This window comes from Sus scrofa, chromosome 15, assembly GCF_000003025.6.
Source record: "Sus scrofa isolate TJ Tabasco breed Duroc chromosome 15, Sscrofa11.1, whole genome shotgun sequence".
NCBI classification, from domain to species: domain Eukaryota; kingdom Metazoa; phylum Chordata; class Mammalia; order Artiodactyla; family Suidae; genus Sus; species Sus scrofa.
The window spans coordinates 78502726-79656158 of record NC_010457.5 but is presented as its reverse complement, the minus strand read 5'-3'; the positions used below and the strand labels follow the sequence as shown (position 1 = coordinate 79656158).

Genomic DNA, 1153433 nt, shown 5'->3' with positions numbered 1-1153433 from the left:
GAGCTGCCTGAATTCAAATCTTGGCTTTGCTGCCAACAAGCTGTGTGTCCTTGGGCAAATCACTCCACCTCTCTGTGCCTCCTTCAGTAAAACTGGTAAAATTCAGAGCCATTCAGCCAATTATAAGATTGAATAAGTTACAAAAAAAAAAAAAAAAAAGAGTTCCCACGTAGCTCAGTGGTTAACGAAACCGACTGGGAACCATGAGTTGCAGGTTCCATCCCTGGTTTTGCTCAGTGGGTTAAGGATCCAGCTGTAGGTTGCAGACATGGCTCGATCCTGTGGTGTAGGCTGGCGGCTACAGTTCCAGTTCGACCCTAGCCTGGGAACCTCCATATGCCATGGGTGCGGCCCTTAAAAAAAAGACAAAAGACAAAAAAAAAGATTGAATGAGTTAATATTTGTAGCACTCTGGGGATAGTCCCTAACACATAGTAAATGATAAGTGCTTTTTAGGTAAAAAATTTTAATTGATTATAAAATGTATACAAGATGTGGGAGTTCCCATCATGGAGCAGCAGAAACGAATCCAACTAGGAACCATGAGGTTGCGGGTTCGGTCCCTGGCCTTGCTCAGTGGGTTAAGACCTGGCGTTGCCGTGAGCTGTGGTATAGGTCACAGACGCAGCTCGGATCTGAGTTGTTGCTGTGGCTGTGGCATAGGCTGGCATCTACAGCTCTGATGGACCCCGAGCCTGGGAACCTCCATATGGCAAAGGTGTGGCCCTAAAATGACGAAAGACAAAAAGAAATGAAATAAAATAAAATGTACACAAAATGTCTTTTCACTGACAGCACAAGCTCTGGAGACTCATCCTCTGAGTATAGAATGAAGGGTGAATCCTCAACCATCCTTAAGTAAAGAATGAGGGGTGAATCCCCTCCAATCACAGTGGCTCTGGGGGAGATGAGAGTGGCTGGCTGACAACACTCTTCACCGCGGCAATTTTCTCTCGCCCATGCCTCTCAGTCCAGGTAGGCCCCAGTGGCAGGTTTACGGCTCTGACCAAGTCTGATTGGATTAGAGACAAAATCCTGACTAAATCTGAACAAGAATTTTCTTCCTCCAGAAATGTGAAAAGGGGGAACGGAAACTGAGCAAGCTAGCTTTGGGAGCTTTAGTGCAAGGTCGTATAGAATCCAGGCAGGAGCGAGCATCATCACAAGACAGCGTCACATGTACCAGCCTGTTATTGGAGGGACAAAATGGGAGTTAAGGATGGGGGTGTTTACATACAGGAACCAGTCCATCGGGCTCTCCCTGGTTCTTGCAATAAACCCCTTTTCACTCAAGCTAGTTGGAATGGATTACGGTGCCCAGCAACCCTGAGACAGGCTAGAACTCATGCTGGGAAGTATTTTATTTTTTTTTATTTTATTTATTTATTTTTTGCTTTTTAGGGCTGCACCCGTGGCATATGGAGGTTCCCAGGCTAGGGGTCAAATTAGAGCTACAGCTGCCGGCCTACACCACAGCCACAGCCACACCAGATCCAAGCCGCATCTGCGACATATACCACAGCTCACGGCAATACTGAATCCTTAACCCACTGAGCAAGGCCAAGGATCGAACCCACGACCTCATGGGCTTGTTAACCACTGAGGCATGAAGAGAATCCTGGGAAGTAATTATTAAGCACCTTCTGTTGTGCCCCCCAGATGCTGAGTGTGCAGAAGGGCTAGAAAGCAGGTGCTTGTCTGAAGGTGCTCAGGGTGGCAGGCAGGGCTAGGCACTGAGGTATATCATCTCACTAAGCTTCCAGTAATTCCACTGCCTCAAAGTCATTATCCCATGTTCATGGGTAAAGCCACCGAGGCTCATAGACATTAACTGGTTTTCCCGGGATTGGCAGAGTTAAGAGTTTTATTTCAAATTTGTCCAACTCTAAGTCCTAAGCTCCTTCCAAAAAAAAAAAAAAAAAAAAAAAAAAAAAAACCCTGAACTTTCTTCAAGGGTACGCATGTAAAAACATATCCCTGTAGCTCTAATTTTTATATTATCCCAAATGCATGCAGAGACGGCCGTGAGCAGCCTTACGGCAACAGAGCCAAAGGGAGCCAGCCCTGCCCTCTTCCATTCTTACCAGCAAACTGAGGCCAATAAATGTCAGCTTTTAGTCTTCAGGGCAGAAGTGCATTGTAGGGGTAGAGGAAAGAGTAAGTACAGAACTGGGTTGAACTTCAGGAAGGAAGCTGAGGAATTTCCTTTCTGTGCTCTCGTCAGAGTGAGTGGACGCTGACAGTGCATCGGAGCTCAGCCCGGCCACTTGCCCACTGTCCGGAGAATGGGGGCGGGGAGGGAGGGTCTCCATGTGGAACTCATGGCTCCCTCCTCTCCAATCTCACCGCAGTGGATGCCTAACATGTTTCTACTAGCAGATACCTGGATTCGATGCATTCTGGAAACCCCTTTCACAAGCCAGAACAGCATTCTGAAATAACATTTTTAGCAGATGTCTGTGTTAACAGTTTATTGAGAAATCTCAACTCTTTGGCTCATGACCACTAAAGAATTTTATTTTATAAGAACAGACACCAACTATACCATCTTCACAGTGCCGCCTCCCTTTTGCTGTTGGGTGATGTTTCCCTTAAGGACTACTGGGCTAGATTGCATATTTCTTAACCATGTTTTGGTTATTAACACAAAAGCAATCTTCTCCCCATCCTGTTCTTAATGAAACTTCAACCTCAAATTTGATTTAGAGTCATCTCCTTCTCTTCCCTAAGCACCCGCAATAAGACTCTTGGGGTGGGGGAGCCGACTCTCAGCCCCCTCTTCCCCTTTCTTTTATTTTTATTTTTGTCTCCAATTTTTTATTTCTTTTTCTTTTTTTTTTTTTATTGTTATTTCCCCAACACAATTTTTTTTTCCACTCTACAGCATGGGGACCCAGTTACCCATTCATGTATACATACTTTTTTCTCACATTATCATGCTCTGTCATAAGTATCTAGACATAGTTCTCAGTGCTACACAGCAGGATCTCATTGTTAATCCATTCCAAAAGCAAAAGTTTGCATCCAGTTCCTCAGCTGTGTTTGTGAGGGGAGGGGAGAGAGGTGTGAAATGCAGCGATGTCTCCTACTGTAACTGGCTGGCCTCCATCCCCTACCTGGTTGGCCACAACTCCTGTTCCAGCCCATTATCTTGGATTTAGGGTGGACAGGTGCTGGCTTGCATGTAGCCCCCAGCAAGGGCTCGTGTGGCTAACTAGCCTGAGTAGCCCCCTTGGCATATTCCGTCATGTTTATCAGCTGACTCGGAGCTGCGAATCTCAAGCGGCATTTCCCTGCTGTGTATATACCTCCTTGCCCTCCATGAAGCAGTGGTCCCGACAACACTGTAGCCCCCAGGAGCATCTGCAATTGATGGTAAACACTCAGGCCCCCAGGCAGATGAGGGACCCATTTTTATATTCACCCAGGAATGTGGCCAACATAAATGAATCCCCTTTTCCTCTCTTGTGCATGACAAGGACCCATCAGTAAATATGCTAGGAAAGAAGTCAGTGAATCAAGGAATGAAATGCCAGTTTTTTAGATAAATCTGATAATTTTTTTTTTCTACACCCATGGCATGCAGAAGTTCCTGGGCCAAGGATTAAACCTGAGCCACAGAAGTGACATTGCCGAGCCCTTAACCACTAGGCCACCAGGGAACTCCAAGATAGCCCTGATCAATATGAGACTTTAGCGAGGCCCATTTTCTTTTGCCCTTGGGTAAGGAAGGAAGTAACCCTTCTTGGACTGTGGCTATACAAAGGCTGAAATCCCCAAACATCTCTCTTATGCATGTGCACACTTCCATTCTGTCTCAGATTCTTTTCCCACATAGATTATCACAAAATATTGGGTGGAGTTCTCTGCTCTACAGCAGGTCCCTGTTGGCCAGTCATTCTGTATACCTCAAACCCCCAGTCCATTCCTTCCTGCCCCTTCTGTCCCCTTTGGTAACTATAAGTTTGTTTCTATTCTACGAATAAGTTCATTAGTATCCTTTTTAAAATTTTTCACATATAAATGATATCCTATGATATTTTGTGTTTCTCTGTCTTTCTTTGTGTGACTGACTTCATTTAAGTGTAATAATCTCTAGGTCCATTCATGTTGCTGCCCAAAGCATTATTTCATTCTTTTTTGTGGCTAACGTTCCACTGTACCACATCTTCTTTATCCATTCCTCTGTCATCATCACTTCTTTTATACAAAACACACAAGATGTGGGTCCTGACACCAATTATTAGGGAAGAACCAGGGAAACAAATCAGGATGAGAAAGAAGGAAAATGTGAATTTCCTATAGGCAATATATTCTATGAGAAAAATGCAGGTGTTATTTTAAGATAATATATACATTGTATGTTTTGAATCTGAATTCAAAAATATTACATAATACTACTAAAATAGTACAATAATCCATTGGGTTTTAAAATAGTAAACATTACAGAGTTCCCCCTGTGGCTCAGTGGAAATGAATCCAACCAGTATCTATGAGGATGTGGTGCAATTCCTGGCCTCGCTCAGTGGATTAAGGATCCCGTGTTGCCATGAGATGTGGTGTAGGTTGCAGACATGGCCTGGATCCCCATATGGCTGTGGCTGTGACTGTGGTGTAAGCCAGCAACTGTAGCTCCGATTTGACCCCTAGCCTGGGAGAATTCTTATGCCATGGGTGAGGCCATAAAAAGCAAAAAAAAAAAAAAAAAAAAAAAGGAAAGAAAGAAAGAAAAGGCACAAATAAATAAAACATACATTAAACATTAAACCTCCAAACAACTAAATCTAATAATTGAGTCTATTGATAAAAGGGAAATTGATGGAGTGTGGAATACATTTTAGACAATTATTTTTCCTTTTATTACTGTTGTCTTAGTCCACTCAGGCAACGTAACTAAATACTGTAGACCCTTTGGCTTATAAATAATGAACACTTGTTTTTCCCAGTTCTGGAGCCTGAAATGCCAAGATCATGGTGCCGGCAGGCTTGATGCTGCAAAGGCCGACTTTCTGGTTCACTGCACCCTCACATGATGGAAGGGGGAGAGGCCCAGGTCTTTTTTATAAGGACACTAATCCCATTCATGAGGCTCTGTCCTCACATGACCTAATCACCTTCCAAAGGCCCCACCTCCTAACACCGCATTGGACATTAGAGTTTCAACATATGAATTTGGGAGGGGGACACAAACATTCAGACCAGAGCAACTGTGAGTCCTCTTTCTCTTCTCTGCCCTTCCTTTTTTTCCCCTTTCTCTTTAAAAATTATTTATTAATTCTTTCCCTTAACTTGCAGTGGCAGGGCCATTGGAGTCAAGGAATCCGTCAGGGCCTAGGAGGCTGGTGAGGTTTGTAGGGTCTGCGAGGCCAGAGCCAGGGTAGATGGGTCAAGAGACTGCTGTCATAAGCAGATGAATATATGAACAGATGATGGGAGCAGCTTTTTCACAGTTGAAGTGAAGTGTTGTAAATATGGAAAGAGTAAAAACTAAAATGGACCAGGGAGTATTGGTTTGGAATCGAAATTATTGGTGCGAATGCATGACTTTTGGTGTATTTATTTAGATAGATACAGACATATATACAGATGTGTGTATACATGTGCCTCAACATACATACATTTCTTAGGTCTGTCCGCTGAGAGGGCTTAGATACAATGAGCATAACTAGTGCCCAAATCTTGGTTTCCAAATACCCTCCTCTACTCAGAGCAGCCAAAGCTCTTTGGAGAAATGACTGAGGCAGCAAAATACAGATGAGTCTCGAACATCTTGTTGATCCAGAAAAGAAGGAAAACTCAAAAAGGTAAGGGGACCTGTCGGAAATCACTCAGGAACCAGCTTGAAGGTGCTCCCAGCAGCCAAATATGGGGCAATTTGAGCAGCAAAATCCATAATGATGTAATGGATTATGATCCATTGAATAAGATGGAAATCCATGGATTTTGCTGATAGGAATAAACAAATGTCTCTCATTTCTCTCTTTCTAAATGAGAGAAAAGGGAAAGCACAGTCATGATGAAATTAGAAAAACCATAATGTGGCAGCTACTGAGTAGTATTTTATTCAGGCAAGAATCATCCAAGGATGATAAAATAAGCCGAGAATTTGTGGAGCAATAGGGTATTAACATGATTTCAAAGTACACCGCATAAGATACTTATTAATTACCAAAAAAAAATAACTTTCCAGTGGAGAAACCTGGAAAACTCCACCTTACCCAAATGATCAGAGTCTATACGACCAGTAATAGGATAGAGTGATATCATATCCTTCTTACCATGATGTAATGAGAAGGACATGCATCACTTTGGTGATATTCCAGCCCAAAATGTGTAACTTGAATCTAATCATGAAGAAGTAACAAACTCAAATTGAGGGACATACTACAAAATAAGTGTAATAGACTTCAAGATATCCAGGTCAGAGTTCCTGTCGTGACTCAGCGAAAACGAATCTGACTCGTATCCATGAGGACGCAGGTTCAATCCCTGGCCTCGCTCAGTGGGTTAAGGATCCAGTGTTGCTGTGAGCTGTGGTGTAGGTCACAGATAGGGCTTGGATCTGGTGTTGCTGTGACTGTGGTATAGGCCAGCAGCTGCAGCTCTGATTCAGTCCCTAGCCTGGGAACCTCTATGTGCCATGGGAGCAGCCCTAAAAATGCAAAAGACAGAAAAAAAAAATCAAGGTCACAAAAAAAAAGAGTGAGGAAGTGTTCCAGAACTAGGAGACTGAATGAGATAAACAAACAAACATGACAGGAGTTCCCCAGTGGCCTAGTGGTTAAGGGTTTGCTATTGTCACTGCTGTGGACAGGATTTGATCCCTGGCCAGAGAACTTCCAAGTGACATGAGCAGGGCTAACACACACACACACACACACACACACACACACAGAAAACAAACAACAAATAAACAAAACTGACAACTAAATGTAACATGCTATCCTGGACTGGATAGTGGACCTGAGAAGGAATTTTTTTTCCTGCTTTAAAGACCATTATTGGGACAATTGGTGAAACTTAAAATGAGGTCCTAGGATTAGATAGTACTATTACTTTAGTATTAATTTCTTGCTTTGGGTGATTGTTCTGTGATTAGATAGGAGCCTATTCTTTTAAGAAATACACAGTTTTCAACTTATCCTCCTTTGACTTGGATGGAAAAGAAGAAACAAACATGTTTTATATATGTATCTATCCCATATAATACAAAATAGTTATATAAATAAAAATTAAATACATGCATATATATGTAAATAACAAGACAAGGATGGTAAAGCAACTGTGGTAATAATCTTAACAACTGGAAATCTGTGTAAAGGGCACACAGATTGTACTTGTCTTCCTTCTTTTCTCTGAGTTCAAAGTTATTTCAAAATCAGGCGTCTAAAAGGATGAAAGGATCCCTGGGGCTCCTATCTTACTTTCCTCCTTTGAGGGCGGAGACTTGGCTTTATGCACCTGCTTTCCCTGGTCTGGCCCATTTCCAGGCACATAAGACAAAAGTAATGACGTTGAATAATTGGCGATTATACTTATCTTGGGTTCTGTACTAAATTGTAAGCTACTAGAGGGCTTGAGCCACGTCTTGTTTCTCTGAATTCCCTCGAGACCCAGCTCCATGTCCTGTGCATCAATGACACCATTGGCTATTTGTGGAACTGAATGAAATGACATGGCCACTCAGATGTTATGATAATGATTAGGCTCTGACAAAGATCCCCTCAATGGGCCTGTGAAAATGACCAGAGTACTTGAAACTCGGCTTCCCCTCCTGGGCCCCTGAAAGCCAGGGTCCAGGTTAAGCAGCCCTTTGTGAGACTGCATTCTCCTGGAGCACCGTCTCACTCTCCACTGAGTCACCTTTGGCAGGCAGCCTTCCTCTTGGTCTGCAGTCATTACTCTAATGAAGTGCAGCTGGGGTGTCGAACAATGAACTTGCACTCAAGTGGCAGCCACCGTTGAAAGCACAGTACCCTCATGCGCTGGAACAGCCCTCCCAGGCCAGAAATTGGCCCAGTGCTTTTACGTCTGGATGAGATGTGGACCCACGGGGAGCCAGAAAATGGCAGCTGCAAAGCATGCTATTGAGAGAGAAAATTTCAGTTTAAAGTTAAGTGGAAACCCTGCCCAGAGCGAGAAGCGAGACGCGCCGTGTATTTCACAAACCACTACTGTATCTTTTGGGAAAAACTGTATCTGCAAAGGAATCTGACACAGATCTCCCCTCTGGACAGCTGTCCTGTTCATTCTGCCCTCCTCAGCTGCGGGGTGAGCCAGAATTCAGTCCTCAGGGCAGTGAGTACAGGGCAGTGCCCAGCAAGCAATAGGAACTCCCCAAGGAAACCTCCAGGAGATGCATATTTTCCAATGCTTTTTTTCCCTGATGGAAAAAAGGGGGGGGGGTTCTATATAAGCCTGCCTAAGTCACTCATCTGATACAGAAATCAGCATTTCCTAAGATGACAGAAGAATCGTAGCTGGTAATAATCACATCACTGAATGTTTCCTCCCTGACAAACGTTACTCTCGAGCATGATGTGATCATGCATGTAATCCTCCCCACTGCCCTGTGGGCTTGGGGTCATCCCCAGTGACCAGAGAAGGCACCTGAGACACTTGACCAAGGCCACAGAGCCAGTAAGTGGTGGAGCCACGATTCAAATCCAGATACTCCGCAAAGTCAATTACTGAAGTCCGAGCTTTCAAAGTTGGGTGCTTTTCCAAAAAAACCCCTGGAATTGGCCCTTGAATACAGAGATGATATCAGGTTACGTGTGTTGAAACTTAGTCACCCTCACACATGCACATCCACAGAGTGCTTTGAACATTGAGCATAACCGAGCAATATTAGTGGTTACACAAAACAGGAGGAGAATAATACAGGAACATCAGAAATGCATGTTTTGGCTTGTTAGGAACAGCGGCAGGAGTCTGAAAGCAGATTCCTGTGCTTTCCTCTCTGATTCTTTGTGTAACTTTAAAAAGTGCAGAATGTGATGAAGCTGAAGTTACACTGGCTTAAAGGGTTAAAAAGTTTCCTAGGGGGAGTTCCTGTCGTGGCGCAGTGGTTAACGAATCCGACTAGGAACCATGAGGTTGCGGGTTCGGTCCCTGCCCTTGCTCAGTGGGTTAACGATCCGGCGTTGCCGTGAGCTGTGGTGTAGGTTGCAGACGTGGCTCGGATCCCGCGTTGCTGTGGCTCTGGCGTAGGCTGGCAGCTACAGCTCCGATTCGACCCCTAGCCTGGGAACCTCCATATGCCGCGGGAGCGGCCCAAGAAATAGCAACAACAACAACAACAACAACAAAGACAAAAGACCAAAAAAAAAAAAGTTTCCTAGGAAGCTCAGCTAGGAACGTGTCCTCTGTCTGGAGCCCTTGTCTCAAAGGCTGCCTCACTGCATGAGGAGCGTAAACCCCAGGGGTTGCTCTGTGGCTGTGTGAACGCACCGCACAGAGGCCAGCAGGGTAGGGACCATGGTCGCCAGCCTCAGGCGCTTAGAAATGCAGACAGGATGCTGGTAAGGATGCGGCCTATGGAACAGAGGCACACGGCCCCATTCCAGATACGGTGAGGACAGGCAGGACCACCAATGTCCAGCTGAAGACAGTGGGTGAACATTTTAGAAATAGAAACAGGAAATGACATTTCCAACCAATGTGAAAAAGTTACGCAAAGAATCAGAGAGGAAAGCAATCCATGTTTCCCAGGCAATAACTCTGCCCCATTATATAAAGTTCACTGCTGTCAGTTATAAAATATGTGAGTAAAGAGGGCAAACATCCATGTTTTTAATGAATCAAGCAATCATTACCTTCTATGAAGCACCCTTCCATAACCAGACTACAGGAGTAAGCTGTTCAAAAAAGGCCAGTTATGCAAATAAAAATGACAGTAGAGGGAGTTCCCATCATGGCTCAGCAGTAAACAGCCCAACTGGTATCCATGAGGACAGGGGTTCGATCCCTGGCCTTGCTCAATGGGTTAAGGATCCGGTGTTGCCTTGAGCTATGGAGTAGGTCACAGATGAGGCTCGGATCCCAAGTTGCTGTGGCTGTGGTATAGGCCAGCAGCTATAGCTCTGATTTGACTCCTATCCTGGGAACCTCCATATGCTGCAGGTGTGGCCCTAAAACGACAAAAAAATAATAATATTAATACAGTAGGATGGCAGAGGATGCATGAAGCAGGATTCTTGGGTGTCTTATCCAACAGCAACCTACTAACCTGCTTTATCCAGGCTCCAAGAAGCAGCCTACAACTATTGAGATCATCTTACAGCCAAGAACAATGGGACTGTTTTGATGTAGCTCTTAAAGATTCTTCACAAAAATGTTTTGTATACTCACTTTACTCCCATTAAAAGAATAAACAGGAGTTCCCGTCGTGGCGCAGTGGTTAACGAATCCGACTAAGAACCATGAGGTTGCAGGTTCGATCCCTGCCCTTGCTCAGTGGGTTAACGATCCGGCATTGCCGTGAGCTGTGGTGTAGGTTGCAGACTCGGCTCGGATCCTGCGTTGCTGTGGCTCTGGTGTAGGCTGGTGGCTGCAGCTCCGATTCGACCCCTAGCATGGGAACGTCCACCTGCCATGGGAGCGGCCCAAAGAAATAGAAAAAAGACAAAAAAAAAAAAGGATAAACAGTAAAGCAACATAAGTGCCCATCAACTGAGGAATGGATAAAGAAGATGTGGTATACATATGCAATGGAATACTACTCAGCCATAAAAAGAATGAAATAATGTCATTTGCAGCAACATGGATGGACCTAGAAATTATCACACTAAGTGAAGTAAGTCAGACACTTAAAGAAAAATACCGTATAATAGCACTTATATGTGGAATCTAAAAAAAAAAAAAAAAAAAAAAAAAAAGATACAAATGAATTTATTTACAAAACAGAGAGAGACCCACAGACATAGAAAACAAACTTAGGGAATTCCCATCATGGCTCAGCAGTTAACAAATCTGACTAGCATCCATGAGGACATAGGTTCGATCCCTGGCCTTGCTCAATAGGTTAAGGATCCAGCGTTGCTGTGAGCTGTAGTGTAGGTTGCAGATGTGGCTCAGATCCCGGATTGCTGTGGCTATGGTGTAGACCAGTGGCTACAGCTCCAATTCAACCCCTAGCCTGGGAACCTCCACATGTCATGGGTGCAGCCGTGAAAAAAAGCAAAAAAATAAACATTACCAAAGTGGAAAGGGGAGGGGTTGGGATTATCATATACACACTACTATGTATAAAATAGATAACCAGCGAGGACCTACTGTATAGCACAAGGATCTCTATTCAATATTCTGTAATAACCTATGTGGGAAAAGAATCTGAAAAAAGAATAGATATATATATATATATGACTGCTGGAGTTCCCATCGTGGCTCAGTGGTTAACAAATCTGACTAGGAACCATGAGGTTTTGGGTTCAATCCCTGGCCTCGCTCAGTGGGTTAAGGACCTAGCGTTGCCATGAACTATGGTGTAGGTTGAAGATGCGGCTCAGATCTGGCGTTGCTGTGGCTGTGGTGTAGGCCGGGAGCTACAGCTCTGATTCGACCCTTAGCCTGGGAACCTCCATATGCCGCAAGTGTGGCCCTAGAAAAGACAAAAAGACAAAAAAAAATATATGTATATGAGACTGAATCACTGTGCTGTACACCTGAAACTAAAAGGACATAGTAAATCAGCTGTATTTCAATATTAATTAATTTTTTTTTAAAAAAAAGAGTATTTTAAGACTTCATGTGGGGAGTTCCCATCATGGCGCATTGGTTAACGAATCCGACTAGGAACCATGCGGTTGCGGATTCAGTCCCTGCCCTTGCTCAGTGGGTTAACAATCCGGCGTTGCCGTGAGTTGTGTTGTAGGTTGCAGATGTGGCTTGGATCCTTCGTTGCTGTGGCTCTGTCATAGGCTGGTGGCTACAGCTCCAATTAGACCCCTAGCTTGGGAACCTCCATATGCTGAGGGAGCGGCCCAAGAAATAGCAAAAAGACAAAAAAATAAAGTAATTAATTAAAAAAAAAAAAAAAGACTTCACGTGGGCCACATCATAGTTACCTGGACCATTGCTGGCTCAGGTCAGACTTGTGTCTAGTTTAGGGGTTTTCAACTTGGAAGGTGGGAAGTGAGAGAATTTCAAAGAAACAGGTAGAGATTTTTTTTTTCCATAAAAAGAATGGAACCCTAAATAAGATTATGGGATATGATACATATAACCTTGCAAACCTGAGGAAACCTAATTATTATCTTAGAATACATGAATAGTTTATGAACGAGAGGGTGAAAACTATACTTATTCAAAGGGAAGATACTGCAATATAAGAATTCAAAAGCCAGCTCCAGACTGTAAGAATACTTTCAGTCTAGAATGGGTTACCTAGACACTCTTGTGATACTTCTGGGGGGAAAATAAGGATAATGTCAGGTCTCAATCTCTCCACCTGGAATAGTTTAAGTCAGTCAAGCTGAAGTCTGTAGGGTCTAGAAATTGTGGAAGAACTTTGAAATTGTATGTTTTCATTCTGATGATCATCTAAAAATTATTTTGTACAGTCTGAACATAACTCAATTTTGGGAAACATAGTTGGAGTTCCTCAATTCTTCCCTCCTGCCCTTGCTTCTATTTTATGTTGTTCTAGTATAAACTTTTCTTAGAATAACCCATCACCACCTAACAGTAATACAATAGGGCACATATTCAGCACTACCTTTTGCTAAAGCTGCAGTCAAATGTTAAAATTGCAGAAGAAAAAGGGAATATATTTATTTACTTTCTATGAATAGGGCCAGATGGTCTTGTCACTGAATATTGAAAATGGTAGGGCACAGGCTCCAATGAAGGAAACACCATGATTCTTCAGAGGGAATATTGCAGCCCCTCAGATACTTTTTTTTTTTCAGATAGCTGAAATGTTATATTTTATTATTTTATTTATTTGGAGATACTTTATTTATGCTCCATATATAACAGTAAAATTTGGTTCAAAAGAAAACATTAACCATGCATGCAAAATCTTAAAGGGTTAAAGAGTTTGATTTACTGTTCATTTGCCTCATATATTATTACTTTCAGGTACTGATGAGCATGTATTTATCTACAAACCACTAATTTGCCACTACTTTGCCCATGATGCCTCATTATCTTTTGGTATCTGACTGGGAATAGCTGACCCGAATTCTAAGAGAGGCCCTAGAACAGTGCAATGCTTTTGATGCTGTGGGAACCTTAGTCTCTCTAAGAATACTATGCACATGTAAATGTCCCATATAGCAAGTGTGTTGTGGACTCCAACAAAGATCATCATTCAAGTACAAGTTCACTTGAAAACCACTGACAAAATAAGCATCTTAAAATCCTTGCCACTTAGATACATAAGTGCCAAGGATATACAGTCTAATTTAAATACCAAGTGAACATATTTTCCTTTGTTTTGGGCCCCCTTAAACCTACATACTTGGGTCCTGCCCAAATATAAAATATAATGACACAACTTACTAATTTAGAGAGTCATATGATATCACTTATGAAAAGCATTTCAAGTCAACAATATTCATCTTTTAAAAAATTAAAAAGAAGTTCTTCACTCATTCTGCACATTCAAAGACTGGTATCTTTTTCTTTTTCTTTTTTTTTTTTTTTGGCTGCTCCTTTGGTATGCAAAACTTCCTGGACCAGGGATTGAACCCATGCCACAGCAGTGACTCAACCCACAGTAGTGATGCAACCCACAGTAGTGACTCAACCCACAGCAGTGACAATGCTGGGTTCTTAACCCACTGAGCCACCAGGGAACTCCCAGGGGTGTTTTGGGTTTTTTTTTTTTTCCTTAAGTAGAGGTTTTAAAACTTTTCCATATCATTTTCCTTATAAATGAGGGAAGAGTGGGTACAAAGTATGCTTCTGAAGTCAGGGATGATTTTAAATGTTGTAGGCATTACTTAATCCCCAAAGGCAAATTCTGATCACAGCAGAATGGGGTGCTTTGGGAGAGAAGCTCCACAAAAGGGATATGTTGTCTCTTTTGTACAAAAATATCTAGAATTATGTGCAGATTTTGAGAACCATAAAAGAGCTACATTCTCCAGTAGCATTCCAAGGAGTCCCAGGGTAAATTTCTGAAGCTGTGTGCGTTTGATTTGATTGATAGTTGATGAAGATGATAACTATAGATAGATGATGATGATAGATAGATAGATAGATAGATAGATAGCATTATTTTGTTCAAAATAGTAATTTAAATAGTTTGTGATTTTAGAAATAATAGAGCCATGCTTTCACCATTAAGCTGAATGATCGTTCAGATACATTTGGCACTGTCTGTAGGTTTATGGCTTCCAACTTGTTTAAGATCATTCCCAGAGTGAGGGCTGATTTGCCACGGTTATGAAGCTTTCAGGATATAAACTATAAGAATGATAAACTACAGCAGTTGAAAATGTGCCTTCAGACACTCACTTGCAACTCCCATTTATGTCTCTAGGAATGGAGAAATGAGAAACTAGGGACCAAATCTGGCCCAGTCAGTAACCATGTGGGTAACACATAAATATTAATGTTCATTGCATTTAGTGTGGTATGTAGAAATATCAGAGTATAATTGTTAATTGCCAGTACATTTGATTCACGTAACAGAGGAATAAGTGAAAACCATTTTACTCTAATTTTTAAATGACTCCATCATAATAATTATGAAATACTCATTCTCTTCCTTAGATTGTTAAAACTGAATTTTCGGCAAATGAATCATCTCTCCTTCACTATTATTGCTTTCTATATAGATGTGTCTATGTATCTGTTATTCAGTTTAGTCAGTGACATAGTCTCTGCTTGTTTGAATGTCCTGGTGCCTCTTGCTTAGCATTCCTTATACAAAATACGATGTTCAAATCATTAAGGGCATTCATTCCAAATTTCATGGTATTTTAGGAATGGTCATGGTATCAAGGGGGGAAGGAGGGCTCTCCTTTGCCCTGCCAAGCCACTTGTTGAATCCTTTTCTCTTTTGATTTATTTTTCTCTTTGGATTATTCATATTCCTTCTCAACTCACTTCTGTTCCATTCTAATGACAACAACTATTCATCAAGAACCTACTGTGTCAGACATCGTGCTAGGCATTTTAAATTTATTATGTCTTTTACTCCTTAAAAAAAAAAACCCTATGAAGTATTATTTTTTATTCCTCTAGTAAATCTTTGGTTCTGCCTCCTTTTTTCCAACAGCACTCCAGTTTTTCTTTGAGTACCTTCCCCCGCTCCATTCCATATGGTTCTGGAGGAACTGTCCATCAAGGTCCCCACCCCTCCTCCCTGCCCAGATGTGGCCACCTGACTTATCCTGCCCTGAGTGACACCAGAATGAAAAACAGTTAGGATGATTCCACATATAAGCAATATTACATGATATTTGTGTAATTTATTTCACTTAGTATGATAACCTCCAGGTCCATCCTTATTGCTGCAAATGGCATTATTTCATTCTTTTTTATGATGGAATAAAATGATACAAATGAACTTATTTACAAAATAGAAATAGACTCACAAACATAGAAATCAAACTTATGGTTACCAAAGGGATAAGGGGGAGAGGGATAAAGTAGGAGTTTGGGACTAACATATACATACTACTATACATAAAATAGACAACTGATAAGAAGGACCTACTGTTTAGAACAGGGACCTAATTCTCAATATCTTGTTATAACCTATAATGGAAAAGAATCTGAAAAATTCATAGTATATGTATATAAATCTGAAAAAAAAATGTGTGTGTGTTATTGAATTGCTTTGCTACACACCTGAACCTAATACAACATTGTAACTCAATTATACTTCAATTTTTTAAAATGGTTAGGGTGGAGACATTCTGCTCTCAGAGTGCTGACAAGAATATATGTTTCTTCCGCCATTCAGAATTTCTATTCTTTGCAAGGCCTGATCCCTGAAGTGGCCCTTTGATTCTGCAAGAGAACTAAGATCATTTAGTAAATTTCCCTTTTGGCATAAATGAATCCGTTTCTGTTGCTTGCAACCAAAGAACCTAACTGATGTGTTCCCATTTTGCAGATGAGAAAAAGGAAACTAAAGCTTAGAGAAGTTAGTAATTGCTCAAAGTTAATGGCAGATCCAGGACACACACACGTGTCAGCCAGACCCCAAAACATAGAACCTGTGCTCGCTTCGGCAGCACCTATACTAAAATTGGAACAATACAGAGAAGATTAGCATGGCCCCTGCACAAGGACGACACGCAAATTCGTGAAGCGTTCCAAAACATGGAACCTTAACCATATGTTCTGCAAGGTGAGCCAGAGAAGAAATTCTCAGGTGGGGAAAAGCCATACATCTACTTTGTTTCCTTGGAGATTTCTGTGTGCTTCTCTTGGATCAGGTACCACATATTCCAAGTTTATTCATTCTAAGTAACAAGTCAAAACTGGGATACAGCATAGCAAAACGATAAAGTGACTTAATTACTCTTAATGAATATAACTTTATTGTTGGTAATTAAGCCCATTGTATTACTCATGAAGCCAATGATTTTTTTTTCTTTTTTTTTTTTTTTTTTTTTTTTTTTTTTTGCTTTTTAGGGCCACACTCTAACCATATGGAAGTTCCTAGGATAGGGGTCGAATCGGAGGTATAGCCGCTGGCCTACACCACAGCCACAGCAATGCAGGATCTGAGCCACGTCTGCAACCTACACCGCAGCTCAGGGCAACACTGGATCCTTAACCCACTGAGCAAGGCCAGGGATCGAACCCACATCCTCATGGCTACTAGCTGGATTTGTTTCCACTGAGCCATGATGGGAACTCTCAAAGCCAATGATTTTATATCTTTTCTTAAGGTAATGTGATCCACCTATTTATTTGTTTGTTTATTGCTATTTTAGGGCTGCACCTGTGGCATATGGAGGTTGCCAGGCTAGGGGTCCAATTGGAGCTACAGCTGCCGGCCTACAACCATAGCCACAGCCATGCAGGATCCAAGCTGCGTCTTCAACCTATACCACGGCTCACGGCCACACCAGATCCTTAACCCACTGAGCAGGGCCAGGGATCAAACCTGCATTCTCACGTATACAAGTCAGGTTTGTAACCCACTGAGGCACAATGGGAACTCCCGATCCTTTTAGGTGTTTTTTATTATTTTTTTTATCTTTTCCATTATAACTGATTTACAGTGTTCTGTCAATTTCTACTGTACAGCAAAGTGACCCAGTCATGCATATATATACATATTCTTTTTCTCACATTATCCTCCATCATATTCCATCACAAGTGAATAGAACTCTGATGTACAGGGTCTGGACAGGCCCGGAAGGTTATCTTGCAGGCAAGGTGGCTTGGTATGATGAAAAGCAACTAATCTGGAGCCTGAAGACAGGCTTCTGGTGGTAGCTCTGCCACCTCCTAGGTATGTGACATTGGGAAAATTGGCTTCTGTGGGCCTCACTTCCCTCCTTGGTAGACTGGGAATAGAGATGACCCTTCCCGTATAGGCTTATGGTGAAGATTTCGGAAGATTGTGCACCCCTTGCATGAGCTCACCTGTGGACTAGACAGCTCTACAAACATTAGTGTTTTTACTTTCAGGATCTAAAGAACAGCAGCATTCAATGACGATTTCAAAAGCACATTCTTTGTTGAACAGTCTCTTTCATTGATGTTCAAGCCATAGTTTCCTTTCTCTTTCTCCATTTTTTATAAGATGAATGGCAGAACATTTTTATAATAAAATACACCTTTCATGCTTGCAATCAGTAGGTATAAGGGTTTTTGTGATTCTGCCCTGAATTTGTACTCCTTGTGACAACTCTGGTTTCAGTGAAGGAAATCTGATCTGAGGGGTTACAGATGGGACGGAGAGGACAAATCCCGTGGGTCACAGGAGCAGTTCTAGTTCTCATTGGTAATGGTCATAAATTGTTACCATTCAACTGGAGGTCAGCAGCCTCTCTGAAAAGAATCAGGGCTGCACACGCATCTCCCAGGGAACAGGGATGGCACAAAGCCTGCGTGGACCCGGCCCAGGGTTCGCCTGCTCCTCACAGTCAGGGTGAGCCCCATCCAGGGGCATTCGCTCTACCCCGTGTTGATCTCTTCTGGTGGTGACTGAAACATATTAATACCCCATCCTGGAAATCTAGTGCTTCGGCAGCTTCCCTCTGCTTTTCCTGGAGAGGGTTGCATAGATAATGGCAGCCTTCATTTATTCACTCAGTCACAGTCGGCCAGTCATTCAACACTGAGGGTCTACTGCATCGGGTTTACACTCTGGGAAATTTTTAAAAATATGGATCAGATCCTGCTGTGTAGTACTGGGAACTATATCTGGTCACTTAAGATGGAGCATGATAATGTGAGAAAAAGAATGTATATATGTGTGTGCGACTGGGTCACCATGCTGTACAGTAGAAAACAGACACACTGTAAACCAGCTATGATGGAAAAAGTAAAAATCATTTAAAACGAATAAATAAATAAAAATATGGATCAGAAATAAACATTGCCATGAAGGAGCATATAACCCAGTAGGAAAGGGCTCTAAGACATCATCATCAATAGCTTTAGTCAGCGTCAAGGGAGGAAAATTATTTTTAAAGGTAGCAAATATATTTAAAGAGGAAATTCTCTTTAGAAAAGAAACATCTGATATTCTATTCTAGGAACTGAAGGTGAGGCCCTAAAACTGAAGTTTAAAAGAAGGCAAAGTACTGGCTAAAGGAATTTGGGGGTGAGAAAAGGAGACTCAAGGAGAGAGGGAATAGGTAAGAAAGAGGGAAGAGGGGGGGCCCAATGGAGAGGCTTTGCCCATGGAGCAAAGTAGCCCACGGGTGTGCTTATAGCAGGGTGACCCAAGAATTTTAAAGAGTAAGCCATAAGGAAGAATGAAATAATGCCATTTGGAGCAATGTAGATGGAGCTAGAGAATATCATACTTAACTAAGTCAGACAAAGAAAAATACCGTATATCACTTATATGTGGAATCTGAGAAAATGATACAAATGAACCTATTTATGAAACAGAAACAGACTCACAGACTTAGAAAACAAACTTATAATTACCAGAGGGGAAAGCCCAGGGGGGAGGGAGAAAATTAGGAAGTTAGGATTAACATATACACACTATTATATATAAAACAGATAATCACAAGGACCTACTGTATAGCATAGGAACTTTACTCAATGTTCTGTAACAACCTAATGGGAAAAGAATCTGGAAAAAAATGAGTATATGCCTGTGTATAACTGAATCGCTTTGCTGCATACCTGAAACTAACACAGCACTGTAAATCAACTATAGTCCGATATAAAATAAAAATTAATAAATAAAAAACAAAACAAAACTTTAAAGGAAGTTCCCTGGTGGCTCGGTGGGTTAAAGGTCCAGCATTGTCCCTACGGTGAGGGTTCAGTCCCAGGTCCAGGAACTTCCACATGCTGCAGGTATGGCCAAAAATAAAACAACAACAACAAAAACCCAAAAACATAAAAAAAAGGGGAAAGCTGCATAAGATTTATACTCTTATGGCATATAGGTTATAGGAATAAGCCTCCCGCCTTTGCCTCAACTCCTAGTAAACTTGACAGCAAATGCCTCCTCCTCTGAGTGCTTTGTGTGTTGGGAGTTATGAAAAAAAGGAGGGTGAGGCATCTGCTCATATCTGCAAAGAGAAAAGGAGCCCCAGAAGCTGAGACCCAGAGAATTTAAAAATTCAGGAAGATCAGGAACTTGAAGCCACACATACCTAAGAGTTTATAATTCCTCAGGAATAAGCAGATGGACAGAGGATGTTGCGCTTTCCACAGGATTGGCTTGAGTCTGTTTTATTGAAATCTCTAGGACAGGTGACCTCTGCTGTAATCTAGGGCCCCCACGCAGTCTAGAAGGGTGTCATAAAGACACTCTGTGAAGCGTAGGACCTGTGCCCGCCACAGCCGGAACAGCAACAGCCGAGTGAGCATCGGGGGAGGGGAGAGAACAGACGAGACGCAGTTTAGACCGCTGGGGCACAAGACAGGAAAGCTTGATGGATGAGCTGAGAACTTTGTAGGTTGTTTGGTTATTTGGTTGGAAATGGGGAGCACATTTTTTTTTCCAAAATATTTTAGCCTTGATAATCTCTTTGATTGTTATCCTCTAAAATAAATCTTAAACATTTATCTTACATTTAAATTTAAACCTAAAAAACCTACAAATCTACAATAAAATAATTTCAAGGGAAATTAAACAGACATTATTATTCCTACTTTACAGATAAGGAAACTAAGAAATAGATGATTAAAGTTTTTCACAATCAGCTTAGTAACCGGAAAAAAAAAAAACAAAAACCAACAACCCACGTTTCCTTAAGTTCTAGTTGAACGGCCTTCTTGTGCCTCCGGTGCCCATAAATATTGCCTTTGAATAAACATGTGTGGGAGTTCCAGGAGATTCCCTGGGGTGGAGGGAGGGGGAGGGGGAGGGACTCACGGGGCATGCGCTGACTGATTTTCTGGGGAGCAATTCTGGAGGAGAATGTCTGATGAATAAAATTCTCCACCTCATTACCCAAGTAACTAATCTAATCAACCAGTCCAGCAAGTGGGCTAATTTCTGGTGTGTGAGCCTCTGCCTCAGCCCACCCACTCTCCCCGATGCCCTTTCCTTCTTCCCAAGTATCAAGTGATGGCTAGCAGTTCATTCATTCAACCGATGCTCTGAGCCGGGCACTCGGATTATCAGGAACAGTGATCTACCTCATAGTCTGAAGCCAAAACCTTTATCGTTCCCACAAACAAGAATAAGTGTCAATCATTCTGCCAGTCAGACTCCCTGAACCCCCAGGATGCCTTGGAGGGTAAACACTGGGTAGACCGTCATCAAAACTTCTTGTTCCATTGTCCACTCACACCCATGCATTTCCTAAGCTCTGTATATTCTGACCCCCAATCATAAAGGAGGTCATCCATTCAGACCTTCCTAACCTCCATACCTAATTCTCCCTGCTGCTGCGGTCATTTCATTCATTTCCTTAAAGTTGGGTTCTGATGGGATCACATTCTTGCTCTGAAAAAAGCATTAGCTCCCTCATCCACAATCCCACCCCTAGATATTTACCCTCCCTGCCAAAAAATGAAAGCAGGTATTACCCCAAAGAGAAACTTTGTTTCTCTTTTTTAATGAACAGTGTGTTCACAATTGTTTATAAACTGGAAACAAGCATGAATAAACAAAAAGGGGGATATTCATATGTTTTAGCAATAAAAAAAAGTGAACTTCTGACATACCAACAACAGGAATGAATTTCAAAATATCGTTTTGAGCAAAAGAAGCCAGACGCAATAGTCTGTACTGTGTGATTCCATTTACATGAAATTTAAGGAAAAGTAAAATTAATATGATGATAGATAGCAGTACAATGGTTGCTTATGAAGTAGAGATTAGCTAGAAGAGGCCACAGAGAACTTTCTAGGGTGACGAAAATGTCTTTATTTGAAGAAATTCATAAGTATGCATATTTGTCAGAATTCATTGAATTGTATACTTAAGATCTGTGCATTTCACTATATGCAAATTTTACTTCAATTAAAATAATTAGTAGCTCCCTACTCCCTGTCTAATTATGTACAAATTCATCTGCCCAATCCATACAGACAAAAAGTAGATTAGTGGTTGCCAGGGACCATTGGAGGGGAGGATGGGGAGTGGCTGCTAAAGGTATAGGATCCCTTTTTGGGGTGATGAAAATGTTCAGGTAATGTTCATGGTTGCACAACTCTGTGAATATACTAAAACCACTGAATTGCACACTTTTTTTTTTTTTTTGGTCTTTTTAGGGCTGCACCTGTGGCATAGGGAGGTTCCCAGGCTAGGGGTTGAACCGGAGCTGCAGCTGCCAGCCCATGCCACAGCCACAGCAACATGGGGCCGAGCTGCAACTGCAACCTACACCACAGCTCACAGCAATGCCGGATCCTTAACCCACTGAGCAAGGCCAGGAATCGAACCCAAAACCTCATGGTTCCTAGTCAGATTTGTTTCTGCTGTGCCACGAGGGGAACTCCTGAATTGCACACTTTAAAAGGATGCATTTCACACTGTGAATTATCTCAATCCAAAAAATTCATCTACGCAGTATTCCAGATGGTCCTGAAATGGTTCTAAAGTAGCTTTTGAGGTCAAACCCACTCCCTGTGGTCCCTGGACATCCCTGCCTCTCCACCTTTCCTCGCATCATTCCTTCTTCCCAGAATCCCAACACACCCAACGTCTCCACTTCTGAAATTCTGCCCACCAGTCAAGGCCTGTGGCGAAACCATGGCTTTCCTAGTCCTCCCTGTAGACCATGGCTGCACTCTACTTTGCACTTCTGGTCCTCAGTGGAGCTCTCTCATGGGAAGACCTCACCGCTCTCTGCCTTGCATTATATGTATTTGTGCATTTGTCTGATCCTTCTGAGTCCATGATAAAATGAGTGAGGACAAGAGCTGGGCTCTGCTCTTCCTTGTATCCAGGACAGCCCAGCAAGGTTGCCCAATAAATGCTTGGTGAATTGAATTAACTGAGATGAGTGACTCTAACTTTATCCCATTTCAAGCCAGGAGGAAAATGGTATCAACTTGGCGGCAGGTTTTGTGAGGGTGTGAGGGGATTACCTGCTCCAGAGGGTTCTCAGCCTTTGCGATGTCCCAGGATCCCCCGAGGGAGCTATTACCCGCCCTTCTCCAGACTCACCGCTAAGGGTTCTGATTTCCAACTGGAGGGAGGCCCAGAGGAATCCCAGGTGATTCTGCTGCAGGTAACCCACAGACCACATTTTGGGAAACCCTGACTGAATTGTGCTTCTACAAATGAATAAAAACAAAAAAGAAACAAACAAACAAAAAAAACACTGATTTTACTTATTTTTTCTACCTGTTTTATCAGGTAATTTTTTTTTTAAAGGACCTCACCCGCACATGGAGGTTCCCAGTTCCCAGGCTAGGGGTTAAGTTGGAGCTTCAGCTGCCGATCTACACCACACCCACAGCAACAGTGGATCTGAGCCATGTCTTTGACCCACACCTCAGCTCACAGCAACACTGGATCCTTAACTCACTGAGTGAGACCAGGGATGGAACCAGAGTCCTCATGGATCCTGGTCAGGATCGTTAACCACTAAGCCATGAAGGGAACTTGATCAGCTAAATTCTTAAGCTTCTTCTAAGAACATCCTCCTACTGGGAATGGAAGGGGCTACACTTTGGGGAAGCCTTCCCAACCACCCTCCCAAAAGGTGGCACTATTCATGACTCGTGTGTTACAATATGCCATGGTGACTTCTTGACCATGCTGGTGCCACCTAGAACCAGGTCACACCAATGCCTCAAACTCTGGCTCAAGGGATGACTTCTGATTCCCCTGGTTTCACAGCCCCACATCACTTCCAACTTGGCTTTGGGCACTTTGTTCTTCCACAGGAAAATGCCCTGGAGGGGGTGTGTGGGTGAGGTGTTGTATGTTGGCTGGTTCTTCACACTGAGCTCTGAATGTGGGCTCTGAAAGTAGGAAGTGTTCCTAGAACATGGGCAAAAAGGGTAATTCCACTCAAATACCCATCTTGAAGTTTTCAAAGGGCCTCTCCCAAAACCAACACAATCTAAGAATCTAGTAAATGTTAAGACTCCCTTGGATTTTAAATCTAACAACCACAGATAGAAAGGTCCCTTCTCACGGTAGTCATGTCTGCAAGAGGAGACGAAATGCGTGATCAGCAACCCTTTGACCTGGATGGGAGGTCTAGCACACCTCCTGCCAGAGTAGAGAGCTCTGAAAGGACGCAGACACTCCACTGAAGCACCAAGAGCTGAAAGAGCAGAGAGCCGTGTTCGGTCCTCCACGCCTTTCCCTTTCATTGTGTCCATCACTTGATCCACAGGCCGAGAAGCTCCACTGGTACCTACAGGACCCTCAGGAGCGGAGCAAAAGCGTGATGTTCCAGCAGTGAATCACATGGTTCCTGAGCCAGCCTCTGGTTTCCTTTGGATCCCCATGGCTGTAGGTCTCCAATCTTCTTGTCCCTTTTTACCAGTACCCCCAGCCAGAGAGCACTTGGAATTGAGTGCTAGATGGGGGCTGAGCCAGGTTCAGGGGCCAACGCTGATTGCTTTGGTTCTGAGATTAGTGTGGCCCCCTTCCCACCTCCCTGACCCAAGAGTCACTGCTACAGCAGCACTGAGGGTGTCAGAACAGACCTCACCTAAGTGTATGTCTTCCCACCTCTGGGCACAGATTGCATCTGATTGTGCCCAGGAAGGTATGCTCAAGTGTCGTGCATTGATGCTTGGGTAGTGTCTATTTGGAATAAATAATCTGGAATGGCTCCTGGGCTAGCCATTCAGAGCAGACCAGTCTCCCCAACAGACCTAGGGTTCTGGGTCCCTGAGATCTTATTACACCAGAGTTAAGAGCAATGAGTGAGGTCAATAGAAAAAAAGGGAAAGACGATTAAGAAGTAATTCCTGGAGTTCCCGTCCTGGCTCAGTGGTTAACGAATCCGACTAGGAAGCATGAGGTTCCTAGTGCGTTAAGGATCTGGCGTTGCCGTGAGCTGTGGTGTAGGTTGCAGACGTGGCTCGGATCCCGCGTTGCTGTGGCTGTGGTGTAGGCCGGCGGCTACAGCTCCGACTTGACCCCTAGCCTGGGAACCTCCATATGCCGCGGGTGCGGCCCTAGAAAAGGCAAAAAGACAAAAAAAAAAAAAAAGAAGAAGAAGAAGAAGAAGCAGCAGCAATTCCTTACCTGGCCTGGCTCTTTCTCCTCCCACCCCTGATTAGCCCTAGATGACCAGGGTTAAGTGGATACGGGGTGGGGGTGCTGTGTCTGGGAGCATTGCTGAGGCAAACTTGGGAGAACTTTGCAGCCATGAGCTTCAGAAACGTTCTCTGGCCTGGGGGGCCCCAAGACCAAGATAAGGAACCTTCAGGGCTCAGGAAGTTTGAGCCCACTCTGGGATGACCCTGGACAGGCTGAGGGTCTAGAACCCCTGACTTAGAGGCACTGCTGTTCTCCAAGAGACCTAACTAGAACCAGCCCATGGGCACAACAGCTTCCTTCTCTGGGTTCACCCTAAGGACGTTCATCCTATGGCAGCAGCAGCTTCTGCTGGAGGTTGGGGGTCTTGAAGCGGGCGGAGAACCATCACTCAACCACAAATGGAGCTGTTGGTCCTTGGGCAGTTACTTAACCTCTCTGTGCTCCATCTGGAAACTGGCATAATATCTCTCTGATGAAATAAAACATGTCAAAGGGTTCAGTACTGTTCCTGGTTCTAAGTAAGCATACAATTAGTGGTTCTTGTTTTGCTTGTTGTTATTCATGATCTTAGTATTATTAAAGCAGCCTGAGGGTCATTTTAGATCCATCTCCATTTGTCCCCATGTCCCTTTGGCACTGATGCCAGGGGTGAATCACCTTATGGAAGGAGCCGGCAACTCAGGAACTTGTGTCCTCTCCCATGGTGTGACATCAGAATCTTCAGTCATGCGAGGAAAGTTTTCCTCTCCAGGCTAACTTTCAGTGGAAAAGCAGAGAGCGATAAAGAACAAAACTGTTTACTTTTTCTTTGCTGTAGAGAAAAATGAGGTTTACTGAGCCAGGACGAGGTTGTTTTCAGAACCTTGGTGGGTTTTCCAAGAATGGAGTGTTATGAGGGAAGGCAGTGACCTGTTGGCACTCTTTCTTCCCACACGCAGCCCTAGACTTCGAAGTCAAGCTTTTCCAAGCCCCCCAGAACAGCACTGGAACGCGTGTCTCCTGTGCATGCTCCACGCCTCTGCTTGGCCCTTGCTGGCAAGCGGTGGACACAGTCACGGGACTCAGCTCCAGGAAATCAGGCAATAACACAAACCAGTCTCTGACCCAGATTTGGCAATTCCAAGTTAAATTTCCCAAACATTTGTAAAGACTTAAGGAAAGCAGCTCACAACCTTATTTTTTCCTGAAATATTGGAATGAAAATTCAAGGACTGCGGGAAACAAAAAACAGCATTTGTAGCTCTGCCCTTGAGATCACAGATGTTACAGAACGGAGAAAGGACAGGCGGATGCAACTGCTCAGTGATACCACGGATCTCCCAAGATGGAGCTCAGGTCCTGAACGAAGGCTCGTCCAGCACAGCCTCCTTCCTCTCCAGCCTTGGAGAAAGACTGGATAGTGAGCTAGGACTGCAGGATCGGAGAGACCTGGCAGGATTAATCAGACTCAAGTTTTCAAGCAAAACTCAGGCCTGGAGAAGCTTTAGTCCAAGCGGGGCTGGGCGCTGATGCAGGATCCTGAGGCTCAGCTTGTAGGCACTGCAGGCAGGTCCACAATGAGCCTGGGGAAGAACGGGCATCTTGGAACTTGAGAATGACTCATTAAGCATCTAAATCTTATTGAAAGAGAGCCAGATCCTGAGTTTCCTATTTAATTCTACCACTTATTATCAGTGTGCACTTGGGTAAGTTACTTACGATGCCCAAAGCCTATTTTCCTCACCTGCAGTTATACCTAACTCATGTTGTTATGAGATCACAAGCCTTTTTAAGTGTAAAGCGCTATACAAATACAGTGATTATTATGATTATCTTCGTAATTCGAGGTCCTTGGAAGAAAAAAATGACAAGGTGATTATTTTTAAGATCCTTAGAAAAAGGAGGAAAAATCCAAAATTGCTTTAAAAAATAGGAGAACCTGATTATATAAAAGAAATAGGAAAAGTTTGTTGAAATGGGTGTTTCAGAAACCACATGTAATTAATCAGGGTTCCCCAGAGAAACAAAACAGAATATATATAACACACACACATATATAATACATTTATAAGACATTACATATATATCTTAGAGAGAGAGTTTAAGACATTGGCCCAAGTCTGAAAGCTTCAGGGCAGGGTGGAGACTGGGCATATTGCTGCTCAAGTTCAAAGGTAATCAGGAAGCAGAATCCACCCCCCCACCGCCCCACTCCTGAGAGACCTTATGCTCTTCCTTGAAGGCCATCAACTGATTAGATGAGACTCACCCACATGCTGAAGTAGATTTAAATCTACTGATTTAAATGCTAATCACAGCTAAAAAAATACCTTCACAAGCAACATCTAGACTGGTGTTTGACAAAATAGCAGTGTACCATGGCCTAGCTAAGTTGACACATATAGTTACTATCATGCCAAGTAATTCAGCACTGCCATTCAGAGAGTAGTTAGGCAGGTTCTAAAAAGACCATAGCAGGGAGTTCCCACTGTGGCACAATGGGGTAAAAGATCCCTCGTTGCTGTATCTGTGGCGTAGGTCATAGCTATAGCTCGGATTCGATTCCCGAGAACTTCCATATGCTGCAGCTGCAGCCGAAAAAACCGTCTTTTTATTAAAAAGTGAAAAACCATAGCAGTTTAGAAACCAGACAAATAACCAGGAAACAAATTGAGTGATCTCAGGACTTATCAAGAGCTGAAGGAAAAGTAGAAGAGCATTAAAAAAATAGAAGAAATTGGGCCAGATTGTTCAAGGTGTTTATAAAGAAATAGCATAGGAAATGAGGACTACTACAGCTTAAAGGAGGATGAAGCCAACGGGGAATGCAGAAAATACCAACAGAAACAGAGACGCCCACCAAACCAGGGACATAACCTTGTGAGCCCAAATCCTTTGCCCAGCTCCCCGATCCTCTTGCTTCCTGGGATCCAGGGATTATAGAAGATGGGTTGGGAATCAGCAGAGGCAGGCCAGGACCAAGCGCTGATGGAGAGGAGGGAGGCCGAAGCCCATGGCCACCCGGGGAAGGAAGGCTGGAAGGAAAGGCAGAGGCAGCCATTAGTCTTGTGGGTCTTTTTAAAAATATCAGAGGTAAATGGTAAACCAGTTAAGACTCAGCTATATTAGATACACTGAACTGGGACGAGACCAGGGACCAACAAAGTCCCTGACAATCTGTGAAGACTGGAGGGATGCCAGTGAGTCAGCGCTAATGACAAGCAGATAGAGTCTTTGAGCTCCTGGATTTTTTTTTTTTTTTTTTTTTTTTCAGACTATGGAGGACGAAAGTTCTTCTGAGTGGAAATGTGAGAAAATGTTGTACTCATCTTTAAAAAGATAGAGGCTGGGAGGTAGAGATGATTTCATGTAGTAATTACAGACCGAATAGCACTGATAACTGGGGAAATTTGATGGAATCATTCATTAATCTCTGCATCAAAGAGCAGAAAACACCAGGAAGCAACCAATGGGGCTTTTGGAAATGCCTACGGAAAAGAAGGTTCAAGTGCAACTTTCTTTGCAAATTTGGCACATTGCCCACCATAGTCACACCATCCCTTAGCCCTGAACTCCTGGATTTGTATCGTCCTCCAGCCTGATCCGGGGGATGGGGGGGAGCTGGGACCACAGATTCTACGAATGTTAATAGGGCATGGTTTCTGCCTTCCAAGAGTGCTAATGAGGGAGACCAGTGTACATATTAATGAAAGAAAAAGTTGATTGTAGTTAAAACCCCAGGGAGAATGCAGACTTAAGCAATAACCCTCACCCATTAGGATGGTAACACTGGAATTTCCTCTGAGGAAGATTTTCTGCCTTTACATGTAAAGATGAGACTAAACAGCCGGCCAGCTTGGGCAGTTAGACCTTTACCTGCCCCAGACTCTGTTCTGGGGCAGGTTATGGCGAGGTCCCTTCCACTGTATAATTCTAAGACATCCTCATTTCAAAGTTGCTAAAAATAGAAGCATGGCGTCTGGTATGTAACAATATACAATATTGCAGCTGTGTCTTTATGATGAATAATAATACTTTGGAGTTATATGATGAGGCAATCACTTTGCAAGCTCAATCTCATTAACCCTCACAATATTCTGATTAGGTAGGCAGGTGGCAAGTGATCTGAACTCTGTTTGCAATTGCAAGAACCAAGACTGGGAGAAGCTCAGAAACTTCCTGGGGAACCCATCATGTCAAAAGTTGGGAACGTCGCCCAGATCTCCTTTCCCAAAATCTGAGGGAGGGGTCCAAAATCTGGAGCAGTGGTCCACAACAGCTTCCAGGTCTCAGGAGCAGAGGAAACACACAATTGGCGCTGTCCTGACTGTACCAGCTCAAAAAACTGCTGATTTCTTTGGAATGAATGCCAGCGCCACTCCAAGAGAAAAAGTTGAGGGTTTCTTTTCTCTCCTTTCTCTCTAGCAATTAATCAACCTCTTCCTCCCTCCAAAATCCAGCCCATCTTGAAAGCAACCAAAGAAATTTTAAAACCACACCAAAACCTCTTTAGCACTTAACACCAGCACTGTTACTGTCTCCTGAGCTTTTGTTTGCATTTTGGGTCCCATGTAATCGAAGGTCGATGGCTTAAGAAAAAGTCACCCTTTCAAAAGTCTTTAAATACTCAGATAGGCACCCCTTCTCAGCAGCTTGCTCCTCTGAGTCCTGATTTTATTCGTCTCTTTGTTAATGGGAAAAAAAACAAAAAGAAGATTCCTTTGCTTTTCTAAACACGCTGAGTGCCTTTCCTCAGACTAGAGGAACAGGTTTGGTGGTGCTGATAGAAAATCACAGGAAAATGACACCATTAGCCAGGAAACGTTTGCCAGCCGAGGGGAAAGGCGCCTTTGCAGCCTCTGGGGAAACACTGACGTTCGTTTATATGGGAATCGTGAGATTAATATGGGAACTCGGGTTTTGTGCTGTGGGGGTAGGTTTCCCCGGCTCCCTCTGAGACATGACACACGGCCACATCTTCAAATTGTTAATTATGTACTGCCCCCTAGGGATTTTTGTTTTGCTGGTGGCAACCTGCTTCAAATCCTGCAGGAAACATTTATCAGCCGGCTTCAGCCAGTATTTGCCGCACAGAAAGCTGTACCTTTTTGTGACCTTGTTGTACGGAGTCCACCCCTTTCCTGAGCAAATTGCATTCAAACACTTTACTTTTCAGATTGTTGATTTTCCCCCTCCCTCTGTTGTCTTATTTTATTTCCCAGGGATGGCTTCCATTTGCATAAGCTGGGGTAGAGCCGTCTCTCTTTCAAAGCTCGGCTTTCCCCACCTCCACCACATTTCCCCTGTGGTTTTGTAAACATCTCTGAATTTGGGGGAAAGAAGAGCAAACTGTGAATTAGAGACACTTGCACACATGCACTTACATATTTATCTGTACTTACTGGTGGAGGAATTCTCCACGCTCTGAAATGTGCTCTATGGAATCCCATTTAAATCAAAAACTTTTATCAGAAAAATGAAATTGCTTTATGATTGAATAGCACTTTGCTTCTAAGTGCCAGTCATTGAGGCTGATGAAATGACCAAGGCGACATTCTTCCCTGGAAAGACATCCTTGGCCTTTATTTTTAAATTGGAGGGAAAGAATTTCAGCACCATATTCCTTCACAGAGGTTCTCGCAGACAGAGGACCCGTCTTTGCCTGTAATTAACCGCATTTCGGTATCTGATAAGAATGTTGCACATATGCGTGTTTTTAGTGCCCATGTAGTTTTGTTTTGTTTTTAATAATGTAGGAGACAGCCCTGGCAAGAATCCTTCTTCCTGCATGATATATTTTTTAAAACACACACACACACACAAATCTTGAACACAACAACTTTAGCAAATATATGCATGATCAAAACAGTTCAGAAATATAAGATCTGAAAATGAGAAAGGGCAGCAGGTTTTTGAATAGGCTTCATCAGCAGAGGGGAGAGGTCAGCCGTGGAGATTAGTTATAGGAGCTATTAAGTCTCCTCTGACACCCACAGTACAAGCTGCTCAACATAATCAGCCGCAATCAGCAAAACTGCTGTTTATTACAAAACGTTTTTCCCTTTTAATATTTCACATTGTTATGTAAAACGGTGCGGTGTAGGGACACACACATTTCACCAGGGACAAATTGTACAAATTGTCAGCAATAATAATTTGTGGCTCTTCTCGTGACATCTTTTGAAGTTAAAAACCGTGGAACGATACCTCTCCAGAGCTATTTTCTCTAATGTGGTTAATGGTTTGCACTGGAGTTGACCAGCCACTCTCTGTACGATGTTGTCACCATTTACCAGTGTGAGAAAATGTTTGTGTGACCGTACATCAATCAGACAAGTCGTGAAGCTTGCTAGGTTCCACTCACCCTTCCCCAACTGGCCAACACCCTCCATGATATGTGTGTCTCCTGTGGATTTCCTGGTCCATCTTAATCACCAAAGTAATTCCCTTTACAAAACATTTTCTTTCTTTTTTTTTTTTTTCTTTTTAGGGCCGCACCCGTGACATGTAGAAGTTCCCGGGGCTAGGGGTCAAATCAGAGCTGTAGCTGCCAGCTTATGCCACAGCCACAGCAACTCGGGATCTGAGCCCCATCTGTGACCTACACCATAGGTCACGGCAATGCTGGATCCTTAACCCACTGAAGGAGGCCAGGGATCAAACCTGTGTCCTCATGGATGCTAGTCGGATTTGTTACCACTGAGCCACGATGGGAACTGCAAAACATTTTCATTTAAATAGAATGGATTAGGAGGCATCCATGTGGAATTCCTTTGCGAAATTCACACACTAGGTGTTAGGGTAAGAGAAATATCTTAACTGTCCAATAGGACAGGTGGCAGTGGCCTAGGTTAGAGGACCCTTAGATGTGATCCCCACACTTCCCTAAGCAGAAAGAGCAGGTACAGAGAAGCCATTGCCAGTCCCCATTCCAGCCCACTAAGGCTCTCATCAAGATGCTCCCCAGCCCCCTGGAAGTTCTGTCTCCTAAAGCTCATCCCGGACCACAGCTCCCACCCACCAGGGACCAGCCTAGCTCTTCACGGAAATGCTGGACTGAGGAAGCCCTGGGAGCCAGACTCAATATAGGACTTAATTTGTGACTAACATGCAATACATGAAAAATAAAATAACCCTTGTCCCTTTCAAAGTGGTCACTTTAGCAGGCTAAATGATGACGCTTACTCAAATGAAAAGTGATGCTGCTAGTTCTCACATTTCTGGTCCATCTAGCTTATTAGCCATGCAGAGCAGTTTCACTACTTTATACTCCTGTCTCCTTTTGAAGCCCAGCCTAATCATCTGTTTTCTTCATCCTGGCTCCAAGTGAATGGACCTTCCTCACACTTTGTACACCCTTCTATTAAAAGCATTTTTTGGATGTTTATTTAAGGATCTGTTTCTCCAATGTAATAAACTCCTCGAAATTGGGAAATTTTCAGGTTCATCTCTACATGCATCCCTGTCTGGCTACATGAGGCACATAGTAAGCACTCTATGGCTGCCTGCTGAATAAACGAGTAAAAGCTTTCTAGAAATAAAATTCATTCTTAAGAGGACAAAGACAGGCCCCCATGAGGGTTCTGGACTCTGAAGACTATTTTAATACAATTCAGTTCCTTGAACATTCCCAGAACAAAGGAAACTTCTCAGGAATTAGTTTTCATGGGGACAGAATGCCATTAAAATGTAAAAACTCTGTTGGATTCTCAAAACCCCAGTCATCAGAATTTCCAGACCACTGCTGTCCAATGGAAATACAAACACACGCCACTTATGTAATTTGCATTTTCTAGCAGCCCAGTTTTTTAAAGATGAAACAGGTGACATTAATTTTGATTGAATAGGGAGTTCCCATTGTGGTTCAGTGGAACCGAAACTGACTAGCATCCATGAGGACGCAGGTTCAATCCCTGGCCTTGCTCAGTGGGTTAAGGATCTGGCATTGGCGTGGGCTGTGGTGTAGGTCGCAGACGTGGCTCAGATCTGGCATTGCTGTGGCTGTGGCATAGGCTGGTGGCTACAGCTCTGATTGGACCCATAGCCTGGGAACCTCCATATGCCAAGGGTTTGGCCCTAAAAAGACAAAAAAAATTTTTTTTGCTTGAATAATAATATTTTATTTAACCTAATAGATCCAAAATGTTTATTTCAACATATAATCAACCTAAAAGCTACTGATGAGATATTTTGCATTCTTTTTTCTTCTTGTCCTAAATCTTTCTAATGTGGTTGTATTTTACACATATAGCACAGCTCCATTGGCAGTAGCCACGTTGCTCATGCTCAGTACCCATGGGTGCTACTATCAACCACATTAGGCAGTGCAGTCCCAGACCTGCTTCGTGGTGCTTTTTTTTTTTTTAAATTATAGTTGATTTACAGCGTTTTTCCCATTTCTCCTGTACAGCAAAGTGATCCAATCATATATATCTACATTCCTTTTCTCATATTATCTTCTGTCATGGTCTATCCCAGGAGGTTGGTTAGAGTTCCCTGTGCTATACAGTAGGACCTCTTTGCTTATCCATTCTAAATGTACTAGTTTGCATCTACAAAACAGAAACGCTGACAGACATAGAGAACACACTCATGGTTGCCAAGGGGGAGGAGGGATGGAGGGGGATGGAGGGGGATGGAGGGGGAGTCTGGGGTTAGTAGATGCCTCATAGTGCTTTTGACTTTTGCCTTCTTGGGAAGGAAGGAGGCAGTAACTGGCGATGACCCTGAGTGGTCCCTTCAACTTACCTTCTCCTCCCCAATCCAAACAAAGGTTAGCAATAGGATTTTGAATTTGAAGCTCAAAAGTTTGTGAAATACATCAGCTTGCATGTCATTCATGCTAATCACATTTTTATTCCTTGGGCCAGCATTCCCTTGCTGCTTTTCCTTATGTTTACCCCAATCCACCTCATGAAGACAAATGTGGTTCCAACTAGAACAGTAGCAGTAGAGTTGCCACTGGAGATAAAGAGAGGCATCAAGGAGTGCTTCCTGGGTGTTTTCCTGGCTCACTCATGTTTTTGATGGTGGGACTGGCACCATCGCCTGGGGAGAGTGTGGGTAGAGAGGAAGGTACTGCTGACTTCAGAGCCAGGGGTATCCCAGCTCTGCAGGCTGGGAGAGTAGGGGGCCCACAAGAGGGGCTGAGAAGGAGCTGCCTGAGAGTCAGAGACCAAGTAGGGTGGGAGGGGAGTGGTCCCAGAAGCCTAGAGTAGACAGGTATGGCTACTCTAGAGGTCAGGTAAGCCTCGTGGATGCAAAAGCAGGGAACACATGAAAGGGATCTCGAAGGGAGGCTTAGGCAGTGAGCTGAGCAGAGTCAGGACAGTCTGAGAACAGAGTGGCAGCTCACACTGAACCAACAGGCCTGGACAAGTGCAAGGGCTCGGTCAGAGGAGAACTGGCCTTAGATCCTGATTCAGCCAGCCCTGGGACAGCTACGTCTCCATATTGACCTTAAGAGCCTCTATGTCCCTCATTAGCTCAGGAAAAGTACCCCTTCACCATGGTTTTTTCTGCACTGAGAAGAGCCAGGGACACCTCCGCTACCAAGGACCTTGCAGAGTTGAAGTGTGTGGAGGACTGAGTCAATAGAAATTTAGCTGAGACCTTGGTTTCTCAGCATTGGTCTTGCCTGGGAAATTTCATAATAGAAATTCTCCTTAATTTCTCAACCTAAATGTTCCTCCATAGAGAATTGGGCAAATAAAGTCTGAAACATTCAAATAATACAATCGTAAATGCCTGTTAAGAAGAATGAGAGCTGTATATGTTGACATAAAAATATATGCAAGATTCATTTTAAGTGGCTACACCAAGTTTCCTAACAGTGTATAAAGTATGCTCGCTTTTGGGGGGGAAGGGGGTTATATACATATGCATATGTACCCACAAAAACACACTTTGTATGTGCACAGGAATTCTCTGGAAGAATTAAAAAGAAGCTGTTAAGAGCAGTTGCCTCTGGAGGAGAAACTAGAAAGGAATTTAGGATGAGATAGACATTCGCCTTTGGCATGTAATATTTAGTGTTGCTCAGTTTCTCTTGACCAGGTAGGTGCAGGCATTATTATCATTTAAAATAATAGTTCAGGAGTTCCTGTCATGGCTTAGTGGTTAATGAACCCAACTAGTATCCATGAGGACGCAAGTTCGATCCCTGCCCTTGCTCAGTGGGTTAAGGATCCGGCGTTGCCGTGAGCTGTGGTGTAGGTTGCAGATGAGGCTCGGATCTGGTGTGGCTGTGGCTGTGGCTGTGGCGTAGGCCAGCAGTTGTAGCTCCAATTAGACCCCTAGCCTGGGAACCTCCATATCCACGTGTGCAGCCCAAAAGAGACAAAAGACAAAAAAAAAAAGTTCAAAGTATTTTAACCAATATTTTCTTATACTAGATATATTAAACACTACCAAATCTTGTGGAGAAAGGACTACATACCTTTGTGACCAGCGTGATGCCTTCATTCATTCATTTCTCCAAATTTCAAATTTGAGGACATTGGAAAACAACATTGATTAGGGATCCGCTCTTCTCAATATTAAATTTTTTTCCTTGTAGTAATTCTACTCAGTGTCTAGAAATCAAGTTCACAGGCTGGCTGACAGTGATGCACTGCTGTGGCTCTGAACTTTAAAACCTCTAAAAGTCAAAAAAATCAGGGCAAGTGTAAAACGCAAGTCACAGACTCACCTCTAAGGGTTTCCAGGTGGCTTTACCGGCATCACCTGCACAGCACCAGGTGACACACAGGATTGCCCACAGGGAGATGCCAGGAGGCTATCAGAAAGGACACAAGGCTTACTGCTCTAAAACTCCTAATTAAGCTACTGTGAGGGAGTTCCCTGGTGGCCTAGCAGGTAAAGATTCACATTGTCACTGCTGTGGCTCAGGTTACTACTGTGGCTTGGATTCAGTCCCCAGCCTAGGAATTTCTGCATGCTGTGGGTGTGACCAAAAAAAAAAAAAAAGAAAAAAGAATAAACTGTTGTGAAGAGGTATTGCATCAGGCTATTTCTTCTTTGGAAGGATAAGAAAGGGCTGCAGGCAAGGCTCTCCAGGCCCGAATGAGGGCTACACACCATGGGTGTTTAGAGGTGGTAGAAATCACTTTTAACCTGTGTGATTAGGGAAGATGGAATTTCAATGGGATCCTAATGCATGTGAAGTGAACGTTTTATTTTAAAGTGTGACCTTTATTCCACCCCCACCCCCAGTTCTTGGGACTTTACCATCCTCCATCCATTGGAGCTGAAGTTAATCTTTCTTTTAGAGAAGGGCAGAAGCCAGCTTTGTAGGAAGGACAGTATTTCTTCCTTCCTGTTTCAGATACAAAAGTTGTGAAAGCCCAGGCTTTTGTTTGTGAGAGCCAACCTTTGTTGAAGGAAGAAAGAGCTGATGGATGTCAAGGACCCAAAGTTAGAGAACCAGAGTTTTTATAATAACCTAATGGGAGGGGGGAAAGTGCCTAAAACCCTGGAAAGAGAAAAGCCCTTTCAAGAAGGATGGGGGTGGGGGAGAAGGGGCTGTGGATAGGAGAAAGACCTTTGGAGGAGACAAGCCTTGAGTTAAAACACTAATTAGGAGTTCCCATCGTAGCTCAGTGGTTAACAAATCCAACTAGGAACCATGAGGTTGCAGGTTCAATCCCTGGCCTTGCTCAGTGGGTTAAGGATCCGGCGTTGCCATGAGCTGTGGTGTAGGTCACAGACACAGCTTGGATCCTGTGTTGCTATGGCTCTGGTCTAGGCCGGTGGCTACAGCTCTGATTAGACCCCTGGCCTGGGAATCTCCATATGCTGCGGGAGTGGCCCTAGAAAAGGCAAAAAGACAAAACAAACAAACAAAAAACAACCCACTAATTAGACTGTGAGGAAGGACCCAGAGTCTTGGCTTGAGAAAGTGTTAATGATAGAAACCCAAGATGCACGACAGGGAGGCATGGGCTTGCTTTCTGTTGAAACCCAGGGAAGAGACCATCTTCCAGGTCCCTAAACCAACAACGATCGTTGCAGGAGAATATGCAGTATGTTATGTTTAGCCAGAGAGGGTCTGAGATGGAGTCCCCTAGGTCCTTACAGGCTGTAGATATGCCAGAGTCTCCTCGTGATCCCATGAAGGGAGTGGGAGGCTTGAGAAGTTGGAGGGACCAGAGAATTCCTGGAGTTGAAATGGAAAAGCTGGTAGATCTTCTCCACAAAGGCTTTGGCAGCAACTTCGAATGTCCTCTGTGGGAGTTCCCTTGTGGCACAGCAGGTTAAGGATCTGGCATTATCCCTGCAGTGGCTCAGGTCACTGCTGTGGCACAGAGTCAGTCCCTGGCTGGGAAACTTCCACATGACGCCTGAAAATTTCTGAGCAGGGAGTAACATGGTAAATGTGGTACTTTAGGGACATTGGTCTTGTAGCTGGGTTGGCTCACTGTACCCACTTTATGAGGCTGGGACCCAAGAAGCTCAGCCCTGATACAAAATGAGAACAGCCACAACCGGGAGGCAGTCTTTCACAGAATTACAAGGTTGGGATGCTCCAAAAGAAGTCAGAAATCTCCTTGTTGGGTACTGTATTTTACGTTTTGTTTGTTTTTTAACCTAGACCTGAGAAGAGAGGCACGCTGACTTTTCCCCTCCAGCAGCTGTTCTGTGATCACTGCAGGTCCTGGTCCTGCCGCTGGGGGGCAATCACCTCTGGGGATGTTTCCCTGGTTCCATAGAGTTCATCAGCGCCTTGAATCACTCCCTACTAATGAGCATGTGCATCCTCATCTTCACTTGGATGTAACATTTCTCGGCCTAAAATACATGACTTTTTCAGTCGGTACCGTCCGATACGACCAGAGTGCCCAACAAGAGGCAGAAACACACGTCATAAGCTCAAGGGAAATGGTTATTGCCCTTTGTTCTTAAATGTGTTGACCTGGAAACGCAGTGTGAATGGAGTTCTTCAAGTACATGATGAATCCAGTTTGCTGCTGAGGGGGGACAAATTACTTCCAGTAGACTCTACTCTTGGACTTGGAAGCGGCCCGTTTCTTGGGCCGCTTCCGCGGCATATGGAGGTTCCCAGGCTAGGGGTCGAGTCAGAGCTGTAGCCACCAGCCTATGCCAGAGCCACAGCAGCACAGGATCCGAGCCACGTCTGCAACCTACACCACAGCTCACGGCAACGCCGGATCGTCAACCCACTGAGCAAGGCCAGGTATCGAACCCGCAACCTCATGGTTCCTAGTCGGATTCGTTAACCACTGCGCCACGATGGGAACTCCTACTCTTGAACTTCTTTTAACTCATCCTGAGTATCCTTCTCTTTGGCCTACATTTTTTTTTTTTTTTTTTTGTCTTTTGTCTCTTTAGGGCCACACCCGGGGCATAGGGAGGTTCCCAGCCTAGGGGTCGGATCGGAGCTACAGCTGCCAACCTGCACCACAGCCACAACAACATGGGATCCGAGTCCCATCTGCAACCCACACCACAGCTCACGGCAATGCCGGATCCTTAACCCACTGAGCAAGGCCAGGGATGGAACCTGTGTCTTCGTGGATACTAGTTGGGTTCGTTAACCACTGAGCCACGTCAGGTACTCCCCTTTGGCCTACATTTCTAAAGGCTAGCTAAAAATCCTTCTTAGTGGAGGGTCTAAGGTACTCAGCTGCACCATTTCTTATGAGATGGTTATGCTGGTATGTGGCCTCGACTAGCCCAGCTGAGAAGATAGGACTGAGTGTTTCATTCCTCCTTCTGCCAACATTATGATGACAGTATTATCCATCTAGAAAGATCGCCCAACCATGAAGATGCAGATGAAAAACACAGCATATGCCTATCCAGATGTTTTTCAACTCGCATTCGCATATAGTGTTCCACCAATACATGTGCCTCCATGCTTCTTTTAAGTTGTATTAATAGAGCAAAAACGCTTCCCCCATCATACATTATGTATCTCCCATGGACATTACAGAAGATACAGTAGATTTACTGCCCTTGGTGTATTGGGTTTTTCCCCCCTTATTGGCTGGGAAATACGATAGCCATATAGGACCAACAGGAGCCAGACGCATCAACTCATGTAGTTTTAAAAGTGTATTTGTCTGCATGGTAAGTCAGAATCCCCTCCTAATGAATCTCTATCCTGAAAATTATCTTCCATGTCAGGAAAGAGACCACAAGGAACAAGCATCTTCTTTCTCTGATTTGCATTATGGAAAGAAAAGGAAAATAGCACAGATGCATTGGGTATTGTACAAAGAGCATATATGGGCATTTCAATCCCTAATATCACACTAGTTTCTGATGCTAATGTAAAATATGTTCTTTTTGCATTTATAATCATGATGAGCAGATGGCGAAGACGGTTTAAAGTAGTACTGTACGTCTATTAAAATAATGTATGCTGTTAGGGAGCCTTCCCTAAAACTGGAGTTTAATTGCTTATAAACACATACATTAGAAAGACTCATGATTCTAAGGGCCATTTGCTTTGCCAGGACAATAGTTAGACAGAGTTCCCTCTAACAGGCTTTGGCTCCAAGACTTCTGGGGGCAGCAGATGCTCCACTCCATTCTCTCTTCAAGAGGCTTCATTGACAAGAACATCGGGCCTGGCACAAAAGCACCCTGGTTTCTTAAAACAAAGGAATCCTGCTTCAAATTAAATTAAAATCAAGAAATTAAGGCAAATGCAGACCGGGGGGAGAACTGATAAGGGAAGAATTGCGTATGTAAGCGGCTCCATTCTCCCTCCCCCTCCTTTTTTTCTCTTTTTTCCTCCCCTGTCTCAAGCAAACCATCGACAAAGGCATTTTGTAATTTTCGGTGATTCATATTGATTGTAAGGTCGCTGGGCTTTCTAAAAGTAAAACCTGCCAGAGTTTCCTTTGCTTAATTCCAAGAGGCTTCGCTGCTCAACCACAGGGGGTGTGTGTGTGTGTGTGTGTGTGTGTGTGTGTGTGTGTGTGTGTGTGTGTAGGCTTCTTCTGCACCACCCGCACAGTCTTCTTGGATAGGGCATGCTCTAGAGGAGGGATGCTTGATCATGGAGAGCAGGCGACAAAGTCGGGACAATCAGGATCCACTGGGAACACCACAAAAGGAACTGGATACTGTTTGCAAACAGGAGGAGGAGAAAGGGAGGAGGCGGCAGTAGAGAAAGGCAGGCTGAGAGCCAAGGGCCCGAAGAAGGCAGCGAATTTTAGAAAACACTCATTTGACTAATTTGCCTAATATAATAAAGAAAGGATGGTTTTATTTTCAAATGCAGAAGTGGTGATTGATTAGGTGGGCATTATATTTGCAGCGTCTGGAATGAATAATGGTTGTGAATGGCTATGGAAAATATCTCACCAAGAAGGGAAAAAAATCCATAAGTCATACAAGGCAGAGCACAAAAATACCAACATACCAACATTCAGAGAGAGTTTAAATAATAACAGGCTGGATCTTGGAAGTGCTCCAAAGAAACAGGGAACAGAAAGAGAGCTACACGCAGCATAATGGTTTCTAGACAATAGGCAATGAGAGAGGGTCTGCACAGGCTTGTGAATGTGGTATTAGCTCTTTAATTATTATAATTACCTAAGTTTAAGGTCAAATCACCTGTGTATTGCTGATAAAATGAATGATTTCTTTTAAAATAGTAGAAGCAGTGCTTAAATTACCAAGGATGTTACAGGAATGGATAATCCACGTGGGTGAGATCTTACAGAATTATCCGCATCTTGTAGAGCAAAAACCCTGACAAAGAATGGCCTGGAGTATCTACCATCGAACCCTGGAAATACCCTCCAGGTCCCCAAGAGGGGTCTCTGTAGTTAAAGGCAGCCTTTCCCACTGCTGAAGACATACACTCTCTGGCAGTTTAAACAGGTTGCTTTGTTGGGAGTTCCCGTTGTGGCTCAGTAGTTAACACACCCAACTAGCATCCATGAGGAAGCAGGTTCGATCCCTGGCCTGGCTCTGTGGGTTAAGGATCCGACATTGCCATGAGCTGTGGTGTAGGTCAAAGATATGGCTTGGATCCCGCGTTGCTGTGGCGTAGGCTGGGGGCTACAGCTCCGATTGGACCCCTAGCCTGGGAACTTTCATATGCGAGGTAAGATTCGGTCAGATTTGGAAACTTGAACTCATGTTTTGCAATCTTTGATCAGTCATCCAACTGCAGCCTGAACCCCGCCCCCCCTCGGGCCCCAAAACCAAAAAGACTGGCTGTGGAGGACTTGCAAAATACCTACACTTTGAACACTTAAGTGTTGAAATTCCATTAAGTGTTAAATAGTGAAATGGAAGGTTTTACTCTGTCTTATTAGAAATAACTGAAAAGTTTCATGATTTGATTTTTCAGCAGCATTGAATTCCAAACACTTGAAAATAAACACTGAAAGTGTCTGATCCCAAACTCCAGAATAAGCTATTCGATTGCCCTTTGGGTAGGAGCTAGGTCTCAGAATCGATAGAGGAGTAGCCCAGATGTCTTCGTTTTTCAAATCCCTCGAAGGTGAGCCACAGGTCCTTCAGGCTTGAGAATCGTTGCTATATGCAGGGGCAGTCTTTATGTGGTTTTAAGACTTGGTCAGTCTGTATTTTTTCAGTAGACCACAGTATTTTTTCAGTTAAAACTGGACATGGAGAACAGACTTGTGCTTGCCAAAGAGGAAGAGGAGAGAGTGGGATGGATTGGGAATTTGGGGTTAATAGATGCAAACTATTGCCTTTGGAAGGGATCAGCAATGAGATCCTGGTGTATAACACTGGGAATTATGTCTAGTCACTTATGATGGAGCATGATAATGTGATAAAAAAGAATGTATACATGTATATGTCACTGGGTCACCTTGCTGCACAGTAGAAAATTGACAGAACACTGTAAACCAGCTATAATGGAAAAAATAAAAATCATTATAAATGGGGAAAAAAAAAACCCCAGTGGGTCATTTGAGAGGGGGCAAGCCTGGTGATAGGGAGGACCACCAAGACGCTCCTGTCATGGTCCTGGTGAGTGCTGGCGAGGGTCTAAAGGAGGGCAGTGGACACTGGAGAGGGAGACAGAGGGAGGCTCAGGGTTAGGGAGGCTGAGTCAGGTGCACATTCAGACGGCAAAATCCACATCACTCAGTGCTTGACTATGGAGTGTGGACTGAAAAATGAGTCTAAAATAACCAGCAGATTTCTCCCTCAGTGACTGGTTGGATGATGACATCTGTGACCAAGCAAGTTCTAACATCAATTCTGGAGGTTCTGCCATTCCATTCTGACACCAGCTCTCCAGAGTTAGAGCAGATCCCGCAAATTAAAGGCTCAGTCCCGGATCCCATTGTGGCTCAGTGGTTAACGAATCTGACTAGGAACCATGAGGTTGTGGGTTCGATCCCTGGCCTTGCTCAGTGGGTTAAGGATCCAGCGTTGCCGTGAGCTGTGGTGTAGGTTGCAGATGCACTTGAATCTGGTGTTGGTGTGGCTGTGGCGTAGGCCAGTGGCTACATCTCTGATTAGACCCCTAGCCTAGGAACCTCCATATGCCACGGGAGCGGCCCAAGAAATGGCAAAAAGATTAAAAAAAAAAAAAAAGGCTCAGTCCCAAGTGATTCTGCCTTTGTGGGTGTATGGTTATAGATGAAAGGGTAAAATATTCTGTGCATATTAGGATTGGGTGTATAAAGCCAGGGATACCTTGCATGGCCTCAAGGTGGAGGAAGACGTTCTGTTTCAAAGAATGAGAGCTTGATCACCAAACATCTCAGGGCATAGGGGGCTAGCTATAGAAGGAAATAATTTAAAGTTGGAGGAGGCTTTAGAGGGCCCTGATTTAGAGAGGCAAGACCTCAGAGAGGTGCAGAGACTTGCTTATGGGCATTAATGTATTACAAGCCACAGCCAGCGTCTGAATTCAAGACCTTAGGCTTCCTGTCCAGTGCTGCACCCAGCTCACTGTCTTTCTGTTGTTATTTTAAGTCACGAATTTTGGGGTGATTTGTTAGTCAGCATTAATAGCTATAACACACTCATTGAGGGCAATTATTAAAAAATAAAGTGAAAGAAAAAAGAGAAAGAGAAGGGGAGGAAGGAAGAAAGGGAGGAGGGGAGAAGGAAATAAAAGATGATAGGGTAACAAACACCTGTACCTGTTTTATAAAAGTTACTCCAAAAGATCCCCTCACCAGCCACAAAAATCTCTTTATTTAAAAAAAAAATTTTTTGCTGTTGGGATGACTGTATTTATTTATTTAATTTCTTTTACTATGTCTAGTCACTTATGATGGAGCATGATAATGGGAGAAAAAAGAATGTACACATGTATATGTAACTGTGTCACCATGCTGTACAGTAGGAAAAAAATGTATTGGGAAATATTTTTAAATTTTTTTAATTTTAAAATATATTATTATAGTTGATTACAATGTTCTGTCCGTTTCTGCTGTATAGCAAAGTGACCCAGTTATACACATATATTTATACATACATTCTTTTTCTCATATTATCTTCTATCATGTTCTATCCCAAGAGACTGGACATAGTTCCCTGTGCTATACAGCAGGATTTCATTGCTTATCCATTCTAAATGTAATAGTTTGCATCTACTAACCCCAAACTCCCAGTCCATCCCACTACCTCCCTTTTGCAACCACAAGTCTGTTTTCTATGTCTGTGATTTCTTTTCTACAGATAGGTTCATTTCTGCCATATTTTAGATTTCACCTATAAGCGACAGCATATGGTATTTGTCTTTCTCTTTCTGACTTACTTCGCTTAGTATGAGACTCTCTGGTTCCATTCATATTGCTGCGAATGGCATTATTTTGTTATTTTTTATGGCTGAGTAGTATTCCATTGTATATATGTACTACATCTTCTTAAATATCTTTAAAGAAAACTGAAAATATCCCCCGTCCACATTAACTGCCCTGAAGGAGCTCTTCTTTCCTTTTCTGCCTTGCTACCAGGAATAAAAATAAGCAGGAATTGTGAAGGTAGAAATTTAGTATCATGTTCTGTAATGTTATCAGGTTACTATGTGATCTTGCTAATCAAGCTGCTGAATGTACTCGGCTTCGTGGTGTCCAGGCATGTCATTTATAGTTCATTAAATATGGCATTTGAGGTATTTCTGGAAAACCTGGGCATAGGCTTTTTGAATGGGAGTGTTATACCACTGCTTCTAAGTCAGACTTGTTTCAACTAACAGCACCATTTTCCAGGAAAAACAAATGCAAGGACTCTCATATTCCTAATTCGTGGACTATACAGAGTCCAAGTTAGTGGTTTGGGAACTCACGGTACCTCAAGGTCTTTCTTACACATCCCAGTGAGCATTGCTCTCCAGATGCAGAGAAGCATCTATCAGTTACTTGAGAGTTTGGGGAGAGGTGTTAGAATAGGGAATAAATGGCTTTTATTGTAGCCCTTAAAACTCATTTTAATAATATTTTAGTTTTTTCTTATGCCAGTCATATAACAAAAACCATTAGAGAGGTTCCCTGGTGGCCTAGCAGTTGTTACTGCTGTGGCTCAGGGTGCTGCTGTGTCACGGGTTCAATCCCTGGCCTGAGAACTTTCCAATGCCATGGATGCATTAAAAAAAAAAAAAAAAAGCATTAAGCCATTCAGTTTTATAGAGTTTCCTCATTCCCTAATTTACTTGTCCTATTCAAGTATCTCTGGATTAAACAGATGAGTTTTTGAGGCCCCTAATAATGAAGTGTTCCCATTTAAAGAATCAATAGATGGATTTTTTCCCCTTTAAAATGAAATTAATTTACCCTGCACCCTTATTATGAGAATTCATCCCTAAAGGATTTGTTTGTTGATTGGAGAAAAAAAATATTTTTATCCCTTTAGGTCTTTCTCTTCATATTTGGCTGGAAAGCTTTTGTCAACAAAAACCTGTCATCAACTCTCTCTGGAATTGACTTGCCCAAGTCCTGTTACACAGAATTACAGAATTAGCTTGTCTACTCATCATCACAATATACCTAGCATTTCTCCCCAAGCTCAGAATATCTTCTTACAAATGTTAGAATGAAATTTCTTTCCTATATTGGCTATATGTTTAAACTGCTGCTTCTTTTTCAAGTGTATTCTATTAAAGTATTGAACACCATGCGTAGCTGTCTATAGAAATTTGCGAATTGTAAGTACTACGTTCTCACCAGTTCTTACCTGTAACTCACATTATTATCTTTCTACAGGAGCATCATTTCTTCACCTTGTGTATAAAGCTCTTTGCTCTTTTCTCTCAATAAAACTTTCAGGCAGTGCCATTTTGCCCACTTCTCCTTCCCTTTCAGGGTCTGTTAACCGCTCTTGAGGCGCTGAAAGCTTTTTCCTTTCTGCTTTACTTCCCGGTACTCAGATGCCAAGGAGAAGCTCTTTCACCTTCTTCTCTTCCACTTCAATCAGAATGATGGGCGTGCTTCCTCAGAGTTGCTCAGCTCCTTTGGCGTGGCTGAGAGCTAATTTCTTGCTTTTATCCAGAACTGCACCATAGGAACCTTGCACTTTTTACTGCAACCCCAGCTCCTTTACCACTTTCAGGGGTCCCCAGACGAGCACCTCCCTTCAAATGCCAACAAAAATGCTGCCCCCCTCCCCCAACTAGATGGAAAGAACACCACCACGTATCAATCAAAGGAAATGTTTATGATTAGGACCCATCACATTGATCGAAATGACCTCTCACTTGTCTCAGATAGACTCACAATAGCCTAAAGTGATCACAGGAGTTTGCCACATCAGATAGTGGAAAACTCATCAGAGGGGAATTTAGAGAAATTTTTGAAGGTGGATTCGTTTCTTAGAAGTCATTCCCTGGTGACAATTTACCTACAAATATGCTGTGGTAACAGTATCTGGTTAATTCATAGGACATGTTTTATTGGGGTATAATTAGAGGATTAGAGGGGAGAAATCCTCAGTTTCTTTCTTTCTTTCTTTTTTTTTTTTTTTTTTGGTTTGTTTTTGGTAACTGATTCATAGGAATGAGAAGCTATCCCATTTTGACAATTAATATACAGGCTGTGATTTTTTTTTTTGGACTTTTATAGATTCCAAACCTTAAAACAGAAAAAAGAAAGAAAAGCTTCCAGTTAAATATGGCAGAATTATAAACATACATTTGTCTCTTCTTCCTTCCCAAACTTTCCTAAAACAATAAAGGTCAAAAAAGTATTAACATGTGAGAACAGAGAGGATGATTTAGGGGATTTCAGCAAGTTTTTGAAGATGACAGTGGGGTTGGAGAGCTGGCAGTCAACTCAGTGGAGCTGAAGGAGTAACAGGTAAGGGTGCTGCAGAGAGATTTCCAGAAGCAGTGACCCAACTACCTTCCCGATCCCCCCACCCCAGCACCACACACCCCCCACCAGCACCACACCCCCAGAAGTACTGCACGCCCCCAGCATTGCACCCCTCCAGCACCATACCCCCTCAGCACTGCACCCCCCCAGCACCATACCCACCATTGCCACACCCCCACCAGCACCACACCCCCTCAGAACCACACCCTCCACCAGTACCACACCGACCTATGGGAGAGTTGTTCACATTGCAGAAATTGAACAAAAGCGGCTTCAGATCCCGTCCCTGGGATCAGAGGCAAACAGGAGTAAGGCCTGAGTTCAAACAGAGGGACAGAGTAAAAATCTATGTACAGAATTGTGGGACCCAACCCCTCCCCTCTCTTGTCCTACTCCCTGAATGGCAGCAGCCAAGTCTCTTAAACAGGAGACTGAAGAACTGACTCTTCTGCTTAAAACAAAACAAAACAAAACAGGGAGTTCCCTTCATGGCTCATCGGTAACAAACCCAACTAGTATCCATGAGGATGCAGGTTCAATCCTGGCCTCTCTCAGTGGGTTGAGTATCTAGTGTTGCTGGTGAGCTGTGGTGTAGGTTGCAGACGGGGTTTGGATCCCACGTTGCTATGGCTGTGGTGTAGGCTGGCAGCTGCACCTTGATTCAGCCTCTTGCCTGGGAACTTCCATATGCTGCAGGTGCAGCCCTAAAAAAAAAAAAGCAAACAAAAAACCAGCCTCTGAGAAAAGACCTCAAAATCTGCTGTTTAGGACTTTCCCAATAGAAGGGCTGGCTTAAGCCCATGGTGATGCCCGCCATGCAGCAAGCCCACCCCCTACACCCCACTCACGCATACACAGATTTTCCAAACTATTGTTCAGTGCTTCCATCTTTAATACGAGTAAAGTATCAGCTGACACTTGAGGACAATCTCCAGCATGCTGGAAAGAAACTGAAAATAAGCAAATGGAAAAAAGAAGCAGAGACAGTACAAAAGCAGAGAAGCAGAAAGAACCTTGATCAAAGAAAAGAAACCTTGGAATTCCCTTGTGGCTTAGGATCTGGCATTGTCACTGCTGTGGCTCTGGTTACAGCTTTGGTGCAGGTTTAATCCCTGTCCCAGGAACTTCCACACACACAAAAAAGAAGAAGAGAAAAGAAAAGAAAAAAACCAAATCTGGTCAAAAATAATATAGTCATAAAAGAAATCCAAGATACCAGTGAAATTTTGGCAATTAAAAATAGAGTACTTGAAATTAAAATATTTAGTAAAAATTTTATTCTATAAACTTATCTTCTAGAATCCTAAATAAAAAATATAGATATGGAGGATGGCAGAGAAATGATTTTTAAAAATAAAATTGAGAAGTTCCCACTGTGGCTCAACAGGATCGGCAGCATCTCTACAGCTCCAGGACACAGGTTCGATCCCCTGCCTAGCACAGTGGGTTAAAAGATCTGGTGTTGCCTCAGGTAACAACCATGGCTCAGATCTGATGTCCTGCCCAGGAACTCCATATGTCATGAGGCAGCCAAAAATGAAAAAAATAAAATAAAAATTAAATTGAGACTCAGTCTCTAAGCTCGTACAATGTGATTAATAAAGTTCCTGGAAACACAGAACAGAGAAAATGGAGACAACAAAACTATCAAAGAAATGATATTTATGATATATATAAAATTAAAATTTCCTGAACTTAAAGGCATGAGTCTCCAGATCAAAAGGAACCTCCCAGTGCTCAGCAGGATGAATGAATGGACACAAGTGCCAAAGCCACATCATTGTAAAATGTCAGAACACCAGGAATTCAACAGTCACAAAGATGATCAAATGCCATCATCTTCTAAATTCTGAAGGACAGTGATCTTCAAACTAGACTCCTGTATTTGTCAAAATACCCATCAAGCAAGAGAGGAAAGTATATTAGCCTGGGTGCTGTAACAAAACACCAACCATGGACTAGGTGGTCTCAACAACAGAAATGTATTTTCTCACAGTCTGAAGGCTGAAAGCCCAAGATCAAGGTGCCAGCAGGATCACTGTCTTGCTCTCCCACTGGGTTATAGGCAGCCACCACCTTGCTGGGTGCTCACATGATCTCTTCTTGGTGAGTGCACGGAGGAAACAGGGCAACTTTCTGGTGTCTGGTGTCTCTTCTTATAAGGCCACTAATCCTGCTGGATCAGGGCCCCACCCTTATGACCTCATTGACCTTAATTACCTCTCTGCCCTAAAGATAGCTACACTGTGCTTTAGTATATGAATTTGGTGGAGAGACACATACATTCAGTCTGTAAAAGGTAGCACAGAGACTATTTTCAAATGTGAAGACTCAAATGATTATTTCTTATCCCATCTTACAAGGCTTCTGAAGGAAAAAAAGGCTGAAGGAAAAAAGTGAGGAAGACCTGGAAAAAAGGCTTAGGATCCAAAAAACAGGACCTGGGACTGGCGATGTCCAAGGACAATCGATGGGCACGGGAACCAAGTTAAAGAACACCAGCCCATCTTGGAGCAGGGAGGATTGTAGGATTAGGGAACAATTAACTCTTTTATAAATAAAAAAGTGAAATGAAAAAGGGAATATAAATGTGGTATCTTGATAGATCATACGGAAGACAATCCATAAGAAAGAGAATCTATACATATTGATAACTGGGTAACTTTGCTGTACAGTAGAAATTGGCACAACATTATAAATCAACTGTGCTTTAATTTTTAAAAATGGGAACAAATGTAGTATGTCCCTTGGCCCAGCAGTGGTAATCTGCATATGGTTATAATAATGGAAATACTGACTCTTGATGTAAACAAAAATTGGGGTACAGCCATATGTTTGCCACAGAGGGTGGGAGGGATGCTGTGTGGATGGCAGCAGTGGTGTAATAGAGCTAGGTCCTCAGTCACCAGCAGAGGAAATCAAAGGATAATGTTTCTTCCATTATTAATTTATTTTACAAATACTTATGTATCAGTGTTAGGAACTTTCCTAAAGATCAAATCATATGAGATTGGGGCTGTTGTTATCCTTATTTTATCAAATGAGAAACTGAGACACAGAGACCTTAAGGACTTTGCCCAAGATCACACAGTTTGTTCAGAATCAGAATTCTAAAACAGTCTGGGAGTTCCCATCATGGCACAGTGGAAACGCATCCGACTAGGAACCATGAGGTTGCGTGTTTGAGCGCTGGCCTCACTCAGTGGGTTAAGGACCTGGCGTGGCGGTGAACTGTGGTGTAGGTCGCAGACAGGGCTTGGATCTGGCGTTGCTATGACTCTGGTGTAGGCCGGCAGCTGTGGCTCCGATTCGACCTCTAGGCTGGGAACCTCCATATGCCGCAGGTGCGGCCCTAGAAAAGACAACAAGACAAAAATAAATAAATAGAACAGACAGTCTGGCTCAAAAGTGCGACACGTCATGAAAACGGATACATGAAGATATAGCAATATAAGCATATTATTGAGAAATATGGAGGTGTATTCCAGAAGAAATAGTGAAAAGAGTTGAAAGTATTAGGCTCTGAGAAATAAGACTGAAGGTAGGGACAGATTGGAAAAGGGTACGTTTTTATTATAAGATTTTTAAAAGCTTTTTGATTTTATTTTTTAAAGAAAAAAGTCAATTTTTTCAAAACGAAAAAGAGAAGCAAAGGAAAAATGGCAGCTTTTTTCACCATCACTTCCTCTTCTCCATCCCTCTCTCTGTGTATTAAGTGGCTTTGGATCCTACTCTATGCTTGGCATTAAGGACTGGTTTACAAAGTCAAGTCTAAGCTCCTTGGCATGGGGTAATTGGCTCTGCAAGAGCTTCCTGCTTCTCTAGCCATATCCTTTTCATGCCCAGTTCCTTGAGAAGCTACATCAGGCTGGTGAGCCAGTGCAGATCTATTTTTGCCAGTTCATCCGAGTTCACGCTGTGATGGTAAGATAAAAGTGAACCACAGGAGTTCCCGTAGTGGCTCAGCAGTTATCGAACCTGACGAGGATCCATGAGGATGCAGGTTCAATCCCTGACCTCGATCAGTGGGTTGAGGATCCGGCGTTGCCGAGAGCTGTGGTGTAGGTCACAGATGCGGCTCCGATCTGGCGTTGCTGTGGCTCTGGCAAAAGCCGGTGGCTACAGTTCCGATTGGACCTCTAGCCTGGGAACCTGCATATGCGTTGGGTGCGGCCCTAAAAAGCAAAAAAGGAGAGGGGCAGGAGGGGGGGGAGCCATAGAAGATAAGTCTCAAAGTCCATCCAAAGAGAGATTCTCTTTCCACTGGTAGAGGACAGGGACACACGTGGCAAGATGTAGCAGCTCTCTTCATGGCTACCTCAGTGTCAGGGAACATGGTGTTATGAAATGCCAAAGTCTCAAAGGATCTCAGGTTTCAACTGGTCCAATTTATGACTTAATTAGTGCAACACAGAGACTAAGCCATGGCCACCAATTGACTCCTGATTTCCCCACTGGGGCGCTTCCCTTGTATTGCTCCCTGACTCCATGAGTGGTACCACTATGCATCTAGCTGCAGAAGCCAGCACCACCCTAGACCAAGCTTTCAGCATCTCTTGCCAGGAGCACTGCAGTGACCTTTTAACCAGTCTGCATGTACACCAAACCCCACTCCACACAGAAAATTCCATCGAAAGGCAGAGTTGAACACATTTTGTGTCCTATAATTAAAATCTTGAGTGGCTTTCAATGGTCCTGGATAAAGACAAAACTCTTTAACGTGGCCTAGATTTTCTACATGGTCTGGCCGCTCAGGTATATCTAGCACCATATATCAGCTATGTCAGGTATATCTTGCACCATGGTCCCCTTCAGTCTCTGTCCATCCACCTGATCCTCCTTTCAGTCCCCCTTACTACTCATCATCTAGTAAACAGTGGGCTTGTAATAAAGAATTCTTGAAGGCATGGTATCACGCAGCTGTAGGTTCAAAACCTAGCATGTCTTTGAACATACGACACTCTCTAAACCCCAGTTTCCTCATCTCTAGACTGCACTTAGTAATAGCACCTACCCCCAGGTTTTTATCAGAATTAAATTAGATAATGACATAAAGATCTTATCATAGTACCTGGCACCAAATAAGAACACAGAACTTTTTAGCTATTGAATATTCTGCAGAATACCATCCAAATATTCCTGTTTCCATTAGTAACTGGTCACGCACGTCATTTATTAATTAATCTGAGCCTTTAAAAGCTCCATTAACATTTTGCGTCTGTGCAAATTCTGGGGATAATAAACTTTATGATTTTATTACCCTCAGTGCAAGGTAGTTGAGTCATGCCAAAGATGTGCTAGAGCTGGTTTGTCCCAGCTTACAAGGCTGATTGTTAAATATTCAGGAAGTTTGTTGTGCCAGTTGTTAAACATGGTTTTTATTAAGAATTCAACTGTATAAACTTATAATGGAAAGAAGTATATTTAAAACAAGGTAATAAGGGCAATAAATACTCAAAATGCATCATTTCTTAATTACTTTGCTACATTTTATCATTAACTTGGCCTTGGAGTTATTTATGACTGTTGCGTCTATACAGTAGAGATGCACGACTGCATATCTCTTCCCAACTCAACATTCAGTTATATCACATTGGTAACTTAAAATCAGCCATACTGGGAGTATTTACACCATGGAAATCGGCAACTACTATAAAAGAAGGCTTCCCTCTCCCCACCTTGAAAGCTAGTTTTTAAACATTTATCAGCATACCAGTGAGTAATGCCTGAATATACAGACATCAGATAAAGATGCAGACCTCAACTGAGAGTGATCTTTTAGAAAAGTCAATAGCTCTCATAAAGGCCTTAAGCTAAAGATCATTTCCTTTATGAATGGATGCATGAGACCCTTCCTCAGAGAATACTGAGTTGAAGTTTATACACAATGCTTAGTACGTTTGGCTATCAGGTTTGTTAGTCTATAGAAACAAACAGACAGCACTCTGTTATAAGGGAGATATGACAGCTAAGACCTTGACAGTAAATAGTTTGATGACAAAGGAGGAGAAATAATTGCAATGAAAACCTAGAGAGGAACAAATGAAGCCCAGGATTATGAGCTCACTAGTATAAGAGAGCCCTGAGATAGTCACTGGAACACAGCATAGAACAAGAGTTAATGATCTTAGGGCGACAAAGAGCCCTCAAGAGCCCTCAAGAAAAAGTCTGCTGTCTTCCATATACTGTTGAAGAAAGAATAGTGTGTAGGATGCATTTTAAATACGTAAAAATGCATTTCAACAAAAGGAGCTGGGGAAACTGGATATCTACATGCAAAAGAATGGATTTGGACACTTACCTATTCATATAGGAAAATTAACTCAAAATGGAGCTAAAGACCTAAATATAAGAGCTAAAACTATAAAACCCTTAGAAGAAAACATAGGGGAAAAGCTTCATGACGTTGGATTTGGCAGTGATTTCTTGGATATGACACCGAAAGCATAGGCAACAACAAGAACAAAAGTAAACTGGATTTTATCAAAATTAAAAACCTTTGTGCATCAAAGGACACTATCAAGAAAGCGAAAAGGCAACCCGTGGAATGGGAGAAAATATTTCCAAACTATTTATTTGATAAGGAATTAATATCCAGAATATGTAATGAACCCCTACAACTTAGCAGGAACAAAAATAAGCAACCTAATTCAAAAATCGGCGGAAGACTTGAGTAGACATTTCTCCAGAGAAGATATACAAATTGCCAATAAGCATATGACAAGATGCTCAAGATCACTAATCAGTAACGAAATACAACTCAAAACCATGAGATACCATTTCACATCCATCAGAATGGCTATTACAAAAAAAAATTACAGAAAATAAGAAGTGTTGGTAAGGATATGGAGACATTGGAACCCTTGTGTAGTGATGAGAATGTAAAATGACACAGCCACAATGGAAAACGGTATGGCAGTTTCTCAAAAAAATTAGACATAGAATTATCATATGAGCCAGCAATTCCATTTCCTAGCATACATCCCAAACAATTGAAAGCCACAGAGTTCCCATTGGTGCGGCAGAAACGAATCCAACCAGGAACCATGTAGTTGTGGGTTCGATCCCTGGCCTCGCTCGGTAGATTAAGGATCTGGCGTTGCCGTGAGCTGTGGTGTTGGTCACAGATGCAGCTCAGATCCCGTGTGGCTGTGGCTGTGGTATAGGCCGGCAGCTGTAGTTCCGATTGGACCCCTAGCCTGGGAACCTCCATATGCCATGAGTGCAGCCCTAAAAAGCCAAAAGACAAAAAAAAAAGAATTGAAAGCAGCAAGTGGAACTAGAGTACAGATATTTGTACATCCATGTTCACAGCAATATTATTCACAATAGCCAAAAGGTGGAAACAACTTAAATGCACAAAGAATGGATAAGCAAAATGTGGTATATCTGAACAGTGGAATATTATTCAGCCTGCTAAACATGGAAAAACCTTAAAAACATGCTTCATAACGTAAGGTAGACACAGAAGGACAAACACTGTACGATTCCACTTAGCTGAAGCATACAGAATAGTCACCTTCATAGAGATGGCAAGTAGAATAGTGGTTACCAGGGGTAACTGGGAGTTATTAAATAATAACTGAGTGCAGGGTTTCAGTTTAGAATGATGAAAAAGTTCTAGGGATGGATGGTGGTAATAGTTGCAAAGCAATGTGAATATCCTTAATGCCACTGAATTGTACACTTAAAAATGGGTAAAGGAGTTCCTGCTGTGGAGCAGTGGGTTAAGTCACTGCAGAAGCACAGGTTCAATCCCCGGCCCAGCGAAGTGAGTTAAAGGATCTAGCGTTGCCACAGCTGTAGCACAGGTCGAAGCTGCAGCTTGGATTCAATCCCAGTCCCGGAAAATTCCATACACTGCTAGCTCGGCCATAAAAAACAAACAAACCAAGAAGGTTAAAATGGTAAACTTTATGGGATGTGTTTTTACCAGAATAAGATGTACTTTATAAGCACACAAAAAAGCTAAATATGGTATTACATGTACTTTATTTAAAACAGTTATTTAGAAGTTCCCGTCATGGCTCAGTGGAAATAAATCTGACTAGTATCCATGAGATCACAGGTTCAAATCCCTGGCCTCACTCAGTGGATTAGGGATCCAGCATTGCCGTGACCTGTGGTGTAGGTCTCATACTCAGCTCCGATCTGGTGTTGCTGTGGCTGTGGTGTACGCCAGCGGCTACAGTTCCAATTTGACCCCTAGCCTGGGAACCTCCATATGCCGTGAGTATGGCCCTAAAAGACAAAAAGACTAAAAAAAAAAAAAAAAAAAAAAAAAAGCACAGCTTAAGTCAAATGTACTTTAACAAAAAAATAAAATAAATAAACAAAGAGAAAAAAAATGCAAGCTCCAGGTTTCCAGAACACCATATCTGGAGCGTCACTGTCTCTGATAGGAATGAGACAGAGATGTGAATTTATGAGTTTTCAATGTATCGCTTGAAATACAACAGTGACATCGTCAATTGCTATAAAGTGCAACCTCTGATCAATAATAAAGATTAATACAGTCATTGTAAGTGTTTGTGGAGGGAGAGAGAGGAAGAGGGGAATTAGACTGGAGGGCTGGACAGTGGGTGGCTTCTCTCAGTGAAGTTAAATAACACCAAGATAAAAGAAGGCAAGGTGTCCTTAATACTAACAAAAGATGTGAACCACAGTGTGGCAGGAGACAAAAAGATCCACAGGGTGGGTTCAAACACTGTTGGCTTTTGCAGGTGTTGCCATAGGATACCACTTTGGAACTCTTAACACGTTCCCCCACACCCAACTCTGCCCCTCCCTGCATCTGAGTCTTGCCCTGGGCGCACTGTCTCGGACCGGGCAGGAAAGGAGATGCTAGGAGATTCTTCTCAGTTTTTGCAGTTCAATAACCTATATACTGAAGGGAACACGAAGAGATCAAGGTTTCAGTCACAGCATTTCAGAATGGAAGGAGAGGTGGTCGCACTCCCCCCCATCTCCTACCCCAACAACATGGAGACCAGAAAAGATTTCCAGGGGCTGCGCTGAAGAAGCAAAGGAGGAGAGAGGAGGGGCAGATGTTGGTTGGCCCCTAGAGAGGGGCGTCCTGCGGCAGGAATGAGGGCTGGGCTGCCCTGGGAGTTTCGGGCAGGGGGGCTCTGCGTTGCGCGGAGATGTTTACCTGTTGTAGGAGAAACCCTAAACTAAGGATAAATGCTTGAGATGACATTTCTGCCACTTCAGTAGAAGAGCGATGCAGAACAGAAATTAAGTTACAGAAAAATCAAGAAAGCTACGTTTTCAGAGGTCCCGTTGTGGCTCAGTAGTAAAGAATCTGACTAGTATCCATGAAGACTCAGGTTCGATCCCTGGCCTCAGTCAGTGGGTTAAGGATCCGGCATTGCCATGAGCTGTGGTGTAGGTTGCAGACACAGCTCAGATCCCCTGTTGCTGCGGCTGTGGTGTAGCAGGAACTCCAGCTTGGGAACTTTCATATGCCACAGATGCAGCCCTAAAAAGCTAAAAAAGAAAGAAAGCCATGGTTTCTCCACACACAAGCTCGTGCACTGAGCTTTGGATTTAGTACACAGTTTGGGGGAGAACCAGGAAACCAGGACAATGGTCCAGGCAAGCGTGTAAAGTGAGGATAGTGGAGCTGGTGGAAATTCCAAAATTTAGCAAGCAAGCAGTAGGACTATTTGAGGAGGTCTAGACCTAAAAATGTAAGGGGAGGAACCCAAAGAGAATAGGGGCCTGGAGCACGAGGACCTGCATGTTGTCAGGTTGTGCCAGAGTCAGGAATGTGCTCTCACTGTGGTGGCCTTAAGAGTGTAATCCTCTTCTCTGTCACCCTGGTTAATGATCAATCCTGTCTCCTCTGCCAAGAAAATCCAAGCCATCGGTTCCCATTTCGAAGACCTCGATTTGGGCGACATAAGGGCATGCACAGGGCTTTTCATGCATCATAAGCACCTTTTCCACCTGGTCTACGAAGCTTCCTGTTGCCCATGCATCTTCATCACACTCTCACCTCTTTCATATTCCCAAGTAGCTATGATGCTGTGACCTTACCTTCTCCTTTCAACCTGTCTTCAGGATTAGGATCAATACCTGCTGCTCGGCTTTTATTCAAGTGATGGATAGCTTCAGAAGCCCTTATCTGGGCTGGTTTGCTGTCTCCATCTGATACTCCAAACTGACCTTCAGCCTAAGCGTCTTCAAACATGTCCATATTTTAAGGTAAGATGGATGATCCTCTCTGTTTCAAATAAGAAGGAAAATCTTTTGGTCAAAATGGGAGCAAAGGGGGAATTTGGTTCCGTGTTGTTTCAAGGAGTCCTTGAAGAGCTGTTAATAGATTGTCTTTCTTTCTTTTAGTTGTGTCGATGCTCCAAAATCAGTAAGGACCTGTGGAAAGGTCATGGGCAGCAGCATCCTGGGGCTTGAACTATAAATAGAACTTCTAAACATCTTAAAAATTTTTCCCTGCCAAATGATTTTCAGCCTTTTCTTCCAGGTTCAAGAAATACTGAAATTGCAATAAATAGCTGAAAGTGCATGCAAACACTCCAATTAGACTCCACACTGAAATTCTAAAACTTCCCTAATGGTTGCACTTTTTTTTTTTTTTTTTTTTTTTTTTTTTGTCTTTTCTAGGGCTGCACCCGAGGCATATGGAGATTCCCAGGCTAGGGGTCCAATTGGAGCTATAGCTGCCGCCCTATGCCAGAGGCACAGCAACAAGGGCTCCAAGCCGCATCTGCGACCTACACCACAGCTCATGGCAACACCAGATCCTTAACCCACTGAGCGAGACCAGGGATCAAACCCATAACCTCATAGTTCCTAGTCAGACTCGTTAACCACTGAGCCACGGTGGGAACTCCATGGTTGCACATTCTGATGGGCTCTCATGAGCTTTGTGCTTGAGCATTAACCCTCAGGGAGCAGAAGAAATACCATAGATTCCACTTAGAAATGGTCTTTCCATTCCATCTTTTGCAGGTAGCTTTGAGTTTGTGTTTGGAGTTAGTTGTCCCCTCACTTCACGTTATGGTTCAATGTCGAACCTGTCTTTCTAAATCTGTCCATTCGATTTAAATTTTCAAACACTTTCAAAGACCTGAGACATGCACTGTATGAGCTAGCAAGAAGAAGCTAGAGAACAGAAAAAGAGGGGGTGGTGGTAAGCTTTTGACTGTGACCCTGACATCAAGGAATGTGCCAAGTATAAGAGAGAAGGCAAATATGAAAACCGTTGTAATGGGAATTTATCATCAGCAAGGAAAAGATGAATAGCTGTATGAATTTTAAGGTGGACAAGAGAGGTTTCAGGCTAAGGGGCCCTTAGAAAAGAATCCATGATTCAGTGGGACTTCATTTGCCCTTAATCTGGAAGGATGGGTAAGATTTCAAGCACTGATAGAGAGTTGACAAGACAGTTTATTGGTTTAGAAAATAAAGAACAGAAGCGGAACTCAGAAGAACTAATTTATACTAAGTTTTCCTTTAGTTCTGCTATAAAAGAATAGATTGTTCCAGGGAGTTCCCGTCATGGCTCAGTGGTTAATGAACCTGACTGGCGTTCATGAGGACGTGGGTTCCATCCCTGGCCTCACTCAGTGAGTTAAGGATCCGGCATTGCCCTGAGCTGTGGTGTAGGTCGAAGATGCAGCTCGGATCCCGTGTTGCTGTGGCTCTGGCGTAGGCCAGAGGCTACAGCTCCAATTAGACCCCTAGCCTGAGAACTTCTATATGCTGTGGGTGTGACCCTAAAAGGACAAAAAAAAAAAAGAAAGAAAGAAAAGAAAAAGAATAGATATGTTCTAGGAGATCCAACTGCAAAGCAAACGTCTGCGCAGTAGTTTGAATGCTATTTTTTCCCAGTGTCTTATGCATTCAAACTAGAAATGCACTTTGCAGGTGAGGAGGGGGGTTAGTTAAATTGAAATATTTTAGGATTTGAAAATTGTAATAGAAATATTATTCAAGAACTGTGAGAGAAGTTCCTGTTGTGGTGCAGTGGGTTAAGAATCTGACTAGTATCCAGGAGAATGCAGGTTCGATCCCTGGTCTTGCTCAGTGAGTTAAGGATCCGCCATTGCCATGAGCTGCAGCACAGGTTGCAGATGTGTCTGTGGCTGTGCTGCAGGCCAGCAGCTGCAGCTCTGATTCGACCCCTAGCCCCAGAACTTCCATAGCTGCAGGTAGAGCCCTTAAAGAAAAAAAAAAAAAAAAAAAAAACTCTCAGAAATTACAAAATAAGTCAGTCTAAATCTCTGTTTTAAGATGTATGCAGACTAGCATGGGAGCCCACAACTAACCATACATCAGGCTTCTTCCCATGGGGGTGGCTGCATTGAAAGCCTGGAGTGACAAGAAAAGCTGGTGAGTGAGTGAGAGCAGAAAAAGTTAGAGACGTGGGGGTTGTAATATAACACCACAAAAGAAGAGGAAAACCAGCTTCTTGGGTGGAGGTGAGGACACCATGGTACATTCTGTGACTAGGTCAGGGAGGATCAGCGCTAAGCAAAGACTTGTTGGGTTTTCGGCTTAGGAGATCTCTGACTTTGCAGGATGCAAGAGAGATGATTATGGGTCAAAAGGATGTCAGAAAGGAATACTGAGAAAGCCAGAGCAAGCTGCCGTGTCAAGAAGCTTGGCAGTGAACAAAGTGGGTTCAAAGGAAGCCAGGGATGCTACGAGCTGGGGACCAACCTGAATGGGAAGGTGAGTGAAGCCAGAAGTGGACACGGAGGGAAAAGGAGTTAAGGGTCTAGAGGGCAGGATGAATCAGAAGAGCCAAAAGCGTCAGAGCCGGAGAGGTCGTGATGACACCAAGGTATGCAGAGTGTATGACAGGCTGTCCTTGCAAGACAAGATAATAATCCCTAATAATACGAATAATCCCTATTATTAAAACAATTAATAGTAATAATCCCTATTATTAATAATTATTCATAATCCTTCATATGCCTCTAGTTCTAGTTGAAAATATAGTAGAGAAATTAAATCCTCAAGCTGCATCTCTTCCAACACAACAAAAACAGAATAATAAAATAACAACCAATTCGGCATGAGAAGTGGAACCACTGGGGGTGATTTAAGGCATTGTTTTAGGGATTAGACCTCGCCTGACCATTGAAGCGAGTTAAGTACTTATGTACGTCTGCTGTCTCTGTGTCTGATGGGGGACTTTAAGGCAGAGATCAGGACGGGGGAAAGGGACGTGAAGTGGGGGAGAGGCAAGGACAGACAGGAGCCTGGGAAGAGGAGTACGAAGCCACATCAGTCTCTCAGGCAATGAGGTGGCCTGTGGGGACCGGCACAGGTCACCAAGGGCTGCCCACACACCTGCCCAGTAGTGAAGGAAGCTGAAGGGGGTGTTTCCACGGCGCTGGAGGAGCTGCTGGAGGTGGCTGCCCCATGCCACAAAGTGAGCCAGCAGATCCACAGCAAAGTCTGTGAACTTCAGCGAGCCTCACTTATTGCACTAGCAAACTTTATGTTGCTCTCACTTTCTGCATCTTTTGTGCATTTAAGAAATTGTTTGTTTGTTTTAATTTTTTAGGGGCTCACCTGCATGCAGCATATGGAGGTTCCCAGGCTAGGGGTCGAATCGGAGCTGTAGCGGCTGGCCTGTGCCACAGCAACGTGAGATCCAAGCCGTGTCTGTGACCTACACCACAGTTCATTAGCCCATTGAGCAAGTCCAGGGATTGAACCTGCGTCCTCATGGTTACTAGTCAGATTTGTTAACCACTGAGCCACAACAGGAACTCCCAAGAAACTTGTTTTTGAAGACAAAGCAATAGTAGAGGTTGAATAAATACACAGAAAAGCACTTTGAGACTGTCCCCCGCACTTCTGGGTAAAGCCATATCTTTATAAACCTGGGGGCTATTAAGACTGGTAGCAGTTTGAAAGATATCTTCTGGAGTTCCCTGGTGGCACAGCGGGTAACGGATGTGGGGTTGCTACTACTATGGCCTGGGTCACTGCTGTGACTCAAGTCTGATCGCTGGCCTGGGAACTTCCTAGTTTCCAGAAAAAAAAAAAAAAAATCTTCCGAAACAGCCTCTTTTGGAAAACTAGAAAAATAAGCCCCTCTAATGGCTGTCATTAATAAGAAGAATTAGGAGTTCCCATCGTGGCTCTGTTGTTAACATATCTGACTAGAAACCATGAGGTTGAGGGTTTGATCCCTGGCCTCACTCAGTGGGTTAAGGATCCGGCATTGCCGTGAACTGTGGTGTAGGTCGGTGGCTACAGCTCTAATTAGACCCCTAGCCTGGGAACCTCCATATGCCACGGGTGCAGCCCTAGAAAAGACAAAAAAAAAAAGAAGAAGAATTAAACAAGCTCAATGGTAAACACACTTTTCAAGACACATTTCCATGTCAGGGCCCTCTCTTGTACACCTTGGCGACTCTGGCCCTTCTTCCCCAGATTTGAGAATCACAGCTCTAAAGTCCGCAAAGCGGTGCTCAGTTGGACAACCTCATCTGAATTGTCTGGTAAGATTTTTAAAATGCAGATGATTCAGTAGATCTGAATGGGTCTGGAAATGGGTCCCAGATCAATAGATACTATTTAAAGTGGATATATCAAGAAATCAAGGCAAGATTTCTACTTAGGTGGTATAGACGAGAATGTCAAAATATTGAAATGTTTCACGGCTAGTTGCTAGAGAGCCACTCTCACAGCCTTCTCAGCCTCCCAAAAGATAAGTCCACAGGCTAACTCCCGGAATCTGTGACCTTATTTGGGAAAGGGATCTTTTGCCGATATAATTAAATGAAGGATCTTCAAGGTGGTATCATCCCTCTTTGGATGGGCAGGTGTAGCCATTTATATACATATGTATATGAATATTGTAGAGGTAAATACCAGAGGAAAAGTAAACAAAAATGGTTAAATAATGATTAGGAGATAAGGCCAAGCAACAAGAAAAACCTATTTTTTCGTTTTGTTCTCTTCTGTACTGTTTGAAATGTTATTTTCTATGTGCATATATTATTTTTTCAATGACTAAGAAAAAGAAAAATATCAGTTAACACTGATATACAGACAATGCAAGAATGTCTGCACTAGAGAGAAGCTAAAAGAGTCACATGAAGTCAGCCCAACACAAAATTGGGAGACAAGAAATGTAATTCTGGGAGTTTTTTCTTTCTTTTATTTTTTTTTTTGCTTTTTAAGCCCTCACCTTAAGCATATGGAGGTTCCCAGGCTAGGGATCGAAACACAACAGCCCCAGCAATGAACGATCAGAGCTGCATCTGCAACCCACACCACAGCTCACGGCAACGCTAGATCCTTAACCCTCTGATCGAGGCCGGGGATCAAACCCACATCCTCATGGATACTAGTCAGATTCATTTCCACTGGGCCACAACAGGAACTCCGGAAGTTTCTAACCTAGACCCTTCTGAGAGCTGAGGAAGAAAAGTCAAGTACCTCAAAAGAGCCTCCACCAGAGGCTATCTGTTTCTAAACTTTATCCCATCCAAAGCCTTTATCACTCCTGAGTTGGCCATATTTCAGCCAGGTCTGTGGTCTGTGGTGGGGAGGCCCATTCATCCATGAGTAGAGACCCTGCTTTGCATATCATTAGTGCACCACTGCCTGCCTAACTCTTGAGATATTTATGATGAGGAGTGATTATTACATATATAAAACCACATTAATGTTTTACATGAAAAGACAGTCCTACTGAAAAAGAGCAGAGTCCACGATGCCTATTGACAGCCCCCACTGCTGTCAGTAAGATCTGCCAAGAGTTCTGGTTGCAAAACATTGATTTTATAATAGCAATAAAGTTTACAAATGGCAAAAATATGAGCTTGTTTACTCCTGGAAGATTTTATTATTCGTGCAAACTATTAGTCAAATAAAGAGGCTGTGATATATATTGCAAAACCATTTATGAGCCTTTCTAGGCCTCAAGGAGAGAGAGATTCAATAGAAATGATTTTGCAAAAATCTAAACATTTCTTAATCCTTAGATTAAAAAGCAAGCTCCATGCCTGGAGCAAAGGTTAAGCCCAGGCAGGATCTTTGTGATCAGGCAGAAAAAGATAGAAGGAGGATTTTTTTAAGGGCTCTCTTATAGTTGGCTGTGTTGTTTGCACCAACAGAAATTTCCAGGCTGTGGGATACCTGCAGCTTAAACCCAGGTCTGATAAGCAGTCCTGAAGCTACTGAACCACACGCCACTGGGGGCTCCTTGAATCCTATTGACTGAACTGAAGTTGTCCAGTAGGTGTTGCCAGGCAGAATGTGCATTGCTTCCCCACCACCTTTTTTTTTTTTTTTTTGCTTTTTAGGGCTGCACCCGCAGCTTGTGGAAGTTCTACACCAACCGCCACGCCAGATCCAAGCTGCGTCTGCGACCTACACCACAGCTCACAGCAACGCCAGATCCTTAACCCACTGAGCCAGGCCAGGGATGGAACCCGAATCCTCATGGATACTAGTTGGGTTCGTTAACCCCTGAGCCACAAAAGGAACTCCCCCCCGCCTTTTTAAGGCATTTTTTTCTGCATCTCCTCCTCTGGTCTGTGCTCAGTACACATGTATATAACAAGTCCCCTCCACTTCTCAGTACTAGCCTGGGTCCCAGTTGGTTCCCAGTCTCTCTAACTGTGGCTGTTCATTGAGGAGCTAAATATACATGGTAGGAATGAGGCAGATCCATTTTCCTTTTCCTTTAACATAATCTGCTTCGATGCACCTTAATTCATTGTCTAGATCTAACTATAGATTCTCTTCCTGCATAATATTGTGCGGGAAGTTCAAAAAATAGCAATGATGCAGCTAATTCTACCTGTCAGAGCCTGTCAGGTAATTCTGGGAGTTTTTTCTTTTTTCTTTTCTTTTTTTTTTTTTTTTTGCTTTTTAGGGCCTTGTTCACAGCATATGCAGTTTCCCAGGCTAGGGGTCCAATTGGAGCTGCATCTGCCCGCCTACGCCACAGCAACACAGGATCCAAGCCGCATCTGCGACCCACACCACAGCTCATGGCAACACTGGATCTTTAACCCATAGGCAGACATTGGAGGGTCTTCACAGATCCGGAAACAAACTAAAGTGTTGCCCTAAGACTCGAGGGATGGTAGTGAGTTTTGACTGCTTTCCCTCACCTCCCCCCTCCCCATATTCGTTTCCTTTTCCCTTTGCCGCTGCTAGGACCCCCACATTTCTAGCTGTGTAATCCAGGTGTCTCTGGCCTGTCCAGGGGCAGGGGGGTGCTAATTGCCCTTAATCACCTGTCTCCTCTGATTGGTTCAGAGGTGAGCATGTGACACAAGTTAGTCTAAGCAGCAGGAAGTTTTGATGGGGAGAAAAGGCTGTTTTCTCCTTGTAGAGGAGAATTAAGATCCATCTAACCCTAGTTGTTGCTGAGAATTAAGATCCCTCTAACCCTAGCTGTTGCTACCACAGTGATGAGGAGAACCAGCCTTAAAAGAAGCTGACACTGAACAAGGCAGAGCAGAGAGAAAAAAACACGAGATGACAGGGGTGACATGGTTCAGCTTCTGGATCAATTCTCACATAAAGTTCTCCCTGCCTCTGGACTTTTCTGCCAATAAATCCCTTTTCATTGTTTAACCCCACTTGAGTTAGGTTTCTCTTACACAGGACTAAAAGCTAATGGATACAGTGACCGAGATAAAAGTGTGTCATCCCGTAGACGCTACTTTCCATGCAAATCCCTAGATTTCATCTCCAACAGTAGGACTGACATGCTGGGGCCGCTCCTAATTTACCCTAATTATTAGGGACCTTAAAACACTTCTAGGAGTTCCCGCCGTGGCTCAGTGGTAATGAACCTGACTAGTATCCATGAGGACTCGATCCCTGGCCTCACTCAGTGGGTTAAGGATCTGGCATTGCTGTGAGCTGAGGTGTAGGTCACAGATGAGGCTCGGATTCTGCATTGCTGTGGTTGTGGCATAGGCCGGCAGCTGTAGCTCCGATTCAGCTCCTAGGAACTTTCATGTGCCTCAGGTGCAGCCCTAAAAAGCAAAATAAAAGAAAAGAAATTGATTTATTTATACCTTACCTCCAAAAATGATTTAAAGTGGGTTTAAAAATGTGTAGGATAAATAAGACTAAGTAAATAGATGAAATCAAACAATATAAAAGTAATGCTAGGAAAATAAAATAGAGTAATATTAGAATATAACGTAGTTTTGTAATATCCTCTGCAGTTGCTATAGGTGGACAGTAAATCTCTCTAAACTCTCAAATGAGCCAAAGCCAAGAGGGAAATGTACCTCTAATAGATTCACAAAGTCCAAAAGATTTTTTAAAAAGAAAGAAAAGAAACAAAAATAATTATCTAGGAAAGAACAGTTTTCCTGAGAAACTTTCTCCAAAGGAACACTGTGCTAACAGAGAGCCGCCAAAAGCACATTTTGGAAAACATGTTAATTACATGTTAATGTAACTGATGATATAACCTCAAAGCCTTGTACAGCAAAAGCAGTTCTAGGGGATGAAACACTCTCTGGTTGGAGTCCGCTGCCCTGGTCCAATCGGGCACATTACAGTGTCTGTTTAAACGTCAGGGCTCCCAGTTGTAAGGATAGGCTTCTTGTATCTATGCAGAGGAACCACCTATGAGAAACGCAGATGGGAGAGATGGAGACCCAGAGAGATTGGGTTGAACACCTGGACCCATCAGTTCTACCGGCCAGTTGTTTCTGCTTTAACAGCTGGAGCTGGGTTCTCTCCACTCTACTGCTCTTGAGGGGTGAGGCACACTCTCATCAAAGTCAAAGGCTAAACCCAGGCTAAACAGGGGATCACATATTCTTCCTATAGGTAAGAGCAGATGGGGGCCATGTTAATTCTAATACCTCCCACTCCCTCCACGCATGATGACCAAGTCGAAAAATAGCAACAAAATTTCTATTGCACACCTTTGCGTTATGACACCGGTTGCTTCTGTTTCTTTATTTAATTTTTTATTAACTTATGAGTCCATGAAATAACCTCCATGAATGGATCCTATATGTGAACTGGATCCATGTCATTTGAGTAACCCACTATTGGAGAACGGATGGTTTGTCTGAGTATGAGATAGTTTCCTTGTCTAAAAGCCCCACTCTTTGCAACTGCTTTGCCCCCTGCAGCAGTTCTGACTTGTTCCAGGTAATCTATATTTATCAATAGAGTACGAACATTGTAAAAATAAGGCAATTATTCCTCAGTGACAGAGCTAAATATTATGTCACTATATGAAGCAAATGGCATTGTTAGTCATTTCTTCAGATATGATTTGCTGTTATAAAAGCTGCATTTCAAGGCATTGGAACTCAGCAGGGATTCTTTGTCAACAATCTGCCATTTCTAGCTAAATTAAGTAATCATCTGGCTACTATATTTAGAAAGCGTGTGCAGGCTACAGAACGTATAGAGAGCTCTAAATGGTGCGTTTATCTTCGGGGGACACCATTACATAGGAGCAGAGGAGCATCTGCTTTTAAGAGAAAATGGGCTTTCTGTTAGAACCACAGAACAAAAAGAACACTATAAAGAAGTTACTTCTCCCAGAGAATCCAGGCGTGATCAGGTTGCCTATGAACACAGCATAGACTATCTTGCAGTTTTTCTTAAAGAGTTTTAAATTATTTCTCCTCCCTATCTCTACCCTAAACAAAAGCTTTAAGAGCCCTCCCACACCCGCCTCCCCCCGGGTTGTTTCAGAATCCCTCCTTCTATAGAGGCACTCTATGCTCTCAGACCAGGATTCATTATCTTAAACCATTACAGTGGTTTCAGAAATGATGATGGCAGCTCCTGTTTATTGTGCACTTACTACATCTTAGGGATAATAGGCATGTGCATTTATGATTTCATTAAGTAAATGACATGAAATTACATAGATAAACATGTGGGGGGGTACCTATTGTGCTTAGGACATATATACAAGGCTTTTTTTTTTTTTTTTTTCATTTCTTTCTACGGCTGCACCTGTGGCATATGGAAGTTCCCAGCTAGGGGTCGAATTGGAGCAGCAGCTGAGGTCTACACCGCAGCCACAGCAACATGGGATGTGAACCGCACCTGCGACCTACACCACAGCTCTCGGCAATGCTAGATCCTTAACCCACTGAGCAAGGCCAAGGATCGAACTTGCATCCTCACAGAGACAATGTCAAGTTCTTAACCTGCTGAGCCACAGTGAGAATGCCAAGGTATATATTTTTATCCCTGGTTTATAAATAAGGAAACCAGTGCTCAGAGGTATAAGTAATTTGCCAAATATCTCATAGAAAGCGAGAGACAGAGATGATTCTGGCTACTTCCGAGTCCACTCTGGCTACCTCCCCATGACTGCCTCCTAAACAATTAAACCTTCTGTTGTATTTGTCCTATGACATTAACCCGTGTCCTTCTCCTGAATGTCCAAACTCCTCTCATCTTCCTTCTATCCTATTCTTGCCCATGGAAATGGGCTAAAATATATTAACTGCTTTCATGAGATGTCCTGTGTCCTCTGAAAACAAAAACAAAAACCAGAATTCCAATGAAAATTAGTGAAGGAGTTCCCACCGTGACTCAGCGGAAACAAATCTGACTAGCATCCATGAGGAAGAAGATTCCATCTCTGGCCCTGCTCAGTGGGTTAAGGATCTGGCGTTGCCATGGGCTGTGGTGTGGGTCGTAGGTGTGGCTCGGATCTGGCGTGGCTGTGGCTGTGGCACAGGCCGGCAGCTGTAGCTCCAATTCAATCCCTAGCCTGGGAACTTCCATATGCCACAGGTGTGGCCCTAAAAAAAAGCAAAAAAAAAAAAAAGAGAAAGAAAGGAAGGAAGAAAAGAAAGAGAAAGAAAGGAAGGAAGGAAAGGAAAGAAGGAAGAAAGGAAGGAAGGAGAGAAGGAAATTAGTGAAAAATGGAGTTCCTGTTGTGGCTCAGTGGTAACGAACCTGGCTAGTATCAGTCCAAAAAAAGACCAAAAAAATTAATGAAACGGACAAGAAGAATGGCAGATGATATGAGACCTCCAGTATGTCTGCTGTCTGACTTCCTGAAGCCCCGTCTTGATGCTCCTGGTCCTGAAGGTGGATGTATTTCATTCCTGCACTCTAGCCCACTGCTGCTGAGAAAAGACCACAGGACCCTGCAATTTATAAGAACTCCTTGCAGGAGGAAGTGAGGAGAGTGTTAGGCAGCCATGGGTGGGCCTGAAGACCACCACACACCACATTTATCCATCAAATGTCCAGGCTTTCTTTTCTACCTGAGATCTGCTCTGTGGTTAGCAAGAATCTGAATATGACATGCTCTGAGGTAAGAAGCAGAGAAAAAGAAAGGGAGCAAGAGAGAAAGAAAGTGGAAGAGAGAAAGAAGGTTCCTCCTGCATGAAGTTCATGGAGTGCCAAGCATTCATAATTTTAATCAAATTCAGAATTTGTTTAGCCATTAATTATTCAAATAAATTATTGTTCACTTCTTTTCTCTCCTCTTCCTCTGAGATTCTAATTATTTGTATGGTAAATTGCTTAATATTATCCCACAATCACTGCTGCTCTGTTATTTGTTGTTGTTTTTTTTCAGTGATTTTTCTCTGTATATTTCAGTTTGTATAGATTCTGTTTCTCTATCTTCAAGTTCAATAATAGTTTCTTCTTCAGTGTCTAGTCATCTGTTATTTCCACAAACTAAATTTTTCTTTCTGGGTATTGTAGCTTTCGTCTCCAAACATTTCCTTTCCTTATCTTCCATTTTTCTTCTCATTATATTCATGTTTTTCTTTAACTATTTAACATGTTTATAATAGCTGTTTTAACATCCTTTTCTGCTGATTCTATCTATAGAACTAATCTGTATCTACTGACTGATTTCATCCTGGTTAGTGGTTATACTTCCCTGCTTTGTGACATATCTGATGACTTTTTTATATAATTTTTTAAATTGGTTTACAGACATTATGAATGTCTGGATTTTGTTTGTTTTCCTTTAAAGAGCATCAGGCTTTGTCTTGGTGAGCAATTACTTGCTCTTCAGCTTGATCCCTTCTAGACCTGTTCCCTTGGCCTTTCTATCACACATCTTGTGTAGTTTTCTTCCAAAAGTTGTTCAGCCTTACGGTTAAGGCGTGGCCCCCTGCGGTCTCCATGGCAAGCTCTGAGTGACCACTAGAGATGCTCTACTCTGACTGGCTGGAGTTTAAACTCCTCCCTGCCCTTGTGAACTTACAAGACCTGCATTGCATTTTCCCTTGCCTCATGGAGTTTCACCCCATGCACATAGAACCCAATAATCAACAAGATTTAAGAGGATCCCAATGATTTATGTAGCTCTATTCCTGCATAGTGCTCTTTTGTTCAGAATTATGACCTGCAATGTCCAAACCCTTTAGCCTCCCCAATCTCTTTTTCTTCAATTCAGCAAGGCTGCAGTGCTCTCCTTGAGATTCCCCTTCCTGCACTGCAGCGTGAAAATCACGGCCAAGTAGAAACCAGATGATACTGGAACTCATTCGATTCCCATCTCTCTGGAATCACAGCCCCATGCTGCCTCTGTGCAAAGTCTGAAAACCATTGTTTCATCAACTGTCCAGTTTTATACTTTTTCTTTTTGGACGCCCCGTGGTATACGGAGCTCTCGGACTAGGGATCAGATCTGAGCTGCAGTTGCGACCTACGCCACAGCTGTGGTAACACCAGATCCTTTAACCCACTGTGCCAGGCCGGGGGTCGAACCTGCGTCTTGGTACTGCAGAGACAAGTCCCATCCTGTTGTGCCACAGCAGAAACACCATCTGTCCAGTTTTCAACCTCTTTATGGTGGAAAGGTAAATCTGGTCCCAGTGCCTCCATCCCAGAATGAAATGGAAGTTCAAGGCATTTCTTAAATTTGGAAGTTATTGTAACGTTTCCCAAATTTCCCAAATTCCCATGTAACACTTCTTACACAATACCTATTAGTGTTTTTAGGTATCAGTCTTCCTTTGGAAAACTTTGCTTTAGAGAACAGGATCCAGGGTTCCCACTGTGACTCTGAAGGCTAAGAACCTGACATAGTGTGGATTTGGGGTCAGTCCATGGCCTCACCCAGTCTAAGTCAAGACCACAGCTCAGATCCCGCATCACTGTGGCTGTGATGCAACCCTCAGCCTGGGAACTTCTATATGCCATAGGTGTGGTCCTAAAAAAGAAAAAAGAAAATAATAAAGAAAGAATAGGAGGCTTGGGGGGTGACTAGGGGTCCATAGCATATCCGAGAGAATGATTATATAAGCTAGGTACATTCCTAATATAATTGTTTTTTTTTTTTCCTCCAAATAGCTCATCTTTCAGTAAGTTTGGTTTCATCTATTCTTTGGTTTATGGTGATTTAATTTTTTCAATTCTGCTTTGTCACTACTTATTGTTAAGTATGCCTATTGATTAGAAAATTTGGTTACCAGAGGAAATAACACGGCAAAGTTCTTCCCAATATTTAAGCCTACACTTAATATAATTAATCTGTTTCTCATTCAATACTCTAAACATCCTGTTACTTGACTAGCAAAAGGTCTATAATTTTTAGGGGTTCTTCTCCACAAGTATGTGAAAGAATCCTCAGGGATACTTGCGTGTGTAACCCAGATGCCCCTGGACTCACCAGTTAGTAGGTCGTATTACTGCCCAGGGGGTAGAGTACCTCCAGCTCCCGGGAACTGCCGTCCCCCTGGCACCCCAGGCTCCTTACCCGGCTGCAAGCTGACTTCCCTTTGAGACCTCAGATCCTGTCCCCCCCCCTTCCTTTGGTCACTATTTTCAACACTGTATTGACAATTTTTAAGCAAGAAAACACAACTCAAAAGCCATTCAAGAGCTCTTTGAAGGTCAGGCAGACTCTCCAGAGATAGACAAGAAGAGGCTGGAATGTGATTTGCTGAAACCATTGGAAACTTTGTTTCAATTTAATAAATATTTATTGAGCATGTTGTATGTGCATGGTAAAATATTTTTTTTTTTTTGTCTTTTTTGTCTTTGTTGTTGTTGTTGTTGTTGCTATTTCTTGGGCCGCTCCCGCGGCATATGGAGGTTCCCAGGCTAGGGGTTGAATCAGAGCTGTAGCCATCGGCCTACGCCAGAGCCACAGCAACGCAGGATCAGAGCCGTGTCTGCAACCTACACCACAGCTCACGGCAACGCCGGATCATTAACCCACTGAGCAAGGGCAGGGACCGAACCCGCAACCTCATGGTTCCTAGTCGGATTCGTTAACCACTGTGCCACGACGGGAACTCCGTAAAATATTTTTAAGAAGGCTTTTCCTTTTTTATCCTGCATTTCATATCATCTTCTTTTAATTTTTTTCATTTTTTAAAGTTTGATTGAAGTATAGTTGATACACACTGTTGTGCTAATTTCTGCTGCACAACAGAGTGATTCAGTTATGCATAAGCACACATCCATTCTTTCTCTGATTCTTTTCCCACAAAGATTATCACGAATATTGGGTAGAGTTCCTTGTGCTATTCAGCAGGTCCCTCTTGGCTAGTCATTCCATATACTTCAGTGTGAATATGCCAATCCCAAACCCCCAGTCCATCCCTCTCCTGCCACCTCCAATTATGTGAGAACCAGTAAAACCCAATCAGGCAAGCTGCTTTGTTACCCCTCATCAGAATTTCTGATGTCATTTTGTTTGTTTTTGTTGTTGTTGTGTTTTGTTTTTTTTTTTTTGTCTTTTGTCCTTTTAAGGGCTGCACCTGCAGCATATGGAGGTTCCCAGGCTAGGGGTCTAATCAGAGCTATAGCCGCCAGCCTACACCACTGCCACAGCAACGCCAGATCCCAGCCAAGTCTGCAACCTACACCACAGCTCATGGCAACGCCAGATCCTTAACCCACTGAGTGAGGCCAAGGATTGAACCCAAAACCTCATGGTTCCTAGTCGGATTCGTTTCTACTGTGCCACAATGGGACCTCCCTTTTTTTTTTTTTTTTTAGAGGAAAAATCTTTGTCTCTGGAATCTATTAAATGATACTATATTTTGTAGAAGGTTTTAGGGTAGGATCCATTCAAATTACCAAATATTAACACGTGATCGAACTTCTCAAGCTTAATCATTGCAGCTGCAATGTGACTTATAAGAGGAGATGAAAAAGGAAGCAGAGGAAAGAGGAAAGAATTTAGTAAGTGATCAAGTGCAGATCAATGAAATGAATGAAAAACCTCAGGGACATAAGGAGAGATGTATGACAGTGAAATAGAATTCAAGGTTCATGTAGATGTGACTGTGTGTGAGAGAGAGAGATGGAGAGAAAGAGGCGGCGGGGGGGGCTTTCTACTGTGGCTGAGCAGGTTGATGGCTCAGCAGGTTAAGGAACCACTGTTGTATCTGCAGCAGCTTGGGTCACTCCTGAGGGTTTGATCCCTGGCCGGAGAACTTCCATATGCTGTGGGTGTGGGGGAAAAAAAAAAAAAAAAGAGGCAGTGGGAGGAAATACAAAGCTAAAGTCCTCTGAGTATTTTCATGAGAAAACAAAACAAAACATATTTCTCCATTTCACTGGTAGCCTTACATTTCCCAATTTTTTTTCTTTAGTAGAAAAATACTACCTGCAAATTCAAGTAGAATAAGCCCCTTGCACACATAAATAAATAGCTCAGAAAACATCTTTAAACTCTTCTGAATCCATGTATATCTCTGCAAGCCTAGTTGTATCAGATATAAGTACCTAGAACCGAGTAAGAACTTAACAAATGTGTTTAATGTATGAATATATATGCCTGACAACAATAATACAGTGTACTGATAGCTAAAAACCAAATCCATATAACCTGGCTTTCTCGGTTACATAGATCTCATGTCTTTGAGGATTAAAATGCGTGTGTTATGCAACAGTACCATTTTCACTAGAAGATCTGAAAGAACAGATTGCTTAAGCTTCGAATTAGAAGGGCAATGGAACTCGGGCTAATCTGCGTGCACAATCTATTGCTCCTTATATTTAGCCCTGACTGTGCTGAAAACTTTGTTTTCTGCCCTCATGGGTCCACATGATTTGAGGCCGCTCCTCTTTGTTACCGTTCCTCAAAAAATGTATATTAAAGTACAGTTGATTTACACTGCTGGGCCAATTTCTGCTGTACAGCAAAGAGGCCACTCATCTTTGACCTGTGGGACTCATATGAAGCCAGCCTTCCGTTTGGAACTGTAGCTGCTCTTAACAGACCCTGTTATTTGAGCTTTGCCTCATTGCATGTAGATTCCATAATACTTTGGTTAGTGTTTGTTCCCTCCTCTCTTGTTCCTATTCACTTGACTGTCTTCTCTTTACTTTTCCTTTTACCACTTTCTTTTTTTTTTTTTTCCCCAGCTATGCCTGCACCTGCAGCATGCAGAGGTTCCCGAGCCAGGAATTGACCCCAGGCCATAGCTGTAACCAGAGCCATAGCAGTGACAATGCCAGATCCTGAACCTGCTAGGCCACCAGGGACCTCCTCACCACTTTGCAAAGTGCACTGTTTACTAGCAAACCACCTAGCACAAATATGTGTGTGCCTACAGCGAGTTTTCCCGCCTATTACCCACTATGGTACCAAATGGTGCCTGCTTCTGCCTCTGCTTTGACACCTGGTTCATGAGTGTCCTCTGAGCAAAGGTGTGATGCCCAAAAATTGCTTCTATCGTTCACAGACCTAACTGACCATCTATCTGCCTTATCAGTCAATAGAACTGACGTACAGTTTATGTGTGTTGATGAAACTGCTGCAGAAGCCAATTCCAGACGCCAATGCTAACATTGTCAGGCAGTGTCCTGTTCCTGTTTGATGAAATGATTCAGAATTTCTAATAAAACATTGATTATTTACAGGGTTTGTCATCATAATTGAGGTCAATGATCTTCATACTGCTTAAGAATCACAATGAGGTGCCTGTGAATAATGCAAATTCCGGCACCCTGTCCTCAGAGATTCTAACTAACAGGCCTTACGTGTGGCCCAGGAACCTGCATTTTCACAACTGCTTCCAGGATACAGGTGGTTTCTGGATTGTGCTTTGAGACACACTGATCCGTACAACCCCAGATGTTAAAAAGTGCACTGCTGGACTTGATCTATAAGCTCTATTTTTTAAAAGCATGTTCTGCATTTTACAAATGGATAAACAAGATATGGCACTAACTGAGTTAAGCATGACTTTAACTTTACTCGTGGACATTCTGTCCAGTTCGGCTTTGAAATACTCTTATCCTGAAATACTGTTATCCTAAAGAGGGTCACCAGCACTTTTACCCGATGGTTTGACCTTGATAAGATACAACACCCTGCAGACAGCATGCGTCAGAATAAGAGGACCTGTCCCAGCTAAGTCAGGAGACACCTGAGCAGAGTAAGAAATGGATTTGTTTTCCTGTCTAAACAAAAGTGAGAACGTTGTCCCACTTTATTGGTAGCTAAAACCTAACCATCGAGGCTTCATCAAATCTGTCAAATATTAGCCAAAGATACACTAGACCTGGAGTGAAGTATCAGGAATTTTGAAACATTTAACTCCTAGTGTGTATTAGTATGAAACCAAGTTGAGCAGAACCCATTAATGTCACAGTGATCGGTTACCAATGGAAATAAATAATTCATGATGAAGGGAATTAGTCTAATTAGCAGGCAGTTTGAGTCCTTTGATAAAACCCAGCTCTAATTCCGTGAAGGGCAGGAAGTGCTGTCATCAGTCAGCCCTGAAAAGATTAGCATCTATTATGAATGAGGTTCGACACCCTAGCGAAGTCATGTGTGTCCTGGAGACAAACTTAATATGTTCCAGAATGGGACACAGTTTGTCTCACCAACACATCACGATTCCTACCAGGCTATTGTATGTAATAACAAGCAAAGATCAGCGCTCCAACCTGTCACTCGCTCCGCTGTCCGTCATTCTGACAACTGTGCAAATACATTCTCCATGCAAAGTAGGGAGTGTGCCCTGCATACTTGTAAAATTGCACAAGATGTCAAAGAAAATATGTGTTACTTTCCCGATCACCAAAACAAACACTCAGAACCAAGTGTCAGCCCTGAAACTGAAGGTTTCAGAGATGGTGGGCAATACAGGATGTCAGGCTTGTGTATACACATTTCATTTTAAAAACTATTGTCAGCCCTTCCGGGAAATTTGCTTCCCTCCTTATCTCTCTCAAGATATTGAAGTTACAAGATCAATCATAGGCTTCCAGCTCCTGCAACTGCAGATAAATGGAGATGGAGAGGAGTCCTCAGCCAAGTAGCTGCTGGAATTCCAAACTAATACATGAGGGAAAACAAGAAAAAAAAAAAAAGTGGGTTTTTTGTTTTGTTTCTTATTACAGTGCATAAATGGCTTGGCTCGTTGGGATGGTTCAGTTCTAGGAAGATTTATGTAGTTTCTGAATCATATGTGGCCTGATGTCTCTAAAAGATGTTGACAGTTCCACACTGTGCAAGCCCCACATTATTTTGCAGCCCACAAGCTGACGCGGCATCAGCTGTGTTTCCATTTTTACTTATGAGCCTTTTGAAATTACATGTTTCCATTTTGCAATTTGATGTAATAATGAAGAAACTCCAAATTTGTAAGTTATTGTATTGCTTGTTTTTATTGTGTAAAATTAATTGCTTCATTTATTTATGTCATTAAGAAAGGGGGGTACCATTTTGCACATTTTATCCTTTGCTGTAATAATTAACATGCCAATAACACCACAGACGCCTTGGAAGTAAGACGGATCAAGCCCGAAAGTCTGAACAGCATGTAACATGGGTAGAGCCTCTAGAAGGGCTCTTCCCAAAGGCCTGATGCGCATTATATCACACGAGTATGGTAATTAATTAATAACACCGAGAAGCATATACCGACTCGTGGAAATGGGTGTGTTCAAGTCAATATAAGAGGTGGGTTTTATAGAATTAAAAGAGTATCTTTCTCAAAAAGTATAATCCAGTTGTCCAAATACAGTTGAAATGAGCATTGATACTGTCAACTTACAAGGGCTGCACAAACTTGGTGCTGACAACTGACTTGGATTTGAAAAGACATCTTGGTAAATATTTGGTATGGATTCTTTAAAACAGCTGTTCTTAATCGGGGTTAATAGGCCATTTCTTTCCAATATATCCATAAATTAGAAAGAAAAAGCAAAATCTCAGAGCTTCGTATTTCACATAGCATCAGAGCAGTTTTGCACAGGAGTGTGGAAAAACTTTAGGCCTACAAAATCTTTAGTGTTTGGGAATCTTTAGTGTAATTGCCCTTCTGTTCTGACCAATTACATATACGTGTATCTCTTGAAAGCAGGAGCCGCTTCTTCCTCCTCTTTGTGTTGTCTCCTGCTACCAGTCTCAAGCAGAGAGAAAATAACATGGTTGGCGTTGGGTTGGCTGAATGAATGGACAGCACCTACTAGCCAAGGTGCAGGCACCCGATCAGGTGTTTCTCCATATTTCTAGTCAGAGAAGATGGCAAAATAAACTGCAGAAAGACAACAATCCAGGGAGTTCCCTGGTGGCAAAAGGGGTTAAGGATTCAGCATTGTCACTGCTGTGGCTTGGGTCGCTGCTGCGGCGTGGGTTCCTTTCCTGGCCCAGGAACTTCCATGTGCTTCAGATGCAGCCACAAAAAAATGTTTTTAATAAAAAAATTAAAATGTAAAAAAAGGAGAGAGAATAGTTAAAAAAAAAAAAAAAAGACAACAATCCACAGACAACAATCCACCCATATCTCTGAACATACCTATTGCCCAAAGTCTCATGAAACTGTAATGGCTGCTCTGTGGAGCTGCAAGACCTGGGGGTCTTCAGCTGGTCCTGGATGCAGAGTGTCATTCTGTCAGTGTCTGTCACCTAAGTGTGAGGTCTCGTGCTCAACATTCCCCTTGTGTTCTGCTGGGACCCCTGACTCCAGGAGAAGAAAAGCCTTCCAACTGAGACCCTAACCACTCTCAAATGTCCCTGATCAGAGACCCATAGGAGACTGCAGGCATTTTGAGGACACAATGGAACACAATTTTTTTTTTAGGATTCAGAACATGAAGCCAAGTCTCAGGTCTCCTTAGAATTCAGTTCTCTGTAGCTGGGTGATATTCAAGGTAATATACACCTCTGTTACCAGACCAGACAGTTCAAAGATCCCTAGGGAAGTTTACTACTTGAATCCAGTAAAAATCACTCATTTAGGTTATTGTAAAAACTCTGTTTGAATTGGTGAAGAATATTAAGCACAGCGTTTTTTAACTCGGAGTTTTCTTACTTTCAGGTAGTATGAATGAGCCTGAGTGGCCAGGAGAACTCCGAGAGTATCCAAGTTAACAACCCGGTTAGACAGACATGCAATTAGTATGTCATCTGCTTGTAAGTAATCATTCTAAATCAGTGTCTTTTAACTGAAAGGAGTACACTGAAAGCTGTAGCCCTTCTTTCCAGAACAACACACCAACATCCACACACACGAAGTTTAGACACAATTTCTTTAAGAAACCTACGGTGATTTTTGGTCTTCGTAGGTATATTTCAGCAATTATCTTTCCTTTTTTTTTTTTTTTTTTTTTTTTTTAGGCCCCGGCTGTGGCATATGGAGGTTCCCAGGCTAGGGCTTGAATCAGAGCTGCAGCTGCCAGCCTACGCCACAGCCACAGCAATGTCAGATCAGAGCGGTGTCTATACCCTACAACCCAGTTCATGGCAACACCAGATCCTTAACCCACTGAGTTAGGCTGGGGATCAAACCCGCATCCTCATGGATTCTAGTTGTGTTCATTACTGCTGAGCCACAATGGGAACCCCTGTTTTGGCAGTTATTTCTTAATGGGTCAAAAGTATATTTCAGGTCTAATGCCTAAAGAAATGACTATCAATTCTGAGTAACTGAAACCCAAACTGATCAGTTTTCAATTTTTTCTCCCACTTCTCTATTTCTGTAATTCTACTTTGCCCTCAAATCACATTATTTTGCAAGAGGAGATTACAATAACCACGACATGGAAGCAACCTAAATGTCCATTGATAGAGGAATGGATGAAGAAGACAGGGTACATAGATACAATGAAATATTATTCAATCATAAAAATAATGAAATAATGCCATTTGCAGAGGCATGGATGGACCTAGAGTTTATCATACTAAGCAAAGTGAGTCAGACAAAGACAAATATCATATGATATCACTTCTAGGTGAGATCTAAAAAAAGACACAGATAAACTTATTTACAAAAGAGAAACACACTCACAGGCTTCAAAACCAAACTTATAGTTACCAAAGGGGAAAGGTGGTGGGTAGGGATGGATTGAGGGTATGGGATTGGCATATGCACACTATTGGATACGGAATGGATGGTCAGAGAGGACCTGCCAAGTAACACAGGGAAATCTCAGTACTCTGTGATAATCTATATGGGAAAAGAATCCGAAAAAGAATGGATATTTGTATATGTATCACTTTACTATATAAAACGCAACACAGTACATCAATGATACTTTAATAAAATTTTAAAAAATAAAAAAAAGGAGATTCCAAAAGACAGAATACGTGGAATGGGTTCTTATCAGTGACAAGGTGGGGTGAGAGAGATTTTCAAAAATAATCATTTTCATTCTTACATCCAATGACAGCTTTGGAGAGTTGCCGGCTCAAATATCAATTTTCTCCATGTTGGCTAACACAGCCCCCATTTTATTTGAGGGTTAAAAACAAACTCATTCTTGGACTTCCCACTGTGGCTCAGCAGAAATGAACCCAACTAATATCCATGAGGATGTGGATTTGATCCCTGGCCTCACTCAGTGGGTTAAGGATCCAGCATTGTGGTGAGCTGTGGCGTAGGTTGCTGATGTGGCTCAGATGCAGTGTTGCTGTGGTGTAGGCCAGCAGCTCCAGCTCTGATTCAACCCCTAGCCTGGGCTTCCGCAGACGTGGCCCTAAATAAACAAACAAACAAACAAAACCCCTCACTCTTGCAGCCTCTTTTGCAACCAGAGTCAGTTATATCAAATCAAGGACGGTGGAAGTTTCTGGGAGAGAGCTCTGGAAGTGATCTCATCAAGGACTCAGGGCTTTGCTTACTTCACCTTTTTGCCCTTGGCCTAGACTGCCAAGGTGATGTCTGGAGTTCTAGGACTCATCTGACAGCCACGAGGACAAAAGCTACACACTAAGGATGGCCAAGCAGAGATACAGGTGGACAGTAAGGCACATTCTTGACACCAGCCCTGCACTGATTTATCTCTAGATTTTATGCTACATGACAAAAAAAAAAAACAAAAAAACAAAAAACAAACAAACAAAAAAAACCCCTCTCTTTTGTTTAGGCTGCTGTTTCATTGAGTTTTCTTTTATTTGCAGCTGAACCAACATCTTAACCAACATGTCCATATCTTCTCAACCAGCCACCATGAAGCTGGTTCCCATGGACTTCCAGACCAAGGCTTTTCACACTGTAATGTGCATATAAATCACCCGGAAATTTTGTTAAAATGCAGATTCTGGGAGTTCCTGTTGTGGCACAGCAGAAACGATTCTGACTAGGAACCATGAGGTTGTGGGTTCGATCCCTGGCCTTGCTCAGTGTGTTAAGGATCCCGTGTTGCCAGGAGCTGTGGTGTAGGTTGCAGACGTGGCTCGGATCTGGCATTGCTATGGCTCTGGCATAGGCAGGTGGCAAAAGCTCTGGTTAGACCCCTAGCCTGGGAACCTCCATATGCCGCGAGTGCGGCCCTAAAAAGACAAAATAAAATAAAATGCAGATTCTGCCCCGGGAGGTTTGGGATGGGGCCCCGAGAGCCTGCATTCTAAGGTCCCAGGTGAGGTTGATTCCACAGGTCTATGGCTCGCCCTTTGAGTAAGAGGGCTCTAGAGATTATATAAATTGAATGCAAATTTCATCCATATGTGATTTTTTTTATGGCCTATTGTTTCATCAGATTCTCAAAGAGGTTAGTCAAACAAAAAGATTTAACACAGATGTTGTATGAGATTAATTGACAAAAAAAGAGAAGGACCACGGTGACTATGGGATTCAGTTTCTCATCCCTGAGGTCTTTGGGGGAAAGAGCAGACATGCAGTAAATAGGTTCCTCTCCATTGGGCCCTCCCCGGCTCCATTCCTCACCCTTCTCTGCCCGTCTCTGGGAGGAGGACTCTATGAACCCTGTCACTTGGACTCCTTGTCAGACAGCTGTGGTCGGGTGACACCAGTGGAGGTAACGGCAGGGGGCCTGGAGGAAAGAGAGGTGGATTTTTCTCTCCCCAGCTCCCATCCTGGGAATCAAATCTCTGGGTGTGCCATGATACAACGACAGCCCCCAGGGCAGCCTCTGCCCTCACTGGGCTCTAGCATTGTGTCCTTCTCTTGCTTTCTTAGCCCAGGAGTGGTCCCCAAGGTGGCTAGTCTCTGCGTGCCTCAAACTCCCTTGTCGGCCCACACCTCAGAGGTAGTCTCTCCAGATAAATCCCTTTACCTGAACCTTCCAGAATGGATTTTGCTTCCTGCTGGGCCCTGAATGATAGACAACAGAACTGTCCTCTGGGTCACCAGGCCAGTGGCCACCTACCAATTGCCAGTTTGGACGTCTCTCTCCAGCACTGCCAGCTGTTGGCCACTGTCACACCTCTCTATCCTCTGCTATGGCTGCTGAGATTCCCCAATGGGAGGAGGTGGAAAGCGAGTGGCAGTCTCCCCCTGCCACTGGCCCCATCAGCCCTACCGTCTCCCTCCACCCAAATCCTATCACCTATAAGATTAAAACCAAAGCCAAAAAATCAGACTCCTTGGCAAAGTACCAAGGTCCCTTTCCAGCCTCATTTTCAACTTGCAGTCACGTCCCACCTGGGTTCACACCAACCCACTTGACACTCCTGAAACACATCTTGCTACGTGAAGTCTCTAACCTTTCCTTTTATTTCATTTCATTTCATGTGTCTTTTTTAGCTCTGTACCTGCGGCATATGGATGTTCCCAGGCTAGAGGTCAAATCGGAGCTGCAGCTGCCGGCCTACACCACAACCACAGCAACACCAGATCCGAGCCACATCTGTGACCTTCACCACAGTTCATGGCAACACCAGATCCTTAACCCACTGAGCAAGGCCAGGGATCAAACCGGCATCCTTATGGATACGAGTCAGGTATCCGCTAAGCCACAAGGGCAACTCCTAACTAAGCCTTCCTTTTACTCTTCTAGCCCAGAAGGGGTCTCTCAGTCCTGAGTTACCCAGAAAATTCCTACTTGGACTTTAAAATGCTGCCAAATGTCACTCCCACAGTCAGTTCAGTCCCTCTGTCCATCCTCTGTGCTTTCAGAACATTCTGCACAGTTTCTTCTGCCCATTGCTCCTATTGTAATTGGTCCATTAATGTCTTCATCTGACCTAGCGCGCTGAGGATGTGAACAGCTTATTCAACTTTATCTCCTGAGTGTCTGACACATGGCAGACACTTTAAAGAAGGACCTCCCAGTGCCCTGGAAGGAGAGAAAGGGGTAAAGAGAGATGGAGAAGCTTTGGGAACATTTACATGATTTTTTTTTTTTTTTTTGGCAACCCCACAGCATACGGAAATTCATGAGCCAGGGACAGAACCTGAGCTGTAGCTGTGACCTACATCACAGCTGCAGCAATGTCAGATCCTTAACCCTTTGTGCCATAGAGGGGGACTCTCACTTACATCAATTTTTTGTTTTGTTTTGTTTTGTTTTGTTTTTGTCTTTGTCTTTTCCAGGGCCGCTCCCACAGCGTATGGAGGTTCCCAAGCTAGGGGTCGAATCGGAGCTATAGCCACTGGCCTACACCAGAGCCACAGCAACTCGGGATCCGAGCCATGTCTGTGACTTACACCACAGTTCATGGCAACACCGGATCATTAACCCACTGAGCAAGGCCAGGGATCGAACCCAAAGCCTCATGGTTCCTAATCAGATTTGTTAACCACTGAGCCACGATGGGAACTCCAACTTACATCAATTTTATCAGCCTCTCTTCTAGGGAAGCAAGAATAGCAGTGCCCCGCCCCCCTCTTCCAAATGTCTTTATGTTTATGGTAACTTGTTTAAGTGCCTTGGACCTTGGAAAGATAGGACAGGCTGAGACTAGATCCCAAAGTAGTCACATGTAGAGGAGTGACTCAGTGAAGAGAAATAAACATGAGATATGATTAAAAGCTCAGGGGTGATCCAGTTATATCATCCTCCTGGAAATTCATCAAATGACCTACAGTTTTTTCTGCTGTTTCCACAATAATAGCTTTTTTTAAAACTTCGTACAATATTTATTCTTCATGAGACCCTTGACTTATAAAATATAAACTGATGAGAAGAGGGGAACATTATGGGTGTCAGATAGAAATTCATTTAGTATTCATAATGATGCCCTAACAGACAGCCAGAGACGATGAAGTGGCTTCAATAATTGCCTTTTTTTCTCCCTCCCTGCCAATAACCCCCGTCTTTATCCTTACTTTGCATACTTCCATGTTTGACCCATATGCGCTGTGTCTTTATGAGCCAAACATAAAAAAAACTCTGATATTCATCTGCCTCATTCTGTATCTCTTTTGTTTCTCCCCCTGTTTCATCTCCCCTGAAAAACCTCCAACAACAATAAAGCAATGTGTTGCCGCAGCTAAGGACACGCGAAGGAACATTCACGGCTAAATCTGCATTACTTCCAGGGAGAGCTTTTGTTCGCCTTTATGAAGTGTGTGTAAGGGCCCCTAGTGATTCAGACCCACTGGTTATTAATCACGTTGTGTTGCATCATCCTTCCCGTTGTGCACGGCTATGCAAGTGACATCTGTCTCAAAGCGAACTGTCACACTCTTCTTTAGAACCTCTGTGTTAATCCTGCCGCCTTCCCTTGCTCGTGGGCAAGTGTCAGATTCCCCACATGGCCACCCCTCGAAAGTCCCTTACCAGGACTGTTGGCTTTTATACGGACCATAAACCGTACTCAAACTTTGGAGTCTTGCAACTCCAGGATGACATCTATTGGTCTTGCAATGTGCTCATTGCTTGTGTGTGATCCTGGAGGAACAGGCATTTCCATTTTTCTCCTCCAGGGAGCAATTAAAAGAGAAAGAGGTGGCCGTTGGCTTTCCAATTCGCAGCCAGCCTCACTGACCAGCAGTTCGGTTTGGAGAGCGTCTTGTCCTGTCCCCTGGGAACTTCTCACTCTTACCCTTTAGAAATTATCTTCCTTTGATGTTAACGTTGTGTTTGAAGGGTAGGGTTTTTCCATCATTCTCAATACAAAAAGGAGTAAATTCTGCCAAGGAATTGACCTGGACTCAGAATGAAGGCGAGCCCTGTCACCCAGACTTGGGTCCTGGTTAGGAGCTGTTGAGAGAGAGAGGGATGCAGGAGAAAGGGCTTTTCTTCCCTCTGTGGTCATTTCTCAAATATGTCTCATTATTGTGAAATGTGGCTGCTGTCTGTCCCCCAGTATCACCCTTCCCTTTCTCTCTCAACAAAATAAAACCTCTCATTTTTGCAGGACTCATGGCCATCTAGAGAAAAAAAGACTATTTCTCATCCTCTCCTGCAGGTAAAGTTGGCCCAGGGAGGAAGTTCTGGCCAGCGAGATGAGAGTGGAATTGCTGAATGCAGTTTACAGACGAAGACCTTACAAAGAAGGGGCACCTCCTTCCGTCTCACTTCCCATTGGCTTGTTGTGGGAGCAGGCCCTCGTGGACATGGTGGTGAAGGCAATACACTATGAAAGGGGGGACAGTAAGTAGGAGGCGCCTGGGTCGCTGACTTATCTCTGATATTCCTCGGATGCCACGATGTTGGGATCCTCTATTAGGGATTGAGATTTTTCCTCCCTAGCTTACCAGCAATATCCCTCTTCTCTGCTGCCCTTCCTATTAGCTTCCTTACTACCAATGGCAAAACAGGACCTTACATCACAATTTTTCAATTTTGTCCTTATATTTTGCCTCTTGAGAACCTTACAACAGGGTGAAATGCATTAGCACCATTTTGCAGATGAGGAAACTATGACAAAGTGACTTCCTCTCAGTGCTGGTAGTACCATTCATTGGAGAGTACGGAAAGGACCCCAAAATCCAGATTGCCAAGATCCAAGGATTTCAAGAAGTGAGGGTTCTCCTCAGAAGTGCTTTGGCTCTTCACGGTGCCATAGGTACTAGTGGGCCCCCAATTGGCGGGAGATTTCTGGGACTTGTGACTGGCCACTTCCTCACTGACTACGGCTAAGCTTCCTAGGGATTGTCCCCGGGCCCCTCCAGCACTTGCCTGGCTCTGCACCTTCTCAGTGAGGCCACCCCGCCTCCCCGCTTTAGCACTCCTCTGTGTCATCTCTGGGGCAGGGTGGTGGCACCACCCCAGTGCCCAAGCACTGTCGTCCTGGTAAGCACCCGGCAGCAACAGGATTGTTCTGCTTCTGTGTTGAAGGTTGAGTATCCCTTGCAGAGCTCGAATCACTGTACCTGCTCCTCATGTCTGATACCCTTGGATGCCTTCCCTGAAACAAGGTGACAGCCAGTACCTGGCCCCAAATCTACTTCCTCCAGTATGTCTTGATGGTCAAACAAGCAGAAAGCTGAATGCCCTCGTGAGCCAAGAGGTGCCTGTGGTTACAAGTTCATGTCTGCAGAGTTAAAACCTTTTCTGTCCTTGAGGGAAATTGGTTTGACTTTGGAAACTCCCATTAACCTTTCTGCCCTCTGGCCTCCTTTTTAGCCCCTTCCTTGTCCATCAGATGGTCAACTGGTTTTTGACACTCCTGAGAGGAAGAAAAACCTGACTTATGATAACATAAATACAATACTTATGAAAAATCTGACTTATGATAATATAAATAATTCCAACAAAAGTGTTAGTACATGTGTATATTGATCCAGGGCAGGGGAGCATTTGTAATATTTTTAAAGTATCCAAACCCAAGGATAATAACCATGCTAATAAAAATGTAGTGATTAAATGGAGAAATATTTTAGCTTAACTGCAGAGGGGGAAGGTAGGAAAGTAGTGCGTGTGACTCACTGTTGAAATGCAGATTCTGATTCAGAGGGTTCAGAGCTATGGCCTGGATTCTGCATTTCTGACAAACTGCCCGTGCATGTCAGTGATATGAATGCTGTAGGTCCATAGACCCTGCTCTGAGCAGCAAGGCCCAGGACACATTCATACCATATCACGTTGGCTGTGTCCTATTTGTGGCTCCACTACTGCGCATGACAACAGCAGAAACACAGCTATAATTCTGACCAATATCTAAGCTCAAATGAGTTCTCACATTTTATATCTCCTCAAGAAGATAAAGTGAATTAGAAATTGTTACTATTGGAGGTGGGAGAGTGTCTTCTCAGCAGATTAGAGTCTTCAGTGGGTCTAGGATTCAGCCACCAATTTTCGATGCTCCAAATTATTGGGTGTCTGGCATGGAAAAACAGCCACTTCTCTGGGTAGTGCCATGTTACAGGGTCTGAAGGGACAGTTAAGGTCTGGAATCGTATGTTGCAGACTTCCCAGAAAGCAGACTTTGACATGGAGATCAACAAGCAGGATGTTCTTGGGATAAACAGGTGTGGGCGGAAGAAGCAGGACTGGGCAGCAGACAGTGAGCTCGGATACAGGCACAAGGAGGTCCTTGTCACCAGGAACCTGAAGCTGGGGGAGCCCTTCAGAGTTGCCCCAAGTGGAAGCAGGGGAGCAGGGCTTATTATCCTTGTGTTGATCGGTCACTAGGGATGTAGGCGACCCCTGGAAAGAGCATGACCTTGAGCAAAACTGTTTTCTCCTGCAACATGATGGTGGCTGGGGCTGTCCAGAAGCTGGAGGAATAAAGTATTTATTTCTGAAGGGGGATCTGGGTGGACTATCACTCTGTCCACCACCACCCGTCCTTTGGAAGCTCCCAAGAATCTTCGTAAAGGCTTCCTCTGGTCTTCAGAGCTAGTTGTCTGTAACTGACACCATAAATTGCCCTCCCTTCTTCTTGCTTGTTTTCAAAGCCACAGTTTTCTTCCCCATCTGCCAAGCATCTACGTCCTTCAGTGAGGACAGACGCTCTCTCACCTGCCATTCATGATAGTCTCCTTCTCCTTATCAGTGATGTTTTAACCTTAGTTAAAGGACATAATTATGGCCAATGAGGCTTGAAGTGAAGTCTGACATGGGTTTCTGAAAAAGCTTTCCTCGCTCTTGTGACAGAATGTCCCTCCTCTCTTCCTTCAATCAACATTATTATGTCCACATGTGATGGCCGGAACTGCAGCAGTCATCTTGTAACCATGAAGGAAAAGGCCTAAAGACCAAGGCCAGATGGCAAAACATAAAGATGGGAAGAACCTGGATCTTTAACGGTGTCACTGAGCCACTGCATTATTGCATTCTGGAACTACCTCTTTTGGACATCTCATTATGTGAGCTAATAAGTGTCCTTACTTTTTAACCACTGCAGGTTTTTTTAATTATATGCAATGGAAATATCTTAACAAGTTCAATGCTCAATCAACACTTATTGAATGAATAATTGAGTGAATGAATGTCAAAGGGATCAGCCAGCTCATGTGAGGCAGAATGGCATGGACTTTTATCATTTTATAGTTTCATTCTGTTCTGTATAGACTCGGAGCAAAGGGGTACAAGGGCAGAGATGGAGATGGAAATTTATGACAGAGGGAGCTGATTGAATTTAGGACAGAAGGAGTCTGATTGTCTCTGGTACAGCTGGATTTAGAAGTCTCTACAAAGGCACATGGAGAAAATATGTCCTAACTGCGGTCCAGCTACTCCGGCGAGGGTGGTGTGCTGATGGAGGATGTGAATTACACCCAGAGAAAGCGGAGCAATGATCAGACCTCATCTGGGAATGCTCCGCACTTCATGTGAATTATGTCTTAGAAATAGCCTTGCATTTGACAGTCGCTAAACCTCATGCCAGCTACTTTGTCTTTCATTCTATAATTAAACAGAATTCCTTTTCTTGGGTTTGGAACTTGCAGGGAACTCCATCTTTTGACTAATTCACCTTCAAATCAGCACTGTGTCTTGATGTATTACAGCGATAGGCTGCACGAGGATGTAATCCATCATGGCAGTCAGCTGTTGCTGTGCACCCAGCACAGAGAGACCCAGCCAGCTGTTGTTCTGACACATTAGAGCAATGCAGCACCCAAACCTAGGACATCAATGATCTCTTTTCCGAGATGGCACTGTCCGGAATAGAGATAGTCCTGGGGCACGTGGAGCATCGTGCAGGCTTGACAGGGACCAGCTCGGGGCTGGGAAAGACTTTTCTAACACTGAGTGGTTTGAGGTAGATTGGTTTTCCAAGGCCCAAATCAGTGGGGGTTTGTTTTGTTTTGTTTTGTTTGTCTTTTTTAGGGCCACACCCACGGTGTATGGAGGTTCCCAGGCTAGGGATCTAATCGGAGCTACAGCTGCCAGCCTACACCAGAGCCACAGCAATGCCAGATCTGAGCCTCATCTGCGACCTACACCATAGCTCAAGGCAATGCTGGATCCTTAACCCACTGAACGAGGCCAGGGATCAAAACTGCAACCTCATGTTTCCTAGTCAGATTCATTTCCACTGCACCACAATGGGAACTCCCAACTCAGTGGTTTTAATAAGGGGGTACAGAAGCATTCACATGTATTGTTAGTGATCAAACTCAGGACACCAATTTCACAGTAATGTATTTCTGAAAAGTCCGAGCCATCCCCGACAGTATTTTATGTGTCTTAATCTTATTGCTGATCATTGGAATTGTCTGTACACAAATCTTACAAGTTGGCAAACAATAGAGGCCGCTGGACCAACATACGGAGCTAGTTGGGGTGGTGGAAAAAGGGACTGTTTAAATATTGACTTCTGAGGACCTGCCGAAATCACCTACTCCCAGTTTGCTTTCTGTTCCTCCGGTGAACATTTACATTAGTATCTGCACTGTCTCGGGGCACAAGAGCACAAATGAAGTTTCCTGCATCACTGACATGAAAGGACAGCTGCCCCTCAGCCATGCTCGCCCATCTATCCAGCCTGACCAGGACTGGCCTCTCTGAAGAGGGAACTGACCCGGAAATGAAAAGATTTGAAAATAAGTTATAAAAACGCCAAACCATTGACTCGCAGATAGTTTTCTTTCTCGTTTACAAAGAGGCCAAGTGTTTAGCAGCAATTCCTCAGTTCTTCCAGCATCTTTAAAAGCCTCTAGTGAAGCTATTTTCCTGCCTGTGACTCCAGCGGCATAAAACGGACCCCTTTGTACCTAAACCTCTCCATGTGCAATATGAAAAATTTATTCACAACTCTAGTGGTCAAAGAGAGGTGACTATTTAGAACTGGAGGTGGCAGCACAGACAACTGAAGCTTTTTGGTAATATAACAATCCCGGTTTTTCTTTTAGTTATTGTGGGGAAATGCACATAAGATAAAGTTGACCAGCTTAACCCTGTTTAAGGGCGCAGTTCCATGTTATTTAAAACATTCGTAATGTTGTACAACCATCACCACCATCCATTTCCAGAGCTGTTTCATCTTCCCCAGCTGGACCTCCACAGCCATTAAACACTAACTCCCTTCCGCCCTCCCACCAGTTCCTGGAAAGCACCATTCCGATGTCCATCTATGGATCGGACTTCTCCAAGCACCTCATATAAGGCCACTCGTATAAGTCCTCATACGAGTCCACCCGTATTTGTCTTTTTTGTGATCAACTTACTGCGCTTAGCGTAATGTCCTCAAGGTTCATCCATGCTGTAGATGTGTCAGGATACCTTCCCTTTCTGAGGCTGACGTTCCATCACATGTTTATAAACCACATTAGCTCATCCATCCAATTGTCAGTGGACACTTTAGTTGCTTCCATGTTTTAGCTAGTGTGAGTAAAGCTGCTCTGGGTAGGTGTACAATATCTCTTCAAGACCTTGCTTTCAGTTCCTCTGGGTATATACTCAGAAGTGGAATTGTGAGATCACGTGGTAATTCCTTTTTTTTTTTTTTTTTTTCTGTCTTTTTGTCTTTTCTAGAGCCAAACCCTCGGCATATGGAGGTTCCCAGGCTAGGGGTCTAATCGGAGCCGTAGCCACCAGCTTACGCCAGAGCCACAGCAACACCAGATCCAAGCCACGTCTGCACCTACACCACAGCTCACGGCAACGCCAGATCCTTAACCCACTGAGCGAGGCCAGGGATCGAACTCACAACCTCATGGATACTAGATGGATTTGTTAACCACTGAGCCACGAAGGGAACTCCTGGTAATTCCATTTTTAATCTTTGGAGGGACGGCCTTTCTGTTTTCCACAGCAGCTGTACCATTTGACATTCCCACCACCAATGCACAGGGTTCCAATTTCTCCGCGTCTTCCCCAACACTTGTGATTTTCAGGTTGTTGTTGTTGTTTTCCTTTTCACAGGAGCCATCCTAATGGGTGTGAGGTGGTATCTCATTGTAGATTTGATTCACCGTGGCTACAGCTCTGATTCGACCCCTAGCCTGGGAACCTCCACATGCCATAAGAAGGGCCCAATAAATAGCAAAAAGACAAAAAAAAAAAAAAATTGGGCACCTCAATGGAATTAAAATGTCCAGTCAGCAATTCTGCTTAAGGTGTGTTCTCCCTGTTCCTGTTGTTGGAGTCCCTCTGGAGTACATGGAATAACCACTGATCTTACCTCCCCACCAAGAAGAGAAGTATGGAGGGCCAGGGTATTTGTCTTGGAAAAGCAGTGAGGGCTGTGTCTTTGGCATAGCTCTACTAGATGGACCAGTCTGTCCCAGTTGGCCTGAGACATTTCCAGGTTTAGCATGGCAGGCTCTCGTCCTGGAAACCCGTCAGGGCTGGGCAAACTAGGCCGGGTGGTCACCCTTGTGGTAGATCCTCAGGTACACACACTTGGGGGGGGTGGTAATTAAGCCATAAATCAGGCCATGACTTCTAGTTCCTCCTGTGTGTATAGGAAATAAAGTGTCATGCAGCAAAAGATACAACGGGAACTAGGTTAAAATATGAGTTTGCAAGAGGCAGGGTTCTTCACAAAGGGCCTTCACAGAGGCTCTGAGAGGGAAGAGAAAGGGATATAACATTTATTGAGCAGCTATTTTAGGCACTTTATCCAACACATTCATCAACTCCTCCCTACCCTGAGGTAAATGTTGGTAATGCTGCTTTTTACCGAGCAGAGCACTGAGACTCAGAGAAGCTGAGGAACCTTCCTAAGGTCATACGTGCAACAAGTAAGTAGCCAATGAGGCATGTGAGCAAAGACCTTGCTGCTTCCTATCACAGCCTTAGAAGGAGATGAGGAATAGTTAGAGGAAGAACCCCGCCCCAAAATGACTGCTCGACCGCTTATAGGTCTCTCATTTTAAAATATTTTTTCTTGGATTCACAAGCTCTTAATAGCCACCATTTAAAAAGCAAAGCTTCCTCAAAAGAGAACTTGAAGGGTTCAAAGTATTATAAGCTACCATTTTTCTTCGTAGCTAATCTCCTTTTAGACATTAAATGACAACCAGCTGAAAGCAGGATGCCCTGTGTGGATGAGGTGTCGGTAACGGAAATGGAAGAGGCCAAAGCTCGACTGGGCTTCTCAAAGACAGAGGAAACCAATCCCGAATGCTCTTCTTTTATGGCACCCAAAAGGTATGGAGTAGCAGAAAAAAATCGAATTCTGGTTCTAGTTCTGTAACCACTCCTGGGTGGTTTTTGGTCCGTCTCTATCCCATTGACATGAAGAGGCTGGGCCAAAGAGTAGCTATAAGCAGCCCTTCCAGGCTAAAGCTGTGTAGTTCTATAGCAATGTGGTAGAACTTGAGATTTCTCAGAGACCAATTTTATAGTTCTCACTGCAACCTTAACCATTAGTAGGATAGAGACGTGATTTATAACTTCGTTCTTAATCCTGGAAGCAATAGTGTGACGGAGTAGAAGGAGCCTGGATTTGGAGTCAGACCTGGGTTAGATCCCTGCTCTGCCATTTGAAGCATTTGGGCAAACGACCTCTTTCAATCATGTTATGCTCACCAGTAAAATAGCAATACATCGATCAACTCATAATTTTGTCGGGAGCATTAAATGAGAATATACATGCATGACCCAAATAATAATAGCACATGGCCTTGGCTGCCATCCAGCTATAAGTTAGCCCCTCAGGAAGTACTTCTCAATCAACGTTACTGGCTATTTTATTATTCCTGGCTGTGCCACTGCACCCTTTCCAAGTGACGATCAAATTCAATTTGAGGTTTAATGTTATAGGTCTGCTTTCTTGGGGCTCCCGTCATGGCGCAGGGGAAACGAATCTGAGTAGGAACCATGAGGTTGCAGGTTTGATCCCTGGCCTCAGTGGGTTAGGATCTGGTGTTGTCATGAGCTGTGGTGTACATCACAGATACGACTCGATCTGGAGTTGCTGTGGCTGTGGTGTAGGCCATCAGCTGTAGCTCTGATTAGACCCTAGCCTAGTGGGTGCGGCCCTAAAAAGCAAAAAATAAAAAAAATTTAAAATACGCTTTCTTAAGTTTCTTGTTTTCCGACACTATCAAACTTTCTCCCTGAGCAGTGGTTTGTCAGACACACAGATCAAAAAACACTACACTCCTCGTGGTTATGCTGAAGATTTCCTGGAAAATCTTTTTTTTTTTTCAGCCAAAGAAATTCTGATATACAAAGAGTAACATTAATATGCAAATCAGCATACTGTAAAATTCATTTTGGTGCCTCAGAGGCAGTATTTTTATAAATACAGAAACATAATTATGCATCCTCTAGAGGACTAAAAATAATTATACAAATTTCCAACAAAGCCCAAGGCTGTGTTTCCTTTTAACTGACTGTTTTTAATATCATTTAAATCTTGTTAGAACTTAATTACCAAATCTCTCTTGTAATAATTCAGGTGGAAGATGTAAAGTCTAAACTTGCCATTCAGAAAACAGAACCTCATCAGAGAAACAAAGACATGGAGGCACTGATTGCCCGAATAGGACAGTGGGAGCTCAGTCAGGACAGAGCCCCAATGCACCCTGAGCTGAGGAGGCCCACTAAGAGAAAACATTTATATTAATAAGAGGCCATGTTAATTTTTTTTTTTTTTTTGTCTTTTTGCCATTTCTTAAGCTGCTCCCGTGGCATATGGAGGTTCCCAGGCTAGGGGTCCAATTGGAGCTGTAGCTGCCAGCCCATGCCAGAGCCACAGCAACGTGGGATCTGAGCTGCGTCTGCGACCTACACCACAGCTCACAGCAACGCCGGATCCCCAACCCACTGAGCAAGGCCAGGGATCAAACCCGCAACCTCATGGTTCCCAGTCGGATTCGTTAACCACTGAGCCAAGACGGGAACTCCCATGTTAATTTTTTTCAACTTGCAATTTCTTGGAAAGACAAGATTCCATATAATAATCACTATGGACTATAAACCCAATTAACCATTTCTACCTCTTCTTTAGTTTTCCTCTATACTATCCTTATCTTTTTCAAATTAAGGTAAATAGAATTTGGGGGCAGCATTTTTTCTTTCTTATAACAATTTAATTATCTTTTGCAAAGTCCATCCAGAATGTGTGTGTGTGTGTGTGTGTGTGTGTTTCATATCTAAAGACTGGCTTATGTTAGTGCAGAAAAGAACAAGCAAAGTTATAAGGAAGGGTCCAATTTAGACCCTGTCTTAAAGGCAATTATTTACTAGCACTTAGAGAAAACGAGTCCCTTCTTATGAAATAAAGGCATAAGAAACTCAAACACTTGAAATTCAAACACATGTTCGTTTACCACTAGTAAATAATAGTTTCTAGGACTTAGAGCTTCCTGGAAAATTAATTAGTCAGCCTATGCTATAAAGGATAATAATTTGTTTATGTGAGATATCTCTAACATAGATTGTTATCCATTGTGGCAGACGCTGACCAATTAATTTTCTAAGGAACCGTGGCAACTCCATATATGAGATGTCTATACAGTGTTGCCGTTCACTCAAGTCACTAAAAAAATCCATCAATTCAGTGAAAAAAATATTAATCAAAATGATTGTTTGACAGCATTTAGACAAATCAGCCAGTTGGTTGAATCTCTCATTTTTCAACCATTTATTTTGGCTTTGTGTAGTTATATAAATATGCATACATGTGTTAGGGTAGATGGATTTTTTTTTTTCTGTTTAAGTGGGTTTAATCCTGTGGGAAGGTATATAACACTATAACTTTTTGTATATGATATACTCGGTGTGGGGGAGGGGTGTAAAAGGCTTTGCTCTTGTTTCTTGGGTTTGTGGACTTTCTACCACCCCCTTTGCATGTGCCCAGGGGAAAGCTAGGCTTCGAGTGATCCTTTAGGGTTATCCCCATTGTTCCATCTCCTCCTCTTCTCATAAAATTATGTCATTACTTGCAATCAAGCAATATTTAAAGCCATTATTTGAGTTCCCTCCGGGGTGCAGAGGAAACGAATCCAACTAGTATCCACGAGGACATAGGTTCAATCCCTGGTCTCAATCAGTGGGTTAAGGATGCGCTGTTGCCATGAGCTGTGGTATAGGTGGCAGACGTGGCTTGGATCCGTGAGGCTGTGGCTGTGGCCTATGTAGGCAGCTGCGGCTCCCATTGGACCCTAGCCTGGGAACCTCCATATGCCACAGGTGTTGCCCTAAAAAAAAGGCAAAAAAAAAAAATTTATGAATTTGGAATATTCCAATCTTGAAATGTATACATTTGCTAGCCATGCCCTTGACTATCATTTGTAACTGTAACTTTTTTGGGATGGAAAATCAATAATCAGACCTGCATATACTGCATGTCTCAAAGAAGACCTGTCCGTAAATAAAGTGAAGCATAAAGATTGAATCAGTCCCTAGAGAGTTCCTGTCGTGGGGCGCAGTGGTTAATGAATCCGACTAGGAACCATGAGGTTGCAGGTTCGATGCTTGGCCTCGCTCAGTGGGTTAAGGATCTGGTGTTGCCGTGAGCTGTGGTGTAGGTCACAGACGCGGCTCGGATCCCACGTTGCTGTGGCGGCTACAGCTCCGATTGGACCCCTGGCCTGGGAACCTCCATATGCCATGGGAGCAGCCCTAGAAAAGGCAAAAAGACAAAAAAAAAAAAGTTGAATTGGTCCCCACAGCATCTCTAAAGTTGCATAGAACAGTTTAGGATGACAACTGAAGAAAGTCAAGCCTATAATTTTCCCCCCATCTCTTTTTATTGGTGATAACAGACTATTTTTCAAAATCTTGAGAGTAGGTATATGGGCTTGGCTGCTGAAAAAGGGATAAACCTAAAATCTCCTTCTAGAGGTATGATACACAGGCCTGGTCTGGGAAATCATCTGTGATTTCTGCCCATTGTACATGTCTATTGCATTTGCCAGCTAATGTTTAGTAACAAGGGCTGTTTGTTCTTCTTAATAATTTGAACTTTCTCCATTTGTATTTACCTTCACATCCAAACTAGAACAACTCTGCTCTGAGTTAATTCCCCAATTTCATTATGGCCACAGTAGGGAAAGGGAAAAGGATCTGCATCCAAACCACCAGACAGAAAACAATGGGAACAGGCAGGAATCCAAGAGCTTTGGCATGGTTTGCGGGAGGAAGCCAGCTCTGATTAATGCTATCAAAATGCTTGTCTTTCCTTTGATTGATATTCCAGGCCCTTGTTACAATTACTGATGCCGGCGACAACTATCATCAGACTCTTTTTATGGTTTGCTGTCAGGGAGGGAGGTGGCACGGACTTCACCAGAACATTTGCACACCTGCCTCAATTTAACCTAAAACCCATTATTTTGCAAACAAAATATATAAGCCCAACATAGCAATCATTGATGCCCATATTCTTCCATCAGAAACTCTTCAGTGCCAGGCAGGGGGTAGGTCTACTTCAGGCCCCCTACAGGGAGAATGCAGAAATGGCAGTGTGGAGGGGAGGAGGCATCTTTAGAAGGTACCTTGGGGAGTTCCCTGGTGGCTCAGCAGGCTAAGGATCCAGCATTGTCTCTGCTGTGGTGTGGGTTCGATTCCTGGTCTGGGAGTTTCTGCATGCTGTGGGTGCATCAAAAAAAAAAAGTGCTTTGGGGATATAAAATCTAGCAAGTTAAAGATTTCATTTGGAATGGCATTGTTTGTCCTTTGATGGGGACATCACAATAGGCTAAAAACAGGCAGGGCTAAAGTTCTCTGACTTGCTGCCCTTCAGGAGTAAGTGATAAAATGGCCACAATAGGGAGTTCTCATCATGGCTCAATGGTTAACGAACCTGACTAGGATCCATGAGGAGGCGGGTTTGATCCCTGGCCTTGCTCGGTGGATTAAGGATCCAGCGTTGCCATGAGCTGTAGTGTAGGTCGAAGATGTGGCTTGGATCCTGCATTGCTATAGTGGTGGTGTAGGCTGGTAGCTATAGCTCTGATTCGACCCCTAGCTTGGGAAACTCTGTATGCCTCAGACACACCCCTGAAAAGACAAAAAAAAAAGCCACAGTAGCTGAAGATCACCTAGCAGGAGAGCCTGCCTAGGATGCCACCAAGGTAGCTATAAACCCTCAGCACAGAGTGCACACAGTTGTTGCTTTTTAAAATAAATGCAACAAGAAGTATGAATAGGGTCTTACCTAATGTCAGGTTAGCCCATTATTCTGCTTAAAATAATTACCACCTAACCCCTGTGAACCATCTCATTTAACTAGACTGAACCGAAGATGTTTCTGATATTCCTACCTCTGATACCTGCAGGGCTGAAAGGTTTGGTTTTTCTATCTCCTTGGGGCAAAATTCTAAACTGAAGGAGTCAGAAAACCATAAAGAGAGAAATGAAGTATTTTTTACAATGCTCAAGTTATTTTTCTTATAACATATAGTTTTAGGAAGGACATTTAATGGAACTTTTTTTCTTTAAGGCAAACATTCTTAAAAATAAACCTCTATATTCCAAAAGATCTGTTTTCTCTAAAAGGTATTTTTATTAAATAATAGTTAACGTACATGCATATGAGAAAGGAACCATCTATTTCCCCTGCTATCTAGCCAGAACCTAGGTGCTTGTGACTCACACATACTAGGTACTCAACAAATCCATGTTGAATGACTGAATGCCAACAGAAATAAACTCTTGTAGGATCACATTCTATAAGAGTTGTTGCCAATCTGACTTGATCACTGCGGGAAGCCAAATCTTGATGAAAATTGACAAGCATATTTAGTCCAGATACCTGTCTGTACCAATATGAAGTAGACCTCTCCTCCCGATTTTTAGTATGGGTTGTTGTTTTTTTTGTTTTTGTTTTTGTTTTTTTTTTGTAGGGCTGCACCCGTGGCATATGGAAGTTCTTAGGCTAAGGGTCAAATCAGAGCTACAGCTGGCAGCCTACACCATAGCCCCACAACACGGGATCCGAACCATGCCTGCAATTTACACCACAGCTCACGGCAAAGCCAGATCCCAGAACCACTGAGAGAAACCAGGGATCAAACCCACATCGTCATGAATAGTAGCTGGATTCATTTCCATTGCGCCACAACGGGAGCTCCTGAGTTGTTTTTTTGTTTTTTTTTTGTTTTTTTTTTTAAGTCTGCACCTGTGGCATAGATGTTCCCATGCTCTGGGTATAATTGGAGCTGCAGCTACAGGCCTATGCCACAGCCACACCAGAACCAGGCTGACTCTTCCATCTATGCTGCTGCGTGCAGCAATGCTGGATCCTTAACCCACCCTCATGGATACTAGTCGGGTTCTTAACCCACTGGACACAGTGAGAACTCCCTTTAGCGTGAGATTTTTAAACCCAGAAAAAACTTTGAAGAGAGTTATAGTTCAAAAGATGGTGATCATACTTGCTTTCTCTATATGTGTGCATGACTTGAAAGTAATCTGCAAAAATCCTGATGTGTCACCTCAAAAGATTTTAGTGTCCATCTCCTAAGCATAAGGACATTCTCCTACATTATCTGATAGAGTTCTTGAACTGAAAATTTTAAGGAAAAAGGAAAAGAATAGGATTGTTGGGAAATGACTGCTACAAGTTTTAAATAAGAACTGTAAATAAGTAACTCTTGTGCCCAAGGGTATTAGCAAGACACAATTGTGGGATTCTAATCATGGTTCCCAGTTCCTCCTCACCAGGGACCAAGGGAAATCCTTAGCATCTGTGAAATACTCTTGTCTGGTCCTGTCCTGAAGCCTCTATTGAATCAGGCTTCCTTAAAGTGCTCTTATGAATCCTGTGCTGCTCTCTACCCTAGGCTTTCCTTACACCACAGCCCTACTAGGATGTGAATGAAATTCTGTTTCTGACTGCAATGGCTTCAAGTCCAAGTAAAGGACATCTAATTTTCAACTAGACTTAAAGCATAAGATTTGCTCGAATGCTCTTAGTCTGTTTGGGCTGCTGTAACAGAATGTCATGGACTGGGTGGCTGAAAAACAATAGGCATTCATTTCTCACAGTTCTGGAGGCTGGTAAGTCCAAGCTCAAGGCACCAGCAGATTTGATGCCTGATGAGAGACCACTTCGTGGTTCTAGTTGGCTGTCTTTTCACCATGGCCTTGGGTGGCAGAAGGGCAAGGGAGCTCCCTGAAGCCTCTTTTATAAAGGCACTAACTCAATTCATGAGGACTCCACCCTCTTGACCTAACCACCTCCCAACTGCCGCACTTCTAAATACCATCACATTGGGGATTAGGTTTCAACATATGCATTTTGGGGAGACAAAACATCAGTCTATGTCATGCTCTTTGTCAGACATTGCTGCCAGTTACAGCACTAGGAAAGATTTATTTTTCTGTAGCTATGGGTTTGATCTCTCTCCTCCCTCTAAGCATTGTCTTTCAATGTGTATGTTGTATATTTTGCCTGGAAGAAGAACCTCCAGTGTGAAATCTTAGCTAAAACGGATGTCCTATGATGCTGAATAGAAGGGTTATCACCTTGCAGGAAATGAGCACCTCCCTCCCCAAACTCCCATCCCCATCTCGTTAGGGCATCCAAGAGCCTTACCATTTAACCATTGCTCTCCCTATATCATATGAGCCACATCATATGGATTTATGTTCCTAACAACACAGATGTAAGCACCACAAATGATTATTTAGCTCAGGTTACTATGTGTAGACTGGAGTTGTTGCTTGCGTTTGGGCTCAGATGTTCAATCATCAAACACTAATTCCTTGAAGACTTATGTCCAAGATTATCTCCTGTCATAAATGGGTTGGTAAAATGTATGTTTCAGTTGCTGTAGGGTTCCTCCCTAACTTGTTTGGGGACTTACTGGAAAGTGATCATGGAAACCAGTGGTAGCAATGCTCAGGGAGCAGGACCCCACTTCATCCCAGGAAACAGTCACTGAATGCCCACTCCATGCCAGGCACTATCCTAGGTGCTAAAGATACAAAGGTGAACACCTGTCCCTGAGAAACACAGAGACCTTAATTTTTTACATCGAATCCCTCCAAATCATTCAGCCATTTCCTCTATTTGAAGATATAAGAAAGTAATATGGAAATGTTCATTACAATCTTACTCAGTGGCAGCCCTTGGGATAATGCATTATCTCATTCCATCCTCAAAACAAAAGCCATTTATGATAAACCCACAGCAAATATAATCCTCAATGGGGAAAAACTGAAAGCCTTCTCACTCAAATCTGGAACAAGACAGGGATGCCCACTCTCACCACTGCTCTTCAACATCGTTTTGGAAGTCTTAGCCACACCAATTAGACAAACAAAAGAAATAAAAGGCATCCATCCTCAAAACAACTCTCTCTTAGGCATCAAATGAGGGTTGTGCCGGTGGCTATTTGGCCAGATTACAGGGTGGGTTTGTATGTGGAGACATGTGTCTGTGTTTCAGTATGAATCACAGTGATTTTCATTCTCATAAAAAATAATAACAGATTAATGGAACAGGAAATTCATTTAGAGCCACACATTCCATTAAAATGGTGAATTTGGGGCAGACAAGGCTTCCCAAACTGGATTTATGGCAACGATTCCCCTTGTGCCCTGAATTTTTACTCCACATTCCTAAGTGTCAGAATGATTTGGCCATTTCCTGGAGTTCACTGAAGGTTCACCTCTTTTTTTCCCAGATTTCCTCAATATCTCTTCATTTTTCCAGTAAAAGTTTGGTATTTGTTTGTCAACACTTATTAGTGTAGTCAGTGGGTTGGGATGAAATGTAATTCATCACTCTTTGGCCCACTTGCAGATAAACTTCCCTGTCTTTGGCCTAGTTGCTGATAAATTTCCCTCCACTGTGATGACTATAGCATTATGATAATTAGCCACCATGGACAGATTTACTCTACTCTCCACCACCCTACCCATCCAGGTGTGACCAGCCTCAGGTTGGTCTTCAATCCTCTTGTTCTCCTGGCTGCCATAACATCGCCAGCCTCAGGCTGGACCTCTTGACCTGGGCTGTTCTGTGCCAACCCCAAACACCTCACCGCCACTCTCCCCCACAGCGTTCACCTTCACCCTGGTCACCAACAGGTCATCAGGTCATCCCTCACCATCCAGGTATTACCCAATCTAACCCCAAACCCCAACTCGCCTCTCCTCCCAAACCCTTCCACTCCACTGTGCTCTTAGGAACTGACTGTCATCAGCAAACCGACCTACCTCTTCGAAGAGTCTTCTTCCTCTTCTAAATGTACCTTCCTGCTAAAGGAAGCGGGATGTCCCCTGAGGATGCTACTGCCAGCCGCCCTCTCAGCAGAAGACTGTGTCTCTCCTATGCCCCCAAGGACTTCAAGGCCAGAAGGAGGACCCAACATTCCTCTGGCACCACTTTGCAACTTCTCAGATGTCTGTCCTTCCTCTTTTGAAAGTCCTAGCTCTTTGAAAGTGAATCATCAGGAGTTCCCATCACGGTGTAGTGGAAACGAATCTGACTAGGAACCATGAGGTTGCAGGTTTGATCCCTGGCCTCGCTCACTGGGTTAAGGAACCAGCATTGCCGTGAGCTGTGGTGTGGGCGGCTCAGATCTGGTGTGGCTGTGGCTGTGGCTGTGGTGTAGGCCGGCAGCTGTGGCTCCAATTGGACCCCTAGCCTAAGAACCTCCATATGCCGAAGGTGCAGCCCGCAAGAGACCAAAAAAAAAAAAAAAAAAAAAAAAAGTGAATCATCAAACTTTACCACTTCTTAGGTCACCTCCCTGCCTCCTGGTCAGTGGACTCAGAGGTGATGTCAACACATGGGTCACTGCCTACCTCTCCACCACAATCCTGTCATCCATCCTGGAGTCATCCGACATCCCGACACTCAGCTCCCCACCCTCCTTGGCTCCAAAGGTCTTTCCCTCCAGCTCACCTCAATCGTCCACTCATATCATCATACACCAGGCCTGGTCATGGCCAATAATTACAACTCTTGTCTCCCAGGTACCACACTCTCCTTATTTTCCTCCTACATTGGTGGGCACATCTTTTCAGTGATCTGTGCTGGCTCTTCCTCATCTCCCTGACCTCTAAACACTGGAACGCCCCTAGGATTATTCAGCCTCTTCTCTTCTCTTTCTAATGCACACTGTCCCGGGATCTCTCACAGTCACATGGCTTGGGATAACTTCCCATTTATTTATTTATTTGTCTTTTTAGGGCTGCACCCTCAGCATATGGAGGTTCCCAGGCTAAGGGTCGAATGGGAGCTGTAGTCGCCAGCCTACACCACAGCCATAGCAAGGCCAGATCCGAGCCACGTCCGTGACCTACACCACAGCTCATAGCAACACTGGATCCTTAACCCACTGAGAGAGGCCAGGGATCGAACCTGCATCCTCATGGACACTAGTCAGATTCGTTCCCACTGAACCATGTCAGGAACTCCCTACTTCCAAGTTTTTATCTCCAGGGTAAAAGAGAACGAATTAGCATTCAGGATTCTGAACTGTAGTCCTATATACCCAGCTGCTTGTTCCACGTCTCTGCTCACAAATCTAAGAGGAATCTCAGCCCTGACATGGCCAAAACCAAAATCTTATCTTTAACCACATTAAATTCTTTCTTGGCTTTCTCTACCTGAGCAAATATCCATTCCAACCCTTCAGTTCACTTAATCGCCTATCCCCAGCAATCTTCAGTTCATCACTAGCATACGAGCCAACAACCGATTAGGCAACCTCACCACTATGACTCCTGCCTCATTTCCTTCGTTCTCCACTCCAGGCCATTCCTACATCCCTCCCCCACATCCCAGTCCATTGGCAAACATCATTTGTTCTCCTTTTGCAGTGTACCAGATTCTGACCACTCTCCATCCTCTCCAGCGCTATGACCCAGATCCAAGCCACTACCATCTTTCACCAAGATTACTGCCATAGCTTCCCAGATGTTTTCCCTCCCTCTGTCCTTGTCCCTCTTCTGTATCCTCTCGATACAGCAGACACAATGACCCTTTTAAGGGTAAGTCTCCTCCTTGTTCCAAACCTTCCAATGGATTACCATCTTAATCAAGACAAAAGCCAAACCTTGCAATAGTCTCTAAAGCCCCATTCCACGAGGCTCCATGAGGTCTCACCCTCACCCCCATCATCATTATTCCTCTGACCTCCTCTCTACTCCTCTCCTCTTGGCAACTTCATCCTAGATGCTGGCCTCCTTGCTACCCCCACCCCCAATCACCAGAGGTGTTCCCACTTCAGAGTCCTTGCATCTGTTGTCACTCTACCTGGACTGCACTTCCCTGAGACATCTTTATGTCAGTTCCTTCCATCCTTTGTTCAAATATGACCTTCACTGCAAAGCCTTCCATAACCATCCCGCTTTACATTGCAATGACCTCCCTCAGTGCTCCCTATTTCCCTTCTCTGCTTTATTTTTGTCCATAGTATTTATCATTGTCTGACACGTTACACAGTGCAGTTTCGTGGTCTACTTGCTTATTGACAGTTTTATGCAATAGATTACAAGTGACATGGACATCCGTTGCATTCATTGTGACATCCCCTGCACCCAGAACAGTACCTGACATAGCAGGACAGAAACACTCTGAAAACTCAATCTCAAACAAAGCACTCCCCAGTCATCATGCCCTGTCCTTCCAGCACACTCCTTTGAGACTGCCAATCCACTTACCCCTTGCCCCCCGCCCGCTAGTTCCTCTAGTTCTTTGAAGCTCTCACAACCCACTCTCACTCCATGTTCCATTTCATTGTCAAACATTCTTAACCACCTCACCTCATTGCTCCTCACTGGACTCTCCCAGTGAAACCCCAAGTCTTCTTAAACTCAGCCAACTTCTTACTATATCCCTGAACCCAAGTGGCTGAATGTTGCTGGAGAAAATTGCATAAGCATGCTATCAGGATCCATTTCAAATTTATGACCAAAAGTCTTCAGTGAGCACTCAATGCTACCTGACAACTAAACTTCCCTAGTAAATTCATTAACCTACTCCCAAGATGACTATTATGCACGTTCTCTTCAATCCTCAAATCTCCAACATCCCCTCCCACCCAACTCTCAGCTGAAGGCCATGTCAGATATTTCATAGAGAAATATAGATGCAATCAGATGAAAATCATTTCAACTCCCCACCTTTCATTCCACACACTTACCTATGACTGTAGTCACATTCCCTGGTAAATATGTTCAAATATGCTCTGGGCCCCATCTTGCTCTCCTTCTCTTGGGCTTGGCTCTTAAAGAATTCCCTTTTTTTCTGTATCATCTTTTCCTACAGAGAGTTCTAAACTAAATCTCCAAGCCCAGTTTGTCCATGAATGATTTGTAAATCTCTTCTCAGGCAACACTTTCTCTCTTAGGGTTTTCAAAAAGGCCCATAGGTCTTCAAACATCATCCATATATTGATGATGCCCAAATGTATTTTCCGGCTCCAGACTTCTTCCTTGAGGTTTAAACTTGGGTACATAAAACTATGTCTCTCTTTGGATACTTAATATGCCTCCTAAACTGAGAGAACTAAAACTCAACTATTGATCTTTTTCTCCCATCCAAAAGATTCATCCCTAACAAATGTTTATATGCCAGAAAATAGCACCACACCCACCCAGTTGCTCAGGTCAAAACAAAGTCATCATCTTGGATTTCTTTCTTTCCCCAATCCCCCTTTCAAGCCCGTAGCAAGCACAATAACTATAACATCCAAATCTGTCTTAAATCCAGTCTCTTCTCACCATCTCCACTGCTCCCACCTTAGCCTAAGCCACATCTTCTGTCCCCTGGACCTCTATAGAGCATCAAATAAGAAAAATAACTTAAACATAAAGCATGCTTAATAAAGATAAAAGCTAAAAGGAGAAAAGGTAAAGCAAGGAAGCAGGATATGAAGTGTTGCATTGAGGAGGGTAAAATTTTAATATGCTAGCTAAGGAAGGTCTTAGGCTTTGAAATGGAGCGTTCCTGGGGAGTCCAAAGAACAAGGGACAAGCAGGGTCTGAGCAAGTTAAAGAGCAAGAGGGGGAGGAGACAGGCAGAGTGGTCTCAAGAGTGGAGCAGGGGGCAGCCCAGTGACCGGATCATGCAGGACCTGTAGGTCATAGTAAGGATGTTGGATTTCACTTTGAATAAGATAGGGAGCAACTGAAGAGTTCTAAACAGAGGAGTGACAGGATCTTACAGTTAGAAGCTCATTCTGCCATGGTGTTGAGACTAGATGACAGACAGCAATGGTACATTCAGGAGACCCATTGGAAATAATCTATTACAGTGAGTAATCTAGTAATTACAGAATCGATTGCACAGTATCCAGGTGAACATCCTGTGGCTTTGGGAGGATGGGGTATAGTGAAAAGTGGCTGAATTTTGAGATCTCATTGTATAGTATCCCAGGCAGAGCCCAGCTGTAGATGCCAGACAGCCCTAGGCTTCAAATCGGGGTTCCCATTACTATCCATGTGAACACAATTTCACTGAGCCTTGGTTTCCTCATCTGTAAAAAATAGGGGAATTAATACTTACTTTATAAAGTGTTATGAAAATTAAATGCCTTTTTTTTTTTTATTTTATGGCCACACCCGTGGCATACGGCAATTCCCAGTCCAGGGATCAAACCCACAACTCCACAGCAACCCAAGCCACTGTGGTCGGATTCTCAACTCACTGCATCACAGCAGAAACTCATAAATGCAATGTTTTATACAAAGCAACTAGTATAGAATCTGCTATATAGTAGATGTTCAACAAAAGTTAGTTTTTTTCCCCGTTTACTTGCTCAGCTCACAGGTGACAGAGCTAGAACCCAGGGGCTGCTATTCAGATCTGTGGCCTTTCCAGTTCACACCCCCTAGTTACTTGTCATTTTCTTATTTGGCTATTTTGGGGCAGATATCTTTCATTGGACCTCTTATTAAAGGACTTGCATTGTTCATTTCATAGATTTTCATTTCTCTGTATGCTTTTACTACGTTCTTTAAAGAAGTATCTGATGATATGATTGATAAATACACACAACAACAACAAAAAATGGTCTCTTGTATTAGGGGAGTGGAGGGTGTTACCATATCAAGCCCATGCCTTGGCTTTGTCCCTTCTCTTCCACATCTAGAAATTCCTCTGCTCCTCCCCTCTACCTGAAAAATGCATAGTCTTTTTTCAAGAGCAGCTCACATTCCCTCTTTTGTGAAAACACAAATGTTAAGGACAGGATCCTTTCCTCTCTCCACAGCATTTCCTATTTACCTCTGTTATTGCAACATAGTCGTTGTATTTATTTGTGGAAACTTGACATCATATTCCGTGTTCCACTCTACCCATCCTAGACCCCAGTGAGCCTGCTGAAGCACTTTGGACCCACTCTGTTTCACCAGATACACTGTGGTGCTTCTCTGGGTCAAGACATCTTACAAAACTACTTTTCATATTGCTCTCTTTTCAGTCCCACTGGCATACGTCCATGGGAGCTGACAAGAAGGGAAAGCTGAGGAGTTCCCGTCGTGGCGCAGTGGTTAACGAATCTGACTAGGAACCATGAGGTTGCAGGTTCGGTCCCTGGCCTTGCTCAGTGGTTAACGATCCGCGTTGCCGTGAGCTGTGGTGTAGGTTGCAGTTGGCTTGATCCTGCGTTGCTGCGGCTCTGGCGTAGGCTGGTGGCTACAGCTCCGATTCGACCCCTAGCCTGTGAACCTCCATATGCTGCGGGAGTGGCCCAAGAAATGGCAAAAAGAAAAAAAAAAAAAGGAAGAAGGGAATGATGAGTGACAGGCTCACATTCTCCCTTTTTCTCTCATGATGTATTTCTTTTTTGCCAGGAGATCCTTCTCTCCCCTTGTAAGTGATTACCTGCCCCCAAGCACTTCCCACCCATGGCCCTGGTTCCTCCATCCAAGGATCTACACAGCTTCCATGGGTTGCTGAGGGGTCTTCAGCTCACTTGCTGGCACTTCTGTCTACCCAGAACTAGTCCCCAAGGGCCACAGTCTTGTCTTTGGTGTCCACAGACCTGTCTGTGCACTGCCATTGCACCTGGCACCTAGGAGCTCAGCGACTGAATGAATGATTGATGGTTTACAGTATCTTTCAAAAGGCTTTGGCTATTATTATTGTAATACAGTCAAATCATTTTTCACTCCCAACTTGTAAGTAAGAACAAAGACCAAAGCAATTTATACATGATCTTGAGATTCTTGAAAATATCATACAGAGTATATATATATTTTTTTCTCTAACCGAAATGGATTTAGATTATAAACATATGCTTGTTATCCCCATTGTTGTGATATATGCATAATTGCTCTCCTCCAAGAATACTTTATCGCAGTGGGTGAGGCTTTAAATAATATTACTTAATATATTAGGAACTTCAACATCCATTAAAATAACAGGGCACTGCCTTATTTATGAGGTCCTATTCACCTGCTATAGAAATGATACCAGGTATCAACAAAAAGGATATACTTGACTTTTCCTAGAACTCTCCCCAATACAGAAGCTTGGTTTCACTCAGAATATATTATGTCTGGTATTAAATCGATACCATTTTATCAGCAGCACATATGCTAGGAATCAAAGTTAAAAGTTTAGACACACACTATGTCTTGAGAAATACATACAGTGTTTGAATTCTCTTTATCACATCACAGTTAGATTGAAGAATCTTTTTATTCACCTTAATGAAGTTCACTGGAATGTAATAAGTCAACCCTTTTTTTTTTCTAGAACATTAGCCAATACGGACAGTATCCTAAGTATATTATTTAAAATAAGACTCTACACGTTTCTACACTCACTTGAATGGGATGTAGGCAATATAGAAAAATTTGCTCTAGGGTGTGGTATGGTTTATATGATTAAATGCTTTATTCATACTCATATGTCAATCTATTAGTGTGCCGTTAATTCAAATGTTACTATGATGTATTTTATCCCCATTAGCACATTCATCACAGGTGGATGTGCGACTTAGACAAAGGTGTATGTTCTCATTAATGATGAGCAGCCTATTCATCTTACTAGAACGTAATTAATGTTAGTTACAATCCTTAATTTTTCACTGTTTGTCAAGACACATATTTAGCATTTCTTCTGTCCTTTATCAACCAGCTCCTCTTATCACACAACCAATTCAAAAAGACGTATATTTAACCAAATCTGGTGCTTCATTTTTCAAGTATTTCATACATACGTGTTTCTTAATGTTGGTGGCAGTTCCCACCCTGGGAGACTTCATGTCGGCTACAGTGACGACACAAACAACATTAGGGGTGGTGTCTGATCCTTCCTATTTTTTAACATAGAAGATGAATGTCATTCACCTGCTGAGTTAAATGTTGAAACGTAAGCAAGAGATTTTCTTATATTCTGCACTATAGCATCAAACGAGTAGAACTGTTTGTTAGGTTTTGGGGGGAGAAAAAAGAGCATGTGTTAAAATACATGCATTATTATGGGTTTTTTTTGTTTTGAGGTTTGCTTGTTTTTTTTGTCTTTTCTAGGGCCACACCTGCAGCATATGGAGGTTCTCAGGCTAGGGGTTGAATCGGAGCTGTAGTCCCCGGCCTACGCCAGAGCCACAGCACGCAGGATCCGAGCCTCGTCTGCGACCTACACCACAGCTCACGGCAACGCCGGATCCTTAACCCACTGAGCAAGGCCAGGGATCGAACCCGCAACCTCATGGTTCCTAGTTGGATTTGTTAACCCCTGAGCCACGATGGGAACTCCCATTATTATGTATTACACAAACACACAAGTACATGTGTATATTACCGTTCTCTCCACCAGACCCTACAAAATGTGCCATGTATATGACAACTGATTTAGTCCTCATAACCATCCCCATGAGGTAGGTACTATTAGTGTTCCTATTTCACCCCTGAGGAAATGGAAAAACAGACAAGTTAAGAAACTCGCCCCAAGTTACACAGCGAGGAGTGACAGCCCAGGGATCCAAGCCCAGGCAGCCTGACTCCAGAGCTTGAGCACTTACGCCTGTGTTGCTTCTCATCTTTAGGATTCCCGACGAACTTTATCTAACGATGGTACATTGAATATGCATGATGTCTAAGCTGAGGTTCCGAATTTTGTTATATTTAAATATCACTTTATTGTTTTGCGTTCATACCACTCTAACACTATAAGATCAGGCCACTCAAGATGACTGTTCTCGCTCTCTGTTTAGCCCCTGTTTGACCAGTGCCTGCTTCAGCTACACACGCACATGGCCCAGGCTAAGCTAGAGATAGGTTATCAAAGGTGCAGTGAGAGGAGTGCCTCTGCTGGTTTCCTTGGTAACTAATGAGCCAACCCGACAGAAGTCCTCCTATAACTGCAATCTCCCCTTCCCTCTGGGAGCAAAGACTGCCACCATGTCCCACCTGCCACTGGCCACACACGGTGGGGTGTCGCTCCAAGACCTTGCTTCAGAGGCATAAGCTCCCCCCATCTGTTAAATCATTCATATCTCTGTTGCGGACTCTGGCTTCTTTCTTCGCTCTTGAAGCCGGGCAAGCACAGGGCCTTGTAGGCCTGCGGGATACAGCCCGACAAGCGACGTAACTATGTTGAGTGAAATATCTATATGCTACTTGTAAAACAATAAACTTTAAGCTCTTGGAGGTCAGCAAAGGCATCTTAAATAACTCCCCATATCTAGACAAATACTTGCACACAGGAAGTGTTTGATAAATATTTTAGTGAATAAATGAATTTTAAATTTAGGGTTCAAAGAACAATGAAAGAGTGTCTTGGGCCTTAGGCAGATTACAGTTCTGAGGCTCTACTCATTGTGTATATCAAAGATTTTCAGAGGAGATTCAAGCATTTAAAATTCACTCAAGCATTTGTCTGTGTCTCAGAATCTAGTTATTTGGTATCGAAATACCCAAATTTCCTTTTTTTTTTGGCTGGGCCTGGCATTGAAACTGAGCCATAGCAGGGGACCCGCGCCATAGCAGTGACAAGGCCAGATCCTTAACTGGCTGAGCTACCAGGGACTCTGAGATAGGTATATTGCTTAATCTATAACTCGGGTTTTCAAAAACTGTAACTCTCTACTTAAACCTCCATTTTGCTTTCTAATGGAAAAAGTTTCCAAATTTGTAATCAAATCATGGTTTACCTAATTGATTCAGGGTAAATATGATCCACTTAGGAGCTCCCTTTCTTCCAGGGGAGGCCTGTCATCTCTGTTCCCAGGAGTGCATAGCATCATGGCATCCAGGGGAGGCCTCTGGTCCTTGGCCTGCATCTGTCCACCTTACCTCTGCATCTTCAGAAATGGATGTACCCTGCCAGCTTCCCAGTTATTCTCATCTCCGTGTGCTGGTACCTCCCAGGTGGCTATACTCCCACTGGGCCTCCAGCCATACGCCCCGTATCTGTGGCTACCTCCCCTGACACCAGCCATAGGGCACCCCCAGGTCAGCCCATTCCTGGCATCATGCCCACACCATCGTGGGCCACCCAGGAAGGCATGTCACTGCCCCTGTGTTCTGTCAGGCCCAGCCACCCACGAGCTCCACAGGAGCCAAAGTGTAAGCATAGTCCGTGCAGCTCCACGGCAGCTGTGTGTTGCCCTCCCCCACCCCCCAACCCATGCCCAGGGGCCCAGAGAGCAGGAAGGGCAGCCTTCCTCTACTCTCAGACCCTTCATCTGTTTGAGGCCCCATCACACGCATGCCCTGCATACACACTCACATCCGTGCACAAACAGTCAGTGGAAGGCGCCCTTCAGAAACTCTCTTTTAGGGAACAGTCACAAACTTCTGATGATGTTGGTCTTCTCTCACACTCTGATTTTCCTCTCATGCCTCAGATTAGGAAATCTTCCTTTTGAAGACACAGAAGAGGTGACAGGCGCTGCTTCCCCAAAGCGTATGTTCTCCCAGATATTTCCTGTTTCATACCCAGACCTTGGCTTAGGTATCATGGCTAACATGTGGAGCCACACCACCCCTCCCCTTGGGTCCCCGAAAGCCTCCTGCGTAATGGCCTAGATGGGTTCGAGGGGACATGCCAGCCCGTTACCCCCATCACGGCACTAAGAGCAAACAAGTGACCTGCATCATTGACTGAATCGGTCATCTCATAGAGGGGCTGAAGTCGACTCTTAGTCTTTGCTGGTGTTTATTAGCAACTGTATTCATATTCATATTCATTCATTCATTCCTTTCAAACCGTTCTCTGTCTTGTCTCTTCTCCATTTATTTTCCAAACCAATTTCCAATGTTGACTTTGTTTGAATCAGAAAACTAGCACAAACTGGATTAAAAGACTGGTTTCCCCTTACCCTGGGTATGCCGGCCCAAACTGGCTGAAAAGCCTTTAAAAATACCTAAGCACTGTTGACAGGAATGTAAATTGGTACGGCACTATGGAAAGCAGTAGAGAGGTCTGTTAAAAACTGAAAATAGAACTGCCGTATGATCCAGCAATCCCACCCCTAGGCATATATCCCCAAAGATGAAAACTTTAATTCAAAAGGATACATGCTCTCCAATGTTCACAGCAGTACTATTCACAGTGACTAAGACGTGGAAACAACCCAGATGCCCACCAACAGATGACTGGTTTAAGAATATGAAATATACATACACACACACACAATGGAATATTAGCCATAAAAATGAATGAATTCATTCTCGTCTTGGCTCAGCAGAAACGAATCTGACTAGTAACCGTAAGGAGGCGGGTTCGATCCCTAGCCTCGCTCAGTGGGTTAAGGATCCAGTGTTGCCATGAGCTGTGATATAGGTCGCAGGTGCGGCTCAGATCTGGTGTTGCTGTGGCTGTGGCGTAGGCCAGCAGCTACAGCTCCCATTCAAACTCCTAGCCTGGGAAACTCCATATGCTGTGGGTGTGGCCCTAAAAAGAAAAAAACAAAAAAACAGAAAAGAATGAAATAATGCCATTTGCAGCAACATGGATGGACCCAGAGCTTATCGTACTAAGTGAAGTCAGACAGCTTTCTCTGTCTGACAACCTGCTGTACAGCACAGAGAACTCTACCCAGTGTTCTGGGATAATCAGTGTGGGAAAAGAATCTGAGAGAGAATGAATACGTATATACATATGACTGGGTCACTTTGTTGTGCAGCAGAAATTATCACACCCTTGTACATTAACTATACTTCAATAAAACTTACAAAAATAAAAAGACATAGAAAGACAGAGATTATATGGTATCACTTCAGGGTGGAATCTAAAAAAAATAATACAAATGAATCTATATCCAAAACAGAAACAGACTCACAGACTTGGAAAACAAACTTATGGTTACCAAGAGGAAAGGAAGGGGCTGGGGGGGATAAATTAGGAATATGGAATACAAACTACTATATATAAAATAGATAAGAAGCAATGATTTACTGTATAGCCCTGAGAACTATATTCAATATCTTGCAATAACCACTAATGGAAAAAAATACGAAAAAATACATATACATGTGTGTATATATATATGTATGTACATATATATGTGTATATTCAGTTTTATATGTGTATATATATATCACTGAATCACCTTGCTGTGCATCTGAAACTAACACAATATTTAAATGAACTAATCTTCAATTTAAAAAAATAATCTAAGGAAACATAAGCAAGCTTCTGTATTTTTCCTTCGCTTTAATGCAGATTTGGATGTAGCCAGTGTCATATGGTCAGCATTTTATTTTTATTTATTTATTTATTTATTTATTTGGTCTTTTTGCTATTTCTTTGGGCTGCTTCTGCGGCATATGGAGGTTCCCAGGCTAGGGGTCGAATCGGAGCTGTAGCCACCAGCCTACGCCAGAGCCACAGCAACGCGTGATCTGAGCCGCGTCTGCAACCTACACCACAGCTCACGGCAACGCCGGATCGTTAACCCACTGAGCAAGGCCAGGGACCAAACCTGCAACCTCATGGTTCCTAGTCAGATTCGTTAACCACTGCGCCACGACGGGAACTCCATGGTCAGCATTTTAAATGAAGAGAGATTTTGGGGAGTTCCCATTGTGGTTCAGTGGGTTACGAACCCAGCTAGTATCCATGAGGACATGGGTTCAATCCCTGGCCTTGCTCAATGGGTTAAGGATCTGGCACTGCCATGAGCTGTAGCATAGGTTACAGACACGGCTCAAAGCTGGTGTGGCTGTGGCTGTGGTGTAGGCCGGTGGCTGCAGCTCCGATTTGACTCCTAGCCTGGGAACCTCCATATGTGCAAAAAAGGCTAAATAAATGGAGATTTTTAGTAAATATCTTTATGGTATAAAATATTTCAAACCAAACTCACATTTAGCTATTCTGTGTCTCCACATATCTAGTACCTGAATACAGAGACCTCAAGAGCACTAAGAATACTCACTTAGAATGAAGATGCCTCATGTCTGGACTCTGCCCGCAAGCCATATAATCCCCCACACCTGTATCATTGCCAGTTCCCAGGAGCTCCTGAGATGAATCAAAAACCACTGATGAAAGTTACAAGCCGTTGTTTTGTTTTCTTTTGTTTGTCTTTTTGTCTTTTAGGGACTCACTGGCAGCATAGGGAGGTTCCCAGGCTAGGGGTCAAATCGAAGCTGTAGCCACTGGCCTACGCCAGAGCCACAGCAACGTGGGATCTGAGCCTCGTCTGCAACCTACAGCATAGCTCATGGCAATGCCAGATCCTTAACCCACTAAGCAAGGCCAGGGATCGAACCCACATCCTCGTGGATACTAGTCAGGTGTGTTAACCACTGAGCCACAACGGGAACTCCACGCTGTCGGTTTTATAACTTTTGCTTTGTTATATGTGGACTTTACCTTTCCTTCTCCAACTGTGTTCAAAGGAAGCCTGCTCCTTGCTGGAAAATTACTGACAGCAAATCAATAAAGGCTGTCTTGGTGTTTTTATCTTACAACCGTCATCCTATTTATACCCCGAGAGACTGGAAAGGAGAACATAATTTCATCTCTGTTCCAAGCAGGGGAGGCACCCACTAGTTGAATCACCTTTCCCACCTCAGGTCAGGAAGGTGACCAGGTGGAAAGATCCATCTCTGGAACACCAGAGCACGCCTTTGAAGTTGTCCCTGTTCTGACACGCAAAGTAAAGGGCTGAGCCAGCCTGTCCCTGCCAACCTGAGAGCCAGCCCAAGGTGTGATGTCGCCTATTCTTGTTTAATCCACCCCCATCTGGAGGTTAACCAGACCGATGGTGGCACCCTGAGACCTTGCGTGCGGCGGACCCCAGCCTCTTGACAGCAGCGCCCTGGGAAGAAGCAGCGGTTCTTCCTCTGCTTTTCCGCCACCCCCAGTGTGAGCATCCGCAGCGGTGGTGGTCCGCCAGGCTGCTGCTGGGCAGATTGAGGGGAATCAATCTCTCTGCATGGAGCTTTAAACCAGTGTGTCTGCTACACACCAAACCCCTTCTTTCCTTGTCCCAGAAGAGGCTTCCCTGTCGGAACAAGGCTCTAAGCTTTGTGCAATCAAAAGCCTTTGATTAAATCGGACCCAGTCCTTCTACTTGCCATGGTATTGTGTGACCTAGGAAAGCAGCAGGGCTACAAAACAGCCCAATCTGTCGCCAGGTGGGCTGACAAAGCAGGGCTAAACACACGGTGGATTTCAAGCTACGTTACATCTCCAAGTTGCAAAGCTAGCGATAAAGCGAGCCAGAAAAGCATGCCCGTAGGTGAATATTTCTCACAGACAGAGGCCACTCTGCCTCTGAGAGGGCTGTTGTCCTTCCCACTGGGAGTTTTTAAGCCACTTAGGGACAGCGACCATTTGAACAGAAAATTGTTCCTGTTTCTAAATTTTTTTTTTTTAAAGAAAGAAAGAAAAGAAAAGAAAAAGGTCCCAGGAAAGGTGCTGCTTTTCTGACATCTACCCCATAAAACCCACGTCTGGTCACACAAAAAGAGACCGGTTTGTAAGGATTAGCTCAAACAGATATTTGCTTACTCTGCTCTTCCTCTGCTGTTTGCTTCCTCCCCAGGCTTTGTTTCTGTCTAACAGTGCTGTGCACCCTCCTCCCGCTTCTCAGTCAAGATGGGACCCAGGAGCGCTCTCACTCTCGCCTTTCTTAACTGGATCCCACATAACAGGCTCCGTGGAGTCAGAATGAGACCTGTGGGGGCCCTAGGTAATCATTTGGGATCACTTTAAATCAGTGTCCTTTAAAGAATCTTCAGCATCCATTGAGTGGGGAAAAAAAAAAAGAAGGTGAGCCCTGAACAGGTGAAGAGCTTAAGAGGACACAAGTGACAGTCCCCCAGGAAAGCCACAGCAGGGAATTTAGCTGGCACTCCTCAGGTGGCACTTGGCTTACCACCTATTGCTATTCAAGCTCACTCCTTCCAGGGGAGATCTTTCCAAAGCTTTCCCCAACCCTAAGGTATAGAACAGCTCAGATTCCTTCCAACTATGTGCACTATTCTCCCAGAAGTGTATCCTAAATGCAGGGCTTCCATCCCCTCACATTTCTATTATGTTTAAAAAGTCCTCATGAGCTGTACCTCCGGCTCCCTCTGCCTGGCTCAAGCCTGTCTCCAGCTCTCACCATCTATCTCCCGGGAGAGTGAGATCTGACCCAAAGATGGATTCAATGGCAAAGAATTGAGGGATCCAAGCAGCAGCTACTGAAGAGCAGGTGAGAGAAGCAAGGGGACGAGCAGGGCGAAAAGCCACCAACCAGGCCAGCCTCTCTCTGCAGGCTGGGATCTCCCTTGCAGTCACTAGAGGGTCCTCAGGTGACCTAGCACACTCAGGCTCTACAATTGCCTCTGCCGCATGGAGGTCCCATGCCCCATCCTCCAAGATCCGAGTCCCTCTACTCATATCACTAGATGAGACTGGTCTTTGCAACAAATGAAGCAGCGACATTTGCTGGAGTTCAAGTTTCATTTCCTCAACCCACTGGTGCTAGAGTTTCATTTTTCAAAAGAAGTCGACATTGAATATTGATATGTGTTATGAAAGCTGTAAAATCAAGGAGGATAACAAGGCGTTGTTATTGACATGGGGTGTGTCTGAGGGCACACTGGCAGTAAAAATGAGTTTCCCACACATTCCCACGTAGGCGGCTGCTCAGCGTCACCAACCACTGGTTAATTCATTAATATTATTCAGTGAAAAACGCTTCTTCCATTCCATTTGTTAATAAATCTATTTTCATTCTTATGGAAATCAGCCCCTTTTCAAGTTCATTTAAGAAGAATATTTCATAACTTTCTAGTATGGGAAGTATTTTTATTTAAATACTTGCAACAACTAAATTGAGAACGTGTACCTTTCATTTTTAAAGATATTTCCTTGTGGTTCTTGAATGCCCTGTGGTTAGAAAAGACTGAGAAGTTATGAAACATGAGAGAGATAATTAAATAAAATGGAAAGTGATTTCAATAACCCTGGCTCCACTAGTATTATTTATTGGGAATCAATTAAATAGTAGCAATTTATTTTTAAGTTTAAAAATGTAAAATGTATACCATCTGCCTCAGGAGAGAAATAAACATCTGAAATAATAACATCAGGAGGAGAAAGTGTGTTGCAAAAATTTTCGTTCTCTGCAACTATGTTGAGTCTTAAAAACGAACAAATAACGCTCCCAAAAGGTAGATTCTATAATGTGAAACGCTTTTAGAAGTATTTGATGGAGCATTCTTGTGGCATCCTACTGCTCCCATAATGCTAAGTTTGGAAACCACAAGTACTGTGGAATTGTGTCATTTCTACCTTGCACTTTGCATACATTTTAAAACCCAACAAAAGAGGCAGCATTTGTGGATGCCTGATACCTGAGGTGGCTAGGTCTCTGTTTTATTTTTTTAGAAAGAATAAGCTGTATTCCCTACCTCATCCTCATCTATTTCTTTTTCTTTTCTTTTCTTTTCTTTTTTTTCTTTTTGTCTTTTTAGGGCTGCACCTGAGGCATATGGAGGTTGCCAGGCTAGGGGTTGAATTGGAGATGTAGCTACCAGCCTACAACACAGCATTGCCAGATCTGAGCCGTGTCTGCAACCTGCTCCACAGCTCACGACAATGCCAGATCCTTAACCCACTGAGGGAGGCCAGAAGGATTGAACCTGTGTCCTCATGGATACTGGTCAGATTCGTTTCTGCTGAGCCACGATGGGAAGTCACCCATCTATTTCTAATGTACTTTTTTTTTTTTTTCCTGGCCGTACCCATGGCATATGGAAGTTCCTGGGCCAGGAATTAAATCCAAGCCACAGCTTCAACCTATGCATTGCGACAACACTGGATCCTTTAACCCATATCACCAGGCTGGGGATCGAACCTGAGCCTCAGCAGCAACCCTAGACACTGCAGAGTCAACTCTGGATCCTTAACCCACTGCTCCACAGTGGGAAATCCTTTTGATGAACAGTAGTAATTCATGTCATTATTACATTTGTGCTTATTTTGTATCAACTCAAAGTGGATCAGAAAGGAAAAGAATCAGGACCCTACATTGAGCAAGAGGCTTTGCACACTGGCAGCCTGCAGTGATTGAGGTAAGGGGGCGTGCAGGAAGCTGAATCCAGGTTAGAACCAAGCTCGGTGGAGTCTGAACACAGTTCACTTCTAGAATGCCTTGACATAAGTCAACCTGGCTTCTAGAAATACTTGTACATAATAATGAGAAAATGTTAATAATGATTATTTTCAGTAACATAGCACAGCCAAGCCCTCAAAAAGAGGAAGTTTTCATTGGTAAGGCATTTCATTTAAACATTGAAATCTGGTGTAATGTGAAGTATGAAATAAGTTTTGAAAGGAAGCTGATGATTAAGAAGAAATGCAGTGGGCATTTAATAAGTGGAGGAACCGCAAGATAATTAACTGGCATGCATAAAGATTCATGCTTTATACCAAAATTTTAATTTTGCACATAAATGTGCCTGATGTAGGCAGCATTTAATCACCTAGCTGACAGGAGTAACTACTTTCATTTAACCTTGACTGAAGATCATGAATTCTAACAGGTTTAATTGGATACATCATTTAACAGAATGAACAGAGCAAATTTTTCTCAATTCATAGGTTCTGATTGACATGCACCAGCAATAAGGCGTTGCACAATTACAGCTGCTCTGCATTCCTGCCCTGGGCAGCAATTGCCATAGTGATGTGACACCATTGGATCACTGGGGCACAGGAACTATGCTGAATCTCCCCTTGTTTTGAAAAGGGCAATGTTTAAAAAAAAAGAAAAGAAAAGAAAGAAGGAAGGAAAAAAAAGAGAGGGAGGCTGGAAAAGAAAGGAGTTTGGACACTCAAAAAAATTTTTTTACATTAATCACATTGATATGCACATCCTGTAAGAGAAAGGGTCTGTCTTGTTATCAGCCATATGGAAAAATGGAGGAATAATGACATTATCATTATCTTTTATCTGTGTAGCACTTTTTTTTTTTTTGGGCTGTGCCTGCGGAATGTGGAAGTTCCTGGGCCAGGGATCAAACTTGCCCCGAAGCAGCAACCTGAGCCATGTCTACCACTTCTTTTTAGAGTGTCAGAAAAGACTATAGTCAAACAAAACAGACTCAGAAAAGAGAACCTAAAAAAAAAAAAAAAAAGAAGAAAAAGAAGAGAGGACCAAAAAGAAAACCATGCCAGTTTGAAGTCTCCCATCCTTCTAAAGGCAGTGCAGTGTGATATGAGCCCTTGGCGCCGCTATCCATATTGAGAGCTTGGTCACCTACCTCCACATCACTGGGCTGACATGCACTGCGGGATACAGACCCTGGGCTGGAGTGAGGGCTTCATTACTTCACTAACAAAAAACCAAATGAATCCAGAAAAAAAAAAATTCCAAAATAAAATTATAAACCTTCACCTCCTAATAAAATGAATATCAAACTTTGAGAAACTGCCCAAATAGCTAATCCTCAAATATCTGCTACCTTTTTAACTTTTTTTTTTTTTTTTTAGGGCCACACCTGTGACATGTGGAGGATCCCAGGCTAGGGGTCAAGTCGGAGCTGTAACTGCCGGCCTACGCCAGAGCCACAGCAATGTGTGTTCCAAGCCGCATCTGCGACCTACACCACAGCTCACGGCAATGCTGGGTCCTTAACCCACTGAGTGAGGCCAGGGATCGAACCCAAACCTCATGGTTCCTAGTGAGTTCTTTAACCACCAAGCCACAAAGGGAATTCCAGTTACCTTTGTAAAATATTCTAGAGAGAACCAGAAGATCTATACCTCAAGAAACACTGCAAAGTCCAACTAGTTTCAGATAGGAAAATAAACATTAAAAGCACTAAAAAGTTTCCTCTACAAATCAAACACAACAGTGTACTTACAAGGAGTTCCCATCGTGGCTCAGTGGAAATGAATCTGACAAGTATCCATGAGGACACAGGTTTGATCCTTGGTCCCACTCTGTGGGTTAAGGATCCGGCGTTGCCATGAACTGTGGTGTAGGTTGCAGATGCAGCTCAGATCGCACGTTGCTGTGGCTGTGGTGGAGGCTGACTGCTACAGCTCTGATTCGACCCCTAGCCTGGGAACCTCCACATGCCACGGGTGCGGCCCTAAAAAGACCAAAAAAAAAAAAAATTGTTTACTTAAGATTGTTTCTTTGCTTTCCACCCTTTACTCTTGTTCAGCAAACTTCTTCATTTGTCAAAACACCTTTGCTCCTGCAGGCCTGGTGCATTGCCTCTGCCCCTCCCCCATGTCGCTATGGGGTAAACTTTGATCTGCTCGTTGGTTGTCCTTTCACCTGTTACCTCCTCCTTGTGCACCTCCCTGCCCCACAACACGACCTAAATTGCGGGCTTCCTCATCTCCACATCCCCAGGTCCTGGCGTAGTGCCTAGTGGCTAACCCTGTAAGGCCATAGTTATCCAATGAGCGAGCAAACTTGGAGTTGTGAAGAATCACAATGCTTCTGCTTTTCCTTTAGTGTCTTTCCCTTCCCCTCATCCAGGCTGCCTTTCTTTCTCACTCATTTCTGTCTTCCCTTCTCTTTCCTAAGGCTTGCAAATAGGTGTTCATTCAGAGGAGGCTGACTATCAGCAACAGGCCTGGCCATGTGTTGGGTGCTGGGGCTTCCCAGGTGAATCAGGCCAAGCGTTTCTCCTGCAAAGTTCAAGGTCTCCTGGGGGAGACAGATGAGAAATACAGGATCATATAATATTATGTGCATTGTACTATTATAAGCAACAAGACTGTGCCAACTAAGAGGAGGGTGGCACTGCTTTTGCCCCCGGTTTAGAGAAAGCCTTTGCAAAAGAGGTGACATATCCGAATGAGGAGCACGTTTGGAAGCCTGAAAGATTCAACAGAAAGAACAGCATGGACCAGACCCAGGGTGTGCCACAGGGATGGGAATTAACTGTGAGGCAGGTAGAGGTGGCGAGAGAGAAGATGGGGGAGCGGTTTGAGAGGCAGGCAGAGCAGCCAGGAGGTTCTGGACTTTGTCCTAGAGATGACAGGGAGGGGACCAGCCTGTGTTTTAGACACGTGACTCTGACCAGTGGTGTGAGGATGGATTTGAGCAAGAAGGGAATAAAAGTCCAGGAGTTCCCATTGTGGTACAGTGGAAACGAATCCGACTAGTATCCATGAGGATGTGGGTTCAATCCCCGGCCTCGCTCAGTGGATGAAGGATCCAGCGTTGCCATGAGCTATGGTATAAGTAGCAGACTTGGCTCAGATCCTGCGTTGTGGCTGTGGTGTAGGCCGGCAGCTGTGGCTCCAATTCGACCTCTAGGCTGGGAACCTCCATATGTCGTGGGTGCGGCCCTTAAAAGCAAATAAAACAAAACAAAATAAAATAAAATAAAATCCCAGAGTCTGGCTGGGTTCCTTGCAGAGACCTCCCCCTCCCCCTCCCCTTTCTTCCGGCATCCCCACCTTCTTTCTCTTCTTTCCTGTCCTTCCAAAATGAATTCAAATGATCTTCCAAAGAACTGTGAACCATAAAACTTTGAGATTTGGTGGTACATTGCATAAAGGGCACGTGTCTCAAGGTGGCGCCGCTGCTTGGATAGGAGGGGTCTCTGCTCTTTGTGTTGACAGAGGAGAGGGTGGCAGGGAAGGGCCCCCAGCAGGAAGAATTTAGGATAGAGCATAGGAAGGCATTTGAAGAGACATCCTGGGCCCACTTTCCCCCAGAGGGTGTGGAGCTGTAGAGGCCTCTGAGGAGACCCCTCTTCCTGCCCCAGCACTGGGTCCGTGAGGCCCCTGCGCTGAAGACACAGTGCCCACCCTGCAGGTGCCTGCCCTCCTCCTGACCCCAAATGTCTGTGCTCTGCTCTCCCACCCACCTTAGTCACAGAAACAAGGGATCTCCCCACCTGACAGTGAGACCGTGAGGACCCGCCCTCCCAGGCCCACCCCAGGTGGGGCACCCACTGCAGCAACTTCCAGGAGGAAGGCGGACTGCACAGCCTACAGGCCCATCCATAAAGGGGGAATTGGAGTAAAAGCCTGGGCCACTACACCCCTCTCCAGAAACCAGTGACCTGGGCCTCCCAGTCCTCTGGCTCAGCGTGGCAGTAGCTGGCTATAAATTCCCCTCTTTTATTTGCCTGCATTTGCATATCAACACGCCTCTCTCACTAAACTGGTGAGCATGAGAGGTCAGGGGCCAGACCTTATTCATCTTTGTACCACCCCTCCCCTTCAGGTCCACAGCACAGTGTCTGGCACTTGGTAGCTGTTCCAAGGTGAATTGTGTACCCACCAAATTCATATGTTGAGGTGCTCACCCCCAACACCCCAGAATGTAACTGAATTTGGAGTTAGGGTCTTTACAGAGTTAATCAATTTAAAATGAGGACACCAAAGATTACCAGGGTTCTTACAAAAATGGGACATGTGGGACATTGTCGCTCAATGGGATTGGCAGTGTCTTGGGAGAGCTGGGACACAGGTTCTATCCCCGGCCTGGCATGGTACTTTAAGGATCTGGTGTTGCCACAGCTATGGTTAGGGTCGCAACTGCAGCTCAGATCTGATCCCTGGCCTGGGAGCTCCATGGGCCACAGAACAGCCAAAAGAAAAAAATAAAATGGGACATATGAAGACATTCACACAAGGATAATGCCATGTGAAAATGAAGGCGAACATCAGAGTGAAGCAGCTACAAGCCAAGGAATGAACACTAAAGACAGCCTAAAAACCCCCGGAAGCTTGGAGAGAGGCAAGGGGCAGATTCCCCCTCGCAACCCTCAGAAGGAACCAATCCTGCCCTCAACTTGACCTTGGATTTCTAGCCTCAGGAACCTCCAGACTCTTAATATCTGCTGTTTAAACTACCTGGTTTGTGGAACTTTGTTACAGCAGCCTTAACAAATTAATACAGTAGCCATTTGTCAATAAATTCTTTTTTGTTTGTTTTTTGCTTTTTTTAGGGCTAAACTTGCAGCATAACGAAGTTCCCAGGCTAGGGGTCGAATCGGAGCTATAGCTGCAAGCCTATGCTACAGCCACAGCAATGTGGAATCCAAGCCATATCTGTGACCTACACCATAGCTCACAGCAACGCCAGATCCTTAACCCAGTGATGGAGGCCAGGGGTCGAACCCAATTGCTCATGGATACTAGTTGGGCTCACCTCTGTGGAGCCACAACAGGAACTCCCATCTAATAAATCCTTAATCAGAGGGTTCTAGAAAGTAAGAGATAAGGTTCTTCTTGATGAAAGAGTGCCCACTTCACCGTCTGTGTTATCATGAAGGCTAACAGACATCATAGGCTATTACATAGACTTTGCAGTATCTAGTCTTTCCTCCTAGTTCAGTTTAATGGCCATTGGTTTTGCAGGTGGACAACTATAAGCCAGCTGTTTGGAAAGAAAGGAGGGAAGAAGAAAACTCAGAAGGTTGAGGGGGTGTTGCTCAACTGGCTTGAGGAATTTTAACTGGTGACTAGATCAGAGCCAGTTAGAAGTAATTCTACAGGCCAAGAAATCCTGACCGAGGTTCCTCCCTCAAGGTTCCATAAATGGTTCTTTCCCATCCCATCAGGCTATTGGCCTCCATTTTCCGGAGTATAAAAAAGTAGTGTAACAGGTAGTCATACCAAAATAACTTTGAGATTCTCATACACTTTACATACCCAAAGAAAGTTTTCATGGTCCTTATTAATTATTTCCGGTATTAATGTTTTCGTAAGACATATCACAGACAAAACTCTACATGATGCTAGCTTTCTCATTCACCACTACAAATGCCTTCCCCATGTACTGTTGAGAGCGTCAACAGTCTCCCTGTCTTCTTTATAAACCTTCTTTATAAACCTTCAATGAGTAGAAGATTCCTTGAAAGAAAACAGCAAAATAAATACACACATACACACGAATGGTTCTTTTGGTACTTGAACGATGATTTTTTTGAACGTGGCCTTTTCCTCCCCAAATCCCCCTCTTCCCACCATCCGCCTCCTGCAAAGAACCAGCCAAGTCTCTTGACACACTGGTACTCACAGCCTTCATTTTCCTTCCTGTTCTTTCCACTTATTCTCGGTGAGCTCCCCCGCCCAGTGCTGCTGGCTCCATGGGACCCCCTATCTCCCCATCTCCCTTCTCCATTACATCCTCAGCTGGAAGTTCTGTTCTTCTGGCGCTGCCCCAGCTCCCCGGCCCTGGCTCCCTCCCCCTGAGCTGTTGATGCCTTGCAGCTCTTCAAATCCCACCTTAAAAGCTCCCCCTGGGTTTTATCGCACCGTCTGATCTCAATGCAAAATGTTTGGGGACACTTTATACTAAGTGTGTTATTGGGACTAATGGTACACGCGAATCAATTGTATTAAATCTTCATGACTTCAGGTAATTTGTCTGGAAAATGGCATTCTCCATTTCCCCCTGGGATTTTGAATTTGTGTGTATGTTTCTTTCTTTCCCCCCTCAGTGCTGTTTTGAACAAACAACAAAAATTACATAAACTGCCGAATATCCTTTGCTGCCATTTTCCCGACTGCACCTTCTCATTGTGTGAATTGGCACAGCCTCCCATCGGCGGTTGTGTTTACTTCTGGGGCACACTGTATAATTTAACTTTCTGCAATATGAAATAAGTCCGTGGCGATCTTTTCCCTTGTTCTGACAATGTCCAAAGTTGTCCCTCACTGTTTTTATTTAAAGGAACCAGACACAAACCTGGCTGCCTTCGCCACGGCCTCGGGGAGGGCTACAGCTGAGCAAATCCGCTGTCAGGAAGAAGTGAATAGAACTAACAAGACTATTGAGCTGGCCAACAGATTAGTGAAAGGTCTGGAGGTGAGGTCCTACAGGGCAGACTAATGAAGCAGGCTACAGAAAGCACTTCTTTGTTATACACGACTGATCTGGCAATAACAGCAGCGCTTAGCAAAGAGCCTGATGAGCTGAAAAAATTATGTCATTATCATTCATTTTTTTCATAATAGAAACATGTTTTTGACCTTTACATTTTCTTACATTTTACCACGCTGCAGCCCGGATTAACTGTAAGGTTACCTAGTGACTAGCGTATCCACGAAGCCCGACCGGAAAGGGAACAGTCGCTCTTGCTTGAGTGTTGACAAATAAAGTTGATGTGGTTTAAAAAAAAAAAAAAAAAAAGGCAAAGATTTTATTTGGAACAATTAGACAAGACTAATGACAGAGCCCTAGGTTGGTTTACCAGGAAGCACCAGGCAATTTGTCCGACTTAGTTAAGAAATATGATAATGCCCTAATTATCTGTCTAAGATGTGCCCTGGATATTACAGAGGAGACAAAGAATAAAAGGTGGCAAACCATGAATTATCTGAAATAATCCATATTGTTAAAGGGTGGCTCCTGAGAAGGTCTGGTCACTGGCAGCTTTCTCATTTGCCATTCATCTATTGTTAATTTAATCTTTTGTATATATTCAAATTTTTTTCCCCGGGTTAACATTTGTTGGGAGGACGTCTCTTCTTGTTCCCTGCCATCATGGGAGGCATGTTTTTCCAACCAGCGGCTTTCCATGCCTTTCTTTTATTCTGGTAACTGGACTTGCACTGGGCCAAGAAAGCATCAACCCACCGCCAATTAAACAGATTTATCCAACTGGATATTGTTAGGAGAATTTAAAATATAAATTAATGAGTGCTTATTTAGTGCCATTTGAAGTAAAAATTGAAAGGATTTATCGGCGGAGAAGAAAAAGTCTCCGTGTCTCAGATGAAAGCCAGGAAATCTAATGAATTTAAATGTATCCCACCAGGGTAGCCATATTTCTTCTCACTGTGAGACACCGATGTCTCTCAAATTAATGGAAGTAAATTACTATCTTAATCTGACAAATCTATCACTGTTTTATCAAATCAATTTGCCAGCTCCCAAATAGATCAGGGAAATAGTAGAGGAGTAGCAATGATTTTTTTTTCCAAAGAGTCATGTGAACCCCATATTCTGAAAGAACATCCATACCTGAACTTGACTTACTTTCACCACATCTGATGGAGTTCCTTGTGCCCCCAAAATATTTGCCAGAACAAGCTCAAAGCAATAACTATATCCTAAGTCCAGAGAGAGATGGACCTCCCAAAGTTGTCCATGTCTTTTGCGCTCTCCCCCTATTTTTTCTTTTTGGCTGCCCCACAGAATTCCCGGGCCAGGGATCAGATCTGAGCCGCAGTTGAGCCACTACAGGATCTTTCACCCACTGAGCTGGGCTGGGGATTGAACCTGTGTCCTAGCTCAGGGGTAATTTATGCCCTATCCTTTTGACGTAATGAGTCTGTGGCCTCCAGAAAACGTTCTCCCAGGTCTGGGATGCAGGACATTTGTGGGAAAACCTGCCTTCTCTCAGCAGCCTTGACGTCATGCTCCTTTGCAAGACAGACCCTCCTTGGACCTGTTGAGAAACCAGGTCGCTGTAATTAACTTCAGGTACATTCTACCGCCCCCTGGTGGAAGTGCTCCCTGTGTGGCGCTTCTTTGTTGCTGAATACCTGTGGCTTGTTTTCATTTGCGTTTAATAGCATATGAAAAAAATGGAGGCAGCTTGGCAAGGCAGAAACGAATGCACTTCTGTGGTGACTTTGATGATGACAGGGCCCAACCACAGAAGTGGCACAGAAACACTGCCATCTCCACTTCTCTGGCATGTTGAGCAATTAAGGCTTGTTTCCTGAAAGCATGTCTTTCTTGTGTATTCCTTGTACTTAAAAATGTTTTGCTATTTAACCAACTCAATATTACCACCCCGGAGATGGAGTTCACTTAGAATTATCTTTTCTGGAGTTCCCGTCGTGGTGCAGTGGTGAACGAATCCGACTAGGAACCATGAGGTTGCGGGTTCGGTCCCTGCCCTTGCTCAGTGGGTTAAGGATCCTGTGTCACCATGAGCTGTGGTGTAGGTTGCAGACGCAGCTTGGATCCCGCGTTGCTGTGGCTCTGGCATAGGCTGGTGGCTACAGCTCCGATTGGACCCCTAGCCTGGGAACCTCCATATGCCGGGAGCGGCCCAAGAAATAGCAAAAAAAAAAAAAAAAAAAGAATTATCTTTTCTCTTTGCAACTGTTCTCTTTTTGTACTCTATATTTTCTTTCCATTGAGTTTTCCTTTTCTTCATTACTCTCTCTTTGCTGGCTTTTTAAATTTGTTTGTTTGTTTTTTTTAGGGCTGCAACCATGGCAGGTGGAGGTTCCCAGGCTAGGGGTCTAATCGGAGCTGTAGCCACTGGCCTACACCACAGCCACAGTAATGTGGGATCCAAGCCTTATCTGCGACCTACACCACCACTCATGGCAACGCCAGATCCTTAACCCACTGAGTGAGGCCAGGGATCAAACCTGCATTCTCATGTTACCAGTCAGGTTCATTTCCGCTGAGTCACAATAGGAACTCCTAGAAATCTTTTTTAATTTCAGCTTTATTGAGGTATAATTGACAAATACAACTGTAAAGATATCATGTCGTGATTTGATATATAATATGCATTGTGAGGGGATTCCCCTGTTAATTAATACATCCATCACTTCAATTATTTATCTTTTTTTTTTTGGAGAACATTTAAGTTCTATTCTCTTAGCAAATTTCAATTATACAATATGCTGTTCTCAACTCTAGTCACCACGTTTTACCTTATACCCTCAGACCTTATTTTTTTATTTTATTTTATTTTTTTTTTGTCTTTTTGCCTTTTCTAGGGCCGCTTCCCGCAGATGTGGAGGTTCCCAAGCTAGGGGTCAAATCGGAGCTGTTGCTGCCTGCCTATGCCAGAGCCACAGCAATGCCAGCAAACTACACTACAGCTCACGGCAATGCCGGATCCTTAACCCACTGAGCAAGGCCAGAGATCGAACCAGAAACCTCATGGTTCCTAGTCGGATTCGTTAACCACTGCACCACGACGGGAACTCCAGACCTTATTTATCTTATAGCTGAAAGTCTGTACCCTTTTACCAACCTCTTCCTGTTCTCCTACCTCTCAGTCCCTGGCAATACTTTCCCACTCTGTTTCAATGAGTTTCACTTTTTTTTTTTTTTTTTTTTTTATTTCACATATAAGTGAGATCATGCAGTATTGTCTTTCTCTGTCTGGCTTATTCCATCCCCTCAAGATCCATCCATGTTGGCGCAAATAGCAGGATTTCTTTCTTGCTTTCTCCTGGCTGAGCAATACCTCACATCTTCTTTATATATTCAACCATTGGTGGACATTGAGGCTGTCCTTATGTCTTGGCTATTGTGAATCATGCAACAGTGAACACTCGAGTACAGATATCGCTTCAATATTCTGTTTTCATTTCCTTCGGATATAAGCCCAGAAGTAGGATTGCTGTGTCATGTGGTCGTTCTATGTTTAATTTTTTGAGGAACTTCCACACTGTTTTCCATAGTGTCTGCACACTGCCTCTTTTTATAATCACCCTGATTTCTTGTCCTCTGTTCCCTCCCTTCCTTCCCTTTTTTTTTTTTTTTTTTTTTTTTTTTTTGGTCTTTTTGCCTTTTCTAGGGCCGCTCCCACGGCATATGGAGGTTCTCAGGCTAAGAGTCGAATCAAAGCTGTAGCCGCTGGCCTACACCACAGCCACAGCAACGCGGGATCCGAGCCGCATCTGCAACCTACACCACAGCTCAAGCAATGCCGGATCCTTAATCCACTGAGCAAGGGCAGGGACCGAACCCACAACCTCATGGTTCCTAGTTGGATTGTTAACCACTGAGCCACGACGGGAACTCCATTCCTCCCTTCCTTCTTTCTTTCCTCCTTCCTTCTTTTTTCCTTCCTTCTTTTCTTCTTCACTTCATATCTTTTTTCTCTCTAGGTATTTTTTTCCATTGTATTTTTCTGGTTAAAGACTAGAAATCTAATTATCACTGATTTTTTTGAAAAGCAATCCTTTTGAAGTAGACTAAAATTTTTGTCTCTTGCTTTGTAAAATACAAAAATGGTTGTTATAATAAGTCCTGTGTTTACAGTTTGAAATTTATGCTTGGAATAATCAGGGTCTTCATTTGTAACTTCTAAGCATTTCTTTCTCTTTGGTACTGTACTAATAGCCACTTCATTATCAGTTTAAATAATTCTTTGGTATCACTCATTATTAAGTGTTGTTATAAAAACTGTTTTATCCAGGACTATTTCATTACTGTCATGAAATTCACTTAATTAGCATGTTTTTACATTAAAACACATTAAAAAGGAAATGCAGAAATGTTACTAATATTTAATGCTTTAAAACATACTGTTATCTTTCTGGAGGGAAATTTCAGAGTGTGCATCAAAAATATGAAGAGTGTATATATATATATATATATATATATTTTTTTTTTTTTTTTTTTTTTTTTTTTTTTGCTTTTTAGGCCATATCCAAGGCATATGGAGGTTCCCAGGCTAGGGGTGCAATCGGAGCTACAGCTGCTGGCCTACACCACAGCCACAGCAACTCGGGGATCCAAGCCACGTCTGCGACCTACAGATCCTTAACCCACTGAGCTAGGCCAGGGACCGAACCCGCAACCTCATGGTTCCTAGTCAGATTTGTTTCTGCTGTGCCACGACAGGAGCTCCTGAAGAGTATATATACTTTTTGATCCAGAAATCCCTTTGCTAGGACTTTATCCAAAGGGATTGACTACTAGAATATGTATTGCAGCACTGTTTACAATCGCCTTAGGTTAGAAATAACTTCGATGTCCCCAAACTGGGTATCGTCTAAATAAGTTATGGGTCACCCATCATATGGACTTAATTAGCATGCCCATTAAAAATTATGTCATAGAAGACTACTTCTGTCATATGGGGAAGTGTTTTTAGAATGCTTTCAAGTAAACAAAGCAAATTACAAAATGAGGTATATGTTGTGATCTCTCAGCTTGGCAATATCGTGCCTCTCAGTCCCAAAGCTCCTTTCATTCACCTCTTCCGCTTTAATGGGCTGGACCCCTGACACATTTTTCCCTTAGAGTGTGCAAGATGTTAGGCTTTTTACTAGAGAGAGTGGGAGAGGCAGTGCAGGAGGAGGAAGCTTCCCCTCCTGGGTCAGGGGCTTCCTTCTCCTTTTTCTTCTTACTCCTCCACCACTCTCAGAGGCCTCCGCCCCAGCCACACTCCCAGATCATGCAGGCCTTCAGCAAGCACTCGCCCCACCCCGGCAGCGACCACTTGCAGCAGCCCCTCCAGTGAGGATACCATCACCCCATCCTGTCAGCAAGCTGACCCTCAGTGCCCCGACTGCCTCTGAGTGCTTGTCCTCCAAAGGTGTGTTTCCTGCTTGCCCAGCAGCTGTGGACCAGTCCTGGCCCAGGCAACCCTGAGAACATCACCAGCCAGTGGGGCTGCAAACACATCCGCCTCCCCCGCCAGGTCTCCATCTGTCTTGAGCAAAGGGCCCCCTTTGAAGCTGTTCTTCCCTTGGATGCTCTTCCTCAGCCCTAGGGTGTTCTTCCCGTGCTTTCTTTTCACCTTCCTAATTATGCCGATGGCAGAGATACTAGTTCTTTATAATAAATTTTCCCTGCTGAAATTACTATGTGGTTTCTGTCTCCTGATTGGATCCTGACGAATACACATGTTTATGTATAGAGGGAGAGAAAAAAGACTGAGACAAAAAAACTGAAAACCTAGCAGTGGTTGAGTCTGAGTGGCATGATTATAGGTCTTTTTATTCTGGTCGTTGTGATTCGCAATATTTTCCAAAATATTTTGTAAGGAGTTTGGTTTTTTTTTTTTGGTTTTTTGGGGTTTTTTGTCTTTTTGCCATTTCTTGGGCCGCTCCCGTGGCATATGGAGGTTCTCAGGCTAGGGGCTGAATCAGAGCTGTAGCCGCCGGCCTACGCCAGAGCCATGTCTGCGACCTACACCACAGCTCATGGCAACGCCGGATCCTTAACCCACTGAGCAAGGCCAGGGATCCAGTGTTGCTGTAGCTGTGCCGCAGACCACCAGCTCTGATTCAACCCCCAGCCTGGGAATTTCCATATGCCACAGGTACAGCCATGAAAAAAGCAAAAAAAAAAAAGTGCTATAGCAATCACCTCACGCCAGTCAGAATGGCCATGATTAGTAAGTCTACAAATAACAAATGCTGGAGAGAGTGTGGAGAATGTAAATTCCCACTGTTGGTGGGAATGTAAAATAGTACAACCACTGTGGAAAACAGTATGGAGGTTCCTAAGAAAACTAAATATACTTCTACTACATGATCCAGCAAGCCCGTTCCTGGGCATCTATCCAGACAAAACTTTCATTGAAAAAGATACAGGAACCCCTATTTTCAATGCAGCACTGTTCACAAGAGCCAAGACATGGAAACAATCTAAATGTCCAAATACAGATGAATAGATTAAGAAGATATGGTATATATACATACTGGAATACTACTCATCCATCAAAAAGAACAAAATAATGCCATTTGCAGCAACGTGGTTGAAACTAGAGACTCTCATACTAAGAGAAGTAAGTCAGACAAAGAAAGACAACTAGCATATGATATCACTTATACCTGGAATCCAATATACGGCACAAATGAACCTACCTAGAGAACAGAAACTCGTGGATGTGGAGAACAGACTTGTGGTTGCCGAGGGGGAGGGGGAGGGGGAGGGAGTGGAGTGGACAGGGAGTTTGGGGTTAGTAGATGCAAACTATTGCATTTGGAGTGGATAAGCAATGAAGTCCTGCTGTATAGCACAGGCAACTATATCCAATCACTTGTGATGGAGCATGATGGAAGATAATGTGAAAAAAAGAATGTATGTAAATGTACAACTGGCCACTCTGCTGTACCGCAGAAACTGACAGAACATTATAAATCAGCTAATAAATTTTTTTTTTTAAATCTTGATGGAGTTCCTGTGGTGGAGCAGTGGAAACAAATCTGACTAGTATCCATGAGAATGCAGGGTCCATCCTTGGCCTCAATAAGCGGATCAGGGATCTGGCATTGCCGTAAGCTGTGGTGTAGGTTGCAGATGTGGCTTGGATCCCACGTTGCTGTGGCTCTGGCGTAGGCAGGAGGCCACAGCTCTGATTCAACCCCTAGCCTGGAAACTTCCATATGCCGCAGGTGTGGCCCTAAAAAGCAAAAAATAAAAAATTTTTAAAAATTAAAAATAAATGAAATAAAAATCTTGAAAAATATATCATGCAATTTCATTGCAGCCTTCTGCTATTTAGAGGGATGTATCTATACATATCACAGATTGGCTTGTTACTGTTTCCGCAGAAGCACCACGATAATTCAGTGCAAGAAGGGTGCTGTGACCAGCAGAATTCAAAGACGGTCTCCCAAGATTCCCAGCCCTTGACATGCACACTCCTTCTCCCAGTTATTAAATCAGACACTGCAGTGAGAGGATTTTACAGGTGTTATCAAGGTCCCAAACCAGTTGACCTTAAAATAGGCCTGATCTAATTATTTGAGCCCTATTTTAAAAAAAGGTTTTCTCTGGCTGGTTGCAAGAAAGCAGAAAGTCAGAGATTGGAAGCACAAGGGGATTCAAAGTGGAAAACTTCTCCACCTCTGACTTTGAAGATGGACAGTCTCCAGGGGCTGAAAGCAGCTCCAGGTTGATGGCCAGGAAGGAAACAAGGACCTTGGTCCTAGAGCCACATGGAACTAGGTTCTGCCAACAACTTGGAAGAGCCTTGGAAGCGTGGTTCTTTCCCAGAGCCTCCCAATGAAAATAAAAGCAAACAGACTGGATCTCACTGGTGACCCCTTATTCTTAGGGCTCCAATGATACAGACAAAAATGTCCCTTGGAGGGACTACAGAATCCTTGGAATTATGAGAGCAACTGATTCCCACACTCCCAACACACATAGAGTCTGGATCCATGTTCTGGACATACAGGGCCTGCCTTTTTTTTTTTTTTTTTTTTTTTTTTTGGTGGTTGCACCTGCTGTGCCAGGCTAAGGATGGAACACATGGCTCAGCAGCAACCCAAGCTGTTGCAAAGACAGGACTGGCTCCTTAACCCACTGCACCACAGTGGGAATCCCTGTCCTTTTGTCATATTAGTTGAGAACTTGATTACAATGAGTGAGTTCATGGAAGGCAAAGACTTGGGAAATGACAGCTACTTTTTGTTTTGGTCACAGGTTTGAAATTGAATAACCTCTTATTTAGAAACAAGTTTCTGTTTTCGAATCCTTTTTTACTCCTGCTATTAACTCCCTCCCTCTTATTCATATTCCTCTTTTGCCCTTATTTTCCTAATGTGATCCCTCTAATTTGATTCCATTTTGGCCACACCCACAGCAGGCAGAAACTACCAGGCCAGGGATCAAACCTGCACCCATGGTGACCCGAGCTACAGCAGTGACAACACTGAATACTACCCTCTGGGCCACCAAAGAACTCCTATAATTTGATTACTTTTGCTTTTATTTTTGGTTTTCTCTGTAGCCATTTTTCTCCACTCTCCTTATTTTTGGCCATGTCCCCAAGAGTAGGAGATAAGATGTACAATTTTACCAGAAGCTTTAAGTGATTTTGCCTATCTGCTTTCAAATCCTCGATGAGAATTCGAAATCTGGTTCCAGATCAATTTCAATGATTTTGCCAGTTATCAGAGAAGAAGGTAAACTCTTAATAGAGGAGAATATTAACTTGGAGAGTCCTGAAGAAAAGAGGTTAACCTGTGTCACTTAGATGATGTCACCAGAATGAAGAAATCACCACCGTGGACAGGGGCTGTCACAGGACCTTCCACCCTACAGCAGGGCTTTCTCCGCCCTCCGCATGAGTCGCTTTAATCTCAGTTTCCCAATAGGCATTAATCCTGGTCCGCTAATTCTGAATGTTCCCTCTACAAATGGTTAGTTCTCGAGTCTCCTAGAGCCACGTCAAGAAAAAGGCAAAAATAACACTTTACTTCCTTTTCGATAGTCGACTGGGAATTGGAAGACGGAAGCCATGAAATCACAGAGAAAGCCCGTGAAACGATCCAGGGGGAAGAGCAGTGATGCAGATTTCTTCTGTTGACCAGATTAACATTATGGATTGGAAAGTCTTCATCGTCGTTTCAGTCTGCACTCACCAAGAAGGAAAATGATTTCAAACTCCAGTTGAAAATTCATGTAGCAGATGAGTTTCTCACCTGCCTTCCCTCTGCACGGGGTCATTCGTTTCCTTGGGACTTTTTTCCCATTGGAAAAGCTAGAAACAATCCCATGCAGCAGCAGAGGTTGGAATGGAGATTGCATTTACAGGAAACCTACCTGATGAGCCTTATGTCCCGAGGCACATGTTGAAGCCCCAAGCGCAAGCACCTTAGAATGTGACCTTATTTGGAAAGTGGGTCATTGCAGATATAATTATACATTAAGATGAGCTCACACAGGAATAGGGTGGACCCCTTATCCAACATGACAAAGTGACACTTAGACCCAATATAAATGTCCTTATGAAAAGAGGATATTTGGACACAGGGACACACACAAAGGCCACGTGAAGATTGAAGTTACAGGGCCACAAGCCAAGGAACTACCAGAAGCTTGGAGAGAGTCCAAGAACAGACCCTTCCCTAGTACCTTCTGAGGGTGCACGGCCCCCCACCACCACCTTGATTTGGGACTTCTGGCCTCCAGAACCGTGAGACAATAAATTCTGTTTATCAAAGCCACCCAATTAGTGGCACTTTGCTATGTTGGTCCTAGAAAATTGATGCAATGAAGAGAACGTTTCTCTCTTCCTCAACTTTCAGTGCCCTTGGCAAAGAGTACAGCATTATTGCCCTTAAAACCACTGTCAAGCTTACACGAGGTTTGAGGCAAGAGGAATGATCAGAGCTGCACAAGGCTTTTGGCCTAGAAGCAAACCCAGAGATCTCTGAGAGCTGCTACCCAAAGTGACCTCTGCAAAGTCCAGAAATGAGTCCCCCGAACATCCTTCACCACCCACGTTTCACCACAGTGACCCAAAGAGCTGCTACCCATGCTTATGATCAAATGTCCTCTCCTGCTGAAAGTGGATGGAAATAGTAATTGCCTAGAGCAGGTGATCAGTGCAGGTGTGTGTGTGTGTGTGTGTGTGTGTGTGTGTGTGTGTGTGTGTGGTCTTTTTCTTCTTTTTTTTTTAGGGCCACTCCCATGGCATATGGAAGTTCCTAGGTTAGGGGTTGAATCAGAGCTGCAGCTGCCAGTCTACACCACAGCCACAGCAACTCGAAATCCAAGCCACGCCTGTGACCTACACCACAGCTCATGGCAACAGTGGACCCTTAATCCACTGGGTGAGGCCTGGGGTTTAATCCACATCCTCCTCATTACCACTAATGCACAATGGGAACTCCTGTGTGGTCTTTTTTTCTTAATGATGAGAATGTTCATAGGAAAGTAAGGATTTCTGATTTTTCAAGTATAAAAGTTTTTTTTCCAGTGTAAAAAAAAAAAATTACCCTAACACTACTTTTCAAATGGTTACCTAAATATAATTTTTGAACACTGTACTTTTCTTCGTCTTTTGGGGAAATCTATATTATTTTTAACAACACGCCTTTTTTTTTTGGTTTGTTTTTGTTTTTTGTCTTTTGCCTTTTCTAGGGCCATTCTCTCTGCATATGGAGGTTCCCAGGCTAGGGGTCGAATCGGAGCTGTAGCCACTGGCCTTCACCAGAGCCACAGCAACGGGGGATCTGAGCAGCGTCTGCGACCTACACCACAGCTCATGGCAATGCCAGATCCTTAACCCACTGAGCAAGGCCAGGGATCGAACCTGCAACCTCATGGTTCCCAGTCAGACTTGTTAACCACTGCGCCATGATGGGAACTCCAAACAACACCATTTTGAATCACTCCTGTCAAATTAGCCAAATTTTGTTTTTCTTTCTGTTTGAAGGTCTTTTGTGGTGATATAATCAAATTAACTCATTTAAAATTTGGTCATATCTGGAGTTCCATCATGGCTCAGCAGAAACAAATCTGACTAGTATCCATGAGGATGCCGGTTTGATCCCTGGCCTTGCTCAGTGTGTTAAGGATCTGGTGTTGACATGAGCTGTGATGTAGATCGCAGATGTGGCTCGGATCTGGCGTTGCTGTGGCTGTGGTGTAGGCTGGTGGCTACAGCTCTGACTCAAGCCCTAGCCTGGGAACCTCCGTCTGCTGCGGGTGTGGACCTAAAAAGACCAAAAAAAAAAAAAATTGGTCATATCTTTTATGAATTTTTCCTGATATTGAAGCTTGCAGTTGGCTGAAGTTTAATGTTTAATTTTATTCTATAAATATGGAGTTATGGAGTTAAACCACTTAATCTTAGCATGCAGTCAAAGCAAATATGTACAACATACATGCACCTTATGTCCCATGTTAACTACAAGGATCCCAGTTTCCTTCCTTTTTTTTTTGGCCTTTTAGGGCTGCCCCTGTGGAATTTCCCAGGCTAGGGGTCAAATTGGAGCTGCCACTGCTGACCTACGCCACAGCCACAGCAACGCGGGATCTGAGCTGCATTTTCGACCTACACTGCAGCTCATGGCAATGCCAGATCCTTAACCCACTGAGCAAGGCTAGGGATCAAACCCACGTCCTCAAGGGTTCTACTCGGGTTCGTTACCTGCTGAGCCATAACAGGAACTCCCTGCCTTCGTGTTTTAAAATGAAATACAGCTTCTGCATTTCAGAAGGAGGCACGTTCTATAGGAGGTGGGAATACGGCTTTCCTCTTCATCCTTAACATCACATTGATGGATGGTTTTAACACCAGATTTAAAGATACAGATCAGCTTGTATTATTATTTTGCCGCTAGGTTTGCACGTTAACATATTCCTAAATGCAGATCCGGTGCTTTTGTGGATGTTTCCCTTTCTCAGATGGCCTGAATGCATTTTGCCTCATGCTCTAGTTTCCAGAATGGAGGAGTAACAAAGTTATGAAGGAAAATAGGGTACCTTTAGCAAAATGCAAAAGGGACTCCCCATAGTGACCAAAGATGAAATTTTTCTTTTTTTTTTTTTTTTTTTTTTGCTTTTTAGGGCCACGCCCGCAGTATATGGAGGTTCCCAGGCTAGGGGTCAAATCGGAGCTGTAGCCACCAGCCTGCGCCAGAGCCACAGCAACGCGGGATCTGAGCCACGTCTGCAACCCACACCACAGCTCACGGCAACGCTGGATCGTTAACCCACTGAGCAAGGGCAGGGACCGAACCCGCAACCTCATGGTTCCTAGTCGGATTCGTTAACCACTGTGCCACGACGGGAACTCCTGAATATTGTTATTTCTCAAGAGCCTCCCCATGCCTCCTCGCCAGGAACCTCTCCTAGGAGTCCCAGTGTCATTTTGTGTCCCCCAGTCTCCATTAGGTCAAGGACAACAGAAAGAGAATATGAGGACCCATCAGAAGAATGCCACTCTTCACCTCAGCAAAAGCAACTCAAAGAGCATCCCCTCCTGGTAAGAGTCACAAACATCATCTCTTTAGATGACAGGCAGTGCACTGTACTTTAGAAACCATCTCTGGCTAGAATATTTGAGTTTATTTAAAAAAAAAAAAAAGATCTGCGAAAAAATGGGAGTCATCTTGGAAAATTCCCCTCTTGACGCAAACCTTGGCTGGATATATTTGATTGGGAAGGAGTTTTGTTTCCAGCTGGATGGGGCTGATGGAAGAATTGTCTCGAACCAAGTGGCCACTCTCACCTAGGCGTGATTTTTACCTTGTCATTTGGGAAATTCTGACTGTTCAAAGGCCCCTCAGAGAGTCAAGCAACAGGTACAAATATGTATGGAAAAATCCAGAAAAATCCAGTGGCATGTATTTCCTTGCTTTATAATTCATTGGGGTGGATTGAAATAGTTAATGTCCCCCCTAAAAGAGAGCAGTTTACGCTGAGCTCACAAGTAGAATCAGCGCCAATAAACTGTAACAAAGCATAATATTTAGGACACACACCTAACTCCACTCAAGAATAATGTTCTGCACATAACTGGTAGAGTTAGTTCCAATCCAGCCTCCTGTGAACACACAGTGCTAATGGGTCTACTATGGCCTTTAAATTTCCACCCACATTCTGATGCATGGGTTCACTGGAAAGCACAAATTATTAATCAGAGTAGCCTCTTTCATGCTTCTTGTATGTGTACCCAGAGCCACCTGGAGTACAAAACAAGAGGAATAAAATTCAGAGGTCAAATCATAAGGTTTGCCATATAAAGTTGAGAGTTAAGATGGAAAGTTTTTTTTAAAAAAGCAACTTTTCTCTGCCTGCTTTCGGACTCTGTTAAGGTTTCAAATCTATGGCTGCCTGTTGCTAGCATACCATGTGAAATTAGCTATCCGGCATTTGAAATTGAAGAGTTGACTTTACAGCTCATTGACGTTCTAAGGATTCATTGCATTTAATTAAGATAGCTCTTTACATAAGGTTTAAAAATATTTATAACACTTCCCTGGCTATCAACAAGTGAAGTTAACCAAATAACTAGAGAAAAAGATTTACCTCTGGATAATAAAGGACCATCAAAAAATTTACGTACTGTTTTCACATGTATAGGCACAAAAATTCTTCCACTTAAAAAAAGTGATAGAATGGAAAGAAAATTACGTAGCTAAGAAAGGGTAGTATTTTTAAAACACAGCAAGCGTTTAATTTAAAATGCACCATCAGGAGTTCGGGTATGTCTTAGCAGGTTAGGAACTCAACATACTGTCTATTAGGGTGCGGGTTCAATCCCTGGCCTCGCTCTGTGGGTTAAGGACCTGGTGTTGCCACAAGCTGCAAAGTAGGTTGTAGATGCGGCTCAGATCCAATGTTGCTGATGAACCATCAAGGAGTTCCTGCCATGGGTTAAGAATCTGACTACAGCAGCTGGGGTCACTGCAGAGGAGCAGGTTTTATCCCCAGCCAAGCATAGTGGGTTAAAGGATCCAGCATTGCCACTGCTGAGGCGTAGGTCACAGCTATAGCTCTGATTCAGTCCCTGGCCCAGGAACTTCCATATGCTGCAGGTGTCACCATAAGATTTTTTTTCAAATGTACCATCCAATGGATTTAATCACAGAGGACAGATTACCAACCAGCATTGGAGGCTATGAGATCTAGGAGGTAGAATGAAAGAGTTGGAGGTACATGGCTTTCTGACCTATCTGGACAGCTCTCTGCAGCTGACTGGCCTTCTCTCTGCAGGCTTTGGTCCCTGGTTCACCCATAGTGGAAAAGTATACATCTGATAGTCTAGAATAACATTTTCCACACACCTCTTAGCTTTGACATCAAAGGATTTTGAGATGATACCATAAGTGAATAAGGGAGTTTGCTGTGACTCCCTCTACAATGTAGGAAAGGAAAGTTTGAGAGAAGTCTTACTTAGTGACAAGGAAATAATAACGATATCGGACTTAGAGATTTGCAGTCTTTTATCTGAGCCCCTTTACACCACAGGTGTTTCAGAATCCAGAAATATTAGGAATTTAAAATTATACAAAAAAAAAAAAAAGTTAGGAGTTCCTGTCATGGCTCAGCAGAAACGAATCTGACTAGGAACCATGAGGATGCAGGTTCCATCCGTGGCCTCCATCAGTGGGTTAAGGATACGGCATTACTGTGAGCTGTGGTGTAGGTCACAGACTCGGCTCAAATCCTGAATTGCTGTGGCTGTGATATAGGCCGGCGGCTGCAGCTCTGATTCGACCCCTAGCCTGGGAACCTCCATATGCCATGGGTGCAGCCCTAATAAAGGCAAAAAAATACATAGAATTATAATTGAGTACATGTGCTATATTATATAATACCACCACTGGAGTCCAGGCAACACTTCATCATCAAATACATTCAATTTCTGCAGCTAAATGTATAAATGTTGGTCTGAGATAAATAAAAATTATCAATAACCCCATATCCAGTCATGCCATATTTTGCTGCCAAGAGATTTATGAAATAACAACCAGATTGGGGAATAGGTTTTTAATTTCAGAATTGTGGTTAAGAGATTGTACCCCTGTATTACCCTTCTTAATGCAGCATTACAAATTTCACAATTACCTGTCAAAGACATACTAAGCTTGGTCAGGTAGTAGCATCCTGGTATGACAGTGTGGAACTGAGAGCTGAAAAAGGTGAAATGATTTGACCTAAGATCTTACAGTTGGTTCTTGGAAAAGTGGGAGGCAAGCAGTGGTTTATAGGGATGCTCATACAGTGATAAAGTACAATAAAATATGTCCCCAGCACATTCCTCAAAGTCCACACTCTTACAGAGAGAGGTAATGACCTCATCCCCTGGTACAATTCCAATTCCATTAATACTTATCTTCATGGTGATCCAATAACCAGCCTTAAAATAAATTCCATGTGTCCTATTACATGTGCAGAGAAATTTTTTAAATACCTGTCTAAAAAGGAACTCTCCAGATAGAATTAATTGTTTCTATTATCTTTTAGCAAGTGACAAAAAGGCTTTCTTTTTTTTATAACTTCTCAGTAGAAAAGCATAGAAGGCAGATATATCTCTTATTTCTGCACTGAATGCCAGCTTCCTACTGAGAGAGAGAGAAAGGAGATACAAAATGACAAGGGTGAGATAAAACCTAAGAGACTAATTATGAAAAAACACTCCTTCCAGAAGAGTACAGCATGCAAGGAAGAGGAAAGAGTAACGGGATTGCAGAGAAACCTGGCAAACACTTCCTCAGCCAGGTGACAAGGTCAAGAGCAACAGTTATAATTCGTGTTGAATTATGCGTCTGTGATACAGTGGGATGAGAATCAACTTTTACTGCTTCTCCCTATCACCTTTGAAAAAGAAATCCATAATCCCAGTCTAATCTTGAGAAAGAAATCAAATAAACCTAAAGTGCAGGGCATTCTACAAAATACTTAACCAGGAGTTCTCCGGTGGGTTAGCAGTTTAAGGATCTGGCATTGTCACTGCTGTGGGGGCTCAGGTCACTGCTCTGGTGCGGGTCAGATCCCTGGTCGGGGCATTTCCACATGCCATGGGTGTGGACAAAAAAAAAATACCTGACCAGTACTCCTTAAAACTGTCAAAGTCATCAAAAACAAGAAAAATGATCTGAAAAACTATCAAAGTATAGAGGAACCTAGGGAGACACGATCACTAAATGTAACAATACCCTGAATGATAGTCCAAAGAGAAAAAAGATGTTCAGTAAAAAGTAAGGAAATCTGAAGAGAGTATGGACTTTAGTTAATAATAATAATACTAATCAGTGGGAGTTCCCTTCGTGGCTCAGGGTTAATGAACCCAACTAGTATCCATGAGGACACGGGTTCAATCCCTGACCTGGCTCAGTGGGTTAAGGATCCAGCATTGCCGTGAGCTGTTGTGTAGGCTGCAGACAGGCTTGGAGCCCACATCGCTATGTCTGTGCCATAGGCTGGCAGCTATAGCTCTATTGCAACACCTAGCCTGGGAACTTCAATATGCTGCTGGTGTGGCCATAAAAAAAGCAAATAATAATAATAACAACAATCAGTATTGGTTCATTACTTATGACAAACTAATATAAAATGTTAATAACAGGGGAAATTAATGAAAAGCATATGAGATCCCTCTGTACTTGATCTGCAATGATTTTGCCAATGTAAAACTATTCAAAAAGTTTTACATTTGCCATATATGTCATATGGCAACATTGCCATATATGACAAACGCAGAGCTAACATCATTCTCAATGGTGAAAAGCTGAAAGAATTCCCACTGAGATCAGGAACAAGACAAGGATGTCTGCTCTCACCATTACTCTTCAACATAGTTTTAGAAGTCCTTGCCACAGCAATCAAAGAAGAAAAAGAAATAAAAGGAATCCAAATTGGAAAGGAAGAAATAAAACTATCACTATTTGCAGATGACATGATGCTATACCTAGAGAATCCTAAAGACTCTGCCAGAAAACTGTTAGAGCTCATCCATGAATTTGGCAAAGTCTCAGGATACAGAATTAATACATGGAAATTGACTGCATTTTATATACTAACAACAAAAGATCAGAAAGAGAAATTAGGGAAGTGATCCCATTCACCATCACATCCAAAAGAATACAATACCTAGGAGTAAACCTATCTAAAGAGACAAGACACCTGTACTCTGAAAACTATAAGTCACTGACGAAAGAAATCAAAGATGACACAAACAGACGGAAAGACATGCCATGCTCTTGGATTCAAGGAGTCAATATTATCAAAATGACTATACTATCCAAGGCAATCTACAGATTCAGTGAAATCCATATCAAATTACCAAGGACATTTTTCACAGAGCTCAAAAAAAAATATTTTAAACTATGTTTGGAAGCACAAAAGACCCAGAATAGCCAAAGACATCCTAAAAAAGAAAAATGGAGCTGGAGGAATCAGGCTCCTGGACTTCAGACTATACTACAAAGCAACAATCATCAAAACCACATGGTACTGGCACAAAGACAGAAATATAGATCAGTGGAACAGGACAAAAAGCCCAGAATTAAACCTATACACCTACAGTCAACTAATCTATGACAAAGGAGGCAAGAATATACAATGGAGAAAAGACAGCCTGATCAATAAGTGGTGCTAGGAAAACTGGATAGCCACATGGAAAAGAATGAAATTAGAACACTCCCTAACACCAGACACAAAAATAAACTCCAAATGGATTAAAGACCTAGATCTAAGACCAGACACAATAAAACTCTTAGAGGAAAACACATGCTGAACACTCTCTGACATAAACGACAGCAACATCTTCTCAGATCTACCTCTTAGAGTCATACGGTAAAAACAAAAATAAACAAATGGGACCTAATCAAACTTAAAAGTTTCTGCACAGCAAAGGAAACCCTAAACAACACAAAAAGACAACCCACAGAATAGGAGAACATATTTGCAAATGAAGAGACTGACAAGGGATTAATCTCCAAAATTTATAAACACCTTCTGCAGCTCCATACCAAAAAAACAAACAACCCCATCAAAAAATGGGCAGAAGATCTAAACAGTTCTCCAAAAAAGACATACAATTGGCTGAGAAATGCATGAAAAGAGGTTCAACATCACTCATTATTAGAGAAATGCAAATCAAAACCACTATGAGGTACCACCTTACACCAGCCAGAATGGCCATCATCCACAAGTCTACAAACAAGAAGTGCTGGAGAGGGTGTGGAGAAAAGGAACCCTAGTACACTGTTGGTGGGATTGTACACTGGTGCAACCACTGTGGAAAGCAGTATGGAGATTCCGCCAGAAAACTAAACATAGAACTACCATTTGACCCAGCAATCCCACTCCTGGGCATCTATCAGAGAAAACCAAGACTCGCAAAGACACATGTACTCCAATGTTCACTGCAGCACTCTTTTCAATAGCCAAGACGTGGAAACAACCTAAATGTCCATCGACAGAGGAGTGGATCAAGAAGATGTGATACATATACACAATGGAACATTACTCAGCCATTAAAAGGAACAAAATACCGGCATTTTTAGCAACATGGATGGACCTAGAAATTATCATGCTAAGTGAAGTCAGCCATACAATGAGACACCACATCAAATGCTTTCACTGACATGTGGAATCTGAAAAAGGACAGATTGGACTTCTTTGCAGAACAGGTGCTAACTCACAGACATTGAAAAACTTATGGTCTCCGGAGGAGACAGTTTGGGGGGTGGGGGGATGTGCTTGGGCTGTGGGATGGAAATCCTGTGAAATCAGATTGTTATGATCATTATACAACTACAGATGTGATAAATTCATTTGAGTAATAAAAAATAGAAATATTAGAAAAGGAATACAGAAATACAACACCCTTTAAAATTGCACCACAAAAAATCAAACACCTGGGAATACACCTGCCCAAGAAGGTAAAGGACCTATATGCCAAGAACTAGAAAACATTCATCAAGGAAATTAAAGAAGATGTAAAGAAATGGAAAGATATTCCATGTTCCTGGGTTGGAAAAATTAATATTGTAAAAATGGCCATACCACCCAAAGCAATCTACAGATTCAATGCAATCCCTATCAAATTACCCATGACATTTTTTCACAGAACTAGAACGAACAATCCAAAAATTTGTATGGAACCACAAAAAACCCAGAATCACCAAAGCAATCCTGAGAAACAAAAATAAGCAGGAGGCATAACTCTTCCAGACTTCTGGAAATATTACAAAGCCATAGTCATCAAGACAGTGTGGTACTGGTACCAAGACAGACCAATGGAACAGAATAGAGAATGCAGAAATAAACCCTGGCACCTATGGTCAATTAATCTTTGACAAAGGAGGCAAGAACATAAAATGGGAAAAAGACAGTTTATTCAGCAAGAACTGCTGGAAAACCTGGACAACTGAATGCAAATCAATGAAACTAGAACACACCCTCACACCATGCACAAAAATAAACTCAAAATGGCTTTAAAAATTAAGCACAAGACAAGATACCATGAAACTCCCGGAAGAGAACATAGGCAAAACATTCTCTGATATCAACCTTATGAATATTTTCTCAGGTCATTCTCCCAAAGCAACAGAAATAAAAGCAAAAATAAACCCAAGGGACCTAATCAAATTGACAAGCTTTTGTACAGCAAAAGAAACCAAAAAGAACACAAAAAGACAACTTATAGAGTGGGAGAAAATAGTTTCAAATGATGCAACTGACAAGGGCTTAATCTCTAGAATATGCAAGCAACTTATACAACTCAACAGCAAAAAAGCCAACAACCCAATGGAAAAAATGAGCAAAGGACCTGAATAGACATTCCTCCAAGGAAGACATACAGATGGCTAGCAAACACATGAAAAAATGTTCAAAATTCCTGATTATTAGAGAAATGCAAATCAAAACTACCATGGCATATCACCTCACACCAGTCAGAATGGCCATCATTAATAAGTCCACAAATAACAAGTGCTGGAGGGGTTGTGGAGAAAAGAGAACCCTCCTGCACTGTTGGTGGGAATGTAAGCTGGTACAGCCACTATAGAGAACCGTATGGAAGTACCTTAGAAATCTATACATAGAACTACCATATGATCCAGCAATCCCACTCTTGGGCATATATCCCGACAAAACTTCCCTTAAAAAAGACACATGAAGCTGCATGTTCATTGCAGCTCTATTCACGATAGCCAAGACATGGAAACAACCCAAAAGTCCATCGACAGACGATTGGATTAGGAAGATGTGGTATATATACACAATGGAATACTACTCAGCCATAAAAAAAGAACGAAATAATGCCATTTGCAGCAACATGGATGGAACTAGAGACTCTCATACTGAGTGAAATAAGTCAGAAAGAGAAAGACAAATACCATATGATATCACTCATATCTGGTATCTAATACACAGCACAAAGGAATCTTTCCACAGTAAAGAAAATCATGGACTTGGAGAATAGACTTGTGATTGCCCAGGGGGAGGAGGAGGTAGTGGGAGGGATTGGGAGCTTGAGGTCAACAGATGCAAACTATTGCTCATGGAATGGATTTACAATGAGATCCTGCTGTGTAGCACTGAGAACTATGTCTAGATACTTACAATGCAGCATGACAATGGGAGAAAAAATTATGTATACATGTATGTGTAACTGGGTCCCCATGCTGTACAGTGGGGAAAAAAAAGTGTGTTTGGGGGAATAACAATAAAAAATAAGTTTAAAAAAATACTGTTAAGCACCATTGTTAGGTCAAAATAAAACTGTCAGAGTTAAACTCTTCCTATGCCCTCAGATACATTCTAAAACTGGAGACCCTTCTTCTTCAGTAAGGGATTTTCATTAGTTGGATCCGAGATAGAGTCAGAGAGTTGGATTATGTCACTTGGTTTCTCTAAGGTCAAATGTCATAACCCCATGATTTCTAAAGGGCTTGCTGTGTGCTTGTTGATCAGCTAATTCAGAAAAGGGTTGGTACAACCCAGTGTTTCTGAAGCTGTGTGTGCTCAGACCCCTAACAGCTATTGACAGAAGGATTAGGCTTATAAAGAGGGCCAACCAAGTCTTTTGTGGATTAACAGTTGGGGGAATTTAGAAGTGTTCCTTGTCTGGCACTATTTGGACTTCCCTAAAATGCAGACTGATGCTGGGCCTCTTCATACTCTGAAGCCCCCTTGTGAATATAATGGGAAACTTCAGGCCTTCCCCTTGCTGGTGAGCAGTGGAGCCTGAAGCTGGAAAGCTCTTTGTATGGACAGACTGAGCTCCTTGTACGCTGTGTCAGGCCAATAAAGTCACTGAAGTAAGAGCTATAGGTTAGAAATGTATCAGGAACAATGAGGGGAATGGTGCTCCTCCTTCTGATTCGGCTGAACGTTTGATCTTTCTGTGCCAAATGGAGAACTTTAACTTTCCTGTCACTCAGTCTGGCAGGACAAGGGAAAGGCTAAAGCGATTACAGCTTTAATAGAAGACTTTTTTGGTTCAGAGAGACGACTCCTAGGTAAAATCAGCCTTCCCCTTCACCCTCTACTCTTTGCTTCACTCTCCTTGAACCAGTGGTATGAGTAATCAACCTATAAACTGGGGCAAAAGCCTGAATTCCACGGAGAAATACAGACTCATAGACTCTGATGATCACCGCAACCAGCTCAGAGCTTCCTGAGGCCCCCAGCACCCCTCTTTCACCTCCAAACTGTCTATGGTCTGTGGAACCTCATATATCTTCAAGGGCCTGCTGTAACAGCCCCTCTTCTAAGAAATCTTCATTTATCTCAATCCATCCCTATATTCTGTGCTTGAAATTTTTTTAAGTCCTTTTGGGCTTTTCTCCACTTCCACCTTAATCCATCTTATCACACTGCATTACAATTATTTGTTTGCACTGCTTTTATTTTATAGACGATCGGGAACCCCTTGTCTTATGCATCTCTCTATGCCCAGTACCTAACTTGAATTTGGTACATAGCAGGTGTTCGGTAAGTATGGGTTGAATGAATGAATGCGTTCTAGGGGCAACCTTTTCGGATAGGATTCAGGAATTCTGATTGTTACAAGTTCTGAAGGAAGAGTAGCCTCTCTCCTAGCCTCAGAAAATGAATTATGACTGGAATAGGGCTGCAATTTTCCAACTACTCTTTACTAGTGATTGAACTAGGAAGAGGCATATATCCACTTTATAGCCATGAAACATAAGGGAAACCTCAGGAAGCCTACTTGAAAGGCATTTGCTGACTTGATCAAATGATGTTCCTCTTTCTACTCCTTGCCTTCGGCATCCTTCTATTCCCCGTGCCTCGTTTAGTATTGGCACAAAGCAGGTGCTCAGTAAGTATCTGTTGAATGAGTGAATGAATGAATACTAGGGGCAAAAATTGCCCTCCCTTGCCCAGGCATCACCTTGAATGTGAACAGATGCTGCAGAAGGCATCTTGCCACAGTGAAGAAAAGGATGAGCATCCTAGACATCTATTGAGCTGCTGTACCAACAGCCAGCATCTGCCCCTGTTGTCATGTGAGAAAAACAAACCCCTACTGATAAGTAACCACTCGTCAGGTTATTTTCTTTTTTTTTTTTTTTTTTTTTTTTTTGGTCTTTTTTTTTTTGCCATTTCTTGGGCCGCTCCTGCGGCATATGGAGGTTCCCAGGCTAGGGGTCGAATCGGAGCTGTAGCTGCTAGCCTACACCAGAGCCACAGCAACGCAAGATCCGAGCCGTATCTGCAACCTACAACACAGCTCACGGCAACGCCGGAACTTTGACCCACTGAGCAAGGGCAGGGACCAAACCCGCAACCTCATGGTTCCTAGTCGGATTCGTTAACCACTGCGCCACGATGGGAACTCCTCGTCAGGTTATTTTCTTACCTGCAGCCAGAAACATCCTAGCCAATACAGGGATCATAATTCTTTTCATCGATGCCTCCTTGTCATCCACTGTGTTCAGCCACACCTCTCCTATGGATGCGTTTCCACAGTATTGAGAGACTTCACTGTCTGTTGGGGAGAAAACTTGAGATTCTTCTAGACCTATAAATTTCTACACTAAGTCTTTTTGTGTTACATGGTTTTTCACAAATCTGAGGAATGCAAATAAAAGATTTTAATGCAATGTTATGTGATATATATGAGGTTTTGATAAAGAATAAAAATTAAAATAAAATAAAAGGACTGCTACTAACACTGAGCAATCTTAAGTGTGTTGCGTTCTTTATTTTCAGCAAGGGGAAGTCCCCACCCCGGGTTCGCCTACCACTTCCTGTTTGCTGCTGAGAGTTGAGGCCGCACTCTCTTGTTCTCACTAGTCTCTGTCTATTTCCTCATGGATGAGCTTTATAAATTCAAGACCAAAAAAAAAATTAGTTCTCATTCAAATTGACTCAGCAAGAGTAGATCAAAGTGTGTGAACAGCTAATTAACTCTAGGGGAAATCTATTGACTAACTTTCCTGCAATTTTTCTCTCTTTCTTCCCTGCAACAGCTCTTCCTCCCTTTTTTTGGGTCTTTTTAGGGCCACCCCTGCGGCATATGGAAGTTCCCAGGCTAGGGGTTAAATCGGAGCTGTAGCTGCCGGCCTATACCACAGCCACAGCAACGTCAGATCTGAGCCACATCTGTGACCTACACCACAACTCACAGCAAATGCCAGATCCCCAACCCACTGAGCAAGGCCAAGGATCAAACCTACGCCCTCATGGATACTAGTTGGGTTCATTAACTGCTGAGCCACAAAGGGAACTCTTCGTCCTTAATCTCACCACAAAACAAGGCCATATTTGGGACTCTGCAACATAGTGACAGAGAAGATCAATGACCTGATGGATGAGTCATCCAGTTGACTTTCATTTTTGTCCCGTGTGGCCTACTGAGACAAATAAGTCCCACTCAGTAGGCATCCTGTTTTTCCACATCTTTAAATAAAATACTTGTGATGAATGTGAGTACAGGTGTGAGTACACATTCATGAGAGTAAACTGGAACACTAGACCCCAATTTTTTATTATTGTAGATTAATTCTCTCACATTATTCCTTCCTTCGCATGTCTTGAGGGTGAGTCATTCTACAGGTCTCCAAGAGGTTACAGTAGCTATGATTAGAAATTGCACTTTGAGTACCATATGCCTTTACTTCTTGTCATTTACTTATTTTTTATTTGTTGGCAACACCTTGGCGTATGGAGTTCCCCAGCCAGCCATCAGATCAGCAACCTATGTCACTGCAGCAATGCCAGAATCTTAACCCACTGTGCCAGTCTGGGGAAGGAACCTGCATCCCAGCCCTGTAGAGATGCCACCGATCCCCTGTTGCTCCACAGCAGGAACTCCCCATATGCCTTCTTGATAAAGAACCAACTTGACCTATAAGATCAAGTGTTCACCTTTCAGCCAGAAAGAAAGAGTTTACAGTCACTACACAAGATTCATCATGTAAAGATGAAGGGTGATTGAGGAAATTCTGAAGCAGGTTATTATATATTAATATTTAGGAGTTTCCATTGTGGCCCAGTAGGTTAAGAATCTGACTAGTATCCACAAGGATGCAGGTTCAATCCCTGGCCTTGCTCAGTGGGTTAAGTATCCAGCACTGCCGTGAGCTGTAGTATAGGTTGGCAGATGTAGCTTGGATCTGGTGTTGCGGTGGCTGTGGCACAGGTCGGCAGCTGCAGTTCCGATTCAACTCCTAGCCTGGGAACCTCCATATGTTGCAGGTGTGGCCCTAAAAAAAAAAGTTTATAGTGTGATAATGTTTATATTCTTATATTTTGCATGAAGGGGTCCTTGACTAATAATAAACTACTGTGTGATTGTCACTAGAACCCAGACATTACACAATCGCTGCCTTACCCCCCAAAATCAAATCTCGAGCAATAAGCAGTGGTAGAGTGGTCCCTCAAAAACCTTCTGGAAAAAAATTTTAATGCAGTAAACCAACAAAAAAGGTACTGAAGTGATAGGTGAGGAGAGGGTGGAAGTCTTAAGTGTATGTGTCTAAACTTTTCAAGATGAGGAAAGAAAGGAGAGAATGAGAGAACAACATAGGAAATGGGAAATCCTGGATGCTTGGGTCTGCTGTGCCACATGGGCTCACTGGACAAAAGTCATCAGGAGTGATACAGATTGTTTCAGGCTGTGAAAGCTGCCAGATCACAGGATTTCCGGGATTTCTCTCTATACCCTGGGGCAGGCTAGAGATTTAATTCTAGGCATATACTACCTTAGATATGTGTGTTCCTAATCAAGGAAGGAAAAGGGTCTCATCCCTTTTTTCTTTTTAGGGCCATACCTGTGACATATGGATATTTCCAGCCTAGCGATCAAATCTGAGCTGTAGCTGCTGGCGGCCTACACCACAGCCCCCAACACTGGATCAGAACTACATCTGTGACCTACTCTGGCAGCTTGCAGCCATGCCAGGTCCTTAACCCACTGAGCGAGGCCAGGGATCGAACCCACATCCTCATGGATATTATGTCAAGTTATTAACCCCCTAAGCCACAACAGGAACTCCAAACTGTCTCATCTTTGTCCATCCAATCTTGACCAGCATTCTAGAAAAGTAACTCTTTGGAAAAAATTAATGGTCAATAAGTTGAGAAACATAGCATACAATCCCTAAAGGATGTGTAATGGCAAAAGCAAGTTAAACATCTTGAAACGAATTTTTTTTTTTTTTTTTTTTTGTCTTTTTGCTATTTCTTTGGGCCACTCCCGCGGCATATGGAGGTTCCCAGGCTAGGGGTCAAATCGGAGCTGTAGCCGCCAGCCTACACCAGAGCCACAGCAACACGGGATCCGAGCCGCGTCTGTGACCTACACCACAGCTCACAGCAATGCCGGATCGTTAACCCACTGAGCAAGGCCAGGGACCGAACCCACAACCTCATGGTTCCTAGTCGCATTCGATAACCACTGCGCCACGAGGGGAATTCCTTGAAACGAATTTGATTTGGAAAAAAAAAAAAATCTTGTTTTACCCATATTTCTCACATCTATTTGATTCACAGAAACTTTTTTGGTTTGCATTTGGGAAATCATGGGTATAGAGTGAAGGGCAATGAGGCCTCTCTTCTAGTATTGCCACCACATCACTCAGAGACATGCAAATGCAAAGCAAGTACTCTAGCTGTTCTTGGGAAAGACCAAAATGTATAAGATTCAGACTGGGAAGTTAAGAGTCTTTTTCAACAATGTCAGTTAAGTATGGCCCTTAATGAGATCTATCCTTCTGCATGTTGTTTCCTTTGGGGAAAATGTTTCCTTCCTAAATACGAATTTAGGCAACCTAGATCCAGGTAGGCTATAGGAAGTGCCCTCATGCTGGAAGACTGGAATTGTTGAGGTCCAACCTTGAGCCCTCTGCAAAAGCCCCAGACCTGAGCCACTCACCCAAACTTGGGGAAATAGATGACATCAGACCATTGAATTCTTAAGTCTTTTATATGTCAATGGTCACAGGGATGAGACTGCCCCTGAAAGAAATAAATGTATTCAAATAACCATAACCTTGGAAAAGAACAAATTTCACGCAAAACAAGAAGGGGTAGAGCTAGTTAAAGGAAGAACCTTTTCCTTTTTCTTGATCTGGAAAAGGGTGAGTCTAGATCTGTAAAGGTCGAGGGAAACATAAACACGCCATGGAGGGGAAGAGTGGCTGCCTGTCATTTACAGAAGATAAGCAGGTCCTGCATGTGGTTGTTAGCCATCTAGGGAAAAAGGGGCCCAGGTGAGTATCCCCTCTTAGGGATGGATTTTGAGAACAATCCTGCCTGCTGTCCTGGCCTCGGGGATTTAACTCACATGGGAAGTGAGTTGAGGCCACTTAGCGCCTTGCCTCAACTTCCACTGAGGGGCTACAGAAAGGGTCTGCAGCCACACTCAGAGTGAAATACAAATCATAGGATCGAGAAAAACAAAAGAGCAGGCAACTGGCCACAAAATGGGGGACGAGCAAAGCAGTGGTCCAGAGCCAGACAACTGCATTTGGCCACAAACAACCAGAAGAGATATGTGGAAATCACGGTTTGTAAATAGAATAAGGCCTTGGATGATTGTGATAGGAACACCACAGGGAAGGCTCTGGAACATTTGGGATACACGTTCAAGACAAGATATTGCTCATATATTTCTCTGACAAATACGGAAACAGCAATGATTCTAATGAAAATAGCATCTTTTTTTTTTTTTTTTTTTTTTTTTTTTGCTTTTTAGGGAAGCACCAGTGGCATATGGAAGTTCCAGGCTAGGGGTCTAATCGGAGCTACAGCTGCCGGCCTACACCACAGCTCAAGGCAACAACCAGATCCTTAACCCACTGATCGAGGCCAGGGATCAAACCTGCAACCTCATGGTTTCTAGTCAGATTCGTTTCTGCTGTGCCACCATGGGAACTCCTGAAAATATCATCTTGATAAAAACGTCTATTATTATTCCTCATGGCCAAGGATGACAATGCGAACAGTGGTGGGTATTTCGGAGTGGGCTGGAAGAATTCCAAAGAAAGCAAGAAAAAATACAATGTGAAAAGGATAGTGTTTTAACCCCACATACACCTGGGGACGACCACCTTTGCTATTCCACTATTGATAAGGTACCATGACTTTGTTTTTCAGAATCACCTGAAAGTAAATAGGATGCTACATACTGTGGTCAGTCTTCACAACTTCGCTTGGCAGACCTCTACACCTTCTCATTCACAGAATATTAAATACAAAAGCATGTTCTAAAATGAAAACAAAGAACAATCTCCAATAGTCCCAGAGATTTGTTTGCTCTTTACAAAAAAAAAAAAAAAGTCATTATTGGAATTCCTGTCATGGCTCAGCGGAAACGAATCCAACTAGGAACCATGAGGTTGCAGGTTCGATCCCTGGCCTTTCTCAGTGAGTTAAGGATCTGGCATTGCTTGAGCTATGGTGTGGGTTGCAGATGCGACTCGGATCCTACGTTGCTGTGGCTCTGGCAGAGGCCAGCGGCTACAGCTCCGATTCAACCCCTACCCTGGGAATCTCCATATGCCATACCCTGGGTGCGGCCCTAAACACACACACACACACACACACAAAGGCATTCTAGAATGTCAGCCTCAGAAGAGCCTCACCTCTGACAGAAAAGTACTCTCTTGTCCAACCACAAATCTACTATAGCTCTCTGCTTTTAAAATTAACATTATAATTTAACTGTCCTCTGTAAAGAACAGCAGAGAAATAGCCGCCCAAATTGAACCGGATATTCTGACTCATTAAAGAAAAAAGGTAAGGAACTCTGTAAATACAATTTAAAATTAGCTGGCGCCAAGGCAAAACCAAGCAGTTTTCATGGCAGTGTTAACATTTAGGACACCGTGAATGTTAACTCAGAATTTGTGCCTCGCTGGGGAGTTCTGTGGACCAATTTGCTTAAATTCAGAGGCTAAAACACCTTTTTAAAATGTCAAATGTGTAGAGGAAAAAAGAGAAAGAGCAAGGTAAAGGTAATTAGCAAAAATAGAAAATTGGGGAAAGTGGAATTTTGGCATTTGTATTTTGACCTCACGTAGAGATAAATAGGGCTGTGAGTCAGTGAGCGGAAGGACTTCAAGTCCAAGCCTTGCCTTCCATGACTGTGCTCTAGAAGCTTCCAAGCGAGGTACGTGCGCCATCAGCTTCCAACTGTATTGGCTGCCTCAGGCGTACCAGCAAGGGACCTATGTGAAAATTGTTGATGTCTCATATTTCAAAAGTGACACACAGGGCATTATGTTTGAAGCCCACTAACCATACAGTTCTTAATCTAGAATGAGTTATTTACACCCTAAGGAGTAATAAGTTAGCATTTCAAAACAGAGTGAGCATATTCACAACAACACTTAAAGAGACAGAGTGAGCATTTTAAAGAGACAGAGTGAGCATATTCACAACAACACTTAAAGAGACACAATGCTACAAACAACAAATGCTGGAGAGGGTATGGAGAAAAGGGAACCCTCCTACACTATTGAAAGGAATGTAAATTGGTGCAGCCACTATGGAAAAACAGTAGAGAGGTTCCTGGAAAAACTAAAAATAGAGTTGCCATATGATCCAGCAATTCCATTCCTGGGCATGTATCCGGACAAAGCCATAATTAAAAAATACATACACCCCAAATTCATAGCAGCACTATTTAAAAAGCCAAGACATGGAAGCACCTAAGTGTCCATCAACAGATGGATGGTGATAAAGATGTGGTGTAGGAGTTCCCGTCGTGGCGCAGCAGAAATGAATCTGACTAGGAACCATGAGGTTGCGGGTTCAATCCTTGGTCTCGCTCAGTGGGTTAATGTTCTGGCATGCCCGTGACCTGTGGTGTAGGTCACAGACTCAGCTCAGATCTGGCACTGCTGTGGCTCTGGCATAGGCCAGCAGCAACAACTCCGACTGGACCCCTAGCCCAGGAACTTCCATATGCCATGGGTGTGAGCCTAAAAAGACAAAAAAGACCAAAAAAAAAAGATGTGGTGTACATATATATACAATGGAATATTACTCAGCCATAAAAAAGAATGAAATAATGCTATTTGCAGCAACATGGATGGATCTAGAGATTATCATCCTAAGTGAAGTTAAATCAGACAGAGAAAGACAAACACCATATGATATCACTTATATATGGAATCTAAAATATGACACAAATGAACTTATCTACAAAACAAAAACAGACTTACAGATATGGCAAATAGACTGTGGTTGCCAAGGGGGGGTAGGGAATGAGGGAGGGATGGATTGGGAGTTTGGGATTAGCAGAAGCAAAAACTATGATACAGAGAATGGATAAATGATAAGGCTCTACTGTATAGCACAGTGAAGTATTTTCAATTCCTATAATAAACTGTAAAGGAAAAGAATATGGAAAAGTGTATATATACATATAATATGTACATATATATGAAGGAAACAGTTTGCAGTATAGCAGAAACTAATAAACATTGTAAATCAACTATACTTCACTAAAAATTAAATTTATATTTTTTTTTTTGTCTTTTTGCTATTTCTTGGGCCGCTCCCGCGGCATATGGAGGTTCCCAGGCTAGGGGTCTAATCAGAGCTGTAGCCGCTGGCCTACACCAGAGCCACAGCAACGCAGGATCCAAGCCGCGTCTGCAACCTACACCACAGCTCAGGGCAACGCCGGATCATTAACCCACTGAGCAAGGGCAGGGACCGAACCCGCAACCTCATGGTTCCTAGTCGGATTCGTTAACCACTGCGCCACGACGGGAACTCCTGAAAAATTAAATTTAAAATAAAGAAACAATGATTCCAGGGCATGCCTATGAGGCTCTCTATGATATTTTTTTTTTTTACTTTTCCTAACTTTTAAATTTTTTCTTGTGTCTTTGCACCTCAATTTTTTCAAGGAAGTCCTTAAAACACAAAACATCATTCTGAAGAAGAATCACGGTAAAGAACTAGGAGATTTCATCCGCTGAAGTCTATCGATGGCATATATTGATTGAATAATGTCCACAAGGAAAGCTATGAAAGTAATCCAGATTGAAGGCTATGGGGCAGGATATTTGTCAGTATGTGTGAGAATAATTACAAAATATCAAGTAGAAGCAAATGCCTCACACACAGCGCACACACACACACACACACACACACACACACACACAGAGACATTGAGATTAAGGAAGCGATTTGGGGAAAACAAACTTATGCCAGTAAGAAAGACTCTGCTGAGAGAAAAAGCTCAAGAAAGGAGTGTGGCTATGAATGCCTGGGGAGCAAATTTGCCCCTTCCAGAAAGTTTGAGGAGATCAGAAAGAGCCAAGTCTCTGCTCTCTCTAACTTGCCACAGCAAGTGCAGGCATCTCTGCGGATTGGAGTGCTTTGCCACCATGCAGTGCGCAGGTGGGAGCTCCCCACACTGGCCCCTGCAACCCCAAAGGATGTGTTGCTCTCTCAGGCCCTAAGAAAACCAAGGAAGCTCAGTCACCATGTGTTCTGAGTGGTGATCCCAAAGTAGTGCTAAGGGAATGTCACCTTCCCCCAACCTTCTCAAAACCCCTCTAAAACCCCAGAATCAACTTGGTTTCTGGAGACTCTCTGGACCCTGAAATCTTGACTAAAGGATTGACATCAGAGGTACCCACTGAAAGGTGGTAGTACTTATCCATCTATCTATCCTTTTATTCATCCAGTCAACATACACTAAGCACATAAAAGAGGAAGACCCGATATCTACCCTCTAGTCGGGGACAAATGGGTAAACCAGTAAGTACACTGGGGATTACCAACACCATGAGAGGAGAAGAGATGAGAATGAAGAAATGGAGAGCCAAAAAAAAAAAAGGAGTTCCCGTGGTGGCGCAGTGGTTAATGAATCCGACTAGGAACCATGAGGTTGCAGGTTCAGTCCCTGCCCTTGCTCAGTGGGTTAACGATCCGGCGTTGCCGTGAGCTGTGGTGTAGGTTGGAGACGTGGCTCAGATCCCTCGTTGCTGTGGCTCTGGCGTAGGCCGGTGGCTACAGCTCCGATTAGACCCCTAGACTGGGAACCTCCATATGCCGTGGGAGCAGCCCAAAGAAATAGCAAAAAGACAAAAAAAAAAAAAAAAAAAAAAAAAGAAAGAAAGAAATGGAGAGCCACCAGATACAAAGAAGGGAGAAGAGTCCAACCTGGGACAGTCAGAAGATGTAGAGAAGGTAACGAGCCTTTTGGGTTTTCCAAGGAAAACAGTCATGCTCCATTGATTCCCAGTGACAGAGACCCAACCCAACCAGCTAAGGAGAAAATGGGAATGTCCTGGCTCGGGTACCTGAAGGACTGGAGATGCCTGGAGCCAAGGACTCAGCCTGGCTGGACTCTCTTCTCTCTGCCTCCCTCTGTAAGTCAGCTTCTTTCTCTGCTCCCACTGCCTGGTTTTCTCCAGAGCCACAGACATGGCCATTGCAGCAAAGGGACTCACATCTCCCAACTTTTTCTCAAAAGAACAAAGTCTTCTGCTCCCAGATTTAGTTACTGAAACCCCAGGAGAGTTTCTGATTGTTTTCTTGAGTCACCCACCGGGGACACATCACTGTGGCTACCACAATTATCCCAGCTTGGCCAGGGGCCTCCTTTTTGATCAATCCACCATATACAGGCAAGAGGGACCATGTAAACATTTGCTTTCCCCATCTGAGTCAGGTGAGGTGGAGAAAACAGCTTCCCCAAAGAATGAGGCTGCTAGTCCCAGAAGGCAGGAGGCGTATTGGGAATATAAAAGAATAACCATCCACTGTGCCAGGACTTCCCCAATCCAGTCCGAGTTTCCTTGTGTGGAGGGACTCTCTTGTTCCGCGGTTCATATGACAGCGGTGAAGCTGGAAATACAAACCACCTGCATGAGCTGGCTTCCAACTAGATTTAGGTGGTGCAAGTCCCCTCTGGCTGGTTGAGTCACAGACAGCTAGCTCAGCACTGGAGCAGGGCAAAGAGGGAAACTGCAAAGAGCAAAGCCACGCTGAGCTTCTGCCAGGGACAAGCACCTTGGAAGTTCATTATCTTTCAGGACATCGGCTGTCCTTGAACCTGAAGCGGATGGGCTACAGGGTTGTAGCAGGTGCTACTGGTCACAGAAGCAATACACAGGGGGCTGGGGATGGAGGCAGGGCTGTGAGAGAGGGGGGAGTGTTGGAGGTGATGGAATTGGAGTGGGCAGCACAGTTCCTGGAGCAAATATTAACTCCCTAGCCCCCTGGTTCCCAAGCCAAAGGGAGGCTTTCTGTGGGTCCCTTTTGGTGCCATTCCTCACACTCCCCCACTTGCCCTTCCCCATTTGATGGCTTCTCTTGATCACTCATAACTGTCCTTCCTACTATATATTGTCCTTATTTCCCTTGCTTACACTGTGTCCCCTACTAGGTTGTAACCTCTACAAGAACAAGGATTTTTGCCTATTTTTTTTTTCACATGTGAATCCCCTAACACAATGTCTGCCATATAATAGGCACTCAATGATATTTGGGAAATTAGCTTTTGAAGGATTGCATTCCCAAGAAAGAGACACCATCCCAAAAGGGAGATTGCCATCTGTTGGGGAGAGAATTTTTTTCCCACTCCGTATGTTTGCTTCCATGTGTAGGAAGCCACCTAACACAGCATCCCTGGGCTCCCCTCTCCAATTCACTCCTCCCCTGGGGGAAGACAGAGTGGTGTGCTCCTTGATGCATTTGGGACAAAGAAGGAGGCCTCCAGTCACCCTCCAGAGCAAGCTGCCCCCAGGAAGCACACTTTCTGTTCTGCTCCTACCTTCCGTGATCTCCATGGGGCAGACCTATGGTCCAGCACTGCCATGGCTGGGAGCTCAAACACTGCCATCTAAATGCTGCAGATACAGGTCCTGTTCCCAATATCAGCTTTCTCAGTAGTAAAGGTGGTATTTTGATCCCACATTTGCCTCCTCTCTTACTTCTTTGTGTATCAGTTCAAAACTATTTATCGGCCCCTGTTGAGTTCAAGCATCACCTAATAATGGCATGATTAGTAAAAAATGACTCATTACAAAGTAGCCTATGGCACCATCCAAATTATGCACTGTTGCAGGTCAGACTCTCTGGGAAACAGACCTTAAGATTCTGAGATTTGCACGCAAGAGGTCCTCCATCCACAGAAGAAACCACCTGTGAGGAAGTGAGGGTGGCAGGATTGGACAGGGAAAGAAATTGAACTGTGAGGTGGTAGCAGCCTCAGCCAATTGCACAGGGAGATCTGGGGCAGGCTTGGGCTGCTGGGCCTATGACCCTCTTCCCCACCTTGACCAGTCATGGGATTGGGGGCAGCCGCCAGGCAGAGGGCATGATTTTGCCCAGGGGCAATTCCCTGGGAAAAACCTCAATGGGGGTTCAGCAGCAGCACATTCTGGGTCCTGCAGGGGCAGGGAGGCGGGGGGAGAGGATCTATGTGAGTAGTACAGAGTCCATCTCCACACCATCCAATTTGTTGCACGATGCTGAGTGTAACAGCAACAGACTAGCTGCAATACAAAGTAGAGAGGGAGATTCCAAAGGGAAAGTTTTGAGGCCAGGCTCGTAAAAGGGAAAGAGAGTGACAGAGGACACCACCCGAGTGACATCACATGTACACAAATCCCAGCATTATTTATAATTGAAAAAAAATTTTTTTGGCTGCAGCTACAGCATATGGAAGTCCCCGGGCCAGAGATCAAATCTAAGCCACAGCTGTGACTTGTGCCACAGCTGCAGCAATGCCAAATCCCTAACCCAGTATGTCAGGCTGGGGATGGAACCTGCGCCTCAGCAGCGACCCAAGCCACCTCAGAGATAACACTGAATCCTCAACCTGCTGCACCGCAGCAAGAACTCCTATAATTGAAAATGTTTAATTGACAGAAATGTCCAATGACATTTGGGGATGTAATCTTGAGTATCTCAGGGCTACGGGATGATATGTGAGGGTATTTTGCAAAACAGAGTCTTATAACCAGGAGGTACCATGGCCCAGAGGGAAGATCATTGGATCTGGGTCATTTCCCCATGGATGCCTAAAAAGTTCAAAGACAGGGTATCTTCCTTTTTTTGAGATTAACGAAAGGTGATACCTTGATGTCTACAGCCCTTCTGTGATTGATTCTTCTTGTTCGTTTTAAAAGTATAATCGAATGAGTCTATATATTTAAAAGAAGCCTGCAAATTTTGCCCAAATGTCAGGGTATTATGGAACTGACTCCGTCGTTAACCAGAGAAAAGGGGTGCAGAGAGAGACAGTACATTTCCTGTTCTCAGTTGGAAAAGAGTGGGAAGAAAATCATGTAAGGGTACTTTACAAGCGTCAACACTGAGAGGTTTTAGCATAAAGGGTTTCATCAAAGTCAAGCAGTGTAGGAGTTCCCCAGTGGCCTCGTGGTTAAGGATCTGACATCACCACTGCTGTGGCTCAGGTCACTGCTGTGCTACAGGTTCAATCCCTAGCCTGGGAACTTCTGCCTTCTGCATACCATGGCCAAAAAAAAAAAAAAAAAAAAAAACTAAACAAATCAAAACAAAGTCAGAGGGTGTAATCGAGGTCAGAGCACCAGGACCAGAACCAGTCAGGACCACGCAGAACCTGCTGCTGCCATGCCTCTGTCAAGTTTTAAGGGGCACGAACAAAGGCCCTGATCCAGCGAGTGGCCTCTTTGCTCACTTCATAATCTGCTTCCTGCATAAGCTGTTACTGAATGGAAAACAAATGGACGTGCAGCAAGTCTGTGAACAGATGGTGCTTCTATGTACTGAAGAAAAACTGAGGGCAGGGGGACCGCGAGCTTAAAAAGATGGCTCTGTCCCCTTCCCCTGCTGTCACTGGCTTCCTCTTCAATCTCCTCAGTAGCCCCGTCCTTCTTGTGGGCTCCTCCCACCTTTGTGAGGATGAAAGACGTTACAGGTTAGAGAGAGAGAAGATGGTGCCTAATCCCAAATCCCCTTTGTGCATTTCAGTTGTGCTCTTGTGTCCAAAGTAAAATAAAGAGGCCAAGGCAGCTGGAAAATGGCAGGGAGGCCGAACACAAAGAGAGGGGGGCACGTGGGGCCCTTCCTTTCTCTGAGACCGGCTGAGCCCTGGTCATGCTGGGGGCTTGTGCTTAAATACCATTTGGATGCTATTGTTTGTCTGAAGCCCAAAAAAATTCGGCCGCCTTGACGAGCTGGAGGCAAGAAGAATCTAAAAAGGATTTATGGAAATGGCCTGGAAATGTTGCCAAAGTGTCAGCATACTAGTCTGTGGAACTGCATCTGAGGCAGCTCCAGCCCTATGGGTCTGAAAGCGGATGAGTACTTTCTTGTTGTCCTCTGGTTCTTCTTGCCTCGTTTTCGATCAGGAGTCTCTAGCATCTCAGTAAAAGTGGTGTGACGTGAGTTATAATGAGAGCATTACGCTGGGGTGACACTGACCACACAAATCACATTTTCCAGGGCAGTTGCTATTTCAGACATTCTGTTTCAGTGTATCAGTTTGGGACTCTCCTACTTGTCAGACCATATGTTGCCTAGGTTTTTGGTTCCAAAAATAGATCACTATTGGTCCTCTGTTTATTATGGAACAAGTACACAGTAGACATGAATAAATGTTGTAGAAAGGAAGGAAGATGTGAATGAATGAATGGTATTAGGAAGCTCAATTAGCAGTGTTAGCACTTGACCAAGAAAAGGAACCCTCTGGGTCTTTGGTTTCTTCTTCTAGAAAATGTCTACGCAAACATAATTGATTTCTGAGATCCATCCAGACCCCCAAATCTATAATAAAAAAGGACCTCATGGAATATTTTAAAGCTCTTTTTCTTGCTTCCTGGTCTGATGACTTAATTGTGACTCATCAGATTTACCAGTCCTCTACTGGAACACAGGCAATGACATTCAGGTTTTCTCTCTTTTTTTGCTTTTTTAAAATTGTTTTCTTTTTACAGCCACCCCTTTGGTATATGGAAGTTCCCAGGCTAAAGGATGAATGGGAGCTGCAGCTGCTGGCCTACGCCACAGCTACAGCAGCATCAGATCTGAGTCACATCTGTGAGCTATGCCACAGCTTGTGGCAACACTGGATCCTTAACCCACTGAGTGAGGCCAGGGATCAAACCCTCTTCCTCACAGAGACAAGGTTCTTAACCTCCTGAGCCACAGTGGGAATTCTGACATTCAGGTTTCTTTATCCTGTGGTAGGCAGCAAGCCCAAGACGGGAAGTCACTAAAAGAACAATCTTAAAAAAAAAAAAAAAAAAAAAAAAAGAACTATCTAGAATGGGGGTGATATACACAGAACACAGAAACAAAGTGACTTGGGCTTATTGTATTTCTTTACAGGTAAAACTATTAGCTTTAGAACAGAGGGGATACCAAGGTGCAGAGACAAAAATTAAAGGAAACTTAGATAAGAATTTAAATAGATGATTTAAGAATAACAGACTAAGTGGATCAAAAGTCATAAAAGTGAAATATGAGCAATTTGGGGTTTGCACAGGACAGTTCTATAATGAAGACAAGACATCTGAACTTATAGCCACAGGATGAACGCCTTGTAGTTAACTGCATGCCCTCAAAATGTGGTCCAAGATATGAGAAGACATGAGGAATATTTTTGAAAATTGTTTTCATTCTAATATTTCATTTGCTGGAAAGTGTTGTAATCATGTGCAGTCGTTAAGTGGAAGCTGGTAGAGATGTAAGACATGCATTCTTTTGAGCCCAGGACCTTTGAGGGGCCCTCCAAGCTGGCGCGGTGTGAGAAACCCCAGGCAAAAGAACCAGTAACTTCTCCCCTCGGCACACACCTGCCCCCAGCGTGGGGAAGGAGAGCTCTCTGAAGACTAGGAGGAGGAGAAGGAAACCAGGCAAATGAACCCTGTGTCTGTGCACGTTTTCGGGGTACATCTCCCAGAAAGGCCCCCACAATACCAGTATATATGCAGTGGAACACCAGTACTGAATAGTGTACGCTCTTTGCTACATGAGCAACATAATGAACCTTTTAGCTACTTCCTAGTTAACTGTTTTTATTTGACACCTTCTATTGACCAGCTGGCAAACAGATATGTTTATACAAGTTTTTTTAAGAATGGATGATTTTTTTTTTTTTTTTTGGTCTTTTTGCTATTTCTTGGGCCACTCCCGCGGCATATGAAGGTTCCCAGGCTAGGAGTCTAATTGGAGCTGTAGCCGCCGACCTTCTCGAGAGCCACAGCAACATGGGATCCGAGCCGCATCTACAACCTACACCACAGCTCATGGCAACACCAGATCCTTAACCCACTGAGCAAGGCCAGGGATCGAACCCACAACCTCATGGTTCCTAGTCGGGTTCGCTAACCACTGAGCCACAATGGGAACTCCAAGAATGGATGATTTTTTTTAAAAGAAAGAGAATGAGAAAGAAAAAGGAAGGAGAAGAGAAGAAAGGAGGGAAGAGAAGCAAACATACTGCAACCCTTCCATCGCCCTGTGGAGAAAGCTTCATGGTTTCTGAACAGTGTGGTTTCTCGTTAAACTCCCAGCCTGTGGCCCTGGCCAGGAGAGGAAACTGCTGGTTGCCAGAACATAATTCTGAACTTGCTCTTTAGTATCTGTAGAAGTTCCCAGGGCAGCATCCAGGGATTAAAACAAAACAACCTTTCTGTATGGCACTAAAGCAAGGCAGGGAAATAGTCCTCCCGGGAGCCATCTCCTTGCTTAGAAAAACTCAACAGAAGGAGAAAATCTCTCTCTCTTTTTTTTTAATCTTTTTAGGGCCGCACCTGCGGCATATGGAGGTTCCCAGGCTAGGGGGCGAATCAGAGCTGTAGCCGCCAGCCTACACCACAGCCACGTAGGATCCAAGCCGCGTCTACGACCCACACCCCAGCTCATGGCAACACTAGATCCTTAACCCACTGAGCAAGGCCAGGATCGAACCTGTGTCCTCATGGATGCTAGTCAGATTCGTTTCTGCTGAGCCACGATGGGAACTCCGAGAAAATCTCTTTTAAAATGTAAGCTATCCGCATTAGACTTGGCACAAATTTACTAGCTCTGCCATTGATCTAAGTATCTATTCCATCTAAAATACTACTACTAATATCTATCACGTATTAAGCACTCGACACATGCCAGATAGCATTCTAAGCACTGTACATATATTAACTTATTCAATCCTCACAGCATCTCCATTGGGAAGTTCCCAAATTTTAATCTCATTTGCAGATGCAGAAACTGAAGAGGTGAAGTGACATGGCCGAGATCAATCATAGGCATTCTGACTGCAGTTCCTGCTTTCTTAAGCCTGATACTGCATGAAGTCGAAAGCTTTTTGCAGTAACTAAGCCTCCTATTTTTGCTTACCTACTCCCTTGTGCTTTGCTTTTATTTCTTCAATGAAATTTGGAATCAGGTGTGTACATATAGGAGTTCCCATCATGGCTCAGTGGAAAAGAATCTGCTTAGTATCCATGAGGATGCAGATTCAATCCCTGGCCTCACTCAGGATCCGCCATTGCCGTGAGCTGTGGTGTAGGTCACAGATTCAGCTTAGATCTGGCACTGCTGTGGCTCTGGCATACACTGGTGGCTACGGCTCTGATTCAACCCTTAGCCTGGGAACCTCCATATGCTGTGGGTACAGCCCTAAAAAGACCAAAAAAAAAAAAAAAAAAAAAAGGTGTGTGTCTACACACACACACACACACACACACACACACACAGGGAGAAGTTCAAAGAAATTCAAGTCCAAGAATGCTCTGGCAGCACATATTTGTTCATTTTAAAGGACTTTTAGCAAAAAAAAAAAAAAATGCTAGTGCTTTCAATCTCTATTCCCATATGTTTAAAATAAAAAGCTTTTTATTAGAGCAAGTCATTCAAGTAAGATGCAAATTTTTTAAAAAGTGGAAAGAATAAGAAAGAAAGAGAGAGCAAAAGGAAGGAAGGAAGGAAGAGAGGGAGGAAGGGAGGAAGGGAGGAAGAAAGAAACTCTCCTGAAATGACCCAGAGCCATTTCCTTGGAAGAAAATGATAAATAGGACCATAGATAACAGTTTGAAAAATCTCAAAAGAGTTTTTGGGTTTAGTTTGGATATTTTTTACATCTACCCTTAATCCACAAGGATGGTTGCTGTTAGTTTTCTGGAGCATTTCCTCCAACAGGCATGAGTATTTCTAATCACAACCATATTGCTTACATAATTTAACTCCTAGATTATGAGTGGGTTGTTTTTGTTTGGGGGGGATTTTAGAGGGTTTTTGGAAGAAATAATAATTTTAACGTGTCAAAAGAAGGTACCTACAACACCAAAAAAAGCAAAAAGTTCCGCCACAAAGTTAGTTCTGATGCAAAAATAAGTCCACATTTAATATGGTTTAGGTTTCACTGTTTCTCATTCACAGAATAGACATCTGTGGCCACCAGAACAACTTGCCAGGCAAATAGCTAGAGTCTAGTTATTCACACAAACAAAAATCCAATCAGGTAAGAGTTTTGGGATCATGAAAATGAAGAAAAAAATTAACCATTGGGAATGTCCACCTTTTAAATTTTAACCCAATTTGTGACCCTGTGGTCAAAGATACAGCTTCATTTGATAATTTCTTGAGTTCCTTGAGTGGGTTTAGTACAACACAACTGCTATCAAAATATAGCTCAATGAATTTATTTAAAACATCTCACTTAATAGATTAAGTGTCTGTGTTTTCATAGCAATCATCATTATGCAAAATTTTTGAATAAAAGTAGCCTTCTAATAAATGCAGTTAAAGAACAACAACAAAAAAAAATCTCAAGATGCTTATTGAATCAGAATGGAAAAAAAAAAAAAAAGGTCAGTATGGTTGAAATCTTGCTTCGGAATAACTAATGCATGCATTCACTGAAAGGGCTGACAATTAAGTATGTTCAAGGGCATCTACTTTTTCTTGTCTGTCCACCAGTATAGATGGAATGATCTCTGTCCCTTGTGACCCATGTGATTCAGGTAAATATATGTGACATAGTGGGGCTGTAACTTTGCAGGTGTTATGCTATACCCCAGTGGTTCCTACCTAACCCTAGCTGCTTGGTGGAATTACTGAGTTTCTTAAAAATACTGATGCCCAGGAGTTCTCTTGGGGTGCAGTAGGTTGAGGATCTGGCTTTGTCACTGCAGCAGCTTGGGTCACTGCTGTGGCATGGGTTTGATCCCTGGCCCGGGAACTCCCACATACCATAGGCCTGGCCAAAAAAATACATTGTTTTGCCTTTTTTTGGGGGGGGCACACCCGAGGCATATGGAAGCTCCCAGGCTAGGGATCAAACCCATGATCCCTAATCAGAGCTACAGCTGCTGACCTACACCAGAGCCACAGCAATGCCAAATCCAAGCCGTGTCTTTGTCCTACCCCACAGCTCATGGCAACGCCCCTTAACCCACTGAGCAAGGCCAGGGATCGAACTCACATCCTCATGGATCCTAGTCGGGTTCATTAACTGCTGAGCCATGAAGGGAACCCCCCCCAATTTTTTAAATACTGATGCCCTGGCCCCAGCCCAGACCAATTTCTGCAGAATCTCTGAGTATAGAACAGGGGTAGTGGTGTATAGGACTGTGGAGCCCAGTTTGAGGTACGTTGGAACAGAGAATACACATGGCTCTGGAGCCAGCTAACACTGGGTGCAGAGACTGGCCCTGTCCCTCATTAACTATGCAAATTAGAATCTTGTTTTCCCTTCTGGAAAGGGGAATGATAAGACCTACTTCATAAAGCTGTTGCTACTATGAGAAACTGCTGTGGGAAATGCTTGGTCAGTAGTAAATACTCATGGATCTCCCGTCATGGCTCAGTGGTTAACGAACCCAACTAGGATCCATGAGGATGCCAGTTCAATCCCTGGCCTCGTTCAGTGGGTTAAGGATCTAGCATTGCCGTGAGCTGTGGTGTAGGTTGCAGATGCAGCTCAGTTCCCGAGTTGCTGTGGCCACGGCGTAGGCCAGCAGTTACAGCTCTGATTTGACCCCTAGCCTGGGAACTTCCATGTGCCTCGAGTGCAGCCCTAAAAAGCAAAAAAAAAAAAAAAAAAAAAAAGTAGATACTCATTAATGCCAGGTTTCTTCCCTATATATCTTCAAATTTTGTTCTCCTCTGAAACAAATCTAATTTTGCTAAATTATATCAAGAAAGTAGCTCAGATAGCCAATGTCTTTTCATTCTGTCTCAAGGAATTGGCTTTTTGAAGCTGTGGAGTCCCTGGCTCGGGAGCTTGTCCAGTGGGATTGCTCAAGAAAGAGTGTGAAGCCAGGTTCTGGCGCCCGAGTGCAGAGCCAGTAACACCGTCCCAGGCCACACTATAGGCAGGAACAGAAAGGTCTCACTGTTGTCGGTATCTGATCAGAGGTAAGTGTAGATTCTTCCCCCTTTAGGAAATGACTCCATGAAGCAGCTGGGAGGCTCCCTGTCAGATGACTTGATACATCATAAGGTTCTGGTATCCATTTCCAGTGATGCCCTGGAGATGCTCCATGCAATGGGAATCGGATCCAGGGCATCTTCTTTTCTGGGCCACACCTGGGGCATGTGGAGGTTCCCCGGTCAGGGATCAAACCCGCACCAGAGCTGCAATCTGCACCACAGCTACAACACCACCAGATCCTTAACCTTCTGCACCACAAGGGAACTTCCCCAAGGCATTTTCTTTAAAATAAGACACATAATGTGGTCTATAAGACCATAACAGGCCTCCTCTTAATAACCTTGCGATGCCCCATGAGCTCTGTAAGGTTGCATTATTTCTATTTTTATTGTCATATTTCATTGACCTAAATTAAATATTCTCCACACTTCCTTAGTGTTCGTTATTTGGCATGAAACGATATAAATGTTTGTGGGTTCAAGTTTGGATGTTCACGAGTTGGAAAAAGCTCAGAACGTAACCTTGGGACAAAGACAGAAAACCACAGCACAAACACTCATGGCCAGTGGATTCTGCTTCAAGTAAGTCCACATTTCTCATTACATCTGTGGTGCCTTGCGGGACTGAAATCTGTAGCTTTTCAACATAATATGTGTCTAGATCAAACAGTATTAAATAATCATTAAAATCTGCTTTGTCCTTCTTGAAGAGCTGCTCGTAGCCTCACATTGTGCTATGGATATTAATGGAACATTGGATATTACATAAAATGTGAATTGCAACTGTCTTGTGTGGTAGACAGTTTACTAAAGTATTATCCAGAACACATGCTATCTGATTTACTAACTTATTATCCATTAAAAAAAATCCCTGGGTAAATAAATGTGTAACTAAAAGAATTGTTACTCTGTATAATCAGATGAATAGATACAAACAGGGAAGATTGCTGTCATTATGTTGTATATTGTGCTAAACAGATGCACATGATTTTTTCAAATAGTGTGCTATATCAACCCGCTTCCTTCCGTCTAGGCTTTGCTTTTATCAATAAGCTGTTTCATATTTCAAATCAATCGTTGCTTTCTGAGCAGGCCATTCCTCCTCCCCTTCTCTAATTTCCCACCTTCCTACCTTTCCACCCTGCCCCAAATCTTTCAGTCAAAGGGCTTGGCACAGGAGGGAAATGACTGGAAACATCGGGTCTATAAGGTAGTGCTGGCACTGGGTCTGCCCTCACCCCAAGGAGCACATCATGCCACAGAGCACGTCAAAAACTCAACACACATCCTGGTGAGTGGAAACCAAGTCCTTGGAAGTTCACCAGTTGCTCCAGATAACTGCTCTGATGGTAATGGGCTACACTGCATCAACATCATGTGTGTTTTGGATTCTTCAGTAGATGACATGGTGGGGTTGCCCTCATTTACCCATCCCGCAGTCATTCTCCCACTGGCACCCATATTTTAGGTAACTGGTAGGATTTCCAAGGCAGTGGTCATGGGCGGAGACGATAACTGGCCCTTCCCCTCATCCCATCCATCCGTCCAGCCCATCCACGCAAGAAACCTTCTTTGGTACCTAGAACAAGAGGCAGCATACAAGGAATGGAGGTGAAATCCCCCGCGACGTGCTTGCACAGCACCAAAGAGAATATGGAAAAATAAATGAGATGCTCATGTATGAGATGATTCTGGAGCACAGAGGAGGAGGAGAACTCAACCCAAACTAGGGAGTTCCCCATCATGGCTCAGAGGTTAACAAAACCGACTAGGAACCATGAGGTTGTGGGTTCGATCCCTGGCCTTGCTCAGTGGGTTAAGGATCCAGCGTTGCCATGAGCTGTGGTGTAGGTCGCAGACATGGCTCGGATCTGGCGTTGCTGTGGCCGTGGTGTAGGCCAGCGGCCATAGCTCCAATTCGACCCCTAACCTGGGAACCTCCATATGCCACAAGTGCGGCCCTAAAAAAAAAAAAAGAAAGAAAGAAAGAAACTGAACCCAAACTAAGGCCCAACTACTGCACTAAGAGAGAGAACCAGAGAAGGAGGGAACCACTGACCTGAAAGAGGTGGGGAAGTCAGGATCGACTCCAGAACTCGGATTTGGCAGAATGGGCAGAGAGTGGTGGCATTTACTAAGATAAACAATTAAGAAGGATGTAGTGTCTGCTATGTCCTCAGCCATTCCTATGGAAAACTGTCCTACCAAATATGCTTTTTTAAAAAGAGCTTTATTCAGATATAATTCACTTACTATACAATTTACTCTTTTTTTTTGGCTGCACCCATGGTGTACAGAAGTTTCCAAGCTAGGGATCAAATCCAAACCACAGCTGCTACCAGAGCCACAGCAGTGGCAACACCAGATCCTTAACCTGCTGAGCCACCAGGGAACTCCACAATTTACCCATTTAAAGTGTCCACTTCAGGAGTTCCCACCATGGCTCAGCAGTAACAAATCTGACTAGTATCCATGAAGATGCAGGTTCGATCCCTGGCCTCACTCAGTGGGTTAAGGATCCAGTGTTGCCGTGAGCTGTGATGTAGGTCGCAGATGCGGCTCGAATCTGGCATTCCTATGGCTGTGGTGTAGGCCGGTGGCTACAGCTCTGACTGGACCCCTAGCCAGGAAACCTCCATATGCCTCAGGTGTGGCCCTAAAAAGAAAAAAAAAGTGTCCACCTCAAATAAACTAGATTTATCACGGTGATCATTTTGAAATTTACAGAAATATCGAATCACTATGTTGTAAACCAGGAACTAACATAGTGTTGTAGGTCAAATATAATTCAAAAACGAACAAACTCAAAGAAAAAGAGACCAGATTTATGGTTACCAGAAGTGGGGGTTGGGGGAGGGGGAGTGGGGAGGTAAATAGGATGAAGGCAGTCAAAAGGTAGGAATTTTCAACCATCAGATAAATAAGTACAGGAGTTCCCGTCATGGCTCAGTGGTTACCGAATCTGACTAGGAATCATGAGGTTTCGGGTTCGATTCCTGGCCTCACTCAGTGGGTTAAGGATCCAGCGTTGCCCTGAGCTGTGGTGTAGGTCGCAGACAGGGCTTGCATCCCTGTTGCTGTGGCTCTGGTGTAGGCCGGTGGCTACAGCTCCGATTGGACCTCTAGCCTGGGAACCTCCATATGCCGCAGGAGCAGCCCAAGAAATGGCAAAAAAGACCCAAATAAAAAAAAAAAAAGATAAATAAGTACAACATAACACTGCTGTATGTTATATATGGAAGTGGTTAAAAGTAAATCCTGAGTTCCTATCACAAGGAAAAATTGTTTTTCTATTTGTATCTGTATGAGATGATGTATATTCACTTTAAAAGAAGACTCATAAGCAACTACCATAAAGATATGAATAAAACCTTTGAGCTAAAAAAAGTAATAAAAATAAATAAAGTGTACAATTCAATAGATTGTAGTCCATTCACAGTATTTTGCCACCATCATCACAATCAACTTTAGAACATCTTAATCACCCAAAAGAAATACCACACCCCTTAGCAGTCAGCCTCCAACTCTCTACCCACCCCAGCCTCAGGCAACCACTAATCTGCTTTCTGTCTCTATAGATTTGTCCATTCTGGACATCTCATATAAGTGGAATCACACAATATGTGATCCTTTAAGACTGGCTTTTCCACTTGGCCTACGACATTTGGGTTATGGGAATTCTCTTGAAGAAAGACAGCCCAGGGGTCCTACCCTTAGCCATAGCTGACTGGATTGGATCTGACCCAAGATTAGCCAATCCATATATGCTGGTCAACAACCAGGAAGGTGGTCAGGCAGGAAGAGATTGCTTGGCAATCAGATTCTCTCAAAAGTGAATGGCAAAAAATATGGGAGAAGGATTCAGTAGGATTCAGTGGCAACAATCAGTGGGAGCTAAAGATGGCAGAATGCACACTGATGCCCAGAGCTAGCCAGCTGTGAGGCCAAAGTCGGGCAGAGGCCATCACTGTGGCCAAAGTGAGGGAGAGGAAAGTTAACAGAAGCTAAGAGGTAATGGAGTTCCCGACGTGGCCCCAGCGGTTAACGAACCTGACTGGTATCCATGTGGACACGGGTTTAATCCCTGGCCTTGTTCAGTGGGTTAAGGATCCGGCATTGCTGTGAGCTGTGGTGTAGATCACAGATGAGGCATAGATCCTGCATTGCTGTGGTGCAGCTCTGATTCGACCCCTAGCCTGGGAACCTCCACATGCTGCAGGTACGGCCCTAAAAAAATGAAAAAAAAAAAAAAAGGCTATGAGGTAAAAAGAAAAAGATGCACAGCCTGTACGGTGGTCCAGCCACTCTGTAAGGAGAGACCACAGAGGAAATCGAGCAAGGGTAGCAATGACAACCAGACTAAAAGCATCCCAGTTCCTGCTGTGTATTCCCAGAGCTGGGATCCTGCTCCTCCTGATCCATGGTGGTTTCTCTTCTCCAAAGCCCGGTTTTGTTTTCTGGGTTTGTTTTTTGTTTGTTTGTTTGTTTCCAGCTTTAACAGGTTCTCTAAGGTATGTATTTACATCATTGCCCAAAATGATACAAGTAAACTTAAAAGGAAAAGCAGCTATGTGGTGTGACAGCATCATGAATTCACTACAAGATGTGTTACATATGAGGTTGGGGCTCCAAGCTGAGCAGGTGTTGGGGATATAAACGTGCAGGAAAGGGAACTGTGAATTAACAATGTAGAAGGAACCCTTAGATATAGTAACGTGAAGGTGAACAGAGAAAGAGAAGCCTAAAAGGAGAATAAGAAGGGGCTGCCAGAGAGATGGGTGAAGAACCAGAGACAGTGTTTGGGAACCAAAGCCACAACCCTGCTGTCATTATGCTCCAACATAGATGCCAGCAACCTTTGCAATATGGTTGCTTGGGTCTTCATTTATTTCCTCCATCCGCTTAGGAAAGCAAAATGATTTCCACATTCTCAGCTTTGATTTCCATTTAACTCAATGAATCTTTACTGAGAATCAACTTACGCATAGGGAATATCTAGGAGTTACCACTGTGGCACAGTGGGTTAAGAATCTGACTGCAGCAGCTACAGCATAGTTTGCAGCTGTGACTTGATTCAATCCCTGGTGTGGGAATTTCCATATGATATAGATGTGGCCATAAAATTAAAATAAGGGGGGGGCATCTAACGGGGTAGATGGGGGAAAGAAATTAGGTCCCTAGACTAAAGGGAAAGGAAAGACCTGGTGTTTCGTGTGAGCTTACCATGGGTCAGGCTGGCACTGTGCTATTTACCTTATTTAAACCTCTCAACAACTAATGCAGAAACTGAATAACCACAGGCTAGAAACAGACAAAGTGTTGGCTTTCAATCCTCGCAGCATCACTTAGTGACTGTGAACCCTTGCTCTAGGCACCATTGTAGAACGGGACAAAAATACATGCCTCTCCAGCTGTTGTGAGTATTAAACAGAGAATAAATGTTTATGTCCCTCCTAAATTCATAGATGAAATCCTAATCCCCAGTATGGTGGTTTCTGGAAGTGGGGCCTTTGGGAGGTGATTAATTTATGAGGGTGGAGCCTCAGAAATAGGGTTAGTGCCCTTTAAAGGAGACCCCAGAGGAGTTCCTGCCGTGGCTCAATGTTAATGAACCCAACTAGTATCCATGAGGATGTGGGTTCAATCCCTGGCCTTGCTCAGTGGGTTAAGGATCCAGAGTTGCCTCTGAGCTGTGGTGTAGGTCGCAGACACATCTTGGACCCTGTGTGGCTGTGGCTGTGGCTGTGGTGTAGACCAGCAGCTATAGCTCCAATTCGACCCCTAGCCTGGGAACTTCCACATACCATGGGTGCGGCCTTACAAAGACAGAAAGACAAAAATAAATAAGTAAGTAAAAGAGACCCCAGAGAGCTCTCTCCCCTCTTCTGACACGTGAGGACACCACGAGAAGACAGAAAACAGTCAGGAAACCGAATCCTCTAGTGCCTTGATCTCTGACTTCCCAGCCTCCAGAACTCACAGGAATAAATAAATGTTTGGTGTTGATAAGCCACCCTGGTTATTAGCAGGGTGTCCACAAGTCTCTGGCATTAGCAGCCCAAGTGGCCTATGAGATGAGGTTAAATGTGTACAATTCCTCCTACACAGTATGAATACGTGGGAGCTGTAATTATCATCATCACTGCTGTCCACTTGCGTGTGAGGGGCAGACTGAATACTTGTCCTCCACATCTTACAACAGGTTCTGAGAATAAAGGGTGTATCAGCCAATAACCACAGGACAAGGCAGACCGTGGTGCTGGAGAGGGGAGAAGGACCCGGTTCTGGCCCCTGCCACCTCTTGCTCACTCTCTGTGCCAGCATTGGCCTCACTTCACCTGGTAGTTTGACAGCTCAACTGACACTGTGCATGGAAGCATTTTGTGGACTCTAAAAATGATATGCAAAGGTTCCAAACTGGGACGATTGAGAAGGACCAGTCAAGTGAGGCTTTGGGATATTCCAGATTGATTTTTCATGCAAGTACACACTTGGAAGGGATCGCACTGTCAACACATATCAGCCCCCACCCGACGTGAGCAATAACCTTGCAGCAGGTTGGGAGTTCCCATTGTGGCTCAGTGGGTTAAGAACCCTACACAGTGTCCATGAAGATGTGGATTGAATCCCTGGCCTCACTTAGTGGATTAAGGATCTGGGGTTGCCACAAGCTGTGGCGCAGGCCTGCAACTGCAGCTCCGATTCAACCCCTATCTGGGAATTTCCATATGCAGCAGGTGCAACTGTAAAAAGAAAAAAAGAACAAAATCTTGCAGCAGGGCACATCTTTTTTTTTTTTTTTTTTTTTGTCTTTTTTTCTTTTCTAGGGCTGCACCCGTGGCACACGGAGATTCCCAGGCTAGGGGTCTAATCGGAGCTGTAGCTGCCAGCCTACACCACGGCCACAGCAACACCAGATCCGAGCCGTGTCTGCGACCTTCACCACAGCTCATGGCAACACCGGATCCTTAACCCGCTGAGTGAGGCCAGGGAGCGAACCTGCAACCTCATGGTTCCTAGTCGGATTCATTTCCGGTGGGCCACGATGGGAACTCCAGGCACACCTAAGTTGGATTCCAGAATAGGTAGACATAGAGGTTCCAGAGGTGGGCGAAGGATGCCAGGAGCAGAGACATGAGAAAGGCAAAGACCAACATCCACAACCCATATCACTCATTTCCCCGGGGTCTCTCTGAAGAAGCCCAGACCCCACAGCCCCACATATCCTCTTCAGGGCCACCTGGAGTGTTGGTGCCATCTGTGGTTACAACAAACTGCCTGAAACACTCATAATTAGCCACCAACTAGTAAAACAGAAAACCAGGGAAAAGACCACATCAGTGGCAGTTGCCTTTGGAGATGAATTCAGACCACCCAGAAAGGCATTTAATTCTGTGGAGTTCAACAAATCTTAGTGCACAACATTATCAACAACAAATAGTGAGAAGTAAACCCCATGTCAGACCCTCTAATTCTGAAACCAACAAGCACCAGCTGGAACAAAGAGAGTAGACATAACAGATAGTTATGAGCACATGACACACACCATACACCATTGGCTCAAAAACACAGTTTAATACTCTGAGTGGCAAAGATCTGTTGTTTGATGGATACCCCAAGTTCTGGTGTGATTTGCTGTGATGTGGTGAGTTGTATTTACAGAGGCACCAGGGACAAGGAAAAGAGTGTTAGGATGAAGCACCTGCTCTCAGGAAGCTTCCACCCTCCTTAGGAGTTCACATAAAACCACAGCAACAAGGCAGGATACAATGAGTGCTAAATTGTGGGAGCCAACTCTAACCCTTAAGCATTGGGCAGCTATCAGTGGGAGGCTGGAAAAATCAGGGAATGTGAGCCAGAGCTTGGAAGAGAAAACTTTCTACTTGGAGAGAGTAAGTGCTGGCACACAGTAGGTTTGCAATCAATATTTGCTGGATTTGTTCAACATTGCCGAACAAGGACTTGCAGACAGGCATGAACAAGATGGATCTCCAGTAATATACCGCTAACAACCATTTCCCTATCCTCCTTCTGATTCACCTCATTGATATTCCCAAGAAAAGGCATTCAAGTAGAAAGGTTCCTACTTCCAAGTAAAGGAGAGGCAGAGATTTGGGGAAAGAGGAGAAAGGACTTTTAGCCCAGGTGACCTGATACTCTAACCACTGTCCCTTATGGCTATTTAGCAATAAATGTTAGCTATATGCTTGCCAACTTGCACCGTTTCATTAATGCCAGTCCCTAAGCACCACTGGCAGGCACTCTGGTTTATGCTGTTGCTCAGAGAAGCCTCTAAATCCTTGCAATCTGTGGAATCTCTGTTAAGATTCCAGATAAATGCCCTCAACAATTAAAATCTAGTCATTACATGAATTAAATCAAAACAAAACCTTGTGGTCTTGCACATGGAAAGCAAAAAAACGAACGATGCATGCAGCTATTTCATAAATTAAGCAGACAGAAGTAGCCACAGGATTAGTGTGGTTTATAAACCAAATACAAAGAGAAAGGAATACTGCCTCCTTCCTCCTGTCAAACGATTTCATCCATCTTATCTGTTCATCGACAATGGTCCACAGCTTACTTTTGACATAAATGTGTGATGGATCAATTTCCTGTGAAATTCTTTTCTTCACAAACCCGGGTTTTACGCGCTCCTAATGCAACTGAACATCTGGGATGCCCATTCCAGCCAGGAGCCCTGCAGATGGGTCCACTGAAGAAATCATCACTTTATAGAAGAGGAAACTGAGGCCAGAGAGGCTAAGTGACTCATCAAAAATCCTAGCAACAGTTAGATTCAGAGCCCATCTGCAGAAACACACAGGTTTCTTCAGCCCTAGAACTTGGGTTTCTTAGCTGCACTCAGCATTTCTCAAAGTGTGCTCACAGAACAAAGTATCTGGGGTATAGGTAACCTCTGGAGAGGGGATGAAGTATTTCATGGCCAGATCAAATACAGAAATGCTAGATTAAAGAAAATTATGTGCTTTTTCACGTCTTCATTTGAATTTTAACATTCTTGCCATGAGAAGTGGAGGAGGGGAATGCACGGGTAGCCTCTCTCAAACTGTGAGGCTGAAGTTTTTTGCTCCTCGAAATACCTGGGAGCTCCCTAGGAAGAGCAAGGGTCCACACTGACACCGCGTGCAAAACGTCTACTGGGAGCCAGGCTGCTTCTCACATAGTTCATGAGCTGGAAGGGTTTTTCTATGACTCCATTGTGTGAGGCTGCCTTCTTTCCCTCCAGGACCTTCTGCACCACGCACGGAAGAGAAGAGAAGCGGAGTCCTTTGGCCCTGATGCAGATACAGACGCAGGGTTTTCTGCGTCTCCTTCTTTAAAAAGAGAGAGCAGCAGGGACCCAGCCCTGACCTAGAGCTGACTGATGGCGCGGAGAAATCCAGTTCATCCCAACCACTGGCAGCTTATACCAACCGGGACGCTCCCCCAGCCAAATGTGTCTTCCGAGTGTCCTATCAGACCGTTGTGCCCAGGGGCGGGAGGAAGGGAAAGAAGGAGGAAGAAAAGGCTTTTTCTCTGCTGCCTGTGGAAGACTTTGGTCACCCACTCCTAAAATGTCTCTTTTATCCTGCCAGGGGATCATCTCTGTTTCTATAAAAGCATTAACTGCTCTCCTCGTCCAGGGACCGTGCTTAGGGAGATCCCTGCTTCTGGCTCAGCGACGTCACCCATGGCTCTTGTTACCGACCTCTGCGACCACACAGGGCTCAACGCCTTGGAAAGCTCTAGACCCGGTAGAGAGCTTTCCGTAACCACCGGCGGGTTTCCAGAGCTAGAGCTCCCCCTGCTGGCAGCCAAGGAGCTTCGTAACCCCGCCCGGAATGATTTCAGTCCGCAATAGTGCTGAAGCCCCAATAGAGTGAGCTTGCGGTCAGCCACTCCACTCTCACGTAGAGGCTTTTCCCGAGGACCCGAGCCGACATCGGTGTCCATCCATTTGTGACTCTGACTTCCCCTTGGCTGTTTCCCTTGTGTTGAAAGACTCTCCAGTTTGCCCAACCCCGATCGAATCGGGCTCCTCTGGGCTGAGAATTTAGGTTTGGGGAATTTCCCAAATAAAACAAGGTTCTTACAGGACAAATCTCTCGCTGATAAAATTACGTTTTCAAATATCAGACCCTTTGCATTGCCCATCTAAATGGAAGAAAGAAAAAGAAGGAAGGAAGGTTGGAGGGAGGGCGGGAGTTAGAGAAAGAGAGAGAGAAAGAAAAAGAAAAAGAAAGAAAGAAAAGAAAAAGAAAGAAAGAAAGAGAAAGAAAGAGAGAGAGAGAGAAAGAAAGAAAGAAAGAAAGAAAGAAAGAAAGAAAGAAAGAAAGAAAGAAAGAAAGAAAGAAAGAAAGAAAGAAAGAAAGAAAGAAAGAAAGAAAGAAAGAAAGAAAGTTCCCGTCGTGGCGCAGTGGTTAACGAATCCGACTAGGAACCATGCGGTTGCGGGTTCGGTCCCTGCCCTTGCTCAGTGGGTTAATGATCCGGTGTTGCCGTGAGCTGTGGTGTAGGTTGCAGACGCGGCTCGGATCCTGCGTTGCTGTGGCTCTGGCATAGGCTACAGCTCCGATTCAACCCCTAGCCTGGGAACCTCCATATGCGGCGGGAGCAGCCCAAAGAAATAGCAAAAAGACCAAAAAAAAAAAAAGAAAGAAAAGAGGAGCCCTGATTTACTATCATAGGAAAATGACATGTCTCTAAAAAAAAAAAAAAAATGTTTCCCTTAATTGGGATCTAGGGGATGAAGGATGGAAAAAATACCTCAAGAAAGCAGCTCTTAGGAGTGAGGTGTACAGCACAGGCTGGGAATCTGGTTTCACTCTGCCCTGATTGCTAAAGCCTTTCCTTGCTAAAGGACCCTGTGGTTTCTTGAGTAGAAGGATGAATAGTAAACCTTTCCTCATTTCTAACTTCATCTTCAGAGACCAGTTTCTCCAGGATCCCTGGTGGCTAAGTAATTTCATGTCCCTCAATTGGGGAATTCCTGCCAGGCAAGGCTTTAATAGATACCATCATATTTTAAATTGAGAACTCTGCATCTTTTTATTTTCCAAATAGAAAGATGAAGGGATGGGATAGAACCGAGGCGGTCTCAAATGGATCTCTGGCTTTATGGTTCGAGATAAGGGCAAGGTTTTCTTTTTTCAATCAGATGATGACTTGTTATGATTCACTGGCACAGAAACTGGAGGCTCTTTACGACCTTAGGACCAGAGAGTGTGCTGGCTGTGTTTCCTTCCTCTAAATATGGAATGTGGAGCCCATTTGCGGGCTCACTGAAAGTAAGAAATGGAAAGACACCAAATGCAAAAACTTAAATAAAGGCATACCTCCTTCAACCCACTGGATAATTATTCAGATTTGCAAAAATGAATAATAAGGGAGCAAATCTTCATTTTACAGAAGGATGCATCATGGGATTCCTTTACATTCCAAGTTCCCCTGATGCATAAAACATATGATTAGATTTACAAAACTTGATTTACACAGTTTTTTAGGAAAACATCTTTGCAGAAAGATTAGGTGTGATTAGATGCAAGAGCTCTTCTCACAGGGGGGAAAACAAATGAGCTGAGCTAACAGGAGATGGTAACGTTAATAACCAAAATTCTTTATGCCATTTGGGAGGGTTGATTTCAATTTTTTGGAGTTCTCAGAGATTTCTCGGGCATCTCCAAATGACTGCTTACAGGGATGAGAATAGAGCGCCTCTCATGGGCTGCCTCGCACACTGGGTGGTGTTCAAACTTTTCTGAAGTCCTGAGTTCTAGAAAAGTCTGGACCTGGCAGCTGGGAAGTGGTGGCGTGGAGCCCCCTGGGAGCCAAAGAGAATCTGCCTATTGTCATTGCTAACTGACCCACTCCCCTCTTCTTCTGAACAGTTGTTCCTCCATTGCTGTAAGGCAAAACACCATCAAGAAAGAGAGAGAGAGACAGAAAAACCTGTGTGGCATTGAGAGCGTTTGGCTGAGGCTAAAAGAAGAAATCTGTTATTCTAAATTAATCACTTTAGGCCAGGGAAGTCCAAGAAGACTCTGAGCCTGCAGAATACAGCTGGCTTTTCCAGTTGCAATTTCCATTATTTCCAAAGACCTGTCTTCCCATGAAGTCCTGCTGTGGACAGGGCAGAGAGTACGGTCAGGTAGACCATGTGCAGGATAAGCCCTCACCTAGCTCCCTGGATGGTCAGAAACCACTTCATTTTAAAATTTAGATTCAGGAGTTCCCAATGTGGCACAGTGGTTAATGAATCCGACTAGGAACCATGAGGTTGCGGGTTCGATCCCTGGTTGCGGGTTAAGGATCCGGCATTGCCGTGAGCTGTGGTGTAGGTCACAGACATGGCTCAGATCCCGCGTTGCTATGGCTCTGGCGTAGGCTAGTGGCTACAGCTCCGATTAGACCCTAGCCTGGGAACCTCCATATGGCACGGGAGCAGCCCTAGAAAAGACAAAAAAAATAAAAAATAAAAATAAATAAAATTTAGATTCAGGGTAATTAGCCATGATAACCTTAAAGGGGAAAAAAAGAAAAAGATTCAACTCATACTCTCTTTTCTATAAATAGTCCTGTGATCCATTCCAAAGTGTGTGGGAATTTCTATCACATTGCATCTAATCCCTGATCTGCCTTGAGCCTTCTGATGGAGAAAGAGCCGTGAGAATGGATATCCAGGTTCCCTTCTCTCCCTTTCATTCTCCCCACAGCCGCACTTTAGGATGGTTGGGGAAAGGGAGCGTTCTCTTTCTCTCTTGTACTCAAAGCCACAATAACATGGAAAGCCAGTGCAGCCGCCCGCTCCGGTTAGCTTCATCTCTGTTCCTGCTACAGTATTTGTTTGATTTTACCCCCGTTCTGGTGATGCAGCACATTTACAGCTCATGAATATTTGATACCGAATTAAACCGTTTGTCAGTCTATTACATAAAGAACACAATTTAGTTCAAAGCAAGCCATTTGAAAGAGAACTCATTATTATGATACCACGATTTGATTTTATTTTATTGGAGTGTTTTGATTGTTAAATAGACAATACATGTCTTTCTTTTAATTTTTTTTTTTTTTGTCTAAAAGATGAACCCCTGCCGTTTACTTTGCAAACTACATTACTTGATTTCATTTAAATAGGGAAAAGTCACTTTCTAAAATATTAAATTGTTTAACTTGGGACACATGGAATAATAATGTTTTGCCATGAGACAGAGCTTCAAAAATTAGAGAGGGAACACATCCCCCTCCTTTAAAAAAAAAAAAAAAAAAAAAGGAGTTCCCATCGTGGCGCAGTGGTTAACCAATCCGACTAGGAACCATGAGGTTGCGGGTTTGATCCCTGCCCTTGCTCAGTGGGTTAACGATCCGGCATTGCCATGAGCTGTGGTGTAGGTTGCAGATGCAGCTCGGATCCCGTGTTGCTGTGGCTCTGGCGTAGGCCAGTGGCTATGGCTCCGATTTGACCCCTAGCTTGGGAATCTCCATGTGCCGCGAAAGCGGCCCAAGAAATAGCAAAAAAAAAAAAAAGGCCATGTCTGTATTTTGTAACAATTCAGCTAAAAGAACAAGCAGCAGCGGGGTTAGAATGTCTGTCAATGAAGAATTCATAATTGCGTTCTGTAGACATTGTTTTAATGGTATAGGTTTGTTCATCTAGGGGTGCACGGACACACTGTACATGTTAAGTCATTATTAACGTCACTGCCACAGTAGAATTGTTGGCTCGTGCATCTGATCAGGGCAGTGATGACAATAACGGGGGTTTTGCTAGGCAAGCTGGACGGGCAACGGGTTCTTGCCTGCCCCACCGTTTTGTGGTGGCTTCTCACCAGATTTTCAGCTGACCTAGGTACACAGATGAATGACTGCCTGCATGGCTTGGCCCTATGTGCCCTGTTCTGTTCCCTCAGGTAGAGGCTGACTTCCCAACAGTGACATTAGGCAACCCGTTCTATAGCCCGGGCACCCATCACTGGTGAAGGGGCACCATCTGCAGTAAATACACAGAAAGATGCTCAGAGGGAGCGGTCCATAAACACGCAGCAATGGGAAATTGTTCATGAAAGTGGCAAAGCGTTTGTGTTCTTCTGTATGGGCATCGATTTCACTTAACATAGCTATTTTCTTGTTTGATTTTTTTCTTTTCCCTTTAATTTGACCAAAGCAAAGCAGGAAATGGCCCTAAAGCTTTAAAAAAAAAAAATAGCCAATAAAATCATACTACATAAACCACTCTTTGAAATCATAAAGATTTTTCCTACATCTTTAATAACAGACAAGACCTAGCCATGTAAGAAATTTTAAGAGTGAGTTCTCAATACCCATATCAACTGTAACTATCCCCAAATATTTTACTTTTTTTCATTTTCCTTCCTATAAGAGTATTTTCCTAATTTTTTTTTTCCAAAGGACCTTTTTAGAGGTCCAGGGAAATATTCTGCCTGCCTAGTATTTGCTGATTCACATCCTAGTATCAAACATTTTTTCTTCATCCAAATGCTTCATTGGGTGTATAATTTAGGCGAAACTATAGTCAGATGTAGATACGTCAAACAGACCCTTGCATCTTAGTTGACTGTCACCAAAAATATTTAGAATTCCTGTTTCTTCTTACATTTGATGAGCCTACTGTTTGATAGTCTTTAAAAACTTACGAAAGCACAGGGGTTACATCTGATATTACTTCTAGAATAGCAAGCGGCTCTCCATAACTTCCTAGTATATGCAGTCAGCTCTCTGTATCCTTGGGTTCCACATCCATGGATTCAACCAACATTGAACTGACAATATTTAGGGGAAAAATTCCAGACAGTTCCAAAAAGAAAAACTTGAATTTGCTGCTCACTAGCAACTATTTACATGGAATTTACATTGTATTAAGAATTATAAATAATCAAAAGATGATTTAAAGTATATGGGAGGATGCTCATGGGTTATATGCAAAGACTACATCATTTTATATAAAGGACTTGAGCATCCAAGGATTTTGGTATCCGTGAGGGCTCTGGAAACAGCCCCCCCGCCCCCGCCCTGCCATGGGTACGGAAGGATAACCATAAAGGAAAGACAATACAGGTCAAATTATGCTCTCTCTTCAGTAATCTCCTTTACATCAAAAGTTATTGTACATGTGATTGTGATTTTTCCTCATGATTAGCTTTCTACAGTAATCTCCTGTGTGCATCTGCATTGATCAAATGTAATGCCCAGATCATCACATATTAGTTCCCCATTGTTGACCAAAAGGCAATAAACTCTAAGGTAGATTTTATTTTTTAAAAGATTAATAACAACAAAAACCCAAAGTCATAGAGCTGGTTAAATGAAGTGCTATGTCTGCGCAATGGCTTGCATTTTGGGTTGGTTTGTTGTTGGTCGTTTTTGATCATTTGAAGACTCAGTGACCTCGGGTGTAAAATGAGGATGTTGGGTTACATGGTATCTAGGTTGCTAACAATCCTGTTTCAGCCCAAGGGTTGGTTTATAAAACAAAATTTGGCTTTCTTTTGGCTGCACTTGCAGCACGTGGACATTTCTGAGACAGGGATTTAACTTAAACCCGAGCCACAGCAGTCACACCAGATCCTTCATCTGCTAGGCCACCAAGGAACGTCAAAGCTTGGCGTTTTAGAGTAAAACTATTTAGGTTAACTCCTATGTGGTCTCATCAGCCACCTGGTGTCACTGTCAGATTACCTGATGGGTTTTGCTGACCTTAGAAAATTGGGGGCAGGACTCCATTCTCTGCATTTTGATGTTGTTATTGTTGCTTGGGTTTGGTTGGGGTTTTGTTTTTGTTTTTGTTTGTTTGTTTTTGCTGTTGTTGTTGGTTTTTGTTTTCACTCAAGTGAAAACCTGGCCTTCTAATGGCTTGTTCTCTCTCTGTTTCTCTAACACACAAACACAACCTCCCTCTCTCTTCCATCCAGGATCCCTGACTCTTTCTAGCTTGTCTGCCCCACTTCTTCTCCCCAGGTCTCACAAGAGTTTCCTTTTCCGACTTTCTGTTTATTTATTATTTCCCTCAACTTCTTGCTTCTGAATCACTTTAGATCCAGGGCCTCCTGAAAATTTCCAGGTTTGCCTCAGGACTCCTAGGAATTAGAGGGTCCCATGGCCTGGAATGGAAACAAGTGGCCACCTAGAGTAGGAAAGGGGAAGTTGGATTTTATTTAAAGAACGTAGTTGTTGATGGTCATGAAAAGGAAGAAGATCAAGAGAAGACAAGGGGACTTCATGGTGATGTGGCTTCTCTAAGGGCTCAGACAGGACAAAGCGACCTTCAGAGACAGAGACCAGCCCAAGGAGAAGGAGTCAGTTTCTCTCCCAGAGGTCTCCTCAATGTGGAAAGACCCAGACCTATATCTGGCCTCCTCTGTGGGCAGGATGATGGCTCCCCAATGCCTTTGAAGTTACCAAATAAGTGACAGGCATAATCAGAGCATGTCTTTCTCAATGACCAACAAGGATACTTCTTATTGTTCACGGCAGCCCTTCCATCACTGTGAGTGGAGGGATCCCCGCAACCTCCCATCCAGGCAACCTTAAAAGAACAGCCTTAAATGAACTGTGACTACAGGTTAATCGCACCAACACTCAAACTGCTTTAGGTCTCAGGAGATTGTATGGCATTTAAAAAATGTAGTGAAGTTGGTCATCAAAGGATGTAATAGTTGAGATCAGCACCCACAGGGCAGGAAGAAATACTTTCTAAAAAAATCAGAAAGCCCCCACCCCCACCGTTATTACTCTTATTTGGTATTGACCATGTTTTCTATCACACCAGTTTGTGGGCAGAAAGCGCTATTTCCCACCCAGGCAGTGCTTCCACGGCTGACAGTGCACGAAGCCCGATAGACTTTCCTCTCTACCCTTGCCAGCACCTGGCCTTTCAGATGCATGTTGAAGAGCCTGTCTTGATTCACCAGGTAGCCCCCATTATGAACTCCAAAAGCCAAGGCTTGTACATGTAGGAAGCTCATGTGGGTAGGAAGCAGTAGCAAAGATCCTTGGACTTGACTTCCCAGGCTTAGTTGGGATCGTCTTCTTGAGATCCATGCTGAGCAAAACTCTCCAGAGCTTGGATCAACCAAGTTCAGCAAGCGTTTGTCATGGGCACACTCCAGGGCCAGACCCTGAGGACACCCAGAGGGGCCAGCCTGGCCCAAGGCTGGGCTCCTACAGCAGGTTCTTGAGATCCAGAACCACTCCTGCTCAGGCCAAAAGGGCCCTACCACCCACTAGACACGGGCAGGAGACCCCCAGGAGCACTTTGGGGGCCTGGGAATATTGTGAGACTGCAAGGTGGGCAAGGAAAAAAGTAACTGCTTCCCATAGGCACTGTGTGGACTTGAGCTGCTGATCAAAGCATTCTCATCTCCAAGGGCAACTCGTTCACCACATATCAATTCTCACATACTAGCTCAGGAAGTCAGCCTGCCAAGATGACCTGAAAACACTTGAAATCAGCACCATCCCTGCAATTCATGAGGGGTGAAGCATCTCCAGGGGACAATTTCCTATTTGGATGCACTCAAGTTCCTCCAGTTTGTTTCAGAATCATAAAAAAATAAAATAAAATAAAATAAAATAAAATTTAAAAAGCCCTCAGGGGATCCGATCTAGAAAGCTGGTCCATTCCTGGGGCTCTGCCAGATGTAGATCCCACTCCAGAATTTGCACAAGGAATAAACCTGCCTACTTCCTTTTGGTTTCACAGCACGCTGCATCTTCTCGTGCAGCTTACGGGTGGTGGTCAGAGCAAAGCAACTAAAGAAAAGGTATGGAAGGGAAGGCGGGGAATATTTAACATTTCTCTTACAGGTTCTCTTAAAGCTGTTGGCAACACTGGTTGGAGGACTTACCCTAAAATATCTGCGGACACTTTTGCGGACCAGCACACCTTCTTAAAACAAACAAGCCTCATCAGTTGTGGAAGCGGAGGTTCTCTCTGCACCACACGATGTAGCCACCCTAGGTGTTTTGATGGCAACCTCCCTCCCGCCCCCACCCCACCATTTATCACGTCATCTTATCACAGACTCTTTCTTGGAGACGCAAATAGCACACTAATGTTTCCTTTTGTTAGGGTGAGTTGTCAATCTCTTCAGAAAGGGAACAACTACAGACAGCTCTTTCTTTTGATAATCTTTCTGACACTCGCCTGAGTCCTGGCTGATCCATCACAGACAGCCTGGCTCAGTGGAGAGGCACATGCCGACAGTCAATCAGCAGTATGGATGTCACTTTGCGTCCATCAAGAAAATAGGTAACGCGAACCACTGTGTATTTTGCGCTTGTAAATAGCCTTTTTTCCTAAATCTTGTCCATTTTTCGTGGGCTGACAGTACAAACACAACACGCAGAACTCTGCCCTTTTAACATGCAAGTCTGAAAGCTGTCCTCTTTGTGCGGATTTCAGCTTATCTGGGTTCTCTGTGATTTTCCATGACGCAGGAGCGGGAGCCCGAACGTGGAGATGCAAAACGCACTACACCTTGTCAGAATCAGGAATGCTGGCCCTGGTGTGAAATTGCTGCTATATTACATCATCATAACCCATCCGGCCACCGGAAAACTTCCCAGCGACCCTAATCGTTACTTCAAATGCAGAACAATCCTGAGAACTGGTAGGAGAAAAGTATGAATATGAATGAGAGAAACAGAGTGCAGTCATCCCTCCAAATGAGTTTCTGTACATCAACCTAGTAGAAGCCCTAAACTTTCTCTTGGAACCTCTTTTTTTTTGTTCCCATCTGATGGGTGGGGGAAAGAGGGAAGGAGTGTGTGGGGGGAAGGAGTCGGGGGACACTGGGGTGGAAAAAGGAAAGAATAGGTTTTATATTTATATTTATGTTCGTGGACTGGATAGGCAGGCCAATCACTGGCTGTGGATTGTCCCATTCCTTCTTCTCTGGAAATAGACGTGGGTAAAAACAACCACCAACCACCAGTTATGACTGGCTAAGGTCTGTGGCTAAAATTAGAGCTGGACCTGTCAGACATTTCCATTCACTATATTGGCTTTTAAATAGAAAAATCTCAGAGTTCCTGTCGTGGCGCAGTGGTTAACGAATCCGACTAGGAACCATGAGGTTGCGGGTTCGGGCCCTGCCCTTGCTTAGTGGGTTAACCATCCGGCATTGCCGTGAGCTGTGGTGTAGGTTGCAGACATGGCTCGGATCCTGCGTTGCTGTGGCTCTGGCGTAGGCCAGTGGCTGCAGCTCTGATTCGACCCCTAGCCTGGGAACCTCCATATGCCGAGGGAGCGGCCCAAGAAATAGCAAAAAAAAGACAAAAAAAAAAAGAAAAATCTCTAGAAAATCTAGATGTCCATTCATAGAAAATGGCTAAGAAATTTTAAGAATTCATACTGTGGAATCTTCTGCATCATTCTAATGGGGTAGATCTTTGTGTTCTGCCGTAGAAATGTGTCCAATACGGGTGGAGTGAAAACAGCTTTTTGCATCCTGACTTGAATGGTGCCATCCCGTATTTTATTTCTAAAGCATGATATAAATGCCAGCTATTAACAGTGATTAATCCCGAGGTAATGGGACCATAAGAGATCACTTTTTTTTTTTTTTTCACATTTCAGATGTTAGTTCAAATTTTTTCAAACAAGTATTTATTTGCTTGGCTCTTTCTTTTAAGCCTGTAAAAAAATTTTACTTTCTTTCACTCACATATAATATCTTGGCTAGAAAGGGTTTTAGGAGAGAAGCTTCATGTCCTTCATTGCTTTGGAGAAAAGGATGTATGTGAGATATATATATAGATATATCTATATACACTATATATGTGTGTGTGTGTGTGTGTATACACACACACACAAAAAAAAAAACCCCACACATACATATATATGTATTTCCTCCCCTGGGCAAAATAAAAAAAAAATGGGATGAAAGAAGAAAGAAAAATCCATGTTTTAAAAACTCCCAGGCAGACTTTCCTCTCCTTGGCTGAGAAAAATAAGATTTTGGTGTGCTCTGCCAACGCAAGTGAATTGAATTGAATTTGTTTAAATGGAAGACAAACTGGTTCTTCTAGGCCTCCCACAAAGATCTAGGGATTCCATGACAAAGAAATAATAATGCCTGTGGCTCCTAGACTAAAAAGAATTCTGTAGAGTCGACATAAACAAACATCCTAATAAAACCGCCTTTTACTTTAAACATGTATCTCTGAGAATTATTTTTACTTGTCTTTTTGACAGAAAATAAAAGACGTCTTTAAAAAATGAGTTAAATAACTGACCAGGAAAATGAACCCCTGATTTGAGAATTCGGCGAGCATGTCAACCCACAGCGCTAGAATTCTATATGAGAGACTCTAACTCCTAATAAAAAGCATGGAGTATTACACAAAAAGCCTGAGGTTGAAGCTAAGAAACCTGAGCAGTAATATTCACAGATTAGAGCAGAAAGCAATGCACTCTATGTATTCACGGAGATGCTTTCTAGTCCAGGGGAAGGGGTAGCATTACAATAACGATGGAATCAGAGGACTTGAGCCAGATACCTTTTTTTCTCCCCTGTAAATAGAAAGATCTGTGAGGAAATGGAATGAAATCTGATGAAGACTTTTAAACGACTTTTTTCTTTCTGGCCAGGCCTGTGGCATGTGGACGTTCCCGGACCAGGGATCAAACCCATGCCACAGCAGCAACCCAAACCACTGCAGTGACAACGCCAGATCCTTAATCTGCTGCATCACAAGGGAACTCCCTTAAATGACTTTTAAAACTTCATGACCTGGTGTGTGGACCTGAACATACTTTGTCTCCTGCTCCAAGACGGGGCTAGACTAGAACTATTAGATTCACGATGACACAGAATAAACCACACACAGTCTTTTAGCGTGTGCTGAAAGAGGAGTACATACTAGAGAGAAACAAATGTGGAACAAAAGAGAGATATATATATAAATGTAGAAGCACTTAAGAAATATTCACACTTAACAGAAAAGTGGGATTACAAAGTCTTTGGAATATGTTTGCTCATAAATGTTACCCTAATGGCAATTTCTAAATCTAATCAAAAAAGAACAGTGTTAAGTGTCCATCAGTAGGACAGTGGTTTACACTACACCTAACATTGGGATGCAGCCGTTACAAGCGATGGTTTTGATGTACTGACATAGAAAGATGTGAAGTGATAATTATGTAACGTGTACATTTGTATATTCTAGGAATGCGAGATTTTATTAGTATTATATAAAGTGATGCTATACAAACATTTTATTATATATATATATATATAAAACGTAAAAATTTTTATTATATAAAGTAAGAAGATCAGGTTGCAAGACCACGTGGAAACCTTGGTCCCTTTTTGTAAAAATCCCTGATATATATAAGCAAAGCACAGAAAGTGTAATAGAGAGAGAACAAAGTATAAAACTGGGACATACATATGTGTTCACAAATGTGCTTTGGAGGGTTACTGACCAGAAGGGAACCCGAGAGTTTGCTACGGTAAGAGGAATGTTTTGATGTACGTGGTAGTAATCTGGACGTATGCTATTTCCTTTAATTTTTTAAATTTGAGATGTGCATTTATGCTTTGTGTCATTTTCTATGTCTATTTCATACCTCACTGTGAAAAAAGAAAGCAAAGCACAGGACGAAGCTATTCAGGACATAATCTTTGGAAAATAGGGTTGATGTTTATGTTGCTGAGTCCATCTTCCTCTATTATTTAAATTTTTTTTACAATAATCACATATTCTTTTATAATCTGGAAGAAAAAAGTTATCTAGAAAACAAACCAAGCCATAAAGACCAGGATCGTCGTGATTTTTCAGAATGAAGACGGAGCCTCTCTCTGTCAGACTCACTTCTTCATGTGTGGGGGGAACCTAGTCTCCGTGTCATGTTTGGTACCCATTTTCCCCATCCCAACTAAATCAACAGTTTTCACTTGGTGGTTAAAAGGTGTGAGTAACATGGAGACCTCATCCTCCTGCCTCATTAGGAAAACATCCAACCCAAAGCGGTCAGAAACCAGAGCAGTGTCCAGCCCGGAGGGAAGTGAATGAGAGAAGAGATGAAGGCAGGACCGTCTCCGATTCCCGCAGCTCCAGCCTACAAGTTGAAGGGCTCCGTTGAGGTGTGTTGCTGTGTACGTGCCAGGCTATGTTTATTTCATGTTCTGAATGATTCCTTTTTAACCTACCAAGTATTTATAGCCCATAGAAACTCGGAGATGAAAGTTTTTCCAATGTGCAAAAGCCACAAATGACAAAATCTTGTTAGAGTGGCCGAAGCCAGGAGGGCTCTCAAGCCCGCGTGTGTGTCTGTCCGTCTGAAGCCCTGTTCATTACGACTGAGCTTTTCTGGGCTGGTCCTGAGTGGAGAATGGGTGACCCTAGGAGACCGTTGCGACCACTGTGTTGTGAGCTGAAGGAGAGCCATTGAACACAACAAAAAGAATGCTTCAAGGACGCACTGCCACACAATCAGAACCATGCCACAGGCTCTGATGGCTAGGAGGTGACAGCAGGAGTGACACAATTAGGGACAGGAGTGGTTCAATTTAGGGGGAAAAAAAGCCCACAGAAGTGTGCTGTTTGCGGGACAAAGAGGCTGAGTTCTAAAGTCCCCCCAATAAGCCGCTTCCACAAAGAGCTGACCATGTGCCTGTAGCAGATGGCCCTTTAAGCCACACTCAGACCTGGCGCTCTAAAAAGAGTTCAGGGGCAGCAGGCTTGCAGGCCAGGGAGAGCAGAGCTGCATGAAGACGTGCAGGGGCCCTGGGTACCAGAGACCGGCCGGGCGGAACAAAGCCACACCTGGCAGGACTGGGGAGTCTCCAGCCCGTGTCTGCTTTCTCCTGCCTCTTCCCCATCCTCCCCTCCCTTCAGTTCCCCGCTTTAGCATTCTGAAGTGACAAGCCAGTTTAGGATGCACACATCTCATTTGTTCAGCCATTTGGGTTACAAAGCTCGGTCAACCCATCGGTGAGCAATTTTCCTCTAGACAAAAATTCTCACCAAATAAGAGCTTTCTACTCTTCTGCATGTCCAGGTTGGAAGCAGCTATGTCTTCCTTTGCAGGACTGCTCATGAGGCATGTGATACCCTCAACGACAATGACTCATATCAAGAACTAGGGGAGTTCCTGGGTGCCTGAGTGGGTTAAGGATCCGGCAGTGTCACTGCTGTGCTGTAGGTTCGATCCCTGGCCAGGGAACTTCCACATGCTGCAGGTGTGGCAAAAAACAGAAGAACTAGGGGAAGATATAAATAAAGACAAGTGGAATAAAATGTATAACCAAATTGTTTTCCTGATGGGCCCAGGTCAACCCTTTATAAATATGTTCACAACCCACTCACACAAAATGAAGTCTCTGCCAGCCTTTGAAGTGCTCTTGAGGTAGGAGCAATGAGGCAGCCCTTCAGCAGGTCATCCTTCCCGTGCTCTTCCTGAGCTTGGGGACATGGGCGTTCAGAGGTGGCCACGATCCAATCAATGTACTCTACATCTTTGATTTCTGGGCGGGCTCGGGTTCACATTTTTAATTTCTCTTGCAGTTCTTCTGGGAAAGTTTCCTTCTTCAAATACGAGTGTTGTGTGCAACATTAGTGAGAGGAATGCATGCACAGCTCTTAGAAAAGATAAACCTTGTGAATCCTATCAGTTTTAGGAAACAGCAGTCTGCCTTGGAAAAAATACAGGCTTCAAACTAACCACTCTAGGCACGCAAAAGCATGGTTGTGTTGGACCCAGGGCCTCTGAGTATGGTTGTGCAGTTTGCGTACTGAACAAATCTCAAACTAAGCTCATCTATGGTATGTGGACCCTATTGATGCTAACAATAGACAAATGTTTACTGTGAGATATTATTGTCCTGAATCAATGTAAGTACTTGCTCTTCTGTTCTCTACGGCCTGACTTGGGTATGAGATGAGGCAATGCGATGCCTTGTCTTTGTCTAATGCCGCCATAGCCCATCTATCATGCAACAAACACTTGGCTGACTGCACACTCACCATATGTGCACACTCACCACATGTGAGCAATAAGCTCACCAGCCTGCCCCTCAGTAACAATAATGGTTATTTCTATGCACTGAGTTTCTACTATGTGCCAGGATCTGTGGGGAAGCTTTATAGTTGAGGTTATTTATAGTCCCTTACAACAAACACAGAGAGGTCGGAACAAATTCAAACGCAGGTATGTCTGACCCCAGAGGTCACCCTGGGGCCACCTCTTCCCTCCATCCCTCTGAACGTCTGTCAGTTCCCACAAGCTCTGCATGCTCTCCCGCACAGGAAACCTGCTTCCTGTGCCTTGAATGCTCCTCGCCTAGCTCCTTACCCTTTGAGTGCTCAGCTCCAATATCACATCCTCTCCATAAATTAGGTCTTTCCCTCGCCAGCACTTGTACCGCACAAACACTGCATGTTAGTTTAAACTTGTACTTGTTCCATGTCTGCACTGCGGCACTGTAGGCCTCACCAGGCAGGCCTGTGCCTGATACCTGCAATGCTGGGTGCCTGGTGCCAGCGTTGGGCACGCAGTATGGCTTATCAACATCTGATGGAGGAATGAGTGGCCAGGAGAGCTTAAGCAAGGCGGATGACACTCTTCTTCAAATTGCTTCTAGTTTAGCCATGTATGAGTCTAATTGCTAAGAAAACTCACAACTGACATTGAGTCTTTCCTTCAAAAATCATTTTCTGAGCACCTAACCAGGGCTTCCATCATCCTCCCTGTGGAGCCCCCCATGCCCTTCTGCTCTGGTCTCCTCAACATGATCCTTATCTTGCCTCCGCTACTCCTCCCACTCCACAGAGGGCTTCTTTTTTAGGGCTGCATCTGTGGCATATGGAAGTTCCCAGGCCATAGGTAGAAACAGAGCTTCCGCTGCCAGCCACAGCCACAGCCACAGCCACAGCCGCAGCCACGCAGATCTGAGCCACGTCTGCAACCTACACAACAGCTCCCAGCAACGCAAGATCCTTAACTCACTGAGCAAGGTCAGAGATCAAACCCGAATCCTCATGGATACTAGTTGGGCTTGTTACCACTGAGCCACGACGAGAACTCCCTAAGAGGGCTTCTTGACCTTCCCCAAGGATGCAATTCCAGCCTCACGTCCCGAAGGGCAGACATCTTTCCTAGGCTCTCTGCTAAGATGCAAGGCTGCTCACAGTTTTTAATGTTAATGTGACTCAGTCCCACCACTAAGTACAATATTACTCGTTAGTTTCGTGTACCATGATCATATTATAGTGATATAATACACTGTGACAATCTTGATACTTTCGTCTGACAAGCCAACAAACCTGACAATCTCATTTTAAGGCATCTGCAATTTAAAGAAAAAAAAAATGTACACTCTAATGTCACTGCACCCTCCCCAGGAGAGGAGGGGCTGGACCCACTTGGAGTACATTCTGAGATGCTGTCAGAATTCTTCACGTTAAACAAAAACCCTCTTGGTGTTACAAGTGAGAAGACAAAAGCAGCCACTACCTGAATAGATAGCTGTCACTCCAGACGACAGCCTGCCTGCTATTGAGAGACATTGCTTTGGTGGGGGACGCTGTGCTGAGGCTTTAGCAGGTCTCTGCTGGGTCCTGGATTTCAGCCGCAGGTGGGTAGGAGGCCCTCACCTGGCATGGCCAGTCCCTCACCGGCAGACAGGTGGTGGTTCTGTGTCTAGGGAACAAAGGCTACCGTTGTGACCTGACACAGTGGCCCTGCAGGACCCATAACAGTAGCGGTAAGGCTAGTATCCACCATTTATATTCATCCAAAAAACTGCAGCACAAAGTTGTGACCAACCACACCTTGTCAAGGTTTAATGTTCCCATTTAACTGTTACTGTATTAAAAAAACAAAAAACAAAAAAAAAACCTCTGCCTCCCCTGAGATCAATACATTTTCTGGCTTTTTCCACATATATGCTTTCAATCAAAATTAATTAGTTGCATCCTTTCAAAAAAAAAAAAATACTTAGCTCCATGCTATAAATAGAAGCGCAAAATTTCTAGCTAGTTCTGAGCCTTTGGAGGAGGAAGGAACCCCCAGGAGCTCGTAAAAACCATCGACTTGTGTTTGCATTAGAGCAGGCGCCTGGCTCCGCGGCTGGATTTGAAAGCGCCGAGCAGAACCTGCACCTCTTCGGTCAGAATCGAGCCCCCGGACTTGAAGGGCCGCGTGTGTCTGGAAGCATTTCTCAGCCTTAATAAGAAGCTCGGTCCTTCCCAGGCGTCAGATTAGTGCTCCTCTGTGACCCCAGCACGCCAGCAACTCCAAGTCGCTGAAATGATGCTCACCTTTGGGAAAAGAATGCTCTAATCTTGATCCCGTTCCGACGGCTGCAAAACCCCCCACCCCCACCTCCCCGGTTGTGTGTCCTTGGTCTTTTTTCTCCTCTGCTTTTGTGGTCTGGGTACGGCTCCTCTCCTGCCTGGGCTGGGTGAGGGAGCAGTGCAGGGCCCGTGGGGCTCCCTCCCTCGCCTCCTCATCTGGGTAGCAGGCTTTTTCAACCCCCAGTCCTTCTTCACAGGTAGGAAGCACATCACAACTCATTAGTAATTTACTGCTACAGTAATTTTTATAATTACTGCCAGGAGGCCTCATTAAATTTGATCTAATGAATAAATATTGTATTTTTCAACGTGATTACCAGAACAGCTTAAGCTGAGTGCCATAAACAATTATTTTCCTCACTACTCAGGATGTCGGTGACTATTGATTTTTATTTCATAAAGAATTTACTGTCGTAATACCAATATAAATGACTTCAGGAATAAGCGACATTCCCCTGGTGTCAATTCACAAGCAACACACAGCCCCAGAAACAGTCAAAGGGGAAGGCTGGGCATCAGAAGGAAAGAAAAACCTGTCGGCAAGAGAGATCTGCGGTCTGCGGCCGGGTGGAGACAAGAGAGCAGGGCATGGGTTGGTGCTGCTCTGATTTCTGACTGTGAACAGAGATCAAGCTTGTGATTCCTGAGATGTGGGTCTGGAGCTCCCGGGCTGAACAATATTGCCAGCAGTTGATTTTTGCATTTTATAAAGCAGTCAGTAAATTCTGCTCAGTTACAAATTTCCAAAGTAAAACGTGAAAACCAGGCTCTAACAGGGGAAGATTCCCACCAAAACCTCAGTTGTTCATTTGTGTTACTTCAAGGCCCCTGAATTCTTGTGCTCTCCTGCCATTTTTTTTTTCTTTCTAATGCCATGTAATGGAATTTCGCAACTTAACTAATAGGATGGATATTTCCCTATATCTTATGCTTTTTTTATCCTGCTTGATACCCCATCCTGTTCATACCCAAGCTATTGTGATTTTGTTGGTTTGTTTTTCTGTCTTTTTAGGACCATATCTGAGGTATATGGAAGTCCACAGGCTAGGGGTTGAATCAGAGCTGCAGGTGCCAGCCTATGCCACAACCATAGCAACAAGGGATCCAAGCCACGTCTGTGACCTACACCACAGCTCACAGCAATGCCAGAGCCTTAACCACTGAGCGAGGCCAGGGATCGATCATGCGTCTTCATGGATACCAGTTGGGTTTTTTACCACTGAGCCACAATGGAACTCCCAAAGCTACTGTGATTTTTATTTCTCTTCCTGCAACCAAAGCAGCTATTTGTTGCCCCAGGTGACCCTCACTTCTCCTGGCTGGCTCACTGCTCCTGCCAGACTTGTGGGAGGATGAGGATGTGGGGGAAAGCCTCTCTTACCCCAGAGAGGTCATCCTCAACCCTGACTGCACATCAGAATCATGGAGGAACTTACTGACATACTGATACCCAGGCCTTGCCCCAGAGGTTCCATTTAATCACTTTGAGTAGGGCATGGCGATAACTCTTCTTTTTTTGAACTTACCAGATGACTGTAATGTGCAGCCAGGGTCTAAAACCGCTGCCCCGGAGTTCCCGTCATGGCTCAGTGGTTAACGAATCCGACTAGGAACCATGAGGTTGCAGGTTCGATCCCTGGCCTTGCTCAGTGGGCTAAGGATCCAGCATTGCCATGAGCTGTGGTGTAGGTCGCAGATGCGGCTCGGATCCTGCGTTGCTGTGGCTCTGGCGTAGGCGGGTAGCTATAGCTCCAATTCGACCCCTAGCCTGGGAACCTCCATATGCTGCAGGAGTGGCCGTAGAAAAGGCAAAAAGACAAAAAATAAATAAATAAATGCTCCTAAAGGTAGTAGATGAAGGCACGAGGTAGAGAGTGAGCTAGACGTCGGAGCTCCATGCCCTGTGGGTGTCATTATACGCTGCACTGCGTCTTCCCCAAATCCATATGTTGACATTCTAACCCCCAGAACCTCAGAACAGGACTGTATTTGAATATAGGGTCTTTCAAGAGCTATTAAGGTAAAATGAGTTCTGTTCTTATAAAAAGAAGTTAGATCCCAGGCGAGCACAAAGGGAAGACCGCGTGAAGACACAGGGGGAAGGTGGCATCTACAAGCCAAGAACAGGGGTTTCAGAATGAACTACCCTGCCAATTCCTGGATCTTGGCCGTCTAGCCTCCCACATTGAGAGAAAGTACATTTCCATTGTTAAACCACCCAGGCTGTGGCACTTTGCTCTGGCAGCCCTCGCAAACTAACATAGTGGTCTTTGCAGGTTGTGGAGCCTACTAACAGCAGGGATTCTGGAGGTGGACAGAGCTAGGCTCAAACCCACAGCAGGAACTCTGCTACTCTGTACATCGGGTACATCACTTACCAGATGTACGGTGCCTCGATGTCCTGGTTATCTACTGATATGTCAGAGAACCTCAAAGCATAAAACAACTCTTGGTCTCATTCACCGCTTCTGTGAGTCAGGAATTTGGACAGGGCATAAAGGGGGCAATTAATCTCTGTTCTACAATGTCTGGGGGCTCAGCTGGGAGACTGGAAGGATGAGAACAACTGATCTGAAGAGTCTAGCCTCATCTGAAGGCTTGTTTTCTCACATGTCTGGTGATGGATGCCAGCTGTTGTGTTGGCTGGGACCCAGGCTGACACTATGAGAAACTAATAGGGTGTCTATGATTTCTTTTTACATGTGGCTTCTTCATGGAGCCTAGGCTTCCTTACAACATGGTGGTTGGGTTCCAAGGGCAAGAATCCACAGGGAGAGAGAAGTAAGAAGCGTTCCATCTTTCAAAACCCAGCCTTGTCAGTCATGAGGAGGCAATATTTCCACGGCATTCTACTCAGAGTCAGCCACAAAGGCTTGCTCAGGTTTAAGGAGTGAGGATAGATTCCAAGGCAATGGGGACATGGCAGTGTGCTGGAAAAGCAGGTAGAACCAGAAATATTGTTGTGGCCACGTTCTGGAAAATGTAGTCTGCCACCCTTGGAACTTGTGTTTCTTTACCTTGAAACTCGAAGGATGTAAACTAACTCATTTGGTTGTTGTGAGGATTAAAATGACAACTTTAGAGACGGGTTCCTGGCATATAAGTGCAGAGGAAATTCTAGCTACTCCAAATACCTGCAGCCAAATACCTGGAGCTTATTCTGGTCAGGGCTTGAGGGAGGATGAGGTGGTGGCGAAAAGAGGTCAGGAAGTCAACAGATAGTGTCTAAAGTCAAAAAATCAAAAAACATCAAGGATATTTGAGATGTGGAGGTTATTCCCTCAAAAGTTACAAAACCTGGGTTAAAACGGGTTGCCCCGGAACAGTAGGGCTGGGGTTCTGGAGAAGTGGGGAATGGCATTGCTGCTTTTCATTATGAATCTTTCAGAACTATTAAACTGTTCTAATCAAGTGCATGTGTTACACTTTAATTAAAAAAAAAAAAAACCTGCTATGTAGCACTGGGAACTATGTCTAGTCACTTATGATGGAGCATGATAACGTGAGAAAAAAGAATGTTTATATGTATGTGTCACTGGGTCACCATGCTGTACAGTAGAAAATGGCACAACACTGTAAACCAGCTATAATGGAAAAAATAAAAATCATTATATAAAAAATAAAATCAAATAACACAAATTTTAAAAATTAATTGAAAAATGGCTTACAAAAAATAAAAAAGGTAAAAGTGGAAAAACCTTTCAATTAAAAAAAAAAAAAAAAAAGGAGTTCCTGTTGGGGCGCAGCAGAAATGAATCTGACTAGGAACCATGAGGTGGCAGGTTCGACCCCTGGCCTCACTCAGTGGGTTAAGGATCCAGCAGTCAGCACTGCCGTGAGCTGTGGTGTAGGTCGCAGATGCAGCTCAGATCTCAAGTTACTGTGGCTGTGGTGTAGGCCAGCAGCTACAGCTCCGATTAGACCCCTAGCCTGGGAGACTCCGTGTGCCGCGGGTGCGGCCCTGAAAAGATAAAGACAAAAAAACAAAAAAAACAAAAAGGCTCATGAAAGACATGCCAAAAGTGGCTGTCCCAAATAAACGTAAAGAAATTACTACTGTTCTTTCCTGGGCCAGGTATTCAATCTGAGCCACAACTGCAACCTATGCCACAACTGTGGCAATGCCAGATCCTTTAATGTACTGCACCAGGCTAGGGATGAAACTCACACCTTCACAGCAATCCCAGCCACTGGATTCTTAATGACTGTGCCACAGCAGGAACTCCACTACCATCTATTTGTATAGTGTACGTATGTATGTATGCATGCATTTTCTTTCTACAGCCACACCTGCAGCATATGGAAGTTCCCAATCCAGGAGTTGACTCAGAGCTGCAGCTGCTGCCTACACCACAGCCATGGCAACACCAGATCCAAGCTGCATCTGCCACATACACAGCAGCTTGCAGCAACCCTGGATCCTTAACCCACTGAGTGAAGCCAGGTATTGAACCTACATCCTCATAGAGAAAACATCGGGTCCTTAACCACTGAGCCACAACAGAAACTCCTATAGTGTATTTAAATTGATGTTTCCTAACAGTGAGTCATTATTACAGAATTTAGACTTCTTCTTTTTTTTTTTTTTTTTTTTTGGTCTTTTCTAGGGCCGCACCCGTGGCACATGGAGGTTCCCAGGCTAGGGGTCTAATCAGAGCTGCAGCCACCGGTCCACGCCAGAGCCACAGCAATGCAGGATCCGAGCCGCGTCTGCAACCTACACCACAGCTCACGGCAACGTCGGATCGTCAACCCACTGAGCAAGGGCAGGGAACGAACACGCAACCTCACGGTTCCTAGTCAAGTAATCCAATTCTTTACTGCTTACCTGTGAGTAGCAGGATTATGGGTGATTTAAATTATGAAATTATAAAATTACATAATAAGAAATAAAAAATATTTTATAACCATTAAAATGTACTGAAAACATAAGAATAAAATTTTTAAATATAGTGCATATAAGCTTATTGCACAAATCTCTTTTTTCTCCTTGTCAATGTATCAGTCAACATTTTAAAATATAATATTATGCATGACTAATTAAAGAGCAGAAACTTCTTACTAACAAGACAGTGTTAAAATCCTTATAACAAAATGAATGAGACTGGAGTTCCCGTCGTGGCGCAGTGGTTAACGAATCCAACTAGGAACCATGAGGTTGCGGGTTCGGTCCCTGCCCTTGCTCAGTGGGTTAACGATCCGGCGTTGCCGTGAGCTGTGGTGTAGGTTGCAGACGCGGCTCGGATCCCGCGTTGCTGTGGCTCTGGCGTAGGCCGGTGGCTACAGCTCTGATTCAACCCCTAGCCTGGGAATCTCCATATGCCGCGGGAGCGGCCCAAGAAATAGCAACAACAACAACAACAAAAAGACAAAAGACAAAAAAACAAACAAACAAACAAACAAAAAAAAAACAAAATGAATGAGACTAAGGCGGGTGTTGATATCCTACAGCATTTAGACAGACAAGGTCAGAGAATGACTTTTAAACCCAAAGAATTAGCAAAAGTTCTCAAGGATGCACTGGTGAGAAAATATTTCCCTTAAAAATAGCAGTAAATTCTGGAGTTACCGTTGTGGTAAGGTGGAAACGAATCCAACTAGTATCCAGGAGAAGGTGGATTAAATCCCTGGCCTCACTTAGTGAGTCAAGGATCTGCATTGCTGTGAGCTGTGGCGTAGGTTGCAGATGAGGTTCAGATCTCAAGTTGCTGTGGCTGTCTCGTAGGCCAGCATTGGTAGCTCCAATTCAACCCTTAGCCTGGGAACTTCCATATGCCAAGGGTGCAGCCAAAAATAAACAAACACAGTCTTGAAAGAGAAGAAAGCTGGAGGGACCATATGCCCCAATTTCACAGCTTACTACAAAACTGCAGTAATCAAAAGAGTGTGGACCTCACATAAGGACAGACAAAGATCAATGGAGTAGAATTGAGAGTCCAGAAAAAAACCAACACATCTCTGGTTAATTGATTTTCAACAGGGGTATGAAGATAATTCAATGGGGAAAAAAGTCTTTTCAGCAAATGACGCTGTGACAACTGACTATCCATATGCAATAGAGTGAAACTGGACCCTTACCTCACGCCATATACAAAAACTGACTCAAAATGGACCAGAGACCTACATGTAAGAGTTAAAAAACATAAGTCTTAGAAGAAAAACATAGGCACAAATCTTCATGACTCTGGCTCTGGCAGTGTGTTCTTGGATATAACATAAAAAGCATAAGCAACAAAAGAAAAGAATCCATAAATTGGACCCTATTAAAATGAAAACTTTTGACTTTTCAGGTAAGTGGCCTGAAGTGACCTCTGAAAATAATTTGGTATTCACTTGGCCCAGAAAACCCCAAAGAATCACAAATCAAGAGGTTCAAATCTTCGTGTCCACTTTAAGAACACTCATGAAACCGCCCAGGCCATTAAGGGTGTGCACATCTGAAAAGCCATCAATCAAGTATCTGAAGGGTGTCACTTTAGAGAAGCAGTGTGTGCCATTCTGTCATTACAATGTAGAGTTGGTAGGGTGCCCAGGCCAAACAGTGGGGCTGGACACAGAGTTGATGGCCCAAAAAGAGTTCTGAATTTTTACTGCACAGGCTCAAAAATACGGAGGGTAATGAGGAACTTATGGGCTTAGATGTAGATTCTCTGATCATTGAGCATATCCAGGTAAACAAAGCCCCCAAGATACAGGGCAGGACTTACACAGCTCATGATCAGATCAATCTGACATGAGCTCTTCCTGCCGTATTGAGATGATCATTACTGAAAAAGAGCAGACTGTTCCTACCCAGAAGAGGAGGTTGCCAGAAGAAAAAGATAACCAGAAGTAACCAAAGAAACAAAAACTTATGGCCTGGGAATAAATTCCACAAAAAAATAAATGCAAATAGAAGTAAAAAAAAATGAAAACTTTTGTGCACCAAAGAGTATAATCAGGCAAGTGAAAAGACAGTCTGGCAGTTACTCAAACAATTAAAAAGAGTTACTGCATGACCTAGCAATTCTTCTCCTAAGTATATACCCAAGAGAATTGAAATGAGATGTTCAAACAAAATCTTGTAAATGAATGTTCACAGCAGCACTCTTCACAATAGCCAAAAGTGAATACAATCAAAATAACCTTCAACTGATGGAGAAACTGTAGTACATCCATAAAATGGAATAGTACTTGTCCATAAAAAGGAATAGTACTAATAACTACTATAAAGGTGAACCTTGAAAACATGCCAAGTGAAAGAAATCAGGCACAAAAAAGCCATGTATTATATGCTCCCAAGTGTCCAAAATAGGCAAATCCATAAGACAGAAAGCAGATGGGTTCCTATGGGCTAAAGAGAAGAGAGAAAAGGGGCAAAATGGTTAGTGACTTGTTTCTTTTAGGGGTGATGAAAATGTCTGGACTTACACAGTGCCAATGGCCACACAACATTGTGAATGTATTAGAAGCCACAGAATTCTACATTTTAAACTAGTTAAAATGATAAATTCTAGGTTATGTGAATTTTACTTAAATCTTTTCTAAAAGTTAAGAAAGGTTCCCATTGTGGCTCAGCGGAAATGTATCTGACTAGCATCCATGAGGACACAGGTTCAATCCTTGGCCTCGCTCAGTGGGTTAAGGATCTGGCGTTGCCATGAGCTGTGGTGTAGGTCACAGACTTGGCTCGGATCTGGCATTGCTGTGGTTGTGGCGTAGGCCGGTGGCTGCAGCTCTGATTTAACCCCTAGCCTGGGAACTTTCATATGCCACAGGTACGGCCCTAAAAAAACACACAAAAAAAGACAAAAAAAAAGAAAAAAAGTAACACAAAGCTAAACACTAGGCAAAGACTCAACAAGCTTGATAATAGATTGTTTCCAAAACCTAGTTTTCTGGTAAAGCCATCTAAGTTGCGACAGAACCTCTCTTTTACCTCGGTAGCTCACTCCAATTCTTAAGAATCCCACATCTCACTTGACTAAAATCAATTAATAGAGTTCTTGATGTCTGCCCTAATCATCCTTTTCTTCTTCCCCAATACTGAAAAATAAGATAAATAAATAGAATCTATCTCCATAATTTTACTTAGTCATTTAGTTCAGTAGCATCTGTTTATCATGATTTATGAAAAATTTTACTGGCAATGAGAGTTGCAGGAAGCATTTGCAGAAAGGAATTTTATTTACATATTTTTCTTCCTTAGGCACTATGATATTCAAAACGGTCTTGGAAATTCAGGCAAGTTCCAATGGGGATTATTACTTTTTTAAAAGCCGTACTGAATGGTCTTCAACAAATGAGAAACATTTATAGCTATTCAATTTTAAGGCAATCTTGAGGCTCAGTCTATTAAAGAATGTGTAATTAAATAAAAATAAGAGTAAACTGAAATACTGGTTCCTGCTGATGTGGCTGCCTACTAAGCCTGTAAGAAAAGAGAATGTGGGAGTTCCCGTTGTGGTGCAGTGGATACGAATTCGACTAGGAACCATGAGGTTGCAGGTTCAATCCCTGGCCTCGCTCAGTGGGTTAAGGATCCAGCGTTGCTGTGAGCTGTGGTGTAGGTCACAGATGTGGCTCAGATCTGGCGTGGCTGTGGCTCTGGTGTAGGCCGGCAGCTGTAGCTCCGATTTGACCCCTAGCCTGGGAATCTCCATATGCCGTGGGTGTGGCACTAAAAAGACAAAAGACAAAAAAAAGAAAAGAGAATGTGACTATCTTAGCATAAGCTCACAGAACAGTCTCTCCTTGGACGTATGAGCAAGAGAGAAAACTACTTTCTATGATATCTTTTTCTCCGAAAGTTTAAGACTTAGTTCCATGTTCATATATGTGAGTATATCCCAGGATTCTTTGTATAATAAAATTACATCCAACACCCTCATATATAAGTCAAAAAGGCAAGATTTTAAAAAGTATGTAATAAGTAGAATACTATCATTTATTTGAGACAGCACAAAGAGGGTACAATCATGTGTATATATATATATATATATATGTATTTGCATATAGTTCTGAAAATCAAAGTATAAGGCATAAAAATTTTTACGATATTTACCTATCAAGGGAGAGAAAGATCAGGATGGAAGGATAGGAATAAAATCTAGACTTCACTAAAAACATCTAATTTTAGAAGCTTGACTTCAGAAATATGTAAGTTTTACATCACTACAAGACAAAATTAAATCCTAATTTTCTTGGCAGCACCCATGGCATGTGGAAGTTCCCAGGCCAGAGATCAAATTTGTGCCACAGCAGCAACCCCAGCCACTGCAATGACAATGCCAGATCCTTAACCTGAATTCTGCATCAAATAGAACTCCTGAATTCTAATTTTTTAAAATGCAATCTTTAAAAACAAAAGCAGGAGTTCTTCATCATGGCTCAGCTGAAAGGAATCTGACTAGCATCCATGAGGATGCAGGTTCGATCCCTAGCCTTGTTCAGTGGGTTAAGGACCCGGCATTGCCAAAAGGTGTAGGTCGCAGACATGGCTCAGATCCCATGTGGCTGTGGCTACGGTGTAGCAGCTACAGCTCCAATTCAACCCCTAGCCTGGAAACCTCCATATGCTGCAAGAGTGGCCCTAAAAAGACAAAAAAAAAATTTTTAATAACATAAAAACAAAAGTAAAATACAAGTAAACCTAACAATGTGTGAAGTTGGTGGCTTAACCACATGGAGTTTAAAATTATGTTAAAAGCAGTAATATGTACCAAAGGACTTATACAAAAAGGACAAACAAGAAATATTCAACTGTTTTCAGTAAATATTTAATATTTACGAAAATATTGGTATTATTATTCTGAAACATATATGATTATATGTAATGATGTTACTAACATATCTATATATAAATGCTGATATATAATTGCTTATGTTTGCTTATATATGTTATATAAATGCTTATATAACAGTCACATAAGTTGTGTGTATATATAACATACAGAAAATACAGAAGAAATGTTTTGAAAACAAAACATTTTGGAGAAGTAGGTGATTTTAGGTTTGGGGCAGAAAATGTAAAAATTGAGTCTTAAACATCTTGTCTTACCAGAAAACAAAGGAAACTATCAGAGACCACCGGGGTCACACCAGAAGGATGCAGGAGCCTACATGATAAATTTCCCAATGGGTCAAAATTGGGCATCAGTAAGAATAACTGCTATGGTTTAAAACACAAATATGTAAAAAATCCAAGCATTCATATGAAACAAATTTTTAAAAATCCCTTGGTAGGTACCATTAGAAGATACTAGAGAACTAACTTTTGACTCTCAAACTGGTCAAAAAAAGTATTTTATCAATTTTTTTTTTTTTTCACAAGCGGCCACACTTGTGGCATATGGAAGTTCCCAAGCTAGGGGTTGAGCCACAGCTACCACAGAAGCAATACCAAGTAGTTATGCTTTGAGCCACATGGGAAGCCCCCCCAAAATTCTTTAATATACCTTTTATGTACAAACTCTACCTAGTGTAATTAAACAGTTGACGAGGGAAAGTTTCCAGTCGATTAATGAAGAAAAGAGAATTTACAGAAAATGTTCATCACAGACCATTAACAGTACAAAAAAGGAGAACAGGATAGTAAGTGCACAATACAGGATTGTCAACATACAAAACAAAGTATTGTTGTTGCATCTGAATCTGATCAAGCTTCTGGATCTAACAGAAAAGACAGAGGAACATGTTAAATGACACCATGGGGTTGCCATTAGTAAAATGTGAGAATCTCTTCAGGAATAATAACTTCCCCCCCGAAAAAAAAAAAAAAAAAAAAAACAAACAGCAAGGGGAATAAAGGGAGCAGAAACCTAATAATTAAAAGAGACTTTAAATGAATATAGCTGAGGCTGCAGAGCTCAGGGTTAGAGCACTGGTCTCATAAATAAATGGATACAAGTTAAGAGTCTTGAACTCAAACCAATTGTATAAATGGACAATGAAGGGTAAGATAGTGAGAATTTGAACACTGGTTATTTGATATTAAAGAACTCTTGTTAATTTTATATAGATGTAATAATATTTTATTATGGTTTTAAAAAGAGTCATTATCTTTTTTTTTTTTTTTGTCTTTTCTAGGGCCGAACCCTATGCATATGGAGGTTTCCAGGCTAGCGGTCTAATGGGAGCTGTTGTTGCCAGCTTATGCCAGAGCCACAGCAATGCCAGATCTGAGCTGTGTCTGCGACTTACACCACAGCTTATGGCAATGCTGGATCCTTAACCCACTGAGCGAGGCCAGGGACAGAACCCGCAACCTCACGGTTCCTAGTCAGATTCATTAACCACTGAGACACGATGGGATTTCCAAGAGTCATTATCTTTTAGAAATACTTAAGTGTGTATGAATGTTACATAATGTCTTGGATTTTCTTCAAAATAATTCAAGGGACTGGGGGGGAGTAAAAGTAGAGATGAAGCAGGATGGACCTGAGTTGATCATTGGTGAAGTTAGCAATGGGCATGCACAGCAGGGGAGGGTCTCTTCTCTCTAAAAAAGTTTTTTTTTTTTTTTGTCTTTTTGCTATTTCTTGGGCCGCTCCCGCGGCATATGGAGGTTCCCAGGCTAGGGGTCGAATCGGAGCTGTAGCCACCGGCCTACGCCAGAGCCACAGCAACTCGGGATCTGAGCCGCGTCTGCAACCTACACCACAGCTCACGGCAACGCCGGATCGTTAACCCACTGAGCAAGGGCAGGGACCGAACCACAACCTCATGGTTCCTAGTCAGATTCGTTAACCACTGCGCCACGACGGGAACTCCTAAAAAAGTTTTTTTTAACTTCTATGCACTCTACTTTTTTTTTTCTTTTCTTTCTTTTTTTTTTCCACCTAGGGCCGAACCCGCAGCATATGGAGGTTCCCAGGCTAGGGGTCTATCCGGAGCTACAGCCACCGGCCTACACCACAGCCACAGCAACATGGGATCCAAGTCGCATGTGCAACCTACACCACAGCTCACAGCAACACCGGATTCTTAACCCACTGAGTGATGCCAGAGACTGAACCTGAAACCTCATGGTTCCTAGTCAGATTCGTTTCCACTGCGCCCCAATGGGAACTCCACATGCACTCAATTTTTGCAACCAAAATTTTCCTCCAACAAATGGATAACACTTAGAGCTAATATATCTAAAATTATCTTTTTGAGCTCATTTGTAGCTCATAATACAAATTCTTTCCTCATTACCTAGTACACAATAAGGGTATTTGATCAAAGATGGTCTTGCTCTCCAGAACTTCAGTCTTATGAAGGAAGAAACAAAAACAAACACATAACTGTGAGTGGCTGGTATTATGTGTTATTATCAAGGTATATGTCCGGGTCTACCAGAGGTATACAGTTTCTAACATCTCTCTTCTCAGGCTGAGAATAGGCATAGGCTCTTGAGTTTTCATCAGTTACTTAACCTCATTTAGTCTCCTCATCTCTAAAACACCTGCTATGAAGAGCTGACATACACACTTGTTCTGAGCACTGTGTCTGATACCTAGGAGATGCTCGACTAACTACAGTTAGCATCCCTCCTTTGACAAATATTTTTTGCTTGTTTAACTTTCAGTGGTTGTACATATTTCATTTTTTTAACTCAATGAATTTTATTACATTTATAGTTTTATAATGATCATCACAACCCAATTTTATAGCATTTCCATCCCAAACCACTACCCCATCCCCCGCCCCACCCTCCAACCTGTCTCCTTTGGAAACTATATGGCAAATATTTATAATGTTGGATTAAACACTGCTGCAATCATGCATTATCAATAGGTACTTTCATCAGACAATCGACCCTTCCAACAAAGTTCCTTAAATTCAAAGCACAGGATTACATAAAACAGTGTCTCCTATATGACTAGCTATGCACATCTGCAGTCCCACAGGTCGGTTTCACCTGCAGTGAGCCATGCCTCCCACTGTGGTGTCTAGTCAAGTCGCTTACCTCTCCTTGCCCCACCCTTGAGCTACATACAGTTCACCTAGAGCTCTGGGAAGTTCAGGTCTATAGACCTGCTCTACACTCTCCAAAATTCTCAATCTCCTACCCTTCTTCACCCTTGTACCTAAGAGTTACCGTATTGCTTAGAAATCTATTTTAACCAAAGATTAAGGCATAACAATATTAACTAATATTAACTAACAATATTAACTAATATTAACTAATTACCCATAAGAGCAAAAGATGATTAACAACCCAGATACCCCAAGAATGGGAATTAAGTAAAGTATGGACCATTCATAGAAATACTCTATAGTGATTTTTTTTTTGGCCTCACCCACAGCATATGGAAGTTCCCAGGCCAGGGATCAAATCCAAGCAACAGATGCGACCTACAGCACAGCTGCAGCAATGACAGATCCGATCCTTAACCCACTGCATCACAGTGGTTAGTCCTATATAGCCATTTTTAATGTTTTGACATTCTTTTTTTTTTTGTCTTTTGTCTTTTGTCATTTTCAGGCCGAACCCACAGCATATGGAGGTTCCCAAGCTAAGGGTCAAATCGGAGCTGTAGCTTCCAGCCTACGGCACAGCCACAGCAACGTGGGATCCGAGCCACGTCTGCAATCTACACCACAGCTCATGGCAATGCCGGATCCCTAACCCACTGTGCAAGGCCAGGGTCAAATCCATGTCCTCATGGATACTAGTTGGGCTCGTTAACCACTGAGCCACAATGGGAACTCCAGTTTTGACATTCTTTTGGGGGGTTAGGGGGAATGCCCGCAGCATGTGGAAATTCCCAGGCCAGGGACTGAATCCACATAATAGAAATCCAAGCCACCACAGTGACACTGCTGGATCCTTAACCCACTATGCCACAGTAGAAGTACTCTTTTGACATTCTTAATACTACAGAAGTTGTACATATAGGATAAATGTTACTATATAAAACAAAACGCAGGGAAGGTTTTAAAAAACCAAGACGTTACTGACTTAAAGCTTTAAGTGGTGTTTCTTGCTCATTGCCACAAACAAGTCTTTCATCAACTGGATATTATCATGAATAAAAGTCTCTACCTGGAGGACACCAATTTCTCTGCAGCCAAGAGTCCATAAAAGTTCTCCTCGCCTCCTCTTTCCTTAGCCTTTTTAACTAACACAGGGATCTTCTACCCACAGGGCTTCAATGCCCCCAGTTAGGAGCCTCAGGGCTTCCTAACATTTATGCTGGATGATCCAATACCTGGGTTTCCTATTACAGTAAATCGTTCCTCTTTCCTCAGATTAAGTTTACTGACGTCAACCTTGGTCTGAAAATAGTGAAGGGAAAATCCCAGAAACAAAGGGGTCACAAATTTTAAACTGTGCACCATTCTGAGTAGTGAGATGACATCTTGTGCTGCCCTGCTCTGTCCTGTTGGGAGATCCGCCAACCAACCACATGGCCGGTTCCTGACATCCAATCATCAACGTCATCTCGGCTTCGTGGTCCAGGATCATTAAAAGCAGATGAACAGCAGCCTAACACGTACAGCAACACAATACCTACGGCATTCCCCTCACGTCATCTCATCAGCAGGCATTTTATCCTCTTCCATCGCGTAAGAGTGCAGTACAGTAAGATGTTTTGAGAGAGCAAGTATGTAGTCACATAACTTTTACTACACTATTATTCTTTTTTTTTTTTTTTTTTTTGTCTTTTTGTCTTTTTTTTGGTTGTTGTTGTTGTTGTTGTTGTTGTTGTTGTTGTTGCTATTTCTTGGGCCGCTCCCGCGGCATATGGAGGTTCCCAGGCTAGGGGTCGAATCGGAGCTGTAGCCACCGGCCTACGCCAGAGCCACAGCAACGCGGGATCCAAGCCGCGTCTGCAACCTACACCACAGCTCACAGCAACGCCGGATCGTTAACCCACTGAGCAAGGGCAGGGACCGAACCCGCAACCTCATGGTTCCTAGTCGGATTCGTTAACCACTGCGCCACGACGGGAACTCCTACACTATTATTCTATTGTGTTATTAGGCACTGTTAATCTCTAACTGTGCCTAGTTTATAAGTTGAACTTTATCCAGTATGAATGTACTAGAAAAAGTACCAGATGTACAGGGATTGGTAATATCTGTGGTTTCAAGCATCCACCGTGGGTCTTGGAACATAACCCCCAAGGATGAGATCTACTGAATCCCACTCCCTACCGCTCCTGACCACAGAAGCCCTCCTGTCTCCCTACTCAGCAGGGTTTCCACAGAAGCCACCCCAGCCAGGCTTGCCCCAGAGCCCAAGATGATCCCTTGTCCTCCCTGACTCAACCTGATCAACTCTTTCCTCTGCTTCTCTGACTCCTAAGGCAGGTTTAAAAAAAAAAAAAAAAAAAAAAAGTCTTGGGAGTTCCCTTCATGGCTCAGCGGTTAACAAACCCAACTAGCATCCATAAGGACATGGGTTCAATCCCTGGCCTCGCTCAGTGGGTTAAGGACCCAGCATTGCCATGAGCTGTGCTGTAGGTTGCAGACTCGACTGGGATCCCACGTTGCTGTGGCTGTGATGTAGTTGGGCAGTTGCAGCTCCAATTCGACCCCTAGCCTTTGAAGCTCCATATGCCTCAGGTACAGCCCTCAAAAGACAAAAAAAAAAGTCTCTCCCTAGAATACTCTAGTCTAGCTTGGCTACTTTAGCTGTGCGGCATTGGGTGCTTTTCTTAACTTCTCTGGATTTAGTTTATCCTTGAGCTACTATGCTATAAATGTGCAGTTAATGTTAACACAGAATCACATTTGCTCCCCTTTTGCTCCCCTCAGGACTTGCAGTCACTTTCCTCTCAGAACGTGATCCTCTCTAGCCATGCTCCAAAGCACTGAACCCTTAGTCCATTCCCTTGATATGCAAATAACTCAATTTTCTACCTGACCCTGAGTGTCAGGAGCGCCCTTATTTTTTTATTTTTAATCTTTCTCTCTTTTTAGGGCCGTACCCAAGGCATATGAAGGTTCCCAGGCTAGGGGTCGAATTGGAGCTGTAGCCACCAGCCTACACCACAGCCACAGCCACGCTGGATCTCAGCTGCGTCTGCAACCTACACCACAGCTCACAGCAATGCCAGCTCTTTAACCCACTGAGCGAGGCCAGGGATTGAACCTGCATCCTCATGGTTCTTAGTTGGATTCGTTTCTGCTGCGCCATGAAGGGAACTCCCTCCCTTATTTTTTTAAAAGCAAAATAAAACACCAATAACCCCCTCCTGCAGCACTTTCCACCTACAACCTTGGCTCCTCCCGGGAAACTACTCAGCTCAATTATAGTCTCTATTTCCTTTCTCAACTTAATAGGTAGAGATAAAAGTGGATACCATCTCTACCTTCAGGACCCAGAGCAGAGACAAATAGAAAGGCAATGGGAGCAAAAATACCCTCACTTTACTGTTCACTTTGGGGGGTAGGATTGCTGCACCCACAGCATCTGGAGGTTCCCAGGCTAGGGGTTGAATCGGAGCTGCAGCTGCCAACCTACACCACAGCCACAGCCATGCCAAATCCAAGCCACATCTGCGACCTACGCCACAGAACATGGCAATGCTGGATCCTTAACCCACTGAGCAAGGTCAGGGATCGAACCTGCATCTTCACAGTTGCTAGTCAGATGCGTTTCCGCTCAGCCATGACAGGAACTCCATGTTACTGTTCATATCTAACTGTCCAAGCTTGAGATCTCTCAATCCTAAGGATGGTGTGTGGAGCTTTGCAGTGGGGTGTGTAGAAGAAAGTTGAGGGTCCCACAGTCAAGGCTAAGACAGAGCAGCAGATCTGCCTATCAATGCTATAAAACTCTTGCTAGGAAGAAAATGCCAACAGTTGCTTTTCCTCTCTCCATTCCTACAGAACATTACTTTTACTTATTTATTTTTTGCCTTTTCTAGGGCTGCACCTGCAGCCTATAGAGGTTCCCAGGCTAGGGGTCTAGTTGGAGCTGTAGCCACCGCCTACACCAGAGCCACAGCAACTCGGGATCAAAGCCGCATCTGTGATCTACACCACAGCTCACGGCAACGCCGGATCCTTAACCCACTGAGCAAGGCCAGGGATCAACCCGCAACCTCATGGTTCCTAGTCGGATTTGTTAACCACTGAGCCACAACGGGAACTCCAAAACATCACTTTTAGACTTACATCTTAGTTCCTCCCCTAGATCGTAAATCCTTTCCAGGTGTAAGGCCTCACATTCAACTGTTGCTAGCCATATTTTTAATGAAAACCACATTAGTTCCACTTCATAATATAAAAACATGCTAACACCAAGAATGTTCCAAATAATGACCAACTTTGATTAACTCCAAAAATGTAAGCCTCCACATTGTCTCCGGAAAGGGTTGGATGACAATTTGGGTTTGTTTGTTTGTCTATTTTTCTTTTTAGGGCCACACCCGTAGCATACAGAAGGGGCTAGGAGTCAAATCGGAGCTGTACCTGCCAGCCCACGCCACAGCCACAGCAACGCCGGGATCGGAGCCACATCTGTGACCTCCACCACAGCTCGCTGGATCCTTAACCCACTAAGCAGGGCCAGAGATCGAACCCACATCCTCATGGATACTAGTGGGGTTCTTAACCCACTGAGTCACAACAGAAACTCTGCCAATTTGGGTTCTTCAGATTCTAAGAGTTTACAAAAAGAAACACCCATTTCTTTTGGACCTATACAGAATACAGTTACAATTATGTAACTTCATTTATCTTTTTTTTCTTTTTGTCATTTCTTGGGCCGCTCCTGCAGTATATGGAGGTTCCCAGGCTAGGGGTCAAATCAGAGCTATAGCCGCATCTGTGGCCTACACCATAGCTCACGGCAACCCCAGATCATTAACCCACTGAGCAAGGCCAGGGACTGAACCCACAACCTCATGGTTCCTAGTCAGATTCTTTAACCACTGCGCCACAACAGGAACTCCAACTTCATTTATCTTGATCTTCTCCCGAAATAAGTATATGGTGTGGGATAAACATGACTTTGAAGAGGAAGTCTTCAGCGGGAATTAGCAAACTTGCTATGAAGTGCCAGCTTGTAAACATTTCAGGCTTTGTTTTTGGTTTTTTTGTCTTTTGTCTTTTTAGGGCCACACCCACAGCATATGGAGGTTCCCAGGCTAGGAGTCTAATCTGAGCTGTTGCTGCCAGCCTACACCACAGCCACGCCAGATCCTTAACCCACCAAGCAAGGCCAGGGATCGATCCCGCAACCACATGGTTCCTAGTTGGATTCGTTTCCCCTGCGCCTTGATGGGAATTCCCATTTCAGGCTTTGTAGTCCCTGTGTCACATGCTTCATCTTTTTAGAAACCCTCTAAAAATGTGAAGTTCATGTGCCATATGAACATAGGCTGCAGCAGCATCTGGCCCCCAGGCTGTAGTCTGGGGACTAAAGAATCAGGTACAAGAACTTTTGAACCATGCTTTTTTTGTCTTTTGATTCTCCCAGTTCTGGAACAGGCCTCAAGGCACAGTAGGCCTATAATAGCTGAACGGTTGATAAAAGCAAGCCAGGTATTGTGAAATCGCTATTGGTTCTTGGGTTGGCAAATGGTCAAGGAAAAGAAAACATCGTAAAACTTCACGGGCCCACATTTACTTCTATCTGGCAACGCAGCTATCTTAGCTGATTCTGATCACAGGTCTTAGTCCTATCACCAAGCCAGGCCCTGCTCAAAAGAGCTGGCCCCTGACAGTCAGAAACTTAAGCCAAAAGGAAGACACTAGAAAAGGCAGACACGATCTTTTTTCAAACAGGGGGGAAAAATTAGGATTCGGTGCAGTAAGATGGAGTGTCAAAGATTAAAAGGAAAAAAAAAAAAAACAGACAAGCTATAACAAAACATTTTATTATTAAAATAAAAAACTTTTGTATAAAAAGCATAACAGATCAAAAGCTCTATTTACATTTATTGATTCAAGGTCCAATTATGCCCCAGACACTAATCAGGCATAGCTACGGGCTGCACATGCAAAGCAACATGAACACACAAACACACTTAAGATTCCACCTCTACCAAACCATTTGATTCATGCCAAAACCGGGGGAGGGAGCGACGACACATGGAATCTGCCCAGAAACTGAACTGGCAGGGTTGTCAAGCTAGCAAACTGTTGAAAGTCACTCTTCTCCAAAAAGGCACTTCTCAGTGTTATAAAAGTGCTTCAAACCTGAACGTGAACCCTGTTCCTGGATTATAATTTCTTCAAGAAAGCAAAAAGCTGCAAAGAATTGTAGCTGAATCCAGGGATTCATTTTCCAGGCAACATAATCGAGAATTTGAGGAGTTCCCATCGTGGCTCAGTGATTAAGGAACCCAACTAGTATCCATGAGGATGTGGGCTCATTCCCTGGCCTTGCTCACTGGGTCGGGAATCCAATGTTGCCGTGAGGTGTGGTGTAGGTCACAGATGTGGCTGAGATCCCGAGTTGCTGTGGCTGTGGTATAGGCTGGTGGCTGCAGCTCCAATTCAACCCCTAGTCTGGGAACCTCCATATGCCTCGGGTGTGACCCTAAAAAGACAGAAGACCAAAAAAAAAAAAAAAATTTATTTGAAATACCTTCTGCTATGAACTGAAAGAAACTTGATTGTCTGAAGTTTTATCCCATGAATTCAAATTGGTCTGGTCCCAAAGCCTCACTGTCCCGCATCCCCAGGATGGCTTTTCCACAATGATTCCAAGCATAGCGCTGCCCAGGAACCTTTGGGTCCTGACCTGTGGGCCAGATGCACATAGTAGGAGAAATCAGCAGCAACTGAGTCTCAACAGGGGGACAACTGGAATGATAACCACACTGTGTGGAATATTCTCATGAGAGGCCTTCAAGTCACGTACACCACTTGCCAACAGCTAACCTAATGCGTGCCTCGATTCTGTAAAAAAAAAAGTCAACTAGTATGAACACTAAATCAGACCCATTGTTTTCATGTAAGAAAGTCAGAGGGCTAGTCTCTGGAATTCAATAGATCCAGCTAGTTAACACTGCTACTGTGCTTCTAAGTGCTTGGTTTTATGGGTGGGGTCCAGGGTTCAACACCAGTCGAATCAGACATGCTTTCATAAAATTGTCATTTCAAAAGAATACGGAAACTAAATGATGGAAGAGAATCAGTGGAAATAAGAGGGGGCTTGGCAGGGAGGGGGGAGGAGGCATGGGGGGAGCAAAGAAGGAGCTGCAGGAGGGTAGAGTACGGCAGGCAGGCGCTATACCTCTGTGTTACCGACATGTGAGCATGTCTAATGAGATTGACTTGATTTGCCTATAAGACAGACTGATCATCCAAATTCTTATCTTGAGTTTCAATCACATGACAAAATTGAACACTTTAACAAAGAAGATTTGCCAAGTGGAAGGCAGGTAGTGGATCTTCCAAATATTATGCTTGCATTTCAAACTCCTGTTTTAGACTGAAAGAGAAAAGGGAACACGTCAGGATACGGTTTTCAGCCTAAGAATTCTCTTCTGAAAACTGGCAAAGATACATGCACTCCAATGTTCACAGTAGCACTATTCACGATAAAAGATACGGAAGCCACCTAAACGTCCATCAACAGAAGAATGGATAAAGAAGATGTGGTATGTACATACAACGGACAACTGCTCAGCCATACAAAAAGAATGAAATGATGCCAGTTACAGTGACATGGATGGACCTAGAGATTATCATACTCAGTGAAGTAAGTCACACAGAGAAAGACCAGTGTCGCAATATCCCTTATATATGGAATCTCAGATATGATACAAATGAACTCATTTACAAACCAGAATCAGACATAGAAAACAAAGTTATGGTTACCAAAGGGGAAGCGGGGAATAAATTACGAGTTTGGAATTAGTCAATAAAAACTACCAATATATTGAGAACTATGTCTAGATACTTATATTGCAACAGAACAAAGGGAGGGAAAAAAATGTATACATGTAAGTATAACTTGGTCTCCACGCTGTACAGTGGAAAAAATAAATAAAATTAAATTTTTTTAAAAACTACCAATATATAAAACAGATGAACAAAGTCTTACTGTATAGTGCCAAGGACTATACTCAGTATTTTGCAATCAACCATAATGGAAAGAATGAAAGAGAATATATATATGAATCAATTGCTATGCACCTGAAACTAACAAAACATCGTAAATCAACTATACTTCAATTAAAAAAAAAGCTTTTTTTTAAAAAGAATTCTGTTCTGAGAGCCTACTTCACTCTTAAAAACCTTTTTTTGAGTGGTAACAATACATGGTTCAAGGCACACATCTTAAGTATACAGCTTGAAGTTTTACACACGGTGCCCATGAGGGTCACCACCAACCAGATGACAATATAAAATGTTCCCAACATTCCCAGGATCCCCGTGTGCCCCTTTCCAGGCAACACCTGTGCTCTCCTGCCCTACCCATGACCACTATCTGACTTCTGCCACCTTTTTATTAAGGTATAGAAACAAATGTAAGATTTGGATGTGGAGGACAGAAAAACCAGCCCTACCTTTTCAAGTAAGCGTGCACATTACCAAAGCCATGGTACTTGGCTAAGTACACGAGTACCCCAGTCGCACACCGCCCGTCTCGCTGCCGACAGAAGCTGCAGTTGCAAATCCTACGACACGGTGGGCAGTGCCAATTCTGCAGGAGAAGCGTGAAAAGGCACCATGAAATCAAACTTCACCCTCGCCCTTAACATCAATTGCATTTAAATCTTTTTTTTTTTTTTTAATTAAAAAAAATCAGGAGTTCCCATCATGGCGTAGTGGTTAACGAATCCGACTAGGAAACATGAGGTTGCGGGTTCAATCCCTGCCCTTGCTCAGTCAGTTAACGATCCGGCATTGCCGTGAGCTGTGATGTAGGTCACAGACACGGCTTGGATCCTGTGTTGCTGTGGCTGTGGTGTAGGCCGGCGACTACAGCTCCAATTCGACCCCTAGCCTGGCAACTTCCATATGCCGTGGGAGCAGCCCAAGAAATAGCAAAAGGCAAAAAATAAAATAAAAAAATAATAAAATTATATATATATATATATAAAAAATCATAACAGGAGCTCCCTGGTGGCCTAGTGGCGAAGGACTCAGCATGGAAACTTTGGCCCAGGAACTTCCGCAAACTGCAAGTGTGGCCAAAAAACAAAAACAAAAAAACCCATAAGATGGTTAACATCCATTAGTATCAGGTATCATGTCCCCTCAGGAAACCCTGAAGAGAAAGTTACACAGTAACTAGCAGGAGTAAATGGAGAACTGACTCCCTCTACATGGCTGGGTCCCAAGGGCTCCAGAAGGGCTCGCATCTAGCCAGCACCAACCCAGAATGCAGCTGTCTTCCCCCAAATGAACGCCCCACAGAACTAAGGTCTCAGTCTCTTTCTGGCCCTATCATCTCACAACTGATGTTCGAACCCCCAGTACCACCCCTTCAAGGCACTTACTGGGTCTAACAGAGCATCCCTGACTTCTTCACCATAACGGTTTCGCAGGCAGGGTCCGCAGAACTGGCCTCGAACCCCCCAGCACTCTGGGTTTCTGCAGTTTGTCTTGGTATCAATAGTTTTCTGGCGGCACTGGTGACAAGTTGATCCCTGCAAACAATGAAAGTAAGTCTGATATTTTCTCTTTGAATCCTATTTCACATCTACATACACATGTATGCGCCAGGGCATGAAAAATATCTCAAGTATGGTGATTTCATTCAATTGGAAGAGGTAGTATCTCATTTTATCCCACAACTACATTAAGTAAAGATCTTATTATGGGAGTTCCTATTGTGGTGCAGCAGAAACGAACCCGACTAGTATCCATGAGGATGGGGGTTCGATCCCTGGCCTTGTTCAGTGGGTCGGGGATCCAGTGTTGCTGTTGCCATGAGCTGTGGTGTTGGTCACAGACATGGCTCGGATCCCACATGGCTACGGCTGTGGTGTAGGCTGGTGGCTACAGCTCCCATCCCATTCAACTCCTAGCCTGGGAACTGCCATATGGGGAGGGTTCTACCCTAAAAATCAAAAAGAAAAAAAAAAAAAATTATCTTGCAAAAGAAACCCTACCCAAATCCTTTTTATCTTTAGTGCACCGCCATATCCCAGCACCTATCTATGTAGGCACACATCAATAGATATGTTGAGTGAATCAATTTCTACATTAGGAGAGAAGATTTAACGCTACTGAAGACTTACTACTGCAAACTTTAGTAAGAAGGCTAAATCCTAAGGATGCTCTTCGAAGCTCTTCTTATCTTACACAAAAAAACCCCCAAACAACACTGGTACACATTCCATACACTAAGAATATCAGGACAATACCAAAATGTCTCTAAGAGATGTGTGACATTTTCAGCCATGATTCAGAGGCTCTTACCAACGAACGGTTGTAGATCTTCTCTCGAGAGTTGCTACAGATGTTCTCCAACTCCTCCTCTGTGATTTCTTCCACCGGGCGGATTATATGGGGGAGGGTCATGGATCCAGGGCGACGACTTCGAGGCATGTCATCTTCCTGCATAACGAGAATCATGGAACAGTGTCCTTCCTGGCTCTCCCCAGCTTGGAGGCTCAGACATTTGCTGTTTTCGCTTCACAGAGAATCCAACCTGGAAGAGGTTCTGAGAGCTTAAAGAGAAGGGGCTAGTCATAATTCTACTAAGGATTACAGGACAGCATCTCAGCAATGACACCTGCATTAAAGAAAAGCCGCAGTTCCCGCCGTGGCTCAGGGGTAATGATCTGGTGTTGCCATGAGCTGCGCTGTAGGTCGCAGACCTGGCTTGGATCTGGTGTTGCTGTGACTGCGGCTGTGGCCGGCAGCTGCAGCTCTGATTCATCCCCTAGCCTGAGAACTTCCATGTGCCATGAGTGCAGCCGTAAAAGACCAAAAAAAAAAAAAAAAAGAAAAAAAGAAAAACAGAAAGAAAAACTAAAGACTGGACATCAATTATACGGTAATTAAAAAATTAAGAAAAAAAAAAAAAAAAGGCTGAAGAAAACTTTGATTCACCTGCTACCAAAAATGATCAAAGTAAGCTGATGACCTTAACAACTCAGAGCAGCGTGAGAAGGATGTTTACTCTGGATCACTGGTGTTGTGCCTGTGATCCTGGGCCCACAAAGGGGACAAATGGAAGAGCCAGCCCAAACGCAGAGAACTCACGTTCAGGTAGCCGTCCGTGGGCTTCCTCTTTCTCACCAACATGTACTTATCCTCCTCCTCCTCTTCTTCCTCCTCCTCAGTGGGCAGGGCGCCAAGCGACCCAAGGACCCGGGACCTTGACCTGGTGAGAGGACGCGCCTTCCGCTCGGGGTTCCTGCGGCAGGCAACACCTGGGAACGTGCGCCTTCGGGGTGTCTTTGGACGCTGAACAAAACACAGAATGAGAATGAGAACTGGCACTCTCTCCCGAAGCAGGTTTTCTTTTAAGGAAAAGGAGCGCTCCGCTTTCTAATGTTCTTCGTCCTTTCTCTACGGCATGGGAAATGAGCCCAGAATTTTAACACCAAGCCCGGTTTCTCTCCAACTGAGGATGATCTATGTATTCTTTTACATAATGAATAAAGATGTAAGAAAGACTCTCATTTTCCAAAACAGCCCTTTCTATGCCACCTCTTGAGCCCTGAGACATAGTGTGGTTTTCCTTGTTGCAGCGCTGCTCAGGGAGGGGTGGGAAAGGAAGGATCTTTTGTAGCACAAAAGACTCACTGCATTCATTCCCCTGAGAGGCACCAGCTTCACTCCTCAGAATATCATCACATGTATTAGGCTGTAACTTGGTTAAAAATTTTTTTCTCTTTTCTCATTCTCAGATTTTAAAAACATCAATTACCCTGTAGAAGGAATGTGCTCATGCTAGGGATACAGGAAAAAAAACCATTTTTGATCTTTATTCCTCCACCCGAGGGGCTCACTTTACTTAGGTGGGAGGGGGAGAAATAGGCAATCAGAAGGGGTTTGAGCCCCACAGGACCTCAGTATGGGACACCGGGGAGGCGAGGCACATCTGGCCTGGGGTGCAAGGAAGAGGCCCCAGAGAGCTGTCCAAAGGTTTCCTCCATCACCTCCACAAAACCACACCAAAGAAACCTGGGCTTTAAAATATCATAACACGTCTACCTCAGACCTGCCCAAAACACTACTATATAAAAAAGAAGGGAGTTCCTGTTATGGCTCAGTGGGTTAAGACCCTGATTAATATCCATGAATGAGGACACAGGTTCAATCCCTGGCCTCGCTCAGTGGGTTAAGGAGCCAGTGCTGCCATGAGCTGTGGTGTAGGTTGCAGATGTGGCTTGGATCTGGCGTTGCTGTGACTGTGGCGTAGGTTGGCATCTGCAGCTCTAATTCAACCTCTGGCCTGGGAACCTCTATATGCTGCAGGTATGGTCATAAAATTTAAAAAAAAACAAATAAACAAATGGACAAAAAAGGATTTGTACTTACTGAACTGGGGCCTGGCAGGGAACGTCTTCCAGGGAAGGAGCCAGGAAAGCTTTCTAATTCTGACATGAGTTTTGCAAGCTAAAAAGAGAGGAAATTAAACACAATTTTATTGGTTTAGAGTAACTACTGAAAACAAGCAAATCCTGGAAATCACAGTAGCATGTCTCGAAGAGCTTCTGATCCTCCCTATACATTTTCCAAGACTTTATAAGTTAAAAAAGAAAATTTAGTTCAGGGAAATAAACACTTTTTTTTTTTAAAGGCCGCACCTGCAGCATATGGAAGGTTCCCAGGCTAGAGGTCAAATTGGAGCTATAGCTGCCAGCCTACACCACAGCCACAGCCGACACCGGATCCTTCACCCACTGAGCGAGGCCAGGGATCGAATCCACGACCTCATGGTTCCTAGTCGGATCTGTTTCTGCTGTGCCACGACAGGAACTCCAGGAACTCATTCTAAAGCATACACTAGGAGTTCCCGTTGTGGCGCAGTGGTTAACGAGTCCGACTAGGAACCATGAGGTCGCGGGTTCGATCCCTGACCTTGCTCAGTGGGTTAAGGATCCGGCGTTGCCGTGAGCTGTGGTGTAGGCCGCAGATGTGGCTCGGATCTGGCGTTGCTGTGGCTGTGGTGTAGGCCAGCAGCACAGCTCCAATTTGACCCCTGGCCTGGGAACCTCCATATGCTGTGGGTGTGGCCCTAAAAAGACAAAAGACAAAAATTAAAATAAAATAAAGCATACATTATAAAAACTCCAGAGCTACATGGAAAATAATTCTTAACACAAACAGAAGAAATAAGTGGCTTAGAGAAAAGGTAGGAAGGGTTACTTTTAACACATGTGTGGTCAGATACGTACCATTGCTTTGTTTTGCTTTATATTTAAAGCCCTTTTCTCCAAGAAATTCATGCCATTTTCATCTTCTGAATCAGTATTGGAATCGGTCACAGAGTTCTCTGAGGGTTCAGGGGGCGCTGCTCTCTTGGGGGCTGCTCGCCTGGAGTTTCGAGTGGGAAACTTCATGGCCACTCGGAGGGGTCCGGAACGTCTGCACTGACTGCGGGTCCGACAGCCGGCACGGTCTGCCTGCAGCCTCTGGTCAATCAGAGCAAGCGAGGCATTAATGACCTGCGGATTGTCACACAGGCTGTACCAGTACAACTACAAAATGCCTTTGGAGCAAAAGACACTTGCAGCAAATACATGTCCACTGAACACTTTAATTGTCAAGTTTACTTGACAGCTCTGGGTCACAAAATCAGGCATTACAAGTAATGACAAGAACCCGGGTGTCGTTTAACTCGGGGAACCTGCCTGGGACACACTGTCATAAGCCACCTTCACAGTCCCTAGGCCAGTGGTTTTGAGCCTTGTTTTTTTTAAATGTGAAAATCCTGGTTCCCTTTTTCATTTCTTTAAAAATAGATCTTTATGTATTTTCAAAGAATTCCCATAGGGTCAAATGTGTGTTTTCTCACAAACATGATTTCAATGCTTACGGCAATATCAGACTGTATTAAAGATGTCTCGATGTGCTCATCTATTTTTTTAATTGTCATAAAATATACCTAACATAAAATTTACCATTTTAACCAGGTTTAAATGACAGTGCAGTGGCATTAAATACATTCACGCTGTTTTGCGACCATCACCACCATCCACCTCCAGAACTTTTTCAGCTTCACAAACTGACACGCCATCCTTGTGAATTCATCAGCTACTCCCCAGTCTACCTCTCCCTCAACCCCTGGCAACCACATTCTACTTCCTGTCTCTATGAATTTGACCACCTCCCTCTCGCATCTACCTTTCATAAAGCTAAAATTTTTTAAATTTCAGAGCAATGAGCCTCTGGGGAAATGCAAAAATCAGAATCACAAGTATCCCTTCACACATGCTGGGAAAGCCAAATCCACAAGGATGGTAACGGTGTGGAGAAGCTGGAACCCACATACACTCAGGTAGGAGTGTAAAATGGTTCAGCCGCTTTGGAAAACAGCCTACCAAGCTGCTCTAAAGGTTAAACATACATACTACCTGACTCAGCAATTCTACTGCTAGTGATATACTCTCCAGCGTATACGGCCACACAGAAGGATATACATGCGTGCTCACAGCTGCATCATCTGCAATCGCCAAAAGGTGCCAACAACCCAAACATCCATCAACTGATGAATGGATAAACATGGTATATTCACATAACGGAATATGATTCAGCAATAAAAGGTATGAAGTACCGGCACATGGAAGAACCTTGAAAATGTGTTAAGTGAAAGAAGTCAGTCAGAAAAGACTGCATATTATATGGTTCTATTTATACGAAATGCCTAGAAGAGGCCAATCTGTGAGAGGAAATAGATTGATTGGCAGTTGCCAGGAACTGAGGGTGTTGAGAAAGGATGCAAAGTGACTGTTGATGGGTACAAGGGTTTCTTTTGGAAGTGATGAAAATATCCTGAAATTGACTTTGGTGATGGTTGAAAACAGAACAAAATAAACGAAGAAAAAATACCACCTATAAAGTCTCAGAAATGGAAGACACCTTTTTCTTTGTTTTAATTAAAGCACAGCTGATTTACAATGTTGTATCAATTTCTGCTGTCCAGCAAAGTGACTCAGTCATACACATATATCATTCTTTTTTTTTTTTCTTCACTGTTTAGGGCCACACCCGCAGCATATGGAGGTTCCCAGGCTAGGGGTCAAATCAGAGCTGTAGCTGCCAGCCTACCCACAGCCACAGCAATGCAGGATTTGAGCCGTGTCTTCGACCTACACCACAGCTCACGGCAATGCCAGATCCTTAACCCACTGAGTGAGGCCAGGGATTGAATCTGAATCCTCATGGATGCTAGTCAGATTTGTTTCCACTGAGCCACAACGGGAACTCCTATATCATTCTTTTTTTAATGTAATTTTCCATCATGGTCTATCCCAGGAGACTGGATATAGTTCCCTGGGGAAGACCCGTTTTTTTTAACATTCCCAAATCCACACTACCTTTAGTATTCTTCACGTACTTTTAGTGTGCATGGATTGAGAGAATATAAAATGACAAAATAACTTTTATGAGTTTTTAGCCTTTTCATCAATTGGCATTTTATCAATTGCAACAAACAATATGTACAAAGAGCTGAAACGCTGCCCAGAAAAGTTTGGGTCACATCCAGGTTTGCAGACCAGCCCCTGCCAATAAGTGCAAAATGCACTGATTTGAGACCAACAATCACCTCTTAGAGGAAATACTACATGACTGTGAAGTTACACAGTGATTAAAGCACCCCCAGGCCAGGCATTTTCACTCTTGTCAGTGCCATTCAAGTGTGGCCCCAGGCAGGGGGCCCCTGTCCAACCACAAGGAGCTCAAGAGCATGCACCTGATGACAAATCAACACGCTTGTTTCCTTTGAGAAAGTCTTGCTAAGAGGAAAACGTGTGCAGAAGGAAACAGCGTGCTCAGGCAGAGTGGGACCCAGGTGCATCAGCCATAGCAGAGGATAAAGGTGAGATAGCAAGCACAGGAAAAGCCAGCCAAGGAGCAAAAGTGGAAGCAGGCAGGGCCCTAACTGTCACTGCCTACACTCAAGCTCCTGCATGCGAATTATCAGACAGGCTTTCCCGATGCAGGCACAGACCCACTATGAGCCCCAACATAGACGCCTACTCTATGTCAGGCCCTGGGCTGGGCACTTAAACTTAAATGTGAATGTGGCTCATCTTGAGGACATATATGCTTCCTCTAACTGGGCTGAATATCTGAGGCAACAGAAATCTGCAGGCTGGCCTTTTTTTTTTTTGTCTTTTTAGGGCCACACCCACAGCATATGGAGGTTCCCAGGCTAGGGGTTGAATCGGAGCTATAGCTGCTGGCATATGCCACAACCACAGCAATGCAGGATCTGAGCCGCATCTGCAAACTACACCACAGCTCATGGCAATACTGGATCCTTAATCCACTGAGGGAGGCCAGGGATCAAACCTTCATCCTCATGGATACTGGTCAGATTCATTACCAATGAGCCACGATGGGAACTCCTGGCCAATTTTACAAAGTTTCCAAGGTTTTCAGAGCCTACAAAAATGGTCCTTTTTTTTTTTTTTTTTTTTTTTTTTGCTGTTATTAGGGCCGCACCCACAGCATATGGAGGTTCCCAGGCTAGGGGTTGAATTAGAGCTACAGCTGCTGGCCTATACCACAGCCTCAGCAATGCCAGATCTGAGCCATGTCTGCGACCTACACCACAGCTTATGGCAATGCTGGATCCTCAACCCACTGAGCGAGGCCAGGGATCAAACCCGCAACCTCACAGTAACTAGTCAGATTTGCTTCTGCTGTGCCACAACAGGAACTCCCCAAAATAGTCAAGCTTTGGAAGTAGACCTAAATGAGTAAAAAACTGCTTTAAGACATGCAGAAAATACTCTTTAAAACTTTTTAAAAGATCAACAAAATCTTCTGGCATGACTGAAAAGAAAATCATAAGGGCAAAAAAAATTTTTTAAGCAACTAGGTCATGCCTCCAAATATACCTTATTTCTTGATATTGGTGAAATTCTCAAACTCACCATTCCATCCTGTATCTCACTCTCTGAGAAACCGCAAAACGATTCATCATCAGAGTCGGCATGAAAAATACTGGCCAGTTCGTTAGTGACATCTGGCCTTGGTTTCTGTAAAAATCCACAATGGTCTAACACATCTTGCACCTCACTTTCTGAAAAGCCGCAGAAAGATTCATTATCAGAGTCCTCATAAAAAACATTTGCCAGTTCTTCACTGATATCTGACCTGAATTTAGGTTTCTGTAAAATAAATAAATAAATGTGGTTGTGCATTTTTTTCCTTTTTCAAGAACCAATTTTCCATAAACCGTGCAGAGAGCAAATCACATTTACAAGTGCACTACAAGAGAATAGCTTTTGTTACAAAGAAAAATGGTTCAGAGGTTTACAAATGATTTCTGAGTTGTTATGGCAAATCATCAGGCATGTTAGGTTAGGCGACATTTCAAAAGGATAGAATAAGTAGCTAATCTACCTCCAACAATTACTACCTAGAACCACAGCAAAAAGTGAAATGAAATTACAGTGCATACTGTATTTTCATAACGGCTGTATAGAAATGTAGGCAAAAAGCAAGCAGTTTTAATCACGCACAAAGCATTTGGGGCATTTTGAGCACTGCAGACTCCATTCTGTTTATTCTCAGGCAGCACTTACTGTGTTTGCAAAATTATCAGAAGCAAAGCTGTCACAACTGTCATCAGAAGATGACGAGGTTTCCATGGAAATCAACTTCACATATCTGAATTTCTTGAAGTTCTTCTTTACTCTGCCATCCTTCTGCTGCAAATGGAAATGGCAATACTATTAAGTGGGATGCTTACTGCAGTATCTAACCAAAGATTCACTCTTGAGTAGGTTCAAATAGCACAGAGGAGACATATCCATTTCTTATACCCTATACAGAAAACAGAGGTTTGCAACTGCTACACACACACACACACACACGTCAAAACTAGGCAAAATGCTAGAGATCCCTTTGAAGGAACATTATAATGACATTGATCAATTTATTCAAATACCTGTAGAGCTACCCTTTTACCCACCTTAAGAGCTCCCAAGCTCTTAGCATTATACTAAGCTCCCAAGGAGTTAAAAGCTAAACTCCTCAAATCTGCCCCTTTTTAAAAAAAAAAATTAGACGGTGCTTCAAAGTACAAAATGGTAGAGTGATTTCTCTCCTTCGGCCAAAATCAAGCTAATGAAGTCTTTCTATGTAAGCTTTGGGCTCTGTACTGTGATGCTAATTTCCCAAACTATAAAAACTGGGCAGCACCTCTACTTCAAGATGGCAGGCTTTCAAACAGGCCTTGTGCCAATCAGGAGGGGTATAGTGATTTCAGCACAGGCCTTACAAATCAAATACATCAATCCAGTGAACAAACGTACAAGGAGCCGAGGGAAAGGTCAAACAACCCTCTAAACCCAGGTAGAATTTCTGATTCCACTTCAGCACTCTATTAGGCTGGTCATACATTCAACTCTCTCTGCAATGCCCTTGCTGCACAAGTCTGAGTTTTCAGAAGACTTTTCATTAAGGCACAAATGGCCTGTAGATGTGAAAAGACTTCATTCATAAACACTGAACAGCCTTGGCACTGCTCATCAGACTATGCACTTGGCATCTACCTCATATAAAAAAAGCTGGCAGTGTCTACCTTTTCTTAATATTTAGATTTTCCCTTTTCCTTTTGAGTCTGCGTTATATGGAAGCTCCCAAGCCAAGAATTGAACCCGAGCCACAGCAGTGACCAAAGATGCTGCAGTGACAACAGCAGACCCCCAACCAGCTGCACCACAAGGGAACTCCAAGACTTCATAAACACTGTATTAGTTTCTATTATTTTTACTTTCTGAAATATGGCCACAGAATAACAGAAGTAATTCCTTACGCTGAAAACTTTGAGAAGGAAAGCTCTGTTATGGGTCCCACAAAATAATGCCAAGGTGTAGGTGTCAGGTAAACAGAACATTCTTGGCCATCCTTCCACACCCCACATATGTATTTTTTAGTCCCTTGCAAAATAAAATTTTCATTTTGATGGTGCCCAACCACCCAGTACTCCTAAATAGACTCCATTTAATCATCTTACAAAGTTTGTCTTTCATCCTTTTAGGAAGGCAGGAAAATGTGCTAACAGGTGATCTTGGAAGCTTCCCCATTTTCCAGACAAGGAAATTAAGTCTCCAGGAAGGTGAACTAGATTGCCCAAGATCACAGGGCTGCAAGGGGTCTGCGACCTCCTAAGACAGCAGAGCTCCATGCACTACTGCAGGAATTATCACCATTTACTCATCAATCTACTTGCCAGCAAGCCAGATGCCCAAGACAGCCTCAAGGGAGGCAATTCTATTGGAAGCGCTCAGAGAAATACTTGGACACTTTAACAAGTCAGCACATGCCAAGAGTTAGTTATCAGGCAAATGTATGTTTGGAGGAAAAGACATAGAAAGAAGCAAGGCAAATGGTCACGGATGAAATGGGCATTTCTGGCAGGTAGTAACTAATACCACTTGGTAGGTGTTTTTTATGCCAGGCACTAAGCATGCTTTCACATTATGTTGAATCCTTGCAGCAAAGGTGTTATCATTATTCCCACGTAACAAATGGGGAAACTGAGACTCCGAGCGGTGAAACAGATTATTTAAGTCCCGCGATGGCCCAAACTTGAACCCAGGCACCTCAGATTCCAAATCCAGCTATACTCTGGCTTTCATCAGCCAGACAAGCCAACGCCCAGGTCCCTCGGGGAGGAACTCTCTGAAACCACGCCCCCAACACGCCCCCTCCTCCCCCTGTGGGTCCCTTACCCCTGATACTTATTTTAAGCTTGTCACTCTCTTCCTTTTCACCCAACCCCCACCCTCTAACCTCTCCAGGGGCTGACCCTCCGTTCCGGTTTCCGTTAGAGCAAAAAGTAACGTCCCATTCAGGGCAACGTCCTGCAGCTGCAACATTGGGGGGTGGGGTGCGGAAGGGAGTGGGAAAAGAGCAAATGGTCAGCCAACTGTATAGACGACCAGGTCCTCTCATTGCACTAAATCACCAACTAGGGCTGGAAATGCCCCTCAAGTGTGCGCAACCCAATCTAAAGAGAGCTGTTTGCATGATCCTTAAACCCCAAACCCAACAACCATCAGCGGTTAGAAGCGCCTGCTGTTGTGACCTGGGCAAAAGCGGTCGGGAAGTGAGCCCAAAGGTCCCCAGTGCATGCAGGTGGGGCCGCGGTGAGAACCCACCCGCCAGGGGGTGGGCGCGGGAAAGGGCCAGGAGGCTGCAGGGTGGCGCTCTCCTCCGTGCCCTGCGGGCAGGGCTCCGGCCACCGGACACAATGGGGGAGCGGCCAGCCCACGTGCACCTCAGGCGCACGTGGCCTTGGGCTCCCCTATCCTGGCAAACATCCCGCAAACCTCTCAAATCTATGGACTGCTAAGTGTACCCGAATTACCTCCCAAGTGCACAAAATCTGGGTGCCTAAGAGGGAGCCACCCAGGACTGTCACCAGTTGATAAGGGTATTCCGCAGGCGAAGTTGGAGGGGGTCTGCCCGCACCCAGCACCCACCGCGCCCCACCCGCGCTTCACTCGCCCAGCCTCACCCGCACGCGGCGAGCATCCATGCTGACGGCCAGCGCTGGGAGCCGGGAAAGCAGAGCAGCCTCGCGCGCGCCGCAGTCCCACAGCGCTGGAGCCAGAGCCCAAGCCGCGCGGGCCGGCAGGCGGGGCGCACAGAGCCCGGGCCGGAGGGGCGGGGCACAGCCCGCTTTCCCGCGTTGGGGCGCAGGTCCTGCCAGCTGTGCTAACTGCCCGCCCGCGTGACAGACCCACCGGGCTCAGGGAAAAAAAAGCCGTCCCCCACATACCCTGAAGTCCGGCGATAGCCTAGCAATTCCTTAAAACCCACCTTAGAAAAGTGGCACTTTGGGAGCTTCAGAACCACACTCTTTACACAGCTGCACAGTCCCGAGCGAATGGCGCGAAAATGGGTCGTATTGCCCCCGGGGGTTAGTGGGCTGATTTGCATGAACTCTGGGGCTGGGAGAGGAAAAGTGGAGATGGGGGTGATGGAGAGCGGCGCCGGCCTCCACACTTTCACTGCAGCGTGCGGTTTCCATTATTAAAAATAAAAATCAAAGAATCATATACGAACTCCACCCTTTATCAGCCCAGGCACTGTCCCTGGTGTAGTATCTCTTATCTGCTAACCACCCAATTATCTGAAGCAGTAAAGTGAGTTAAATCCTGGTTTTTCCGGAAAACCCAGGAAGCGGAGTTGTTTTGCATAAGACTTGTGGTTTTAAATTTTGAAAAAAGGGCTGCAGTTAGTTAAGACTTGGGATAATGGGATAATGAAGTCTAGAGATTATCTGTTCGGGATAAGAAGCTAAAGACCTAAAGACCGTGCTCCTGTGAAGATACTTTCTTAGGTCAAAATTTAGAATTACCTGAATCCCAATGAATCTGAGATTTTCATTGCCCTTTCAAACGAACCTGACATTACAACGAAATAAAGTGCGAAGCTTTTGGAAAAAAAAAATTTTAGAGAGAGCAGGGGAAAACGTTGCTTTTAGAAGAAAATGTAAAATAGATTTGCTTTAAAAGAGCCTAACATCTTATGTTTAAAACAAGTGGTTGAAATGAAAACATTCGCTTTCTCCTTACTTCAAAACTTTCTCTCGGGAATAATTCCTTTGCAGGAAGAGAGCATGCGTGAACATACTGCCTTCCTCTCTGGGTGAGTTGAATACACAAACTTATGAACAAGCAATGCGAGAGAATTGGAATTGGAAGGGACTTGGTCAGAGTCTTGGAGTCTTTCTAAAGGACGCCTGTTGCCTGTTCCATGGTCACTGCCACAGTGCAAGGGACAAAGAACTCACGGTCTGAAAGGTAGGCGCCAGGAGAGGCTGTGGTGTGTCTGGTGAAATTCCCGGCAGTAGCCGGCTCTGGATGAATATTTGTTGAGTAAATAAACGACTGCATGAATGGTGAATGACCTAAAATTATCGTTAGTGCTGTGTCCTTGGAAATACAATCTTGTGCCACTAAAATTAAATAAATGAAAATTTCTTGTAAACCGCATCAAGTAGGCTAAGATTAAGTAAGTCACTTTGCCTATAGGTTCTGATAAAAAAATTCTTAGTTTTCTTGGGGCACCAGAATACAGTTTACATATATTTTAAGGTTAAGATCATTGGTCCATCAGTCTTTTTAGGAACCAAGAAAATGCAAATTAAAGCAGAAATACAGTTTCATTCAAACTGGCAAAAAAATGTAAAGCCTGTTAAGACTATGTGTTGGTAAAGATATGCAGAAATCCCTGCAATGATATTATTACTGTAAATTTTTCACTTTGGAGGGCAATTCAGGAATATATAGTAAAACCCAGCAAAATCACCTCCAGATATATACCCTAAAACAAAGTTTTCCACACAGCAAGTAAGAACCCATTGGTGAATTGTGAAATCAATTTAGTGGGTTACAACTAGCATATTTCCTTCTTTTTGAAATAGAATTACAAATGTAAGAGGGCAAATGTGAGTATTGTTTCCTGAAGCTCTTGTGTCTAGTCTGTGTGTGTGCTGTACAAAACGTGTATTTCTTATTGTGCTTCACCGTCAACAAAGTTTCCAAGATACTGTCCTGGAGAAGATGCATAATGAATCTTGTACTGCTGCCCTCTCATTTATTCGTTCAGGAGAGGATTGCTAAGGCTTATGAGACCAAGCCCTGTTCTGAGAATTGGGACATGAAGGCCCGGGAGTTTACATTCTAGTGGAAGAGTGGAAGTGAACAGATAATTTCAGGTGTGATAACTTCTGAGAAGACAAAAGCGGGGTTAAGGGAATAGGAAACGAAAGAGGTACTAATTCAGATAACAACAGGAAAGGAGGTGTTATCTAATCAGGAACCAGAACAAAAGCTAGGAAGCCATAGGAAGATGAAGAAAGTGCTGGTGTGGAGTTCCCGTCGTGGCGCAGTGGTTAACAAATCCAACTAGGAACCATGAGGTTTCGGGTTTGATCCCTGGCCTTGCTCAGTGGGTTAAGGATCTGGTGTTGCCATGAGCTGTGGTGTAGGTTGCAAACATGGCTCAGATCACGCATTGCTGTGGCTCTGGCGTAGGCCAGTGGCTACTGCTCGGATTGGACCCCTAGACTGGGAACCTCCATATGCTGTGGGTGCGGCCCTAGGAAAGGTAAAAAAAAGACAAAAGAAAGTGCTGGTGTGAGGCAGAGTGAACAACTAGTTCACAGGCTCTAAAGCAGTGAACAGAAGCCCAGGACCGGACTGGGCTGAACTAGAGAGAGTTAGGGAAGGAGAGAGAAGGGGAGACTGATCATGTGGGGTGTCCCTGGCCATGGGATGAGCTGTGGATTTTATACCAGGTATGATGGGAAAGATTTTGATGAAGAAAAGACCCAATCAAATTCCCGGGGCTGGATGAACTATAAACTAAAGGGGAGCCAAAGTGAGACATTTGGGAGCCCCTGGAGGAGAAAATGATGGCTTGGACTAGGGTGACTCTGGGATGGGAAGAAGTCGTCAGATTTTAAGATGTATTATTTTGAAGGTAGAGCTAACCAGACCAGGGGAATGGATGGTTTGTTCATATTAGGTGTTAGGTATCACAGTAAAATCCTGCAAACAACCTAAGTGCCCCTCAGAAGGGGCGTGGAGACACGAATAGTGGTAAATACATACAATGGGATTTTCTTTTCATATAATAGAGTTTGAACAGTAGCTCCAAGGTACAGCACAGCTGACTTGCGCCAATATAAGTGAATCTTAATGTTGAATGAAAAGGCAGATTGCAGACATCTCTGTAAAGTCTGCCTCTTGTGCACATTTGAAAAACACAGAACATAAAGTGTGAAAGTATAAAGACATGGGCAATTAGAGTAGGATGGAGGTTAACTCTGAAGAGGGAAAAATGGAAGAAAGAGGGGAGGGTCACTAATGCTTTCTTTAAAAATAAACAGTATCAGGAGTTCCTGTTGTGGCGCAGTGGTTGACGAATCCGACTAGGAACCATGAGGTTGCAGGTTCGGTCCCTGCCCTTGCTCAGTGGGTTAACGATCCGGCGTTGCCGTGAGCTGTGGTGTAGGTTGCAGACGCGGCTCGGATCCCGCGTTGCTGTGGCTCTGGCGTGGGCCGGTGGCTGCAGCTCCGGTTGGACCCCTAGCCTGGGAAACTCCATATGCCGCAGCAGCGCCCAAGAAATAGCAACAACAACGACAAAAAATAAATAAATAAATAAAATAAAATAAACAGTATCGGAGTTCCCGTCATGGCGCAGTGGAAACGAATCCAACTAGGAACCAAGAGGTTGCGGGTTCCATCCCTAGCCTCCATCAGTGGGTTAAGGATCTGGCATTGACGTGGGCTGTGGTGTACGTCGCAGACATGGCTTGGATCTGGCGTTGCTGTGGCTGTGGCTCAGGCCATCAGCTGCAGCTCTGATTTGACCTCTAGCCTAGAACCTCCCTATGCCACGGGTGCGGCCCTTAAAAAAATTAAAATTAAATAAATAATGTGGGAGTTCCTGCTGTAGCACAGTGGGTTAAGAATCCAACTATAGTGGCTTGGGTCTTTGTGGAGATGTGGGTTTGATCCCCGGCCCAGTGCAGTGGGTTAAGGACCCAGTCTGCCACAGCTCTGGGGTAGGTTGCAGTTGTGGCCCAGATTCAATCCCTGACCAGGGAACTTCCACATACTATCGGTGCAGCCATAAAATAAAATAAAACTTTAAAAAAAAAGGCATGAAACAAAAAGAGCAAAGTGCTAAATGTGAGTGGTAGAAATGTGAGTCCTTTATATTTTCACTTTCTGTGGGGTTTTTTGGTATCTGAAACATTTTATGATTAAAAAAAATTGAGGGGAGTTCCCTGGTGGTCTAGTGGTTAGGACTTGGCACTTTCACCACTGCAGCCAGGGTTCAGTCCCTAGTCTGGCCCACATTAGGCTGCTGCACACCATGGCAAAAAAAAAAAAAGATTTAATTTTGAAACATCTGTTCTGTCAATCAAGACATCTAGGGACTTCCCTGGTAGCTCAGTGGTTAAGGATTCAGCACTGTCACTGCTGTGGCGTGAGTTTAATTCGTTGGCCCGGAACTTCCACATGCCAGGGTTACAGCCAAAAAAGAAAGAAAAGAGAGAGAGACATACATTGTAGTGTTAAATATGCAGTCCCTTTACAGGGTCCTATAAATGGGAATGCCAGCTAATCTTATAATTTTAGCTGCCTCATAAAGGTTTTAAGTTATTATGGTAATCATATACCGGTAAATGTGATCATTTTGAATGAAAGACACAAATGAGTAAGAATGGAAACTAAGTGTGCTAAGAATGAGGGCACAGACCAAACAGGTAATAGGCACATACTTGACATTTCATAAGCACATACCTGACATACACAGACAGTATCGGGTACAAAGGCTGTAAATACAGCAAGGACTCAGTAACTAGAGTCGTCGTAGAAGGAATTTTAAATCTGTAGGACATTCTAAAATACCAGTCTCCTGTTAAATGAGCTTTGAATTCCTTGAGCTACCATGAACTTTCAGGATGGTTGTGCTGTCCCCCTAGCTCTTATTCACTTTGTACAAAGAATCCTATTTTCTACTATTAAGTTTGATAATTGACTCAGGTTCTGAGCACTCAGCTCCTTGTACATCAAGGTGTGCTGAAGTCAACTTTGACTTCAAGATGCTTAGTTTTAGGACAAAGAATGCAACAATTAATAAGAGGTATCATTTTTAGATTTAGATTTCAGAACAAAGCTAATGTCCCAGTAGGTGTGCTGCTCTATGTCTTTCACGCCTTTCCTTCTTTCAGGCAATGTAACTTGAACCCAAGCAGCTCTGTAAACTAGAAGCCTTCAGTAGACGCCATACACCCGGGGACAAAGAGCTGGGGAGAGTTTTCACTGTTTTCAGATACAGACAGGCCGCAGTCGGGTGACAAATCTCTATTTTAGAGAACCCCCTAATTATCAATTTACCTCCCCAGTGCCTGCTTTCAGGATGCACAAAGGCAAGAAACCGGAAGGGTCTAAAGTTACCCTTCTGCTGCCAGAGGCCAGCTCTGCAGGAGGGCCCAGTTAGATCCACAACTGTTCCGAACCATACTGCTATGTTTGCTTGTCATGATATGTCAGCACCATTTTAAGTAGGTCAGTTGGCTGATATCTGATGCCTGATTTGAGAATGGAATATGGAAACATATATGCAAATCTGGCCATTTTTAATAAGAGGAAATATTTGTTTTTTTCAAAGATAAGCATTGCCACTGTGAAATACTTGATTGCTAGTGTTAAAGACCACGAAACACTGGATGATATAAAGTCATTAGTGAATCAGTCAGTTCCAACATTATGGAAGCTGAGTTATAGCCATACCCTAACTCTGCCTCTGTTTTTATGATCCAAACACTCCTCTAACTTGCTCTCCTTCCGTAACTTTTTTAAAAAAATTTGCACTTAGCCAAGTTTTTGTTTGTTTTTACTCAAAGAGGTGTTTCCAGCCACCCCTGGAAACAACTAGGGTGTACCAAAAAAGATGTAAAAAAAAAAAACCTCTATTCTGTGTTCACTGCATAGACAACTTATTTTTTTTTAAGGGCCGCAGGTATGGCATATGGAAGTTCCCAGGCTAGCAGTCAAATCGGAGCTGAAGCTGCTGGCCTACACCACAGCCACAGCAACACAGGATCTGAGCCACACCTGCCAACCTGCACTACAGCTCAGGGCAACGCCAGATCCTTAACCCACTGAGCAGGGCCAGGGATTTAACCCATGTCCTCATGGATACTAGTCTGGTTCTTTTCCACTGAGCTACAATGGGAACTCCAATAGACAACTTATTCTAAACCATCCTAGTTGTGAATTTTCTGGTCATTGATTTCTCCTTCAGATCTGTTTCTTTTAAGCCACTATGTGGAAAGAGAATTGCTATAGGAAGAGGAAGTTCAACTGTTAGCTAAAAGGAGACTTTAGGATTGACTGCAGATTGGTTAAAAATTCAAGATATTGGTCAGAGCCCCAAGGAAGACCTAATCTATACACTGACATATAGAAGTCAAAACCAGTCCTAGAGTTTCCATTGTGGCTCAGCAGTAACACCCAACTAGTATCCATGAGGATGTGGGTTCGATCCATGACTCACTCAGTGGGTTAAGTAAGGATCCCTCGTTGTTATGGCGTAAGCAGACAGCTATAGCTCCAGTTCTACCCCTAGCCTGGGAACTTCCATATGCCATGGGTTCGACCCTAAAAAGACAACAAATACAAAACAAAAAAACTAGTCCATCAGCTATCATCAAAAAGTTAAAACAGAATTACCACGTGATCCATCAATTCCACTCATAAGGTGTACACCCAAAAGAACTGAAGCAGGGACTCAGACAGAAGTTTTGTACACCCATGTTCGTAGCAGTGTTATTAACAATAGCCCAAAGGTTTAAACCAGACAAATATCCATTAGCAGATAGATAGAAAAAAAATGTGGTATATGCATATAATGGAATATTATTCAGCCTTAAAAGGAATGAAATTCTGATACATACTATAATCTAGATGAACATAAAAAGCATTATTGAGATAAGCCAGACATAAAAAAAAAAAAAAAATAGGAGTTCCCGTCGTGGCGCAGTGGTTAACGAATCCGACTAGGAACCATGAGGTTGCGGGTTCGGTCCCTGCCCTTGCTCAGTGGGTTAACGATCCGGCATTGCCGTGAGCTGTGGTGTAGGTTGCAGACGCAACTCGGATCCCGCGTTGCTGTGGCTCTGGCGTAGGCCGGTGGCTACAGCTCCGATTCAACCCCTAGCCTGGGAACCTCCATATGCCGCGGGAGCGGCCCAAGAAATAGCAACAACAACAACAACAACAAAAAAGACAAAAGAAAAAAAAAAAAAATAGTCCATGATTCCACTTATATTAAGTACCTAGAATAGGCAAATTCAGAAACAGAAAGTAGAATAGAGGCTACCAGGGACTGAAAGGAAGGAGAGAATTATTGTTTAACATATGCAGAGTTTCTGCTTGGGAAGATGAAAAAGTTTGGGAAATGGGCAGTGGTGATAGTTGCACAACTTGGTGAATGCACTTAATGCCACTGAGTTGTACACTTTAAAATGGGTGACATGGTCAATTTTATGTACATTTTACCGCAATTAAAAAAAAAAAAAAACCCACCAGCAATAACAAAACCGCTCGCCAAAAATCTGGATTCCGCAAGGATTTGTGGGGTCAGATTAAAGGTGCTGAGAGTGAGAAGGAAACCACATTCCCACCACTCCCTCTTCCAGATTTCTAGAGAGAGGAAGTTACTGTGGAAAAATGTGATAGAATTATTAATAGCCCATAAAGTCATCATAATGCACAGCTCCTTTTTGCTGCAAAAGTGTTTTCAAAAACAAAAATAATTTTCACGGAGTTCCCGTCGTGGCTCAGTGGTTAACGAATCCGACTAGGAACCATGAGGTTGTGGGTTCAATCCCTGGCCTTGCTCAGTGGGTTAACGATCCGGCATTGCCGTGAGCTGTGGGATAGATTGCAGATGTGGCTCGGATCTCACGTTGCTATGGCTGTGGTGTAGGCAGGCAGCTACAGCTCCAATTAGACCCCTAGCCTGGGAACCTTCATATGCTATGGGAGCGGACCTAGAAAAGGCAAAAAGACAAAAATAATAATAATAATAATACTTTTCACAATCATGTCATATGATCTCTGTATTCCCAAATGTGTCCTCACTCCATGGGCCACCAGAAAGAAATGAGAAGAAAACATCTGGCACTGTCACCCTCGCCCAGTGCACAGAGGTCCAGCCTTGGGAGAAGCAGCATCCCTGTACCAAGTATGAGAGGAATGACTCTAGTAGGAGACTCAGGCCAGGCTGGGAGGCTCCTGGACCACTTAGGGATTTTTAAGCCCCAAGAGATGCTTTGGAGTAGGACACAATGATTCCACTGAAATGGTCTACAAACCAGCTGATGTAACTTGTCCCTCCTGGAGCTGTAACTCAGAATGGACACTTAATGAAAGAATTGTAAAAGTTGAGGGGGTGGGAGGAGGTCTCTTCCTGGGTCAGCAAGACCAGCTTCTGCAACTGCAAGTGCCACTAAATATCTGCATTAATGTCAGGGAACAATGGGACAGTGTGAGTAGAACTAGCAAGGAGCTTTGCTGAGTGGGACCTACAGGCAGTGGAGCAGAAGAGAGACACTGACAAGTAAACTACGGACTTTTTAATAGCAACCAAGGGGAGATCACAGGACGCCACTGGGTTAGAATTGGAAAGGCTGAAGGAGTTTGGGCTGCATCCTGAAGGTAATAGGATTTTGAGCAAAGGAACCATATAAAATTTGCATTTTAGAAAAATCACTCTGGGGAGTTCCCGTCGTGGCGCAGTGGTTAACGAATCCGACTAGGAACCATGAGGTTGCGGGTTCGGTCCCTGCCCTTGCTCAATGGGTTAAGGATCTAGGGTTGCCGTGAGCTGTGATGTAAGCTGCAGACGCGGATCGGATCCTGCGTTGCTGTGGCTCTGGCGTAGGCCAGTGGCTACAGCTCCGATTCAACCCCTAGCCTGGGAACCTCCATATGCCGCGGGAGCGGCCCAAAGAAATAGCAAAAAGACAAAAAAAAAGAAAAAAAAGAAAAATCACTCTGTAGGATGAAGAATGTGCAGGAAGAGGGACAAGGAAGCTGGAATGCTGGGGGAAACAGGAAGCTATTCCAGCTATCTAGGATACACAATGAGGAAAGCCTAAATTAATTGTTGTTCTGATGGGATTAGAGGGAGGAGTGAGAATAAAACAGGATGTCAGAGATATTTACCAGGTCAGAGGGCGCAGGAATATAACCAGTGGGAGAGAAGACAAAATGGTAGGATTAAGACATTTATAGTGCTGTCATTAAAAGAAAAAAAATCTCATTGATGTCCTCAAAAAACAAGCCAATGAACTATATTTGTAATGCTCTATAAATTTAGAGATATATTTGGGAATCTATGTGAAACATTAAAAACATGATTATGGAGAGTTCCCTTCGTGCCTCAGCAGTTAACAAACCCGACTAGGATCCATGAGGATGCGGGCTCGATCCCTGGCCTCCCTCAGTGGGTTAAGAATCTGGTGTTGGGAGTTCCTGTCATGGCTCAGTGGTTAAGGAATCTGACTAGGAACCATGAGGTTGTGAGTTCGATCCCCGGCCCCACTCAGTGGGCTAAGGATCTTGTGTTGCCGTGAGCTGTGGTGTAGATCGCAGACACAGCTCAGATCCTGCGTTGCTGTGGCTCTGGCATAGGCTGGCAGCTGTAGCTCCAATTGGACCCCTAGCCTGGGAACCTCCATATGCCACAGGTAGGGCCCTAAAGAGGGGGGGGGGAAAGACCCCTTGTATAAGAAGGACCCCACATTAATGTCCTTGCTCTACCTGTAAACATCCACTATGTGTCCAGGGCTGTACTAACATATATTAATACAAGGCAGGGAAATAGGGGATCTGGTTTTCTTGGGGCAAGGCTCATGGTTAGCTGAGCTCATCCCTACAATTAATTACTTCAATTCTTAGAAAAATTTTAGATTTCGTCATTAATGGATACCTAATATACTTAATATGCTTACATACTTTAATACTTTCATGTACTTTAGTAAGTGGTTAAATAATAAATATCTAAATAATATGTCAGTAGTGTTGATGGTGGTTAAAGTTACCATTTATTTCCAGTTTGTAGACTAGCAAGAAAGGGTTGAAGCAGAACTGTAGGTAAAATGGATAGTGCTAGGAGGTTGTGAACTCTTAGACTCAGAAGCACCTTAATATTGCCCTGTGATATTGTCTCCAGATACAGTAGTTGGTTATGGTTTTAGGAGCTTTTAAAAAAAAAAAAATTAGGAATAGGAATTTATTTTCTTTTTCAGCCACACCCATGACATGTGGAAGTTCCCGGGCCAGGGATCAAATCCAAGCTGCAGCTTCAACCTATGCCATAGCTGCGGCAACACCAGATCCTTATCCTACCACGCTGGGCCAGGGATCAAACCTGTGCCACTGCAGAGACAATGCTGGATTCTTAAACTCCTGCACCACAATGGGAACTCCCAGGAATATGAGTTTCTGATCCAAAAAGTGATATTTGAATCATGTTAGACTGGGACATCTTTGGAACTGCAGATGAGAAAAAGTTATGTGCTTGACAGGCTCAATAATAATAGCTGAGTTCCTGAGTTCCTGCAGTGGCTCAGCAGTTAACGAACCTGACTAGTATCCATGAAGATGAGGGTTTGATCCCTGGCCTCACTCAGTGGTTTAAGGATCTGGTGTTGCCATGAGCTGTGGTGTAGGTCACCATGGCTCGGATCCCATCTTTCTGTGGCCATGGTGTAGGCCAGCAGCGACAGCTCCAATTCAACCCTAGCCTGGGACCCTCCGAATGCTACAGGTGCGGCCCTAAAAAAAGACAAAATAATATCTAAAATGTACTGAGTACTTACTATATGCCAGACAGGTAGTCATTTAATCCTCACACCAACTCTATAAGCAGACCTTTGTTCATTCTACTTTACAGATGATAAACAAAAACAGACATTAACTTAACCAAGGTTATAAAATATATGGTGAGTGGCAGAGCTATTCTACCATTTCGACCCTGGCAGAGCCCACAGTCTTTATACCATTATATTATGCCAGACAGCCTCTGAATACCCAGCCCCACCTGCCTAAGTATCACTTTGATACCAGGTAAAAATGATTCCCTGCTCCCAGCTACCACAGATTAGACGTCTGACATAAGGGCCGCTGGTCCATAATACCTTATTGGTCCCAAATACACATACATATACGTGGGTGAACTTAAGCCAGTGACTTTCTTTCTCTTAGATTTAGGTTTTATTTAAAACATTATAAATAGGGGGAAAAATGTAACTGTAATGTATACATGTAAGGATAACCTGACCCCCTTGCTGTACAGTGGGAAAATAAAAATAAAAAAAAAAAACATTATAAATAATCATTGCAGAGACTCTGGATTCTGTTCGGTTCTTCCAAAGAGTATTATTTATTTTAACAGGAGGTTCACTAATCCTGTTTCAGACTCCACACTCACACTGTTTAGTTTTTTTAGATAGGGATGAACTTCTTGGATCTCTCATGTACATGTATTGTTTAGGAATCAAAGATTTGGGCAGAATTTATTTATTTATTTTATTTTTCTCTTTTTAGGACTGTACCCACAGCATATGGATGTAACCAGGCAGGGGTTGAATTGGAGCTGCAGCTGCCAGCCAACACCACAGCCACAGCAATGCCAGATCAGCAGATCTGAGCTGCATCTGCCACCCTACACCACAGCTCACGACAATGCCAGATCCTTAGCCCACTGAAAGAGGCCCAGAATCGAACCCACACCCTCATGGATTCTAGACTGGTTTGCTGAAAATTGTGAATGAAAATTCACAAGCAGGTTTTTGTGTGGACAAAAGTCTTCATATCTCTGGAATAAATGCCCAGGAGTACAATTGTTGGGCCAGAGGTGGTTGCATATTTCGTTAGTGTCTGTATCATTATACATTCCCACTAGGAATATATCCAGTTTTTCTCCATTCTCACCAGCTTTTGGTGGTATTACTATTTTTAATTTCAACAATTCTGATATGTGTATAGTGCTAATCTCATTCTAGTTTTATTTTGCATTTCCCTAATAGCTAATGATACCAAATTCTTTTCATGTGCTTAATATTTATGTATATATTTTTTCCTTCTTTTCCTATGAAATGTCCTTCATGTGTTTGTACACACTCCAATTAGATTGTTTGCTTTTTTACTGTTGAGTTTTTGAGAGTTGTTTTATACTTTAGATACTAGTCTTCCCACATATGCAGTTTGGAAATATTTTCTCTCAGACTAGCTTGTCTTAATTTTGTAAACATTTGGTAGACTCTCTAGTGAAACCATGTGGGCCTGGATATGTCCTTTGTGGGAGTTTTGAATTTGCACATTTAATTACATTAAGAGTTACAGGGCTCTTCAAATTATCTATTTCATATTGGGTAAGTCATGGTATTTGAGAAATTGGTCCATTTCAATTAGGTTGTATGTGCATAGAGTTGTTGATAGTGTTCCCTTATATCCCTTTGTCTGCAGGATCTGTAGTGATAGCCACTGCCTCATTCCTGACATTGGAAATTGTGTTTAAACCTCTTTTTACGTCTTATTAGAACATATTCAAGTTTATGGGTCTTTTCAAAGAACTATTTGTTTCTATTACTTTTCAATCTTCAGTTTCATAATTTTTGTCCTAATTTTTAAAAACTTATTTCCTTCTGATTGCTTTGAGTTTAATTTGTTCTTCTTGAGGTTCTTAAGGTGGGAGCTTTAGTGATTTGAGATTTTCACTCTTTTCCATCGTATGAATTTAGTGCTATGTATTTCCCTTTCAACACTTCTTTACCTGTGTCCCTCAAAATTTGATATGTTGTATTTACATTTTCATTAAGCTCCTTATATACTAGGGGTCCAGTTGGAGCTGCAGCTGCTACCACAGCCACAGCAATGCAGATCTGAGCCATGTCTGTGACCAACACCACAGCTCAGGGCAACACTGTATACTTAACCCACTGAGTGAGACCACGGGTCAAGCCCGCACCCTCATGGATCCTAGTTGGGTTTGTTATTGCTGAGCCACAATGGGAACTTCCCTGTTATTTATTTCTAGCTTGATTCCATCACAGTTACACTACACACCCTGTATGATTTATGCTCTTTTTAATTTCTTAAGGTTTGTTTTATGACCCAGGATATGGGCTATCTTGGAATATTTTCTCTGGACACTTTCAAAGAATGTGTGTTGGAGTTCCTGTCATGGCTCAGTGGTTAAGAAATCTGACTAGCATCTATCAGGACACAGATTCAATACCTGACCTTGCTCAGTGGGTTAAGGATCCAGCGTTGCCATGAGCTGTGGTGTAGATTGCAGACACGGCTCAGATCCTGCATGGCTGTGGCTGTGGCATAGGCTGGCAGCTACAGCTCTGATTTGACCCCTAGCCTGGGAACCTCCATATGCCTTTGTATGGCCCTAAAAAAAAGCAGAGAAAAGTAAATAAATAAAATAAAAGAATGTGTATTATTAAGCTGTTGTTAGATGGAGTGTAATATGAATGGTGATTAGGTTGGTTGGTCATGTTGAATTCTTCTATATCCTTGCTGATTTTCTGTCTGGTTTTCTTACTTGTTGAGTGAGGAGTGCTACAGTCTCAATTATAATTATGAGTTTATTTCTCTATTCATTTCTTCATTTTTTGCTTCTTAAATTTTGCAGCTCTATTGTTGGATACATCTACATTTAGAATTACTGTTCTTGATGGATTAACCCATTTATCATTATACAATGTCCCTCTCCTCCATCTTTGTTAATTTTATTTACTTTGAAGTCTACTTTACCTTATATGATTATAGCCATTCCTACTTTTACCAATGTTTGCATGAAGTATCTTTTTTCATCTGATAATTTAAGTAAGTTTCTTATAGACAGCATATAGTTGGATTGTTCTTCAAAAATCCACTCTGCCAATCTCTGACTTTTAATTGATATATTTAAGCTATTTACATTTAAGATAATGATACATTCAGGCTTAAATCTGCCATTTGTTTTTTTCTGATTTCTTGTGTTACTTGAACATTTTGAATATTTTAAAAATATTTCCTCTGCTTAAATTTAGACCCACATTAAACATGTTGTACTTTTTCTTCAACCATCAAACACAAATTAGAAAATTCAAAAGGAAAAGAAGTGGTACCTCCTCCCCGTGCTTCCCGACCAATATATGTACTTATCCTAATACTCAAGCCCTATGAGTGTTATCTTATTTAGAAAAAGGATATTGGAGTTCCCTTTTGGTGCAGGAGGCTAAGGATTTGCTCTTGTCACTACGGTGGTTTAGGCTGCTGCTATGGCATGGATTTGATCCCTGGCCCAGGAACTTCCAAATGCTGTGGGCATGGCCAAAAAAAAAAAAGAAAAAAAGAAAAGAAAAGAAAAAGGGGACTTTACAGATGTAATTAAGTTAAGGATCTTGAGATGAGACCATCCTGGATTACCCAGGTAGGCCCTAAACCCAGTGACAAGTATCCTTATAAGAGACGCTAGAGGAGGAGTCACAGACACAGAGGAGAAGGTCATGCAAAGATGGAGGCAGAGATTGGTGTGAGCAACTCTAAGACAAGAAATGAGGACAGCCACCAGAAGCTGCAAGAGGGAAGGACCAGAATCCCTCCTAGAGCTTCTGGAGGGAGCACAGTCCTGTTGATAACTTGATTTCAGACTTCTGGTCTCCAGAACTGTGAAAGAATAAATTTCTAGTGTTTTAAGCCTCAAAGTCTGGGGCAGTTTTTTTATAGCAGACACAGGATACCCCTATAACACCATACTTCCAGTTTCTGACCTGAAAAAGAGGGGTCTAAACAGAGCCAGATCTTATCCTAGCAATGGGATTGCCATCACAACTCTGGTGACAATCTAGATTTTTTTAGACTCATACTCTGTAAGACAGCAACTAGAATAACCTGTCTTTACCAACTTCTAGTTAGTATTCATAATTTATGGAGCCAATGCTATAGATTGAATGTGTCCCCCACTGCAATTCATATGTTGATGTTTAATTCCCAGTGAGATGGTATTTGGAGGTGGGGCCTTCGGGAGGGTATTAGGTCATGGGGGTGGAGCCCTCATGAATGGGATTAGTGCCCTTATAAAAAGAGACGTGAAAGAGCGTGCTTTTCTCTCTGTTCTTCACTATTAGAATACAAGAAGAGGGCCATCTACAAATTGGAAAAGCAGGCTCTCACCAGACACCAGATCTTTTGGCACCTTGATTGTAAACTTCCCAGCTTCCAGAATTTGAGAAATAAATGTTTGTTGTTTAAGCCACCCAGTCTATGATACCTTTGTTATGGCAGACTGAACTAAGCCAGTTTTTACAGTAGAACATTTTCTAAGTTTGGATAGTTCTTCTCATTGCCCTAAGCAACTCTATTTTCTTTTTTTTGGGGGGAGCTGCACCTGCGGCATATGGAAGTTCCTGGGTTAGGGGTCAAATCAGAGCTGCAGGCCTATATCACAGCCACAGCGACACCTGATCCGAGCCACATCTGTGACCTACACTGAAGCTTGTGGCAGCACTGGATCCTTACCCCACTGAGTGTGGCCAGCAATCAAACCTGCATCCTCACAGATACTATGTTGGGTTCTTAACCCATTGAACCACAAGAGGAACTCCAACCTTGTTTTCTTACTGGCCATTTGGTTTCATGATTCCATAGAACATTGGCTCACAGTAATCTTTGGTCTGCCATGGACTCAGAGCTTCATTTAATGGCCTTTATTTTCACCATTGGCCAATGTTATCTCTTGGTATTAACAAGAGATTAACTAAGCTAAGAGAAAGAAAGTGACTGGCTTAGACAAGGGAGGAAAAAACCCATGACTCATAGGCAATCATTGCAGACTGATCTCAAGATTCTCCAAATGTTGAAGTTAGCAAAGAAAGATTATAAAACTTTGTAACTAAGCTCAAAGACATTAAGAAAAACATCTTGTAATAAACAAATAAGATATCAGCAAAGAAATCAAACATATAAAAATAGAACCAAATAGGAGTTCCCCAGTGGCTTAGTGGGTTAAGGATCCTGCGTTGTCAATGCTATGGCTCAGGTTAGTGCTGTGGTGTGGTTCGATCTCTGGCCTGGAAACTTCTGCATGACATTGGTGCAACCAAAAAAAAAAAAAAAGGAACCAAATAGAAATTCTGGAGCTAAGGAGTTCCCGTCGTGGTGCAGTGGTTAACGAATCTAACTAGGAATCATGAGGTTGCGGGTTTGATCCCTGCCCTTCAGGTTCAATCGTTAACCTTGTGGGTTAAGGATCCAGCATTGCTGTGAACTGTGGTGTAGGTCACAGACGCAGCTCGGATCCCGTGTTGCTGTGGCTCTGGCATAGGCTGGCAGCTACAGCTCTGATTGAACCTCTAGCCTGGGAACCTCCATAGGCTGCTGGAGCAGCCCAAGAAAATGGCAAAAAAAAAAAAAAAAAAAAAAGAGAGAGAGAGAGAAGAATTCTGGAGCTAAAAAATAAAATAACCTACTTAAAAATTCTAATGGATGGGCTTATTGGAAATATGTCAGAATAAATGAGCATTAAATATAGATCATTAGAAATTATGATCAGAATAAATGAGCATTAAATATAGATCATTAGAAATTATCCAGTCTAAAGAACAGAGGGAAAAAGATTGGGGAGAAAAAAAGAAAACAATAGAACAGGAACTTAGTGACCTAGAGGAACAATATAAAAAATTCTAGTATATGAGTAAATGAGAGGGAAAGCACAGAGAGAATGAGGCAGAAAAAAATAGTTGAAGGAATAATGGTTGAAAATTTCCCAAGTTTATAGATTCAAGAAGCTCGGCGAACCCCAAGCAGGATAAATACAAAGAAAACCACATCTGTGACATCCTTAGTAAATGTTCTGAAAACCAGAGATGAACAGAAAAAAATCTTAAAAGCAATTTTAAAAATATATATTATAAACAAAAGAACACAAATGTCTACTGACTTCCCATCACAAGTATCTGTTATTTAGCATTCCAAAAATCTGTACTTTAGCTTAATTCAGTTTTAGCACACCACCAGCCAGAAAAGACAGTGTGAGGATCATGTCCATGACATGAGCCCCTTAACAGAATTAGCAGGAATTTTTTTCCTCAATCCATTTCTCAAAATAGATCAAAGAACCAGTTACTCCACAGTGAGCGGACTAAAACCTAGTTACTCAACAAAATGAAATTGTACTTTCATTGTATAAATAAGTATTAGCGCCAGGTAGTCATATCAACCCTTAAAAAGCCATGGTAGAAAGGACTGGTAGCCGGGAGTTTAGAAAAATGATAGCTGATTAAATTGGATTATCATCCTGACAGCCCCTTTTTCTAATCTCCAGTCAATGCTGCCTCCCTGGGGGTTTATTTTCTTTATATTCTTTGGATAACAAAAGTGTTACTTTTCAGGTGATATCGACCTGATCTGGGACTAGAGTCAGATGACTTAAAAGAAAATTTTACAACTCTCCTCAGGATCAAGATCAATGTGGGGGAAAAAAAAGAAAAAGAAAAAGAAAGGTAACAATAGACATTTCTGAAATTGAAGTTTCATCAGAGACATTCAAACAAATGAACTTATAGACGTATTTTAAAGCTACCTTCACAATGGTTGGAAATAGAAAGCAAAAATCAAATAAAAAAACATAAATCAGAAGTGGAATTGAACAGGTTATACTGATTCTTATAAAGTTTAACAGCCTGTAAGGATAAAAACATCTTAGGGAACCAAAGATAGAACCTCTTAGAATGGCTGTCTTCTCAACAACCTTTTACATTGAAGTTAGAAAACCGGATTCTAACAATGGCACTGGACTGAAGGTCGTAAGCCTTTGAATTCTCTAATCTCTATTTCCTGTCCAGACTTCTCTTCCTAACTCTAGACTTCCATTCACTGCTGTCTCTGGGTCAGAGGAAGTGTGTTGCCAAAGGGCATTTTCCTAACTTCAGCATTCCCAGCCCTGTTTTGCATTAATTATATAACCTGTTGTCTCCTGTTTTGCATTAATTATATAACCTCTAAGAACCCTTAGTTCTTACTAGTTTTCTTTACATTGACTCTCACTTGTTTTACGTGTATACAACTTAAAATTATAGCTACAATTAGCAAAGCAGTATAATGGGCCATGGATAAAATATGAAACATGATTGTTTTTTTTTTTTTTTTTTTGCTATTTCTTGGGCCGCTCCCGCGGCATATGGAGGTTCCCAGGCTAGGGGTTGAATCGGAGCTGTAGCCTCCAGCCTATGCCAGAGCCACAGCAACACTGGATCCGAGCCACGTCTGCAACCTACACCACAGCTCACGGCAACGCCGGATTCTTAACCCACTGAGCAAGGTCAGGGACCGAACCCGCAACCTCATGGTTCCTAGTCAGATTCGTTAACCACTGCGCCACAACGGGAAATCCCTAAAATTTTTTATTTAGGCCACACCCATGGCATATGGAAGTTCCTCGGCCAGGGATTGAACCTGTACCATAGCAGACCCAAGCCACTGCAGTGACAGTGCCAGATCCCTAACCCACTGAACCACAAGAGAACTTGTTAAATGCTAATTAGATGTTATTGTCTTCCAAAGTCTGACATGATCTCTGGACCAAACAAAAAGGGTGACGTTAAGTAACGACATCAGATTGAGGCTTTCTCATTGATGTAAGACTTTCAGGAGTTCTTGTTGTGGCACAGCGGAAACGAATCCAACTAGGAAGCATGGGCTTTTGGTTCGATGCCTGGCCTCGCTCAGTAGGTTAAGGATCTGGTGTTGCCTTGAGCTGTGGTGTAGTTTCCAGATGCGGCTCAGATCCTGTGTTGCTGTGGCTATGGTGTAGGCGGCTCAGTTGGGTTAAGACTCTGGTATTGTCACTGCTGTTGTCACTGCTATGGTGCAGGTTCAATCCCTGGCCGGGCAATTTTTTGTGCGGGGAATCTTTATATAACATGAGCACAGCCAAAAATGACAAAAAAAACAAAACAAAAAAAATCTGGAAAAATGTAATCAAACAACTATTTGCAGATGCTGGAGAGGGGCCAAAGCAACAGAAACAGGAGGGGCATCTATGCCTTACAAGGGAACTAGGTTCACCGGATAAGATCCATTCATACAATTGTTCCCATGTCTAGAGCGCATGGAACAGCTAGAACTCAAGCAGATATCTTCAGGAAGATTTCACCAGGAATTTCACCAGGAAGACATATCATTCCTAAATGGTTTAAGATGTCAGGGCTAATAGTAGAGGAACTAAAATTGAATGGTTTAAAAAAAATTAAAATTAAAAAATACATATATATATATTTATATATATATAAAATTTCCCAAACAAAAGGATGGAAAGAAGAAAATAGAACAAAGACAATTGAGATGGATAGAAAACAAATAGCAAAAACAGTAGAGTTGAATTAAACATACCAATAATTACATCAAGTGTAAATGAACCTAACAAACCAATTAAAAGTCTGGAATTTTTTGGCTGAATAAAAAAGAAAGACCTAACTATGTGCTACCAAGAGGAGACCCACTTTGGGAAGAGGTGTGTTAACAGGAGACACATTAGACCTCGAAACAAAATTATTACCAGAGATAAATAGGAATATTTTATAGTGATAAAGGAATTGTTTCACCAGCAAGATGTATCAGTCCTAAATGTACATGAACCTAATAACAGAACTTCAAAACACATTAAGAAAAATCTGACAAAGCTAAAGGGAGAAGTAGAGAAACTCATAATCATAGTTGAAGATTTTAAAAATCCCACCTCAAAATTGATAGAATTAGACCAACACACACACACACACCAAAAAACTAGAATATGAACAATTTGAAAAACTCAATAGAGCAACTCTACCTAATTACATAATTAACATTTATAAAAACCTTTCATCCAGCACCTGTAGAGTAGCAGAATATGTGTTCTTTTCAAGTGCAAATGGAACATTCATGAAGATACACATTATTCTAGGTCATGAGATAAATCTTAATAAACTTCAGAAGAAATAGCAATTGTACCTCGTATGTTCCTTGACCCGACCACTAGATATAATTAACTTAAAAATCATAACATTAAGCTATCTAGAGACAAAAGATCTCAAATATTTGGAAATCAACAATACACATCTAAATAATCCATGCGTCGGAGTTCCCATCATGGCTCAGTGGTTCTATTTCAGGATCCTGTTGTCTTCACGGCCCCTCTTGGAATCTTAAGTTTTCATGGTTATTTGTTTACAACCTGTCTCATCCACTACTCCCAACACACACACACACACACACACACACACACACACACACACAATCATATACACTCTACCTAGAATGTAAACTCTAGGAGAGAGAGCATAGACCTCTTCTGTCTTATTCATGGTCCTGATTTTAGTGCCATAGCTGGCATAGGGGTTCAGAACATGTTCCCCCCAAATATGCCACTTTTCGGCATTTATTTTGAATTAAAGATACCTGAGGAACAGCCGGTACAAGAAGGACACTCTGGACCCTGCCTTGTCCCCCTGAAAGCAGGAGATGAATCTCCTATGGGAAAGGTACCCTTCTTGTACCCGGAGCGTAGAAGGCATCCTCACCACCAGATCCAGGGAACCGAGGGCCAAGAAGCCTGGATAAGCAAACTTTGTGGCTTCCTTACCCATTAACTTCTTCCAGCCCAAACTGAAGTCTTGTCAGTTCTTCACCAATGTATGGTTCCTTTGTCTAAAAGTTATAAAAGCTTCCTGCTCTGGTCACGTCTTTCATTCTCTTTGAGGGGCTTTCGCATATAGGAAGAGAATTAAATTTTTCTCTTGTTAATCTGTCTTTTTTATTACAGGGGAGTCTCATGCAAGAACCTGGAGGGGTGCAGGCAAAATTATCCTCCTCTGCACTGACATGTAGTAAATGTTGAATGAATTAGGCTAATACCCAGGGTGCCAAGACAGCCAACTGAGAGTTTCTTGGTTATAGTACTTGTAACATCCGTGTTCTGACAATAACATCCCTGTTCTGACAATCTCCCTTTTTGTCAAAACCGAGCAAGTCTTCTTTTCTTTCAGGGAGAAAAGAGGCTCCGTTTGTCACTTTCATTTCTGACAGCTGCAGAAAGGAGAACTCACCCCACACAGCCTGGGAGGAAAAATAAGTCTCTGGACTAGGCATTTTTAGACTCTTCCAATAAGGAGAGGAAGAGAAAAAACTAAATGACAGACAAAGAACGAAAGAGCCGTAGGGAGTGGCTGCATCACCTCCCCACCTCCAGCCCCACTGTCACCAGCCCACCCACCCAGCTTCTTCCCAGAACGCAGACAACCACCTCGTTCCCCTACTTGCCATTCCTCAATGGCTCTCCACCTGCTACTGAATAAAAATTCAGTAATTCCAGGAGATCCCGTCGTGGCTCAGTGGTTGGCGAACCCAACGTATCTGTGAGGATGTGCCTCGCTCAGTGGGTTAAGGATCTGGGGTTGCCGGGAGCTGTGGTGTAGGTCGCAGAGCGGGCTTGGATCCAGTGTTTCTGTGGCTGTGGCGTAGGCCGGCAGCTGTAGCTGTGATTCAACCCTAGCCTGGGAACCTACGTAGGTCACAGGTGCAGCCCTAAAAAAAAGACAAAAGCCAAAAAAAAAAAAAAAAAAAAAAAAATCAATAATTTCAGCCCTGCTCAGTTACTCTTTGGTTTTTCTTTCTTTGTCCTTTCCAATGAAGGCCTGTCTTTCATTCCATCTTAACACTCCACCATCCACCATTCTCTCTGTCCCTGGGTGTACTTTTTTCCTTCACCAAGACAGGCTATGGAATGGGTGCCCTTTTCCCAGGAGCCCAGGAGCCAGCTTTCCAAGCCATCTATCTCACTTCCTCTGCCCAGCCCAAAGACCTCGGTGTTCTTGAGGGCTGTTCTAGGTGCCTCTCTATCCACACACTCTCTGCAATCACACCAAGCCTGCCTGCCTCTTTCCTCTGCTTTTCCAGGTCGCCCTCTGCTCACCCATTTAGGGGGCCAAGTCTTTATAGGGTTCGGTTTGTCTTTCTCTTTATTTTTTTAATATTTTTAGGGCTACACCCACAGCATCTGAAGGTTCCCAGGCTAGGGGTTGAATTGGAGCTACAGCTGCCAACCTACACCATAGCCACAGCCATGCCAGATCCAAGCCGGGTCTGCAACCTACACCACAGCTCACGGCAATGCCGGATCCTTAACCCACTGAACGAGGCCAGGGATTGAACCTATGTCCTCATGGATGCTAGTCAGATTTGTTTCTGCTGAGCCATGGTGGGAACTCCAGGTTTGTCTTTCTCTTTAAGAAGAAAGGGAATCATTTCAGGGTCAGAGTGTGAGTAGATGACATCCAAGAGCAGTGTCTTTGTTTATAACCTTTCTCCCTACAAACTAGCAGCTCTAGGACTGGCAAAGGGTTCCTCCCTTTGTGGTACTGCAGAGCCCAGCTACAAATTTCTCCTAAATTTTCTCACTTAACCCTAATCTAAGTCCTTTCTTAGATAGTGGGCCAGAAATAAACAATGAGAAACAATAGGTATTCTTTGGTCTTAAGCGGTTTATTTGCATTTTCAAAAACAAACTTCCTCCCTAAGAAATACCTGTCTCAAAGAGCTTTTGTCTCATAAAATGTTCTCTCAGAGGTCATTTTTTTTTTCCTTGCTTTTTTAGGGCGACAGCGACATGTGGAATTTCCCAGGCTAGAGGTCGACCTGCCAGCCTACGCCACAGCCACAGCAACTTGGGATCCAAGCCACGTCTGTGACCTACATGAGAGGTCATTTCCTAACACACTTTCTAGACTTAGGTGGTCCCTTTCTGAGCCCGCATCGACTTGCTTCACACACACACACACACACCTGTCCTCACCCCCACTCATTACAATTCTTGCGAACAGGGAGGGACATGGCATCCCCAATGCCTAGCACAAGAACAGCAAGGGAGTTTCATTTTTGAGAGCAGACTGACAGATTAGTGGTAGTTTCCTGGAGCACAGAGAATGACCCTGACCCTGGGGAAACAGAAAACAGCAGACACCCAACTCTAGAGCTTAATAGGAATTGTTGGGGCCCAGAGCAGGCTGCCCCAAAATGTACCTCAATGGCATATTAATTATTTTGAATTAAAGTTACTCGAGAAATTGGCAACACAAAAGGACACTCTGACTCTCCTTTCCGTCTCCCTAAAGGCAGGTAATAAATCTCTCCTGTGAAAGGTGTACATCCCTTGTCTGGAAGTAAAGTACCCTTATTGCTAAACAGAGGGAATTTAGGAGAAGTCTATTTTAAAAAACCTAGTTACTACCCCAAGCCCAAATTATTTTGATTCTTTACTAACTGGGCACCTAAATTCCTTTGTCCTCTCAATTCCTCACAAATTTTTTTCTTTCCCTAAAAAGTATAAAAGGTGCCTCCTTTGGCCACTTCTTAGGTCCCATTTCTATGAAAATCGCATGCACCTGAATTAAAATTTACTCCTTTTCCTCCTGTTCGTCTGTCTTATGTCAATTTGATTATTAGTCTAGCTGATAGGGATGGAGTAGGCACAGGTAGTTATAGAAGTCCTGAGAAAGGACCATATTTAAAGAGGGAAACTTAGGGTACATTGGGAGATCACTGTGAGTTAATAAATTGCTCAAGAAAGCCACATGCACAAGGCAGCCTTGCTTCCTTAGTGGAGGCTGGAGAATTGCTTCAGGTCATTGGGTGGGGGGGATGGGATTAAGCCTGCATTCATATTCAGACCAAGGGCAAGAGTTTGAGGACCACCCTTCTGCAGAGATGAATACACACCTTACCTGATACTAAGGAGGAGCTACTACTCCCAGAAAGGAAAAGGGGGCTTTTCCAACCCCCACTCCCCTTGGCTGATAAAAACGGTAGCTAGATCCTGGGGGCAGAGCTTCCTTGCCTGCCGGCTTGCATCTCTCACAAGCATTATATCCTAAAAAATCGGTTTCTTGCCTATCACTTTGTCTCTCGCTGAATTCCTTCTGCGCAGAGGCATAAAGAACCTGAACCTCAGTAAGTCCAGACAACGGGTGAGTGAAAACGTGGGTTCAAGTCCCAATCTGTGTTCTGGCTAGGTTCAGGCCGTTAATACTGTCAGTTTCACAGCCACACGGATTCTAAAGGAGTAAAGGGGTAAATTTCCCTCTCCCCACAGAATGAATGTATTTAGGAATTCCCATCGTGGCGTAGTGGAAACAACCCGATTGGTATCCATGAGGACTCGGGTTTGATCCCTGGCCTTGCTCAGTGGGTTGGGGATCTGGCATTGCCATGTAGGTTGCAGTCTCGGCTCAGATCCCGAGTTGCTGTGGCTTAGGCCAGCAGCCATAGCTCTGATTTGACCCCTAGCCTGGGAACTTCCATATGGCGTGGGTGGGGCCCTAAAAAGACAAGAAAAAAAAAAAAAAAGAATGAGTTCACCGGCACAGTGGGCCATTAACATTATCCTTCATCCTGGAGCGGAGAGGTCTAGGTTTTTAGGGACCAACAACCTTAGGCTTTTCTGTGGGAACCTGCAGCCTCTACAGGAATGACTCTTTAGTAAAGCTCTCAGCACTTGCAACTCTTAGTAGGCTCAGCACCCTCCTCACAACCACCTGGCCAACTCCAGCTGACACCCATCAGCTTCCCACACTTTCCCTACTGCAAATGAGAGGACAGTATATGAATTCTTCTAGCTCTCCATAACTGATTTCTGCTCAGCAGTCTCCAACTTGGATGCAAAAGCCTTTTGAGGCTTCCTCCGCCTCTTCCACTAAGCCCTTGGGTTACCTATTTACCAGCCTCTGGGTGACCAGGGATTTGCCATTATTCTCAGAAATTTTAACCCCCATGCACAAGACCCATCTAACAGTTTACCTTCAGACTTCCTCCAAGGGTTTCACTTGGATCTCTACATTTTTTTTTTTTTTTTTTTTTTGGTCTTTTTGTCTTTTCTAGGGCCCCACCCTCGGCCTATGGAGGTTCCCAGGCTAGGGGTCCAATAGGAGCTGTAGCTGCCGACCTACACCACAGCCACACCAAATCCAAGCCACATCTGCGACCTACACCACAGCTCACAGCAACGCCGGACCCTTAACCCACTGAGCCACGGGAACTCCTCTAAATTCTTCTCACACCACTAAACCACTCCATTTGCAGAAAGGTAAGCTCATCATAGCTTGACTCCAGACCAATCACCTATCCTGTTTCCAGCTTTTTCACTCGCTTAGTTCCACAAGGCCTGCTTTACACTTTATCAAACCTGCTGTCTTTTGACGCTTTCTTGTCTTGCTCTCTGGCAAATTAGTTGGCATAGTTAGAGTTTTCATCTCTAGCCTAGACCCCACAGTCATTACTTCATTCTCTCACCACTAGCCTAGCTCCTCACCCCATTGGGCGGCTGCCCCACACTCTGTAGACCTCCTCTGGCAGCTGAGTACAGTTGTAGAAGATTATAGGATGATGAAAACTAGTCATCATTTTATGTGTGTGATGTTTAACTTCAGATGGGGTTTTGGAGTTCCCTGGTGGTACCGCAAATTAAGGATCTGACATTGTCACTGCTGTGTGGAGGAGGGTCAATCCCTGGCCCCAGAATGTCCATGTGCTTCGAGGGTGCACCCCCCAAAAAAATAGGTTTTCAATGCCCTCCGTTAATGCTTTATAGAGTCTCAAGCAATTTCTTCATTAAATCCCACCGAGGCTTAGCCAAACCTCTCACTCCTTATATCAACCTTTTACTCTGCTCTTACCTTCTTTTTTGGCTGAGGGTTCCACCTCCTATTTCATTCGGAAATAAAGATGCAATCTCGCGCCTCGTTTTCACCAACAAACAGACACCTCTGAAGTTTCACGTATTCTTGATTTACATCCTTCCCTGCTCTTGTTCCAGACTGTTTTTCTCTGTCTGTGGTTTAGACCTGCGTTCTCTCAGTGTCATTCCCAACCGTAGCTTTCACCTAGGCCTAGGAGCTCGTTAAAAATGCAAATTATCATTAGCCCCACCCTAGACGTGCGGATTCATTTCCCTTTAGGGCTAGGCTGAGCAGGCTGTTTTAACCAGCCCTCCAGGCTATTCTGAGGCAACTAAAATCCTATTCTGAGGATTTGCTCTTTGCTAAATTTGCCTTCTCTCTTTTTTGGCACAATATTTCCCCTTCTGGGAATTTACTCTGTTAAAAAGAAACAACAGGCCCCACATGGACTCACCTGAGTTGAGCTTCACATCAGCAAACCAAAATTCAATACCTAACCTAGGCGCAGTTTCAGCCTCTCCCAGGAATGTAAATTTAGTCAGTCTGGAATTACCTTGTCTGCACTAATGAGGTCATCCACTGGCCAGACCCCTTCCTTCCCCAAAGGCCCATGACCTTGCCTGAAACAGCACGCTCTTCCCTTGTTCCTCGCTGCTTTTTACCATTTTGTGTGGCTCCTCTGAGCTCCACTCCACCTGATTCATGCTGCCTGATTGATGAATCCTTGACTTAAACCAATTAGATCTGTAAATTTATTCAGTTCATCTGCTGCAGAGCGCAGGGAACTATATCCAATCACTTGTGATGAAACACAATAGAGGAAAGTGTGAGAAAAAGAATGTACATATATGTATACCTAGTCACTTTGCTGTACAGCAGAAATTGACAGGACATTGTAAATCAACTATAATAAAAAATTTTTGCATCCATTCATGATTAAAAACTCTTACCAAAGTGGGTATAGAGGGAACATACTTTAACATAATAATAACCGTTTACAACAAACCCACAGAAAATATAATACTCAATGGAGACAAGCTGAAAGCCTTCCCACTCAAATCTGGAACAAGACAAGGATGCCCACTCTCACCACTGTTACTCAACATAGTATTGGAAGTCCCAGCCACAGTAATCAGACAAACAAAAGAAATAAAAGGTATCCAAATGGGAAGAAAAGAGGTAAAATTGTCACTCTATGCAGATGACATGATACCATATATAGAAAACCCTAAGGACTCAACCCCAAAACTGCTCAAACTGATCAACAAATTCAGCAAAGTAGCAGGATATAAGATTAACAGTCAGAAATCGGCCGCATTTCTGTACACTAAAAATGAAATATTAGAAAAGGAATTCAAAAATACATACCCCAAAAAATCAAATATCTAGGAATATACCTGACCAAGGAAGTGAAAGACTTATATGCTGAGAACTATAAAACATTAAACAAGGAAATTAAAGAGGATGCAAAGAAATGGAAAGATATTCCATGTTCCTGGGTTGGAAAAATTAATATTGTAAAAATAACAATTCTACCCAAAGCAATCTACAGATTCAATGCAATCCCTATCAAATTACCCATGACATTTTTCACAGAACTAAAACAAACCATCCAAAAATTTATATGAAACCACAAAAGACCCAGCATTGTTAAAGCAATCCTGAGAAACAAAAAGCAAGCAGGAGGCATAACTCTCCCAGACTTAAGGCAATATTACAAAGCCACTGACATCAAGACAGTGTGATACTGATACTAAAACAAACATACAAGCCAATGGAACAGAATAGAGATCCCAGAAATAAACCCAGCCACCTACTGTCAATCTTTGACAAAGGAGGCAAGAATATAAAATGGGGAAAAGACAGTCTTTTCAGCAGTTGTTGCTGGGAAAACTGGACAGCTGCATGTAATGAATGAAACTGGAACACACCCTCACACCATGCACAACAATAAACTCAAAATGACTTTAAAAACTTAAATGTAAGACAAAACACCATAAAACTCCTAGAAGAGCACATAGGCAAAATATTCTCTGATATCAACCTTACAAATATTTTCTCAGGTCAGTCTCCCAAGGCAATAGAAATAAAAGCAAAAATAAACCAAAGGGACCTAATCAAATTGACAAGATTTTGCACAGCAAAGGAAACCATAAAAAGAAAAACAGACAACTTACAGAATGGGAGAAAATACTTTCAAATGATGCAACTGACAAGGGCTTAATCTCTAAAATATACAAACAACTGGACAGCAAAAAAGTCAACAACCCAATGGAAAAATGGGCAAAAGACCTGAATAGACATTTCTCCAAGGAAGATGTATAGATAGTCAACAAGCACATGAAAAAATGCTCAGCATCACTGATTATTTGAGAAATGCAAATCAAAACTACTGTGAGGTACCACCTCACACGAGTCAGAATGGCCATCATAATAAGCCCACAAGTAACAAATGCTGGAGGGGTTGTGGAGAAAAGGGAACTCTCCTGCACTGTTGGTGGGAATGTAAATTGGTACAACCCTATGGAAAACACCGTGGAGGTTCCTTAGAAATCTATACATAGAACTACCATATGACCCAGCAATCCCACTCTTGGGCATATTCCTGACAAAACTTTCCTTGAAAAAGCCATATGCACCTGCATGTTCATTGCAGCACCATTCACAGTAGCCAAGACATGGAAACAACCTAAATGTCCATTGGCAGATGATTGGATTAGGAAGATGTGGTAGATATACACAATGAAATACTACTCAGCCATAAAAAAGAACAACATAATGCCATTTGCAGCAACATGGATGGAACTAGAGACTCTTATACTAAGTGAAGTCAGAAAGAGAAAGACAAATACCATATGATATCACTTATATCTGGAATCTAATATATGGCACAAATGAACCTTTCCACAGGAAAAAAAAAAAATCATGGACCTGAAGGGGGTGTGGAGGGAGTGGGATGGACTGGGAATTTGGGGTTAACAGAGGCAAACTATTGCCTTTGGAATGGATCAGCAATGAGATCCTGCTGTATGGCATTGGGAACTATACCTAGTCATTTATGATGGAGCATAATGTGAAAAAAAAAAATGTATACATGTATGTGTAACTGGGTCACCTTGCTGTACAGTAGAAAATTGACAGAACATTATAAACTAGTTAAAATAAAAAAAATCATTATAAAATTTTTAAAAATTATTTATTTATTTATTTATTTATTTATTTATTTATTTATTGTCTTTTTGCCTTTTCTAGGGCCACTCCCGTGGCATATGGAGGTTCCCAGGCTAGGGGTCTAATCAAAGCTGTAGCCGCCGGCCTACACCACAGCCACAGCAACGCAGGATCCAAGCCGAGTCTATGACCTACACCAGAGCTCACAGCAATGCTGGACAATACTGGATCGTTAACCCCCTGAGCAAGGCCAGGGATTGAACCCGAAACCTCAAGGTTCCTAGTCGGATTAGTTAACCACTGCGCCACGGGAACTCCTTAAGAAATTATTTTAAAGGCAAACAAAAAAATTTATTCAGCTGAATCTTTTTCTTTTTTTTTCTTTTTTCTTTTTTGTTGTCTTTTTGTCTTCTTAGGGCCGCACCTGCTGCAGATGGAGGTTCCCAGGCCAGGGGTCCAATTGGAGCTATAGCTGCCAGCCTACACCACAGCCACAGCAACGCGGGATCCGAACTGTGTCTGCGACCTACCCCACAGCTCATGGCAACACTGGACCTCTAATCCACTGAGCAAGGCCAGGGATTGAACCTGATCCTCATGGATGCTAGTCAGATATTTCCACTGAGCCATGATGGAACTCCTTAAAAAATTATTTTAATTTTTTAAATAATCTTTTTTTTTTAACAAGTCTCAGGAAATAACTAAAATTGGGACATGCTTTTGTACACAAATATGTTCCTTATGGTCTTATTTATAATTGGAAACTAGTCCAGTGTCCATAAGGGGCAAATTATTAAGAAAGAGAGTGGCATATGAACAGAAATTTAATGATGTTCATTACATTTGTAATCACACAGGAGAATGATTATAATGTTAAATTTAAAATTTGTAAAGAGAATATGAAATTGTACATGAGGAGTTCCCATCGTGGCTCAGCGGAAACGAATCTGACTAGCATCCATTAGGATGCAGGTTTGATCCCTGGCCTCACTCAGTGGGTTAAGGATCCGGCATTGCTGTGAGCAGTGGTGGAGGTCGCAAACATGGCTTGGATCCTGTGTTGCTGTATAGGCCGGCAGCTACAGCTCCAATTCGACCCCTTGCCTGGGAACCTCCATATGTCGCAGGTGTGGCCCTAAAAGAACACACACACACACACACACACACACACACACACACACACAAAAGAAATTGCATATGAAGGCTTGTTTATACATCGGCTTTAATACCAGTGATTAGCCACACTCCCTACCCACGCTCCACAAAACCCCCAGTAACAGGAGTTTCCTTTGTTATTTGTTAGTTTATAAAACAGACAACCACAAGATTAAAGTTAAGAGAGGAAACAAAAGCAACAACGTTTTAGAAGTTGGAAAAGAAAGGGTAGAATGGGGACTTCCTGTTGTGGCTCAGCAGGTTAAGAACCTGACATAGTATCCATGAGGATGCAGGTTCCATCCCTGGCCTCACTCAGTGGGTTAAGGCTCTGGTGTTTCTGCGAGCTGAGGCCTAAGTCACAGATGCGGCTCAGATCTGGTGCTGCCGTGGCTATGGTGTAGGCAGGCCACTGCAGCTCTGTTTTGACTCCTAGTCTGGGAACTTCCACATGCCACATGTGTGGCTGTGAAAAAGAAAAAAAAGAAAAAAGAAAGGGTAGAAATGGTAACCATCTTAAGAAAATATATTCCTTAGCCAGCAGTGAGGAATGCCAACAAGCGGGAATGCCAACAAGCAGTGAGGAATGCCTATTTACAGGCCAGAATTCCCCAAATACCCAGAAGCTGGCAACATCATAAACCTCCCTGAAGAGGGATACAAGTAAGCTACAAACAGGATGAAACTCAAGGCTGAAATTCAGTGTCAGGAGCAGTTGGAGCTCCAGGCCCCTCCCCCAGAAGAACCCTTAAGTGGCTTCCTCTCCCTGGAGAAAGCCTAATGTTTATCATCTGCAGATGTTCATATCAAGGCCCTCTGGGAGTTCCCATCGTGGCGCAGCAGAAATGAATCCAATTAGGAACCATGAGGTTGTGGGTTCAATCCCTAGCCTTTCTCAGAGGGTCAAGGATTCCGGAATTGCCATGAGCTGTGGTGTAGGTCACTGATGTGGCTCCGATCTGGCGTGGCTGTGGCTGTGGTGTAGGCCAGTGGCTAAAGCTATGAAAAAAAAAAAAAAAAAAAAAAGGGCTTCTGAAGTGAAGGACCACATCCTGAAAACTGGTGATTAACAACCATTCACATGTTGAAGATCAAGGCCTGCAGCTTCTACCCAATTTGACTCCCAATTTCTGGCCACCAGGCATTAACTCTTGTGAAAAGAACATCAAGATGGAGTTGGTATTGCTATGAGACCCAGGAGGCCACCGAGGACCTGTGACTTATGCATGTCTCACCCTGACTGGAATCTGACCTTTGACATGATGAAGTCATCCAAACACCTGCTAGAAACTCGAAATACTTATCAGACCCTTACCCTAAATTAACACATGACAGTCTACATGCAGATCAGAACCCTACTCAAAAACAACCTGTGATTTTTTTGTTTGCTTGTCTTATCTTTTTTTGAGGGCCGCACCCATGGCAAATGGAGGTTTCCAGGCTAGGGGTCCAACCAGAGCTACAGCTGCCGGTCTACACCACAGCCACAGCAACACCGGATCTTTAACCCACAAGGGATCAAACCCGCAAGCTCATGGTTCCTAGTCGGATTCGTTTCCACTGTGCCATGACGGGAACGCCTGTGATTTCTTTTTCTTTTTTTTTTTTTTTTTTTGTCTTTTGTCTTTTTTTGAGGGCCACACCCGCGGCATATGGAGGTTCCCAGGCTAGGGGTCTAATAGGGGCTGTAGCCACCGGCCTACACCACAGCCACAGCAACGCGGGATCCGAGCTGCATCTGTGACCTACACCACAGCTCACGGCAACGCCAGATCCTTAACCCACTGAGCAAGGCCAGGGATCGAACCCGCACCCTCATGGTTCCTAGTCAAATTCGTTAACCACTGAGCCATGACGGGAACTCCCACCTGTGATTTCTTAAAAACAAATATTTTCAGACTTGAGTTGAAGTCAATTACAAGTCTCAACGGGCAAATTTCAGCAATGTTGTGGCTTTTTGTCTTTTTAAGCCTCTGGCTTTTTCTCTTCCTCAGAACACTCTTTCTGCATTATCCAAATCTGTGTCTCTTGGATTGCGATACTTAGACCCCAAATAAACTATTCTGATTTGCAGATTGCTGTATTATTATTTTTTTCAATTGACACTCCCATGCAGGGAAAAGAAAAAGTATCTTCTGGGTACTTGTCTCAGAAGTCCAAGAGAGCTCTGACCAGGATTCTTCAAGAAAACAGCTCAGCTAGATCACTGATGCTTTTTGACTTATGGTGATAACCATGTGTCATGAAATCAAGGGGGTAGGTTGTGTCCACAAAATGGAAAAGAAACTATGAGAATGTATCACATGTAATAAAGCATAGTCAACATATGCTGAAACTTAAGACACACACATTCACACACACATGGTTATTATGTAAAATGCATTTCTTACTGTTCACTTGTTCAAGACTCATAGAAAGCCCCAGCCCTATGGTGAGATCATAGCTAATAAGAGACAGTGAAAAGTGTTCAGGGCTTCCTATCAGCTTTTCTTCCTCTAAAAGATGATCTTGGAGGAAAGCATGTATTGGGAAAGAGACAGAAAATAAACAAAAATAGAGAAAATCCAACTTGGCAAGAACAAAGACTCTGGAGGGAAAATGAACATTGGAAAAAAAAAGATGGACATTAATATCGGCAGATATGAGAAGATTTTAAACAAGAATATACTGCTCTAAGGAGGGGATGTTCAGAGCACAACAAAAGGAAAGCTTTTCCAACAAACAAAATTCCAGAAATGAAAAACTTGCTTTGTGTGTTGGAAGGTAGATTTGAAGCAACCTTATTCACCTCTGTATCCCTTTCTAGCACCATGTTCTGTACAAATCAAATATCAAGGAAAGATTTGTTAAATGACTGACTCACTGAACTAATGACAATATAGCACAGAGAGATTATAAGATTTGCTCAAGATCACGCAGATAATTTGCAGAGGTGGTATTGCAAACCAGGTCACCTAACTAAAAAAATATATCTTTCTCCCACATCAGAATAATATACTAAATAGCTAAATATTTATGTACATTTTGTTTCACGAAGCACATGTTTTGTTTGCCTTTAGACAAGTGTTTGGAAACAGTAGGCTGATCTGGGGTGACATTTGATATTTTTATCCTGGATCATCATTTCAGGCAAGTTGATAGTTTGTGACGCTCTGTGCCTGTGATTTTCGTGGAGTGATTGGATGGTCAAAGGATATTATCAAGGACCCTGATGAAGAGAGAGATGCTATCTAGTGAGAAAAGACTAATCTACAATATAATGAGATCGTTTGAACACTTTATTACATATTCCATATTAAAATAATCAACCTAGGGAAGAGAGGCAAATGGACAGTGGGGCTGCCCCTGCAGTCTTTAGACAAAGTATTCTGGTACTTTGTAGCTCAGTCTAATGTTGGGGCTATTCTCTTTTTTCTTTTCCTTTATTTTGTTTTATTTTATTAACAAAAAAAATTTTTTTTTGTCTTTTATCTTTTCTGTGGCCGCACCTGCAGCATATGGAGGTTCCCAGGCTAGGGGTCGAATCGGAGCTATAGCCGCCGGCCTACACCTCAGCCATGGCAACTTGGGATCGGAGCCGCATCTGCAACCTACACCACAGCTCACAGCAACTCGGGATCCTTAACCAGCCGAGCGATGCCAGGGATCAAACCTGCAACCTCACCGTTCCTAGTCAGACTTGTTAACCATTGAGCCAAGATGGGAACTCCACCTTTGTTTTATTTTTAAAAAGTTTTTATTCAAATATAGTTCATTTACAATGTTGTATTAGTTTCAAGTGTATAGGAAATTGATTCAGTTGTACATATATACATATATATATTCTTTTTCAGATCCTTTTCCGTTATGTTATTACAAGATACTGAATACAGTTTCTTGTGCTACACAGTTATTTATCTCTTGTTATCTCTTTGATCTCTTTTTTTAATCTCTTTTATATACAGTAGTTTGTATCTGCTTATCCCAAATTCCTAATTTATCCCTCCCCCCTCACCTTTCCCCTTCGGTAACCCTAAGTTTGTTTTCCATGTCTGTTAGTCTATTTCTGTTTTGTTAATAAATTCATTTGTATTATATTTTTAGATTCTGCATATAAGCGATATTATTGTCTTTCTCTGTGTGACTTCCTTCATTCAGTATGATAATCTCTAGGTCCATCCATGTTGCTGCAAATGGCTTCTTTTTTTTTTGCTTTTTTTAGGGCTGCACCCGAAGCATATGAAAGTTCCCCAGCTAGGGTTGAATTGGAGCTACAGCTGCTGACCTACACCATAGCCACAGCAACACAGGATCCGAGCCTCAATGGTGACCTATACCACAGCTCATGGCAACGCAGGATCCTTAACCCACTGAAGGAGGCCAGGGATCAAACCCACATCCTCATGGATGCTAGTTAGGGTTCATTTCTTCTGTGCAATATCAGGATTTCCAATTTCACTCTTTTTTATGGCTGAGTATTCTCTTTTTTCATACCAGATGTTTACACATGGTTAAATATAATCTCCACAGACTTTAGACATGTAAAACTCCTCCTCTATAACCTCCAACTTGTCACAATCAGCAGTGTGATTCTCAGACTTTGGGAAGTTTATTAATATAAAAAAAGAGACAAAAGTATTTTCAGGTGGCATGCAGCCCATCACAAAGTATCTTTGCTAATCTCTCTTTTTTTTTTTTTAATTGATGTGACATATCAGGAGGTCTTTCTGGCTCAGGTTTGTTTTTGTTTTTGTTTTTTGCTTTTTAGGGCCACACTCAAGGCATATGGAGTTTCCCAGGCTGGGGATCTAATCGGAGGTACAGCTGCCAGCCTATACTGCAGCCATAGCAATGACAGATCTGAGGTGTGTCTGCGACCTACACCACCGCTCGTGGCAACACCAGATCCTCAACCCACTGAGCAAGACCAGGGATTGAACCCAAAACCTCATGGTTCCTAGTCGGATTCGTTTCTGCTGCGCCAAGACGGGAACTCTGGGCTCAGGGTTTTTTCTCTCAATTTCCAAAGAAAGCAACTTATCTTTTCTAGCTGGCAGTAATAATAGTAATTAGGTCAGAGGGCATGCCATCAAGGAAGTAAAAATTTAAATGAGTATCTTTGAAGCATATCTTCAGTATCCTTGGGTTTGTGGAAAACACAGGCTTAAAAGGCAAAGGGTTGAAGAGATCCTGGTTTTGAGTGATTGCACATGGGGGAGTGGGGACGAGCGAAGAATATCTGAGAAACTCTGTGCCATTAGCTCAACAAGTTTCTAGACAATGGGCAGGTAAGAGTTTTGATGTGTCCCCTTGTGGGGTATGCTTCTGCCGGCCTTCCTCAAGGACTGCCCCACTCGTGCGGATGTCTCCTGGGGGAGGCTGGAACAAAGGAGAGGAAACGGGGGATTAAGCATTGTTGGAAAACATCTGAGATGACTGAACTGGACTGGTGGCAGAGCCAACTAGTTATTACTGTAGCTTATTGGAAACCCTCAAACCAAGTTTCTCCATACTTGGAGGGAAAGTGTTCTGCCGCTCAACGTCCTGTAACGTGGGCTGTGCGGAAACTACTTTAGAGGCTGTCTATGTGCCCCATATTCTCTTTGCTGACAACTGCATGTACATTTAATGATTTTTCTGACAGTGATCATGACTTAAAAGAGAATCATGGGAGTTCCCGTCGTGGCGCAGTGGTTAACGAATCCGACTAGGAACCATGAGGTTGCAGGTTCGATCCCTGCCCTTGCTCAGTGGGTTAACGATCCAGCATTGCCGTGAGCTGTGGTGTAGGTTGCAGACGCGGTTCGGATCCCGAGTTGCTGTGGCTCTGGCGTAGGCCGGTGGCTACAGCTCTGATTCAACCCCTAGCCTGGGAACTTCCATATGCCGCGGGAGCGGCCCAAGAAATGGCAAAGAGACAAAAAAAAAAAAAAAAAAAAAAAAAAAAAGAGAGAGAGAGAGAATTGTGCACATAGGCAGTTTGCCATTCTCATGGATAGATGGAGTTGCAAACGTTCATGGAGTGTCTTTCACTTCTGTAATATTGATCACATATTAATAGCTACTTGCTATATGCTAAGCTCTCACTATTCTAAACACTTTACCTTATGGGATAGGGTAGGTACTATTATTATCCTATTATACTGTTGAGACTGAAAAACAGTGGGGTTAAACAACTTGTCACAGCTCAAATCGGTGAGTTGGAAATTGAGCTGAGACAGTCGGATTTGAGAGGCCTCTGGCTTCAGCCTTGAGAGTCTTAGAAATACCAACTTAGAAGATAATTGTTAAAAGAAAAAATTCAGGAGTTCCCGTCGTGGCGCAGTGGTTAACGAATCCGACTAGGAACCATGAGGTTGCAGGATCGATCCCTGCCCTTGCTCAGTGGGTTAACGATCCAGCATTGCCGTGAGCTGTGGTGTAGGTTGCAGACGAGGCTCGAATCCTGCGTTGCTGTGGCTCTGGCATAGGCTGATGGCTACAGCTCCTATTGGACCCCTAGCCTGGGAACCTCCATATGGCCAAAATAAAAGACAAAAAAAAAAAAAAAAATTCATAGGTCTTGAGGAATCTGAAAATGAACACTGCCCAAGAAGTGCTTTTATCAACTTTATCAATTTATTTGAAAGGGAGAAGGTTTTTAAGAATACACCTGTATGAGGAGTTCCTGTAGTGGAACAGTGGAAACAATCCGACTAGGAACCATGAGGTTGTACGTTCAATCCCTGGCCCCATTCCCTGGGTTAAGGATCCAGGGTTGCTGAGAGCTGTGGTGTAGGTCACAGACATGGCTCTGATCTGGCGTTGCTGTGGCTCTGGCGTAGGCCAGAGGCTACAGCTCCAATTCGACCCCTAGCCTGGGAACCTCCATACACCACGGCTGTGGCTCTAAAAAGGCCAAAAAAAAAAAACAAAAAAAAACACCTGTATGAGTCATGCTGTGACACAACTGGATTAGCCGAATCTCTGCAGCACTGGGACCCAGGTTCCCCTGGCACAGTGGGTTAAGGAGCCAGCACTGCAGCAACTGCTGCATAGCTCACACCTGTGGCTGGGATCTGATCCCTGGCCTGGGAACTCCATATGCCATTGTGGCCAAAAAAAAAAAAAGAAAAGAAAGAAAAGAATACATCTGTTAATAAATTAGAAGGGTAAGCAGAAGAAAAGCTCAATTATTCAGAGATTAGCAGTAACATTTATAATTTGGTAGTCATTTAATCAGCTGCTCAATCACCATAAGCAGCTAAGCAGAATACAGATTTTAGATAGAATACAGATCTATCTATACATGTGTGTATGTAAAATAAAGATACATGAAATAGTATTGTCTTAAGAGGTACCTGTGTGCATCTTTATCATCTCAATACCAGAGGAGTGCAGGCTGGTTCCCCTTAGCTGGCTCTGTAGGAGGTCTACCTTTCAGAGATGTTTATGTTTAGGAGGTGATAGAAAGAAAGGAAAAGTACCATTTGCTCTTTCGCCTACAGACTCATAAGAATGGCTGCCATGTGTTGAATGCTGGCGCTTGCCAGGCACTCCGTTTGGAGTTTTACACTCATCCCTAATAATCATAACCATCTCGTGAAGTCAGGATTCTTGTCCCCATAGATTATGTAGATTGATAACCTGTGTCCGACATGATTCACCCCCTAAATGATGGATTAAAACTGAAGGCTATCTCAATCCTAAAGAAGAAACTGTCAGCTCACATCTTAGGGAACAAGAGCTCAGAGAGCCTCTTTGGTAGGGTGGAATGGATTTGTAGTAAGAATTGTTGGTTACCCCTTGAAAATCCTGGCTGGAATTAAGGGTGAAAACAGCAACCTGGGCACATCATGGATAACTGATGCGATTCCTTCAGAGTCTAGTGAGATACAGAAAGACCTCACTGTGCTGAGGAGACAGAAAACTCTCTCTGGTTAAGTTTATCTAAAGATATTAAATTATAATATTTACATAAATACCTGTTTAAAAAAAGTGATTCAAGTTATTCACCCTCATTTTTAAGGTATTATACAAATAAGCAAAATAAGGATAAAAGGAAGCATCCACTAGCTAATCACCCAGAGACAAAGTTAATATTTTATGGTATATCCGTCCAGATGTTGTTTTTTCTCATACACACAGGAAAATGTTGAGGTTTTCAAATTTTATTTTTAATTAAAAAAAATATTTTGGAGTTCCCGTCATGACTCAGTGGTTAACAAATCCGACTAGGAACCATGAGGTTTCGGGTTCGATCCCTGGCCTTGCTCAGTGGGTTAAGGATCTAGCGTTGCCAGAGCTGTGGTGTGGGTCACAGACGCGGCTCGGATCCCGCGTTGCTGTGGCTCTTGTGTAGGTCGGCAGCTACAGCTCTGATTAGACGCCTAGCCTGGCAACCCCCATATGCCGCGGGAGCGGCCCAAGAAATGGTGAGCGGCCCAAGAAATGGCAAAAAGACAAAAAAAAAAAAAAAAAAATGCTTTTTAGGGCCACGCCTGTGGCATACGGAGGTTCCCAGGCCAGGGGTCTAATCAGAGCTGTGGCTGCTGGCCTACGCCACCGCCACAGCAATGCCAGCAAACTGAACTACAGCTCATGGCAATGCTGGATTCTTAACCCACTGAGCAAGGCCAGGAATCAAACCCGCAACCTCATGATTCCTAGTCAGATTTATTTCTGCTGTGCCATGATGGGAACTCCTGTTGGGGTTTTTTTTTAAGTCGATTTTTTTGTTTATTTTGTAACTGAACAGAGCCCTATGGGGCTCCTGGGCCCAAAAGCCTTTCTGTGTCCCCCATTTCTTGTTCTTAGGAAACAGGCATCGTTCAGCCTCCATGACCTTCCCTGAGTTCTAAGGGGCAGGTTCAGACAGTTGCTGATCAGGGGAGGAAGGGGATGCAAAGACCAGGGAGGAACAGTCAAGAAAAAATAGTACAGCCTTGGGGCAGGATCCTGGTTTCCTCTCAAGGGATACACATGATGATACAGGCATCTTATACACCTAAGAGAAAAGTTACATTCCTTATGCTTCTTTTAGAAATGAATACTTTAAAACTGAACAGCTGAGAGTCCTTCCTTGTCTGTCTCCCCGGTTTAATTGCACCCGAAACATAATCACCCTTAAGCTAAAGATTAGGCACCCTGAAGCATAATTGCCTGTGAGTTAAAGATGATGAGCATGTGATATTTTTCAAGAAATTTCCTAGTTCTAATCTCTGATCCATATGCCCTTTTCACAAGTACTGTTATTCAAGGCAATAGCCCAGAAAACCACCATCACGATCAGGCCTCCATCTCCTGGCTCCAGCTTTGATGACTAAGATCCCCCCAAAAAAAGAAGAATGCATGTTTGTCCCAATCCTGACTCCTAACTGAAAACCTGTTTTTCTCCTTTTTACTATAAAACGCCTCATAATTCTTTCCGGGGCATGGGCGGTGGCGGGGGGGGGGGGGGGGACCGTCTTTAAGGCATTAGCCTGTTGTGACCCTCCTTTGCCTGGCAAAGCAATCAAGCTATTTTTTTCTCCTTCACCCAAAACTCCGTCTCCAAATTTCTATTCTGTAACGGTGAACAGAAGTAAAGTTTTGGCAACAGTTTTAATTTATTTTATCAAAGTATAGTTGATTTACAATGTTGTGATAATTTCTGCTGTACCGAAAAGTGACTTCGTTTTCATATTTTTTTCTATTATAGTTTATTACAGGATATTGAATATATTACCCTGTGCTGTGGGTACTATAGGACTTTGGTTTTGTTTTGTTTTGTTTTGTTTTGCTATTTCTTTGGGCCGCTCCCACGGCATATGGAGGTTCCCAGGCTAGGGGTCTAATTGGAGGTGTAGCCACCGGCCTACACCAGAGCCACAGCAAGTTGGATCCGAGCCGAGTCTGCAACCTACAGCACAGCTCACGGCAACGCCGGATCGTCAACCCTCTGAGCAAGGGCAGGGACCGAACCCACAACCTCATGGTTCCTAGTCGGATTCGTTAACCACTGCGCCACGACAGGAACTCCCCAGGACTTTGTTTTTTATGCATTCTATATATCATAGTTTGCATCCACTAATCCCAAACTCCCAGTCCATCCCTCCTGGACCCTTAAGTTGATTTTTTTCATGTAATAATATCAGATGGGAATAGTGAGGATCCATCAAAAATTTACAGAATTTTGTTCAATTTACCAAGCCATGATGGCATGTAGTGTCTAGGAAGATACAAACTTATACAACCAAATCCCATCTATATATCCTTTTAAAATAGCCAAGGCCTGGAGTTTCCGTCGTGGCGCAGTGGTTAACGAATCCGACTAGGAACCATGAGGTCGCGGGTTCGGTCCCTGCCCTTGCTCAGAGGGTTAACGATCCGGCGTTGCCGTGAGCTGTGCTGTAGGTTGCAGACGCGGCTCGGATCCTGCGTTGCTGTGCCTCTGGCGTAGGCTGGTGGCTACAGCTCTAATTCAACCCCTAGCCTGGGAACCTCCATATGCCGAGGGAGCGGCCCAAGAAATAGCAACAACAACAACAACAACAACAAAAGACAAAAAGACAAAAGACAAAAAATAAATAAATAAATAAAATAAAATAGCCAAGGCCTGAAGGCATTAAGTATGTTTATCTGGTGGGGGTGGATGTGACTGGATTCTAAAATTTCAAGGAATTTACAAATTGGTACACTACTAACCTGATATCCTTAAGTAATTTGAAAACCGAACAAAACAAAAAGAGGGCTGAGAATGGTTTAAACAAAGGTTAATGAAAAGACTAAAACAGGTAAATAAGCACTAACCTGTGAGGTAGCTGGAGTATAGTTTTATCCCTTCTATCTCAAGCCTGGCCTTTTCTTTCTTTCTTTCTTTCTTTCTTTTTTTTTTTTTTTTTGTCTTCTTAGGGCCACACCCAAGGCATACGGAAGTTCCCAGGCTTGGGGTCGAATTGGAGCTGTAGCCACCAGCCTATGGCACAGCCACAGCAATGCCAGATCTGAGCCATGTCTTCGACCTACACCACAACTCAGGGCAATGCCAGATCCTTAACCCACTGAGCAAGGCCAGGGGTTGAACCCGCAACTTCAAGGTGCCTAGTCGGAATCGTTTCTGCTGTGCCACAATGGGAGCTCCCAGCTCTGGGCCTTTTAATGTGAGTTTTAAAATAGAATAAAATACTGGGAGTTCCCATCATGGCATGGCAGAAACGAATCCGACTAGAAACCAAGAGGTTCCATCTTTTACATATAGGCCCTTTTATCTTTCAAAGATACTTATCTCACCGTTACCATGGAGGAATCCTAGTAAAATAAGCATTAGGGACTCTGCTTCTAAGATGATGTGGGACAAGTAAAATAATTTCCCCTCTGCTCTTCTGAGCTCTTGGCTAAGACCCCTCCTCCTCATAATAAAGGCAGATTAACAGGAGAAAAATAAAAAATTTTCATTACGTGCATTCATATTGAAGGCTAAAATTTGAGACTCAAAAGGCAGCCAGACAATTGAGATTTAAATATCATCCTGAACTAAGGACAGAAATAGGGCCTGGGGCCTCAAAGGGGGAGGGAATTCAGAGGAAGGAGAGAAGAGGGAGGTAAACAAAGGTTGCTACCACTGCTGGTTAATCGCTTGGGTGAAAAAGTTGTCTGGTAATCGCCGTCTTCCTGGTCCACGCCCCCTTTCTAATGTAAATTTCTTTACAAATGTCGATTTCCCTTTACCAAAGGGTAACTGCCACTGTGTTTGGAGTTTCTTTTGCATCTGCAGTTTCTTAAAAATAAACCCTTCAAAATAATTCTTAAACCAAAGAGACATATTTTGGGGTGGTACATTCAGGAAGGGGAAGAAAAAATACTCCCAGAATGACCTCTTGAAAAACAAAAACAGAGATCTTTATGTTGTTGAATTTTAGTCTTTACAGTTCTGTTTACTTTAGTAAATGAACCTACGTCCAGTGGAGCGAAAGTGGGCTTCTCCCCACCCTCAACCCAGCTGGACTTTGGCAAGTTTACCAATTCGCCCAAAGTTACAGGTCAAGTCCCAGAAGTGCAGAAAGCAGTGGAATTTATTTTCCACACCCTAGCATTTTAATGTAAGGTTTTGATTTTCAAATGTTGCGCTCAACAAATTCAGGAATGATGATTTGAAATTGAGAGTATATTCATAATCATTGCTTTATTTTTTATGTTTTTGTGTTCTTAACCATTTGTTTTTAAAATGGAACCATGTAAAGTCACTCTTTTCAATCTTGATATTATAATATCAATGCTCCCTAAAGAACAAATGTATCTTTTAGACATGCCTAAATTTTTTTAGTAAAATAATCTTAATAACAAAATTTGAGATACTCGGAGTTCCTGTCGTGGCTAAGCAGAAAGGAAACTGACTAGCATCCCTGAGGATGCAGGTTCGATCCCTGGTCTCGCTCAGTGGCTTAGGGAGCCAGCGTAGCCATGAGCTGTGGTGGAGGTTGCAGACGCGGCTTGGATCCCGTGTGGATGTGGCTGTCGGCTGCAGCTCCAATTCAACCCCTAGCCTGGAAATTTCCATCTTTTATTGAGAACCAAATCACCGCCATCATATCCCAACCAAAATGAAGGACAACAAAAAGCTCTCAAGATAATGACTGGGCAACTATTAATAATTCATGATTCCCATAGTAGACATAATAGCCTGACTCAGGTTGAAAGCGCCACCCTTCAGGAACACTCAGCAGCCATTCATCTGGAAAAGCTGCCCAGCTATAGAAACTTCTACAAGACAAAGATGTGGGAAAAACAAAATGGTAAACGTGGTAAAACTGAAGACAATTCAAGATCTGAGGAGTCTAATGAAAGCATTGGGCACATAACAAGATATCGTTAAATTGTGGTTTTAATTATTGTTACTGCTGAGAATGGGAGAGAGAGAAAAAAAGACAGGAAAAAGAAGACGGAAAACAATATGGAGTTTCATCAAAAAAATAAATGACAGAGATCTACCGAATAATCCAGCAATTCCGCTTCTGGGGATGTGCCCAAAGGAAATGGAAACAGCTCTTAAAGAGATACAGGCATTCCCGTGTTTATTACAGCTTTATTTCCATAGTAAAGATATGGAAGCATCCTACCATGTCCATCAATAGATGAATGGATAAAGAAGATGTGGTATATATATATATATATATACACACACACACACATGTACACAATGGAATATTATTCAGCTGTGAGGAAGAAGGAAATCCTGCCATTTGCAATAACACGGATGAATCTTGAGGAGGTCATGATCAGTGAGTTAAGTCAGACAGAAAGACAAATGCTGCATGATACCCCTTATATGTGGATTCGAAAAAAGCTAAATTCATAGAAACGGAGAATAAAGGGGGGATTAGCCAGCAGAGGGTGGTGGGATAAAAGAGATATTTGAGTATAAACTTGTAATGCAGTAAATAAGCCCTGCAGATAAAATACACACTGCAGTGAACATAGACAATATTCTATTATAATCATCAAATTTACTATGATACTATGTCTTTTTTTTTGCCTTTTCTAGGGCTGCTCCCATGGCATACGGAGGTTCCCAGGCTAGGGGTCGAATTGGAGCTGTAGCTGCTGGCCTACGCCAGAGCCACAGCAACTCAGGATCCGACCTACACCACAGCTCACAGCAACACCGGATCCTTAACCCACCGAGCAAGGCCAGGGATTGAACCCGCAACCTCATGGTTCCTAGTCAGATTCGTTAACCACTGTGCCAGGACGGGAACTCCTAAGATACTATATCTTAATTATTCCAACTGCTAAAGAGAAATGATAATTGTGTGACATGATAAAGGTGCTAATTATCATTACAGTGGCAATCATATTATAATATATATATGTATCAAAGCAACATGTTGTACACCTTACATTTACAAAGTTATACATCAAATATACTTAAATTAAAAATTTAGGGGGTTCCCGTCGTGGCGCAGTGGTTAACGAATCCGACCAGGAACCATGAGGTTGTGGGTTTGGTCCCTGCCCTTGCTCAGTGGGTTGACGATCCGGCGTTGCCGTGAGCTGTGGTGTAGGTTGCAGACGCGGCTCGGATCCCGCGTTGCTGTGGCTCTGGCATAGGCTGGTGGCTACACCTCCAATTACACCCCTAGCCTGGGAACCTCCATATGCCGAGGGAGCGGCCCAAGAAATAGCAAAAAGACAAAAAAAAAAAAAAAAAAAAAAAAATTTAGTCAGGAGTTCCTGTTGTGGCTCAGTGGTTAATGAACCCAACTAGTGTCCATGGAGACTCGGGTTCGATCCCTGGCCTCGATCAGTGGGTTAAGGATCTGGCATTGCTGTGGCTGTGGTGTAGGCCAGCAGTTGTAGCTCTGATTCAACCCCTAGCCTGGGAACCTCCATGTGCTGTGGGTTCGGCCCTAAAAATGGGAACTCCAAGAATTAAGTTTTTTTGTTTTTTGGGTATTTTTGGTCTTTTGTCTATTTAGGGCCACACCCATGGCATATGGAAGTTCCCAGGCTAGGGGTTGAATCAGAGCTACATCTGCAGCCTTCGCCACAGCCACAGCAACTCGGGGTCTGAGCCACGTCTGCGACCCACACCACCATCACCTCAGTGGATCCTTAACCCACTGAGTGAGGCCAGGGATCAAACCTGTGTCCTCGTGGATACTAGTTGGGTTTGTTAGCCACTGAGCCAGGACAGGAACTCCAAGAGTGATGTGTTTTGAAGTGAAGTTTCTGTTTCTACCACAAGTACAGTGTCCTCACTTATACAAATTTTGTCATCCTCTTCCTCTATTCCAGCCACCGGGAAACCAAACCACTGAATGCAGTGAGTTTTGGCATAAATGCGGTTCATGTGTATTATTAAGTACCAGGCAAGGATGAACTGGACACAGTCAGAGGAACGGGTGATATGCAGTAGGAACAAAAAAACAGGCAAAGGAGGGGGGAAATTTAGTCCTGTCTCATTATTCACGTCTTTCTGCATTTCATGTTTCAGTCTTTTTTTCAAGTTTCTAGTTTAGTCTATAGGGAAATAATTCCCCCTACCTCTGAAACTTGTTTCTGAATTAACACTGGAAATCTGAGAGAATGTAGGGCCAGTGCTTAACACATAAGCAAACATTTCCCTGACTGAATTGAGCATTAAAATGTACTTAGCAGACAATTTTGTTAGACCTACTTGTTCCATAAAACTAGTGCTTTCTCTAAACCACCACGAAATCCAAAGGAGAACAACACAGGCCTGATGAAGGAAGAGGAAATATAATTGCCTGAAGTTTTGTTTTCAGAAGCATTTAGTCACACCTGCTAGTCCACATGACTCTCCCAATCTCTATGGAGACCTAAGAGGTTCAACAATACCAACATGGGAGTTCCCGTGGTAGCTCAGTAGTTAACGAATCTGACTAGGAACCATGAGGTTGTGGGTTGGATCCCTGGCCTTGCTCAGTGGGTCAAGGATCCAGTGTTGCCATGAGCTGTGGTGTAGGTTGCAGATGTGACTCGGATCCTGCGTTGCTGTGGCTCTGGCCTAGGCTGGCGGTAACAGCTCCAATTAGACCCCTAGCCTGGGAACCTCCATATGCCTCGGGAGCGGCCCTAGAAATGGTAAAAAGACCAGAAAAAAACCCCCCAACCTCCCCCCCAACATTAACTGTGTTAATTTAAAACTGCTAGACCTCCCAAATGCCAATTCCACAGATAATTCAACACTTCACAAAGCAGGTTTCCATGAGAACAGGGTAGGGAAGAGCCGAGGCGGGGGCCTTGAGTGCCATGTTGCCTGTAAGAGTGTCTAGGCAGGCACTTCACCTTTACAAGCTGTGGTTTCTTCCTCTGCAGAATGAGGACAGTGAACTTTGGGAGACGGTCTTCAAGATCTTTCCTGTCCTAACACTCAGGTGAAGTATGCTCAGGTTCAAAACTTAGATGGTGGGAGAGTTCCCTGGTGGCCTCAGTGGTTAGGACTCGGTGCTTTCACCATTTCGGCCTGGATTGAATCCGTGGGAACTGAGATTCCACATTAAGGTGCTGTATGCTACAGCCCCCTTAAACAACCAAGCAACCAAAAAACCAATCAGATTGTGGGAAAATATAGTAGTCCCTTTTTTTTTTCCCCTCGGCTGCATCTGCAGCACACAGAAGTTCCCAGGTCAGGGATCAAACCTGTACCACAGCAATGACCCAAGCTGCTGCAGTGACAACCCTGAATCCTTAACTCATTGTGCCACAAGGGAACTCCCCAGATTGTGGGAGAATATAAAACAAGCAGAAAAAGGCAAAGCTCAGGAGAGGGGCTATCAATTTATAATGAGGGAGTACATAGCTTTGAATGGTGTCTGTGGTAGCCGGCCTGCAAGGGGACCTGTGATTGTCACCTCCTGGATTTCTCACCCCTGTGTCATCCCTTGCATATGGAATAGGGCTGACCTGTGTAAACAGTAGGATTTTAAGGGAGACTGGGTGTGACTTCGGAGGTGAGGTCAGAAGAGATACTGTGGCTTTCACCTTATCTCTTGGATCTCTCCCTCTGGAAGAGTCCAGCCACCGTGTCACGATGATACTCAAGCATGTAGAAAGATCCAGAAGAGGAGCAACTGAGGCCTCATGCCAACGACCAGCTCCACGTGATAGAACTGTCTTAGAAGCAGATCCTCCAGCCCCATTCAAGCCTTCACACGAATGCAGCTGGAGTGAACATCTTTTTTTTATTTGTCTTTTTACAGCTGCACCCGAGACATATGGAGGTTCCCAGGCTAGGGGTTGAATTGGAGCTGTAGCTGCGGGCCTACGCCACAGCCACAGCAACTCGGGATCCAAGCCACATCTGCAACCTATCCCACAGCTCACGGCAATGCCAGATCCTTAATCCACTGAGCAAGGCCAGGGATCGAACCTGCATCCTCATGAATGCTAGTCAGATTCATTCACCGGGCTGAGCCATGATGGGAACTCCAACAAATGTTTATTCTTGTTTTAAGCCAGTAAGTTTTGGGCTGGTTTGTTAAATTAGCAGCACATAGCTGTTAGAGCATTTATAAGGAAAGTACAGTTGGAGTTCTCGATGTGGCACAATTAATGATACAGCTTGTCTCTTTGGAGGTGCAGGTTCTATCCCCAGCCCGGTTCAGTGGGTTAAGGATCCCACTTAACACAGTTGCTGCAGCTCTGGATCAGAGCTGATCTTTGGCTGGGGAATATCCATATGCTGTGGGTACGGCCCGCCCCCCAAAATACTGTTGTTCTTGTAGAACACTTTCACTTGTTAATTTATTCATTCATCAGAAAATTTATCGCAAAACTATTCTGTGCCAGGCACTATGCCAGGTGGTAGAAATTCAGGAAAAAAATAAAGTTTCCTATCTTCAAGAAGCTCCTAATCTGGAAAGCTGAGGGTGTGGGGACGGTGGCAAATCATAAATGCTTATAACAGATGGCGCTTTGATATCCCTGCTTTAATGTCACATTTTCTGTTCCTGCCGGTGTTTCGAGTCCATAAACTCTGGCCATGACTTCAGGGGTTGAAGGGAATGCTCATCAGATACTGCTGCCTGATTGTCTTTGGTTTTAATAAGAGTGATCAATACCATCAGCTCCCCCTTTAAATGCTAATGAATGCTTGAACACAGCAGATGCAGACATACAGTACACTGCAGATTAAAATTAGGCACAAAATTAAATTGCTTACACATAGCAAAGGAGCCAGTTTGGACATCTTGATAATCAGCCACAACCAGCTGACAAATCTTGAATTGTCCCTGCACCAAGGCTAAGCCTCCCCCGTCTCAGCCAGAACAGGCATCATCTGGCATCAGCAGAGTGCCTGGTGCCTATGGGCAGGAGAAAGGAAAACTGCCAGGTCAGACTTTTAGTAAAACTTTTTGTGCTTTTAGAAGCAGTCACAGCAGGACTATAGAAAGCAGTAGGATCAGGAATAATTGATATTCATTTAACAAAATTAAAAAGAAAAAGAACTTTGAGTCTGTGGGAAGGAAGGCCATTTGGTGAGATTTGTTTTTTTCTTTTTAGGGCTGCACCTGCGGCATATGGAGTTTCCCAGGTTAGAGGCTGAATGCCAACGACCAGCTGCCAGCCTATGCCACAGCCACAGCAACGCGGGATCCATGCCGCGTCTTCGACCTACACCACAGCTCACAGCAACACCAGATCCTTAATCCATTGATCGAGGCCAGAGATTGAACCTGACACCTCATAGTTCCTAGTTGGATTCATTTCCACTGCGCCACCAAGGGAATCTCCTGGGTGAGATTCTTTAAATGTCCAAAAGGACGATGTCTATGTGTGAATTTCTTGAACATACATAATATTTCTATTCTTTTTTATTCCTGTGACAAGTATTTATTAAGATCTGGTGTTTATTGTGCTCTATTAGGTGTCGAAATTCAAAATGGAAAATGAGCACTGTTTCCTGTGATACAAGGGGCTGCCTTGGGAAAAACAGGCTGGCCTTTCCTTTGGGGGCCTTGCCATACCCAGAATCTTCTCTCAGTGTTACGCCCCCAGATTTAATCACTGTCTCAGAGTTATTCTCAGGGGCCAACTTGCAATGGCAAAGTTCACAAGAGACCAATGTATAAAAAAAGAATGGGAGTTCCCGTCGTGGCGCAGTGGTTAACCAATCCGACTAGGAACCATGAGGTTGCGGGTTCGGGCCCTGCCCTTGCTCAGTGGGTTAAGGATCCTGCGTTGCCATGAGCTGTGGTGTAGGTTGCAGACGCGGCTCGGATCCCAAGTTGCTGTGGCTCTGGTGTAGGCCGGTGACTCTGGTATAGCCGGGTGGCTACAGCTCCGATTTAACCCCTAGCCTGGGAACCTTCATATGCTGTGGCAGCGGCCCAAGAAATAGCAAAAAAAGACAAATAAATAAATAAATAAAATAAAAACAGAATGGCAGTTATTTTAATACTAGAAATATAACTCTAAAATGGATTGGAGTTTCCTGTTCAGGTCCCTTAATGCGCATGAGATTAGAACAAGAATTTAGATGACTTGATGGTTTGTTAGCCTGATTAATCAATTAATGCATTCATTCAACAAACAGACTGAGTACTAGCTCTGTGTTGGAGACACACTGATGATCAAGATAGACACAGTCGCTGCCTTCATAGAGCTGATGGTCTAGTGAGAAACCCCGAGAAGCAAAGTTGGGGACAGTTTAAACAAAGGGAGATACATATGATTAACCAAAAGTCCTCTGTGAAACTTGAGAAAGCGCCTGACCCAGGCCTGGGGATTAGGGAGGGTCTCCTGGAAGTAATGAGGTCTTAGCAGAGAGTTAAATGTTGACTTAGCCAGACAATGCAGGCAAGCTGGATGGAGGGAGTAAAAGGTTTGAAGATAAGAGAGAAGTTGGCAGTGATTCATTTGGATTGCCATGGGGAGAGGCAAACGGTGATATAGAAAAGATAAGCAGCAGGAGTTCCCTGGTGGCTCAGCTGGCTAAGGATCCCACACTGTCACTGCTGTGGCTCATGTCATTGCTGTGGTGAGGGTTTGATTCCTGGATAGGGTACTTCCACATGCCATAGGTGCAGCCCCAACCCCCAAAAAAAGATAAAAGAAAGGGCAAACAGGAGCCAGATCATATGACCATCTCCAGAGCAGGTATATTTGGGCTTCCAAGGCTGACCACCTCTGGCCGTCCCCATGCCAATTTCTTAACACCCCATCCCCCCACCTCTGGAAGACAGCTTCTCTTTGTTTTGTTGTTTTGTCTTCTGTTTTTTTAGGGCCGCACCCACGGCATATGGAGGTTCCCAGGCTAGGGGTCTAATCAGAGCTGTTACCGCCAGCCTACGCCACAGGCACAGCCAGCCAGATCGGAGCCCTGTCTGCCACCTACACCACAGCTCATGGCCACGCCAGATCTTTAACCCGCTGAGCGAGGCTAGGGATCGAACCTGCAACCTGATGCTTCCTAGTCGGATTCATTAACCACTGTGCCACGACGGGAACTCCAGGCAGGCTCTCTTTGGATTGCCTCATGCTTCTATCCTGATTTATAAACATGTGTTTCAGGCCTGGGGAGTATTGCAGTATTTGTGGCCATTCCACTGATGAATTCTTGGAGGTTAGTTTTATTTCTCTGTCATCAAGTTCTTGGGCAGCACTGCCTTATGCTCACAGAGCACCTTCAGGTGTGTGGGAACACAAGGATTAAATATGTGCAAGAGGATGTGATAAAAAGCCCCCAAGAGGAGAACAGAACACAGAAAGTGGCTGGAACTGTGGAGGGAGGCCTTTGAGGAAGCAGGATGTCAGCTGGACCAGGATGTCCGTTGAAACTTGAGAGTGGAGTGAGATTCATTTGAGTGGGAGGGAAGGAATTGCTTTGGGACAGTTGAGTAAATGGAGCATTGGTTATGGAGAGTAAATTTCGATTTAATTTTGCATAAACTATGAGGTCATAAGTCTACTTCATTCTTCACCTCTCTAGATTAGCTCATGCATTATTTGGCCACCCAGAGAGTCAAAGAGAAAGGGCAATTGAGTGGGAAGTCACTGGTGCCTGCTACACGAAAGCCTTGACAATTTTGACCATGGATCTGGCATTCTTTTCTTTTTTTTTACAGTCATAGTGTTTATTATTAGCCTCCTTTCAGGCAGCCTGATAAAGTTCTAGTTGTTCGCTGGTGGGTGTGGAGCTTGTACAATGTTTGCTTTCCAGCTTTTGATTTTGAAACATGAAATCTAAATCTGCAAAGGACATTCTTACTTGATCAAACAAGCAGAAATTCTTTTGTGTTGCTTTGGAAGGGTCTGGCCTTTTTTCCCCTATGCCATCCCATATACCAGTTCCAGGAGTAACAAATAGACACCTGGGTCCAGATCTTATGCTCTAACTTCCCCAGGCCATCCTGGCTTCACTGCAGCTTCTCAAATCCACTGATGGCAGGAGATTTTATAAGCCTCCTCATTGCAGCGTCTGTAATTGAAAATTTCATGAGGTTGCATCCTGAACAAGTTGGCACAACCAAGACATGGCATCTTGTAACTGAGCTGTTCTGAGAGTCAGAGTTTCAGAAGCATGCCATAGTTGTACCAACTTGTTGAGGTGAAAGAATAAATTATAGAGACAATACTTAGAAGGCTTATAAAATCCTTGGTATTTCTGAATTGGAAGATTGTAGTTTAAATCAGAATGCTCTGAGCTGTGTCCAGGATGTTTGGACCCTGCCATTTTGAACTGCTGGACACTCTAATCTCTTTTTTAAGAGGATCAAATGGGCACCACAGCAGTAACCAGAGCCAGAACAGTGAAAATGCTGGATCCTTAACCTGCTGAGCCACCATGGAACTCCATCTAATCTTGATGTTTTGACACTAGGACATTTTGATTCTATATTCATTAATAGAATATTGTGATCAGAACTATATAGCTGCTGAGAAATGTTTGTGTCAAGAAAGAATGTCATGCAGTTCCCACTGTGGCACAATGGCATCGGAGGTGTCCTGCATGCCTGGGCGCAGGTTTGATTCCCAGCTCAGCAGGTTTGATTCCCAGCTCAGCACAGTTTGATTCTTTGTGGGTTAAAGAATCCAGTGTGGCCACAGCTACATGGATAGGTTGCAGCTTTGGCTTGGATCTGATCCCTGGCCTGGGAACTCCATATGCTGCAGGGTGGCCAAAAAAGAAACTAAGAATATCATTATGCCAATTTAATTCCCTAATATTCTATCTAACAGAAAAAATTATTTCCCATTTTTTATCAAAATTTTTTTATTGTACTCATTTTCCCCAACTCCATGGGATCAGTTCAGTTCCTTTTTTTTTTTTTTTCCTGGCCGCACAGTTCCCAGGCCAGGGATCAAATCTGAGCCACAGCTTTGATGAATGCTGCAGCTATGGCAATACTGGATCCTTTACCTGCTCTGCCACAGGGGGAACTCTGGGGTCAGTTCTTTGCAGTGCAAATTTTACAATGACGATTTTATATATCAATTTTCCTGTTGTTCATATCGAATTTTATCAATGATCACTTGTGCCACTCTGACTCTTCCTTTGTGACCATGTTTCTCAATCCAGTTATCCCAGGTCAGATTTTACTGGCCTAAATTTTACTATGAATACTTCTAAACATGACAGTTTAATATTTATTATTTTTATGAACTATATTCATGAATTGATTGAAAATAACTACTAGGTTAGTTATATTTATTACTAAAGTATCCTCAATAAATAATCTCTAGTTCTCCTTTACATATTTAAGGTTATTCAACTATTCAGGTTAATTGCATGGAATTGCTAATCTAGTGACTTTGTGCAAAGAGCAAAACATTCTGCTTTGTCTGGGCTATGCCTGCAGTAACGACTGCCTCTTTGGTAGCAACCAAGATAGATTCAGCTGTTCCAGACTTGGTCAGAAGCCAAGGATTGTCCACAACATCCCTACCCTTAGAAGCGCCCAACCCAAAAGATACTTTCTTAATTAGTTCCTACTATAATTTTTTCCCTTCAAATATCCTTGATGGTTTTGCTGTTGTTTTTTATTTTTGTTATTAACCTCAGCCTCTTGCAACTGATTTCACTTGATGAAAAAAAAAAAATCCTGTTAATCCTTGCTCTGTTCTTGACTTAAATTCATCTTTCAACAGGGCAAGCAATTTTTGGTGAGTAAGCATTATTAGAAAAAAAATAACATTCACTTTTATTATTTTTTTACAACCAAGAAGCAGACTCCAGATATTCTTATTTTGGTTTTGACTGGGATCATTGATGTGATGAGTAGTTTTTCATGAGATCTTATGAAGTGGTCAGTTTTGTGCACTGTTGGAATAAGCTCTGTGTGATCAGTTATTGCACAAACTAGGAATGAGATCATTGAGACATTTTACTACCAGTTTGGATTCTCTACTGATATCCCAAGAAAGAAAGAGGAGAGGAAACAGCAAGAAACAAGCAATCATTGGTATGCCACCTTTTAAACCAAAGTCTTAAATAATTTCCCAGAGTGCACATTTAGTTTAATGATTAAACCCATGCTTTGTGTTCCCATCAGAGTGACCCAGTTAAGACTGCATTCAGCCATTTATCCAAAAACTCTAATCAAAGAAAATATTTTAGGAGTTCTTGTCGTGTTTCAGTGGAAACCAATCCACTTAGTAACCATGAGGACTTGGGTTCTATCCCTGGCCTCAATCAGTGGGTTAAGGACCTGGCATTGCTGTGAACAGTGGTGTAGTTCACAGACAGGGCTCGGATCCCGAGTTGTCGTGGCTGTGGCTGTGACCAGTGGCTACAGCTCCAATGAGACCCCTAGCCTGGGAACCTCCACATGCCGCAGGTGCAGCCCTAAAAAGCCAATATGTATATATATATTATTGCTTATTTGGAAGCAGCATGCTATGAAGATAGCATATTTGTATTAGCTCACTTAAAAATATTAAACATGGGAATTCCCTTCATGGCTCAGTGGTTAACGAATCCGACTAGGAACCATGAGGTTTCAGGTTCGATCCCTGGCCTCTCTCAGTGGGTTAAGGATCTGGCGTTGCCGTGAGCTGTGGTGTAGGTCGAAGACATGGCTTGGATCTGGCGTTGCTGTGGCTGTGGCTGTGGCTGTGACTGGCAGCTACAGCTCCAATGAGACCCCTAGCCTGGGAACCTCCATATGCTGCAGGTGCAGCCCTAGAAAAGACAAAGAAAAAAAAAAGAAAAAAGAAAAAAGGAAAAAAAATTAAGCACGAACAAAGGGAAAAAGATAATTGAAAATAAGCTGTGGTTGCTATAAGTTTCGTGAGAAAGGATCACTGTGGTGCTTATAACCATTGAGAATTTGCAATCATTGGCATCCCACCTTTTAAACCAGAGTCTTAAATAATTTCCACCTGATCCAAGGTGGAAAAGAGGATCTTGCTGTCTGATGTCACCATTTCTCATTGCTTTTGCTTGTAAATGCAGAGGGCAAACAATAAGAGCTATACAAGTAAGTTGGTGGATGGATGTTTACTTCACAGCTTCCCTTCCAAGTAAAGGTCATTTCCTATAAGCTTGACTTTAATGCTGCCCAAATGCAGTTTTTCCCATCAGGCCCCAAGCACCGTATTAGAACAGGGCAGCTACTCTGGGAATATACGCACATACTTGATGACTGGTTTCTATTAAAAGAGGACTCAACCCCATAGAATTGCCAGTGTGTCATGTGGATTTGTACAAAGCGTTGTGAATCCTCTGCAGGGCAAAGGACATTTGATATTCAGAGTTAGTAAATGTTGAACAGAATCTCAGAATGTATTGAAAGCAACATTTATTCATTTGACATATAATAAGTTTGTTACCATCTGACTTTTTGCTTTGTCAATATGAAGAGTCTCCCAAACTGGATCCCACAATTCTTATTCTTAAACTGAAGGCAACTTCCTCCCACCAGCACCATTTACCTCTTCACCCCCAGCTGCTTAGAGCTTTCTTGCTGCAAGGATGGTATTTACTGTCTTATTCTAACAAGGATGTTGGTAGTTTAAAATTTCTCTGGCTTTCAACCTGTGACATTATCATCCTGCTATATGTCTGTTTTCTTCTAGATTTTAAGTACTGACTTCCCAAGAGGATGTTATGGACTGTTGTTTTCTCCTCTTTGTTCCTTCTTTGGTAAAATGCAGAAAAAAAAAATATTCAAGGGCAGTCCCTAGGAGCTTTAGGAAAGAAATAACCACAAATCTCATAGGCAATTTAGATCTTTGGTTTCTGATGAGTCTTTTTTTTTTTTTTTTTTTGGTATTTTTGTCTTTTTTAGGGCCGTACCTGCGGCATATGGAGGTTCCCAGGCTAGGGGTCTAATAGGAGCTGTAGCCACTGGCCTACGCCAGAGCCACAGCAATGCGGGATCCGAGCTGCGTCTGAGTCCTGCACCACAGCTCACAGCAATGCCTGATCCTTAACCTATTGAGTGAGGCCAGGGATCAAACCTGCAACCTCATGGTTCCTAGTTGGATTCATTAACCACTGAGCCATGACAGGAACTCCTCTGATGAGACTTAATAAATGAGATATTTATTATAATCAACATTAGGTTCAATAACCTTTTTTATTTTATGTATTTATTTATTTGGCTACACCTGTTGCATGTGGAAATTCCCAGGCTAGGGACAGAACCCACACCACAGTTGCAACCTGCACCATGGCTGTGGCATAGCCAGATCCTTAACCTGCTGCACCACAAGGGAACTTCCCAATAACTTTTTTTAATGCCTAAAAATGACAAGCCAAATCGGTTCAGCTCTGACCATGAGAAAAACCCAAATATCTTACGAAAATAAATACTAACCAGCAGTGTGAAGATTGGGTAAGACAGTGAGGCACTCACCTTGGGCACAAAATTTAAGAAGGCTTTAAAAAAACAAACAAACCAAAAAAATACTGCCTCGGTCATCAAGATAAATATTTTAATGCAATATTTTTTAAAAAGAAAATTAATGCAAAAATTTCATGATGGAGTTCCCATCGTGGCTCAGTGGAAACGAATCGCACTAGCATCCATGAGGATGCAGATTCTATCCCTGGCCTCTATCAGTGGGTTAAGGATCCGGCGTTGCCGTGAGCTGGGGTATAGGTCACAGATGCAGCTTGGATCCCGAGTTGCTGTGACTGCGGTGTAGACTGGCAGCTACAGCTCCAATTCGACCTCTAGCCTGGGAACCTCCATATGCCATGGGTCCCGCCCTAAAAAGACAAAAAAAATTCATGATGATCAAAATATCAAAAATTTTAAAGACAGGATCAGTAACAGTGCCTTGCTAAGCCCTATTTTTCTAAGAGGAAAAATTAGTAATACTGATTCTGTCTTTCTTTAGAATTTTGATTTTTTATTGCAATGTTTTGTGTTAATTTTCGTTTATTTAAATATTGCACTAGAATATTATTTACCCTGACTACTGAGCATTTGGTTCCCCCTTAAATTTTGCACCCAAGATGAGTGCCCCATTTAAAATAATTCCGTTTAACCTCACCCTAGTCCTGCTTAACCAGAATGGCAGGGGTTAGGGTAATAAAATGGCATATTCCCTCCTCTAAAGATGTGGATTGAGCGGGGGAAATTACATACAATTAGGTCTAGTTATGTACATTGGACAATCGACATCCATAATTTTTGGTCCTGTTTTGGCTACAGTCTCACTTGGAAGGGATTTCGCCAAATCCAAAAAACGGAAACGTTGCCTTTTCTTGTTAATTCTAACAGAAGGCAGTGTGTGTTATCGAAATCCATTACATTAAAACACAAACGAACACCAAAACACCCCCGAAAACCCGGCTAAGAAAAACTCAACGGATTCGATTCATCAAAAGTTTCTCTTCCCACGGTAGGTTCCCCTGGGTCTTTCTCGGTTGGTCTTGGCCGGAGAGGGCCTGTGGGGTTTCTTGCGGTATTCCACCCGCGTCCAGCCCCCTTCGCTGACTTTGCTCTCCTCCTCACTGGCTCTCGACTCGGTGTCGAAGCGCAGGGGCATCCCCGGGATGGTCCTGGGCTGCTGGGAGTCATTGGGGCTCCTCTTGAGGTCGGGCGACGAGTGAGTGTTGAGGGCTGACTGAGACACCCTGTAGAATTTTCCAGAATATCTTTCTCTTGAAGGCGTGGAATGCTGACTTTTCCCCCCGTATCTTCCTCTGGGAGAAGAATTGAGTGATACGCTACCCCGATCATATTTGTTCCTGCTTCTACCTGAATATCGCCCCCTCTCCAAAGAGTTAGAATTCAGACTGGAAAAGCTGCTGTCCTTGGAGTTGAGGTGCAGAGAAGAGAAGTGTTTGGTCAGTGCGTACTGAGTGGGAGAGGAGCTTCTGGACTGGTTTATAGGTGTTATCTGTTGATACTTAATGGGCACCTGAGTCCGCCTCACAGCAGCAGCATAGGAGTCCGGGTCATGGAAGTAGGGAAAGAATTGTGACCCCAGGATGGGATTGCTCTGGGAGCGCTGTAAAGACGTGTTGGACGCAATCTGCCGCATCCTCAGAGTGTCTAACCACTGGCAGTCGGCACCTGCCGGAGAAACGGAAAGAAGCACCTTTCAAGCCATAGTGAAGCTGCATGCCCCATTCATAAGCCTGTCTCAGGATCATTCAAACCTATTTGGGAAGCCCTAAGCGTTACCATTCATTGAAATTCTAAGCTAGGTGTAAGGACATTTCCTTTACTATTATAAACACTTTTTTTTTTTTTTTTGTCTTTTTGCTATTTCTTTGGGCCGCTCCCGCAGCATATGGAGGTTCCCAGGCTAGGGGTCGAATCAGAGCTGTAGCCACTGGCCTACACCAGAGCCATAGTAACACGGGATCCGAGCCGCATCTGCGACCTACACCACAGCTCACAGCGGCAGTGCCAGATCCTTAACCCACTGAGCAAGGGCAGGGACCGAACCCGCAACCTCATGGTTCCTAGTCGGATTCGTTAACCACTGCGCCACGACGGGAACTCCTATAAATACTTTTTTAAAAAAAAATAAGGGCATTTACACATACTGAATTCATGCTATATGCTTGGCACTATTTCAAAGGCGTTTTTACTTACAGTCTCTCATTTAACCCTCCAAAAACCTTCTCAGGTAAATACTGATAATATTCTATAAATGGGGAGCCTGAACCTTGAGCGATCAGGTAACCGGACCCACAGACAGACATTCAGCTAATAATCCCACGTCCTTCAGCAACTAAATCCCATCTTCTTCCCATGTAGCCATGTGGTCACGTCTAGAAATTGCTGTTGAGGTCTCTTTGCATGGCAGGGGCATGTTTAGTAAACAAAAGGCTTTTTGCCAACCAGTACTTTTACATCTTCGAGAACCCTGAATGCAGATAAAAGAAACTGGGTTCTAAAGGTCAAGACAGCTACAGATTGTTTGGAAGAAAGGCGGTTCGTATCTCCAGTAAAGAAAAGCTCCTGAGGTTCAGGAAGGAGAAATGTTTTCTGCATGAAAAAAGAAGCTTCATGGCAAATAGGAAGACGTTATGGTTAAAGAAAATGGTGAAGGAACAAGAGCCATTTGGTAAGCCATTTCAGTGAATAAGCAAGTTCCTTACACCTAGAATCTTCTTTGTTTTTCCCAGGTCCTGAGCTGCCCACATGCTTGAGGCCCCCAGTGTCCTCCCTGAGCTACTGTGGCCCTGCTGGTGCAGATGGAGCTTCTGGAGAGGATCAGAGCACACTCACCTCCCTCTGCCAGCAAGCAGCCTCTCTCCCTGCTCTGCACAGGTGACTCGTGCCTCTCAGGTGAGGGACTCATCCAGATAAGGTGACCTCCTGTGTTCAGACACTCCTCACAGGTTTCATTCAGTCACCACATACCTTCTTTCCTTCACCTTGACCTCTCTGAACTCTCAGCTTCCAACAGAACCCTGATTTTGTTCAGTGTCCAACCCCCTCCACGGAGCTGTGTGCATCAGGGAAGCTGACCACATTCTGGCTCCAGGGCAGACTTTTTTTTTTAATATATGAGTTCACTCTGAGGCTTTGGGCCAAATTCTATTTATTTATTTATTTATTTAAATTACTCAAATGAACTTATCACATCTGTAGTTGTATAATGATCATAATGATCTAATTTCACAGGATTTCCAAGGCAGACTTTGATTAGTTCAAGCCAGACATAGTGATGGACAAGGTGCTCAGCTTTGGCCAAAGCCACCTGAAAGATAGCCTGCAGGGGGGTTCTAAGCAAGTCTTTCTCACTCGGAAACATGAGAACAGGGGAAGGGATTGACCTCTTATTTCCTGTGGGCATTATCGTATCTGTATGTGATGACTATGAACATAAGAGGAGCAAGGTCAAGGGCAAAGGCAACATCTTGAGGATGGCAGAGTGGAAAGAAGGGAAGGTCCATGTCTCCTCCTTAACGTGGTTGAGTAGCTTAACTGCACTTGGAGCCCACCTACCCCTGGACCTCTTGTGACTTCTTGTTATGGAAAACAATAAGTTTTGTGGTTTGTGGTTTAAGAACTTTTTTGTTTGCTTGTTTTCTCAATTTAATTTTTTTTTTTTTTTTTTGTCTGCACCTAATGAATGTGGAAGTTTCCAAGCCAGAGATCAAACCTGCACCACAGTGGTGACCTGTGCCACAGCTGCAGCAACGCTGGATCCTTAACCTGCTGTTCTTGACGGGAACTTCCTCATTTTTATTTTCGATTGCACTATGCTTGATTTACTATGTTGTGTTAGTTTCAGGTGTACAGCAAAGTGATTTAGTTATACCACATCCATTCTTTTTTAGATTCTTTCCCCATATAGGTTATTATAGAATATTGAGTAGAGTTCCCTGTGCTATAGTAGATCCTTGTTGATCATCTATTTTATACATAGTAGTGTGTATATGTTAATCCCAAAACTTTTAATTTATCTCTCCTCCGTAAGGACTTTAGAATGAGAAAGAAAATAACTAAATCAACTGTGTTGACAAAGAAAGGCCGATCCAGCAAGCCGTCAAAGATTCTGTTGGTGAGCTTAGAGTACTACCAGGATCCAGGGCCCCCTGGCTGGTGGGCATTTAAAAATACCTGGTCTGCTTGGCAAGCCAGTCCTTATAGTGAAAGACAGAGGCTAGGCTCTCATAACTCAGTGACACTAGCCTTTAAGGTACTTTGTTTCCATGCCACCAAAGAACCTTCTGATATGGCTTCTCAGGTATATTTTCTTTCTGGGGACAAAGGGCACTGATCAGAAAACACATATTTCTGTGTTTGTTTGGCAGGTATGTTTCTCATGGTGAAAGATGATTTGCATGGGAGTTTATGCATCCGTCGCCCACATGTTTGTTAGCCTGACTCTGGGTTGTATTAAAGTCTCTGAACCTGCAAAGGTATAGGTCAGAACTTCTTTCCTGAAGCCATCAAATAATGACCAGTTCAACAGAAATTTGGCCTGCCTTCCTTTATATTATTTCTAAATGGTTTCTTTGTGGCATCTGCAATTATTATCACCACTATCCAGCAGAGATGCCTTTTACATTCTCTCTTTTTCCATCCTCCCTTCCTTCCTCCCTTACCTTTATCTCCCCCTCCCTCTTTTTCCCTTCATTCTTAGGCTTTTTGGGGGGGCTACACCTATGGTAGGTGGAACTTCCCAGGCCAGGGATCGGACTCATGCCACAGCAGTGACAATGATGGATCCTTAACTGCTAGGCTATCAGGGTTATGCTTTGATGGATGTATGGCATTCAGGACTCAAGAGGTTGCTCCAGAGATAGCGGTGATTTCCAATGTTTGCCGGACATGAAAGATGATTCTTTAGCTACAATTTGGTAATTAAACATATATATGTATAAACATAAATACATATTTTATTTACCAATGGAACATAATTATTAATTTTTCTCTTCTATGATAATTATCCAAATATCAAACTGTATTATAGCATGCTCATATTTTCAAGCTCATAAATACTACTTTCCATGTAATCTGTTTACAAAATCAATATTCTTTTTTTTTTTTTTTTTTTTTTTTTGTCTTTTTGTCTTTTAATGGCCACACCTGAGGCATATGGAAATTCCCAGGCTAGGGGTTGAATCAGAGCTGTAGCTGCTGGCCTATGCCACAGCAACATGGGACCTGAGCCACATCTTCGACCTACACCACAGCTCACGGCAATGCTGGATCCCCAACCCACTGAGCAAGGCCAGGGATCAAACTCACATCCTCATGGATATTAGTTGGGTTCGTTAACCACTGAGCTATGACGGGAACTCCTGAAAATCAATATTCTAAAATCAGGTCACCCTCAGCCAGTGGAAAGAGTCCTTCAGATTGTAACAATGAAATGAAATGCTTATGAGAAATAAAAATATTTTCCATGAGTTCCAAAAATAAATAATTAAAATAAAATAAAATCAGAGGAAAGAGGAGTTCCTGCTGTGGCATAATGGGATCGCTGGTGTCTCTGCAGCACCAGGCCACAGGTTCAATTGCTGGCCCAGCACAATGGGTTAAAGGATCTGGTGTTGCTGCAGCTGTGGCTAGGTTGCACCTGCAGCTAGGATCTGATCCCTGGTCGGGGAACTTCATATGCTGCAGGGCTGGAACAAGACAAGGATGCCCACTCTTACTTCTTTTATTCAACATAGTATTGCAAGTCCTAGCCACAGCAATCAGACAAACAAAAGAAATAAAAGGTATCCAAATTGGAAGAGAAGAGATAAAATTATCACTGTATGCAGATGACATGATACTATATATAGAATACCCTAAGGACTGCACACAAAAAACTACTCAAACTGATCAATGAATTCAGCAAAGTAGCAGGATACAAGATTAACATTCAGAAATCAGCTGTATTTCTGTATACTAACAATGAAATATTAGAAAAAGAATATAAAAATACAATACCTTTTAAAATCACACCCCCCAAAATTAAATACCTAGGAATAAACCTGACCAAGGAGGTGAAAGACTTATATGCTGAGAACTATAAAACATTAATCAAGGAAATTAAAGAGGATGCAAAGAAATGTAAAGATATCCCATGCTCCCAGGCTGGAAGAATTAATATCGTTAAAATGGCCATTCTACCCAAAGCAATCTACAGATCTAATGTGATTCCTATCAAATTACCCTTGACATTTTTCACAGAACTACAACAAAGTATCCAAAAGTTTAGATGGAACCACAAAAGACCCAGAACTGCTAAAGCAATCCTGAGGGGGGGAAAAAAAAAACAAGCAGGAGGCATAACTCTCCCAGATTTCAGACAATACTACAAAGCTACAGTAAATAAGACAGTGTGGTATGGTATTGGTACAAAAACAGACATACAGACCAATGGAACAGAATAGAGCCCAGAAATAAACCCAGACACCTATGGTTAATTAATCTTTGACAAAGGAGGCAAGAACATAAAATGGGAAAAAGGGAGTTCCCCTCGTGGCTCAGTGGTTAGCGAATCCAACTAGGAACCATGAGGTTGCAGTTCAATCCCTGGCCTTGCTCAGTGGGTTAAAGGATCTGGTGTTGCCGTGAGCTGTGGTGTAGGTTGCAGACTCGGCTTGGATCCTGTGTTGCTGTGGCTCTGGCATAGGCCGGCGGCTACGGCTCTGATTCGACCCCTAGCCTGGGAACCTCCATATGCCCACGGGAGCGGCCCAAAAAATGGCAAAAAGACCAAAAAAAAAAAAAAAAAAAAAACTAACAATCTTAAAATGGGAAAAAGTCTCTTCAGCAAGTGGTGCTGGGAAAACTGGACAGCTACATGTAAATCAATGAAACTAGAACACACCCTCACACCATGCACAAAAATAAACTCAATATGGCTTAAAGACTTAAATATAGGAGAAGACACCATCAAACTCCTAGAAGAGAACATAGGCAAAACATTCTCTGACATCAACCATACAAATGTTTTCTTAGTTCAGTCTCCCCAGGCAATAGAAATAAAAACAAAAATAAACCAGTGGGACCTAATCAAACTTACAAGCTTTTGCACAGCAAAGGAAACCATAAAAACAAAACAAACAAACAAAAAGACAGTCTACAGAATGGGAAAAAAACACTTGCAAATGATGCAACTGACAAGGGCTTCATCTCCAAAATATACAAACAACTCATATAACTCAACAGCAAAAAAACGAACAACTCAATTGAAAAATGGGCAGAAGACCTAAATAGACATTCTCCAAAGAAGACATACAGATGGCCAACAGACACATGAAAACATGCTCAACATCACTAATTATTAGAGAAATGCAAATCAAAACTACAGTGAGGTTCCACCTCACACCAGTCAGAATGGCTGTCATTAATAAAACTACAAATAACAAATGCTGGAGAGGGTGTGGAGAAAAGGGAATCCCGCTGCACTGTTGGTGGGAATGTAAATTGGTACAACCACCATAGAAAACAGTATGGAGTTTCCTCAGAAAACTAAATATAGTAACTACCCTATGATGCAGCAATCCTACTTCTGGGCATATATCCAGACAAAACTTTCATTCAAAAATATACTGCATGTTGGAGTTTCCGTCGTGGCTCAGTTGTTAATGAATCCAACTAGGAACCATGAGGTTGTGGGTTCTATCCCTGACCTTGATCAGTGGGTTAAGGATCTGGCATTGCCGTGAGCTGTAGTGTAGGTCACAGACCCAGCTTGGATCCTGAGTTGCTGTGGCTCTGGTGTAGGCTGAAGGCTACAGCTCCGATTAGACTCCTAGCTTGGGAACCTCCATATGCTGCCTCCATATGCTCTGGGATGGACGCAGAGTTTGGGGTTAAAGGATGCAAACTGTTACATTAAAAATGGATAGGCAATGAGGTCCTGCTATACAGCACAGGAAACTATATCCAATCACTTGTGATGGAACACGATGAAAGATAATATGAGAAAGGGTGTGTATAGATGCACGACTGGGTTACTTTACAGCAGAAATTGACAGAACAGTGTAAATCAACTGTAATAAAAAATTTAAAGATAAAAATAAATAAATAAATAAAATCAGAAGGAAGTATTACATTAGAAATCTTGTTCACTTCATGGAGGGGCACTTATCCCTGGTGTGAGTCTGACATTTCCGTTTGGAATCTGTCTCGTGTGCAGCTAACTTACTTGAGTCAGACCTGCTTCTGGGGTTGCCCTCTGAGTTGGAGAATGACGTCTGAATGGCAAGCTGGACGGCTTTCACTTCATCCTGAGGTTTCGTTTTACTCCACTTAATTGAATGGACGTGTTTAGTGCTTTTTGGAGTTCTAACGTCGCTCTGTTAAAAAAGGGAGTAAGACACCCACAATCAAATACTCAGGTTTATAAAATAGAAAGGAATGAAAATCAGGTTATCAGATACCTTTACTGTAACTCCTTAGAACATTAGCATAATGCGGTAGGTAAAATTTTTGCACAGTTTGTCTCAATGTGGTAATTTGATTAAAAGAAAAATTTTGACCACTTTATTCCTTAGTGGACTATGTAGTTAAAAAGGCGGTTGTCTTTCCTAAGAATTTATTTGTTGGCAAATCTCAACTTACCTCTTCATTTAATAAGTAATGAAAAACAAGGTCATTTGCTTATAGTAGTTAAAAAAAAAAAAGATATGTTGTTGAATAAATGATAATGTGAGAAGAAAGAATCTATACATGTCTGTGTCACGGGGTCACCATGCTGTACAGTAGAAAACTGACAGAACACTGTAATCCAGCTATAACGAAAAAAATAAAAATCATTATATTAAAAAAAAAAATCTGACCACATTTTGCCTGTGACCATCCAGGTAACTGGGTGAGTAGGATTAGGCTGGCTACCCTCACCCTTAAACTCTAAGCACCAAGAAAGCAAAGCTCTGTTTTTGGTCATTGTTCTATATACCTGGTACCTCATACGTGCATACGTGGTATGCAGAAGGTGCTCAATCATTAACTGATGAATGCAAGAATGACTTCCTCTATCTCTAAGTAAGTGTATTTTGTTCTCATTCCTTCTCAACACTTTGCTAGAATAATTACATTGATCTTCCCATATTCATGCTGGTTAAATAGTTTCCCTTCCAATACATTTTAAGCACTCTGAGGGAGCAGATAAATCCCTGCTATGAAACTGATAGTGAAACCCATCAACCCTCCACCCTCAAGCTTACCTCGTATGTGACAGTGCATTCTACAGTCTGATTTTCCAGTATTCCTATAATCCACTTCTCCATCACAAACGGGGGCTGAAAAACAAAAGTTAGGTGTAGGTAGTGGCATAATACAGCCTGCTTTGCAAGATCGATGGTTTCGTTGAGGCTGGCTGGGCCACACACAATTGGCAGATAGGGCATGATGTCAGGTTATCATGAAAGCCATGATGTTGGATTGTTAGGAAAGTCATGTTCATTCACACATGTCTTTTGGTTTTCAAAAGACATCCTTTCCTATGTTTGTGAACAGCTAGTCTTGGTGTCCTATGATCTCCTCTTTTCCGATATATCACTCAATCTTATCTTTAGGTCATTCATTCATGCTAATATTTGTTTTTGTTCGTTTGTTTGTTTCTTTTTGCTTTTTAGGGCCGTACCTGCGGCATATGGAAGTTCCCAGGCTAGGGGTCGAATCGGAGCTACAGCTGCCGGCCTATGCCGAAGCCATGGCAATGCCAGATCTGAGCTGCATCTGAGATCTCACCAGAGCTCACGGCTACACCAGATCCCAATGAGCAAGGCCAGGGATTGAACCTGCAACCTCATGGTTCCTAATCAGATTCATTTCCGCTGTGCCAGGACGGGAACTCCCCTTTACGCTAAAATTTGGAAGCCTCAGCAGAGAGTTTACTCACAATTCAGAGAAAGCCTTAACAATATAAGGACCCCAGAGTGCCTGTTTTGAGTGCCAGTTGTGGCTGGTTTAGCAGCTTCATAACCTCTCTGCTTTCTAGCTATATCAGGCTATCTGGCCACACTGTGAGGACAAATAAAACAGGGGAGACATTTCCTCACTGTATTAAAATAAAGAAAAAATGAAGAAGCCTATGCCTTGGACTCTATTTATTTATTTTGGTCTTTTTTTTTTTTAAGGGCTAAACTCCCGGCATATGGAAGTTCCCAGGCTAGGAGTCTATTTGAAGCTGCAGCTGCTGGCCTACACCACAGTTCACGGCAATGCTGGATCCTTAACCCACTGAGTGAGGTCAGGGATTGAACCCACACTCCCATGGATACTATTTGGATTTGTTTCCGCTGTGCCACAACAGGAACTCCAATGGACTCTATTTTAAGTTTGATGAATATGGTCTTTATTAGAAATGAATCTCCAGAGTTCCCTGGTGTTGTTACCGCTGTGGCTTGGGTCACTGCTGTGGTGCAGCCAGAAATTTTGCATGCTGCAGACTCGGCCAAAAAAAAAAAAAAAAAAAAAGGGAATCTCCACTCTCTTCCCACCCTCTTAATCCTTCATTCCGGTTTAAAGGCTGCAAATGACTGATTGACCGTGAGATGAGATAGGTACAAAGTAAACAAAGTAGAGATTTAACTGGGGATTAAAAAAAAACAACAAGAGTAAAACAAGGAGAAGTTTATTAATGTGTATACCTCATGTATACCCTGGAGATACGCAGGGAAAAATGAGTTAATTCAAAGAATTCAGGATTAAATGCCATCTTAATGGACAAAGGGAAAGAGCAGTATATAAGCCTCTGAGGGGAGAGTGAATGATTTTTAGGAAAATGAATGGTCCCTTAGAGGAAAACATGGGAAGCAGGATAGCTTGTGACAAAGTTTGTGACCAAAGTCTGGGTGTGGAGTCAACTGCCAGTCTCTCCTGCAAGAAGAATCAATCTTCCTTGGTGGTGGTTGTTGTTCTCCTTAATTCGAATTTTGTTGTTGTTGTTTCTGTTGATATTAAAAAATTCTACAGATTTTGGAGTTCCCATTGTGGCTCAGTGGTAACAAACCTGAGGACGAGGGTTCGATCCCTGGCCTCGCTCAATAGGTTAAGGATCAGGCATTACTGTGAGCTGTGGTGTAGTACGGTCACAGACATGGCTCAGATCTTGTGTTGCTGTGGCTGTGGCATAGCTGCAATTCCAATTGGACCCCTAGCCTGGGAACTTCCATATGCTGCGGATATGGATCTAGAAAGCAAAATAAATAAATAAATAAATAAAATAAAATAAAATAAAAAGCTCTACAGATTTTGAATGGTCTGCCCCAATCCAATTTTTCCCATAAGTCCTATTAATTTTGGTGCATGGTTTTGCAGATGATATGGTTTCTCTGGAATGCATGTAGGGGCTTAGAGCAGAAACCCCTGCATTCAGATTTATAATTCCACCCTGTTGTTTTCTGCAGTGAGTGACTTCCAATGACTTGGATCTTGCTTCTCAATGACATTGAGGCTACAAACTGTGACAACCAGGGGTAGCACAGGTGGGGAGGAAAGTGAAAGTGTGTGTCTAGTCTCTAAGACCCCCAAACACAGTCTGTCCCAACAGAATAAGGGAAAGGTGAAAGCAGGTCATAACCTTTACAGACAAATAACACCACAGACATAACTTCCAGGTATTCAGGGCAATCCTACAGGGAATATCAAATCGATCTACTTGATGAGTGTTCTTATAAATTCAAAGGACTTGGGTGGTTAGCAATCTTACGCCTGGGAAAGGAACAAATATGCAAGTCCAATGTTGTGGCTTGGAAGACTGTTTTGGTTTTTTTTTTTTTTTAGTCTTTTTAGGGCAGCACCCATGGCATATGAAAGTTCCCAGGCTAGGGGTCGAATTGGAGTTGCAGCTGCCGGCCTACACCAGAGCTCATGGAAACAATTTATCCTTAACCCACAGAGCGAGGCCAGGGATCAAACCCGTGTCCTCCTGGATACTAGTTGGATTCGTTTCCACTGGGCCACAACGGGAACTCCCCGGAAAACTCTTTTCACTTGTGTTTGAACCACATCTCTATTTTGCTGCCAGTCCCATTTTCTTCACTGAAACCAAATACACAGTTAATGGCTACTAGAGTTAGTGGCTTATGTAGGGTGACGGTCCTATTGACATCATGGGTATTTATCTGACTTCTTGATCTTCTACAATTGCCTGTTGAAAGGCACATTTTATCTAGCAGATGGAGATCATAATAGTTTTTTGTTAAAATTCCACTTTTGCTGTGTGAGCCAAAAAGTACTACAAAAAAGTGTCGTTTTATTTTTTTTAACTTTCCTTTACATTTCTGTTTTATATGTATCTTTTCAGTATGATTGGACAGAATTGAATTTTTTTCCATTTTGAAGAGAAGCTAAGCATCTCTCTGTCTGTCTTCCATGTTCTAATAAATGTGCTACTTTTTTTTTTTCTTTTTTCTTTCTTTTTTCCTTTTAGGGCCAAATCCACGGCATATGGAGGTTCCCAGGCTAGGGGTTGAAATCGGAGCTGTAGCCGCTGGTCTACACCACAGCCATGGCAACACCAAATCCAAGCCATGTCTGCACCCTACACCACAGCTCACGGCAACGCCAGATTCTTAACCCACTGAGCAAGGCCAGGGATCGAACCCGAAACCTCCTTGTTCCTAGTTGGATTCGTTGCCGCTGCGCCATGACGGGAACCCCTGAACGTGCTACTTTCATTGACCCCAAAGTAGTAAGATGCTCTCTGGCCACTCTGGGAATTTACAGGTGTGAACTCAAGGAAGCCACAGAGACTTCCACATGTGCCTGCAGGTTAATCTCATCTCGGTCCTTCAAGAAATTGAACACCACCAAGAAAGCTTTTTCCTGGCAAGTTTTAAAAAGTTTAAAATGACCCAAAATTCGAGGTAAATATTTTCATCATTAGCATTTTCTTTCCTTTAATAAGTGACAGAATACGTATAAAGAAATGTAAGAGAAAGTTTAAAAAAATAAAATGACACTTTTTTGTAGCACTTTTTGGCTCACACAGCAAAAGTGGAATTTTAACAAAAAACTATTATGGTCTCAATCTGCTAAATAAAATGTGCCTTTCAACAGGCAGCTAGAGGCTGAGCCGGTATGAGCATCACAAGCACAAAAGCACACTGCTGGGGTATTTTAATGTCTTTGTTTGATATCTGTGAATTCGAAAAAGCCTTTAAGCCGTAAATAGAACCTTACCTTTGTCATCTTTAAAATCTCTGCGTCAGGCAGGTTAGTGTTGAATGTTACATCTTTGATGTACGTTATTGCAATTTCATCCCCATCCATCTCCATATACATTTTCCACTTACAATCCTGGAATTAAAAGCACAATTATAGAAGCTGAGAAAGGAAAACAAATTATTTCAGTCCCAATGTTTTACAACACATGAAGTATTCTAAATGAAGTATTATTGGAGCGCTGGTTTTTTTTCCTTTATCAATAAAAGGACATGAAATTAGATCTCTTTATATATCTAAATAACCCCCAGGTGGGGCAATCTTGAGACACCATTTATCAGTCTAAGTAAGTGTTCTACTCCAGGCGTTGCAAGCTCAACATGCTAAAGGGGCCAGGCAGATAAAAATGAATAAAGTCAGACAGTTTCATTATAGAGCCCTACATTGTAATCTTTCCAAATAGACCCATTTAATTTATATATTAAGCATTGTGGGGACATTTTTCCTTTGACATACAGAAATGTGGTCTTCCCACTTTTTCCCACTTGATCTGCCTTTCACTTTTCCAGTATTGATAATGACATGGGTTCAAGAAATGGCTCCCTTTCTGCTTAACAGGAAATGTGAGGATGAATGGCAATTGGTAATTGGCCCAAGGTCTGGGGGGGGGGGGGTGGTCACGGGAAGCTTCAGGAGTTCTGGGGATGTAAAGGTCAATCCCCTAAAGGGACAGCCACCACTCAGGGTCTGTTGATTGTTCCCATGTGGGAATATAAGCCTAGTCTTGCTAGGTCCTTTTATGTTTCAGGAAAAGTGTCTGATTCTTATTGATTTTTTAAATGATGGTATGTTAATTAAAATCTCAGTGAAGCCACTATGTAATGAAAAAGTGCTCTACACCATTAGTCACCAGGGAAATGTAAATTAAAACCAAAAGGAGGAGTTGTCTTGTGGTGCAGTGGGTTAAGGATCTGGTGTTGTCACTGCAGCAGCTTGAACCATTGCTGTGGTTCAGTTTCTTTCATTTTTTGTTTTTTTTTTTTTTAAAGATTTTTTATTGTAATTGATTTACAGTGTTCTGTCAATTTCTGCTGTGCAGTGAAGTGACCTAGTTATACATGTATATACATTTTTTTTTTTTGCTATTTTAGGGCTGTACCTGTGGCATGTGGAAGTTCCCAGGCTAGGGATCCAGTCGCAGCTGTAGCTGCTGTCCTACACCATAGCCACAGCAATGCAGGATCCGAGCCATATCAATTCGGGATCCGAGCTGCATCTGTGACCAACACCACAGCTCATGGCAACGCTGGATCCTTAACCCACTGAGTGAGGCCAGGGATCGAACTCACATCCTCATGGATCCTAGTCGGGTTCGTTAACCGCTGAGCCACGAAGGGAACTCCGACACATATATACATTCTTTTTCTCACATTATTCTCCATCATGTTCCATCACAAGTGATTAGATTCAGTTCCCTGTGCTACACAGCAGGATGTGGCAGTTTCGATCCCTGGCCCAGGAACTTCCACATGCTGTGGGTTTGGCAAAAAAAAAGGCTGGGGGTGGGGGGAAGAAACCCATGTCTGTGTTTGACCCCTGGATCATAAATTCATCTTCTTTTGAGAGATTAAGGATAATTCACTGAGCACCTTACATGCTGAAACTGGCATATGCTCTCACCTGGAATGTTCCCTGAGCAAGCTCAGACACAATTATTATGGAAGAGCACTGACAAAGAGGCTGGTGAGAACCTGTTGGCTTCAACAGGAAGCCAGGGGAAGCCTTAATGTTTTAGGAAAGTTTCTAGACTGATTGCAGAACCACAAAGGGCACAGGTCTGAAGGGAGGGACCCCTTTTGCCCAGTAACATTCACAAGACGGAGAGCCAATTAGCGAAGGAAAAGGTCTATTCAGTAAGGTGACAACCTAGCTCTTGGCTAACCTAAGTCAAACTAGTCACTGGGAATTGACAAATCTCTCAGTATTTCTTTGTTTTGGCGCCACTGCTACCCTGGCAACGTGAGCCCTGAGATAATTGGGCAGGATAATGACTCTTTGGAGTATGATTGCTCTCCTCTGAAATAACAAGAGCCTCCTCTAGGGAGGGGCTGGAATAAAAAGCCTTCGAAAAGACAAGTTTACTGGAGTTCCCATCCTGGCTCAGTGGTTAACAAATCTGACTAGGAACCATGAGGTTGCGGGTTCGATCCCTGGCCTCGCTCAGCGGGTTAAGGATCCAGTGTTGCTGTTAGCTGTGGTGTAGGTTGCAGACACAGCTTGGATCCAGCATTGCTGTGGCTCTGGTGTAGGCTGGTGGCTACAGCTTTGATTCGACTCCTAGCCTGGGAACCCTCATATGCCGTGGGAACGGCCCAAGAAATGGCAAAAAGACAAAAAAAGAAAAAAAAAAAAAAAAAAAAAAAAGAAGACGGAAAAAAAAAGAAAAGACAAGTTTACATAATTCTGTTTCTTTCGCCTGTCACATTTTGCAATGAAGTTGGTCAAAAGCTAAGTTAAAGACCTTGAATTGTGGTGCAAACGCCCAGTCCTCTCCGTTGAAGGAGATACCAAGGGCCTCACTCAGACCCTGCCGGGCACAGGCTCAAGGGCTCGTGGCTTGGAGAAGGGGCTGGCAGGAGGCAAGGCAAGGTGTTGGAGTGCTCACTAAGCGTGCTGCTGGGTACTTACTGTGCTCTTTTATTTGATATCCCCAATGACCCTACAATTGACCTTTCTTTTCCCAGCAGGTGCGTGAGAAAAATGAGGCTTAGGCAGATTAAGGAGGTTTCTAGGGTTTCCCGGCCAATAAGTGGTGGAGGTAAGGTTAGACCTGCACAAGGCTGCCTGGCTCCGAAGTTGAAGGAGATACCAAGGGTGGCAGGACAGACTCACTGCGTGGTTGTTGGAGCTCCAGGATGGGGCCAGCTATTGACAACAGGCCAGAAGGAGAAGGGCCAGAGAAGACTTGGCTGATAAAATGAAAAGCCAAGCAGCCCCAGGGCTGTCCCTTCAGCCACAGCTTTGTTCCCCAAAGTCCAATGTGGAGAAACAGGATCTACATATACACGCCTTTTATCTTTTCTTCTCTTTTTCTCTTATCTGAAAGATAGCCTTTTCCCCGAATCATAAAAGATGATGGCTACAGTAGCAATAAAACTATAATCAGAGAAGCTACAAGACAAAAAGGGCATTCTCCATTCATTGAAAAGTAGGTGCTGATTGTTGCAAAGCTGGCGAAGAAAGAAAGAAAAATATGCAGCGTTCACCCAAATTATTAACCTTATGTGTCAAGGCCCTGATGGAACTCCTAGGCATTTTTCAGGGCATCTATGATTTTTTTTTATAGAGCCGCACCTGCAGCATATGGAGGTTCCCAGGCTAGGGAGCTAATCAGAGCTACAGCTGCTGGCCTACACCACAGCCATAGCAACTCAGGATCCAAGCCACATCTTCGACCTATACAGCAGCTAACGGCAATGCTGGATCTTTAATTCACTGAGCGAGGCCAGGGATCGAACCCGCAACCTCACAGTTCCTAGTCAGGTTTGTTTCCTTTGTGCCATGATCGGAACTCCAGGGCATCTATGATTTTACTGTTGTCTAGTTAAGAAAAGTAATTTCCAAACAAAGTAATGGAATTCTTTCAATTCTGCTCAATTTCAAATTACTCTAAGGTATTGCTGGCATTTTTGTTACTCAGTAAACCAAAGGCGTCCATGGAACAGTCTTCACAGTTCCCAAGATTTAATTTTTTTTTTTTTTTGGTCTTTTTAGGGCTGAACCCGAGCCATATGGCAGTTCCCATGCTAGGGGTTGAATCAGAGGTGGAACCACTGGCCTACACCACAGCCATAGCAATGCCAGATCCAAGCTGCGCCTGCCATCTACACCACAGCTCACGGCAATGCTGGATCCTTAACCCACTGAGCAAGGCCAGGGATCGAACCTACATCCTCATGGATACTAGTTGGGTTTGTTAACTGCTGAGCACGACAGGAAGTCCTTTTTTTTTTTTTTTTTTTTGTCTTTTTAGGGCCACACCCAGGGTATATGGAAGTTCCTAGGCTAGGGGCCGAATTGGAGCTGCAGCTGCAGGCCTACATCACAGCCACAGCAATGCAGGAGCTGAGCCACCTCTGTGACCTATGCCATAGCTTGCAGCAACACCAAGTCCTTAACCCACTGAGCGAGGCCAAGGATTGAACCTGTATCCTCATGGATACTAGCTGGGTTCTTAACCCACTGAGCCACAATGGGAACTCCCCAAGATTTAAACAAGTTACTGAATTCCATAGGACCCAACTGCGGACAATGCCACATAAGTTCTTAACTAATCAATCACTGGAAAGGTTTTCACATGAATAAGAAGAATTATATCATCAATAATTTCATTAAAATGACAATTCCACATTATTTATGAACCCAATATAGAATTTTACAAGCACAATTGCTAGCTTTTCAGTTTCTTGGTAGTAACAGGGAACAGATAGTGAGAATATGGGCTCTGATTTAAAAACCATTCACTTTCCCCAGAGTAAACTATTGATTTTGGCTTGATGTGAATGACAGAAATGTGGGTATTGATTTTTGAATCGGAAACATTCAAGAGTCACTTTGGATGTCTGTGAACAACGCTCAATCCTGACAGGCAGGAATCAAAGGCAGATAAACTCTGTATTCCAAGATAGCCCTCCCGTGGGCCTTGGAGGGCTCCTTTTCCAAAACCATTTCACCCCTGGCAATATGCAATGGTTCTGTTATTCACTCATTTGGTTTAAGGTGTTGAGGAGTCATAACAAAATGGAAATGATATAGAGAAACATCAGGAGTTCCCATTGTGCCTCAGTGGAAATGAATCTGACTAGCATCCATGAGGACACAGGTTCAATACTCTGGCCTTGCTCAGTGGGCTAAGGATCCAGCATTGCCGTGAGCTGTGGTGTAGGTTGCAGACGCAGCTTGGATCTGGTGTTGCTGTGGCTGTGATGTAGGCCAGTGGCTACAGCTCCGATTGGACCCCTAGCCTGGGAACCTCCATATGCCATGAGGGCAGCCCTCAAAAAAGACAAGAAGCAAAAAAAGGAAGAGAAGAAAAAGATCAGACGTTTAATTATAACTGGGGGAGCAAGAAAGGGGTGAGGCGAAAGATCGCAAGTTTAAATGCCAACCGCCTGAGCTGGAATCCCAGTTTTGCCGCTTTCCCACTCAATCTCAGCCACGTTACATAACCTGCCTGAATCCTAGTGTTCTTTATTTACAAATGGGTTGTTGTATTTGGACTAAATGAGATAACATAAATAAAGTAACCAGCACTGTGCCAAAGCTCAATTAGGAGCGCAAAAATAAGTAATCATTATTGTCACCCATAGCGGTCACCAACAGAGTTCCAATCTGCTCTTAGGTTAGCCTGACCTGTCATCAAGCAGCCATTCAAGGGAATGGGCCAGAAGGTAAGTGAACTCTGACAGGCAGGAAGTTCCAAAGAATGTTTAGAATAGGCACCTGGCCTGAGCAGGCTGGGGCAGAGCATCTTCTTGGGCAGGGGTTTGGGGACCCAGAGGGCACCGAATAACTCTGGTGCCAGGACTGATCAGTGTTGAAAAGAAGAAGGTGCAGCCAAGTGGCAACATACCAAGGATGGCTTCCATGAAATAGCAGAAGGAAGGCACATCTTCATACAGAGATGGGGAGATAGCACCAATTCTGCCCTTTCCTATTTCAGCAGATCCTGCTGCAGCCGTACCAGTGAGAACCATCAGATGTCTGGAGGGACGATGGCTAAGAAATGTGACTGACAGCCAGAGAGCCTTATCATGGATGTTTGAAGTGCAGAGGGCTGAGGTAATTTGACCAAGATCATGCAGAGAGCCATTGGGGGAATTCAGACCTGAACCAAGGGGGCCTACTGTGCCATCAGGAGCGGGTTTCCCCTCAGTCTTTTTGGAACCCTGACCTCTCCTTGTTACGGGTTAACAAAAGTAAGGATTACGGTACAGAGGCGTTCCACCTTCCAAAGTCAACAAGTAGTCCAGATTATCTTGGCGAGAACCTACTGGGATAGCACAGGAAAATCTAGTCAATAGTCTGTAATAACCTAACGGGAAAAAAGAATGGATATATCTATGGGTATCGTTGATTCACTTGCTGTACTCCTGAACTAATACAACATGGTGAGTCAACTATACTCCAATAAAATTAAACAAAAAATTCTCTTGAGAAGGTTCTCCATGGCAGAGACTGAAATACTGAGTCTCTTAAAAGCCCAGCATAACCAGTTTCCCCTCCTGTATTGAAAAAGATGGTTGTCAAAAGTGCATCTGGTGCCATTCTACTGTCTGTACTTTCCTTTTCTTGATCGATTGGGCCAAGAGCTGGAATCACAAACACTTCCCTGCAGCCCTGGCCTAGGCTTGTAGCTAGGCAGGACTGCCACTTTCCAAAGCACAAACAACACTCTCCTGTCTGTTTGCAGAGCAAAACCATGGCGACATGTCCTGACTTCCATGGATTTTTATTTCCTAACTAGATTCCTACCCAAGAGGATATTCCCACTCTTCAAATTTGTACCTTGATGCTCATCTTTGAGGAGTGCTAGTTTGCTTGTTTGTTTCTTTCTGTCTGTCTGCCTTTCTAGGGCCGCACCCTCAGCATATGGAGGCTCCTAGGCTAGGGGTACAATCTGAGCTACAGCTGCTGGCCTAAGCCACAGCCATAGCAATGCGGGATCTGAGCCACGTCTGCGACCTACACCACAGTTCACGGCAACGCCGGATCCTTAACCCACTGAGCAAGGCCAGGGATCGAACCTGCATCCTCATGGATGCTAGTTGGATTCGTTCACCGCTGAGCCAGAGCAGGAACTCCACTAATTTCTAATCAATAGGGAAAAGGCATTGACACAGGTGCAGAGCTGGGTCCTAGGAAGTGCTTCCCTTGGGATGAATAGTGAAAAACAGATAGGTTCTAGCTAGAGAATCTGCTCCTCAATGCAAATCTACAAGAAAGGAGTAGGATTCTGTTGAGGGGAATTTTTGCATTTGAAACTGATGAAAAAAAATGACAATTCTGTTGAGTGCCCAGGATATGTACCATTTATCTGGGCAGCTGCTGAAATACCTGGATAATTTTAGGAGCAAGTGTGTGTAGTTAATGGAGATTGAGAAAGCACTCCGTTTGAACTGCTTCAGCATTGCCAATTATGTGAAAAATTTTTTCTGAATTAAGATAACTGGCCAAGTAAAACAGAAACTCTTATACTGTGAAAATAAAATCCTAAACAACACTCAGTTAATGCTAAATTAAGTATCTCTTTGTGAGAAATCACTATTACATTCTCTGCAAGCTGTTTAAAATTCTTTGGAGTTCCAGGCTAATACATGTGATGCCAAACATAGACATCTTTTCTCCCTCCCACAAAAAGAAAAAGAAAAAAAAAGATGGAAGGAAAGAAATAAAAAGAACTAGTCAAGACAGAGGTAAATTTTCTAAATAGAAAAAGTGATTGCAAGTAGCATAAAGGAGTTCCCACTGTGGTTCAGTGGGTTAAGAATCTGACTAGTATCCATGAGGATGTGAGTTTGATCCCTGGCTTCACCCGATGGGTTAAGGATCTGGTGTTGCCCTGAGCTGTGGTGTAGGTTGTAGGCACGGCTCGGATCCCATGTTGCTGTGGCTGTGGCTGTGGCTGGCAGCTGTAGCTCCAATTCAATGACTAGCCCGGGAACTTCCATATGCAGCAGGAGTGGCCCTAAAAAGCAATTAAAAAAAAAAAAAAAAAGAAAATTTAAAAGAAAGTAGCATAAAAATTCTACTTTATTAAATTCTGGACAATTCAGAAACAATCAACTTTCTATTTTTTTTCTACCAAAATTTTGTTGCAGATATGAACATCAATCTTTAAAAATGTAGGGCCAAGATTATTCAGGATATTTGAGAAGGAAACAGACCCCTCCCACCACCAAACTGGGCTTTCAGGCTCCCACAGGTCAGCATTACCCAAACATTAAAGTCATTAAAACTTTTTAAGTGTATTTTCTATTGAGGTATAATTTGCATGCAATAAAACGTACAGATTTTTAAGTGCACAGTTCAATGAATTTTAACAAGTGTACATCCCAAGGTCATTACCCAAACAGGGAAGAATTCGGCTACCTAGAAAATTCCCTCTTGCCCTTTCCTAGTTGATATCTCCTCGACAACCAAGGCACCATGGTTCCAGTTTCTACCACCATTGATCGATTAATTTTGTCTGCTCTAGAACTTCACAAAATTGGGATTTTCCAGTGTGCACTTGTGTGTGTCTGGATCCTTTCACTAGGCCATAATGCTTTTGAGATTCAGCCCTCACAGCCTTACCCTGTTAGATAGCCCTGCCCCCATGTTACAGAGGAGCAGAAGGAGGCTCAGAAAGTGTTAGAGATTTGCAGCAAGTTCACTTAGCTGCACTGGGCACGCCCAGGCTAATGGAGGAGACACTGGTTTTTATTTTTTTTAAATATATATTGTTTTGCTTTTTAGGGCTGCACCTATGGCATATGAGAGTTCCCAGGCTGGGGGCTGAATAGGAGCTGCCGCTGCCTGCCTACACCACCGCCACAGCAACCCCAGGTCTGAGCCGCATCTGCAAACGACACCATGGCTCACGGCAACACTGGATCCTTAACCAACTGAGTGAGGCCAGGGATCGAACCCGGGTTCTCATGGATACTAGTTGGGTTCATAACCCGCTAAACCACAAGGGGAACTCCCCGACACTGGTTTTTAAACTCCCCATCGCCATCCCACCCCTTCCCCGTGAGCAGAGACAAAGTAAAATCACCGAGAATGCTTAGGGTTCTAGCAAAGAGGCCCTTCCACCTTAAAAAAAAAAAAAAAAAGTCCCGTACAGAGGAAATATTTTAAAATCTAAAATACAGAGGTTGGAATCAACTTTTTAAGATTCAAGAGGGGGGAAAAAGGGAAAGAGTCTCATGGCGGGCGACGGACTATTTTGAAATGTAAGAAGTCATACAAGATGAAATAAAACTACGACAGAAATGTTAGGCATGCTGGTATTAAAAGTAGTAAGATGTTGATGATTTAGGCCTCCGAAGGCTCCTTTGCATGTGTTGCTATTATCTCGCTCAGCTGCGGGAACCCGCTGTTTTAAAGGCAGGAGAGTGGAACATCCCGCCATAGCACCTGGGTTATTTATCATTATGTATAACCCGGCTACACTCTATTTTATTATGCCGCCTTTAAAAGGAAGATAATGCAAGTATGGTTAATTTGCTTCTCTTCTTTATCTATACAGTGTCGTGACCCATCGTGGCTTTGTCCCACGAGATTTGTTTTTCAACCCCAAAGAAATCCACAAGAAACTCTCCCTCAAAATTCCATTAATAACCTCTTTCAGCGCATATAGGTTGCAGGGTCTGGAACTAAGAATGTTTTAATCTCTCCAGCAAAACAATGTCTCATAATGATGTACAGGACTATTGCTGTACTGATGAAGAATCATACATAATTCAGCACCTTTCACTTGGCACCACTGTGATGTCCTCATTAGCCGTGGCTCACAGTGTCTGTCAGATGGTGTCCATGCGAACGCAGGCATTATATTGTCTTTGAGATGTGCAGCTGCTTCCATGACACTGCCAGTATATAAAAACATGACGCCAGTTTGTTTTATTTAGTGCTAAACCTTCCAGTTTGTAAAAACAAGGCTGACACAGAGCCTGACATGAGGCAGTGAAAATAATTAGCTCTCATTTTCTCAGCCTCCTATTTCCTTCTCCCTGCTGTGTTCTCTTTCCACTAAACCACCACATGTCAGTCGAAATGGGAGGCAATTAGTGGGCTCATTTCAGTCCCCACAACTGTGCTGAAAAGAAAGTATTTATGATGGCACAATGAACAGCTGAAAGATTAAATAACATTTGCCTTTTGAAAAGAAAATGACTTCTAGCTAAATGGGCAATTTTTGATTATTCTCAAACAAGCTTAGAGTAGTTGGTTTTTAAAATACAAGAAAGGAAAATGAGTCATTTTTAGGTGAAAGAATCAAATAAAACTTGACACAGTAATGCAAATAACTGATGTTTTATTGCAAAATATGTAAATGCGTTATACCCTTAACAATGGCTTGTGTCTAAGGTCAGGGCAGATTGGTGCCAACTAGACACCAGTGGAGATAAGGTTGCTCTCTTGCCTTTTGGGGGGTTGTTATTTGAGTGATGTATGAAAAAAGGACTTTAGGGATGATGTTACAATAAAGTGAAACAAATCAAGTGAGATGGGCTTTCATACGATGCATTACACACTTGACCACCTGAAATGGTTCATATGTGAGTTGCCATGTTTGGAAAGGGTTTTCTTACTTGCTTATTTTTAAACAATATTTAAAGTGGGAAGCTACTAGGTATTTATCTTGGGAAAAAAAAGAATAGTAAGTCTCGCTACTGATTTTTGAATAATTAAGAGTCTTTTCTCAGTCAGACTGGGTTTCTGAACCAAGAGAAGGTGGTATGGCTTATCTAACTATTGCTTAAAATGTTTTAATACTGGCAAATGGGCTGCAAATAAACTTTTCCCCAGGTCCCTCAAAATACAAAAAGATGTTCTACCTCCTCAGTTCTCCTACCTCTCATGTCTCCAGAAATGACTCCAAGACATACAATTAAAAACAAACAAAAAACCTGTCTGGTTAGTAGGCATTGTTTATTATCAGTCCAAATCCTGATGTGGGTATGGTGGTCATACATCTTTGCTGTTGTAACATAGTGTTTTAATTTCAAGTAATCTGTGCTTATACAGTTGATTATGCTCAAGATCTAATTTTTATTTCTGAAAACACAAGTCACTGGGAGTGATCGAGGTCTTCTCTCTACAGAACTTACAGTGATTCCCAGAGACCTCCAAGCCTGCTTCTAAAAGCAAAGGTCTCTAATATGATCAACGACTCTGCCTGTCATCGTGGAGTCACCAACCATGGCCATAGGCAGTCACAATTTTTTTTGTTTCTCTTACTTTTTACAAACTTACTCTTCTCTCATAGTCTTACTTTATATAAACTCCTAACCTGTGATTCACACACTATGATCAGTGTAGCTGGATGAGACAAGAGCAACCCAAGGACATCTAAGCCAACCATGGGTTCATTGGGAGACAGGAGCTCTCTTTGAGCTAAGGACACATCTTCCTATAGCTGGAAACCAGCAATCATGTGTTTGCCATTTACTTAAACCTATGTTACATCACGTTTACTTCCTTGCTACTCGTGATTTTGAAAGGAATCATAATCTTGGTTAAGAAGACCAAGAGTGGTCCAAGAATGCTAAAGCCGGGCTTCCTGAGCTGATGGCTTTCAATTCTTCCCAACTTCGGTGATGTCACACTGGCAGTTTGAAATTGGCCATGGTGGGAGTATTGACAGCATGGAAAGCTGCAAACACTACAAGTCAGGATTGTTTTCTCCAGTCATTAGACATTTTCTGGCAGGCCATTTCTACACATGACTATCAATCCATCACCAAGGATGTATGGGACACCTCTCCCAGTTTTTAGTTCTCTAGGAAGCTGCCTGACCTGTTTGACAAAATACACTGCCACCTCTAGTTGGAAATCATCAGCAAGTCATGTAGTCAAATTCTCAAGTGCATTTGTTCCTTTGCTGTCAATTAAAACTTGGGTTTCTCACAGACCCCTACCACTGCAAGCTTGTATACTTAGGCACACAAACACATGTGTATGCACATACGTTCTTCCCCAAAATAGCGAGTCATGGGAAATAAACTTCCCTACACTGATTTTTTTTTTTAATTGAAGTATAGTTGATTTACAGTGTTGTGTTAGTTTCAGGTGTACAGGAAAGTGATTCCATTATACATACATATAATATGTATGTATATATTCTTTTTCAGAGTCTTTTCCCTCAATAGGTTATTACAAAATCTTGAGTGTATGTCCTTGTACTATACAGTAGGTCCTTGGTGCTCATCTATTTTCTATATAGCAGCGCCGGCACTGAATTTTTAAGAACCGCAAGACATAGCAAAGTAAAGCAAAGCACTGCCTTTTAGTGCTTCTGAAATTTACAAAAGGTGTTGGCCTTTTACTTCCTTACAAAATCCTTTCCTTTGTGCCCTGTTATTGTATTCATGTTTATCTACCCATTTATAAAAACTACACAATAGGAAAAAAAGCCCTATTTGACAGTTTTTGATATTTATAGTGCTTTGAGAAAGGGCCTGGAGATTCAATTACGTTTACTAAATGCCACATTTTATAAGCAATCTAATAAAGACGTAAAACACACAATCGTAAGTGGGATATTTGTAAAAAGCAGCCGTTTTTAACCTATAGATGAAACAAGCAGAGAAACAGAACTATTCAGTGAATTTCTTCAGGTGGGGAGTGGGAGTGATGGGGCGGAAGGGGGTAGAAGGCGAGGTGGATGGGAAAAGCCTTCCACTCTGATGGGGGTAGTTTGTGCTGCTTCCACCTCTTCCAAATGTTCCTCTTATTTTTCTTGCCCCTTCAAAATACCTCTTGAGGAGTTCCTGCTGTAGTGTAACTCTGAAGCACCAGAATGCAGGTTCGATCCCTGGCCTGGCACAGTGGGTTAAAGGATCTGGTGTTGCTGGAGCTGCGGCACAGATTGCAGCTGTGGCTAGGATCTGATCCCTGGTCCGGGAACTCCATGTACCACGGGGTGGCCAAAAATGAAAAAGACAAAACAAAACCAAAAACTCTCAAAAGGAAATCAGAAATGATGGTCAGCTGGAGGGAGGGGGCTGGAGTCTGGAAGCCTGAGTCTAGTTAAAGGTCCGCTGGAGCCAGGGTGTCAGTTCCCAGGCTTCTCCCCTAAGCCCGGTCTCTCCTCTGTGGCAGGTGATCCACTTAGACCCACAGGAACCCAGCTTCAATCAGGTCTCCTGGCCTCGCTGGGCAGAGGGGGACCGAGGACGCAAGGGACAAAGTCTGTGAGGGTCCAGCACTGAGGAGGAATGGACGGCTCCTCAGAGAGTTCCCTCAAAACTCTGCTTTTGAATTGTTAAGACACCAAGTCTCAAAAGGATCTTGGTGAGAAAACTGCTGGATGATTTGATAGTTTATTCCTTGGCAATTTGAAAATCAAAGTTCTTGACTGGTGAGCCTATAAGAGATATAATAATAAACTCTGTGGAGCTGAACATTTCAATAAAAAAGGGTGGTTGCCATCCTGAGACATGCATGAAGCTGCCTGAGATTCTGGAAGCCAATTTCCTTCTGTACCAAGTAGAGGCCTTAGATGACCAAAAGCAAGGCGCTCTCAATATGAAACAAAAATAGTGACGGTTCAGTATTAACTGACCATTTTTTTTTTTTTTTTGCCTTTTTATTACCAATATACCAATTTTGGGAGACGATGATGCTTTCCAAAAAGAAGCGGTGTGACACCGTGGCTGAGCTCTTGGGAAGGACCTGCTCTAAGCAGTAGGGAGTCTGGGGGAGAAACATTTTCTCTGCTCTGCTCAGTCTCCTCCTGGGCTTGATATAGGCATAATGCTTCCTGTGAGGGTGGGTGGTAACCATATACCAGGAAAATGTCTGCAATGTACTTGCCACAGTGTCTGGCTAAGGTATGATGATAAGAACCATCGGAGTTCCTATCGTGGCGCAGTGGAAACAAATCTGACTAGGAACCATGAGGTTGCAAGTTCGATCCCTGGCCTCACTCAGTGGGTTAGGGATCCGGCAGTTTTGTGAGCTGTGGTGTAGGTCACAGATGCGGCTCGGATTTGGCGTTGCAGTGGTGTAGGCCGGCAGCTGTAGCTCAGATTCAACCCCTAGACTGGGAACTTCCACATGCTTTGAGTGTGGTGCTAAAAAGGCAAAAGACAAAAAAAAAAAAAAAAAAAAAAAAAAAAAAGAAAAGAAAGATTCATCATAAGCTTTCCAGGCCCCTTGCACAGGAAATTTGTGCTGAAAATGATCCAATTTCTGCAAATACCACTTTCAACTTTGAGGATGCCTCAATGTATAATTCATTTATTTTATTTTTTATTAAAGTATAGTTGATTTACAATGTTCTGTCAATTTCTGCTATATAGTGAAGTGACCCAGTTATACACATATATACATTCTTTTTCACATATTATCTTCCATCATGGTCTATCCCAAACGATTGGATATTGTTCCTGTACAGCAGGACCTCATTGCTGAACCATTCTACATGGATTTTTTTTTTTTTTTTCTGTATAGGGCCACATCCATAGTATATGGGTTTCCAGGCTAGGGGTCAAATTGGAGCTTCACAACAGGGAACTCCAGCTAACCCCAAACCTCCAGGCCATCCCATTCTACATTGTTATTTATTTATTTATTTTTTTGTCTTTTTGTCTTTTGCTGTTGCTGTTGTTGCTATTTCTTGGGCCGCTCCTGCGGCATATGGAGGTTCCCAGGCTAGGGGTTGAATCGGAGCTGTAGCCACCGGCCTACGCCAGAGCCACAGCAACGCGGGATCCGAGCCTCGTCTGCAACCTACACCACAGCTCACGGCAACGCCGGATCGTTAACCCACTGAGCAAGGGCAGGGAGCGAACCCGCAACCTCATGGTTCCTGGTCGGATTCGTTAACCACTGCGCCACGACGGGAACTCCTCTACATTGTTATTTAAGTTAATCATTACTTTACTCTTTAGAAATGGGTCAAGTAAACAGGTAAAACTTATTCTCACTTCTCATTAATTAAATTGTCAGGAAGGCCTTGGGTCCAATGATTTTCCCCTGCAAGATTGGCTCAAAAAAGGAAAGGAAAAAGAATGGTTCTTTCTTTCTTTTTTTTTTTTTTTGGTCTTTTTGCCATTTCTTGGGCCGCTCCTGGGGCATATGGAGGTTCCCAGGCTAGGGGTCTAATTGGAGCTGTAGCCACCGGCCTAAGCCAGAGCCATGTCTGCAACCTACACCACAGCTCACGGCAATGCCGGATTGTTAACCCACTGAGCAAGGGCAGGGATCAAACCCGCAACCTCGTGGTTCCTAGTCGGATTCGTTAACCACTGCGCCACGACGGGAACTCCAGAATGGTTCTTTCATTTGTGGATGAAATCTTTTTTTCTTTTTCTTTTGTCTTTTCAGGTCCGAACCTGTGGCATATGGAGGTTCCCAGGCTAGGGGTCAAATCAGAGCTACAGCTGCTGGCCTACGCCACAGCCACAGCCACAGCTACTCGGGATCAGAGCTGTAACTGCAACCTACACCACAGCTCACGGCAATGCCAGGGATTGAACCTGCATAACTCATGGATGCTAGTCAGGTTCATTAACCACTGAGCCACGATGGGAACTCCTGTGGATGAATTCTTGAATCACATGGTACCGAGTCTGGTGAGGGCCTGGTCATCCTGAGAAGGTAGGGGCAGCAAAGACTAAGCTCGTGGGCAGGGGGTCACTCAGGGGCTCTGGACCCCTGGAGCAGGCACAGGCTCTCAGGCGTGCATGGCTTTCCTTGGTATGGTGAATCAACCTCACTTTTGTGCCATAATGCATCTGGTTGTAAAATGAGGCTAAAAAAAAAAAGGATTTCTTTCATTTGAATGCTTTGTTCGTCACGGCTGACAGGTCTTACAAGGAAAGGTGTTGTTTTCTACCTGCATTTGTGTATTTGTGTATAAGGTCATTATTTCCATTGTTTCCTGTTAGTAGGCTAGTTACTGAAGTGACAAACCATTTTTAAGTGGTAGTTAGCTGGTGGTGCTTCTCAGAGGCAATGGGGAAACACAGCTACTGTTTTCATGATACAGTCACTGCCATGCTTTATTCCCCGTGGCTGCCACAAGAACACATCTTTCATTTGAATTGTAAAATCAAAATGGTCAAGCAGATCTTCTTGGTATGCAAACTCAGATTTGGAGAGTTCCAATCCTCCAGTGTTCTCGTATGACTTATTCCAGTCAAGGAGATGAGAAGCAGTCAAGTGAGATGGGAGGAAAGGCACCACATTTTCCATGAAGATAGGTTTATGGGAAGTCAGTTAATTGGGCTTTTGAGGATGTCCTTTTTTCTAGGGTTCTACCTCGAAGGGTCAAGGTAACAGGTCGAAACTACCCAATTATGCCAGACTGTAGCCTAACAGTATGAAATCACTTCTCGCCAATATGGTGTAAATTGAAATCTCAGTCTGGCGTAGTTTCGACCTGGATGATAATTTATTCTAGGATTGTTTTGTGAAAGTTTGCAGATAGCTTAAGTATCTTGGGCCAAGTATGAGAGCTAGCACATGTTTCATATCAAGGTGATGATGAAGATGTAATGTCGGGTCTCAGCTCCATCCCTTCGTCATCCTGGGCTGGTAACACACTTTCTCTAATCAAGGATGACAACGCGGTGTGCCTCATGCAGCTCATAGAAATGTCAAGGGGATAAATGAGAGGACAAGTATGAAATAACTTGAGCTTTTCAGAAAGAGGTACTCTCTAAGCATAAGGTTTTTTTTGTTTTTGTTTTTGTTTTTGTTTTTGTTTTTTGTCTTTTGTTTTTTCACGGCTGCACCCGAGACATATGGAGGTTCCCAGGCTAGGGGTCTAATTGGAGCTGGAGCTGCCAGCCTATGCCACAGCCACAGCAACTCCAGATCCGAGCCGAGTCTGCAACCTACACCACAGCTCACGGCAATGCCGGATCCTTAACCCACTGAGCAAGGCCAGAGATTGAACCCACGTGCTCATGGATACTAGTCAGGTTCATTAACTACCACTGAGCCATGATGGGAACTCCTAAGCATAAGCTTTAAACAGCATATTCAGAAAATTAAAATTATTTGCAAATGACCATGAGTCTCTTTGAGCCCATTTTCTTTCTTTCTTTCTTTTTTCTTTTTTTGTCCTTTAAAGTCCGCACCCACAGCATATGGAAGTTCCCAGGCTAGGGGTCGAATCAGAGCTATAGCCACTGGCCTACACCACAGCCACAGCAATACCAGATCCGAGCTGTGTCTGTGACCTACACCACAGCTCACGGCAATGCCAGACCCGTAACTTACTGAGCAAGGCCAGGGATTGAACCTGTATCCTCATGGATACTGGTCAGATTTGTTTCCGCTGAGCCACGATGGAAACCCAAGCCCATTTTCAAAATTCATCTCTTCCAAAAAAGCTTTTCCTGATTAACCTCACCCATTCGAGTCATTTCTTTACACTTTGAGCACCTTGGTGTTACATCCACATTGTATATTTCACTTTATATCTATTGCATGATAAGGTCATCTATCCAGCCACACTACAAACCCGGGCACAGTCCTGGCCCCTCCCTCTCTCCTCATCTCCAGCTAGTGACACACGCTAATCAGTTCCATCTCGGTATCCTTGGGCGCGTGGCACTTCCCTGGCGCTGTCATAGCCTCAGCTCCTTGTCCCTTTTCACCTGGTTGTTTGTACTGTCTGTTCATAGGCCTTTCTCACTCTATCTCTGCGTCCTTTCCAATTCATCCTTCTCTGTGCTTTTGAGAGTTTTTTTTTTTTTTTTTTTTGTCTCTTTTTTTAGGGCTGCATCCATGGCATATGGATGTTCCCAGGCTAGGGATCCAATTAGAGCTGCAGCTGCCGGCCTACACCACAGCCACAGCAATGCCAGATCTGAGCCGGGTCTGTGACTTAGACCACAGCTCACGGCAACACCGGATCCTTAACTCACTGAGTGAGGCCAGAGATTGAACCTGCATCCTCATGGATCCTAGTCAGATTCGTTTCTGCTGAGTCATGACAGGAACTCCTGAGAGATCTTTAAAAAATATAAGTAGACTTCTAAAAAAAAAAAAAAAGTAGAAGTCTATCTACATCCTGCTTAAAACTCTTCAAACTCCTTAGCTTAGCACATGAGACCTTCTTTTTCTGGCCTTAACTCTCACCACGCTTTTCTACCTGCTTTGTGCTAAGTCTTCCCAGAGGGATGGATGCTTGAGTCGAGTTGTGAGGTCCCATAGAAATCAGCCCAAAGAAGAGCTGCCTGTGTTTTCCTGCCTTCATGCTTCTGAGATTTTGCACATGCTGTTCCTTTTGCCTTCCATGTCTTCTGCCTGCCTAATAATTCCTAACGGTTTTCAAAGTTTAGTTCACACATTACGTCTACCAAGAAGACGTAAAGCTCCTCCTCTGAGCCCTTTCTGCGTCTGTTTCACTGCTCATCCACTGCGCTTCCATTAAATGATGTTCATGATGTTGCATCATTTTCTATTTAAAACCATTAATTGATTTTGTCTATTTTTTTTTTTTTTTTGGCTATTTCTTGGGCCGGCTCCTGCGGCATATGGAGGTTCCCAGGCTAGGGGTTTAATTGGAGCTGGAGCCACCAGCCTACACCAGAGCCACAGCAACGCTGGATCCGAGCCGCGTCTGCAACCTACACCACAGCTCACGGCAACGCTGGATGGTTAACCCACTGAGCAAGGGCAGGGAGCGAACCCGCAACCTCATGGTTCCCAGTCGGATTTGTTAACCACTGCGCCACGATGGGAACTCCTGATTTTGTCTATTTCTTTCTAACTATGGGTTCCTTGCAAGGCATACTATACTTTTTTTTTTGGTCTTCTTAGGGCCACATCCATGGCATATGGAAGTTCCCAGGCTAGGGAGTGAGTCAGAGCTGCACCTGCTGGCCTCCACCACAGCCACAGCAATGCCAGATCTGAGGCACATCTGCAACCTAAGCCACAGCTTGTGGCCACGCTGGATCCTCAATCCACTGAGCGATGCCAGGGATCAAATCCACATCTTCGTGGATACGAGTCAGGTCCTTAACCCGTTGAGGCACAACAGGAATTCCATACTTTCTGAAGTTGCACTCTGAGCATCTACATAGGACCCAGTAGGTCCTCAGTAAATGCGCTGAGTGAATGGATGAACTTATTACTCTGCATGGGTGACCAAGGATGAGCAGATAATCAAAAGCTGCAGAGATTTTAGGCCTTGAGGATAACCAACGACTCAAGAAGTCTCTTCCATCATGGTCAAAAACAGACCACTATCTTTGGTCTCAAATATCTTTTAGAGTCTCCGATTTTTTCTTTTCAGTTTTCCACATTAACAATTCATTTCCCTGTTAAGTGAAAATTATTTTCTTGGTGGAGACTACTCTTTTTTTTAATGCAGAGTTTGATTTATTAGCTTTTAATGTTTTCATGTACATGAAAAGCAACTTTACAGGTTTTCCTCATTATGTACATGCATTCAGTTGTTTAAAATTTTTTATTACTCAATGAATTTTATGACATTTATAGGTGTACAACGATCATCACAACCCAAGGTGGAGACTACTCCTGACAAGTCTCTTTCAAGAAAATTCTTCCCTCTTCTTATACTACCTACCAGCCATAAAAGTGTTTAAACACAGAGTGCTCATAAATTAAGTTCAATGGAACTGAGGATCCTAAAGAAGGCAAATTGAAACATGTTAAGGTGTTTCCTATTAGATAGACCTGGTGAGCCCACAGCTACAGAATCTCAGGACTGGAAGGGCCCTTGGTTGTTGTTGGAGAGGAAATTACTCCCCTGCTCCGCTTTCCATAGCTGCTTCTAACAAGGAGAATGAATAGACAGTGATTTGTTTTCAGAGGGAAAAGAAAAGTGTCCCTATACTAGACACCTGCAGTCAGAGGGGCTTTCACTCAATCAAGTTCTGTGGCCCATACAAGGGAGGTTAAGATTTCCATTCAGCAAGAGCATCAATATACCTGCAGTGGTGCAGGTAAAACACTCTGGCAGGTGTCTAGAGAGAGCATCTTTTGAAGCCCCAGGAGAAACTCAACCCCTTGCAACAACTTCCAATCATTCCCAAACGCTGGTTCCAGGAGTGGCCTGGGGTAAGCGAGGTTTAATTAGCGAGGGCTGCTGGGCCAGCAGAGCCCCACCAGCTCTAGCAGAGCAACGGGCTCAGGTTGTGAGGAGCTGTTTTTCCAAGGTCTCTGGCTGCGTCAAAGGAAAGGCACCCATAGTGCAGTAGTAAAGAGCTTGGTTCTGGGGTCAGAGGGGCCTGCGTTCAGATCCTTCTGCTGCTTGCCAGCCATGCAACCCTTGGGTAAGTTATTTAACCTTTTAGAGCCTTAGTCTCCTTATTTGTAAAATGCGGGGGAAATAGCATCTACACTGGAGTCCTGTGTGCCTGGAGCCCAGTAAGTGTTTAATTAATAGACGTGACCAATATTACTAGCAATTCCTAGTCATCCGAAGTAACACACACCCATTATGATTTCAATTCATATGCCACCAAGCCCACACAATTTGCTCAGACTCTAAAAATAACATAAAGTCACAGCCTGACTCAATGAGAACTTGTCAAATGTCCTGCCACCGTATTTAGAGCTGATAATTTGGGTTTCCATTTTGCCTATAGTTGCATTCTTGGTGTTGTTCTACTCTTGATATTATAAGTGATTCCCCTTTACGGAGTTCCCGTCATGGCTCAGTAGTTAACGAATCCGACTAAGAACCATGAGGTTTCGGGTTTGATCCCTGGCCTCGCTCAGTGGGTTAAGGATCTGGCGTTGCCATGAGCTGTGGTGTAGGTCGAAGATGTGGCTTGGATCCCTCGGCTACAGCTTCCATTAGACCCCTAGCCTGGGAACCTCCATATGCCGTGGGTGCAGCCCTAGAAAAAGACAAAAAGACAAAAAACAAACAAACAAAACACCTGATTCCCCTTTAAAAACAAAGAAACAGGAGTTCCAGCTGTGGTTCAATGGGATCCACAGTGCCTTTGCAGCGCCAGGTTGCAGGTTCGATCCTAAAGGATCCAGTGTTGCTGCAGCATAAGTCACAACTGTGGCTCAGGTCTGATCCCTGGCCCAGCAACTCCATAGGCCTCTGGGCCGCCAAAAAAAGATTAAACAAAGGAGGAATAAAACAATCCAAAGAAACAGGAAAATAGGAAGCTGTGATGCCACGAAGTATAAACAATTACTCTCGAGTCTGTGCCCTCCACCTTAACCAACGCCCCAACACTACCCCTGCCCCCATCGTTTGCAGTGAGCTTCGTTGAAGGTTTGGGTGGCACACAGGGCTCTTTAGCTGAATGAGAAAGCTTCCCAGATTGGCTGACAGAGGCGGCTGGCAGCCTTTCAACTAAATTCTATTTTATAAAGTCTATACATTTACTCAGAATCATGTAACCAGCTGGTAGGGGGCATATAAAACCAGAGAGTTCCAGGAGAGAAAAAGTAAATTAGATTGAAATTTATCCAAAGGATTTAAAACGTGATTTACCTGTGGGCCAGTTCCTGGTTTCAAGTGAAAACCAAAAACAAGTTCAAGGTTCACTATTTTTTCCTCATTTTCTTCAGGTTCTCCTACTGAGTCCTAAAATAGAAAGCCAAGCACCGTTTATTCTATTTTTTAAAAACACATTTAAATAGAATATTTTTTAAATTTTTAAATTGCAGAATGAAATACAGACTTTTCATCACAACCCAATTGCATAGCATTTCCATCCCAAACCCCCAGCCCATCCCTCTACCCCCCAACCTGTCTCCTTTGGAAACTAGAAGTTTTTCAAAATCCGTGAGTCACTATCTGTTCTCCAAAGGCACCATTTATTCTAGATGGTGTTTTGTACTTTTACTTCTCATGTAAAGGAGATGATTTCTTAGCACTAGTTTTTCCATTCTAATCTACTGGTTAGTTTTTGGTTATTTTGGATTACACTAAACCTATAATTGCTTAGAGCAAGAGAAACGACATACGAAGGTTTTGAGAACTTTGCTAAAGGCTCTGTCGCAAGCACTACAAACTGAATGTCACCGTCTCACGTTTCTCACGATGCATCTTACATTGTGCAATTTTCCCCTAGAGATGCACTTAGTCCCTAGAGATGCATGAAGACTCCACCTTGAAGAGTTTTGCAACACTCAAGGTATTTACAAGCTATTTCCAAAGAAGAAACGCAGTTCCTAGAGCATCGTGGATGGAGGGTCAAGCAGAGGAACACAGTGAAAGAGAAGAGTTCTGGGTACTTACTGCAAGTATCCACTAACTTTATTAATTTAATTTAATTTAATTTATTTATTTGCTTTTCAGGGCCACACTCACGGCATATGTAGGTTCCCAGGCTAGGGGCTGAATCGGAGCTGAAGCTGCCGGCCTATGCCACAGCCACAGGATCTTTAACCCACTGAGCGAGGCCAGGGATCGAACCTGCATCCTCCCGGATATTACCACTGAGCTACAATGGGGACTTTTATTAATTTTATAACAGACTATGCCATATACCTTTAGAGTATCTCCAAAATAATATGTTAAATATACTAATACGTTATTCAAACGGTAAAACTCCTACCCCTCAATGCAAATGGTAAATCCAGAGCCTAGCGTGCGAATTCCTTCATCGACTCACATGTTGGACAAAAGTCTCCCGAGCCAGGTGGGAGGCCAGAGGTCCTTGCCTGCAACGTTGGCACTTACATCCCCAAGCCGCTAAGGTGACATGTGTGTTCTTATCATGTCCATATCGTTAATATTTCAACTCGTAAAGAACAAGGGCATTCAATTTCTGCACATCCCAAGCTTCTCTCAAAGGGCCTTTTGTTGGAGACATATGATTAAATTTCACTTCAAACAACAGTTGCCGACATCGGCAAATTCAGGTGTGGATGTGGCAGGTGCATACGTCAATAAAGCAGCATATTCTCAGTAAGAAAAAAAAGCTTGCTTACCTTAATAAGTGGTGGGAAGTGAAACAAGTTTAGGTAATCGTGGGTTAATTTCTCAATGGCTGACTGTAAAAGAAAAAAAAATCACATGATCTTTATTAATGATCCGATAATGCCAAGAAAGGATTAAAATTATTGTGCACATACAAAGGCATTCTTTATTTATATAGTTCATAAAATACCTTGGGGATGTTAATATCCAACATCTATTGAGAATGAACCTGATTGTTCAAAGTACTATGGGTAGTTTATAATTATTTAATGGAACAGGAAGATATTTTCAAGATGTTAAGTCTCAGAGTTTAAAAAATAAATAAAACCATTCTTCAAATAGTGGTGGAGGAGAGCAGTGACAAGTTAATATTCTAGTGTACAGAATGCCGTTGTCACCCTGAGTAACTGTGGGGAAAACAACAAAGAACACGAATATATCACCAGAGGCTTTCATTAGGGCTGAAATCTCACTAAAGGGTTTACTGCATTGTAAGGGCCTTTCTGTGGGTTTATGTCCTAACGCTCCCTCCCCTAAAGGAGCACAAAGAACTCTTAAAGGAAAGGAGGACAATTTAAATTATGATTCTTTTTTATACGCATCAGGTATAATCCAGCTTTTCTGTGAACTGAACATATCACGTAGAGAGTCAAAAAGTGCCAATGTGAGAAAAATTAGATGCATTTTTTTAAAAGTGAAATGCAAGCTGTTGACACTTGACAATGTAATGAGCACCTACCGGATGTTCAGCTCTATTCCTTCCACAGGGTTCCTCCACATGAGGGCTTCCAGGCTGGGGCCAGGAGGGAGCCAGGACAGGCCGAAAGGGACAGCCTCGTAGCAAAAGGCTAGGTGGACCGACTTTCTAGTTTTATGACCCCCCAACCTGTGGGCTGACAGCCTCGTTGGGAAGGTTTGCAACAATGCCCTGCCTTCCTCAGTGAGAGAGCAGAGAACGGAGGCCACCTTCCCCCTCCCCCGGTCTGGAGGTGCCCTTGCGGTGTCCCGTGCCAGATGGCCCAGCCGGACACAGAGCGTAGGCAGGATGCTCCCAGACCTTGTCTGTCAGAGGTACCCAGGACCCAGCTGAGTTTAAGAGAAGGTCACCTTCGGACGGCGCTCCCCACCCCCCACCCCTGTCACAGGGCCCTGGCTTCCGCAGAGGTGGAGGGCCCACAGCCTGACTCTTGAGACTCGCCCTCCGGGAACTGACTTTCTGTGCACATGCAGACTCTTCCAGGAGCCAGAGGAGGGGGTCTCTGGTCCCCACACAGATGCTGGCTATGCCCCTCCTTTGGGGCTCAGGACAGACACTGCTCCAAACTGCCAAGACTCCGAATCAGGAGAAGTTGTATATACATGTTTTATCTCTTTTCTAGGATGTAAATTCCTTAAGGGCAGGATTCTTTGTATCTTCACAGGCCCAGTACTGTGATTAGTATGCATCCACTGAATTTGTTGAATGATAATTGGCAAGTTTGGACACTGCCTGCCTTAATGATACTAACCAGTATGGAGGGGCACTTTCACTGGCCTAAGCCGATTTGGGGAATGTTTATTGATTTCTTTAGTGTTTTGTTTGGGTTTTTTGGCCACACCTGCGGCATATGGAAGTTCCCAGGCTAGAGGTTGAATTGAAGCTGCTGCTGCCAGCCTACACCACAGCTCATGGCAATATGGGATCTGAGCCTAGTCTATGACTTAACACCACAGCTCACAGCAACACCAGATCCCCGACCCCCTGAGCAAGGCCAGGGATCAAATTCACATCCTCATGGATACTAATGGGGTTTGTAACCCAATGAGTCATGATAGGAACTCTGGTCTGGGGATATTTATTTTACTTTTTAATTTTTTCGTCTTTTCCAGGGCCGCACCCATGGCATGTGGAGGTTCCCAGGCTAGGGGTCTAATTGGAGCTGTAGCTGCCAGCCTACGGCCACAGCCATAGCAATGCCAGATCTGAGCCGCATCTGCGACCTACACCACAGTTCACAGCAACGTCAGATCCTTAACCCACTGAGTGAGGCCAGGGATCGAACCTGCAACCTCGTGGTTCCTAGTCAGATTCGTTTCTGCTGCGCCACGAGGGGAACTCCGATTTTACTTTATTATTTTATTTTTGAATGGATTCATCCATATCTTTTATTATTTTATTTTACAATTTTCATTTTTTTCCATTATTGTTGATTTTGGTCTGGGAATCTTTAAATGACTGTGGCTGTCAGGGAGCATCACGGCTTGCCAGCCCTGTCCTCTCGACTGCTCCTTAAGGGATGCTGGTGCTTTTTCAAGGCAGGAGAGGCAAAGGGGAAGTGGGAGCATCTTATTTAGCATCTGCAAGATAGGCCACGATTTATCAAATCTCTCTCTTAGAACCCTGCAACTTCTCCGTACCAGAGAAAAGAATTTTCCCTACTGTGGCCCATCTAAGCCAGCACTGCTTTTCAGGATGGACTTGCCTGCAGCTAGGGGTCGAGATGAAATTATTTACCAGCCTTTGAGGTGTATGTTTATGCATGAGGTTTCCTGCCCATCTCCTGAGAGGGAACAGATGGTGGGTTAAGGCTAAGCCATTGTCCAAAGGATGCTGAGGGCCCATCCGTGTGTTTCTTACATGGATCCAGGGCTCACAGGACAGGAGTGGATGGGAGGATTTCTGTAGAAAGCCTGGTACAGTAGCTCCAACTGAGGCAAAGAGAAAACTGTTGCATGTGGGGTGAGCCTTTGTCAAGATGTGGATCTGAGGAGTTCCTGTCGTGGCTCAGCGGTTAACAAACCTGACTGGCATCCATGAGGACGCCAGTTTGATCCCTGGCCTCGCTTAGTGGGTTAAGGATCCGGCGTTGCCGTGAGCTGTGGTGTAGGTTCGGATCCCAAGTTGCTGTGGCTGTGGCATAGGCTGGCTGCTATAGCTCTGATTGGACCCCTGGCCTGGGAACCTCCATATGCCATGGGTGCAGCCCTAAAAAGAAAGACAAAAAATAGTAATAATAAAAAGATGTGGATCTGAGTAAGAAGGGGCCTTGTCTACATTTCTATCTCTTTTATATTTCTCTTCTTTCTAACCTGTGCCCACCCCTCCGTCTATCCACACTGGGCTTGAGGAGGTTTGGGGAGCAAACCCAATCTTATCATAAGAACTCTCTTGAAACAGGCCTCTGGTTAATAACAAGGTGTCCATAGAGGCCGGCGAGTGTTGTTTCGTTTGTGGAACTAAGAAGCAAACCAAAGCAGAGAAACAAAAAACCAGATCTGGTGTCAAAACTACACACACAAAAAAGCACGACAGCAACAGAAACCGAAGTTTAGCTTTGAAAGCACTCAAAACTGAAGATTTGAGGGGAAATATTAGGAGTTCCTGAGAAAACAAGGGCTGAGAATACACACAGGATGGTATCTAATCCAGGTCAAAGCTTGGAGGCCTGCAGACTGAGCCCACATCCCCATGGCTTTAGGTGCTGTGATGGCCTCACTCAGCCCCTGGACACAGTCTGGCATCTTCAAGGGCTCCTGCTGGATACCCAGCCTCTGGCTTCACAGGAAGGCGCCCCCTGCCATTCTTGGGTGGGATGGTGGCTCTGCAGGCCCACAGAGCTTTAGCTCCACACGATGCTTCCTCCTATAGGCTGTGCCTCCCGCCAGCTTTAGCTCCACACAAGGCCTTTCCACAGGCTGTGCCTCCCGCCAGAAAACCTCCTCCGCATGCCCTTCTATGCCCTTCACACCTCCCGGTCCTGCAGTTCTCCTTCATCCAAGCCTTTCCGCAGCCCCACCTCACTTCTCCTTTGAGGCGGTCTTACACCTGTCATTTTACCGTTATTGCATGAATAACACCTGTCTTCTTCAAAAGGCTAGAGACTTCCTGAGGGCAGGGGTCTGATCGGCAGGTGTATCCAGTGACTTCTGCAGGGCCAGGCATGAACCCTTTGGTTTTGGGATTAGGAGGAGGGAGCAAGGGTCCCTGGGGGCAGCAGGTGGTGATCTGCTGGTAGGAAGTATTTCTGCACAATGCCATCCAGCTCAGCCTCTAACGTGACACAGGATCAACTCCGAGGTGGGTGCTCCATAAAGATTGGCTGATTGAATGAGCCCCTTCCTGAGGTACCTTTATTTATTTATTTATTTATTTTTTATTTTTTTGTCTTTTTTGCCATTTCTTGGGCCGCTCCTGTGGCATATGGAGGTTCCCAGGCTAGGGGTCTAATTGGAGCTGTAGCCACCGGCCTACGCCAGAGCCACAGCAACGTGGGATCTGAGCCACGCCTGCAACCTACACCACAGATCACGGCAACGCCAGATCCTTAACCCACTGAGCAAGGGCAGGGATCAAACCCTCAACCTCATGGTTCCTAGTAGGATTCGTTAACCACTGAGCCATGACGGGAACTCCCTGAGGTACCTTTAAATGGATGATATGCCCCTTGGAGACGATGCCCATGTCTTTCAAGTCTTCTTCCTCGAGAAGCAGCAGTCGCTTTCCCGTTATGTTGTTTTCCTTAAACAAGCTCGCATACACACTCATCTCTGCTGACGAGTCACCTGAAGGGAGTGATTTGAAGGCCGAAAAAAAAAAAAAAATTAGACGCAATTGTATCCCAAGCAAAGTTAACTGCGTGAGTTAAGAAGGTAAGTAATTCCACTTGCCTTTTCTGACGAGTTGCTGAACCCAAAAATACTGCGAAAGAGAGGACACACAGGGTTTTGAAGATTCATTCATAGGCAGTGGTCAGACGTAACAGTGAAACACATAGTTTTCAATGGATTAAAATATCTTTAATTCTCACTCAACCACAAAACAGAGGATTTGCTCTTTTCAGTTTTAAACCTTCCAGCTTTCAAATTTGGAGACATCCATCCCTTTGGGGGTGGTGGGGAGGGGGGAGTCTTGGACACTTAAAGGATCATTAGTTTTCCTCTTTATTTGAAAGATATTAAAAAAACCCTTTCAAGAAGGTTCTTACTCATAAGGACTTTTCCATGTATGTGCCAGGAGTCCCCCGGGTTATTGAGGGGCCCTGGTTTACCCAGTAATTGGGTGAGTAATGAAGACCATACAGCAGTGGATAGAAAAATGGTGGCATGTGTCCTTTGATCGAGGCCTGCTTATGAAGTAGCTTTGTGGCCCAAGACAGGTTTAGCTGTAGGACTTGCTCTACAGAATGAGATTGGACCCGCTGACTTCACTGGAAGTTCGTTAGGCACAGGTTTACCCCAGCTTCTCACATTACCTGAGTGAAGGGAGACAGAATGGGGGGCCAGACCCAGGCCCACCAACTCTCTGGGGAGCCCCTTTGACCCTGGACATTTATTTGTTTGTTCGTTTATTTATTGCTTTTAAGGGCTGCACCCGAGGCGTATGGAGGTTCCCAGGCTAGCAGGCAAACTGGAGCCATAGCTTCTGGCCTACGCCACAGCCACAACAATGCCAGATCCAAGCCGCATCTGCGACCTACACCACAGCTCGTGGCAACGCCAGATCCTTAACCCACTGACCGAGGCCAGGGATCGAACCTGCGTCCTCATGGATATTAGTCAGATTCGTCTCTGCTGGGCCACACCAGGAACTCCTGGAAATTTATTTAAATGGCTTGAAAACTTTCAACCTCAGAGCAAAGTCTAAAAATAGCTGTTAGAGCTCAATGCCTTTTAAAACATTTCTTCTCAAATGAGATGGGACAACTTTGCAGCTTCGGATAAAGGGATTATATCCAGGCCTGTGAAAACAGGAGATCCTAAATTCTCTTTCCTTGTTAAGCAGGGCTGGCTGGAAATTTAGCGTCATCGGGGCACAGGGAATGGAAGAAGCAGAGGCAACCAGAGCCAGCGTCCTTGCCCTGCAGAAGCCACAGAGGTTAGCTCTTGCTGAGAGCAGTATTACTTCACCAGAATACCAAGGGCAGGGAGGGACATGCCACGGCCCGAAACCAGACTGAATTTGGTAAACCTTCCAAAGACCTTCCCAGGAGTTTCTCGTAGTGAGTTTGCACCTTGGGGTTTCCAGGTGTAAGCCTGCTAAGGCTGGCATACAAACTTTTTTTTCCTTTATTTAATGAAACCCAGAACTTACAGGATGGACCTAGATAGGCATACACACCTGAGGTCTCTGATCAAAAATTCTTACATCTTTTTTTTTTTTTTTTTTTCTTCCCATACCTGAGGCATGTAGAAGTTCCCAGGCCAGGGACTGAACCCCTGCTACAGCAGTGACCTGAGCCACAGCACCAACAATGCAGGGTCCTTAACCCACTGAGTCCCAAGGGGCCTATTAGACCTGTTTTCTCCTAAGGAAACAGATACGGAGATGTAACAGGCTAAGTAGGATCATTCCTCATGATTTCTACCCAGAGTGTAGGGTGTAGGACTTCCTTTGGACTTAAATAGTCTGTTACATCCTCCCCCCAGGCATGAAGCCTCTCCAGCTCCAGTTGCAGAGAGTGTCTGGAAGCTCGTGTCCATTTCTTTCCGGGGAAGGTCAGAGGAAAGATGGCAAAATGGACAGGGCTAAGCCACTGCCCTAGCCAGATTTTTCTCCACTCTGGTTCAAGTCCATTCTTGGTCTTTCAGGAAAACTTAAGATAATTTTTTCCAAGTGTGTTCATTTGGTATCCTGGACTCTCCTTTTAACTTGTATTCACTACTGTATTCTGGAAAAGTTTTCAGAGCAAATAGGGAGGAGGAATTCTCTTCCAAGATTGGAAGAGTTACTTGCTTTGCTTATGAGGCCTTATTTTATTTTTTTTCGGCTGCAGTGTGCAGCAGCTTGATGTGCAGGGATTGAACCTGGTCTGGAGCAGTGAAAGCGCCTAATCCTAACCACTAGACCTCCTGGGAACGCCGGAGGCCTTATTTTAAATCATTACTGCATTAAAAATAGAAAAGCTTGGGGAGTTTCTGCTGTGGCCCAATGGGATCAGCAGCATCTTTGCAGCATCAGGACACAGGTTCCATCCCCAGCTGACACCATGGGTTAAAGGATACAGTGTTGCCGTAGCTGCTGCTTAGTTTGCAACTGTGGCTGGGATCTGTTTCCTGGCCCAGAAACCATCCATATGCCTCAGGGTGGCCAGAAGAGAAAAAAAAAAGGAAAGAAAAACATGGAATCTCTTAACCTTTCCTAGCTAGGCTTTCCTAAGGCTCAAACCGTTCTAACCGCATTTTAACTCGTGGACAAATTTATGAACTACCTGCCCAGGTTAAATGAGTCATTAAGAGAAGCAACTTACCACGTCATCTTCCGTCCAAGCACCAATCTCAAAGGAAGGCAGCAGCTGCATGGGAAATATGAATGAAATGGGGGGGAAAAAAGGAATATTATCATTGTCTTTTTTTGTTTATCCTCTCTTTTCAGTATTTTAGCTCGGAGCTGCTGCTCTGCCCTGGCTTGGTTCTTCCTACGGGTTACCTTGAACGGAAACCAATTTTTTCGACCTTAAGAGGAATTTCACAGGGTTCCAAAGATGCTGCCCACAGAAGCCATAGTGTATCAACCGCTCTGTCACAATTCATCGAGCTTGGTGAGGCGTTACAATGGGACTCTGTACATCTGGGGTTTTTTTTTCTCTTGGTACGTGGCAAACCGAGGGTAGTTTTATCTCCCACAACAGGGCCTTGGCAGTCAAGGAATTTCTGACGTTTGTCAGATACCAGCGCCTTCTTTGGAATTCTCAGCCAACTCAAGGACCGTTAAGATTATTAGTGAAAATTCACGAGCAACTACCTGGTAACCAGATGTCTTATATGCATATTCTTACAGGGGGGTTTATGAGAGTTTGACTAAATGTCTCATGTGCACTGTATTTTTAAAACCAAATGCTATCAGGACAAGTGAAATTGCAATTGTCCTAAAGAACCCTGGTTGCAGAGTTGCTCTAACTAAAACTAAACTAACCTCCCTCCCTGGCAGGTACACAAACACAAAAGACAACTTTGCAAGAGGGCTTCCGTCTGCCCATTTTCAGAGCCAAAGGGCTACCCACTTCAATATAGGCTCCATGGCCACAGACTAAACAATAAACCCCTACATCATTGGAAAATAAAACAAAACAAAACAAAACAAAACAAACAACAACTGTGTCTTGTGACTTGAAGTTGTTTGTGATAACCATTAGTTTTAACTAACTTGTCTTGCCAAAACGGTTGGATTGCTCATGAGATAAGAGGGCAAAATGTCCTTCAACATGTTTCAAATAAACATTTAGTGTGTGTGTGTGTAGGTGAGCTGAAAAAAAGAAATTGGATTTGGTTACTTTTACAATTAGTGTAAAAATCAGAGGATGGATGAGTTAATCCTTCTAATCTGCCGGTATTTGAAATTCACATGCTCAAAACCTTGCTAGGAAAGACAAGCCCCTGCCTTTAAAGAGATTTTCATTTAATCAGGAGGGAGGTTGGTATGGATTATACCTTTGGAGGAATTTAAGGCCACCTTCATCTTCACTTTCTCAGTGCCCAGCAGAGTGCCTGGCACACAAATCCTAGCAAAATTTTAATTGAAGGGTGCATTTCCCTCCATGCTAAATTCTCTGGTATAGAATTCAATGGCTATGGCTTTACCACGGAGAAGGGAGGGTTTCAGAGATTCAGATGGGGGATGGAAGACATAGTGGTTTGAGCCAGCACAGCAGGGCAAGGAGGAGAGGTGAGTCCTGGTGAGGAGAGGCAGCAAGGCAAGACCCTGGCAGTGGTGGTGGCGGGGGAGGAAGGAAGGATGGGCTCCATACAGTTGCCTGACCCGAGCTCCAGATGCCTGTGTGCGCAGGTCTGAGGCTAAGGGGAAACAGAGGCCAACTCTAGGGGGCCAGGCAGAAGTATTTAAAAAACCCATTGGTTACAATAAATCTGAAGGCAGAGAGTTTGAGGAGTACAGCTAAGTTCTGAGGGTATAAACTGCTACCACCCTAGACGAACTCTGCTATACCCTCATGTACTCTGATTCCCACAGAACTGCCCCTTCCCGCCTCTGAAATACCTGGTGTCCGCAGTCACAGGCACTCACCTGCTTTAATAATGCAGAAAGGCAAGTGACTTGAGAAATAGACTCTACAACTGAACTCGATCAGAGAAAAGACACGACAAGTTTTATTTCTTCACGGGGCAGCTGGATATAGCTGCAGAAGTATGTCATTCCCTTTGCCCATCACGGAAACAAATATCAAACAAGGAACCTGTCTGATGAGGTCAAGAAACAACAGCCTGCGTTGCAGAGATGTGTCCTGCATCAAGGCTGGCTCTTAGAGGGCGTGGGGGAGAGGGGGTATGTGGAATGTTTTGATTTTCATACAGTTCCCAAATGTTGTGCTGGACGAAATCGAGAACTATTTCTTGGATGGAATAAAGGTGGTAAATGAAACAACTAATCACAACCAACATCTTTGGTTTTCCTGTCAGAAGGAGAGAAGACGAGTCTCTTGCTGTCTGAGGAGGCTCATGGGGATGACGCCAAGGGAAAGGTGCCGGGTTCAGTCTGAGACGCGCTGCGGCAGGATTCTTGCGCGAGGCTTGCAAAGATCAGTGAGCGGAAGGCTGGAGCCAGGCACTGCTTCAACACGGTTTGAATGTGGCAGGACAGGGGAGAAGAGTTAATGATCTCCAGCCACAGAGCGGCTTCCCATATCCTTTATGTTAGCTGTACCTTGTTAACATATCAGTGTATGGGCTGTAGGGTGACTTCTAAGCCTTTCTGTCTCTCTTTGGGGATTAAAAAAAAAAAACACAACAAAAAAACCCACCTTGTGACTGCCCCATCACTTTACAAATTCATTATTTACACTCCAATTGATTTCAGGAGAGAAGCGCCCACACTCATGGGCACGCGTGTGACAACGATTCCTTCAAAGCGTGTTGGGAATCCGATTTAACAAAGCTCTGATGTACACAGCAACACATAACGAAGGGATTTACTGTCAAAACGTTTATTGCAAAATGGAGTCTTAAAACAAAGGAAAGCAAAGAGAAGTTCACATCAAGGTAAAATGTATGACACCAACTTGGATTTCTGGATACATTGTGGACTTTGGGCTGGAATATCAAATTCCAACCATGAAGTCAGTAACTCAGTAGTCTTACCACACATAAGTAAAATTTTAATCTTCCATACAAACACGATACAAGATTTTTGGCATAGGACTTGCTCAGAATAACATTGCTATAGAATAATTGAGAAAACCATTTTTTTTTAAACAATAAAGTGATAACGCCATCTATTCAAAGCTCACACTCAAAGAATATAAATAATTTCTATCATTTAGTACAAAATCTTTAAAACAGTGCAAAAGCAATATGTGCAGTGTATAGAGTATCTGACATTAAAAGATCTGTTATTCTGCACATGATATAAAATAGTTAATGTAGGTGCACGAAACTCTAGGTTTGAAGTAAATAATCCCACACCAGAAAGCTCCTCACAGGCTATGGAGCGCAAACTAAGCTGGAGGCCGAGGAAACGGGGCTAGTCCCCCAGGTGTCCTGGTGGACACTTGTTTCTGATCAGGGAAGCCACATCCAGGGCTAGCAGGCTATGCCACCACTGAAAGAACAGAACCAATGCTTCTCCCTGGCAACGCTTAATATAAACAGGAAAACAGTCTTACCCCAAAGCAGCAAAAGGCACCTGATTATAGAAAAATTATGCTCTATGATGCATGTGGCAGAGTGACACTCTGCTAGTTTCAAAGGCAGCAACAAGTCTAGTGTATCAAAAAAAAAATTAAAAAAGGATCGAGATTTAACTCAGAATGTTTTAAAATTACCTTTCATGAAATTCTGACCACTCCAATGGAGACTCCGAAAAATTCAGTTGTGTACATTGTAGCGCCATGAGACATCATTTCTGATCTCTTCTAAACTGCGCGCCCCACCCCAATTCCTCGGTTTTCCCTGGGATCAAGTTGGAATTCCCCAAGTGGTCGTAAAGGCTAACAGACCCACTGCATATTAGGATCATTGGCTGAAAACATAAATAAATAAAACTACTGGCTGAAAATGGACCCTCAACATCTCCAGAGCATTGAAAACAAGTGTGCTCTGTGCCTCCCACCTCTTCCCATTGCTTATTTATGCAAAATATTAAAATGTGATCTTGCTTACATCAAAAGACTGTTCAGAAACGGGTCCTTTTAAATTATCCTGCCTACTTTGCAGAATTATAGGTACTTCAGTGATATTTTTAAAAATTTATAGTGGAATCAGGGCAAAGAGAGAGTGACATCCTCCCCTCTCCCGCTAAATTGAGCTGTTTGATCAAGTTTCCACCAGTGTGCTTAAGGGGAAAAAAACCATTTCCACAAGAGAGGCCTTAAGATAAGTGGCACAAATCTACCAAATTCAGAATGTGTAAGTGGCTGTAATTCTGCAAATGCATCTTTTGACTTGGGTAAGTTCATGTCGGGGAGAAAAAGTAAGATGTGGAATTCTAAAACTGCCAGGTTTAGCTAAGTTTCTCAGTGGAGGAAGGGACGATCCTATGGGTATTTTGGATGGAATTCTTTATAGGGTGGGACTGTCCCTGGGCCAAGGGATGTTACCACTTTGGACACTGGGCACTAAATGTACCCCCAGTCACGTGACAACCAAAACTATGCCCTAGCATCACCAACCACCATTTGGTGACAGCACTATTGTGGTTGAGAACCACCAAGAGGGTGTCATCAAGTTCTACATGATCAACTTTATGAGTAAAGGAGAAAAGATGGAAGAGTAGTTACAGTTTCAGTTGTATGGCTCCGATAATATTTACCACAATTTAGAGTCTCAATTCTCATTATGAATGTGTTTCTTTAACTCTTCACTTTATAAATGTACATTTTTGTGAGTCAAGTCATTGGAAATACATCCACCACCAATAATCTGCCCTTTCAAAAACTGAGCTGAAAAAATGAATTAAAAGCTGCACAATTAACATGATTAGACATTCTGTACATGGATAATATGTATTTCTTTTTAAAATTAATAAGGCTAATAATATAGTCGGAAGTCTTTTAAATCATCTTCACAGACAGAGTGAGACCGTTTTAAGATTCTGCTCATGACTCAGAATGCAGGAGTGTTCCGAACCCTAGAAAGACATTTTGATTTGGAAGAGAAAGTAAAACAGACCAGGCCATATGGTAATTATCTGGAGCCCAGTTCTAGGCAGAGAACATTTCAAGCTTTTCACTGAGGTTATCAAATCTGCTGTATCTGAAGGCTCTGCAGTTTCCTGATGGTAGGGTATTGAGCTCTGATCATCTCTGGAATATCAGTTAGGAAAATAGCAGCAGTTGAGAGATTAGAGAATTACTACTTGAAATGACAGTAAACCTTGGGCTTGGCTATTACCTTTCTCTTTTGGCCCTCTTTGGCTGCTTTCATGTTTTTAAGGCACCAAAACCTTAGGTATAATCATGGTAGATTTAATTATTATAAATTTTTATTTCATGTACTTTTTAAAAAAAAATCCACCCCATGCATTTCGTATGTTCTAAATTTATTGCTGGTTACTCTCAAATGAGAGCCAGGGCACACATTCTCACACAAGGCACACAGATCCCAAAATTAGCCCATAGAAATTCCATTAGCAGTGAGGCCTTTCCTGACCACACCTTAAAGTTCACAGCACAGCATGGACCTCATCCTCCCTCCCCGCTGGTTTCCCCACGTGCCCTTATCCAGTGTTACTGTATGATGCATTTGGTCTGTTTATTGTCCATCTCCGCTCCCTAGCATGGAAGCTCCATGAGTGTAAAGATTTTCATCTAGCTGCTCCCTAGAATGGTAATGGGGACAGAGGAGGGGCTCAATGAGTACTGGTGGGATGGCTGACTTGACCTTGGCCTGAACAGATGAGATACAAGAGGCTTTGAACCATCTGGTCTTTGGTGCTCTTTCAGGTTGCATGGCTGCAGAGCCCCATGGCATGCTGGGAAGGCAAGAGCCGAAGGCCATCCCTTCTGCTTCACTCCGAGATCTTCTGTTTGAGTGGCTCAGCTTGAATCAGGCCAGACTCCTCTAGGTCTGAGCACCGACAGGATGCCTATTTATGTTTGCACCTGTTTGTCATCAGCACTATATTGTGGTGTGTATGTATCTATGTTTGCATAGACACAAGAAAAATATCCGATTGGGTATGAGAGGAACCCATCTTCTAGGCAGAGTGTTTTTCTGGACCATGGGTGGTGGCAAGGCTGGCAAATACTTCAGACTAAGCAAACCTTGCCACTAGCATGGTCTTCACAGAATGACAGAATAGATCTGCTTATATAGCTTCCATTCTAAAGATGTTCTCTTCATCTTTCCTGAGAGCTATTCACTTTAATTTTCACTCTATCCTACCCAACAAATAGCACTTGAAATTGATAGTTTAGTTTTCCAGGTTATGGAAACCACTTATTTCCCAGTGTATTTTCCCTGGCATAGTTAAGAGTAGCTAACACTAGCTGACCACTTACCATGGGCCTGGTACTGTGTTAAATGCTTAACATGTATCATTTCACTTAATCCTCACAAGAATCCTTTGAAGTAGGTAGTATTATCATTCTCATGTTCAAGATGAGCAAAGGGACACAAAAGTTAAATAACTTGCTCAAGATTGCACGGCAATTGTGAATCATGCTCTGACTTCAGATCCTTCTCTTTATCACTATTCAATATAGACTGGTCTACATTTCACACCCAGAATATTTTATAAGTTATTTTTCTCCAAATAAAGCTGGCACGGTGTAGTGACCATTTTATGGTATTTTTTGCCCTTAACAGGGTTGGAAGCATGTCATGCTTCAAATTCTAAGAAGTTTTTATGATCAAATAAACTTGGAAATAGTATTAGATAATGTCAGTGATGATACTCTTTCTTAAATCTTCTGTAAAAAGAACCACCAAAAGTACTTTGGTTTAACAGTCAAATGAATGGCACTGCTTTCTAATTTAGGGTAGAAAAAAGTCTTTGTTCTTTTGCCTTTCTGTATACATATAACTACAAGTGTTTTATAGTTTAAACAAGCTCTGACAAATCTGTGATAACATTCTGAGGATATCTCTCTGGCTAGCTAGGTTTTCAGAGCAGCACCTACATTCACTTCTCTTTCACACCAGCGTGGCTGAGTCAGGGTTAAAAAAAAAGACACGCCTGGAAGGCCAGATCTAATATAAAAGGGACCCTTCATCCTGTACTTGTGCCTAAGTAAGGATAGCTTATCTAGGTTAGACTCGGCTGTAGCTGCTGGCCTACTCCACAGCCACAACAATGCCAGATCAGAGCTGAGTCTGTGACCTACACCACAGCTCATGGCAATGCCAGATCCTTAACCCACTGGGCGAGGCCAGGGATTGAATCTGCGTCCTCATGGATGCTAGTCAGATTCGTTTCTGCTGAGCCAGGATGGGAACTCCTATCTTTACATGTATTTAGAATCCAGGATTCTCATGCCCCTCTGGACAACAAACACACATACATATACCCTTCCTGCCCTGTATTAACACTCACACTGCCTGGGAGTATACCTTTAAGACCATATATTTCTCTTTGTATAAAGTATAAGCTAAGCCTTAGGTGAAGTTTGTCGTGAAGAAGCTTCTAGGGCGAGCATTGGTATGAAAGCCTTCAACATCTGTTGTTTGTTTCAAATGAGAGTATTTCTCCTGTAAATGCACTTTTTGAGAACAACTCTTGAGTTTTACTTTCAGTAGTTGTGCTATTATGTATTAAAAATACACTTAGCACTTAGGTATTTCTAAAGAAGTTTTGCTATAACCGCCTTTCATTTCAGTATTTTTGTTGGGTTTTGTAGCCACAATCTTCTCTGACAGTGTGGTACATTGCCATTAAAAAAAAAAAAAAAAGTAGTGTCTTACAAGAAAACCCAAAGTCAAAGAAGAATTAGGAGTTGAGTCCTTGTTCAAAATCTACATATTTTTTTAAAGCAACTGAAGATTGCTCAAATGAAATTAAGTCAAATGAAATCAAACACAAACTATATTCATTAAAAAAAAAGCCAGAAATGTCATTAGTTAAAAAACACGATATTGCATATAGAATCACAAATTTCTATAATCAGGCACCACATTTGCTGATTCATGAACTAGACCTTTTGGGTTTACTTCCCTTCCCCCCTTTTACTATAAGCAAAGACAAATCAAAAGTAAAATCGTAAAGAAATGACTGTTGTATAAATGTGATTGGCCTAAAAATGCAGTGCTTGGGTTTCTACCTCCTTACTGGTTTTTGTACAGACTGAGATAACAAGTTCCTTTTGTTTTCCCAAACATTTTCAATTGTATTACTTTGCTTTGTGCTTTCATTCACTATTATTATCCACGTCATTATCCTCATCACCATCCTCATCCTCATCATCGTCATCGTCATCGTCACCTTCTGACAAGTCAAAATCACTGAACCCCAGGGCCATGTTGACCTTCTTCCCCCTTCTCTTAGATGTGGTTTTGGAAGAATTCTGCTTGGCTTGCATGTTTATCTGCATCCCAGAATGCAGCACAGCTCCTGCTTTGTTCATTGAGAAGATATCCCCAAAGCCCATCAGCATCATGGCCTGCAGACTTTGGTTCATGCCATGGCCCTCCCCGTTACTCGTTGCTGTGATCTGACATGACATCTCTGCACTGTTTGACTCCTCTGTCTTAGATTCAAAGTAAGACTCCTCAGACATTCTTGCAGCAAGAGGCAAGAGAAGCTATCACGAGGGAAGAAAGGACAGAAGTAAAAAGAGAAATTAGGACCAATTTAAATCAAGGAAACTAGATACCACAAAATTAGTGGGTGCGGCACAGAAGGTAAGTGATTAGTGAAACAAACGAATGTAGGGAATTATGTGAGAATTTATTTAATGGCGGGTTTTGGCTCCAGCGTGGTTACCATAATTCAAAAATGACAGGGTAAATCACAACCAAAAGTTTGCAAAGCACCACAGCAAGCCGAATTTCAACTAGGAAGGCGGTTGTACGTTTTAAGCCCTCATTTTGCTTAAACAAGGTCATTTTTAGAATTTCTTTTAATTTTTTCAATTACATTTTCATATGAGAATGCTTAGTTAAATTAACTATTACATTGAAAAAGAAAATAATTAAAGATTTAATCTCGCTTAAAAAAAAAAATCAAGAAACCTTGTACCCAAGAAGCAAAGCACAAAACCAATCAGCAGTCATATGGTTCTAGGGAGATTCGGGTCATTAGCTACCTTTTTAGCTAGATTATCTGACTATAAACTAAAAATGAGTGTAGAATTCACTTGCCTCCATTTACTATTTATTAAGCCAAATATGATAGAAGCTAGTTATTCAATTTAGGAAACAATACACTTGTGAACACATTCCAGATCGTCTCTAACATTCAAGTTATAAACAAGTATGTAAATATATGTGAAAATTGAGGGGAAAAGAGACCTGTATTAATTTAGATTGTTACCTCTGTTTCTATTCTCTACACGTTTCCTTCTTTTAACAGTTTTAGTTGTTTTTCTTTTTCTTTTTTTCCTTTCTTTCTGGGAGTCTCCTTCTTATAGTGGATACACTTGTTTTCAATCATACATTATGATTTTAAACAGCCATCCATTGCCATAAATGTTGTTATCATACACGTTTCAGTGGTAAAACTGGCAGGATCTGAAAGTGTTACTGCCTCTTCTTTTGAGAAATAAGCAAATTAAGGTTAACTTTTTTTTTTTTTTGTCTTTTGTCTTTTTGTCTTTTGTTGTTGTTGCTATTTTTTGGGCCGCTCCCGCGGCATATGGAGGTTCCCAGGCTAGGGGTCAAATCGGAGCTGTAGCCACCGGCCTACGCCAGAGGCACAGCAACGCGGGATCCGAGCCGAGTCTGCAACCTACACCACAGCTCACGGCAACGCCGGATCGTTAACCCACTGAGCAAGGGCAGGGACCGAACCCGCAACCTCATGGTTCCTAGTCGGATTCGTTAACCACTGCGCCACGACGGGAACTCCAGGTTAACGTTTTGATGCCATTTAAATAAGGGTAAATTTATGATAAACAGTGTACAAATAGTATGTTATTATATTGTCAGGGATGACCTTTACATTCTGTGTGTAAAAGTACTTTTTAGGGTCAATTTCCTAATTTTTATTTATTTATTTTTTTGGTCTTTTTGTCTTTTTAGGGCCACCTGTGGCATATGGAGATTCCCAGGCTAGAGGTCCAATCAGAGCTGCAGCCACCAGCCTACACCACAGTCACAGCAATAAGGGATCTGAGCCGCATCTGCGACCTGCACCACAGCTCACAGCAACACCCGGATCCTTAACCCACTGAGCAAGGCCAGGGATTGAACCCACATCCTCATGGATCCTAGCTGGGTTCCTTAACCGCTGAGCCACAACGGGAACTCCTCCTAATTAAAGTTGGAATTGAGGTTTTTTTGTTTTTTGTTTTTTGTTTTGTCTTTTTGCTATTTCTTTGGGCCGCTCCCATGGCATATGGAGGTTCCCAGGCTAGGGGTCCAATCGGAGCTGTAGCCCCCGGCCTACGCCGGAGCCACAGCAACGCGGGATCCGAGCCGCATCTGCAACCTACACCACAGCTCACGGCAACGCCGGATGTTAACCCACTGAGCAAGGGCAGGGATCAAACCCGCAACCTCGTGGTTCCTAGTCGGATTCGTTAACTACTGCGCCACGACGGGAACTCCTTTTTTTTTTTTAACTATCTTAACTTTATTAGGAAAAGACCTCTGCAGTTATTAGTTCAATAAGAACCTCATATAAGTCAGCTAAAAAGCACCAGGAACATGGAAGAAAGAAATTGCTTTAGATCCTTTAACACCGGAAACAGGTTATTATTTTCCTTGCAGTCACATTTCCCAACCTCTCAAATTGTTTTCCCTTGTTAGATATTCTCAGGGTCTCTTTGTTGCTTATCTATTTTATTATTTCATGGGTTCTTTTATTATTTCATGGGTTCTCATATTAAGATCTTAACAAATGCCTCTCAAATAAGCTTTTATTTTTTAAAAGAAATAAAATTTTACATCAAGCTATGGGGTTGAGCATTGTTCCTATTTCTGTATGGAGAATTCATCTTCCCAGATATCTTTAACTGCTGTTTTAATTTCAGGAAAGAAAACAGTGTCCTTCCTGGAACTAAATCCAGTAAGATCATTTTTTATGAAGTTACTTAAATGTTAAGCTTTTATAATTAAGAGGAGGCTAAATCGAGAAAACGTCAACCCGGAGCCACTTCCTTTTAAAAAGGTTTATTTTATCCAGCTCTCAGAAACCTCATTTACAGTCAACTAGAAACTGATGTGAGGATAAAAGAAAACACCTACTTATAAAATACCTGAGCACAAAAGTTTTTTCCTTCAGAAATACTGGCTCTAAGCAGAAGAGATGTTAAAAGCAAGTACTGTAAAGAAAGAAAACTTAGCCTTCCTAAGAAAAAAAAAATCTCATTGAGATCGTGCTGCTTGCTGTCCATTGTTAGATGGTAGCCCTCAGAGCAGTTCCTTTACAGAAAGTTTTTTTGCAGTGAAAATGCAAGTATACAGCCTACTGTGCACTGAGTTTTCCATTATTTATTATACAACCGGGTTACTAATAGCAGTAATGTGTGCAAGGCAGCCCATAATTTCTTAGCAAAACTAATGCCGGGAAACCAAAGAAAGGTTCTAAAGCATACTCTAATGGGTACTTTAAGGTGTTTTTCCTCACAATGCTACATTTAGAAAGAGGCAAGCCATGCAGTGCTTTATAGCTTAAGATTTCAGAGTACTTAAAAAACCCCCACAAGTCTCAGACTTCAGAAGATGGCCATATATTTGCTGCTCATCAGCTCTGGGAGAAGCTATGTTCCCTTGCAGATCCTTAGGGTGTGCTTTCTGAGACTGCCTGCTGGTCCCAGCTCAACCAGAACAGGAAACTTTCCTTCATGTCTTTCTTGAGAGTCAAGTTAAATTCACTAAATTGATAAGACGTGGTACCGTCTTAATGTCCCATGACAGTCCTATGCATAGCAATTCTGTTCTTACTTCGGGATTCCCTGGATAATTAAAGTCATTTCTGAAAAAGTTAAATCTGATAACATGATATTTAACCTCACCGTGTTTTCTTTTTTAGGATAAAGGGTTTCTTTTCCATAAAAATTGGAAAAGGAGACAAACTATTTTTATTCTTTAGACACTGGAACACTGGCAAATACTCTGCAATTGGGCACTGGCTAAGATTAAGACTTGTAAAAATAAGAAAGTTTAAAAAAAATTTTTTTTTTTTTTGCTTTTTTTTTTTAGGGCTGCACCTGTGGCATATGTAAGTTCCCAGGCTAGGGGATGAATTGAAGCTGCAGAGACCAGCCACAGACAAAGCAACACGGGATCAGAGCCGCATCTGCGACCTACTCTACAGCTCATGGCAACGCTAGATCCCTGACCCACTGAGTGCGGCCAGGGATGGAACCCACATCCTCATGGATACTAGTTGGATTCGTTTCTGCTGTGCCACAATGGGAACTCTGGAAAGTTTTTTTGAAGATCACAAAGTGAAGGGCCTTTAAGTATTTTTTTTTTTCTTTTTTGGTAAAATCACCATAGCAACTATGAAAGATGAATTTAAACTATATAACAAATTTACTTTTAATTTTATCATTGCTTGTGATCCTTAAGTGCACAAATACTGCCCCTTAAAATCTCTGGGAAAACCAATGACAAATTTATACTTAATTCCTGAAATGATAAATCATTTAAAATAGGGAAGAATGTTGAAATTTGACTAGACTTTAATATATCAGGTCAACATATAAGCTCAAGATAAGTGTACAAATAGCAAAATCCTTAAAAAGAATTTTCATCTTACTCCAAATACAAGGGTTGGAAAAAACTGGAAGTCTGTCCTGAGAGAAGCCTTTTTCTAATCTTTTGTTGCCCATGATCATGACCCTAAATTGAGTACGGAAGACTAATTCTTGTCATTTTTAGGTCATTATGTCAGCTTTCTTTTAGAAGGAAAACTCGGTTAAGTTCTGACACTTCAATGACTTTCTTAGACAGCTAGCTGCCTCAGTGTAACATGTATTAATTTCTGATGCAGTCTGAAGAGTTAATCAGCTTTTAGGCACATGCTCTGGGGATCTAACAGATGGTGTGAAAGTACACTGAATTTTATTTTTGTAATTCTAATATACAAACACACTGAGAGAATAACAGTTCTCAGGGAAAGAGCCAGAAATAGGATAAGCTTTTCTTCTAAATCTCTGGCATTTAGTTAATTGAAAAGAGATCCGAGCGCTACTTGAGTATCAATGCAGGCCCTTTAATGTAAGGGCACAAGGCAGGAAGTGAGGAGGCGGCAGGGGAGGGCGTGCCATGCTGCCATGCTCAGCCAGTCTCCTAAGTGGGGGATCAGTGGGCTCTGCAGGGAACACTCACCGGGGTGTTGGACTGCTCCGTCAGCTTTTGCTCCCACATCTTCAGACGCCTTTCTCGTTCTTTGAGCTCCTGCTCTTTAAAGCTGAGGTCACGTTCTAGTTTCTTCAGCCTCTCAAGAGTTGCTTCGATTTCACACCTGCACAAGGATAACAGGTTTAAGACTCTCAACTTTGCTTAAGAGGTGTTGCATGCTTAGGGGTCCATCAGAATGCTTAACCAAAGGGACAGGCTCAAACCTGTGCTTGGAAACCAAACACTAAACTAGCAGAGAAGAAGAGATCTTTCATATCCTTGAAAATCAACAGATAGTTTCTAGCTCGGAAACATAAGCTGGCGAGACTTTCACAGAGCAGCGAAGAGCCACTGGGTGGAGCCTGAGCCATGGAGTAGGTGTCTTGGTCTAGCCATTGAATAAATGCTTGTGGTCCTCTGACTCTCTTATATTATCTCACCTTATTCTTATTACAGCCCCTAGAAACAGGTACTAATCTCATATAGAGAGATGGGAAAATGACACTCAGGTTAGGTGCTCACTATCACACTTTTAGTAAATTCACACTGGCTTGTTCACTGGCGGAGTAACTCAAGCAATCAACTGACTAAGCTGACCTGGCTTCCTCAGTTGTATGGGGGTAGGGGTTATCTCATGACAGGACTTCACAACTTGCCTGATTCGAATAATCACCTCCACAGCAGTGACCCAAACCACAGTGGTGACAACCTGGGATCCTTAACCCACTGAGCCATCGGGGAACTCCTAAAGTTCTTTTTAACTCTATTTTATTGTATTTATTTATTTTGCTTTTTAGGGCTGCACCTGCCGTATGTGGAGGTTCCCAGGCTAGGGGTCGAGTCGGAGCTACAGCTGCAGGCCTATGCCACAGCCACAGCAATGCTAGGTCTGAGCTGTGTCTGGGACCTACACCACAGCTCACGGCAATGCTGGATCCTCGACTCACTGAGCGAGGCCAGGCATCGAACTCGCAACCTCATGGTTCCTAGTTGGATTCGTTTCCGCTGCGTCACGATGGGAATTCCATCTCTAATAGTTTTAAAAGCAAGTTCGTTCCTTCCTGAATCTCTATGGGCTGACCAACCGCATCACTCGAATGGTTTGTTCAGTTAAAGAAACCTGTCCTTTATAGAGACTGAATGGGTAAGATGGCTCAGAGCAAGTTTTTTTCTTTCAGGGCTGTCATCAGGTTTTAAGTCTAAATTTACGTTCTGAGAGTTGGAGGTTCTTTCCCTCGAGTTTCTGTGAGAAAAGCAACAGTCATGAGAGAAAGAGAGAGAGAGGCGGGGAGAGGAGGGGGAGAGGGAGCAGAGTGAGGGAGGCGGGAGGGCGGAGAAGGCACAGAGGGCTGGTAGATGCAGAAGAAGGCGGGGATGGGAGAGGAGCGGGCTGGAGATTAACTGCTGGGCCAACAGCTGCTTCCGGAGCCTGCAGGTCAGACGGTGCGATTCTGGCTGAGACCTTGACTACAGAAGGCAGCAGCCCCCAGATCTAAGTTAATGAATCTCTGCAGCCAAAGTCTGCCTTTTTATGTCCAGGGAAAAATCCCAATAAGTGGACAGCTTATCCCAATGCCTTTGTGGATGAGAAGTAAATAAATGAAAACCAAAAGGCTCTGGTGTTAATTGGCAAAACCCCACTCAGGGAACAGCTACTGAGGTGGATCTGGAATTAGGCCCCGTGTTTTACTTCCCTGACTGTCTGCAAAGAATCTCAGAGCAACAGAGGCAGGAATGTATGTGCAAAAGCATCTGCTATCAACCCTCTGTCCCTTTGATTGGTGCCATTTGAAAATTATATAGCCATATAAGTCACACTAGAGTCCCTAAAGAAAGGTACTAAGTCAGCAACCTTTCAGAATTATGACTATCATAAAATCCAAACTTGACCCCTGATATTTCTGACAAAAATATTATGCCCACCTGTACACAAGTTTGTTTTTATTTTTCAAATGGCGGATTGAGGGGGAAAGAAAAGCTCAGGGTGAAAAACCCTAAGTTAAACTTTTCTAACAGAAAGGAAAGAAGGAACGAGCCATCTTCAGTAAAGGGGAGGGTGAGAGGATTTTCTGTCATGGCGCAGCGGAAACGAGTCCGACTAGGAACCAAGAGGTTGCGGGTTCGATCCCTGGCCTTGTTCAGTGGGTTAAGGATCCGGTGTTGCCGTGAGCTATGGTGTAGGTGGCAGATGCGGCTTGGATCTGGCGTGGCTGTGGCTGTGGCTATGGTGCAGGCTGGCAGCTGTAGCTCTGATGAGACCACTAGCCTGGGCACCTCCATGTGCCATGGGTGCGGACCTAAAAGGACAAAAAAGACAGAAAAAGGAAGGCGGGGGGGGGTGTGAGAAAAGGAGGCGGCAGAGTCCGCCTGGCTCAGCAGGAGACAGCAGGGGCCTGGGCTGCTGCCTGGGGTGCTTTTGCCAATCCCGGTCCCAACTCTCCTGCCAGGGAGACTGAGCTCACTGATGTTCTTTTTGATCAAAGTAAATGGCCAACACATTCAATTTCATCTGTAACTTAAGCCAAGCACTCGTCTCAAGTTCCAGCTCTGAGAGCCCACTCTGATTTTGAGCCCTTCTGGAAAGGAGATCCACAGTTAAGTAAGCTGAGGGCTGTGATACAGAAAAACAAACACTGAATAAAAACGATTCCCCCCACCCCCCGCCTCGCCCATGCCCAGGGATCTTGACAGCAGAGGTCCAGGTTCTATGCCCCAAACCCGGAGAGCAACACAGAGACAGCTGCTCCCCTGGCTGTTCCTGCTGTTTTTCTTGATGCATTGTTTTGCACCAAATGAACTGGCTGCTGCACTTATATAACGTTCCTGTTCTAAAAATATAGTTTAAGTGTTTTAGCTGATGAAAATTACGGTTTTTCTCTTAAGCCAAATCCAACCAAGGTTGACTTCAACCTGTTTCAATTTTCCATATGTCAAAAACAGGCATGAACTATATTTCTCCTCTTTTATTCGATGGAAACTTACTCTGGAATAAAAGATCAATTCATAAGAACAGCTGTATCACATTCAGTACATGAGAAACAGATCATATGTGTGTCAAATTCAGTGTTACACATTAAATGATCTGTGTTAAAACTCACATTGCAAAGATTAATTTTTAAAAAATTTGTGTTTTGTTTTTAAGGACATATGCCACAGTGAGAGTATTTTGATCACCCAGAAAGAACACAACCAACAGAGAGAGGCCTGGATGCTCTATCAAAGCTCCACAGGGCTTCCTCAGCGCAGGGACCACAGGTCTGCAGACAGTTGCAGGGGGCAATGAGAACTGACAACAGGACCAAGAGGACCACGCATTTTCTATTCGCAACACTCGGGGCCACTATTGCTAGTAAGGCAATAGGAAGAGAAACAAGCTAAAGATGTGATAAGCCAGGAAAGGTCTGACGCTCAGTTTTCCTTCCTATTATTTATTAGGTCAAAGAAAAGGACCAAGTTTATGGGATCTGTAATAACCTAGTTTTAAAAGGGGGTCTCAGAATAATCATGTAATTTTCTAAGACTCGACGTTCCATCTGGTTTATGTGGAGAGGAAACTCCGCCAGCAAACAAGCATCTGCCAGAAATGCCAGAGCAGGACTGGAGGCCGACTTCACTGAGACACCAGCTTCCTACACACACTTTGGACCCTAAACACCCGATTTCAGACACCAGATAAAAGTCGGGGGAAAAGTTGAGGACCGAATGTGTTGTCCTTTGAAATATCCAGATGGCCTGACAAATATTTACTTCTTTCTGGCACATGGCATGTTGAGTGGGATAGCCATACCTAAAACCATCAGGCCTGTAGTACCTCTCTTTGCTAGAAGGGAATCTGGTCACGTGAACGCTGCGTGCTAACGAACAGGCGGCATGACACTGGCCCAAGTCCAGGGACAGCTCCGAACAGCGAGTGTGCCAGCACAGGCCTGAGGGATCAGGCCACCTGGGTTCCAGTCCTGGCTCTATCTTGGGCAGGTGGTCCAACCTGTCCACAGTCTTGGTTTCTGTATCTGAGGTCTAAGTCAGGGATGTGAGGTGGATTAAAAGAGATAATCCAAAGAAAGTACAAGAATCTGGGTAAGAATGTGATAAATGACAGCTGTGTTTGTTATTATTGCTGTCATTGATATCATAATAATTCCCTATGGTGGGTTTTTTGATTTTTTGGTTTTTTTTTTTTTTTGCTTTTTAGGACTGTACCTGGGGCACATGGAGGTTCCCAGGCTAGGGGTCTAATCAGAGCTGTAGCTACCAGCCTACAGCACAGCCACAGCAACGCGGGATCTGAGCTGGGTTTGCGACCTACAGCACAGCTCACAACACCTCAGGATCCTTAACCCACTGAGCGAGGCCAGGGATCAAATCCACATCCTTAGGGATACTAGTCAGGTTCATTAATGCTGTGCCACAAGGGGAACTCCCTATTCTCTATGTTTTTAATCAATTGCCAAGTTTAGTTAAAATAGCTCTGCTCCTTCTCAAACTGTGCTTTAATGGTTCAGATAAAGATATGCATTTTCTCTCCAGTGCTCAGGATTAACTAGTTCCTGAGAGAGAATCAATGAGGAAGCCCCGTAGGCAGTTTTTGCCTTTTACTAAAATACCTTAATGTATGACCAATTTTATTTCCCTCATCTTTTCAGCTTGAAGCATTGAAAAAATTGTTTTGCAACTAATGCAGGTTTACTGTAGAAAATGAAGACGTCCACACAGAAAACACTCTCCTATGATCTCATTACCCAACTGAACACGGACCTGGATACTTTTCTCTAGGTATGCATACATTCACACATAAATAGGTGTTTATTTTATCAAAAAAATGGAATCAATCTAAACATACTGGACTGTAGCCCTCATTTTAAACTCATTTCCAATCTGTATTATCATGACGGGCTCCGTACTTTTCTGTGTTTGGAGGCATCATAATTTTTTTTTAAAACCATAAAAACTACATAAAATGAAAATCTTTTATTTTACTTGTTTTACAAGTCCAATGATGCTGTGATAAACAAATAAATGCCCATATACCCTTGTGCAACCTTCCCATTTATTTTCTTAGAAATAAAACGGTAGTGATAGAGGTCTCTGATCTATACGGCCAAACTGTCCTCCAGAAAGGTAGTATTTTCCCACCAGCAAAGTGTGAGAACACTTATGACACTGAATATTTTCATAATATAAATTTTTGCCAATCTTTTTTTTTTTTTTTTAGGGCCGCACCTGTGGCATGTGAAGGTTCCCAGGCTATGGATTCAATTGGAGCTTTAGCCGCCGGCCTACACCACAGCCACAGCAACGCTGGATCTGAGCTGGTTCTGTGACCTACACCACAGCTCACAGCAATGGCAGATCCTTAACCCACTGATGGAGGCCAGGGATCCAACCCGAGTCCTCATGGATGCTAGTTGGGTTAGCTAACCGCTGAGCCACGGCAGGAACTCCTAAGTTTTTGCCAATCTTGATGATAAATTATGCTCTCTTTTATTTGATTGCTAAATGAGGCTGAATATTTTTCACACGTTTATTGGTCATTCAATTTTTCCTTTTGTAAAATGTCATTTCATGCCCTTTAGTATGATATTTTAGTTACAATGTTTTTCTTTTTTTTAAAGACATAAGCACTATCATGGTGGTTTTTTTTCTTTTTTTTTTTTTTTTCTTTTTTGGTCTTTTTGCTATTTCTTGGGCCGCTCCTGCAGCATATGGAGATTCCCAGGCTAGGGGTCTAATCGGAACTGTAGCCACCAGCCTACACCAGAGCCACAGCAATGCGGGATCCGAGCCGCGTCTGCGACCTGCATCACAGCTCACGGCAACACCCGGATCCTGAACCCACTGAGCAAGGCCAGGGATCGAACCCGCAACCTCATGGTTCCTAGTTGGATTCGTTAACCACTGCGTCACGACGGGAACTCCTATTACGGTGGTTTTCATGGGGACTCACGAGAGCTTTTCAAAGGATTGGAAGGGATAAACCAGTTTTCAGAATGACATTAAGACTTGATTTACCTTTTCCATTCTTTCTCTTACAAGTACACTTGTAAGACTTTCCTCGGGCTCCATGACATGTGACAGCACCATAGGCTGAATGCAGAAGCAGGATTTACTATTGTTTTTAAATGAATCTATAAGTATATATTTAATTTTTTTCCTCAGTTCTAATTATGAATGTGGGAAATACTGACAAACCTAAGTCCTTTAAGCAAAAACCCTCTGGAGTCCTCCATCATTTTTCTGAGCATAATGAAGTCCTGAGACCAAACTCTGAGAACAGCTGATTTATCATCTAGGAGAAAAAGTTATAATAGGACGGCATAGTTTTGGGAATTTACTTATGGTGGGTATGGCTTTTGGCCTTAGGGAGTTTCCACATTTTATGGAGAAAACTTAGCACCTTTCCCCCTATTTTCTGATTTCGTTGACATATTTTAAGACTCCCTATCTCATGAGTATTAACAGTACTATTAAAATCCTCCTAATCCTTTGGCTAACAGATGAAACAGCAGTTCCTCAGGGAAATCCTTTTATTAAATCCTCAGACTAGATTAGATTTCATGGTTATATACTCTCAGACGCCCAGTACTCCTGTCACAATGCTTATCAACACAGTAATGAAAGAGTCACTTGTATACCTGTATTCAGTAATCTAATAGTGGACACTCCACATGCACTGGGACTGTTCTGCTCATCACCACAGCTCAATACCTAAGGGGCATCTTTCCCCAGCAGAGGTGTAATTAATATCTGAATGAATGAATGTAAGAAGCACATTTGTCAAAGCAACAACTCACATATTTATATTCTCCTGTGTAACACGCTGTGATGTCTTTTAATATTCTCACCACCATGGAATTTCCTTCCCCAAATATTTATTGAGCAACTACTCTGTTTAGGACACACTGCAGATGATGAACCAAGGAGATGATGTGACCCTCTTACATTTCAGCCAGTGGGACACAGGTTAAACAACAAACTGAAGAATTACTTATTGATTCTGACTGCGGCAGAAGGAGATGTTCTCAGGGTACACAGAACAGAACCACATCTGGTCTAGGGTCAGAAAGCATCTCCTTGAAGGAGTGCCTTCTTCAGCTGCTATCTGAATGACACGTAGGAGCCAAGTTGGGTGTGGACATCAGGGCTGGTGTGCCGCTGAAAGGGGATGAAATTTAAACAGGAGAAACTGCATTTGCAAGGACTCTGAACGAGGGAGAAATATGCGTCATTTTGACATTGAGGAACCAAAGTCAAAAATGAAGGGGTAGAATGATGCTCTGAAGATAAGGCTGCTGAGGCCAGAGCACAGACGGTGTCATGACTCGCAAGTATTTTGGCATTTGTCCTAGATTACTAGGAGCCCCTTACATGGATTTAAAAGGGGAGCAATCTGATTAGATTTGTGCTGATCTCTTACTGTAGGAAACAAATATTACTTACATGTTTTGTTGGGTTGATTATTCTACCCCAGCACAAATTATTACAGACTTGAACACAGAGTATTACTTTTATGTCACTAAATAAAACTTCTTTTAACTCACTGGTCCTAGATCGAGATTTCCAAAGAATGAAACATAAAGAAGGTTACCGTCAAACATCAATTAAACAGAAAGCCCGAAGAAATGCATAATCGATTCCGTCATTGTAAGTGCCTGCAGTATTCCTTTGGTATCGGCAGGTGGCGTCAGGGGTCACGTTGCTGCCACAGCTCTCAGGAGCAGAGATGGGTTACTTAAATCTCTGCTGAGTCAGGGAGGAATAATGTCAGCTCCCAAACATGCTATTTATATTCGTGCATCATGTGACCTGGCTTGAATGTCTCACCCCGGCCTTACTGCTTCCACTCACACAATACAATTCTCTCATTACCAAGTTTGTTTACATGCAACAAAATTTAATAGGATTGACACCACCGAAAGTTTTCTTTGAAAAGTGTTTTTACAATTTCCCTACCTCTTCTACCAACAGATAGAGTGCTCTGCATGGTTCCAAGCAGACAGTATTTTTATTTCTTACTGGACAGAGGCCAGCGTTTCCTAACACGGAGTATATACAGAGACATGTCTGGTAACTGTCTTTTGTCTCAGAAGATATGGTTTCGCTGTGCTTTCTAAATACTTAGACATATGATGAGGCAACAAGCTCAGAGGAAAATTCTTTGCTTACATATGAGACGGAGGGCTTTTCAGAGCTCCAAAAATAACATAAAACACACACACAAAAAGCCTCAATTTCAAAGGAATTAGGATTGTCATCAAGCTCTCAGGTTCGCTTCCTGGCTGAAGCTAGTCACCATCCCTTAAAGCAAAAAAAATGTGACTCGGGTGTGACGTCGCCTACCTCCACTCTGCCTTGTTGTGCAGGAATGAGTTACACTGGTCAGGAAGGTTCGTGTCATTCGACATGGACTCCAGAATTGAAATGATCTGCTTGAAAGATGGCCGTTTCTAAAGAAGAAAAAAGAATGACTTGTTGAGACTTAAGAAAGTGGTTCTTTAAGAGGAAATTCACAGGCATAGTAATAAACTCAAATCATCATAACAAAATAAAATATAATATAATGTCCTGATTTCATTACTTTACAACAGACAGACTGCTCAGGTCTAGGGAACCATGTTTCTTATTTTCAATCAGTTATTCATAATAGACTCAGATATCATTTTTCTATCTTGTGGCTTAAGGTTGGAATGATTATAGTATTTTTTTTTCAGGTAAGGAAAGTACTAATTAATTCTCTCTTTTGGGTGTGTTTAAGGATTCCTAAAAGGAAAAAGTGAGGTCTTAAAAAAAAAAAAAAAAAAACTATCCATGTGATAAAGCAGGTAGATTAAAAGTTAATGGTAGAGTCTGAGTGACAGGTATACATACCAGTGTTCATGGCAAGTTCTTTCAACTTTTCTGTACGTTTGAAAATTTTTAAAATAAAACGTTGGGGAAGACCTACTTATCAGTCTATTGGAACTAATACAATTTCTTAAACCAGTGGCTCAGAGAAAAATCTCCCAATTTTATTTTTATTTTTGTCTTTTTGCCTTTTCTAGGGCTGCTCCCATGGCATATGGAGGTTCCCAGGCTAGGGGTCTAATCAGAGCCATAGCCGCCAGCCTATGCCACAGCCACAGCCACGCCAGATCTGAGCTGCATCTGCAACCTACACCACAGCTCACAGCAACTGGGATCCTTAACCCACTGAGCAAGGCGAGGGATTGAACCCAAACCTCATGGTTCCTAATCAGAATCGTTAACCACTGAGCCAGGACGGGAACTCCAAAAAAAATCTCCCATTTTAAAGCCATCCTAACATCACTATTTCAACATCTATTTATTCCACATTACAACTAGCTTTGGGAGTTCCCATCGTGGCTCAGTGGTAATGAGCCCGATCAGGATCCACGAGGATGTGTGTAGGATCCCTGGCCTTGCTCAATGGGTTAAGGGATTGGCCTTGCCATGAGCTGTGGTGTAGGTCACAGACATGGCTCAGATCTGGTGTTGCTGTGGCTGCAGCTCCAATTTGACCCCTAGCCTGGGAATTTCCATATGCTGCACATGTAGGCCTAAAAAGACGAACAAACAAAAAAAAGCAAAAAAAAAAAAAAAACAAAAAAAAAAAAACCCAACCAAACAAAAAAACCAACTAGCTTTGGTGCTAGGAAGCTCTCTGGTTCTGTTCACTAGAAACTGAAAAAGCAGTGGTTAGGTGTCATTTCTTTAGCTATCAGAAACTATACTCTTTAGATTCTAGCCAAGGTTGAGACAAAAGGTTAAAACAAAAACCGAGGAAGATAATAAAAGGATGATGCACATTCTCTCTTCATCACGCCTCATAATTATACCATTTCTGAACAAATTAGAGTTGCAGCAATTAAAACATGCATTTTAATTTAGGAGCACAAAAACAAAAAGGAAGAATGTTGAGGTGGCTTGCTCTCAGGACTTGAGAGCTTCCTACATTAAGAAGGGCAATTTTTCTTAGGAATATAATACTGGGATATTTATTCTGAGTTCTGCCATTACTGTAGTCTTTCATGGGCGTGTGTGTACATGCAGGTGGGTGTGTTTTAAAAAGAGGGCAGAAGTAGCTAAATGTCACTGGTGTGCATGAAGCCTTCCAAGAAGCAAAGGGGAAGATGCTTTAAGTAGGAAACCTGAAAAAAATTGTTTGTCTTTTTCTTTTGACTTGTTACCATTTTAAATTTCTCCCACCACGTGTCAGGTTCCAAAAGGAAAAATGTTTTGTGTGCCCAGGGACTGATTATATAATACATATAGGATTTTCATTTTCATGGAAAAGCAGCAGGAGGAGGTAATAAATTTTAAAGAAAAATATTTTTCCCTGCACTTAATCATTCTTGAGATAAGGTGAAACTTTTTTGTAATTGGATGGTAAGTATCCCTGGAACAATCTTATTTTTACAGTTAGATATGCTCCCAGAGGGAAATTATCAATGTGAACATTTAGAAATTAACAACCATGTAGAATTTTGTGTTAATGATATTTTATGAGTATTCCAATTCCAGGACACACACACACACACACACACATTTTTTCTGTCCTTTTAGGGCCGCACCTGTGGTATATGCAAGTTCCCAGCCTAGGGGTGGAATCAGAACTGCAGCTGCTGGCCTATGCCTCAGCCACAGCAAAACCAGATCCAAACCGCCTCTGTGACATGCACCACAGCTCTTGGCAATGCCAGATCCTCAACCCATTGAGCAAGGACAGGGACTGAACCCTTGTCCTCATGGATCCTAAATGGGTTTGTTACCGCTGAGCCACAATGGGAACTCCAGGATATAATATTTCATCTGGAATCTTCTTCTGAAGGGCCTTAAGTTTCTGCTATGTATTACGTAGGCTTTGCTTACTTACAAAGGCAAAACTATGACCATTTATTAAGCGTTTGCATACATTTTGTGTTACCTTTATTTTACAGATAAGGAAAATCAGTCTCAATATTCAGTATATGGCATTGCCCAGTATCACATAGGAAGCAAGTTACAGAACCAGGGGTGATGCTTTTAAACTCTTCAAAATGTTTTACCACATGAGGGTAAGATATTATTATTTCCTATCAAACTCATGCTTTAACTATTATTTTTTTTTCTTCTTTTAAAAATGTCATTTTGGGGAGTTCCTGTTGTGGCTTAGCGGTAATGAACCTGACTAGTATCCATGAAGATGCGGGTTTGATCCTGATCTCACTCAGTGGGTTAAGGATCAGACATTGCCCCGAGCTGTGGTTTAGGTCACAGACTGGCTCAGATCTGGTGTGGCTGTGGCTGTGGTGTAGGTCAGCAGCTGTAGCTCTGATTCAACCCCTAGCTTGGGAACCTCCATATGCCTCGGGAGTGGCCCTAAACAAAACAAAACAAAACAAAACAAAAAAGTCATTTTGGAACTTGAACCAATACCCACCTTTACTTCCCTCTTTTATTCAATAAAACATTTTGAGCACCTGGTGGAGGCCACTAGAATGACCCCCACCCCCACCAAAACTGCTGTTAGCAGCTTTGTCATATACATGTCTCCCTCCTTATTGCAAAAGAGGCTATTTCCATAAGTAAGCCGAACATTTAATCTCTGTGTTAATACTCCAGATATCCAAGGACTGAGAAAAAGAAAGAAAATGTAATTTAACCAATTACTGTTCTATCTGTGGGCACAGGACTGGTGCCAACTGCTGGCTGACCTACAATGTCCTTCTAGCCAGAGAACTACAATGTGCCTCTTAGGAAACAAACCTGGCTACTTTAGTCAACAACAAATTGTGCATCTACTTACTAAATTTATATAAGGTAGTATAAGGAAACAGAAAAATGAGTTCTATTCCCCATGGAGCCTATAACCCACTTAGAGAAAAAAACAGATCCTTAAAAAAAAATGCAACAGCACAAGATGAGGCTGTAGCTCAGACTGTGATTTAGGAAAAGGAATACCTGGTATGGTTGGCAGTAAACAGAACATCCAGGGAAGGCTTGATGATGAAGTAATCAGGGGAGAAAAGAAAAACAGGGCAAAGAATATGTTCAGGGGATAAAGGAGGTGGGGAAAGGTGTGTCTAGAGGAGATAGGAATGAGATTGGAAATCTGAGCTGGATGTACAATCAGATCAACCAGAGAGGGCGTATATTCGAGGTTGCAGCAATAAAATGCCATGAATTTAGGAAATAAAAACCAATCTCAAACTTTCTTCATACTTCACCTGGCTAGAACACAACATTCCTCTGGCCCTAAAGAAGGGCCAGCTTACTACATGTTAAATAAAGACACAGCAACTTTGTGGCATCAATTCTGGACCTAATGTCCTTTTTGTGTAGGTGTTTACACTATCATTTAATTAATATACCATAAAGGCAGATTCTTCAATTTTAGTAATGTCGTACAGACTTTCTGATGAAGAAATTCAAAACTTGCTTGGCATACTGAAATATAATGACAATTACAGAGAGCCAGTTGCATTCTGCAAATTCAGTGTCAATAATTTTGGGTGAAATTTCTATTTAAGTACCAGAGAGAAAAATACTACCAAAATTACAAAATATGCCACAACGGACATGTAACTGGTAGAGAATGAAAAGGTAGTATTTTAACAGTATAAAATAAATGTTCTAGGAGTTCCCGTCATGGCTCAGTGGTTAACGAATCTGACTAGGAACCATGAGGTTGCGGGTTCAATCCCTGGCCTTGCTCAGTGGGTTAAGGATCCGGCGTTGCTGTGGCTGTGGTGTAGGCTGGCGGCAACAGCTCTGATTAGACCCCTAGCCTGGGAACCTCCAGCCCTCAAAAGACAAAAGACAAAAGACAAAAAAAAAAAAAAAAGGAGTTCCCGTCGTGGCGCAGTGGTTAACGAATCCGACCAGGAACCATGAGGTTGCGGGTTCGGTCCCTGCCCTTGCTCAGTGGGTTAATGATCCGGCGTTGCCGTGAGCTGTGGTGTAGGTTGCAGGCGCGGCTCGGATCCTGCGTTGCTGTGGCCCTGGCGTAGGCTGGAAGCTACAGCTCCGATTAGACCCCTAGCCTGGGAACCTCCATATGCCACGGGGGCGGCCCAAGAAATAGCAAAAAAAAAAAAAGACAAAAAAAAAAAAAAAAGTTCTAGAGAAAGCTTGCAAATAGTCACTTACAGTTTCGACTGGATTAGTTTCAAAGTGCATTTTTCTTTCTTTCTTTTTTTTTTTGGTCTTTTTGTCTTTTTGCCTTTTCTAGGGCCGCTCCCACGGCATATGGAGGTTCCGAGGCTAGGGGTCCAATCTGAGCTGTAGCCACCGGCCTACACCAAGACACAGCAACACTGGATCCGAGCCGCGTCTGCAACCTACACCACAGCTCACAGCAACGCCAGATCCTTAACCCACTGAGCAAGGCCAGGGATTGAACCTGCGACCTCATGGTTCCTAGTCAGATTCATTAACCACTGTGTCACAATGGGAACTCTGCATTTTTCTTAATGCTTAAAAATTCCCATATTCTGGGAGTTCCCTCATGGCTCAGCAGGTTAAAGATCTGGTGGTGTCACTGCTGTGGTGCAGGTTTGATCTCTGGCCCAGGAACTCCTGCGTGCTGTGGGCATGGTCACAAAAAATAGTCCCATGTTCTGAAATATCACACACTAAACTACAGCCTAAACAGGGGCAAAGCAGACCATTCAAAACCTATCAACTTTGTCATAAAAAAATTGATAAAAACAATAAAAATCCTAAGTAAAAATACTAACAGTTTAAAAAATGTTAGAATCTTTAATTAAAGAACCATACTAAGTAAATACAGGACTTTTTTTTTTTTTTAAGTGTGAAGGTAGTTTGATGAATAGAAGTGAAAGCACGGATTGAAGCTGCTGGTTCATCAGGGCAAAGGTGAGAGGCACCAGCTGGGAAGAACCAACCACAAAGTCTTCTAAGACAAAGTACCAGCCACCCCAGCCCACAGGAAGCCTGTGGAGTGGAGAAGCCTCACGGATCCGTGTCTCTTGCTGCCTGCTGGCCACACTACTGGGCTTGGGGTCCAGCTGTTCTCACTTGGTGGTGTGGACAATGTGCCAGGGAACACTAGGTACGATTCAGCATGAAGTCTGTGTGACGGCAGCACAATTCCCATACTCACCAATTGTTTATGAGTGCCTCCCACCAGGAAAACCACAGATTCCTGTATCCGTGGATTCAACCAACCGAAGTTCAAGCAGGTTGTAGAATCTGTGAAAGTGGAACCTGCAGCTGGGAGGCATCACATGACTGAACTACGCCTTAGGGGACCTGAGCATCCGTGAATTCTACTGGGATCCTGGAACCAATGCCCTGCAGATTCTGAGGGACAGCTGTATGTCTTCATCATTCATTCTTCTTGGGGTCATAGAGGGTTAAATTAAGGAAGGAATTCCATGCTGAAGTCTTTGTTTTTAGACCCCTATTTAAAAGGTCAGTTTGTAATATACCTATTTCCATGAAAAACCAGGCAAATTTGAACCATAAAATCTTAGTTCCTTTCTTGAGTGTATTTCTCTTATTCTCTTATATTTAATCAATGATGATCTTCATTTTTTACTTTTTATTACCTCAAATTCCAAATACACACAAAAGTAGAGAGAGAACAATATAATGACCCTCCACATACCCGTCATAGCCCATCTTATTTAATCTATACCATCACCCATTTCACTTCATTTTGAAGCAAATCCAACACTTGCCTATCATTTTATCTATAAACATTTTCGTATGTATGTGAGAGTCTTTTAAACTGATCTTTGCAGGGAAAGGAAATGGACCATTCATGCTTGAATGTGATAACCACATGAAAGCCTTAATTTTGGAATTTCTCCAACTCTATTGTGATAGCTTAAAAAACATCCCTGAAACTCCACAGGGAGTGCATATCAAGATTCTCTGTGAGTCCTACTTTTGCCTGGTCTTCGGTTAGAAAGACTGACATGAGGCTGACATGAGGCCTGGGCTTGACCACTACACCATATTGCCTTGTGAACCAAAGACCAGGCAAAAGCATACTTGTAGAGACTCCTGATATGCACTCCCTGTGGAGTTTCAGGGATGTTTTTTAAAGTTCTCATTCAGCTCCACCACCTATGAGCTGTGTGGCTTTGAGCTCACTCCTCAACTTCTGTGTGCCCTGGTTCTTCATGTATAAAATGAGGATGGGTGTTCCCTGGTGGCCTCACAGTTAAGGATTTGGTGGTGTCACTGCCATGGCTCAGGTTTCATTCCTGGCCTGGGAACTTCCACATGCCGTGGATGTGGCCATAAATAAATAAATAAAATGAGGATAATCATAGGTCACAGAGATATCCCAAGGAATAAATGAGTTAACACACATAAAGTTCTTGGAACAGTGCCTGACATTCAATAAGTACTGTATGCTAGCATTTTTATAACATGAAGGTGCAAGAGTTATTACTAAAGATTAAAAAGAAGGGAACACAATTCTTTTTTATTGACTCAAGAATGTCAGAGTGCTGTAAGAAAGAGCCAATGATGAATTCCTAGGGATAAAGGCAAGTACGCGTCAAGAGAAAGTCTTCACAATCAGTCTGGGGCTCAGAGGAGCCGCAGCTGAGCTTTGCTGTGTAATGAATTTGACTACCCTGAGTTTTAAAACTCAAAGCCAATCAAACAAGTGAAATTTCAGGACAACAAAATAGTTATTTACCTTGGGATCAGCTTCCCAACACTGATGTAACAGTTCAGCAAAACTCCTGGGGCAACTGCTTGGAATGGTTAATCTCTAGAAGAGGGAAAGTAAAAAACAAAACAAAACACAAGGGTTGACTCATTAAAGGAAGGGAATACTAATTGAAAGGTATAAAAGAGTTAGTTTGGTAGCATAAACAAGACATTACATTTAAAGCTTCTGCTGGTTAATGTGTGACTGGGGAGAATCCATGTCTAGATTCACAGTATCTCATCTCTAAAGACACTCATTGTTTTCCTCCAAAGAGGAATCACAGTGGATGAAGAAATCACGTTCAGTACAACCAATGCAACGAAATGCAGAATCAAGTCTAAGAGAAACTGCAGTGGGAGAGGGGCACGTTGGAACTTAAACACTAAATCAAAAACCACAGATCTATCACTGTATTTTTATAGGCAACTATGAACTATGCAAACAGGCCAAGTAACTAGGAAATCAGTTCAGCTTTGGCAATAGGTGTACAACTTCTGCAAACATCTTGAGCTCAGATGATCACAGAGATAATTTTCAACAAGTGTGCATTTTGTCATGAGCACACAAGACATTCTGAATGGATGACTCATTATGGCTTCGTTTTGGCCAAACCCATAAACTCCAAGGACTTGATAGAACAAAGATCATCATGTGAGGATCGGTCCTGTTCTAACATTCTGCAGCAGTGCTTCTCAATGAACAGGTAATCTCCCCAGAGGCAGTTTACAAATCTACAGAGGCATTTTTGTCCTAAAGACTGGAGGGCTGCATGTGGAGCAGGTCAAGAACACCGGCCATCTTTCAACATATGGCAAGGTTCTAATTAAGAATCGTCTGCCTTCTACCAAACTTCAAATGCCTCATGTGCATCATGTAAGTAAAAACAAGCAAACAATGAAGTTTATAATTTTCTGAGCCCAGTCTCTGATTTATAGAGTACTTTTCAAATATTTCAAAAGTACACTGAACTTTCAATGGAATACAACTACCAAATAAAAATTGATTTTTGCATTATTCATAACCTTGCCAAAATTTGGACAAATGTCACCTACAGTACATTGTTCATAGTACTGGATCATTAATATAACCCATCTCTGCTCTGCATCTGGAGCTGCTGAATTCTATTTATCCATAGGTACAAGCATCTAAAACTATGTCATTACCACCTCTATTGTTGTCATGCCTAAGCACTTACATATGGCAATGCATATTTATTTCTTCCTGATATTACATTCAGGGCATTATGTTTACTTAAAATTCAATTGTGTAGGTAGGTTGTGCTACCTCTGAGTTTCATTTCAGGGAAGAAGTGGGACCATTAACACAACAGTTATACAGATATCACTGGGTGTTACGGAGCTGAGAACCTCTGTAGTAAGATTTTTTTCTACAGTATTGTCTGCCAAGAAGGTTTGCAAATAAACTTAAAACTGAATTTAGCTGGACTGGGCGGGGGGGGGGGGGGAAGCTACGTGTAAAACTAGAAAAACAGTCGCCTTGGCAAGAAAACAGACAATTTACATTTGGAATTAAAATCAAAATAAACCAAAATTTAAAAAAAAAGTAAAGGGAAAAACAAAAAACTCTCTCCTAGTTAGAGGTTACTACATTCAGCATTTTTAAACTTCTGGTCTTATGGTTTCATAGAATAGAGAAAGATGTAGGAAATAGTACTTATTATTTTATTGTAATGTGAATTGGAAACCTTTAGATGAAGGGTAAAGGAAAATCAGGTGTTTACTTCAAAAAAATAAAAGTAAGGTGGCTAGGAGGGCAACTGATAAAACCATTGTTTGCAGTTATGAGAATGATTGTACTCCATGTGCAATGAAAAAGAAGTTTTCATAAAAGGCAACATTTTCAGTAGAGCTTTAACATGTTTTTCCAAGAACTGAATTGTAAACTGGATGAATATGGATGTTGACTTTTTCTTATTGACAAACGTTTTATTTTTATTTTAAAAAATCTATTTTTTTATTTTTGGCTGCACCTGTGGCAATTCCTGGATCAGGGATTGAACCTGTGCTCAAGCAGCTGCAGTAACAATGCCAGATCCTTAACCTGCTGTACCACAAGAGAACTCCCTGACAAACTTTTTAGATACCAATGTAAGACATTACAAAGGAGACATAATTATTTTAAATTATCCTACATGGTCAAATATCAGTTAAATCTAGACTCAGACACATTATGTAAGGGATTATTTTGGTGCACTAAAAAGTACTTTAAAAGAGAATGCAAAATATTTAAGTCCTGATTACATAACTGTGGGCATTCCTAATGCATTAAAACATTATTCTGAAATAACCAGATATTAGCATCAAGTTTGCCACACTACTTAAAACAAATATTTTAAAATAAAACAATTTCAAACTTAAAATATTTCTCAATCACTAAATAGGCATGATGTTTTTTAAGAGACGATATTTTCTTTTTCTATTTGGCTGCACCTGCGGCATGAGGACATTCCCAGGCCAGGGATCGAACCTGTGCCACAGCAGTAACCAGGCCTTAGCAGTGACAACACCAGATCCTTAACCTGCTGTGCCACAAGATAGCTCATAGAGATCATAATCTTTTATGCACCATATTCTACATAAGATGCAATAATTATTGCTTTAAGTCAAGTTTGTTATCTTTTTCTAAAGTGTAGTCAAGAACAATGGATTAAGTTTTTGAGGATTTCTATGTTAGTAAAGAGTATTAGTTTTTTTCTTTAGAAGAAAACACATTTAAATATTGATAAATATAGAAGTTATACTGCCAGAGCATCCTGAATGACTACTAATTGAGTTTTATGGAAATTATAAAGGCAGATATATATAGGTAAGATTTAAAAAATTTATTAGTAATAACCTCTTAATTTCATGCCCTTTATAAGGGTTCATTGCTTGTTTTGTAAAGTTTAACAGGCCTCTAGAGAGTCTAGTTTTAATAGGGCTTAACAGTAGAAAAAAATTATTGTTTGAAGACCTTATTTCATTACTAAAGGTTTGGCATCAAAGGCCTTCAGATATAATTTTTAGAAAGTATTGATCTTCCTATAGATGCAAAAAGCAGTCTAAATGGTGAAACCAAATGATGTCCAGAATCTAGTTAAGAGTAAGGATTAGTGTCAATTTTCTGGTTTTGATATTATACCATACCTGTATCTCACCCATTATGGTGAAGGGTACACAGAATTCTTTGTAATAGTTTTGCAACTTTCTCTAAGTGTAGGATGACTATCATTCTAGGGGGACTAGCTCACATTAAAATGTCTCCCAGAAAGTCTAAACATGTCATTCTTTAGTGAAATGGGGACTATTTAAAGAAAAAAAATACAGCTTTCTCTTTTCAACTCAATAACCCATGGTATTCCAGGGTAAAAATAAATAAAATAATTAGAAGCTGAAGAGATTTTTATAAATTATATTTAAATCAGAGTCTCAATTCTATTATGAAATGAAATTAATCCTTGGGAATTATTTTAATGCTATCGCAACAGAATTTGTTTTGGTAACAAGCGCCTCCATTTTCGAGGTTAAAATGAAGACATCTTCTTAAATGATGACAATGGAAGCTACATTGGAACTTAATTTCCCTATTTTTGATAAATGAAATAAATGTTGTGCAGAATGAGAATAGAAAGACAAAAAGCCTTGTAACATCCAATTTTCCTTCGGTTCACTGCTAAGTTGAGAAAACTTACTTCACCATTCAGATTCACTTACTGTTATACTAATTTTAATAAACACAGCATGGGAGGCATTTGAATAGTCTCCCTCTGTTATTAGCTGAACATTAGATCACACAATGGAAAAAACAGTACACCTCCTTTAGGGGATCCCTGCGGAGAGGGGGGAGACGGCCTCCTTGTGCACCTGATGAGGAGGATCTGAAGGCTGTTCATGGGTCATTCCCAACCCTCAAGTCAACTACCCAAAGGCACCTTCTAAATTCAGCTTTCAAAATCCTTGCTGGACACTCCAATGTTTTCAGAATGCTTTAAATTCATACCTATTCTGCCATCTTTTAAGTGAAATATTATTTTACAACATTAAGTATTCTGTCTTTACGTATTTGGAAGGGTCCGCTCAGCTTAAAAAAAAAAAAAAAAAACTTTCTTCTAGTTTATCTTGAAATGATATAGAGGGAAAAAAAAAATGACTTTCTTCCAAAGTCAACAGAAGGTCAATAATTTCCTTCACTCTATTTGTAAACCCGGAACCAAATATGTAATCATCTCACTGGCAAAAGAAACAGAACAGAAAGAAGAGGGTTTCCATACCATGAAAAGAGTCAGTTATCCTGTGTGTGAGGTCTGATTTAATAGCACACCAGGAATAACCATCACATTTAATTAAAACAGAACAGCCTCTGGGAAACAATGAGTAAGACACATTCTGGAATATAACACCTTTTCATTTTTCTGAAATTGGCAGCTCTCTCCCATTAAGTTCAGCTATCATGAACATTTCATCCATTCTCAATGGCTCAGGGGGACAAATTAATAAGGAAACCGTGGACTACGTGATCTAATATATGGACACTTGGTTTTCTCAGTCAATAGCAGCTTTTTGATTAATCTAGTTTGTTTCTGTCCCCACGCGGGGAGCGAATCAATCTAGTTCTTTTAAGCATTAAAAAGGGCATATTGCTGCTATATATGCACCTTTTTGCAAATTATTTTATTCTAAGATTGCACCCGTACCTTTTGCGGAGGGCACGGCTAAGATGTGGAAATGAAGATGTTTTGTGAAATCAAGTTGTTTTGCAGCGTCGCAAAGACAATTGCGTGCTTCCATTACTTGATCTAAGTTCTCATAATACCTTGATATTGGATGCTTCATCCTTATGCTGAGAATTTCCATGGCTGTGCGTTTCAGTCACAATTTTAAACCTTTCAAAATGTAGTTGCTCTCTTTGATATGAATGTACCATGTTCTCTGATGTAGGCTCATAGGTCCAACTAACTGAAAGCCTCAATTTGTGGGAAGAAGAAAAGCGAGGCTGGGGACACAGCACAAACGGTGTTTACGCCACTGAAGTTCTTTTGAAATGGAAAGGCTCTGCATGAAGAAGGGAACAGTTATGCCACTGCCTCGCCAATTGCAGTGAGGAGCTCATCTTCAATGTAGTGTTCAACGTAGGTGGCAAAACTGTAATTTTTCCCTTTTTTGAAACTATTTTTTCTTCTTTTATTTTTGAAATTCTCATCTAAGCGACAGTTTCTTGTACTATAGTGACTCCTGCTGGGAGAGGTAAGTTGAAGTAGCTGAAGGTCTCTTACAGATATATCAACTCCCGGACAGTAAAAAAGATGTCCTAAACGCAGGAGATGGAGTTAAACTGTTCCCCTACCTTGGACGCAATGGCTTCTTTCATCACTAAGAACAAACCCCTAGGTTTTACAATTGAGACTGAGAAACTAGTACAGTACTTGTACAATTTTTGATCTACAGCATCACGACGTGAAGCTGCAACAATTAGATGTAAAGGGTCCATTCATGAGGAATAACATCACTTTGACCCTTTGTGTTAGCTCCTACTGCTAATCTTTCCATAAGCGTGAACTTACTTTCAATTTGAAGAAGATGAAAAAGTCTTTTGCAAAACCCCAATACTGTTTTCTGATCTATGTACCTGAATGGAGAATAGTAGTCTTACCTCGTTTTTTTCCACTACAAGCCAAGCTACTTGTAATCCTTCCAAACCTTTAAAGGGGACCTCCCTTGTTAGCATCTCCCAGAGAACCTGGAACAAAAAGGAAATGGAATTTTTATTCTTGTACTTTATATTTTTGGTATTTTATTGAAACTTTATCTAACATTTAACTGTATCCAATTACCAGACACAACCAACTCCATCTGTAGAAACTTGGGCAAAATGTATATATTCAGGCACAGGACTTCTTCCACATATTTTATATACACATTTTTTTTCCATTGTTGTTGCTGTTCTTTTTTATTTAAAAAGATCTGGTTTAGAAATTAGAACATTTAGAGCTAGACTTAAGATTTTATAAAACCGATGGGCCTAAGTGATTTAACTTCATCTCATAAATTAACAGAATTCTCATGTATCACCACAAATTAGATTTTATAATGTGTTAGTCAAAACTTTTTCCACCTTCGATCTCTGATAAATTTCTCTAAGATAATAACTGGGGATTCAACAATATTTTCAAAGGCTCAATCATGTTTTCATAAAAAAGAAAAAAAAAAAAAATCAAGCCCCAAACCCAAAGCACTGGTTAAACTCCACAATGGTAGGTACTTGCAAGACGCTAACATTTAGATTTTGCGTTTTGGAGAAATCTCTCTCAAAATGAGTCAGTTGAAGGAATTCATTTTCATTCATCTACAACAATTTATTGGAGTTCCCATCATGGTGCAGCGGAAACGAATCTGACTAGGAACCATGATGTTGCGGGTTCGATCCCCAGCCTCGCTCAATGGGTTAAGGCTCTGGTGTTGTGTGAGATGTGGTGTAGGTCACAGAAGTGGCTCAGATCCTGTGTTGCTGTGGCTGTAGCATAGGCTGGCAGCTGTGGCTCTGATTCACCCCTAGCCTGGGAACCTCCACATGCTGTGAATGCGGCCCTAAAAAAGCAAAAAAACAAAAACAAAAAACCCCCCAACAATTTATTATGCTATATTCTAAAATGTAATAAACACCTTATGTACATATATAGGCTGTGTGCATACATATGTGCATGTGTGTGCAAATTTATATATGTGTTCATCTTTCTGCAATTCTTGAGATAAGCATGATTAATAAATCTGCACTGGAATGCCCCAACCAAGCAAAATGACGCTTGAAATGCCGAAAACAGCCACTGATTTTATATTCGTTAAATCCTGAGTAATGGAGATTTTTACACCCACTTTCCCTACTGATACAAATGACTATCAAGATTTGAGTCTACCAGTACTTTGTGAAGTGCAAAAACCATTATGATTTTATCAACAATAACCATGATAATAAAAACCACTATCATCTATTGAGAATTATGTTCCAGGCATTCCGTTAAGCCTTTTACTCATATTATCATGATTAATCTCAATCCTATCAGGTAGATAGCATTCTTATTGTATAGATGAGGAAACTAAGGCTTTAGGAATTAAATAAACTTGCCCCAATACACTCAGTTATCAGGTGGCAGAGCTGGCCTATGAACCTGCTGTCTCACCCTGAAGGTCAAGGTCATGACCTCAGGTAACTGTAAAGTGGGAAGAGCTACGGTATGAGAGAGGCTGCAGTGGGCCCTGATTTAGGTACAAAGCCATGGCAGAAGCAAAGGAATTCAGCACCTCTGATTTACATTTCTGTTGTTCTAAAACCAAAAACCCATTTCTAAAAAAGAATGTAGATTTGAGGATATAGATTCTATTCAAGCAACTCCTACATCCACTATTTTCTCAGCCAGTGCTCTGTCTTATTCGAGCCGTAACATGTTAAATGAATTCTGGCTAATACGAATATAATTAGCAGGAAAATCAGGGAAATTGGCAGATGCTGCTCAAGCAGGAGAAAAAAAATTCAATGAAGGCTCTTTGGGCTTTTAATCAAGTGTATAAGGTACTTCTTTAGAAGAGCTGCTGAATAATTCTGAGTCAGTCACAGAAGTGATTGAAGGTAAGGGGCATCTCAGAAGGGGATGACTCTAGTCCACACAAGTACAGGAAGGGTGGGAACCAGAACAGGTATGGGGTCACTCTGACACAGGGTTTGCACAGGGGAGAGGGCTGGGCAGGAAATGAAGGCCCTCAGTTTGCGGCAATCACCACTGTTCTGGTATTGGGATTGGGGAGGGGATGGGGTATGAAGAGCAAGTGCACGAACGATTTGGTATTCCTAAGGAGAATGCCAAGAATGATGCTACCTCAAACAAATCAAACGTTCTGGACCCCAAGATGTTGGGAGGGGCAGCCTCATGCCCCTCCTTTTGGGATTTGTCCTGCCTGCACCATACACCGCTCCCCCCCAACCCCCCCCAACCCCCGCCAAGCGCATGCACAAAGGCTGCCTGGGTTTTGTGACGTGAAGCACAAGACCAAGAGCCTGGGGAATGATGCCGGGAAAAGATTTATGTCACGCTTGTCCCAACATATTCAGGTGGAAAGTGTCCAACATCTACTGAGATCCGAGTTATATTTCTCCAAGGATTCTAACCCTGGGAAAAAAATAAGGTAGTTTCCTTCTCCTCCCTCTCTGTGTCTCTAAAGAGCTATTACAACTGAGGGAGCTGCATGACGGATGTGAAACTGGCGGGGCCGTCGTCCTTAACCGCTGGGTCCCGAAGCCCAAATGAGTCTTTCATCCCAGGATCAGTACGTCTCATGATTTCCTATTAATTATTCGCCAGACTCAAAAATGTATCAAAAAGTAGGTGGTATGAGATAGGAGGACAACAAGTGTTTTCTGCTGAACAAAATGACATTTGGCACAAAACAGTAACTTTGTGGAAGAAGTCACTCAGAGATCTAAAAATATATTGAACTATGCCTGAAAATATCAGTTATGGGGATGCAGGCCAAACGTTATTGCGATCTTTCACCTTAAAAATATTTTCCAACTCATTTTATATTGAGACGTCCCCACGTTTAAACTGCACTTTGCAAGGAAAATTTCTATTTTTGGCTTCCAGAAGAGAAACTTGGACAAAGCTGTGTACTTTTTCCTGCCTTTTCTTTTACAAACAATGGAAAGCCATTACCTGAGCAGGGCTGGTTCTGGAACAGGGCTCACAGACAAGCGAAGCAGTGACACTTGCTCTTAAGCCACTCTATTTTCAAAGCTGGTTTTGGCTAAGAAGCTTCTAAGAAGGTAATACTTTCTGCACTGCCATTAGGAGAGCTTTGTTTTTAAAGAGTGTCTAGGCCTTGGGTTCTCAGAAGGCTTATTCTTCAGTGATTTTGGCTTTCCTGAAGTCTTTTCTTTTTTGTGGATAAAATTCTAAACACTTCTGGTTTGGTCTTTTAAGAAAAGTAATCAGAAGAGGATAGGAAAAATCTCCTTCCTTATAAAATAGAAAGAGAAAAAACTGGCTACCTAGCAAAGTTTACCAATGTAGAGGCAAGGATCACAAGATCCATTTCTGGCAGTTTCCAGCACATTTATTTTAAGGCTGTACAAAGCTGGCCAGTCTCACCATGTGTTAAGAAAAAAAACACAGGTTAATTAAGCTGGGGAGGGCCAGGGACTTTTGAGACTGTTAAGGGCTTTCTCAGCAAGTCTGAGAAAGAAAAATAAAAAGGGAAAATATATTGGGGTTTTTGGGTGGGTTTCAAAAAGGGACAACTTTTTTATGGTCTTATTCATTTGCATGTGACAGCTATGTGTGTGTGTGGCCTCAATTAACAGAATAGACTTTCAAGGAACTATGGGACATTTTAGGCAAATGGATGTACCTACTGACATGGCTCGGGTTACTTGCCTATTTTGAAAGGACATTAAAAATTCTACATAACTGCATTGGTTTCCTGGATAGATATCATTTCCAAAGTTCATGGACCACAAACTTCTTCTTTTTTTTTTTTTTTTTTTTGATTTTTTAGGGCTGCACCTGCAGCATAGAAGTTTCCAGGGTAGGGGTTGAATCAGAGCTACAGCTGCCGGCCTACACCTCAGCCACAGCAACGTGGGATCTGAGCTTTGTCTGGGACCTACACCACCACTCACGGCAATGCCGGATCCTTAATCCACTGAGAGAGGCCAGGGATCGAACCTGTGTCCTCAAGGATATTAGCCATAATGAGAACCGCAATGGGAACTCCCTGGACCACAAACTTCTAAAACTAACATTGCCCCTATCTTAACAACTGTCCTTCCTGCTCTTTTGGGGAATACCTACTTTGGGCATGTAATGCTTTCTTCATTTTAAAAACATTTGTGATTGTTTAAACAAAAAGGCTCAATAAAGCAGGCCTTGTACTTTCTCTTTCACTAATGGAGTTAATTGAGGGTAGAATGGGAAGGGTCAGAATCCAATAAAATCCAGATTTGTCCTTTATAACTCAATTAGCATATGTGCACTTTTCTAAGTGGAATTCTGCTGATGCAGCTATGGGATAAGAATAACCAGCATTTCAAGTCAGCCTCTCTCTTTAATATAGTAAAAGAGCAGATACTGTTTTAAAATGAACAGATTCACTCAACAGGCTTTTTTTTTTCTTCTACCAGTTACAAGAAGACTCTAACAGGAATGTAGAATTGATACCACAGGCATGTGATTGAGGCAAACAGGTTCTGAAGAGCAGTGTCAGGTATGTAAATACAGAGTGACACTGGATATAATCAGTGACTGGCTGTATAGTTTGCTGGAAGTTCATTTACTTGATAGAATGATTTGTAAGCATTTGTTTTTTTTGTTTGTTTGTCTTTTTTGCTATTTCTTTGGGCCACTCCTGCAGCATATGGAGGTTCCCAGGCTAGGGGTTGAATCAGAGCTGTAGCCACTGGCTTACGCCAGAGCCACAGCAACACGGGATCCAAGCCGCGTCTGCAACCTACACCACAGCTCACGGCAACTCGGGATCCTTAACCCACTGAGCAAGGGCAGGGACTGAACCCGCAACCTCATGGTTCCTAGTCGGATTCGTTAACCACTGTGCCACGACGGGAACTCCCTTGTTAAGCATTTGTTAACCTCTCAAAACAAAACAAAAGTAGAGTCAGTAAACAAGGAGACAGTACACCTAATTTGCAAAGAGAAAGGTTCAAGGCCTGTCTACTGAAAAGGAGTGAGCAGTCACTTGAAGAAAAGCTTTTTAATAAAATAAGCAGAACACCTGCAGGTTCGGAAATGTTGATTCAAACTATGTTTAACATTGAGGAGGGTGGAGTAAATCCAGAATGAGTGAAAGGGATGACAAAAAGATATAGAAAGACCCTAACCCCTCAAACAATATCACCTCCTAACCTTTTTTGGGGGAGGGGGCGCATCCGCAGCACATGGAGGTTCCCAGGCTGGGGGTTAAATTGGAGCTGCAGCTGCCGGCCTACACCAGAGCTGCTGCAATGCCAGATCCGAGCTGAGTCTGAGACCTACACCACAGTTCACGGCAACGCCGGTTCCTTAACCCACTGAGCGAGGTCAGGGATCGAACCTGCAACCTCGTGGCTCCTAGTCGGATTTGTTGCTGTTCACAATGGGAACTCCTCCTAACATCTTTTATCGTTTACAGGGGGAAGGAATTTGTTCCAGGTCACTGGGACCAAATTCCATTTCAGCTAAGGAAAAGCAGGTGGGTGCGTGTCAACAAAGTTCTGGCAACTGTTAAGGCTCTGGAAGAAGGCAGCGTGAAGTGCTTTCATAAACGCAAATAATACTGAAACCAGAAGTTCACTCTATATAGAACTCATAGTTGTGTCTTTCTGGTCAAAAAATTTTTAAGATAGGGAAATTCCAAGACTCGGGGAGAATTTTAAAAGTAGAAGCACTGTACAAGAACTTGTAGAGCGCTAAAATGAGCCTCAAAAGTTTTTCATTCACATAAATGTGCAAAATAATTTAAAAACTTGAACCATCTAAGTGTGTTTCTATCCACATGCAAGTGGAAGGAGTGAAACTTGTGGTCTCTTGTCAAAGCACTAGGAACCGTCTTTAGCCGTGCTGCTTGTCTTCCAACCTGGAACAAGAGGGGTCTCATAGAGACCCTGCTACAGCAGAGTGGTTTTAACAGTTTTAAAGGGTTATAAAAAAACAAAAGAATATGCAATAGAAATAGTAAGTGGCCCTCAGAGTCTAAAATATTTACTACTTGGTTCTTTATAGAAAAGGTTTGCTGGGTCCTGATTCCATAGAATAAAATGAGACACTGGTCCCAAGGATCCAGCAAAGTAAAACTTAAATTGCCCTAAGTTGGTCTCCAGCACAGTGTCTGACACAATAAATACATTTTTGCTTAAAAAATGAAGGCATATAATTTTATAAAAGGAAATAATCTGACAAAGAGTCTTATATCGTAACAATATTCCCCATTTTCAGACTTCCCAGAAGATGATTTTCAGGATGGTTAGAAGGTAGTAAGTTTTGACATATGGAATCAGCTTTAGAATATATTTCTTCATATTACATGTAAGATGGATGGGCAATGAGGTCCTACAGTACAACCCAGGGAACTGAGTCCAATCTCTTGGGACAGAACATGATGGGGGATGATATGAAGCAAAGAATGAATATATATGACTGGTCACTTTGCTGTATGGCAGAAATTGGCACAAAATTGTAAATCAACTGTAATTTAAAAAAATAGAAAGAGAAAAGAATATATTTCTTCAGTAGCATGTGGGGTTCTTCCCTTCTTCTGGTAAGAATTATTTGCTAACTGTCTGAAATAGCTTATAGCCTTCATTCCTAGAAACACACAGAATAAGAGTCTGAGGAGCCATTCTGAGAAATGGGCAACAATCACAGACTGTGTGGTAATGAGGGAGGCTCGCCAAGTCCTCCAGAGGCTTCGGGTTTGTTATGAATGCTCCGTGGAGGAGGAGGTGGATGCAGCCATGAATGCGGGGCCACACAAAGTGGATGGAAGAGCTGTGGGATCAAAGAGGCCTGTCTCAAGAGCAGATTCTCAAAGACCTGGTGCTCCCTTAACTGTGAAAAAGATTTTTGTTGGTGGCCTTAAGCGAGACACTGAAGAACATCCCCTGAGGGATTATTTTGAACAGTATGGGAAAATTGAAGTACTGAAATCATGACTGACTGAGGCAGTGGCAAAAAGAGAGGCTTTGCTTTTGTAACCTCTGATGACCATGACTCGGTAGACAAGATTGTCATTCAGAAATACCACACAGTAGGAGTTCCCGTCGTGGCGAGTGGTTAATGAATCCAACTGGGAACCATGAGGTTGTGGGTTCGATCTCTGGCCTTGCTCAGTAGGTTAAGGATCCAGCATTGCTGTGAGCTGTGGTGTAGGTCAAAGACGCAGCTCGGATCCCGCGTTGCTGTGGCTGTGGTGCACGCCAGCAGCTACAGTTCCGATTAGACCCCTAGCCTGGGAACCTCCATATGCCGAGGGAACAGTCCCAGAAAAGGCAAAAAGACAAAAAAAGACAAGGAAAAAAAAAAAAAAAGAAAGAAAGAAAGAAATACCACACAGTGAATGGCCACAGCTGTGAAGTAAGGAAAGCCCAATCCAAGCAAGATGGTTAGTGCTTCATCCAGCCAAAGAGGCTGAAGTGGTTCTGAAAACTTTGGTGGTGGTTATAGAGGTGGTTTTGGCGGAAACAACAACTTAGGCTGTGGGGGAAGCTTCACTGGTCAAGGTGGCTTGGGTGGCAGCTGTGGTGGTGGTGAATGTGGTGGCAGTGGGGATGGCTCTAATGGATTTGGCAATGATGGAAGCAATTTTGGAGGTGATGGAAGCTACAATGGTTTTGGCAATTGCAACAACCAATCTTCAAATTCTGGACCCATGAAAGGAGGAAATTTTGGAGGCAGAAGTTCTGGCCCCTATGATGGTAGAGGCCAATACTTTGCCAAACCACAAAACCAAGGTGGCTATGGTGGTTCCAACAGCAGCAGTAGCTGTGGCAGTGGCAGAAGGTTTTCATTATTACTTCCAGGAAACAAAGCCTAGCAGGAGAGGAGAGCCAGAGAAGTGACAGCAAAGCTACAGGTTACAACAGATTTGTGAACTCAGCCAAGCACAGTTGTGGCAGGGCCTTGCTGCTACAAAGACATGCTTTAGACGATACTCAAGTGTATGGGCAAAAAACCCTCAAGGACTATATTTGTGACTAATTGTATAACAGGTTACTTTAGTTTCTGTTCTGCAACCTACACCACAGCTCACGGCAATGTCGGATCCTTAACCCACTGAGTGAGGCCAGAGATCGAACCCAAGTCCTCACGGATGCTAGTTGGGTTCGTTAACCGCTGAGCCATGACAGGAACGCCAATGTGTCTTTTTTAAAAAAAATTAAAAAATGGGGAGTCCCCATTGTGGTTCAGTGATAAGGAACCTGACTAGCACCCCTTAGGATGTAGGTTCGATCCCTGACCTCGCACAGTGGGTTAAGGATCTGGTGTTGCTGTGAGCTGTGGTGAAGGTCACAGATGTGGTTCAGATCCCATGTTGCCGTGGCTGTGGCGTAGGCTGGCAGCTGTGGCTCTGAATTGACCCCTAGCCTGGGAATTTCCAGATGCCATGAGTATGGGCTTAAAAAGTGAAAAAAAAAAAAAAAAAAAAGAGAGAGAGAGAGAAAAGAGAAAGAAAAAAAAAAATAAATGGAGAGGCAGAATGACTGGGAGATGAGATGTGAAGACAGGGGGTTCCAAACACTCTTTTGGACTTTTGAAAGGATATACAGCATGTTTAGGGATAAAAACTTATCCTCTAAAAAGGGCAACAGATTGCTGCACCTGCAGGTTGGAATTATCCCTGGCCCAGGATCTTCCATATGCCTGTGGGTGCAGCAAACGGAAAAAAAGACAAAAAAAAAAAAGACCAAAAAAAAAAAGGTAACAGATGAATTCCTTCCTCCACCAAAAAACTACCTTGCCCACTTTCCCCTCCCACTCTCTACTCCACACTGCCCCCACTTCCTCCCTCTGCTAATGCAGATACAATTTATTCCTCAAGAACAATCCATCTCAAAACATCTGCAGGAGTTCCCATTGTGCCTCAGTGGTTAACGAATCCAACTAGGAACCATGAGGTTGTGGGTTCGATCCCTGGCCTTGCTCAGTGGGTTAAGGATCTGGCATTACTGTGAGCTGTGGTGTAGGTCGCAGACGTGGCTCGGATCCCACATTGCTATGGCTCTGGTGTAGGAGGGTGGCTACGGCTCCGATTAGACCCCTAGCCTGGGAATCTCCATATGCCGCGGGAAGCAGCCCTAGAAAAAAGGTAAAAAGACAAAAAAAAAAAAAAAAAAAAAAATCTTCTGCAGCAGCTTCTGCTCCTTAACAGCTTCATTCCTTGAGCATCCACCCCCTGCAACCCCCCCATCATTCTATTCTTGTAACTCCGGTGCTCTGCTGTTCTTATCTGAGTCCTCAGAGTCATATTTCAGACAGCCACGGCTTCGTAAGACGTACAGCAGACCTGGGGAAGGCCATGCACATTTTCTTCTGTAGTCTCCAGAAACTCACTCATCTGTTTAATCGCTGACACTCAGTATTGCCTCATTTATTAACTCATTTGGCAGATCTATTGGTAGTGTTTGAGTAACTCCTTACAGTGAAGTCCTGTTCCCAATGATCTGCATTTCCACTGATGTTCAGGTCTCTGTCCAGCCAGGAAGGCACTTTCATAGGGGGGCATCAGGCCCAACGCTATTTTAGGTTCCATCTAATCTGCTTCTTGGAAGTGACATGGGTTTCCTCTCAACACAGAACAAAATAATTCAGATGCATAAACATGATCAAAGTAAACCTTCTAGTAATTAGAAAATATTCTCTCTGTTGCCAGGGCTCTAGGTCTTCCACCAGACACAGCATCAGCATTTCAAAACTGTGTTAAATTGTTATACCCCACTTCTGTAGGTTGTTTGCTTTTTGTATTTCCTTAAGCAAAAAAAAAATGAGAAATGAACTCACCACACCATAGGAATATGTGTCACAAGTTTCAGACACAGGGAGACTTTGGATAACTTCTGGTGCCATCCATGGGAAAGTTCCCACCAAGGACATGTGTGTTGTATGGTTGTGGAACCGAGAGGCGCCAAAGTCGCAGATCTGAGAAAAGAGCAATGAGTATCAACTCTACTTACTAATAAAAGAATCTTCAGTCACAAAACCTACCATCTGCCATTAATACAATTTCTTTTTTCTTTTTTTTAGGGCCGCACCCATGGCATATGGAGGTTCCCAGGCTAGGGGTTGAATTGGAGCTGCAGCTGCTGGCCTACACCACAGCCACAGCAACGCCAGATCTGAGCCACACCACAGCCCATGACAACAGAGGATCCTTAACCTACTGAGCAAGACCAGGGATCAAACCCGCATCCTCATGGATACCAGTCGGGTTCATTAACCTCTGAGCCATGACAGGAACTCCCCAATTAAGATAAGTTTTAAAAATGAAAATAAAGAGTCCTACCTTCAACACCCCATCAGCAGCTATAACAACTAAAAGAAAAGAAAGATAAATTGTGAAAATCATCTAATTGAGTTACACTGAAAAAAAAATCATAAACTTCTATTCCTATCTTCCACATGCATTATGAAAGTTAAAATCAAAGTATTTACTGCATTGAAGATTTTTCAAGACGAAGCTGACATTAAAACAAAAACAAAAAACTAATCCTACAAGGTGCCGATTAAAAAGGCTTCAAGACATTGGTTTAACTGAAATGCAGTACTGTCCGGTAAAAAAGTTATAGATTAGTAGAATTCAAGAGAACCAAATTTCTACTTGGGTTCTGCCACTAGGCTGTCAATATGTAAGTTATTAGCATTATTACTTCTTGGTATATATGGTTTTTCCTTCCGCGGAATAATTTTCTTGAAGGCAGAGATAATATTTATTTATTCATGCATTCATACAACAGATATTTGTTGAGCATATACTATGGGCAAGACAAGCACTAGGTTCTAGCAGGGGAAGGTGAGAGAGCCTGGTATTGTCTCCGCTCTGGCGGAGCTGACAGTCTAATGGTAAAGACAATTAAACAAACATTGATAATAAAGGGACATAAGTTCCATGACAGACATGGAGCTTGCGCTAGAGCCAAGGAGCAGCCTAAGGAGTCTAAGTGTACGGAGGTCAGAGGACGTTTCCTGGAAGAACCAACGCTGTGCTAAGACCTGAAGAACAAATTAGGGTTCCCCAGAAAGAGGAGAGCTGGCGGAAGAAAGCAGTTTTCGAGGTAGAAGAGCGAACTTGTAGAAAAGGTCTGGAGCAGAGGAAAAGGCATGCAATTTTGGAAGGCACGGGCCAGGTCCAGAAGAGTCTTTGTGAGAAGCGAAAAGCCAATGAATGATTTCGAAGAGAGGAATGAAATGGGCAAATATGCAGAGGGGAAGAGAATGCAGGCCAGGAGCTCAATGAGCACGCCGGTGTTGCAGTCCAAGAGCGATGGGGGTGCCTGCACAAAGGCTGTGGCAAATGACAGTGGACCCAGTTAAGAAATGGCTTGGAAGCAGGATCAGCTGGGTTTGGATAACTGGCCATGGGGGGGTGGGAGGGCAGGAGTGGGAGAAGGAGGAGGAGTCACAGAGGAGATAAAATAGAGGCAACACAGATAGTGGTTACAATAGGAGCTCTGCAATCAACCCGTAATCCCTTTTATTTAATTTCTGGCTTAGGCAACTAGTATTGCTGCTCACTGAGAAAGGGAGAGCAGGAATAATCCTTTAGGGGGTAGGAGAAGATGAAAAGATCAATTTGGAGACAGTATATTTTGGGTTATATGAAATACCTATATGAATATGTTCAATAGGCAGATAGATAGTTTTAAAGTTGCGATCTGTGGCTCAGTGGAAACGAATCCATTGACTAGGAATCATGAGGTTGTAGGTTCGATCCCTGGCCTGGCTCAGTGGGTTAAGGATCCAGCGTTGCTGTGAGCTGTGGTGTAGGTCACAGACTCGGCTCGGATCTGATGTTGCTGTGGTTGGGGTGTAGGTCAGCAGCTGTAGCTCCAATTCGATCCTTAGCCCTGGAACTTCCATATGCTGTGGGTACAGCCCTAAAAAGCAAAAAATAAAAAAAATAAAAAAATAAATAAAAGTTGCGATCTGTGATCTATTTGAGGGGGATAAGATGTAGATGGAGCGTTTATGGGAATGAGTAAGAGCAAAAGAAGGTGTGAGGCCAAGAACAGAATCCTGAAGAAATGTTTCTAGCATTTCCTTTGTAAGCCACACAGTGCTTTGAATGAGGTAGATTATCAACATTTGTTAACTCTTACTAAGGACTTCAGTAAGTGGGGAAAATAATTTTTGCATGATCTAATGCACAGAAATAGCCTAAGGGTAAATCTGATACTATGTATAAGAAGCTATACATTTTTCAAATAAAAATATAAATACTGTTAATACTATATTCAATTATTTTAAAAATTACTGTTTTTTATAAGATGATTAAATTCATTTAAAAAATCTAACACTATAAAAATATATAACTTCAAAAATAAAAGTCCTATTATTCCCTCTTCTCCACCCCCCCCAAATTGCTAAAGGTTAGATCTATATTGTTTCAAAGCATATGCATTTTCCCATCAAGTAACTGCATAAATAATAATTTTAAAAAATGGGATCATTCCCTATTGTTAGTTTTCATAATGACAGCAGGGATAATTTTACCGTTCTCTCATGGGATATTGAGGATATACTGATATAAAGCATGCAAAGGAGAGAAGCTAAATGACTTATTTAGATTGAAATTCTGAGCATGAACTGAAAATTTATGAAGTCATAAATCTCTGATACTTCCTATTAGATTCTAGATCATTTCCTAAGGACTTCCTGCTGGCCAATATATATCAAAAGGATTTAGCCCCAGGAAGCTTATGAAGAGCCAAAGAATAAGTGATGACCTAAAAAAGGGCAAGAGCAATCAGCTGGAATTGACTGTCTGGGTCAGGGTGACGGCCCAAACTGAACAGCCAACAGGTCCCCTTTCCCCATCCGGACAAACACCACGGTCCTGGGCCACTGGGCAATTCCCTAGTCCTCTTCCTCCACTGACCACGACTACCTACTTAAGGATCACACTATCAGGACTTAGCCATAACCATAAACTGCAGTGATTTAAAGATTTCCTAAAAAAAAAAAGAGTTCTCCGCCTCTATACTTAGAAGAATCACTTAGAAAGTATATAAATAATAAAAGAATGTAAATGAACTGAGAGTAGGGTTTTTTTTAAGTAGCAAACTCTGAGTGCTGGCTAGCTAAATAATCCCATTGCCTTTCTCTGTTAACTCTCAAGTGATGAAGGGAAGAAGCATTCTGTTGCCACTCCTACTTGAAGGTAACATTTAATCCTTTAAGTCATTTAAAAGTGCTTGCTTCCCTGAATGATGAAATGCAGGATCACAGATAAACTTTAGGAGCTACAGAAGACGAGGAAGAAGAAAAAGAAAGCCTTTATTTTCCAAAAAGCTGATCATTTTGGGGCACTCCTCCAGGTAGTATGAGTGACATAAAAAATTTACACCAAATAATTCAGGAACAGCAAGCACAAAACTCAAAACTACTAGTACAGAGAGCCATCTAAAAATAGAAGACTAGAAAGGCACGACTAAGCACTTTGATCTGGCAATACCTCTTTTAGAAAATGATCCCAGAGAAATAATTAGGGATGTGTTGAAAAGTGTTACTAAAAAGTATTAAGCTCAACATTTTTTATCAGCGAAAAAAAATGTAAACAACCCAAATGTCCACGTTCTGTGCTATTTATACAGTGGAATACTATGCAGCCTCTTGAAATAATGTAGAGGATTTTGACATTTATTAATAGTGGAAAGATCTTCATGATATCAGCAGTGAGTCAAAATAGTTGGCTACAAAAGATAAGGAAAGTATGATGCTTATTTCTATACAGAGGTGCATATATTTTATAATAAAGTGGGTAAAATAAAAAGATATGACTACGTTACCATTTCTTGACTTGAGATCTCTGTGAATCACCTTGACAGGAGCCTCCATGTGTAAATAGTGCATTCCTTTTCATACAAGAAGGAAGAAAGGCCTATTAATATAATTTTTCAACACTGCATCAGCATTACCTTTCTATTTTACCTTTCTATTTTAAACATCATTATTATTTTTCATATTTTTGCAAAGGATTTCATAGCAAAAATTAAATTCATGTGTTCTATTCTTCCGTGATGGATCAGAGACAGGATATGTCTATATCAGGAAAATTTATATGAAAAGGAAACCTTATGTGCTTTAACCTCTCTGAATTTGGAATCTGATTGTGGATAAAGCTAGCTTCTTACAATACCCAATAAGGACACCTTAATTTTCTGGAGTCTGTCCCAAAATAGCACAGATACCATTGGAAGAAATGCTCCAATGACTAAGGTGTTCCACCACCAAATCAGCCAAAGTTCTGACCAAAAATTTCAGTTTTCATTTGCATGTCTGGTTTATCTTCTCAGTCCTCATTCTAATAAGACCCTGGGAGGAGAGGTAGGGTAGGGTGAGGAGAACTGGTTTAATTCAGTAGGTGTGACTGGTGAAGGATTTTGGTGATCCTTAGACAGAAAAATATACAGTAGTTACAAGATATTTTATTCTTCTTACAAGGATAAATCTTTGAGATAATCTACATTTAAATGTACTCTAAAATTCTCTACAACATACTGAGAATGCCAATCAAATTACTTCACTAAATTGGATAGATACATAAATTAAGCAGAGTTTTACTATTTTGAATAAAAAATTATACTGTAAAAGACACCTATTTCACAGTTACCCCTTAGGTAGTGTTTGACTCTTTCTCTGTATTTATGTATTGTCTACCCCCTTAGAATAAAAAAAAAGAACATTTTCTACTGAAATATTTTCTCTTTATTTCTCAAGTTGTGTTTTCTAAACAGCGGAAGAAACATCCCCCCCACGGCAATAAAACAGGTTTCTTTTGTTAATGAACATAATTTAATAACTAGGCTTTGGTTCCTTTTTTAGGTATATAGAAAATTTCAGTTTTACAAAGGCTAATTTAAAAAATAACCTACTCTGGGAACAATGTCTGGTCACTTACGATGGAGCATGATAATGTGTGAAAATAGAATGTGTACATGTATGTGTAACCGGGTCACCATGCTGTACAGTAGAAAAAAAACTGTATTGGGGACATAACTATTAAAAAAATTATAACAAAAAAACAGACCATAATATGAATTCCAAAAAATAATAAAATAATCTATTATTTTTCTACTGTTCTGATGATTATATTTTGAAGAATCATGAAAGAACAAAGAAAATTTTTAAAAAATTTAAACTCTTACCAAATAAGGATATTACTGAAAAGAGTCAACAAAAGTATTAGTAATTCAAATGATCTTAAATAAGATGTAACTGGAACTAAGGAACTTTCTTCTAGTAATAAGTCCTACATAGTCCAAGCTGTGAAAATTCACTAGTTACAACTTGAGTAACTTTTAATAATTTCTGTAACTGAATTTCATAGTTATTTCTCTCTTGCTTTAAGAATCAAATTCTGGAGTTCCCGTTGTGGTGCAGCGGAAACGAATCCGACTAGGAACCATGAGGTTGAGGGTTCGATCCCTGGCCTCGCTCAGTGGGTTAAGGATCTGACGTTGCTGTGAACTGTGGTGTAGGTCGAAGATGTGGCATTGCTGTGGCTGTGGTATAGGCTGGCAGCAACAGCTCTGATTAGACCCCTAGCCTGGGGTGAGATGCTAAAAAAAGACAAAAGACAAAAAAAAAAAAAAAAAAAAAAAAAAAAGAATCAAATTCCTGCAGTTTCCATTGTGGCTCAGTGGCTTATGAACCCGACTAGTATCCATGAGAATGCACGTTCCATCCCTGGCCTCGCTCAGTGGGTTAAGGATCTGGCATTGCTGTGCGCTGCAGTGTAGGTCATAGATAGACGCAGCTCGGATCTGGCATTGCTGTGGCTGTGGTTAGGCCAGCAGCCGCAACTCTGATTTGACCCCTAGCCTGGGAACTTCCATATGCAGCTCGGATCTGGCATTGCTGTGGCTGTGGTGTAGGCCAGCAGCCGCAACTCTGATTTGACCCCTAGCCTGGGAACTTCCATATGCTGCAGGCGCAGCCTTTAAAAAAAAAAAAAAATCAAATTCCTGAATACTTTTTCTGGTAGAAACTGTTTAATTATTATTAGAGGTAGAGCTAGATAGTTTCTATATTTGCTGAAAAAGAATTTCAAAAAACATTCAAGTACAAAAGCTTTAAATATAGACACTTTCTTCCTCATGCAGATGTTATGAGAAAAAGTACTATACATTATTTGTGTAGAACATATAGTATACATTTATAGAATATTTAGTGTACATAAACAGTTGTAATCACAATCATATAAAATTCTATGTAATGGTTTTATAGAGCTTCCTACAACTCCGCCTTATTTTTATTGCAAACAATTAAGAAGGCTGAAAAATACCTCCATCAATTTTAGAACAGAAGGTTTCTTTAAAGAGATTTGACAGGTGTCACTTTGGGGAGATCTGGAATCATTTGGAGACTGGATCCAGGTTTATTTGCTTTCATTGTTCCTTTTACAGGTTGCTGACTGACTTGTAGCAATTTCAGATATACTGGCTGGTCTGCCCTCCATTCTTCTTTCCACTCAGAAAGAAAAGCATCTTTTTCTGCCTTGGAGGAATAATTCTCTCTGCAGTGATGTTAAGCGATGCCTATTTCAAAATGCATGAATCAACTCTTATCTGAAATGAATTATTCATTCTCTGATTTCTCAATATCTTGTTGCTTCAGTGGCTTCAATCACAGTGAAACCAAAGGGCATGGCTGAATTAAAAACAGAATCAACAACGATCAGCCTTCCGATTTCACACGTTCTCTAAGCTCTACACATAGCTTTGTCGGAGAGGCCGAAGTCATTCCGAAAGCACTGATTTCTTCCTCCTTTAGTAGGCTACTTTAAATATTAAGTATTACTTGCGACTATAAATAAACAAGTCTCTTCTCTGCCTCACTCTTTTTACCTGAGGCCAAACTTTCCTTTCAGATTAATTCATTAGCCACCAGACAGTGGTGTATTATTTGATTACTGTGTAGTTCTGGACACTGTCCCATGGTCCACTCCCATTTTCTCCATCCCTGTTTTTTACTTCTAGTTCCAGTTTGCTATTTAGTCCTGTTCCTTCTCGTCCTGTCCTTCCGTGGCAAAGTGCCAGGGCTCTTGAGAAACTCCAGGAATGACCCGGCTGATCTGGAGCCAAAGGACTTGTCCCTTCTGCAGGGACTGCTGCAGGGGAAGGGACCAGGAGGGGTGAGGTTTACAGGTTGGAGGCCAGGAAAGCTTAAGCCGAGTGTGCACAACAGGAAGCCGAGTGACTGGTGTCAGCTGATTTGTTTGCTATCTATCCTTCCTAAGTGCCATTAAGTAATAAGATGGGTGTAATTGGCTGAGCACCCTAAATGCAAATGTCTGTAAGGTGAAGTGTTTTAAGTCAAGGACTGCTTGTGTTATGTGCTTACATTTATGTAAGTGTATTCCTTTTTCCACAATGCTTCAGGCAATTTCCAGTAAGAGCACATTACCCTGCTTACAAACAGGTGGCCCCTGTGTATTCCTGACATGGAGAGAAGTGGCTATGCTGTGACATGAAAATGTCTTGAAGAATGTGAAATTTTAAGGCTGATTTGAGATGTCTGATGCATGAATACACAATTAAGTTAATTAACACAGCTAAAGCCTTAAGTACACCATCCTAAACCTTGCGCTTATTACTCTTATAAGGTAATGAAGTATCACTCAAGCAGCAGCATTTAGCATGAAACTTTTTTTTTTAATTTTCACTTTTTCTGTTTGAAGAATTTGGCAGGTGTTGATAAAACTTTAAACGGACAAGATAATTCCCCAAAGGAAAGACTATTACTTTTTGGAAGTCCCTGTGCGACGTCCCAGTGAAAGCAAAGTATGAGGTGCTTTCCTCATTGACGGCTAAATATCCTTGTATTCGTTTTGTAAAAAAATGTTTGTACAGATTGGAGTAGCAAAATGCAAAGGAGTTAATTGCCCCAGTAAAATTTGGACACACTTGCTTTCTAGGGGTTGCTAGAATACAAATGTAACTATCAGCATTCATTATTTAGATTAATTGGTTTCCAAAACAACTGTGACAGTTATAAATAAAATTTAGAAACATTCAGTTAGGAAAATGGAAAATAAAAAGACAAAAATAAATGGAATTTAAATTGCTTCAGAAAGCATTTGTCTACGCAGGAATTTAAGAGGGAAAAAGAACCAGGCACCTTGTTTAGGGACTTTTGTGTATCAAAAATATTTCAATTCCAAGGATGATTTCCAAACTTACATTAAATCTAAAATAAAATCTGAATTGCTTTCCCATGGCAGGGCAAATAAAAAAGGTTTTTGCAACGGATTACTATTTTTTAAGGTACTATTAAGTATACAAAATGAGTAGAACTAATTCCTACAATAAGTCATGTTTTCTGGATACTGTGTCTAAGTAGAGAACAACACAGAATTATGATCTTTCCATTTCATGTGTCAAACAAGCTGGCCGATTACGTCACAAAATGTGGCAAAAATGGCTTCCCCCCGGTTGCCACTGATACTCTTGGAACTTGGTAAATAAATAAGGGAAAGGAGAGAAAAGGAATGCAGGAGTTAGAAAAGCAATGACCTAAAATACTATGTGCACAGTAAGTTGCAGAATTCTTGGTACTTTTGGTTTGAAAAGAGAAGAACATTACGACACAGAATAAGAAATCTTCCTTCTTAAGTCGCCAGGTCAGGGTGCCCTCCACCAATTCTGTAAGAAAATTCGAAGCATTACCTTTGGCTACATCAGTGGCCCAGGTCATAATGTGATCCATGTCCATCTCTTCACTTCTGTTACTGTTAATGTAATCATAGAGTGATCCCAGAGAAGCATATTCTGTTTGCAAAGGAAAGATAAGCATATCATTAAAACCAAGGCACATTTCGGAAACAAGATTTCATAGTTTCATTGGGAAAACACGTGTGTGTGTGTGTGTGTGTGTGTAATTAAACCATTTTGCTGTACACCTGAAAGTAACACATTGGAAATCAACTATTTTTCAATACTAATTTAAAAAAGCATTTCAATAGAACTGAGAAACACAGAGGTGTTGCAAGAATGTATTTGAAACAAAGGCAGGCATGAATATAGGTATTTCTTTTAAAAACTTTTATCAGATACATAAGGTGAAACATATGAGGCAGAGGGTTTATGTGACAATATAAGCAAATCAATATCTGCTGCCTCAGGATTTGGAAGAGCCCTTTAGTTTTAAGCACAAAAAGCCAAGAAAATAAGAAAATTCCTTAAAAATTGCTTTTAGATATAAATTAGTATCATAAAATTCACCTACTTTAAGTGCACGATTTGATGATTCTTTTTGTAAACTTAGAAAGTTGGGCAACCACCACTACAATCCAATTTTAGAACTCTTCCGTGATCCCAGATAATTCCCTTATGCCCACTCATAGTTAATCACCACTCTCAACCCCAACCCTGTGATCAGTTTTCTCGCTCTACAAAAGGGCCTTTTCCAGACGTTTCACATAAATGGATCTGACTTCTTCTGCTTTGTATGTTTTCAAGACTCACTCATGTCATAACATGTGTCAGTATTTCATTCCTTTCTATTGTCGGATAATATTCCACTGTATGGATTTATTTATTCATTGACTGATAGACATATGGATGGCTCCCAGCTTTTGGCTATTACAAACAATGCTCCCAAGAACATTTGTGTTCACATCTTTGTGTGGAAATCTATTTTCACTTCTCTTGGGTAGATTCCTAGGAGTAGAATTGCTAGATCATATGTTAGGTTTGTCTTTAACTTTTTAAGAAACTCTCAAACTGCTTTCCAAGGAAGTTGTACCTTTTTATTTATTTATTCATTTTTGTCTTTTTTGCCATTTCTTGGGCTGCTCCCTCAGCATATGGAGGTTCCCAGGCTAGGGGTCCAATCGGAGCTGTAGCCGCCGGCCTACACCACAGCCACAGCAATGCAGACTCCTAGCCACGTAATGGGGATGATCTAGTGGTGTCTCATATTTTTAATTTGCATTTTCCTAGTGAATAACAAAGCTGGCATCTGTTCATGTGCCCTTTAGCCTCTTGTATACACTCAGGCAAAATGTCTATTCAAATCACTTGCCCATTCTAAAACTATGCTGTTTTATTAATATTCAGTTCTAGGAGTTCCCCTCATGGCTCAGCGGGTTATGAACCCAACTAGTATTCATGAAGATGCGGGTTTGATCCCTGGACTTGCTCAGTGGGTTCAGGATCGGGCGTTGCCGTGGCTGTGGTATAGGCCAGCAGCTGCAGGTCTGATTCAACCCCTAGTCTGGGAACTTCCATATGCCTCAGATTCGGTCACTTAAAAAAAAAAAATCGAGTTCTCAAATTTCCTTATTTCTTCTGGATGCAAGTCCTTTATCAGATTTATGAAATGTAAATATTTTCTCCCATTTGTAACTTGTCTTTTCATTTTCTTTTTCTTTTTTTGGCCATCCCTGCATCATGAGGAAGTTCCTAGGCCAGGGATCAAACCAGCTTTAGTAGCAACGTCAGAGCCTTATCCCACTGTGCCACAAGAGAACTCCTATCTCTTCATTTTCTTAATTGTACCTTTCAAAGAGTAGAAATTCTTAATTTTGATAAAGTCAAATTTATCAATTTTTCTTTTACAGATTATGCTTTTAATGTCATATCCTGGAACTCCTTGCTTAACCCAAAGGTATGAAGATTTTCTCCTATTCTTTCTTTTGAAGTTTTATAGTTTTAGCTCTTAAACTTAGGTCTATGATCCACTTTGAGTTTATTTTTGCATATGGTTTAAGGTGAGGGTGTAAGATTGTTGTTGTTGTTGTTTTTTTCCTGAATGTGGTTTTCTAATTGTCACAGCACAGTTTGATGAATAGACTATGCTTACCCACTGAATTGTCTTGCACTTTTGTTGAAAATCAATTGATGATCAGTGCTAAGGTTTTTTTCCTCAATTCTTTTTTTTTTTTTTTTTTTTTGGTCTTTTTGTCTTCTAGGGCCGCACCCACAGCATATGGAGGTTCCCAGGCTAAGGATCCAATCTGAGCTGTAGCTGCCAGCCTCCACCACAGCCACAGCAACAAGGGATCAGAGCCTCATCTTCGACTTACACCACAGCTCACGGCAATGCCAGATCCTTAACCCACTGAACGAGGCTAGGGATCGAACCCACATTCTCATGGATGCTAGGTGGGTTCGTTAACTGCTGAGCCACGATGGGAACTCTTTTTCCCTAAATTCTTTTTTTTTTTTTTTTTGTCTTTTTGCTATTTCTTGGGCCGCTCCCGCGGCATATGGAGGTTCCCAGGCTAGGGGTCGAATCGGAGCTGTAGCTGCCAGCCTATGGGATCCGAGCCACGTCTGCAACCTACACCACAGCTCACGGCAATGCCGGATCGTCAACCCACTGAGCAAGGGCAGGGGCCAAACCCACAACCTCATGGTTTCTAGTCGGATTGGTTAACCACTGCGCCACAATGGGAACTCCCCTAAATTCTTAATTTTGTTCCATCAATCTATATGCCTGTCCTGTGCCAATACTGAACTATGCTAATTACTGGAGGTTTATGATAAGTTTTTTTTTTTTTTTTTTTTTTTTTTTTTGTCTTTTTGCTATTTCTTGGGCCGCTCCCGCGGCATATGGAGGTTCCCAGGCTAGGGGTCCAATTGGAGCTGTAGCCACCGGCCTATGCCAGAGCCACAGCAACGCTGGATCCGAGCCGCGTCTGCAACCTACACCACAGCTCACGGCAACGCCGGATCGTTAACCCACTGAGCAAGGGCAGGGACCGAACCCGAAACCCCATGGTTCCTAGTCGGATTCGTTAACCACTGCACCACGACGGGAACTCCCATGATAAGTTTTGAAATGAGGCAAAGTCCTTAAACTTAGACCTTCCTTCCCTCCCTCCCTTTCTCCTTTCTTTCTTTTTTTATTTTTGGCCATACCTGCAGCATGTGGAAGCTCCGAGGGCAGGGAGCAACCTAAGCCACTCGTGACAATGCTGGATTCCTAACCCACTGTGCCACAAGGAAACTCCAGACTTAGATGTTTCTTTTCTCTTTTTTCTGTCTTTTTGGGGCTGTACCCGCAGCATATGTAGGTTCCCAGGCTAGGGGTTGAATCAGAGCTGTAGCTGCCGGCCTACACCACAGCCATAGCAACTCAGGATCTGAGCCACATCTTCAACTTACACCACAGCTCCCGGTAATGCTGGATCATTAAACCACTGAGCAAGGCCTGGGATTGAACCCCCATCCTCATGGATACTAGGCGGGTTTGTTAACTGCTGAGCCACGATGGGAACTCCAGGTGTTTCTTAAAACTGGTTTGGCTATTCTAGGCCTTTTGCATTTTTATGTGAATTTTAGGATCATCTTGTCAATTTCTTACAAAAAAGTCTGCTGAGATTTAGATAGGAATTGTTTTGAATTTGTAAATCAATTTGGGGACAACTGCCATCTTGACAATATTGAGTCTTTCAAACGATGAACATATAATCTCTCCATTTATTCAGATCTTTATTTTCTCTCAGTAGTGTTTTGTGCTTTTATTACACAAGTCTTACTTATGTTAAATTTAATACCCAAATACTTGTTCTTTTTGATAGCAGTGTGAATGGAAATAATTTTAAATTTCATTTTTAGACTCTTCATTCTTAGTACGTAGAGATACAAGTGATTTCTATATATTGATCTTGGATTCTTGTGACCTTGCTTATTAACATGTCTATTAGTTTTGGTATTTTTTGGTGGATTCCTGGGGTTTTCTGATTCTTACAGAATCACATCATATAAGACAGTTTTACTTCTTTCTTTCCAATCTAGATCCCTTTTATTTTCTTTTTCTTGCCTGGTTATATTGGCTAGAACCTCCAGTGCAATACTGAAAAGATGTGGTACAAGCAAACCTCACTCTTGTTCCTAATCTTAGAGGTAAAGCATTCAATTTTTCACCATTAAATATTACATTAGCTGTGGGTTTTAACAGATGCTATTTATCAGGTTGAAAAAAATTCCCTTTTATGTCTAGTCTTTTGAGATTTCTTATTATAAACGAGTGTTGTCTATCCCAAATGGCTTTTTGTCTTTATTCCATTATCCAGTATGGTGTTTGACATTAACTGATTTCAGATAAGTCAACCTTGTATTTCTAGGATAAATTCCATTTGGTTGTGGCATATAATCCTTTTTATTGGTGGCTGCATTCAGTTTGTTAATATGGAGTCAAGGCTTTTTGCATCTGTGCTCAGAGCGGATACTGGTCTGTAGTTTTCTTACGTTTTTGTTTGACTTTGGATAATATTGGCCTTATAGAACGAGTTGGTAAGTGTTCTTTCTTCTATCTTCTGAAAGAGTATGGGATGGACTGGTGTTATTTTTTTCTATAAACATTGGATAGAATTTACCAGTGAAATAATCTGGGTCTGGGCTTTTCATTATGGAAATACTTTAAATTATGAATTCTGATTACTTCACTTTCGATAAGTCTGGTCAGATTTTCTATTTCTTCTTGAGTCAGTTGCGATAATTTGTATCTCTTTAGGGATTTGTTCATTGCTTGTAAATTATCTAATATGTTGGTATAAAATTGGTCATAATATTCCAATATATTCCTTTTAAACTTCTGTAGGGACCACCATGCTATCCTTTCCTTCATTCTTTTATTATTTATACTTGGGGTTTTTTTTGTTTTTGCTTTTTAGGGCTACACCTGCAGCATATGGAGGTTCCCAGGTTAGGGGTCTAATCAGAGATGCAGCTGCTGGCCTACGCCAGAGCCACAGCAACGTGGGATCAGAGCCAAGTCTGCAACCTACACCACAGCTCACGGCAACGCCGGATCCCTTTCCTTCATTCTTGATTTTGCTAATTTTGTATTTTCTTTTTTATTGGTTCAATCCAGTTAAAGTTTCGTCATTTTTAATGATATTTTCAAAGGCCAAATTTTTAGTTTGATTTTCTCTATTATTTTTGTCTTCTATGTTATTACATTCTACTCTAATCTTTATTATTTCCTTTCATTGGCTTGCTTTGGGTTTATTTTTTTCCTTTTATAGTTTGTCAAGGTTCAAACTTAAAGATCAATTCTAGACCTTTTGTTTTGACATAGATATTTAAAGTTAATAAATTTCCCCCTTATAACTTTATCTACCACCTATAATTTTGATATGCAGCATTTTCATTTTCTCTCTGTCCGAAACATTTTTTTTTCATTTTCTTTTTTTTTTTTTTGCTTTTTAGGGCCATACCCACAGCATATGGAAGTTTCCAGGCTAGGGGTCGAATCAGAGCTATAGCTGCTAGCCTACACCATCGCCGCAGCAATGCTGGATCCAAGCCACATCTGCGACCTACACCGAAGTTGACAGCAACGCCAGATCCCCAACTCACCGAGCGAGGCAAGGGATCAAACGTGCATCCTCAAGAATACCACTAGTCAGATTTGCTTCCCCTGTGCCACCTTGGGAACTCCCACCTGTCCAAAACATTTTATTTATTTATTTATTTGGTTGTTTGTTTGTTTTTGCTTTTTAGGGCTGCATTCTTGGCCTTAGGAGGTTCCCAGGCTAGGGGTCCAATTGGAGCTGTAGCCGCCGGCCTACACCACAGCAACGCAGGATCCAAGCTGCTTCTGCAACCTACACCAGAGCTCACCACAACGCCGGCTCCCCAACCCACTGAACAAGGCCAGGGATAGAACCCGCAACCTCATGGTTCCTGGTCAGATTCGTTAACCACTGCGCCATGACGGGAACTCCTGTATTTATATTTTTAAAGTCAGCAAAACACTGTTACGATTGTTGCTTTTCACAATCTTATATTTTTGGAGATGTTAAGAAGAAATGAGAACAAAAATATATATGGACTCTTTTCTGTTAACCCACAAATTTATCGTTTCCAGCACCTTTATTTCTTCCTATGGGTTTGAATTATTATTTCGTATCATTTTCTTTCTGCCTGAAGGGCTTCTTTTACTATTTCTCACAAGGAAGGACTACTAGCAACAAATTCTCTCGTCCTTTATTCAAGAAGGTCTTTGCTTTGCTTTCATTTATAAAGGTAATTGTGCTGGACACGGTTTTTTTCTTTTAGCACTTTAAATGTCTAATGCTGGAGTTCCCATCGTAGTGCAGCGGAAATGAATCCAACTAGGAACCATGAGGTTGTGGGTTTGATCCCTGGTCTTGCTCAGTGGGTTAAGGATTTGGTGTTGCTGTGAGCTTTGGTTAGGTCACAGACTCAGCTTGGGTCCTGTGTTGCTGTGGCTGTGGTGTAGGCTGGCAGCTGTAGCTCTCATTTGACCCCTAGCCTGGGAATCTCCATATGCTGCGGGTGCGGCCCTCAAAAAAGCAAAAAAAAAAAAAAAAAAGTCTATTGCCTTTTAGCCTCTGTTGTTAGCCACTTCCTACATCTTGTTCCCTTGTATCTGAGAAGTTGCTTTTCTCTTACTACTTTCAAGATTTTCACTTTATCTTCATCAACAGTTTGACCATGATGTATCTAGGTGTGGGTTCTTTTGCATTTATCCCACATAGAGTTGGTCAAGTTTCTCAATTATGTAGATGAATGTATTTTTATCATATTCAAGTTGGTTTTTTTGGACATTATTTCTTCAAGTATTTTTCTATTTTCTATTGTTATATTTTTCTACCCTCCTTTTCTCCTTTCTCTGCTGTTAACTGGTATTCTTGATATTAGTACATAGTTTCTGTACATCTCTTAAATTTTTTTTCTTTTGAGATTGAATAGATTCTACTGATACAGTTTTAAGTTCACTGATTTTTTTTCTGCTATTTCAAATCTGATGTTATATTTCTAGAGATTATATCACTTCAATTACTGTCTTTTTCAACTCCAGAATTTCCATGGGATCCTTAAAACCTTTTTTTTTTTCCCACTTACTTGATGAGACTCTCTATTTTTATTCATTGTTTTCATACTTTTCCTTGATTCTTTAGTTCCCTTTACTTCTCTTAACAGATTGATACTTTGAAATCTCTGTATGTTAACTCCAATATCTGGGGACACTTAGAAACGACTTCCACTGATGGCTTTCCTTCCTGAATATAGATCAAATATTTCTGTTTCTTTACATGTCTTGTAATTTTTTTAAAAAATTGAGCAGTTTGGATAATGGATTGTAGCACCTCTAGATTCTGACTCCCCCCACTCCAGAAGTTGTACTTTATATTTTGTTTGTTTAATAATTTGCTTGGGCTAAATTTATGAAATCTATCTACCCTACAGTGTTCCCCTAGTGATGTCCATGCTCAGTTGTTGTTGTTTGTATTTATTTATTTATTTATTTATTTATTGTTGATCATATATTTATTTTTGTTGCTGTTTTTAAATCTTGTTTTTATTTCTAAGCCTGGACTTTTATAGGACCTGTCTTATATCTGTATAAGTAAATGATCAACCAATAATTATACACAAGAAGTGCTTAAATACCCTGGGCTGAAAGATTTGTGTGCTGAGTAGTGACAGCACATTCGAAATTCACCCTAGTCTTTACTTTCCACTAGGCCTTTTTTGCCTCCTTTTCATACAGCCTCAGAGCTAACAGTGAGCATGGAGATGGCTTGGGGCCTCTCCAGTCTGCATATGTGTGCAGCCTCAGCCAGGAATGCATTTGCCCCAGTCACAACCCTTTATTCAGGCTAGTAGAACTGTTGGCTCTCCCTGCTCACCCGCCACCAGGATTATCACTTCCACTGACAAGGCTGCTGGATGCAGGCATTACCCATTGTTCCCAATCTGGTGAGCACCCTTCAGCTATGGCCTGCCTTTGGTTCTGACTGAGCTGGGATGGGGGGCAGGTAAAAAGAATGAGAACAACCCCTGCCAAGAGCACTGCTGACTCCCACTACCATTACCCAAAGTCAGCAGTTTTTCACACACAAACACTTCTCAGATTGTTGTTAGCCTCTGGCCAATTTCCAGAAGGCCAAAAATTTTATCCAGATTTATTGGTGCTTTTGGGGAGAGGATTTGCTGACCTCGTAATTCATCTGTAGCTGGAAGTCCCTCCCAGAAAACTCCCTTTTATATTAAAGGCCAGTTTGGAGAAAGGATGAGCCTCATTTTAGAAGGCTGAGAATTAACCCACTCAAGTTTAATGATTTATAATTTCAACGTCATAATGATAATGTCCACATTTTCAACAAATAGCTTTTAAGAATTTCTCCTCTTTCTGAAAACATAAGGCAGGAATAATATTCTGAAACTAAAGTCAATTCATGCAATTAAATGTATGTTATGAGAATTTATTCCTTGAGAAAAATAGTAGTACTTATAACAAAACATGAATTACCTCAGTGATAAGACTCACATTCCCATTTTTTTGTTCCTATTTAATTTTTATCTTGACATCAAAGTTATGTAAGAAGAATCAGCCAAATAGCATAAAACTACAAAAATAATCTTACGTGAGTAAAGGAATGGCAAGCAAGGGAAGAGTTTGAATTTTACTATAAAATAGGAGTTCCCGTCATGGTGCAGTGGTTAACAAATCCGACTAGGAACTATGAGGTTGCAGGTCCTATCCCTGGCCTCTCTCAGTGGGTTAAAGATCTGGCATTGCCATGAGCTGTGGTGTAGGTCGAAGACTCGGCTCGGATCCCCAGTTGCTGTGGCTCTGGCGTAGGCCGGCAGCAACAACTCTGATTAGACCCCTGGCTTGGGAACCTCCGTATGCCATGGGTGCGGCCCTAAAAAGACAAAAGACATAAATAAATAAATAAAATTTTACTATAAAGTAGTTCGGTCCAATGTAACAATAAATGCATTGGTAGTCTATACTAATAGGTTAATAGGTAGTATACAACCAAATACTCTAGACAATTAAGCTGCTTTCTATAAATAAAAAAAAAAATCTCTGGTGATATACCAAATAGTTCTGCATTACTAAAATAGCACTTGGTAGACGACTGCTTCATATCCTTTAAGAGGTACTGTGGATGCCAAATATAAAGCAAAATTCAACTTCATCACCAAAAAATTATCCCTCAGAAAAAAGTGGGAAACTTCATATTCAGATACTTCTAAAATTTCTCATATTATAGGGTGCCCTCTCAATTACTTTATTTTAGGTCTTTTGGGCTTTGTTTTGTTTTGTTTTTTTGGCCACACTGGCATCATGCGCAAGTTCTAGGGACTGAACTCACCCCACAGCAGTGACCTGAACCACAGCAGTAACAACTGGATCTTTAACCATTAGGCCACCAGGGAACTCCTCAATCACTTTATTTGGAAGAACAAAACATATTTGCAGAAAAAAAATCTCTAAGCCTGAGATTACATCAAAGCTAGTTTTTAAAGGCTTACAGAGGTCACCTGTATGAATAAGAAACTACAACTACAAAAAAGAGACAACCAAATTTAACACAGAGTGATTATTTATGGACCTGTGAGCTCTCAATTGCCAAGTGTGGGATGTCCTTAAAAATAGGTCTTCTAAAGTTCGCTTTAAAAAGTGATAGTTAGGGTTGTAAACATACTTCATGGGACTAAAATAGCCAAAATCCTACTGTTATGCCATTGGGCACTTGTATTGAGATAAATATCCAAAGACAGCATCTTACAGAGCAGCAAAAACTACTATATTTTGAACATCTTAGACTACAGGAAAGATGATTTGTGATACTGTGATATATATATATTTGTTTTTTTCCTGTTTCTGGCATAAGTCTTCTAAAATCCTTGTAATTTACTAATAAGCAAAAAGAGCAATGAGAACATCTTTTGTTATAATATTTGGTCTTTGTTCCTTGGTTCCTGAAATAGCTCCCGAGCCATAAAGGTGAAAGGGGAATCTTTTTACTCATAACAAAACCACATTTGAGTTTGCATTAATGAAGTAACTTTTAGAAAGCCCCTAAGGATGGGGGCTGGTTGCCAGGGGAAGAAAGCAAGCAATCAGAGGGTTGAAACTTTCAGCCTACTCCCCGGGGCCCCCCCGACCTGCCCCTCCGTGCCTCCCCCCAACCAATACACACACCTCTGAGGAGGGAGGAGAGGACAGGAGGCTAAAAATGACCAATGGTCAGTGATTTAATCAATCATGCTTACACAGTGAAATCTCTATAAAAATCCAAAAGGATGGGGTTCAGACAGGTTCTATATTGGTGGGCAAAACACATCCACATGCTAGAGGGGGTGGCTCACTCCAAAGGCAGACATCTCTGTGCTCAGGGCCCTTCTGGACTTCACCTTATGTATCTCTTCAGCTGGCTGCTCACTTTTATCCTTTAATATCCTTTGTAAAACCAGTAATCTAGTAAGCAAACTATTTTCCTGAGTTCTGTGAGCTGCTCCAGCATTTAATCAAATCCAAGGAGGCCATCCTAAGAGTTTCCCATTTATAGCCACCCCCCCCCCTCAGGGGTTATCTTACCATCACATTCCTAGCTCTGAAGTATTTAGTTAGTAAAGAAAAAAAAAAAGTTAAAAGACTGAGAGTAGTACACAATTAAGGTTTCCAAAGATCAAAGAAAAGATAATCCACTCTTACATCTTTTTTTTTTTTTTTTTTGACTTTGGAGTCTGAGAGTCTAGTCACCCCATTTCTTTGTAGACCTGGAGGAAAGAAGTTCACTTCCTTTCAAGGGAAATAAAGTGGCGGCTGCCTCTTGGACTCTGTCCCAGGTCTTCTCATAAGCCGGTTTTATAAAATCTTCTCTGTGATGTGAAGTTTCAGCAAACACACACACACAGGTGCACACATAACACATACATCCTCTCATCCAGAAGTCATCAATTCTACTCCCATCATTCACATATGAGAAAACTGAGCCATAGATCTTCAGTGACCCATATGTGCAGCTTTGGGAGAATCAAGACAAGATCTCACATGTCTCAATTCCTATCCCGGTGTTCATTCCATTCCATCACCCTGATAAATTATTCTTTCAAGTCCTCAGTATGAGTGACAACAGCTGCCTGCCGCAATAACCTTTTCTACTAACAAGTACATTCAAGTTGGAATATATTCAAGCCATTGAAGTCTCCCCCTCTCAGAACCCCAACATCTGAGAAAGACGATGAGGTTCTAAAGAGGGGGAGCTGGCCAGGCTGAGTGATCAAGATCTGTGTGCCTGTCTGTCTCTCTTTCTGTCTTAACCTCCCCATATGAAGACTTCTTTGTGTTCATTTCAAGAAGCAGGGCAAGTGTTATTTATCATCCCTAATCCATCTGATCTTCCGAACTTGACTCAGTTTGCCCATGTTTCCCTCAGTATCTGTGGGGGACTGGCTCCAGGACCGCTTGCAGATACCAAAATCCATGGATGCTCAAGTAACTTATATAAAATGGAGCAGTACAGTCAGCCCCCTCCATATCTGCTGGATCTATGCTCTGCTCAAGTCTTCCAGAACCTAGCTTGTACACACAAAGAGATTCTGCACAAAATCAATCAAGAAATTTATACCACTGTGATTCTACCCCTAGCTGGGTAACCTTGGAAAAATACTTAGTGTTTTTAGGTTCTTTTTAAAAAAATTTTTCTTTTTATTAAAGTATAGGTGATTTACAATGTTGCAGCAATTTCTGCCATACAGCAGAGTGACCCAGTCGAGTTTTAGTTTCTTAAGTGAAATAGAAATTATTTTATCTATCTCATAGGATTATTCTAAATGTTAGATGAGATAATTGTGAGTCCTTTTTTATTAAGGGTGTCTTTGTTATTTTATACAAAGACAATCCAGGTTCTTACTGCTAGAGTAGAAAATAGAGCTCATCTTTCAAGGTTTTCTTGTGTGTTTTGTTTGAATCAAAGAATTGCCACGATAAAGAACTTGATCAAAGTTATTTATGGTAAAACTGAACATTATACTTATCATAGATGTGTGTTCACTGGATTATACAGATGAAGGTATAAAGTACTAAAAATATATGCCTTTCGGTGTATTTTTATATGGCAGAATTTTATGCGTGCCCCTTTTTAGAAAGGGTATTTCCATCAGTTATAAACTGCTGCTCCAAATTGTGTGATAATTTAGATGAAGGTCATTACCAACCCAGATGACCAAACCTGAAAAATATTATTCTCATGTCAGAGACCTTGAAGAAAGAATACTCTAATGGGATTAAAATGTCTTGCAAAGAATTACAACATGAAGAGCTCAAGAAATCTTAATTTGTAAAAGGTCACAGAGTTACAAAAAACATCGCTCATTTCAACTAATTAAATGAAATTTTAGTTAAACGGCACCTTTAAATATTGGTATTGCAGCTGCAAGTGCATTTAAATAGCATTTACGCAGATATAATTACCACAATTAAACATGGGTAGAAGTGGAAACACCATTCTTAATTATATTGATATAATCAGTTTTATTAATGCTTTATAGCAACAAAAGTGACACCTGACAGTAGCACACAATTCATGACTGAACCTAATATTAAGCATTTTAGCATATTAAAGAATCTAAAGCTAGGTAACCGGGGAAAGAAAGAAGTCAAACGAGTTCCTACCTGTGACGATACCATAGTTGGGAGGTTCAAGAATTACTCCATAAAACTGGATGATGTTTCTGTGACTGAGGACACTGAGTATTTCTGCCTGTTCAAAAAAACAAACACAAAATTGCATAAAATTTATAAATGTCTCACAAAATAGGTTTCCTATTCGATTTTCTTTTACGTACATTTATAAAGATGTATATGTGCTCAGCAAGTATGTGATGCTGATAAAACTGTCTTTGGCAGCATTCTTACAAATTAAGCATTTATATGAGGCTTCCTGAAAAACTTAAAAAAGAAGTTGGGGTGAATTGGCAATAGAAGAGGTTACCCATCGGCAAGTTAGCAAGACTGACAGCAGAGGAGGATGACTAAGGGAAGATACCATATTTATTTACAGTCAAAGCCCTCTTCCTAAGAGTTAAGTCCATTTTCTCTGCATAATGTCTCCTCCGGGAGTCTACAACAAGACTGAACTTCTACTGAACAGTCACAAAAAATTGAGGTAGGAGAGTTCCCCTCGTGGTGCAGCAGAAAGGTTGTGCATTTGATCCCTGGCCTCGCTCACTGGGTTAAGGATCCAGCACTGCTGTGTGCTGTGGTGTAGATCACAGATGCGGCAAGGATCCTGCGTTGCTGTGGCTGTGGTATAGGCCAGCAGCTGTAGTTCTGATTGGACCCCTAGTCTGGACACCTCCATATGCCTCGGGTACGGCCCTAAAAAGCAAAAAAAAAAAAAAAAAAAAAAAAAAAACAAACAAAAAAATTGAGGTAGGGCTTCTTAAATATTACTGGAATAGATTCAGGTAATACCCAATTATATTATTTATCTAATCATTCATTTAAAATAGATTATTGCTCTTACACTGTGTGTATGCAAGGTATTGTAAAGGATAGACGGGTAGATTCTTGACCTTTGGTGGTGATTTGATAGAGAAGCTATACTTATACTTTGAAATGGATTATATGTTAGAAAACTGTGCTGCAGAGTGTCATGGTAAAAAATAGTGTTTATTGGAGTTCCCATTGTGGCGCAGAGGAAACAAATCCGACTAGGAACCATGAGGTGGCGGGTTCGATCCCTGGCCTCGCTCAGTGGGTTAAGGATCCAGCACTGCCATAAGAGGTGGGGTAGGTCACAGACGCAGCTCAGATCCCAAGTGGGATAGGCCAGCAGCTACAGCTCCAATTCGACCCCTAGCCTGGGAACCTCCATATGCCAAGGGTGAGGCCCTAAAAAGACACAAACACACACAAAAGTGTTTATTAAACTTATTTTTTAACTTAATTTTTAAATTTTTATTGGAGTATGGTTGACTACAATATTGTGTTAGTTTCAGGCGTACAGCAAGGTAAATCAATTTTATATATATATATATATATATCTGTTCTTTTTCAGATTCTTTTCCCATATAGGTTAGTACAAAATATTGAGTAGATTTCCCTGTGATATACAGTAGGTCCTTGTTACTTATCTATTTTATATATAGCAGTGTGTATATGTTAATTCCAACCTCTTAATCTATCCTCCCAATGTTCCCCTCTGGTAACTGCTAGTTTGGTTTCGATATTAAACTTAATTCTTAAAATGAAAAAAAAAAAGAAAAAAGGAGTTCAGCGGAAACAAATATGACTAGCATCCATGAGGTTGCGGGTTTGATCCCTGGACCTGCTTAGTGGGTTAAGGATCCGGTGTTGCTGTGGCTGTGGTGTAGGCCAGTGGTTACAGCTCTGATTCGACCTCTAGCCTGGGAACCTACATATGCTGTGGGTGTGGCCCTAAAAAGACCAAAAAAAAAAAAAAGAAAATGCAAAAAAATGGAGATATCATTCTCTAGATTAACTAAATCACATGTAGTCATTAAAATTTTATTACTTTTGGGATTCCCATCGTGGCTCAGTGGTTAACGAACCTGACTAGCATCCATGAGCATGTGGATTCGATCCCTGACCTCACTCAGCAGGTTAAGGATCCAGCATTGCTGTGAGATGTAGTGTAGGTCGCAGACTCGGCCCAGATCTGGCATTGCTGTGGCTGTGGCTATAGCTCCGATTCAACCCCTAGCCTGGGAACCTCCATATGCTGCAGGCGTGGCCCTAAAAAGACAAAAAAATTTTTATTACTTTTGTGGAGATAAAATATGGCCAATCAAGAGTTGTAAGTACAATGAAAGAATGTCAGCAATTAATGAAAATGGAGGTGTCTTGGTCAGAAAGGAGACTCCCCTTTGGGACTCTACATACTGAATTAGTGTTATTTATTATACCTTTTTTTTTTTCATTGTAAGAGTTGGGGTTTCTTTAAAAATATTGTGAAATCTGTTTTGAAGGTGGTGTGACTAGATAGAAAACAGAAGTTTGAGGGCTGACATGGGGTCAATACGGGAAAATGAGGACGGAGCATTATCAGTGATTAAATGAGACATTTATCAAGGTGGATTTGATAGTTTTTCTTATAAGGATTGAAGGGGGCTATCAAAATGATTCCTTAAGATTCTCTGAGTGTCCACTGTGTGTAGAGGTTCTGTCTTCATCAAACTTTTCATAGTTTATTTTTCCAAGTAGGGAGAAAATGTATTAGTTGGGCAATAAATACAATTATTCATCCATATGGCAATTTTATTTATTAAATAATCATAAATGAATTTTATTGTAAAAATACGGTTCATGGGAAGTTTGGAAATCACAAGCCCTCTATTTTTTTTATTGGAACATAGTTGATTTATAATGTGTACTAGTTCCTGGTACACAGCAAAGTGATTCATATACACACACACACACACACATCTTTTTTTCAGATTCTTTTCCACTATGACATATTATAAGATATTGAGTATAGCTCTCTGTAGGACCTTGTTATATCTTTTATATATAGTAGTTTGCATCTGCTAATCTCAAACTCCTAATTTAACCCTCTCTCCCATCTTTCCCCTTTGGTAACCAGAAGTTTGCTTTCTATATTTGTGACTCTGTTTCTGTTTTGCAAATAAGTATCAAGTTTCAGATTCCATTTACAAGTGATACATGGTATTTGTCTTCATCTGACTTACTTCACTTAAAATGATAATCTCCAGGTCCATCCATATTGCTGCAAATGGCATCATTTCATTCATTTTTATGGTTGAGTAGTATTCTGGTGTGTGTGTGTGTGTGTGTGTGTGTGTGTGTACACCACATCTTTATCCATTGATCTGTCATTGGACATTTAGGTTGCTTCCATGTCTTGGCTATTATAAATAGTAATAAGTGGCAGATCAAATCTTTGTGAATAAAGCATGAGAGTTCAATGTGAGGAAGCAATAATATTGGGGCTAGTATTGGTCAAAATAGGGGCGTGCTAGCCTTCGGCATATTTTGTATATTCTTTGGGGTATCAAAATCCTGTGACCTTTAAAAGTGTTTGTATCAATAAAAAATAAATTCAAGAATACTCTGGGAGTTCCCACTGTGGCTCAGTGAAAATGAACCCAGCTAGTATCCAGGAGGATGTGGGTTCAATCCCTGGCCTTGCTCAGTGGGTTAAGGACCCGTGTTGCTGTGAACTGTGGTGTTGGTCACAGACGCAGCTTGGGTCCTGCATTGCTGTGGCTGTGGCGTGGGCCAGCAGCTGTAGCTGTGATTCAACCCCTAGCCTGGGAACTTCCTTAGGCTGCAGGTGTGGCCCTAAAAAAAGCAACAACAACAACAACAAAAAGAATATTCTGAATCCTTGGATGACCATTTCATAATTCAGCACATGGGATTTTCAGTGTTCCAGCTAGTTTTTGTGTTTACATTAGAGATACTGCCAAATGATACCCTGGAGAGAGAATTTATCTCTCCAAGTATTGGTAAACATGCTAGCAGCTCTTGAGTAGGCATATACTAATGACAAAATAACAACCATTACCTTGTGTCCTTTTGTTGTGCTCATATTTTAATTTTTTAGTTATGAAAAACTCTTCCAAATAATTTACATGTAAAAGATACTTTATAAGACTTTACGTTCCAATTTTTAATAAACTAAGAATTTGATTTAACATCATGAAAACGACACACTTTAGAGTGCTGTACTTGTTTCATGGAAATGGACTAATAACAAGCAGAGGTAGATTAAATAAGTAAGTGGTATTTGCAATAACTGAAGGTCAAGTGATACCATGTTAGCAATTCAAACACGCTCCAACAGAAATACCTGGGATTAACTGAGATACTAAAACCTGTGCTATAGCAGCCACTATCTGATGGCAAGGCGATGTATTTAGATAGACTTGCCTTTATAATTACCTGCTTGCCAACAATTCATTAATGAAAACTGTTGTAGTAAATATGCACCAAATAATTTTTTCTTTAATTGTTGATTTCCTGATTGACATTCTGGGGTATTCTAGCAAATGGACTGCCTATCAATATAATGGATTAGTGGTTTAAAAAAGTTCGCCATTAACGATGAAGGCTAAAATAATACTCTATTGTGCCAAAAAATGTAAATATACTTTTACACTATTAAAACCAACAAAACATTAATTTTTAGTACATATAATTTGATGAAAATTGTTCATTTCTATTGTACTGATTTTATGGTTGCATTTTTATTTAACTGAAAAATTGATTTTGATTTTATAAGAGCGATACACAATAAAGAGATACTTAGATTTGTATCTATGTATACTTAAATTACACTGAACTAATAATTTTAGTCAACACTGAAATCCAGATGACTTAATTTTTCTGTGTAAAGAATTTACATTTAGGGAATTCCTGTTGTGGTGCAGTGAAAATGAATCTGACTAGTAACTGTGAGGTTGTGGGTTTGATCCCTGGCCTCGCTCAGGAGTTAAGGATCTAGTGTTGCCATGAGCTGTGGTGTAGGTTGCAGATGTGGCTTGGATCCTACATTGCTATGGCTGTGGCGTAGGCTGGCAACGGTAGCTCCGATTAGACCCCTAGCCTGGGAACCTCCATATGCCTTGAATACAGCCCTAAAACGCAAAAAAAAAAAAAAAAAAAGGAAAGAATTTACATTTATTTCTCAATTCCAAAATGCTATTGTAGGGACTCTAACATATACTTGTATGTCAACACTCACAGCTGCATTATTCACAGCAGTCAAAAGGTAGAGACAGCTCAAGTGCTAATCAAGTGTTGAAGAGATAAATAAAATGTAATATATAGATAGAATATTATTCAGCCATAAAAAGTAATTAAGTTCTGATACTTGCTACAACATAGATGAACCCTTGAAAGCATTAGGCTAAGTGGAGTAAGCCAGACACAAAAGGATAAATATTGGATGATTCCACTCATAGGACGTATCTCCAATTGGCAAAATCAGAGATTAGAAAGAATGGAGATTAGAGGTTTCCAGGGCCTGGAAGAGGAAGGAATGGGGAGTTATCTCTTATGTGCAGAGTTTCTGTTTGGACTGATGAACGATGTTGGAAATAGACAGTGGTCATGGCTGGTTACAACACTGTGAATATAATTAATGACGACTGAATTGTACACCTAAATATGCTTAAAATGACAAACATTATGCTATATGTATTTTACCACAACCATCATTAAAAATGTTTTTAAAAAGTTATTCTAGACTTTTGCAGAGATGAATGATCATAGCCTATTTACTAATCATCCCAAAGTTACAGAACCCAAGGTCTAAATATCCTTGGGATACATAAGTAGTTTATTTAGGTAGGACTTGAGGATTTAAAGATAGACTGGGACAGACTATTATAACTATTATAATAGACTATTATAACACACTATTATAACAGCAATTATAACTCAGGCTCAAAGACTCTCCATTAAATAAAGAATCCCAATGTGACAGAAAAGTAGAGTAACCACAGGTCTATTCATAAGGATGTCTAACAGTAATGTCCATATTAGAGCACAAAAATGTCTATACAAAAATGTCTATACAGATGTTGTGTTTGCAGCAAGGTGCTCCCATTGTTTCTAGTCAGGGCCAATCGAGCTGCAGCTGCCAGCCTACACCACAGCCACAGCAATGCCAGATCTGAGCCACGTATGCGACCTACACCACACAGCTCACAGCAACGCTGGATCCTTAATCCACTGAGCGAGGCCAGGGATCAAACCTGCATTCTCATGGATACTAGCCGGGTTCATTACCACTGAGCTATGATGGGAATTCCTGTTAGTTTTATTTTAACTGGCAATTCTATGCATTTATGTGGGGAGATGAGTCATTAGTTCAGTTGGCTATGGTTCCAGAAGCTGACCAGCAGATTGTAAATGGCTAATCCAATCAGAGAGAATAAGAGAAGCTAAATATCATAATTTAACTAAATTTAAGTTCAGGGGAAGTTAAGTTTTAATTCTCTTCCCTTAAACTATTTTCAACAGTTTTATAATAAGATTTAAAATTAATTAGTATCTTCATCTTCCAAACAATCCCTTTCCCTCAATTCAAAACTTTTTTCAACATAATCCCTGATTTTAATTTGTTTCTTTGATTCTAGAGAGCTGCGACAGAATCATTAAAAATCTGTGGCTTTTGTTTATTTTAATTGAAGTAAAAATAAAACAAGTAAAGCTTGCTTTACATTTAAAAATATTCCATTGATTCGGTCTATATGCATTTATGTGATAACATATTTAAAATAAAGTTGAGGTGTTCCCTGGTTCCCTAGCAGGTGAAGGATCTAGTGTTGTCACTGCTGTGGCTTGGGTCACTACTGTGGCTTGGGTTTGATCCCTGGCCTGAGAACTTCCGCATGCTGCAGGTGTGGCTGAAAAAAAAAGGAATAAAAGGAGTTCACTTCTTTTTGTGAAACAAAGCAAAGGTACCTACATCACTCTATTGATTACTGTAAAATGAACCAGTAGGTTATGAAGACTCATATCATGAGGCTAGTAGGTTCCATTTATGTCTTACATTAGGAATAGGCTTTTCTCCCTGGTTGTTAACAGCTTCTACGTAGCCGCAGAACTGTGTCTCCCAGAGTCCGTGACCCCGATCCCCATGGACCCTGATCTCTGAGGTTCTGAGCAATTCCAAGATTCTGATTCCATCAGAGTATGACAGTCAAAGAAAGAAAAGTGGTTCATCCCATCATTCAGAGGAAGTAGTCTCCTTACTACACTGTGCACTCAAGGTCAAAGTCTCTCTCCAAAGACAGCTCTGTCTCCAGAATATCAATCTGATCCAGGGTCAGTACAGTCCCTCAAAGTTCAAGAAGACATGATTAAAAAAAAAAAAAAAGAATTATATGTATAACAAGAGAGATGGGGAAGAAATAAAATGACATATGAATTGTGGTTATCTCTAGGTAGCAAAAAGAATCACAAATGATTTAAAGTTTTTACATATTCCCCAAATTCTTTATAATAACCTATGTAATTTTTTAATCAGAAAAAAGCAAAAACATGGCACAAATGAACCTATCTACAAAAGAGAAACAGAGTCACAGACATAGAGAACAGACTTGTGGTTACCAAAGGGGAGGGAACAGGGAGTGGGATCAGCTGGGAGTCTGGGGTTAGTGGATGACAACTATTCCATTTAGAACGGATAAGCAATGAGGTCCTACTGCACCGCACAGGGAGCTATATCCAATCTCCAGGGATAGAACATGATGGAAGATAACATGAGAAAGAGAATGTACGTATGTGAATGACTGGCTCACTATGCTGTACAGCAGAAACTGGCACAACACTGTAAATCAATACACTTAAAAAAAAAAAAAAGTGGGAGTTCCCATCGTGGCACAGTGGTTAACGAATCCACCAGGAACCATGAGGTTGCGGGTTCGATCCCTGCCCTTGCTCAGTGGGTTAATGATCCGGTGTTGCCGTGAGCTGTGGTGTAGGTTGCAGATGCGGCTCGGATCTAGTGTTGCTGTGGCTCTGGCGTAGGCCGATGGCTGCAGCTCCAATTCGACCCCTAGCCTGGGAACCTCCATATGCCGCAGGAGCGGCCCAAAGAAATAGCAAAATGACAAAAAAAAAAAAAAAAAAAAAAAAAAAAAAAAAAGCAATAAAGCATGTTGTGTAAAGACCAGAGCATATAAATATAACATTTAAAATACTGATTTGCATGGAAATTCTGATTTTTCCCTAGGATTGGATCAGGAACCTTCCCAGAACTACCCTAGGCATATAAAAACTAGTTTAGTTAACCTCTGAGTTATGAGTTTCTCTTGACATGGCTCCAGAACAAACTAGTGTTCACTTGGGTTATTCTTGAATGTGTTCTGAGACCATGAGACAAAGGTGCTGGACACTGAGTACACGGCTTCAGAGTCTGGCTCAGTGTTTTATTAAATGATCTTCCTCTCCTTTCTGCCATTTGCTCCTGTGGCCTGCTGCTCTTGAGAGAAGGCTTTCTTACTGTGCTCATCCTGCAAAATATCTAATACAATATCGCATGAGGGAGGAAGGTCAGATACGTTACGTATGTGGGCAGCATGCAATAATATTCAAAGAGTGGATAAACAAATAGCATTTCACGACAGTAACATTGTGTTTAAATAACTGCCACTGAGAGTTCATGGTAGGTAAATGTTTATTCTGAACAGGACAGTGAGAAGAGTAAAATGCCCATGGGTGTGGATTTGCTCCAATATTCTTTCTGTTCTTTTTACACCCATAAGAGTTAAGGCTACTATTTCATAAGAATGAAAGTCAATACATTATATAACCACAGGAGAAGCCACACCGAAATTATGTTCACCAGCTCATTGTTGATTTAAACTTTCAGAATGATGGCTACAAGTTGCCTCTTGCAGGTTCTACAGCTTGCAACAATCAAATGGGCACAGTTTCTTGAAAGCCCTTCCCTGCTTGGCTACTCTCCAAGCATACCCTCATTGTACTTTTTCGGATTCAGAATGCAGAAGCTTGCTTAGTTTTAAACTTTCCAGTTCCGAAGTTCCAATTTTCTACCCAATGCATTGTACAGTTTCCCTCCTTCTTTCCTTCTTTTTTTTGGTCTTACACCTAAGGCATATGGAAGTTCCCAGGCTAGGGGTCGATTGGAACTGCAGCTATGGGCCACAGCCACAGCCACAGCCACAGCAGATCTGAGCTGGTGACAACACTGGATCCTTCACCCACTGAGTGAGGCCACAGAGACTGTCAGGTTCTTAACCCGCTGAGCCATAATGGCAACTCCTGCATTTTACCATATACATTTCCAAAATCACAGGTACAAGTAAGCCAACCTCTTATCAAGCCCACACTTCCCATACTCACTGTGCAAGATGCTCCACTACCACACCCTGAGAAATGGGAGCCCTGATGCTCAGTCGTGGGGCTACATTTCACACAGGCTCCCTGCTACGGACTGACCACATTCCCCCCAAATTCAGATGTTGAAACTTAACCCTCAATGTGCCGGTATTTGGAGGTGGAGCCTGTAGGAGTTCATCAGGTCAAGAGGGTGGAGCCGTCCTGAATGGGATTAGTTAGTGCCCTTATAAAAGTGACCCCAGAGAGCTCTCTCACCTCCTCCCCCCGCCATGTGCAGATACAGCAAGAACACGGCCATCTGTGAACCAGAAAGCGTGTTCTCACCAGAAACCGAATCTGCTAATGACTTGATCTTCGACTTCCCAGCCTCCAGAACCGTGAGGAATAAATGTTGTTTACAAGCCATTCCATCTTTGGCATTGTTACAGCACCTGAACAGACTAAGACAGCTCTCTTCCTAGGCTTGGGCTGGTATCACAAAAGTGTGCAGCGAATGAACCAGGCCTCTTAGGAACAGGACGGGCTTGAAAAGAAAAGGCACACCAATCTTCCCAGTAGAGCATACCTCTTATTTTTATCCCACAGAGCTCAGGACTACGTATTTAACAGTGGGATATAAGGGACAAGGGGAAATTCTTAGTTTAAAAACTCCTAGGATATAACTACAGATGGGATAAATTAATTTAATTAAAAAAAAAAAAACAAAAAACAACTCCTAGGAGTTCCCGTCGTGGCGCAGTGGTTAACGAATCCGACTAGGAACCATGAGGTTGCGGGTTCGGTCCCTGCCCTTGCTCAGTGGGTTAACGATCCGGTGTTGCCGTGAGCTGTGGTGTAGGTTGCAGACACAGCTTGGATCCAGCATTGCTGTGGCTCTGGTGTAGGCTGGTGGCTACAGCTCTGACTGGACCCCTAGCCTGGGAACCTCCATATGCCATGGGAGCGGCCCTAGAAATATCAAAAAGACAAACAAACAAACAAACCCTCCTAAAACAGTATTTACAAATCTATAAGGTAAAACACCCAGCTCTCTCAGGCAAGAAGTGGGCAGACTGTCCCTCCCCTTCTGACTATTTCAGGCTCTGATTATAAAGATAACTGAGGCAGAATGCTCACCCTCAGTAATCAGATTTATATGTATCACATCACAGGAACCAGGGTCAAAAACAAGAAAATGCTGTTTCATTCCCTGCATTTTTACTCCAAGAATATCATGGCCAGGGGCGTTTTCCTAAAATAAAAATGTGATTCTTACATGTATGGCAAGATGAAAAACCAGCGGCCACTCCTAAAAACTCAGTGCTATAGAACAATTTAAAAAGTAGGCTTAGATGATTTTCAGTCCTGTATTTAATCAAGAGTCATACCCAGGTTGTGCTCTTGGAATCACTTTAGGCTTAATGAGACCCATTCAACCACACAGTCACATGACAAGCAGCAAAGCTCACAGTTCTGTAGGTTAAATGTGGCTTTTTAGGTATTCAGGGAAATAAAGAAGGATAAATGAGAGTTCACACTGTGGCCCAACAGAAATGAAGCTGACTAGCATCCGTGAGGATGCTGGTTCAATCCCTGGCCTTGCTCAGCGGGTGAAGGTTCCAGCATCGCAGATGCGGCTTGGATCTGGGCATTGCTGTGGCTGTGGTGTAGACCAACAGCTATAGCTCTGATTAGACCCCTAGCCTGGGAACCTCCATATGCCATGGGTGTGGCCCTAAAAAGACAAAAAGAAAGGATAAATGAACTGAATTTAGGTTCCATAATTTAATATATCCTACATTCCTCGTGGTGTTTGATATCACGAAGACTTTTCTTTTGGGGGGGGGAAGGCTAGAAATACTAAGAAGGAAAAATGCACCAGTTATACTGCTCACTCTTCATGAAGAGCCAAGAGGGAGTCATACAGATGCATTCCCATGCCACTGGTGCTGGGAAGTCTCTTGCTCAATGGTTTTCCTGGTGGGTTGCAGCAGACTCACCACGTCACCACGTGCAGCTGCTGGGACAGCCAGCAGCTTGGGCTCCCCTCCAGCGATCAGGCTGCTCTCTAGATAAGTACATCCCCAACTAAGGACAGACTAACCCGGCAGGATGGAAGGGTGGCTAAAACTGAATGAAATAAATAGTGAAGATTTATGAACAGGGATTAAGAGCTATCTCCAGGGCATGAAAAGGCTAGGAGATTTTACATTCTCTCTGTTCACAATAGAAGGTCACTGCGATGACATGAAAAAGTCAAATATATTGTAAGCAACCTGTATTCAGTTTGAGTGACAAAAGCACATTCAAACACCCAACTTTCTACTAAACAATTTATGGGAGTTCCCGTCATGGCACAGTGGTTAACGAATCCGACTAGGAACTATGAGGTTGCGGGTTCGATCCCTGCCCTTGCTCAGTGGGTTAAGGATCGGGCATTGCCGTGAGCTGTGGTCTAGGTCGCAGACGCAGCTCGGATCCCGTGTTGCTGTGGCTCTGGTGTAGGCTGGTAGCTACAGCTCTGATTAGAACCCTAGCCTGGGAATCTCCATATGCCGCGGGAGTGGCCCAAGAAATGGCAAAAAGACAAACAAACAAAACAAAACAAAACAAAGTAATTTATGTAACTTGGTCAAAGAGATCACTTGGAACTAAAATTACACAGAAAACCCCTCAGAACTAAGCCCTTGAATAAGACTTGAAGTATGAACCAATGAAGGATTATGCTTTTAAAAAGACAGAGAAAAAGAAAGAAGAAAGAAAGAAAGAAAGAAAGAAAGAAAGAAAGAAAGAAAGAAAGAAAGAAAGAAGTAAAGAAGGAAAGAAAAGCAATATAATTTAATCAAATACTAAGGTGAGTGGAAATTTAAATTCAAATTCAGAAATGGATGGCCCTGGAGCCACCTGGTCACTCTGGACCTTGTTTTTAGTTCCTAGAAAATTACTTGGTTGGACAAAATTCTCTTCCAGATGCCTTCGTTCTCTAAATCTCTATCCATTTCTATGAAAAATAAACCCCCCAAATGTGTGTGTGTGTGTGTGTGTGTGTGTGTGTGTGTGTGTGTGTGTGTGTATTTTTTTTTTTTTAGGGCTGCACCTCCAGCGTAAGGAGGTTCCCAGGCTAGGGGTTGAACTGGAGCTACAGCTGCCAGCCTACGCTGCAGCCACAGTAACACGGGATCCGAGCTGCATCTGTGACCTATACCACAGCTCATGGCAACGCCGGATTCTTAACCCACTGAGCAAGGCCAGGATTGGACTGCGTCCTCATGGATGCTAGTCAGATTCATTTCCGCTGAGCTGAGCCATGATGGGAACTCTACAAACTGATGTTATATTAACAGTGCTTTATGAAGAGTGGGTACTCAACAAATATTTGGTAATGTGAACTGAGGTAATTAACCATGGTGTGCTAGGACATCCTCTGGAGTCAAACAGGCTGGAGCATGAATTGTGGCTCTGCCACCTCTAAGCTGGGTGACTTTGAGCAAGTTATTTAACCTCTCTGGGCCCCAGTCTCCTCATTTGTAAAATGCGAACAGTAACCCTACCCCAGTATCTAGCAAATACCAGGTGCTTAACCAACGCAAATTCTCTTCTCTGACAGCTTTCCCCTTCCTTTATAAAATCAGTTTATCATTCAGAGTCAAGTCAAGCTTATGGACAAAGATTCAAATCTCTTTCAGCAGTGGATGACTCAAAAAATTTTTTTAATAATTCTAACTTCATAATTGGCTTGTTTTAGTTAGCGTCATATATTTATCAAATTCGACTTCTCATGTTTATCTATGTTTTTACCTAAACATAGCACTTTAACATCCCCAAAGCACTTTCTTACATTATTTGATTCTCACAAATTAGGTATTTTATCATATTTAAGAGTTAAGAAAACTGGGTCATTGATTTGATTTGTTCAGGCTCCCATTTCTCCAGAAGTCTAGTAAATGTTGTAATAAAGTTGGAATCTAGGTCTTCTACTTTGCCTCTTTTTATATATTTCCCCCTTTCTGTCTTCAAAAAAAGTCCAATAAAAATATGAGTCCTTTCAGCTAAACATTTTTTTCATTAAAAGCTGCCTCTGCTCAGGAGATTCCAATTTGTAGATTCCTCTATAATAATAGCTAGTATGTACTGAATCCTGCTATGCCAAGCAATTCATGTAGTCTAAATTTTTTTTTTTTTGGTCTTTTTAGGGCCGCACCCTCAGCATATGGAGGTTCCCAAGCTAGGGGTCCAATTAGAGCTGTAGCCATTGGCCTACAACCACAGCCACAGCAACGCTGGATCCTTAACCCACCGAGCAAGGCCAGGGGTCAAACCCATGTCCTCGTGGATACTAGTCAGATTCGTTTCCACCGAGCCATGACGGGAATGCCTGATTTTTTTTTTAAATGTTTCTATTTGTTTTTCAGTTTGTGTTCTTGCTCATTTATTCTGAAATGTTTTATATTTGTTGTGAATACATTTGCTAATGTTATTTAGTGACGGAATCCATCTGGAGAACTAAAGCATAACATAAAATAATTCTAAATCACTTGCATACTTTTTGGAGCACAAGTACTTATTTGTCTTTTTTGTTTGTTTGTTTTGGCCGTGCCTGAGGCATGTGGAAGCTCCTGGGCCAGGAATCGAACCTGTGCCACAGCAGTGACCTAACCTGCTGCAATGACAACACCAGATACTTAACCTGCTACACCACAAAATAACCTTATTTATCTTTATTTCAATACATATAGGATGAAGAAATTAAAGGAAGAAATGGAAGGGGTGGAAGTTGCTGAAAATAATCATATTTTTGAAAGGTGACTGACGTAAAGATCGTTCTGCCCGATGCGTATATATATATATATACACCACTGGTAGACTGAGATTTCTAATCTTCATAGCAGACTATGAGTGAGGGCCTTCTACTCTGCCCTTCACTAGGCTCAGAGAACTTTAAAAACTTGCCCAAGGGCCCAGAAAATGGCAAAGCCGGTAGTTGGGTAGTTTAAACACAGAAAGTCAAAGCCCTGGTTATAATCACCCATTTTACTTTACAAGCCTAATTTGAATATAGAATGAATGTTAATTTATAGAACATCCCAAAATCACAACAGGAAATTCCAACGCTCTCTCTTTGGTTATGATGCAGGTGCCTCATACCCCTGAAAGGAAAGTTATATTCCTTATACATCTTTTTGAAATGAATACTTTGAAATTGAACAGCTGAGAGTCCGTCCTTGTCCTTCTCCTTGACTTAATTGCACCCTGAACACAATTGCCCATTAGCTAAAGATCAGGTACCCTGAGCATAATTGCCTGTGGGTTAAAGATGATTAGCACACGATGTTTTTCAGGAACTTTCCTAGTTTGTTCTAATCTCTGATCAATATGTTTCGCAAGTACTGTTATTCTAGACAATGACCTAGAAGACACCATCATGAACATCTCCTGACCCCAGCTTTGATGACAAAGAAAGAAGAATGCATGTTGTCCCAATCCTGATTCCTATCTGAAAACCTGTTTTTCTCCTTTTTACTATAAACTCCTTGCAATTCTTTCTTTTTCTTTCTTTCTTTTTTTGTCTTTTTGCCATTTCTTGGGCTGATGCCGAGGCACATGGAGGTTCCCAGGCTAGGGGTCTAATTGGAGCTGCAGCCACTGGCCTCCACCAGAGCCACAGCAACGTGGGATCCGAGCCATGTCTGCGACCTATACCACAGCTCACGGCAACACCGGATCCTTAACCCACTGAGCAAGGCCAGGGATCGAACCCGCAACCTATGGTTCCTTGTCGGATTCATTAACCACTGAGCCACAATGGGAACTCCTGCAATTCTTTTTTAGGGAGGACACAGTCTTCAAGGCATTAGCCTGCTGTGACCCTCCTTTGCCTGGCAAAGAAATAAAGCTATTTTTTTTCTCCTTTACCCAAATCTCTGTCTCTGCATTTCAATTCAGCACCAGGAGACAGAGGCTGAATTCCGGCAACAGTTACTTACAGAAGCGTGAGAAACAACTCATCAACTCCCTCTTAGGGCTTCAGCCGCTGCCCCCACTGCCAGATTTCCATGCCTTCCTGACACTCAACTGTGCCAGATCGAGTCAAGAACCAAGATCTAATTCTCCACAGGCACTAGACCATCAGGCCAGCCGGCAACGACCAAATTTATAGCTAATAAAACCAGTTAATTGCACAGCATGAAGCACCCTCTCTCTAGGCAAAAATTACATGGTTAGGAATTTGGAGCGACTCTCACAATCTGATTAGCTAAGTGCTTTATAATATTACTCTACAGTGCAACAGAGTTTGATTATTTACATCCCATAAGAGAAATGTTTGCTACATTTATTATGGAAATCTGCAAAATCATTTAGAGGAACTCAGGCAAATTTAATTTTTAAACAGTCTGAAAAGTCCTTTCATATCTTGTAGACTGTATCTCACATATCTGGATTCTTCAGCTAAATCAATGATTTCACTATTTCTGGATGCTGTCAGCATACGCAAACAATAACTAATGACAAAGGCATATGTGTGATCTCCCAGACTCTGAGTGGGGAAAAAAAGTACCAAACTCCAACAAATACACAGTAAAAATAATATGGATTCATAGATTCTTAAGATCATTTCTCCCCTCAAGGTCTGATGAAAAGAGTAACCTCCACTGAAGCACATCCTCCAATATTACTAACCATCCCCACCAACCAAGATAATCTTTTTTTTTCTACTAACCTTCATGCTGGAATGTAAGCCTTTATTTGGGTTTGGTGGAGATAGTGAAAGGTAACATCTGAAGGTTAAAGTTTACGTTATAGGTTTTCTTAAGCCTAAAAATTCTAATTCCTATCATTTTTTTTTTCTTTTTATAGCCACACCTGTGGCAGAGGGAAGTTCTCAGGCTAGGGGTCAAATCAGAGCTAAGGCTGCCAGCCACAGCCACAGCCACAGCAATACCAGATCCGAGCTGTATCTGTGACCTACACCACCGCTCATGGCAATGCTGGATCCTTAACCCACCAAGTGGGGCAGGGTTTGAACTTGCATCCTCATGGATACTAGTTGTGTTCTTAACCTGAGCCACAAAGAGAACGCCTCAATTTTCTTCATACGTCTTATTTTTCAAGTTTGGGAGTTATTTTACCTAAGTGTATTCAAAGACATCAGTCATTCTGAAAACGCATTTAAGTAATTGCTATTTGGTAAAACCACCTGACTGAATGTATCCACTGTGAGCCTGACACAGGGGTATGGTGTAAGCCTGGTTATTGTGGCTCTCCTCAAAATCATCTTTGTATTCCTTCCACCAAAAAGAAATTGTTTGATGTTCTTTAGTTAATCACATAAGGTTATAATTTAAGTAAAATGGTCTTAGCAAAAGGAATATTTTTCTGAACAACTGGTTTGTTTTTATCCCTTTGCTCAACAATCTACCATGTTACATTTTTCAAATTGACTGCTTAGAACATTGAGACCCAAATTTGCTGCCTACATCTAGAAAGTATAAAGACCCTCATGAGCATGTTTTTATCACCCTTACTTCGTTCCTGCTTCCATTCTGTCTTTCTACCGTATTTCGCTTTTGCCCATTTCCTATTTTAATTTTTAAAGACCTCACAATTATTAGCTGCCTTAAGTCATTTTGACAAGGTCATATAATAAAACAGTCTTCTGTGGTATATCTCAAATTGGAGTCTTCAAGATAAACTTTCAGGGGTCCACAGATAGATCCTTGGTGGTCCATCAAGTGAAAACTCAAACGCTCTAGTCAAAGGGTTACCTGTTGGTTATTTATCTGGGCACACAGATACTATTTCCTTGGCTTTTTCTCCTCCATGACCTTCACCAGCATTCAGCTTTAGCAATTTATGACCCTCCTTTAGGTCATTTCATTATGCATCCATCTCAAACTCAAAAGCCCCTCTTTGACCTCAACCTCTTGGCCTTATTCGTCTTAAACCTGCTTTCAGTTGACCATATTGGGTCTCTGCTCCCTTAATTCCTTTCTAATCAACTAGGTTCCACTGAAAGCAACAGAGATCCAAAATAACAATAGGTTAAATAGTTTATATTGTTTCAAAACATGAAGGCTGCACAAAGCCCAACACAGCAGCTCCACAATTACACTGCGTCCCACCATCCTGAGCACTGGTCTGCAGCCCTGAGGTACCTGATGGTCACAACACAACCACTGCGGTTCCCAGCCATTATATTCAGACTCCAGGAAGCAGGAAGGAGAAAAGTGCCTAAGAGTGTCCTTTCAGGTCAGCAATTTTGTGCAATGACTTCTGTTATATCCTCATTTATTGAAAGCTAAAAGTTGGTAGCAGTAATTTTGAGTATCTCCAGTTACTTCCCTTCTACATCCTCCATTAACCCAACACATATTTACTGAGAGCCTAACTCTGTGCCAGGCATTATTTTTTGTGCTGAGGATAGTGATGAACGAGATAGCAAAACTCTTGCCTTCATGGAGCTTACAATCTAGTAGAGGAAGACAATGATGATTTCACGTAATAAACAAGATCGTTTTTATGAGTTAGCTACCATAAACTCTTCTCATGTGCTTCGGCTCTGGCTCCACTTGCCTTTTCGGGCTCAGGTTACTCTGAATATTCTACACTGGATAAGGAGGCATAACTGCCCTCAGCATTCCTTCCTGGAACGTCTTGCCTTTCTTCCTGCTTCAGAGAGAAAGGTATCCTTCCTCCCCGCAGACCTTACCCTTACACCTGTGCTCCTTATTATCCCTGCTTCGTCCTTCAGGACATTATGATCCATTAATTATAACCTTTCCAGTGTTGTTAAATCTCTTTCTAGTCCTGTCCTCTAGGCCTAAAAAATGCTTGAGTTTCATCTGTCCAAGAGACAAAAAACTTTCCTTGACCCTCACCTCCTTCTCAAACCACTTTCCTGAACATCAAAATAATAATGGAAATAATACTTGACACTAAGTTCTGTTTACTTGCTTTCTAGTCACTTCTTAATCCCATTATATTGGGCTGGATTTTTATTCTATTGTTAAAGTTTCCCTAAGTAACTCTCAATTCTGATCTTTTCTTTTCTTTTTTTTTTTTTTTAGGGCCGCACTCGTGGCATATGGAGGTTCCCAGGCTAGGGGTCCAATCAGAGCTACAGCTGCTGGCCTACACCAGAGCCACAGCAATGCGGGATCCTTAATCCACTGAGCAAGGCCAGGGGTTGAACCTGCAACGTCATGGTTCCTAGTCGGATTCGTTTCTGCTGTACCATGACGGGAACTCCCTGATCTTTTCTTTTAAATACGCTTTATAGGTTTCGGTCTGCGTGTTTAAGTTAAATATACCCCCCCCCAACATTCTGATACTAACTTTAGCATCTATACTTGTGCTCTATCCTGGTATGAATGAAAACAGGGATGAGTTACAGGCATTAAGTTATATAAAAATAAAATAAAGCCCTATCATCAAGGCTTACATGATATCAGGGGGAAATAAAAATGCATTATAACAAGATGCAACACAAACCCACCACAAGAAGTACACAGTATTGTGGAGCATCCATGTGGAGATTAGGTGAAGTTGGGGGATAATGGAAAGCTTCAATTCAACAATGAAGAATGAATTAGATTTTGATCAATAGCTGGGGAGGCTTGACATTCCAAGCAAGCAAAGGACATAGCAAGAGCTTTGGTAGAAGAGACAGCATGGGGCAGCATGTCTGAGAAACAGGAGCACTTTTGTTCGATTGGAACGTGGAATATATGCACAAGAGAGAGAAGTGATGGACCTGCACATCTACAGCAACACGACAAGACATGCCAAGCTGATTTTCGGGTTGAATTTCAGCACCTCCTAAAAAGTAAGAAAACATATTAACATTTAAATAGACCTTTCAGCAAGGCCTGCAGAGGTAAAAGAATTATGAGTTTGCCACCAGTTGGAACTGAAAGGTCATCCGTTCCAATTGTCTTTCTAATGAAGGAACCCCCTGAGTGATATTCTGAGAAACAGATATCCCACCTCAGACTGAACACTCCCAAGGACAGGTTAACCCCAGGAAAGCAGTGATGTATTGCTGGGGATTGGGCAATGATTGACCTAAACAGGTGAAAGCAGAGACACACAGTCACTGTGAAAGGAAAGATCCTTCCAAGCCAGGAGTGTGGGAGGTAACTTCACTGAAAGTATTAACATACTAAGTCAAGATACGTGTGTGTGGCATATGCACATATGTGTCTACTTAGTGAGGGACGGTCAGCCATAATGGCCTAGAAAATAGAGATACTAAGCACAGGGAGGAGGCTGGTTAGGCATAATCACTTCCCCAATGTGGCGGGTCCGCCTGCTGAAGGGCCAATTATCAGAGTATCAGCAGAACGTAGCAGTAGAACAGAGTCAAAGCCCATTACTAACCCCTCTCCTTCTGAAACCACACTCACAAAGCAATGTCCTTGTCAATGTCTGTCATGGAACTCACCTACGAATGGAAAGTTTTAAAATTAGCAAGTTGATTTTACTCTTCAGTTGCAGTCCAATATGATTTAGTGCCCCACATCCACTCAACTGCAAAATTTCTAAAGCCATAAAGCAGGCGCTCCCCTACTAGGCAGCTACCGGTCTCCCCTAGGAGGTGCCTTCACTACATCCTTGGGAGCCTTAGATCTCCTACAGTAGGAAACAACCTTTCAAGGTAGCCGATTCTATTGTCTCGAATTACTTGAGCTGACCTATATAACTTCCTGTGTTCCTTGAACTTGCTTGCTCTCAGTTTTATCTCATTTCCAAACACCACTTCACCCCCAATTCTGATTTTTCTCTTTGCATGAAGAGTCAGCTGGTGTCCTTCATCTGACTGTGACTGTACTTAATACCTTGATACCTCCGAGTAGAAAGAAAAAGAGCCCCTTTAATGGCATTCAATACTGTAACCGGATCCATTCTTCCATGCCTATTGACCAAAGCAGTGTTTGTGTAACTGATTCCTTTTATTTCATGAAACAATACGTGGAACCCTGGAGAGATCAGACACAGGCCTCAGTTAGTATTCTGAGTTCCCGAGGTGTGACTCTTCTCATGCAACAATACTAAAAGTCTCAGAGAAAATAATTCAAAATCTTCTGTATATATAATGTTTCTCAACTGCATATGACCCTCAAGAGACAAGAATCATTTTACATGTAAAAAATATAAACCTGGAGATGATGGATGCCATGTACCGAGCACAGCAACACTCTGGTAGCCCAAGACATTCATTGACAATGTCATTGCTGAATGTAGCTGTGATGGAATAGTGAGCCCAGAGATAAGGGGCCTCACTGAGTAGCGAGGTCCAACAATGGGTACAGAAGAAGAAGAAAATACATCAGAACATGTTTTCCAAAAAAAAAAAAAAAAAAAAAGGCAGAAGAACTGAATGGACGTTTCTCCAAAGAAGACATACAGATGGCCAAAGGCAGATGAAAAAATGCTCAACATCACTGGTTATTAGAGAAATGCAAATCAAAACTCCCATGAGGTACCACCTCACACCAGTCAGAATGGCCATCATTAGCAAGGCTACAAATAACAAATGCTGGAGAGGGTGTGGAGAAAAGGGAACCCTTGTACACTGTTGGTGGGAATATAAATTGGTACCACCACTACGGAGAACAGTATGGAGGTACCTCAAGTACCATATGACCCAGCAATCCCACTCTTGGGCATATATCTGGACAAAACTTTCATTGAAAAAGATACATGCACCCCTATGTTCTCTGCAGTACTATTCACAATAGCCAAGACATAGAAACAACCTAAATGTCTATCGACAGATGAATGGATTAAGAAGATGTGGTATATATACTCAATAGTATGTATACTCAGCCATAAAAAGAACAAAATAATGCCATTTTCAGCAACATGGATGGAACTAGAGACTCTCACACTAAGTGACATAAGTCAGAAAGAGAAAGACAAATACCATATGATATCACTTATATCTGGAATCTAATATATGGCACAAATGGACCTATCCACAAAACAGAAACAAACTCGCAGACATGGAGAGCAGACTTGTGGGGAGAGGGAGGCAGTGGGATGGACTGGGAGTTTGGAGTTAGTAGATGCAAACTACAGCATTTGGAGTGGGTAAGCAATGAGATCTGGCTGTATAGCACAGGAAATTATATCTAATCCCTTGATATGGAACATGATGGAGGATACTGTAAGAAAAAGAATGCACATATATGTATAACTGGGTCACTTGACATTGACAGACCATTGTAAATCAACTATAATAAAAATAATTTAAAAAAAAACCCATGTTTTCCAGGAGGTGAACAGACGATTATAGTTATGAAACTTGTTAAGAGCCTACAGAAAGTTATACAAATTTCATTAAGTCTGGGAGAAAGGGATTTGATATAGATGAACAAGATCATATAGATATTATCATTATTATAATTCATTTTGCTGTCAATGACTGTAATAACTATTGAGTTGCGCATGTTGTAAGCTGAGTACACCGTCTCTCAACATTCCTCTAACTAACACTTACAGAGGACTTTCTGTGTTTCAACACTGCCTCATTTCTCCACAGACATCAATGTATTTAATCCATGAAGTAGGAAGTACTAGTTTTTATCTCCAGTTTATCTCTGAGAAACTAAAGAGCAGGGGCCTGAGTAACTTGCTCATGGTCAGAGAGCTAAGAAGCAGTGAGGCCAAGATTTGGACCAGGCAGGCTGGCTATAAAGCCCATGACTTAGACCATGTCTCAGTACTGCCTCTTTCACAAATGAATGTCATTTTTTCCCCCAATTTTTTTCATATAACTAATTTTATTTTGTTTACACATAATAAGAGTGATAAAAATTTTAATTTGGAAGGAAGATTGTTATTCTTTTTTTGAGTTTATTTATTTATTTATTTTTTGTCTTTTTGCTATTTCTTGGGCTGCTCCCGCGGCATATGGAGGTTCCCAGGCTAGGGGTTGAATCGGAGCTGTAGCCACCGGCCTAAGCCAGAGCCACAGCAACGCAGGATCCGAGCCTCGTCTGCAACCTACACCACAGCTCACGGCAACGCCGGATCCTTAACTCACTGAGCAAGGGCAGGGACCAAACCCGCAACCTCATGGTTCCTAGTTGGATTCGTTAACCACTGCGCCATGACAGGAACTCCTTGAATTTTTTAAAATTAGAGGTGATTTACAATGTTGCGCCAATTTCTGCTGTACAGCAAAGTGACCCAGTCATACATTTACGTACACGATGAATGTCAATTTTTAAAATCACATACATGTACAAGGATACATAGTTCTATATATTACATAGGGATAAATAAACTCATCTGTGACTATCCATATGCCTAGTATAGTAAAATACTCTAACATACTTATGTGATCTGAGGATGGGAAGAACTCTAGAATCAGAATCAAGAGACCCACATTTAGTCTTGATTCTGACACTTGACGCCTGTATGATTTGGGGCCTCAGCTTACCTACTGATAAAATGTCAGTATGTGGGAGTAAAACGGACAGGCTCTAAAGTCCTTTTTAACACTCTGACTTAAGTCTGATTTAACTGATATGAAGTGAGGCCCCGGACATGGGCGGCTCAGAAGCTTTCCAGGTGAGTTCAATGTGCAGCCAGGATTTAGATCCACTGGCCTAGAGAATGGCTCTGTGGCAAGCTAAGTGGTAGCCTCATTACTCCGGAGGCAGAACCCCTGGGGCTAAATTGCAGCTTCATCATGTATGAGCTGTGTGGCCTTGCAAGTCTCGTAATGTCACTGAGCTTGCTCTCCATCTATAAAATAGAAAAACTAGTATCTTCTTTCGCAGCTCTGAGGGCTGAACATTCATGGATCTCATTGCCGATCCATTACAAAGGCAACAGTTTGCATCTATTAACCCCAAATTCCCAGCCCATCCCACTCCCTCCCCCTCCCCCTTGGCAACCACAAGCCTGTTCTCCAAGTTCATGATTTTCTTTTCTGTGGAAAGGCTCATTTGTGCTGTATATTAGCACTGGGAACTCTATCTAGTCACTTATGATGGAGCATGATAATGTGAGAAAAAAGAACGTATATATGTGTGACTGGGTCTCCTTGCTGTACGGTAGAAAATTGACAGAACACTGTAAAACAGCTATAATGGAAAAAATAAAAATCATTAAAAAAAAAGTATTAAAGGACAAACATACATGGAAAGTACTGGCTAGGTATATGGTTTTCCTCAATAAATACTAGGCTGCTAGAAAACGTACCTAGAATGAACAAAGACACTTTTTTTTTTTTTTTTTTTTTTTTTTTTTTTGTCTTTTTGCCTTTTCTAGCACCACTCCCGGCATATGGAGGTTCCCAGGCTAGGCGTCTAATTGGCGCTGTAGCCACCGGCCTACACCACAGCCACAGCAACGTGGGATCCGAGCCGCGCCTGCAACCTACACCACAGCTCATGGCAACACCAGATCCTTAACCCACTGAGCACGGCCAGGGATCAAACCCGCAACCTCATGGTTCCTAGTCGGATCCGTTAACCGCTGAGCCACAACAGGAACTCCACAAAGACACATTTTTAAAAGATATATAGGAGTTCCCAAGTTCCCTGGTGGCCTAGTGATTAAGGATCTGACATTGTCCCTGCTGTGCCTCGGGTTTGATCCCTGGCCTGGGAATTTCCACACGCCAAAAAATATACAGAACTAGACTCAGATAACAGAACATTGGCTAGAACTATGAGCTGCTGGAAAACAGATCCAAAGACTGACTGCACCAGCGCAGTGAAACTCACAAAGGAGAGAAGAGGCCAAAACAGAGGAGTGGGCAGGACAGTGACCACAGACCACAGAGAGTCTGGTGAATACAGACGGGAAGAGAGAGAAGGTACATGTCATCCTGCCTATTCAGGTAACCCGACAGCTGGCAGAAGACTCTCTAAATCCAAAGACCCAAACATACCAAGATAAGCTGTTAAGCCCGGTTCTTACAACTTCTTAATAAATCTCTCAAAGTCCCTTACGATTTTAAAAATAAAGTGCCCGGCTGAAAGAGAGTGAACATTACTTCTCTTTTCCACGCACAGGGTAAGGAATCTGACGTCCCATCATTAGCCTCACAATTACTGCATTTGCAGAAGAATTTGGTGGGGCAGCTCTTCTGTTTCTATTTTCTGCCCATTCTCAGATCTCTATGTCAGGGGTCACAGAAGAGCACAGTATACCATTAGTCTTTTTCATAACAGCTGCCTGTGGCCCTGGCTGTCATTCATCATCATGAGGTTTCTGTTGTGTTAACCAAATGAGCCCAATAGATATAGTGCATCCTCCATTCAAATATGGAAAGACTACTGGCTCAAGGTCAATGGGAAAAATATTTTTGACTTAGTTTTCCAGGAGTGAAGATGGATCACCAAATGATCTATGACCTGCAAACCGAGGCTATCAGTCCCCAGCTCTAAAAGGCTGTTGGGAGGATGACACAGGGATCAAGCCCATGCTTACAGAGGCAGCCCGGAGCAGAAACCAGGCACTGCACCAGGAACGCCAGGACTAGGGTTTTAAGTCCTGGTTTTCCACCAGTTAACTTCCCTGTGTGCTACACAGTAAGTTCCGTGGCCTTTCAAATATGAGAGATCTGTGGAATGAGGGACGATAAAAACTTTAAAAATGAACTTTTTATTTTGGAGTAATTTTTGGATTCAGGAAAAAGCTGTGTTTTGGATTGCAGCTAAAGTCATAGACAATAACAGAGGCCCTGTAGAGCCCTCACTCAGTTAACATTGTTATGAACATTGTCATTATAAATATTTATACAGAGTTCCCGTTGGGGTGCAGCACAAATGAATTTGACTAGAAACCATGAGGATACAAGTTCAATCCCCAGCCTTGCTCAGTGGGTTAAGGATCTGGCAATGCCGTGAGCTGTGGTATAGGTCGCAGATACAGCTCAGAGCCCACGTTGCATTATGGTGTAGGCCGGCGGCTACGGCTCCAATTCGACCCCTAGCCTGGGAACCTCCATATGCCATGGGTATGGCCCTAAAAAGACAACAGACAAATAAATAAATAAGTAAACATTTATGCTTCTCCTACAATGTGACCAGTTCTACATGTCTTCAAGAGTTGCCTGGGGTTCAGAATTCCTCTCCAAAAAACTACAATTTTCTCTGTTAGAAGTCAGCTTTATAGAGTTAGCCCTTGAACCAAATCTTCTAAACCACCTTGCTCTAACCAACTGACTCAGCAGAAGCAGCTCAGACTAGGAGAGCAGGAAAGACAAGAGACAGACAGAAGGCAGAGGCATCCACGGAAGCTCAGAAGCCACCCTGGTTTCACTTCATCATCAAATGTCAATCTTGGGTCCTAGAGCTCCACTGCCAAAGAAGCCATGAAATTCAAGAGGGACCATTCCACAGGAATCAGCAGAGTGACCAACACATACACTCTTCCTGTCAAAGAGTCTGCACACAGCTTTCAAACATTAGGAAGTACGATAAGATGACTTGCGGTAGGGGGGTGGGGGGTTGTGTGCACGCAGGAGAGTGAAGCTTTCTTCACCCCTCAGTGCAATGAGCTTGTTAATGCACCTAGGAGAAAACTACCAGGATCCATGTTACGCATACAACTCATGGCAACAACATCAGGAAATGGTGAATAAAGTCCAGGTTCCTTGCAAAGTAGAAAACAAAGGAAAAGCTCTGGAGCTGAACTGGTACCGAAAGCCACTGAACATTCTGCCTCTCACAGCGTAACATTTTACTAAGAAGTGTTCAGAAATTTTTATGACCCAAGAACCAGGGAGATACTCTGAGTTGTTTTTTAGTAGAGAGGCCAACATGTTCTCAAGGGTATGTTTGTTAAACTCATTATGCACTGCAATGTTAGCAGGCAAAAACTACAGTGTGTACGTGTGTGCGCGTGTGCATGCTTGCAAGTAATGGTGGGCAGATAGCTGAGTGGAGGCATAAAGCAGAGTGAAATAAATTCTTCAATTGTAACAAATAGCATTTCTTTTCAGTTTTCAACATTTCCTTCTGGAAAACTATTAACGAATACATAACCCAGAAAACTGTAAGTGTTTTTTAAGCCAGTTATAGAATGTCTCTTGATCAAATTCATATTTCAGAGAGATTAGGATAATTCTTCATGTAGTTTGGTGGAATATTAGTTGGGGTCAAAAGTAAATACTGCAGCAGTTGCTGTTGGTTGCATTCTATTTTGTTCAGGGTAGCAACGTCCCCAACCACAACTTTTATGCCCCAAACTCCCTTATAGGTAAATGTGGCCATATAACAAAATTCTGACTAATAAGATGTAACAAGATATTATGCACATACAAAAGAAAAATGAGGTTGGACTCCTTCCTCACACATATAGAAAAAGTAAAATGGATCACAGACACAAATGAGCTAAAACTATAAAACTCTTAGAAGAGGAGTTCCCGTCATGGCTCAGAGGAAACAAATATGACTAGCATCTATGAGGACACAGGTTCAATCCCTGGCCTTGCTCAGTGGGTTAAGGATCCAGCATTGCTGTGAGCTGTGGTCTAGGTCGCAGATGTGGCTTAGATCCTGTATTGCTGTGTCTATGGCATAGGCCAACAGCTACAGCTCTGATTTGACCCCTAGCCTGGGAACCTCCATATCCCAAGGGTGCGGCCCTAAAAAAACAAACAAAAAATTAAAAAAAAAAAAAAAAACTCTTAGAAGAAAATATAGGAGTAGGAGTTCCCATTGTGGTGCAGTGGTAACAAATCCGACTAGTATCCATGCGGATGCAGGTTCAATCCCTGGCCTCCCTCAGTGGGTTAAGAAACTGGCATTGCCAGGCTCTGTGGTGTAATTTGCAGAGATGTCTCAGATTTGGCATTGCTGTGGCTGTGGCTGTGGCTGGCGGCTGTAGCTCCAATTCGACCCCTAGCCTGGGAACCTAAACATGCCACAGGTGTGGCCCTAAAAAAAAAAAAAAAAAAGAAAAGAAAAAATGTTCAACATCATTATTCATTAGAAAAATGCAAATCAAAACCATATATGCCATTTCACACTCATTAGGATGCCTATAATTAAAGAAAAGAAGAACAAGTGTTGGTGAAGATGTGGAGAAATTAGAACCCTCATTCCCTTCTGTTGGGAATGTAAAATGGTACAGCCACTTTGGAAAACCGCTGGACAGTTATTCAAATAATAAGCATATGGTAGTGTGACTCAGCAATTCTGTTCCTAAGTATATACCCAAAGAGATTAAAAAAAAATCCATGCACACATGTTCATAACAGCATTATTCATAATAGGCAGAAAGCAGAAAAAATCCACATGTCTATCAACCAATGAATGGATAAATGAAATGTACTATATTCATACAATGGAATACTATTTGGCAACAAAAGGAATAAAGTATGTGATATTGGGATTTACAAAAAAAGATATATTTGGTCTCCTTTCCCATTTCTGGTACAGAGCTCCTAAAAAGGCTTGGAATTTCCTAAATACTTAGAGCAACAAAGGTGTCTTTTGTTACGTTAATGAACGTCTCTTAAAAAACCTCTAGGGATGGGGGCTGGTCACCAGGAGCCTTGGCCGCTTGATTAGAGGTTTAGAACTTCCAGTCTCATCCCCCTGACCTTCAGGGAGGGCAGCGGGGCTGAAGGCTGAATGCCAATGATTTAGTCAATCCTGTCTATATAATCAAAAGAACAGGGTTCAGAGAGCTTCTGGGTAGAGGAACACGTGGAGGTGCTGGAAAGTGGGATGTGTGGACAGAATATGGAAGCTCTGCATCGCTGCCCACATCCCTTGGCCTTTGCTCTCATTTGCTGAGAGGCGAATGCTTAAAATTTACAAATAGAATGATGCATGTGTCTATTTCTGTCATTTGTTCTATTGGTTTTCTTTCATGTATTTTGAAATATTTAAATATTTTGATACAGATATGTAAGATACAGAGTACAGACTTGTGGTTGCCAGTGGGGTGGAGGGAGGGGAGGGAAGGATTGGAAGTTTGGGATTAGAAGAGGCAAACTACTACATACAGGATGGATAAACAACAAAATCCTATTATACAGCACAGGAAACTATATTCAATATCTTGTGAAAAACCATAATGGAAAAGAATGTGAAAAAGAATATATATGTGTGTAAATGAGTCACTTTGCTATACAGCAGAAATTAACACATTGGAAATCAACTATACTTCAATAAAATTTTAAAAATAAAAAATATTGTCAGATATCAGTATAACCATACCACCATTAAATGCTTTCCAGTTATGTAAAATATCTTCATTTTTTTACTTACAACAGATCTAGGTTTTATATTTAAAATGCATCTCTTAAATGCAAATCAAAACTACTGTGAGGTACCACCTCACATCAGTCAGAATGGCCATCATTAATAAGTCCACAACTAGCAAATGCTGGAGAGGGTGTGGAGAAAAGGGAACCCTCCTACACTGTTGGCAGGAATGTAAATTGGTACAACCTCTATGGAAAACAGTATGGAGAGGTACCTCAGAAAATGATACATAGAACTACCATATGACCCAGCAATCCCACTCTTGGGCATATATCCAGACAAAACTATCCTTGAAAAAGACACATGTACCTGCATGTTCATTTCTGCACTATTCACAATAGCCAAGACATGGAAACAAACTAAATGTCCATAGACAGATGATTGGATTAAGAAGACTTGGTATATATACACAATGGAATACTACTCAGCCATAAAAAAGAACGACATAAGCAGCAACATGGATGGAACTAGAGACTCTCATACTACGTGAAGTAAGTCAGAAAGAGAAAGACAAATACCATATGATGTCACTTACATCTGGAATCTAATATACAGCACAAATGAACCTTTCCACAGAAAAGAAACTCATGGACATGGAGAACAGACTTGTGGTTGCCAAGGGGGAAGGAGTGGGAGGGACGAGGTATTTGGAGTTAATAGATGTAGACTATTGCCTTTGGAATGGATAGGCAATGAGATCCTGCTCTATAGCACTGGAAACTATACCTAGTAGTCACTTATGATAGAACATGATAATGTGAGAAAAAAGAACATACACATGTATGTGTGACTGAGTCACCTTGCTGTACAGTAGAAAACTGACAGAACACTGTAAACCAATGAAATGGAAAAAATAATAAATGAAATAAAATACATCTCTTGGCGTTCCCATCGTGGCTCAGCAGTTACAAACCCGACTAGTATCCATGAGGTTGCGGGTTCGATCCCTGGCCTAGCTCAGTGGTTAAGGATCCGGCGTCACCGTGAGCTCTGATGTAGGTTGCTGATGCAGCTCAAGTTACTGTGGCTGTGGTGTAGACCAGCAGCTACAGCTCGGATTCGACTCCTAGCTTGGGAACTTCCATATGCTGTGGCTGCGGCCCTAAAAACATGAAAATAAATAAATAATTTTTAAAAGTTAAAAAACAAAATACATCTCTTGCATATAGTTTATAGTTGGGTCTTGCTTTCTTAATCTAGCCTGACAATCACTGCCACTTAATTGGGGTACTTAAATCTTCTATACGTAATGTTATTAAATACATTGTGGGTTAAAGTTTACTGTACTGTTACCTCTTCCATTTGTTCTATTTGCTCTTTAGGTCGTCTTTTTCTCTTTTGCTGTCTTTTTTGTGATTAATAATTTTTGGGGAGGGAGTATTTAATTTTTATTTTTCCATTGGCTTTTTTGCTATACTTTTTTTTTCTTGCTCTAGGAATTCAATCTGTATCTTTATCACAGTCTACTTAGATTTAGTTTTGTGCCACATATAAAATGTAAGAAATTTTCTTATGCCTCCATCCTTTGTCATTTGTATTACACAATTTAATGTACATATATTATAGAATCCATAATATGACAGTATAACTTTTACTAAGAGCTGGCTTCTGGAAGTTCTCTTCTGGTGTCGCAGGTTAAGGATCAGGTGTTGTCACTGCAGAAGCTGGGGTCCCTGCTGTGGCATGAGTTTAATCCCTGGCCTGGGAACTTTGAAACACCGTAGGAATGACCAAAAAAAAAAAGAGTTCACCTTTAAAGAAATTAATAGAATAAAAAGATAGTCTTTTATATTTACCCTCATATTAAAAATTACCATTTCTTATAGGGCAGATCTGCTGGCAACAAACTGTCCCAATTTTCAGTTATCTAAAAATGTGTCTATTTCACCTTTAGGGTTGTTGTTGTTGTTTTGTTTTGTTTTTTTGCTTTTTAGGGCCACATCTGCAGTATATGGAAGTTCCCTGGCTGGGGGTCAAATCAGAGCTACAGCTGCTGGCCTACACCACAGCTACAGCAACACCAGGTCTGAGCCATGTCTGCAACCTACACCACAGCTCACAGCAACGAGGGATCCTCAATCAGCTGAGTGAGGCCAGGGATTGAACCTGCAACCTCATGGATGCTGGTCAGGCTCGTTACCTCTGAGCCACATGGGAACTTTCCACCTTTAGTTTTAAAGAATATTTTAACTGGATACAGACATTCTAAATTGATGGTACTTTTTTCTCCCCAGCACTTTAAAAATGCCTCCATTATTTTTTTTCATTGTTTCTGATAAATTATCAGAAATTTGTATTGTTGTTCCCCTTTATTTGTGTGTCATTTTTTTCTGGATGTTTTTGCTAGTTTTCTTTTACCTTTGATTTTTATCAGTTTAGCTATGATATGAATATAGTGTTTTTAGTTTTGATTATGGTTTCTAATTTATCCTTTTTAGGGTGTGCTGAGCTTTTTGGAGCTATGTTCTCCATCAAAGTTGGATAAATTTTAAGTGATCATTTCTTCAGTTTGTTTCTATTAATTCCTTTCTCTCCTAGAATTCCAATTGCATGCATAAATTCCAATTCTATGTATATTAGACTGATTGATATTGTTTCATATTACTGAGGGTTTAATTTTTTCAGTCTTATGTTTGTCAGATTTGACAAACTCTATTAATCTGTCTTTATACATGCTGGCTCTTCTTTTTGTCTTTCCCAATCTACTGTTAAGCCTCCTATAGTAAAAGTTATATTTCAGAGAATGCAGCTTTGCAGGTTTAGAATTTTAAGTCTCCCTCTCTCTGCCAAATTTCCCATTCCATTATCTCAATTTGGCCATGTTTTCCTTTAAGTTCTTGAACATGTTTATAGAAGCCACTTTAAAGTCTTTGTCTGCTCACGGAGAACAGACTTGTGGTTGCCAAGGGGAAGGGGGAAGGGAATGGGATGGAACGGGAGTTTGGGGTTGGCAGAGGCAAACTATTATGTTTAGAATGGATAAGCAAGGAAGTCCTATAGTACAGCACAGGGAACCATAGCCAATCTTCTGTGATAGAACATGATGGAAAATAATATGAGAAAAAGAATGTATGAATATGTATGACTGGGTCACTTTGCTGTAGGCCATTCCAGAAACTGGCACAACATTGTAAATCAAGTATAATTAAAAAAAAAAAGTGTGGGAGTTCCTATCATGGCGCAGCGGAAACAAATCCAACTAGTATCCATGAGGATTCAGGTTCAATCCCTGGCCTTGCTCAGGGGGTTAAGGATCTGGCATTGCCATGAGCTGTGGTGTAGGCTGCAGACACGGCTCATACTACTACCCAACTAGCATTTAGAGGCCACAGCTGTAGCTCTGATTTGACTCCTAGCCTGGAAACCTTCATATACCGCAGGTATGGCCCTAAAAAAAAAGGCCAAAAAAAAAAAGAGTGAAGTCTTTGTCTACTAATTACAACATTTGGGTTATTTCACAGTTTGTTTCCATTGAAACATTTCCATGCTTAGTAAATTTTTATTGCACACTGGCCAAAAATATAATTTAGTACAGTAAAGAAAATGTAAACAAATAAATACTATTTAAACACAAGGTATAAAGTTTATTAAAAAGAATGAGGTAGCTCTATGAATAGTCACATGTTAAAAATTCAAGTTTTGGAGTTCCCATTGTGGATCAGCAGGTTAAGGACCAGACAGTCTCCATGAGGATGTGGGTTAAGGATCTCATGTTGCAGCAACCTGCCCCATAGGTCACAGATGTGGCTCAGATCCAGGTTGCCAAGGCTGGGGCATAGGCCTCAGCTATGGATTTAATTCAACCCTAATGGTAACATCTTGCATAACTACAGTAAAATATCATAGCCAGCAAACTGATGTTGATACCATCCACATACTTGAGTCAAATTTTACCAATTTTCTACACACGTGTGTGTATGTTTAATTCTACACAATTTTATCATACATGTATTTGAGTGATCACCACCCAGACAAGATACAGGCAGGTATATTACCAATTTCCCTCATGCTACTCTTTTTTGGATGATCAATCTTTTATGGGCAGGGAGGCAGATATTAGTATAGTTACAAACACAGAGAAAAAAATTGATCTGCTAAGTTATTTACAAACTGATTAAATTTTAGAGAACAGGATTGTAGGGAGGAGAAATTTTTTGCTTTTTTTTTTTTTTTTTTTTTGTCTTTTTGCCATTTCTTGGGCCGCTCCCGCGGCATATGGAGGTTCCCAGGCTAGGGGTCTAATCAGAGATGTAGCCACCAGCCTACGCCAGAGCCACAGCAATGTCAGATCCGAGCCACGTCTGCAACCTACACCACAGCTCACGGCAACGCTGGATCCTTAACCCCCTGAGCAAGGCCAGGGATCGAACCGAAACCTCATGGCTCCTAGTCGGATTCATTAACCGCTGCACCACGAGGGGAACTCCCTGCTTTTTTACTTTCTGCATTGCTGTAATGTTTGATTTCTTTTACAATGTACCTGTATCACCTTTTTAATATAAAAAATAAAATATGAAAATAAGTATAATATGGACATACCTGGTTTTAGGTATAACAGGCTCACAGTGAACAAGTAGATAAAAGTATAAACTTTAAAAGGAGGCATGATACTGAAGCATATAAAATAAAATATAATATTTAGGACTCTACTTTTCTATTATTAGTTTACTATATCCAAATTGGTTTCCTCACTTAAGTAAGAACTGTGTCACTTTAATACTAGAAAGAGATTCCAAAAAAGCAAGAAAAAAAACTTTAAGAAATTCACAGAAAACAGAAGTTCCCATAGTGGCTCATACTACTATCCAACTAGTACTCGTGAGGACACGGTTCGATCCCTGACCTCACTCAGGAGGTTAAGGATCCAGCATTGCCAAGAGCTGTGGTATAGATAGAAGATGTGGCTCGGATGCCACGTTGCTGTAGCTGCGGTGTAGACCGGCAGCTACAGCTCCGATTCGACCCCTGGCCTGGGAACCTCCATATACTGCAGGTGAGGCTCTAAAAAGACCAAAAAGAAGAAAAAAAAAAAAAAAAAAAAGAAAGAAAGAAAGAAAGAAAAGGAATTCACAGAATATGAAAAAACTACAATAAATGGAGTTATATATTATTTATTATTAAGAGTTAGGGGACAATCAGGTACTTAATAAATGTCATTTGGTAAGTTTTTTCTGAGGAGTATAATTTTAATGTTGTTTTTAAAAGTCACATTACAGTATTACATTATTCCTTTTATGACTGGCCAAAGATATACTGTTAATATGTGGTATAGACTCAGAATAACTCAGAGAAGAATTTTGTTATGGTCAGTTTTCAAAAGGTCCTGAGAGGTTAGTAAATTCTCCATCATTATTAACCAGAATTCAAACAGATGCTAAATGCCCATTTTTGGCAGGAATTTTGCCGAGGAAATTCAGGCATCAGAAATATGGTCTAGTGCTGGGAACTATTTCCAATCACTTGTGAGAGAACATGATAAAAGACAATATGAGAAAGAGTATATATATATTTATATATATGACTAGTTCATTTGCTATACAGCAGAAATTGATAGAACATTGTAAATTAACTATAACAAAAAATTTTTTAAAGAAACATGGGAAATTAAGGCCTTTTCCAAAGCTGAGATTCTATTATGGGTAAAGAAAGCCAAAAAACCTAAGATTAAGCTCTGGTTTTTTATGGTGTAATTTTGGGAGTCACACTGAACCTGTTTCAACATTTGTAAAGGAAATAATATAACAGTGCTTTGTGAATGGTAAAGGCACCATCTGAATCATATTATTTATTATCAGTTGAGGATAATTCAAGGAATACTCAGGTAAAACCTTAACAGAAGTTATTTAAGTCAGCCATTAAGCAGATTTCTGAATGGTAAGGATCACAGAACCGATTTTCCAGAGAAGCTGTGGAATTTTAACATGACATACCTAATTCTCAATATCTGGGAGGATTTAGATAAAATCTTGATCATGAACAACAAGGTGAATTATGATTTCTGTGGTACGATTTCTTAGTTGCTAGAAATACTATGAAGAAGAAAAGCAAAATGACCTTTTACAGCTAATGTTAAAGCGTTATCAAACTCCCATCATTCAAGCACATTTAACTTTCTCTCTTATAACAAGCGTAGGGTAGGCAGTTTAATGTTTTAAAAATAACAGACGCAGTTAGGAACTTGACTGTGCTGACAAGAGCTCCAAACTAGCAAACCGAAGGCGTGGATCCTACAACTGAATTTATTGCTACCCAACAAAATGGTTCTGAACTTCAAATGACTGATTTTTAAAGTAGGGGTTAGGGATTGTTGGACTAAAATAGCTATGAACATTTTAGCTTGAGTATCAGGTTAGATTTTTAAGATAACAAACATTTTCACAATTATGTGCAAACCTACCTAATAAGCAGAACACCTACCACAGTATCAGTCCTTTGTCATCTTTCTAATCTCCCATCTCTTATATTGATGAGACTACATACAAAATAGTGCAATCCTTATGAGTCCATAACCAGGAGTCCGTAACACACAAAAAAAGAAAAAAGTCCCATGGTTCTAGTCATGCATGCTTGCAGATTTTAAATATTCCCTTGAAAATGACAAATATGTATCAATGTATATATTTTTTCAACAAGCTGTTTATCTGAAATAAATGAGGATTTTTAAAGTACAGAGAAATTCCCATGTAACGGTTTAAATAGATTTTTGCAGCTTGGTTGGTTGAAGGGTACTTTTCTTTTACAAAATCTTGCTGCCCAAGAATCAAGAGTCCTAGCATTAGGAAATTCTATGTGGTTACAAATTAAGACAGTACTTGAAACACTAGACAAAATAAAATTTCCTGTTGTTTCTGCTCCTGGACTCCCGTTTCTTTCTTTGGAACCACAAATTTTCAACAGAATATAAAATACAGTAATAGCAACATACTTACTCAATGAAAGGAAGAAAGGAAAGACAAAAACACATCTTTTTTACTGTTATGTAAGATTACTAGACAATCTCCCTTGCACACACACAAAATCTCTCGAGCTGACATTTTAATTAAGACAGATGCTTCTGTCTTCTTGTACCTTCATAATGATGCCTGCCTTACCAAACCGAAAACTCAGGATATCTATAATTCTCTTCTTTACATACCTCCACTACCCTGTATGTTTCGATTACAAGTGACTATCAAAATACAAAAGATTTAATACAGCCATAATCACTATTATTCTTTAGGCCAAGTGTTTTTGCAGATTCCTAGTCTAGATTCTGAGAGTAAATGGGGAATTTTGCAATTAAATTTTTATGGTACATGATTATATTTAAAATAGTAAAATACAATGAAGAGTTTAATAAAATTGAACATTTTTTAGGATGACCCAGCAATGAACCCAGGGAATCATGTTTTTCCTACGCTAAGTTCACAAACACAGCCATGGATCCACTTTAGGTAGAGAGAGAAATTGGGAAGATCCATCTTCAGAAAATTTACATAGCTACTGCGCCTGAAAAGTGGTGCTCCTTGCAAGCAAAGGATAGAACAAAGATCTTAATGTTGCAGGTCTGAAAGACAGCCACATCAAAACCAGGTACAGTGGTCCCAACCCGAGCAGCTGGCAAACTGCAGGATGGATGTGGGCACTCTTCTGCCTAATAAAATCTGAATCAAACACTTTGCATCTGATTCTCCATGTGAGCTTTTTATGCAAACTTCTAAAGTGCAAGGAATCCTGGGGTGGAAGAGCTATTCTGAGAGATTTCACATAGTTCATGTAATTAGGGAAACCACTTCCTTTGATTGTAAGTGTTCAAAACAGCTGAATTTCTCCTATCAAAGGCTCTCTGTGATTTGGGTCACCTCTTTTACTTTCCCTTTCATGTTTCGCAGGATGAGAGGTGAAGCTGGAGAGCACATTATTTAGAGGAAAAAAAGACCGAGCTTTTTGTTTTAGGGATTGAACTTACACTATTCAAAAGACTGTCATTTGGCATATCCCTTTCTTTCTCACCCTCTGTCTCTTTCCTTCTCTATCAAGGCTCTTCGGTGGCTGCAGAGAACACAATACAAAATGTCACGGTAAGGCTGATGGAAAGCTGTCATAGTGTGTGTAAAAGGATTCTAATTTTCATGTTTGGGTTTCAAACATAATTAGAAAGGACTGTAATCTGCAGGATTTTGATCACCATATGATGTATTTTTGTTGTTATAACAGCTGAAAGAGATAGAGAACCAAGGACGCCTCCCCCTCCCCCCAAAGCACAAACCACCAGCAGCAGTCTGTTCTTTTCCTATATTCCTGGAGTATTCTTTTCCCCTAAAGTAGAACACAAGCTATTCAGTGAGGTGGTTTGTGCTGCTTTTGCCACAGGAAATCTTAGCCCTGATGCCGTGGAGGTTTTCACTATGACTTATTCTGAAATACCTTGGTCAGTTTAGTGCAGTTAGGTTTGCCAGTGAAGATACCAACTAAAGGAGGTAAAAAATAATTTACTGACGTTCCCATTGTGGCTCAGTGGAAACAAATCTGACTAGCATCCATGAGGATGCAGGTTCCATCCCTGGCCTTGCCCAGTGGATTAAGGATCCAGTGTTGCCATGAGCTGTGGTCACAGATGCGGCTCAGATCTGGCGTTGCTGTGGCTGTGGTGTAGGCCAACAGCTACAGCTCCGATTCGACCCCTAGCCTGGGAACTTCCATATGCTGCAGGCGTGGCCCTAAAAAGGCCAAAAAAAAAAAAAATTACCATTTAACAATCACCTTGATGTCCATATTTCTACTGAATGTGAAGTAAGATGAACAATAATGTATATGGCACAATCTCTAAGATTTCAGTTAACTAAAATTTTAGTTAAAATTCTGGATAGTTAATAAACCTAGTGATATTGTCAGTTCTGTCAAGGAAAAAAGTTTTGAACCGCATGAGTAAAATGTGACAAAATTCTCTAAAATGACAAAAATCCCACTTGTATTCATTATAGCTGATCTTTACAATTCAAAGGGAAATACAACTGAGTAGGAATTATCCCCATTTTATAGGTGAAGAAACTAAATCCAGAGAAGTTAGCTGACTTGCCCAACATCTCAGTTAATAAGAACAAATTAAAAGCAGATCTCGAACTTTTAAACAGAACAGGGCATAATCTTTAATCATTCAGGATCCCAAACTTCTTTTATCATGGTTTGAAAATCACATTAAGTTTTCTCGCAAATACATCACATTTTAACTCATAATAAGCAAAATATAAAATGTCCTTCGGTTAAGCCATATTTTCTGATCCACACCTAGCTTTCCAGAGTCCACGTATAAGATCTTTCATTTCTGTCAGTTCATTGCTGTTGTCAGCTGTTAAAATTTTTTTCAGGTTCTTTTTTTTTTCTTTTTAGGACCGAACCCTCAGCATATGGAAGTTCCCAAGCTTCAGGGAACAGGAATCAGAGCTACAGCTGCTGGCCTATACCCCAGCGACAGCAATGTGGTATCCAAGCTGAGTCTGTGACCTACACTGCAGCTCACGGCAATGCCAGTTCACTGACCCACTGAGTGAAGCCAGGGATCGAACCTGCATCCTCACAGATACCAGTCGATTCGTTCCCACTGCGCCACAACGGGAACTCCCTCGGGTTCTTGTTCTTACTGAGACTTTTTATACATCAATCACTTTTCCTACTATCCTATTATCTGAGTCAGATGCTACTTAAATTATCAAAGTAAGTGCTAAAAAGGACATGAGTAAGTATATTTAATTCCACAAGAATTAAGTGCTTTTTAGATACTTGTAAAAGCATGTACACATTCACCTAATTTGTACATGGTAACTTTATTTCAATATCTTTATTTCAGGACCAGATAAACTTTGCCTTCCAGGTAGTAACCCCTCGTCTTTGTTCCTATCACTATTATTGCTCTTAGCATATCTATTAGCCAAAATGTATCGAGCACTTTCTGGATGCCAAGCATTGTACTGAAATCCTTTAATTCCCTCAAAGCTTCTCTGAGCTAGGTCCAATTAGTAACTTCACTGTAGAAATGAGGAAATCAGGCCACGAAGAGCTTTCCTGCTAAGCTAGTCAAGTGGCTGAACTAGGGGTTCCAACACGAGTCTGACCGAGAACCCACACTTTTAACCACTCCCTCTGTACTGAAGGTATCCATTTATAAGTTCGCCTCTCTCAGTTCAACTGTAAGATCCTCGTGGCTTCTCCAACATCCAGCACAGTTCTGGCATATATTAAATCCTTAATGTATAGCTATACAGCTTCTGAATTGAGGCCACAGCATAGTAAGGATGGAGATGGCTCTGCAGCCTAAATAAAAGAAGGTTTAAAAAGGGCATCATAACTGTCTCCAAATATCTGAAGGCTGCCAGATGGAGGAGGTGTCAATTTATGTGGCTCCCTCGGATAGTACCAGAACCAACAGGCAGAGTTAAAAGATAGCAAATTCACAAAGGCCTTTAAAAGAGAACAGTGCAAAAGAAGAAAGGTTGTCTTTTTTTTTTTTTTTTTTTAAGGGCCACCCCCACGGCATATGGAGGTTCCCAGGCTAGGGGTCAAATCGGAGCTGTAGCCACTCGCCTACACTACAACCACAGCAACTCAGGATCCTGAGCCATGTCTGCCACCTTCACCACAGCTGATGGCAACGCTGGATCTTTAACCCACTGAGCAAAGCCAGGGATCAAACCTTCATCCTCATGGATGCTCATCAGATTTGTTTCCACTGAGCCATGACGGCAACTCCGAAAAAAGGTTGTCTTGTTGTGTTTCTATTACCAGTGGCATTTAAAGTATCCAGATAACCAGATGATGAAGAAAAGCATCCATAATAAGAATCTCAGGTTAGGGAAGATCAGTGGTTCGTAAAAGCCAATGCCAGACCACTGACCTTCTATTCTACATCAGGGATAAACTTTTGTGTGTGTGTGTGTGTGTGTGTGTGTGTTTGTGTGTGTCTTTTGTCATTTTAGGGCCACACCCACGGCATATGGAGGTTCCCAGGCTAAGGGTAGAATAGGAGCTGTAGCCACCAGCCACAGCCACAGCAACACGGGATCTGAGCCACGTCTTCGACCTATACCACCGCTCATAGCAACGCCAGATCCTTAACCCACTGAGCGAGGCCAGGGATTGAACCTGCAACCTCATGGTTCCTAGTCGGATTTGTTTCCGTTGCACCACAACAGGAACTCCAGGATAAATGTAATGCATGCACACATGCGCGCGTGTGCACACACACACACACACACACGCGCGCGTGCGTGCGCACATGCGACCTAGGTTCTATGCTAGAACTACTAAATCAGACTCTTTGGAAGTGGGGCCAAGTTATATGTAAGTTAACTAACCTGCCAGGTTATTCTGATGTGCAGCCCAAATCAGGAAAACTGGACTTGTGAGATCCCTTTCCACTCTTAAGATTCTATAATTTCATGAAGGTATATGCTCTCAACTGTCTCTTCATTTTATGACCATATTTAACATTCTAAAGCCTGCAGAAGTGACAGTCCCCGAATGTCCTCCCTCTACATCAAACTCTGACCTAGTCTCTCCTTCCACTAAGTCCTTCTGTTACTGTTACAGTAAGAGAGCTTCTTCCATGAAGTCAGCATCGATTTGGAATTTCCAAATTGTGTGTCATCCTCTACATGTTACCCCATCTGGTTTCAAGATCATATCCACTTTTATTACCGTGGATAAAAACAATGACATCAGCTCTATGGGTAAAGGACTTTTGAAAACTTTCAGTACTTTACTTCTAAGATTCAGGATTTACATATAAAATATGTATTCTTTACCATACCTTCCTTCTTCAAATATTTAGGTAAAGCCTTTCAAAATATTGCCACTTAATTTTTATATAGCTCCATCACTTGCTCAGTAGAGAAACACTTACTGAGGACTCCATAGAAATGAGGCACGGTTTTCAATCAATAAATATTTTTGAGTCTCTCTAAGTAAAATATTTCTGGGAGCTGGGAGGTGGAAGAGATAAAAAGATACACCGTGAAGATTTCTAACATTTAAACAAAGGTTAAACAATGCCAGTTAAACAAGTATTTAACATAAAATAAATAAAAAGAAAAAAACAAAACCCCCAATTGTTTAACACAATTAAACAATGCTTACTATGTGCCAGACACTGTAAGCATTGTTAAATGCTTCCAGTGCGTTATCTAATTCCCTAAACAGGCCTATGAGAGAGCTACCAATGTTATTTACCTACAGTGTGCAAATGAAGAAAGTGAATTTAATGGTTAAGTCACTTGCCCTAGGTCACAAAGCTAATAAGTAGAACAGCTAAGATAGGTTCAAACTCAGGGTGACCACTTCCAAGCTGTACTTCCAGCCACGACAGGATGCTGAGCTTGTACTTCTAACCACTGCATCGCACATCCTGATGGGGTAGGGGAAACCTAAGATAAGGGCTTGGTAGAGGTGTAAATAGACCTCTATGAAAATAGAGGGGGGCTTTAACTCCCCTAATAGGAGGAGAAGGCAAAAAGAGCTTTCAAAGAGGGATAGTTTAAGGACAACAGGACAGACTGGGAGCAGGTAGAAATGCATTTCAGCTGCAGGCAGGAAAGTGCAATGCCCATTTGGAGAATGTCCTATCCTCTCATGAAGCTGATACACAGCCTGTGGGGGAGGGGGCCAGGGGGCGGGGTGGGGGGGTGGGAAGCAGTAGGAGAAGATGCTGAAGAGCTTTACTGAGGGTGAATTTTTAAAAAAGGGGCTAACGTCACACCAAGGAGTGAGGATTTATTCCATAGGTAGCAGAGAACCATCAAATGATTCTGGTGGGAAAATGACATGACCTGAGCTGGTGGGGTCTTTTGGTTGGTTTGTTTGTGTATCCATATGGCAGATGGCTCAGAAAGGGAAAATAGATGCTGGAAGGAGAGAGAATAATGACTTGTACTGAGGGAAAAAGAGCTAGAATAAGGGAGCAGCAATTCTGAAAAATCTTCTTTTTGTCAACAAAATATACTTGGTTGAGGATACAGCAAGATGAACACCAATTTCCTCAAGAGCCCCATCCTTCCATTCCAGGGAGCTTGTTTTGGAATCTATTTAATTAAAGATGAGAATTCCATTGGGGAGAGTTGGGGGAGGGGGTCAGGGCTATCTCCAGGAAATTGAAGAATCAGAATTAATCTGGTTGCAAACTGCTCTTAAGACACAGGGGAGGACATGAAATCACATCAAACTAGTCAGCTGCCATCCTTACTATTGCTTCTGTCCATCTTATCCTCCATTCCCCCCTCCCTCCACCCCTTCCCCCTTCCTTTCTTTTTTCCTTCTTTGTGCTGTTTATGGCCACACCCGCAGCATAGGGAAGTTCCTGGGCTAGGGGTCGAATCAGCGCTGCAGCAACAAGCCTATGCTACAGCCCTGGCAACACCAAATTGGAGCCACATCTGCAACCTACACCACAACTTGTGGCATCTCTCGATCCTCAACCCACCGAGTGAGGCCAGGGATGGAACCTGAATCCTCACTGAGACCATGTTGGGTTCTTAATCTGCTAAGCCACAAAGGGAACTCCGAATCTTATTAATTCTTCAAACTTGTTCCGTTCCCAAACTGTTGCTTTGCAATCCATCCAAATGCTGCCTGAGAGTTCACAGTATTGTGTGCATCTGAGAAGACCTAGGAGAATTTGCCTCCTACCAGCCTCCTGTCATCCCTCTTATTTCTACACTTGATTTTTTTTTTTTGTTTTATCCATCCATGACTGAAATATTTCCTCTTAAGATTATCTTTATGCCACACAGTTTCCTAGTTGAAATGAAGAATTCTGTCCAAACTTTTGGCTTACAACACAGCAGACAATATAAATTAACTGTCATTAATTAATACTCATTTTGAAAGACTGATAATTTTGTAAACAACTATTTGTATATATAAACTAGTTTAATGATTCCTATCTCTAAACAGCTTATTTTTCACTTCACCTCAAAATGGAATCATTGAATTTCCTAAGCAACTCTTTCCCCACCTCCATCACACTGGGTATCCATGGCAACATGTCCTGAAGAACTGGTACACTGTGACATTTCATTGTTTAATGGAGCACCTAATGTCAATTGCTATACATGTAACTTTACATGTGTGCCTATTATTCAATCTCCTTTAGATTCTAAGCCATATAGGATAGTCTCTAAATTCCCTGGCGACAATAGATTATCCTCTCTCCTAAATAAAAGCCAGAGTAGAAAAACAAAATGAGTGTACACATAAGGGCGATTTAAGCTCTTCTGGGCTGCCGCTGGTTCTGCTACTTCTACCAAGTTAACATACACAACCAAGGGTTTGACCCAGGCAGGCAAAATTCTGCACAAATGCCACTACTATGCGAAGCAATTGTAGTGCCTAAGAAATCACATGTGCATTGTTTTCAAAGGTGCTGATAGACAAGTCAAATTCGGTGTTTGAAAGTATCTTTTTGTTTTAGACACAGCCTCATGTCTCAGTAGAGTTTTGGTAGGTTCTAAAATGTTGTTAAACTCTGAATCCCAGTGTAGTTAAAAGTTTTTGTTTTACACTGATGTGACGATACTCCAAATAGCAGTAACAATCATCAACCTGACTTTCCCTCTCTCTCACTGATGATCTCATTTTATCTCCCAGATAGTGGGCAGCAGGGAACAAAAATGCAAAGCCCATCCCACAAGGACACCTACCTAGTGAGGTGCTGGGCAATGTCCTAGCCCTATCACACCTGAACTTGGTACTTTGGTTAACCAGCACATTCTGGATGGGACTCACATGTTCTCGTGTCACATTTAATTCTGCTTTTTAGCGAGTGTGCATTTAAAGATTCTAACCATTTTATTTTTTAACCTTCTCTTTTATTTCACCCAGAAAGGTGAAGGGGATCATTTCAGAGTCTAGGATAAAAAATGTGAATCCTACTTTCTCCTTGACAGCATAAAAAACACCAATGTAGTCTCATAATCCCTTTTCTTTTGTGGATAGTGATGGAAATTCAATGGATATCATCTCAAAATGGTTCTTCATTAAGAAAAATATATACTGTGTATAAGTTGGAAAATTGAAATTAAAATAAATTTCCATGTCAGTAATTATCGATCAAGAATACTGTTCTCCACAGCAGCTTAATTTTCATTGAACAGGAATACCAGAACTCATTTACCCAGTTCTCTACTGTTAAACATTAATGTTGTTCATAACTATTCATGACTATAAAAACATCACTGCACACTTATCGGATGCACTCGTTTGCCCATAAGCTCGGCATATATTTTTAGTTGGGAAATGCTGAGTTAAAAAGCATATGCCTCCCCCCCCCTTTTTTTTTTGCTTTTTAGGGCCACACTCAAGGAATATGGAGGTTCCCAGTCTAGGGGTCTAATTGGAGCTACAGCTGCTGGTCTACACCACAGCCACATCGATGCAGGATCTGAGCCACATCTGTGACGTACACCACAGGTCATGGCAATGCCAGATCCTTAACCCACTGAGCGAGGCCACGGATCGAACCCACCACCTCATGGTTCCTAGCTGGATTTGTTTCCACTGCGCCACAACGGGAACTCCCCAAAGTATGCCCATTTTGATAAAGAATACAAAGATGCACTTTAGAACTGTGTCAACTTACACTTTTACCAACAATTCAGGAGAGGATCCATTTTCCCAGCCCTCAAGAGAAGTGAAAATTTGCATAAGTTTTATCAATAGTAAATAGTCTGTTTCTGGTGAAATGTCTCTTTATGTCTTTTTTACATTAGTGTGTTTGGCCCTGCTTTAGTTCTCTACCCTGCTTAGTTAAGTGGGTTTCAATTCTAATTTCTGACTATGTATACATTTTGAAAAGGCAATTTCAACTTAATTTTAATGTCAATATAGATAAATCATCTAGTAAAGTTTCGCTCCTCAATACGCCCCAATCCCTTCATGAAAGCATTTGTGGGAGCACAAAGGGTAATAGTTTGAACATAAAATGCAGTCACAGACCTGGGCTCCGATGCCAGTAGGCTACCTATAAGCTAGATGATCTTAGAAAAGTTATTTAATTCTCTGTGTCTCATTTTCCTCATAATGACATATTTCATGGATTATTTTTATTTTTTATTTTTTGGTCTTTTTGCCTTTTCTAGGGCCGCTTCCCACAGAATACGGAGGATCGCAGCAATGCTGGGTCTTCAATCCACTAAGCAAGGCCAGGGATCGAACCCACAATCTCATGGTTCCTAGTCGGATTCATTAACCACTGTGCCACGGCGGGAACTCCTCATGGATTTTTAAGATGTACATTTATTCGGGTATCACTGAAATCAAAGTTGTATTACAACGGGTGTCATCTTACATTTTTATTGGCAGCATCTTTTCTTTCTTAGTGGTGCATAAAATAAGGGCTCGTTTTAAACTGAAAGCATCTTAGATTTGATGAAATATGGAGTGCCCACCTCACAGAATTGTGGTGAGAATGAAATGAAGTAACACATGTGTGAGCTGACCCTAATAAACACACCAGGAATATTACTAATCATTGATACAGCATTACCTATTTCTATAATGTTGTTTTCAATGTTTAAGATTTCTGAAATTGAGTTGAAGAATGTTTACATTGCCTGAAGCATATTTTATTATAAAACAGTTGAAAACTTTTCAGTTTAAAACAGTCACAGATAAAGCAGGTTCTTGTTTAATGGAACTTAAAGGAAATTCTATTCAAGCAGGAAATGATCAATCATTTTGCACTTTCAGGCAAGAATCAGCTCCCCGGCATCCTATAATCATGGTCTTAAGCTGTCTCCAAATAGCTATGGGAGAAATAATGCAAAGAACAGCATGGAAACTTTTAATTAAAGTCAACGTAACCATAATGTTTTCCATCTGCTGCTCTGTCAAAGGATCGTTTGCAAATGCATCAACCCAAACCAAGGATGCTTCTTGGGAGTTGCAATTAGAAAACTACCGTAAGAAACAAGTGGAAGAGGGTATCAGGCAGCCTGTGAGACAAACCTAGTATTTGAGGAAAAAAATAACTTTCTTCCTTTCGTTATTTCAAGAGTTTTCATGTTTTTTGCCTCCAAATTAATTCATTATATTTCCCTCGTTAGAGTCAAAAAAAAATTATTAACTAGATGTGGAAGGACTTCAACCAGCTACGTTTCAGTTAACAGAGGTACAGGTGAAAAGAGCGTGTATGTGGGAAGAATGCATATGTGGGAGCCAGGAAGGTCTGGCTTCAAGTTCTAGTTCTACCTCCTACTATGTCTTTGGGAATATAAATTCACCTCTCTCCAAGGCTTCACCTGCATATTGGTAATAACCTCTAATACACAGGGGTGTTACCTGTGCACATACAGGAAGAAAGAGTTCAATAAAGGACTGTGGATATTATTATTAGTTGGTTTGTCTAAATTATGGGGCTTCTGACTTTATCTCTTAATGCCTTTGCCCTAATTTAGGATAAATCTTACTAACATTATACTCCAAACTAACATCCACATTTTTGAATTCCCATGCCCACCTCACTTCAGAATTTGGCAGATTTTTTTACCAAAAAAGTAGCACATTTTAGCTTTTCCACATTCATACCACTTCCCATCATCTTTCCAACCCACCCAAAACACTCCAAAATGTAAACATGCTTGTTTTTAGGTGGGCTCCTAAATCTGAAAGATGCTAATTATTCTAAAGGTCACCTTTTAAACTGAATCTTCAGAAATGCAAAATCCTAAACAAATTATTTATTCAAGTATTTTCTTCTCTTCCCCCACTGTGAGTAGCAGAGTGGGTCTTAAGAGAAGGGGTAAGAGAACAGTAAAATCATTATTTATATTATTTAAATATGAACAGAATGTTTAAATGAGGTAGGAAATGGAATGAAGAAGAACCCAACTCCAGAGTTTGCCATAAGTGTGGACCCATCCTTTCTTTCTTTCTTTCTTTCTTTCTTTCTTTCTTTCTTTCTTTCTTTCTTTCTTTCTTTCTTTTCCCTCCCCTCCCCTCCTCTCCTCTTTCTTTCTTTCTTTTTCTTTCTCTCTCTCTCTCTATTTCTTTCTTTCTTTCTCTTTTTCTCTTTTTAGGGCCGCACCCGCGGCATATGGAGGTTCCCAGGCTAGGGGTCAAAATTGGAGCTGTAGCCACTTGCCTACACCAGAGCCACAGCAACACCAGATCCAAGCTTCGTCTGCGACCTACACCACAGCGCAGGGCAACGCCGGATCCTTAACCCACTGAACAAGGCCAGGGATCAAACCCTCCACCTCATGGTTCCTAGTCGGATTTGTTTCTGCTGAGCCACGATGGGAACTCCTTTTCTTTCTTTCTTAAACTTGCTGAGGTAATGAGAAGAATATGACCACTGGGCAGTTCCTGTGCAATGGAAACTCGCTTTTATTTATTTATTTATTTTTTGGTCTTTTCTAGGGCTGCACCTGCGGCATATGGAGTTTCCCAGGCTAAGGGTCTAATTGGAGATGTAGCCGCCGGCCTACACCACAGCCACAGCAACACGAGATCCGAGCTGCGTCTGCGACCTACACCACAGCTCACAGCAATGCCAGATCTTTAACCCACTGAGCGAGGCCAGGGATCGAACCTGCAACCTCATGGTTCCTAGTTGGATTCGTTAACCACTGAGCCATGATGGGAACGCCTAAACTTGCTTTTTTTTTTATTTCCTGTTTTATTCATTTCGTGATCAAAATCCTGTTTACTGAGTGGTCATAAAGCTAATGCCTACTTCCTGTCGCATGTTTGAAGAAAACCACAAAACCACCCCGGCTAGAATTGTGGTTTGGCAAGAAAATCAACGTCCACTCCCAAACCACAGGGCTGTCACCTAGGAAAACGATCCTTACTGGCTCAATTTCATTTTCTAAAATCCAGAAAACACAAACCTCCTACTTGTTGCAGTAGCTAACCTCAGAGTCCAATATGTGGATGCTGCCTATCTGCATACGCATCCTGTTTGTCTAAGCAAATGTAGTGCCCCAAATAGCCTAGAAGAGCAGTCTGCGATCTGAGCAGTCTCGTCCTCCTTCCTTCTGGACTGACAAACTAGGAAATGAATATTCTCTTTGTAAAGAAGCCTGCTTTGTTACTTTGGGCACCACCCTTCCTTCCATATCACCGCCGGAATATGACAACATTATCTCTTTCTTGCCCATGCTGGTCTTTCTTTTCCCTGCCCCAACTATAAAGTATGAAACCCCAAATTCCACAACCGTCTCTAATTTATATAAACCCGATAAAAGTGCCACAGGCAAGAGCATCACACAAAGCACTTTTAAAATATATATATTTAGAGACAATGCCTCATTCTCTGGATTAAACATATGAAACTCCATAAAGAAATGCAATTATATTGCTTCAAAGCATTTGTTTTTAATCATTCTAGAGCACAATCTTCTGTTCGTCTATAATGTACAGCTTCCTGAGAAAGAGAATTGGAAAGCGTACATCCTTCAACCTAGAAAATTAAAGGAAATAAAGAAAAGAAAGCTTTCTGAAGAAAACGCCTCTCTGGGATGAAGAAATGCATCCTTTCTTTCCCTCCCCAATGTATTCACATTTTTAGGTGAGGCAAGAAACACTAGCATATAGCGCAAAGTTTTATTTTCAAAGAACATATCTGAAATTTAACTTTGCTTCCTATTTTTAAACTATGAGTAAAAAAAAAAAAAAAGTTTCTAGGCAGAAAAACACAAGTGAGATTGCTCTAAAGGTAATCTGAGATCCTTGTATTGCTATGATGAGCGCTCTCACCAAGCTAAAAAGCCATAAAACAAAAGCCTTTCTTTAGTTGTGGTCTCAGGACTCACGGATGGAAGGCTGACATACACAGGCAAGAATTTATTGCACTGAGAATGTGCTTTCTTTTAGAAGGTAATATACGAACAATTCTACAAGGGATGTATTTAAAGGCGGATTACAATGCACATCGTCCACAAACTAATGATGAGGCGGTTGCTTTTCACTATAGGAAGAAAATATAGTATATCCATTTCTTCTCAGAATGACCTGGAACTGGATAAATAGGTGCCAGTTATGAATTAATTGCCTCATGGGGTCGTGCACTCACACTCTGCCCTCCTTTGTAATACTTGAGCTGGACCATTCTCCTCAGTGGGTGTGGCTTCAGGCTTTGTGAATGGAGATATTGCAGGGCCGCTGCAGGCACCGCAAAGCAAGGGACATCTCTTTCTCGCTCCTTGGTGCTCTGTCTTCCTCTGACACCATGGCTCCAGGGGCGCTCATCCTTCAGCTCTGGAACCCCGGCAGTTGGATTCCTATAATAAGCTCTGGATACCACACCGTAAAGGGCAGCTTCCTGCCTGCCAGCTCTGACGTACTGGCACCCAACTAAGTGGCTTTACGTTCATCGACTCTGCCCACAGGTGACCCATAGAGGGGCTATGAGTGGAACAAGTTCAAGCTAGGGCACCATGTGAATGGTTGCTAGCACCTCCACAGGCAACTTCTCGTGAACCAGCTCCAGCCCGTGGAGCCACAATGAACTCTATCCCCGTTCACGAAGCCTACTCAATGGGTCACAACCACAGCCTGGGGCATGGGACCTCTTCCAAGTCTGTTCCCTCCCTCAAATCCAGGATTAGTGACTGCTCCCTATGTTTGTTATTTTTCTACTCTTGAGTCTCTTTAGCCCCGTTGGGTAGTTAACCGCCTTTTACTAGCTAATAATTTACCTATATTAATTTTTCTGACTGGTACAGAATTGGCACTGGGTATGGTCCCAGGTTACAGACCCTCAAAAATAGGATTTTAGGGTTAGTTTAATCATGAACTTGGACTGCAGTGCTAAGTTCCCCATCAAGGAGAAAGAGGATGTTAGTGATCCAAGGCATAAAGTGGCATCAAAACTAAGTTGTCGTTTGTGATTAATTGAGGTGAGGTGCCACTGAAATAGTTGGAAGTCAAAGTGGTTGCTGTCCTTGATCCTTATGGCAGTAATGATAAACATAAGGATTGTAGAGTAGGATGGATTCTTTTGAAGGCAACGAGGTATTTACCAAGAGAAAATGACCAGCTCAGATCCTTTCATCCCCAGCCTTAACCTTAGACCTAAGTTCGCTGGTCTAAGAACCAAAGAACCATATCACCTCTAAAAGGATGTTTTATTTCCAGTAGCCGCAGGACTAATATTTCTGGAAATTAAAACCAAAGTTTATTGTGTGTTTGCTGAATTACAACATCAGTTGATTTCACAACTTGGCCAAGTTCCTCATGTGGAAGTTAGTGTCCTGATTGGGAAAGAATGGGACCTGAAGCCAAGAATGCAGTGTAAGTGGTTAGATTCAAGATGAAACTGGGACTTCCCATTGTGGCTCAGCGGAATGAGTGTGACTAGCATCCATGAGGACGCAAGTTTGATCCCTGGCCTTGCTCAGTTGATTAAGGATCTGGTGTTGCCGTGAGCTGTGGTATAGGTCGCAGATGTGGCTTGGGTCCCGCATTGTTGTGGCTGTGGGGTAGGCTGGTGGCTACAGATTCAACCCCTAGACTGGGAACTTCCATAGGCTGCAGGTGTGACCCTAAAAAGACAAAAAAAAAAAAAAGATGAAACTGACAATTTCAAACCCCAAAATCACTCTGCGGCTTTCCTGCTTGCCCTCCTAGGTCACAAGAGACCAGCCTTCTTTTCCTGGTAAACTTTCACTGGATTGCCTTACCTGGAGCACATGCCTTGCAAAGGGATGCCCATTCTCCTCAACATCTACCTTAACCACTCACTGTCCTCAAATCTCAACATGCTCCAGGGGCTTGGGGACACAGTATCATCCAGAAGGAAATGTGTTTTAGGCCAAAAAACATGCAATATTTCTGTTAATGTGTATTGAAAAAACCCAGGGAACGTGTGTAGGAGAAAATATCAAAGGTGTTAAAGGGGGATGGGAACATATGGAGAAGGCTGATTTCAGAGATATGGATGCATTTACTGCAGATTACAGATTTAATGCGTTAGCCCACAAAGCTGGAAGTGTCTCTAACAGTTTATTTGATTGGTTGACTAAAACTTGAACCCAATGGTAGCCAACATGTCATGAGGCTGAGATGCCAGAACTTCCCTGGCATGACGCAGAGGAAGGAATCCAAAGGCTTAGGAGGAAGGAATGTTGGAGTGGATTTATCAGGAGCAAATTGCATACCAACCCACCCCAGCTCCATCTCCTGAGGAAGGCCAGAGGCACTCCCTTCACTAAGACACTGAAAAACACATTCGTGAGAGGAGCACTGCATCTCTGAACCCCTCCGTGGTTTTAGTAGACCACATCTGTAGACCAGGTCTGATGACAGAAGAGGCCACCACCAAGACAGGCTTTCTGATTGCCTTGGGCAGGAAGACATACAGGAGTAGCAGAGACCAAGCAGCTGCACCTAATGCCAAGGACAAGACTGGTGCATTTAGCATAATAAGGCAGCAGGGATGTACAGATAACCTAAATGCTTAGGGATACTAGTGTCCCTAGGAATGAAATCAGCATGGAGTCTATTAGAATATTACATCATCTATTCTAAGTCATCACCCGGGAGTCAAACATCACACCTGGTTTCCAGGTCTAGGTTGCTTTATAGACCAGAGCCCTCTGTTGAAGGGAAGGCCAGGTGCCCTTGTGCGAGCCCTGTTGTATTGTCACAGGCATAGAAAATCCTTCTCGGAGTGTTGACCAAAGGGACCTGCTACCATTTACTAGATGGACAGTGCACTGGGGAAAAGGGATTGCCCAGTAGTTTTAGGGATTACTAAACACTAGCTCTGACTCACTGCTAAATTCCCTACAGCAGGCTGACTGCGGAAGAAAATGCATGAGCTCAGTTTATAAATGGTCCGGGTGAGGTATTCAAAGCAGACGTCTGCAGCCCCAGGCAGGGGTGATCCCCAAGGAAGGGCTTTTAAGGAAAATCTTTCCAGTGGCAGAACCCGGGCAGTAGCCCTAGTGACCCACTTTGGAATGAGAGATGGCCAGAACTATGAATTTATACTAACTCATGGGTGACTGCTTACAGTTTGAATGATCAGGGACATAAAAGCAACGAGATTAGTAAACTGATGACAAAGAATCTGGGGGAAGAGGTATGCGGATGGACCTCTCAGACTGGCCACAGACTGTGTCCCACATGATGCTCAAAAAAGGGCAGTGACTGCAGACGAGGTGCTCCATAATCAGATGGACGAGACCATGTGCTCTGCAGAGGGTGTTCTGCCTCTTTCGCAGCCATTGCCGTGCCAGCTCCGTGGGCCCATGGAGAGAGTGGTCCTGGTGGCAGGGATGGAGACTCAGCAACATGGACCTCCCATGTTAAGTCTGGATGGCCTGCTACCTCTGCACAGGAGAACTAATGCCTTCAACATTTCCTCAGCTGCCTCACGGCATGCCTTATTCACCACTATGGTATCCCCTTACTGTACCACATTGCTTCTGAGGAAGGAACCCACTTCACAGCAAAGGAAGTGGGGCCATGGGCTCGCCGCCATGGAATTGACTAGTCTCACCACACAGCCCTTCACTCAGAAGCAGCTGTTCCAACAGAGAGGTGAAATGGCCTAATGAAGTCTCAGCTATGTCATCAGTTGAGAGACAACATCCTAAGAGCATTTGTGACTCAGAAGATGAAGTATATGCTTTGAATCAGAGACCACTGACTCCCCTAAAATAGAATACATGGATCTGGGAGTCAAAAGCCTGAACCCAGTGGCTCAGGGTTCCTACTGTGGCTCAGCAGTAATGAACCCGACTAGGAACCATGAGGATGTGGGCTCAATCCCTGGCCTTGCTCAGTGGCTGAAGGATCCAGCGTTGCCATGAGCTGTGGGGTAAGGTCGAAGACACAGCTTGGATCCTGTGTTGCTGTGGCGGTGATGAAAGCTGGTGGCTACAGCTCCAGTTTTACTTCTAGTCTGAGAACTTCCATATGCCACAGGTGTGACCATAAAAAGCCAAAAAAAAAAAAAAGTGCAAAAAAAAAAAAAAAAAAGAGGTTCCTTTATTGATGGGAGTGATTGATCCCAATTACAAAAAAAAAAAAAAAAAAAAAAAAAAAAATTTGTGTTGTTGCTAAACAATGAGATTGTTTCCTTATTATATGGTGGTTCAAAAGTTACTGTTTTGCCTTGCCTTATGATACTGGAGACAGACTCTAAAAACACTTTCTTTGGTCAGCGGGCACAATGTTAGACTTTGAATAAAGGGCACTGGAGAGACCCTGCAAGACACAGCAGAGGAGGGTATGTCCCTTCCTGTTTCCTACGTGATTTTCTTTCAGTGGCTGTGGCTGCCAGCAGCATGTGCGACATCCAATGTCACTCACCCTCAAGCGTTTCATGGGCGCCTCAGTGGACCAGCTTAGGCCTACCGGTTCCCCAGCAGGTGGCTTCCTGCATACCAGCTGTGGTAGCCCTGAGAACCTCACTGGAACCCCAGCAGATGGCTTCCTGTGAGCCAGCTCTAGACTGCACATCACAGCAAACTCCTGCACCACCCAGGAGGCTGAAGCTACTAGTACTCCAAGGAGGTCTCAATTTCTCTCCCAAGTCTGTCCTTCCTTTGGTATTCTCCCTAGATCCAGAGGGGGTACCTGCCCCCATCTTTGCTATTTTGACACTCTTTGGAGACTTTCACTCGTTATAGCATTTTACCTTGAGCTAGTTAGTGATTTCACTTCTTTCCTTTCAGTCAATGAACAAAGTATGTTTTAGTTCAATTTCTCTTAATTTTTAATTTTTTATTTAACAATAAAAAAATTTATTATTTATTTGTCTTTTTAGGGCTGCACTCATGGCATATGGAGGTTCCCAGGCCAGAGGGTGAACTGAAGCTACAGTTGCTGGCCTACACCACAGCCACAGCAATGCAGGATCTGAGCCACGTCTGTGACCTATACTGCAGTTCTAGCCAACACCGGATCCTTAACCCACTGAACAGGACCAGGGATCGAACCTGCATCCTCATGGATACTGGTCGGGTTCATTTACCACTGAACCATGAAGGGAACCCCAACAATAAAAATTTTAAATTTATTACTGGATACTTAGTTGCACATGAAAATATTGTAAATGGTGCCTTCTTCATTTCCAACCATTTTGGAATTTTTTTTCCCTTGTTTTCTCACATTGGTTAATATTTCCAGTAACATGTTGAATAATAAGTAATTTTTTTTAATGGCCATACTCGCGACATATGGAAGTTCCCAGGCCAGGGATCAAATCTGAGCTGCAGCTGCAACCTGACCCACAGCTGAGGCAATGCAGGATCCTCAACCCGCTTAGCAGGTCAAGGATTGAACCTGAGCCTCCACAGCCACCCGAGATGCTACACTTGGGTTCTTAACTCACTGTGCCATAGTGGGAACTCCATACAAAAAGTAATTTTAACACCAAGTTTTGTTTTTTTTTTTTGTCTTTTTGCCTTTTCTAGGGCTGCTCCCGCAGCATATGGAGGTTCCCAGGCTAGGGGTCTAATCGGAGCTGTAGCTGCCAGCCTACACCACAGCCACAGCAACGCAGGATCCAAACTGCATCTGCAACCTACATCACAGCTCAGGGCAACGCCAGATCCTTAACCCACTGAGCAAGCCAGGGACCGAACCCACAACCTCATGGTTCCTAATCGGATTCGTTAACCACTATGCCACAACGGGAACTCTAACATCAAGTTTTCAAATTACTGGTGTGGTTTCTCTTTCCTGATTGGTCCCTAATTGATATAATCTATTGTTTTGTACTGAGGCATCTCCTCTATTATACCATTTGTAAGGTTAGTAGATCCTGCTCAATGAGAGGTACACTTTTATAGCTTAATTGCCACTATTTTGATAATATTTTAAGTATATAACAGGAAGAAGTTGGAATTTCTTGAGTTAAAGAATAAAGTTTGAAATCGAGCCCCATATACCATGATGTAGTTGCAAAAAATTATGGTGAACAGACATAACTACTACCATCTGCCAGGTCAAGGCTTCCCATTAAGGAGTTCCTCCCCTTTATGGATTCCAGTCTCTGTCAAACACAGTCTCTATTCCCTGACTCAAACCGTAGAATCACCGTATCCAGGACAACGTCTTGCGAAAACTTAAGGTGGAAACTGTGTGGATGTGTTTGTGTGTATGTGTGCATGCTTGTGTCTCCTGAGTATTCAAGGCCCCAGAAATCAAGACTAGACGCGCAGACAATCCAAGGAACTAACAAATAAAATCTTTATTTTACTTGTTGCTTTTCTAAATTGCTTCCCCACCACAAAACCATAACACAAAGACAAGATCTGGAAATAATTTCCAAAAATTAACAGGTCCATAACACTCTGTGGTTAGTTCCTGCTCTTCCAACCAGATTCATTAATGCTACTGACTAATATCAGATTTCATTCTTTTGGGCACCTTTATTTTATTTTATTTTGCTTTTTTTTTTTTTTAGGGCCTCATGCTTGGCATATTGAGGTTCCCAGGCTAGGGGTCTAATCAGAGCTAGAGCTGCTGGCCTACACCACAGCCACAGCAATGCCAGATCCAAGCTGAGTCTGTGACCTACACCACAGCTCGAGGCAACGCCAGATCCTTAAACCACTGAGCAACGCCAGGGATCAAACCCAAAACCTCACAGTTCCTAGTCAGATTGGTTAACCACTGCACCACGATGGGAACTCCCCAATTTTCTGATTATAACTCTACAGAGAACAGAAACACCCTTAGGGTAAGTATCTTGTGTACCAGAGACTTAGACACTGTCCTGTTGTCACATTTCTCCACTGACCACTCCCCAAAGCATCCAAGCTCCCTCTCCACTCTCTTTACCTGGACACAAATGGCAGGTCCATCATTCTACCTGAACAGAGAAGGCCTTTACATAACATAGGTGTTTTCCTAGCATACCTCAGGGGAAAAGAGGAGAGTGTCTCTGGCATTAGATGCCAGAAGAGATTAACAAAACTTTCCATAGCCAAAAATGATTTATGTCTGTTTGTCTCATTCGGAGCTGTTTCGTAGATGAGCATTCCTCTAGACTACCCTAACGTTTGTTCTCTTCTGTATTGTGCAATCTTGGAAATTATCAACCAATTCTTGTGCAATTAAGGATATTTAGGTTATAATCTAAAAGGCAAAAATTTTATTAAGAAAATAAATAGCAGAAGAGTTGAGGCATATAAGAGCCTTGGTATTATTTTCATTTATGGGTAAATCACCCAGGAGCCAACTCATATAAAATTTTATCTTTTTATTGTTACAAACATCATCATTTTTTAAAAAAAATCTCTCTTCAATGAAATAAAAAATTAAATAGACCAATGGACTTAACACTCCTTATATTTTGGGAAAAACTTCCAGAACAGGTGGGGGTGGGAAAAACCTTTCAATGGAACAGGAATGTCTGCAAATATAATATTCTGCTATGTATAAAATGTTACATGTTTTATTTCTTTTCAATATCACAGAAGCAAAAGAAGTAAAAACAAGAGGAATATGCATAGCCTGATCATTCCAGAAACTTCAAAGGAAGACTTTTTTTTTTTGAGTAGCTTTCCTCAGAGATAACTGAGGACAGAACAGAGAACTTCGTGCAGAAAAAGAAAATGGAAAAGAGACAATGATCTTTTCATTACCACTGTTCTTGTTTTTTTTTTTTTTTTTTTTTTTTTTTTTTGTCTCATTCCTTTATTGCCATGTAGGAGGGAAACAAAAGAGTCACTGTCTTAACACTTTGTCACATAAGAAAAATCATCCATGTCAAAAGTCTGGGAAAATGAATAGAGGTCAGGAGGGTACTACTATCAAATCAGAAATAATTCAGGAGGAGTTCCCATCGTGGCTCAGTGCTAACAAGCCTGACTAGTATCCATGAGGATGTAGGTTCGATCCCTGGCCTCACTCAGGGCATTACTGCGAGCCGTGGAGTAGGTTATAGATATGGCTTAGATCTGGCATTGCTGTGGCTGTGGCGAAGGCCAGTAGTTATAGCTCCGACAAGACCCCTAGCCTGGGAACTTCCATATGCCACAGGTGTAAGCCTAAAAAGACCAAAAACAAAAAAGAAAGAAAGAAATAATTCAGTAAACATGGACATGATATTTGTAGTCTGTAAAGCTGCTTCTTGCTTAAACATACGTTTCAGCTCATGGTTTTACATTTTGTTTTTGTATTGATACTTTAAGTTTCTGTGCGAAAAGTTCATTCCAAGAATGCCATGCGGTATGTTTTAATAAGAAAAACAACGAGGAAGTTTACCAGAACATAGCCCTTCTTCATAAGAGGAACTCCTTTGGCATTCTTAAGAGATTTGGCTTAACAGTCCTCAGTCCTTCACATATACTTCACAGAGAATTATTTTTTAAAAGACCAACTCTTTGACATATTTTAATTGATTGCATTGTTAAAAGCTAACGAAAACTGCATCTTACTACATGGTGCATAATTATAAAACTATAGTACTGGTCTTTACTAAATCATTTAGAACTGATACTCCCGAATGAGTCGTGCCCTCAATTAAGTCAGCAGTGTCATTACTCAACAAGGACTCAGAATGCCTCTTTTTCAAGGAGGCTAGAAATCTGGATTTTCATACAAAATTATCTAAGTTTTACATGTTGACAGTGCAATTTTTAAAATTAAAATACCATGTGGGCAACATACTTTCAGGACAGATACACCCATGAACTACCAGACTGTTCCATGGTCACCAGCGACAACCCTGATGGACTAGCACACAGCCACACACAGTGGCAGGGGCACAACCTCGCCACTTCCCTAGTGCCCTCTCCTTCCCATGGTACGAGGACATCTGGCTGACTTTCCTCCTTTAAATTACTCTAAGTAACTCTGGAGTTTGCAGCCCTGATTTAAAACTACAGAGCCTACAATTCCATTAGTTGAGTTCCTCAGTGTTGTAAACATTTGTCCTGTGACGGCAGGTTTAGTTTTTAACGCAGCCAAAGGTTATTAAAACTAAGCCTGTTGACAAGCTATGTTAACATGCGTTTGCCTGTTGAGAAAAGAATGAACCTTATGCAAGGGGATGCAGAGAGGCATAAAGCCATTGCATTTGTCTTCAAGGGACAGGTCAAGGAGATAAGAAGAAAGGGATTAAGCAGGATTAAAGAGGAGAACACTGAAATTAGCCCATGGTGGGAAACCAGCAGGCCTGGAGGCAAGTGTATCTAAAACGGAGGGCTGAGCTCGGAGAATAAAGGCTGGATGTCATGATAAGGATGAAGAAAAGCAGGGCTGCTGGAAGACAGGGTAAAATAAATTATGGGCAGAGAGGAGAAGCTCAGATTGCTGTTCTGAAGGTGGGGTGGTTGGTTCTAAGCTATGAGGTTTTACCCATAAGTGGCAAAAGGGAAGTGGAGCTGAAAGTCATGAAAACAGCAGTGACGAAAGTCAGCAGTCGGCTCAGGGGTCCTTATTCACTCAGGATGGTTGATGGTCAAAGGCAGGACAGAGACAATAACTGAGGCAGGTACAGAAATCAAGGAAGGGAGGAACGGATGCAAGATGAAGCGGTTTAAGCAGGTGTGTGAAAAACGGTGCTGAGGGGTGGTAGCAAAGGAAAAAACAGACTTCATAATCCTATGTGGCTTATGAACTGATGTGGTCAAAGGGGACACCACTTACTTTGATTGAAAAGTTGTATTAAAAAGGACTTTCTTGGAGTTCTCGTCGTGGCACAGTGGTTAACGAATCCGACTAGGAACCATGAGGTTGCGGGTTCGATCCCTCGCCTTGCTCAGTGGGTTAAGGATCCAGCGTTGCCGTGAGCTGTGGTGTAGATCGCAGACGTGGCTCGGATCCCGCATTGCTGTGGCTGTGGTGTAGGCCAGCGGCTATAGCTCTGATTTGACCCCTAGCCTGGGAACCTCCATATGCCGCAGGTACGGCCCTGGAAATGACCAAAAAAAAAGGGGGGGGGGCTTTCTTTTTAAAGTTAAAAAGGTTACTGATTTTACTTATCATGTCTTATGATTGAATTAATATCTTAAAAGGAAGAGGCTCATCAAACATTCCTTTAGGAGTTCCCATTGTGGCTCAGCAGGATAAGAACCGACTAGTATCCCTGAGGATGTGGGTTTGATCCCTGGCCTTGCTCAGTGGGTTAAAGATCCAGCATTGCCACAAGGTGAGGCATGGGTCACAGATGTGGCTCAGATCCAGTGTTGTGGCTGTGGCGTAGGGCAGCAGCTGCAGCTCCAACATGACTCCTAGCCGAGGAGCTTCCATATGCCACAGGTGCAGCTGTTAAAAAAAAAAATTCTTTTAGAGGAAACAAATATATATCACACCTCACACCCACATCTAGGTTTCCCATTCTACAAGGACAGGAGAGATACTCTTGTATCAAATGAGGCCCCAAACTGAAAGATACTTTTCATGAAGAAAAACAAAAATCTAAAATCTGAAGTGTGTTTCTGAAAGTGAATTCTAGAAGTATCTTGCGAAGGTAGACAATTCAGCTAGGTGAGTTGGAGAAACTGTACAGATGGGCCTGAAATGAGAAATGAGAAATTCAGGAAAGGTTTTTGTAGACACAAGTGGCGTGCCCTTCCATCTATCTGGCCCTAAGCGCTGTCTGCGTGTGTGTATGTGTATGTGTGTTTTTTTAGGACTGCACCCTTGGCACATGGAAGTTCCCAGTCTAGGGGTTGAACTGGAGCTGTAGCTGCCTGCCTATACCACAGCCACAGCAACTCAGGATCTAAGTCACGTCTGCAACCTACACCACAGCTCACAGCAGCACCGTATCCCTGACCCACTGTGCAAGGCCAGGGATCGAACCTGTGTTCTCATGGATACCAGCCAGGTTTGTCACTGCTGGGCCACAAAGGGGACGCCCTAGATTGATTCTTCCTTAAGGACACACTGGCAAGAAGTTGCTCCTGGTTTTTGGCTTCCTAGTTTCTTCCTCTAGAATGGCTTTGTTCTCAGTTATCTGCTCAGAGAGTCACTGCCAAATGCCAGATACCACTAATCACAAAACCTAGAGTTAAGAAAAATCTCTTGGGCTGCTGGACAGATGTTCATAGTCAAAAAATCTTCCTGAAGTCTCTCCTGTCAAACTCCTAAGGCCAGGAGAGCCCTAACATCTACTCCCACGGCCACCACTGCTATGTGTCTTGAGAACTCCAGCACTCTCACTGTCCCCTCATCTGTTTATGTCATCACCACAAGACAATCCAGGCCCCAGGTTGCCCTCATCTCTTCTTAAGGGACTTCGCACACTCCAGCTGGACCCCACTGCCCACCTTTCCCCAACCCTGAAGCCCTCCCTGTCACCATGCCCTCACACGCCATCACCAGTTAGAAGATGCAGGAAAGTTTACTTTCCTACATCTTCTGACAGGAGCTGGCGCTCCTCTGCAGGCGTCCCCATGGCAGCCAGTCTGTCTCTTTCAGCACTCGCTCCATGAGGCCTGGAAGGGAACAAAGCGTCCTCCTGGCTCCTCATCACGGGCTTCCAGACAGCCCTCCCTTCCCCTCCCTACAAGTTGAATCCGTCATTAGATTGCATCACCCATCATCCTTCACAGGCATCAACAGACACCAATTCCAGAGAGCTCCCCTTCATTGCTTGATGATTTCAGCTCCTAGCTCACTGTCATTTTCTCCAATTATGATTCCTGTGTCACAGTGTGGGAATGTTCACACGCACACGTAGGAGCCTCTAACACTTGTCCTCTCAAGTCCCCGAACTCTCTGGCAACAACCTAATCCTTCATCACACCCAAGTCATGCATTCCTTTGGTCGCACCCTAGACCCTGCAGGACCAGTAACTACGCCCTCCTTCATCCAAAATCCACCCATCTCTCTTCTTAGACTTCCAGCTCGCTGCCTCTACTCCCTGGACTCCAACAATCCCCAAGCCTCTAAGTCACCAGGTCCTGTGCCTTCTCAGTGCAACACCCTTCCCAGGTATCTGCTTCCCCTCTTCATCTCCCTTGAATCCCATGGCAAATCATAGACTCCTACCCAATTCTCTGTCTACTCCTGAACCTGTTGAGCTGAATAGAGCCGGAGAAAACACCATTATCACTGCTCAGCAGTCAACCACTGTTCCCTAGTTCAGTGGTTCTCCATTTTTTTTGTTGCTGTTTTTCCATAGAGACACTAACTGTTCAAGCCCTATCTGTTGATCTTTTCCTCATTGTTTCATCCACATCCGAATTGACTCTGTACCTTTTTCAAAAATCTACTGACCAAATCTATATGGGTCTATGTTTAGACTCTCTTCTGTTTTACAGTTCTATCTAAACAGCATGATACCACACAGTATGGGGGAACTGTAGCTTTATATTAAGTACTGATACAAGGCAGTGGTATAAGTCCTCCAACACGGTTCTTCTTTTCTAAACTTGCTTTGGCTATTCCAAGTCCTTCGCATTTCCATATATGTTTTACCACCTGCTTATCAATTTCTACCCAAAACTGGCTGGTGTTATGACTGGGATTGTAATGAATATACAAATCAACTTCAGGAGAACTGTCATCTTTTTTTTTTTACAGAAAAAAAATGTTTGTTGAAATATATTTGACAAAAATTATGTAGATTTAAGGTGTACATCTTGATTATTTTTAGGACCTTACTTAATCCTCCCCTCTGACTTTGTGCCTCCAGATCTGTTAAGGCATAATTGACAAATAAAAATTGCATACATTTAAGGCATACAAAATACAAATGACTGGATCTTGAGTTTATAAAATTCTATACTCAAAGTATATAATGAATTATATAGATATTGTCAAACTGTAATCCAAGCATATAATTTTTTTTTTTTTTTTTTTTTTTTTTTTGGCACGTGGCTGTCCAGTTTTCCCAACATTTTTGTTTTTGTTTTTGCTTTTTAGGACCGCACCCAGGCATATGGAAGTTCCCAGGCTAGGGGTCAAATTGGAGCTATGCTGCCAGCTTATGCCACAGCCACAGCAACATCAGATCTGAACTGTGTCTGTGACCCACACCACTTCTCATGGCAATGCTGGATCCTTAACCCACTGAGGGAGGCCAGGGATGGAACCCACAACCTCATGGTTCCTAGTTGGATTTGTTTCTACTGCACTGAACTCCCTAACACCATTTTTTTTTTTTTTTTGAGACTATCCTTTCTCCATTGTTTGTTCTTTGTTCCATTTTCATAGATTAACTGACCATGTTTGTGAGTTTATTTCTGGGCTCTCGGTGCTGTTCCATTGCTTCCTGCCAATACCATGCTGTTTTGATTACTACAGCTTTATAATATAAAGTCAGAGAGTGTGAAACCAGCTTTGTTCTTTTTTCCCCAGCCTTGCTTTGGCTCTTGGGGGTTTTCTGTGGTTTGAAATAAATTTTTAAATTTTTTGTTCTATTTGTGTGAAAAATATCCTTGGGATTTTGATAGGGATTGCATTGAATCTGCAGATTGCTGCAGGCCATATGACATCCACAAGCACAGAATATCTCCATTTCTTTGTGTCGCCTTCAATTTTTTTTTTCTTTTTATTTAACTTCTACCTTATATTGGAATATAGTTGATACACAATGTTGTGTTAGCATCAGGGGTACAGCATAGGGAATCAGTTATATAGACATATATATCCATTCTTTTTCAGATTCTTTTCCCATATAGGTTATTACAGAATACTGAATAGAGATCCCTGTGCTATACAGTAGGTCTTGTTGATTATCTATTTTATATACAGTGGTGTGTATATGTTAATCCCAAACTCCTAATTTATCCCTCCCCACCACATTTCTCCTTTGGTAACCAAAAGTCTGTTTTTGGAATCTGTGAGTCTGTGAGGAGAACTGACATTTTGGTAGCATATATTCTGACCTATAAACATAGTAATATCTCTCCATTTACTTTGTCATCTTCCATTTCTCTCAGCAATGTGTTATAGTTTTCAGTGTAAAGATCCTGCACAATTCTTTTGTTAAATGTATCATTTAGTATTTTATATTGTTTTCTGAAATAGTATTTATTTTTTCGTTGTGGTACATAATATAAAACTTACCATTTTAACCATTTAAGTGTACAACACATTAAGTGCATTCACATTGTTGCACAGCCATCATCACTAATCCATTTCCAGAATTTGCTCATCATCCCAACCAGAAACCTTGTACCAATTAAACAACTCATCCCTCCTCACAGCCCCTAGTAACCACTATTCTATTTTCGGTATCTGAATTTGCCTATTCTCATATAAGTAAAACCATACAATACTTGTCCTTTTGTGTTTGGCTTGTTTCACTTAGAATACTGTTTTCATGATTCATCCATGTTGTAGCACGTGTCAGAATTTCTTTCTTAAGGAATGAATACTGTTTAATTATATACATACACCATATTTTCTTTTTCCATTCATCTGTTGATGGACATTTGGATTATTTCCAACTATTTCATATTTTTGTTGCACTGTAGATGGTATTTTTTTTTTAAAGATGGCTAATTCCAATTGTTCATTGCTTGTATCAAAAATGAATTCTTGATCTGCTCTCACAAACCTGCTCATCCCCATCTCCCACAATGGCAAATACATCCTTCTATCTCCTCAGTGCAGTATTTTTGTGACTTCCTTGACTCCACTTTCACCCACCACATCCAACCAGTGAGCAAATTTCATTAAATCTACCTCTAAGATACACCCCGAATTCCACTACTCCTGACTGCCTCCAATGTAACCTTCTTGGGCCCAGCCACAAACATCTCCGCATCTGGGTTATAACCCTAACTGGCCATTCTGCTCCTGTCTCTGCCCCATATAGTCTCTTCTCAACAGAGTATCTAGAGTGGTCATATTAAAACCTAAGTCAAATAATTCCACTTCCCTACTCCAAACTCTCAGCATTTTCTTCCAATTTAAATCAGAAGCTGGGAGTTCCAGTCATAGTACAGTTAACAAACCCTACTAGCATCCATGAAGATGAGGGTTCAATCCCTGACCCTGCCATGAGCTGTGGTATAGGTTGGAGATGCGGCTCAGATCCTGCACTGCTGTGGCTCTGGCATGGGTGGTGGCTACAGCTCCAAATGGACCCCTAGCCTGGGACCCTCCATATGCTGTGGGTGTGGCCCTAAAAGACAAAAAAATAAAAAATAACTAAATCAGAAGCTCTTATCACTGCCTACAAGTGCCACACCACTTTGCAATGGTAGCTCTCTGGTCCCATTTCCTGTTTCTCATTCCTTCCCTTATTCCACTCCGGCCACAATGGCCTTCTCACTATTTCTCCAACACACTAGGTATGCTCCCACCTGGCATTTGTGACTTTCCCCCCGTGTGGACTGTTATCCCCACATAAGCATCCCTCTCTTACTTGAAACTTTTACTCAAATACCACCTTTTCAACTTGGTCTACCCAGACCAGCCCATTTAAATTTGCAACACCAGCCCCACACTGGACCTCATGATCTGCTTCACGTTGCTCTGTCTTTCCTCACTATTTTAATATAAAATTTTTATTTTGGAATGACGTTAGATTTACAGAAAAGTGGCAAAGATAATACAGATCATTCCTCTCACCCTGTTTCCCCTAGTTTGAACATGCTGCATCACCAGGGTGCATTTTTAAGAAGCCAATATTAGTCCACTACTATTAACTAACCTCCAGGTTTTATCTGGATGGCACCATTTTCAACATGGATATCCCCCCACCATGGTCTAGAATCCAATTCAGGATACTGCATATTATGTTTGGTCCTCATGCCTCCCTAATCTCTTCTGGCCTGTGATTCTTTCTCAGTCTTTCATTGTTTCTCAAGACCTACTAACTTTGAGGTATTCTGTAGAAGGTCCATCAATTTGAGTTTATCTGATGTTTTCCTCATGACTAGTCTGGGGTTATGAGTTTGGGGGAAGAGGACCACAGAGAGGAGGCAGTTTCCTCATCACATCATCCTGGGGTTACAGGTTCCCAGCATGACTTAACATGAGGGATATAAACACTGATCACTTGGTTCAGGCAGTGTTTACCAGCTTTGTCCACTGTAAAGTTAATAATTTTTCTTTTTCTATACTCTCATCTTTGGAAGTGAGTGACAAAGTTCAGCCCATATTTAAGAGGGGTAAAGGCCTTTGTAGTGTTTTAATATAAACTTGTGTTTATTTTTTTATCTCCCACATGTAAAGGTAACCTCTAAAAGGACATGAATATTTGTCTATTTTATTAATGATGTGACTTGAGTATATGGAATAGTACCCGGCATGTAATAAATACTCAATATTTGCTGGATGACAGAAACAGAGAAACAGGTTTCTGGAGGTTCCCTCGAGGCACAATGGGTTAAGGAGGATCTGGCACTGGCACTGCAGCAGCCCGGGCTGCTGCTGTGGTGTAGGTTCAATCCCTGGTCTGGGAACTACCACGTGCCATGGGCATGGCCAAAAGGACCAAAAAAAAAAAAAAAAAAAAAAAAAAAAAAAAAAAAGGGAGTTCCCGTCGTGGCGCAGTGGTTAACGAATCCGACTAGGAACCATGAGGTTGCGGGTTCGGTCCCTGCCCTTGCTCAGTGGGTTAACAATCCGGCGTTGCCGTGAGCTGTGGTGTAGGTTGCAGACGCGGCTCGGATCCTGCGTTGCTGTGGCTCTGGCGTAGGCTGGTGGCTACAGCTCCGATTGGACCCCTAGCCTGGGAACCTCCATATGCCGCAGGAGCGGCCCAAGAAATAGCAAAAAGACAAAAAAAATAAAAATAAATAAATAAAAATAAATTAAAAAAAAAGGAAGGAAGGAAAGAAAGAAAAAGAAAGAAAAGGAGATTTCCTAGTAATCTGTGATCTGTGCAGGACACAGTTTCCTGCAACATCAATTATGTGTCTGCTCTCCTAGAAAGCTATGTACTCAGGAAAAAAAAAAATCACAAATGTCACTTACTCTGAGGTGTTACTAACTTATTTCCTTTCTCAGTGGTATTTGCAATTTTATTAAAGGAAACTATCTTTAAAAAAATTTTTTTTTAATTTTTTTGCCTTTTTAGGGCTGCACCCATGGCATATGGAGGTTCCCAGGCTAGGGATCCAATCAGAGCTACACCTGCCAGCCTACACCACAGCCACAGCAACGCAGGATCTGAGCCGAGCCTGCAATCTTCATCACAGCTCATGGCAATGCCGGATCCTTAACCCACTGAGAGAGGCCAGGGATAGAACCTAAAACCTCATGGTTCCTAGTCAGATTCCACTGCGCCACGAAGGGAACTCCGAGGGAAAACTATCTTAAAGGATGAAATTACAATACTAAAATTTGAGGCATCAGCAATAGGACTAAATAGAGAACATATATAAATGGAATGGAACAGAGTCCGTCAATGACAAGAACTCAAGAAATGTTCATTTTCTTGTATTTCCTTATGCTACATTCAGGTGAAGGAGATTCTTGGATACAAAGCATCTTCCTTGAAACCTCAAAAACATGCTTATTCTACCTGCCAACAATCTTTGTTTTGAAAAGAAAAGGCAGAGTATAAATTTTTAATGCTCCACACCCCCAAATCCAGTTACTATTTTTTTTGGCCATGCCCACAGCATGCAGAAGTTCACAGGCCAAGGATCAAACCCACACCACAGCAGTGACAACACCAGATCCTTAACCCACTGAGCTACCAGGGAATTCTCAAATCCAGTTACTATTAATGTCTTGCTCTCTTACTAAGGTCTGTTCTTGGTCTGATTAGCACTTAGGGTAAGTCTGTCTAGAATCAGAATTTCCCATGTATCTTCACTGTTCGGAGACAGATTCCAGGGCCTTAACCCCAATTCCCAGGTTTCTTTGGGTATAAAGTGTTTCCCAAGGAAGAATGTAGGTTACACTTAGGGCCTTATTTTGAAGTTAAGAAACTCTCCTGAGATTTTTAAGGGGAAAAAAGAGTCTCCAGTTTCAGAACTTTAAAGATTTGGTAGGCAGCTCATTAGTTTAGGAGAAGTTAGTTTAGATGTTAACTCAATTATGTATTATATTTTAAAACACCCATCCAATGAGGCAAACTAAAATTAATACATACTTTTTTTTTTCTTTTCTAGGGCCACACCCATGGCACATGGAGGTTCTCAGGTTAGGGGTCTAATTGAAGCTGTAGCCACCAGCCTAAGCCAGAGCCACAGCAACGCGGGATCTGAGCTGCATCTTCAACCTACACCACCGCTCACAGCAACACCGGATCCTTAACCCCCTGAGCGAGGCCAGGGATCAAACCCGCAACCTCATGGTTCCTAGTCGGATTTGCTAACCACTGAGTCATGATGGGAACTCCTAAAATGAGTACCTACTTCTTAAGGTGGACTCCATGTCTATAGTTCCAGTAACAGAAGCAACTGGTTCCCACTAAAGGAGGCACCATCCTGCATGTTTTTAAAATTGGGCGAGTTACACTGATTTTGCTCATTTACTGTTTAATATCATGTCTACAAAGGCAGATCAGTTGTACTGTCCCCTCCTCCTTTAACAGAGCCTGCACAAACACTTGCCAGACATGTTCATCCTTATCAGTGCGGCTGCTGTGATAGAGCTAATTTTACCAAGCACTGTTTTCCTGAAGACCAGTATCAGGGGTAGGAGTTATATTTTCAAGTCATTAAGATTCTGGCAGTCTCATTTCATTCGGGACACCTTCCTTTCTCTCAGGTCATGAATCAGTGAACATCTGATATTAACGCCGCAAAGAAAAAGCATCTTGAATTCCTTTCATGTAAACATGTTCAAAAACAAAAACAAAACAAAACAAAACAAAACCCAACCACATAAGAACCACGGTCAGGAAAATCCTGCCTAGCTGCCACAAAACAAAATCTTTTATTCAAAGACAAACTAGTTTATTAAGAGCTCAAAAGATCAGCCAAACATGGAGGAAAAAAAGGCTAGGAATGAAGTAGACTAGGAATGGCAGGCTCTTCTCCTCTGTAGATTCAGGAAGAGCAACACCTTTCGGAAGATCTTACACAAGAAGAGAAAGCTAAGATGTGGTCATTATGTGTATTATTTTACTTATGCCCTATGCATTTATTGATTGACACATGGGAAGGAGGAGGGTAAGATCTGTTCTGTGTGGCCCAAAAGGAAGAGACCAGTATCCATGACTGGACATTGTATTATTCAGAAGTTTCTAAGAATTAAATTGTTCCAAAGTTGAACAACTTGCATCTTACAGGTCATCAATGACAGTGTTCAAACAGAAACTGGACGTCCTAACCAGGAGTAGGAACAAAGCGCGCGCGCGCACACACACACACACACACACACACACACACACACACACTGATAAGAGGCCTCTCTTAGATAATTTCATGTGAGAAACATTCTTCACTAGAAAGCAGAGAAGAAAATACTAGGCACCTTTTTAATACTTAAATAATATAATTCTATTCCAAAGACTAAGAACTAATCATATCTATTTTAAAACTTTCTGAAATATTCATGAGTGGCTCTCCTCCCACTTTTCAGTTTAATTGTTCTCTCTACATTAGGCTTTGTGTTTCTCATAAATTCAGTTCATGCTCATACTATTTTTCTTCCTGAGCAAGAGCCTAGCTTTGTATAACACCTGTTAGTCAGGGTATAAGAGCTTACTGGAATACATTTATTGGTTTGATTTCCGTACAATACTCAGAGCATGGCTGGAGAAAAATGATTAGCTAACTGAAATGTTTATTGCTTAATATACTGAGATCAACAATAACTAATGAAAAGCTGAGATAGCCATTGTAATAATGTTCCTCATATGGCAAATCAAAAATAACCCCCACATGTAAGTAAATATGTAATATAACAAAGTTTTGAAAGGATTCAAAAATTTTTAAATGACTAAGAAACAAAAATAAGAAGGACAGGGGCTTTTTCTTACAAATAAAACATTTTTATAATCACATCTATGATATGGAAACATCAGAGCGATGTTTTCTTAATGTGACTGCATTTCATATAACATGATAAGAAAATTATTTATAATTATTAATAATTATAAGTTACTTTCTAAACTTCTCTTTATCCCGGGAGAAGACATTCTTATAGCTTTTCCTCAGTCTAAGGTTACACCTTTTCCACAAGGTTTGTATCACCTTAAGTATCACCGTAGTACATACTTACTCTTTTAATTTACATATTTGTTCAATGTGTCCAATTTTCTATATCTCTTTATAGCCCTTCACTTTAAGGTGTCTTCGATTACACATTCACAGTAACAGCATGTCTCGGAGTTCCCCTTGTGGAGCAGTGGAAACAAGTCTGACTAGGAACCATGAGATTGTGGGTTCAATCCCTGGCCTTGATCAGTGGGTTAAGGATCTGACGTTGCCGTGAGCTGTGGTGTAGGTTGCAGACACGACTCAGATCCTGCATTGCTGTGGCTGTGGTGCAGGCTGGCAGCTTCAGCTCCAATTTAGCCCCTAACCTGGCAACCTCCATATGCCTCGGGTGCGGCCTTAAAAAGCAAAAAAAAAAAAAAAACAATGTCTCCTAGACAGACAGACAGACAGACAGACAGACATAGACACACACACACATCTCTGGATGGTGACTCCATTAATGATTAAGTAAAATGATTCATTATTTTATTGTTTTACATTGTTTATTTTCTAATTTAAAGTGATGATTTATGTATGTAGTGCAAAGTCAAAGCATGGCACAGAGAAATGTTTAAAACTCCTTAGGTAGAAATGGCATGCCAGTCTAAAAAAGGTATAAAAGTAAAGGCATTTATAACAATCAAACAAAGAATTCTGTTACTATGTAGCTGAAAGCAAGTGATACAGTAAATACAGATGTGCTCTATTCTCTTCACAGCTCAAAAGGAGCAAATGAAGTAAATGTAGATACATCAATTCAGGATATCTTTGCTGAATGAGAGGGAAGTCTACTGTGACATGATTCCAAGTGTCATGGAACAAATACTTTACTGTGAGCAAGCACAGAGCTGGGTGCTGTGACGCAGGCAAGAAGGGTGCTATTAGCCAGGTTACTTAACCTCTTTGAGCCTTAATTTTTTTTTTTTTTTTTTTTTTTTTTTTTTTTTTTTTTGGCCAAGCCTTCAGTATGTAGAAGCTCCTGGGCCAGGGATCGAACCCATGCCATAGTAGCAACCCAAGCCACAGCAGTGACAACGCCAGATCCTTAACCTGCTGCACCACCAGGGATTCCCCCCCTCCTTTTTTCTGTTTTTTGTCTTTTGTCTTTTTAGGGCCGCATCCATGGCATATGGAGGTTCCCAGGCTAGGGGCTAATTGGAGCTGAAGATGCCAGTCTACACCACAGCCACAGAAACACAGGATCTGAGCCACATCTGCAACCTACACCACAGCTCACAGCAACGCTGGATCCTTAACCCACTGAGTGGGGCCAGGAACTGAACCTCCGTCCTCATGGATACTAGTTGGCTTTGTTAACCACTGAGCCACAATAGGAACTCCGATTTCCCTTTTTGAGCCTTACTTTCTGATCCATCAAATGGAGATTATAATCTTACAAGACAACTGTGAAGACGAAGAGGGCAGTGATGGAAATCCCCTAACCTTGCGATCAGCTCATTGTGGCAGCTGTACTTGATACCGTGATGATGACCAGGATGGTGACAGCATCAGTGACAAAAGCAATGGCCGTTCTTGCCCTCAGGGAGCTCACATCAGGGATGTGGATGTCACTGCACATACGTGCTTGCCCTTCCACATCCACGCTGAGCCTTGTCATGGCTCTTGCCTGCAGATTGTAAGTGTGGCCTTCCTTTTCAACCTAAGTTCCAAGAACCCACAAATTGAAATGTTCACAAACTAGGACATTATCTGCTATCCTGATTTTAGAGTATGGGTGTGAAAATCCAGCTGATAGTTACTCAAGTCTTCCCCTGTGTTCATGTGAAAAGTTAAGTGGCAATTACAATAATTCTAGGTCACAAGGCAGCTTTAATCACAGGTCAAATTAGAGGGGGGAGTGTTGTTAACTGGTATAGATTCAGAGGAAAAAGAGAAAAATTATGCTGGTGGGGCCTGAGGATGTTTCACAGAGAAGGAAGAAAGAAATCTGAGCTGAAGAAGGAGTAGGACCTCCCAGGCAGAGAAGACAGAGGTATTACAGGTGAAGGAAAGAATGTAGACAAGGTTATAGAAATGGAAGGAAAGCAAGACAGAAGAATGGCTAGACAGGGAGTTCCCGTCGTGGCTCAGTGGTTAACAAATCCAACTAGGAACCATGAGGACGCAGGTTCATTTCCTGACCCCGCTCAGTGGGTTAAGGAGATGGCAGGTTCGATCCCTGGCCTTGCTCAGTGGGTCGAGGATCCCTTGTTGCCATGAGCTGTGGTGTAGGTCATAGTCGCAGCTTGGATCCCAAGTTGCTGTGGCTCTGGCGTAGGCCAGTGGCTACAGCTCTGATTTGACCCCTAGCCTGGGAACCTCCACATGCTGTGGGAAGCTGCCCTAGAAAAGGCAAAAAGACCAAAAAAAAAAAAAAAAAAAAAATGGCTAGATAGGATGGTGGCGTTCAGGTCAGAATATGAAAGACAAAGCTAGAAAGTCTGCATCTCCACCTGAGTGGAGGTTTGGAATCTGAAGGCGCCGGCCTGAGGATTTGCATGCTTGCCAGGCCGGAGTCTGCCTCGAGTTCACTGCGCCCAGGTGATGTTCAAGGCAATGCCTTGTGATGGTGCCGGGCAGAGCCTGGGCACAGGTGGTCACCTGAACGTGGTGAATTTACAGGTCCCAAAAACCTCTAACAGGAGTTTCTGTCATGGCTCAGCAGTGAACGAACCCCACCAGGATCCACGAGGACGCAGAGTCCATCCCTGGCCTCGCTCAGTGGGTTAAAGATCCAGCATTGCCAAGAACTGTGGTGTAGGTCGCAGACACGGCTCACATCCTGCGTTGCTGTGGCTGTGGTGTAGGCCGGCGGCTACAGCTCTGATTACACCCCTAGCCTGGGAACCTCCATATGCTGCAGGTGCAGCCCTAAAAAGATAGATTACTAACTAAATAAATAAATGCCTCTAACAACAAAATTCTTCCCATTCACAAGGTACCTAAAACTCCAAACTGGAGTTAACATACTAATTGCCTGCATTCTAGGTACAACGTCTGGAGAGCTTGCTATAGCACAGACTGCCAGGCCTCACACACCAGAGCTCCTGACTCAGTAGGAGTCAGGTGAGGCCCAAGAATTTTGCTTTTTAAATAAACTCCCAGGTGATGCTTGATGCTTTTGGTCTATGGGCCACACTTTGAGAACCACTGACCGAAATGAATAGAGTCCAGAATGAGCCCATTGTGACTGGAGACAGAAAAATTCTGCATGGAGTTTTCTTAAATAATAACTCATGAAGGGACTCCTGAGAGAAGAGGGAAAGGCTAGGTACGTGGAGATGCTATAAGAGACAAATTAGGTATTGAGAATACAGGGACTTGAAAAGAGAACTTAAAATGTGGGCTCTGGCATAGTTAATTATTATTATTATTATTATTTTTTGTCCCTTTTGCCTTTTTAGGGCCGCACCTGCACCCATGGCACATGGAAATTCCCAAGCTAGGGGTCAAATCAGATTGGTAGCTGCCAGCCTACACCACAGCCACAACAATAGGGGCTCCAAGCCACATCTGCAACCTACACCACAGCTCACAGAAAGCTGGATCCTTAACCCACTGAGGAAGGTCAGGGATCAAACCCAAATCCCCATGGATACTAGTTGGGTTCATTACTGCTGAGCCACAACAGGAACTCTCAGCTCTGGCAGAGTTAAGTCCAACCTAGTGATGCTTAAAAATACCAAGTGGTCATTCTTGAGCACCATTTTGGACAAATTATTACAGAAACTTTGCCATAACTCAACAGTAGCCATCAAGTATCCAAGATACTTAATTTTTGTTTGTCCTGGTCCCATCGATACATTCAAATGCAGAAAGGATTTACAAAGAAAGTAAATGTAGTATTATTCTTCACTATTGTTTTCAGGGACGGGGGAAAATACTAAAATAGCTCTCTTACAACTAAAGCAAATGCAAATAATATGTGAATAAAAAGTCAGCTAGAGAACTGCAAAGAAGAGGAAAAAGGGTCTCCCACAACTTAATAAGCGACAACAGTAACTCGCATTCTATAAAGCACTAACCTCTGTCCTGGTGATAAAGTCTGTCTGCTAAAAGCTCTACTTTTTGGTTCTGAGTTGTGTGTCAATTTCAAGACTGTATTTTCTCTCTCACATGGGTATTTCCCCCTTCACATAAAAAGTTAACCGTTCCTATTCTTAGGACCAATTTTGATATTTTGTTTTGTGGGGTTTTTCGTTTTGTTTTGTTTTTTGACCATGTCACTGCATGTGGAAGTTCCAGGCCAGGGGTTGAACCCGCACCACAGCAGTGACAACACCAGATTCTTAACCCACTGAGCCACCAGGTAACTCCAATTTTGATATTCTGATCTTCTCTCTTTAGCTGTAAATATTTACATTGTGGGAAAATTTCAAAACCTGAATTTATCTGGCTTTCAACATTTCTACAGAAGTCAAATTTGGTAGGAAAAAAAATTTTTTTTTTTTTGTCTCTTTAGTGCCGCACCTGCAGCATATGGAGGTTCTCAGGCTAGGGGTCTAATTGGAGCTACAGCTGCCAGCCTACACCACAGCAACATAGGATCCGAGCCACATCTGTGACCTACACCACAGATCACGGCAATACCGGATCCTTAACCCACTGAGCAAGGCCAGGGATCGAACCCTCAACCTCATGGATGCTAGTCGGGTTCGTTAACCACTGAGCCATGACGGGAACTCCAAAAAATTTTTTTTACATAAAGGGAGTGATGTCTTCCTAAAGGTAAGGCAAATGAAGAAAGGGCCTCATCTTTCCCTTTTGAGGATTCTGTTTCCTTTTCATCTTTTTGAGGAAATAAAAAGGAAGCATATTTCCTTCCTATCTCATACTTAAATCTGGTTTCCTACTATTAGCTCAAGATCAACAGATTTCAAGTTAACACAAATGCTCATGAGCTTCCACCTCCCCCACAGGAAAAAGCACCAGGCACAGACATGCCTGGTTCATGCTGTGAAGATGATGAAGCACTCGTGTGGGTCAGAGGTTAGAAAGGACGCTGGGATACACATGTCTTTCTCTGCCCTCTCCCTGCTTCAATTTCTAAGGAGTTTGGTTTTATCTCAGCTCACCTGGAATTTACCAAAAAGATACAATAATGGCTTCTTTTCTTACCTTTGGTATATATCTTTAAGATCAGATTTTTTTTTTCCTGGTGAGAAAGCATTTAACAAAAATAAACAGTGCTCGGTAAGTAAATCTGCAACTAACATAAGCTAAATGACCACTGAAAATCCTGTAGCACTGCTATGAGAAAGCAGTGTAAAAGGAAACATTAAACATTTTCAAACCACATACTGAGAATGGAAAATGTGTGATCTGTGACATATTGAGGAGGTTTATAAAACTCAGTTCACTTGAACAGCCCTAGAAAGTGACAAAGGTTGTCCGTGATTTTTTTTTCGAGTTTTTTTTCTGAACATAAAAGCAAAACATATGAGTTACACTGCGTTTACGTTCATCAAAACTTAGTGATATGTGTATTTCACTGTATGTACATTTTACTTCTAAAGAAAACAAAACTGCAAATACATAATGAACTCTGGTAATAATATGCACACTAAAGTATTTAAGGGGAAACGTACTGACGCCTGCAACTTATCTCGAGATGCATCAAAATGGATGGATGGATGGATGGATGGAAGAATACATAGACATACATGTGATAAAGCAGTGTTTATGTAAATAACAGATCTGAGATGGTAGACATACAGATGTTCAGTATAAAACCCTTTCAACTTTTATGCTTGGAATTTTTCATAATAAAAAGTTGAAAGAAAAAAGAAATATGGGAGCATAATAGAAAATTACAAAAAAACAAAAGAAAGTATAAGAAAAATAAACACCAGACACCAAGCAGACACTTGGGATGATATTATACACCTTATTTACTGTGAGCATTTTCCTAGTTCTTTAAGTATTCTTCCAAATACAATGGAATTCCGTGATACAGATGTAGCATACGTTTTCATCTTTATTGATGTATAACTGACAAGTAGAATTATAATATATGTAAAGTATCTGATATGATGATTTCAATATATGTATATATATTGTGAAAGGAATCCTACAATCCAGTTAACAAACCCATTCACCACCTCTCTCATTTACTTTTTTGGGGGGTGGGGAGTGAGATGTAGCATACTTTAAACAATAATTTGTTGTAGGACACTTGAGTTGTTTCCAATTCTTCACCGTCATTTATCTGAAGTGAACAACCTATTGCATCCTTCTTCCTGTATATCTCTACTTATTTCCTTCAGATAAAATCCTAAGAGTAAAATTTCTGGCTCAAAGGAAGTAAACATTTTAAGATTTTTTAAAATATATTTGCTAAACTCGTCTCTAAAAAGCGTATCACTTTACATTTCTAACAAGTGTGTATCACCGATCAGAGCTATCCAGGTGTATGATTTTAAATTAAATGCTTTAGAGACTCAGATTTATCTATAACCATTCTTTCTCCCCAAAGAACAAAGGCTTTTTTTAAGTGAAATCTGGTACCCAAATCTTGGTTCTAAATACCATATGCTAAATCAGATCCCCTGAATCAGGGCTTCTTGAAGAAACGGCTGAATGGGCTGGAATGGGCAGGAACTAATTGAGCCTGGAACATCCTTCTGTGCCAGGTAGTAAGGAAAGGCTAAAAAAAATTATGGGGACCTATCAAAAGGACACAGGAGGCAACCTGAAAGGATTCTTAACTTGCTAAATTGGGGACAATTTAAGCGTGACAGTGAATGACAACAGTAATGAACTATAACATTTTGAATTTGAAAAAGAATCCGTATCGTAGGTCTACAATGCAACAATAAATAAATGAATGAATGGATTAATAAATAAGAAAGGAAGGAAAGATGGGAGAAAGGCTCTCATTTATGCTAGAACTTATTGCTTTCTACACAGTAACTGCCATAATAATACTTAATTCCAACAAGAATTACCAATGGATGCAAAAGACACTGGGGTAATGTTAGTTGAGAGAAGATATTTATATAATTTCGAGGATATACCAACAGCTTAATTATTAATTAGGATGAGCAAATAGGCATTTTTACAGTGAGAAACTGGGTGATCCCCTCTTAACCAATGGTTCAAAATTACTATTACCAATAATGGGACAAACTGACATCGTAGGTCTTCCATTAAGATGCACCAAGGACACATGCCCTACGAAGGCTTCCTACAGAAACTACATACCCTTAACCTAGGCAAGAGAGAGGGAAAATTAGATAAATCCCAAATGAGAGACATTTTACAAAACTTTCCAGCATGCTTCAAAACTGTCACAGTTTAAAAGACAAAGGCAGACCAACTGTTACAGATAAAGCAGACCAAAAAGATGTATCAATTAAATGCAGTACAGGATCCTGGACTGGACCCTGGGTTGAGAGAAAAATGCCATAAAAAGCCATTATTTGGACAACTGGAAAATCTGAAAAATGGACCTGTGTAATAGGCAATATTACTGTATTGATTTCTTTTTTTTTTTTTTTTTTTGTCTTTTTGCCATTTCTAGGGCTGCTCCTGCAGCATATGGAGGTTCCCAGGCTAGGGGTCGAATCAGAGCTGCAGCTGATGGCCTACGCCACAACCACAGCAACACGGGATCCGAGCCGCATCTGCAACCTACACCACAGCTCAGGGCAACACCGGATTCTTAACCCACTGAGCAAGGCCAGGGATCGAAGCCGCAACCTCATGGTTCCTAGTCAGATTCGTTAACCACTGAGCCACAACGGGAACTCCTGATGCTAAATTTTTGATAGTTGTATTACGGTTTTATTCTTGGGAGAAGCTAAAGTATTCAGGAATAAAGGCACATAGCATCTGCAAGTTACTCTCATGTTCAGTAAAAAATATGTATGAATATATATAAATTAATAATACATATAGAGAGAAAGCAAATGTTGCAAAATGTTAATCAGTGGGATTCTAAAGTTCTTGGTGCCATCCTTATAGTTTCTTTCACAAAATATATAGCTGTTTGTTTTTACTTTTTTGTCTTTTTAGAGCCACACTCACAGCATATGGAAGTTCCCAGGCTAGAGGTTGAATCAGAGCTGTAGCTGCTTGCCTACCCCACAGCCACACCAACGTGGGATCTGAGCCATGTCTGCAACCTACACCACAGCTCACGGCAACACCGAATCCTTATTAACCCGTTGAGCAAGACCAGGGATCAAACCTGTATCCTCATGGATACCAGTCACAACAGGAACTCCAAGTGTAAAGTTTTTAAAAAATGAAGTTTTATAAGATATGGAAGCAATCTACATGTCTATCAACAGATGAACTGATAAAGAAGATGGTATATATTTACAATGGAATACTACTCAGCCATAAAAAAGAATGAAGTCTTGCCATTTGCAACAACATAGTTGGGTCCAGAGGGTACTATGCTTAGTGTTGTAAGTTAGAGAAAGACAAATACTGTATATTACTTATACGGGACTCAAAACAATGAAACAAATGGATGAATATTTTAAAAAGTGAGTTTTAAAGAACTACCAAGATTTTAAGTGCAATTTTTCTTTCTGTTTTCCTAAATCAGAAAAGTAATATATACCCCCAAAGCAGAAGAAAGTGACACAAACTCACTAAATGAGAATCTACAAATAAAGTGAAAATAAACAGCATTTTCTATCCTCTCACCTAAGCAAAGTTAAAAACTTTTGCATATATTTTATCCACGTTTCATAAAACATTTATTTAATCAAATATCAGGGCGCTTTTTGCTTTTTGGTTTTTTTTGGTCCTTTTAGGGCCACACCAGTGGCATAAGAAAGTTTCCAGGCTAGGGGTCGAATTGGAGCTACAGGTGCTGGCCTACACCACAGCCACAGCAACGCCAGATCGGAGCCTCATCTGTGACCTACACCGCAGCTCGAGGCAATGCTGGATCTTAAACCTACTGAGCGAGGCCAGGGATGGATGCTAGCTGGGTTCATTACCACTGAGCCATAACAGGAACTCCTCAGGTCATTCTTAAGGAGTTTCATGAGTAAGCTACAAACATATTATTAAATGTTCCACTCTTCTAAGACTCATTGGCAAAAATGACCAAGTGACACAGAACCGAGTCAATTTATTGGAAAAAATCCAGAGCTTATTACCTTTATCTTATCACTGAGAAAACATCTAGCCACCAGGCTAATATACAGTTCATAAAATATGACAAACATTTACATAAGAAATGCATATTTCCTTTCTAATAACTGCCAACCCCTAGTCAAAATGTTCACGTCTTAAATGCATGTTAAATCAGTAAGTGTGGGGACGCTTTGCAGTAAATAACTTACCATGTCTTTTATTCACTCACAGGCACTGACTGACTGAGCCCCATAGCTGATACTGAGTTTCTGTTTTTCCTGCTTACAAGTTTATGTTATGCTCCTGCAGTTTGCTGTAATCAACTCCAATTCTGAATGACACTCAGGTTAAATATCTACACAAGAGCAGGACTTGGCAGTTTTCAGTTCCTGCTTTCTTTCTTTCTTTCTTTTTTTTTTTTTTTTTTTTTTTTTTGTCTTTTTGTCTTTTTAGGGCCACACCCACAGCATATGGAGGTTCCCAGGCTAGGGGTGGAATCAAGAGCTGTAGCCGCCGGCCTACACCACAGCTACAGAAACGCCAGATCCTAGCCACACCTGCGACTTATATCACAGCTCACGGCAACGCTCTTTAACCCACTGAGTGAGGCCAGGGATCGTAACTTCGTCCTCATGGATACTAGTCAGATTCACTTCTCCTGAGCCACGAAGGGAACGCCACCAGTTCCTGCTTTCAACCTTGTGCTTTCCTGTCATTTTCCTGCCTCTCTCAAAGACAGAGAAAAAACGCAGCGGGAATGAATGGGGGCGTGGAGTGAATGGGTTGCAATTACTACTGTTTTCCTATCAAAATCTGTTGCATGCCTCACAGTCTTCCTCAAATCCAACCATCACATAAGAACATGTTCCCTGCACTGAAACTGCCTGGGCCTTAAAAATGTTAATATACTTACACACTTCTTGGAATATAAATTTGATGGAATTTGCTAGCTTTTCTATTCTTACCTGGGCAGCTAGAGGTTCCAGAGTTAAAAACTGAAGGACAGGAGTTCTGATGGGGGCTGCTTAATACATTTCTCAAAGCTCTATTTCCCAATCTATAAAACAAGCACAGTCATGCTCGCCTATACACAGCTTCAGAGTTCACTAGATAGAGAAAAGTTAGGCTCAGCCCAGAATAAGAAATGGTTTTATTATTCGGCTGCTATTTAAAAATGTGTTGAATAAGAAATGAGGGGGAGGAAACGTTTTCTACATCATGCCCTCTGTTTGGGGGACACTGGCTTTCAAAGCTGTCACTTCTTACAGCTTTCCACAAGTGACAGAGACTTCAGGGCAGAGATATCTTAGTCCTTTTGACTTGGCTTCAATAATCGGAAACACAGCTGGTGACCACACAGTCACACAGCAGTGCTGGGAGGAAATGCCACAAAGTGCTTTCCATGTGGGTTTCCTTCTCAAATCAGTTGCTATGGCTCCCTGGCAGCAGTTAATGAAAAAAAAAAAGAAAAAGAAAGAAAGAAAGAAAGAAAGAGAAAGAAATAATTCAAGGAGATTAAAAGATATTTATGGAAAAGTTCACTTTTCAAAGATATTGAAAAGAGCAATAATTAGCCAAGACAGGACATCATTAGAAATGACCAAAACAAACTCCAAAGGGTGGCTATTAAAAGTTATCAATGCCCTGAGCCCCTGCAGGTCAGCTGAGCAATATTAGCTTTATTGTGGGTTTAGGTACAACACTGAATGTGGGGACGATGCTGTGTCACTTTCCAAAGAAAGATGAAGGGCCTGTGTTTGAGTTTTGAGCTCAACTAGGAGCAGCACAAATCCCAGACTCTGAAAGTCAAGACTTTTTTTTTTTTTCCCTGATTTTACAAGTAGGGCAGCTCTCTGTCCAGCACCTTTATTAAACAGGCTATCATGTTGGGCTTCAAGGAGAGGTGAAATACAAGAAGCTGGTACTGCTTATCTGTCAGCAGAAAAATAATGCTTTTCGGTTCTTCAAAAGACAACTGCAGACCACAAATTCATGAACAGAAAACAGAAGGATGAAAACCTTACATGTTACTCTTTACTGACCCCTCTTGGCTGACCCGGGAACAGCCTGAAGCCCAGCAAGGCCTGAAAGCTCACCTCCCCAGGATGAGAGCTCAGAGAACATTCAGGTCTTTCACGCCATGGAAAGAAACCCTCTCGGTTCAGATGACCCCTGGTAAAACTCAACCCTAAAGCACACGTGGCACCGACTGCTATTTATGGGGCTCCCAGAAAGGAAATTGGGAACCGGCCTCATGGATCAGCCCCAAAGGTTTTGCTAGGTCCGAGGCAGCTTATGACCTCTGACTCCAGGTTGAAAAGCTTACATAAGTGCGATCATGACCCCTTCTGATGGCAGGGAAAGACCTTACCTCTTTCTCTATTTTGAGTAGCTTCTTCACAGCCACCTCCTTGTCCTGTGATATCCATTTGGCTCGATAGACACTCCCAAAACTTCCTCCGCCGCAGTTTTCGAAAAACTGCAAGTCATCAAATTTAATTTGCACAAAGGAGGTACCGAGAGACGACATCTCATAATGACAAAGTATTATACTTCCACAAAATCTGCAGAGGGAAAGGAAGAGAAGAGTTGGATTATAAACCTGTTAGAAGGAAACCTCTGAATTCCACATTGGCTAAGGTATGCCAAGCCCCTCAACACTTCCAGAGAGAGCCTGGGTGACTTAGGAGGAAGAAAAGCAAGAATATAAACAAACCAACATGAAAACACTTACCCTGGCAGCCCGTGCAAAATTCAACAGCCACTTGTCCAGGCTCTGAAACACAGCCAGCCCCGGAGAAATAGCTCAGATGTCCCCCCCGGACAAAACCTGCAGCCACACTTTCTGCACATCCCGAGCAGCTCTGCCTGAAGGCTACTGTGTCACCAGGTCTCCTACCCCAAAGCCCCGACAAACAGGATGTGCTCTCAGCAGCAGGCTTGCACAGCCCTTCTGGCATCCGGGGCATGCCATCTCTCCGTCTTGTGCTCACTTCCCACAAAATATACATAACCTAAGCATCGGAGCATGCTGGCACAGGAGGGCCCAAAGGCTGCAACCTCAGCGTGCACTGGGTGCTAGGATTCCAAAAGCAAGGGATGAGAGAAGGGCTGGCCAAGTGTTTTCCAGAAGTGGCTCCCGGGATTGTATCCTGGAGCCGAACTTAATTAAAGAGCAGAAAATTTGCCCCTGATTACAATACATTAAGTCATCCAGAGAACTCTGCCAGGAATTTTTTTGAAAAAATATTATGCTTGTTTCCAGAGGAACAGATTACCTCTCAAAGATTATTACAGTGATATTTTCTGCAGTCTAAGGAGTTTTCCTGCTCTCCAGGTGTGTGTGTGTGGGGGGGGGTCGTCATTCTTCACACCCTATGCTGAACCATAGATCAGCAGGAAAAACAAAACAAAACAAAAACATACAAACCAGAACACAAAGGTCTAAAATTCTGAACCTGCATGAGAAGCAGATGAATAAAAGTTTGTGTACATATTCTTCCCAAATTGTAGACCAGAATCTTATAATGAGGAAGCAAAAAGATGAATCCATGTGTATAGGACAGTCTATGAAACAACTCCCCTGGGCTCCTCATAACTGTCAATGTCACGAAAGTTTTTTTTAACAAGCTGAGAAGCTTCTACTGCAGGGAGGAGTTAAAGAAATATCATGACTAAATGCAATGCATGATCGCTGAATAGATTCTGCCCCCCCCACCAATACTATACAAGGTATTACTAGGATTTTAGGGAAATTTGACGATTAACTATATGTTAGATACTATTATTTTATCAATGGCAAATCATGGTATTTTGGTTTTGTAGAAGGATGTCCTTGTTCTTAGAACTGGGACACTGGGAGATGTATTAAAGTATGAGATCTCCAATTCAAGCTAAAAGGGTTCAACGCCCCCTCATCCTCCAAAAAGTGAGCGGGGAAAGAAAGGAAGGAAGCAAATGAGGCAAAATGTTAAGAACTGGTGAACCTAGGTGAATGTCTTGCTACTCTTTCCATTGTTTTGTGGGGTGTGATGATTTTCAAAATACCATGGTGGAGGGGGCAGTTTGCAGCGATATAAATTGACAACATTTCTTCATAAACAACCTAAAACTTTGCTGAATGATGTACCCAGTCAGCTCAAAGATCTTCATGTGCAGCTGACTAGCCATCCCATTTTAGGAACATCAGGTCACCGAAGAATGCTGATTTCTTAAGTGAAGTCAAACTCAGCACTACTTTGAGAAGAAGGCAAGAGAGAGGACTGTTTATCCTCTGAGGTTTAAGAGACAGCTTAGAGTCTACATAAATAAACACAGTACCCAGATACAGTCTGTACATATTTGAGTCAACAATTTACCTTACTAGCTTTGCCTTCAATTCATATTCCATTATTGGAAACAAACTAACAAAAAAAAGGTAAGATTTAAAAATGTGCCAAAGGTAGCTACACAGAATAATGCAAGTTTGTTCCTAAAGGCAGGTTTGTTCAATGAAATGCAAAACACTACTCGCATGAGTCCCTCCATGTTACTGATGCTAGGTCTATATTTTTATTAGTCATTATTTTTAATAAAAAATAAGAATAAAAACAATAAATAAGAATACATAATGAAATAATAAATAATAATGAATAATAAGAATAAGCAATAAGAATAAAAAGAATAAAAAATAAAATAGGACTACAAAGCTTATAATAAAAAATAGAACTCCCTTGCCTCATCCCTCTCCACATCCAATTCTCTCTTCAGAAGGAATTAATTTCAACTCTCTTAGGGTTTTATTCTGATATTTGTATTTCATATGATATTTTTATATCCATCTTTCTTAAGGAATGTGTTTATGTTGCTATTTCCTGATGGTTCCATTTTCAGCAATTACCTATAAACTTCTCCCTGTGGAAGATAAGGACTTAGTTCTCAGACCCCATCCTTTACCTCCTTACAGACAAATAAATACCTCACACTTGCCCAGTCCTCCAAGCATCCAACTACACTGTAATATTTGGTTAAGTCAATAGCCACTGTGGACCATAGTCTGATGAAATTAACATTATCCCCAAGAGTGCTGTGCAGGACCCAATGACTTTCCCTTTCTTGGATAATTTTTTTGTTTCTCCCAGAGTTACTAGTTGTTCTGTTTTTGTTGTTGCTGTTCACTAAGGTTTGTTTTTTTGTTTTGTTTTGTTTTGTCTTTTTAGGGCTGCACCAGCAGCATATGGAGGTTCCCTGACTCGGGGTCTAATCGGAGCTACAGCTGCGAGCCTACACCTACTGCCATGCCAGATCTGAGCCGCGTCTGCAACCTACCTATACACCACAGCTCACGGCAACGATGGATCCTTAACCAGGAGCGAGGCCAGGGATTGAACCCACAACCTCATGGTTCCTCTAGTCAGATTCATGTCTGCTACGCCACGACGGAAACTCCCACTAGGGTTTTTATACATCCAAAACTTATTCACCTCATTGGACTCCTCCGAGAACCACAAAACTCCTCTCAATAAACTAAAAGAGTCAGGTAATTTTTTGGGGGGGGAAGAGGAAGTTCTATTTTCTCTTGGAGACATTCCTCCTACACCCTTCCCCCTGAGTCAACGCTGGAATGGTTGCTCTCTAGGCCTGACCTGATGGGGCCTTCCCTTCCCCACCACGCTCAGAATTGCCTTCGCCTTTTCCTCTGTGGGACTCCGGTCCTTGGATCCCCTGGCTTCTTGTTCTTGGGTTATTCTCTTACTTTGACAATGCATATCTCTTGCTAGCTACCTGCACATCTCTTGTTAGCCCAGGATGCACTTTTTTTGGGAGAATCTGTGTGTCTTAAAATGTCATGATTGGCAGCATGGCTAAGTATGCAATTCTAGGTCGGGAATAATTTCCTTCCAATTTCAAAAGTATTACCTCATACTCATCTAGTTTCTAATGTGTCTGTACAGCCGTCTGGAGCTACTCTGATTACTCATTCTTTTTACATTATTTTTTCCTTTCTGAAAGCTCTTAGGACATTGTCCTCATCCTTGGAATCCTGAAATTAATGGGATATGTTAAGAGGTGAGCCTTCTTCATTCATTGGTGGTACACTCTCGGGCTGACTCATGTCTTTTAATTCTGGGAAATTTTCTTGTGCTCTACCATCACCGCTTATAGCACTTCAACTTCTTGTCTCCCCCCTCCCCAGGCACACACGAGAAATGACGTGCAGTTCCCAGAACGGGCTCTCACATCCCCACATCTTTGCACTGCACAGGCTAATGTCTCTGCTTCCAAAGCCTTTCCAGGCCCGGCAAATGCAAGCAAATCCCTGAGCAACTCTTCTGAGCCTTGCAAACAAAACTCTCTCCCCCTCTCCTGTGCCACAGCACCCTTCTTCACCCTTTCATCCTTCTCACTTACTTTCCACCAGACTATAAATTCTCTAAAGGCGAAATGCATGTCTATTCACACCTGGGTCTTCAGCACCTACCGCAAAACCAGGCACACCACACATTTTCCATTAAAAAATATATGTTGAATGAATACGTGAACAAATAAGTGAATACATTATTTCAGGCTATTCTTTTGTTATATCTTTTGCAGCTGGAAAGACTCCAATTAGATTGAGTAAAATCTGAGAACTTTTTTTTTTTTTTTTTTTTTAAGTAAGTGCCCCCCAGAAGATTCTGAAGCAAATCCTGATTTGGAAACTCCTTGCCTAGGCTTCTTGGGACACTGAAAAGAGCATGTTTGGGACCTCCAGGATTGGGTGTCCCTATGTCCAAAGGAGAAGGAAGAGGAGCAGGAGGAGGGGAAGGGGAAGGGGTGGAGGACATGGGGGAAGAGGAGAAGGAAGGAGGAAATCTTTGTAGAACAAGTACAGAGCTCTGAATCAGGATGAAATCAGTATGAATAAGTCGACACCCTCAGGTGCAGAGCAAGTCCAGGGAAGGTGGGTGAACTGAGGCAAGATCAGTCCCATTCGAAACTGACCCACGGGTGCCTGAGGGAGGCTGATCTCTGAGACATATAATTCTCCAGGATCTTCATGCTGAGATGAGGCAAGCAGTCTGCTTTTTCCAGAATCACTGTTACTCACTTTGTGATACATCCTGCCATTTGGAAACTGGCTATGTATGAATAGAACTATATAATTACTTGAGTGTTTTATTGAGACCATAAAAAATTAAGTCCTGTCTGATTATCGAAGAGACTAACAATTCTGGTGTGTATGAATACAGGTTTTAACTCCAGTGAGCTTGGCAAAGCAACATGGACTGAGCCGAGAAACCTAACTGAGATGCCTATTGTCATCTATGTGACTGTGGGACCACGTACATTAATTTTTCCCTTTGAGCTTTCTCTCCTTGAAATCATCATTTTAATAGGATTAACTTATGACCAGAAGAATGGATCATCTGAGCTGCTGATTAGTCATACTTGGAGCATCTTGGGGAAGACTGCTACCTGATCAAATTATGTTCTAATTTTTTAGATATGGTCTCCAGTGAATGCACTAGATTTTAATAATAAGAGTCATCTATATAAATGTATTAACATAGTATACCCAATCAAACAATGCTTTCATCCCACCATGTTAAAACAGTAGCTTTTACACAAGAAAGGCAACTTTTCTCCATGCAACAATTCCCAGTCCTAACTTTATAGCATCCTAACTTTTGTTCTGTAAACTCTCAGAACTGTTTTATTTTTTGTCTTGTCTTTTTAGGGCTGCACCTGCAGCATATGGAGGTTCCCAGGCTAGGGGTCTAATCGGAGCTATAGCTGCCGACCTACACCACAGCTCTCAGCAACACTGGATCCTTAACCCACTGAGCGAGGCCAGGGATCGAACCTTCAACGTCATGGTTTCTAGTCAGATTCTCGTTTCTGCTGCACCAGGACTGGAAGTCCTCTCAGGGCTGTTTTAAACGTTAGTAAGTATCAATTAAAGAGCACTGAAGGGTCAGTTAGAACAGGGATATCACAAAAATGAAAGCATAAGAAGGTGTCACAATTCCAAAAATGTTGAAAATCACTAACTCAGTGGCTGAATCCAATCATGAGTACCTGAATAGGACTAATTTTCGTAATTTTAAAAAATTTCCTTAAAATTAAAATTTAAAAAGACTTTCACACTATTAACTACATTGCTAAAGGCATTTACAGTACCATCAGCGAATTAGCAAAAGTGGAATGACAAGAAAATGGAATTTTGCCCTAGTTTTTTTTTTTAAAAGGGGGGAAAAAAAACCTGCTAAAGTTTTAACATTTAAAAAAATACACACAAAGTTGAGAACTAGATGTGAGTTAGAACTCTGCCTCAATCCCTCAGTAACCTTGAATCAATTCCTTTTCTCAAATCATGGCCTTTCCAGACCCAATAAATGAAATAGCCATTCTGTTACCAAATGTCTCAAAATTGATAGTCCAAAAGCTATCATGTTTGCATAGTATTATCGGACTCCTTTGATTTAAATCTTACTTCCAAGTAGCAGGTATTCCAACACAGAAGCAGCATGGTCCAGGGGAAAGATCCCAGTTTTAATAGCAAAAAGGGAGTTTTAGAAGCAAATCCAAACTGACTAGCTGTTAGACCTTGAGCAGGGCACTGAGCCTCTCCAGCCTCAGTTTTCTCACTGGCAGCAATACCTATGCAGGAGAGATGTTGGGAAGTGGGAGATGCTGTGAAAGACCTCGAACTGCCCCCAGCACATAGTATATAATACTCAATAGATGGAAACTATGGTTTTCTAATTATTTTCATGTCTTTTCATTGTTGTTGTTGTTTTTGTTTTGCCTGCATCCCTAGCATGCAGAAGTTCCAGGGGCCAGGGAAAACCCATGCCACGATAGTGACCCAAGCCACTGCAGTGACAACACTGGATCCCCAACCCTCAGAGCCAACAGGGAACTCCTAATAAGTCTTGATAGCACATTCAGCCATCTACCTTTTCAGCTTTGTAGTTAGGAATACTTTCCTCAATAGTTTTCCTCTCAGTTTTCAGAACTGTTTTGTCTTATTATCTCCATTACTTTGGCAGAGCAACTATTAATAAATTAATGTACTGTTGGTCCCTAAATCCTTATTATCTGAGTTTCTTTGTGCATGCTGCTTTTTTTTTTTTTTCCTCCTCCTCTATTTGCTGGTTTCATTTCTGGCCATGTTTGCAAGATTTATCTTCCCAGCAAGTTAATTCTAATTTTCTTTTAAACATTTGCTCATAAGAATATTTAAGTTATCAAAAGACAATACTTTTATTATTTGACACTTTTAAGATACTTGGATTTCTAGGACCTTTTTCTTTATTCAATTATAGCCCTCACTTTGGAAGGGTCCTAGAGTATGCCTACTTTTTGTGGTCGCCACTGTCTTCTTTCAATCTTAATTCTAAAAAATTAACTCTACTTATAAAATGATTAACTTGTTTACAATAAAAGAATTTTTCATTACACATCACAATTATTTTACCTGCAAAAGATCAAAATGCGATGGTGAGAATGTGAGAAAACCAGACTCTCATACAATGATGGTAGAAGTGTAAATTGTCCTATGGAGGATGACTCAGCATTATCCACCAAAATTAAAAAAGATACAACATTAAGGAATTCCCGTCATGGCGCAGTGGTTAACAAATCCGACTAGGAACCATGGGGTTGCGGGTTCCATCCCTGGCTTGCTCAGTGGGTTAAGGATCCGGCATTGCCCTGAGCTGTGGTGTAGGTTGCAGTCGTGGCTTGGATCCCGCATTGCTGTGGCTGTGGTATAGGTCAGCGGCTACAGCTCCAATTAGACCCCTAGCCTGGGAACTTACAAATGCCACGGGGAGTGGCCCAAGAAATGGCAAAAAAAGGCAAAAAAAAAAAAAAAAAAGATACAATGTTTAATCCAGCAATTCCACTTCTAGGAATTCAACCTATACATGGGGAATTGAAATCTGTATTATGTACTGATATGGCATGATCAACAATATACATTGTTAAGGAAAAAAAGCAACGAGGAAAAACAATATATGGGTATACTTCTGTGCATAAAATATATTTGGACCAGAATCTGGGGAAAGAAACTGAATGGCTGGAGGACACAGATGGAAAGGAGACTTTTCACTATCATTTTTATATTTTATAAAAAATTATTAACTTTATTAAAAAATAAACCAGATTTTTTCTGGCTTTTCTATCTTTTAGGTTTATGTGGGCCTATTATTTCTAAATTCAGAGCCTTCTTGTTTTCCTATCCCTAATTTATACTATCCTTCTTCCTTTCTTCACAAAAGTTTATTTTCTCATGCAATATAGAAGGAAAAATTAATTTGTTTTATCATGAGCTGAATTTGATTTAAAAAAAAAAGACTTTCAGAAAACAGCCCTCAACAAATTCCTCTGCCAAGCTTGCTGCCCTAATATTTATTTAGGCTAGTATTATTTTAGCCTCCTTAACACAGATCAGTGAATAAACTAATAAAAATGTGCTTTATCATCATGTGTATAAAAACAATACCACTTGGACTACAGTTCTACAATTTTTTTCCCCCTTCAAGTCTTATCTTCAAAAAAAAAAAAAAATGGGGAAAACTTTGGTTTGATGTATTTGTTCACAACACCAAGGTCAAAGATTCAAAGATTCTACTCCTGAACAGGACTGCCGTTTGACCAGGACAGATAAGATCTGTAAGACTAGCTAAAGACCAGGTATGAATAGAACTACCTAGTACTGTGTCCACCAGTGCTATTTCCTTCCTTCCTCCAAGGCTGCTGCTGGAAAGTAGCCTATCGTGTCCAGAACAGGTTGTTGGACTCAGGGAAGAAGATCTTCAGTCACGGGTAACTGCGAGAAGCCCACTTGAAGAGTCTAAAATATAGAACAGCTATTGTTTCCCTTTTTTTCCCTTTTCTGCTTTACCACACATAACTCTCCAGCTAAAGCACAGGTTAAAATGGAAATGAACTCGTTAGAGGAGACATTATTTGTGCTTTACTATTTCAGTTAATGAAAACAGACTTCCAGGACACATGTTCTTGCCAGAAATGGTGTTACTGGAAGTAAAATACAGGAGAGATGGGAATGCAGGGTGCAAGAACACTTATGCCACGGAAATGCTATGTGGAAATGTGTCCGTGCTTAAATAGAAGCCCAAAGAGGAAGCACAAAGAAGGTGCAATCTGTGACATGGGTCACTGCAGGGGCGTTTTTGTGTTGAGTAACTGGAGGCTTCTTGGGTCGAATGATTGGAGGCATGAAGAAGGGAATAGGGTCAGAGCTTGATTAAGGCAAAGGAGCACAGGGAGGACACATTTCTGTGGGTTGGAAGGAAGAGGAATTCACAGGTGTTTGGGGGTGCTGTGGAGTGGGGGGGGAGCAGTTGCTAGTAAGTGAACAAGACTTATTCAACCCACAGGCCCACCCACCCCTAGATCCTGCTGTTACTCAGCTCTGGTGTCTACTCGAATCATTTTCTGTCAAACAGAAAGTGTTGCACCTTCCTGGCCGCTAACAAACCGTACAATTTTTGGATTAACCTAGAATGAAGGTTCCCTAAGAAGGGTAAATATAAGAGTTAAAACCTGGTACCTCTGATGGAAGACAGAAAAAAAAAATGGAGGTGTTAAAACAAGATAAGACCAAGGAAAGACCCTAGAGTGTGTATCACTGACCCAGGGGCCATGCTATCTGTGGACCAAAGTTACAGAAAGAATCCCTGGTTATCAGAGCTGCCTAACCAGAAAACATGCCACCCTGTTTAGTAGTGAGTTCCCCATCACTGAGTGTTCAATGGGAGGTGGCATGTAGGCAGCGACTAGGAGAGAAGAATGAATAACTTTTTAAAGATCCACTCCCGCCCTATGAATATGCTGTGACTAACTGACCTCTCCCTTCCCTTCTCAGGGATACAGTCATGAACCTGACATTGACAGCCCCCTCCCCTGAGGAGGAACCCAGTCCTCGAAGGCGATAAGGGAGGTGATTGGAGCATCCTCTTAAATTTCTCCTCCCAAGCTGGCTGAGAGAAGGTGAGAGGCATATTTCAGATTTCTACCTTACAACCATCCGCTCCCTTCTCCTCCACTTCCACCGCAAAGTGCTTGGGTCACGTCAAAGGATGACCACAGAAAATAAAAACCCTTTGGATGATGATCGACCCTGATCCTTTTCTCAGCCTAATGAAGTTGCATTACTCTATACAGTGGGCAGGGCTATGGAGCTTAACGGTGCCGTACCATTTATCAGCACCAGGTCCAGGCTCCTCAAACATGGGTACTCCCACAGGTGGAGCACCCAGCACCGTGCAGGAGTTGTGTGAATAAACACACATCTTAGAGCATTGATTTTACTGTGAGATTTGGAGGAATAAACAAATCTGTTTGGAGTGGCTTGTTCAATGAAGTCAACAAAGTCAACCAGTATCGAAGAGAATGCAAAATCACATGAATTTTTTTTTTTGGGGGGGTCTATTTGGCCTTTTAGGGCCGCACCTGCGGCATATGGGGGAGGTTCCCAGGCTAAGGGTCTAGTCAGAGCTACAGCTGCCGGCCTACACCAGAGCCACAGCAATGCCGGATCCGAGCCGCATCTGCAAGCTACACCACAGCTCATGGCAATGCCGGATCCTTAACCCACTGAGCAAGGTCAGGGATCGAACCCGCAACCTCATGGTTCCTAGTTGGATTCGTTTCCACTGCACCACAACGGGAACTCCCCCCAAGAATTTTTTAAATTAAATGCAAGATTTTCAAGAAAGTGCTCACTCACACTGGGGGTATTTATAGCTATACCTACAGATCCCTGAAGGAATATCTGCTTCCCCAACAACAGGACACTTTGGTAGAAAAGTTTAATAAGCAAAGATTTATTCCATGACTTTTAGGCAGCAATCCTTGCCTTCTTTTTGGTTTTCCTCTACGCAAGTCCAGAGATGAGTCCACAAAGAAGGATGTTGGTCCCTGAAGATAATCTGTGCTCAAAATCGTGCTATCGATAATCTGTGCTATAAGAATGGTTCCAGGTAACTGCACTGTAGGTCTTCTAGGTCATCATCTTCCACTATTCCTACAACTCCCAAATTCTTCAAATTTAAATGCACGAATTTCCGATTCTTCCCCAAGACTATTACAAAGCTGTGTATAAACACAGAGGTACACTCAAAGCTGCATTAGAAATCCTTATACTCAAAGCAGGAGAGTAGCTATGAAAACCTGCTAGCCCTATATACACACCTAAGTACAATTTGGAAACAGGGCAGGCCACCAAGGGCAAGCCTTAGCTGGGAAGAGATGAGACTGGCAGGCTTCTTCTCCCTGTATAACTTGAGAATGTGGAAAACCCCTTCTCTACCCCTCAGTGATGGCAGCTAAAGTTTCACGTACTGGTTCAAGCATTTCCATGTGCTGTCTCATATCCTTACGCTTATGAAGCAGGGATTACTGTCCCTGATTTGCATGTGAGGAGAATGAGGATCCAGGGTGTAGAAGCTGCCCAAGCCAACTACCCAACCAGAAGTGACACAACTGAGATTCAAACTCAGGTCTGACTTCAAGGTCAAATCATTTTTTTCAGCACATCATGCCTTTTTTCCACTATATCATTCAGCCTCCTCCTTCTAATTTGCCTTTTTTTTTCTTTAAACCAATTCTTCTTCTTATTATTACTGTTGTTGTTGTAATTACTAGATTGCTTACCATCCACCTAAAGTTCAATTTGAGGCTTTTATGTCCTATTAGCCATTGTGATGCTGGGGTTAGGGTGTCAAATGAGTGGCTGCTTTGTTCTCACAGTCTTCTCCTGTGTTGGGATTACTTAACTGCTATTAGGGCATAATCGATGCTTCAGCTGTCCGCAGGAGGGTCTGACACAAAGGCACCCGTGTATCAGTCAAACCAATCTAAGCTCTAGCATTCATAGCTCTCTTTCTTTAACAGGTACAGTTTTCTGGTCACAGCTGGAACTCTGCTTATTTGTGTGTAAGCGGGACAAGGTTAATAGCCACCAAAGAAGGAGCCTAAATCTTCCCTGCAGTACAGCCAAAAGGTGTCTTTGCTATTCCTATTACATTTAGATAGACAAGACATCCTCCCTGTCAATCTGTCCTGGGTAGAATAAAATGGAAAACAAATGATCCAAATTGATTTTTATTTCCCACATCTCTGGATACAGACATAGGGCTATCTTATCCCAAGAAGTACTATATCACCACAAACACTTTTTTCTGTTTTTTTTTAAATCATTGATTCTCTCTTTTCTCTGAATCTGCCAATTTCTAAAATTAACTGTCCATTTTTCTTTCACTCCACACTAACAGTTTCACTCCATGGCTGATACCTTTTCATGAAACATCACTTCGATTTCTCCAGTGTTTTCTGTGATGACTAGATTATTCACTACACGCCCCTCTTAACTCCTGTTTATAATTCTGTCACCTTATCAAAGTCAGTTTCACTGCTCCTTCCAGATAGGCACTCAGCCAATATATTGCCAATAACACTCACTCTTGTGCTAACTTAAAATACACAGTGCAGCCTGCCAAGTTTCCTTATTTGGCAAGAAGGTCCCTTAGTTCCCAAGATCTTTGACCATCCATTTTTAGATCCAAATCCTTAGTGCTTAATATTTGGATCTCTCTCTCTCTTTTTTTAATTTGTTCTTATGTGTTCCCCCCCCCAAAAAAAAGAAAAAAAAAAAAAAAAGAAAGAAAGAAAAAGAGATCAATCATCTACTTGGTTTCCTAGACAGGAAAAAATAATTCTTGCAATTATGGTCATTTACTTTGTAATTACTGTCACATAAACTTTTGATATAAACAGTACTTTTCAGTTAAAAAAATTCCCAAAATAATCTCCAAAAAGTTATAATAAAAACTCGATTGTGAAAGATTAAAATAAACAGTGCATATTGCTCTAAAAGACCATATTTCTTTATCTTCACTCTCTTTCCAAACTAAATTCACATTCATTTACAATCTCCCAAATCTCTCACTATTGCAGCAGGAACGTAAAACAAAGGCTCCACAAATGACTAAAACTATAATTAAAACGCAGCCATCCCATATTTTTTGAAAAACAAAAAACGACATGAAATTTCATTGTGGAGATGGGCCTATCACAAAGAAGACATTAACGTCTTGAATCACTTGTTTACTTTCTGTCTAAATGTCTGTAGGTTTGGTCCCACTGAATTCTGGCTGTTCAACTGACATCAGGAAAGCATAAAACGGCTTTAGGGTTAAAATATGAATATACTTTAACAACCACCTTAGCTCAAAAATCATCGAATTAGTTCTGTAAGTTGATTCTAATACACTACCATTCATGAGAAGCTGCGTATTGTAATATCATTGGAATAGACCACTAAATGGTGCTGCTTTCATTATTAAAGAAACCAACAAAAATAGTAATTAAGTTTCCCCATAAACAGTGCTTATGCAAGACCCGGAGGCGCATCAGAAACATACATTTTCAGCAATCTAACAACGACTGCCCCATTTTGTAGGCAATTCGATGCCTTCCGACCAGTTTTGGATTAAAGTTTTCCTGCAAGCTGTCAGGAGCCGGCGAGGCGTGGCGGCCGCCTCAGCCTGCACCTCCGGGCCTGGTGCATGTCTCCAAGCCCAGGAACCGGGGAACGCCATCGGGTCGGCAAATGAGCCGCCCCCGCGCCCGCCGAAGGAACACGGGACACTTGAGGTGAGGGAGGGCACGAGGACCACGGTGCCCCGAGCAGAGCCGGCGCGGCCGCTCTCGGAGGGACGCGGGCTCCCGGCCGACCCACAGGAAAACTGAAGTTAGTGGGCTCGCCTCGCACGCAAGAACCTCTGCTGGGAAGCGGCCTGCGCCCTGCTCTGATTTGGGAGACGCTCGCCTCACCTCCGGAGAGACGCTCGGGTCACCCCCAGCGAGACTAGCGTCCCGGCGTCCGAAGGGCGCCCCACGCCCGCGCCGCGCTCCGGGGGCCGAGACCGCCCCGGACGCTCCCGCTGCGCCTTGCTCTTCCGGGCGTCAACTTCTGCGTGGGACCCGCGCAAAGTTCCCGATCTGCTCCCAGCCGCGCAACGCCGCGAGAGCAGGGGACGCCGGCTCCAGGTCGGGCAGGGGTGTCCGGTGGGGGCCCCGATCCCGACAAGGCCTGGGCCCGCGACGCCGGGACGATTCGCGATCGCGGCGGGCCTGCCCCGCACCCGCTCCCCCACAGCCTCCGGCCTGGTCCCCTACCTGGCTCCCGGGCCGGACGCGAGCAGCAGCCGGGGGCGCCGAGGCCCCGCACACGGCCAGGGCACGGGCGGCGACCGGGGTCGAGAGGACGGCGGCCGGCGCGGCTTCCACGCTTCCGCCCGAGTCAGGAGTTGAACATTCCGCCTCTCCGCCCGGCGCCAATGAGGGAGACAGTCACGGCAACAGCACCACCTACCTCCCAGCGAGGAAAGGCCGGGCCTTCCTGCCGGTGCCCCGCACACCCACCGGCCGGGCCGCAGAGCAGAGGCGCCCGAAAGCCAGCCGGGCGGGGGCGGGCGCTTGGGCTCCCCGGCTGCATCCTGAGGACACCTTGCTGCCGCCCTCAGATGGCACCCCTATCGTGGGGAAGCGGGGAGAGGGCTGTGCCTCTGCACCCCTTTATGTCTTCACATCTTTTTAACGACATAACACTCATATGTCTTCCCTCCACTCATCCTTAGCAACAAACATTTACCGTGAAAAGGGCGCTGGGATGCAAAAAGGTGGGAGGCTGCTTCGTGCCCAACGGAAGTTAATTATCTACTTGGGAAGGGGACCGACGTACAGATATTTCGGAGGAGATAGGGCTGAAGGCCGCCTTAGTAGAACCATCAAGATACCACGGAATTTTGAGAAGGGGTCATGGTCTGCTGCCCTGGTTGGTGACTTTAGCAAAGCCAAGTTCAGATGAGGAGACTAGACTCCATTCCAGGTATGAGCAAAAGTGGAAATCAGTACGAGGGCGGAGAAGTCATGGTCGAGTAGAGGATTTCTGGTTCTGTGGAGGAAACAGAAGAAGAGTTTGCAAAGGTATGGCCAGCGTGATCCAGGGCTTTGAGCTTGAATGTTACCATCTATGGACATTGGAGAACTGTGCAAAGTTGGGATCAAAGGGGTAAAATAGGCTTTTGTGATTTTTGTTTTAATGGTGATTTCCAGAGGCAGAATTCAGTCCAAGATGGCTGTAGGATGGGTTGCTAAGACAAAACTAGGAAGCATCATATTGTCACTACTTGGTCGTGGGATTGTGAGGGCTTGAATTGGCGTGCACAAAATAGAATTAGGAAAGAGGAAAGGGACTTGAGAGACATGCTTCAGGAAGAGGCCACGGAAATTGGTGAGCCACTAGATGTGGAAGAGAAGAAGAAAGTCAGAGATGATGCCAAGATTTTCAGACCTGAGTGACTGGAAGAATGATGGTGTCACTGACAGAAATAGAGATCGGTGGAGTAGGAACTGGCTTCCTGTTGAGTTTGAGGTCATGGGAGGAAAAACCGATAGAGATGCAGCAGTTGAAATAGGAAACTGATTCTGAAAAGAGCTCAGGAGGGAAATATAAAATTTGTAAATCGTTCATCTAGTTGAAGATATGGAAGTGGGGAGATGAGTGAATAGAGGTTTAAAAAAAAACATTTTCTAGTCTGTGATTCAGATTAATATTTGAATTTTCCCTTTGATAAGGACTAGGAATTTAGCATTCTTTTTGGGGAACTGATAAATTAGGATTGACAAAAATTGTCATGCTAAAAAAATTTCCTGATGCAGGTAATCAGAGAATTCCCCAAATCATCTAACCATTAAGAGGAAAACTAAGCTCTTTAGCTCTTTAGCACCCAGGTATATGGTGACGCCTGTCATTTTACCTCACCTTCAAAGGCACTGGATGGTGATGAGAAGGACACAAGAATGGGAAGAGAGAGCCTGGCTTTTGGTTTTAGGCCTGCCACTTATCAGCTGGGGTACTTTGCTAGACAAGCCCTGTCTCCTCCTCTGCAAAATAAGAAGACCCAATTAAATGTTAGCTAAAGGTTCTGGCTTTAAAACTATGAATAATACTGCTTTAAATGTGGACCACATGCCTTAATATTTTTAGCTACGCTCCCCTTCCTTTCCATCCATTTTTTTCTTCATTCTATTTTTCCCTCATATAATTAGGCTGAGAATAACCAGCAGGAACAGTGAACATTAAAGAGCAGTCTTGGAAATATGCTTAAATGATAATCCCATAGGCATGCTCGTGTCTTCCCAATTAGGTTGCAAGCTCGTTGAGGTCAATCTTATATTCTGTCATATCTGAACATAGTGGAAATAAATACGTAATAATTGTGTGATAAACCGATTTCCTCGTTTGATTTTTTTTTGGTTAATCTGCCTATTTCCTCCTGATTCAACTGATCTCTTTAGGCCCCAGACCTAATAAATACGTTCTAGTGTTTATACCCATGGTTGACTCCACTTTTCCAGACTTTCCAGTCTTTTGGAAAGCCTCTTGGTTAATTCTCATCAGGCAGAGTATAGGTTTACAAATGTAAATAGCAATAACAGAAGAGACCTAGTCAAACCTCTCTTATTAAGCTTTGCTATTCCTTTACTTCAAATATCTGCATGCTAAAAATAGATGTACTCCCAGCAGTGGGGTGACTTGGGAGTCCTTAGAACCCTCATATCTAAGAATACCCTCCAAAATAAACATGCAATGTCAGTAAAAACTGTGTATTACCTATGCAAATATAACTTAAAGAAAAAAGCCTCCAAGCCTCTCATTCAGTCAAATTTTTGTCCCTAAGCTCTTCTAAGATAGAAATTCTGGAAATGCTATTGGTGGACCAGAAAAGCATAGGCATAAATTCCATTTAGGATGGAAGGAACAGCAACAAAAAGAAAGAAAGCATTCTAAGTATTTTTCTCTCCTTTAGAGCAATAAGAGCTGTCATGCTGATACCCAGGAGCATTTTTTCTAATCATCTCAGTTTTCCATTTTAGATTATGGAGATCTGTGTGTGGATCATAACTAAGAATGAACCAGCTTTTATACAAAAGTTGATGCTTTACCTCCTAGACAACCCTGAATCCCTGGGAAACAAAGGCATATAATCAAACATCTTTTAAGATAGGTGGCCATTACCGTAAATTCACAAATGAAGCCCAGGTCACTTTTTAAGCTTAGATTTCACATCTTACTTGAGGACTGAAGAATTCTGGAGAGTATTTTGGATATCAGATTTGCTCAGGTGTTCCAGGGCATGAAAGGAGCAGTGGGGCAAGAAGAGAAATTTAGGATTTCTGCAAAACATTTATTCAACAAGCATTAACTTAAGCGCAAGCACTGTGCTGAGCTTTGGGATTATAGCAGTGACCCAGATGTTGTTGCCCCTGGCACAGAGCACAATAGAAGAGCCGGTAGATACAAACAGTGCACTAGGCAGACAAAGATGGGGACCTAGGACAGGACACCTAGCACAATTCGAGGAAGCCCATGAAGGCTTTTAAGTCCATAGATCTTCCATGGATCTAAGCTGTAGAAGAATGAGAATTTGCTGGACAAAAAGAAAGGTAATCTATTCCAGGCAAAGGGAACAGCAAGGACAAAGGCCCAAGAGCATTTAACAAGTTCAAGGAATAAATCCCCTAGTAACTAAGTAAAGACATTGCCAGGAGGGAATAATTGTCCTCATAGGGGTAGTAATAGTAGCAACAGTAGCAATAATAATAAAAGCGATAGCTAATATTTTCTGAGTACTTATGTGCCATGCACTGAGCTAAGCGTTTTACACAGACTTGCTCCATCTAATCCTCACAGTTGCATGACAAGGCAGTTTGAAACATCATCCGACACCAAAGGGCAGAAAGAAGTCTTAGAAATCTTAGGCAATTTGCCTTCCCTCAGGGAACAAGAGGTAGACTTTAGGGCTTATTCTTTATATTTTATTAAACAGTTTTATTGGAATATAGTTGTTTACAATGTTGTGTTCACTTCAGATGTACAGTTAAGTGATTCAGTTTTACATATATGTAAATATATATGTAAATATATTTATATATTCCTTTAAAATTTTCTCTCTCTCTGTTTTTTTTTTTTTTTTTTTTTTTAGGGCCGCACCCACAGCATATGGAAGTTCCCAGGCTAGGGGTTGAATTGGAGCTGCAGCTGTTGGCCTACACCACAGCTACAGCAACACAGGATCCAAGCCTTGTCTGCAATCTATAGCACAGCTCATGGCAGCCCTGGATCCCTAATCACTGAGTAAAGCTAGGATCGAACCTGCATCCTCATGGATACTAGTCGGATTCATTTCTGCCGAGCCACAGTGGGCACTCCCCCCCCCTTTTTTTTTTACATTTCTTCTATTTTAGGTTATTACAAGAAATTAAATATAGTTCCCTGTGCTATACAGTAGGTCCTTGTTGGTTATCTATGTATATATAGATACATAGTTATATATATAGGTATATATGGTTATATATAGTAGTGTGTATATTTTAATCCCAACCTCCTAGTTTATTCCTCTTCCCTTCCCCTTTGGTAACCATAAGTTGATTTTCTATGTCTATTAAGTTTATTTCTATTTTATAAATAAGTTAATTTGTATCCTTTTTTAAGATTCCATATATAACCTATAGATTTGTCTTGCCCTATTTGGCTACATCACTTAGCTGCAAATGTTTTTGCTGCAAATGGCATTATTGCATTCTCTTTTATGGCTGAGTAATATCCCAATGTATATTCGTGCCACATCTTCATCCATTTTCTGTTGATGGACATTTAGCTTGTTTCCATGTCTTGACTATTGTAAATACTGCTGTAATGAACATTGGGGTGTATGTATCTTTTTGAATTATGGTTTTCTCCTGATATATTCCCAGGAGTGGGATGACAGGATCATAAGGAAGCTTCTAAGTGTTCTCCGTAGTGGCTGTACCAATTTACATTCCCACCAACAGTGTAGAAAGATTCCTTTTCCTCCACACACTCTCCAGCATTTATTAATGTAGACTTTGTGGATGATAACCATTCTGATTGGTGTGAGGGGATACCTCATTGTAGTTTTGATTTGCATTTCTCTAATAATTAGCGATGCTGAGTATTTTTTCATGAGTTTTTTGGCCATTTGTATGTCTTCTTTGGAGAAATGTCTTTTTAGATCTTCTGCCCATTATTTGATTGTTGTTTGTTTTTTTGATACTGAGCTGCATGAGCCATTTACATATTTTGGTGATTAATCCCTTGTCAGTCACATAGTTTGCAAATATTTTCTGCTTTTCATTTGTTTATGATTTCCTTTGCTATGCAAAAGCTAAGTTTAATTAGGTCCCCGTGTGTTTATTTTTGTTTTTATTTCCATTACTCTAGGAGGTGGATCCAAAAAGACACTGTTGCGATTTGTGTCAAAGAGTGTTCTGCCTGTGTTTTCCTCTAGGAGTTTTATAACATCCAGTCTTAGGACTTGTTCTTTTATAGTAAACGGTTCTTCAACTTCTTGGTCTCAAGATTCCTTTACATTCCAGAAAAGTCCTTGAGATAAAGTAAATAAACCACAGGGATGTAATATATACAGCATAAGGTATGTGGGTCTATTATAGAGTTTTATATGGAGGCAGATCATTATTGGACTTATCATGGTTATCATTTCATAACGGATGCACATGTCAAATCACTATATAGTGCACTTGAAACTAACAATATTATATGTTAACTATATTTCAAAACAAATAAATTTTTAAAATACATAAATAAATCAATCCTTGAGGACATCAAATAGCTTTTGCATATGTGAGCTATACCTGTCAATATTTATAAGAAATTAAAATGAAATTTCTTATTTAAAAATAGCAATAAACCCACACATTATAATGTGTTTTAATGAAAAATAACTATTGTCAAAACTAAGAAAAATTAGAAGTGTCATTGTTTTATATTTTTGCAAATCTCCTTAATATATGGTCTAATGGAAGGCAGTTGGATTCTCATACCAGTTTATGCATTTAATCTATTTCAATATCACATTACATACACTCTGTGGAAGATTCCTCTCTACATTCATAAGAGAGGACAGTGAAAATAACGTCTTTGTATTATTATTTTTTTTAAATATAGATCTCTTGGAGTTCCCGTCGTGGCGCAGTGGTTAACGAATCCGACTAGGAACCATGAGGTTGCGGGTTCAATCCCTGGCCTTGCTCAATGGGTTAAGGATCCGGCGTTGCCGTGAGCTGTGGTGTAGGCTGCAGATGCGGCTCGGATCCCGCGTTGCTGTGGCTGTGGTGTAGGCCGGTGGCTACAGCTCCAATTAGACCCCTAGCCTGGCAAACCTCCGTATGCCGAGGGAGCAGCCCTAGAAAAGGCAAAAAGACAAAAAACCCGAAATAAATAAATAAAATATAGATCTCTTTTCTTTCTTTCTTTTTTTTTTTTTTTTTGGCTGCACCCACGGCATAAAAAAGTTCCCAGAGCAGGGATTGAAATTTTGCCACAGCAGTCACCCAATCCACAGCAGTGACAATGCTGGATCTTTAACAGGCCATGAGGGAACTCCATCTTAGTATTCTTATGAGAAGAGTGTTGACCTTGCATATGCCCTGACAGGGTTTCTGGACTGCACTTGGAGAATTGCTATTTGAGTCTAAAGATGCTCTTAGAGCAGGGGGAATCTGTTGCCTTGTGCTCTGCCTCAAGATGCTGCACTGAGTGGGATGCTAGACATTAGAAGTTCTGGAATGTGGTGCCAGCCCTCCCTATGCAGCTGGGACTGAGCTGGGACAATACTACCTGCTGGTCACATGGGATGATAAAGGCCTACAAGCCTGAGTCTTGGGTCCTATGCACTGCTCACTCTTGGCTATTTTTTGCTGTGCTCGTCTCTTCTAAAAATCCTAGATCTAAAACTTGACGGAATGGTAAGCAAGTTTGTCACACGCTCTCAGCGGTGAGCCTTGCCCATTAGCCCCACTTTACTGCAAGAAACTCATATGCTCCTTCCCAAAAGATATGACAGTTGATATTATTTTCTAGCAAGATCCTAGAGTTATTATTAAATGGCACTATTAAATGAAAGGGTGGTGATCATTTTAAATGTGCACACCAGGAACCAGCCTGGATTCATTGAAATCAAAATGAATCAGACAAACCTAGGTTTCTCTCCTGAGATCATAGAGCACAGTGAGGGCTTCTGTTACTGAAACATGACGTTTCTCATAAAGACTTTATAAGTCAGAGGGGGATTTTAATTGATGACAATACAGCAAGGTACATTGCTGTTACTTTGAAAACAGCCTAGAAGCCATACCCCCAAAGTGCGGATATCACTGAGGGTACAGTGTCCCCTTAGAGAAGGGATGTTGCTGGGTCCCTCCTCTAGTCTGCCCTGTTCAACATTTCTACAATGTGGATGAAGGCCTAGGTGGCATGCCTCCTTAATTAGGGAATAACATGTATTTGGAAGGAATCGCTAACTTGTCACATAAAAGAATCATATCAAAACTCAAAAACCTTTAGTCACAAACCTTTATTGACACCTCACTGTCTCCTAAATAAAGTGCAAGATTCTCAGAGCATCTTTAGAGCCCTCTATTAGCTCATCCAAATTTTCCTCCCCAACATGCTCACCCATCTTCATGGGCCTCCCACTCTCAGCACCTTCACCTCCTCCTTGGCATTTTCCTACATCAGTTCTCTCAGCACCACACCTGGCCACTGAAAAGTCTCTGCTCTTCCTCTATCACGGGTGTGGCAGTGGCAGATACTATTCAAAGAGAACATTATTGAAATCTAAGGGAAACATAAAACATTATGATAGGCAGGTTTCTGAAATTGAGGTTTCTGTCTTAACAAATCCAACGAGATAAGCTCGCATCCCCAGATAACTCAACCCAGATGAGCTGGTAAAACATAAATACGTTACTTAGGTTGTTAGAGTCTCCAGAACTTCCAGGAGACACGCGATGCTGTTATTCTGGATAAACCAAATTTTCAGATTCAAACTTCCAGATATTTTAGGAAGGCCCATAGTATCATCCCATATGATTTTGGAACACCATCAGTTTCTTAGATTTTGGCATGTATGATTGGGAAGGAGAACTCTTCTATTTGTTGGTATCTGGAAAAGCTGGAATTATATTTCATGAGGTAATTATTAGTTTCATTTAATAACTGCTCATATACAATCAGGTGACAGTAACCATCTTTTATCTAAAATTTTCAGATATCTGTAGATTTTTCCTCTTTAGTAAAAACACCATTAGATGATACCGGTAAATAATCATGTATCCTCACTAGCCATTACTTCAATATGCAGTTTTTTTTAAACTGATATGCCTGGTCTCTATTTTCTTCATTTTGCTTGCCTCCCAAAAGTCTCCAACTAAGTGTTAGTTTTCCTGTTCTGCCTAGGAAGGGGAGAGAGTAGTAAAGCAATGACTACTTTCCAGTAGCTGGCCTAGGACTTCTCAAGAGTGGATTAACCAGCTTACTATAATCAGAAACTCCTGATCAAATTTCAAAGTCACATTTCCATCTACACTTTCTTTATATTATTCTTTTTCAAGTTGACATTTTTCCAGCCAATATTTTTATATGTTCTACTTTGGCCACCATTGGCTTTTCTCTAACATTTTAAGATCCATTTATATTAAGCCCGGTCCTCATTGTTGTTTGTAACACCTTTCAATTTAGTATCATCTGCAAATTTTCATGAACACGCCATTTACTCTGTCTTCCAGATCATTAATAAATGCTATTTTCTTATGTATTAAATTTTGCGGTCGAATAAATTTAATTTGCTGTTGTCATTTCCGTGCATGTTTTCCAAAGATACAATGCAGTTAAGAATAGTCTTAACATAGGCTTAAATCCATACCCAGTTTATAGTTATTTTACTATTATGCAATCCATTTGTGTTCTCTAATCAGCACTGTTGTGAGCTCCATTGAAGCAATAATCTATTGATTCCCTCTTCCTTCTTTTTCAATACAGCCATCATCTTGGCTTTAAATACACAGCAATAGCAGCATTAGAACTATTGTGTAGTTCTAATCCACCACTATTTATAAAAGGAAATTAAGTCTTTTTTCTCAGTGGATATTCTTCGACTGATAAAAGGAATATTCTACATCAAAAAGTATTTTAGGAGTTCCTGCCGTGGCACAACAGGTTAAGAACACGACTGCAGTGGCACCTGTCACTGCAGAGGTACAGGTTCAATCCCTAGCCTGATGAAGTGGGTTAAAGGCTCCGTTGTTGGAGTAGCTGTGGCTCGAGTCGCAGCTGCAGCTTCCATTCAATCTCTGGCCCGGGAATTTCCATATGCTGCAAATGCAGCCATAAAAAGAAAAAAAAGAAAAGAAAAAATTATTTTATAACTGTAATATTTGATTTTCCTTTGCATGGTATCAATGTTCTAAAAATAAATCAGGAGTTCCCATCGTGGCGCAGTGGTTAACGAATCCGACTAGGAACCATGAGGTTGCGGGTTCGATCCCTGTCCTTGCTCAGTGGGTTAACGATCCGGGGTTGCCGTGAGCTGTGGTGTAGGTTGCAGACTCGGCTCGGATCTCGCGTTGCTGTGGCTCTGGCGTAGGCTGGTGGCTACAGCTCTGATTCAACCCCTAGTCTGGGAACCTCCATATGCCGCGGGAGCGGCCCAAGAAATAGCAAAAAAAATAAATAAATAAAAAATAAAATAAAATAATAATAAATCAATTCTAGATTTTTTTAAGCAAGTAAGTGTAATGTATATTACATTTGCATATATTAAATAGATATTTTATATAAATAATATAGAATATATCTTGAGAGAGAGACATTAGAAGTGTGTGTGTGTGTGTGTGTATTTTCTTTTATAATAAATCAGCTCATTGACTCCCTGACTCCTCGAGACTCTGGGGTGACTTTGTTTTATAATAGACTTAGCCATGCCACCTTCAAATCAGAGAATGAGATTCATTAAGCCTTTGTCTCACTTTGTGGCACACATTAGATCCTCAAGAGTGCCAGTTTTCATTTTCAATGCAATGAGGCTTCCTACATGCCACTTATTTCGGTACTTATGTTCACATATTGCAATTCTAAATCATTTTACAGGAGGCTAGTCTTCATGTTTCTACATAATATTTCCAGGAAATATTTTCTCTTCCCTCACTCTCACTCTCTTTTGCACTCTCTCTTTTTTCCCCTATAAAGTTAGCTGAGTAGAATCCCGCAGCCATCCTTTCTTTCCTCACATTGAGAAATTTATTTAACCTCTAGATGTGTTTTCCCATCTGTCAGTTTGGCCCCTCTGGGACCTTCCCAGGACAGATCCCTCCCCAATATGCTCTACTTCAGCTCCTTTTTGAAGTGCCCAGGTCCTTGTATCTGATGCACATTTCCTGAGCTCTTTTAGATGCTAAAATCACAACCACATGGAAGGAATTAACTTCTTGATGATCGTGAGCACTTGGCCCCTAGACCTGTTAGTGCCTGAGGATTGATAGTGTCTACCTGTTGACCCAATCACCTCCCCCGCCGCAAGACCTCACCATCAACTAATCGGAGAATTGTGCAGGAGCTGATCACTTTCTCTGTGGCCCACTTCCTGACCTGGCTTTTGAAAAACCTTTAGGGAGTTTGTGCCTTTTAAGCACTAACTGCCCTGGACTCCTTGCTTGGATGCCTGAAGTAAAGAGTCCTGCACTTTGCTTCACCACAACCTGGTGTCAGTAAATTGGCTTTACTGTGCATGAGCCCTGCAAACCCAAGTTTGGTTCTGTAACAGGTTGTCCACTCATAACCAGCCTACCCATCTCAGAGTGTTGTCAGTTCAAATGAGATAAGTGATATACAAGCAAATAAATGGTATTGTTTTTACTGAAACATAGTAACGACAAATACAAGATTTTTTTTTACTGAGACATGAAAGCTATTTCAGATTTTCCATGTTAAACTTTCAGTAAATATTTTTACGGCAGAAGAGATGCTATCCTTTCATAATTGGATTTCAAAGCAATTGCGTACTGAATCCAAGATCTGAAGAGAAAAATATCTGCATTTTAGTTCCCCTAACTGACATGCAATTTTATATTCCACATTCATAAATGGTTTCACAGTAGACTTATGAGTTAAAAAAGACTGGACATCAAACAATAAAATAAGTTTTCCTATGGGAAACTTTTTTTTCCCCTTGTTTTTGAAGTCTTGAGGAGTTGAATTGTGGCTGAAAACATTGAGATATTTATTAATTTAATTTTCCATCCAGAGCAATTAGTCTTAAGATAAATTTTTGGAAATTCTATGAAAGTTGATTTTTGTTTTTGTCATGCAAAAAGCTATATTGTTTCCCTTTGGTTCAAGGGAGTTAAAAAGCTGTTTAGTGACTGCGGAGGGGGCTTGAGACATTAACCCTGACACCAGAGGGGCTTCTCAAAGGCCACTGTGAGACAGATTGAGACCTGGAACTCTTTACTGGTGTGCCTGCACCTGGACAAATGTCTCTTCAAGCAAGAAAATACAAAGAAACTATAAGGGACTCAAACTAACCACATGCATGGGAAGTTGGGGCAAATTATTATCAGGACACAAGGCCAAAACCCAATTACCATTTCTGAGGTGCAGGGAGCAAAAGCAGGGTACGGTGCATAATGGCTGCACACAGCACCACCAAGGGGCTGGGCAGACCACCTAAGTCACCCTTCTGGCTAACACACCCATCTGCCCCTACTCTCACCCGATTTAAGGAACCAGCTCACCTTTCCCCACTTCTGGGTGGGGCAAGGGCACCTGTTACTTGTTTTCACTCCCCACCCCACCCCCACGCTGCAGCACGGTCTCATTAAAGCCTTGCTTGAATTTCTCCTGTGGCCTCTTATCAATGTCTATTGATTAAAGAATCGAAGAATCTAGATTGGAAACAGCTGGGCTCTAGAAGCTCCGCGTTGTGCTTGAGGGTGAGTATTTGCAAGAGACACTCTGCCCAGCGCAGCCTGGGGGCCAACCAGCCCGCAGAGCTTAGTCATGTGGTCACCATCTTGCTGAGTTTCACCTACAGCATCCAGGACGCTGCTCTCCGGGAAACCACAGAAGTGAGGGTATGCGCGGGGAGAACCCAGGGCGTGCAGACCCCAAAGTGCCTGGTTTAGGTTCTTGTCCCTGAGCAGGGCGGCTTCCAGAGCGTCATGGGTTTTACTCCACTCATCTTGGGCTGGTTTCTGCAGGTCCTGGCAGAGGGTGCGGCGGCCATGCTGGTCTCACATTTTTGAAAGACGCTGGGCTTCCTTGTGCTTCTCTTCGGCCAATTCATGGGAAAGGTGGCTCAAGGCCTCTCCAGAACTACATCCTCACGGTGGAAACAGAAGCCTAGAGAGAGGTAGGTGTAGGAGGCCTGCAGATGCATTTTGAACAGGTGTTTGACCTTGTGGCTTCCACCTGGAGGAGTAATTCTGACACATCTGAGAGTTAACGGTGAATTGGCAATAAGGAGCTAAGCTAAAAAAAAAAAATAGTGTTGGCTGGTCATGGAAGCAAGGGCAGCTGAGTGATTGGCTTGGAAGGTTGTGGCTAGGAAAACGGTTGGAGGGTGGTCCGAGGCTGGAAGAAGGTGCATCCCTGGGTCTCTTCTGTCCAAACACTGTTGAAGCAATGACAAATTCAAGGGACCACCAAATACAATGCAAAGAGTTGATTCCTGAGAAGGATACTTTACGAGTCCCATCTCTAATTCACCCTCCTGATACATTCCATTCTTCTCATTGCCAATCATGTTTCGTGATAAATCTCCATGTAATTGTCTCCACTTCCAACCTCTTTAGACATGATCCTAATCTTCAATGCTTATATAGTGGATTCCCCCCCCATGGGGATTGGAAAATCAAACACATTCAAGTGCATGATAGGAAGTATTTCAATGGACAGAATATACAATGAGAGTGATATATACATAAGTATAGAGTATAGACTTGCTATGGAATTATGTCCCCCCTAAAATTCATTAAATGCTTAACCTCTAATGTAACTATGTGGAGATACAGTTTTGTTTTTTTTTTTATTTTCCCACTGTACAGCAAGGGGTCAGGTTATCCTTACATGTATACATTACAATTACAGTTTTTCCCCCACCCTTTCTTCTGGAGATACAGTTTTTAAGAGGTAAGTAAGATTAGATGAAGTCATTAGGGTAGGGTCCTTCTCCTACAGCATTGGTGGCTTTATAAGAAGGGGAAGCGGGAGCGCTCTGTTTCTCCTCTTGTGTATTGAAGAAAGGCCATGTGAGGAGACAGTGAGAAGGCAGCAGCCTGTAAGCAGGAAGAAAGTTTTCATCAGAGCCCAAGTATACTAGCAACCTGATCTCAGACTTCCAGACTCCAGAACTGTGAGAAAATAGCTTTCTGTCCTTTAAACCATGCTGTCTACAGTGTTTTATTATGGCAGCCCAAGTGACTAATGCAGAGGTGCTTCAAGAGAAATGTTTTAGAATAAAATGGAAAATAGAGTTAATTAGCTAACAAGTTCACATGACTGTAAACCTGCCCCCCCCACATATGCATACAAATGCATTTTTGCTGAATTCTTTAAACATTTTTATAAACATTTCTCCTTAACTACTGGGTATCTGGGAAAAAATTTTAAAGTTGAAATAATTGGAAAATAGTTTTTTACTTCACTAATGTAAAGTAAAACTTACCAAACTTTTGTGGTAGACATTTCAAAATAATTGTAAGTCAGATGTGCAAAATTCTACTGAATTATTTTAAGTTGAGTAATCAAAATTCAACCTCACCTGAGCCAACCTTGGCCAGTCTAGACAACCAGTTTATCTGGATCATTTTGCCATGCAAGTTAATTGCATAAACCACTCTAACAAGTTTCAGTGTGTTAAATCACACAGCCTGAGATCTGTGACTAACGTTCCCAACCTATGAAGGAAATTCCTTTAGACATATCTCTAGATGGTTCAGATTATTTCTGGTTCTGGAAGGACGTGGATGCACAAGTTTTAGTGTTGCCATCCTTTTAGAGACTGAAACTGAAAGATATTCTTGAAGTCCTGGGCCTGCTTTTAGTTGTTTTATGTCCCAATGTGCGTATAGATGGGGACCAAATTCACGCTCTCATCTTTTCTCAGACACTTAGACAAGTCAGGATGGATCTTGAATGGGCTTATTCAATGAAAACTTGATAAGTTGATGGATCCTTTGGGACGAATGTTTATAAGGACTTTGAAGTGTCTCAAAGATTAAGGCTTTCGGAAACGAATCTGACTAGCATCCATGAAGATGCAGATTCACTCCCTGGCTTTGCTCAGTGGGTTAAGGATCCGGCGTTGCCGTGAGCAGTGGTGTAGGTCACAGACCCGGCTCGGATCCCACATTGCTGTGGCCTTGGCATAAGCCAGCAGCTGTAACTCCATTTTGACCCCTGGCCTGGGAACCTCCCATATGCCCTGGTTGTGGCCCTAAAACGCAAAAAGGAAAAAAAAAAAAAAAAAAGAAAGAAAGAAAGAAAAAAATTAAGGCTTTCACTACAAAATAGTGTAGGGACTAAGAAGGTGAGCTTTGGAGTTGGATAGACCTGGACCAAGGCCTGCTGCTTAATGAACTGTGTGACCTTGATGTTTTACTCAGCCTTTCTAGCCTCTTTTTTTCTTCATCTATAAAAATATAATATTTGTTTGGATTGAGTAAGTCAATATATGTAGAGTGTTTAAAACAGTGTCATTATTACCAATCATGTTTCACTGCTCATGTTTATCATCATTATTACTATTTAGTTCTATGAATTACTTCTGTTATGGAGTCAGTTTTTCTCTCTCTTTTTTTTTTTCTTTTGTGGTCCTAGTTTTCTTAGACATCTCTGTTGATCGTTCGTTAATTGTTTAAGAATGAAGAATTACGTTTGGCGATTTTGGTCAGCTGGCATTTCTCTGTTGTTGTGAGGTAGATTTTTCTCTTACAGGATACTTTCCTGAATAGGAAGATTTAATGGCAGCCTTGAGTACATGGAGGGACCAGTTCATTAAGCAGGCTTGCTTTGGATGCCACTAACTGTTAACACATCTTTTCATGGTTGACTCAGCTAGCACAGTATAAGTAGAAATCATGACTTGGATTGTTTTGCTCATTTTGTGAAGTTATAACCCATGATGGCTAGTGAAAAAAATGTGAGCCCTAGTGCTGGAGGTGACAAAAAAAAAAGAAAAAATACTTAGGGAAAGTATCCCATTGCCTCTTTAAATAAAAGTTTCTCTACAGCTTGTGAGGCCAGTTATCAAGAAGGTCAAAATCAGGAATAAAGTAGGAATTGGTAGGCATCTTTTGATATTATGAAAGGCATCAAAAATACCAGTGCAACCTCTGAGGATCTGTCAAAAATAGCAGGGAATAAACTATTCCCTAAGCTTATTATAACGTAGAGGATTTTAAGAGTAAGGAAGAGTGATGTCAATGTGTATTCTGGTAATTTATCTCCATATGGAAAGATAATGACTTGGTTAGGTTCCTATTTCCATGAATGCATCCCATGCTGAAAGACGTTTAGGCACAGAAGAGTTGGGAAAGGCTTGAAGTTCTTTCTTTCCCAACTAGTCTCTAAAATGAAAAGAGGAGAAAGATTTACTTTCTCTGATATGAATTACGACACCCACCCCTTAGGAGGCAGAAGGCACTGTAGCCAGTTTTAGGGGCTTTTATTGTGTTTTGGGTTTTTTGTGGGGTTTTTTATTTTTTGTCTTTTTAGGGCTACACCCGAGGCATATGGAGTTCCTAGGCTAGGGGTCAAATGGGAGCTTCAGCTGCTAGCCTATGCCCTGGCCACAGCAATTGGATCCAAGCTGCATTTGTGACCTACACCACAGCTCACGGCAGCGCCGGATCCCTGCCTCACTGAGCAAGGCCAGAGATTGAACCTGCATCCTCAAAGAGGCTAGTCAGAATCGTTTCCGCTGAGCCGCAATGGGAACTCCCTGTTGTTTTTTAAATGGCCACAGGTGCAGCTTATGGAAGTTCTTGGACCAGGGAGTGAATCCAAGCCACAACTGTAGCCTATGGTGCAGTTAACAGCAACAGCCAGATCCCTTAACCCCCTGCCTGGGCTGGGGATCTGAGTTTCTAGATTCAGATTCTTAATCCACTGCACCACAGTTTAAACCAGGTTTTATACTTATTTAAAACCAAATATAAGACCATTTTCTCTGTTCTAACATAATGATTTTTGTTATTTTTTGTCATTTTTTGGTGTGTGTGTCTTTTTGCCTTTTCTAGGACCCCTCCTGCGGCATATGGAGGTTCCCAGGCTAGGGGTCTAATCAGAGCTGTAACCACCTGCCAGAGCCAGAGCCACAGCAACGCAGGATCTGAGCCGAGTCTGCAACCTACACCACAGCTCACAGCAACGCCGGATCCTTAATTCACTGAGGAAGGCCAGGAATCGAACCCGCAACCTCATGGTTCCTAGTTGGATTCGTTAATCACTGCGCCATGACGGGAACTCTTTTTTTTTTTTTTTTTGCCATTTATAGTACCCTTTCAAAGAGAATGACCCTGGTGATCAGAAGGTCTTCTGTTTGCTCATTTCAAACAATATCTTCATCCTCAAAGTGGAGATGTTTGAGTTTGGAGCTAGAAGCTATGATAAAATTATTTGATTTACATAAAAAAGAAAATAGAACGTAAGGTCCCCAAGGATAATCTGTGAACTATGGGGAGGGGATCAGGAGACTAGTAGGAGAAAGAAAAGACCATATGGTGGGCAGCCAAGAAGAAAGATTTGTAAAACAAGATATGTCCAGTGAGGATTTTTATTAAATGAAATACTCTAGGGTTCTGGAATGAAACCCACTTCTCCATCATTTCTCCAAAATAGTCAGTAAATCTACATATTCAGTAATGCACTGATTTCAGTGGAGTCAATTTTTAATGAGCTGAAACATAGCGAATGGTATGAAAACTCCCAATGGCTGGCCAGACACTCAGATTAAGGGATAAAGCGCATCAAATACAATGGAAGTCTTTCCCTGAATATGAGTGGATTCTTTATGAGGAAGGCATGAAGGCTTCTACTAGCATGTGTATGATATATGGGATGTTTATGAAGGGACACAAACACACTTCTAAAGATAAAACTTTAAAGAAAAATACACCCTTCCTAAAACCTCAGAACAATATTTTGGCAAAATTGATCTCATGTTTTGGTTCCCAAACTTTCTTCTGTTATTTTTAGTTATTTTTTTTCTCCCTGGTGACAAAAAGAGAGGCAGATAGTGAAGCCTCATAGTCAATAATATATGCTTTGAAATCAGATACACTTGGTTTGAAACTCCAACTCTGCCATAATGGAAGCATGTGACCTTGTGCAAGATATTTAATTTTTCTCAGTGTTTCCTCATCAGTAGATAGAGAAACTATTCATCTCTTAGGTGTTTAGAATATAATAGTATGTGTATGTATCTGTCACATAGTAGGTGTTCCATAAACGGCAGAGCAACCGACAGGCAAAAGGGATTGATTATTGAACCAGCATGTCCTGGAAAGTTCTCTTCCAAAGTCAACATTCAGAAAATTTTGTATTTAAAACTCTAGAATTCCTTAGTGACCTTGCTTTTCTTCTAATTTTAAATAGAAGGACAGAGTTTCTTCTCTTACTCCTCTAGCAATCATCTTTTCTTGGTGCTCAAAATGTATCTATGCACCATGTTATAGATATGATTCAGTTGCTCCAAAGCTGGTTTTGTTTTTCATTTCTTTTTCTTTACCTTTTCTTCCTTCCTTCCTTTCTCTAAAGTATAGTTGATTCAGTTGTATGTATACACACATTCTTTTTAATATTCTTTTCCATTATGGTTTGTCATAGGATACTGAATATAGTTCTCTGTGCTATACAGTAGGATCTTGTTTAAAAGCTATTTGTTTTTCCTAATGCATAAGCAAACTTCCTACAATAGGCCTATAAGACAACTGCATATCTCAGTTAGCCCCATAATCTCCTCCCCCACAGTTGTTTCAGTGTTGATTTAATGTTATTCATTTGCTTATATTGTTATTGAAAACAAATTCTTAATTAAAATGGCCCAGCATCACATGGCTTGTATAGAGTGCCACAGCAATAATCCCTAACTTAATGTACACTTTGTCCTTACCTCCAATTTAATTTCTGAAGCTAGAAATATAAATGGATTTCATAGTGGCCTGTGAGCATCAGGTGAGAGATTAGAATGACTAATGAAAAGCCACTTTCTTTGAAGGATTAACAGTGCATGATTATTTCTAGTTTATATAGACTGAACACGTAAATGAACACCCAGGCCAGGCTAAAATCGAACTTCTAGTGCAATCTGTGTATGTATGACTGTGATATGGTCTTTGATTTGTTCTCTGATCTACTCGTGCATATATGAACATTTTATCTGTTGGTAAGAAGCATGGGACTTTTCTTCTATTTTCATCTCTCCCCTCTTTCACTCAGCAATGAGCAACGTTTTCTGTTCCATTGCAAATAACTTTTAGGTTGGGTCTGGACAAGAGAATCATCTCCTGTTTCAGTTATTATGGTAAAAAAGTTGCAAAATTGAATGGAATCCACATTTGGGGAACAAAGGATGAGCATCACACAGGCCTCTTGAACTGATCTTCCATCTCAGGTCAAGTTCAAGGACTCAAATCCTCCATATAAGTTTCTCTCCTTTTCCCTCCTTTCATGATTGGTATGGCTGAAGACTCTCAGGCATCCTTGAATGTTCTAAAGTACTCTTTACTATGACCTCTTATTATAGCAGAGAGACAGAAAAAGCATTAGTATTTTTTGAACATCAAATACTAAGTATGCTAGGCACTTTGTATCCCTTACAGCTTTGTGATGGAGGTATTGTCATTCTCATCAGCGAATGTGGACACTGAAGCTCAGAGGAGATACACTGGCCAGTGTTCTCAGGGGAGGGCTACTGTATATAACTATGTGTTCAGTGGGAGCTCTCAGTGAGGCAGAGCCCATCAGAGAGAAGAGCTGTCTTTTTTCCTAATACACATGGAGGTGCTGTATAGATGGGAAGTGGCCCTAATTGAGTTAAGCCCTGATTTTTCTTTTCTTTTTTTTTTCTTTTTAGGGCCACACCCGCACATATGGAAGTTCTCAGGCTAGGGGTCAAATCAGAGCTGTAGCTGCCAGCCTACACCACAGCCACAGCAACATAGGATCCGAGCCACATCTGTGGCTTATACCACAGCTCATGGCAACTCTGGATTCTTTAACCCACTGAATAAAGCCAGGGATCAAACCTGCATCCTCGTGGATACCAGTTGGATTTGTTACTGCTACGCCACAATGGGGACTTCAAGCCCTGATTTTTAAAGCTCATTATCTTTCTGCTATTCTATATTCCTCTCCCTAAAAGCTACTAAATTTACCCAGGGAAACACTTTAAACATCTGACAGCCCCAGGCCCTGAAAAACTCTCCCCAAACAAGAGCAGCAAAACTTCCAGATATTCACATAATGCACCATCCTTACTCTAGCAGACTGTCAGCAAAAGTGGCAGCAGTTTTCATTTCTGTGTATCCACGACCTTGGTGATGTGAATGAAGAGACAGAATTATTATTTTTTAATAATTTTATTGGAGTATAGTTAACTTACCAAATTGTGTTAGTTTCAGGTATACAGCAAAGTAAATCAGTTATACATATATCCATATACTCAATACACAGTATTGAGTAGATTACCCTATGCTATTCAGTAGGTCCTTGTTACCTATTTATTTTACATATATAGTAGCATGTATATGTCAATCTCAACCCCCTAACTCATCCTTCTAGCCCACATTTCCCCTTTGGAACCATGAATTTGGTTTCAAAATCTTTGAGTCTGTTTCTGTTCTGTAAGTAGAGACCCAATTACTTTGAATCTTGGCTGATGTTATGACCCCCTGTGGCTATTGAAGTGATGGTACGTCCATTCTGTGCCTGGGCCTCAAAAGCTCTTGCACATCCACTTGCTTTCTCAGAACTTTTCCCAACTGAAGTGAGTAAACCTAGTCTAGCTCGCTAGAGGATGAGAGATTATGTGGAGCAGAGGTGACAAACGCCCTTTGAGGCCATCCTATACCAGCTGACTGCAGGTACACGACTGATCCCAGCCCTGATCCACCATGTCTGGCCCTGGTGGCAGAACTGCCTAGTTGATGCATAGACTGTTTTTAGCCACTGATTTCAGAGTATTTTGTTACACAGTGTGAGAGTAAATCTTATGTGTCAACTTGGAGGGTGTTTTTGGGTCAGATTAACATTTAAATCAATGAAGCTGAATTAAGCAGATTGCCCTTCATAATTGGGTGGGCCTCATCCAATCAGTTGTAGATCTGACTATAACAAAAAGATTGGCCCCATCAAAGAGGAGGAAATTCCCCAGCAGACAGGTTTGGATTTTATCTGTGCTATTGGCTCTTGATGTCTCCAGCCTGTTGGTCTGCAGTGCAGATTTTGGACTCTGTAACTTCCATATTGTGTGAGCCAATTTCTCATAATAGATCTATGTATATACATATTCTCTTGGTGCCATTTCTCTGGAGAAACCTTTTAAAAACACCATAACTAATATACTTGCTGATATAGTTCATCTTTCCACTGAACATCTCTCTCTTCATCCTGCTAAAGCTGTTGCATTTTGGCTGGTACAGAACTGCCTCCTCCCAGAGCTGTGTTTCTTTACCTTGATCCCTTCTTCCTGTTGGGGAGACTGAACCATCCATGCATCCAGCCATTCTTTCCAGGTCCCTGTTTTTATGCTAGAGATTCTTGCCACCTGCCTAAGGCTAAAGGAGTGGATGGAGACCTCACAAGGGTCTTCTACCCCTCTTCTATTCTTAGACACCGCAAGAAGGTATTCTGGAAAATTTTATGCCAACTTTTGCTGCAATTATTTTCTTATGTTCTCCTCCTATTGTAGAACTCCACACCTCTCAACCCTCTCTGCCTAGGAAGAGTCTGAACCCTCCCTGCATGTGCTGAGTGGAGGAGACTATTGTAAAACTGAGCAGTGCTCACATGCCCTGGCCCCAGCCTCTCTTTCTTCCCTAAGTCTGGAAGTGCTCTCATGATAATCAGTGCCCATGAGCTTACAGTGCCTTGTGCTCACTTCTTACAGAATAGGGTTTTGGTCCCAATCTTTGCAATTTAAATTACCCCGAGAACAAAGATCCTAGCTTCCTGTAACATCTTTGACCTTCCGTAGATGCAGGACAAGCACATGCAAAGGAGCTGAAGCAAGGCAGGCACTTTTCCCATTCCCACGTTCTTATTCTCTTGGGGTTAGTAACATTTCCTCCAGTTCTCCCATGATTTAGTGTCAAGGAACAGGCAACAGGAGTCTGATAAATTAACCGAGCAAAGACATACCAGTGTTCTTGGGCTTTGACTACCTTTGTACCATTATGGCTTAAGGAAGGCACAGATGGAGGCTTTTTGTTCCATGCTTGGATACCCACACACTGAGTCCTGGGTCCTCTAGGCATGGCTTTGCCCAGCAGCTGTGCGATACACTGTCAGCCTCCATCTGCTAGGTGACATAGAAAAGCATGGGCTATGTCAATTATAGTCCATAAGATCGTGCAGCAGCTATAGAAAACAGTATGACTAACCTACAAAAAGTTAAACATAGATTTTACCATACATACAGTTTAGCAATTCCAAGTCTAGATATGTGTCCAAAGAATTGAAAGCTAGGGCTTGAAAGATATCTGTACACCCATTTTCACAGCAGCATTATTCAAAATGCCAAAAGGTGGCAACAAACCATATGTCCATTGATGGTTGAATGGATAAACAAAATGTGGTATATAAATGTAATGCTTTTTTTCAGCCTTAAAAAGGAAGGAGGAGTTCCCGTCGTGGCTCAGTGGTTAACGAATCCGACTAGGAACCATGAGGTTGCAGGTTCAATCCCTACCCTTGCTCAGCAGGTTAAGGATCCAGCGTTGCCGTGAGCTGTGGTGTAGGTTCCAGAGGCGGCTCGGATCCCGCGTTGCTGTGGCTCTGGCGTAGGCCGATGGCTACAGCTCCGATTGGACCCCTAGCCTGGGAACCTCCATATGCCGCGAGAGCGGCCCAAGAAATGGCAAAAAGACAAAAAAAAAAAAAAAAAGGAAGGAAATGCATCCATCAATAGATGAATAGATTAAGAAGATGTAGTACATGCATGCAATGGAATACTACTCAACCATAAAAAGGATGAAATAAAGCCATTTGCAGCAATATAGATGCAACTAGAGATTCTCATACTAAGTGAAGTAAGTCAGAAAGAGAAAGACAAATACCATATGCTATCGCATATGTGGAATCTAAAATATTGCACAAATGAACTTATCTACAAAACAGAAACAGATATAGAGAATAGACTTGTGGTTGCCAGGGGAAGAGGGGAAGGAATGAGATGGATTGGGAGTTTGGGGTTAGTAGATGCAAACTATTACATTCAGAATGGATAAGCAATGAGGTCCTACTCTATAGCACAGGGGAACTATATCCAGTCTCTTAGGCTAGACCATGATAGAAGATAATATATATAAGAAAGGGAATGTATATATATGTATGACTGGGTCACATTGCTATACAGCAGAAATTGGCCTAACATTGTAAATCAACTATAATAAAGGATTGGGTCACCTTGTCAGTAGAAAATTGACAGAACACTGTAAATCAGCTATAATGTAAAAAAATGAAAATCATTATTAAAAAAAAGATTTAACAAAATACTCTTGGGAAAATGAAAAAAGATGGGGGGGACTTCCCACTGTGACTCAGCAGGTTGGGGACCTTGATATAGTGTCTGAGGATGCAGATTTGATCTCTAGCCTCTCTCAGTGGGTTAAGGATCTGGTGCTGCCACAAGTCGCAACTCGGATCCCGTATGGCTGTGGCTGTCGTGTAGGCCGGCACCTGCAACTCTGATTCAGCCCCGAGTCCAGGAACTTCCATATGCTGCAGGTGCAGCTATATTAAAAAAAAAAAAAAAAAAAAAAAGGAAAAACTAAAGGAAGGAAATTCTGATACATGCTACAAGGATAAACATTGAAAACACTCTACTAAGTGAAACAGCAAGACACAAAAGGACAATTATTTTATTGAAGAATAGTGATTTACAATGTTGTTAGTTTTAGATGTACAGGAAAGGGATTCAGTTATACATACACTTATATATTCCTTTTCAAATTTTTCTCCATTATAGGTTATTATAAGATACTGAATATCGTTCCCTGTACTATACAGTAGGACCTTGAAAAATTATTTTATATATAGTAGTGTATATATGTTAATATCAAATACCCAACTTACCTGTCTCCCTTTTGCCCCTTTGGTATCCATAAGTTTGTTTTCAAAGTCTGTGAGTCTGTTTTGTAAATAAGTTCTTTTGCACAATTTTTTTTTTAGATTCCACATATATGTGATATATGATACTTCTTTCTCTGACTTCACTGCATATGATAATCTCTAGGTCCATCTACATTGCTGCAAATGACATGATTTTGTTCTTTTTTATAGCCAAGTAATATTCCATTATATATGTACCACATCTTCCTTATCCTTTCCCCTGTTGATGGAAATTTAGGTTGCTTCCTGGGCTCGGCAATTGTAAATAGTGTTGCTATGAACATTGAGGTGCATGTATCTTTTCAAATTCAAGTTTTTGTCTCTTTTGGATATATACCCAGGAGTGGGATTTCTAGATCATATGGTAGTTGGGTTTTTTAAGGACCCTCCCTATAATTCTCCATTATGGCTATACCAGTTTACCTTGCCACCAACAGTGTAGAAGGCTTTTGTTTATCACATGTTGACTGTTGGATGATGGCCATCCAGCAGTTAACAGGACCAGTGTGAGATGGCACCTCATTGTAGTTCTGATTTGCATTTCCTTAATAGTTGCCATTTTTGAGCATTATGCGTATTGGCTGCCTGTCATCTTATGAGAAAAGTCCATTTAAAGTCCTCAGACCAATTTTTCATTGGATTGTTTTTTTGTTTTGACGTTGAGCTGTATATAAGCTGTTTGTATATTTAGGAAATTAAGCCCTTGTGGGTCACATAGTTTGCCAGTATTTTCTGCCATTAGGTAGGTAGTGTTTGCATTTTGTTTATGGTTTCCTTTGCTATGCAAAAGTTTGTATATATGATTAGGCCCCATTTATTCATTTTTGCTTTCATTCTTTTTGCCTTGGGAGAACTGACCTAAGAAAATATTGCCATGATTTAAGTCAGAGAATTTTTGTTTGTTTGTTTGTTTGTTTGTTCTTTTGTCTTTCTGTCCTTTTAGGGCCACACCTGCGGCACATGGAGGTTCCTAGACTAGGGGTCCAATTGGAGCTGCAGCTGCCGGCCTACACCAGAGCCACATCAACGCAGGATCCGAGCCACGTCTGAGACCCACACCACAGCTCACGGCAATGCCAAATCCCCAACCCACTGAGCGAGGCCACGGATCAAACCCACAGCCTCATGGTTCCCAGTTGGATTCGCTAACCACTGAGCCACAACAGGAACTCCAGTCAGAGAATGTTTTGTTTATGTTATGTTCCAGGAGTTTTGTGGTGTCTTCTGATATTTATTTATTTTATTTTTAAAAATTGTATTGAAGTTTAGTTGATTTACAATGTTGTGATAATTTCTGCTGTACAGCAAAGTGATTCAGTTATACATATACACACATCCATTCTTTTTCAGTGCTTTCCTCATATAGATTATCACAGAGTATTGGATAGAGTTCCCTGTGCTATACAGCAGGTCTCCCTTGGCCAACAGTTTCATATACAGTAGTGTGCATATGCCAGTCCCAAACTCCCAGTCCATCCCTCCCATCCACCTGTCTCCTTTGGTAACCATAAATTTGGTTTTTTGTTTGTTTTTTCTTTTTAGGGCCGTACTTGCAGCATATGGAAGTTCCCAGGCTAGGGGGCAAATCCGAGCTACAACTGCCAGCCTATGCCACAGCAATGCCAGATCCAAGCTGCATCTGTGACCTACACCACAGCTCATGGCAATAGAGGATCCTTAACCCCCTGGGCAAGACCAAGGATCGAACCTGCCTCCTCACGGATACTAGTCGGGTCTGTAACCTGCAGAGCCACAACGGGAACTCCCCATAAATTTGTTTTCAAAGCCATGAGTCTATTCTGCAAATATGCAAATAAGTTCATTTATATCCTTTTTTTTTTTTTTTTTTTTTTTTTTTTTAGGGCTGCACCCATGGCATATGGAGTTTCCCAGGCTGGGGACCAAATTGGAGCTGTAGCTGCCGGCCTATGCCACAGCATAGGGATCCATGGCTTGGGATCCAAGCCATGTCTGTGACCTACACCACAGCTTATGGCAACGACTGATCCTTAACCCACTCAGCGAGGCAGGAATTGAACCTGCATCCTCATGGATTCTAGTCAGACTTGTTTCTGCTGAGCCACAATAGGAACTTCCTATGTCCTCTTTTTAGATTCCATATTTATGTGATGTCATGTGAGGTTTGTATTTCACTAACTTCTCTTAGACTGATAATCTCTAGGTCCATCCATATTGTTGCAAATGGCATTATTTCATTCTTTTTATGGCTGAGTAGTATTCCATGCACACACACACATACATACATATACATATATATATATATATATATATATATATATATATACCACAGCTTCTTTATCTGTTCCTCTTTAAATCCATTTTGAGTTTATTTTTGTGTGTGGTATGAGGAAGTGTCCTAACTTTATTTGCATGTGGCTGTCCAGCTTTGTGAACACCATGTGCTCAGGAGACTATCTTCTATCCATTGCATAGTCTTATCTTCTTTGTGGAAGATAAATTGACTATAGGTGTGTGGGGTTATTTCTGGGCTCTCTATTCTGTTCCATTGAACAATATGTTTGCTTTTCTGCTAATACCATGCTGATTTTTAAATTTTTTAAAATTTTATTTTTTACCACTTTTTTTTTTTTTTTTTGAAGAGCTGCACCCACGGCTTATGGAAGAGCCCAGGCTAGGGATCAAATTGGAGCTGTAGCTGCTGGGCTGTACCACAGCCACAGCAACATGGGATCTGAGCTGCCTCTGTGACCTACCCCACAGCTCACAGCAATGCCAAATCCTTAACCCACTGTGTGAGGCCAGGGGTAGAACCCATGTCTTCATGGATACTAGTCGTGTTCACTAACCACTGGGCCATGACGGGAACTCCCCCACGCTGTTTTGATTACTGTATCTTTGTAGTATATTTTGAGTCTGGTGGGGTTATGCCTTGAGCCTTTTTCTTTTTCCTCAGGATTGCTTTGGCAATTCTGGGTCTTTTATGGTTCCATATATACTTTAGGATTATTTGTTCTAGATTTGTGAAAAATATTATGGGTAATTTGATAGGGACAACATTATATCTATAGATTGCTTTCAGTAGTATGGCCATTTTAACAATACTATGCTTCCAGGCCAAGAACATGGACATCTTTCCGTTTCTTTCAAATATCTTCAGCTTCCTTTATCTTGTTTTATAGTTCTTAGTGTATAAGTCTTGCACCTCCTTGGTCAGGTTTACTCCTAAGTATTATCTTTTTTGGGGTGCAGTTTTACAAAGGAATTTTTTTTTTTTACTTTTTCTGATATTTCATTGTTAGTGTTTAAAAAAATGCAAGATTTCTGAATGTTAATCTTGTATCCCGCTACCCTGCTGAATTCATTGATCAGTTCTAGTAGTTTTTGTGTGGATTCTTTAGGGTTTTCTATATAAAGTATCCTGTCATCTGCATTTGACAATTTTACCTCTTCCCCTTCTAATTTGGACACCTTTTGCTTTTTCTTATCTAATTGCTGTGTCTGGGATTTCAATACTGTGTTGAATACAAGTGGTGAGAGTGGGCATCCTTGTTTTGTTCCAGATTTTAGTTGGAAGGCTTTCAACTTTTCTCCTTTGAATATTATATTGGCTGTGGGTTTGTCATATATAGCTTTTATTACACTGAGTTATGTTCCCGCTGAACCCACTTTGGTGAGGGTTTTTATCATAAAGGGATATTGAATTTTGTCAAATTTTTTTCCTGCATCTATTGGGGTAATCCTATGGTTTTGTGTTGTCCACTTTGTTAGCATATAAATGTACAGAGTATACTCTTAGAGTATTTTAAAAATTTTTTCTGTGGTATTTGCTGTTATTTCTCCTCCTTCAATTCTTATTTTGTATATTTGGGTTCTCTCTCTTTTCTTCTTGGTGTGCTTGGCCAGAGGTTTGTCAATTGAGTTTATCCTGTCACAAAACCAGCTCTTGGTTTAATTGATTTTTTCTATTGTTTTTAATCTCTATTTATTTCCTCTCTAATCTTTATTATTTCCTTCCTTGTGCTGACCTTACATTTTCTCTGTTCTTTTTCTAATTCTTTCTTTTTTTTGTGTGTCTTTTTGCCATTTCTTGGGCCACTCACATGGCATATGGAGGTTTCCCGGCTAGGGGCTGAATTGGAGCTGCAGCCGTCAGCCTACGCCAGAGCCACAACAACATGGGATCCGAGCCACATCTGCAACCTACACCACAGCTCACGGCGATGCCAGATCCTTAACCCACTGAGCAAGGCCAGGGATCGAACCCACAACCTCATGGTTCCCAGTCAGATTCGGTAACCACTGAGCCACAACGGGAACTCCTCTTTTTCTAATTCTTTTAGGTGGTAGGTTAGGTTGCTTGAGATTTTTCTTATTTATTAAAGAAGGCCCCCATTGCTATGAACTGCCATCTCAGGACTGCTTTTGCTGCATCATATACTTTTGTATGGTTGCTGTCCTTTTAAAAAAATTAATTGGGGTGTTCCCATTGTGGCTCAGTGGTAAAAAACCTGACTAGTATCCATGAGGATGCAGGTTTGATCTGGGCCTGGCTCACTGGGTTAAGTATCCAGCACTGCTCTGAGCTGTGGTAATAATTACCAATTTAAAAAATATTTATTTTTGGACACCCCATGGCATTTGGAGTTGCTGGGCCAGAGATCAAATCACAGTAACAGTTTTTCAACCTATGCCACATCTGCAGTAATGCTGATCTTTAACCCGCTGTGCTGGGTTGGGGCTTGAACCTGCATCCTAGTGCTGCAGGGATACCGCCAATCCTGTTTCACCACAGTGTGAACTCCAGTAATTACCAATGTTGAGCATTTTATCAATGTGCTTGTTGGCTATCTGTGTATTCTCTTAGGAGAAAGGTCTCTTTAGGTCTTCTGCCCAAATGTCACTGGGTTGTTGCTGTTTGATAGTGAGCTAGATAAGCTCTTGGTATATTTAGGAAATTAAACCCTTGTGGGTGTCCTTATTTGCAAATATTTTCTGCCACTTGGTAGGTTGTGTTTTCATTTTGTTTATGGGTTCCTTTGTTGTGCAAAAGCTTTTGGGTTTAATTAGGCCTCATTTGTTTATTTCTGTTTTTATTTCCATCCTTGTAGGACATGGATCCAAGAAGTATTGTTGGAAGTTATGTCAAAGAGTGTACAGCCTCTGTTTTCCTCTAGCAGTTTTATAGTATCATAAAACTATAATATGGTGTTGCAGAACAGCATATGATGTTGCAGAACAGCACTAGTTCGATTCTGTTACAGGTAGCTCTCCAGTTTCCCCAGCACTACTTACTGAAGAGACTGTCTTATCTCCATCACTGCTTCCTTTGTCGTAGATTAATTGTCCATAAGTATGTGGATTTTTTGCTGGGCTTTCTATCATGCTGCATTGAGCTGTGTGCCTGTTTTTGTGCCAGTATTATATACTTTTCATTACTGTAGCTTTATAGTATAGTCTAAAGTCAGGGAGCGTGATTTTTCCAGCTCCATTCTTCTTTCCCAAGATTGCTTTTGCTATTTGGGTCTTTTGTATTTCCATAGACATTTAAACATTTTTCATTTAATTTCTGAGACGAATGCAACATGTAACTCGATAGGGATTGCATTTAATCAGAAGATTGCCTTGTGGAGTATTGTCATCTTAAAAACATTGGTCCTTTCAGTACAAGAATATGGAACATATTTTAATCTGTTGACTTCAATTTTTTTTATAGCAATGTCCTTTCAAAAAGTTTTAATTGTAGTTAATTTACAATGATATGTTAATTTATGCTACACTGTAATGATTCAGCTGTACATAAGCAAGTATCCTTTATTTTTCAGGTTCTTTTCATATATCAGTTATCACAGAATATTGAGTAATATTCCTGTGCTATACAGAAGGTGTCTGTTGACCATCCATTTATGTACAATAGTGGTGTGTGTCAATCCCAAACTCCCATTCCCTCTTCTGCCAACACCCACCTTTCCCCCATGGTAAGCATCAATTTTTTTTCCCAAGTCTGTGAGCCTATTTCCGTTTTGTAAAAAAGTTCATTTGTATAATGTTTTTGGATTCTACAAATAATTGATATCACAGGCTAGGTGTCTTTGACTTCACTGAGTGTGATAACCTCTAGGTTCATCCATGTTGTATCAAATGGCATTATTTCACCTTTTGGTAATAGCTAAATAATGTTCCATGTATATTTGTCCCACATTTTTTTGTATCCATTCCTCTGTTGATGAATGTTTAGGTTGCTTTGGGGCTTGGCTATTATGAATAGTGCTGCTGTGAACACTGGTCTGCATGGGTTCTTCTGACTTAGAGTATTTGTCTTCTCCAGATATATGCCCCAGAGTGCATTGCCGGATCATATGGTTTTTCTGTTACTCATTATTTAAGGGACCTCTCAATTGTTCTCCATAGTGGCTGCCACCAGCAGTGTAGGAGGGTTTTGTTTTCTCCACACCTTCCCAATATTTATCATTTGTAGACTTTTGGATGATGGCCATTCCAACTGGTGTGAGACGGCACCTCATAGTAGTTCTGATTTGTATTTCCCTAACAATTCCCAAAGTTGAACCTCTGTCAGTGTGCTATTTGTATGTTTAAAAAATTAAGCCCTTGTGGGTGGCATTGTTTGCAAATATTTTCTGCCACTTGGTATGTTGTGTTTTCATTTTGTTTATGGTTTGCTTTTGGTGTGCAAAAGCTTTTGCATTAGGCCTCATTTGTTTATTTTTGTTTTTATTTCCATTCTTGTAAAACAGAGATCCAGAATTACTGTTGCAATTTATGTCAAAAAGTATTCTGCCCATGTTTTCTTGTAGCAGTTTTATAATATCTGGTCTTAAGTTTAGGTCTTTAATAGCTTTTGAGTTAATTTCTGCATATAGAGTTGAAGAATATTCTTTAAGAATTTTTTTTATTAGCGTATAATTGATTTTGGAGTTCCCGTCGTGGCTCAGTGGTTAACAACTCTGACTAGGAACCATGAGGTTGCAGGTTCGATACCCGGCCTTGCTCAGTGGGTTAAGGATCCGGTGTTGCTGTGACCTGTTGTGTGGGTCACAGATGTGGCTCGGATCTGGCATTGCTGTGGCTATGGTGTAGGCCCATGGCTACAGCTCTGATTAGACCCCTAGCCTGGGAACCTCCATATGCTGTGGGAGCAGCCCTGGAAAAGGCAAGACCAAAAAAAAAAAAACAAAAACAAAGTATAGTTGATTTACAATGTTGTTTCAGTTTCTGCTATACAACAAAGTGACCCAGTCATACATATATAGACATCATTTTTTCATATTATCTTCTGTCATGTTGGATATAGTTTCCTATGCCATACAGTAGGAACTCATTGCTTATCATTCTAAATGAAATAGTTTGCATCGACTATCCCTAAACTCCTAGTCCATCCCACTCCTTCCCCTTCTTCCTTGGCAACTACAAGTCTGTTCTCCATGTCTGTGAGTCTGTTTCTGTTCTGTAGATAGGTTCATTTGTGCTACATTTTACATTCCACGTGTAAGTGATATCATATGGTATTTGCCTTTCTCTTTATGATTTACTTAGTATGAGAATCTCTTGTTGCATCCATGTTGCTGCCAATGGCATTATTTTGTTCTTTTTAATAGCTGAGTAGTAGTCCATTGTGTATATGTACCACGTTTCCTTAATCCTTTCATCTGTTATTGGATATTTAGGTCGTTTCCATGTCTCGGCTGTTGTGAGTAGTGCTGCAGTGCACATAGGGGTGCATATATCTTTTCTAATGAAAGTTTTGTCTGACTATATGCCAAGGAGTGGGATTGGTGGGTCATATGGTAGTTCTGTATTTAGTTTTCTGAGGTACCTCCATACTGTTTTCCATAGTGGCTATGCAAATTTACATTCCCACCAACAGTGTAGTAGGGTTCCCTTTCCCCCACACCTTCTCCAGCATTTGCTATTTGTAGACTTAATAATGATGGCCATTCTGACTGGTATAAGGTGGTACCTTATTGTAGTTTTAATTTGCATTTCTCCAATCATTGGTGACATTGAGCATTTTTTCATGTGCCTGTTGGCCATTCATATGTCTTATTTGGAGAAATGTCTATTTAGGTCTTCTGCCCATTTTGGAGAAATGTCTATTTAGGTCTTCTGCCCATTTTTCATTTGGGTTGTTTGTTTTTTTTTGCTTTTGAGTTGTATGGGTTGTTTGTATATTTTTGGAGATGAAGTCCTTATTGGTTGCTTTATTTGAAACTATTTTCTCCCATTCCATAAATTGTCTTTTTTTTTTTAAGGCTTCCTTTACTATGCAAATTTGTTCATTTGGTTAGGTCCCATTGGTTTATTTTTATTTTCATTGCTTTGGGAGACTGACCTAGGAAAATATTTGTACAGTTGATGTTGGAAAGTGTTTTGCCTGTGTTCTCTTCTAGGAGTTTTATGCTGTCTTATCTTGAGTTTAAGTCTTTAAGCCATTTTGAGTTTATTTTTGTGCATGGTGTGAGGGTGCGTTCTAGTTTCATTGATTTACATGTAGCTGTTCAGTTTCCTCTGTACCACTCGCTGAAGAGACTTTTTCCCATTGTATATATTCTTGCCTCCTTTGCTAAAGATTAATTGACCATAGGTGTCTGGGTTTATTTCTGGGTTTCCTATTCTGTTCCATTGGTCTCTGTGTCAGTTTTGGTTCCAGTATCACACTGTCTTGATTATTGTAGCTTTGTAATATTGTCTGAAGTCTGGGAGAGTTATACCTCCTGCTTGGTTTTTGTTCCTCAGGATTAGTTTGGCAATTTTCTGGGTCTTTTATGGTTACATATATAAATTTTTGGGTTGTTTGTTCAAGTTCTGTGAAAATTATCATGGGTGATTTGATAGGGATTGCATTGAATCTATAGATTACTTTGGGTAGTATGACCATTTTAACAATATTAATTCTAGTAATCCAGGAGCATGGGATATCGTTCCATTTCTTTGAATCCTCTTTAATTTCCTTTATTAATGTTCTATAGTTCTTAGCATATAAGTCTTTTACCTCCTTGGTTAGGTTTATTCCTAGGTATTTAATTTTTGGAGGTGTGATTTTTAAAAGGTATTTTTATATTCCTTTTCTAATATTTCATTGTTAGTATACAGAAATGCAACCTATTTCTTTTTTTAATTATAAATCAAATGAATTTATCACATTTGTGGTTGTATAATGATCATATCAATCCAATTTCACAGGATTTCCATCCCATAACCCAAACACATTCCCCCCACCCCCCAAACTGTCTCCTCTGGAGACCGTAAGTTTTTCAGTGTCTGTGAGTCAGCATCTGTTCTGCAAAGAAGTTCAGTCTGTCCTTTTTTCAGATTCCACATGTCAGTGAAAGCATTTGATGTTAGTGTCTCATTGTATGGCTGACTTCACTTAGCATGATAATTTCTAGGTCCATCTATGTAATGCAATCTATTTCTGAATGTTCCTGCTACTTTGTTTCCTGCTCCTTTGCTGAATTCATTGATCAGGGTTTAGTAGTTTTTGTGTGGAGTCCTAGGGTCTTCTATATAGTATCATGTCATCTGCATATAGTGACAGTTTTCCCTCTTCCAATTTGGATACCTTTTATTTCTTTCGTTTGTCAGATTGCTGTGGCTAGGACTTCCAATACTATGTTGAATGAAAGTGGTGAGATTGTCCATCTTGTTTTGTTCCAGATTTGAGTGGGAAGGCTTTCGGCTTTTCTCTGTTGAGTATTATATTTGCTGTGGGTTTGTCATAAACGGTTTTTATTATGTTAATGTATGTTCCCTCTATACCCACTTTGGTAAGAGTTTTTAATCATGAATGAATATTGGACTTTGTCAAATGCTTTTTCTGAATCTATTGAGATGATCGTGTGGTTTTTTATTTTTGTTAATGTGGTGTATGTAGTTGATTGATTTGTGTATGCTTAACCATCCTTGTGAACTTGGGATGAATCCCACTTGGTTGTGGCATATGATCTTTTTTATATGTTGCTGGATTCGGTTGTCTACATTTTTTTTTTTTGTCTTTTTGTCTCTTCTAGGGCTGCACCTGTGGCATATGGAGGTTCCCAGGCTAGGGGTCCAATCAGAGGTGTAGCCGCTGGCCTACACCAGAGCCACAGCATTGCCAGATCTGAGCTTCGTCTGCGACCTACACCACAGCTCACGGCAACACAGGATCCTTAACCCACTGAGCGAGGCTGGGGATTGAACCTGCAACCTCATGGTTCCTAGTTGGATTTGTTAACCACTGAGCCACAATGGGAACTCCTGGTTGGCTAAAATTTAATTGAGAATTTTTGAGAATTTTTATGTCTATATTCATCAAAGATATTGGTCCATAATTTTCTTTTGGTAGTATCTTTGTATCGTTTTGGTATTAGGGTGATGTTGCCTTCATAGAATGTCTTTGGGAGTGCTCCTTTTTCTTCAAACTTTTGGAAAAGTTTAAGGAGAATGGGTATATGTTATTTTTTGTATGTTTGGTAGAATTACCCTGTGAAGCCATCTGGTTCTGGACTTTTGGGTGTAGGGAGTATTTTCATTACACATTCAATTTCATTTCTAGTGCTCAGTTTGTTTAAATGATCTGTTTCTTCTTGATTCAGTTTTGATGGGATGAATGTCTTTAGAAAGTTGTCCATTTCTTCTAGGTTGTCAAATTTGTTGGCATGTAATTGTTCATAGTATTTTCTTATGGTTTTTTGTATATCTGCAGTATTATGCAGTATTTAGATTTCTCCTTTTTCATTTCTCATTTTGTTTGAGTTCTTTCTCTCCTCTTCTTGGTGAGTCTGGCCAGAGGTTTGTCAATTTTGTTTATACTTTCAAAGAGCCAGCTCTTGGTTTTATTGATTTTTTTTTTGTATTGTTTTTGAATCCCTATTTTATTGATTTCCTCTCTGATCTTTATGATGATATCCTTCATTCTGCTGACTCTAGGTTTTATTTGTTCTTCTTTTTCTAATTCTTTCAGGTGGTAGGTTAATTTGCTGATTTGAGATTTTTCTTCTTTTTTGAGGAAGGCCTGTATTGCTATAAAACGTCCCTCTAATAACTGCTTTTGTGACATCCCTTAGATTTTGAATGGGTGTGTTTTCATTATTATTTGTCTTGAGGAATTTTTAAATTTCCCTTTGATTTCCTGTTGACCCATTGGGTTTTTAGTACCATGTTGTTTAGTCTCCATGTAGTCAGTTTTTCTCATTTCTATTCTTGTTGATTTCTAGTTTCATGCCATTATAGTCAGAGAAGATACTTGAAATAATTTTCTATACTCTTAAATTTGTTGAGGTAAGTTTTGTGCCCCCGTATGTGGTCAGTCCTTGAGAATGTTCCATGTGCACTTTAAAAGAATGTATATTGTGATTTTTTTTTGGATGTAGGGTCATGAAGATGTCAATGAAGTCTAAATTTTCTATTGTGTCATTCAGGATCTCTGTCGCCTTATTGATTTTCTGTGCAGAGGATCTGTCTATTGATGTGAATGTGGTGTTAAAGTCTCCTACTATTATTGTATTCCTATCAGTTTCTCCTTTTATATGTTCGTATTTGTTGTGTGTATTTGGATGCTCCTACGTCAGGGGCATATATATTGAAGGATGAGATACTTTCTTCTTCTTGAATTCATCCTTTTATCATTAAATAGTGTCCTTCTTTGTCTTTTTGACTTCATTTTAAAGTCTATTTTGTCAGATATTAGTACTGTAACTCCTGCTTTCCTGTCTTTTCTATCCCCTCACTTTCAATTTATATGTGTCCTTTGCCCTAAGGTGAGTCTCTTGTAGGCAGCATCTTGTAGGCTCTTTTTTTTTTTTTTTTTTTTTTTTTAATCCAGTCTGCCACTCTATGGCTTTTGATTGGCACATTCAGTCCATTGACATTTAAGTAATTATCGATAAATATGTATTTATTGTAGGAGTTCCCATTGTGGCTCAGTGGTTAGCGAACCCGACTGGCATCCATGAGGACGCAGGTTCAATCCCTGGCCTCGCTCAGTGGGTTGAGGATTTGGCATTGCCGTGAGCTGTGGTGTAGGTTGCAGACACAACTGGGATCCCACACTGCTGCAGCTGTGGTATAGGCTGGTGGCTACAGCTTGGATTCGACCCCTAGCCTGGGAACCTCCATATGCTTCGAGTGTGGCCCTAAAAACACAAAAAGACCAAAAAAAATTTTATTGCTATCTTCAACCTTGTTTTCCAGTTGAGTCTATGTTTATTCTTTGTTCCTTTATTTTTTTGGTTGGGTGATTTCCTTTTATTTTATGATTGTGTCCTCTTCTGTTTAGAATTGTGAATGTATTATTTAGTTTTGATTTGTGGTTGCCCTGTTGTGGAAGTATTTTGACCACTTTCTATATCTGCTGGCTTTAACTTGATAGTCATTTAGACTCAAACACATTCTTCTAAAAAAAAAAAAAAGAGTCTAGATTTTCTGACTTTCCTTCCCCACATTTTATGATTTTCATGTCCTTTTTTTTTTTTAAACATTTTCATGTTTATCCTTTTGCTGTTCCTTGTGTTTATCATTACTTTTATGATAGTTTTTTTTTCTTCTTCTTCCTTTTACATCTGTATACTGGGTTATTTAAGTGATTACTTCCCAATTGTAATTTCCTCCATCCTATTTCTTCTTCTTTTTTATTTTGAGGAGCCCTTTCAGTATTTCTTTTAGAATGGGTTTAGTATTGCTATACTCTTAGTTTTTGCTTGTTGGAGAAATTCTTTCTCCTTCTATTTTAAATGATATTCTTGCTGGATAGAGTATTTTAGGTGGCAAATTCTTCCCCTTTAAAACTTTGAATATACCTTGCCACTGTCTTCTTGCCTGTAGGGTTTCTGTAGAGAAATCAGCTGATAGCCTTATGGGGGTTCCTTTTTAATTAACTTTTGTTTTTTCTCTTGCTCCCTTTAGAATCCTCTCTTTAACTTTTGCCATTTTTATTGTATGTCTTGCTGTGGGCCTGTTTGAGTTCAACTTGTTGGGAGCTCTCTGTGCTTCCTGTATCTTGATATCTGTTTCCTTTAGATTTGGAAAATTTCAGCCATAATTTCTTTAAATATGTTCAATCCCCTTTCCTTTTTCTTTTCCTTCTGGAATCTCTATTATGCATAGATTGACCCACTTTATATTATCCCATAGATCTCATATTGCTTTCATGTTTTTGCATTTAGTTTTCTGTCTGCTGTCCTGATTGTGTGATTTCCATTACTCTGTCTTCCAAGTCACTAATTTGTTCATTTTGCTTTTCAGTGCCTTTAACTCAGCTTGGGTCTCTGCAAATGAATTTTATAATTTTTCTTGGTGTCTCCGTATATTTTCTAGTTCCTTTTGGAAGTAACCTGGATTACTGTTCATATTTGCTCTTAATTCCTTCAGTATTTTCACTATTTCCTTTTTGAACTTCATGTCTGTTAAACTACAGAGGTCTGTTACATTGTTTGCTGCTTCAGGAGAATTCTGTTCTTTTAACCGGGAATGGTTCTTGAGCTTCTTCATTTTGCTTATTTTTTTTTTTGGAGTTTAGGGAAAACAACTACTGTAGTCTTGGAGGGCTATTTATATGCAAGAGCACTCCTGGGTATTTTGTGAAGGCTTACTATTTATTTTTGGTACAAGAGCTGTTTTTGGTTTGGATGCTTGCTGTCTCTTTTCTCAGATTGTGCAGGCTCTTATCCCCTGATAGGGTGCTGTGTGTGCTTTCAGGGAGATGTAGGCAATGGGCAGGGCTAGTATTCAGTGCGTGGTTGCTGGGCCCTTGGCTGTGGCAAGGATCCGCTCAAAGGTGGTGCAGGCTGCTCCTAGTTGTAGGGCACTGGGAAGTTGCAGTGACACTCAGACAGATGTAGGCAGTGCCCAGAGTGTTTGGCAGTGGCAATGGCAGGGCGTGTGTGTTCCCAGGTGAGTGAGAGCAACAATGGGTGTTGCTCTGTTGCAGTTCCTTCCTCCTTGCCTGCCTCTGAAGCTATTGGGGCTGCAAGTGGTTATCTGTTCATGAACACGTAGTGGTGGAGGCCACCTCTGGAGTTTGAGATGGCTGTGGTGGTTTGCCTCCACTGCTTGTTAACCATGCAAGAGGTGCCCCATCTCAATTAGCCTGTGCAGGAAGTGCCACCACCTGTAACCACACAAGAGGGGCCTTGCCATCAGTAGTCCCCCTGAGAGTCTGTGCAAGTGCAGAGAAGGATAATTCTTATGGTGGTCCTCCCCTCCTACTCTTACCCTTCCCAATGCACCTTGCTTCTTTTGCAGGCCCAGATCTCCTCCTCGGTTCCCTCGGCTATGGTGCTCTGCCCTTGGTGCACTGCTGCCTAACCTCTCAGCCTGTCTCCACACAGCCAACCCTAGTCCTCTCCCTGGAACTGACTTCTGGAGCCTGAGCCTGAACACCCAGCCCCCTTCTGAGCATCTCAGGCTGTGGTGTCCCTGGAAGTGGTACTGATGGTCTGTGTGGCTGTCTTCTTGGCCCTCCTAAGTCCAGCTGCTGAGCTTTTCTCTGAGGCTTTGAGGTCCCTCCATCTCAGCTGGTCTCCTTATCAGTTAGGTGGCTTCCCATGGTGTGGGTTCCTTTCCTCTTTCACAGCTCCCTCTCAGGAGTGCTGGTCACATCCTGGTTTCTTTTCTCTCTTTCTCTTTTTGTCCTTTTGTTTACACCCTCTTGCCTCTTTGGAAGGTGTAAAGTCTTCTGCCAGAATTCAGTGGATGTTCTGTGTGAATCGTTCTACATGTAGATTTTTTTTTATTATGTGTTTGTGGGAGAAGGTGAGGGCCAAATCTTACTCCTCTGCTATCTTGATCCTGCCCTCAAGGTATTTTTTAATTTCCTTTTTGATTTCCTCAGTGACCCATTGGTTTTTTAGTAGCATGTTGTTTAGTCTCCATGTAGTCAGTTTTTCATGTGGTTGATTTCTAGTTGCATTCCATTGCATTCAGAGAAGATACTTGAAATAATTTCTATGCCCTTCAGTATTTTGAGGTTAGTTTTGTGCCCCAGTATTTGGTCAGTCCTAGAGAATGTTCCATGTCCACTTGAAAAGAACATATGTTCTGGCTTTTTTTTTTTTTGATGTAAGTTCCTGAAAATATCAATAAAATGTAACTGTTCTATTGTGTTCTTGAGGATCTCTGTTTACTTGTTGATTTTCTGTCTAGAGGATCTGTCTATTGATCTGAGTGTTGTGTTAAAGTCTCCTACTCTTATTGTATTCCCTTCAATTTCTCCTTTTATGCCTGTTAGTATTTGGATGCACCTGTATTAGGGGCATATATATTGCTGAGGATAATATCCTCTTCCTGAATTGATCCTTTTATTATTGCATCCTTATTTTTCTTTATTGCCTTTGTTTTTAAATTTATTCTGTCTGATGTGAGTATTGAGACTCCACTTTCTTGTCGTTTCCATTTGTGTGAAATATCTTGTGCCATTACCCCACTTTCAGTTTATGGGTCCTTTGCCCTAAGGTGAGTCTCTTGTAGGCAGCATATTGTAGGCTCTTATTTTTTTTAATCCAGTCTGCAATTCTTATTTTTGTTTTGTTTTTTTGAAGTATAGTTAATTTACAAGGTCGTGATAATTTCTGCTCTACAACAAAGTGACCCAGTGATGCATATACACATATCCATTCTCTCTGAGTCTTTTCCCACATAGGTTTTCACAGAATACTGGATAGAGTTTTCTGTGTTAGACAGCAGGTCCCCACTGGCCAATTGTTAAATATACCTCAGTGTGTGTATGTCAGTCCCAAACATCCAGTTCATCCTTCCCATACCCCTACCTGACCCTTTGGTAACCAAAAGTTTTTCAAAGTTTGTGAGTCTCTTTCTGTTCTGCAAATAAGTTCATTTGTATTTTTTTTAAAATCCCACATATAGGTGATATCATATGTTGTTTGTGTTTCACTAACTTCAATTAATATGATAGTTTCTAGGTCCATCCATGTTGCTGCAGATGGCATTATTTCATTCTTTTTTATGACGGAGTAATAATCCATTGTATATGTATACCACATCTTCTTTATCCTTTCCTCTGTCAATGGACATTTAAATTGCTTTTGTGTCTTGGCTATCGTAAATGGTGCTGCAGTGAATATTGGAGTGCATGTATATTTCTTAATTATGGTTTTCTCTGGATAGATGCCTAGCAGTGGGATGGCTAGATTGAATGGTAGTTCTATTTTTATTTTTTGAGGAATTTCCATACTGTTTTCCATAGTGATTTCACCAGTGTACATTCCCACCAAAAGGGTAGGAGGGTTCCCTTTTCTCCACATCCTCTCCAGGGTTTTTTATTGTTTGTAGACTTTTTGATGATGGCCATTCTGGTTGATGTGATGTGGTACCTCATAATAGTTTTGATTTGCATTTCTCTAATAATTAGTGATGTTGAAAATCTTTTTATGTGTTTTTTGCCATGTGTCTGTCTTCTTTGGAGAAATGTCTATTTAGATCTTCTGTCCAATTTTTTTATTAGGTTGTTTGTTTTTTTGATATTGTGCTGCAAGAGGTGTTTGTGTATTTTGGAGTCTAATCCTGTGTTAGTTTCTTCATTTGCAAATATTTTCTCCCATTCTGTGAATTGTCTTTTTGTTTATAGGTTCCTTTTCTGTACAGAAATTTTTCAGTTTAATTAGGTTCCATTTGTTTATTTTTGTTTTTATTGACATTGCTCTAGGAAGTGGCTCTGAGAAGACATTGCTGCAGTTTTTGTCAGAGAATGTTTGGCCTATGTTTGACTCTAAGAGTTTTAGAGTATCTAGGTCCTACATTTAGGTCTTTAAACCATTTTGAATTTATCTTTGTGTATAGTGTTAGAGAATGTTCTAATTTCATTATTTTGCATATAACTGTTCAGTTTTCCCAGCACCACTTATTGAAGCGACTGTCTTTTCTCCATTGTATATTCTTGTATCCTTTGTCATAGGCTAATTAACCATAGGTGCTTGGGTTTATTTATGGACTTTCTATCCTGTTCTATTGATTAAATTTCTGTTTTTGTGCCAGTACCTTACTTTTTTGATGGCCATATAGCTTTGTGGTGTAGTTTAAAGTAAGGGAGCCTGATTCCTCCAGCTCCACTTTTCTTTCTCAGGATTGCTTTGGCTATTTGAGGTCTTCTGTGTTTCCATACACATTTAAAATTTTTTTATTCTAGTTCTTTGAAAAGTGTCATTGGTAATTTGATAGGGATTGTGTTGAATCTATAGATTTTTTTGTGTAGTATACTCATTTTGACACTTGATTCTTCCACTCCATGAACATGGTATATCTTTCCATCTGTTTATATCATCTTTGATTTCTTTCCTTAGTGTCTTATAGTTTTCAGAGTTTGGGTCTTTTGTCTCTTTAGATAGGTTTATCCCTAGGTATTTTATTCTTTTTGATCTGATGGTAAATGGGATTGTTTCCCTCATTTCTTTTTCTGATCTTTCATTGTTAGTATATAGAAATACATTTGATTTCTATGTATTAGCTTGGTTTCCTGCCAATTTACCAAATTCATTGATGAGCTGTAAAAGCTTTTGGTGTCTTTAGGATTTTCTAGGTATAGTATCATGTCATCTGCAAACAGTGATAGTTTTACATCTTCCTCTCCAGTTTGCATTCTGTTTATTTCTTTTCCTTTTCAGATTACCATGGCTAGGACTTCCAAAACTATGTTGAATAGAAGTGGCAAGAGCAAACATCCTTATTTTGTTCCTGATATTAGTGGGAATTTTTTTAAGCCTTTCACTGTTGAGAATGATGGTAGCTATGGATTTGTCATACATGGGCTTCATTATGTTGAGGTAGGTTCACTCTGTGCCCACTGTCTGATTGGCACATTCAGTCCATTGACATTTAAGGTAATTATTGATAAATATGTACTTATTACCATTTTAAACCTTGATTTCCAGTTGATTCTATGTTTCTCCTTTGTTCCATTCTTTTTTTGGTTGGATGGTTTCCTTTTATTTTATGCTTTTGTCCTATTTTTAGTTTTTGTGAATGTATTGTCACAGTCACTTCATTTGCAAATATTTTCCCCTACTCCGTGGGCTGTCTTTTTGTTTCGTTAGGATTTGCTTTGTTGTACAGAGATTTGTAAGTTTAATTAGGTCCTGTTTGTTATTTTTGTTTTTATGGTCATTGCTCTAGGAAGTGGATCTGAGAAGACGTTGCTGTGGTTTATGTCAGAGAGTGTTTGGCCTATGTTTTCCTCTAAGAGTTTTTTAATATCCAGTCTCTAAACTTAGGTCTTTAATCCATTTTGAGTTTATTTTTGTGCATAGTGTTAGGAAGTGTTTCAGTTTCATTCTTTTACATGTGGCTGCCCAGTTTTCCCAGCACCACTTATTGAACAAGCTGACTTTTCTCCATTTTTTTATTCTTGCCTCCTTTGTTATAGATGAATTGACTGTAGGTGCGTGGGTTTAATTCTGGGCTATCTTGTTCCAGTGATATTTATTTCTGTTTTTGTGCCAGTACCATATGATTTGATGACTGTAGCTTTGTAGTATAGTCTGAAGTGAAGGAGCCTGATTCCTCCAGTTCCATTTTTCTTTCTCAGAATGGCTTTAGCTATTCTGGGTCTTTTGTGCCTCCAAACAAACTTCAAAATACTTTGTTCAGGAGTTCCTCTTGTGGAGCAACAGAAATGAATCTGACTAGGAACCATGAGGTTGCAGGTTTGATTCATGGCCTCACTCAGTGGGTTAAGGATCTGGCATTGCCATGAGCTATGGTGTAGGTCACAGATGTGGCTCAGATCCCACGTTTCTGTGGCTGTTGCATGGCTGGCACCTACAGCTCCAGTTTGACCCCTAGCCTGGGAATGTCCATATGTTGCAGGTGTGGCCCTAAAAAGACAGAAGACAAAAAAAAAAATACTTTGTTCTAGTTCTGTGAAAAATGTCCTTGGTAATTTGATAGGGATTGCCTTGACTCTGTAGATTGCATTTGGTAGAATACTCATTTTGACAAGATTGATTCTTCCAATCCAAGAGCATGGTCTTTCCATCTGTTTGTGTCATCTTTGATTTCTTTCATCAACATCTTAGTTTTTAGAGTACAGGTCTTTTGTCTCTTTAGGTAGGTTTATTCCTAGGTATTTTAGTCTTTTTCATGTGATGGTGAATGGGATTGTTTCCCTAATTTCTCTCTCTAATCTTTCATTGTTAGCATATAGAAATGCAGTCTATTTGCATGTATTAATTTTGTATGTGGCAACTTTACTAAATTCTTTGATGAGCTCTAACAGTTTTTTGGTAGTATCTTTAGGATTTTCTATGTATAGTATCATGTCATCTGAAAACAGTGATAGTTTTACTTCTTCCTACTTTTGAATCTTTTTATTTCTTTTTCTTTGATTGCTGTGACTAGGACTTCCAAAACTATGTTGAATAGTAGTGGCGAGAGCGAATATCCTTGTCTTGCTCCTGATCTTAGTGGGAATTCTTTCAGCTTTTCACCATTGAGAATGATATTAGATATGGGTTTGTTATACATGGCCTTTATTGTGCCAAGGTAGGTTCCCTCTATTTCCACTTTATGGAGGGTTTTTTTTTTTTATTATCAGAAGTTGGTGTTGAATTTTGTCAAAGGCTCTTTATCCATCTATTGAGAGGATCATATGGTTTTTCTTCTTCAATTTGTCAATATGGTGTATCATGCTGATTTGCAGATACTGAAAAATCCTTGCATTCCTGGGGTAAATCCCACTCGATTATGGTGTACAATCCTTTTAATGTATTGTTGTATTCAGTTTGCTAGTATTTTCTTGAGAATTTTTGCATTTATGTTCATCAGTGGCCTGTAATTTTCTTTCTTTTTTTTGTGGTATCTTGTCTGGTTTTGGTATCAGGGTGAAGGTGGCCTCATAGAATGAGTTTGGGAGTACTCTTCCTCTGTAATTTTTTTGAATAATTTCAGAAGTATAAGTGTTAACTATTCTCCAAATGTCTCATAGAAATGCTCTTGTGAAACCATCTAGTCCTGGACTTTTGTTTGTTGGAAGTTTTTAATCACAATTTCAATTTCAGTTTTTGTTTGGTCCATTCATCTTTTTTATTTTTCCTTGGTTCAGTCTTGGAAGATTATACATCTCTAAGAATTTGTCCATTTCTTATAGTTTATCCATTTTATCGGCATGTGGTCACTTATAGCAGTCTCTTATGATCCTTTGTATTTCTGTAATGTACGTTTGTACCTTCTCATTTTTCATTTGAATTTTATTGGTTTGAGGCCTCTCTCTCTCTCTCTCTCTCTTTTTTTGATGCATCTGGCTAAAGGTTTATAAATTTTGTTGATCTTTTCAAAGAACCATCTTTTAGTTTCATTGATCTTTTCTATGGTTTTCTTCTGTTTCATTTATTTCTGCTCTGATCTTTATGATTTCTTTGCTTCTGCTAACTTTAGATCTTATCTGTTCTTCTCTCTCTAGTTGCTTTAGGTATAAAGCTAAAGTCATTTTTTTAAATTAATTAACTAATTTTATCTTTTTAGGGCTGCTCGCATGGTATATGTGAGTTCCCAGGCTAGGGGTTGAATCAGACCTATAGCTTCTGGGCTACACTACAGCCACAGCAATGCCAGATCCAAGCTGCATCTGTGACCTACACCACAGCTCACAGCAACACTGGATCCTTAATCCACTGAGCAAGGCCAGGGATTGAATCTTCATCCTCATGGATACTAGTCAGGTTTGTTTCTGCTGAGCCATGATGGGAACTCCAAAGTTAAGATTGTGTATTTGAGCTTTTTCTTGTTTGCTGAGGTAGGCTTGTATTGCTTTAACTTCCCTCTTAGAACTGCTTTTGCTATGTCTCATAGATTTTGGATTGTTGTGTCTTTGCTGTCATTTGATTCTAGGTATTTTTTAATTTCCTCTTTGATTTTTCCAGTGGCCCATTGGCAATTTAGTGGCTTCTTGTTTAGTCTCCAGGTGTTTGTGTTTTTTTGCAGTTTTTTTCTTGTCATTGATTTACAGTCATAAAGAGTTGTGGGTTGGTAAAGATGCTTGGTATGATTTTCAATTTTATTAAATATACTGAGGCTTGATTTTTGGCCCCAGTAAACTGTGATCAGTCCTAGAGAATGTTTTGTGTGCACTTGAGAAGAATGTGTATTATGCTGCTTTTGGATGGAATGTCCTATAAATAATCTATTAAGTCCATCTGGTCTAATGCTTCATTTAGGGCCTGTGTTTCCTTGTTGATTTTCTGTCTGGATGATCTGTCCATTGCTGTAAGTGGTGTATTAGAGGTCCCCCACTATTATTGTGTTACTGTCAGTTTCTCCTTGTATGGTTGTTAGCAGTTGCCTTATATGTTGAGATGATCCTATGTTGGGTGCCTATGTATTTACAATTGTTATGTATTCTTCTTGGATTGATACTTTAATTATTATTTCTTTTTTTTTTTATTTTCCCACTGTACAGCAAGGGGGTCAGGTTATCCTTACATGTATACATTACAATTACATTTTTTCCCCCACCCTTTCTTCTGTTGCAACATGAGTATCTAGACACAGTTCTCAATGCTATTCAGCAGGATCTCCTTGTAAATCTATTCTAAGTTGTGTCTGATAAGCCCAAGCTCCCGATCCCTCCCACTCCCTCCCCCTCCCATCAGGCAGCCACAAGTCTCTTCTCCAAGTCCATGATTTTCTTTTCTGAGGAGATGTTCATTTGTGCTGGATATTAGATTCCAGTTATAAGTTATATCATATGGTATTTGTCTTTGTCTTTCTGGCTCATTTCACTCAGTATGAGATTCTCTAGTTCCATCCATGTTGCTGCAAATGGCATTATGTCATCCTTTTTTATGGCTGAGTAGTATTCCATTGTGTATATATACCACTTCTTCCGAATCCAATCCTCTGTCGATGGACATTTGGGTTGTTTCCATGTCTTGGCTATTGTGAATAGTGCTGCAATGAACATGCGGGTGCATGTGTCTTTTTTGAGTAGAGCTTTGTCCGGATAGATGCCCAAGAGTGGGATTGCAGGGTCATATGGAAGTTCTATGTATAGATTTCTAAGGTATCTCCAAACTGTTCTCCATAGTGGCTGTACCAGTTTACATTCCCACCAACGGTGCAGGAGGGTTCCCTTTTCTCCACAGCCCCTCCAGCACTTGCCATTTGTGGATTTATTAATGATGGCCATTCTGACTGGTGTGAGGTGGTATCTCATGGTAGTTTTGATTTGCATTTCTCTTATAATCAGCGATGTTGAGCATTTTTTCATGTGTTTGTTGGCCATCTGTATATCTTCCTTGGAGAAATGTCTATTCAGGTCTTTTGCCCATTTTTCCATTGATTGATTGGTTTTTTTGCTGTAGGGTTATATAAGTTGTTTATATATTCTAGAGATTAAGCCCTTGTCAGTTGCATCATTTGAAACTATTTTCTCCCATTCTGTAAGTTGTCTTTTTGTTTTCTTTTTGGTTTCCTTTGCTGTGCAAAAGCTTTTCAGTTTGATGAGGTCCCATGGGTTTATTTTTGCTCTAATTTCTATTGCTTTGGGAGACTGACCTGAGAAAATATTCATGATGTTGATGTCAGAGAGTGTTTTGCCTATGTTTTCTTCTCCCATTGAGTATTATATTTGCTGTGCGTTTATCATAAATGGCTTTGATTATATTCAGGAATGTTCCCTCTATACCCACTTTGGCGAGGGTCTTGATCATGAATGGATGTTGAACTTTGTCAAATGCTTTTTCTGCGTCTATTGAGATGATCATATGATTTTTGACCTTTTTTTTGTTAATGTGGTGTATGATGCTGATTGATTTGCGTATGTTGAACCCTCCTTGTGAACCTGGGATGAACCCAACCTGGTCATGGTGTATAATTTTTTTGATATGTTGTTGGATTCGGTTGGCTAAGATTTTGTTGAGAATTTTTGCATCTATATTCATCAATGATATTGGCCGATAGTTTTCTTTTTTGGTGGTATCTCTGTCTGGTTTTGGAATGAGGGTGATGGTGGCCTCATAGAATGTCTTTGGGAGTATTCCTTCTTCTTCAACCTTTTGAAAGAGTTTAAGGAGGATGGGCACCAATTCCTCTTTATATGTTTGGTAAAATTCACCTGTGAAGCCATCTGGTCCTGGACTTTTATTTTTAGGGAGTGATTTTATGACCTCTTCAATTTCATTTCTAGTGATCGGTCGGTTCAGTTGGCCTGTTTCTGCTTGATTCAGTTTTGGCAAGCTGTAAGATTCTAGGAAATTGTCCATTTCTTCCAGATTGTCAAACTTGTTACCATATAGTTGTTCATAGTATTCTCTTATGGTTTTTTGTATTTCTGCTGTATCCGTTGTGATTTCTCCTTTTTCATTTATAATTTTGGTGATTTGGGTTCTTTCTCTCCTCTTTTTAGTGAGTCTGGCCAGGGGTTTGTCAATTTTGTTCACCTTTTCAAAGAACCAGCTCTTGGTTTTATTAATTTTCTCTATTGTTTTTTGAGTCTCTATTTTATTGATTTCTTCTTTGATCTTTATAATTTCCTTCCTTCTGCTGACTTTAGGACTTTTTTGTTCTTCTTTTTCTAATTCGTTTAGGTGGAGGGTTAAGTTGTCAATTTGGGATCTTTCTTCTTTTTTGAGAAAGGCCTGTATTGCTATAAATTTCCCTCTGAGCACTGCTTTCGCAGCATCCCATAGGTTTTGAGAGGTTGTGTCTTCATTATCATTTGTTTCAAGGTAGTTTTTAATTTCCTTCTTGATTTCCTCATTGACCCATTGGTTTTTTAGTAGCATGTTGTTTAGTCTCCATGGAGTAGGTTTTTTCTCTTTCCTTTTTCCATGGTTGATTTCTAATTTCATGGCATTGTGGTCAGAGAAGATACTTGAGATAATTTCTATGCTCCTAAATTTATTGAGATTTGCTTTGTGTCCCAATATGTGGTCGATTCTTGAGAATGTTCCATGAGCATTTGAGAAGAATATGTATTCTGCTTTTTTTGGATGTAGTGTCCTGAAGATATCAATTAAGTCTAACTTTTCTATTGTTTCCTTTAGGATCTCTGTTGCTTTATTGGTTTTCTGTCTAGAGGATCTGTCCATTGATGTGAGGGGGGTATTTAGGTCTCCTACTATGATTGTATTCTCATTAATATCTCCCTTTACGTCTGTTAATATTTGTTGTGTGTATCTGGGTGCTCCTGTATTTGGGGCATATATGTTGACAATAGTAACATCCTCTCCTTGGATGGATCCCTTAATCATTAAATAGTGTCCTTCTTTGTCTTTCTTTATGCCTTTTGTTTTAAAGTCTATTTTGTCTGATATGAGCGTTGTGACTCCTGCTTTTCTGTCATGTCTATTGGCGTGAAATATTTTTCCCCACCCTTTCACTTTCAATCTATATGTATCTTTTGTCCTAAGGTGAGTTTCTTGTAGGCAGCATATTGAAGGTTTTTGCCTTTTTATCCACTCAGCCACTCTGTGTCTTTTGATTGGGGCATTCAGTCCATTGACATTTAAGGTAATAATTGATAGATGATTATTTATTGCCATTTGAACCTCGTGTTCCAGTTGATTCTATGGTTCTCCATTTTTTTTTTTTTTTTTTTTGTTGGATGGTCTCCTGTTATTCTCTGCTTGAGTGGTTTTTTTTTTTTCTTTTTTTGCAAATGCAATATTTGGTTTTGGCTTGTGATTGCCCTGTTTTTAAGTATGCTAACCCCTTCCCATAAATGTGTGTTTTAGCCTGATGGTCCTGTAAGTTCAAACACTTCATTACTATATTAAAATTAAGAAGAGAGACATACATATAAACAAAAAGGGTTATTTACCTCCTGACATCCCTTGCCCACATTTTATGGTTTTGATGACTCTTTTTTATTTTTTTCTTTTTAATTTTATTTTGTTTGAAGCATGTTCATGATGAAGTCTGTATGCTGGCTTATTTGAGTGACTTCTCTCTGATTGTAGTTTCCTCAGTCCTAGTTCTTCCTCTTCTTCTTCTTCTTTTTTTTTTCTTTTTTTTTTTTTTTTTTTTTTTTTTGGTTGGATGGTCTCCTGTTGTTATCTGCTTGAGTGTATTTTTTTTTCATTTTTTGCAAATGCAATATTTGCTTTTGGCTTGTGGTTGCCCTGTTTTTTAAATATGCTAACCCCTTCCCATAATTATGTGTTTTAGCCTGATGGTCCTGTAAGTTCAAACACTTCATTACTATATTAAAATTAAGAAGAGAAACATACAAACAAACAAAAAGGGTTATTTACCTCCTGACATCCCTTGCCCACATTTTATGGTTTTGATGACTCTTTTTTATTTTTTTCTTTTTAATTTTATTTTGTTTGAAGCATGTTCATGATGAAGTCTGTATGCTGGCTTATTTGAGTGACTTCTCTCTGATTGCAGTTTCCTCAGTCCTAGTTCTTCCTCTTCTTCTTCTTCTTTTTTTTTTTCTTTTTTTTTTTTTTTTTTTTTTTTTGGTTGGATGGTCTCCTGTTGTTATCTGCTTGAGTGTATTTTTTTTTTCATTTTTTGCAAATGCAATATTTGCTTTTGGCTTGTGGTTGCCCTGTTTTTTAAGTATGCTAACCCCTTCCCATAATTATGTGTTTTAGCCTGATGGTCCTGTAAGTTCAAACACTTCATTACTATATTAAAATTAAGAAGAGAAACATACAAACAAACAAAAAGGGTTATTTACTTCCTAACATCCCTTGCCCACATTTTATGGTTTTGATGACTCTTTTTATTTTTTTCTTTTTAATTTTATTTTGTTTGAAGCATGTTCATGATTAAATCTGTATGCTGGCTTATCTGAGTGACTGCTCTCTGATTGCGGTTTCCTCAGTCCTAGTTCTTCCTCTTCTTCTTTTTTTTTTTTTTTTGTTTCTTTTTTCTTCCCTCTCCTTCCTTTATTTTTGGTTTAGAGAAGCCCTTTCAATAGTTCCTTTAACCTGGGTTTTGTGTTGCTGTATTCTTTAAGTTTTTGTTTGTTGGGAAAAAATTTTATTTCCCCTTCTATTTTAAATGATATTCTTGCTGGATAGAGTATTCTAGGTTGCATATTTTTTCCTTTTAGCACTTTAAATATCTCTTGTCATTCCCTCCTGGCCTGTAGTGTTTCTGTAGAGAAATCAGCTGATAATCTTATGGGGGTTCCCTTGTAGGTAACATTCTGTTTTTCTCTTGCTGCCTTTAGGATCCTCTCTTTATCACTAACTTTTGCCATTTTTATTATTATGTGTCTCGGTGTGGGTCTGTTTGGGTTCAGTTTGTTTGGGGCCCTCTGTGCTTCCTGTATCTTGAACCCAGTATCCTTTAGATTTGGGAAGTTTCCATCAATAATTTCTTAAAATATATTTTCCATCCCCTTATCTTTTTCTACTCCTTCTGGTATTCCTATTATGTGTAGATTGGCCCGCTTTATATTATCCCATAGGTCTCTTATATTGCTTTCCAGTTTTTTGATTCAGTTTTCTGTCTGTTGACTGGATTGAGTGATTTCCATTATTCTATCTTCCATATCACTGATTAGTTCTTCTGCATTATTCATTCTGGTTTTTACTGCCCCTAGTTCAGTTTGCATCTCTGCAAATGAATGTTGTAGTTTTTCTTGGCTCCTCCTTATATTTTCTAGTTCCTTTCTGAGGGTATCTGCATTACTGTTCATATCTTCTCTTAATTCCTTCAGTATTTTCACTATTTCTCTTTTGAACTCCAGGTCTGTCTGACTGCAGGGATCTGTTTCATTGCTGACTGTTTTAGGTGAGTTCTCCTGTTGGTTTGACTGGGGGTGGTTTCTCAGCTTCTTCATCTTGCTTGTTGTTTTCTTTCTCCTGAGGGAGTTGTACTCTCCGTTATCGGGCAGTGTTTGCCTTGTCACTGCTGTGGAATATTTCCTGAGGGCTGGCGTTGTTGGTCAATCTTTTTTGAGGCAGTGTGGCTTTTCTGGAGTGTTGATGGGGCTAACAGTGTTTCTTTGAAGCAAAGGAGGACTTCCTGAGGGCAGACAGGACTGGGAGGTCCACACCACGATGGTAGCAGATTTCACTTGGTCATGCAGAGCTTGCTCTGGTGTTTTTAGGCTGTGGGGTTCTTGCAGGGGGTTGGCGGTGTTGGGCAGCTGTTCCTCAGGAGTGCAGCACCCCCTGGGGGCTGGATCAGCTATCTGGGTCACTGAGAACCTAAGAGGCTCTTTCCTAGGCAGCCCACCTCAGAAGGACAGCCTGAGAATGTAGGTGGATCTTTTCACAATCTGGCCGAGCTTGTTGCAGCTTTTCTGGGCTGCAGGGGCTCTTCCAGGGGGCTGGTGGTGCTGAGCAGCTATTCCGTGGGAGTGGGGCACCCTCTGGGGGCTTGGGCGGGTAGCAGGGCCACTGGAAACCCAAGAGGCTCCTCCCCAGGGCAGCCCGACTCAGAAAGACCTTCTGAGATCTTTTCCCGACTCGGCCAGGCTTGTTGCAGCTTTTCTGGGCTGCAGGGGGTCCTGCCTGGAGCTGGCAGTCCTATGCAGCTGGTCCACTAGGTCTCAGCACCCCCTGGGAGCTTGGGCGGATAGCAGGGCCGTTGGAGACCCAAGAGGCTCCTCCCCGGGGCAGCCCGACTCAGAAAAACCGTCTGAGAATTAGGCCGATCTATTCACGGCCTGGCTAGGCTTGTTCTAGCTTTTCTGGGCTGCAGGCCTTTTCTCGGGGGCTGGTGGTGTTTGGTGCTGCTCTGTGGAAGTGTAGCCCCTCCAAAGGGCAAGCAGACCTGTGCAGGGACAGCCCCTGTGGTGGTAGGCTTCAGACAATTGTTGAGGCCAGCCCTCCTGGATGGCAGGCAGCCCCAGGTTCGGCGAGAGCGTAGCGGGTGGTGGGGGTGGGGGGAGGGGATGCACTGGGAAGCACAGCTTTCAGCTAGCTAGCGGGCCTGTAAGCTTGCTGTGGCGTGGGGGGTATTCTATGGGGACCCACCCCTTCTTCTCTCCCCTCCCCAGCATGGGCGCAGACCAGGCTCTTCTCCCAGGTTCCCTCTGATGCGGCTTTCCACTTCCCCACCCCTAGAGTATTGTTCCCTTCCTCTGCAACAGCTTTGTTTTCTAGTCTCCCAGGCAGTCTCTGCCCCGTCAAATGGTTTCTAGACCTCCCAAGCAGTTTCCGCTCTGCCCCGCCCCCCAGCCCGGGGACTAACCTCCGGAGCCGAGGTCTCGGTGCCCAGCCCCCACCCAGGCGTCGCCCGGCCCTTTCTCGGGGACTAACCTTCAGAGGCGAGGTCTCGGTGCCCAGCCCCCACCCAGGCGTCTCAATTTTTGGTGACTGTGCCCGTAGTTCAGATGGTCCGTTGGGTTCTTGATTGGCTTTTCCGTACTCCAACTTACTGCTACACTCTTTTCTGCATCTGGAGATTTCTCCGGTTTGTTTGATCTTTCCCCCGGTAGGTGACTTTCCAGGGTGCGGGAACCCTTTCTCCTCCGCAGTTCCCTTTGGGGAGCGCCAGTCCCGCTCAGATTCACCTTCTCTCACTCTCCTCTTTTCTCCCGTTCTGCCCAGTAATGTCACAAACTTCTTACCGTTATTGGAGTTTTGTTTCCTCTACCAGCGATTGGTTGCTGTTCTGTGCGAGTCATTTATTCTGTAGATGTGCTTTTTTTGTTGTGTTTGTGGGAGAGGGTGAGCGTATCTCCCTACTCCTCCGCCATCTTGTCCTCTAATTATTATTTCTTATTTAATTATTTTAATTATTATTTCTTATTTAATTACTTTGTCTCATAATATTCAAGGTCTATTTTGTCTGATAAGATTATTGCTCCTCCAGCTTTCTTTTGATTCCTGTTTGCATGGAGTATTTTCTAACATCCTCTCACTTTCAATTCATATGTGTCCCTAGAACTGAAGTGGGTCTCTTGAAAACTGCTTATATATAGATCTTTTTTTTGTATCCATTCAGTCAGTCTATGTCTTTTGGCTGGGGAATTTAGTCCATTTACATTTAATATTGATATGTATGTTCTTCTTGCCATTTTATTACATGTTTTGGATTTGTTTTTGTTGGTTTTTTTCGTCTCTTGTGATTTGATGACTATCTTTAGTGTTGTATTTGGATTGCTTTTTCTTATTTGTGTATCTATTGTAGATTTTTGGTTTGCAGTTACCCTGAAGTTTTGATATAGGAGTCTATATATATACAAGATTGTTGTAAGTTGTTGGTCTCTTAATTGCAATTGCATCACCTGTGTCCTGCATTTGTACCCTCCTCTTTTCACGATTTCTGATTTTGGTAGCATATTTGTGTGGATTTCCTACCGTTACTATATGTTTGTTTTTACCATTGAGCCTTGTCATTTGTAATATTTTTTTTCCTAGTTGTTGGACTTTTTTTTTTTCTACCTAGAGAAGTTCCTTTAGTATTTGTCGTGAAGCTGGTTTAGTTGTGCTGATTTTTCTTAGATTTTGCTTGTCTGTAAAGCTTTGATTTCTCCTTCAAATCTGAATGAAAGCCTTGCTGCTGGTTAGAGTAATCTTGGTTGAAGGTTTTTTCCTTTCATCACCTTAAGCATATTGTGACACTCCCTCCTGGCCTGGAGAGTCTCTGGTGAAAAATATGCCAATAACCTTATCGGGGTTCTCTTGTATGTTATTTGTTTCTTTGCCCTAGCTGCTTTCAATATTTTCTCTTTGTGTTTAATTTTGGTCAGTTTGATTAATATGTGGCTCAGGGTGTTCCTCCTTGGGTTTATTTTATATGGTATTCATTGTGTTTCCTGGATTTGAGTGATGTTAGGGAAGTTTTCAGCTATTATCTCTTCAAATATTTTTTCTGGCTCCTCCTCTCTCTCTCTCTCCTCCTTCTAGCACCCCTGTAATACGGATGTTGGTACATTTAACATTGTCCCGGAGTTCTCTTAGTCTGTCTTCATTTCTTTTTTTTTTTTTTCATTTTTTTTATTACTCAAATGAATTTATCACATCTGTAGTTGTATAATGATCATAACAATCTGATTTCACAGAATTTCCATCCCACAGCCCAGGCACATCCCCCCACCCCCCAAACTGTCTCCTCTGGAGACCATAAGTTTTTCAATGTCTATGAGTCAGCATCTATTCTGCAAAGAAGTTCAGTCTGTCCTTTTTTCAGATTCCACATGTCAGTGAAAGCATTTGATGTTGGTGTCTCATTGTATGGCTGACTTCACTTAGCATGATAGTTTCTAGGTCCGTCCATGTTGCCAAAAATGCTGGTATTTCATTCTTTTTAATGGCTGAGTAATATTCCATTGTGTATATGTACCACATCTTCTGGATCCCACTCCTCTGTTGATGGACATTTAGGTTTTTTCCATGTCTTGGCTATTGTAAATAGTGCTGCAATGAACATTGGAGTACATGTATCTTTGCGAGTCATGGTTTTCTCTGGATAGATGCCCAGGAGTGGGATGGCTGGATCAAATGGTAGTTCTATGTTTAGTTTTCTGAGCAATCTCCATACTGCTTTCCACAGTGGTTGCACCAATTTACAATCCCACCAACAGTGTACTAGTGTTCCTTTTTCTCCACACCCTCTCCAGCACTTACTGTTTGTAGACTTTTGGATGATGGCCCTCCTGGCTGGTGTAAGGTGGTACCTCAGAGTGGTTTTGATTTGCATTTCTCTAATAATGAGTGACGTTGAACATCTTCTCATGTTGTCTTCATTTCTTTTCAATCCTTTTTCTCTTTTCTGTTCCACATCAGTGATTTCTACTAGTTTGTCTTCCACCTTGCTTATTAGTTCTTTTGCCTCCTGTATTCTGCTGTTGGTTGCTTCTAATGAATTTTTTATTTGTTATTGTATTTTGCATCTCTACCTGCTTAATCCTTAAATCTTCTATTTCTTTGCTTAACATTTCTTTTAAATTATCAATCTTTGCCTCCACTTTATTTCCAGGATCTTGAATCATCTTCACTGTCATCAGTCTCAAGTCTTTTTCATGGAGGTTGGAAATCTCCAGACCATCTAGCTGTTTTTTTTTTTTAACTTGCTTCCTTATCTGAGTCATTATTCTCTGCCTTTTCATTTGTGTAGATTTTTGTGTTGCCTACTTTTTTCAGGCAATAGTTGTAGTCTTGCTTCTGATGTCTGCCCCCCTTGTGGCTGAAGTTGGTATGGGGGACTTGCTGTAGGCTTCTTGATGGGAGGGACTGGTGCCTGCCCACTAGTAGGTAGAGCTGATTCTTATCTCTCCAGTGGGTGAAGCTTTGTCTCTGGGTGAAATTAGAGGTGAGTGTGTGCCTGGGGGTTCTTTAGGCAGCCTATTTGCTGATGGGGTGGGGCTGTGATCCCACCTGGATTATTGTTTTACCTGGGGCTTCTCGGCCTTGATGGTTGAGGCCAAATTTTTCCAAAATAACCACCTCTACATGAGCCCATGCTGATGATTATACCCAATAATTTTACCTTCAATGTCCTTCCCCCACAACAAGCCATAGTCACCCCGTGTTTTCCCAGGAGATCCTCCAAGAACTGCAGTCAGATCTGACCCAGATTCCTGTGGCGAAAAATCTGTTGATAACCTTATCGGGGTTCCCTTGTATGTTATTTGTTTGGCATGGGGCTTCTCAGGAAGTGTCTGCTTTGCTCTGGGATCCACTGCACATGAAAGCCCATGTGCACCTTTCAAGAACGGGGTCTTAATTTCCCCCAGTCCTGTGGAACTCCTGGCATAAGCCCCGCTGGCTTTCAATGCCAAATGCCCCAGGGGCTCTTTCTCCCAATGCCAGATCCCCAGGTGTGTGGACCTGGTGTGGGGCTCAAAACTCTCACTCTCGTAGGTGAGTCTCTATGATAGTTATTTTCTAGTAACTATCCGTGGGCTTCCCACCCAGTGGGTATGGGGTTGCTTATATTGCATAATCGCCCCTCCTACTGTCTAGGTATGGCCTCCTCTTTGTCTTCTGGAGTAGGCAGATATCTTTTTTGATAGTTTGCACTCTGTGTTGTTGAAGGTTGTTTAGCATTTGGTTGTAATTTTGTTGCTTTTATGAGAGAAGGTGAGCTCCAGTCCTTCTACTCTGCCATCTTAATACTGTGTCCACAATGTCTATCTTTAGCATTCTGACCCGAGGTATGGACTTATTTCATGGGTGTAAACACTGTGCAGTCCCCTCAGATCAAATATTCAAAAATTTTTACATTGAAATTTGCTTAATTTACAATTCTGTGTTCATTTCTGCTGCACAGCAGAGTGATTCAGTTATATGTAAGCAAGTGTCCATTGCTTTTCAGTTTCTTCCTCCATATTGGTTATCACAGAAAATTGAGTAGTGTTCCCTTTTCTATACAGCATGTGCCCATTGACTATCAATTCCATATACATCAGTGTGTATACAACAATCCCAAACTCCCATTCCCTCCTTCCCCCACACCCATCTTTTCCCCTTGGTAAACATAAACTTGTTTATCAAGTCTGTGAGTCTAATTTTGTTTTGTAAAAAAGTTCATTTGTACAATGTATTTAGAGTCTACAAATAATTTTTTTTCATTTTAAACCGTTGAAGTATATTTACTTTATAGTTTATGTTCTGATAATTTCTGCCATACAACAGAGTGATTCAGTTATATATATATATACACATATATATATATATATATACACACACACACACATATATATATATATATATATATACACACACACACACATCCATTCTTTTTCAGATCTTTTTCCCATATAGAACATCACATCCTACTGGGTAGAGTTCTGTGTGCCATACAATAGGTCTCCGTTGGACAATCATTTTATATACCACAGTGTTCATATGCCATCTCAACCCCTAGTGCATCCCTCCTCTCCACCAACCTGTCCCCTTTGGTTTGTTTTCAAAGTCTTTGAGTCTTTTTCTGTTCCAAAAATAAGTTCATTTGTATCTTTTTTTTTTTTTTTTTTTAGATTCCACATGTAGGTGATAATTATATGATGTTTGTTTTTCACTCTCTAACTTCACTACTTAGTATGATAATCTCCAGTTCTATTCATGTTATGGCATATGGCATTATTGCATTCTTTTTTAAGGCTGAATAACATTCCATTATATGTACCATATCCATTATATGTACCATATCTTCTTTATCCATTTGTTTGTCAGTGGACATTTAGGTTGCCTCCATGTCTTGGCTTTGGTAAATAATGCTGCAGTGAACATTGGGGTGCATGTATCTTCTTGAGTCTTGGTTTTAGATGCCCAGGAGTGGGACTGCTGAATTGTTTGGTAGTTCTATTTTTTTTTTTTTTTTGGAGGAGCCTCTGTACTATTTTCTATAGTTCTTGTACCAATTTACATTCCCACCAACTGTGTAAGAGTGTTCCCTTTTCTTTGCACCCTCTCTAGCATTTATTATTTGTGGACTTTGGATAATGGGCATTCTGGCTGGTGTTAACAGTAGTTTTGATTTGGATTTCTCTAATAATTAGCAATGTTGAACATATTTTCATGTGTTTTTTTGGCCACCTATATATCTTCTTTGGAGAAATATCTATTTGGGTCTTCTGCCCATGTTTGATTGGGTTATTTGTTTTTTTTGATATTGAGCTGCATGTGCAGTTTGTATATTTTGAGGATTAATCCCTTGTCAGTAGCATCATTTGCAAATATTTTCTCTCATTCTTTGGGTTGTCTTTTCATTTTATTGATGGTTTTCTTTGTGCAAAAACTTTTAAAGTTCAATTAGGTTCCATTTGTTTGTTTTCATTACTGTAGGAGATGCATCTGAGAAAATATCACTGTGGTTTATGTAAGAGAGTGTTTTGCCTGTTTTCCTCTAAGAGTTTTATTGCATTCAGTCTTACATTTAGGTCTTTAATCCATTTTAAATTTATTTTTGTGTACAGTTTAGGAAGTGTTTGTTTCATTCTTTTTTTTTTTTTTTTTTTGTCTTTTTGTCTTTTTGCCTTTTCTAGGGCTACTCCCGTGGCACATGGAGGTTCCTAGGCCAGGGGTCCAATCAGAGCTGCAGCCACCGACCTATGCCAGAGCCACAGCAACTCAGGATCCAAGCCGCGTCTGCAACCTACACCACAGCTCAGGGCAACATCGGATCCCTAACCCACTGAACAAAGCCAGGGATCAAACCTACAACCTCATGGTTCCCAGTCAGATTCGTCAACCACTGAGCCATGACGGGAACTCCTCAGTTTCATTCTTTTACATGTAGCTGTCCAGTTTTGCCAGCACCACTTATTGAAGGAACTGTCTTTTCTCCACTGTATATTCTTGCCTCCTTTGTTATAGATGAGTTGACTGTAGGTGTGTGGGTTTAATTCTGGGCTCCCTATCCTGTTCCAGTGATAATATATTTCTGTTTTTGTGCCAGTACTATATGGTTTTGATGACTGTAGCTTTGTAGTATAGTCTGAAGTGAGGGAGCCTGATTCCTCCAGTTCCATCTTTTTTTTTTTTTTTTTTTTTAGGGCCACACTTGTGGCATATGGAAGTTCCCAGGCTAGGAGTCAAATCAGAGCTGCAGCTTCTGACCTCCGTCACAGCCACAGCAATGCTGGATCTAAGCTGTGTCTGCAACCTACACCACAGCTCACTGGCAATGCTGGATCCTTAACCCACTGAGTGAGGCCTGAAATCAAACCCACATCCTCATGAATACTAGTTGGGTTCTTAACCTACTGAGCCACAATGAGAACTCCCATCATTTGTCTCTTTAGGTAGGTTTATTCCTAGGTATTTTATTCTTTTCTATGTGATGGTAGTTTTGATTGTTTCCCTAATTTCTCTTTCTGATTTTTCATTGTTAGTATATAGAAATTCAGTCAATTTCTGTGTATTAATTTTGTATCCTGCAACTTTAGTGAATTAATTCATGAGATCTAATAATTTTCTGGTATTGTCTTTAGGTCTTTTTATAGCATCATGTCATCTGTGATACTTTTACTTTTTCTTTTCCGGTTTTGGATTTATTTTATTTCTTTTTCTTCGTTGATTGCCATGGCTGGGTCTTCCAAAACTGTATTGAGTAAAAGTTGTGAGGGTGGCGATATCTTTGTCTTATTCCTGATCTTAGCAGTAATTATTTCAGCTTTTCATTGTTGAGAATGATGGTTGCTGTGAATTTGCCATATATGGGCTTTTTTTCTTTCTTTCTTTTTTTGGGTTGCATCTGTGGCATATGGAAGTTCCCAGGCTAGAGATTGAATTGGAGCTGAAGCTGCTGTCCACAGCCACAGCCATAACCATGCCAGATCTGCGCAGCATCTGTGACCTACACTGCAGCTTGTGGTAATGCTGAACCTTAAACTCACTGAGCAAGGCCAGGGATCAAACTTGTGTCCTCATGGATACTAGTCGAGTTTGTTACCACTGAGCCACAATGGGAACTCCCATACATGGCCTATATTATGTTGAGGTAGTTTCCCTGTATGCCCACTCTGATGGGTTGTGTTTTTTTTTTTAATCAGAAATGGGTGTTGTATTTCGTCAAAAGGCTTTTATCCATCTATCGAGAAGATCATTTGGTTTTTATTCCTCAGTTGTTAATGTGGTGTATCACGCTGATTGATTTGTGGATATTGAAGAAAATCCTTGCATCCCTGGGATAAATTCCACTTGATCATTGTGTACAATCCTTTTAATGTATTGTATTCAATTTGCTAGTATTTTCTTGAGAATTTTTGCTTCTATGTTCATTAGTGTTACTGCCTGTAATTTTCTTTTTTTGTGGTATCTTTGTCTGGTTTTGGTATTAGGGTGACGGTGGCCTCATAGAATGAGTTTGGGAGTGTTTCTTCCTCTGCAGTTTTCTTTGAATAATTTCAGAAGGGTAAGTGTTAACTCTTCTCCAAATGTTTGATAGAATGCTCTTGTGAAACCATCTAGTCCTGGACTTTTGTTTGTTGGAATTTTTTAATCACAGTTTCAATTTCAGTTTTTGTGTTTAGTCCATTCATCTTTTCTACTTCTCCCTGGTTCAGTCTTGGAAGATTATACATTTCTGAAGAATTTGTCCAGGTTTTCCATTTTATCAGCATATAGTTGCTGTAATAGTCTCTTAGGATCTTTTGTATTTTTGTTATGGCCCATGTAACTTCTATTTTTTTATTTTATGTTTTGATTTGCACACTTTTTTTTCCTTTGAGTCTGGCTAAGATTTTATCCATCTTGTTGATCTTTTCAAAGAATCAGCTTTTTTTTAATTGGTCTTTTTTGCTTTCATCTGTTTTATTTATATCTGCTCTGATCTTTATGATTTCTTTGCTTCTACTCTCTTTGGGATTTGTCTGTTCTTCTTTATCTAGTTGCTTTTGGTGTAAGGTTATGTTGTTTTGAGATTTTTATTCTTTTCTAAGGTAGGCTTGTGTTTCTATAAACTTCCCTCTTAGAACTGCTTTTGCTGCATCCCATCAGTTTTTGATCATTGTGACTTTTTTGTCATTTGTCTCTAGGTATTTTTTGATTTCCTCTTTGATTTCTTCACTGATTTCTTATTTAGTTGCAAATTTTTTCATCTCCATGTGGTTGTGTTTTTTGCAGCTTTTTTCTTGTCATTGATTTCTAGTCTTATAGTGTTGTGTTTGGAAAAGAAAATTGATATGATTTCAGTTTTCTTAAGGTTACCAAGGCTTGATATTTGGCCCAGAATGTGATCTACCCTAGAGAATATTCTGCGTACTTGAGAAGAATGTGTATTCCGCTGCTTTCTAATGGAATGTTCTATAAATATCTAAGTCTTTGTGGTCTAATTCATCATTTAGGGCCTGTACTTCTTTGTTGATTTTCTTCCTGGATGATCCGTCCATTGTGGGAAGTGTGGTTTTAAAATCCCCCACTATTATTGTGTTACTATTGATTTCTCCTTTTATGGCTGTTCACATTTGTTACATGTACTGAGGTGCTCCTGTGTTGGATGCATATAACTTTACGAATGTTATATCCTCTTGGATTGATCCTTTAATCATTATGTAATGACCCTTTTATTCTCTTGTAACCATCTTTATTTTAAAGTCTTGTTTGTCTGCTATGAGTGTTGCTACTTAAGCTTTCTTTTGATTTTTGTTTGCATGGAATATCTTTTTCCAGTTTCTCACTTTCAGTTTGTATGTGTCCGTAGAAGTGAAATGGGTTTGTTGTAGACAGTATGTATATGGGTCTTATTTTTGTATTTGTTCAGCCAGTCTATCTTTTAGTTGGCACATTTAGTCCATTTACATTTAAGGTAATTATTGATGTGCAGGTTTTTATTGCCATTTTGTTAATTGTTTTGGAGTGGTTTTTCTTGGTCCTTTTTTCTTTCCTCCTGCTTTTGTTCTTTTTTTCTTGTAGTTTGATGACTATCTTTCATGATATGTTTGATTGCCTTTTCTTATTTGTGTGTGTATCTATTGTAGATTTTTAGTTTGTGGCTACCATGAGGTTTTGATCCAGGAGTCTCTATATATACAAGATTGTTTGAAGTTGTTGACCCCTTAATTGCAAATGCATCTCCAGTATCCTGCATTTATACCCTCTTCTCACAATTGCTGGTTTTGATATCATATTTGTGTGTAGATGATTTTCTACCTTTACTATATATTTTCCTTTAATCAGTGAGCCTCTTCATTTGTAGTTTTATTGTTTTTAGTTTTGGCCTTATCCTTTCCACCTAGAGAAGTTCCTTTTAATATTGGTTGCAAAGCTGGTTTCATGGTACAGAATTTCCCTAGCATTTGTTTGTCTATAAAGCTTTTGATTTCTCCTTCAAATATGAATGAGAACCTTGCTAGGTATAGTATTCTTGCTTGGAGGTTTTTTTCCTTTCATCACTTAAAGTATATTGTGCCATTCCCTTCTGGCTTGCAGAGTTTTTGCTGAAAAATCAGCTGATAACTTTATAAGGGTTCCCTTGTTTGTTATTTGTTGCTTTTCCCTAACTGCTTTCAATACTTACTCTTTGTCTTTAATTTTTGTAGCTTAATATGTATCTCAGGGTATTCTTCCTTGGGTTTATTCTATATGTTATTCTTTATGTTTCCTGGATTTGAGTGATTCCTTTACCTTGTTAGGAAAGTTTTTGGCTATTATCTATTCAAATATTTTCTCTGGTCCTTTCTCTCTTTTTCTTGCACCCCTATAAGTAAATTTTAGTGTATTATTTATTTATTTATTTTTGTCTTTTTGCCATTTCTTGGGCCATTCCCATGGCATATGGAGGTTCCCAGGCTAGGGGTCTAATCAGAGCTGTAGCCACTGGCCTATGCCAGAGCCACAGCAACACGGGATCTGAGCCATGTCTGCAACCTACACCACAGCTCACGGCAATGCCAGATCATTAACCCACTGAGCAAGGCCAGGGATTGAACCCTCAACCTCATGGTTCATAGTCGGATTCGTTAACCACTGAGCTACCATGGGAACTCCAATATTGGTGTATTTAATGTTGTCCTGCAGTTCTCTTAGACTATCCTCATTTCTTTCTTTTTTTCTTTCTTTTTTTTTTTTTTTTTTTTTTTTTTTGTCTTTTTGCCGTTTCTCTGGCTGCTCTCACAGCATATGGAGGTTCCCAGGCTAGGGGTTGAATCGGAGCTGTAGCCACCAACCTACGCCAGAGCCACAGCAATGCAGGATCTGAGCCGCGTCTGCAACCTACACCATAGCTCATGGCAACGCCGGATCGTTAACCCACTGAGCAAGGGCAGGGACCGAACCTGCAACCTCATGGTTCCTAGTCGGATTCGTTAACCACTGCACCACGACGGGAACTCCCTTATTTCTTTTAATTCTTTTTTCTTTATTCTATTCTGCGTCAGTGATTTCCACCAGTCTGTCTTCCACCTGGCTTATTCGTTCATCTGCCTCCTGTATTCTGCTACTGGTTACTTCTAGTGAGTAGTGAATTTTTAATTTCAGGTATTGAATTTTTCATCTCTGCTTGTTTAATCTTTAAATCTTCTATTCCTTCATTCATGTATCTTATATCAATCTTTGCCTTCAATTTTTTCCTAGATCTTGGATCATCTTTACTATCATCACTCTAATGTCTTCTTAGTGGAGGTTGTTTATCTCCAGTTCACTTAGTTGTTTCTCTGGGGTTTTCTATTGTTGGTTCATCTGGATCACATTTCTCTGCCTTTTCATTTTGTATAGCTTTTTGTGTGGTCTCCTTTTTGCAGGCTGCAAGGTTGTAGCCTCTCTTGTCTCCCCCCCGCTGTGGGTGAAGTTGATATAGTGGCTTGCTGCAGGCTTCATGGTGGGAGGGACTGGTTCTTCCACATTGGTAGGTGGAGCTCGGTTTTGTCACGCTGGTGGGTGGGGCTTTGTCACTGAATGTGGTTAGAGGCAATTGTGTGCCTGGAAGTGCTTTTGGCTGCTTGTTGGTTGATGGATGGGGCTGTGTTCCCACTGTGTTTGTTCTTTGTTCTTGGGCTTCTCAGCCCTCATGGGTGAGGACAGATTTTTTTTTCAAAATGGCAGCCTGCAGTGTTGCTCATGGTGATGAGTATTCTCTGGGGCCTCTGCCTCCATAAGTCCTGCCCCCACCATGAGCCACAGCTACCCCCACTTTCCCAGGAGACCAACCCAAGACCTGCAGGTAGATTTGACCCAGATCCTAATGGAGTCCCTGCTTTGGCCTGGGACCCAGCACACATGAAACTGTGTATGCACCCTCCAAGAATATGGAGTCTCTGTCTCCCAGTGCTGTGGAACCTTCTACACACAAGCAGGCCTTCAGTGCCAAATACTCTGGGTGCTACTTCTCCCATTGCCAGATTCCCAGGCTGGGAACCTGAAGCGGAGTTCATACCTCTCATTCCTAAGGGAGAGTCTCTGTGATATAGTTATTTTCAGTCTGTGGGTCACCCACCTGGCACTTACTGAATCACTTATATCACAAAAGAGACCCTCCTGTCATATCAATGTCTTTGGGTGTAGGATATCTTTTTTGGTAGTTTTCATTCTATTTTGTTGATGGTTGTTCAGCAGTTAGTTATAATTTTGGTGTTTTCCTGAAAGGGGGTGAGCTTGAGTCTTCCTACTCTGCTGTCTTGTCTATGACACTCTCCAGATTTCACAAATAATTGATATCATATGCAAGTTGTCTTTGTCTGATTTCACTGAGTGTGATAATCTTGAGATTCATTCATGTTGTATGAAATGGCATTATTAAATCCCTTTTTATGTCTGAATAATGTTCCATGGTATATATGCCTCACATCTTCTTTATCAGTTCCTATCTTGATAGACATGTAGGTTGTTTTGGGGCTTGGATATTATAAATAATGCTGCTGTGAACTTTGGGGTGCATGCATTCTAGGTACATGCATTCTATTGAAGTCAAGTGTTTGTCTTTTTTGGACATATACCCAGCAGTGACATTGCTCAATCATGAGGTAATTCTATTTTTTGTTGCTTAAGAAACCACCTAGAGGAAGTTCCCATTGTTTCTCAGTGGTCACGAGCCTGAGTAGTTTCCACGTGTATGTGGGTGTGATCTGTGGCCTCACTTAGTGGGTTAAGGGTCCAGCGTTTCTGTGAGCTGTGGTATAGGTCGCAGACACAGCTTGGATCTTGTATTGCTGTTGCTGTGGCTTAGGCCAGCATCTGTAGCTCTGATTTGACCCCTAGCCAGAGAAATTCCATATGCCCATATGTTGCAGGTGTGGTCCTAAAAACCAAAAAAAGAAAAAAGAAACCACCTACAATTCCCTTTAGTGGCCGCACCAATTCACCTTGCTGCCAACAGTGCTTAAGGGCTTTGTTTTCTCCACACCTTTCCAATATTTATTATTTGCAGACCTTTGAATGATGGCCATTCTGACCAGTGTAAGATGGCACCTCATTGTGGTTCTGATTTGCATTTGCCTAATAATTTCCAAAGTTGAGCACCTGTTCAATGTGCCTGTTGGCCACCTGTGCATCTTCATTTGAAATATGTCTGTTTAGGTTTTTTGCCCAATTGTTCATTGGATTATTTTTTTTTTATGTTGAACTGTATAGGCTGTTTGTATATTCAGGAAATTAAGCCCTTGTGGATTGTATTGTTTGCAAATATTTTTGCCACTTGGTGGGTTGTGTTTTCATTTTGTTTATGGGTTCCTTTGCTGTGAAAAAGCTTTTGCATTTAATTAGGCCTTATTTGTTTATTTTTGTTTTTATTTCCATTATTGTAGGACTCAGATCCAAAAAATATTGTTGCAAGTTACATCAAAGAGTTTGTACCTATGTTATTTATCCTCTAGCAGTTTTATAGTATCTGTTCCTACGTTTAGGTCTTCAATCCATTTTGAGTTTATTTCCACATGTGGTGTTGGAGAATGTTCTAGTTCACTCTTTTATATGTAGCAGTCCAGTTATCCCAGCACCATTTATTGAAGTGACTGTCTTATTTCCATTATGTATTCTTGCCTCCTTTGTCATAGATTAATTGTAAGAGTAAGTTTTTTCTGGGCTTTCTATTGTGTTGCATTCATCTGTGTGCCTGTTTTTTGTGCCAGCATCATACTGTTCTGATTATCATAGCTTTGGAGTATAGTCTAAACTCAGGAAGTGTTATTTTTCTAGCTCTGTTCTCCTTTCTCAAGATTGTTTTTGCTATTTGGGTCTTTAGTGTTTCCATTAACATTTAAACATTTTTCATTTAATTTCTGTAACAAATGCAATGAATAATTTGATAGGGTTTGCATTGAGTCATAAGATTGCCTTATGAAGTATTGTCACTTTAAAATATTGGTTCTTCTGATCCAAGAACCTGGAACATACTTTCATCTGTGTTTGTTGACTTAAGTTTCTTTCTTTCTTCCTTCCTCCCTCCCTCTCTCCCTTCTTTTCTCTTCTCTTCTTTTCTTTCAGCTTTATAGGGCCACACCCACAACATATGGAAGTTCCCAGGCTAGGTCAAATCAGAGCTGTAGTTGCTGGCCTACACTATAGCTCACGGCAATGCTGGATCCTTAACCCACTGAGTGAGGCCAGGACTCGAACACATGTCCTCATGGATATTAGTTGGATTCATTACCACTGAACCATAACAGGAACTACTCTTTCTTTTTTTTAAATAGGAATGTTCTTTCAAAAAGTTTTTATTGAAGTTATGTGTTAATTTCTGCTACATAGCAAAATGATTCAGCTGTAGATAGGCAAGTATACATTATTATTCAGTTTCTTTTCAGATAGCAGTTGTCATAAAATATTGAGTAGCATTCCCTGTGCTATACAGCCAGTCTCAGTTGACTCTCCATTCTGTATATAACAGTGTGCATATGTCAATCCCAAACTCTTAATTTCCTATTTCCCCTTCACCTACCTTTCCCTCTTGGTAAGGATTATTTTGTTTCCAAGTCTGTGAGTCTCTTTTTGTTTTGTGACAAAGTTCATTTCTATGATGTTTTTAGATTCTACAAGTAATTGATATATGCTAGATGTCTTTGTCTGTCTGCTTTGCTGAGTATGAGAAACTCTAGGTCCATCCATTTTGTATCAGATGGTATCATTTCATTCTTTTTTTATGGCTGAATAAAATTCCAAGGTATGTATGTCTCATGTCTTTGTCCATTCCTCTGTTGATGGACATTTAGGTTGCTTTGGGGCTCAGCTATTATACATAGTGCTATTTTGAACATTGGTTTGCATGGGTCCACCTGAATTAGAGTATTTGTCTTCTCCAGGTGTGTGCCACATAGTGGCATTGCTGGATCATATGGTATTTCTGTTACTCATTATTTAAGGAACCTCAACTGTTCTCTATAGTGGCTGAACCAATTTAGATTGGCACCAACAGTGTAGGAGGGTTTTGTTTTCTCTACACCTTCCCAGTGTTTATTATTTGTAGACTTTCATTGGTGGCCATTCTGGGGGGGGGGTGATACCTTTTTGTAGTTCTGATGTGCATTTCTCTAATAATTCCCAATTTTGAGCATCTTTTCAGTGTGCCTGTTGGCCATTTGTATATCTTCATATGAAAAATGTCTATTTAGGTCCTCTACCCAATTTTTCATTTTTTTTATATTGAGATGAATAAGCTGTTTATATATTTAGGAAATTAAGCCCTCCTGGGTTCCTTATTTGCAAATACTTTCTGCCATTCGATAGGTTGTGTTTTCATTTTATTTATGGATTCCTTTGCTGTGCAAAAGCTTTTGGATTTAATTAGGCTGCATTTGTTTATTTTTGTTTTTATTTTTATTCTTGTAGGACACATATCCAAGAAATACTGCTACAGTTTATGTCAAAGAGTATTGTTCCTAAGTTTTCCTCTAGCAGTTTCATAGTATCTGGTCATACATTTAGATTTTTAATCCCTTTGAGTTTATTTCTGCATATGATGTTGGAGAATGTTCTACTTCTATTCTTTTACATGTAACTCTCCAGTTTTCCCAACATCACTTATTGAGTTCTTATCTCCATTATATATTTTTGCCTCCTTTGTAATAGATTAATTGTCTCTAAGCATATGGGCTTTTTTTAGGATCTCTATCATGTTGCATTGATCTGTTTGCCTGTTTTTGTGCCAGTATCATACACCCCCCCTTTTTTGTCTTTTTAGGGCTGCACCTACAGTATATAAAAGTTCCCAGGCTAGGGGTTGAATCAGAGCTGCAGCCACAGGCCTGTGCCAAGCTGCAGCTACGACCTATGCTGCAGCTCACAGCAATTCTGGATCCTTCACCACTGAGTGAGGCCAGGGACTGAACCCATGTCCTCATGGATACAAGTCAAGTTTGTTACTGCTGAGTCTCAGTGGGAACTCCTATCATACTGTTTTGATTACTGTAACTTTGTAGTATAGTCTAAAGTCAGGGAGCCTGATTTCTCTAGCTCCTTTCTTCTCAAGATTGTTTTGGCTATGTTTCCATAGACATTTAAACATTTTTAATTTCTGTGAAAAATGCCATAGGTAACTTGATAGAGACTACATTGAATCAGACGATTGCCTTGTGGAGTATTGACATTTTAACAATATTTTTTATTCCTTTATAAGAACATGGAATATATTTTCATCTGTGTTCAACTTATATTTCTTTTTTAAAAAATAAGAATGGTCTTTCCAAAATTTTGTTATTGCAATATAGTTGATTTATAATGATGTGTTAATTTCTGTTTCACAGAAATGTGATGCACTTAGACATACATATGTGTATTCATTTTCAGATTCTTCTCCATGATAGTTCATCAAAAGATATTGAACATAGTTCCCTGTGCTAAACATAAGAGTTTAAACTATATTATACATAGTTTTCTATATCTCTAATCCCAAATTTCATTTTATCCTTTCCTGTTTTCCCTTTTAGTAACTAAAAGTTTGTTTTTGTTTTATAAATCCTTTCCCTAGTTCAATTTTTTTTTTATTTTACATGTAGGTGATATCATACAATATTTGTATATATCTGTCTGACTTGTATTAACATTGTATGTTAATTTGTACATCCATCTGTGTTTTGGCAAATTGCATTGTTCATTCTTTTTTGGTGAGTAATGTTCCATTTGTGTAATGTTCCATTTGTGTATCTACCACATCTTTTTTATCCATTCCTCCGTTGATGGACTTTTATGTTGTTTTTATTTCTTGGGTAATAATATTGCTGCTGTGAACATTGGGGTGCATGTATCTTTTCCACTTACTTTTTGTCTTTCCCAGATAAATGCTCAACAGTGGAATTTCTGAATCATATATTAGATCTTTTTTAGTTTTTTAAGGAACTTCTCTACTGTTCTCCATAGGAACTGGACTAACTTATATTCCAACCAACCATGGAGGAGGATTTCATTTTCTCCACATCTTCCCAGCATTTATTACTTGTTGACTTTTTGATGATGGCAATTATGAGTGGTATGATATGATACCTCACTGTGGTTTTAATTTGTATTTCTCTAATTACCAATATAGAGCATCTTTTCAATGTGCCTTTTGGCTGTCTATATGTCTTCTTTGGAGACATGTATAATTAAGTCTTATGCCCATTTTTTGTTTTGTTCTTTTGATATTGTCATATAACGTATATTTTGGAGATAAATCCCTTGTTTTTTGGAATTTGTATTTGTTTGCAAATATTTTCTCCCATTCTTTGTATTGTCTTTTCCTTTCGTTTATGGCTTATTTAAACCTTTTAAGTTTAATTAGGTCCCATTCGTGTTTTTTTTTTTTTTTATTACTATAGGAGGTAGATCTGAAAAGTATTGCCACAATCTTTGTCAACAAATGTTCTGTCTATATTTTCCTCCAGGAGTTTCATAGAATCCAGGCTTAAATTTAGGTCTTTAATCCATTCCTGGGTTTTTTGTTTGTTTGTTTTGGTTTATGTATAGTATTCTAATATTTTCTTTTTCATGTAACAGTCCAGTTTTCCCAGCACCATTTATTGAAGAGACTGTCTTTTTTCCATTGTTTATTCTTGACTTTTCTGGTGTAGATTAATTGATCATAGGTGTTTGGGTTTATTTCTGGCTTTTATTTTTATTTTATATTTCTGGCTTTTAAATTCTATTTTGTTGATCTTTATTTTGTGTCTACATCATATTATTTTAATGGATAGCTTTGTAGTAGTGTTTGAAGTCAGGGATCATGACTCCTCCAGCTCTCTTCTTCTTCTCAGATTTGCTTTGGCTTATTGGATTCCTTTGTGTTTCCATAAAAATTGTTAGATGTTCTATTTCTGTGAAAAAATGTCATTGGTAATTTTGTAGGGATTACATCAAGTCTTTAGATTGCCTGGGTAGTTAGCCTTTTTTTATTTTAAAAAATATAAAAATTTCATTGTTGCACCCATGGCACATGGAAGTTCCTGAGCCAGGGACTGAATCCAAGCTGCAGCTGTACCAACACCCAATCCTCTAACCCACTGCACTGGGCTGGGGATCAAACTCACAGCAATGAAGAGACTGCAGTGACAGCAGTTGGACTCTCGACCTAGCCATTTAGACAACATTGATTGTGCCAATCCAAAAACATGGTATATCTTTCCATCTGTTTGTGTTATCTTTGATTTCTTTTATCAGTTTCTTATAGTTTTAAGAGTATAGGTCTTTTGCCTTCTTAGGTAGGTTTATTCCTAGGTATTTTATTCTTTTTTTTTTTAATTTTTTTTGTTCTTTTTGCCCATCTTATAGCATATGGAGTTCCTGGGCCAGGGGTCAGATCTGAGCTGCAGTTGTGACCTACACCACAGCTGCAGCAATGCCAGATCCTTTACCAGCTGTGCCGAGGGATTGAACCTATATCCTGGCACTGCTGAGATGTCACAGATCCTGTTGCACCACAGTAGGAACTTGGGTATTTCATTCTTTTTGATGTGATGGCAAATGAGAGGTTCCCTTAATTTCTTTTTTCAATCTTTCATTGTTAGTATATAGAAATGGAAGAGTAGGAGTTCCCGTGGTAGCTTAGCAGCAATGAATCTGACTAGTATCCATGATGACACATATTCAATCCCTAGCCTTGCTCAGTGGGTTAAGGATTCGGCATTGCCATGCGCTGTGGGGTGGGTCACAGATGCAGCTCAGATCTGGTTGCTGTGGCTATGGTGTAGGCTGGCAGCTGAAGCTCTGATTTGACCTCTAGCCTGGGAACTTTCATATGTCCTGGTGCAGCCATAAAAAGACAAAAAAAAAAAAAAAAAAAAAAAGAGAGAGAGAGAGAGATAGAAAAGAGAGAGAAAAAAAGAAAAAGGCAAGAAATGGAAGAATATTCTGTTTTAATTATGTATCCTGAAACTTTACTAAATTCATTGATGAGCTCTAGTAGTTTTCTGGTATATCTTTAGGATTTTCTATGTATAGTATTATGTAATCTGTAGATTGTGATAGTTTTATTTCTTTTCCTGTTTTGATTCTTTTCTTTTTCTTCTCTGATTGCTCTGTCTATAACTTTCAGAACTATATTCAATAAAAGTGTCAAATGGATATCCTTGTCTAGTTCCTGATCTTAGAGGAAATGCTTTCAGATTCTCAACACTGAAAATGATATTAGGTGTGGATTTTTCTTATATGGCCTTTAAAATGTTGAGGAAGTTTTCCTCTATGCCCATTTCTGGAGAGATTTTATCATGAATGAGTGTTGAGTTTTGTCAGAAGCTTTTTCTGCACCTATTTAGATGATCATCTCTTTTTTATTCTTCAGTTTGTTAATGTCATCTATTACATTGATTTGTGGATATTTCAGAATCCTTGCATCCCTGGGGTGTATCTCACTTGATCATTGGATATGATCCTTTTAGTATATTGTTGAATTTGATTTGCTAGTATTTAGTTGAGGAGTTTTGTTTTTATTTTCATCAGTGATATTGTCTTTACATTGCTTTTTTTTTTCTTGTGGTGTCTAATTTTGCTATCAGGGTGAATGTGGCCTCATAGAATGAGCTTGGGAGTGTTCCTTCCTCTGTGGTTTTTTTGGAATGGTTTCAGAAAAATAAATGTTAACTCTTCTAAATGTTTGATAGAGTTCTCCTTTGAATCCATGTGGTCCTGGACTTTTGTTTGTTGGCAGTTTTAAATAATTGTTTCAATTTTGGTACTTGTGATTTTTCTCTTTACCTTTTCTATTTCTTAATGGTTCAGTCTTAGAGAGTTGTATCTACGAATTTGTCATTTTCTTGTCCATGTTATTGGCATGTAGTTGTTTTTAATAGTCTCTTTTGATCCTTTGTATTTCTGTTGTGTCAGTTGTAGTTGGCCCTTTTCACTTCTAATTTTATGATTTGGGCTTCTAAGTTTATTTATTGATGAGTCTGGGTAAAGGTTTATCCATTGTATTAATCTTTCAAAGAATCAGCTTTTAGTTTCATTGATTTTTTTTCTCTCTTGTTTTCTTTTCTGCTCTGATCTTTATGATTTCTTTCCTTCTATTAACTTTGGGTTTTGTTTGTTCTTATTTCTTTAGTTGCTTTAGGTGTAAGATTAGGCTGTTTATTTGAGATGTTTCTTGTTTTCCGAGGTAAGATTGTACTGCTATAAACTTCCATCTTAAAACTACTTTTGCTGTATACCATAGGCTTTTTTTTTTTTTTTTTTTTTTTTTTTGTCTTTTTGCCTTTTCTAGGACTGCTCCCGCGGCATATGGAGATTCCTAGGCTAGGAGTTGAATCGGAGCTGTAGCCACGGGCCTACGCCAGAGCCACAGCAACATGGGATCCGAGCCACATCTGCAACCTACACCACAGCTCACGGCACTGCCAGATCCTTAACCCACTGAGCAACCCCATGGTTCCTAGTCGGATTCGTTCCTTGGCCAGGGATTGAATCCAAGCTGCATTTGTGACCTAGGCAAAATGGCAACACTGGATCCTTAATCCACTGTGCTGGACCAGGGATTGAATTGGCAACACCGCAAAAATAAACTGGATCATTAACTCACTGCACCACAGTTGGAACTCCCCATTGTGCACTTTAGAATAATGTGTATTCTGCTACTTTTCAGTGGTATGTTTTATAAATATTAATTAAGTCCATCTTGTCTTATGTGTCATTTTTTTAATGTCTTTTTAGGGCTGCACCCATGGCATATGGAGGTTCCCAGGCTAGACATCGAATCGGAGCTATATCCACTGGCCTACAACACAGCCACAGCAATGCCAGATCCGAGCTGAGTCTGTGACCTATGCCACAGCTCATGGCAATGCCAGATCCTTTAACCCACTGAGTGAAGCCAGTGATCGAACCTGCATCCTCATGGATCCTAGTTGGATTTATTAACTGCTGAGCCATGATGGGAACTCCTAATGTGTCATTTAAGGCCTGCGTTTCCATATTGATTTTTTGTCTGGATTGTTGTTAGTGGGATGTTAAAGTCACCCACTATTGTCGTGTCATTTTTTATTTCTTTTTTTCATGGTTGTTCGCATTTGTCTTATATATTGAGGTGTTCCTATGTTGGGTGCATATATATTTATAGTTGTTATATCTTTTTCTTGAATTGATCCCTTGATCATTATGTAATGTCCTTCTTGTAAAATTCTTTAAAGTCTCTTTTGTCTAATATGACTATTGCCTCTCCAGCTTTCTTTTGTTTTCTATTTGCATGAAATGCCTTTTTCCCATCTTCTCACTTTCAGTCTGTTTGTATCCTTAGGTATGAAGTGGGTCTCTTTAGACAACATATATATGGATCTTATTTTTGTATACATTCAACCAGTCTGTGACTACTACTACTATCATCATCATCATCATCATCTTTTTTTTCTTTTTAGTGCTGCCCCTGTGGCATATGAAAGTTCCCAGGCTAATGGTTGAATTGGAGCTGCAGGTGCTGGCCCTCACCACTGCCACAGAAATACCAGTTCTGAGTTGCATCTGCAACCTGTGCTTTAGCTTCCAGCAACACCAGATTCTTAACCCAGTGAGCAAAGCCAGGGATTGGACCTGCATCCTCATAGACACTAGTTGGCTTTTTAACCTACTGAGCTACAGCTGGAACTCCCAGTCTGTGACTTTTGGTTAGAGCATTTAATCCATTTACATTTAAGGTAACTATTGATATATATGTTCTTATTACCATTTTGTTAATTGTTTTGGATTTGTTTTTTACAGGTCTTTTTCAATTTGATGACAATCTTTAGTGTTGTTTTGGATTGCTTTCCCTTCTTTGGGTATCTACTGTAGATTTTTGGTTTGTGGTTACCATGAAATTTTGACATAGCAGTCTATAAACACACACACACACACACAGTCTTGTTTTAAGTTTTGCTGGTCTCTTAAATGCACTTCCAGCATCCTATATTTGTGCTCTTCACAATTGATCATTTTGATATTTGTGTTTGTTTGCAGATGGTTTCCTATCTTTACTCTTTTTTCCTCTACTAGTGAGTTTTCCCCTTCATAGTTTTCTTTTTTCTAATTGTGGCCTTTTCTTTTCCACCTAGATAAGTTCCTTTAGCATTTGTTATAAAGCTGGTTTGGTTGGTTGGTGCTTATTAATTCTCTTAGCTTTTGCTTGTCTGTAAAATTTTTGATCTGTTTTAAATCTGAATGAGAGGCTTGCTGGCTTGTGGTTGTAGGTCTTTGCTTTACATCACTTTAAATATATTGTTCCACTCCTTTCTGGGCTGTAGAGTTTCTGCTGAAAATCAGCTGATAACCTTATGGAGATTCCCTTTTATAGTATTTGTTTTTATTTATATATTTTCCCTGTGCTTTTAATATTATCTCTTTGTTCTTAATTTAGTCAGTTTGATTAACATGTGCCTCAGCCTGTTAGTCCTTGGGTCCATCCTGAATGGGACTGTGTGTTTTTGACATGAATGAGTGTTTTCTTTCCCACATTAGTTAAGTTGTCATGTATTATCTCTGCAAATATTTTTCTCAGACACGTTCACTCTCTTTTCTCCCCTGACCACATTAATGTGAATACTGGTGCATTAAAATGTTGTCCCAGAGGTCTCTTTGTCCTCATTTCTTTACATTCTTTTTCTTTATTTTGTTTGATAGTGGTGATTTCCACCAATTTATCTTCCAGCTCACTTATTCATTTTTCTCCCTCATTTATTCTGCTATACCTTCTATTGTATTTTTCACTTCAGTTATTATATTTTTCACCTCTGTTGTTTTTTTTTTGTTGTTTTGTTTTGTTTTTTTCTGTCTCTTTGCCTTTTCTTGGGCCGCTCCCGTGGCATATGGAAGTTCCCAGGCTAGGGGTCTAATCGGAGATGTAGCTTCCAGCCTATACCAGAGCCACAGCAATGCGGGATCTGAGCTGTGTCTGCAACCCACACCACAGCTAATGGCAACGCCGGATCCTTAACCCACTGAACAAGGCCAGGAAACGAACCCACAACCTCATGGTTCCTAGTCGGATTCGTTAACCACTGTGCCACGATGGGAACTCCTCACCTCTGTTTTTTAATCTTCTCTTTATTAAACATTTCTTGTATCTTGGTTTATGCCTTCATTCTTTTTCTGTGATTTTAGATCACCTTTACTACTGTTACCCTGAATTCTTTTTCATGTAGATTACCTATCTCCACCTCACTTAGTTGAGGTTTTACTTATTCCTTCACTTGGAATATATTTCTCTGCCCTTTCATTTTGTTTAACTTTCTGTATTTTTGGTCTCTGTCCCTCAGGCTGCAGAAGTGTAGTTCCTCTCGTTTCTGGTGTCTGCCCCCTGGTGGGTGAGGTTGGTCCATGGCCTGGTACACACTTCCTGGTGGGAGGGACTAATGCCTGCCCACTGGTGGCTGGAACTGTGTCTTTTCCCTCTGGTGGTCAGGGCCATGTCAAGGGGTGTGTTTAGAGGCATCTTTGGGCTCAGGACAACTTTAGGCAGCTTTTCTGCTGATGGGTGGTTCTGTGTTCACACTTGGTTTTTTGACCTCAGGCATCAGAGCACTGGAGCCTCAGGCTCTTGGGTGGGAGCAGGTATCAGTGTGGAAATGGTGACCTCTAGTAGAGCTCATATGTTATTTTCTGGGACCTCCCAACAGTGTCCTCACTCCTTTAGAGAGCCACAGCTGACCCCCATCTCCCCAGGAGACCCTTTAAGACCCACAGGTAGGGGTCTGGCCCAGGCTCCTATGGAGTCATCACTTTGCCCTGGGTCCCAGTGCCTGTGAAACCTTGTATGCATCCTTCAAGAGTGGAGTTTTTATTTCCCCCAGTCCTTTGGAGCTCTTGCACTCAAAGCTGGCCTTCAAAGCTAAATGCTCTGAGGGCTCCTCCTCTCAGGATGTGGAATGTGATGTGGTGCTCAGAAGTCTCTCTCCTGTGGTAGAACCCCTGCAATGTATTATTTTCCAGTTTGTAGATTGCCCACACAGTGGCTATGGCATTTGCTTATATCACAGAAGTTACCCTCCTACCATCTCATGGTGGCTGCTTCTTTGTCTTTGGAAGTGTCATATATTTTGGTATGTTCCATTATTTTTTGTTGATAATTATTCAGCAGTTGTGATTTTTATGTTTCCATGAAAGGAGGCATGGCCAAGTCCATCTACTTTGCTATCTTGTCTCCTCATCTCCAGCAGAGTTTCATCTGCCCTGATCTGCATTTCTATAGATAACCTTCTAAAATTCCTTCAGCATTTTTACTACCTCCTTTTTGAACCAGGAGTCTAATAGACTGGTGAGGGCAATTTGATTTTTTGTTCTTTCAAGGGAATTCTCTTATTCTTTTAAGTGAAACTAGTAGTTCCTCTGCTCCTTCATTTTACTTGTATTTCTCTGACCCCATGATTTTGGAGAGACAGTTTTCTACTGTGGTCTTAGTGGGTTGTTTTTATGTGGGGGCATCCCTGTTTAGCCTGCATGAGTCTAACATTTTTGGTGTAAATGCTGAGGGTTTTTTTTTTTTTTTTTTTTTTTGCCATGCCTTGAGGTAGAAGTTCCCAGGCCAGGTATCAAATCCTTGCTACAGCAGTGACTGGAGCCACAGCAGTGACAATGCCAGATCATTAACATGCTAGGCCACCAGGGAACTCTTCAAGTGCTGTTTTTGTTTGTTTGTTTGTTTGCTTGCTTTTTAGGGCTCCACTTATGGCATAAGGAAGTTCCCAGACTAGGGGTCAAATAGGAGCTATAGCTGCCAGCCATAGCCACAGCCACAACCACAGCCACGTGGGATCTGAACTGAGTTTGTGACCTACACCGTAGCTCATGACAACGTCAGATCCTTAACCCCACTGAGCAAGGCCAGGGATCGAACTCTTATTCTTATGGATACTAGTGGGGTTCACTAACTGCTGAGCCCCACAAATGGAACTCCAAATACTGTTTTTTTTTTTTTTGTTGTTTTTTGTTTTTTGTCTTTTTGCCATTTCTTGGGCAGTTCTCACAGCATAAGGAGGTTCCCAGGCTAGGGGTCGAATCGGAGCTGTAGCCTCCAGCCTACGCCAGAGCCACAGCAATGGGGGATCTGAGCCATGTCTGCAACCTACACCACAGCTCACGGCAATGCCGGATCGTTAACCCACTGAGCAAGGGCAGGGACTAAACCCGCAACCTCATGGTTCTTAGTCGGATTCGTTAACCACTGTGCCATGACGGGAACTCCCAAATACTGTTTTTAATATGAATGCTTGCTATATCTTTCCTCTTTGTGTGCTGGCCATTGTCTCCTTGATAGGGGGTGTGATTGTTGTGGTGACCAGAGTGTGCGCTAAATGTTGAGCAGGGCCTCCTCTTTGCTTTGTGGCTGTCACAGCCCTGATGGGAGGAGGGTTTCCTCTCCAGTTGTCGGAGTAGAAACCCCCAGATCTGGTTCTAAACTTCATTGTCAGCTGGGTGGGACTAGAGTGCTCCCTTTGGGAGAGAAGCCACTGAGTATTCTTCTGCAGGAGTCCGTAAGGAACTGTGCTCTGTAGCCCAGTGTGTGGGCTCAGAGAGTACACTTTGTTGGCACTGCCCTCAGCCTTTCTTCAGCTGTCGGGACACTGGCAATAGGCCTAGGTGTCCCTCAAGTCCTCTGCTCATAAAACTGCTGCCTAAGAGCCCTTGAAGCTTGGCACAGGACCGTCACAGTTGTACACCTTCACCTGCCATGGCAACTACAGGAATTAGCTCAGAGCCTGGCCTCTTTCCCTATGTGCCCACCCACAAAGCCTGTTGCTAACACTGGGCCCACCCCAGCCAAGGGAGCACCAATAATCTGCTCAGATGTCCTGCAGGTGCTGCACTTACAAAGCTACCAGCTGTGTGAATCCATTCAAGTTGCACAGCCTCTGGTAATTGGCTCAGATTTCAGCTCCATCTCTGCGTGTGGGCAACCCATAGGTGCGAGGTGCCCCCGTAATATGTAGAGGTGGAGCTGTGTCTGCTGTGAGCATGCCAAAAATGGGGCTTGCTATTTTGGGGTCCTGCCCTTCCCTTCACACACAGGCACGTGTGAACAATGTGGCTTTTATGGAGTACCCAGGCTCTGTACTACACACCCTCTAACCATTCCCTGGGATGTGGCCCTCTAGTCCCTTCAGTCTATCTCCATGCAGCCAACTCCAGTCCTCTCTAGGGTCTGTTAAAGGACAACTATTGTTCCACTTACATGAGGTAATTCCAAATCCATACATGTGGAGTAGTAGTTTCCAGGGGCTGGAGGTGGGGGGCGGGGAGGGGGGGAGTGGGGAGCTATTGTTTAATAGTTTCAATATAGATGGTGAAGGAATTCCCATCGTGGCTCAGTGGTTAACGAATCTGACTAGGAACCATGAGGTTGCAGGTTCAATCCCTGGCCTTGCTCAGTGTGTTAAGGATCTGGCATTGCTGTGGCTGTGGCGTAGGCCGGCAGCTATAGCTCCAATTAGACCCCTAGCCTGGGAACCTCCATGTGCCGTGGGAGCAGACCTAGAAAAGATAAAAAGACCAAAAAAAAAAAAAAAAAAAAGGTGGTGAAAAAGTTTTGGAGATGGATAGTGGTGATGGTTGCACAACAGTGGGGAGGTACTTCATGCCACTGAACAGTATACTCAAAAAGGGTTAGAATGGTAAATTTGCACTAAATGTATTTTACACAACAAAAAATTAAAAAGTGGCCCAGTGTAGACCAAGTAAAGAGGAGGATCCATTATCTGGGTTCACCACTGGTTTTTAATATTTGCCGTTACGGACCATTCCCTCTGCCCCCCTACCTTTACGTCTGCATAATAATTAGTTAAAGAATTAGGGATGACATGTGTCCTCAACAGTGAAGTATCAGAAAGCAAATGGCCCTGCCCCATAAGGGCTGCCATTAGGAATGCAATCCTCTGCCTTCAAGCACTTCGGGCTTCCTACTGCTGTAGGGTCAAAGATGAAGCTTCTTAAAAAGGCCTTGCAAGGCTTTGCACACTGTGAGCCCATCTTAGGTCTCCAGCATATCTTGGGAGCCTGCTCATCCTTGCTCTTTCTGCTCTGCCACAGTGAGCTGTCTTTCTTCCATTTTTCGTGCCCCCCGAGGTTGTTTTCTCCTTAGAACGTATTCCCTCCTCTCTCTGCTTAGCTGGCATTTTCATCCTTCAGAACTTCTAGGTCTGCTCCCACGGCACATGGAGATTACCAGTTCAGAACTTAGCTGGCATTTTCATCCTTCAGAACTCCCCTCTATACAAAAGAGTTCCTCACCTCAGATCAGGTTAAATCCCCTTACATGATCTGGCAGCCCCACATCCTTCCTTGAAAGAGTTTTTATGTTTATTTGTTTATTTGATTATTCTTCTGTCTCCCCCACTAGGTGTTAAGCTCTAGGAGAATGGGAGCCATCCAGTTTTTCTCACATTGAATCCTGAGCTCATAGAGGGCCAGCGCTCATAAGCCCCTCGGTCATTATTTAGCTAATGAATGAATGAATAGAAATATAACTAACAATATCAAACCAAGTTAAAGGTTCTTCTCTAGTTCATAAGTCATCGATGCTGTGACCTGCCTAACTAATACCATATTCTTCTCCATGTAGAACAAATAGAGAAAATTAAGATTATTCCACAGCAAGAGATGGAATACATTTTAGACTGATGACAAAAGGAAAGCTATTCAAGGTGGGGGCTCATTTTACAACACTGCATATTCTATGCTGATTTTTAAAAAAATTATAAGCGCAATTTGAAACCAGAATGACACTTCGTTTAATTTTCTCATACTGGTAGTCATTGATCTGCATTCATATTTCAGAGGAAATGCCATTGAATTCAGGAGAAATCTATTTAACCTGCATGGCATTCAAAAATTGTTAGAAAAGCTTAGCTCCTGTACACCGTGCCAGTGACCTTGCTAAGAAGGTATGTTAAACACTTAAATGTATAATTTTCCACAGGCGCTTTTGGTAAAAACATTCTTTCTTCTTTCTCAAGTCTTCCAGCAAACCTCATTATCCTTCTTGTGACCCTGTAGGCATCTCATTTTCTCTTGGCTTGTTTGCAAGTCTTAAAATATTAACTGCATCTCTTGCTTTAGGAAGGGTTGCTTGGCTACTACTCTCCATTTTTAGCGTGAGAATTCTTTTACTTCACTGTCGCTATCTTGAATAATGGAGTTTAATACATTTTCAAAGAAGCCAGACATAATTAAAAATCTCTTATCTTTATTAAGTAGAGCAATAGTTATTCTCATTTGGAAGACCAAGGGGAATATACATGGGAGGGTATGTATTAATTTTGAATAATGTGGAAACTAAATTAAAATAAGGTCACAAGGTGTCGGTCACCATGGAATTGGTAGAAAGAAGCTGTCGGGGAGGATACCAGCTTTTATATAAGGCAGGCGTAAAGAAGAGTAAACAAGAGCAAGGATGCCCAAGGGATAGACCATCAGCTTCATTAGCCAGCTTTAAAAATTATCTAGGAAAGGAAAACTTGATAATGGTAGAAAACCACTGTAGAAGGGAAATTTGCAGCTGATATTGAGGTCTATGAGATAGTGAAATGCTGAACAATAATGACTTCTAAAAGATTATTCAGGGACTTTAAAAAAATTCTCTAGTAAATTCTAGGCTTTGTGCTCACATCTGGAGAGGAGGCATAATATTGCATAAAATAGCACCCCTGCACCTGAGGACTTTGACCTGTTATCATATAAATGAACACAGACATTTGGCTGCTTAAGCGTTTCTCAAAGTAGGCTTCAACTGTGGAATGTTAAAAGGGATTACAGCAGCACTTCTCAGAGACTTTAATATGTTGACGAATACTGGCAACCATTTCTAAGAATGGGGTATATTATGCCCCGAATTTTTGGAAGATATCATCTTGGTTTTGTGTTTTGCTTTACAATTGTGTGTGTTTCAGGAGGAACAGTTTGTGCACTTCTGAGACTAGTAGAGCCTGGAACACACTCTGGTAAATGATGACTTTAAAAAACAGATCATGCATCATGAAATTAGTTTTGGAAATCTCTTTATCAGCTAGTATATCAAGCACTCAAATCATTGAGAAATGGGATAGGACTCATAACAGGCAGTTCTAAAATCCTGTGCTCTTCACAACAGCAGATCCTTAATAGCTGAAAAGTGGCAACTAGCTGAGTGTCCATCAATTGGTAAATGGGCAAACAACATGTGAATAATATGTTAATAATAGAATATTATTCAGCTATAGAAAGGAATGAAGTACTGATACTGCCATAATGCGGATGAACCTTGAAAACATGATTCTAAGTGAAAGAAACCAGACACAAAAGGCTCCATGTTGTTATAATTCCATTTGTATGAAATGTCTGGAATAGGTAAATCCATAGAGACAGAAGGCAAATTAGTAGTTAACAGAGACAAGTAGGAGAGGAAAATGAGTGGCTGCTAATGGGTATGGAGTTTCTTTAAAGGATGAGGGATCTGGAATTAGATAGTTATGATGGCTGAACAACCTTGTGAATATGTGAATATACTAAAAATCACCAAACTGTATACTTTTAAAAAGTATAGTATGTAGTAAGATTTTATAGTATGTGATCTTTATTTCAATTAAAAAAGAAAAAATCCAGGACCCCTCCAAAACAAATGAGTCTCTCTCCCATATTATAGGAATTGACAACAACCCATCTTTTCTTGTCATAATTATATTTAATGAAGATACTAGCTGGTATTTACAGAAGATATACATACATACAATTCCTACACATTAAATGTAGCCTAATTGTGAAAACAGGAAAAAATGTACTCCAAAATTACATACTAAATAAAATAAATAAAAAGTAATTATTTGGCACAATATCTATTATATAGCAAATAAATAACTCTATACCATTGCTTGAATGAACTATTTACAATCTATTTGAAAGTGCAAAACAATTGTTGAAAATTAAGATATTTGTAATAACATTTGAGTCCAGAAAATATGTGTTTTTTTTAAATCAGTAACAATAATTAGCCAATAGTAAAGGTTTTTTAATGCCCAGGAAAATACTTTAATTTTGAAAAATGTTTTGTGCATGTTGTGCTCTTTTGAAATGTCATTTTTTAAATCTTAATGCTGGCAATTTTAAGAACCTTGAAGTGGAATTCCTCTGTATGTAATCCTGATGTGTAAGTTTTAAAAAGTTAAATTGTAAACATAAATGTTTTTCTATATGTCATTCAGAAATTACAGACCAGTCCTCCCTAAGTTACATAAATAGCCATAATGTTTTATAGCAATGTGGTCAGGTACAATTCCTTCAAAGGTAAGACTATGAAGATGGAAGAATATAGCCTCTAATTTGGATTTACATGGATTTCTCAACACCTTCCAAAAAACCCATGCTCAAATCAAGATATTGAGTTAAAAATTAGGAAACTACACCACCACTGATGTAGCCACATAAATACCATTTATAGCACATCTCATCCTGTAAACATTCCTAGAAAAAAATGTCAGGAGCTTGATACGTCTCTTGACAATGATAATTCTACCAAACTCTTCATGTTGGTCTTATGTCTTAGCTAAAAAGATGGCACAATTGGAAATAAACTGGGGTGACTACAAACTGGGGATTTCTAAGCTACAGTGTGCAAGCTGTATGCAAGTCAAAGAAATTTCTTCTCTTTTCATGGTGCTGGTAAGCTGAATGTAGCCCTGAGATGTCTCAGGATGGATTTTTGCTTGTTTTACAGAATTCTCTAGGGACAATACAGTCAGTGGTAGCATAAATGGCATTTTTGAAAGATTGTGGACTGGAGGCAAACTGTTGTTCTGGGCACTTTAAATATCTATGGTCGACGAGGCTCTAATCTGTGTGACATCTGTGATAAAGTTCTCTGGTTGTCAATCACATTTAATTGCCGTACATAACTCCGGACATCCTGATGGTTCTTGTTAGCTTGAGCTGCATCAGGATCTGTTCAAAGAGAAAAGGGCAGAATTGGTGTTGCATAATATATGTGTACAAGATACAGCTTTATTTTCTCCAACTTATTATATTGATCATGGGTTCCTGGGTTCCAGCCACACATTTCAACATATCATATTCACTGAAATGTTTCTGCTTGGATGTTCCATCTCCTCCCTCCCACCCTTTCTTCCCCAGAATACCTATTTTGATCATCTTCCTTTGCATTGCATATTTAAAAAAAAAAAAAAAAAGCACCAAATAAAAGCGAAAGCACAGCCTGACAGCCCCTGGTGCTACATTAAAGTTGTTTCCCCTGCCATCCCACCTACATTCCACACTCTGATCTCTACTCCCTTTGATCCAGATGAGGACTAATGGCAAAAAGACATAGTTTTCATTAGCTCCTAACAAAAGCACTTAACACCTGGGCTGAACTGAAGCAAGCCAGTGAGTCTAGTAAGTCTGATTCCCCTTGATATTTGCATACAATGTATAGATAGCCCTGCTACACAGATGGTGTGTTCTTAGAGACTGTCCATATTAAGAAAAAAAAATCAGTTCAGGGGCTGAAGTCATGTCTTCTGTCAGAACTTTGATTCTCTGATGCTGTAGGTTCAGAAATCCCAATTACCATTCTATTCTCATCCATTCCCTAAAGCACGTGAGCAACAGAACTAACTGAAGTTAACCAGTTTCCCTAAAACCAGGCTGAAAGAAGGATCAAATGCCCAGATCCCTACTCTGGGAACAGACGTGAATAAGGAAGGCTGTCTGACAGGGGTGAGCTGGAAACACAGTTCCCTTCAGAAGGGACTACTTGGTTCCTTCGTGCTGATGCGATGCGGGGTCCGCACCCTGAATTGTCGGATCTTCCTGTTTTTCTAGAGAAATGAGAAATCTGGATTTCTTCCCCAGGAATTCTTCCATTTTTTAATGGTGACACTATTTCAACATAAAAAGGAAAAAAATGCTCTGTTTAGACCCAGCATCTCTGCTGTGGACCATGGGCTGCCTCTGCCCCGTGGATCCCCAGGGTGGGTCACTGGGAGTGGCCAAGCCAGCCTGGACTCTGGACCAGGGTTCTCTGCACCACAGCACACCACCTTCTGCAGCCCATCTGTTCTTAGATCCACACACCACTCCCAAAGACAATTAGAATGCCATCTGCATGAGGGGTGAAGGGGAGTGCTGCAGGTCTGAACACAGAAAAGCAGAGAGAAGATACAAAGGCCCTCACTTGCTCTAAGAAGAAACTCATCAGTATAATTATCGCATATAAATAATACCATAGTGTTTAATTTCCTCGCTTGTCACTGGCAGTGTACTCTACATGTACAATATACTGTAATTACATTGTACATATTCCCACAATGTTTATGAATCTATTCCTATAGCTTTATCTATAGACTGTTGACTTCAGAGCTGAGCAGCTGTTGTTTACCAGCAGTTACTGATAACTTCAACAAATGCAGTGCAAATTTATGTATATATATATTTAATTTCCCCCCACGTCTCTAGGAGAAGATGTAGGAGAATGTAGGATTTACTTTCAAAGAAGTTTATGGAACAAAACATATTCTAACTCAATTTCTTCTTGGGTCCTTGGACCTCGTGGAGAACCTTCTCAAGGCTTTGAACTTTCTTAGGCACACAGCATTTTGCATTTAATTTCAGAAATTTCCTAGACCCCTTTTGAAGGGCCATGAATTCTAGAATATAGACCCTTGTTTTAGACTGGAATCACTTATGTATCCTCATATTCACTTGTATAACTGCTTTATGACCATGTCTCTATACATATGGTAAATTACTAGATGAAGAGATTGAAGACACTTTAATTCTAGGAGAATCTACATAAGAATGGTTGATGTGCAAGGCTGTTCTCATTTTGGAAGGAAGAAGAGGCACAGTCATTTAATAAACTTTTTTTTTTTTTTTGTCTTTTTAGGGCTGCACCTGCAGCATATGGAAGTTCCCAGGCCAGGGGTCAAATTGGAGCTACAGCTGCTGGCCTACACCACAGCCACAGCAACACCAGATCTGAGCCACATCTGTGACCTACGCCACAGCTCTTGGTGACACTGGATCCTTAACCCACTGATTGAGGCCAGGAATTGAACCCACATTCTCATGGATACTAGCTGGATTTTTAACCTGCTGAGCCACAAAGGGAACTCCCTGAATCAACTCTTTAAACTTGCTTCCCAAGTCAAGACTTTTTCCTAGAGTCCCCCCCGCCCTTATAAAAGGTTCCTTAAGGTTAAAAAAAAAAAAAAAAAAAAAGAATGTTTAGCAGTTCTGGTATCCTGTGGTAGCAAACCCTCACTTTGGGCCAGTCCTATGCTAAGGAGAGCAAAGACAGCTCTGATTAATAAAACGAGATCCTTTTCTTGTCTCTGAGCAGTAGGTTTATTGGAAGGGATGGTCCTGGCAGCCTTGCAGTCATGTCCATGTCAAATTGTCATGTAAAGTTAATGAGCCTAATGACTTCAAGTGACTCATAGAATGAGGTTAGCAAAAAACTTCACAGGGGCCACCTTCTCACTCCCAGGCCAGCTTGAGGGAGCCAGAGCTCCAACCCCCACCCAAGGCCCCAGCCCAGAGGAGACAGGAGCAACTGCCTGGCTCGATGATCTGGTGTTATGAGGCAACTTAACCCACAACAGTTTCAACTTGCTATTTATCATTAGTGACAGTTTTATATTAAAGCGTTGTTTATACCAGTTGTTGTGCTCTATGTCCAGATTTAAGAAGAGCACCCTGATTCACTTAGAAATACTAGAAATATAACACAAATTCCTGCTATGAGCCCTTTTTTTTTTTTTTAACAAATGTGCTTATTATACACATTAATGCATTCTTGCAACACCCCAGGAGACAATAAATATTATCTTTCCCACTTTATAAACGACAGAATGAGTCATCAAGAGTTGATGTGAGTTTCTTAACATGCAGCAGTGAGTCATAAAGAGAGCTGGGTAGAAGTGAGATTTGTTGGCAGTGGTGCCTTAGCTGTCTCTAGCCATTCTGGAAAGAGCAAATGAATCTCTATAAGTTCATTCATAAAATGATATTCCAATGTTTTGTTTTCTGGTTTTACTGGAAAATCTTTCAACTCAAGGCCCCTGTCCCATGAATTCACGATCCAAAGTGTCTGACACAATCAGATACTGTCCAGACTTCTAGAATGTCTCAGTAGCCTCATTTAAAAGGACTTAGTCACCAAGATCCATACTGCAGCAGCATTTAACTTACTGAAAGGCTGGCTCCTGCAGTATCTCACCGTTCTGGCAGTATTTGCAATCATGCGCTAAAAAGAAAGAAAAAAGAAAAACTGAAATGCAGGTAAGCTTAGTATAGAATCCAAAAAAAGAAAAACCATTATTTATTTCGGCAATACTTGGGACTATGAAAAAACAGCTGGTTCTGAGCTGTTGATTATCTGGAGGCAACTGGTTGCTGTAGTGCTACTTGAAAGAAGCACCCTCTGTCATCCCCCTCCCCCCCACCCCCAACACACAAGGCATTTTTTCAGGCAAGGAATACTAACAACCTAACTCTAGTCTAATTCTTCAGGACATAAAAAGCAGGCTGTCATTCCTAAAACTACTTTATTCTTCAGGACTAATTTTTACCATTGAGGTCATTGTGAACTTGTAGAACAGAATTTGTAACTATTTTAGGTTTGGACAAGGGTTAGCCTGATAAGTTTCTCACAGTAAATAGACTCAGTAACGAGATATTGACAAAATGATCATAGTCAAGATAATTCTGTCTACATTTTTCTTCTTTCTGTTTTTCTTTTTCCTCTTCGTCTTTTTTTTTTTTTTTTTTTTTTTTGCTTTTTAGGGCCGTACTAGTGGCATACGGAAGTTCTCAGGCTAGGGGTCGAGTCGGAACTGCAGTTGCGGGGCTACACCACAGCCACAGCAACTCAGGATCCAAGCCATGTCTGTGACCTATACCACAGCTCAGGGCAATGCCAGATCCTTAACTCTATGGGCGAGGCCAGAAATTGAACCTGCATCCTCACAGGCACTAGTCGGGTTCCTTACGGCTGAACCACACAGGAACTTCCTATCTACATTTTCCTGTACTAGCATTGCTAACCTTTCTCATTTTCCAGCAAAAGTCTGTGTTTTAATGTTAGCCTTAGTTGATTCCCTTCCTTCTCCATTCTCAGTCCTTTCTGATTATAACACTAACATGGGGTATTCCCATCATGGCTCAGCGGTAACAAACCTGACCAGTAACCATGAGGATGTGGGTTCGATCCCTGGCCTTGCTCAGAGGGTTAAGGATGCAGTGTTGCCGTGAGCTGTGGTGTAGGTCACAGACACGGCTTGGATCCTGCGTTGCTGTGGTTGTAGTGTAGGCTGGCAATTACAGCTCTGATTTGACCGACTCCTAGCCTGGGAACTTCCATATGCTGCAGGTACGGCCCTAAAAAGAAATAAAAAACAACAAAAAACCCCCACTATCATGCATATTTTAGAAAATCAGAATTAGCACATGCACACTGTAGTTTATGGAATGATTAGGTAATGAGGACCTGCTGGATGGCACAGGGAACTCTACCCAAAATTCTGTGATTATCTATATGGGAAAGGAATCTGAAAAAGAATGTATGTGTATATATGTATAACTGAATCACTTTGCCGTGCAGCAGAAATTTTCACAACATTGTATTAACTATACTTCAAAAAAACTTAAAAAAATGTTAAAAATCATAGAATGTTGCTTCATGGAGTAAGTCATATATTTTTTTCAATTGGAATCTTTTCACATGGCATTATGACTCTTTTTCATGCTATTTGCATTTTAAAACCTTTTAAAAACATGGAGTTCCCACCATGGCGCAGCAGAAACGAATCTGACTAGGAACCATGAGGCTGAGGGTTCAATCCCTGGCCTCACTCAGTGGGTTAAGGATCCGGTGAGCTGTGGTGTAGGCCGGCAGCTACTGCTCTGATTAGATCCCTAGCTTGGGAACCTCCACATGATGTTGGTGTGGCCCTAGAAAAGACAAAAATAAAAATCCTTTAAAAACTAGTAGGTATTTGGTGATATGGATGGAGCATAATTTATTGAACCTTGGTTAATTTTGTCATTAAGTGATCCTCAATTTAAGTTTGGGTTGACATAAACATTTATAAGGAAACCTTTTGAACTTCACTCAGTTGAAAACAACAAAAGAGAGGGGAGGAAAGAAATGAAGGACAGAAGCATGGAGGGGGAGTTCCTGTTGTGGAGCAGTGGAAACGAATCTGACTAGGAACCATGAGGTTGCAGGTTGGATCCCTGGCCTCGCTCAGTGGGTTAAGGATCTGGCTTTGCCGTGAGCTGTGGTGTAGGTCGCAGATGTGGCTTGGATCTGGTGTTGCTGTGGCTGTGGTATAGGCTGGAAGCTATAGCTCTGATTCAACCCCTAGCCTGGGAACCTCTGTATGCCGCAGGTGCAGCCTTAAAAGGACAGGAAAAAAAAAAAAAAAGCATGAAGGAAAAACAGTGAGACTAAAGCACCATGTCTTAGTCACCATGTACATTTCTTGCTCATGGTATTTTAAAGGTCTCTGGGTAATGTCTCAGGGTACTTTTGCTCTCAGGGTGGTCCCCCAGAGATAGCAGATTAATTGTAACACTAGCAAAAAATTGCTAAGGCTCCAGCCAGGAAGAGAGACTTTCTAATCTCTCAGTGGCTATTTGATCCTAGTCCTTGCTTTCTTCATTCATGGACCCCTGGCTTGCCAAAATATAGAAAAATGACTTTGAGAAAGCTGGTGTGGTATTAAAAATATCCACTTATTTGGCAGGAAAAAAATTTCATAGAAGACTTGAAGCTTTACAAATGCATACAGGTGAGCATTCATAAGACCTTGCTGAATGCAGTTGCTTTGAGGACTCTGGCACACACAAAGTGACAAACGTCTGCACTGGATAATTTCTCATACACAAAGAGGCAATCGGAAAAGTCTGAACTTCACTTTCATAAAGGATCCTGAAAACCAGCACGTCCGCTGATCAGCATGAGAAATATATTACAAATACCTCCAAGAAAATGTAACATACAATGTATAATTAGCCTCTGATATATGGAGCCCTGAAATAAACAGTAGCTACGATAATTTTCCTGCTAATTTACTTTAAGTTGTTTTTTCACTTCTCCAAAGGCTTTGCATCCGAAGGCACAAGTATATTCCATGTAGAATTATTGTAATTCTTCAGATATTGAATGGAGTGTAATTACTGAAAACCCTGGGGAATGCTGCCAGTTTGCCCCTCTGAAGAATAATAAAACAATTAGCAGGGGTCAGAAACCTCTTCCTATACCATTTTGTAGGGAGTAATTGTTCTGCTTTTTAGTTTTGAAAGCTAAAACATTTCATTCTGACTTTGGTTTTAGACTACTCTTTACAACTATACTCTGAGGCTTCATAATTTTTTAGCTCATTATGTAGTTTAAAATGTGAGAACAATTGTTTAAATCAGTAATTTCCAGCTCTGGAGTTCATTCTACCTTTTAAAATCTTTGATTAATTTTAACAATGGTTTTAATTTTGACGTATCCCTTTTAATTGTACTCAAAGGTAACTTCAGCTTAACTTTGAAATCCAAATCTGGCTTTGCAACGAGGTCCATTCTTTTGCTTTGTGATGGCTGCACGATAGTGCTGTAACATGTAAACCCCCAGTAATAGCACCTGAACCCCACTAGCACTGTTGCTCAGTGCAGAGTTACAAAACGCTTTCACAAGGCCAGAGAAGGCTTAACCTGATATTTTAACCCCGCCCACTTGTGCACCCACTCTCACACACAGTATTTAACATGCTACTAATAGCTACAAGGTGCTTTCCTGGGGTTGTGGAAGAAGACTTCAGAAGTACCCTCTGTCACCTGTCTCCAGGGGCAGGATGCTGCCAATAAAACCTGCCTAGAAATGCTGGCTCCCCACTGAATGCATGTAGCAAGGAGGAATTTATTAAGGACAACCCTTTGCATTTTTTTTTTTTTTTTGGTCTTTTTGCCATTTCTTGGGCTGCTCCTGCAGCATATGGAGGTTCCCAGGCTAGGGGTCCAATCGGAGCTGTAGCCACCAGCCTACGCTAGAGCCACAGCAATGCGGGATCCGAGCCACGTCTGCAACCTACACCACAGCTCAGGGCAATGCCGGATAGTTAACCCACTGAGCAAGGGCAGGGATCGAACCTGCAACCTCATGGTTCCTAGTCGGATTCGTTAGCCACTGCGCCATGACGGGAACTCCCCTTTGCATTTTCAGACATTCATGACTATTAGGAATGAATCATTTTGAGTCAAAGTTTTTCCCCCTTTGCTTTTCACCCATTTACCTAGTTCTGAGCCCTGGAGCCACAACACACCCATTTAATTCCTTTTTAACAGGACAGTTCTCGAAATACTTGAGGATAACGACCATGGACATCTCTTCACCCCAAGTCTTTTCTGGTTCAGCCTAATATTCCCGAGTTTCAACAATTTCTCCTAAGTTTTGGGTCTCTTCTGGACAGGCTCCAGTGCGGTGCCCTACACTGAGCAAATCACAGAGTGCAGAAGGAGTGCTGTTTTCCTTCCTTGGTCTAGATGATGCTCCTAACCCATCAAAGTTCACAATTTTTAAAAAGTCACATTGCTGACATCTAGACTAATTGTGAATGAAACCTCTCAGCCTGCTTCATGGAGCTTTCTTCTCCTTAGATGTGCAGTTGGTTTCTTGGACCAAAGTGGAAGACTTTGCATTTATCTCCATGACACATCTCGTTAGTCTTTCTATATCCTTCTGCAGGCTTAAGCCTCACGTGTCTCACCCCCGCCCCAGCAGATGACTATTTATTCATTGCTGTTCTCAGTGAAAGTTGGCTGAAACTAAGGTTAAAAGATTTAGGCTTCATTATTCAATTGCCACAGCAGGGATGAAGCCAAAAATTATACCCTAGGTTTCAAGGTCCTGCCAGAGCAGGTTGGCTTGCCCAGAGCAGGCCAGGCAATTTCCTACAATGCCCGGGCCAGTGGGAAAATGCCTGATGACTCCAAAGCAGAGCTTCTTGTCTTTTTTTTTTCCTGCCTCAGCAAACCTGAGGTTATGCATACTCCCATTAGCCACGAGCTTATTTGTAATTCAGGGGCAAAGTGAGGAGAACATGCTCCTTTAGAAGGCACCTGAGTCAGTGCAGGTGGGCAGTGTGAGTCCCTCTCCACACCTGACCTGACTGGTAGAGCCCCACCCCCTGCTGGGAAGCATCACCCAAGGTCAGCTCATCAGCCTCGAGGATGCTAAGAAAGCGGTGTGCAGTTAGAATGCCAGGCTTCCCCTTGGGAATCCACATCCTAGATGTCCCACATCATGCCTATTCTTGGGGCTAATTCTAAGTCCGGGTCCTCGGAGATTATTTGCTAGAATTAATATGGTTACACAATTCCTCATCTATAGGGATGAGAGATGGACCCAACTGAAAGCTGGGGAATTTCCCTCAGGACATGAGCTCACCCCGGAGGAAGGTCAGAAAGGAAAAATGAAGTAGCAAGCAAAGGACTCGGTAACTACCCTCGGGTAGTTATTTATCAAGCTGAAAACAGAGCGACTCTGGAGCAGATGTCCTTCCTGGGGCTTAAGCTGCAGCGTGACCACTACAAAGATGCTGTCCAGAGGAGGGAGCAACCAGATTGTCCCCAGCTGAGCCTGGCCCAGTTGAGAGGCCCTGAGGTTTTTGGTCCTTAACACAGATCTCCCTCAAGTTCAGATCCAGGTAATTCCCCTTGAATCTAGTGAGGTGTCAGAGGGGCCTCTTCCCAGACTGGGTCTTAGCCCTCGGGGTGGGCTGGCCATGTTCCCTCTGCATGCCTGTCCAGATGGTCCTTGACCCACCAGGCCTCACCAGCCAGCCACTGCTTATCTGGCCAGCTCTATACTGACTCTTCTGCCAGGTCCAAGCTCCCTTAGCCCTCCTGTCCCTGAAGAGGAGCAGACTTTGTCTGTTTCTCAAGTTGAGACTAGCGGGCCCTCCAGGCAGTAGCACCTCCCACTCACAGCTAGCTGCCAGAACAGCCTTCCCTTTTTTTTTTTTTTTTTTTTTTTTTGTCATTTTAGGGCCACACCTATGGCATATGGAGGTTCCCAGGCTAGGGGTCTAATTGGAGCTGTAGCTGCCCGCCTACACCACAGCTCATGGAAACGCCTTCACCCACTGAGCGAGGCCAGGGATCGAACCTGCAACTTCATGGTTCCTAGTTGGATTTGCTTCTGCTGTGCCATGACGGGAACTCCAGCCTTCCCCTTCTGAGGCCATGCTGCCTCGCTGCTGTGAGTCCCTTGAGAACTTGGATGTCAGGCCTTTTTTTTTTTTTAATTTTTTTTTATTTTTTTTTTATTTTTTTATTTCTTTCCATTTTAGGGCTGCACGGGTGGCATATGGAGGTTCCCAGGCTAGGGGTCAAATCTGAGCCATAGCTGCCGGCCTATGCCACAGCCACAGCAATGAGGGATCCAAGCCGAGTCTGCAACCTACACCACAGCTCACAGCAACACCAGATCCCCAACCTATTGAGTGAGGCCAGGGATCAAACCCCCATCCTCATGGATACTAGTTGGATTCGTTTCCACTGCACCACAACAGGAACTCCCAGGTGTCTTTTAAACGCCTGCCCTCTATGGTTTTTGTCTTTCCTTCTGTTGTTCCTTGAGATCTTTGCCCTCCTTATTGTAATGTGTGCCAGGTTGCTTTTTCTCCATCTGCCCCTACTGCGTTAACTCTCCCCCATCTATATCCTTGTCAAATATCTCAGTCAACTAGTCTTTGCTTAGCATGGGTAAAACCACATTCACACTGATTATTTCACTCAGACCCTCCTATATTTGGGACAAGAGTTTTTTTTTTTCCCCCCACAACCAGATCTAGAAATAGATGTCTCTCACCTGTAAATATTGTGGTGCCCATGACAGTCACCAAGTGGAATTAAGTGCATGGAAAGGACCAGAGATAAAAGATAAAATGGTCCAGAAGCTGAGCCGGCCTTCACTCTGTGTATTCTTGAGGAAGAACCAACTCCTGTCCCATAGCTGTGGGTTCTTAATATCTAAGAGGTGTGTGACATGCAGACAGAAGCATGTAACAGGCATGGTGTTCATGGTGTGTTGTACACACAATGGCTGTGGGACGTGGCAGCTCAGGTGCCTGTACAGGTACACACAGAGTATTGAGCATCTTTGCACTCAGGGAAGGACACTGAAGGACTAATGTGGTTAGTACCACAGGGAGGAGGGGCAGCAGAATAATGTCCAGTGAGGAACAGAAGGCTAAGGGAGCCGCTGAGCTGCATGAGGTATCAGTAATGCGAAATGCTTGGGAAATTCTGCTTAATCAGATTCTCTAAAAAAATAGAAAATACTTTTGGATAAACTTTGTTACATGAACTCCTTTGAAATGCTTTAGTGGACTCTTCTATCTTACTAAATCTAACACTAGAATATGATTGGATTATTCTTCTCTTCAACAAATATATCTTTCCAACTTATGATGTGCCAGATACCTTTTTGGGTGCTGGAGAAATATCAGTGAACCTAATAGGTAAGATTCCTGGTCTAGGACACTTAACATTCTAGTAGAGGAGAGAGGCAATTAAGAGGCAATAAAGATCATCTTAGAATGTGAAACCAGCTATCAGGGCAAGGTTACCTATTGAGAGCCAGCTGTCTGGCAAGGTATGGAAGGTAGAAGAATGTTTAAAGGGTGGTCAGGGAAGACCACTCAGAGAAGGGGACACATGAGTGGAGACCTGAATGATGTGAAAGAGCCAGACAGGTGAAGACTGGAGGAGTAACAGCCAGTGCAAAGGCCCTGGGGCAGGAAGGAAAAGAAAGAAGGCTGGTTTTAACAGCTTGGACTGAGTGCAGAGAAGATGAAGTATGAGATGAGGCTGAACGGGTGCTCAGGCGACCAGTCTGGATTTAATTATACTGTATTTAACATGGTTTAATTTTCCCTTGATACAGCTTTAGGCAGTTACCACTCTTCGCATTTTTGCTTTTTGACATTAAAAAAAAAAACTGAAGTATAGTTGATTTATAATATCACACTAGTTTCACGTATAGAGCAAAGTGACTTGGTTATGTGTGTGTATATATATACTTTTATATATATATATATATATATATATATATTTTATTTTATTTTTTTTGGTCTTTTGTCTTTTTAGGGCTGTACCCATGGCATATGGAGGGTCCCAGGCTAGGGGTCTAATCAGAGCTGTAGCTGGCCTACATCATAGCAATGCCAGATCCGAGCCACATCTGCGACCTACACCATAGCTCATGGCAACGCTGGATCCTTAACCCACTGAGCAAGGCCAAGGATCAAACCTGCAACCTCATGGTTCCTAGTTGGATTTGTTTCCACTGTGCCACGACAGGAACTCCTATTGATTCTTTCCATAATAGTTTATTATAGGGTGTTGAATATAGTTCCTTGAGCCATACAGTAAATCTTTGTGGTCTGTTTTATATGTGGTAGTATGCATCTGTTAATCCCAAACTTCCAATTTATCCCTTCTCTTACACTTTGGTAACCATAAGTTTGTTTTCTATGTCTGTCTATTTCTGTTTTGTGAAAAAGTTCATTTGTACTATTTTTTAGATTCCACATATAAATGATATAACATTTGTCTGACTTCACTGAGTATGATAATCTATATCCATCCATGTTATGGCAAATGGCATTATTCTATTCTTTTTAATGGCCGAGTAATATTCCTAATATATAGGATATATATTAGATGTGCTATTAGAGTATATATATATATTCCATTAGATATATATATACATCTATATATATATGTCTATATCTGTCTATCCATTCATCTGTTGATCGACATTTTTTTTTTTTTTTTTGTCTTTTTGCTATTTCTTTGGGCCGCTCCCGCGGCATTGGAGGTTCCCAGGCTAGGGGTCTAATCGGAGCTGTAGCCACTGGCCTACGCCAGAGCCACAGCAACGCAGTATCCGAGCCGCGTCTGCAACCTACACCACAGCTCACGGCAACGCCGGATCGTTAACCCACTGAGCAAGGGCAGGGACCGAACCCGCAACCTCATGGTTCCTAGTCGGATTCGTTAACCACTGTGCCACGACGGGAACTCCTGATCGACATTTAAATTGCTTCCATGTCTTGGCCATTGTAAATACTGCTGCTGTGAACATTGGGGTGCATGTATCTTTTTGAATTAGAGCTTTCATCTTTCTTGCAGGAATGGGATTGCTGGATCATATAATAGTTCTATTTTTAGTGTTTTTAAGGAATCTCCATACTCTTTTCCATAGCGGCTGCATCAATTTACATTCTTACCAACAGTGTAAGAAGGGTTCTGTTTTCCCCACACCCTCTTCAATGTTTAGTATCTGTAGACTTTTTTTTTGTCTTTTTGCCATTTCTTGGGCCGCTCCTGAGGCATATGGAGGTTCACAGGCTAGGGGTCGAATCGGAGCTGCAGCCACCAGCCTACGCCAGAGCCAAAGCTCTGAGCCGCATCTGTGACCTTCACCACAGCTCATGGCAACGCCGGATCGTTAACCCACTGAGCAAGGGCAGGGATCGAACCCAAAACCTCATGGTTCCTAAGTCGGATTCATTAACCACTGCGCCACGATGGGAACTCCTTTTTTTTTTTTTTTTTGTCTTTTTGAGTATCTGTAGACTTTTTAATGATGGCCATTCTGACTGCTGTGAGGTGGTACATCACTGTTGTTTTGCATTTCTCTAATAATTAGTGATGCTGAGCATCTTTTCATGTGCCTTTTGGTCATCTGTGTGTCTCTGGAGTAATGTTTAGGTCTTCTGTCCATTTTTTGATCATTTTTTTGTTGTTGTTGCTGTTATTGAGTTGTTTGAGGTGTTTATTTGGAGATTAATCTCTTGTCAGTGGCATCATTTGAAAATATTTTCTCTCATTCCATAGGTTGTCTCTTTGTTTTTTTTTGTGGTTTCCTTTGCTGTGCAAAAGCCTTTAAGTTTGATTAAGTCCATTTGTTTATTTTTCCTTTTATTTCTTTTGCCTTGAGAGACCAACCTAAGAAAACACTGGTATGTCTTATGTCAGATAATGTTTTGCCTATGTTCTCTTCCAGAAGTTTTGTGGTGTCATGTCTTCTATTTAAATCTTTTTTTTTTGGTCTTTTTGCTATTTCTTGGGCCGCTCCTGCAGCACATGGAGGTTCCCAGGCTAGGGGTCAAATCGGAGCTGTAGCCACCGGCCTACACCAGAACCACAGCAATGCGGGATCCAAGCCACGTCTGCAACCTACACCACAGCTCACGGCAACGCCAGATCATTAACCCACTGAGCAAGGGCAGGGACCGAACCCAAAACCTCATGGTTCCTAGTCGGATTTGTTAACCACTGTGCCACGACAGGAACTCCCTATTTAAATCTTTAAGCCATTTTGAATATATTTTTGTGTATGGTATGAGGGAATGTTCTAACTTCATTGATTTACATGCAGCTGCCCAGCTTTCCCAATATCACTTATTGAAAAGACTGTTTTTTCTCTATTTTGACATCTTTTATTACTGTTGTGAACAGTTTTTATATCTTTTGCTGATTTTTAATAAATCATGTGTTTATCTTCTCAACTGCATATAATCTCCTAAAAGCCAAGGACTGCTCTTTGGATTTCTCTGTATCTCCCAGAAAAATTCTTTGCCTAGATACTCTACACATATTTAATTGCTTTGAAACATACCCCTTGGAAAAATCTGCATTTAGCCTAGTTCATGTATTCTATTTAAAAAAGTAGCCTTTCAAAGTCTTCTTGTAGATTTCTATTATGTTGGAAAGGTCTGGGAATTGGGTAGATTTTGAATACTTAGATTTTTACCTGGAGATTCCTTTTTCCATAACTTGATATAAGTCCATGAATCTTGTAATATTATTTATTGGTGATAGAAAACATACTGTTGCTGATTATGTAACAGCATGATTCGTGATAGAAAAATATAAGGATTCAACACATTTCCTTTATGAATTAGTTTCTGTTAATGTTTCCAGAAGTATAGAAGTTTGCCTCAGGCTTCTTTTTCCAAATAAAATGACTGTAGTAAAATAATATTCATAAATAAGTCCACCTAAATATGGGTATGTCTGAAATAGAACGAACCTCTTAAAACAGCAGCGAATGTGGCTATCAGCATGCTTTATGCAGCCTGGGATAGTGGCAGCCGGCCAGCATATTATCCTCTAATCCATTGCTAGTCTACCTCCTAAATGTTATAAATATTCATGTATGCCATAGAAAGCTACAAAGGGCTTTATTCAAACATTTTTTTGAATACTCCTTTATGTTCCTCCCAAATGAAAGAATGTCTGCTTTTTTTTTTTTTTTTTGCATAAGGATCAGAGTGTGAATTCTCTTTTGTTCATACTCATAAATCCCGAAAACCAATATGCAACAAATTCTCTAATCCTCATTTCATACCCCAAGGGTGAAGAGGTTCAAAATAAAAATACTTAGGGTTGGCATGGTAGTTCACTGTGACTGGGCAACACTGCCACCAAGAAAAGGCATCTGTGTTCCCGACTACCCTGGTGACTTCTGCCCCTGGCAGGGGCTCCCTCAGGGGATCCAGCCTACCAGCCCCACAGAGGCTGCCAGCTCTGCGCACCACCTTGGCCTTGCTGATGAACGACTGGGAAGCTGCATGGACATTAGCCTGAAAAGGAAGAGAGATGCAACCTTCCCCAAGAACACAGTAACCAGCCACTAGTGGGAGTTGTAAGGGGTAGTAGTGGTGGTGTTGGGTGGGGCGGGGGCAGCGCTAGTTTATGGGGAGAAAAGGGTGGAAAGTTGGCAACAAGTGTCAAGTTGGTCAAAGCCAGGTTTAAAAAACTCAAATCTTTTTGAAATTCCAGTTCATTTTCTAGGAACATCTAACACATGGAAGGGCAACTGTAAAATTAAACTTTCCCATGGTATGATTTACCAAATGAAGTTAACATTTATCATTGCTGAGGCAGAGAACTAACACTACTCTCTCTCTATCACTTCCCCCCTACTCTTTCATAGGAATAGAATTACCCCCTAATTTTGAGTGGGGGCACATGGATATCCAGAATAAGGACTGGATATTCTAACATATTCTTTCTTTTCAAGTGACTAAGTTTCTTCTGGCCAATAAAACGTGAGCTATGCGGTCCGTGCAATTCCAGGTCACATCCTTAGAAGAAGCAGGTCTTTCTTTTCCTTCCTGCTTCTCTCTAGCTGGAGTGGGCATGGTGCTGGTCCACCACCCTGGACTCTATGGATGGTGAAAAGACAAGAGAGGAGAAGACTGGAACCTTGTCTGCTTCCTGTACCAGAGCTACCACTCTTGGACATTTAAGTGAGAAAGGCATAAACTTATCCTGCTTAAGCTGTTGTTAACTTAGGTGTGCACAACTGCAGCTGAAATTCAGTCTTAGCTATTCTGTTGCTTTCAAGTGATAGTGGACTCAGAACAGGGTGTGAATGACCCCCATCCTCAGTGACAGGCGTGTAAGAACCCACTGCTGTAGACATAAAGCATGGAAATGGGGAGGGGAAACTTTTTTTTTTTGGTCTTTTTGTCTTTTCTTGAGCCACTCCTGTGGCATATGGAAGTTCCCAGGCTAGGGGTCGAATCGGAGCCGTAGCCACCTGCCTACGCCAGAGCCACAGCAACTTGGGATCGGATCCGAGCCGCATCTTTGACCCACATCACGGCTCCCGGCAATGCCAGATCCTTAACTCACTAAGCAAGGCCAGGGAGCGAATCCGCAGCCTCATGGTTCCTAGTCGGATTCGTTAACCACTGCGCCATGACGGGAACTCCCCAAGGGGGAACTCTCTTAATTGAATATGATCTCGACTTTTCATTTGCAGGTTACGCATGTGACACCAAGATCTAAAAACCGCCCCGAAACAAATCTCATCTTCCTTGATGGATATGTTTGCTGTTCTTGTTTGTTCTATTTAGTTAACTTTAATGATCAAAAGTTCTAAAGCTCAGTCAACGCTTTAGGAAACTTGGCTTCTAAGCCTCTGTGCACATGTGTATTTTATAGTCAAATGGTTGGCTTAGCCACCCCTCAAGCTGTATTTCTGCCTAAGTGATCTGGAAGGTTCTTTGCCTATTTGCTAAATCTTTCATTTCTGGAAAACAAGTTTCCTTTTGAGTAATTAGGGAAATATGTTTAATTCTCCGTACTAATGTGTGAGCAAAGAATGTTTTTACTTTGATCACAGAATTGTTAGACACTGCCCTGCCCTTGGGTGGGGGGTGGGGTGGGAGGGAAGACTGCTGAGAACTGTGTGCCCTCCGGAATAGAGTGTCTTTGAGGAGTGTGGACTCATGTGCTATTTCCTAAGAAGCTTAAAACACTTGCTGTACTTCTTCACCGGGCTGGGCTTTGCACTCTGCTCATTCCCAAAGTTGAGTGGTATGATCCTTACAGGATCCCCGAGGGATATTTTGAATTCTCTTGGAGTTGCACATACTGGGTGGACTTCAAGAAGCAATTAGAACAGTTCTCTGATAAGAATGCTTATAGTGCTGTAGAGCTTACAGGAATACTTAAAAATAATCTGGACCCACCACTAATCTCCAGGGATAGATGCAACAGCCACAATCCCCATTTGCTGTTGGGGAAACTGACCGGACACAAAACTTAAGGGACAGCTGCAAAGTGCTGAAGCTGAGAACTGAACCTCCTGTCTCCTGGACTCCCAAGTCCTGAGCTTTTCCTGCAGCACCACATTCACCACTGCAAAGGGTAACTTGGGCACATGCTCACCCACACAGATAACACTCATCCATGCAGGCTGCAGCCAGAGGATTTAGGAGACAATGGAGCATTCCATTGACATGCAATGTGTAGCTAAAAAAAGGCTCTGGCATGACCTGCCTTATTGCTTCACAGAAGATAATAAACTACAAAATAACTAATGCCAGATAATACAGCTTTTTTTAGGGGGGGGGCTGGAAAATACTGAATACCTGTTCCACACAACTGTTACTTAAAAAATTTTTTTGGTCATGAAAATTTTCCAGTTACTGCTCTGAACTTGGGCGAACTTTACTGGAATAAGCAATACACATTCAGATGAATTTTCCATAATAAAGATCCTCTGTAGAGTTGCCTTTTGCCTACATGCGCTAAAGGCAGGCTCAGCGGATAAACATTTCAAAGGCATCCTGGGGCAATCTAGCTGCACAAACCTTACAACAAAACAACAACATGGAAGTCACTCCGGAACATTGTGCATTTTAGTAACAGGCAGCCGAGGACGAAGCAGGCAGCATAAAAGCTAGCTGCTGCTGTGAGCCGCGGCACACATACTATTCAGGTTCACAAAAGAGAACTGACAGACTAAAACAGGTAGCCAATTTGAACTGAGTATTTCAAAACTCCTTTATGTGTAACTAGCTTTTTAACATGGCAGCATATATAGAAATTATTTCCTTTATTAGTACAAATGCAAATTTTATCTTAAAAAAAACATCACGGCTAAGGTTATAATACTCTACGTACCATTTTTTCAAAGTTTACTAGACTGTCAATGAACGTCTTGTTCCCCTCATGAGTAAATGTCATATCTGCAAAGAAATAAAAGTCACGTTCTAATCACTAACAGAAATATGTCATACTAAGAAACCACAATAGCACCATTAGATTATGCTGGAGGATTTGCATAACACTGCAGTTGAAAAAAGCTGATAATAGTTCCTTTTATGTTAGGTGTTTAACTTTCTAAAGCACTTTACCTGAGCTTGGTAAAATTTCCAGACTAACCCTCTGTGTCACTCTCAAGTCTTCCACACCACGCACAGTTCCCTGCTCCTCCTGCAAATCTTTCCAACTCTTTCAGAAACGCCAGGGCTGAGAGGAGATGGCGTTGGAAAGATGGGCTCACTCTCCCCCAAAGAGGTCAATCTCATTAGGCTCCTGTTACATGCTCATCACCGGCTCAGCCGGTGCATTGCCTTGGAATTACCTTTAATGAGCAAAGGCATGAAGGGGATGAGAGGAGGGTCCAGCTTGGCTACTGTCAGCCTGTAGGCCCTGTGGTTTCTTGAAGGATCCTTTAGAGAAACAAAGAGATGCTGGTTAACGACTGGTGACACCTTCACCACTCCCTCTACCTCCTGACACATCTAGCCTTGTCATCTCCCAATCAGGTAGTTTTTTTGTTTGTTTTTTGTTTTTTTGGTTTTTTTTTTAGGGCCGCCCCGTGGCATGTGGAGGTTCCCAGGCTAGGGGTCGAATCGGAACTGTAGCTGGCCCCCTACACCACAGCCACAGCAATGCCGGATCCTTAACCCACTGAGGGAGGCCAGGAATCTAACCTGAAATCTCAAGGTTCCTAATTGGATTTGTTTCCACTGTGCCACAATGGGAACTCTCCAATCAGGTAGTATTGCATCAAGCGTAGCTACCAAAGAAAATCATTTATTTATTTATTTATTTATTTATTTATTTATCTATTGCTTTTTAGGGCCACACCCGTGACATATGGAGGTTTCTGGGCTAGGGGTCCAGTCGGAGCTACAGCTGCCAGTCTACACCACAGCCACAGCAGTTCAGGATCCGAGTCACATCCTTGACCTGCACCACAGCTCACAGCAATGCTGGATCCTTAACCCACTGAGCGAGGCCAGGAATCGAACCCGCCACCTCCTGGATCCTAGTCAGATTCGTTTCCACTGCGTTATGATGGGAACGCCCCAATTCTTGTTTTAAAACAACTTCCCATATGACATGAAAGTGATTGACTTTTTTGTTTCCTTTCTTGGTGGCAAGGGAGCTATGCCTCTAGGGCTCAAGGGGGGAGATTCCCTTTGAGAGCCCACAGGAAATGTACAACAAGCCCCAAACCCTAGACACCTTCCTCTGGAAGCACCTGCTCCTCCCCAGGAGCCCAGCTCTCTCTCCTGGCTGCCCTGCACAGCCAGTCCTGGCCTTGCCATCTCTGGAACCCTCCCGTCACTGCTGCCAAGTCCCCCTCACCCTTCTCCTGTCCGTTAACACCTCCCAGCCAATGGGGAAGAATAATTTTGGCAAGCCAAGGAAAACGGAGCTTCCAAGCCCTCGCCAGCCTGTGGTAGATGGAAAGGATCCTATTATACAGCTTTTCTTAGTTACACAAATTGACCTTATGTGGGACATAAGTCCTCCTTAAGTTAGTACCTGAGGGTGCCATTCATTAGTCAGACATGCTTGTTTTAGCAGCACTAAAATGGGATCATAAACTTCTTAAAGTCATACAAGGACAGATAAAATTTCTGAAATGAGAACTTCAATTCAGCTCATCAGAAATTGGATTAATGCAGACAGTGAACAGAATAAAGGAGCCACTGTCACTTACCATTAAACTTTCAAACTCCGCATAGAACTTCTTGAACTTGCTTGGCAGTTTCTGTTAATGAAAGGAAAATGCCACACTCATATGTCAGATTCACTATCTCGATGTGTATCATTTCTAGGGGAAATATATTTCTTTGGGCTCTTAAACATCTCTAAGGCCCGGGCAAAATCTGTCTTATCATTTGAAGATAATCTCCTGGATAGATAATAACCTCGTCTTTTAAAAGTCTTAATAACCTAGTAGAACCGTGACTATGAATGCTTTGGTCTTACTGCTTTTATAATGTTTGTTGAACTCGATTATTCATAAAGAGGCGTGCATTCCCAGACTACAGGTGGTTTGGTGGTAACCCCCCCCCCCACCCCCGGTTTTAAACTCTGATTCCCACAGTTAGGAATTTAGACCAGAGAATGTTAGGATTAAAGGTTTTGGAAACTACTGAGTTCATCCCTTCTCCTCCTTTTCAGGGTAAGCTACAGGGGAACAGGGATTTTTTTTTTTTTTTTTTTTTATCGGTTTGTTCATTGCTAAACAATACACAATAAATATGTGACCAGATTCAACTTGTGTTTTAGAGGTGGAAGAAATGAAAGCTCACAGGTGACATGACATGCCAGAGTCACACAGCTGATGATGGTCGAGCCCCTGGAATACACATCACCTGCCTCCTTTCCCCTGCCTCTTACTTGCGCTATGCTTTTCTACACAAGCATTTCTTCCCCTAGGGTTTTTCTGCCTGGTTATAATGTAGAAATTGATAGTTCTTTCAGTTTAGTCATTTCTTTTCCTCCTTTCCTCCCCCTTCCCTCCCCTTCCTTCCTTCTTTTTGGTCTTTTTAGGTCAAACCCAAGCTAGGGGTTGAATCGGAGCTACAGCCTACCCCACAGCCACAGCAACACCAGATCTGAGCCGCCTCTCCAACCTGCACCACAGCTCACGGCATTGTTGGATCCTTAACCTACTGAACAAGGTCGGGGATGGACCCCGCATCCTCATGGATACCAGTTGGGTTCATTACCGCTGAGCCTCAATGGGAACGCCTCGGTTTAGTGATTCCACACCACTGACTGTCCCCTTACATCTCCACCAGGAGGTCAGCGATGAATCACCTTTCAATCCTATTGGTTCTTACTTCGCTTAGGTCCTGAGCTTGTCGTAAACTTGAACTTTTTGCTTCTGACAGAGCCACACCAAGACAGAGCAGCGTGATATGTTTCCCATCCCAAGACCCTGGAAGTGCTGTCCAAGCTCTGGGCCTCCGGACGCCCGGCTCAGCTCTGCTTCTCACACCAAAGTCTGCTGTCCCTGCTGACTCACCAATCAGACTTCTGCCATCCACCAAACAGTCCTCTCCCTTCTCTGAATGGGTCTGTCATATCCCCCTTGGAATGCTGTGAGACGTTTTCTTTTGTTTCTGGGAACTGGTCTCCTCATCATCTCTAAACTCACTGTCCTACCACCTCTCTGGGTCTCAGGGAAACCCGGTCTCCTTGCTTGAGGGGAAAGGGCAAAGGGAGGCAGGCTGGGATGGGTGCCACGGGATGCAGGGGTCTCATGCCCCATGGAGTGTCCAAACCACCACGCTAGGTGGTGACTTTCTGGGAACACAGACCACTTTAAAAGTGAGGAGCGAATGACATTTTTGGTTGGGTCTCTCATTCTTTCCTTAGCTGGCTTTTGGGTCAAAGGCAGGAGAGCCTATAGTATAACATGGTCTTAAGACTATTATCTATCCGCACCCCATGCTCCCAGAGCAGGGGTCCTCCACTGGGGGCAATTTTGCAACCCCCGCCCCCCCACCACCTGGGGATGTTTGGTTATATCTGCAGACATTTATTGCCCAGATCAGGGTGGGTGGGGTGAGAGGTGCTCTTGGTCTATAGTAGGCGGAGGCCAGGGATGCTGCTAAGCCTCCCATGTGGCTCAGAACAGCCCCTCCCCCCCCAACAAAGAGGGCTCCTGCCCAACATGTCAACACCGTCAAGGCCAAGAAACTTGGCTCCGAGGTCTCACTCCCTCTGGCATTCTCTCAAATGGGTCTTTCCCCTCCATGTCCAGCCATTCCCTTTGCCACGTGGCTTCCCTCTGTTTTCCGTTTTGTTCATTGACTGTCTCACACGTGTTCTCTGCTTCCCAGAGGGCAGGCCCCATTTCTCACGCTGCTCCTGCTGCCATCCTGCCACTCACTCGACTCGTGCGAGAAGCACGTGGGAGGGGCTCGGCCAGGACAGGTAGATACACCAAAGCAAAGATGCTTATGAAGGACAGCGCTTCCTACAGATGATTCAGTTACATTTTGCCTCTAGAGATAAAGGCTTATAGGTGATGAAAGGGGACTCTCCTCCTTTCAGCAACACGCAAGGATGGAAACACAAGCTCCCAGGCCCAAGTGCTCCTCCTTCCTCCTCCCTGAGGAATGAAGGGCTGGCCAGAGAACTCTTTCCCTCCCCCAGGCAGCCTCCGGGTTTTTCTCTTTCGGCCAGGAAAGGGGACTCTGGGAGCGCTCCCCCATGCTACGGCCTTAATGTCTGGCTGCTTCCTGGACCCCATGAGGTTTTATACCTTCTTTGTTCTTCCCAACCAAACCCTGTGGATTCAGCGAGAGGGTTAAAAGCTGAAACCAGGTTGGGGAAAGCAGACTCTTTGAGAGGGAACCTCGGTCTCCTAAGATTCCAAGAGCCGTGGGCTCCAAGAAGGGGAGGCTGCCCCCTGGCCTCATGGCTTAGATTTTATTGGCAGCGGCAGCTTTTTCTAGCTGGAAGATGACCCAGCCACGTGGCATGCAGGCCTCACCCGTTCCCTCATTCCTATATTCAGGGGATGAGCTGCTGTGTGCTGCATCTGCCTGGAATCTTCAGAGAAACCCAAGACAGAAGGACGTGTGAGGACCTGTCCTGTCAACAGTGCAAACACTGAGGAGGAACAGGGAAAAAAAACAATTTCAAGAGGGAAGCCGGAAGGACCTATTTCAAGGAAAACATTGGGAGAAGCAAACAGCTGCCTTTGGTGGCTTTTTAAAGCATCACTGCAAATGAAGTCTCTGTTACCTCCTCCCTGCCCTCTTTTTGTGTCCCACTTACACATACTTTTTTATTTTTAGTACGAGTCTATTTTGGTGTGTATGTTCTATTAGAGATTAGTATTTCTTTGACTATAGACCGCATGTAAGGGGTCAGGCATAGTTTGAGTACTTAGCTAATGGAAAATAAGGATGTTCTCTAGCACAAATAACCAACTAGCCACAAACCACTAATATTGGCTACAGAAATTCACAACACACCTGCATAACTTCAGCACCAAAGCGAATTCTAACCAACTCTTGTTCCTCTCTCCATACACAGAGAGGTCTGAAAGGTGGTTAAGAGATACTTGGTATGGGTACTGAGCTGGGCCACACAGTCGGCCTGCTGGCTTATTCTCCCAGGAGCAAAGTGACTACCTGGATACAAAGGGATCTTCTGTCCTCGCTTAATTACCGATAAGGCTTCTTTCAACAGCAAGAAGAAGACCTTCCAGAGAACAGCAGGACGTATAAGCAAAACCTCTGAAGTCATCCAAGCAACGCTGTTGATTCTCAGCTTATTTTTATTTACATCTTATTTACCAAGAAGCTAAGACCTCCCCCCCCCCCCAAGACACCAAAGGACAATACCTTTTACAATTCACATGCTGAGGCAAAAGGAGACAGGTCACCTCCCTCCAAGTGTCCCACCTTTCCCACTGCTGTACAAGTGTATGCTATTTCTATTAAAGCACCCCAGTGAGCCTCTGTTTTTAATTCTTAAGGCAAAAGTCACAGCTGGATCGCAGCGGAAGCTTACCTCCCACGTTAGTGCCAAGCGGCTCACAGCAACATTACTTAGTCCCATGACGATGGCAAAAAAGGAATTCAGATTTTTGTACTCCTTACAGCTGAAACACAAGAGGCACATGTTGGGAGAAAATGTCACTTTTGAGTGAGATAAAAAAAAAAATTAGGGTTCTATTTTCTGATGGTCATTAATATTCGTCAGGACTCTCTTACGAGAACAGGCAATGATAGATTTAATGCATTATAAAAGTTTCCACTTGGGTGACCGTGTTCTGCTGTTTGATTTCTCATCGCAGTTTTAGAAAGGTGATGGTATTGGCCGTCGGTGCAGGTTTTGAGAAGGAAATTTAAAGACACCGACCTGGGGGATTGTTACTGTAACCCCAAAGCGATAAAACCTTGTTGGACTTGGAAGGAAACATCTCAGGGGATCTGAAGAGAGGAAGCAAAATGTCCTTGGAGGCTTTCAGACTTCCAGCCTGAAACTGGACACCCCAGGCTCTGGCAGCCTGAGGGAACCAAGGAGATCACACTGAACTTCCACCTGCCATGCAAATGCTTCTAATTTGTTGAACAAATATCACTGTACAAATCATGACCCGTATACAGCTAGTAACCTCAACAGCTGACCCCCAATAACGTTACCCGCTCTGTGTTTTAGCAGTGTTGATGAAGCTGATCATTTTGAACCTGTATTTTGGCCACTCTTTGCTTTTATGGATATATATTTGGGAATAAGAATATTGTGGGACAAGACCAAAGGTTCTTAATTAGAATGAAATGTTTAGCCCAGGTAAATGCAAAAAAAAAAAAAAAAAAGAATCTTCAACTTCTTCATACCAGCTTCTTGCAACGGGAAAGAAGAATTCATTTTGCAACGAGTGCAAATCCTTTACCACAAATCAATATGATTATCTAAGTTGACTACATCATAATTAAATCTTGTCTGGATTAGCATTTTTGCAAAAGGCTAATTGTTGCATTTGCTGCTTGTGTTCTCCTCGCAGAGGCAGCAGTGAGTGATCCTTACATGGGCTGTGTGGAAATGGGAAAACGGATTTAGAGAAGCTATGGAGCATCTCCTGCACCGGTGAGGAAGCAAGCGGGGACCTCACTCTCTGCAGGGTGGTAGCTCTCAAGTCAGGGGCTGAGGGCAATTTCAGAGCCCCTGGGCTGTAGCCAGTGAGTGGTCAGGACACATTTGTGTCTGTCCTTTGGGTGTGATCATGAAAGGCCACAGCCCTGCCTTTCTGCTCACGGCTCTGGTCACGGCTATCAAGTAAATAACTTTTATCACCCTAGGTAAGTCAGGACATCTTTATGCCTCAGTCTTCTCACCTGTAAAAAGTGAGGACCACATTTGGACCCCCAACTTCTCAACGTTCTGGGCAGGTCAAAGAGCTTCAATGGAATATATTGAGGTTCTCTAAAAATATCACACAAAACACGCGAACTGCCGCTAGGTTTAGAGGTCATTCCTGTAGATCCTGCTTTCTGAGTCTACAATCTTTTCCAGCTGGGTTGTGTAAAGAGTTCCACTGCAGGACAGCGCAGCTTAAATAATGGTTAAATAACATAAACCAATATATTCTGACGGCCACATCCACCCATAATCAGAAGGAAGAGAGCTAAGAAAGGCAAAAACATTAGAAAAAAATTCCTGTATGTTTGAAAGGCTCTCCTTGGTTGCTCTATAAAATTGCAAGACTGGGTCCCCAAAGCCTCTCTGATCTCCACGTCCTTGTGCAGACTTCATCTCTGCTCCCCTTGTTGCACTTAGCACCGCCAGGGGAGGGGACAGTGTACTTCTTGTAATGGGGAAGACAGACTATCACAACGTCCATACACGCCAAGGCATTTGTCCCTTGCAACAAGCCCGTTAGGCTCCTGGGGAAAGGAGCTCAACTAGAAATGCAGAAGCAACACTTTACCAAACCTTTCTTTGAAAAGGCAGCTCTTCCAAATTAAGAGATGCCAGCATTTAAATCGGAGGGATTTGGATCTTCTGTCGAACCCCCAAACTTTTGGCAGGATAACTCAAGGCTTTTGGCAAGCTGATATGTGTAAGACGTCAAGCGGTGTTTGCTTCTTTGTTTAGCTCTGGAGCTCAGACTCTGTATGAGATCTAAACTATTTGGCTCAGGAAAGCTGCCTAACTGGGGTCACTTGTGCTCCCCACCTTCCTGGGCTGGAGCTCCGTGCATTTAGAAAGGAAAGAAGTCTCCCAGCCACAAGCCACATTTAGCCTTTTATTTTTAGCATTGTGGTGATACCCAAAACATGGAAGTAAACAGGAGGTTGTCAGGCATATCTAAATAGCAAGAGAAGATTACATTCATGTCAGGGAGAAATCTAACTGGCCCCTGTGGTAAATAAATTGTTTCCCATGAAGTGCTGTTAAATAGAATGTTTGTAAGATGCTTGCTTTTTCCGATGTTTTTGGAGATGATTTCCGTGAACCAGGTTAGCTTGCCTTTATGCATTTTACTGATTTTTATCCTGGCTGAGTCGGATGCCCTGCCACATGCATGTTCCTACTGCCCTCTACTGGCGAGAACGTGTCATGTTCGACCTCGACTCGCCCAGCCTTTTAAAACAAACTTTGTACAGCAGAACTTTGCCAAAAGACTCATTTAAACTGAAGGAGGCACAAAGTCTGACTAGTTCAGAACAAAAAGAGGTCACAAGTTTAACTTGAGCATCAGTGCTCTAAGATGTTAATTTACATACTGGTGGCGTTCCTGTGGCTCAGTAGAAACCAATCTGACTAGTATCCGTGAGGATGCGGGTTCAATCCCTGGCCTTGCTCAGCGGGTTAAGGATCTGGCACTGCTGTGAGGTGTGGTGTAGGTCGAAGACGTGGCTCGGATCCTATGTTGCTGTGGCCGAGGTGTAGGCCAGCAGCTGTAGCTCTGATTCAACCCCTAGCCTGGGAAACTCCGTATGCCTAGAGTGCAGCCCTAAAAAGACAAAAACATTTACACATTGATGTCAAAAGCTAGACAGAACACCTGTTTCACAAGAGTTCAGCGCTTCTTAAGCCCCTGAGGTTGGTCCCGGTGCATGAGGAGATTTTATCTCTCACTTTTCTCTTTAAGGTGTAATCTAAGGGGACAGAATGAAAATTCAGCTCAAACATTTTTCTCTCTCCAAGCTGATACTTACTGGGCCGCTATCTTAATGAATTTTTTTAAGAGCTGAACACGCTTGCTGGGCTGGGAACAAAGGCAAATCTCAGTGACAACCCAAAACTGAATTTCATTAAACCTCCTCAGGAACAAATCCAAGTTCGCTGTGGTCTTTTTAAAATGATGCCTTCCAAATGTGTGATAGATTAGTTCCAGCTAGAAGAGAGGAAAACAATGTCACATCTTTGTTTTTAAATCAAAACAACAGCTCAGCTTTTCTCTTTGACACGACAAATCAATATTGGTCAGTGAATACAATCACTGACTGGGTTTCAGTTTGAACTTGGAAGATCCGAAGGCTCAGTGAGGCTTGTTGAAGCTGTAACTGCAGACTAGGTGCTATTGGCTTAATATACTCAGAAAGACAGAGCTTACTGTAAATTATTAAGATTTTTCTTTACCGCTCAAAGACTTCATAAACAGACTTTATTAATAAACTCAATGCTAAAAATATTATAGTTTCCACGTCACAGCATGCATTAACATTTGCAGGCTGCATCCAGAATTGCTATGGTACCTACGACTCAATGCTCTTAAATAGAGCACCTTACCTCGTGCACACAGTTGAAGAGTTCCCAATCATAAATTGTCATCTGGTATGCCAGATCTTTGGAGCTCATCAGTTCAAAAGTTCCCACTGTTCCAACAGTTGGGCCCTCCTGTTCTGGCAAGGGAGTCTATGAATAATAATGCAAAAGTAAATCAGAATCTCAAAACAGAATCTCAGAACAGATAAGCTAAATGCTCTAAGGAGTTTCTGATGGGAAAGGATTCTGGAGACGCTTTCAGGAATGTCTACAAAGTTTGACTTTGATTTTACCCAGAGGAGAAAGATGCCTTTGCTCTTAATGCTTGCTTGCTTCAGTGCCATCTTTAGTGTCAGCACCATCACTCTAACCAATCCCACCTACTGAAAAACGTGGACCATGGCAAATAAGATTCAGAAAAGGCTGACCCATGGAGGGTCTCTTCGGCGTGGGCCTGGGAGCTCCCTGGAAACAACTCCTTTCCCCTGGTAAACATGTAAGAAGTTCTTGGGGACTTTTTCCCTTATTTCCCACTGGAACTATTCCAAAGCAGGTGCTGGCATGGTGGTTTTGGGTGTTTAGTTACAATGCTGCTTACTATTGCAGGGGCTGGTGAGAGGGAGCTCTGTGATTATCTGTGCTGTCCAACTCCTCCACTTTCTGAGCTAGGAATGATAGTCATACGGTCAGGCTGTTTTAGGTTAGGCAGTAGAAAACTGGGAGCTTCCATCGTGGCTCAGCGGAAACGAATCTGACTAGGAACCATGAGATTTCAGGGTTGATCCCTGGCCTCCCTCATTGGGTTAAGGATCCAGCGTTGTCGTGAGCTGTGATGTAGGTTGCAGACACAGCTCAGATCTGGTGGTGGTGTGGCTGTGGTGTAGGCTGGCAGTTGTAGCTCTGATTAGACCCCAAGCCTGAGAATCTCCATATGCCCTGGATGCGGCCCTAAAAAGCAAAAAAAAAAAAAAAAAAAAAAGAAAAAGAAAACTAAACTCTGCTACTATCTAGATGACCCCTGGTCAAGATTTTCTTTCCATCTTATTTTTATTTTATGACAAATGTGTTATGGTGCTTTTCCTTAATAAGATGAACGATTTATATCTATTAGAAACTTATGTATGTTAATACCAATTGATCTGTAATATTTCAAGTTGCAAAAGTCACATGAAAGAATTTTCCCAATATGCTAAACATATTTAATATTCCGTATTTAGGTTGGAAGTGCTAATATCATTCACATTCTATCACCATCATCATTAGCATCATTACCCATAACCTTTACATTCTATAAGTGCCCACCGCATTCTGGGCACCTGAACATTTGCAGTTTAAAAGAGGAGTCAGCCCTGATCAGCAAGGATGGCATTGCACATCAATAAGGAGTCAGCTGCTGGCATTCATTTGCACGTATAAAGGGACAGACAGAAGTGTCAACAAACACCTGTTTCCCAGAGACGTGGAGAAACAGATGAGGAAACATGAATGGGCTTTTGGAGAGTTAGTAGGCATTTCACATGAATGTGTGACCTGAAGAGGTTCTTGGAGAAAGAGGCTGGGTGTTTTAAACGATCAAACAGACAAAACTGGGCAGGTTTAGAATGGCGAGATTTCCCCTGAGTACCCATGATGGTCTGTCATAGGCTGAAGTTGAGCATGAGAGCACAAAGGCCGGGACACTGTCATGGGACTTGCTCGGCAGGAGCAGAGAGCTCAGGGGCACCAAACGGACAGTCTGAACAGCTTTAGCAAGTCCTTGAGTACCGGATGGGGAGTTAGGGTTTTGTAACAGAACAGGTTAGCACCAGCTTTAGAGAGCAACAGACTCTCAATGTAAACCTCGATTTAACTACATGGACTGGGATCAGTTCCCTAAGCTCTTGACTGTCTTGTTTCTAATTCTGATGAGGTGGGGCCCCAGGACCTCGTATCCTGGCTTGTTAAAGAATTGGACAGAAATAATTTCAGTAAAGCACAGTGCCCAGCACAGAGGAGGCCCCTGCCAGCCCCTCCAAGGTTAGCTCCCTTCCTAGCTGTGCTGCATCAGTGCAGAGGCACGGGAAGGCTCACAAGCTCGGCACCAGATGCACGAGCTAATACCTGCTCCTGATTCCCTCTAAGCAGGGCATAGAAAAACCGTTACTCCAAAGGTTTATTTATTTATTTTTTTTTGTCTTTTTAGGGCCGTACCCGTGGCATATGGAGGTTCCCAGGCTAGGGGTCTAATTGGAGCTGTAGCCACTGGCCTACACCACAGCCACAGCAACGCCAAATCCGAGCCCCATCTGTGACCTATACCACAGCTCACAGCAATGTCGGATCCTTAACCCACTGAGCGAGGCCAGGGATTGAACCCGCAACCTCATGGTTTCTAGTTGGATTTGTTAACCACTGCGCCATGACGGGAATTCCATTCCAAAGGTTTAAAACTTAGGGAACAGACCTGAAGCTGACGGTCAAGTAAGGAGAATGGTTTCAAGCAGGGTAGGTCTCCGCTAGAAAAGCGGGAGGAGCTTTTAAATGCTTGGTGCGAGGACTCTCCGAGGCTCAGACTGGGTCTCTGCAGTCTGCCTTCTCTTGCCTGTGCTACCGTGAACACAGCCCCTTTGCTCTGCTGTGGACCTGCCCTCTCACTCTGCTCCTGGGGTTTGTTCTCTCCTCAGCCTGACTCCTTATCTCTCTCCCTTGAGGTCTTATGGCTTCTCATAGAGGGGATTAAATTAACCACAGAATTACAGAGAAGATACCATAAAATTATTTCAGCCATGGATGCTGGTCATTTTAGTCAGAGCATCCTGAATCTCTTTTGAGAGAAACCCAGAAACCCCTGTTGGAGTGAACAGAGCTCACCAAGCAAAGTGCAGGCTAACCCCTTCCCTCCATAAACCACCAGAGAGGCAATCCGAGCAGCACAGAGGGCGCCTCCATCTGAGGTGGGGAATTTACATGCCGACCGTGGGCTCCACAGGAAGCAGTTCCTCAGACCATTGTCTCGGATCCCTGTGGAAATTTCCTACAGATGAAGCGCAGCAGGTCGTATGTAGGGTCTGCACTGCACAGACAGATCTGAGAAGCACTTACACAGAGGCACGAGATTCCTGCAGTGTCTCTCTCTCTGCTCTTTTTGAGAGCAGATTTCTCTGTTAAGCCTGGATGGCGGAGACTGGGAGATGAGCACTGTTACCCTCCCGTTTTCCAGATGAGGAAACTGAGACAGTAAAGGATGTGCTGATTATGACAAAGAGATGGCTCAAGCAAGCTGCCACCCTGGTATCCTCTTCCTCTTGTGCTCCCACACCCCGTGCCTGGCTCTGCAACGGCATCTGTCACACAGGGTGCTTATGACCCTCTGGCGTCCCACACTATACAGAGAGCTCCCTGAGGTACTAGGATTCATCTTCAGGACCATTCTCGAGCCAGAATCATCTAGAATGCCTAGAATGATATGGTATAGGCCCTACAAATAACAAACAACAAACCGAGGAACCAGTGAATGGATGAAAGTAGAATGAAATTACAGTACAGTGGTGTTCGATTTACTGTAAGCTGCTCTGTACTAACATTTATGCTTAAAATGTCAAGAGAGTCAAGCTCTAGAATCTAAGCCCTAAGCAACTGGGATCAACTGCCGGCACTCTACTCATTCCAGACAACTTTGGCCCTACCATTTGTTCTGTTCTAGGCTGTCTGTGTTCGTTTCATCTCCCAACTGGACCATAACTGTCGTAAGGACAGAGGATCCAGGACACCAGTCTAGCGTCACACAGAAGCTAGCACTGCTCACGTATGTGTTGATGGATCAAAGGTTTGGCCAACAATCTGTCCTGCAGAGTCATCCTGTGTCTGGCTTTTCCTAGAAGGGCTGTCCTCAAAGACCTCGTTAGAAAGCATTCAGTTTGTGAGGCAGGTAAGGCTTGACCGGTCCTCAGTATGACGGTGTAACCGGCAGCCCAGTGAGCACAGGGCACCGACAAGGAGGAAGTGAGGCTTACGTTCATGTCCCGGGTTCTTGCTGCAAAGTTAATGCCTTGCAATTCCTCAGGCCTTAAAATGGAAGATATTAAGGACCAAGAGCGCATAAGACTGCAGGATTGTGCGCAAATAAACAGAGGCTTAAAAAGTTAGTATCTGCCCCCGAGGGCGCTGGAGACGGTCCACACTCTCCGTCTCTACAAGACATGGGAGGCTGTGGCCAGGAGCCAGCTGGCAAGGGAAGCCCGAGCCCTGTGAGGCCAACACATCATGCAGCACCTCCAGTCAGTCAGTCGGGTCGGTCGGGGTCTAGGGGTAAACTGGCTGTTTTTGCTTCCAAGAGAGGGTGATAGGGCTCATTTACTCCATTCCCTCCCAATTCCTCAAGGTCGGGAAATATTTATTTCTCAGAGAGCAGTGAATGTTGATGGTGCACAATATATGGAAGGGACTGTGAGCAGACTAGGCTCGTACAGCAGTGGTGGTTGAGGGAGGCCAGGGTGCTCCTGGGCTGGATGCACAAGGGAGCATCGGGAGAACCAGCACCCTGCTTGCGACGTTCCCTTCCAGGTGAATTCAAGATGTTGCAAATTCATGCCACTGCGCTTCGGGGCACAGAGAGCTGTCCCCAAACCAGGAGGATGCTGGCATGATGTCGAGGCTAAACAGGCTCAACAATGTCCAAGGTACTGATCTGATTAAACTGAACGTATTCATGCATCACTTACGTCTGAACTCTCCTCCTGAAATGCGATGCAACTTTCCCTCTAGTGCCTGCATTGCACTTGTCTTGGTAAAGAAGCCCTGTGTGTCTAAAGATGGAAAAAACTAGGTTTCTATCATCTGAACTGGTCCCACAGGCTAAGGTCCTCTAATAGGTACTCACTTCCATGCCTAACTTTTGTAGGAGAAATAGAAAGGAACTCTACCAGCTGCATAAAGGAGAGAGGGCAAGGCCCTTACTGGCATGGCTGATTCAGCCTTGATTCACAGAGCTGTGGGGGGCTACGAACAAGTGTTTTGGAGACTTAGGGAAGACGGGGGGCCTCTGATACTCCCTACGCAAGATGGAGAGAGCGCTTCCAGGGAACAGCCTTTTCCTTGGACTGGAGGGTGGCTCTGCCTTAATGCATTTCTTTTTTTCTTTTTCCTTTTTGTCTTTTTGCCTTTTCTAGGGCTGCTTCCCGTGGCATATGGAGATTCCCAGGCTAGGGGTCGAATCAGAGCTGTAGCCACCGGCCTACACCACAGCCACAGCAACGCAGGATGTGAGCTGTGTCTGCGACCTACACCACAGTTCTTGGCAATGCTGGATCTTTAACCCACTGAGCGAGGCCAGGGATGGACTCCGCGTCCTCGTGGATCCTGGTGGGGTTCATTCACTGCTGAGTCATGACAGGAACTCCTGTTAGAGGTTTTTGAGACCTGTAAATTCACCACGTTCAGGTGACCACCTGTGCCCAGGCTCTGCCCGGCACCATCACAAGGCATTGCCTTGAACATCGCCTGGGTGCAGTGAACTCGAGGCAGACTCCGGCCTGGCAAGCATGCAAATCCTCAGGCCGGCGCCTTCAGATTCCAAACCTCCACTCAGGTGGAGATGCAAACTTTCTAGCTTTGTCTTTCATATTCTGACCTGAACGCCACCATCCTATCTAGCCTTTTTTTTTTTTTTTGGTCTTTTTGCCTTTTCTAGGGCCGCTTCCTGTAGCATATGGAGGTTCCCAGGCTAGGGGTCTAATAAGGGCTGTAGCCACCGGCCTACGCCAGAGCCACAGCAACGCAGGATCCGAGCCATGTCTGCTACCTACACCACAGCTCACGGCAATGCCAGATCCTTAACCCACTGAGCAAGGCCAGGGACCGAACCCGAAACCTCATGGTTCCTAGTCGGATTCGTTAACCACTGTGCCATGACGGGAACTCCCTTAATGCATTTCTTCATTGCCTAAGGAGGACGAAAAACTGCAATACCCTGTCTTTAAAAAAAAAATCATTTCTACCCTGGCCACTAAGCATTCAGATTTTTAATATGAGTATTTAAAATGGGGGCATTTCAAGGAGGTGGGTTATTACAAAGAGTTCCGAAAGCTGAATTATTAGGCCCCAACAGTGGTGCTTGCTACTTGGCTAATTTCCACCAAGGAAAATCTAGAGCTCCAACATCTGAGACTTAGCTAATAGACCACAGAAAAGATAAAGATCAGCAGCGTTCAAGATTGTTCGGCAAAGGTTCAACGTGACGGCAAAATTAAGCTCTGGACAAGTTTTTCTGATTGCTGACACTACTCTGAGGAGGCCATTCACACCTACCAGTGAATCGAATTGCTCTCGCGGGCAAGCAAACAGGCGTCCATTAATGGTGAGCGTCGTAAATACTGAAACATCATTAGGTTTGAGCACCACCTTTTCTGTGAACATAAAAAGCATGAGATTGCCTATTAAATGCATCTGAGACGTGCTGCACTGCCCTAATCACACCAACAAATTGCCAGCTTGGTGAATTAACTGGGACACGTGGAGTGACTGCATAAAATACAGCAGTGGAGGGACCCACTGAATAAAAAAGAACCGGGATTCACGCAGGCACACGACACTCAGGATGCCATCAGAAATGACCACGAAACAGGAATGGAAATACCCGAGGGTCACTTCACCCAGGTCTGCATATAAAAACCACACTTGCTATTTAAAAACAAACAAAAAAGCAAGTTACGCTTCCAGATGGCAATAAGGCCCAGCACTCTGGAGATAGAAACACGACTTTTAGAAAACTTGGGTGGATTCTGAGCGCCCACATATCTTTAGATGTAAAATTTATTACTATTTTTTTCACTCATCTCCTAATATTTTTGTTTTATGATCAGCAACAATTTCACGAAACCACAACAGTTATAGGTACAATATAAAACCTGTCATAAAAATTAGCAAAAGTTGTCCGGTAGAACACATTTCAACACTGTTACAATGGTAACAGCAGCTTTACAAATATGTTTTGGGTTTCTATAGCTTTTTATCCCCCCTTTTTTCTTTTTACAGTTGCACCTGCAGCATGTGGAGGCTCCTAGGCTAGGGGTTGAATCGGAGCTGCAGCTGCTGGCCTATGCCACAGCCACAGCAACGCGGTCGTCCCCTAATTTGGAGGGCAACTGCATTACCCAGATTAAGCCTCCTGTGTTCAAAAAATTAATTCATCCGATCTTTCGTTAGCATTTACTATATGCTGGACACTTAGGCATGGAGGATACAGAAGGGAACAATACAGAAAAAAGCCCCAGTCCAAAAAGAGCTTGTGTCATAGTGAGGGGTGCAGACAGTGACAATGTATCAGAGGGTAAGCCGGTGAGGAGGAGGAAACAATACAGCAGGGAAGGAGGCGCTGAAGTACGTGTAAGGGGGAGAGAGTTTTAGTTTTATGCATTTATTTGTTTATTTTTTGGTCTTTTTGTCTTTTCTAGGGCTGCACCTGCGACATATGGAGGTTTCCAGGCTAGGGGTCTAACTGGAGCTGTAGCTACTGGCCTTCGCCAGAGCCACAGCAGCTTGGGATCCGAGCCGCGTCTGTGACCTATACCACAGCTTACGGCAACGCCAGATCCGTAACCCACTGGGCGAGGCCAGGGATGGAACCCGAAACCTCATGGTTCCTAGTCGGATTCGTTAACCACTGAGCCACGACGGGAACTCCAAGAGAGTTGTAGTTTTAGAAAGGGAATCAAAGGAAGGAAGAGACAGTGGCATCTGGAGGGAGACCTGAAGGAGGTGAAGGAGGCCCTGGGATAGCTACGGAAAGAACGGGCCAGAAGGGCTGTGGCGGGCAGACGTCACGGGTGGTATGTGCCAGGCCCAGAAATGGAAGAGGTTGTCTTGAGAATCCCAAGATGCACATAAAAATCCTGCATCAGTGGAATCACTTGCCTTCAAACACGGCGGAAATGGCTCACTCAATCCTGAAGGATCCTCCAAGGACCATCAGATCCTAACTGGGTAAGTCAGCCTCCCGGTTCCCTCCTCCAGGCTGCCGCTGCCACGCGAGCAGACCCGAGACCCTGCCTCGACCCTTTCCTGTGTGGACTCTACTTGTTTATATAGTGTCTCCCTCCTCACCAGCCTGCGAGCAACTTGGGGGCATAGGCTGGGTCCAACACATCGTCTCCCAGCACAGCCACACCAAGTGGCCAGTGAATTACATGAGGAGTGAGTAAATGACTTTTTGGGAGAACACAGAGGAGTCAAGTAATGCCGTGAGGGAAAATACTCCTCATTTCGCCTGGTGAGCTGAGGTCCTGCCCTTTCGACTGGGGAAGGCAGAAAGCGCTATCAGCTGAAAAGAACCAGCTTCAGCCTTGTGAAAAACCCATGACCTTTAGCTAGAAAAGCCAGGTGCCCTCTCAGGGCCTCCAAGATCTTAAGCTTTTTACAAAATTGAAGAACAGCTGATTTATCATGTTGTGTTATTTCAGGTGTACAGCAAAGTGATTCAGATACACACGGATATGTATATTACTTTTCAGATGACTTTCCAGGATAGGTTATTACCGCCCTAAGCTTTTTTGCTTAGGGCTTCTAGGAAAAGAACTCCAGGCTGACACCCACACCAGAGACCTCAGTTCCAGCTGCTTAGACAGATGACCCCTTTCTGCCTCCGAGTGGGTACCTACAGGATGGGGATGTGAGCCACCAGCCCAGCCCGCCTCTAACCACATTTCCGCGTTTATTTCTCTTATTTTCAGGAGCGCACTCAGCACGAATTTGTCCCTTTGGACCAGCCTGGAAGGGCCACGCTAACTCCTGGCAGGATTGTGTTTGGACGGGGTAGACACTGTTTGGCGCAAGCCTGTTACCTCCTCCAGAACTCATCTTGACGATGATCAGGCCTTCCCCAGAGCCGAGTTTGTCGGCAACTGCGCTGAGGACTTCCTTCACCGAGGCGGCCACGGGCACCCGGATGGTTGTGTAGGTGTGGTCCATGCAATAGACTTTAAACAGCACTGTTGGGAAGACGGCTGTGATATGGTAAGGTGGTTTCGGGAGTTCTCAAAGAAAACCATAAGCTCTGCACAGTGTCTGGACACCCTCCAAACCTTGCATCATCGAGCCATTCTTACGCTTTGTATTTTTTTTTTTTTTGGTATTATTTTTTTTTAGGGCCACATGCACAGCATATGGAGGTTCCCAGGCTAGGGGTCTTGTCGGAGCAACAGTTGCCGGCCTACACCACACGCGGGATCCTTAACCCACGGAGTGAGGCCAAGGATTGAACCTGCAACCTCATGGTTCCTAGTCACATTCCTAGTTAGTTTCCGATGTGCCACGATGGGCACTCCTTTACGGTTTGTGTTGATCTGTACTCATCTATGCCTATGCTGCCCCTTCCAAAACTCCTTACCTTGGCATTGGTCTAAGAACAGACCATGGCTGCCACCCCCAGTTTAAAAACACCATAACAGCTATTTGTGAAAAACCCACACATAAGTCATGGGAAAAAATGAGAAGTATGTCTAGGGCAATTTTCTGGGTCGGCCCTTGTCTGCGAGCCTTTTTTTTATTTGTTTGTTTTTAAGTTCCCAAGCTAAGGGTCAAATTGGAGCTGCATCTGTGACCTGCACCCCAGCTCATGGCAACACTGGATCCCCGGCCCACTGAGTGAGGCCAGGGATTGAACCTGCATCCTCATGGATACTGGTCAGGTTCATTACCACTGAGCCACAAGGGGAACTCCTGCGAGCCTTTCTTTTTTACCATACAGGAGGCGTTGTGCTGTAGGTTGACCAGTAGATTCTTATTGCCTGGTGCAGTGGCGGGGCACCAACATCGACATCCCTGCACATGGGAGTGCTTCTGCCAGAGGCCGTGAACGTTCACCGACATCCCTGTTCCTTTGTTCGCTGGTTTGTACACTCTGAGGCCGGGCCACAGAGCTCAGAAGTTGAGCTCAGCAGACCCATAGATGGCATTTACAGGTTCACCTCTCAACACCCAAATCCTGGAAGCAATTCCAGCTACTGCAATTCTTAAATCTGGGGTACTCCCAAATTCTCCTAAATTATAAGAGTCATCTGTGGCTTAAAATGAAGATTTGACCATTATTATTAATTTTATTTTCTTTGGAAAAATCTTATCCAAGCAAACAGTAACAGCCAGCATCTGTACCTCCCTGATGGCTCTAACAAGGCTGTCCCAGGGCCAGGGCGTGGTCCCAGGGCAGAAATCCTGCTTTACAGGTGACCCCGCTGCTTCACCTCCAAGGCATCTTCAAAGTACCAGCCACCCTCCTCCCACCTGAACAATGGATCCCTGAGATAATCTTTCCATCAAGGAAAGGTGGCAGTGGGGGTGGGGCCGAATCAGTGAAATGTGAGCACTTCAGCTCCAGGCACAGAGTTCAAGAACATAAATAACTGGAATGCACCTCCAAGCAAACCATTTGGAGTGCAAAGGGACAGCCAAGAGAAGCTGTTCTGTGGGTCCAAGGGGATGATTCCCAGGAAGAAGATGTTATTCTGACTTTAAATAATCTACACGACCGTGAGGTGGAAGAAAATTCTCACCTTCATCAGAGCCGCGGATGGGCTGGCGCTTCTGGGATCTTTCATCACCTGTGTTGAACTGTTGCAAAAGAACTTTGTGCTGTGGAAATAAAAACAGCAGCAACTATCACAAGGGGAGAATGACAGATGCACATCTGCAGCTTGGAGGACACACACTTGAGAAGCAGTCAGAGTCAAGAAATGACGAAAACACACTTTGTATTTACAAAACATCACTTGCGCTTAATGCAATATAAAATGTCTAGAGACCTGTCATTCTACTGGGCACTGACAATTAGAGAATTCTAACCCCCACCACTTACCTTCTTTTGTGGAGCCTTTGCATCTTCTGAACTATGAAAAATAGAGAAAGCACATTGTTTAATACTGTCGGTACTATCATTTTAAATGGCTGCATTTGTATATATAACTTTAATCTTCTCTTAGAAAATAAAAGCACAGTGTTCCTTCAGGAGGCAGTATGAACCTCATTTGAATCCCGAGAGGCCTAAGCACAGAGGAGACAGCTAAGAGGTCAGCTCTTGCCACAGGCAGGTCTCAGGTGGAACGGATGTGAACAGCCAGGATTTCTAGCTCTCACAGTCTACCTAGTAGCGCACACTCTCTCCAGCGTTTAATCAATGGCTCAAAGAACGGCATGTAAAAACCTTCTCTGTTTCCACCAAGAGGACACAAGTATTCACCGTCAACAGCTTTGGTAGCAGAAAGCGAGTTTCCCATATAAGTCATTCTCAAACTTTCTTTAAATGCCACTGACCACTTTATTACTGGTTTCACTGCCTTGACCCAAAGGGACCCAAGGTGGATGTTGGCTCCCAGGCTTTCTTTTAATTTTATAATTATTTTTATTTGTTCCCTTATAGCAGCACTATTCACAATAGCCAAGACATGGAAACACCCTAAATGTCCATTGACAGATGATTGGATTAAGAAGATGGAGTATATATACACAATGGAATACTACTCAGCCACAAAAAAGAACAAGATAGTGCCATCTGCAGCAACATGGATGGAACCAGAGACTCTCATACTAAGTGAAGTCAGTCAGGCTTTCTTTTGGTAGTCATCCACCACAGAAGGTAGCTGAGCAGAAGTTACCTTTGGTTCATTTGGCCTGATTATACTCCCTTTCCTTGAGGCCCAGACCACACAAATCAGAACACTGAGTGGCTGTTGAAAGATCAGCTTTCCCTTCTCGGGTGGGGAGCAAGGGCCTTGTTGGAAGATGGTGTGACTGAGAGGCAGCAGGCACTTACTTGATGAAAGCACACCCCAAAGCCAAGCCCTTCCTTACATTTGCTTGACAGTCTTCTCCAACTCGGGCAGTTGCTCCTTGAGGGCAGCAATCATCCGGGCGTCATCTGATACAGACACATAAAACTCCTGTAATTGGCAAAGGTCACAGGCTTTTAACAAGAACTGCAAAAGGTACATAGTTCTATAGAGAGCAACAAAGATGGGTCCCTATGTCATCTGCCTCACTAGCATCTCCAGACAGTGGTTTCATGGATTGGGGACCAAAAAAAAGAAAAGAAAAAAGAAAAATGTTACAGCATGTTTAAATTCCAAATTGAAAGTGAGAAAAAAATCTCGGAAACCAGTGGTGGTGATGGTTACATTACCTTGTGAATGTAATGAATGCCACTGCATTGAAGGCTTAAGAGTGGTTAAAATAGCAAATTTTGTGTTGGAGATAGTCTACCACAATAAATTCAAAAACAATTTTTCAAATTGCGAGTAAATTATTTATATGATATTTATATGAAAGGCAATGCAATGCAACGTTCTGCAATAGGTTATTTTATAGTTTCCAGAGCACTTTTTTTCACATCAATATTTTTAAGGGAAATTTTAATATTTTGAACATTCTTTTAGCATGTGTTCTTTAATATTTATCGCTAGTTGTGGTTAACTGTTGGTGTTAAAAACACAGGCATGGGGTCTTCAGCTCTGCACTGAAGTTTTGCTGAGTTTGTGCCACCAGCTCAGGACTCTTCACTGATGTCCTGGGAATGGACCCACCCACCAAGCAGCAGCTGTGCCCTGCTTTGTGCAGCAGCAGTGGCCACTTCACCACCACCACCCTGGCTCCTCTGCACAATGGTCCTTTACTCAATGCAGTGGGTCGAAGTCCTGACTTGACGTCTGACCAAAGCTCATGTTATTCCTCTACATTTTCAAAATCCTTCATTCCACAGCCTTGAGGGACTCTCACCATCCACCTTTCCTCCCAGCCTCACCTCTCTGCCTGCCAAGTGATGTCACTGAAAAGGAGAGAGGGAGGGCATGTCTTTTGGGTAACTTGTTCTTGAACACATAGACTGATAAAGTTTGAAGTAGAAGCTGCATTGCCTTTCGCCTGCACAGAGTTAAGGTTCTCAACTCAGTCTTGGAGGACAGAGTGCGTCATCAAGGATTCACTGTCCAGGTTGATGCTGCAGCATAGGACTGGACCATGGGAGGGAAAAGGGAAATTCAACTTAAAGCAGTGGCTATGAAGTAAATCATATCCCTTTCAGATCTATTCCTCATGGTCCCAGGAATTCCTTAGTAAAGTTACCTGCTTCACTCTACTTAAAAGTATCTACCATCTACCAATTCATCTAGTAATCCCACTTATAGGATGGACCTATTTGCACCAAAAAATGTTCATTCCACTGTTATCCTAGGAAGGTGAAAATGGAAATGATGTAAATATTCAACAGTATGGAAATACATATATTTGTGGCTTAGCTACTCGAAGGGCATTAGACATGTTTATTAGAAAGACTCTACTGACATGTCAGTAGAAAGAATCTACTGACATGGAAAAATTCTTAAAGTGGAAAAAGTAGCCTGTAAAATGATGGGTACTGTCTGATTACAACTGGAGAAAATACAACAAAGGCAAAGGCAAATGAAAATACATTAGCATGCTACGACCAGGTATTAGAGTGGCAGGACAATGGATGATGCTTTTCTTTACTTTTCTTACAGTACCTTTCTGATGAAGGAACATGTCAACAAAGTCCTAAATTTGCAGTTCGAGCCTCTCCAAGCCAGCTGCCATGCCTATGGGCAGTCCCCGCACCGTCGGCCAAAGAGGCATTCTTGGAAGGGATGACCCCCACGTACCTCCAGGAAAGCCATGGCCACATCATCCTCTTGTAGGACATCTCCATACATGGCAGCCCACTGCAAGACCAGGCGGATGACTCGCCTCTTATTGTTGAGGGCGTAATCCATTTTCTCTTGTTCTGTACCTTGTGAAGGCTGTGCGTGGTAAGTGCCGAGGAGTCAAGGAAGACATTTAGCCATTTCATTGTGCTACTTCCAAAGGCAGAGGGACAGATCCCAGCTTCAGAAAGCCAGCCTTTTGGACAGATGGAATTCCTTCCTTAGCCCCTCCAGAAAATCCTCACCTGCGTAAAGGTGCTGGACCAAATGCATACAAACCCAGCTGACTCTGCCTTGATAGCTGCCCAGGGAGTTAGACTTGGATGGCTCTACTTGGACTTGTGTGTTGACAAGGACTGGTTGTGCCGAGCTTGGCTCTCATCACATTCCCCGCCTGCCCTCCACTTCTAGGGGTGGTAATGCTCCCCGCTGTTGCTTGTCTCTGGGTGTCTCACCACCTCTTATTGGGTCCCACAGTTCTGCACACTTCTCTGTAATCCTTTGTTATACGCACTTCAGTTAAACCCTTCCATGTGGGCGTCCAGTCCTGCCGGAACTGAGACTGATACAGAGAGCACAGGGGAAGCACATGCGGCTGGAAGTGAATAAACTCACCCAGGGTCAGGATGAGGAAAGGGTCCTGCTGTATCTATCTACTGGGGAGGCACTCAGACACAGTTTTTATACCATCCCTTCATAACTCATAATGGCTTTTTCTGCATTGATGGCTAGTCATCGTATCTATAAGCTCTTGAGGCTTGGGATAATATTTTTCTTGGATTCTGTACCACACCCAGCACAATGACATCTATGTAGGATTTTATCCATTAAGACAACAGATACTCGATTGTTACTGTATATGTCTGGTAAAGGCCCCTGCTCTCAGTTTACATTCTTCCGTGGATTACAGTAGGAAAAAGAGTGTGTGCCCAAGAAAGATTTTAGATTAGGCAAACCATTCCTTTTTCAGCAATTTACAGTAATTCATATTATAGACAATTCATTCATACAACCATTTCCTCTTTTATAACTTACACATAGAGTAACTTGCACATAGAGGACCTCAGTTAAGCCCTGCTTGATAGTCTTGTGATGAGAGCATCGCTCCTTTCTACAAGTGAACAAACCGACAGTAAAGGAGCATAACTGGCCAGGATTACATGGTAAGAGTGTAGAGCTGGTTTTGAATCCAAGACTCCTAATTCCAACTAGTTTATTCGCCATTACACGATACCCCCACGCCTCATACCTGGCGACAAGACTGGGCATGTCTTGGCCTACGACCATGACTTGAAAGGCAGTGTAGAAAACTGTCCTGTGGCAGTGCTGTGCCTGGAAGCTAAACCAGTCAAGGGCCTTTTCTAAAGGGACTATAAATAATTATGATCAAGGTAAATGACAGAACCTTAAAGCAAAGGTTTACTGCATGTAAATGGCTTGCAAAATGGCCTTCATAAATTGAGCACGGGATTCATAAAAAAGAAAATTGCTCAACCTGTATTGCTACAATTCTCTTTGAGCTTACAATAAAAAAGGAAGAAAGATCATTTTATGCGAAAATTATTTCTTTTCTGATTAACCCTTGGGTCTCTTGCTTTTATGCACACATAACTCAGTTTTTCTTTCAGAATTGCAATGCTGGGCATGACATTTTAAGACTCTCTTTTTAGGGCAGCAGCATAGCCAGGCACTTGGTGGGTACCAAATGAGTAATTCTTGACTGATTGAAAAATATGTACTGGTTCAACTCGCAAGTCAGTGAGGGAGAGAGGTGGGGAGAGAGGGGGAGAAAGAGAAAGAGGGAGAGGGAGGGAGGGTCCCTCTTACTTGTATGAGGCCGAGATGGTTTGAAACATCAAGTTGCTAGCAAGTGGATATAATTCTAACTTTCAAGGTTATTCTGACTCGGACTCAAGCAATACAAATACTTGAGTGTTGGATCCAGAGACATCAGCTGCACACTTGTGCCTAATCTATAGAACCCTAGCAGGGATGACTAAACTGTCACTGTCTCTGTGGGTCAGGACAAAGATTTTTCTTGTCTTCTCACCTGTTGGGGAAATCTGTCTTATGTCTACAATAAAAGATGAAACATGCAATTGGAAAGATTAACATGATGAACAATTCAAATGTGGGTCGAGCTTTATAGTTTATAACAAATAAGCTCAATATGCTTACATGGTGGTGTAATGCGCTCCACAAACAGGGAAGGGTCAATATTTACAGATGAGGACACCGAGGGTCAGAGAGGAGATCCGTTTGTTCAGTGAGTAAATGGCAGGACTTATACAAATCCAGACAGGGCTTTTTTCATTATCACCACCTCCACAGCCCCTAACAGTGGCTATAGTGACTATACATTGGTGTTTAGTGACTATACATTGGTGTTAAAACTCTCGCCAAAGTGGGTATAGAGGGAACATTCCTTAACATAATCAAAGCCATTTATGACAAACCCACAGCAAATACAATACTCAATGGAGAAAAATTAAAAACCTTCCCACTAAAATCTGGAACAAGACAGGGATGTTCACTCTCACCACTGCTGTTCAACATAGGATTGGAAGTCCTAGCCACAGCAATCACACAAACAAAAGAAATAAAGACATCCAAATAGGAAGAGCAGAGATAAAACTGTCACTGTATGCAGATGACATGATACTATACATAGAAAATCTGAAGGACTCAACCCAAAAACTACGTGAACTGATCAACAAATTCAACAAAGTAGCAGGATATAAGATTAACATTCAGAAATCAGTTTACATTTCTGTTTCCTAACAATAAAATATTAGAAAAGGATTACAGAACACTGCACCACAAAAAATCAAATACCTGGGAATACACCTGACTGAGGAGGTAAAGGACTTATATGCTGAGAACCATAAAACATCAATCAAGGAAATTAAAGAAGATGTAAAGAAATGGAAAGATATTCCATGTTCCTGGATTGGAAAAATGAATATTGTAAAAATGGCCATACTACCCAAAGCAATCTACAGATTCAATGCAATCCCTATCAAATTACCCAGGACATTTTTCATAGAACTAGAACAAACAATCCAAAAATTTATATGGAACCACAAAAAACCTGGAATCGCCAAAGCAATCCTGAGAAACAAAAATCAAGCAGGAGGCATAACTCTCCCAGCCTTCAAGCAATATTACAAAGCCACAGTCATCAAAACAGTGCGGTACTGGTACCAAAAAAAAAAAAAAAAAAAAAAAAACAAAAAAAACATACAGACCAATGGAACAGAATAAAGAACCCAGAAATAAACCCTGACACCTATGGTCAATTAATCTTTGACAAAGGCAAGAGCATAAAATGGGAAAAAGACAGTTTATTCAGCAAGAATTTCTGGGAAATCTGGGCAGCTGTATGCAAATCAATGAAATTAGAACACACCCTCACACCATGCACAAAAATAAACTCAAAATGGCTTAAAGACTTAAATATAAGACAAGACACTATCAAACTCCTGGAAGAGAACATAGGCAAAACATTCTCTGACAGCAACCTTATGAATATTTTCTTAGGTCAGTCTCCCAAAGCAACAGAAATAAAAGCAAAAATAACCCATGGGACCTATCAAATTGACAAGCTTTTGCACAGCAAAGGAAACCAAAAAGAAAACAAAAAGCAACTTACAGAATGGGAGAAAATAGTTTCAAATGATGCAACTGACAAGGAAGGCTTAATCTCTAGAATATACAAGCAACTTATACAACTCAACAGCAAAAAAGCCAACAACCCAATGGAAAAATGGGCAAAAGACCTGAATAGACATTTCTTCAAAGAAGATATACACATGACCAACAAGCACATGAAAAAATGCTCAACATCCCTGATTATTAGAGAAATGCAACTCAAAACTGCCATGAGATACCACCTCACACCAGTCAGAATGGCCATCATTAATAAATCCACAAATAACAAATGCTAGAGTGGGTGTGGAGAAAAGGGAACCCTCCTGCACTGTTGGTGGGAATGTAAGCTGGTACAGCCACTATGGAGAACAGTTTGGAGATACCTTAGAAATCTATACATAGAACTACCATGTGACCCAGCAATCCCACTCTTGGGCATATATCCTGACAAAACTTTCCTTGAAAAAGACACATGCGCCCACGTGTTCATTGCAGCTCTCTTCACAATAGCCAAGAGCTGGAAACAACCCAAATGTCCATCGACAGATGACTGGATTAGGAAGATGTGGTATATATACACAATGGAATACTACTCAGCCATAAAAGATGACATAATGCCATTTGCAGCAACATGGATGGAACCAGAGACTTCATACTGAGTGAAATAAGTCAGAAAGAGAAAGACAAATACCATATGATATCACTCATATCTGGTATCTAATATACAGCACAAATGAACCTTTCCACAGAAAAGAAAATAACAGACTGGAGAATAGACTTGTGGTTGCCCAGGGGGAGAGGGGAAGGAGTGGGAGGGATTGGGCGCTTGGGGTCAACGGATGCAAACTATTGCTCATGGAGTGGATTTACAATGGGATCCTGCTGTGTAGCACTGAAAACTATGTCTAGATACTTACAACGCAGCACGACAATGGGAGAAAAAGTTTATGTATACACGTATGTGTAATTGGGTCCCCATGCTGTACACTGGGAAAAAAAGTGTGTTGGGGGAAATAACAATAAAAAATTTTAAAGAAAAGTAATTGCACCTGATAAGCAGAAATCCTAATGAGAAAGAGATTTCTTTTTTCCCTCTTTCATCCTTCCTTCCCTCTTTTTTTGGTGAAGTTCCTAGTGTCCTAGACCTGACTCAACATGTCCAGTTCCTAAACAAAGGGCCGAGTGCTCCCCACTCTTCACGTATTAACTCCACAGCCCCCTAGGAGCTACAAAGGATGAAATTTAGAGGGACTAGGAAAAGGCTTTCTCTCTTTTTTCCTCATGGAAATTAAGTATCTTTGCCTCTGAAAAAAAAAAAAAGTGATTTGTTTCATCAAGTCTTGCTTTTCCCTTCCAGGTGTTTGTTTACTAAGATGGATTTGGGAGTGATGGTACTTTTGTAGCCAAATCCAGGCACATGTTCAATATTTGAACCCTCTACAGGCAACACATCATTCCATTCCTCAACAGCCTACTGTGTCAGATTCTTAGGGGACACAGATAAAACTTTATATGTAATTGATTATACCTGAAATGGCTATAGGGGAGGTGCTGGGGTTTCTCTCTATCCCCATAAAAATCTCTCCAGGCTTTCAGAATATTTATATAATTTTTAGATTTTATTTAACTCCTATAAAAAAAGAAGGGGAGAGGAAAAAAAAAACTATATTCCCTTCAGATAGCAGCCAAGGAATAAAGAACACCCCATCAGGTCTCTTGTCTCAATGTCATGTCAAAAATGCAACCATGGAAGTTCCTGTCATGGCTCAATGGAAACAAATCTGACTAGCATCCATGAAGATGTAGGTTTGATCCCTGGCCTTGCTCAGTGGGTTAAGGATCCACTGTTGCCGTGAGCTGTGATGTAGGTCGCAGACGCGCTCTGATCCTGTGTTGCTGTGGCTGTGGCGTAGGCTGGCAGCTGCAGCTTTGATTCAACCCCTAGTCTGGGAACCTCTACATGCCTTGGGTGCGGCCCTAAAAAGACAAAAAAAAAACAAAAAAAAAACAAAACAGCAACCTAATGAGAGCAACATTTCAAGTATGGTGTGTTCATAAATTTACACGCATCTGGAAGTTTACAGAAACCATTACTTCCTGTGGCTAAAACTGGAATGACGCATTAACCATTTGATGGAGAAAGCCCTATGTGGAATAGAAATGAAGTCTTCTCCAGAACGAATAACAATTTAGAAAGGATTTCAGTGCACACCACACACACATTTTTTAACATGTGAAAACACCATCTGAAATACATACTTAGCTAATGTCTATTTCAAGTGTCATTAGTAGAGAATACCAAATGCAATAACCCAATGATTTGTCAAATGATCAAGCAATATTTGCATAGAATAAGGTCATGACTCCTGACATCATGACAACTAGGTTCTGGTAAGAAGCAGTATGGCTGCTGGAATTCATGGGGAAAAGAATCCCAGAGAGATAACCTGGTTCTCATCTGATTCTCGTAAAGTGCTATAAGAGAATCTGGGTTTATTCACTGGATTTTTACTTTTAACACAATTAAGAAAAGGCCATAGTACTTGAAGTGGCCAAACTCATGACTGATAGACCGAGTTGGTTTCAGATGGCTCCCGGAATCCCAGACCCTGAGTTCTAAGAGCACTTTGATATATCTCCTTCAGCTCCTCTGTTTTAGAGGTAAGGCCACTGAGGTAGAATGAGGGGAAGTGATTTTTCTGAATTCATCAAAGGAATTCTTGGCACTAGAACTCAGTTCTCTTACCTCCCTCCCCATACTCTGCTGACTCGTTAGTGTGTTTGTCTGATATGAACATGTCTTTATCCACGTGTATATTCTGCAACGGCACCAGGCGATTTAGGAGTTTGTCAGACAACAGGGAAGTCTGTCAGATCTGAATGGAAGTGATCCCCCAAAGCCCTCAGAGAAGACAAGGCACGTGATGAAGATCAAGAGGTGCTTGTTACAGCCGGGACAATCTGAGGGTCAAGAGGCACAGGATTCCTAAGGTCTGAACTAGATCCTCTGCTAGCGTTTCAACTAGTGCTCTTGTCCAGTGCCTGTCGACTGAGAAAGCAGGGGCTCGCCACTACGAACCAGACCAGACATTCTTAAACTACTGATGATTCAAATCTTAACCTGAGGTTTCTCGTCATGGTATTAAGATTTTTCACCATCCATAATGCCATTTGCAGCAACATGGATGGAACTAGAGAATCTCATACTGAGTGAAATGAACCAGAAAAACAAAGACAAATACCATATGATATCACTTATAACTGGAATCTAATATCCAGCACAAATGAACATCTCCTCAGAAAAGAAAATCATGGACTTGGAGAAGAGACTTGTGGCTGCCTGATGGGAGGGGGAGGGAGTGGGAGGGATCGGGAACTTGGGCTTATCAGACACAACTTAGAATAGATTTACAAGGAGATCCTGCTGAATAAATAGCATTGAGAACTTTGTCTAGATACTCATGATGCAACAGAAGAAAGGGTGGGGGAAAAATGTAATTGTAATGTATACATGTAAGGATAACCTGACCCCCTTGCTGTACAGTGGGAAAATAAAAAAAAAAAAAAAAGATTTTTCACCATCCAGGAGTATTAAATCAGAATCCTTCAGCAACATGGATGGACCTAGAGAGCATCGTATGAAATGTGGTCAGAGAAGGACAAATATCATATGATATCACTTGTATGTGGAATCTAAATATGATACAGATGAACTTATTTACAAACCAGAAATAGACCACAACAACTACCGAAAGTCTGGTACATCTTTTAAACAGAACCTTTTGGTTATTGGTATTTAGTCTATAGGACCATAGGCTTTCAGAATGACTAAATCTTCATTGAATTGGACCAGCACCTTTGATATCACATAAACGTGGATGAGGACAAATTGGATCTGTTTTCAGTGAGGTATTAGGGCTGAAAATCACAAGAGGTGAAGGCCGGAGTCGCTCTCTCCTGCCAACAGCAGGTTTAATATTCCATTGAGTCATTTTCCTCATGCCGGCTCTGCCGTTCAAACACTGTAATTATTTCATATATTTTTACCTAGTTATTATCTTACTCACCACAGGCACCTGTAATTTTTCTGTATTTTTTTTTTTTTTACTGCTCATTTACTTATTCTTAATTCAGCTAATAATGGTTCCATGTATTAAAATTATCACGGGGAAAGTAAGTGAAAACCTCCTAGGATGTAGAGGCAGCAGATTCATTACAGCCTACAACAGGGAATAAAATATTATGTATACTTTTAGCAGTAAGTACATGCTAATTATGCAGCTATTTATAAAACACTTATCAACATTCAAACTGATACTCTTCAATGTTGTTGTTTTTGAAAGCCCTGCTTTGCATACAAGATCTCTGCTTGCAGCTGAAAACAAACTTTGGGGGTCATCTGCCCACTGACTAGACAAAGCTTGTGTATAGTCTTCTTATCATGCCATATACCTCTCATGATGCTACAATCATTTATTTATAGGGGGCGATATTTACAAGGGGCTTTAAGGTTTATAATGTACTTTCACACACACAGCCTCATTTGATCTTCACAACAATGTGGGGAGGTGGGTAGGGCAGGGATAATTACCCCCTGTGTAGACGGGGTTCAGAGAGGTGAAGGATAATTGCTAAGTAATATAGCTTGTAAGACGCAGGTCTTAAACCCGGGTCTTCTGACTTCAGAGCTCTCGCTTTCTCTGCTGTGTTAGGGGCCCCTTTACTGCTTGCTTTTGTGGAGCATCCCCAACCTGAGCACCAAGTCTGCTCCTTCCTTGCTGCCACCTGTGCTTGGGAACATGGCTTCTGGAATTAGACCACCCGGGTTCCTATCTTGGCTTCCCCACCGATCAAATGTGAGACCCTTGGTCAATGGATTGACCATTTAGAGCCTCAGTCTCTTCATCACTGGTAAACGTCATAGAAGAATTGTTAAGGGGGAGATGAGGCCATGTTAGAAAACCATGCAGAAAGGTATCGGAGGCATACGAAGTGCTCTGCTCGGTAAAGGGGCGCTCTCGTCATTATTACTGAGCCGCCTCTGGAAATAACTCAGAAATCTTTAAATGGATGGTTTTGGAATTTTTCACAGGACCTGGCACTTCTGGGTTTACCTCTGTGTTGCTATTCCTACCCACCCAAGCTGCCCGGGTTTGTGTGCACCTATTAACTTGGAGCTCCTGGGAGTGCTTTCTGCACTGTCATCTTGACATGCTTCCCATTTTCTTGCTCAGAATGTATTTTTTCCTCACTGATTTTCAGAATTCTCTGCATTTTCGGAAGCCCTTAGTTCTTGGCTATTTTTTTAAGTTATAATCAGGGGCTTGTATTCATAGCAGAGGAGTTAGGCTTGGCCTAATGCATCACACTGCTTGGGTTCAACTATCCTTCTAACCCTTGCTAGCTCTGTAACCTGGGGCAAATTATTTTCTGCTCAATTTCACTTCCTTAATGCAAAAGGAGTACGTATCGCACAGTGTTGATACAGGCGGAGAAAAGATATATAAAATACTATGTAGAATACCTAATAATATCGTCATTTTCTTTGAAAGAGGACACCACGTTCATATCATCATCAAACCAAGTCTTTGTTATTGGAAATAAACTCTCAAATTGCATATCTGCAGAAGTAAATTGCTCTCATGGTGACACATGGGTCAAACACTTTGCAGAAGCCAGGAAGGGACTAAAATGGTAAAATCTGGCTTCAACAAAATTTAAGCTGACAATTTTTCTTAGAAATCTGAAGAATATGCCTGAAAGCATGGCTTTAAGAATCTGATGCTCTTCCGTAAATCTTGATTTACAAATTTTGATAAGTGTTCCTCTTAGAGAACCAAAGTCAACTTACAAAGAGAACATCCCCAGGTCATTTTCACAGAGAAATAAAGGAGGGAGACTCTGCCTTTTCAGTTAGGAAAGCTGTTGTGTTTACTCTGGTTCTGTACAAGGGACAAAATATAAACAAAGGCAGTTTTAGCTAAAACTTAGTGGCAAATCTGTATTCTATGTTTTCTTTTTATATAAGAAACTAAATTGTTTCCATGCTAAAAGTATAAAACTCATGTTCAATACTAAGCCAAAAAATTAGGATACTAAGAGAAAATATTTGGCCAAAATTATTGCTGTCTCTCAACTTTTCTAATTTAAGCATAAACCATTTATCACTTAAATTCCTTTCAGCTGAAGTAACCATCTGTCCTAAACAATAAAGACCTGTATTTGCTGACATAACAGAGCATCTATCAGTAGGGGCAAGCTTCACGATTGGTCTGAGTGCCAATCATAGACTGATGGGTGAGTGCCATCAGAGACTTCGTTTTTCCAATCATTTCAGCTTTGTCATAGGGCTTATTCCCCTAATGGTTGCAGGATGGCTGTCGCTGGCAATTGGGGCAACAGGCTTCCTGTTCTTTATTTTTTTTCTGATTATATTCCATTATCCGCTATTACAAGATATTGAACATAATTCCTGTGCTATATAGTAAATCCTTGTTGCTTCTCTGTTTTACATATAGTAGTTTGTATCTGTTAATCCCGCACTCCTGGTCTGACTCTCTCCCCTGCTTTGATAACCATAAGTTTGTTTGCTACATCTGTTTCTATTTTGTTCCTGCTGCCGCTCTGGACTGCTAGAAAGCTTTTTACTCAGAAGCCCCAGGAAACCTCTCTTTGAATCTCATTGGCCTGCTCCTCCTCGGGCCTGCCATTTGAGAGCCAGTCATGGTCAAGGGCGGCTGATTACAATTGACCAGACTGACCAACTGAGATGGCACTGCTGTTGGGAGTCAACTGCAGTGTCCATGGCAACCAGGATTACATTTGTGCTGCATAGAGTTTCTCCAACACCTGCCTGCATATGTGGAATCTTACGTGGTTATTTGCCTGCTACATGCCTCGATTTCTCCTACACGTAAAATGAAATAATACCATACCAGTGCCTTTTTTGCCTCCTGTGTGGGGCTGGGTGTTAGATAACATAAATGATATGAAAATGCTCTGAATCAAGGATACGTTAGTTAAAATTCAAAATGATACTAACTTAGTTGTGATCACTTACTGAACTGAAGGCCTGCCTGCATTTGTACAGGCCAAAATAAGGCACAGTTTAAAGATAAAACACAAAATTAAAGAAAACAGGAGAGCAATTCAGGAATGAACATCAAAGCATTAGAATATTGCATATTCTTTGCTTACTTTTAGAAATTTAAAGTAAGGAATATACATGGGCAGAGCTTTAACTACCAGGATGCCAATTTACCTCACTGTGTTTGTTACAGGAAAAAATGTGAAAATAAGCTAGATGTTCAATAGGAAGATGCTAATAAAATGATGACATATCTGTTATATAATATTGTGAGTCAAGAAAAATGATGTGTTTTTCGCATGCATCTTTGTCACCTTGTTGCCGAGCACTATAGAATACATTGTACCAGTTCAGTAAGTGTTTGTGGAATTACCTGAACAAAAAAACGATGTGGTTTTATTTGTACATATTGATTTGAAAAGATACCCACAACATACTGTTAAGTGACAAAGAAACTATATTTTTAAAAAGCACATACAACATGCTCTCACCTATATAAAATTATGTACATATATAATTTCTGAAAGCTTTTTCATAATACAATGGTGAGATCCCAGGTGACTTTTTCTCTCTTTGCTTTTTCTGTAAATTGAATTTTTTACAATGAGAATGCTCTATTTTTAAGGATGACGAAGCTATCTATACTTCGCAAAATCGTGTGGAAAATACTGAATGGTAGAGAAATGGCTGTGTTTGTTTAGCAACAGAGCACACACAGTTATTAATAGTAATGACACCATTCTTATATTTCAAAGCATAAATCTATATGTATAGAAAAAAGACTGGAAGGCTACATGCCAAAATGTTAACTGCAGTACTACCTGGTAGGGTTATAGGGGGTTTTAATTTTCTTCTTAAAAGACTAATGGAAAATTGAACGGAATTCTAAGTGCAGATTTTAAAAAGATTAAAGAAACTAGAGAATGAAAAGTACAGAAATTGAACAAATACAATTTTAAAAACTCATTATAAAGCACTTGTATTCATCAGGTCAAATCATGTCCCAAGCATATCTAATGAATAGAAAGTCTCTCTCATTAGCACATAAAAGGCCTGAAATATGAATGTGAAACAGAGTTCTACCATCTCCTTCTGTGCTAAAAGCAAAATTGGAGGAGGCATACAATGTGGATTAAGGACAGAAATAGGTGCCAGTGGCTCAGGGCTCAAATCTTTTCTGTACTCGTAATTACCTTTCTCTGAGCAAATCATAATTTTTCATTATCCTAGTTTATTGATTTGGAAAAAGAGCAGTGAAAATACTGACTTCTTCATAGGGCTGCTATGAAAAGTCACACATATTAAGTACTTTCAAAACACTCAGCCAAATCAACTCACTTAATGAAAGCTTTAAGGCAACATGGTGAAGTATTTTACTAGTCCCTAAATCCCATGGGTATTAGCTCGCTTATTCCGTTTTATATTAGATCTCCCTGTCACAAGCGGACATGGTGCTAAGCATTTATACGTGTATTTTTTTTTTTTTTCCTTTTTATGGCTGTGCCTGCAGCACATGGAAGTTCTCAGGCCAGAGGTCGAATGGGAGCTGTAGCTGCTGGCCTATGCCACAGCCACAGCCACGCCAGATCCGAGCAGCGTCTGTGACCTATGCAGCAGCCTACGGCAATGCTGGATCCTTAACCCTCTGGGAGAGGCCAGGGCTCAAACCTGCATCCTCCCAGAGAAAACGTCGGGTCCTTAACCCACTGAGCCACAATGGGAACTCCTCATGTGTGCTTTTAATTTTTGCCTGTTCATCATCTATTTCTCCACTGTCTCGATTTTCCTCTCCTGGCAGTCTGTGTAAAACTGGTAAGGTGCTTTGCCTTCCTTTGACTAAGGCATCAGCTGTGACCCAAGCTCCTCCCAGGGATCTGGGCACGAGGTGAGGGCCCAAGATGTGTGGAGTAGATTTACTCAACAGCTGGGTCCTTAGTAGCTAGCTGCTCCACCAGGTCACTTCTAAGACCTGGGCTCTTTAAGGATTCCTTCATTCCCTGAGTTACCCCATATCCTTCTGACAAATTCCTTTATTCCTTAAGTCAGTCATGGCTGGCTTATGTTACTTATGACCCAAAAAAGGAGCTTACATTGGAGCCTATGTAACAGCTTCCCAGAGGAAGAGGGATGAAAGCAAGCCCTTGGCACCACGTAATGAACTTATCCGTATGCAACCTTCACAGACAGAGCCCTTCCTGGCTGCTTGCCTGTGGCAGAATGAGCTCCCAGCCTCCCTGGCATGCTTCCTCCAGACCCTACTAGACAGTCCTTCTCCTTGATTCCCAATATCCAAGGACTGGACTTCAGCTCCAATATGGCCGCCACTAGCCACATGGGGCTGCTTACGTTTAAATGAATGAAAATTAAACAAAATGGACAATTCCGTTCCTCAGTCATAGGAGCCAATTTCAAGGCTAGTGGCTATGTGGCCAGCACAGATATAGAACATTTCCATCACTGCAAAAAGTTCTATTGGACACTGCATTTGGGCACAACTAATTAGGCCTACTTTGGCTTTAGCCAACCGAAGCGCAGGTAAGCATGTACATTCAATCCATTTCCAAGAAGTGTTCCTCAATTCTAGTTAAAGGATATGCTTTTAAGGAAATAAGTTGTGAAGAAGAATAAAAAAGTGACACACCTCAGGCATGGAAGCTTAAGACCTGCATAGATCCTAGTTCTGCCACTTGCCTTGGACATGTTTATTTTTGAGCCTCAGACTTCTCCCTTGTAAAATAAAGCTGACACCAATCCAATAGACTTCTGTACAGATAAAGTGGTATAATATGGGTCAGTGGTGCTGACATGGGGAGAATTAATTCAGAATAGAGCATTTAAGAGAATCTAAGTTCTTGCAGGGCTGGAAGTAGAGGAGGTCTGAAGGCACTAGGTGGTGTGGATGACACCCTAATCATCCTGCATCCCCTCCATCTACAGAGAAAAGAGTAGGAGTGGCTATCACAGGCCTCCCTTGATGCTACTGTTCACTTTTCTGTCTTCTCCTCCCCTAAACAGCGTTATTTCCTCACTCCCTACCTGGGCATGGTGTGGACTTTCCCTCTAGGATCTTCTATTTTAACCAGAGGACTGTGCTATGAATGTTCTCAACCAATTCTGAAGAAGAACAAGCTCATACGAAATCATAATTTTTAAAAATTTTCTTTTTAGGGCTGCACCTGCAGCATATGGAAGTTCATGGGCTAGGAGTTGAATCAGAGCTGTGGCTGCCAGCCTATCCCACAGCCACGGCAAGGCCAAGTCTGAGCCACAGCTGTAGCAATGCCAGATCCGAACCACATCTACGATCTATGCTGTAGCTGCAGCAACGCTGGATCCTGAACCCACTGAGTGAGGTCAGGGATCAAACCTGCATCCTCATGGAGACTATGCTGGGTTTGTAACCCACAGAGCCACAACAGGAACTCCATGAAACCAGAATTTGCAAAAAGAATATAAGCCTAATGTTTGGGGCTCTGAGTTGTAAAGATGATATGACTTAGCCCACCACACTCTCTCCCTCTCCCTTTGGTTTTGTTTGCCTTAAGCTTATCAACATGCTCACTGTTGAAAAAAAATATAAACTCAATGGTGGTTTTTAATTTTCTTTCCAACAAATCTCAAAGGTCTAATAATGATTACCATGTATGGAGCTAAAAGAGCACAGAAAGATGCTGAATGTGTTCATTTTACTAGTGAAAAACTGAATATGAACTAGAAAGAATATATAATATGTTTAAGTCTCATTAAACTGTTGTTACTTGGAAAGAGTTTCCAGGCAAATAAACACCCAAATCTCACTCTTGCAGCATCCTCTGAATAGAACACACAACTCCAATCTCCTCTCCTCACACATTCTGTTGACTTCAAAGAGAATTATGGGTGAACAAGAAAATGAGAATCAGGGCAATTGTAATTCTGAAAAAGGAAAACATGCCAACAGTGATTGGATTGCTCAGAATAAAGAAGGCCATTCTCGATATATTCAACTGCTTAAAAAGGCCAAAGTGTTTCAGAGTTCCCGTCATGGCTCAGTGGTTAATGAACCTGACGAGGAATCAGGAGGTTGCGGGTTCGATCCCTGGCCTCGCTCAGTGGGTTAAGGATCTGGCGTTGCTGTGAGCTGTGGTGTAGGTCACAGACACAGCTCGGATCTGGAAATGTGTAGGCTGGTGGCTACAGCTCCGATTAGACCCCTAGCCTGGGAACCTCCATATGTCGCGAGTGTGGCCCTAGAAAAGACAGAAAGACAAAAAAAAAAAAAAAAAAAAAAAAAGAAGGCCAATTATTTGGGGGCCTAAACTTTTTCTGCTTTAAAAATAAAGCAGAATTGGAAAATATACTGTCACCTTCTGCCAAACTTGAGGGTGTAACTCATTCACTTCTCTCATTCAACCTCTATCTTCTGAATGTTCCCCTTGTGCTGGACACTGTGTACCAAGTGGTCAACCCAACAGACTATTGAAAAGCTGCCTCGGAGTTCCCGTCGTGGCGCAGTGGTTAACGAATTGACTAGGAACCATGAGGTTGCAGGTTCAATCCCTGGCCTTGCTCAGTGGGTTAAGGATCCGGCGTTGCCGTGAACTGTGGTGTAGGTCACAGATGTGGCTCGGATCTGGCATTGCTGTGGCTCTGGCGTAGGCCTGTGGCTACAGCTCTGATTCAACCCCTAGCCTGGGAACCTCCATATGCCACAGGAGCGCCCTAGAAAAAGGCAAAAAGACCAAAAAAAAAAAAACCAAAAACCAAAAAACTGCCCCTCCAAACAAGCTCAGTGTCAAGATGCCTAGAAGAACTGCCATTAAAATTTCAAGTTTTGTATCTTTGACATAAGTCAATGGGACAATAAAAATAACAACAAAGGAATACATTTCGGTGTATAGAGGACAGGGTGGACTAGGAGAAATGTGACAGAAAAGTGACCCCACAATGATAACTTGTATATATCTCAGCAGGTTAGTGGTCAGATTAATACTACAGCTTAATAGTACCCCCAACAGAGGTACAAAGTCTGTCTCCGGGCTTAGGAAACTACCCCTGATGATATCTTTCTCTGTAGTCTTCTCTAGCTTACCTCCCAGGTATGTATATTTCTCATCAGCATCACCTTCCTGAGGTGACTTGGCTCACGTTTCTCTATACAGGAAATGAAGAGGAAATCCTTAGAGCACAGCAAAACCAGGCCAGGAAGAGCTAGACATCTCTGTGTGGGTAAAACCACTGCTATCTCGGAGCTTGATAAGGGTCAAAAGCACAGTTCTACCTTGGGCCATGACTTACCTTAGAGCATGCAATGAGATACACACGTGCAGTGTCGTTGAGGGAACAGACTTCTTACAACAAAAGGATATTGGGCCATCAGAGCTGGGCAGAGCTGGGTATTTGGCATAAAAACACAGTGCATCATAACAAAGTCGTTTAAGACAGACTCTGCAGGGGGGGTAAAAACAAAGCAGAAAAGGAACTTAGATTCCTGTAGAAATGTTTTGGAAATCAAGAGTATCTATTCATTTGTTCTCGGCCAATGGTTCTTAGACGTTGGCTTGGGGGTACTGCAGTTTTACTACACGAAGGAGGACTGCGCATATAAAAATGATAGGGTTGACCGAGCTGGAGATCAAACCTCAATTTTTTAGGACAATGGACAAAAAAAAATACAGTAGTTTAAAAAGAGATTTGTAATAATGGCACTGGTCACCTGAGCCACAGTGAATTCTAAATATATATAATTTAAGAGCCGCAATACCATGCATGCAGAATTAAGACATGGTCATTTTTTTTGTCTACTTTATACCTTCTGTCTTTTGTCAATACCTCTTTTCCTTTATTTCTTTTTCACCTCCTGTTTTCAGAGGGAGCAATAAAAGATGAAAGTGTGACAGAATTATAGAAAAAGGAGGTGGTAAGAGCAGAGAACTGGTGAGGGAAACAAAAGCAGCAAAAAAAGAAGAAATAAAAAGACAAGATAAAGGCTGTGAGCAGCAATAGAAAGCAAAACAAAAGCTCTCCAGTAGATTAAAACGGTGACTGGCCTATATTTGAAGCTATTTTGTAGCCAGGTACGTAGGGAGATGGCACGAGAATTAAGCCAAGTCCCCCCAAATAAGCCTCATCTGCTTCATTTTGAACTCGATGCTGGTCCTCCTTTGCAAAGACAACACAATCCAGGCAGCCTTGATGGGAAAATATGTGAAGACAGATCTAAGAGCCTTAGGAGTACACCTGTTAAAAGCTTTGGAATCCAAGATGCTAAGGGGGTTTTCGATTAAAAAATGAATTGCCGTGGCTGAGATTTATGAAAGCCACATAACTTTTCAAATAGAAAACAGTGAGAAATATGAACATGTTAACCACATACACTGAATCTCCAATGTTTACATTTTAAGTTAACAAATACCATCAAAACGGGAATCACTGACTACAAGTTTAACCATTGTACCCATTTTTAAAAGTGGATATAACTGTCCCCCAATATTGTGTAAGTTTAAGGTGTACAATATGCTGATTTGATACGTGTATATAATGCAATATGATTCCACCTTAGCTTTAGTTTAACACCTCTATCATGTCACATAAAACCCTTATACTCAAATGTAAGTGATGAATATAACCCAGGTTGTTATCACTAGATGTTACTAGTCATTTCCGTCCCATTACATGCAAACAGACACGGTGCGGAGGTGTCAGATGGAAGCTGTAAGGGATGTCTTTTCTTAAGTATTAAAAGGACGTTGACATGTCCGAGTTTAACATCTAGGGTCATCTTTTTAAGGTTTATAGGTATTCTCTGAGGGTAAGAAGAAAATGCACGCTGATAAGGCTCCCAGAGGCCTGTGTTACACAGGCATGTAAATTTTGCTAACGCAGAGATTTGAGTAGGGTGCTTCAGGGCTGGAGAGCCGGCCAATCAGCACAGTAATCCCCCAGTTCCCACATCTCAAATCAAGGTGGCTTTCTTGTGCCTTTGTTCCCATAGGCAGTAACTCTTGAGACTTGATTTTTAAAATCACTTCCTACTAGAAAATCATTTCCCAAGTCACTCAAGGACAAATGCTGGTCATGGAAGTAGAAAGTCTGGGAAACCAAGAGGTCTTAGGCAGAAGATAGATATTTGCAGGTAAATTAAGAGGATGTACTATCAAGCCCAGGGGTGTTCATGTCTATGATACAAACCAGGTTCACTGTCAACCCTGACATTTCTCAGGCCTCCCACCCCACTGCATCCATGGGTTTCATGAGGCTGCGCTAAGAGTATTTTTAGTGTCCAGATGACCAGGTAGCAATTCGTATTTTTGACTAGGAAAAATATACTGATTTATTCTTTATATTCAATCCATGAATATTACTTGTTAAAAAAAAAAAAAAACACCAAAACCAGAAAAACCGCGGGGGATAAAGTTTAGTATTAAATTTTGAGATGAATGTGTTCTAATATCAATGGAATGGTCAAGAATCACAACCTATGTTGACAGCCATGCAATACACTTGAAAACAATTCAAGTTTTGTTTTCTTTTTATTTTCATGGCTGCACCTGTGGCATATGGAAGTTCCCAGGCTAGGGGTAGAACCAGAGTCACGGCTGTGGGCCTACACCACAGCCACAGCAGTGCTGGATCTAAGCTGCATCTGTGCCCTATGCCACAGCTCACCGCAACGCTGGATCTTTAACCCAATGAGTGAGGCCAGGGATTGAACCCCCATGCTCACAGACGCTGTGTTGGGTTCTAAACCTGCTGAATCACAATGGAAACTCCTGGGCTTCAAGTCTTTAAGAAGCAAATCCAGTCCCCTCCTCTTTCAGAAGCAACTTTTAAAGGAAGAATACATTTGTCCTTCATGCATAGTAAAGATCTTACAGATCTTTCCTTAGGTGCTGTAGTCTCTAATGTACCAGAATTTTTTTCCAGTCAATATTCAATTGAGAGAAGATGCTGTTCCTTGCATTAGGCAATAATACATCCTAGGCACAGTTAATCAGAGGGGAAAAAATCTGCTGTAGTTTTCTTGACCTCGGGTCCTAGAAACTTGGTGTAACGGAGATTATGTTTGCCTCTTGGAAGCAAGCAATCCTGTCCTAAGTGGTCCCTCAAGGACTGCCTTTAAGAAAAGGTCTTATTGGAGTTCCCGTCGTGGCTCAGTGGTTAACGAATCCGACTAGGAACCACAAGGTTGTGGGTTCGATCCCTGGCCTTGCTCAGTGGGTTAAGGATCTGGCGTTGCCGTGAGCTGTGGTGTAGGTCACAGAAGCGGCTCAGATCCCGCGTTGCTGTGGCTCTGATTGGACCCCTAGCCTGGGAACCTCCATATGCCGAGGAGCGGCCCAAGAAATGGCAAAAAGACAGGAAAAAAAAAAAAAAAGGTCTTATCATTTTCTCCTTGCTCAGACATCTTCAACCACTTCCCAGTGCTTAGCTTCACATTTAAGATTCTCCAAGGCCTGGACCCTAATACTGAGCCCTACCTCTTTGTGACACACATGTACATGACAGTCTAGCAAAGCCGAGTGCCTGGTCTTCTTGGTCTGTTTCTAGGTCAGCACTCATGTTATCTCAGTCTCCAGTTACTGGTTAGCAGCCTTCCTTCAGGACCACTTCAAAGGCTGTATTCTCTGTGGCGCTCTGCCTGGGCCCCTGAGCCTTATGATCAAGTTGTCTGCACATTCCTTTAGGTCCTCTGGCAGGTTATAAACTTCCCGAGGACAGGAGGGTGACTTCTTATTCCCCAGCATCCATCCAGCTTAAAAGGAGCTCAAGATCCTCAACCCATAATTGAAAATAACTTCCCTGGAGCCAGAGATCCTGGCTTTTATATTGACTGCTTCCCCCATGAATTCACAACAGTGGAAAAACCTCAGATAATCTACTTAATCAAAGGGAGAGACCCAATGAGAAAATAATAAGTAAATCAATGCTAAAAGACTTTTAGGAGGCATAATAATAATGATGATAATAATAACTTTACCTTGAGGATATTGCCAAGTGACAGGAATGGACTCTGAATAACCTCTAAGTTTTTAACATAAATTTCTGAACTTGTATTAGTGAGAAATCTTCTTCTGTGGAGCTCAGTTTGCTGAAAATATGAACTCATTATTCCAAAGACAGGCCAGTAGCAAATGATTTTTTTTTTTTAAGAGTTGAATGTAGGTTGTTTCAAAGTCACACATAAGATGGTAACAAAGGGGAGAAGGATCTCAAAACTCTGAATGCTTGGTTCGCTGATGAGATTCATCTCATTTACTCTCCAACCTGTGCCTTAGCTATTAACGAGACTGGTTCACCAGAAGGTGGTATATGGGTTGATTTTTTCCCCTCAAAAGAAATATGTTGGAGTTCAAACCTCAGAATGTGACCTTATTTGAAATAACGTCTTGACAGATGTAGTCAAGTTGAGATGATTAACATGGGACCTAATCTAATATGATTGGTGTCCTTATAAACAGGAGAAATTTGGACAGCGAGACACATGCACAGAGGGAGGATTATGTGAAGTGACACGGGGAGAAGACCGTGTGAAGATGAAAGAAGACCAAGGTTGGAGTGACGTGTCTACAAGCCAAGGGATGCCACTGATGATCAGCAAGCCACCAGAAGCTGGGTGAAACGCGTGACGGATTCTCCCTCATAGCCCTCAGAAGGAACCCACCCTGTCCTCATCTGGACCTTGGACTTCTAACCTCCGGAACGGAGAAGCAATCCATTTCTGTTGTTCAAGCCACTCAGTCTGTGGGACTTTGTTACAGCAACGCTAGGAAACTAATACTGGTGGTGTTTAGTTACACTCTGGGGCAGCCCAAGAATCTACCCCCCAGAAAGTTGCCGTGAGTTTGGTGTAGGTTGCAGACGCGGCTCGGATCCCGCGTTGCTGTGTCTCTGGCGTAGGCCGGTGGCTGCCACTCCGATTCAACCCCTAGCCTGGGAACCTCCATATGCCGAGGGAGCGGCCCAAGAAATAGCAAAAAAAAAAAAAAAAAAAAAAAAAAAAAAAGAAAAGAAAAGAAAAAAAAAAGAAATGGCTTTGGAAGGCTGCTCCTAAAGTGTATGGATGAGATTGAGCCATCCACGAAGAACAGCCAGGACTTGAGTGGGTAGAGGAGGGGAGGGGGGACGCTCTTCTAATGGTCCCTCAAATAACCCATTTCTAAAGCTGCTTTGGGAGGTCCCATCGTGGCTCAGCGGAAACAAATCCAACTAGGAACCATGCAGTTGCAAGTTCAATCTCTGGCCTTGCTCAGTGGGTTCAGGATCTGTCGTTGCTGTGAGCTGTGGTGTAGGTCAAAGATGCATCTCGGATCCCGCATTGCTATGGCTCTGGCGTAGGCCGGCAGCTACAGCTCCAATTAACTCCTAGCCTGGGAACCTCCATATGCTATGGTGTGGCCCTAAAAAGACAAAAAATAAAATGAAATAAAATAAAGCTGCTTTGGCTACACGCACTGTGAATGGATTCAGAATTTTTTTTTTTAAACAATGCACTGTATGGATATAATGGACACACAAATGTTCTCTGTATTTACCTGTTGCTTCATTTAAAGCTGGCTCAAGGCGTATCGTTTCTAGAAAATGCTCTAAAATTTTTTCAGGTGTTCCTGACATCACAGTATACCTGGATAAGAAATTAAACCATCATTAGTTTTTCAAGAGAGGGCAAATCATTAATATACAATTTTTACATATATAAGTTTTTTATTTTTTATTATTATTAAAGTATAGTTGATTGACATTTCATCAAGTTATCTAAGGTTTTTTTTGAGATCCCAGGGAACCATAGTGATAACTTATTTTTTTTTTTTTAGGGCCGCTTCTGTGGCATTTGGAGGTTCTCAGACTGGTGGTCGAATCAGAGCTACAGCTGCCAGCCACAGCCACAGCAATGCCAGATTTGAGCTGTGTCTTCGACCTACACCACAGCTCATGGTGATGCTGGATCCTTAACCCACTGAGTGAGGTCAGGGATCGAACCACCTCCTCATAGATACTAGTCAGATTTGTTTCCCCGACGCCACGATGAAAACACCCATAGTGATAACTTATGACCCCTGCTCCCATTATGGTAAGAAAAACTGTGCATACTGTTAAAGTTACACAGGAGGATGACAGAAAAATCAGAAACTGAAGTAGTTATTAAAATGTTCTTCTTTTTTCCCTACATGGGACTAAAGTAAACTTCTTGGAGAATGGCTTCAGCAGGCTGGGAAATGAGGCACTTCAGCCTGTTCCAAGGGGAATGAAAAGGACCCTGTCAATCCCAGGGCAGCTCAGGTCAGGCAGGGGAGCAGGCGAGGGGAAGTGACAGTACACTAGGTTACCCATATATGGGCTGCTTGTTGTCAAATTTGGGTCCCACACTGGATGCCCCTGCCTATTTCTGGAATGCTGCATCTTTCCCAACTGTACACTGGTATGTGCTTTGGAAATGCAGCTAAGAATAAAGGAAAAGAAAACAAAACCGGAGTTCCCGTCCTGGCTCAGTGGTTAACGAATCCGACTAGGAACCATGAAGCTGCATGAGTTCTGACCAGGAACTCATGAGGTTGTGAGTTTGATCCCTGGCCTTGCTCAGTGGGTTAAGGATCCGGTGCTGCCCTGAGCTGTGGTGTAGGTTGCAGAGATGGCTTGGATCCCGTGTTGTTGTGGCTCAAGGTAGGCAGGCGGCTACAGCTCCGACTAGACCCCTAGCCTGGGAATCTCCATATGCCGCAAGAGCAGCCCTAGAAAAGGCAAAAAGGCAAAAAAAAAAAAAAAAAAAAAAAAAAAAGAGAGAGAGAGAGAAAGAAAAGAAAAGAAAACAAAACCTCCAAACACCAATGAGCAAACACACAAACCCCAGTAGCATCTAAATAGGAAATAAATCAGGAGTTCCCTTCATGGCTCAGTGGTTAATGAACCTGACTGGTATCCATGAGGATACGGGTTTGATTCCTGGCCTTGCTCAGTGGGTTAGGGATCTGGCATCACTGTGAGCTGTGGTGCAGACTGCAGATGAGGCTCAGATCCCGCATTGCTGTGGCTGTGGCGTGAGCTGGTAGCTACAGCTTCGATTTGACCCAACGCCTGGGAACCTCCATATGCGGCGCAGCCCTAAAAAGACAAAAAACAAACAAACAAAAACCGGAAAGAAAGAAAACAGCAGCAGAAATCCATGAATATAACATCTATTTCAATGTCAAATATAAATTATCTAGCATGGTAGGGGGTGTTAGGCATTATTTCAGAAGATCTAGCCAGGAAGCTCTTCAGTCAACACGGGAGAATTCATTTTTTAAATTGAAGTTGGGTTATTTCAAAATCACATGCAAGACAGTAACAAACCAGTGAGCGAAAACTATAGGCTAAAACTACATTAAGATGACATGAGGCTCCTAGTCTAAAACTCAGACTTTGCTTTTCTGCTTGGCATTTGACTTAAAGCAAAACCATGGAAATAAATCAATAATGAAAATAAAATTCTCCTGTCTTTGGAAGGCAGCAATAGAATTCCGCTCCAGAAGAACTTGGATTTCTTCCCCTCCTCACTGATACCCTTTCCCTGCCTGTTGGAGGTCTTGGAGGAGGTGTGTTAAGATCCCAAGAACATCTCTCATGTACATCTCAGGGCCTTAACTTCCTGGCAGGTGGAATGGAGAAGAGGCAACCCAACAATATGACCCTGTGCATGTGAACACAGAATGAGTGAGGCAACCCTCGTGTGAATGAGGCTGTATATGCAGCCCTCCTGGAAGGTAACCTCGACTGAAACAGTGTGTGTGTGTGGTGTGTGTGTGTGTGTGTATGTATACATGAATCACTTTGCTGTATAGCAGAAATTGACAGAACACTATAAATCAACTATAATAAAAAAAATTAAACAAAAAAAGAAATTGGTTCCCTTGTCAGAAGTGCTACTCTGGTGGAAGGCTGGCTTCCCATTCTGGTGTTCTTGGTTAGGACACCCCTTAGCTAGGGTGTTCTGTCTGGTCAAGAAGAACAAAGGCTTGTCTGGGTGACAAGCCTTAGACGCAATCACCTCACCAGTGAGAGAACATGGCATCCTACTCTCTGCCCACCTGGTCAATCACAGACACCAGGGCAATCACCTTTTGCTGCCAAATGCTTCCTCCAGTGGTACAGCTGCTGTGGCTGCCCACCCCTGTCCTCTCCCTCCTAGCTCCACAGAAGGCTATTCAGGACTGGGAGCTCTGGAGCGGGAGGGTCAGGGAGCTTCTGGCCTGTGATCTTGCAGCTCTGGGCTTGGGTGAAACATGCTACTGCTTTGTTGCAGGCTGGACACTGCCAGGCACCTATTGCTTGACCTCTGTTGAAATGAAGGCCTTAAAAACCAGACAATTTGGCTCTCTTCGGTTTATTGCATGACAAAGTTACACTAGTCCAAGTTAAAGAGAACTTCGATTGGTTATATATCACTCAAGCAATGAGTTTTTAAACCTGTGAGAGAAAATCTTTTTCAAACCAAGAAATTGGTTCCCTTGTCAGAAGTGAAAATGAGAACCAGACTTTGTACCTAGAACAAAAGAAGTGGGGGAAGGTGCCAAAGAGACTATCTTTCTGCAAACAGGATGGAGTTACAGGATGGGGTGGTTGATAGTCTAAGGAAAAAGCAACACAGTAACTAAAATAGGAATAGTCATTCAATTCTCTCTTATGAAAACCACATAACCACAGAGCAGAAGATATTCAAAGTGGTAAGCGTCTGAGGGCTTCATTTGGCTTATCCATCATGAGAAATACTGTCTCACTACTGACATTTTTTTAAAAAATGATTTTTATTTTTCCCATCATAGCAGGTTTATAGTGTTCTATCAATTTTCTACTGTACAGCAAGATGACTTGGTCACATATACAGGTATACACTCTTTTTCTCACATTATCATGCTCCATCATAAGTGACTAGATATAGTTCCCAGTGGCTATTGACATTTTTATTTTTTTTAATTAATTTTTTTAAGGGCTGCACCCGTGGCATATGGAGGTTCCCAGGCTAGGGGTCCAGTCGGAGCTACAGCTGCCAGCTTACACCAGAGCCATAGCAATGCCACATCCGAGCCGTATCCATGACCTACACCACAGCTCACAGCAACGCCAGATCCTTAACCCACTGAGCAAGGCCAGGGATCGAACCTGCAACCCCACGGTTCCTAGTCGGATTCGTTTCTGCTGTGCCACAACAGGAACTCTGGCTTTTGACATTTTTATATCACACTCGGAGTTGAGTGGCTTGAGGAAAGTTAGGCAGTTTTGAAAGTTTACAATGTACGGTCATTCCTCGGTATCCACAGGGGACTGGCCAGGACTCCTGCAGATACCAAAATCCATGGATGCTCAAGTTCCTTCTATAAAATAGCACAGTATTTGCATATAACCTACATCCCTACATCCTTCCTCTTGTTTACTTTAAATCATCTCTATATTACTTATAATATCTAATACAAGGTAAATGCCATGTAAATAGTTGTACATACAATGTAAAATGCTCCTTAGACAGTTGCCAGCATGGCAAATTCAAGTTTTGCTCTAGGGAAATTTTTGATTGGAACCCACAGATGTGGAGCACCAACTACACGCATAAACTATTCTGGATTTCTCAGGGTAAAGTGAATCCGACAAGCAACCTTATCAGCTCACGGTAACCCTCTTTGAGCTGAAACAGGATTATTTCTGAGAAGACAGAGGCCTAAAGGATCCTAAATGTTAAGTCATTGCCATCTTCTCCAAGTTGCCCAGAACATGAGGCCAAAATTCACTTACAGGCCCCACCCACGCCCTGCCTTTTCAACACTGGTCTGGCTCAGGAAAGCTCGACACGGAAAATGACCCCTTGAAAGTGAGGCTTTTTATTCTTCAGGGAATGGACGGGGCATGGGGCACTATTTCGTACTCCTGATATTTCCTAAATGGTGTGCCGTGAACCTGCACGAGGCTTTGAGTTATATAAGAAATTCAGATGGGTCTACAAATAAGAAGAGAGAGCTGAAATCAGAAACAGGCCTAAAATAAATTTAATACATGTGGTCTCCTTTTCTCTTTCGTTTGGGGTTTCACACACACAAAAATCTCTATTTGGAGAGCGCTCTGAATGGAAGCTGTTGTAACAAGCAAACACGTTTGATCATCCTCCCACCCTCTGAAGAGGTGAAGGAAGCGGGCCTCCTGGGGGTCTCTTGGTCAAATGTTTCAAGGTTATGGAGGATTTTCAAGGCTCGCTTTTTCAAGGAGCAGCATTCTCCTCAGACATCTGAGGCATTATTAAAGAATGTAGATGACCACGATGAAATGGTCTAGTTATATTTAAGAGCTCTAAAGAAAATCACTGGGGGTAGTCCCAACGTTCACATAAAAATGTTTTCATTCTCATCCGCTTTTGGGGCTGGAAGGATAAGTATTGAAAAATATTTGAGCAAGGACATTTTACAGACGCATGGTAGGGAGTTCCCACTATGGCACAGTGGGTTCAGAATTCAACTGCAGTGGCTTTGGTCTAAGCCCTGGCCCAGGAACTTCCACATGCCATGAGTGCAGCCATTAAAAAAAAAAAAATGCATAGTAGTGAAAAATAATAAAGAATTCTGGGGAGTTCCCCTTGGTGGTTCAGTGGTTAATGAATCCGACTAGGAACCATGAGGTTGCGGGTTCATTCCCTGCCCTTGCTCAGTGGGTTAACCATCCGGCGTTGCCATGAGCTGTGGTGTAGGTTGCAGACGTGGCTGGGATCCCACATTGCTGTGGCTCTGGCGTAGGCCGGCGGCTACAGCTCTGATTCAACCCCTAGCCTGGGAACCTCCATATGCCCCAGGAGCGGCCCAAGAAATGGCAAACAAACAAACAAACAAAAAGAATTCTGGGTGATAATTTTATAGGTTTGTAAGTGAAAGGATAGTCCTTTTTTTTTTTTTTTTTTTAGGCTGCATCTGTGGTGTGCAAAGCAAGTTCCCAGGCAGGGATTGAACCCATGCCACAGTAGTGACCTGAGCTACTGCACTGACAATGCTGGATCCTTAGGCCACTGCACCACAAGGGGAAGTCCAAAGGATAGTTTTTGATATAGTCTATTTTATGTCAGGCCTTTTGAGGTATATTGCTCTGCAACATTTACTGGATAGTGTTAAGGACAGAGTGTTTATACACTGTATTTTGCCATAGTAAGTTGTGAGGCTGAAGAGCTTAGACTTGGAAGTTCGTCAAGCTGGACGTGAATGCAAGCTCTTGCAATTCTGAGCAAGTAACCCTCTTCTCTGAGCCTACATTTTCCCATTATCTGTTAAAAGGGATCAAAATAAGGATGAGATAAAATATGAAAATATATTGTGGCTAGTCAATAATGTTCTGTTTCTTCCTCCCTTCTTTGCAGATCTGTGGACTCATCCAGATGAACCTTCTGAGCTTTAGGCTATCAGTCTACACCATAAAAACTCATCATTTATGGTGAGTGCCTTGATGAATGGCAAAGAAAGAAAACCACTTGGGATGTATTCTTTCTCAACATAGTGTTTGGCCACATCTCTTTAGCTACAGAAATGGTGTTTTTAATTACTCTAAGACTAAAAATTAATTTTTAGTTTAAAAATGAGATTCTGTAATTTGCTAGCAATCCTTGGAGCTACGTTTCCTAATTCCCCTGTCTTACAATTCTCAAGTTGGTGTCTTTGATTAAAAGAAGTCTCATGTAAGAAGTCACAGTAAAAGACGGAACTGAACAGAGATATACTGAGCGAGAGTCAAGTTAAACAGGTGACCCGAGAAATGTAAAGCAAATACCCTTCTGACATCAGCAGGAATAAGTTGGATGAAGCCAAACAGATGCTTCTAGGCCATGATCGACAGACTGTTTTGTATATTTGAAGGCCAGGCTTCCATCACCGATGCTCATTCTGATACAAGCTGAGAACACTTCTTGAGAAAGCCTAAATGTGAAATACCAACAGCAAAGGTTCTCCACACCCAGGGGTCTGCGTATCCCTTGAGCTGCCTGGCATTCCTCTTCCCATTGTTCTCTCCAACGCTTCTGCCCCAAACCTATCACGTTGCACACGGTACAGAGAGTGTGGTCTCAGAGTGGGGAATATTTTCCCCCGAATTACTCTAGGCTTCACCAAGCTCAATGCAGTGCCAGGAATGGATACATTATCCTCCACGAGATGTGTGATTAGTCAATACAGAGAAAAAAAAAGGACACACACACTGCCGCCTTCCACAAAAATGGAGAGTGTGCTATTGTAGAAATGATGAGACCATGTGAAAAGGTTAATCATAGTCTGGCAATTACAGTGCTGGATGCAAACCTACTTTTGCTGAGGCTGTGAGTTTCCTTGATTAGAAGCCCTGTTCCCTGCTGGGACCTTCTCCAGCACCAAGACGTCTTGGTCGTGTTCTTTAAGTCTGACTGTATTCGCCTCCACGTCCTGCAAATACAAATTACACCACATACAGATGCTGCCGTTTTCTTTGACAATGAAAAAAATTTCAAATGCTTCAGAAACTCATTTGGCACTTGTGATGCTAATTGTTGTGTCTACAAATTAAGTCATTTTCAAAGTCAAGGGCTGGAATGGTCAGAGATGAGGTTTGAGGCATGTGGTTTTAAAACTCGTTTACCCCAGATCAGAAAATCAGCTGAGGAGAGAGGAGTAGGGTTGTGCTCAGAGAAACCTTTGGGAGAGGGTGATACAGCAGAGAGAGGAGCCAATGTACTTTTTCTTTATAAAAATATGTGGCAAACAGCACTCAGGTTCAACAGAGATCTTTCATTCTCTTCTGAGGCTATTTCGTTTTCTTAGGAGTGGCATGTTTTCCCTCTAATCAAAAGACTTTAAAAAAAAAATCAGTTTGGAGTTCTCACTGTGGCTCAGTGGGTTAAGTATCTGACTGCAGTGGTTCTGGTTGTTGTGGGGGCGCAGGTTCAATCCCCAGCTTGGTATAGAGGGTTAAAGGATCTGGCATTGCCACAGCTGTGCCATAGGTTGCAGTTGCAGCTCAGATTCAATCCCTGGCCTGGAACTTCCATATGATGTGGGTGCAGCCACCAAAAAAAAAAAAAAAAAAAAAAAAAAAAAATCTATTTGAAATCTGCTAAACACATTTTCAGTTATTTTGAATAACTTTGTAAAGTACAGCAATGCTAATGACCCTAATCTGATACTTTCAAAAATTTTTTGGCTGAGTGTAAACTCCATGTACATAAACATCAAAAAGACTAAGTTTGAATTTCAATGTCATTTAAAATAATGTATTAAAATTTAATGTACTTTCTCCCATTATTTGGTTCCTATTTTAAGAGACTGGATAAAAAGCAAGTCAAATTCCATGTGGCTTTTTCCCCCCCTATATTATTCAATGCTTTAATTTAACTTTTTTTTGCGCAAAGAGAATTCATTCCTAAGACAAACTTTGTTGTGAGAAATTTTGCCACCAAAGACAAGTACTTAAGGCTGTGTAGGACAAGTGTCTATGCATAAGGAACGGGAACGAGGTTGTAATTCATCATTAAATAATGCCAAAGGCACCAGAAAGCACAGAAGCTACATTTAGGATTTTAGGGTAGAAAAAGATGCTCAGGCTGGAGAGGCAGAGAAGAACGTGTGCTCTGTGCACTGGCAGAAAACAGAGCAAAGTCTCCTGGAGAGAACAGTCTCTCTGGGTGAGGTGGGAGAGACCACAGGCCACCTCAAAGGCCAGGGGTGGTGGCACCGTGTCATCCTGCCCAGTAGTCCACATCAGGCCTCCACCAGCTAGAGCTGGGTTGTCCCTCCAAGGGATCAGGAGCTGGATGGTGGGGAGACACAGTGGCCATTTCTTCTAAACGTTTATCAGCCACTCTCACAAATACCTTAACAACTTACATCAGGCACACCTGCAGAGCCAGCTTTAAGTGCCATTTCACGGCTCCCCCTACTTTCATCATTCTTCACCTACTTGCCAAAGTCTGAATTTCCTTTCGTGTGAATCAATTTGACACAAAGCATTTGAAATGAAAACGTTGGTTGGAGTAACCATGGCGGACATTAAATCCCACCAAAATGTAATCACTCAATACATCCAGAAATGTGTGATAACAGGAGAAAGGTTCCGATTTCAGAAGACATACGACGATTTAGGATAGAGAAAGACACGAGAGAGAGGCAGGGAAGGACACGAAAGGGGAAGCCTAGGATGGCCAGAGAGAAATGTTCAGACTTTGACATTGTGTCAAGGCATCGCTGTTTGTCTTCAATTCTCCTGGGCCAGTTCAGGTGGGTGCAGGGCTATTTGGTCCAGCACAGCATGCCCCACTGGCCGGACACCTTTCAGGACCCAGAACCCACACTAGCACACTGAACATGCTAGGCTTGTAGGCAAAGCCTTTGGCACTAGAGCATTCATTGCTCACAATACTGATCTGTGACCTCTACACTCAATCCTTCACGCATCTGGCGACAGGGAAAACAGGACTCACCCTCAGGATCCGGTTGAAATCCTCCTTGTCTACTCTTAGGAAATGGCAGTTATCTTCTCGCAAGACATGGAGGCAGCTCTTGGGGCATCGTTCACCAGGGCTAACTTGCCAAAGTCATCGCCCTCGTGCAGGGTACAGACCACACCCTGGAGAAAGCGAGGTATCTCCATGAAGGCGATCCCTGAAACACAGCAAATGCCCACCCACCTCACGCGCCAGGCCCCTGCCCCTGAAACACTGTATACATCAACGGGGCTGTACCCAGGGGTGCCAAAGTGGTGGGAGTGTGTGTGTGTGTCACATAATCAAATTATAATGTTTCTTTTTGTTCCATTGAGTACTATGGGCGAGGGCCTGATGTAAATGTATCCATGATGCTCTATCAGGAGAGGAGGCCCAGAAAGTTCAATACTCCTCTGAGTATAATCACTTAGTTTATGATTAGAGATGCTACAATGTCTTTTTGACAATGAATACCAATGGTGTAGTAAGCTTAATTGTAGCATTGCATTGTTAACACTTAGAGCCACTAGTAGAACGAGCATAATAAAGTTTCAAGAAGAAAAAGATATATCTACCTTGCCATAAATGACTACATTCACTGATCCTTTTAGAATAATGTACCAGGAGGTTCCTTCTTCCCCCTGGTTAAACACTAGATAACAAAAAAAAACGAAAAGACTTGTGATAAGAATAGAGACACATCAATATAAATCACAGCTTATCAAATCAGCATTTTTAAGTCCCCAGAATTATGCATTTACAGAAGGGAAAAAAATTACTGGGAAATACTAACTTCTTCAGGCAGAGTATTATCTTCCTTTCTATAGAACATGAAAGGAACAGAAACACCACCCTCCGTGCTATGCCCTAAACGGTATGTATTTGCTAGATAAAAATTCACCAGCAATCCATTTGTTAAAGCAACACCCGTCTCCCACAATTCATCAGAACTTATTATGCTAGAGACAACAACTTTTAAAAGTAATCTGGACACGTGAGGTTTGAAAACATGCAAATCAGCACTACGTGGTGTTGATGGATATGGATCTACAGATTTTTAAAAAATGAATTGTAATGATAATCTTAGAGGGTAGGAGTTAACTTGGGGAGGGAAAGAAAAGAATGAGATAAAGGAGGGAACAAGGAACCTTCAACTGTAGAATTTCATTCTTTAGAAAATGTGAAAAATATGGCATAAAGTTAGTATTTGATAAAAAGTGTTTTTAAAAAGTGTTTGTTAATAACCTCTAGTTTTTTGCTTGAAATATTTAAATATTTCATGATAAAATGAAAACCATCAGTACGTTTGAATGAAAAGAATAAAAGAGAAGTTGCAGATCGTCAGTGACCATAAAATTTTTTAAAATATTCAAGTGAACTTTTAAAATTTAAAGGACTTTCTTACTAAAATAAATATCAGTGTTAGAAATACCACTTCCAATGACTAAACGTAAAATATCGGAAACATAATTTTTAATTCTTTTCACTTTTACAATTCATGTTCCCTGCTTATTTGACTAACACAACTCAGTCTGAAAACAGAGCAAGATTTCCAAAGAATGTCTCTTGAAAAGTTATCAGGTGTCCATGAAACACGTTTTCTATGTTTCACTAGGTTTAGGAAGTGTCCGTTGAAATGGTGTGAAACTTTTCTTTATTGTAAAACTTCTGAGAAACATCGAATGCTGGTGTGTCTCATGATTTTCCAAGAGAAGAGGCATTTTCTGACCCAAATAGACCACTGACCATGCTTTTCAAGAAAAATTTGATAGGACGAGTGGGAAATGCCAGCTGACAGAATTTTGCTCACATTTGTTAATATCAAATTTCAATGTCTTGCTTTCAAATATTATCAGAGAACTAAACTACAATCTGGATACTGGAGAAATACTACATATTAGCACTGTATAAATATTGGGGCAAATTCTCTCAGGTTGGAGCTGACAGTGGAAGTGAGAGAAGAAAACGCCAGTGGGATCGTGTGTCATTCTAACCAGCACCTCAAAAGAGAGATGAGTTTCTTCTCAAGCTGCAAACTGAAGTGTGAAAAAGTTGTGCCTGGGTCCCCCCCAGACAAGCAGTGGCTTCATCCTACCCTCTTTAAACACCAGCAGAGGAGCGGGAAGTGGAGGCGCAGGCTTGCGACCCCTCCCATGCCACCCCGACACCACCCCCACCGCACCCCCTGCAAACCACTGGAGAGCAAATGGACACAGTCCCAGAAAAACAGATGTGCCATGTGGCATCCTGCCCAGTAGTCAGACCCAGGCCCCAGAAAGGGGAGCATGTGCAGTCTGGCCCCCATGGACCATCCTCAGGACAGGTCAGCCAGGCACAAGGCTCAAAACAGCTTTACTTACACACAGTGCCTCCTTTGGCATGAGACTCAAAAATGAGAACACCTGCTAACTCCCGTTTCACCTGGAAGAAAAAGAAGAAATGTATAGGGCAAGATTTCCTTTCTAGGGTGCTTGCTTCTACACAGCTGCCTCCCACTCTGCTCTGCTGCTCCTCCCCCCTTCTAGAACCACTTTCCACTAGATGTGCCTCTAGAAGAAAAAATCTGAATCTTTTTTAGATTTTTAAAAATTGAAGTATGGTTGATTTACAATGTTTCAGGTTACAGCAAAGTGATTCAGCTATGTGTATGTATTCTTTTCCTACATATATACACACACGCACATATAGGTATATACAAAATATATATATTTTTCTACCTAAGATTTTCACCCTACAGATTTAGATACACAGATACAGATAGAGTTAAGTATAAATTTAAACTGGGTTTAAACTGCAAGGGTCCACTTCCACACAGATCTTTTTCGACAGCTGACACTACAAGACGACAAGATCCTTGAGTGGTTGAATCTGCTGATGCAGAACAGCAGATAGGAAGGGCGGCCAACAATGAGCTACTTAGATTGTATGCATATTTTCAACTTTGAGGGGGGTCGGCACCCATAACCCCTGCCACCTTGTTGTTCAAGGGTCAACTGTATGTGTATGTATATGACATATATATATGTATTCTTTTCCATTATACTTTATTACAAGATACTGAATATAGTCCCTGTGCCATAGTAAATCTTTATCTATTTTATATATGGTACTGTGCATTGGTTAATCCTAAACTCCCAATTTATCCCTTCCCTCCCTTCCCCTTTGATAACCATAAGTTTGTTTTCTATGTCTATGAGTGTTTCTATTTTGTAAATAAGTTCATTTGTACTATTTTTTAGATTCCACATATAAGTGATTTCTCATATGACATTTGTCTTTGACTTCACTAAGCATGATAATCTCTAGGTCCATTCATGTTGCTGTAAATGGCATTATTCATTCTTTTTTATGCTAGTTTCTATTCAAATATAAATATACATTTATATTTTTATGCCTTATTTATATAATCTATTATACAATGGATTTATAGTCCATTGTATATATGTACCACATCTTCTTTATCCATTCCTCTATTGATGGACATTTAGATTGCTTCCATGTCTTGTGCCACTAGATTCTTAAAGCTTTCACAACAGCTATTTTATAAGCTAATTCATACAAGACAACTTCCCCATAGACCTGCCAACACCCATCTTTTCACCACATGTACAACAAAAACTAAGCCAATCTTCCTGCCTATCTTTTGTCTTGGTGAGAGGGTGAGAGCACCTACATTATCACGTAACTGTTGCTCTGGAGGCTCTTCCTTGCATTATACAATCATGCATCACTGCAAATATGTTGCGAACTCAATGTCTTGAGGTTGAATAATTAAGCTTAAAAGTGTGAGATGGATAGTCTTGGATAGTTATTTTTTTAATTACAAATTATGGTCCCAAATTATAGCTCCATCTCCCCTACACTATAATTCTCTCCACCAGTCATAACAGTGCCTTTAACACCAAAGTCCCCTTGACCATGCTCAGCTAAGAGACAACTTACGGTGGTTGAAAGATGGGATAAGGCTTTAATGTGAAGGAGTTCTTCATAGATAATTTCTAGGTCATCCACAGTCCTCTGGCCAGGTCTACAAAGAAAAAAGTAACAAGGGATAATGAGGAAAAAGTCATCACTAAAGCTTGAACTATGGAGACGGATTCAAAGATCAGTAATATGTTCAGAGAATTCTTAGGAAAAATCCTTCTAAAAAGACACTGGCAGAGGGAGGGATTATGCCATGGTAAATCTTAAAGGATTTCTGACACGAACATGCTCCACGATAGAAGGAACACAGAAGAAATCAAAGGGCACATCATCCTCTTCCCTTCCAATCTCAGTGGGAAGGCAACTCTGTTGACACTGTAGCTGGCCAACTTATCTCCTACTCTGCAGATGGCTGTTCTAGAAAATTGCTTTTCATTGCCACCTCAACAACAACCAAACCTATCTTTTAACCTCATTAGAAATGACTGGTTCAGTCAACCTGATGATTGATCCAAATGTCTTGGGACCTTGTGTGATATCTCAGCCTAAGAGAACAGTAACCGTGCCATCATTATGGTGGTGCAATATGCTACTACCACAGGACTCCAATAAAGGTGGTATAGAGACAACAGTTTCTCACCTGCTTCTGAAGAGGTGAGGGACATGAGATAAGCAGAAGGCAAACAGCAGTGTCTGGGATTAGTTAGATAGGGAAAGAAGGGAGGAATACACTCACATTTCCCAAACTCTGTTCCATGGACAACCACTGTTCCATGGGATGTTAATCAGTATACTATGCATGGTTTTCCCCTCAAATTTACTAGTATCTAAGAGTCTACCTTTAAGGATGGGGTTTGGGGTATTACGGACATTCTGGCATGGGAGGACGGAGTGGGTTCCTAGTCATCTTTCACGTCTATAATTATTCTAGAATAACTAACAGTGTTCAGCTGTACATCAACGGCAAAAGGTATGCTTGGTCAGTAATTTGGATTTTCTATTGCTCTCTGCAATATAACGAACCCTGACGAGTATGTTTTTGAAACTTAAACAAAAGTATTATGAATTCTGAGAGTCCTAGGAAGTCAATCTCCACACTGATGAACAGGTGGCATTTACTCTCAGCTAACTGCTCTAACCATCAATGTCACCTATTACATAATCATCATATGTTTCATGCATTTTAAATTTCAATAATTTATGGTTTAATTCAATGTTACTATATATTAAACATTTAAACCTCAATGCACTACCCATGGTGTTCCATCATTGCATTATATTTTCTTTTATTATTATTTATTTTTATTTTTTGTCTTTTGAGGACCACACCTGTGGCACATGGAGGTTCCCAGGCTAGGGGTTGAATCAGAGCTGTAGCTGCTGGCCTATGCACAGCCACGCAGGATCCGAGTTGCGTCTGTGACCTACACCACAGCTCATAGTGACACTGGATCCTTAACCCACTGAGTGAGGCCAGGGATTGAACCTGCGTCCTCAAGGATACTAGTCAGATTCGTTTCTACTGAGCCATGATGGGAACTCCATCGCATTATATTTTAAAGAGTGTTCCTTGAGCAAATAAATTCAGGGAGTGTTGATGTACTGAGCAGAGCACTGGATCTAAAGTCTGAAGATCAAGTTTTAACCTTGGTGCAACCACGCACCAACTGTGGGATCTCAGAGCCTCAGTCTCATCTGTAAACTGGGGACAATTATCTTCCTGAGAATTATGTGAGAGCTAAAGGAAGCACTGAATGTGAAGATATCTGCATATTTATTTAAATGGCAAAATAAAATTCAGCAGAATGCTATTTAAAACTCAAACTCCTAAATAAGAAAAACAAACTCACAAATAATGTATGACATTTGTTTCAGCAAATTATATCTGAAACTTGGTCCAATTATTAGGTAAGTCCTTTGAGCTATCAAAACTGAATTGTAGATATTCTAAAATAGTTGGGCTAGATAATTTTGCATCTGTATTCTGAGGGAGATGACAAATCAAATGGAGGCTAATCGGAGGAAGAAAATTCTTTGCAAACCTCGTGTATTACCTTCTCAAGGACAGCTTTCATACGAACAAAAGAACAGATCTTTTTCTTCCAGAAACAACAGAGGGTATACTTCCTAATCCTGTCTGTACAGAGACAGGTGCTAAATCCATGACCCAGAGAGATGCCAGCCAGGTTCACCTCCTGCCAAGGATCACCACTTGAGGACATGCTGTGCCCCAATCTCACGGAACACACAATGTGTGGGACCTATAGACACCGAAAAAAAAGCCATGGCCACAGGGACTCTGAAGGAGCCAGGCCTTCTTAGCAAGGGGCCTAATCTACTACTTGACTTAGACATGGGGATTTTGAAACTGGGACCCTTGGAGATTTAAAAGTCAATTGAGTCACCTCAATCCATCTACTACGGGAGAGGCGGCTAATGAGAGAGTCTCAAGGTGGGCGTAATAGGATTATGGTTCTTCAGCACAAGGAGCAGCCCTGCTGTTCCTGCTACTTGACATCCGCCGCAAATAGCCTGGACCCTCCTAGAAGCTTGGCTAAAGGAGAAAACAGTCACCAAGTTTCATTCTCACTTCCATGGGGTGGGCTGTTTCTGAGGGAGAGAGAAACTCAGCTGGGAAAGGAAAGCATCAAACGTTAGCTCTAAAATCTTGACAGATTCAGAGCTGACATTGGAGAGCAGATCTCTATTATGAGTTTAGCAAGAGCATTCATAATAGCAACAGAAAATCTACAGGGATCAACGCTTACAGATTAAAAAAAAAAAAGTGCTGCCATTAGGATCTACAAATCCCATTGCATTAAAAATCACTGAATTTCATCCAAGAGGCAAAATAGAGGATGAACTTGCCAGACCCTCAAGGCAGCATATGGGAAGTTTGACATAGTGGGTGTCAAGGCTGCCTTTGGGCTATGTCAGTCTTAAGACCTGCACCAAAGTGTGGGAGAAGGCAGGGAAATACCACAACCGTCAAGCTGGTTTTGAAACCCACTCAATTCCTGCTGCCCTGTGCTCCTGAGCACGGGCCGGCCCGAAAGAAGCGCTCCTCCCCACTGCTGCCCCCTCTTGGCTCTTGTCCTGTCTCCTAGACATTTCTTCTCAATGTCCTTTTGGGGTCTGCGTTTGGTGGTGGTGGTGGTTACTCTTGAATTGCACTGTGCCCCCAGGCTCTGCCTTCAGCTCTGGTCTCACTTCATTCTCCCTTCCCTCCCTGGGAAAAGTCCCCAACTCTCATCTATATGATGCCAAGACCTAAATCTTTATCTCCAAGCAGATTTCCTTCTTGAGGGCCAACAGCTTCTTGGCCATCAATTCCCAGACAACCCACAGGTACCACGAGTCCCTCGGACCAGAACTGCCCCCTCATCATCACACCAGGCTCTTTCAAAGCAGATCCCAGTTCACTTTTCTTGGAGGCTCTCTCTTTTCTTCACACCCTCCCTCATGGCTACCTGTGTTCTCCGTTGCGGGCACAGAACATCGTGCCAGCCCTCAAATCCTATGCTCTCTCATGCCTCTAAGGCCCTTCACATGCTCCTCTTGTGGCCTGGGATATTTTTTTCTGCTTCAAGCCCAGCTCAGATGTCCTCTCTCTTAAGAAAAATTGGTTTGCCAACCTGTATTCTTCCGAGGCGCGGGGTACAACTGCTGTGGCAATTACCGTGCACTGTGAAGAATATTATTTGCTTAAAAATCCTGAACTCTACCCTGTTCTTCTCAAGAGGAGCAGCAAAGGGCTAATTTAGTTAGAAACAGAAACATGATACGAGATCCAAACATGAGCTGTCTTTCTTTCCCTTTTTTTTTTTGGTCTTTTTAGGGCCGCACCCACAGCCCATGGAGGTTCTCAGGCCAGGGGTCAAATTGGAGCTGTAGCCACTAGGCTACGCCACAGGCACAGCAATGCAGGATCTGAGCCATGTCTACGACCTACACCACAGCTCATGGCAATGCCAGATCCTTAAGCCACTGAGCAAGATCAGGGATCAAACCTGCATCCTCAAGGATACTAGTTGGGTCTGTTAATCACTGAGCCACGAAGGGAACTCCCTTTTATCTATTTATTAATTAATTTATTTTTAAACATGAACTTTCTAGCTGTGCAACTGGTCTAAAGCTTGTTGCTACATCTGTAAAAACAGGAAAAATAAATAGGTTTGTTGTAAGGATGTAGCACCTGTCTCTGTACAGACAGGACTAGGAAGTATACCCTCTGCTGTTTCTGGAAGAAAAAGATCCATTCTTTTGTTCATATGAAAGCTGTCCTTGAGAAGGTGACATCCAATGTCTCCAAAGACTCTTCTTTTTCCAATTAGCCTCCCTTTGATCCATCATTTCCCTCATATCATAACACAAATTAATATACACAAAGCACTGATGCATGGGATATATGGCACAAAGGCAGGATGGCCTTAGAAGGAGGCATTATTAAGTTCAATACGTCTCAACAGATGAATGAATGCATGGATTCTCACAATTTATGCTGAATTCAGGGTCTGTCCAGGGGAGACAGCAGCAGTACCAAGGGCTACTTTTATTCTCTGGTCTGAGGGAAACAGGGGCTTACGCTCTGAAATCCTTCCTGCCAAAGGTCCAGTAAGACAGGTGCCCATGACACCAGTCACGTTAGGTACACATCTGTTTCACAGTAAGGGGTTAATTATTATTATTATTATTATTATTATTTTGTCTTTTTGCCTTTTCTAGGGCCGCTCCTGCGGCATATGGAGGTTCCCAGGCTAGGGGTCTAATTGGAGCTGTAGCCACCAGCCTACGCCAGAGCCACAGCAACGCAGGATCCTAGCCATGTCTGTGACCTACACCACAGCTCAGGGCAACGCTGGATCCTTAACCCACTGAGCAAGGGCAGGGATCAAACCCGCAACCTCATGGTTCCTAGTTGGATTCGTTAACCACTGAGCCACCATGGGAACGCCGGTAAGGGGTTAATTGTTAACGGAGGGAGGAGACAGAATGAAAACATTGGCCCTCATTCCTTATTCTAAATCCCATTCAGTGACAACTAGACATCCTTTTCTCCACGTTTATAAATTTACTCCTTTGGTTTAAGAAATTAGCATCTTGGACCAGCTGAAGTTATTTAGTCCAAGTCAAGATCAGAGGGGCCTGGATGGAGATGACCATCAAAGACCAAGCTGCACCTGCTGGGCTGGACCCTTTTTTAGGCCAGAATTTTGCCTCTCATGCAAAATTAAAAAAACCCAGAACAGCACTGAAAATAAGTAACACCACCATGACAAATCATCAAACAGCACTCTCAGCAGACCAGAGTGTTTCAGGAACTCTCAGGTGATGGTAGGTAGGTAGGGACAGAATGGCCGAGAGAGGCCTGGAGGCGGGCCGAATCTACACACACAGAAGCAGCCCCACATGAGGAAGACAGCACAGCTGATAAGTCAAGGCAGGAGAGGGTCCCGGGGGTTCATCAAAATACCACCCCACTCAGGTCAGGGGGCTGCTGGCCCCTCTCCTACGCCCTGCACAGGATCAGCAGGCCACCCTCGAATTTACACCTGCTCTCTCAGTCAAAGGCCCCGGAGGAGCCCACGAAGGAAACAGAGCCTGGGCCCTCCTGCTAGCAGAGGAGGGAGAGGATGGTGGCTCTCTCCTGGGAGGGACTCGCCGGGAAGGGCTCCACTCCTGAGCGATCCTCCTCGTCTGGCGATGAGTGGGAGACTGGGGGTGGCTTTAGCCTGCTTGCTCCCCGCAGGTCTCTCTGAAAGCAAGGCCTGCCAGGCAGCACAGCTCCCACTGCCTCCAGGGTGCAGCTGTGTTGGGGGCAGGCTGCCAACCTGCAGAAACCCACGTGTAACTTATGCTACGCATGGGGCTTCCATTCGTCCATCACCAAAACAAGGCATAAGACATTCAGGGGCTTGCTGGATGCCATGGAGAAGTCCACGACAGCCACCTGAAACAGTGTGGGACAAAGCCTAGCAACACTTTAGTCTCGACTCCTAAATAACATTCAAAATGAAAGGGAGAAAAAGAAAAAAAGCCAACAAGCCTGCAGTCTAAAGTGGTCAATGTCATCACAGGGCAGGCCACTGTCACTGGGCGATCCACTCAGGTAGCAAGCGACTTTTTGGTCCTGTTTACAGCACATATTTTAACGAGGTGAGAGAAGTCAGGGTGGCAAGGTGTGAAGAGACTTGCTTTTAAAAAATGAGTCTATTCACAGTGCACAAAGCAACAAAAGCCTCAGGGAGAGGTTTGCCGAGGTGTTTCTATCAACATGTTGCTAGGATTCAAAGTGGAGGGAAGTCCCGGGATGGAGGCCAGATAGAGCAAAAGTCGGTGTGGCCAAGTGGTGTCCACCAAGTCAAAACGGGGGCCTCTCCCGCACCTCGGCGGACTACCGTCAGAGCTAGTGGCTGCAGTGAGTGACAAAACAAGCCCTATCTCACCCGGGGCCGCCAGCTCAGAGCCGCTGTGCCATCTAGTGTCTCAGGAAAGACTCACCTCTCGGCTCTCATATCAGACAAAGGTTCTCACAAAGGTTCTTCTCTTAATATACGCATCCCCCACCTCCCCTGCCACCAGAGTGCCTGGCAACATCTAACACGGAGCCTTCACCACCACAATCACTGAACAAAGTCGCATTTTAAGAGCAAGTTTAAGTACCTCTCATGCTTTGGTCTTTATGGGGTGGACAGGGGGAAAAAATGGAGAAGCGATCCAGCACAAGAGCCCCCAGCCTTTTCAAACCATCATGAAAGGATCCAAGGACTGAAGCAATTTGGCTTTCAAGAGTCAAGGGGACACTGCACCTGGAGCAGGAGGAGGGGACTCCCAAGGCACCTTCACAGAGTACCTGCCAGGCTGGGCCAGTGCATCACTGACCGGCTGCTCTGAGTGGCAGCCTACAAGTGTACCTGGTCTTTACCTATCCTTCTCCAGATGTCACAGGGAGAGGTATTAGGCATCCCTGCTCCTTTACAAATCTGCGTGGTGCCACCTTGATGTGGATTTGTCAGATCCTGCTGCGGGAAGGCCTAGTTTTGCAGGGGAAGCATTCCGGCAGCAATGTCGAGCTACAGACAAGATAATAAATGGGGATGGATGGAGAGGCATTTTATACATTAAAGGCTGGGAGGACCTGGGTGATATTGGAAGCTGCTGGTAAATACAGTTTTATCAAGGAATTTATCAAGGTCAGAGACAGAGCTCCTCAGTTCCTGGAACGTGGATAAAATGAAGGATGCGCCCAGGCACCGAGAAAGCATGGCCAGTGGTACGCTGGGCAGGTGAAAGGCAAATGGCCCAGTTCTTCAAGACTTGTCACCTAGTAGGCTTATTCCTTGGTGTGTGGGGAAAATACTCAGAGGAGTCGACATTATAAATATCTAAGACCGAGTCAAGCATCAAAATAAAGGAAATACTTGGTTTTTTTTTTTCCCCCTTAGGAGTGGAACGCTTTATTTTGGTGGCAACACTCCTGATTCTCCTGCTTTTAAGCCATTTCTCAAGCATGGATCATTTCCCAACACTCTTAAGATCTTCTTGGGATTCAGCTCTTGCGCGTCCCTCAAAGGGAAGTTAGAGATGGTTTCCCGTCCCTTTGTCTAACAAACCAGTGCAGCGTGTGTTTCTTTTCCTTCACCTCCCAGGACCCTTGCTTTTCAAGAGTCAGCTTGTGTTTGAGACGACCCACGAGCTTGGTGACCGGCCACTTAGGGTGTCCTGCTCACCTCCCGGACACCCCACCACACCCCCAGCTTACCTTTAACCCAGAAACGGACATCTTAAGCTCATCAGATACAATTAGGCATCTTCTAGTTCTAAAGCAAAGGCTGTGCACACACGGATCCTTCCCTTCTTTGTGAAGTTAGAAATGAATACAGTGTAAGGGTAAAAGCTTTATGAATATTTGGGAGAAATGAAGTCACCCCCATCAGAACATGGGGTAAGAGTAATTCAGAGTCTCTGAGGGCTAGGTCTTTTGGGGGTAATGCGATTTGAGGTTTTTCATGTTTAAAAACTAAATATGCCAGAAATAGTCCCAGCAAAGTATTTACTATGAGGACATGAGAGAAGTTTAATTGTAAACCTTTTAAAAGGTGCAACTATATATATTTTCCTTTAATGGAGTTCCTGTTGTGGCACGAATCCGGCTAGGAACCATGAGGTTGCAGGTTCGATCCCTGGCCTTGCTCAGTGGGTTAAGGATCTGGCGTTGCCCATGAGCTGTGTGGTGTAGGTTGCAGACGCGGCTCAGATCTGGTGTTGCTGTGGCTGTGGCGTAGGCCGGTAGCTGTAGCTCCAATTAGACCCCTAGCCTGGGAACCTCCATATGCCGTGAGTGCAGCCCTAAAAGGCAATAAATAAATAAATAAACAAATATTTTCCTTTAAAACACCTAAGCAGCAAGTTGAGAAAAACAAATCTGGATGGAAACAGGATGTCTTCCTGCCTTTGTGTATGAGACATATATGTCAGAAAAGGTAACCTTTTTTTGAGGAGATGCTATGTGGCTGCTTTATGTTTCCTTACAAAAATTAATTCTTAATGAATCAGAGACAGATGGATTATCCCTATTTCTTTGAATTCCATGCTTCTTCAGTAAATCCACCAGAGAAGCAGCAGCTCAGGCAGTCTATTAGGGAGAAAAGATTATCACCCATGGAAAAAAAAACGAAGGAAATTGGATTTGGAGTAGGCAGACTTGGGCTCAGTTCTGGCTCAGCCACACATACTACTGTGTGGTGTTAAGGGAGGCACTTGACATCTACTAAGCTCTATTTCTCCATTTGTAAACTGTGAATAATGACATTAGTCGTACACAGTTCAGAGTGATTCTCAAGTTCAAAGAGGTGTTATATATGAGGCCACTATATAAAATACACAGTGTGATTCATTTTCAGTTATTAGGTTTTGCTAGTAATTCTGGCTCGTGCATTGATGTGAATTTTTCTACAGGAGAGGGTACATTTGTACTTCATTCAGATCTATGCAGTGATAATTTAATGAGATGAGATTAGCCTGTAATGATGATCTTAAAATCAGATGTTTGTGACCTCGTTCCTCAATAACGCTCAAAGGAACCAACCTGAGAGGTCATCCTGAAGGCTTTTTGGCCTAGGACGGTGGTAGACCACACAACAGAAAAGATCCAGAGTCGCAGAGACCTGGACCAGGATCCTGAGTCCACTACTCTCAGGATAAACGCAGGCAAGTGACTTACCCTAAGCCTCAGTTTCCTGATCTATTAAATGGGGATAATATTAATAACTACCTCCTAGTTCTGTTGAAAGAACTGAATTAGACAATTGTTGAGTACAGTGCCGAGCACATGTGTGCTCAATGCATGTGGGCTGTGATTAAACACTATTGCATTTGTTCTTCCATTTACAATCCTCTTGTGAAAATGGGGGAGGGTAAGCAGGTACTAAACTCACGCTACATCTTAAGAGATTTGTAATCTGGAGATGTTGGGAGACTTCTAGGTAACTTGGTCTAGAATCCAGGGCTCTTGTGCTTAGTATTACTTTCCACTTTATTTAGCAGGCTCTTACGTCAAGTGCATGTATCTCAAACGCCATCATTAATTTCTCAAAGTGTCATTAATTCTAATCTCATAAAACTCAGTATCTGGTGTTTGATCTTTAGTCTCAGCTCCTCCAGTGCATTCTCTACAGAGAGCAGAGAAACCAACCTACTACAGAGCTGGCCACACCACACCTCTCTTTAAACTATTCAATGGGGCCCCAAATGGCTAGAAAATAATATCCAAGGAACAAAGAAGCAGACCCCCTTCAATCTGACCTTGGCCTAACTCTCCAGCCATGTTTACCATCACTCCTGATCTGGGCACTCTTCTGTTTCCTGCTGGAACTTTCCTGACATCTTTCTGGCCCCAACCCTACTCTCCTGCCAGGCTAGGGATCCTCTCCTTGTTCTTGGGAGCACAGCACTAGAATATTATTTTCTGCTGCTGTTAAGAAAGGGATTGAGAATCAACCTAAACATCCAATACTGACAAACTGAATGCATTAAGGAACATTCAGAGGATAGATTACTCTGCACCTATTAAAAACCCATCTTTGGAGTTCCCATTGTGGTGCAGCATAAACGAATCTAACCAGGAACCATGAGGTTGCAGGTTTAATCCCTGGCCTTGCTCAGTGGGTTAAGGATCTGGTGTTGCCTTGAGCTATGGTGTAAGCGGCAGGTGCTGCTCAGATCTGGCATTGCTGTGGCTCTGGAGTGGGCCGGTGGCTACAGCTCCGATTAGACCTCTAGCCTGGGAACCTCCATATGCCACGGTGCAGCCCTAAAAAGACAAAAAAAAAAAAATTCCCATCTTAAAAAATATGTAAGGTTAAGGGAGAATGACACAATATATTAAGTGCAAAAAGTCAGAAACTGAAAAATAACCAGAGGGATAGGCACCAAAATGTTAACAATAATTACTCTGGCAGGTGTTATTTATTCTTGACTCTTTTCAGAAGTTTCCAAATTTCCTACACAATGAACGAATTGACTTTAAGAACACAAAATCATTAAAATCTTATTAAGATCGCTAAACTGTAAATGGCAGCTATAGCTTCTTTCACTCTTCCAAGTCAGAATCCTAATGGCAGCAAGCCAGTTGGGTTCTTGGGTTCCTCATCTTGGGAACATGAGGGAGAAGTGGTAAATTGCTTTCATATGGAAAAGGCAAATCCATACTCAAGAAACAGCCTCTTAATGCAGTCATTTCTTCTGGCAAAGTCCACAAGCTTACACTTAGGGCACAGCAATCTTTCCAGGAAAAACAAAGGAAAAGTTTGTCATGCAGGAAGGAAAAGATTCACAGCGATGGCTTTTTTAAACTTCATGATGATTAGCTCTTACAGTCATGTTCTCTTTTCATCTGATTTGCATTTGAGGATGGACTTCATAACTCTGAACATTCCCTTGGCACATCCCAACAGAAATCAAAACTGTAGGCACACGGATTTTAGGTTTGCTAATCTGGGTTCCCCCAGGAAAACAAATTTCCCTCTAATTATCAGGATTTCAAATTTCACACCCTCAAAAACAGCTTGGATAGGTAAAGAACCTATTAAAACAGGCTCTGCTAACTAAGAGAAAATACACAGCCTCTCGAGTGCCCTCTAGAGCAAGTGTGGGGAACAGCAGGTAGAGGCTGTCTTAATGCAGCCGAGGACAATCAACCCTCCTTTCCCTCTCTGCTATTGTCTCATATCACCTGATTATCTTAAATGGTTTCCTTTCAGCCTCATGCCACATAGCATATGTTAGAAAATATTCCTTGATCACATGAAATAAATGAACTCAAGTTTATGAGTTTCTGACCCATTTGGAAGACTCTAGAACCTGCCAACAATTTCTTTTGTGTGTTTGGGTGTACATGTATTTTCTTTTCTTTTTTCTTTTTTGTCTTTTTTTTTTTTTGCCGTTTCTAAGGCCGCATTCGTGGCACATGGAGGTTCCCAGGCTAGGGGTCTAACCGGAGCTGTAGCCACCAGCCTATGCCACAGCAATGCCGGATCCAAGCCGTGCCTGCTCACGGCAACGCTGGGTCCTTAACCCACTGAGGGAGGCTAGGGATCGAACCCGAAACCTCATGGTTCCTATTCGGATTCATTAACCACTGAGCTACAATGGGAACTCCCAATGTATTTTAAATCTCATTCCCCCCCCCCCCCGCCACTGCCCCTGCTCAGGCCAAACTGACTTAAGCTTCTAAGCCTTTAGGGAATTTAAACATAGCAGAGAGACCTAGAATCAGATTTGGGAAATGGCATCTATTTCACTTCCCTCCTGCCTTTGGGCTGATTTCTGAGAGCCCATTCTAAACAGTGGCGCTTTAGGTCTCCTGTTACTTGGAAGGAGAGACTGGGAGGCTTGTATGGCAAGAGCCTGCTTTGTCTCCCTGAAGCCTCTTTTCATCCAGCTGGCCTCAGGTTTAAAACATGCTGCTTACCTGGTTGCTCCACATCTCTCTGCCTGTGGCCCTCATCCAAAATACCTGCTCAAAGGTAGCCAGGATGCATGCTTCTACCAATGAGGCTCTCGACTGCATCTATTTGCTACAGGGTAACCTCTTGTTTTTAGACTTATAAACAAAGCAAAATCAAAACAATAAGCTCCAAGAGCTCATTTTAGGCTTGAGGCCCTGTCCGGGAGCTGCAACAACAGCACCATCAAACTGTCACTGTTCCATAGCATTTGCCCCCAAATGCCATCCAGGTCTGCACCTGCGAAGCCAGGATGGGCATTGTGAGTCACTCTGCCTGCCACCACATAAAAAGCTAATTTCACATTCGGAATGTATGTTTTTTTTTCAATACCAATAGCAACAAGAGTGTGCCAAAAAATTTCCCTCGAAGCTCTATTCTGTTTTTTAAACTACAGAACATTCTTTCATAGTTTGACAGTTAAAATGCCGCAGCTAATGTAATAAACAGAGAATTTTTCTAAGTAGCCTGTCAAAACAAGTGACACTTTTTTTTTTCTTGCTAGCGAGTCTCAGATTCAGAACAATAGGAAGTACCTTTCAAAGCAACATCTTCATTATACAATCAAATTCCCAAAGTAATCTTCTCATCAAAGAATATTGTGTTATTTCTTTCCCAGTAATTATCAGAGTTCTACAACCTCTCTGACAGTGGTGACTATTATAAAATGCAGCTGTGCGGAGTTAAAATATTGGGGCTCCCACCTCAGTCAATATAGAACCAAAGTATCTCCTGACTCCACATTTCTTAATGATGGCAGCTTGGGCAGTTAAAAAGTCAACATTTCCAGGACCCATGAACATGCCCTCAAGTTTCCAGCCTCTCAAGGACAGCGGTGATACTGGCAATTCTTGACCAATGCAGCTAATCTTCTTTCCACTTAAAGTAGAAGCTCCAAAGGTTATTATCAGGTTAAAAAAAAAAAAAAAAAAAAAAAAAGGTGTGCTCATGTGTATGTGTGTAGAGAGTTTAAAAGGCTGTCTTATAAAATTAGATTCCTTCTTTTTCACTTTTCCATCTTTTAGGGGCTGTCATTCTATAGGAATGAAATCGAAGGGTACTGAGTCAAAAGAAGAACTACTAGCTCAATTCCAATGTTGGCAGTTTCATAAAACCTGAAAAGAAGGAAAAACCTCAAGGGCACCTCAAATGATATACCTCAGGATACTGGTGAAAACTGTACTGTAACAGCCAGTGCTAGGCCCGGAAAGGCTTTGGAATGTAATTTTCTCTAAAGAATCTTTGGGCTGCCAAGGTTCATGTAATTCAGTGTATGGAAGAAAAAAGGAACACAAGCACAGGCACCTTTTCCTAAGGGTGACTCATGAAACCAGTGCTCAGGCTATGGTGAGGATGAATCAAATGGTTTTCTCTATCTATCTATCTATCTATCTATCTATCTATCTATCTATCTATCTTCCTTTCTTTCTATCTTTCTATGTTAGGGCTGCAGCTGTGGCATATGGAACTTGGGGTAGGGGTCGAATCAGAGCTGAAGCCACAGAAATGCTGGATCCTTAACCCACTGAGCGAGGCCAGGGATCGAACTCACATCCTCATGGATACTAGTTGGGTTCTTAACCTACTGAGCCATGACAGGAACTCCAAATCCAACAGTTTTAGCACAAATAGGGAGTGTGGTAGGTACTTAGCACACAGCCAGCCTCTATATATTTGTTGCATCTGAATTTTGTTTGGAAATGCCTATCTCATTGGATTATAAACTCAGCAAAGGCAGGGAGCATTTTACTACTTTGTCTGTCTGTCTGTCTATCTGTCTATCTATCTATCTATCTATCTATCTATCTATCTATCTATCTATCTATCTATTTTTAGGGCTGCACCTGTGATATAAAAAAGTTCCCAGGCTAGGGGTCAAATCAGAGCTGTAGCTGCCGGTCTACGTCACGGCCACAGCAAAGGAGGATCTGAACCACATCTGCAACATATGCCACAACTTGTGGCAATGCCAGATCCTTAACCTACTAAGCCAGGCCAAGGATGAAACCCGCATCCTCACAGACATTGTGTTGGGTTCTTAACCTACTGAGCCACAATGAGAACTCCTGACTACTTTTTTTTTTTTTACACCACTTTGGCTAAAAGTAATAATTGTAATAATTGTGAATCAAATGGCATTTCTGTCTCTCTTGAAGCAGCTAAGAGCTGAGGGCACATCAGAGCTGGGGCTATATGTCCATTTGTTCATTCATTCACTCAACAAAGGGATACTGGTGGTCCTCATGGTGTAGTGCATAGAGCCAGGGACATGGCCTTCTGCAATTTCCACACCAAATCTCCATCTTCATATTATCTTCTATCAACATACACTACATTTGCCTGTGCAGTATGAAATGCAGCTGTGATTAAATGATTACTTGCATAACTAGTTTGTGGTCCGTCTCCTGCTCTAGACAGAAAGCTCCAGGAAGGAGGTTTGACCCTCTAGTTCAATGCTGCAGCCGTCAAGACTAACCTAGTATCCAGGACAAAACAGATGTTCAATAAATATTGGTTAACTGACTCGATGAATGACTGGCTGAAGCTCTGGCTTTTCTGTTGGATATTTTGGATTTTCCAGAAAAATTTTTGTTTGAAGAAAGGGTTTTGAGACTAATGGAGCAGAAAACCAAGGTTCTAGAGTTAAGGATGATGATGCAAACTGGGTAGCAGGAAGGTCTTTGAACCACAAGGTACAGGACATTAAGACCCAAGAGGAAGCTGTGACAAAGGGGTCATGGTGTGAGAAAAAATGAGCTGTGCTTTAGAGGCTTTTGGCAGCACTGAGTAAGGGCGAGTCAAAGGGAAGAACCCTGGGGAAGGAAAGGAGGAGGCATTGAGAGGCTGTTGTGAGCTGGTGTACGGGGCCCACCCTGGGGAAGCTGGTCTGAGACACCTGGCTTTTAGGGAGCCCTAGGGACACACCGACGTGTAAAGCTAACGCTCTTGTCAAGACCCGCTGATAAATGGAGCTCGGCCAAGCCAGTGACTCAGAGTTGACACCCACAGCTGGCTGGCACTGGCTGCCGGGAGGAGAAACGATTTCATTTCCAGCAGAAAAACAGAAGCCTGTGTGTGGTGGTTTCAGAACTACGTGCCAAGTCATCCCTTACTGAAAAGGTTTCCCTGAGGCCTGGACTGAGGCATATGGTTCTTTGTGTGCCTGGCAGCAATAAGGAGAGCACCCTGAGGGGCTCAATACAGTCTTTCTGGACTGATCTGATTAAAAACTTCAGAGTCCACAACTTCAGCTGATGCGCTGCTGCTGACGGTCAGGTGGGTTTCCACTGAGCTGGAATGGAGAGAGCACTTAACTGGCTGAATGAAGGCCTTGAAGGCTTAATGGAACAGTGATGTTTCTTAAGAATGTGTCTTTCAACTTAAAGAATGGGAGAAAATAATTTCAAATGATGCAACTGACAAGGGCTTAATCTCTAAAATATATAAACAACGTATACAACTCAACAGCAAAAAAGCCAACAACCCAATGGAAAAATGGGCAAAAGACCTGAATAGATATTTCTTCAAAGAAGATATACCCATGACCAATAAGCACATGAAAAAATGCTCAACATCCCTAATTATTAGAGAAATGCAAATCAAAACTACCATGAGATACCACCTCACACCAGTCAGAATGGCCATCATTAATAAGTCCGCATGTAACAGATGACGGAGAGGGTGTGGAGAAAAGAGAACCCTTCTGCACTGTTGATGGGAATGTGAGTTGGTACAACCACTATGGAAAACACTATGGAGGTACCTTAGAAAACTATACATACAACTACCATATGACCCAAAAATCCCACTCTTGGCCATATATCCAGAAAAAACTTTCCTTGAAAAAGACACACGCACCCACGTGTTCATTGCAGCACTATTCACAATAGTCAAGAGCTGGAAACAACACAAATGCCCACTGACAGATGATTGGATTAGGAAGATGTGGTATACATACACAATGGAATACTATTCAGCCATAAAAAAGAACAAAATAATGCCATTTGCAGCAACTGGATGGAACTAGAGACTCTCATACTGAGTGAAGTAAGTCAGAAAGAGAAAGACAAATACCATATGATATCACTTATATCTGGACTCTGATATATGACACAAATGAACCTTTCCACAGAAAAGAAAATCATGGACTTGGAGAATAGATTTGTGGTTGCTGAGGGGGAGGGAGTGGGGTGAATTAAGAATTTGGGGTTAAAAGATACAAACTATTGCTTTGGAATGGATAAGCAATGAGATCCTGCTGTGTAGCACTGGGAACTATACCTAGTCACTTATGATGGAACATGATAATGTGAGAAAAAAGAATCTATACATGTATGTGTAACTCAGTCACCATGCTGTACAGTAGAAAATTGACAGAACACTGTAAACCAGCTATAATGAAAAAAAATTATATTAAAAAAAGAATGTGTCTTTAAGAAGAAAACTCTCATTCGAAAAGATACATGCCCTCCAATATTGATAGCAGAACTATTTACAATAGCCACAACCCAAATGTCCATGGACAAATGAATGGATAAAGAAAATGTAGTATATTTACACAATGGAATACTACTCAGTCATAAAAAAGAATGAAATAATGCCATCTGTAGCAACATGGATAGACACAGAGATTATCATACTAAGTGAAGTAAATCAGAAAGGGAAAGACAAATACCATGTGATATACTGGAATCTAAAAAAATAATACAAATGAATCTATATATACAACAGAAAGACTCACAGACACAGAAAACAAACTTGTGGTTACCAAGGGGGAAAGGGGGGGAGGGATAAATTAAGGTATTGGATTAAAAGATATAAACTACTGTACATAAAAGAGATAAGCAACAAGGATTTACTGTATGGTGTAAGGAACTATATTCAATATCTTGTGATAACCTATAATGGAAAATAATCTGAAAAAAAAACCCCACCTGAATCACTTCATTGTATACCTGAAACTAACAGAATACTGTAAATCAACTACACTTCAATTAAAAAAAAATAAAGTGTCTTTAAGCTAAAGGGCAGGAGCCTCTGCATGGTGTGAAAGGATGTGCTGAATGAATGAACACACGCTCACATACACATACAAACATATCCATGACGTCTATGGTTCTGACGACCTCTGTCTTATCCATTAGGAAGAAAGGGGCTGCTGCGGTCTGGCACAGAAGCAGACCAGTTTCTTTTTATCATGGACCAAAGGTCGTTTAACCTGTGGACTCAGTTTTGACATCGTGAGCCAACTGCTAAAGATCTCTATAGTTTTAACCCATGCAAAAGGGAAATGGAATCAGCTGGCTCAAACACGGAATTAAAATAACAAGAGGCAAACATTGCTGCGTCACCCTTACGAGTCTTTCCTTCTGCCCTGGGTGGAAGAAGGCCAGGACTTCTGAAATCAGCCTCGCTTCCCAGCAGGCGCGCATGGGGTGGCCCCGGAGACGTGCAAGGGTGCCGCGCTCCCACTCACGGTTTGCGGAGGATCATCCTCATGTGGGCATCGGGGCCCATCTGCGACAGCAGCAGCAGGGTGTCCTGCAGCTCCTCGTCACACTCTTTCTTCTCCTCCTCCGTGGGCAAAGGGGCATCCTCATGCTCGTCATCCAGAAATCGATAAAATAAATATTTATCTTGGAAGTGATGCTCCTGGTCCACTGTGGGAAACATAGCGGCAAGTATCAGCTGATGCACCTCTGCCTCACAGGGCCGTTGACCAGAAGCGCATGGCTGGTGTGGTCGAGAGAGCCAAGCGGGGAGACTCCTCGCCCTTCTCCCAGGGCCTCGCCCAGGGTGGTGCAGCTGGAACACAGCACCTCCAGGCTGGGCTGCAGCCATGCCCCTCACAGCCCTCTCGGACCCGCCCTTCTCCTGAGCCGCCTTGGGACTCTCTTAGAGGACCTGCCAATTTTCCTGAAAGGAGCACTTTGACCAGCAAAAACTGCCTTGGTGACATTTTCTAGCGTGTAGGTTATACGTCCCAAAGAGAAAAATAACCAACTGCCAGATCATGCTTGGTAATAATTTTTGGAAGTACAGACTTAAAAAACCACCCTAATTTGTCAGGAGGAGAATTGATGTTTTTCTTTTTATATGTACTGTTTATAAAACATGTCTGTCTGCACTTGAAAAAATTAGAATAAAATTAATTGTCTGAGAAAAGCTGACAAGACCATGCTTCTAGGTCATATAGTCCTAGAAAGATCTTATGGTAATTTCCTTTCAGTTGAAGTTTTAAAGAGGTTTTTTTTTTTTTTTTTTGTTTTTTTCCTCTTATTCCCTTGAAACAAGAAGATTTAGATCTCAGTAGGACAAAGTCATGAACTTGGAACTTGGCTCAGAATCCCTCATCTATGTGTCTTAAACCTCTTAAGCCCCTTTTCAGGAGGGAGCATCAACACATCAACAGATAAGGGGAAAAGGCAGATCCTTGCTGATCCAAATTCAATCCCTGGACCAGCAGCAGCAGCAGCAGCAGCATCCTCTGGGAGCTTGTTGGAAAGGCAGACTCTCTGGACCCATCTCAGCTCTGCTGAATCAGAATTTGCATTTGAACAAGAGTTCTAGGTGATCTGCAGGCCCAGTAAAGACCGTGAAACACTGGCGAGACCCTCATTAGATTCCTGGGTGTTAAACAACGAAAGGAATGGTTTTGATAGTTTGTGAGTTTAGAAAAGTCATCTTTAAACAAATGGCATAAGGAGTTCACCCACAGTTCCACTCCAGCCCTAAAGAGCGACTCTGCTCAGTTACAGCCGCTGCAGATATCAGGGGCTACCCCACGGAGCACACGCCTGACTTTAAATATGGTCACCGTGTGGGTACACAAATTGGCTCTTCCAGAAAATGCAGCTTCTGAATTCATTACTCTCTTTCCTGTCATCAGCCCGGCCACACACTTCATTGCTCTTCATTTGGCCCCTGCATCAGGATTGCTCTGCCATGCTCAGAGAATAATCATGCTATCAATGAACCATGAATGCAAACTAATAAACATAATTGGAACCGATGCACTCGGGTTGCAATTTCATTTTCCCTTCATATGTTCTCCCAAGTTAGGAAGGTACAATGGTGGAACACTGCAATCAGTCGCATGCACCCGCTGCATCTGTACTGCTAAATGAAGACAAGACGCTAGCTCAGCGGGCCCCTAAAGGGATCATAATTCTTTCTGGCCCATTTGGGAGTTCAGCCACAAGCAACACAGGGAAACACACTTAGCGTTTCTTGAGGGTTTTCCAGGGAGCATGGCTCATCTTACCGTGGTTGAGAACTCCGTCTTCTACTAGGACCTGCCACATGCCGACAGCTTGAGTTCGAGAGTGAACACACGGAGTCTGCTGCAGCATCCAGTCCACCAGCTCGGTCCCCACGCAGCATTGTCTAAGGAGGCGGGGGATACAAAGGAGGGAAAGTCACCCCCTTGCAGAGGAAGGATGGGAGATGGCTTCTGAGAGGAGACCCTCCTGAAGGGCTCCGTGCTCTTCCACCATCAGAGATCTCATGACAAACGAAGCCCCACATGATGTGGGCTCAGGCTCTCAAACTTGTACAAACCAATCATGGGAGAATCTTCTAGGTAAGGCTGGCTAAACGAAAGAGCACTACAAGTTGCAGCGCCAGGGGAGACTCAAGGGCTGCTCAGACTGGGAGCAGGACCTGGCAAGCTAATTCCAGGGCCAGAAACACTCTCGTCTTGAGCTGGACCCAGGAAATCTCAATGGTAAAGGAAGGCAAAGGATAATTCTGATTTCCTTCCTTCCCAGGAGGAATGAATTAAGGTTTGTGAGGCACCAGAAGGTGCCCTGTGAATGGCTCTATGTAAGTGTAAAATTATATAGCACTTTCTATTTTCACATAATACAACTGATCTTCCTCTGAGAGGTGTTGGTAGAAACAAGTAATTAGCTATGCAAATCTCTTTGAAAAAAGTTGGATGTGATGAGCATCAGCATTTCTACAGAGTCTACCGTCTGAAGTGCTCCGAATGTTTTCTATATGGTCTCACATTCATCCCTAAAGTGACTCTCTGTGGCAAGCTGGTTGTTATGGGCACATTATGTGCATTAGCTAGGAAACAAATAATTATACACACACATATGAGGAAATACTGAGACCTTCCGTGGTGAGACATGGGCAGGTGTTCGTGGCATGACTGTTCAGTGGAGGAAATGGGATCTTGAAGTCCTAGGAAAGAATCCCACGGGACAGTGGAACAAGCAGGGAGTTACAGAGCAGCTGGCCACCTGCAGTGGGTCTGAGTCACTGGTGGCCTTCCCAGCCAAGGATGCCAGCATCTCTGGGGCTCTGGGGCTGGTTCCAGCACAGGGAGCTCCTCTCTAGTTTGAACTGGAAGAGATGCCTGGTGCTGGTCACTTTAGGAAGAGCTTAGCCTAGGAGGAGTCATGAGAAACAACAGTAGGCTGCCACTTATTATTATATGTGTCTCTGGCCATATCGTTTCAAATCTCTGGGCCTTGGTTTTCTCCTCCATGAAAGAATGGAGGAGAAAAAGATGGGCTCTAAGGCCATGTCCAGTTCTAAAATGTGAAATCTATCGGAGTTCCTGGGATGTCCTGATTTGGGTCTGACCCAAGAACATTTCACAAGGAAGATGTACTGAAAGGTTGTTTGATTTCCAGGACTGTCTGGTTACAGTCTGTAGCCACACATTAGAGCTGAAAAGGACAAAGAGGCACAAGTTACTATTCATTTTTGAGTCAAATATATGATGTGTCACATTCTTCATTTGTTTTTCTCTTTAGGGCTGCACCTGTGGCATATGGAAGATCCCAGGCCAGGGGTCGAATTGAAACTGCAGTTGAAGCCTACGCCACAGCCACAGCAACATGGGATCCGAGCTGCATCTGCCACCTACACGGCAGTTTGCAGCAATGCTGGATCCTTAACCCACTGAGTGAGGCCAGGGATCAAACCCGTATCCTCATGGACACTAGTCAGGTTCTCAACCCACTGAACCACAATAGGAACTCCTGCATTCCTTTTCTAATTTGAGACTTTATTAATGGGAAAAGCCATGTAAAAGTATCAAAAAATCAATTCCATGTGGTTCTTAATTCAATGATGACTTTTACTAAAAAGAGGACATGGAACTGAGATGATTCCAGAGCCTCTGGGCCATGGGACGGGGTATAAGAATCTTGCAGTCAGTGCACAGGATGAAGACACAAAGCTGTGCCACTTGAAGCTGATGGACTCACTGGGTTTCCTCCCTATTAATGATCTTTAGCTATTTTAAAGTTGACAGCTGATCTCTGGTATGGTGATCATTGGGGGTGATACTGCATGTGGGGAGACTTCAACCCCTAACACTGCAGCAATGACAGAAGGAGGTGAGAAGCAGGACGGAGGGATAAGATGGAACTGGAAACAAGATCCAGGACAAGGAACTCAAAATGACCTTCAGGAAAAAAGAAATCTTGCCTCTGGCTTCCAGTTGCGTCCATGGGTCATTAGCGACAGATCATTAATTTGTGTCATAGGGTGTGGAACAGACATAACACCTATATTTTGGGGTTTTAAAATCTTAGTACTATGGAGCAAGAAAGAGATTATGGTTTCTGACTTCTAGTTTCCATTATTTGTCACTGAAGATGACTTATTTAATGGAATTTCCCTAACGCAAGTCAACATTTGGGAAAGCATAATCACATCTTAAATTAAGGGAAAAAACACAAATTTAAAAAGTAAAAGGTCCTATAGCAGTATAAGATTTTGAGATCCACTTAATGATTTTTTTTTTTTTTTTTTTTTTTTTTTTTTTTTTTTTGGTCTTTCTAGGCCTGCACCTTTGGCGTATGGAAGTTCCCAGCTAGGGGTTGAATCAGAGTTGTAGCTTCCGGTCTACACCACAGCCACAGCAATATGGGATCCGAGCCTTGTCTTCGACTACACCACAGCTCATGGCAATGCTGATTCATTAACCCACTGAGTGGGGCCAGGGAGTGAACCTGCGTTCTCATGGATACTAGCTCGGTTCGTTACTGCTGGGCCTTGACGGGAACTCCCCCACTTAATGAATTAAAGAGGCTGAACTCTCTGAGGACATGGACACATGAGTTTTAACTTTTACTTCCCTCAAAATTATAGCAGTGAGTAGGAAAGAGAGTCGAAAGAAAAGGCTTTAAGACGTAATCATCCAAATGGCAGCTGGTAAATATCAACATCACAAGGGCAAGAGGAGTAATCTGTCTTAAGAGATGGAACATGCTAAGAGAAACATGCTACTGATTACAATGTTCCTCAAATCCTATGTCATTTCCAGAATTCTATCAAGAAGAGGCCAATCTAAACGTAACAGACTGTCAGTTTTGGTCTTGTAAACATATTCATGACAAATGGAAGCAGAAGAGTGTTCGTTTGCATGGAGTGCAGGAAGAGTGATCCAAAGGGAAGAGTTTGCTTTGCAATGTTTCTATCTCTGTCCTTGAGAAAGAGACTGGCTCCTGAGGCAATATATTCAGTGGTTTGCTATAGAGTGAGCTGGCTATAATTTTACAGGTTCCATCATTGTTGATAGTCACTGGAAAGATAGACATCCTTCATGGTAACTTCATAATTTGTATTCTAGCTTTTCACTGTGTCTTATGAACTTGGTTCATGTGAATCTAATGGATTTTGACTCATGTTAAATCTGATGGGTTCTGAGGTCACGTCAAGGCTAAATGAGAGAGAGTCTGACTGATTTCTGAAAGAGGGCTGTGAGTCTGAACCATGGGCCCAAGGACAAAGAGTGAAGGCTTGTGTGCCACACAAGGCTTGTATGCCATTCTAGTTCCCAAACCACCATTGAATTGAGAAAATCAAATGTTAAAGATTAGGCATGAATCCTTCATTGACCCACTATGGTTCAGTCATCCCAGAATGTTCAACTAAATCACACGGCCTCCCTCTTTATCATGTCTTAGTTCCAGTGGCAGCTATAACAAGTCTTTATTCTGTATGATTATAGATGTGATAGAGTTGTATATTTTACTATATGCAAACAGAATGTAATCCCGCATTAGAAAGTAAACTGTGTAAAGGGCATTTTATATGTTTTTCACTCCTGAATCCTTAGGGCTTAGAACACAGTAGTGCCTGGTGCCCAATAGGTGCTTAATAAATTTGTGGAATGAATGACTGATAGAATGAATGAATGAAAAAGATCACTGAACTTGGAAATCAACCAACCTTGGTTTAAATCCTGGCTCTGCCACTCACTAGATTTGTGACTTGGTCAAGGAAAACTATTTAATCTCTCTGAGCCTCAGTTTTATCGTCTGAGAAAAGATACACCTGCCTTGCAGGCTGTGATGAACATGGAATGAGATAATGTATGGGAAGTGGCCTGGGACAGGGCTTCAAGTATAAATAAATAAATGCTCATTAAATGTTAGTTGAATCTTGTTTAAATATAGCAGTTTTCCTAAAAAACACTAGCAATCAGAAATACGAAAAATACAAAAGGTTTCTGTGTTCATCACAGTTAAACCAATGTCTAAGCAAATTGATTTAGAGTAACTCCTGGGAATATTAAGGCTAATTAGAGTAACTTGTGGGATGCAAGACAAGCTTAGAACTCTCAGAACCTAGAGGATTATAAAACATGCTTTCTGTAATGGAAAACAGGGGAATGCAAGTTTATTCTAATTTCACTAAACACGGATCTGACAGGGGTGTAGCCTTTAGAATATTGCACATACCTGTATGTCTTTAGGTGGTATTTTCTATCTCTTATCATGTGAGGTGCTCGAGAGAGAATGGCATTTCGTAGAATTTTTCCAGCCCTGAGGATCTTCTCTGAAGGAACCTGAATTTTAATAATGTGGAAGAAAGGGAAGAAAAAGAAGGAGAGTTTACAGATGGAAAACAAACCAGATGAATCCTTAAATGACTTTCCAATCTGACTCTGTGCTTGAAAAATGTAATTCACTCATACGTTTACATTGTTCACTGGTGTGATGTGTCACTGAGACACACTGAACATATATCATCTCTAGAGAGCGTATCTGCAGTTTCTTGATGTGATGCACTGACATATGGACCACTTCTGGTAGTTATTTAAGAAGCTAGCTTTGCTGGCTCATCAACCCACCTACATCCCATTACCTTGGTAATGGTGTTAGCAGGACGAAGAGGAACGTGAGGTTCAATGAGAGGTGTCTGAAAAATAAAATGTTAAAGCAAAAGAAAATTAAAGAAAAAGTTCACTAAAGAAAATTATGGGTTGGGGGATAATAAGAAACATCCACTTTTATAAAACTCAAAATAGAATTAAAAAAACAAGAGATAAAAGTCTGCCTAAAGAGCTTGAATGCACAGGCATTCAAAGGGCAAAATTAGACTGTTCAATGTGCCAAAATGTAAATTACTAAAAATGAAAAAAAATCAAACAGATAGGAATGATCAGATGTTTGTAGGCTTAAATGAGAAGGGATTCAATACCTACTAAAAGCATAACAAACATCAGGGCACGGCGGGGGTGGGGGAGAAGCAAAAAAGATAAACATGAATAGAGATTAAAATGACCTATCTCAGGAGAAAGGGATAAGAGATGGATTTAGAATGAAAATGAGTGATTTCATCCTCTTTCATGTAGTTAATATTCTTTTCCTGCAATTTGTATTTTTAGAAAGTTTTAATTTTGAATTGATACTTCTTGGTGGTTTTACACACTCAAGTTCCTAGAACCCACCGGGGCAGGGAGTGTACCAGCTCTTCCACTGCAAAGTGGTGTATGAAGTTTTCAGGATTCTGGGACTGTCAGACAGCTCCAGGATATGGATAAAGCTCCTATCATTGTCCACATTCTTCAGATAAAGGTGTGGAATGGGAATCCCAGGAAATGACCTGCTACTTAGTCAAGTCCCTACTACTACCAAAACCCCTTCCCTCTATTTTTCTGAAATATCTGGCAATGGCATTTCCAAACAGAGGAGAAAGATGCGTTCCATCAAAGCTGGTGGTACAGCCATCCATACCACATTGTTTAGGCCACTTCCAGAAAGACGGTAAGAATGATAGTAGATTTACGGATGAGATTACGGTGGGCAGAGTAATGGTCCCCAAAGATGTCCACACCCTTATGCCCAGAACCTGTGAATATACTAGATAACATAGCCAAAGGGACTCTGTGGATGTGATTCAGTTAAAGGTCAAATTATCTTGGTGTTTCTAGGTAGAATATAATTGTAGAGTCCTTAAAAGATGGAAGAGGGAAGCAGAAGGGTTAGCGATGTGAGTAGGACTTGGCCCGGTTGTGCTGGCGTTGATGATGGAGGAAGCAACGAGCTAGAGGATAAGGGTGGCCTCTGGGAGATGGAAAAGGCCAAACAATGCATGATTTTACTCTGGAGCTTTCAGAAGGAACAGGCCTGCCAACACCTTGACTTTCACCCAGTGAGCCCAACTTCATACTTCCAAACTACAGGTTTATTCAGGTAAGGTTATTCAAGTTATGTTGTTTTAAGCCAGGAGGCTCGTGGCAATTTGTCACAGCAGTCACAGAAAACTAATAGAGAGTATTGTATATTATCCTAAAAAACCTTACTTTTGGCAAATAGAAGCCATTACATTAAAAATAGGTAGATATTTCCTCTAGTCCTAATTAAAAATATATTTGGTGGGGAAAATAAAAATCAATACTAATTTTAAATATTTTATATACCTCAATATGAATACGCACCTTCCTTTTTATCAACAATAAATTTCAGATGGGTTGCTGCTTTTAGTATTACAATGGAATTAAGGGAAAAAGAGAAAAGAACCCTAAGCTAAGAAAGGCATAGATGAGGGAGTTCCTGTTGTGGCTCAGCAGTAATGAATCCACCCAGTATCCATGAGGACACAGGTTCAATCTTTCACCTCACCCAGTGGCTTAAGGATCCGGTGTTGCCTTGAGCTGTGGTGTAGGTCACAGACACAGCGCAGATTTGGCATTGCTGTGACTGTGGCGTAGGTCGGCAGCTGTAGCTCTGATTGGACCCCTAGCCTGGGAACTTCCAGGTGTGGCCCTAAAAAGACAAAAAAAAAAAAAAAAAAAAAAAAAAAAAAAGAAAAGAAAGAAAAGCATAGATGAGACACAGATTTATTTAGAATGAAAGCTCACTGAACTTAAATATTTTTGTTGGCTTGTTTGCTTTTGGGGCCGCACCTTCGACTTACACCATAGCTCACAGAAATGCTGGATCCTTAACCCACTGATTGAGGCCAAGAATTGAACCCACAATCTCATGGTTCCTAGTCGGATTTGTTTCTGCTGCCCCATGACGGGAACTCCTCAAATTAAATATTTTCCACACCTTGCTGGCATCTAGTAGACTCTTTTTCCCCCTCTCAAAAAATCACTAGAGCACAAATGTCAAGCAATACTATAGTATTTTAGCAGCATACTGTTTACAACCAGTATAAATCAAGGAGTGTCAATCTGGTCCAACGTAATACAGCTTTAAAAGAGACCGACTTTGCCCTGCAATAGCCCACGCTCCCTTACGGCAAACCTCTTCATGGGAAAGGGACCATGATCTCATGGAGTTCCTGCCTTTATACACCTCCTCAAAGAAGGCAGAATTCTGTGATGCCAAATCACCTGGAAAAATTTCAAAAGTGGGAGGCCAGCATGCACCAGGGCCCTGGAAATGTATGCAGTCAAAACTTCATTATTTGCCAGTTGTGAGTTTTCTGCACTCATGCATCTTGTGTCTTTACATCACACATGTTCATTTATGTATCTGGGACTGTGCTTGGTTACATATGCAAATTGTAGATGCCTTTAGTTATTCTTGAAAGTAAAGGCAGAAACCTTTTTATTCTTCCTGTCTTGGAAGAAAGAGGTACAGGTATGTGATCTAGAGTAGAGGCATGTATGATAAGCTTCTGAGATAACCTTTTCTTTCCTATAAAAAAAAAATCTATTTTCCTTTGCAGTAGTCTTTGAGAGGCTGGCTGAGCCAGAGATCAAGAGATGCCCAGGCTTGAGGATTATTGATGAATGTTTATTCTTTGGTAGGTGCAGTGAAACATTATTTGAAGATTGCATCTTTTTATTTGTTTCCATAGAAATGACTATGTTTAAGCAAAATGCTAACAAGTGGTCCCTAGGTAGTTAATTTGGTTGGACAGTTACCTTTTGGGTCCTTGAAACCCTGTAAAGAAACTATTACCAAGGCAGGGGAAGCAACTGACTTCAACCAGTATTGTTCCTTTGATTCGCAACTTCTAAGGGAGCAAGATGTACACAAGGTTGCCTTTTAGCAAAGTATTCCTAGTACCAGTTTCAGGTCCAAGAGGCTGTTTAATCTGTTGAAAGGCAGCATTCTCAGAACCTTCCCTGGCTCAAAGATTTTAAGTTTGGAGGCAACATAATGAATAGATGTTTTGAGAGGGGATCAGTCTGTTTATTTAAATAAAGGAACACATGCAGGGTGAAAGCAGGGCAAGTTTTATGTGGGGGGAATAAAAACTCATCTTTGAAAGCGATACTGTATTCATTTGGGCAAGCTTCTCAATGTTCTAAGAGCTGCTTGGAGGCTGGCAGCCATATGCTGAGGTAGAGGCATTTGTGACAGGTGGGCCAGGTCTCTGGGAAACAAAGTCACTGCCAATGCCTGTACAGGGGCCACATTGTTTCTGCTTATTTATTCCTTTTTGGTTTCCCTTGGCTTTCAAGTAAAGATTTTAATTTTTGAGAATTTCACTTTAGCTGAGCTTCAGAGAAATGGGGAGAGGAATTTCATTTTATAAATGATGAGGGTCAACAGGTGAGGGGAAGAAGCAGGATGGGGAGGTTAGTGAGAACCCAAACAAGAAAAGCGGCTCTAAAGGCAAGACCAAGGATTTCCTGTGTCAGGCCCTTTACAGGTATTGTCTGCATAACTGCCTTTATACAAGTCATCTTATTATTATTATCATGCTCATGTTTTATTGAGAAAACTAAAGCCAACAACACATAGGGACCGGGCTCACATAGCAGACAACTGAAAGAGCTGAGAGTTGAATCCAGTTACGCCAGTGTCTATGCTGCAAGTACAATGCCCTAACCCACCTGCTCTTTTCTTCTACAGACATCGTGGCTCACCCTTTGGAAGAAATAATGTTCTGTTTGATTCAAGTTCATTGCAAGAAGTGCAATCTAAACCTCTCTTGGTTACCAGGTACTGGACTTGATTTTAACAAGTTTCCAGCAATAAGTGTACATGAAGTCCTGCAAAGAGGACACGTTAGCACCATGCATCATGCTTGGTCTGAAATTAACTTTTTAAAGGGAGTTCCCATCATGACTCAGTGGTTAATGAATCTGACTAGGAATCATGAGGTGATGGTCCGATCCCTGGCCTCGCTCTGTGGCTTAAGGATCCCGCGGTGCCCTGAGATGTGGTGTAGGTCACAGACGTGGCTTGGATCCTGCAATGCTGTGGCTCTGGCTCTGGCGTAGGCCGGTGGCTACAGCTCCGATTAGACCCCTAGCCTGGGGACCTCCATATGCGGTGGGATCGGCCCAAGAAAATGCAAAAAGTCAAAAAAACATTAACTTTTTAAAAAGCAACTTTGTGACAATAACACATTTGGCATTGAGGAACTGCCCTACCAGTTCCTCAATGCCAAATATACTAGGAAGATAGGTAGCAGGTGAAAGTCTGAGCAGGAAAATGGAAACCACTCAGCATCTCCCATAGAGGGAACTTAACGTGGGAACTAGTTTTACAGGTGGTGGAAGGGCAGAGAAGCCAAAGAGGTGATGTGGAAGACCCTGGATGCTAGCCAAGCAGGAAGACCTTGACGGTGGCGGGGCGGGGGCAGTGAGGAAGGAGGAAGCACTGCAGAGCTGGAGCCAGGTAGTCTCGTGGAAGCGGGGACCTGGGGAAGCCTCCAGTCCCAGACGTGCAGTCAGTGCTGGAGATGCCACCACCCTCCCATCACTGAGGGGGCAGCGAGACCTCCCACATCCAGTCTCCCTCCAACGGTAAATCTGAGAAATGAGGAAAAGAATTTCATTTTATAAGTGATCAGGTTAACCCCTAGCGGGAAAGAAGGAGCTTGGTGATATTAATGAAATGATCAAAGCGAGGAAACCAACCCGAAAGGCAAAACCCAGGCCCGGGGAGCCTGGAAAACACAGCCTGTGGAGGTGGTCTCCTGGGGAAGCCCAGCAGGGCCCAGGGAGGGCGAAGTATAGCTCGCGGGACAGACAGCAGGACTTCCGCCAGACGGCGGTCGCCATGACCACAGAGTGGGCGCCGCGCTGCCCCACGCTCCGCCCCATCCCGCGCACGCTCTCCTCTTCCGTATCCTCCCGGGCGCACTTCCTGTCGGGTGCAGGCGGGAAGGGGGACAGTGGGCTGGCACAGAGGGCGCGCCTTCTCAGCGCTCCCCAGGCTTGGTTCCTAGCGCTGCCCTATGTTTTGATCTACACCCAGAACACACATATCACAAAGGAGCCCTAGAAGAAACAGACCCCGCTCTGAGGAAATTTCATACCTTTCAACACATCAATCATATGTCGAGGACAAACATTCTTCCTCCCTTACCTGGGCGTGAAAGAATCCAAACTGGGCTGTGAAAATGTGATCTTAAAAAGCTAGGCAGAGAGGACAGATAAAGCCAGACGTATTCAGGCTTCTCTGCTTTTCTTGGCTTCCTCCGCTGAAAGACTTCCCTCAGGATTGACCGTAATTGGTTTTTGTTTGTTTCTGGAGAGGGGAAGCATTCTGCTGCTTTTTATTATGTTTATATTACTACTGAAAAGGAGAAACAGTAAGGGAAAATATTCCTTTTGGCACCGGAGCCAATTCAGAAATACTAATCAGGTGATGAAAAATACGAATTTCACCTCCATTACAAGAGGCACAATAACTCCCCAGCAGATCATAATGAGGTAAAAGGCGCTGTAATAGGCCTCGTGAAAAACCGTATTCAGGCCCTTTTGAAAGGGGGTTATTCTTTTTACTCAAGTATTTGCTCATGGAATCCTTTTGCAAGGCACAGCATTTTAAGCAAAGAGATAAGAATAACAAGCTAGATTGGGACACAAAGCTCATGGCAGAACTCTGGCTTTCTGGCGTTAATAAAAAGTCATATGAGCCCACATCCAATTCAAGTATTTAATGAAGGCGTATTGTGTGCAGAGCAATGTGCTGGCCTCACGTAGAGACTCTGATAAAGTACCTGGTCTAAGCAAGCTCTTGGTCTGGTTGGGAAAGTAGAACTTCTGTGGGTTAAATAACTCATGAGAATCTGAGTTATGAATAAATGCAACAACATTCTGGATTTCTAGTTCACCTTTTCAGTTTAGGTAAGAACATCTTTAGGAAGTGAGAAGAATAGCATTTAATTTTTTAGTGAAAATGATACACTTTTCAGAGTTACATCCCCTTGTTTTGGCATCTTGGAATAATACAGCCAAGGTCTTAGACATGTATGTCTCATTCTTACAATAATTATCATTAGTGTCATCACTCTTTGGTTGACAGATGAAATAAATAAGGACTAAATCAGACTCATACAGACTTCACCACCCTGACATAACTATGTAAGTTTCCCCATTTGTTAAATAATGGAAAAATTCATCTATAGACCTCTTTGGTTTCCACTGATACCATTGATAGACCTTTTTCTTTTTTTAAGTTTTTTCTAGTTCAAAATTGACTTGTAGATTTCCAATTTCAGCTTCAACCTGTAAACAGATTAAAAGTTATCACTCTTGCTGTTACAAGAAAAAGCTGAATAAAGTGAAAATAATGACTTTTCTCGGGCTCATCAGAGAAGTGAGGGTGCCATCACAGACCAGAAAACTGCCACCCCAAAATCTGGCAAGACAAGGGAATCCAGACAGTCATGGCTGATATTTGCCTGCCTGAATCAGAAGCCACAAACAGGTAGGAATATTTAAACAGTGTTAAACCAGGAGGCCACTAGACCGAGGGGGCTCGAACGCTGTGGTAGCCTGTGTGAGCAAACAAAAATCTAAACCTGTAAACACCTCAAGGTTACAAGATGGAAACCCAGGGACAACCAGTCATAGCCAACTAGACCCAGTGTAGCCAATGCAATCATAGCCAACTAGGTTTTATGCTATTGCCAATCAGTAACTGCCTAACTTTACCTCCACCTTTTCTCAATAAAATTACCTCCTTGAGCTCCCATTGGTGGAATGCATCTAACCACTTCCAGTTAAATGTTGCCAGATTTGAATCAATTTTTTGCCCAAATAAACTCAACATTTTTAATATGCCTCAGTTTATCTTTTAACAAAAAGACTTGCTGGAGGCTGAATGTGGAGCAGCTTGAGGGTGAGAAACCCCTGGTGGGGGTAGTCTTAGATGGGGCCCCACACTTTGGTGGGTTTTATCCCTTGGAATGCTACCAGATTCTCATGGAGAAGAGCCCAAGAAGACCTTCTTGTGGCTCTGGCAGGGGGAGGGGAAGAATAAGCATTATGATATATATATACTCAGAGAATTCTCCATAGCAAAGTCCAGCTGGGGGAAGGGCGCTTCTCTGTCTCTAGACTCCTCCAGATTCCTGTTTCATGTAAGGGAGAAAAAGAAGTTGTGAAAAATCCCAGTGCAGGGACACAGGCCCGCTACATGACTGAGAGTTAATCGTAAGATTATAGGACACTTCCCTTCCCCCAAAGGTCCCCCATCATGCCATTATAGAAGCAGTGGATTACAGCTGAAAGAGCTTTAAGATTCAGACTCTATCTAAGGAAGAGTTCTTAGGGAAGCCCAAGCATGGCAGAGGAGACCAAAAAACAAGGACTTTAGAGAAATCTGAAGTCTCTGGAATCTAGAGCCATAGCAGACATTAAACATAGTCCAATTCCTAGCCAGTTAAACATAAAACCTCACCCTAAAGGCCTATTTATCTCAGTTCCTATTATCCAATATGTCATGTCTGGCTTTCAACCAAAAATTACAAGGCATGCTAAAAGGCAAGGAAAAACAGAGTCTGAAGAGACAAAGAACCAGAGTCAGACATGACACATATTTTGGAATTGCCAGGAAACTTAAATTAACTGTGATTAACACGTTAACTATGGAATAGTATTCCATTAATAATATTAATAAAAATAGACAGTGTGCAAGTAAATATCGGGCACAGAGAAACTCTAAGAAAGACATCTTCTTTCTTTCCTTCTCCTTCCTCCATAGACAGAGAAGGAAGAGCAGAAAGGGTGGGAGAAGGCAGACCATACCCTTCTACCAAGTGTTGGAACCACCAGCCCTGTCTCTTCAGAGATTTGACTCCACCAGAAGCTAGAAGTTTAAAACAAAGATTAGCAAGCTATTTTGTGTATATTAACAAACTGATTCTAAGGTTTGTACAAATGGGCAAAAGACCCAGTATAGCCAATGCAATTTTGAAGGAGAAGAGCAAAAGTTGGGGACTGCCACTGTTCCACTTCATGACTTAAAATTAAGCTATAGAAAGGAGGACAATGTGGTATTGGCAGCAGAAGAGACAGAAAGACCAATGGAAGAGAATACAGAGCCAAGAAATACACCCACATATAGTCAATTGATCTTTGACAAAGGAGTAAAGACAATAAAATGGAGCAAAGACAGTCTTTTCAATAATGGTGCTGGGGAGTTCCCACTGTGGCTCTGTGATAATGTACTGACTAGTATTCGTGAGGATGTGGGTTTGATCCTTGGCCTCACTAAGTGGGTTAAAGATCCAGTGTTGCCATGAGCTGTGGTGTAGGTCACATACATGGGTTGGCTCCCATGTTGCTGTGGCTGTGGCGTAGGCCAGCAGCTGCAGTTCTGATTTGGCCCCTAGTCTGGGAACTTCCATATGCCACTGGCGTGCCCCCCCAAAAAAAAAACAATGGTGCTGGAACAACTGATGTTCACATGCAAAAAAAAAAAAAAATCCAGGAGTTCCCTGGTAGCTCAGTGGGCTAAGGATCTGGTGTTGTCACTACTATGGCACAGATTTGATTCCTCTTGGCCCCAAGAACTTACAAATGCCACAGGTGTGGCCAAAAAAATATCCAGACACGGACATTATTTCCTTCACAAAAATTAACTCAAAATGAATCACAAGCTTATACATAACATTCAAAGCTATAAAGGCCCTGGAAAATACATAGGAGAAAACCTAGATGAACTTGGGTATGGCAACAAACTTTTTTTTCTTTTTTTGAGGTTGGGTCAGCCAATCTAGAGTGTGTATCATTTATCAACTATGTTCTATATGCCAGACAGATCATCCAAGGATCCTACAATGTAGGAAAGTGAGACTAAGGGTAAGTGACTTGCCCAAAGCCTTAATATTGTAAAGTGGGGAGATGTGATCAAAGCTCAGGACTATCTGGTCTCAGAGCTCCTGTCTTCCCACCATGCCCTGGGGCCTCTAGGTTACCTGTTTATTATGAAAGGGCATAACTCAGGAACAGCCAGGTGGAAGAGATGCATAGGGCAAGGTATGTAGGAAAGGGCAAGGAGCTTCTGTACCCTCCCCAGGTGCCCATTGTCCTATAACCTCCATGTATTCCCCAACCTGGAAGCTCAGCAATGACTCTTTAGATATAACACCAAAAGCATACAATCCATGAAAGAAATAATTGATAAACTGATCTTCCATCAAAATAAAACCTGCTCTGTTAAAGACAGTGTCAAGAGGATCAGAAAACAGCCAAAGACTGAGAGAAAATATTTGCAAAAGACCCATCTAATCAAAAACTGTCATCTAAATTATACAAAGAACTCTCAAAAAGTGAATAAGAAACAAGCTGTTTTAAAAAATGGGCCACACGATAATGTGAGAAAAAAATATATACATGTATGTGTGACTGGGTCACCTTCCTGAACAGTAGAAAATTGACAGAACACTGTAAACCAACATAATGGAAAAAATAAAAATTATGAATAAAAATTTTTTTAATGGGCCACAAATCTTAAAAAAGGATACAAATGAACTTATTTCCAGGACAGAAACAGATTTACAGACTTTGAAAACAAACATAAGGTTACCAAAGGGCTGGGGGTAAGAGGAAGGACAGACTGAGGTTTGGTATTGGCATATGCACACTGAAGTTTACGGAATGACTGGCCAACAGGGACCTACTGTATAGCACAGAAAATGGTACCCAATATTCCGTGATAATCTATGTGGGAAAAGAATCTGAAAAAGAATGGATGTGTGTATATGTATAACTGAATCATTTTGTTGTACAGCAAAATTATCACAACCTTGTAAATCAACTATACTTTCGATAAAATTTTAAAAGAAAAAAAAAAAAAAGAATGGGAGTTCCCGTGGTGGCGCAGTGGTTAATGAATCCAACTAGGAACCATGAGGTTGTGGGTTCGATCCCTGGCCTTGCTCAGAGGGTTAAGGATCCACAGTTGCCGTGAGCTGTGGTGTAGGTTGCAGACAAGGCTCAGATCCCACGTTGCTGTGGCTCTGGCGTAGGCTGGTGGCTACAGCTCCGATTAAACCCCTAGCCTGGGAACCTCCATATGCCACAGGAGCAGCCCTAGAAAAGGCAAAAAGACAAAAAAAAAAAAAAAAAAAAAAAGAATGGGACACAGACCTTAACACACACCTCACCAAAGAGGATATACCAATGGCAAATAAGCATAATGAAAAGATGCTTCACATCATACGTTCTCAGGAAAATGTAATTTCAAACAACCACAAGTTAGCACTACACACCTACGCGCATGGCCAAAATCTAGAACACCGATAACAAAGAACTCTTATTCATTGCTGGTGGGAATCCAAAATTGTGCAGCCACTTTAGAAGACAGTTTGGTGGTTCCTTACAAAACTTATATTCTCTTATATGATTTAGCTATTGTACTCCTTAGTATTTACCCAAACAAGTTGAAAACTTAAGTCTATACAAAACCCCTGCACATGGATATTTAGAGCAGCTTTATTCATAACTTCCAGAACTTGGAAGCAACCAAGATATCCTTCAATAGGTGAATGGATAAATAATATGTGGTACATCCAGGCAATGGAATATGATTCAGCATGAAAGGAAATGACTTATCAAGCCATGAAAAGACAGGGAGGAACCTTAAAGGTATATTACTACTAAGTGAAAGAGGTCAATCTGAAAAGGTTACACACTGTATGATTCCAATTATGGCATTCGTGAAAAGGCAAAACTATGGAGACAATAAAAAGATCAGTAGTTATCAGGGGCTAAGGGTCAGGGATGAACAGGCAGAGCACAGAGGACTTTTAGAACAGTAAAAATACTCTGTATGATACCATAATTATGAACATATGTCGTTATACATTTGTCCAAACCTACAGAATGTACGAAACCAAGAAGAAACCACAATGTGAGCTATGGTCTTTGAGTGATTATAATGTGTCAACGTCAGCTCATTGACTATAACAAATGTATCTTCTGGTGGGAAATATTGATAGCGGGGGAGGGTATGCATACATAGCGGCAGAGGATATATGGGAAATCTCTGCACCTCTCCCTCAATTTTGCAGTGAACCTTAAACTGGTCTAAAAAATAAAATCTTAATTTTAAAAATGGACAAGACTAACCCTTCATAATTGAAACGATATTTTTCATGCCCCAAAGTGACAAAAATTTATGGATTAAGACTGAGGTGTTATTATGGTTACTAAGTACCAGTGGAAAAGCATTCAGCAACACAGTTAAGAGTGGTTACTGGGGAGAGGGGATTATTTCATGTGTGTATTTTACCGAGTTGAGACTCCTCAGTCCAACCAAATAAATACACATGCCCATATTTTTTAAAATTGTGGAATCTGAAGTCCATAGTTTAGTCTTAGGCCGAGTCTGCCTATTTGGCCAGGCCCAGGCTGATAGAGCAAAGAGACTTAAGTGTACTAAAGGCTGCTTGGGGATTCCATCAAACTGGAACAAAGAAGTCCCTATAAGAAAAGTGCCGCCCAGATGCTTCTGTTAACTGGTCTGAGAGTATTATTCTCTAGCAGGTGCTAGCAAATGGTTCAAGTGCCTCTTCAGCATCTCCTAATGCAATGCAGCAAGACAGTATGCTTTTAGCAAGATTCTGTCAAGCCCCAAGCTATAATGAAGATCATTTTTTTTTTTTTATTATTCTAGTGGTGGAAAAGAGCCCCAGTCAGATACCAACCTTTCCTTTAATATATAGGTTCTTCTGAATGTTCACTTTCTAGGGGTGTGTCTACAATCTGTCAGACATGCCTAAGACAGATATTTGGGGGCAAAAACCAAACTGCTAACTTCTGGAAGAGGCACCATTCTTACCAGTTGGAATCTTCTCTTTGAGTTCTTACACAAAGTGGTTCATTTTTTTCCCCTTACGAATTGGCCTGATCAGGCCCAGATTTTCTTTTAATGGTCATACCAACATATTACCATTAAATTTTCATTTTGGGGAATTCCTCTCTGGCTTGGTGGAGGCAAATCTGACTGGCATCAATGAGAATGCAGGTTCGATCCCTGGCCTTGCTCAGCAGGTTGGGGACCCAACGTTGCCATGAGCTGTGATGTAGGTTGCAGATGCAGCTCAGATCTGGTGTTGTTGTGGCTCTGGTTTAGGCCAGCAGCTGCAGCTCCTATTTGACCCCATAGCCTGGGAACTTCCACATGCCATGAAGCGGCCCTAAAAGAAAGCAAAAAAAAAAAAATTTTTTTTTTTCATTTTTGTAATAGCTCAGAGACGCAAAAGAGATCAACCATAATCTTCCACAGCAGCCCCTGTCCACTGTGGCATATCTACCCTCACAACTATGATTTTCATGGAAATATAAATTCCTGTGATATATTATCAAACCCCCTTTCCCTTCTCTGTTTATGAATCTAAGCCTTGACCTTATCATTCACCCTTCCATTACGAGAGATTCTGTCAACAAAGTCCAGAATTAAGCTCTGCCTTTCTGTCTATTCCAAATTTGGGAAGAGTGTGTTGAGCACTTAGGGGAAACAAAGTGACTATAAGATTTAGAGACACGATTCAGTTCTTGAAACTGTTGTGGATTGGTGCTTATTAACATATGATCTCAGAAAACACTATCACATTTCCTTTTATAGTCTCAAATTTAAATCTGGGCATGGTGGACACTAGAAGTTAACATTTACTTAATACTTTAAAATAGAATGAATCTAGAAAAGCTGTGGTTGAAACTCTATTTTCCCTGAAGCCAGAGGGTAGGTTCCTGCTTGGTCCATTCCAAAGGCAGATAAATGGTTTACATAAGATATTTCAGAAAAAGCTTGTGTACTGAAGATGCTAAATTAATTAGCATATACAAACCAATATAAATATGCACTCTTTCCCCACTCCTCTCTCACACGAATGGTATAAAAATTGCCTGATCTTGCTTTTCCCACTTAATATCTCTTAGAGATGTTTGCATAGCAGAACATAAAGAGCTATCTCATCCATTTTTGTTCCTACATGCACTTTGGGGTAGCTGCACGCTATGCCACTGTATGGATATACTATAATTTACTCAACAATCATTTATTGATAAATATGTAGCATCATTAGCCTGAATCTACTCTATGTATGCTAAAGAATGAGGCAAATGAGATATGATGGGATATCTTATTTCTATCATCTTTGTGTCCCTGAAAACTCAGGACTCTCTGTGGAAGAAAAAAAAAAAGATATATATGCAAAGCTTTGAAATAAATGACCAAACCAGTAGCAATGAATGTCTTGAGTTTTGAGATCAAGTCTTCTTGAGAGAAATGGCTGATTCCAGGGATAAGAAATGTGTAAGGTGAGCCCAGAAATATCTTGTCATGCAAGGTAGGAATGAAGCTATGAAAAACTATAAGGGCCATGTCAAAAAGGATTCAGAACTACCTACTCTATCTATGGAATCAGATATTTTAGGGCTAGAAGGGGCCAGAGAAAAAAATCTTATTAATCCACTTATTAAGCACTGTCTACCTGCCCAGCACTGCACTAATTTTTCAGAGGAAAGAAATAGGGTGATATTCTTTCTTTTTCTTTCTGGTTTTTAGAGCTGCACCCATGGCCTATGGAAGTTCCCAGGCTAGAGAATCAGAGCTATAGCCACCAGTCTATGCCATAGTCTCTCAGGATCTGAGCCATATCAGTGACCTACACCACAGCTCACAGCAATGCTGGATCCTTAACCTACAGTGTGAGGCCAGGGATCGAACCCACATCCTCATGGATACTGTCTAGTTCATGACCTGCTGAGCCACAACAGGAACTCCCTATCTATAATTTCTGTAACTGTGCTGTCCAATATGTTAGCCCCTGGCCACATGAAAATATTTATGCTTTAAGTTTTTGAAATTCTGTTTCTCAGTCTTATTAGCTATGTTTCAAGCACTCAAGAACCATACATGTCTTGTCCAAGCCATGGGCATCTCTTATCTGGAATCATGATTGTGTCCAACAGGTCTGTTGGCTTCCATCCCTACTGTTTTCAACCCCATGTCCAGAATGACCCCACGGAGTCAGATGTTACTCTGTCTAAACCCCCAGTGGCCTCTCCTCCATCCAGAGTGAAGCAAGCTCCATACAAGATACAGTCTATCTATCTGGCTCCTTGTTACTTCTGATCTTACTCCACTCTTTCTTCCCCTGCTCAGTCTGCTCCCCACTCTTCCTCCTCCTGCCTGGACACACTCTTCCCAATACCCCCTCCACTCACACTTTCACCCCCTCCAGACTCTACACCAACACACCTTCTTAGAGATGCCTGCTCTGCCCACCCTGGAGTATATAGTGTCCCTGCCCTAAATCTGGGATCCTTTATCCCTCTTCCTCTAATGCTTGTCACACTTGCCATTTTATATGTTTGTGTCTTATTTGTCTTCTCCACTGAAGTGTTAGCTCCATGAAGGCAAGAACTTGGTTTTACTCACTGGTCTATCTCCTAGCTCTTGACACGCTACAGCTACTTAACATGTATTTATTGAATGAATGGGAGGACTTCTTCATGGGTCCATTTACGCTAGTAGACTTCATCTGTGGGTGAGTGAAGAGAAAGCTCTCCATGAGAGTTGGTAAGGGGTCATTTATACAAAGTGATGTTGAGAAGGAAATCATTGTCTGTCTCCATGGCCACAAAGAAATGGGTTCAATGGCTTGCAACTAAGTAGAAACTTCTTGATAGAGAAGACTATTAACTAATGCCTCTCTTTGCACCTTTTTTTTTTTTTTTAGTAGAGTGGTGCTTATGTTTAATAAAAAATAAAATGAGTGCTTCTCAAGTTTTAATCTCTGTATGAAGCATATACAGAAGGGGTCTCCTTAAAATGCATATTTTTATTCCCTTGGTCTAGGCTGTGACCTGAGATTCTCCATTTCTGCCTAGTAATGTTGATAGTGCTGGTCTGTGAACCACACTTTGAGCATCAAGGAATTAGAAGACTACCAGTGGCACCCTTAGGATCTAAAACTTCATAACCTCTTACTAAAATGTGAGTGCTTCCTAAACATTGAGTCTAGCTGATACAATGATAAGGTTATCCCTCTAACAAGATCTTTATTACACAAATAAACCCATAGGCTTTCTGGCTACAGGACTCATTTCCCAACCACTTCGATTTTAATTTTTGAATACACAAGTCCCTCATAGGAAAATTAAACGCTCACAATTTATTAAAGAAAATGAATTTGGCCTCTAGGAGTATTTGAATAATATGCCTAATATTCACAAATAACATACTTCGAAACTTCTAAATTACAAATAACTCATCTCAACCGAATTCATTACATAAATATTTGAAAAGGTTTCCAAGCAGACGTACAGCACACCATAATCCTTACATTACTCTCTTCAGGGAATAAGGTGAAAAATAATCATATTCAATATTTATGAAATTAGTATTTGAAAAGGAAGGAGTGTTTACAATGAAAATCTAAATATCAATAGCATAGAGTGTTTTCAGAATCTGCTGGGTATATCAATCTGCATGCTTATTCCAGCTAGCAGAGGCAGAATAGGAATTTATTAATAGATAATAAGAAACTCTCTGGAAAAGCCATAGAGACAGGGTAAGTAACGGATGACTCAGCCAGGGACAAGGCTCAAGCCACATTGCAGATCCCCTCAGCCAAGCCTCCGGGCCTCTGCCACAGGCATCACTGAGACCCACAAAGCACACACAATGGATCCCAGAAACCCTGCCACTATTCGCCCCCAAACCCACACCCTCCCCTGTGAACCTCACCAAAAGAAATGGATTCTGCAAAGACTGACAGTTGGGTCTCATACTTGAGCCTTAATTCTAGGATTGGACTTCTAAAAACTGGACTTTAAAAAACCCCCAAATTTGCCTTCCCTCCCTACCAAAAAACTGGGAGAAATGGCTACCAACCTGGGTTGTTAAAAATCTAAGTATACAGAACAGATTTGTAAATATAACATACACATATATATAATATATAATCAAGGTTACAGCTATCTTAAATATCCTGGAAGGCAAAGTTCCCATCTCTTAAAATTTGGAAATAGTTTCAAAAATAACAGTTACCCATTTGGTAGAGATTAATCCTTAAAATTATGTAACATAATAGCACACACAGGAACATATAACGAATGAGCATGTTATATAATCCTGGTTTGGATAAAAAACCATGTAAATATCAATTATTCCATGGATATTTGAGAATGTTCTCTGTGCTATGCTAAGCTGATTAATTAGAATTCAAAGAGGGCTATTTTGGTAAATGATGCTAAGTATGGGTTACAATGCTAGGTTTGGGCTGCAAAATGGTTAAAGATGGATTGGCCCAATTAGAGACATACCTCTTACATGATCTGAGAAGCTATAGAAACTACTTTAAAAAATCAGTCCATTACAGGTGATTTTTCTCATCCTTGATGCTCTGAAGATTCATAATCAATGCACTGGATGAAATAATTTAAATAACTCTTTGGGGGGGGGCGGAGATTAGGGAACAGGGAAGAGTATTCCTGAATTTCTTGATTTTGAGGGACTCTATGGTCCATGTTCCCTATAGACATCAATTGTGTCCTGAGTTGATCTCTGGGCCCCTGCATCTCCCAACTCTCCATTGCTGCAAATATTTCACTGCTTGTGCCACACATATTTACGTATCTGTTTCTCCAAGTACAACATAAGCTCCTTAAAATCAAAACTGGTGTTCTTGTTATCTCAGAATCCCCACAGTGCCTCGTTCATAGAGCTTACTCATTAAATATGTATTTAATATGTGGTGAAATCCCTGAGGACGCTTCACCTGGCCATGGGTATGAGAAGAATGGAAAGAATTTTTCCTCATTACTTTTCTGAAATTTCCATTTTGCAATTCATAGCTGAACACAGAAAGGCTAGTATGTTTATTGGATGTTGGCAGATAATCTGTGAACTCATTTACTTTTGCTTGTTCCCTCTTAGGAATAACATTTCTTTTCAGGTCATATCTGTGATAAGGTATTTTAGGTCGGAAGAGAGAAACATTAATTTGAAGTTGACACCGTTGTAGTTCCTTTAGATCAAGGAAGTTCTTGAAAGCAGACTGTCCTAGAGATGTGAAGCCATCCTTTGCCATCATCTTGACTTCTTATTTTTCTCTTGATAGACACAAGCTCAGGTGTGAGCTTTCCCTGTTTTAAGTATTTCTAAATGCTCTGTAAGACACTTTTGAAAATTTCAAAATGCAAGGGTGGGACCTTCAAGATGTACAGGCATACATTCAAAATTCTGCTTATAATTTCAAGGGTTAACTGACTTCCACAAGTCCACACGCAGATCCTAAATATGAACATATGTGTTCCTAACACCCCAGAAATTCACTGCTAGACAAAAGCCCAGAGGAAATGTGCGCATGCATTCACCGAGAGGCCTATACTAAGTGTCCAGAGCACAGCCCTTCTCTACCGCCCACCAACCACAGAAGTGACAATCAGTTGTGCTACGTTCCCATCATGGAACAAGAAAAAACAATTTACAACTGCATGTGATAATGTGGATAAACCTCACCAACATGACATTAAATGAAAGAACCTGGTGTTACCAGGTGATTTCATTTATCCAAAGTCTAATACAGATTATCTTTAGTTGGAGGAGTGACTAGCAGGAAACACTAGTTTCCTTCTGAGGTGGTGGTGATGGTCCATTTCTTGACTTGGATGCTGTTCACGTGGGTGTGTTTGTGAAAACGCACTGATCTAAAGACGTGCAGTTTTGTATATATATATATGCTATAACATACTTGGAGTAAAAAGTTAGACAAAGACACCTGTTTTAGAACGTTCATTTAAAAAAAAAATCAGGAAAATATTTACCAACCCTCCATTATACATAGAAAAAAATAAAGGAGACCTTGGATTTTTGAAACACCTTTGGAGGGGCACCCAGTGGTATGTGATTCTGATGGTTCAAATGGCAACAATTTGCTAACCTTCAAATTTCTTTTGAGGGTGACTCCAAGGAAAAAAGAGTGCATATATGTTTGCATGGAAAGCACTTGGCAAAAATGTTCACCACCACGAACCTCTACAAAGGTGGCCTTCAGGAGCAGGACACTTGGTGAGAGAGTGAGCCTAGAAGACTACGAAGCATTAAAAAAAAATTTTTTTTAGGGCCACACTTGTGGCATATGGACCTTCTCAGGTGAGGGGTTAAATCAGAGCTGCAGCTTCCAGCCTATACCACAGCCACAGCAATGCCAGATTTGAGCCACATATGTAACCTAGGCTGCAGCTTGCAGCAATGCTGGATCCCTAGCCCATTGAGGGAGGCCAGGGATTGAACCCACATCCTCCAGGACACCATATCAGGTTCTTAACCTGCTGAACCACAATGGGAACTCCTACCCATTCGTTCTTGTAGTGATTCTAGAAAAGTTTGGAATACTGACTGCAAAGGTCAAGTATCTACTACTTAAGACACCATCAATGCCCTCAAAGGCATTTAAAGACATAAAAAATTAAAACAAAAAGTACTACAATAAATCAGCATATAATTAATGTTTTACAACTATTTGATTTAACTACTAGCCCTAACTGGCAAAGTATACCTTTTTTCTAGAAGATCACTGTAAGTATTAATAAAATATTAGTGTATTTTATTTATTCATACATTCCATTGGAAACACATGATCTCATTCTTTTCAGATATAACACTTAAGAAGCCCAACCAGCTGATGCTTGAGAGAGTGACAAGCAGTTATTTATAACTAAATACAGGTTTCTAAAGGTATAAGTTGAATCTGTCAAAAGTCTCAAAAATTCTCACAAATACTTTTAGGTAATGCCTTAAATTAAAAATAAGTGATACACATTTAATGTTGTATGTTGTGAAAACTCTTATGATTGGACTTTTTTCCTGTTTTTAAAAAATGGAAATATACTTGATGTACAATATTACAGAAGTTACATGTGTACAATACAGTGATTCAAAAATTTAAAGGTTATTCTCCATTTAGAGTTATACAATAATGGGCTATATTCCCTGTGTTGTACAATATATTCCTATAGCTTATTTATTTTATACATAGTAGTTTGTATCTCTTAATCTCCTACCCCAGCCTTGCCCCTCCCCCCTCCCCCTTCCCTCTCTCCATTGGTAACCACGAGTTTGTTCTCTATATCAATGAATCTGCTTTTTTTTGTTGTTGTTATATTCACTAGTTTATTATATTCTTTAGATTCCAAATATAAGTTATATCATACAGTAGTTAACTTTCTTACTCTAATTTCACTTAGCATAACACTGTCCAAGTCCATCCATGTTGCTGCAAATGGCAAAATTGCATTCTTTTTATGGCTGAGTAGTATTCCATAGGGGTGTGTGTGTGTGTGTGTGTGTGTGTACAGATACATACATAAATATCACATCTTTATTCATCTGTGACACTTAGGTTGCTTCCATATCTTGGTAATTATAAATAATGCCAAGAACATTGGGCTATATACACCTTTTTGAATTAGAGTTTTTGGTTTTCTGTATCTATACCCAGAACTACCACATGCTGGGTCATACGGTAGTTCTATTTTTAATTTTTTAAGAAACCACCAAAGTATTTTCCATAGTGGCTGCACCAATTTACATTCCCATTAACAGCGTATGAAGGTTCCCTTTTCATTTTGATAACATTGATTCTTTCAATCTAAGAGCATGGTATGTCTTTCCATCTGTTTGTGTCATTTTTGATTTATTTCATCAGCATCTTATAGATTTTCAGAGTACAGGTCTTTTGTCTCTTTAGGTAGGTTTATTCCTAAGTATTTTATTCTTTTTGATGTGATGGTAAATGGAATTATTTCCCTAATTTCTCTTTCTGATCTTTCATTGTTAGTATATAGAAATGCAGTCGATTTCTGGGATTAATCTTGTATCCTGTGACTTTGCCAAATTCATTGATGAGCTCTAATCGTTCTCTGGTAGTATCTTTAGGATTTTCTGGGTATAGTATCATGTTATCTACAAACAGTGAGAGTTTTACTCTTTCCTTTCTAATTTGGATTCCTTTTATTTCTTTTTCTTCTCTGATTACCATGGCTAGGACTTCCAAAACTATGTTGATTAGTAGTGGACATCCTTGTCTTGTTCCTAATCTCAGAGGGAATTCTTTCAGCTTGTTACCATTGAGAATGTTGTTAGCTCTGGGTTTGTCATATGGCCTCTATTATGTAGAGGTAGGTTCTCTTTATGCCCATTTTCTGAAGGTTTTTTTTTTTTTTTTTTTTTTTTTTTTAATCAGAAATGGGTGTTGGATTTTGTCAAAGGCTTTTTCTGCATCTATTGAGAGGATCACAAGGTTTTTATTCTTCTGTTTGTTAATATGGTGCATCCCAAGGCAATCTATAGATTCAATGCAATCCCTATCAAGTTACCAAGGACATTTTTCACAGAACTAAAAAAAAAAAAATATTTTAAAGTTTGTTTGGAAGCACCAAAGACCCAGAATAGCCAAAGACATCCTGAAAAAGAAAAATGGAGCTGGAGGAATCAGGCTCCCTAACTTCACACTATACTACAAAGCTACAGTCATCAAAACCACATGGTACTGGCACAAAGACAGAAATATAGATAAGTGGAACAGAATAGAAAGCCCAGAATGAAACCCACACACCTACAGTCAACTAATACATGACAAAGAAGGCAAGAATATACAATGGAGAAAAGACAGCCGCCTCAATAAGTGGTGCTGGGAAAACTGGACTGCCACATGTAAAAGAACGATATTAGAACACTTCCTAACACCATACACAAAAATAAACTCAAAATGGATTAGAGACCTAGTTATAAGAGCAAAAACTATAAAACTCTTAGAGGAAAACCTAGTCCAAATACTCTCCAACATAAAGCACAGCAATATTTCTCAGATCCACCTCCTAGAGTAATGACAATAAAAACAAAAAATAAACAAATGGGACTAATTAAACTTAAGCAAAGGAAACTGTAAACTAAATGAAAAGACAACCCAAAGAATGGGAGGAAATGTTTGCAAGTGAATCAACTGACAAGGGATTAATCTCCAAAATTTATAAACACCTTCTGCAGGTCAATACCAAAAAAACAACAACCCCATCAAAAAATGTGTAGAAGATCTAAACAGATATTTCTCTAAAGAAGACATACAGATGGCCAAAAAACACATGAAAGGATCAACATAACTCATCATTAGAGAAATGCAAATCAAAATCACTATGAGGTACCACCTTACATCAGCCAGAATGGCCACCATCAAAAAGTCTACAAACAATAATTGCTGGAGAGGATGCAGAAAAAAAGGAAACCCTCTCACCCTTTTGGTGGGAATGTACATAGATGCAATCACTATGGAAAAGAGTATGGAGAGTCCTCAGAAAACTAAAAGTAGAATTGCTATTTGATCCAGCAATCCCACTCCTGGGTGTCTACCCAGAGAAAACCATGACTACAAAAGATACATGTACTCCAGTATTCATTGCAGCACTATTTACAACAGCCAAGACATGGAAACAACCTAAATGCCATCAACAGAGGAGTGGATCAAGAAGATGTACACACAATGGAGTATTACTCAGCCATTAAAAGGAAACAAATAATGGCATTTGCAGCAACATGGATGGACCTAGAAATTATCATGCTAAGTGAACTTAGCCAGACAGTGAGACAACAATATCATAGGCTATCACTTTACTTGGAATCTAGAAAAAGAACACAATGAACTTCTTTGCAGAACAGATACTGACTTTGAAGAACTTATGGTTTCTAAATGAGACAGGTTGGGTTTGGGGGTTTGGGATGGAAATGCTATAAAACTGGGTTGTGATGATTATTGTACAACTATAAATGTAATGAAATTCATTGAGTAATTTCAAAAAAAGGTTCCCTTTTCTCCACATCCTCACCAACATTTGTTATTTGTGTTCTTTTTGATAATAGCTATTCTGACAGCTGTGAGGTGTGTAGTTCTGATCTGCATTTCCTTGATGATTAGTGTGTTGAGCATCTTTTCGTGTGCCTGTTGGCCTTCTGCATGTTTTCCTTGAAAAACATCTATTCGGATCTTAGAAAAATGTTTATTTCCTATTCAGCAAAAATGTTTAATCAGGTCAGTTTTTGATGTTGAGCTGTATGAGTTGTTTATATGTGTTGGATATTAACCCTTTATTGGTCATATGATTTGCAAATATTTTCTCCCATTTAGGAGGTTGGCTTTTCATTTTGTCAGTGGTTCCCTTTGCTGTGCAAAACCTTTTAAGTTTAATTAAGTCTCATTTGTACAGTGGATTTTTTCAGTTAACAGTCAGCAAGTACATATACTTTTCTAGGCCGTCATTATCCATTTGTCACCTGTCAGTGTCAGCACCGCTAAATCGGCAGGTGGGTTTCTCCAGTCAGAGGGATGGTTGGTGCCGTCTTCAATGGGCACAAACAGATAAAAATAGTATTTAGCTGAATCCCATATATATATAAGTATTTTATAGAGACAGAGGCTAACAGTTGCCTAGAATAGCTCAAGGCAGCCTCCCTGGAGGAGGTAGGATTTGAACAAAGTCTTTAGGATGATTTGATGGGTACAGAAGTAGCAGAATAGCATCATAGCCCAGAGCCAAAATCACAGAGGCAGGAGTTCAAGGTACTCTGAGTACCCTAGTCTGGCTGGAGGTTACAGCTGGAGTTAGAGAAGGTGGGAAAAAGTGCACCAAGAGGTTACACATGAAGATACTACAGATTCGGGTTAAGAAGACATGGGAAGGTCAGATTATTGATTGTGATAAGATCATATACTTAGTAACTGGTATTTATCTTTTTCATCTCTTTTAGTACTGCAAAATAATACGTGCTCATTGGAATGCAAGAAAACGTTTAATCGTACAAACCACTACTCAAAGATAACTCCGATTCTTATTTTGGAATATTCATATATTAATGAATATGTCTAAGTGTGGGTTTCCTTTTATTTATTTATATTTAGCTTTTTAGGGCCATACCTGTAGCATATGGAAATTCCCAGGCCAGGGGTCAAATTGGAGCTGTAGCTGCTGGTCTACACCACAGTGACAGCAAAGCCAGATCTGAGCCGTGTCTGCAACCTACACCACAGCTCATGGCAACACTGGATTCTTAACCCACCAAATGAGGTCAGGGATTGAACCTGTGTCCTCATGGTTACTAGTCGGATTTGCTACTGTTGAGTCACGACGGGAACTCCTGGTTTCCTTTTATTTTTAACTCAAGTGTGATTGTACTCTAGATAAAATTTTGTTATCTCTTCTTCTTACATAACACTATGCCATAAACAATTTCATGTACTACTACAAACTCTGTGACTAGATTGTAAACATTCCATTAAATGTATGTAGTATAATTTAATGGTTCTCCTATCATTTCATCCTTAAGTTTTTAACAATGTGCTGGTACAAATATGCTATGAATTTAGGTAAAACATTCCCTTCACCCACTCACATTTGGAATTACTTTCTCAGAATCAATTCCCGGGAAGTATGGAGTTCCCGTCATGGCGCAGTGGTTGACAAATCCGACTAGGAACCATGAGGTTTCGGGTTCGATCCCTGGCCTCGTCAGTGGGTTAAGGATCTGGCATTGCCGTGAACTGGGGTGTAGGTCACAGATGCATCTTGGATCCTGCGTTGCTGTGGCTCTGGTGTAGGCCAGTGATTACAGCTCCGATTAGACCCCTAGACTGGGAACCTCCATATGCCACGGGAGCGGCCCAGAAAAAGGCAAAAAGTCAAAAAATCCCAGAAGTAGAATACCTAGGTTACAGATGCTGGTTCTTGCCACATATTGACAAATTAGGAAGCCTGCATTAAAATAAATTTGGATAGGTCATTTCTTTTGGGTAAACTCTTAGAAAAATGGTTTCTCCTTGGCCTTTTGAATATAGCCATTGGCTTCTGTATTAAGATTAATAAATATTAGTGTAGAGCAAATTAATCAATTACGATAAAAATTTCCAATAGGAAACTCAAATATATTTTCCTAGGTTTAAAATGCATGCTTTGTAAAATGCCCTGAGCCATTATTTAATAGCATAGTAACTCCCAGTTGGGAAAGGTAAGATAATTACCATCCGAAAGAGTTCTTTGTCCTACACTTTGAATTGGAAATCATGCATTCAATTGACTTTTGTACAGTCTTCTGCATGTAGGTGTATTTTTCTGTATTGATTGGAAATTTTTAAAGGTATTTTTTTCTGCCTCAAACAACCTAGTAGGCTAAAGCTACAATAAATACAATCTTATGACCAATACAAGGCAAGAACATTCAAATGGTTTTGATAACCTTTAGGGACTTAGGAACCTGAGAGCAGTAATATAGTTGGTCTATGTTATGCAAAATTCCTGAAATACCAAAAACCTATTAACGTTTTCAAGAAATCTTTTTTTTTTTTTTTTTTTTTGTCTTTTTTGCTATTTCTTGGGCCGCTTCCACGGCATATGGAGGTTCCCAGGCTAGGGGTCCAATCGGAGCCGTAGCCACCGGCCTACGCCAGAGCCACAGCAACGCGGGATCCGAGCCGCGTCTGCACCCTACACCACAGCTCACGGCAACGCCGGATCATTAACCCACTGAGCGAGGGCAGGGACCGAACCCGAAACCTCATGGTTCCTAGTCGGATTCGTTAACCACTGCGCCACGACGGGAACTCCTCAAGAAATCTTTTAAGCCTGTACAAAGCTCATCAAAACAAAAATGATCAAAGGCCTAAATAGGCCTATCATATAAAATATGAAAACATGGCAGAAAAGTAGCATACCACATTAGACACCAAGCTCATTTCACATCTGGCTCATAAACCAGGTTCCGTAAACACAGTCTTTTCTTAAAAAAAAAAAAAAAAATCAAGTTACACTAGAGCAGATGATAGTTTCAATTAGATATATGCATAACTGTATATCTTAAAAGGTCAAAGTAATAAGTAGTGTGATACATTAAACGTTAAAAAATCTGACCGCACTTATATTTTTCTTTCTTCCCCTTTCTATATTTTTCTAATTTTGTAGAGTGCGCACAAGAAGAAAAAAACCCCAAATGTTAAAGCCCTACTATTAATGGAGGAATAATAACCTGATGGAGGCTTATGCATACTTTAGAAACCTGGCATTTCTACCTCAGGGTTGTATTTTTTTTATTCAAAGTAATTTGAAAGGCTTTAAGAAATACTTGAAACATCTGCAAGTACAATGAGAAGGAATCAAATGTTATTGTGCTCTTTTATTGACTGGAAACTTAAACTGTGGACATAATTTGGTGGCGGTGGGGAATCAGATGAGGATTATAGCTCACCCTCAGGACCGACTTACACAATATCTCTTCAAGAAAGGAGAAATGTTCGCTGCATATCACAAAGCTACAACAGCCCCTTGATTAAAGCTTTCAGCCAGACTGGGGTTACTCATCATAAGATTTGGTGATTAACAGGCTGTTTTCTGAGAAAGCACCAAGTATCTTGTTCCCATCTGCTTCAATTACAGGAGGCTCCAGACTCTGGAAGGGCTGGGTTTGCAGGCGTGAAACAGACACAGCCTCAGTGTGGGAAGGTCGTCACGACTGGATGGAGTGGAGACACAGACTGCTCTGGGCACCCTCCCAAGACAGTTAAGACTCCCCTGCTTACCTATTTTCTTGTCTCAGCCTCTACGTGGCATCGGAAACACTTACAAATCCCTGCCTTGTGCAGCTTAAAAATTAAATGGTAGGCTGCATTTTAAAGTAAATCTCCGTTCCAAATAAAGAGTGAACTTGCAATATCTTACGATCTTACCACTTAAACCTGAAAGACATTTTGAAACCCAAAAGTTCCATTCTTTTTACACCGTGGGGTTCCCTCCAGAATGCAGATGAGGGTATAGAAAGGAGGGGTGGGAGGGGGAGGGGAACAGCATCAGAGGTTCACATGTTTTGGCCAAAAGTGAGGGAAACACTTCTCCATGTGATTTAATCTTTGTATTATATTATCTCAGTTCAAAACTTCACAAGTAAAATGCCCTGTCTGAAAACACCATTAATAAATGATATGTTATCAACTGGTACATCATTGCTTTTTCTGACGTAAGTAGCCATTTTGAGAACTATTTATCATGAGGCGTTTAACCCTCAGTGATCTTTTTTTTTTTTTTTTTTTTTTTTTTTTTTTTGTCTTTTTGCCTTTTTCTAGGGCCGCATCCATGGCATATGGAGGTTCCCAGGCTAGGAGTCTAATTGGAGCTATAACTGCCGGCCCACGCCAGAGCCACAGCAACGCAGGATCTGAGCCTTGTCTGCGACCTACACTACAGCTCACGGCAACGCTAGATCCTTAATCCACTGAGCAAGGCCAGGGATCAAACCTGCAACCTCATGGTTCCTAGTCAGATTCATTAACCACTGTGCCACGACGGGAACTCCCTAAACCTCAGTGATCTTAAAACTAACTTTAAAGAAAGAGCACACTGAAGTTCCCAGGGCTAGGGGTTGAATTTGAGCTGCAGTCGCTGGCCTACACCACAGCCACAGCAACACAGCATCCAAGCCACATCTGTGACCTACACCACAGCTCATGGCCACGCCGGATCCTTAATCCACTGAGCGAGGCCAGGGATCGAACCTGCATATTCATGGATACTAATCAGGTTCTTAGCTCACTGAACCACAACTGGGAATCTGGGAATCTTTATGAAGGTACAGAGCAGAGGAAACTCTGAGACTATATAATTCATATAAAAACTGCTCTCAGGATATAAAAGCAAACACACAGTGGAGTGAAGGACAAGACAGTGAAGGTGGTTTTCCTGCCTGATTTGGGTCATAGGGTAGGGGAAGTTGTTCCCTTCTTATCTCATATATTTACAGTACCTCAGAAGAGGAATCCAGAAAAGAAGAGGAAGAAGGAAGGTTTGTGGCTTTATCCTCTAAGGGACTATTCTCAGCATGGGAGAGGATAAGAACCAATGTTTATAAAGTGCTATGTGCCAAGGGGTTTACATGGATTATCTTACTGAACCCTTCATAACCACCCTTTGTTGAGGAACCTGCATCATTCCCATTTCACAGATGAGAAAACTGAGGCTAAGGAAGATTATGTCTCTTGTCGTGGGTCATAGGCTGGCAGGAGTCCTCTGGTTAACACAACCCTATTGTGCCTTCTATGGATAATGTCCTTGTCCTTCTTTCCTCTGAAGTAAATAAGACTGATTTAAAAAAAAACAAAACCCCAATCTGATCATGCTGATTTTCTACTGAAAATGCTTCAATGGCTCCCCATTCTTCTTGGAACAAATCCAAATTTCTTAACACTGTTCAAAAGGCTCTTCATAATGTCACCCCTGCCTACCTCTCCAGCCTCATTCCCCTCCATGCTTCATTTGCTCAGGCTGTTTTCCAGTCCCTCGACTATGCAAAACTCTTGTTTCACAGGTTTTGCCTGATCTCTTCCCTCTGCCTATAACATGTACGCCCTTCCCTCATCCTCAAGTCTCAGCAAAATGTCCCAGGCCCTCTAACATAGGCTCCTAGGGCTGCGGCATCTCATACGGTAGCGACTAGCTAGCTGTGACCATGGAGGACTTGAAATGTGGCTGGTCTGAAGGGAGATGAGGCAAATACATGCTATAACGATGAAGTATAAGAAAAAAAGAAAAATATATGGGTAACAATGTTGTATATTGGTAATATGTTGAAATGGGAATGTTTTAGATATGTTGGGCTAAATAAAATATATTATTACTATTTTTTTTTTGTCTTTTTGCTTTTTCTAGGGCCTCTCCCACGGCATATGGAGGTTCCCAGGCTAGGGGTCGAATCGAAGCTACAGCTGCTGGCCTACACCACAACCACAGCAACTCGGGGTCCGAGCCGATCTGCAACCTACGCCACAGCTCATGGCAACGCTGGATCCTCAACCCACTGAGCAAGGGCAGGAACCGAACCCTCAACCTCATGGTTCCTAGTCGGATTCGTTAACCACTGAGCCACAACGGGAACTCCTAAATAAAATACATTATTAATTTTAACTTTTCCTTTTTAAAACGTAGAAAACTTTAGAATTACGTATGTGACTCATCTGTCTATGGGACAGTCTGCTTTAGGGCCTCCTGCACTTCCTTTAGTAACACATGGTACATTTGTAATTGCTTGTTTACTATCTGATATTTTTACCAGACTATAAGGTCTAAAAGGGAGGACCATGTCTGTTTTATTCCCCTGGTGGCTCAGTGCTGACCACAGCAGCTGGGATAGAATACTTAAACTAAATTGTTAGGCTAAACTAAATTTGTTTGGCTAAATTGAAGGCTAAAAAAAGGAGAGAGCAGTGGAAAAAGGAGAGCTGCAAAAACACTGTCTTATTTAGCACAAAAGGTGAATGTGGTCCTTAAATCTCGTGGTTAGAGAGAAAGGAGATGGTGGTAATGAATTTGGGCTAAAAGAATTTTAAAATCTATTAGAGATGTAAATTAGGCTAATTAACTTGTTTCGAATCAAAAGAATATAACATTTGTTGCGTGCACACTATGTGCCAGGTACCATGCTGTGAGAACTTTAGATGCATGTTCTTATTTAATCCTCACAGCAGACTTAGAAGGTGGGGGCTACTGTTATCAACCCATTCTTTTTAGATGATGAACCTGAATCTTAGGTTAAGTAACTTGTTCAAGGCCGTGTAACTAGGACATGGCAGAGCCAGCATGTGCGCTCAAGTAGTCTGGTTCCAGCTTCCTTACCAGTTTATTCCTATAGTATATTTCTACACTACAGTTTCCAAAGATGTAAAAAGAGAAATCTCTGACCATAAACACAGGTTCTACTTTAGCTGTCCTTATCCTTTATTTTTCATAAGCCTCAATAATATTTATGCCCAAAAGAGCATTTTGTCAAGTGTTTATTTTTGTCAGACATGGCAATAAGAACTTTCCATGGATTATTTACTTTCCACGATAACTTCACGAGGTGGATATTTTTCTTCTTTATTGCAAAGAAAATAAAACTAAAGAATATAGAAATTAGAAACAACCAAAATATACAACACTATACAAATGGTTAAAAATAAATGATGGGAGTTCCCGTGGTGGCGCAGTGGTTAACGAATCCGACTAGGAACCATGAGGTTGAGGGTTCGGTCCTTGCCCTTGCTCAGTGGGTTAACGATCCGGCGTTGCCGTGAGCTGTGGTGTAGGTTGCAGACTCGGCTCGGATCCCACGTTGCTGTGGCTCTGGCGTAGGCCGGCAGCTACAGCTCCGATTCGACCCCTAGCCTGGGAACCTCCATATGCTGCGGGAGCAGCCCAAGAAATAGCAAAAAGACAAAAAAAAAATAAATAAATAAATGATGATACATCAGAATTAGATGATATTTTGTAGCCAATAAGGTTTCTTGGAAGAGTTATAACATATGATAAAAATGATTACACTAAAAACCTAATAGCAAGGATGTCCTTTTTCACTCCTACTCAACATAATACCAAAAGTCCTAGCTAGTACAAGAAGACAAGAAAATTAAAGGTACTCAGATTGGAAAGGGAGAAATAAAATGGTCTCTATTTGCAGCTGGCATGATTGTTCTATGTAGAAAATCATAAAGAATCTACAAAAAAACTTCTGGAACTAAAAAGTGAGTATAGCAAGATCATAAGATATAAGGTCATAAACGAATGTGAATTGCTTTGTTCTGTGTCAGCAATAAACAACCGGAATTTAAAATGTAAAAAATGATATTTCAGGAGTTCCCATTGTGGCTCAGTGGTTAACGAACCCAAATGGTATCCATGAGGGTGTGAGTTTGATCCCTGGCCTCGCTCAGTGGGTTGGGGATCCAGCACTGCTATGAGCTGTGGTGTAGGTCACAGATGTGGCTCAGACCCACGTCGCTGTGGCTGCGGTGTAGGGAAGCAGCTACAGCTCTGATTCGACCCCTAGCCTGGGAACCTCCACATGCCACAAGTGCAGCCTGAAAAAAAAGACGAAAAAAAAAAAAAAAAAGAAAGAAAGAAAGAAAAGAAAAAGAAAAATGATACTTCTCACAATAGCAACAAAACAAAACTGAAAAACTTAAGCATAAATCTAACAAAATATGTACAGGATATATTCATGTAGAAAAATATAAAACGCTGGTGAAAGAAATCAAAGAAGATCTAAATAAGTGGAAAATATTCCATGTTGATGGACTGGAAGACTCAATGCTGTTAAGACGTCAATTCTTCTAAACTTGTACTGTAGATCTAATGTATCCCAATCAAAATCCCAGCAAGCTAGTCTGTAGATATTGACAAACTGATTCTACAATTTATGGAAAGGAATAGTACCTATAACAGCGAACACAATACAGAAGAACAAAGTTGCAGGACTCACACTACCCAATTTGTCTTGAAAGAGGACATTGTAATTACATTAAAACTACAGTAATTAAGAATGTATGATTGGTGAAATGATAGACACACAGATCAACGGAACAGAACAAGGAGAACAGAAATAGACCCACATAAATATAGTTAACTGATCTTTTACAAAGAGCAAAGGCGATTCAATGGAGCAAAGACAGTTTTTCAATAAGTGAAGCTGGAAAAATTATACACCTGTATGCCAAAAAATGAACCTAAGCAAGGACTGTTTACCTTCCACAAACAAAAACAACAAAGACATCCCCCCAAAATGGATCATAGACTAAATGTAAAAAGCAAAACTATAAAACTTCTAGAAGAAAACAGGAGAAAATCTAAATGACTTTTAGTTTGGTGATGAATTCTTAGATACAGTAGTACCAAAAGCAGGATCCACCAAGGAAAATACTGATGGTGAACTTTATTAAAATTAAAAACTTCTGCTCTACAAAGGACATTGTTAAAAAGATGAAGCTATAAGCCACAGACTAGAATATATGCAAAACACATATCTGATAAAATACTTATATCCAAATATACCAAGATATCTTAAAACAATAAGAAAACAACCTTATTTTAAAATGGACAAAACAAAAATGAAAGAGCAATAACAACCAATACTACAAAAATACAAAAAACAAAACAAAAAAACCAAACATACAAAAATACTATGAAAATTACAGGCCAAAAAGTTGGACAACCTAGTAGAAATGGACAAGTTTCTAGAAACATACAGCTCATCAAAACTGAATCAAAAAGAAATAATTTGAACAGACTGTTCACTACAAGTGAAATAGAATCTGTATTTGAAAAAAGAAAACTAACTCTCTACAAACAAAAGCCAAGACCAGATGTCTTCACTAGGGAATTGTACCAAACATACAAAGAAGAACTTATACCAATCCCTCCAAAGGTATTCCATGAAGCCACTATCATCCTAATACTAAAAGCAAACAAAGATACTACCAAAAAAGAAAATTATAGGCTAACTATAGATGGAAAAATCCTCAACGAAATATTAGCACACTGAACCCAACAACACATTAAAAGGATCATACACTATGGTCAGGTTGGACTCATCCCAGGGTCACAAGGATAATTCAACATACTTAAATCAATTAATGTAATACACCACATCAACAAAAGACAGAAGCCACATGATCATCTTAATAGATGCAGAAAAAGCATTTGATAAAATTCAACATTCATTCACGATAAAAACTCTCACCAAAGTGGACATACTGGGAACATGTCTCAACATAATAGAAGTTATTTATGCCAAACCCACAGCCAACATAATAATCAATGTTGAAAAGCTGAAAGCCTTCCTACTAAAATCTGAAACAAGACAAGGATGCCTACTCTCACCACTTCTACTCAACATAGTATTGGAAGTCTTAGCCATAGCAATCAGACAAGAAAAAGAAGGGTTATATGAATTGGAAAGGAAGAGGTAAAACATACAGAAATCTGTTGCATTTCTTTACACTTACAATGAAATATCAGAAAGAGAATATATAAAAAAATCCCTCTTAAAACTGCATCCAAAAAAAGATACAGGAATAAAACTCACCAAGGAGGTGAAAGACTTATATGCTGAAAACTACAAAACATGGATAAAGGAAACTGAAGATGATTCAAAGAAATGGAAAGATGCCCCATGCTCTTAGATTGGAAGGATTAATATTGTAAAAGTGGTTATACTATCTAAAGCAATCTACAGATTTAATGCCATAGTTATCAAATTGCCTATGGCATTTTTCACAGAACTATAACAAATAATCCTAAAATTTACATTAGACCACAAAATACCCAGACTTGCCAAAGCAATCTTCAGGAAAAAGAATAAAGCTGGAGGCATAACCCTTCAAGACTTCAGACAAATATTACAAAGTTACAGTAATCAAAGAAACATTGTATTGGCACAGAAACAGAAATATGGATCAATGAAATAAAATAGAGAGCCTAGAAATAAACCCATATACCTACAGTCAATTAGATATGTCAATTAGTTACAATCTTCTTTGTGGAAGATTCCACAAAGGAGGCAAGAATATACAATGGAAAAAAGACAGTCTCTTCAGCAAGTGGCATTGGGAAAGCTGGACAGCCACATGTAAATCAATGAAGTTAGAACACTCCCTCATATCATACACAGAAATAAACTCACAATGGCTTAAAGACTTAAACATAAGACAGGACACCATAAAGTTCCTAGAAGAGAACATAGGCACAGTATTCTCTGACATAAATCATACCCATGTTTTCTTGGTCAGTCACCCAAGGCAAAAGAAATAAAACCAAAAATAAACAAATGGGAACTAATCAAACTTATAAGCTTTTGGACAGCAAAACAACGAAAACAACCTATGGACTGGGAGAAAATATTCACAAACAATGCAACCAACAAGGGCTTATTTTCCAAAGTATACAAACAGCTCATACAACTCAATATCAAAAAACAACCCTATCGAAAAATGGTCAGAAGGTCTAAACAGACATTTCTCCAAAGAAGATGTACAGATGGCCAACAGGCACATGAAAAGATGCTCAAATCACTAATTATTAGAGAAATACAAACCAAAACTACAGTGAGCTATCACTTACACCAGTCAGAATGGTCATCAAAAGTCTACAAATAATAAATGCTGGAGAGGTTATGGAGAAAAGGGAACCCTCCCACACAAATGGTGGGAATGTAAATTGATGCAGCCACTGTGGAGAACAGTATGGAGGTTCCTTAACAGCTAAAAACAGAATTATGATCCAACAATCTTACTCTAGGCATATATCCAGAAAAGATGAAAACTCTTAATTAAAAAAGATATAGGCAACCTAATGTTCAAAGCAGCACTATTTACAATCAAGACATGGAAGCAACCTAAGTGTCCACTGACAGATGAATGGATAAAAGAGATGTGGGGGTGTGTGTGTGTGTGTGTGGTGTGTGTGTGTGTGTGTGTGTGTATTATGTGTATATATACACAATGGAATATTATTCAGTCATAAAAAAGAAATAATGTCATTTGCAGCAATATGGACGGAACTAAGATCATACTAACTGAAGCAAGTCAAAGACTAAATATCATATGATATCACCTATGTGTGGAATCTAAAAAATGATACAAAGAAACTTCTTTACCAAACAGAATCAGACTCACAGATAGTGAAAACAATCCTGTGACTGCCAAAGGGAAAAGAGGGGAAAAGATAAATTAGACATTTAGGATTAACAAATACAAATGACTACTTATGAAATAGATAAACAGAGTTCCCATCATGGCACAATGGAAATGAATCCAACTAGTATCTTTGAGGATGCAGGTTCAAACTGAGGCCTCGCTCAGTGGGTTAAGGATCCGGCATTGCCATGAGCTGTGGTGTAGGTCACAGACATGGCTTGGATCCCGCATTGCTGCGACTGTGGTGTAGGTCCGTAGCTGTAGCTCTGACTCAGTCCCTAGCCTGGGAACTTCCATATGCCATAGGTGCAGCCTTAAAAAGCAAATAAATAAATAAATAAATAGATAGATAAACAACAAGGACCTATTGTATAGCACAGAGAACTATATTCAATAATTTGCAATACCCTATAATGGAAAAGAAGCTGGAAATAACTAATAATTGAAAAGAATCTGGAAAAAAATATATTTAACTGGATCACTTTGCGGTACAACTGACACTAACACAACACTGTATATCAACTATACCTCAATTTATAAATCTTGATAAAAGGGAGTTCCCCTTGTGGTGCAGTGGAAATGAATCTGACTAGTAACCATGAGGATGTGGGTTCGATCCCTGGCCTCACTCAGTGGTTTAAGAATCCGGCATTGCCATGAGCTGTGGTGTAGGTTGCAGATATGGCTCAGATCCCATGTTGCTGTTGCTGTGGCTGTGGCGTAGGCTGGCAGCTGTAGCTCCAATTTGACCCCTAGGCTGGGAACTTCCTTATGCTGTGGGTGTGGCCCTATAAAAAAAAATCTTGAAAAAACTAAAATGGGCAAAAGATCTTAACAGATGCTCAACAAAGAAGCTATACAGATGGCAAAGAGCATACAAAGAGATGCTCAACATCATTTGTCAGTAGGGAAATGAAAATGAAAATGAGAATGAGATTCTTGTTCCTATATTCCTATATTAGAATGGCTAAACTACAGAAAATAGACAATACCAAATTCAGAGCAAAGTAATTATCATTCATTTTAATGGGGATGCAAAATAATATGGCTACTTTGGAAGACAGTTTGGCAGTTTCTTACAAAGCTAAATATAATCTTACCATACAATCCAGTAATTGCACTCCTAGGTACCTGATTTGAAAACTTATATTCACATAAAATCTGCCCACAATTGTTTATAATAGTTTTATTTATTAATTTAGTCTTGTCGCTATTTTTTTTTTTTTTTTTTTTTTTTAGGACCACACCTGCAGCATATGGAAGTTCCCAGGCTAGGGGCTGAATCAGAGTTGTAGTTGCCAGCCTACTCCACAGCCACAGCAGTGCCAGATCCCAGCCACATCTGCGACCTACACCACAGTTCATGGCAACACTGGATCCCTAACCCACGGAGCGAACCTGCATCCTCATGGATACTAGTCAGGTTTGTTACTGCTGAACCACAATGGGAACTCCATGATAGTTTTATTTACAGTTGCCAAGAAACAGAAGCAAACAAATGTCCTTTAACAGGAGAATAAACAAACTGTGGTACATCTATAAAATGGAACGCTATTCAGTGATAAAAGAAATGCTCGAGTCATGTAAAACCCTGAATCTTAAAAGTGTATTTCTAAGTGAAAGATGCTAGTCTACATACTGTAACATGCTGTTCCCTTGACTTTCTGAAAAAGGCACAATTATAGAGAGAATAAACAAATTAGTGGTTGCCAGGGCTTCAGATACAGAAGGATGGATGGGTGAAACATAGAAAACTTACTAGGGTAGTGAAATTATTTTGTGATAGTGGAAAAAGATGGATAGGGAGTACTCTGCATTTGCCAAAATGCATGCAACTTTGCAGCACAAGGAGTGAATGTTAACATATGTAGATTAAAACAAACATTTAAGAGGCTGGGGATCCCAGGATGGAATGCAGGCTGTGACAAAAGAGTCTGCATAACAAATGTATGAAATAACCTCACTGAAGGGAGTAGGGCGAGGGAGGGAGGGAAGGTGAGACTGATAACTTTAGAAATGGGTGGAGTCTGTAAGACTAAAGGCAAAAACACTATACATAAGCACTCTATTCTAGCTGATAAAGCTTGTTTCTTAGAGGAGTACAGGTAATCAATCCCAAACCACTACACATGTATACTGGAATTAGACAAATAGATGGCAGATCGTACAAGTCAAATTTGTCACTGTTACAGTGGGAAGTTTCAGACAAGCAAGGAGAAAAGGCTTGAACAATTCATTTGGTAATGGATTATAGTCAGATAATTATGAACTCATGCTTAGCCAAATACAGATAGATAGGTATGTGTATAGATAGACAGATACAGATACGTATTATACCTGAGTTAGTATACCCACATATACTTGCTCTTTCAGCTGGAAGAGCTTAGAAGCAATAACATTCCAGTAATAACAAGCACACCTACTACCCAGGTCTTAGTTTCTAATGCCTTTCTTCAATAAAAGAAACCAAGGATCCTTGGTAAGAAAGCTATTGCTAAGATGAGAACAGAGACAAGCATCTAGTTCTGTCAGAAGGTTAGGTGCCTAAAAACATTAAAAAAAAGAAAAATTCAGGAGTTCCTACTGTGTGCTCATTAGGTTAAGAACTTCACATAGTATCTGTGTGGATGTGGGTTGGATCCCTGGCCTCATTCAGTGGGTTAGGATCCAGCGTTGCCACAAGCGTAGATAGCAGATATGGCCCATATCTGGTGTTTTTGTGGCTGTGGTGTAGACTGGTAGCTGCAGCTCCGATTTGACCCCTAGCCTGGGAACTGCCATATGCCGCAGGTGCAGCTGTAAAAAGGAAAAAAAAAAATTCAACAATAGGAGTATGTCAAAGAAACACAGGAGCCAACTTAAAGAGCTCCCAGTGGTTAAGGCTGGAAAAACTTGAGCGAGAAGATAAATATAGTGTACTGGGTTATAACTCAAAATATACAATAAGTGCCCATGATTCCATGCTGATATAAAAAATGATCAAATAAATACATAAACGTGGTAGGGGAGACAATCTCCCACGCGGAAGAATTCCAAAAATTTATGCAGCGATTTGCTACCACGGAGGTGGAGCGTGATTCCCGTCTAAAGTGTGGGCTGTGCATAGTGACTTCCTCCCAAAGAGCTTAGTATGGAAAGAAGTTAACTTAACAGTGGAGAAACTTGGCAAATACTACCTTAGCCAGATAATCAGAGTCAACATGAACAATGATAAATCACCCTGGTAGTATGTATTCTTGATCTGATGTGAGAAAAATGGTGTTATCTGTGGCCTTTTCCCAAAAACATATAATTTGAGTCTGATTTTGAAGAAAAAAAAAAAAATCAGACAAATCACCATTGAGGAACAGTCTCCTAAATACCTGACCAATATCCTCAAATCTGCCAGCTCATCAACAACAAGGAAAGTCTGAGAAAATGGAATAGCCACGGGAGTCTGGGAAGACAGGACCACTAAATATGAAGAAATATCCTGGAAGGGATGTGGGAACAGAAAAAGGACACTCCATAAAAACAAAGGAAGTCCAGGAGTTCTCTTGTGGCACAGTGAGTTAAAGATCTGGTGTTGTCACGGCAGCAATGCAGGTTCAATCCCTGGCCCGGGGAACTTCCACATGCCATCAGCATGGCCAAAAAAACCAAAGTCTGAATAAACAATGGCCTTTCATTAATGGTAATGTATGAATACTGGCTTATAAAAAATGCTCAAAGATAAAAACTATCAATCTGTAGTTTTCTATCTTTCAAATGGGTGCAAAATGTAGACATTCTCAAATGAAAAAAAAAAAAAGGTGAATTTGTAGTGAACACACCTTTTTTTCAAGAATTTCTAAAGGAAGTTCTTTAGTCAGAAAGGAAATTATCAGAAACTTAGACATCAGAAATGAAGGAAGAACAACAGCAATGTAACCAAAAATAATTCCAAACATGGGAAGGAGATGATGTAAAAGCTAACTTTTGCAAGATATAGATAGCTGCTTGAAAAAAGTTATTGCAGAGGAAATTCATTCTCCAATACAGTTGAGAAAAAATTAAATAATAAATCCCTTTTAAAAACTTTACTGAAGATCCATGATATAATAATCTGTGTGAATGTAATTGTGTTTAAATGTATGTATTTTATTCTGAAAAAAAAATAAAAATTTCAAAAAAAAAACTTCACTGAAGAAAGCAGGATATGAAACTATATACACAGTGTAAATTAAAGTTGTTTCTATATATTAAACATAGAGACACTCAGAACTCTGGCTGGTGGCATTTATAGGAGATTAAAAAGTAGTTTTATATTTCCAAATATTCAATGTAAGTGTTATTACATTTATGATCAGAGACAGATAATCATGATTTTAAAAATCCACTGTCTTGCTAGGCTTCATCGCATACTCTTGGCATATACGTTTCCTTTCAGGCAAACAATATAAGCTTCAATGACTCATCTGAATGTAAATTTGGCTCATAGACTTTAAAGACTTAAAATCAAACAGATAAAAAAGAAAAGAATTTCTGTAATATCCTAGGACAAATAGGACTGCTGCTATCATCCAATGGTTCAGAACCCACAGGCTTGGTATCTCAAAAGACTTAACAAGATCAAATCTTGTTAATTTCCACATCATACATGTTAAGAAGACAGTGAAAAAGAAATTATGATTCTGATTGAATGGAATGCATGGAATTTCTAAAGCACAATGCTTATTGCAATCAAAGCTATTGCAAAATGTGATGTCAACATTATTCTCATAACTGCTTCTGTTCTATTTCTTCATAAACAAGGGATGAAGACTAACGCCAAATGAGATATTGATTGCATTATGATGTTATCTGAGTGCATCAGAGGAAGGGGACTGATTTTTTAGCAGTCAGCTGAATGTGCCTCTCTGGAGAGGAATGGTGAACAGCTACTATTTCCTGTCCCCCCTCTTCTAGGCACACACCTCCCCATGGTCACAGCTGAGCCCACAGTGGTATCTCATCCATGCTAACTCGGAATTGGGGCAGAGGAATCATAGACACTAGGTCAGTCTGTGTCCTTCTCCAAGGTTTTCTAACAGTAGCTGCTAGGGAGGAGCGAGGAATTGTTGGTGGCCATGCTTCCAGGCTTGGGGAGAAGCAGCAGTAGGGCCCTAGGCTTCTATTAGCCCAAGGCCAGTTCCACACCTGCCCTTCCTGTGGACTTTGCTTCTGCCACCTGTATCCTCCACAACTGAGCTATATCATAACTTGGTAACTGCATTCTTTGGAAGAAGGAAAATGTTAGGGGTGGTGAATAATTCTTCCCTCTCTCAGAAACCCTTGGCTTGAAGTGACTCGGCTCTTAAAATGCATGAAGTGTTTTGGTAACTTAACTCCAATCTCTCTCAGGATCATGTTCTGATGTAATTACCCATTTATACATTTCTGTCCCGGGCTGTTTCGGCTATTAGGCTGTTTGCTCTTTGAAGTCAAGAATTTATTTTAGGAGTTCCCGTTGTGGCACAGCCGAAACGAATCCGACTAGGAACCATGGGGTTATGGGTTCAGTCCCTGGCCTCGCTCAGTGGGTTAAGGATCTGGCATTGGTGTGAGCTGTGGTGTAGGTCTCAGACACGGCTTGGATCCTGCGTTGCTGTGGCTGTAGTGTAGCCAGTCAGCTATAGCTCCAATTGGACCCCTAGCCTGGGAACCTCCATATGTCATGGGTGTGGCCCTAAAGAAAAGACAAAAAAGAATTTGTTTTAATGGGCTCTGTATCTCCAGAACCAAAGTATCCACCTGCATGGCACACAGTAGGCACTTAATAAATGTTAGTTGATTTTAAAAGAATTGAATATGATCATTTCCCCCTTCTTATGGAATTACTTCACTCTTTCAAACTTCATTAACTGGAAATTTGTAGCTAGGATGGAAGATTAATTTCAGAAAAAGGGGGCTATTAACCCATTTAGTAGAATAAGAAATGATAAAGAGAATGATTAAACTAATTAAGAAAACAAATTGTTTCAAGTAGGCCACAGTAATTTAAATCACAGAAATAATCTGTGGGCTAAATTGCAAATAATATCCCTTTACCTATTCATTAAAGTAGGTCTCTGAGGATGTCTACTAAGTCACACTTTGTTAGCTTGATTCATTTACTATTTGTATTCGAAGTATTTCATCAATGAACCATTCATTAATTTGAAAGGTGACACTTGCAGTTATACACCAAATTTGCTCCCAAGCCCAAATGCTCTGAAAAGTTACAAAATACAACAGAGAGGACAGTCAAGCCTAATAAAATTCTTGATGATTTTTGTCTTATGTTAGTCCCCTCAGATACATTCTAATCATATTCATGCCCCAGGCATATGCTACTCAGTATAAATACCCCAAATCGAACCTCATTATCACTCTTTAACCTAGTGTTAACTATCCACGGGACAGGATTTCAGAACAAAAGCCTCATTATCCCTCACTTTTGGACACTGTCTAGCATAAGGACCTTCAAAAGCTAGGTCTCCAAATTCACTTTCTCCTCAGTCTTCCCTTTCTTGGTTGTTGGCAACAGCATCCTTCTGCAGTCAGGCCAAGAACCCTAAAGTCATCCTTGACTTCTTTCTCTTTTAGCTCACATTTAATTCATCAGAAAATCCTATGACTCCACTTTCAAAATCCACCCAGAATGCAACACTTCCCACCAACTCCCATGTGACCACACCATCCCTCTCTCTCCAGGAGGTACCACACTAGCTACACAAGTCAAAGAATTTAGTGACGTTGCTAATCAAATCTGTTTCCATTCCCATCTGCTTATTTATGGGAACAAGCTTTTCCAGTGCTTACATCGCCCAAAACCAAGAAAGTAGAATTAATGTTAACCCCATTGCTTATAGATGACAAATGCATTTTTAAAAAGTACACAAGTCATTTGATGATGCATTTCTAATAACAAATTAATATTTAATAATTACTTATAAAAATATATAAAAGATTTATTTTATTTTGATAGATGTATACCACTGCTGTCCTTCAATTCAGAGGAAAAATTTTAAAGGATACTTATGGTCATTAGAAATTTTATAAAACACGGAGTTCCATTTGTGACTCAGAGGTTAATGAACCTGACTAGGATCCACAAGGATATGGGTTCGATCCCTGGTTTCATTCAGTGGCTTAAGGATCCAGTGTTGCTGTGAGCTGTGGTGTAGTAGGTAGCAGATGTGGCTGTGGTGTAGGCTGGCGGCTATAGCTCTGATTCGACCCCTAGCCTGGGAACTTCCATATGCCACGTGTACGGCCCTAAAAAAAAAAAAAAAAAAAAAAAAAAAAAGCAAAAAACATAAAAATAAAAAAAGAAATTTTCTAAAACACTAATATTTAAACTTATATACTTATTTTTGATACCTAAAGTCTAAGAGGGTGATCAATAAGAGACTTTCAATCATTAAAATACAAAGAAATACTACAAAGCCACAGTCATCAAAACAGTGTGGTACTGGTACCAAAACAGACAGACAGACCAATGGAACAGAATAGAGAATCTGGAAATAAACCCTGACACCTATGGTCAATTAATCTTTGACAAGGGAGGCAAGAACATAAAATGGGAAAAAGAAAGTCTATTCAGCAAGCATTGCTGGGAAACCTGGACAGCAACATGCAAAGCAATGAAACTAGAACACACCCTCACACCATGTACAAAAATAAACTCAAAATGGCTGAAAGACTTAAATAGAAGACAGGACACCATCAAACTCCTAGAAGAAAACATAGGCAAAACACTCTCTGACATCAACATCATGAATATTTTCTCAGGTCAGTCTCCCAAAGCAATAGAAACTAGAGCAAAAATAAACCCAGGGGACCTAATCAAACTGAAAAGCTTTTGCACAGCAAAGGAAACCAAAAAGAAAACAAAAAGACAACTTACAGAATGGGAGAAAATAGTTTCAAATGATGCAACTGACAAGGGCTTAATCTCTAGAATATATAAACAACTTATACAACCCAACAGCAAAAAAACCAATCAATCAATGGAAAAATGGGCAAAAGACCTGAATAGACATTTCTCCAAAGAAGATATACAGATGGCCAACAAACACATGAAAAAATGCTCAACATCACTGATTATAAGAGAAATGCAAATCAAAACTACCATGAGATACCACCTCACACTAGTCAGAATGGCCATCATTAAGAAGTCCACAAATAACAAGTGCTGGAGGGGCTGTGGAGAAAAGGGAACCCTCCTGCACTGCTGATGGAAATGTAAACTGGTACAGCCACTATGGAGAACCGTTTGGAGATACCTTAGAAATCTATACATAGAACTTCCATATGACCCCGCAATTCCACTCTTGGGCATCTATCCGGACAAAACTCTACTTAAAAAAGACACGTGCACCCGCATGTTCATTGCAGCACTATTCACAATAGCCAAGACATGGAAACAACCCAAATGTCCATCGACAGATGATTGGATTCGGAAGAGGTGGTATATATACACAATGGAATACTACTCAGCCATAAAAAAGAATGACATAATGCCATTTGCAGCAACATGATGGAACTAGAGAATCTCATCCTGAGTGAAATGAGCCAGAAAGACAAAGACAAATACCATATGATATCACTTATAACTGGAATCTAATATCCAGCACAAATGAACATCTCCTCAGAAAAGAAAATCATGGACTTGGAGAAGAGACTTGTGGCTGCCTGATGGGAGGGGGAGGGAGTGGGAGGGATCGGGAGCTTGGGCTTATCAGACACAACTTAGAATAGATTTACAAGGAGATCCTGCTGAATAGCATTGAGAACTATGTCTAGATACTCATGTTGCAACAGAACAAAGGGTGGGGGAAAAATGTAATTGTAATGTATACATGTAAGGATAACCTGACCCCCTTGCTGTACAGTGGGAAAAAAAAAAATACATTACAACATGGAGGTGCCACATTAACATGCTCATATTTGGACATTTAATAAAAGAAAATTATATTCTATTTTATTTTAAACACTGTTATGTTTGGGACTCTGTTACCATAGCTGAATCTGTATATTGACTAATACATTGGCATAATTAAAAAGTAATCAATCCTGAAAAATTCATTACAATACAATAAAATTCTATGGGGTAAACAGAGTGGGAATACGATTTAAAGGAGAAAGAGAAATAATATAACATTGCCAAATGTTAAAGAAGAGCTTATTCACATACTTTTAAAATGGTAGCAAAATGTTTCCCATAATGCCTAACTCTGGGCTAATACACAGTAAGAATTCTATTAAAAAGTTGCTATATATGGGGAGTTCCCGTCATGGCTCAGTGGTTAACGAATCCGACTAGGAACCATGAGGTTGCAGGTTTGATTCCCTAGCCTCACTCAGTGGGTCAAGGATCCAGCATTGATTGTCATGAGCCGTGGTGTAGGTCGAAGACGTGGCTCAGATCCCAAGTTGTGGCTGTGGTGTAAGCTGGAGGCTACAGCTCTGATTGGACCCCTGGCCTGGGAACCTCCATATGCCGCGGTTGCTGCCCTAGAAAAGACAAAAGACCAAAAACAAAACAAAAAAAACCTTGCTATTTAATACAATCACTTCTTGGGAAAATCTGTTTGACTTAGGATTGGGACTTGCAATGGACTTGCAGACCAGATAGGAAAATGAAATATAAACAATATATTAGATTGGAATCTTCCACGAATAGATGAATGAATGAGTTGGATGTTTTGGTTTGTTTTGAGGTTCCCAAATACCAGTCATCTTACAAAAGAAAATAACATTCACTATTAATATTTAAAATACTTTGTGCCATGTAACTAAAACTTGTAAGGTTAGACATGTAGAAACACTGGAGTGGCCACCAGAGGGAGCCCAAGTGCTTTTCTGAATACGCCAAACACCAAAGAGAAAAAACATTAAGAAGGAAAGCTGGGGAAGTGGGGGCCGGGTGTGTGGGGGGAAGGGACTATTACCTGTTTCAGTCAGAAGAACATCTTGTTGAATGACAGAGCCATTTTTGCAATAGGTTACAAATTCCTTTACTAGGCAATGGTACACTGCAATACTTTGACAATTCAAATAGAAGGATTAGTTAAAAATAATATTAAAAAAAAAAAGCTCACATACCCTAAAACTAGAAGTTGCAGGGTGGGCTGCCATGATAACATCCACAGTTCTCTGCTGGACCCCCAAATGAGCCAGGCGCCTTCTCCAGCTTATCTTCATGTCATGGCTCTTACTCTCTACCCCCATCCATCTTTGCAGTCAACTTTGGGTGTGGCTTCCTCACTTTGTTTGGGATCAGGCTATCAAATTACAGCACCGAATTGGTGCTTGGTGTGACTTGGGAATTGTTCATTCCCTTGCTGAGCCAAATTATGCGGACAGTAAGATGGATGACTTTTCACTGGGCCTCCTGAAGTCTTCCCAGAACTGCAAACAGGACCAAGTCCTAACAGGAGGCAAAAGCATCTTTCTAAGGCTTCCCAGACCCAACCCCCTCCTCAACTAGAATCCACTGGGCAACCTCAGCAATGCCCAGGCTAGGATAATGTCCCTGGGCAGCGGCTACCAGACAAGGGTGTGATCTCATTTAGAATGAAGGTCCAGAGAAGCTTAATGTCATGATTTATATCCTCCCTCCCCCCGCACCCCGCTTTATCTTATTTGCTCTCCCAATAATCCTTTTGTTGTGGTTGGTTGGGGATCCCCATTTTATCAGTGGGGAAACTGAGGCTCATGGAGGTTAAGACTTGTTCAGTGTTGCTGGCTATGAGGTGTCAGAGACACAGACTATTACAATGAATAAGTATTGAGACCAGTCATACTAGTGTCTTCTGAGATAAAAAGAAAATTCTTGTCCTCCTTTTCTGTCAAATTACAAGTAAGTAGAAAGCAGGATGGAAGTGAATTTAATGACTTAGCACTTGTTTTACTCGGTATTTTTGTGGTATGTTTTCCTAAGTTTCTTTCTCATGTCCGGATGGGGTAATTTTATCATGTATGCAAATAAATTAGCCCAAACCAAATTAAATTCCACAAGGTTAAGTCCTCTGCTGAATGCTGCTAGATTTAACATGTTGATTAATGCCTTGAATATGGAATCAAAAGCATTCTTATTAAATTTGACAATGATACCCAATTGGGTGGGGGTGGCTGGCACTTAGGAGAACGGGAATGAAATTTAAAATGACCTTGACAAATGGAAAAGGAAATAGAGGTCAAAATTCAATAGAAAGCTTTGCAGAGTGACTCTTTCAAGAGAAGGGGGGTGGGGGGAACACAAAAGAGAACCACAGAAATGAGAGAGTACTGACCCGGCAATCACAGCAGAAAAGAAGCTTAAGATCAGAATGAACAAGAGGCTTCAAAGACATCAGCAATCTAGATCTGTCATTTTTAAAAGGAAGGCATGATATGAGGAGGGAGGAACAGGGGGACAATCAAACTAATACCCCATCTACATTCAAATTGGATCAACCTTTAGGAAAGAAAAAATAAGGTGATTTGTTGGAACCCGGAAATGCCTGAAGCGCAGAAGCCAGGTCTTGACAACTTTGTGAAGGATCCTAGAAAGGAGAGTCCAAAAGAATGAAAAGTTTTTGATTTTTAGTTTGATTTTTAGTTTGAAATTTAGCCTCAAAAGAGAAAGTTCTGGTACGCTGTGCCATTGTTCACGCAATGGTCTCCTTTCCTTCCACCTGGGTGACGTGTACTTTCCATCAAGAATAGTCATTTCCTCCTCTAAGAGGCCTGCTCTGAGCCCCTCCCCTTCTCCTGGGAACTCGATGGACCCCAGGAGTCCGCTGAGAGTACGTACATGGCGCCAGCACTGGCACGTGTCATTGTGATAATCCTCCTGGAAGCCCCCTAGGCTCCCACTACTATGCCACAACTTTCACACTACTGTTACTCCTGCTCTGCACATGGGGAAACAGAGGAGTTGAAACGTTAGCTAACTTGTCAGAGTTCCCGCCATGGCTCAGTGGAAACGAATCTGACTAGCATCCATGATGACCCAGGTTCAATCCCTGGCCTCCCTCAGTAGGTTAAGGATCTGGCACTGCTGTGGCTGTGGTGTAGGCTGGTGGCTACAGCTCTGATTCAGCCTCTAGTCTGGAGACTTCCATATGCTGTGGGTGCGGCCCTAAAAGGACAGACCAAAAAAAAAAAAAAAAAGTTCACTAGCTTGTCCACCTTTTTCCGTGGCAGAGTTGGACCAAAGTCTAGCTTGTGGAGCCCCTCAGGCCATGCCCCTCAGGCCACACCCTCCCGACCACAGGGCCTTGGCACATCATTGTGCTGTGTTCACATGTCTGCCTCCACCCCCGACAGCACCTCTGGGAAGGTACCACACTTTTACTTATTTTCATAGTCCCACGTGGGGCCTGGGAGTGATCAATATGTACGCATTCAATTAGAGGTTTTCAAGCCATGAGATGACACATGCTATGGGTATTTCTGAATCGTTCTTTGACTAAAGGAAAACAGAAAATAAGACATAGTTGAAGTGAAGAGAATTTAAACATTTATAAAAACTGGCACGAAGAATTCTGAACAAAGCTCGGTCATATCACTCAAAGTGGTCTTACAATTTGCTTTTCTGGAAATTTTAAAGAATTGAACATGGTCAAACATAGATCTGTATGAGTCCACATGTCTGTATGTGTGTGTGCCTGCCTCTATCTATAATGTAATTTTACCTAAAGGTAGAGAATAACTACAGAATATTTTAAAATCTGCGGACTCAGGGGAGCCTGACACAGAATTATTATTAGAAAAGAATCCAAATCCTAAATGACATGTAATCGCTAGATTAATTTATCCAATCTAGAACACTACAATTTTCTCTCTTAAACATGAGACGTATTTTGCAAATAATTTGGTTTCCATTGCTCAAAACAAGGACAATGAAAATTCAAATACGTCAACCAAAAACGATACTCTGTATTTTATTCTCACAGCCAATGGCAATAACATGCTAGCAGCGAAGTTACTGGTGATGAACGTAATTGCCTGCAGCACAGGATAAAATATTTCTGAAGCCAGCAATGTACTCTCCCGTAACTTTGGAATCAGCAGTGTCGTGCATTAGTCCCAACATGACATTATGCTCCTGCCCTGCTGAGAGTGGAACTAATTCTCAGCAGCAGGCCGATACCGAGCAGCCTCACCTCAAGGCCAAGCCATTTGTTAAAGCGAGAGCAGGCAGCAGCTGCTGGCTAGAGGGATCGGGGGATATCATGTCTTTTATGATGATTATTTTTAACCATTAAACACTACCCAGGTTCTCTGTGATATCTTGCCCAAGTCAAATTCTGATTACAGAAAAACTGCGAGAACCTATTCAGAGCAGGGTGATACGTGTAACTCAGGGGCAACCTCAGATAACTGTCAGCATGGCAGCAACAGTCAAAGGCTCTGTTCCATGAAAAGGTAGAGACCCCGGCATCGGACCATTGAAACAATCACCAAATAGAATTCATAACATTATACAAATAACTCTAAAATACAGTGCAAACCACCAGCCTGGTGGACCCCAATAGATGCCCTTCCATCAAGCAAACTCACAGCAAGCAGGTCCTGTGAACATTGCTGAAAACATTCAGAGGCAACAAACATGTGACAACAGAAATGGGATTTTCAGAGTGCTCCCTGCATTTTCTATTTACAAGGTAGATGAAGGATAACTACACATGCCCTTAAACGTTCAATTAGTATCACTGCAGAAACTAGAGAGAGAGGGCACCGGTCGGCTTTTATACGACTAGAAGGACAGATGGAGTAAAAAGCAGAAGGAAATTCAGCGAGGGCCTCTCGCCCCATAAAATGCATAACTCACAAACACAAAAACAAACATTTCTTCAGAGACCGAGAGAACCGAAGTTGTCCCTGGCACCTTCAACATGCAGAGGCTGTTTCTTTCCAGGAGGTGAGGCAAAGTCAGCCTTGGTTTGCAGAGCTAATCATTCTAATAGGCCAGTTAAGGGAAATGAGTATTTACGCACTGCACAAAACGTACCGTTTGGGGCCAGCAGCACTACTAAATCAAATCTCTATTTAGATGATAAGCAGCTTGTCCTTCAAAATCAAAACAAGCAGCTCAGGATCTCTTGCTTTCAGCATTTGGTTGGTTTGTGCTCCTGGGTAGAGCTTCGCACCCTCGGCCAGTTACATATGTGCTGTTTCCATGTGGTGACAGTGCTGGTTAAAGAATTCTCATCTAGGGCAGAGGGGAAGGGCTGCTGGGGTAAAGCTGTGAGCTCTGGCCAAGGTGTCCTGATCAGCTCTGGATGCCTACAGTCATGTTTAAAAGCAGGGTTTAAAAAACTGTGTGCCACAACAAACTGTTATTGAATTCAGTTCTAAAGCTGGAGCTGAAAAGTTTTACAGAGCTAATTTGTAATGGTTAAATAAGACGTCCTCATTTAATTGGTGGAAAATATTCTAATTTGTTTTCTCTAACCTTGAAAAAGAGCAACAATAGAGATAAATGTAATTATAGTCCCTAAAAATTCCTAAAATTGCTAACCTATTGACCCTAATAATTACTTATTATTCTATGGTCCTCTCCTTAATAAGAATTGTCGGAGTTCCCATCGTGGCGCAGTGGTTAACAAATCTGACTAGGAACCATGAGGTTGCGGGTTTGGTCCCTGGCCTTGCTCAGTGGCTTAAGGATCTGGCACTGCCGTGAGCTGTGGTGTAGGTTGCAGACGCGGCTCGGATCCCAAGTTGCTGTGGCTCTGGCATAGGCCTGTGGCTACAGCTCTGATTAGACCCCTAGCCTGGGAAACTCCATATGCTGCAGGAGTGGCCCAAGAAATGGCAAAAAGACAAAACAAAAACAAAAAGAATTGTCACAAACCATGTAAAGTCTTTCCTTACCATTTAAAACCTCATGTCTTTATAATAATTTCCAAAAATGATTCTTCATATAAATAACCTATGGCTTTTTAAAAGTTTGGGAAGCTTTAAGTAATCATCTTAAAAGGAAACCTACCTACCTACCAAATAGCTGTACAAGACCCCCAGGTTGGCTTGTTCTTAACTGATAGCATCAGCTCTTCTTTGTTTGGGAAAGCTTTTTTTTTTTTTTCCTAGGGCTGCTCCTGAGGCATGTGGAGGTTCCCAGCCTAGGGGTCTAATAGGAGCCGTAGCCGCTGGCCTACGACACAGCCACAGCCACAGCAACATGGGATCCGAGCTGTGTCTGCAACCTACACCACAGCTCACGGCAACGCTGGATCCTTAACCCACTGAGCGAGGCTATGGATCGAACCCGCAACCTCATGGTTCCTAGTTGGAACCATGGAGCCACGACGGGAACTCCTGCTTGGGAAACCTTTGCAGCTCTGAATGCACAGAGTGTTTTATATTGGGAAAGTACCTGCCATATTTAGCAAGAAGCTTGCTAATACATTATCAACATTACATCACTGCCTAAAAAACGAAGACATCAAGTCGTCCTTTTGGAAACAAGCTGTTTGTAAGTCAGAAAAAGGGATTATTTCGTAATGTCTTCCCGAAGTCTATCTTCTGGCTCTTTCCCACACTGGGGAAGAAAAGTATAAACTTCTAAAACTACAAAACTCTATAGCAGTGCCTCTCAAAAAATGGGGTACAATAATCAGCAAAATGTTATAGACAAGCTCATTCTTTTAAAGGACGGCTGTAACATTCAACTAGAGAGCTTTCTTTTAATCGTGATTTTTAGCTTCTGGGTTAAACATGGTCAGTCAGTTAAGGCACATATAGAAGACAGAGAAAAATCCTTAAATGGATTAAAGAGAAAAAAATCTCTTTATAAAACCAACAACCCCAAACAATCACACCCCTGCCAAAACGGTCTACCTGCTTTTGTATTATTTTATAGGTTCCAGGATCCGGTGTCATCTAAAGTTAAAGGATGTCTCTATCAATTACAGTAAGCAGTAGACACAATACTCCAGCAAGTTACCTGCCAGCCTACATGTTTCTATGAAAGTGCAATTTATGAAAAGAAAGTTCTTTTTATGAAAGGTAAGACTGGGTCTGGAAACAAAAATATAGCTGGCAAGGCAGCTAAAAACACCACTTACTGATGTCTGCATATTTGATTAAAAGTTAAACATGGTGATTAACAAAATCAAGAGTAGAAGCTGAGAAAAAAGAATATATTTATTCCACAAAGAATCTGTTTGGACACTGAGACAATACTCTAAGCGCTTCTGTTTCAGTCCACAGGCATATCATTGCTATTTAGAGAAACATAAAGGGAATATAATATTGCCCAGCATGTAGTTAAAGAAAGTAAAGGATAAAAGAAATCATCCTAACACAACTTGTCTCTTACAAAGGAAAAAATTCAATTAACATTAACACCACTTTAAGGCTCTTAGGCTTCTTTTTATCTTTCTAGAGCTTCAACTCTACTCATGAATCTCTTTCATCTCATTTGTTTTATTTTGACTGATGGGATTGGAGAGCTTTTCTAACAGCACGTGTTGAGGTTATATCCACTCTACTTGCTGATAGAAGAAAAAGTAGGCTTCTTTTTGTTATATAATTTGATACAGAATGACCTAAATACAAATAAGCATGTACTACAACTAATTATTGGGGAGACAGCCTGGCCAGCCCCCTAAATCTTAGTGGGTTAACAGCTCATTGTATCTGACTTTCTGCAAACTTCAACAACTTCTATTGTCGTGAAGTGAGCTACATGACGACAGCTGGTAGGCTCTCTGCTTAGAATGTTGTGCTTGTCACTCCACTGCAGGGAGGTCCAACCCAAAGGTCACCGGGTGCCTAAGAGAGACAGAGCTTCCTTTTGAAGCCTAGAACATTTGAGACCTCCTAGGGCTTGGCCATTCTGTGTGTGCTCTCCACACCACTGACAGTCCCCTGATGAGGAAGCTTCAGGCCCTTTTATCATCTTTATTTGGTTAATGATCCGTGTATTATTTGTTACAGCATGATTTGGGACATCCGTGTCCCAAATGGTATCAGGATAAGTTACGTTAGAGTCTAGAAGCTATTGTTTTATACTCTCCATGAACCTGATCAGCTAGAGGTTTTCAACACACAAAGATACATTTTTAACAGCAAAGTATCATTAGAAAGGTTCATTGATCAAAGGCATTTTAAGGAGGGTTAGCAGACATTTGGTCATGTCCAAAACATCCATTGGACCTTTGGTCCATGTCAGAAGGTCCTTGAAATTTGGTCATATCCAAAAAAGTCCATAAGCATTTTTGGTTCATGAGACCTAGTCTTGGACAGGAGCAGTTATCAAGGACCTTTTGGACAGGACCAAATGTCCTTCAAGGCTAAGGAGAGCCGTAAAATGCAAAAGGATGGTTACGTTAGCAAAGGTAGGACATTTTTCAGAGGGGAAAAGAAAGTTAGCAAAGGACACAAGGCTGGATAAGATTATGATTATAATAACAGTCCTGATCTTGACTGAGTTCTACTGTATGAATCGCTATGCTTTCTAGAGATCATTGCATCCAGTGTTCACAATGGCCTCCTAAGGCAGTCACGGCCAACATCCCCATTTTAGAGACGAGCCAAGGCTATTTAGAGAAGTCATGTGGCTTGCACCAGGCCCCACAGCTAGAAACTGAGGTCCTCTGTTGAACCAAGCCAAGGAGGATTCATGTGACCTTTGAAGTGATACTGCTAGGTCTTGAACCCGAATTTGTGGTGGCGCAGCAGTGGGCCCAGAATTCCTAACTGGCCTTTTACAACCACCCTTGTCAAAACAGGAGAAAGCCAGAATCAGACCCCTGTAAAAGAATACAGAAATAATCTGAAATTACCACAGACACAGGACCAAACACAGGGAAGAGCCAGGAAAGGGTCAAGACAGAGGTGTAACACTGCCGCATGGGTACAGCCACGGAGGAACACAATGACGAGGTGATACATCTGAGAGCCACCAAGCACCACCTCTGATTAATCCCATCATTAACCCTTCCATGGTGTCTAAATTTAGATTCCAGCAAATATTGTTAACATGATCATTATTTGCAGGCAAAGACAACACCGCTACATCACTACCATCCTTAGAAGGAGGGCTTCGCACTGGTTCTTAATACAATGTTTGTCCTAAACCACCTACTCTCTTACCTGTTTGCATGAAACAATTAGAACAATGAATTATTTTCAACTTCCAAAGAGATATATTTCACAATTATAAAATCGACTGACCCTGAATTTCATATTTTGTATTCCTACTATGGAAAAACAGCTACTTTTCCATGTGCCACTAAGCTAGTGATTTGCTTCACTGCCGTGGAGGCACCATGGGGAAAAGAAAACACTTGGCAATTATACTGTTTGCCCCTAGAATAACCTTTCTTCGGACTAGTTAATGTCAAGGACATGTGATGACCATGTCAGAGCAATCAACATTTTCCCCTTCATATTTCAAAGTGACTCACCAAAGATGCCAGAATAAGATTAGAAAAATATTTATGGCTCTGCCGACTGTGGATATAGAGCTCTCTTTGCCAGTAAGGTTACCAGCAAATATTTTTTACTTTATGACAGTTTTCAGAAATTAGGCAGAAAGAGTGGCTACTCACGTTCTCCTTGTCAGGAAGCCCTAGAAGAGGAAAGAGAGAGAAAAAGAGTGTGAGTTGGAAGATCAACTTGTAAAATGGAAATGAAATCCTCTGCCGAATCAAACCCAGTAAAATTCTGGTGTTTTTGATTTGTCTTTCCACAAAAACTTGTATAAGGCTGCTTAGAAAAATAGCAGCACCTGCCAAGATGTGTAACATAAATAAATGATTGAATCAGGAGCAGGGTTTGTGCCAGACAACAAAACCTCATGCTTCTTCTGCTTTTCCACCATATGCTTTACTCTCCTAGAGGTAAAAATCCATTCCCTGCTTATTTTACACCATGTGAGCAACTATTTCCTCTGTCTTAGGCACCAGAACAGTCAGAATTTTGGACAAACACATCAACTCTTAATTGCAAAGACTGTATTTTTGCAATGCCTACCACCTCACACTGCTCCAGGGGTTTGAACCCAGGGGTAAGTCACACATAAAACCAGAACACAACTTTCATTTGGGGCAAAGTAAACTCTGCTGCTTCCAAGTCAGGTCTGAGCATGGCAATGGCTGTTTCCAGGGGGATCTCAATTTTCTTAGCAGATAAGTTAATCCTTCCTCCATTTACTCATTTACAAACATTTCATGAGCATTTAGTATAGGCAGACATTGGGCCTCTGCACTTCCTTTGGGTCTATTACTCAGACTGACATGGGAAGGGTGGCTGTCCTAGAAGGTCTATAGACCCAGCAGAACTCCATGCCCACAGGACAATGGGCACAAGAGGCCTTATACTGAGGAGACAGAAGCCTGAGTGGTTTTTCTGTGTGGGCTGTGCCTAGCTTAGATCTACTGAGGCAGTGTGAGGGGGTTTGCAAGACAAAGGCACAATGCATCTCAATCAGATTCTGAGTAAGTAGGACTTTCTATGTTTAATAAGGGGCCATAGGAGTTCCTGCTGTGGCTCAGTGGGTTATGAACCTGACTTATAACCATAAGGATGTGGGTTTGATCCCTGGCCTTGCTCAGTGGGTTAAGGATCTGGCGTTGCCATGAACTTGTGGTGTAGGTTGCAGATGCAGCTCAGATCAGGAGTTGCTGTGGCTGTGGTGTAGGTCAGCAGTTGCAGTTCCAATTCGACCCCTAGCCTGGGAACTTCTACATGCCACAGGTGCAGCAGTTAAAAAAAAAAAAAAAAAAGCGCCATAGAGAACTTAAAATATTGGTGTTAAAAGCACTGAGTGCCCTCCTTATAGGAAGTAGTACTATATGCAGTAAGGATAAAAAGAAATAGACTATTTGGAAACACACCCTAATTAAACTTTGACTGCTAAACTGGGGTAGCATCCAGATATAAAAGCCCAGGCAGGAAACAGGGAAACAGAGAGGCTTGTCTTCTAAGCAGAGAATATTAATGGATATGCTTGCCATCACTTCCCAGATCTATCAGAAAGAGTAAGAGTGGCCTGAAATCTGTCTTGAATCCATCCATCCATTTATCTATCTGTTCAAATGTCTGTCCATCTGTCCATCCATCCATCTGAAAGGACTAGGAGGAGATACGGGGTTGTAAGAGAAGCTTACATTCTAGGTTTAATAAGATAAACACATGGTTGCACAAATCATCGCATTAGAGTGGCTAGAAATTAGGTTATTTGTAGAGACATAATGCTGAAAATGTCATCTGGGGCCACCTAGGACCTTGAAAACTGCAGTCTTAGAATTTCACCTTCCATAACAGACAATGGACCATCATTAAAGGCTTTGGGCAACAGAGTGATATGATCAAAAAAAAGAAGCGATGGGACTTTTCAAAATTAAAAGACATTTAATACATAAAACCAGGCAATGGCATGGCCCTTGACCAAAGTCCAGATTGAGCAATCATCTATAGCCATTCAGCTGGGGATACTTGAATATGGACTGGGTTAGTGGCTGTTATTAAAGAAAATCATACCAGTAGTTAGGCATGGTAATGGTGTGGTTTTTGCACAGAAAAGTCCGTATTTCCAAAAATGCCTGTTGAAGCATTTGGGGTGAGGTGTGTTAGATGATTAGAAGGAAGGAGGACAAAATAATAATGTGGCCATACCTATCAAGTTATTAATAACTAATCATACTGAAGTATTAAAAGCTTAATATTGGAGTTCCCCTTGTGGCTTAGCAGGTTACGAACCCAACTAGTATCCACGAGGATGTGGGTTTGATCCCTGGCCTCACTCAGTAGGTTAAGGATCCGGCATTGCCGTGAGCTGTGGTGTAGGTCACAGACAAGGCTCAGATCTGGCGTGGCTGTGGTGTGGGCCGGCAGCTACAGCTCTGATTTGACCCCTGGCCTGGGAACCTCTATATGCTGTGGGTGCGGCCCTAAAAAGACATACATACATGCTTAATATTAATTACATCAAAGTGATGAAAGTATGGGCATTAACTGTATCATTCTGAATGCTTACAATCTTTCACAATAAAAAGTAAATGAAACAATATTCATGTAAGTCAGGTGCAGGGTAAACCGAGGGTGAGGTCATGAAGGATCCAAGCCAGTTGAACTATTTCTGCTCTCAGGTCAAGAGTGATGAGGCCCTTAGCTGGAGGGCTGCAGAGTGGAGAGAAAGGCAAGAACATGAAGGCTACACAGGAAGGAGTGAGGGAGGGACAACAAGTGCAAACCTCAGTGGGCAGAGGGGAAGGAAGGAGGACTCCACCGGGGTGGAGGTTTAGCGCCTGGTGGGAGGATGGCGGGATTATGAATGGAAATATGCTTCAGGAGGAAGGATGGTTTTGTCGGAAGCACAATGTATGCCATTACTGAAATTTTGAGTTCGTGAAACCAAAAGGATATCCGAGTGGAAAAACAACCAGCAGGCATTTGGAAAGTTAGGCTGCCCTCTGTAAGCCTCAAACAGAGGTACTGGTCCAGGAAGCGTTTGTGTCAATTGCAAGAAAGGATGCAACGGTCAAAGAGACAGTTAACAGAGAGAAAAAGAAAAACAGCTAAGGCTAGACTTTTGGATGATACTTACACTTCCAGCTGAGGGGAAGAAGCATCCATGAAAGAGACAAGAATCTGAGTGGCCAGAGATATGAGGAAATCAAGATATTGCAGTGGAGTCTGGGACCCAACAGAGAATGGAGTCTGAATATGGCAAGACTTATCTGATCATAGAGAATGGGGAACGGTAATGACCCAGTCTGGCTGGTTGGTCACTGGAGATTTTAGATGGTTTGAGTCAAGAGGTATAGGGCGGAAGCCACACTATGAGGGGATAAAGAGTGCCTGGTGATGAGGAAATAATAGCTGACATCATTCGGGTGCTTATTATATGCCTGGCACCTTTCTCAACATTTGACACATTTAATCCTCACGACAATCCTATGAGGAAACTGAGGCACAGAGACACTAAGTGCTTTGCCTGAAGTCACACAGCACAGCTGGGATTTCCAACTCAGGATACTGGCCAACCCTAGACGAATCAGGAGAGAAAAATCAAGAACAGGGGAGAAAAGGAAAGGAAAGGAGAGACCTGCCCTCCAACACCCACCCCTACAAGGACAGAAGGAGAGAAACAGAGGAAGACAGGGTACAGGCTGTAAAGAAACTTTGAAACAGAGCAGAAGGAAGCTCCCCCCTTTCTTGGCTGCATGCAAAATTTCCCTGACCAGGGACTGAACCCATGCCATAGCAATTGACTTGAGCCAGAGCACTTACAAAGCCAGATTCTTAACCCACTGGGCTCCCAGGGAACTCCTGAAGTTCCCATAGGATTCTGGTCAAGTAGGAGGAGGGTCACCTGCAGAGAGTGACAAGTCTGAGCATGAGCATGACAGCGGGAATTCAAGGAGGTAGGAAGTGGACGGGAAGGGTGACACTGGCTCTGAAGATGACATGGAAGCACTACTTGATGAGCCATCCCTGTGTCGTTGCTGAAGTGCTACAGCTTGAGAAACCCCGGTGCCTGCTGCCTTGTTACACCTATGGACAAGAGCCAAATAAGGGGAGCCAGAGCTACAGTGAGCAACACCCAGGGACAGAAATGAGTGCTGAAAAGATGCTTGATGCTTCTGACACGCGGACTCAGGAGACGGGCTTTTTTTGAGTCTAGTGGACACCCACTAGAAAAGAGTTTCGCAAAGAAAAACTTCCTTTCTTTCCTGATCTGCCAGAGATGGGTCTCTAAAAAGCAAAGAGTTTGAAGAGGCTATGATTTAAGAAAACTAAAGAACGACTCCAGCTGCTTCTCTACATGACTGACAGCGTCCAAATAAGCAAGAGGTGCAGCTCTCAGGTATCTGCGTGTGACTGAGACACACACAGTTCGTGAATCCCATTTTTAAACGAGCCCAGAAACAATACTTTACAAAGAAGGTATTTTGACAAAAGCGTGCTGAAGTTCTGCCTAGCACCAGAGCATACTCCCTCTAAGACCACAAAATAATACTATCTGAACAATTAAAAAAAAAAATAACTCAAGTGTGGGCTGGCAGGTCTGTTTATCCACAAAAGAGTCTGGAGACTTCATCTGTCAGGCTGGTAGGGAGATATTTTTTGGTCACAGGAAAACACATTCCACACGACAAATTTTTCAATACAAAATGTTCCCAGTTTCCACTTACTGTCATTGTTAGAGCCCGTTTCCATAACGCCATAAGGAGGAGCCAGAAGTCCTGCCATGTACTGTCGATATTTCTGAAAGACAAGATTGTAAACTCAGTGCACAGATATTTACTGACTCGGAGCATTCATGGATTTACATGTTAAAAAGCAGAAACGCAGGGTGTCAGGAAGCATCTGAATCTTGTATTTATAGAGCCATGAAGCGTGCTGTCTGGGCTCTGGGGCCCAAAATAAAAATGCTGTGTTCTTAAGAGGTCTTCTTGGAAGAGGCTGAAAGTGCTCTTGCCTGGGGAGGGGGTTCCATCGCAGCCCGTTCCTTTGGGTATTTGTGACTAATTAACCAAACGGCGTGGGAGCTTACCCTCCCCTTCACCTCCTGCCCAGCTTCTCCATCTCTCAAACACATGCTCAGGTTTTTGTTGAGGGAAAAGACATTTGGTTTTTAGAGGTGCAGGTACAAAGAAACGTGCCACCTTCTTAATAGATAAATGGCACTGAATCGGCTGCCTTTCAAAGCAGAAAGAAATGCAGCTCTAGAAAATGTCTGTTTTGAAAGAAGCTGATTCACTGCCACTTGCCAACTTCCTTTTACACTGTTCACCTGCCCGTTATGTGACCTTCAAAGAACGTTCGGTACCCTGTCAAACAGAGTAGTTCGGCTTCATGTGGAACCATTGGGACTGCCCTGAACTGTCTCCCCCTACTTTCGGTCCAGCCATGCTTTAACCACCTGGGGCTCCGGGATCTATATGCACCTCGGGAGTTTGTGCTGTTTTGAAGGGGCAGGCTTGGAGGGCATAAAGCAACTAGAGCACCCGACGAGAGCAGAGTGCCATTTATGAAGAAGGGAAAATGAATGTGAGACAGCGCCTCTTCTCAGGTAATAAATACGGCCTCCTCCCCTTTTGGAATGAAAGCTGGGCAATTTTATTTATTGCATGGTGTCATGTATATTTATGGTTTATTATTACGATGACACGTAAAAGGTAAACAGCATCAAAAGAATCAACACTCTATAAGGTGCTTGTGGGTTACACAACGTCAGCAGAAAAGACTTCATCTGTAGCAATGGGCAGCTGGCAGCACGCAGTATTTGAGCAGCCATCTGGCCCATTTGGTAGATTTGAATGGTGTTTGTAATGTAACATTGATGAGTTCTCAAAAGAGCCTTCTTCTAGTCAAGATGTGACTAGCTTTTTTTTTTTTTTCTTTTTCAAATCCTTTTTCCTTCTCGTTCTGAAGCAACTATACTAACACCTGCATGCAAACATTTAAAATCATGATTTTTCTCTGCCTCTGAGTTAACTAATTACTCAAACATACCCATGGGACCAACACATCACCCTGAATTCCTCACATTTCCTTTGCTAATGTCCCAATTCTGATTCTCCTCTTTCTTATGGGACCATCTACTCTTCTTCCCCAAGAGAAAAAAAAGCACTGACCCAGCAGATTTGGGGGCAGAGTATTATGCTGGACTCTGAACAAAACAGGCTCAGAGTGAGCAGATGGTGGTAGGTCATGTTCTAAGAAGGTTCTGTGACTCTCCCTCCCCACAGCCTTTTGAATTATTCCTCTTACTGTTGGCAACTCCGTAGCGGGCTCCTAAAAGAAATAATTCATGTTAAATTAAAGGAGCAATTTTGCTTTGCTGAGAAATGTTGTTTTGGAGCCAGCGGACGTGCTTTGTCTCTAGCATCTCAATGTCAACTCGCATGAACTCCATGGAAACTCCTTCCTGATCTCTAAATGAATGGGACTCCGCCTTCCTTCCACTCCTGAGCCCTTGGTCTGTGGTGCACTCATGCTGCACTTTATCAGGGCTGCTGCTCCTAGGAATAGAAAACAGAGCAGCCCCTCAGGAGCACAGTGCCGATTTCAGCATGTATGTGTACTGAGCACCCACTATGTGCAAGCTGTCCTAGACACCAGGCTCACTGCAGAGAACAAGCAGATGAGGCCCCTTGTACTTGTGAAGCAGCTATCTCTGGCAACATGCGGTACCCTGTCTTACATATAATAGGAAATTAATACCTCTCTGTTTAATTTTGGAATGTGGATGGGAAATTTCAAACATATATAAAGATGGAAAGAACAGCGCACTTCATACTTAACATCCAGCCTCGCTGACTGTTAACTCATGGCTACTGGTATTTCATCTATACTTCTATCCACTTGCGCCTTCCAGATAAATGGTGTTGGGAAAACTGGACAGTCACATGCAAAAGGATGAAACTGGACCAATATCTTCTACCATATTTGATTTTGGTCTTTGGAATGATTTTTTGGATTTGACACCAAAAACAAAGGCAACCAAAGCAAAAAATCAGTAAGTGGGATTACATCAAGCTGAAAAGCATTTGCACACCAAAGGAAACCATCAACAAAACGAAAAGGCAACCTACTGAATGGGAGAAAATGTTTGCAATTCACATATCTGATAAGGGTTAACATTCAAAATACATAAATATTTAAAAACCCAAACTCATAGATACAGAGAACAGAATGGTGGTTGCCAGAGATGGGGGTGGGGAGTGGGTGAAATGGGTTTTAAAAACCTCTATCTGCAGAACCCTGGGCCCCCGGGAGGACCCTCAGGCAAGGGTATCACACAAGCAAAGCCTCAGCCCCCCTGGCAACTAGAGTGTCTTCACTTTTAGCTGTAATATAAATTATAGTTCCAAGAGCAATTTCATTTGAAAGATGACTTTTGCTTCTAAATAACAAAAGTTTACAAACCACAAGATTAATTACTTTCTAAACTTCCAACCAGACAGATGTCACTCAAAGATCTGCACAAAGAATCAACAAAGATCAATGTAGGATTTGGAAGTGTCAGGGATTCTGTTCTCTATTAGAAACACTTCTGTGGTTGTCAATTGGCTAAATGATCAGTTGCTTCGTACTTGAGAGGGTTACCCAGAATATTGGGGGAGGAATTCCTATCGTGGCTCAGTGGTAACGAACCCGACTAGCATCCACGAGGACATGAGTTTGAGCCCTGGCCTCACTCAGTGGGTTAACGATCCGGCGTGGTTCAGATCTGGGAATTGCCATGGCTGTGGCGTAGGCCAGCAGCTGTAGCTCCAATTTGACCCCTAGCCTTGGTACTTCTGTATGCCGTGGGTGGGGCCCTAAAAAGACAAAAAACAAAACAAAATACCAACCCCCCCAAAAAAAACCCCCCAAAAAACCCCAAGCCGGTGGAACTAAGAATTTAACTGACATGCATTGGGGCACAATGCTGACCTTCTCAAAGTGAGACATGCAGAAACCCCCTTCTCCCCTCTCCCGCCCTCCAGCAGCCCCGTGTGGCACACAGCAGGGTAGGAGGGGATGTGACAGGGGTTAACAGGTGCTCTTCCTAGAGCTTAAATTTGATTCCATGTCAAGTAGTTTAAAGGATTACTTTTATACTTTTATATTATGGAGCAGAAAACTAAATTTGCATAAATTTTAAAGATTAAAGCATGCGACTTCAAAGAAATTTGGAGCTTGCTGCTGGCTACTTCTAGCTACAAAGGGTCCAGACCCCAGGCTTTATGTATTGATTTCCTCTGTGTTCAGAGAACTTCAGTGGGAAAACTCAAGTGCCTCTGATGTAATGGAAAATGCAGATGTTGGAATTACACAAAAACGGGGTCTTAATTCTGATTCCACCACCTGCCACCTGGGTGACACTGAATAAATTATTTACCTCGGTTTCCTGGGTGAGGAATTTGGGATAACACTGCCCATCTTTAAGGGCCACTGGGAGGATAAGAAATGAAATCTAAAAAAGATGGAGTTCCCGTCGTGGCGCAGTGGAAACAAATCTGACTAGGAACCATGAGGTTGCGGGTTCGATTCCTGGCCTCGCTCAGTGGGTTAAGGATCTGGCATTGCCATGAGCTGTGGTGTAGGTCGAAGATGTGGCTCAGATCTGGCATTGCTGTGGCTGTGGTGTAGGTCAGCAGCTATGACTCCAATTGGACCCCTATCCTGGGAACCTCCATATGCCATGGGTGTGGCCCTAAAAAGCAATAAATAAATAAATAAGAAAAAGAAATAACAAAGTTTCCAGCACATTAGGCACTTAAATGATGGCTGATAATCCCCATTCTCATCATCAACCAAGAAGTGATCAAGCTAATCCCAAAATATTTGATGATATTTCCCAATCAGAGAGTCTCCAGACTCTGGGAAGAACATTCTCTGCATGACAACTTCACATCACTGAGGCTGCTGATACACACACAATATAAAGACCCGCAACACAGCCGCTGCCCTTTCTGCTAACAGGAGCTATGGTGAAATAAGAAAGTAAGTAATACATTTCTTAAGTAATTTTATAATAGACTGCCTATTTTCATATCCACTTGGTAAAAGAGTCCAAGGAGAAGAGAACAGCCCAAGAGAGTAAGCCCAGAAATAATTTAACAAAAATAAGCAAAGCCTCTCGGCTATCAGAGCTTTGTGTTGTTGTTGCTAAGAAATGCTCAAAAAAATTAATAATCTCTAAATTATAATTGGCTAGTGTTCAAAGCAAAGTCAGTGCTAAATCGAGGGGGAAATGTGCCACCGGCCTTCCTAATGTTTTCTGAGACAAAAGATGACAGACTCAGGAAAGTTAAAGCCTGATCCATTGCTCTCTCACCTCCACGCCCCAGCAAGGCCACTGAGGAAGGTGGCTGGAAGGCTGGCAGAGCAGCCACCAGGCCAAGGGATGTTGGGGGTAAATCTAGCTTGCTCACAGCCTTGAGCTTGCTTCCACCCAGAGCAGGGGGTACCTTCCTCTAATTTGGACAAAGGCCCCAAATGGCCCAGCTGTAGCCCTGGAGCCAGCTATAAAAGATGAATGGTGTCTGGTGGAGGAGGAGGCATAACAGATTTGTCACATTCTGGAAGGCCAATCTCAATTTGCAAAGCAGGATTCTCAGAGAATAAAGGAAGGCTGGCAGGTTGAACCCTAGCTAGGCCATCTGTGACACAAGAAGAGGTCCCAGCAGGGCACGACTCCCCACCCTAGAGGTCAAGGTCTTCCTGATACACTGAGGCCTTTCCTGGGTGTTCTCCGAGCTGTTGCCTGCAGTCAAGGCCCCTCCAGGCTGCCCGCCTGCACTGTCACTATATCCCACAGCAGCCGGAGAACTGAGCTTTGGGTACAACCCTTCCCAGCAACTGACTCCTACCTTTCCCCCCAACCCTACCCACTTAGGAGATCATCAGGCTGAGGGAAAGCAGGACATCCTTAGACTGAGGTGGCAGCACCAGAAAAGCATGAAAAGCAAGAAGTCATGAGGATGACTGACAGGCCTGGCTATGAACACCTGGAGGTAGGGGTAGGGAACAATACATGTGCTCAGAACAGGGACCTACCAACGACCACTCATGGTGGGCAGTGTCTAGGGTTGGGGAAGAATAGAAGGGACTGTTCCAGGGGTGTGGGGATACTTCTTGTCATGGTGTCCCATTCATTACCTCTGTACTGGGTTCTCCTCAAGTACTTAGTGAGTTCATAGTGTAATGATAAACAGGTCGCCAGTATTTTCTCTGAAAGCATGATCATGGCGTAGAATAACTTAGAATAGGGATATAAAGTTTAGCTGCCCCCTTTTTCTATCCTTGGCAAGAGTTCTTTCACAACCTCTCTGTGATGTATAATGCACGGTGGGCCAAAGGACATGGCACATTGCTCAAAAATCCCGGAGAGCTAGAGAATTCTTCAATACGTGAAGAGAAGGGAAAAAATAAAGCAGTCATGCATGGAAACCTTCAAGCAGAATTTTTCTGTTTACTCTTTTGGAGTCATAGGTACTGCTGCTCCCACAGCAGATTGCTGGCTGGACCAAGTTTCCCTCTTATGCCAACCTACTGTTGCCTTGTTTCTTGATTTCTATAGCCTTGACCTCGCAGGGCACAAAGAACTTCCACTGCCTCAGTGATATTTAATTCATCTTTCAGCTCTACGGTAGATCGGTCTAAATGGAGGCCAAATTCTGTTTGCCAACTCCTGGCCATTTTTAATTCAAGAGCAATCAGAAAGACCTGTGGGTTTTTTTTGTTGTTGTTGGTTTGTTTGTTTGTTCTTGCTTTTTAAGGCTGCACCTGTGGCATATGGAAGTTCCCACGCTAGGGGTCAAATTGGAGCTGGCTATGCCACAGCCACGGCAACTTGGGATCCGAGCTGTGTTTGCAACCTGCACCACAGCTCACAGCAATGCCAAATCCTTAACCCACTGAGCGAGGCCAGGGATTGAACCCGAGTCCTCATGGATTCTAGTTGGGTTCATAGCCTGCTGAGCCACAACAGGAGCTCCAAGAGCTTCAGTTTGGAGGGTGATTATCACAACTATAGCTCTAAGGGAGGAAGCTTTCCAGACCTGAATCACTTAAGAGCCCTGAAGGAAAGCCCGAGTGAGATGATGCTGCAAGCATGCAAATAATGTCTTCCTCTAAAACCTATCTGGAATGTTCTCTCCTTCCAATATATGTAGGGACCCTTGGGTGCTCTCAGGGAGAGCAGAAGTGAGAGGAACATGGTTTAGGCAGCTCTCACTCAGTTGCAGAGATGAGTCAGATGAGCCCTGAAGGGAAGGGAGGGGAAATGCATTCACTTAGTCAAGGTGACCAGAGAGGCACAGTGGGTCCTCATGGGCCCTCTAGAGAGGGCCACTCCCACGTGACCATGGTTATTTCAGTGCAGTGGTGCCAGGGGCTAAAAGGAAAAAGGCACCCTGAAAGCATGGCCAGATGGGGGAGCGTGGGGCGGATTCAAACACGGAGCCAGCGCAAGGAGGCTGAGAGGAAGACGGGGCAGGGAGAGCAAGCCTAACAAGTGTGTGCAGACTCTCGCTGGCAGGAGAGTCAGGGCCAGGGAGAGGCAGAGGCAGTGGGGACAGTGCAGGGCAGGGCCAGGTGAGCAAGGCCATGGAGGTCAGGATGGGGATTTGGAATTTACCCCAGTATAGTGGGAAGCAGTTTAAACAGGGCAGTGACAAGGACAGAGGTGTGTTTTTCAAACATCGTTCTGGCTGCTCCGTGGAGAATGGTTTGGATGGGAAAACAAGGCAGGGATTAAGCCCTTCAGAGGAGGGCAGGTCTGAGGTGGTCCCTCAAAGGGCCCTGCACTTAGGGGAAAGGGAGGAGAGAGGGATGTAGAGTCAAGGGTGGTGAGGACACTTTTTTCCCAGAGGCCAATCTCCAACTACTTAGACTGAACAGGGATAAAGACTCAGACTTCTTGCGAAGCACACTCAATACACATGTACTTTTAACACGACTAACAGGCTTGGCGACTTCAGGGGCTTACTGGAATGACTATAATTTAGTGCACACTCTGCATCTCTGAGTACCTAAATTAGCCATGAGCTTCTCTTAGAAAAACTCAGACTGAGGGGAAGACACACAGACACACAGACACACACACACACACAGTAGGTAATGCTACTTAATTAAGAGTCATAAAATAATTTGCTCTGGAGCAAATTACACAGTAAATTCTCATACCTTCTGTTTTTGCTGAGCCTGAAGCTACTACAGTTCATCTAAAGTATAAATGAGACTATGAACATTGTCTCTAAATAGCCACTGCCTGCTTGTTTATGGAAAAACTGTTGATCGAGGAGTTCCCGTCGTGGCTCAGTGGTTAACGAATCCAACTAGGAACGATGAGGTTGCGGTTTCAATCCCTGGCCTTACTCAGTGGGTTAAGGATCTGGCGTTGCCGTGAGCTGTGGTGTAGTTTGCTGACGAGGCTCGGATCCCGCGTTGCTGTGGCTCTGGAGTAGGCCGGTAGCTACAGCTCTGATTCAATCCCTAGCCTGGGAACCTCCATATGCCATGGGAGCGGCCCTAGAAAAGGCAAAAAGACAAAAACAAAACAAAACAAGCTGTTGATTGATATTTTACTTAACCATATTAGACTTTAAAGTGATGGCTAATAGGTACAGTTATTCTGAATTAAAATGGTCAAGCCCAGCACTCATAAAACTAAGAGAAATGCCATAATATACATCATGGGAACAGGCAAATTCCAAAAATATGCTTCAATATCGATAATGAAGAATTAGGATACACCAATCATTTAAAAACCTAAAATAAAGCACCACTGCACAGAAGGTAATGAACCATGACTGCCATCCTATTAGCACAAACTACGACCTTTTTGCTGTTGTTTGTTTGTTTTTTGTCTTTCTAGGGCCACATCTATGGTCTATGGAAGTTCCTAGGCTAGCCACAGCAATATCAGATCCGAGCCATGTCTGCAACCTACACCACAGCTCACAGCAAGACTGGGTCCTTAACCCCCTGAGCAAGGCCAAGGATCAAACCTGCGTCCTCATGGATACTAGTCAGGTTTGTTTCCGCTGAGCCACGATGGGAACTCCTGATGTTTTGTTTTTGCTTTCCTACTTTGTACTTTATGAAGGGCAGCAGGCAGAGGAGAGGGATGGTGAACAAGAATTCAGGAAGCTCTATGGGCTGGATATGTCCCCCCAGATTCATATATTGAAATCTCTTTTTAAAAAACTTTTTTTTTGTTGTTGTCTTTTTGCTATTTCTTTGGGCCGCTCCCACGGCATATGGAGGTTCCCAGGCTAGGGGTCGAATCGGAGGTGTAGCTGCCAAGCCTACGCCAGAGCCACAGCGCAACGCGGGATCCGAGCCGCGTCTGCAACCTACACCACAGCTCACGGCAATGCCGGATCGTTAACCCACTGAGCAAGGGCAGGGACTGAACCTGCAACCTCATGGTTCCTAGTCGGATTCGTTAACCACTGCGCCATGATGGGAACTCCTAAAAAACTTTTTTATTTTTGCTTTTTAGGGCCATTCCTGCAGCATGTGGAGGTTCCCAGGCTAGGGGTTGAACCAGAGTTGCCAACCCACACCACAGCCACAGCAATGCAAGATCCAAACCGTGTCTGTGACCTACACTGCAGTTCACAGCAACACTGGAGCCTTAGCTCACTGAGCAAGGCCAGGGATCCAACCTGCATCCTCATGGATACTAGTCGGGTTCGTACTGCCAAGTCCATATTCACACATGGAGATGACATAAGGGCCATGACTTTTACCTGTTTTGAACACAGACATAACTCAATAGCCTGGAGTAAGCTACTTCTTAGCTTCAAATGTTTTTGACTTTTCTGTCTTTTTTTTTTTTTTTTTTTTTGGTCTTTTTAGGCCCGCACCCACAGCATATGGAGGTTCCCAGGCTAGGGATCTAATCAGAGCTACAGCTGCCGGCCTACACACCACAGTCACAGCCATGCAGGATCTGAGCTGTGACTTTGACCTACACCACAGCTCACAGCAACGCTGGATCCTTAACCCACTGAGCGAGGCCAGGGATCAAACTTGCATCCTCACGGTTACTAGTCAGATTTGTTTCTGCTAAGCTGCAAGGGAAACTCCCAGCCCCCAGTTTACATGAGTCACTCATTATTATTCTCTTCCCCAATGTTGTATCTGTGCCATCAGCATGCTGGGTACTATATGGCTAGGTAGACTCCCCGAGTATGCGCTGGTTCAACACCTCCCTCCTCTGTTCCACTCCAGGCCAGCGGATGGCAGGAAGCCTGTCCATGTTTCCCTCCTGCATACTTAGAACCCAGCACAGGGCTGGAACATAGCAGACTTTCAATGAATATCTGTTGAGTGAATGAGTAAATGAATGAATTAGTGATGGCATTTCTCAACCACTCTGAAGTTCAGGTTATGGTTGATGGAAGGACCAAATGAGAAAACCCTTGTAAGGCCTCACAACCCAGGCACACAGTAACTATAAGTTCCCCTTTCCTCCACGCATGATTTCTCACGCCCATTCTGCTAAGGGCCGTGTTTCCAGTTAAAACATTGACATCTGGAAGAGAAATAAGCCTAATGCATGAAGAGCTACAAAAATGTATCTAATGATTGGAAGATAGGATGAAAGGAGCTATCTGAAACCATAGGATGTACATGGTCAAATATCTCCCATCATGTCTTTTGCTCCTCATGAATAAGCGTCTTGCTTTTCGAGAAGGGGCAGGAGAAGCATGCGGATCAGTTGATGCTGATAAAACAAGACTGAAACGTAACTCATCAAAAATCTAGAAATACTAATCAATTTTTGTAATTTAAAAGAAAGTACAGAGGGACAGAGCAGCCAGTCTGCGCTACCAGAGTCAGCACCAAAATACACTCGTTAGTGAACATTTAAGAGACCCATGTATGAATCTAGCTGGAAATAAAAAACTGGCAGTCATATATAAATAGATGATGGTAGAAAATGACTCATTTTCTATATCCAACTTATTTTTTCCCCATAATTCTGCCTATTGCTGCTGCTTTCTAAGCCACATCATTTTTAATAAGTTTGCCTCCTGGTTTGTTCTAATCACTGTTAGCTCTCTCTCTCCTATCTTTCTCCTTAGTATAAAATCTTTATCACTATAAAATAATAAAAGCACATGGTAAAAAATTTAAACGACATCCTGCATCACATGAAAAAAATAATTCTCTCCCTCACTTCCCTCCACCTACTGGCCTATCCCGGCCCCTGTGGAGTGAACCGCTGCGGACACTCATTTCTTCTGGAACGTCCAGAGTTCTTCCATGTACATAGCAACAGACATCTCCATTGGCTTCACACAAAACGAATCATATTACATGATGTTTTATCCTTTTTTTTTTTCCTTTCTAATAATATATCTTGGAGAGCTTTTGCTATCAGAACACACTTCACTATTGCTTTCTTGTTAGACACTTCATTTTTTGGCTACATCCCCATGAAACCCAACTGGAGGAAATGTGAAGATACACTGAATCTGCATCATCCATATATCTCCCTCGAGTGAAGGGCAAAAAGATAAAGATCACAAACAGGGATTCTACCAAACGGTGATTTCAGTTTTGTTCCTGAAAATGCGATGGCACTGTAAAAACGCAATGCCAAGGCAAACAAATATGCAAGCATACCCCTCAGAAAATGTCTTTCATCTCCCTGATGGCTTTATCTAATTGGTGTCATTAAGTTGTAACTCCACTGACTGCCAACTCCATTTTTTGTAAACTTGGCAAAGGCTTCCCATGTCATACATTTGAAGAAAAAAATATTGCGTGTGCTCTCTCCCAACACTGTCAGAAGAAAAAAGAAATTTAATTAAATTTCAATTGCTGACAGTTAAAAATAATAGAACAGAAATGATAAAACATTATGGATGGTGGTGAATATTATTAGTGCTAAAAGGAGCCAGATTTACTGATTTTGATGACTGCATTGTGATTATACAAGAAAATGTCCTTGTTCTAAGGAAACATGCTCTGAAATATTTAATATTTAGGAATAAAGGAGTACAATGGTCCAACTTATAAATGAATCAGAAAAAAATAAGAGCGAGAATGAGGAAGTCAGTGGGGCAAAATGTAAACAAACAATTGGCAGAACTGGAGTAAAGACTTCAGGAGAGTTATTTATACCATTCTTGTAATTTTTCTGAGTATGTTTAAAATTATACCAAAATTGAAAGTGTCCAAGAAATGCCAAGGAGTCAGAGTCAAAACTTTACATGATTACTCTAGGGCCTTTATTCTGTCAACATCTGCTTTCCCCAATTGGCTCGGTTTATAGGCTCTGCCCCATTTTGAAGGTCCACCTTTCTCGGCCTGTGCAGCAAGTCCTTATCGAAGTGGGAGCTTTGTCCCACCAGACGGGAAAGTCTAGAGCTGCCCCTGGCAGTCATGTGTCCAGGTATCTGGCAAGTGGGGAGGAGGATACAGCGGGTGGAGCCATAGCCTTGCCCCAGTTCCACCTCACATGCTTGGCCCCATGGCTGGACTTTGGCCTTGACTCCCTGTGTGTCTGTCTACTCCTTTGCTGGGACTAAGCAAGTCCATAGTCTGCTTGCCCTTGCCTGCCCCCTTCCCTAGAGGATGTTTCCTGCCCCTTGTACCTTGAGGTCTAGCCTGAAATACTGCCCAGTTGACAGATGACCCCAAACTGCAATGCAATCAACTGGCCCACGTTTTTGGTCCTTCTTTGCTAGCATACTTTTTCTCCAGGCCTCGCTCACCAGACCAGAGGGGCCCTCTTGGTCCCACTGCCATCTGGACTAAGGAGGACTTTTCTTTTCTTTTCTTTTCGCTTTTTAAGGCTGCACCTGCAGCATATGGAAGTTCCCAGGCTAGAGGTCAAATTGGAGCTACAGCTGCCAGCCACAGCCACAGCCACATTGATGAAAATCTGAGTCGCCTCACAGCAATGCTGGATCCTTATCCCACTGAGCGAGGCCAGGGATCGAACCTGTGTCCTCATGGATACTAGCCAGGTTTGTTCCACTGTGCCACCACAGAACTCCCAAGGAGAACATTTGTAGGCTCTTGGGAATGTTATTGTCTAGGGCTCCTGACCTTCTTAATGGAAATTGATAAGAAGCCAGACAGGAAAATTGAGGCAAGGCTTTATTGGAGCCCTGCTGCAGCAGAGTAAAAATAAGCAGCAGATTTCCTTGCTTGTTGGCTTGTTGGGGGATAGGGGACAAGTGGTTCCTTATGCAGAATGAAGCTAGGGACAGGTCCAGGGGGCCAGAAGGGTTGCCTAGGTGGTCTGCCCACCCCTTTGGTGGTGCTGTGTGCAGGCGGCAGGTGTCATATTCTGCTTTGGCTCCGGATACCCTGCTTTTGCTCTCAGCCCTTTGGAAGTGGCAGCTGGGTTTTGAGCTGTTTTGTATTTTCTTGCCTATAATTTTCCCAACTGCACACGTACACAGCTATTTTTAGTCCCTTATAGTTTCTTTGTATTTTGTTGTTTGAGATGTTTGCCCAGGTGCCAGCACTGCAGTCATTGTAGTAAGGGGTTCCAGGTCCCGGCCTGTCTCAGGAGCACGGTCATTTTGATAGCTGGCCACCGTCCTCAGGGGTTGGCCAGACAGCTTTTGTAACTAGGTTTCCTGGGAAGTGCCTCTGGCCTCTTTGTATTCTCTACACTGGGCTGTCTCAAGGCCCGAGGGTGCCAAATGCCCCACCTCCAATGTTAGCAGAGTGGGGGAGTCCAAGTGTCCTCCACAGATTAACCTCTCATCACACCCGAAAACAGATCAATTTCTGATGCAATCTAGAAACTCAACTTCAAACATCAGTTCCCGGTTAGAAAATAGCCATGTTCGGCTTTCTTACAAATTCTCTCTACAGTGCTAGAAGGCAAGAAACAACCTTTCCACCAGTCCACACAAAACCTAAACAAGAGGTTACAGGTGTACCAGGCTTATGACAATCCAAAGAAGATAACATGAACTGGTGTTTTCCAATGGTTGTAGTACACAGCAATTCCTGATTTTATTTCAGGTTCAAATAAAATTTCTGATCTTTTGAAAATATCATCCCATTTTGCCCCCATCAATATGTACACAGTGTCTTAATAACATCCAGTATATTTAAATTAGAGGGAAAAATTAAAGTATATGGCATCAGAGTGTTAGAACAATCTGGAGAGAAAACTTTAGGGAGTGGGTATCCAGCTTATTAAAAATTCCTTACAAGCGTCACTGGAAGAGGAAATATTGCTGACCCCTTTTCCACATGGCACATAGTTAATGTGGAAAAAAGGATTCTTCTTTCAGTGAATACGTCAAGCAGAAAATGACACCTTTAAGGAGAGGTGTGGGGCCAGCCCATGCAGACAGCAGCCAAGCGAGGGACTCTGAATCTGGCCCCCAGGACCCATGGGAATCCTGTCTGAACCTTCTCTGCTACCCCCACCTCCCCCAAATGATGACATTCTGGTTCCTCCTTGCTCTCTCCTCCAAGCAGAGGCGGGCTGGTCCAGCCTGTCCACGTCCCAGAGAGTTGGGACACCTGCCTGAGTGCCTCTTCATTTCACCTACAGCTGAGGGAGCTGGCCTGAAGGGAAGGAAATGGGTCTGAAAGAAAATGCTGACCTGGGGGGGTAGGGGCTGTCCAAATGGGTGACAGAGTGAGGGGGCCCTGAGGAAAGCTATAGAGTTGGGGGGGGGTGGAAAGAAAAAAAGCACAGACCAGAGAGACTCAGAGCAAAGAGGAGGTGGTCTGGTGAAGCTGAGTGGGAGGGGTACACCATGTGGCAGGCAGGATGCAGTCGCATGGTTCCAGAGTGGGCAGCCACACTGGACTTCTTCCTGGGTCTCCTGTGCTCCCTTCAGCTCCTGCTTCCTCAAGGGCAGACCTCTTCCCCATTTGGCTGTTTGCCATAATCTCCATTCCCTCTCAGATCTTTGACTCCTGTTTGGAGAATTTTTTTTTTTTTTTTTTTTTTGCTGTTTTAGGGCCGCACCCACAGCATATGAGGCATATGGAGGTTGCCAGGATAGGGATGGAATCAGAGCTACAGCTGCCAGCTTATCCTGAAGCCACAGCAATGCGGATCCAAGCCACATCTGAGCTATACCACAGCTCACGGCAATGCCAGATCCTTAACCCACTGAGTGAGGCCAGGGATCAAACCCGCATCTTCACTGATCCTAGTCAGGTTTGTTAACCACTGAGCCACAAAGGAACTCCTAAACAATCTTCCATCTTGATGTTTGACTCCCAAGCCCCCATCCTCCTATATGGAATCCTCCTGGGACCTACATCCCTCTTCCAGCCTGGACCCTCTCTGGCCACTGGCTCTCTGCTGCCCTCACCCCAGATCAGACCCCATACAGTTGGGCTCAGGTTACTCAAAGGCCTTCCCCTCGGATGCTGCCAAGTAACACAGGTTCCTCTCCTCAGGCCAGTGGCCTGGGAACCTCTCACCACCACCAGCACCCCCCAAAACTTGCCACGCTGCCCTTTAAGCTCTCAGGTGCAGTCTGACAGAAAGTACTCTGCACACTGTAAAGTGCCTTGCAGATGCTATGTATGAGTACTCAACACAGCTTCCATGAAACGAAGATACAGACTATAGGCGGTAATTCCAAAGGTGAGAACCTCCAGTTAGAAGCATCCTAGAGAACGTCCACCTTCATTTTATTAATTTACCCAAGGCTGGGTCTGCAGGAACACTTAATAACCAGGTATGGTTCCCCTTCGGGGGGTGATTAATATGTTCTAAAGTTGATCATGGTAGTGGCTGTACAACATACTAAAAGCTATGGAACTGTTGACTGTAAGTGGGTAGATGGCACCATCTGTGCATTGTGGTCACAATAAAGCTGCTTAAAAAAAAAAAAAAAAGGAGAAAACACTGAATGGTCTTCAGGATGGGAGCCTAACTTAGGCAATATACCCACCTGGCTGTCAGAGGGAGGGATCAGAAAAAGACGTCATTTTCCAGAAATCCTGGGTGGGCTCTGCTGCAGCATATACCCTGATTTTACCTGCTTGAAGCCCATGTCTAACCAACCCTCCTGCAGGGAGCGCCCCACACAAGAGCACTGCACACCTAAGGAATTGGCATGTGTAGGTTTCTTGGTGCCTGTAGCATGCAGAGCTACGCCTACTTTTTTTTAGCATTTGATTTTTCCCAACAAAAGGAGAAACCAAGCACATAAAATCCAACAGTGAATTGATGAGCAACTTTGCATATATATAGAATTTCCAAGCAATAAAGCATGCTCTCCAACAAGCTTGTCTTTGTTTGGAGGAAAATTATGCTTTGCTTTTGCACAATGCCCTCTGCCAAGCCCAGTGTGCCCTCCTAATTTAAATTAGTCTTTCAATTGTACGATCATTCCAAAAGAAACTAATTTTCACTACGCTTATTCAGGGAACTTAACCAAAACTTGCATTCTTGTTGGGGGAGGTGGCAAACCCACACAGTAAGGTTTTCTGCTTTGCCACAATCTCAAGATTAATCATTTTCCTGAATATCTATAAATATTATTTTGATTATGTGAATGGCTTTAAATAGCTGTTTATGAAAAATGCACAATACTGGAAGTCTGCAAAGAAATAAGCCTCATATAAAATGTGAGCAAGAGAATTATATCCAAATTGCACAATTATATTCTAATTTGTAGATTATAATTCAGTGTGCCATAATGGTTTCTCCTGAAAATTATGTTATCTCAAAAAGAAAGATAAAAAACTGATTAAGATAACTTTTCGCACGAATCCTGAAACGCTTCATTCACTAGATAATTTCCTTTGGTCCCATCTCAACAAGGACATTTCAAATCAAAGACCTCAAAAGGAAGGTTAATAAATCTTGATGGCTTCAAAAGGCTCTGTTTTCTTATTGTATGTTAAATTCTGTGTGAAGTTTAGCAGTTCATATAATCTGGCATAAAATGGGGGACCTAAAAATTGTTTAAAACTTGGCTTGTCAGAAAATGTCTTAATGGTGTCTCTTCTTCACTGCTGGGTGATTTCCCAGAAAAGACTCCATTTCACTGTAATTTTCCTAAAAAACGCTATGATAGAATAGGATACCATGTGCTGGGGAGCCTGAGAAATCTGATTAACAGTGAGTTAATTTTTTAATTTTCATAAGTATAAAGCTCCTTCTATAAATTCATAATCTGGACAAGCCAATCAATCTAAATGGATTTAGGGCAAGTTCTGGTTTTTTGTTTTTTTGGGTTTTTTTAGAAAGTGTTATTTTTATCCCTCTCTTCCGCAAATCCCTCCTTCCCATATGCATAATGAGATAGTCATCTCTGAATGCCCTTGGTAACCTGAGCATATATATTTTGGGGACGAATTGCGTCAGCATAAAACTCAGGATTGGTAGTTTTCAGAGAACAGAGTCAGAGGTAGATTTGCTTACAGAAAATTAAACCATTTTAGTGGTAACTAAAAAACACAGAAAATTATGAACAATAACTCAGGAAACATGCCGTTGGGGGCAGGTTCCTCTAAGTTACAAGTCAACACAGATAATTTCCCTCAAGTAAAGCATGCACTGTGAACTTTCAGCCAAAGCAGGGAGTTGGCAAAAAGCACTCAATCCTTGGGTGGGGGAGGCTGGAAAAAGAGGGTCTCAGAGGTTGGAGTTCCTGTCATGGCTCAATGGATATGAATCTGACTAGCATCCATGAGGACGCAGGTTCGATCCCTGGCCTTGATCAGTGAGTTAAGGATCCGGCATTGCTGTGATTGTGGTGTAGGTCGCAGATGGGGCTCAGATCTGGCGTTGCTGTGGCTGTGGAGTAGGCTCTCAGCTACAGCTCTGATTCATATGAGAATCTCCATATGCCACAGGTGCGGCCCTAAAAAGATTAAAGGGGAAAAAAAAAAAGGGTCCCAGATGCCTAAAAAATACTGACTGGTTCCATTTTCTGGGAGTTGCCAATGATAAGTTCCAAAAAGCCAAACTTTAATTAAATACTATGGAAAAGTAGGATGCCACATCCCTTTAAAAAAAAGAAAAATCAGAATGGCTCACAACAGGACAGGGAATCAAGAGTAAGAACTAAAAGCAGAATCCAGCTGTTGTCTCGAAAAGATTAAAAACAAAGAAGAACTGAACACATGAAAGCAAAATGGTTGCAGGGATGGCACCAAGGGAGCATTTAAAACAGACCCAGAAAGTAACAACAAATCCCTCCCCTCGCCACCACCTTCCCTCACACACCAGAAGCCATAGGGAGTACTCTAAAGAAAATTCAAAAACAGCTCTTCTGTTTGGTACCCTTTGAAGATGCTCAGTGTACAAAGCGCCAATCAGCCAATGAACATGTAGAAAGTTCCAGACAGTTTTGCGGTAATTATTATGCAGTATTCATTGCCCAACTTCAAAGGCCAAAATAGTGTGTGCAGATGCCTGTGTAAGAATGAGCATTTTTCAAAAGGTTGGTACAAACAGGAATAAGAAAATAGATGGCCACGCATAGATACTATGGGCTTCTCTGAAATGCCTGCTCAGAGCAAAGACTTCAGCCTCCACCTCTCACAAAGTCCCAGAGGACTTCACTCCTCTCATTAAATTCTCATTACTGCAGCCAATCTCAAGGCTCATGGCAGACTAAATTCCATTCAGACTAAAATGGATGTATCATTTTTTCCTACTTCTCCAGATAGAGTCGCTTATAGGCACTTCTAAAATAAAGCTTCATTTTTAACAAGATGACTCTTTTACTCTCTCCCACTAAATTTTTTTCCCTAGAAGGGAGAGAAGGAGGGAAGAGAGGAAAAGGAAAACAAGGAAGAGAAATATAAGAACCAGAATTATAACTTTTATAGAGCTTAGCCCTGATTTCCATTGTAAGCCCTGCAGTAAAAGGTAGTTTAAAATTTGGATTCAATACCAGCAAATTAGTTAATTTAAGACACATTAACAAAATGAAAGTTAAAAATCATACAATCATCTCAATAGATGCAAAAAGAGCATTTGACAAAACTCAGCAGACTTTTATGATAAAAACCCTCAACAATGAGTATAGAGGGAACATACCTCAACATAATAAAGACTGTATATGACAAGCCCAACCATACTCAGCATAAAAAACTGAAATCTTTTCCTCTAAGATCAGGATGCACATTCTTGCAACTTTTATTTAACATAGTATTAGAAGTCTTAGCTGGAGCAATTAAGCAAGAAAAAGAAAAAGCATTTATACCATAAAGGAAGACATAAAACTGTCACTATTTGCATATGCCATGATACTATATTTATATAAAACCCTAAAGACTCCATCAAAAGAAAAAACACAATGGTTAAACAATTCAGTAAATTGAAATCAACATGCAAAAATTTGTGGCACTTCTATACACTAATGATGAACTATCAGAAAGAGAAATTAAGAAACAATCACAGGGAGTTACCATTGTGGCTCAGCAGAAACAAATCCCTCTAGTATCCATGAGGATGTGGGTTTGATCCCTGGCCTTGCTCAGTGGGTCAGGCATCTGGCGTTGCTGTGAGCTGTGATCGAAGACATGGCTCAGATCCCATGTCACTGTGGCTGCAGGGTAGGCCACCAGCTGTAGCTCTGATTTGACCCACAGCCCGGGAACTTCCATATGCCACAGGTATGGCCCTAAATAGCAAAAAAGAAAACAATCACATTTACAATTGCACTTTAAATACCTAGGAATAAATTTAACCAAGGATATAAAAGATAATATGTTGAAAACTACTAGACATTAATGAAAGAAATTGAAGAGAGAGTTCCCAATACGCCTCAGTGGAAACAAAACCAACTAGTATCTGTGAGGATACGGGTTTGATCCCTGGACTCGCTCAGTGGGTTAAGGATCAGGTGTTGCTATGAGTTGTGGTGTAGGTCACAGATGTGGCTCAGCTCTTGAGTTGCTGTGGTTGTGGTGTAGGCCAGTGGCTGCAGCTCCAATTCAACCCCTAGCCTGGGCACTTCCATATGTTGCAGGTGCAGCACTAAAAAACAAAACAAACAAAAGAGTGAAAAGAAATTGAAGAAGCACAGATATATGGAAGACAGGCCATGCTCATGGACTGGAAGAATCAGTATTATTAAAATATTCATACTATGCTATGCAATATGCAGACTCGATATAGACACAATCCCTATGAAAATTCCAAAGTTTTTTTGGTTTTTGTTTTTTACAGAAACAGAACAAATAATCCTAAAATCTGTCTGAAACATAATAGACCCTAAATAGCCAAAGCAATCTTGAGAAACAACAAAGCAGGAACACACTCCCTGATTCCAAACTATATTACAAGGCTACGGTAACTTAAACAATATAGTGCTGACATAAAAACAGACACATAATCAATGGAACAAAACAGCAAACCCATAAGTAAACCCACACACATATGATCACTGAATTAACACAGGAGCCAAAAATACACAGTGGAGAAAGAGCAGTCTTTTCAGAAAAGGGTATTGGAAAAATTGGATGCCTCCTGCAAAAGAACAAAACCGGACCACTATCATACACAAAATTTAACTCAGAATGGGTTAAGGAATTGAATGTAAGACCTGAAACCATAAAACCATAAAACTCCTAGAAGAAAACATAGTCAGTAAACTTGACTTCAGTCATGGTGATAAATTTTTAGATTTAATACCAAAAGGAAAGGCAACCACAGCACAATCAGTGAGTAGGACTACATCAAACTAGAAAGCTTCTGCACAGGAAAGAAAACTATCAAGAAAAAATGAAAACGTACTAACTGGGAGAAAATAGTTTGCAAGTCATATATCTCAGGGGGGTTCATATCCAAAATATATAACAAAATCATATAATTCAATAGCAAGAAACCAAACAAACCAATTAAAATATGGGCAGAGGATTTGGACATGTTCCCTAAGGAGACATCTAGATGCCAACAGGTACGTGAAAAGGGGCTCAACGTCACCAAGGATGTGTCCAAAAGGGAACCCTTGTGTACTCATGGTGGGAATGTAAATTGGTACAGCCACTATGGAAAACAGTATGGAGGTTCCTCAGAAAACTAAATATAGTAACTACCATATGATCCAGCAATCCCCACGTCTTGGTATTTATACGAAGGATAAATGAAGAGATGAAAGGAGATGAAAACACTAACTCAGAAAGATATCTGCAGCCCCATGTTCACACTGCCATTCTTTATAGCAGCCACGACAAGGAAACAAAAAGTGTTCATCAATGAGTGAATGAAGAAAATGTGGGGTGTGCGTGTGTATGTATGGTATATTACAAATACATATGTTTCATATGTACATGCATTTCATATGTACATATATGGGATATTATTCAGCCATAAAAAAGAAGGAAACCCTGCCATTTGTAACAACATGGATGGATCTTGAGGGCATTATGCTAAGTGAGAGAAGTCAAACAGAGAAAGACAAAGACTGTATGACCTCACTTATATGTGGAATCTTAAAACAAACAGACACAGACAACAGATTAATGGTTGCTGGGGATGGGATGGAGAAGGGGGACAAAACAGGTAAAGGTGGTCAAAAGGTACAAACTTCAGTTATAAAATAAATAAGGCCTGGGATGTAATGCACAGTGTGGTGACCTCTGGTAACAGTACTTTATATCTGAAAGTTGCCCAGAAGTAAGAAGAGCTTAAAAGTTCTCATCACAAGAAAAAAAAAAAAATGTAACTATGTGTGGTGATCATTTACTGTAGTGATCATTTCCACATATACACAGACACCGTATCGAATTGTTATGTTGTAATCCTGAAACCAACATGATGTTACATGTCAATTATATCTCAGCTAAATAAAGAATCTGGGAGTCTTATAGGAAAGCAGCATTGCATAGTGCAAAGAGCCTAGACTCTCTGGTCAGACATGCACTATCGTGAAGCACCTATTTTTATTTTTTGGGTTTTTTTATTTTATTTTATTTTTTTGTCTTTGTAGGGCCGCACCCTAAGCATATGGAGGTTCCCAAGCTCGGGTCTAATTGGAGCTGTAATCGCTGGCCTGCTCCACAGCCATGTGAGATCTGAGCCACGTCTGCAACCTACACCACAGCTCATGGTAATGCCGGATTCTTATCCCACTGAGCAAGGCCAGGGATCGAACCTGCATCCTCATGGATGCCAGTCAGATTCATGTTTCCACTGAGCCACCAGGACGGGAACGCCGAAGCTCCTGTTTTTAGATGAAAGCATCCATGATGAAGCTATGAATGAATATAAAAAGGCCTATGCACAGATCTATATACGGAATTTGTCAGATTCTAATGTTTTCTATGGACCACTCTATACCAGACAGGCAGTATGCATGTTCCTTGGGACAGTGGGAGAGTGGTTTATGGGGGCAAGATCTCCCTAGAAATTATGTGCAACTGACCACTGTGACAAGTCTTGCCCATGACATGTCCTTTGGATCCACAGATAAGTGGCATCCTTACCAAGCATTTTCTGCTGCCTCAGACCTCATGGATCAGACCACAGCCTTGTAAACAGCAACATTCCAATGAGCCGGGCTGAGAATGGAGGTGAGTTTGGAAGTGAAAGCACACCGGTGGTGGCAGGGAATCTGGCCATGACGAAAGGAATCGAGTTTCAGTAAGGGGACTTCAGAGTCACATATTCTTCATCTTTGAGGCATCCCTGGAGCCCTTTCTTCTGAAAAGTGTTAGGATTTGCCCTGAACAAATATATCATATTGAATATGACAGTGAGACTGTAACTAAATCACTTAAAAAATGGAAGAGCTTAGAATCTTGAGTCAAAAGCCTTGTGCTCATCTTCCATGGTCTGGGGTAGTGATCTGTGGATCTGCTTTGAAAGGTGCAGAGGGCTTAGGAATGCAGTTGTTCTTGTGACAACCTTTCAGGAACACTTTCTTAGCCCTCTATCAGCTTCCACTGTCTTTCCCAGGGGATATCTGGCAGATGCTTGCATCTTCTAAGTTACCTCAAACTGTGCTCCCACTGCTCACAGTTCTCCCCTGGGATTGAGCAGCTGGTGCCTTTGCTCAGGCTTCCTCCTGCCTGGTCGTGCCCTTGCTTGGTCTGCCCCGTGGATCTCACCCACTCCTCCTCCACGGCTTCTAACCACATACAACCGACCCCTGCACTGAGTCCGACTATATCCTGGGCAGCTTTCTAGCATCACCTCTCTCCAACAGACCACATGTCCCCACCAGGCAGGAACCACACCTTATTTCCCTTTCTGACTCCAGCCTGTAGCCACGTGCCTGACAAAAGCTGGGACCTCAGTAAAATTATTGCATAGATGAATATATATGATGCTGTCAATATATGGGCAAAGGTTCAGCATGAGAATATTTTTAATTTTCCAATTTTCTCTTTTTGTTATCAGTTCAAAGACTGAAGCACTATATTCCAAAGAATGCCACAGCCGAACCACGCCACGTGGAAGGCTGGCATAGATACATGCTGGCCTGGCCAACACTGCATCCTGTTCATTTTATGAGCATCTCTTAATTTGTATTCCTCTGAAAGCAGAGCTTGAAACTAGGACTTTGGGATGGAGCTCATTTGGGAGGTGATCCCAGGAAGCAGGAGGACGGGAAAACAGGACAAGGAAGGAGGCACTGCGTTGGTTAGGCCACTGGGGACTCATGTAGAAGGCATCGCAGATTCCAGAGCAAAGGAGCCTGGGAATCTATCTGCAGATGCTCACCCCCATTAATCAAGGAGAACCTCCAGAGGCACTAATGAACTCCCCCACCCCATACTTTCCAACAATCAAGACTTTAGGCTGGGCAAGCTCTCATGGTTTAGGAAGAAGCTGAGAGGCTAGGAATAGCTGAGGTGGGGCAATGAAGTACACAGGAACTGTCCATCACAGCTGCCGCTGAAATGGAAGCTGGGCCACAGCACACAATTAACTATAGCTAAGGAAAGGGCAGTGTAAGCACACAGCTAAAGCCTTCGATCATGTCCCCCCAGATTAAGTTAAAAACTAAGTTAAAAACTTGAATCCAAACTATAATCCATTAATCGACGAAAAGGAAATGCTTCATGGGGCTATGAAGATGTCCTAGCTGGGTCTTGAGGGCACTCTTTCCAGGAAAACAGGTGACTCCACCAGCTGACACTCAGTAATAGTCCAGATTTATATCCCCCAAGCCCTGACTCTAACTTTCTACCTCTTCTTCATCTCCAGGCATTCACAGGGCAAACAAAGGGCTGAGAATGGCCACCAACTTTCTCACTCACTGTGACTTATTTTAACTATGTAAATTTGTCTTAATGGTTAGTTGATAAAAATGAGTAAAGGGAGCAGCAATGAAGAAAGAGGGAGGGACTTGATGATCTAATTTCCATCTTTTAAAGATAGCTTCCCCTCCCCTCTCCTGGGCTCTGATAACTGATTAGAGAGAATTCCCATCTACCTTATATGTTGGGGGAATTGACTACATACGAGAGCAAACTTATGCTACTTAGCTTTCTGCAAGTAAACCTGATAAACCTCCTTGAATTCACTGTCATCAGAAATGTCTATGCCAAATGGAAAAAGGACAGACCACCTGTGGTGCCTTTGTGATTTTTCACTTGGACCTCTGAACGCACCGTTTCTTTATTTAGTAAGGAAGACGTCACGCAAACCCCTCCAATCCCTTCTCAGTGGACGTGCACCCTCCAGTGATGTATCCCATCTGCTTCTGCTCCTGCCACGTGGAACAACTGTCAATGAACTTGGCCCTTTGTTTCCTGCAAGCAGTTTCTCTTTTCCTACATGAGCCTCTTAGTGTAACACTGGCCCAGAATTTTGACATAAACAGATGTCATGGAAGTGAGATGAGGCAAAGGAACATAAAAGCAGAAACCAAAGCTGGCTCCTAAAGAAAATGTCTTTTGGAGTTCCCATCATGGCTCAATGGTTAATGAACTTGACTAGTAACCATGAGGTTTTTGGGTTCGATCCCTGGCCTCGTTCAGTGGGTTAACGATCTGGCGTTGCTGTGGCTATGGTGTAGGCTGGCAGCTGCAGCTCTGATTCGGCCCCTAGCCTGGGAACTCCATATGCCGCGGGTATGGCCCTAAAAAAAAAAAAAGGAAAAAAGAAAAAGAAAGAAAGTCTTAGTGGAAGAAGTTCTTTTTCTTATTCCTTTTTTTTTTTTTTTCTTATCTCTTCTAGGGCCACACTTGCGACATGTGGAGGTTCCCAGGCTAGGAGTTGAATCGGAGCTGTAGCCACCGGCCTACACCACAGCCTCGGGCATTGCCAGATCTGAGCCGAGTCTGTGACCTACACCACAGCTCATGGGAATGCCAGATCCTTAACCCACTGAGCAAGGCCAGGGATCAAACCCGCAACCTTATGGTTCCCAGTCAGATTTGTTAACCACTGAGCCACGACGGGAACTCCTGCAAGAAGTTCTAAATGGGTGAGATCCTAAACCCTCTTCCATGGCTTCCTTACTTGCAGAGGTGGGAAAACAATACCACAAAAAACAACTGATCACTCTTGAAAATGAGATTCACTCATAGAGAGCCTAATTTTCTTCATGTGAAGAAAATGTTTTCAGTCATCTGTCATACTTGCTTGATTAAAAACCTACTTTCCTAAAAAAAAAAAAAAAAAGGCAGAAGAGGCAACAAAAGGTCTCACTCGTCCCTAGGGATAACTGTGGAAGTGGCTGTCGCCAGCCATCTAACTCCTGACCCGGAGCCTTGACTCTTATCAGTCATCAAACTTCCTCTCCGTAAATAGCGCCACTACAAATGTCACCGCCAGCTTTCCTTGGACAAATTCAGGAGTCTGGCGTCAGAACTCCAGCTGCCAAAATACCCCCCCTCCCCAAGTGACTGTCGGTGCACGTTGGACCTTCCTTCCTTCCAAGTTCTCAATAAACTGTGTACCACTAGGATGCTGTGTGGGTCTTCCCTTCAGGGCTCAGGAGTTCACCCTGGTGGCTTTTTAGGTCGATAGCTGTTTACTGAGACAGAATTCCTTTTTTTCTCCTGGGGCTACAGAAAAATATCCAGTGCACCATGGGGCATTCCCCCAAACTAGTGGGCATAATCCAGATGTATAGTCTAACTTAAATGATTTTACACACTGGGCAGGAAGGTTCCCTTCTCACATTCTGCCAAGAGAAGACACTTCCTACTGAGACTTTGAAATCCCGGCTTGGATCTAAATCTTACAAAATGTTTATCCATATCTTAAAATTTCTCCTTGCTGATTGACATGAAAAAGGCAGACACAATCAGCAATGCCCTGGTTAGCCTGAATATACGTATACAGACATTTCCATTTGATCAAAGCTCATCCTTGAGGCTCACATGCTCATTCTTGCATGTAGACCTGTCCTCTTGTAAAACCTTGTTCTGTCAGTGGAAATTGCAAGTTGAAATGACCTCCATGGGAGAAGAGGCACTTGTTATTTGGATGCGATCCTAATTACAAAGTAGCTGGATGAACAGCGACCAAATACTGCCCATGTTTTAGCAACAGGACGTAATTTGGTCTCTCACCAATTGAAGTCTGTTTGTAAGCAAACACGACCTCTTTCCTGACATTATTGCGAGGCATTAAGTAGTGTTGCCAAATCTCGAACAATGGAAATCCAGTAAAAACGGACTTCTTTCATTATAAAATATGCCCCAAAGATGTTAAAAGCCCATTAACTTGAAAGTGGAGCGTGTCATGTGATCTCTTCTGGCTAAGGAGGAAGGGAAAAAAATGAGTGCCACAACCCTTAAGACATAACTTTATAAATATTAAAGGAGAAGATCTGGTTTGTGAGTTCTCAAATAGACCTTTGACATGATACATATGATTTGCCTGGTATTTAAAATGAGGTCCAAATTGCCTATCCATCTCAGAAACTGCTCGTCAGCACTCATGCTTTCCTTTCCTCTTCTCTTCTTTCCCTCCGTGAGGAGGCGTCTAGGAAGTCGATGAATGCTCACCTTTATTACCCCATAAGTGGTTCCCGGCCCCAGGAAGATGGACAGCTGGGCTCTTCGCCAGATCAAATTTCCCCCATCAGGCAGTTGGAGAGTAGGAGGCAACCCGCAGTGAACTGGCTCTAGCGACATGAAATCACCATCGCTCACAAGGGAAATGCTTGAAGAATGCGTTTCCATTTTAATTCAATCTTTTATAGGAAAGGGGAAAATGTTAAGTTGATCCTAACAAGCCAGATCATCAAACTGCTAGCGCAAAGCTAGGATGAATTCAGAGCAGCTTTAGCAACACTCAGATTTTACAGATAAGGTAGAGATACAAATGGGGACTGAGAAATAGTCTTATTTTCTAAAAGGAAAAACAGAGAGAGAGAGAGAACATCAATTTATTTGTCTGCAAATGAAAGATGGAACTGATATTAAAATTCTCCAATCTGCTTCCTGCTGCTAGAGGCCAGTCCACCAACAAATGCCCTGCTCCCTTCATCATGGAAATAAGTATTAAGGTTTTTACTAAGCATTTAACCCTCTAGTTAACACAATGTGTCTAGTCAGCCTCCACTAGAGGGTTTCTATGAGGTGGTGCCACACAGTTGAAGAAGCAATGGCTTGAGGTGAGGGAGGGCTCAGTCAACTTGGGCAAATCCCCTCTTTGAGCCTCGTATTTATTTATTTATTTTTTTCCATTTGTAAGGGCAGGACTGGGAAACAGCATGACAAAAATAATTCCTAAGTACTTTACAGTTCAAAATTCTATACTTCCTCCAACTGCTCAATGTGTCTCTGAATAACCCCACACCTTTCCTGTGCATAGGTTAATAACATGCAACACTCCCATATTCACCAGCCACTCCTGGAGCTTCTACTTGGTCCCAGATGCCCAGGTGATGCACCAAATGAAGATATAGAAGCCCATCCGCTACAGCTCACACTCCAGTATGAGACAAACATAAAATTAGGAGTTTTGATACAAATAGCAATGATAAGTGTTTAATACACATCTCTACAAAGTACCCTGGGAGCTCCACAAAGGAGAAGAAAAAAAAAAAAAAAATGAAAAACCAAGTGGGGCCTAGATGGCTTGTCTGAGTTTTACAAGCAGGAAAGACCAGGCAGATGGAACAGTATGTACAAAAAAAAGGCTCAGAAAACTATTGCCTTTGGAATGGATCAGCAATGAGATCCTGCTGTGTAGCCCTGGGAACTTCGTCTAGTCACTTATGATGGAGCAGGATAATGGGAGAAAAAAGAATGTATACATGTATGTGCGACTGGGTCACCACGCTGTGCAGTTGAAAAAAAAATGTACTGGGGAAATAACAATTAAAAAAAAAAAAGTAAGCAGAGGGAAGGGTGAAAGCAAATGCCATGGTTAAATTAAGAGGTTTCCTAGAAAAAAAGATCAGCAAAAAAAATTTTTTTTCTGTAAAGGGACAGAGAGTAAATATCTTAGGTTCTACAGGCCTCACTGTGTCCTTTGCAATTATTTCCCTGCCACTATAACATCAAGGCAGCCAGAAACAATATGTGAATAAATGAGTGTGGCTGTGACCCAATAAAACTGTATTTACAAAAGAAGGCAGCAGTCTGGTGCTGGCTTACAGGCCACAGCTTTACAACCCCTATCCTGGAGCATAACGGGACTATAAAGGCAAGGTGGAAACCGGATTGGAGAAGTTTCGATGGGCAAGACAGAGATTTGGGGCAGGGGGAAGTATATATATAAGTCAAAGAGTGAGATAACATTTGTTTGCTAAAAATGACAAGAGTGGCATGGTATATGGATATTTTCACATCCTGTATCATTAAAATAAAAGTTACTGGGGGAAGGAGTGGGATAAACTGGAAGTTTGGGGTTAACAGATGCAATGTATTACATTTAGAATGGACAGGCAATAAGGTTCTAGCGTATAGCACAGTGAACTACATCCAATCTCCTGGGATAGAATCATGATGGAAAATAATATAAAAAAAGAAGAATGTATAAAGAAAACAAAAGCAGAGTTCCTAATGTAGCTCAGCAGGTTGAGAACCCAACATAGTGTCTGTGAGGATGCAGGTTCAATCCCTGGGCTCACTCAGTGGGTTAACAATCTGGCATTGCTGCAAGCTGTGGTGCAGGTCACAAATGCGGCTCAGATCTGGTGTTGCTGTAACTGCGCCGTAGGCCAGTAGCTACAGGTCTGATTGGACCCCTCGCCCAGGAACTTCCATATGTTGCAGGTGCTACAGCCTTAAAAAGAAAGAAAAAAAACCAACTAACTTTCTTACTTCACTATATTCTGATATCTCCCAATTAAATCTAGCTGGGGCATACTTTCACAAGAAAACATAGAAATGGGATTCTTTTCAGCCAAGTACGCATCTGGAAAACGCTTTACATGGCACATCATGTCCCACTTGGTCCGCAACACCAGGCCGAAAAACAAACAAAGAAAAAAAAAAAAAAACTTTAACTCTTTAGTAAAAGCTTTGCCTATAAAACTAGTAAACATTATGGTGGAGGTAGGACTCTGACTATAGAGCTATGAGAAGGTGGTACCACATACTCACATAGGTCTGGAAATGCTTTACTCGGTGTGCATAGCACGGCCAAACACACACGTGAAATTCACAAATCAGGGCAAATAATAAGGAAGGAAGAAAGGCAATATTTGCAGAACTTCGTTTCAAGTCAGACAATACAAAGCATCTCTATTATGGTATCTTTTTTGTCAGAAACTGCTGTGTGCCAGGTCACAAAAGGGAGTGAGAGACTCTGTGGTCGAAGTTCATAGTCCCGAGGAGGAAGGGTCAGTCACCTTTTCGTAAAGGTCGAGAGAGTAAATATTTAGACTTTGTGAGCCTCGTGGTCTCTGTGGCAAATACTCAACTCTAAGATTTTAGCACAAAAGCAGCCAGAAGCAACATATAAACAAATGGGCATGGCTGGAACTGTTCGATGATCCCTAGTTTAGTGAGAGGTATTGAATACATCATTGAAGATATGTTACTGTCCCAAATATGAAAAGCTCAACAAAGGAAGAGCACAGGCTTCTCTAGAAACATATTAGATGGAAAGGTCCAAGAAGGTTCCTGTGGGGAGTTCCCGTCATGGCGCGGCGGAAACGAATCCGACTAGGAACCATGAAATTGTGGGTTTGATCCCTGGCCTTGCTCAGTGGGTTAAGGATCCGCATTGGCTGTGAGCTGTGGTGTAGGTCAAAAACGTGGCTTGGATCCGGCATTGCGGTGTCTGTGGTGTAGGCCAGCGGCTACGGCTCTGATTAGACCCCTAGCCCGGGAACCTCCATGTGCTGCAGATGTGGCCCTGAAAAGACAAAAGTAGGAAAAAAAAAAAAAAAGAAGAAGGTGGTTCCTGTGAAGATGTGGCCGAGGAGGAATGGGTAAACAAGAGAGTGTCAAACAGCAGCCCAGACAAGGAACAGCAGTGGAGCGAGACAGAGGCAAGGGGGAGTAAGTGGAGAGAAGCTCCAGGTGGAGGCTTCTGGAAAACACTTTACACAGTACATCTCAGATGCTGCTGAGGTGCAGAAGCAGCCAGGCCATTAGAGATCTTGGATTCTATCCTAAGGAAAGAGGAAACCATTAAAGATATGGAACTAGGGCAGGACTTGATCGATTTGTATTTTGAATCGATTTCGAGGTATTGGTCAAGAGACCACATAGGGAGAACAGGTGGGTGCTTAAACCAGCAGCTCGGGGCCGGGGGTGGGGTGGAATTCAGTTTTGATTTGGCCAAAAACAACCCTGAGAATGGTCTTGGCTTCTGGAAATGTGTTTGGGAGTTGATTTCAGGAAGCACATATCGGGGATTGGGGAAAGTGAGGCAGGGAAGAGAGAAAAACCAACAGTGGGTATTGCGATGAGTACGTTACTGTGGGCAGCTGGGGCTCTGTCCTGCTGGGGACCATGGAGGAAGTGAGTCAAACACACCTCAACATTGTCCATGGAGGGATGTGGAACCCTGGGTACTTATCACCAGCCCACCAATCATTGACCTCATCTGTTGATTGTTGCTCTGCGAGCACCTGGCCTGGCTCTTGGCTGTGAATATCCCTCAGTACCAAGGTCTATCCTCAGATAGAGAGACACGGGTGCTTGAGGTAGAAAGAAGTCCGGGACAGGGGGAAAAACCCCTGCAGCTGCAGATAATTTCAGAAAATGGCTGAGGGTACATGGAATAGGGTGTCAAGCACCTTTGCTGCAAGTAACTTTTCTGTTTCACCAGAGAGTAGATAAACCAAGAAAAACATAAGTGATTTTCAAATTCTGTTAACATTTCTTAATTAAATCTCTCCCTTTTTACCAAAGATGGAAGGATGCCAAATGGAAGTAGGTTTCATATGTACTTTATCTGACAACAAATGCCCTACCACAGGGGCCATAATCAAAATATTTAACAACTAAAGCACAAGGGCACTGACCCTTCAGAATGGACCTTGACCTTAAAAACTCAAGGCACAGTGGACCAGCTGACTATCAGCCCTGCCACATTTTCTAAAGCTGCTTCTGTTGTATGGTAGGAACACAGAGCGGGCATGGCTCAAATGCAAGCATGGAATTTCCACGTAAGGGGGAACATTTCTGGAAATCCACCTAGATAAAGCATGCATGAGAAAGTGCTGCCCCACAGGGTGGCATGAGAAAGCCAGAGGCGATCTTGGGTGAATTTCTCCATGAAAAAGCTTATCTTTTGGGCAAACTGAACACTGACATTGTAAAATGTTAATCCGAGACAGGTATGTGGGTTCCAACGTCTGAACACGATCTGCCGCAAACATAGGTTTTCTAACCAATCTGCCTCCCTGCTGTAAATGGGGAATAAAAGTACTAGTTATCCAAATTACAGTCCAAGGTCAACCTGAGATTAAGGTCTTGTATCAGAAGGTAAACTATTTTGAACCGTTTTCATGGCTTCCAACTTGGAGACACTGCTGTTGGAGTGTCAGCCCAGCAAGGAACGGCCTCATACATTTTAACAGCTCACTGCTGGCTCCCTGGTCCTGGGGTGGCGTTACACGGGTATCACAGAATTTAAACACTGTGATCACAGGTCACTGTTGTAGCAAAATTGCTGTGGTGGCAGTTTAGTTACTAGAAGAAGCCCAATCGATGAAGACCAAAATTGGTCTAGTACCACGGCTGCTGTCCCAGCGCCATGAGTCCAATTATTTCACCAGCTATATATCTATCATTCCCCTCAACGACTCAAAAATGGCTCTTATACATGGATTGTTCTTGTTCACTCACCTAAATACAGATTAAAGGAGGACTTGATACTCTTGCCTTCTTCCACACCGTGTGTTGCATCTCGTTTCACACTACCTGAAGTTAGGGCTGGGCTGGGTTTTCCATAGTGCCGAGAACCACCCTTGAGCTGATTTAGACATTGCTCACTGGAGTAGACTTCCAATCAAACCCACATTTTCTGAAAATACCTTCCAGGAGAGTTCAAACATCTTCTGGGCAAAAACTCACCAGGTGTTTACACAGCAGACTTTTTGTTAATGTCAGTCTATTTTCCTTCTATTACATGTTTGGCCAATGAGCTGGTCTTTCCTTTAAGAGTCTTCTTCCATCTCTGATATGAATGTTTTTGGCCTCTTGGCAGAGAAGGAATATCCTCTTTACTGTACATAGCCTCTTTTCTGTACATATTAAACATGCTATTTACACATATTAAACATGCTGCTTTAAAACGGGCTCACCACAAATACCATATGATGTCACTTATATCTGGAATCTAATATACGGCACACATGAACCTTTCCACAGAAAAGAAATTCATGGACTTGAAGAACAGACGTGTGGTTGCCAAGGGGGAGGGAGAGGGAGTGGGGTGGACTGGGAATCTGGGGTTAATAGATGCAAACTATTGCCTTTGGAATGGCTAAGCAATGAGATCCTGCTGTGTAGCACTGGGAACTATATCTAGTCACTTATGATGGAGGATAACATGAGAAAAAAAATGTATGTGTGTGTGTGTGTGTGTGTGTGTGTGTGTGTGCGCGCCACTGGGTCACTTTGCTGTACAGTAGAAAATTGAGGAGTTCCCATCGTGGCACAGTGGTTAACGAATCTGACTAGGAACCATGATGTTACAGATTCCATCCCTGGCCTTGCTCAGTGGGTTAAGGATCCCACGTTGCCGTAAGCTGTGGTGTAGGTTGCAGACGCGGCTCAGATCCTGCGTTGCTGTGGCTGTGGCCGGCAGCTACAGCTCCGATTAGACCCCTAGCCTGGGAACCTCCACATGCCATGGGAGTGGCCCTAGAAAAGGCAAAAAGACAAAAAAAAAAAAAAAAAAAGAAAAGAAAAGAAAATTGACAGCACACTGTAAACCAGCTATAATGGAAAAAATAAAAATCATTAAAAAAAAAAAAAAACCTTGCTCACCATGTGTTTGGTTATCTGCTACCCTCCCCTGACTCCATCCTTGCAGGACAGTGCATAATTAGAAGTTGACAAATTCAAGATTTAGTGATATAACATAAGTACAACAATTTGATACAGAGTGACTAAAAGCAGAAAAAAAAAAAAAAAACAACAACAACAGCCTGATGCTTCAAGTAGGCAGCATGTCAGATTTCTTAAATCAGACGTATGCCTTCCTAACAACAGTTACCATGACGATGCTGATGGTGGTGACGGTGATGATGTTAACATCTGGTAGTACCTTACAACCTGTACAGCACTTTCATGTGTTATCTCATTTAAACTTTATTCAACCTTACAATACAGAGAGAACAGATAGCCTCACTTTTGCCGATGAAGAAATGCATCTCAGAGATGAAGGGCCCTGCGCATTGCTAAGTGACTCGCACAGTTACAAATCACAGGACCAAGACATCAACACAGACCCTGAGATTCTAGATTCTTCCCTCATATCATGTGGGCTCCTTCGTCCTCTCGCAGCTTCTCCTAGTGCATTTTTGAACTTCTATGTGTTTGAAATTAAACCTCTTTGTCTTTCAGATACATGAATTTTGCCTTAGACATCTCTCCAAAGTTCCTGCACCCTGTTAAACAGCAGAGTTAAACAGGTCCTGCATGGGCCCATTCATTAAGAAGGTGAAAACAGGGTCCATACTCAAGGCATCCACGGGTGCTGGCCCCAGAGGACACAGGACTGCAGAGAGGAATTCATTTCAGGTGGACAGCCATAGACATTTTAAGAGATTAGGACAGGAATATGAGAGGGAGGGAAGGAAAGAGAGTGAGAGGAAGAAATACAGCTAAACAAATTTGAAATCGAGGAAAAAGAACATTAGCAAAATATTCTCTAAGCACGTCACACTGTGCACACCAGGACAGAAATAAATTTAATAAATTTAACTTGAGCAATTTAATACACATTTTGAAGAAAAATACTAGATCTACATAATTATCAACAGCCCCTTATTAAAAGCCATGAACACACCACATGTGTATTCTTAACTTTTTCCTATCTTTATGAAAAAAAGCACTTATCAGCAAAATCTACTAGGAAAGGGGATTTCTCCCCCTCTTCTCAGCTCACTGAACGCCACAGGGTGGCTTTTTTTCATTACCTATTCCCCTACCTTTCTCCATCAGACAGCAGCTTCACAAGGTGTTATAAAATCTCTTAAATGAAGGTTCTTCATTTAAAGGCCACCGATGAATTTCTCTGCTAAAGCATGCATAGTATTCTCTCCCAATCCAGATCCATGGAAGCACAATTTTTCAAAAATCCTGCAGTTGTGTCGGAATAATCGTAATGCTAAATAAAATTTCAGCACTTTATATAATACCAAAGCACTCTGACTTATATTAACATATACTACCTCATTTAAATCCTACTGACAATTGAGAGCCAGCCTTATGTTCCTTATTAGAAAAGAAGAAACTGAATAGCTGATCTAGGCTTGAACCCAGAAACACAGGCTGCTTCCTTCTGTTTGGCTCTAGCCCAGGTCAAGGGTAGTTTGTTAAATTCCAGCTAAAACTCTGCAACAGAAAGTAGAACAAAACTTTATGTGGATAGTAAGGACTTCATCTGTCTTAAATCTATGGACTCTTGATGTTGAATAGGAGGTAACTAAACTAACATGGAAGCTGCAAAAATCACTCATTTCAGGGTTCAACAAGCCTCACTGAGTCACTCTCATTCATACACAATTAAAATGTGCTTTGTTGTCTGATTCCCAAGAGCTTATCATATTTTGGAAAGAAAATTAAAAAAAAAAAAAGGAAAATTATAAAGGTGAGACAAGGGACTAAAAGCAGGCCATTGGGAGTAGTAAGAATAGACAGCTGCCCATTTAGGAAGGTCAGACAGAACTCAAAAAGCAGAGCAGCTGGCAGGCCTGACAGCCACACACACCTCTACGAGCTCAGCCAGTGCTTCTGTGTTAGGCACAGGACAGTAACACCTGCTGGGGATAACATTCCTGAGTTAAAAAATCAAGATGCTTATCATACTGTTTCAGGAAATAGAATCCATTTCTTAAAGATACACTTCTTTATTTTTGTTTTTTTTTTTTTTTTTTTTTTTGGCCACACCTGCAGCATATGGACATTCCCAGGCCAGGGATCAAATCTGAGCCACAGCTGCAACCTTCGCCACAGCTGTGGCAATGCCGGTTCCCTAATCCATGGCCCTGGGCCAGGGACTGAACCCAAGCCTCAGTAGCGACCTGAGTCACTGCAGAGACAACAAAGGATCCTTACCCTGCTGAGCCACAGAATAAACTCCGAAAGATATATTTCAAAATTAGTTGTATAATAAATACTTGAGTCTTCAGGGGGGTATTCAGAAAACTTGACCAACTAGAATAACTCCTGTCTTAAAGGTTCCAGACAATAACAATTACTAAGAATGAACAATGAATGAATTTGTCCGTGTCCAGACTCTGCTCTTAAAATTCTGCATTAAGTATCTCACTGAATCCTACCAACCAGACGACAAGGTAGATAATTTTGACATCTCAATTTTACAGACAAGAAAACTGAAGTACGGGGAGTTTAAGGAACACGCCCACGTCCCCAGCTAGTGTAGATGCCAGGGTTTGAACATAGGCTGTTTACTCCAAAGCCAGAACATGGAGCCAATGAGCCATTTGGCTAAGATTCAACTGTACCAATTTATACTGTTGTGCTTCAGGGCCTCTCGGATCCAACCACAGGCAAGCCTCCTTTTTCAAAAGTTCACGTATAAGTTAGTCATGTGGAATTCAGACTTTACATCATTCATTCATTCAACCAAAATTTTTTGAGCCTCCAGGGTGTGAGAGACCCTGCACTGCGTGCTGGAGAGGCCGAGATGAAGGAAGCTAGCAGGGGGGAGGAGGGAGGCCGACACTGAAGCAGTGAATTACTGTATCATGTGCACTTATGGAAGGAAACCCTGGTGTCAGGGAAGATGCAATGTTATGCCTGGTGGTTAGCAGTGCTTTTTATAGCGTGTGAGCTCTAATGAAACTAATAATAGCCCTGATCCCTGAGCCTCCCTAAGCTTCCCTGAGCCCTAAGTCCACCACAGCTCTGAGAGCGGCAGGGAGGGAGGTGGACAGTATGGTATGAATAACGCTTACGTTACCCATCTTTAATGATGAGGTCTCTGGTTCTGGTCAGCAAGGGGGTTGCGATTCACCCACTCTCTTCGATCTGCCAGTAAGTAGCTGCCTTGACTAGTGGGGTATAATGCCTGCCTCATCTGCAGGCTATGTAGGTATGTTTCCGAAAAGTATATGGAAAAAACCTCTCTCCTGCTTCGTTATATAAATAGACCAACCACTACCAAAATAAAAAAGGCGAAACTTCCATTACACCCACCTTTGGTTTCCTGAACAGTCTCTCTGGGAAGCAATTCGGTGTGCTTTTCCCAGAAAACTTAGTTGCAACTTTCCTATTTTTATATATGTTTCATGAATTGTACAAATAATACATTCTCATTACAAAAAAAACAAATGATTAGAAGTATGCAGAATAAAAAGTAAGAGTCCCATTTTACCTCCTCACCTCAATTCCTCTGCTGGCTCCATTGTTAATAGTCTAGTGTGTGTTATTTCAGAAATTTGTGCGTTTACTTACCTATCTAAGTGTCTATACAGATCTATGGCTTTGGGTTCATGTTTTTTGTTTGTTTGTATTTTGTCTTGTCTCTTTAGGGCCTCACCTGAGGCATATGGAGGATCCCAGGCTAGGGGTCCAAATCAGAGCTACAGCTGCTGGCCTACACCACAGCCATAGCAACTCAGGATCCGAGCCACATCTGCAACCTACACCATAGCTCAGGGCAACACCAGATCCTTAACCCACTGAGCGAGGCAAGGATCGAACCTGCAACCTCCTGGTTACTAGTTGGGTTCATTAACCAATGAACCACGACGACGGGAACTCCAGGTTCATGTTTTAAAGTAAAAGGAAGCACATCGATACATATTGTCCTGTAGCTCCATTTTTGAATTAACACCATGGCCTGGGATCTTTCCATATCACTACATACAGATCTCCTTTTGATTCTGAAACAAATCCACAGTATTTCAAGTTCTGATGAATTTTAATTTATTTAACCAGTCCTCTACTGATGGACTTTAAGGGTTTTCCCAAGGACATGCTATTACAAACAATACTGAAAAGACAAATATCTTTGTGAATGTGTGTGAGTATTTAAAATATTTTTCTTTTATTGAGTAGACAGTTTCATGTTTATAACATAGTGATTAAATACTTTTATAAATTATACTCCATAAAAAGTTATTGTAAAATACTGGCTATATTCTCTGTTCTGTATATTAAACCCTTGTATCTTATTTTATACATAGTAGTTTTTTTTAACCTCTTAATCCCCTGCCCATCCTGCCCCTCCCTCACATCCCTCTCCACACTAGTCACCACTGGTTCGTTCTTGTATCTATGAGTCTCTTTCAGTTTTTAAAATATTCATTCGTCTTTTATTTTTTAGATTCCATATATAAGTGAAACATATAATATTTTTCTTTCTTTGACTTATTTCACTAAGCATAATACCCTCCAAGTCCATCCATGTTGATGCAAATGGCAAGATTTCATTCTCTTTTATGGCTATTGGTCACATACAAGTATTTTGAGGGGATAACTATCTAGACCTGGAAACGATTGTCCAAAATGGTGTTTTTTTTTTTTTTTTAATGGCCTCACTCGCGGCATATGGAGGTTCCCAGGCTAGGGGTCGAATCAGAGCTGTAGCTGCAGGCCGACACCACAGCCACAGCAACTAGGGATCCAAGCCATGTCTGTGACCTACACCACAGCTCACGGCAACGCCGGATCCTTAACCCACTGAGCAAGGCCAGGGATCGAACCTGCATCCTCACGGGTACTAGTCAGGCTCATTAACTGCTGAGCCACAATGGGAACTCCAGTTATTTTAAATCTTTATAGACACTGCCACCTCGGATACAAACTTTGGGTCATATTTGCACCCCTGCCAACAGTATGGGGATGCCCATTTCCCCACAACTTCCTCAACACTGGGTATCTATCAATTATTTCCTCTTTTTTGGGCCAATTTGATGGGTCAAGATAGCACATTTAACCGTTATGTCACATTTTTCTGACTGCTAGTGATATTAACATATTCATTGGCCATTTATAGTTCTTTTGTGAACTGCCTGTACATATTGTTTGCCCATTTTTCTAGCCAGTGGCCTTTCCTTGTTGATTGATAAGATACTTGATCTCTTGATTTCAGAGCAGAATGTCATGTGTAAGACTTCTCATCAAGGCAGTGCAAACTGGAATGTCAACCACAGAAATAATCACACTGTAAGCCAGAAAGCCACCATGTGCCCCAGCTGTAACTTCTGTCCTTCTTAGAGATGAACAGACTACAAATAGGTCTCCCGCAGGCAGCACACACAGAATCCTTTTGGATACCACCTCGCGTGGACATTAGAATGGCTCGAGGTACGGGAACAGGGGAGAATGTGAATGGGCCTGTCAGCAACCATTCATCACGTTGTGGGTAGGTGGGACAAGGGGAAAGACTATGATAGGGAGAGGAAACCTTGTTGATAAACAAATAAGTTGGGCAAAAAGCACCTGGCCAAAAATGATGGAGGCAAAATCGCCCCAGCGTCACTTGTCACTTCGCTGTCTCTAGCTGTGTTACCACCCTCTGCAGCCTTAAGCTTTGTTTTTCATGAGAGGTGGGCGCATAATTAATTCAGTGGAAGTGCAGATTCTAATGCAAAGAACACCAGCTTGGGTAATTTGTTCTAACAGATTCAAAGCCTGACTCCTACAGCAAATTAGTAATGCGGCTGAGTCACAGAGGGGTCGCAGACAAAGTTTCGAGTCTATTTGCCTCTATTCTTAGGAATCATCTTAGAGCCAGAGAACAATACATAATAAGGATCTATTCATATTGCAGACATTGAGGATGTTTGGAATCACACAGCACCATCTTTTCCACAGTTTGAAGATTCACTGCTCTCCCAAAGCGGAAGGATCCCTCAGCTAATGCTCTCCAGGGCTGAAAGCGTAAAGAAGACAAGCTTCGGATCAGTGCTTGACTGGAGGTTTCCCAGGGTTCAGGCAGCAAGGGGAAACAGGAGGTCAGTCCTGGGTGGGTCAGGGGGATGTGTCTGGTGGGTGCCACAGCCCAGCAAGGTGAACAAAGAAGCCTGGAAGAGCAAGGCTTGGCTGCAGCAGGGAGCAGCTCATCGGATGACCTTGAAACTGTCTTCTTTAGATTCAATGGCAACAATAAGGAAACTTTTATCAAACCATTGCATCTGTACATGTCTTTAGTTTGTGCTAACTGATTGCATGTCATTGTTGGATTAGGAAAGAGGGGGTAATAACTGAAGGGCCAAGGAGGAGAGACTTGGAGCTGCTCTGATACTTTCTACACATTACAGTCTCAAGACTACGCCAAAGTTGTAACAAATGCATGATGGTTGAGATGTCTTGGCTTCTAAAATCTTCTCTAATAAAGTCTCTTACATTTTAATTGTAATCATAAAAGTACTTGTGCACACATACCTTGTGCATTGATTCCTCTGAATCAAGGATTTAGCAGGCAACAGGAGACTATTGCAAGACAAGATGAAAATAGGATGACTCTTTGAAAGGGTTCATAGGAATCTCCCAATGCCTGGTCTTGAATATCGGCCATCTCTCTTATCTGGCTGAACTGAGGATGCAATCACAGACACACTGTATTCACTGTGAAAAAATTATTGGACTTCGTATTCAATGATTTACACTCTGTCCTCTAAAGGAGCATCTTCAATGAAAGAGCCCGATTACCTCGCCTGAGTTGGTGGTGTATTATATCAATCAATTGCATTTGACTAATGCATCCAAGTAATGGCATTCAATAAATGTATTCCAGTCAGTCTGAATTGTTGACAGACAAAGAAAGCCTGGGTGAGATGGGGTTTGCAACACCACTGCTGCTCATGAAGCTGGAAGGAAAAGCAAGAATATGTACTCAGCTTTTCATGCGCAGACAAGATCTCAAAAACATGACATCTGACTCGAGGCAAAGGGAGGGTACATTTCGAGAATCAATAACATCTATGTGCTTGTGCAGGACAATATGATTGCAACAGAACCCCCACTAAGTATTAAATAGTGTAAGTATACACAACCAGGGCTTGGCAACTAGCAGGCAATCCAGTTGGCTTGAAAGATTCCTTGACCTAAAAGTTGTAAATTTAAAAAATAGGCCTAACAATTCTGCTAAGATTACTCACCAGAAGTCAGTCATATTTTAAAAAAGAGTAATAGTATTATACATGGAAGCCCCTGAAGATACTAAACATACCAGTAAGAACCATTAACAACTATCTTGCATTTGATAGAAATAAGATTGAAGCAACTTGAAAATCTGTAAAGAGGATAGTTGGCTCTAGTAGAGAATGAAGCCAGTCTGGAAACAGGTACAGTTTAGAAACTAAATGCAGATATTTCGATTACCTAATTTTCTCAGAAATAAGATGTACTTTAGATAAAGAAGTTTTATTACCTTTTAGTACCACAAAGACAGGTGATATACATAAGAAGAATGCTGGACCCCACATCAGAAGACCTGAACCTGGGCTCTGCTCCTTTCCTGCTGTGTGACTCAGATCATGCTATTAACCTCTCTATGCCTCAATTTCTCTATTCATAAAATCAGAAACAGGACAATAACCCAACTAGCACCCAGCACCACTGGGAGGATTAAACAACTGTGCAAGAGCAAACTGGAAAGTGTTTGGAACACAGAAGCTTCTCAGAATGTTTTTTTGGATCTGAAGCACTTATCCTAGTTTTAATATCTATTTTCTTTGGATGGTCATTTTCTCATTTGGATAATATGGTCATCTCAAAATTTTGTTGCAGCTCCTCTTTAGAATTGCCTTCCATGCCAAAAACAATCAGTCTCCTCTTTTTATCAAAACACATAATGTTTATTTTTGTGAAGTCTTTGCAATGGGGACCTTATTGCCATTCTCCCAGGCACAGAATGGTTAAACGATTGACTTCAGAGTAGAAAGCAGGTCAAAAGTTGAGGTAAATCACCTAGCCTTTGTGCACTGCCCTTCAGTGTACTTCACCTAACTCTGGACTCTGTGAAGCGTTTCTCCAAGTTCTCAAAAAGACATTTCCTATGATTGCCACGTTTCACTCGAGTCAGCTCTCTCACCAGCAGACAGAACGCTAATACCCATCAAAGCACTCTGCCGACAGAGACGGCCTTGACACCTCAAAAATCAGGGGAAATGGAAGGCAGGTGGATTCACAAGTTTCTCTTTTGAGCAACATTCTGAATCCATTCTGAAGTCGCTCAAGTAAGAAAGTCTTATTTGTGCCCCTCATTCCTTCTTGATTAGCAGCGTTTCAAATATGATACAGCCAAGTTTGTCATGATGCTAGCCCTGCAGGGAGGAGTAATTATCTCCCCCGCAAGCACCCTGAGAAAATATATGTGACTCTGAATTAAAAGCAGTGGCCACTAGCAAAGTCCTATGTAAGTGAGTTATCTGAACCTTACAGCAGCGAGTGGTGTGTATTTTTCTTAATTCTACCAGAATCTTTACTAATTTGAATAATATGCAAATTGTATACGAAATTTTCAAACTGAGTTCAAGGTGCTACAGCTTTTTCAAAACATTTCAAAAGTTTTGATCAAAACCTAAATATTCCCAAGCTGCTGATTCCACTAGCACAATCCCTAGGCTACAATCAGTCAGAGGGCTTTGCCTAGGATTTTTGACAAACTTAAATCTCCACTTAGAGATAGAATACAACCAGAAAGTCATTTTAGGAATAACAAGAAAGAACCTCACCCAGCTCTATCCATGCGTGTAGCAGCAGAGGGCTGGTGATAATCACGGTTTTCCTAAGGAATTCCACAGCAACTGAAATGAGCCATTGCCACCGAGTTTCAGAACTTCGTTACCGTTACCGACGTCATGGCCCCATCTTGGGGCTCATTTGCAGGGTCGTGGCCTCTCAAAAACAGGAAAAAGAAAACAAATCCTGACAGAAACCCACACAGACCACACAGCTGCTTAAGAGGGATAAAAAGCTTAAAGACGGAGCTGGCAGTTTCTTTCCCCCTCTCCCATGAGGCAGAAAAATCTCCACAAGTTTAACTGGACCCTCATTTCAAAAAAAAGACATGACTGGACAGCTTCCCCAAACTGGGAATTGGTCTGGCCACAAGTATGTATCATATAGATATAGCTATAATGATATAGATGGATATGTCATATGTACGGCCATACAGTGTACAGGTCATGACATGAAATGCATTCCTACTATGGGGTCCCATATTATGGGGTACCATTAAAAGGCTTGCAAAGCAGTGTACTAGGATACCCTAAATCCTTCTCATCGAGTAAGCTACAGGCAAAAGCGTTAGTAACTGCACAGTGGTGACACAGCCGAGGGAAGGGAGCCCACTGGGAAGGAAGTGGGACTGAGGAATGAGGAGGTGACCCAGGTGGTGATGCAGCAACCCCCCGGTACCAGGGTTGCCAGAACTGCTCCTAGTTTGAGCTGAACACCCCCTGGGAGCGAAGAGCTCACCCGTAGGGGATTCCTAACTATTAAGCGCCTATGATTTCCACTGCATTGTCTCCTTTGAAGGATATTCCTCATGGCATCTGCAGCTCCTGGGGAAAGACACTGTGCTTATATATCTCATACTTTACTCTCTCGGGGCTGAGACTCCCAAACTTCAATTTAGAGATCAGACCCAACCCCTGCCCTCCAGGCGTCTCCATCAGACTGAGCGATAAACAAGTAGACGCCCATTCAGCAAGAGACATAAAATGATATTAGGCAGACATGACATGACCATGTTTGGAGGTCAGAAGTGGTTGAACATCCATGCATTTCATGTGGCTTAACGCAATCAAAATCCCCAAAATGCAGGGAGAGGACAAACTGCTTGGAGACAGGACTGACAACCTGAAGACAGTTTTGAGTCCTCTCCCAAGCCCCATATTCCACCCCCAGCGACTTGGCTGGAGATCATTCAGTATCGACACCAATTTGCTGAGATTTCCAACACTTTAAAAAGCCTAACATTAACTCTATTCAAGATTTTGGACTTCCTTTGCTTTTTACTATTTTCCTCAAAATATACAAGTATAAAATTACCCATAGGGAAAGAACAAAAAGATGTCCAACTGTTTCATTTTGAGGGGTCCAAAACAGTACCTATCAGTGTTTGTTTATTTATTTCTAAACTTATCACTTTTCAGCAAAAACACAATGCATGAGAATTTATCAAGGCCTCCAGTTTGTTTTCTTTTCCATGATACATTTTCTATGTGAATAGAACTTGATTGTTTATGAAGAACTCTTCCATGCTATCTTATTTAGGCTTCTAAAAATATCATGAGGTAAGGATTAGCATTCACACTTTACCAAAAAGGAAATGAATCGTCTTTTGAGGGGAGGAAAGCCAGTTTTGTTTTTTAACTTAACCTTTGGCTTCTGACTAAGACTCTGGTTTGCTTCAGATTCTGAACTGCAAACAATTAAGCACCTACAAGATGCCAGATCCTTGACTGGGGTGGGGTTGGGGGTGGGGGTGGGTTACTGTTCATCATTTGGCAAATACTGGAGCAGGAAGTCAAGCTTTTCTGCAATGTACAAAACCTCAGGAGTCATGATAAGCAGCTGGGTCAAAAGTAGATACCTCGATTTTAGAAGACATTCTCTGGAGACAAGTTCTTCTGCATGCAGGCTACTCTACATTCTTTCAAAGGTTGTTCATGTTAAAGAAGAAGAAACGAGGATGAGACCTAGGTTGGGTCACTGAAATAAATATTTTTGTGTAGCCTCAAGTTGAAGATGCACTTCCGGGATTTTTTTTTTTTTTTTTTTTTGTCTTTTTGCCATTTCTTGGGCCGCTCCCGTGGCATATGGAGGTTCCCAGGCTAGGGGTCCAATCGGAGCTGTAGCCGCATCTGTGACCTACACCACAGCTCTCAGCAATGCCAGATCTTTAACCCACTGAGCAAGGCCAGGGATCGAACCCTCGTCCTCATGGTTTCTAGTCGGATTCGTTAACTACTGAGTCACGACGGGAACTCCACACTTCTGGGATTTTATAGACAAAGGATCCCAAACCTCCTATTTCCTTTATGGTACATTACTCGGACAAAGAAAAATTTCCTTGTCCACAAAAGCTATGGACAACATAAAGTGATGATATTGAACTCTTATGTTAAGAAAAGTGCCTTTTGAAGAGGCTTTCTTGGGTAAACACCTTACTATCATCATAAATCTCTCTTGCTCACTGCTCTAAGGATGGGCCTAGACTAATGCCTGACAAACAGGAGTCAATGAATGAATGGAAACAAGCAAATGAATAACTTAAAGGGACACGGGAAAGTGGAGGCCAGTCTTGCCAGAGTGAGGAACATCTCAAAGAACAAAGATCTTATAACCTCTCCTCACACCTGAAAGAAGTTAGTTGGCTAAAACTATTAGCTGGGGAATGCTGTGTTTGTTATGCCTCAAAAATGAAAATGCATTAAAGATCTTAGTTTTATGCTACAAATTGTGGTCGACCAGGGGCAGGATAATGTAGCCTCTTTCACTCATTTTTTTTTAGCCATACCCATGGCATGTGGAAATTCCCAGGCCAGGGATCCAATTCACACCATAGCAGCTACCCAAGCCACTGCAGTAACAACACCAGGTCCTTAAACACTGCACCTACAAGGGAACCCCAATGTAGCCTCTTTCTTATTCAAACTTAGGACCAGCTCTCAACTGTTGTTATGGATTTGGCAAAATGGTTCTCCAGCCAGCCACCCTCTGATTTCTTCTTTCTTTTTGTTGCTTTTTGGGGCTGCACTTGGGCATGTGGAGGTTCCCAGGTTAGGGGTCCAATCAGAGCTACAACTGCCAGCCTATGCCACAGGCACAGCAACGTCAGATCTGAGCCGCATCTGCAACCCACACCACAGCTCAGGGCAACGCCAGATCCTTAACCCACGGAGTGAGGCCAGGGATCGAACCCGCAACCTCATGGTTCCTAGTTGGATTTGTTTCCTCTGTGCCATGACGGGAACTCTACCCTCTGATTTTTGAACAATCATCAGAAATCCCTGTGGAGGATCACAGCTGGGTCTAAAGGTAAAATGACATACGTGAATGATTATAGCATCGTTCAGGTCTCTGTAAGAACTGACATCCACGGGATGGTCTGAAGAGCACAGGATTCCTTTTGCAAACTTGTGAAATGTTACTGGAAACAGAAAGTAGTGGAGAGGAGTTGCCTGTCTTTGTAGCTCAAAGCACCACTCTAGCCGTGCACAGAGCGCTAGGGCTGATGGGTGTGTCCTGACACCAGGCTTCTGGGAAGACCCCATCAACAGACCTTTCCTTCTGCAGTGCCCTAAAGGCTGCTTAATAGATTTAATTTGTTCCACCACTGAATTTTAAAATTTGGTGTTTTTTTTCACCCCACCTCTCGAGTTTACTTCCTGTGTTCTCCTTTTAGAACAGGAAAACTGTAGACTCCTACTTAGTCAAGATGAAACTGGAACTATAAACAAGGTCCTCTGAATTAACAGCAAGGGCCAGCTTCAAACTAACAGCAGCCCCCAGGGGTTAGCTCTCTATGCAAGAGGCACACCTATTTTATTTATTTATTTAAAATGATTTTTATTTTTCTATTATAGCTAGTTTACAGTGTTCTGTCAATTTTCCACTGTACAGCAAGGTGACCCAGTCACACATACATATATATATTCTTTTTCTCACATTATCATGCTCCATCATAAGTGACTAGATATAGTTCCCAGTGCTATACAACAGGATCTCATTGCTTATCCATTCCAAAGGCAATAGTTTGCATCTATTAACCCCAAATTCCCAGTCCATCCCACTCCCTCCCCCTTCCCCTTGGCAACCACAAATCTGTTCCCCAAGTCTGTGAGTTTCTTTTCTGTGGAAAGGTTCATTTGTGCTGTATATTAAATTCCAGTTATTAGTGTATCATATGATATTTGTCTTTCTCTTTCTGACTTACTTCACTTAGTGTGAGAGTCTCTAGTTCCATCCATGTTGCTGCAAATGGCATTATTTTGTTCTTTTTTATGGCTGAGTAGTATTCCATTGTGTATATATACTTTCTTTTTCTTTTTAGGGCCCACCAGCAGCATGTGGAAGTTCCCAGGGAAGAGGCCAAATTGGAGCTGCAGCTGCTGGCCTACACCACAGTCACAGCAACACCAGATCCGAGCCGCATCTGCCACCTATACCACAGCTCATGGCAGCACTGGATCCTTAACCCAATGAACAAGGCTAGGAATTGAACCCACATCCTCATGGATACTAGTCAGGTTTGTTACCACTAAGCCATGATGGGAACTCCCAAGAGCACACCTTTAAAGAAAGCAGGAGCATAGTTAGGAGAGAAACATATCGCATCCCCCCTCCCCCGCCTACTCCAAAGGTTTCTTCCCCACTGTCTGCCCCACTATATTTTCTCTTATTAAAACTTAGAATGAAAAAGTAGAGCTGGTCTGTGCTATGTCAGAGCATGTTATTATGCAGTCTGCTCTAATTTTACAAAATGAAATACAGGACTCGCATTCTTCAGAAGCACTAGGATGTCAAAAGAAATTCGGAGGTTTCTGAGGATTGCAAGTGAACCTTGAAACAAAGGTCTTTCTTTCAGTTAAGTATTATCATTAAGGATATGAGTTGTGTGAATAATATTGATCCCAAAAACATTTAATTCATGCTTTTATTATTTCAGAGATTGATTACTGGGATGCTCGTTTTGTTAGGTGGTCCAATAATTTGTTCCCATGATTCCAGTCTGTTCACAAGGCAATTGCAGGCCTGGAGGATAAGAGACCAACAACTGAAGCGTGTCACACCCCCTCTAGTTTCTCTGTCATTGATTAACAGATAAAATTAGGATTAACTTAGGTATGACATGATTTGTTTTCTGAAACACACTTTATTTTTCCATAAAGTTCACATATATTTTAGATTTTTCAACCCAAATTGCTTTAAAGATGTTAAGTAAACACTGAAAATTTTTCTGACCCAAATCATTAAACTTCCTTCACGTCACAGGAGACCTTTCCCAAATGTACTTAGGGCTCAAAAGTTCAATACAATTTCTTAAATGTTACCCCCTTTATAGATGGGCTAGGATGGTCATTAGTCTGTGCCTATTTAATAAAGATGAAACTGGACAAAGCCAACAGATTTAGTTCTCTCTTTCACCACAGTTTATTATGAAGATCCAGCATAGTCATAAAACCTCAGTCATAAATCCATTTTACTCATGAAGTGCTGAAAAATTAGGTAGAATAGTCTCACCATTTCTGGTTTTAAAGCAAGATGACATGTGTACATCTGTGTGATGAAAATCTGTTTAGCTAAAGCAAGGGGGTATTTTCTTGGGCCTTTGTGTGTGTGTTCAAGCGTCTACTCTCTTGGATGATTCCTAGGACCACAGGTTAAGCCAACTTACTTACCTTTTACTTAAAGAGTTTGTATCTCTTTGCCCCATGGCATTCTGCCCCCTTTCCTCCCTGCATGGCCTCAGAATCATTCCATGTTACCCTAAGGACACACGGACACACACACACACACACACACACACACACACACACACACAAAACCTGAGGGAAACACAAAAGCCAACTGAGTGCCTAAATAGATTTTCTAAAATCCAAAGCACAGAAAGTCAAAGCATTTTTTAACTCTACTAACCATTTTGGGAACAGAAAAGCCTTTTGAGTTCCAAAACTTTGGTTTAATTAGAATGGATGGAACCCCCCTTCTTATTCCTCCCAAAGTCAGAAAACAGTGATCCTGAATATCCCCTATATTTTAATAGCATGAAAAAAAAGATAAGCCTACAGAGATCAAGAAATGGGCAAGCACAAAGAAGCCAAAGGAAAGCTGTATTTCAAGAAGAAGAGGATGATCTATTATGCCAAATGCTGTAGAGAAAGTGTTAGCCAGAGGGGGTTTCCACAAAGTGGTTGGGATAGAATTTAAATCATAGTGGGTTGAGGAGTGTCTACAAAGGGAAAAATGGACCAAATTAATATAGACAATCCCTTTGAGAAGTCTGGCTATGAGGGGGAGAAAAAGTTGAGAATTGGCCAAAAAAAAAAAAAAATGTGGGAAGGATGAAGGTTTTGTCTTATTTATTTATTTATTTATTTTAAAGACTGGAGTCGCTGGTGCCCCTGTATACTCTGATGAGAAGGATCCACGAGGCATGAAAAGCTCAAAGCTGGAGGAAATAGAGGAAATTGTGCACAGGTGGAGGAATGAGAAGAGGAAAACCTCTTCTCTTCTAACCTGAGGAAAGGTAGGATGCGTGAATACAAATGGACATTTTTAATTAATATATTAGCTCACCTATATTTGCAATGCCTTCATTCTCTCACTCAGAGAAAGGATAGTGTGTTTGCTGAACTCTGTATGACCTGTGCTGACTGAAGTGAGAGATGGGAGGAAAATGGCCAACATCAAGACAGTTTCTCCACCTATAAAGGGATGAGAGAAGACAGACAGGAATAGGAAGACAAGGTGATTTAGTGCAGGGGCAGGGGAGCAAGTCAGAGGAAGAGAATAAATTGACAGCTGCCATGAGGGGCCAGCTTTGGAGAGAAAGAGGTATAAAAACAACTGTTAGAAAATCTGGCCATGTGTTCTGAGATTAGCTCTCTTCATCTTGGTTAATTCCTCAAGAACCTTTCAGTAAAGACTTGCATTGTCTTCCAAGGCTTTCTGGGTCAAGCTTGACTTTCACTATGTTGAATTGTCCTCAAGGCAACTGACTTTACTTGGGTTATGCAGGTAACAGATTTGATGGCAGGAGATGAAATCTTGTGTGGTAGGAGGTGAGGCTGTCCACTGAATGTGAGGTGGGGAGGCAGTCTGGTCAAAGCTTGGGAGAAAGTAGATGAGTGTTAGGGAATATGGCAGGAGTGTATCACGAGAACAGAAGAATCACAGAGCTATACCGAGGGGTTCGATTGAGAGTGGAGGTCAGAAATTCAACATAGCATCCATCTGGGCACTGGTATGATCATCTCTGGCAGTGCTTAGCTTTCTGGTTGGAAGCAGGAGAAAGCACACAGCTGGATCGAGTCAGGGTATCTGGCCTGGTAAATGTCAAGATGCTAACTATCCAGTACTTAGAAGGTTCATTTCTAAGTATACAATTCTACAATGCCTGACAAACAGGAGTCGCTCAATACATCTTTATTGACTGGATGAACTCAAGAACTGAAAACATTGGTAAGAAGGTGGCTGAAGTAATAGGCCATGGTATCCCCACTGAATAGGGAAGGAAGTGGAGACAAGGGGGCTAAATGGGGGAAACTCGAAGGAGACCAAAAGTTCCTAATAGATTTCTCAGGTCCACCAATCACAAGAGCATTTATTACTTACCCAAGAGACTTCTGAGTCTCAAAGCACCCCCTGGAGGCTGATCCAGGCAACTATCCGACCCAGTATTTTCCTTTGTTACACCTCAAGAGCAACAAGCACATTTTTTAAAATTATAGTTGATTTACAACGTTGTGCCAATTTCTGCTATATAGCAAAGTTATCCAGTCATACATATATTGTATATACATTATTTTCCTCATACTATCTTCCATCACGTTCTATCCCAATAGATTGGATATAGTTCCCTGTGCTACATAGTAGGGCCTCACTGCTTACCCATTCTAAATGTAATGGTTTGCATCTTCCAACCCCAAACTCTCAGTCCATCCCACTCTCTCCCTTCTGCCCTTCGAAACCACAAGTCTGTTCTCTATGCCTGAGAGTCTGTTTCTGCTCTGTTGATGTGGCTCATGTGTGCCATATTTTAGATTTCACATATAAGTGATATCATATGGTATTTATCTTTCTGACTTCACTCAGTCTGAGAATCTCTAGTTGCATCCATGTTGCTGCAAATGGCATAGTTTGTTTTTTTTATGGCTGAGTAGTATTCCACTATCTATATGTACCATATCTCCTTAATCCATTCATCTATTGATGGACGTTTACATTGTTTCCATGTCTTGAACAACAACATTCCTGCAGACAGTCATTCCTCTGTATTCATGTGAGATTGGTTCTAGGACACCCCACCCCCAGCAGATACCAAAGTCTGTGGATACTTACATTCCTTATTTAAAATGGCCTGGTAGAGTCAGCTCTCCATATCCGTGGATGAGAAACCCACATTGTAGGACCAGCTGTGTTCTTTTCTCTGTTCAAAACCCCCTTAATTTCCCTTTGTGCAATACACTTCTCATTCATTCTTTAAACCTGCTCTTCCTTTTCTGTTTTTGAATTTTCAACCCAGCTACCATAGGTACCTTTCTTTCTCTCCCCCCTTTTCTCTCATCCTCACTCCCTTTTCTTTTTCAACTAATGAAAGCAATCTTGGTCATGGCAGATATTCTTAAAGATGAAAATTCATGATATGCCTGAAATGAGGACAAGGAACCCCTTCCATTTCACCATTGAAGAAGTCAAAGTCTCTTAAGTCAGTGAAAATGGACACAGACATAAAAGCAGCCACAAACCATACCATCTTGTAATTAATCCACATTTCCCCAAATATATGCATTCAAAGTATTTTCCATTCTTAGAGTATTGCTTATATTTTTTAATTATTAAGAAATCTTTTTGCTATTAATTTTTTTATTGCAAATGTACATGAATTCTACCGTAGGATGAGTTAGGTAGATTTTTTTTTTTAAAGTGTCTCAAAGATGTTTACAACATTGTTCTGATAAAGAATTTGCAAATGAGCTTTTGGACCACAACCTATTTGCTAGTTGGGGGTTTGGCATATTTTTGATTCCTGCTTGGATTTCCTGAAAAATCACAATAAGTTATTTAAGGAAAAACAGTTGCCAAACTTTCTGACAAGTCATAATGAATGGTTAAGTTCTGAAAGGTCACCCAGCCATCTTTTGGCTCCCATCTCCTCTTTAAAACCAAGCTATTTTGAGAATTTCCATTCTTCATGCTCTTTTTCTTCCCAACCCTGACACTATTTGTATCCCCTCAGTGGCTTTTTTTTTTTTTAACTCAGGAAAACTTAAATAAGTTCCAAGATTGCAGAAGAGCCTTATTATTTGATGACTATGGGTCTTGTCTGGGAAAAACTCCAAACATAGTTTTGCCATTTTAAGCAATTCCTTTGAACGCTCACTCTATTGTCAGCCACAGTCCTGTATTATTGGTTTATTATTGATTTTTTTCTTTCCCTTTACATAAGCTAACTAGGTTCTCCAATTTTCTCTTCTTTCTTCTTATGTTTTCTCAGTTTGGAAGTTCCTGAAGGGGCTTATTGTTTTAGCTTTTTGAGTTTTGGAGGATGAACACACAGACACACACACACACCCCACACGCACACACCGTACCTTGCCATTATCGCAAACCCGTAATCTTTTCCCTCAGCACCATGACTATTTCTTCTTTATAATCGTCCTCCTTCTTCTTTACCCTACTTAATATTAGTAGCTGCCACATTCAGTCAGTTTTCCCTTTAAAACATATTTCAGATTCATCCCTTTCTCTGAGCCCCCACCGGCACCACCCTGTCTCAAGTCATTTCTCGTGGAAGGTTCTGTTACACCCTCTGAGCCAGCTTTCCTAGCCTGCCTCTCTCCTCTCCCCATACCCACCCCCGCTCCCCACCACGCACTCAGTCCATATGGTAACTCCTTATAATATCCTACGAGGGCAAGAAAGCACCTCCTGTGCATCCAGGCACATCTCTTCACGCTCACAATCCTTCATGATAAGTGTGACTTTCCTCATTTCACAAATGAAGAAACTGACTCTCTTAAAGGTTAAGTATCTTGTCCCAAATCACCTAACTTGCAAGTGTTCTAGCCCTCAAAATATGAAGAGGGAAGAGCTGCCTGTGTCAACAGAAAAACAAAGCATTTGCATAACCAAGATTTGATATGTGATCTCCTGAAAGTCAATGAATTACCATGCTAAGTGAAGTCAGTCAGACAATGAGACACCAACATCAGATGCTATCACTGACATGTGGAATCTGAAAAAAAGGACACAATGAACTTCTCTGCAGAACAGATACTGACTCACAGACTTTGAAAAACTTACAGTTTCCAAAGGAGACAGGTTGGGGGGTAGAGGGATACGCTGGGGGTGTGGGATGGAAATACTATAAAATTGGGTTGTGATGATCATTGTACAACTATAAATGTAATAAATGCATTGAGTAATATAAAAAATTCAAAAAATAAAAAAAGTCAAAGAATTAGACACATTTGCAATTATTACCACATCAAGGCCAATCGTTTTCAAGAGATGGGATTTGTATAAGAGAAGTAGAAATGCAAGTGTCTGCTCTCAAAGAGTTTATCATCTCATTGGTTAGAGTACATAGCTAGTAGGTGCTGGACACATAGTACGTGCCAAATAAACACTTGCTCAAGCCAGGACCAGGGAGTGGAAGGAGAGTTCTTGCAACTCTCTCATTCTGGCTTGTTTGCCGCTCATTGTGTTATTTAATCATAGGATGCTTCTTAATATAAAATGCTCTCTCCAACACTTCCTCCTGACCCAGTCCCAAAGAATATCAGAACAATACACTGCTAGGAAAAAAAGACGTGGCGATTACTGGGCTGTCTTCCAAATGCAGGCTTATTTATTTTTTCCTAACTACAAGATAATTATTGCTGGATATTATTACGGGATTTTTCCATATGTCCTTTAGTTAGGACAGCAATGACCCAACGCAGTCTTTTAATGTACTCTGGGCTCCTGCCAGCTGACTTCATTCTACAACTCTGTCTTTCGGATTTTATTTTTATGGTTATTCAAACTTCCCACTGCCTAATCGATACCTCAATTGATCACTGCTGCTATTGACTACACACCTTGACAGAGACTCCTTGGCAAAGATCTTTTTCACTTGCAGCGGGCTCCCTGGAAACGAGTTCTTGCTATGTTCATCATTTTGGCAAACAAGGACAAGTTCAAGGAAATTAGAGGCCAAACTTGACAGAGCACTGGGTGCAGCTGCTGGCCCAGCTGTGCAATGATTCTCCACTGGTCCATTACCTCCAAAACTCAACTATTCAGCACAGCCTTCCCTAGGCCAGCACTCCTGTTGGTCTAATATATTTGGCAACAGCCATTATTTCAGAAATGAATGCTCATGTGTATTTATAGCAAATCACGTGCCTGCTCTATCAACAATTAAAGAGATTAGGATTCAGCAGACATATTCCTCTAATTAGGACAAGATGGAAGACACAGTAGAGAGAGTGCTGCTGTTTGGTCAAGGTTTAATCTTGCCCAATCCAACAAGACTACCATGCTTCCCAGTGGAACAGCCCCTGTCTCTCTCTAGGGCTGCCCTGTTCCCTGCATAACATTCACTTCCTGTGTCTGTCCCATGGAATTTTCAGTCACTGGGATTTGCAATCAACACTTCAAGTTTCCCCTTCCTCCCTTCCTGAAATCACACTAGAGGCTCAAAGGACTGTGTTCAGGCTCGTTCTGAAAAAACATGGACCGCACCATGTGGCCATGTATCTCATTCAGTTACGCCCCTCCCGTGGAGCCTCGGGGTGTGTTATATGCTCACACTTAGGTAGTCTCTCCTCTAAACAAAAGCCTGAACTCAGTGTCTGGGCCATAAATTCCATCTTGCCTCGCTCTTGCCCATGCATTATTTAAGCAATCTTCTCAGTAGAGCCGGCATGAGAATTGCCCTCCGAGTAATCAGCAGGCGCCTTCTGCGCTGCTCTAACGGGAAACGTAGTATATCAGAGAGTTCCACCCATTCACAGTCTTGATAATGAAATATGATAATCTAATTTGGTAAAAATAAACTGTGAAATCAGAGATTTGAGGCGAAAACTTTAAAGATGCAATTCAGAGGAGCAATCAATGCTTATTCAGTTTCTGTACCATCTCAGCTTTCTCCCCGTGCAGATGCTTAAGTGATGCTAAATTAAATAATTGACAAATTTTTAAAACCGCTGGAAATTACCATCTGTACTTAATTTTGGAATATAAAAAGGTCCCTAGAAAACACCCCTTATGATTATTTTGTCTAATAACAGATATGAAACAATACAAACATCCCAGTCACAAAAATATAATGCGTTTCGAGCAGTCTGGCTTACATATTCAAACACAGTTTTTTTCAAAACAAAAGACCAAAGGAGGAGTGAAAGGCTGGGTTACCAACACATCTTTTAAAATGAGTGGCCAAAGAACTGAGTTTTTAGTTTAAAATCCTGCCCGCGAACCCTCACCTCCCCACAAAACCAAAACCAAAACAACAAAACTCACCCACAGGCTTCCTATAGACAGTAATAACACATCACTTTTCCACATTTCTCTCCTGGATAAACCCTGGGCTAAACTGTCCTCTGTAAGGAAACTTTATTAGGTTGGTATTCCATTTACACAAAAGGAAGTCTAGGACTGTAAATAAACATGCTTGAAGCTTCCATGAAAACCCAGAAAGAGAAACAAGCTCCCTGCATGGGAACACACTGGTAAATACGTGGATAAAACAAGCTGAAACTTACACCAGACACTTCTCCCAGATCCAGCTCGGCAGGAGCCCCTAAAGGTACATTCTAGTTTTTTTTAATCCATGTTCTGCTCTTCTCACTGATGGGACTACTCAGGCACATGGTCAAGTTGCAATCAGCTTCTCCCCCAGTGATGTATGAGAGCTGGGCTGATTTATCTCGTCTTTCTGCAGCATATTAGCACTAATGTTCCTGCGTATGCATCCTACCTTTCTTTAGCCGGAGCCCCGGCTTTATCATTGGTAATCTAAATTAAAGAGCCAGTGAACAGAGCAGGGTTGCTGTCCCCCACCCCTCCCTGTTTTCCATGAAACAACGGCCAGGCAGTCATTCCCGGACAAGGATTCCACTGTTTATTCTATTGAGCCTCCTCTTCAATATCCCACTGAGACTGGAAGTCAGTCGCAAAAGGAAAGGTCCAACGAGCCTGTCTTGGACAGGCTTATTTATGATTCAAAGGTTTATTTATGATTTATTCTCTAAATTAGTACACATGGCCTCAGGAAATACTAGGGAAAGCTGTCCTTTGCCAGTTTTTCACCCAAGAATACAGAACTGACACTATTTACAAAAAACAGAGTCACCTGATCCTCCACTTACTGCCCTGAGCGCAGTGCACCCTTCCGTGCCCCCCCCATATCCCCTCCTTTTCCCAATGATGCTTATTTTACATATGCATGCTTCACTGTTTATTTTAATGTGGAATACGAGTGCTATGATTTAGCAAGTTGCACACAAGAAGTGCAGAATTCTATAAAAAGTTTGCAGGAAAAAAACAATCAAACAGATTCTTGTTAACCTTGTTATAACCTTCTATCAGCAAACAGTAGCTGAGGCAGAAGCAAAAGGCGATATTTAATTCAGGAGTGGTCAGTTCCTTTAAGATATATTTAAAATTTCTCCATCTCCACAAGTGTTTGGGAAGAGGAAGAAACATCAGTCCATGTTCATCTGAAAGTTTTTAATCCCTTGAAAATGTTGCTGTCTTAGCAGCATCTCAATGCTTTTAACTCAGATTTCCAATGATTACTGAAATAATACTAGGTTTGTTTCCACATATTAAGCAACAAAACTTTTAAACAGCTGTTAGGCAAAAGCATTTGGTGGATAATAAAGTATAATGAGTTTCATCTCTATTTTTGTTAAGACATGATTGTTCTAATAATTTTCAACATGTATACTGCATTTTAATTTTGCTTTTGAAAATTAACAAATTGTGACATATTCATTCCCATGTAGATAAAATATAGACTTGCCACTTTTAGTAGATTTAGAATATTAAATTCTAATTCCTTGATATTTTAACTGCTTCAGTTTTTTTTTTTTATTATTAAAACAATGTCTCTCGTCAGAAACGCAAAATACTCACATTCCAGGCCCTTGCACCGCCACCCCGCCCTCCCCTCCAACAACCTCTTCAAAAAAAAAGAGTCAATCTCAAACTTTCTGCTTCTCCACCTTTTTCAGAATTGCAGTCTGGAGAAATAATACTCCGGAGGGCTGCTTAAAGACTACCAGGGTATCAGCTCTTCTAGCTTGTATCCTTGGGTTAAATTTTTAAAATTTATATGTATTTCTACACTCTAGAATTTGTTTATGCTAAACAGCTCCACAAACATTCAGGGTAATTATTTTAAAAATTTAAGTCTGGGCTTGTCACCCAGCTGCTTAAAACTCTGCATGGCTTCCCGTATTCTTAGGATGAATGCCAAAATCTTTATTGTGGCCTTCAAGGACTCCGTTTTATTTCACTCAGAAGATAAGCCCCCTTCCCAGAACTGAATGGCCAGGATTCAGCCCCATCAATCCGTCAAGTATTGCACCCCTGCTCTTTACTGGCCAGTGAGCTCGAGCATGGTATCTGAGCACTGGCGTGGGATGCCGAGAGAATTCCTAGAGCAAACACACAGACATTTTCCTTTAGTTTGAAAGTTCATACAAGAATAAGGTTTCACTACTTCACAAATCAGCTGTGACAAAATTAACATCAAGCAGGTCAGACTCACAAATGCCAAAATGAAGTTAAAATCTGGGAGCAAGAAGAGTAAGGTAAAATTAAACATTTGATGAATGTTAACTGAAACTGACTTAGGCAAGAGGAGAAAAAGGGAAATAATTAAAGAAGGAACAGAAACTCCAAAACAAGTATTGCTCAAGCTGGGTATTCTTATGCTTCCAAGGTCTACAGTTCACATCAGCTAAATGAGCCATACATTTTTTTAAGGTCAACTATCCCATGATTATGGTTGTGAATTTCTTCAATACATAATTCCTATACTTTCATTATATTACTGTTAATATTACTGTCCTTCGAAAGTTCTCTTTATTTTAATCAGTAGAAGAACCATATGATTAACTTCACCAGTTTCTAAGATGGCCAAGGAGCCCAACACCACAGGACCCTAAAAATATGGGATTTTCACAACTTATAAAGATCCACTTTGCAGTTAACCCAGAGCAACGTGATCCTTTCATGCAACTTGGATAAAAGTTCATACATAAAAGAATGTAAAAGCCCAAAGACATATATGAAGCATCCACTGAGTAATGAAATCTTGAGATAGTCCAGTGCATAAGGAATTGACACCATAAGGCCTCACGAGTCCCAGAGTATGTCCTGTGCTTCATGCCATTGTCTCGTAATTTAGAGCATTAAAATTTCCCCTTAGAAGGAAATCCTGAGACTCTGGAACCAAACTGCTATGTGCAAATCACACCTCTGCCACTTACCAGCTGTATGATCTGAGGTAAGATACTTAAACTTACCGTAGCATGAGTGTGTTTTAAATTTATCTGTACAAACAACTTATACAACTCAACAGCAAAAAAGCCAACAACCCAATGGAAAATGGGCAAAAGACCTGAATAGTCATTTCTCCAAAGAAGATATACACATGGCCAACAAGCACATGAAAAATAATGCTCAACATCACTGACTATTAGAGAAATGCAAATCAAAACTCCTATGAAGTACCACCTCATACATGTCAGAATGGCCATCGTTAACAAGTCTGCAAATAACATACTGGAGAGGTATGGAGAAAAGGGAACCCTCCTATACTATTGGTGGAAATGTAAATTGGTACAACCACTATGGAAGACAGTATGGAGGTACCTCAGAAAACTAAATATAGAACTACCATATGACCCAGCAATCCCACTCTTGGGGATATATCTGGACAAAACTTTCATTGAAAAAGATCCATGCACCCCTATGTTCGCTGCAGTGCTGTTCACAATAGCTAAGACATGGAAACAACCTAAGTGTCCATTGACAGATGAATGGATTAAGATGTGGTATATATACACAATGGAATACTACTCAGCCATAAAAATGAACAAAATAATGCCATTCGCAGCAACATGGCTGGAACTAGAGATTCTCATACTAAGTGAAGTAAGTCAGAAAGAGAAAGACAAATACCATATGATATCACTTATATCTGGAATCTAATATGCGTCACAAACGAACCCTCCACAGAAAAGAAACTCATGGACTTTGAGAAAAGACTTGTGGTTACCAAGGGGAAGGGGGAGGGAGTGGGATGGACTGGGAGTATGGGGGTAATAGATGTAAACTATTACCTTTGGAATGGATAAGCAATGAGATCCTGCTATATAGCACCGGGAACTATATCTAATCACTTGTGATGGAGCATGAGGGAGGATAATGGCAAAAAGACATATATATATATGACTGGGTTACTTTGCTGTACAGTAGAAAATTGACAGAACACTGCAAACAAGCTATAATGGAAAAAATAAAAATCATTAAAAAAATAAAATATTGCCACAAGATTAAAAAAAATACGTAAGTGAAAAAAAAGCAGTTGGCATCGTGTAATTTAATTTTCAAGGCAAAAAAGATATGCCCAGGTGACAACTGCACTAATAAGTACACAGAAAAATTTCTGGAAATATCCAAATAAAGGTATTAACAGTGGAGAGCCCTAGATAATGGGAGTGGAAAAGAGGCTTTCATTTTTTACTGAATACCTTTGGCATATTGTTTGAATTTTTAATAATATTATTGATGTTTTTACTCTAAAAAAACTTAAAATCTACTAATGCAAAAAATATATATCAACATTTAAAAGTCACGATGTTTAGTCTATTTGTTTTCTAAGTCAAATAAGATGAAAAGGACTTTTCCTTTGTGTTCTTTTAAACAAAAGTAGAGTTTTATTTTAGACATCAAGAGCATATCCCAGATGTTTTTGTCCCTAACGGTCCCTCCTAGCATCCCCACCAAGTGGGGAGTGGAGAGAATTAAAAACCCAGGTCATGTCAAAGGTTCATATATATAGAAAAATATATTCACAGGCAGGCTCCTCAGAACAGAGAGCATTGAGAAGGCGAAGGGCTTGGTGCCCCTGCAAACCTGCTCCCCGCTAATTCACACCTCCTGACTTTTGAGCCAATCCAGGGACAGGTTTTCCCAACTCCCATCTCTGGATTCGTGAAGACCATGGCAAGGAACAGGTATCTGAGACAACCCACTAGCACTGGATGTAGAGAATTTTAAAAAGAATGACCTTAGAGAATGTCTGATTCATCTACAGGCAACTACTTTCTAGGTCAGGCAACAGAAGTCTAGAGATGTAACTTGCCCACGGTCACAGGGTTACTAAGTGACCACAGCAGGTCATCTGAGCTTCAGGACAGCCTCCTCTCTGCGATGATGGTGACAGGGTCTGAAAGGCCCTATTGATGCTGGACCTTCACCATCAGAGTATACTAGGATGCAGGCTTGACCAGGAGCGGAAGGGAGGGATCTTCCTGCCTTTATCACAGACCCTCAAACTAGAGTGCAAACATCAAAAACTGACTCTGTTACTCATTTACTTTCATGACTAGTGTTCCATAAGATACATATACACTTTCTCTAAAAATAATCCATTAGTATAAAAGAGGGAATGTTTCCCATTTGAGATATGCCTTCTGGCCACATCAGAGATGCTTTTAGTATATAACTAACACTAATAAAGGTCTCTTGTTAGAACGTTTTCCACGTTTTAGTTATAAGCAATGGGAAACCTGGAGATATATAAATTAATGTAATGTGTACTACTACGCTCCATCATATTGGCTTTTTATAAATAATGGAAACTATGAATCAGTTTTTAAAGTTTAAGAGGTTAACCAATGGTTAGGCTCTGGAATTACTTAAAATCAATAAATCTGAGATGGATTTAATCAAGTTGCCTTGCAAACAGGTCCAGAACCATAAAGACATCCCTTATTCCTCTCTGCTGAGAGAGAGAGAGAGAGAGAGAGAGAGAGAGAGAGAGAGAGAGAGAGAGAAAGAAAGAAAGAAAGAAAGAAAGAAAGAAAGAAAGAAAGAAAGAAAGAAAGAAAGAAAGAAAGAAAAAGAAAGAAAAGCTCCCAGAGTCATAAGAGTACTCGCAAAGATCATGAGCTAAAACCCATATGTAAAATCTGCAATAACTGATAGGTAAGAGTGATTTCCTATTTGCCTATTTATCAAATATAAGTTCTCTAAAACTTTCTCCTGCAAGCAGTTATTTATTAACACCGATCATTATACTCAGAATAAACCACTGCCTTGATTCAACATCCCATTTTCCTACTAATAACAAACAAGCCTTCCAGCAGACTATTGAAAGTTCCTCAAATGCACTAGAAATACGCTTCCTTTACGTATACCCTCTAGTCTGCAGGGATCCATTTTGGGGTTACCCACATTCACTGTAAAAAGCTAACAGGGATGCATAAGGTGCAGCCCCTGGCTAGACATGAATGCTACTCATATTTATTATATTGCCACTCTACCCCAGATACTTCATTACTAATGATTTTCCAACACTAAAGCTTTTTAAAACTTTGATCTTTTGTGAAAACAGTAGGATGATAACAACCTTCCAGCTGAACAAACAGACTAGGGCGGAAAGACCATCCCCTTAACATTTGTCACAGAAAGTATCATCTGTCCTGACTCCACCCTGGTGTTTCATTAAAGTGGTGTCGTTCAAAATATGCAAATGACAGTAATAATTTGAACAAACAAATGAATTAGGTGAGCCTCTGCAGGCAATTGACTCAAGGTAATTAAGAATGCTAAGTCAAACAAATTATTATTTTAAATGGCAAGGAAGCTTTAATTAAACTTGATTTCTATACTAAAATGAAACTACTAACTCAACAGAAGGGATCCAGGGTGGATTAAAAAGCAAAGTGTCAAGAAGGGAAAAAAGAACGTACACCCTGACTTTTGATTCACAAGGTGAGGACTGTGGAGCTAAGCTCAGAGAGAAGTATTTCTGTGTATGAATTTTAAATTAATACAAAGGATTTGAGGAGCCTCAAGCATGAGCGCATTTTAAATGGTAAAGATGCTAAGCAAAAATAGCATCAATGTAGACCCGAGGTAATTTCTCTCCAACTAGCATCTCAAACTTTCTCTACTATTAAGAAAGGGAACCCAGCAGATGGTAGCCCACCGGGGATTACGAGTCCTTCATAGAGATTAAGAGTCTTTCATAGCGGTTAGGGATCACGGTGACCCACAGAAGAACCTCCACAGGAATGACAGCCATCAGCCAAAATACATGTGTATGATGGACCAAACCAATGACCTCCAAACAGTAACTGCGGAAATAAAGGTGCCCGAGAGGATTAAAATCTCCAGCGATGTCCTGAGCTGGACAAGATTAAAACATGGTCCTCTTAAAAGTAGTTCATCCTTGTGTATTTAGTCCTACAGAACAATATAATCTTAATAATTACGGTCTTTTAAGAGCTTCAAGTATTCTGAGACCAGACATATCCCTGTCACTTCCCTTATTCTGTCCCAGCAAGTTTAACGGGACTTAGATGAGACCCCCGCAAGCAGTTAACAACCTTATATAACCACCTGTTTCCTCCTCCACATGAAGCACATCTGCTGGTTCAGCCTCCTGGGTCTTCCCTCTTCCACTTTCAGCCCAGCATCCCACAGGAATACACACCGACACGTCCTGTCCTCTTTGCTTCTGGCTTTCTGGTCAGGCCAGATGACCCAGGGCAGGAGTCAAGGAGGAAGCTAGGAGCCGGGTGGCGGCAGGACAGAGCAGGGAGGGGCCCGGAGAAGCCACTCTAAGTCACTAGCCCTGGCATCTGGACCTGGTCTCCCTGCTATGCAAGACCATTTTCATTTGGTTTCCCTAAATAGTCCGCCTGTAGGGCCACCCTAGGGATATTATTACACTACTAAGGAAGTAGTAAGGGGTTGCTGTCAAGCCTGTGTTCCAAGGAGCAGAGAGAACTTCAGACCACTGTATTTTCTTCTCTGTTGCTGTGCCTTCACTTTGGAGAGGCAACCATCGACTCTGTAACTGGAGAGTGAAGAACAAATATGTCTAGAACTTGGGAGACCTGAAGACGTCAGTGTTTCTCTCTGCTCTGACCCTGGCCAGAATGGGATTCATTCATTCATCAAACACCCACTGGGCACTGGCAACATCCCGGGCCCAAAACTCTGCTCAGGGCACACAGCCAGATGCCATTCTGTTCTCAAGCCGCTCACATTCCACAGTCAGGAGAGACATGCAAATGCGCAATGGCCAAAAAATGTGGTGGAAACTCAGGAAGGAAAGGCAGTACCTGGTTGGGGGAGGAGGGAACAGCATAGGGCATCTGAGAAGCTAGAAGGTTGTGGGAGGGGACAGCACAAACTGCCTGTGGCCCAACTTCAGTCCCATTGGAATGTGTACTCTTCTGACCCGCCACAAGGGGAGCTGTGTACAACACGGAAAAAGCTTTGTCTCACATTAGAGCAGAAATACCAAGGGCTCAAATGTTCACTGAGTAAATGAATAATCTAAGAATTTTTCTCTTTTTTTTTTTTGGCCTTTTTTAGGGCCGCACCCCTGGCATATAGAGGTTCCCGACTAGGGATAGAATTGGAGCTGTAGCCGCCGGCCAGTGCCATGCAGGATCCGAGCCGTGTCTGTGACCTATACCACGGCTCGTGGTAATGCTGGATCCTTAACCCACTGAGTGAGGCCAGGGATTGAACCTCGTCCTTGTGGATGCGAGTCAGATTCTTTCCACTGAGCCACGATGGGAAGTCCTGATCTAAGAATTTGGATATGTCCCTGCGACTTTTTTGGACAGAATTTTGGCTGGTGAGGACCTTGGAGGTCATCTAACTCTCTAGAATTTATGGACAAGAGACTTATTTTTTTATTTTTATTTTTATTTGTTTTATTACATTTTTTTAATTTATTTTTTTCCCACTGTATAGCAAGGGGATCAAGTTATCCTTACATGTATACATTCCCCCCCACCCTTTATTCTGTTGCAATATGAGTATCTAGACATAGTTCTCAATGCTATTCAGCAGGATCTCCTTGTAAATCTATTCTAAGTTGTGTCTGATAAGCCCAAGCTCCAGATCCCTCCCACTCCCTCCCTCTCCCATCCTGGCAGCCACAAGCCTATTTTCCAAGTCCATGATTTTTCTTTTCTGTGGAAAGGTTCATTTGTGCTGGATATTAGATTCCAGTTATAAGTGATATCATATGGTATTTGCCTTTATCTTTCTGACTCATTTCACTCAGTATGAGATTCTCTAGTTCCATCCATGTTGCTGCAAATGGCATTATGTCATTTTTTATGGCTGAGTAGTATTCCATTGTGTATATATACCACATCTTCCTAATCCATTCATCTGTTGATGGACATTTGGGTTGTTTCCATGTCCTGGCTATTGTGAATAGTGCTGCAATGAACATGCGGGTGCATGCGAAGAGACTTATTTTAAAATGTTTGCACACAACAGCAGAATTGCATGCAGGAAGGGTGCTGGGCCCATAAAATGTTTGCAGGTGAATGGATAGATAACATGCAATAGATTCAGTCCATGAAATATTCTTCAGCAATAACAACAAAAAAAAGAACTATTGACACATACTATACAGTGGATAAATTTCAAAATCACACTAAGTGAAAGGAGCCAGACACAGAGACCACATAGCATATGACACCACTGATATGAAGTGTCCAGAAAAAGCAAATTTACAGAGACAGAAAGTGGACCAGTGGTTGCCTAGGGCTGGAAGTAGAAAAGGACTAACATAAGTAGGCATAAGGGTTCTTACTGGGAGGATAAAACTGTTCTACAACCGGACTATGGTGACAGCTGCACCCCCTTGTAAAGAGACTAATTGAAATGGGTGACTCTTAGGATATATAAAATACACCTTAAATTTGTTTAAAAAGTTTTGCAAAGGGAGTCAGAAGTTACACGTTTGCCCTTAAGCTGTCATAAGCAAGGATGTTATGTTGCTGGAAAAAACTAAGACAGGAGCCCAGATTTGAAGAACGGATCTCCTAATTCCCAATCCAATATCTTCCATTCCCCTTCCTAGAAAGTTTGCCTGTGGACAGAGAGCAGACGAGTGGTTGCCAGGGCTGGGGGAGCAGGCAATGGGAAGTGACTGCTTAATGGGTATGTGGGTTCCTTATGGCGTGCTGAAAACGTGCTGGAACCAGATAGTGCTAATGGCTGCAAAACATTATAAATGTACTTAATGCCACTGAATTGTACCCTTCAAATGGTTAAAGTGGTAAATTTCATGTTATGTGTATTTTTCCACAATTTTTTTAAGTCTGCTTAAAAAAAAAAAAGTGGCCATGTTTAAGGGACATTTTCACATTTCCCTTTCATCTGCCCAATTCATTCCCTGGTAGCCACAGAGGAGCCAGCTGCTGTCCCCAGCTACCTCATGTCAGGATGTCTTAGTCCAGGCGACAACACAGCTCTGAGCAATTTGTTTGCTACATGCTGTCATCACCTTACCCTGGTTGGCAAACAGCAGATGTTAATTTAAAAAATCTGGGCTTGGTTTGCATTTTAATCCTGCCCACTTGAAACTGGCTGGCATGATTCAAAACAGCACATGAAGGGACGTTCCCAGAGCTGTCAGGCCGTCTCATTACGTGTTGCTACAGTGGCTTCCTGGCTCCCTGAAAGGGTGGGAGGCAAAGAGTCCTCCTGGCATGCATCTAACCATGGCATATGATGAAATACTTGATGCTCAGTCAGAAGTACTACAGGTCCACCAAGCTCTAGGACTCCCTGTTTCCACAGAACCCAAGAGCAGCTCCAGCCTGGGCTAGAATCTCTTGTCCACATGATCCCTGCTGCTGCAAATGTCCTAGGTCACTATGATCACTGAGGATTCCTGGATTACTTCTTTCACCAAGATCATCTGCCTCATTCCTACCGGACAACCTGCAAGGTTAAAATATTCTTTCCTTTTTCCCAAAAAGACCACAGTTGAGAAAGCATTTAGTCTGTTGCCCAAAGGTGCCAATTTATTTAGAGCTAAAACAGGGACTGAACATGCTCAGGATTCATATATTTGATGGGTGTTATACCTAGAAAGGAAGAATGACCAGCTACAAAATATTTTCTACCACAAAGATGACATGAAACTGATACTCTCATTTTGGAGTTGCTTAAAATCTGCCTGGTATTGAATGGATTAAAAAAAAAAAAAAAACCCTTCAGGTTCCCATCTGTGAAATAATATTTAGAGAGCCAGTACTAAATGCCAAATGTCTAAAAAGACCTCCTTGGAGGAAATCCTTGCTCACTGCCAGCCAAGAATCATAGGGACACACTGTGGCTGAATTTTTTAATTGTGTTTCTTAGATACTGGGTAATTTTCTGACCATTAAAGACAATCACAGCCAAACCTAACAATAAAAGTAATTGAATCTCATGCTTGAAAAGCATACGGCTGATTCGCTGGGAGGTGTACAAGAGGAAGGAGGCAAGAAGTCTGGGAGTAATCTTCCCTTCATGAGAAGCAGAGTCTGCCTGGTCAGTAGAGAAGCCAGAGAGGGAAACATGTCCTGACCTCCTGAGTGCCCTGCTCTCCAGGGCCCATGCTCCAGAGAGCACCTGAAAGCCATCCATAGGCATCAGGGATTTAACCTGGCCTCTGCCCCAGGCCTCACAGGCCCAGCTTAGGACCCTGAGATGAGGTTTTCAAGAGACGTTAGGGTGAGGCCCTAACGACTGAAGGTGATGGGGAGAAGGTGACAGGTGATGGCCCTAATCCATTCTGTCCTTGGAAGACTGTGCCTTCTCCGCGTCTCCCAGAGCGCTGGGCACACCCAGAGCACACAGATTCTCCTCGGGGAGGACCGTGACCAACTAGAAAATACAGCTGAACTTGGGGTAGGTGCAAAAAAAGAGTCAATTGCATTTGACCTTAAAGATACCGCACTGACCCTGACTTAAAAGGATTTTCAAGCTAATGGCAAAAATCCTAGCGGCTGTCAGAGATAAGTGAGCCAACTACTTGGTGAGTGTCAAGGCAGGGTCTACTTCTGCAATCATTTCATGCACTTTTCCAGCTTTTGAGACAGAGTTGGTGGTCCCGGAGAAGGTCTTGGTGGGCTGGCCTTGACAGAAATGAGAGCCTCATGTGGGAGCCTTGGGTGACTTTCTTAATTTTCTGAGTATCAGTATTCCCACCCATAAAATGGGGATTCAGGGCCACAATCTCAAAGTCAAACACATGAAATGCTGGCAATAGAATATACTCACATTGAGTGAGATGAATAGAGACTATAAATAGCCTCTGTCCTTCAGAGTAGAGCCTATATTTTCACTTAGTTCAAAAGAGTGACACCAGCCCTGCCTCATTCTTTTCCCTTACTCCTTTTATGCAGTTCTTTTTCACGTCCTCTGTTTCCTGGCAGTGCCTTTCTACCCATCACCTTCTCCCATCTACAGACACCCAGCAAGGCCTTAGCATGGCATGTTAGACCACTGCCATAAATTTCCAGTTCAGGGAGTTCCCATCGTGGCACAGTAGTTAACGAATCCGACTAGGAACCATGAAGTTGCAGGTTCAGTCCCTGGCCTTGGTCAGTGGGTTAAGGATCCAGCATTGCCGTGAGCTGTAGTGTAGGTCGCAGACGTGGCTCGGATCCCATGTTGCTATGGCTCTGGTGTAGGCTGGTGGCTACAACTCCGACTGGACCCCTAGCCTGGGAACCTCCATATGCCGTGGGTGTGGACCTGAAAAGACAAAATAGACAAAAGAAAGATCATTCTGATCAATAATCACTGTGATGACGTCAAAACTCTAAAGACTCACCAGTGTCAGCGGGACCAAGTTCAGACTCCAGACTCCCTGGCTCAGATTCCTGCCCATTTCACCAAGTCTCTGCTCTACCCAAACTGAGTCCCAAATGCCTTTAACCATCTCTGCAACGTCACTCCTATGCTGCCATGACCCGGGTGCAGACTGTGTTCAACAAAATGGTCAAACTCTATCTCCCATTCCATTTGCTTGTCCTACACTGGGTCTTTCATATGTCAAAGGTTAGGCCTATCTCCCCTCTCCTGGGATCTGGATGCACTGTAACTATGACCAGAGTGGCAATGGATGGCTTGCAAGGTAGGTCCCCAAACTGAAGTTGCTTCTGTGTGGCTCTCTGGGGATGTTAACTCTTGTTACCCAGCCTCCAAGCTAGGAAGAAGCCAGGCAGTCACATGGGAAGGCCATGTGTAGGTGTTCTGGTCATTTGCTCCAGCTCATCCCAGCTGACAGCCAGCATCAGCTGATAGATATGCTGGCCCTTCAGCTGATTCCAGCCCCCAGCCATCCTCTGAGCTGCCCCAGGTAATCCTAAGTGAGGCAGAGACAAGCTGTTCTCTGCCATCCCCCCACCCCACTCGCCACACAATGCCAGATCCAAATCGCAGACCCATGAGCAACGTCAAAGAGTATGGTTGTTTTAAGTGACTGCATTGGAGTAGTTTGTTATGTAGCAATAGGTACTGGAATAGACTGAAATGCCCTCCCCTTCTTTCTGGCCTTCTCAAATCCTACCTACCTTTCAAAAGCCCAGTATCGCTCTCACCTCCTTCATGATATGAAACTCCCCTAAAAGTGATTTCTGTCTCTCTCTTGCTAGAAGCTTGAATAGCACTCAAGAAAAACCTATCACAATGGACCATAATGTCCTTAAGAAAGAAGACCATGCCTATATTTTCTTGGAACTCTTTCCGAGCATCTCTCAGAATATCTTACACATAACAGATTGTCTAGATATACACTAGATGGATAACTACTTTGCTAGCTTCCTGAGTAACATGCACACAGAAGGTGCTTAATAAAAGGCACCCACTATGGCAAGTGTTTAATATAAAAAATAGGAAAAGGACAATAAAAATAATTTTTAAATGGCGGATCAGGTAATTTTCTGAAATGCAAACTTTTCCAGTCTTTGAACTGCCTTTATACTGAGTAAAGTAGATGCTTTTAAAATTAACAGTTTATGTTCAGGGCTGTGTGTGTAGACTTGGATGTCTGAGAATTAATAACTGACAAAGGAACAGTTCCCAGTGGGCATTTTGAGAAGTGGCAGTCACTGTCCACATTCTCTGGTCTTGCAATTACTCAAGTGTAATTAGAATATGGGAGGGTTTAGAAATAGGCAGAATGTTTCCTGTCAAATACTGTATCAGCACTTCTTAAATTGGGGTCATGAACCCTAGATGGTTGTCACTGGATGGGCTTCATGAAGTTCCTGCCAAAAATGATGGGCAAAATGTTGTGTATATTTGCATTTTCCTAAGGAGAGGATCTATAACTTTTATCAGATTCTCACAATTTCAGAAACATGCTTGACCCTAGGTTTTACCTCATCACATTGCTTGTAACCCCTATTCAAAGATTCCGTTAAAGGGGGAGCCCTGGGCCAGCAATGGGAAAATGCCAAGGCTGATCTGGTTCTGCCACTGCCCAGCCTGGTGGCTTTGGGGAAATCCTTATACATTCCCTGGGTCTGCTCTGGATCTACCTCTCAGCTGTAAAAACAGGGGTACCAAGACATCTCAAGACAGCTTCCCTGAGGAAGGCTCTGGGGAGGAAGGAGAGGGCTACATCATTTGGTTATTTTTCCCAGTGGATTTTCTTTCCTATAAAAGAATGATAATATTAATTTTGGTTAAAATCAATGATAGTGTTTACCACTGTTTCTTTAATAAATATTGAGTGCCCACAAGGTGACAGCCACAGGCAATGGACTTTCTACTCAGTCCTTGAAGACTTAGCCTGAGGAATCCACCCCAATACCTCCCAGAATTCTAGGAGATAAAGTAGACAGTACAAGTATCAAAATCTAATAGCACAGAGGACCAAAAAAACAAGTAATGCATCATCAAGTGAGTAGAATAGGGATCATGCAAGCATTCAAGTAGACACATAATACTACCAACCAGGTTGATTTGGCTGATCTGTCCTACCAGGTGGGCGTCCACTTGTTCCTTTGCCTTCCAGGATTATATGCTCAGTTAAGAGAATAGTTTCCTCCCTAGAGGAGAATCTTTTTTTTTAAAGACATGTAAACAGCTACTCTCTTTCTCAGAACCTCTGAACCAGTTCTCACAGGAATAGAGAATCATAAACAAAAAGCAAGCAAACACAGATGCTTAATGGAAAGAAGACATATAATGAGTAATTTGGACCCAAGGATAATCTGAACATAAGTCTCCTCAAGCTCAATGGTTTCAACAGGGGAAGGAAAGTTTTACAAAAGCCTTGAATGACAAATAAAACACAGGACAAAGTCCTAACAAAATAGAAAGAAAAACACCAATAGGTTTTCAACACTTAAGAAGATGAAAAATGTAACACTTATTATTTCATCATTTCTTGATCCATTAATTTTCCCCTTAGTGTTTTTATAACTTTTACATTAATACGTAACCATATAATACACAAAACTATATATGATTATGTGTATAGTTTTGTATATATTATGTTTTATATACATATATATATATATATATATATATGACTTAATCTCTTGAATTAGACAGTCAGCTCCTTGGGCCTAACACCCATATGTTACATTTCTTGGATGTCATTTGAATGGTGATATGCCCCTCCTAAATACTCAAGAAATATCCTATAAATTAAGTAAATGAAATTTCTTCCTAAAGTCTAAAATGGTGATAAACCAAATGACCTGGCTTTATAAGGAAGCAGAATAATTTCTTCTAACTTACCATAATTAACATCCACAATATACTTCTTTCATTAAAAGGATAAGTAGAGGAGTTCCAATTGTGGCTCAGCAGTAACAAAATCAACTAGAATCCATGAGGACACAGGTCTGATCCCTGGCCTCTCTCAGTGGGCTAAGGATCCAGTGTTGCTGTGAGCTGTGGTGTAGGTGGCAGATGTGGCTCGTATCCTGTGTCTCTGTGGCTGTGGTGTAGGCCAGCAGCTGTAGCTCAAATTCGACCCCTTACCTGGGAACTTTCATATGCCACAGGTGCAGCCCTAAAAAGCAACCAAAAAAAAAAAAAAAAAAGCATAAGTATAAATGGAGATCCTCAGTTTGTTGCTGATAAGTTGAGGGTAGGGTATGGAACTCAACCCAAGGAGAGGCCTTTCTCTGCTTGGTGTAGGGGGCTCGGGATCAGGAGACCATCTTATTTATTGTCCACATGAAAATTGTGGCTAATTTGTGCTTCTCTTTTGAGTTTCATCATAGCTGCTCAACATCACTAACTATTAGAGAAATGCAAATAAAAACTACCATGAGGTACCAGCTCACACGGGTCAGAGTGGCCATCATTAACAAGTCTACAAATAACAAATGCTGGAGAGGGTATGGAGAAAAGGGAGCCCTCTACACTGTTGGCGAGAATATAAATTGGTACAACCACTATGGAGAACAGTATGGAGATGCCTCAGAAAACTAAATATAGAACTACCATATGATCCAGCAATCCCACTCCCGAGCATATATCCAAACAAAATTCAAAAAGATACATTCACCCCTATATTCACTGCAGCACTATTCATAATAACCAAGACATGGAAACAACCTAAATTTCCATCAACAGATGAATGCATTAGGAAAATGTGGTACACATATACAATGGAATACTACTCAGCCATAAAAAATGAAATAATGCCATTTGCAGCAACATGGATGCAACTAGAGTTTCTCATACTAATTAGGAAAGAGAAAGACAAATACCATATGATATCATTTATATGTGGAATCTAAACTATGGAACAAATGAACCTATTTACAAAATGTAAACATACTCACTGACATAGACAACAGACTTGTGGTTGCCAAGCAGGAGGATGAGGGAGTGTGATGCACTGGGACTTTGGGGTTAGTAGATGCAAACTAGTACATTTAGAAAGCGTAAGCAATGAGGTCCTACTACACAGCACAGGCAACTATATTCAATCTCTTGGGACAGAATATGATGGAAGATAGTATGAGAAAAAGAATGTATATATATGTACACACATACATATATATACACATATGACACACACACACATATATACACACACACATACATATATATGTATGACTGGGTCACTATGCTGTACAGCAGAAATTGGCACAACATAGTAAATCACTATACTTTAATAAAAAATAATTTATTTACCAGAGCTTTTATGAAACAAGATACTGCTGTGTTGGGCGAGAGAGACATGAAGAAGAGGGGTGTGCCTGGAGCATCACAATCTCCACCCTTTTGTTCCTGAAGGATGATTCCATTAAAGGAATATGTGCTTCATACGAAAAAAATATGTGCAGTAAAGAACAACATATGGTACAAGTAAATGGGGTTCGATCTTCTGTGATACTGTTTCATGCAATTCTTCCTCCTGACCTCCCCCATGACTATGAGTGTGGTGTCTTGTGTATGTGCCATACCTTTCTGCACTTTAAATAAACTTGCACACTTGTGAACAAAACACCTAGGGCAGAGAAAGTATTTGGGGTGCACAATATCTTCAAATTGTACCAAAAATGTACATATAGAGTCTTCTGGAATTACCTCCAGAACAAGGGAGATTCTACAATAAAAAAACATACCTATGTGGTAAAAAGAACTAAATGTGGTACTCATCACCAGCATGTTTAGGAAGATCTGGGTTTTGTTTTGTTTTGTTTTGTTTTTCTGCACTTGAGGTATATGGAAGTTCCCAGGCTTGGGGTCGAATAGGAGCTACAGCTGCTGGCCTTCGCCACAGCCACAGCTACGCAGGATCTGAGCCGTGTCTGCGACCTACACCACAGCTCATGGCAACGCTGGATCCTTAATCCACAGAAGGAGGCCAGGGATTGAATCTGCATCCTCATGGATACTAGTTGTGTTCATGACTGCTGAGTCACAATTAGAACTCCTACACAACCTGACCCCCTTGCTGTACAGTGGGAAAAAAAATAATAATAATAATTTAAAAAAATAAAAAAATAAAAACTTCCAAAAAACAAACAAACAAAAAAAAACTCCTACACAGATCTTAAGTTTATTCAAGATAGTCACTTTATAGCACACATGAGATTCCCTAGACAAAGCTGTCTCTGGATTCTTTCATTTGATCATAAATTAAATATCCAGAAGCTGACATATAATAGTATATTACTTCATGTTCTCTAAGTTAGTCACTTTAGAATGGAAACAGACGGCAGTGCAAACCAAGATGGGAAATGGTAGATTATCTTTCACCCTGATATCCCAGTGCATTTAGAGATGGCATTATTTGATCACCTTGGTACAATGGACCATGACCAGGACTTTGATCTCTCTACAGATGTGGAGGTTGAAAGGGCGAGGACACGCGTTTGGGGAGGATGGTCTTCGACATCATGATTTGTACAGAGAGAAAAACACATCTCATCTCTCAGGAACCCAGAGGGAAGACACTCCAACTATATGTATGTAGCAAACAACATATAATACCATGAGGGGCTAAAATAAAAAAACCTTTTATATACAAGGTGTTCTTAAGTATCTCTACTTTTTCACCTCAGGGTCTTATTAGAAGCATGAGCAACATGATAAGCACTTTAAATCAATGTTATAGATTCCAATTTCTTCATAAGAAATAAACACTAAACCATATTTGGGCTGCTGCTCTCCAAGTAAATACAAGTATTTTTCTCACATATATTGCACTCAAGGGGGGTGAAGTTTGGGGAGGGCGGTAATTTGGTTGGTTGGTTGGCTGGTTCATTTGTTGCTGATATTGCTTGATCACAGGACAGTGAGAGAGAAACAGTGTGGTACAAACGATGAGGTTTGAAGTCACACAAGACCAGTTTAAATCTTAATTCCTTCACTTTACAAGCCATCCAAACTTGGGCAAGTTCCTCAATCTCTCTGAGCCTAGATAATAAAAATGCATTAATAATCCCTACTGGCCAAGGTTATTAGGAGAATTAAATAAGACAATGTATATAGGGTACCTACTTAGCATAATGACAAACCCACAATAAGCATTAGGCATAGAGCTAATTTTATGTTTATTGTTACTACCTCATTAAGTCATAGTTACGATTAAACAAAATACTATATAAAAGTACTTAATATGGCTCTTGACATATAATAAACGCTAATGATCGTGTTCTAGAAGGACACAGTTTAACACAATACGAGCCATCTTCCTTACCTACTCCACAGAGTTTTCTGGCACAACGTTGTCCTGGCTACATGTTTCTTTGGGCCATTGGAGCACATAGATAGGTCTATCTCAGGCACATTACAAACACTTGATGAATATCTCACTCCGAATTTAATTCTAAAAACTTCCCGATTGCCAGAAATCACAAGAAAGAGAAATAAGCATCAGAACATTCAGATCTACAATGAGAATGCTGGTAAACATCACTACCTTGATGCGGCACCCTGGGATGTTGAAAGCACTAGCATCAAAGATGCTCCCGTGTAGCCATGAGCTATTTCCAGCTCTTCTTGCATTTCCTGGCTCTACCTGGATGAGATATGTGCACACAAAAGCAATTTGTCATCCATGCCATTCAAATAATTATGGCTGGAGTGATCTCCCGTGTCACATCCTCAAGTCTCTTCACATGACTCATCATTCAGCTGGAAAGCAGGAAGCGCTCCATTTGGGGAGGAAGTCGAAAGGACGCCACGCCTCAGGGCAATACCCTTCCTACCCAAGCAGTGTTGTTATTATCCTCTAACCAGGCAACACCCAAACAGACCATTTAACCATGCCATCAGAAAGGAAGATCGGGGCCTGAGTTTACACTAGTGTCTCACATCGTGTGACAAAGAGCTACAACCAAGAGCCTGTTCCGCTGACCCCATACCCAGGTGACTTCTGGTGCTTTCAAAGCACCAAAGCTATAGCTTCAAAGCACAGAGACTTCATCCCCCTTCAGTCAATTCTGGCAGATCTCTTGGAAGTGACAGTCACTGGTGTAGTGAGCAGAAGTGAGTGTGCTTTGCACAGATACAGACATACATGTCTACACATGAGAAGTTTTTGGCACCCAAAGGAAACCACTGCGAAAAAATCTTGTTGCCAAGATTGTTTGCTATTTATCAATCTGCATTTTTCATATAAGCTGAGTCTACATCCAGATGTGACATCTTTCACTGCATGGAGAGTACATTTCCATTATAATGCGTCAGGAGTTACCCCGCTTTTCACCTCTATTCAGAAAGTCCAGAATGGCCAGAAAGATCACCTTTATTCAAGGTCAGAGAGAGTCTGATCAAACGATGCTCAATCTCATGCTCTTTCCAGCCTTAGACTTACATTCCAATCTGAAAATGGAAACTTTAGAGGAATAAAAAACTGGCTAGCCCTAGCTCTTTCATGACCCCAATCTTCAACTTCCCCTGAGAATCTGACCTCTGAACTGGAAATGGATAACGGTTAAAAGGTCTTATTATTATAGACCTATATCGCTTTTTAAAGCAATTTGTAATTGTATGTTTATGTATCAACAAGGGTAAGAGATTAACTTATCATAAACACTGAAAACCTATCCTAATGATTTATAGTCATAAAACATATTTAAGTTAATATCAAGTCATATACCTAAAGTTGCTACCACTTAATGAAATCCTGTCACTCAATGTTTACCTCTATGCTAGAGACTCAGACACACTTAGCAGTACAATCTATGGTTTATTTTATAGGTGAGAAAACTAGGTGCAAACTTTTGGCCCAATATCACACAACAGGAAGCAGTAAAATCTCATTTGACTCAAGGCTGTCTGACACCTGCACCATGTGCTTCCCACCTTAAAACTGCCCCCTCTATTCATTTATAATCTTGCATATTAGGACAGGACATGTTTGTACCTTGATGAACAACGTAGAAATGACAGTCTACAAATCACTTCAGGGATACATCACTAATCCAGAGGCCTCTTGTACAGATCCCCTCATCAATCTGAACTCAAGGAAGAGCTGCACATAGGTCGCCTAAGCCACTGAAACAAATGTGAAATTTATGTCACTCATCACAGCTTTAGATGCTACGTTGCAAAGGCGGCCATATTGTTTGCCAATCTTTGCCAGAGAAAAAGCACCAAGGGAAGGCAAGAGGCGGTTTCTAGAGACAAGATTATCGACTTCAGTGAACAGTCAAAGCTGGCAATTTGGAGCAAAGGGGGAAATGGAAAAATGGAATTCCATAACGTGCTGGTGGCATTTAGTGTGGCAGCAAAAACTACACAGCTCAGGAGCTGCTGAGGGCATTAGCCAGCAGGAGCACAGAATAAAATCACAGACTCATAAGGATGACACAGTCATTATGTTAGGTAAAATATTAAATTAGTTTTTCCTCTAAGAAAAAAAATGAGAGAACATAGCTTTATAAAAATTACTTTAAATATTAATGTTTAAAGAAGGAATATTTCCCTTCGCTAAAAATCCATCTCTCGATGACAAGCTTCTCATTTCCCATAGAAGTTAAAAGCTGTTTGGGACTTTCGTTTGCTTGTCATTTGTTTTACAAATAAATATTTATTCATGGGGGGATGGTTGTACATTTTAAAAGATTTCCAAGTTTTTCTGGAAGAGGATCTCTAACGCCACTGGGTTGTTTACCCAGCACACTCTCACCATCGTGTTAGCAGTAGTCTCCACATCAAGTTTTGGGGGTTTTCCAGCTTTTTTTTTTTTTTTTTACTTTTGAAATTAAAGTATAGTTGTTTTACAATGTTATGCCAATTTCCACAGTACAGCAAAGTGATCCAGTCATATATATATATATATATATATATATAATGTATACACACACACACATACATTCCCTTTCTTATATTATCTTCCATCATGTTCTATCCAAACTGAGTTTTTGATGGAGCAGTTCTCTTCCTCCACCTTCATAATATACACCCTGTCTTAAACACTCCTTCCCCTGAGATTTTTGAAGCTGCCTCTGCTGTTTTCCACACATGGTTTTATCTTGTTTTTCTAGAACCACTGACAGGCAATACACTGAGTACCTGGGAATGATCAGATCCAGGAAAGAAAGTGAAATTCCTTCATCTCTTTACCCAGTATTTTTTGTTTCAACCCTACAAGACAATCCCACAAAAAGTACTTAATCTTTAAAGAGAATGAGGTACCATGTACTGAATGCCTATTGTTGATCTGGCCAAGGAAAACAGCATGTGATATAATTTTAAAATGCATTCTTCCCTTTAGTTTCCCCCAAATAGATAAGGATGAATTATTGCTGGGAACTGTATTTTGGAGCCAACAGATACAGCAACCAACCAATTTGAGATTAGCTTCTGAAGGAGCATCTCCCCAGCAGCAAAAGGATAAAAACAACATTAACTGGATAAATTAAAAAATAATTTTCAGGAGAAGTGGTAGACAATAAGATGCCTTTAAGTTTTGCTTTATAGTAATATGTCTTCAGGGATATGCAATTGGGGCATAGTTCAAGGGAAATAGACTAGAGAAAAAAAATTAATGAATGAAATATCTTGAGGAAGAAAATCATAGTCAGAAATGTCTTTCCAATCATAAGCGCCTCATCCCAAAATATATCTCAATCATAAACTTGGAAAAGCTATTTCAACATATATGCACCCCCCCCAAAAAAAGGGAAGATGTTTCTTCAATTTACAAAGATCTCTTACAATCTTAACTACAGATACAACTCAAGCAGACTACTAGACAAAGGATATGAACCAGCCATTCAGAGAATAAAAATATACAACTGCCAAGGAATATTTTTAAAGATGCTTACTGTCACTCATGATTAAGGCAACAAAACAGCAAGACTCCTTTTTCCCTGGCAAATTCTCTAAAATTAGTGTTGAGGAGAGTATAAATTAGTGTAGACTTTGGGGAGTATAATTAGAAAATATTCACCAGATTTTAAATTTCACATAATGTCCATATAATTCCATTAGGATTTATTCCACAAAAGTACATCCAGATAAACACATAAGAATGCCCATATACATGGACATTGCAGCCCTATTTATGAGAACAAAACCCAACACAACTGTCTGTCAATAGAGGAATAAATTAAATAACTATAGTAATCCAGCCAATGCAGCATAATGAGATTTAGTCTGAATGGACTGAAACAGCCTCTAAATAGAAAAAGATCCAGACAATATGAATGACGTAATCCCATTTGTGGAAGTATGTTAAGTTTAAATGTTTTTAATGTATATACCATTACATTGTTAATGCTCATTACAACCGCCCCAAAACTTAATGGCTCAAAACAATGACTATTATTTCTCACAATACTATGGGGCTTCCTGTGTGGTTCTTCTGTTAATATCACTGGGCTTACTCAGGTGGCTACAGTCAGGTGGGGGGGGGGTGGAGTAGCTACATGGACTCATCTCTCCAGGGCCTCAGCTGCTATGGCTGAAATGACTGGGATGGACCACCCGGTTTTTCATCTTGGGTGTCTTGACATATGGAGGAAGCACTCCCAAAGCACAAGCATGAAATAGGGTTTCTCGAGGCCAATACTCAAAGCCATTCCCATAGCATTTTTTTGGGTCAAAGCACCTCTCAGGGTCAGTCTGGATTCAAGAGGAGGAAAAGCTGCAAAGAATTTGTGGTTGTGGTCATATTTAACCTATCACTTTATATGTATGTATCTGCCCAGCTATAGCTATAGCCATCTTTAAGTATCCGAACCATTACTGAAGACACAAAATAATTTTCTCTGGGGAGAGGAGCCGGGAATGTGAGTGGGGAAGGGCAAAGAAGCAGCTTACTTTCCATCTCATGCCTTTCTATGCTCAGGGCTGGCTCCCTGGGCACAAGACCTGTGAGGTGGCACAGGGCGCTGGCCCCAGCTCTGGCCCTGGCCGCTATCCCTCCACGCAGGCTAAGGAAGTCCTGTGCATTCATTTCAATGCTCTGTTGTCACTCTCTAGAGGTTCTTAATAATTTTATATCTTTGAACTTATGTTTCGTAACTTAACTCCAATGGGACACCAGGGCGTGTGTGTGAACAAAGCACGTCTACTGTGGCTTATTGCCCACAGCATTCACTGTGCCTCCTGAAGACAGGATTCTGGTGGACTCATGATGCCCGGGAATTCCACATGACTCAGAGCAAGTACAAGGCAAGCGTGCTACATCTTCCAGGGCATATGTCCTGGTGCTGATGGTCTGAGTCCCTGTTTTCTGTTCTAACCAGAACTTGCTCTGAACACAGTACGAATGCAGTGTTACTGACAAAGGAACTCTATCATATCCTTTCTTAGTCATGTTGTTTCCCTGGATCAGCCAACAACCTACCCTGAAAATAATGACAGAGAGAAAGGAAAGCTAGGGCAACCTGTAGTCCTTTTCCTTTCAGCCCTTACTCAGCTGTATGCCGAAGAGAGAGAGTATGGGTAGAAGCCGTGTGCACCAAGGACTGAAATAAAAACAGCTGAATTCATTTTGTGCCTAGTTTCTACTCTTCTGGTTAAAAACAAACAAACAAACAAACAAAAAAAAACACAAAAACCCAAAACCCATATGCATGTATGAGCTAGGAAATACAAGTTACAAAATTTCAGTGAATCCACATACAAGTTAAATGTTCTTATTTTTACATTTAAAACTGGCACTGCGCCACAGAACAATAGTAAGTTTGTGCTAATAATTTAAAATGTTAATTTTTCTTTACTTAGAACAACAGTAAAGAGCCAATAAGGAACATGAGGAGTTCAGAGAATGAAGGAGAAAGGGAAAAGCTTCATATTTTGTACTTAATGACATTTTTTTTTTTTTTTTGCTCTGGGAAAAAGGACTTTACATTTTTATAACCTCACGAATTATACAGTTGGCCTTGTCTGTACTATTTGATCTTGTAAACATATGCCCTACTTTTGCATATTAAAAAAAATTTTTTAAAAACCATGCCCCTCTCTTATTTCACATTTTAATTTTATGAGCTTTATGCTACCTCCTGCCTCAAATCATCGTAGACCTGTGTTTGTGTGTTTGTTTGTTTGTTTGTTTTAAAAGATAAGATCCAGGGAACAAGCAGCCAAAAGCAAACAGGTACCAAATGAAGAAACACTTTTAATAAAAACAAAGGCCATATTTCATATTATCCCTTCTCTTTCTTTTGTGGCCAAACATTCTCCCTGATTTATAGCACTGGAACTATGGCCAGCACAATGAAATTAAGCAAGAATAATAAGTCAGATTAAAAAACCCAAACCCAATTTTATGAACTCAATTCATGACAGCTGCACTGTCAACATAAATACTTATTCTCTCAAGGGCCATCGATGCAAGGTCATCTACACCACAGGGGAAGCTTGCCTTGATTGGTACTTACGCATCAACTCAGGAAATGTCAAAGATAGAGGTTATTTACAGGAATAACATCTTATAAAAGAATTAATGCCAAAAGAATGTTTTATTTACTAGTGCAATATCAATATGATGTACGAGTCATCATAACTAAACATCTCTGCTAATATTAAAAGCATAAAAATAATTCTTCAATTTGACCAGCCATGTGTATTAGTTTGAATTTTCAAATGTATTGGTTCTTAATAACTACAAGTTAAAATTATACCATGAAGACGATTACATGCTTGGTTAGAATCTTCCACTTGAACCATAGTTACGTTTTGTAATAATGTTCTCAAATTTAAAAGATCAGATGATGCTGATAGGAGATTCAAGGTGTTGGAATTTAGTGAGAGAGTAAAGCAAGAGGAGAAAGCAAAATAGAACCCGGGAGGCAGGTTATGGTCAATTTGTGTGAAGATTGCAATTCACAATGTCTTGATGCTTTTACAAATTTAAAAACTTTTTTCTTCCTTTCTCAAGGGGTAGAAAAGAAGAGTTAAATATCACCTGTGGACACCTTGCCCAATAACCAATCAAAAAGAACACTCTGCATAAAATAGTCCATAAGATGCCAAAAACAGGGGGTTGCTCCTAGGGAAGGGAGCTGGTGGTTAGAGGCAGGAGTGGGAGAAAAATATACTTTTTATCATATGTATACACCATCCTATTTTTAGAATTTTTTTTTTTTTTTTTTTTTTTTTACCAAATGAATGGAGTACCTGGTCTAAATGAATTAAATTTCCCTAAAATAATGATAAAAAAATATATAGGAGTTCCTGTCGTGGCTCAGTGGTTGTTAATGAACCCAATTAGCATCCATGAGGAAGCGGGTTCGATCCCTGGCCTTGCTCAATGGGTTAAGGATGTGGTGTTGCCATGAGCTGTGGTGTAGGTTGCAGACACGGCTCAGATCCCAGCATTGCTGTGGCTGTGGCATAGGTGGTAGGCTGGCGGCTACAGCTTCAATTTGACTCCTGGCCTGGGAAACTCCATATGTCGCGGTGCAGCTCTAAAAGACAAAAAGACATAGATAGATAGATAGATAGACAGACAGACAGACAGACAGACGGACTGTTCTTGCTTTGCAATGATGAGCCATGCTACAGTAAATTTTTTAAAGTACCATTTTCTAAAGTTGTCCAGTTAGCCTTATGCACATTATGAAATGTGAACAGTTTTAGGGGAGGTATGGATCTGAGAATACAAAACTACAATTCCATGAAAAATTATTAAAGTTCAGTCATTTCGGATCTGAATACAAAATATTCAAATGTGCTCTATTTTGAGGGGCACTGGCTCCATAAACTAGAAATACTTATTTTAAAACAGGCTTTGGCTTAAAAAAAAATCTCAATGCAAAGCATTTCTGTTTTGAGCCTAGAACTTGGCACTTTTTCTGATTATTTATTTTTCACTACAAAAAGATTTTCTGGATAGAGACATCAAAGCCTTAGAGCCACAGTGAAAACTGTTTTTCTGTCTCCATTCCCAGCATCACAAATTCTGTAAAGATGCATTAAATTAAGAGTAAATGTTTGCGATGGAAGATAATATAAGAAAGGGAAGATGATATATACCTGTGTCACTTTGCTGCACAGCAGAAATTGGCACAACACTATAAATCAAGAGTAAAAGTTTGTATTTTCCCACATAAGGGAGGAACATTCTATATAATCTGGTCTATATCCTTTTGATTCTATGGAAAATGATCCTTGGGAGTAATGGAAACCTTTGAGATTAGGATGAGGTATGGACCTCATTTTCAGAAAAAGCACACATATAAAACAAATATCAGAGGTTTACAGGTTTCTCAGCAGCTGCTTAATGAACTCTGAGGCTCATGAATCCTAAAGCAGAAGCACCTGCTCTGGACAGCGACTCTTTTTCTGACACTTCACACACAGACCCATGTGTCGATAGGTTAAATAAGTTATTCTATTACTTATAGGCAAAACATGAACACTTGGATCAAACTCTACATTTTTTCCTAAGCAAACATACAGCTCTTTTCATGTCAAAATTCCCCATAACTGAATTCGGGATACTTAAACTAGAGTCTTGAGATGAGGCTGGCACTAACTTACTTGCTAAAGAATTCATATGTCAAAAAGATGAGCACGACTTCTGGCACTCAGTTGGTGGCCAGTAAAATTCACCTTTTTTAGTACTTTTAGTACTTTTTAAAATTTAAAGAATACTTTACATATAATATGTTAATTTCAGGTGGACAACATAGTGATTCAACACTTAAATACATTATGATATGAGCACTGAAGTCTAGTAACTATCTGTCCTCATACAAAGTTATCACAATATTACTGATGATATTCTCTGTATTATATAAAATTCACCTCTTATTGTTAGTTATTATGCACATACACCATGCAAATGGAAAATACAAAGGACCACGATATTTTTCAGTCAGATCTGGCCTTCAGACAGATGGATGTCACGGATCCCTCTAATAGGATGCTCTGGGGGCTCACATTCCTCCTATATGAGATCAGAGGAGACCCTCCCTCCCCAACCCCAAAGGAACACAGACGAAAGAGTGACATGGAACAGTCTATGCCTTTGATAAAAGAAATTTTCACATATTGAGATACAGGGAAGTCATTCCATCTTGTACATGAGTTAACCTGAATTTTATGGCAACTAAAATAGCCTGTTTGTGGCCAAACATACATTGCACATCTGCTTTATTAAAGAAAAGGGTACACTGACCCGAAGTGAAGAAAGTCTATGTTAAAAATAAAGATTAAATGCCTCCCTTCCTGGGATGCCAATGCTGGTTCTCCTTCAATTGATAAGGCTCTTTCCAGGTACCCAGGCCAAACTGACTCATTGTATATGTGCTGGTCTGTTTTTTTTTTTTTTTTTTTTTTTTTCCTTCTTTTTTTAAACCTTGAAGAAATATGTCCTTGACTTGTTTAATGTTCTTTGTTCTGATAAGATCTAAAACTGCGCTTCAAACCATGCTTCTCTGGAGCAGACTTCTCAGAGTAATCTGGGAAGCTGGCTTCTGGGCTAGTCCTCGTTTAGCTCAAATAAAACTCTTTTCTTATTATGCTTGTTTATTGATTTATTTTTGTGGACCCCTTCTGTGACCCCAGGACCCAGGCTTGATGGCCAGTAGGAACTTCTGCTGCACCAGGGGCAGCAGAGCCCCCGCTGCTGAAGACCTGCAGGCCTCCAAACCATGTGGATCCCCCGAGCACATCTGTAACAGTCCTTAGTTTCTTATGGGTCAGTCTTGGAGCAGCACTTGGCCTCTCGCTCTGGGTTCTTTCGGCTCCAGCACTTCTCAGCTTCTAAGTTTCTTGGTCTATTGGAAGAACGGCCATGCTCTGGGCCTTCCTTGTCCCTGAATCCTGGCAATCCCAGATGTTGGCCTTCCTGATCTGATCTCAACCTGTCTTTCTTAGAGTCCTTTTCTTTTTTATCATCTGGATCCTCATCTCAGGAGGCAACAGTCTCCTCCCAGCCTTTCATTCACAGACAGATGAAAATCTCTACACTTCAGCAGTAATCAAACACACACAATAACAGTGGGCAATAAGTATCTAAATATACATATATATCAGCATATATATGTCTATTTATATTAAATAGATAAAATGGTCATGCTGGCCAAGGCTGCATGCTCAAATACTCTTGGTAGCAGAATAAAAGTCACTGAAAATAAGTGTGATCATATTCATCAAAAGCCATAAAAATTTTCATACCCTTCTATTTCTGGCAATTTATCTTAAAGAAATGATTCTCAGAGTACAATCCAAGAGCTCAGGGGGCAGATCGAGACATTCTCAGAGGGTCCGGGAGTTCAAAACTCTCTTCATAAAAATACTAAGATATTACTTGCCCTTTTCACTCTTATCTCTCACAAGGGCACAGTGGAATTTTCCAGGAGCTACGTGATGCATGATGACACCATTGTTCTGACAACTACGAGAAGGCATGTTTGTAGGATTGGAATCTGGGGATGCTTTTGCACTTTTTTTCTCGCTTCTAATAACCAGATCACATAGGTAGCCTCTAATCACAAAGCCTCAAATAAATCCCACTTGCTCTGTCTCTAAAGTACTGATGGCCATGATCACTTAAATCTGGCAGAAACCCCAATCTGGAAGCAGAATGTTTATATGAAGGAGAGCATCATTACACTGGAAGATTTAATGCAGACTAGTAAGAAACAAATAGCTTATCCAATCATAGAGCCTTAGCATGGGGCCAAGATGCCAGCCAGGGACACGCAGAAACGTGTGCCAGTGAGGGCAAAGCAGCGGTGTGAATTACTAGAGCCCAGGGCTGGGAGACAGGGCTTCTCAGTGGATGCATCTGGGAGCTTTAGGAAGCTATGATGCCCAGGCCCCACCTTCTAAAGATTCTGGTTTCGCCGGTCCACAAAGGGCCCCCATGCATGGAAATTTTTTTTTTTTTTTTTTTGTCTTTTTAGGGCCACACCCACAGCATATGGAGGTTGCCAGGCTAGGGGTTGAATCAGAGCTACAGCTGCCAGCTTGCACCACAGCCACAGCAACGTGGGATCCGGGCCGCATCTTCGACCTACACTGCAGCTCACGGCAACATCAGATCCTTAACCCACTGAGCGATGCCAGGGATCAAACCTCTGTCCTCATGGATGCTGCTAGTCAGATTCGTTTCTACAGAGCCACGACAGGAACTCCATGCATGGGAATTTTTAAATAACTCCCCGGGTGATTCTAACGTGGAACTCATTTTAAGAATCACAACTGATGAAAGATACCCAAAAGTTCTTCTTGCCTTTCAAATAATACATTTGAATGATATAAACAGCTGCCTATATTTTATCCTTTCCATTCACATAATTTTTGCTTCTGCCTTCTTGATTTGCAAACCAAAGGGTGAAGGGGTGGACACTAAAACTTGTAAGGCATAGAGCCCCTAAGAGTCAACAGAAACTTGGACCACAATTGTCAGCAAGGCAGAATTGAAGCAAAACTATCTTTATTTCACAAATAGCTGGCCCCAGAAGCCAAGAGCTTTCTAAAGAGTCATTCAGCAAAGTTGGGTTAAACCAGGAATAGATCAGAATTTCAGGCCAGACCACTGGACCACATCAATAGCTTTCAGAAGGTCTGTCTTGCAGTTATGGGTTTGAGCTAGACAGCTCAAAACACTGAGGTCAGGGAGATCAACCCCAGGCAAGACTGCAGGAATTTGGAGCTGCCGACGCTGGGACAGGATTTCCTGCTGCTCCTTCCTCGGTGTCAGACACCCTGCCCCAGTGACTGTGCCCTAACCTCCCCGTGGTGGCCTGCAGACTCCACAGGAGTGGAATTCGGCCTGAGAAGAGTGGGAAAGTCCCATGACCACAGGGCTCCTGACACATAAAGCGCTTAACGATATCCCCAGCCCAAACCACGAGTTCTCTCTGAAAGCCTCAAGTTCTTAAAAGTTTTCCCAACTAGAACTGCCTTTGCCCAGGGGACCCATTAAACCTCAGAGCAGATTTCTCCAGATGATGACCAGCCACAAAACACAAAGCCAGGCATTTGGAAATACAACACATGACACCCTCAGAGACAGGCAGACCCTTAATCGAGCCTTCCCTGGGGCCCCAGACAGGAGGAGAAGGCAGAAGGCAGCACAGCACAAGGGAGGATGCCCGCCCCTTCTGTGGGGTCAGTCCCTGGGGACCAGACTTCCTCAAACGCTGTCATTTGGTTCACTGACCCCAATCCTTTCGGGATTCTGAAAAACAGCCTTGTTGGCCACACAGGAACTCAGCAGCTCTCTCTGTCTCTAGATGAAATGATAGCCTGGGTGGAAATGAATCCCTCTGCCCTCCCCCACACACTCTCCAGCACCCCGGATCTTTCTGACAGTACTTTTCAGCTTGTATGATGTGAGGGTGATTTGTGTTTATGCCCGTCTGTCTTCTCCACTAGATTGTAAAGCAGAAAGACAGAGGCAATGCGTTTCACACCTCCCCATGGTGGGAGCCAAGTATGTCCATGGACTACGACAGGAGCTTCTAGAGAAGAAATTTTCAAAGTGGCATCAATGAACACTGAGTCAAGTAGCTCTTTAGCAGGCATGCGGCCCCGGGAGGTGGGCTGAGAGAGAAGAGGACCACTGCAAGGTGAGCCTGGGGAGGAAGTGCCTACAGCATGCTAGCAAGTGCACGACCAGGCCAAGGATTTCAAAAAGTTCTGCTAACAGCAACTCCTAAAAGACACAGGTATCCACTGCACACTCCTGAAAAGGAACACCCGAAGGAGCATGGCCTAAGAAGAAATGACACTGCTTACAGCACCCTGCCAACAGGCCTAGCCACAGCATCTGGGCATTCCCGGCCCCTGCCAGCCAAGCCTTGATCTGCTCAGACCCCCTGCTCATCTTCTGAGAAACAATGAGATCATAGCTTTTGGAGCTGGTAGGACTTCAAGTCATCAATAATATAACAGAATTCCCATAAAAACTAAGGACTTCATACAGTCTGAGAGCTGCAGGCAAGATACCTACGGGGCGTCCAGAGGGTGAAACACCATTACTCTCAATCTGTTTCCTCACTCCAAATTCATTTTTAATATATGCCACTCACCAGATAAATATGTATATTTAATATTAATGTGATAAATATAACTCTGCCTACTTATCAACAAACATCTTGATCATCCTCCAGAAACATTTAAGATCATCAGGCGAAGCAAACACATCCCTCACAATCAGAGAAGATGTGCTGCCACTCCCCCTTCGCCGTGCACACACACACCCCCCTCCACACACAAATAAAGATGAAATCAAATTATGTCCATGCACATATTTAGGTCTGGTGGAACATAATTAGAAAAGCCAGAGATATTTTACAGTATAATTCCTCAAACCAAACTGCAAGCTGTGACAGGTAATATTTCTGTGCTAAAGAAAGAAAAAGATTCATTCTGACCTTGGAGGGCATACGTCCTTCTTTTTCTTTTTCTCAGCGTTCTCAGACATCCAGCGAAGAGCTGTCCTTTATTTGGACAGCAAAATGCACCTTCATCGCCGATAATTTCCTGTTAGTATCTATTGCTGTTAAGAGGATCTCAGTCCACAGAGAGAAACCCGGGGCTGGTGGTTCTCCAGGAAAGCTCGGGCAGTCAAAGGCAATAGGAAAAGACTTCCCATATACGTGTATTTTAACTCTCGTCACCTCCTGATAACTTCCCTCCCTTCCTCTGTGGATTTGAATCACTTCGCCATTCCAAGAAAAAGCCTGAGGACAGAGGAGTGAGACCCTGGGGCAGATATAAGGCCCAAGTCACCGGAGCAGGCTTCCGCTTAGTTTAAAAGAAGCAGAACTGTGAGGAGAGAGGCAAGAGAAGCAGCCAACAGGATGTGTGTGGCTGGAGTTCCTGGCATGAAGTCTTGGCTTTCATGTTTATTTTGGGATGTATTTTTCTTAGCCCTTTGATGCAAATTTCTGGCCTGGGAAATAACCCTACAGTACAAGCCTCAACGTTGCCAAAAGTAAGTGCCGGCCTCCGACTTGGGAAAAAGCAGGTCCCTTGGCTTTTAGGCTCCCGTTAATCTTCAGATGAGGGCACGGGTCCCTGTGCATTAATAGGCATGTAAGGGGCCGTCTGTCTGAAGATGGGTCAACGCAGTGCTACCTCAGTACCCGGACCACTAAACATTGATCTGAAATACCGCCCACCTTGAAAGCCTACCATTCATGTAAACGTGAAACAACCTGAAAGTGTTTGCATGCTAAATAAAGTATTTAAACCTACCCAAAGGACTCTGAGATCTTTATGTTCTAAGATATTACGTTTTAAGTATTTGGCTTTAATTTTTCTGACAGCCCAAGACCAATCGGAACATCAAATCTATTCAAGCAGGAGCAGATGCCTCTGAGAGGCATATTATTCCAATATGGTTTTTAAAGTGCATCAAAGACTAAGCTGCTGTTATTTCAATACATCCTATTCTCATAGTGGCTTGAAAGATTATTAATGGAAAAGGGCTCTTTCTCCTTGCCTAGTCCAAAAGAGGCAGTAAATACAAATAGGTAAAAAGCTTTTCAGTCCAACAACTGCCAACGTATCTGGTAGAATCAAGAAATAAAACATTGAAAATCAGGGAACAGAGACTGATGTAGAAATAGGTCTTTGACAATAGTCATGACTCGTAGAAATATTCTTGTTTACAAATTACATTCTTTTCCTAAGACAGAAACATGCACATGATTTTTACTGTTCAGTTTATCCTACTGGGGAATAAAATCCACTGGATCAATCATTATATCTAAGCAACAGGTCTCTGTGACATGGTATGTCCTGGTTAGAATAAAACCACAGTGGCTTCTGGGTAACTATTACAGTGAAGAAAGCATTTCTTTCGTGGCATGGGTCCGACTACAAATTTAAAACATCGCTTTTATTTTTAAAGACTCTCGTTTTGTGGCTGCCTTTATATTTCAAAGGATTTATTCACTGGGAAATATTATTGTGTACATGCCCAACATGGCCTCACAAAGAAGGAAAGTTTTTGGCCGAATGATGTTCGTGCAAGTGGAACACAGGTAAACAGGTGGCAGGTCCCCTCAGGGGTGTCTTTTACGAGTCTGATGGAGAGCACCTCTCTAACCTACTTCTCTGAACACACTGGACTCATCTCCTCATTCAAGTTCGTGTATTTGGAATGTTCCATGGGGATGTCAAAACATGCTGCAAACCTGAAAGCATCTTCACACACAATGTTAGAAAGTTAGGGAGAAAACAAAAAAAAAAAAAAAAAAAAAAAAAAAACCTTGCTGGAGTTCCCGTCGTGGCGCAGTGGTTAACGAATCCGACTGGGAACCATGAGGTTGCGGGTTCGATCCCTGGCCTTGCTCAGTGGGTTAAGGATCTGGCGTTGCCGTGAGCTGTGGTGTAGGTTGCAGACGCGGCTCGGATCCCAAGTTGCTGTGGCTCTGGCGTAGGCCAGTGTTCACAGTTCTGATTAGACCCCTAGCCTGGGAATCTCCATATGCTGCAAGAGCGGACCAAGAAATGGCAAAAAGACAAAACAAACAAACAAACAAACCCTTGCTTTGTTGTTTGAACCAGTGGAAACCTTAGACAATATGCGCCGAGGAGAAATTCATGGAATTGGAGAATAAATCAGTCTTTATTTATTCCGAGAGCCACCAGCAATCATAAATACTCATACTCTCGGATCAAGTATTAATAACTAGCTTAAAACTCCCAAGCCTACACTTAAGTACTTTACCATTTAAATTCTTACTGAGGCTATGCGATACTAGGGTCAAAGAGTTTAAATTCTAATTCTCAGAACTAAAGCTGGTACTCCAAGACGTTTTCATTAATTTTCTCCTGACTGAAATTCAAAAACATAACTTTCTCCTTCTCTCTCCCTTTCCCTCTCCCTCCTTCCCTGAGATGCTACTAAAAATGAGATGTTTATTAAGTTCTAATATCAAAGAGGCATGAAAAGAGGGAAGAATTAGACCAACTCTGAATAAATGTACCATAATTCACCTAAGCTAAGAAAATGTGACCTGACTTTCATATGGAGCAACAGAGAGCCCTCAAACATGACCATAAATTAGCAACTGCAACATGCAAAGGAAAGAGGAATGAAAGTGGTTTTCATTAGGAAAGATACAGGGTACAGAGAAAAGCATAAAGCTGCTCCCTCAGTTATATCCTGGGGAATATTTTTTTTTTTTTGGTAATTGATTGAATAATGCTTCTGGTCGCATTCACAACAATAATTTTTCAAAATACTCTGGGTACTACCGATTTGACACACGACATAAAGCAAATGTATTTGGGAAGAAACTAAATAGGATTTCAAAATCTCACACGTAGTTCTCCGAGTGTGTGTCTGTGGAGAGCTAGGGAAGCTTGCCTTTGGTCAGGAAAGGGAGCAGGATTACCTCGCTTTCTGTTGCCATTAAAGTCCTGAGTGTAAGATTTAAAATAGTCTGTTTGCTCAGCCTATTAAAGAGCTGCTTTCAGGCTGCTTCCTCTTGGTGATTAGATACCATCGCTTTCCTGGTTAGAAGAAATAGCGCCGAATCCTGGTCCTGGTGTTTTATCCTTCAACCACTTTAAGTAACATCAAGGGCCTAGACGGGGGGAAATCTAAAGACTGCCTGCCCCGTGATGGGCCCACCGTGACATTCCTCAAAACAAGCCATCCAAGGAGGTGAACATACAAATTCAGACCCATGATTCGGATTATCTAATTTCTACTGTGTGGGAACTATGGCCCAATGGGGGCTCCTTACCATGCTGACAGGAGAGGTGGTCCCCAGCTTAGCTTTCTGCTGCCTTCCTTCTGAACCATCTCATTAGGCTTCTACCTGAATCCCGAAGCTACATCAACATTCCCCTCGGATACGTGACTACCAGCTCTGAAGTCGGTAGACTTCAGCTGACAGGATGAGCTTAGGTTTTAGTGTTGCTTACGGATACCATGCACCAGTGAAACAAATGGTGGGCTTATAAACTGTTATCTGACATAATCCAGGAACAAGTGTTCCGATTGTCCAATATCTTGCTAGAAGTTTAGGGTTGCATGTGCCATCAACAGATCACCCATATCCAAAGAACAGCAATAGAATTTAACGATAAGGATATACTACACTCTGAAACAATGTTCTTGACTTGCTAGTTTATGTTCAGTCACCTAAACAGAAGGGAAGCCCTGGCCCAGAAAGCAGAAGCCCTGTCCATCTTGTTCACGACTAGAGCCATGCCTGACACACAGGAGATACTCATTAAGTATCTGTTGAATAAACATAAGTCAATCTTTTTTACTTAGGAGGTAATCTAGAATTTCACAATTTCTCAGGATTATCATGCACAGTATATGCACAAGTGGGCCTATTTAAAGTTCTGATTCATACAGAACTGATTGCTAAATAATGGGGTTCCCTACATGCACACTTTAGCCAGTTAAAATGTTGATCAAGGAGTTCCCATTGTGGCTCAGAGGAAATGAATCTGACTAGCATCCATGAGGACGCAGGTTTGATCCCTGGCCTCACTCAGTGGGTTTAGGATCTGGCATTGCTGTGAGCTGTAGTGCAGGTTACAGAGGTGGCTCCGATCCTGCATTGCTGGGGCTGTGGCATAGGCTGGCAGCTACAGCTCCAATTCAACCCCAGCCTGATAACCTCCATGTGCCACGGGTGCGGCCCTAAAAGACAAAAAACAAACAAACAAACAACAAAACAAAAAAACAGGTTGCATCATCTGCATGCCATACTTGGTTGCATGAATAGGTAAATAAAATTACGTATCTTTCTAATCTCTTACTATGAGGTTCTAAAGCTCACAGATCAAGTTGAAACTCACATATGAGGTGCTAACCTGTAAAATAAGAGATAGGCTAAAAACTCCCCATCGTTTTCAGCTCACTTAAGTCATGGCAGGGGTGATCAGAAATCATGCTTGGAGGGGGCTGCACCCCCTGAGCTACCAAATCATATGGCAAGGTTTGGAATACTAAAGACTGCCTTCAACATCAATAACCCCATTCAATAATTTTCCTCTAAGGGAAATCTCTATGGAAAACAGCCCTAAAATATATTCAGATACAGTCCAACTAAGGGATCAAACTAATCAAACAAATGCATCACTAACAGTGAGGCACCCAAACATTCTTAGTATCCTAATATATCAGTATCACCTCTGACTCTGTGTGTGTGTGTGTGAGTGTGTGTCTTTTTAGGGCCGCACCCGTGGCATAAGAAAATTCCCAGGCTAGGGGTCAAATTGGAGCTGCAGCTGCCGGCCTACACCACAGCCACAACAACACGGGATCTCAGCTCCGCCTATGACATACACCACAGCTCACGCCAGAACCTAAATCCACTGAGCAAGGGCAGGGATTGAGCCTGCATCCTCATGGATCCTAGTTGGGTTCATTACCTCTGAGCTACGATGGGAACTCCACCTCTGGCTTCTTAACAAAAAGTGTTTGACTTGATCTATTTAACTTTTAGATTTAACTTTTGTTTTTTTTTTTTTTATGGTTACTCCCATGGCATATGGAGGTTCCCAGGCTAGCGGTCAAATCAGAGATATAGCCACCGGCCTACATCATAGCCATGGCAACACAAGATCCAAGCCACGTCTGCGACCTACATCGCAGCTCATGGCAACAACAGATCCTTAACCCACTGAGCAAGGCCAGGGATTGAACCTGCATCCCCATGGGTGTAGTCAGATTCGATGCCATTGAGCCATGACAGGAACTCCTAGCTTTAACTTCTATGTACGGGGAACCCTGCAGTAGGAGTACAAAAACGATGCCATGAGAAAATGATCAGACAAACCTTGAATGCGGGAGGAACTGACCTGGCCTTTTTTAACAAGTCAATGCCATAGAGACAGAGACAGAGACGGAGAAGCAGGAAAGGAGAGAGACTGGCTTCAACATAACAATCAACCAACCAAACGTAACGCATGCTTCTTTATCTGTGCCTGGTTTGCAATAAAACAGATAATACTCATGGAATATATTTATGGATATGTATGGGGAAACTTGAACTACAGACTGGGTGTTAGATGATCTTAGGATATTATCTTTAGTTTTGTAGGTGAAATAATGTTACTATGAATATGTAGCAGGATATTCTGATTTTTTTGGAGCTATACGATAATATTTAGGATGAACTAAGACGATGCCCATCATTTACATTAAAGTGGTTCAGCAAAAAATAGATGAAGCAAACATAGCTATAGGTTAACAACTGTTGGACCTAAGTGAGTGTAATGGGTGTTCAGTGTATTATCCTTTCTGATTTTCTATGTTTGAATTTTATTAGAATAATTTTTTACAATGTTCCCAGGTAGCAACTTCTCAGGAATTTTTCACAGCACAGAGACCTCTTAATTAAAATAAATCTTGAAGTATTGCCACAAATCATCCTCAACCAGCAACTTGAAAAAGTGATCACAGACTAAAGCCGTTATAATGACACACATCATAAGTAGGAGTCATTTTTGTTCTGAAACCGGTTTTCCAAGTTTTCTTTTTGGAAAAGACTTTTCAGTTTACCTTTTAAATGAAAGATCCAAAAGGCGGCTTATTTGCCTCAAGCCTGGTCCCTTTTAATTGACAGAAAACCTTTCCACACACACCTCATGCAAACCTACTTTAGCTTTGCCTTCCTAAACTCGCTTTTGTCTCTGAACTTTACAGAGCTGTTGGAGCTCTTTAATATTTTCTAAGAGGAACATTTCAAACAAGTAACCCTGCAATTTATCCACTACTGCCAAGAATAAAAGTAACAGGTTTCTCCACCAAGGCCTTCCAAGGCTTTGCAGGACTTTCAAGGCAAAGCATCACTCATTCACCTGCAGGTTTGCTCCCTTAATGCATCTGTCATTTGTTTGGCTCTGGAGGAAACTATTTGATTACACAAAATTCTTTTTAGATCAAGTTTAAAATCTTAGCCACACTAGGACAAGTGGTGCAGCCTGCCAGCTCGATGGGTTAACACGTAGACATACTGAGCCAAGGACAAAGATAAGGAACAACCACAGGTTAAAATCAGAAGCTTGAAGAACTGAAGAGGAATAAGCATAAGAGATGCAAGAGCCTTTCTAAGTGCTCCATTTGCCATCACTGCATATAAGATGATTTATTCCCTATCCTTCTTGTAAATGAGCGTGGTACCCTAAGGGGCAACGGTAAGCAGTGGGAAATGCACAAGCCGCCAGGACTGGCTACATCCAGCCACTGCTGTGCCACCCGTGCATTTTGAAATTGGCAAGTAACCAGCCATCTTTATGTGCCTTGTTTCCCACACCTTATTACAGGGCACATCATTTTTAAAAGCATTTAAATGCAGCAGATGTTAACCCCATTCATTCCACTTTCCCCAGGAACATGCCAATGATGATTTTTAAAATGCCAAAGAAAATGTCAAAGTATTTTGTTCCCTGGTTAAGAATACATCTGTGGAAGAGGAGGGAGGAAATACATAAAATGTTCTATGGTCATTCAAGAAATAATTATAAGGTATGTCAAACTACAGAAAATTGAGCAAGCACCAAATTAGAAAAAGAAGAGAGAGAAGGATGTCTTATGTCAAAATGGCTTTTTCATTCACTCATTTCAAAAACAAGTTTTGCAAATTAAATTCCATCCACCAGCTCAGAACAGAACACATTAAGGCTTGACTGTAATGCCATTATCCATGTGGCAGCTCCCTCTCTTTTCTGCAACCACGTTAACTGACAAAGCAGCCTTGGGGCTCACCTCCCATAGTGCCTTGAAGTCCTTCTGCTCGATGCGAAGCAGCTCACTGCTCTCCCTGGTAACGATGGTCGCATGGCGGGGTGTGTTGTCCAGAATGGACTCTCCAAAGGCTGTCCCAATTCCCAGAGTACAGATGGTCACTGCATCCTGAGAATCCCCCCCAAAAAAATGAAAAAAAAAAAGTCATTTGTTTTACAAAAAAGTAAACATTTCACTGATGAATGAGTTTTCCTTGAAGTATACAATTGACCCTTGAACAATGTGGGGGTTGGGGTGCTGACCCCCACCACGTGGTAGAAAATGAGTATCGGCATCTGCTTCCTTCATGTCAGCAGATTCAAGCAGCCACAGATCATGCACTACTGAAGTATGTACTATTCAAAACGTTCCACTACAAGTAGACCCATATCGTTCAAACCCATGTCGTCCAAGGGTCAGCTAATGTCTATGCAATAAAACACTGGGTTCCATTGCACAGTTCAACAAGTTTTGACAAATATATACACCATGGAGTCTCCACCCAAATCAAGACAGAACATGTCTATCACTCCTGAAAGTTCCCTCACGCTCCCTTCCCGATAGGATCCTCCTTTCTGAGTCAAATGATGTTCTGATTTCTGTCACTATAAAAGAATGTTGCCAGGAGTTCCCACTGTGGCTCAGTGGTTAACACATCTGACTAGTATCCATAAGGTGGCAGGTTCGATCCCTGGCCTCGCTCAGTGGGTTGGGGATCTGGCATTGCCGTGAGCTGTGGTGTAGGTCGCAGACGTGGCTTGGATCCCGCGTTGCCGTGGCTGTGGTGTAGGCCAGCAGCTACAGCTCCAATTGGACCCCTGGCCTGGGGACCTCCATGTGCCGCAAGTGTGGCCCAAAAAAGAAAGAAAAAAAGAGAATGTTGCCAGTTTTAGAACTTCATGTAAAAGGAATCAGACAATATGCCCTCTTTGGTGTCTGCCTTCCTTTGCTCAACATAATGTCTGTAAGGTTCATCCATGTTGTTGCAAGCATCAGATGTTTTTTCCTTTCACTGATGAGTAGTTTTCCCTTGTATGGATATGCCCCAATTTGCTTATCCATTCTCCTATTGGTGAACATTTGAGTTGTTTCTGGTTTGGGGATATCGTGAATAAAGCTGCTGGCAATCTTGTGCAAGACTTCTCTAGACATGGTTATCTTTTTTTTTTTTTTTTTTTTTTTTTTCATTTTCGTTTTAGGGCTGCACCCACGGCATAAGGAAGTTCCTAGGCTAGGGGTCGAACCAGAGCCTATGCCATGGCCACAGCAATGGGGGATATGAGTTTGTGGCAATGCCAGATCCTTAACCCACTGAGAGAGGCTAGGGATCGAACCTGCATCTTCATGGATGCTAGTTGGGTTGATTACCACTGAGCCACAACTGGAACTCCCCATGGTTATCTTTTTATATGACTACTATCTTTAAAAAAACTGGGGAGGAGTTCCCGTTGCGGCTCAGCAGGTTAAGAAAAAGATATCGTGTCCATGAGGATGGTGGGTTTGATCACTGGCCTCACTCAGGGGGTTAAGGATCTGGTGTTGCCACAAGCTGCAGTGTAGGTCACAGATGCATCTTGGATCTGGTGTTGCTGAGGCTGTGGTATAGACTGGCAGCTGCAGCTCCAATGCGACCCCTAGCCCAAAACTTTCATTTACTGCAGGAGCGGCCCTAAAAGAAAAAGAAAAAGGAAACAGGAGATTTTTTGAAGATGAACTCAGTTTTGTTTTTTTTTTAATAAAAAAGAGTGCAGCTATGATGTTTAAGTAAAAAACTAGAATAGATACTGTTATGTTAGTTTGGCTTATAGAGATGAGGAAACCGGGGGGGGCGGTCAGAATGGTGGATTCATGAGGCCCTCGTTCACACAGGTAATAAGTGATGCAGCCAGATTCTAATTGTGAGTAGCTGACTATCTATTCCACGCTTTTTGTATCATGCTGCCTCCTGCAGCCACAACAGAGTAAAAACAACATCTGAGAAAGTACAGTGTGACTAGTTTATAAAATGTCCTGAATCCAAGACTTAAAATTTTAAGGTGTACTTAAAAAGTAATTTCTGGGGGTTCCCATTGTGGCTCAGCGGTTAACAAACCTGACTAATATCCAGGAGGACACAGGTTTGATCTCTGGCCTCGCTCAGTGGGTTAAGGATCCAGCGTTGCCGTGAGTTGTGGTGTAAGTCACAGACTCAGCTCGGATCAGGTGTTGCTGTGGTTGTGGTGTAGGCCGGCAGCTGTAGCTCCGATTTGACCCCTAGCCTGGGAACCTCCATATGCCGCATGTGTGGCCCTAAGAAGACAAAAAAGAAAAAAAGTAATTTCTTCTCTGCATGCAACATGAGTGGTGATGCTTGCATTTAATCCTAACTAGTTCAAGTAATGCAAACAATCACTCAAAATCACCTGGACATTAATTTTGCAAAGCATTATCAACTAAGGGAGACGCACAAGGGTAATCCTGAGTTAGAAGGCACAGTTTTCCTTTCATGCATCTAAATACATGACAATAGGGAAATGTTATCAATATCAAGCTAGTGACTCTGTAATCACATCACTAAGACAAATGCCTGTTAAGAATCCAGTGAATCCAGTTCACTGAACCATAGTAAATTGCTTCTGCCCAGATATTACCATATAAAATTGTGTTCAGGAAAATAAAATCAATATCTCAGAAGAGAAAGAAAGATCGGGGGAAATACGAAAAATGGCCTGCTAATAAATTTTCCAGAAAAGCAGCTACAAACAAACTCAGTCAGAAAAATATCCTGAGAACTGAAATATCAATATCCAGCAAGTTAGATACTTCTGAGTAATTTTCAAATTCTAGTAAAAACACAAGATGGATTAATTACAGATCTTCACAACTTCAGGTTTGCTGGAGGATCCCACTAGCCTACTTACTTGTTTAAATCATCTAAACCCTGAAGAATTCTTTGAGCCTGATTCATAGTTTCCAGGATAAATTTTTTTTTTTTTGGTCTTTTTAGGACTGCTTCTGTAGCATATGGAGGTTCCCAGGCTAGGGGTCAAATCGGAGCTACAGCTGCCAGCCTACACTTACAGCCACAGCAACGCCAGATCCGAGCTGTGTCTGCGAACTACACCACAGCCCATGGCAACACTGGATCCTTAATCCACTGAACGAGACCAGGGATTGAACCCTGCGCCTCATGGATGCTAGTCAGGTTCATTAACCACTGAGCCATAAAAGGAACTCCAATACTTAATTCTTTTAATTTCTATTTTAAAACCCAACAGGGATGAACCATAGATATTATTCCTGCCACTAGCCACATCGCTTAATAATCTATCCACAAAGTATAACACAAAGGAACTATGAAGGGCTGTTATTGGTAAGCTAGCCGTGGATTTTTATGGATTAATTTGACTTCTCCATTTCTCATCTCCTTTGCTGACACACGTCACCGTCACTAAAAGGTATACAAACTAAGACACAGGCTGTGAAAGTTGCAGAAACCTGTTTTCTTGCTAGTGAGCGGTGTTTGTCATAGAGACAAAAGATTGACATTGTTCTTGTATGTGCCCTAGAGAGTTTATTGTGACCGCTGCCTCATCACATGTAACAATGTTCAGTCACATTATTACTGCCAAGTGCCCTTCTCGGCAGATCTCCGTGCATCAGAACCCCTGTGCAGAGGGGCACCAGTCTCGGTTGTGTCACCCAGCACCTTGGCTCATTCCCAGTATCCCTCACTCTCCTACCAGAGCTGAGTGTGGGATCCGTCTTTCCTTCACCTCCTCCTTCAGACTAGAGCCTCTCAAATATAAGGACAGGGAGTCACAAATGCAAGATTGGGCCTTGAAAGGAGAACTGTAAAACCTCATCTGAAAGAAGTGTTAAAAGATCAGGAGTTCCCATCGTGCTCAGTGGTTGACGAATCCCTCTAGGAACCATGAGGTTGCGGGTTCGATCCCTGGCCTCACTTGGTGGGTTAAGGATCTGGTGTTGCCATGAGCTGTGGTGTAAGTCGCAGATGTGGCTCAGATCCCTTGTGGCTGCAGTGGTGGCTACAGCTCCGATTAGACCCCTAGCCTGGAATCTCCATATGCTGCAGGTGTGGCCCTAGAAAAGACAAAAAGACCAAAAAAAAAAAAAAGGGGTTACAAGTTCAAACTTGACTTTCAGCACACTCAGTATTTTTCAGACAAATTTACTTAGAAATCTGAGTGGATTTGGGAAGTGTGGCTTGGGCACCGAGATGGCTGAGCCCCTGGGAAGAAGAAAGTCCTAAGAACATCTTCACTCTAAAAATGAATGACCTGGAGTTCCCGTCATGGCGCAGCGGAAAAGAATCCAACTAGGAACCATGAGGTTGCGGGTTTGATCCCTGGCCTCACTCAGTGGGTTAAGGATCTGCCAGTGCTGTGAGCTGTGGTGTAGGTTGCAGATGTAGGCTGGCAGCTATAGCTCTGATTCAACCCCTAGCCTGGGAACCTCCATATGCCATGGGTGTGGCCCCAAAAAGCAAAAAAAAAAAAAAAAAAAAAAAGAATCACCAACTTTCTAGTCGGGGAGGAGGCGGGCAGGCCACATTTACATTTAAATTTGAGGCACAGGCTTGCACTGGGCTTATAAAATAATGATCAAAGACATTTACATTCAAACATTCTCTATGTAGCAGAACCACCATGGGTTGCTCAGTACCTAAGTTGAAGGGCAGATTAAATGTGAGCAGCATGAGTGTGAGTCAGTGTGGCAGAAGCCCTCTTCTTTCGGTCCCCACTTCCAGCTGACCAGACCCTGTAGGTCAGAGTTCCAAGCCTGAAACCATGTAGAGATGCTAAATGGATGCCTTTTGCCTGAGGTGGAAAGTGTCCACTTCTGAATGGAACACACCTATTACTTTTAAGCTCCCACAGCCTCAGAGAACTGCTCACGTCTCAATACTTATTAAATAGGGGCTATTCAGTCTATTTTATTTTCTGCTCATTTGCAGATTCATATTCAGAAAGATTACCTGAAAGGAAATATTTACAATGACCGAGACCAAGGAAAGCAATCAGCAAGGACAATGAAACATCGGCAGTGAAGGAATGTCCTGTTTTGCGTTAAGATAGCAATTTATTTTGAGGACTTTCAAATAGGAAATGAAGATTTTAAACACTTGAATGTCTTCAAATATGAAGGCGGGTTTAGTAGATGCTGCTGGAGGCCTGATTCTCCCAACCTGTGACCTACCTCACCCCTACGCCTGAAGGCATCTGTAGGTTTCCAGACAGTTCCCATACAAAGCTTTGGTTTCCTCTCGCAGGCACCTGCATTGCTCTGCCTGAAGGCAGAACATTGGGCAGTTAATGCCTGTTAGGTGCATCTTCCACAAAGATGCCTAAGAGTAGGAAGCTAAACACCCTGGCTTCCTACCCTACACAATTTCCTAGAGGGTCCCTAGCAGGAGGAGTGAGCCCAGTTGCCCACAGCGGAAATCGCATCAACACTTTTATTGACACTCCTCCATCCTTGGCTCAACTCTCCCTCCCTTCCCATGCTTCTGCGGTCACCTCCATAAAAACCGCTTGTAGCCAAATCCTGTCTCCAGGTTGGCTTCTGGGGAAACAGGAGTCTGGCTTAGCTGAACGCGGCTGTGAGTCCCAAGTTATGCCGAGACCTCTGGGGAGTCGCTCATTTCAAAGAAAGTCTGCTTTGCATCAGACACATCCTAAGTGCAATACCCCCTGGGTGACACCTGGGAAGAACTTATTGTGTTAGTAAAGCGCACTGGGTCTCGGAGGCCAATTCTATTACGCAATGAGGGGTGATGGGCTCTCAAAAAATTACCTACGGCCCATCATTGATATGCTAACTGGTTCCTTCCTCTGATCGGATCCAGCTCTTTCCCACCTATCAGTCCACTTGATCACTCCTTCTCTTACCTTCTAAACCCTTAATTACCCACTCACCTTCCACGTGGGTCTCTAGGTGTGGGAGTGGAACGCAAGGTGCCAGGCACAGGGCCAGGTGTCCTGATATGTCTCATGAATGCCCCACAACAGTTACAGACAATAATGTATTTAAGTGCTTTGCACAATGCCTACTCAAAAGAAATGCTTAATAAGTTGTGGATAGTCTTAACCAGCGGTAATATTAAAACAATCCCGCAACACTAAAATTACTGCTATTTTACAGGTTGAGGAAAATCAGGCTGAAAGATGTGCAATCATTTGCCTGAAGCATGGCTAACAAGAGTTGAGACTAGAAACTTGTCAGTCTAATTACCTCCCATATATTTAGATGAATTTTTACATGAAATTTAAGTATCTCTTTGCAAGGCTCAGTAGGAAAATGGATCAATCTGATTGATTAAACTATTAATTTAATCCACCCAGGTTCTTTTTTCAATCAGCCAATTTATAGATTTATTGAATACCTAACACCACCAAATCACCAGGAAAATATCAAACATTTGGCATTTCTCCCCCTCTAACCCTCGTTCCAATAATGAGGGCCACCTGACCCTCATCTAGAGGATCAATCCATTCCTGGCTGGGGCGCCAATCCTTTAACTCACCCAGATGAAATGTAAGTGATCGAAGCCAGAAACGAAGAATCTGCATTTCTGCTTTTCCAACTCTGATCCCATGTTCCAGTCCTAATAACAGAGTTCCTACCTCAGTTGGAGAAACTGGGTTTCTGTCTTTCTGCATCTCGATGTCCTGATAATTCACCCGGTAACCTAATTCTTTTCAAAGTAGCCGACTGCCTTGTTCTGACAGCCCTCCCCGGCTCCTCTCTGGCATCCTTCTGATAGCAGCCCTCTTTGTCAGCCTGCTCTGGCCACCACCTCCATCACTGGGCCTGCTTTCTGCCTCCTTGCCCAGCATTTTAGACCTGCCAGCCCTCCCCATGGGAGCCCTACTGCTCCAGTATTCAGCTTCCTCCCCATCTCTTGCCCAGCACTGCCAGAACATGCCCTCTAGATGGCGCCCACCTCCACCATGGGCAGCCCCCAACTTCCATGATTCTCCTCCTGCCCAGCTAGGTACCAACTGAAGTCACAAACAACATCTTGGTACGATATGTGTTTCAGTGGAATAGGTGGGGTCTGGTTAACTCCACTTATAAAAATTGCTATTAGCTAAATTAACAAAGATGACAACAATCCAGCCCTGATGGAAGGCAGGGCTCATCGGGCAAAGGACACACAGCTGGAGATGCCGGAGTCCGCACACTCCATGCAGAGCAGGAAAATCCCCTGGAGGCAGCACAGGGAGAAGAGCATGTGCCTTGTAAACCTAGATTCGAAACTCATCTCTGCCAACTACAAATGCTTTGGGTAGAATGCTCCAAGAAGCCTCAGTATCCTCATTTGCAAAACAGGCTCAATTGTTCTCAGAAGACCATGGCAGAATTCGGTAGAAAAATAAGTAGTCCTATATGGTTCCTGGCACACAGTAGGTGCTCCATTAAAAAACGGAAAAGCTTTCTTTTGTCTTTTTGTCTTATTAGGGCTGCACCCACGGCATATGGAGGTTCCCGGGCTAGGAGTAGAACTGGAGCTATAGCTGCTGGCCTACACCAGAGCCACAGCAACAACAGATCAGAGCTGCGCCATGCGACCTACACCACAGCTCATGGCAACACCAGATCCTTAACCCACTGAGCGAGGCAGGAATCGAACCCGAAACCTCATGGCCCCTAGTCAGATTCGTCTCTGCTCAGCCACGACGGGAACTCTGAAAAATGGAAAAGATTTCTGACTTGACCTATAATGTATATAAAATATGGCTATCTACATTTCTAGAAAGCAAATTATATCTTTTCCGCTATTTAAGTAACAGAGAATCTCTTATTCATTTGGTGTTAATCTCCAATTGATGGCTTTTCAACACTTAAATTCCGAGTTTCTCTGTCCCCCAGTCTGGATGTCAAGTGGTTTGAATGATCTGCAAAACACTTCAGCTCTCTGGGGGAGCCTGTATTCAAAGGAACCCATCTGATGAATCCTGCTGTAAATCAAAGAATCCTTTTGTACTGCAACTCATGACCCCTTAATTTCTCTGCTTTGTACGTATGTCTGGATTACAGGATACTGGATTTTCTTAAAGCAGGCATTCTGGTTTGAGGCATTTTATATGTTTCACTATAAACATAACTACAGTATGAAGACAGGTGATGGTATTAAAGCCCATGGTTATGAGTCACTGATATCCAAGCTCAAAACACAGTCCTTGTCAATAATGTCGATAAGCAGCCACAGAAGAACCATTTACAGAAGTTAGACATTCTGATGAAATTTAAAAACAGTAAAATAGACAGAAGAAGTCTCAGTGATGAATACAAGATTTTTTTCTGATTGTCCCTTCAAGGGGTATCATTTTTATTATGCATATTTAACTCACTTCCATATGAATGGCTCAAGAAGAGTTCATTGTCTCACTGTGTATTTGTTTTGGATACATATTTGTTAACATCAAGAAACAAATGGGCACTGGGAACTATATCTAGTCACTTGTAATGGAGCATGATGGGGGATAATGTGAGAAAAAGAATGTATTCATGTATGTGTGACTGGGTCACAGTGCTGTACAGTAGAAAATTGACAGAACACTGTGAACCAACTATAAGGGAAAAATAAAAGTCATTTTAAAAAAACCAAATGTGTCCTTTAAGTGTGTGGATCCTGAAACAAAGTTTTACAAAGCAAATATTGTTACCCTTTTTTATTTTAGGCCTACAGGCAAGACTTGCCATTAAGTTTGGGAATGCCTGGGTTTCTTTCATGAGCTTGAATTTAGTCCTGGAATTTACCAAGTACTCTAAGTCCTTTTAGGAAATAAAAACTTGATGGAATCTAATCTCTGAATTTGTCAAGGTATTATACAGTCTGAAGAATTTATTGCCAAGCAGGAAGGCAAAATACTTCTAAGACAAATGTGTTTTTTTCCCTAACAAACAGCAAAGACAAAGTCTGTGACTTTGAGAGCATGTCTCTGGCATCAGCATTAGACACAGCTTAACAAGATCAGACAAGCTGGCTGTGGGAAGGTTCAATGAGAATGGCCTAGCATTAGCATTCTGATAGCTGGATCAGGGAGGGCAGTCCCCTGTCAGCGGAGAGCAAGTCTGTCCTGTGGCTCTGTGACAGTGGCTAGGTGTACCCCCACCCAATCTGAGACTGACATGGGCAACAAAACTAAATACAGTACACGGATGCCCCATGCAGGATGCTAAATAAACTCCCATCAGATCCTGACAGAGGGGTTACCTGAGCACAGACAAGTAGTAAGAGACTGTGAACTGGAGACGGGCATCTGCCATGTGCCTCTGCAAGGACTGAAGTAGGAGTCACTGCAGCTGCCAACCCTCACCAGCTCATGGTCAAGATCAGGAGTGGGGCACTCTGTGCTCTGGGAAAACTGGCAGCACAGGTCTTCAGATAGATATATTCAGGAGAGGATATTATGAGCTCAGTTCTTGTCATCTCTTCATAACTAGAAAAGTACTAAAAGCTTTCATGGTGACACCTGCTTCCCATGACCAGCATCAGCAGCCACCGTCTGTAAAATGTGTGCTGGCTGCAGGTACTTCTCCCTTCGCCAAAAATCACATACAGACCAACAATTCCCCCACCGCATCTTTAGAACGGCTTTTCAGACCTATCTGAAATGCCGCCTCCTGGACTACACTCCTCATTTTGCCCCAAATAAAAGTTAACTCTCAACTTTTAGGTTATGCATATTTTTCAAGTTGACAAGATGAAGAGAAGAACCGTGGGCGTGGTACCTTTCCCGTTGTACTGTCTCAATAAATGGGTTCAGAAAAATGTTTCCTAATGAACAGCGAAGTTCCATGTCTGAAGATAATGGGGTGAAATGAGAATGAACCCAGGAATCAGACAGGCAACAAGACAAAGATGGGGAAGATAGAGAAGACCATCTTTGAGAAAAACAGCTTTGTTGAAGAGACAGAGGGTTTGGAAAAGAAAATAAAATAAAGGCCTATTTTACTTGGAGGGGAGAATCTGTAAGAGATCATTTTCCAAAATGTGCTTAAAAATTACCAGAGAACTTTATAGATATGGATGAGAGAATAAATAAATAACCAAAGCCAATCACAGCCCCCTTCTCTGATCCTATGAAATGGCTGAACAATACTGTTAAACTCTTGCCATCTCTAATACCAAGAGCATTTCCTGCTTTTTCTATTCTAGCACTGCCCTCTTGTGATAAAAGGACAACATTACAACCAACAGCATTCCACTCTAGGCGACCAACTCTTCCTTCTCAAAATAGAAATAAAAAAGCACAGGAGTTCCCCTTTGGGCTCAGTGGTAACTGAACCCAACTAGTAGGGTGGTATTGCTGTGGCTGTTGCGGAAGGCCAGCAGCTGCAGCTCCAAGTGGACCCCTAGTCTGGGAACTTCCTGCCGCACATGTGGCCCTAAAAAGGAAAAAAAAAAAGAAAAAAAAAAAGGAAGAAGCAGCACAGAACCCCTACTCTTTCCTAAGCTTCATACTAAGTATATACATTAACTCACTTAAGGTAGAAACTATTATGCCCAATTTATAGCTACTCTGACTTGCTTAAGGTCACAGCAATTAAGAGCCTCTGAGGATTTCAAAAGGTCTGATTTAAATCATTGTACATTGCACTAGATAAATATTAACAACCTAAAGAAGCATCTGTTGCAGAGTTGTAGAGGTTTTAATGAATAAAACTTGCCCTATTTTGCAGTATGAACTTCTATTTACTCTGCAGCCATCGGAAACGCTGCTTTCATGTGACTGGGAAAATGTTAAATATTTTCGGTGTAAAGATTATTTTAAAACCTTCTTGACTCTTAGGATTTAAATATTTACCATGTCAAACAGGCCCTTCACACATAAAAGCTGCGGAGAAAAGCAGGACCTTGTCCCTCACACATACACACACACAGTTGAGCACCTATTACCACTCACCAGGGCGTTTATGTCCTAATCCTTCTGCCAAATGTGAAATCAAGGGCTGTTTTTGCTATGATGTCGGGCATCAGTGTATCCAAGGAGTAAAGAAGGAACCGTGCTCCGAGACCACAGAGGTGCGTACTGGCGTGCCCGGGGCAAGCAGCCTTTGTATTTGTAGACTCTCCAGGAAGTCCCAGGCAAACAGTCACACGTGTGGGCTGTGGCCAAGCACGGCACGGGCAGAGCCCTGGATTGGGGAAGGAATCAGGGTGATTTCCAGCTCTGTGGGTTACCCCTGTGTCACCTTGAGTAGACAACTCATTCACCTGTGACTAAGCAAGATACAGTACAGCTGGGTCCACTTAATAGGGTGGCACAAACAAGAGTGCAAGTAAAATGCTTTACAAATGATGAAATTTCATAAAACTCTGCTTGCTGGACAGCACCAATGAGAAATAACACTGACCCTCTACCTAGGGTCTAAAGAATCTACCAAAGAAGAACCTACCAAACCAATCACAGAGAGAAAGAAGTGTGTTTTCCCACCGTAGGGAGCAGAAAAGTATAAAGCAAGGATGGGAAGGCGGAAAAAGAAATATATGGAAACAGGTAGGAAGGTAACATGAATTTATGAGCCAAATAAAATATTTCTGTTCTATGTATTCTTGGAAGTTATATATAGCTATATCTTCCTATTATGTAAAATAAAAAACTCCATCTGTAAAGGGTTTCCTTCCGTATGAGTTTCTTATTTCAATCAACAGCATCACCATCCACCTTCACTCTGTCCCTTCCCCTTCACATCCTCTGGATGGCACCTGTACCACCACAATGGTCAAGAACTTGAGCCCTAGAATCCCAAAGAACTGTCTCTGGCACCTCAAGGCTGTTATTGAGCACCTAACCTGTAAAATAGACTAATGATAGCAATGAATGGGAGAGAGCAGTGAAATAAAACTTATATAAAATGCTTTGCATAACGCTGCCTGTAGTGGGCGCTCTGTTACCATTAGCTGTCCAGCCCTTAACTCACCATTGTAGCTCAGCTAAAACCCCACTAAGGAACAGAAACTCAGAGATAAGTCTGGAAATTTATCACCACCATCTCTGACTTCTGACTCTCAGATGAGAAGAGAGGCATGCAGGGCAGGGTGAGGCTTGAGGAAAGAAAACGGAAGGGCAGGCTAGCAAGAAATGCTGCTCCAACCACTTTTGAAGATTTGACTCTTACGCTGTTGTTACATTTCTCTTTCCTTAATTCTCTTAGTCTCTTTTACATTTTCTTCTTTATCTTTTACTGCCCCCAGCCATAAATCTTTTTTGTGTGTAAGCAGGAGGAGAACATGAAATTTGGAATGTCTTGAATGTGAATTCAAATCTCTCTCTCTCTTTTTTTTTTTTTTCCTTTCTCTTTTTAGGGCCACACCTGCAGCATATGGAAGTTCCTAGGCTAGGGATCCAGTCGGAGCTGCAGCTGCTGGCCTATGCCACAGCCAGAGCAATGCAAGATACTGGCTACATCTGTAATCTACACCACAGCTCACAGCAAACATTGGATCCTTAACCCACTGAGCGAGGCCAGGGATCGAACCCGATCCTCATGGAAACTAGTCAGGTTCATTAACTGCTGAGCCACAACGGGAACTCCCGTGAATTCAAATCTTAATTTAGCCACGCATATTGTGTGGCCCCAGGAAATTTATACCTAAAGTCAATGAGCCTTGTTTTCAAGCCCCTATAAAATAAGACATGAATAACTAAAGATGAAGTCAGTTAATATCCATGGAAGCCCTAGCACAATGTGACACGTGAAGGCACTCAGCAAGCTGTTGCTGGTCTCTAGGAATTTCAGGGCTTTTCTTGCTTCTTCTCCCAAGGTCCACAACTTCCCATTTTGCTTCCTCTGATAGAGGCATATGATGGTTAATTTTATGGGTCAACTTGGCTAGACCATGGTAACCAGTTGTTTAGTTAAACAGTCTATATTTTGCTGTAAAAGCATTTTTTAGATGTGGTTAATATTTACAATTGGTAGACTTTAAGGAAAGCAGGTTACCCTCCATAACCTGGGTGGGCCTCACCTCATCAATTCAAAGCCTCAGGAGCAATGTGGTCTCCTTGAGGTTTCCCAAAGAAGGATTTCTGCTCCCAGACGGCAACACAGAAATTTTCCCTGTGTTTCTAGCTTTCAGATTCGAGACGAAAGCATCAGCTTTCACCTGAATCTCCAGCCTGCCAGCTTGCCCTAGAGATTTCAAATTTAGCAGCCTCCACAATCACACAAGCCAATTTCTTTTTTCTTTTTCTTTTTTTTGTCTTTTTGCCATTTCTAGGGCAGCTCCCATGGCATATGGAGGTTCCCAGGCTAGGGGTCTAATTGGAGCTGTAGCCACTGGCCTACACCACAGCCACAGCAATGCCAGATCCAAGCCACTTCTGCAACCTACACCACAGCTCACGGCAATGCTGGATCCTTAACCCACTGAGCAAGGCCAGGAATCGAACCCGAAACCGCTTGGTTCCTAGTGGGATTCGTTAACCACTGAGCCACGACGGGAACTCCAAGCCAATTTCTTAAAAGAAAAAATACCTCCTGTTGGTCTTGTTTTCTGGAGAACCCTGATCTATATAGGGTCCTACCCTGATCGACTAAACCATTGTCCTGATTTCGCCGCAACGCTAATGGGCAGAGACCCAGAGTGCATTACAAGTCCAGAGTCCATTATAAGTCCAGTAAAAATGGCGTTTCTGTTTCTCGCTTTTAACAGCCTGCCATGGAAGGAGGTTCAGCTACCTGGCTCATTCTGCCTAGCGTCTTCCTCCCAGGTGGCTGGAACCCTGTCATACCCATCAGAACCGGCTGGAAGGCTGGGCCCTCTGTCTACCTCAGTCTCCTCTCTGGAGGCATTGTGGATGTAGGGAGCGAATGTGTTTTCTCTTCCTTACTTCTTAGTGACTCTACAAATCAGTTCATAAAACTCTGGTTGGACATGACGGGGTGAAGTACACACAGATGGCAGTAAGAATAAATATTATTAGCTTTTTTGATGTAAAGTTAATAATTCCTAACAAAGTAAGAGAAGACTAAGCCCAGCTTAGGAAAGTTCTCTGCATTGGGTGTGAGGTCAAAACCACAGCTAAAATCTAAAGGTAAAAGTTTACTTAATTATTTTTAAAACCCACAGCTAATCACGAAGTGATGCTTGGCTATTCTTGGCTAGCACCCCACGGTGAGAGAGAATTGGTCCAGGACAATACTCCAGGAGCGCCTGGCCAAATACTATTTTAATACCATCAAAATCTCATGCCGGCTGGTAACATCTGAGGTGTCAGCACATCACTGCTGATGTTACTTATCAACCTCTAAGAACATCTGCTCTGCCTTTTTTTAATTCTTCTTTCCTCATCTCGCTTCTCTGCTTTTCTTTCTTCTTCACCTTTCTCCTGCCTAATTCTCACCTTCCTTCCCTTCCCTCTCTTTCCTCACCTTTCTCTTTTCAGCTTCCCCCGCCTCCCCATCAGTACTTATCCAGGACCACACAGAGGAGGAAGGAGAAGCATCCTCTTCTAGACCCTGTCCCTGCACACAACCATCAGGTGAGCCCAGGTTAAGGTAAGCTTTGGGCACGGCTCTGAGTAAGGAGGGCCAGAGAGTGCCCATCAGGGCAGCAGTCTGCAGTACAAAGTGTGCAGAGATAAGGGATAGAGGGTAAGCTGAGAGGATGAGAAACAGCCAGAGAGAGGGAAACTGCATACTTCATTGTGTTTCATTTTTTTTTTTTCTTCTTAGGACCGCACCTGCAGCATATAGAGGTTCCCAGCCTAGGGGTCGGATCAGAGCTGCAGCTGCCAGCCTATGCCACAGCCACAGCAACTCAGGATCCGAGCCACATCTGTGATCTACACCATAGCTCACCGCAACACCAGATTCCGAACCCACTAAGCAAGGCCAGGGATGGAACCTGTATCCTCATGGATATCAGTCGGGTTTGTTATGGCTGAGCCATGACAGGAATTCCTTCACTGTGTTTCTTTTGAGTCCAACAGGCCAGAGCATCGGCTGAGAGCCTACGTTCAGGTACCTAACTGCTTGGGTCTTAACCTTGGTTTCCCTAATTTCTAGATACATTACTGGGAGCAAATTAGTTAACCACTTGAGGCCTTAGTTTCCTCATCTGTGAAATGAAACACTAATATGACCTACCTTATAGGGTTATTGTGGGGATTAAAGGAATAAATAAATACCTGCCTTTTAAGTACCTAGAACACTGCTTAGCACATAGCAAATATCCAAGAATTGCTAGTTTTTCTCAGTCCCCTTGGGAAACTAAGGCAGCTTTCAAGAATCAAAGGCACTTCTCCCTGAAATCCAAGAGGAAACTGGCTCCATGAGATCATCAGGACCGTCAGGACCAGCAGGCACAGACTCCAGGCAGTTTCTAATGGAACTTTCCATGATGGATGCATGGCAAGGGTATATTATCAGTTAAGTAGGGCTCAGGCACTGGCCTGAGACCCTACCCACCCATGACAATGGGTGTAACACAACTAAACTCCAAACTCCAAATGTCCACTTACCAACAATCCATGTGTTAGATGGTAACTGCCCAGAATTCCAATATGCACTCAAGTTCCTACAAAATTTAAACCTCAAATTGAGTATGCCGTACATGTTTCTCACATGTGAAGTGTGCTACATATGAAAATGGCTCAGAAGCACTGTCTTAAATGTGGTACCCGGCTGGAGATTATTCGTCCTTTCACTGATTCTGGGATTTCTTCTTAATATTTCTTTCTGATTCTATAGTTGGCCAGTTCTCTTCCTTCAGTTTCTATGTGACTTCTGAATATGCCAATGTAAGACATGGAACATTCTCATACTGAAGCGGGACGGTGGCCTCTAGAGGGGCTCCTTCTGTGATGAGAGGCTCTTGGCTCTAATTAAGAAGGTTCTATACATTTAGGCCACATGGAATAATGACAGAGCAAGGGCCACTGCAGATGTAAAAGGAGACTCTGGGTCCAATTTTAAATTCACAAATGTTACAGTGGGGGCAGGAAGAATATGAGCTTTATCCACTAGGATGCCGAGCTCCTCAGAGGTGACTAATGAGGGAAGCTGATAATGCACTTCAGAAAAAAAGTACCGGAGTTCCCGTCGTGGCGCAGCGGAAACGAATCCAACTAGGAACCATGAGGTTGCAGGTTCGATCCTTGGCCTCGATCAGTGGGTTAAGGATCCAGTGTTGCCGTGAGCTGTGGTGTAGGTTGAAGACGCGGCTTGGATCCGGCATTGCTGTGGCTGTGGTGTAGGCTGGCAGCTACAGCTCCAATTGGACCCCTAGCCTGGGAACCTCCATATGCCGCAGGTGCGGCCATAAAAGACAAAAGACAAAAAAAAAAAAGAAAAAAAAAGAGAGAGAGAGAGAAAAGACAAAAAGTAGAATTGGCCCTCCCTCATTTGACAAGATGAGGCAGAGAAACAGTGAGCGATTTTCAGGGGACTGCACTGACCAGGTCTCCTCTGCATGGCTGGAGCTCCTGAAAGGCTGACAAGGCATCACTTCTAGGACGAAGAAACACTGGGAAACCAGGTAGAAGAGGACCTTGGAAGACTTGCTTCTCCTTCCCCTTTGCTCATGTTTCTATGCAACAGAAGCTTCTCACTGCAATGGACTTGTCTGCATATTCCCAATAGACAGCAAACTCCTGGAGGGCAGGCATTTCATGTCCCCACACTTGGCACCATACTCAAATCATGGAAGACATTACTATAAATGTTTCTTGAGTAACTTTGTTTTTGGGTTTTTGTTTTGTTTTGTTTTGTTTGTCTTTTTATGGCTGCACCCATGGCATGTGGAAATTCCCAGGCTACGGGTCAAATTGGAGCTACAGATGCCAACCTACGCCACAGCCACAGCAATGCGAGGTCAAGTATCGAAACTGCATCTGCATCCTCAAGGATATTAGTCAGGTTTGTTACCTCTAAGCCATGATGGGAACTCCTAAGAGTTTCTTGAGTAACTTAATAAAGGAATTCAACAAATATTTGCTGAGGGCCTTACTATGGGGAAAAGAAAATGGGCTTGAAAGTGTAATTTAAAAAACAAAAACAAAAAACTTTTTTTTTTTTTCTTTTCAGCGCTACACCTGCAGCATATGGAAGTTCCCAAGCTGGGGACTGAATCAGAGCAGCAGCTGCCAGCCTACATCACAGCCACAGCAACACCAGATCCTTAACTCAATGAGCAAGGCCAGGGATCAAATCTGAATCCTCATGGACACTAGTTGGGTTCTTAACCTGAGCCACAATAGGAACTCCTTGAAAGGGTAACTTATTTATTTATTTAAAAAAAATTTTTTTTGGTCTTTTTAGGGCCCCACCTGCGGCATATGGAGGTTCCCAGGCTAGAGGTCGAATTGGAGCTGTAGCCGCTGGCCTACACCACAGCCACAGCAACGCGGAATCCGAGCCACATCTGCAACCTACACCACAGCTCACGGCAACGCCGGATCCTTAACCCACTGAGCAAGGCCAGGGATCTAACCCGCAACCTCATGGTTCCTAGTCGGATTCCTTAACCCACTGAGCCATGATGGGAACTCTGAAAGTGTAATTTTGATGGCTTACAAGACATAGGAATAATGTTATCTTTAAATAATCATAATAAATCTTACTTTAAGAAAAAAAAAGAGAATAAGGATCTTACCTGGTGACTGCTGGTCTCAGAAACTTTAACATCCAAAGACCCTGCCAGGACAGCATACCAGTTGGTTCCGATATCACCCTGGCGAAATACTGAAAAAGAAACAGTCATGTAAATAGACCAAATATAAGTTGGTTTTACTGTGTAACCAGACAGTTTCTCACTGGTTATTGTAAGCCCAACTTGGACTTCTGTGAGCTTACCAATCTTCCTCTCTGTTCCCACCAGAACACGCCATAATTTTCTTTCCCTCTTCTGTCAACAAAGCTATCTCCTCCTTACTCAACATTCCATAAAGTAGAACTCTATTAAAACAGAACTCTTCCATGTTTACAGAGCAGTAATCAGGAATGATAAACCTAAATGCTATAAGTTCCTTTGAATGTATGAAGAATTGCCTGGTATTCTCTGTAATTTATCTTAAATCCACTTCATTGGATTGTGATTCTTAGAAAATTATTACTCTAGATGGGATACATATTAAGATTATGTGACTCAACAAAACCAGCCCCGATTTTCCAAATATAATTAAAATAAAAGCAACGTATTTCTAGAATAGTTTCTCCTTTTAAGCTAACCAATGAATAAGAAAAATAAAATCTGCTTTAAATTTATTACTGTACTATCATTTTCCATTTTCTTATTTGTTTTACAAATTTACTGCTTTTAGGCATTACAGATACTCTTTAGAAATGATTCTCATCAGAAATTTCTGAACTAATTTTGCTTTCCTTTTGTATTCTCTAAGAGAAAACATTTATTTGGAGAGAACCTTAGTTCCCACATCCAAGTTAAGACCATAGTTTGGGAAGTCATTCTGAAACACTGGTTCAAAAATCTCATACAAACCCAAATATCTTTTTAAATATCCCAGCTAAATAACTAGATGGAATGATCTAATACTCTCAAATTCTTTTCAAAGAGTCAGAAGTCAAGTGGCTCAATGAAAAATTACATGACGACTCAGTGGGACAGTTGAGTTCTGGCAAAGCCAGTGTTCAGTGCATAAGAGAAAGCTTCTGGGAGCCGTAATTAATGATGACAAGCTGTTCTAAACTCTCTGACTAAGACATGCTGTGGAAAGGCAAGAACAACAATGGCATCTTACCAAGAGCAAGATAAGCTTAGGATGGGGGGTTGATGCCTTGATGGCTGGCCTCTCCAGTAACTCTGCTATTCCTAGCCTTTGAAAGTGACTTATTTCAGAGGTAGGGCTTTGCTTTCATTAACTTCTTGGCCCCTCAAAGACACCATCATTTGCCAATCAAATTCACATTACATATCAATAGATTCATTTTGAAAATGGCTTTAAGAAATAGAAAAGAGTCTCCTCTCTGAAAGAATGAAGTTCCTGATAACAGTAAGAATAAAAAACACTGGTTTCGTAGACTTGTGGTTGCCAAGTGGGTGGGGGGAGAGAGTGGGATGGACTGGGAGTTTGGGGTTAGTAGATGTAAACTATCCCATTTAGAATGGATAAGCAATGAGGTCCTACTGTATAGCCCAGGGAACTATATCCAGTCTCTTAGGATAGGCCATGATAGAAGATAATATAAGAAGATAATATAAGAAAGGAATTGACATATAGGTCAATTTGCTGTACAGCAGAAATTGGCACAACACTAAATAAACTATACTTTATTTTATTATTATTATTATTTTTGTCTTTTTGCCTTTTCTAGGGCCGTTCCTGTGGCAAATGGAAGTTCACAGACTAGGGGTCTAATCGGAGCTGTAGCCACCGGCCTGTGCCAGAGCCACAGCAACGCGGGATCCGAGCCATGTCTGTAACCTACACCACAGCTCATGACAACACCGGATCCTTAACCCACTGAGCAAGGCCAGGGATCAAACCCACCACCTCACGGTTCCTAGTCGGATTTGTTAACCACTGAGCCATGACGGTAACTCCAAAATCAACTATATTTTAATAAAAATAAAACAAAAAGAAAATATCGGTTTGAAAACAATACGTACGGGTAATTTTTAAAATAGAAGTGTGACTGTTTTTGCATGTGTGCATATAGGAAAACACCTTAAAGGACACACAAAAGGATGTTAACAGCAATGTCTGGATTTGGAGACTGCACCTGATTTTCGTCTTGTCTTCTACATTTTCTACAATGATGTTGTGACAGACCCTGTTAGTTTCCCACTCAGAAACATGCTCTCCCTTCCTCCGATTTAACTAAACATGGATTTTATACAAGTTCCCAACCTCCTCCACAAGGCCAAGGGCTCAGAGCATATGCGTTTCTTTCCCAGCTCCACTGGGGTAACCATGCTTGGTCTAAATCATGCTTATCCCATGATCTTTGCCAGTGACTAGTTTAAACATGGGTACATGGCCAATGAAACAATACAGGAAGTCTTCTGGGGGACTGCTGAAAAGAGACAGAAAGTAATCTTTCAGCAGGAAGGTTTTGTATCAGCATGCAATGCCTCCAACTGCTGTAGCTAGCAGTCTCAGAATGACAGGGGACAAATCTGAGTACAAAAGCCAACACCTGAGAAACAAATATACCAAAAAAAAAAAAAAAAAGGGCTGCTGAGTCACTTAATCAACCAACCCTGAAGCCATCCTACCTCAGGACAGCTTATACTTGAGCAACTGATTCTCCTTCCTTGCCTGAGTTATTATTCAAGCCAGTTGGATGGGAATTTTCCATTACTGCAGCATGAAGATCCTAACAGATGGAACAGCATCACTTTTTTAATGAGAAAACATTTTTTTTGGCCTTTTATTTTTTTAGGGCCACACCCATGGCATATGGAGGTTCCCAGGCTAGGGGTGGAATTGGAGCTGTAGCTGCCGGCCTACGCCACAGCCACAGCAACACCAGATCGGAGCTGCGTCTGCAACCTATACCAAAACTCAAAGCAACACTGGATCCTTAACCCACTGAGCGAGGCCAGGGATCAAACCTGCGTCCTCATGGATGCTAGTCAGATTCATTTCCACTGAGCCACAACGGGAACTCCCCAAGAACACATTTTTAAACGCAGTTGTTACTAAAATACTCTTCCTGCCCCTTGGTCACATCTAGAATAGACATTATCATTGAGGTAATTCAAAACATTACTATTGCAAATCATCAATGCTTTAATTTTTTCTTTTTTTGTCTTTTTGTCTTTTCTAGGGCAGTACCCGAGGCATATGGAGGTTCCCAGGCTAGGGGTCTAATCAGAGCTGTAGCCCCGGCCTACACCACAGCCACAGCACTGCAAGATCCGAGCCATGTCTGTGACCTATACCACAGCTCACGGCAACGCTGGATCCTTAACCCACTGAGCGAGGCCAGGGAATCGAACCCAAAACCCCATGGTTCATAGTCAGATTCACCAACCACTGAGCCATGATGGGAACTCCTCAATGCTTTAATTTTAAAAACTACTATTATCATTAGTTAAGAGATCTTTTATCTTTATTTAATATCCTACTGGCTTACATATTCTTGGGTTACAGAAAATAACCACATATTAGAATTTCTAAAAATAAACAAAAAATAAATAAATAAATAAAAAGAATTTCTAAGGATACTGCTGAATATATAAATCAGTACCTCTTCCAGCTCCACCTGGAAAGTAGGCAGCCCTGGAAGAAGCATTTAAATGCTGTAGACAAAAGGAGATGCCTACATGGGACGAATAAACAAAGGAAAGGGAAATGTCAACCTAACACCTTTGGTTGAAGCTCAAATATGTGGCTCATGGATACCCCACTTGCTATCCATTCCCACAGGATAATCACAAAGGAGCACAAACTTATACATGAAAACATTATATGTTGCGTTTCTTACATGTTATTCCTTTTTCCAGGTTCTCATAATAACCACATAAACAAATCTGATGAAGGAGATTTGGGTGAAATTTCTCAAAAGCTTTAACTTCTTTCAGCCTGGTGAAGATTATATCCACATCTTCACTGGATCGTTCCAACGGTCTATTAAGGGGAGAAAAGGCAAAAGCTACTCAGTAAGGACTTACTTGAGTCAACACACATTATTCTAATTATATTCAAATGTATGCAAATACCCCACTTGCAAGTATTTTATTGCAAATATTTATTCCCTATAGCCATTATAAATACTTTCAGGCCTTTGTTAACTATGCAACTTAAATCACAACTGCTGTAGATGGTGTGATATGGTGATTTATAATAAGAACTATAAAATAATAAATAAGAAACTGCCACTTGTAATTTCTTCTATTAGAGCCACAGGGGCATCTTTTATTATAGTATTTGATCTTTTATCCTCAGTTCCTGAAATGCTTAAGAACCATAGAGGTGAAAGGTACCAAGGCACCACAGCTGAGTTTATGTTAATGAGGTGACTTTTGGAAAATGCTCAGGTAAGCTAAGGATGGGTCTGGTTGCCAGGAGAACAATCTGTGATTAGAGGGTTGGCCCTTTCAGCCCCAGCCCCTGATGTGGGGGTAGAGGGGCTGGAGATTGAGTTCCGTCACCAATGGCCAATCAGTTTCATCAAGTATGCCTGAGTCATGAAACCTCCATGAAAATCCCTGAACTATGGTGTTCACAGAGCTTCTGGGTTGGTGAACTTGGAGGTGTGGGGAGAGTGGCAATGGGAGATGGCATGGAAGCTCTGGGACCCCTCCTATCCTTTGCCTCATCTCTTCTACTGGGCTGTTTCTGAGTTACACCCTTTTATTTATTTTTTATTTTTTTATTTTTTTGCTTTTTTTAGGGCCGCACCCATGGCATATAGAGGTTCCCAGGCTAGGCGTCTAATCGGAGCTGCAGCTGCCAGCCTACATCACAGCCACAGCCACACCAGATCTGAGGCACGTCTGCGACCTACACCACAGCTCATGACAACACCAGATCCTTATCCCATTGAGTGAGGCCAAGGATCGAACCTGCATCCTCATGGATCCTAGTCGGGATGGTTAACTGCTGAGCCATGAAGGGAACTCCTATTCCCTTTATAATACACCTAGTAAGTAACTGTTTTCCTGAGCTCTGTGAACAGCTCTTCCAAATTCACTGAACCCAAAGAGTGGTTTGTGCAAACTTCCAATTTATAGCTGGCTGGTCAGAGGCACAGGTAACAACTTGGACATGTGACTGGCATCTGAAGCACATGTATATGGTGATAGGGAGGCAGTTTTGTGGGACCAAGCCCTTAACTTGTGGGATCTGATGTGATCTCCAGGTAGATAGTGTCAGAACTAGGTTGAATTGCAGGACACCCAGCTGGTATCACAGAACTGCATAGTGTGTGAGTTTTCCCACACAGAAGTGTCAGGAGTATGGCAGTCATATGAGAGTAAAGGAAACACAGGAGGAGGAGTTCTACTTTCTTAAAATTGAGGTCACAAACACAAATCCCTGTGGGGGGCCCATCAGGTGAAGTAGAGTAAAAAGAGCCAGATATAAGGGGAAAAATCTCTACTATAAGAAAACAATGGTAGAAGCAAAGACAAATTAGAACTGATACTTGGCGCCTGCATTGACAATACTACTGAGGGGATGGTGGGGATCAGAGGTGGGACCGTCTACAGGGAGCAGACCTTATTTGGCTATTTTCCTTATCACTGGGCTTCTATGTTTGCAAACATGGACCCACATACTGTCATATCTTTCAGTTGTTCAAGGAAAGATATCTAGATATTTGTTCATATTTCTTTTTGGCCTCCCTGCGGCACATGGAGTTCCCAGGTCAGGGATCAGATCTGGGGGTGCAATTGCGACCTATGCTGCAGCTGTGGCAATGCCTGATCCTTTAACCCAGTGCAGCGGGCCAGGTATTGAACCTGTGTCCTGGTGTTGCAGAGACACTGCTGACCCCATTGCACCACAGCAAGAAGTTCTGTTCACATTTCCTTTTTTTTTTTTTTTTCTTTTCTAGGGCGCTCCGCGCATATGAGGTCCAGGCTAGGGCGAATTGGGCTGTTGCTGCCAGACTATGCCACAGCCACAGCAACGCGGGATCCGAGCCTCGTCTGGGCCACGACGGGAATTCCCTGTTCACATTTCTTAAACATTGTGTGGTCCCCACACAGAACATCTGTGGATGAGATCCAACCTGTTAACCACCACTTTGTATTCATTGGATTAAGATGAACCAAAGAGCTAAATAAAAATGGGATAGGTTTTCAGATTATATAAATTATGTCCTTTCTTTGAGTAGTTTTCTAAGTCTATTGTTTCAATATGCTTTGTAGGATCAAATGATGTTCTTTGATAGATATTTCACATTACACAGAAAATATCCCACCTCATAAGTGCCCTGGAACATTCTGTAATCAAAGGAATGAGCTAGGCTAGGATGTGACTGAGCCGGGTCATTCTCACCAAATACCTACATACTCCCTGACATTCACCAGATTCCTCTGCAGTTATGTTGGAGCCATGCTCTGGCCAGCAGACTGTGACGAGAACTAGCAGGTACCACTTCTGAGATGAAGCTGTTAAGAGCCAGGGGGTGTCTTCCATCCCTCTCTTCCTCAGCTACAACTTTGCAATATGGGTGGGTTCCTGTGTCCCTCCCCCCAAATATGATAAAGTCCTAACACTCAGTACCCATGCGTGTGACTTTATGTGGAAATAGGGTCTTTGGAGATGTCATCAAATTAAGAAGAGGTAACACTGGATTAGAGTGGGACCTAATCCAAGGACTTGGGTCCTTAGAAGGAAAAGGAAATTTGGAAACAGAGACACAGGGAAGATGGCCACATGAAGGCAGAGGCAGAAACTGGAGTGATCTCTAAGTCAAGAAGCACCAAAGATTGCGGGCAAATACCAGAAGCTAGAAAGAGGCAAGGAAGGACCCTCTGCTAGAGCCTCCAGGAGAACGTGGCCATGATGACACTCTGATGTGGGACTTCTAGCCTCCAGAATCATAAGAGAATAAATTTCTGTTGTTTTAACCCACTTAGTTTGTGGTCCCTTGCTTCAGCAGCCCTAGGAAACTAGTACAGAAGGTATATGCTTCAGAGGCTGCAGCCACAAAGTGGAGACTGTGTGTGAGTGACAAATAAACCTCCAGTGTGAAACCTCTCAGATTTTGGTTGGTGGCGGGGGGGCGGGGAATGAGGTTATCACAGCATCACCTCGATGAACACAGAGGTCAGGACTAGAGGTGCCAGAGTCCCAGGAACCTGGGCCATTGTCAGAGGAACATAGATCCTACCATGAGAGGTGAACATTTTTGGAAGACGTGAGCAGGTGGCCTGTCACTAAGGGGAAGACCTAAGACACAAGCTGTCACGAGTTTAGTTGAGAGGCTCTTCATCTGTCCCCACCACACTTACAGGCCTAAGATAACTAGATTCAAAGAATATGCCTACAACCTAGGTGAGACTCCCGATGAAACTCTACTGAAAGGGCTTGGCTTTTGCTCCCTAGAGACGAGGAAGGGAACTCCTGATGCCTTAGTGCCTGGTTTATGGGATGGCTAAGTGCCTGGAAGAGCTGAGAGCTTTGCAGGCTTTCCCAGGGAAGGTTCAACACATTGACAGCAGGGCCTCTTTCTACCTCTTGTCCTTTTGGAAGGGCCTTATAACCCCCCTACCAGAAGCCATGATCTCAAAGCCAAGGTGCTAGAACTTCAGCAGTTAATGAACGGGTGCAGACAATTTCAATGAGAGTCTTTGAGTGGCTGATGGGAAAGCATTTCACAGGCAGTGAAGGTGATGGTGGCTGGCAGAACTACCCTCAGTGAGGAGCCTGGCCAGTGGAGCAAGCGAAGTAGGAAACAGTGTTGGCACCAGCAGGGCTCTCACACCCAGGTGGCAAGCAGCCTCATGAGCCCCAAGGGGTGCTGCCACAGCAGTGTTGGCACTAGCCTGCAGGCCCAAAGCAATGGTAACACTTAAGTGACTGGAGGGGACCACTAGGACCAGGTGAGCTGGAAATTGCTGGACATCAATATGGTGGATTTGACTTAGTTACAGGAAAAGAGATGGAGATTAGAATCCATCAGGAAAAAAAGCAGCATCCCATCTTACTTATTCTCCCCAGAACATGTCCCAGATTAGGAAGGCAGACTAGAACAGCTGGAAAACGTTGGCCCAACATTCTCCAGAAGAAACCCAAGGCAGCAGGGGAAAAACACACTTCCACTCAGTCCAAAACAAGCACCAAAGAACTTAAAGATTCATAACCAGATCGTGTGAGACTAAGTCACAAAAGACACTTGGAAAGACAGAATTAATCTGAGATAACCAGGACAAGCATGATGCCTCTCCTGATATTTTTGGGGGTCACCCCAAATTAGACCCTAATAATGTTCCCCATTGTTTAAACATTTAAGCTATAGAACGTATGAAAAGCAACGTTCTGTCTGTCATTCATGGAGTGGGAAAAATTCCACTCAGCTATTAAGGGACATCTTTACCATCCCACCTCTGTAACCTAGCACAGGGGATAGTCCTTCTGTTGCCTCTCTTCTCTTGTGAGCCTACAATTTCCTAATGTCACATACACTCTCATTCCTGTAGAGGTCATGCCTGCTGCCTCCTTCCTAGATCCCCTGGTACTCAGGAGAGGCCAAGCATGCAAGAAGCCTTGGTTGCGAAGTTCTACAGCGACCTCAACATGAACTCACCTCCCCATCCCCCCACCCCCATCTGCCACTGCACCTGCACGCCTTATTTCCATGCATGGGGCAGGCTCATTCTCTCAAATCCATCTCCTCCTCTTAACCCCTCCTGCCACAGCCTCAGTTGAGTGCCAATGAAGGGCACGTGAAGCACATATTGGTCTAGAAAGCTGAAAAGTAGGGCAGTCCTTGCCTAGGAGGCTAGAGAACTTGGGTTCCATCTAATAGTCAGCAGAAGTATTTGCAGCAGGGCAGGGGCATGATTGGATGTCCCTTTTGAAAGATGACCTTGACTGCAAGACCAGCAACCAAGGGACTAGTTGAGAAGCTCTTGCAGTATTTCAAAATGATGATGCAGGTTTCTCTAATTATAACTCACTCTAGGCTCCTTTTCATGCCCTTAATAACTGCACACAGCTGGTCCTCTATTAAATGTTCCAAGTTCAGAGAGGTTCTTTTCCTTCGCCTAGCCTCTGACACCCAGGGCCCATGTTTTCAATTCATTTTTTCTAAACTTGTCATTGAAAACATGTTCAAATAACAGTAGAAAGAATCAACCACCAAAGGAGACACTATGGTAGGCAAGATGCTAGGGTGACCCCAATGACCCACACCCTTGAGTCTGGGCAGGAGCTCTAATTTACTTTTAGTCAAAAGAATATGGCAAAAGTATAGCAATATCACTCCTATGATATGTTACAATATAATACAAAGGTAAAGAGACTTTACACATGTAAATAAGGTCCCTAATCTGTTAATTTTACATTAATCACAAGGGAGATTTTTTTTCACAAGTGGGCCTAACCTAATCAAGCAAGTCCTTTAAAAAAGAAGTGGGAGAGTCTTTTGCTGGCCTTGAAGAAGGAGGCTGCCAAGTTGCAAGTGGGCCACGTGGCAAGGAACAGGGGAGGCCCCTGGCTGACTGAGAGCCAGGAAGAAAACAGAGCTCTCAGTCCTTCAACTGCAAGGAACTGGGTTCTACCAACAACCAAGTGAGCTCAGAAGAGGTCCTCAAGTCCAGAGAGAGACACGGCCCAGTCAGCACCTTCATTTCAGCCTTAAGACCCTGAGTGGACAAGTACATCTAGACTCCTGCCCCACGGGAATAGTGAGGTGATAAAGGTACGATGTTCTGGGCCAATGGGTTGTGGCAACTTGTTACACAGCAATAGAAAACTAATACATGGCACAAAAACAGAAATATAAGATTGATGGAACAGGATAGGAAGCCCAGAAATAAACCCAAACACCTATGGTCAATTAATCTATGACAAAGGACCCAAAAACATATAGTGGACAAAAGATAGTCTCTTCCATAAATGATGCTGGGAAAACTGGACAACTGCATGTAAGAGAATGAAATCAGAACATTGTCTAACACCATACACAAAAATAAACTCAAAATTTAAGGCCTGATATTACAAAACATCTAGAGGAAAACATAGGCAGAATGGTCTTTGACATAAATACAGCAATATCTTGTTTGATCCACCTCCTAGAATAAAGACACAAATAAACCAATGGGACCTAATTAAACACAAAAGTTTCTGCACAGAAAAGGAAACCATTAAAAAATGAAAAGTTTGGAGTTCCCATTGTGGCTAGCAGAAACAAATCTGACTAGCATCCATAAGGATGCAGGTTCGATCCTTGGCCTTGCTCAGTGGGTTTAAGGCTCTGACATCGCCATGATCTGTGGTGTAGGTCGCATATGCGGCTTGGATCTGGTGTTGCTGTGGCTCTGGCATAGGCCAGCAGCTACTGTTTCGATTTGATCCCTAGCCTGGCAACCTCCATATGCCAAGGGTACAGCCCTAAAAAGACAATAAAATAAAAACAAAAAGACAACCCACAGAATGGGAGAAAGTTTTTGCAAATGACTCAAATGACAAAGGTTTAATCTCCAAAATATACAAACAACACATACAACTCAACAAGAACAAAAAACAACCCAAATGAAAAATGGGCAGAAGACCGAAACAGACATTTCACCAAAGAAAACATACAATGGCCAGTAGGCACATGAAAATATGTTCAACATCACTAATTATTACGGAAATGCAAATCAAACCTACAATGAGCTATCACCTCACACCAATTAGAGTGTCTATCATTAACAAGTCAACACAAAACAAATGCTGGAGAGGGTGTAGAGAAAAGGGAACTCTCCTACACTGTTGGTGGGAATGTAAATTGGTACAACCACTATGGAAAACAGTATGGAAATACCTCAAAAAACTAAATATAGAACTACCATATGAGTATGTGGTATGAGAGCAAGGTACAATCACAGTATGAGAGCAATCCCACTCCTGGGCATATATCAAGACAAAACTTTCATTGAAAAAGATTCACAGACCTGTATGTTCATCACAACACTCTTCACAATAGACAAGACATGGAAACAATCTAAATGCCTATGGATGGATGAATAAATCAGGAAGATATGGTACATATATACAATGAAATACTACTCAGCCATTAAAAAAGACAAAATAATTTCATTTGCAGCAACATGGATGGAATTAGAGACTCTCATACTGAGTGAGGTAAGTCAGAAAGAGAAAGACAGACACCATACGACATCACTTATATGTAGAGTCTAAAATATGGCACAAATGTTCTATCTAAAAAACAGAAAAGATCATGGACATGTAGGACAGACTCATGTTTGCCAGGTAGGAGGGGGAGGGAGTGGAATGCATTGGGAGTCTGGGGTTAGCAGATGAAAACTCTTGCATTTGGAATGGACAGGCAATGAGGTCCAGCTGTATAGCACAAGGAACTAAATATCTAATCACTTGTAATGGAACATGATGGAGAATAATGCAAGAAAAAGAATGTATGTATATGTACGACTGGGTCACTTTGCTGTACAGCAGAAATTTACAGAACATTGTGAATCAATCATAATAAAAAAGAAAACTAATACAGACAGACTTTATTCTTATGCTGACTCATTTCCTCAGGACCAGTTTAGTGTTCACTTCCTTCATGAAGCTTTTCCTTACAACATTCTCATTCTTCTCTGAAGTCTAATCGATAACGTTTCTTTTTGGAAATCTTATTATGTTACTATTTCATATGTCATGCATGTAAATTTTGTCTTCTTGTAGATAACCATTGTTCATTCATTCACTGAATACTATTTGGGTGTTATTTTTTACTAACCACCGAATCACAGTTTTCCTGCCTTGTTTTCTTTTGTTTTTCTCCTTCTCATGGTTTTTCAGCTCTTCCAGGATGGATTTCACTGTCCATCATTGAAAACTTTCTAAATCAGACAGCAAGGTCAGACAGAGGTTAACCAATCTAAGTTAGCTAAAGTCACAAACGAAAAATGTTTTCAGTAAAATAGAATTCTTTTAACTACTATATAAATTGTAATGGTAAATAATGCCTATTAGCAACACAAAAAATCATTTTATTAGAATGTGTTTATGATCTTGAAAGGAGCGGTTTTAACACTTATTTACAACTTTTTATCACACCTACCTTTCAAATTAATGGCATTCAAATAAACAAGACAACTTTGCAATACGAATAAGCAAAGCCTATAGAATTTTAAATGACTCTCCATTAAACACATCCTTTCATGAATGCACATTCACTTTATTTATCCATTCAGTAAACTATATTGCTTCCTACTTAAATTCAATAACATTCCCTGGAAGAAGAGAGGTGAGCAAGATGCCAACACTACGCATCATCAGTTTACAGTGAGAAAGGGAGCCACATAAACAAAATTAAAAACTGTACGGTGAATACTGTAATGTGGGAACCCACAATCTTCTGGGATGTAACTTTTTTTAACTACACAAAGAAGACTAATATGGAAACTACTGAAGTCATGATATGACACTATGTATAGAAAATCCTAAAGACTCCACACAAAAACTTCTCAATCTGATAAAAAAATGTGGCAAAATAGCAGGATACAAGATTAACATTCAGAAATTGGTTGCATTTTTATATGCTATCCATGAAATATCAGAAAAGGAATGTAAAAAAAAATAGCTCTTAAAATTGCACCAAAAAAAAAAAAAAAAAAACTTAGGAATAAACCTGACCAAGGAGGTAAAAGACTTATACACTAAAACATTAACATATGAGAATTATAAAACATTAACAAAGAAAACTAAGAGGATTCAAAGAAATGGAAAGATATCACATGATCTTGGATTATAACAATTAATATTGTTAAAACGGCCATACTACCCAGAGCAATCTACAGATTTAAGGCAATCCTTATCAAATTACCCATGACATTTTTCACAGGACTAGAACAAATAATCCCCAAATTTATGGAACCATAAAAGACCTAGAATTTTCCAAAGCAATCTTGAGGAAAAAAACAAGGCAGGGGGCATAACCCTCCAGACTTTGACAATACCACAAAGTATAGTAATCAAAATAGCGTGGCTGGATATTAGAATCTAATATCCAGCACAAATGAACATCTCCTCAGAAAAGAAAATCATGGACTTGGAGATGAGACTTGTGGTTGCCTGATGGGAGGGGGAGGGAGTGGGAGGGATCGGGAGCTTGGGCTTATCAGACACAACCTAGAATAGATTTACAAGGAGATCCTGCTGAATAGCATTGAGAACTATTTCTAGATACTCATGTCGCAACAGAAGAAAGGGTGGGGGAAAAAACTGTAACTGCAATGTATACATCTAAGGATAACCTGACCCCCTTGCTGTACAGTGGGAAAAAAAAAAAAAAATAGCGTGGCATTGGTACAAAAACAGACATATGGATTTATGGGACAGAATAAAGAACCCAGAAATAAACCCAGACACCTAAAGTCAGTTAATCTTTGATACAGGAGGCAAGACTATAAAATGGGGAAAAGAAAGTCGCTTCAGTAAGTGGTGCTGGGAAAACTGGACAGCTGCATGTAAATCAATGAAACTAGAACACACCCTCAAACTATGAACAAAAATAAACTCACAATGGCTTCATGACTTAAACATAAGACATGACTCCATTAAACTCCTAAAAGAGAACGTAGGCAAAACATTCTCATATGGACATCAACCGTACAAATGTTTTCTTAGGTCAAGTCTCCCAAGACAATAGAATTAAAAACAAAAATAAACAAATGTCACCCAATCAAACTTACAAGCCTTTGCTCAGCAAAGGAAACCATCAAAAACAAAAAACAAACAAACAAAAAAAACCCAGAAGACAATCTATGGAATGGGAGAAAATATTTGCAGGTGATGCAACTGACAAAAGCTTAATCTCCAAAATATACAAACAACTCATACAACTTAACAACAACAAGAAAAAACAACCTGATCAAAAAATGGGCAGAAGACCTAGACAGTTCTCCAAAGAAGACATACAGATAAGCAGCAGGCACATTAAAAGATGCCCAACATCACTAATTATTAGAGAAACGCAAATCAAAACTACAATGAGGTATCACCTCACACCAGTCAGAATGGCCATCATTAATAAGTCCACAAATAAAAAATGCTGGTAAGGGTATGGAGAAAAGGGAGCTCTCCTATACTTTTGGTGGGAATGTAAGTTGGTACAGCCACTATGGAAAGCAGTATGGAGATTTCTCAGAAAACTAAATATAGAACTACCATATGAATACTATAAAATTGGGTTATGATGATCATTGTATGATTACAAATGTATTAAAATTCATTGAGTAATTAAAAAAAAAAGAACTACCATATGATCCAGCAATCCCACTCCTGGGAATATATCTAGACAAAAAACTATAATTCAAAAAGATACATGCACCTCTATGTTCTTGGCAGCACTACTCACAATTAGCCAAGACATGGAAGCAACCTAAATATCCATCAACAGATGAAATGATTAAGAAGATGTGGTACATATAGACAGTGGAATACTATTCAGCTATAAAAAAGAATGAAATAATGCCATTTGCAGCAATATGGGTACAATTAGAGCTCCTCATACTAAGTGAAGTCGGTCAGAAAGAGAAGGACAAATACTATAAGATATCATCACTTATACATGGAATCTAAACTGTGGCACAAATGAACCTATCTACAATACAGAAACAGACTCACAGACATAGAGAACAGACTTGTGATTACCAAGGGGGAGGAAGGAGGGAGTAGGATGGACTGGAAATTTGGGGTTAGTAGATTACATTTAGAATGGACAAAAAATAATCTCCTACTGTATTGCACAGAAAACTATATCCAATTTCTTGGGATAGGCCATGATGGAAAATAATATTTTTTAAAAGCATGTATATATATATTCATGACTGAGTCACTTTGCTGTACAGCAGAAATTAACATGACTTTGTACAACCAATTAAATTTAATTAAAAAAAAAACCATAAATACCAAAGTCAGGTGTAGATGGGATAGCAAAGGTTCTGGATTCCAGGTGCTACCCACATGTATTATGCAATTTGAAAATTTAATATGCTCTTAAATCCTAATTCAGTCAACCAGGGATTATCTAGGGTCTAATTAACCAGTGTCTGGGTTAGTCAGAGCACAAAATAATAACACACAGGCATCTGTGGGGAAAATGTAATATAACCATAAAATTAGCAAAACATCTCCCCTCAGATGACTTCTGCTGTTTGACTATATGATAATATTTACAAACCCTCTGTGGTGAGGAGGGCTACCCCCTCACCAGTCTCCTGAGTAAGCCCCTTGGTGCTACCTCCCTCCCACAGAAGCTCTGGGTGGACTCCTGGAACAGTGGATGCCAACACCCAGCAGTCAGACCTGAGGGGGTGCAGGAAGTGGATGAAGTAGGAAAAGAAAGGAGTGGAGAGAAGATAAGACTGCTCTCTGCTCAGCTCTTCCCACAGTCATGAACAGAAAGCTCAGCCAAGAAATGGACAACAATAACAGGCTGTAATAGTACAGTAGTAACCTTGCAAGAAAGTATGTAATGCTTAATTTCCTCAACTACTTCACTTGTATTTTTTTAATTTCCACAAGCCTTCTGAAAAAGAGCAAATGTATTTCAGGACACTGGGTGTAATGCTAAATAAATCCATCTGCATTAAAATGACTTTGTAGATTGTTCTGACTCATCATGTTTAAACTGTAACCCGGAGTTTACAGAAAGCTAGTCCCCGCTCCCAATGACTAGGAAATCCAAGATAATACATTGGAGCTTTATAAATTGAAAAAGGCTTCAAAACCTATTATTATGAGTACCATCATCTTTATCATCATCTTTAGCCACAAAGACCTTTTCAAAGAAGTATATGATGAGAGCAATGAATAAAGTGCTTAAAAACATATACGAGAATCCTCTTGTATTTTTTGAAGGGTTTATAAATAGGTGTGCATGTATGTTTTTCTCTCTTTATTATAACAACAGTAAGGTCTCAGATGATATGTATTTATAATCTTGGCCTTTTTGTAATACGATTAACGTTTCAAAGGGCTTCGAAACGTTAATCATCACAGCCTTGTTAGATGAAGCAAGTATTCTAAACCCTATTTTACCAGCAAAAACATTTTACACAGAGGCTAGGTGAGTGTGTATTAGTATGCTAAAATCATGTGTATTTATAATGCCAATGATGACATGGTTATATCAAAAGTCTTTGAAACTCAAGATGTTTACCACTTATCATGTTATCATTTTAATTATATGATTATTAACCACTTAGAATACTGAAATGTTGACTCCTTACTAATTACGAGTTTCCCCAACGTCAACAAAATTCGGGAAGAAGGTGTTGAAAATGCATTCGTTCAATCTGCAAATATTTACTGAATATCTGTAGGAGAGGAGAATAATGCACTGGGGTATAAAGAGCACAGTTTCAGCAAGAAGAAGTTCAAACCGAGTTAGGGAGAACTGCATGTATACAACAGTTATCAAGGTGAAATATGGTAAGGGGTGCAATTAAAATAAGAAGAAGGAAATATCGATTCAGAAGAAAAACAGACATCACTGATGGATGAGAACTCTTCAAAGACTTCACAAACGCCCTACTGTAAATTCGTCCTAAAATCAATTCTTTCTTGTTTCTCTTTTTATGCCTACAGCACCACCACGGCTTCATCATTTACTCCTAAAAATGTGGGGTATGACTGAGGCTCTGCTCCCTAGAGACCTGCTCTACTGACTTCTCTCCCTATGGTTTTCTTACCTACCAAGAAACACACGTGGCACACCCATGTGTACTGAGAGGACTAACACAGATACATATGCACATATGTACCAGCACACACACACACACACTGATATGTACAGAGACATATAACAGATATATACGCACCTATGTACAAACACACATACATATGTACAAAGACATATAACACAGATACATACGCACATGTGTAAGCACATACACACATACACAGATACTCATGCGCACACCCATATCTACAGAGATGTATAACACAGATACATACACACAAATGTACAAACACGTGTATGCACACAGAGATTCACACATGCACACCCATATTACAGAGATGTACATACACAGATACTTCCATGCGTACAAATACACATACACAAACACACACATACACAGTGATAAAGATTCTAGATTGACCTAACTTTAGTCAGACTCCTGAATCTTTTCCTGGACCCATCTGTGTGCACTTCCTCATAAAATGCAGTCTCAGCAAGAACCCTGCTAAAAAGTCATTTTAACCAGAACCCCCCCACTCTTGATATCTGACCACCCTCAACATCTGATTGGGTTTCTCATCCTCCACCCCAGATGATTTCTGACCACTCTTGTCTTCAGCAAGAACCCTGTCAGGTCAGTTTAGCCAGAAGCCCCCTTACACCTGAGGTTTCCTCTTAGTGATTTTCCATCCACCGACACCCGCCCCCCAACAAACACACCCTGCTTCTCGGCTGTAAAATGGCACTGGTCCACACTGGGTTCAGAGTTAAGCCCAATCTCTCTCCCCAACTGTAAAATCCTATGGCAGTGGTCCCTATACCTACCTCAACGGTCCCAAATAGTCTGTAAATATCTTTTTTTTAAACACACACACACACACACACACACAGAGGAGCGAATCCCTGCACTCAACCCACTGCCAAAAATTCTCTCATCTCTTGATTCTGCTCGTGTTCAGGGTGATTCTCTGAAAAATCCCCTTATGGATCCGGAGACCCCAGGTGCAACTGCAGCATTTACCCTCACAGCTGAGGGTACCCACAACCTCTGTGACCCTTCCAAAATATGGCCTGCACGTCGGCCACCAGGGTGCAGAACATGTTAGGTCTGCAAATTCCTGGCCTGATGTGTCCCTATGTAGAAATTACTACAGCTTGCTTTTAAGTCTCTATGAAAGAGGAAGAGAAAACAGCCCAACAGGGTTCCAAATGAGATAGGGGCCAGCATTTTGCCTTGAGCAGAGCAAATGGAAGAGTCAAACTGCCTCCACTTTCCTTTCACAGGCAACCAGTGCGTCATCTGTCCCATGGGGTTAGGGGGGGCGCTAGCTTTGGGGCCCTGGGCTGTTGGGACAGTTAAAAAAGCCTGCCTTCAGGCAGAGGACAGGCACAGCCTTGCTAATATCTAAATAATGCTGACCCTGCTTTTGTTAGTGAAAAGAGAGGGAAACCTTTTGACCAGGCTCTGTGTCCTGCAATTTGTTTTATTACAAATAGAGAATCAAAGCACAGCCTTGCCCAATTTTAACAGACCCTTTTCAAAAATTTTCTCTGGCTATACATGAGCATCTAAACTCAGTACATAATTGTCAGGCTCAGCATAAATCTCTCCACAACACACAGCAACCAGAGGTCCCCAGATCCAGCCAAACTGGATGCTAACGGGACCCCAAATAAAGAAGAATGCTACCACAGTTTTCACTTGTCCTATTAGCATTAGGTTAAAAATAATTTCTTTTGGCTCCTTAAACCTTTAGAATGGCTTCTAGGATGACTCAGATAACTGATGCTTCTTTTAAAATGCTCAGCAGATAAGTTTGAAATGACAGCTTTTTTTTTCATGTAATTTGCACCATAATCTGCAGATGCTCTCAAAAATCATTCCATAGGACTTGGTGCTAACATTCAAATTTGAGATGATTGTTCAAAACCTGCCATGACTGATTTAAATATTTGAAGACCCCTAAGACCCTTAGGTTGTCAGGACTGGAGAACAGGAAATGAGAATCTCTTGAGGAAGATCTGATAACCTTTAATCAGGAATAACCTGATTCCTTAGAGCTCTCTATTCCTGGGCAACAAGAAGGAGACCCTTGAAGGAGAAATAAAGTGAGCAAAAGGAAGGCTGAGGATGGGAGAGAGGAGGGAAGGACATTATTCTCCATCTTTCATCCATTCCAATTCTCCCGAGGCACAGATACATACCCACGAGCAGCAGCAGAGGGCAGCATATTTTGGAAAGGGAGTTTGAACACACCTTCCCTTCCCTGGATCAGCTGGTTGAATATCTCTGGCTTTAAAGGGGAAGCTTCTATATCGGGACAAAACTTTCACTGAAAAAGATATATGCACCCTATGTTCACTGCAGCACTATTCACATTAGCCAAGACATGGAAACAACCTAAATGTTCATTGACAGATGAATGGATTAAGATGTGGTATATATACGCAATGGAATACTACTCAGCCATAAAAATGAACAAAATAATGCCATCTGCAGAAACATGGATGAAACTAGAGCTTCTCATACCAAGTGAAGTAAGTCAGAAAGAGAAAGACAAATACCATATGATATCACTTATATCTGGAATCTAATATACAGCACAAATGAACCTTTCCACAGAAAAGAAACAAACTCATGGACATGGAGAACAGACTTGTGTTTGCCAAGGGGGAGGGGAAGGGAGTGGACGGACTGGGAGTTTGGGTAATAGATGTAAATTATTGCATTTGGAGTGAGTAAGCAATTAGGTCCTGCTGTATAGCACAGGGAACTACAGCCAGTCACTTACAATGGAACATGATGGAGGATAATGTGAGAAAAGGATGTATATATATAGGTATGGCTGGGTCACTTTGCTGTACAGCAGAAATTGACAGAACACTGTCAATCAAATATAATAAATTTTTTTTTTTAAAAAGGGAAGCTTCAATGATGGTAGAAAATCTGGTCCCCAGGCCACACCACAATCTCCTACTGCCTTTGGAACTTCCTCTTCTAGTCTCCTCTCACTCTAGCTTATCCAAACCACAGATGCCCTTGCTGCCCCTTGAAGCCTCTGCTCCACCTGAGAGCCTCACAGTAGCTATTCCTTCTTCAGGGATGCTCTTTCCCCAGAATCTGCAAGACACCACCTATGGTAAGTCTGAGCACAAATTGTCTCCTTGGCAAAGCCTATCCTGACCACCTACTTAAAATCCTAGGAGTTCCTACTGTGGCACAAGGGGATTAGCAGCATCTCTGGAGCATTGGAATGCAGGTTCCATCTCCAGCCTGGTGCAGTAGATTAAGGATTAAGGGGCATGTGTTCCAACTACGGCTCAGATCTGATCCCTGGCCTGGTAACTCCATATGCTTCAGGGTGGCCAAAAAACAAAAAACCAATTCCAGTCCTCTCCAAGGCACCTAGCCCACTTCTACCCAGAATTCTTTTTTTCATAATACTTAACACTTCCTAACACAATATTTACAACAACAAATAATTTACTTATTTATTTTTATGATTGCCTCCACTAAAATGTAAGCTCCATGAAGGCAGGGATTTTCTTTCTGTTTGGATTACTCTACATCTCCAGTACCTTGAACACTGTCTGGCATATAGTAGGTGCCCAATGAGTGTTCAAAGCCCAATGAGGTGCTGAAAGAATAAATATACTTTGTGTCTTTTGTATTTGTACATGTGAATTATTATTATTAAAAGTGAATAATGTTTCAAAGAAAATCACACACTTTCTGGGTAAGAAACTATATGCATTTTTTTTTTTTTTGCCCTTTGCATTTAACAAATTGGATTAGTAATGAGTCCTCAGACTTCCAGTGTTCTCAGTGAAAGAATACACAAAGAATCACTTCATTTTGAAATAAAAGCCTATTTATACATTAAGATTTCTTCTAGGATCCATTTATATTTTCCCTCAAGTGAGCCCATGCTAGTTTTCATGACTGAGTAAACATAACCATTCAAAAATGTGATATTGGGAGTTCCCATCGTGGCTCAGTGGTTAACAAATCTGACTAGGAACCATGAGATTGCAGGTTTGATCCCTGGCCTTGCTCAGTGGGTTAAGGATCCAGCGTTGCCATGAGCTGTGGTGTAGGTCACAGAGGTGGCTTGGATCCCTCGTAGCTGTGGCTGTGGTGTAGGCCAGCAGCTACAGCTCCAATTAGACCTCTAGCCTGGGAACCTCCATATACCACAGGAGAGGCCCAAGAAATGGCAAAAAGACAAAAAAAAAGGGGGGGGGGATATTACTCAGCCTTTACTGAAAGTAAAATCCATATGGGAAATGCAAATAATGTAGTGCTAAAGCTATATCCCAGAAACAAAGAAGACATATAGTATTTTTGGTAGATATGCACTCAGATACATCCATTAACTAGGCACAAATTGAAAATGGATCTAAACTAGAATATATAATAAAGCCGCAACACTTCAAGGGAGTTTATTATTCCTGTATGGAGATAATCAGGCTGTTCTTGTAGTAACTAACCTCTCCTGCCCCATAATACCCGCAAAGGATATAAGTATATTTAAATTGGGAGGAGGCAGGGCTGAATTTTACCTTAATTGATAAATAACAGATGTGAATAGAAAATTTGGTATGTAGACACAAAAGGGGAAGACAGGTCTTTAGGATAATGATGAGATTACAGAAGCTTGATTGTTCAGTTCTTATAAAGAACTAGAACTCAGCCAGGAGGACTAAGTAACAAGAATTCCATGGCGTTCCCATCATGGCACAGCAGAAACGAATCCAACTAGGAACCATGAGGTTGTGGGTTCGATCCCTGGCCTCATTTATGGGTTAAGGATCTGGCATTGCCATGAGCTGTGGTGTAGGTCACAGACATGGCTCGGATCCTACATTGCTGTGGTGAAGTCCGGCAGCTTCAGCTCCGGATCTGAGCCATGTCTGCGACCTGCCTGAGTTCTAGTTCTTTATAAGAACTGAACAATCAAGCTTCTGTAATCGCCTCACTATCCTAAAGACCAGTTGCTGTGGCTGTGACGTAGGCCTCAGCTGCAGCTCTCATTTGACCCCTAGCCTAGGAACTCCCACATGCTGTGGTGAGACCATCAAAAGAAAAAATTAAAATTAAAAAAAAAGGGCTCCAAAATTAGCATAGAGGTCTTCTTGACTCACTAGCTGCAACTGTACAGGGTAACACTCATGGAGAAGCCTGGCAGGCAATAGCCCCTGGGGAGCAGAAGCTGAATGGTGAGTCTGGAGGTCACACGGTGCTGAGAGATACAGCAGCTCTGACCAGCTGCAGTAGACAGATCACCCTATATGTTGAGACTGAAACTACAAAAAGGACATTCTAGCCCCAAACCTAGAACTACCCTAGCAAGGCTTAAAAGTAAGCCTCAGTAGAAACAAGTTGATTGGTCAGTAAGTTAACTGCCTATGAAAACAGAAGCTGTCATGTTTTAAGGAAAGTCAAACTCCAGACTCTCAAATCATAGGATCATACCATCTAGCACACAATAAGAAATTACTGCCTATGTGAGAGACCAGGAAAATGTGTCTCCCGATTGGGAGAAAGTCAGTAGAAACAGACTCAGAAATGACTGAGATGATAAAAATACCAAACAAGGACTTCAAAACAGCTATTATAAATACGTTTAAGGACTTAGGAGAAAAGATGAGCATAAGGAGTGAGGGGATGGGGAGTATCAGTAGGACAAAGGATAGTATCAAAAAAGAAGACATGGAAAAACACAAAATATGAAAAGAAAAAATTCATTGGGATGGGCTTAAGAGTAGATTGGGCACTGGAGAAAAATAAATCAGTGAACCTTAAGGCAGGCAATAGAAATTATTCACAACAAAACACAAAAAGGATGAAGAAAATGAATAAGAACTACTCATATGATCTAGCAATCCCACTCTGGGTTTTCCAGAGAAAATCATAATTTAAAAAAGATTATTGCACCCCAAAGTTCACCACAGTACTATATACAACAACCAAGACATGGAGGCAACCTAAATGTCCAGTGACAAAGGAATAGATAAAGAAGATGTGGTACATACATACAACGAATATTACTCAACCATAACAACAAAACCACGTGATTTGCAGCAACATGGATGGACTTAGAAATTATCATACTGAGTGAAGTAAGGCAGAAAGAGAAAGACAAATATCATATGATATCACTAATATGTGGAATCTAATAAAATGATACGAAAGAAATTATTTATAAAACAGAAACAACTCAGAGATTTCAAAACCAATCTTAGGATTACCATAGGGGATACCATGGGGGGAGGGAGGAATTAGGAGGAAGGGAATAACATATACACACTACTGTATAAAATGGATAATTAACAAGCACCTATAGGAGTTCCCATCGTGGCTCAGCGGTTAACAAATCCGACTAGGAACCATGTTCCGGGTTTGATCCCTGGCCTTGCTCAGTGGGTTAAGGATCCGGCGTTGCCATGAGCTGCGGTGTAGGTTGCAGACGTGGCTCGGATCCCACGTTGCTGTGGCTGTGGTGTAGGCTGGCGGCTACAGCTCCAATTCGACTCCTAGCCTGGGAACCTCCATCTGCCATGAAGTGGCCCAAGAAATGGCAAAAAAGACAAAAACAAAAACAAGCACTTAATAGCACAGAGAAATTGACTCAATAGTTTGTAATAACCGATATAGGAGAAAATGGAGATAAACTAATTCACTTTGCTATACACCTGCAACGAATACAACATTGTAAGTCAACTATACTCCGATGAAATTTAAAATTGATAATAACGAACAGAGACTTGATGACCTGCGGGATAATAATGAGGGTTTTATATATACATCAGTGACGTGTCAGAAGAAAAAGAGAGAGAAAATAGGAAAGAAAAAATATTTCCAGAAAGAACGTCTGAAATATTTCCAATTAAAATGTAGTACCTACCTCTGAAGAGTCTAAAATGTTATGAAGCAAAACTTCCACTTTCTGGTGTGCTATATTAAAGATGGCCACAAATGCTCTGTCATCATCATCTCCATCAAGAAGTGGGACTTATTCCCCCTCCTCATGAATGTAGCCAGACCCTACGACCAACAGAATGTGGTGGAAGTGATACCATGTCACTTAGGTTGGCTCTACCACCAACACAAACAAAAAATAAACAAACTATGCTACCTCGACCGAGTTGCTTAAACTCCCTGGACCTTGGCTCCTCATATCCAAAGGGAGCTGTACGCCTAAATTATCTCCGAGTTCTGTCCATCTTTAGCAAAGCCTACATTCTAAGAGTAATTACATATTGATATATACATAATATAAATAAGAAATAAATTAGTAAAAATAAATCACGGTACTATGTCTAAGCGTTGCTCTATAATTACTTTGCAGTTCAGGATCTAAACATATTAACCCAAACGAGACCGGGCCTTCCAGATCTATGGCTAAGTCAAAATATACTCAGAATCTATTTGGAATGATGCTCTCTGTATGGTATGGCTTGGCTATGGCCCATAAACTAAAGATTATAGAGGATAGGGTCCTATCAGCTAAAGTTATTAGTAAACCAAAGACTACTTAGGGCAAGGTAGGATACAGTTCTTACAGACATAGCCAAATTCTCCTTTCACAGAGCTCAGGCTTTAACAGCGAGTAGACTGTTAAATAAATCTAGATAGAGTTGGACAGCAGGGAAAATACTGAATATAATTTTTTGATAAATTTTTTGTTAGACTAAAACCTTTTGTCATACCGATCACATCTAAGACACCTCATTTCCATAGTTTCATCACTACAAGGGCCAGGGGAAACAGATGCCTTAAATTTCACTCTTTTTGGAAACAGTTTCTGGTACCCCTTCAGAATATAAAATGGCAGGAGCAGCCCTCGCCAACACAAATCTCCTGCACATCTCACTGCGGAGAATGAAACACCCCAGGCAGCCACATGATTTGTGCCAAGGACATATGGCAGGGATTATGATTAGTTAGGGATGAAGAGTCAATGTGACAGTCTTTCTTTTTGCTGTTACCAAAATCATTTTGGTTTTCAAAGTGATCAGAATTAACAGTCTAGGCCAGGTAGGCTGGAATCTAGAATACTGATTTAATAAGAAGAAAGCTGACCTTACATACCATTTTAGGCAAGATTTGAGTTATTGCATCCAGCAGTTATGACTACCCAGGCAATAAATGCCTAGAGAAGAGTTCCCAAAGGACCAGTAGCTGGCCAATGCCAATATCAGAAAGGGGCCTTGTTACAGTCACGTATGCCCATTTGGTAGTAGGCTGTTGTGATTCTCTATCTATACCAAAGACAGAACTCTAGTTTGAGAGATCATAACAGACTTCCCAAATGCCAAAAGCCGGTCTACCTCCTCGAGCCCTCCTGTGAAGCACAGGGAGCTACTCCTTAGGGCCAGCAAGAATCAGATGCTCACTCTTGTCCCAGCCCCAAGTCTCTGAGCAAGTAAAATAGGAAGGACTTTGTCCTACAGCTTTTCTTCATCCAGAGATAAAGGGCATCAGGATCCTGAATTTCAGTCTCCAATCTCTTTCCTTCAACATGTCTATTGTGTCACCCAAGTGCACAGTACGATGAAGTTTTCTGAGAATTACAGGAGGAATGAGACTTTGATTCTGCCCTAACACAACTTCTGATCTGTGAAGGGGTCAAAGAGCTCCATCTAGGTGATGATAATGTAAGGATGAATGCAGTCATATGGGTCCATATATAGGTACTCGGAGGTCACTATGAAGACTCCCGGGGGCTGAGAACTAGGAGAGAAAAGAGAGAGTAGAGAAGCCTTCACGGAAGACTTTTTCCCACCAATTATCAGGTCTCCACAGCATTTTTAGCTGAATCTGAGCTAGGTCACAGAGAGTAGGCAGAAATTGTCGAAGCACAAACACAGAGTAGGTTTCCAAGCAACAAGATGATAAAGCATGAGCAACGGCATTGAGGTAAGAAACCAGAGGCCAAGAGTAGCCAGTAGATCTAACAGTTTGAAGTTCCAATGGCTTCTCAAAGAGGATAGCTGAGAAGCAAGACTGGACCCCTGTTAAAGGTAGGGCTAGAATGCCAGCCAGCGAGACAACAGACTTTATTCTGCTCACCATGGGGGTACCAGCAGAGATATTTAAGGAGTATGAAAAATCAGAGCCATCGTTTTGGAAAATTAGTTTTCTAGCCAGGAGTGAACTGGAGGAGAAAGGGACAAAAGATACGGAAACTAATTAGGACAGAACTTTAGCGATCTATTATCATTGTGGCATGATAATAGCCATAACTTTCTTCTCTTTCTCTCTCCAATGCCGACTTAGAAGTAATGTGACACTAAGTCCAGTTTTTCCTGAGCAGTCACGGCTTACACCTACAGTCCCAATGAAACCATCAGAAGTGTACCCCCTCGCTCCCAAAGGGATTCTGGTTTGGATCCCTTGGATCCTGGTTTGGACAATACATGATATGGATCTCTTATTTGGATAACCTTCCTCATACCATCTCTCTGCACGTGCTCTCCTAGATACCAGGGATGCAAAACCAATTCCTACACTCAGTGAACTGTGACCATGAGGTCAATTTGTCTCCCTCCCCATGTCACTAAGGAAGCCCCATTCTCATGACTTTGGGCTTCTGCAGCCTTGTTCTCCAGCTCCACCCAGGGACCCTCAAGGCTGGGGCAGGAGAGATGGAGAACAAGAGCCCTCCAGCTGTTGATGAGTAAGATTCCAGACTGTCTTTTCTCATCTGCAAGTGTCAGTGGGTGTGTGAAGATGATGAAAGGGTCCACTGAATAAGGAAAACTAAAAATGTGGCTTGACTACATGAAAGTAATCCTAATTATAGTCATTTATTTGAACATCATATGAAGCATTTGTCCCTAATTACTATGCTCTCCAAGAACAAATATGTAAACCATGAAAGGTGCCAGATCATTTTTATTATAGCTTTACTTAATTAAAATAGTAAGGTCTCCATATGTGTTTATAATTACGGTTTTTATTTATGTGGCACAATCACTTGCTCACAGCATTGAGCCCTGTTAATATTAATATGTCGCCTTATACAAGAAAAGATCTGGATATGGCAAAGAAAGTGTGCCAAGCCAATAGGAAAGAGCTTTAAAGAACCAGTGTAACATTTACCACAGCCATTTCAGAGTTCTCTCCATGGTCCGCCATGCACCTAAACCATCAAAGTGCAGATGACAGAAACAGAAAAGGAAGGCTCCAAAGCATACATCTGTTCTGTTTGTTGTAAGTTCTGCAAACCAAACTTTTTTTTTTTTTTTTTTTTGGCCACCCTTCAGCATATGGAGCTCCTGGGCCAGATGTCTTGAACGAAGGCAAAGCTGCAGCAATACCGGATCCTAAACCCACTGTGCCAGGCCAAGGATCAAACCCCCATCCCAGTGTGCCCACAATTCCACTGATCCCATTGCACCACAGCAGAAACTCCTACAAACCAAACCTTCTATTGAAACATTAGGTTATCTATCCACAGGACAAGCCATATAAATGCCAAGTATGTGGCATGGTCTTTGTCCAGCTGTTGGGTTAAAAAGACACTGGCAAACACACGATGGAGGGTGTGCCTTCTGCTGTGTTGAATGTGGAGGGCCCTTCACCCAGAGGGAATCACTGCAGTGCCATCAGCAGATTCATACTGGGGTGAAGTCACACTCCTGGGCCTCCCAGTGGGGTCCACTGACGGCATCCTTGACCATATTTTCACTCAAGGCCACTCAGAGAAGTGTGACTGCCCCAGGCTGGCTGATCACTGGAAGACGGAGATTCCTCACACTTGCTCAGACCATTGGTTCACTAGTTACTTGGCAGAGAGGCTGAGCACAGCTTCGAGGAAGGCCAAGGAGGAAGACGAGCCAGTGGCAGCCTTCAGGCACTGCTCTCTTCCCTCCAGCAGCTCAGCCTTGGCCCAGATTTGCATATCTGCTCAACAAACAAAAGTGGCTGTGCATACACACACCACCTAGAACAGAGCCAGCAAACACTAAGCTTATGTTTAATTAGTGCCACCGTCTTTGGAAGGGAGTTAAACTATCTATGGTCAGTTAGTAGGACCTTATTAATCCACCCTCCCAGCACCCATGCAAATGGATCTCCCATCCCTACATAGCATTCTTTGTTGAAGAGCTTGGTGAGCACAGAGTTACCAGATTCTCCAAATACAAATACAGGACACCCACTTACATTTGAATTTCAAATAAGCAATGAATAAGTTAGTATAAGTATATATCCTATTGCAGCCATCAGGACATACCTCTATTTTAAAATGTGTTCTCCTTTATCTGAAATTCAGATTTCACTGGGTGTCTTTTATTTTGTCAGGAAAACCTAAGTAAGTCCAATTTTCTTATTTCTGTTGATGTTTCAGAACCTCTCACAGATTGGGCCCCAAAACCATTGCCTTAAAGTCTCTCGGCTGAGCCCAGATCTAGATCTACCTGCTTCACTATATCAAGGCAAGACTTGTTCTACACTTCCACACAGTAATGGACGTGGTGATCCCAAGTCTTTGTCCCAAGCCACTATGTCTGTGCTTCTCTGGGCAGCCTTCATCATCCCTGATGACGTTCAGTGCTGTGTGAGGATGCAAAGACAGCTGCAGGATAAAGAGGATGCTTCTACCCTGAGCCTCAATTTTAGTGGAAGATTTCTAAGGAAAGTCTTGTGGTTTTGAATGTTTTAAAGGATTTATCGCATGAATAGGCAATAGATTTCTGGCTTTCCAGCTTAGCCAATGTTAGGTTTCTTCATGAAAACCTGTAGGCCATAAATATTTTTATGTGCCACAGAAATATTGCACATTTGGTATTTCAGAGTTAGACGGGAATCCCCAGCGTCAGCACCGTGGTGCAGGAACAGAGAGCAATGTCTTTGGCGAGAACTGATTAGGCTGACGTCACCAGCTCATACAGCTGGCGCTTATCCGCCGGAGTAGTCACGCCAGGAGGTGTGATTCTTGATGAATCCACAGAAGCTTTTTTTTTTTTTTTTTCCTGTTGGCTGCAAAAAAAAAAAAACCTACTGGCTCCCACAAATGAGCGCAGCTTCCTACCAGAATTGCTCAAAAATGCGATGTCAAATTTTTTTTTTATAACACAAGACTCTAAGTAGCTCCATTTTCTTTTTAGTGAGTATCCCTATAACTCCAATCAAAATTAACGGTTTTTTAAAATGATAGATGTATTTTTCTTCTTTACATTTTAAAATGGCAATGCGTTTTTTGGATGGAATGACTATCCACTGGTGCATTCGTTCTGTCAATGACCTTGAGCTCCCTGACTTTAACAGCTCCCGAGAGTTCAGCTGATTCAATTTGGACCTGTCTGTGCACACACAGTGTGTACATTTTGTCCTAGTCCCTGAAGGACTCATGCATCTAAACAATAGGAATCACTGAAGACCGTGGCTTTGCACCATGGACTCGACAGTGAAGATGCTGGCAGATCCAGACCACAGTTATTTGGTGCTACACACAAAGGAAATCTAAAAAATATAGGATGTATTTATGTGTTTATTTCAGAGAGAGGTTTTATCTTTGTGGAAATACAAAAGAGTCCAAACCTCTTATATCTTGGGTGGGAAAATCCTGAGCTATATCTATACAAAACTACACCCAACAGCCAATTATGCACATTTTGGAAGGAGAGTTGCCAGAAGTTTTGCAGCTAAAGACAGCAGACTTGGCTAAGAGCAGGACAATCAAAAACAAAACCAACCAAGAAAATGCAGAAATTGCTTATAGTTTCTGAGAGAATAGTTTCAGAATTGTCTGGAAGGTGAAACTCAAAGAGTAGAAGAAAATGTGAAAAAGAGCAGAAAAGCTGTAAAGATGCTCCTACCACACAATTCCACAAACAACAAATTGTGCTGTACACAAAGAGCATGGCTAAACTGGCTGAAAGACAAAGGTTAACATGATTCTTTATGAAGCAGTTGGATAAAAGCAGGGTCATGAGTGGTTTCCTCCAATTACTTATAATGGTACAGACTAAACATATATATATATTCACACAGACACTGACGAGGGTTAAAAACAAACGTGTGAATAAACAAAATTTGTTGTGAATTTTCAACAACATATAACAAGAGACAAGAGAATTATGAGGATGTCTGAAGAACAGCAGAGCCAGGCTGGAGAGTCAGCTTGGGAGTCAACAGCAAACACATGTCAGTCGAATCCATGAGGGAGATAGACTGTTCAGAAAGAGAGAAAACACTGCCTAATAAGAAAAACAAGCTGAAAATGGAACCCTAAGGAACACTTTTTTGTTTGTTTTGCTTTCTCAGAAGCAAAGACAAATGATCACGTCTTTTAGTTTTCGACACTTTAGAAGTGTCTGTAGACATGGAAGGTGCAAGAATTAAAAAAAATATATATTTTTTCAAACACAAACTGGGAAAAAGAGGAGAATGCAATAATCACTGACAGGAAGTTTGCAAAACTAAAGAGGGAAATTATGAAAAAAATGGAACAGGAGGTCCCGATGTGGCTTAGAGGGAACACATCCAACTAGTATCCATGAAGACGCAGGTCTGATCCCTGGCCACGCTCAGTGGGTTAAGGACCAGGTGTTGCCGTGAGCTGTGGTGTAGGTTACAGATGCGGCTCGATCCCGTGCTGCTGTAGCTGTAGTGTAGGCCAGCCACTATAGCTCCAATTTGACCCCTAGCCTTGGAACTCCCATGTGCTGCGGGTGTGGCCCTAAAAAGACAAAAAATAAATAAAAATTTTAAAAAATTTTAAAAAGGAACATACACATGTAGGCACTTTAACAAAGACAGGGAATGAGTTAGTACCAGAGAGGGAAGCATTAGAAGAAACAAAGCGATGGAAACTGAGGATGAAAGAATCGGCAGAATGAATGATCAACAAGTCTTAGGCTACGAAATAATGTAATATAAGGACATAAACAATTACCATAATGTAAACAATATTACAATAATGTAATATAAGGACCTAAAACCAATTACCTGGTTTTAGCAATCATTGCCTCACAAGTAACCCTTGCCAGAGCAGCTTCCCTGGAAACATGGGAATAGTACGGGGTCAATGATGTACATATTTTATTTTTGCACTTCCCTATGGTATTGTTGTCTGCTACAGGTTTGTTTTTTGTTTTTTGTTTTGGTCTTTTCTAGGACCACTTCCTGCGACATATGGAGGTTCCCAGGCTAGGGGTGGAATCAGAGCTGTAGCCGCCGGCCTACACCACAGCCACAGCAACACCAGATCCAAGCCACTTCTGCAAGCTACACCACAGCTCATGGCAATGCCGGATCATTAACCCACTGAGCAAGGCCAGGGATGGAACCGGCAACCTCATGGTTCCTAGTCAGATTCATTAACCACTGAGCCACGACGGGAACTCCTATAGTTGTCTGTTACAGTTTTTACACAAACATTCACAGTGGTTTCACTTGTAGCAGCCCAAAGCTGGAAATAATCTGAATGTCCATCCACAAATGTTTGGAAAAACCCATTTTGTGCATCCATGTCATAGAGCACTACTCAGAAATGAAAAGACATGAGTTGTTAATACATACAGCAACATTGGTAAATCCCAAAATAATTTTGCTGAGTGAAAAGCACCAGCCACAAAAGACTACTTACAGAATGATTCCACTTATATAAATCTCTAGAAAAATGCAAACTAATCTGTGGTGACAAAAGCAAATCAGTTGTGGCTCGGGAATGAGAGAGGGTGGAGAGGGGCTAGAGGCGGAGAATACAAAGGGGCATGGGAGAATTTACAGGTGATGGGTTTGTTCACTATCTTGATTGTGGTGATGGTTTCACAAGTGTATACATAAGCCACAATGTACCAAAGTGCATAATTTAGAAGGTATTACCTTCTACCTCAACAAAGCTGTTAAAACATAACAGTGAGACATCAGTTCCTTAATTCAACTAAAAATTATTATAGGATGTAACAAATTTGTAAAATGTTTTGTTTAATTAGAAATGATGAGCCCACTAGAAAGGAACGATAACTCTAACTCACACGGGGCACTGAAAAAAAAAACAGCTCTCAGATCACAGTCCAGGAAAATACTCCTGAACTGCAAGCCTGGCGTGCCCAGCATTCAGAGCTGACAGCTACTTCATGTCCTTCCCTTAGGCACGCAACCCAGAGCCCAAGGTCTGAAGATACAGGGAAAGTTCCTTTAACAATATGCAGATTCGCTGCAGGCACCTGAGCCCATTCAGCTGTCTCTTCCACTTCTACCACTTAATAGCGCGGCCAGAACTGAAGAGAAGGGAAGCCAGTGCACAAGAAGTAGAGATGAACATCTCCAGGTGCCTGGGTCACCTCTGCTGGACGTCCCCACACCTGAGGCTCCTCATATCATCAGAAGATATGAGGAAGTCATTGCCCATGACTGGACCCAGACTTACATGCACCTAGAACTTCAGCATCCAACACTGCGAACTCAACATGGGCATAAACATTTCCACTCAGCTACCAGCCTCCCCAGGGCCATGCTGATCTGGATCCTCTGTATCTGAGAGATGGCAAAGCACTGGGGACAAAAAAGATCATCTTGGTTCTCTCCCTCCTTAGATGAGTGAAGCAGTAGTTAGGTTTATGGAATCTTAAACCGAGGTCTTCATAATGGCTCAGGCCAGTGAACAGGTTAATTCTTTTCTGAATTTTCCTATCACTGTCTACATCAGGTTGAATAGTGTCTCTCAAAAATTCACATCCACCTGGAACTCTGAATGTGACCTTATTTGAAAACAGTATCTTCGCAGATGTAACCAGTTAAGACAAGGTCATATTGGGCCGGGTGGGCCCTAAATTCAATGTGACTCATGTCCTCAGAAGAAGAGGAAAGGACACACAGAGACAGATACACAGGAAAGAAGGCCAGGCTCTGAGGAGCAGAGACCAGCTGGGACAGCTGCAGCCAAGGGAAAGAGGCAAGGCAGGACCCTCCCCTAGAGTTTGGCAGGAGCATGGCCATGCCAACACCTGATTTTGGACTACTAACTTCCAGAACTATGAGACATCACTGTCTACTGCCTTAAGCCACCCAGTTTGCAGCAATTTCCTACAGCAGCTGGAGGAAATGAATACATGGTCACAGAGAATTCATCATTCCAGGGCAAATTCACAGGCCACTGTCCAGGGCTGGCTCCAACTCTTTGTCTGGTGCCAATTTGCTTTTTCCATGAAACTATAGACACTCTAGACAGATAATAAGCCTTCTGTTGGCCTCCATGACGGAGGCACCTTAGACAGATCCTGTGTCCGCACATCATAGAGGATGACTCTCCAAAACAATCTCCACAAAAGGCCAGGTCAATGCTTTCCTAAGTTCAGCAATGGATGCTCTTCAAGTCCTTTCCACGAGTATCCAAACTGAAGGCTTCCAGCTCTATCTGACAGGATCTGGACTCACGTTGCCCTTTCATTGGACAGATGAGAATTACATCTTCCACCTACATCCAGCCACACCCAGCTCACCTACTGCTATTTGAATTTCCACTGAAAAGTCAAACAAAATAAAAGCAAGGAATCCACCAACCTATGCAGGACTATAGGATTTTTGGCTGGTACTTCTGCAGGTTCCATGTTTATTCAACCACCAAGTAAAATTTTACTTGGCAGCTACTTTGCAGAGTAAGTACATAAGAAGAAAAAGCATGCTTCACAGTGAATAAGAAAGATCTGAATCATACAATGGTAGTTAGTATTGTCTTTTAAAAGTTAATTAGTATTTCCATTAATTTGTGTGCAGAGTTTTTCTTCATAGGATCAAAAAATACCAAAATGAGGTGTGAATGTATATGCTCAAAAGTTTGTAACATATACCAACAAACAGTTAAAAAAAAAAAAAAGCATAAGCACCTTCTTAGCATAGTGGGCAGTGTGTCAGTCTGATTTAAAAAAAAAAAAAAAAGGCAAACTAGATATTTTCATTGCCTACAACTGGAAAAGTCAACATTAACAAATTCTTTCAAAAGATCTGCCTGTATATCTAACCATAGAGATTTATGGGTCACTTTTTCCTAAGCCATATATAAGTGAATCAAAATAATCAACTCACAATTTATGTCTTCCTGGATAAATGGGGGTTTCTCAAGAGGAGGGAATTAATTCATCATCTGGATGAGATGATGCTCAAATGTACTGAACACATATGGCCCTCTGCTCTTCTCTCATCTACTCCTGCTTCTGTTTACTGCTTCATGCCACCCACTCTGGAGAAATCTGATCTTATCTCCCAGACTCAGGACCTGCTTAGGTTCTCAGAGCCTGATGCGGTCCCTCATCCCACATAGGACAGTATGTTAAACAGTCCTCCGACTGCTCACTCAGTATCTGTGTCCTGAGCAACTTCTATAAGGGCATGTTCTGTGTTCCCCTCTCAGAAATGAGCCCCATCATTAACATCACACATAGTGCATTGCTCGATGCAAGGTTAACGGATTAGTATGCACAGCACGAAGGTTTTACAAAGGATCCTTTCAAAACTTATTTCCTTTTCATGTAAGTCAAAACAAGGAAAGAGGTTTTTACAGTAAAACGATGGTGTAGAAGAGAGTAAACGCTATTGAGGAAGGCATGGTGCAACCCGAGGTTCTGGAATATGAAGGCTTCATTTGCTTCCAGCATCTCTTCAATTGACTGGCTCATCCAGTTAGAATAAGGTTTACCTTGCCATCCACAAAGTCATACCAGGCTCTCATCTGGGAGATCTCAGTTTCAAAAAAAAAAATAATAAATTAAGGCCTTCCTTCTTTAATAACCAGAAGGCAACTCTGACATTCACTGTGCAACTGTTATGATGTTCTGGCTTCCGTAGTCCCACAGGCACATTGTTACCTCACTGTGTATCCCACAGTGACCTAGCGGAAGCCTCCTAGGTCCTGAACCAATGTTTTGTCTTTGTCCTCCTGACCTTTCTCTGATCTCCTCATGCATTCCTGTTTTGCAGGCAACACAGCTTTAATTAAATCCGTTCTCTCCTAGATCTCCTATTTTTACTCTTTCCATTGCTTCTTCTTCCTTTCTGATATTCCAAGATTCCTTTTTTCCTCAGCTTCCTTTAGCCACTCTTTTGGAGTAGGTCTGCTGATGACAAATTCTTCTAGTTTCCTTCAGCTAGGAATGTCTTAATTTCCTCCTCACTCCTGAAGGTTATTTTCATTGGGTATAGAATTCTGAGTTGATAGTTCTATTCTTTCAGCACTTGAAAAATGTTGTTTTACTTCATTCTGGACTCCATGGTTCCTGATAAGAAATTAATTGACACTCTAATTGTCTTATTCCTATAGGCAAGGTATCATTTCTCTCTTCCTGCCCCTAAGGTTTGTTTTTGTTTTTGTTTTTTTGTCTTTCGTTTGCAGAATTTTGCTTAACTTGGCATAGATTTCTTTGGGTTTATCCTGGTTGGTTTTCACTCAGGTTTTCAAATCTGTAGATTTATTTCTTTTGTCAAATTGGGTAAATTTTCAGCCATTCTTTATTTCTTCTAGCACTTTTTTAGCACTGCCCTCTTTTCTCCTTCCAGGACTCCAAGAAACATGAATGTTAGTTCTTCTAACTCCTGACACTCTTCCTTTTTTCCAGTCTGTTTTCTATCTGTGGTTCAAATTGAGTAATTTCTATTGTTCCACCTTCCAGTTCACTAATTCTTTCCTCTCTCTTTCCCAGGCTGTTGTTGAGACATCCATAGTTTTTAATTTCAGTTAGACTATTTTTCAGCTCTAAAATTTCCATTTGGGTCTCCTTTACTTCTTTTACTTCTTTGCTAAGTCTTCGTATTTTTTTGCTGAGACACTCTATTTTTTCAAGTATGTTCATGATCACTCATTTTTATGCAAAGTACTTTAAAATCTAGGTGGAAAGGGCTGCTGCATTATAGCCAGGCAAGAGTGAAAGTTTAGGCTCCACACTTGATCTCCGCTGACAGGAGTAGGAATAAGCCTATAGTTTTTTCTACAAGCTTACTTGTTTAAAGTATAGTTATTATTTAAAAGTTTTCTTTCTTGCTAAAGCTGCTCCTTTTCTTTTCCTGGAGACAGCAGGCTTTTCTTGCACCATTATTTTTGTCTGTGTTGACTAGCATTTCTGAGATACTCTCTCCTCTAGCACCCAGTCTGGGATATATGAGACAAAAAGAAAACTCAAGGAACTCACTGCTATGTCATTCTTCAGGTAAAGAAGTCCCAAGCCAATCTGCCTTCTTCTCTCCATTACTCAGTCTTTTTCTATTTGTTTTACATATAGTTGTAAATATGGGTTTATAGTTGTACTTAATGGAAGAAATAAAGACAACTAAGTCCGTTTGTCCAGAACCAGAACTTTATAGTTGTGTTTTTAGCACAACTCATTTGTAACTGAGTAATTACAATTTCACAACTGCCATACATATCAAAAGCAAATGTGCACCAACCAGAAACTCATTTATAGAGGCACACTATCTCCTGAGAGGAGATGTTTCCAGGGACATGGCAACCAATGAGCCATATGTTGTTTATTTGTTAATCACTTGCCAACTCTGGCTTTATTGATAATATCGCTTCTGAGTTTCACAGCAGCCTGCATGCCTCAGCTGTGATAGTTTGCTTCCTTGCTGTTCAGTATTTATCTTGGTGATGTTGACTCCCTGCTCTTTTCTCCATCTGGTACACAGAAATAACACCCTATGTTTTCATAATGGCATTCATGTTATCCTACTGCTTGTCTTCTGCACCTTGATACCTTGATTTATCATCTTTCCTTACCTGGACTTTCCCATTTACCCACATTTTGGGTGTATAATCTCATCTAGTTTAAGCCCCAGGCTATGCATTTGCCCCACCTTGTGTGTGAGATATTTTATTTTTGTTTTCAGTCCTGCTGTCTTCCTCACAACAACATTCCAAGAACTGGCACAGAGTCTGCAACTCACCCAACTGCTAACCAGGCTGGAAAAGTAAACCTATTAGCCATGTCATCTGTAAGATATCAAACTTCAAGTGCAAACCCAGATTGTAGTCTTTCTTTTTCCCAATGTCTTGTCAAATTAATAGGATCTACATAAATATTTGGAAACATCTCCTCTTGCTTTTCAAGACACAATCCACATTCCCTCACCTTCCTCCTACATCATCACTCACTCCTACATAGCTTCTTTTGCTAATTATATCCCCTCCCCATGAACTCTTGTTGCAGGGCTTAAACTTTGATCCTCTTCTCTTTAACATTCACTTCCTTGATGTTCTCCAGTTTCATGGCTTTAAATGCCATCTATGCATTACCGAATCCCAAATTTATATCTCCAGCTCAGAGCTCACTTTCAAAGTTACATATCCACTTTCCTACTCAACTTCTTCAATTGAACACCTAATAGATTTTGCAAACTCAAAATGTCCAAAATTGCACTTCCCTTTCCCTTCAAACTTGCCCTTCCTATAGATTTCCCCATCATAACAGATGGCTACACAATCCTTCTAGCTGACCAGGCCCAAACTTTAGATTCATCCTTGACTCCTCTTTCTTATATATTCCCATGTTCAATTCATGAACAAGTCCTATTGGTTCTACCTCCAAAATGTATCCTGCCTTTTTTCATCACTTCCACTGCTGTCACTCTGATCCAAATTACCATCATCTTTCACCTAGATTATTGCAAGACCTTCCTAATAAGTTTCCCTTCTTCCATCTTTGCCCCATTCTCCCATAGCATCTTAACATTGCTATCATAGTGATCTTGAGAAATGCAAATCTGAGTATGTCAATCCTCTGCTCTAAACCCTTCAGGGGCTCCCTATTTGACTCAGAGTAAAAGCCAAGCCCTTTATAATAGCTGTCAAGTCCCTACATGATCTACCCTCATTCTTTGTCTGCTCTCCTCCCCACTCTTTCTTTGCTCACTTCACTCTAACCAGAATAGCCTCCTTACTGCTCTTGACACACCCATATGTGCACCCATACCAGGGCCTTATAACTAGCTGGTCCCATTGCTGGGATATTCTTACCCTAAACACATGCTTGGTTAATTCCCCTGCCTTTTTGCTAAAAATCACACATCCCCAGCAAAGCATATTCTGGCCAATCTATTTAATACTATTTAATACGACATGCCCACTAATCTCTTACTGGGCTCTATTTGTTTTTTGCTGGTTTTTATTTTTTTTCCCATAACACATTCCCTCTAAACATACCATACAATTTATTTCCTGTTTACTGTTTTTCACCTATTTCCTGTTAGAATGTAAGCTCTATGAGGAGCCGGGATCTTCTACCTGGCTCACGGAAGAATCCTAAGCACTGAAAAATTGTTTCCTAAGGATTCATTATGTATACATTGAATAAAGGAATTAATCTCATTGCAGCAATGCCTCAACTATTCAGAAGATATTTATCTGGAAATCTCAGTTATTTAAAAAATCATAAAAGTGAGATCATGTAGTATCTATGTTTAAAAGGCTTAGTGTAACAAAAGTTGAGGCCTAAATATACTAAAACTCTGAAATTCAGATACTTTACTCAGAAGAGAAATCCTGAGGGGCAAAAATGCATGCACTCATTTATAAAGAGCTCTGATAAACCTGGTTAACCTGGATTCTCAACCCAAAGGATCAGAAGCAGGATATTATGTTTGTGCAAGAGAAGAAGACAAGAAAGACACCTAGAAGGCATCCAGACAGCCTCTGGGCAGCAGGAAAGAGTCGGTCAGCTAAAACAAAAACAGGCAAAACTTTAAAAAATAAAATAAAACGAAAGCAACATTGGGGCATTTGGTGTTGAAACAGATAATCCACATACCTCAAAATCACCATATTATAACACAAGATACTGACTTATGTTCAATACACTGAGACTCAATCATTAAGTAAAAGGAAAATGATATTCAGCACGCTTTAGGAAAGTGGTCGTACTGAATACCACTAAATACCATTTCTACCAGAATTATTAAAATTTGGAGAATCAGTTGGGATAAACTTGTATGACATGAGTGTCTCTAAGATGCTGGATAAATGAAAAGTTCCTGGAAACAACTGTCTTGTTTGGCTTGCGGCTGTTTGTTTATTGTTGTGTATCCGGAAATTAATCTTGTGTTCTAAAAGAGAGCAATTTCAAGATTTCAGTAGGTTCGGGGGATTCTGGGTAATGTGAGGTTGTTATAATTTAGAAAACATGTACAGAAAATCTATAATTGGCCAAAATATTTTGGAAACGGTATGCCCTGGGAACGTGTGCTAGGACTAGGGCTCAATTTAAAGGCACAAATAATATTTCCCACATTTTCCATCCTGAGCCTTTTTTTACCCTTGAGCTCTCTACTAGTCTTAAGAGGAACATACTCGAAACATCGTCATAGTGGAAAAGGAATGCAGCTTCATCTCATCTTGGTCCCTGGCACTTAGCAGCCTTGTGACTTTGGACAAATAATTTAACTTTCCCAAACCTCAGTTCCTTATTTGTAAAATACAGATAATAGCAGCTATCTCACTGTCATTATGAAAAGTAATTTGAAGCTATGTATCAAAGTTCTTAAATCTCTTCACAGACATTAACTAATTTTAGTTCTATGGAGATCTCTAGCCTATGGAAGTAATTAATCTAAAACACAGGACAAAATGAATATAAAAAGTGATGGCATCATCAATAACAGCAACAATCCTTTTTTTTTTTTTTTTTATGGCCACACCTGCAGCATATTCAAGTTCCCAGGCTAGGGGTCGAATCTGAGCTGCAGCTGAGGGCTACGTCCCAGCCATAGCAACACAGGATCCAAGCTACATCTGTGAGTTACACCACAGCTTGCGGCAACATCAGATCCTCAACCCACTGAGTAAGACCAGGGATTGAACCTGTATCCTCATGGACACCATGTCAGGTTCTTAAACTGCTGAACCACAACAGGAACTCCCTCAACAATCATTTTTAAATAAGCAATTGTCCAATGATAAGAAAAAAACTTATGCCATATGGTCCATATGATTTCAGCCAATAAAAACTGTATTTAAAAATAATTTTTATTAAGCTGGGAAAATGATCATCGCATAAGGTTAATTTTAAGAGGCATAAATCTTCCTCAAGCAGGTTTAAAAAATACTCCTATGAAAAAATACTGTAGGAAAATATGAAAATTTTATGACCATTTATTCCTGGTGACAGAGTTTGTAGAAATAAATTAATAATTATAAGCCAGAAATGTTTTGATTTGGCCCCAATTAAAGTGTACTTCAAATCACAGTTCATTATCTTTCATAAGTTCTTGTCATTCCCTCTGGGAAGGAGAAAGACGAGTCAATACATGTCAACTTGTAACCCTCTCAGAAGCAGGGCTTGTGTGTGTGTGTGTGTGTGTGTGTTGTCCGCTCTCAGCGGCAAGCCAGGAACAGCTCTCGCAAACCAAAGGAGCGAAAAGGACGTGGTGGGCGCAACTGGTGCTGTCACACCAAGGAGTCATGCTGCTGCCTCAGATACCTGCTTTAGCATCTAAACATCAGTGGGGTTTTTTAAAATATGTTTTCTTTTCTCCTATAATTTCCTTTATTCCTCACTTTTCATTTTTTAAAATCTCTTTCAATGCATTCAATGCAAATCCTACAAGATAAAACTCACATTGATAAAGTTTCTGCTATATAATTAAAAGCAGAATTCAGCACATAGAATCTATTTTATGCCTGTGATGCTTATCCTGATTCAAAATAAATAAATTCAAATGGTGTTCTATTTGTAGAGGCATTCTTATGTGGCAGAATTTGACGGGAAAATTCTTTACAGGTAGGTAAAAATCAACAAGGTTAGCCAAACTAAAATGGAAAAAAGGGACACTCCCTTTTAGATAATTTTCCAACATTAAAAAAAAAAATCATTCCATTCATTGCTTTATTTTTATTACTGTTCACTCTCCCTCCTCCCTAACACCTATACTCTTTCCCTAAAGCTGATGAACAAAATCTACAAATTCTAAAATTATTTCAATTCTGCAATTTGACCACTTTATGATTCTCTTTCAAAGAATCCTAAACAATATCAGGCTTAAGTAATGTCTACTTTTGATCTCTGAAAGCTTCTCTGAGGAAGTGTCATCGCTTGTTTCTTTTGTGGATATTTGGGTTAGAACTTCTAAGGATAGAGGCCAAAAAAAATTAACCATCTAAATGCAAAGGATGTTTTAAAAACAAGCTTTACTTTGATATCTGTGGAATGTCTAATTCTAAAATGAACCTCTAAAATTGTTAAGATAGATAGCCAATGAAGTGCTGAAAAGGTACAAAGCAAAGCAATAGAGATAATGTAAAATTTAATCAAGGGAAAGATAAGGTGCATTCACAAGCTGATAATGTACAGAAGATAAAAGAGCACAATAAAATTATATTCTATTTCCAGTCAACCAATTGGCCTCCAAGTTTAGCCGTGCTTCGGAGATCTGCCTTATAGATGAAGCTGCCTTACCACACGGTCCCATCGGTCTTCTCTGTAATTGCACATTTTTATATCAACAGGGGGCTCCCTCATTTATGCTCTGATGACCTGGATAATTAAACAAGGACTCCTAGTCTAAGTATTTAAATTCATTTCCGTAAACAAAATGTGAAACTTGGTTACTGACTAGATAGCTCTAACTCTGCAAATCAGACCTTCAAATACCACCAGGGAATACTTACAATGAGTCTGCTGCATGCGTGAACCTTAACATCAGCACAGATGCTTAACTACTCTCAAGTTGTCTTCAATTTTTGACATGAGAAAAATGCATAAGCATATTGCTGTATCATTTAATTAGCTGAAGAGGAAAATATGATGGGAATTCAATACAAAAAAACATTATCAAATGGCAGATGATGGGATAATGATAGAAAAGACTGTTTAAGATAGTGAACAAATCCTCAAAGTAAAATCTGTTGGCGTTTATAGACATTCAGTACCATTTTCTTGCTTTGGTGCACTTGTCTGAGAAAACACTGATCCCACAGAGGTATCAGACAAATTCATCACTGATTTAAAAAACAAACAAACACTTAACTGGCTAAATATGAATTCCAAAAGTCCATCAGTATGATGAGGATGTTGATACTACTATCAGTCAGCCATCAGCATCTTTGATCAAAGGCTCACATACAGTACCTTTAGAAACTCATTTAAATAACAGTACTTTTCCTGATCTGTCTGATGTTCATCATTCTCCAGGGACAGCTTTCTTTTTTCTCAAAAATTATTATAATGAAGAACTAAAGCGAGCAGTATTTTAGATATCTTTAAGCAGTGACATTTAAAGGATAAACCAAAATTTCAAAATTTATCCCTTTTACCTTCTGAAATTACCTTTGTCTATTGCATCAACAAAACTGGTAATATGCCATAAGTGCTGTAAATGAAAAATTAGTTTTCTTCCTTCTTCCCTACTGTGTTTCTCTCTTGCGAGTCCCCTTCACTACTCACATGGAAAGCTTCACTTCTCGTATTTCTAGTCACCAAATATCGTAGGGGAGTTCCCCCCCAACAAGTCTCCAACACCAGCTGCGTGTCCTGCAATTGAACTCAATTCAACCACCGTCTACCAGAAGGTAACATCAGCTCTCACAGGCAAGGGTTCAGGCCCACAAGACTGCACCCCTACTCCTATGCCAGATGCCAGTGGCAAGCTCAGGTTTCACTAGTGCTTTTGACCAACCAAGCTAAAGAGGTTCCCACTACCCCCTCCTCAGGTTCGAGAACTCACAGAACTCAGGGAAATGCTACTGACATTACCAGTTTACTAAAGAATATGATAAAAGATACAGTGGAACAGCCAGATGAAGAGATACACAGAGTGAGGTCCGGAAGGGTACCGGGCTCAGAAGCTCTGTCCTCATGGGTTTGAATGTGCCACTCTCCCAGGTGGATGTATTCACCAACCTGCTCTTTGAATCCCCCACACCATCACTGCATATCCTCTTACTTTTACTCTCAGAACACTTACTACCACCTATCTTCTCCTGCTTTGTTCACTACTGTATTTCTCACCACCTGGAACCACATCCAGCACATAGGAGGAATTCAACAAATAATTTTTTGAAGGATTGACTGAATTAATTAATGCCTTCCTAATTGATATTTAAATTCATGAGATCAGGGGCCATGTCAGTTTTTCTTACTAATATTCCAGCAAGAATGTCTGGTATATAGAAAGTGAAGAGTAAAAATCCCTGAATGAATGAATGAATGAATGAAGGGTAGGAAAGGAGATTACTAAGAATCATACCCTTTTCCTACAGCACATTTGGGCTGGAAAAAGAGAAAAGCAGATGAGGACAAGGGACACTGGAGATAGAATTTTCCTATACCCCAAGTTTGTTTTAAAGAAAACATCTAAGAATCAAGAACCCAACTCTTTCTGTAACATGTTCAGTAAGTAGCCAATCAATGACTAGAAAAATAAGACTGCAGAGCCAGAACACCAGGCACTATATTAAGGCCTTCATTTGAGATTTAAAGAGAACTGAAATTTCACATACAATAACAAGAATCAAATGTTTAAGTTCTAAGTAATATCTACTTCCCTTCAAAGTTCTTTTCTGTTTTCAATAGCTCTAACAATTAAATCTTTTCTAAGGGCTTTTTTTTTTTTTTTTTTTTTTTTTGTCTTTTGTCCTTTTTAGGGCCACACCCGTGGCATATGGAGATTCCCACGCTAGGGGTCTAGTCAGAGCTATAGCCGCGGGCCTACCACCTACACCACAGCCACAGCAACGTGGGATCCGAGCCTCATCTGCGACCTACACTACAGCTCACAGCAATGCGGGATCCTTAACTCACTGAGCGAGGCCAGGGATCGAACCCACAACCTCATGGTTTCTAGTTGGATTCATTTCTGCTGTGCCACGATGGGAACTCCTCTAAGGGCTTTTAAAAATTATTTCCTAGGAGTTCCTGTCGTGGCACAGTGGTTAACGAATCCGACTAGGAACCATGAGGTTGTGGGTTCGATCCCTGCCCTTCCTCAGTGGGTTGACGATCCGGCGTTGCCGTGAGCTGTGCTGTAGGTCACAGACGCGACTCGGATCCCGCCTTGCTGTGGCTCTGGTGTAGGCTTGGCAGCTACAGCTCCGATTAGACCCCTAGCCTGGGAAACTCCATATGCCGCGGGAGTGGCCCAAGAAATGGCAAAAAGACAAAAACAAAAAAACAAAAACATTGCTACTCAACTTTACTAATTTTCACTATCTCTGATATGAAAAATAATATTTATGAAGGATTTCCTGAAAGAGAAGTAATCCACCCATTTCTAAAATAGCCTAAAATCTATCCCGGGATTAAATCATACCATCAAAAAGCTGTATATTATATTGGCCCCCTAGGGAAAATACTCTGCTGTAATATTCCTTTGGGATTATGCTATCAAGATGTATTGAGAAATATGTGAAATATGAAATCCATCGGTGAATTCACTGCTGGGACATAGTGTAGGATATTGTTCATCACTTTGCAGAGTATCTTCTCCATGAGGTTGAACAGGTCAACAGGTTTATTGCCCTATTTAATATGCTTGTTTAGCATATGAGTAGCTTGATTAATTGTTCTTCTCTGGCAGAAATAATTTTTGTTTGTACATACTGAATAATGAAATAATTGTGCTTCCTATTGTATGCTACATGAGAAATCACAGCTTTAATGCTCTTATATTAGAGCATTAAATTTCTCTTAGAAATGTTAGAGAAATTAATATATTTCTCTTATTAGAAAAGAAGAAAAGCTTAAAATTAATTATCTAGGTTTTCATTTTAAGAAACCAGACAAAGAGAGTAAGTTAAGCCCAAAGTAAGTAGGATAAAGGGTTGAAAAGCAAAAATCAATGAATTTCTCAAACAACAGAAAAAATCAACAAAAAATTGGTTCTTTCAAAAGATTAACAACAATTGAGAATCTCCTCACAAGGTTAGTGAAGAAAAAAGAGAGCAAACACAAATTACTAACATGAGCTATGAAGGAGGGAATATCACTGTACATCCTAAGGATAATAAAGTAATACTAGGAACAAATCTATGACAGTAAATCCGATAACTTAGATGAAATGGGCAAACCTTGAATCAACTTATTTAAGCTGACACAGAAGAAAAAGAAAACCTGAGTAGTCATCTATCTATTAAAGAGACAGAATCTGTCACCAAAAAACTTCCCACAAAGACTGCTCCTGACCAGATGATATCTATAAAACATTTTAGGAAGAAATAACATTAATATTACACCACTTTTTTTTAAATAGAGAAAAAAAGAAATGTTTCTTAGTTCAAGGACGTCCACTCTCACTCTTTCTGTTCAACTTTTCTCTGGCAATCCTGGCCAAAGCACTAAAGCATGAAAAATACATGATAAAAAAAAAACACAAAAAACATAGAGATCAGAAAGAATAAGTAAAAATGCCAGTACTCACAGACAATAAGATTGTCTACATAAAAAATCTGGAGGAATCTACAAAACAACTACTGAAACAGAATAACTTGTCCAAGGTTATACCATTAATCAAATCAAAACTAGAATCCAACAGTCTGGCTCCCAAACTCTTAACCCCTACACTATGCTTGCTACATCTGCATTAGCCTACAATCCCCAACACAGCCATTACAGTATTGAGATATTGGTCTCCTCCTTTGAAGTTCCAGAAACAGAGGTTCAGAAAGATTAATAACTTCACCAAGATCGCATGGCTAAAGGGTTGGCGATGGCAGAATGTTCATCCAAGTCTGGCGAATCCTAAAACAAAGTTAATTCAAAAATATGTTTTCCTGACTGAAATAAGGAAACAATGAGAAGATCCAGATCTAGATGATGAGGCCCTAAAATAAAGCGATGCAAAACAAAAGCCAAGAGAAGAACAGGTGACTGGTTAGGTATGACAAGGGACATAGGAAAGGGAAGATACAAGTGATATCGAAGTCTGAGAATGAGAGTGGTGGTGTTATTAATCAAACAGGGAAGTAAGAAGCAACTAATGGAGAAGAGAGTTATGAAAGATGAAGTCGGTTTTATATAATCCAAATGTCAACTTGTTAGGTTAGGGATACTTTTGTCTGTAAATGACAGAAAACCTAACAAAAGAGTGACGTGTAGAAACAGGACGTGTTCTTCATAAAAGAAAAAATTTGAAGGCAGACAACTATTGATCTAAATGCAGCAGCTGAAGTCAAAACTGGAGTCTGTGTTTTTCCTGGCCCTTCTTTCTGGGATTACAATATGGTTTTCATAGGCCCAGGCCTCAGTTGGTAATTCCAGGCAGACATAAGAGAACAAAAGAGTGTCAAACCCATGTGTACCTTCCATCGGTAAAGCAAAAACTTTCCTAGAAGCTTCTAGCAGACTTTTGCTCTGACTTACTGGCCAGAGGTGTGTCACTTGGGCACCTGGCTTCTAGAGAGGCTGGGAAGATAAGAATTTTGTTTTCCCAACCTCTCTAGCAGAGGTGGGTGCAGGAAAACAGTATCTGCCCCCAAATATTAATGGGATAGTTGATGTGAGACTATCCAACAGAGATTCAAAAATGCATCTGGTCTAGAAGATAAGCCAGAAGGATACAGAGTGTAAGTAATCTGCACAGAGCATAGGAAATGGGTAAGTGCTCCAAGAAAGAGTGTGCACAAAGAAGAAAGAGGGTAGTAACAGCGCAGTTTTTCCTGACTGATGCTCATGGATACAGCTGAGTAAACATGGCAGCCTGATGCCTCCATTCCAGCTGGTCAGATTGTTTGTTTTCCTATGTTTGGCTGGGTCTTTCTCTGTCATCCTCCCACCCAGTTAGTTCCATCCTCTTCCTCTTTCCTCAGTCTCTCGATATTCCCAAGATGGTCTCTCCTCTCCCCTTCCCTCAACTGTGAACTGAAGGGACTGGAAGGAAAATTCCCTCTTCCCTGCAACTGTTCAAATACATAAAGGTGGATCCAAATCTGGCTAAATTAGCTGCCTTTGGGAAGGGGAGGGGGAATACAGTGAGAAGCAGCTACTCTGGAAGGGCTATGAAATCTTATAAATGCAAAGGAAATTCAAACTAAAAAGGATCTGCCAATACCGCCCTCACTGAAGGACCTGGAAGACCATTTAGGGGAACCCAAACTAAAATACGGAGGCGAATTTGCTCTGCTGAGCACTACTTTTCCTTTGATGATTCTTTTGGGCTCCCAGGCCATGTTTAGGAAACGAAGTTGCAGGCCCAAGAATGTGATGGACCAGGTACCTTTCTCCTAGACCCACCGCTCCATGAGCACACCAACCTCCACGTGCCTCCAGTTTGAGGGAGTCCGGCTCTGGCTGAACCTTTCCTTTCCTAAAAATCTAAAAGGGCAGGTAGAAGCAGCACCACAGAAGTTAACCCTGATTACATAAGAGGCTGTGTTATCCTGTAATTGCTCCACACAAATGTCATGTGCTTCCATGTTTTGAAGCTCCAGTAAGATGAAGGTGTAGATAAGACAGTGGCCAAGCATTAAACTTTAAAAACAATATATTGCTGGGAGCTCTCTGGTGGTCTAGTGGTTAGGATTCGGCTCTTTCACCACTATGGCCCAGGTTCAATCCCTGGTCTGGGAACTGAGATCCCACATCAAGCCACATCAATCCCACATCATGGCCAAACACTCACAACATATTGCTAACATCACAGAGGAGGTCACCTGGTATAATTCATAATGCAAGCATATAACACTTCCGAAGGATTATTGCCCCCCAAAATCACATCTAAATCCAATCAAGCTTTAGCTCCAAATACCACATTACAGAGGACAAAGTAACACATTAAAAGACACCATGGGCTATAATTTTAATGTAGACTGTAAAAAAAAACCTGTTTCTTCAACAAATTTATTACGAAGAAGAAAAGGCGAGAGCTGGAAGGAGAATCCAGAGATTTAAAAAAGACCTAGCAACATATCAATTAAATATAACTTTTCTGGACCCTAATAAAACATGCTGCAAAAAAGAAAAATTTATGAGATAAATCGGAAATTTTGAACTCTGATTGGATATTTGATTATGCTAGGAATTAATGTCAAATTGTAAGATGTGTGACAATTTTTTTAGAGTCCTTAGTTTTTAGAGATATATACTGAAATGCTTACAGATAGAATAATATTGTATGGGACTAGATAGAATAATACTATATAGAATAATCCTGGGATAGTGGGGAACAGGTGTGGGTATAAATAAAACAAGACTGGCCGTGAGCTGATAACAGGTTGAGGAGAAGGGGGTGGGACAAGAAATTATTATTCTATTCTCTCTTCTTTTTGTATGTTTAAAATTTTTCCATAATAAAACATTTAAAATAATAGATTAGAATAGGGCAATACCATGTCATTAAAAAAAAAAAAAGTATTCACATCAGCCAAGAAAACAAGGAAGGCGGCAGCAGAGGCAGATGTTGATGGTGCCCAGTCAAAACCTTCCCAAGGTGAAGGGGGCCAGTGCAAGGACCGGCCTGCATGGTTGCAGAGACATCCTCCACCCCTGATCCCAAAAGCGCGTTCCTTAATCAAGGCACTACACTGAAGCGAGAGATAAAATGAACACAGTACAACACAGCAATACAATATAACATCAAGTGATACACAAAGAGGAGTGAATAGGCAACTGTGATGAAGTCTGCCTTGTGTTATTACATTGTTGGACAAAGTGTGCCATGGGAGCCCATGGAATGGTCCTCTAGCAGGGACAGGTGATCGCCAAACTGTCCTGACAGATTCCCAGAACTACCTTCTGATTATAATTCAATTCCCAGACTCTGTCGCTCTAGGAAGAGAATGAGCTGGCCAGAAGTCGTAAGAGTCCTGATCTCCTGGCAGCTTTGCTTCTCATTGTAAATGCATAACGTGGCCTTCTAATAACAACTGGATTTCCACACAGTTTGCCTAAAGAAGGAATAGCTTAGCTGAAGGTATCCACTTCTCTGATGTTATTTTCAAATTAAAGAACCGTCCTTCTAGTTTTTACAGTCTCGGAGAGTTTGGTGCCTATGTGTCTGCTCCTGAAGAATGTATTAGCTCTGGGTGTGCTGACAAATCAGGGTCCAAGACTGCCACACCAACCCTAAACCCTGGGTAATGTCGTCCCTTGGGACTTGCCTGGGTAGACACCAGTCTTCCCCAGTGACAGCCTTCTGCTCTGCATGCTTCTTTGATCCTCCATATTCCTCAAGGCTGGGACCGTGTCTGATACTTCTTTGATATCTGAGTCATCCTCTCTCACCATGTCTGCTTTGAAGCATTCTGGTTTTTAACAAATCTGTTCCTTGATTTCTTTCACTCTCATTCAGCACCATCGAAATAGCTAACTCAACATCTATTTGGGGATCAAGTCAGATGCAAAGACATGGGTAAGAGGCATTTTTTTTTGGCCATGCCTGAGTCATGCAGAAGTTCCTGGGCCAGGGATCAAATCCGCGCCATAGCAGTGTCCCAAGCCACAGCAGCAACACCACCAGATGCTTAACCCACTGAGCCACCAGGGAACTCCTAAGAGGCATTTTCTAAATGAAACTTTACTAATTTTTAAATTCCTTGCTGTTTTGAAAGATGACAACCTTTTCTACATATCCATACCACGCTAACTTCATTTTCTGCTTGGGTCCATGATCACCAGTGGTGCTCAAATAAGCCAATCAACCAAGGACTTTCCTCTATGCTATACTTCTAACCGAGGAAAAAGAAACCAAGCATTGTAAACTCCCTCCCAGGCAAAAAACAACTTCTTTTATCTCCAGTGGTTTCTCTGTCAATGGCTTAGGTAGATCTGTCTTCTCTAAAGGGATGGGAGACTTTTTCTCCCAAGAGCTCCATCGTAAATACACTCTGTGGGCCAGGCAGTCTTCACTGGTTGCATGGCCTCAGTTCTGCCACTGCAGTGTGAAAGCAGCTGCAGACAATATGTAACCAAATGAGCATGGCTGTGTTCCAATAAAACTTTGCTTATGGACATTGAAATTTGAATTTCATATAAATTTCATGGGTCACAAAATATTAATCTTCTTGTGGTTTATTTCCAACCGTTCAGAAATGTGAAAACATTCTCAGCTCAGGAGACAGGCAGGCAGCTGCCGGATTTGGCCCACGGGCCATAGTTTGCCAATTCCTTCTCTGTACTGATGAATACTGGCAGGGATTCACTACAGTATGTGAATATGTGTGGTCCCTTCCTAACATTTCCTAACCAGGAGCATTATGACCTGTAATGATTCTTAAAATTCACAAGTGGCAAAATGTAAAATCTTACGGGGAAAATATTTTCGCTAATATTTTGAAAAAATGATCAATGGTATTTCACATGTCTTAAATCCCAAATAGTAGGGTACTAAGTACTTACAGTTCTAGTTACAATTCCTGTTTAGAAAAAAATTGTAAGGTCAATGAAATAATGCTAAGCTTGTTTTGCTTTCACAATACTGCCTGCTGAGACTTTTTTTCAGTGTATTTTTATCATCTAAATGTTCAATGTCTTTCTGATTTTAAGATTAGCATTCATACACTCTCACCTTCTTAATCTTGCCATAGTCCAAGAACTTGGATGCTTGACACATAAAAAGCTTTTGATTTTCTGTCTTTGGCCTCATCCATATATCTACATATTTTAACCCCCTCCTCACATGAAAGCTTATAGAGTGCTGCCTGTCTATGATAACTTCCTCCGCCCACTTAATGAACATTCCTAAGGAATTATTTTCCTTTTGTTTTGTTTATTTGTTTCAACTTTCATTACATACTCCTTTACTCTTGCAGACTTTCCACTTTAATTGCCCTGTTTACTTCCAACCTCTCAGTTGCTCTTTTTCAAGCTGTCCACAATAGTTGCCACTTGCATAATACATCTGTCAAAACTACATTTCCCAGCTGTGGAAAAGGTCCCAGCATCATTTCCTCAAATAGGACCTGGCAGTTCACTGTACCATTTCCTCTTGGTTTTTGTGTGTGCTTGAAAATGTCCATAATCAAGAGTTTTAGAAAAATAGAGCATATGTTTCTATGCCCTCAATGTGGTCCCTAGAGGAATCTGTGGTTGAGAAGAAATGAGCATATTTACATGCCACACCTGTGTGTCTTTGTGCGCACCGCCCCCTTGCCTGGCATGCCCTCCTAGAATTCTCTGCCTGATAAAATTCCCCTCAATCTCCAAGGTCCAGGCAGGAACCTGTGGGAAACGTCCCTGGCAGAGCTCATGACTCTCTCCTCACTCCCAAAGCATTCCATACGTCTCCATTAAAGCACTTATCATTGCATTGTGGTTAGTTGTTTATGTAGCTATCCCACCCCCAGCTGCCCACCCCCTAAGTCAACAAACAACTCTCACCTTTTTTTTTTTTTTTTTCCATTCCTGGTGCCCAACACACTGCCTAACACAGTGCCTGGAATAGAGCATCAAAATTGCATTTCTCAGAAATATCGAAAGCCATGTCCCAAAAGGAATGACTTCAGAGGACTTCCCAGGCCAACTTCCATCAGTACCCTTAATCTTCCTCCCCCCCTAAAAAGTTAACAATCTAAGCAAAAACACAACTTCAAAACAAGTACCTCTAGGCCCTCTTACAAGGAGATTGCCACTCCTAAACTCTTCGTCAAAGGAATGCCAACATCAACACTGGGGAAAATGCAAGGTTCTCCTAACACCACAAAATAAAATACTCACATCGCACCTCACAGTTTTCAAAGTACTTTCACAATTTTTTTTTTTTTCATTTGGCCCATTCATCCTTGGAAAGACAGATAGCTTTATCATTTTTCACACACTCAAGTGAAATAAAAGTGACATGTCCGAGATCAGAGCTGGTGACAGCTCTGGGCCTAATACCCTTCATTTATTGATCTGTCTACTCTCCGGCACTCCAGGAATGCTAGGCTCAATATTTGTGGAGGATTCCACCCCCCAACCCCATCCCGAAAATTTTCCCCATTATGAATAGTGATGTTAGACTAGATTGTGGCACTATGTTCTAAAAATCCATTCCAAACAAAATCATTTGGGCAAATACACATTTTGAAAAGACTCAAATACATCCCACTTGTGTTAGTACTGCTCTCTGATTTTGCAGAAGGTACTTATTGATTAAAGGGTTGCTGGTGAATTACTGACTGTTCAAAAAATGGTATGCCATGCATTTCTGCAAAAAGAAAAATGCAGTCTATTATCTACAAAATTCACCCATGAGGAAGCACCGCTATTTATAAGTACAAGAGCTTGATTTTCTCTCCTTTGATAATCCATCTTTCCTAAACTACTAAATTTAGATTACTTATCATATTAGCAGGCTCTGCATTTATACTTGCTCTTAGTTCCTCTACCTAATTCCGTATGATTTAACCATCACTTCAATTCTCTTACTATTTATTGCACCGCAACCCTTCTAATATTAGCACGGATCATCTTAGACGTAAATAGGGCACTGCCTGCCAAAAAATCTTGCTACTGTGTGGTAATTGAAAGTAAAAATTATTTCTCAGATACATTAACTTATTCAAATGAGGCCCATTTAGCTTTTCTCGAATTAATTTTTTTTTCAACAAACGCCTCTAATAGTAAAGTATGCAGAGCATGTCACACTTAAGATTTTCAATTTTGATCTGGTTACGAATCTGCTAATTGTAAAAATTTCAATATGGCAGGGCGCAAAATATTTCACACAAATGCAAATAGAGATGTCATGCAGTTAGCTGCAGGACATGAATCATTGCCCTGCTGCATCAAACTCGAAAATCAGAGGCAGTTCACTCGGCAAGATTTCTTACCCAGTTCTTAAAAGTTCAGATGCATTACCTTTTTAATCAGTGAAATAAACTATAATTGCTAACATACTGTGTAATGTTTACCGCTAAACCCACAATCTGGACAAACAGAAAATTATGCTGTCAGAGCCTGGAAACAACTGCAGTCCGCTGTTTCACACAGCACCCTCCTTACACAGGGCTGTCTTTGGGAGTTACAATGCCTTATGGCTTTAATTTTTTAGCGTAAGGGTCATTTCCCCAGAGGCAGGTGTTAGGACGAAAGCAGTCTCCCGCGTGACCTTCCTAACACAGACCTTGAGCAAGAGACTGCGGGGGCAGAAAGCTGAGAATTTCAGAAGGCACTTGACAGCTCCACTGGGTCCTTCACACTTGGCTTTCAGGAACAACAAAAAAAGCATGTTACTCTGCACCTGCCTCTCCCCCCACCCTCCTTAAAACTTCAATTACCTTTACCCCTGAGGGTCTGAATAGTGGGAAGAAGGTAGGTCTCTATTCTTCTGTTCCGGGAAGCCAAGGAAAATAAACCCCCACCCAAGCGCGGGGCCGGGAGTCGCGGGGGGCGGGGGCCGAGGAGACCCGGGGCACTGGAGAGGCTGGGGCTCCCCTCACTGCTCCGCAATTTCTCCACCACGTGTGAAAATCTCCTGCACGAGGCGCCTACTGGGAGGCCTGGGTCGCGTCCCCCTGGGATCCAGGGCGCTGAGCCTCCGCCCCCTCCCCGCTCGGGGACCCTCCTCCCGCGGCCCCGGCGGGCGTCTCCGCGGCGATCTCCAGGCAGAGGCAGCGCGCAGAGCCCCGGCCTGGAGGGGGCCCTTCCCCGGCTACCTTTTATCCAGGCAGGCGATCCACTCGGCGGAGGAGGAAGAATGGGCAGCGTGCGCAGCGACCATGTTGGGCAGCGGCGCGCGGTGTCCCCAGGCTGCGGCGACCTCCCGCGCTCGCTCTGCCTCCGCCTTGCCTCCGCTTCGCTCGCCGCGTGGACCCGCTCCTCCCCGCCCGCCTCGCGCCCAACTCGGCGGCGATGCGCCCGCCCTCCCAGCGGCCTGCCGGGCTGGGGGCCGGCGAGGGAGGGGGACCCGAGGGGCGGGACGCGGGGACCGCGCTGCACTGCGGCGCCCGGGGGGTGGGGAGTCCCGCGGTCCCGCCCGCTGCGGGGAGGAGGCTGGGGGCGCCCCGGGCTGGCGGGCCACCTGCGACAGGTGGCTGCTCCTTCTCGGGAAGGCCTGGGCCCCACCCCTCACCTCCTGGCCTCTGAAGCGTGGAGGGAGGGAAGGCGCCACGGGTGGGGGGACGGGGGACGGATGTCAGTGTCTATATATTTTTCATACAGCAAATGCCACTAAAATGGCTGCTGTCTCTCGTTTCCTTAGAAACCCATTAGTCTTCCTCAGCAGCTGTCAAAACTTGCTCACCTTTCCTTTTTCCCCTTTAAAAAGAGATGGAGAGGAGGGCTATGCTGGCGTAGGCTGGGAGCGCCCACAGAGGTCTCAGAGCGTGGAGTCTAGGGGACAGTTTCTCCTGAAGGGTGAGAAGGGCTGGGATAGAATGGAGAGGCCGTGTAGGTATGGTTGGCGGTCCGGAGGGGAGGCTAGTGGGCCAGAATGGTGACCAGTGGGGGTTGACAAACCAGTCTCTGGACTTGAACCTTGGACTTGCTTGGGTTTCTATCACTTGCTTGGTGGAAAAAAACCACACACACTAAGAACTGGAAGTAATGGGGCTACAGCAGAACTGAGATTTGGATGCCAGGGCCAAGATTCCATGCACTTGGGGTAACCTGAGTGGCTGACTTCATATGTCCTTTCCGTGGCTGGAGTGTGGAAGGAGTGGCCACTACCCCGTCTCTGGTAGGTGTACAAAATAAATATGCCTAGAAGTTGTTCGGTTACACTCTGCCAAAAGTCAAATTACATACTGATGGCTGTTTAGGAATTTGGGGACAAGTTAAATCTTTTGGTCTACTACCAGGCAGTGTTTTGATATAGATGGTGTGCATTTGGGAGTAGACAATGGGGAAAGAGATGTAGGATTGCTAACCTCACTTTGCTTTTTTTCTCTCTACCCTTCTCTCTCTCCCCTGCTCAGAGGAGGTTCAAGGAGACTGGAGAGAATGAAACAGCAGGTGCGTTCTGGCATGCTTTTATCCTACTCAAACTCCAAAGAATCTGCGTTTCCCCTCTGCTCAGTAGCCTGGATCTGGTTTCAGACCTGCCACGGTTCCCTCGGCAACACCTCCCTGCTCAGAGCTTGTCCCCCAGGTGACCTCCATCCTGTTGGTTTCTACCATGTTTAAGGTAAATCGCATTTAAAATGCTATTCTGTACAAAGATTGTCAAAGGCATGTATGTTGTTGCTTTTTTTATGATCGAGGTATGAAGAAGGAAATGAGTCTCCTACATTTAAGATTCATATATAAAGGCATTAGAGAGTTCTTGAGACCATTTCAAGGTCACCAAATGCTTTCTCAAAATGCCTTTACTCAGAGAATGCTTATAGGTAAGGAGCCAGAGGCTAGAGGATAAAAGGACTGCGCATGACCTGTCATTTCCGGAGGCTCCGAGTTGCCATAGTTTTTCGCTATGATACTAATAATAGTTGCCATTTATTGAACTTCCGCTGAGTGTCAGATGCTGTGCAGAATTGTCTACATGTGTTATCTCATTTAATCTTCAGAACATTCAATGAAGCAGAGCCAGGACAGATGTCCAGGGTTACTCCACCAGGAGGGACAAATATCTTTAAAAATGTAATGTAAATAGAGAAAATTATGTTTCTCAGTACTTTGGGGGAGAGTGTGGATTGGATTGGAAGAAAAGATGCTGATGAGCTGCTTGGAGTAGGAGTGAGAGCCCAAGGATTCTAACATGCTCGTGTGGGTCTAATGTACTGCTAGGCTTTTGTATTGCCCTGTGAGGACCCTGTCTTCCCTCTAGATAGAAGTTAAAGAATTGTTTAAAGAATAGTCTTTTGAAGGAGCACCAAGAATCATTGACTTGCCCAGAGCACGAACATGTCGCTGTTCAGCCCTGGATATAGGTTCCAGTAACTCCAATATACTGACTAGGACACTGAGCCTCAAGAGGGGTCAATACCTTGCTCATGAGACCCCAGCTACTGGAGTGGGGGACCCCGAATCGGATTCAGGTCTGTCTGATTCCAAAGCCTTTGCACTTGGTGATGGAGTCACTGGTTCTGTCTATAGCCTAAGAGTAGAAGCCATACCAAGTAATAAGAACACCCTGAGGATGTGGGTTTCCATCTCTGGCCTCACTCAGTGGATTAAGGATCCGGTGTTGCTGCAAGTGTGGCGTAGGTCACAGATGTGGCTTGCGTTCAACCCCTAGCCTGGGAACTTCCATATCCTGGTGCAGCTGTAAAAAGAAAAAAAAAAAAAAAAGATACAATCATATGAAAACTCATAAGCACATGCATGTAACTTGCTACTTACATTAAATTTTGTATATATGTGTTGAGATACATGTATTCATATGGACCTAAAAGCATTCATATTTTATAGGCTGCTTTTTCTACCTGTGATGGAAAAAATGCTTTATATGTTTAAAAGATATCCTCATTAACATTTTACTGGCTACAAAATATTCCAACATATGGGTATAAATTTACCTGAACTTTTTTAAAAATTGAGGTATAGTTACATTTAATACTATATTCGTTTCAGGTGTGTAGCATGATTCAATATTTATATACATTGCAAAACAATTGCCACAATAAGTCTAGTTAACATCCATCACCACACATAGCTACAGTTTTTTCTCTTGTAATGAAGTTTTAAGATCTACTCTCCTAGTAACTTTCAAATATACAATACAGCATAATTAGCTATAGTAAACTTTTGTTTGAAACCTATTATTTTGATTGGCAAAAAATGTTTCTGCTAAATCTCCTTCCTGTGTGACAGCGCACTCTGTGACAGCTACAAATCTCCACTGATGATCTCCAGTGAGATGAGGATGAGAAATCACAAGGCCCAAGTTTGTTAAAGTGAGTTATTACTAGTTGTAGAACTTTCAATGAGTTACTTAATGTTAGAGCTCCATTTTATTCATCTGAGCAGAGCTAGGAATTTGAAGACAGACAGCTGCGTTCAACTTCTAGCTTCATCTTCTAATAAGTGTTTGACCTTAAATGAATTACTTAGCCCAAGACCTTGTTTCATCACCTGTAAAGTGGAGAAGTTAATGGATGAATGTGATAGAACATTAAGCATAAGTGCCAATTCCAATAGTATGTGCCAATTCCAACTCTTGGCTATTAGTGTTGTTATTATTCTCTGTACAATGAAGATAAACATTTCACAGGGACTTGGTGGCAGTCAATTGAGATCATCCATACTAAAGGGCCTTAACATTTGTGAATTGCAAGTTTTGACTGTGTAGGTTACAGAGATGGATCTGCATCCCAGAGAAATAGTAAAGCTTTCCAAGGACTTTTGTAGACTCAGTCTCACAATCTTTTCCCCATTCAGTCTATGCCTAGCTCTGTCATTCTTCACGACAGCTGCAAGTACATACTACTGGCTAGTTATTGCATTAAGTAGAACAACAGCACAGTAATAGAAGTAGGACAAGTCTCTATGTTTTTCCATTTTGGGAATTCTATTAAAGATTGGGCATTTGCTTATATATATGTAAAGGGAGAATCTAGTTCACCATGTTTTAAGTACCTCTTGGAAGGTGGGTTATAAAAACACATTCATCACCCCTGCTCTTGATATAATCTATTTATTCAAGAAGTGATACTTCCAGGGTGAAGTTATAGCAGCAGTTTTTAATATTTTCCCTCACAGTCTCTTTAAACTTGCTCAGGGAGGGTAATTCTATCCCTGCCACTGTAGATAGCTTTTTTGGTCACTTATAGGTAACAGAAAGCACTAGTCTTTCTAGGAGAATGTTGAAATCAATGCATTACTGACTACTCCAATCTTAATTCAAAGAAAAGAATTTTCTCCTCCTCTGCCATCTTCAGCTGGTCACAGGCAGGTGTCTAGTCTTTAGGAAAGAGGATATCGTTTCCTTTCCTTGCCCATCTTTGCCGCTACCTAATACCTGCTGGTTCTTACCCTTCCAGGAATAGAGGAATAGGAAAGGGAGGGGAACAAAAGGAGGGTGGAAACAGTTACTTGGCTGGAACAGTTGTAAGATGGTGTGGCATGTTCCCGGCCTGGCAAAGGCAGCTCTTGGGTGCTTTCATGTATGCTTGAGCAGCCTCCCTACTCACCCTTCAACATAAGCAAGTTGGCTACCAGTCCCCCATTCAGACCTAGCTTTCTTGAGACCCCCTCCAAGCTGCCTCCCTCTGTGGGAGTCTCAATTTATACTCCACCCACATCCAGGTGTCCTCTTGAGCAGGACATCAAGGACTGCAGGCTGGTTCTCTCCTGTGTGGCCCTCTGCTGATCCGTAAATACTTGTGCCTGCTTTGCTGTAATAACCTGAGTGCAGACCAGTCCTACTGACAGCACTTCTCGCTGTTGCCAAAGAAGCTCACAGTCCCTCTCTTCTGATGTTTAGATTTCCAGGGCTCGAGTCCAGTCAGACATCAGTCCCCTATACTCCCAACGGTAGGGATCTGTTCTCTGGGTGGCCAGTGGAAGCCCTCGCTTCCCTCCCCTTGGTGATGGGCATCTCAGCACAGCTCTCACCAAGAAAATGCTCCTCATGGAATCCTTCCTCAGCTGCCATTTCCTATACACTTTTATTTGCTCCTTTGGGCGAGGAGTTTTAAACTCATGAAACTGGTCTTTGGTATTTTGATTGAAAGCCTGCATCTTGGCTCCTTACATTGGAATTTCATATCTATTCTGTTTTGGGGCCTCAGATGAAATTTGCATTTAGCATCCGTGACAGGCTAATGAAAACTGAATCAAGTCAGCTCCCTTTTCCATACCGTCGACATTAATGCCTACTCAACCAAGACAACTGCCTTTTCCAGGCAGGGCTACCCACCTGGGAGTTATAAGGAATACCACGCTCATTAGGAAAGTATAGCTCCCTGCTCCCCTGAGCTTGCTAAAGAAGAAATGCGTAACTTAAAACATCTGATCAGGAAAGCCCCAATTTGTGGATTATAATAAAAACTTTGTGGTTTAGTTTTAAACTTTGAAGATTTGTTGATGTCAGGGGGAGTATATTATATTAAAATCTTAAAACAGGGAGTTTCCATTGTGGGTCAGCAGTAACGAACCCGGCTGGTATCCATGCGGACATGGCTTCCATCCCTGGCCTCACTCAGTGGGTTAAGGGATCTGGCATTGCCATGAGCTGTGGTGTATGTCGCAGGTGCAGCTCAGATCCGTCCCCTAGCCTAGAAACTTCCATATGTCAAGGGTGTGGCCCCAAGAAGACCAAAAAAGAGATCTTAAAACAGTAGTAAGTGACTGTAGAAGGTGGTTAAAATTTTGTTTACAGTGACATAAATATTGTTTTTTTTGTTTTGTTTATCTTTTTGCCATTTCTTGGGCCACTCCCGCGGCATATGGAGGTTCCCAGGCTAGGGGGTCTAATCGGAGCTGTAGTCACTGGCCTATGCCAGAGCCACAGCAACGCGGGATCCGAGCCGTGTCTGCGACCTACACCACAGCTCATGGCAACGCTGGATCGTTAACCCACTGAGCAAGGGGCAGGGATCGAACCTGCAACCTCATGGTTCCTAGTCGGATTCGTTAACCACTATGCCACGACGGGAACTCCAAATATTGTTTTTTAAAAATGTTATCCACAAGGCAAAGTTACAAATGACCCATAATATGTATATGACTGAATTAGATATTTATTACACAGTTGTATGTTGTAGAAAGAGAGTTGTTTGTTGGTTTTGGTATTTATATCATTGTGGCATATAAAAGCTCGTGACAGAGGAATTAGCTATGTAGCTTTAATTGCACTTTATATGTGTCCAATTTTGAGGCACTGGAATTAAACAATAAAATATTATAAAATCAAGAAATAATAGGTTTGGGATCATCTAGTGACTGCCTTCCAATTTCCACATTCATAAAGGTTAATATGGAAATTTAAGTCAGCAGTGTTTATACTCCCTGCAAAGAGGCTATGTGCAATTAATAGTGCCTTGTTTTACAGAAAGGTAAAGTATACAGTCAAGAGGCATAGTTAAAATGAACCTTCTAGGAGTTCCCGTCGTGGCTCAGTGGCTAATGAATCTGATTAGGAACCATGAGGTTGCGGGTTCGTTCCCTGGCCTTGCTCAGTGGGTTAAGGATCCGGCATTGCTATGAGCTGTGGTATAGGCCACAGAGGCGGCTCGGATCCAGCGTTGCTGTGGCTCTGGCATAGGCCAGTGACTACAGCTCCGATTAGACCCCTAGCCTGGGAACCTCCATATGCCGCAGGTGCGGCCCTAGAAAAGGCAAAAGACAAAAAAATAAATAAATAAAATGAACCTTCTCCTCCCAGAATTATTCAGTTAAAATTTGTGACGTAGGAGTTCCCATCATGGCTCAGTGGTAACGAACCACTAGTATCCATGAGGATGCAGATTCAATCCCTGGCCTTGCTCAGTGGGTTAAGGATCTGGTGTTGCTGTGAGCTGTGGTGTAGGTTGCAGATGCAGCTCAGATCCTGTATTGCTGTGGCTGTGGAATAAGCCAGCAGCTACAGCTCTGATTCGACCCTTAGCCTGGGAAACTCCATGTGCCGCAGGTATGGCCCTAAGAAGCAAAAATAAATAAATGAATAAATAAAATTGTGACTTAGTTATGGAAGAACGCCCTAAGAGAAGAAAGATCTTTTGCTCTAGAATTAAAATTGTATGCTAAACATTCTGACTTCCACGTAGAAAACTGGTGTTATTGTGTTGGTTCATTGGACACCAGAACTGCCTGTCTAGGGGGAGTGGGCTATGAAAGAGCTTGAATGCTACAACTGGCCACCTTTCCAGAGAGACTATTCCTCTGGAACCAAGACTGGTGAAAATCATTGCTATGCAACATTAATCACTCTGATCCAAACCAGGCATAAGGACTAAGCAACGCTGTAGCTGTACTAATGGAAGGCCCCTCTGCGGGTGGACATGTTCTCTCTGCCACTTCCTCAAGATGAACTTGGGTAAATAATTTGGGGTGAGGAAAATATCGCCATATCACTGCATTTGTCTTAGGCCTTTTTTCTAATGGAATATCTCTATATCAGTTGAAATAACAAGCTACTAGTGCTTTTTGATATTGTGTGAGAGAAGCATAGTCCATTATTCAACTCAGAAAATCTCTACCTATGTTATTATACACATTTTTCACATTAATAGAGAAAATTACCATGAAAACAATTTTGAATGAATAACAGTCACCTAGCTTTTGTTACATGTTCTCTTTCATCTGTAATCCAATATGGACTCCTTCATATTTCAAAACTAGCTTACTTTATATCATGGATTCCAGATTCCACAGAGAAAATAAGCACAGCAAAGAGAGAGTGTGACTAAAAATCTCATTGATCGTATTAAACCAAGGGCACACAGAACTTGAAGGAAATAAAATAGGGAACCATCATTTCAAGCCAGATTTATAAAAACCTTGACTGGGCAATAAGATAATGATGAGTTGAGCTCATTTGCTTGGATGGCACCAACATTCACGTACAATATATGGCAGTGCCACACCACTAAAGAAGGTGTATTTGCTGGCATTTCCGGATTAAAAGTACCAGTCCATTCCAGAGGCAGAAAATAACTGGGAATCCTTAGGAAGAGGAAGAGGTCAGGAAGCAAAGATAGGATTCTTTGCCTGCTATAACCTGCAGAGCCAGGACTTCGCATGCTTTCCCTCTTCCACCTGCACAAGAGGGAGAGTCCTACTCTGTCCTCTTTCCTCTCTCTGATGACCCAGAGGCCTCACTGCCCTGTTGCCTACTGCTCCTCCCCTCCTCCAGGAGCTGCACAGTTTAAACCCTGAAAATGAAGCCTTTCCACCAGGTGAACCTAGGCCCTGACCTGCTTAGGACAGGCCTGTCTGTGTCTAGGAGAACCCCACTGCCACCCACTCAGCTAACCCCCAAGAGACTGGGGAGATGGGGCCTTTTTCATTTTTTACACCCATTAATTCATATAGTCATTCAGCTCAATAAAGAGGTATTGAATTCCTACCATGTGTTGGGCACTGTGCTAGACACTGAGGAAAGAGCAGAGAAGAGACAGACCAATTCCCTGCTTTCATGAATGCTGCTGTAGTGGTGAGATGAGAGAGAAGCTAACAAGCATGTAAACAGACCCATGAGGATAAAGGCTGTGAAGAACAATTAAGTAACATAAAGGAATACAGAAATGGAGAGGGGACTTCTACTCGGTCTAGTCGGAAAAGACCTTCCTGATAAGGTGACGTTTGAGCAGAACTGTCCACACACCACCTGTCTCACCCTCAGCCACTGGCTTCTCTTCAGCTGCTGTAGTTAATTGACCCCGGAGCGCCCCACACTCCATAGTTTCCCTGCCCGAGGCTCACCAGCCACAGGCCTAGAATATCTGGCTCCTCCCGCCAAACTCAGCTGAAAAGCCAAACTGCAGGGCCTCGTTTCCTGAGCAACTGCTGATGGGGCTGAATGATGCAATCCAGAAAAGCAGAGGCTTTAATTCCCCCAGTGACCTTTGACCAGTGAGAGGTGATTGGAGGATACCGGGCAGATAAACCCCCCTCTTGCTTCCTCTGATGGACTGGTTGGATGCACGGTTTCTCCATATACCCTGTCTGGAGTCAATACGTGTGGCTGAACCTGTGCTTACTGAGTGCTATGGGTTGGATTGTGCTCCCCAAATAGATATGTTGGAAGCTTCACCCCTGTAAACATGACCTTATTTGGCAATAGCGTCTTTGTAGATGTCATCAAGTTAAGCTGAGGTTTTTAAGGTGGATCCCATTGCAGTGTTGACTGATGTCTTTGTCAGAAGAAGACAGAGATACACTGGGAGAACACGGCTGTGTGATGGTGGAGGCAGAGTTTGGGATGATGCATCTACACTCCAAGGACGTCAAGGAATGCCAGCAAACACCAGAAGCTAGAAGAGGCAAGGAAGGATCTCCCTTACAGGTTTCAAGATGCTGATAGGCCAACGTCTTGAGTTTGGACTAGTAGCCTTTAGAACTGTGAGACCATACATTTCTGCATTTTAAGGGATCCAGTTTGTGGTACTTTTGTTACAGCAGCTGGAGGAAACTAATACTGAGTGACCAGCTGTATTGGATTATATCTCCCAAGTAAAGCACTAACAGGCCTTGCCTGAGGCTGTTTCCAGAGACCTGAATAAATAAAGGATGATATTTGAGGGGTTATTTGAGGACAGAACTCACAGACAGAGGGAAGAGTTGATGCAAAGGCCTTGAGGTGGCAGCTCCTTTGAGGTGTAGGAGAGACAGGAAGGAAGCCAGCAGATTTGGGGAGTGGATAAGGGAGCCCAAAACACCATCCCTAGGGCATAAAGGCCATGGAAAGGACTTTGGTTCTTTTTAGCAATATGTTATTGAGCTGTAATTTACATCTAGTGGTAAAATGAACAGGTCTTAAGAGTATGATTTTATGACTTTTTGATATATTGCTATAATCTGAATGTGTCTCCCCTTAAAATTCATGTATTACAACATAATCCCTGGAGTTCCTGTCATGGCTCAGCAGAAATGAATCTGACTAGTATCCATGAGGACGCAGGTTTGACCCCTGGCCTCACTCAGTGGGTTAAGGGTCTGGTGTTGCCGTGAGCTGTGCTGTAGGTTGCAAACACAGCTCGGATCTGGCGCAGCTGTGGCATAGGCCAGTGGCTACAGCTCTGATTCAACCCCTAGCCTGGGAACCTCCATAGGCTATGATGCAGCCCTAAAAAGACAAACAAACAAACCACCCATAATCCCCAAGGTGATGGTATTAGTACGTGGAGCCTTTAGAAAGAAGTTAGCCAGAAAAGCAGATATTTCATGACTTTGGTCTTTATAAAAGAGGTCACACACATCTCTCTTGCCACCTTCTGCCATGTGAGGATACACTAAAAAGTGTGTGACCCAGAAGAGGGTTCTCATCATGCTGGTACTTAGGTGTCAGACGTCTAGCCTCTGGAATGGTGAGAAGTAAATTTGTCTTATTTGTAAGCTACCAGACTCTGATGTTTTCTCATAGTAGCCCAAATGAACTACGACACAAATGTAGAGCTTAGTTTGACCATCTAGACCAGACTCTGGAATATCTCTATCACCCTAGAGAATTCCCTGCTGTCTCCCAGTCAGCACAGCTCACCAGTCTTTAGGTAAGGATTGCTCTCACTTTTATCACTATAGACTTGTTTTACCTGCTTTTGGATGGAACTATGTAATGCTCTACTTTTGCTTGAAATAATGCTTTTGAGATGCATCTGAGTTGCTGTATATCTACACTTCACTTATTTTTATTCCATTGCCTGGATATGTCATGATATGTCATCCATTCTCCTGCTGATGAATATTTGGGGTTATTTGCAGTTATTATAGACCTATATAATGATTGAAGCGGCTAAGGACATTTATATACTCTTTTTTTTTTTTTTTTTTTGGATGTAGCTAGTCATTTCTCTTGGTAGAAACCTAGGAGTGTATTTTTTGGATCAACAGGGGGAGGTTTATGTTAATTTCATGAGTTTGACAAAGTGATTGCACCATTTCATACTCCAGCCGGCAATGTGAGTCCCAGTTACTCCACAACCTCACCAACACTCAGATTGTCAGTCTCTTTCATTTCATCCTTTCTGGTGTGTGGGTAATGGTATTTTTGTAGTGGTTTTAGTAAGCTTTTTCCTGACGACCAATGATGAGGTTCTTTTCATCTGCTCACTGATCACTTAAATAGCTTCTCTTATGAAGTACTTGTACATGTCTTTTGTCCACGTTTCATGTTTCTGTTAAGGCCACATTCCATTTCCAAAATCTCTACTAGTTATCTATTGCAGCATAACAAATTCCTCTACGACTCGAAAGCTAAAACAACAACATGTATTATCTCACATGATTTCTGAGGGTCAGCAGCTCAGTTGGGTTCTGGCTCAGGGTCTCAGGCAGCCAAGGAACTGTTGGCCAGGGTGTAGCCATCACAAGGCATGGCTAGGGCAAGAGACTGCTCTTCTGAGCTCACTCCCTTGAGCTTCACTGTGAATACATGGGTGATTTTTTTTTCCTTTCTTTTCTTTTTTTAGGGCTGCACCCATGGCATATGGAGGTTCCCAGGCTAGGGGTCGAATTGGAGCTGTACCGCCGGCCTACATCACAGCCACAGTAATGCGGAATCTGAACCGTATCTGCAGCCTACACCACAACTCATGGCAACGCCAGATCCCCGACCCACTGTACTGAGCAAAGCCAGGGATCAAACCTGTATCCTCATGGATACTAGTTGGATTCGTTTCCATTGCACCACCATGGGAACGCCTATGATTTTTGTTAGGCTGGTGAAGTATTGAAAAGCTTAAAGACACCCCATCATTCTCACCTCTTGGTGTCCAGGATCTTAGGTTGAAAAACTCATCTAAAGGAGCAGATGTTAAGAAAGAGAGACCCTGGAGTTCCCGTCGTGGCGCAGTGGTTAACGAATCTGACTAGGAACCATGAGGTTGCGAGTTCGGTCCCTGCCCTTGCTCAGTGGGTTAAGGATCCGGCGTTGCCGGGAGCTGTGGTGTAGGTTGCAGACGCGGCTCCGATCCCGCGTTGCTGTGGCTCTGGTGTAGGCCAGTGGCTACAGCTCCGATTAAACCCCTAGCCTGGGAACCTCCATATGCCGTGAGAGCGGCCCAAAGAAATAGCAAAAAGACAAAAAAAAAGAAAGAGAGACCCAAGGTCCCACAACTGGTTGTGAGAGAGGGGACAGGGAAGGGGTGAGAGCAATCTGAAAATTTCGGGCTCAAAGGAAGGTAACTGTTTGAAATGGCTCACTGTTAACAAAACACCAACTACCTCACTAGAATCTTAAAAGAGTCATGACAGGGTGTTTCTAGTCTTCCACATGTGGTCATTTGATCCAGAAATTTCACCTGTGGGAATTTGTGCCTAAATTGGAATCCACAACATAGAAAAAGCTATGTACAAAGATGCTTTATTGAAGCATTATTTATTAGCAATCTGATTTGTGGACTTGTTAAAGAAAATACGTATTCCCTCAAAAGAATTCATTCAAATGAGAAGTTCCTGTCATGGCACAGCGGAAATGAATCTGACTAGGAACCATGAGGTTGTGGGCTCGATCCCTGGCCTCACTCGGTGGGTGAAGGATCCAGGGTTGCTGTGAGCTGTGGGTGTAGGTTGCAGAGGCGGCTTGTATTCTGTGTTGCTGTGGCTGTGGTGTAGCCCAGCAGCTGTAGCTCCAATTGGACCCCTAGCCTGGGAACCTCCATATGCCACAAGTGTGGCCCTAAAGAGCCAAAAAAAAAAAAAAAAAAAGAATTCCTTGAAATGAAATCATTGAAGGTAATCGTTGTGAATATTTAATATCATAGGAATGTTATAATAGCATAGAAAATGCTGGGGATATAATATTAAGTGGGAAACTTGAAAATTATTAGAGTTCCCACTGTGGCTCAGCTGTAATGAACCCAACTAGAAACCATGAGGATGCAGGTTCAATCCCTTGCCTTGCTTGGCTGTACTGTAGGCTGGCAGCCGCAGCTCCGATTGGACACCTAGCCCGGGAACTTCATGTGCTGCAGATGTAGCCCTAAAAAGGAAATAAATAAATAAATAAATAAAATATTGACTAGAAAATTACTACAGTGTGATATCATTTATGTATGCACATAGGAACAGATTGGAAAGGAAAAGTATAATACTACCTGTTGGAAATGATAGGATAACTCCTCTCTACACTTCCCAAATTTTCTGTATATTTGAATAATTTCAAACATCTAAAATTAGCAATTGCCATCCCTACCTAAGACATTGAATTTGATGAAACAAAAACAAAACATAAATTACCTTATTTTTCTTCAATTTGTTTTCTTCAACTTTTGAATTTGAAAATTTTCAGACTTACAGAAAAATTGGGAGGCTAAAACAATATACCTAGACTCGCCAACTGTTGTCACATTTGTTTCCTCTCTCCATGTATAGCATACATTTTGGGGGGGAAACCATTTGAGAGTAGGTGGCAGACATTGTAACACCACGGTCTTATTTTATTTTTATTTTATTATTATTATTATTTTTTGTCTTTTGTCTTTTCAGGGTCACACCCGCGGCATATGCAGGGTCCCAGACTAGGGGTCAAATTGGAGATGTAACCGCTGCCAGCCTACACCAGAGCCACAGCAACGCTGGATCTGAGCCATGTCTGTGACCTACACCACAGCTCAGGGCAACACCGGATCCTCAACCCACTGAGGGAGGCCAGGGATGGAACCTTTGTCCCCATGGATGCCAGTCGGGTTCACTAACTGCTGAGCCACGTCTGGAACCCCACCACAACAGTCTTAAATACTACTGCGTGCGTCTTCAAAGAGCAAGGACATTCTTCTACCCTCTCCTACAATTATCATACTCAAGAAATTTAACATGGATACAATCCCATTATCTAATATAAAGTTCACATTCAAATGTTCCCAATAGACCAAACGATCATTTTTGTCTTTTGCTTATTTGTTTCTGTTTTATCCAAGATTCAAGGAAGGATCACACATTTCATTTCGTTGTTATGCATCTTTTGTGTCTTTTGATCTAAAACAATCCCTCGACAATTTTTTTAAGTTGTTTCATAACACTGTCTTTTTTAAAAGACTCTAAGTCAGTTATTTTGCAGAATATCCTTCAATTTAGATGTGTCTGACTCTTTCCTTGTGATTAGAAACAACTTGAATTTCTGACTAACTCATCAGTCTTATTTTGTGTGGAAAGATTTTTCTCTTTTCCATGTCCTGTGAAAATAGAAAATCTGTAATATGTTTGTAGAAAGGATTAAGGTGAGATCTTGTTTGGGTGCAGTATTATTTGGACTCAGGCATGTGTATCTGAACTTCATCATTCTGTCATCTAGAAAATACTAACAGAATATGGAGCTTAAGGCATTCAGGTAATTGAGAGCCACTACAAGTAAACTCTAATTCCCACTGCAGAAAAGAGGGGTCTGCTTTTTAACCATCTGTGGCTTATCTACATTAAGGAGATGTTTCCTATTCTTTATTTCCTTGTATTTGTCAGGTTGGTCTATAAAGCCAACAGGGAATCAGTTGGTCATAGATTTAAGGATACCAGGTCGCATCCTAGGGGATAAAATCATTGCTCAGCCATGGTTCAGGTGGTAACAGTATGTGTGTCCCAAAATTTTTTACGAGAATTGTCAAATCCTGAAAATACCTGATTTCCCAACTCAACAAGCAGAATCTAGGCAGAAAGAAGTCTGAATTTTATTTATAACGTAGTCTGTTACAGCTGCCAATAAGTCACACAAATTCTTATTTAAAAAGGGGCCATGGGAAGATATTGCCTTCATGCCAAGTTCCTCTTACTTGAGACTTACAAACCGGGGTTGTGTTGCTAGAAAAGGCCCACTGAATGCATCCAAGGCAAAGGCTTAACCACCAAGATGACAATTTTAAAATTTTTACTGAACATTTTTTGACCATGTCATCACTCTTACTTGCTCATGTCAGAGACTGCTAATGAGTCAGTGTTCTTTCCTAGTCGCCTGGAAAATTTCCTAACCTGGCACTACAGGCAAATTGATGATAACTTGGAGCCAATATATCAGATGAAATCATTACAACGCTTGAATAAGAAAAAGACTCTTTCTAAGTCTCATCTCGTTTTCAGCTTCTCAACTTCACCTGCACATGAAGGGCAAAGGCCTGGAACTGTGTTTCTTATGAGTGACTTGCAGATAACTGACAAACTTGGTAAACGTCTCCATAGTCAGAGCATGTTGACCAGGTGATCTGACAAGGGGAAGGGGAGTGTATTAGTTGGGGCTGACTCTTGGCTGTGACATACTGGCCTCAATCTATGGAAGAGCTGAACCACAATAGAAGTTTATTTCTTGTCATGAAATAATCCAAGTTGGTTTCAGGTGAGGGAGATGGGAGTGTGTGAGCTTCATTCTATGGCATTTCCTTTATGGGGCATTTTGGAAAAGGCCAAACTGTAAAGACAGGAAACAGATCCAAGATTACTAAGAGCTGGGGATAGGATGTCTGGACTACATAAGGAATTTTTGAGGTGATGGACCTATTCTACAACTTGAATAAGACAGGGGTCATACAACTTTCTGCTGTTGTCAATTCATAGAGCTGTACACTGAAAAAAGGTGATTTTTAAAAAATTGCATGTAAACATATACTTAGCTTAAAAAATAAGCATACATACATACATAAATACATAAAAATAAACAACATATGAGGGCAGAGACTCTGCCTTACTTTTTCAAGCCTATAATATACTACCGTACAAGACAGCATGTATGGCCAGCCCTATTTTGGTCTAGAAAAATCCCTTGCCCTTCCCTACCCCACCTTCCCCACCCCACCTTCCCCCAGGGGAACTTGCCTTATCAACCCAAATGTGATCACTACAGACAATACTTATTCATTTGATATGATCTAAGAGTTTGCTAAAAATCCTCTAAGCCTAGAGTTACAGTAGTGGCCCAGCCGAAACGAATCTGACTAGGAACTATGAGGTTGTGTGTTCGATCCCTGGCCTCACTCAGTGGGTTAAGGATCTGGCGTTGCCGTGAGCTGGCAGCTGTAGCTCCAATTGGACCTCTAGCCTGGGAACCTCCATATTCCACGGGTGTGGCCCTGAAAAACAAAAAACAGAAAACAAAACCAAAAAAAATCCCATAAGCCTAGATTATTGTATCATATTTGATTGAAAATGTATTTAACATCAAAGAAAAATTACTCTGAATGCAATAAAGGCCTAAGTTTATCTAAAACATGTCTTATAGATTCCAGCTGTTTTGTGAGCCACATCAAATCAGTCTTTGGTCAGTTTAATAACATGCATTTTTTTATGTCGCCATGAAAGTGAAAACTGTACCGAATAAGGTATCACCAAGGTATGGAAATTTTTTGTCTTGTTGTTTTGTTGTGTTTTGTCTTTTCTAGGGCCTCCCCGTGGCATATGGAGGTTCCCAGGCTAGGGGTCAAATCGGAGCTATAGCTGCCAGCCTACCCAGAGCCACAGCAACACAGGATCCGAGCTGCATCTGTGACCTACACCACAGCTCGCGGCAACACCAGATCCTTAACCCACTGAGCAAGGCCAGGGATCAAACCCACAACCTCATGGTTCCTAGTGGGATTCATTAATCACTGAGCCATGAAGGGAACTCTAGTCACAGCTTTGAATTTGCCCAATGTAGGAGGCTACTGGGCAGTGAGACTGTAACTGACATTTCTTTGCTTCACTAACCCCACGTTCCTTCCATTAGTGTGTAATTCTTCCTGTCATAAACTCCTCTGCTCCCTAAATCTAAAAACTACCTTCTCTTCAAAAATATGTACCATTTCAAATGTCAGTTTTATGATTACAAATTTTCTATTCTTGTATTCAAATTTTCGAGCAAGTTACACTCCATGTGACAAATTCCTGGCTTCTTTTACCTTTTCATTATGGACCATTTCTAAAAACAAAACAAAACAAAACAAAAAAAAAACCCTGCAGATTTCATTAACCCTTCCCCATGAAAAAATAGGACATTCCTCTTTTGAAGCTAGTAGTTCTGAACATTATTGGAATAAGATCCATTTTTATAACAAATATTTTATACTGTTTTCTTTACTATCTTGAAGTGTCTTTGCATCTTGCAGCTATCTAACATCCCAAGCTCCTACCCACTAGAAGCCAACAGGTTCCACTAATCTGGGTGACACCCAGGGTTCTAGGTTGTCCCCAAGGTGGGTATAGGGTGGAACCAATACTATCGAGAACTATTCACTTAGGGCATATTTCCTCAATGGCAAAAAATGTTCTGCTTAAAAATGGTAGGCGTAGGGGAGTTTTCCGTCGTGGCACAGCGGAAACAAATCTGACTAGGAACCGTGAGGTTGAGGGTTCGATCCCTGGCCTCGTTCAGTGGGTTAAGGATCTGGCATTGCTGTGAGCTGTGGTGTAGGTCGCAGACGCGGCTCGGATCTGGTGTTGCTGTGGCTCTGGCATAGGCCAGTGGCTGCAGCTCCGATTAGACCCCTAGCCTGGGAACTTCCATATGCCGTGGGTGCAGCCCGAAAAAAAGGACAGAAGACAAAAAAAAAATGGTAGACGTAGACTGAAGAATAATTTGTTTTGTGTAACAAGTTCAGTAGGTAGCACTACTAGGTAGTTTATTAGTTACTACTGCTGCACAACCAAAAATGTAACAGCTTAAAACAAGGCACATTTATTCCCTCATAGTTCTGAAGGTCAGGAAGCTAGGAGCAGATTATCTGGGTGGTTCTGGCTCAGGGTTGCCCCCAGGTTGCAGTCAAGCCAGGCTGCAGCCATCTCATGGCCTGATTGGAGTTTGAGGATCTCTTTCCAAAGTCACTCCGTGGAGCACAGGCTTAGTTCAGCAACACAGGGGCCTCCCACAGCACTGCTTCCCCTAGAGCAAGTGATGAGACGGAGAGAAAGAGAGAGCGAGAGCAGTGCTTTCTGTAGTAGTCTTAGAAGTGGCGTACCAGTATTTTCTGCCACATCCTATTGACCAACGCTGGTTGACAGCTGGGGAGAGAGGGGTCTCCACAGGCTGTGAATACCAGGAGGTAGGAATTATCGGGTGGGGATCTTGGAGGCTGGCTAACAACAGCAGGGATGTCCGCATTTGTAAATAAGACAAGTACTCCAACCCGTACTCAGGCTGTCCTTTTATTGAATTGTAAAGGATTATTCCAAAGAACTGAGAAGAACAGAAAACATTAGTGAAGTTTTGTTCCAGCCAAACAGAGAATGTTTCTTAGCAACATGAAAATATCATTTTGGTTATCTGGATTCAGAATTACAGTTTATCCAATGCCAGTTTTTACCTCTGTATTTTAGATTTACTCAACTGCTGAATGTGAATTAAAAGCCCGTTTAATGTTATCACAGGCATAAATGCAATTGAAAAACACACTCTTTGAACACATACATGTACAGTTGACCCTTGAACAAAACAAGTTCGAATTGCATAGGTCCACTCATATGTGAACTTTTTTCAATTAAAAAAAAATCCAGAGAGATTTTCCCTTGTGGCACAGTGGAAACGAATCCAACTGGTATCCGTGAGGATGTGGGTTCATTCCCTGGCTTCGTTTACTGGGTGGGGGATCTGGCGTTGAGAGCTATGGTGTATGTCACAGGTGTAGCTGGAATCCCACGTTGCTGTGGCTGTGGTGTAGCCTGGCAGCTGTAGCTCTGATTTGACTCCTTGCCTGGGAACTCCCATATGCTATGGGTGCGGCCCTAAAAAAAAAAAAAAAATCCAAGGGATTCAGAACTTTAAATATGGAGGGCCAACTGCAAAATTATACCCAGATTTTGATTATGCAGGGCTGGGCTCCCCAACCCCTGCATTGTTCAGTGGTCAACTGTTAATTATAGAAAATGAGAAAATAGTTTATTGGATCAGAATTTTAGGCCAACCTAATCAGCTATTTTAAAAATCAATATATATCCTGAGCCAAGCATATGAAAATGGTGAGACTGAGAAAAATGAAAGTGAATATAAGGATAAAGTAAACACTTTAAAAAGAAATCAAAGCTTTGTTTCTCTTAAATTTTTTATTGAGGTATAGTTGATTTACCATATTATGTTAGTTTCAAATGTACTGTATAGTGATTAAAAATTTTATAGGCTATACTCCATTTATATTTATTATAAAATATTGGCTACATTCCCTATGCTGTACAATATATCCTTAAAGCTTATTTATTTTATACATAGTATTTTATACTTCTTAAACCCTTACCCCTATCTTACCCCTCTCCCCTCCTCTCTCCCCATTGGTAACCCCTGTTCGTTTTCTTCATCTGTGAGTCTGTTTCTTTTCTGTTATATACACTGGTTTATTTTTCAGATTCCACATGTAAGTGATAACATACAGTATTTGGATTTCTCTGTCTGACTTAGTTCACTTACCATGAAACCCTCCGAGTCCATCCATGTTGTTGCAAATGGCAAGATTTCATTCTTTTTTATGGCTGAGTAGTATCCCATTGTAAATATATACCACATCTTCTTTATCCAATCATCTGTCATTCAACACTTAGGTTGCTTCCATGTCTTGGCTACTGTATATCATGCTGTTATGAACATGGGGGATGCATGTATCTTTTCAAAATAGTGTTTTCACTTCTTCAAATATATAGCCAGGAATTGAATTTCTGGATCATATGGTAATTCTAGTTTTAGTGTTTTGAGGAACCTCCATACTGTTTTCCACAGTGGCTGCACCAATTTACATTCCTATCAACAAGGTACAAGGATTTCCTTTTCTCTACATCCTCACTAATATTTGTTGTTTGTGGTGTTTTTGGATGATAGCCATTCTGACAAGTGTGAGGTGATCTTTCATTGTGATTTTGATTTGCATTTCCCTGATGATTAGTGATGTTGAGCATCTTTTCATGCGTCAGCGCTATCTGTATCTCTTCTTTGTAAAAGATGTCTGTTCAAGTCCTCTGCCTGTTGTTTAATCAGAGTTTTTTTTTTGCTGTGGAGTTATATGAGCTGTTTGTATGTTTTGGATATTAACTCCTTGTTAATCACATCATTTGCAAGTATTTTCTCCCATTCAATAGATTGTCTTTGTTTTGTCAATGGTTTCTTTTTCTGTGTAAAACTTTTTAAGTTTAATTAGGTCCCATTAGCTTATTTTTGCTTTTGTTTCCTTTGCCTTAGGGGACAGATCCAAAAAATTCACTATGATTTATGTCAAAAAAATGTTCTGCTAATGCTTTCTTCTAAGACTTTTATGTTTACCAGTCTTACATTTAAATCTTTAATCCATTTTGAGTTTATTTTTGTATATGGTATGAGAAAATGTTCTGATTTCATTCTTAGACATTATTGAAGAGATGTCTTTTCTCCATTGTATATTTTTGCCTTCTTTGTGATAGATTAGTTGACCATAGGTGCGTGGGATCAAACCCGCATCCTCATGGATACTAGTCAGATCCGTTTCCATGCATCATGACAGGAACTTCAATTTTTGAGGTCTCTTTTCTTTCCATTGATCTATGTGTCTGTTTTTGTGCCAGTACCATGCTGTTTTGATTACTATAGCTTTATAGTATAGCCTAAAGTCAGGGAGTATGATACCTCCAGTTCTGTTCTTCTTTTCTCAAGATTGTTTTGGCCATTTGGGGTCTTTTGTGATTCCATACAAATTTTAAAGTTATTTTCTCTAGTGCTGTGAAAAATGTCATTGGTATTTTGATAAGGATTGCATTGAATCTGTAGATTGCCTTGGGTAGTATGGTCATTTAAACAATGTTGGAGTCCCACTGTGGCTCAGCGGGTTAAGAACTTGACATAGTGTCTGTGAGGATGCAGGTTCAATCCCTGGCCTCACTCAGTGGGTTAAGGCTCCAGAGTTGCTACAAGCTGTGGCATAGGTCACAGATGCAGCTCAGATCCAGCATTACTATGGCTGTATTGTTGGCCAGTAGCTGCCCCTCCAATTCAACCCATAGCCCAGAACTTCCATATGCTGCTGCTATGGCCATAAAAAATAAAAATACAATAATAGAATAGAATAAAGTAAAATAAACAATGTTAATTTTTATAACCCAAGAACATGGTCTGTCTTTCCATGTGTTTGTGTCATACTCAGTTTCTTTCATCAGTGTCTTCTAGTTGTTCAAGTACAGGTCTTTTACCTCCTTAGGTAGATTTATTCCTAGCTATCTTATTCTTTTGGATGCAATGTAAAATGGGATTGTTTCCTGAATTTCTCTTTCTGAACTTTCATTGTTAGAATTAGAAATGCAATTTAATTTTGTATTCTGCAACTTTACCGAATTAATTGCTGAGCTCTCAGTTTTATGGTAGTTTCTTTAGGGTTTTCTATGTATAGTATCATGTCATCTAGAATGACAGTTTTACCTCTTCTTTTTCAATTTGGGTTCCCTTAATTTCTTTTTCCTCTCTAATTGCTATGGCTAGGACTTCCAGGAGCTATTTTAAATAAAAGTAGCAAGAGTGGACATCCTTGTCTTGTTCCTGATCTTAGTGGAAATGTTTTCAGCTTTTCACTATTGAGGATGATGTTAGCTATGGCTTTGTCATATTATGTAGAGGTAGATTTCCTCCCTGCCCACTTTCTGCAGAGTTTTTATAAGTGGATGTTGAATTTTATCAAAACATTTTTCTGCATCTATTGAGATGATTGTATGGTTTTTATTGTTCATTTTGTTAATGTGGTGTATCATATTGATTGATTAGCAAATATTGAAAAGTCCTTTCATCCCTGGGATAAATTTCTTTCGATCATGGGGTATGATCCTTTTAATGCATTGTTGTATTTGGTTTGCTAGTATTTTGTTGAAGATTTTTGGATCTAGGTTCATCAGTGATATTGACCTTAATTTTTTTGTGTGTGTTCTTTGGTTTTGATATCAGGGTAATGCTGGCCTCCTAGAATGAATTCAGAAGAGTTCCTTCATCTGTAATTTTTTTTTTTTTTTGAAATAGTTTGAGAAGGATTGGTGTTAACACGTCTCTAAATGTTTGGTAGAATTTGCTTGTGAAGCCATCTGGTCCTGAACTTTTGTTTGTTGGGAGTTTTTTTCTTACTGGTTCAGTTTCATTATTGGTAATTGGTCTGTTCATATTTTCTCTTTCTTCCTGGTACAGTCTTGAGAGATTGTACATTTTTAGCAATTTGTCCATATCTTTTGGGTTATCCATATTACTGGCATATAGTTGTTCCTTGTGATTTCTTATGATCTTTTGTATTTCTATGGTGTATTTCTCCTTTCCATTTCTGATTTTATTGATTTGAGCCCTCTTGCTTTTTTGCTTGGTGAGTCTGGGTAAAAGTTTATATATTTTGTTTATCTTTTCAAAGAGCCAGCACTTAGTTTCATTGATCTTTTCTATCTTTTTTTTTTGTCTCTATTTCATTCATTTCTGCTCTTATGATTACCTTCCTTGTACCAACTTTGGGTTTTGTTTGTTCTTATTTTTCTAGTTCCTTTAGGTGTAAGGTTAGGTTGTTTCTTTGAGATTTTTTTTCTTGTTTTCTAAGGTAAGCTTATATTGCTAAAACTTTCCTTGTAGAACTACTTTTGCTGCACCTTATAGATTTTGGATGGTTGTATTTTCATTTCCAAGTACACTTATATTTCTTATTTGATCTCTTCAGTGAATCATTTGTTACTTAGTAGCTTGTTTTTTAGCCCCCACACATTGGACTTTTTGGAGGGAGGGCAGTTTTCTTCTTGGAGTTGACTTCTAGTCTCATAGCATTGTGGTTGGAAAAGATGCTTAGTATGATTTCCATTTTCTTAAATTTACTGAAGCTTGGCTTAGCGTATGATCTATCCTGGAGAATGTTCCACGTGCACCTGAAAAGAATGTGTATTCTGCTGCTTTGGGTGGAATGTTTTATATAAGTCAACAGTGGAATGTTTTATATAAATCAAGTAAGTGCACATCATCTATGTGTCACTTACGGCCAGTGTTTCTTTTTTTTTTTTATAATTTTTTTATTTTCCCACTGTACAGCAAGGGGGTCAGGTTATCCTTACATGTATACATTACAATTACAGTTTTTCCCCAACCTTTCTTCTGTTGCAACATGAGTATCTAGACATAGTTCTCAATGCTATTCAGCAGGATCTCCTTGTAAATCTATTCTAAGTTGTGTCTGATAAGCCCAAGCTCCCGATCCCTCCCACTCCCTCCCTCTCCCATCAGGCAGCCACAAGTCTCTTCTCCAAGTCCGTGATTTTCTTTTCTGAGGAGATGTTCATTTGTGCTGGATATTAGATTCCAGTTATAAGTGATATCATATGGTATTTGCCTTTCTGGCTCATTTCACTCAGTATGAGATTCTCTAGTTCCATCCATGTTGCTGCAAATGGCATTATGTCATTCTTTTTTATGGCTGAGTAGTATTCCATTGTGTGTATATACCACTTCTTCCGAATCCAATCCTCTGTCGATGGACATTTGGGTTGTTTCCATGTCCTGGCTATTGTGAATAGTGCTGCAATGAACATGCGGGTGCATGTATCTCTTTTAAGTAGAGTTTTGTCCGGATAGATGCCCAAGAGTGGGATTGCGGGATCATATGGAAGTTCTATGTATAGATTTCTAAGGTATCTCCATACTGCTCTCCCTAGTGGCTGTACCAGTTTACATTCCCACCAACAGTACAGGAGGGTCCCCTTTTCTCCACAGCCCCTCCAGCACTTGTTATTTGTGGGTTTCTTAATGATGGCCATTCTGACTGGTGTGAGGTGATATCTCATGGTAGTTTTGATTTGCATTTCTCTTATAATCAGCGATGTTGAGCATTTTTTCATGTGTTTGTTGGTTAAGGCCAGTGTTTCTTATTGATTTTCTGTCTGGGTGACCTGTCCATTGAAATAAGTGGGGTGTTAAAGTATCCTACCATTTTTGTGTTGCTGTCAGTTTCTTCCTTAATGTCTGTTAATATTTACTTTGTGTATTTAGGTGGTCCTATATTGGGTACATATATGTTTACAATGGAAATATCTTTATCTTGGATTGATCCTTGATCATTATATGTCTTTCTTATCTTTTATAAGTCTTTGTTTTAAAATCTATTTTGTCTGATATTAGTATTGATACCTCAGCTTTCTTTGATTTTCATTCCCATGAAATACGTTTTTGTATTCTCTCACTTTTAGTTTGTGTATGTCTTTAGAACTGAAGTGAGTCTCTTGTTGGCAGCATATATATGGGTCTTATTTTTGTCTTCATTCAGCTACTCTGTTTCTTGTGATTGGAGCATTTAGTCCATTTACAATTAAGGTAACTATTGACATGTATGTTCTTATTTCCATTTTTGTTAATTGTTTGGGGATTATTTTTGCTGTTCTTTTTGTCCCTTTTTGTTCTTTTGTTCTCTTCCCTTGTGGTTTGATGACTATCTTTAGTGTTAAATTTAGATTCCTTTCTCTTTTTGTGTTTATATTTATTATAAATGTTAGGGTTTTGGAGCAAAGAACCTCTACAATTGTAATTATTCTCCTCTTTGTGGGGCATCCTCCTAGGGGTATGAGTCTTGACTATACACAACTCCAACCCTCCTACCCATATCACTGTGGTTCCTACTTTATATCTTTACTTGTAGAAGATCTTTTACAGTAGATTCCAGTTTTTTTCATCAATAGTTGTTCTCTAAGTAGTTGTAATTTTGGTGTGCACGTGAGAAGACACAAGGTTAGGGTCCTTCTACTCTGTCATCTTGGGAACTCTCCAAAGTCTTATTTCCAACCTAGTTCCACCTGCTTATTAATGAGTGTGCCATCTAAACATCTATGTGTCTACATTTCCTAAACCTCAAGGGCCAGTTGTCCATTTTTTTTCACTTTGCTACTGGATTGAATTTTTTTTCTTTGTTGCACCCAGAGCATGTGGAAGTTCCCAGGCCAGGGATCGAACCTGAGCTGCAGCTGTGACCTATGCCACAGTGGCAATGCTGGATCCTTAACCCACTGTGCAAGGTCAGGGATCAAACCCACACCTCTGCAGTGACCCAAGCTGCTGCAGTCAGATCCTTAATCCACTGCACCACAGCAGGAACTCTACTACATTTTGCTACTGGATTGAATTTTTTTTAATTATAAAAACATTATAAATTACTTCAATTTTAAAATAGAGGCTAGAATCATTATAGTACAATGAAATGTTCTCTAATGACCCAAAATTATTTATCAAAATTATGATATTCTAGATTATAATATACACATTTATTAAATACTTTAGAAAAATAGCATGATAGTTTTATTTCTTTCATCCCTATATCTCTAAAAGAATGCTCATTTAACAGGTGAATTCCAGCCCTTCAAGAGATCTTAAATATACATTTAAGGTGACTATGACCTTGTCTGAATTTTTCAATTACATTCTGTTTTTTATTATACTACTTGTGCAGCCAGTTCACATGTAACACCTTTTTTTTTTCCTTATGGAAAGAAACTTTCAAAGATAGAAAGGTATTAAAAGCTCTGAATAGGGAGTTCCCATTGTGGCTCAGTGGGTTAAGAACCCAACATAGTCTTATGAGGATGTGGGTTCAATCCCTGGCCTCATTCAGTGGATTAAGAATCTGGTGCACATGGTGGCATAGGTCACAGATGTGGCTTGGATCCAGCATTGCTGTGGCTATGGCATAGGCTGGCAGCTGCTGCTCCTATTTGATCCCTAGCCCATATGCTGCATGTGTAGCCATAAAAAGAAAAAAAAAAAAAAAAAAAAACCACTGAATAACCTTCCATTAGGATTTGTTTGCCCTGTGTGCTACCCTACTGCTTCAGTATCCACTCAGAAAGGTTGCAGTTCCCTAAGAAAGCCATCACATTCAAGCTTATGTGATTCAAGCCTATGCGAAGGTCTCTCACAGGACAGCCTGGTGAGCTTCCTAGCCAGTCTTTGTATCTCTGGGCTTTCTAAAAAGTTTGAACTTAAAATACATTGTGGATTTCAGAGGTCTCGGCTGTGATCTTCAAACTAGGGTTGGTCTGGGAGTTGTGGAGTTGAGTGCATTAGAAGGGGATTGATTTCTAGGTCCTCAGGTTTCCTGTTATTCCTGCTTAAATCTGATCTGCCTGTTCGAGGCATGGTGCCCAGTCTTTCCCAGCTCCTCATTTCCAGTTACCTTTACCCTACTTCATAAATAGGCAGCCCTCTTTCCCATCTGGAGTCCTGCCAGGGGGCCAGCTTCCAGGGTGTGAGTGCCTACAGGGACCCTGCCATGATCAAAGCACTAGTTTGTGTTTTAGCTGCAGGATTTTGAGAAAGAAGAAATAAAAATCCCCACAACCACCTGATCAGTATTACATTTTCAAGTATCTAGAACATATATTAGAAGTGTTAGTGTTTTATATTTTCTCTTATATTTATCCAGACTTATAAGAGAAAATTTGGAATAAATTATTTCATACACATAATTAGACACTTACATTCATTTTTCACTTGGTTGCATTTCCTGATTGTTTTTCTTGCTCAACCACTTTCTGCCAGTTTATTCTATCTTATGATATACTTATTAGATATATATTAGCTTAACATGAATATTTGTGGACTCTGCTGTTAACAGTCATTAATACAAGCTTTATAAATTCTGCATGTAAAAATGGCCAGTAATTTGTTTTTGCTGTCAATTTCCACAGAATCCAGTCACATTCTAACAATAATTTATAGATAGATAGGTAGATAGATGAACCAATTAAAAAGGAAAAAGGCTCCATCCATCTCATTAAGAGATATAGTTCCAGTAACATTTCACTTATTACATTTAATAATTATCACATTTAATGATGCATTTATGTTATGTTTAATTGAATGCTAGTAATGGTGATGATACCTTAATCCAGGAAAAAAAATTTATTGCTCAACTTTACCAATACAGGAAGCATTTTAAATTTCAACAGGTATATCATTTTTATTGCAGAAAAGTATGATAAATAAGATGATTTTTTTAATACTTTCCAATATAAACAACATTGGGTAAAATAAAATAGAACTAAAAGTTCAAGTGTACATTTTCCTAATGTTAAAAAAAAGAATGTTCATAGTTTTTACTAAGATATAATTGATGTATAACATATATTTGGTTCAGGTATACAACATGATGACTTGATATTTGTATATATTGTGAAATGATCACAATAAGTCTAGTTAACATCACCATAGTTACAAATTTTTTTCTTTTGTTGAGAACTTCTAAGATCTACTCTTTCAGCAACTTTCAGATATGCAGCAAGTATTATTAAATGTAGTCACCATGCTATACTTTATATTCCCATGACTCATTTATTTCGTATTTCATAACTGGAAGTTTATACCTTTTGATCAACTTCACCCATTCCATCCTCCCCCAACTCCACCTCTGGCAACTACCCATTTGTTCTCTGACTCTATGAGTTCAGGTTTTTCAAGATTTGACATATAAGTGAGATTATGCAATATTTGTCTTTCTCTTTGGCTTATCTCACTTAGCATAAAGGCCTCAAGGTCCATCCGTGGTGTCATAAATGGCATGTTCTTTTTTTTTTTTTTCTTTTTTGTCTTTTTAGGGCCCCACCTGCAACATATGGAGGTTCCCAGGCTAGAGAGCTATTGCCACCAGAACTATTGCTGCCGGCCTACGCCACAGCCACAGCAACACCAGATCTGAGCTGCGTCTGTGACGTACACCACAGCTCACGGCAACGCCCAATCCTTAACCCACTGAGTGAGGCCAGGGATCAAACCTGTGTCCTCATGGATACTAGTCAGATTCATTTCTGCTGAGCCACAACAGTAACTCCATGTCCATATGTTTTTAAAAGTAATGACAGTGCATACAAAATTGCTTTGGTATTTAGATTCTGTTGTCTACATTAAAAAGAGGACAGGTCTTTCCAAAATATGCCGCAATGGCATATTGATTATTTTGAATTACTGTTGTTTGAGAACCAGCCGGTGCAAGAACATTCTGACCCTCCTTCTCGCTGTCTCCCTGAAAGCAGGAAATAAATCTCCCCTGTGACAGGTGCCCTCCCTGCATCTAGCGGTGGAAAGACTACCTCATCACCAGAGATGGGGGATTCAGGGAGAGAAGCCTGTACAAACAATCCTTGTTGCTTCCTTGCTCATACACCACTGCAAGCCCAACTTCTGCCTGCCTCCTTCAGTAATTAAGCACCAAGCCTAAGCTCCTTTGTCCTGTCAGTTCCTCACCAATTTATTGTTTCTTTGTCTAAAAAGTCTAAAATCTGCCTGCTTTGGCCACTTCTGAAGTCCTCTTTCTATAAGACCTCCATGTGTATGAATTAAATTTGTGCTTTTTCTCCTGTTAATCTGTCTTGTGTCGATTTAGTTATTAGACCAGCCAAAGAACTCAAGACATGTAGGAGGGAAATTTCCCCTCCCTGGCAGAATGATGTAATAGGTTTTGTTTGAAGTATCAATATTATAATATGACTACTTCCGTTGCTGCTATTTAAATTTATGAGGAAAAATTTCCGATGTTAACATGAAATTGTGTGAGAAGCTGCTTGTTTCCCAAAATCTATTTTAGGTAATATAAGCAAAAAAAAAAAAAAAATCACCACTCTAATGAAGTAAAAGCAATGGTCCCAGCGTTCTGTTCCCAGATCTGTTGTAAAATGAAGCCTTTCTTTTCACCTCTCCGTTTGTCTTTATTTCTCTAAGTATAAAATGGGAATAACAATAACTTTCCTTATGAGTTATGATCAGAGATAGCTACAGAATTCTTGCAAGAAAGTCCCTGGGTAATAGGAAGCCACATTGCATGTTAATTTACATGCAAATGGCTGACAAGCTGGAAATAAAAACATTCACTACCTTGTTCTTTTTATATTTGTTAGGAGTCATTGCAGAAGAATCTGAAAATAAATGACCATCCACTGTTCAAGAGTTCTAACAAAAAGATAATTCAGAATCTCAGAGCTTTAAGACAATAACTTCTAACTTTATCTTATAAACCTATCCCTGTTATTATCCTAACATGACTGTATTTCACATAAATAAACACATATATTCTTTTGAAAACAGCAAAAATGAGATAAGCAGATAAAAGAATTTTAAAAGTTCATATTTCCAGGAGTTCTCGTTGTGGTGCAGCGCAAACGAATCCGACTAGGAACATGAGGTCGTGGGTTCGATCCCTGGCCTTGCTCAGTGGGTTAAGGATTGGGCGTTGCCATGAGCTGTGGTGTAGGTCAAAGATGTGGCTCGAATCTGGCATTGCTGTGGCTGTGGCTGTGTCCGGTGGCTGCAGCTCTGATTGGACCCCTGGCCTGGGAGCCTTCATATGCTGCGGGTGCAGCCCTAAAAAGACAAAAAAGACACACACAAAAAAGTTCATACTTCTAAATCTTCTATATTCTGCTCCTCATTTTGAACAAAGAGAGTTTTTTGGCAGGGTGGGCTACACTGGCAGCACATGGAAGTTCCCAGGACAGGGATCATGCATGCCACAGCAGCAGCTACAGTGACAACACTGGATCCTTAACCTGCTGCACCACAAGAAAACTCCCAAAGACAATTCTTAATAGCTTCTGTAAGTTTATAGATACACAACTTGCCCACACCTCGATTCCTATTCTCATTACTGAGTGGTAGCTAACCTTGGTTTCTTCACTAAAGAAAATAAATATTTTATTCACATTTTAAACAAAAAAATATCTTCAGCATTTCTGGTGGGTTTAGACTGTGCTAAATCACTGGACAGAGAAGCGGCATTGCTGTTTGTGGGAATGTTAACTAAGAAGGTAGGTGCAGGATTGGGAGTGGAAGAGATTAATGCATTATCTGGAAGCAGATCTGGAAGTTCTGGAACGGACCTGGAAGGCTATATAGTTCTTTACATCAGTCACAAGAGACATCTGTCTTTAAGTAGCATTTCTGGGAATAATTGTCCAGGAAATGAGGACAATTATAGAAATTAAATAAGAGAAGAAAATGTCAAGTGAAATTTGGCTTAAGTCAAAATCCAATCTAGGAGTTCCCGTTGTGGCGCAGCAGAAACGAATCCAACTAGGAACCATGAGGTTACAGGTTCGATCCCTGGCCTCGCTCAGTGGGTTAATGATCTGGCGTTGCCGTGAGCCGTGGTGTAGGTCCCAGATGGAGCTCGCAGCCTGCGTTGCTGTGGCTCTGGTGTAGGCCGGCGGCTACAGCTCTGATTAGACCCCTAGCCTGGGAACCTCCATATGCTGTGGGAGTGGCCCTAGAAAAGACAAAAAGATGCCCCCTCCCCCCGGCCCAAAAATCCAATCTAGGCTTAAAGATGATGATCTCTAACTTCGCATTTACAGCATGGGAAAAAAATATGAGTGAGGCAGTAAAAATCATGCGTAAAAGTAAAAATGTTAGTTATGCTGTTTTCAGCCAGCATTGGGCTAAATAACTTCCGACAGTTCTTCCAACTAGGGCTTGCATCAGAAGATTACAGTCTGAGCACAGCATTAAATGCAGAGAATTCAGTTAGGTGATGGTAATTGCTTATTGGCATCAGAGTCTTCCCCTTATGTGGATGAAATGCCCACTCCAACCGAGAATCAAAACCTCCTCTCTTCTGATAGGAGTGCTTTCTATTCCTCAAGGGTGGCAGTGAAGAAATAAAAGGTTGAGAACATTCTAGGTGCAGCTTGACAGTCACTAATCTTTGGCACCTCCAGCAGAGGGCAGGCAGGTATAGGAAAAAGAGAGGAAACCAGCCTTTCTCGGTTTGTTTACAGGCTGTCCGGGCCTTGCACAGAAGTACAGGGCCATCAAAATGGCTGTGTGAGCTGAAACTGCAAAGCAATCTTCCTAACTGATGAGTTGATATTCATCCTAGATTGTTCCATGACCTTTAAACTTTTTATCAAAGCAAGTTAAATTCTCTCACTGTCAGTAATAAATGGGGAAATGAAATAAAAAAGTAGTATATATTTAGTACGTGATAATGTAACATGTGAGCTACACTGAAAGTTAAAGTGTTTTATTTCAATGCAGAAAAAAGATGTATCAAGAGTACAGCACTGGAAGTTCCCATTGTGGCGCAGTGGTTAACAATCTGACTAGGAACCATGAGGTTGCATGTTCGGTCCCTGGCCTTGCTCAGTGGGTTAAGGATCCGGCGTTGCCGTGAGCTGTGGTGTAGGTTGCAGACGTGGTTCAGATCCTATGTTGCTGTGGCTGTGGCCAGCAGCTGTAGCTCTGATCAAACCCCTAGCCTGGGAACTTCCATATGCCGCGGGAGCAGCCCTAGAAAAGGCAAAAAGACCAAAAAAAAAAAAAAGAAGAGTACAGCACTTAACATTGTCGATGTAGAACTCACAATAGGAAACAAGCATCTTTTCTATGCCTTGGTTCATTTCTAAATTTCAATCAGCCTCCAGCCTGTTATCCTTTGCACTTTCAGTGCCAGTAACAGCCACCCTTTGGTACTCCTGTGCTCTGAGGGAAATGCTACATGATTTCAACAGCTAGCCTCGCCTCAGGTACCAAACTAATTATTCCCAGTATATGTGGGTTTACAGATCTCCACCAAGCCCTGCTAACGGCCACCTAAATCACTCTAGGATCAGCTCCTCTGTAGCTGACCTCATGCAATACAAGTGCTCAAGCCCATAGGAACTCATTTAACTGAATGCATTTAGGTGGTTGCCACCTGCCTGTCAAGTTTCTGTTGAACTCAGCTTTTTTCCTTTTTTAAAATCAAAATAGATTATAAGTTTTATATCAAAGCAGTTTTTGTAGGTACTTTGACACAAACATGGATAAAAATATCAGAAGAAATAGCTGGCAGAGCAGAAAAATGCCTGTGTCTGGAAAGCAGAAGTTTGGGGGTAAGAGAGGTGGAACAAGCAAGTGATTTCTTGTTATAAGCCATGACTTTTTAACTTTGTGCACCTGTTACTTTGTTACAAATAAAAATTTAAAAGGAGGGAGTTCCCTGATGGCTCATGGGTTGAGGATCCAGTGTTGTCACTGCAGTTGTGCAGGTTCGGTCTCTGGCCCAGGAACTTTGTCATGCCAAAAAAAAAAAAAAAAAAAAAAAAAAGCAAAAGGTAGATTCATCTCCTCTGAAATAGGGTAACAATATTTGATTAAATTAGGTCAGTATTTGTGGAGCGTCTATTATATGCCAAGTGCTGTGTGGGGCACCAGGAAAAAAAATTCAACAAGAGTGAAGTCCTGCTTGGAAACAGGCCACAGTCACCTGAAGCCTTCCCACAGAATCTGGGTGGTCTCATGGAATGAAATCCAGTGTACTGCTTCTAACTTTTATAATCAGAATGTAAAAAACAATTCAAGCAATGTCTGTTCCAAAATCAAGTATCTCAGAAAAAAACATTAGTCAGCTGGCGATTTGCACGAAGTGAGGGGTAAGTTTCCAAGCCCAAATTTATTTATAGCTCAGATGTACTGAGACATTCTAGTTTTACTCAGTTGAGTCTCCTGATATTTATTCTCTTGATGATGTTTTCCATGCCATTTATTAAGTTCTTGCTGTGCTCATATCCTGCTAATTTTTATTCTCTCATAGAAAAATTGCTACATTTATCTTGCCATAAAAAATGCCAAATTGGGAGTTCCTGTCATGGCTTAGCAGTTAACGAACCTGACTAGGAACCATGAGGTTGCAGGTTCCATTCCTGGCCTCGCTCAGTGGGTTAAGGATCCGGCCTTGCTGTGAGCTGTGGTGTAGGTCGAAGACGTGGCTTGGATCTGGAATTGCTGTGGCTGTGGTGTAGGCTGGCAGCTACAGCTCCGATTGGACCCCTAGCCTGGGAACCTCCATATGCCTTGGGTGTGACTGGCACTCATTGCAGCAACCAGAAATTAAAGGTTTTTGTTATTATGACTACATACTGTAATTCTTTAATATTTGAATACCAACAAATTCGAGATATGAGATATATACTAATGTGTGAAGGCTTTTGAAATATTTTAAACATCCCTAAAATATTGAAATATGTACTTCTCACACAAAAGACAAAACCTCTGGAGGAGGTTCTGAGTCAAGGCAGTCTCCTCACATCTCACCCCAACTTGATCCTGTGTGGCACCAGCTCCTCTTGTTGCAGCCCTTCTCACCTGGCCCCACATCAGCATCACCTGCGAGCTTCTGCAAAAACCCAACACCTGGGAATCTCACCCTCTGAGAATCTGATTTACTCAGTTGTGGGAGGAGCCCTGTCACTTGCATTTGTTTAATATGTCAACAAGTGGTTCTAATTTGTAATCGGGGGTGAGAACCATCACCTAAAACAGTGGTTCTCAAGGTGTGGTCCCTGGACCAGCAGCATGAACATCATCCAGGAACTCGTCACCAGTGCAAAGTCCCAAACCCACTCTAACCCCAATGCATCTAGAATTCTGGGGGTGGAGTCCAGTAACCTGCATTTTGACAAGCCCTCCATGTGACTCTGATGCACAATGAAGTTTGAACCACTAGACTTAAAGGAATATAAAAACAGGAATCATCAAAGAATGGAGGGAGAATGAAGCGAGGTGGGCTCTCTCCCTGGGGTGTAGGAAGCTCTGTCTTAGTGTGGGTGCAAGAGCAGGCTTTGCTGATGAAGATGCTTTTTAAAATAAGCTTACCAAGCATTAATCATGGTGAAGTGAGTCACGTTAGCAAACCAGTCTGAACCTGCATTAAATAATATTTTTGCATGAGATGAGGGAGATTCTTAGGAGAGAAAAAAAGGAACATGAAAATGATCAGGAGTCTGGTGAGCATAAAAATGAGGGCCTCTAAATGTGTAGTGAAACAAAATGAAGATGCATCCACGCACACCTGCACATAGTACACTTAAGCAGAATGCAAAATCAAACTGACTGGTTTGAGGAAATATTCCATCTAGCCCTCTAGAAAAGAACTTGATGACTTTTTTCTCTACTATGAAACTTATACAGGAGTTCCCATCGTGGTGCAGCAGAAATGAATCCAACTGGGAACTATGAGGTTGTGGGTTCGATCCCTGCCCTCGATCAGTGGGTTAAGGATCTGGCATTGCCGTGAGTTGTGGTGTAGGTCAAAGACGCGGCTTGGATCTGGCGTTGCTGTGGCCCTGGTGTAGGGTGGCAGCTGTAGCTCCGATTAGACCCCTAGCCTGGGAACCTACATATGCTGCTGGTGTGGCCCTAAAAGGACAAAAGACAAAAAAATAAAAAATAAATTACACAGTAGACTGGTAATCCTTTAAGGCAAAGATAGGGTCGTTCTTCTCATACCTGGACTGCACCTGTACAGTGTATAAATGCTGAGATTCGGATCACTTTCTAGGGTTTCCAGCTTTTCCATGAGGCCCTCTGATCTTTGCCATGATAAGTCCCTTTGGACAGCACTTTAAATTCCCCCATTAGCAGGGAGCACATGGTGAGGTTCCAGGGTGTAGTCTTTGCTAAAATAGTAACTGTGGTAACACGCAGTGTGAATGAGGTACAGGCAGTTAGACTCCTGCTGAGTGGAGCCAGTACCTTGGAAAGAGGGAAGCTTCTTCCTTTTTTTTTTTTTTTTTTTTTTTTTTTGCCTTTTTGCCATTTCTTGGGCCGCTCCCATGGCATATGGAGTTCCCAGGCTAGGGGTCCAATCAGAGCTACAACTGCCGGCTTACGCCACAACCACAGCAATGCCAGATCCAAGCCGCATCTGCAACCTACACCACAGCTCACAGCAACGCCAGATCCTTAACCCACTGAGCGAGGCCAGGGATGGAACCTGCAACCTCATGGTTCCTAGTCGGATTCGTTAACTACTGAGCCACGACGGGAACTCTGAGGGAAGCTTCTTCTGTCCTGTGGTCTCGAGACAAGTATTACCCATATTTATTGGAAGGTTAAGGTCACACTAATTATTTTTAAGTGGATCTCCAATCTTGGAGAGACCCTCATTTAATTATTGGTGTTAATGAACATCTCTAACTAGCTCAGAAGATTGTATTAGCAGAGACATTTGGAGTTGAGTTTGGAATCTAGAGCATCAAGGGATCAGTGTGTTCTAAAGAAAAGGACAGTTGCTCAATGCATCATGATTAATATGGTGAGTGCTGTACTTGGTATAATCAAAATCTGCCGAAGAGTCTTGAAATATCAAAGGCTTGTTAAAGCTGGATATTTGCAGAAGAAAATAAGGGCAGGAACCTACCTGAATAGTTTGCCAGCAAATTTAAAACTAAATGCAATATTCAATCCCATTGTATTTCTCTGGGACGGTACAAGTAGGGCCAATCACAGATCTGGGGAACTGGCTACAGAATTATTTGTTGCCTTAATGATTTGGCCCAGTGGGTTTTCCCAGCTGGAGCTGGTGAAGGAGAGAACTCAATTTTCTTAAGGCAGAAAATGAGTAACATTTAACACAAAGAAGCCCTCTAGGGTAATGTCCTTGCCAGATAAACCATGAAATATGCTCTTAAACTTCTGTAACAAGTTTACCAATTGTACAAGCATAGGATATGTGAATTTAAGAAACTTAGAAAAATACTAATGGGGGTAGAGGTATAGGAATAAATCAGGATATAATTATATAACTTAAGAATTTTTCATTGGTATAAATGTCACCACTCTTTTCGTCTCCTTTATACATTATTTATATTTGAAGGTGTGCAATATTCAGAAAAAATTCATACATACAAGGATATTTAAATATCATGAATATATCATCTTGTGGATATTGAGAAACTCCCTAGGACTCCATATAAAGATGTTGACTGGAGGAATTTTAAGAATACCAAAAAAAGGAGTAAAATTAAATCTCTTTGTATAGAAATAAATGGAAAGAATGTTATATATAGTTGGGAAGAAATAATACTGACATTAAATCTTTTTTTTTTTTTTTCTTTTTAGGGCCACACCTGTGGCATGTGGAAGTTCCCAGACTAGGGGTCAAATCAGAGCTGCTGCTCCTGGTCTACACCACAGCCACAGCAACTCAGGATCTGAGCCACGTCTGTGACCTATACCACAGTTCACAGCAATGCCAATCTTTAGCCCACTTGAGCAAGGCCAGGGATCGACCTGCATCCTCGTGGATACTAGTCAGGTTCTTTACTGCTGAGCCACCATGGGGATTCCATCATTAAAACTTAGTATGTCAATCATCCTATGTGATCATATTAAAGTGTACTATGATTATTATATACTTTCCTTAACAGTCAGCCTTGCAAGCAGATTGTTAGAGCAACTAAATCAAAATGCACCACAGCCAGTGATGTTCTATAGTGATGCCTTTATCCATTATGTGGAATTTTATGTCACTGAAAGGAAAATTTGAACCTGCTAAAAATCTGTTTGACATGAATAATATATTAGTTATCTATTAATACATAACAGATCACCACAAAAATAGAACAGTATATTTATCATTGCACAGTTTCTTGGGTCAGGAGTCTAGACTAACCGGATTTTCTACTTAGAGTTTCACAAGCATGCCACAAGGTGTTAGTTAAAGTATCCTCTCTTCCTGAGGCTCAACTGGTAAAGAGTACTCTTCCGAGCTTACTGGAGTGGTTGGTAGAAGTCGTGACCTTGCAGCTATTGAACTGAGAGCTCTAGCTTCTTGCTGCCTTTTGGCTGTCAGCTTTCCTCAGCAACCAGAGCCTTCACTAGGGTCCTACCAGCCACTGCAGCTCCTGGACAATGCCTGCAGTTCAGTGCCACCTGGGCTTTCAGTACGGCTGCCTACTTCATTGAGCCAAGCAAGGAGATCTCTAGGATGATCAAGCTAATGAAGCAAGATCTCTAGAGCAGTTGGCTACAAGATGAAGTCTCAGATAACATTGCATAATTACAAGAGTGGCTTCCATCACTTCTGCCATATTCTGTTGGTTAGAAGGCCTAGGTCCTGTCCACATTCAAGGAGAGGGCGTGACACAAAAGCTTGAACACCAGGAAGCAGGGTCATGGTGAGAGGGGGAGAGGCACCTTAGAGACCTTCTGCCAGAGGTAACATTTAATCTGACAGGATTCCATCTCCCCTCCCCCCCCCCGCCCCCCAACCTGTGCAACAGGCTCCCAGGGAGGCAAGCACCAGCTGATCGGCTGTTGTGTGCATTTGGATAAATATAACACAGAACCTGGCCAAAAAAAGGCCCTCAATACACAACAGTGAGCACCTCTGTCCCCCTCTTTTCCTTCCCTGTCTTCCACAGTGTAATAGAGGTTTTTTCTCATATTTCCTATCTTTTTTTTTTATTTTCCCACTGTACAGCAAGGGGATCAAGTTATCCTTATATGTATACATTACATTTTTTTCCCCACCCTTTGTTCTGTTGCAACATGAGTATCTAGACAAAGTTCTCAATGCTACTCAGCAGGATCTCCTTGTAAATCTATTCTAAATTCTGTCTGATAAGCCCAAGCTCCAGATCCCTCCCACTCCCTCCCTCTCCCATCAGGCAGCCACAAGTCTATTCTCTAAGCCCATGATTTTCTTTTCTGAGGAGATGTTCATTGGTGCTGGATATTAGATTCCAGTTATAAATGATATCATATGGTATTTGCCTTTATCTTTCTGACTCATTTCACTCAGTATGAGAGTCCCTAGTTCCATCCATGTTGCTGCAAATGGCATTATGTCATTCTTTTTTATGGCTGAATAGTATTCCATTGTGTATATATACCACTTCTTCCTAATCCAGTCATCTGTTGATGGACATTTGGGTTGTTTCCATGTCCTGGCTATTGTGAATAGTGCTGCAATGAACATGCGGGTGCATGTGTCTCTTTTAAGTAGAGTTTTGTCCGGATAGATGCCCAAGAGTGGGATTGCGGGGTCATATGGAAGTTCTATGTATAGATTTCTAAGGTTTCTCCAGACTGTTCTCCCTAGTGGCTGTACCAGTTTACATTCCCACCAACAGTGCAGGAGGGTCCCCTTTTCTCCACAGCCCCTCCAGCACTTGTTATTTGTGGACTTCTTAATGATGGCCATTCTGACTGGTGTGAGGTGATATCTCATGGTAGTTTTGATTTGCATTTCTCTTATAATCAACGATGTTGAGCATTTTCTCATGTGTTTGCTGGCCATCTGTATATCTTCCTTGGAGAACAGTCCGTTCAGGTCTTTTGCCCATTTTTCCATTGATCAATTGGCTTTTTTGCTGTTGGGTTGTATAAGTTGTTTATATATTCTAGAGATTAAGCCCTTGTCGGTTGCATCATTTGAAACTATTTTCTCCCATTCTGAAAGTTGTCTTTTTGTTTTCTTTTTGGTTTCCTTTGCTGTGCAAAAGCTTTTCCGTTTGATGAGGTCCCATGGGTTTATTTTTGCTCTTATTTCTATTGCTTTGGGAGACTGACCTGAGAAAATATTCATGATGTTGATGTCAGAGAGTGTTTTGCCTATGTTCTCTTCTAGGAGTTTGATGGTGTCCTGTCGTATATTTAAGTCTTTCAGCCATTTGGAGTTTATTTTTGTGCATGGTGTGAGGGTGTGTTCTAGTTTCATTGCTTTGCATGCAGCTGTCCAGGTTTCCCAGCAAGCTTGCTGAATAGACTTTCCTTTTCCCATTTGATGTTCCTGCCTCCCTTGTCAAAGATCAATTGACCATAGGTGTTAGGGCTTATTTCCAGGTTCTCTATTCTGTTCCTTTGGTCGGTCTGTCTGTTTTGATACCAGTACCACTCTGTTTTGATGACTGTGGCTTTGTAGTATTTCTTGAAGTCTGGGAAAGTTATGCCTCCTGCTTGGTTTTTGTTTCTCAGGATTGCTTTGGCGATTCTGGGTCTTTTGTGGTTCCACATAAATGTTTGGATTGTTTGTTCTAGTTCTGTGGCAAACGTCATGGGTAATTTGATAGGGATTGCATTGAATCTGTAGATTGCTTTGGGTAGTATGGCCATTTTTACAATATTGATTTTTCCAATCCAGGAACATGGAATATCTTTCCATTTATTTACGTCTTCTTTGATTTCTTTGATTAAAGTTTTATAGTTCTCGGCATATAGGTCCTATCTTTGCATTTTTTTTGTTCCTTGTTGAAATGGGATCCTAATGATGTCTGTCCCAAACCTCCCACAAAATTAGCGTGCTAAATTCTTGACTACTTGGGTGGGGTGTCTGTGTCTCTTTTGGTCTTACTACTCTAAGAACATTGCTCTAGGTTATCAAAAGATACTTATCTCAGGTAGTACTAAATATAATTTTCTTACATTAGAGCTATGTGGATCAAGAACAGTTTTTACTCTGCAGACTGGAGAGTTCATTTCCTATATTTGAGGGTTGAAAGAGTTAAGCAAAGAGAAATACTAGCTAGCTATATCCCCTGCCTTCCCCTGTCTCTTGGCCTCATAGTCTCTACTGGGGTCACCCTGCTGAGATGAGATGGAGCCCCCACCCAAAATTGGTTCTGAGGTCCCAAACTGGTGACACTGCACATGCACCAAGAGGGCATCAAGAGGTCTATTTCTCACATAATGAGGTTTTCTAGGGAAAGCACGGTAGGCTCCCAGACAGGTCTGAAAATAGCTTAAGAGAACGCAAGAAGGGGAGATGGCTTTGGTGTTTCTTGTGGGTAGGGGGTGGGACCGGGTTAAGAGTTCCTAGGTGAGAAAAGGGGCTTGTGAGCAATGACTTCCTGCAGGCAGCAAGAGAGGGAGTGGCTGGCTTGCTAATCACCTTGCTCAGGTGTGCGTCAAAAGAGGAAGAGGGAGGGATAAGGCTTGACAGCCGTTGATGTCAAAATGGAATCAGACTATTACTTTCATAAAAGCATAGAAAAGAAAGCCAGCTCTGTCCTCCGCCCAACCCTGACCCCATCCCATTTGGGATACATGAGTCACCCAATCAGTAAATGGCAAAGCCAGTGTTTAAACTCAGGTGGCGCCTTTCAAAGCAGGTGTCTCTAAACAATCTATTCCATGGCCTTTCCTTCACAGATGCCGCTGCAGTGACTCATGAGTTTATGAGACGATGGCTTCCAGCCAGTGTGCCAACAATTCTTCCCAGATGTGTCCACATTGTAAGTCATGTGTAAAATGTATTTTTCCTACCACCACAGTGATATTATGTCAAGTGGGGCTGAAGCAGGGCAGAGCAGAGCTTGGTGGAGAGTAAGAGGCTCCCTGTGGTGTGAGACTGGTCCTCAAGGAAGGCAGGGATCCAGTCAGTATCACGAACAGCTCTGTCAGACACCTTTCAGTGGGTGCCAGAGAGCGAGCTGGAGGATGGGGTGACCACTGCAGGTGCGCCTGCAGAGTCTGCCAGCCTGTCACACTTAGGTGGTGATTGTGTGGTGAGTCTTGCAGACTTGTTCAGTGTCTTTTGATCAACCTTAAAGTGGACAGCAGAAAGGTCGGAATTTTGAAAGTGTGTGGCAAACTTAAGAAGGTTGTGGATTACTATCGTCAGGTTCCAGAGCTTCCAGTGCCTTGGAGTTGAGTCTTTTTCAAAACTTGTTTTGATGATATATTTCTTCACGTATACAAAAATACTTCATTTATATAAGGCATAAAGGGTAATATAAACAATCTGGATATCTCTCCATACAGATTAAAACAGAGTATTTCCAACATCTTGAAGCCACCATCTACTTATTCCCAGGGACACCCCCTCCCCACCCTGCCCCACCCAACTCTTGCAGAGGTCACATTATTCTGAGAGCCTGTTTCAGTCACTTCCAAGCATGGATGGGTTGGTCATGAAGAGTCATTGAATCCTTTCAGTGCTCCAGGGTAGGATTCTTGCCAAAGTGTGTGTGTGTGTGTGTGTGTGTGTGTGTGTGTGTGTGTGTGTGTGTGTGTGTTGGGGAGGGAGTAGACATTAGGGCTAAGGGAAGAAATCTAGCTTGTTTAGCAATAAACCAAGCGATAGCTTCACCAATGTCTTTTGATCTAAATTTCTCTCTCTCTCTCTCCTCTCTTCCTCTCTCTCATGATCCAAATGAGATTGTAAAACAGCTGAAACAGACATTAAAATCCCCTGGCATCTGTCTTCAATCTCATCTTTAAAATCAGAGACCTATTTTTGAAAATTCAGAGACTTTTAAATCAAAGCTAAAATTTCCCTAAATTTTCAGGGGGAGAATAATGGGTGCACTACTGCTCTGTAACAATTTGTGTGTAAGTATATGCACATTTTTATATTGTTGAGCTCATTCATAGGAAGTCTTTCAACTCGTTTGGAAACAACAAACCCGTGTAGACTAGCAGTGCGGTATATATTTAGCATACAGCATGGAGAAGCTGTAAAGAGAAAAAGTGAGTCAATGAGCTCTCTTTCCTGCCGCTTCCCAAATGCACTTTATTTGGTTTTAACTGGAATCACCCCCAATTACTAATGAAATGAAGCACCTTTTCTTGTGTTTTTTTCCTATGTTTCTTCTGTGAAGTATCCATTCCTGTCTTTTCCCATTTTTCTGTTAGGTTGTTTATCTTTTTCTCCCCTCCACCCAGCTTTACTGAGGTATAATTGACAAGTAAAGTTGGATATATTTAAAGTGTACATGAGTTGGTATATGTATACATTGTGAAATGATTACCACAGTCAAGTGAATTAGCATAATTAATATTTCCATTATCTCACAGGTACCTTTTTTGGGGTGAGGACACTTAAAATATACCCATTTTGCAAATTTCAACTATACAGTGCAGTAGTAACTGTATTAACAATTAACAGTATTAACATGCTGCACACTAGATCCTCAGAACATTATATCTTGTAAGTGAAAGTTTTCACCGGAGTTCCTGTCGTGGCACAGTGGTTGGCGAATCCGACTAGGAACCATGAGGTTGTGGGTTCAATCCCTGACCTTGCTCAGTGGTTGGGGATCCGGCGTTGCCGTGAGCTGTGGTGTAGGTCACAGACCTGGCTCGGATCCTGCATTGCTGTGGCTCTGGTGTAGGCCGGCAGCTAGAGCTCCAATTGGACCCCTAGCCTGGGAACCTCCTGGGTGCAAGAGCGGCCCAAGAAATGGCAAAAAGACAAAAAAAAAAAATTCACACCCTTTTTCCTATTGATTTAAGGAGGTGTTTTGTTTTGTTTTAATATTCTGGGCTCTTCTAAGGAGTAGATACAAAGGTGTCAGGACAGGTGCTTCTCAGAATATGTGTCCTGTGGTTTTACGTTTCTAGGCATCTGCCAAGTTTTCACAAGAGAACATTTAGAAGAGAAAGTCCCTGTAGTTGGTCTCAGGTCACATCTAATTTGCATCCTTTTTGTCCCTCATTATCCACCCAAAGTCCCCTCACCCTCAGCTCTTGCCCCAGCAAGGTGTAAGACAAGACACTTGCCCCAAGAAGGCAGTGACTTTTCTTCCCAGCAGGCCCTGAACACAGAATTCAAAGTTCACTGGTGCAACCAGAGCTTGTAGCTCAGCAGGAACCTTAACAGGTCAGATTGCACATCCACCTCCTTGGGGAACTAGGACCTGCAGCCCTGCAGAGCCCATAATTGCAGGCGTATAAAGCGTACAATCCCACAGTGAGTCATTAAGAACGAAGGTAAATAGGGCTGCTTTTGCTTTCGCTCTGGGTTGCCAGACACACCTATTTTTCCTTTTGAGAATATAGTGCCATGTTAAATTCTCTGATTTAATAGTCTCCTCCTACAGATTTTTGTCTTGGACCACTCTTGTACCACGTTTTTAGTTTGGGTTCTCTAAGGAGCAGATGCTAAACTGGGATGAGATATGCCAAAGATTTGTCGGGGGACTTGAAGGACAAAGGAGGAGAGAGCAGAGGGGCGGAGAGCTTTCCGCCCATGATCAAGATGCGCGGCTGACACCTGAGAAAGGAAGGCGCCAGTGGGGGAAGAGCCTTAGCCCTCGGTGCACCTCTCTAGCTCCCCACCTGGTCATTCAGTGGCTGTGTGCAGCTCCAGGAAGCGTTGGCCCAAGTGAGCACAGTGTAATCTCCAAAGCTGTGTCAGCTGGAAGTTTCAGTCAACTCTGATCCCCCCAGGAGATTCTGTTAAAGGGAGATCTGAGCAGCACACATACATGGCTGCACTGGTGATGGGATGTGGTTCCAGGATCGAGATTCCTTTGTGTAAAGAACAAAATCCTTTTTTTTTTGTAAGGTTTTTTTTTTTTTTTTGTCTTTTCTAGGGCTGCTCCCATGGCATATGGAGGTTCCCAGGCTAGGGGTCCAATCGGAGCTGTAGCCACCGGCCTATACCAGAGCCACAGCAACGCAGGATCTGAGCCATTCTGCAACCTACACCATAGCTCACGGCAACGCCAGATCCTCAACCCACTGAGCAAGGCCAGGGATTGAACCTGCAACCTCATGGTTCCTAGTCGGATTTGTTAACAACTAAGCCATGACGGGAACTCCCTATTTTTTCTATTATAAGTGATTTACAATATTCTGTCAATTTCTCCTGTACAGCACAGTGACCCAGTCGTGTGTATATATGTATGTGTATATATCTATATATATAGATAGATATACACACCACACACACACAAATTCTTTTTCTCACATTATCCTCTATCGTGTTCCATCACAAGTGACTAGATATAGATCCCTGCAAAATCCGTTCTAATGATATTTCAGCCAGCTCGGTCTCCGGTTCTTTAAATGCAACAGCACTTGGGTACTTTACATCATGCAAGACTTCGGTAGTTAAATTTAAATATCCAGCACCTCACAGCTCTGGGAATTATAGTTAAATTTAAGTATCTAGCACCTAACAACAAATCAATTTTGCTTGAGATGAATTTCTCGGGAGCAGAGATTTTACATATGGAGGAAAATGGATGTGTGAATGTGAACTTGATTTCATAGTCATTGGAGACAAGATTTTTTGAGCAGGAGTATGACATTGCAAGTAGCCACGTATACCTGTCTGTTCAGCATCAAATGAAGGAGTGTGGAGTTTTGTAGGTACTTGTATAGAAATAAAAAATCACCCAAGATAATTACAACCCCAAAGGGCTGATTTCTCATAAACAAGTATGTATTGGCTGAAGGCATCAGGCTCTATGCTAAGTACTGATTTGGCCCAATGATCAAATGTTATCTGCAATGCTAAATGCTCACATGTTATTCCTGTGGTATCTCATTGTTTAAATTAGCAGTATTCCAGTGAAGGAAATATTATTATTCTTATTTTACAGATAAGGAGACTGAGGCTTGGAATATTTAAATAACTTACCCAAAGTGAGGCTTTGTCTTCATTCATTTAGCAAATGATTCTTTGGGCACAGCTGGCAGAAATCAGACCATGTAGAGCCCTGAAGATCAGCCTCAGGATTTTCACCCAGGAGAAAGGGGTGCAAGGAAGTGATGTGAGAAGGTTTCCGGTTTTAAAAGTTCCCCACTGCCTCTAGTTGGTCTAGGAACAGAAGACACCCTCAGGGACTGTTTTGAAAGAGGAAGCCATTGGAGTGGCTCAGGTGAAGGAAGATGGTGGTAGTAAGTGGAGGGGGCTTGATGAATTCGAGAGACATTTAGGAGGCCAAAATCTTCAGCACTTGGTGAGTGACTGGACTGGCGCAAGGGAGAGGGCGGTATTAACAATAACTAACAGGATCCAACATGAGCAACTGAGTACCTAATGATGCCACTTGCTGAGATCAAGGGCACAGGTGAAAGCTTAGGTCTGGAGGGGAAGATGGCATCCACAGTCAACCCCTTAATCCTGTATGATTAAAATCATGAGGGATCCATCCCAAGGCCACTTCAGATGACTTAGTCATCTCCAGCTTAGTGTACTGGTCTCAGAAGTACCTACAAAATTTTCATCCACTCCTCAAAACATACCCTTCTCCCTGCCATCAGGTCTCTCTTAACACATAGAACTAATTGATTATCACTGTTGCTCAGAAAGTATTCTCAGAGTTCCCGTTGTGGCTCAGCATAAACGCATCTGACTAATATCTATAAGGATGCAATTTCAATCCCTGGCCTCACTCAGAGGATTAAGGATCTGGCATTGCCATGAGCTGTGGTGTAGGTTGCAGATAGGGCTCGGATCCCGCGTTGCTGTGTCTGTGGTGTAGGCCAGCTGCTGTAGCTCTGATTTGACCCCTAGCCTGGGAACTTCCATATGCCACAGGTGCGGCCCTAAAAAGCAAAAAAAAAAAAAAAAAAAAAAAGGAGAAAAAAAAATATTTTCATCCCCCTCCTCTCTTTCAAGGAATAGAATCCTACTATTTCCCAACCTACCACCGCTGCCTGCAGGGCATTCTAAGCTCTTTCCTGCCCTCTGATAGGCCCCCAGAGTTGTGCTTATCTGGATCTCATTAGTTGATGAGTCTTTCTCCTGCTCCTCAGAGGCGAGGATCCATTTTTCAGGCTCTGATCTTTGGCGTGGAGCTCTGCACCCCTACATAGAACAGGTCAGGGTTTCCAGGCACCAAACTCTCCTGCTTTTCTTTCTTTCACCCTGGCTGCTCCTACTTAGTCACTTTTGCTGATTTCTCCCCATTTTCCCTATCTCTTTAAGATGAAGTGCCACAGGGCTCAGTCCTTTGACCTCTTCTGTAGCTATACTCCCTCCCATGCTGGTCTCACCCCATCCCAGGATTTAACTTCAATCTGTGCACTGATGACTCTAAGTTAATATCCAGGCTGGACATCCTCCCTGACCTTCAAATTTATATACCACATTTCTATTCGATATCTTCTCTTGGAAACCAATAAACATCTCAGATTTACACAAGTGCAACTCCTTTCCAATTGACCCCCTAAAGCTGTCTTCCCAAACTTACGGTGTATCAACCCCCAAACCAGGAAGTCAAACTTGGCTTCCTTCTTTTCTCTCATACCCCACATCCAAGCTGTCACAAAATTCTCTGGGCTCCGCCTTCAAAATATACTTTGATTTCATTTTGTGCTACCTCCTCTCCTAGCGCATTATTGCAAGCCACCAGGCTCTTACCCAGACTGGTTGCAGTAGCTGCCTAATAGAGCTTCCTGGTTTTGTCTTGACCTCTGTATTTCTCTTAGTTAGGATAGGCTGGCTGCTATAACAAATGTACCCCCCCCCCACCACCACCAAATTCAGTGGCTTAAAGAACAACTAGTTTATTTCATATGTAGCAATCAACGGCTGGGTCCAGTTTTTTTGTTTTGGGTTTTTGTTTGTTTGTTTGTTTTGGTTTTTAGGGCCACACCTTAGCCATATGGAAGTTCCCATACTAGGGGTCTAATCGGAGCTATAGCTGCCAGGCTACACCACAGCTACAGCAACATGGGATTCAAGCTGTGTCTGTGACCTACCCTAAAGCTCATGGCAACACCAAATCCTTAACCCGCTGAGCAAGGCCAGGGATTGAACCCACGTCCTCATGGTTACTAGTTGGACTCGTTACCACTGAGCCACAGCAGGAACCCCTGGGTCCAGTGTTTGAAAGCAGCTCTCCACCAGCCAGCCATTCAGGTCTCAGGCTGAAGGCTGCCCTGTGGTCTTCCTGGCATTTGACCACACTGCCCACTAAGAAGGGTCCCTGGCTGGCCAGCTGCTTCTGGTGACAACTCTCCATGTGACAGAAGAAGAATAGGTTTGGGTCACCTGCTAGTCATCTCTGCCATGTTCCCTAGAGATCATTCTCACCAGAGCCACCAGATTTTCCAGGAAAAATCAGGTAAGTCATTCCTCTGTTCAGTCTTCCAGAGGGGTCCCCATTCCTCTACAGCAAAAGTTCCTGCAGTGCCTTCCAGTGCTCCTTGCCATATGAGCCCCATTTCTTCTGCATTCTCATCTCCTACTCTGGCCTTCACTGTCTCCACTGAAACTACAATGGCTTTGCTGTTCCTCAAACCTGCCATTCATGTGCCCACCTCAGGGCCCCCATGTGGCTGGATTCTCAGATGTCCCCAAATGCCTTCAGAACTCACCCTTTCACCACCTTCAAGACTTTGCTCATCTACATTGACCTCCCCCCCCCTTTTTTTTTTTTGGCTTTTTAGGGCCACACCTACGGCCCTATGGAACATATGGAGGTCCCTAGACTGGGGTTCGAATCAGAGCTATAGCTTATACCACAGCCACAGCAATGCCAGATCCAAGCCGCATTTATGACCTACACCACAGCTCATGGCAACGCCAGATCCTGGACCCACAGAGCGAGGCCAGGGATCGAACCCTCATCCTCATGGATACTAGTTGGATTCGCTGTGCCAGAGTGGGAAGTCCCATTTAAACTGTGACTACAGGAGTTCCCGTCATGGGTTAAGGATCCGGCGTTGCCCTGAGCTGTGGTGTAGGTCGCAGACGCAGCTTGGATCCCACATTGCTGTGGCTGTGGCGTAGGCCAGTGGCTACAGTTCAGATTGGATCCCTGGCCTGGGAAACTCCACATGCCACTGTGCGGCCCTAAAACGACAAAACACACACACAAAAACTGTGACTACCACCCTGCCCACTTACACTCCATACCCACTACCTCGATCCTTCTTTTCTATCACTTATCATTTTCCAATAGTCTGTAGAATTTACTTATTTAATGTCTATTGTCTATTTTTCTCAACAGAAACATAGTGTCTTTTATTTTACATTGTTTTCCCCAGTATTTAGAATAATCCCAGGCCTCATCACAGGTACTCAATATTTGTTGAATAAAGGACGGAAGCTGAGAGTAGAGCCCAGCCCTTGTAGGTGCTGATTCAAATCCCATCCCACTGTCAGAAAGTTAAGAACTACTACTCCCCTAGTCTCATGGAGGGAATCAGAATAGACTGGTACAATTCTATTCCTATTATAACAAGGAAAAAAGTCAAAACTAATGAATAAAATAACCCTCCCCCCCCATGTAATATCTGCTAGTAGTGACCAGAAGTGTCATCTTCATTGGGATTGGGGCTCATTAAGTAACAAATAAGACCATTAGCACCACTTAACCTTCTTTTGACTCCTTTCCCCCATGGTTCCCCCTCCTCCATGAATTAAATACGGTAGCTAATGTAAACAACTGCTACAGAGCTCTCACCAAGAGAGGGGAAAATGCTCGAGGTTATTCCAGTCTGAAACGGTAAAGCTCCCAATACCAGGGAGCACGAACCAGCTCAGAAATAAGCCAGACTCACTCAGCCTGTTGTCAGGAGAAGATTTAGTACAGTTTCTTGCTCTAATTTATATTTCCCCTGAGTTGCTTCACAGTTTAGGCCGTGAGCTAATAGTCACTGAAGGGAGGGAAATGTCAAGGTCTGAAGTTAATCCTGGGTTTTTCCCTGGTCCAACTGGCCCCCGGCCCTCTGCAGTTGCTCAGGAGACCTGCCTTAAACCCTCCTAAATCAGGAGAAATGCCTGCAGGCTGTCACAATACGGCCTGCCTTATTCCCTCTGGCTGGAGAGCTTTGACAGTTGCCAAATTCACAAATTTATTGTCTGGGTCAAGACTTCAGTGAGTCCATGTTTCTTCCTGAGACAGTGGCTCCTGTAGGTATAAAGTGAAAAAGAACAACATCATTCATTTACTCAGCAAATATTGATCAAGCATCTGGTGTGTGCCAAGCACCGCATAGGGCATTCAATGATGAACAAAATAGAAGGGTCCCTTCCCCAGAGCCTGCAATTTAGTGCAAGATGCTTCCAAGAAAACAGATGATTACAAATGAATGATAATGGCTGTGGCTGAGGGTGTGTAGGAGAAGCACCTGGCAGGAAGTTGGTGTATTGGGTGGAGGTGGAGCATCAAGGAAAGCTTCACAAAATCACTCCACTAAGAAGAATGGATCTGATGTAAATGCTTTCTTGAGCACTGAGAAAGAAAAATGATTTCAGGGAGTTCCCATTGTGGCTCACTGGTTAACGAATCCGACTAGGAACCATGAGGTTGCGGGTTCAATCCCTGGCCTTGCTCAGGGGGTTAATGATCCGGCGTTGCCGTGAGCTGTGGTGTAGGTTGCAGACGCGGCTCGGATCCCGCGTTGCTGTGGCTCTGGTGTAGGCCAGCGGCTACAGCTCCGATTAGACTCCAGGCTATAGACTGGGAACCTCCATATGCCGCAGGAGCAGCCCAAGAAATGGCAAAAAGACCAAAAAAAAAAAAAAAAGGAAAAATGGTTTCAGATTAAGGAGAGTGTTTGGGGGATGTCTCGTGTTTCTTTGGCAGAGAATTCTCCTTTTTAACAAAACTAATATCAGGTTAGATGTGCTAAGTACAACCACCAGGTTGAAACCATCCACTATCTGCGTTATTTCCCTCTTTGTTGTTTCTATTGTTCTGGTCCCATTTTTTTTTTTCGTAATAATTTCAAATATGTTGAGAAAGAATGAGCTGCAATTTCATGACCTATTGGTCCTATTTCTACTGCAGATACTCTGATCCAGTTCCTCACCCTCTGGTGGTCATCATTGATCCAGGTTCTCCTGGGAAATATAGTACATGAGGTTATGAAAATGCTTTCAGTCCTCTTTTTCTCTAAGATTTCAGCTTGTTATCCAAATAACTAGAAAAAAAAGACTGTTGAGATATGAAAATTGGGGGAAGTTACAAACTAACAGGTATCCATTCTTCAGTAATAAAACAAAAAAAACCCAAAAAAACCTTCATCTGAAAAGGCACACAATACAGCCTATGAGTTCTGCAAGCTTTATTATTTGTTCATTATCATTAATTAATAATATTATTCATTATTAATTATCATTGTAGGTGTCATTGTCTTAAAGGGAAGTCTTCAAGAATGTCAAAATGTACATCTATGCTGTAGAGGCCAATTTTTTTGTGTGTTTTTTTAATGAAGAAATGCTTATTTATTAAGTTAAACTTACATATTATGTATGTATAATTTTTCAAGACTCTGCACCTTATAAAGCCTTTTTCTTTTTTTAAGTTATTATTGTTTTTTAATAGTTATTTTCCCAATACAATTTTTTTCCTACTGTACAGCATGGTGACCCAGTTACACATACATGTATAGATTCTATTTTCACACATTATCATGCTCCATCGTAAGTGACTAGACATAGTTCCCAGTGCTACACAGCAGGATCTCATTGCTAATCCATTCCAAAGGCAATAGTTTGGATCTATTAACCCCAAGCTCCCCAACCACCCCACTCCCTCCCCCTCCCCCTCGGCAACCACAAGTCTATTCTCCAAGTCCATAATTTTCTTTTCTGTGGAAAGGTTCATTTGTGCTGCGTATTAGATTCCAGATATAAGTGATATGATATGGTATTTGTCTTTCTCTTTCTGACTTACTTCACTCAATATGAGAGTCTCTAGTTCCATCCATGTTGTAGAGGCCAATTCTATTAAAAGGTTTCCCTCCTCCAGGTTGCCTCCAGGATCCCTTCTGGTGAAATCCAGACACTCAGGATAAGCCTGGCTAGCCATTGCACCTGTATTTGGAAATATCATTGAATAAACCTGGTTTCTAGAAAGTTCTTCTACCTTTGAAAATATTACAGAATCTTGCTTTTATTCGCTAACAAATATTGAATAAACACCTACTTTGTACTCAGGGCCTATTTCAGAGGTAAGTAGGACCTGATGTCACCTACTATCCAATGATACCTTTCTTACGGGGGGCCGGGGGGAGCATCAAATGAAATAGTATAGCTAATAAGTATTCCCAGAGAACTTGAGATATGGCTATTTCTGACAGTAAGGAACATTTTAATTCATACTGAAAAACATTAGGCAAGACTAATCCGCTCTGAAACTTAATTTTTGAGTCTATCAATAGAATGCATAATTATTGTTTTAAATCAAATAGTGCTAAAACACATATTAAACATCATCAGTTTTCTATCCTACTCCTTCCCCACCACCAATCCCACTCCCTAGAGATAGCTATTTTTAATTTGATTAGCTATCTCATCTGGCATTTACCTCTATACTTAAAATGATATTCCTATAAGTAGGGTGACCACCTACCTAGTTTTATCATCAGTTGCAGTTTACGTCTACTGTCTCAGCATAAGTCTTACCAGTGGTTCCCTTTACTTTCAAAAGCGTCTCTATGTGATGAATTACATAACTGCCAGACTTAAGATGAATAGCCAAGATTTGTTGCCTAAATACAGGATCTGTAGACCCTTTATTATAGTTGAGTCCTCTTACACCCTCCACTTTTTAAAAAATTCATCCTCCTAACTTAGCTATATAATTTGGGGTTAAATCCAAAATCAATATTTATCCTATTTTGACGAAGTTGTATTCATTGCTAAGCCAAGTACTTCACTGTGTTATTGTTACCTCTCTTGTATAACTTTTTGTTTTCTCTAGCATTAATAATTACCTCTTTAAAATGTATTTATTATTATTATTATTTATTTTTTTACTTGGTCTTTTTAGGGCCGTACCCGTGGCATATGAGGTTCCCAGGCTAGGGGTCAAATTGGAGCTATAGCCGCTAACCTACACCACAGCTCACAGCAAAGCTGGATCTTTAACCCACTGAGCAAAGCCAGGGATGGAACCTTCGTCCTCATGGTTGCTAGTCAGATTCATTTCTGCTGAACCACGAAGGGAACTCCTAAAATTTATTTTTTGTGTACCTTTCTTTTTCTCCAGGTGCTTTATCAGAAATGTGCAAGCAGCATTTTTTCGAAATGCTCAAGCACCTCAGAGGATCCTTCCCTTGGCCACATTTTTCCTAGAGGCCTCTGTCCTGTTTCAATCCAGACCTGTTTGCTCTGCATCTGTGGCACAGCTGTTGTCCTGAGACTTCTTTTCAAATTCTAAAATAAAATAGTCTTTCCGTACTATCCAAAACCCAGCCAAACAATTGAAGTGTGAAGGCAGAGTAAATACATTCAAAGAATCAGAAAATACACCTCCTACATGCCCTAGAAAGCAACTGAAGGATGGGCTTCAGCAAACAAAGGAAGGATCCAAAGGAAGAAGGAAGCATAGCGTATCGGTTCTCCAATGAATAAAATCCCTGCATTATCTTTGTTCCTGCCTGAGCAAGTGAAATTCTATTTGCTAAGATCTCCAAAAGTGAAAATCATTTATCACATCAGAACCAAAACCAAATGTAGGGAGATCTGAGCAGCCTTCTGCGTCACCATGTAAAACCACAAAGCCTTGATAGTTGTGGCATCATGCTCGAAATACACTTGAAGTTTAGACTATGAAGAGAACCGGCGTTTAAAGCAAACACATATTTAGTTGGTAAGGAGTGGAGGAAAGAAGGTGTGCCATCTACAGAAGTATTTGGTGATCCGTAGGTAAGAACACAACCACTGAACACATAAAGTAACTCAGCCAGGGATTTTGTTCTGATATAGTGATGCTAATTTTAACAACTTGAAAAAACAAAGGAATGTCTGAAATGAACATCTCACCTGCTTCTGAGATAAAGAACGTAAAATCAATAGTTCTGGGAAGGACCCACATTTGTCTTCCTCTCTGCAGACCTCCCAGCATCCCAAGAATCATTTCCATCGCTTTCGAAGTCAGGTAAGCTGTCTCTATCAGTATTCCCACCCAGCCAACTCACTGTGCTTATCTTAGTCCCAGGTTTTCCTTAAAAACAGTGAAAGAAAAAAAAGCTCCTGACTTTCTGCTACTCTATCCAATCCATTTTTTCATGCATGCGTTAACCATTTATTGAGAATTCATCTTTCTCTGAGTTTACATTTGTCTTTTCCCCCCTCCCTCTTCAGTATATTTAAGTTTTACGGTATTATTTATCTTCACTTTCCTTTTAACTTTCTGAGCATCTCCTGAGGGTGACAATAGAATTTTCTCCTAAGAAAGAAACGTTGACTCTTCTCTTTCTGTTCTGCAGTCATGCTTATTATAGACACACAGGCACAAAGAGATGTAATTACCCCTCACTATTCATTTGTGTCCAGATTTATTGGTTTAATTACATCATCAGAATGCACTCTACAAGAATAGCCTTTATAGCAAATATAATAATGTGGACAGTAGTCTACAAAAGGCTTTTCACAGCCACTAATTCAAGTTATAAATTTTTTAATGATCCCCCCAAAACAGATGGAGAAAATAATATCCTCTGAGGATGTAACTGAGGCCTAAAAATATTGTTTCAAAAAAAAAAAATCAAAGGGCCTTATCTTATGGATATATTCCAATCCTTTTTGCCTATTTTGGTTTTAAAATTCCTAAAGAGTAGAAATGTCATCATTGCAATGATCTGTCCACTGTCTATTCATGTCAGTAATCAAATATCAACATTTATGATTATTTCTGATATTGCTGTCTAAAGATTAAAAAATCATCAATATCTCAATGGTTAGTGAGAAAGAAAATAAAATTGTCCAAAGCTTTTAGATTTAACTGAAGAGGATCAGGATGACTCAAAACAAACAATTGTAAAATAGACTTCTGCTCCATTGTATGATAATAATAAAAAAATACTCAGAACAATAGTTTGAAAGAAGATATATAAAGCAGTATTTAAAAAAATACTCCAACCACAGTGGGAAAGGATATTTTTAATACCTGTACTATGAAGATAGGCCATTTGGGAGGAAAGATTATGTCACAAATCAAAACATATTTGATAGATCAAAGTCAGTTTCAGCAATTTGTGGCTCCTGAAGCAATCAATAATGTCCAGCTACACAAAAAGCTTGTCCAATTAGATGATGGACTCAGATAAATCACCCTGACACACACATCTTAAGCCCTGAATGAAGGGCTATCAACCCCTTCCATAACTTTAGAGAGTTTGTGAGGTAAACCTGAAAAAGAATAAGAATATAAAGACAATTAACAAAGCTGGAGTTCCCCTTGTGGCTTGGTGTGTTAAGAACTCAACTAGTATCCATAAGGATGCAGGTTCATTCCCTGGTCTTGCTCAGTGGGTTAAGGATCTGGCATTTCCATGAGCTGTGCTGTAGGTCTCAGATGTGGCTCATGTCTGGCATTGCTGTGGCTGTGGTGTAGGCCTGCAGCTGCAGCTCTGATTCGATCCCTAGTCTGGGAACTTCCACATGTGGCTGGTGTGGTCCTAAAAAAGAGGAAAAAAAACCTAAATATGCTGTACACTTTTATAACAAAGTATACTGATCAGTATTGTAATCATTGTAATATTGTTTCTTTTTTCTGTTTTTTAAAATGTGTTTAAAACATTTAAGAAAAGCTTATATTACACTTGTAGTTTCAGTTGAATGAAAAAATACTACGTTTAGCACCAATATTTGCATAACAGAAGTTTTATAAAGTTTTAGTTTATAAACTATTTTAGTAATGTGTGCATGTTTGCACATATATTAATTGTCTAAAGGTTTTTATTTTTTTTTTTAATTTTTTAAAAATTTTTTGTCTTTTTAGGGCCACACCCATGACATATGGAGGTTCTCAGGCTACAGGTCTAATTGGAGCTGTACTTCTGGCCTATGTCACAGCCACAGTGACGCCAGATCTGAATCACATCTTCCACCTACACCACAGCTCATGGCAATGCCAGAACCTTAACCCACTGAGTGAGGCCAGGGATTGAACCTGCATCCTCATAGATGCTAGTCAGATTCATTTCCGCTGAGCCACAGTGGGAACTCCAATTGACTAAAGGTTTTTAAATTGGACTTTAGACAGGGTACAAATGCTGAGTAATCCTTTTCTCACAGAAGAATCCTTCAGGCATCAAAGAAGTTGTCAACACTGATGAAATGCTACAAAGTGAGAGAAAACCGAAGCTGATTTCCACATTTGCCTGTCCTATGAGTAGCTCACTAGGCAGACAATTTAAGGTACTTTAGTCACAGGAAGGTGCCGGTATTACGTAGAATATCTGAAAAATCAATGTCATCCATTAGCATTGAGCTATTACCATGAAGTGGGAAGAGGGAATTTTGGAACTCTAAATCATAACTGCCATTATGTTTGCAGGTGGTCCATACCATAGAAATGTTTTCTTTGAGCAATCCTAGAAATCCCAAATTATCCTGTAGAGTTGTACCTGTCATTACGAAAATTTTAGGTTAGGGCAATTGGTATTTAAAATTTACATAAAATTTATGAATTAAACATTTTTTAAACATCTATCTTCAGGCTTTAAAGTAGTCAATCTAGAAAAACAATAGTTTTTCTAAATCTCAAAGGGCAAAAATGAATGATTCCTGGGGGTGAATGTGAAGAATCCTGCGGCTTTTGGGATAGTTTTTGGTTTTTACTTTGCCTCGTGGACATTAAAAGCCAAAGGAATCTCTCTGCCTGATGAGTTTGAATCATGAAAACTGGAACAGTTCAGTTTGTGCACATAGTTTTGGAAAAAAGGGAGAAAATATAAGGACACTTAAAAATTGTATTTACATCTAAAAACTAAAAAATGTGTGATCCTGTTATGGCTAAGCGGGTTAAGAACCTGGCTAGTATCCATGAGGATGTGGGTTCGATCCCTGACCTCATTCAGTGGGTTAAGGATCCAGCATTGCCACAAGCCATGACATAGGTCACAGATGCTGCTCCAATTCAACCCTTGACCTGGGAATTTCCATATGCCACAGGTATGGCTTTAAAAAAATAAATAAAATAAAGTAACAGAAAAAAATGAAAGAACAAGTTGTCAATTATAAATGTTATAAATTAATAACACAGTACACAATATTAGCAGATAATCCATATCAATGTGAAATTGCAAATTGCCACCTCTATATTTAAGAACAGGGTTTTTTTCTTCCTAAAAATGAAACCTCAGTTTTGCTGATGGGGCTTGAATTCTCTTGGAAGAATATATTGCGGTGTCAGGAGCATAATCAGGTAGGCAGGTTGGAAGAGATGGTAGAGAAATTGAGATATAGACTGTACTTAGGGCAGCCAGCATTATCCTGGGGCCAGTGATTGATATGTGGCCAACAGACCTGGCTCACTCACCAGCTGGCCAATGTCACTAGGATTTGGCATTTCACTCTATGACATTAGTATTGGATTTATCTTTAGAGCAGTTCTTCTGGTCATATGGCCCAGATTCTCCATTTTTTGGCTTTTCACTTCCAGAGCCTTACAGCACTAAATTCTGAAATGTTACCATTGCCTGCATCCCATAAAGTTAATTTCTTTTTCATTAGTGACAGATTCAAAGCAGTTGTGAATTTCATAACTTTTAAATTCTGAAACAATTTTCTATTTTATAACAACACATAAGATTTGCATATTCTCTACCCTCATCTTTGCTTTCATTTGTGTCTCAGGTGTGCACTTAGGTATTTTGAAATGTTCACCATCAGTCCTTTTGCTGAAGTTTTTCCAGTCATCATTCAATTTCATGAAACTTATCCTCTAGTAAATTCCTCAAAAATTTTCTAAATTGTGTATTGAGTTTTCTTTTTTTTTCCCCCATAGGGCCAAACCTGCAGCATGTGGAAGTCCCCAGGCTAGTGGTTGAATTGGAGCTGCAGGCTATGCCACAGCCATAGTATCACAGGATCTGAGCCACATCTGCAATCTACACCATAGCTCATGGCAACGCCGGATCCTTAACCCACCGAATGAGACCATGGATCAATCCAGCATCCTTATGGATGCTGGTTGGGTTCGTTACTACTGAGCCACAGCTGGAACTCCTGTTTTCTGTAAGCTTGATATTTGAATTCTTTTGCAGAGATGCTTGGCTGGATATAAAATACTTGCTTCATGGTTCCTTTCAAAGTTTTTAAACATTTCTTCCATTGTTGCCTCACTTTATATGTTGGTTTTGAAATGCCTGAAGCCAGGCAGGTTCTTTTGTGTCTTATAAGTTATTTGGTCTGTGTGCATGGAAGCTTTTAGGATTTCTATTTATCTTTGAAATCTAATAGTTTGACAAGAATATATCTTAGAATTTGATCATTCTGGGTTAATTTTTCCTGACACTCAGTGAACTTTCTGAATCTGTAATAAGTCTTTTTTCACTGTACAAAGATATCTTGAATTACAGCTTTAAATATTAGCTCTACTTTTTTTTCCCCTTTGAGGACTCTGTTAACATTCAAATTATTCCCTTTTTGCGTGTCTTCCATGTCTGCTATTCTCTTTCACTGGCCCTTTTTTTACTTCTTTGTTTATGCCATTTCATTCTTGCCATTGTTTTCCCACCTTCCTTCCCTGTCCCTTATTAAATTTCTGTTTGAGTCTATTCTCCCTTGAGCAGATGACAATTTATGTTTATTTCTGAGGTAATTTTACCTTTATCCTCTACTTCTTTACTGGGTGCTATCAACCCTTTTATTTCTTTTTGTTTTGTCCACTCTATTTTTAGTTTTTGTATTTCTAATTTAAGATAGTTTTTCATATCTTCAAATGCTTGTATGAAAATACTGAATTCTGCTTGATGTGTGAACTTACAGTTTCTTTACAGTTTCTGTCCTTAGAGTTTTCTACATCTTCATGGTTGTTTTAGCAGAGCACAATTTTCCTCAGTTGATATGCATGAAATTTCATTTCTTTGTTTTTATGCTATTTCCATATAGATTTTACTTTGTTTTATATTCTTGGAGTGTTTTCAAGATTCTTGGCTTAATGGCATCACTTCATGTTGCTATAGCAAAGTTTAGGTACTTTGGCAGGTTTGGGGGTGTGTTTTCATGGAATAAGGGGGCTATGAGTCCTCTACTTTTATATTTCTCTTTTATCTTGCAGGAACCTAAGAGCCTCCTTTTTTAATTTTTTCCTCTTTTCTTCTTTTCCTCTTCCCACCCAGCTGCCAAAGGGTATTTTTTTTCCTTCCTTTTTTGCTTTTTTTTTTCCTTCCCCAGAGCTATGAGTTTCAAAGATGGCCCCTTAAAGTCCTACCTGTCCCTTAAAATCCCCTATACTTCAAAAGCTCCTTTCCTAAAGTCCATGCTCATGCTTGGACACTTACATCAAATTTAGGATTCCGCACATGCTCCTCTGTTTTGCCTTCCATGCAGTTCTGGTCCAGCTTACACTTGCTCAAGGTCCTTAGGGCACAGCCAGGTTGTGGTGGGTGCATGAGAAATTGCATTCTGGGATTGTATCATTCTCTTTTTCTCCAGAGTTATTTTGAAGTTTAGCCATTCTCTGTCTTCAGATTGTGCCAAAGGTGCAGTTTGCATATAAATTCACTTTTCCTTCTGCTATTTGTGTTGTTTGGGGAGGATCGACAAGGAGACTGCTGTCATCGTCTGAACCTACCTAGAGATCCATTCATTTCATTTTTGCTTAAAAACTGTGGCAAACACTGTGATTTTGACTACTAATTTCCATCTTTCTCTCATCTTCCTTGCTAACAATTTACAGTTGGGGGAAGTAAATACATGGGTTTTTAAAAATTCAATTTCAGAGTTCCCATCATGGCACAGTGTAAACAAATCCGACTAGGAACCATGAGATTGTGGGTTCGATCCCTGGCTTTGCTCAGTAGGTTAAGGATCTGTAGTTGCCATGACCTGTGGTGTAGGTCACAGACACGGCTTGGATCCCGCGTTGCTGTGGCTCTGGTGTAGGCTGGCAGCTACAGCTCAAATTAGACCCCTAGCCTGGGAACCTCCATATGCCACAGGAGTGGCCCTAGAAAAGGCAAAAAGATAGACAGATAGATAAATAAATAAATAAATTAAATAAATAAATAAATAAATAAATTCAATTTCCAGGATCCTGTGGTCAAGGTGACATAGTTTATTCAAAGAGCTGTCAGCAGAAATTTACTGGGTAGGGTTTGCAGGAAGTCTTAACTTTGTAAAAATGGTCAGACTCAGCTGGGAATAACTTCTCTCTTTTCTCTTTATTCTTTTTTCTTCCAGAAATTCAGATATGATGTTTGGAAGGGTAGCAGCTATTTTGTGACTGTAAGGGTAAAAGTCAAAAGCTAAGGATGATGGAACAGGAAAATAGAAGGAACCTGAGTATTTGAAGGCCTACATCATTCCTTGATTGCCTATATTCAGATTTCTGCCTATGTAAGAAAGGTAACCCCCTTTCTTTATTAAGGCACTATTTGTCGGGTCTCCATTAGGGATATAAGTCTTCACCAATACCTTGATTTCTTGAGGCATCTCCTCCTTTGCACTGCAGAAGTGATCATTTTCATAGCCCAGCATGTGTAGGTCTCCACTAAACATGTTGCATGTTGCTATTCCTTGTGTATCAGTTATGTATTAAGAGAGACTCAAGGTTTACATCAGTAAAGAAATGCAGAGAAGATGATAAATAATCCCATAGATACATTTATTCCATAGACTCTGAACTTTTCTTCGCTTCGGACTTCCTTCTGATAATAACACGAATACCACTCATCAGTGGTGAATAAGCTAAGCTTAAATATCCATAAAAACAAGTCGCTGACCAAGTTTCTTGTTCTTAGTTTACAATGTACAAAGCTTGCTTAGCCATGCATTAGGGGATATGTGATGCTATCAATGAGGAGTGTGTGGCCTGAGCATGCCAGGTGTGGGAGCAGGTGCATCATGGTGTGATATACACCTACAGGGAGGAGGAAGATAAGAAGGGCAATTTGGGAAAACCAGAAGCAGCAGAGCAGAAAGAAGGTTACACTAGGTAGAGAGGGCTTCAAATAGGAAAACTCTGCAAAAATGCCAAGTCTAAATTAAAGAGAAAAATTCTTGGGGTATATTATGCTTTGTCTCTTTTGTTTCTGTTATCCCAGTGTGGATTTATATTCCCTAGCAGAATTCTTTTTTTTTTTTTTTGTCTTTTTGTTGTTGTTATTGTTGTTGTTGTTGTTGCTATTTCTTGGGCCGCTCCCGCGGCATATGGAGGTTCCCAGGCTAGGGGTCGAATCAGAGCTGTAGCCACTGGCCTACGCCAGAGCCACAGCAACGCGGGATCCGAGCCGCGTCTGTAACCTACACCACAGCTCACGGCAACGCCGGATCGTTAACCCACTGAGCAAGGGCAGGGACCGAACCCGCAACCTCATGGTTCCTAGTCGGATTCGTTAACCACTGCACCACAACGGGAACTCCCTTAGCAGAATTCTTTATGCATAGGAAATGCTCAATCATTATTTTTGAATGAAGGACTGATTCAATAAACTTTGAGGTAGGGAGTGATTATTTTTCTTTTTCTTTTTTCTTTTTTTTTTTCTAAGGTCACACCCATGGCATATGGAAGCTCCCAGGGGTCCATTCAGAGCTGTAGCCACTGGTCTACACCATAGCCACAGCAATGCAGGATCCGAGCCCTGTCTGCTATACCATAGCTCACCGAAATGCTGGATCCCCAATCCACTGAGCGAGGCCAGGGATTGAACTCACATCCTCAGGGATACTAGTTGGATTCATTTCCTTTGCACCACAGCAGGAACTCCAGGGAGTAATTTTTTTTCCTAATGGACTCCATGTTCTTGGACTATCCAGATGTTCTGTGCTTGATTTCTTCATTTTTCAGTAACACATTGTTATAAAAGGGTACCCAGGGTTTGTTGTAATTAGGCATGGTAAGACACACCGACACAGAAAAAACTCACGAAGAAAGACTTCTTTATATCCACATAGATCTAGAAACAGGAGGCAGGGCATCTTTTGCAGGGCTATGTGGGGAAGCATCAGAGTTGGTCAGGAAGCAGAGGGAGTGAAGGAAAAATTAGGAAAGAACATTTATTGTGGGTTTTGTGGTAAGGAATGGGAGAAATGGGGTAACCAGGTTTAAGATTGACAAATTTGGATAGTTTTAGTAGCCTGTAGGCCTTAGGGACTGTCTCTAGTTGTTGTGTACCTGGCCCTGGAGTGATTAGTGGCCTGGGATGAAAGACCCCAATGAAGGCTGGATTGGTTGGTTCACATATGAAAGGTGAATTATTTACTATCTCCAGGGGTTAGCTAAACCTGGGAGGGGCAGTCCTTCTAGGGTCAGAAAGGCCTCAGATATCAAAGCATCAAATGGAGAGAGTAGAAAACATGGTTATTATAAACATTATTGCAGGTACTTCAGTTTCCTGTGAATAGCATCTAATAAAATATCCTTTGGTAGATAAAATCTAATTCATAAGGTAATTCTATATTCTGTAGTGCTCTTCATGAAGTATATATGCCAGAAGCTACATACCAACAGATACTAGTGCAGCTTCTAGTATTGGGTTACCAACCTCATGAGCCCTCAATAAATAAGGTTGAGTGAATGCTATAGAGACAGTCAATAAAATATTAAAGTCCACCAATGACAGTACAGTCAACCCGTTGTGAACCTAGGAATTGACCCTAAACTCCATGCTTCCTAATGCATTGTGGTCTCCAATAAGGCCATGCTTTGAGCAGAGCAAAGGTCTATGCAGCTGCTCTCAAGAAAGTCTACATAATAAAGTTGCGGAAAATCATCTCACTTCCAGTCAGAAATCAGGAGCCTCTTCAAAAGAATTGGCTCAGGAATTCGAGGGTAGTTCCAGGAAGATTTTCTCCACTTCTATTTTCTGGACTTTCAGTGTCCTATTGAATTCCTTCCCAAAGATGAATCATGGCGAGCCTGATTGAAATCTAGGCATTTGGTAGTCTCCAAAGCATCGATAATAACTGCAAGCCAGCTGCTGCCAGAGCAATTAGGAAAATTCCAACACCTTGAGCTGATGGTCTCTCCACTTTTTTGGCAATAAAACAAAGGGTAGGAGACCCAAAGAGATCTTCAAGGCCATATCTTTTTAGTTCCCAGATGTACCACTTTTTCTCTACTTCCTAGAACAGCAAAACAGTAATTATCTGTGAGTCATAAACCTTATGATTCAGTTCTGTGATTATTATTTTTCTCCAACGAAATAAACTGTATACACCCTTCATGATTTAATTGTGGACTCAAGTGGCCTTCTCTTGCTGCTTAGCTACAGATAGGAGTTTGGGTATTAATGTGTCTAAATGTTGCTTTAATGATTATTTTAGTCTCTCATCTTACTCTCACCTCCTAGAAAATTATGGCCTCTTTGGATGGTTGCTCTGCAGGCTGCTACTAGATGTTAACCAGCCTTGGCGAAGCCAGCTTCATTGATTGGCAATGAGTCAAGGTAGTGTCATTTGTTTTTCCAGCAAAAGGAAGACATTTTATTTCAAATCGCTATTTCTAAAGGAGAACTCTTGGTGTATAGTCTTCTCAAAACAGATAGCTTCCTCCTTATTACTGACATGCAAAACACTATTCCAGTTACAAATCATTTTAAGTATGTGTATTAGCAAGATCCAAGATATTCGATTTATTTCCATGAATATAAAATCAAGCCAATACATGAAAAGAATAAATGTTGATGGTATACAGTCCATTTGTGTTTTCAGAACCATAGTAAGTGGATTTCTGTTAGCAGGAATAATTCTGTATTGCATGCGTGTTGTTTTTGTTTGTTTTGGCTTTGCTGTTAAAGAAAAAAAGACTCATGTTAGGAATGAACAAATAATTTATCAAAGTCTTAAAATTGTGAGGCTCTGTAGCATTTTATAAAGCACTTTCAGATCAGTTATTTCATTTCGATTTATAGAAACCCTATAAGGGAAATGGGGTGGGCATTACAATCTGTATTTTAGAGTTGAGCAAAACTGATATAAAAGTAAAGAACTTTTTTTTTTTTTTTTTTTTTTAACAGCCTCACCTGGAGTTCCCATCATGGCTCAGTGGTTAACAAATCCGACTAGGAACCATGAGGTTGTGGGTTCGATCCCTGGCCTCGATCAGTGGGTTAAGGATCCGGTGTTGCCCTGAGCTGTGGTGTAGGTTTCAGACACGGCTCAGATACTGTGTTGCTGTGGCTCTGGTGCAGGCCTGCAGCTACAGCTCTGATTAGACCCCTAGCCTGGGAACCTCCATTTGCCGTGGGAGCAGCCCCAGAAAAGGCAAAAAGACAAAAAAAAACAAACAACCAAAACAAAAAAAAAAAAAACACACAGCCTCACCTATAGTGTATAAAGTTTCAAGCTAGGGGTTGAATCAGACCTGCAGCTGAGGCCTACACCACAGCCACAGCAATACCAGATCTGAGCCACATCTGTAGCCTATGCTGCAGCTTGCAGTAATGTTGGATCCTTAATCCACTGAGCCAGCCCAAATCCTCACAGAGACAATGTTGGGTCCTTAACCACCTGAGCCACCATGGGAGCTCCAAAAGCAAAGTACTTTGCTTGCTCTTAGAAACATGACAAACAGTACAGCTGGGATCAAATCTAGACCTTAAAAGCCCTAGACTGTGGTTTACTGTTGGTAGTTTTTTTTTTCCTTTTTAAACTGTACCCTGGCTTGAATTAATTCTCCAGTCAGACTTTTTGTTTTCCTAGTCACCTCCCCCATGCAAACTCCCACTTTCACCAACCCATTGTCATTATCTTTCTTTAATAATCTTTTTTTTTTTTTTTTTTTTTGCCATTTCTACGGCTGCTCCCGCAGCATGTGGAGGTTCCCAGGCTAGGGGTCGAATCAGAGCTGTAGCCACTGGCCTACGCCAGAGCCACAGCAACGCCAGATCCGAGCCATGTCTGCAACCTACACCACAGCTCAGGGCAACGCCGGATCCTTAACCCACTGAGCGAGGCCAAGGATCGAACCCACAACCTCATCGTTTCTAGTCAGATTCGCTAACCACTGAGCCACAACAAGAACTCCCTCTTTAATAATCTATTACTAAGTTTCTAAAGACATCCATCTGTTTTAGCTCTAACTTCTCACCTCCCCCGCCTGCAAATTTATGTATTGAAATCCTACCCCCAGCACCTCAGAATGTGAGTGTATTTGGAAATGGTCTTTAAAGAGGTAATTAAATTAAAATGAGGTCATTAGAGTGGCCCTGTTCCAATATGACTGGTATCCTTAGAAGAGGAAATTTGGAGAGACAGGCACAGAGGGAAGACCACCAACCACAAACCAAGGGAGAAGCTGCAAAGAAAACAACCCTGCCAATACTTTGAGATCAGACTTTTGGCCTCCAGAATTGTGAGAAAATCCATTTCTGGTGTTGAAGCCGCCCCATCTGTGGTAGTTTGTTATGGCAGCCTGAACAAATGAATATAGCAACCCCTCCTCTTTCCCTCTCAAATTCAGCAAATTTGTGTTGAATGTTTATCCACGTCAGACACTGGGCCAAGGGGTGAGGCTCCAAGGATGGACTTGCAGACACAGTCCTAACCACACAAAGCTTCCAGTTTATCAGGGGAGCTCTTTTACAGGCTTACTAGGGTGCATTCCTTTCCTCTATCAAGTTCTCCTAAGGAAGACAAAGGGCATATCATTGAGCTACAAAAAAAGAATCTTGTAGAGTTATATATGTTTGCTTTATTATTTTTATTTGTTTCTTTTGGATGGGAGTGGGGATGGGGGGGTTGTATTTTCTCCTTGCAACAAATTGGGAACAAACCAAATAATTAACCATTGAGGACTGGTGAAATAAACTATGCTAATTCATGCACCGGCTTTCTCTGAAATAATTACAGCTGAGACTTTTTTTTTAGGGTTGAACCCACAGCATATGGAAGTTCCCAGGCTAGGGGTCAAATCAGAGATACAGCTGCCAGCTTACACCACAGCCACAGCAGTACCATATTCAAGCTGTATCTTCAGCCTATGCTGCAGCTTGTGGCAGCGCCAGATCCTTAACCCACTGAGCGAGGCAAGGGATAGAACCTGCATCCTCACGGATACTAGTTGGATTCTTAACCCACTGAACCACAAGGGGAACTCCACAATAGGGGTTTTAGAAAAATACTTAATTACAGTGATGTGATGCTCTCCAAAGGCACATTTCCCATGCACATATGCAAATGATTGTGAAATAATGTTCACTTTAGCTATACTCAATATTTGTAAAAAAATATATATATGTATGTATACATGTATACATATGAGTCAGTGTTATTTCTGGGTGGGGAATTTACAGGGAATTTTTATTTTATTTTTGCTTATCCATACATTTTTAAGATTTTCTACAATGAACAAAAGCTCCCTTTTCTATCCACAGAGGGTGGCAGTGGTCGATCAAGCTTTTTGAGTGAACTTCGGCCTCCTGATGAAGGTGTGTTGGCATATATTTAACTTTTTGCCAATGTGTTGATGTTCTCTTTTTCTTTAATGAGTAAGACAAAGACAATGAAACATATTGGAAGCTCACTCATTTATCAATGATATGATTGACTTCTTTGCTGAATCAAATAATAGCTCTTGAAAGGGGAAGAATATTTCCTCACTTTTTTGTGCCATGCACACTGTAACGGCTTGTAGACAGAATCCTCTCCGAGTTTCTGCATGATTAACATTTTCTCTGACATTTTCGCAAGTATAGACAATCAAAAAAATATTAAGCCAAACCCTGATTGGTAGCATTGGCTGATTTCCATGGTGTGGATGTCATGTCATGTCACTCAGTGTGTTGGGCAGCTCACACCATTCTGTGGTATCTTCTCCATCCAGGCACTACCTCAAGAGTGGTAGTAAAATGTGGTAAGATAATTAGAAGTGATGACTTTTGAGTATTTACTACCTTTGTGTTTAATTTATTGAATTGTGGATAATATGTATTGATATATAATATATTACAATATAGTATAACTTGTATATAATAATTTGTGTATAATGTATATAATGATTTGTATAATGTAAGTTTGAATAATGGCTGTGTCGAGCAATCAGGTTGCAGAATTCCTGAAAATGCAACAATTGGCCAACCCCAGCCCGCACTGCCTAGAGGTCTGTTGGAAGAGGGTGGAGCCCACAGCAGCACAGCTCCATCAAACTGGAAACCATAAGGCCCGGCTCTGGCTGCTGAAATGGGGGTGGCGAGATGTCGCCTTCAGTTCCTGACCTTGTAGTTCTTCATCTTGCAGGATCCCATCATCATCACTCCTTACTCTCTCCGCAAGGTCAGTCTGAATCTTATTTTTAACTTTTCTCATATGCCATTATCAAGTCTATTTATATCACTATTTTTTATTATTAAAATGCAATATATACTTATTTTAATTTTATTGAAGTATAGTTGATATACAGTGTTGTGTTAATTTCTACTGTACAGCAAAGTGATTCTGTTATGCAAATATATATCCTTTTTCATGTTCTTTTCCATTATACTTTATCACAGGATATTGACCACAGTTCCCTGTGTTATACAGTAGGACCTTGTTGTTTATGCATCATAAATATAATAGTTTGCATCTGCTATTCCCAAACTCTCACTCTGTCCCTCCCGCCTCCTCTCCCTTGGCAACCACAAGTCTGTCCTCTGTGTCTGTGAGTCTGATCCATTTCATAGATGTTGACATCACTATTATCTAGAGCTCATGAAACCAAAGAGTAGTCATTTCTCTTTGCTTTGTGAGTGTGGGGCTGAAAGCCTGGCTTGGATTTGTTTAGGGCTGCAGGGCAGAGACCCCACACCTGCAGGGTCTGAAACAAAGAGGAACTAAGGAGGGTGCCTGGGCAAAGGCAGGCTGGGGAGGAATCAAGAGAAAGTTCAAGGTCTCTGGATCTGAAGTTAAGTGTCTGCTCCAACCAGGGCCAGCCACACCAGCAGGTGCATCACCTGGAGCCAGAGCCAGGAGGGTCCCTGAGAGAGTTGCAAATGAATAGTGTAAGTAAGATTTCTGGGGAGTTATTGGCCTACCTAAAAGAATAGCATGGTTAAGGAGGTCACAGTTGTCTTCTGAGATAAGGGCTCTAAGAGAAATCACTCTTACTGAGATGGGTGCATTGACTCATGAGTTGCAGATCTTTCCCAATAATCCATTAAAGGGCTGCTAAGCAATGCTGGCATCCCTTAAGCCTGTGGAACCTCTGCCCTCCTCCTATAGTTTCCACAGTTTTCTTGGTTGCCCAGAATGGCTGGCAGACTCCACAATAAGCAAAACTTTCTTGTAGCACCACAATGTCCTCATCCCTTATCTTGTTCCCTCACAGTCCTGTTGGATGGAAGCTAGACCATTCAGTTCACCAGTAAGCTAGTTGGCTATTTCTAACTAAAGTGTTTATGATTGATTATGGTTTGAAAATTCTCCCTTCCCAGAAAGAGTTGCTCCTTAACAAAAGGCTTTCAATAACTTACTCCAGGAGTTTGCGCCGTGGTGCAGTGGGATAGATGGTGTCTTGGAGAGCTGGGACGCAGGTTCGATCTTCAGCCCAGCACAGTAGGTTAAGGATCCCAAGTTGCCCCAGCTGCAGCTTAGGTCAAAACTGCAGCTTGGTCTGATCCCTGGCTCATAACTCCGTATGCTGCGGGGCAGTCAATAATGAACAAACGAAATGAAACAAAACAAAAAAACTTTCTCCAAAGGGATTAATTACATAGGCATTTTAAATAGTCTTTGCAGGGCTAGGGGAAAATCTTGTTAGATATTTTCTTGATATGTGATTCTACCACTGAATCATATGGCAGTTCAATAAATTTGAGTAAAAATACTCAGAAATTCTCAAAACCATTATTCTAAAACAAGGCTGCCTAATTGTACCTGAGGACAATGTCAGACTCAAAGGGAGGAAAGAAACAATCTGGAGTAAATTTAATGTGGATAATTAAGCTTCAAATAAAAATAAATTGGTAAAACCACTATGAAAAAAAGTATGGAAGTACCTTAGAAAACTAAATATAGAACTACCATATGACCCAGCAATCCTACTCCTGGGCATATATCCAGACAAAACTTCCCCTGAAAAAGACACATGTACCTGTATGTTCACTGCAGCACTATTCACAATAGCCAAGACATGGAAACAACTTAAATTCCATTGACAGATGAATGGATTAAGATGTGATATATATACTCAAAGGAATACTACTCAGCCATAAAAAAGAACAAAATAATGCCATTTGCAGCAACATGGATGGAACTAGAGACTCTCATGCTCAGTGAAGTAAGTCAGAGAAAGACAAATACCACATGATATCACTTATATCTGGAATCTAATATATGGCTCAAATGAACCTTTCCACAGGAAAGAAAATCATGGACTTGGAGGACAGACTTGTGGTTGCCAAGGGGGAAGAGGAGGGAGTGGGATGGGCTGGAAATTTGGAATGGATAAGCAATTAGATCCTACTGTATAGCACTGGGAACTATATCTAGTCACTTATGATGGAGCATGATAATGTGAGAAAAAAATGCATATATGTATGTGTGACTGGGTCACCTTGCTGTACAGTAGAAAATTGACAGAACACTGTAAACCAACTGTAATGGAAAGAATAAAAATCATTTAAAAAATAGAGTGATGTTTAGGCACCAACTCTAAAGGTACAGAGAAAGAGAACTAATATTTATTCCTTCCCTGAATACTACTATGTTCAAAGTGTTTGTGTATCATAAGGAAACCAAGCTTCATGCTGGATTTGAGTCAAAAACAAGCCCGAGTCACTTCTTTACTCCCAAACCACAAAGTTGCTGGAAGGAAACAGATTCAGAGTTTTTATTTTTCACCCATAGCCTTTCAACATTTAAAGAGTGCAAACAGACAAAATGGACAAACAAAAATCCACCCACCCCCAAAACAATGGTGATATAATTTACAACATAGGGAAGAATCACACGTAAATCTCATGAGCTCCACTATTTCTGACCAAAAATGTGTTTAATTACTTTTAGCCATACTTTTGCGTTAGAGGTTAAAGGTTCCCCAACAGAGAAATACAAGAGGAAGCTTGTCATTTGGGATATAAAACAAGGCATAATTAGATTTAGTCCCATTGAAACCTGGCTCTTGGTTTAGTTTGTTTCCTTTTTGGCACAAAGGAAGGCCACTGACTGCAGATCATTTGTACAAATAAAAGTGTGGGTGGGTCCAGAGTCAGCATCCACTGCAGGATTCCTTTTCCTTCCGTGTTCCCTTCTGCACTAATCTGGGCAAAAAGAAAGCATAGATTATTTTTATTCTGTATAATAAATGAGAGACTGATTTTTATTCCTACACATACACTATTTCATGTAATCCTATTAATAATTTTTATTTTTTATTTTATTTGATTTTGATTTTTTTAGGGCCACACCCGAGGCATATGGAGGTTCCCAGGCTAGGGGTCTAATCAGAGCTACAGCTGCCAGCCTACACCACAGCCACAGCAATGCAGGATCTGAGCCAAGTCTGCAACCTACACCACAGCTCACGGCAATGCCACATCCTTAACCCACTGAGCGAGGCCAGGGATCGAACCTGCCACCTCATGGTTCCTAGTCGGATTCATTTCTGCTGTGCCATGACAGGAACTCCAGTGATAATTTTTAAAGTTTACATGTATTATTTGCTCCTTTTTGGTGGTTGAGGACTTATAGACTCAGAGGCATGAAGACTGTAAGGTCATGCTATTGGTAAATCTCAGAGCCAGAAATCAACCCCAATTTAATTTATCTCCACAACCTCTGCTAATTCCCCCATCATGCACTTCCCAGGATGACCAGGAAATGGTTCCATAGCTTAGAAAACACCACTTAGTACCTTTTAACCTTCTTCTGTGAAGCAAAAATTAAATCAACTATAAGCCTGCCTGTGCAAATGACAACTGTAACCGAGGAAGTGAAATGAGCTTTTCCTGTTGGTGGGAATAGCAAACAGCAACCCAAAGGCAACCACTGAAAGTAAATGATTGCCCTTGGGATGAAATATCAACATGGGGACTGTGTGAAAACACTGCTGCCTAAGGAGCTTTGCAGTCAATAAAATGCTCTCTAAGGAAATCGAATATTAAGCCGTGACTGGGGACAGATTATCACCTTAACGCACCTTAACATCTGCATCCGACCACCAGATGTTAAAGGAGTTTCTCAGGCTGTGGAAATCACCTGGCTCCTGCTACCATGGCAGGTGGGGTTGCAGGCTGGGGGGGGCAGGGGTGTCCCAGAGGGTAGGTCGGGGCTACAGGAGTTCCATACATGGTCCAAAGTCCTGGCCATTCCGACAGGGCCTCAGCCACCTGTTTTAGTCCATCCGTGGTGTAGCAACTTGGGATGTTGAGCTGACTGAGCAAAGTTGACAAAACCACAATCCCTGGGAGCCCTCTGCTCCCATGTTTGTATTGCCTTCTCTGTGTGGCATTGGTAACCTTCCCAGTGCAAGGGGTGCTGTAGTTTAACCAGAGGCTGGTAAGGCAGGTAGTAGGGTTGCTTAGGTGCCTGGCGTTTTCACAAGGTAGAGCTCATTGGAAATCTTAAATGTTATTTCAAAGGAATTTTACATGGAAAGAAACACTGGAAAAACAGTGCAGAGTTATTGTATATACCTTTTACCAGCCTTCCCCTAATGTTAACATCTTATATAACCATAGCACAGTTATCAAAACCAGAGATTAACATTGTTACAATGCTATTAACTAAACCATAGACTTTATTTGAATTTTACTAGGTTTCTACTAACATCCTTTTCCTGGTCTAGGATGCAGTCTCTCATCCTGAGTTGCATTTGGTTTTCGTATCTTCTTAGTTTGATGTCCCATCTGTGACAGATTCTTAATCTTCATTGTCTTTCATGACCTTGACACTTTTTTTTTTTCTAGGACCACACCAGTGGCATATGGAGATTCCCAGGCTAGGAGTCCAGTTGGCACTATAGCTGCTGGCCTACACCACAGCCACAGCAATGCAGGATCTGAGCCACATCTGCAACCTAAACCACAGCTCATGGCAATGCCAGATCCTTAACCTACTGAGCAAGGCCAGGGATCGAACCTGCGTCCTCATGGATGCTAGTCAGATTCGTAATTCCGAGCACAACTTTCTCACTTGAGTTTCATCATTTGTCTCTTTCAGCATGTGCTCCTAAATATGTTAGCCCTTCAGTCTTATCTATTCTGACCAATAAACTGACTTACCAAGATTAAGTAGACAGAAGCCCCTCAGCTTTGCAGTATCTCAGATTCATCATATTCCCTGGATTCACCTTCTGAGAGTCTGGTTTAGCAGGTGTGATGTTGGATTCTATCTAAATCTTTTTTTTTTTTTTTTGTCTTTTTAGGACCACATCTGTGGCATATGGAGATTCCCAGGCTAGGGGTAGAATCAGAGCAGCAGCTGCCAGCCTACACCACAGCCATGGCAACGCCAGGTCTAAGCCGTGTCTATGACTTACACCAGAGCTCATGGTAACGCCAGATCCTTAACCCACTGAGCGAGGCCAGGGATCAAACCCTCATCCTCATGGATATTAGTTGAGTTCGTTAACCCCTGAGCCATGACGGGAACTCCTCTATCTAAATCTTGAGAAAAAACTCATTAGGTGATGATACCAAAGCTAACCATGTTTGGAAATCATTCTTCTATGTCATAGATGATGAGAGTAATTGCTTTATTGGCTTTTTCTATTTTTTTGTCTTTTGTCTTTTTAGGGCCGCACCCATGGCATATGGAGGTTCCCAGACTAGGGGTCGGATCCACAGCCACAGTCATGGCAACTATGGATCTGAGCCAGATCTGCAACCTACACCACAGCTCACAGCAACACCAGATCCTTAACCCACTGAGAGAAGCCAGGGATTGAACCCGTGTCCTCATGGATACTAGTCGGGTTCATTAACCGCTGAGCCATGACAGGAACTTTCCTTTATTGGCTTTTAGGTGTGCTTTTCAAAGTGTGAGACCAGCAGCATCCACAGCACCTGGAGCGTGTTAGAAATCAAATTCTTGGACCTCTCTCAGACCAAAGGAAGCAGAACTTCTGGGTGGGGCCTGGGCATCAGCATTTTAATGAGTTCTTTAGGGTAATGTTATGCATGCTGAATGTGAGAAGCACAGCAAATAGGAGTTTCCACTGTGGTGCAGTGGGTTCAGAGGCATCTCTGCAGTGCCAGGATGCAGGTTCCATCCCTGGCCTGGCACAGTGGGTTAAAGGATACAGCATTGCCACAGGTGGGGTGTAGGTCGAATCTAATCCCTAGCCTGGAACTCCGTATGCCACAGGGTGACCAAAAAAGAAAAAGGAAAAAAAGCACAGCAAACATACTATATTCCAGTTGGTAAGAGTCACAGGCAAGCAAACACAATTCAACCCTCTAGTCTAAATACAACCTGAAGCCACTGCTCCGAGTCGATTGGCTTCTTTTCTGGGCCATGTTTACCTAAAGAGTCTCATATCCACTGCTGTGTTTTTCTTGAGTATCATCCAAACTGTTCCAAAGATGTGACTCCATGTGTCTATAAAGCTGTCAAATTAGAGAGGAAAAGTGGATTCTTGTTTGCAAAGAGTGATAGAAATATTCCGACACAGAGCGCCACTTCCTTTTCCTTTGATTTCCGGTGTCCTTCTTACAGAAGAAACAATACCAGAAAGCAAAAACAAAGTATATATGGGAATTAAGTTGTCATGCAATTTAAGCTCTATTTGTACAAGGAGAATCACTCTCCAATAGACACATATAGAAGAAGTGTTCTTTGCTGTTGTGTCTTATCAATTGTGTGCCTTATTTTCTCTCCATGGCAAACCCCACAGTAAATTATAATAATCCAATTGAGGGGACACACATTGTGTAATTATGCTGTTCTATTGAGTATTTTAAAATTAGGTGCTATGTGCCTCATTGTTAAAGGTACGTGCTTAGAGGAAAAGAAAAGGATAATAATGAGTATTTTGGCCAAGTTTACCCACAATAGCTTGAGTCAATCAACCAGTTGATTGAATCCTTTAAAAATCATGTTTTAATGTGATGTATAACAAACCACGCATATTTATCACTGCGTGATCCATCTATTCAATATCTAGCCAATAAACATCCATTCTGCCAGGTATTGTGCCAATTCGGGGGGAAATAGAGCTGAATGAGAGTCTGATAGGGACAGGGGTGGTCAGAGTAACCACTGCTCCAGCCTGATGCCTGTGAGGGCAGACACGTGCCCTGCCCTGTCCTCAGGGCCCAGTCTAAGCCATTCTCTCTCTCAGCATGCCCCGCTCCAGCCTCTTCCAGTAGTACATTAAACAATGCTGAAAACAAACAAAGACATATTAAGAGCTGAGGAAACGATTTGAAATCTTTAACCTAATTTTCATTTTATTTTGGGCTGTGTACAGTGCTAAGTCTTCCCAATGTTTATTGCATGTAATCAGGGTTGTGCTGGTAAATGCCTCTCCAGGGGAAAGAGGGCCTGATTTGTAGCATTTGCTGATTTCACTGGCAGATATACTTCCCCCCACACCCCGTGGCTCATGTCAACTTAATAGTTTAACAAGGGGCCGGTAAAAGTCCTGAGAGTTTAGCAGGTGACTAGATAGAGACAGTGGGAGCTGACTGTAGCACACTAGTGCATGCAGTCTTCGCAGCAAGCCTATGGATAACAGTATTCAAATTCTGGTTATATTATTATTATTATCTCTGTTTTGCAGGTAAAGAAACCAAGAGCGTAAGGAAGTTAAGTAACTTGCTCGGGGTCAGACTGTAAGCAGTAAAGCTCGGGTGCAAGCCTGGGACTTCATGAGGTTAAAGCTAATACTACATTAAACTGACTGACGTTATATCCCATTAACAAATGTGGATCAAGATGAAGAATGATTGCAGGTTCCCTGGTGGTGCAGCAGCTTAAGTATCTGGCGTGGCCACAGCTGTGGGACAGGTTGCCACTGCGGCACAGGTTTGATCCCTGGCCTGGGAACTTCCACATGCCGTGGGTACAGCTGGAAAAAAGTGAAGAGTGATTAAAATGCCCATTTGAATCTTTCCATTCTAAGTTTGACGTCCTTCACATTGGAAAGTAAAGCCATTGCCCCCTTGGCTGTGAAACTTCAAACGTTTCCCTTCATGGGCTCAGAATGTGTGCATCCTGTGGCTCTCAGCTGAATCCACTCGAGAAGAGTCTGCTTTTCACTTGAAACTTTACCTGTTACCCTATAGGCAAATAGTTCCCAGCGACTACTGGTGCTGCTGCTGCTTGCTGAGGGTGGTTGCTGATGGCAGCTCTTGTTTATTGAATGTTTATAGTGTGCCAGCCCCTCTATACTCTATGTGTTGTATTTCATTTCATCCTCACAACCACTGTTATTAATCATAAGCATCATTATTATCCCCATTATATATGTGGAGAAACTAAGGCACAGGAGAAGTTAAATTTAATTTCCCCCAAGATCACACAGCTAAGAACTATCAGATCCAAGATTCAAGCTGCAGGCATCTAACTTTTGAGCCTGAACTCTTAGCGTATGTTATCCTATCCAGTCTCTAAACACTCTATGCTAAGCTGCTGGTGTTACCAAAAGTAGGTCGTGGTTGCTCGCTGCTCTAAAGCCAATACTTGAGAGGCAACATTGGCGGAAAGGAAAGTTTGCTTTATTTCAGAGGCCAGCAACCAGGGGGGAAGGTGGATTTGTATCCAAAGCTGACTCCCCCACTAACAATCAGTGGGCAAGAGCTTTTGAAGGGCAGTTTCAGGGGTGTATGGGCCGAAGGAGGGGGCCACATGCCGAAAAAGCAGAGTCAGCTCTGACAGTCACATGAAATTGCTCATACGGTGGTCTGACCAGCGTCATCTCGATTGTTTTAGACAATTAATCTTCACTTCCAGGGTTGGTTTGTTCCCATTTCTTCGAGGCTGGTTCTGGGAATTGCAACAGCTGATGTCATGGCTACTGTCTGGTCATCATGTAACAGTTAACTTCCGCCTGCTGGGGGTTTCAGCCTCTGCAAAACAACCCAGAGGTCATGATGCCTCAGAATATTATCTCCGGCGCTTGAGGAAGAACTAAAATCCTTGACTTTGCTTAATGACTAAACTATTATTATTTGGTCTTGACTGTTTTCCTTTGCTTCCCTATTTTCTCACTTCTCTGATTACTCTTTGGCTGAAGTTTTCTACAGAGAAGGGGCAGGTGGAGAACATGGGGTAGGAGGAAGGGACATAGGTTCCTGCTCCATTTCACTGGCTGATTTCATATCCCAGCAGCTCAACTCCGTGTTATATTCCCTGAAGTGCTTTTCCGGTACATTTTGAAAGTCTTCCTATCTTCACGGTTAGCTCCCTTTGTCTTACCTAAAGCAGGTGTTCACTGTGAACAGAGAAGTTGGTGCGCCTCCTCATTATGGCAGGGTTGCTTTCCAAGTTCACCGTCAGCCTCTCATACTCTTTGATGTTCCCCATTCTTCATAGATGGTACTCATTGAACTCAGTACTAAGAACTAGAAAAAAAAAAATGGACTGTAGGTTGAAGTTTCCTATGAGGGGCTGGGGCATGAGTCATGGTGGGTGGCCAGCCCAGCCCTAACATTTGAGGGGCCTGGGGCAAGAATGCTAATGGAAGGCCATGTACCATTTGTCTACATATTTAGAGTGATAAATCAAGCCAAAAAACAGTGACATGAAGTATATCCTGTTGTTCATAGTGCCTTAGGGGGTCAGGCTTTATTTTATTTATTTATTTATTTATTTTGTCTTTTTGTCTTTTCTAGGGCCGCACCCACGGCATATGGAGGTTCCCAGGCTAGGGGTCCAATCAGAGCCATAGCTGCCAGCCTACACCACAGCCACAGCAACGTGGGATCCGAGCTGCGTCTGCAACCTACACCACAGCTCACTGCAATGCTGGATCCTTAACCCACTGAGCAAGGCCAGGGATTGAACCCACAACGTCATGGTTCCTAGTCGGGTTTGTTAACCACTGAGCCGCAACGGGAACTCTGGGGGTCAGGCTTTAATTTAGATGCTTCCCCCCCACCCCCACTGTACAGCATGGGGATCAAGTTACTCTTACATGTATACATTTTTTCCCCCACCCTTTGTTCTGTTGCAATATGAGTATCTAGACATAGTTCTCAATGCTATTCAGCAGGATCTCCTTGTAAATCTATTCTAAGTTGTGTCTGATAAGCCCAAGCTCCAGATCCCTCCCACTCCCTCCCCCTCCCATCAGGCAGCCACAAGTCTTTTCTCCAAGTCCATGATTTTCTTCTCTGAGGAGATGTTCATTTGTGCTGGATATTAGATTCCAGTTATAAGTGATATCGTATGGTATTTGCCTTTATCTTTCTGACTCATTTCACTCAGTATGAGAGTCTCTAGTTCCATCCATGTTGCTGCAAATGGCATTATGTCATTCTTTTTTTATGGCTGAGTAGTATTCCATTGTGTATACATACCACTTCTTCCTAATCCAGTCATCTGTTGATGGACATTTGGGTTGTTTCCATGTCCTGGCTATTGTGAATAGTGCTGCAATGAAAATGCAGGTGCATGTGTCTCTTTTAAGGAGAGTTTTGTCCAGATAGATGCCCAAGAGTGGGATTGTAGGGTCATATGGAAGTTCTATGTATAGATTTCTAAGGTATCTCCAAACTGTTCTCCATAGTGGCTGTACCAGTTTACATTCCCACCAACAGTGCAGGAGGGTTCCCTTTTCTCCGTAACCTTCCAGCACTTGTTATTTGTGGACTTCTTAATGATGGCCATTCTGACTGGTGTGAGGTGGTATCTCATGGCAGTTTTGATTTGCATTTCTCTTATAATCAACGATGTTGAGCATTTTTTCATGTTTGCTGGCCATCTGTATATCTTCCTTGGAGAAATGTCTATTCAGGTCTTTTGCCCATTTTTCCATTGATCAATTGGCTTTTTTGCTGTTGGATTGTATCAGTTGCTTATATATTCTAGAGATTAAGCCCTTGTCGGTTGCATCATTTGAAACTATTTTCTCCCATTCTGAAAGTTGTCTTTTTGTTTTCTTTTTGGTTTCCTTTGCTGTGCAAAAGCTTTTCCGTTTGATGAGGTCCCATGGGTTTATTTTTGCTCATATTTCTATTGCTTTGGGAGACTGACCTGAGAAAATATTCATGATGTTGATGTCAGAGAGTGTTTTGCCTATGTTCTCTTCTAGGAGTTTGATGGTGTCCTGTCTTCTATTTAAGTCTTTCAGCCATTTGGAGTTTATTTGTGTGCGTGGTGTGAGGGTGTGTTCTAGTTTCATTGCTTTGCATGCAGCTGTCCAGGTTTCCCAGCAATGCTTGCTGAATAGACTTTCTTTTTCCCATTTTATGTTCTTGCCTCCCTTGTCAAAGATTAATTGACCATAGATGTCAGGGCTTATTTCCAGGTTCTCTATTCTGTTCCTTTGGTCGGTCGGTCTGTTTTGATACCAGTACCACACTGTTTTGATGACTGTGGCTTTGTAGTATTTCTTGAAGTCTGGGAAAGTTATGCCTCCTGCTTGGTTTTTGTTTCTCAGGATTGCTTTGGTGATTCTGGGTCTTTTGTGGTTCCACATAAATGTTTGGATTGTTTGTTCTAGTTCTGTGGCAAACGTCATGGGTAATTTGATAGGGATTGCATTGAATCTGTAGATTGCTTTGGGTAGTATGGCCATTTTTACAATATTGATTTTTCCAATCCATGAACATGGAATATCTTTCCATTTCTTTACATCTTCTTTGATTTCTTTGATTAAAGTTTTATAGTTCTCGGCATATATGTCCTTTACCTCTTTGGTCAGATGTATTCCGAGGTATTTGATTTTTTGAGGTGCAATTTTAAAAGGTATTGTATTTTTGTATTCCTTTTCTAATATTTCATTGCTGGTATACAGAAGTATGACTGACTTCTGAATGTTAATCTTATATCCTGCCACTGCTGAATTTATTAATCAGTTCAAGTAGTTTTTGGGTTGAGTCCTTAGGGTTTTCTATGTATAGTATCATGTCGTCTGCATACAGTGACAGTTTTATCTCTTCTCTTCCTATATGGATGCCTTTTATTTCTTTTGTTTGTCTAATTGCTGTGGCTAGGACTTCCAAAACTATGTTGAAGAGCAGTGGTAAGAGTGGGCATCCCTGTCTTGTTCCAGATTTGAGTGAGAAGGCTTTCAGCTTTTCTCCATTGAGTATTATACTTGCTGTGGGTTTGTCATAAATGGCTTTGATTATGTTCAGGAATGTTCCCTCTATACCCACTTTGGCGAGGGTCTTGATCATGAATGGATGTTGGACTTTGTCAAATGCTTTTTCTGCGTCTATTGAGATGATCATATGATTTTTGACTTTTCTTTTGTTAATGTGGTGTATGATGTTGATTGATTTGCATATGTTGAACCATCCTTGTGAACCTGGGGTGAACCTTACCTGGTCATGGTGTATGATTTTTTTTGATATGTTGTTGGATTCGGTTGGCTAAGATTTTGTTGAGAATTTTTGCACCTATATTCATCAAAGATATTGGCCGATAGTTTTCTTTTTTGGTGTTATCTTTGTCTGGTTTTGGAATTAGGGTGATGGTGGCATCATAGAATGTCTTTGGGAGTATTCCTTCTTCAACCTTTTGAAAAAGTTTAAGGAGGATGGGCACCAGATCCTCTTTATATGTTCGATAGAATTCGCCTGTGAAGCCAACTGGTCCTGGACTTTTATTTGTAGGGAGTGTTTTTATGACTTCTTCAATTTCATTTCTAGTGATTGGTCTGTTCAGTTGGCCTAGTTTCTTCTTGATTTGGTTTTGGCAGGCTGTAAGATTCTAGAAAATTGTCCATTTCTTCCAGATTGTCAAATTTGTCAGCATATAGGTGTTCATAGTATTCTCTTATGGTTTTTTGTATTTCTGCAGTATCCATTGTGATTTCTCCTTTTTCATTTATAACTTCGTTTATTTGGGTTCTTTCTCTCCTCTTCTTAGTGAGTCTAGCCAGAGGTTTGTCAATTTTGTTTACCTTTTCAAAGAACCAGCTCTTAGTTTTACTAATTTTTTCTATTGTTTTTTGAATCTCTATTTTATTGATTTCCTCTTTGATCTCTATAATTTCCTTCCTTCTGCTGGCTTTAGGTCTTTTTTATTCTTCTTTTTCTAATTCATTTAGGTGGAGAGTTAAGTTGTCAATTTGGGATCTTTCTTCTTTTTTTGAGAAAGGCCTGGATTGCTATAAATTTCCCTCTGAGCACTGCTTTCACAGCATCCCATACATTTTGAGAGGTTGTGTCTTCATTATCGTTTGTTTCAAGGTATTTTTAAATTTCCTTCTTGATTTCCTCATTTGACCCATTAGTTTTTTAGTAGCATGTTGTTTAGTCTCCATGTGGTAGGCTTTTTCTCATTTCTTTTCCCGTGGTTGATTTCTAGTTTCATGGCATTGTGATCAGAGAAGATACTTGAAATAATTTCTATGCTCCTAAATTTGTTGAGGTTAGCTTTGTGTCCCAATATGTGGTCGATTCTTGAGAATGTTCCATGTGCATTTGAGAAGAATGTGTATTCTGATTTTTTTGGATGTAGTGTCCTGAAGATATCAATTAAGTCTAATTTTTCTATTGTTCCCTTTAGGATATCTGTTTCTTTATTGGTTTTCTGTCTAGAGGATCTGTCCATTGGTGTGAGTGGGGTATTCAAGTCTCCTACTATAATTGTATTCCCATCAGTTTCTCCCTTATGTCTGTTAATATTTGTTGTATGTATCTGGGTGCTCCTGTATTTGGGGCATATATGTTGACGATAGTAACATCCTCTCCTTGGATGGATCCCTTAATCATTAAATAGTGTCCTTCTTTGTCTTTCTTTATGTCTTTTGTTTTAAAGTCTATTTTGTCTGATACGGGTATTGCAACTCCTGCTTTCCTGTCATGTCTATTGGCATGAAATATTTTTTCCCACCCCTTCACTTTCAATCTGTATGTATCCTTTGTCCTAAGGTGAGTTTCTTGTAGGCAGCATATTGAAGGTTTTTGCCTTTTTATCCACTCAGCCACTCTGTGTCTTTTGATTGGGGCATTCAGTCCATTGACATTTAAGGTGATAATTGATAGATGATTATTTATTGCCATTTTGAACCTTGTGTTCCAGTTGATTCTATGGTTCTCCATTCTTCCTTTCTTTTTTTGGTTGGATGGTCTCCAGTTATTATCTGCTTGAGTGATTTGTTTTTGTTTTTGTTTTTGTTTTTCATTTTTTGTGAATGCAATGTTCGGTTTTGGCTTGTGGTTGCCCTGTTTTTTAAGTATGCTAACCCCTTCCTATAATTGTGTATTTTAGCCTGATGGTCCTGTAGGTTCAAACACTTCATAACTATACTAAAATTAAGAAGAGAAACAAACAAACAAAAAAGGTCTATTTATTTCCTAACATCCCTTGCCCACATTTTATGATTTTGATGACTCTTTTTTTTCTTTTTAATTTTATTTTGTTTGAAACATGTTCATGATTAAATCTGTATGCTGGCTTATTTGAGTGACTGCTCTCTGATTGCAGTTTCCTCAGTCCAAGTTCTTCCTCTTTTTTTTTTTCTTTTTTCCTCACTTTCTTTCCTTCCTTTCTTTTTGGTTTAGAGAAGCCCTTTCAGTATTTCTTTTAGCCTGAGTTTTGTATTGCTGTATTCTTTTAGCTTTTGTTTGTTGGATAAAATTTTATCTCCCCTTCTATTTTAAATGATATTCTTGCTGATAGAGTATTCTAGGTTGCATATTTTTTTCCTTTTAGCACTTTAAATATCTCTTGCCATTCCCTCCTGGCCTGTAGTGTTTCTGCAGAGAAATCAGCTGATAATCTTATGGGGGTTCCCTTGTAGGTAACATTCTGTTTTTCTCTTGCTGCCTTTAGGATCCTCTCTTTATCACTAACTTTTTTCATTTTTATTATAATGTATCTTGGTGTGGGTCTATTTGGGTTCAACTTGTTTGGGGTCCTCTGTGCTTCCTGTGCCTTGAACTCAGTATCTTTTAGATTTGGGAAGTTTCCAGCGATAATTTCTTCAAATATATTTTCCACCCCTTATCTTTTTCTACTCCTTCTGGAATTCCTATTATGCGTAGATTGGCCCGCTTTATATTATCCCATAGGTCTCTGATATTGCTTTCATGCTTTTTCATTTGGTTTTCTGTCTGCTGTCCTGATTAGGTGATTTCCATTATTCTATCTTCCATGTCACTAATTCGTTCTTCTGCATTATTCATTCTGGTTTTTACTGCCCTTAGTTCAGTTTGTATCTCTGCAAATGAATTTTCTAGTTTTTCTAGGCTCCTCCTTATATTTTCTAGTTCCTTTCTGAGGGTGTCTGCATTACTGTTCATATCTTCTCTTAATTCCTTCAGTATTTTCACTATTTCTCTTTTGAACTCCAGGTCTGTCAGACTGCAGAGGTCTGTTTCATTGTTGACTGCTTTAGGTGAGTTCTCCTGTTGGTTTAACTGGGGGTGGTTTCTCAGCTTCTTCATCTTGTTTGTTGCTTTCTTTTTCCTGGTGGAGTTGTACTCTCCATGGCCAGGCAGTGTTTGCCTTGGCACTGCTGTGGAATGTTTCCTGAGGGCTGGTGTTGTTGGTCAGTCTTCTTTGAGGCAGCGTGGCTTTTCCAGAGGGTGGGCAGGGCTGACGGGGTCTCTCTGAAGCAAAGGAGGACTTCCTGAGGGCAGACAGGACTGGGAGATCCACACCACGATGGAAGCAGATTTCACTCGGCCGGGCAGAGCTTGCTCTGGTGTTTTTGGGCTATGGGGCTCTTGCAAGGGGCTGGTGGTGCTGGGCAGCTGTTCCGCAGGAGTGCAGTACCCCCCGAGGGCTGGAGCAGCTAGCTGGGCCACTGAGAACCCAAGAGGCTCTTCCCCAGGGCAGCCCAACTCAGAGGGACTGCCTGAAAATGTAGGCAGATCTTTTCATGGCCTGGCTGAGCTTGTTCTAGCTTTTCTAGGCTGCAGACCTTTTCCCGGGGGCTGGCGGTGTTTGGTGCTGCTCTGCAGGGGTGTAGCCCCTCCAGAGGGCAAGCAGGCCAGGGCAGGGACAGCCCCTGTGGTGGTAGGCTTCCAGAAATTGTTGAGGCCAGCCCTCCGGGATGACAGGCAGCCCCAGGTCCAGCGTGTGCATAAGGGGTGGGGGAGGGGGGTGCACTGGGAAGCACAGCTTTCTGATAGCTGGCAGGCCAGTGAGCTCACTGTGGCTTGGAGAGTATTCTGTGGTGGCCCACCCCTTCTTCTCTCCTCTCCCCAACACTGGCACAGATCCAGCTCTTCTCCCAGGTTCCCTCTGATGTGGCTTTCCACTTCCCTGCCCTTAGCGTATTGCTCCCTCCCCCTGTGACGCTCTGCTTTCTAGTCTCCCAGGCAGTCTCTGCCTCATCAAACTTGACAGACCAGTTCCTAGACCACCCCCCCAAGCAGTCTCTGCTCCAACCTGCGTCCCCCCTCCCAGCCCTTTCCCAGGGACTAACCTCCAGAGCCAAGGTCTCAGTGCCCCACCCAAGCGTCTCAATTTTTGGTGACTGTGCCAGTAGTTTAGATGATCTGTTCAGTTCTCGCTCTGCTTTTCAGAACTCCGACCTACTCCTGCACTCTTTTCTGCATCTGGAGATTCCTCTGATTCGGTTGATCTTTCCATCAAGTAGGTGACTTTCCAGGGTGTTGGGATCCCTTTCTCCTCCACAGTTCCCTTTCAGGAGCGCCCATCCAGCTTGGATTCACCTTCTCTCACCCTCCTCTTTTCTCTTGTTTTACCTAGTAATGTCACGAGATTCTTGCCGTTATTGGAGTTTAGGTCTTCTGCCAGCGACTGGTTGCTGTTCTGTGCGAGTCGTTTAACCTGTAGATGTGGGTTTTTTGTTGTGTTTGTGGGAGAGGGAAAGCATGTCCCCTTACTCTTCCGCCATCTTGCCTCCCTTAATTTAGATTCTTGACCTCCTTTGAGTTTCTTGCAGTGGGGCAGGGAGAATTAGCCCCTACCCCAAGGCTCCTTCCTACCCCAGCTCTGTCCTTACATGCATGAGTGTGGAGCCCCCAACTCACACATCCAAGCTAGAGCCCCCTCCCCAGCAGAGAGGTGCCACCCATTGGCTCTCGGGGTACACACAGGAAGGCAGAGCAAAGGAGCAGGCCTGCTGCACGAGGTCTTGGGTGTGAGCTCAGGCCCTTTGGGCAGGAAACGGCAGAGCCCAGGGCTGGAAGGGAGGTGGTGAGTCTGGAGGAGAAGCTGAGCACAGCCCTCTGCAGTACAGGGCTCAGGGTCAGGGCCCCTCGGCCCAGATCTCGAGTTGGTCCCTGTAGTAGGAGCCCTTGAGTATACTCTTGCTGGGGCACAACTCAGACCCTTTGGGCATTGGTTTTGAGTGACTCCAGTGTCTGACAAAGGGATGCAGTGAGGTGGGGTGGTGAGCTAATATTTATACAATTGCCATCATTAAGAGCTTCATGCTAATGGCTAAAAGTCACCTTTCACCCTCTGATGTCAAAGTGAAAATTAATGCAGTTTAATCCAATTTGGCTAATTGCTTGTAATAAACATTCTGACATTCCAAAAGGAACTTTTTTTTTTTTTTCAGAGTCACACCCATGGCATATGGAGGTTCCCAGGCTAGGAGTCAAATCAGAGCTGTAGCCGCCGGCCTATGCCAGAGCCACAGCAACATGGGATCTGAGCCATGTCTATGACCTACACCACAGTTCACGGCAATGCCAGATCCTTAACCCATTGAGCAAGGCCAGGGCTCGAACCTGGGTCCTCATGGATACCAGTCGGGTTCCTTAAACACTGAGCCACGACAGGAACTCCAAGAACTTCATTTTAGATAAATGGACGGCTCCTCAGTGATTTCTTGCATGCAACCTGATTGACTTAGTGCTGCCTCTTTCCAAAGCTCATTTCTCTTGAATATGTAGGTTATTTGAATAATTTCCTTTATTGAATTCACTTGAGTGCAAAAGCAGACAATCTCCTATGACTAAAGGTTTGATACTTAAGTTTTTTCAGTATCAGCAGCAAAACAACTGAATAAAGCCAGTACCTCAGCATAGACACTGAGGGCCCGTGGCCAGGAGCCCAGAGCACAGACTCACCTGAGGCCTGGCTGGCAGCTCTGCTGGAAGGGCTCAGCGAGGCACACTGGGCCCTGCCTACCCTACTCTTTAACACAGAGGTTCTCAGACTTTCTCGTGCAGCAGACTCACCTAGAAGTCTTGTCAACATGCAGCCGAGTGCTAGGCCTCACTTTGACAGTTTCTGATTCAGGAGGTCTGCGGTGGGCCTGAGAGTCTGCTTTTTTAGCAAGTTCCCAAGGGGGTCCTGATGCTGCTGACCTGGGGAACCCACTTTGAGAACCACTGCTCTAAGTTTTGTATAGTTTCTTTTGTGCCAGATTCACAGAAGGGCTTCTTTCTATAACTGCTCCCCCCCCACCCCCTTAATTACATAATTGAGAGTCCATCTTCACACCAAATAACCACATAGGAGATTGAAATCAACAATGTAGGAGTTCCCATCATGGCGCAGTGGAAACGAATCCACCTAGAAACCATGAGGTTGCAGTAAGATCCCTGGCCTCGCTTAGGGGGTTAAGGAACCGGCATTTCCTGATTTTCTGGATTTGTTCCTTGTGATGTTATCTAAACGCTTCCTGTTTCTATTTTCAGTACCTTATTACCTCTGACAAAAACAAGTTACCTCTGCATAGAAAAGGTAGGTGGTGTAGGTCGCAGACGCGGCTCGGATCTGGTGTTGCTGTGGCTGTGGCCAGAGGCTACAGCTCGGATTCAATGCCTAGGCCCTAGAAAGATTAAAAAAAGAAAAAGGGGGGGGACAATAAAATAAAATCAAAATGTAAACTTTGCACACACCGAAAAAGAAAAAATTACCAATCATGCAGTGTTTGAAGGTAATAGTAAATTCTAAAGGTCTTAATGATAAGAACATCTTGCTTCTCATCCTTTTGTGCTGCAGGCAAACATGACCATGGACACTGCCTTCAGCTCTGTTTTCTTCCCGGATAGCAGCTCTGGGACATGTTATATGAGAATCTAACTTCCAAAAATACCAATTTTCATAATTGGCCTAAGTAAGCCAAACACCTTTTTCTTCTGGATTTGTTCCTTGTGATGTTATCAAAACCCTTCCTGTTTCTGTTTTCAGTACATTATTACCTCTGACAAAAACAAGTTACCTCTGAGTGGAAAAGACTGTCACTGCTATGATGGGCCATGAGCAGAAGGCCACGTGCTACAAGCACAGATGCAGAGATTTAAGCAAAGCACCCTAAATAAACCCAGGACAAGAGCAAGCTGCCCGCTCTTAAATTTCTGAAGGATTGTTAAGCTCTGGAACCACACAGTCTTTCAATTAAACCATTTATATTATTTTCTCTCTGCACCCTCCCCTCCACCCCCGCGCCCAGTCTGTATTTACGACTCCTTTGTACCATTTGCCTTCTTGACCAGACCTCTGCCAATGGGCAGCCTGAGTTTCTCTGGCAGTCTTGGTTGAAGTGTCTCTGCAGGACAGGACATCAAGGCGCAAAGTGAGACATAGTGTCCTTACTCACATAGACCCTCAACGTGCGTTTATAAATCCATCTAGGGAGTTCCCTTCGTGGCTCAGCTGTTAATGAACCTGACTAGGATCCATGAGGAGGCGGGTTCCATCCCTGGCCTCTCTTGGCAGGCTAAGGATCCGGCGTTGCCGTGAGCTGTGCTGTAGGTCACAGATGCAGGTCAGATCCCGCGTTGCTGTGCCTGTAGCATAGGCCAGCAGTTGCCACTCTGATTGGACCCCGAGCCTGGGAACTTCCATATGCTGGGGGTGTGGCCCTAAAAAGCAATTTAAAAAAATCAAAGGCATTTTTCCAGGGACTCTCAATGTCTGTAGGTTGCCCTGGCTTTCCCTTTCCTTCAGAGTCTTCATCTTCACTGTAAGTTATTGTCCAGTACAGAAGGTAACATGAATAAGAAGGGACAGGAGTTCCTGTTGTGGTGCAGTGGTTAACAAATCTGACTAGGAACCATGAGGTTGAGAGTTCGATCCCTGGCCTTGCTCAGTGGGTTAAGGACCCAGCATTGCCGTAAGCTGTGGTGTAGGTTGCAGACATAGCTCGGATCCCACTTTGCTGTGGCTGTGGTGTAGGCCGGCAGCTACAGCTCCGATTCGACCCCTAGCCTGGGAACCTCCATATGCTGTAGGAGTGGCCCTAGAAAAGACAAAAAGACCAAAAAAAAAAAAAAAAAAAAAAAAAGAAGGGACATGATAGGGTTTCCTGGTTATTGTGTTTCCTAAAACACAATGCATTCTCTCTGCTTTCAAAGCCAGTTCCAGTTCTTATTTTTTTAAATTTTATTGGGGTATAGGTGATGTACAGTGTTGTAGTAGTTTCAGGTGCTCAGCAAAGGGAATTATTTATACATATACATATATCCATGATTTTTTCCCATATAGGTTATCACAAACTATTGAGTAGATTTCCCCATGCTATGCAGTAGATTCTTATACATTATCTGTTTTATACAGTAGAGTGGATATGTTATTCCCTTCCTCCTAAATCATCCCTCCCCCCATGGTTTCCCCATTAGTAACCGATCTGTGAGTTTGTTTCTGGTTTGTAAAGAAATTCTTTTGTATCATTTTTATTAGATTCCACATACAAATGATATCATATTTGTCTTTGACTTACTTAGTGTGATAATCTCTAGGTCCATCTGTGTTGCTGCAAATGGCATTATTATGTTATTTTTTATGGCTGAGTAATATTCCATTGTATACAGGTACCACATCTTCTTTATCCTTTCCTCTCTGGATGGACACTTAGGTTGCTTCCACGTCTTGGCTATTGTAAATAGTGCTGCAATGAACATTGGGGTACAGTTATCTTTTTGAAATGGTTTTCTCCAGTTCTGGTTCTGATGCAGGGTATGGCCTGTGGGACTCTGGACACCCTGCCCTGCTTACTCAGCCTTAGACCCAACACCCTTAGCTTATCCTGGCTTTGACCTCTCTGCCCTCCCAGACATCATGGGCCCACTGGAATCCTGTGTTTCTGGGGCATGGTGACCCCTGTATATAAATGGGACTAAAGGAGTGGTGATGTCTATATTGCGGATATCTCAAAGGTATAATTAATGGAAATTTCAAGACAGGGATAGCAGAGCAGTATATCAAGTGCTGGGCATGGTTACGTGTCCATGAACCTGGCCCTCATTAGTGGAAAATAGTGATTTTTGTTCACCTTGTGTCTGTGTCTGTGTCTGCTCTTGCTGCTTCCAGCTAACTACCTTGCTCTCTATTTGTATGTTTTCATATAGTCCTGACTTCAATTTATCCTCATCTTTCGTGGCCCCTTTTCTTTATTTCTCTTAACATCTCCTGACACCACCTGACCTGTTCTCTTCATACTTCCACCTACACTGCTGACATAGAGGTGCCAATGGTGCTTTTCTAGGTGGACATTTTCATACCAGGCCACCCCAGGACAGGACAGAGGGGAAGGTGGGGAAAGGAGAAAGAGAAATGAAGGCACAGGATAGATTTCAGGAACCCGATATATTTCTTCTGCCCTCAGAACTTTTCAGGAGTTCCCGTCGTGGCGCAACAGAAACGAATCCAACTAGGAACCATGAGGTTGCAGGTTCGATCCCTGGCCTCACTCAGTGGGTTAGGGATCTGGTGTTGCCGTGAGCTGTGGTGTAAGTCGCAGATGTGACTTGGATCTGGCATTGCTGTGGCTGTGGCATAGGCCGGCAGCTGTAGCTCCGATTAGACCCCTAGCCTGGGAACCTCCGTATGCTGCAAGTGCGGCCCTAAAAATACAAAAAAAAAAAAAAAAAAAAAAGGTAATGACTTTTCAGTCTGCCAATGAATGACTATAGAAAATAACTGAAATGGACAATGAGTCATTGAAAATAGAAATACAGTTTAATAGCCACATTACCACTAAAAATCAAGTAGTCACTCAAAGTTTTATTAGTAAGATTTACGTATGACTATATTCTAGTTTCATGCTGCATATCATACTATGAATTCTTTTGTGGATAAAAACCGTTATTCGGATTTTGCCTATATAATTAATTCTACCAAAGAAATAGTATTATCTGCATGTTAATATTTCTATTGGATTCAGTTAATAATTTCCGAAGAGAGTTTTGTTTTTTTTTTTTTCCTTTCCTGCCACTGATTTCTTAGGAGGGAGGATTTTGGAAATGTGTGTGAACAAAAACATAACATTAAGGCAATTAAGGGTTGGTTTTTGTTTTCTTATTCATTTGTTGATCTTTATTTTGGGTTTGCAGTAATGGGTGACATTGCCCAAGGCAATCCATACATGATTATAAGATGCCATTTTCTTCATAAATTCATTTTTTTTTTACCAGGTAGCTTTATATATTTTACATTTTGACCACAGTCTGTAAGAGTTAAAGTTACAATACCCAACACTAAGTATTGTCAGTCTTTTTTTTTAATGATTTGTATTTTTTCCATTATAGCTGATTTACAGTGTTCTGTCAATTTTCTACTGAACAGCAAAGTGACCCAGTCACACATACATACATATATATACATTCTTTTTCTCACATTATCCTCCATCAAGCTCCATCATAAGTGACTAGATATAGTTCCCAGTGCTATTCAGCAGTATCTCATTGCTTCATAAATTCATTTTTAATGAAGATGCCATGTCCGACCATGGCAGAGGTCCATGGCATTTCTTTCTTGGGACCAAGCTTGGGCATGTTGGTTGATGACCAGTTACTTGAATGACTATTTCTGTCCAATTAACAATTATGAAAATCAACCAAACCCTAAGGAATTCTTTTCTTTACCCTACTGTTGATTTTATCAGCTCTCTCCCCTACCCTTTTTAAAAAAGGATAAATGTAGATTATTGATGTGGAAGTTGAAGAAGGGAACAGATCAGAATGAAAAATAGCAACTTATGTATTTACTTACCTAAGATCAATTAAATTGTGTTAAACTAATTACATTTAAATATATAAAGTTAGAGAAGCAGATGAAATGGGGGGAAACTTAAAAAAAATTGATTGATATTTTTTCAAAGTTTCCTATGAATAATCAAGAATTCTCTAGACCAAATAGTCCCAACATTTATTTATTTTTGACAAAAGAATAAATTTGGGGGGTTATGGTGTATTGGGTACGGGGATCACCTGAGGGTGTATCCATTTAAAGACATCCGACGAGGCCTGGCACAGTGGGTTAAAGGATCCAACATTGCTGCACCTGCAGCATAGGTCACAGCTGTGGCTCAGATTCAGTCCCTGGCCATGTGCCATGGATGCGGCCATAAAAATAAATAAAGAACATCCACCAAAGAGAAGTTGACAGATAAATAAATCATGCGGAGGATGAGACCATGATATATTTCAACGGTGGTGAGGAATCCTTCCTTCAATAGTGTGTTCCTAGCAGGCACAAATAATCATTATTTAAATAGCCATCATTTAAATCATAACCATTATTTAAATCCTACTACCGCATATCCTAAGCTATTATATTAAGAGTTTATGTATTATAAACTGAGCGAAAGATTCTGGACAATTTAAGGTCTGGAGTGGAGAGAAGACTTACTTTTTACTGTTTACCCTTTGGCATGTTTGATTTTTTCCTTATATGCTTTTTTATTTTTATTTTTTTCGTCTTTTTAGGGCCACACCTGTGGCATATGGAGGTCCCCCGGCTTAGAGTCAAATTGGAGCTGAAGCTGCTGGCCTACTGCCACAGCCGCAGCAATGCTGGATTCAAGCCACGTCTGTGACCTACACCACAGCTAACGGCTGTGAGCTGGATCCTTAACCCACTGAGCAAGGCCAGGGATCGAACCCACATCCTCATGGATACTAGTTGGGTTCGTTAACTGCTGAGCCATGACAGAAACTCCGTGCATTTTTAAGTTAAAAAAAGAAAGCATATGGTTGGGGGGATATTACAGTACAGCTTCTAAAGATGATAAAAATGTAGTAATTTTGTATAACTTAGCGTTACTATGAAATATATGTACAGTTTTGTAAATCTATCCTGTTGCTATAGAAATAGGTGTAATAGAAATACTCAGACACATAATATTTACATATTTAACAGTGCAGCAACATTTTACACTTAAGTACACATAAAGAGAATCTCAATTTTTCTGACGAAACAGTTGTCCAAGTCTATTTGCCAGAGGAAGTATTAGAAAATGATTAGGTTGTGCTTGCTTTTGGGGAGAAAAAATGCACAAGAAGTTTTTAAAAAAATTATTTCCAACAAGGAAGTTCCCTTCGTGGCTCAGTGGTTAATGAACCAATGAGGAGCCATGAGGTTGCAGGTTCGATCCCTGGCCTTGCTCAGTGGGTTAAGGATCCAGCGTTGCTGTGAGCTGTGGTATAGGTCGCAGATGCAGGTCGGATCCCATGTTGCTGTGACTGTTCCTGTGTCATAGGGCCAGCAGCTGTAGCTCCAATTCGACCCCTAGCCTGAGAACTTCCACGTGCCGTGGGTGAGGCCCTAAAAAGAAAGAAAAAATTATTTCCAACAAAATAAGGAAAGTTGACATTCTGACAAGAACTCTTTCATGGAATGTAATTACAACAACCATCTTTTCATTGTAAGATTCTAAATCGCGGCACCTATTTCATACAAAGAGGGGCAAAGATTTCTTAGAGCCTTTTGTCAATTATATTTACTTTTTGAAAAGAACAAAATAACACCTTTTTTTCTCCCTTTTAGAAAACATTGCCTTATTGAGGAAATAGATGTGGTTAAGGAATTCTTTGCACTTGAATGTAACAAGGAAATATGTTCAAAGTTCATTGCAGCCCTGATTGTAGTAATGAATTAATGAGAACGATCCAGATGTCTCTCAACAGCAAAATTTATAAAAATGAAACACTATCCAGAAGTTAAAATAAATAGATTAAACCTATATGTAGGAACACAGCAAGAACTAAAACACAATACTGGATGAAAATTTTACCATGCACTGTAGATGTCATATGATAAAATGTTTAAATCTACAAAACAATACTTTATTACTTATGGACCCAATTGTGTGGACTAAAAGCTAACAAAATATGGACTGGCTACACTCATAATTCAGGAGTAGCTGCCTTAGGGAAGGGTGAGAAATGAGCATGGAAAAGGAAAAACAGAACCTTAACTTTGTAGTGATAGTTTTGTTATGAAATAAAGTTAAATTAATAAAATTTTATTACTAAAAGGAAAATAAATTAAAGAAATTATAAAATGTCAGTATTTGTTCATTTGGGAGGCTATCTTTTGGTTGTTTGTTATATTTTATCCATTATACTTTTCAAATTTTTTTTCATTAATAAAACTACAAGCAAAATAAAATAGACTGGCTCTATCTACAAAAAAATGCAGAAATGCCCTTAGTGTTCTAAATTATTGGAATAAGTAGTGCATGTAGCAATTTGGAAAATTAATAAGTATTTCTAAACGTGGTCAGTTTTGATTTTGATCTATCGAGAGTTCTAAGGGAATGGATAAAATAAACCAAAGGGAAAGAAAAGCAACAAATAGAAATATGAAATAAAATATACATTTCTTTGAATGATAAACTATCTGTGGTCTGATATACAGATTTTTTTTTTTTTTAATGCACCAATAAGGGAACAAGGTGGAAGGGAACATAGCCAGTTTTGGCTCTTAGATGTCATCGACCTAATCCAGACTGAAAAAATATTCAAATGTAAAGCAAACAAAATTCATCCTAGAATTGGCAAATGCAATAAGCTAATGTTCTGAATCTTCATTGCAAATTAATCCAGCAAAGAATGCACAGGAGTTTTACTAGGAGAACGCATTAAAAGCTTTTCATGGGATTTCCTGTCATGTGTGGCTCAGTTGTAACGAACCCAACTAGTATCCTTGAGGACACAGGTTCGATCCCTGGCCTTGCTCAGTGGGTTAAGGATCCAGTGTTGCCATGAGCTATGGTGTAGGTCACAGACATGGCTTGGATCCCCGCTGCTATGGCTGTGGCTGTGGCATGTGCTGGCCCCTAACCTGGAAACTTCCACATGCTGCAGGTGCGGCCCTAAAAAAACAAACAAAAAAAAATAATTTCATGAAAGAAGACTTTTTTTTATTATTATTTTTATGGTTTAGGTCACAGACATGGCTAGGATCCTGCGTTTCTGTGGTGTAGGCCGGCAGCTGCAGCTCCAATGGACCCTACCCTGGGAACCTCCATATGCCAAGGGTATGGCCCTAAAATATATATATATTCCAGGCATTTTTTTAAGCCCTGGGAATACAATACCCATGAGCCCTTACAGCACTGATAATCCGGAAAGGGGAATCAACAATTAAGCAATTTAAATAAGGTGTCGTAAGTGCCCCTCTAAGATAAAGAGCACTGTGGATGCTCTTAGCAGAGGCAACTAGGGTAGGTTAGATTAGTGATTCAAGTCAGGCTTACTCAATAAAGAGATATTTAAACAGAGCCCTAGAAGGTGAGCCAGACTCATCAGTCGTGTGCAAACAAGAGCATGAAGGGAAAGTGTTCCAGGCACAGGGAGGTATAGTGAGGACTCAGGAGGTAAAGTTGGAGGGAGAAAGTTACCAACAGAGCATGGTATGATTAGATGTACATTTCAGAAACATCATTCTGCCTGCTGGGTAAGCATGGAGAACAATTAAATCTGTCAGGAATCCGGAACTTCTCTGTGGCTCAGTGGGTTAACCACTCGGCGTTATCATTGCTGCAGCTTGGGTCACTGCTGTGGTGTGGGTTTGATTCCTGGCCTGGGAACTTTCACATCCCGAGGTTGTGGCCAAAAAAAAAAAAAAAAAAAAAAAAAATCTGTCAAGAATCCAAACCAAAGCCCATTTACAGTAATGCCCGCGGATACAGAAGGAGCATTTATGGAAAAGGTAAATCCACAAGGTTGCTGAATTGATTAGCTGTTGGGGTGGCGTCAGGAGAGAGCTATTGACCCCAGCCCTTACTTGAACTTTATCCATAGTGGTGAGCAATTAGTCATTCAATTCCCCCCAGTCAACTGCAGGGGAGGCTGGGAAATGAGGATGGGCCCTATGCCCATGAGTAAAATGAAAAGGGCTTGAGGAACATGTTCCATCATCTCTGCTTTAGCTGCCAACCAGAACTGACTCAATTTCCAGAAGCTGAACTCCAAATGAGTAGGTGCAACTGAATACTGATGCATTTGTTTTCACTGTTTTTCTAGGTTGAAGAGGATTCAGAGATTGAACAATCATTTGGTGATTCTGTGTTTTCACTTCTGTTTGAGAAGGTCTTGTCCCACTCCAAAGACAGCAATGGTAAACCTTCCCAAAAATTCTACCACTTTCATTTTCTGAGAATATAGATTTTTAGCCATACATATATCCTTCCACGTTTTCTCTTTCAGCAAAATATCTATCTTTTCAACCAAGATGACCATATTAGTTACCGATGACTATTTAACAAATTGCTCCAAACTTTAGTGACTTAAAATATCATTCTTTTGAATGTTAGTCTCTCTCATAGTTTATGGGGGGTCAGAAAGTCAAACAGGGCAACAGTAGGAAGCATGATGTCTATGACCGTGGCCTCAGCTGGAAGATTCCAGGCCTTGGGAGTGGGGTCATGTAAAGGCTTACTCTTTCATGCGGCTGTCAGCTGGGGCTCTCCATTCCTCTTTATTTGAGCCTCTCCGTGTGGGCTGGGTTGACTTTCCCCACAGCATGGAAGCTGGGTTTCAAGGGCAAGTGTCCTACGAGAGCCAGGCAGAAGCTGTACTTTTTTTTGGGGGGGGGGGGGTCCAGCCTCAGAAGCCACATAGCACCACTCCCATCGTTACCACTGATCAGCCCTGTCACAAGCCCTGTCTGGATTCAAAGGAAGATGACCTAGATCCTCTGTCTGAGGTGGGGAGGGCGGGGAGCAGTGGTTAGCCACATCTCACAAAGAGCATGTGAGGTGGGATAAATATAATGGTGTAGCCATTTTTGGAAAATGTCGTAGGTCACAAGGACCAATTCATGTTAATCCGGAAAAGAAGCTCAAGTCTCAGGACAGCTTTAGTGCTCAACCTAATTCCTTCTTACCTAATATGCGTGAATGAGTCCCTCTTCCAAAATAAGTAAATGAAATGAGTGACTAAATCTTCAGCCCTAAATTGTCAATGAAAAGATTTCTTCCTACTCCAAGTTACTAGCTCTTTGACGATAATAATCAGAAAATGTACCTGCGAGGATAGGCCAGTAACATAAAAGTAACTCTGCTTTGGCTAATTCCTCGGGACCCTTTGAGTTGCAAAGTGACAGAATTGAACTCCATCTAGTGTGAATAGATAAGAATTCAGTCTCAGGAACCTGAAAAGTCTAGAGGTTCAGCTGGAGTCAGTCACAGCTGGATTCAGGGACTCAAGAAGAGGCCTCTGGCTCTTCCCATCTCAGCTCTGCTTTCCTCTGTTCTGGTTTACTCCTAGGGAGGCTCTTTCCTTGTGGTGACAAGAATGGGTCTCCAGCATCTCCAGGCTCAAATCCTCTCTAGGGCTTGTGATCTCAGGAGATAAGCTTCCCCTAAGCCTCCTTTTAGCATCCATAGTCATCCCTGAAAAAGGATTCTGGACCCACCTATTTGGGTCAGATGCGGGGAATCACTGGGAAAGTCACTGCCTGGTGAGTATTAGTCAGGGGTCTCCAGAGAAACAATCAGTAAGGTATATAGAGACATAAGAGATTTATTACAGGACTTGGCTCATGTGTTACAGAGGCTGCAGAGTCCCATGATCTGCCACCTGCAAACTGGGGAACCAGGAAAACCTGGTGGTATAATTGAGTCAGAGCTCAAAGATCTGAAAATTGGGGAAGGACAGGTTAAATCCCTCTCTCAGTCTGCAGAAGCAGAAGCACTGCAGTCTGTGGGCAGAAGATGGGCATTTCAGCTCAGGGAGAGCTAATTAGCCCTTCCTTTGCCTCTTTGATCCATTTGGTTCCTAATGGACTGGATGGTACTTTCAATCCATTGGAAAGTGGGTGCATCGGTGAGGGCAACCTTCTTTACTCAATCGACCCATTTGAATGCTAGTCTCTTCTGAAGATGCTCAGAGACACACCCAGAAACAATGTTTCACCAGCTATCTGGGCATCCCTTAGCCCCATCAAGGTGGCTCATAAAGTTAACCATCACAATGGGAACTGGGGCCAGCCCGAGTCATTCCCACCAGTGGCAGGGATGCAGTATTATGATTGGCAGGCCTTGCCAGGTATCAGAGGAGTAGTTCCTGAGTGAAACGGCCTCTCCGTTACCAGATGGCAAGTGTAAGGAGTTGAGCTGTAAATCCAACACCTGTGACTAAAGCTAGTTAGTATATGTTTTAATTCCTCCCCAAACTTTGGTCTAGAATCTTAGGAGAAAGAAAGTCAGCAGGAGAAAGTCAACCTACGGAACTCAAGTTAGGACCCAGTTAGCACCCTCTTGTGCTCTTAGGTTCGCACAGGAGATGACTAAGTCATTTCCATTTTATAAGCCTGGAATGTCAGATTTTTCTCACATCCATATGTTCCTTCCTCTTTTATCTTTGAAACCGCATAGTTGAACCTTAATCTTTACCCTATACTGAGGTTTATAGGTCTCCAGTGGAAAACTACGTTTAGTAAAATCTAAATCTGCATTAAATCACAGGGGAAAAACGACCTGCCTTATTCTGTTGGAATATGATTTATGAGTTCATGCTTAGGTATTTTATGACTACATATCATAACTTTTATAAGTGCTTCCATTAATATTGCCAGTCATGAGCCATAAAATCAACTTGGAGTGTATCCAGGGGCTCTTATAAAACTCTTTCCGAATCACTCGTTTTTCTGTAACTCACATAAAACATTTTTGTGCAAAAAGGAGAAGTTCATGTGGTTTTGCTTTAGCACTCACATTTTTTTAAGAGTAGAATCAGAGCGGCTCAGAACCTTGGGAACACTTGGAAGTCATCTAGTCCCACTCTGTTTCTCTCTGAGGGGGTTGCAGGCAGTTGGCACCTTTAGTGGAATGAATGAATCTTCTCCGTAACATTGTGCTGCTGGTAAACATGCCACCTCAACATCCCAGGGGTTTTTGGCTTGTTTGCTCTTAAGATGAATTCTAATTATCAGAAACGTGCCCTGGTTGTTTTTCCTTTGAGCCCCATAGAATTGGCCACTGCATGGCAGCTAATTCTCTTTTCCAGATGACTGTGGTTTCCCCTGGGGTTTCTCCAAGCAACACGTCCTTCATTCTGTCCAACTTCTGCATGTGTCACACTTACTGGCACCACCTCTATCCTGACCACCTGACTTTGGCCATGTTCTCATTTTCACTGGGGATAGTTGTTCGTTGTATTACAAATCTGCCAGCCCTTTTTGTTTTCTAGTCCCCATTTTGCATCTTTTTTTTTTTTTTTTTTATCTAGGGCTGCACCCGCGGCATATGGAGGTTCCCAGGCTAGGGGTCTAATTGGAACTATAGCCACCGGCCTACACCACAGCCATAGCAACTCGGGATCCAAGCAGCATCTTCGACCTACACCACAGCTCATGGCAATGCCAGATCCTTAACCCACTGAGCAAGGCCAGGGATCGAACCCGAAACCTCATGGTTCCTAGTCAGATTCATTAACCATTGAGCCACGATGGGAACTCCCCATTTTGCATGTTAATCATAGTCATATCTCAGGAGATTGTCAAATTATTTGCTGGAGTCTGGGTACCTTATTTCAAGGCCTTTCCCTGACCAAAACAAACAATACAAAAAAACAAGATGAGTTTTGTCAGGCATTTTCCCTGTGTGAGACATTAAGGTTATCAGTCTATAGTCTGTAGCATCCTCTTTCTTCCCACTTTAAAAAAAAAGGATGACTCTTCCCTGACTTTAATCATCAGATCCTTTTTCCTTGTCCTGGAACCATCAAAGACTGTTACAAAAGTTTCACTGATCTCACCCACAGGTCCTGGTAGGATCCTTGGATGTAGCTGTGGCAGAATAATATTTTGAGATGTTACCTAAGATTTTCTTTTCTGCATTTTTTTACTCTTTGCCCTTTATTCATTTAGTCAATGCATTCATTGCCTCTGGGAAAGGTGGTTACAGCTGAAAAGCAAAGAAAAGCCTTTTTAAATCTCTGAAGCTTGTGCCATTGGACATTTAAAAAAAAAAAAAACCACCTATGTCCAGAGGGAACTCGGTCGTAAAAAATCCAAAGGGGTAAACATTGTGTTATCTGCAGAGTCTGCTTTTCTCAATTGTGTTGCACCCCCTGCTTCTCTTTCATCTCCACCTGTGGTCCGTTGACCTACCTGAATTTGTTCAGACTGGAGAAAGGAGAAAAAGAAAAAAGAAAAAAAGAGAAAGGGGGGGGGAAGGAGAGAAAAAAAGAGAAAACAGAAAGAGAAAGGAGAAACACTCCAAACATTTGGAAATTCAAGACTGGACGGGAATGTGGGCACCCCTGAGAAGGAGGCAAGGCATGAGCATTGTCTCTGCCCAGAAGGAACAGAGTGAATGGAAGTGTCCATGTGATGTATCCAGGCAGCTCCGGACAACCTCAGGAATCCTTACGATTCCCAGTGCAACTTGAAGAACAGCAAATGATTCCCCATCAGCCTGAGAGTAGCACAGAAGATGAAAGTCATGGTAAAAGAAAGGCTTAAAACAAATTAATGAGGGGAGTTCCCATCATGGCTTGGCAGAAACGAATCTGACTAGTAACCAGGAGGATGCAGGTTTGATCCCTGTCTTTGCTTGGTAGGTTAAGGATCTGGTGTAGGCCAGTGGCTACAGCTCTGATTCAACCCCTAGCTTGGGAACCTCCATAAAAGCCTCAGGTGTGGCCCTTAAAAAGACAAACAAAGAAAAAACCAAATTAACGAGTACCAGAAAAGAAAAAACCTGTGTTACTTGTAGTGGATACTGTGTTGCTTCACCCAGATTCCCTTAGTGTCAACTCACATAATCTCCAGCTGCTGGCAACTGTAGCTCCAATTCGACCCCTGGCCTGGGAACCTTCATGTGCCATGCGTACGGCCCTAAAAAGCAAAAATAAATAAATAAATACAAAATAAATGTTTCTGACGTAAAACTAGGTGATTATCATGTGGTTTTTGCTGATAGGTGTTCCACTAATATGACTTTAAAAACTGTCTTTCTCAAAGGATTCCAGTTAAATAAAGGCATTTGGCAACAACAACAACAAAAAAAGTCAAATAGGGATTTTACTTCTATATGTCTTCTCCAGCATTTCTCCTGAGGAGGTTAGGGGGATCTCCTTCAAAAAAGAATTTACTGTTTAGCTAAGTCAACAAAAATATTCAATAAACAGTCTCTAACAGGAATAGAAAAGAGCTTCATTTGAGCCAATCTGAGGACTATAGCCTGGGAGACAGCCTGATAACTCTGAAGACCTGCTCCAGAGAAGCATGGTTTTGGGCACAGTTTTACATCTTGTCAGAACAAAGAACAATAGTCAGGGGTACACTCCTTCAAGGTTTTAAAACTCCTGATCAGCAGGTACACAGCAGGTATGGCTATGGCACTTGGAAAGGCAGTCATTACTGAAGGAGAACCAGCACCGGAGTCCCAGGAAGGGAGGCATTTAATCTTTAGGATTTTGGTTTTTGTTTTTTGGCTTGTTAGGGCCCCACCTGCAGCATATGGAAGTTCCCAGGCTAGGGGTCAAGTCAGGTGCAGCTGCCAGCTTATGCCCACAGCAACGCCAGATCTGAGCTGAGATTGCAACCTACACTGTAACCCACAGCAACACCAAATCCTTAACCCAGTTAGCGAGACCAGAGATTGACCCTGAGTCCTCATGGATACTAGTTGAGGTCATTACCACTGGGCCACCATGGGAACTCCTAACTTTGTTTTTAACACAGACATTCTTTTCTTCTGGTCCGAGCACCTTTTCTCTTTAATAATTAAGGCAGATGTACACTATATATTTGATAGGCCACAAATAGCTGTTTTAGTTAGCCTAAAATTCAAGTTAGAAGTTCCCCTTGTGGCTCAGTGGTTAATGAACCCAACTAGTGTCCATGAGGATATGGGTTCAATCCCTGGCCTCTCTCCGTAGTTTAAGGATCTGGTGTTGCCCTGAGCTGTGTGTAGACTGCAGGCTTGGCTAGGATCCTGCATTGCTGTGGCATAGGCCAGCAGCTGTAGCTCTGATTTGACCCCTAGCCTGGGAACCTCCATAAGTTGTGGGTGTATCCCTAAAAAGACCAAAAAAAAATGAGTTAACTCATGTGTGAGCCAGAATGACTCCCCCATACCTCAATAGGTGAAAATTTCTTTCCTCGGTTGTAAAGAGTGCAATTAGCCAAAAACCTCCACCTGTTAGTGCCTTCAGGCTCAGCTTTAGTCTTTGAGCCAAGACCTCTCTTCCAGGATAGATCCCAGCCAATGAGCGGGCACGGTGAGAGGACTGGGCATTTCTGTCCTGGGTGAGGATGCACAGGGGCAAGCTTTGCTTCTGGGCTCCTCATTCCGATAACCAAGACTGTCAGACCTGCATCATGGTCTGAGGCTCTCCCTGCCCAATACTGTTTCCTCCCCAGGTCATCTCTAAATTATGTGCTGTTTACCCCTTAATAAGCCTTTTGCCCTCCTAACTCTATGTCTCGGTATCTGCTCTCCACAGTACACAACCGATACAGTTTTCTACAGCAAAGGCTTTAAGGGAGGCACTAGCTAGGAGCGTTTGCTTTTACTGACATGCATATATATTGCATGATCATGTATATGGCTGAAGTCCACTACGGGGAAAAATTGTTAGTAAATGTTGTAACTGAGCTTTCGATTGATGGAGTAGTGATTAGACTTGTGAGAGCATGAAAGTGTTTCTGTCATATAGGACCATATATTTGAGAATGAATTTGAGACATGTATAGTGTGAATATGCTTTACATTAAAAAAATTTTTTTTACAAGCAGCATTAATCAATGTAGAAAACCACATGATATCATTAGTTTATAATACTGATACTAATGGCTATCATTTGAGTACTGACTTGATGCAGGAAATGTGCTAAGCCCTTTACATACATTACCCCATTTAGTTCTAAAGGCTAATGTCCAAACAATATTAATTCATGAATTAGTTAATTGCTCCTAAGAGTTTCAGCTTTAGCCAGGAAGTACATTAGCACTAGATGTGGAAATTGCTATCCTGGCTATATAATGAGTGTGTTCATTCAGATGTTAGTGTATAATAGTAGATCTTGGGAACAGAAGTACCATGGCATTTATTAGCTTAGTCCAGTAAAGTGTATACCATAGGAGTAATTATGAGCTTTCCAACTACATTATTTTAGAAAAAATACTATTTTCCTCATGTGAAAAAAATCGCATTTCTAATAGATGACGGGAAATTATGACGCAATAAATCTGTGTTCAATTTACACCATTTCTATCCATGTATTTCTTTTAAAATCTGATTCCTTCTTGGAGTTCCTGTCATGGCTCAGTGGTTAACGTATCTGACTAGGAACCATGAGGTTGCGGGTTCAATCTCTGGCCTTGCTCAGTGGGCTAAGGATCCGGTGTTGCTGTGAGCTGTGGTGTCGGTTGAAGATGCGGCTCAGATCCCGCGTTGCTGTGACTCTGGGGTAGGCCGGTGGCTACAGCTCCAATTCAACCCCTAGCCTGGGAATCTCCACATGCCGCAGGAGTGGCCCAAAAAATGGCAAAAAGACAATAAAAAAAATCTGATTCCTTCTCAAAATGGATGTAAAAAGCATTTTGCTTATGTAGAGTATGGTCAGGTCACACAAGATGGCTATTCTCTTGCTCTTTATAACCCTCTGCTTGACCAGTTCCTGTTGCCCCTATACCCTACTCACCCTTCCCCCGCTAGTGATTATTCTAATCCTTAGGCCAGAATGACTCCACATGCTAGTTTATTAACGGGGAACATCTGCCCTCATGATGGTCCTGAGGGTTGTTAACCTGAGGGATGTGCCCCAGCTGCTGGTTTCCTTGGTAACTGATAAGCCAACCTGATGTCTGTTCCTCCTATAAATGGTAGCCTCCTTCTCCCCCACTGCCAGGTCCTCGTTGCAGTGGGTTGCTGTCTGCCATGGAATGTTTGCTCCAGGACCTTTTGCTTTAGACATGTAAGATCCCCTTGCCAATAAGCCATTGATGTGTCTGTCACTGTCCCTGGGCTCTTTCTTCAGTCTTGAGGCTGGGCAACTACAAGGCTAATAGGCCTGCAAAGTGCAGCCCAATGGGGAGAATATCAAGAATGGGAAAACTGGCTGAGAGTTCCGTCAACACTACCAGATCCCAAAGCAGGGCTTTCTGGCTATTTGGAGTGGGATTAGACTTTGTCAAATGCTTTTCCTGTGTCAGCTGATACTATCATTGTTTTTGTCTCTTTTTTTTTTCTTCTTTAGGCTTGTTTATATGGTGGATTACATTGATTTTTTTAATATTTAATTGGCCTTGCATATATGGAATAAATTGCACTTGGTTATGTTATATGCTTTTTACACATTGTTGCGTTTGATTTGTTAATATTTTGTTGAGGATTCCGCATCTAAGTTCTTGAGAGAGATTGGTGTGTAGGTTTCCTTTCTGTACTGTCTTTGCCTGGTTTTGGTGTTGGGGTAATACTGGTTTTACAAAAGAGATGAGAAGTGCCCCCCTTTTCTTCTATTTTCTGGACAAGATTATGTAAAACTGACATTAATTTTTTAAATGTTTGGTATGGTACTTTCTGGGCCTGAAGATTCTCTTTTGGACTTTCAAATTACAAATTTCATGGTTAAAAAAAATCAAATAGATTTTTCATGCAGGTTGAACTTTGGTATTTTGTGGGTTTTCCCCTGGTTGCTTTGATAGGAGAGGAAAACATTCAATCAGAGGGTCACATATAATATGAAGAGGTTACTAGTAATTTGAGACGTTTGTAAAAGTATCTTCCACTCAGGATTTTTTATTATGGATTATTAATCAGGAATTTAAAGCATTGCTAAGTGCAGTGTTGAGGATTTAATTGGCTTTTCCTTCTTTTAGCCCAAATTTCTGGTTTTTATTTGCTCTCTTTTCAGATTATTGAAAGTAAGTGAGTCAACTTTTATGCACCCAAACTCTAAAATCCTAATGAGCATTTCACCTGAAATCATACATGGAGTCTAGAAAATAAAAACCTCCTCTGCTGTTAAAATACTACTTCAGATACGTATTTGCTATTTTACAGCTGTATTGATCTTGCACACAAATACAAACATCAGGATGATCATACCTTCCACTGATGATGAGCATTTTAAAAAAATGCATATATCCATCTTACATCCAGGAATGTTTCCTTTTTTTACATCTCTGAGTTGTATGGAGGTATTTTTTCTGCGTGGTCTTGATTTTATGGAAGGCAGTGGATAGCTTAGTGCCTGCAGCAATATATACTGTAAATTGCAGTAAATCAAATTAACTTCATTACAATGCTTCTGAGAAAAGTTAATCAGAGAATAAAAATCTCATTTTCATTATTGAAAATGAAAATTTCAGATTGTTTAATATGATACTGAATAGAAAAAATAAAAGGCCAATTGTTTGTGAGTACATTGAGGAAGGGTAAAAGCTGTCTCTACTTTGTTCAATTAAAAGTACTTGACCAAAGAACCACAGTGTTCCCCCTTCTAAGACAGATTAGAGAATCCTCAGTGGGAATGTGTTCAGTTTTCACTTGAGTCATTTTCTGGAAGCTTGGAGTGTGCTTGTCATGGTGTTAAACAGAGCACCAATGTAACTTTGCTTTGAATTCAAGTGTTGTTATCTGCTGATTGAAAATTAAAAAGTGCATTGAGGGTGCTCTCAAAAACACCCATTATTAACTTCAGAAAACATGGGTCTGAGGCAAGAATATTTTTAGTTTTGCCTATTATTATAACTCACAATAATTCATGATTTGTGACTTACATGGTTTTTCATCATAGAAATTTAAAATTATGCAATTTAATAGGGTTTATGAAAATATCCAATTATCCATGAGCCTCCAAATGTTCTAAAAATGGAACCCAATCATCAGAGTAGCAAATGATACTGGGAAAGAGACATTTAATTCCATGACCCAGCATCTCAGTATGATGCTTTTCTTGTCTGTTTAGTCTCAGTGCCTTTCAGAGGGCTGCCACACAGAAGGCACTCAAAAATACATTGGTCATTAAATAAACAATTACAGATCACATAGCTTTTAATTGTTTTTCTCAGAGGGTCTAGGTGCCTCCCACACAAATGAATGATATATAATACAGGATCACATTAATGATTTTAGTCAAACAGAATGAAATGGAATAAGCAAAGAGATAAAATTCAAAAGAATAAAGTTTAAGGAGTTCCCTTGTGGTGCAGCATTGTCACTGCAGTGGCTTGGGTCACTGCTGTGACATGTTATTCGATCCCTGGCCTGGGAACTTCCACATGCCTCAGGCATAGCCAAAAAAAATTTTTTTTAAAGAATGAAAAAGTTTAGAAATGGAAAAACAACCATTTGGTTAATGTATGGATTTGCTTCCATGTCAGCTTAAAGTGTAGTGAATCATAAACACTTAAACAATTCAGTATGATGGCATTTTTAAATCTACCTTTTGCCTTAGGCATCTCACCCTCAGCTGAATCATGTACTGACTAGGCTGCTATTAATAATCCTTAGATAATAATTACTGAGATTTTTGCTTTATACTGCAAAAACTGCATACCACCTCAAATGGCTTGGACAACTATAGTCTAACACTGAAAGTAGCTCCTTTCCAAAATTATTTTTTCTAAATAATTGCCCAAGAAACATGTTGGAGAGTAAGTGTACACTGGAGCTGGTGCACTGTCCTGAGCTGGAAGTTGCAGATTGCAAATGGCAGCTGCCTATTCCTATTCCATGCCTGGGTGTTCCCCCTCCCGCTGCTACTGTTCCCTTGTCTGCTGCCTGCAGGGTCCTTAAGGTTGGCTGCTGCCCAACCTGCTCCTTTAGGGCTGGCCCTGCTATGGCTGATCACAGAATCAGGCCCTACTCAGAATGTGGCCAACCTCATTCCTAGGGCCATACACCTGGGCTCTCCATCACATGCCTCCTGTGGGAAAACACTTAGCTTCATTCAAGTAGCTAGAAAGAACGTGGAGCCTGGCACTGCGGAATAGCCTGTAGTTGTAGCAATGATGCCAACGCAATGGGAGTTGCCTTGCCTCAGGCTAACAGCCCCTCTTATTTGTGTTTAAAGCTGGCTGAGGAATACCAGGATGGCTGCGGCATGTTGAAGCCATAATTCTTGACTGCTTCAAAGTACATCTTAGAGAAAAGTGTGAACAGCAGGAGTTTGGAAAAGAACTCTACCCCCATATTTTCATTTGTTTGATTGTATTTCCAAACTTATAAAATAAAATTTTAAAAAGAAATGCGGGAGTTCCCTTCGTGGCTCAATGGTTAAGGAACCCGACTAGTATTAATGAGGATGCCGGTTCAATCCCTGGCCTCGCTCAGTGGGTTAGGAATCTGGTGTTGCTATGAGCTGTGGTGTAGGTCACAGACACAGCCCAGACGCCACGTTGCTGTGGCTGTGGTATGGGGTGGCAGCTGCAGCTCTGATTCAACCCCTAGCCTGGGAACTTACATATGCCACGGGTGTGGCCCTAAAAAAGCAAATAAATAAATAAATGAAGATATGCACTTACTATGTGGAATTTTTAATTTAAAATGAACCCCAAATGTGAGCATGTTGGTGATAATCTTTGGTTAGTTTAAAACATTCCCTTTGAGGAGTTCCCGTCGTGGCTCAGTGGTTAGCGAATCCAACTAGGAACCATGAGGTTTTGAGGGTTCGATCCCTGGCCTTGCTCAGTGGGTTAAGGATCTGGCATTGCCGTGAGCTGTGGTGTAGGTTGCAGACATGGCTTGGATCCCTTGTTACTGTGGCTCTGGCATAGGCCAGTGGCTACAACTCCGATTAGACCCCTAGCCTGGGAATCTCCATATGCCTCAGGAACGGCCCTAGAAAAGACCCCCCCCCCAAAAAAAAAAATTCCTTTTGAAAATAATACACTTAAGAACTAGTCTAGGCACAAACTGTTTCTATAGGCTTACCCTCCCATGCTTTCATTTTTTATGTAATTGCATCACTGTAGAAAATGACTCCAGGATAAGCTTTCAGGAATAATAATCCAAACCATGCTACAAAACTGACATGAGAACTGCTGCTTATTAATAGTGCAAGTTTTCCTTTGGGGATGATGAAAATGCTTTGGAACAAGATAGAAGTGGTGGTTGCATGACTGTACTGGATGCCATTGAATTATACTTTAAAATGATGCCTTTTAGGTTAGGTGAATTTCACCTCAGGAAAAAAAGAAAAAACAACAAAAAAGGGAGAAAAAAATCGCCACCATATCCTGCCACCTCTGAGCACTAAAACCTAGGAACTCAAATTTACTGTAGCACCAGCACTAGAGCCATTTCTGTTTCCCTTGCAACTGCAATGCCCTTTGAAAGCCAGACGTATATGCCATGACTCACAACACCATATGGGATGTTGCTTGGAACTTGTTCTTCATGCTGCTTCGTGCAGATGATTCTGATTGCCAGCACCCAGGTTTCTGTCCATCTGCTGGCAGCAAAGGAGACTTGAGGAAGCAAGATTCATAATATGGAAATTTACCAAAATATGGGAAGGCCATTCAAAGATGGTGGGCTTCCACAAAAGTTGCCATGTGGATGTTGTAGATACTGATGGAGAATTTGATTTAAGCTCTAAGAGAGGAGACCTTGGCACTTTTTACCTCCCAGATGGTCAAGCAAAAGCTTCATTTTTCTACAGCCCCCAATTTGTGGTCATTATAGCATAATCAACATTTGGAGTATATGCTCAACTTGATATATATGCTCAAATCCATCAATTGTTAACAAAAAAAAGTGGCCTGCATTCTTCTGCCAGGTATCACCTTCTCATGAAGTACAACTTATTTAAACATAGGCTATGCTAAGAGGGGCACCAGGGATGCTACCCTTGGAGTTAGCCACAAAATTAAGTTTTAGTGTATTTTTATTGAAATATAGTTTATTTACAGTATTGGTTTCAGCTGTACAGCAAAGAGATTCTGTTACATATATTTTTCAGATTACTTTCCATTATAATTTATTATAAGATATTGACTATATAAACAGCAAATCCTTTGTTGCTAATCCATTTTATGTGTAGTAGTTTGTATCTGTTAACTCCATATTCCTACCTTATCCCTCCCTTTTCCCCTTTGGTAATTATAAGGGTTTTTTCTTTTTCTATATCTTTTTGTATAGAGATTTATTTGCATTATTTTTTAGATTCCACATATAAGTAGATTCATATAATATTTGTCTTTCTCTGTCTGACTTCACTTAGTATGGTCATTTCTAGATCCATCCATGTTACTGCAAATGACATAATTTCATTTTTTATGGCTGAGTAATATTTCATGGTATATATATATATATATATATATATATATATATGTATATACCACATTTTCTTTATCCATTCCTCCGTCACTGGACATTTAGTTTGCTTCCATGTCTTGGCTATTGAAAATAGTGCTGCTATGAACATTGAAATGCATAATTCCTTTCAAATTAGCAAGTTTTCATCCGTTTCATGCATGCACCAGAGTAGAATTGTTGGATCCATATGGCAGCTCTATTTTTTAGTTTTTTAAGGACACTCCATGCTGTTTTCCATAGTAGCTGTTCCAATTTACATTCCCACCAACAGTGTAGTACTTTTCTCCACACCCTCTCCAGCATTTGTTATTTGTAGACATTTTTTTTTTCTTTTCATGGCTGCGCTTGAGGTATATGGAGGTACCCAGGCCAACGGTCGAATTGGAGCTGTAGATGCCGGCCTATACCACAGCCACAGCCATGCCAATCCAAGCCACGTCTGCGACCTACACCACAGCTTATGGCAACACCAGATCCTTAACTCATTGAGTGAGGCCAGGGATCAAACCCATGTCCTCATGGATACTAGTCAGGTTTGTTACTGCTGAGCCACAGCAGGAACTCCATTTGTAGACTTTCTGATAGCCATCCTACTGGTGTGAGGTCATACTTCATTGTAGTTTTGATTTGCATTTCACTAATAGTTAGTAATGTTGAGCGTCTTTTGATGTGTCCATTGGCCATCCGTATATTGTCTTTGGAGAAATGTCTATTTTAGATCTTCACATGTTTTGATTGTGCGGGTTTTTTTTTGTTTTGTTTTGTTTTTGATATTGAGTTGTATGAGCTGTTGGTATATTTTGGAGATTAAGCCCTTGCCAGAATGTTTTGCCTATGTTCTCTTCTAGGAATGTATGGTGTCATGTCCAATTTTTAAGCCATTTGAGTTTATTTTTGTGCATCATTGATTTTTATGCAGCTGTGTAACTTTCCCAATACCACTTGCTGAAGAGACTGTCTTTTTCCCATTATATATTCTTGCCTCCTTTGTTAAAGACTAATTGACCATAGGTATGTAGGTTTATTTCTAGGCTCTCTATTCTCTTTCATTGGTCTGTATATCTGTTTTTGTACCACGCTATTTTGATTTCTGTAGCTTTGCGGTATTGTCTGAAATCTGGAATGGTTATGCTTCCAGCTATGTTCTTTATCCTTAAGATTGTTTTGGCGATTTGGGACCTTTTGTGGTTCCATGTAAATTTTGGGATTATTCATTCTAGTTCTGTGAAAAATGTCATGGATAACTTGATAGGGATCACAGTAAATCTGTAGATTGCTTCAGATAATATGGCCATCTTAATAATACTAACTCTTCTAGTCCAAAGAGCATGAAGTATCTTTCCATTTCCTTGAATTATTTTCAATTTCCTTCATCAATGTTTTTTCTTTTTAATATTTTTTAAAGTGTAGTTGATTTACAATGTTGTGCCAATTTCTGCTGCACAGAAATGTGACCCAGTCATATATATATATTCATATATAGTTTGCATCTATCAACCCCAGACTTCCAATCCCATCCCTCTCCTACCCCCTTCCCCTTCACAACCACAAGTCTGTTCTCTATGTCTGTGAGTCTGTTTCTGTTTTGTAGATAGGTTCATATGTGCCATATTTCTGGAGTTTTTTTATTAATGCATAGTTGATTTATAATGTTGTGCCAATTTATGCTGTACAGCAAAGTGACCCAGTCATACATACTTATACGATATATGTATACATATATATACTTTCTTTTTGTATGTATATAGTTTCATCTGTGCCATATTTTAGATTCCACATATAAGTGATATCATATGGTATTTGTCCTTCTCTTTCTAACTTCACTTATTATGGGAATCTAGATGCATCATGTTGATGCAAATGGCATTATTTCATTCTTTTGTATGGCTGAGTAGTATTCCATTGTCGATATGTACATCTTCTTACTCCATTCATCTGTTAATGGACATTTAGGTTGTTTCCATGTCTTGGCTATTGTGAATAGTGCTGCAATGAACATATGGGTGTGTTATCTTTTTGAATTACAGTTTTGTCTGAATATATTCCCAGATGTAGGAATCCTGAGTCATATGGTAATTCTATATTTAGTTTTTAGAAGAACCTCCATACTGTTTTCCATGGTGGTTGTACCAATTTACATTCCTACCAACCCTCTCACTAAGGAGGTTTCCACTTTCTCCACATCCTCTTCAACATTTGTTATTTGTTGACTTGTTAATGATGGCCATTTTGACTGATGTAAGGTGGTACCTCATTGCAGTTTTGATTTGCATTTCTCTAGTAGTCATGTGGAGCATTTTTTTCATGTGCATACTGGCTATCTGTATGTCTTCTTTGAAGAAATGTCTATTTAGGTCTTCTGCACTTTTTTTTTTTTTGATTGGGTTCTTTGTTTTTTTGTTGTTGTGGAGTATGAGTTGTTTGTGTATTTTGGAGATTAAGCCCTTGTTGGTCAAATCATTTGCAACTATTTTTCCTCCAGTCCATAGGTTGTCTTTTCTTCTTCTTTTCTTTTCTTTTTTTAATGGTTTCCTTTGCTGTACAAAAGCTTTTAACTTTAATTAGGTCCCATTCGTTTATTTTTGTTTTTATTTTTATTGCCTTGGGAAACTGACCAAATAAAAACATTTGTACCATTTATGTCTGAAAAGTTTTTACCTATGTTCTCTTCTAAGAGTTTATGGTGTCATGTCATACACCTAAGTTTTTAAGCCATTTGAATTTATTTTTGTGCATAGTGTGAGGGTGTTCTAATTTCATTGATTTTCACTGATTTTTTTTTCTAAGTTTCCCAGCACCACTTGCTGAAGAGACTGTCTTTTTCCCATTGTATATTCTTGCCTCCTTTGTCAAAGATTAATTGACCGTAGGCAAGTAGGTTTATTTCTAGGCTTTCTATTCTGTTTCAATGATCTGTATATCTATTTTTGTACCAATACCACACTATTTTGATTACTGTAGCTTTGTGGTATTTCCTGAAATCTAGAATGATTATGCTTTTAGATTTGACTTTTTCCTCAAGATTGCTTTAGCAATTTGGGATCTTTGTGGTTCCATGTAAATTTTGGGATTATTTGTTCTAGTTCTGTGAAAAAATGTCATTAAATCTGTAGATTGCTTTGGATAAAATAGCCATTTTAATAATACTCTTCTAATATGAGAGCATAGAGTATCTTTGCATTTCCTTGAATTAGCTTCAATTTTCTTTTCAGTGTTTTATAGTTCTCAATGTATATATGTCTTTGACCTTCTTGATAAGGTTTATTCCTAGGTATTTTTACTTTATTTAAAGTTTTTTTTCTTTCTCTTTCTGATATCTCATTATTAATGTAAAGAAATGCAATATATGGAGTTCCTATCTTGGCACAGCAGAAACGAACCCTACTAGTATCCATGAGGACACAGGTTCGATCCCTGGCCTCGTTCAGTGGGTTAGGGATCCGGTGTTGCTGTGAGCTGTGGTGTAGGTTGCAGACCTGGCTGGAATCCCACATTGCTGTGGCTGTGGTATAGGCTGGCAGCTTAGCTCCAATTAGACCCCTAGCCTGGGAACCTCCATGTACCTTGGGTGCAGCCCCCCCAAAAACAAAAAAACAAAAACAAAAATGAAATATATTTCTGTATACTAATCTTGTACCTTGTGACCTTGCTAAATTTATTTATCAGTTCTAAGTTTTTATGTGGCATCTTTAGAATTTCCTGTATAGAGTATCATGTCATCTGCATATAATGGACAATTTTATCTCTTCCTTTCTTGTTTGGATACCTTTTCTTTCTTTTTTTTGTCTTACTGCTGTGGCTAGAACTGCCAGTACATCGTTGAATAGAAGTGATAGAAGTGGACATCCTTGTCTTATTCCTGAACTTAGTGGGAAGGCTTTAAGATTTCACCACTGAGTATTTTTGTCTGTGGGTTTGTCATAAATGGCTTTTATTATGCTGATATATGTTCTCTCTATACACACTTATGGTGAAAAGAGTTTTTATCATGAATTTTATCAAATACTTTTTCTGCATTTTTTGAGATAATCATGTAGTTTTTGTTGCTATAGTGTATACATTTATTTGTGTATATTGAACCAAACTTGCAATCTGGGATGAATCCAACTTGATCATGGTTTATAATCCTTTTTATGTGTTGTTGGATTCAGTTTGCAATATGTTGTTGAAGATTTTTGCATTTTTTTCCATCAAAGATATTGGTCTGTCATTTTCTTTTTTTCATAGAGTCTTTGTCTACTTTTAGCATCAGAGTGATGGTGGCTTCACAGAATGAATTTGGGAGTGTTACCTCCTCTTCAAACTTTTGAAAGAGTTTGAAAAGTATTGGTGCAAGTTCTCTTTATATGTTTGGTAGAATTCTCCATTGAAGCCATTTGGTCCTGTACCTTCATTTGCAGAGATTTTGTTGTTGTTTTTTACAGATTCTGTTTTACTTGTAATTATTGGTCTGTTCAAATTATTATTTCTTGACTCAGTTTTGGTAGGCTGTATGTTTCTGGAAATTTGTCCATTTCTTCTAGGTTGTCCAATTTAATTGGCATATAACTGTTCATGATATTCTCTATTTTTTGTATTTCTACACTATCATTTTTTTGCTTTTGTTTCTCATTTTGTTTATTTGGGTCCCCTGGCTAGAGGCGTGTCAATTTTGTTTATCTTTTAAAGAAGACCAGGTCTTTTCTATTGTTCTTCTTTGATCCTTATTTCCTTTATTTACTTTCATCTTTATTTCCTTCCTTCTGACTGTGGGTTTTGTTTGTTCTTTTTCTAATTCTTGAGATGGTAGGTTACATTGTTTGTTTGAGATTTTTCTTGTTTTCTTGAGAAAGGCTTGTATTGCTATGAACTTCCCTTTCAGAAGTCCTTTTGCTGCATTCCATAGGTTTTTTAAGGTTGTGTTTTCATTGTCATTTGTCTCAGGGTATTTTCTGATTTCCTCTTAGATTTCATCACTGACCTATTGGGGTTTTTTCTCCTTTGGTATTTTAGACTAAGCATGTGTTCCCCTTCTCTCTGTTTTTCTCTCTGTGGTTGATTTTAGTTTTATAACATTCATGGTCAGAAAATATGGTTAAAATAGTTTCTATCCTCTTAAATTTGTTGAGGCTTGTTTTCTGACCTAGTATGTTGTCTATTCGGGAGAATGTTCCATGCATGCTTGTAAAGAATAGGTAGTGCATTTGGGGGTGAGGGTGGAGAGATTTCTTGCATGTAGCATCCTGTATATATTAATGAAGTCCAACTGTCTAATGTGTCATTTAAGACCTCTGTTGTTTTACTGATTTTCTGTCTGGAAGATCTGTCCATTGATATCAGTGGAGTATTGTCTCCTACTATTATTGTATTCCTATCAATTTCTCCCTTTATCCTTTTTTACATCCCTTTTAGTATTCGTTTTATACATTTAGGTGCTTCTATAGTGGGTGCATTTATGTGCATATTACATAATGAGTGTAATATCCTCTTCTTGAACATTATATAATGTCCTCCTTTTTCTTTATGAGCTTTGTTGTTGTTTAGTTTTTTGCTTTTTAGGACTGCACCTACAATATATGGAATTTCCCAGGCTAGGGACTGAATTGGAGCTGCAACTGCTGGCCTACACCACAGCCACAGCAATGCAGGATTTGATCTGCATCTGTATCTGCAACCTACACCACAGCTCATGGCAACAACAGATCCCTAACCCACTGAGTGAGGGCAGGAATCAAACTCACATCCTCATGGATACTAGTTGGGTTCATAACCCACTGAGCCACAATGGGAACTCCCTGGGCTTTGATTTAAAGTCTATTTTGTCTGAGTATTGCTGTCCCTGTTTTCCTATCATTTTCATTTGCGTGAAATATCTTTAAATATGTTTTCCATCCCCCTACTTTTATTTATTTATTTATTTATTTATTTATTTATTTATTGTCTTTTTAGGGCTGTACTCACTGCATATGGAGGTTCTGAGGCCAGGGGTCGAATTGGAGCTGCAGCTGCTGGCTTATGCCACAGTCACAGCAACACGGGATCCAAGCCACGTCTGCAACCTACACCAGAGCTCAAGACAACACCAGATGCTTAACCCGCTGAGCAAGCAAGGGATTGAACCTATATCCTTATGGATACTAGTCAGATTCATTCCCGCTGAGCCACAAAGTGAACTCCCCTACTTTCAATCTATGTGTCACTTGCCCTGAAGTGAGTCTATTGTAAGCAGTATGTTGATGGGTCTTCTTTTTAATCCTATCAAGCACTCTGGCTTTTGATTGGAGCATTTAGTTCACTGACATTTAAAATGATTATTGATAGGTATGTACTTATTGACCTTTTAAACCTTGTTTTCTATTTGATTTTTGTAGCTCCCTATTTTTGCTTTTCATTTTGTGGTTTGACATTTTCTTTTGCATTATGTTCCAGTTCCTTTCGTTTTGGTTTCTGTGAATCTACCATAAGTGGGTTTTTTTTTTTAATTAAAGTATAGTTGATTTACAATGTTCTTTCAAGGTCTGCTGTACAGCAAAGTGAACCAGCCATATATATGGCTTTTTTTAATACTACCTTTTTTTATACTATCCTCCATCATATTCTAATTCAAGAGACTATACACAGTTCCCTGTACTGTACAGTAGGACCCCATTAATTATCCATTCTAAATAGTTTGCAATTACCAGCTTCATGCTCCCTATGCATCCCCTTCTCTCCCCCTTTCCCCTGGCAAATACAAGTCTGCTCTTCATGTCCATGATCTGTTTCTGTTTTGTAGATAGGATAAATTGTGCCATATTTTAGAGTCCACATATAAGTGATATCACATGGTATTTTTCTTTCTCTTTTGGACTTCACTTATATGAGAATCTCTAGTTTCATCCATATTGCTGCAAATGTTATTTTGTCCTTTTTTATGACTGAGTAGTATTCAATTGTATGTATGTACCACATGTTCTTAATCCACTCATTTGTCCATGGACATTTGGGTTGTTTCCATGTCTCAGCTACTGCAAAAGTGCTATGATGAACATAGGGGTACATGTATCTTTTTGAATGAAAGCTTTGTCTGAATATAAGCCCAGGACTGGGATTGCTGGATGATGTGGTAGCTCTCTGAGGAACCTCCATACTGTTTTCATAGTTGTTGTACCAATTTACATTCCCACGAACAGTAAAGAAGGGTTCTGTTTTCTCCACATCCTCTCCAACATTTGCTATTTGTTGACTTTTTTAATGATGGCCATTAAAATGTGAGGTGGTACCCTCATTGTAGCTTTGATTTGCATTTCTCTAATAATTAGTGATACTGAGCATTTTTTCATGTGCGTACTGGCTTATCCGTATGTCTTTGGAGGATTGTCTATTTAGGTCTTCTGCTTATTTTTCAATTGGGTTGTTTGTTTTTTGTTGTTATTGCTGTTGTATGAGTTGTTTGTGTATTTTGGAGATTAAGCCCCTGTTGTTTGTATCATTTGAAAAGATTTTCTCCCATTCTGTGGGTTGTCTTTTTTTTTTTTTTTTTTATGGCTTCCTTTGCTGTGCAAAAGCTTTTATTTTGTCTTTTGTCTTTTCAGGGCTGCACCTGCGGCATATGGAGGTTCCCAGGCTAGGGGTCTAATTAGAGCTACAGAGGCCAGCCTACCCAGAGCCACAGCAATGCCAGATCCAAGCCAAGTCTGTGGCCTACACCACAACTCACGGCAACACCAGATCCTTAACCCACTGAGCAAGGCCAGGGATTGAACCTGCAACCTCATGGTTCCTAGTTGGATTCACTTCCACTGTGCCATGACAGGAACTCCTGCAAAAGCTTTTGAGTTTAATTAGGTCACATTGGTTTATTTTTGTCTTTATTGTCATTATTCTAGGAGGTGGATCAAACACGATTTTTCTATGATTTATGTCAAAGACAATTCTGCCTCTGTTTTCCTCTAGGAGTTTTATAGTATCGGGCCTTAGGTCTTTAATACATTTTTAGTTTATTTTTGTGTATGGTGTTAGAGAATGTTCTAATTTCATTCTCTTACATGTAGCTGTCCAGTTTTCCCAGCACCACTTATTGAAGAGACTATCTTTCCTCCACTGTATGTTCTTGCCTTTGTCATAGATTAGTTGACCATAAGTGCTTGGGTTTATATCTGGGCTTTTACAGTAAGTTTTTGATTTGTGGTTACCTTAATTTTCAAGTTTGTTGACCCCTAACTCTATATCTACTTGCTTTAGACTGATAGTCATGTACGTTCAAATATATTCTAAAAGATCTATTTTTTTACTTCTCTCCCCCCACATTTTGTGATTTTGATGTAAAATAGGAATCTTCATGTTTATCCTTTTTGCTGTTAATTATAATCACTTTTTCCAAAAAAAATTATGTGCTGTATAGCTTGTTATTTTTTTCAATGCTTTTATATATTTGCCTTTCCTATTTTTCCTTTACTATAAATTCTTACTTCTTTTCTTTTTAGAGAAGACCTTTCGATATTTTATAGTAGATTTAGAATTGTATTCTTTTAGTTTTTGCTTATATTTATTCCTCCTTCTACTCTAAATGATAATCTTGCTGATTAGAGTATCCTAGGTTACTCCCTTTCAAGACCCTGAATATATCTTGCTACTTCCTTCTGCCCTTCAAAGTTCCTGTAGAGAAATCAGCTGATAACCTTATGGGGGGATTCCTTGTAACTGACTCTGTCTTTTCTTTTTCTGCCTTTAGGATCCTCTTTATCATTTTAATTATGATATGTTTTGATGAGGACCTGTTTGTCTTGTTTGGGACCCTTTGTTCTTCCTATATCTGGATATCTGTTTCCCTCTTTATAGCTGAAGACTTCCTAAACCTAATTTCTTCAAATACATTTTTGATTCCCTTCTCTCTTCTTCTAGAACCCCTATTATGTGTAGCTTGTCATGCTTTATATTATCCCATAAATCTCATACATTCTTTTTTTTTTAAATTTATCTTTGTCAGCTGCTCTAATTGGGTGACTTCCATTATTCTGTCTTCCAGATCACTTATCCATTCTCTGTACTTACTGAGTCTATTATTCATTGTTCTAGATTGGTTTTATCTTGGCAAATGAGTTGTCTAATTTTGACTGGTTCCTCTTTATAGTTTCTAGTTCCTTACTACAGTGTTCTGCATTTCTATTGATAATCTTTCTTAATTTTATAAACATTTTTATTACCTTCTTTTTGAACTCAAGCTTGGGTAGAGTGAAATCCTTATTCTTTCAGGGGACTTCTCTTGTTCATTTAATTGGGAGTAGTTGCTCTGTTTTTTCATTTACTTAACTGTTTCTCCTAAATTCATAGAGAAATTTATCTGCTGTGCTTTTAAAGGGGTGCTTTTATGTGGGAACACCCCTATGTAGACCATGAGTCTAATATTTTTGGTGCAAGGGCTGTTTTCTTGTATGTCTCTTCTGAGTGTGCTGGCTATTGTCCCCTTGATAGTGGGTATGATTGGAATTGCGGTGTCCAAAGCCTTTACTTGATGTTGGGCATGTCTTCATCTTTTCTCCATGGCTGTCACAGACCTGTCAGGGTCAGAGTCTATAGAAGCAGAAGTAGAAGCCCCAAAGGTTTGATAAAGCTTTGTTGCTCTTGAGTGTGTGCTCTGTCCCAAAGGAGGTGATCGCTAGGGCAAGTGAGTCCTCTTTGGTCACAGCAAACCTACATGTTGGCCATGCCATTATCCATGGTTCTTCCCAGAAGCAGCCCAAGGTCAAGTCCCTTTCTCCATTGTGTTTATCCCAGATATAGTGCTAGACCGTGGTATGAAATAGGTGGGTGCTAGGGGTAAGGGTGCTCTGGCTGCAGAAATCAAGGTGGTTGTGCTGCCTCCATGGAAAGCCTCTTCCAAGACTTGTCTACCACAGATGTGGCCTCAAACTTCAGTATGGGGTGAATGGAACTGGAGTGCTCCTATTGAAATATAAATGTTCTTCCCCAGGGGCTGCCCCACTGAGATGTACATTTCTGTGGTGCCACCTGGTGTGATAAATGCTGATAAATTCCACCACTGCCAGACCCACCTCACTATGGGCACTGACAGTGGGCTCTGAGGTCCAGCCCAGACCCTCTAGGCTGTCTCCACACAGCTGGACTGAGTCTTCTCCCCGGCCTGTGTACCTGATTCACTGCCTAGCCACTCTGCATACCAGTGGTCCTGCCCTGCATGCATTTCAGGCTAGGAAGGGCAGTGAGGTGGCAGCTGTCAGCACTGGTCTCTCTCAAGCCAGCACACATGCACTCCTCACAAGCAGAATCCAGGCCCCTCCAGCCCCTCTATGTCCAGTGGACTTCTCAGTATGGAAGGGGGCTCCCCAGGGTGAGGGCCTTCCCCTGTGGACCTTCCCTCCTTCTCAGATCTCTCCCAGGGGCACCGGCCCCCATCCTGATGCCTTTTTTTCCCATCCTACCTGGTTATGTACAGATCTTTTCCGCAGCTTTGGTTGTATAAGAGATCTTCTGTCAGTTTCCATCTGGTTTTCTGTGAGAATTGTCCCACATGTAGGTGTATTTTTGATGTGTTTGCAGGGGAGGTGAGCTCCACATCCTCCTACTCTGCCATCTTGATGCTCCCTCCTCTAAGTGGTTTTGTATCTATAATAATAAAGAATTGTATGGTCACACAGAGCATTATATAATCTGGCTCATAGGATTGGGTTGGAATCTTGAACTTTGTATACTTGCCTAATAATAAGCCGTCTCCTGTTTGTCATTTTGGAAATGGGTGGCAGAGGGCATCAGAGATCAATGCCCCTGATGATATGTGGAAAAAGACACATTTAATATAAACCTTAAAATCTCAGTTTAAGTAGAACAAGAAAAGTAGTCTAGTCACACCATATTGTAGCACACGATGAGAAAATTCAAGCTGCCCTGGGGTGAGACAGTGAAATTACACTGTTGACCCCTCCTAGGTGAAGTCAAACAAGTGGTCTGGGTGGAGAGGGCTAGAAAAAGAAAAGCATGGCTGTAGTTCCTGCTGTGGTGCAGGAGGTTAAGGACTGGGCGTTGTCTCTGTGGCAGTGCAGGTTTGATCCCATGCCCAGTGCAGTTAAGGATTTGGCGTGTCCACAGATGTGGCATAGGTCACAGCTGCAGCTTGGATTCGACCCCGGCCCAGGAACTTCTATATGCTTCAAGTTCAGTCATAAAAGAAAGGGGAAAAGAAGGGCATGGTCAAGTTCATGGCAGCCTGACATTGGATTGGACATGCTGGTGTTTACTTGATTATGAAGACCACATCAAGGACTAAGTCAATACAGGTGGAATTTACTCAGCTATGTCTAGTCCTCAATAAAACTCTGAAGGCCATGATTTGTTTTGAGGGGCTACATTAGAGATTTGAAGGGGAAAATGTACTAGGAATGAACAACTGGAAGACAAAAAATATTTTTTAAATGTTTATTAGCTTCAAAAATGGCTTCAAAAGATGAAATACCTAAGTTTAATTCTGATGAATATGTGCAGGATCTGTTCCTGAAAACTGTGAAACACTGAAAGGGATCAAGATCAAAACCAATTAAATTGATACATATAGCATGCTCAAAGATTGAAAGTATCAATATTGTTAAGATATAAATTCTCCCCAAAGTGATCTACAGATTTAACACGTCACAACCAAGTTCTCAGCAGGAATTTTTCAGATACTGATTTTAATATCTTTGCTCATTAACAGCAACAAGGGCACCCCTTTTCCAGCTAAACTACAAACTCTCCTTCACTGTACCCTCAGCAGTCACCTACTTACAGGACAGTGATGTACCCGATTAAGCTAAATCACTGCCATCATATAATGAATTACCACAAAACCTTCAGTGAAGTGTTCCATATCCTGTATAAGATGTAAGATGTATCACTAGGGAGTTCCTGTCATGGCTCAGTGGTAACAAGCCCTACTAGTATCCATGAGGACGCAGGTTCCATCCCTGGCCTCATTCATTGGGTTAAGGATCCGGCATTGCTGTGAGCTGTGGTGTAGGTCACATACATGGCTCAGATCCTGCATTGCTGAGGCTGTGGCACAGGCTGGCAGCTGTAGCTCCAATTCCACTCCTAGCCTGGGAACTCCCATATGCCACAGGCATGGCCCTAAAGACACACACACACACAAACACACACACACACGTATGCACACACACAAAGGTATCACTATCTGACCTTGTGGACACACACACACACAAAGGTACCACTATCTGACCTTGTGGACACACACACACACACACACACACAAAGGTACCACTATCTGACCTTGTGGACACACACACACACACACACACACACACACACACAAAGGTACCACTATCTGACCTTGTGGGGACACACACACACACAGGTATCACTATCTGACCTTGTGGTGCCCTGCCGGGATCTACATCCTAGAGACTGCATTCACATCCGGGATCACCAGCGAAACTATTACTTGGACCTTGATGTAAGGGGCTGTCCCAAGTTCTATTAACCCCACCACTGCTGTAAAGCGCCAGAGCTTTCAGTCTTGGGTCCATTCTTCCCACCACTAGAAGATTCTGTTACCGCCTAGAGCAGACAAAAAGGATGTCAGTGAAGCTACTATTATCCACCAAAGTTTTCTGTCATCTTCCATATCCCTCCTATGAAATAGGTATGAAGATAAACATTACACGTGGGCATCACCTCTTTGCATTAACCCAAGACTTTTATTACTTACATGTTCTACTGGTAAGAGCCTTAAAATTCATATTTCACCACAAATGAGGTCCAAATCCCATTAGTTAACTTAAGGTCATGGGCATACCCCCAAGCACTCCAGCTATCAGGAATGGATCTCTTCTAGCCCTTCTGAATACTCTTAAGAATCAGATTACTAGATGTATCAGGCTCCTCACTCATACATCACCTGGTTTCATCTCTCCAGTTGGTCCTTTGAGATGCTGATAGCAGTTTATGCTGCAACTTTTAAACCCTTGCTATTGAAAGTGTTGTCTGTGGATGGGCAGCATCAACATCACCTGGAAGCTTTTTAGAAATGTGGCATCTGAGACCCCATTCTAGGCTTGCTGGCCCCCAATCTATGTTTTATAAGATCCCCAGGTGATTGCTATATACATGGAAGTTTGAGTAGCACTGCCTACAATGACTTACCTATACTCTCCTGTTGGTTAACAAGCCCTTGTGAAGACCTATCCTGACCCAGCAATAATCAAGGTCAGCTGTGCACTGTAGACAAGGAACAATCGCCCAATAGTCCCAATTGGGGATTCTTCCTACTGGTTGCTTTTGTTGGTCACTGAGGATTGGTTTTGAGATGAAAAGGAACTTTTTCTCCAGAATGAAGAGGATTTGCCACTCCAGAGGTAGAAAGGGTAGGCTTTATCAAACAAATGTGCTTGTTGAAAACTCTAGGCCCCTTTATAACCCTTACATTTGTTCAAACACAAAGACATGGACTGTTCCTTTATTCCATGTTGCAAAGTATTTTACCAGAGTTAAAAGGAGAAATCCCCAGGCCAGTAACTTTTACCTGGCAAATGGTGAAGCTCTAGACATAGAACGAATCACATTTCCCCTGGTAGAAGCAACTGGACCCAACCCAACAGACAGTTCCAATATATGTGTCTTGTATTTAATTACCATCCAACAATGACCTTATACAAGTGAGTTAAGCACCTGTAATTATAACTAAACTGTACTCCAAAATAACAAATTAATATTGTTATCGTCTGTCTCCACTGAGGTAATCTTATGGTTTATCCTTTAATGTGATTAATTACATAGATTATAAAGATATTAAAAAACACTCCATTTCTAGGAAACAGCCTACTTTGCTCACAATGTATTAATTTTTTATACGCTGTTCCTTTCTGACGATATTTGGTAATTTTTTTTTCATGTATATTCATGAGTGAGATTAGTATACACATTAATTTTTCATACCGTCCTTGACCAGTTTTGCTTTGAGGTTTTACTAACACTATGAAATGGATCTGGTGGCTTTCTCTCCTTCTGTTCTCTGAAAGTGTAAGATAGGAACGCGAGTTTATGTTTTGGTAAAATTCACCTTTAACATCTCTTGTGGTGAGTGAGGTGCAGTTGTAGTACTAACTGCATTTCTTTAGTGGTTATTGATGGATTTAAATGTCAGAATCTCTTAAATCTCAGTAATATTTGTTTTTCTGGAAATAATTTCTTCTATACTCAATTTTTTGTTGTAATCTGTATTTTTAGCTTTTTTAACCTAAGTACTATTTACGTGCCCCCCCCCCCTTTTTTTCCCTGATTAGTCCTTGCTAGAGGTTTTTTCTGGAAGAACCCTTTTTGATACAGCCTACAAAGGCTTCCTGGAGGTTACTGCCCTTAGTTTGCTGACACAGCTGTGGCTTTACCCACCTTAACAGTGTTTCCTTATTGACGTCTTTATACTTAAGCCCATGGCTTTGGTATTTCTGTTTTGCTGCTATTCTAACTTGTCATTTTCTTCAGTATTTTATCATTTTGCAAGTTATTGTGCTACTACCCATAGTTTTTATTGTACTGATTCATTTCTGTGTAAGACTTTGAGCACACAGTGTTGTTAAATTCATTATCACTCATGACTTGAAGCTGCAGTTGGAAGTGCCTGCTCTATACGGGGGCATCATGGAAAACACTGAGGGGAAAGAATGAGAAATTGTTCATAAGTCAGATTCTTCCCATACTGTAATATAGTAAGATAAATGACGCTGTTTCTCTAATTCTTTTCAGTTTTGTACTCAGAGGTACTCCACTTTGAAGGAAGTTTTTGGACGAATAGTTAGATATTTCTGTACAGTGTTATAACAATATAACTGACTTCAAAGTATGAAACCATGACCAGATACTGTGGCCTCTTATATTTGAATTGAACTTTAAAATGTCCTGGCCTCATAAGCTGTTTCCTAAAGGAATTTTTCACCATTTAAATTTTATTATAAACAGACGTCAGAAATTACATAGTTTTGAATTGAAATGTTGACAATATTCTGGGACGACTGCAGCAAATGCAGTTCTAAGCTTGCAGAAATTAACTCCTGTGTAAATACAACATTCAAGTGAACACTGTACAGTTTTACTTAAAAATCTCTTAACAAAGTGAAAGATGGCTGCCCCTGTTCCCCAATATAAATATAAATCAGCTTTTCCGAGACAAGAAAAAAAGACTAAAGTTTTGCAACAAAAATTGTCAATCTTGCACCAGGATGAAGGAACCCAGAAACACATTCCAAATTCCACATTCCAAACTCCACTAAAATGCAACCGCAAACAAAATAAAACAAAAAAAACCCCACAAAATACAACCTTAGTTCTGATGAGTTTTCTTTCCTTCTTATTATAGGTGGACTATTTGTAATATTGGGTCCATGAAGAAAATGTTAATAGTGGTAGTAATAACAATATACACCTATATTGTCTTTACTATGTGATTAAGTGCTGCTTTAATATATATATGAACACAGATTAGATCTCATAAATTTTTAAAAAGCTAGCAATCTTGTCTCTTGCTGTTAAAAGCTTATGGTTGGTGATTGCTTAAGAAATGTGAAGAGTGTGTGGTATGATGGTTTGATTCTTTCCAAACATGTAAACAGAACAAAAGGTATAATAGCAGTTCAAGAATGCCAGGATTAAGCAAAACGGGAGCGCATTCTCTTTTGACATAAAAATTCTTTTTCCTTTGTTTTTTTTTTTTTTTTTTTTTTTTTTTTTTTTTTTTTTTTTTTAGGCCCACACCTGCAGCATATGGAAGTTCCCAGGCTAGAAGTCAAACCAAAGCTACAGCTGCTGGCTTTTGCAGCAGCAACACCAGATCCAAGCCACGTCTGCAACCTACACCACAGCTTGTGGCAACATCGGATCCTCAATCCACTGAGTGACGCCAGGGATCCAACCCGCATCCTCATGGATACTAGTCGGGTTTGTTTCTGCTGAGCCACAACGGGAACTCCCCATACCACATTATTTTTTCAAGTGGCTTTGACTATAACAAAATTATTATGGCCAGAAGTTAACCATATACAGTATGATGGAAAATTCCTTCAGGAAAAGCCAAACCAGCTTAACCCTGATTACCTTTCTGTTAAAACTCCCCATGTATGGCACAGCAATTAAAAATATAAACTAGGAGTTCCCGTCGTGGCGCAGTGGTTAACGAATCCGACTAGGAACCATGAGGTTGCGGGTTCAGTCCCTGCCCTTGCTCAGTGGGTTAACGATCCGGCGTTGCCGTGAGCTGTGGTGCAGGTTCCAGACGCGGCTCAGATCCCGCGTTGCTGTGGCTCTGGCGTAGGCCGGTGGCTACAGCTCCGATTCAACCCCTAGCCTGGGAACCTCCATATGCTGCGGGAGCGTCCCAAGAAATGGCAAAAAGACAAAAAAAAAAAAAGATATAAAATTGGTTACCTGATTCCTGACTTCTACTTGGCTACACAAGGCCACAAAGGGATCCTAACACTGGCAGTACATTTCCCTGGTTCTTTATACAGAGTCCCATTATGGAACTTACCAGCTTTCAGCCCATATGTCAGGAATAGGACAGGAACCTAGCTTGGACTAGCAGGGTTTAGTTCTGACTTCCAGCTGGTACAATTAGGATCTTTTCTACATACACTGTGAAAAGTTGTTCAAAGAGCACATTAATATAACCTTTCAAAAATCACACAACAGAAGATGTACATTTATGCAATAAATCAGTCATCTGGATGTTTGGATAATGAATGTCCAGCATAAATCAAACTGCACAAACTCTACCGCCTGCTTTCACCACTAGAATTTCCATGGTGGAAATCTAAATTCCAAATATCTCCTCTCTTCAGAGAGATGTCATGTGAGCCACCTAGCTGTAATTTCTCAAATGTTTATAGAATGTTGACCCTTGAGGATGAAAGAGACCTTTATTTAAAAAGATAAAACATAACTATATTTTTAAAAACCTCAATTGACCCAATTTATTTTCAGAATAAGAGTTGATCCATGTTGCCACTTTGTTGCCATACACAAAACATTTTATAAAATAGGGTAGACTGCCACGTCAACAGCTCCATGTAAAAACTTCACAGTGCCACAGTGCAAGCAAGTGATCACTATTAAGTATGAAGACTCTTAAGCCAGCCAGTATTTTAAGTATAGGGCAGAATATTTTTTGCGATTCTTCCTTAAAAAATGTTGGCACATTCATTAAATGTCCAAGTTATGAAAATCACTTGGTACCCACTTCTTATCCTTCAGTAATTTACATGGCATCATATTAAATGCTGGTGGGAAAAACAGTGTAATAATCTAAAAACATTTCAGGTAGCACAATAATTTAAAACCAACTAGGAGAAAGCATCCCCCAAATATTTTAATTTTCTGTCCCTTACCACAATAACAAAGTAAAAAAGCCATTATACCTAAAAAAGAAGCTACAGGAAAAGATTTCACTTTTCCTTCGAAAACACCAGCTTAGCTCTTCAAGAGAGAAACTTTAACCTTGTGGAGGTTGTTTCTAAGTAAAAACAAAATGCGTCAGTTGTACAAATGTCTCTATTAGGAAAGAAAGTGAATACTCTGAAAAGGATTCTAAGATATTCCATCATTACAAAAAGTCTAATTTTAAGCTAAAAAAAGGGTAACACATGGAACTAATATAAATCATCTACTAGTGTGTCCTATATTTCATAAAATCCATAATTAAGGAATAGAAGGTAAAAGATTTTTTCCAGCATTTGGTCACATGAGCTAGTTAGCCCTGGGCAAATCCTACACCCCGAGTCTCAGGATCCTCATCTCTTTAAGTGAGGGTCCTGGACTGATGGCCCGCCAGCATCTCTTCCATTTTAAAAATTTATATAGAATTATTAAGCTTACACAATCCTCTTGAGAATGAGGTGTTTCAATTCAATGTATTTTCCAGATAAATTCCCCATTTAAGTAATAAAGCTGTTCTTTAAACTTTTAAAATCTTAGTTTAAAATTTATTTTCAATGTATTTCCCTGTCACCTTAAAAGATGAGGTATGACTAAACAACTTCGTCTCCTGACTTCCTGGTCTCCTGGACCAGGCAGCTAACAGTGATCAGCAAATACAGCTTGAGCCCTGACTCTAATTCCATGCAGCTTGGGGCCAGACTCTGAGTCTCAAAATGAAGATGAAACTGCTTGCTCTGTATCTCTTTGTTTTAAAGCCCAATGGAGTTATCATGACATAACAAAGTATTTGCATGCTACGTTACCATGTGAATGTGAGGGGTTTTTGTGATAAGCCCAAGGTGACTCTTTCCTGATAAAATACAGATTTTTTAACATACATATTCTTTGTCAGTACTTGAGCACTTATGGTTCTAATCCTTCAGCTACCTGACTATTCTCCTACAGTCAACGTGTCTCCTAATTACGCTTTTAATTGCACCAATCTGTCTCTCCCAGTCTTAAAGTCTGACCTTTCGATAGCTGAAAACCAAAGCCTAAAGATCTGATACTTTAGCAAATGTATCATTATTACTCACTTTAAAAGCACGGTTTTCTAACTAGGTGAGGCATCGGTCTCATCTAAGAGTTTTAAAACTTGAGATTCCTGGGCTCCTGCCACAGAGTCTGATCCTTTGTCTGGAGGAAGGCCCAGAAAACTGTTTCTCAAAAGTTCCCCAGGTAATCTCAACAATCAGTACGGTTTTGGGGACTTGCTGCTTTGCCCTAAATCTCTTAATTTAGAATTTTAGCAGCTGTTTTTAGTATCAGAATTTCCCCTTGCATTAATCACAAGAGACCATGATCTTGGCTTAACTCCACAGGAAACCAATCATAATCCTTTGCAATAAAATTAAAAAATGATAAATTAACTTCAGAGTGAAGACAATGCATGTAGATGCTGAAAGATCGCTGGTTCTACAGTAACAGAGCAACTGTTTACGGCTCTAATTGTAGATAGTTGTATAAATCTGATCGTCTTATTACATCTATCATTACTAAATAAAGGACGGCAGAACTCCTCTAAAACAGAAAGATGGCTAACCTAGCTAATCAGTATGAAGATGTTTCCAGCAGACATAAAAGAATTTTTTAAAAAACCACATAGCTTCCCGTAGAAACCCAAAGATTTCTACGCTTCTGAAATCCACTCTAAAGAGAAAGGTGAGCAAAACTAGTTGTTTAAAAATAGGTTCAATTAACTGTGAAAATATTAAGTGTAATGTAGATACGATGTTGTCCTTGAGGAGATTGAACAGGCATAAATGGAACTGACTTGCCACTTACTCTACCCAGATAGTGAACTGTGAAAACGACACATGAAGTATTTGGTATAATGTAGTTCTGAACACCATCCCTTCCAAATTTAATGCAAAAGCCACATCTGGATTTTCCAAGGGTATCAAGTGTGTCTAGGCACTGCGGAATGTTGTCATGTCTTTTGGTTCTCTGCTGGGGACACACCAGTCATCAGCCTCATGGTTGGTGTTGTAATGCTTCCAGGCAGCTTTGTTATACACTGGGAGTCTTTCTATTGAGTCTGTGGACAGAGCCTAAAAGAAAAAGCGGGACTTCAAGTTAGGCATTTTTTAAAAAGAATCCATTATTTGAGAAAACATGCAATAGTATAAAAAGTATTACAAATTGAACAATATTTTTTTGGATCTGTATTTTACCATACACCATCTACTTGAATTCTAGCTTATTCTATTCTAAATGACGGCTGTTGTGTTTAATTTTTTTTTTCTTTTTTGGCCACCCCACGGCACATGGATCTGGTGCCAGGGATCAGATGGAGCCACAGTTGGGACCTACATTGCAGCTATGACAACAATGGATCCTCCTTTAACCCACTGTGCCAGGCAGGGATGGAACCTGCATCCCAGTGCTCCAGAGACATCGCCAATCCCATTGCACCACAGCAGGTACCCTAACATTTTAGAATAGAGCACATATTTGAAATAAGTTATTTACTAAGCCTATGGCAACTGCTTAATGTGTATGTTGACTGAGTTTAGGACTTGCAGTAATTCTCCAGCCAGCCTGGAAGTTGCTGAATTGAAATATTACATAGGTATGAAAGATACCTCTTATAAAACATGACCCAGAGCAGAAGTTAGTTAATTGAAAAAGTCAGTTAACTGTAAAAGCATAAAAATTCTCATATGTACCTTAACATATGTAATTGTACAATCATTTAATGAAATCTGGGTTTGATCCTGTGCCTTCTTCTGCCATTAAAGTCATGGATTTTAGTTACAGCACATGTGATTTCGGCATCATGCACAGCTGAACTTCTGTATCAACCCTCTCATAGATACCAAAATCTGCCGATACTCAAGTCCCTTAAATAAAATGGTGTGGTATCTGCATATAATCCATACAGATCCTGCTGTATACTTAAAATCAACTCTAGATTAATTATAATAGCTAATATAAATGCTATGCAAATAGTTACAATATAAATATTACGTAAATAAATAGTTGTGGGTATGCAGCAAATTTTGCTTTTTGGAACTTACTGGAATTTTTTTTTCTGCAAATACTTCTGATTCCCATTTGGTTAGATTTGTGGATGCAAAACCAGGGGATACAGAGGGCTGACTGTAATTTCATGTTTCCAACATAGTAACACCATCAATTCACTGTTCTATTTCAGTTCCTATAAATCACTAGAACCTGAGACCAACTGTTCCTTGTCATCTTCAAGTTAGGATGTTTTGGTAGGATCTCAACCTTAAGCTACAGGCATTCATTCCTCAAGATGTAGAAGAGAATGAACTGGAAATTTCATTCCAATAATGGTAAGGAAGGTCTTTGTTGTTTTTTAACGATTTTATAAGACTTCCTGTATTCTATTTTTTTCCCAAAATGAAGCTAAAAACCTTCCACATATATATATATTTTCTCTTAAATATGCCAGAACTGCCAAACTCCTGGATCTATAGACTCAAACAAAAATGTTACATTTACAGAGTTCCCATCATGGCGCAGTGGTTAACAAATTCTACTAAGATCCATGAGGTTGCGGGTTCAATCCCTGGCCTTGCTCAGTGGGTTAAGGATCCAGGGTTGCCATGAGCTGTGGTGTAGGCCACAGATGTGGCTCAGATCCCGTGTTGCTGTGGCTCTGGTGTAGGCTGGCAGCTCCAATTCGACCCCTAGCCTGGGAACCTCCATATGCTGGGGGAGCGGCCCTAGAAAAAGCAAAAAAAAAAAAGTTACATTTAATGATAAAAAGGGAAACGTGAAGACACTCTTTTTTAAGTTCTTCACAATTAAGATGGTTAAAAAAAAGAAAAATTATTACCTTGAAATAATTTTAATCTTTTCAGACAAATTTACTTTTTCTAATGTGAAGTCTTCAGCATTTCCTATAAAATAGGTGCCATCTAGTGGCCATAACAAGAAATTAGTGTCACTGAATCAGGCACCAACAGCCCACTGCAGAGCAAATCCAGTGGATTGGTGGGGCCTAGTGCTTTTCATCCCTGTGAAATACACTGATCTCTGTCTGCATAAACACATGGAATATCCCAAGCCAATAGGCTAAGTGCTTCTGCTCCCACCAGGTGAGCTATATGCTTACTAAGAGTCAACTGTAATTGTTCCTAAATCTGTTTATGTACTTAAATCTGTCATTGTAATTTGATCAAACCCCACAAAAAAACAAAACAAAACAAAAAAACCAGGGCAAGGGTTCTTTGGAAACTAAGAGGAATGCTTTGCAAAGACTCATGAAGGAGAGCCACATAAAAATTGCTGTCAAATCAGTCAGAAAACTACTGCAAGCAACTGCATAAAAATCAAAAAGGATTATGCACTTGGTTGTTTCTTTTAATTAAAGAAACCAAAACAATGCATTGTAAGAATAGCTTTTTCAAGAACGACAATCGAAACTTCAATCTGCATACCAATATACAAATAAAAGGCCTAAGCAAGTCCATCAAAAGACTGATGAATCAATGTCCACTCATGTGTTTCAGGTTAAAATTAAATCTGTAGGATAACTTTTTGATTCCCCATTTTAACCCAATTTAAAAAAATATTAACAGCCATAGTCTTGAACATTATAGTTGAGCATTTCTTTCTCATGGTCAAGGAAATCATATGTCACAATGGATGAGATCCTATGTAAAAAACCATACTCTCCTAAAACAGCATGCGGGAGAAGAAAATTTCATTACAGTTAAATATTGGCATCTTATAATCAAAAGTATCATTAAGTCAAGAAGACTAAAGTTATTACCTTAATGTAGATAACTGCATCTGTCCCATAACCTTCTAGGGAGTATAACTTTAGATCTCCTTGGAAGTACTGTGCATAAAGGCGTGATATGGGCAATCCATAACCAAAACCAGCCTGTTTGATGAGAAAATGAAATTTAATTCAGTAAGCCACACAATGAAATTCATTAAGGTAAGTGCTACTGGACTATCCCAGTGCTATCAGAGCCTGCACCTAAAAGATCTGTTAATATTTAAGTATTAAAAATGAGCAAGCTGCAGCCTAGGTGAGGACTGAATTAGCTGGCTTCCCTTTGGTCATTTAAAATTCCTCATTCTTCTTTCTGTAAAATGACCAGGGGGTGTGGGGGTGGGGAGGGGTCTGGAAAAAGCATGTTGCTTTTCTTCATTGGCCTGCTCCAGAGTATCCCAATACTGCTTTCAGCAATAGCATATAAAATACGTTCTCTCTTAGAGTTCCCTGGTGGCACAGAGGGTTAAAAAGCCAGCGTTGTCGTTGTTGAGGCTCAGGTCGCTGCTGTGGCACAGGTCCAATACCTGGCCTGGGAACTTTCACATGCTGTGGGAAAAAAAAAGAAAAAAAAAAGATTTTAAAAAAATGTTCTCTCTTTCAGGAGCAAGAGTAGAAAAGGCCTGGTTGCAACCTAACAGACATGTCTCATGACTTCCTATCCTGAATTTCCTGCCTGTGTTCTAAGTCTGGAGAGGTCCCTAACAGGTCTACTCTCTTAACTCTCACAAACAGGTCACTTTCCTGCTTAAAAATCTTCAAAGCGCCCAGCACCCACCCCAACCCTACCATCCTCAACCCACTGCCCTGAGACAAAAATCCAAGCTTCTAAAAAGCTTTCAAGAGACCCACGAAGAGCAGGTCTCGGCCTCCAACATCCCAGTCCAGCTGAACTAAATCTCCTGCTCTAAAGTTCCTCAAACAGACCATGTTATTTTTCACCTCTGTGTCTTCGTTCATTCTATTTCCAGTATCTGGAATGGCCTTCTAATTTACCTGGATAAATCCTACCAGTTCTTTAATATAAAGCAGAATACGTGGATAAATGTAGAAATGGTTGTTATCACCAACTCAGATGTTCAATGACATTCTATACCATACTTTAGTGAAGAGTGTACCTGGATTTAGGAATCAGAGTGCCATTAACAAATCCAAGCTTTGGGCTTCTTTACCTCCACCGTTTATTACTTGACTTTTTTAACCAGCGTTTCTGTTTGCCTCTCCAAACCAACTGTCTATCCTCCACAGTTGTCCTTGCCCTGAGAGGCCAGCCTGAACTGAGATGCTGATGGATCCCCATGCCCTCTGCTTCCAGTGGGTCCAGTCAATGGGGAAGGAGTAGGAATTCAGAGGAGTCAAGTGGGACATTCAGCCCCTGCTTCCTTCCCACTGAGGCTGCTTCCTGGGCAGGCTGAACCCTTGGAGAGGAAGCAGCTACTCTGCAACTTTCTCTTCAGAGTTCTGCTGACTTCTCCTCCTCCCTTTGAGTCAGGGTGGTGACAGCTCTGCTGCTGCTAGCCTGGATTCCTGTGCTATCCCACCTCTACTTCTGTCATTTGTCTCTTTGTAGGTAAGCCTTTCTTGAATTATCATAATTTGAGCTATCTCTTTCCAGGTGGGACCCTGTCTGATACATTAACTGGTTCCAGAAGTGGTCCCAGGCAATCTGCTTGAGCAGGTGGTACCCCATGGTACCTGATATACTTCATCACCGACTCTCCAACCACCCCTGTGGACCCATGGGACTTCCCCTTTGTTGAATTAGAAGAAGGAAAACAGCATGGGCCTGGCCTGCTGCTGCCTCTACACAGTGGCACACAGCAGCCAAAGGTGGACTGCCCTTTCACTGCAGCCTTGGTCAGGGCCAGGCCAAAGACAGGAGTGAAAGCAAAACCTACCAGTGGGCAGAACTCGAAGTGACATACCTACGGGGACTCATGGGCAGTGGCAAATAGGCTGGCTGGTCAGCGACTTAGAAAGAACGAAACTGGATAACTGATGGGAAGGTCTGGAAGAGGGAGATGTGGAAGGTCCTCTCTGAAGGGGCTTACGGGGTGAAGACACGCCATCCATGTGGCCATCAGAAGGCAAACATGTGAAGGAAGCTCTCAGTGATCGGGTAGGAAGGTGACCGCTCATGGTCAGGATGCCAAGCAGCCTTTTCCCAGCTGCCCCATTGCTTGCTTACTGGTCCACTACAAAGGGGTCATGACACCAGGAAGGAGGCTCTGGAGGAGTTTAAGAACAGGCTTAACCTTGGTAAGGCTGTGTGGGTACACAGGGGAGTCTGTGCCAGGTCAAGCCTCCTGTTTTCTAAAAAAATTCACATTGATTTTGCATCCTAAACAACAACCATATGGCATTTACTTTGTGCAAAGCACTATTCTTTGTGCAAGGCACTATAAATAGCATTTTCAAATACATTTACTCAATCTTCACAATAATTTAATTTAAAGCTGGGGAAACTGGTATTGAAAGGTCAATAACTGTCTCAAGGTTATACAGCTCAGATGTACTTGAGCTGAGAATGGACCAGACAGTTTAGATCCAGTCTGGACTAGGATGCTGTGCTGCTCTCCACAAATTCTACAATGTTTGTTTACTACAAAGGCAGTCTATCCCTTGTCTCTACTTAAGAATAAAATCAGAATCTAAGAAGCAGCTCATGTTGATTTGACCTTTTCTGTCCCCTGGGACACAGATGCCTACCCATATCTCACTCGAGAAGCACATTACTAGAGCAAATATTTTACTTTATTTTATTTTACTTATGTTCGCTTTTTAGGGCCGCACCCACGGCATATGGAGATTCCCAGCTAGGGGTCAAATTGGAGCTACAGCCGCCGGCCTACACCACAGCCACAGCAACACCAGATCCAAGCCGTGTCTGCGACCTACACCACAGCTCATGGCAACGCTGGATCCTTAACCCACTGAGTGAGGCCAGGGATCAAACCCACACCTTCATGGTTCCTAGTTGGATTCGTTTCTGCTGTGCCAAGATGGGAACTCCTACAGCAATCATTTTAAAAGTTTGGTAAGACATGAACTGTGTTACAGTTGCAATTATAGAATCTGTGCTGTGCAACAAGAATATGTAACTAAATTGTGTAATGAGAATGAAGTCCTTTTAGAAACCTTCCAGGAAAGAGTCTAAAATAGACTCATCTTGTACTATATTTCATCATGTTACAGCCTGACTCCATTGTATATGCCAGAGAAGCTGTGAAGCCTGGAAGAATAGAGTTCTTCTAGAATTACAAGTGAGAGATTTGACAAAGGGCTTTTCTGGGGGTTGGAGGGCCAGGGCTGAGTCCATTCAAGAGCTAATCTTATTAAACCCGAAAAAAAGTGACTATGATCCATTAAGAAAAAGATGATCAACACAATTCTATTAATTTGACTATTTTCAGGTTGGTAATTAAACTGATCAGAGCTCTAGTCCTACTTTTTGGGCCTAGAATAGGAAATCGTTCTAATTACAAGTACTTGGGGAAGGGGAGAACCACTGAAGGTTAAATCAGTGTTGACCAAATACTAGTAAAGCTGGTAATTTAAGCCTTACAGTAGAGATAGTATATCAAAGTGTGGTTTACCACAGGAAAACTACTGACACACCACTATCAAGTTTGGCAGCAAGAACTCAAACAATACTCTGTCTTATACTCTTTTCAATCAATTTTAAAAAGTATTCCAAAAGTACTTAAATTTAGAGGAAAGTTTTTTTGTTTGTGTCTAATAGCTTCCCAGTATCCTCGTGGTGAACCTCACACACACAATGGCTTCACTGATTTCTGTGGTGACCAACTTATTTTTCCACGTCACAAAAACCCACTTTGTGATGTCTTGACCACATACCAGAGGCACTGCTCGCGACGTCTCGACACGAGGCCGGGGTGCAGTGGAGTACATGTAGTTGAAGAGTCTGTCAATCTTCCTCAGAGGAACACCCCCTCCTCGGTCACTCATCTAAGGTGAGAAAGGATCAAACCCATGACCGAGGCCCAGGCACAGCAAAATACCAACGCACACGATGTCCCAGTTAACTGCTGGCTGAAGAGCTCTGCTTTTCAAAACGAATACCAAGCAATCCAAGTTGCGAATGGGAAACCTTTCCCGCAGTGCTGGACCTTCATGCCTTTAGTATGTAGCATTCTAAGACCTAATGAACTCCACTGTAACATAAATTCAGTGCTGTAGCTTTGTGACATGACTGTGATCACACTAATGCCGTTCAGCGCACAACGGGGCCTAAGCGAAGCCTATCTTGGCTGTGACAATAAATCCGTAATTCCTTTCTGGCAGGCGGTTTGGCAACCAGATTAAAAATGCGTGCACCCTGTGACCCAACAAGGTTTATCCTGAGAAAATAATCAAAGTATGCAGGGTATGTATGAGAAAATCCATCACAGCACTATGTGCAACAGCTAAAACTAAACAGCTAAAATCACCTAAATAGCAGGCTATTTAAGTAAACTAACATACGGTGTGAAAGAGAATACTACGTCGCCATTAAAGAGCACGCAAAACTAGATTGACAAGAGATGTTCACAAAATATTAAGTAGCAAAAAGATATGGAGAAAAAAAGATTTTTTAATTAAAAAAAATTTCGATAAGATATAGAGAAGCATTTATAACAATCTAGTTCTATAAAAATTATAAAGTCTGTAATGAAATACTATTTTATTGTCAATGGCTTTATGACTGCCTTCTTTTGGGTTTTTAGTTTTCTCAATTTTTTTCACAATTACCTCTATTATGGAAAAACAGTGTAACTTTCCTTTTTCAGGTAGGACAAAACAGAACCATTTCATTGTGTTTTAGAGTCTCATCTACAAGTCAGTTCAGAGCATAGCCTCCTGGACAACTTTCTGGTGAGTTATAAGGTCCATGGGTCTTTACATTGTTCTTACATCACTCTCCTGTCTATGTCATTATGTCACCTCAAATCACACAGTACACTGAGTTTAGTGATTTATTTAGATTGTCTTCATCATGTCTTCCTTCGTTTAACAGGGACTTATTTTCCTATTATAACAGCTTAGCTTACAATCTATAGCCATTTTCCTTTGTCACAAAATCTAAATTGATTCTATCTATAATATTAACATGGTTGTCATATACAAACAAACCTGCTTTTAACATATGTATATAGATAAAAACAGTACTGAACATATATTAAAAAGTCAATAGTTTGAACGGCTTATAGTTGAGGTTTTTACATAGTTTCTAAAAATTATTATATATAACTTTCACAATGAAAATTCAGAGCTATTAATTTTTAAGGTAAAAATCTGCTCTGAAAAAACATCTGAACACTTTCCTCTTGTACATCTACTAATGAGATAATTCTAGTATGAAAATATACAAGGGCCTTATTAAGAACTTATATGTAGCATTATGCTTGGAAATTGTTTTTGGCTATGAATTCAAAGCCGTGTGAAGAGATTTATTTTAGTAAGATGAATAAAGGGCTTGCTCTGGATAGTTTCTGAGCTTCATCATTTGTTAATTATTCATCCTTTAATTTAATGCTCTGCTGCACATTCACTGGTCACATGAGTCAGAAGTACAGCACTATAAATATCAAAGAAACAACATATTAGAATAGATAATAAGATTAAAAAAAGGTACACTTCAATAAATATTTCCTGGTTTTCCTTAACCTTTTGGCCAGAAAGACCACAGCAGTCCAGCAGGTCTGAAACACGAAGTGATTTCTAGCCCCAGGCTGGTCTGATAAAAGCAGACAGTGGAACAGAAAGGCCAGAGGTGCCCCTGAGAAATGTCATCTCGCCAGAGGTGAAGGAGTAATCTAGGCCATAGGAACACAGTTAAAAATGGATAAAGAAACTTCTTCTGCTTTATAGCCAAAACCAAAATAAACTAGAACCAGTATATTTTTACAATGGTCAAGCTAGAGGACTGTAGCAGATATTATATTAGAGAATTTGAGTTCTTTGGGAAAAGGGAAGGAGGGAATAATGAGAGAAAGAGACAGATGTTTCCTCTGTATATATTTAAGACAAGAATGACACTCTGATGACAAATAAATTCAGAGATGTGGAAATGAAACACAAAATTCCTGACTAACATTACTTGGGAAAAAAAAACTTAGAATCATCACAACATAAGCCTATGTCAAGGAAAAAGAAAAAGATTATGAAAGAGACGGGTGATATGGAGTAACAGCAATAGAAAGTTTGAAGAAGAGAATTTTGCCAATTATTTTTAAAGCTTTCTCCTCACTGCATCTCAATGTCATCTAACTGAAAGCTGCCGTCCCCAACATCCTGTTTCCCATGACACTGGGCTCCCTGTGATAATATATGTGGATTTTCAGGTCCAAGGGAAATGAACCACTACTAACTTGATGACAGCTCTGAAGGCAGGAAATTTACTAACCCTGAACTCACCCAGAGCTCCTGAAATTTCTTATTCAACAGTTCTTTCAAGGTCAGGTTTGTAAAATCACCAACAGAAAATGAACCAAGACATTTAAAGTTTAATTTAAAAGACATGGGGCTATAACACTTAAGTTATTTAATGAATATAGACAAAACACCAAATCTGAAAGAGCAGCTATACTTGTAAGACAGAAAAAAAAAAAAACAATTCCTTCACAAGATTCTAACAGAGACAATAAAAAGTCAGACCTAATTAAACTTCAAAGTTTCTGCACAGCAAAGGAACCTCTAAACAAAACGAAAAGACAACCCACAGAAAGGGAGAAAATATTTGCAAATGAAGTGACTGACAAGGGATTAATCTCCAAAATTTATAAACACCTCCTGCAGCTCAATACCAAAAAAACAAACAACCTCATCAAAAAATGGGCAGAAGATCTAAATAGACAATTCTCCAAAGAAGCCATACGGATGGCAAAAAAACACATGAAAAGATGTTCAACAACACTAATTATTAGACAAATGCAAATCAAAACTACTATGAGGTACCACCTTACACCAGCCAGATGGCTGTAATCAGAAAGTCTACAACTGTATAGCACTGGGAACTACGTCTAGTCACTTATGATGGAGCATGATAATGTGAGAAAAAAGAATCTATACCAGTATATGTAACTGGGTCACCATGCTGTACAGTAGAAAATTGACAGAACACTGTAAACCAGCTATATTGAAAAAAATAAAAATTATATAAAAATGAAAAACAGAACTATAGAAATAAAAACTCAATAAAAGTAAAGGTAACCCCTCCCCCCCAAAAAAGTCTACAACCAATAAATGTTGGAGAGGATGTAGAGAAAAGGGAACCCTATTACACTGTTACTGGAAATGTAAATCGGTGCAACCACTATGGAAAACAGTATGGAGATTCCTCAGAAAACCAAAAACAGAATTACCATATGATCCAGCAATCCCATTCCTGGGCAACTACCAAAGAAAACCATGACTTGAAAAGATACATGTACTCCAATGTTCATTGTAGCACTCCATACAATAGCCAAGATATGCAAACAACCTAAATGCCCATCGACACTGGAGTAGATAAAGAAGATGTGGTACATATACACAATGGAATATTGCTCAGCCATTAAAAGGAAAGAAATAACAGCATTTGCGGCAACATGGATGAACCCAGAAATTATCATGCTGAGTGAAGTTAGTCAGACAGTGAGACACCAACATTATATGCTATCACTTACAAATGGAATCTAAAAAAAGGAAACAATGAACTTCTTTGCAGAACAGATAGTGACTCACAGACTTTGAAAAACTTATGGTTTCCAAAGGAGACAGGTTGATGGGCTGGGGGTTTGGGATGGAAATGCTATAAAATTGGTTTGTGGTGATTGTTGTAAAACTATAAATGTAATAAAAAAGATTCTTGGAGTTCCCGTCGTGGCGCAGTGGTTAACGAATCCGACTAGGAACCGTGAGGTTGAGGGTTCGATCCCTGCCCTTGCTCAGTGGGTCAAGGTTCCGGCGTTGCCGTGAGCTGTGGCGTAGGTTGCAGACGCGGCTCAGATCCTGCGTTGCTGTGGCTCTGGCGTAGGCTGGCAGCTACAGCTCCGATTCGACCCCTGGCCCGGGAACCTCCATATGCTGCAGGAGCGGCCCAAGAAATGGCAAAAAAACAAAAACAAAAAAAACAAACAAACAAACAAACAAAAAAAGATTCTTAACAGAGGGATAAAAGTTAAAACTCAATAATTTGAACAAGCTAAAAGAATGGGGGAAACAAAAACAGGCCTTGATCCTGAAAGTCTAAAGTAAGTGATGAGGATGAAAACTACTGAAGAAAATTAAAGCAAGCTCTTAACATGTAAAATGCTAACTAGAGTAGATGCAGTCATGGATGTAGATGTGAGGAGGCAGAGCCTAATACAGGGAAGGGTTTTTATAGAAGCTTCTGGAACAGTCTGTTTAACATTTCTGAGCCTTTTTTTAAAATAGCTTTACTGAAATATAATTCACATAGCATAAATTCACCAATTTAAAGTATACAACTCAATGGTTTTTAATATACAGGCATACCTCAGAGACAGACTGAGTTCAGTTCCAGACACCAGAGTAAAGAAAATACAGCAAAAAAGTGAGTCACTTGAATTTTTTGGTTTCTTAGTGCCTATAAAAGTTATATGTACATGTATACTTTCATCTATTAAGAGTGATAGCATTGTGTAAAGTACAGACATTAACTGAAAAATACACCAAAAATTGTAATAGTAATATCAAAGATTCCTGACCATTCTAGCAAATATAACAGCCCATGAGCCTTCAATATTCAAAAAAAATGCAATATCCACAAAGTACTATAAAACGAGGTATGTCTATACTCACAGGTATGTACAACCACCACCATGGTCAATTTTAGAGTATTTTCACTACTGCAAAAAATCTTGGACTCTTTTTTTTTTTTTTTTTTTTACTTTTTGTCTTTTTAGAGCTGTACCCGTGGCACATGGAGGTTCCGAGGCTAAGGGTCAAATCGGACCTACAGCCACTGGCCTACACCACAGCCAAAGCAACGTGGAATTCAAGCTACATTTACAACCTACACCACAGCTCATGGCCACACCAGATCCCCAATCCACTGAGCAAAGTTAGGAATCAAACTCATGTCCCCATGGATGCTAGTCGGACCTCCTGGACTCTTTATTGATTACTCCCCTAAGCAACCACTCATCTATCTCTTGCCCCTACGTATTTGTCTATTGTGGACATTTCATATAAATGGCATCATATGTGGCCTTTTGCAATTAGTTTCTTTCACTTAGCATATTGTGTTCAATGTTGTAGCATCCAGTTGCAGCATATACCAATACCTCATTTCTTTTATGGCTAAATAATATTCTACTGTATGGACATATCACATTTTGTTGATCTAGTCATCAGCTGATAAAAACCTGGGTTGTTCCTAGCTTTTGGCTATTGTGAATAATGTTGTTATGAACATTCATGTCTAAGTTTTTCCTTAAATACCTGTTTTCAGTCCTTTGAGATTATATACCTAGAGTGGAACTGCTGGGCTATCATGAGCCTTTCTTTACAGCAGAGAGAGACTCCCTAAGGAAAGCCTGTCCACCAGCACAGAATGAGTCTGCTGAATGTCTAAGAGCTCAGTGAACTGTGATCCATGCAGTGATGGATAAATACAAGTAGGGGTAAGCAGCTGCAGACCAGCATGCTAAAGCACATGAAACAGAAGTAGAAAAGGGTGTGAGAAAGACCATGCTGCAGCACAACTGAAGCCCTAAAGCAGAGCCATGTGGGACTTATTTTGAATCAAATAAACCTTAAAAGAATAATGAAAATTAAAGCAAATAAATAAATTGGGACCTAATTAAACTTCAAAGCTCCTGCACAACAAAGAAAACCCTTTTAAAAAAACTGAAGACAACTCACTTTAGAATGGGAGAAAATCTTTGCAAACAAAGCAACCGACAAGGGATTAATCTCCAAAATATACAAACAGCTCATGCAGCTCAGTATCAGAAAAACAAGCAACCCCATCAAAAAAAAAAAAAAAAAAAAAAAAGGGCAGAAGATGAGTTCCCATCTTGGCTCAGCAGAAACGAATCCTACTGGGAACCATGAGGTTGTGGGTTTGATCCCTGGCCTCACTTAGTGGGTTAAAGATCTGGAGTTGCTGTGGCTCTGGCATAGGCCGGCGGCTACAGCTCCAATTAGATCCCTAGCCTGGGAACCTCCATATGCCGTGGGTGCGGCCCTAAAAAGAAAAAAAAAGGGCAGAAGATCTAAATAGACATTTCTCCAAAGACAGACAGATGGCCAAAAAAAGCACATGAAAAGATGTTCAACATCACTAATTATTAGAGAAATGCAAATCAAAACTAAAATGAGGTATCACCTCACTCCAGTCAGAATGACTATCATCAAAAAGTCTATAAACAATAAGTGCTGGAGCGGGTGTGGAGAAAAGGGATCCCTCCTACACTGTTGCTGGGAATGTAAGCTGGTACAATCACTATGGAAAACAGTATGGAGGTTCCTTAAAAAACTAAATATAGAACTACCATATGACCCGGAAATCTCACTCCTGGGCATACATCTGGAGAAAACCATATTTTGAAAAGATATGTGCACCCCAATGTTCACTGCTCCACTATTTACAATAGCCAACACATGGAAGCAACCTAAATGTCCACTGACAGAGGAATGGATAAAGAAGATGTGGTACATATACACAATGGAATATTACTCACCCACAGATAAGACTGAAATAAGGCCATTTGCAGCAACATGGATGCAACTAGAGTTTATCATAATAAGTGAAGTAAGTGAGACAGAGGAGGACAAATACCATACGATATCACTTACATGTGGAATCTAATAAAAATGATACAAAATAACTCATTTATGAAACAATAGATTTCAAAATCAAACAGGGTTACCAAAGCAAAAACTGTTGTGGGGAGGATGGGATCATTGCATACACACTACTATATATGAGATAACTAACAAGGACCTACTGTATATAGCACAGGAAGTTCTACTCAGTGTTCTGTAATAACCTATATGAGAAAAAAATGTATATATGTACAACTGATTCACTTTACTGTACACCTGAAACTAATACAACATTGTAAATCGACTATACTCTAATAAAATTTAAAAAAGAAGACCTTAGCAGGCAAGTAGTTGACATATAACTAACCAAAAAATAGACACACATTAGCATCTGGGCTGGAAAAAAGTGACACCTTCACATTCGTTTTTCAGGCAACAGATGATTCTTGCCATATGTTTATTTGTGCCTCATTCTTTTACATGAATAGCCAAAAGGGATAAATAGAAAAAAAAAATCAGAGGAAACAGTACAGAGAGCTGAGGCATATTAACTTTAAAAAAAAAACACCGAATATTACTATCCTCAGAGTGATAAAAGAAGGTAAAGCCAGAATAGAATACTATAGAAAAGGAATAATGTTCCCAGAAATTTATAATAGGGTGATGGAGATAAAAATTCAATAGAAGAACTGGGAATTCAAAATCAAGGAAATCTCAGAAAGATGGGATTAAGATGGTTAGAGGAAAAGGACTAGGGCTCACCTTCTCTCATGAAAACAAAATCACAACCAACTCCTGAACAACCATCAACAAAATAGAGTGGAAACTATGAAAAAAGATATCCTATACCAAACGACAAAGAAGCCATACCGAGATGCTAAGAGGGGTGCCTATGTGATATACGCAATCCCATACCCGCTGAGTGGGCAACCACAGACTGGAAAGGCTTGCCCAAAGGAATGAGAGTTCCAAGTCTCACGTCAGGTTCCCATGCCTGAGGGCCTGGTCTTGGGAGAAGGAATCCCAGGAGCATCTGGCATTGAAGGCCAGCAGGGCTTGTGTGCAGGAGCTCCACAGGACTGCAGAAACAGAGACTCTACTCTTGAAGGGCACACACAGGCTTTCATGTGCACTGCATCCCAGAGCAGAGACTCCATAAGAATCTGGATCAAACCTACCTGGAGGCCTTAGAGGATTTCCTGAGAAAACAGAGGCAACTGTGGGGGAAGGACATGGGAGGCAGAGGCCTCGGAAATAATCATTGGCATGAACTCCCCTGGAGGTGGCCATTTTGGAAAAATCTGGCACCACCCATCAGGGCTGAGAGGCCCCAGGACAAACAATAAACACAGTGGGAACACATACCTGCCCACCAGCAAATAGGCTGCCTAAAGACGTGGGAAGCACACAGCCACCTCTAATCACACCCAGAGACAAAGCCCCACCCACTACAGGATAAGAATCAGCTCTGCCTGCCAGTGAGCAGGCACCAGTCCCTAGTCCCTGTACCAACTTCAGCCATAAGCAGGCAGACATAGGAAGCAAGAGAAGCTACAACCCTACTGCCTACAACAAAGTGACCACACAAAAAATCTACACAAAATGAAAAGGCAGAGAATTATGACCCAGAGAAAGCAACAAGAAAAAAACCCAGAAAAATAGCTAAGAGATCTGGAGACTAGCAACCTCCATGAAAAAGACTTTAGACTAGTGATAGTAAAGATGATTCAAGATCTTGGAAATAAACTGGAGGCAAAGATTGATAAATTACAAGAAACACTATAAGATTTAAAGATTAAGCATGCAGAGATGCAAAATACAATCACTGAAAAAACTTAAAAACAAAAAAAACCCTCACTAGAAGGAACCAACAGCAGAATACAAGAGGCAGAAAAACAAGTAAGCAAGGTGGAAGACAGACTCGTGAGAATCACTAACATGGAACAGAAAAGTGAAAAAAGATTGCAAAGTTATGAAGACAATCTAAGAGAACTCTGGGATAACTTTAAACGCATCAACATCCAAGTTACAGGGATGGCAGAAGGAGAAGAGAGAAAGGAACAGAGCAAATATCTGAAGAGGTAATAGCTGAAAACTTCCCTAACATGGGAGAGGAATCACTCACTCAAATCCAGGAAGCACAACGAGTACCATGTAAAATAAAACCAAGGAGGAACACCCTGAGACGCATATCAGTCAAACTGACCAAAATTAAAGACAAAGAGAAAATATTGAAAGCAGCCAGGAAAAAGAAACAAATAATATACAAGGAAAACCCAATAAGATTATTGAACTGATTTTTCAGCAGGAACTCTGCAGGCCAGAGGGAGTACCACAATATACTTAAAGTGATGAAAGAGAAAAAACCTCCAACCACGATTACTCTACCCAGCAAGGCTCTCATTCAGATTTGAAGGAGAAATCGAAAGCTTTACAGACAAGCAAAAGCTAAGACAATTCAGCACCACTAAACAGGCTTAAAACAAATACTTTTTGTTTTAAAGGAACTTTTAAAACTTTTTTAAACAGGAACTTTTCTAGGTGGAAAAGCCCACAACTAAAACCAAGAAAATTACAAATGATAAGGCTCACTGGTAAAGGCATATATATAATAAAGGTAGGAACTCATCTACACATAAATATGCTACCAAACCCAGAAATCATGAGAAGAGCAGGGTACAAATGCAGGATACAGGAGATGCATTTGAAATTAAGAGACCAGAAACTTAAAACAATCTTGTATATATACAAACTCCTATATCTAAATTTCATGGTAACTGCAAACCAAAAATTTACGATACACACACAAATAAGAAAAAGCAATCCAAACACAACGCTAAAGATAGTCATCAAAACACAAGAGAACAAAAGAAGGGAGGAAAAAAGATCAACAAAAACAAATCCAAAACAGTTAACAAAATGGCAATAAGACCATATATATCAATAATTACCTTAAATGTAAATGGACTAAATGCTCCCACCGAAAGACACGGACTGGCTGAACAGATACAAAAGCAGGACCCATGTATATTGCTGTCTTCAAGAGACCCACTTCAGTTCTAGGAATACATACCAACTGAAAGTGAGAGGATGGAAGAAAATATTCCAGGCAAACAGAAACCAAAAGAAAGCTGGAGTAGCAATACTCATATCAGACAAAATAGACCTTAAAGAATAAAGACAAAGAAGGACATTACTGAATGATCAATTAAGGATCAATCCAAGAAGAAGATATAATAATTGTAAATATATACGCATCCAACATAGGATCATCTCAATATATAAGACAACTACTAACAGCCTTAAAAGGAGAAATCAACAATAACACAATAATATCGGGAGACTTTAATACTCCACTTACAGCAATGGACAGATCATCTAGACTGAAAATCAACAAGGAAACACAGGCCTTAAATGATGAATCAGACCACACTGACTCAACAGATATTTATAAAACATTCCATTGGAAAGCAGCAGAATACACATTCTTCTCAAGCACATACTCAACATTCTCAAGGAAAGATCACATTCTGGGCCAAAAATCAAGCCTTGGTAAATTTAAGAAAATTGAAATCATATTAAGCATCTTTTCTGACCACAACACTATGAGACTGTAAATCAACAAGAAAAAAAGCTGCAAAAAACAACCATGTGGAGACTAAACAAGTGCTACCAAACCAATGGATCACTGAAGAAATCAAAGAGGAAATTAAAAAAACACCTGGAAGCAAGTGACAACAAAGACACAGTGATCCAGAGTTCCCGTTGTAGCACAGCAGAAGCAAATCCAACTAGGAACCATGGGGTTGCGGGTTTGATCCCTGGCCTTGCTCAGTGGGTTAAGGATCCAGCACTGCTGTGACCTGTGGTGTAGGTCGCAGATGTGGCTCAGATGCGGTATTGCTGTGGCTATGGTGTAGGCTGGCAGCTGTACCTCCAATTAGACCCCTAGCCTGGGAACCTCCATGTGCTGTGGGCATGGCCCTAAAAAAAAAAGCAAAAAACAAAAAACAAACAAAAAAAAAGATACAACAATCCAAAACCTATGGGATTCAGCAAAAACCGTTTTAAGAGGGAAGTTTATATTAATACAAGCCTACCTCAGGAAATAAGAAAAATCTCAAATAAACAACCTAACTTTACAACTAAAGCAACTAAAGAAGAACAGACAAAACACAAAGTTAGTAAAAGGAAAGAAAACATGAAGATCAAAAAAATGAAATAGAAACAAAGAAAACCATAGAAAAGATCAATTAAGCTAACAGCTGGTTCTCTGAAAAGATCAACAAAATTAATAAATCCTTGGCCAGACTCATCAAGAAAAAAAGAGAGAGGCTTCAAACCAATAAAATTATAAATGAAAAATGAGAAGGTACAACGCACATCACAGAAATACTAGGGATCATAAGAGACTACTACAAGCAACTATATGGCAATAAAATGGACAGCCTAGAAGAAATGGACAAATTCTTAGAAAAGTACAAACTTCCAAAATGAAACCAAGATGAAATAGAAAAAAATGAATGGACCAATCAGAAGCACTAAAATTAAAAAGTGTGATTTAAAAAGTCTCAGACCAGATGGCTTCACAGGCAAATTGTTTTTTTTTTTTTAATATTTTGAGTGCTTTTTAATTACCAACTATAATCTGTAATTACTGTAGGTTACTATTTTGTTATTACTTAATGGATTTTATTACATTTATATGTGTACAACAATCATCACAACCAAATTTTACAGCACACAGGCAAATTCTATCAAAAATGTAGAGAAGAGGAGTTCCCATTATGGTGCAGTGGAAACAAATCTGACTAGTAACCATGAGGTTGCAGGTCTGATCTCTGGCCTTGCTCAGTGGGTTAAGGATCCTCTGTTGCTGTGGCTGTGGTATAGGCCAGCAAGTATAGCTCAGATTTGACTCCTAGCCTGGGAACCTCCATATGCTGCAGGAACAGCCCTAAAAAAAGAAAAGAAAAAACAACAACAAGAAAAAAAACAATTGGAGAAGAGTTAAAATCATACCATTCTGAAACTATTCCTTCCCAAAAACTGCAGAGGCAGGAACACTCCCAAACTCATTCTATGAGGCCACTATCACCCAGATACCAAAACCAGACAAAGCACAAAAAGAGAAAATTAAGGTCATTATCCCTGATGAACATAGATGCAAAAATCCTCAACAAAATACTAGCAAACTGAATCGAGCAATACATAAAGGATCATATGCCATGATCAAGTGGGATTTATCCCAGGAGTTCCTGTCATGGCTCAGCTGGTTATGAACCCAACCAGTATCCATGATGATGAGAGTTTGATCCCTGGCCTTGCTCAGTGAGTTAAATATCTGGCGTTACGTCGCAGATGTGGCTCAGATCCTGCATTGCTGTGGCTGTGGCACAAGTCAGCAGTTCAGCTCCAATTCAACTCCTAACCTGGGAACGTCCATATGCTGCAGGTACAGCCCTAACCCCTGCCCCCCGCAAAAGTGGGATTTATCCCAGGGATGCAAGGATTTTTCAATATCCGCAATTGATCAGTGTGATACACCATATTAACAAACTAAAGAATAAAAACTATATGATCCTCTCAATGGATGCAGAAAAAAACTTTTGACAATATTCAAGAAGTACCCATTTCTGATAAAAAAAAAAAACCTCCAGAAAGTGGGCATACAGGTAACCTACCTCAACATAATAAAGGCCTTATATGACAAACCCACAGCTAACATTCTCAGTGGCGAAAAGCTGAAAGAATTCCCACACAGATCAGGAACAAGACAAGGATGTCCACTCATGCCACTTCTATTCAACATAGTTTTGGAAATTCTAGCCATGGTAATCAGAAAAGACAAAGAAATAAAAGGAAGAAGTAAAACTATCACTGTTTGCAGATGACATGATACTATACCTAGAAAATCCTAAAGATGCTACCAGGAAACTATTAGAGCTCATCAATGAATCTGGTAAAGTTGCAGGATACAAAACTAACACACAGAAATCAACCGCATTTCTATATACTAATAATGAAATATCAGAAAGAGAAATTAGGGGAACAATCCCATTTACCATCGCATCAAAAAAAAAAATATCTAGGAGTAAATCTACCTACAAAAGAACTGTACTCTGAAAAATATAAGACACTGATGAAAGAAATCAAAGATGAAACAAATAGATGGAAAGATATACCATGCTCTTGGATTGGAAGAATCAATATTATCAAAATGACTATACTATCCAAAGCAATCTACAGATTTAATGCAACCCCTGTCAAATTACCAATGGCATTTTTCACAGAACTAGAACAAAATATGTTAAAGTTTGTTGAGAAGCACAAAAGCAATCCTGAGAAAGAAAAATGGAGCTGGAAGAATCATGCTCCCTGACTTTTGATGACTTGAGCTTTGTAGTATAGTCCAAATAGTATGGTACTATCACAAAAACAGAAATATAGATCAATGGAACAGAACAGAAAGCCCAGAATTAAACTCGCACACCTATGGTCAACAAATCTATGACAAAGGAGGCAAGAACATATAATGGAGAAAAGACAGTCCCTTCAATAAATGGTGCTGGGAAAACTGGATGGTTATGTGTAAAAGAATAAAATTAGAATACTCTCTAACACCATACACAAAAACAAACTCAAAATGGATTAACGACCTAAATATAAGACTGGATACTATAAAACTCTTAGAGGAAAATACAGACTGAACATTCTCCGACATAAACCACAGCAATATCTTCTCAGATCCACCTCCTAGAGTAATGACAATAAAAACGAAAATAAACAAATGGGACCTAATTAAACTTAAAAGTTTTTGCACAGCAAAGGAAACACTAAACAAAATGAAAAGACAACCCCAAGAATGGGAGAAAATATTTGCAAATGAAGTGACTGACAATGGATTATCTCCAAAATATATAAATACCTCCTGCAGCTCAATATCAAAAACAAACAAACAAACAAACAACCCCATCAAAAAATGGGCAGAAGATCTAAACTGATCATTTAGAAGATCATTTCTCCAAAGAGGACATACAGATGGCGAAAAAAAAAAAAAAAAAAAAACACATGAAAAGATGCTCAACATCACTAATTATTAGAGAAAGGCAAACCAAAGCTATTATGAGGTACCATCTAATATCAGCCAGAATGGCCATTATCAAAAAGTCTACAAACAATAAATGTTGGAGAGGATGTGGAGAAAAGGGAACTCTCCTACACTGTTGGTTGGAATATAAATTGGTGCAACCACAATGGAAAACAGTATGGACATTCATCAAAAAACAAAAAATAGGGAGTTCCCATCATGGCACAGTGGTTAACGAATCTGATTAGGAACCATGAGGTTGCGGGTTCGATCCCTGGCCTCGCTCAGTGGGTTACAGATCCGGCGTTGCCATGAGCTGTGGTGTAGGTTGCAGATGCGGCTCAGATCTGGTGTTGCTGTGGCTCTGGCGTAGGCTGGCAGCTATAGCTCTGATTGGACCCTAGCCTGGGAACCTCCATATGCTGCAGGAGCGGCCCTAGAAAAGACAAAAACAAAACAAAACAAAAATAGAATTACCATTTGATCCAGCAATCCCGCTCCTGGGCATCTATCCAGAGAAAATCATGACTCAAAAAGATCCACATACCCTAATGTTCACTGCAGCACTATATGCAATAGCCAAGACATGTAAGCAATCTAAATGTCCATCCCCAGAGAAGTGAATAAAGAAAATGTCGTAACATATATACAATGGAATATTACTCAGCCATAAAAAAGAATGAAATAATGGCATTTGCAACAACATGGATGGACCTAGAAATTATCATGCTAAGTGCAGTTAGTGAGACACAAACATCACATGCTATCACTTACATGTGGATTCTAAAAAAATGGATACAAACAACTTATTTGCAGAATGAAATGGACTCAGAGACTTTGAAAAACTTATGATTATCAAAGGGGACAGGTTGTCAGGGAGGGAAGACTGGGTGTTCAGGATGGAAATGTTCTAATATTAGGTTGTGATGATGGTTGTACAATTATAAATAATTCATTGAATTAAAAAAAACAAAGTCAAGGAAATCGCAGAATAGAATGGAAAGTTAAAGTTATAAACGAGATAAGAAAAAAACAGGGTCATTTCATGAAGCCCAGCATTTTCCAAATATGACTATCAAAAAGAGAAATAGTAGGAGTTCCTGCTATGGGACAATGGGTTAAGAATCTGATTGCAGTAGCTCAGGTTGCTGCAAGGCATGAGTTCATTCCCTGGTGTGGTGCAGTGAGTTGAGTTGAAGAGATCCGTTGTTGCTATGTCTGCAGCTAAGGCTCAGATTCAATCCCATATGCCTTGGATGCAGCCATAAGGAAAAAAAAAAAAAAAGGAAAGACAAAAGAGAAACAATAAAGAAGAAAGTATCAAAGAAACAATGGAAATTCTAAAGGGCCCAGTTAAATAGGTATGAAAAGGCCAACATCAAGTCACATCACTGTAAAATTTAAGAACAGAGCTAAAGATATTTTTAAAAACCTCAGTTAAAAAAAATAATAAAAACCTGTTATTTAAAACAAAGGAACAGAAATTGGAATAAGCATAAATCTTCTCAAAAGGAATAGCAGCAGTGATGTCAGCAAAAACAGTGGAGAAAGGAGCTGCAAAAAGCCCTCCATCAAAGTGTCAAAGCAAAAAGGCAAAAATTGTTGGAACTCTGGAAATTAACCAAGGCTTGCAGTAATTTGGGGAGCATTTACTCAAGAAAAACAACAAGGAGTTCCCATCAGGGGCTCAGTGGTAACCAACCTGACTAGTATCCATGAGGACATGGGTTCCTTAGCCTCACTCAGTGAGCTAAGGATCTAGCATTGCTGTGAGCTGTGGTGTAGGCCAGCAACTACAGCTCTGATTTGACCCCTAGCCTGGGGACTTCTATATGCCACAGGTGTGGCCTTAAAAAAGAAAAAAAAAAAGAGAAAGAAGATGACGACGATGAGTTTTATGGTATTTTAACTTGGCTTATTCCCACTTCCCATCCCCACTCTCAACTCATAATCAGAGTGAAACCAGGAGCCTGGCAGCCACTGGGAAGACTGTCTCTCTGGCCTGATTCGGAGCTCCCCAGTGCAAAAAGTTTTTCATGCACCCATTCCCAATCCTCAGAAGCACCTGTCAAAAACAATTAGAGGTAAGTGATTCATCTAAGGGCTGCCTGAGGCAGTGTATGACAGTTAAGACAAACAATAGGCTACCCAAAAAAGCTTCATAGGAAAAGCGAAGGGAAAAGATGTCCATAGGGGTTTAGAAAAGCTCAGATATATCCTGGGAGTCTAAAAGGTCATATTCATGTCCAAGGCTATGTTCAGGAAAGACACAGGAGAGTCCTAAGCTTTCACCTCTGACCGGCCTTGAGGTTCTGTATAAGGAGAACCTGAAGATTAAGTCAGAGTTATCAACTGCCTGGCTAAGAACCCAAAGGTATGCCTCAATATGCAAGACTACCTTGACAAAGACTGGGAGAAAGCATTTAAGGAAATTTCAATCCAAACTTTAGTTGAGTACTAAGCAAAAAGCATGCACAACAAAGAAGACAGACTTTACAGAATTGGTTTAGTCAGTAAACAAACAATGACTAACTTTAGGTCATTAGTAATTAGTTACTAAACAAACAATGATCAACTTTAGGGAGCAGGGAAATATTTGATCTTCAGAGTTGTTGCATTACATTATTTCAAATATCTGATTTTCAAGAGACATTATTAGCTGTACAGTAAAAGAGGAAAGTATGGTTCATACACAGGGTAAAAAAGGAATCAGTAGAGACTATACCTAAGGAAACTCATGGTCACTAAAAACAAAGACTTTAAATCAGCTATTTTAAATATGTCCAGAGAATTAAAAGGAAACCATTTCTAAAGAACTAAAGTATAAGGATGACATCAATAAATAAACAGCATAAAAAGCACAGAAATTATATGAGATAACTAGATAGAAATTCTAGAGTTGAGAAGTACAATAACTGAAACAAAAATTTCATTAGAAAGGTTCAACAGCAGATGTAAACACATATAAGAAAAAACCAGCAATGATGAAAACAAGTCACCTGAAATTGCCTAGTCTGAGAAACAAATGAACAAAGCATCAAAGACCTGTGGGACTCCATCAAGTGTACCAACATGCACATATGGGAATTCCAGGAGGAAAGAGAGAAAGGGACACAAAGAATATTTGAAGAAATGAGAGCTGAAACTTCCCAATTTTGATGAAAAAGATGAAGCTCTTTAAACTCCAAGATAATAAAATCAAACAGTCCACACCTGGACAGATCATAATCGAACTGTCCAAAGCCAAGAGGACAAAATCTTAAAGTAGCAAGAAAAGTGACTCATCACATACAAAAGATCCTAGCAAAATTAACAGCTGGTTTCTCATCAGAAACCACAAAACCAAAAGGCAAGAGAATTAATGTATTCAAAGACAATACGTTATTGAAAGAAAAAGACCATCAATCAGAATTCCACAGCCAGCAAAATTATCCCTCAAAAATGAAGGATAAATTGAGACATTCTTAAATAAGCAAAAACTGAGAGTTTGTCATTGGTAGACCTCACATAACATGAAATACTAAAAGGAATCCTTCAGCCGGAAATGAAAGAATATGGGACCAAACCCATTTGAATAAATAAAGAGCACCAGGAAAAGTAACCACATAGGTAAACATAAAAGAGAGTTTAAGTGTATCTTTGTTCATAACTTTTCTCTCCTATGTTATTTAAAAGACAATTACAGAGGACTGTAACTATAAATCTATAGAGATGGGCATCCAATGTATAAAGATGCATATTAAATGACAATAACAATACACAGGATGGTAAGCAGGAGGGAACAGATTATATATAGGATCAATGTCTGTATACTACTGAAATGAAGTATGTATTAATCTGAACTAGACTGATATAATTAAAGATGTTAATTGTAATCCCAAAACAACCACTAAAAAAATAACTCAAAAAACATATTAAAAAATTAAAAAGAAGGAAATTAAAATGATATACTAGGAATTATCATTTTAACAACAAAAAAGGCAGCAGTAATGGTGAAATAAAGGATCAAAAAAGACATAAGATATATAGAAAACAAATGACAAAATGGCAAACAAATTCTACATTAACAGTAATATTAAATGTAACTGTCTTGAACTTGCCAATTAAAAGGTGGACCTTGGCAGAATTGATAAATGTATAAATATGTATGACTGGGTCACTTTGCTGTACAGCAGAAATAGGCACAACATTGTAAATCAACTATAATAAAAAAATTTTTAAATAAAAATCACACAAAAACATGATCAAACTACATGCAGTTCATAAGAGACACTTTCGATTCAAAGACACAAATAGGCTGAAAGTAAAATTTTGGAAAAAAATACACCATAAAAACAGAAACCAAGAGTTGGGATGATTATACTCATTTCAGACAAAATACACTTTAAGACAAAAACTGTTACATAGAGACAAAGAAGGACACTTTACAATGATAAAAGGTCAATATATGAAGAAGATAAAAAAAACTATAAACATATAAAAACTGAATTCTAAAATATATGAAGCAAAAATTGACAGAATTTGAAGGGAGAAGTAGACAATTCGACACTATTAGTTGGAAATGTCAATATCCCACTTTTCAATGAGTATCACAAGTAGACAGAAGATCAACACGTAGGCAGAAGATTTTTCTTTTTTCTTTTTTTTTTTTTTGGTGGGGGAGGGGGGTGCGGAGGGAGTAGATTTTAACAACACTAAACCAACTAGGCCCAACAGCTATATATAGAACACTACATCCAACAACAACAGAATGCACATTTTTTTCTCAAGTACACATGGGACATTCTCCAGGATAAACTATGTTAGGCCATAAAACAGTCTCAGTAAATGTAAAAGGACTAAAATCATACAAACTTTATTTCTGGCCACAATGGGATACAACTGGAAATCAATATACAACACAAAATGTGAAGAATTAATATATGGAAATTAAACAACATACTCCTAAATAATGAGTTAAAGAAGAAATCATGAGGAAATTAGAAAATACTTTGAGACGAATGAAAACAAAAACGTGACATAAAAAAATTTATGGGATACAGGAGTTCCTGTTGTGGCTCAACAGAAATGAACAAAAGATCAGGAAAAACACAAGGACACCACTTCTCAACATTGTACTGGAGGTTCTAACCACACCAACTATGCAAGGGAAAAAAAATCCAGATTATAAAGGAAGAAATATAATTATCTCTAATTGTAGATGATATGAGCTTGTGTATAGAAAATCCTAAGTAGTTCACAAAAACATTATGAGAACTAATAAATGAGTTTGGCAAAGTAGCACGATACAAGATCAATATGCACAAGTCAATTATATTCCTATATAATATACAATCCAAAAATGAAATTAAGAAAACAGTTCCATTTATGATAGCCCTCAAAAGGGTGAAATACTTAGGAATAAACTTAGTAAGTCTAAGACTTATACACTGAAAATCAAAAACATTATTGAAAGAAATTAAAGAAGACCTAAATAAGTATAAAGACATCCAGTTGTTCATGAACTGGAAGACTTAATTGAGCTAAACATTGAACATGAACCCCATCAAAATTCAAGCTGGTGGGTTTTTTTTTTTTTACAAAAATTGACATGCTGATACTAAAATTTTTATGAAAATGCAAGGAACCTACAATAGCCAAAACAACCTTGAAAAAGAACAGAGTTGGAGAACTCACATCTACCAATTTCAATATTGACAACAAAGATGTGCTTAAGGAGAGACATATAGACCAGGGGAACAGAGTTGAGAATCCAGAAATAAACATGTGTATTTATAAGCAATTAATTTTTGGAAGAGGTGACAATGGAGAAAGAATAGTCTTCTCACAAATGGTACTGGGACAACTGTATATCTACATGCAAAAGAATGAAACTGGATCCCTACTTTAAACCATTTATAAAAATTAATTCACAATTTATCAAAGACCTAAATATAATAACTATAACTATAAAATTCGTAGAAACACAGGCCTACATTTTTGAGATTTTGGATTAGGTAATGGTTTCTTAGATGTGACACCGAAAAGCACAAGCAATAAAAGAAAAAAAAATAAGTAACTGGAATTCATCAAAATCAAAACCTTTGTGTTTTAAAGGATACTATCAAGAAAGTGAAAAATAAGCCACAGAATGGGAGAACACTGGCAAATCATGTATCTCATCAAGGACTAGTATCTACAATAGAAAACAAATAGAACTCTTATAACTCAACAATAAAAAGACAACCCATTTAAAAACTAAACCTAGGATCTTAATGGACAATTTTTCAAAGATATACAATGAGGTATCACACCCATCAGAATGGCTACGATCAAATAACAAGTTTGGTAAGGATGTGGAAAAACTAGAATCTTCATTCATTGTTGATGGAAATGAAAAATGGTACTGTCACCAAAAAGAGTTTGGCAGCTCCTCAAAAATTAAACAAAGTTACCTATAAGCAATTCAACTCAGAGGTATACACATAAGAGAACTAAAAACTGATGTTCAAATACAGACTTGTATATAAATGGTATTATTCATAATAACCAAAAAATCAAAACAACCCAAAAAAATAAAATGACAGCAGTCTAAAAAGCAAAGATTACATACTATTTATACAATACTGAAAATACCCAAATATTTTAGACTTTACTTAGCAAAGTAAATATTAAAGTGGACATCTATGATTCTGCTAGAACATGTCTCCAGGATTTATTTCAACTTCAATCGGCTGGACAAGGGACCAGAATAGAAACAGACTCAAGGGAAAATTCTATAACCTGCCAGACAAATGAAGCAATGTGATTATTTTCTATTAGGAACAGGATTTCTTTCTCCTAAGAATAAGTTATGTCCTCAAGAAAGTATGTGCATGCCTATACAGCCATTAAAAAAAACCACAGGGAGTTCCCTTTGTGGCTCAGCGCTTAACGAACTTGACTAGGATTCATGAGGATGCGAGTGGGATCCCAGGCCTTGCTCAATGGGTTAAAGATCCAGCGCTGCTGTGAGCTGTGGTGTCAGTCAAAGATGCAACTCGAATCCCTTGTGGCTGTGGCTGTGGTGTAGGCCAGCAGCTGTAGCTCTGATTTGACCCCTAGCCTGGGAACTTCCATATGCCACAGGCGCAGCCCTAAAAAACAAAAACAAAAAAACAACACAAACAGCATTTACCTTCACAGTCAAATCCTCATTACCCAGTGTGACGTGGACTTGAATAGGCGGGTAAACCCCTTTGTCAGCGTGGTGCTCCATCGTTGCTCTCATTGCATTCTGAAATATATTAAGGTTACATTAAAAACACAACTTTAAAGAAAGAAACTAATTATAATTTTCAACTACATATGCACTACTTGAAATTTTTTGAAAATTTAACTCAATGGAAATACGCTAAAGAATCATAATTCTCATAACCATATTTAAAGAATTTCTTTCCAAAATCAGTTTTGGAGGTCTTGGTAGATAAAGATCCCAACTAAATTCTGCATATTTTCCAAAACCAGACATCTCAACTTTTAACTAGTTTACATTAAAGCAGAAAATTATATCCAAATATTTTTATAACTTGGTAGATAATGGGCAAATCTTATTTTTGAACAGTTTTGTCTCTAAGAGCTACTTTGTTATAAATTGCTTAAAAAATTTTTTTTGGATAGTATTGATAGCAAGTCTTATTACGATGCAGAAATGAACCCAATTTACCATTAGTTTGAAACCAGAATATTTACACTGTAAAACTATCTTGAGCAATTTCTAAAGGATACAGGGTACACAGTGCCAACTTATCATAAGCACTAAGTGATAATCTGACATGTATGCAGCATTGCAATAGAAACTGCTAGACTAGATACAGTTAAAAAGGCACAAGACAGGACTGAACTTGGAAATAAGAGTGTGTGGCCCGGGCATGTTGGCACACCAGTTGGAACTAAGTCCCATGAGAAAGAGACTGTCATCTCTACCAAAGGCCATTTAAGCTCAGCTTTCAAAAGGAAGCCTTTATTATTGACATTATGTAAAATCTATTCTATAATATGGTACTATTTCTTTTATTAAGCATCATGGGGAACAAGATCATCATGGGACTGAAATTTCAGGGGAAAAAATTACTTTTAATCATTTAAGTGCCAATCTTTTATTTATTTAACCACTTTGGTAGGAAGATTTTTGTAAAGTATTAGCTATGTTCTTCGGAAAAAGAGCCAGATCTTCTGTGTTGCAATGTATTTTTCTTTTTCATTGTGAGGCTGAAAGCCACCTCTTCTCTCCTCCACCTGCTGCTGGCTGAAGACATGGTAACCACAATGGGCAAGACTATGGGCTTGATGTGGGGCAGTCACTTCAGCCACAGGAAGCTGTACCACGCCTCATCACTCACTTTACTGTCGACTGGCAAGTATCTGTGATCTGCTAATGAGAGAAAATGTACTCTCGACATGACTAGCAAATTTTATTTAGTTTTCAAAATTTTTGTAAAGAGCAAATATAATACTAGAAGTCCTATAAGTCAATATAAATGACTTTCTCAAAAAAAAAAAAAAAAAGCATATAACAGTGGGACTGTGGTCCTTTAAGGATGGGCAGTTGAGAATCATTCTTCTAAATATTTTGTTTTGTAAAAACAAAGTTAATAAAACTTTACTGAGCACCTATAATGTGCTGCCATTGTACTGAACATGGAGTATGTTACTCTCAAGCTTTGTAATAACCTGAACAGTATTATCCTCATTTTACAGAGGAGGAAATTGAGGCTCATAAAGGTTGAGTGACTCGCCAAGGTCACACACATATTATTAAGTAGCAGAACTGGAACACAATCCCAGGTCTCTGTGACGGCCAGGTCTGAGCTTACCACTACACTGAAGGGCCCATTAGTGTTGACAAGAAGCTGATCTGCAGTGATGTGACATGACACTGAACACGAAATGACATCCTTTCATGCAACTGAGGAAGACCCGATAGAGTAGTTAACTTTCAGAGCAGATTCCTAACCTCAGGAAAGGGCTGATAAAGGTGACGTAATACTATTTACAAACCTTGAAAAGTTCAAACACCATGTGATAGAGATGGGATGGTACATAAACCACTTGTATTGGCTGTCCTGGTGATTTTGCTACAGAGCAGAAGAGAAAAATATGAAAGTACAGAAAGATGTGCTTAAAGCAATTTTAAGAATATATTGTGTAGTGATGAAAAGAAAACATTTACTATGGAGGATAGCACTACCTGGGGAGAAGTGCCACACCAGTTCTTTACTCTAACAGTGTCTGAACCCCACACTCACATAGGTTTAGAACTGATGTGACAATGTGAGTCCTGGAGTCACTCTTGCTATCCTGCTCATCATCTACCAACCCAGCTTCCCATTCTTCCCTAAGACAGAGGGTCTGTTTAAAGGACACTTAGTCTTAAGGTCGGAAGTTTGCTTTCCAAAAAGAAGTGTTAAAGTCTATAAATCCCATGGTCCAACTCACATAAATAAATGCATTCTTTCTTTAAAAAGCTATGTGTTAATTGTTTCACCCAGGTGGAATGTTTTGTTTTATTTTAGGCATTTCTATGGAATATAGGTCTGAATTAAAAACTCTAGCTAGCATCAGTTTATCAAGGGATACCAATTCTACATTCAAACACTTAATAGGAGCCCAGCTGGGGGTCGAGGGCCGAGAATGAGTCAAGCAGAACTTTTGGTAAAGGAGTAAGACTCAACCATACCTTAGAATTCTAATTCAGCACTGACTTCTCCACTGAATAATGTATCCCCTGGAAAGATGACTGGGACATCTGGAAACTGCCCACAGCAATTCAAGTTCCCAAACTATCATTTGGATGCATTGCAGTTCTTATTTATTGAATGGTGCCATTATGGCTTTAGAAAAACACCAGGCAATTCTATTTGCAGTGGTGCAACTTCTTCACTGCCCTCATCCTCTAAGATCCAGAATACAACTAAGTGAAAGCCTATTTAATTTTATTATTCCTAAAGGGTCATTTTAACTTAGAAAATGTTTTTCCCTCTATTGAACAACCTTAACTCTAAGAAAAACAGGGAGTCTCATCAATCTCCTTCTAAGGCATCTAAACCTCTTTTGTCCAAAAGCACTAGTCTGGGTAAAAAGAAGACCCATGACAGATACACAAATTCTCAAACAGATGAGCATCTTTCTTTCCTAGTTTCTATTTCCAGTCTTTTTACTTCCTCAACAATAAAAAATGGTTTATAGCTTGGGAAGTAGAAACCTTAAACAATAAAGCTTACACTACTGAAATGCATATAAAAGTCAAATGTAATTTTCTTAGAATCATTTTTTTCTATGACTAACCAGAAAATCAAAAATAAGCATAGAATTGTTATTAAAAAATCAGGAAAAAAAGGCCAAAATGTCTTATCAGAAAGAATCCAATTAAATTATAAAATATGTATGCACACACACGTGCACACACACACATATACACATATATTTTTTAACATGATTTGCTGTCCCTCAGCTTTCATATCCAGTGAAGAAGTTGATCAAAAGTCCTTTCATAGTAAAACAAGTCTAAATTCTTCTTATCATTCCTTCTCAGGTAATCACAATACTAATCACTGAGGAAAAGACATCAGGCTTACCATTTAGTTCTTCAAGTTCTAGTTCAGGAGAATTAATATAATACAAGTCACATAGACGCCTAGCGTTTTCATAGCCATCTAGTGTGAATCAAAATAAAAAAAGCATTAAATAAATTTACTTCTGTTTCATGCATTTAGATGGCAACAGTATCGACCAATGACATTTTTAAAACTTTCTACAGAAGAAAATATACTTTAATAATCTTAGTTTGGGCAAAGTCTTTTTAAGTATGCAGTAACAAAGCCTAAAGGCCATAAAGGAAGAATGATATATGATTACAAAAAAATTAAAACATCTGTATGGGAAAAGACAAACAAAAAGAAAAACAGCAGGCTGAATAAAGTATTTACAATATACCTAACAAAAATTTAGAGTTCACAGAGTTTAGGGAATAGCCACTCTTATTCACTGGTAGATACATTTTTGGAGGTAACAAAATTTTTAAATGCATCTTAAATATTTTTAATTCTAGGAATCTTGCCTTCTAAAATACTAGCAAAAGTCAGCACATATCTAAGGATGTTCACTGCAGTAGTGTTGGTAATAGAAAAGTTAAAACAATCTAAATCTACATCAGTAGGAGAATGAGTTAATATATTCTGAAATAGCCCTAACAGCCATTCAAAAACTGGGTGTATGTCCACATATACTGAAGCATGGTACGATGTCTGTAAGCTTGTAGAAAAATATACAGAAAGTACCACATTTTCCAAAAAACAACAATGTAAGACCAACAATTATGTATGTATATGAGTATACATGGTATAAACAGAAGAAAGTGTGGAAAGATATAAACCAAACTATTATGAATTATGGCTCCAAGTAGAGGAAGTTAGAAGGGGGGGGGATATTTTGAAGTAAAACAGATACCCTCATAACATCACCAAACTTTGCCTAATATATTGTGTCAACAAAGCATTCATCCTATACACAGTGCACAATTAATATTATAAAGTTATCTTCAAACCCATACATGTACTCTTAGCATTTTATCTCATAATATAAAGAGTTGTTTTAATAGCAAGAAATAACACTCAACAATTTTGATTTTTGCATTCTTTCTGAAAGGAGAAATATAAGTGTTTACCTTTAATAACTTCAACTACATTGCAGTTTGGATTTATGCTTCCGATGTGTTTTTGATGAGATAGGCTTCCTTTGCCTTTTCCACCAAATAATAAAGCTATCAAAAAATTAAACACAAAAAAAAAATAAAATATGCTGAAATACCTAATGCCCCTATCCAGATTTGAATACTGTGTCTCTAACTGGTATCAAACAGTAGAACAAATATTTTCCTTAAATATAGTATTTTACATAAGGTTAAACATAAAGATTCAATTTTAAAAAACCTCCTTGGTGTGGTAGTCTATTTACCTTTCTTAATATGCAAAAAAGTAAAATTAAATGTTCTCCCCAAAGGGAATTTTTCTAAATAAATTTAAAATATACCAACACATCTTAGTGTCTTCTCTTGACTTTCAGACACTTACAGTGCTGATTCAGTAACATTCTAATTGAAATGCGACTCATGTAGAAACGATCCAAAAAGTACTGAACATTTTGGCTGGTGACAGGATCCACCCCGAAGCTCTCCTTGTATTCAACCACACCTTGAGCCATTGTGGGAATCACATCGTTGTGTCGGTTCCTGATCCGTATCACAGTATCTGTAAAGCTAAACAAACCTGCCTGTCAAAACAGCTTAATATTTTGCCAAGTGAATGTGATACTAAAGTCTAAATTTAGCTGACAATAGTAGGCAAGAAATCCCTAATTCAGTAAAGGGAGAAGCAGTGTTTTACCCTTACTTAAATCTATTTCGGATCCTAAAATTTACTGAAACAAGGAAGATGTGAAGAAACTCCAAAATGAACCTTCTGAAATGTAATTATTTTCTTGGGACTCCTAAAAGTATGTTGTCGGCCACAAAACACGATCCTACGAATGTTCGGGGTTTTCTTTAACCATTATCAGCTAAGGTTATCTGAGCATTCACTATGCGCCTGGCGTCCCAGGGACATTCAGCCTAAGAGAAGACAGAGCGCTTGCTTCCAGGGAACACATGCTCTGTGAGGAATGAAGATGAATGAGCCAATAAAGGCAGTCTGTTCTGGAACGATTCCCTAGGTTCAAAGAGAGAAAGGGCCACTTAGAACAGAAAAGTAGAAAAGAATTCTAATTCTATCCCATTCATGCTATGAGTTTAAAAAAATGGGAGAGGAAAAGGCGACTTGTGTTAAGAGAAAAATGTTCAAGCCGTCCAGCCCTCTGATTTCTATCATTTGGAAGACATTATGGCATGGTTAATTTAAATAACCAAAGAAAAGAGGAAAGAAGTCTTAGTTGTGAAGTAGCAAAATCCATCTTATGACAAACCCATCAGCGTTTACAGTTCTGAACGAGGGTTTTCCCATCCCAAGTCATCATCTTGAGTACTGTTAACCTATCCCAATGATGCTCTCGCTGCTTAACACATCTTTGAAATTCCTAGTTCGAATCAGTCTCAAAACCAAACTGTTAACCCAAAATATAAACAACAAAGCTCCTCAAAAGCAAACAACGACTCTTCATCTCTAGTCACTCCTGAATCCTTTATTTCACACACCTCTTTTGTTACAACCAAAACCAATATTATTCTGCCTGGCCACTCAGCTCTCTTAAAAAAATTCACCTCGAATGACTGTTTTCAGAAGTTCTATAGCATAATGTTTACTTTTAAGTAAGACTGGGTGCAAATCCTTTTACTATGTGACAGTAATACTATCTTAAGTTACTTAACCTCTTTGTACACAGATAGTATTATCTCAGTAGAGTTATCTTAAAGATTTAATGGCATCCTCTGTGTAAACTGCTTCATACCTAGGCACAGAGTAAATTCTTGATGTTATTTTCAGACCAAAATCATGTTTAAAAAATGAAATGTTGCTATCACCTTTAAAGAGGGTCAAAAAAATAAGTGTAATAGACTTGGAGGACAACCCAAAAGAAGGGAGTCTTTAAGCTCTGAGCAACATTCATTGGAATACACAGGTAATTTGCCTTAGGGAACTATTGGGTTTATTAGTCCTGGCATGCTGATTATTAAACAAGTCACACTGCTTACACAATCTCACAGACTGCAGGTTGTAAACTACACAAGTGTTTGTAGGCCTTCCATGTGGGTTAAAACTGTCATTAGTCTCCCATCTTTTCAAACTGGGAGATTTCATTTTAAAAATCTAGACATGTGGCTGTTCTTAAACACACACAATGGTCAGATGATCTGGGCAGTGTCTCTGCTGGCAGTGGTCACGGGGGCTGAGATGGCTGCCCATTAGAAGCACTCACTCACCAGACTAAAGTCCTCACCATCTCCTGTCATCCAAGGGGCACTGAGGCCACATCAAGTTTTCCATTGACCCATCACATTTGAATTCAGTCTTTCTTTACATTAGGGTTAGGAGGGACATGAAGCTTTTCCTAAGCCCAGCCCAACTTGTGAATTTATGTTACCTGCCTGGCCAGTGTGGGCTGCTAAACACATACACTACCACATGTTCTAGAGTAGTGGGAAACTTAAAAGTTAATCAATTTTCCCTAAAGTGACCCAAAAGCAGGTTTAAGCTCAATACATTCACATTTTTAATATGCTGTTCAAAGAGTATTAAAAATTGTGTTCAAAACAGTGTACTTACTCATAGATAGTTTTAGCATCTTCAGCACTTTTGTCCTTAAAATCAAGAAGCTCCTGAAGACTCTGGATATACCTAAAATGCAAATCAACCCCTCTAAATGTGTTCTTTTACATTTTGAAAGTTCAATATTGTGAGAATGTTCAAAAGGCAATTTTAACGCTTCTTAATTTTTAATAAATTATGGTTAAAGTAAGATTTTTATACCCATTCACATTAAAGCGAAGTGTCTGGCATAAAATGGCAGAAGGTATGTTTTTTCCTAAAAGCTTAGGTTAAATTTGATTTAAGAATTTTAAGAGTTCCTATTTATTTTTAAGTTCTATACTCTAAAATTGTTTTTTGTGGTTTTTTTGTTTTGTGTGTGTGTGTGTGTGTGTGTGTGTGTGTGTGTGCGCGCGCGCGCGCGCGCGCGCGTGCTTTTTAGAGCCATACCGCAGCATATGGAGGTTCCCAGGCTAGGGGTCGAATCAGCGCTACAGCTGCCAGCCTACACCACAACCACAGCAATCTGGGATCCAAGCCATGTCTGCAACCTACACCACAGCTCAGGGCAATGCCAGATCCCCGACCCACTAAGAGAGGCCAGGGATCGAATCCACATCTTCACGGATACTAGTCAGATCGTCTCCACTGAGCCACAATGGGAACTCCCTAAAATAGTTTTTAAATATCTTTAAAAATTTAAACAGTGCATTACAGTATACATACTGACTGTCTTGAGAAATGAGTCTGTCACCAACAACCACGTGGTCTTGGGCAAACTACTTAACTGGTCTTAATCTTAGTAAAATGTAAAGATCAGCCTACCTTGCTCTCAATTATATGTTTATGTCCATTCAACCAATGTTTACTGCCAGCCTACAATCTAACACATGTTTGTTTGTTTGTTTGTTTTAAACAGAACTGAACAGAAACATGAAAATAATGAAATCCAGGGTTTTAATTGATCTAACAATTCCAGGGAGCAAATAACCTGGAGAAGGAGCAAAATGAGGCAAGCCAAATGACTCTCTCAAGGTCATGCCATAGAGCACAACGGCAATGCAGGGCCAGAGCCAAAACACCTTACTATCATTCAAAGACCTTCAACAGCAAAAGGTCTGCTTTCGCTTGTCCATAGACACTTGATCTACAACTGCCCTCACTTAGCAGGCATCCAGGGGCAATGAAAGTGTTTTAAAAGTCTGTAAATCCACATGTTGGTTTGGAAAGCTGCTCCGGACAAGCACGATGCCTTACTGCATGCCTTTGCATTCCAAAGTCCAGCGATTCTGATGTCCACTGTTTTGACTCAACCCTTACTTTTCTCTTCATTGGCAAGAACAATTCTGCTCTTTGTTCAAGAGATATATCAACACCTACAATGTGTTAGGGCACAGATAAGATTGCAAAATGCAGCATGTTCTATTTTTAATGAAAAATTAAAAAAACAAAACAAAACAAGAATAAGCCTCCCTAGAAAATTATATGTTCTCCTTCCATCAAAATTCCTAAACAAATGCCTCTTACTTCAACCACATTTCTAACTCTTCCAATTTTGGACTAAATAGGATCTGATTACTGTTTACATAGTACTCATACTTTTTTTCACTTATTTTAAAAAACTGTTATTAGATCAGCTTCTCCTACAAACTATAAAGCCTACAAAAGGAAAGCTAGGATCTCTATGAATCATAACTGGGAAATGTCTTGCAGCTAAATTTTTTCCATTTAAGACTGAACTCTGGCAAACTCTTTTGTTTGAAACATACGGTGCTTAAGAAAATAACACTTTTAATAACATTAACAAGAAAGGCTGTATACAGCAGGTGGCCACATATGTGTGCACACCCTTAACACTCTACTGTCATTTTTGGGAAGAGAGATTATAGTTTCCACACGATTCTAGTAACTTCTAACTGTCTTTAAGTGGTAGAATAAACAGTCTAAAAGATATATTTCAATAAAATAAATTCAGTTTATAAAAAATATTTATGAGTTCCCTTTGTGGCTCATTGGGTTAAGAACCCAACAGGGTGTCCATGAGGATATAGGTTCGATCCCTGGCCTTGCTCAGTGGGTTAAGGATCCGCTGGAGGTCGAAGAGGTGGCTTGGATCCTGCGCTGCTGTGGCTGTGGCTGGCAGCTGCAGCTTTGATTCAACCCCTAGCCTGTGAACTTCTATATGTCACAGAGATGGCCCTAAAAAGCAAAAAAAAAAAAAAGAATAAAATGTATGTACACACTTTAATACATTCTATCAATCTGACTACAGTATGGGGTAGAAAAAACAAACAAATCTGGGTTTGAATACCACCCAGGAAGAGGGTGGTACTGCCTTAGACAAAGGACTTGACCAGTAGGTGACTCAGTTTCCTCATCTGTAAAATGGAGATAATCATACCTACAGGACAGGGTTATTGAACAGATTCAAGGTAATGTATATAAATCCCTAGCTATCAACAAACGGTAGATATTTTTATTACATAAAATAACATCCCTGCAGATTTAATAACACAAATCTTGAATACAGTGTTTCTGTGCAGTTCCCATTGTTTTTTTCAAAACCAAAAAGTGGGCTAGTCCAGGATTCAGGGGTCAAGCCCAGACAGACATACCCAAAGGAGGAGATATGCTGTTGCTGCTGAGATTCCACGGAAGAGTAAAAAAGAATTTGCTTTGACTTTGGGTAAAGTCTACAACTCCATCAAAATTGTCAACACAAGACAGAAAATCTTACCAGCTTTGTACCAACTGAACTGATGGTGTCCTGAGAAGATTATCTGGAAGAAGACTTATTTCTTTCATTATATTTGCCAACCTAACGGGCAACTCTTGCCGCAGAAACATAAATGAGGTCTTTTCACAAGCATTCACAGATCCTGAAACCAAACACGATGGGAACATCGGTAAGTGGAAGCCATAAAGTAGGGAGAAATACAGAAGGAGTTATTTGGCAAGTGGTAGTAGCATCACCATAATGACAGGGCAAGGAAAGGCGAATGACAAGCCAGCCTAGTCTCCAAGGCTGTGAGGCACCCTGAACAACTTTCAACCACTCTGTAGAGTGATGAGGATACTTTCCTGTCTCCCTTACAGCTCCTCTCTTAGAACTAAGACAACCTGAGCAAGTCTGAGCAAGGCACAGTCTAATTAACATAGGATCTGCAAAAGTCTATCCTATATAACCTGGTGCTGACATCATTTAAAAAATCTGCTTCCTAACTCTAGGTTTGTGAAAAGTGACTATTTAAGAAAGCAGAAATGTTAACAGGTTCAAGGGAAGATTCATTGATTCTACACAGAGAACCACTATACTAACTGCCAAAAGCAAAGGGTAAACAGAGGAGGCTTTCAGACAACGAACAGCAAAAATTTCCAATGCCTGTTCAGCAAACCATCTTCAAGCTACTACCCCCCTTGCAGGTCCTATTCAATTGTCTGATTCCTGGAAAGCATCCTGCTCCTCCCTCCACTCCTATCTCAAATGCTAAGGAGAACAGAGGTAGAATGTCCTTTGACAAGCAGTTCCATTTAAAGTTAAACGAAAAAGTCATATTATTTCAGCAATGCATTTTAAACTCACTGATTTCATCTTGCTGTTCTTAGCAAGAAATAACCTGAGCAAAAATTAGTCTGTCAATAGCAGAAATTAAAGTATCAAAAGAAAACATTTTACCCTGAAAGTTTAATGGCATACTTGTAAACAAAGCCAAATTCACCCCTTAATCACCCTAGAGTCATTTTAAAGTAAAAACAAAAACCAAGAGCTTTGAGTCAAACAAAATTGCCACTGTAAACCACAATTTTAAGATCAAGTGAGGCGCTCCCTTGTGGCTCAGCGAGTTAAGGATCTGGCAGCTGTCACTGCTGTGGCGCGGGCTGGATCCTTGGCCCGGGAACTTCTATATGCCATATGCCACCGGCGCCGCCAAAAAAAACAAAAAACAAAAAAAACAAAATTTAAGTGGCCAACTATGCTGACATCTTTCAAGCCACTAGTTATCCGTTACAGCATTCACAATGCAGAAGATAACCGTGTCTACAGAAAATTTTGACTTTTAGTTTTCCCTTATTCTCTTAGGCGCCTCCATAGGAGAAGTCAAAGTCAAAAGCCTTTGCAATTTTCTGCATGCTTTCTAAAGAAAACTAGGAAGCACCCATCTGAAGAAGAAAGTGGTCAGTCACTTCCTCAGAGGTGAAATGTGGTAAACCCCACCGCATCTGGTACTCATGCACTTTACACGTGCTCCAGACTTATTTGTTGTTGACGAAATGAATGTGCTGTTGGTGGAAACTCTTAATTAAGCAAGGAAAACATTCTGTGCAACACTGGGCCAGTTATAACCTGCTTCCCCTACCAGCACGCCACTTTAATGCAATCATCAAAGGCAAACGAGCATTTATCATCACTCTGCAGAATCCGAACACGACTCCGGAGGTGTCCGCGCACTCGCCTCTCTCCGGCGCGGGGCTCTTCCCAAGGAGGCGGGCTGTGAGCTCAGAGGTGCACACGTGCACCGAAAGGCGGACGGTCATTCAGCCCTGGCGCCCGAGGTTGTTTTCCAACAATACGCGGTAAAAGACACGCGCTCCGGGTTATCTCCCCCGCCCGCCTGCGCCTGCACCGGAGCAAAAGGAACCGTCCGCGAGGGAGGAAGGAAGCCCCTAAGGCGCTGGGGGAGAGACGTTGAGGAGGGGGGCGCGTCGGAGACAACAGGACGCCCGCGCGGGCCCGGCCCGGCCGGGTCAGCGGCCGCAGCTGCCGGCTCGGGCTGCACAGAAAGGCTCGGGGCCCGGACCGCACTCACCGAAGTCCAGGAACTGCTTCATGGAGAGCGGGGACGGCGAGAAGCGCGCGTAGAAGTCCACTTGGCCCGGAACGCCGAGTTCAGGCGCCGGGCCGGAGCCCGAGTCCGAGGTGAGGCTGCGGCTGGCGCTGGGGCAGGCGGCGCGCAGCCCGGGGCCCGGGCCGGCCGAGGCGGCTCCGCGCAGCAGCCGCGCCAGCCTCATGCCGAGCCCTGCCGGAGGAGCCGAAGCCCCGGGCGCCAGATCGCCGCTCGGGCACTCGGTCGGGTGGTACGTGAGGGACGTGGCGGCTTCGGGGGCGGGGAGCGGCTGTCACCGCCACGGCCGCCCCCCTCTTCGGAGCCAAGCTCCCCGCGCCGCTGGGCGGGGCCCAGAGAGGGAGGGAGGCGGGGAGCGCGCGCCGGACCGCCCCCGGGCTACAGTCCGGCCCCCTACGCCGTGGGGCGGGGCCCGGAGAGCGAGGGGGGGGTGCGCGTGGAGGCCGGGCAGCTACCACCCTCTGGCGGTGTGCGCAGTGCGCCCCCTCCCACGCCCTTTGGTTACACGGCCCTCCCAGCCTCAGCTGAGGGGCAGGGCCGGCGCTGCTTCTTCACACCGCGGTGTCCCGCTGTGAGCGTGTTCCATAAACTCTCTTCTGTGATGCAAGCCCATATTTTACAGGAAAAGAAACTGAGACCCAAAGAGTTTCAGAAGCCGACCCTTGTCAAACAATGATACATAAGTACAAATGGTGATCACTTCGGTGTGGCCCTAAATAACAGGACAACGACTGCTGGTCCTAGGGGAAGAGAATTGGCCGCCCACCTCAAAGCGTTACCTACAGGCATTCTTGGCGCAGGCAGCAGTGTGTTTAAGGGGTCCCTCTACTCTGACTGCCCCTCTTTTTAATTGTCTTCTTAGCCTCACAGTTTGGTTGCTCCATCCTTTCTAGGTTTCTAAATAGTGAGTATAAGACTAGAGAATTTCTCATTTTGATTTAATCCCATAGAGCTGCAAAGACCAAGTCTACAGTGAAAACCACCAGTCCCTTCTCGCCATGGCTACATCCGCATATATTCCGCCCCCCCCCCCAGTGCTTTGGTATACCTTAAATACAACAGAATTACTCTTCCATGGGTTTGTAGTTTGTCAGTTAAAATACATTTAACTGGTATAAAATTGCTTCCTTATAATCCTCCCCACAGCATCCTTATAACCATTACTCCAACAGTTTCTGGTATAGAATAACAATTCATTTCTCCATGGTGGTCAGGTCTTGGGTTGTTGGGTAAAAGTATGATGTGTATAAAGAATGCGATGAGAATCTCTTTTTAGAGTGTATTAACGTTACCACATAAAGTTCGTTTGCCCAGCCTGAAACAAGCCAAAGGCTGAGATTCGGAGTTTTGCAACAGGGGAAGGATTTAGTCACGAGGTGCCAAGGGAAGTGGAGGGGAGAACAAATCACCAATCCACATCCCGTAAGCTCAGGGGGCTTGGGATATTTATGGGATAAGGAAACAGTATGTATCACAACACTGTAAATGAACTTCATTAAAACTTATAAAAATGAAAAAAAAAAAAAAGCGGCAGCAGCGTGGTCTCAGGACTGGGGAAAGGTGGCTGGAGGTGAGAAAAAGGTGAAGTAAGCCATGTTGTCGGCAGATACAACCGAGCTACATGCTTCTTCATGGGACGCATGTTCAGAAAATGGCAGGGTTAGTATGATCTGAGGGTGGAGTGTTTGGCCCTCTGATGTCAAAAGGTCATCCATCCAACACTCCAGACAGAAGGCCCAGTTGAATGGTTGGTGGTCTCAACCAGTTTGAACTGGGCAAGACCAGCTCCATGTTTTCCATGTTCCTGAAAAACAGCTTTTGAACCATTACTATAGTGACCCATCTGTCAGAGGTGCTGCATATAGGGGGCAATTAAAGGAGTCTTGTGATACATTGTCTAAGCTGTGAAGCTCCTAGGGTGTGCAATTTTGCAAGAACCATTAAGGCAAGTTTGATCAGTGAAGGCAGATTACATAATATTTATTAAGCAAGTTATAGTTTAAGGGATCTAACTGCTGACTGCCCTCAGTTGCATCAGTCCTGCAAGTTTAGCTTGAAAGAAAACACTGACCACCTGGAAACAATTGTAGGAAGTTGAGGGAATGGGGTGGAAGCAGCACTAGAACGTATTCTCCAAAGTGGTGCCTCTAACAGTTATTTCTCTGAAATTGTTAACATGGTTGTCCTTACCATTTTGGTAGAAAATATCTTAGAAGATGCAGTATAACATAAGACTGTGAGATTTGTAGAGAAAGTAATCAGAGGATGGTATCTCTTGATATGTTCGCTCCTCCACCAGCCATGCTCTGTACCTTCCAAATGTGGCCTTCCTTCTTCCAGTCTATGAATATATTTGGTGAATGAAATATCACCTGCTGATAGAACACCCAGGTAATGTTCTAGGTGGCTGGGAGTAAAGCCACATGCAATTCAGGTAGAATCCCTTTGATATATGCCTGCTTTCACAAAGCATACTATATAGGATCTAACATGGTAGAATTATATATATATCTTCAAATACTAGCCTGTTCTGTAAAAGAAGGATTAGGCATGTTTGAGTGGCCCAGACAGCAGATGGAAGACCTGTGGGTGGAAACTGTAGGGAGACAGAGCTGATTTAACACATGGAAAAACTTAACAGCCCTTTAACAGTGAAATGGCCAACCTTAGAGGCAGTGGGGAGGTTCTTGTCAGTGACTGTCAGAGCCTAGAGGGCAGCTGTATAAAGATGCTGTCGGGAGGATTACAGGGAAGCAATGTGGTGCTGTGAAAGGATCCTGGGTCTGGTGTCAAATCCTGGCTCTTTCATGTTCTGGCTGTGTGGCCTTGAGTGAATTACTTAACCTCTCTGAGCCTCAGCCTCTTACCTAAAATGGGGAGATAATACCTATTTCACTGGGTGACTGTGACATAGATAGCATAGCCATCTGTGTTAGCACAATGCCCAGGACATACTAAATATTCAATAAATGCCATATTTAAAAAAAAAAAAATCGTTACTGCTGGTTTTTATTATTTCCTTATTAGGTTTTTTTTTTTTTTTTTTTTTTTTTTGGACTTTTCTAGGACTGCACCTACGGCGGCACATGGAGGTTCCCAGGCTAGGGGTCTAATCGGAACTGTAGTCACCCGCCTACGCCTACGCCACAGCCACATCAGATCCAAGGTGCGTCTGCAACCTACACCACAGCTTACGGCAATGCTGGATCCTTAATCCACTGAGCAAGGCCAGGGATTGAACCTACAACCTCATGGTTCTTAGTCGGATTCGTTAACCACTGAGCCATGACGGGGAACTCCCTTATTAGGATTTTATTAGAACCCCTCACATACATGTTTTTCCGGAAGCCAACTTTACCAAAAGTTTGGGAGAAGACAATTTAAAATTGAATATTAGCCATCCTTAAAATAGTCTCTTAAGGAGTTCCCAACATGGATCAGCGGAAACGAATCTGACTAGTATCCATGAGGACAAAGGTTCGATCCCTGGCCTTGCTCAGTGGGTTAAGGATCCAGAGTTGCTGTGAGGTGCAGTGTGGGTCTCAGATGCGGCCCTAGAAAGACAATAAATAAATAAATAAATAAATAAATAAATAAATAAAAATAAATAAATAATCTCTTGAGTGTTTCCAAGACTCTGCTCCAGCCTCTAGTCATGTTGCCCTCCTCCTCCTCCCCTTCCATCCAGATCACTCCCTGGCTCTAAATTTCTTCCCAAACTATCACACACAGTGTTATTCAGCTTCCTTAGCCCCCATATTGCAACTCTGCGGCTTTCCACCTGAGCGAGTCAAGGGCTCAGCTGAACAATGACTTGTGTGGAAGCACAACGGCCAGGCAGAAAGCTTGAGATTTATCCTATCAAGGTTCATTCACCCAGAAACCAATCCAACTTTTCTTTTCTCTGAAGTACCTTCCCCAGGCTTCCACCCAATATTCAGAAAATGAGTATATAAACACACGCATAAAATTGTATCAACTTTTTCCTTCGGTCAAAGGCTTAGAGTCCAGAAACTGGAAAGAAGACTAGATTTTTTCAGGTGTCTGTTAACATGATGGTTGTTAAGACTCTGGTAAAAATATCTTAGAGGAAGTAGTATGAGCATGTGATCAAAGGGAGAAAGTGATCAAAGGGTGGTTTCTCTTTTATATGAACTTTACTAAAAGGCCTCATTATTTAATATGTACATATAAAGTACAATCCTAATGTAGGACTCTATAAAAAAGCTTCATCTCTAGCAGGCTTGGGCCAGATACTCTTTGTTCACTGAGATTTTATGATACATGTTGGGCTGATTTGAAATGGAAAAAGCAATAGAAAACAAGCTAGGCTATGTCACCCTGTCTTTTCAACCCTCTGGCTTCCTGGGGCTCAGAGGATGAGAGGAAAGTCATGATTATTTATTCCCCTGCCCCTTCCTGCCAGGCTGTGATTTGTATCCTTCTTAAGTGTGGCCACGTGGCCACAGCTCCCTCCTGGTGCCTAAGGAGCCCTAGAGGTGGTACCGTTTCCCCCCCTGCTGCTCATTGGGGTGCTTCACCATCCCTGTCCCGTTACTTCTGCTTACACCTCTGTAAATAGTCCCTTCAAACACTCTTCAGTTTCCCCTTTGAGAGCACCACCATTTCCTGCCCCATAAAGTAACTATCCAAAAAGGTAAAAGTATCCATGAGGATGCAGATTTGATCCCCGCCCTCGCTCAGTGGGTTGAGCTGTGGTATATAGGTCGCAGACCGGCTCAGATCCCGAGTTGCTGTGGCTATGGCTAGGCTCTGATCCAACCCCTAGCCTGGGAACCTCCATGTGCTGTGGTCATGGCCCTAAAAAAAAAAAAAAAAAAGACAAAAAGAAGGGAAAATCATGACTTTCCTGCAACCATAAAATGAACACACTACCACGTATTTTTACTATCTCACAATTTTATCAATTATACTTCAATGAAGCTGAAAAAAATTAAAAGGGCATGCCAGAGTTTTAATTAACATATTCATTAAATGAGGGAATCAGAAAAGATGTTACACTGATTCAAAGGAGAAGTCAAAAAAGAGGGATAGAGGTATGAATTTATAAAGGGCTGTAAAACTGGCTTTTCCTCTTAAGAATCTCTAACCCTCCACCTCCACCTGACAGAACGAATTTGCATGGATATAGGTGAGAATTATTTGCATTGTCAGTTATCTACAAGCTACAGAGTTATAAATAGCTCAGAGACAGTGAATCAGAATCAGACACCAGAGAAAACTGTGCTCTAAAGAAGTATTTCCCTGAAGCCTGATTGTTAACTACCTACGTTTGCCTGCCTTCCTTAAGGATGACTGTCAGCCAGGTAATGGCTTATGCAGTCTTGTGGGGGCCATCCTATTCACCAGGACTTAACTTGCTCTAGGGGAGACACCGTATTTATCTGGAGTGGGTACTTTGATATGCTGCTGGATTTGAAAGATCCCTAGGGGAACCTCACAGGACAGCCTAGTGGGAGCGAGGAATTCTCTTCGCTGAGCTCAGGGGGAGGGAAGGTGGCCACTGCACCACAATGGGAGCGCTCCCTGAACCCTTGGTAAAGTTCCCTAAAAAAAGAAAAAAAGGCTTGTTGGGGGATCTCTTGTGTCTGTGGGCTAACTGGTGAAAAGGATGAATTTTGCATAAGAATTGCGGATATCATTTGCATTTGAGGAGCTCGAGCAGCGGGTCAGGTGGAAGGGGACTCTGAGGTCACAAACCCCTAAGAATTTATAGGCCTGGACAGTGAGAACTCTGGACTTGAACAAAGTGGATAACATATGAGCTCATTCTAAGGGGCAAGAAGTCTGCTGATGTCTGAATTATATATGCCATCAGCAAAGTTCTTTAAAATTTTGCTGAGGTGAGGTGGTCTAAATTTTTTTTACCACCAATTTCCCATTATTTCTTCCATTTCATTTCTTCTTTGGTTTCTAGCTGCGTACTTCTAGGGTTCATTCATTCAGTAGACAATTCTTGGCCAGCCCGCTCTCTCTGAGGGTGTAAATAAAACTTGAAAAACAACAACAACAACAAAATGATTCTTTAGACATACTGTGTGCTGGCAGGCACTATTTTAGGTGCTGGGGATACAGCAGTGAACAAAACATCCAGGTCCTTGCTCTCACGGGACTTCTAGTCTAAGGGGGCGAAGAGACAGATAATAAATCTATAAGATTACCTCAGAGAGTGCTACTAGCTGTAACAATAATAAAACAGAGTAGTGTGTGTGTGTGTGTTGTGTGGAGGCTGCTTTACAGAGGAGGTCAGTAAAGAAATTAGGACCTTCAGAGGCCCTAAAAGAAAAAGATGTCAATCAACTCCCACCACGATCCTCCAAAAAACTAACCCTCCCTACTCCAAGAAACAAAACAAAAATCCCTAAGGTTGTTGGCCCTCATTCACTGGTAATTCAGTGCAGAAGTTGTTAAGTAAGACTTTGGCTTATGAGTGTTGTGATTCTCTTAAAACCCGCAGCTGGCTTATGGTTGGTCACCTCCGTTTGCAGATAACCACAGGCAAAACACAGGGTTAAGCCTGAAGTGCTAGGTCTTGCTTCCTGGCCATTGTGCTACCTACCAGCCCCTCCTCTACTTTCAGGAGATGAACTGAAATGAAAGGCCCCACAATGTTCACTGCAGCACTGTTTACAATGGCCAAGACATGGAAGCAACCTAAATGTCCGAAACAGAGGGCTGGATAAAGGAGAAGTGGTACATATATACAAGGGAATATTACTCAGCTATAAAAAAGAATGAAATAATACTATTTGTAGCAACATGGATGGACCTAAAAATTATCATACTAAGTGAAGATAGCAAAAGACATGTAGAATCTTAAAAAAAGATACAAATGAACTTATTTGCAGAACAGAAACAGACTCACAGACTTTGAAAAACTTATGGTCACCAAAGGGCACAGGTGAGGAGGAGGAATGGACTGGATGTTTGGGATTGGTATAGGCACACTGAAGTATATGGAATGATTGGCCAGTGGGACCTACTGTATAGCACAGAGAACTCTACCCAGTATTCTGTGGGAAAAGAATCTGAAAGAGAATGGATGTGTGTACTTGTATAACCGAATCACTTTGTTGTACAGCAGAAATTATCATAACCTTGTAAATCAACTATACTTCAATTTTAAAAAAAAGCATTGTCATTGGTTACTCTTTTTAAGATTTTATTTTATTTTATTTTTCATTATAGTTGATTTACAATGTCAATTTCTGCTGTACGGCAAAATGACCCAGTTATACATTTGTATACATTCTTTTTTTCACATTATCCTCCATCATGTGCCATCACAAGTGATCAGCTATAGTTCCCTGTGCTCTACAGCAGGATCTCATTGCTTATCCACTCCACATGCAATAGTTTGCATCTACTAACCCCAAACTCCCAGTCTCTCCCACTCCCTCAGTGACCCTTTTTTAATTCTTACTAGTTCATAAAAATGATAATAATAAATGGTGCATCTTACAATTGATAGTGATTTAGGATGAAATTTGGTTTACCTGTTTCTGTATGGCGTATAAATGCTCCATGGATTGTTCAGCTCTGTCAGGACCTGTGATAGGTTGATTTAGGTTATAATTTTAGGCAGCGAAAACAGCCACTTTACCTCAAATGGGATGGCTCCTGCCTTTCATAGGACTAGGCTAAAAGCAGCAAGAAGCAGCCAACATACAACAACACCAAATCTTTTCTTCCCTTTCTCCTAGGCTGGGATATAGTCTGCCTTCTGAGGTATCACAGAGGCTGCTGCTACTAAATATTTTGCACAGCACGGCAAGGAATGCAGCATTCCAGCCTGTAATATCTGATTTCTTTTTACCTGTTTCCAGACATTTCTGCTGAGCTAATGCTACATGGCCGCGCCTAGGTAGAGCAGGAAGAGGGTTTTTATTCTTGGTAGTACAATCGGCCCTCTGCATCTGGGAGTTCCACAATGGCAGGTTCAACCAACCTCAGATAGAAAATATTTGGAAAAAAAATCCCAGAACGTTCCAAAAAGCAAAACTTGAATTTGCCGGCCTGGCAACTCTTTACACAGCATTTACCTTGTGCTTATATGTACTTACACAGCATGCGCATTGTTAGATATTATAAGTAATGTAGAGATGATTAAAAGTATACAGGAGAATGCACCTAGATTATAAGCCAACACTATACCATTTTACATAAGGCACCTAAGCATCCTGGACTTGGGTATCTTTGGGGGTCTTTGAGCCCTCCCCCTGCCAATTCTGAGGAATGACTGTATATCTGTCCAGCTAACATTTATATTTCTATGGTAAAAGGAGAGAAGGGGTATTGGGAAATAACTCACTGTCTCTAATGCAACTGGTAATTGGAATTGTTAAGATCCCTGGGGAGCGTATAGCACAACAGAGATAATCCTTCACAGCAAAAATATTTAAGGGACGACCAGTCGTAGAAGCCAAGAGAAAAGCACTTTGAAAAATGAGGGGGCATTCCAAACTTAGATATTCTCCAGCAGCCAAGTAAAATGAAAACTGAGAACTATGCTTGAGACTTAAGAACCAAAAGGTTGCTGGTGGCTTTGGAACAAGGAGCTTCACGAGAACAGTGATGAGGAAGTAGAGATAACTGTAAATAAATACAGTCACTGGATCCCTGTAGAGTTGGTTTATTTTTGTTTCCCAATGAGGAAGTCTTGAGTGTCTCTAAATGCTGGAGGTGAGGAACCCATGAAGAAAGGGAATACAAAGAGGCGGGAGAGGTCAAGTGCCTGAATAGGGTCCTGGAGGACTGGAAGTGTCGCCTTAGATGGGAGGAGGGACATATCTCTGATCACGGTCGGAACACCAGAGTGTTTAATAAGACATATGTGGAATTGGAGTCCCTGTCATGGCTCAGTGGTTAACGAATCCGACTGGGAACCATGAGGTTGCTGGTTCAGTTCCTGGCCTTGCTCAGTGGGTTAATGATCTGGCGTTGCCATAAGCTGTGGTATAGGTTGCAGACATGGCTTGGATCCAGGGTTGCTGTGGCTGTGGTGTAGGCCAGTGGGCACAGCTCCGATTCAACCCCTAGCCTGGAACCTCCATATGCCTCGGGAGCAGCCCCCGAAAAAGCAAAAGGCAAAAGGCAAAAAAAAAAGTAAAAAAGTGTGGAATTGATGTGGGCAGACCTGGGCTGCAATCAAGGCTCCACCACTTTCTAAATGTGTAAACTTGACTAAGGTGCCCACTCTTACCAATGATGATAGCCATTTCTCTCATTAGCACTTTCTATGGGACAGGCACTAACCAATGACATAGCTTTTTTTTTTTTTTTTGGCCTTTTCTAGGACTGCTCTCGTGGCATATGGAGGTTCCCAGGCTAGGGGTCTAATTGGAGCTGTAGACACGGGCCTACACCACAGCCACAACAATGCTAGATCTGAGCTGCATCTGCGACCTACACCACAGCTCACAGCAACACTGGATCCTTAACCCACTGAGCAAGGCCAGGGATTGAACCCTCAACCTCATGGTTCCTAGTTGGATTCGTTAACCACTGAGCCACGATGGGAACTCCATGACGTAGCTATTTTTACAGAGAATGCTGAGGCTGTGTAGTCTAGTGGAGAGAGCATGTGTATTAATAAGGTAAATCAGACCAGGGCTCAGTTCTATGCAGGAAACTGAGAAAACTCTTATATGATCATTGACATTTTTTTCATGAAGCAGGAGGCAGAGTATGCTCGAAGCTAAGGGGAAAGGTGGGAAAAACTCATTTCGTAACATCCCCAAAGAAAAGGAAATTCAGAATAACTACGTGTCTTCTTTCATTATCCTTTAAGACATGCAAGAGGGTTGATGGATTTTACCTTGTATCAGAAGGGGCTTCTGCAGACTCAAGTACAGAAGACTCAGTTCAAAGTTCCTTAAATAAAAGACCATTTTGTCTCAAGTCACTGAAAAATTCTTCAGGTGGTAGATCCAAAGCATCAGATGTCTCCAGCCCACCTTCCTCCCCGTATTTCATCTCTGCTTTCCTTAGTGTCAGCTTCCCCAGCTTTATAAAGTTGACTCTTCATTAGTTCAGAGATGGACAGAGTGGCAGCAGGCTTGAGTCCCAGATGGGCAATATCTCAATAATGAGCACTTCTCATTGCTCAAGAAAAACACCAGGATTGATTCTGACTGGCTAGGCTGGGGCTGGGTTTCCACCCCTGGAAACTGGTGTGGAGAGGTAGTATACACAACCCCCCCACCCGCCCCAATGACCATGGGCTGAATTAGAAGAAAGGATCCCCAAGGGATACAGCCGATCCTTTCACCTGAAGAAAGGATGCTGGACAGGTAAAAACAACACGTATTATCTATTTCCATGTTGCAGACTGGTAATGTGTTTTTGTTTTTTTTGCCTTTTTCTGGGGCCACTCCCACAGCATATGAAGGTTCCCAGGCTAGGGGTCTAATTGGAGCTGTAGCCGCCAGCCTACGCCAGAGCCACAGCAACGTGGGATCTGAGCCGCATCTGCTACCTACACCACAGCTCACAGCAATGCCAGATCTTTAACCTACTGAGCAAGGCCAGGGATCGAACCTGCAACCTCATGGTTGCTAGTCGGATCCGTTAACCCCTGAGCCATGACGGGAACTCCGTAATGTGTTTTCTTATCTTGTATTTATACTTGCAAATTTCTAATGGAAGATCTTTTCATTTTTGCTAGGATTCATCACTGGGACTTAATGAACACATTCATTCCATGAAATGTGACATTCTCTCACAGAATGATTCTTCACATTTTTCTTTATACCCTTCATTTCCTATTTCTTTAAATCAGGTAATGCACATACACATTTCTACCATCTTAAGATTTAGAGAAAAGGAGAAACAAGATTCACTTTGATGTGATTGGTATGTATCTTAGAGAGTCAAGCTGATCATAAAATAAGAAAAAATATTCTGAATCCAGCATTAGCTGAAAAAAGGCAACTACATCCTTTCTACCTATTTTCTAATTTCCTAGATATTTTAGTATTTTCTTTGGGTGAGTGGCCATATCAGTCAGAGATCAGGACATAAAATAGAAACTACTCTAGGTATTATTGATATGAAGGGGATTAATTCAGATTACACGGATACAAAATAGACTTAAGTGAGCCCTAGGCTGGGCCTCTGAGGATAATGTCTAGAACAATGACCCACCTAGGGGGCTCTGGAAAGTGAGGTGAAGACAAATACTTGTAGCTGCAATCCGAGGTCAGGAAAAGGAAACAAGAGACCACCGGCAGTTAACACTTTCTGATGCTCAGGAAAGCTAGCAGACACTCAACACGGAACCTTAGGTCTCCATGACCATGCTTGCTGGTAGAAACACCCACTGAGTCCACCTTGCAGATCTCAGAAGTCGTGTAATTCGTAGAATCTAATTCACATGCAAAACCCCTGCTGCAAGGAAGTCTGAAAAAGGACTTTTTTTTTTTTTTTTTTAAGCTTTCTAGCCCTTGTAACTAGAAGGGTGAAATAGAAGTTGAACAAGCCAATCCACAGTTACCTACTATGATGGCTTAAGCATTTTACTCATTTGTTTTCCGGCGGGAGTAGTTGGGTTGTTTGTGGTGGAAAGAGGCAAAGAGAAACTGAAGAAGTGTTGCTGCTTGAGACAGGAACGTGTCAAATTGCGAAAACTGAAGTCTTAGGGTTAGCCCGAAGCTTATTGCAGCCTTTCTGTTTCGTTACTGATTTAGAGAAGCCTCTGTAACTAGACGAACACGTCACTGCCTCTGTGGGTCAGCTACCGGAGCTGGCAGACTGGTCCCCATTTAGTTGTAATGGTATTCACTATAATGGTTTTGCTTCTAGAAGGGTAGGTATGTTGAAGGCATGGCCCGTGAGAGTAGCCCCAAAACAAATGTCATCTCTCCTGTCAAGAGACTGGAAGCTACAGACTCAGATATAACGAACACTAAATTGTGCCCCAATTTTGCTCATTATCCACAAATCTGAGAATGTTAGGGGGTTGGTTCTCATATAGAGGTGAGTTAGATTGGTGTCTACTTCCTAGAGACCTAGCTTATAATCCTGCTTACTCCATATACAGACGGCGGACATTTTTACAGATGAGGAAACAAAACCATTAGTGGCAAGTCAAATTACCAAGGTCACACCACTAGGAAGTGGCAGAGAAGCGACTTGAACGAGATGGACCCCGTAGACCCCTGCTACCCAATGGACGAGCAGTATCACCGAACCCAGAGCTCATTAGAAATGCTGCCTCTGGGAATTTCCATTGTGGCTCAGCCTTATCGAACCCAACTAGTATTCATGAGGATGTGGGCTCCATCCCTGACCTTGATCGCATCACCTGTGAGCTGCAGTGGAGGTCACAGACCCAGCTTGGATTCCATATTGCTGTGGCTGTGGCTGGCAGCTGCAGCTCCAATTCGACCCCCTAGCTGCCTGGCAACTTCCAAATGCCAAGGATGTGGCCCTAAAAAAAAAAAAAAAGTGTTGATTCTCAAACTCTTTCCCACACTGGTTGAATCAGAACCTGCTTCTTAATAAGATCTCACTGCCGTTCTCAGCCATGTTCAAGTGTGAGGAGGACTGCTCCTAACCACGTTGTTTCACTTTGTTGATTTAAGACCAGGGGAGCTTCCTCTGGGGAGCATCCTAGAACTTGAGTTCCATCGGCATTTTTGATAACCTTAGAATCAAACAGACCCCCAGTCTTCCTTGGGAAAAGTGCTTTTTTCTTTTCTTTTCTTTTACTTTTTTTTTTTTTTTTTGAACTTCTAATAGATTTTTCAGTCAATGCACTGTGACATATGGGAGGGGAAAAATGAGAGTTTTTTTTCCCAGGCTAGGAGTCTAATCAGAGCTGTAGCCGCCGGCCTACCCCAGAGCTACAGCAACTCGGGATCCCCGCATCTGCAACCTACACCACAGCTCACGGCAATGTCGGATCCTTAACCCACTGAGCGAGGCCAGGGATCGAACCCACAACCTCATGGTTCCTAGTAGGATTCGTTAACCACTGAGCCACAACGGAAACTCCGGAGTTTTCAAAATGTTCTTTTAATGACAAACTGGCCCCATACATATAAAACGTAACTCAAGGACGAGATGGGCTCTGTGAGTATTTCCTCTTTTGCACGGTGGTAAAGGTAGAAGCAGCAAAACTACAACATACTTTCCCATTACAGGAAACCAAAGGTAGTATAAAAGAACTGAGAAAGAGTTCAAAAAAAGCATCCTCTGTTTTTATACCCTTCCATTTCGGGGGAAAAAAAATCAAGAAAAATCAGTACATAGCAATTTCAAGATGCCTACATATTGATTTTTGGGTGCATGCTCCAACTCAAACCCACATTATGGTCACTGTATTAAAGGCTGGAAAACAGTCTAACATAGGTCAGTCTTGTATAAAATGATCTATGTGGATAAGCAGTTTTATCACAGTATATTTTAGTTAAAGGTACTTGGACTTGCAGATTGTAGCTATAATAGGTAAATCATGGGGTATGATAGACCTTGAAGTGTGAGGTGACAAAAGTCAGTGACAGTTAAAATAAACTGTTTCCCCATCTGTGATATGAGGAAGTAGAACTAGATTTCCACGCTTCCTTCCCATTTTAAGGTTTTATGATTCTATACTACAAGAGTAATTATAAAAACAGCTATCATTTATTTATTTGTCTTTTTGTCGGGCTGCACCCTCGGCATCTGGAGTTTCCCAGGCTAGGGGTCGAATTGGAGCTATAGCCACCTGCCTACGCCACAACCACAGCAACACCAGATCCGAGCCACGCCTGCAATCTACACCACGGTTCACAGCCATGCCGGATCCTTAACCCACTGAGCAAGGCCAGGGTCAAACCCGCAACCTCATGGTTCCTAGTCGGATTTGTTAACCCCACTGAGCCACGACAGGAACTCCCCCAAACCGCTAACATTTAATGAGCACTTTCTGAGCATCTCATTTACTCCTCATAAGGAACTACAAGCTAATCTATCGGTCTTACTTTACAAATGAAGAAACTAGGGCAGAGTGTCAGTCACTCACCAGGGTCATATTCTAAGAGGTGAAGCTAATTCATACCCTGGCAGTCTGACTCCAGCCTCTTACACACCCTGTTTGGTTGCCTCCTCGTTTATGGCAAATATGCCTCTAGTTTCTAAGCTCTCATTACTGGTGCAGTGGAAGCACCACAGGCAGAGCCCTTGCCATAAATATTCAGGCTATCCAGCGACCTGTTGCAGTTCTTAACCTTAGCTGCTCTTTGTCACCTGGGCAGCTCTTAACAGCACCAATACCTGGGTCCCACCCTCAGAGGTTGACAGTCTGACATGTGGCCTTGGCTTTGGGACTTTCAGAAAATGTTCCTTAGGAATTGAAATAGGCAGCCCAGAATGACTACTCCAAATTTTCTGGGAACGGGGTAGGTTCTGGAAGCAAGTTCTATCCCCAAAGGATCAGGGACTATGTGCCAACCATTGATGCCCTAATGCACAATTTTTAATTCTTCTATTTACAAAAGTAAATTCATCTGTGTTTGTTAGTGCTGTCTATTGTTTTAGATAAGCTTCCTATTAAAGGTCAAAGCCAGTATCTCATTTGTAAGTATATCTCTGGGGCCTAATAACATCCCTAGAAATTTTATCTGCCAACTAGAAAAAAATGATGCCACCACATCTAACTATCCCCATATTACAACAAAAGGATCTTAGCAGAACACTTGCTTAAATGTGTCCACTGGTTACTACTTAGCTGCTAGGCTTTGAGATAATTAAAACAGCACACTCTGTCCCTGTCGTTTGAGATTTCTTATGGATGTTCTAGAAGGTTGAGTAGTGTGTGAGAAAATAGATCTGATCTCTGCTAATGCTGGCCTGTCTCTGCCCATTTCCATGACCCTGGCACAGGTAGCCTGACGGACAGATGCTCCAGGGTCAAGGCAAAGAGAAGATGGAGGCGATTGAACTTTGCCGACTGCTGCAAAAATTGCACTTGTCTCTTGTAACCCTAGGCCCAGGGTAGCCATTAATCATTAGCTGGTTAGTTTTGTGCCTTGTGGCGCCTGGTCCACCTTGCACTGTGCTAGACTAATTTTCTCACCGTGACTTGTGTTTTGCAGTTCACTTACCCTTAGGGCATTTAACCAGGAATCCCTTTATAACTTCCCTCCTACATGGGTCTGTGGGTAACTCCTCTGCAGACACTCAATACCCAGCATTCTTACACTCTAACAGCAGGATCAGAGTCAGCAAAACCTGTTTTTTAAGGCACAAGAGATAACGAAAAATTACTTGCTATTTGACCATAGCCAGGAACTACTGGAGGAACAGATGCCTACCAGCTTTTTTGCAAAAGCTATTCTTTTGAAATCGCTCTCCAGTTCATTTTCTCCATCCCTTTGAAGCTTGCCTCCTCCTCAGTGCAAGTAGTTGGACCATGATAGTGGTTGGACCCAGCTTTTGGTCTTGAACTGCCTTTAATCTTTTGATTATTAGCCCCTCGCTGATCAAACAACTCTTCCACATTCTTGTTTTCTCAGCCCTGGGGATGTGCTTATGCAGAAGTCAGCCACCTACAGTATTTCATGCTTTTCCTTCTTGAGAACAAAACAGTCCATCAGTCCCGGACTGCCTTCTACATTGTTCTTTCGTGGGTAGTGTACTAGAGATCAGTTTCTCCATGAGCTGTTTTCATTTAGGGTAGAAGGCCCAAACTTATCCTTACTTCACTGGCCTGGACAATTTAAGGCATTCCTCACATCTGCCCCACATTCTAGGATATTCTCAAACACAAAGGCATGACATGAGCCATGACTAGGCATGACCATCGCAAGATTGTAGCAAATAATCGACAACCAACAATGACATGCCAGTGTTTGCAGACAGATCTAAGGATGGCCCCGTAATAATGCCATTATCACCCTTAGGCGTCCCTGTATTTTTTGAGAGGGAGAGAAGGGAATAGAATCACAGGAGACATACTAAGCGATGCCATGACCATCAGCCAAGGAGGTCAAGGTCAAGGCCAAGGTCATTTATGCCACAACTCTAGCCAAACCATCGTTAAGAGTGTCAGTAACTGTGATGCTGATTACACATTATTACAGTGATTTAAACTGGGTTTACCCACAGGACTAATGCAAGTTCACAGCCACTAACTAGCCTGTCTTTAAAAAGTGCCAATCACTCATTTCTTTGGGTGATGACACCTATCTGATCTTCAAAGAACTAAGAAGGCTAAAGCTTAATATGTAACAGCAAGTAAAGTGGAAAACTATTACCTAATAGACTGGACATTTTAGATTGGAAATTTATTCTGGTCAGGGCATGCTATATTGTCTGAACACTATACACATGCCTTGTATTTATTAAAAATTGTGTAATCCAGCTAGAGGAATTTCATAAAATTACTTTAATTAAATGAAATCCATTGGTGAAAAAATTTTTCTGACCTGTCAATTCTACCAGTTCTTGGTGAGCAATATAATGACACGTCACAGCTGGACTGCTCGTATATCCAAAATGTGTTCTCAAAAGAAAGCAACTTAGCCCTAAGAACATTTATTCTTTGTGCCATGGGATCATTGCTAAGCCATACCTCTCTTCATAGGCATAAAAAGCCTGGGAAGCAGATGAATTAGTGCATACAAAGATCTCTCAATTTGTGGGTATCTTGAACGAATCACCTTTAAGATCATTTTCTTTTAAAAATGTTCTTAACTGAAGAGTAAAGCCAAAATGGGGGGGGAGGGGACACCAAAAAAAAAAAAAAAAAAAAAACCACTGCATTTGGGGGAAGGGGCACTAATATCTTTGGCTCCTCTGAGATTATTCATAGTGTCCCATATAAATAAAAACATCAAAAACTTTACAGCTTAGCTTGATGGCATAAAAAGAAAGGCAACTCAGGTTATTTATAATTTCACATATAAAATGCTGTGTTACTAAGCAATGAACACTTTCATAAAAAAATTTATTTCACACTTTTATACAAATATCCACAGGTATTTTCTAATCATGAAATAATTTTACAATGCCAGTTAGTATAAAAATGTATCAAATGCAAACAGACCAGTGACTTGACTTGAGATGACATTTTTAACAAGTATAAATTTAAACACCACTACATTCTTGTTTCTTTTATTATTGAACCATACTTGCACCCCCCCCCCTTTTCAGGACATTCATTTTTATAACAAAGGTCTATAAACACTTTCAAAATATCAGCTTCTCAGTAACCTATAAAGCCAGTGCAATAGGTTCCAAGTCACCTAAGAAACTGAGATTTTAAACACTGTTATGACCTGTTTTAGAGAAATTTCTGTAAACAAAGTCTCACTTGTAAAACTCTTTTTGTGAATGAAAACACAAAAAAGTTTTAAAACTCTTTTTGTGAATGAAAACACAAAAAAAGTTTTAAAACTCTTTTTGTGAATGAAAATTCCAAAGTACAACTAGAATAAGGGTATAAGATTTCTGAAAGGAAAAAAGAAAATTAAAATATCAAAGCCGCAATGACACACACGGTTGTAGTATTTTGTTCTTTTAAAAGATTCGGAGATGTTGCTTACACCACACCCAAATAAATTAGCACCTGGTTGCTGCTGCTCCCTATATAACTTACCATTTTGAAGTATAATAATTTTTTTAAAGTTCAGCTTTTATTATCTATTCAATCTCTACTGAATGTTTATAGTATCGTCGTCCTCCTTCCCCTTCATTTTTAAAATGAAACACTTTAAAGTTCTTGTTAGAGTAGTCCCAAAGTATTTGAGGGTGGAGGGATACAGACAGAGGAGGAAACAAAGCAAAAAAGCAAAAAAAAAAAAAAAAAAATGAACATCGGCTTACTGATTCAATGATTCCAGAACGTTAAAAAACTTCAAAGCCACAATGTTCTGATTTTGGTATCAGGTATTCAGTAGTCTTAGACTGGATCAGTCTGGATCCCCGTAGGTACTCAGCATTTCTTTCAAGTCCTGAATTTACAGTATTTGTAGCAGTGACTCAACTGCACTACAGTTCAACAAACACTCCCATTATTTCCCAAGAGTTCCTAAAGGTTATAGCATGAAATTCAGAAATATCACACAGGATTCTAAGCTACAAATCATCCGATGTCTGATAAGACTTAAACATCTTACAGTTAAATCCTGTTTTCTTAAACGTTTTGGGTTTGGAGGGAGGGGGTGAGGGCTGTCATGAAGGGAGATTTTTAATAACTTAAAACATCTGTAAAGTAGAACAACTCTCTGGTACATATACAAAGACGTATTATCTTCTTTTTTGCAGTCAGTAACTCAGGTCCAACCCATGACCTCTCATGTTCTAACTCTGATTGCTTAATCCAACCTCAAGGGTAAACTGGAGAATCTTTGGCCTGTTAGTCGGTAACAAAATGGTTCATAAAAAAGAAAAATAAATACCATACACAAATAAGTATACCTAGCATTCAAATCTGTTATGCCCGTGTGTTTTAGTGAAAGGGGAATGAAAAACCTGTATGTATTTGGCGTGAGCAGGTATTCACACATCTAGGAAATGGAAAAAGAGGGCAGGATGGCAACATCACCTTCTATTGCACATTTAATTTATGAGAGCACTTTAAATCGAACACAACTACCCTGATGGTGCCGTCTTGTGATGCAGGACAGTTTACATGCAGGTTCTCCAGTCCTAGAAGAGTGTTTGCAGAGGCAATGCCGTGGCTGGGACGGTCACTCTGTTGGCGCGGCGACGGTGGCCTTCTTCCAGCTATGCTATGGGGAGGATGTCATGTGAGTGTAATGGGGCAGGCCCTTCCCCAGCACAGGGAAGTCAGTCACACCAAAAACAAAGGCAACCCGGAACGTGAAATTAAGGCAGTTAAAGACAAATCCATTCCAACAGCCTCAAATTTGGCTGTGCAAAACAGGAGCCTCAGGCCATGTGACAATGTCCACAGCTAAAACTGTAGGCTCGTACTGTGTGTAGTCTGTCTGAAATCAATATTCAGGTATTGAACAGGCTGTTACATCCATTTGATTTTCTGAGTTGGAGGGAAAAAAAATAAGCAGTTTGGATATTGTGAAGCTTTTGTGGCCCCCCTAGGAGTAGCTTTCATTTTCATTCCACCTTGTGATCCACTGTTTTTTTTCGAGGTTATCATTATATTTTTCATCTTTGATCTCTCGCTCCTCTTTCCGGATCCTTACAGCATGGTATCGGGGAACGCTATCGTCGTACCTAGAGCGTTTAAAGAATCCACACTGGAGAAGGGAGGGAAAGAAACAAAGAAATTGAGTCCAATAAAAGCAAGTACACCAAATGGTATTATCTAAGCTTTCTGTCCAGCTATGCCTACCTTTGGACTTGGATAAAGAATAAAAGAAAACCTGGACTTGGTTTTTCTTTCAAGAAGGAACTGATAAGTCAAAAAGAAAGGATAACAGCCGGTGGGGATGAATGGAAGAGAACAGCTGTAAAACTGGGAAGAAAAGCCCCTTCTTTTAACCTTGTCCACGTTTTCTAACAATGTAAGTTACCTCTAACAATTGAAGAGTTTTTGAAATAGTGCTCCCATTTTTTATAATCACAATACTGTATGCGAAAGATCTTATTTTCAAACTAGAACACCATGTTAATTTCAAGAACAAGTTTTTTCAAGGCCATAAACCAAAGATGATTTCATGCCCCTCTTCCACGAACAAAATGGAAATCAGGTGACACCTCTCTTACAAATTACTATTTGAATATGCCAGCACTCAAGTGGGTTAATTTAAGAATCTTCTCTCTTCCAGTACACATCTCTCAATAGCTGGAAGGTAATTTATACTGCCTGGATTTCCAGTTGTGCTTCCAAACTTAGCTGTTTCATTAATAAATCATGTCGTAACTGTGTCCTGAAATAAAGTCATTCATGTACCGCAAAGAATCTGAGGAAGCTATCACTCGATTGAATTTCAGAGCATCCCCTAATTGCTTGATTTTTTGGTGGTAGGTAAAGAGAACTTTTACATTTAAATTATTAATGAATATATATTTATTAATCTTTTAAAAATATTCAATCAGATCCACAGTAGATTTTAATTGAGAACATATCTGGAAATTTTAAAATCAGACTGAATTTTTTTTTTTTTGTCTTTTGTCTTTTTTTAGGGCCACACCTGCTGCATATGGAGGTTCCCAGGCTAGGGGTCCAATCGGAGCTATAGCCACTGGCCTACACCACAGCTCACAGCAACGCCAGATCCTTAACACACTGAGCAAGGTCACAGGCCACAGCAACACGGGATCCGAGAACGCAGGATCCAAGCCGTGTCTGTGACCTACACCATAGTTATGGCAATGCCAGACTGTTAACCCACCGAGCAAGGCCAGGGATCGAACCTGCATCTTCATCGACATTATGTGGGTTCGTAACCTGCTGAGCCACAATGGGAACTCCAGAACATTAATTCTGAATGACGTTAAGTTATAAAAATGGCATGGGGCAAAAATAAATCATGTACATAGTTATCACTAAATCAATGGGAAAAAAAATGGACCAAGAAGTTTTGTTCTAAGGCCTTTGCTATTCTCTGCAGAAAAGCCAAAACACCTATCTATTACAAAATGTGGCTCTTGCCCCATTTAAACAAGGAAGAAACCAATGATGATCTAGAGAAGCTTAAATGGAACTGTCGGGATTCATCGTGAAGTGACATGGCAAGGGATTAGAGGACTAATTCTGTCCTCTCATGTCCACAGAAATAGAAAAAGGAATCACTGCCAATTCCTGTTTCCATGATTTACCAATAAAAGAAGTCAAACACGAACTCAAAATCAATTGAGACCCAATGCTGAAGAAATCTCCAGGAACATGGAACAAGATCAAACTCCATTACAACATATTGAAATAAAAACTGTCCAGAGCATTTTTATATTAGAATTTTGCGTATTGAAGGCCACGTTGGCAAAGCATCTTCTGAAGTTGGCCATAATGTTTATCATGCCAGTAGTGACATGTTGTAATGACCTTTGACCTGTAGTAGATATGCAGAAAAAAGGAAGCTGCATGCTTAGCCAGCATAAAACAATTTCTGAGCAACAATAAAAGCATTCCGAGCCTTCCCCCAACACTTTATAGCAAGGAGATCAAAAAGGTGAGAGAGTGAGAAAGCCTTCTGTTCAAGAGAAACACAATGTTTCCAACATGCAACAGGTTAATCAGGCAGTCAACATAAGCATGTATCTGTGGGAAATTCCAAAATGGACAAGAAATCTGGAATGATTTCTTATGCATCTTTGAAATTCCAAGTGGGGTGCTACAAACTGGATTAACAACATGGGGCAAACTGGGCTACCACGGAGGTCTGGCACCTCCTCTTGGGTGTACACAGATTGCAGTTTTCTTCATTGCTGTGGGTGATGTTTAACAAGACAAAATAACTCACCTGCAACAAAAGATTTTTGGTGTATATTTAAAACGGTAAGCTTTCAAGTGGAATAGAATTAAGATAAAATACAATAAAATAAATCCAAGCAAGGCAAGCCACTGTAGACATGTGGAAACATCTGTTAATGGGACACACACAGCAAGCTGTTGCTTTTAAAGTTAGCCACCACAACCATAGCAGGTCCCACAGCTAGCAATGAAAAAACATTGATCAATTACCAATTACAGAAGTAGATCAATACTATGCATCAGAAGTAAGCCTCTCTTTATCAGACGGCTGAGCATGGATCTCAGCCTTGTGATATGTGGCATCATAATGATCTTTCTTATTTCTCTTGAAGAAACCACACTACAAGGAAGCAAGGCATTTAGTCAGTTTCACAGTTTTCTGTATAAGAGCCAAGCAAAAGAAAATCTCAGAATTGCACCTGTTTTGACTTATAGCTTGTTTACAAAGCAATCATTATGGATTCACCAAAAGCGAACGGCCCCTGCACTGTATTAAATTGTGACAGCAATTAACCCAACTCTACACCATGGGTCTCTGGTCAAATATTTATAGGGATGATGACATCAGTCAGCTGATTTTTCTATTTGTAACAAATCCTGAGGGCCAAAATCACCCTGAAAGGGAAAATAGATACACATCTGATCCTAGCTTTGGGTAGTTTCTTCTTGCAGGAAACAGGGATCCTAAAAATAGGCAGAAGATTGACATGGCAGTTTATTGATTCAAAGTTTAAAGAATAAATTTTCTAAAACTTGGCACAAATCTAAATAGATACTGTGAGTATTTTTCTGCCTTTCACAATGGGTTTTATGGAATAAATGCCATCTACTTGAGGCCTTTGTGGGTTAATCACAATATAAATTCGAATACACCATCGTGAAACAGTGATTGCTATCATTTCCCCAAAATCTGAACCACCATGCTCCTCAGGTTAGGTCACTGAGTATAAAGGTGTAATTCCACTTTCTGCTATAATTTCCTCATTCCACCATGGAGAACTCTTTCTATTTACTTTTATCTAGTTCATAAGGCATGGAACTGCCTTTGATATATAACTTGATTGAACAAATGTCTGCCCTCAAGGAAAATTCTGCATCCTAGCCTGTCAACTCATGAAGGTAAAAATCTAGATCTGCTTTGTACAATACGGTAGCCACTAACTGTGTGGCTATTCACATTTAAATTAAATGTAAAAGTCAATACCTCAGCTGCACTGGCCGTATTCCAAGTGCTCAACCGTCACTTGTGCCTGGTGATTACTATGATGAATAGTGCAGTCTTGGAATATTTCCATTATTACAGAAAGTTGTATTGGACTGTGTTGATCTAGGCTATTTATCTTTTTTTTTTTTTGTACTTTTTAGGGCCACACCCATGGCATATGGAGGTTTCCAGGCTAGGGGTCGAATCAGAGCTGTAGCAGCCAGCGTACACCACAGCCACAGCAACGCTAGATCCTTAACCCACTTAGCGAGGCCAGGGATTGAACCCACAACCTCATGGTTCCTAGTCGGATCCGTTTCCACTGGACCACAAGGGGAATTATGTATTTTTTTTTTTTTAATCTTTTTGGGGCTGCACCTGAGGCATATGGAGGTTCCCAGGCTAGGGGTCAAATCCGAGCTACAGCTTCTGGCCTACACCACAGCCAGAGCAACATGGGATCCGAGCTGCGCCTGCAACCTACACCACAGCTCATGGCAACGCCAGATCCTTAACCCACTGAGCAAGGCCAGGGATCCAACCTGCATCCTCATGGATAATAGATTCTTTTCCTCTGAGCCATGTCAGGAACTTCTAGGCAATTTATCTTTCTTTTTTTGCTTTATATGGCCACATCTGCAGCACATGGACGTTCCCAGGCTAGGGGTTGAATCAGAGCTGCAGCTGCCACACCAGATCCAAGCCACATCTGCAACTTATGCCGTAGCTCATGGCAACGCCAGACCCTTAACCCACTAAGAGGGGCCAGGAATCGAACCTGCATCCTCATAGATACTAGATGGATTCTTAACCCACTGAGGCACAATGGGAACTCCCGAGCTTATTTACTTTGATACTTACTTGTGACTCTCAATTTATTACACAGTTAGCACACCCAGCCAGATTTCAATAACATATGCTAGTAAATGGGTGGGAAAAGGTATGAACCACAAACCAAGAGTCCTGGTTTTGCCCCATAACTTAGCAACATTCTTAATATTGATGGGCATGAGCATCTTTGTTTACAAAATGAAGGTGACTGGATCAGGCTGGAGGACGTTTCTCTTTTACCCCCAAACAAAACCCTCTGCAGAATCCTATATTTAAAGCAGATAAAGTCAGAACTGCTCTGGTTTAAGTGGGGATATTGGCCCCACCCCTACCTGCTTAGCTCAATCCTGGCACCTAAGTGGATGTGCAAAACCCAATTTAAAGGATATGGAACTAGAGCCCTCTCTGGCCTTCAAATTCTATTATTTTAAGACATAAGCAAATAGTTCAGTTTCAGAAAGAAAAGTATAAGTAATAGAAATGATTTTCATGTGGGGGGTTGTAGAAGTTGTCTGATTACTTCAGAGTTCACTTTTGAGTCTGGATACTTTATTATTATTTAAAAAATTTTCTTTTGTTTTCACGGCTGCACTGCAGCAGATGGTTCCCAGGCTAGGGGTTGAATCAGAGCTGCAGCTGCCAGCCTACACCACAGCTTGTGGCAATGCCACATCCTTAACCCACTGAATAAGACCGGGGACCAAACCCACATCCTCATAGACATTATGTCGGGTTCTTAACCCGCTGAGCCACAACAGAAACCTGAAGTCTGCATACTTTAGAGCATTAAAAAACAAAAACAAAAAACTATGAGATCATCTAGCCCAACCAACTTATTAAGCAGCTAATAAGGCAAACCAGTGCCCTAGGGAGGTGAAGTGATTTGTTCAAGATTGTACAGCTTGGATTTCTCAACTCTCTATCTACCCTCATTCAAGACCGCCAATAAGGCTACTCTGAAAAAGATTGTCCTTGTGACCTCTTCCAGAGAACAGTAGCCCATCTTCAAATATCAAACCTCACATTGCATTTTTGATATTAAAGTAATCTCCAGAGCATCTCCTATATTGGCTGGCTGTGCTCACCAAAGAAAACTACTCCTGAAGTGAACATCTGAGCTAGTACTGGCCACCATCCATGGGAGGGAGTCTTGGTATAAGCAGACATCAAGCTTCAATCACACAACTGGAGGATACCAGAATCCTATCTCAGATGGGCAAAAAGAAAGATGCCCAATATTGGAAAGTGAGGATATCCTAAGACCTTGTCATTATTTACTTATTTATTTTTTCAACACAGTGGAAGCCCTTGTCATTACACTCTCGGATCAGAAGAAAAGATAAGGATAGTTTGATCCTAGAGACTACTGGTTGAGTTTCAAAATCCTTTACCTCTAGTCCAAACATGTTTGGAAATTCAGAATTTGCGGCATTTTAGCAAAGTAATACACTGAATATACATAATGTCCCAGTGATTAGAACCTTAGCGTTTCTCCAGTGAGACTAATGAATAAAGGAGAAAGACTATAAATAACCTCTCTTCACATATCAAGTTGTGCTGCCAAATAAGCTATTAAAAACTGAGTGTTTTACAAGTTGATAAAGGTCTGTGGACCTCCATTACTAAGAATAATTCAAAATCTACAGGCAGTAAATTGTGGCAACAGAAGTATGCAATCATCTCATACTTTTTTTAAGTGAGAGGAGAAGTCTTGGCATGAGCAGACTTACTGGTAGAAGCAGGGGGAAGATACTACATTATATTTGCAGGACCAAATTCTAATGAAGATGATACCAAATTCTAATGAAGATGATATCAAACACAGATCTTCCTTATGTTTGATATAGGCTATGATGACCACTTTGTGAGATTCATTAATTTCATGCTTTTCTATTCCTAATCCAGCTGCAACTGTAACAAGCTTCAATGGCTGCCAGGAACATTTCTTTTTATAAAAGTTGAAATTAACTGGGATTCCAACTAATGTGATACACAACAGTTTGGCTTAGATTTGATCTTCGATGAAAAGAATGCCACAGTGGTAAAATTTTAAAAATTGTTATCTGCCAAATATGCTAAATTAGATGTGAAAAAACACCAACATCTATACACTTAGGCTCCTTATAATGTACAAATACTATACCTTTAAATAAAAAATATTAGGTAGATATTCAGATGTTCAGTATGTAATCCTCACATTTGCTGTATGTATGTTTCATAGTAAAATGCTGGGGAAAGGCAGCAATGAAAAAAATGTATATACTATCGGTGTTGTTTTCTTTTTAAAAAACCTGAAATAAAGTTTCTATCACAAAAGTCAAGGGTCAGATGTGACTTACCTTCCATAGTAAAAACACTAATAGAGCAAGCATCAAAATCCCAGCAAGAATAGCCACTAGAATGATCCACCAAGGGACTCCTGAATACTGAGCCGCAGTCTTTGAGGGAAACACAGTCACACGAACCTGCAGACACGAAAGAGGTAATATCATCATAAACTGGGGTGAAAATTAAACCAGTTTATATTACTAGTTCTGCTTCCAGACACATTTTGGACAGTGTAGCCCATGGACAGATGAGATGTCTTCTTGATGTGAGATTCTTTCCTTTAATAATGGAATATTGTTTCCAGAGGTCTTTCTTGGAGATTTCCCCAAACCTGGAAAGTGCTGGATTAGTTTTGACAAAGTAATAATTTCTTTGCTAACTTATCTTTAAAAATTTTTGTAATCGCTACGAGTAGAGACCATTGTATAATGAAGCATCATTTATTCATCACCAAGTTTCCACAATTATCAACACACAGCTAATCTTGTTACATCTGTATCATCTGCTGTTTTCTAGAGAGGGATCACCCTGTCTTTGAATTACGTTTTCAACAATGGCAACAAAAGGGTCGGTTTATGCACAATTAGCCTACATTCCTTACTCAGATTTTAAAGATGAAAAATAAAAATAGGGATGGAGCTGCTGTACTGATAGCATTTTAACATTTCCTTAGGACTGAAACCGAGCAGGCCCCCTCAGCTGACCAGAGCTTTATGGCTCAGACCTGATGGCTACTTGGAACCACAGGATCAAGACAATCATCCCTGAAAATAGAAGACTATTCCCTCCTCAACAAAGAGCTCCTTCTTTTCCCTACGTCATCTCTGAGCAACACCTTGGCAGTTGGGTGTTGGTTCTTTGGGACATGAGCCCATCTTCTCCCCAGGATTGTTGGCTTTCTCAATAAAGCCATCTTTCCTTTTACCTGACACTTTTCTCTCAGTATTGGATTCTGAGCAATGACCAAGCTGAAGCTGAGCTCAGTAACAGGAGAGCAAACTAAAGACTCTCATAAAGAATAAAATGTCCTGGGGGTTCCTGCTGTGGTGCAATGGGACTGATGGCCTCTCTGGAGCCTTGGGACGCAGGTTCGATCCTTCGCCTGGCACAGTGAGTTAAGGACCCCAAGTTGCTACAGCTGCAGCACAGGTCACAATTGTGCTTGGCTCTGATCCCTGGCTCAGGAACTCCATATGCCATGGGGCAGCCAAAAAACAAAAACAAAAACAAAAAACCCAAAAAAACAACAAAAAAGTAAAATGTCCTGAAATGGCATAGTGTGGTTCCTCTACAACAACGCGTATGGACGAATTAGCCTCTGGATTCATTGAGAGGCAGCTCAGAGCTTTAAGCAGCAGCTGATGAGAAGCTTAAGCTCTAAACATCTGAGAACTGAAAAATACCAGTTAAGAATAAATAGTGTTTATTCAGAAATCTAAAAAGTTGCTCATGGCAATTTGCCACAACTTAGTTACCGTGGTTTAGAATTCCAGTGGATTTTCGTGATGCCAGGAGGATACTTTTCAAAGCACATAAAGATCTGCTGAAAGCTACAAATACAGTTTTGTAAACTATACTGATTAGAGATGTACAAGTTTGAAGTTTCTGATATTTTTGAATTTAGAGAATACAAAGTGAAAGGCAAAGAAAACTTAGAGGAAGCAATTTAACTTCTGAGAAGTGGTTCCAGTCAAGTTTTCTCTCTTTGTATTGAATTCTAGATGTTGTTTAAAAATGCTCTGTGCTGGAGTTCCCATAGTGGCTCAGTGGAAACAAACCCGACTAGTATCCAAGAGGACACAGGTTCGATCCCTGGCCTCACTCAGTGGGTTAAGGATCCAGCTTTGCTGTGAGTTGTGGTGAGGTCGCAGACACAGCTCGATCTGGCGTTGCTATGGCTGCTGGTAGCTCCAATTTGACCCCTAGGTGGGAACCTCCATATGCCACGAAGATGCAGCCCTAAAAAGCAAAAAAACAAAAAACAAAAAAAAAAAACCCAAAAACCTTGTGCCTACACTATGCTCCAGTACTGTATACTAAAACTCATAAAAAAAAATCTTTCAAGTACGTCCCTTCCTACTTATACTAGAAAACAGCTTCTCAACTTCATTTAGCTTATTATAGAATATACTTAAAGCAAGAACTGCTTTTCTTTCTTTATTTTTTCTTTTTCAGCTGTACCTAAGGCAAATGGAAGTGCCTGGGCCAGGGATCAAATCCGAGCAGTAGCTGTGACCTATGCCACAGTAGGAACTCCAAGAACTGCTTTTCTTTAAACATTTAATAGGAAGGAACTCACATTTATTTTTCAGCATAAACATCTTTATCAGCTAGTACGTTTCCTGTTATGCTCTCAATGAGGTTTCACTCAAGCTCCCAGCACCAGGAGGGCCTCAGGGCTCACTTCCTCTTGCCTCCCTTCCCCCAAGAGGTGTCCCAGCTTTAAGCTAAAACAACCCTTTCTTGAAAAAACTGGTTCAAACACGGAGTACCCACAAAGTAGGGAAAAAAGAATGGTGAGAGACTGGTGAAGAAGTAATATAGTTGATGTGGCTGGTTAAAACAGACTATTCTAAAATAAAAAGAGATTATCTTGGGAGTTCCCGTTGTGGTTCAGTGGTTAGCAAACCCAATTAGGATCCATGAGGTTGCGGGTTCAATCCCTGGCCTCACTCAGTGGGTTAAGGATCTGGCGTTGCCATGAGCTGTGGTGTAGGTCACAGATGTGGCTTGGATCTAGCACTGCTGTAGATGTGGCATAGGCCAGCAGCTGTAGCTCCGATGGACCCCTAGCCTGGGAATCTCCATGTGCCACAGGTGTGGCCCTAAAAGGCAGAAAGACACCCCCCCCCCAAAAAAAAAAGATGATCTCAATTCACCTGTGCTGTATCTCATTTACCTTTGCTTCCCTGGTATGGAGCATAGGGAGGGCACACAGCGGGTCCCTGAGTCAAGGTGACGGTTTGGAAGGGCCGTCCACTAAGAATCAACTCTGATCAAACCTCCAAGTGGAAAGTGGAGCTTGGTGCGTGGCAAAGAGAATCAGCGTGAGGGGCACACCTGTACCAGAGCCTTTTTAATGATGATCAGAGGGGGACACCACTCCCGTAAATGGCTGAACAAGGTCATTTTTGATTTTGCAGGGTTGGGGGCAGGGTGGGGTGTGGGTGGGAACCCAGCTGAGAGCTCTATGCCCTGGGTCTGGCCACCATTCAAACTAGATTTTATTTAACTGTCAAACAATTCACTGTGCATCAAAGACAGAGGACTGCAGCCAGGGGATGGGCCACACATTTAAAGGCCAGATGTGCTCTGTAAACCCAGCCTGTGTCCAAGGCCACACTGCGATCCAGGGAAACGAAGAGGCCAGTCAGCAAGATTTTATTGTTTGTTTTCTTAAATTGTCAACTGAGGTATCGTTTTTGTTTGTATGACAGCCATTCTCCAAGGGGACTGGGAATGAGCAGGGAGCTGGCCTTAGAACTGGGTGGGGGGGACCAACCTTGAGCTCGGGAAGCCTTGTCCCATCTTGTCACAGCAACCGTTACTGAGGGACAAGGACAGGTGAGTCGAAAGGACTCTAACAGCAACAATTTTTTTAGTTTCATTAAAATCAAGGCATTTCCCTAGGGATGACCTGGGCACGGGATCCTTGCCCATCATGTACCCGTAATGGGGGGAAAGGCCTTGGGCTCTGCTGATGCATTAAATTCCACCACCAGTGAGCATGGCTGAGACCGTGTTAGCTTGCCCACGGCCAAACCTGTCTCCCTAAATAAATCACTCTGTAATGTAATACCCTCTGCTCTACTGAACATCAGCGTAAGAAATCACCTGATGAAGGGATTTTCGTATCTTTTATAAAACTCTCTTAAAGACACCACCCCTTTAGTGAGTGTTCCGCACATCAGAACTTATAAAAGGCTCTGTCTCTCAAGTTCTCCTCTGAATTTAGAACTAAAAAAGAATTCTCCTTTCCCTGAAGAATGAGGTGCCTATCTTCATGCATCATATTTCCTCTTCTCTTTGGCAGCCAGGAAGCTTAGATACACTCTTCCTACCTCCTTAGGAATGAAGTAGGGGTATAAAAATACCACAAAGAAATCATCTCCTCCTTCCTTGGCTTAATTCAACAATTCTCTCCTGGTTCACTGTCTCCTAGATCATGAAATTCGTAGCAACTGACACAATCTTATGCAACTTTGCTTCTCTAGTGTTTTTACAGGAAAGGCACACAGGCTGTCCTTAGTAAGTGCTTATTAACTGGATGGCTTTAATTTAATTGGTGCTAAAATGTAACCATCTTACTAGGTGACCAGCTCTCTCTGCCTCTGTCATATAACAATATCTTGAAAGTGTTTTAATAAGAAACGAACACAAAACTCTTAAAAATTGCTTGGGTTATAAGGAAACAGAAAAGTTTTTTATCTTAAGCTAGCAATGGGAAAAAATTTCAATATTAGGACAAAAAGACAAGATTGGATTATTCAACCTCCATGCTTCTATCTCCAAAGAAAAATGATCTAGACACTGAAAGGATACATAAAGCAAGATAAAGATGAAAATGAAACCCCGATAAGTGAGGGAAGAAAAAATCAAAGTGTGTTGCTCCAACTGTGCAACTGTGCAGCTGTGGCATAGGTTTGATCCCCGGCCCAGGAATTTCCACATGCCATGGGTACAGCTCAAAAAAAAAAAAAAAAAAAAAGGCATCTTGACATTTGACTTAAGCTTGAATCTTTGGTTTCAAAAAACCTGAACCTTAAAAATACTAAGAAACATGTAAACATGATATCTGAATTACTGTATCTCTGAAATCACAGTTGACAGAAGTATCAGAAGACAGAGATTAAAAATAGTTTGTTTTCAAAAGAAATGGGGTCTAGATATGAGACTGATAATCTATTTTCAAATCTACCAATTATCAAAAAAAAAAAAAAATCAAGTAGGATTATAGCAAAGATCCCAGGCCTAAGTTGTCCAAGATCTAAGAACATGAAGTGCCCCAGAGAACCTCATTTACATTTGTGACTGGATACCAGGGGTGGGAGGTGGGGGGCAATTCCATCTTCCAGAAAACAAGAGCACCTGATGAGGAATGGAGCCTGAGGTCTGGTCTCACCTTCTTAGGCTGGCCCTGTGGCCGTAAGAGAAAGGCAACCTTCCTTGGACTCAGTTTTCTCATCTAAACTTGAGATGTGAGTCTTAATGGACAGCAATCATCACAGAATCAAAAACTAGGAGCCTGAAGTCAGGCAGGTATAAACCCAGGACCCTAAATAACATCCCTCTCTGCGCCTGCTTCCTTTTTTTGTAAAATGGGTACAATGTTTACTGTGGTTGTCTTCTGAAGTTTAACTGATAGCACACAGGTAGAAGTTCCCTCTGGCGAAGGCTGCAACTATAGCATGGGTTTGATCCCTGGCCTAGGAACTTCCATGTGCCACTGCTACAGCCAAAAAAACAAAACAAAACAAAACAAAAAAGCAGCACATGGGTAAAGCATTTAGTAGATGGTAGACATTTATTAATGCTTTATTAGTATTAGTCCCTTCCCCCTAAAGTGTTTTTCTCTTTGCAGCTCTAAAAACTTAGTGGTTCTTGGGGTTGCTAATTTAAAGTCACAGAAAGTTGTATCAACTGCCTTCAGACAGAGAGAAAGGATTCTTAGGGTGGGTGTGGTTCAGTTGACAGTCCCTTAGGATGCCTTATTGATAAGAGGTAGAAAGATGGCCTGGAGTCACTTGCAAAGATAACCTAAGGCCAGGGTGAAGGCATGTCCTGGTGAGCCTGGGACTGTCCTGGTTGCCCCCACATGCCCCAGCATCCTGCCCAGTTTAGCATGTGCTCCAGACAAATGGATTGACATTTGGATGATAAATTTTAACAGCTATGGGCCACTATATTTAAGAAATCAGCACAACAGGGTACTCTTACTGGATTTTCAGCTGGTGAAAGGACTGAAGCCAGGACATTGCCGTCAGTACATTAGCAGGTCAAGCTTAAGGACAGTAATTCACAATCACTCCTTCTCCATTCTGTCATTTGCAAAACACACCCACCTGTGACTTACGGTCATTTACTTTGAGAGCTCGATACAAGCCCCTGTGGGTGCCAGACCCTAACAAGAAGCCCTCTCTAGTGGTATACAAGCTTCTGCTCCTGGTCCTGTTGAATGTTTTTCCTAATTACCTGGTTAAAGACGCAGAAGGCATGCTTCTTGGTTTTAAAAAAGATTGCAGGGCTAGAACGTTAACAACAGCAAATGACCAAGTCTCAAAATCACACTCTAGGAGTTCCCGTCGTGGCGCAGTGGTTAACGAATCTGACTAGGAACCATGAGGTTGCAGGTTCGATCCCTGGCCTTGCTCAGTGGGTTAAGGATCTGGTGTTGCCGTGAGCTGTGGTATAGGTTGCAGACATGGCTTGGATCCCACTTTGCTGTGGCTGTGGTGTAGGCCGGCTGCTACAGCTCCAATTAGACCCCTAGCCTGGGAACTTCCATATGCCGTGGGAGCGGCCCTAGAAAAGGCAAGCAAAAAAAAAAAAAAAAAAAATCACACTCTAAACCAAAACAATAATCCAAAAGCAAATCTCATAAAGCAAATCACATAAAATGTGAGGATACACATTAAGGCATGCATTTAGAGTTTTACAAATTGCTCAAGGGTGGGGTGTGGGAAATACAGCTTGGTACCACCTTCTGATGAGGACACTTGGAAGTTTTAGCAGGACCCAAAGCACAAAAATAGTGGCTGCTAGAAATACAAACACAATCCTCAGCAACCATTTAAAAGCCCAATTTCAGACTAAACTAACAGAAGCATGGGGCTGAAACCCTGGGAGGCAGTTCAGGGTACGCTGAGCTGGGCAGACCACACATCAGCTCTGCCCACTCCAGAGTCAAGATGCCCAAGTGGGGCCAGCCCAGGAAGGGAAAGAGACCTGGGACCAGTTCAGCTGCACCAGGCAGGATGGAGAGCTGAGGAGCTGGGTGCTTAGCAATGAAGAGAGGAAGAGCATATTGTCCCAGGGGGCATGAGTTTCCTTCGATTATATCCAAGGCTATGTGGCCAAGAGAGGAGCGATTTTGCACTTGTTCCGCAACAGCATAACCAGTCCATGACCAGGGACTGGATTCATATAGAAGTCGTTTCTAATGACTGTAGCTGCTGACACATACCACAGGCTACCCTCTAATGGGGTGAGGTCCCTATCACTGGGGGCACCCCAACAGTGATTGCATTGGGGCAGAACAGGACATGGGTCTTACAGAATTGGGAGGTGTACCCATTCTCTCCTTGAGCCAACAGCTCTCAAATCCATCCCAGACACTGCAGCACAACAGCTCTCAAATCCATTCCAGCCATTTTTCAATAACTACTGAAATACAGCTTGGGGTGGCTGCACCTTACGACACGATCTGCTTTCTCTTTAAGGGGGTAACGGTGCTGTGGGGAAATGAATGCCAGAGCAGCATGTCCTCAGGCCGTGGGCATGGGGTGGAGGAAAGGGATCACCCTGAGCTGAATGAAGATGGGGGACCCTCACCTGAGTGCCTGCGTTTGGCAGCTTGATATTCTCGGTGGCAGCAGTCATATCAATGGAAGCCCGCACGAGAATGTCCAGGTAGTTCATTTTGGAGTACTCCTGTGTGGAGACAAAGTCAGTGAAAGCACTGGTGTGGAGAGAGAGAGACACATCCTAGGAGGCAGCAGACAAGGGGGGCAGAGCCTCGGGGCAGGGCCACACCTCCAGAAACGTGCTGTTCCATAACCTCGAGCGCAGAACCACAGAGGCCTTGCTGTCCAGCCCCTGGAGCGGGCACCTGATGTTCACACAGTTCACGTTCACGCTGCAGTTCTGGGGAGAGAAGGAAGAGGGACAGTGCACCAGGCTGGGGAAAGTCTGCCTGCTACCCGCTGTCTGACACGCATGGCTCCTGAAAAATACTTACAAGGGTCTGGTACTTCCTTTCAGCAAATAAAGAAAATTTTCTGCCATCATCCCTCTGTCTTTCAGCAATTTCTCGTTTCCTTCTGGAGTTGTGAGACTCCTGAAAAGAATTATATCCAAAATAGTTCCCCCAATGTAATTCTTTTTCACATACAAACCTGGAGTAAACCCTCCAAACAGTGCCAAATTCACACGATTGACAATTCCTATTTGCTTTCTCCCATCATTACAGAAATAAGTATAAAATCCACCAAGTGTTACTACCAACCTCACTTCAACTTAAGGTAATTTACTCCCACTCCGACCTTAAAACTCAGAGTGAGACAGAGGCTTTGTTCTCTGTCTCTATGTGCATCCCAAGATCAGGGACCAAATCTCATTCCTGTATCCTTAAGCACTCAGCTCGGTACCTAACTAACAAAACAGTCAGCACATCTTGAATGTGTAAGTGACACTGAAGAACAGGGAAAGTAGAGTAACATCTAGCATGTGACTTATTCTAAATGGAATATGGAAAACTAAGCCTAGGAAGATGTTTTAAAACTGCATTTTTCTTAAAAAAAAAAAAAAAAAGGATTAGGAATAACGGACCATCTGATTTCTCCAAGTTGATGAATAGAGGATCATTCTATAAGCCACCAATCATGAACACTGATCATACCCACTCCTTTTAGCATTTAAATAAAAGAAATAGACATGCAAGAGAAATCAACTGCATTTCTATAAACTAACAATGAAAGATCGGAAAGAGAAACTAGGGAAACAATCCCATTTACCATCACATCAAAAAGAATAAGATATTTAGGAAATAAACCTACCTGAAGAGACAAAAGACCTGTACTCTGAAAATTACAAGATGATGATGAAAGAAATCAAAGATGACACAGATGGAAAGACATACCATGCTCTTGGACTGGAAGAAGCAATATTATCAAAATGACGATACTAACCAAGGCAATCTACAGACTCATTGCAATCCCTATCAAACTACCAAGGACATTTTTCACTGAACTAAAACAAAATATTTTAAAGTTTATATGAAAGCACAAAAGACCCAGAATAGCCAAAGCCATTATGAGAAAGAAAAATGGAGCTGGAGGAATCAGGCTCCCTCACTTCAGTCTATACTACAAAGCTACAGTCATCAAAACTGTATGGTACTGGCACAAAAAAACAGAAATGTAGATCAGTGGAACAGGATAGAGCCCAGAATTAAACCCACGCACCCATAGTCAACTAATCTATGACAAAGGAGGAAAGAATATACAATGGAGAAGACAGTCCCTTCAATAAATGGTGCTGGGAAAACTGGACAGCCACATGGAAAAGAATGAAATTAGAACACTCCCTAACACCATACACAAAAATAAATTCAAAATGGATTAAAGACCTAAATATAAGACCAGATACTATAAAACTCTTAGAAGGAAAACATAGGCCAAACCCTCTCCGACATAAACCACAGCAACATCTTCTCAGATCCACCTCCTGGAGTAATGACAGTAAAAACAAAAATAAACAAATGGGACTTAATTAAACTTAAAAGTTTCTGCACAGCAAAGGAAACCCTAAACAAAACGAAAAGACAGCCCATAGAATGGGAGAAAATATTTGCAAATGAAGCAACTGACAAAGGATTAATCTCCAAAATATATAAACACCTCCTGCAGCTCAATACCAAACAAAAAAACAATCCCATCAAAAAATGGGCAGAAGATCTAAACAAACAATTCTCCAAAGAAGACATACAGATGGCCAAAAAACACATGAAAAGATGTTCAACATCACTTGTTATTAGAGAAATGCAAATCAAAACTACTTTGAGGTACCACCATACACTGGCCAGAATGGCCACCATCAAAAAGTCTACAACCCATAAATGCTGGAGAGGGTGTGGAGAAAAGGGAACCCTATTACACTGTTACTAGAAATGTAAATTGGTGCAACCACTGTGGAAAACAGTATGGAGATTCCTCAGAAAATGAAAAACAGAATTACCATATGATCCAGCAATCCCACTCCTGGGCATTTATCCAGAGAATACCATGACTGAAAAAGATACAGGTACTCCAAAGTTCACTGTAGCACTCTATACAATAGCCAAGACAAGGAAACAACCTAAATGTCCACTGACAGAGGAGTGGATAAAGAAGATGTGGTACATACACATGATGGAATATTACTCAGCCATTAAAAGGAAAGAAATAATGGCATTTGCAGCAACATGGGTGGACCTAGAAATTATCATGCTAAGTGAAGTTAGTCAGATAGTGAGACACCAATGTCATATGCTATCACTTACATGTGGAATCTTAAAAAGGACACAATGAACTTCTTGGCAGAACAGATACTGACCCACAGACTTTGAAAAACTTATAGTTTCCAAAGGAGACAGGTTGTAGGGGGGTGAGCTAGAAATGCTATAAAACTGGGTTGTGATGATGGTTGTACAACTATAAATGTAATATAATTCATTGAGTTAAAAAAAGAAATAGACATGCAATAATGAAGCACATCTTTATCAAACTGGAATGTAAATTAGAAGCTAGTTACATCACTGTGGAACAGAAGGGGTAATAGTGGGTTACAGAGAAAGGTTAACAGTGCAGGCTTTGATAACAAGCAGGGCTGAGCATGAATGCACTGTCCCCTTAATTGCCAAATGACTCTGAGAAAGTTACTCTCTGATTTTCAATGTCCTCTTCTATGAAATGGTGGGGATGAGAAACCTAACTCCTCAGACTCTCAAGAGAATGAAATGAGAAAACGCCAACAAAATGCCTGAGATGTAACAAGTACTCAATAAATATGTATCATTCTTAAAAGAGTAAACAGCCTTCAAGGTCACCTGCTAAGGTGCCAACATCTTTTTTAAGGAGTGGTTTCACTGGGAGTTAACATTGCCTGGCCACCCCCAAGAACAGGTCCTGTCCTCCATGGACATCACCCTGGGTCTTAAAACTTCAGAAAATGTCATTCGCTTCAACAAGCACTGAATGACCCTGACTTATGTGCACAGTGGGCCCTGATCAGCAGAAGTCCTCAGCATGACTTGGTTACTCAACAATAAAAGAGAAACTGTGACAACCATGGAGTTCCCGTCATGGCTCAGTGGTTAACAGACGGGACTAGCATCCACAAGGACTCGGGTTCCATCCCTGACCTCGCTCAGTGGGTTACGGATCCAGCGTTGCTGTAAGCTGTGGTGTAGGTTGCAGATGCAGCTCAGATCCCACATTGCTGTGGCTGTGGTGTAGGCCAGCAGCTGTAGCTTCAATTGGACCCCTAGCCTGGGAACCTCTATATGCTGAGGTTTCAGCTCTAACAAAAAGACCAAAGACAAAAAGAAAAAAAGCAGAGAGAGAAAAACTGACACTAAAGGGGAGCGGGGCGGGAATCACCATGCCAGAAATATCAGTTTCCCAGGAAAAGCAATGATTTCCCCCCTACTCTTATTTACATCTATGGAGACATAAGAAAAATCCACCAACATACCTTTAGTTGCAGCGAGTTTATTTCCCTTTGTGGCTGACAAGCTACCTTGTCCAATCCTTTGGATTCTACTTTTACCAAATAAAGCAACCATTTGCCATTGCTAATTTCTTTTGGCCACTGGATATTCAATGTCGCTGTGCCGAGGTTTTTAAGAGGTTTGCCCAAGTTAATTACCTGTTAGAAAATAGTATGTATTATCTCCGTGTAATTCTCTCAACATAAAATTAAGTAAGCAGTTCCTAGTGCCAAGAGAAAAGAGCCAAAATACCTGGCATAATCCTACTACTAATAAAAGCATAATAATAAAAGCACAAGCTCCAAAAATGGACCATGGGATAGGGTATTCAAAATAGAGATTGGGGCTTAAAGATTCTTGTCAATAAAAATAAAAAGGAGGAAAATAACAAAGAGAAATGATCGTGGAGTTCCCGTCGTGGCTCAGTGGCTAATAAATCTGACTTGCATCCATGAGGACACAGGTTTGACCCCTGGCCTCGCACAGTGGGTTGGGGATCTGGCATTGCCATCAGCTGTGGTGTAGGTCACAGACGTGGCTTGGATCCTGCGTTGCTGTGGCTGTAGTGTAGGCGGGCAGCTATAGCTCAGATTCAACCCCTAGCCTGGGAACCTCCATGTGCCACGGGTTTGACCCTAAAAAACAAAAAAAAAAAAAAAAAAAGAGAGAGAGAGAGAAATGATCATGCATTCAATCCAGGGACAACTTCTATAAGCCCTAGAGTCTGTTGTGTAGATACGCAGTGCTCTCAACATGCCCAAGGAAAGTCACATGTGGTTTGTGTGCTGCTCTGCAGATACCCTCCTTGGCAGATGACAAGTCTGTGTGGTGGCATTACAACCACCACCTGCTTCTGGGAACCTCCTCCTACTGTGAAATGAAGCTGCCTAGGAGTTGTCCTGTGGCTCAGCGGATTAAGGATCTGGCACTGTCAGTGCAGCAGTTCGGGTCATTGCTGTGGTCTCCAGTTTCATCCCTGGCCTGGGAACTTCCACATGTCATGGATGTGGCCAAAAAAGAAAGAAAGAAAAAAAAAAAAAAAAATGAGGCTGCCACCGTCCTTACTACCCAGGGGACGCTAGAGATAACAACGAAGAGACTTAGAGTAGGACTAAGCTGGGGGCGGGGCAAGGAACACCTCCCTGCAGCAGAAACTGAAAGTGTTTGTGTGAAGCACTGCTCTAGAACCCACAGACTTCTTTTCAGCCACACCTGCACAGGTGACATAACCAGTGCCCACTGCCTGTCACAGCTGTGTCTCCAAAGCGAAGAGATGCACAGAGAATTCAGTCCCTTTATCCTGCTGGAGCCAAGGGTGAGCCCGGTTTTGCTACTTCAGACTTGCACGTCAACAATGGTCCTACGCTTGCAGGAATGTGATCTGAGCCACAGCGACCCAAACCCACGTGAGTTAGGAACCGCCTCTCTCTGCCCCATGAGTTTATGTTCACTCAACTAGACTTACTGGGATGGCTTACTGTGAAAGGGGTCAGAGCAACCATGAGTCTTCCTCACTGGCATATGCCAAACCCACATGCACCATCACAAAATGGGCATGGGAGAGTTAGTGAACATTAACCACAAGCAGTAAAAGAGATGACCTTATAACAGAGGAAGAAATAAATCCTAACATATTCTAAAGCTAGCTAGAAATTACTTTGGGATTTTTGTTTTATAGACAGACTCTGGAGGGTGGAGGGAAATCAAGCATCCCTTTGCCTCTACACCATATATACATTAAAACTTTCTAATAAGAAAAAGACCAGGGAGATGCACCGAGGGCGTGGGATGGAAACACTATAAAATCTGGTTGTCATTTTCACTGTACAACTATAAATGCAATAAAATTCACTGAGGAATAAAAAATTAAAATAAAAACCTTCTAAAAATAATAAAATTATTTCATATATTAAGCACAAAAAAAGAGAAAAAGACCAGGAGTTCCCGATGTGATCAGCAGCAATGAATCTGAATAGTATCTATGAAGATGCGAGTTCCATCCCTGGCCTTGTTCAGTGGGTTAAGGATCTGGTGTTCTGTGAGCTGTGGTGTAGGTTACAGACATGGTCTGCATCTGGCATTGCTGTGGCTGTGGTATAGGCCAGCAGCTGTAGCTCTGATTTGACCCCTAGCCTGGGAACTTCCATATGCCAGGGGTGCGGCCTTTAAAAAAAAAAAGAAAAGAAAAGAAAAGAAAGAAAGAAAAAAGAAAAAGACCAAACCGAACTGTAATCTGAACAAAGTTCTATGTTGAATGACAGCTGTGGTTCTCCACCCTGGAAGATACAGCTTTTACTCTAAGCCAGCATGATGCTTAAAAATTGGCAAACTCTTTATTCCCACTGTGGGTTACTGATCTGGCTTGTCTCTGCGGAGGCACCAGTTCGATCCCCAGCCCGGCACAGCTGGTTAAGGATCCAATGTTGCTGCAGCTACGGTTTAAGTCAGCTCAGGCTTCGATCCCTGGCCCAGGATCTTTCATATGTCACTGGGGTGGCCAGAAAAGAAAAAGAGAAGCAAAACCTAGCAAACTCAAGTTATCATGCTTATTTGTTATCATTTATTAAAATTACATATTCAAGACCATACAGCAGCAGCACATTTGTTAGTTTCCAGTACATATATAATAAGAGGGCCAACCATGGCCACTTACCCTGAACTCATACTCAATTAAACTTCCCACTTCATCTTCAGATTTCATAGCTTGCTCACCAACAACTGTACCTCCAAAATACACCTGGGAAGGTTTAGCAACTCTGTTAAATTAAAAAACACCAGTTTTAGTGAGGCCTGTAAATGGTTCTTTCAAACACTGATTTGTTATGCTAAACACAAACACTTACCCAGAGACTGATAAAAGCAGTTCAATAACCACTTTTGCTGTAGCTGTAATTGAAGCCAAATTATCTTGATTGCTTGTTCTGAAAATGAAAAGGAAACAATAGGGTTTTATTTTAACAGTCAGTTTTCTCATTAAATTACACTGCTTTTAGGAGTTAGATAAAGGCCAATTCATTGACTGGCTGTGTTTTCATGAAATAATTCTGAATGGAAGGTTGAAGAAGCTTACGTTTCCAGCTTCAGATTAATATCCAGATCTGTGGTATCGAAGGTGACCTCAGTTGTACTTAAAATCAGATAAAAAGTAACCTAAAAAACAGAAACAGCTGTTACCACAGGCTGAGCCTATGGACACGATAATGGCATTTAAAACATTAAAGCACAACATGGCCTACGCTGGAATTTCTTTTAAAGGGGTTCCCCAGCTCGCAGTCCGCTTGAGAGCCGTTCTGGTTGGCAACACAACTCAATTGTTTCTCCTGTAACAGAAAAACACACCAGATCACCGTATAGATACCTGCCCCATGATGTTTGTTTATTTCCTCCCAGCTGGTCTCTAAAACTACTTACAGGGAAAGCCCTCAATTCTCTATATGCAGAGTAAGTCAGGGTGTCTGGAAAAGTGGCGATGAGCTTAGCCTCGTGGGCATCGTCGCCATCCTTGGTGGGATTCCTCGGTCGGACGGGCTGTTTGTCACTGTTATTTCTAAAGCAATGTCCTTCTGATCTTTTAGAACTAGTTCTGGTACCCCTTTTTGACTAGTAAAAAGGAAAAAAAGGAAAACATAAGAGTTTTCAGTACAGTTTCATAACCTTTAGCAAAAAAGTCACTGCAGAGCCAGAGTCCTTTTCACTAGCACTACAGAGCCATTCTTACATTGGTAAATAAGAAAACTTGTCTTGATTTCCTTCTCGGGTACAAAATTTATATTCTAGCTTCAGGTTGCTGTTACATATGTTGTCAGCTCCACATCCTTCTTTTAAGAAGTGCACCTGTAGGAAAATGAAACTGTTGTAATTTACGCCACTCAGGACTCTAAAGAGGGGACTGTTTCCATACAGTTGACTTCCCAGGGTGACAATTACCAGGGCAGAAATCAAGCTACATATACACTTGGCCAAGCATCGAACTCTCCCTCTGCCCTTTAACAAAAACTGTGTTTTCGGACCACTGGGACCAGGGCACTTGGGTGGTGTGGGATAGTGAAGATTAAACCCGGCTCCAGTACTCACTCAGCGTGGGGCTTTGGCCAAGTCACTTAACCTTGCAGAGTCTAAACTTCATCCCAGGTGACATGGGGATACCACCACCCTACGTGACAGGGTTACGGTGAGATGTACTGATAATAATGACAGTGCCACCTAACACATAATTCCTCATGACAGACCAAGGAGGGACCAAGGAGGCAGATACTATTAAGAGCCCGTTGCACAGATGGAGAAACAGAGTTTAAGGTCATGAAAGCAAATGGCAAAGGAGCCCACACTGTGTGGGGGGGGCTCAATAATCACACCCAGTGAGGAACACCATCTCCCTGCTTGAAAGCAACAACATAAGTTTAACACGACTGTGGAGCTGAGGATATATACAAGGGATGTTAATGTGACAATCAATAGCACTGAAAGTATATTAAAAAGTATACAAGGAACTATACTTGGTGACAAAAAATACCACAATATGTAGATTAATATACTTATTTTAGGGCCACACCCAAGGCACATGGAGGTTCACAGACTAGGGGTGGAATCGGAGCTGCAGCTGCCAACCTACGCCACAGTCACAGCAACGTGGGATCCAAACCATGTCCACGACCTCATGGCAATGCTGGATCCCCAACCCACTGGGTGAGGCCAGGGGTTGAACCTGCGCCCTCATGGATGCTAGTCAGATTTCTTTCCACTGAGCCATGATGGGAACTCTGACAATGTGTAGATTAGGCATCAGCCCTAAGTCTAACACATTCATGAAAAGCTTTGTCAGTGGGCCACCAGAACCAGGAGTCTCAGAGCGAACACTCCTGTACCGACTAGGTTTTTGTTCTTGTTTTTCTTTTTAAGGCCAAACCTGTGGTATATGAATGGAAGTTCCAGGTAGTCATTGAATTGGAGCTGCAGCTTCTAGCCTAAGCCACAGCCACAACAATGTGGGATCTGAGCTGTGTCTTCGACCTATGGCGCAGCTTGGGGCAACACCAGATCTTAACCCACTGAGCAAGGCCAGGGATCAAACCCCCATCCTCACAGATACTAGGTAGGGTCCTTAGCCCACTGAGCCACAATGGGAACTCCGTGTTATCAACTAGATTTTGATGATACGTACAAAACGCCAAAACAGGATGTCACAGCTCTCTAATCTTGCACCTCAGCCATCCTTAACCCTAGCAAACAGACGCTACCTCATAGGAGGTACACAGCAAGCCAGGTAAGTTTTTCTTCCTAAGATTACACAGGCTACATTAGGCACTAAATGACTGTGTCACTGCTAATATATTTTTGTCTTGCTGAATTCTGAACTGATTTTAATGTTCAGACTAACCAGAGTTTGTTTTCTACATTTTAACATTCTCGATGGTAAAATACAATGTACATTTCTTCCTACATACACAGCTACAGGAGAAACTTGATGTGAGAATAATAAGTTCTGTCAGTTGTAGTCTCAGTAAGTTTCAGTGGCCAAAAGCTATTAAAAATGTTCTCTGGCTCCAAACTGATGACTGTATGTTTCTATAGTCGCTGCCAATCTGGGACACAAATGTTCTCCAATAAACCAGACACATATTAAAAAGCTTATTTAATACAAAGGAATGGCCTTCAGAGCAAATTATCACTAGTCCTATTGCCCTCAGAGATGTCCGACTTAGAGGAACAACACCACAAAAATGTTGGCAAACATGAAAGGAAGACTTACATCTGTGTGAACAGACTTGGGTTCGTTTGAATTCAGAATTGGCAGTACTTCTGGAAGTGAATTCACTCGCCTGCGCGTGCTGGGCTCCTGGATCTCCACTGAAGCAGTTATGGGAATGGGACGTAATTTATCTCTGATATTTTCCTGAAAAGTATGCAGAGATACCATTATGCATGGTACCAACACCATTGAGGAGCACCAAAGCAATGCTTTACTTTGTCCTGGATAACAGGTTGCTAGTGTAAATGGCAGAAATCTACACATCACTGCAAACCCCACTTCTGTCCCCTTTAAAGAAACCCATCTGTCTGCAGCCCTCACCTGGAGCCAGAGGGTCTCCTCCATGCATGCCTTCTGCTTCTGCCTGTGCAGAGTCAGCTCTTGCGTATACTTGGGCTCAGAACCTTGGTTTCGAAACTGAACTCTTGATGACAGCCCAGATTTTCTTCTTTCCTTTTCAGCCTCCAGCGTGCCCACAATGGCTAGATAAAAACCAGCAAATCGGAGGAAATTATGGTGCATTCATGCACAGTGAGCGCTAAGTCTGTTGGGTCTCTTTGGGAAAGATTTTAATTCCTGGAAGAACACTTTTCCCCAGGGCCAGTTTCCTTTCACATTTCCTGTTAATGTACATTCTGATTTTTGACGTTTCAAATCAAGCTGAACGATGTTTTAAAAGTTACATTTCCACTGGGCCACCTGGGGGAGCTCAAGCATAAGTCAAAACCTCAGAGTAGCATCTTGGCTTCAGTTTCTGACCACATTTCAAAAACTCAGTACACTATAGAGTACCCAACCCTCCCTAAAGGCTCTAAACCAGCTTCCCCTTCAACAGTCTTGATTCTTAAATTTAAAAAAAGTCTCTAGATCAGCAGCAGCTTCTCCTGGGGTGTGTCAGGAATGCAGAACCTCAGGCCCCAGCCAGACCTCCTTACCTGAATCTGCATTTTTAATATGATCAATCATCAGGTGGTTCTTAAATACACTAAAGTTTAAGGAGATTTGTAAGGATGGCTGTCTAAAAGAGGACATACATATCATTATTTTCTATTAATATGTATGAGAGAGGGAGACGGCTTCTGATGACAGGATGAGATTTTTCACTTGAAAAATAAGAATTAAAAGGTAGGGACATACTCCTTTCAGTGGGCAGAGGACCTATCTGTCAGCTAATAAAACTCCCACAACCAAAGTTTCAACTTCCAAAGCCCCAGAAGGCACATCCTGCTCGTGACTGCCTGCATTAATGGAGCTTGGAGACTAGCTAGGATTTGAATGATCAAAATCTCATTTCTTGGGAGTTCTTGTTGTGGCTCAGCAGTTAAAGAATCCAACTAGCATCCATGAGGACAGAGGTTCGATCCCTGGCCTCGCTCAGTGGGTTAAAGATCTGGCATTGCTGTGAGCTGTGGTGTAGGTCACAGACGCAGCTGGGATCCTGCGTTGCTGTGGCTCTGGCTCCAGTTGGACCACTAGCTTGAGAACCTCCATATGCCAAGGATACGACCCTTAAAAAAAAAAAATCTCCTTTTTTGACTTCAGAATGCATTCTTTTGCCAGCTGCTAGATGTAGCTGCTAACTATGTTTAAGGGCCAATACTTAAACGACTTGCATTTATTAATCACTCATGAACCATTAGGCAGGGAAAACAAACCAAAGTGTGTCCGGGGCCAGAGAAGGCAGCCTCTGGGGAATAAAATCTGCTCCAGAAAACATAGAAAAATAACCCATGCTCTAATATTCACGTTAGAGCTTGGAAGAGACCCTTCTGAGAGCATTTATTTTAAGGTCCTCTTCTCACAGGTGAGGAAATGGAAGCCCACAGAGCTAGGTGACTGGCCCTGAGGGACAGAGGCAGCACCTGAGTCTGTCACAAACACAAAAGAGGACTGACTTACATATAAAGCCTCTTAGATGTGCACCTGCCCACTTCCCCTAGACCTCTGCATGAGTCTTTTTCCCTCTCTGCCAGCGGGACCCTCTCCTTGCTACCTCCCCTCACCACCTGGCTAACCCTACTCTTCCTTCGGATCTCAGCGGGAGCATCACTTTCTCCAGGAAGCCTCTCCTGCCCCTCCTAGCAGGCCCAACAGTATTCTGCGTCTCTCATCACTCCGCTTAGCCCATTGCACCCAGGCTGCTTGACGGTGCTCCCCGGGCAAAGCCACACCAGGGACCACCTGGGCTGTTCACCACTGTACTCCCCAGCAAGAGCACCTGACATGAAAATGATCTGCAGCACAGGTCAACCGAAGCCTACCCACCAGTGCACGTTTGCACTCACACGACGGGATGTTATTCTTATGCTGAAACCACAGCTGTTCCGATAACGTTAAGACCCAAATTTAGAAACGACAGTTTTTCACTTGCAATTTCGGGGTCCATCTGAAGAATTCTTAAATGTCACGGCTGCCAAATGGAATGTGCCTCCATCTTCAGCTGTCTGTGAGCCCCTGACATCATCCATTTATCAGTGACCTGCTAACTCCACGACGAGCCAGACGGAGGCTCCCGCACCCAGTGCCCCTCTCAGCCAAAGCAGGGGCGGGCGTGGGGGCATTAAAACCGTTTATCTACCAAACCCACGCTAACCTTTCCTCACCCTCCAGACAGTTCACATCATCTTAAAATCCTCCTCGTCGGCCACCGCTGCTGACCTTTTGAGGGGCAAGCCAAGTAGAACACTCATTAAGGCTCAATTATAAATATCTGAATGTGTGGAAACACCAGGTCTAAAGACGGCTGCGTTAAAACAGTGAGCTTACCCTCTCTGACACTGAGAACAGATTTTAGACGTATTAACTTATGCAGTTTTGTGCGAGTTCTGCTATTTATTTGATTTAGGATTTCCCAAAACCGTGGAAGCACAGGCAATGAAGGCAGGTCCTCTCTCAATGTCTTCTGAGAAAAAAGTTCTAACCCTAATAGGCCATCCAGGAACACTTGGTTAATGGAGGAGTCATATACAACTAATACACATGGTGTCAAACATAGCATTAAAGCTAGGAGAAAGTGTGTAATTTATTTGATAGTGATAGATCTGGAGGAAGGTAAGGAGTGTTCTGATGAAATTTCACATCTGTAGGCAAACAGAGAGCAGTCTGAGAAAATGACTAAGAGAATATAAATTTCCATCTCCTCGCCTAGTGAAAGAACCACTGTTTCTCCTTGCTTTTTTGGTTTTTATGTCTCTTTAGGGCCACACTCGGGGCATATTGAGGTTCCCAGGCTAGGGGTCGAATCAGAGCTGCAGCTGCTGGCCTATGCCACAGCCATAGCCACACCAGATCCAAGCCTACACCACAGCTCACGGCAACGGTGGATCCTTAATCCACTGAAGCCAGGGATCGAACCTGCATCCTCATAGATACTAGCCAGGTTCGTTACTGCTGAGCCACAATGGGAACTCCTCTCTTGGTCTTTCTAGGCCACTTCCAAATACAACAGTAAAAGGTCCATCATCCCAGCTGGAAAGTATAAGGTATTGCATTTGGGTAAAAACAACATAAACTATACTGAGAAGATGACAGATTGTGAGCAGTGATAAAGTATGTTTTGCCACTGAAAACCACACAAAGAATTATTTTCTTTTTTTTTTTTTTTTTTTGGTCGCATCTGCAGTTTATAGCAGTTCCCATAAGTTCGCTTCCACTGTGCCACAACGGGAACTCCAAAGGGACATCTTTTAAGAAGAAAGAGAGCAACACTTCAGACAACATGGAGAAACTTTCAGAAAACTCATTGTACCTCAGGGTGGAGTAAAAACTGAAAACCATGAGGACAGAAACCCCGGGTCCTTCCAGAAAGCTTCCCTTGGTGGCACTGCTACACCGGAGTTCCGAGCCCCTGGGACTATGGGCGACCCAGTAAGGAAACCACCCTCACTTAACTGTCTCTTTGGGGGAGAGATTTTCCCTAAATTCCCAGGCCCCCACCTGCACTCTGGGGCTGGAGCATCTCAGAGAAGGACTTCATGAAAATCACTATTGTTAGAGCATCGTTACAGATTTGTCAAAACTTATGGCCAAACTCCTGTTTGGGTTATAAAGAAAGGAAGCAGCATAAGACCTTGTAAATGACAACCTGCTTTCACCCCTTTATCTCATTTGATCTCCACCACAATTTTTTTTGGCTGCACCCACAGCATATGGAAGTTCCTAGGCCAGGAACTGAACCTGCGCCACAGCAGCAACTCAAGGTGCTGCAGTGACAATGCCAGATCCTTAACCCGCTGCACCACACGAGAATTCCTCCACCACAATCTTGGGTAGTAATTCCTATCACAGGCTTTTTAACTGATGGGAAAATAAAAACTCCAAGCATTAAGGCCTTGCTCTGTGCTAAAGGGTCAGTTAGCATCAGCGCTAAAATGAGAAGCAGAGTCCGAGTCGCTGAGTCCTCAAGGCCAGCCTTCAGATTCCCCTAGGCCTGCCCTCAGGGACACAGCCTGAATGTACCAGGCCAGGGAGGTCTGGGCGGGACTGGGCTGCTGAGAGACTATCAACTGCCAATTATCCTAGCAGGACTCAGGCTCCCGTGGTCACTGTCCTACCACCATCCTCTGCCACCTCACAACCACAAAACCAATTCTCCACACTGCTTTTCAAAGACAGAAGTGGAGTAAACAGTTGTGGTAGCAAATGAGTACTTTTCCGAGGCACTCGTTCTGCCCTAAGCCATCTGCTTGGGGAAAACTCCCATGAGGACCAAATGCAGTTTTTCCCTCCTGTGCGTCACCTTCCTGATTAAAGACAACGGACAGACTTTGTTCTTTCGACAAGAATTTCTGGACTCATTTTGCCCATTTCAGTTTTATTTTTCTGTTATTTATGCAGAACTTTCAACCTGGCAGAAAAACACGATTTTTAAAGGACTAGGTACTTACTTATTGAAGGATCGTCATTAGCGGGTTTGGTAGTATATTCAAAGCAGGCCTTCACCTTGAGGCTATATAAAATCAAACACATTATTCTTAAGAGATGCAGTGCTGCCCTAGAAAAAAAATCCCCACACGTTTCCCAACTCTCAAATCCCTCCACTGACTACTGATGAGTCAGATGCTTTAAGGGGCGCTCAACAGGTTCCTCTTGCCTTTGCCCCTTTCTCTCTCAATCTTCCTCGGGGCTCCTTAGGGCAACAGGGTCATCAGAAAGCAGAGGCGTGAAACTCTGGGGGAATCAAGTGGACACAGCGCCAATGCTCACCATATTCCGCTAGGAGCCCCGCAGGATGTTTTCTGACGGAGATCAATTCTGTTAGGTGTTACTGTGATGGTTTGCTGAATATTAATAACAGGCCGGGATCTGAAGACAAAAAAGAGTAAAAAGCAAGCTCAGCCTTTTGCTACCTGAATGTAAGATGAACTCACATACTAGATGGCATCCTTGGATGCGGCATCTTAAAAACTTGAGAATGAAAAAATGTTTCTCAGTGTGATTCACCCCTCCTGTTGCTAAAGGAAATAACTGTTAACAGACATAATTTAAAACATAATTACATGCTATGTATAAAAAGTTTGAAATGTCATTTATTGAAAATATACATTTTATAAATTACTTTGTAATTTATATCTTACTACATATAATTATAAATGCTTTATAATATTAGAGTTTTTAAAATGAAAGAATAATATGGGCAATATATAAAAGTTCCAGTGTTTTCAGGCCAATATTACGTCTCGTCCCCGCCCAAACCCCCAAGAAGCCTTTGCGTGTCCTTCCAGACTTATCAGTTTGTTTTGGTTAAAAACATTATCTACAATTAAGTATAGTAACATGAATTTTGTTTTTCTAAAGGGGAGCTTTCCATGCTTATTGTTCTGCATGTTGCTTTTTCTCACTGACATTTCAGAGGTCTTATATCTACACACAAATCTAGCTGCCTTTCACATGTGCCAATATAACATCATTTATTTAACCAGTCCTTAATCAGTAGACATTTACAAATTTTTAAGCTTTCTGCTCTGGCAAACATCCTTGTATAAACATCTATGCACATCTATGAGTCCTAAGTACATATGTCTATTTATCTGTAGGGTAAGTTCTTAAGAATTTCTGAGTTAAAGGATACATGCATTTTGAATTATGAGTAATCTTGCCCAAAAACCCTCCAAAAAGGTAACACCAACACACACCCAACATGTGGGATGCTCATGATCAGGATTTCTACCTACACGTGAATGTTGGTAACCAGGCAAATCCTGAGCTTACAGGTCCCCATCTTACAGATATTCGCCCTTCCTATCCTCCCTGGGAAGCTCCCATCCTTCTGCTTAAGTCTCTGTCCTGCTGCTGCCAGGACTGACTCCAAGTTGCTACCCCGCAATATCTCTGTAAGCAAAACCTCCATCCTTTCCCATCTCTGCTCTGCCTAATTCAACCTCACAAACACAAGCAGGAAGCTGAATGCCCCACCTTTAGGCCTTTCACCATATAAAAACATGATCTTTCTCCTTTATGTATTGTTCCCTACTCCCTGCAGCCAAAGGGGTCACCCCTGCCTCAGCATAAGAAATACAAGTGAATGGTGGTTTAGGGGGGGCAAGTGGGCTGGGAGTCACCGCCCAGCTCTCCGCCCTCACTCCCCAGCCAGAACTCCGAGCAGGTCCTATGGTTTCCGTACCACAGGGATTTGGTCACAATGACTTTAGCGGGCTTGTGGTAAACCCGCCATCCTGGAGAAAAATGTATTCCCAAATCCAAACAGCTGGGTTGAACTGCTGGACTTTTTAACTACCAACAGGCTAAAGGATGCAAGTACACGCATGGTGAAGGCGGGAGCCAGCAAAAGGGCAAGGGCTGCTCACATTTCATTCCTTCATTTCCCTTGATCTGAACTGTTTACCCTTCCATTGTTATTTTACATTTAGACAGCTACTAATTTCTAAGATCCTAACTACGGGCATACTTTGGAGATACTGTGGGTTCAGATCCTATGCAATAAAGCAAGGGTAGCAATAAAGCGGGCCACATGAATTTTCTGGTAAGTTATGTTTACACTATGCTGTAGTCTAGTAAGTGTGCAATAGCATTATGTCTAAAAAAATGTACATGCCTTAATTTAAGAACACTTTATTGCTAAAAATAAATGCTACCAAGCACCTGGGACTTCAGAAAGTCATAGCAGTAACATCAAAATCATAATAAATAAGAAGGAAAGTTCAAAAATGTTGCAAAAATTATCGAAGTGTGACACAGAGACATGAAGTGAACAAATGCTGTTGGGAAAAAGCCACCTAGCCACAAACCTTCAATTTGCTAAAAAAAAAACAAGAAAATGCAGTAACTGCAAAGTGCAATAAAACAAGGTATGCCTATAGATATATTTTTTGTCTTTTTAGAGCCACACCTGAGGCATATGGAAGTTCCTAGGCTAGCGGTTGAATCAGAGCTGCAGCTGCCGGCCTGCACCACAGCCACAGCAACACCAGATCCGAGCCACATCTTCCACCTACACCACAGCTGACGGTAACACTGGATACTTAAACCCACTGAGCAAGGCCAGGGATCGAACCTACATCCTCATGGATATTAGTTGGGTTCGAATCTGCTGAGCCACAATGGGAACTCCTAGATATATAAAGTTTTGAGAAAGCATATTTAAAAGGCAAAAATTCACAAATAATTTAAAACCAGTTGCTCCGGATGCCAGAGGGTTTTACAAATAGAAGTGTGGCATACATTTCAAAAGGAACTATTTTAACATACATTCACCTAAATCCTGTTTTCATGTTTGTTTTTAAACACACAATTTTGAGTGCACATCACATATGAACATAAAAAAAATGTCTTACTGGCTCAGCTGCCTCATGTTTAACGGCATCATTTATTAACTATGCAGAAGTACTAGTAGGATTTAGTGGGGAGGAATGCCCAGGGACCAAAGCTGGGAAGACTCAGGTACTACACAGGATGCAGCCTTAAAAGCTCAAGCAAGTCCTAGGCCTCCATTTTCTTTGTTTGTAAAATAAGAGAGTTGTTTCTCATCTTTTGTTTTCAAAGGCTTTTGAAATTTACTTTCAGGAGTTCCCATGATGGCTCAGTGGAAATGAATCTAACTAGTATCCATGAGAATGCAGGTTTGATCCCTGGCCCTGTTCAGAGGGTTAGGGATACAGTGTTGCAGTGAGCTGTGGTACCATGAGCTGTGGTGTAGGTCAAAGATGTGGCTCGGATCCCGTGTTGCTGTGCCTGTGGTGGAGGCTGATGACTATAGCCCCTGATTCAACCTGGGATTGAGGCCTGGGAACCTCCGTATGCTGCGGGTGAGGCCCTATTAAAAATACATAAATAAATAAATTTACTTTCATACTGTCTACGAGGAAAGAAGGAACAACTTTACAGGGTTCACAGTCAACCAACTTAGGAGGAGGACAGGAAAGTAAGGATATTAAAACATCAATTATATACAGCCAAATAATTATGACAGGCTAGCTGCTGGGAAAGACTCAGTAAGTGAATTTTGCTACAGGAATTCAAGTCTTCTTGATACCTGAGGTCTATCTCTCAAACGAGAACTCAAAAGTTCAAATTGCTTTTGCTAAAACAGTTGAGTGTTATTCTATAATTTTCCACCTGTTAAAAGTGTTGACTATTTTTAAGGTTGATGCCTAATACCTATACGAACAGAGAGAAACGGGCATATAAAGGCAGTAACACATGTTCATTTAGTTAACTAATTTATTTATTTATTTCTTTGGCATAATATCCCAGATCCATTCTCCCCTACTTATTTTCCCGTCTCCGATTTTTGCCATCTGTAACTTCTCTTGTGGTTCTTAGCTTTCACATAAAATGGCTCTCACAGATCTTGTCCTTTAACCAGATAACTATTTTTCTATTGTATTCTATATACGTATTGTTTATTGTGGTTTTTTATACTATTTTCTTAAGAAGTATCCCGGTTTCACTTTCTTAACCCGAGGGTTTTGCTTAGGATTCTATTTTGTTTTATTTATTTTTTTCCTTTTTTTGGCCACACTCACGGCATACGGACGTTTCTGGGTCAGGCCAGGCATCAAATCTGAGCTGCAATTGCAAACCACCACAGCTGCGGTGATGCTGGATCCTTAACCCACTGTGCTGGGCAGGGGATAGAATCTGCACCACCAAAGAGACAAACTGGATCATTAACCCACTGTCCCACAGCATGAACCCCAGGATTCTTTCTAGATAATAGAGGCCACATCTCCTCTTGCCACTTCCCAGAAGACTGCAGGGCAGTGAAGGCAGCAGGGGTATATAGGACACAGCTTTTTTCATTAGGGTTTCACTGTACATCATTGCCCATTTCTTTATAGAGATTCTTTAGATAAAAATGCCTATAAAAATAGTTAAAAAAATACAAACAAACCCTAAATGGTTCACATCTCACTAATGATTAAAGAAATATAAATTCAATCAAAAGATGTGATCACATATCACACTGGCAAAAATTAAATAGATTTATCATGTTCAATATTGGTACGGGTGTGAGGAAATGGGCCCTCTGGTAGGCTGTTGCTGTGAGCACTTTTCTGTGGGTGTACGTATTAATACAAAAATGTGGTAACCTTTAGCCCAGCAATTCTATTTCTAGGAACTTTTCTTCAAAGAAACAATAATCCATTACATATAGGTATATAAAATATACTCTAGCATGCTGTTTATAATAGGTAAAAGTCAGAGACTATTTAAAAATTCCATCAACTGAGGATTCATTAAATGCATATTATGGAATAGTATTAAATTATTAAACAAGATTAATGTATTTGTATTAACAAGGAGAAATAACTGGAAGAGACTTTTAATTAAACACCAAAATGGAGAACAGGAATGATAGCATGGCCTGTGATGACACCCTACAAGTTGGGAGATATTCAATACTATTAAAAGTTGGTTCATGGAAGAAGAGAGTATTGGAGAACTAGCACTTACTGCAATTTTATATCAACTTAACAAGAATGTGCTCCTTTTTTTTTGGTCTTTTTAGGGCTGCACTTGCAGCATATGGAGGTTCCCAGGGTCGATTCAGAGCTGTAGCTGCTGGCCTACACCACAGCCACAGCCACGCCAGATCTGAGCGATGTCTGCTACCTACACCACAGCTCATGGCAAGGCCAGATCCTTAACTCACTGAACGAGGCCAGAGATCAAACCTGCATCCTCATGGATACTAGTCAGATTCGTTTCTGCTGTGCTATGATGGGAACTCCCGAATGCATTTTTTAAATAAAAAAATTTTAATAAAACCATTTTTACTGGTAACTTCCAGTAGTGACAGAATTGCTGGGAAAAGGGGACTTGGACACAGTGGATGGGCAAACCATTGCAGCCTTTCTGGAGGTCATTTTGGTAAAGCTGAATAATAAATCTTAAAACACACGTGTCCTTCAACTTAGCAACTCCCTCTTGGGAAGTCATCATAAGGAAATAATCCAGGACATGAATGAAAGTCAGGATGTTTATTTACCTCAGCAATGTGTATCATGAAAGCAAACAACCCAACCTGGAAAGCAACATGAATGCCCAGTGACAGTAGGGCAGGTGTTAAATAAACTATGATCCAGCCATGCGTGATGCCTCAGACAATTATTAACTTCAATTCAGAAAAGTACTCAATGACAGGGAAATAGCGACTATGCATTATAAATTTGCTCCCAGAAAAAGGTCACACAATATGGTACAAACCAACAAAAGCAGGTTACAAAGTGACACGCACATTGTGATCTCAATTGTGTTAAACATACATGTATGGTCACAGAAAACTAAAAATCAGAAGGCTATAAAACCAAAATTTGGGAGTTTAATAAGGGTGGTGAAATAGAGGAGATTTTTTATTTCCTTCTCTACAGTCAAATTTTCTGTGTGTTTCAGTTTTTATGAAAATAAAGGTTTTTGAGATTGAGTAAAAATTTTCACCAATTCTGCCTTTAAAAAAAAATTACTTCAAAATTATAGCCAGGTTTTAAGAATTAGGTTTTTATTATATTGTAATACTACCCTCAAGAGAAAAAAAATATTCAAAACCCAGAGAAGCCTTTGCCTTTGAAGTATAGTTGTTCTAAGTTTCAATTCAAAATGTAAAAAAAAAATATTGGGTAAGCGGATTATGGAACATGCTTAACTAAAGTCAGAGATAACACACCTGAAAATAGTTACTGAGTCTGAGAGGGAACCAACAGCAACATCAGGGTACCAATTTCTATCAAGGTCCATGTTTCCAGCAATTGAATATCCAAAAGATGGCGATTTACCCTCGAGAACCTGAAAGGAACCAGACATCGGAATGGACACTAGGCCACCCAAATGAACCCCTTGCCCACGCTTTGAAAAAAGACACATAAGCCTCTTTTGAACTAAAGTTTAAGAGCTTACTTATAACAAGTAATTACAAGTAAATATACATATGATCCAACACTTCATACATTTTACTTCCTAAAAGGTACCTGATCTATGTTGTACCTCAAAAGACAAAAGAGGCATTTTTTTATGAGTTTGTGTACTACATGAAGTCAATCACCATTTTTCAAACCAAACCTCTCTCTACCCACCCTCTCAATGTCTTATTTTTCTCTACAGCAATTTTTAGTTTTTGGTATCTGAATTCTCTATGCAATTACAATCACCTCTTACATTTGTTCAGTTTCACCTCTATTTAGTATGCTGCTAAAAGGAATATTACCACATTTCCATCTATTTATGCCATCAGGGTAGAAGCGTCTTTTCCTTTGGCTTTGATTCCTAATTTACCAAAGGAATTTTACAATTTAAAACTAGCAGGTCACTGTATTTATATCTATTTCCAAGGTCTCTTTTAATACATTCTTTAAATAACAACAAAATTTATACTACCGTAGACTTGTAAATAAAACATCACTAGTGTGAAAATTCACATACACCAAGGCAAAATGTTGAGCCCCTTATTGCAGAAATCCAGACGGTCTGGTTACCTGTGTTGGTTTGGTATTTATTCCATTTGCAGATCCATGATAGATAAAAACCTTCCCCTTGCCATCGTAGGGTGCTCCAACTGCAATATCTGTCGATGATACCACATTTTAACAAACACTACCTTTTAAAAGCATTCCAACACAATGTTTTGAAATAAAATGCCATAAACACTGTCAAATAATCTATCACCTGTTAATCATGACCATCTCACAATCTATCATCTACCTGGGTAGCCGTCTTGATTAATATCTCCAATATTTTTGACCGCAACGCCAAACATAGAATCTTTGGTTCCGTTAAGACGAATTGGCTTGACGTTTTTCCATCGGCCTTGCTGGTTCATGTAGACATACACTGCACCTCCAACTTCTCCACTTCTATCAAAATACTGTGGGGCCCCAATAACTATATCTTGCCACCTGAAAACATAACGAGGGGGAAGAACTGTGAACCATTAGCTAAAATACCAGCAGGCATGGGGAAAATCCCACCAGCCCAGGTACAAAGGACACAAAGATTGATGTGATACAAGGACTTCGAATCTGGACTTTGTATTTTATCAGTTAAAGCTTCTTTTTTTTTTTTTTTTAATTTTTTTGTCTTTTTGCTATTTCTTGGGCCGCTCCCGCGGCATATGGAGGTTCCCAGGCTAGGGGTCTAATCGGAGCTGCAGCCACCGGCCTACGCCAGAGCCACAGCAACGCGGGATCCGAGCAGCATCTGCAACCTACACCACAGCTCACGGCAATGCCGGATCGTTAACCCACTGAGCAAGGGCAGGGATCAAACCCGCAACCTCATGGTTCCTAGTCGGGTTCGTTAACCACTGCGCCACGACGGGAACTCCCTTTTTTTTTTTAAATAAATCAAGGTAGCCTCCAATAAACACCCAAAGAAAAATATCAAGGGTAAAAACGTGAAGGCTGTTCCCAAGTTACATCTATAATGCAGAGAGACTCCCAGTCCACCTTCAACCCACCACCACAGACCCATACTGGCACCACCAGCCAGAGAGACCTATAGAGGGGCTTGTGGCACCAATTGCTACTTTCCACAGGACATTCTAGATGCTTAAGAGACCACAGAACAGGGAGTTCCTGTTGTGGTTTATCGGGTTAAGAACCGGCCCATGAACCATGACGATGCAAGTTTGATCCCTGGACTCACTCAGTGGGTTAAGGGATCTGGTGTTGCCACAAGCTGCGGTACAGGTCACAGACGTGGCTCAGATCTGGGGTTGCTGTGGCATAGGCCGGTAGCTGCAGCTTGGATTCAACCCACAGCCTGGGAACGTCCATATGCTGCTGGAAGGAAAAGAGGGAGGGAGGTGGGAAGAAAACCACAGAACAGAACCACACAGGGGTCATTTTTTTGAGTTACTTTATCTCCAAATTTTAATTGTCACGGACCTGTGACACCAAGACATAGTAAAAACTGAAGACTGAACATGTACTCCTACCCCCTGGGGAGGGTACTGAATGAACGTATGCTGCCAAAGTATAAGTGATGAAGATAGGAGGGGATAGTAAAAATCCGACAGCAAAAATATTCTTTCCACTGACTAACCTGATCGTCTCAAGACCTGCCATAGCCAGAGCAGCCATGCATTCTTTGCAAGTGAAAAATGACCTGAGAGGCTCTTACCCGTCGCTGTTGAGGTCCACCACTGCCACATCATAGCCAAATGAAGAAGCCAGCCCTTCCCCATCAAATATGTGCTCGGGGAGAAGATGTGCAGACTTCAGGTCTCTTTTAAGCAAAACCACAGCTCCGCTGTGATTGGCTCTAGGAGCACCAGATACAAAAGTAATCTCATCTTTGGAAACAATACCTTTCCCTGAGTCCAAAGAAAAGCCTAGGGAAACAAAACACAGTTCGCGTCAACTCTGTTTTTCAGGAGGTCTCTAACAGTGGTTACTCCCTTACTCCCTTTTCCTTTTGTTTCCCACCCTCTCCCTCTGACCCTCCCCACCAGCTCTCATATCGATGATAAAGTTCCAGAGCCAAGAAACTGGACACAAGTTCAAAGCAGCAGACTACTGCACTGCTTCCTATGGGAACGTGTTAAGACTTTCAAGAAAAGTACCTATGCTTTTTAGCCTCTGTGGAACTTGAGTCATGACACATTCAGGCAGCTCAAGAATCCCATTTTGGATCCCATTTTAATACTGAGACTGCTGTAAAAAGGAGATCAAGCTAGGTATTTGATTATAGTTGATAATTATCAAATGATCTCTAGACAGGTACATCCCATACACCAAGTAACAACCCGACGTAGCGTAGCTGAGGGCATATTACAGGGTTCTGCTCTAATGTAGTGAGAGTAACTTCCATATTCATCCATCTCCTCCGCTGTCCGTCAGGCAAGAACAAACACTCATCTCATGAATATACTGCTGAGAGCATTTCACTATTTGGGGCCAACTTAGTCCTCCAACACAAACATGCAAACAAAACCATGACTGATGAGCTGGAGTATTTGAGAACCTGGTATAAACAATAGAGGTGAGCAAATCCTCAGCTGTATCAATTGCATACTTGTTCAGAGAGAGGGCAGAAAAATGATATAACATCTCATCATAAAGTATCAGATAGGATGTCAGGTTACCCATGCTGAGGTTGAGTGGCAAGCCAACACCAATGCCCACATCGAAATCATTCAAATTAAGCAAAATCTTCCCACATCAAGGGGAGGCAGATGTGGAATACTCTAAGCTCACCCTTTGGATTAGGCTTTATTTATAAAAAGCTTCACCACTACTGTAGCAGTTCTCAAATTGTGAAGTGAGTGGAAAAAGAGGATGAGCTGCAAGTTTAGAATAGGGTGGTATGATCGAATCCAGCTCTGGAAGCCATCTGGCTACAGGCCCTCAACCATGGCATGCTTTTTATGTGTGCTTCGCTTGAAATGAAATAGAAAATAAAAAGATTTATGCTCTGTATGGATCAAAAAAAAAATTCTTAAATGACCATGACCAAGACAATTTATTTGTCATCTCAGAGGTCACGAACCTAGGTAGCTATTCATCATCACATCAGGAAATGTGTCGGGCTGCTCCCGGGAGGCTGTGTTTTATAAACAAACTGATCGGGATCTGTATAGGAAACGCTGGTCAAAAACAGCAGGCCTGGACACATGCGCGGGGCGGAAGAGATTGCAGAAAAAGCAATTATGCTTGGTAAGAGGCACACTAGCTCCTGCCGTGTTGCTGGATGATGAGGCTGACAGCACCGGCCAGCCACCCTCTTTGCCAGCTTCCAAAACCTCAAGCAGATCATTTCATTCCTAAAACCCATGGATTTATCCGAAAGACCAGATACCCAGACAGCATGGACAACCAAAACATAAAGTACAAACTGGACTCCCCTCCTCCTGCCTCCAGGTACCCAGTGATGAAGAAATCCATTCTAAAAGTGGCAAATGTGGTTAATAAATATGTTGAATATTTTCAAGTGTTCCCATAGGAACTAAGTTTATAAAATCCACAGGCATCTGTCTGAAAGACCAAAGCATTGATTTCTTGACCAGAACCACTGAATTGAAATCATAAATGAAGTCCTATAGAACACATCTGAAGAGAGGCTATTAAAGTCTATCCAAATAAAATACTGGTTTGTTGATAATAGTTACCCTGAAAAGGATTTTTACCTAGAAAAACCCTATTTAATAATTAAGACTGCAAACCAGTCAGCCTTGAGTTTCCTTCCTGTTCTGCAAAGCCACCGACAGCATTCACACACCCAGCTGCTGGGGGATTATTAATTGTATGACCTTGGACTAGGAAATTAATCTCCCTAAGTCACAGGGTTTTTTTCCCCATCAACAAAAGAGGGACAATAATACTTAGTTTACGATATTGTTAGAAAGATCAAATAAGACCTATAAGTAGTAAGTTCGGTGTGTGATTTAAAGCACACTGTAGATGCTTAACAAGTGAAAAGTCTAACTTTTTTTCCCTTCTATGCCTTCCCACTGAGTTTTAATTTGGGGGATAGTTTCTGAAAAGTTCTTTTTTAAATAAAGAATATTGTTCATCTGTATTTATATAATTAGAACAATTTTTAAGACTATATTTACTAAGACCTTCGATCTACAACTAGTTTTTTCCTTTTTAAAAATCTTCCATTGTTCTAGTAATATCTCTAGCATATGGGTACATCTCTATTTTTTTAAAAAAAGAATAGGTTACTATTTAGGTTTAGGAGACTTTTTTACATTTTTTCCCAAGAAATGCACAGTAATTATTCTTTATGTCAACTCACACCAAGAATTAAAGCTTTTAAAAGCCTTTGTGTAATTATCATAATGCACATGAATAATTTAGGACACCCATTAGTAATGCAAACAAGCCTGAGGAGTTAAAGAATTGGCACTTAGACACAATCTGGGTGTCCTCAGAGCTGTGTTGGCCATCCTGCTCAGCCTCGGCTGCAAAGCCCCTGTGCCACCCGCAAGGGGCCTGGTGACAAGGGGGCCCCAATCCGGAAGCAAGGCCAGCTCTTGGAAATGACCTGGAGGTGGTGACCTGCCTCTTAAGAGTAACTTCATAAATGCAGCTCTTAAAGAATATCTCTAGAAAGAGGCGCTAAAGGGAGAGGGGAGGCAGTTCAGCCTCCCGCTAATACCCATGCATTTTCTTCATGGCTGCCTGAACAGCCTGGTTCAGGTTACAGAGGCTGACGTTAGTTCAGGAAAGCCCTCCACCTGAGAGGACAGAGGATTTGGGAGATGATAGGTTTCCTTCTGCTTTGAGGGAGCTCCTTTCAGAAGGGAAGGATCTCCGGCATCTGTCAAGTCACCGTGGGATTGCCCAAGGCTTAAATCCAACTCCAGTATATACAGCCACATGCCCCTGGCTCCACGTGGCCTCGTCTCACCCAGGAAGCTCAGAGGCCTGCGACAGCAGGTCACACACAGGCGTCTGAAGAGGCAGGCACGCCACCTACTCTCGTCCTACCTAAATAACTGTTAGCAGGAACAGGAACAAGACTTTCATCATTGTCAGTCTCTCCACCAACTTCATAAGGCCCATCTTCAAAGATGTTCATGTCAAAAAAAGTGTTATTCTTTTGCTCTACGCGAACAATCCCTAAAAGAATGAAATGGGAAAAAAAAAAAAAAAAAAAAGAAGGTGAAACAAAATAGATGGTTCCTAATAAACACGCCTCAGGTTCTCATTAAACACAGAAAGAAAGTTTGGAGGAAGAAAAGGCAGAAAAAAAGAGATGACCTTTGGAGTTATTACAGTTAAAAAAAAAACATGTTCATGTAAATTTGTACAAAGATATTTGTTTCAGTGATTAAAAAAAAAAAAAGCCCATGTGTTTTCATGAAGTATCTTATAACACAATGAAACTAGATGGAAAATGGAATGTTTACTTAGTAAACTAAACCTACAGAAAAAATTTTAATTATATGGATGTGGTATTTTACATTTTTTATAATCGTAAATCTATTTACCTTAACTATAATGTAGAATTGAAATTAACATTTTAATCTTTACTTCAAATTACTTTAACCAAAGATTTAAAATCTTTAACAAATTTTCACAAAACATGAAAAAGATTTCATATAATAAGCCCACTATGTGATTTTTTTAATGATAATCTTTTAAGTCAGAGTTTATAAAGCAGATAAGACATGTTTCTCATAAATTAAGGCATACATAACTAGTAGGCATTTGTATTGTTTTGTTTTACTATGTATGGCATCTCTTCTTGCTAAAATAAAACTACTTCTAAATTCAATGTGTTTTTTAATTAGGTCAAGAGAACCTGACATATACTGTGATGGGAAAGATTTGTTGGGGGTGGGTAGTAATTTCCTTTGGAAGGTTTCTATGGATGACAACGACAGTGTTCAAGGATCATCTCTCTTTTTTTTTTTTTTTTTGCCTCTTTTTTGCTTTTTTTAGGGCTGCACCCATGGCATATGGAGGTTCCCAGGCTAAGGGTTGAATCAGAGCTACAGCTGCTGGCCTACACCACAGCCCGCCAGATCTGAGCCGTGTCTGCGATCTATACCACAGCTCACAGCAACGCCAGATCCTTAACCCACTGAGCGAGGCCAGGGATCGAACCCCGAAACCTCACAGATACTAGTCAGATTCATTTCCGCTGCATGCAATGGGACCTCCTCCAGGATCATTTCTAACTGGAATTAAAACTTGGAAATTTTTGAATGGAAAAGAGAAAATTTTCTTAAGTGTGTCCTAACTAGTGAAAATGTTGTAACACAGAAATTTACTTTAATAAATTCCTCAAAAATAAAAAGGCTTATGTCCAAATAGGATGCTTTTCTCTTCATTATGGATTAGAGTCAGGTTAATTATCCTTATAACATAGGGGTTTCCTACACCTGCTTAATTTCTTCAGAGAAGTTAAACTTTTATTACAGCACCACTCGCCATGTCCATCCAGGCAAAAACCATGGGCCATTCTCTTCCCTCCCTCCAGTGTCTCCTCTGACATACATCACGGTATTATTTAAACAATACCACTAAACAACCTTTCCACAAGGTACCTTAAATTATCATCTCAAAGTTCCCTCATCTGTCACCTACGTTTCTAACTATATATACTGCTTTAGTAGCAAAATACAGCCGTTAAGACAACACATAATGAAACAAATGGCTGTATTAATACAATGTTATTTGTACACGACAGCACTCAATTGTCCTCAGTTTTCAGATCCCTACCTTAAAATGAAAACTTTCGTCTCCATGAAACAGGCAAATAGAAAACAGCAAAACTACTAAATTATAGTCTTACAGAAAAAGTTAACTACTTCTATCAACATTAACTGCTAGTGGAGGGGGAAAAAATCTCTTAAAACACATTTCCACCAATATTTTTAAAAATCAGATTTTTAGATCTTTTAATATCCTACTTTACTTCTATAATAAACAAATGATTTATAACACATTTTTTTAACTCAAAATACACTAAATCATAGTGCACATAACAGAAATAATGTAGTTATACTAATCTCTATAATACGCATGCCATACCTTTCCAGTTGTAAGTGCCTGGGGCTCCAAACACAATGTAATGATAGTCTTTAGTAAAAGTAGCTGCTACACCTTGCTGGCAAGAACCAAATTTTTCATGACCTCTCAATCGGCCATCACAAAAACTCCAGTCTCCTCCATCCATATAGTCTTCAATCCTGAGGTTCTGACTTAGGACATAACACCTTCCAAAGATGTCTCGAGATTCCTGCTTTGTGTTAACATGTTGCCGTTTTTCATATCGATGGGCACACGTCTGCAAACAGAAGGAATCAAGTAGCCCGTATATGTCTGCAAATCTCATGTTACAAGTTGATAAAATTGTCAACAATAAAGAGCTTAATTCTAAGTGGGATGTTAGGAGTTCCCTTTGTGGCTCAGTGGGTTAAGAATCCGACTAGTATCCATGAAGATGTAGGTTCAATCCCTGGCCTCGCTCAGTGTGCAGGGGAATCCGGCATTGCCATGAACGTGGTACAGGTTGCAGACATGGACTGGATCTAGTGTGGCTGTGGTGTAGGCCGGCGGCTGCAGCTCCGATTTAACCCCTAGCCTGGGGAACTCCCCCATGCCGTGGGTGTGGTCCTAAAAAGAATTAAAAAAAAAAAAAGGGATGTTACATGTGTCATCATGCCAAGATCAGAGTCAAAAACCATTAAATCTTCCCCAAAGTAGCACGAAGGAGACCATTTACCTTGCATAGGCCTTCTGTCTTATCCTCACCCAGAGAATAATGCTCCAATACAAATACTGAATGCCAGTCTATAATCTACGGGCCATTTACTTGTAAATCTACCTGTCATATAAACAATGGGGAACACTCTACTTCATCTTCTCAGTTTAATTGGCTTTTAGTAGCTGTATAAAGCTTCACATCGATGTGTTTGTGAAAATAAGTAATCATGCTCCAGAGGACAGAAATCATGGACATATTTTTACAGGGATCAAGCAAACACAGCTAAAACACACTTGGCTTTTACCCATACTATTTCCTTATATTCAGTCCGAACTAACTTATTATCCTTTAAACTCAGAGATGAAGCTTATTTTATAAGGCAGAGAGGAGTTCCTGTTGTAGCTCAGTGGGTTAGGAACCCGTCATAGTGTCTGTGAGGATGTGGGTTCCATCCCCAAATGGGTTAAGGATCAGCGTTGCCACAAGCTGCAATGTAGGCCACAGGTGCAGCTCAGATCTGGTGTGGTTGCAGCTACTGCAGTTGTGGCGTAGGTCACAGCTGCAGCTCCAATTCAACTCTTGGCCCAGGAACTTCCATATGCTGCAGGTTTGGCCTTAAAAAGAAAGAAAGAGTCAAAGAATTACACTGCTAGGAGGGATGACATCATCTCCAACTTCACAAAGTATTCAAGGCTCCCCTCCATATAACACAGGCCAAAAATAATCTGCAACGTCCAAGTCGATGCAGCCCCGTAGGTATAAAAATTCAGTGTTCAGTAAAATCCTCATTTTTCTCAAAATTCTATAAAAAATTGTGACAGCAACCAGATTTTGAAAGAGACACAGAAGGATCATCCTAATCTGGCCTGGCACCTCCAAGGCCATCAAGCACAATCTGTGCAACAAACCCTATTTTCTTTGCTACCACGTCTATTTGAAGAAACTCAGAATAAATAACTAGAGAGTTTAAAATGACTTGATCCCGCTTTCTGTGAGCATTCCTGTATTTTTTTTTTTTTTATAACTTAGCTACAATAGTTATATAGTTTCTAGGACAGAAACCACAACTGTTTTCTTTCCCTTACTTAAGACCATCTAGAGTTTTAGGGATAATAAAGGTTCTTAATAAGTTCTTGGAATCTGAAAGTCCTAAAGAAAAGCAGATGGTGGAGCTGTGTCAAAGGAGATCAGGAATCAGGAAAAACGACCCTTTGATTTCTTCTTGTCATCCATTCCGGCTTTAAAGCAGTCAGTTATCTAAAATGTGCGCTTTATGCAGACCAGAGCTCTGCCTGTTTTGTTCACTCCTGCAAGCCCAGCGCTGCCACACAACAGGCCTCTGACACTGTGGAGTGGACACACTTCTCTACACTTACCACAACTTTGCCCCCTGGACCTTGGCTCTGGACGGTGACCCCCATCCACTGATCTTCCTTGCTTTCTGATGAAGGGTCGGCTGTGGAAAGCAGCACAGGTTACACACAGTTAGGACTTCAAAGCAGTTGCAACAGGCAAGGAAACAATAAGTGAACAAGAATACACAAACAGCTTCTAAATTGTCTTGACTCCAAGTCTAACTGCTTAGTAAATTCAGTGACTCAATCCAGAAAAATTACTTCTCATCTTAAGAAAATGGGTAAGTGGTTCTGGTGTGAATGTTTCACAAAATTCTTTCTGTAAAATACCCAGCTTTACCTGGTGACCTTTCACCCTCTCTGACTCCCAGGATCCTGAGTCCAGAAAGGCATTTGAAAAATTAAGACTAAGGGGTAAGCCCTCCAATAGATGCCCCTTCAAGCAACAATGTAAACATCTAGTTTCCAAACTGGAAGTACCATCTAAACAAACAAAAAGTGGGCACTCTGACCTACTACCAAATTTGTTACATCACAGCATGAACTGTTCTGTTCTTTTCTTTACTGCAGATGGGAAGACAAGGCCTCAGATTCACTTTCCACCTTTCTATCAATGCAAAAAAAGGAAAGCCATAAGGCAATAAAGAAACAAGTACCACCATGTGCTCATTTCGGGTATCGATTCAAACAGACTATGACCTAAGATCCAATTTATGCCTTCCTCAGTGAGAAGCAAGGCAGGCACGATTTTCAATCGTGAATCATTACAAACATATGTAAATTAAACAATCTTAGGGAGACAGATGGATAAATGCCAAAATGTTAAATAAAGAGGGATTAAGTCTACATACTAGTGGGTTTGGGTTTTTCTTTATAGTTCTATGTCATTTGCAAGTTTCCCAAAATTAGTATTATTTTCCAGTAAGTTAAAAAAATATTGTTTCTACACTAAAAAAGCAAGAGATAAACATAAACATAAATCTGTAAATCTGCTTAGACCAAGAATGTCAAATTAGGTTTGGTTGGAGCCTCTCAAGACACTAATTGCTCTGCTCACCACACAGTCTGCAAAACAAGCCTCTATCTGAGAAGGGCAAAATTTATCCATGTTAGTCAGCTCTCACTTTAGAGAGATCTTATATTTAAACAGTCTTTCTCCCAAATATTTTAACAGCAAATGAGAACTTTTGGCTGCTGAGTACAAGATCTGGGGACATTCAATCTTCTTGGATGCTCTGAATTCAGTTTTTCAAGTCTCTTGCAGGATCTCAACAAATCACTAGGTGGCGACATTGACACACCATATCAGTTTAGAAAGCAGAGTTAGAAGAGGCAGCAAATAAAGGCAGCCAGAAGGATTTAGAAAGCAAATATTCTTTTTTTTTTTTTTTTTTTTTTTTTTTGTCTTTTTAGGGATATGGAGGTTCCCAGGTCAGGGGTCGAATTGGAGCTACAGCTGCCGGCCTACACCAGGGCCACAGCAATGCAGGATCCAAGCTGCGTCTGCGACCTACACCACAGCTCATGGCAATGCCGGATCCTTCACCCACTGAGCGAGGCCAGGGATCGAACCCTCAACCTCATGGTTACTAGTTGGATTTGTTAACCACTGAGCCACGACGGGAACTCCTAGAAAGCAAATATTCTTGAGGCAAGCAAGCAACAGTCAAGGCTGATGAAAATAAGAGGTCTTCTCTCCAAGAATAAATGCTTGTTCCCCCTTTCCTTCCTCCTAGAAAGGACAAGTGGGGTACAGACAAGCTGGCCAAAGGAACACTTGAGCGAGTACAGATGAACATACCATCATTATCAAATTCAATCCGTGTGCAAGGCCCCCGGGAGGTGATGTCACAGCTGTACAAGCCTCCTGTTCTGTTGGCCTTCTGCAGGGGAAGGGCTACTGCCCGTGGAGCCCCCACAAGCACCCTGTTGACAAAAACAGAATTTGGAGATCTGAGTTGAATATGCATTTAACACTTCAGTTAGTCAGAATCAAGAGATACTGGGATTATTCTTTGTAAAACAGTCTGCCAGTTCTCTACCAGGTTAGGTGATGAGAGAGAATAAAGGTAGAGCCCTTGACTCAGGCCCTCTGAACGCACATGTGTGCATACACACACACGCACCCAAGTCAAGCGCAAGAAAGGCAGCTGCTGAAACAAGGAGAAAGGCCATCTCTCATGGTATCAACAACCCTCCGCTGAGCACAATTCTGGAGTTTTAGAAGACATACTTTCCATAAAGCCTTCCCCCTACACCTAAGCCAAGGACAAAGAAGGAACTCAGACAAAACAAACACTCTCACATTGGAGGAGAAAAAACGGTCACATTAAACTTAAGTGATAAAACATCCATTTCTAACACTGCCTTGAGGAGGTTTTTTCCCCAAAGGTAATTTTGACTATACCCCAGATTTCCAGTTTATGTACAGTTACATTGATTAAACCAGGAGGCCCCTAGGCTCTAATGCTGTGGCAGCCTATGGAAGCAAACCAAAATCTCAAGCCTGCAAATGCCTCAAGGTTACAAAACCAAACTCCAAGGACAACCAATCATTAACAGCCAAGGAGGCTGTAAGCTCTAGCTGATCAAATAATTTCCTTGCTTTGCTTCCTTACTTCCTCTACGTTATTCCCCGCTCCTGCTGGCAGAGGGCCCCTAACCACTTCTGGTTTGACGCTGCTGAGTTTGCACTGATTTTTTTTGTGCTCAAATAAACTTGTTCAATTGGTAATATGCCTCAGTTTATTTTTAACAATACTGATTTGGAACCAAGCTTTTGCCCACAATACAATTTGCTGGAATGACTCTCTTTTGCATCAATTCTTACTTCCTGGTACCCTGGTCACCCCCGACTATCATCCAATCAGTTTCCACCAAGGATTCGGGGAGGGTCTGAGGGCACCTTATGTAGGAGGCATCATAACAGTCCCCTTCGCCTCCCATCTCCTGTAAGAGGAGCTCGTAACCCAAAGCCACAGTCCTTAAAATCCCACTGTTTTCCGAAGAGGGATCTATAGAGACCCACCACCTTTCTGCTGCATTCCTCTTGCTAATGCCCTTTACTCACCATCAGTTTTACGATCTTTGGGGTCTGGCTGACCCACGGATGATGAAGAGAAGAAACAAAAAGAACATATGCCTGACTGGACAGAGAGAAACAGAGCTGCAAGAGACACCAGGCTGGGAACACGAATGTGAACAAGCTCCCTAAACAGAAAAACCATTCCTGGCCTTCAAGAAACCCACACATCTCTGATGCCAAAAACAAACACAAAACAAAACAGAAAAAATACAACCTCCCCCAAACAACAGTCCTTACCATTTCTGTCTCTGCTTTGATCCCAATGAAAATTTTAACTTTTTTTTTTTTTTTTTTAAACCAATGCACTTCAGTGAGTACAATGGAAGGAAAATGCAATCAGAAAACAAGAGAGAGGAGCCAGACTCTGCTCAGGAAGAGTCAGCAAAGCAGCTGGCTTGGGTGGGAACACATGTCCCTGGCACCATCCTTCCTCCCAGACCCTTCAATGAGGCCACCATCAGCCTCCACCTCCAATCTGTCCAACACACATTTAAGGGGCGAAGCAGCACACATACGGGTATAGAACTAGAACAGAGATGGGGCAAGATCAAGGTGGGGTCCTTGGTACCTGGAACTTCTGGCAGGGGCAAGGCCAAGGGCTGCCCCATGCCTACTCCACTAATGTCATCCCTGAACCCAGAAGCTCCAACAGTTGAGCGGCAAACTAGCCTAAGTTCAATGACCCAGCAGGTGTGGGGACGGAACCCTGACCCTGGTACCTGGAGGGATAAGCACAGAATCACAGGTTGTGGGCATTAGAAGCACCAGAGAAGGCACCCAGCCCTTGAACTTTACAGAGGAAGAAAGCCTGCAACTATCCTGCCCCTAAGATCTCACAGCAAGTTGGGGGGCGGGGGGGGGGGCGGAAACAGACAACACTTTGGAGCAATGTTTTCCCCATTCCTTTAAATTCTAGGAAATAAAACCCAGTATTTTATGGTGTTTACAATTTAGTTGAAGGGGCAAAACCTAAACAAAATGAAACACTGAAACAAGAACTGTTCCATTTACTGACAGGTGGCAGACTAATTCCCAAAGGGTGAGGGAAGGCAAAGAATCAAAGCATTATTGCAGCTGGGTGGGGTGAAGGCAGGGAGAGTTCCTGTAAAGGTAACCAACTCCAGAAGAAGGCTACAAAGAGCAGGCCAGGAGTTCCAAGGTTATTACAGTGTATCTTCTCTGACCACTTCCTTCCCTCATCCACACCCCAGGAGGCTGGCAAGCTCCCCAAGGCAGGTACTGGGCTAGTTATTTCCTGTTGACCACACTTGCTCATTCGTTCACTTATTCATTCCACAAACATTCAAGAGCCTCCTGGGATGAATCAGGATTGCTCCCCTCCCTGCCAACCCCAGGCCTGCAGGAGCCAGATCCAGAAGCAGGTCTTTAAACCACAGGGAGGTAGAAGCCATGTGAAGGCGGTCCATGGGGCGTGCTCAAACCTGCCCCGAGGAAGAGTGGCACCTAGAAATGACAGGACCTGCAGGTGGCCTGGCGAGAGGTACAGCACGTAGGAAGGCTGAGAGGGAAAGAGCCAGAGGAAATGGAGGGGTAGGAATGGGACGGGACGGACGGGCCGACAAGACGGGGTTGGGCAGCCTGGTCCGCGAGTTCCATGTTCCCGTGCTTGGGGCCACAGATGCGCACCCCCTGAGCCCCCTGCAGCCCCCTTGCTGTTTTGCCCGGCTGGGGACAGGTGCTTTCGGGTTTCCTGTTGTTGAAAAAGATGCAGAGATTGTTCCATTTACATGGACGCTCCTTCAGAGCCGACCGCTCCCTCCAAGCCCTGGTCCCCTGGCCACGTGAGAGGATGTCTCCCTCCTGGGTACCTGCCTCTTATGCGGTCCTAGACCCTTGCAGGTGGACCTCTAACTCCAGTTTGCCTGCTGGTTACAGGGGCAGCGGCAACAAAATTTCATGGGCTACAATTGCCAAGCTCGTGTAGAAGTCCTCCCCTCATCTTTGTGGCCGCTACTGCATTTGAAAGCTGGCCTCACAGGAGGATAGAAGCAGCAGGAGGGGTGGTGTTTTGTCGGCCCCCCCCCGGGGGGGGAGGCTGGGGGGAGCAACATATAGGAAAAGAGAACTTGACAAAATAAGAGAAATGTACTTTTCGAGAGTAATGTTAGCTGTCACACTGCCTCCCGTGTTCCTGGCACTGTCCTTCCTTCCAGGTCCCCTGGGCAGTGAGCCCACTTGGGGATCTGGCTCCGCTCAGATGGAGGAGGCAGAGGTGCAGTGTGGCCTCAGGCCCCAGGCCCCAGGCAGACAGAAGAGGAAGGCAGGTACCCACGGCGGGTAGGGGGCTGCCCCTGCTCTGGCTGCACCCCATTCCCTGGGACTTTGCTTACAGGAAAATCAGGAAAACAATGATGGAGGAGGCGGGTGGAGTTAAGTCAGATAAAGCTCTGAGCCATAGAAAAGTGGAAGCACCTTGATGGGCGAACATGGTAACACCAACCAAATGCAACAACTGGCAGGTCTCTTAACCCTCAAGGTAAAGTTGCCCTCTCAGGTTCAGGAAATAAGCCGACTCTGAATTCTGCTTAGAACCAGCCCTAATCACAGGAAGTCACAGCCCATTAGCTGAGGCTATGGCTGGCAAGGACAAATAATTGCAAATAGAACCATATCCAGCCAATGACGCTGTCCCCAGTACAAACCATCTACTTCCTCAGTAAGTCCTTTAGGACCTGGGTATTGGTCTAAGCCATTCGGAACCCAGCTGGCCCCTGGGTCAGCACAGTGACTACATTTCTAGAAGGGACAGTCTGCATCTTCGGCAGGATCCAGTCTACAACAAAATCCAGTTTCTACTCAAATCCCAGCTGTTTTCCCTTTGCCCCAATGCCCTTTGAGGCTGGGTTCAGTATGAGCAGCAGGCACTCTGGGCGCTGCCAGGATGCCCGCAGCAACTCTCAGGGCCCAGGCGGCAGCTGCCAGGCTGGTTCGTGTTCTTTTAAGAAACAGCAGCAGCAGCTGCTGTTCTCCACTGAAGCGCCCCATACATATGGAGGAATCTACAACTACAGCAACAACTCACATTCAGAGTGACAAGGACCAAGGCACATGAGTTATGGCCCTCAAAGGGAAGTGGTGGAAATGAACAGAACAGGGTCAAAGAAGCCTATTCCCATATTAGGTCAAAAGAAAGGCTGTAATTAACGAAGGGCAAGAATCTGAGTTTGACCAAAAGGAACAGGAAAAATTACTTCCCAAGTTGCTTTCCACAGACCCAGGGGACAATCACCTCCACTGTCTTCGAGCTATACTGATATATAAAAACTGCCTCAGCATTCCAGTATGGTAGAATTTCACCTTTAAAATACAAACCTCAAAACTTGCAAAACCATGTCATTTTGTTGTTGTTGTTCTTTTTACAGCCGCTCCTACAGCATATGGAAGCTTCCAGGCTAGGAGTCGAATCAGAGGTGCAATGGCCAGCTTACACCACAACCACGGCAACATCAGATCCAAGTTACATCTGCCATCTATGCAGCAGATTGCAGCAACACCGGATCCTTAACCCACCGAGCGAGGCTCGGGCTGGAACCTGCATCTTCACGGACACCATGTCAGGTTCTTAACCACCTCTTACCACATGATCTTTTAAAGATAACCAATAAAATCTGAAATAGTAACTACAGTGTAAAAGGCAAACTACACGTGCGTGGCGGCGATGACCAAGGACATGATATAAATTCAGGCCTTTGGAGTCTAGATCAGAATTCTTAGCACAAAGACTCAGGATCCAATACCATGCTATTAACCACAAGTTGTTTCAAACTTCACGTGAGCCGTACTCCTGTTTCCAATGGTCAAGCTCTCTTCCAAGTAGAGCTGGTATACTTTTGCATAATTACTTGAACCAAAAGTTCTAAACACTGGGGTACTTTTAAAACTCAAAGGACAATAGAGTCTTGCCTCATTGTTTCTGGCTCTAATTCATTTCCTTAAGGATTAAAGATTCTGCCTCTAGCTATGCAACTTTGTCCCAGGAAATGCAAAATATTGCTTCATTAGAACAAGGGCACTGTTATTGAATCTAAAACACAGCCTTCTTGGCTTGTCCAAATTAAGCCTTAAATTAGAAGATGGCATTAATAATTCAACAGTGTCACCTCTACCTTTAACCCATCTTTGAATTCCATCTTTAACTTTTTATAGTAATAAATACAAATGGACAGAACTCAAAAAGAACTCAAAAAAAAAAAAAAAAAGTAGAAAGCAACATTTTCTCCCAAGGCCCACTCTCTGGGCATAAACTCTTTACATTCTGGATTTAATTCTCTATAACTGTAGCTTTTACGTTGCTAAATTTCTTATCAGCTTTTGGCAATTAACTGTGGACCCTGCAATATGAAAAGGGGAACATTTAAACTACTCATTACTTTCCCTGTGTTTAAGAGAGGAACACAAGCAATAGAGCTATGTGCTCCCCTTTAAGTGTTAATATATTTTACCTTCTGCTTTCCCTTCATCGACTTCTGATACAAGCACTCCCTTCTCCAGATGAGGGGATGACACAATCAGCGGTCTGATGCCTCCCCCATTTTTCCTCTTGGTTTCTCCAAGTCCTACCATTCATGGGCTATACTTCCACACTATCATCTGAGCTACTGCCATTTGCATTTGGTCTTGTAACCACAACTCGGTCACCTGTTCTTTTATGAAACCAGGTAAATATTATTCAGTGCTGAACCAAACTGCATTGAGATTATCCTCTTTCTGGGACCAATATTGGAAGCCCTTGGCCTCCAAGGATACTGTTCCCAGCATCAAGGTCAAACAGGGTTGCTTTCCTTACAAGCTGTCAGTTGTCTGATATACTTCACACTTGGACCATGACCTTTGCTTTTCCTGGCGTTTTTCCTTACCTTTCCCTCCCACCCCCTCCCTTAGGTTGTTTGCTTTTATTCCAGCCTCACTGGTTTCTAAGCTCTCAATCCAGTCGTACCTTGTATCAAGTCAGGATCTCTTCTTTGCTCAGGTTTTCTCCTCAGAGCTCCTTGACCTCCTGGTACCATAGAGGTGCCACATCCTACAGGGTCAGGAGAGCCCTTCCTGAACTTCATTGCCCTCCTGGGTTGATCTGCTTTGACCTAGGATCTCATGGTTTCCTCCTTTTTTGGGGGGGAGGGGCTTTTGTCTTTTTAGGGCCACCCGCGGCATATGGAGGTTCCCAGGCTAGGGTTCAATTGGAGCTGCAGCCACCAGACACTGCCACAGCCACGCAGGATCTGAGCCATGTCTGTGACCTATTCCACAGCTCATGGCAATGCCAGATCCTTAAGCCGTTGATTGAGGCCAGGGATCAAACCCACAACCTCATGGTTCCTAGTTGAATTTGTTTCCGCTGTGCCATGACAGGAACTCATGCTTTCCTCTTATTTGAATGATTTGCTTAAGTATCATCTTAAGGAACAGTACATGCGATGCACACAGAGTCCCTACCTATATAAAAAACATCATTCTGCTCTCCCTCTTTGCCTGGTACTTTGGGTGTGGGGCCCTAGGTTGCAAAACACTTTCTTCAGAACCTTGATGTTACTGCTCTACTTGACTGTCATATTTAGTGCTGCCAATGTAAATTCTGATGTACATCCAATTTGAATTTCTTTAAAGGTGACTTTCAGGCTGTCTACCCCTAGGTGCTCTTAGCAGCATGGCAGTACCTGCATGTAAGCCCTTCCTCACTCACTGTGCCCTGCGTGTCCTCCTTCAATCTAGGGACTTAGGACATTAGCTTCCAGGAAACTCTTGGGTGTATCGATCGCATCACTCGTTCCATTTTCTGTTCTTTCTGGAACCTCTGTTAGCTCGTCAGGTGCTGGATCTCCTAGATTAATCCTTTTTCCCTCCTTCTCTGTGGTTCTGAGATTTGACTTAATTTTCTATTTCTAATGAAAGTACATTTCAGCAGTTATGCTTGTAATCTCAAACAGCTCTTTGTTTCACTGTGCCTCTCACATACCAAGGCACTCTATTCTTATTTTGTGGATGAACATATTCTCAAAATTTTAAGCATTTTACCCAGAAGGTGTTTTTTCCCTCCATTCTCTCTTCCTGGATTTTCCATTGTCTTCCAATTTCTTTTGATTTACTTCATCCATTCCCTTTTAGGCTGCTAGCTCTCATCACAGCCTGCTAATCCTTGGTCATCTTCTCGCTTGGCTGTTGTCTGAAAAGGTCCATTTTGGCTTGGTCTCACCCCAATCAGGAATTCTGAAAGGGAGTTCTGGGTGGGGCCTGCTGACAGAAGGATTCACTTTAGGCTGAGTGGGTAGGGAGCTGTTGGCAAGACTGCAAACCAGTCCCCAAATGCTAGTAGAGGAAGGCTTAATTCTTGGGGTGCCAGAGTTCATACTAGAAGTCCTATTCCCTCTGTTTTTTTAAATACTATAAGTGCCTTGCTCACCTCCATGAGAATCCATGCTTTTTAACTGAGTTATCAATTTAAGCTTTGTGTCGACATTCCCATCCTCTTTGCCCCCCTGCCCCCCAAAAGTACTATGGGTTCTTGGTTTTTGCCAGAGGGTAAATGCCAGCATCCTCTACTCTGTACGGAGAGACAGAGCATGCTCGTGTCATCTGGCACCTGTGGTCCAGCATACAGGCCTCCACTTCCCAGTCCATGCCTCTGTCTAGTCCCTGCCTCAAGGAATGGTTCTCAGGGTGGTCTCAGGACCACAGAGAGGGAAGGTCTGACTGCTCCCTTTCCCCAGTCACTGTGTGATATATGCTGTGGCTTCCTCCCTTGTGATGCTCATAAGCCAGATCCTATCTGCTTTCTGTTTTTTTTTTTTTTTTTTTTTTTTTTTTTAGGGCCGCACCTGTGGCATATGGAAGTTCCCAGGCTAGGGGTCAAATCAGAGGTGCAGCTGCTGGCCTAATGCCACAGCTATGCAGGATCTAAGCCGTGTCTGTGACCTACACCACAGCTCATGGCAACGCCGGATCCTTAATCCACTGAGTGAGGCCAGGGATCGAACCCAAGTCCTCATGGATCCTAGTCGGGCTCGTTGCCACCGAGCCACGAAGGAACTCCTGCTTTCTGCCTTTTAGTAATAACCTCTCAGCCATCATGGAGCCCTGAGGAGCCTGCAGAGAAACCTGGACATCTAGACAGCCATCTGGAAGTCTAAGTCAAAAACCCATCAATTTCATGAAGGAATTTGATTCTCATCCCAGCCTAGATTCCTTGCAGTTTGAAGGCGAAAGCCTCTCCCAGCTGTTACGAAGCATCTCTCATTACTCCTACCACTCACATACGGAGATGCCTCATAAGACTCCAGCTCGAGGGTGTGTGGGGGGGTGGGATCCAAAAAAGGGTTTTTGGCCACTTTGTATTTAAGCCTTTGTGAATGTAGATGAAATAGTCCACTGACACCATTTGATTATACAAAGACTTTAAATAACGTTATTAAACATTCACCTAATAGTTTTACTCTTATTTCATGAAGCAATTTTATTCAAACTCCATATGCTGCTTTGACAGGACTTTCGGAAGGCAATGCCTGACCCAATTTTCCAGAGCATTTCTAGGACATTTTCAAGTTTATAACAGCATCCAAGACTTAGCAATTATGGTGTCACATCCTGAGAAATTAATACTAAATGTGAGCTAAGTTTCTTTGCCTTCTTTTTGAAATCAATTTATTTTATTTAAAATATTTTAAAATAAATTTAACCTGTCTCAGCATCCACAATTATAACTGATTGAGGTCCCTTGAGGCTAATGTGTTTATAGCAAACAAAGCTTTGTTGTTCAAATGAAGTAATCAAGAGGGCAGCTCTCAAAGGAGAATGATTTTAGAAGGGCTCAAATATAAGGTGGAATCATTTGGGGGTAAAAAATAGATCTTGCCTTCTATTTAAAGTTATATAGAAAACAGCTCTAAAACCCCCAGGTTTTGGAGAGCCCTCTGTGCTGTGGATGGCATCTTAGGGAAGAGCCCTCCAGCCATGCCTTCTCTTCCTCGCCAAGCTCTAGGTCCACAAAGGCCACGTTGTACTGAGTCATTCATTACTAGTCAGACTGTCCACGGAGTGGTTAAGGCTGCCAGCCTTTAAGCTGGGCTGACCAAAGGTCCAGGTTTCCCCAGGACACTTCTGATTGAGACCTGTCGTCCTGGACCCCCTTTCTCAAAAATACCATCACTTGGTAGATAAATTGTACAGTCATCCGAGCTTCAGCTACAAAGCTAGCAGTGTAACCTGACTGATGCAACAGCTTGAATTTAGTAATGCTGTCCTTGACATTCCAACTGTGTGGACTGGATGTGGCCATGGTTTCATAGAAACCGGTGAATTACTTTGGCCTGGGAGGCCCTACAGTCAGTCTCCCCAAGACCAGGCTACCCGAGGGCAGCTTGGCTGGTCACCAATGCTCCACTGGCCTTATGCAAGCCCCTCTCCCCCGGCCAGGCTGAATCTGCAGGTATCTACTGACAGAAGCACTGACCCTCTTCTGGCTGGTGGGGGGAAATGCCAGCTTTCCAAGGACCCAATGGTCAACGGGGGAATGTCCATACCCCACCCACCACCCCCGGCCACATCAGCAAGCCTGGCAACCTGCCCAGATTGCTAAGGAGGTTTGCCCTTTCCTCCCCTTCCTTTTCCACCTGGTGAAGAGAAGAGGAGACATTAAAACTTTGTGCTTTAATCTAAACCCTGCACCCCTGCCTCTAAGTCACATTCCTTCAGGAGGAGAAAAGGCTTGCTCCTCTCCCCTTTGGGACTAGAAAAATCAATCATCAGACTAAACCCTGTATTAAGACTTCCCAAAGTATATATACTATGTATATTATTAAAGTTATAAAACTTAAAAAACTATTCTTATTTTAATGACTGGTCATTTGGAGCTCTAAAAATACATGTGAGAATCCTGCACAAGAATTCATATCCAGCTGCAGTGAGCTGTGCATTAATATTATTGTCTAATATGCGCAATTAGTCTTGAAGAGTCATTTCAAAACAACCTGAAAACTAGGTATAAATATGCTGGATAAAACTGTAGTTTCCCCATAAGTAGTCAAGATGGAAAACAGACTGCTTTTGCAGGGAGAGTTGCTGCTACCCACAACCATGTGGCAGAGCCCCGCTGCCTGGCTGAGTGTCTAGACACGAACTCTCTGCCTTCACCGGGTCCCTGCAGAGGTCAGAGCTCTGAGACAGCTAGAATGAAGCTCCCTGAGAGTACAGATCTTGCTGTTTTTAACCCACAGATCTATCTCAGGCCCCCAGAGCAGGTTCTGGCACGTGGCTGGGCAAAGTATTGAGTGAAAAATGGTCAGAGCTCAACCACCTCGAGGTAGGCTGTGTAAGAGCCACTCCCCACTGCTCCGTGAACAGCAAAGAAGGTATCAGAGATCATTACCATTAAGTGACTTGGTGGCAACACAATGAGACCATGCGTTGGGCAGGTGTGTGAGTTTTCTGTGGCTGCATTAACAAGTTTCCATCAACTTCATGGCTTGGAACAGTTCCTATAGTTCAGAAGTCCAAAGTGAGCCTCACTGGGCTAAAAATCAAGGTGTTGGCAGCTCCTTTCTGCAGTTTAGGGGAGAATATTCCCCTGTCCCGTCGGCTCCTAGAGCTGCCTGCATTTCTTGACTTCCAACCCCTTCTACCATCACCAAACATCTTCAAATCTCTTTTTGCAGAGTTCCCACTGTGGTTTAGTAGGTTAAGAGCCCGACGTAGTGTCCGTGAGGATGCAGGTTTGATCCCTGGCTTTGCAGCTGCAGCTCCAATTCGACCCCTATCCCAGGAACTTCCATATGCCGCAGGTGCAGTCCTAAAAAGAAAAAAATAAAAATCTCTTTGCCTCCTTCTTCCACATTCATAAAGTTCCCTGTGATCACACTGAGCCCACTTAGATAATCCAGAACAATCTCCCTAATCCTAAAGTCAGCTGATTAGCAAGCTTTGTCTGTCTGCAACTTTAATTCCCCTTTGCCACTTAGGACACAGACTCTTTCTGGGCATTATTCTGCCTATTACAGCAGGAAATCCAAAGAGTCCCTTTCTCACTGAATTATAATCAGACACCTAGAGCTTGAATTTGGAGGCTAACCGAATATGCTTTTGCTGTATATGTGAAGAGTACACTCTGGGTTTACCCTCTCCATCACTTTCCACCCTTTAAGTGCACTGGGCATCTTCTAAACCCCTCAACCACCATGCCCTCTGTCCTTGGAATCCTCCTACTCACCCTCTTCAGGTCTCTGCTTAAAAACTTTCCTGGGGAGTTCCCGTCGTGGTGCAGTGGAAACGAATCGGACTAGGAAACGTGGGGTTGCGGGTTCAATCCCAGGGTTCAATCTCGCTCAGTAGGTTAAATATCTGGTGTTGCCGTGAGCTGTGGTATAGGTCACAGACGCAGCTCAGATCTGGCGTTGCTATGGCTGTGGGTAGGCTGGCAGCTACAGGTCCGATTGGACCCCTAGTCTGGGAACTTCTCCATATGCCACAGGTGTGGCCCTAAAAAGACAAAAAAGAAAAAAGAAAAAAAAAAAAAAAAAACAAAAAACTTTCCTGGACCTTCCAGGCTAGGTCAGGCGCCACCTCTTTTTTTTTTTTTTTTTTTTTTTCAGTCCTCATTTACCTGCTCTTCACAGCACGACCATGGTTAGAAACTGTGTGAGCAAAACTGCACACTGTCACCTCCTTCATCAGAAGGTCACCTCCATGGGGGCAGGGCCAGATCTGTTCACTGCTAGGTCCTCCAGTGTCCAGCTCAGGACTGGCACTTAAAGGACACTCCACAGGAATTTTGAATGAACCAAGCTCATCATAGTAATTTACACAGTTAACAGGCAAAGTTCACTGTTAATAATTTCAACACAGCAGATGTAAACTGAGAAACCTTCCACCATTTCTATAAGGGACCCCTTAAAGGCAAGAGAAAATGGGGAACAACACTGCCTGCTGCCACCCTTCATCCCACAGCCTAATTCTAATAAGTCAGACATTCCTTTGAGGGCTCGAGTTGGTTTTCAAAAAAAAAAAAAAGTCTGAATTCTGTTTTGTAATGAAAGCTAGATTGTAATGAAAAAAAGTGGTATTTTGAAATATTTTTGCCAACAAATCTGAGTAAATGATGCTCAGCCAGTAGGAGAGCACAAGCTTTCAATCACCCACCTGTTCATTCCTTCACTCCTTCAGCAAATGCCCCCTGAGCTCCCTCCTATACCATGGCTCTGCCCACCCTGGGCCACCTCCCTGCCTCGACTGGACTGGCTGGGGTCAGTGGTTCCAGCTGCCAAGATTCCTACTAACGAATGCATTTCCTGAGAGACACCAAGGAAACTGGTCTTTCAAAATGGAACATTTAGCAACACCTTACAACAGACAGCAGTTTGCCTCCATGGCCCACACTGCACTGGGGAAACCAAAGGGTGGGCTGGGAGGGTCCAAAGGTAGATTTGAGTGACACAAGTGCTCCTACCTGTGACTCAGCAGCTGCAACACCAAAATGAACCCACGAGATGGGATTTGAGAAGAAGCTTTAGAAAGACTGACTTGTCACATGAATCTTGAGCTCTGTTTCTGGTTTTAAAAACACAGAACGCACAGCCTTTATGTTTTTGAATGTCTTTAACTCAGTCCATTTTATATTCTCCACAGGGCTACTTAGAGATGAGAAAATACAGGAGAATCACCCTGTATGTTCCTATACATGGGGTCACCATGTGGCACTGGTCCTGTGACACTGCAATTCGAGACCAGCATCATTTCCCCTCCACCCAGACCACCTGAATGCATCCGTCTTTTTTTTTTTTTTTTTTTTTTTTTTTTGCTTTTTAGGGCTATACCCATGGCATGTGGAGGTTCCCAGGCTAGGCGTCTAATCGGAGCTACAGCTGCCAGCTTACACCACAGCCACAGCAATGCCGGAGTCTCAACCCACTGAGCGAGGGCAGGGATCGAACCCGCAACCTCATGGTTCCTAGTCAGAACCACAATGGGAGCTCCTGGATGTGTCCTTCTCACAGGCTCTTTGTTCACACTTTCACGTCGTGCAGATGCTATCCCTTCCCCACTGAATGCCTGCGCCGTCCAACTCCTCCCGCCACCCCCACTCGACTCCAGCATCACCTCCATCGGTGAAACCCAGCCTCCTCTGCCTCCTCAGGTGCCTGCTGCCAGGTGGACCCTAACTGAGCCCTGGTATCCCTTTGGGCTGACCCACTGCCCACCGACCCCTACCAGGCCCTGGTTTCCTGGAGGAACTCACGGGGCCCAGCTTGATCTCATCTGAGCCCCTAAATTCAGGAAATAGGAGCAAAGGTTCAAAGACGATCCGCCCAGGTCTGCATTTAAGACCTTAATAGTCAAAACAATTAACCACCTGGAAAGAGAAGCTAGAAGATGGAGGGAAACTGGACAAGGAAACGGACTACATCCCATCTCTTTCTCAAATCAAATTCTAAAACCACATCTCATTCACTGAGCAGGATCTCTAGAGGGTCAAACTCCTCCACAAACTTTTCTTTTGATTTTTAAAATTATAGTTGATTCCTCCCCAATCTTAGCTGTAAGATCAAGCATTAGGGGCTCCTCCTCCCTATCAGAGCATTCATGACAGTTCTAGGAGGGTACCCCACAGAGAGAGCCCTTTCTAGCCTCTCCCTATTTAACTGAAAGGGTCCATTATCTGTGTATTTTTGAAGATTAGGAACTGTGTCCACCATTCATTCTGACCTTGCCCCCCAAGAAGAGTTCTGAACTGGGGACTCACGTCCCTCATTTAAGAGGAGAGGGACCCAAGAGTGTCTGAGACTTCCCATGTCTAGTTCGATGTTGACCCTCTGGTCTCGTCCAGTTAGAACCAGACCAAGTAGCTGGGGCAAAGGGCAGCAGGGCCCTTGCGACCCATGGATACTTGCGAGACTCATCCTCCCCCTTGCTGGTGGATCTTGGAGCCTTTTCCTTGTCTCTCGCTATTCTCTTCTCCTGGGTCTGGAAACACTATCTGAAAGTAGATGACTCTCAGAACATCTCTTTTCAGCCCAGACCTCTCTGCTAAGCTCCACACTGACACTCAGCTGTCTTCTAGACGTCTGCACTCAAATCTCACATTTAATATGTTCAACGCAGAACTCAGCTTCCCCCCGACCCATGCATGCTCTGCACACACCTTCTCTCTCTCGTTAAATGCATACCATCCACCCTGCTGTCTGCTCAGGCCAGAAACTTAAGAGTCATTGTGACTTCTCGCATTCCCTCATCTCCTGCATCCAAGGCATCAGTACATTCTCCTGGCTCTGCCTCCACACTTTATTCTGCTACTTCTCAGTGGCTCGTTTGCTGTAAGGATGGTCCGAGCCTCCATCTGGTGGCACCTGGGCAATTGCATCATCATTCACTTCCACTCTTGTCCCGCCCAGCCCATCTCCAGAGCACCAACTGCCCTTTCTATGTCTTTAGTCACATCACATCATCCCCCTGCTTATAGCACGCACTGGGTCCCCATGGCCACTGGCATGAAATTCTATCTCCCACCATGTTCTACGAGGCCTTACATGAATTGCCATTTACCTGCCACTCACAGGCTCAGGTGTGGCACTCCCACCACACTGGTCTGGCTCCCGTCTTTTTTGTTTTGTTTTTTTTTTGGGGGGGGGGGCTGCACCCAAGACAATATGAAAGTTCCAGGGCCAGGCATCAAACTTGCACCACATCAGTGACCCAAGCCTCTGCAGTAGCAACACCAGATCCTTAACCCACTGAACCACAAGGGAACTCCCTGGCTCCTGTCTTTTGAACACACCAACCTGGTTTCCATCTCAGGGTCTTTGCAGTTGCTTTCTTCAGCTCAGAATACTCTTTCTTCAAATCTTTGTGGGTTGCACCCTTCACATCCTTCAGGACTCAACTCAAAAGTCACCTCCTCAGAGAGGCCCTCCTTGATTGCCCTAGCTAGAACTCTCCTCTGTAATGATCTTCACAGCCCTGACCATGAACTGAAATGATCTGTGTGTTTGTGTCAGGTGCTTTGTGTCAGCTGCCCATCTTCCCTCCACTAGAATGCTACTGCCTCCGGGGCGGGGGGGGCGCGAGGGGGACAACTCATCTCTCGCTTCCTGAATACACACCTAGAACAGTACCTGAGCCAGACACTGCTCATGTAGCCCAAGATTTGTCTTAGCTGAGGAGACAGCAAACCTCAAGTAGGGAGCAAACTGCTCACATTTGGAAGGCACTCTAATTGCAAAGTCCCTAATGTATACTTTTTTTTTTTTTGTCTTTTTGCCTTTTCTAGGGCCGCTCCCTCAGCATATGGAGGTTCCCAGGATGGGGATCTAATCGGAGCTGTAGCCGCCCGCCTACGCCAGAGCCACAGCAACACGGGATCCGAGCCTTGTCTGCGACTCACACCACAGCTCACGGCAACGCCGGATCATTAACCCACTGAGCAAGGCCAGGGATCAAACCTGCAACCTCATGATTCCTAGTCAGATTTGTTAACCACTGTGCCACGACGGGAACTCCCCTGACATATACTTCTACTCGAAGATGTGAAGATGTTGCAGCAAGCAGGAGGGAGGCATTTGCATCTCAGAGGAAGAAACCAAGGCTCCAACACTGCCTGACACGAGTAGGACATCAAGCTGGATACCCTTGCACATGCCATACTCTTCCCACTGCAAATGGAAGCCACCCCTCCACGTGGCCCCACACCAGCCATCCACCCAATGCCCCACCTCCTCTCACTGCCCAAACCCACGAAGGCCCTGGCGCCTTGGCCCACACCATCCTCCCTCCACCCCAACCACATCTCTCCACAACACCACCTTCCAAACTCCAGCCTCAGGCTTCCTCTATGAATTTATCTCAAGACCCAGCCTTAAGGTCACCTTGAGTAAACTTCCCTGAACCAGGTTTTCTCTCAACACCACTTAGACTATGCACTCCCTGAGGGCAGGAGTCTCTCTCTCTCTCTTTTTTTAATAACCTCAAGGGGTGTTTGGCCAAGAAAACCCAAACCCCTATTTAAGTGTACTAACTGGCTGATCCAGTAGGACAAGCAGGAGCAAAAATCCACAGTGGGACAAATCTGTTCACCTCCTAGTCTGGTGTTTTCACGTTTACACAGAAAGGTGATTAAGAGGCTGAGGCTCCCTTTTCTCTATGAACTGCAATCTCACTTTTATTTATTTTATTTATTTGTCTTTTGGCCTTTTCTAGGGCCGCTTCCCGCGGCATATGGAGGTTCCCAGGCTAGGGGTCCAATTGGAGCTGTAGCCGCCAGCCTACGCCAGAGCCACAGCAATGCGGGATCCGAGCCGTGTCTGCAACCCACACCACAGCTCACAGCAACGCCAGATCCTTAACCCACTGAGCAAGGCCAGGGACCGAACCCGCAATCTCATGGTTCCTAGTTGGATTCATTAACCACTGCACCACGACGGGAACTCCTGCAATCTCACTTTTAAAGGACTCAACTTCTAATAACCTTCCAAGAAACTGAATCAGAAATAAATACCCTATCTGAAAATTAGGGCGAATAAGCTCTTATTAATAATACACTGAAGCTATCATCTCCCCTGCTCTTACGAGGTATTAGGCTCTCTGTTACGAGTTGTTTAAGAAGTAGACACTATCACTACCACTCATTTTACAAAGGAGGATGGGGGTTCAGAGAGGACAAGTAGCTTGTCCGATGTCACATAGCTGGTAAGCGATGACATAGTTGTGTCCAAAACTCTAAACCACTACACCCATAAAAAAAAAAAATCTCCTTTCTGCTTCTTTGGATAACATCACTAAAGTACTCTGATCTATCCACCTTTTTTTTTTTTTTTTTTTTGTTCTTTTTAGGGCTGCACCCACAGCATATGGAAGTTCCTAGGCTAGAGGTCCAATCAGAGCTGTAGCCACTGACCTACACCACAGCCACAGCCAACGCTGGATCCTTAACCCACTAAGCAAGGCCAGGGATTAAACCCGCATGCTCATGGATACTCGTCAGTTTCGCTACAGCTGAGCCATGACAGGAACTCCCTATCACGCCTTTTAAAAGAAAGTATTTATTTTACAAGAGCATGGCCGGTTATAATTAAGGTCCATAAAAAGCTTTGAGATCTGTGCCACAGAGGCCCCAAGGATACTTGTGGCCTTTACGCGGATCAAAAAACCAGTAATCGTGCCCCAGCCTTCCCAACATTTTTCCTGTCTCCTTGGAGAAACATGCTGGAACTAAATTCAGTCTCTGGTGACTATGAAACTCCTATGACGTCTGAGCCTGAGGGTTCCAGTTCTTACCTGAGTCGGTACATTTTACTATAGGTGTGTCTCTGACCAAGAACAAGGGAGCTCATGCAGGAAGGGAACACCCAAAGCAGAACGTGTTTTTTATTCCCCACAATAGGCAGCTCCTCTTCCAGCTCAGAAACCTTTACCAGCAACCAGGGGAAGAATTGTGAAATCATGGCATCAATTTCAACTATTTAATTGGAATGCCACCAAGAGCTGCCAGATGAGCCACAGGGAGGAGGGGGTCCGGAAGGAATTCTGGTTCTATCCCTGGCATCAATTTTTGGAATGACTTTGGTTCCACACTTGCTTCTAATATCCCAACAATAAAGACTGAAATAATTTCAAGGAAAAAGAATATAGTGAGCCCCCAACAAGGGAGAACCACCACAATAGATACTGGCCTACATTTAGGATGGCCAAGAATCCCACTTTGATTCAACCAAACATGATAAAGTATAAACTTAGAACTGGCTCATTTTAAAAATAAAGTCATCGACTGAAAAGGGCTTTTCTGCAGACCAAGCAACTTATTATCAGTTAAGACATCACTCAAGGAGTTATCATAAAAGTACTGTTATCTTCCGCAGTAAGAAGGAAGGATGAAAGTCTCCCAGCAATCCTGTTCTTTCAGGTTTACAAAACAGCTGCTTGTCCAATGTGGCATTTGACCACTTCCTGCGCTTCTGCATTATCAGATACCTGACTTTCCAGGTGCCAAGTCAAATCACATTTGTCCTTCTTGTGAATTGTCCTTTCAAGGAACCAAGTCCAAGGACCTGCCTGAACTGGACCATGAGCCTACCCTCCCAGACTTGACCTTCACACAGCACTCAGGACAAGGGTGTTTAGAAAATTTCTGGTAAAGGAACAAAGTTGTATAACTACCACTAGGTTTAATAATTTTAAATTTAAGTATGTTGTTATCATACGGTTTTTATATGCCAAGTGGACTGAGCATATAGTCAGGGCTAACTCAGAAAACTTTTTTTTTTTTTTTAAAGGCTGTACCTGTGGCACATTGAAGTTCCCGGGCTAGGGGTGGGAATCTGAGCTGCATCTGCAACCTATGCTACAGCTTGTGCTAATGCTGGATCCTTAACCCACTGAGTGAGACCAGGTATTGAACTCACATCCTCACGGACACTATGCTGGGTTCTTAACCCTCTGAGCCACAAGACAAACTCCAATTATCATTTCTTAAAAGCTGTTAGCAAACAGCACATTTGCAAAAGAAAAAGTGACTTTCCAATTTCCATCATTTTTCAATAATACTTTTAATAAAAACCAAGGAGAGAAAAGATATCTTTAAAAAGCACACACCTGGTAGGTCACCATATCTTTGGTTATTCCAATAGCTTAGGAAATCCAGATTTTTCAATGTTTTGAAAGGGAAATTAATATGATCACATAGTTTATCTTCTAAATGAGATAACTGGAACAACAGGCTTAGTAGCTGTGCCAGATGCTGGCTGGCACCCAATGCTGGTTCTCCCCTTTTTCCACAGTAAAAGCATTTTTAGCTGGGCACCAAGCCACCCTGAATAAAGACTACTCACCCCAGCCACCCTTTCCAGCCAGTCATGCCCTAGAACTCGGTCCTGCTAACTGGGACGTGTGACCAAGTGTCACACTGCCACTTCCAGGACTCTTCTCTGAAAGCTGGTGCATATGGGCCCCTGGCTCTACTCTTCTTTGTCCCCTTGTTTATCCCACATAGAATACAGATGCTGCCACCATGGACTGCGAGCTGGAGGCGTGGTGGGGCAGCAAGGGAAAGGAGTTCGGGGTTCCTAACCCCTCAAGACCAGCTTCCTAGACTTCTCTACACAGGAACAGCAACAAAAACAACACAGGAGTGGATTAAAAGATGTGGTATATATATATATATATATATATACACACACACAATGGAATACTACTTGGCCATAAACAAAGAACAAAATAATGGCATTTGTAGCAACATGAATGCAACTAGAGATTCTCATACTAAGTGAGGAAGTCAGAAAGAGAAAGACAAATACCATATGACATCATTTATAGGTGGAATCTAAAATATGGCACAAATGAACCTATCTACAAAACAGAAACAGACTCACAGAGAGTAGACTTGGGGTTGCCAAGGAGAGGGAGAGGGACAGAGAGGGAGTTCCGGGTTGGTAGATACAAACTATTACATTTAGAATGGATAAACAACAAGTCCTACTGTATAGTGCAGGGAACTATATCCAATTTCCTGAGATAGACCATGATGGAAAAGAATATTAAAATATATATATATATATGTATATATGTATATATAAAACAGTCACTCTGCTGTACAGCAGAAATCAGCACATTATAAATCTACTATACTTTAATAAATTTTTTTAAAAAATCAAAATACATAAAGCAAAACCAATTCCAGGCTAGAAAAAAATTTACAAATAGGATCTGTGGACAACAACAAAAACACCTTTAAAAGTCTATGTATATAAATACATAAATAGTTATAGAGGTTACACTTCTAAACATTTATATTGTATCAGCCTAGTCCTGCATTTAAAGATGGTATTTGAGGGAGTTCCTGTCGTGGCGCAGTGGTTAACGAATCCGACTAGGAACCATGAGGTTGCGGGTTTGGTCCCTGCCCTTGCTCAGTGGGTTAAGGATCCGGTGTTGCCGTGAGCTGTGGTGTAGGTTGCAGACGCAGTTCAGATCCTGAGTTGCTGTGGCTCTGGTGTAGGCCGGTGGCTACAGCTCCGATTAGACCCCTAGCCTGGGAACCTCTATATGCCGCGGGAGCGGCCCAAGAAATAGCAACAACAACAAAAAGACAAAAAAAAAAAGATGGTATTTGAAAACATTTGGCAACCAGTATGGCTTAGAAAGCAGTTAATCAGCACAGCTGATGGTGTAGCATTGGGGCTCCATCCCAGAGAGCCCTGTTGCATTAGGACATTTCCCCATTAGTTCCTGGACTATGGTGAAATATGGGAGGAGGGGGCTGTCCCATGGGAAGAGTGACCAAGGGCAGTGTCAAGGGTCACTCAAGAGGACTGGGCAAAGCTCTTACCAACCACAAGTATTTTTTGTCTTTTTAGGGCCATACCCACAGCATATAGAGGTTCCCAGGCAAGGGGTCAAATCAGAGCTACAGCTGCTGGCCTACACCACAGACATAGCCATGCCAGATCTGAGCTGCGGTCTTCGACCTACACCACTGCTCATGGCAACGCCACTGAGCGAGGCCAGGGATCGAACCTGTGTCCTCATGGACACTAGTCAGATTCGTTTCCATTGAGCCACAACAGGAACTCCCAATCGCAAGTATTTCCGTAGTGCAACTAATACTACTTCACTGGTATACACTGGCTGAACATCTGTCTTACTTAGGCCTGTCATTATCAGAATAATACAGTATGTGCTTATGGCAGCTACCACCTCCAGCTAGCCCAGGCCTTCTTACCTGCCCTGTACCAGACTGGCAAGCCAAAGCTACAATCAGAAATATGAGGGAGTTCCAAGAAGACCCGCTAGGTTCAAGTCCTGGCAGTACCACCTATTCGCTGGGTGTCATGTATGCGGGTTATCTGTGAAACGCTCCTATCTAAGTTTTCTGGTAGAGTGTTACAAGGATCAAATGAAACGTCAAATAAGCTTGTAAACTCTAATGCAATGATGAGGCCCCTCCATGTGCTCTTATCAGTATCTGGTTAACACACATTCCAACAAGCGCTTCTAATTTTAACAAGTACTTTTTAACAAGCATAGGTCCAGGTGGGGCACAAATGCTGAAGCCATCAGGAATCCAAGCTTGGGCTTAAGACTGTCGACTCTAGTTGTTGAAAAGATTCCAGCAACCCCACCAGCTGAGTCATCTATAATAACATCAGATGATAGGATATAGTTTATGATAACGTCATGAAGAGCAGCCAGACACTCTTCAGAATCAGCCATGATATGAAAACAACACTGGGCAAGCCGCTGCCTTAGGAACTGATCCTCTACTTAAGGTCAAAGGAGGGAGGTATAAAACTCTTCACTGCAGCACTGCTTTTTAACAGTAAAGGATTAGAAAATACCAGAATATCCAAACTGGTTAAATGAATCCTGGCTCATCCTTAAAAATGAATGCTATGCAGACACTGAAAATATGAAGAGAGCTCTTTATACCAAGCAAGCTCTAAAACACGCCGAGAGAAAAAAAAAAGCAAGCTGCAGAAGACACACGGCATGTTAGCATGTATAAAAAAGTGTATGTTTATATTTGCTTATAAATTTGCAGATATGGGTGAAAGGATTTATTAACAACAAACTAGTAAAACAATAGTCACCTCGAGGAAGAACAGAGTCACTAGAGACCAGGGGCGCAAGGGTAAATGTTTTTTAGTTTTTATATTTGTACCACGTGACTATATTGCCTATTCAAAGATTAATTTAAAATGTAATTTTAGGGAGTTCCCTTCATGACTCAGTGGTTAATGAGACCCACTAGGATCCATGAGGATGCGGGTTCGATCCCTGGCCTTGCTCAGTGGGTTAGGGATCTGGCATTGCTGTGGCTGTGGTGTAGGCCAGCAGCTGTATCTCTGATTCGACCCTAGCCTGGGAACTCCTGTATGCTGCAGGTGCAGCCCTAAATAGCAAGAAATAAAAAAATAAAATGTAATTTTAAAAAATGATGTCAGCTGACAGACACTGGGTCATTAAAAGCTTTGCAGAGAAAATGACAGAGACAGATGGTCACGGAGGTGAAAAAATCAGTGCCCAGAAATCAGGAGAAGGCAAACCTCATAATTGCGTAAGACATGCTCACGCGTGCTAGGTTTACGTCGGCAGCCACAGGCAGGCAGAGTCAGGCCAACTTTCATAGCCCATTCCAGAGGCCTGACAACCCATCAATAAAGAAGCACGTAAATTTGAACCTACTGTGTACCAGGCACTATGTGGGCCCTCTGGGTACTACAATAAAGTGCAAATTTACTGAAATGGGCAGAGGTCAAAATATGCCGAGGAGAGGAAATCCCACCAGCTGAGAGGGTGGACAAGCTCTCCACCACCGTCAAGTGAGGTGCAGAACACAATGCAATGACATTGGAGAAAGGACCTCTCACCTTCACTATAAATGTCCATGGCACAGATAGCATTCAGGGGAGCACCTCGGTTATGGAAAAACAAGGCAAAATGCTCACCCTCACATCCTCCTTTCGAAGGGAATGAATGTGCCCAGTTCAGAGGCATCCCGCAAGGCAGGGCTAAGGCGCAGTGAGTACTTTTGATAAATAGCTGCAGGGTTCAATAAATGCCTTCATCTTAAGATCCTGTGGGCACTGCCCAACCCAGCCCCCAGCAGCCACCTGCCGTGGGAGGAGTGGCAGTGAGTCACCACCTGAGTCAGCCCCTTACCTTTCATCTGATCTAAAGCATGAACGGGAGGCATGGACAGAGCCTGAGCTGCTCATTCAGAAACCGAGAGGGTGGGGATCTACATGGGGAACACGCAACCGCTTCTGGATTTGAGCTCAGGCGCAACTCCCTACCCCATCCTCACGGAGAAATGCTCATCTCAGGGACTTGGGACGGCAACTCTTTCTGACAAGTAAAGATTTTCAAAGAAGTTTGCTGGGACTTGCACAGATCTGCTTAAGCTTCTGGTGACATTGTTATAAAAAGACACATTGGCTAGATCCATCCCTGCTGGTGGGCAGTGGAGGTGGAGGACAGGGGTTCATGTGTGACGAGATCTCTGGACACGAGGCGGAGGCGGGATGGAGGTGCAACTCTGCCAGTAGCTGGAAGCAGGACTGACAACAAATCCCAGGTCTCCAGTTCTTGATCGATTAGAGGAGAGCAATGGGCTACCTTTTCTAGGTCATCCTCTGGGTTCTTTCCTAACTTCCACAGGTGGTAAACTATTTCAATGGCAAAAAGAAAGAAAGAAAAATCTAGAAGAGCATTATTGGGTGATATTATCACTCTTTGCACGGGTGAAAACATCTATGGCTTGCATGCGTGGTGGGGGGCGATATTTCTTTTAAAGTACATTTTTGTTCTATTTTTGAGGAATGACATGTCAGAGCTCTACATTAAAGCTCTGAGCAAACACAGACAAATCAGACCTAACCTCCTGCCTTCAGAGGGCCCACAATTCAGAACCATCAATAAGCTGCTATTCTGACAGCTCCCAAACAGCTTCCTAGAAATTTCATAATGCAAACAGCAAGAAGAACAAAGAAAGCCTATGAAGCTCAACTCAACAGGTTCTGGGCAATAGAGAAATTAGTCATTAGAAAACCAAAGAGAGGAAGAACAGAGGAAGAAAATAAAGCTTCTCCCAGGTATGAGATTAACACAGTTGTAAAGAAAGCAGGGTGGGGAGGGTGGTATCAACAAGGAAAGTTATTTGCAAGATAACCTGAAGCTGGTCTTACCCACAGGGACAGTTTGTCAGTCTAACCTAATGTTCCGGACACACACACCTCCTTCTGAACTTCAACCCATGAACGTGCCCCTGTCCTATCAGACCTCAGCTTCACCTGAACTCAGGTGTGCCAATGACATTGGTTTCATTTTAAAGCTACTAAGAGGTAGGTAGGAAGAGTAGCAAGACTTAAGAAACAGGTTTTCACCTGCTGCAATTTTCTCATAGCTCAATAAAAAACTTAAATGACTTGGGTTTCTCAAAGAATATGTGAGGAACCCACAAGCAGAGCCAAGGGCACAGCCGCTGAATTCACATAAGTGATTGGAACACACGTACTAAGCTAAGAGACGGAATCTTTAACATCATAAATGTGTTCAATTTCTCACTCCACTATGTTAGAATATCAGCAGATAAGATTTTAGCACAATTCCATGTTGTAGTATTTTCAGTTTATCAATATTTTATGGCCTCCTAATAGGGCCATCCTGATTTCTGGGCTCTCCAGAAGAAATCCGAGTACAGAGTGTTCACAAGCACATGAACATGTTAAATAAACACTACTGAACTGTACACACTTAGAAGTGGTTAAGATGGTAAACCCTATGTGTATTTTACATTAAAAAAAAGCGGGGGGGGGGTTCCCATCACAGCTCAGCTAGCACCTAGGAGGATACAGGTTTTTTTTGGTTTGTTTTTGTTTTTTGTCTTTTTTGTGCTGCACCAGTGGCATATGGAGGTTCCCAGGCTATGGGTCTAATTGGAGCTGTTGCTGCCAGCCTACACCAGAGGATACAGGTTTGGTCTCTGAACTCACTCAGTGGGTTAATAAGGATTTGGTGTTGCCGTGAGCTGTGGTGTAGGTCGCAGACAACGCTTGGATCTGGCGTTGCTGTGGCTGTGGTGTAGGCTGGCAGCTACAGCTCCGATTCGACCCCTAGCCTGGGAACCTCCATGTCCTGGGTGCAGCCCTAAAAAGCAAAAAAAAAAAAAAAAAAAAAAAAAAAAGTGGTAGTAGTAGCAGGGTGTAAAGGATCATTCTAACAGGGTGTAAAGGATCATTCTAAAGCAATGGTCATCCCACTTCCTATTTTCTACAAATCTTCAGTGTACTGGGAAATTAACTCAAAGAGCTTAACCAATGCCTTTTGGGTACCCATTTCTGTTGGATCTGAACCAAAAGTGAATAAGCCATCAGCCTCGCTCTTAAGAAGCTCACAAAGCAGCAGAGATAACGTCCCTCAGGCAGACGTTTAAAGAGTGCCTTCCATATGGAGGGGATCTGGCCATGCCAAGAGGGAAAACGGATGTTGGCTTATGTGCAAAAACACCCATGCATCAGCAGAGGCTACCTAATGCTGACCTGGAGACTTGCGAGACTCACCTGGAAGAAGTGCTGTGGTTGTTTGGTGAGCTCCCAGTTAGCAAGGGGGAGAGGGCACCAGTGGCTGTGTAGGTCCTATCGCTATATCAGGCCATTACAGGGGAAGACATGCAAGGGCAAGACATTTAAGAACATAAGATACTGTTCTATTAAGAGCATGATGTACACGTTTCATTCAGGAAGGGGCTACATCACTAGGATGTAGCCATGGATAGCATAGCACTGGGTGGACCAAGCACCAGGCAGCTGGATTTCAGGGCTCACACCACCACTACCCAACTGTCATCTGACTCTCCTGAGTGTCAGTTGTCCCTCTGCAGAGAAAAGGCTGAGCCAAGTCAATGCTTCTCAACCATTTTCACCGAAGCCCTCAAACACAGAGAGGATGAACGCCTATAGAGGTAGAGCCCAGGGTGACCACAAAAAGCTCAAACTGCCTTTAAAGCCTCCTGTTTTCTATTAAAAACTTACGCATATTTCAACAACAAAATACTACTTGGCCAAAAAAAAGAACGAAATAATGCCATTTGCACAAAGCAACATGGATGCAACTAGAGATTCTCAAATTGAACTATGAGAAAGAGAAGTGAAAGGCAAATACCATATGCTATCATTTACATGAGGAATCTAAAATATGGCACAAATGAACTTATCTACAGAACAAAAACAGACTCACAGACATGGAGAACAGACTTGTGGTTGCCAAGGGGGAGGAGGAGGAAGAGGGATCGACTGGGAGTCTGGGGTTAGCAGATGCAAACTATTACATTTAGAATGGATAAGCAATGAGACCTTACTGTAAAGCACAGGGAACTATATCCAGTCTCTTGCAATAGAACATGATGGAAGATAATATGAGAAGAATGTGTGTGTGTGTATATATATTCCTGCTGTACAGCAAAGTGACCCAGTCATATAGATATATATACACACACACACATGACTGGGTCACTTGGCTGTAGAGCAGAAATTGGCACAACACTCTAAATCAACTTCCAGTTCCTCCCTTGCTCGCTCTCTCAGATCTAGTCCATAGGAAATCCTGTTGACTCAACTTTCAAAATATAACCAGAATCCAACCTCTTATTATCTTTGCTGCTACTACCTTGATCTAAACCACTGTCATCTCTTACCTATTATTAAAAGGATCCTCCTCATTAAGATCATTTCATCTACATTTACTGTTATACAGCCTATTCTCAATAATCGAGCAGCTAGAGAAATCCATTTAAAATCTATGTCAGCATATGTCCTACTCCTCTCAGAATCCTCCAATGGCTTCATCTCATTCAAGAGTAAAAGCCAGTCTTGGAGTTCCTGTCGTGGCGTAGTGGTTAACAAATCCGACTAGGAACCATGAGGTTGCGGGTTCGGTCCCTGCCCTTGCTCAGTGGGTTAACGATCCGGCGTTGCCGTGAGCTGTGGTGTAGGTTGCAGATGCTGCTCGGATCCCGCGTTGCTGTGGCTCTGGCGTAGGCTGGCAGCTGCAGCTCTGATTGGACCTCTAGCCTGGGAACCTCCATGTGCCACAGGAGCGGCCGAAGAAATGGCAAAAAGACAAAAAAAAAAAAAAAAAAAAAAAAAGAGTAAAAGCCAGTCTTTCAATGACCTAAAAGGTTCTACACAATCTGGCTCCAAGGAGACTACAGGCTTCCTTGCTGTTCCTGAACATGCTAGGCATGCTTCTGCCTCAGGGCCTTTGCACTCGCTGTTCTCACTGCCAGAAATACGTTCCCCCCAACACTGGCATGGCTTGCACGTTCTCAGCAAGAACTGCTAGTAGCCAACCACTCCCTACCCAACTCCCTCTCTTTACTCCCTTCCTCCACTTCATTTTCCTCTGTATCACCATGACCATCTAACATAATACCCCTATTTATTTTGACTCTCCCAGCAGAACCTAAGCAGGAATTCTATCTATTTTGTTTGCTGCTGTATCTCCAGCCCTAGAACAATGCCTGAGCATTTATTAACAACTCTGATAGGTGAAAAAGAAAAAGCTGCTTACAGTCTTTTATTCTTCTTCTTCTTTTTTTTTTTTTTTTTTTTTTTTTTGTCTTTTTGCCTTTTTCTAGGGCCGCTCCTGCGGCATATGGAGGTTCCCAGGCTAGGGGTCGAATCAGAGCCACAGCAATCCGGGATCCGAGCCGCATCTGCAATCTACACCACTGCTCACGGCAATGCCGGATCATTAACCCACTGAGCAAGGCCAGGGACCGAACCCGCTACCTCATGGTTCCTAGTCAGATTTGTTAACCACTGAGCCATGACAGGAACTCCTGCTTATGGTCTTTCTAGCAGATACAGAGCACACTCCCCTCCAAGTTTTTACTTGGTCCTCGTGTTCAAGTAAGGATAAAAATCCCTATTTCTTTTAGGTTGAAATATAAAATATACACTTATATATACATGTACACACAGAAATGAATGCGCTTACAGAGACCCATCTCTTACCCTAGGATAGTGAAAAACCTTCTCTGTTGGCTTCTGGTTGGTGGCACTGCTAAGCTTAGGGAATCGATCATCTTCTTTTTTTTTTTTTTTTTTTTGTCTTTTTGCCATTTCTTGGGCCGCTCCCGCGGCATATGGAGGTTCCCAGGCTAGGGGTCCAATCAGAGCTGCAGCCACCAGCCTACGCCAGAGCCACAGCAACGCAGGATCCGAGCCGTGTCTGCAACCTACACCACAGCTCACAGCAATGCCGGATCGTTAACCCACTGAGCAAGGGCAGGGATCGAACCCGCAACCTCATGGTTCCTAGTCGGATTCGTTAACCACTGCGCCACGACGGGAACTCCCGATCATCTTCTAAGTGAGGATCTGCAGGCTACCTCCCCACACTCCGCACCCTTTCTCAGCTAACCTCTGGAGCAGCTTGGAGCCCTAAGTCCAAGGCTTAGAAAGTACTTTTCTTCCTAAATTGTCTGATCTGATATGGAATCTGAAATGGCTTTACCACATGGTGGGCACTGAAACTCTTCTCCAACTGGCTCCAAAATCCCCCTTGAGTGCTGGACCATCTCATTCAGTCTTCCCCAGGTCCCTATCCTTGAGCTCCTAGAAGGTCCAATAGTGTCCAGGCCCATCTCCTTTTGCACTGGTAGGGAGATCATCAGAGAGATCTGAAAGCCAGCTCTCAACTTCTTCCAAGTACTGTCCTCAGTTGGCGCAAGGGCCTACTCTCAACTAGCAGCCATGGGGTCTCAGTGGCAAAGCCGTTCTCCTAGAATTATGTGTCTGCATATCCACTTGATCACATCTAAACCTCTTTAAGCTTTTCCTTGTTTTAAAAACTCTTACAGGAGTTCCCACTGCAGCACAACAGGATCAGAGTGTCTCTGCAGTGCCAGGACGCAGGTTTGATTCCTGGCCCTGCACAGTGGGTGATGGGTAACCGCAGCTCGGATCGGATCCCTGGCCCAGGAACTCCATATGTCACAGGGTGGCCAAAAAGAAAAGGAAAAAAAAAAAAAAAAAAATCAAAGGTTGAAAAATACTCTAAAAATTAAAAAAATAAAAACTCTTAGGTTGATCTGCATCCCAGCAAAGCTGGAGTCTTTAAGCCCCATCAATAGGCTTTCAAGAGCTCACATTCACCCTAGGTATTTTATTTTTATTTATTTTTTTTGTCTTTTTGCTATTTCTTTGGGCCGCTCCCGCGGCATATGGAGGTTCCCAGGCTAGGGATCCAATTGGAGCTGTAGCCACTGGCCTACACCAGAGCCACAGCAACGCGGGATCCGAGCCGCATCTGCAACCTACACCACAGCTCACGGCAACGCCAGATCGTTAACCCACTGAGCAAGGGCAGGGACCGAACCCGCACCTAATGGTTCCTAGTCGGATTCGTTAACCACTGCGCCACGACGGGAACTCCCACCCTAGGTATTTTAAACATCTTTTCCTACCTATCTCCAATCTCTTCAGAGCCTTGCAGAATTCTAAACATTTCCATTTCATTATTTCAAAATACCTCTGTTCTCAAGAGACAGACAAAACTGCATTGCTAGTAGGAGGGGATCAGGCCATCATCTGACAGGATGGTATCAGTGGGAAGGGAACCCAGGAAAGGTTTTTTGGTTTTAGTTTTTTACTCTCCTCAGCAAAGAGAAGGAGTACAGAGCTTCGAATTCCCAACATGGAGTTCCCGTCGTGGTGCAGCAGAAACAATCCAACTAGGAACCATGAGATTGCAGGTTCGATCCCTGGCCTAGCTCAGTGGCTTAAGGATCTGGTGTTGCCATGAGCTGTGGTGTAGATCGCAGATGTGGCTCAGATCCCAAGTTGCCGTGGCTGTGGTATAGGCCAGCAGCTGTAGCTCCGATTCAACCCCTAGCCTGGGAACCTCCATATGCTGTGAGTGAGGCCCTAAAAAGCAAAAAATAAAAAAAAATTAAAAAAAATAAAATAAAAAAATCCCAGTGCTGCCAAATAGGCCATTCCCACCCCACATCTACACCATGCTTACTCACCCTGATGGGACTCTCCAGTTAATTTCACATCACATTGCTTTAACAGGACCATAGAAAACTGACCACTAGATCAATGGCAGCAAGCCCTGAAGACAAGGACTCTCATTCTGCAAAGACAAGAAGTTACCTGGCTCAGGAGACCTACAGTTCAGTGACATGTTACCCTCTAGGTCCGAAGTGTTTGTTGTCATGTATGTCACACACATGACTAAAATAACCGCAGTACAAATGAATGTCCTTTTCAAAATGCTGGAACTGTAGCAACATTGATTTCACCAAGCAAAGCAAGCACAGGCCATGGGTAAACAGGCATTACCCTGTGCTTTATTTATTCTTCATATCACTAACCAATGTGCCCCTTGCAAAGTATACCAAAGTTTATTTTTATTCTCCACTCCCAGGCTTCTAAGCCTATTTCTCTAAAAGGTTTTCTTCTATCTGAAATGGCTTTTCAAAAAAAGTCATCTTCGGATGGTATGACATGCAAAACATACCCAGCTGGTTGACAAATAAACACGGGAGTAGACATTTATGGCTCCGTGTCACCTGTTTTTTTGCCTTCTGCTCTTGCTTTAGTGGCCCTTCTCCGTTCTAATTCAGAACAGTCATCTGTACCGCTTAATTGGTTTCAGAGACTCAAAAGTTTCTCCAGTCGTTTGGCCAGTTTGGGATGAGATGAGGAGACAGCTGTATCCACACTGGAATCGCACACATGTGCATGGATGCACTGCCTGTGTGGTACGGGGAAGGTCGCCTGCTACACGGGGGCCTATGAAAGGTGTCATTCTGCAAACACACCAGCGGTGAACAGGTGAACTAACTTAGAACGAACGGTCTCGCCTTGTTTATCCAAACAGAAAAGCCAGACAGCAGTGGTTTAGGTGGGGATCATCCCACCCTGTTATTAGGCTAATAAGGACCAACACTGGTGAAGAGCCAATCAGCTGGTCCCAGTTGAGGACTAATTAACAAATTAGCCTCTTAATTTAGTTCTAAGAAATCTCTGTGTGCAGTTCTAAATACCAGTTTAAGCAAACAAACAGAAATCGGTGAAAACACCACTTCCACACTTTGTCCACGCAGCTTGTCAGCTTCAGGCAGCTTCACCGTGCACAATCACACCCAGCTTTGCACAAGCTCCTTCCTACCCCACGTGGATGCCAAACAAAGGACTAAGAAAGATGAATGGTCACCAGCCCTGCCCTGGGTTGAGTGCACATTACCCAGCCTGCCAGGGACAGGGGTGGGGTGACACTTTCAAAGTCACAGAGGTCTGTGAAGATCTGAAAACCAGACAGCTGATATTCCTCGTGAAGAGCTCCACCCTGGACCTGCACAACCCACCCTCCGTGGGTATCCTATACCCCAAGTCACTGCCCGTCCAGAACCTCTCGTCCCCGCACCACTCTGCCATTTAGCTCTCCGAATATAGAAACCCTGCTGGCATTGATCTACCATGTGGCAGCTACCAAAAGCCATAAGATGTAGTTCTGAGATGTACTTTTGAAACATGGTAGAACGGAAGTGAAGGGAGAATGATGTACACTTAAATGCCATCAAAACCCAACCTCCAGAGAGAAAGCACACACGTCCCAGACCAGGTAGCATGGAAGATGTGGATTTATTTTATCTTTTGCTTTTTAGGGCAGCACCTCCGGCATGTGAAAGCTCCAGGCTAGGGATCCAATCGGAGCTGCAGCTGCCACCTACGCCACAGGAATGCCAGATCTGAGCCACATCTGCGAGCTACACCATAGCTCACGGCAACACCAGATCCTTAACCCACTGAGGGAGGCCAGGGATTGAACCTGCATCCTCAGGGAGACTAGTCGGTTTCATTACTACGGAGCCACAACAGGAACTCCCAAGGAAGACTGGGTTTAGAACCAACTTGCCCAAGTGCATGACCACTTCACCCCCTACAGCCTTGGTTTCCATGTTTAACAAACAGCAAGTGCTTGCTCTGAGTCAGGACTGTCTAAGGTGCAATTATCTTCACTTTACAGCTGAGGAAAGAGAGATCTAGAGAGATGAAGTATTGCGATTTATAATAATATATATTTTGTTTTCCTCTGTTCTGGCAGAGCTCCTAAAACCCTCGGAATTTCCTGAGAGAGCGACAAAGGTGTCTTTTGTTATGTTAATAGCGTGACTGCCGGACTGCACCTGGGGGGACAGGGAGCTGGTTGCCAGGAGAACCAGGCACTAGATTAGAGGGTTGAAACTTTCAGTCCCACCCTCCTGACCTCCAAAGAGGAGCAAGGGCTGGAGGTGGAGTTCAATCACCAATGGCTAATGATTTAATCAATCATGGCTATGCAAAGAGCATGGAAACTCTAAACTCCTTCCCACACATATGCATCTCTTCCACCTGGCTATTCTTGAGTTATATCTTTTTATTATAAACTGGTAATCTAGTAAATGTTTCTGAGTTTGGGGAGCCACTTTAGCACATTAAACAAACCCAACGAGGGGGTCATGGGAACCTCCAATCTACAGCCGGTCCATCAGAAGCACAGGTGACAACTCAGACTCGACATGGGCATTTGAGAGGGGGTAAGAGGCAGTCTTAAGGACTGAGCCCTTAATCTGTGGGATCTGATGCTGCCTCCATGTAGAGTGTCAAGATACCAGTCACCGCTGGTTGGCAATGTATGGGGACCCTATCCCCACCCTGCACTGGAATGGAGAGCAGAATTATAGGCATCCTGCAACGTCACAGCTAGTCAATAGCAGAGCAGAATTTGACCCCATCTAGCTCTCAACTCCAGCTTCGACCTAGACTCTAGCTCGAGAGTCTGCTCTTATCCACTATGCGACGCTGCCTTCTGTGTAAAAAAGGAAAGCTCATCTAGCTCAAAGCTAGAAAACTTTATGAACAGATTCTTAGATCACATCTGTGGAAACTGGTACGACAGATCTGGGCTGAGCCTAGAATTCTATGTTTTATAAAGAGATTTCCCCAAGTTACCTTGATGACCAGCCAGATTCAAGAACCCCCAAGGTTCCTCGCAGATAATAAGTTATGTGATTCTAAACTTGTAACCAAACGCAGAGGAGCAAGATGAGCAGTGGGGGCTGGTCCTCTTCCTAGTGCCCATTACTGCAGGGCTCAACCTTGAGCTCCCTCCAAAAGGTCACTGGAATTCGGGTTCTGACAGATGATCCACCGGATCGCATTCCACAGCTCTCACTGGAGGGGTCAGCAGCTTCCCCACCACTGCACATGAACAATTATTACTCCACTCATACTGAGTGAAGGCAGTCAGAAAGAGAAAGACAAATACCATATGATAGATATCACTTATACCTGGAATCTAATATACAGCACAAGTGAACCTTTCCACACAAAAGAAAATTATGGACTTGGAGAACAGACTGGCGGTTGCCAAGGGGGAGGGGGAGGGAATGGGATGGACTGGGAATCTAGGGTTAACAGATGCAGAATATTGCCCTTGAAATGGATTAGCAAAGAGTTCCTGCCATGCAGCCCTGGGAACTATGTCTAGTCACTTATGACAGAGCATGATAATGTGAGAAATAAGAATGTATACATATATGTGTAACTGAGACACCATACGTACAGTAGGAAAAAAAATGTATTTGGAAAATAAAAATACATAAATAAAAGAGTTACTACATCCAAGATTCCCTTACTATTCAGGAATGTTACTTAGCCATCAATTCACCAGTGTCCTCAGATGCTAACTTCCATCTGACCACACACCCTTGCCAAGGAGCTTTCAGGATCTCATTCTAAAGCCATCCTTCTCTATCTAGTCTCATTTTAACAGCCAGCAAACCCTGAGTACCTACTGCAGGGCGGGCCAGCTAGCATCTCTGGGGTTAAGTTCTGAAGTCTGCCTTTAAGGCAAAAGTCAAGTGTAATTAAACATCACCCATGAAAATCCCTTAGCTGGGACCTGGGCCCCTGAAAACTCAAAAACCAAGAATTAACATCTTGAGTGTCTCTTTGCATTACCTCTATAGGCTCCCATTTCCTTGGGGGCAGCAGAGACCAAAGCCTATAGAGAGCAGGGAAGGGCAAAGGGTTAAAGAAAGGGATTTCTCTCTCTCTCTACTCGAGCTGCAAAAGTTGATTTCACAAGTTAAACTGAGTGTGTGATATGACTCCATTGTATTTGCAAAGCATATGCTAGGTGTTCAGAAATGAATATTAAGACCCCTGACCGCCCATAACCTATAATCCAGCTGGGAGAGATTAGATCATCCTTTAAACACAGCAGATGACAAACCCCAAACCATGAGAACCGCCAGACGTGATACTAAAGGCTACAGACACTCAAAGAAGAATAAATTCTGTAATATGGGTTGGGCTCAAAAGGCTTTTCCTGGAGCCATTTTAAACTGGCTCTTAGGACAACGTGATTATGTTTCTCAAGATGTGATAGCCTGGAACCCACCAGTGTCCCAGGTAAACCTGACCCTCTCATCTAAGCATAGGATAGTATTTTCTATTCATCTCCACTGTCTACCTTGAAAGTGCCACAGAAGTCACTGGCCACTCTGTCCACAGTGACCGTTGAGTCACGGTCTTCAGGAAACTATGCGCCATAGTTGCAGTACTTTTTGGTTACAAAAGCATCAATCTTATTATTGTTATTCTAGAATAGAGAATTATACAATTAAGGACACAGCAGCTGTTTCTTTACAACAGTGGAAAACTATTACATGAGCATTTCACCTGGCTTCCCCAACTATTATTTATACCACAAAAATATTGAACTTAAAAAAAAAACAAACCCTAAGTCATTACTTGGATAGGCTCACACCAACCAGTTAAAATTAAACTTGTCTATTTCTGCTTTCCTGCAGAATCCTAAGATCTCCTCTAAGTAAGTCTCCCTGCCCGTTTTGGCTCTTTCCCCACTCTTGGGACTCAAGGTGACCGAGCCGGTCCCTGGATGCTGGCGCTGGGCCACAGGCACTCTGAATGAATGCAAGGAAACAAATGCTTAGGTACACATCCTGGACCCAGTTCTGATCCGGGCTGGCTCCAGTCACCCCTCAATGGGCTTTTTCAGAAGAGGAAGGAGCATCAAGCAAAGAAGAAGGACCCAGAAGCTGATCCAAAGCCAGTGAGAATAAGGGTCAATAGGAAGAGCGTCTGGGCACAGGTACTTAAATAGACAGCCCTGACCCACATGGGGAGCAGCTTAATAAATCAACCCAACATAGGACATTTCCCAATCCCAGACACTGGCCAATTTCTGAAGGACATGTCTGACTTCCTTTTAGAGGCCGAATGAGCCTGAATCAGAAATACCAAGTTCAAATCCAGATTCTGTTAAGATGCTGCTTAAGCACTCAGGAGACTTTAGACAGTTCCTAACTTTTGGCTTCAGTAGCTTCACCTATAAAGGGAGCCAGTCGGACCAGATAATCTCTAGCTCAGGAAACGGAAACACAACTTTAAGAGCTGAAGCATCACACGGCCGCAAAAAAGCCAGAGCAAACGTCACAGAGTCAGAACCAAAGTGACCGTGGGCTGGAGAGACTTGGGAGGACAGCAGTGGTCAGAAAATTCCTCCCAAGAAGGAGATGGCGAATGGGGTAAACCCAGGATGGCTCTGTGAGAATCACTTATAGATCTCTCCCTTCCAGATCCTGCCCTGCAGTCATACACAGACCCATCTCTTCCCAGAAGAGCTAAGAGGCATGATTCACAGGATGGACATACCCACAGACGTCATCCCATACTTTCTACCTCGGCAGGGTGACTCAACCTTAACTACCTAAGAGAAATAAATGAAAGATTCCAAAGAGCTCAGACCCGGACCTCAGTAACTCAGCCAACCATCTAATCATCTTTTGAAGTCTGAAAGTTCTTTCACACACAGACTAAAAACTCAAGTTTATGGTCTCCATTTCAGTTCTACCGTCCCCAAAGTTTTATGAACACCCAACATGTTTTAAGGCTCTCAGATACAACACTGTACTGTTACGAAGTCTTAACTAGAGTTTAGGGTGTTATTACATATTTAAGGAGTGCTGTAGAAAAATGTAACCCACAAAAATCTATGGCTGTTTCCATAATGCTGCATTCATCCTCTACGCCCACACATCTTTGATATTTTACTTCTCCTGCCTCAATAAAGTCCCTTGTTCGAGAAACGTACTTTTGTTATACATCTAATTAAAACGGATTAAAGTTAAATTGCTTTGAAAAATGAGTTACATAAATGTGACTAAGAGTTTAAAATTACCCAAACTGCAATAACCTTCGACTTTATTCTCTGGCAGAGTTAAGAGTCACATGCTGTTTAACACCTGAGGAGCAGAGGCACACAGTAGGAATGCAATTACTGCTTCTCGATGTATCATCATCAACAGCTGCCATTTAGTCAGCAAATACCATGCCAGGCAGGAACGAAGCACTTTGCAGGTTATCTTTTAATCCCCACAACAACCCTATTAAGCAGTTCTATCTCCATTTTACAGATAGAGACACTGAGGCTCAAAGTAACAGCTGCTAAATGCAGAGAAGGAATTTGAGCTCAGGTCTCTCTCACCAGTTCTCTGAAATATACCCGCAGAGCTTTTCCATTAAGTGCAGAGTTGTGAGGTCTCAACCTCACTGGCCGTTAGGTCCCCCACATACTTCACTGACAAAGGTGACAATTCTTGTGGGTTTGGCCTGTATGTGTTAGTTCTCCTGGGCAGACCAATGCTGCTGAAATAACTTTACCAAAAGAAGCCGGTGAGGATGCAGCATTTGACATAAACCACAGCCCCCATGAGCGTGGTTACTGCCACACTTTAAGCTCTAGGGAAAGACACAGCCCTCCTCAAGTAGGCCACTCCTGTCGGCCCCGAGAAAAAGCATTTCTAGAAGGCAGCAGACCCCAAACACAGGCTTCTTCTTACTCTGAGGAGGAACTGCAGCGGCTCTAATAGCAGAGAAGCCCACCACCAAGAACAAGTCTTAGCAAGCATGCTGCTAGCCTTAGCGACAAGAGATTCCTGGCCAAGGTCACATTTCACAAACCTCCATCCCCAGGATATTTTCCTGCCCGGGTACCTCCCCCTACACAATGTTTGCTTCAACAAGTATTTCAAGGAAACCACCAGCTTCAGTAGGCGGCTGGCACAGTGAGTGCCATGGAGAATGCATTCCCTCTGCTGGCCCACGATCATTTCTGCACTAACAAGTTCATTCTCCATATGCGTGGATGCACATCTACACACTCAACTATTCAGACACACTAAGCGTCATCCATTAACTGAGCTAACAGAAACCACCTTTCATTTTGAATTTACAGCATAACAATTATTTCTTCTGAGAGAAAACAGAGTCCGAACTGAACGGCTGGCCAGGCCAGCCTGCAGACCACCCGCTCTCAGCTTCCCCACCCCCCCAACTAATTTCTTTACTTCACTAGCAGGTGTTATCAGAAAAATCTAAGTTTCAGGGGCCCACGATATCCACCAATTTCAAAGTTCTTAATTGCTGAAATCAAGAGGTTTCCTCCAGCTCTAAAATCCCATTCCCCTCTCATAAACACAAAGTCCTCTCTTTTCTGTGGCTGCACTTTGCTTTCTTCGGTCTGTTGGTCCTGGAAGGACCTCAGTTCAACTAAAGGCCTGGGGGGAGGGGGGACCTTTGTGAGTTTATTTTTCAGCAGCACAGATCAAGAATGCAGCCCCACAGCGATTAAGGCGACTAAGCTTCCAAATACTCTCTCCAGCCTAAATAGTTTGATCCTGTGGGAACCAAACACTGTCTAAGAAAGAAAAGGAGAGGCTAAGAGTGCGGGTCTTCACTTTCTCCAGGGAGGAGCGTCGCTATGCCCTGGCGGGGGGTTGTCACTTCCAAACCTTGTGTGCAAAGTCCCAGCCCAGATCAGTCATCTTGCTTTAACTTCACGGCAGGGCCTACCCAGTGCAGGGGCCCAGAGGGTCTTGGGTGGCGCTGGGCGATTTGGGGCTCGGGCGGGGGTAGGGGAGGCCAGCCGCACCATTAAGAGGGTCTTGTTTTCTGAGCTGATCTAGTCCTGCAAACAGGTGCTTGGTTACTTCCATCTTTGGTGGGGGAGGGCATGATCAAGTCTCCCCTACAGAGGCACCCGCCCTTCGGGAAAAGCCACGCAGGACGAGATGAAAGGTGGCTTGCTAACTTCTGCGGGTCGTGCGAGTCTGCGAGGGACCGGGTGTTCTGTGGAGCCTGGGAAAGGCCCGGACCTCCATGAATGACCCTCCTGGCCACCTCACCACAGCGATACAGCGACTCCCCACCCCACGTCACCCCCGCCCCAAACACACACGTGAAGCTCGCCAAAGCGTGCCACCTGCCGGGTTCCCAGCAAACACGCCCGGGAGGAAGGACCGCCGGAAAGCACTGTGTTCAAAAAAAAAAAGTAAACTCTCCCGGGGCCGAGGACGGCCCCACCTAGCACTGGGGCCGCAGTCTGCAGGGGTCGGCCCCCCAGGTTCTCCTCCTTCCGGGACTGAATGGGGGAAGGCGCGGCACCGGGCGGCGCCGGAGGCGAGCGCGCAGGGCGCCGGGCCGCTTTGCCCCCGGGGCCGGCGGAGTCCCGGGCGGGGCAGGCCGGCCGGCGGGAACGCGGCGCGCCCTCGCCCCTGTTCGCGCGCGGGCCGGCGCCCCTGTGGGGTGGGCAGTGTCGGGGAACTCACAGCCGCTTCTCCTCGGGCTCCAGCTGCCTGTGCATGGCCAGCGAGAAGCCGAAGAGGCTCCCGGAGTCCCCGGTTTTCTCGATCACATTGTCCTCTCTGGTGTCCAAGTTGAAGGCGGCACCGAGCCGGGGCAGGAGCCCCGCCGACAGGTAGAGCAGCCACAGCCGCCCCGCGGCCGCCATGGGCCGGCGCACCCGGAGGGGAACGCGAAGCTGCGTGGCCGCCCTGCGCTCCGGGCCGGTTCAAGGCTGCCGTGCCGCTGCCGCCGCGGCCACCTCGGTCTCCTCTCTCCGCCGCGCCCGGCCCCACCCCCGGGACGAGTCGCGCTCTCCGCCCGGCCGCTCCCCCTCGCGGGCAGCTCCCGACCACTGAATGAGCCCGTTGTTCTCTGGAGACTCGCAGGCGTTTTATCAAGTGACGAGGACGCCGGCCCCGCCCCGGCCCTCCCCACTCTCTGGCCCCTCCTCGCGCGCCCGCCGCCGGCACCTTCCCGGTCGACCCGGCAGCGGGGCGGCCCGGCGCTGCCCCTCCCCGCCGCCCGGAGCCGCCCGGCACCTGGCCCGGAAGCCACGGCGGGGAGACCCGGAGGCTTGCTGCGGACCCGGCAGCCCCAGCCTGGGGGTCCTCCTGGAGAGAAGTACTTGGGTTGTGATTGCCTGTCGTCGCAGAGCTGGAAAGGCGTTTACTACCTGTTAGTAAAGGCGAGCGCGGGTGATGCACCCACCCTGATCGCCCCAAGCAGCGAGCGCTCTCCGACGGTGGCCCACGTGCAGATGCAGGCTTCCTTCTTTCATTCCACAAGTGTTTATGGAGCGCATAATGCGGGCCAGGTACTTGGGGAATGGAGCTGCGAAGATTGTCCTCCGCCCTCAAAGACCTAACCTCAAAAAGGGTAACAGCACAAACGTTAACAGTGCTGTGCAATTTACAACGCATAGCTATTCATCTCATTTCATGCGTCTAACACTCCTGTACCGTGGTTAGTTTTGCAGATGAGAAAACTGAAGCTCAGCCTTGCTCCAGAGCATCCAGGGATATCTGTGCCCAGGTGAAAAGGAGAGTTTGTGGGATAAGTCACACTGGTGTAGGCAAGTTAAAACTTGGTTTCCAGGTGTTCTGAGGCTGTGACGCTCCTCAGGAGTGAAGGATGCGTTCTTTAAAGTGGCACCCACAAGCTCAGGAGCCCTTCATTCCTGCCCCTAAATTCCCAGAACTAGCTGGGAGGAGAACATCCCAGCCCAGACACTGCTCTGAGCTGTGTGGGTGGCCTAAAGCCTCCAGCCTCCAGGACAAGGGGTGGGGCCTCCAGTAAGGTTTGACCCCTGGGGTGACTTTCTCCTGCAGGAGAGAGAATTCAGGTTACTGTGAATTTGGATGACAAATAATTTACTTTTTTTTTTCATTAACCCTCTGACATTTACCATTTCCTTCCTTTCCGAATGTAGGCAACACAAACACACCACAGGAGCAGTAAGAATCCATGACTTGGTCTCCAGGAGAACCCATAGGTTTTTTAAAATCACAAAACAGTTTTTGAAAATATCTTAAATGACAGTAGTTATTAGCTAGACCCTCGGCTGAATCTTGTTATGCGATGTTAATTAAAATGTATATAACATTGCTGTATCACAATTTTTAAAAACATTCTGTTAACTGTATTTCCGCATAATTGGCTTCCTTTGTAATCCCATGTATTTTATTTTATGTGTTTAAAAACCTTTTTCTGAAAAGGGGTCCATGGTCTTAAGTAGCCTGCCAAAGGGGTCCC

At 41.9% G+C, this 1153433-nt stretch overlaps 5 protein-coding genes, 4 long non-coding RNA genes and 1 other non-coding gene across 27 annotated transcripts; 4 read left to right on the top strand and 6 right to left on the bottom strand.

Annotated features, from left to right (window-relative positions):
- Positions 208588 to 249322, bottom strand: CDCA7 (cell division cycle associated 7). Of its 3 annotated transcripts, none has more exons than XM_021075203.1 (10): positions 249124 to 249322; positions 220403 to 220528; positions 219749 to 219985; positions 216041 to 216277; positions 215181 to 215258; positions 213897 to 214100; positions 213108 to 213245; positions 212183 to 212332; positions 211247 to 211383; positions 208590 to 210165 (listed from the first exon to the last, which is right to left on the bottom strand). In XM_021075203.1, exons 2-10 carry the CDS (start codon positions 220466 to 220468, stop codon positions 210135 to 210137), a joined length of 1278 nt encoding a protein of 425 aa, XP_020930862.1. In that variant the 5' UTR covers positions 220469 to 220528; positions 249124 to 249322; the 3' UTR covers positions 208590 to 210134. The 3 variants fall into 3 exon arrangements, with proteins under 3 accessions (XP_001928667.1, XP_020930862.1, XP_001928663.1); XM_001928628.5 differs by lacking the exon at positions 249124 to 249322 and adding an exon at positions 223345 to 223478; XM_001928632.5 differs by lacking the exons at positions 219749 to 219985; positions 249124 to 249322 and adding an exon at positions 223345 to 223486 and having other exon boundaries at positions 208588 to 210165.
- On the top strand, positions 223822 to 298563 carry LOC106508122. 2 transcript variants are annotated; one of them, XR_002339103.1, is made up of 3 exons: positions 223822 to 224635; positions 281450 to 281612; positions 297619 to 298563. It is a non-coding gene; the product is annotated as an uncharacterized LOC106508122 (long non-coding RNA). The 2 variants fall into 2 exon arrangements; XR_002339102.1 differs by having other exon boundaries at positions 297616 to 298563.
- On the bottom strand, positions 261005 to 261088 carry MIR9826 (microRNA 9826). The gene has a single exon (NR_128511.1). It is a non-coding gene; the product is annotated as a microRNA 9826 (primary transcript).
- On the bottom strand, positions 277639 to 481715 carry MAP3K20 (mitogen-activated protein kinase kinase kinase 20). 6 transcript variants are annotated; one of them, XM_013990583.2, is made up of 20 exons: positions 481403 to 481646; positions 467601 to 467793; positions 387732 to 387819; positions 375005 to 375106; positions 370124 to 370189; positions 366622 to 366650; positions 366120 to 366257; positions 356234 to 356320; positions 350570 to 350644; positions 343252 to 343358; positions 334903 to 335038; positions 321768 to 321812; positions 319189 to 319219; positions 318944 to 319083; positions 314553 to 314615; positions 313108 to 313200; positions 291912 to 292028; positions 287948 to 288022; positions 286927 to 287077; positions 277639 to 280385 (listed from the first exon to the last, which is right to left on the bottom strand). In XM_013990583.2, the coding sequence occupies exons 2-20, from the start codon at positions 467757 to 467759 to the stop codon at positions 279688 to 279690; spliced, it is 2400 nt and encodes a 799-aa protein (XP_013846037.2). In that variant the 5' UTR covers positions 467760 to 467793; positions 481403 to 481646; the 3' UTR covers positions 277639 to 279687. The 6 variants fall into 6 exon arrangements, with proteins under 6 accessions (XP_013846037.2, XP_020930858.1, XP_020930857.1 ...); XM_021075199.1 differs by lacking the exon at positions 481403 to 481646 and adding an exon at positions 481058 to 481377 and having other exon boundaries at positions 277642 to 280385; XM_021075198.1 differs by lacking the exon at positions 481403 to 481646 and adding an exon at positions 467964 to 468369 and having other exon boundaries at positions 279688 to 280385.
- On the top strand, positions 319039 to 329358 carry LOC106508121. The gene is made up of 3 exons (XR_001304693.2): positions 319039 to 319170; positions 320303 to 320395; positions 321893 to 329358. It is a non-coding gene; the product is annotated as an uncharacterized LOC106508121 (long non-coding RNA).
- Positions 561669 to 882889, bottom strand: RAPGEF4 (Rap guanine nucleotide exchange factor 4). The gene is given in 31 exon segments (XM_021075197.1): positions 561669 to 563047; positions 566297 to 566351; positions 580592 to 580656; positions 581055 to 581142; positions 582426 to 582476; positions 586247 to 586337; positions 589402 to 589580; positions 589976 to 590101; positions 596237 to 596334; positions 598768 to 598914; positions 600475 to 600553; positions 600777 to 600807; positions 601769 to 601857; positions 603589 to 603739; positions 619717 to 619795; positions 624883 to 624971; positions 631646 to 631761; positions 633792 to 633859; positions 633862 to 633937; positions 634370 to 634446; positions 636155 to 636215; positions 637737 to 637821; positions 655200 to 655383; positions 656988 to 657109; positions 661432 to 661538; positions 714202 to 714221; positions 718792 to 718864; positions 811899 to 812045; positions 829528 to 829616; positions 833325 to 833467; positions 882716 to 882889. Coding segments are annotated over 31 exon segments (2979 nt in total). The 5' UTR covers positions 882781 to 882889; the 3' UTR covers positions 561669 to 562919.
- Positions 881731 to 1009319, top strand: LOC110256990. Of its 9 annotated transcripts, none has more exons than XR_002339101.1 (12): positions 881731 to 882371; positions 883976 to 884012; positions 884097 to 884184; positions 922393 to 922475; positions 932682 to 932883; positions 933924 to 934814; positions 941069 to 941233; positions 944179 to 944274; positions 947203 to 947256; positions 948065 to 948100; positions 975046 to 975139; positions 1008012 to 1009319. It is a non-coding gene; the product is annotated as an uncharacterized LOC110256990 (long non-coding RNA). The 9 variants fall into 9 exon arrangements; XR_002339094.1 differs by adding an exon at positions 941504 to 941566 and having other exon boundaries at positions 883976 to 884184; XR_002339100.1 differs by lacking the exon at positions 881731 to 882371 and adding an exon at positions 883052 to 883737.
- Positions 1005201 to 1047765, bottom strand: PDK1 (pyruvate dehydrogenase kinase 1). Of its 2 annotated transcripts, NM_001159608.1 has the most exon segments (11): positions 1007564 to 1007779; positions 1010476 to 1010589; positions 1014343 to 1014453; positions 1035507 to 1035605; positions 1037369 to 1037445; positions 1038946 to 1039023; positions 1040034 to 1040129; positions 1040440 to 1040624; positions 1042624 to 1042695; positions 1045343 to 1045484; positions 1047414 to 1047682. In NM_001159608.1, coding segments are annotated over 11 exon segments (1317 nt in total). In that variant the 5' UTR covers positions 1047616 to 1047682; the 3' UTR covers positions 1007564 to 1007638.
- On the top strand, positions 1014460 to 1037007 carry LOC106508120. The gene is made up of 2 exons (XR_002339104.1): positions 1014460 to 1015359; positions 1036579 to 1037007. It is a non-coding gene; the product is annotated as an uncharacterized LOC106508120 (long non-coding RNA).
- ITGA6 (integrin subunit alpha 6) lies at positions 1064380 to 1152051 on the bottom strand. Its single transcript, XM_021076079.1, is given in 26 exon segments — positions 1064380 to 1066675; positions 1073227 to 1073352; positions 1080767 to 1080865; positions 1080968 to 1081078; positions 1081173 to 1081271; positions 1084667 to 1084840; positions 1087336 to 1087438; positions 1087526 to 1087603; positions 1087753 to 1087832; positions 1087919 to 1088002; positions 1088094 to 1088203; positions 1088206 to 1088282; positions 1088401 to 1088516; positions 1090432 to 1090575; positions 1090753 to 1090913; positions 1095318 to 1095379; positions 1095637 to 1095735; positions 1101557 to 1101675; positions 1102362 to 1102450; positions 1102588 to 1102781; positions 1104007 to 1104217; positions 1107321 to 1107452; positions 1109373 to 1109628; positions 1111425 to 1111504; positions 1113205 to 1113329; positions 1151666 to 1152051. Coding segments are annotated over 26 exon segments (3273 nt in total). The 5' UTR covers positions 1151848 to 1152051; the 3' UTR covers positions 1064380 to 1066513.

Bases quoted from the DNA above. Each gene is read 5' to 3' on its own strand.
- CDCA7 (XM_001928628.5), bottom strand. From the start codon at position 223,365: ATGGATGCTCGCCGCGTGCGG. The intron at 215,259-216,040 runs GTACGTATCTGA...CTCTCTTTTTAG, and splicing joins TAAAGCAAAACAAAGCAATG to CTTGCAAAACTCATGTCAGA. The intron at 212,333-213,107 runs GTAAGAGCCTCT...CATTGTTTGCAG, and splicing joins AGATCTACAACCGTTCGTTG to GGATCAACTTGTCACCAGTG.
- MAP3K20 (XM_013990583.2), bottom strand. From the start codon at position 467,759: ATGTCGTCTCTCGGTACCTCCTTTGTGCAAATTAAATTTGATGACTTG. The intron at 370,190-375,004 runs GTAATGCTTCGA...TTGTATGAAAAG, and splicing joins GGCCACTGATGTAGCCAAAG to GAATGCACTATTTACACATG. The intron at 319,220-321,767 runs GTAAGTTGCTTC...TCTCTTTCGCAG, and splicing joins CTTGGACGGAAGATGACGTG to TATTTTTGGGTTCAGCAACT.
- PDK1 (XM_021074572.1), bottom strand. From the start codon at position 1,047,615: ATGAGGCTGGCGCGGCTGCTGCGCGGAGCCGCCTCGGCCGGCCCGGGC. The intron at 1,042,696-1,045,342 runs GTAAGATTTTCT...TTTGCATTTTAG, and splicing joins GTTCAGTTGGTACAAAGCTG to GTATATCCAGAGTCTTCAGG. The intron at 1,035,606-1,037,368 runs GTTTGTAAATAG...AATATATTTCAG, and splicing joins TGGTGTTTGAACTTTTCAAG to AATGCAATGAGAGCAACGAT.